General features: G+C 32.2%; 2 protein-coding genes across 2 annotated transcripts; one reads left to right on the forward strand and one right to left on the reverse strand.

Moving 5' to 3' along the window:
- The first annotated feature begins 56306 nt into the window (after positions 1-56306).
- LOC124354746 (sodium channel protein 60E-like) lies at positions 56307-804519 on the forward strand. The gene is made up of 34 exons (XM_046805417.1): positions 56307-56374; positions 211636-212174; positions 615474-615682; positions 664336-664556; positions 700978-701161; positions 716305-716385; positions 722591-722732; positions 722854-722988; positions 724222-724549; positions 725533-725699; positions 725885-726044; positions 729015-729229; positions 730481-730651; positions 732070-732263; positions 733238-733343; positions 734769-734894; positions 739783-739994; positions 741907-742032; positions 744332-744681; positions 755990-756242; positions 760143-760458; positions 762407-762523; positions 765900-766058; positions 767878-767982; positions 771402-771593; positions 774029-774183; positions 776694-776827; positions 777233-777426; positions 779072-779274; positions 780552-780824; positions 783010-783229; positions 784148-784287; positions 793089-793343; positions 803513-804519. The coding sequence occupies exons 2-34, from the start codon at positions 211800-211802 to the stop codon at positions 803814-803816; spliced, it is 6522 nt and encodes a 2173-aa protein (XP_046661373.1). The 5' UTR covers positions 56307-56374; positions 211636-211799; the 3' UTR covers positions 803817-804519.
- A 10723-nt stretch (positions 804520-815242) lies between these two features.
- On the reverse strand, positions 815243-911913 carry LOC124355811 (outer dense fiber protein 2-like). The gene is made up of 20 exons (XM_046806966.1): positions 911829-911913; positions 897839-897895; positions 887658-887708; positions 882097-882182; positions 881739-881897; positions 881005-881191; positions 879694-879932; positions 877865-878035; positions 872930-873039; positions 868967-869201; positions 868213-868323; positions 860658-860765; positions 858317-858439; positions 845465-845737; positions 844983-845129; positions 844378-844479; positions 836377-836529; positions 825491-825618; positions 818080-818329; positions 815243-815536 (listed from the first exon to the last, which is right to left on the reverse strand). Exons 1-20 carry the CDS (start codon positions 911860-911862, stop codon positions 815396-815398), a joined length of 2865 nt encoding a protein of 954 aa, XP_046662922.1. The 5' UTR covers positions 911863-911913; the 3' UTR covers positions 815243-815395.
- Between the last annotated feature and the right edge of the window lie 11843 nt (positions 911914-923756).

Here is a 923756-nt window from a genome sequence, read left to right on the forward strand (position 1 = left end):
TACCCTCCTTGTTCCTTTGTGGAATTCTAGTGCTTTTCTTTTCCCCCATGGAATTTTTACGCTGTTTCGTTTTTTTTTTATTTTTCATTAAAAATACGGTTTGATTCTATTCAGTGATTTGACGTTTTTCCCTTTTTTTTAAAATACTTTAATCAGATACGATTTTACTTTTTGTAATTTTTTCCAAACTGTGAGAGTTTTTTAACTCGCCCTTTTTTTATGTGTGGTACATCAGGTACCTAACTGCCGACATAATCCACTTTCTTTCGACTTTTTGCGTAAGCTTCTTTTGAGTTTCCCCTTTCCCTTTTCCCGGCAGTGTTTGAATTTTTTTTAATCTTTTTAATCTTTTCGTAATTTCCCATAAACTGAAGAACTGGTTCATTTATCAATCTCTTCTAAGGGGGTTTCCATCTTTTTCCGTTTCCCATTTAAAAGGTGTGTACCCCTTTTCACTGTTTCTTGGCGTTTTTTCCATTTTTCAGGGAACAGTTCGTCCCGTTATGGGGTTTTTTTAAAACAAAGTGGCTAGAAATTTTTTTTGGGTGGTTGGGGGAAAACCTCGCCTCCCTTACTCATGGGTGGAAGCCGCTGAATTTTTTTTTTTTTCAGTTTGTTTTAAACACTCGAATCATTTGATGTAAATTTTTTTCCCCCCTTTGGCTGAATTAATTCTTTTGGATCCCCATTGACTTACCTTTTGAACAAAGCTTCAGGGTTTCAGGTTTGATCTGGTAAGCATAAATATTTCCCAACTTGTGAAATGGCGAAACATTAATTGTACTTTTTTTTTGATCTTTAAAGGTAAAGGGACCTCATGTCGCATGCTAATTAAAAACCAAAAATTTACCACTTTTGAAAATTTTCCCCAAGGTGTTTTTGGGGTTTTCCAAAAACTTTCCCCTCCTTTTTTATAAAAAACATGACCCCTACAAAGTGTTAAAATCGCCCCCCTTTTTTTTGGGCCCGTAGAATTTACTTAATTCTTAATATGGTCTTCTTTTTTCCCCCCCTTCCACTCCTTTGGGGAAATAAAAGATTTTTTTTGTATTATTTTTTTCTCTCAATTCCCCTTTGGGGGTTAAAATTTAAATTTTTTTTATTTCTTTTTTTAAAAATAACTACCCCTTTGGGGGGTTTTTTTTAAATTTTCCCTGCATTTTCATTTTTTTTCTTTCCCTTTTTCTTTCTTTTGAGCTGTTTTAAAAACGCGTCAAATCTAAAAAAGGGTTTAAATTTTTTTACCCCTCCAAATTTTTTTATATACTACTTAGACAAAACCTTTTTTTTTTTTTTACGCCGGGTTTGTGGGGAAACTTTGTACCCAAAAACTAAAACAATTTTCCCAAAACCCACCCCTTTTTAAATACTTGAAGGATTTTTTAAAAAGTAGAAACCTTTTTTATTGCCCCTGTGACCCCTGAAAAAAGAAAAAGATTTTCCCTTTAAAGGGGGAAAATCTAAAAAAATTTTTACTGCCCAAACTAAAAACTAAAAAATCCTTTTTGGTTACACTGTTTTTCTGTTCGCGGGGAAATTTAACTGTCTTGTGCATTTGTTTTAGGGTTCTACACCGGGTTTTTTTCCTTCCAAAACTGCACCAATCGCTTTGTTGCTGGGGATCTTTTTTAAAAATGAAAGATTTTTTAAAAAAAAGGGTAGAAAAAAAAAAGGGGGTTTTTTTTTGGGTTTTTTTTTTTTTTTTTTTGTTTTTTTAAAAAAATTTTTTCCCCAAACTGGGGGTCCCAAATTTAAAATTTTTTTAAAATTCCCCTTTTTTTTTTTTTGTTTAAAGGTTTGGTATTCCCAAAATTTTGGGGAAAATTTTCCCCCTTTTTTTGTAAACCCCCAAAAAACCAATGAATTTTTCCCCGATTTTTTTCTCAATTTTTTTGGGGGAGGAAAACCCCCCTTTTTTGCCCAAACTTTTTCCCCGGGGGAAAGGGTTTTTCTCCTTGAATTTTGTGATTATTGTTTTCCAAGAAATTAATTTCGGGTTTTGCAAATTTTTTGGGGGTTTCCCTTTTTTTGCACACTTAATTTAAAACCCCCTTTTAAAACCCCCCCCTTTTGCACTCAATTTAAAACTTTTTGCTTTCTGTTCCCCCTTTTCGGGCCCCCAGAAAAAAATGTCACCATGTATGGGAGACAAGCTTTTCCCCCTTTGTCCTGAAAAATGGTATCAATCAACCTCTGGAAAAAATGCAGGGGGGTTTTTAAAACCCGGGCATTTTGGTAAATTCATAATGTCCTGTTGGGTACTGAAAGCGGGGTTTTTTTTTGGCTGTCAGGGTGCATTTTAATTTTTGGGGAAAAAACCCCAAATTTATATTTTGGGGAAATAAAGAATTTAAAAACCCCCCCCGCATGTCAAGGGGGTTTGTGAATATCTGGTAAAGGGTAAACTTTGGGGACTTGGGAAAGGGGTTTTTACTCTGGGGTTTGGGGGCCCCCTTCCCCCGGGGGTTACAAAAACCAAAAAGGGCCCGGTTTTTTTTTTGGGGGTAAAAAACCCCCCGGGGGGGTGACCCTGGTGGGAACCCTCGGTATTATGATTCCTTTTTCTAGTTGTTTTTCCCCTAAAAAAAAATTTGAAAAAACCTTTTTCTGTGCATGAAAAGGGGGTCCCGTTAAAAACCTTTTGTTAATGGGGGGGGGGTTCCGGTTAATTTTGGGGGGTTATTTTTTTGTACTTTTCCAAAAAATTTTTTAAAATTTCCCCCCAAACTAAAAAAATTTCCCAAAAAAAATGAAGTAAGTTTTTAATCTTTGCTTTTTCTTCGGGCTCAAATGCTCTACTTTTTTTACTTTTTTTTTTGAATTCGTTTGCTTTTTTTGGAAAAATGGGGGTTTTTCCCCTTTTTTGGGTTTTTTTCGAAAATTTTTTGGGGTTTTTTAAAAAAAAGGTTTTTTTTAATTTACAGATCAAGTGTTCTTTTACTTACTAAATCTTCTGGGCTTGTTTAACTACTTTCGGCCAACAAAAAACCCCCCTTTTTACTTTTTTAACTTCCCCCTACATAAAAATTTCCCTGAATTTTTAAAAGTGCTGGTTCCTTTTTAAATTTCAAAATTTTTTTTTCAATTTTTTTCTTTCGTTGTTTCACATTTTTTTCCCCAAATTTTTGGGGTTTTACTAACATTTTTTAACGGGCAAAGGGGGGTTGGGTTTGTTCTGCAGTATGCCCGGGGAAAATTTTCAGGCAATTTTTGGGTTTTTTTTTAAAGGGGGCCCCCCTTGGGGTTGATTTTTTCGAAAAAGGGGGTTTTCCCCGGGAAAGGGGTTTTTGTTCGCTTGGTGGCTATACCAAGTCCCCCACCAAAACAAAATTTTTTGTTTTTTTGTCTCGTTTTTTTTTGGTCGACGCGTCAAACCTTTAAAATTAAGACCTATCGTTTTTTTAAAACAATGAAGCCTTTTCCCCCCAAGCCCCCTCATAACCATAAATGCAATATAATCGGGCGGGGAAAAAATGCTACTATGAAAGACACATCTTTTTTGTGTCCCCAGCTTTTAGTCCCCCTTTTTTAAAAAAGACCGTAGGGGTGGCCCCCTTTGGGGGCCCCCGGGGTTTCCCTGTACACGGGAAAATCATCGGTGAGTTTTTTCCCCCTTTGGGGGACCGTTTTCCCCCATCACGAGTTTTGCCCCCCGTTAAAAAAAATTAAATTTTGGCCCCTTGGGCACTCCCCCAAAGGTTTTTTCCCCCTAGTTTATAGTTTTTTTTTTCCGGGTTTATGGGTTTTATGCAAATTTTTGGTTTTTTTTTTCGCCCTGTCCAAACCTTATCTTTTTTTTGGGTTTAGAAAAACCCTTTTCCCCCCGGGGGCCCCGGCCCCTTTTGGGTTTTCCCCCCCGTAGTTTAACGGGTAGAGCGTTTTTCCCCAACTTTTAACCCCCCTTTCCAAAAGGGGGGGCCTCTTTTTTACCCTGTTTTTTTGGGTTTTGGCCCCCGCAATTTTCAAAAGTATGACCTTGCTTTTTGCAGAAGCTGCAGTGGGGGGCGTGTGGGGTTTTTTTTTTTATTTTTTTTTCGGGGTTTTTTGTTTTTCCCTTTTTTCGGCAATAACCCCCCTTCCCCCTTTTTTTTGCCTGTCCCCTTTTTGCTTCACTTACAAATCTTTTGTACGGGGGCCCCCCCTTTCCCCAATTGTAGCTTTTTCTTGTTTTAAAATTTTTTCCAAAAAAAATTTCCCTTGGGTTTTTTTTCAAAGGGTTTTTTGGGCCTTTTTTTTTTAAATTAAAATTTTTTTCTTTTGCGGTTTGTCACTGCTTCTCTAAAATTTTTTTGGGGAAAAAAAATCCCTTTTTTTTTCTGCCCCCAAATTTTTTCCCTAAAGTCCTTTTACAAAGGCTTTTTCCCTTGTTTTTCCCCCAGCTTCCCTTCCCCTTTTAAAACCTATTTTCTTCTTCGTTTTTGGTTTGGTTTTTTTGTTTTTTCTGCCCTCCCTTTTTTTTTGTAAAAAAATTGTTTTTTGGGGGGAAATCTTTTTCCCTTTTTTTTGTTTTGATGCTAGCTAAAATGTTTTTTAAAAAATTTTTTTAAAAAGGTAGGCAAAATTCCAAAAACCTTTTTTTTTGGGCCCGACTTAATTTTTTTAAGTTTGTGGCGTTTTTTCATTTTTCCCCCCCGATTTTTTTTAAAATGTAGTGCACTACCAATTAACTTTAAAAATTTTAATAATTGTAATGTTTGTGTTTTTGTTTTTCCAATTTTTTTGTTTTTCCCCCCGGGTTGGGAAAAATGGGCGAAGAAAGGGAAGAGTAATCGGGCCCCTTTTTTCCAAAGTGGGAGTAATGCTAGACACTACTCAAATGAAGGCCTGCTTTCGCTCCCATTGTTTTATCCCTAGCGGGGGTGAATTCCTTTTTGTTAACACAGAATTTTTCCCCCCCATGGTTTTTTCAAAGGGGTCTTTTAAAAGGGCCCGACTTTGGTTTAAAAAATTTCAAACAAAAGCCTCTTTAAAAAATTTTTTGGTTTTTCCTTCAAACGTTTTTTTTTAAAAACTCATTGGGGTTTTTTTTTTTATAAAAAAACTTAATAATCCCAAAAATTTTTTAATTTAAAAGGGAAAAAAATACAAAATTTTTCGAAATTCGATTTAAAAAATACGACCCAAAAATTTTTTAAATAATACTATTTTTTTTTTCAAAAAACCCCCCAAAAAAATTTTTTTAAAAATAAATTTTCTGAAACCAAACAAATTGATAACCCATCTAAAACCCCAAAAATAACAATCAATCATCCCAATTTTTTTTTAGTGAAAAATAATCCTTTTAAAATCATTTTAAAAAAAATTAGTAAAAATTTTTAAACCTTTAAACAATTAAAAATATCGATTTAACAGTTTTAAATAAATAATGTGACGTTAGTTTTTTAAAAACCCCCCGGAAAAAACGTTTCCCCCCTTTTTAAAATTCCCCAAAAAATTTTTTAAAAAATCAATATTTTTTAATAAAAAAACAATTATTTTTTAAAAAAAAAAAATTAATTTTTTTAAAAAATATACACTTGTTTTTTAAAAAAATGCTTCCCACATTACAAAAATTTAAAAGTTTTTTTTTTTTTTTCTGGGAAAAAAAGGGGGGTTCCTAAAATATTATTTTTTAAAAAATTTTCTTTTTTTTTAATTTTTTTAAAAGGGGGAAAAAGGGGCCCCCCAAAATGACGGGCCCCCCCTTGAAGGCACATTGTTTTTCCCAGGGGTTTTTGGGGGTTTTTTTTTAAATTTTCTTATTATTTAATTGGGGGACAAAATTAATAAGAAAAATTTTTCCCTTTTAATTTTAAAAATTTCAAAAATTACACCACAGCAAAACCTTTTTTTTCTCTTTATTTTAAAAACTTATTTTATTTTTATAATTTTTTAACCCCCGAATATTTTTTAAGAATTATTTTTTAAAAATTTTAGCCCAAAGTTTCTTTTTTTATTTATTTTGTTTCTGAATGTAAAAAAAGGGGCCCCCCCAAAAAAAACGCCGCCCCCTTTTGGGGTTTCCCTGGGGGGTAAAAGGGGGGGGGGAAAACCCCCGATGTTTGGGTTTTTGACCCGCGTCCCCCCCGATGTTTGGGGGTTGGGGTTTTTTTCCCCTTTCCCCCCCCCGGGTGGGGGCCCTGATTTTGATGGGGGGGGGTGGGGGTCCCCCTTTTTTGGGGGCCTTTTCGGGCCTTTTGGGGTTCCCCTTTTTGTGTAGATTCCCCCTTTTTTCCAAATTTCCCTCAAAACCCCTTTTTTCACTTTTTATACCAAAAAAATTTTTTTAAAAACCCCAAATTGGAAAAAACTTTTTTTCCCAACTGTTAAAAATATTTCTTACACTGGATTACACTGTTTGAAAATTTTTTATGTTCACGGGGGCACTTTTTTGGGCGGGAAAAAAAAAAAAATGTAAGTTTTAAAAATTTTCCCCAAATTTTTTCACATCCCCAAAACCCCAAATGGGGCCCCCAAAAAACTGTTTAAAGCGACCCTTTTTGGGGGGGAATTGGGGAACCGCTGCCCCCCAAAACCCGGGGGGTTTTCCGGGGGAAAAAAAAAAAAAGTTTGGCAAAAAAACGTTTTTAATTTTTAAAAAAATGTTTTTTAATGATTTAAAATTTTTTTAAAAAAACCCCCCAATTTTCATTGGGGTTAAAAAAAGGGGGGGGGCCTTCTGAATGAAAAAAAATTAAAATTTTTTTATTGGGGAAAAAAAATTTAAAAAATTTTTTTTAAAGGGCAAAAGGAATTTTTATGTTAAAAAAATTTTTAGGCCTGAACTAGAGGCTTTTTCCCAAAACGCAGGGGCTACTCTGCATTGTCAGCAACTTAAAAAGGGGCCCCCCCCAAAAATGCGTACACCCCTTTTTTAAATTTTTAAAATTTTTTCCTTTTTTTTTTAAAAAATTTTTTTTTAAAAAAAAAGAAATTTTTATAAAAACCCAAAAAAACATAAAATTTTTTTAATTTTTGGGGTTTAAAAAGGGTTCGGGTCGTTAAAAAAAAACAATTTTTTTTTAAAAAACCCAAAAAAATATAGAAAAAACTTTTTAAAACCCCAAACCCTTGCGTAGAAAATACCTTCACAAAAAGAATCGCCATAATAAAAAAAATTAAAAAAACATGGTAAAAGTGCTTTAAAGGTTAAAATTGCCCCTTTTGGGGGTAACATAAAGAGGGCCCGCCCCTAAGATAAAAAAAATAAAAAACGAAAACCCCCCTTTCCCGAAAACAATGATTTTTAATTAAAACTCCTTCTGCCCAAAAAATTTCCCCAAAAACCCTTTTTTTTTTCTCCCCTTTAAAAAAATAAATATTTTTACCCAAGCAGGGGGGGGGGGATTTTTTCCCCGGGGTTGGTTTTTTTTTTCTTCCATTGAGGCAACCACTCCCCGGGTTTCCCCCGGGACCCAAATTTGCGGGGAATTTTTACCATCATCTAGCTTTTTTGGGGTATTTTCGGGGCCCCTTAGGGGGGTTTTTTTTTTTAAATCCTTAATTTTTGGCCTATCAAAAAAAAAATGTAAATTTGGGAAAAAAATTTTCCCCAGAAGTCCTTTCCCCCCTTTTCCCCCATGTCTGCAGACCTATGATTTAAAGTTTAACGCTTTTTTAAAAGGAAAAAATTTTTTAAAAAGATTGGTGGTTTTGCCCCCAAAATTTTCCCCCACCGAAAAAAAATGTTAGAAATTTTTCCCTTTCCCCCTGGTTAAAGCAATAAAATTAAAAACTCTTTTTTTAAAAAGAAGAAACGCATAGACGCTACTGCAAACTCTCGATTTTCAACACCTACAATTTTTTTTTCCCGACTCGTGCCAAAGTATAAACTACCCCAAAAAATTTTCAAAAAGACTATAGCCCCAATAGGTAAAAAATTTCCCTTAACGGCGTGCTGGGGCTTTTTGGGGTTTGGGAGTGAGAGGGAAAACTCCCGGGGTTGGCTACCTGCCCAATAGGAGCGGGGAAAGCGTCTGGGGCGGTTGCCAAAAGTAACAGGCACTGTTGCCACATGCCCCCCGCGGCGCCCCGCTTCTCTGCGCAGTCCTCAAGTGCTACTAGAGTGACTACTTGGGAGTTTACTGTAAATTTTTTGTCTGTGTTCGGTGTTTTTGTTTTTGTTCGTTGAGAATTTCGGGTGTGAGTGGGGTGTTTTTTTATATACTTTTAACGTTGTACATTAACTTTCACCGTAATGACTGATAAAAAAAGGGTTTCAACTGTACAATAATTTGTTGCTTTAAAAATATAAAATTTTGTGCCCAGTTATAAAACGTGAACAAAAATTTTAAAGTTCGGGGCCAATAATATCAGTTTTCATCTTTTCCCGGGGAAAAGCATCCTCAGTGCTACACTCAAGTGGGGTTTTCCCCCTAAATAATCTTAGTCGTCAAGTTTCTAAAAAATAGACATTGATAACGCTGCCTGAGGGATCCCGTACGCCGTGGTTGAAGTTGGCGCATGGGGCACTTTTGCCATACAGGTGTGCCACCGGCAGGGGCAGGAGTGTCCCCCATCTCCCCCGGTCCCCGCTGCCACCGCGCCGCGCCGCTGCACGGGGTGAATATTTGTATTATGAATTATTTGTAGGCCTTCCGTTTGCTTATGCAATTAAGCCACTGCGTATATTGCGTTTGTAGCGGCGGGGGAAAAATTGAAGGAACTCTTACAAAGTAAAGTTTAAAGTTATTTATTAAATCATTTTATGAGGCCAGTTATTTATTATATGACGCTATCAATTGAGCAAACAAACAAAGGCAAAAACCCCGCTTATTGGTTGGACAGTTTAAGTACAGGGGGAGGCTTAGTTGCAAAAAATGGTGACGTCACTTGGCGGTGCCTTTCTAAACGGTGTGGTGCCCTCAAGTTAAGGGCCCATGGTGATAAGACCCCGAGTCATCGGCCTTGACGGCGTCCACAATGGGGGGCCATCCCGCCGCGAAGCGAATGTTTTCGCTTTTTTCAACGCCACCTCGCATCTCCTCGCCATTGCTTCGCCAACGGGGTCTGGGGACCTTCCATGTCCCCCCTGGTTTTGAACCCAATGTCCAGGAAAGATACGCGTTAAAGCTTCTACGGAAACTGACGGGATTGTTCCTTAACACCAAAGGGGAAAAATTTTAAATAACGTTCAGAAGTTGACTGGAGTTTCAGTATCATTGGTTTGGGCAAGATCCAATCGGTTTTTAAATTGGCTTGAGTTTGACCAGGGAACAACTTACAGAAGCCCTGGGGCATTCAACTGATGGAGCGTCCAGTGGCGTGACATCTCTTCTGCAGCTGACGTTTTCAAACGGTTTTTCCCGTCAAACAGGGAGTCCATCACACCTCACGTGCCATTAAAACCCCCGTGAGAACTTAGCGGGGGTGGAGACTTTAATGGTTGCATGTCAAAATGATTTAAGGTTTTTCCCCTTTTTTATTAGTCAAAAAGGAAATTGGTGACTCTGATACATCCATCGAAGCCTGCCCTTTTAGCTCCATTACCTCAAGATGCACTCCTGCGGTTGAAGTTGTGGCTGAGAGTTAGTGACCGCTTTGGGGACATCCTGCTTAAGTAGTAATTTATTGGAAATGGGGCGTAATAAACGTAAGCTAACTGCGATAGGTATGGGAGGGATTAAAAGGGGAATTGCAATGAGGGAGTCCCTTTTTTTAATCCCTTCAGTATTTTTTTACGATTGGGATTTGCAGGTAGCCCCAAACTCCTTTGTTGGGGCACTTGGGGCCTGCAAAAATACGAAGGTGGTACTTGCTCCCATTAGCAATTGTGCTTTAAGTGCAAATTTTTTAATTTTAAAGGGTTTCCCCTTTGGGACCCCTTGGTAATTATTGTTTTTGTCGGGCAGGAGTTCCAAATATGGATTCCCTGCCAGGTTTTAATCATGGGCTTGCACTTGGTTCTGTAAAAAAGAAAATTTAGTGTTTTTGATTTTTCCCTGGGTTTGTGTTCGAAAACCGTAAATGTAAGAAACAGTTGGTGATTTCAGTGTGGATACTAATTGTTTAAAAACATGCCGGGTCTCAGGCACAATATTATTGTTATAAAAGCAAGGTTACCACTAATTCACACTTTTCCCCAACAAAAAACAAATCCTTAATTTGCATACTAAAACAGAAGCAAGAAAAGAAATTATGTCGAAAATAAAAAGGTCAAAACCAAAGTACCAACACAGAAAAACTACAATTTGACCAAAATGTCTTATAGAAAATTGTACAGATATTTTAAAAAGAAAAAATTTCAAGACGCAAATTTAGTGGTAGTTGGCGAAGCCTGTAAGAGCCCTGGCAGGGTTTGGTTACAACCATTGTTACCTCAGCATAATGGTTCAATGTCACCCCTGGAGCTCCTTTGGAGTATTTTTTTGGAGTCTCTTGTCTTGATGCGTGGGGGGAGTTGGGAGCGCGGGAAAACTGTGATCGTAATGGGGGGAAAACCAATAACACTAGCTCTGCCCTACTGCTCACGTGTAAATGAAAAACTTTTTTTATATAATTAACAACTTCAAGTTTTTAAAATTGTTTTGACTGAGATACCGTTACTGTTTGGTGCCACTAAAATAATTTTAAGTCAAATAAAAGTTTTTAATGGCACAAATTTTTTTCTTGCAACTCAATCCAGGTACCTTTTTTTGATTTTCAACCTTTCTCCTAGAAAAAAAATCATTAGTAAGGAGCGGTCAGCACCTGAATTTATTGGTAAGAGATTGTTGTGTACGCATTTGTATGCTCTGTTGTCTCATTACAAAGTTTTCTGAGCTGACGAGCACCCTAAACCACCCTCTTTTTTATAGAATCAGACCCCTTTTCTAAAAATTGTAGAAGAAGTCTAAAACCCTTTTTTGATCAAAATGTACAATCTGTTGCCTCAAAAATTGGGCCCATTGAAGCCATTCTCCACAGTAAAGATGTAGATTTTAGTTGTTTAACAGAGCATTGGCTAAAAAACCCCACAAGCGGGTAGTTTGAATATACAGGGGTACTGGGGTTTCTTTTATATTTAGTGTAGACCTAACCTCGCTTTTGAGGTGGTGTTTGTACACCCTTTTCAGTAACAGAAATTTCCCCCATCTCGTTTTCAGACCCCCAGGTTATCTCTCACCTTTAACTACGAGAAGCACTTTGAGTCCTCTGTTGTTGTTGTCCATGTTTGAATTTTTACCCTTAAATGCCCTTTTCGATTTCCAAATGGCGACTGTGAGTTTTCTTTTGGGGGGAAAGGAGGGGGGGTCTCAGAATAAATTAGAGAACAACGGAATATTAACATATGCGGGGATTTTAATATTCTTTTTTTTGGGGAAAAAGTTCGGAAAAAAATTTTTTAACTATTGATTTTTTTCAATGTTTTTTACTGAAAAATTCCCTTTTTCGGGGAAAAGGGGGGCCCCTTTCCCTTCCCTTTCTGGTGGCTCGTGCATTGATAAAGCCCCGACTAAATTAGGTCGATCAGGGCTCAGCCAAAATACCCCAAAAAGCCTTTTCAGCCCCCCGAAGCCCCTTGTTTTCCTTTTTCCCCGACACCCTATTCGACTGGTAGAGCCGAATTTGGGAAAAGCGGGGAAGGGGGTTTTCCCTCAATAAAGTTTATAGATTTTTAGCTTTTTTCAAAAGGGGTTTTTTTGGGGAAAAAATGCCCCTTTCCCGATGATGGGAGGATTTTGGGCCCAAAATTTTTTTCTTTTAGGATGTTCTTGTACAAAATTTTTTTAAATTTTTTATTTCCTTTGTCACCCCCCAAAGGGCCCAACGTAGAGAAATCCCAAAAAGGGGGTCATGGGGGGGTCGTCAAGGAGGGGGGGTTAAAAGGGGGTTATTTGCTCCACGCCCATTTACCATCGGGTTTTCCCCTCGCAATTGTTAAAAAAAAGAAAATCTGAGTACGAAATTTTTACCAATCAGAAAACATGGAACAATTTTTGGGGGTCCCAGGAAGCAGCCGTTGAAGAAAGCTCGATAGGGTAAATTTCAAGGAGATTAACTAACGCACTCTCATTTTGTGGGGGCTAAAGTGGATATTTTTGGGGTTTTTTCCCGGGGGGAGAAAAAAATATTAGCAGAAAACCAAAACTAAGACCCCTTTTTTTGGGAAAAAACCCGCCGGGGAAAGAGAAATTTAGGTGTCAGCTTTAATAATACCTGGTGTCATCCGTATTGCACTAAATGGCCCCCCCGATGAGGGTTTAAAGGGCATTTTTGTATATATTAAATAAAAAAAGGGGGCCCAAGAATTGACCTTGCGGGACACCAACCCTTGACTGGTAAAAGGGGCAGACCCACCCCACCCCCTTTGTTGGTGATCTTTAAAAAACTGGGGGCGCCCAAAAAAAAGGAACGAAACCACTCTAGAGGTCCTCTAACAGTACATTTCCATCTTTCCAGGGGCGTTGGTGGTTGACGGTGTCAAAGGCACAAGAAAAATTGCAAAAAATGCCCGCAGTCTCATCCAGATCAACAGAAGAGAAGGGGGTATTGGGGGAAAACTTTATCGCGTGAGTGGTTGATTTATCTTTAAGAAACCCGAATTGTGAAGGAGATAGTAAGGAATTTTCTTTAAGAAAATTTAATCAGTCTTTTGGAAATTAATCGTTCAAATATTTTGCCAACGGGGGAAGTTTGAGTGGGGCGATTTTGGGTTAACTGAGTTCTATCTCCCTTTTAAAGACGGGAATGACCTTGGGGGATTTTAACGCAAAAGGGAAAAAGAGCCCTTTGGTCATAGAATTATTGAACAGGACTTTAAGGGACACGAGAGTGAATCTGAAACCCCGGGAAAATGATGGAGACATATCAATAATCAAAAAGGGAGCGGGCCCTTGAACTCCCTTTTTTTAAACAACTAAAAATTTCCATTAGGTATATTACCTTTTAAGGACTGAAAATATTCTTTATGAGAATAAAAAATTTTAAGTAACAAGTTAAATTTAGATTACGAAATTTAGAAGATTTCCCTTTCCAAAGCCATCAAAAACTTTTTTTACCCAAAAAGTTCTTTTTTTTGGCACCACGAAGTTCAATTATTGCCTTCGAACGTAAGGGAAACAAAAATTTAACCAACATTTTCTCAAAATACCTGAAGGGGTTGGCTTTTTTTAAAGAAAATATAGAAAATTGCTATTTAAGTTTAACACTAAAGGGAAAAAATTTTTTTTCTATGTTTGTTATTTTTGATATTGTTACGTTTATTTTTGTGTTTATTATTTGGGTTTTTTTAAAACTTTTTATTGTTATTTTTTGTTATTACTTGTTATTTTACGTTTTGTTATTACTTGATATTATATTGTTTGTTTTTAGTTTTTTTTGGGACACAGTACTATATGTTTTATAGATATGCTTTTTACCATTCATTTTTGTATGTGAGTTGTGAGAGTGGGGGTATTTTAAACGTTTAAAAAACGAGTTGTCATTTAATTTTAATTGTTTGTACAAAGCATGTAAAAATAAAAATAAATCAAATCAAATCAAATCAAATCAAATCAAATCATTTTTATTTTGCCAAACATTACAAAAATGATACAATAGTATTTTTTCTATAATTTGGACCAAACACTCCACTTTTAAACCCAGTCAAACATACAGAAATTCAGTCCCCCCCCACATTCACTCTTCCAATTTTTTCCCATTTTCCAAACGCGTTGTCATGTTCCAATTTGCGGTCACCCATCGAATCCAAAAACCGCAGCAAAAAAATTTTTGACGCTAAAAAGCGTTTTAAAGGGGAGTTTTTAAAATGCCTTGGGCGTTGGGGCTTTTTTGATCGAATTTGGAAATTGTTGAAAAACGAACTCCTCCCTGCGAAGGCAAGTGTCTAAACCCCCCGTCCTGTGACTTCCAGTTTCGGTAGGTATCTCTCCCTTTTTGCCCCATCGAATGTATGTCTCGGCCCCGTGTATGGCACATTTTGACATACAAAAAAAGATTGTCTCTAGATTAAGACACGGGAGAGTCAAAATTGCAGTTTTTTAAAAGCTTCCTTTCATGTTTCTCTGAACCTTAGCTGTGCATTACAATCGCTTTCTTCTGCAATTTTTAATGCCCTGAAAAAAAAATTTTGCGCTGGCTCCCCCAGCACCAAACCGTAGGTGGGTTGGGGTAGATCAAGCCATATAAGCCGTATCAGACCCGACTGGGGGCGTTTTGGCTAAAGACCTCAATAATAGATCCCGAGGCCAGTTTTTTAGCAAAAATGATCAATGTGAAATTCCAAGTCAACCCCGATCCAGGAATATTCCGAGGAATTTGAACAGTCGATTCCTCCCGGAAAAAAATATCCAATAAAAAGGGTGGGCCCCTCATTGAGTTTCCTGATCGCAAGCGAAAAGTCAAGAAATTTGATTTTGAAGAATTTGATTTAGGGTTTAGGCTGTAAAGTGTTGGAACAATTGTTGGGTCAAGAAAAATTTGCTTTCCAGAATAGTTTTTGATTTTTGGTGAAACAAAGTTGGTCATCAGCTACTGCACAATTTTCCATGCAGTATTACTCCATGTCATTGACTAGAGAGGAAAAGAATCGGGCTGAGTATTGATCCCCCGGGGACACCATAGCTCAGCGAATCGGTCAGAGAATTTGTTTGAATTTGGACGATTTGTGTTCTGTGGCCTAAAAAAAGGCTAATCCATTTGGAGCGGGCCCCCTCTGATCCATGAGATTCAAGTTTGCAAGCAATTTCGAGTGGGCAACCAGCAAATGCCTTAGATAAAATGAGAAAAACACTTAATGTGGGGGTCTCTCCCCCCCCCCACCCCCCCCCCCCCCCACCCCCCCCCCCCCCCACCCCCCCCCCCCCCCACCCCCCCCCCCCCCCACCCCCCCCCCCCCCCACCCCCCCCACATCAACACTAGATAAGTCTGTCAGTATGGACTTGTAGCTTTCTCGGCAGATGTAACTGTGAATTATGGAAACCAGTGGCGTTAACAAGTAAGTGCACATTGAAAATTTCAGCAGGTTTTTTAGCGTTGAGTCTGAAGGTTCCTTCCAAGACATTAACTGATATACAATTGTTGGGGTGATTGCTGCGAGAGCTGCGCCAGTGAAGTATTTATCGTAAGGTGTACACGCTGGAGCAATACCGACTCCATGCAACAACCAGCGTATTGGTTTAAGGAACATTATAAAATTTATTTATTAATATGTCCCACCTCTTCTGCTCGACTCTAACTGGTACTGTTCCGATCATATCTAATCGAACAGAGTGGTTATTTTATTAATAACATGTTTAGCAAAATGACATTTGTCACTTAACTCTTCAGATGTTTCTATGAGGTCTAACCAAATATTTGTAACGTGATAACAATCAACCTGAATTGCAAAATATAATGCAATTAATTTATTTATTGTTTCACGTTTCCAACTGCTTATATAAATGATGATGCCAACTAGAAATCTATCCTTGACAATATAATATAAGGTTCTTATCAACTAATTAATATTTAATCATCCACGATATCATTTTAAACTATATACAAAATACTACCAACAATAAAGTAATTATATAAGGTGTATGGAAAAATTATCAACATATGACGATTTATCAGCATAATTATCAACAATATTCATCAACAAATTTAAACATATAACACTTAGTGCCCTTAAAAGTTTAAGTAGGAACCAATACCAAAGACGGCAAAACGCTTTTACCCTTTCGAAAAACTACTAAAACATTATATATATATATATATATATATATATATATATATATATATATATATATACACACACACACATAAGTTTGAAAAGTCTTCTTCGATCGAAAAGTGTCTTTTTCCATTTACTATTGTACTTCCAGTCTATGTTATTCCTGGCGTCGTAGTAGTGACTTCATTGTTGTCCTAATCAAGGAAATAGAAATTCATTCATAGATCTAAAGTCTTCTTCTGTCAAAAAACGACTACTTCTGGCCATTGTGTGTGTGTGTGTGTGTGTGTGTGTGTGTGTGTGTGTGTGTGTGTGTTGTGTGTGTTTCCGTGTGTCTGTTAGATGTATGCAAGTTTAGTGTTAAATAAATATATGTTCTTTCTATTTAATTTTATACGATTACGTATACATTCATTTTACACACAGTCGTATACAGATCTGTCAATCGGCCAACAAAATGAAACAACAATTTGTTATTGTGTTTATATAAAGTGTATCACCCTTCATATCCTACGCTAAGTATATTCCATTATATCTTTAGATATTGTATTCGTGTACTGAGTAAATTTATGAACAATAATTCTTTTATCAAATAGAAAACACATAAAATAATTGAAAATCGAATCTGGATTAAAACAAATGTAACAAACTTGTAAAATTGCTTCGTTTTCGGTCTGTATGTCTGTTTGTTTTGTTACGTAAAAAAATTAAAACTCAAAAGTTCCTTTAGCTACAGGATTGTAACTTTGCATGACTATTTGCGTTTTATAAGAAACACTTTGCAAAATAGTAATAATCTATGTTTACTGTTTTCAAAATGGTGGCTGTTTAAAGCTTTTGATACTAAATTTCATGAAAACCATAGTATGAACAACAAAATTATAAGGCATTTAAAACTGCTTGTTAAGCTATAAAACGTTCGACACCTCGATTGCTACGATCGGTTGATAAATAATTGAGATATGGCATTTTTATTAACAATTTCATTTTACAATTAATTGATATTTTCAATAGTAGATTGTTTATAATTTGCCAATTACAATAAATTGTTTTGATGATGACTCTATAGCTTTTTAGTTTAAGTTTGATGATGACTTTATTTAAATCAAACTTAGACTAAAAAGCTATAGAGTTTTAAAGATTCTGAGTCGGATTTGGTATTAAAAAGTCTGGATTTGATCACTACTAATAATTGGTACAAATATTTACGGAAACAACAATATTCAATGTTTACAAGATCCAGACTAACTAACATATTATTATTTTAATTCTAAGAGCAATTTGTAATAAATAATTATCCTTTAACAATTGCACCATTTTAATTGGAATTTGTTTGAAATTACCAACCAACCAATGGAAATTGTTTGTAATTAAATTAAACATTAAATAACGTCTGTTTTGCCGCTTATAGAAATGAATATTAAAAGTAGTTTCATACGTATTTTGGTTTTACTACCACTTTTAAATTTGCTTATGTTTGAACTCAGTTGCAGCCAAATAGAAAACATTTGAACTACCAAATTATGTCTCTTGGGTGTAATGTTCTTGTAGCAATTAAAATCGAGCTCTAATCCTAGCTAAACAAGTATAGTGTATTTAAAAATAAAGAATAGAGTTTTCTTTCACAAATCTTTTAAAAGAGAAAACCGATATCAGCCGGGGCTACACTCATTGTGGCATGCAACTTTGGCTAAAACATTCCGAAATGTGGTTCGCTTTCCACGCAGGACTGGTAAACAAAGACAGAACTGAGAAAGTACTTTGTGGAGTGGAAAGTTTAGGAGAGAAGGAGTAAAATGTGAGGAGATTGTCAGTAAGTGCTCGGGTACTGTTTGGCACTCTGATGTCAAAACGATTTGTCAGCTTTACTCTTGCACTTGAGCTGATACAGTTTCAACTCGTAATAAGATAATTTTTCTGTCTCCAACAGAAACCTTTATCCACTTTGAAAGGGCAAATGTCAAATTACTGATGCACCAGCGAAGTTTTGAACATCAAGTAAAGTCAGTTCAATTCCATGTAACTTAATTAGTGTTAGGAACTAAGTAAAGAAGGGAAGGAAGTCGGAAGAGTTGTTGAGCTCCAAAAGCCGTAATTCTTTATTCGCGAGAAAAATACGAAATATCATCTTAATAATCTACATAGTGACAGGAACGACAGTATAGAGCATTGCATACATTTTACGTTTAGCTCACTGCCTGTTAACAGCACATTTTGCCCATATGCGGTACTAATTATAACAAGGGTCAGTAATAATTACATTCAGGGGTCCATAATGTATATTAGAAACTTAGTTGGGTACTTCATGTCCAGTAGATACAACTAAACCTTATAAAACTACTATAGTATAAGTAAGGTTTTCTGCAGGTGCTATCTGTCGGTCACTGCAAGACTGTACAGCACATTAGGCCTATCTGTGCAGTTGGTGCCTCTACAGTTCTGCTAGACTATCTTGCGGTTTCGCAGTGAGCATTCACAAAATAATTATTTTGAATAAGAATCAGCGTTCAATACTTTAATATTTAATCAATTTCTTGTACTTTCAGTTAGACTACTTCGTATAAAATCACTCTTGTGTATATAAAACAAAGTAGGAGTACGCCATATCACGTGTCAAGTAACAGGCTACGTGCAACATTTCAAATCTATGGATCATTTCATTCTTGTGATGTCCTGCGGTCAGATAGGCAGACATACATCATACAGAAAAGACATTTTTAATCTCCTCGGCAGACAAATAGCATATTGTGTCAGCTTACTAAGTAATGCAATTAAATGAAGCTTGGCCATATTCAATGGTTGGGCATGTACCACTATAGAACTCATTCTTGTCTATGTAGAAATGAAGTTTCATAGCAGTGTTTAGATAATAAATATTCTGGTGAGGTAGGAAGGGCACTGCAATGCAAGAGTACGCTGAAATCAGATCTTTTCACCAGTGTTTAACATTGAGGTTCACTCTATCATTTTCTTCTTCTTACTATATGAATAATCTGCATGTGCCACATGTTAAAATATATTATTTATAAATTTATTTATCCTGCTATTTTCTCATTGCCACCATTTTTACCCATAAGACCAATGTAAAAATATTTGCTAACCCTCCCCCAACTCCCATGAATTGACATGTATCATCATCGAACTCAATACTTATAGTATATAACTAATTGCCATGAAAACTTTCAAGTCTTTAGGTCAGTTTGTTTCTTGGCGACAGAAGCAAAGATAAAACAATTTTAATAATAATAATATTTACTCCACGAATAATAACACAATACAACCCAAAAATAATCGAAATTTCCGCTGTTACATAATTGTAAGTATAGATGTAACAGCGCGGTAAAATATTAAATCAAATTACTAAGTCCAGTGCTTTAAGTCAGTTCAGGTGCTCCGCGAAGTCTGTGTCGTCCTTTGCTTATTTTAACTTATCGTGTACTAAAATATCAACTTAAATAAACAAACAATGCTTGCAATCTTTAATTTTATCAGAATATTTTAAATTAGAAAATTGTTTAAAAAGTAAACATTTTAATTGTAAAATAACCGACTTTTCTCATGGCACAGTATACTTAAGCTGAATTATACATGAAATTAAATACATTAATAATTAATTATATTTGCAGTTTTTATGTCAGTCAAAGTTTTTATTTATGAGCTGAATGTGAATACACGGTCAAATGCATTTTTAACCCTTATAAAAAGTTATCAACTTAGACTATCAACTGCTTTGTAAATTAAAACATTAAACTTTTTAAACCTTAATATTATGAACGACACCTGTGGACTACCGATCCTACTTTCCAAATCTGACCTGGCCTTGCATTAGTGTTCTACCTGTACTCATTCTAGTGATGCTTCCTCTACATAGTAAATATCAGTTTATAAGAACCTAAAGTTGAGCTTTCACAATGAAGTGGATTACTATTTATGATTATTTTTAAAACAAATCCAAAACGGCATTATATTATTATCTGAGTAATAGGGCATTTTACTAATGAATCATATATATATATATATATATATATATATATATATATATATATATATATATATATGATAAGTTTTTTTTTCCACATCTTGATTTTGTCTTTTTGGTATATAACTGTATACGCGAGTATACTTACACGTTAACTGCAATGAATAGTTTTATTGTCATTGTAAAGAAATAACACAACCATTTAATTCATGTCTGATACGTGTAAATTAAATTAATTTAAATGGTTGATTATAAGGAACCAGTGTATTTTATTACCTTCAATAGTGGCCCATGGCCTAACAACCAGAAATTAAACAAAACTTATCTGTCTAAACAGACATACTTAGCTTATATAAAACGAGTACGAGTATATGAAAGTAATACAATGGCTACCAGGAGATAAGTTATATTAAAAATGAAATTCATAATAGAAATAATTAGGAAAATTATCCATATGTTTATTAAAGTAGGTAACAAATCTGCAGGTCTTTGTTTAAAGTATGTTTTTGAAAATTAGTTACACTCGTGTATGACTGAACGATGGCAAACGTTCGGAAAATCCTTTTTCCATCACAAACCTGAAGTATTAACATTTCAAAAACATTTGAAAATTAATAATGATCTCATGTAAGAAACAACTATTTATCAATTACCAATATATGTTTAGTCAGAACATATGAATGAAAGTTGAACTGTGTAGTAATTATTTATACTACATTAACCAAAAATTGAAGTTCACTTTCGACTTACAATTTTGATATAATTTGGAAGACAAAGCACTTTGCTGCCGAATACTTTTATTGAACGGTATCGAATTTTTGACAAATTTGTTAAATCTATTGTGAGTAATTTTCCAAATTCAAGATAGGCTATTAAATAAAATAACCAATTATTTAAATATTCATATCCTTAACATTGCCTGTTTATATTACATATTTGTGTACTTCAGTGATGTTTAGTGCTAGAGATTTGAACGATAGCGCTGCAGTAAACTTCGTATCCCTTTTCAAAATTAAACTGTAATTAAAAAATCTTATAAACCTATAAAAAAAGATGAAAATGACAACGTTAAAAACCTTATATAACATATACATTCTCATTCAGTTATTATGTAATTTGATAAACACAAGTTTGCTTTGACCTCACTTGTTAATCCTAATATAATCTAAGTTCCAAGCCACAAATATTTATAAAAGCCAAAGTAAATAAATTATTATAGAAAATTAATTTTACATAGATAAAATTTAGAATTTAAAACATATATAATGCTATTAAGATTGAGTAAAATATTTAAATTCCTTAGGCCATCAATTTTTCATAATAGGTAGAACTAGTATTGTAAATACAATGCGTATTGTTCTAATGGTCAGTTTAAGAAACGGGCAGCTTCAACGGCCTTGGATAGAGTGTAGTTGAGTATTAACTATTGAAGTAAGAAATGTGCAATATTCTTGTACAATAATCAATCTGCCACCAACTCCAAAACTCAATATGAAAGTAACTCTAGATCTAGAAACATCCGTTCAAGTACAGTAGTGTGAGTAAGATCCCTTGTCAACCCATAGTCAAAACAACTCCGCGAGTCGAACACTGGGTTCCAGCCGGGACCGTGGACCCAGTGTCCGCCCCTTAAAAAGTTGCTAAGAAATGACCCCGACAGTTTTACAACGCGAACGTACAGTCCATTTACCAACCATACAGATACGTCAGTAAAAGGGCCGTTATTGAGAGCGGGCAAAAAGGGTCCTGAGGGTGCCTTGGTTGTAGGCTGACACGGTGTATCGCGTATTTAGGCTGGAGCTACGAAGCATGATATAAAAACAACTAAATGTCACGCTTGCTTCACTGAAGACCATGCGAGCTTGAAAGCGATATTTGACATAACAGACACAAATTCCTTAGGGTTCAATTTCCTTTAGGTACCAATGTGAATTTAAATGTTATATTTATCTTGGTGGAAGGTGGGAGTAGTACTACCCGGGTGCTACCAACCCTAGGAACGGCCCTGGTAAACAACAACGGATCCGAGGAGAACGAACCGAGTTAAACAAAAGAAAAATTGTTGCAACAAAAGCCAAGAACAATTTGGTAAGATGCATCGCAATGTAGCTCAAATCTTTACAACACGGCGAAGGGAGGAGAGGAGAGGTGAGGAAGGGAAACCAATTTGTGTGAGAGTGCAATAAAATGGCGAGTGGGGAATGAAAAGTTGTACATAATAGCGGGGCACAGTGTTGATTAAAATAGCCGCTAGTGTTCATCTTGTCTGCCAGGGGCAGGGAAGGTACCACAACACCACTACACCACTGTAATCTAACCGTAGTTTACTTGTAACTTAAAGTAGAAACTTTAAGTTAAAAGCGATTGTAACGCCAAGTCGACATCGGAGACTGAAAATGCTTCGTTGGTAACAGTTTTAAAAATGTTTCTAGTATGACTTCATTGTACTGATAGTTAATGGCAAATAAAAAACTACCTAATTATACATAAATTAAAAGTAAATAAAGATCCATCAAAATATAACTTACAAATCCTAACTAACTGTGATTTATATTAACATGAGATTATACTAAAATAACTATACAAACAAAATAATAACGTTGTATAATACCTCATGTTTAGGTTAACAATGACAAACTATAAAACATACACTCTAAATGTAGCCTAAAATGTGAAACACATATTAACTTAACTGTTATAGTATAACATAGATATTATTTTAGTTCTGAACGTGACAGTTGTCATACCTATCAACATATACTGAAAGATGCAATCAAATTTAGGATAAAACTAAGATAAACTTTTCTGACCGACTTCCAACCTTATTCTGGGTCAGTAAAGCTCTGTGCGGGCAAGGCAAGTGGGTGCTGGACATTCTCCTGGTATATCCCGCACGTGTTCAGGTTTTCAATGTACATATTATTTTATAAATAGTACGGGTACATAGAACGTTTTATATATACATTGTTTCACAAATTCTGCTCTGATACAACTGTAATAAAATTATAGTAGGAAATGCAAGAAAGATTGAAACACAACTATAACATAATTACATATTCCAAATTGTGCCATGTTGTACTTTTACAACATGGCACAATTTGGAATATGTTATAGCTTTTCTTGAATAATTTCTCAGAGATTATTTATATCATTTGTAACTTTTTTTTAAAACATGCATTACTTAAAATATTAAAAACACGCGATACGACAACAATTTTATTAGAATTGAAAGTAAAGTGGCTGCACATTTGGTAATTTTTAATGAAACTTACACTTATTCTAAAAATAAAGTTGACTTCATATTAGTCCTGACGATGTTGCTGTTATCATTGGTACTGTATTTGTTGTTTGATTAATTTAATTATGTTCCTTTTTAATGATCTGATCAATACTTTTATATAAGTTGTTACAACTATGTTGCTAATTTTTGTTTTATTGGCGTAAGTGCGCTGGAAATAAAGTAACAACTTATTGTGAGGTTGTAGTTTGAGTGAGTGTTGAACAGTAATTGACTTTCGGTGTCAAGAATCATTCGACATTCAAGGAGCACGTGTTCAATGATACTCGTAAGTTTAGTTTTTAATGAAAATCCTCCCTAATGAAGGATTGTTTGTAAAATTTCAAAAAAGAGGACGAGAATTTCGTTTTAAGTTTGAACTTGCTAGCTCTCCCTAGGTTAAATAAATTTATCACAATAAGTTTTTGATAAACAAGCTGTTCAGTTTTAAAATCAAGTTCAAACTTTTAAACTTCCAGATCAAAATGATCTCTATATTTGTGTCAAACTTTGTCCAAATCGTGTTACTACTTTCTCTTTTTGCAGTAATCAGGATGTCATAATAAAATAAAATTTTCCCTTATCATGTATTTGAAATGTTTTCATTATACGTGAAACACACCACCGTGGAAATTATAAAAAAAAAAATGGTTAATTAGATTGAAACCAGATTTTTACGCCCTTGACTGGATCTGGTGAAGCAGTTTAATCCTGTTATAAAACTGTTTGAAGATTGAATTGTAAGTATATTTTAGAATTGAGTTTCCTTTTCATCTGGGTTATTGTATAGGTGCCCAATTATTGTATAGAATTTAGAAATATAGTGATGTATATTGTATGAAGGGATAGAATTTGGCATCATGAGCTGTTTCAGCATACTACCAATAAAAAAGACAGAAATCTCTATATATAACTGCAGGGTTCTCTGGTTTGTGATTGGCTTCACCTATCCCTTCATACTTTCATTCCAAAAATACTTAATTGTTTACGTTCCGTCTCAGCTTCATAACAATTTCCGATAAAATATTTTCTAAAGCCCTATAATGGAATGAAAAAGTTAAAAATTTTTCGTTGAGATGTATGGAAGTGATCCAACAGAATACTTGTGTGTTTCCGCCACAACACACAGTACAGGAACGCTAACTGGGAAGGCGTGTCGACAGTCTATGCATGCAGCCCGGCTCGGTCTATTGATTAGCGGGAAAGGCCAAGTGGCACGGGGCTGGTCGGTTATATTGGCGTACGAGTTGTAGTACAGTATACTGTATACTACACGCCAGGTGCTCAGGTCGCGGAAATAACCTGACATCTGAGATTGGGGTATCATCACATGAATATTAGAGGGCCAATTCAGGTTGTCGTGTAGAAACCATCGACATACAATAACTAGTGGGCTGAACTATCATACGGCGTCAGACTACAAGAGAAGATCAAAATCGATCACCAAGTCCAGTTATATGAGTATCCTACTAGCTATCAAATTGAGAGTCAATAAAATGTTCGATTTCAAGAAGTTTACTACGCTATCCAGATGAGATACTGTTGCAACAGATGATAGTATAATCACTAATGACTGTTCTCAAGAAACGTTAGGTGCAGACAGAAACAATTGACTTGGAGATTAATATGGTTGTCTTTACAATAAATTATATTTTTCAAGTGTTTTTGTTTAGAGTTAAACATTTTACAGTTGAATAGAATATAGTACCAGATTCTCACGTGGTTTATTGTTTTATTTTTTGAGAGGAAACGATGATACACTTTCAGCACTTCGAATATACCGCTTGTGAGTAGAATTCTCACGTCGCATTTCTCTGTGCCATCTTTTCCCATTCCTCAGTCTTAAAGTTCGTTCCCATAATTCTTATTGAAAAAATATAAACGGTCAGAAATAGAAACTGAGCAAATCAGGAAGAAATGAATGAAGGGATGTGTATTCACAATAATCCAACTTGTTTTGAAATACTCGACCTCAGCGAAATTTAGTCGAAATACATAACGAGTTATATTTTAACACTTTATGTATTTCGTACGTAAAGAAGTCGTGGGTGTGGTCATGCTCCAACTCATAGATCTTAAGGAGGCAAGACCATTTAGAGGAACTGCGACAATATAGTATACCTCTCGGTATCCCTGCTCTATTCACAAGTATCCGAATGTCTGCGTCACAACATCTTGTACCTAGACATTGTCGTTTCTGCAGGTTTTCAAGATGCGTTCAAGGTTTCACCGTCTATACAATATAAATTGTTTTTGGATGAAAGGGAATCAATAAAATTGACACCCATACACGAGGACCATTAAACATTACAACAGAGTAATAAACACCAGAGTAATATAACTTTCAGAACTAAACACCAATTTACTATCCGGTAAAAAATCCAATCGGAAGGTTAAGTGAGCGTTTTATTAATTCTAACTTGTTTAAAAATCGGCGTATTTCATTTTACAAATAAAAACCAAGCATTCATTCAAAATACTCCTGTTTCTTGAATTTTGCTTTTGCCAGGAATAAGCCCATTATCCAATCTTACGATACACAAGAAATTTTTATAAAATAATACATTTTTATTTAAACTATTATTTTTAACACTTTATAAAACATAATTGAGGATAAAATTACTGTTATTGTTATTATTATTTAAACAATTTCTACTAAATATGATTGTAAATACATATATCCAGCTGATATTCTTCCTTTATAAGAGATGGAGTATTTCTAAATAATGAGTATGTAAAATAATAAAAGAAATTTAAACAAGTTTCTTGATAAGCAATGGTTACATGAGTTCATCATAGGATTAGATGCTACACTACTGGATATGAACGAGGAACATGCTTACTCATCCGTGACACTGGAATCATTGTCCATCTTCTAGTGTGTATGCAGTTCTAGATATCTAGGCTACACGTCTGCTGGTTACAGAAGGGTTAAGCTCCTGTAAGTAGTTAGTCTTTTACTCTTTAAATTATATACAATACTTTGGGATTTCATTTTTTATTAGGTTAGTATACGCCGATTTTCAAGTTGCTGCACTATCTTTTACATATCGCATTAGACTATTATGAAATTGAATTTATTAGATAATTAATCAATTCCTTGCGAAGTATAGGTACATGGAATATTTCTACAGACATTACATAAAGTAGATACTAATATACAACATAAGAAGGCATAGAAGACCTATGGGCATTATTAAAATGTAAAGACCGCACAAAATTGCAATCCTTTTGCGTTTTGAAAACTATTTTTATAAGTAAATACAATGAGTTTTCCAACCTTTTTCGCAATAAACAATACAGATTTTTAAACTATGAATCTAAAATAAAACCCCGCAATTGCAATTTTATCATATGTTAATCTAAGGACATTCAAAACAGCCTAAGTTAACATGTACGGTAAGTCTTACAGGACTAAAACATGGGTCACTTCACTTAAGTGATAACAAATTGCACCTTAAATGTTAATTTGCCACTAAGGATATGTGTATCTGTGGAGTTACAGAATTACATAAGTTCTGTTTTCTAGGTAATAATAATTATAATGTTGAATTTGTATATTTTAAACTTTAAATTTCAATACTTTAAATAATAAAGTTTCATAATTTAAGTAGTAAATTTTAATATTTTAAATAATTTTCTTGTAGAATAAGAACAGTTTTTATTAAAGGAGAATCAAAGAAAATAGGAACATCATAAATATCTTTGAATATTGCAAGGGGCATAATGAAGTTATAGACATCCCGACATCTAGAAATAAGTAATAAAAAGTAAAGAGTTGCGGTTATTTTGAACAACATTTACGCTAAAAGTATTGACGGTCGTACGTTTCATTACTTTGCTGTCTGTACTGTAAATAGCAGATTTATTTTCCCTGGAGCGGTTCACTGTGGTATCGATGGAACTTTGTCATATGCCATCTTTCAGACATAAAGTGCTTTGGGAAAGATGTGTAAAGATGTGAAAGTTTGAATATAATGAACGTCAATTAAAATTTCTTTAAATTGCTATCGTTACCATTTTATCTTCAAACTGTCGTGCGTTAAATTTTACAAAATCTGTAACTGTGACGGAATAAACAAATAAAGTGCTCATAAATACGGTACAGAGTATGACATCTTATCATTAAACATTGTACTGGAAATGAAGACAGAATTGGAAACACGTAAGAGATACAAATGATAATGTTATCATCGATGACAACTACAAATGTCTGCGCCAGTGCAACCCGAGACCTTTCCTGACACTTCTTTCCTTCACAGATACACGGCAACACTTCTTTACATTTCAAGTTTTCAGCTTTCATATAACTTTTGTAGCAGTCTGCCAACTTTAGTTGCATTATAGTTACGAAATTGTATGCAAGTTTAAGACCTATACGTGATTTCGTCAAAGTATAAATTAAATACAGTTTAAACGTAATTGCTTGGACACTGAAACATAAAACAATTGCTCTTTAAAACTTGCAGTTTAATATGAAGAAATTTGATCGTAAAGATTAATGCAGATGTCCATAAAGTAACACTTCTACTTACGTAACTTTTGAATGTTTCTCACTAACAACATTTACTCATGTTAGAATTTGCAAGGAACATTTTGTTTTATTTTACCGATGGAGCTGATGGAGATTTGGTCTTCTTTCCAAGATTGGCAGCTAATTGACAATTAAGAAATAGAAGCCATAAGGAATACAATATGAGAACTAATGTTGAAATTTAGGCCAATTTTATAGAAGTGGTATTATTTTTAACCCTTTAAATTTGTACAATTAACTAGAGGCCAGTTAACTGTACATTTGTGGATTTAGTACAACATATGCTCTACTAATATTGCTTTCACATCTTTGTAACGCTTTTATAAAAAAACACGTACAGTATTACTGATGTTAAATTATTGAAGCATTTAACTTTTTATTCATCTAAATGTACATAGAATATGTTAATACATTTTAAAAGCCAATCCATGAGAGTGGATCTATTAGACATAAATTATGTAACTGGAACTAAATCACTTAATAATGCATCACACGAGCATAACCGGACGCAGTTTCGGATACTCTTGGTCACTGACAACTGTCCGTCATATTTACCTACTCACGCTCACTCGACTAATTCACCCCCGTTACATTTACAAATGCAGATTCGGATACTGTTGGTCACTGATAACTGTCCGTCATATTTACCTACTCACGCTCACTCGACTAATTCATCCCCGTTACATTTACAAATGCAGATTCGGATACTCTTGGTCACTGACAACTGTCCGTCATATTTACCTACTCACGCTCACTCGACTCATTAACCCCCGTTACATTTACAAATGCAGTTTCGGATACTCTTGGTCACTGACAACTGTCCGTCATATTTACCTACTCACGCTCACTCGACTAATTCACCCCCGTTACATTTACAAATGCAGATTCGGATACTGTTGGTTACTGATAACTGTCCGTCATATTTACCTACTCATGCTCACTCGACTAATTCACCCCCGTTAAATTTACAAATGCAAATTCGGATACTCTAGGTCACTGATAACTGTCCGTCATATTTACCTACTCACGCTCACTCGACTAATTCACCCCCGTTACATTTACAAATGCAGATTCGGATACTCTTGGTCACTGATCAACTGTCCGTCATATTTACCTACTCACGCTCACTCGACTAATTCACCCCCGTTACATTTACAAATGCAGATTCGGATACTCTTGGTCACTGATAACTGTCCGTCATATTTACCTACTCACGCTCACTCGACTAATTCACCCCCGTTACATTTACAAATGCAGATTCGGATACTCTTGGTCACTGATAACTGTCCGTCATATTTACCTACTCACGCTCACTCGACTCATTCACCCCCGTTACATTTACAAATGCAGATTCGGATACTCTTGGTCACTGACAACTGTCCGTCATATTTACCTACTCACGCTCACTCGACTAATTCATCCCCGTTACATTTACAAATGCAGATTCGGATACTGTTGGTCACTGATAACTGTCCGTCGTATTTACCTACTCACGCTCACTCGACTAATTCACCCCCGTTACATTTACAAATGCAGATTCGGATACTGTTGGTTACTGATAACTGTCCGTCATATTTACCTACTCACGCTCACTCGACTAATTCACCCCCGTTACATTTACAAATGCAGATTCGGATACTGTTGGTTACTGATAACTGTCCGTCATATTTACCTACTCACGCTCACTCGACTAATTCACCCCCGTTACATTTACAAATGCAGATTCGGATACTGTTGGTCACTGATAACTGTCCGTCATATTTACCTACTCACGCTCACTCGACTAATTCACCCCCGTTACATTTACAAATGCAAATTCGGATACTCTTGGTCACTGATAACTGTCCGTCATATTTACCTACTCACGCTCACTCGACTAATCCATCCCCGTTACATTTACAAATGCAGATTCGGATACTGTTGGTCACTGATAACTGTCCGTCATTTAACTTCTCACGCTCACTCGACTAATACATTTACAAATGCAGATTCGGATACTCTTGGTCACTGACAACTTTCCGTCATATTTACCTACTCACGCTCACTCGACTAATTCACCCCCGTTACATTTACAAATGCAGATTCGGATACTCTTGGTCACTGACAACTGTCCGTCATATTTACTTACGCACACCCACTAGACTCATTTACCGCCGTTAAATAATGGACACAGATTATGGTATCCTATTTTTACTAACAGACTGACAACAGTCATGTTTGCAAAAAGTTTTGTTTCAGGTAAATGTTTGCAGCTATACATCTATAAAAAGGCAAACAGATTGATTTGTTTAAGAAATCACATCCAAAAGTAAAAGAAAATTAATATAATTAATGAATTGTTTAACAGTTAAGACACTATCTAGTGTTTATTTGTGATAAATAACTTAAATGCAGTAAATTGTGCTTTTCTGTTTATCTCATTTCGAAATATAGCAGGGATGTCAAGTAGGATAAATTAAACACGTGTATGAGCTAATGCAGATTTCTCTTCGTTATTAATAAACTATCCATAATTGCACGAGGTCACAGAAGCGTAGTGGTTTGTTGCTGTAAATGCCATTCGCTTTCTTGGTGGACAATAAAATAGTAGATTACGCAACTTTTGTGTACTGATAACCATAACGGAAGGTTACGTAACAGTGTGTAGATAGTTGTGTGAATTACGTAATCTACAACTGCACTATGTACAGAATGTTCAAAACCAAAAATATCGACTATTCAACTAACTTCAGCCATGTTTAATCTATAATAATAAAATTAATACATTTCTTTAAACTGTTATTAATGGCTTTGTACAGAAAAGGTTTTGGCAAGAAATTAATAATGATTATATGGCGTAATTGTAGAAAAGACTGATTATACAACTATAACACGAACAGCTATTCGTAGTACTAGTATAGGTAACCTAGATTGACAGGTCGTAGCGTAACACCAGCGAATTGTGTTGTCTGGTCCTTGTTACTTACATCAGGACATTCACTTAATCTAGAGCGTTATGGATATCGTAACGTGACAGTTACATAACGTAACGTTGTATATTTCTCTATCGATTGTAATCGACTACTGATCGAACCCATTACACCGAATCTAGACCGATTACCGCGACGATCCGAGTTACAATAACCGGACGGGTATCAACTCGCCCTTATAAATGTGAGTAGGAAATGTGAAAGGGTGTTTGAAAGTGGTTTGTCGTACCCAGTGGGCTTGTGGGGGGGGGGAGGGATAAATGGTGCGGGCTGGGCAGAATAGAGAGAGATGATGTTTGTACAGCCGACGTTACTGCACCGTGCACACTACTGTGCCGCCACATGCAGACCCTGTTGTTTAAGTACAGAGCAGGCTGTGTCAGTATTCTTGTTTTACCTTGGCTCAGCAGTGCAAGACACTGGAATTGTTGTCGAAAATATTATAAATGCAGGTTACATTAAATTTTATTCAACCTCAGTTGGAGTGAAATTGTTTAGATATGCTTGGCTGAGGTTGTCAGAAAATCAGTTGATTAGTTAACATTATAAAGTTCGTATTTATAATCTAAAACCGTGTACCGTTATGCTCATTGTAGTTCAAACATGGTTAGGGTAACACTAATTCACAAAACCTTCAACCGAGCGTTTTTCTGTGAATCCAGCCGCAAATCCAGGAATCAGATTAGAAGTTTGGAATTTATTCTCTTTGCCTCACATATTTAGGACACTTCAAAATAAAAATAGTTTATGACTCTGATGAAGGAGACTAAAGCGAGTTCAGTGAGTTGAGGTTTGTATCACAGGCGTCTTCTGTTTTGCAACAACAAAAATACCATCAAACAGGCAATGCCAGCCATTATGTCTGCCTCTAATTGGATATGGAGACAATGAACTTGTTTTTCCAAATGTAATTTCAAAACGCTGTAGCATCCGTGATTAAAAATGATACATGACTTAACAGTGGTAAATGAATAGAATTTTAAAGTTCGAATTGAATCTGCACATTCCCTTAAACTGTCTTGTGCCTCCTATTAAATAGAAATTTTTGTGGTCGCCTGATGACGAAACGTATGGTTTCGAAAGGCCTCGTAAAAAACTATATTGAAAAAGTATGATCTTAATAACATTTACTACTATTTAACAGCTTTTTCAAATGCTCCTAGAGTTTTCAACTAATTGAATTGTTGTTAGTTTTACAAATTTCGTACACATTCGGTTGGTCCGAAATCAATACAACTATTTTTTCAAGTAACGTATGAAAGTGAAATTACATGTACACACAAACAAGAGACGATGACTTTCATGTTCAGGACAGAACAACGTGTTACCCTAAAAGTCCAGGCCTACGTGATAATGGCCGTGAGAAGTTACTGTGTAAACAACATGCACAGAACATTGCCCATGTAAATAGCCTGCTACTCAGCTGCTCCGAGGTGATGGTGTGTGAGTGTATATGACATTTACACTCACTGTAATATCTGCACCAGTTACTATGTAAACAACATGCACAGAACATTGCCCATGTAAATAGCCTGCTACTCGGCTGCTCCGAGGTGATGGTGTGTGAGTGTATATGACATTTACACTCACTGTAATATCTGCACCAGTTACTATGTAAACAACATGCACAGAACATTGCCCATGTAAATAGTCCGTTACTCAGCTGCTCCGAGGTGATGGTGTGTGAGTGTATGTGCCATTTACACTCACTGTAATATCTGCACGAGTTACTATGTAAACAACATGCAAAGAACATTGCCATGTAAATGTTCCACTACTCAGCCGCTCCGAGGTGATGGTGTGTGAGTGTATGTCACATTTACACTCACTGTAATATCTGCACGAGTTAATATGTAAACAACATGTACAGAACATTGCCCATGTAAATAGTCCGCTACTCAGCTGCTCCGAGGTGATGGTGTGTGAGTGTATGTGACATTTACACTGACTGTAATATCTGCAGGAGTTACTATGTAAACAACATGCACAGAACATTGCCCATGTAAATATTCCGCTACTCAGCTGCTCCGAGGTGATGGTGTGTGAGTTTATGTGACATTTACACTCACTGTAATACCTGCATGATCTAAAATGGACCAAGAAATAGGGCCATCTTTCAGTCAGTATAAATTATCTCAAGAATGTTTGGGATGTAATTTTAATAGAATATGCTCATGGTGTGCCTATTTTTCAAAATGAAATTGTGTACGAAACCGCTGGTAACTGCTAGTAAAGTATATTACTCTATGAAAGTAAGTACTACCTTCATATTGTGAACTAAATTAGTTTAAAACGAGTTAGACAAATAAATCAGGGATGCTCAACTCCAGGTACAGCGTGATAGCAACACGTTATTAATCCTTTAACAGTACAGTAATTTCTTAATTAATGTTTTATGAAGATTTCCTAAACACCTAAATTGATAAATTTAATAGATATTCTCACCGTAAAAATGATAAAGTTACTGGTAACAGTGATTGTTTTATATAATTTAAAAACGCACTAATCTTTTATGTTAACCAAAATAATTATTGTGGAATCTTGTTTATCAAGAAGTACTCTCGTCAGCTTGACACAATTTTAGTCGTAATTAGTCAAGTAATAACTGACGCTCATTAAGCAGCTTCAGTTCTGCATCGCCGTGCTCTTCGTGCTCTGAAACGTAACCTTAGTTGTTATTTTGAGATGTTAAAATTAGCGGGATATAGAGAGTAAAACATATTTTATAAGGAACAAAGCAGCAAGTCCTATTGGCACCTGGTCAGGTTGTTTATGTATAATATTTAAGGTCTGCATAAATCAAGACAAAATTAATGTATTAACGTGGTAAACACATGAATACATAATGTAACTTTTTAATTCTAGACATTATTTCAGATAATTAGGGATTAGAATGATTTCAAAGAGGCATACATTTTAGGACATTATTTTGTATGTACAGAGGTTAAACCTAGCTCCACCTCTAACTTGTTTTTGTTGTATGTAAAAATCGAAGCAAGCTTTCTTAGTATTTCAATGGGTTTTCACAAATTGTGAAAAGTAAAGTGCTCATTTACAATGACTTTTATTTCTTGATTATTAAATAATATTTGTTCTTTGATAATTTTAAACGAATATATCTTTTTTGTTGAAGTTATATTCTTACTCGAACTTGGTATTCTGGCATCTGGTTTGCTAAAGTTGTTCACTTTATATATTTTGTTTTCTCAATCTAGACAGCCAAAATGACATGGATTAGTGGCCCAAAATCTTAAAGATCTTAATCCTGACCTGCTTGTTGTTACCGAACATGGTTTTAACAACAGTAGTGAAGAATGTTTCAAAAATTTAAAATTACCAATTGGCTAATGTGTTCTGCCCCACCTCTGCCATAGCAGGGGGGTAAAGGTCTTTTTACGAAATCATTGTTCGTTGTTCGTTTATCCCTTTAACTCTTGACGTAGCAACAGACACAATTCTTGAATTTGCAGGGGTAAACATTCATACAAACAATACTTCAATGCACGACATTGGAGTATACAGGTCCCCAAACGGAAATGAGGAACAATTTTTTTCTAAATTTAAAACATACTGATTGATCTTACATAAAAAAAACCATCGTTTCATAGTTGTAGGGGATTTTAAAATGACGTCTTAGATGTTGATGCCTCCATGACAAAACGATTCGCTGACTTGTTGGGGTCGTTTGGTCTTGTCTGGTCAATAGACACACATACACGAGTGACCGCCTCTTCAGCGACAGCAATTGATGTCATTAAAATCTGACTGAGTGCCAGGTATCTGTGATCAACAACGATCTCAAGACCACTGTGACCAACAGGTCGTCATCGATGATCAAAAGCCAACACGGGATCCAATCAGCAAAAATCAATCCGAGACAAGAGACTCACAAACATCGCACTTGTATACTCAACTCTATATATACTCAAAGAGAGTTGGGTGTTTCTAAATTTCTTAGATCCCGTCAAATCATGATTCAAAACATTTGAAGATAATTTCAATTTCTACTTGAATGTAAGCTGGCCTTAAATTCAAACAAAAGGCTACAATAGAGAAATGCAAATGGATTACCAACGGTATCTTGGTTTCGAGAGAAAAATTGACATTTATCTCCGACATTAATCAGCATTAGACAAATAAGGAATTCAAACACTGTTTAAAATTATTATTGAATTTACAGAAAGGTTATAAGAGATGCTAAATCTCATGATATCACCAAATCACTACTCGCGTCAAAAAGCGTATCAAAAACTGCGCGAGCCATACTCAACAATAAAAAAATCTATTAAATGACAATCATATTGAACTATTGATTGATAGCGAACAAATCAGCGATGCCACCAGAGTTGCTGATGAGTTCAACACATTTTTTGCCTCGGTTGGCACTGATCAAGGACTAGTCCTAATCAGCGTCAGCCAAGTCTTCTTACCAATACGGAGCCTAGCTGCCTCCATGGTCCACCCTCCAATCACAGAGGAGGAGATTTCCAGAGTGATAAATGATTTTCCAACAAAGAGATCGAATGGCGTAAATCATTTATGAAGTAGTATTCAAAACATTTGTTGGGGCTGCTTGAACACTTTAATAAATGTCACATTTCGTTCTGGAAAATTTCCCTCCTCTCTCAAAATGGCCAAAGTTACCCAAAATGTTAAGAAGGGTGGTCCCAAATCCGTTCAAAATTACCGCCCGATCTCAATTCTACTGATTTTCAGAAAAGTATTTGAAAAACTTTTCTTCATTCGGATTGTAATATATTGGAAAAACACAACCTACTATCATCAAGCCAGTTTGGAATCCGAAATGGAAAGTCAACAATAATGCAGTCTGCGTCTAGTCGACATGATAGTACAATGAACTGAAAGTCAAAGAGATACGTTTAATATTCTTATTGACTTATCAAAGGTATTAGACTGTGTTGATCATAGAACCATAAGTTACACACTGGAATATGACGTTCTGGAATACGAGTGCCACTGGATCAAGTCATATCTTAGTGATAGAAAATAATATGTCCAAATTTCAGACGTGCAGTCGAGGGGGAGAAGTTTGGGACTTAAGGGTTCATCCACTACTCTTTGTATTGCACGTCAATAATGCTGGCTCATCGCTGCATCACGGCCAAACTGTCCATTATGCAGATGACACAACTCTCTGTATTTGTCTTTTGTCAGCGCAAAATCAAACACAGAACTTGAAATTGTGATATTTACGGACCTCCACAATATAACTCAGCACTTCAATGAACTCTGTTTTAAAAGAAATCCAACAAAATCTACTTTTATGAACTTTTGCCTACGACAGACAGATTCAGTTTTTAGTCCAACAGTCACCCCAAACCTTGGAATACAGATTGATCGAGGGTTGATATGATTGTCACGTAGACACCGTTTGTGCAAAATTGCATTTTTTATACTGAGAAAATTATCCAAATACTGCCCAATTTAGGTGCTGATGACGTAATATGAACTAATCTACTGACGCCTCTTCTATGGTGTAGCTTTGTGAGGAGGTTGTGCAAACATAAATATTTCTAGAACTTTTATTACTAAAAAAAGCCATAAGAATAATTGAAAAAATGCAACTTAGAAAATGTGTAGACCAGCATTCAGCAATCTGAAATTGTTGACATTGCTCTGCCTCTATATTTTGGAGACGTCTATTGTTTTAAAGACAAAGTACAATCCTATAAGAGGTAGTGAGATACACTCTTATGAAGCTAGAGGCAGGGCGAACTGGGAGACACAGAACAGTAGCTCCTCAGGCAGGAGTTCAATTTGTCAAACAAATACCTAATTCAATTCAAAATGCTGCGATGCCCAAAGCATTTAAAACTAGTCTAAAAACCACGTTGATATCAAATAAGTTATAGAGTATTGACGAGTTTATGACTCACGTTTCGGAGATCATATGATTGGCTAACTGATATTGGGGCAAGAGTGGGGAAAAATCGTCAAGAATAAGAATTAGGGTGAATGTTAAGTTTGTTAAAGATGTTTCGACACGGTGAGAACTGGAAAACATATAGATACAAATGATACTGGCCTTGTAAATCTAAAGAACTAAAATTAATAAGTAACATACCATTTGTGTTACAAAAGCTGGTGTAATAATATTGTCAGAAAACCACTAAAAGCAAGAAGAGAATCAGGTCGTAGTGTACATGTAGTGTAGAATTAGAGTATATTACGGCTTCCAAGGTTGTAGTGATTGACTGAAAATTTAGGTATTTGACCATGAAAGACATTCTTATCTATTCCTACTTTATAATAGCGTAGGAACTGCTGACATTTTATCGTATTAGCACTCAGCAGGCAACAAACTTGAATTAATTTCCTGCCAAGAATGAGAGCTCATCTCTTATTTCATTAGCTAAAAGTTTGTTTTCAATTCATCATTCTCGCCTCGATATGTAAAGAATTTTCTTTTTATTTGTCTTGACCTGAATCTTTAATTTTCCAACACCGCATAACGAGTTTTTTCACGTTTTCTTTAGTAGCTAGCAACCATGATGGGAGACTTTAGAACCGTGCATTAAAGGTAGAACGCTCTTAGAGATTGGCAGCTCTCAAGGTTCGGGACCTCTCAAAGACAGAAATCTATGTACCAGATACCGGGAACTTAGAATACTTTAAAGTTAATGTAATTTACATTATATAGGCATTCAAGAACCGTCTTAAGAGATGCTGCGGAAATCTACTTGAACCTTGTGGCCAGTGAGCCAAAAGCCAGCTTAGCTCTCCTAATTTAAGGTTTATTTTTAGTCGCTTAAATAATTCTGTAAGGTCAAATTTAGGCTCAGGCACCCACTGGAGTTTTATTTTCTGTGATAAGAAAGCATCAAAAGCCTTCCATTTTGACTCAATATCCGAGTTCAATGCAAAGTCTTTTAAGCTGCTTGCAGAAAAACTAAACTTTTTTAAAGATAATGTCTTGTTTCCAGCAAGTAGATTCCTTTGAGCGTGGTTTAATTATCTTGGTAACTGCTAAGCTAAGTTTGCAATTTTACTGTAATGAGGATTCAATAATTGGGATTGTGAGCAGTGGTGGAGTCTGCGCCAGTACGCTCTCCTGAGTAAACCACAAACTGTGCTTGCTTGTGGAAAGGATGGTAACTCACAGAAATGTGTGTGTGTGAACTGAAAAAAAGATACTATAAAATTAAAAAATTTGACAACGAGTAGACTATAGTCAAATCTGGTAGTAATCGCAGTCAAAAACGAGTACGTTTTGTTGCCCCAAGTTTTATTGTCGCAACAGATTTGAAGTTCTGGTTATTACTCATAATAATCCAGTGATCCAAACTCACGGAGAAAATTTTCGGAGGAGACAGTTGAGGGTTTCTCGTATAGTAATCAAAAGAAAAAGTCACATGCAATTGGTAAAAGTAGAAATAGTGGCAAAAAATTAAAGCTGGGCTCCTAGGGCAATTTTTCAGGTGTTCTGGTTTATAGAAGTAAAATTGATTGTTCCAAATGAGATGAATCTTCAGCACCTACTCATGACGTTGTTTATTATGTTGACTTTTTTAGCTCTAGTAAGATATTATTTATAGGCGATTCTATAATTCGACACTCTGGTTCAAGTATCGTAAAAAGCTTCCATTCTAAAGTGTTGTGCGTATAAATACGAATAAGCAGGTTTTGATAAACTATGCAAAGTACAATCTAACTGCAATACAAATTAATGTAGGTACGAACAACATGGGGAGGGGTTAAAGGGAAAGTCCTGGTTATAATTAGGGGCATGCGAGCGGGACGCTCTCCACGACTCTCCAGTCTGCTGTTTACAGCTAAAACAATTTTCAAAATTTAAAATATATGTAAACAGCATTAATACTCAGTCTGAAATTAGCTAAAAAGCGCTAATGTATTTTAAGACACAACTTGATCTGACGTGCAATACTTTTGGAGACCAACTGTTGGGTCGCGCGGTGACATCTTGCCCGTGATCTCAACAGGAAGTGCGTAGCTCAACTGACCTCTTAGTTACATAGAGTTTGTTAGTTAGTTACACTCTTTAGTTAGTCAGTGATACCGGTGGCTCTCCATGAAAGCTCGGATACGATTGTTATCGAGGAAGTTGTCCCATTCGCACAGTTGGGGGGGGGGGGAGGGATTGTCTTAGAACCGACGGCTCTCCCTATTCAAAAGGAGGGCCACGGCCATGTGCAAACCTGGGTTTTGCACATTTAAATATGCTCTCTATAAATACAGAATTTGAAAAGATGTTTGCACTAATTAATGACTTTTAATTCGATGTTTTTGGTGTATCTGAAGCTTGGATTAATTCTAACATCCCCTCTGGTCACTACGAGGTATCTAGTTACACTCTTACCAAAGCTGACCAAATCACTAAAGGTGGAGGAGGTATTGCTCTCTATAGAGCAAAAGAGGGTTTGGTTTTCGAGATAAATAATTTTGGTGTTGTGGATCGAGGCATATAGTGTATCTGTATGGTCCTTAAAGCTAGGGGAACCAAACTCGGTATTGCCATCGTGTACAGACCGGCGTATGTTAGTTACGCCTGATTCGGTCCTTGTTTCGAGCACAGTTTGTCGACACGTCAGTGGAAGTGGACTCTGTCATATGTTTAGGCGATATAAATATTGAATTTTGGTCAAATTCCTGTAATAAAGTAAATTATTTTCGAAAACTTTAAATGTATACCTGTACAATTCAGAACAATATGTCCCCGAATCAACACGTGTAACTGCAAGATCAGAAACTGTAATTGACCACATCATGATTAATAAACCGTACAGCTGGAAGACTGTGGTGTGAAAGATGCATCAAGTATTTTGGATAGTAGGAAAATGAGAATAACTGACCAAAAACTAGTTTATTGTGAGCTGAATTTCAAAAGGGAACAGCCTACTGCAAAATATGTTACTTATAGAGTTCTTTCAAAGTTTAATAGTACCGAAGCACTTGACATGTTGACAGAAATTGAGTAGGAGAAAGTTTATGAGATGTCTGGGGTGGATAATAAGAATGGATGGAATGGGGTGGGTAATAAGAATGAGTTTATCATTTCAAGTACAAACAATATTTATGATGTTTTAGCACCTCTAATAACAAGAGTGAATATAAGTAAACCCCCATGGAGTAATAAAGATATTCTTGTTTTGATTAAATTGAAAAATAAGCTAAGAAGAACAATATTAAATACAGGACAGGAGTGTGATTGGACGGGATATAAGAAAGTAACAATAAAGTTAAATGGAGCAATCTGTCGAGCGAAAATGGTTTCCTTGCCGAGAAAGTGACAGATTCTAAGATAGTACAGCGTTTTAGAAATGTCTGAAGCAGAGTAAATTGGTTGGTGAAAGAAGAAATAACACCCTTCTTAAAAGATTTAACTGAACGATTCGAATAATTATTTTATTAAAATGGGTTCATTCTTTGATGCAGATAAAGAACTGATTAATTTATACAATAAAGAAAGAGGTAGTTATGAAAATTATTTTGTCTTTAGAAAAGTATTTTTAGATATAAGTAAAGTCAACAATAAACGAGATAACGTCCAGAGCAGTTGGTGTGAACAAATTAAGTATTTGAATGATAAAGGCTATTAGCTCTTTTGCCATTGGTGTCATAACCTCTCCGATGAACTAGTCCTTACTAACTGGCCAACTAATTTCCTAATGCATGGAAAGAAAGTTTAGTTTACCCTCTTCCAAAAATTACAAATTCCTAGAATTTTTTGAATTAAGGCCTATTTCAGTACTACCAGCAATATATAAAATACTTGAAAAATTAATAATACAACAGATAGTTGGATATATACAACAAGACAGACTGTTCCCGTATATTTACAGCGTGGATTCAGAAATAATCATAGTACATGCACTGTATTGGTAAATATGTCCGCGCACTTGTTTAGGGAGAGTTGTTTAATTTTATCAGTGCTGCATAAAATATTCGTCTTACAGCTTTTGGAAATAGCATTACCAAATAAGAAATGCACCGAATCCAAAAAAACTGCCGTGAGATTTATCTGCAACCTTCATAGATGTTAGCACGTGTCAATCTTTCGAGATGCTGCTGATCTTTACCGCCAGTTGTTAGCAAAATCAAGCAATCTTGTCCACCGGGTATCGGGTCAACGGAAGCCGCTGTATCTGCTCGAAAGTCTTGTGATACGAGGCCAGTACGTAGTTCTCGACTATATAAGCGTGCTTTCATCTCCCAAAAGTTAGGTTGGAAGTTAGGAAAAGTTTTCCTATTTTGGTCAAAACTTTTCAATTACCTCCACAGTAACCTTCAGCTTTTGACGCCCCCCAGCTTTAAAATAAATTAAAAGATAATTTACTTTGAATTTGTAAATTAATGTCTTCGAATTCTGATGTAAATGTTAACTTAATTTTATTTTTGTTAGTTTCATTTTAAGAATGTTGACACGAGATATTCTGTAAAGCAGGCAATGGACTGAGAGAAGCTCTCGTGAATATCCACGAACTGGATATACAATAAGTGGATATGTAGTTTCTCTTTGTGGTGCATTTTTATTTATTTATTTATAAACCCACTTATGAACTGGAACGTTGGCTTCATATTTACCCTGTGTGAAGTCATCTGAAAAAGAAAGTTGTACATGGACAATCTTTGAAGTTTGTTTATTAAATCCATTTATATTAAATTCAATACGTATCTATCATAATACAGTATACAATAAAAAATAAAATTTAGTATATTTATCTATACATTTATGGGCAACATATGAAATATCCAATTTGAAGTTAATTTGATAAACAAAAATATAAATGTTAAGATAGCTTGTATGGTGTCTGTATGAATACGGTAGTAGGCAGACACCAAGGAAGCAAGTGTTTGTGGTTCCGGTCCAGCAGGAGCGACTGTTATAATTAACCCGCTCAATATGGAGAGGTCCTTGAGACCGGAAGTGGAAGTTAAATCCGAGACAGACTCGTCTAACCTCCACACGTTTCCTTGGAGATTTTAGTTTCTGTTTACTTTCTTTTTAAATCTCGATTTACAAAACGTGTCAGTAAATATCAGTAATATGAGTGAGTTATGAATGTTTTTGTAATAACCGTGTTTATATAATCTCAAGAAAATGCAGGAATAGTAGTTGTAATGTAATAACGAGTTTCATAATTGAAGAGATGCCAATTTGTTTTCGGTTTTCGTCAGGAAAGAAGGAAAACTATCATAAAATTGTGTTTATCAGGTATGTGGGATAAAATTAATTGCGTATTGTAAAATATTTCCATTCTAAATGGACATCAGATCTAATGAGAATACATCTTGAATAAAAAACAAATTTAGTTTAATTTAACTCGTCGATGAATTGGCTGTGTGTGTCCTTCGAGGATTAGTAACTTTTGAAAAGCCACTTACCACCTTAGAAACTTTAATTATTATTTGTTTAGGGAGTGAAGAAACTAACACAATTTGAAGCGCAAAGTCTCTTTAAAGCAAGAATTTTGTTCTTTACCTACGACATTAATGATAACGATATAATCAGCTGAGTTTACTGCAGTCCTCAAGGGTTTTTCGTGAAGATTTGCGTTATCCCGTAGTGAGCGTAAAGGAATCTGGCGATGGACATGAACTTAAACGTTTTACAGATTAGATTACATCTTTGAAGCTCCAGCAGATCTTGATTTATGTTTCTCTCTAAATGACCGCATTTGTTACCTATTTTTAGACATTAACACAAAGCGCCTCTCCGTCAGGCAACTCTCCTTGGCCATTGATCAACAATAATCCTTCCATTATAACCAATTAGGTGTTTAATTCTATCACAGTAAAATCTGAGACAGCTTTGTGTCGTATTGTGACTCTCAATTCAAATGTGATGATCTCAGCAGTAAGCGTGGACATGTAGACTTAAAAGTTCCCATTTAAGAGTGACTAGGAATATGAGGTATGTGTTTCGGAAATAGATGCAGAGCATAGATAACTCACCATAGATAACTCATAAAAAAGTATTTTAATTGTATAAAATCGAATTTTAGAAGTTTTTACGGATCTTGTAAGCCCAAGTGGGCTATAATAGTGCCAACCCGCAGCACGTTTTCATGCGTAGACCGTGATCAAACAAAAGGATTGATTTGAGGAAAATGAAATTGAAACAAGACCTATAGTATCGTCTGATATTGAGTGGAGTGAATCAAGTCTGAGTACGTACTCATGACCGCGTGCTCACACGCGATTGAGTAAGTAAGTGTCTTTACTGGGCTCTTTGCTCAGTTGGCGTGAACACAGCTGAACTATTTACTGAGCTACTCATCTAGTCAATCGGCGCATCTCTGACTCCGGAAATATACAGCGACAAATTTGTATGCAATTTGCTCACACGCTTCTAAAATCTGCTGTTGTAATCCATCAATTAAGTTGGATCTCTTTTACGTACAGAGGCATGGGTTGAGGACAGATAAAAACCTGATAATGAAGATCATGCTAAATTTATTTCATAACTCAAGAGCATTTAAAAATATAGACAATTGAAGTGGGAATTTCTTTAGATACAATTAAAATCCTGAAAACTCATGAACATGAACATAACAGTGAAAGCAAACTCAGACACTAAAAACAAACAATAAACGTTTTACATTAAAAATTTAGGAAGACAAATTTTATAAATGTTAAGAACGTGGTTCAATTGCAGCAATTTTACACTTCAAAGGTGAGACCCATATAATATTAATTTTAAGACTACCTAAAACAGTTATTAAATACCGGCATCTTTTTCTTAACATATTGTTAAGACGTGGTTTCAGATAACAAGGGAGTAAAATGATTTCAAATGGACATACATTTTAGGATCATCTGTTTTATTTACAGAGATTAACCCTAGTAACTTTTAACTTTTATTGTTGTATCTGAAAATTTGAAGCAAGGTTACATCGCATTTCAACAGGTCTTCACAGAACTGTGAAAATTTCTTATTTATCTACAGTGACTTTTATTTCTTGATTATTAAATAATATTTGCTCTTTGATAATTTAAAACGATTTTATCTTCTTTGTTGAAGTTATATTCTTTCTCAACGATTTCTGTTACTATTCTTGGTTAGTATTATGAATTTTTTCAAGTACTGTTTTGGAGAGTTCTATTAAATGTTTAGTTTTGTATTTCTGTCTGTGTGATAACTATTTACCATGTAGAGACTTCCAACATGGTACATAATTTACTGTTGGTGTAAGGAAAGAAGTATGTTGAGGTCTTGATTTTTAATCAGTCAAAAGGACAAATGACTCCAAAGTTGCAAGTTACTCTGTAAAGAAATCGCTTATCGTATCGCTTACTTTAGTCTGATACACCGTTAAAAGACTCAACAACGGCGTTTCGGTTTATTAATTTTAAAAGTAATTATTTTTTTACCAAATATATTAAGTGTCATTATATTGTTGGATTGTAAGTATTTGTCTACAATGTGTGAGTCTTATAATCATCTTTCCATTAATCTTGCTGTTCTTTAGAAAGCTTCTCTGTTCGAATATGCATAAAATCAGCAGTTTTCAAGCCAGACGTCCATAAATAAAATACAAATTTGTATTGTTCGAAGATCGGTACATGCAAAGAACATGCACACCACTGGTCTTTATAGTAGAGAAAACCCCCATCTTGATCTCTAAAGTTGTTAAATATTAAATGAGAGAGCCTGTAAAATGTAATCAACTGTTCTGTGCAAGCATTGTTTATTGACAGCACAACCATATGTTTAGTGAATTTAACCATTATTTCCATTCTTTTTACATTTATAGCGTATAATTGATCTAAGGAGTAACCATTAGTTTTCATGCCGACTTTAGATTTCAGCGATTAGGTAAGTGCTCATCTACCTTATAAAATATCCTAAAACATAAGGTGGTCAGAATTTGATTCCGAAGACTCCCTTTTTAGCAGTCGGCAAGAAATATGCTAAATGAAAATTCCCTGGACTGTGATTTTGAATTAATGAACCAATTCCAGCTCTAAATGTTCTGAAATATTAGAGATATTCTTCAGTTTATAAAGAAACAAACACATTAGTTGTGTAATTTTAATACAGTTTTAACTGTGAGTTTTTCGAAAATATAAGGTATTAGATATAAAGGATAAAGCTACTACTTAGCTTTTACTATCAATTTAAAGGATGTTATATAATCATAGTTGTCTTTTGACCATAGTAAGCTTCTTCGGTAATAATAAGGTAAATATATTTCCTTCCTCCAGACAGCGAGGCAAACTAGAAATATATTATATCGGTAGTAGATCGTAATAGCTGGAAATAATCGATATTTTTTATCAAAGTAGGGTTTTGATACCTATGTAGCATATATTTCCCTTAATTAGGCAACAAGGCTACTTCAGCTATGATTTCATAAAAATAATTAATTTGAACCAGAAATGCTGCTATACGCGCAAAACTTGTAAAAAGAGATAATCCCTCTGATCGCCTAACCATGAACAGTGAAATAGTATGTACCTGCTCATATGTCTACTTACGATTGAAAAACATACCATAGGAGACCATCATATCACATCATAAGTGTTTACACTAAGTAGGCTATGGACTTTGATTGTTAAACATAAGTGCGAAGCTGCGAGTAACGGTGGTGTAAATATCGCGGTGTGAATGTCAGGTCAAGAGGAGGGCTCTCTAGTTGATGAGGGTTGTGTAGTTACAAACCTTGGTCCAGGAGAAAGTGTCAATGTACAAGTAGTGATGAGTCTAGCCAGACAGTGCCGCGCCGCGCCGGACAAGCCACGGTGGTGTAAATATCGCGGTATGAATGTCAGGTCAAGAGGCGGGTTCTCTCGTTGATGAGGGTTGTGTAGTTACAAACCTTGGTCCAGGAGAAAGTGTCAATGTACAAGCAGTGATGAGTCCAGCCAGACACAGTGCCGCGCCGCGCCGGACAAGCCACGGTGGTGTAAATATCGCGGTATGAATGTCAGGTCAAGAGGCGGGCTCTCTCGCTGGCGAGGGTTGGGTAATTGCACTGCCTCCACTAGCACCCTCTTTGCGGTTTGTTTTAAATTTTAATTACCTGTCATATTTCTATGGGACTCCAGACCTACTATGAGAGAAAGCAAAATGAATTTGTAATGTGAACGCTTGCTGTCAAATTGAAGTGCCCGGTTTTACGAAATACGATGAATAATTTAATTAATTTAGTTATATGCTGATGGCCACCTCGTTTTATTTAATTTTTGGGTATATTTTACGTTTTCCACTTGGATAAAATCATTCATACAATATTACTAGTTATTAACCAAGATAATATTAGAAGTAGGATTAGAACATTGTGTATTATGCTCTCAACAGACCACAGGCACCGGGAAAATGTTAGACCGGTAGTAGATGGCAATGGCTGAAAGTAGACATTATTGAATAAAGTAGGATCCTAAGACCGAGTATGCATATATTTTTTGACAGTGGAAACAATGCTAATTCTATTGTATTGAGTGAAATGTAATTGATTCGAAAATTAAATTAATCTTCTCACAGAAGTAAAAGCCAGTGAAAATTGAACCTCTTAAGAAAAAAACTTAAATAATATGTATCTTAAACATTCTACTTCTGATTCTAAATTATCGTGGGACTCAATCGTGTTACATCGTAAGTTCTTTCAATAAGACTTCATAGTATTCCTCCACTCTTGTCTAAAATGTCAAGTGCTACTGAAACGTTTGTGCTATTCATTCCAATTCCGTTGGATAATGGGCAGAAATGTCCAATATAGATATAGAATACATATTCGAGTAGGATACAATTACTATTATCGAACAGAGTTCACATTCGGGATTTTAGTCAATGCTAAAAACTAAGAGCCTTATAACCATTTAATTGTTTACTTTATTTATTTGTAAACATATTCATTAATCGTATCACCTACAAGATTCATTAGCAATAATGGTTTATAGTTTCAGAAAACATTATTCATATTATGGTGTCAATTGTAATTTATACCTTCCATATTATAATATAATTGTAATTTGAAAATCTAGTAATGTAAATATATAATTACATTAAAATTGTTTTTCGTAGTTTATTCACCCTAGTTTATGACTTCAAAAACCAATTCAGATAAATGTGTAATATGACAATGTAATATTTGAATATTTAATATGGGTTTTCTCGCACGTGTGATATGTTTTAATACATTTCTGAAGTCGAAGTTAATTAATTCAAAGACAATAATACCAAATAATCAATATAAAAATTTTCATAAAATAGTAAGACTTTTAACGAAACTCCTATTTGAACATTTCAGTTTTAGCTTTCTCAATACTACAATTGGATTACTTCTAAAATCAATGTTATAAACAACTAGTACAGCAGCAAAGAAATTTATGCAGAATATTTAATATTCGAGATTTAAAAATTGTTATATGCGTAATGTTTTAGTGAGATACAAATTTAATTTTCGTTACATTACTGACATTAATCTCGTGTCATCGAGACCTATAGACTGATTTTCCATTTTACATGTGGTAGTAAAATATCGAGTTTTGACTTCAATAGCTTTCGTGCTTCAAGAATCCTGTTGAATTTCAGGGATCCTTAATTTTTCCCAACGAACGATTATGCCAGTTCGAGTCGGATCCATATAATCTGAAGATGTCTATAGTACTGTAATTGTGTGAAACCGTTTTGGTTATGGAGCTTCTACACCTTCGGTATAAATTGACCCGAAGAGGTAGAACTTGTCTGTATCATTTATGCACGGGATTCATGCAACTTTCGTAAAGAACCATTTAGAATTACGAACCTAATTTGATACATTGATTGACTGATAGAGATTTTTACACAAATACAGTTCAATTCGTAGATTTGAAACCCTACTGATTCGTAATTACTATTTGTTTACAAACAACATATGAGTAGGCCACACCCCGTGTCGCGTAACAGGCTTCGTTGAGGTTTATTACAAAATTTCATTAGCTCATTTCTTTATTGACAGATAATCATACAGTAAACAAATTAAATCCTCCCGAATTTACAAAAAGAGCTACCCAAAAACGCCCAGCCAAATTCCAGGGCACATTCAACATCAGATAAGTCTATGTTTAAACAACGTGTCATACAAAAGCTGTCATACAAATCTGCAGATGAAATATTTCTCGATATATCTTGCCACATAATATATTCACAATTGTATTTATTAAATCGGGTTTCATCAGTGTTTAAATAATACACATTATACATCAAGTCACCATAAAATGATTTTGGATGTGTTGATATAATTAGGCTTTGTGTATGTTATGTCACATGTTAAGATATATTAAGAGTGGGCTGTCCTTACTTACAAATTTATTTATTTTCCTAGTTTTGTTACCGTCATGGTTACCCATAAAAGCAATGTAAAAATATTTGCAAATGCTCAGCATAATCCCATGGAATGATATACACCATCATCAAACTCTATGTTCCTCTTATAGAAATGATGGTTTATGCACAATTTCAAGTCTATCTGCAAGTTCGTGTTCGAGATATCGCGTGGACAGACACACAGGTAGAGAGACAGATAGAAATGGAAATTGTTCAGCTCCAAGAGTAGGGTTTACTAAAACTCAGGTAATAACATTAAATATTAACATAATTCATTAATTTTAACTTGACAATGTTAATTAATATTTCAAAGGATAAAAACAAAATTAAAGTTTATATTAAGAACTATTATCAGTGGCAGTGACTATATTGGTAAAATACAAAAAAACAATTAAACAATAATTATACAGTATGGTAAAAAAGTCCCGGAACGGTTTAATATATTTTTTACCAATATAGATAAAGTAATGAGATTTGGTATATCAATAATAGCCATAAATTTTCTAGTTTTTTAAGGTATTAAAACTTTTTTATCCCTTATGGGGGACGGCCCACGAGGAGTCAGACAAAATTCTTAAATAGCAGCATAGGTCGAGTTTTATATCAAATTAAAGGTCTTAGTTAGTAGAACACATTGCCGCAAACCGGACCTCAAAAGGTTCACTCTAACTGAAATGGCGGCGTTTTAAAGTTATTCGTCATTTATCTGTTATGCGATGAATTAGTTCTTCTGTGTTGGCAACATTCATTGCAACAATGGGATTTCCGGGATAGTGTATTGGTCTTGAAAACTCATTTGTGTTTACATCCTTTCTATTCAGTGAAAGTTGTTTTTGACATTCCTGTTGAAAGTCCAACTGCAGGGTCATTAACTGTGTATCTTATCATTCTGAGGGTAGAATGCGTTTAGACCGGAAACTTAATTTTCCTCATGAGCTGTTACAAAGTCGATCTTAAGTTAAGATTTGTAAAGTGTAGATTGGGTTTAATTTAATTGTTAACAGTGACTAGTTGTGAATCTTGTGATAGGGATGTCTCTTACTGAGACTGAGAGAATAAACCTGCTTATGATGAGGGGGTATGGTGACCGTGTACGATCATATGACGAAGTTGTGCATTTATTTAATGACACATTTCCGGACCGGACACCAATATCAAAGTCTACCATCTGTAGAACAGTCCAACGATTTCTAGATACTGGCAATGTTAAAGACCGTCCAAGAAGTGGTAGACCTTTATCTGCTACTGACGAAAATACATCCATAGAAGTATTACAAAGTTTGATCGAAGAGCCACACACATCAACAAGAACTGCAGCAACTAATCACGGAATAAGCCATGTTTCAGTGTTAAACGTTTTTAAACAAAACCACTATTATCCGTATAAGGTCAGATTGGTCCAGGAGCTTTCGGAAGACGATTTTGACAGAAGAATGGAATTTTGTGAGACAATGATGAATAGATATGTACAAGATCGAAATTTCTTAGCAAAAGTTGTATTTTCAGAAGAAGCTACCTTTACACTTCATGGCGATGTAAGTAGGCATAACTGTCGTTATTGGAGCGACGACAATCCTCACTGGATGAGGGAAAGCCATACCCAGAAACCTGAAAAAGTTAACGTGTGGGCTGGGATTGTTGGCAATCATATTGTTGGACCTTTCATAATCAATGGAAATTTGAATGGGGTGACATATGAATTGATGTTGAGAGAAACCATTATACTGGCTTTACGTGCTGTGTTGGGTCGAAGTTATAACACAGTATGGTTTCAACAGGATGGTGCACCACCTCATTATGCTTTATAAGTACGAGCGCTGCTTGACGGAGAGTTTCGCAATCGTTGGATAGGACGTAGGGGAGCAATAGAGTGGCCACCTAGATCAATCACCTGATCTAAATCCTCTTGATGTCTTTTTATGGGGTTATTTAAAACAAAGGGTTTTTTTAACTAAGCCTGCCAACACAGAAGAACTAATTCATCGCATAACAGATAAATGACGAATAACTTTAAAACGCCGCCATTTCAGTTAGAGTGAACCTTTTGAGGTCCGGTTTGCGGCAATGTGTTCTACTAACTAAGACCTTTAATTTGATATAAAACTCGACCTATGCTGCTATTTAAGAATTTTGTCTGATTCCTCGTGGGCCGTCCCCCATAAGGGATAAAAAAGTTTTAATACCTTAAAAAACTAGAAATTTATGGCTATTATTGATATACCAAGTCTCATTACTTTATCTATATTGGTAAAAAATATATTAAACCGTTCCGAGACTTTTTTTACCATACTGTATAACAATCACAAGGTTGGAGCCAGTAATGCAAATTGTTATTATTTATTTGTGTAAATGTAGTGATACACGTATAAAGATATTTATAATACATATGTTATATCCAAAAATAATGCAGTATACATTCTTTGCAGAATTAGAAATAACATGTTTATTTATTTATTTTGTACAATAGCTACAGGAACATTATCCCAAAACAGCTATATTGAAAATACAAGTTAATAATAATTATTTACAATATAATATACTAAAAGTACGTATATGAAGAAACTAAATTACAAAACCGATTTTTATAACCGATAATGTTTTTACAATTGTGTGATGTTGGCGTTGTACACATCTTAATTTTGTATGCATTTCTAAAGTAAACGTATTACTTACAAACGCGCGCGCGCGCGCGCGCGCACACACACACACACACACACACACACACACACACCACACACACACACACACACACACACACACACACACACACACACACACACACACACACACACACACATATATATATATATATACAAAACCATACCTCATAACTTAAACATTTAAAATAATACGTATGCAATAAAGTTCAAATTTTTATATTAAATATAATAATCGTTAAAAACAAAGTGACCTAGAACTCCATATACTAATATATTATGTGTAATGAAAACGAAGTAGACAAATGAAAACGGACAGTTAAGGATTTATACCAAAAATATTGTTTATTGGGTCATACAATCTTCGTGATAGAAATAGAAAACGCCGTTTTATAAGGGATCGTAAGTTGTATTCTGCGAAGTTTATTTTTCCAACAGTAACTACTACAATGAGAGGAACTGTTGACCAGTAAACCAGTAATTTTAAAATGGATCGTATATCACATACGACACTGTAAAACCTTTTTATCCTCAATAAAACTCAGTGGATTACGAGATCCAATTACAACTAAAACTGTCCTTGGGGACACAAGCTTCCTCCATCACCTCCTCCTCCTCCACTTCCAGCTCCTCCACCAGCTCCAGGATAATTGGACAGGGAAGTGTGTAGTACAGCGATCTGTGCTTGTCTGCTCGTCTTCTTTTCGCGGGAAAATCTTTTGAAGCCCCTTCAGCTCCAGTTATTTGATCAAGTCGCGAATGTTTAGTTTGTACAACGTTGTGACATATGGATTTCTTGATTGGAATTTCATAGCGATGTTTTACATAGGATCGTGAGTAATCCTAATAATGTTATAAATGGGAAAGGGACTTTGTTTGTTTCTTTTGATTTCACGCATAAACTATTTAACCGATTGTTTACAAACAAGTCTACATAGACATTCATAGGGTCCCTGGTATGAATATGGGCCTATTCTTAATTCAAACATTTGTTTACATGTATAGCGTGAAGGCATAGAATAAGCGTGATAGTAATAATAATAATTATTAATTCAACCTTTTCTACGACCGCTTTTGAGCACAGAAAATATCGAGGTAAGAAAATTAAAAGTTTTAGTAAAAATAAACTTTTAACTATACAATTCGGAAAATATTAAGTATGCAGTGATTGGGCAGTACTGTAATGCAAATATAAAAGACAATGTTACTACCTAACGTATACTATAACTTTAAAGACTGCTATCACGTTAACTCATATTTGGATACATTGCAATAAACTGACTCATCTGTAAGATGGCTACGAGCAATGAGTGATCACTTTTAACAGCAGTTTACTGCAAGAACAAAAGACTCGAGGGGTTTATGCCTGGTTTATACCTTCCACTGAACCTTGTAATAAATAAGAAAACAGACAAAGAAAAGTTGTCTCTGTTACTTGGAACTCGGGTGTGAGCATAACCCGAAGGATTTGTATTGATGGGGTCTACTTCTATTACAAGCGAATCATATCTAATGGTTCTATCAACATTTAACATTTAAGAGGATGAATGGTATCGAACGTCCATTTGACGATTTTCAGTCATGCTTCCTGAGGTGTGGGGTTTGTGCTTTTGGCTATTAATCAGTGTAAAGAAAAATCCCATTAAATTGTATGTGTCTCAATTTTGAATTGTTTTCATGTTAGCTCGAGTTTATTTTCCATTACTGGGGAGGACTTCTTCTAACCGTGAGAGTGTTTTTGAGAAACATGCCACAGGATGGCCGTTTTGGATAAGCGTCGCAAAAATTGATTTCTCAGTAGCAAACGGTTTTACTTTAAATGGAATTTAATCAGCAATAGGCACTTTTACAGATGAAGCTATGTCTATTTTCAGACTATCGAAGGTATTGTCAGAAATTGCAGGATGTGAAAAGCTCTTGTTTTCAACCAAAGGATGAACATTCTCAGAGAATCTAGGGATGAAGTTAGAGTAGTGGGCAAACATCCCCAGAGCACGATGTAATGCGGCCACATTTCCCGGTATACTGAGTTGCATTAAAGGTTTCAAACGTTCAAAATCTGGTAAATCGTGTGATCATGTATCACGTATCCCAGCAGTTAATACAATAAACTATTACACTAGAAAAGGTCCATTTAGATTCGTTTAGTGAGAGATTTATAGCACTCAATATGTTTTTAAAATTTGTCAAACATGAATTAAATTTGAAAATGACTTTACCAAAGAAGAACACTTCTTGGTTATCCCATAAAATTATTAGCGTAAAAAAATGAAACAGTACGTCATAATTATTTAGTTTTAATGATAAAATCCATTACTCGTTGAAAAACCACATGTATTTTGTCACTCCATATGCTACCCACCGAAATTGGTTAAATCCAATTTAAACTTAAAAGACCATTATACGGGTTTTTCATCTAAACTTCGAATTTGATGGTAGGCACTATGAAGATCGATGATACTGAATACACTAAATTTCGATGCCTCATTAACTATTTAATCTATTCTAGGAAGCAGATAATCATCGAATGAAGAAAATCTGTTAATTGACCATGAGTAATCGACAACCATTCGCTTATTACGATTTTATTCTTTTGTAATCAACACTTGACCTGTTCGGAGGAGTTGCTAGGCTGTATTATTTCATCAGACAGTAGTTTCTGCAGCTCGCTTTCAATACATTTCATATCATCAGAACCATAAGATATTGATTTGGTAAGCTCATGAAACCACGTAAGCCTAAGAAGTAAAGTTCTCTATATTTAATTTTAGTAAGCTAACAAATAATGTTGAAAAAACGTAACGACCTGACAATTGTACCAAACTATAAAATCAACAAAGTAAATAGTTTATAAATTGAACACACTTTCAATATAGTTTAATGTAGCTTTCCACTATCCAGTCTATCAATTAAGGCGTGTGAGATAGAGAGTACAGAATTGTGAGAGTAAGTACTGTTCTAAAGACTTGTGCATAGCGCATATTAAAACAAATGGGATTACCAATTTATTACGAAACATACCATCAGATCCTGGCCACGTCAGAAGGAATATACCATCTGATCTCAGCCCCAGTCGATCATTCCTCTAATCTCAGCCCCTGTGGAACATACCATCTAATCTCAGCCCCTGTCGAACATACCATCAGAAGGAATATACCATCTGATATCAGCCCCAGTCGAACATACCTCTAATTTCAGCCCCTGTGGAACATACCATCTAATCTCAGCCCCTGTCGAACATACCATCAGAAGGAATATACCATCTGATCTCAGCCCCAGTCGAACATACCTCTAATTTCAGCCCCTGTGGAACATACCATCTAATCTCAGCCCCTGTCGAATATACCATCTTGGCCACTGAGAAAAACTCGTATCTAGTGCATTATGGAAGATTTATCTTTTCTGCAGGAAATAAGTTATCTGATGAATTACAGTTTGGCAAAATTCCCCTTGTTAAGATTATATCAAATTGAAATATAATTAACATCTCATCATGAGTTATGAATTACAAAATTTAGTTTAGTCGACCATCGCCCATACCTTTTAAAACATAACTTTGAATCAAGATTAACTTTGGTAAATAGATACCAGGTACTAAACAATTTCTAATCTAGATCTCATTAGAGGTATCTATAGGATATTTTGTGTGTTTCTACTTTGTCAAACGTTTATATTTGTCATCAATGAACCCCTGAAAAAAAAAAAAAACTGTCTTACTAACTATACTGGAATTGCGTTAAGAGAAATATAGTTTACTCAGGCATTCCGAAATTGTAAAACTTGGGCAGTGTAAAATAACAGGAACTACTAAATGAATAAAGTATTATACCTTTGGTTAATGTTTAGTAAAGCATAGCAATACATGTAGGCAAATCAGTCAGAAATTTCCCCTTTACATTTAAGAAACACGCAAACATGAATTTAACGCTATATACGCAGTTTAAGTGATTTGAAATCCAAATAAAAGATCCACGACTAATATTTTTCCTATTTATCACGTCAAAAAAACAAGGTTTATAGGAAGCTGAATTTTACAATCTTTTTAATTTAACTTAAAAAGCATTTTGATATTAAATGCAATTTATCTAATTATTCAAATTCGTGTGACTAAAAGTGTAACTTTATTAATATGTTCATTATAACTCAATGTGATAACAATTAACCAGAATATCAAGACTGTAGTACATATTTTTATCTAATAAAAATATTTATTTTAGATCTGCTGTTCAATAATTAAGTGTGAGAAAGTCTTGAGTGCGTATGAGAATATATATATATATATATATATATATATATATATATATATATATATATATATATATATATATACACTAGGAGATAAAAGTATTCATTGAGTTATGAAAACACAGAGTACAACAATCACAGGTACATTATTTATGGTGTACTACGTAAATTCATCAGATTGAAAAAGCAAATTACAGTTCAACAAATATTCTTTGGCCCCGTAATTGCTCAGGGTGGTGCAATTAATACTGTACATGATGTCAGTTTTATTTTGTGGCCCGAATAAACTCAAATTAAATTTGCCTTACCATGTTTTGATACAATCAAGTTTGAATAAAAGTTTGATAACTATAGTTATAATAGCAAATAGTTAACCTAAAAGGTACTATTAAAAGAATTCCTTTGTACAAAAAAAAACATTTTATTTAAGAGGAACCGATTATAATCTTGTCTATAAATCTTGAGTGATTGAATTTATATAACCTGGTAGTGAATTATTATGTATAAAATTGACTTCATTATAAGTTAAGATTGAAAAAATATGACATAAAACAGTATAAAAATGTAAATTAACATTAAAACTTTAAATAATTTTCAGATAAAGCAGTGAAATTATGATAATTAGTGAACTGAACGTCACTACTCAGTGCGATGTTGGCACACAGTGGATGTCGCGACGCTACATTCTACCCAATTCACAAATACGAGTTTAGCGTTCTGTGTTATTGTTGATTTTTTCGTTCACACCACACCAAAATCTAAACAATTTTCACTAAACTACGCTGGATTAAAGGTATTTTTCTCAACTCTGGATTAACTTTAGTTTAGTCACATAAATAAAAATTGGAGACATGCGATGTCTTTAATTGTTTTATTGCACCATATATTGACAATCAATAATGCCAATTTAATGTTTAGGAATTGTTTGTAAATTTGTATGAGTGTTATAAGGGATTCTGAACGATTTATGAATAATTTTGGATAATAATTTAATAAATAATTATCATACTCGGGATAAAATATAAATCTAATAATCTATTTTATATATAATTGATATTGTGCAAATACATCCAGGCTTAGACACCCTTGATTAGAAGGTGGCAACTTCTAAAAGGACCAGTTCACAGAATTTAGAACAATGACAATTCAATGATAATACTAGGGCCGACCGTAGAATCGTGCTTTGAACATTTGCTCCATTAAATCTCATGTTTCCTCTTTCATTTCTATTGTTTTGCTGTTATGCAAGAATGCCTACTTGAGATTTATTGAGTGGACATAGGATTGATTGAATGTGGAATAACGTAAGCACAACTAAATATACGCGTATGTTTTCATAGATATATTCCAATAAATGATCAATAGAAGGTAGGAAACATAAAGTCTTGTCTTTAGGAAATATGTTTTTCTTTATTATTAGTACATTTATATTTTTGAAAGATGTAATGAGTATTTCACACGTAAATTGTATTTTTAAATTCTGAAGTCATCACTGTTACATGAGAATAATGAATACCGTTGAATCACTGGAGAATCACTCGTGTTGATTTTTTTAATGGGTGTGAAAAAGGTTGCCGAGGTTAGCCTATCTGTCGGAATCCAAATTAGGCAAGTATGATAAAGTTTTAATTACTTTGTGTGCTCATGAGTGTGTGTCCTGGCGGTAGGGGGTGGGGGTGGTTGCAGGGGTGGCGAGGGGGCTTGCGTCACTGTTCGCAGTCCGGCAAGCTTCAGTGTGAGTCCGCGTTGGTACCGAGTGCGGCCGCGCCCCTCGCCTGGATTCTATATATCTTTACAACATTTCATCAGGTAATTTCTGTAAAATCCATCCACAGCACTTTTTCCCTCTGCAAATTTTTGCAAGTTTGACGGTCAATTATGTTGTATAACTTGCATTGAGAGGTTTCCAAAACTCGATTTATATTTGTTAATAAAACTCGCGGAAGATACCACAAAAGTGTATCAAACGTTCAAAATAATAAAATTAAAATGTTTTCCTTAATAAATTATAATTTTTTGTACCTGAAATGGACAGTAGAATCAAGAAATCATGTATTGATTTAAAAAAATTGTGTTTACGTACTTTGTGTAACATACACTTAATTTTAATATAAACCATAAATATTATACAACTCTTACAGGTTTATATAGATGACTTATCAAGAAGATTATCGGAGGATCAAATCAACAAGTTGTTCTCCGATATGCAAGATCTAGCCGTGAAGTTAAATGTAGAGCGATAGCCGTCGTAAACATGTCGTTTGATAGACGAAAAAGGTTTTTAACTTTGATAAATCTTCAACAATAGCATTACTCCTCTTGAAAAATTGTACTGAAAGTATAATAGCTTTATATAAATCAAAAAAATTTATATAAAAATAATGCACTGTAAAAACGGCCACATTAAAAAGAAAGATTTGTAATCTGTATAAAGTATTAGTTTTAGTAGAACAGATCCGTTGATGATTGCCGAACTTAAGAAAATTTAAATATATGCAACTTCGAGTCCACGAAACTCTGTTGGACTCTTGTAATAATCATATGACTTTCTTAAAATACTGCACTAGAGGGATTTATGAATATTAAAGATGCAAGGCAAAGGCAGCACTGCTCTGACGTCATATCGACCCGACTGTCAGGAGAATGACGTGGTGGTTTCGTGAGCCAAGAGGTGACGTAGTTTTAACCGGTTTGTACAAAAAAGTATCAGTAACATATCTGTTTTAATTACTTATTCAATGGGAGTCCTGTTAGTTTATATACACTAGTATGCAACTGATCATTAATTATCTGATATATTAAAAAGAACGCAAGGATTTGTTTCTCTTTAAGAGTGGCAAAATCTCCTGCGGCAGGTTCTTTTTAGCATTTTAAACCAAATTTAAAATAAAATGGAGGACTTAATTGTTAATACATTAATTTTATGAATGACGGTTAAAACTTCAATTATTATTAAAAACATTTGTCGTGCAATTAACTTAACAGTCTGGTTTTATTCAAGAATAAATACATAATTCAAAAACCATCTTAATTTATTTGGAATTTTTATACAGTTTAAATCAACAGTTTAATATTAACACACCGCGCTGTTTTGAAACTTCTCCTTTATTTAATTCAAGACTACAGTTTAAAATAAACCTACAAAAATATAATATATACAACATTACTTACAAAAAAAAAAAAAAAAAAAAAAAAAAAAAAAAAAAAAAAAACAGCTTTGATATGTATCAAAAAGCATTACGGCTTTCTACAGCAATGAAATTTAGAAATAACTAATTTATATCTCCTTAGTCATTTCAAATATTTATTGAATCTTAAAACTAAGATTCTATAAGATTGATTCTAAACAGCATCAGGTGGGCTTCTTCTAGTCGTGTTTATCATTAAAAAAAATTGATTAGAAGGTCAAAGTTTTGAAGTTGAAGATTTATGACTCCGAAGTGGGCGGGAAAGGTAAGCAAAGTTTATGACCCGAGGCCCCATTGATCCTGATAATTAGGCGCCGTGTCCCCGCCATCTCGCGGGATCGATTTCGATTGTCAGGCGTTTGGCACTCAATGGCCATGGCTCACTCAGAGGTCGATGTTCTCATTTGAGCATTTTATTCAAAGCCTTACTTTTGAAACAGATTATTGGTGACGAGTTTTCGACAACTATTACCGCTCTTTCAAAACTATGAAGTGTACAGTAAGTTATGTTTCAAATATTTCCAAAATGTGCAGAGCCAAACATTTTTTGATGCAATGTATATTTCAAAGGTATGGTATGTGGCATACATGGTAATCTGTACTGATAGTTTACAAGTTATTATTGCTGGTCAAGTTCAAACAGAGGTTACAAGTTCTACGTGGATACAAGCCATTTAGATATTGGTTATTTGATAATTTGTTTACTCTGGTGCAATAGTTAAATCATATAAAAAAAATGTTAGTTCCTATACAGTGAGTAGACGAGGTTGGAAGAAGGTAATTCACAAACTGTTTGAACGTTCACGCACTGAACCCGTATCCAGCTGATACTTCTTGGAGTCTCGGTGAAATCCAGGATTTTTAATAACCCAATACAATCATAAAAAATGTCTAAATTGGCCCAGAAGCTAAAATCAACTATACGAGTAGTCCTTAATATGTCACTCATTTAGAACGTTTTCTACCAAGAATAGAAACAAACCGGTTATAAGATCAGTCAGGGAATGAACATTAATTCTGCACATTAGCTTGAAGAGTATGATACCACTTGGTGTAGGAAATAAATCCACATCCAGTTCTCACAGTTTCGACCTCTCCAGGTTATCGAAATACTCTAAAGTTCAAACTCTATTACATGTTCCTAATTTTTAATTTTTTTGTAGATTAACCGCTAATAAATATAGTTTTCCGATGAAGACTATTATTGTCTTTTGATGAACTTACTAAGATGTGTGTAATAATCTAGACTCATGCTGCCATGTCCATTCAAATCAAGGACAGATATTGCACGCAATATTTAAGCCACAAAAGGCTCCCGAGCTGCCTACACCTGTGACTTCATGCATTCTGTACGCAGAAGCATTGTATAATAGCATTAAACTGTTCTGATTACCAAAGTACAAATAGGAATAATCAAACTTAATTCCTCCTCATTAAACATGATCTAGAACTGGGGATATTGAAAGAGACTTTGCCCCATATTGTATTTTTAATTGAAACGAAGAATGAATCTTTTAATTCTTAAGTTAAGTTCTTCCATATCGAGAATGGCTTTTCATCGTAACAATGTTCTGTCAAAATCTTGCTACAGTTATATGAGTCACGCAAACCTTAGCTTACTCAGTGTAAAAATGTAAAACATCGTGGTTGAGTGCAGGAAGGTCTGAGGGAATACGGTATTCTGCTGCAAGTGCGCGCAAGCGCGAACCCGCCACAATGGATGCAGCTTTTGTCAAACCTCGACTTTGGCCCAGAATAGAATCCGAGTGGTGACATGAAATCTCTCACGTTTACAGTCAACGTTTATGGTATCTCTCATGTCTCGGCGAGGATTTGCAATTCTTCTAATAAAATCTTTTCTGATTAGATTTTTCGATATGCCGACATGGTATAATACCAACTTCTCTGTTGTATAGATTTGTAACTGTAGCATACTCTCTAGTAGGATGTTAAATCGATGAAGCAACGCTTAAGACTCTGCGCCTTCTTAACTTTTTCAAGATAGCGAAATGATTAGTTTAAGTTTCCTAAAATATATTACACTAAAAGTAAAATAATAATTGATTTATTAACTGCAACAAACACTTCACTACAAATACTTATTGACGTACTTGAAATATTTTATCTGGTATCCTAGGTATTCAGAATTTGTTTCCATTTTCTGTAAGTCATAAAAGGTTTAGTTACGTAATTGAATGCCACATTCTAAGATAAAAATAATGTAGGAAAGATACTATATATTGAAACATATTGCTATCAATACAATATATAAAGAAATTTAATACCGTATACATATTTCTTCTGGCATTATAAAAACAGATAGTTTTCATGTGTAGCTCCCATCTGAAATATAAAATTAAAAATACTTAATAGTTTTAAAGGTTGATCTAAACTGTTCTTATGAAACTGTTAACAGCAGGTATAGTATTTTAATATATATCATGTATATGATAATTTTAGAAAGAACTTGTTAGCATATAAGTGGTTTGTAAAAATAAAATTTTAAACAATTTAACTTTAGTCTATGTAGAGGTTTTATATACACACACACACACACACATATATATACATGTGTGTATATATATACATTTACAAAAAAGATAATTTTTCAAATTGTAACTAACTTTTATAGCGAAATTTTATTGAATGTATAGTTGTTTTTATTGACTCAACAATGATATAGTAGATATTATCGTGTCAGTTTTGGTTCTAATAATTTAGAAACCGTGGTTGAGGGTCTGTTTAGGACTGCAATACTTTTCCAAGAACTGGTTAGTTACAATATTTTCAGTAACCTCAAATTTATTAACGCTGGAGATTTTCAATCAAGATTTACATTTAAAGGTTTTTGATGGGAAGGGGAGGTGAAGGAATCCTGGAATCTAGAAAGTTGCTTATTTGTTGAAGTATTATTTATAATTATCATATAGAGTACTTGAATTCTTACTCAATTTTCAAATCAAAATAGGAACCACTTATAAACTGTTGGTTACAATTTATATTATTACAATACAATTGTACGGTAATATTTTGTTACAATCTGTGTTAGATCGTTCTTAATGGGCCACTTTCTACCCTTATGACTGTTAATACTCACGATAGCCTTTATAGAAAGGTTTTTATTAAAACAACATTAAATAATCCTGTATTTTAAGTGCTGCAAACACTGGAAGTACGAACACGCCATTTCCTCCCGAATTAGACTCAGAGTTTTATTTGGTTTCTGTTGTACGTTTGACAAAAACATTCGATAAGGTTAATATATTTTGTACGTGAGTTGCGGCTGCTAGAGTTATTTATGTTCTTAGAAAAGACGTGCATAATTCATTGCAGAATAAAGATTGGCCTTTCCGGCTTGTCAGAACTTCTAGAAAGGGGATGGGAGGTCTGTAAATTATTAAACACTTTTAACTTTAATTAAAAAAAGCTACCCTCTTTGAGTGTGATTTTGCTAAAAATGTTTGGAAAACGGAACATTAGTTAAGTAGAATAGAAGTTTAGAATTTTTGCGTATGTATTTGGATACAAAATTGCAATAGTAGAAACACGTGCCCATGTAGCTATGTATTAGACAGAGTGTAGTGGCTATGGCTGTAACTTATCTATTTAAAACAGATACTTGGTTGACTGACCTACGCACGTAAAACCCGCTTTCCTAAAAGTTTTAGAGAAGTCCCTCCGCTAGATTTCGATATCAATTTTTCAGAATTAGATCTTGATAGAGTATACTAAAGGTTTATCCACCTACGGTCATACAATGGGGGCTAATGTATAGTTCCAGAAAAGAACTACATCAATCGATTTCCTTAATACAATTTACCAATTTTAGTAAAACCTATTTATACTAAATTGTCTAAATGTATTAGGAAAAATATGAAATATTCAATGACTCAGCAACACTATAATTTTTATTGTGCAACATTATAGATTAAACTAAACAATTTAAGCATTTTATAATCCAACATACTGCACAAAATAACTTCTTTACATATGTTGGTAATACTGGAACATTGAAGCCGTGAATTATTATGAAGTATCTAAGAATTTGGTAATTTGTGACTTCAATTTGTTATTTTTGTCATAAAAATACTTACAAATAAAACCTGTAATAGTTAAAATTTAACTACATTATAACTCTTACTTAAAAAGTAAAAGATTTCCTATGGTATGACCAATAGATATCTGAGACCCTAAACTATTATTCTACAACTTTAGGCAATACCCTTTCTCTGGATTTGAAGGTCCATTTGGTAGAACTTACTTTTACAAGAGTACAGAATACAATTTAAAACGGAAGTCATGGGATGTCTTTAATTGGTTGAAAAAGTCTAAAAGCATCTGTCCAAGGACAAGTGAAGGTCATTATTGGAGATCTGCAGTTTCGCATTCCATCCTATCTTGCTATACTGAACATGAAAGATCATGGACCTCAAAGATGTTATCAGGCAAGTTTACATAGACTTCGGGATTTTCGGGTAACAAGATATCCCTATTTATCAACGAGTTCAGTTAACACATCCTTGGATAACAACTCAGAACTTGTTTAGCGTGTTAGTAATCCACGTGTGGTTGGTCGATATTCATGTCTAATAATCCTAAAAAGTCTCATTATACCAGGCACGAAAACACAAATAAGAATGTTAATATTTATAAGAATATGTTTGTTATTTTGTAATTTATCTATAAAAACGTCTCTATACATATTTAGAGGAACCTCTTTCTCGTTGTCTGGCAGATATAAATTTCCAACAAGGATGCCCTAAAATATATCCTAGACCAGTTACAGACATTAGTAGAAATCTATATATACTCCTACATCTGCAATTTGCTGTGTAACAGAGTTCTAAGATACTTGGGATTCAAGATTGTTACCTACGGCAACCCTTAATTGATCTACAATTACACTGCTTGTTCAATTGTAAAAGGAAATATGAATCCCTAATGTCTATTTTTCTTCATGAGCTGATAACAGGAGTTTGTCAATCTTTCTTGTCTTCAAGGAAGGTATCATAAATACCGGGAACTGCGAAATTAAAAGAATAACTTAACCAAAAATCTACCCCTTCAAAAAGGGGCCAAATTCCACAATTCTGTATAGTAGCTAGTTTGTAGTGTATAAAAAATACATTATACGAACCACGCTTGAAATCTACAAATATTGCGTTTGCCACTTCTGCTGCAGTCCGCACAAATGTTGAATTAAAAACAATATTGTCAATATGAACTTTATTAGAGTTATTATTAAAATTTCCTAGTAACTTTGTTCAAACAATTCTCTAATCATTATTAATAATATCCCATTTTACATTTACATTTTATTTATTTTTTCCTTTGATTTTATTAATAAGCATTGTAAATGCAAGGAATATTTTCCTAGGTAAAATGCTTTTATATATCACGAAATTGTTGTTATAGTTTTATTGATTTAAATGTATCTGTCATGTTAGCTCACTTTCTCTAGTTTTTAGGAAATGGTGGCAAATTAAACACGAGAATAACTGTTGAAATTAAACATGAGAAAAGTGTCTCATATTTTAGGTATATACAATATTTGCCTAACCAAGGTCTTTAAACACATAGGGATATACTGCTTTATTTATTCTTAAATTTAAGGTCTTTTTATTCACCATTTTGTGCCCAGAAATAAAAAAATGCGGCGTCAGTGTGTATCTAACTATGGCAAATTCACCCGCATTCATACAAAAGTTGGATGTTAAAACTTTAGTACGTAAACTAATTGAATACAATATTTTGGAAATTAGTATAATCTACATTTTTGAAGTAAAATCTCAATCAAAATCAGTGACATGTTCAAGAACTTTAAGTTACAGATGTATACATTCCTCTATACTCATTGCAGTTATTATTCAAATTGCCAATGCTTCGTAGATTGCTAATATTCTACTCTTTAGTGCTAATTTGAAATGTCTGAAAGTTTTCTTGCCCCTCACTTAAAAGGCAAATGGATTTTTAAATATGTAATATTTAATTTTATTTTGTTGGTTTTAATTCAGTGGGATAAATAAGTTTTGGATGTTAAGAATTGACTTTTTTTAAACAATTTTGGGGCTTTGAACTAATTTTAATAATAGACTATATTGCACCCCTACCCCCAATTAGTAGCTTTTCGTTGATGGCTGTTTTGCTGACTTTGGTTTTACGAGTTCCTAGCCCTACATAATAAAAGGCAAAGCCGTAAATTCTGAAGTGTATTAATCCTCCGGGAACAAGAAATTGGAAACTGTGAAATGGAGGGGAGAGATTTATACTTTTGCCATCCTCCTACCTAATACAAATTTCAACTAATAAATTTTTCTTAAAATAAATGATAGTTGTGTAAATAGTACATTTAAAAATCATAAAAATCCATTAAGAATAAGGTAGGAGTACACTATACTATGTATCGTGTAAGAAGCTTTGCTGAGGATGCATGAAAAACGTGCACACTTGTTAAAATGTCGCATGGTTATATTTTTATTTCTTTACAAATCAATTTATTCTGCGATATTGTCGTTGCCACCAAGGTTACCATGAGACTGGTGTAAAAGGTTTTGCTAACGCTCAACCAAATCCCATGGAGTGAAATACACCATCATGGACTGAATGTCACCTTACACCGTACAAAATTTATAGGCCAGTTTGCTTTTGTGATATCGTGCAGACGGAAAGGCAGATATAAATAAATTAAATAATTTTCCAGACCTTTTAGTTATAGACTTCACTAGCATTCCAATTGGTATGTTAAGATGATGAACTATATAATTTCAATTCAAATAAATATGAAAGTGAGGTTCTACACATATATAGATTGTATATATGATTTTTTTAAATAATTTATCAGAAAATGAAACGTAATGGGTTCGTAATCCAGCCCTCTTATACGATGAATAGCATAAAGCCGTTTTGTGGTCGAAGGGAATCATTGTCACTTTAGTTGGCACTCGGCCAACCAGCCAGGCACAAATACAGAGATATTCGATGAGAGCCGGGAAATGGGTAGAGTTTATTATAGAGATAAACCCAATACTGAAGTATATTTCCCGTATTTATTCTCATATCAGCTATAGTACAGTGTTGCGGTACAACAGCTCTCGTATTTTAGATAAATATTGTCACCCGAATATGGTGAATTTATAATGAGCATTTAGCTTATAAAAGGAAATTGTTTAGAGATGGCGTAGTTTTATGCAGATAGCGATATTTATGAGAAAGTCGTGTTGGCTTTTCATGCGCTATAAATTATCAATAATGAATAAAAGTGAATGTTATTGTGAATGTTTCTACGCTTCTAAATAAAACTTGGTTGTACCAATGCTCGTAGCGGTCGAATGAGGTGATTTCTCATAATATTTGTTTTCATCATAATCTAGAGGTAAGGGAGTGGCATTCTAACTGAGGGGTCACGGATTCAATCCCTAGTGAGGTTAATACGAATTTGTAAAAGGGTTGAACATTTTTATTCATTTATTTATTTTTCCAACGGAATTACACCAGTAGTACACATAATAAGTTAAAAAGAGTATAAACGATTAATAACACTAATTATATTTACATATATAATTAAATAAAAACAGTGTTAAAAATAAATAAACAATAAAACAGCGAATAAGTCATAAATATAAGTAAGTTAACAAATAATCAACAAAAAGGTAAAAAAACAAAGACAATAACAAATAGTTAAATATAAAAACGAGCATCAGTAATAAATGTGTGCTGTATGATAAGAACTAAATAACAAATAAGTGATAAAAATATGACAAATAACCATAAGCAAAAATAACAATATATAACTAGCAACATGCAAGAAAAGATAAATCACATTTTCTAATATACATGTTTAAAAACGTTAGTTAATATGTCGTTGTCGTAGTAATAAGTTTTCTTTTTAAGTGTACTTACGTAACTATGTAGAGTAAATTATATACTTCAACAGGAATGCACCTTCTCTAATTCTAGTTAATTATTTAATATCCATTGACTTATGTCCACAAAGCGGTGTCGGTTTGTAATCAGTTTAATTACTAACACTGTACAGTCTCGCTTATTCGGCCGTCGAGTACCCTATCGGAATTTTCTGTTATCATACACCGGTGTGTTTTTCTATGGAAACTTTAAGATCTTAACAGAGTTTTTCTTTTTTATTAAGGGATTTTACTTTTTTGAGTCAAAATGATGTTTACATTTTGATACTTAGATTCATAGTCTTGTTTTTACCCTTATTTCTAAAATTTATTAAATCGGCTGTACATTTAGCCTTTTCGTCGTCAAAACCTTTCCATATCGCTTAAGTGATACTCCACTGCATAATGAATAGTTTATCAATGTCTCCAAATATTTTGTATTTAATACTTATTGTTATTGAGTGTTTTTGATTGATTAGATATACTTAATTATGTCTCCCATTTACAAGCTACGTTTTTATCAGATCAATGGTTTTGACTTACTAAAACTTTTTAAAGTGATATACAGCTTCATTCAGTTGTTTTCGATCACTCCTCACTTACAGTATTAGTTTTCAAAGTAATCACTAATATTTTAAACATTCTAACTCCAGTTGTTGAAATTAGCGTGTTGTTTATTTGCATTAATTGTTTTACCAGCCGTTTTTACTTTTCTCTGCCACTAACATTTATTAATATATGTAGATCTAAGCCGATAACACTTCTCCTAAGCCGGAATACGTACCGTATGGAAGTGGTTTTGCTGAGCCAATATTAACACGCACGCATGTTAGTAAGTGGTTAAGAAAGGTATTGCTTTGCAAAGGTCAGAGTCGCTATAAATGAAAATATCCATCAGTAGCTGTAGATTGCGTTGATGAGATGTAAGGCTAGTAGGGTGCGGTGCCGAGATAGGCTGTGCATATAAGAGTAGATTGGTGCTATTTACCAGACTGCAAGGCAGTAGGGGACACTACGAAAGGTCAGAGGTCTCGAGTAGGTCACTGGTACACGTTTATTGGAGCCAAACATTTCTATTGTTTACGTTATCTTTTGACCATCCCGAGTATTCCTTAGAACGGCAACAGTGTTTACGATACTGTAGAAGCTTATTTTGACTTGTTATAGTGCTATAATCTAACAATATGTTAACCGTTACAAGGATGAGTACGCTAAATAACGTTTCGCGCAAGGTCTTATCAAGACCAGGCTTCCTTGAAGTTTTGCATTTACAATATTGAAACTCTTTAGCTAATTACTTTTTCGAGATATCCTGCGGATAGGCAGAGAGACAATCAAATAATAAAGGAAATCTTCTTTATGGATAGGCAGAAGAAAACAATACTCAAGAGTGGTAGACTCAGCCAAATCCCATGCACAGTTATGAAACTTAGTCTTGTCCATGTAGAAATGAAGCTATTCCATATATATTTGGGGTTTTCTATTGTCCAACTAAATACCATATAGAGGCGTGTACCATACCAAATGCCACATTACCCACGAGGTTACAAGTACAATTTTAAGCCTATAGCTAATTTATTTTTCGAAATAACTTGCGAAATCAATTATGACAGTAAAAATACAGAAACAGTCTATTCTCAACATATCACCCTGGGTTACACGGGTTGCTATCGCCCAGTCAAATCCCATAGATGAACATGGACTATCATCATGTAGAAATGATGATTTACATAGTCATCGTGCAAAATGTCTATATGGCAAATGTTTTTCGAGATATTTTCGAACAATTAGGCTACACTAACTTTCCACCAAATCCATCGTCATAGAACTCAATCCTTACGTAGAATTTAATTTTTATGCAAAATTCAAACAGATATGTCTATGGGAAGATAGAATACAAATTATGTTATCCATCATAGTTTTCCTTCGTTACAATCGTCTTGATTTAAAGTGTAAAGTTGAGAAGATAGACAGACGTTGGTGGAGGGATATTGGGGTGTGACACTGACCTTGGAAGTAGCGAGACAAGGTATGAATACATTCACATCACCAACATTGCTAAATTGTTTGGGAATCCAACAGGTACGGCGAGAAGTGTAGCGGCGGAGGGGATCTTTCCTGCAAACATCATGTAATTCCATCATCCTACTCTGTACTGGCACCACAGGTGAAATCGTGCTCACAACCTTGTGAGTCAACTACAGTATAATACGTCGCGTTTTAATGATTCCTCGTCTATTTTAGGAATTCTAGCACAGAAAGAACTTAAAATTAACTCAGAAATTCCTACTTAACTAAACACCGAACAATGCAATGTTCAGGATTCTTGTAGGACGAAAATGTTTAACTATCCAAGATTTTGAATTTTAAATATTTAAGTTAGCCACGTTTTACTGTATTTTTTTTAACAGCAAATGAGTATCGTAGTTCATTTTACAACATTCTTTTAAAGATACATTATTTAACATTAACTTGTGTCGTTCTTGTAGGCCTATTAAGAGCCAAATTTTGCTCACTGTGATCTTATACATCCCTTAATCTACTCGTCACTTCGTATAGTGCTAAGCATTAATCAAATCTGTTAATCCAGAGAGGGATTGCTTTATCTTAGTAAGTACAGTTAAATGCTCCAACTTTATTCTCATGAACATCTATTGATTTTTCATATTTTGATGGAATACGTAATGTAATAGTGGACACCGCACATGTTTTATAAATTTCGATTAAATATTCAGGAAAGAAACTAATATTTTATTCGGGAACGAATCTAAACTTGTAAAGAGTTTTAAAATTTAGAATACTTATATTTATAAAATATCACCATAATACAACAGTTTAATTAAGTAACTGATGCAAAAATTATTAATAATTAATGAACGGAATATTGTTTACTTATAGTGGAAGGCTCTTATAATCTTGAATTTATACATTTTATACTGTGGTTCTTAAACATACATGGATTATATAAACTAGCTTAAAAGTTATAAGTTTTTAAAGAACCTTTTCTATTTAAAACAGATAAGTTACCATTGAATTTAGTTGTATATATCAGTAAAAAATGTAACCTGTTTCTTACTTCCGTGAAATTTATTCAAAACAAAATCAAGAACCTTTAAAGTGATTCCAAGAAGCATGAAGATGCGCCCTTACCCGTACGGCTGAGGGCCTAAAGTCAATAACAAGGGTCTCAAGCCCAACAGCCCTACACTCGACCCTTCCTCCCTCCCATCACCCCTTCAACAGTGATAATGGGTCTCCTGAACACGTGATTAAACGTGCAAACAGCTGATTGGGTGTCCAAGTGGTCACTTGAACGGAGTTTAAATTGGAAGCTGGTAGTGTTGGAAAAACGGTGAAATTTAGTTGATCACAGAAGATTAGATTAGTTGAATGATGGAAGATTTGAACTTTAATACGTTTATGTATTTAATTAGGAGAGAATTAATTGGCTTTACGTTAATTTAATCTTTTGTAAGTAGTAAGGTTGAATTTAAAAAGTAAATGTTGTAATTTATTACTGTAATCAAACATAAAGGAGTAGTTTACTTTTGTTTTAGTAAACTATTGATAAAAATAGATGTGTGTAGTTAAAAGAAATATTGTGCATTGACAGAAATAAAAGCTGAGTGTATAATTTTGACACGAACAAGGTAAAACTATGCAATACCATGGTCATCAATTCTTCTACAGTTCCCTTGAATATTTAGGTTCAAAATATTGAAAAATTAAATTATTAAAAGATCGAATCTTTGACAACATATTCTGTACCTTGAGAGTTATGATAGTTTAGCCCACAATTGAAGATAACATGTCTTTGAATAAATATAACATTTTAATAATATTTGGTGGCGGAACCTTTTGAGATCGTTATGAAGACCAGGGCTTGAAGACCACCAGTTTTATATGATAACTGTTTGCTTATATGTACCCGTAAGTCACTACTAAAGACTTTGAGAAGATGATTTTCTAAAGATCACTTTAGAAATGCCCGCCTGCGTGTGTAGCACAAAAAATTACTGTAATTAGTCTTTTTAAGAAAAGTTATTTTATTTTAAATTTAACGTGGAGACATTAAAAAAATTTGAAGATGAATTGATATAAATTCTTATTAATAACTCTCAATCAGTAAATAACATGTAGATTAAATTATAAAATGTAAAAGTAATAATCTTGTAAGTTAATAATCTTGAAAGTTGCCTTAATAGTTAAAAGAACATATTTGACATCAGTAATGTTTTATTTAAAAAATGTAACAGGCATAGACAAATCCTTTTTGTATTCTTATTTTAAAACAATATTTAGTAGATATTTAATGTATCAAAATAATATTGATGTTTTAACGTTTTATTGGTACGTTAGTAAATGAAGATTAATTTTAGCCTACATAAATCGTGGTGGTAAAAGTATCGTTTATGGTTAAAATCGTAGTTACTATCTCGAAACTATTGTACATGTTAAGATGTTGAGTTATTCTCAAAGTATTCGATATAATCAGAATATAGGTGTAGATTATATTTATTTATAAAGGATGACAGTATCGGACTGAGTCGAACTATCGGATCCACATACGCGATATTTCATTACTATCTGTGAGCCAGAACAGCTTGGGGAAACAAAGTGAGCTATTGAGATTATCTTTACAATACACTGTGCGCTGTTTTGTGCGCGGCAGCACAGCGACTGTCGACAGCTCAGTCTAACTGGAACAGTTCCAGCCGATACCAAAACACAATTCGACCGCAGAAGAGTGAAAAATTATTTATTTTCATTGCCATATCTTTCTAAAAATTGTACATCTAGGGCAGTGTTTGTACAGTTATTTATAAGATAAGTGTTGATTGTCGTATATAATGCTGATGTGGTATATTGTAAACGAGTAATATAATAATAATAACAATAACAATAATAATAATAATAATAATAATAATAATAATAATAATAATAATAATAATAATGTAACCTTTGCGACAACACTAGAATCGTACTGTAGCAAACAAAGTAATATAAGCCAATGATTTTATAGCTATATTTTAAGTATGTTTGTATCGAAATAAAGTGAGTATCTGTGTACAACTGTTTAAAAGAATTAAAAAAAAAAACAAATAAAAAAGTTTATTCAAACGGACTAAAACGGGCAAAATGGTTAATCCATATAAATCAGTTATAGTATTATTCGGATTGTACTAAAAACTAGCAGTAGTGAATTTAATAGAGAATACTTGTACAGTTAAAAACAAAAACGGGGACCTAAAAAATGGACAAATAATTTATATAAAGGTAATTATAAACCATGGGCTCAATAATAAGTGTTTTATTATCTATAAACACCACTATATCACATAATACAATCTGAATGGGATTATCAATATCTTTATATGCAAGAGATATTATTTTATTTTATCAGTATTGTTAAGACGCGTTTTAAAAGGTTGAACTATCTTCTTAATACTTTTTCCATTTTTAATTGTGGGCTATGTTCTAATTGCCCTTTCAGTGACAAAATTGATACTTAATGTACAGACAAAAAGTGAACCTATAAATATGCTTTAAATGTATGCATGTGAATAAAACAGGTTTAAAGTAATTAACAGTAGCGATTAGTTATTTAGTTTTTTAAAATTGTTTTTGACGTGTCCATTTTTAATTCTTTATCATACTTCAAGAATAAGATTGCAATAGCCAAGACAATATATTTCAGTTGCGAACAAGTGAATAATTATTCCGTACTTACTTGTTTTTCATACTAATTTAACACAACGCACTGGAATATGTAGGCGAATGGCGGGATTATACACGTATGTATACAAAAGTTCTCAAATAATAAAATTACTCTTAATTGTCGTAACACGCAACGACGGAAACTATACACTCGTAAGAAAATCAACTTATAGTTTTATTTATACGTTTTATAATCCACTTATTTAACATTCTGTTGCATGGTGAGAAAGGTAGAAACATATTATGAACTACGTTGTTAATACTGTAACATTATTTTACAGTAACTGCTTTAGTAAATATCGATAGTAAAAGCACAGTATGGTTTTAAATTAGCTTTACCAGTGGTCGCAGAATGTTTTAACACACAAATAATATTAAGCAATAGCCCATAATATTCTAGTTTTTTAATCAAATTCTTATGAGACACTCGATTAAAAGCTTTGCTAAGGTCACAGAAAGTTAAAACAGCACAATCTTTCTTTTCATAACAGTCCAGAACCATATCAACTAAAGAAATAACAGCTTGAGCTGTTGATAACCCTCTCCGGAATCCAAATTGTTCTCTACAAGAGCTCATAATGGCGCAATGAATAAGAAATATTGAACACTTACATACGCTATGAACTGCACTTCATTGTTACTATTAACATTGCCTAATAGTAACTGCTAAAGCTAAAATGGTTAGTAACACCGCAGTAAGGTTGTAAATTAGCTTTATCAGTGGTCACAGAATGTTTTAACATACAAATAATATCAAGCAAAAGCTCATAAAGGCGCAATGAATATGAGTTATAGAACACTTACAAACACTATGAACTGCACTTCATTGCAACTATTAAAATTACCTAATAGTCACTGCTAAAGCTAAAATGGTTAGTGACACCGCAGTATGATTGTAGATTAGCTTTATCAGTGGTCACAGAAAGTGCACCACTTACAACTAATATCAAGCAAGAGCTCATAATGGCGCAATGAATATAAAATATAGAATACTAACAGACACTCTGAACTGTGCAGGTACTTCATTGTTACTGCTAAAGCTATTTAGAATGTTACTATTAACATTGCCTAATAGTAACTGCTAAAGCTAAAATGGTTAGTAAAACGCTGTTAGTAATGAATATAAAATATAGAATACTAACAGACGCTATGAACTGTACTTCATTGTTACTGCTAAAGCTATTTAGAATGCTACTAATGTATTAACATTGCCTTATAATAACTGCTAAAGCTAAAGTAGTTAGTAACACAACAGAATGGTTGTAAATTAGCTTTATCAGTGGTCGCAGAATGTTTAGACATACAATCAATACCAAGCAAAAGCTCATAATGGCGCAATGAATATGAAATATAGAACACTTACAAACGCAGCACTAACGGCTTTATGGCAGTTTTATTAACGCTCCATAAACCCCATTGCCATTATCTGCCGACAAATAAACGGTGCCTCAGACCAAAACTGCGTTTCCTGTGCGTCCAGGAGGAAGGTTAGATAAATATTGGAAAGGAAAGTATTATAGATGGACCACGAATATAGTCGTGAATATTTATATTATTTTTGATTGTGGGTTGTATGTGTGTGCAACAGTAAACAAAACAGTTACTCATGCATTTAAACCGCTGGTTTACCGACAAATAAAATACTTAAGACATATGTAAACTAAAGACAATGAACTTTCTAATATGCTTCCTCAATGGTGAATGGTGGTATTGGTATTGGTATACATTTTAAGTTTTTAAGGAATCTGGTAAAAATCCTTTACATTTTATCTGCATGGTCGGGTAGGGTAAAGCTTAGCAAATAATTATACCAAATAAAATGTAAATTTATGTAATATCCTCTCACCGATGTTTCCATGAAGTAAAATACGAATAAAAGTGTATAAACGTTGTAAAATGTAATCTAGCGATTCTTTAACTCATTTTTAGCTGGTTTAGTTTTTATCAGGAATTAAACGATAATGAATGAAAAGAATTATTGTTTATAGAGCTTTTAGTGTTTCAATAGGATTTTTATAAGTATTATTCAGTGAGCTGAGGTCGCAAAGTTCGGTAAAGGACAATTTTAAAGACCAGTGAGCCAAGGTCTGAAATCGACGTGCACAACTGGCTGTGAGAACTCATTTTGAGATTTTACAAAATTAAATAGTTTACATATTTTTTTTTTAGCTGCTATTGCATATTGCAATCCCATTTGAAGGAGGCATAAATCCAAAGAAATTTTATAGCAAGAAGACATGAATGTTCATGTAAAATGTAGAGGAATTTGGTAGAGTGGTTTTTGGAATGTTAGTGGTTTCTTCTGAAACCTTCGAAGCCAGTAGAACAATACCTGAGGAATGATGAGTGGATTTTGTATATATATTATATTATATATATATATATATATATATATATATATATATATATATATATATATATATATATATATACAACTCACTTAAATAACACATGTCTTGATTTTATTTATAAATTTAGGTGGTTTACTGGTTACTGGTGGTTTACTGGTTAATTCAATGGTTTACTGTAAGAAACCATTGAAAACGATAAAAACAACACCGACACCATCCGAGCCTTGAAATTGATTTTGATCGAAAGATAAATTGTCTTTGAGATCTTGAGATCTTGTGCCGTCCAGTTTAGTGGGTCTGCCGTAAATTAAGACAGAAATGTTCGTGTGATCCTATAAATGTCTCTTATGCTATGCAAATAATTTGTAAAACTGGCCATGTATATCAATTTTACTTTCATAGACAATAATTCACGCTTCCAAATAATTCGCGGCTTCCAAAATAATCTTGTGTGGACTGTAGTGTGTCCTTGGTGTTTCTTATACAATGTTGGTATGCAAAGAAACAGTAAAATATGGCATTAGCGTGACGGATGGCTATTTCCTTCCCTATACCATAAACAGATCCACCCTCTCGCGGCTTATAAACAACTGTTGTCTATATGTTGGACTCAACACAGTAAAAATGCTTCAGAAATCTTGGTGAGATCCCTTAAAATATTCTGATGTTATGAAAAAATCTGAGATCATGGTTGTAGATTTTCCGTTTTGGGAGCACTGATTTTCATAAAATATGGATGAAAAAAATACTATTAAATATTTTGTACGGAATTTAATTGTTTTTATTCATTTGAAGTAATTTTAATGCATAATATAGAATATCTAAATTGAAGTTATTTTAATGCATAATATAGAATATCTAAACTTATAAAGTTTAACTGTAAAAAGTAACTAAAATTACAAACTACAAAATTTTAATTTTAAGAGTTTGTCTTTTGAGAAGAATGATAAAATGACTTATTGGACTCTGGATAGTAATAATATAGTTACTATAAAAAATGTTGACATTTTACTATCACCAATGAAGTAACCTTGACTGTATTGTAATATAACAAACAATAAGGAAGAAATATTTAAGCTGCGACCACTAGTCTTAAGTACTGCGGTGTAATCATACCGGACATTAACATAAAATATACGTATGCATTAGGGTTAATATTTATCGTTAGTTATGTTACAATAAGTTAAACGAATTTCCATGTAATTCGGGGTTAACCTTTGGTATTGCTCGTAAAATTATTTACTGGCAGAGAGCGTTTAATGAAGCCTTTCCGATAGGTTTCTTTTGGCGAAATCAGATTTCTACCAGTCTGTACTTACGATAACTATCAAATTAGTTGACCTAGAGCGTTGAAATTTGGAGTGAACGTCTTCACCCTCATGTCGGTATTGAAGATAGTGAAAATCAGGCCATTGGGTGTCTCAATTTCACTTATTTAACATTGAAATAGTGTTTTTCACGTTAGATCTATACCATAATCCGAGTCCTGATGAACTGGGTATACATTGAAAGCAATAAATGTAAACAGTTAAGTTTCATGTTTGAAGCTTGCATCAAACTCAGACTCTGGGATAAAATTATACGCAAGGAAAAATCGGGGTATCTGTCATCTATATAGTGAATGATAAATGAAAAAATGGTGTACATGCAATCGTTACTAATGTGTTTCACGCTTATGAACGAAGGTAAGACGTGAGCAGTAAACTTGCTAAATGCAAGAGAGAGCAAAAGTGCAGAGGAAGAGCGCATACTTTCTGATCTTCATTCAGCTATCCTAGTGATAAAGGGTGCTATTGCTATTGACTTCTTTCTGATGTCATTGAAACATTCCAACCTATGGTATGCCGATGGCGGAAAACATGAGAACTCATCAGACAACGCCCTAGTCTATCAGACCTAGTGTGTCTGATACAATTTTGAATTTTCCCTCCAAAACTGAAAAGTTTTGAAACTTCCTATTGGATACTTGTTCAATGGATCAATTTCCTCCTTTGTAGAAGAATGATGCTTGAAGTAGCCTTCGGCCAAACGTCACTATATGTATTGTACAGGAAATGATATATGATTTGCAAGGTTTGATTAGTCGTTCAGAGAGCCAACAAAGACGGAGATAAGCGAGGGACATTGACATAGCTCAGATAAGTGGAATCATTGCAGCAGAACTTATTTTAAGGTGAGGAAAGCGGTTCCTAGGGGCTGAATGCCCAAGCCGGCGGATATTGTAGTAGGAGACACCCCTTCCTTCTGCTAGCGTGGAGAGCATCGCGATATATGAATAATATATTATACTTGCATCGACAAAGATGCTCGCGTAATAATAAAAAACGTTCTCAACAGCTCCATTTAGATAAAATATTGGATTACACCCTTGAAATGTGTTTGAGTTACTTCAGTATTCATGTAAATTTATAAAGGTCTCTTGCCAAAGTCTTGTTGACTTAAAAATCTGAAATATGTCTTTAATGAAAAGGCTCACTCTACTAAAGTTGAACAGAGAAATATTTTATAAAACATTTAGAACAATAAAGAACTAATTTTATCCTAAAACCAATTTTATCATGCTTGTGTTTGTCCTTTCAAAACATGAAGCAATAAAAAGATATCCTGTATGTAACGTTCACTCCATAACATGCATAAGTACGTATGCACGCGAGTACCTCATATTATTGAACAATATTATGAAAAAATGGCCATAGATGGCACTGCGGGAAGCACTCTATGGATGGTTTGGGAATGGCAGCATTGGGAATGTGAATAATGAATAAGCGTATTCCCACAGGAAACAACTTTACTTCCAGTAAATGTTTTAACGTGAATAATACTAGTGTACATTTACAGTTCAGAGTTGGAACTAAGTAGGTACGCCTTTACCTGGAACAGTTTTTTTTACTATTAAATGTATTTTATTTATAAAATAGACATGGGAGATAGTTCAAAGGTATTTAAAAAAACATTTTCGAGAATTTTTAAATCTTTAAAAATCTAAACAGTTTAGGCACTTTAAAGATCTAGTCTGTGATTCTGTACTAAGTCATTAATAAATCTGTCTTTTTTTCTCACTATCAGTTTATGTCTGGACGTTTATGATATATAGGAGCATTTGGGTTATAGAACAATATTCTTTCTCTCACGAGCCTTAGCTTATTGAACATAAACGAGGGACTCAGACAGCTCTGCTAACAATGTTTTACAAATACAGTCTTTATTCTCTGCCTAATAAAGTAAAAACATGCAACCTCGGAAGCTAAGATCGTAAATGAGTTTTGACATCTCTAAATAGTATATTTTGGATGTTTTTCATCACTGCTGATGTTGTAACAACCAACAGCCACAATATAACCTGATTATCCGGACGTTGTTTTTATATTTCACTGAGAGAAATGCTATGGTATAACGCTACTCATGATTCAATCGGAATTCCGCTTTTTGTAGACCAGTTTATTGTATCCGCAGTGAACCGCATCGGAAACCTCGGTGTGATACCATAAAATTGCCCCGAAGTTGTGCAAGGCAGCTGTAAAATGTGGCTTTGGCGTGACGACCAACCATTTACTCCTGGGGATCATGAAAAAATCCACGCTCTTGCGGCTTAGGCGACACGGTTTGATTTGAGGACGACAGGTTTCCGTAACATCCTAGACGTTAAGTACTGTTAATATTTTATGTATGTTACAAACCTAAAGTTCTTGACACACTGAATGAAATTACCTTAATAATATAATTTTACAAATAAGACTCGTCACAAACGAGATTCAGATAAAATTTAATAATTTCCAGTAATTTTCAAAACTTGGCAAATCTGCCAAACACAACGATGCTTTGATATTACTGCCATTACTCTACATTTTAAGAAATTGGTGTACTAATATACATTTTTTTTCAAAAGAGTATCGATTTTTAGAAGTGTTCACTTTGGTTTGTATTTTAAACTTTGGGAGCTCGTTTTTCAACAGTCCGAATAATTTTATCTCATCTGTCAAAAGTAGGTCAAACAATAATGTACAATTGGTTAGGACAGTATTGTTAAATGCAGGGTTAAATGCAAAAAATTGGGGCACGAAACAATGTTTTTTAAGTTTGATGTACAATAACTTTGTTAAATTGGTAATAAATACATAAAAATCAACAAACATTAATTGTAGAGAATTTAATTCTGAGAAAATTGATATAATCAAAGTCTAAAATAAAACAGAAATAAGTACCAAAAAAATCGATTTTATTCAGTATAATACATTACTAGTTTTAAGCAAAATTAATCAGGTTGGGCCAACCGTACGCACCTTTTTATAATAGATGTTTCGAAAATGAGGCCATCATTATCAATACATTTTGCAGCACGTTTGTGTATTGCTTTTGTTGCGTTTCTTAATTTTTCAGGACTTCCCTGTATCTGCACAGCCGAATCCATAATACGGGCAATTAATTCATCACGAGAATTCACTTTTGTCTTGTATACAATGTCTTTTCATCCATCCCCAGATGCAATAATCCAATGGAGATAGATCTGGTGATCTTGGTAGCCAAGGGTGAGGCCCTCCACGACCAATCCAGTGTCCAGGAAATTGATGATTTAAGTAAGCAGAAACGGCACGTGAAAAGTGGGGAGGTGCTCCGTCATGCTGGAAGTACAAATTTTGTCTGAGATGTAAAGGAACATTCTCTAACAGCTGCGGCAACTCTTCTTGAAGGAAATGGAAATAGAACTCAGCATTTAGGCGTTCCAGGTAATATGAAAGGTCCAATCAGCCGATTGTGCAAAAGGCCACACCAGACATTGACGCTAAATCGGTGTTGAAAGTTCTGTTTCCACTACCTCATGTGGATTTTCTTCTGCCCATGAGTGTTCATTGTGCAAGTTATTGACACCATCCCGAGTGAATTGTGCCTCATCCGTAAACAAAATACGCTTGTAGAGTTGATTATTAATATTCAAAAAGTTGCAAAAACTCCAAGCGAAGCGGACCATCCCCTAGCTGTAGATGTTGAACCTTTTGTTTATGAAACGGATAAAATTTGTTTCGATTAAGTGACCTCCACACCCGTTGACTGCGAAACTCCTATCCGCCTAAGAAATACGTCGTGTACTTACACACCTGGACTGCGATGAAACAGCATTAATAAACAATATCGTCATCAAGTTGGACAGCTCGTTCATAATTGGTTCTAGTACTTGGTAGTGATCCTGTTTCCCGAAGAGTACGAAAAGTTCCTGAAATTGTTTTGGTATCTGGAATCCTGCCTATTTGGGTAACGTAGTACATGGTAATGCTACAGCAGCTCTAGCATTACCATTACAGTAACCCAAAATAAAAACCATATCAGCGTATTCCTCTGATGTAAATAAGTAAGGCATTTTTTCGCTGAAATAAACAATCGAATTATAACTCACAGAAAAATTGCATTTAATAACACGATTCACAGAACCCGATCTCCTGCTGTAGCTTGCAAAACACCACTAATACACAGTTCTAACGTAACAGTGCAGAATACCATTGTTGATCAGCTGTTATTCGTGCGTTACCAACTTAGAAATTAATAAAACAAAAATCTGCATTTCGATTATTAGTAAACAATAATGGGAAAATGTTTGCTTCATTTATTTTCGAACATTTGATGTAAATTAAAAAAAAAAAATACAACGTAATGAAACATGATATTTTTTATTTACAAACAAATTTATTTAACAGTTTAATCTTGTTTTCTCAATTTATCTCATCATTAAGGAACAAACATTTTGTTTTTGTTTTATTTTAACTAAATACCGTACGGTATTTCTTTACAGCTAGTAATGTATTATACTGAATAAAATCGATTTTTTGGTACTTATTTCTGTTTTTATTTTAGACTTTGATTATATCAATTTTCTCAGAATTAAATTCTCTACAATTAATGTTTTTGTTGATTTTTTTGTATTTATTACCAATTTAACAAAGTTATTGTACATCAAACTTAAAAAAACATTGTTTCGTGCCCCAATTTTTTTGCATTTAACCCTGAATCCCTCAAAAACTACTACAGGTACAGTTCTGAAACCTATTTTATTAGCTTTATCAGGTAAAAAATACATAAGAATCCACGATAATTTCTTACTTAATTAACCTTTCCAAAAGTTCAGTATGGCTTTATTTTACTCTTTACCCAGGAATTCAGGCGAAATCTTTCGCTAGCTGTAACTCGCTAACGAAGCGTTTTCGGACCTATGTTTTATATAACATTTTTTTCATTATTTTTACTAGTACAAATGTGCTGTAGAAGTGGGGGGAGAACTTCATGAATCACCCTGTATAATTGAATATGAGAGTTGTGAAAGCGGGCTAAGAGGTGACATCAAAGAAAGAAAAGTTGTGAATTACTTTGTTAAATAACCATAATGATGCGTTGCTTAAAATCGTGGCGCTTGAAACCTTTGACTCCACTCTAATTATTCGAAAGGATGAAAAGTTTGTAGAGACCATTTAACTTCCAAGTTTGTCTTACTAATACTGTAGTGTGCCATGAAATATGTAATGATTATATTAATTGTCATACCCAGTAATTTGATTTAAAACTGATATTCATAATGTTCAAGATTGATACAAACTGATATTTGTGTCAATACCAATATTTTAAAAGCTTTGTTCAATTTCCATACATATATCTCAGTATGTGGGAAATTTTTTAATAATCTGAGGCTGGTAGATTTTTCAAAGTGACTTTACTCCAACGATCAGACACTCCAAGTAACATGGTTTAGACATTGGTAGTATGGGAAACCTTGATGACAACAAGAAAATAGCAGAATAAATAAATTAAAACAAATTCAATACAACCATAAGAGATTTAAATATGTGGTAAAACACATGTAGCTTAACTATACTGAAACATACAACATCATTTTATAGTAACTTTTATATGATATGAAACCCAATTTAATGAAATAATTGGAAGTTATTACGTAGCAAGACATGCTACAAATATTTCATATGTAAGCTTTAAATTTTGTATGAAACTTCGTTTCTACAAGAATAAGTTCTATGATGAGCCAGATTCTTGTCAATATCTTTTTGAATGATGGTCTCTCTCTCTTTCTCTGTCTATATACCTTTTGGCAGGACATCCGCGAAGACTGTTACGGCACGAGGTGTAGCACACCCCTACCTTGTAGTATATGAAATATCTTATACTTTAAGTAAAGAAAATATAACTAAGAACTTCTATGTACGTATAGAAAACAAAGACAACTCTCTAAAGTAGAAGTCACAGATCACAAATAGTTGCAAATATTTGTGTTGACATAAAACTAATATATTTTTAGGGAAGCGTGATTAACATTAATGGTGAAGCGTAAAAATATCAGGGTATTTAATACACATTGTATATACAATGATAATTTTTGCTAGCTGTCACAATCACGCAGCACGTGTTTTCAAATAGTAAAACATACAATGTAAAAATTGTCTCGTTTCATCTGCGGATTGATTAACACTGATTAGTATATTTTAAAATGTATATATACCCATTACATTTTAGGTAACATCAGTTAGTAGACTGGCTGTATTTGGTATATGATTGTCATCTAATATTCAATATATAACATATAAAGTAATACCCAAAACATAGATAAAGTATTATTGATTAAAGTAGAATAAAGTAGTAGTACAAAATAAATAACATTGTTTTATTAGTGAGGAAATACTCGTATCATAAAATTTAAATTAGTCCCAAAATAGCACCGTACCTTAAGTTAATTTATTTCAATAGAAAGAGCGATACACAATTGGGCCTGACTGGCTTGCTTGCCTGAAGTAATGCGGTTTGCGTGTAATATAGGGTACAGCCTGTAATTTTGGAGGAAATCAGCTCGTAAATAAGCACTATTGGATCTGTTGGAGATTCACCCCCTCCCCACCCACCACCTGCCGCTCGACATCAAACACGATCAAGGAAAGCGATCCCTCATATTGAGTAAATATTCCAAATAGACTCCATTTCTCCCTGAAGATTTTTGCTGTAGAAAATACCTATATATAATTACTAAACATAATAACTTCAAGATTTTAAAGCTGAAAACTACCCCCAATAAACCTAGCATATACTAAAATGCTCTTTGCCATGCGCATTTACCTTTAATACTTTTATGTACTACAAGTACTAAATAATCTTAAAAATGGTGTGTTTAATGCTTTAGATTAAATTATTGTGTTATTTTGTACACATTTTCACTCAATTAGACCAGTTTTGTACTCATATGATTTTTTTGGGAGCAGATAACGCAACGCCGCCGGATCCTCTGGTATATATTTACCGCCATATTTCATAAAATGTTTCGTGTTTTGAAAGTCAGTGATATCTTAGTATGGTGTGTAGCAGTACAACAGTTTGCAATAGTAACTGACGATATCTTGACAGAATAGCTTTCATTATAGCGTATTTATCGGACTAACGTTATTTCAGATCGCTGTTCCCGTTTAAACATTATTATTCATAATAAACCTTAATTTCTAATAATATATTATAGCTTGGAGCTATTTAAAAATTATAGTAGCAAAAGTTTATGTAAATCGACACACCTATATATCATATATAACTTATTCTCGACACACCAGCTCTCGACGTTAACTCCTAGTAGATAGAGCATGAACTCCCTAGCAAATTATAAATTAAGCCTTTTCTTTTGACGTAAGAACAGATTTTCTATGGGTCCGGCGGAGAACAGCTTGAAGCTAGGATATATTTCAGTAGGTTTTTGTATGTCTGGTGCGCATTTAATTGTAAGTATAACTTAAGAAAGAAAGGTGACGCAATTTTTTGAGCCCCAGCAAGATTCGCTTCTGAGAGTAAGACCTAAACTGGGTGCGTCAAAATCCGTTGTTGTTCCATACATTTATGCGTAGTAATGGATTCCGAGAATATCACTAAAACAGTTAGGAAGCTAGCCTAATTAAAATCGATATAACATTTCGATGCTAATATTGATTTATATTCCAGGTTAAATAAAATTTTACTAAACTACTAATACTGACTTGTATTATTTTTTGTCTGCTTTGCACCCTATTTCCCTATATAAGGTAATCATAACTGTCTAACTATTGTCAATCCTCTGGATGCTAATCGACTCCTCGATGTATACAACCGTCAACTTGTACCTGAGTACTTTGTATCGACTACAGTCTTCGGTCTCTTAGAGGTTTATACGAAGGATCTAAATAAAACAACTATCAGGACTCGTGGAATATTAACCAGAACAAAACAATCCTAATATTTCTTTCTTTTTTTTTATTGATTACGATTCATAACATAATGAATTAAAAATTTGAATGGTAATAAATTAAGAGCATGTAGATGGCGAAATGTGTCACACAATGTGTATCTATTCAAAGAGCCGCTTATAGCCTAATATAATCACAGGGTAGCAATGAGGGATGATATGTGGATCTCAGGGATTTACATAAGTGTGAACTACCGCCCTCTTGAGACTCCTCTCGCCTCTTTCCTGTAAGCATTAAAATTCATCATATAGTTCAATATCAGAAGGAAATATTTCTTCCAATTATTCTTAGTCATGAATTAAACTATACCAAACTAAATTAGAATACAGGCTTAATACATCACTGCTTATAAAACATATTGACAAGCGTTAAAAATTTGCAATGTATTACTTTAATAAAAAAGTTTAATTTAAATTTTGTGCAAAACTGCAATAAAATTCATGATAAAGACGTATAAATTTTTATTATAAGTTTAATATTTTAATTTTAAAATTCTCAAATTGTTAATGAGCTGTACCAAATTGCTTTTTTGTCGTTTTAAAACTATCTAGTAATAGTTTTACAAATTCATCACATTGCATATTTTGTAAAATGCCGTTAGAATTTCCCCCACAAATCCATGTTTAAAATGCATCAAAGATGGATTTTACTATTGGTAATTCAAACCATAGTACTAATTACCGTGAGTTATGATTGTTTCAACTCAATTATATAAGAAAAAAGTAACCAAATCTCATATTTACTACATACATAGTTAAATAAATTCATTTTAATATCATATAAATGTTTATTTGTCGGAACACAATGACACGTACAGTCAATATAATATTCATAGAAATCTCTAGAAATATGGAGATGGCCAATTAAGTTTATCGCACAAAGAAGATTGTTTGTGCTCTCATTTTTGAGAATTCAAAATCGGGAACATACAAACTCATCAAGAGGCTCAATAACTGTGAGACGAGGGAGGGCTTGAGATTAAAACTTCATAATATGGATATCTGAAAACATAAAACAGTTTAGAATCAATAATATGTTACTATTAATAGGCTGTTGTCATATTCTTCACTTACTGGTTCTTCACCAACATTATCGAATAGTCTTGGAATATTCATTATATTTTAAGGCACAAGATAAATAAATGAGTTCTAATGGATAAAACTGTTGATCCTGCATGTAAATTTTCTAATTGTATAATGATAAGCACCAATAAAAACATTTGAAGAAATTAAAAATACAAGAGGTCATAAGATATTAAAAAGTTGTTGCTAGGGTATAGGATGTAGTAATACCTTATTTGTTAAAAAAAATGTAAATGTAATTAATTGAAGTATCTTCTCAAAATTTGGAATTTGTATTGGAAAATAAATTGATTAAAGAAAGGCATTGTTAAATATAAGTAACTTACTTTTGTACTTGTAATTTTGGAATATTTACAAGCGATGTAAGACTCTCTTTATTTAATACAAGAACAATAATTAAAAAAATGAGAAATTCAAATGAGGTTAACATCTGCAGAAGCAAGGAAACATTAGTGTTCTTCGACTGATGAGATACGCTTGTAAACTTTCTCTGAGGTTAAGTGAGGGCCAGATTCAGGATCGCGGGCAGGCAGTTTGTCTTTTAAATGGAAATGCAGACGTTCAAGGGTGGGAGGGACCCTCAGTGGGTTTGTTCCTAGGCAAATTTTACATTACTGTTCTTGTCATAGTTAAAAAATACAAGTTAGTGTTGAGAGAAAAAATTTAAATGTAGACAAAAATTAAACATAGCATTTTGATTGAAATGAAAACAAATTAGTAGAGTACCAGTACAAAAATTATTAAAATTGCATCATGACTTTAAATGACTTTAAAAATGTTGTCTGTTATTATTCTGAGCAGGAAATATCTCGCAAAAGTGTTATTCTACCTGAATATTTATTTTGTACAACATTAATATAATAACTAGTGACTCCTGCGGTCTTTCTGTTTTAGCTTAAGAGAATCATCTAACAGTAATCACTTTTATCTAGACATCGATCTCTAACCATCCTAGAGTTCAATCCTACTTCCGCACAAATACCATCTGACTACACAAGCCCGTTTGATAGACATATCATCCGAAACTCTTAAATGAACGGCTAGATGTCAATAAACACTGAGAAACTGATAGTTATTAATAGAAATATCTATCCTGTCTCTCTCGCGCCCATTTGTGTAAATGGGACGTCCCCGAATATTCTAAAGGTTAAAGATACTCATTTCCGCACCACATCTCGCATGAGACTGGAGGAAAAAGCTTGTAAAAAAAAAATCAGCCGGCCACTCAACCTATCTAACAACCTATGTACGGTGAAATGTCCACAAACACAATTCACTGATGATCACCTGAAGAATTTATTAACCTATTGTGCTTTATCACTATAACCCTAGAAACTGTTGAGCTGTCGCGGATGTCCAACAGCTGTCTTACTTAGGCAACACTAGTAATGTATAATTAATTCTACTGCTAAGATACATGAAAGAAATTGAGTAGAGTTCAAAGGAGCCAAAGTACGTTTATTAGCGTGATTGTGAAAGTCTGGACAAGTGTGTTCAAACGCTCCTATCATTTAGATCAGTGATGTTTTCTAAGTTGCATGATACTCTAATATGTCTGCCGTTTAAGTATTCTGTTCAGTACATTAGTTTACTCAGAGAAATTGTGATGTTTATGGATTTCCAAAGACTTTTCATGAAGGCTTACGTAAGAAGCTTCTTAAGGCTAAAGTTAAAAGTTTCAAATAATCTTTCAATGTACGACTGGTGCTTGTACCTTACAATAGCTTCTTAGAGACCAGTCACTTGGACGATTTGGTTAAGGATATGTATATCGCCAAACATTACCACCAACATAAACGTATACGTAGTTAGTTAAGGCAGCAATGGGAAAATAATCTTAGAATATCCTTTATAAACTACGAAACCAATTCCATTTTCAGTTCCTCAAACCACACTCGTGGAAAGTTGGACGCATTACCTAATCTCAAAGCTTCGTTGTAAATCTTTTAAAGTTTGGTTTGTTAGGTACTATTTGTAGTCTATTAGTCACAAGATTTATGCTTACCCTTGATATTATTGTTGATACATTTAAAAATCTTATACTACTTAAGATTTAGTGATTGTTTTAGTAGTCTTCTGTGAGTTTCACTTAATTTCCTTTTATTTTTTATTCATAAAGAAAATGTACACAACAAAACAATATAAATATGAATATTTGCAAAATAAGTAATACGTAATGTCTTCAACATGAGTAAACTACAAAAAAAATCACAGTATATTTACGGAATAGATAAGAAACCATGAGTCACAGTGATGAATTTTGTTTGGGACATACATATAGGTAACATAAGTGTATTAAAAATTATAACAGTACACGCAACAATGTGTTTTCTCGGACTAAGCGTAAGGTTCTATTATACATTCAACATGTAATTATAATTTGAAAGTTAAATTTATTCCGGTAGTCGTCACTTTGAAGTAGCTGAGAGCGCTTAGTGGGTCAACGGTATGCTAATTGGCGGGGTTGCTCGTTTAGGTGTAAGTCATCGGATCCTTAGCACACATTGGTTAATACACCTTGCAAACCTGCTTTGATGATGTCAAACAGGTTTGGAATATAAACTATGTAATTTAGATAAATGCAGTGGAATTTTTAATCGTAATTGCTTGTAATATAGTTGTAATTAAGCAGAGGATAATAGATACAGCATAAGCTGTAGAAAAATGGGTGAAATGAGAAAATTTGAACATTGTAATGAATTATTCATGTCCCCTATTAATTACATACGTCTATATTTTTATCCATCCATGGAAAGGTGATATTGAATCATTTAGAATCAGGCTTTCTTCAGGGTTTTTTGAGGTTATAAAGGGGTTTTGCCTATAACTCACAAAACAATTGGCTTGCGTAGCATTAACTTACAGACATGATTTGGTAGGTACTTGAAGTATAAATATAATTTTAACGCTAGCCGACGAGGAAAGACATATGATTCGTGTATCAACTATATCAGAAAGCAATATAAATTGTATACAGAGTCGAATATCAAGCAAGGCTTTATCGAGTTTAAAATAAATGCGTAAATATTTACAAAAGTTTAATTTAAACTTTGCAGAACTAACAATTAATAGTGCACTGGAGCTATGAATAAAAACGAAAAGTAAATATCGCTGCCTGGGCTTTAGTTTCTTTCTTCCATTATTGATCGTCGTGTCGTGAGAGAGGTATATGTGTGCTAGCGTGATCAATCCAGTTGATACAGTGCACTACATGGGAGGCTTGATGTCATCTCAGAACTGACAAATCCTTGGTACATGTTAGTTATAAAATAGTTTAATTAAGGAAGCAACAGTTCTACTTTTGCAGGTAAGTTGAAATCACTATTTTGCGGCTTAGTGATCACTGTTGCCCGTATTATGAGTCTACTGTAAAACTGGCATGCGTTACCATATATTTTTTCTGACTTCGCATATTTAATGACTTTGCAGTTTACTCTAAAATATGACATTTTGTGACAGTTAATAGTTTTACTTTTGTAAATGACGAAGACAAGCAAGCCTGAAGTTTTAAGTAGTCAATGCTGTCAGTATGTTGAGTCCATTGCAGCCACATATAAAATCAGACCGTGAACCTATACTTGTTCTCAAATATTGTGCAGAGTATCCATAGCTGTCAAAATTTCATGTATATTCAGCTTTTAAGCCAGCCTCTTTATGCTTGTGGTCCATTAACGAATTCATCACGTTCTTAATGTTCGGAGACTCTCGTAACTGTATTGTTTGATCACACAATCAAATTTAATAAGCCCAGTGTACGTCCAAAATTTGTTTTAAATTCTTTTAACGTTTAATTGAAAACAAATGTAATAGCATCAGGTGTTTGTTGTCTACTGTTAAATACACCACTGTTTATGCAATATTTGTGTAATTTCAAACGTGAATTCTCTTCGATATCTTATAAAGTTTTATGGGAATTTTGAACGATTGTAATATTTGCGTATGTATATATATATTTTTACAACGGTCTGACTAAGCCTTGCAATAGTATTCTAAGCACAAATCGGGGATTATAAACCCATTATAAAATGTATCAGTTTCGTAGTGAGAAAGCTCCAATTTTAGGAATCTGAAGATTTGATTTCCACTGATGCAGTGAGCGTTGCACGGATCTTGATCTGATCGTGTATCGATCGATATTGAAATAGCGCTGGCGTGACCACCTACTGTGCTAGTTGGCCACTCCGTTCTCGTCTTGGGGAAAAAGATTTACCTATCCAGAACCCGGTAAATTATAAAAATACGATAATAATTATTGTTACCACAAAGGAAAATTAATTCTGTAAAAAAGACAGTTTTAATTATTTGCAAAAATTTTTAATAATGTCTACCTTAACAACATAACCGTTTGAATAAAAAAGATCTCTAGCGAACGAATATAGATTTAAAATAACGAAATTTTAATATTTTAAGTAATCAGTATAGAATATAATTCTTGTTAAATACAAATCCAACCGAAAGTATGCAACATAAGTATGTTGGTATGGCACAAAGGATGATAAAACTGTTATTTATTTGTATAAAAACATTTACTAACTGATACCAATGGTTCGTTTTTGATAACATTAAAAAATTGTCGTATTTATCTTGTAAACTTAAGATCAGTCTAGTTATGTAATATTTAACAAAGAATAAGAACAGAAATGTACAGCTCTAGCTGGGCTTTGTAGATATTATCCCGACCGTTCTCACTTATCTACGTTCATCTGTAGTCTGAGAAATGTCCTGATAACATTCTTTAGGTATCTCAGGTTCTCAGAGGTATTTCTTGTCCCGGAATTGATTAAGAAAACTGACTAGCTACCGTAAAAAGGCGGTAGTCGAAAATCTCATCACTCTAAGCTATTCTCGAATATCTGTACTCAAAATTAAGTAAGGGTACGTCATTACATCTTTTACATAGCGCAGTACACCATTATATTATGATGTTATAAGTGCTGGCATGAAACTTAAAAATCAATTCATTATATAAAAATCAGAACTAAATAGAAATATCTGTTTAGTTATTTTCAAGGATATTTGTAAGTTCGGATCCTCTATCCGTTGCTCAGGAGTGTCTTAATGGAAGGAGTTCCGACTCTCTCCGTTAAGATTGAATTTGTCCCGACCTGATGGGAACCTGTTTTACTTAGGACCTTTATAGGATAACTTGGGCCATTACTTGGCTTCAATGTCAGGACTAAGGGAGGAGGACAATGGAGAGGCTTCTTGTGTACAACACATAACCATTAAGGCTCAACAGTTGCGTAAGCATCTAGCAGCAGGAATTGTATTGTACCAAATCAAATTTTTTCTTATATATTTACGTTATTAAAATAACAGTATGCCTTACTTAGAACTTTTATTCATGTTTATAGTAGTTCAGAAATTAGAGATCGCTCGTTAGTCCTGGAGCCGATAGTTGAACTCAACACTATCCAGCTTTTGAATTGATCTAAGGATATACTTTCAGAAAGATATTGATCCCACTATAACTTTGGTAGGAATTGGAATGGGAGAGTATCAAATGGTTAAAAAATATCAAAATTTAATATTTTACACAGGTAATCTTTTAGCTTGTGGCACTCAAAAGCAACCGTCAGATAAAAAAAATTAAAATAAAGCCAGAGTCAGCCAACGAGATAAAAACTGCCTAAGTACCTAAAATAGAGACTTGGTACGCCGCTCAGTACGATGTTGACCGTGCAACAAAAAGCACAGTGCGTGATTTGGTACGCGGAGTCAAAGTCAATTGTTAGTGTACAACGGCTCTTTCGGAGAACATATCCGGGTCAAACAGCACCTGATAACAAAGCTATCGTTCGATGGTTTAACCAGTTTAGGGAAACAGGGACCGTCGGCAAAAAATCTAGACCAGGCCGACCAAGAACATCAGAAGAGAATGTTGAGCGTATCCGCCAATCTTGTGTTAGGAGCCCAAAAAAATCCATTGCTCGACGAAGCCTTCAACTAAACATTCCAAAAACAACAATACAAAATGTACTGCACAAACGGCTAAGACTTCATGCGTATAAAATTCAGATAAAACAGCAAATAAAACCTACCGACCGCCCTAAACGAACTGAATTTGCAAGTTTTATGTTTTAAATTTTCTACAGAGAGTGTTGTTTAGTGATGAAGCTACGTTTCACATAAATGGATGTGTAAATCGTCACAATTGCCGTGTATGGGGATCGCAATAGCCAAACGAAATCCACGAGTATGTGCGTGATTCTCCCAAACTCAATGTGTGGTGCGCGTTATTTCATGACAAAGTTATTGGACCTTTCTTTTTTGTAGAAAAAACCATTACAGGCCTAGTTTACCTGGACATGCTTGAACTGTTTGTGTTCCCCCAATTAGACGATATCGAACAACAGACTGGACAGCGAATCATTTTTATGCAAGATGGGGCTCCACCTCACTACCATCGCGAGGTACGCGCTGCACTAAACGCACGCTTCCCAAACGGTTGGATTGGTAGAGAAGCCCCCATTTCATGGCCTCCTAGAAGTCCTGATCTTACCCCTTTGGATTTCTTTTTCTGAGGGTACATAAAAAATATAGTTTACGCAGAAAAGATTCGGGATTTGGACCATCTTCGGGAGCGAATTTCTTCCGCAATCTTAACTGTTACGCCAGATATGATTGGACGCACGTGGCAGGAAGTTGACTACAGACTTGATATCTGCAGGGCAACGAACGGTGCTCACATTGAAACATACTAAGGTATGAAAAAAAAAGAATTATTTCTTTCCGCACATTTAAGACTACAACCTTTAAATTACCTTTAATAGTTTTTTTATGACAGTTATTTAAAATCTAGGCATTATTTTTCGATGACCCTGCATATTTAAAAATTAACTGTCTAATTTGAAATGTATGATATCTTAGATTACATATACTCATATAACGATTAAAGAATTAATTGATTATTGGAATTTATGATAAGTAAATAAAAGTTCTTCTCAATTTCACACAGTCATGTCAGAATCTAGTCCATGACATCGCCTCGCAGTGATTCAAAACAGACGTGAGGAGATATTCCTTCATATTTAAATTGCACGGGAGCATAAAATACAGATTGGGCGTTTTAAAAATATATAAACTTTATTCGTGGATTTTCACTTACGAAAAATCTCACTTTATTTTTATCAAACAAAAATTGAGTTTATAATAATATATTAAATAGTCATAATACATTTTTCTGAGTTACACAGTTTAAATGTGTAGATTCGTATATACTCGTTAAAGCTTTGCAGAATCCTGCAGGTGTAACCGTTAGTAATTAACTCATAATTAACAAACTGTGTAACGAGTACAAAACTGTTCCCAGAACTGATTCAGCTATTGAAGTAATCTATTTCAATAGGAACTGTAAGTTTATCAATTGGACCGGAATAGCTCACTTGCCTGATTAATATCGTTTGCGTGTAATATAGAATGCAGCCTGTAATTTCGAGAGGAAATCAGTTCGTAAATAAGCACTATTGGACCTGTTGGAGAATTAACCCCTCCCCACTCCTCATCCCACCACCTTCCTTCCGACATCAAATGAGTGAGTAAAGTGATGCTTGATAACTAGTAAAAGTTTAATTTTAACTCCAAATTGGTTTACATAAAAAAATATATTTATCTTATATCAAAGTATTTTGTAGTTGCTATGCATAATGTTTGTAAATACTGAAATTATTCAAACCAAAACTAACAATTAAATACATTCTTTGGAGCACTATCAATAGCTAATGATTAATAATAAGTAACTAAGCTATAAGGCTTTGTTTTCTGATAGGGCAGACCAATAGAATTTTTCAGTTTAGGATCGTATTAATAAAATTTAAATTTTAAATTTCAGTTTAATAGATGGTACATTTTATTTGGTTACAAAAGTTAAAAAACGAGAGTAAAAATTACAAATCAAGAACTCTTTTTAATGAGATTTAATAACACTTGATTATATTAAGCGTGATCCACTAATAGCTGTTTTATTGTAATGTTCAAGTCAATGCAATATTAGTCATTATATATGATTTTATTCTAATAATGTTAAAAAGCTATTTGGTACCAAATTTAATTAGTACCACACATAAAAATATGTATCTAAACATAAATAATAAACGTTATAAAATCTATTATAGCCACCAAAGAATTCATAAAAATTCAAGGCCTGCGAGAGAGGAAACGTTCTCTTTTAAAACAATAACAAGTATAATCTGTTATGTTATCTATACTCAGAATTTACATGTGGTGGATTCATAAATTTCATTTCATGATTTTAATTCACTAACTTTTATTCAACGCCAATAATTTAATTGTTGAGATCAAAAGATAAATGAATGCATTTTTACATAAACAAAAGGAATTTCTATTTTGCCTTTCTTACGACAACCTCTTATTCTAAATGTTTGTTTTCTGATATATTCAGAGCTGATGTGTGGACAATGTAGGCTTTAGTCTGAAAACACTAAGTAAATAAAGTCCTTTAATTTAGCTTTCGATTCCCTAAGTAAATTTAGTCTAAGTACAGGGTATGAAAGGACATTCGTATTGATTCCCAAATTAACACATTGGCTTCCAAGCGGCTCACTGTCCACATTGAGAGAGTATTTGAGGAGAGCTACATTGTCAGCTTTTGAAAGCTCTGAGGGGGAATGTGTTATATATCAACACTACTATGGTTAAAGTATACAATGTTATATGTCAACAATACTCTGGTAATAGTATACAACGTTAACACTTCGGCTCAAAAGCGGCACAGGATCCAGTCTTTAGGTGAGCATTATTGCCAGCCTGTGAAAGCTCTGGGACGGAATGTGTTATGTAACAAGACTATTCTGATTAAAGTATACAATGTTAACACTTCGGCTCACAAGCGACACAGGATCCAGTCTTTAGGTGAGCATTATTGCCAGCCTGTGAAAGCTCTGGGACGGAATGTGTTATGTAACAACACTATTCTGGTTAAAGTATACAATGTTAACACTTCGGTTCACAAGCGACACAGGATCCAGTCTTTAGGTGAGCATTATTGCCAGCCTGTGAAAGCTCTGGGACGGAATGTGTTATGTAACAAGACTATTCTGGTTAAAGTATACAATGTTAACACTTCGGGTCACAAGCGACACAGGATCCAGTCTTTAGGTGAGCAATATTGCCAGCCTGTGAAAGCTCTGGGACGGAATGTGTTATGTAACAACACTACTCTGGTAATCGTATACAATGTTAACACTTCGGGTCACAAGCGACACAGGATCCAGTCTTTAGGTGAGCATTATTTCCAGCCTGTGAAAGCTCTGGGACGGAATGTGTTATGTAACAACACTACTCTGGTAATCGTATACAATGTTAACACTTCGGGTCACAAGCGACACAGGATCCAGTCTTTAGGTGAGCAATATTGCCAGCCTGTGAAAGCTCTGGGACGGAATGTGTTATGTAACAACACTACTCTGGTAATCGTATACAATGTTAACACTTCGGGTCACAAGCGACACAGGATCCAGTCTTTAGGTGAGCATTATTGCCAGCCTGTGAAAGCTCTGGGACGGAATGTGTTATGTAACAACACTATTCTGGTTAAAGTATACAATGTTAACACTTCGGTTCACAAGCGACACAGGATCCAGTCTTTAGGTGAGCAATATTGCCAGCCTGTGAAAGCTCTGGGACGGAATGTGTTATGTAACAACACTACTCTGGTAATCGTATACAATGTTAACACTTCGGGTCACAAGCGACACAGGATCCAGTCTTTAGGTGAGCATTATTTCCAGCCTGTGAAAGCTCTGGGACGGAATGTGTTATGTAACAACACTATTCTGGTTAAAGTATACAATGTTAACACTTCGGCTCACAAGCGACACAGGATCCAGTCTTTAGGTGAGCATTATTGCCAGCCTGTGAAAGCTCTGGGACGGAATGTGTTATGTAACAACACTATTCTGGTTAAAGTATACAATGTTAACACTTCGGTACACAAGCGACACAGGATCCAGTCTTTAGGTGAGCATTATTGCCAGCCTGTGAAAGCTCTGGGACGGAATGTGTTATGTAACAACACTATTCTGGTTAAAGTATACAATGTTAACACTTCGGCTCACAAGCGACACAGGAGCCAGTCTTTAGGTGAGCATTATTGCCAGCCTGTGAAAGCTCTGGGACGGAATGTGTTATGTAACAACACTATTCTGGTTAAAGTATACAATGTTAACACTTCGGCTCACAAGCGACACAGGATCCAGTCTTTAGGTGAGCATTATTGCCAGCCTGTGAAAGCTCTGGGACGGAATGTGTTATGTAACAACACTATTCTGGTTAAAGTATACAATGTTAACACTTCGGCTCACAAGCGACACAGGATCCAGTCTTTAGGTGAGCATTATTGCCAGCCTGTGAAAGCTCTGGGACGGAATGTGTTATGTAACAACACTATTCTGGTTATAGTACTTAATGACAAAGCAATTTTATCTCCATTTCAAGATCCCTAGTTCGGAATAACAGTTTGGTATATGTATACGCTCTAGATGTTTCTTTAAGGAATTAATTGATATCCACATTCAGGGGTCTGGCTCTTGAGCAGTCATTGGGACTTTTGTTTCAGAAGCTGCTCTGAAGGGAACTACCACGTCTTCCATGGTTCAGTTCCGTTTAGTGCAGTTTCAGCCGTTTGTTTGTAAAAAATCATAAATAAACAATTTCTTAAATAAAGAACAATTGTTTTCATATATAAATTTCAAATCAGCCGGTTAGCCAACAAAGTAAACCAAAATTATACGAGTATACCTACACAGAATAATGATTACTATAACAAGTGATAAAACAGGTATCAAATAGGCAAGCAGGATTCCCTCCTGTAAATCTCTTTGCGTGTGCTATTTTTTTTATTTCCGTTATAATTTGTTTATCATAAAGTATTGTACAAGGAATTTCATTATAAAAAAAACCACAGTTAAAAATCAAACAAAAACTCAATAATAAATAATAAGTAAAATAACTATTTGCCATTTTTACCCCACTAAAACACTAACAAGCTATTAAAAATTAATTTGAAATTAAATGGACCTTTGCTTAAAATATTGAATTTTTAAAGTATACGACAAGCTTGAAACCTAAAAATGGACTAAGTTTTAGATGATGAATCAATTGAGTCTACCAGAAACTCTGAAGGTTTAGTTGAGGGTTCGTTATTTTAAACATACTGAAAGAACATAAAATATGCTTATTCTCAAAAAATTTAGAAATTAATTCAAATTTGATCTTAATATTCACAAAGCCATTAAAAAAATTAAAGTGAAGAAATTGCTACACCAAAGTGATGTATATGGTTCTAAAATATTTAATTTGGTTTCATACCTTCATACAGAACAAGTTGGTTTAAAAGATGGATTGTGAACGTGGGATGCTTTGAATTATGTTGTGAAGAGTTCCAGAGATGATAGCATTATCAATATTTCTAAGACCAAAACTCCAAGCTAAATACCTAAGAAAAGCCTGCTGTTGATCCTTCCTAAGGAAGATATTGCCTTGCATTATTTCTACTACGAGGGAAGTAATATTAACAAGTTTTAATTTTTTTAGCGTTTTGAACAAAATTGTGCTTCCTTTATGGCGCCATACGCCACAGAATAAAATATAACTTGTTTCCCAAAAAAGTAACTTTAAAATTCTACAGAAATTAAAGAAAATCTAACAGGCACAAATCTACAGGCAGTCCTTGGACAACCCTACTAACTTGAAATCGTATTGAAGGGTCCGCGTGTGTAGATGACCAAATATCGGGGATCCCACCCTCTCTCACATGTTCTACACAACAAGTTCGCTATGTTCAGTACGAGTCAGATGGTCAGGGGAAAATAGGGTTTAGAGTTAGACAAACGGTAGTTAACATACCTAATCCTAAATAAATGTTTCTACAGTTTAGCTTGATTATTTATTTTCCATTTTTAAATAATATACCGAGCAAAACTTCGTAATATTCGTCTAACGATATAATTCCATAAATTTGTAATTACGTTTTATTTTTAAGGTTTCAGCAAGGCGTTTTTAAACCATTCCGTTTTTGTCTGTCTGCCCAAGTTCAATAACTGGTGATCTAAAGATTCTAAAGAATTGAAACTTGATACGTAGATTCCTCTTGATCTAAGGAATAACTCTATTGCTTTTGGAGCCAAAGGCTTAACAGGAAGACAGTTAATTTTTCTGTGCAATCAAGTTTCATAGAAAGGTCCTGGAGACTTGACATATAGGTTGCTTTTGGTCGAAAGAAGAAATATACTAATTTTGAGATCAAAAGGTCAAAGGGAATTCTCTGTTTTTATGCTCGATGGTGACCCCTAATAGAAAGGTCCTAGAGACTCAAAACGTGGTACATATGTTCCTCTTCGCCCAAGGTGATTTTGGGGTCAAAAGACCATATGGAAATTTGTTTATCATAAACTAGGTACCCCTAAAAAAAAAGAAGTTCCGTTGAAAAAGAATTGAAACTTGATACGTAGATTCCTATTGATCTAAGGAAGAACTGTATTGAATTTTTAGCCAAAAGCTTAAAAGAAAGACCGTTAATTTGTATGTATGTATGTCTCCTCGTTTGTGCGATAAAGTGTTATTTTTAAGGTCATAGAGATTTCAAATATGTGCTTCATTTTGGTTGAAGGACGAATTATATTAATTTTGGGATCAAAAGGTCAAAGGGAATTCTCTGTTTGTATGCTTCCTCTCCAAAAAGAAGAAGTTCCATTGAGAAGGTTCCTATTGTTCAACGGAAGAACTCTATTAATTTTGGAGTTAAAAGGGAAGTCCGTTTCGTCTGTCCGTCTGCGATGGCTCTCTTGTTACCCGACATGTCCTTGTATACTGTGTACTGTAACGGTTTATCGTTTCATATTTTCATGTTTTATTAAAGTTTTAAAGGTATATCGTAGTCAATGATATAAATATTAAGTACAAAACATAAAAGTATGGACAATGTTTATTTAATGTAATTAATTTCAAACGATCCTAGTATTATATTCAGTGTGATCATAAAAGTAAAATTATGATAAAATAAAAGAATTGAAGCATATTCGAGACAATTATCAATCGAGGGATGTCACACAGAGGCTTTACATTCAGAGAGTTGGCTTGCAGCCTAATATAATCACAGGGTAGCAATGAGAGGTGATATATGGATCTCAGGGTAAAACATTTACATAAGTGTGAACTACCGCCCTTTCGAGACCCCTCTTCTCTCTTTCCTGCTGAACCCATTAAAATTCATCATGCAATACACTACCAGAAGGCCACAGAGCTCTTTCAATTTCCATATTGCTACGAAAAATACAATTTGAAATATTAGCATGATATTGCAAACAAGACTTTGCTCAATAAGAAATTTGAATATGGTTTTGTAAGAGGTTATAGTGTAAAAAGTGTACCTTTCAGAAAATTAGTTTTGACATTAATATCTCCTTAAATTGGAGGAAGTCCTGATTCGAATGTTATAACTGTGCACTTCAATGCCATAAATAGACCAAGAAAAATTAATTTAATGTTAAAAACTAAATTTTCCGATGGAAATAACGATTTTTGAAGAGCCCTAGTAAAAAGTAACTTTCCTTAAAAAACTTCAGCACGTAAGAACTTTAATATTTCTTTAAAGTAAAAAACTATATTAAAACACTTTAAAAAGATTGATACATTTTTTATAAATTACTATAGCAGTTATCCGCGGTATCGCATACACCCCTTCTGAAAAACAGGAACATCAATGACACCTTTTCTTTTTAAATGACATTCTAAACACTTCAGATGTAAGTCACAGGAAGATAATCCAATCTCCTGAAGCATTTGAGATATTTGTTTAAAGCGCATTGTTTTGGGACCTGAATTTGGGAAGTGAAAAGGTTTTTATAATTACTTGTCAAACTACTAGTCAAAGTGTTTAGCTTTTTAGCTAACGCACTTATAATTTTGATTGAATGACATGATAAGGTACAACATAATTTTGAAACGGAAGTAAGCATATTTTAGGTACACAATATTTAATTTTCAATGGTTAAAAGATTTAGATGTTAAGCAAAAGTGGAAATGGTTTTATTTTTAGATTTGCACGTGTATGAGTACTTTTTGTTGGAATTAATTATTTTTCCGATGGTTTGGTTGATTTTACTTTGTTCTTCCTATAAAATAAGCCTTCATTGGCTATAAAGCGTATACTTTCGGCTATTGTAATTTATTTCATATCTAAGGATTTTTCTGGTTCCATAGTTGATTTACATTGATGCTCCGATCAAGAAAATATATCCGTACACAGGTTTGAGAAGCCTACTTCCATAATAAAGTGTCCACTTTCGGGCATTTAATTTACTTCCAGTCTAGGATTTTTCTGATGCCACAGTTGAATTTGCTTTGTTCAAGGAAACAAACACGCTGATCTGAAAAGCCAATTTCTAAAAAAACGAATGTTAGTTTTATAGTTTTTAAATCTTCATGCAACAATTTTATAGTGAACTTGTCTTTGATATCTGCATGAAACTGCTGATCAAGCAATGGATACCTAATATTTTCAAAAACGTACAGTTAAAATTCTATTTTGATGAAATATTCTAATTGTATTATATTGCAGAACCTCTGTCCTTAACAGTGATTTAGGAAAAGGTTGAAATAAGAAATACTGTTACTGCTCGTTTCAAGTTTTAAGGACTATAATGTAAAAACATTTGATTACACATGATTGGTTATCAACCAATAAATTGTGCATGGTAATATGTGTGTGGTGCAATGTAAGGGTCCCTGAGGTTGAAGGGAAAAATCCTTACAGCACCTTTAGATCCTTGTACCACATGTCATATCTATATCTTTCATGGTTTTTTCTGGGCATTGATGAATCAGTCAGTCATGAGATCCTCTTACTTATATGGTTCTTAAGTTAGCATACATAATATTTAAAAATAATCCTGCCAAGAACATATATAATGGTATAGTTTTAATTATGGTCAAAGCTTAATAACAGCCATAGCAGAGCCAAACTATACCATGTTTCAGATCGTTTAAGTTTGGTAGAACGTGAAATAAAATTTTATATCCAAAAGAAAGTTTGAACGGATGCTAGAATTATACGGGTACTGTAAAGACAGTGTAATAATTTGTTAGGATAAATGTAAAGGAAGACAACTTGTGCGTGGCAAATATGACTCGAGCTCTATTATATACGAGATCTTATTTACTGTTATGTTCAATTAAAGTTACAATGCTATATACTTTCAGAGAATAGCATGTCATCAAAGAGAATCAAAGATAGTGGCGTTATAATCGGGAAGAAGGCTTAGGAAGATATTTGAAGCAGAGATCTTCGTATCTAAAGACTTGCGAGAGGAAGTGACTGTCACCAGTATCTGTATAAATAAGCTAGTTATAAAATGCCTCTTTTTTAATTCTTAGGGATAATTTTAAAATTATCAGCTAACTTCTTAATAGCAAGGAAATTCTATGGTTCTTAATCTAAAGAGATACCCTTGTAACCTTCAATGAGATTAGGTTTGGGGCCAGATCCAGAGTTGTGGACTGGCACTGTGTATGTATGCGGTTGTTTAGTTGTACTTGACACTCATTGCGTGGTATATTATACTGTACTGGATTATTAAATAGACAATACACTGTATAAGATTATTTACAATACATAAAGTAACGTAAAAGTCTTTATTAAAGTAAAACGTTCTTCTGATGCAGTAAAAATGTTAAATCCTATGGGTAACTATCATAATGAAATATTAAATTGAAGGTATTTTAAAGGTTAATTTGTACAACGTTGGCATTATAACTCTTTAATGGCATCTTATTTTATGGCGGCAGAGGTGATGTACGTCTCTGCCAAACAGGTTTACTGCACAGTAGAGATTTATTTACCAGAGGTTTATTATAATATTTTAAAAATAAGTTTTTTCTTACTCCCAATTATTATGCGAAAGATTATTTATACAAGTATAAGTTACATGATTAAAAATATTAAATAAGACGTAAAACGCCTGTCTACAGATTTTCTAAACTCTGTTCTTATCAATGTTGTAGCTGGATTGAGCTTATTACCTTCTACCAAATAAATATACACCCCTTTTAAAAATAGTAATAGTTCACTTAGAATTTTGAAGAGGCAGAACTCCTTAAGATGCTTTTGAACTGTCAGATATAACTTATTGTTTGTATTTAGTGACTCACAGTCTGTCAATGATGATTTGTAATCCTATTAGTAAAAAAAAAAACATTTTTGCCTATTTCTTCACAATAAGTTTTGGAAAGTTTAGAACTTAGGACACTTTTTACTTCAGTTATTTTAGAATCAATATGATTATCACTTCGCTTACAATGCTGTATTTTTTGGAACATGATTTATATAAAGGACCAGTCAGTAAGTAATAAATTTCTCTATCTTGGCAGCCTTAGCGCTGCATTGCGAATATTCTGGCATCGTTAACTGGATAGCAGTTTTGAGTAGCTATCGACTTCACTACTATCCTTAACAGCGGCTTTGAGTTAAAAACTCTCCATCTGTATGGATATTTCCTGTATGGTGGACCATATATATTATGTTGATTCTACTTCAACCCTATGTGATGATTTGGTTTAGCAACAAACTGATTTAATTGGTCGATGACTTAATCCTTGCACTTTGAACCTCGGGTTGACAACATCTGCTAATTTCTGAGACAGGAATGCGCTTTATCATTCAGGCCTTTTATGATATTGAGACTTTGTTCTCAGAAGAAGAAGTTTGCTTTAAACGTAATGAATTTTGTAGTGGGTTAACTTTCTCACTTCGAAATAGGATGATGGATGATAATGGTTGACGGATGATGGAAATTCACCAGAAGTTGTAACTTATTTTGCCTCGCAGAAAATATATCTGTCATATGAAAAAATTAAAATTGGTAAGATAAAAGCTTTGGTAATAATTTTAATTGATTGAAAACATGGGTGGCTCTCACGTAGCAAGCACGTAAGCCTGGCGATTCATTGCACGAACATGATTCCTAGGTAGAGAGTCCTAAAGCTGGTATCTTACACGAGTTTAAGAATGTGGGTCTCAGTATGGTTGGTTTGATCCAGAAATTGAGCTTCCAACAGTCTCCTTCTCTTAGATGCCAATGCTACACAGTCAGAGGACAGACTCAGTTTTAGTTTCCTGGCTGCAAAGACAACAATATAATGGTTCATTGTTATAGAGACCTATATTTATCAAACGGCCCCTGATGTGGTCATGTCCAGTAAGGACATCAATTACCTCCCTCAGGTTACGTTTGCCCAAAATATACAAGGAGCCTGCAATGCCTGCAAGGAGGTGCTCCCGAGAAGTTTCTTGTACAGTTTAAGACCAGATTGACACTGCCACCTACGCTGAGTTCATCATTACCACATTTTTACTGTTTTCACAGCCTGGATAACCACTAGTAATGAACATAATTTTCTAAAATCTTCCTTATTAATTTTGAATGAATTGTTTAACTGTCAGTTTTTTTATATAAAAACTTGTTCGGCCAAGTTCTCGAATACATATAAACCATTATTAAGGACAAGTCCAACAGTTGTAGTTGGCTTTGGCTATAAGTTACATCGTAGTTTAGTTAGAGGATAATTGTAGGAGTCGGGTATGGTTAGGGAAAATAGAGCATGTTTGTCTAACTTTACTCAGGTCCACCTACTGAACTACTAAGTTATACAAGGATCTCACTGAAGCAAGAGCTCGTCTAAAACTTTGGTTGACCCAGTAAAGTGTTTACTTCTTTGATGTAATGGGACATAACGTTACAACAACTCCCACGCTTTCCTTCTTCTCATTGCTATTGCCATTTGCTTATTTTAAGGCACTACTTATATGCTAATGTACATTTTTATTAATTATTCGAAGTGGTTGAATTTATGATATGATTTATTCAATGATTGCGGGAGTAAAACTTATACTTCTTTAACTTGTTGAAAGTTTTATTTAACTACAACTGAAATAAAAAAATATATATGAGAAGTTACTATTACTATTTTACACCAATACAATTAAATCTTTAGCTTCAATTTATTTTTACCACTAATTACGACTTTTTTTGAGTAATAAACCATCTAGAGATCGGAAACTTCGAGAATTCCAGTGAGCTTCTAACTGATATAAATGGCTGTTGCTTCGTATAAGCTGTTAGACTATGAGTCTGTGCTAAAGGTAAACTCTTCAAATTCTGCTACAATTGTCTCACATTTGTTAAAATATAAACTTTATTTATTTAGTATAAAAATATTATCAGGAAAGAATCTCAAAGGAGAATAAAAAGCGGTCTCATTGAGAGCCTAGAATCTACTCGTGTGCTACTAAATTGATCCATAGTTATTTATTTATTTAAATTTCTTAGTAGAGGTAAAAGGTTTTTATGGCCTTGACTATTTATTTACTCCTTTCACCAATACTTAAATTTTACTTTCAACTACGATAAAAGACGTTACCTTTCGATTGAATCATTTACGTAAACTATATTTATATTACCGTATTATTTAATAATGACAAGTTTACTTAATTTACTCTAAAAATTTGTTTTATTAATTGAAATAGAGATCAATTTCAGTTTAATTAAGAATAAAGTGAGATTTGAACATTTCTCAAACTCATCTAAAGAAGGGATTCCGATCGGTTTTTAGTTTGATCCCGAGGTAGTTGAATGCCAAGAATTCCAAGTCAGACCTATAATCGAATTTGGTATACCAAGAATTCTGAACTACACAGTTTATCAATTTTATATAGGCCTGGCCTTAATAGCTGGTCAATGTTGCAATATCTTTAGCTACCTTTCCAGTAACATTAATGCAAATGGAGGGGATGGTATAAGTAAGAAAAGAGTGATATGATAGGCAAAGCTTCCTATAGCAGTAACCCACGTTAACTCACCCCATTTCTCACATGTGGATAAATGGATATACTATCAGATCCAGCACTATTTGGAGCTTTGGTAGTCATCCCAACTGGACCACTAGTGGACAATAACTTGTAATACACCCAATGAATTTGTATTGCTGTGTACCAAAACACAGTCTTGAGGCAGACACAAATATCTAAGAGAATGACAAATCCCGCGCCTTGTCAGGCACAACGGGAAGGATGCTACTAACCTCAGTATGGTACTTTGACACAGCCAGCCCTTACTGACTGTAACAACTTTGCTACTTTTTGCACCTTGTAAACAACTCAACAAAGAATTTCACTTATCACCTAAGTGTGAATTACAAACAGGTCTTTGCATTTTAACATATGAGTATTATATCAAATTTGCTAAGGCTAGGAATCAGAAGATTCTATCTACTACCTTGCTTAGTTCCAAGGAAGTTATTGTCAACTTCAGCTGTTTACGGCTGATTCAGTTGGTTTATAAAGTCCACTCACTGAGACTCGGGTGCAAGATTGACTTTCTTGACATTCCGTAGAACCATTCAGAAGCGCACCTTTCCTGAATACATTGCGAGCAAGTAAACATAAATTAGAACCGAAGTTGAGTGACAATCACTTTATCTGCAGCTGACTCGGTCCTGGTTACCACCAATTGCAAACTCTTTGTCCAATAAGTAGTTTACTCAAGATACAATTGATATATCCAAAAACTCAAAATTGTTAAGGTAATTGTTTTTACAACGTTATGAGTACAGAAAAATAAAAAAGTATCAGAAAGTAATAATTTTAATATTTGTAATTATAAAAATATTTCATTACAAAATAAGTACCTGATAGTTTCAACAGCACCAACTCCCGATAAATTTATCTGTTCCCCTCAAATTGCACAGTGTTTATAGCCTGTTCTATCTGGTTTTCCGGTTGGCTCGACATCAAAGCGCAGTCCAAGTCCTACTTCCCAGAGGTAATTGTGACAGTCTCTGTTATGTTTTGACAGATTAAATTTTCCCATATTCCCCTCAATATTACGAGCCTTCTCTAGCTGAGAAATGTTAAACCTGTATAAAGGTTGGGACACACATAACCGCACCGTGCCCGACACGTCAGTCGGCCGATCGTCGGTGCGGGCTCGGCTCGGTTACCGTGAGGTCACACAGGTCCGTATGCAGTACGAACGCAACAATCTCACTGTTTGTACTAGAACATGTTTCTTTTGAATTCGAAGTGACAGATACTTAAAAAATATTCGGAAGATTAAGTATTGCTTGAGAAAATTGTTAATACCATTGTTGCTATTTTTATTAATCGCTGTGGTGAATGAAACATTGTAATGCTACAGTAAAGCTTTGTACAATCAGCTAGTATGCAAAATTTGTAAATATCATTATCTTGGTTATATTTTTTATCCCTAGAACTCTTGTTCATTGTATTTCATTGCAATGAATTTCGGCCAAATACACTGTAAACAGTATATTTAGTGTTTTTTGTATTAAACCCAAGAGCTATAGTGTGATGCCAGAGAGTTTGCCATGTTGCAAGCCCTTTTATAATAATTTGTAAAACATAGTAAATATTTGTAAAATATATACTGGAGAACTTACAAAAAAAAAAAACAGATTTTACAAAATGTTTTTCTTTTATAGCTCCGAGGACAAATAATTTATTGCCAGAATTAGTCAAAAATATTAGAAACATAAATATATTTTCTAAAAAAATTAGAGTATGGTTGATTGGTCAAAATGATATTGAATATATGTTTAAGATAATAAATTAGTGTATGGTTAGTATTGTCTGCTAAGTTATAATAATATTTAAAGTTAGAGCATTATAAAATAATTATTTATAATATAATATTTGTGACATGTGTAAAGCAAAAAATGCTTTTTAATTAAGAAAAATGTTTATACATTTTTCATAATTCTAATTTAGTTGTTTAAAATCACTTAATGTACAACATGGTTTTCAAATTTGTTGTAATAAGAAAATACGCACAAATAAGATAATATGACTAGTTAACTCTAAGGTAAGAAAATGTAATACTTTTATTAATAAATAAGATTTTGTACGCGAACACAGGATGTACAGTTAGTAGGCTATACTAAATAATTCACTAAAATATAACGTGTAGACTACTTAAATAGTTTTAAAAAGAAGAACGCAACAATAAACAACATATGATGCCGCTCGTAGACCGCACCGTGCCCGTCAAAATTCAAACTAAACATATCGGTGACGGTGCGGGCACGGTGCGGCCACGATGGTCTGGTGTCGGTGCGGACATGTGTGGACTTGCAGGTTGAAAACTGCGCTGCAATTCTTTCACCGTATGACGGCCAGCATACGGCCGACCGACGTGTCGGGCGCGGTGCGGTTATGTGTGTCCCAACCTTAATTGTATCTAACATTTATAGCCTATCCGATCTAGTTTTATAGTTGACTCAAAATCAAAGTGAAGCCCAAGTTCTACTTCTCGGGGTTGATTGTGGCACTCTCTGTTATATTTGACAGGTTGTCGTATCCCAAACTCCGCCCAATATTGCAAGCAATCTGTAAGGAAGCTTAATCTTCTATCAGTTTATATACCATTTATAGACGATCCGATCTGGTTTTCTGGTTGGCTCAACATTAAAGCGCAACCCAATTCCTACTTCCCGAGCCTTCTGTAAGTGAGGAAGCTTTAGCCTCTCTTGTTGTATCTAACATTTACAGCCTGTCCGATCTGGTTTTCTGGTTGGCTCAACATCAAAGCGCAACCCGTCATACTTCCCGGAGCTGATTGTGGCACTCTCTGTTACGTTTTGACAGAATAAATTTTCCCACTCTCCTCCCAATATTAAGAGCCTTCTGTAAGTGAGGAAGCTTTAACCTCTCTTGTATTATCTAACATTTAAAGCCTGTCCAAACTGTTTCTCTGGTTGGCTCAACATCAAAGCGCAACCCAAGTCCTACTTCCCGGGGCTGATTGAGGCACTCTCTGTTATGTTTTGACAGATTACCTTTTTCTACACACGTCCAATATTACGAGCCTTCTGTAAGTGAGGAAACTTTAGCCTCTCTCGTTGTATCTACAATTCATAGTGGCCTTTCTTTTGCAAACATTTGTTTGAATTTGTACAACCAAAGCTAGTTTATTCTTTTGATGTAAATATTCTTTTTGAAATAGTAATTTCAATTTACAAATTAGAAATCCATTGTTTTATGAAATTGTCAAAATAAGTAATGATATTACTTTACGTGTTTATGTATAATTAGTTACTTTTGATGAGTGAAACGTAACTTAATCTAATATTACTAAATCACCTGGGGATACTTGCTTGTTTTTGAATTTGTATAAAAGAGGCGGATTAGTGATTTAAGTCAATAGTCAATTATTTAGTGCATGGAAGAGTTTATTTAAAACTAGTGGCGATCATATTAAGTGAATGTTCATAGCAGTGGTCTATTTTATTGTTATTAAATAGTACTACAGACTGGATAACCATGTTTTAATTTTTGCTCATTTGTAAAAGGGAACATATGAATGTCTGTTTATTTGCATTGTGGTGGGAAAATAAATCCTACTGCATTATCACAATAATAAAATCTTTTTGCTAAAAGAAAGTAAAGCCATATATCGTCAAATTATTATCTCGGGGGTCACTATGCTTATGGAAATTAAAGTTTCAGTAATATTGCGGGGAGCGGGGAGTAGGAAAATGAGTGTGGGGGGAGAAATGTACTCACACTCCAGGCTTGCAGACATGTATTGCCGCATTTTTAGATTTATATTAATATTAATATTAATATTTCTAGCATAAAATTCTATAATCACTACTAAAGAACTATATTATGTTAACTACAGCATGCATTATGACAAATAGATTTATTCATTCGGTTGATACAAATGTTTGAAATTCTTCAAAATAGTTTCCTCCTGTGTCGTTACACCTGCATATATGATTCTGCCACGCTTGGAAAGCACCCTGGATGTTCTCCACCGACTCCCAGTAATTTTCCTTTCAACTCTTTCTTCAGTCGGAGAAGAAAAAAAATCACAGGGGGCCAATTGAAGTCTGTAAGGAGGCTAGAACACCACCGGGGGTTATTATGGATTAGGTAATGGGTAATGGCAAAGCGTGTGGTTCGGGGCATTGTCGAGGTGGAGCTTGCAGACGTTTTTAATTTTAGAACCGACACGCGCGACCCGACGTTTGAGTCTCTTGAGTACCTCTAGGTAACATGGTACGTTGAAAGTATGTCAATGCAGTAGAAACTCAAAATGGAAGGTTCCTCGGACGTCCAAGAAGTCTGCATTGTTTTGATGTTAGATTTGCTCATGCGCTTTTTTTGGGTTTGGGAGAAGATTGTATGTGTCACCTTCCGAATTTGAGATCTCAAAATGCATTCCTCCTCATAGGCCTCTTGAAGAATTTGATAAGTTTCCATTGCATTCTCACCCAGACCCACATAAATCTTAATCGCGTACCGCTAATCCATCGAGCGCTCTATTGCGCCTTGACACAATCGAAAAACAGACTGTTCAGACACGTTCTACCACTCCTACAGCATGGAGGGAGCTGAGACGGCGTGTATGGAAGGGCAGAATCCCCATTACATTATCCGACCGGTCCAAGCGCGCTGCGATAAACAGTCGCGTCACAGTAAAATAATGTACATTACTTTCATAATGCACCCTGTAGGTTTAGTCTTAATCATTTATAAAAACTCGAAAATCCGGTAGAAACATTGAAAAATTGTTATTACATTTTTATTACCCTACCTTAAGCTTTTACAATTCGAAGGAATTACTATAATTATTTACAAACTTATGACAGATAAAAGTTTTAAATTTTGCGTTAAATTCATGAACCTTCAAATTAAAATAGTCTGTTTCTAAAGATGGATAATCTATTAAATGACTCAGTACGGGAGCTAAGTCTAGATTTCTATTTTTCAAGAAAATATGTAAGTGTATAGAATAGTACTTGTAACCTCAGTGGTATACCCGACCTAGTCTGGGAGATTGAGAATGATTCGGTCTCCAATGGAACAGTTAAGTTGGTACTATGTGGAGGAAGCTATTAATAGAACATTGAACTAAACTTCTAGTTGATGGATTCGGTTTGTAGAACTATTCGTCGAATTCATGTTATTTATACTTAGTTTAAAACTTTTACAATTCAATGGCTATAGTTTACGTAAAGCCGCTTTTACGATTTTTTATTTTTAAAACCTCCAAATATGTTACAATATATTTGCTTCCACACTTGGTTATTTACTTAAAAATAAAATTTACTGTGGTTAGAATTATATTACAATGGAGTAAAACAAACATTTGAGATATAAGAAAAGGCTTAGAAGTTTGTAAGAAGAAAACTATCCTTCTTGAGGTATGTTTTACTCTTCGCCTTAGTGCAGCGGAGCGTTTCGATCCAAATTTGTGCCTATTGACCATGAAAGGTCAGTCTTGGAATTAACGTCTTTTAGAGATTTCAGGTGTCATTCCTTTGTACCAGAATGTTTACGAAAAGAATATATAACATATGTTACTTATTAATAATAGTATAACACTATTTATAACATATTTACAGTTATTTATAAATATCCCTATACGTTTTAATTTTTTTAACATTTAAAATGTTGTACATGTAGAAACACTTAAAAAACAAGGTGGTTATGTAAATAAATCGTATAATTTGTGTGGTTGGCGAATCTTTTTATTGAATATTGAGTCAACTTGTATTTCCTTGTAATTATTATGGATTGTTTCTCAAGCCTCAGGAGTGTTCACTTATGGCTGTCATAAATTTCAGTGTAACTTACATCGGGTTCAGCAAAAACCGACGTGTCACATTTGGGAAGCCCCGTGGATGTCCAGAAGCGGCACATCACTAACCGCAAATGTTGAGATTTTAGTGTAATAGGGTGGATCGAAAGATCTATTCTATTACGGAGGATAACTGATGGAGTGGGTGGGACACCCTTAGCATTAAAGGCTGTTGCTAGCGTAAACATTAAGAAGTACCTTCCACTGCCTACTTTGACTAGAAGCGGCTGGAACATAGTTAGCGTCCTCTTCTTCTAAGACGGAATGACTGAGATATCCCCTCCTTATGGGATCTTAGGGATCTTAATAGGAGGCGGCCTTTACCACCAACCTTACACTCATGAAAATCCTGTAATTCTGGAAGCATACGCACTGTTTATAGAGGAGAGTTTTTACGATGTTTTCGTGTCAAAGCACATTATGGATAATTTGTTTGCTTTAAGGGATCAGTTTGGATTATTATTATTGCCAACTAGTCCGATGCTAAAAGCAAATTTATTTAAAATCAAGAAAAGAAACAAAGCCTTCTCATTGCTTCTTTGGAGGATACAAAAATATTTAATATAAGGTTCAAACTTGGTCGCATGTGCAATATAAAATGAAAATGGTTGAAATAATTGCTATATGGTAAATTGTATGGTGAAATGGGGTTAGTGAGAGAATCATATGCTGGCAAGTTATTTTTTTATGGTACATCCATAAATATTTTATATATTATATTTCTACATTGTAAAATAACTCTTGAAATCATTTAGTATCATTAAGAGGGCTGGCCCAGTATCGCAATCACGTTTGCATGGTTTTGGAAAACAATTTTGTATTCAGTCAAATATTGCCCAATTTGTTTGAAACTTTCAGGTTAAGTCAAAATAGACTTTTTATACACACTTAAGAAAAAACAAAATTGTAAATATAAAATTTATTTTTTTTTTTTATTTTTGTTTTTTTTGCAAAAAAAATCTTTAGTCTAATGGTTTTAACATGATAAATAATCTACCTTATGAGATAATTTCACAAAATAAAATGTATCTTGTTTCTAGGCAATAGTTTCTTGGCCTGAACTAAAAATATATAAAAAAATGTACAAATAAAAAAAAATTACTGAATTTTAAATTAGTTTTACCAAAAAAATTAACTTTTTAGAAGGTAAATAGGCTTGGAATATAAGAAATACTTTACTCACCATTTTAATTTTAGTTCAAGCCATTTACACAGCTAAAATGAAGATCTGGTGAAAATTTGGTGAAGATTGCTCCAATACTTTTGGAGTTATGATATAAATAATAGGAAAAAAACAATGTTTCGGGAAATCGCAAACAAACATATTTTATTGATAAATTTACTAAAATGGTACTCTAAAATCCTCCAGCAGCATAAGAAACACCTTCCTTTTCCTTGTCTTGACTTTCCTTTTCTATTCTAAGCCTTCTCCTTGCTCTCCTTTCTTCCAGACTTGCCAACATAGTTCTTTTATTTGCGTCGCGCACTCGTCGAACGTCAAAAGTCTCCATGCAGCTGTTGAAGCGTTTTCCGGGTTTGATTTTCAAGTGGTCTAGCACTTTTGACTTTGCATTATTCCCTTCATTAAATATCAGGGAAGCTTCATGAGCAGCTATTTCCACAATATCCCTTCCTGCAAATCCTTTTTTAGGACACAGTGACCACAAAATACTTTCGTTGGAGTTCTGTGTTTTTCCCATAAGACATCTTTGGAGGAGGTTTGGCATTGTTAGGTCTACAAATATTGGTTTTATCTCCAGCATGATGGCTTTGGGGATAGTGTTTTTATGTTTAAAAGTCCCAAGACTGTTTGAAGCAACTGCTTGTTGGTATAAAAGACTGGAAAATAGAATCAAAACAAAGTCTTGTCTGACATACGTTTACACTTTTACCTGTAACTCAGCCAAAAAAAATCGTATGCCCATGATATTTACATCAAATTAATTGTAAATAAGCAAGAAAAAATTAAAAAATATAAAAAAAATTGCAAAAAAATTTTTTTTACTGGGCCAGCCCCCTTAAACTATTCTTATAGCTATGTATTCGAAATTTGCTTTCAAACATTTAGAATGGTGAAATTTTTATTTCAATTTTCAAATTTTATCACAATCAATAACAATAACGCGCATTCTTGAATAAAACGGTCTTCTCGTATGTGTGTCATACAGACGGCGCGGGGTGATGGCACAACACTAGTACCAGTTTCCTGCTGTAATATTCATTCCAATAAACTATAATATATAGCTCTATATATTTGGTCATAATCGGGGTTGGTCATGGAGAGAGAGGAACTAGAGCACATAATAAACATATATTACGAACAATATTTAACTAAAAGTTATGGCTGTGCGTTTATATATTTATATAAACTATATGGGATTATACAGTATATGTTAATACTGTCTGCAGAGTATGGACAGACGTAAATCGAAAATCTAACGGATTTAATACGCTTACACAGTTTCAGAATCAGACTGTCGATGTCACTTTGATGTCCAGCGACCCAGCAAACTAGCCGAGACGCACAGATCCACAACTCGAGACTGATTGGTCCGCGAATTTTACTGCCCCTTGAACTTGGACTTCCCAGTTGATGCTTTCTTGAATCTTGCCGCTATAGTATTAATTAATTTCGTGTATGCTACTTTTAGAATCAGACAATCTTATTTGAATGTAAAAGTATTGGAGTATAGAAATATACAAGTATTGGAGTTAGATTATAATAGTTAAAAGATTTCACTGCTTCCTTACTACTTGATCCAGTATGGTAAAATCTGTTTATCGCTGACCGTAAGTAAAAAAGTACATGTTTGTAATTAACATATCATTTGTGAAAAATAAGATGAAATAAGTGAAGTAATTATTGATTCCTAACATAAAAACATTATTGTATTACTAACATCTTTATGCGTATACATTTTTATTTGAACATGAAACAAACTATTATTCTAATTATCACCTATATTTTCCGGGTCTCAATTCATAAAAAAATTCTTACCTCATAAAAATAACCTATCTCATCGTGAACTGAACATTGTATTGTAAAACATATATATCTTCGGATATAGCTGAGAGGATCTGCATCGTGATTCAATTAGTATATATCGCTTATTCGTAAAACCGATACTTTCCATAGAGATTTATACAAATCTCTGAATATTTTTATAATGGCGACATTTTAGGCACTTATGTCTAATTCAAAAATAAAATGTTCGATTAATACCGATATTGTAACCATGAGTACTTCTTTAGTTGGGTGTATATAGACATGTATCACCATTATTCGCAAGAAAGTGAGCGTGTAGGTTAGAAAACAACAAACTGTAAATTGAGGTTGGTTTTAACAAACTTACGCAAAATAATAAATTATTAAAATACGTGATTATGATGTTAGCCAAAGAGGAAGAAATTTCTTATAATATGAATTGACAGGAAAGAGAACACTAAGTTAGGGAGATAGAAATAAAATATACTGTTTGAAAGAATAGGTGGTGATCAATCCAGCTGTTTTATTTACAAACATAAATCGTAAGACACCACTTCTGTCATACTGCCAAGTATATTTCTTCCCAGCGTCAACAATTCTCCAGGCGGAAACGTAAAAGTTGCATGTTTGTTTATTGTATTAGTATTTCTTTCGCGTCCTTGTTTTAACGCGGAACGCTGCACCACTCCACTGTTTCCGCTCGCTAATTTTCTCAATAAAGTGTGAAATATTGTGAGTGCCCGTAATTTATTACCTCAGTGTGCCTACAGTTTCTCGTCTGTTACAGTTAAAAACAAACTAAATATAATGTTACCGAGTACATATTTAATACCAGTACGAATAAGAGGTTAGTGTAACTTATGAGTAACATGTCTATTCTTTAAAATAACATAATAAATGTTTTCTTGGGTTTTAAAAATTCCATGGTGTTTATTTATGTACCGTCAATTCATTTAAGATTATACTTAACACATGCTTTTATTTAGGCAACCAATTCATCAGCTTTCAATTGTCGATTTTTCTAGAGTCATTTATTCAAAGTTGAAGAGTTACATTCCAAATACTGTAGGTACATATCTTACCAACTTTCATTATCCAGAATCCGAGAACCGATTCCTTAAAAAATCGATTATTGGTCGCGCTAGTTTTGGTGGAGGTCGATTGACAGGGCGCAGAAGAATAAATATACTCGTATGACATAATAAACTTTTAGGTCGTAAATTTCTTAATATAAAAACTTAAAAACAAATGTCAGAAACGTCAATAAATATTAAATCAGAGTTAAATACCCATACGAGACAGACCCTTAAATTGAAGACCAGTATCTTGTTATCTGACAATGATATAACTATTATTAATGTACCAGTTGGTCGGTTTTAAGTGTAAGCTAGGAAAAATATAGTCAGCGGACAATATAGCTTTGTATATTTTTAAAACTTTTAATATATTTCCATATTGACTTCCACCAAAACTTGCGAGGATAACGATCGATTTCCTTTTTGTGGACAATTTCTCTATTAATATTAATAAAAACCAGACTGAGAGTTTACAAAATAAAAAATTGTCTCCCACTTACTACTATAACAGTATTAAATATAGGTCTTGAGAATCGTGTCAGCAGTTTTCAATCTTCCAATAAATATGCAAGGTGATAATAGTTAGCAGAATACATAAGTAGATATAACTGTTATAAAACTTATAGTTAATTAAAGTTTCACAAAATAATTGGTTTGATAAAAATATGCTATTTTGGTTTAATTTTCAAACGAACTGTCTGAGTGTAAAAGCAAACAATAATAAATAAAAAAAACTATTTTCAATTGTTCTCTTACTAAACTTTATTGGAGTATACATGTATAATAAAAATAAAAATTTGTTTTTATGTTATGTATCGTTAAACCACATTAAATTACTTTTTTATTAGATACTTATTCCTTCTAATAATTATTTGTCTTTATATGCAATTCGTACAATTGGGTATGAAAGTTTTAAAACGGTAAACATTTTGAAACTGGAGTCAATTTGTACAGAACTATACAGAAACTTTATACCATACACAAACACACAGACGACACACTAACCAAAAAGAAAAACCAGATGATGCAGACAAAACCCAATTAGGAAGGGCTATATGTTATATAAAATTCCTTGTACGATATATTTTGTCTTTATATATTATCTAATGAAATTGAGATATTCTAAGACACCTTTTCAAAATGAGCACAAAATTGTACTTTAAATAGATGAGAAATGATTGTACGAATGATATAGAAGGCCGTGTGTGGTTGAACTGCGGTGAACAGTTTAGCGTGCAATATGGAGGTAGTGGATACGTCATGTATATGGGAGGGGGTGTCTAGCCCGGTCCCTGAACGGCGATACCTCCTAGTAAGTGCAAATGTGTCTGCCCCAGCACACTCATCACTCAACGTAAAGTTGCCACTGGCAGACATTAACTGTAGATAGGTGGAGTCTAAATAGCGGATATTGGTCGCCATCTGTGCCCGATATGACAATGGTTAACAAGAGGAGGAGGGGATGTCTGTAGCTAGATCCCCGGTCTGTAATACCTCTTAGTAAGTGTAAATGTGTCTGCCCCAGCACGCTACTCAAGATAAAGTCGCCGCTGGCAGACATTAACTGTAGATAGGTGGAGTCTAAATAGCGGATATTGGTCGCCATCTGTGCCCGATATGACAATGGTTAACAAGAGGAGGAGGGGATGTCTGTAGCTAGATCCCCGGTCTGTAATACCTCTTAGTAAGTGTAAATGTGTCTGCCCCAGCACACTCATCACTCAACATAAAGTTGCCACTGGCAGACATTAACTGTAGATAGGTGGAGTCTAAATAGCGGATATTGGTCGCCATCTGTGCCCGATATGACAATGGTTAATAAGAGGAGGAGGGGATGTCTGTAGCTAGATCCCCGGACTGTAATACCTCCTAGTAAGTGTAAATGTGTCTGCCCCAGCACACTCATCACTCAACATAAAGTTGCCACTGGCAGACATTAACTGTAGATAGGTTGAGTCTAAATAGCGGATATTGGTCACCATCTGTGCCCGATATGACAATGGTTAACAAGAGGAGGAGGGGATGTCTGTAGCTAGATCCCCGGTCTGTAATACCTCTTAGTAAGTGTAAATGTGTCTGCCCCAGCACGCTACTCAAGATAAAGTCGCCGCTGGCAGACATTAACTGTAGATAGGTGGAGTCTAAATAGCGGATATTGGTCGCCATCTGTGCCCGATATGACAATGGTTAACAAGAGGAGGAGGGGATGTGTGTAGCTAGATCCCCGGTCTGTAATACCTCTTAGTAAGTGTAAATGTGTCTGCCCCAGCACGCTACTCAAGATAAAGTCGCCGCTGGTAAATATTTCTGTAGATCAATGCAGTCTAAAACTGTCTTCACGTTCATTGTTTCCAGTTCATATGTAGCAAATATTTATTAACTTTTGCTAAATCTTGCCACTGTTGTGGTTAGTGTTTGGGAGATCTTTTGAAATTACGAGGTTTTTCCGTGTTGTCAAGTCTGGCTGGATGCCTCTTTTTGAGATTGATTTGGATACAACCGAGGAGTTTACATACTGAAAAGTAATATACGAGCCAAAGTTATAGGGTTATTTTACAATATTATTAAAATACGACATAATATGTTTATTTTAGCACTCTAGGATAATAAATTATTCTTTTTCGCTAAAATATCCTGAAATCTAATAGTTGGTTTTAGTATTTTAATGTGGTAGATTGCCTCCTTGTTGAAGTTAATTTTCTTAAACCTGTAATCATCTTCAACAATTATTTGTGGTCTTTATAGATTTGAAATGCTTTGTTTTGGGTTATGCTTAACTTGTCTTATATTTTGGTACACAACCATTCCATCACATTTTAAAATTCGAGTCATAGTGCGTTAAAACAGAAGCGAATATTGTTATTTCTAGAGATAAGGTTTAAATATTGTAATGAACATTTTGTAAACCCCATCAGCAAATTATCTCTGAAAGGCCAAGAATAACATATTTTATAAAACCAAGACAGTACAAGATACAAACACAATTCCACATTGACAAACTACTGTTTGCTACTACTGTCCCAACGATGTTGACCTAAAACAGAAATACATTCGTTTGAAAACCACAATAGTAGCGTCTAGTGAGGAATGTCGAGAAATGAATCAAGTAAGATTGATCGTTCAACCATCTGTTCCCATAGTGATTTCTGAATTTCTGGTTTTCATAGTTATTGCCTATAACTTGATTATTTCATCTCTGCCCGGTTAATTATATCCCAAGAAATATTATAATAATATTACAATCAAATTTGCATAAAAATGTGATTCTGTCAAAGTCTTAAAGTTAAAATTTCTGTTGTATTGGATTAGTAGTCATGGGTGACGATAATATAAAGGAATTTAGAATATTAGTCGATGGAAACTTTTTGGATATAGTACTGATTATAATATTTTCTTAAGCTAATTATACCATGAAACTATAAATTTCCTTGACAGATTGTAAAAACTGTCAAGGATCTTTCTCGAGAAACTAAAATATTTGTTCTACAAATACTACTTAAAATCTGGTCTGAAACTGAACAATAGTAAAAATAACTAATTGTAGCCTTTTTGTTACAATAATAGAAGGTAGGAGTACGCTACGTAACGTGTTTCTTAATAGGCTTCAACGAGCTTGTATGCGAAAGTTCAAGTACATAGCCATTTAATTCTTGAGATGCTCTGCTGACAGACGACATACATGCAGTACATTCCTGCAGAAATATATCTTGTATATCCCTAACAAATAAAATAGATATTGTGCCAGCATAAAAGAGTGATTGATTTACATCATAGGGCTCATTTTTGTATATGTTGAAATTAAGTTTCATATAACATTTTGAAGACCTAGGATGATATAAAATAAAAAAATATTCAAAATAACTTAACGATTGAAATCTCAAATTGAAGTAAATAAGTTTTGTTTTCCGTGTAGCGTGGGAGGAAACGTTGAACTTGAAGTGGGAGGAACAGCTGCGCGGTGGCAATCCGCTATACATGCCTGGCGCCAGCCGCGAGTACGATGTTCACAGCGCAACAGAATGTACAGTGTGCTCTGTGGTCTGCAGAATTGAAATACATTGAAAGCGTGCAGTTTCGGTTTGGAGTTGCAGAGGTCCAAATTCTACAGATGATAAAACAATCCGTTACTGGTTTATCCGGTTTTGTCGCAGAGAAAGTCTGTTGAAAGAAAATTCAAATCGCATTTTTGGAGGCATGGATTCTCAATGTTTTATGAATAACACCTTTGACTGTCGATTTAGGTACGTTTAACTCAAAAATTCGTCGGACAATCGATTTCTTCGGGCTTTCGGTGAAAGATTGTCGGATTTGTTAGATTTTGTTATAACTTGTTTTTGGCCAGCCAGTTAACTTGTTGGAACCAGTGGTTTAACCATCGATGAATATTTGCTAGTGTAGAAATGATGCTTTAGTCAAAATTTCTAGTCTATAATTTATTTCGATCTCGAAATATCATGCAGTTAGTCAGCGAACAAACAGGCAGACAAAAATAACAATTTTATAGACCCACAAGACTTCGTAACGCTCATCCAATTATTTATAATGATATTAATATAATCTTTATCGTATCAAAACATTAATAATCATTGATATTTAACATTTTGGTTCCACTATCTTTGAACGCAACTTCTTAGTTGTTGATTAAACTTTGATTGATTGAACAGCATATGTTTAAAACAAATATAGGTTCTGGATATTCTACGTAGGTTTATTAAGGTTGCGGATGTATAACCAAGAGGCCATTGATTTATTTTTAGATGCATACAGATTTTGTTAATAATTAACTCAATTATTGTATATAGTTCTTAAACTGGAAATTTTGTAGTCTCTCTATTCATATATTAAAGTCTTCTAAAATATTAAAGAGATATGACAAAGGAGGATTATACTTCTTATTATTTATTTTAGATCATTATCCAGTGTCAAAAGTTGGAAATGGTCCCAAAGATGAGATGGAGACAACAGTCTATGAATCAGCAAACATTCATGACATGAACTTGTTCTATTTGACATTCAATACATCATTTTCATCTCTGTTTGCCCTGAGTTGGGAGTCAAATGTTCCAAAACGCGAGAATGTCTGCAGTAAAATTTTACTAACACTACTTTGTGTTCTGACACATTTTATGACAATTAATGTTTATGACGTATTAACACAATACAAATGATTTGCACATTCATTTTGTATTAACTATTTATACTTAAGTTATGTATAGTTGTATAATGTCTTATACGAGTACTTAATATATCACCCAAGTACTTAATATATAATTCACCCAGTTCCTTGTCAATAATACATAATTGAATAAAGGAGTTATACAATTTTGAATATTGTATCTTCCAAGTGAGATAAATGCAGTCAGAAGGTGTATTTTAAGCACAACCTTAAATACCAAAAATAATAAAAACACTATCAAGTTGATATAAACATAAGCATTCTGACCATCGGTGATGTGACTCTTTTTTTACAAAAATAAAAATACTTTTGTGCTAATTTATATTATAATTTGTTTACTAAAGACGAATCTTGGAGAAAAAGCATAATTTGATGTGATATGTAGAAAATCGTTTATCAGGCGTTTAAAAATACTGCTTTTACCTAATGTGAATGTAACATATTTATGGTTAATTGTATTTATGCAGTGTTTATCCATAAAGCACTGCCATACAGATGGTGCAATCTTTACCTCAAACATAAGGCGGTTCACGTTGTACAGTCCTTTATGTGTACTTAGTAAAAACTACGTCCACATCCACATCACGAGTGTAGGAGCGAAGTTGCACATTTCTTCTGAATAGTTTCTTATTAATTTGGAGATCCTGAAATGTATTGTTAGAAATTATACTGAGCACTGCTCCTGTGTCTGCTGTGACTACTTACCATGAATTTATAATTTTTTAGAGATTGCAATAAATAAATATCACAGAGTTCTTTGTTCTCAGTAACTTCTGCTAGCCCCTCTGTTTGTTTTACTTTCGACTTTGATTTTTGTAGACATACACGAGATAAGTGACCTATTTTATGGTATAAATTGCTTTGAACTTGCACTGATGTGCTCTATGAGAGTTATTTCCACAACTATAACACTTGTTCTTGAGATCTCCGAAGGTCAGTAGTTGTCGTCTTTTGGGCTTAAAAATTAGCAGCAACTTGAATCTGTTTGTTGTTCTTAGTCGTATTAAATACTAAGTGAAATGTAATGTTACGCTCTATTACAGTATGAAGATAGTGAAGCTCTCCTCAGGAGAATAGAATAGTAGTGTTTTCGTTTTTGTGATAACGTGGAGTGTGGTGTTGGAGTGAAGCACACGTAGAAGCACTTGTAGGTACTACTACTGCATTCTTCTTCTTTTTTGATTCTAAGAAGTCATGTACGGGTTCATAAACCTCTTCCAGTTGTCAACGAATCTGAAATTCACCCTCAAAATCATAATTATCAACAGTAGAATCAACTATTAACTGTATTGTGTTTAATTCTATCCATATAGTTCCTAGTTGAGTTGTGTACCTTTTCAAACATTCCTTTGTATTCTAGGTGTAAGATATCTTTGATTTTTGTAAGTCGTAACTCGAGGGCTTTTCTGGACTTAAAAGTCTGGTTTGAATTGTTTAGTTTTACCATCGTCACCACTTTTACATACGTAATATAAAAATAGAACACTAAAAATGTGAATGTAACATATTTATGGTTAACCGAATTCTGAGTAAATTACAAAATCAAAACAAAGTAACATGTGATTATTATAGCAATAAACATTTGAAAAGATGTTGATGCCAAAGCTATATTTCTATGTGTCACATTAAATAATTATGTTTTTACTCCAGAATAATTTTTAACCCAAGTTCGTCTTTAGTAAAAATATGTGAATGCAAATTAGCACAACATTATTATTATTATTGTAGATGACAAAGATATAATAAAAATGTTAACATCAGCAATGATTACAATGCTTATGTTTATTTCGATTTGGTAGGTTTTAAATGTTTATGGTTATTTTTATATTAAATTAAATATAATTTTATGATTAAAATACATATCCTTCTGATTGCATTAATTTTCATTTAGATGAAATACAGAATGGTTGAGTGCTATGACATTTTGAGTGAACAACCTTGCGATGTGGAGAAAAATAAAAGTAATACAAAGGGTAAATCATTACTGTTGTTGAAATAACATATGCTAAACATGTTTGCTATTTCGAAGGGAAGGAAAACAAACAAGGTATGTTATAAATGTGCGCGCGTGTCTATCTGTCCGTCTGTTTCTGTGTCGTTAACTCTCTTTTTCCAACGATAAAACTGATCTCGTTGGAACTTTCAACATTGTTCTTTGTCAAATGCTTTTATCTATTCGTAAAAAACAACGTAGTAATATAAACATTTGTAGTTAGTTGTTATTTGTTTCTTCCACAGCGAATTTGCTTATTTAATTTATGAACAAAGTTTATTACGGAATATGAGAAATAAACTTTTAACAACGTTATAAACTCTCTTTTAAACTTGCTGAGAGTGTTATAAAACGGAAATAACACAATTTTCTGAATTTTCTGAGTATAACGCAAATGATTATCTAATAAAATCATAAAAAATACAAATGGTTGATAACATAAAGAGAATAAAGAAAAATCTCTTCCGAAGATCAGCGGTCTGCGTCAAAGGAGAGTAGAGCATATAGAAAACTAATTCTCTACGTACTGATAGCGAGAAGTTGTATATTAAACTACTTATTGAACACAAATACTATAAACTGATGGTGGGTGCAAGAAATTGAACAATGGACTTGAAATTTTGGATTTTGAGCTACAGACAGATAGAAAAGGTTTGGAAAATGTTTTGATCGGAACTTCTTTTTAGTAATATTTTATACACAAATTTTAAGCTACCCAAACATATCGATAGCCTGGGTAACAGAGTAAGGGCTGAGAGGAAGAATGGTTTCTATGTCAAAGTACATCTCTTTGTGTACTTTATACAGAGTAAATACCTCGTTTAGATTAGGTTGCTACTTTTAGTACAGTAAATATTATAGTGGAGAGCACTTGAACTTCCATCAAATAAAATTAATATGTTTAAGGCTGAGCTGGTGTAAAGGGGTTCTCGCAGATGACGCCGATAAACGAGTGCTCTGTGCAATTAGTGTCTACCTATTGAAAGGCTGCCAGATGACGAAAAAATAATGGGTGATCATCGCTTGGGTGATTCCGTACTGTATTTTGACCAAAGCGCTGTCAAATCAAAGCATAACATGTTTTTACAAATGTCACAATTTAGTCAGGAAACCGCAATGTGAATAAGAGTAGTATGAAGTGCAATGTGTACAGAGACTGAAGGTTCACACACTGACACAGAGTGTGGTGTTTATTTACCTGTTTGCCATATCTGGGGAATTAATTCGTAATGGAAAGTTATGAAATATGTAAAATAATTGAGCAAACCAACAACACATGTTTATTTTTTGAAGATGAAATCTTTGAAAAGATAAATTAATATGAACAAACAAAATATAGACAATCCTGACACAAATTGGATGAAATTTAGGACACAGTGTGTAGATATGAATGGCTTATAAAAATAGGATATGGATATGAAGAGTCAGATTAAAATTTCTTCTAGCACGCACATTTTTAAAATTATATTGACTATTTTACTATTCAAACATAAATTTTAAAAATTTAAATGCACTTGTTTTGTACACCTTTATTAGAAATATCATCTATGCATCCGGCATATAGACTATTTAACCAAATCCTCGTGAACGTTCGACAGAAAAGTAAAGAGCCTCTGTTTCCTTGAAAAATTATTTGAAGGCTTATGTTTAATATTGAAATTTTATTAGTTAAATACTGAATAAAATACTTCAGCAATTGCATACTCTGTAAACAATCTGCATATTATAATTAGAAAGTTACATAATTTTGTTTATTTTACGAAAGAGTAACAAAGTCGTTTCAATAATGTACAATTCATGAATCTGTTGAAAACTACTTCCTAGAGGTTTGCTGACCTTAGCATGAAATATGTTTGGCAGTAAAAACGGTCCAAGTCCCCTATAACGTTTTATGACTGGGAATAAAATCCGGACGGAATGGTCAGTTCCGTGGTAATCTAATTTATCATAATCTGCACCGAACTTAAGGGTGTTCTAATATCCTTTTTACTTCACATAATTCATTATACGTCTATGATTATTTTTATTTCTACTGTGAACGTCCAAAACATCTGAACTCTATTACAAATAATTAATGTTTCTTATTCACACTTAAAATGACTTATATTTCATTTTAGATGCATTATCACTTTATGTGGATATTTCAATTATCGATTTATTAGTTCAAATTTATTTGGTGCCATATCCTTAATGCTCCTAGAATTAAAAGAGTTCTAGAAATATTGGTCTCTTAGTTCTTTAACACTAATAGTCCAGAGTTCTTCTATGTTATGTAGTGTCACAGTATGTAGCCTTGATTAGTTTTAGCAATATCATATACTTTATACACCGACTTTCAAAATATTTCGTAAAACATATTTTTTTAGCTTTTACAGTATTCTGACGTCAGTATTTAGTTTTGATTTAGTCACTTCCAATAGTTGTGTCATTATCATAATTTATACTGTGCAAAATATGATGCAGCTTTAACTTTTCTGCTTGTTGGCTTGGTGTTTGGAGAGCTATCACTCGTGGTTTAGAAAACAATGTATTTGTCTGTCAATCTATCTACGTGCTTGAAAAAAGTTTACCTATATATTTTAAATTTAGCATGAAAATTCATTTGTATACATTGATTTTGATGATTGTGCGTGTCACCCTATGGTATTTGGCTGAGGATTGGCTAATATTTTTACATTGATCTTATGGGTAAGAATGATTGCAAGAAGAGAATGGCAGAACAAATAAATATTTAAAAAAGCTCAGTGTGTTCATAGTAGATTAAACATGAGACATAATTAACACGAGTAGTTTACTCATAAATTAAAAAGAAAATCATAGCAGTGGAAGGAAAACTTTTATATTAAGTCTCTCCGATACACTATAGCTTTGCGAGAGTCCTCCATCAAAATATTGTATTATATTTTTATTAAAATTACCTCCTGTTGAAAAAACTTTCATAATAAAAGATTATGAATGAAAGGGAAACGAACATTTTTAAGTGACATTCGAACAGTCATATTTATATCATGTATGAAATTTAAGCGATATTATTAAAGTTCGTCATAATTTCTTTCTGAAATTTTACGTATCAGAGAGACCCTTTTTAGGGAAAACTCCAATTATTAATCATAACATACCCAAACAAGCCCCTATCGGCAATGGGCCCTACCAATCCATAGACAATGGGCATACCCTTACTGAGTGTTACGAAACACCCGTTCTTTCTAAATAATTACAAAACGCAGATATTACGTTATATGGATCTTAAACATTTGTAAGGCTTGCTATGTTGAATAAGTTTATTTGCACAAAGTACTTTCTTTTATTTAAATCATCATTTGAATCTAAAATACATTTTAACAATATAAACATTACTCTGGAAAGTCTAGAATTTGTATCTTGCAGTGTGGTTTTAATGTAAAGTAAAAGTTACTATGTATTTTAGTTTAGACAGAATATAGTAGAAGCTGTGCATCACCGCGCCGAGGGGAACCACTTTCGCTGAGTAGAGAGACACGTGGGGTTTAATGTACGGAGCTGGGCGTAACTTATATCTCTCCCACATTCACTATGTTTCTCTGATCACTGTTTACTCCCATCTCAGGACTGAAACTGCAGCGGTCATCATACCTCCGTTTCGATAGATAATGTTTTGTAATATTCTAACAATATGCGTATAATTGGATAATTTCGCACGTATCCAATTGATGTTGTAATAACCTAGTGTCACCATTTATTATACAATAAAAAAGCCAAGTTTGTTCCTTGGTTACTGTAAAATGAAATTGGTTTTTAATATTTAAAAATGAATAATAATGAATGTTAAGTTGAAATTATTTTGTATCTCTTCCCCCTATATATCGCTTTTTTTTACAATCAAACAATTAAACATCTATTAATTCAACGAATACAGAAAACCTGATACCAATGTTAAAATTGTGCTTGTTTGTCTATAGCCTACGTTGATGGCAAATTTGTAATGTTTTCAAATTTTTGCTTCAGATAGTTTATTTAAATACTAATATTAGATAATTTATCCAGAATCAACAATTCCATGGGAACAGAGATGTAGACAATGAAACCAATTTCAACAACCACCACGCTTGGAGTCTTGTTGTTGTGGGAATGCAGGATGTAAATCCTCGAAAGCTTACATGGTGATATAAATTGACATTCGATTTCAATCATATATTGCCAGTGCCATATACGGATGAAGTGAATTAAGTAATTATTTTGGGTATCTTACTATTAGACAGATCTTCTATTACACTCCAAAAAATTTCTAAAGTGCAGGGTCTTTACAAGATCTAATTTTAATTGCCATATATAGTTGTTAACATTTGATTTATTAAAGCCCCCTTCAAAAGGAATATCTAGTATAAATCACACCAGTAAATAATTAGTCTTATCTAGTTTGAGATATAAATCCTATAGTTTAAATGTGTACATAGTAAGTTTTTTGCTAACAGAGAAATAAAAACAAACATGTATGTTGATGATAATATAATTTTAATTTCCTAGAAATTTATTTTAGAAAATGAATGATTAAAATTAAAATAGAATAGTACTATGCCTTAGACATTATTAACTATAAAAATATAAAGTTATAAAATAAAGTATAAAATCAATTTATACATAGGAATATATATCTCATCAAGATTTTGTCTTGCGAATCATGTATTATGTTTCCTTATCATTATTTTGATAGAGTGAGAGATATCAAAGATTAAGTTACGTTAAGAGAGTATATCTTTGAAGAAATATGAAAATGTGCGTTTCATTGAAGTCAAAGCCATTAAAGAAATTTAAATCGGTTATCATACAAGAGAGAATTTATTTAATCTGTTTGTCGCAAGGAATGCCAACATTGCGGAACATCTCTTTGTCGCTCGTAGTTGTTTAGATAACCAGGAGTTCCTTGGTAATAATTTAAAATTTATGATTTTTTATATTTTTTATTAAAAAAGAATTCCAGGAAAGAGTTTAATACGTGCGCATTTATAATTTAAAATGAAAAAAAGACATTAGCAAAATTTAATTTTAATACGTAATTACGTTATTCAGACAAAACATGCAGAAAGTAATTAAATGTTTAAGTTTAAAAGTACACCATGTACTACTTTTGCCAATAACAAATTACACTAAAGTGCACCCGGCTAGGAAGTACACTCGTCAGCTGTCTATTTTGTTAAAGTTGGCACTCCTGGAATACGTTTAGCAGACTGAATATTTCTGGTAAATCCACCAGCTGACAGAAGATGTCAACAATAGCCCGTCAACTAACAAGTTATGTTTACACCGCACATCAGCTTTTTACATAATTATTTGTATTTTCCATGTTGGAAACTATTTTCTATCATGAACGAACTACTAATTAGCATTTTTTTCTATAGCACAGGTCTATTGCTATCACCTACGTAGCAACACCCTCGCTCGGATCGTCAAATTTACCTTATCCTTTTTATAAAAAAACATTTTGAGACTATTTCCAGGCTTGAAATTTATGATTGTAAGTGAACTTCTAAACATGCCATTTATAATTTATCTTAGGTCCTTTTATCATCACTTGAAAACATTAGATCAAGAAAAGGGAGCTTTAGCATTACTAATAAATAAATTGCTGGTTATGGAAAGTTTCTAATTCAGCTAACATTTTAGTATTATTTCTTAGAATAATATCGGAATACTTTTCTGAAGTTTGATTAACTAGCTACACGGAACATGGGAATTTATATTTAAACTGTACAGTATTATTCATACTTATGTTACTGTAATTTCTTCAATTTATTACTGTTTGACAATAACACGTTAAAAATAATAAACCAACTTCAAACTTGCTTATAAATTAAGTATAAATGATCGCAAATGGACATACATCCTATGCAGAGGATAAAAAGATAGATACGTTAATTTCTTTAACTAAATTGCATATAAGAAATTAAAAAATAAATTGATGTAGATAGATGATTTAATAAAAGATATAGTAATTATGTAGTAAAAGAACAACAATGTGACAGATTTTTAAATAACAGTTGACAGTTAAAACTAAGAAAATCTGGTAGGCGATCGAGAGACGGAGGTAAGATCAGGCTCATCTATATTCAGACAATATTAAGGGTTCAGCTTCTTCAAGTCATATTTGTTTTAAACATTTTTGTTAACGTTTTGTTTGAATACTGAAATAGCAGAGGACTAAAATGGATTTAAGGTGTCGAAGTTTCTACATATATTTTTGTAAAGTACATGAAAAATATTAAAAAGTATTTGTTCTTCAAAAGGATTTGACCAATATTAATACAGGAATGTCAAAGTTTCCTGCTTGCCTAGAGTTGTAAAAATATAATATATCGGGAAAAAGTTTATTGGTGTTTGTATAAGTTAACTAAGGCGTGCTTGATATAGAACGGGCGTAAGACAGAAGGGAAATTTCACTAAAAATAGTATCAGTAGAGTACTTTTATTATTTTAAACATGGGCATAATTTAAACTGTAATTATACCTGTTACAAGTTTGGCGCATTACAAAACCAATCCCATTCCACAATTACAAAAAACGTGAGAACCAATACGGCTTACTAGTTTAATTCAGAACATTTAAATGTTCCCTATATGTTGAATTGTTTGATGAACATATTTAGACGTCAGAACTTGTGAGAGTCGAATTATATACACATTTTAACGTGGTGAAAATTTATTAAAATATATAATATACTGATTTATTTTAGTCCGATATAAGAAACTTGTTAAGTTGTTACGTTTAGCCACATATAGGAATTGTTCAATTAAAATAAAAATCTGTGTTAAAACCCAATTTAAAAGTATAGGTAACTGTTTAGTTGTTAAAAGACGTATTACACCAATACTATGATATAGATGCATTTTATTTATGATTACTTTTTAAAACAATAGAGAAGGATAGCATACAGATAACTTTATTGCCAATGTTCGATAACAACCTACGTAAGCTGATTCGTAATCTGCTTTGCTTCTACTTCCTACCTTTGATACTGCTCACTGATGTTTACAAACGGAATATTTCCGAACCTCTCTTTCCCACTAAATCAGAATCAATGTTGTGCTATCCACCAGGAATTCTAGTGTGTCAGCATATACAATACAATTAACCTAGATTTCAACTTGATTAAAAATTGAAACAAAAACATAAACCCTTGGGCTAACAAACCAAACACCATGAAACGATGACGCTTGTTGAATATCCTTAAAATAGAATATTTACATTTCTGATTAATGATGAAATTAGTACAGATCTTTCTGAAACACAATCCCAAATAAAATAAGTACGCTCTTGATGAGATCAAATGAATTCGAAACTGATTGTAAGTTATCGTAGCGCTGGAGGAATTTGAATATAAATGTATTTCTGTAACAGAATAGCTTACTTAAAACTAGTAATGAATAAGATGTGCGTTGTCGTTACAAAGGCACCCACGTTTGCCGTATCAGAATACAAGGTTCTGGCTAAAGTAAATAATATCTTTGTAGAAATTTGAAAGATTAATGCAAATGTTGACTTGTAAGTAATATAAATCGCAATAAATAATATAATAGATTTTTAATACTAATTTTAATAAGACGAGAATTCTTGATAATGTGTTGAATAAATAAGTTATGATAAAAATTCATTGGTAAATATGAATATTGGATTGGAAAGATAAGCTAATAAGTATAAATATACAATCTAGAGCAAAGAATCCATATGAATAGTTATATCGAATGATTTGCAATATTTTAAGTGGCTCGCGAGTGCTTCATTGTCGCAAAGAATTGGCTGTGAACAAGATGCATATGAGAACTATTTTAGGTACAGATAAACATAAATGCATGACGTGGAGGTCTGTACCACCTGTACCACGGTTTAAATCTGTCAGGAGGACAAATAAAATGTTATGTAGTTGGATCATCCTTACAACTATTTGTATAGAAAATCAAAATGTCACTGATCTTCAAAACAAGTTGATGATAACTTTTGAAAATTTGTATGAACGCTCAGCTTTGTTGGATGGGGGTTTGTAGTTTTATTGGGACAGTAATTTAACAGATATAATATACAGGGTGTTTGAAAAGTATGGGTACGGCTTAATATTTGAAAAACCATAGGAGATAACATCTATAAACTTTGCACAGTGTCATATGACTATGTAAATTATTTTTTCTTGCTATTACCATGACATGCCAACCATGGGGGGACGGCCCACAGAGGAAAACATGGAAATCTTAAATTGAAGCATGGGTCGAGTGATACCTCATTTGAAAGAGCTCACTTAGTAGAGTTGAATGCCGCAAACTAATATCTGCATCTGAATTTGCAGCATCTGAGAAATGGCGGGTTGTTTTAGGTACACATTGTGAAGTACATTATGCGCTGCCATTTCTGACTGGATCGTCGTATTCTGATGTGGTAGCGGCGTTTCACTCTACTATCCAATGTGTTTTCACTGACTTTTATTAATTAGCAAATTATGTCATAAATTTACAACACAATAAATAAAACACAATAAATACCGATGTTTTTTAGTTTTTCACTCGACCCATGCTTCAATTTAAGATTTCCATGTTTTCCTCTGTGGGCCGTCCCCCCATGGTTGGCATGTCATGGTAATAGAAGGAAAAATATCTGCATATGAATGTGCAAAGTTTATAGATGTTATCTCCTTTTTATTGAAAAATATTAAGCCGTACCCATACTTTTCAAACACCCTGTGTACATCCGTGAATGCATATGTTGTTATGAAAGCCTGTAGCAATGTTGATGAACGCTCAGCCTTCTGTCAGAGATGTGTTAGTCTCTTTTGTGGGGCTATGAATGAAAAACTAATATCTGCATCTGAATTTGCAGCATCTGAGAGGTGTTTGTCTTTTTATTGAAACAATGAGTGAACGGAAATAATATCTACATCTGGGTGTACATCCGTGATTGATATGTTGATGATAGCCTGTGGCAATGTTGATGAACGCTCAGCCTTGTGTCGAAGAGATGTTAGCCGCTTTAGTGGTGTAAAATACAACAGGACTGTTGTGTTTCCCGCGAAATGATGTTTCCAAACAAAACTGCTCAGATCTTTGTTTGTGTTTATCTCATCTCCTTTGTGACGCAGTTATAACTCGTTGATAAACCACTCACTGGCAGCCTTTCTAAATCCAATTCTCAGTGGCATTTGGTTTGTTAATTATCATTGTTTTGACCCTTTAAAAATCAAATTAGGATTTGCGGTAATCAAAGTTTCACCACTGCACATGATTACATCACTGCAGGTCGAATATGTACATATGAAATTGATTAACACCCTAGAAACATGTTCCGCTAGTGAAACATTAATCAGTTGGCTGGGCCAGCGGATACGCTATTGCTTATAATAATAACAATAATTAATATTTATTGTTAACTAGCTGTTCCAGCGACTACAAACGCAATTTTCAAAATATAAGTCTTTAAATTACTTAGTAAAATCACTTCTGATTTAATATGTATATTGTTTCTAATTTGAACTATATTTTATGCATGGAATTAAACTAACTGTGCAGTAATTTAAAGTGATACAATTTATTTTAAACACCTGGGATGGAAATATTAATTAAAACGAATACATTGATTACAGTTAAAAATCCTCAATAGTATTATAATCCCATCAGAAAATGTATACCTTTAGGCATATGAACCTTGTTCGTGGTTAAGTTGAATTAGTCATAAATCATAGTCCGTCATAAATCTTTATGTCTTACGTCTATGTCCTAGCAACGTGTCACTTGTATTGCCACGGAGAATGGAACGAGTTAGCTCTGAGAATAGAATAAGATGACGGTGCTTTCCTACTGCTGCTATGCGCTCGGGTCGGTAACGGCGCGGCGGTGTGGTGCGGCGCGGCGTGTGGTTAACCTCTGTATGAGCAGGGCCGTAATTACGTTCAGAGACTCTGAGAACCTGTACATTTTGGTCTCTTTCATGACACTTTCAATTTGAATGTATTAAGATGAGAGTTAATTATAAAATTGTAACAATCTCCTCCTGTAATAAAATATTACATTGCTCCAACATGTCCCCCGCACTCGAGGAGCTTGGGGCATTCACGTTACAGTCCTGTGTTTGCACGCCTTATTATATCTGATTAGAGAATATATATAAAACATTAAGGTTGATTAAAAGAGTGAGTTTTTCGTATACAAGAAAAATAAAATGTTGTAGTTCATTTTTTTAGATGGTTTATGCAAGCTGCCGTTTGACGTGGTTTACTTTTCTAGAAGCTAATGACTTATAGCAGAGTTTATTCTTACAATTAAAATGTACTACCAAGGAAATCATACAAATTTGAAAACTAGACAGCCACAAGCATTACACAATGTTTTGAATTTTTATTATTTCACAAAAGGAAATATAATCAGCTACACCTTGCTTAAAATTATACTATACTTTAAACATACTAGATATTGAATATTTAACATATTCTTATAAATTTAAGTGGAACATTTTACTATGTATCAAAAATATAAATATAATCTCGCAAAAACCTATACTTATTTGTCAAGAAGAGTGGTTTGTTCTCCTTATCAATTGGTTCTCACTGACAGACTGCAGTCCCTTCAAAGAACATTCCTTACATATTTGAATCGGAGAGAGTATGACAGACATTCGAACATGAAGTAGCTGATATCAGGTTCCTCTACAAGGTTCTAAACTCTGTTGTAGTCTGCTATCCTCTCTTGGAGAAAATTACTATCCATCTTCCTTATGCTACAAGGTCGCAGCGCCTGTTCGATCTGGCCCACTTAGGCCGTAACTATCTACATTTTATCTCTTTCCTGATAATTCTTCGGCTTGGCTATGAGGTGTGTGGTGGAGTTGAAGTTTCTGCGATCGACTTGGAACTCTGAAACGAGCAGTATTGGCTTTGAGGTTGGAGTAATTTTTGAGATGCAGAGTAGATTGAGCTTTTGAGTCCTGTTGTGGTATTTGTACGTAGTTCATACTATCGTGTTAATTTTTTTTCTCATATTTAATTATTACAGTTACAATTGATATATGTATATTTATTATTGTTGTGGTTCTCTTTGTTATCTTGCCTTTGTTATAGTTTTATCTTTGTTATGCCAATTGTAAGTATTATGTTTGTTGGCTGAGGTCAGCTGTTACATGATTATTGAAATTTTCACTCATTTATATATTTTATTAACAGTTATTTGTCACTATTGTTTAGCCATCTTTAGTTATTGTAAAATTACAAAATGGTTATACTGTGGGAATTTAAATAAATTCATAAATACATTAATACATTTCTTACGCCAAAGCAATGGTTGCAAAGAGACTAAAATATAAAATTAAAATATACTAGTTTGAATAAATATACGATTTATTTAATAATGAATACAAAGACCTAAATACACAAATTAAACACCGGTAAATCACAATATTGAAAAGGCTTCAAAATAAAAGATTTAAATCTGCAACTTTTACAGTCATGTTTATTTCCCGAAAACACATAGAACATATTATACATATTTATTTTATACTTTTTTTTAAATGTTAAGAAAACTGTGTACAAAAATTATATAAAAGTACAATACCAACAACTGGAATGGACTGTTTCTTTGCGATAACGTGACTCAAGTGTCAACTAGACAAGTGTTGATGACTGAGTGTATAAACCCTCGTCTCAACTTTTACAGTTCGTGACTCAACTCCAAACAGAGCACTCGTTATCTCTTCTGCTGTTCTTTGAGGGGGAAATAGTAACTTAGGTGGGACAGTAATAGAGAAACAAATGTTATGTCATCAGATAAAAAAAATCCCTTGTAAAAGTTTAAACGTTTCAGATTTGGCTCGAAGAAAATTCCTAATGGCTTTAAGAATAAACCTTTAGTTTTCCTTATTCTGAGTTGTATTACCTGAACCTTTGCTGCGTTCATATTCATGTTGTAAATATTTGTAGCTGAATGGACAAAGTTGTAGGAGTAAAATTGTGCTTTAGAAAATTACTGATCTTCCAGAGGCAGAGGAATTCAGAACCCTGGAATTTATTAGACACCAGGTAATATGAGCAATTGCGGCCTTTTTGATGTCTGGACGAGAACTTCTAAAGAACAACTGTACCTACAGGCTGGAATCCTGCAGTGGTCAAAGCCTTTAGGAGACAGACAAGAGTTTTTTTTTAGAAGATAGGAGGATCCAGAGACAAGAAACGTCTTCTTTATTACTTAAGTCGAGGGAACTTACAGATGAAATGCTTTCAGAAACCAAAAATTTTTTACTACCAGGAACTTTCGGGTAGTCATTAACTTAGGACGGGGGCTCCTACAAGACACATGGTCACAGAAGCTGGTGGTTTCTAGTGGGATATATATATATATATATATATATATATATATATATATATTTACATATTTCACTCGAAAACCATGGACTCCTGAAATTCAATTGGTAACAGTTAAAGGTGAGACTGAAGGGCTCCAGAAAGTTAAATATTCAAGCAAGCCTCTTAATTAAACGAAAAATAAATGTCAGTTACAATCTAAAAGAGAAATGTACTTTCTTACCTTAATTTCGTAATCTATAATCAAAAAGATGTTGAAATGTTTTTGATTCAATCAATTTATCTTATGACTGGAGAATATCGTCAATCAGTCTAGATGTAACTTAGTTTGACTTTAGGAGTTGATTTTATAAGACCAACAAAATAAACTTCTCGCTCACGATCGATTTGTTGGAAATCTTAACATTGAAAAGTAACAGTAATAGCAAAGTTTAGTAGGTTTGGACCTAAAAACCTACTCCTTGTGAGAGTTTTGACTTGAGTTATTCGAAGAGATTCGAGTTTAATAGGCTCATATTGTACGCGTCCAATGGTCTCAAAGAAGACGGGACTGGTAGAATAGGTCACACTATTAGTTATTATTGTAACTTTCTTAGCGAATATTAACTTGAATGGCAAATAAAGTTGAAGATATTTGTTATTAATCGAACGAATGAACAATTTTACATCAGAAGATGACAAATATCATGTAAACGTTTTAGTTTTCATGAAACACTGCAATGCATATTATAAATATTAATAATTGAAACAAAAACTTTACTACAGGCTTAAGGATTAATTTTCTGGTTGTCCAAGTTTTTCCCGAATATCTATAAAAATATGAATAGCTTAAAACGTTGTGCGAGAGATATTATACAAGTTAGCTTACGTGATTCAGTATATAATGTTAATCTCCATCAGTAGTCATATGGTTTATTGAACTTTGGAAAACATTTATACCACATCGAAGCACTGAAGTTATTACCCCTCTTTATAGCTAGAATGGTTATGGTTCTGTAAGTGTAAAATGCACAAGAGGAAAGTGACTGTACATTTCTGCGAAACTTTTGCACACGGTTTAATGCTAGTCCGTAAACCCAGCATGACATATGAAGAAACAGTTTGCAAATCTATTTATACATAAAACAAAGTGAGGTTAGTTACGCCATTTATAACTCAATAATAGCTGTACTGTTTGTAATGATTTCCGACTAATTGGATTCGTTTCTACCCCGAATAGTAGAATAAAATATTGAACTATCATAAAAGTTCACGAAAATAATCAGGTAACTAGAAAACGAAAAAGAATTGAATTTGTACAAATTGAAAGAGCTCGTTAAATATAGTCAACTGCTCTGTGTAAATATTGTTTTATGACAGCAAAACCATTTGTTTAATAAATTTAACCGGAATTTTATATTGGTTTACATTTATAGTCTTAAGAGCATATAGTAAGTTTGATAGTAACAACACTTTTTGTTTCAAACTTTTATGCAACTTTTATGATGAGCACAGAGTAAGAAAATATGCAGATAAGAAAATTAAAAGTGTTTGTAAAAACACACACTTGACTCTTTTAGCAAATATTAAGTATGTAGTACTTGGTAAGTACTGTAATGGAGAAAACAAAAACAAAGTTAATATCTATCACTTAATATAATTTTCAATAATGTTATAAAACCTATATTTGTTGTACTTTGCCAGAAGTAGACTTTTCAGACCAGATATGTATATATATATATATATATATATATATTATGTACCATTGATCGATCAGGGAAACAAGATAAAATAAACTACATCACAAACAATATTAAAATTAGAATTAATTACAATAGCCATAAATATACACTTTTTGACATTTTTTCTTGATCGTGTCAAGGTTCAACTTCAAATTGGCGTTGCAAGTATACTTCAATCCAACCAGAAGTGCTCATACACGTGCAAAGCATACGAAATTGTGCGAAGCTGTGTATAAACTAACTGCTAATTCTAATAATATAAAATATTGTGCTTACAATACGTTTATAATATCATACTGAACTGTTTTATACAACAGAAAACTTAAATGTAACTGGGTTTAGACTCACCTATTTTACGAATTTAAATTTGAGTGCTTTAGGATGGTAACACGATTTTAGCACCACAATGTATCTTTCTTAATGTGATATATAATATTATAGGAATCCACAATAATATCTCAAATAAATAATCGTATAGTTTGTTTTCACTTACTATCCTCTCATAAAAAAGTCAATTATATATACAATGATATAATAAATATAGAAATAATATATAAAATATATGTATATTAGTTACTACAATATATAATATTGTAGGAATTCACAATATTTTTGCATTTAAAAATCCACGCGATATTGAAAAGATAAATAAACCCACCCTACATGTTTGTGTAACGGCAGGTAGGACGCTTGTAAACATATTGAGCACGTTTACGTCGAGTTTCCTTTATAAAATATAGTTCTAGTTTCCCAAGGAAAACAAAAGAACCTGGTTTCCTTTGTGTAGCCATGCTGCAAGGGAGATAAGTTTTAGAGCTTTACAAACAACTTTACCAGACAAGAGGACGATTTAGTGTAAGAAAATATTGTCGTGGCAAATAAATTAAATGTTGTTAAAATACACTGCAAGTAAATTAAAGTTAAGTATAATAATGCACAAAAAATAAGCAACGCTAAAATTTGTTCTGTAAAATTTAAATTACATTGGTCAAACTTTAAGAGAAAGTTAAATCAAATCAAATTGAATTAATTAACATCGTAGAAAATATATTCTTTTTGGGTACAAGTCAAATCACAAAATTAATACTTTACATTAATACCACAGCAGATCGTACAGGTAGACTGCTCTCTTCAAAATGTATGCTTGGTACTTGATGATAAAATGTTTTAAATAAAATGGCACCAAGATAAATCAGACAGTTTCCAGTAGCAGCAAAAAATATAAATTGCAGGAATCATACACATTTTCTTTCTGATGTACGAATAAATTACCATACACTTTTAACCTAAAATAGTTGGATACACTATTTAAGAGAAATTTAAATCAATAATAATATTTTACAGGAAACACATTGTAATATATAGTTTTATAGAAACATTAATATAGCTGGCTCGATAACCCTTGTAGAGATTCTATAGAGCAATGAAGAAGGAACTTCTGCAGTTACTTAGTAAATAATTTTAGTTCTTATTACGATTTATTCTTCACTATACTCCTTTACCGAAGGAAAAACTGATAAAAGAGGGATGTTATTAAAGAGACATAATATAAAACTGTAATCCAAGTCAACTCTTAAAAGGAATGGAGGGCAGAGAAGGACACGATTCCTCTGTGTACGTCAGGAGTCTATGGAATTTCACGTAATTGTAGCTCAGTCACCATTAGACGAATCGTCAGGATATGGATAAATCAAACCAATTAGATGAAGCCAAAGTGTAACACTGTTTTAAAACCTAATATGCTATAGAATTCGAAATATCATTCAAGTAATTTCATTAAATCTCTACTAAAAATTGCTGGACTCAATAAGCATTCGAATTTTAGAGTTCATTTCAATATTTTTAAAACCGAATCAATACATTTTATTTTTATTAGCTAACTTTTACATAAATAACAACAGTTCTGTTTATAATCATCAGTAGCAAGAGTGAATAAAAATTACAATAATTAAACAGCAATACATTTATTACTGTTGAATTATTAGAATTTTACCCTGCCCTAGGGGCAAGAGGTTAAATTAATTTGCAAAATGGCTTATACAGGTTTCCCTTAAAAGGATTTATTACAAATTATTGAAAAATGCCACTGGCATAGTTATAACCCCCTTAAATAAGTTATATTTAACGAAATTCCATAGGTTTAATTATCGTAATTCTTACTCAAATTAGTAAAATTTATTTAAACTTATAACACAACTGAGTTATCTTGATAAGACACTGCTGAGCATAGTTGCTAGAACATTAATGTAGGAAACTAACTACAATTAGTAAGTTTTTAATATTACTGAATCAGTTTAGTTATATTTATCTTTCAAAAACTGTTTATATATTTTACATACTACTCATTCTAACTATTTTAAATATGGCTTCGAGATTTTATTACCAACATATTAAGTAAAATGTCACCGTTAAAACAGTTGATAACAAAACTAATTTAGAGATAACCTGTTACTCCACATTATAAAAGAAAGTTAATGCCTGAGTACGCAAGATTTTATAACAAACACATCAAAAAGAGCATCGACGTTGAATCAGTTGATTTGTATTCAGAGATAGTCTGTTACTACGCAGTAGTAAAGAAAGTTAATGCCTGAGCACGCAAGATTTTATAGCAGCTGTATACAATTCCACCATGACTATTTTACACTTCGTGACTTGAATCCAAATCTGAAGATGTTGCTTTGAGGATTGAAGGAAAATGCAGAATGTATAAACGGATTTCGACACATAAATATTCTTGACTGTGCTGAAGAAACAATTTTCTCTAATGAAAAATGTATAAAATATACTTTAGTGTTTGCATGCCTCTCACACATGTATATTTTTGTGAACACTGTCTGAACTAGAGTCTCGTTTGTCGAGTGTTCCGCTCAATAAATTCGGCTGTTATTCAACTGAACTATGAGTGTTACGTTTAAATATATTAAAAACGTTAAAAACAAAATTTCAATATGATTTAAATACACAATGACATGTTTCGGACATGTTTTGCATGTCTTCGTTTAATTCTTATCAAAGTAAATACTACACGGTCACACCACTTTATTTATGTATTAAAATTCTCATTAGTATAAGAAAATAACATCATACAAGCTTTTAGTGCTTAGATCTAATTAAAGTATAAATACGTCTAATATGGATATGCTTGCAAAACCACACAATAATGTGTTTAATTTCCCTGTCAGAAGCAACACGGAAATGTTGCATGTGTAGTCTTTGAAGAGGCCGTCTTCAATAAAGGAACGATTTAACTTGACAATAGGCGAGTGCTTAAGGAACCTTCGAAAGCTTGTTGATCGACAGTTAGTTCACTGCTTTTAATAAACGTTTAGCAGGGAATTTGTGTGCCCTAACATATTTGAGTGTTGTTTTTAGCTGTTTAATGTACATGAAATTCATTATTGACAATATTTTGCAAAATAGAGCCGCTGTAAATGTTTCAAACACTAAACAAAGTATTTATAATGCTTGTAAGTCTGTTACACAATTATGAGTGTCTGGGTCAGAGCCTTAAATGGTCAAAATTATTTTGGTATTCAACGCGTTGTCTCTTATTTTATATATGAGGGAGAAATTTAAAATTTGACTATAACAATGGGGATTGTTAATTAGGTTACAATGTCAGGTTTCGGCGCTTCACTACAAAATGCCATTCTAGCTCTTGGTGAATGTCGATTTCAGCTCTATTTTACCTTTCACTTGATGAAATATTTGAAATCTGACGCTATCACTCCTGAAATCTGGAATCAACGTTATTATGAACAGATAAAAAAAACTTTGGTGATGAAGAACTCTTTGCATCGTTTCAACATCAGAGATGCGTAGATTACGAAATAAAGTGCAATTAGTGAAATATAAAGACGGAACTGTACAGTAGTAGGCCTTATATATATATATATATATATATATATATATATATATATATATATATATATATATACACACACCTTTCATACGGGTATTAGTGTTAATGAAAACTATTTTTAATAATAGTGTATATCATTGAGAATTATTTAAGTATTGTAAACTATCAAAGTAATGAATAATGAACTGTAATTAAATATTTAAAAAAAATGTATTATATTAATATCATATATACACTAAACACGTTTTGTATTGAACTAGTGTTTAATAAAGGCAGTGTATATGAGAGAAGGAGTTAGCATTTCACAATGTAAAGGTCGAATTCGGTGCCAACCTTGTGGGACATTTCAGTAATATCTGTATGAGATACAGCACCTGCCACGATATATTGATGCGTACCTAGTACTTATTCGATAGTTTTCAACATTCCGAAATAATGTTTCCGAAACTTTAGTCAAATCGTTTTTGTATTAGAACAATAACCGATTCCCATATAGAAACTTCGAAAAAGGGCGAAGGTGATGATGATAACGAAGATGTACAGTTTGAAATAGGTATACGACCTATAGTAACTCATAATAAGTAAATTTACTGACATCCCGTTCATAACTACGAATAAATTAATACGGTGTAGATTTAATTCAAAAGAAATCTCATGAAAAATTTAAAACTTGTTTCCTAAATAGAGTTAAAGTGAGTTGCATTTATGTTCTAGGTTAACAGCTGTTCTAGGTCTTCTTTTCTACATTGAAGGTATCTTATCAGATCCATTCTGTAAATATAAGATGTTTTTACACATTTCTGTAAAATATTTGGAAAATATGCCTTGATAAATATTTAAAGAGTATATTTTTAATGGAGCTAAGATGCAATATACCACATTTTAGGCTTCATTATTCCAGAACGTTTTAGACAAAGGTAAAATCCACGTGAAAAGAAGTTTATAAAGGCTAGGTGGAGTTATAGCTACTTGATTCCTGCCGTCGCTTTATAGATCAGGTTGCCAGTGTGTTTAGAGGATTAAAAAGGGTTAGGTGGATCTAAAACTGTACCGACCGTCTATGTAGGGCGGGCGTGCTAGAGATTACGATGCTCTAGGCAAGGTGTATACTCAGAGGTATGACACCGGTCACATTGTTCAGGTAACCCAGAACATTTTAAAAGTTCAGAGTTTAAGACAAAAATGAATATTCTGGTAAGTAAACTAAAATTTCTTTTTTATGACGATAACGGATCTGTTTCAATGAAGGTTATGTTTTGTATAAATGTTTCCTTAGCGGCATATGTGGATTCTCACCATCCTACGCTACATTTATATCTCCAATGACGTACATCGGACTTGTGTGGAAGATAAAACGTAACGATTTGCGGTCTTTGAAGCTATAAATAAGTTTAATACATTTTAATACTAAAAAAATTAGTAGTAAAACTTTAGCACTTCTCGTTAGTTGCTCCCGAATGTGCATTTGAAAGTATGTGCAAACAATGTTTTAAGGGTTTATTTTTTAATAGTTTTTGGAGGGTATTTTATTTCTACATTTTCCTAAATAGTTTTCAAAAGCGCATATACAGAGCTATTCAACCTTACACTAACATTTGTAACAATTCTTGTAAGTAGACCACTCATTCCGGATACTGGCTATTTTAGAGTAATTCCAGTTCCCCCCAAGCAGTCCTTATTCCTTTACCCGTTACACAAATATGTTTATACCTTTGCCAGAGGTTAAGAAAGCTACGATGATAAAACAATAATAATACAGGTGAAAGTTTTGTGTCCTTTGTGTAATATACTCGCTACTATTCCACTGATAAAAAAGTTACGTGCAAAAAATTGAAATTTTGAAATAATAATAATGGTGAGATATTAAAGTATAGAGCCCTGTGTGAGACCGTCAGTCAGGTATAAAGCAAGCGAATGTTTTGTTAATAAGGGAAACACTTTGCGTGTTGGTGTAGCTTTCAATGGCTGCATCTCAACCCTTCAGAGGTTTTTTCTTTCACTCGCTCCAGAAGAGAGGGCTTTGGTAGACAAAAGACTCCTTTCGGCTCTTATTGTATGTAGTGATGAATTGTTTTCGTGACAGACATCTTTATGAAATTCATCATAGATAAAATCACTTGCGTGAAGTGTTCGTATTTAGTAATAGACTGTAAATAGCACTTGAAGCATAAATATACAAATGCTCACACTTTGAGCATAGGAAGAAGATCTAGTATAAAAGTAGGACTGCATTTATTGAGATGTAAATTGATCTATGATGTAAAGAGTCAAATGTAACTTTCTCAATGCAGGTAAATTTTTTAAATTTAAAGTTGTCTTTTAGATACAGTAATCTGACTAACAACCATAATAAATTGAGATGTATTAATTTGATTGCACCTGTGTTATTAAGTTAATAATACTGACTTAAAATGTATGTACTATACATTACTCTTGATATAATAAGTTATGCACGTTACACGATGGATCCTATTAATATTATAAGCCTGAAAGTTTGTGAAGAATGCTGTTTGGACGTTTGAATATTTATACGTTTGACTGTTTAGATCTAGTCATAAAAGTCTAATGAACAGATTTAGACAAACTTTGACATGTATGTTCCTTAATTATAATACTAACACATGAAAATATTTTTATTTCGAAATAATACTTAAAATAAAATAATTATTCCACAATTTTGTAATTGCAGGAACTAAATGCCATATGTCGTTATATATTGCTAGTAATTATGAAATAAGTATTATCTAACTTCTATTATACATTATAGAAGTGGCGAATTCTAAAATTTAGTTTATTTTGGACACTGTAAATTCTTTTGCAGAGTGTTACGGCATATTTATAGTAACTGGAGGAACAAAAACGGAGGGACCGATCACTAATATGACTTATCGAACCATTCGCTCCGTGACTACAATTTGAGGAAACAAACTAGAGCATTGAGTCCGTGATCTTGTAAATTGAATCACAAAGTAATACAACAGATAATAAATGTTTTTAACAGAAAATCGTAGAGAGAACACTATGTTCATCCCTTACTGGTGATGCATACTACACTTATTAGGTATACAAATATTTAATTCCTAGAATGAAGCAAAGAAATATGATGATATAACAATCGGGGATCGGGAAACAAGAGCATACTATGTTGTTTCATGTTTATAGTTATTTATGCGTTTGAAAAACGAATACTGAGGGTATAAACTAAGGTAACCAGCCGGGTGGCCCACAAAGCAGAAATATGTTTCCTTTTAGGGAATTTTACCGTAAAGAGTAAATAGGGACAGTCTGAAATGCTTATTTTTGTGTGAGTGTTTGTGTATGTACGTGTGTCCGCACGTTATCTTGAGAACCGCTGAACGTACACTGAAGATATGCCAATGCTGGCCTATGGAGGGGTAGGTCACATTCGAAAGTTATTTTTCGCTTTATCACTTATATCGAAGTAGATTACAAGCGCCAAAAGTAGATGCTTTTTGACCGAAATAGGTTTCTTAAGCATTATATATATATATATATATATATATATATATTATATATATATATATATATATATATATATATATATATAAGTATTATATTATATGCTACATAACGTGGCTTCTGGCCAAAAAGGCAAACTCAACTAGGACGAAGGAACTATGATGCATTTGAACCAAAAGTACACGTGAAAAACCTAAAATAATAACCAGTCGCTATTTTTTATTTATCTGTGTTTCTTTTAACCATGAACAGTGGAATAATATCTACTTGATACACGCCTATTTCCGTTCTATAGTATTCATAGGACTCCATTATGTTACATTATAATTCCTTTAACTAAAAACATTACGAAATTCAACTTTATTATTCCTCCATACTGGTCTAAAATATTTCCAGTGTTACCGTAATCGTCGAAGACATTCTATCAAATACCATAGAATTTTACACAGGAACTAGATTTATTTCATTAGTAATTACAAAAACTGTTTCACTCTTGGAGGTCAAAGTCTTAAAATAATGCTTTTAAAACTTCTAACTTGAAAAGTGCATCAGTAGATTGGACCATATTTATCATAGAAATAGGCTACTAGTGTATATTTTAAAAGGATATGCCCATGATGTTCCAATTTTAAGGGCGGAATCGCGTGCAAAGTTGCTGGTACTTGATGGTGTTTAATGGATTAAAAAAAGTTTATTTTCTTTGCAGGATAGTTCCAATTAAGACCTTAATTTGATCTGAGCTCTACCAAAAGTACGATATGGCTCGCCTTAGTGAATAAGTTAATTGGAAAGGAAACCTTGGCTTATCAGTCAATTCAAACCACCCCAACTAAGCTATATAACTTGTCCGTTGTAGTGCCTCTACATATTATAGTGCCTCTACATAACTTCGTACGTATAATATATTCTTCTGATACATAAATAACCCTAAAACCTAAAATATAAGTTTGATACTTTTTAAAATATTACCAATATGATTATTCTAAAACACTATTTATGTTATTTAATGCAATTAAAAAAATAAAATAATTATATTATTGGAAATGGTTTTCAGTAATTGAAAAAAAGTTCATAACAATAAAGCAAATTGTACATCCATTTAGGAGTCCATACTATTGAAAATCAAAAATGTAAAAAAGAACAGTTATAATATTGTAATAATAATAAAAGTACGCAAATATCTAAAAGATTAAATGTATAAAAAATAAGACGGTTTTAATTTTGATATCATGAAAAAAATTTTGAAAATAAAAACTCGTACGATTAATTACAACTTGAATACAAAAAGCATACTGAGATTATGGGAAATACATTAAATATTTACAATTGAAACAATAAATTAGCTCCCGGTCTGAAAAAGCTTTCAGCCTCTATGAGCTTTAGCAGAACTGAATAGCTTAGCCTCTTAGAATATCTGGCAAACAGAAACCATACATAAGCTCCTGGTTTCAAAAAGCTTCCAGACTCCAGGAACTTTAGGATAACTTGGTAGTGTAGCCACTAAGAATGTCTGTCAAACAGGACCATAAATACAGTCACAGCCTCAAAAAGCTTCCAGCCTCTAGGAGCTTCCAGCCTCTAAGAGTTTAGGAGAGTTGGATTGCCTAACTTCTGAAAATATCTGGCAAATTGGAGGTATTCAACATTGTCAATGTTCGGCGTTTCAATGTAATTTCTATGTCAAAAATATTATTACAGTGTATAACTCCTGTTAAAAAGAATAAAATTATTTTTTGTACATTTATAAAAGCTTATTTAACTGTTAATAAAAAAATAAAATGTGAAATTCTGTCGGGAAACTTCCAACCCATAGAAAATCGTGACTTTGAAAATGTATAAGCTCTGAAGCTATGTGAGTCGTGGGCTCTGAGAGCCTTTAGTCTGTGGGATTTTCCAGTTTTCTGGATTCCCGACCTCTTGAAAAAGTTGTCAGCTTTTGGAACTGTCCAGACAATGGGTGTTCCAAGAAAATTTGATGTTTCTGTCTGCCTTTATACATGTGTTAAAAAAAAAAAAAACTTTAATATAATTTTTAGCAATAAATTTAATATAATCTATTTATCAAGTCCTCTAGTGTTGCAATGTCAAAAAGTTGAATACCTGTACTAAACAGAGAGAGGAAACTAGTTTACTAGTCTTAAGTGCTTGTTTTTGCTCTTTTTACATAATTCTCTCATGATCATCAAGTAAAATGTTGGTAGAACAAACCGTTGTTTGTAGCTAAAAGTAAAATTACCTATATTTTAATACAAATAGAATGTAATTAAGTGTTATCAAATGGAAAAAATATCAACTAAAAATATATATGAAATAAAACGTACAATTTTTCAACAGATCATAAGATGAGCTTTATTTTCCCTAACAAGGAAATTCTTAACTAATTGAATCTAAATAAAAATAAAATAAAAAACAGTGCAACATATTGAATATCTGTCGAACAAATCGCACAGTATTTCTATGGTTGAAGGTAGGAAGAGAGTAAACATATAAAGCACCTTTACGGAGGCTGTGCTTTATCAAAAATACATCCACCTTCCCAAGGAAAACAACAGGTTCTTGTTTCTTTGTGTAGTCAAGGTGCACGTTTTAGGCTCTTGCAAACAATTGATCAGAAAGAAAGAACGTAATATACGTACTGCTAGATTCAGAACACGCTTATAGATGTTTCCCCATTGTTCTAAAGAATAGTGAAATACATAATTTTATTGAACATTGTATATATATATATATATATATATATATATATATATATATATATATATATATATATATATGGAGCATTTATAATATATTTCAATTTACATTACGTCTTACTTTTCCTTACGTTAGAGATTCTTGTAATATGTTTATATTTTTATTTAATTACACAATAGCTTACAACCTTACCAATCTGAAATGAAACAAAAAAACTTGTAACAATAATCTAAAGTTTCCTTAATTCCTAAAGCAACCTAGTGTTATAAACTAATATTATTAATTTATTCTTATTTATATATAAATATGTTAGATTTACTATTCTACATGTGCGTGTTGAATTAAATGATGTAATACTTTTGATTACTATTAATTTAAATATCAGATTCATACGAAGAAATTCAGAAGAAATTGAGAAGTAAGTATATTTAGTGAAAATAGTGCTTAGTTTGTTATTTATTTATTTCAAAGTACTGAATTATGAAAACTAAGGAGGTAGAAAATTTTTTTAAGATTATTAACTAAAAATTTTAATTGATATGCAACATGAATACTTAATACTTAAAATCGGTTATTAATTGAATAATATAAAAGGATGACAGGACTCCAGACTCTTCTATTGTTAGTTATATGAATACAAACCATATAGCTGGAGCAGAATGTAACGAGAAGAAGTTTCAAAGCCCAAAACGTAAAATTGAGAATGCATGGAATACAGAAATATGGCGCTGAATACGCCAAACTCTGGCGGGTAAACGGAAAAGTTGTTTGTTAAATCGATCATCTGAAACCTAACATAACCAACGCAGGATACAAAATAACCAAGCTATCGTTACGTAAACAGAAAAATATCAACTTTCATGATATGAAAGTCGCAACTTTGTGTATTTGGTTTAAAATAGAACTGATACTACACAACAATTGTGCCGGTTGGGTTCCAATATTTGTGTAACACACAATACAAAATGTATGTAATCCACCTAACGTTTTTGTTTATTATGATCGTGATTGTGAATTTAATTAGTCCTAGTCTTTCAAATAGTTGATTCTTCTACCAATGACCATGGACGTATAAAATTCAAGGCTACACGATTCAGTTACGTTGATAATTTAGACACACCATTAGCATTTACAAATTATATATTTACAAGTCAAAAGTTTCACTTTTTAATGCCAATGAAGAAAAAAGTAAGTTAGTTTCACTTCCCAATTTCAATAAAATGTTTACATCCTATAACTTTACAGTTTACTATTTACGAGCATTGATAAACTTAATATATACTTTATTCCTTGTGCTTATCTTGTATCACATGGGAAACATGAACACCAGTGGCATAATTTACCTGATAAGAACAAATAGTAGACTCGCATTCTGTTGTTTATAAAATAAAACTTTAGTTTCTAGTTTTAACTTCAAACCAATTATGGCCCAATTAATTAATTTTCATGAAAATAAAACTCAACAATAAGACTTCAACCTATTTACGTCCATTTAATTATATTACCCTGAATAATTTGAACACCATTTATGTTTGTTATATTACATTATCACGTTTATAATATTACATATGTGTGATAATATGTATTGTAATGTATATTAATGTATGTAATATTTATTTTAATAATCTAAATCTTACTCGTAATTAAAATAAAATAACGTTTTTCTTTTACTATGAAAACAGGAATGATGGAGAACATTAAGTGATTATTAATGAGCGGCATTAAATAGAGAATATTCTTTACAAACAAACGTAATTTTTATCCCCAGGTTTGGTATGTATACATTAATTTTAATAATTAAATATGAAACTTTAGTTGATCATAAAAGTAAACCAACAATTTACGAGCAAATTCAAAGATATGTAGTTACTGGGAAAACAGCGAGAGTTAAGCTTTAACGCCAGTTTGTGTGCTACCTATTATTGCCTATTTTACGCAAATCTTAGTTTCGTAAATTCTAATTGGGGGATAATAGTTTAAAATATAATAAAACTATATTATAATAATAGTACGGACTTATCGATACTATGCCCAGCGGAACAAAATTTATAATAATAAAACTGCTTTCATTAACTCTGTCTGAGTTTTTTTTGTTTTGATATTATACGTCATTTGTTTTATATCACACGAAACCTGTTCAGCAATCCACATAATTTCGCCCGAGTACTTCCAACATATGAAGTGGCTTTGCAAATTTACTAAGTACTCATACGCCACTTTTGACTCTGAGAGAGCGCAAATATTGGGTCAACAAAAACATGGGTGAAATATCTGTTTAGAGACTTGTGGTTTTATTAAGCTCGTTAATATGTGGATCAATTTCTTCCTTATTGAAGAGGAAGTCAACATTTCGTTGTCAAATGATGACCAACTGCTCTGTAATGGAAACTTGAGTTGTCACTGAACGCAATATGTCAACCGCGTGAAACGTCATAATTGTGTACCCACACACTGGTTTACACAATTGTGCACAACTAGAGGAAAGGCTAAGGATGTTTGACAATGACCCTGTTAATGGAAAGAATTGTGACATTTACAATCTTGGGGATAAGCCTATACTGAGTGGTTGTCATGCTGTGGATTTGAGTCAAGTACTATTAATTCCATTCATAAGCACTGAGTATTTCGTACGAATGTAATATTGTGACCAGTAACACCGTATTCTCAAACAAGCGGGCTTGGCCTTAGGAGGTGGGTTTGGGTTTGACAGCTCAGTTGCAATGGTTAGATGGTGGAATGGTTTTTAGGTTGAGACAGTGATTTTTTTTAATTCAACACCCGTTTATAAACTTCTTCAATAATATAAAAAGGAAAACAGTTTGATCATTCACGATATAATACTGGAATTTATTTAAAATAGGAAACAGACAATTTTGTAATTAGGACCAAATAAAAACGGCTGAAGGTAAGAACGTGAATTTTGTACACAATGCACATGAGATAGCTGTAGGAAGTAACACGTTTTCACCTTCTCATTAAGTATACTTAATTTTTATAAATAAAAAAATTTCACTTCCTCCAGTCACCTTTCACGTAAATACTATAAAAAACCTCATCATTATCATAAACTATTTTTGGCCTGATTATAAAGGTATTACAAAATTCTCCTATAAAATTCTATCACTCCTCGTGGAACAATAATCTTTTCCCATTGTTTTCTGTCCTTAGAAATAGTATCTCGTAGATCTCATGATATTTATTTTTTAACTTCAAAAGAAATATCCTGACAGAAAACCGAGTATACCACTTCGAGAATAATATAAAGGTTTGATACCAACAGAACGGAAACAATGTAAAAATGTATTAAAATTTAACGAGTATTATGAGGCAAATAAAGACAAGAATTATTGAAATACATTTTAGAGTTGGTACGAATATGTGCAACTATGCACAAAAAAGTTTCATATATTATTAAAATATATTATAAGCAACCAAAGTAACAAACAACGGAAAAAATATTACAGGCATGTTAAAGTAAGTATAAACGTTTATGTTTCATACGGTGTACAATATAAGACACGCCCTGTAACATAAAGCAGCAACATGCTGTGTCACTGTACGACATGTTAAACCAGAATGTGTAGGAAGTGTTCTGCGTCTTTGAAGAGACCGCATCCAACAAAGGAACGATTTAACTCGACAACAGGCTGGGACAACGCCTAGGGTACTTTCAACAGCTTGTTGATCGACACTCAGTTCAATGCAGGAAATAACGGTTTTTAATGAATTAATATACTCCATCAGAATATTTCAATTTAAAGTAGAATTATTGAGAGAGTTGGTGAAAAGGTCCATAAATTTCATTTTAACAATGTTTAAGCAATGGTAATAATGATGTTACATCACTGCGCAGACACATGTATAATCTTCCATTGTACAATAAATGAAATCAATAAAATTTGAGAATATTTGCCTTCGAGGGAAATGTGAAAGGTTTTACATGATTATAAAAAACGAAGGTATTTTAATATTTAAATGGGTTACCTTGTTTATTATTAAACATACATATTTATTAAATAAAATATAAACATTTTTATTACAGTAAATATAGTTTTTCCAGTAGCCTAAACTTTTTTTATTAAACTCTCTCTCATTACTGCGACATTAACTTTAAAAAAGTAATTTACATTAGTTTTCATCAGCAGTCTTATATTTTAAAAAGTATTTCATAAATATCACACAAACTTCTGGTTATTTGTTAGGTAATTTTTAGTTTTAGTTATTATTTCAATTACTTACTAACATTTATGAAAGGTGTTTTAAAATTTTATTGTAGATAAAATTTTAATTCAAATCCAACTAAAGCTCTATATAAATCTAAAGCTTTATGTTTCTTAAACAATTAATAACTACATCACTGATACAAACATGTATTAATGTATATTATTGTGCCAAAGCTAACGATAAACAAGTTGTGTTTCACAATATTAAAACGAAGAAGAAATCAAATTTACACGTATAATTTATAAATGAAAACTTTTACTTTTAATTGTTATTTTTTAAATATAAATTATAAGATATAATAATAATAAAAGTTGCCTAATTGATTTAAAATCAATTATTGGCTATGAAAACTCATGACACGAAAACATTTAGGAGAAAACCAACCTGAGAGTTTGAGATTAAAACATTAAGTAACTCAAATCTTAGGTGATAATAATTCTTAATGAAGATTAACAGTAATTATTCTTTATCGTAATCTTGGAAAAAATCTGTAATATTCTTTAAACAGCATAATTAGTATGAAATATTTAATATTTAATATTTTATTTTTATTTTATGAAGGTAGTGTATTTAGAAGAGGAATGTAACATTTCGTAAAGCTAAAGGTCAAATTCAGTGCCAAATTCCACGTGTACAGTATATTTGAGTAGAATTTGAAGTCATTCTTGATATGGAAGTATTATAAAAATGAATCAAATTAAAATTATGTTTAAGTATGTAATTAGAAAATAAGAATTATCTAACAGTTACATTGTAATTTAAACTCATTTAATTACATGGCAATGCCGTAAAATTGCAGAATTCTACGTACATTGGTGCCTAAAGAACCAACCAAACTAAGACAATTATTATCATTTATTATATTCCTATACAATAACATATATAGGGTGTTTATCTTTTTATTCATCTATATTTTGATATGTTGAGAATAAGATATCATGAGAAACGTTTACAAATAGTAAGCAATTACATAATTACATAAAATAATAGAATACAATCTCAAGAATGGTATCAAATAAAGAAAATTGTTTTTGTATAAAGTGACACTTATACCTTTTGATATTGCAAATAACACCCAAAATGATGCTCTTAGCCGTAGACAAGACTTTCAAATGGTAATTTAATGACATTCCTACGGTATTATGTTATAAATATTGCGTAGTTTGTAAAGCACACATTTGTATAATACAAACGTTTCTACCGAGCAATAACAAAACCAAGCAGAGCTGCAAGGGCCATTACAGGGGTTAATAACGTGGGGAAGTTTGAAGAAAGGTTCCATAGACCTACTTCAGACAAACGAAGGTATAGTTCCTTGAAGTCAAATGTGGGTTCTGAAGACAGCTGTAGATTCCTCCCCTCTTACACTACAGTTATGTCTGCAGTCACGCACAACTCGATTTTATTTAGTGCTTGACGATATAACGGTTATGGAACACTTTAGGTAATGATAGGTGGTTTAGTTTGTATGGTTGTGAAACACTTTTACTAAATATACATTTGTGGTTGATTGCTTGTAAGGATAATTGCTATTTAATTTGATATTTTTACTAAACTTGTTTTAATAATATAATATTGTGACTTCTTGGTACTAGAAATTGTATTTTAAACATAAACAATTTATGAATTTTAGCTGTATAAAAGTTCAATTTGTACAAGCTTTTAGTACTAGCTCAAATACGCTTTCAATCGTTTGACATTTACCCCTTATCATCAACTTTCGTTCCACTTGGTGTAAGTTGAAAAATAAAATATCAAATTTGTCACAATTATATTGAAACACCAAAAATATGATTAGGTTTTATTATAATTTAACAAATAAAAATATATTAGAAATTGGATGTGCGTGTGTGTTTTAAGCAATTAATAGATACGAGATAAGAGCGTGTTAAAAAAATTCGCATTCTTTGAAAAGAACCTAGCTTTTAGGCTGGCGTGAAAATTGTAGCGAATAGTCTAAAACCATACCGCGTGAGGCTATTGCTAAAAGGTTTCGTACCGAGATATTTTTGCGCTACTAAAGAGAACCGTATATTCTATTTACTTCGTCCTTTACATAAATATATCATGTATAATATTATGTGTATATATATATATATATATTTATATTTTATAATAATCGTATCACGGAAGTTTAAAATATTAACTATAAGTAATATAAATATACCATAATATATTTTTATCATAGAATTCCATTTCACATTCAATGAAATAAGTTTATAAATAGCGGAAATTAGTTCTAGTTCTTAAAGTATAGTACTTTCACTAAACTTCTGCAAATCCTCTGAAAAAAGCGAACTATTCTTAATTAGGATTAAACTGAAGATGGCTGAGCCAGTAATGCGTGAACAATTAATTATAAAAGAGTAGACGTGGCAGAGTTCTTGTGATTGGCTGAAGTTCAACCAATCAATAACAAATATGAGTTTTCCCTTATGCTACCAGCTAATTGATAATCTAATATTATCCGATTTATTGAAGTTATTAAATTGTATACACCAATATATTATTTATAAATTCCTTATTTTTGGACTTTTAAATAATAATTTTCTTTTTCAAACGCTAAAGTTTTTTTCCTGTTATACAACTTTTTTCTGTTAGATCTATACGTTTATTTAAGGTTTATTTGCCTAATGTTTTTATGAATATGCTATTTTGTAATTCAAAGATGTAAAAAGTCACATTTTTTCTTACACAGATGTTTTCTTCTATGTTAGTACTGGTTTCAACACAATGTAGGTGTAAGTTCTTTTTGAAACATGGATATTTAATTAATTATTCTTTAAGTTTAAGGAAGATAACCTAATATATTACATTCATTATGTTGTCTCTGAAGTGAATGTGACAAAATCCACACCTAAACTTTAAAAATTGTTTTCAGCGGCTAACATCGCTGTAGTGATAGTCTGTAAACTATTGTACCATGGGAGAATTATATATACATTTTGATCACCGAGCGGTGTCCGTGAAAGCATTACGTAAGCATTGCTCATCTCATCTTAAAATACAATAGGTAGTCTATAGGTAGTCTAAAATTGATTAATATATGAATATAAAGGAAAGGTTTTAATTTAGTTAATTACAATTTAATGCATTGTGAATTATGTACGTGTAAATGAGAATTAGCTAAGACATTTTCTCACACAATTAAATTTCTGTTAAATTTTATAATGCAAAGATGTGCCTAAAGTAAACACTTTCCTAATGTCTAAAAAAACCTTTTTTGGATCTGTGAAACAAAATTTAAATGTAATAAAGATATAATATAGAGAGGTAGATAGAGGTTATAATAAAAGTCGTTAATCGAACAACCTTAACGCATCAAGAGTTAGTTACCTCCTAAAAATGTGTTAAAATGTATTATTATAGAAATATAGAACAATCAAATTATATAAACATTAATACATAAATAACTGTTTTTACGTATTTTACTTTGCTTACGATCGTGCACATCACATTAAGTAATGCTGATAACGTAGGCATAATTGATTTTTGTACTATTTTACACTCTTGTTTGGAAGCCTGAAGATGATAAATATAAAAAAATAAATTAATAACTCAATTAAAAATAGTTAATTGGTTATTTCGTGTTTACTGATAACAAAACGCATTGGAACGCTCCATTGTATTGGTATTGAACTCCAAAGAGTTTTCAATTAAAGAGCAACGGCGCAGATAGGCAATAGAGATACAGTATTGCATCTATATCACTGCCTGGCTGCTAGCGACAGGCGCTTGCTATAAAAACATTACTCTTTTTACATTATTTAAAATCATCTTCAACCACGAAAATATAATATATCAAGATATTTATGCTCAAATTAATTTTAACAGCCTATTAAGAAGTAATAATAACCCCAAAATTACATAAAAATAAAAAAAACTAAAGTAAAACACATGTTCATTAGTTTTGTTTATTTTACTTACTGTAATAAATTGAATCCTAATCAAATTTTGTATTTTGGTTATTTTTAATAAAAACTGTTATGTCCCTCACTCAATTTACGGAAAACTTAGAGGACAATTTAACTGTGTGTACGCGTTCCCCAATACTACATATGATTTAGAGAAAACATACACATCCACCACTAAGCTGATAAAAATACAAAAAATTGTAATGTTGGAATAATAATATTGAGAGATGAAAGTACAGAGCCCTGTGTGAGACCGTCAGTCAGGTATAAAGCAAGCGAATGTTTTGTTAATAAGGGAAACACTTTGCGTGTTGGTGTAGCTTTTCAAAGGCTGCATCTCAACCCTTCAGAGGTTTTCTTTCACCCGCGCCAGAAGAGAGGACTGGTAGACAAAAGACTCGCTTCGGCTGTTAGGGCAGGATGTAAAGAACGTTTAGTCCTAGGTTAAGTGAAGTTCTAGAATCGTTACAGATTTCAGTTACTAAACAACGTAAAATATATTTATTGCATTTATTTTCACCAAGTATATAATGTAGATTTTCAGAGTCAGTGTTGCATTACAAATGTCATATTTGCAACGATTCTAAGCACGTGCGTGAACGAAAAATTGATTCTTGTCTCGGGTAATAAATAATTTGACCCCGCCAATTTGCAATTCACCAACTAATTTAAGCTTTATGAGCCCGAGGTCGAGGTGGACACCCCTCAAGGTGCAGAGACAGCCAGCTTTGACAGATGTTTTAGTTTAGAAAATATAATTTAATTCAATCTAATCCCCCCGGTTTTTAAAACTATCGTGATCCTATTCAGACAGCAACTAAGGTGCACCACATTTATAAATGGTAATAGCATCTTCTGTAAAAAAGCACCATAGTATAATTCCCCTAAAATTAACCAAATTAAGTCCTAAGAACTATTGGAAGGATCTCACCCATACAGCCACGGAGCCACCGGAACAACTGCGCTCGTCTTTTGAGCGACTCCCCCGACCTTTGATAACCGGCGTCAGTAGCGCCCTCTATCATGCAAGACAACTATGTCTATCTGACCACCTGATAACTAACTATTGTGCCTTCGGCACATATTCTAAACTAAAGTACGAACAGTTCTGTAAGGAACGTTTTTCGTACATGAAAATAACATAGTTATTTAACAAACTCTTTAAATATAAAAAATGTTTGACTTTAAATCAGACGAATTTATTCATATACAACAAGGCATAATTAATATACCTATCGCATACTTAAATTGATTAGATTCTTTTACCTCATACTAATGTTTTGGCATAAAAAGCAAAATGAAGAAATATTTCTAGAACAATGTGACTTAATAGTTCTAGGCTTAGAGAAATTGCCTCGTCAAAGAGGGGAATAGAAAATTTAGTTTTATCAGCTCATAAAACAGGTATATAAAAATTAAGTGCTTTCACCTCTTTTTGAGACGTAAAACTCTAAACATTGGATTTTACTGTACTTATTTACGTTGAGAATGCTTGAAATGCTGATAACTCTGCTTGTAGTTTCAATTGTAAGAATGTTAAGATATACGTTTTGAATACGTGTTAAGAATGTTTTGAATACGTATTTTTGAAGGTTGACTACATTTTAAAGAAGAACTACTACATAAAGAACTCAAATTTGTACCAGTACACTTTGAGTGTGTGTGTTTATATATATATATATATTATAATATATAAATATGGTATACAATGTTGAGTATATATTACATAGTATTATATGTTGTTCATTGCATAGTAAGCATTAATTTACACTAGTACTTAAATAGGTAATTGGAATTAATCAGTAAGACGAGGATTATTTTGGACTAAGTTCTGCCAAGACTACGGAGAAACTTGCCCTAGTAAATTAGTTCATTAAAGTGGAAAACTTGGCTTGTTAGAAGTGGCAGGCTTATCAGAACAAACCGCCCCGAGTGATAACCTTAGTTACTTGTTCATCGTGGGGTATTTCCACATTATGTGTAGCGCAGAACTTTGTTAATTGAGTACAAAATACATGTGATCTTGGTAAAGTCAATTTAGATACAAAGACGATTGTTGTTTACTTTAGTTCTATTCATTAGTTTACTTTATGTAGATTATTTCTAACACGTATTTAAATATAATTTGGTACTTGTCTACAATTTTTCAATTTTATCAAAGTAAGAAAAATAGTTATGTACGAGTAGTATTTACACACGTTTTAGATATTTTAAACATATTTTTAAGAGATTGAAATTGTTGCCTAACCTAAATTATTTATCTTTTACTATGAAGTATACCTGGCGTATACTTATTGAACACGTACCCCGTGTACAAAAATATGTGATAAATGTACATCTGCAGTAGCATGAATTCAAATTAGAGCACGAATATAACTTCGATAACTCACAAGCTATGAACCAATTTAAGTTAATATAGATTTTCAATATATTAAAACTTCTATATATGTATAGAGAATGGATATGCAATTCTAAATAATTGAATGCTTAAACAATTCATTAAATAACTGAGAAGTAAGTGTTGCATGTGTAATTTTATTTAGCTGCACCAAGAATTGTAAAGTGGTCAACGATCATTCGTATAAAAAGGTACTAAAAATTAAAAAAAGATTGTTCTTAACGGCAGTTTCACGCGACCTATTGATTAACAAGAGTTGGTTAACCTATTTTAAATGACATCAAAAACATTCCTAAAGTATGTAAACTTCCTAACTTAGCATTTAAAGCTTGAAGTTATACACTTTGCACTTGTATGTCCACGTTGAAATAAGCCGGAAGTTCAGGCTCAAACAAGTTGTTCACAAAAGGGTATCACAAACGTCTCTGGGTGATTTTAATAATCATTTTAAACAAAAAAGTCATGCGACGGTACGCTCTTGAATTAAATGTAGTTTTAGGCCGGATTTTATCTATAGACATTTATTTTAAACAGTGAACTGACTTATTGAATTGACTAAATTTTGTTTTGAAAAAGTTTAACTTGGCTTAATTCGACCTAGAACGTGAGTAAAGAACGGCTTCGACTACTTGAATTTATGGTTAGATTATACATGAATAAACCGTTCTACTCACCTGCCTTGTTATATCAAAATTTTCAAGAGCCGCACTACTTGTACAAATATCTAACGCCGTTCTTATCATCCGGGCGTGGCTCAATAGAATAACGCTCCTACCCACTGACCTGGAGATCGCCGGATCGGATCCACTTCTAACCGTCAACTTTTTATTCGAACTCTAGTCAACAATATACTTTTTATTAAAATCTTTACACTGCCTGTGATAAAAAAAATCTATTTTATTTATTTTATGTGCATAGTTTATTTATTGTCTGCTCGTCTATTTTATATATTATCCGCTGTTTTATTTATTTTTCTGTCGTTTATTTATTGTCTGCTCCGTTTATTTATTATTTTTTTTCCTGTGAAATGTTAATTAGCCTATTTATTTACTGGTCTTTTGTCTTTGACACATTTGCTAGTTTTTGGTCGAGTAACTGTACATGGTCCCACAGAACATTATGTCTTTTGTTTTAGAAACAGTAAAAAAAATGGCAAAGACTTGATATTATATAATCAGAATAAATACCGGGAGAGTTACGTGGTTAAATGTGGAGACATCGTCTGGCGCTGTTTGGGAAGGAACTGTAATAGCGAATGTTAGGACTGATAATAAAAAAAAACTATCATTTACAACCGCTAATGAGACTCATAGTGGACCACACCCAATAACCATGAGGGTCCTGACACCATCTCCACCTCCACAGAGACGTCTTCCCCTCGTCACGACTCCAAGACCTGCGGGATCTTCACCTTTTACGACCACATCTTCCAGCACACCCGAGTCCGCATCCTCGACTGATATTCCGCCTGCTCCCGCACCCGCTTCGCCATCTCCATTCCAGCAATACTCCAGCCACTTCATCACACAAATCAGAAGACTCATCGGGAGAAATCTCAACATTAAAAAATGAAATAACTCGTTTAAATAACGAAATGCGGGTCTTCTAGACCACGCCATCGAGTCGGATATGCGCTTGCTAAAATTTACTGACCAAATCTTTGTATCAGACGCATCAATCTCCGATAATAAGGAAAATAGGCCAGCGACTCAAGACTGCAGTATTACAGTGTGATCTTCCCCGTGAACGAAAGCTCGTCTGAACCTATTGCAAACACGTACATACACAGACGTGTCTGCGCAGTGTGACCTAACAGACCAGCGGGCAGCGTGGATGGAATTGGAAGAATCGGTGCGTAGTTTAAGAGGAATATTGGAAGTTTTGGAAGCAGAAAAACCATTGTTTAAAGCTCCAACTAAAGTCCTGCAAGTGTGCTGAACAGTCTCGCCAACCATTGACTGTGATTCGCAGCAATTCAGATACATCTCCTCCAGTAAACAACTTAAAATAAAATCTGAATTATTGCAAACGAAAAATACAAAAAACACCGACTACAGCTTGACATCAAACAGCAGACAAAAAATAAAAAGTATAAAGCTCAAAAAGCACCGGCTGCCGCTCGCAAAACATACTCTCATCCTGCAATCTATTTTAATAAGGGGCGATAGTCACACTCGGCACATCGCAGGTCTTACAAGAGGACTGGTCGACTCCTCTACTTCGATCACCGGTGTTTGCAAACCCGGCGCCCGCCTACTAGACATTGTCAGCCTGCCCTCAGCTCACACCTCCACCTGCGAGCACTGTCGGCCTGGACCAGCCCGCGTCTCCACCTGGACCTAGGCTTCATTGCGAGGTGCTGATTGCCGGAACAAAACGACCTGGCTACCGGCGCCCAGCACACGATCTACCAGCATCTGGAGCAGTACATCACCAACAGACCGGCCGACACTCAACTAGTAGTCGCCACTATGCCACATCGCCACGACCTGCAAGATCCTGACAATCCCATCCATGGACGAAGACCATGCTCGTGAATGCTTTCATTGAAGAACTGGCTGCCAGACACGACATCCAAGTGCTTCGTCTTGACACCATTAGCCCCGAAGTATTTCACGAGACATGGTCTACACCTGTCGATGCGTGGCAAAAGACTGCTGGCCGAGATGTTGGGTGAGGTGCTTGACCACGGCCAAAACTCGCCCCGTTTGCACAGATAGCAGACTGTCAGCTATCGCTCCTACGCCTCAACCGTGCACCAGCAGAACGGTTCCTCCGGTAGCACCACCACCGGTACCGACGTCCCCCTCCATTACCCTCATCTCCAACGCCTTCTCTGACACTTTTGGGGGCCAGCGTCTTCACCGTCGTCTCCATCAACGTCCGCTCCTCTCACTCTGCCGCATATCACCTTTGCTGAAGTTGTCGCTGGGACATCTAAGCCCAATTCAATTGCAAAAACAACCAGCACTCAGTCTTTTTTTAGTAGAAGCTCCACCTCTGATCCCCATACAAATTTTGACTGACAAAAATAAAATAAAAAATTCCAATTTAAAGAAACACATTTCTAAAACAGTGTCATTTGTGCATCAAAATGCACAAATGGCTACGAATAAGGTGGATGAGCTTACTCTCATGTGCGAGGAGCTCAAATCCAGACTTGTTAGTTGTGACCGAACACGGTTTTAAGAACAACAATATCGAACACTTTAAAATTCCAAATTACCAATTGGCAAATTTTTACTGCCGCAACTCCTTCAAAGGAGGAGGTGTAGCAATATTTCTGAAAAATGAGCTCTCCTTTACCCCTCTCACTCTTTTCAAACCTACAGACAAACACTGTGAACATACAGGGGGTAAAACTCAAAACCAAAACACTCTCATACTGATGTGATTGGTCTATATAGGTCTCCCAACGGAAACGAGGAATTGTTTTTTTTCAAAATTCGATCAAATCTTGACTGACGTTGCAAATAAAACTCGCGGTTTCATAGTCATGGGAGACTTCAACATTGAACGGTCTTTAGATGTCGATAGTCCCATGACAAGGAGATTGGCTGACTTGCTGGGGTCGTTTGGCCTGAACTGGTCGGTTAACTCTCCAACAAGAGTGACGGCCAACTCAGCGACCGCGATTGACAACGTCATCACAGATTTGACAGACGTTGAGGTCTTGGGTGGTCGACACAGCCATTTCAGACCACTATGGCCAACCAGGCCATCATCAATGGTCATGAGGCACCAAGGGGGTCCCATCCTCAGAGAAAACATTCAGAGATACAAGGCCCACAAACATAGCATTGCTCAACTTTCAGCTGGCAAAAGAAAGTTGGAACTTTCTGAATTCTAGGGATCCTCTTGAGTTGCAATTTCAAAAATTTGAACAAACATTCAATTTTCATCTAGACGTGAGCTGTCCTCTAAGGAAAACCAAACAAAGACCTAAGAAACGAAAGTGCACATGGATTACCAAAGGTATCCTGGTTTCTAGATAAAAATTTTTATTTTTCTCGGAAATAAACAAGCACACAGTTAACGAAGAGTTCAAAAGAATTTTTTCAAAAGTACAAACAAATTTATAGAAAAGTCATCAAAGCTGCGAAAGCCTATGATGTAAACAAAGCGTTGCTCACGTCGAAAAACGTATCAAAAACTGCATGGGCCTTCATCAACAATAAAAATGTATTAATTGATAAACCGATTGAACTACAGATCAAAGATAAACTCATCAATGATCCTTTAAGGGTAGCTGAGGAGTTCAATAAATTCTTTTCCTCGGTTGGAGCTGAACTAGGACATCGTCCTCCATATAGCCAGCCGGTTCACATGTCAGTGCCGAGTCCAATAGCTTCATTGGCTCTGGTCCCGGTATCAGAGGAGGAAATTGCTAGAGTGATACGAGGCTTCCCATCAAAACGGTCTAATGACTCAAATTATGTGTCAACGTGGCTCCTAAAGCAATGCTCTAAGCATTTATTGGGCCCGCTCGAACACCTTATCAACCTCTCTTTTCACTCGGGAGCGTTTCCTTCCTCTCTCAAAACCGCTAAAGTCACTCCAATTTTTAAGAAGGGTGACCCTCTTTCAACTCAAAATTACCGCCCCATATCGATATTGCCGGTCTTCAGCAAAATCTTTGAGAAGCTCTTTCTTTCCCGTTGTGTGAATTTTTTCTGGACAAACATCATCTGCTGTCTGTAAACCAGTTCGGATTCCGAAGTGGTAGATCGACGGTAGACGCAGTCGTGCGTCTAGTCGATGCGATAGTAGAGGGAATTGAAGGTCGAGGAGATACTTTGAGTATTTTCCTTGACTTATCAAAAGCGTTTGACTGTGTCGACCATCAAATCCTCATTCGCAAAACTGGAGTATTACGGGATGCGAGGAGTGTCGCTCAAGTGGCTCAAATCGTATCTCAGTGATCGAAACACAATTTGTATGCATTTCAGGCGTCAAATCGGGAGAGGAGGGTCTGAGCTATGGTGTTCCTCAGGGCTCCATACTTAGCCCTTTACTCTTCTTGATCTACGTAAATGATGTTGGTTCATCGGTACAACAAGGGCGACTCGTCCAGTACGCAGATGACACGACTCTCTGTCTCAACTCAAAATCACAAGAAGAACTTGAAAAAATTACGTTCATTGAGCTCAACAGTGCAGTTCAACATTTCAATGAGCTCAATCTCAAAACAAATCCTTTGAAATCAAAATTCATTCAATTTAGTTTTTGCGACAAACAGATTCCAGATTGTAGTCCTACAGTCATGTTAGACGAATCTGAAATCACTGAAGTGTACTCAATGAAATTCCTTGGAATACACCTAGATCGAGGTTTGACTTGGGATTGTCATGTAGACTATGTTTTGTTCAAAGTTATCCTCAGGCAATTTATGTCTTGAGGAAACTGTCCGAATACTGCCCAACGCAGGTACTGATGACGGCATATTATGGACTGATCTACCCACACCTTTCTTACGGATTGGCATTGTGGGGAGGTTGCACAATCGCAAAATTTTCCAGAATTTTCATCCTTCAAAAAAAAAGCAGTTCGAACAATTGCAAAACTGCAATGGAGAGAGTCGTGAGGCCAGCTTTCAAAAAATCTAAAATTGTTGACATTACCTTTGCCTCTAAGTCTTGGAAAACGTGTCTTTTTTTTTCAAATCCAAATGCGAACACACAAGAGGTAGTGATTTACACTCTTATGCAACTAGAGGCAGGGATGACTACCGAACTGGAAGACACAGAACGGTAGCTCACGAGCGTTTGCCTTCTCAGGCAGGAGTTCGAATTGTCAACAACTTGCCGAACTCGATTAAATGTGTCCCCATGCTGAAAGGCATTCAAAGCTCGTCTAAAAAACAACATTGATTACACATGCGTTCTACAGTATAGACGAGTTTATGGCACACAATTGGGAGACCTCTCAATTGGCTGACTGACCGGGGAAGTGGTGGATCAATTCGAATGAGTGAGAGAGAGTGAACGCAAAAATTGTATGTATGGAAGGGACTTCGATGGTAGAACGAGTGGAAAATTTAGCTCGATATACGTGACGATTGCTATATAACATTGTTTTTATGTTCTACGCAATAAATAATTTATTATTATTATGCAAACTTAGATCGAGAAATGTCTCGTTTAACCACTTGTTTATATGAAATTTCTTGACGAAATGATGAATACAAAAGTTTGTGGCTCGCTTTTGTGAACACTCTGTCTACATAATTTAGTATTTTTGAAATAGTCATTCATATCATATATAGTGGTTATTCCTTAAATTAAGTGGTAAAAACTATCAGTACAATGTTTACCAATTATGACCATTGAATATCTTTTTTGTAACAGAATACTGCTGAATGATCTGATTAAAACCTCAGAATAGATTTTTATTAGTACATTCAATCACAACATTTTCAGAAATAAATAGTTTATTTCCTCTAAAGGTTTAGGAGTGTTCAGTAAATATCAATGTTTTGAGCACTCATGTGTACTATCGATTGAAATTGTATAAAGCACTGAAGCAGATAGAAAATTAATGCAAATGGGTTTTTTTTATTTCGAGAGAAATAACACTACCATCATATTTTATTGTTGTTTGTTTGAACACGGGTCAATCATTAAAGAAACTAAAACTGCAGTAGTGTACATGTTGTCATTTAAAATTTGTGAATGTCTCAAATTTTAAGAAGAAAATGTTGCATAGGTTTTAGAGCACTAAAAAATACAAATCAAGATTAACTTATGTTTTGCTCAAATAAACACGCAGCTTTACAATGAAATGTCTTGTCCATGAATGAGCTAACTACATGCAACTCATTATCGTAGATATTTAACTAACGAGATGTGTAATTACCTCTATTTCTGTACAAGGAGTAAAGTTGTTAACGAGGTGAAGCCTTGTTGTAGTAATTCTCTACTTACGTGTAGAGGTTTGGTTAGTGTAACTAGTACTACATTTTATCTTACTAAATTAAAAATTAATTTAAATTTTTTTAAATAAATAATGCTTACGGTTACTTACCTTATTTATCAAACAAGTATAAGCCTAATTGTTATTTCTGACTAGCCTCATATGCCGTTAGGTTATAAACACTGTATATCATTCTCTTTCTATTACATAAGTGTCTTACTACCATGAGTGATATTGATTACCTAACGAAAGTGTCCTGTGTTCTCAACTTAAGGATTCATTACTGCACGAAATTTGGCCTAAATATATCATTTGTGTGTTCAATGGTATTTAATGATTAATGTTAGTATAAAAACTACGATATACAATTTGAATGACCAGTAGTAGTGGCATCAGTAGGTCTAGTCATCACGAAGTACAGAAACTAAACAAACCAAAGCGTCAGAACTGCTTTAATTCGTAATCAGCTGAAACTCCGGGTCCATCATTGTGTCCAGAGCTGCTGCATAAAGGCTGGGAAACTATGGAATAATGGAAATGAAATTCAATGCATGTTTTATATCTGATTCGTGCTTGAAATAAATTTTACTTTTTGTCAAGAGAGCGATTTTAAACAGCTGTAGCCACGTTTACAACAAACACATAGTGAATTATGTTCTCGTCAATGTATAAACCCGAAGCTGGAAATGCAATAGCAACAGAATCCTCTGGTTTAACTCGTGCGGCATTGTTGATCATTAATATTATTGAATAGTGTAGTTTCTTTGTTTATCATCATATACAAGTGTTTTGTTGTTACATCATGTGATTTAGCTATTATTATGTAGTGTATCATCGTATATTATGTATAAAGCTGTGTCTTAACGCCGTGTGACTTAGCTATTATGATGTTTAATATAACTTCTTATAACACCTAGAGAATTTACTTAACAACGTGTGATTGACCTATTAAGACGTTGTTTAAAATTGTATGATTCAGCTAGTGCTCATAGTGGTTTGGCGTCGTATGATAATATGTAAATAATCGATGTATGGTATTACTTTTTGAATTGTGTATTTAAGACAGTGTTACTTTTTAAACATATGATTCGTTGAAACTAATTTATTGTGCGATAAAATTTCTTACGCGTTTTAGTTCTATTAAATAGCACTTTATAGCAAGTGGAATAGTTTAACGTTATGTATTATATAGCCAATATGATTTTGTTATTGAACATAACATACTACATATTTGGAAGTTGCTGTTGTCTAAGTATATGCTAGTGAATTGTTGTTTAACGTCATATATTATACCTGATGGGTGTTTGAATATAAAACTGTGTAAGGACCAACCGTTGCAGAAAAAAGGTTAAAATAATCATTACTACTTACTAAACCTTTACTTGCTATTTATTAATGTGTGTAATGGAAAAACGCATTCCCTTCTTAAATAATTCTATTTTATTGGCTAAATCATGTAATGAATGGAGTCTGTGTCCATTAATAAGTTCACAAAAAAATGGGAATTGAATATCGTGGGAAAACATGAGAAGATTAAGCAATGTTGGTATACGTTTTTATACAACATTGATATTTTTATGTAGGCACAAGAATGACAAGTTAAAGGCATGTTTTGTGAACCAGGTGCATAACCTAACATTTCAGACAGACAATTATAACATTACGGAATCTCTCAAAACTAAATGGTGAAAAGTTTGTCTTATGTCTGCTTAGTTCCGAATATACTTCATAAGGAAATTCTTTGTGAACTTGTAAGTAATATTAATAAACTGACAGTATTATCCTCTTAAACCTCTTAATATAACATACTTTTTAATTATAACTAAATGTATTTAGTATGAGAAAAAATTCCTTAATCAATAATTAAAATATCGTAAAGACTCACTATGAACCAAATCAATACACGAAACAAACACATATAAATAATAAAGCTGACATTATTTAATTCAGCTCTTCCTGAGATACTAAAACATGTAATTAATGTAATATTGGCTTCCAGACATTATAGATCATTGAGTCCATTATGCATTATTGACTCCTTATTTGTCCAGAATAAAACTTTAAAAGATTTACTGCATAAATTATGTTTTATTTATGCTTAAAAACGATTGAAAATATAAGAGTCTACCAGGTACTGAAATAAAACTAAATAAAGGTCTCAAATAGATATAGAAATATTTTATATGGTATTGTATTATATGAGAAAATTTGAGATAGAAATAGATTTAAGGAATACGGTTATAAGAATTTTAATATAATATCAAAAGGTTTACAGATATTTTGATACATTTATAGTTTTGGCACATAGTCCCAAATTGTTGTCATATCTAGTCAGCTTTCAGACAACTCCACAAACAAAAAATACCCTAAACTCAGTTTAAAGTTAAGTAAAGTAGTCTTATTTTACCAGGGCTAAGAAACCCTCTCTAACACTTAAACTTGGGATCAACGGCTAAAAGGTGACTTTCAAACCACCACCAATGGCCGGGCAGGCGAGCTGCTTGCAAGGACTCCCACATGAAGAGACTGGGAAGTTTCTCCTAAAATCGATCTGGCTGGTTAAAAGTAAAAATGTCAATAGATATTTGTAGATGTTTGCAATAAAATTAAAAGCACTGTATGGATATTCATGGCGCAGAGCGGAGTGAGAACGTATTAAAATCCCGATATAGGATCTGGGTAGCTTATAGATTATTGTAAACTAGTCTGAACCTCACATTAGCCGGGCATAGTGCACCTGGTGTCTCTGCAGTTATCATACTCGTATGTTTAATCTTACCCACTTTGCCTTTTAATTTCATCATGTTTGTTTTCGTTGATGCATGCATACGTTCATATCAGTATAAATAAATACAATTCTGTAAACAAAATAATAATTCAAATAAACCAAAAACTAATACGGGTATTACAGCAAAGTATTATCAATAACCTATTAACTAATATCGGACATTACTTTATAATTCTTTAACATTTTAAATGGAATCGAATCGTGAATCTATTTTAAACCTGAGCAAGATCTATGCATTAGTATGTATAAACACAGTAAAGACTTGTTTATTTAATGCAGATAAATTTCGCTTTTTGTAAAAAATAATATTCTTGTAAAACGTTGAACCCAAATTAAGTATAACCAAAGAATACTATTTAAACGAAATTCTTATACTTGTTGAAATCCTGTATACTCAAGCAAACTTTATATTAACTAGTTTTCTAATAATTGAGTATTGACTTCATATGAGAATAATATTATGTACGGCAATACACTCTTACATGCTGGTACAGTTTACTTATATAATACAATTTTAATTTTAAGTTGGAAATGTGTGATCTTTATTGGAAAGTAGTTGGACACACAAGGGTTGTAGGAGAGATTACGAAATCAGTATGGAGAAGAGAAGGATTTTTGACAGAAGTGACCTAATCCCTGCCAGGGAAGGATCAACTCCCCTCGCGGTGAGCTGCCCTTTAGCTGCGTCAACCCCCCCCCCCTACCCCCTTTCATGTCCTTATTATACGTGGACAAGCACCTGATTGACTAAAAATACTTTTGCTTTTGTTATAACACCACGTTTTATTCCATAGAGGCAATTTGAACATTTAATGTATTTTTTTGTAATGGGTGTTTGTAAATAATAACATGTTTTCTATAATACAGTGTTCAGACATACGATAAACTTTTATGCTCAATATAAGACTAATGTGCCCTGAATAAATTTTCCCCAAGAATGTCCCCAACTTAAAAATTGGTTATATCTTTTAAAGGATCAACTTTAGTATTATAAATGATAATACTAAAATGTTTAATGGTGCAGAATTAAATTTTTATGATTCCTGAAACCTACTGTACATTATCGGAAGTGAACTTATAGTTCAGACCGGAAGTGAGTGTATAACGAGTGAACCAACTGAGTTTGTCGTAAGAATATTATTGATTTGTCGCATTAAACAAGTTGCAGATCAATGTCAGTAGAAGTTTCCTTACAATGTTGACGGGCTAAATAGTTTTGCCACACGATATGTCTTAGAAATTGAAGAGCCGTCACAACTACATGTTACAACATATCTAATTTCATTTCTAACCAGAAAGGAATATAATAAATATACAACTTTATATAAATAAGGTAGGAGTACACCGTGTGGTAAACAGAGTAACTCTGTAGCGGAAAAATGAAATCACAAAGTAAAAGACTTGAAACAAACGGGAACGAGCTGCTATTTATATATTTATATGCATTTTCCCACAGACAGTAAGCTTACTTGTCGCAGGGAATCAACTGGAAAGAGTGAGTTAATTTCAAATACAGTTATTCATGTGGGAGGAAAGGTTAAATTTAACTATATAAAATTACATAAACATTTTAAGGTGTTTTTATTTAATACTGAAGAACACTATACATTATTTTTGAAAGTTACATTTCATGCGTTCTTAATACTTAGTGATACTTTTTAAAGCAGCAGATTTATTACAATGTTAATAAAGCATTTAATCTTTAAGAGGCACAACCCGAAACTCAATACACAATGTTAATTACGATAATATCTCTGTAAAGTAAGACAGTTTTTTAAACCCTCTCTGGCGATTGTACCATGGATTTAATGTAAGTCTTTTTCATTTATAAACGTTAAATTTTCGTAGTAAATATGGTCGTTGCTCTTGATTGAGTAATACAAATGATCGGTTTTAAGTTTACTACATAAATACAGTTATGTAAGCATGTGCATTATACAAAAATACAGGGAAAGACTCAGCTACATTAATGTAATGGTGACTCCAGTTAAAACGTGTAGTCGAGTTCTGTAAACCTACACCCATCTCTTGATTAACATGAACTTTGCAGTGGGTTACGGCTTACAGACTTAACCTAATTTTGGTTCCTGATATTATTTACTGAATAAATATTGCTATAAAAAAAACTCGTTGCACCTTTTAGTCTGTCGTAAATTAAGGCTAAATAGTCCAACTGACTTCCACAATGATCACGATAAGTGCATTTCGTGAATACCCAGACAAATAATAAGTTTGAACATTTATTAGATGTATCCTTCTCGTTAGTCTCTCAGCTTGAAATCTCACTTATGGCCATCCGTAAGAGTAAATGTCGAACATGTAAGATAAGGAAACAAGGCTTACTTAAAAAGCAGGCCGACGTATTTTTAAGTTGACAAATAAAATAAAATAGTTATATATTATTATATAGTAAAGTAGTTTAATATTTTTATCTGAAGCTTTAAACCATATTTATTCAGACTAAGATAATTTTATTATTAATTGCTAAAGTTAACTTACATTAAAACATAAAACCAATATTTAATACTTTTATTTTTTTGTGAGGCCTTTCGATAGCGAGGCTATCTTCTTTACTTTTTTGATGTGTCTGAAGAAGATATATTTATATATACTAAGTCACCACGAAAAGAATGCTTTCTTTTAAATTATGACAACATTAAGCAAGACAAATATTTTAAACTATTGTTTTTTATAACTATGCCACATTATGTTTTTAATTACAAAAGGAAGTTTTACTTTAAGTTTAATACTGCAAAGTTTTAGAGAGACAAGAATTAGGAATAGAAGTTGGAATGGAAACATTTGCAACATGAGAACTTTGCAGACGGTTAAGGATGCCACTAACTAAATGACATGATTTGGTTCGAACTGGGAACTAAGTTAAAGTGAAGTGGGCTTATTGCATGCTGAGTCACTGTCATTTAAGCTGATGTGCCGCAATATAGGCTGATGTCTTTCTGACAGTTAAAATGCTTTGGAAGTTTTGTATCTAAAACGAGTCCTGTCATTTAGTGACGATTATAAGAAAATTAATAAATACAAAACAAACTTTGTACCTTAAATTGTTAAATAAATTTAAACAAAAGTAACCGAAGAAATAAATGGTGTGGTTAAGAAACCTGAGATGATGTGTAACGTATTAGGTAATACTTTACCTAATAGATAAATAAAATTATTATAACCTTTATTTGTTGCTTTTAATTAAAATTTTATTACGAATGTACATTTAAAGTCAACACGAAAGAATATCAACAAAGTTTCTTTAATTCATAGTGCAAATTATGCTTCCTTATTTTTTTCTCATAGTCCACTATTAAGTACAATTAGGAGTATCTCATACAATATACATAGTGAGTGATAAACTCAAGGAGGCTAGCATATACTTTAGTTGAAATTATGCCTTATTATTATACTTATTTATACTTAAAATTATGTAGTTTAAATTTTGAAATTCCGTCAATATTTACGAATATGGTTGACACCTTTGAAATTGATTTTGAAACCTTCTATTATTTAACGGATTTGTGTTTTAAATACCTAAACATTTTATTTTCGATATACCCAATCTTTTATCCGCTAGTAGCGCAAAAAGTTTTAGAAACTACTTTTCAATGGTTATTAAAGAGGCATGTTTTACAATTTGTAACATAATAAAATTTAATTAATAGTGAATGTTTGTTTATTAGACTGTTAAAAAGCTATTGAAATTCCACAAATACTTTATTTTATGCACCACAAAATATCCTAAGATATCTACCCCGTCATCTGTGGTCACAAATCTTGGTTAGCATTGTCGTTTCTTATGTCAATAAATGTAAAATATATTAAGTTGTGTTTTATTCATCGCACAAAATATTCATACTAATTTCAGTTAAAGGACCCGTGACCGTTTCTAAGCTGGTGCGTCTGACAATGAACATAACATTACAATTAATTGTAAAGTGTGGGTGGTATGTAAGTATAGGATGCTTCCTATATTATTGAATTATTTGTAGGAATATTTTTATTTTTAATTAAGAGATGCTAGAAGCTTCCTTTTGTATGTAGGTATTGAGCACAGGTTACATGTCTGGGTTGGATAGGTACCATTCAACACAGACATTGTGTTGCTCAATTTTGATTGGCCAATGTTAGCTTGATTAGATGGTGGGAGGGACTTCTAGATCCTTCCGGTGGCTTCAACCACGTTTTGAGGCGATTCTTTGCTGTGTGCTCAGAGAGTGTAGACGTATTAAGGTTTAGCCTACTCTTGCCGTTTTGATTTTTCGGGAAGAAGGTTGAGTTTGTTGAGTTGTAAGATTTAAATTTCTTTTCAAAATTTAAAGTAGTGATTCAATTAAGTAATATATAATAGCCATTTCGGTTACTTGGTGAAGTCTTCTGGAGAAGTGCGAGGTACTGTGAAATTTAGGATTTAACATTGAAATAGAAAATTTACTTGATGATATTTTCCTGTTCAATTTGGTTTAATCAGGAATAATCTACTGAAAAAGAAAATTTATTTAATCTTCTGAGATTCTATATATATTTAACTAGTTGCTAAATTTAACATTCAAAGCCAAGCGAACAATTCTGGATAATTCAATGATTTGTAAATTGGAAACTTACAGAAAATAAGTAGTTTGAAATTGATAAATTTTTGACTTTAACTGGTTGGACATTGTCTTGGTTCATATATTATATTTTAATATTACCTTAATTTGTTTAATTTTTATTTTGAGAAGAAGTATTGTTTTATTATTTATATCATTTTATATTTGAAGAAGATTATTTTATTTTGAAGTTTAATGAAGATTTTAATTTTGAGTTTCTGTGGAAAACATTAGCACTGAGAACTAGAAGGATACAATTGTTGAATGACTGACTGATTGTTAATTTTAAGACTGGACTTGTAAAGTTTTGATGAGTTATAAATAAGATTTAATTGAGAATAAATTAAAAGTAAAGAAAGATAGCTTGGCGTTGCTGTATTATTGAATTTAAATTTTAATAAAAAAAATCACTGTTAATTTATACTGAGGTTAATTATTGAATTCCATTGATCTCTCTTATACTAAAACAAAAATAGTTGTAATTAGTTTATAGTAGATAAGCTTACTATAGACACGTTACAGTAAGAGAGACTCAGTGGGTTGTCAGTAAAAAGTTGGGGAAGACGAGCCAAGCCATCACAAAGGAGTGGTAACAAACCAGAGTCGGAGTGGCTTTAATTCATAATCAGCAGAAACTCCGGGTCCGTCACTGCATCCTGCGGCTACTACATAACAGTTGTGAAACCTCTCACGCCCTGCATTCATTTCACAGTCTCGGTTGAAATTACTTGCCTGAATTAAATTTTAAAGTAGGTAATCTATCATTACTTCTAGCAAGATTACAAAAGATCATGTTCTGAAATATATGATAGTAATTATAATTAAGTTAAATACATTCGAATCTCGATAAGACATTACAAAATACAATGTTCATGTATGTACTAAATTACTGTTATATATGGTTTTATAAACTTATATGTAAAACAGTAAGTTATTTTTCACAAAACATTAAACATTCCAATCATGTTTTAGAAATCAATTTGTTATTGTTTACATTCATGCATGTTTGCGATATCCAAAATGACATCTAACTCTAAGATACTTATTACAACATAATTAAACAAAATTGTTGAAGTTTGTAATAATGACGAACAAGTAATAGTAACAGTACCTGTGTACTTGTAAATAAAGGAAGGGGCAATGCATGAAAAGGTCCGTTTAGCATTAATATTTACCTGCTGAATGCAAGGACAATGCCGCAACACTGTAGTGTGTATTATAATTATCGAAGGGAATGTGTAATTGCTGAAATAGAAGATTTAGCAACACCGTAGCAACAAGAATAGAAGAGCCCATTGATTGATTAGGTTGCTTGATGTAATGCATCGCGATGGTGTGTTATTCATCCATTTAATTTAAAGTAAATAGAAAAACGTTATTAACGAAATACACTTGCATTTAAATCCTTGGTTATTAATATTACGCTAAACTTGTCACCTTTGATTCAGATCTCTGTTTTAAGCCGATCCTTATAGTATAAGTACTATCGGTTCCTGATATCAAATTGCCCGTCAAATTTATTACTTACTTAAAAGTTACACATATAATGTTTCAAAACTCTATCGTTACTAATTGAAATTTTAGATATTTTAATATTACGATTATTATGATTATTTGACTACATAATTCAATGGGAAATTCTAGTTAAAGAACTTTTCTCTATGGCATTTTAAGCTCTAATTTGATACTAGAAACTTTATTTTGAAATTCTGTCCTAAGGAACCATACTTAAACACTCTTAAAATACTTCTCAGAGAGTACATTGATAAGATACACAACATTTAGAAAGAATCTTAAAACATGAAAGAGTTAGTTACGGTTGCTAGTAATCCAACAGGATTAAAACTTTTCTTTGTAAGTTTGCTTTTCAAGCAGGGAAATTCTCATGGAAATGAACTTACTTTGATTTATGTAAACATTTATATTGAAAAACCATTACAAAAATTACTCTTAAATGTAAACTTTCAGCTATTTTGTAGCTTTCCTAATGATTCTATGATTTTTTAGGTATAAAGTGAGTTTTTAAATAATCGTTTTTACATTAGATATGAGTCAAATTCCTTCCAACACACACACACACACACACACACACACACACACACACACACACACACACACACACACACACACACACACACACACACACACACACACACACACACACACACACACACACACAAGGTTTTGAATCAATAAATTTTTTATGTTTACTGTAAAGTGCGTCTAAAAATGTCTCACAGTCCAAAAAATATTAATGAGTATTTATCTTATGAAGTACCAAATCTTTAAGCCATAGCGGTTTACTAGATTTTCTCTTCAAATCTGAAAAACCTTAGGTATACGTAAAATCATTTAAAATCTTGTGATGTTATAAACCACGTGATAGAGGAAATGTTATAACGAACTGCAGGTATAAAGTGGAGCCGCGTTCGTACCCAAAGTTCTTTACCAACATTTAAGAAAATGGGTTGGTTTAAATGCGCGTTATACAGGGTGATTCAAAACTAAACGGCAATCTCTCGGGAGCTTATTCTATAGCTAAAAACAAGTAAAAAAGTTCATATAACCATATGCCCGGAAACGCTTCGTTAGCGAGTTACGCCTAGCGAAAGATTTTCGCCCGGATTTCAGAACCCTTGGTGAAGTCCAAGCCGTATAAAAATGGTTAAGGTAGTTACAATGATACAAATACGATTCTTTTTTTATGTTTTTATATCTGAAAAAATTTATTAAAATTCGTCCCAGAGCTGTAAATGCAATACTTTCAGAGATATCTTACGTAAAAAACACAAGAATTGGTGCAAAGAAATAACACATTTTTGTGTTTAAACGTAAGATTACTTCCATGAATGTTAAATAAAGGTCATTATTTTCTTAAACAGATTTGTAGAACATTGTAATTCTGAAAAGATTCATGTGAATTACTTAGGAAAAAAATTAATAATAGGTATTGAAATTTAGCTTTATTAAAAATAAAACAGACGCACAAAAATGCATATTCTTATCTGCATAAAATAATTAACTAATGTTTAGGTTGTGAGTAACAGCTTATCATTTATTCTAGACTGAACATTAACATAAAAATGTATTTAACTTTATAAAAACTGTAATAATCACCTATAAATAGTTTGCTCAAGAGTGTCCCTCCGTTGTTAGCAATGCACGTTTTCGCACTACGAATCCACTCTTTTCTAGCGCGTTTCATAACGTTTGGAGCATTCTTGATAGTTTCTGCCGCCTCTGTAATGCGATTACGTAACTCCTCTTTGGTGTTAATCCGTTTTGAATAAACAATTGACTTCATCCAACCCCATAAGAAAAAGTCGCTGCTGCGTGAGGTCAGGAGAACGTGGTGGCCATTTTACTGGTCCATTTCGACCAATCCATTGTCTACCGTATGTATCATTTAAATAGTTTTTCACATCATTAGAAAAATGTGGAGGTGCTCCGTCGTGCAATAAACCATGCATTTATTCTGTTTTGAACAGGAATATCTTCCAAGAGGGTAGGCAGGTTTGTTCCTAAAAAATTTAAGTACGCTACTCCATTAAGTCGATTAGGGAGGAAAAAATGGACCAATCAAATTATCACCCAGAACACCAAGCCATACGTTGACTGAAAATGTATGTTGAAAATGCCTCGTCGCAGTTTCATGTGGGTTGTCGTACGCCCAAGTAATGGGTATTACGAAAAATTTACAATTCCATTTCTAGTAAAACAGGATTCATCAGTAACGAGAAATACGCCGAAGAAAATACTGATGTCGTAAACAATTTCTTCTTAACCAGCGGCAGAACATCTTCCGTTTATTAAGATCTTGCGGTAATAAGTCTTGAACACGTGTTATATGGAATGGGTACAACTGTGCTTCATGAAGTGTCCCGCCATAACGCTTGACTGGCAAATATTTAAACTGACGTGATAATCGTCTGGTGCTTGTGGTTGGTGATAATTCTACAGCATTTATTATTGCTTGTTCATTATATTATAGTTCCTTGCGCTACGTTTGACGACCAGTATCTATTCGCTTCGGTTTAAAGCTACCAGTTCTTCTCTAAGTCGTCTCTCCACAGCTTCAAATGTTTTGCGATCAGGTGTTCTTCGATGTGGAAAAGTATCACGATATTCCTGAACTGCAGCTAAACCATTCTTGTTAACTTTGCCGTAAATCAGTATCATGTCCGTATACTCTTCAAACGAATACATACCATTTACATTATCTGCCATTATTTACTAAGATAATTACATACACTTTTATAAAAATATTTAATAAAATATTTTAAAAATAAATATTTAATAAAATATTTTAAAAATACACTTGTATAAAATATTTCCAAATAATCACAGGATCTCACAAAATACAATCTTCACACGCCACAATACAAAAACCTCCATAAAGGTTTATTCAAATATTACTTTCATGAACTTAATTGTTGATCAGCTGATATATTGCCAACCTTTGCAAAGAAAATATAGACGATAAAAAGTGTTGAATAAATGATCAGCTGTTACTCACCAACCTAAACATTAGTTAATATTTTATGCAGATAAGAAATATGCATTTTTGTGCGTCTGTTTTATTTTTAAATAAAGCTAAATTTCAATACCTATTATTAATTTGCTTCCTAAGTAATTCACATGAATCTTTTCAGAATTAAATGTTCTACAAATCTGTTTAAGAAAAAAATGACCTTTATTTAACATTTAATGGAAGTAATCTTACGTTAAACACAAAAATGTGTTATTTCTTTGCACCAATTCTTGTGTTTTTACGTAAGATATCTCTGAAAGTATTGCATTTACAGCTCTGGGACGAATTTTAATAAATTTGTCAGATATAAAAACATAAAAAAAACAATCGTATTTGTATCTTTGTAACTACCTTAACCATTTTTATACGGCCTGACTTCACCAAGGGTTCTGAAATCCGGGCGAAATCTTCGCTAGGCGTAACTCGCTAACGAAGCGTTTCCGGGCATATGGTTATATGAACTTTTTTACTTGTTTTTAGCTATAGAATAAGCTCTCGAGAGATTGCCGTTTAGTTTTGAATCACCCTGTATATTGAGCTTATGCTTTACCGTTAAAAAGCAATACAAAACTCTACCTAGTACAGAGGAGTGCCTATAAATGTACCAGCTTTCAAATTACAACTCTCAGTGATACTTCTGTTTTATATTGGTAATAATGTACATCGAGAAAGCAGTGGAGTAAGCGGTTTAGTTATGTTTATAATAAAAGGTTAATTCATTAAATAAATAAATTATACCAATGAAAATAATTGGATTCTTCGTACACCAGGATACCTAGTAATACTTATTAACCATAATCGACCTTTATTACGAAATATCTGAGTATAAGCTTTTTACACCCAGGCTTCAAGTGCTGCTTGGCCAGTTTTAGTACCTAAGTGCCACAGATAACGTTGGATGGAGTAACTGGTTAACATATTCGGTTTCACATCATTACTGGCTAACTGATCGTAGAGGGCCAAAGTCCTGGAGGTCAAGCTCCCAAAATAATGTAGCATTGTAAAGGCTTATGGGGACTGAAGATGTTTATTATAATTACTTTCGTAGTGAGCGTGCTTAATGATGAGAAGTTCGAGATACGGAAAGACACTTATAGATGATAAGTAGAATAAAATATTTAGAAGAAAACTATTGTAATTGACCTCTTTAATACAAAATAAAATTGTGGTAGAAGTGTAGATGAAGATGATTCACAATGATATTTTTCAATCCGTAATCGATGATAGATAGTAAAAATTGACAGGCTTGGAACAAAGCCTAAACAAACAAATTCGTTCTGAGATAGCCTACAAATCTTAATAAAGATCTCCTGGAATCGTTAGGCGTTGTTTATTGATCTGAAGGTGATAAAGAAATTCTTGTTTTGTAACTTTTCTTGATTAGCAGAAGTTTGCCTATTTTCAATAATTTGTTGTACAATATAAAGACATATAAGTTATTGTTTATTGTCTTTGTGTAAAAATGTATTGCTAAATGAAAAAAATGTATACTTCAAAATATTAAATTTAATTTCAACGAATGGGTTTTGTTCATATATGACAACGGGCCGGTGTTAAAGAAAATGAATGTATCTCTTTCTTGCATCATGGATTGCAATTTTGTCGCAATAAATACTTTTGCTTAATGCTTTGCTCAGAAATCTTATTGGAACCAATGTTACGAGTGCGATCCAACTGGTAGGCCTAGCACTACTACTTTGTAATCCTTCTTACAAATCTCAGATACGTTTACGTTTGGATTGTCTTTTATTCAGCGTCTTCAATCTTCAGAGCTTGTAAATAGTGTTAAACTTTTCTCAAGATAACACAGTTTAAACTTGTTTGTTCAATACAGCAAAATAGTTTGAGCTGTTTTGGATGTCTAAAACACAAGTAATAACACTCACAAGCTTTTCAAGTAATATTACTAATTATAGTTAAGTAAAAACCTACTTTAATCTGAGGTATAAATTATTCTAAAGACTGTCTATTCTGCAAAAGTGTTTTTTTAAATTCAATTTATCTCAACCATCCAAACTGAACAATAATTTTTTTATGACTAGAAACTGTTAAACTTTTTATTTAGAAACCGTTATTAACATATTAACGGTTTGTTTTATATATACATATTTAGTTCTCAATAAATAGGATAAAACACAATACATTTAGTAAAAAAACTTTAAAAAGTAAACTATCGCCTTGAATGTAGCTCTCTACACAATTATCCAACTATCTAAGGTTAAATTCGCAGGGAGGTTGAGAAAAATTTCCAAATAGGCTATGACCGTTTTATATTTTAGAGCAATAAATTAAAAATTTCAGAGACGTTCCCTAAAGAAGCTTATTAGTAAAGCATTCCTATTAAAGGCACATAGCTAAACACCAAGCAGGTAGGGATGTATAGACGTTACGCCAAACAGTATTCTGACGTGAAGCACTTCAAACGGCTTTTGTGAAATAGTTCTAACAGAAGTTTCATACTTCAAATAGCTGAGGATAATTCCTTAATGTTAGAAGCTATTAATAGCCATTCCGTAATCTCTATTGTCTTCTAAAAAATATGGGGTAGATTTACTAAAGTTAATTGAGTTAGACACGTCTACCTTGTTTGTAAATTGTAATGGAATTAGGTGGATGCTAGTTTTGTTTGTGAATAAAACTGCAATAAATATTGGTGTCCTATAATAGTAACTTTCACAATTAAAACTCTTTTATCTGAATTGCGATATGAAAAATTCGGATCGAAAGTGACCCCTTTTTCTTTTAGCCGCTACATATTAGTGTACTTTATTATTTTGATCATTGAGTCTCTAACCACCCCTTACATTTTGGGTGCGGATGAAAGTTGTCAGTCAAATGTCAAGGGAGAGATCTCAGCTATCAGAAAGTACAAGAAAAGACGCCAGTAACTTTTTTGCTAGTACATAACAGTTGAAACTTCCAAAAATCTGCGTTAAGAAAAGAAAAAAGAAAAAAGAGTTAATATAATTTAAGTTAATAAACTAAATTTAAGTAATTTTCCTGTAGAAACTCACTCAGATATTATGGAATTATTTTATAAGTAAACTTAATCAAAATAAAGTATTAGTACTAGTTCGCTTTTGGGGGAGTACACTTAAAGTACTTGCTTTAATTTATATAAAGCTCAATATTCCGTTAATATTATAGCAAAAACATCCGCAATTACTCGTAAATATAAACTCTGACCTGTTTTAGATCTAAAAGCTTTACTAACAATGCTATGGAATTACTTGACGTCGTAAACTTCTTAATTTCCCTTCCTCGTAATTTCTGACTGTAAATAATAAATAAACCATTCAATTATAAATAAGTGTTAATTAAAAAGATTTGAATTAAACGAGAGTACATTCTTTTACTGGGAATCGAGGAACGGGAGCAAAGTAGATCACATTTTAATTTCTTCGTCTAAAAATCGCTCTGCTTTTATAAACCAAACATACACATTGTGAAAATATAGAACTGTACACTTATAGTAATGTTTAAGGAATGTATTAAAAAATTTAACTGGGAATAATTAATATGTTAAGGATGATTGTAAAGTTATCTTTTGGGATTAAAAACATTAGGATGGTATAAATCTGAGAATGTAGATTAACTTCTTCGTTTGAAGTTTGTTTTGACAATGGAAGGGGGTGTGAAGGAAACAAGGGTTTTTCTGGACATTTACCATAGTTCAGTGGTACAATACAATCAGTAACACTACGTTTCGAAATCTGCAGTCTGACGTCTTTTTCAAGTAATTTTCCGAACTAATACATGACTAAAAATTAGATTAAAGATGACAAAACATACCAGAGCGTTGTGATACGCAAAGTAGTTCTATTTGGTTGGCCGGTGACTTGAAAGTCTCTAACTAAATTTTAATAAGTACCTAGTATTTAGTTTTTATTAAGAGCGTGTTTTAGAGTTAGAGTATATGGAATAGACACACAACATGGCTGTTGTTTTTGACTTATGTAAGTCACAACGCTCTGGTATATTTTGTTTACTTTAATCCAGATTTTAGTCAAACATTAGTTTAGGAATTCACCCGAAGAAGAAATTGGATTGCAGATATCAAAAAGTAGTGTTACTAATTAGATTATTTTATCATACAAAATTGTTTAAAAATGTAATTAGCCAAATTTTAGTGTTATTGAGGTTACCTTTAGAGGGAGGAGGAACAAATAAGTAAAGGCCCCGCAGGTTTTAATCGTTAGTTAAAAAAACTAAAAACTATGTAAAGTGATGGTATGATATTTTTTTGATAATTAGGAATTCATAGCAAATTCTAACCACAAAAGCCAGGTTTCTAACTAGAAAATGTGGTGATGCGAATCGGCCTAGCTGTGAATTATACACACTGCCGGTTTGTCTCTGACGTACGGCAAGTTCTCTTGTCACTTATGATTGATCGCATACCGTAAGCTGATTATGCATTGCCAAACTATAAGAAAAGTTCATTGATTCATAAAAAATAAGAATTAGCTCATTATGCATGCAATTCATTCGTAAAATGATTTGCTTATTCTATATAAAAAAGTATAATAACAGTTGTATCTTCTTGAAAGTTTTCAAGACTCAAATTATATAGTAAAGATTGTTTTAATTATATCTCAAAAATATACAAGTCTATTAACTTCTTCGAATTTTGTTTTAAGTATAAAGAGTACATACATGATTGATTGATGATGTTAAATAACAAGTTACAATTCTTTAAACACTATAGTTTTGAGATAATTGAGGTCTCTTTAGATTGTGCCTAGGTTTAACAACAATCAGTTTGCATAAATAAATATATAATACAATTATGTATATTTTGCAAATTTAATGTATTCCTGGTTTTGTTAATATATTTTAATATATATTGTGTTTAATGGTAAAATAATAATATCAAAATATAGCATAAAATAAGTTACTGACTGGCGTACTGAAACTGAAGATCAAGAAAGGGATCACTGCCTTCAGAGCAACATGTAGATCAAGAAATAAACCTTATCTACAAAAAAAGGTATAATATTTTCCCACTAGTTAAGTCTTTATACACGGTTAAGGGTATGGAATGTTTATTCTTTTACTTGATTATAGTTTTCTACAATGCTAAAGGGCCAAAACTGTTAATATACTGTAGAATAGAGTCTGATTTTCATTTCCAAAATTGTCATTTAGATGCGCCGATATATTTATGTTGCTAGATTTAGTATCTATCGAGACTTTAACGACATAATTTTATCAGTTGCGTTTGTAGATGAATGATGAAGATTTTAAAACTCCATCTCTTATAAATACTTCAAATTGAAATTTCTAATCCAAAATATAGAGCTGAAATAGAATCAGAATGTGACGTTTTAGTTGCACATGTTCCAGCTCAGATGCACGGCTATTGTACGTTCTTGATGAAGTGTTGACTATAGAAGTGAAGGCATAACAATTATGCGTACTAAGTACCACTGACAATACAACAAGTATATGAAGTACTAAACGTAATCAGTACTCAACAACAGCTTTTAACAACAGTTGTAGTGCTCGATATTAACAGTTTTTAAGCTCAATCAGTAAACTCTTGTTCTCTTATCTCTAATCTCTTATCTCTCAATCTCTTAAACTCTTTTTTCTGCAACGGCTTTGAGAAATAGTGGGGCAGTTGAATCCCCATATAATGATATAGAATCCAAACATATAATAATATAGATAATTGTAAAGATCTTTGTAAACATCTTGTAAAAATCTTTTACACTTGATTGACAACAAAACTTAATAATATTTTTTAATTTTAGTATGTAGAAAACTTACTGCAATACTACTACATACTAAAATAACATATTTTTAACACAATATTTTTTGTGTAGTGTAAATAGCTTTAAAATACCAGATTTTGCGTATTTAACCATACTGAGTGTTATTCTGAAGATCGCAGTAAACTTAGAATATTATGACATGCAACATCACCATTTTCTTGAAGATTACAACTTTAGCTCAAAGTTCAGATTAATACAAAGTCAAGATTTTCAAACGCATATATATATATATATATATATATATATATATATATATATATATATATATATATATATATATATGATACATTGTAATTAGCTCTGTTCGTGTAAAAATCCTTTTTACAATTTCTTTTAGCTCATTATTAAAATTTTAAATAAGTTAAACTTTAAAATATGAAATAGTTTTGACGAAGTTTGAATTAAATACGGCGCATTTGATTATTCAAAAACGACAATGTTAATTGCATTTCGATACAAACTAATCGGCTAATGTTGCAAAAAATAGTGAATGATTGGCAGAAGTACAACCTTTAGCCAATCATCGAATTGATTCTTGGATATACTCGTTAACAATGGGTTTGGATTGTGCCAGATCCTTTTCGAGAGTTACAAGACATATTTTATATTTTAACTCTTCATTGAGACTGATGAATGAATGCGTTAGGACACAGAAATTTTAAAACGAGTTACTTAATAGTAAATAATTGAAGTCTTTCAATCAACGATGAGTTTTTATATCACGTTTTTTTTACTAAGAGTAAACTTTGAATAAATAAATTGCATATGGATACGTTTGATAAAACACAATTAGTTCTATACACTGTTTTCGTGCGACATTTCTTGTATTTCGAAATAAAAAATTTCATCATCAGGCAATAAATTATATAAAAAATGATTAAAACTATATAATATTCAAAATATAAAATGTTATTGAGAATGTGTCCTTATTAGTATTAGTTCATTTAGTTAAAAGCTTTTTCCAATCGCTCCAAGAATCTTCAACTAATATTAAGTACCACTAAGACTAAGTGTGCCACATTAAATAGCACTTTGCAGACATCAACAACCAAAAGAAGTTTGCATGGTTCAAACTGCAAACCAAGTTAAAAGTAAATTAGGTTAATTGCACACAATGCACTTGCGATATTAATTTAATAGGGCTCCAGCATTAGGAATACTTAAGCCGTACACTGTTAAAACAAAACGTAATTTCACATAAAATTTGCAGCAAAAAAGTTGATGAATACCAAGGTATCCCAACCACCATACAAAATATGAAAACTTTATAAGAATTAAACGTATACCCCTCCACAAGTGTTTATTACTCGACATGGTATAACCAATCACCCATTAATAACTCATAACTTAGAGAAGTATAAGTATAGCTACCGGTAAGATAGAATAGATTCATATTTTATAGAGGTAAACTTAAAACTCGAAAGTGACTCCTCTCTTCAATTAATATAGTAATTTTTTGGTTAGGTCTTAGGATATCGCTGTTATGTAAATAGTCATATCTATATATGATAAAACCTCTCCAATTTATGAGTATCATATCGCTATTACAGATGTTATAATACTAAATGTTTACTGTATAGTGAATACATATAAGTTTCTTTTTTATGCTTCACTTAAATCCTTCTAAGCTCCTTTTAGAACCATTAGTGAAATAGATTTTTAGATGGAAAAATACATATTATACATATTTTATTTTTTATTTATAGCTTGGTCACTCTCCTGGAAACAGAAAGAGTCGAACATTTTTGTTGACTCCACGAGGAGGTACTACAGGAAGTTAAAGTAGGAAGATAAAGATAGTTTTGTTTCTAATTTCGCTAAATGCAAACGGTGAAATATACAGATGGGAAATTTTTATAGTATGAACATGATTTATAGCTTCAAGGAGTAACTTTTCATTCATGGTAAGGAAATCCCATATTCTGAATTAAATATAATTTAAGAAAACTACAAGTTTTGTCATTATACAATTATTTTGTTTTAAATCAAATGTAAAAGCCTTTCAATCTTTCCAGTCACTTCTTGTGTATATACTTTAAAACATTGCATTTCTTATATTCAACAGTTTGGCCTGATTAGAAAATCCCTAATCTCGTTGTAGTGTGATCAACAAATTTGTTATATTTTTCTCGTCTTTAGATTGGGTATCGTAATCAGCTGTGACCAAAATTTTCCTAAAAATAATTCAATTTATAACCCGATTGTACCTCCAACACACGAGCAACACGTGTGTCTGGCACAGATTAACTATCAACTATTGGAATTTCACTGACCATTCTGGATAACGGTAAGTTACACCTCACGGAATGTTATTGGTGTAAGAAGTGTTAACTGAAATTATTTTCTAAACCTTGGAGAAATCTTACAACTAAGTTATGATGTAATTCTCATTCATGAAGTATTTTGCATTCCGTTATAGTGAGTGATATCATAGTAAACTTAAGGTTATTTTAGTGTACAACATATGTTCGTAAAGAATTTACTTCCGCTTTATGCCCAAATTCAAACAAGTCATATCTAAAAATGTTGGGATGCTAACACAAGTCTCATTTTCTATTTGTTTTTTAATTCTCTATATATAATAAAGGTTATATCTATATACAATAAAGGTTCACCAATTTATGAGTGCCATCTCGCTATTACTTATTACTCGCTATTATTAGGTGTTATAATACTCCGTTTTTACTGTATACATTGCTTTGCCAAATATGTCTGTTTGTGAAACAGCACAAAACAACGGACCCGTTTATCACAGTCACGAGACAGGAAATAGACTGTTACAGAGTTAACTGGTACAAGTTCCGACAGAGATGCCATACTTGAGACAGTCAAGGATGTTTCCTTAACGTCAGATGTGGGTTCTCATGACCACAGCTGCAGGTAATTGCCTTTCACCAAAGGAGTGGCGAGAACGGTTACCCTTAGCTTCCACGTCTACAATACCAAACTCTTATGGAAACTAATTTTTCTACAATATGTATATTCTTTAGAGTATTATCTTATTTCAGTGAATATCTGTGTACAAAATAACAATGATCGCGTACAGCATTTTCGTAACTTGTGTTCATAAAATTTAAATGCATAAAATCATAGATGTATCCACGCGATACATTTCTATGTACGGATTTATTAATGCAAAAAACACTGAGGTTTTTAAAATATTGTTGACATTTATACCTAATAAGTTTAATTCTTTCGTTATAAGTTTAAATGATCTTATAAATTGTAACATGAATAAAAATAGCAACAGTTGTCATGATTTGAATTCTAATCATACAAAAACTATGCCTAATAGAATCCATATAAATAATGTTTTTGAATGAATTTGCCTAAATTTGATGGCCTGAGAAAATCAACGAAAAATATTAAAAGTTTGAATAGATCGTTTCGCGTGTAGTCAATGATATTGATGAAATTACAGATTATATGAAAGGGTTAAGTACCTTATATCTGTTATTTACTAATTTCTTCTTAAAGCATAACATAGAATATAATATAAAGTCCTATTAATTTATATATCAGATTAAACAAATACCGCACAATTTACAATGATAAGGGATATGTTAAATGTAGTTTCCAGAGTGTATAAAATGTAGTTTCTTCAGTATACAAATTATGAGTACCTGCTTATATATAAATGTCTTAAGTTTGTTAGAGTCTGATGAAATTAAGTAATTTATTCATGTTTCACTGTGACCAACGCTCTTGCTGTTGCCGTCACAACTATCTGTGGATGTCACGTGTATTTAAAAGTGATAAAAGGGCATTGTACATCGTCAGTCCAATGTTGACGAAGGAGTGGCAAGGCTGGGCACCGGTAAAGTCAGAGCATGAGCGGTGGCAATTAGTAATGAACTACAACCTTAAATCATATTACTCGGGTCCTTTTTACATAATACGAGTTATGCCTAATAACGGGACTGATATTGCAAAAAATGTATTTTCATTTTAAACATAATTACTTATTATCACCTTCAATATACACCCCTTCTCTATCCCTGCAATGCTCCATCGAATTTTCCATTGTTGGAAACAATGCTGAAAGTCATCTTCTGTCAACTCTTTCAGGAGTCTTGCCGCTTTTTCTTGAACAGCTTCTACGGATTCAAATCTCGTACCTTTCAATGCAGATTTCACCTTAGGGAAAAGATAAAAGTCGCATGGTGCTAGGTCTGGCGAGTAAGGTGGATGTTCTAACACTGGGATGCTGTACTTGGTCAGGAACCGCTTGACAGATAACGCGGAATGAGCTGGCGCATTGTCTTGGTGCAAAATCCATGATTTGTCCTACAGATTCAGCAACTGCACGAATGCTTAATCGTCGGTCAGACCGAATCAAATTAGCAACTTTTTCGACATTGTCTTTAGTTTTTGATGTTGAAGGACGACCTGGCCGCGAATCATCTTCCACGTCTTGTCGACCATCTCGAAAACGCTTAAACCATTCAAAAACACGAGTCCGCGATAAACATTCACTGGCATACACTTTTCCAAGTTTAACGTGAAATTTAATAACAATTCGTTGCTCTATTATTACGCTAACCATTTTTCCGGCAAAACAAAATAACAACACTTACATAAATGAAGGTTATGACACAACGATGTTGTTACAGAAACGAGACTAACTGCATTCTGAAGAGGAAGTCTCAAACTACACAGCTGTTGGTCATTGTTGGTTGGCGTATGCGCACTCGTTCTACTGCAGCGTCAGTCCCGTTATTTAATAGCCATACCTCGTAGTTGTAAAATTTCACACATATATGCAATATGTCAAGTCCTGCGTTCTTTCGTGTCATTGGACTCATTTACTGTATTCGTTACGTTTCCCATTTTTTAAAATACTGATATAATTGACCGTTTGTTTTATTTGTATCCAAACCATTTCTTAATAAATAGTATATACTTACATAAGAAACACTGGCTTGTTAAAATAATATGGGTGTTAATAGAATAATTAATGTTATATAGAATTTAACTCGATGTTCTGCAATTTATTTTCTACGAGTATTTTAAATTATTTCCCATCACTGATAAATAATTTATTTTCTTTGAATGTTTCGTGAGTCAACCAAACTGTATTTATTTTATCGCTTTAAGTTACAATTGCTTTTTACTCTTTTCTGTATTTCATTGGTAGTGTCAGTTATTTAGTGCAAAAAATGAATTTTGATATAAAAAAACTTATCAACATAAACTGTATTTACGAGCAATACATGCATTAGTTCAAAATTATTACGTTATTAAATAATTCAAAATGGTTTAAAAGTTTTCGTTGAAAGTGTTCAGAACTAAGAAATTCAGTTATGTAACTATCTATTGATTATTCGCTATGTTCATCTATTGCTTAGAAATAAGCTATCAAAGATTTAGTATTACATTTATAATGATATACAAAACCAGCTTAACCGTCATAGATTAGTTTTGAAATTAATTTATCATATTTGAAAGTAAACAAGGTAAACGTATATCACACACTAACAGATTTTTGGGGTTACAAAGGGCACAACAGTGTGCGTAAACGAATATAGTTAGTTTAAAACTAGTTTAAAAAAATATTTTAAAGTAAGTTATAATCCAAAATCTTTTAAATGTGCATTTAATGTAGAACCAAGATTGAAAACGCGGAACAAGGTATAATCCAACTGGAGGTGCACAGTGTGGTGAAGCGCTCACAAAGACTCTGGTAATTTCTACTCAACTGCTCCTTTGTTGGAAAAGAATGGAGGTGGATTGACAAATGTAATAAAGCGTACTCAGGGTTGTAATAAAGCAGCTGCAAAGTGCTGACGATTTTTCAGATTAAGTGGTGCTTTTCAGCTCCAAATGTTCATCTTTTCATTGTCTGGTCAAAAATGATAAGGGACCTTGATTAGCCCCCTTTACCAGCTCAATACCCTGTTATGACAGCATATATACCATGATATACATTTTTAATTTATAAGTGACTATTATATATCGTGTTTGTAATACAAACTTTTGATCATTATTATTTTAACATTAAGCGCATTGATAATTCAATATTGCCTTCAAAGGTTTGGTTATTAAAATCATATTTACTCCAAAAAGTATCTAACTTCTACGGTGCAATGAATTAAAACAAACTCATATATTTAATCTAGATTCCATTTTGTCATGTTTTTTAAATTTTTGAGGACGCTACGTCTTCAAAGAGAAAAACAATAGTATCATGCCAAAAATTATATTTGCGCAATCAAGATTTAGCAGGCACTATAATACATTTGTGTAATAGTAACAATAAGGTAAAACGAACTCCAGGTCGTGTAGGAGGCTTCATGTTAGATCCACAATGGACAAAATCATGGTCTGGAGAATAACTCCTAATACACCTGTGTTTACCTCTTTTCGTTATAGACGTAGTAGAGGTTCAGTTTCTCACCAAATTCAACCTACTAAGGCAACTAGTTCGAAAGTCATCGTACATAAAATTGGACACATACGAAGATAAAATCTTACTTTACCATAATCTGATTAGAGCTATTTCGCTAATTAATCATCCGCAGGAGCATAGTAATGGCTAATTATAAATATATGAGTACGTTTACAACATTTACAATTATTTTTACGTTTACAAATTATTCATAAATTTGTTGTAATATTTACTTATACATCTAAAGGTTTACACAAGTAGATACACATAAGTTCGTTTGTGTCCGTAAAACCATGCAAATAAATGAAAATTGAATTATAAACAGCACAAGTTATTTAGTTTTAAGAACTATATAAAATATACGTAAATTATATCAGATATATGTAAATATGTACATGATAATACAATGTGCTGACTATCCAGTTTTGAGGTATAATACAAATTATAATAATCTAGATCTTCAGAAATTTGGTTAAAATTTGATAAATAATTACATTTAAAAGAAAAATAAGAAAATGTGTTAATAGAAACGTTAATACATGAGAGCCCAACTCCTGTCTTATCCCAAAAATTAACTTCATGTTTTGATTAGTTACTGAAAACCGTTATACGACTAACCCTCGCAGTATACTCTGTTTGTTTACTAAATAAGTTCATTCTTTGATTTTCTCGTTGCCAACATAGTTACCTATTACAAAAATGTGACCAGAGCCACTTCCTTAACAGACTGAAATCGGGGCTCCACAAATTGACCGAAGTTTAAAATGTTGGCTAGCAATGTAGACGTAGTTTTACACCAGATTTCTGCACTCAGAGTAATGTAGTTCGACTGTTATCCTACGTACGGACAAACGGAAATCGTATTTAATTATCAACATTTGTGAGAGAGTTTTCACTAAACGCTCAGCCATTTAAAAAGTTTGCCACACAAATCTCTCAAAAATGTTCAACCTTTAGTGTAATATTGAAGCTATAGTAAAGTATACTAAATATGTAGTTATACTAACGTGGGATCAATCATAATTGATCTGCGACACTTTACCTAACATAAGTTTACAGATATTGAGGACGTACATGTTTAAGATGTACAGCTTTTTCAACGATCTCTATTAGTTCAACCTACATTTCAAAACAAACGAGCTAACGTATATTATTTTTTATATGAAATTTATAAAAATATAGGACAACACTCGATATTTCAGTTTATAACCAATAAGTAAAATAACAGTAATTTATACCAATAAATACAATACCAGAACCAATGGAAAAGTTAAATTTTTAAATTGAGGAATACAAAGAACAAGGATAAATCCAACTTTTTTCATTCTTAATATTGTTTGAGCGGAACAAGATCGTAACATTTATTAATACATTTTTTTAATATCTTCAGATAATAAATCACTGTAAGTGAGAAATAACTGATCGTTTTCATGAAACAAAAAGCGTATGAAACGTTTGTAAGTACTGTTAAATAATTTACTTAGAAGTGTCTGATGGCCAATACATTCCCGTGTTTATTGTATAATTTAATTGCATATTTAGTACACATGTAACTCAAAAACCGTAATATTTAGTTTGAAAATTAGCTTTGCCCTAAATTGGTTAGAAAGTATAGGCTACGTAAGGTTACTGATTTCCAGACTTCTTTTAAGAATAATATATTACTGGAGTTTCAGAATTTGGCATCCTATCATTAGATCTCTGATGTCATCCTCAATAATTAAAACACTTTGTCGTCGATTAAAATACGAAATTTAAGTAAGTTATTTAAAATTTAAGAACGAAAATAAAATATATAAAATGAACTAGTAAACTAGCAAAAAAATAAACGCGCACAGATATAAACGTTCCGACGAATAATATATCTGTTCAGTTAAATTGGAACTCAGCGAAAAGACACGATGCTTCTAGTAAGAATTCACATTCAGAATTGATGAAACATACTAAATAATCTACGCAATAAACGTGTATCAAGTACGACAAACACAGTAGCATATCTGTTAATTAATCTAATAGGAGATAATCTATTCAGCAATTCATTCTCTATTCATACTCTGTTAATGAGTTTAGTCTCTGTCCTTCTATTTAGGCTTCATACATATCTAAACAGCACTAATAGAGCCGAGAGACAATATACATTGCATAAGCACACGACGGCTTCCTTGAAATTCACAGAGATATTTTCCTCAAGAAATAAATTGATCGATAGCCGCGCTAGATATTGTGGAGGTCGAAATGGCCGGGCATCAAACGGGTTAAAAATAGCTCGAAATACTAAAACTAATTGCCAGGCACGTTATAAAGTATAAATCAGCGTCAGCTAACCATATTATACAGACTAAAGGGCAGTCAGATGGTTGTTGGGGTCAAAAGATTCAGTTTTAGCTTTGGCTTTAAATAAGTTCTGGCGAGTAGTTTTATTTGATAGGCCTATAAGAAAAGCAGATTTTTTTAATGTTAGTTTAGTTATAAGTAACCATTTTATTTATAAGCATACCCAAATCTATATTTCAATTTGAATCTCAAAAGTAGTTCTTTGAACAATTTTATCAGTAGCAAAAAAAAAGATATCTGCATGGTTTTTAAAAAGGTTTCCTTACTGCTCTTTAAAATAAATTGGGGATTTAAAAAAGTACTTGTAAAATGTGATTCCTAAATTAAAATATAAATTTTTAAACATGAGTAAAAAAATAAAAATTTAAACAATCTTACATAGTTCCTGAGAAAAAGATCCTAAATTTTGAGAATTTAGCATAGGCGAGATACGGTAATCCGATTCCCCAGAGGCGATAATCAACCTCTTTACTCATTGTCTGACGGCGATATAGTTTCTTTTACTGTCGGTTTTAAGTGTATCAAGATAGCACAAATATAATCCGGGAAAAAAATTTTCGTTTTATATTTTAAATCTTTTCGATACCCTTCAATTTTACCTCTTACAAAACTATAATGGCTGACGATCGATTTCTTTAGTAGAGAAATACCCCTTATTGATCTCCAGAAAAAATAGGTTGTGTGCACATACACTGTAAAATGGCTATCGCCTCCTACACCATTGGAAACTAATATAATCACCAGCTGAGTATATTAGTGAATTTGTAGAATGCAAATTCTATAAATTTGGATTATTTGTCAGCAAAGATACGTAGTATAATTTAAAATAAAACTAAATATACTATCAACTTTAGAAAGAGAAGTTTAGTAAACTACATATTTGTAGACATTTTATCTGAGGTAAATATATTGGCACGCACGGCGTAATTGGCAAGCCTGAGGCTCTAACTGAGAGGTCACGAGTTTGATGCTTCAGGAGCCAATATAAATTTGTTTTGGACTATTTTCAATACACAGCTTTTACAACAATAATTAAATGTCACTAACGTAAAAAAAACAAAACACCGGGGAAATGTACATTTTGTATATAGATGCTATGCTGAATTATGAAAGTACATTTACAGTAGAACATGTGAACGTTGAGTTTTACAATGTTGATGGTATAATGATTCTTAAAATGCCTGGTACGTTTATAAATTTTTTATATCATTTACGGTATACCACATTGAAAACTTACGATTTAAATATAATGATTTCACACATTTTTCTTATAGTTTAGTTTTGCCCTCTATGGTGTCGTAAACTCCAATTAATTGTTAAGTACATATAAAATACCATAGTTTTAGACATTAATCTAAAGTTATAATATGTTGTAAATTGTCGAAAAGCATTGTTCATAAATAGATACGTTACGAACTCATTGAGGACACATTGAACACACACACACACACACACACACACACACACACACACACACACACACACACACACACACACACACACACACACACACACACACACACACACACGCGCGCGCGCGCGCGCGCGCGCGCACGAACACACACTATTCACACATTTTCAAAACGGGTGATTTTACAAATCTGAGAGTCATGGTTAGATTAAATATATCAAGATGTTAAGAACAAAATTTCTATTATCGGGTAGATCAAATAAGGAGATTTCTGTGAAATTTATATAAATATTATCTTGGAAACAAGAAAATAATCTAATAAAGAACAACAAATTTTTATGTTTTTATTATACTCATGGAAAATATGTTTACTTATTGTAAAACTCAAATCCCATGGTAATAGTACAGTATATCAAAATACAACCGATGAATGTACCAACTGCTATTACTTGATTTCTGTTATATTTAGGACCTCTCAATTTAGTAGACGATCCAAACCTCAATTTAGCGATCGATATTAATTTAGAGACTGACCTCAATTTATTAATTGACCTACATTTAGTAAAGTTAATTTCAAACTATTTACTATTTGCTATTATAAAATTTAAATGTTATTTTTAACCTTGAAAGTTTAATTTGCGATATTTAATCAAAACTATTTAAATATAATAGATTGTAATATTAAAGGTGCTGCAAGGTTTTAATATTTAAGACTGAAAGAAAGTGATGGCCGCCGTGCATAGCTGGAACGATTGTACTGCCAGTCATACTCCTGACACGCTAAACTGCTATTCCACCTGCTGGTCAATACCAGCACCGCACGTCAAGATTGACTGCATTGCAACGTTTGTTTTAGACTGAGTCTATTTCAGCTTCGACTCAGACGATTCAACAAAGAAGTATTCTTCTATTTTTATCCCCAGCAATTATCAAAAATAGTTCTAATATAACAAACTTATACGTTAAGGAAGCAATCTGTTTAAGATAAAAAAATTGACATTAATTTCTACAAGAAGAATTGTATAAATGCAAAATTAGAAACTTGAGCAATTTTCTAACCAAACTAAAAAAAAAACAGGTGAAAATAAAAATGTGACATGTTCAATTATGCACATAAATTGTACCTTCGTGGGTACAATGATTATGTACTTGATGTAAAATGATTATGTACTTAGGGTAATGATATATTATTATGAAATATCATTTAATGTGATTTATAGATAAGAAACATGTAATTGCCTCTAGTAAATTTTTAAACATTCTAATACGAAAGAAAAGGAGGCTTGTTATTTTAATGATTATGTACTTAGGGTAATGATATATTATTATGAAATATCATTTAATGTGATTTATAGATAAGAAACATGTAATTGCCCCTAGTAATTTTTAAACATTCTAATACGAAAGAAAAGTATTCAAACATTCGTCTATTTAACAAGGTCTTGATTCTATGATAAGCAGAAATAGTACTTTAAGTTACTGCAAATTCACGAGGAATGAACAAAAACACTTTTTATATGTTCCTGTCTTCAGAAAATGCATACAAAAATACGACAAAAAAGTTAATCAAAAACAAAAAATTACCAAGCCGAAGCGATTGCACCATAAGGTACATAAATAGATTCCACTTAAAGTACAGTATTATACTGCACCGTCTTACAATGCTTCTAAAATAAACCAAATGTGTTGACAAAAGCAATATACTCTGAAGTTATAACATGATACAATTTTTCACGAGTTTAATTGTAAGTAGGGGCACATTCATTTATTCTATCATTTATCATATGACGTGATTTTAAAACTATAAAAAATGTAATGAAATGTAAAGAATACGTCTTTATTTCTGAAACGAGGTTAGTACTGTACAGAGCCTTCTTTTCTAATTTTCCTATAAGAATATTCATTTTATGGAAGATACAAGAAGTCATTATATTTACTTACAGTACTTATAACTAACTCATTATTATTTTTGTAATGTAATCTTATACAGACTAAATAATAACATTCACATTAACAATTAAAACTTATACATACTCACATTCATTAAGCCATTGAAATATATTTGCTCCAAAGCCAAAACGAGCAATTTACTAATTCATGGGAAAAACTGCGCTTGAGGATGAAAAGTTTACGAGTACGTCTCAATTTTAAAATCTTCAGTTGTCTTAGAGGGGAGCCACGTGATCTTGGCACCTTATACTAAAAATGAATTATTTAAGCAGTAATTTTTATTCTGTTGTACAATACAGAATCATGATGTTGATGGCAAAAAAGTAATTGAAGTATCTAAATACTATGTATAAAACAACATTATTTTGATGTTTACATGTGGAAGACACAATATGTGAAGTAAATAAGCATAAGTTAAATAATTTCCCTTCTGCACAAATTAGTAGCTTCTCTGAATATTAGTAAATTAAATCATATGAGTATATACAAAGTACAGGTTAGTTTATGAAAATAAAGAGTAAACATGAAACATGTGATATTTGACTTTTTATCTGTAACATTTACATACAGTAGTTTAGTATTTAAATGTAAGCGTACACTAAAGTAAGCGTAATCTACTCGTATTTAAACAAGTATCTAATATTGGAACTCCTCTCCATCAAAGAGTAGCCTACGTCGTTCAAGACAGTCTCTTGAGGTTGCTAAGAGCTCACTGAACTCGAAGTCGTCAATTAAAGCGGCCACCTGTTAGTTCATGGAGTTGTGCCTGCCATACAAGCACTTAAGAGTAATGAGAAGGTTATATGAGCTCTCCTTCAGTTCCCTGGATGGATTTGAGTAGCAGTTTGAATAAAAAATGTAAAATGTTTATATTTTGTATTAGTATCAGTTTAGTAATAAGTTTATATATTCATTTTCAGTACTTTTAGTTTTAGAATCACTAAAATAAAAACTAAATGAATTGACATTTTGTAATGTTCCTACTTGGCATAAACCTATTAGGGACGCTCACTTCCTATTGTAAAATATATTAAAATAAACATGATATTAGGGTAAGTTAGGCCGACTCAAATTACTTAACATTTACTCACATGAAAACCACGAAACCTGTGCACTATAAACAATAACATTTTATCTACATTTGGGACAAAAAATATCCTACAATGTGTAGGTGTGTCTTGCTTATGAAGCGGTATAGTCTCTTAACAGTGTTAAGAGTAGAAAATTACTTAGATTTTCCCAGTCAAAAATATAATGTTAAATATTTGCAAAAGCTTATGACAATTAAAATAAAAGTAGCTCTCTATACAAAAACCAATAGCTTGCAAAGAATTAATGAATGAGTGTGGAAATAAAGAACAGTATTAAGTAGCACATCGATGTGGGGCCGGAATGTGTATTGGTTATACTAAATTTAGTTGTTATTTATTATTTTTTATTTGTATTTTATAAATATAAATATCAGTAAGGTTAGAATGGATAGAAACAATGTCTTCAAGAAATGTTTTTTATGCCTGTTAACGATATACCATAACATGCAAAATTATGAATAGGTATTTTCACACATATCCAAATTTACTAAAAGAGCTACTTCCTGTAGAACTTAGAATTAATAAAATTATTCATGTAATTCCTGTCCAATGGAAGGCAAAGGCAAAGTAGAAAAATAGAACCTTCCCATTCCTTATAGGACTCTCAAAATCAAATATTATCGTCATAATTCCATACTTAAACTTCCCCTCACTGTACTTGCCCAAATTCAGTGCTATATTTTCATTTATCTAATATCATCATGAATTTGGATTTTAAAGAAGTTCATAGCCACGAAAGCCTTCTCAAATCATTAACAATAATTTTTCAATCAAAAAGTACGTACCGTAGATTGTGTACCGCAGGGGTAAGTTGAAACCTCACTAGTAATGTACTACCATGGCAATCAGCTGTGCGGTTATCAGTAATCACTATCAGAGGTCAGGCCTCAAGGGTCACACACACCCCTGAGGGATCCATCACGTCCGTGTACTATAGGCTGTAGTGGTAACATGTAACAACATTATCTTCTAAATTACATCTCCTATATCAGTAATCACTATCAGAGGTCAGACCTCAAGGGTCACACACACCCCTGAGGGATCCATCACGTCCGTGTACTATAGGCTGCAGTGGTAACATGTAACAACGTTATCTTCCACATTACATCTCCTATATCAGTAATCACTATCAGAGGTCAGACCTCAAGGGTCACACACACCCCTGAGGGATCCATCACGTCCGTGTACTATAGGCTGTAGTGGTAACATGTAACAACATTATCTTCTAAATTACATCTCCTATATCAGTAATCACTATCAGAGGTCAGACCTCAAGGGTCACACACACCCCTGAGGGATCCATCACGTCCGTGTACTATAGGCTGCAGTGGTAACATGTAACAACGTTATCTTCCACATTACATCTCCTATATCAGTAATTACTAGGAGAATATCATTCACCAATGGAACTATCAGAAAATAATAAATTCGGGGTACAAACAGATAATTTTCGATAATAAGGAAACATTCAAGTGACTTACATTAATTATTGGATTGACAATATACAATATCTTTGTCCAAAATAAAGATTTTAAACGTTGAAATGATATTTGGGACATAACAAATAGATTTCAACAAGGAAATTTACTATCTCGGGTTAGGGCTTTATGTTTTTTTACTAACAAGCTAAGAAGATTTTATTTGACTTAAATTTATATAACGAATTTTTATCGTAATACTACCGAATAGAACACAGGTGAACCTTAATACAGGTGAAAAAAGTGTTTAAAGTATTTTATAACTAATGACAAATATAGCTAAGAATCACCTAAAATAGATTCAAAGAAATGAAAATAAATTTGGCTTTTAACAATAGAGAAAGTTCAAGTTGGGTACACCTTATGTTGTAATGAGATAGGAGACAATAAATACCTGTAATTTTGTTAAGAGACAAACATGTATACAAAATCTTGTAATTTACTCATATGGCATATTTACGCATATATTTTCCTAGGTATTTGCAAACCATTTATTCTTTAAACGGGTTTTAAACTTTGATAAAAGAGGTATTCATAATAATGATAGTAAGAAGTAATAATAATAGTAGCATTCATTTTGAACACAATTTTAATAATTTTTATGATTATTGGTATTTATAAAAATATCAATCAAGTTTATAAATCGTTATTCATTTAAATGTTTAACATTTAAAAAATTTATATTTATGTTTTTATATTATTAATTGATTGAAGGAATAATTCGAATAGATGGGCTATACAAAGTGTGATAGAACATGTTAAGTGTTTGTACTATACATATTTTTTATTTTTTAGTGTTATTAAAGTTAAGACTCTTTCCTATGTATCATCCCGTGTACTAAAAAGTAGGACAGTATTAACCAAAGAATCTTTAAATTATGTGCTGCGAGTTTTTGTGTAAATTACCACGAATGCTTGGATTTCAAATAATTCAATTAGCAATCGTAGCTATTAAATTATTTGATTCGCAATTTATAAATGCATACCATTTTCTGTGAGCTGCTGTTAGTACTTGAAAGTGGGAGACATGGCTATGTTCAAGTGTAGAAGATTTAGCAGAGCGGCTTGGAGACTAAACCATGTTTGCAGATGTGACCATCTCTTGAGCCATATTGCTCTGACAACAGCGGCCGTTTACTTTACATTCATATGTGATGTCCCTTCATACATTACTCAGTTTATTGTGTTCTTTTAAGTGGATATATGACTCAATTAAACATTTGCCAATGACAAAAACATTACGTTTAGTGGCTCATATACAAATGTGGCAGCTTTAATACACAATTTCTTGCTGAATATGCCAATATTCAAAGAAATATTAATTTAAGCCAAAAATTAATGAGGATTTACATTAATGGTGTAAAGATTTGTTACTAACCAAGATCGAATGGTTCTTAACAAGTCTCAATAATATTGATAGCAAATTAAATTGTATAATATAATTACGAATTATAGTTAAAGGTGCAATAAAGTCCTGTTTGAAATAAAAAACACGGGTATTATTCATGCAATTTTTACACTCCAATGCTGGTATAATCTAATTTCCTACACCTTTAAGTCTCAAAGATAACTTTGATGTCTTTTAGAGAGCTGCGTCACGTTTTCGGAAATAAATACATCTAATGTATTATTTAAATTCTTTTTATTTAGGGCTGATGTAGTTTTTTCTTTTCCACGAGACAATTTAAACAAATTTAAGCCAATTCTTCGCGAACGAATGAAGTGCACTAAATAAATTCATTAAGAGCATTATGCAATCCTCATGTCTGCTTATGACAGCGTCGATATATTTTAAAAGGCTCATTGTTTTGGAAGGGATTATGACAGTGTAAAGTGACAAGAAAACAAAATCTAATACATAATCTTAAATAAACCATCTGAAATTAAGTAGTAAACACAGTAATTTCTCTTAAATGTATCTTACAGTAATCTATGAAAAAAATTTTACTGTGCGTATTAAATTTTTGTAAATTTTCTGTAGAAAGTAGCAGAGAGTTTCAGAACATCTGCTACTTTCATAAAAGTATTTATATACGATAAAAAATAAAATAAAACAGAGAAACAAAATAGATGTAGTTATTTAAAATTTCAGGAATTTAAGAGGAATATACCATTATTAAAATAATTTATTTCTTCTTAAGAACTTCTTCAACAATCTTCAAACTTCCCATTAAAATACATTTGTGAAAAATACTACAGAAGCGTCGCTACTTTCCATTTGAGGTGATATAAACAAACAAGACAAGCTCTGTGATAAATTAACGGAGGATTTACATCTGTGAGAGGTTTCACAACTGTTATGTAGTAGCCGCAGGACGCAGTGACGGACCCGGAGTTTCTGCTGATTATAAATTAAAGCCGCTCAAGCTCCGGTTTGTTTTTTCAAGTATTTTCTGATGGCTCGGCTCGTCTTCTTCCATTTGACTAACAGTCACTTAATTCCTAACTTCATAACGCCTACACTATGAATTTGTAACACATTCTGCGAAAAAGGACACATCATAGAGATGTTTGCAGAATATTAGGGCAGACAATTATCTGGAACGCGGGTTAACGTTACAGTCTACAGGAAATTCCTGTACACTAAATATGGAATGGGGGTCACACATTGAGGAGCATTGCGTATGTAGAAATGTTTTCATAACAATTTTAAATTCTATAACTTAATTCCTTCTAGAGGTATCCTGAAATGGGACAGACAGACTAATACATATGAGAGAAATGTTCCTAGTAACCTAAGTAATAGGCTTCACTAACGCTCAGAAAATACCTATTGAGAGACAAGAACTATGACCAAACTCAACCTTACTTAAGTAGAATTGATTTATGCAAAGTTTCAAGTCTCTTACTAAATATTTTTTACATACTCTGAGGATAATAGGGTTCGCTAATGTTAAAAATATATATAATGAGTGCTAGTATGCCCAGAACAATGAGCTCAAAACGTTTCCATGTCTCACTATTACACCCATTTAATTAATAAAACTGATTTAATGTACGTTAATAAATGTTGTAGAATGTGGAATAATAATTTGAGACTGCGATATCAATTATTAACATTAAATCCAGCTTCGTAACCATATGAACTACTAGAAGTTGTGCAACGTTTATGTGAAAGAGTTTATTTAACAAATTAATTATAATGTATAACAGCCGGAGAGTTTGGTCAAATCGCTTTCATCCTTTCTACAGGTCGAAGGAAATTTTACACTTTATGCGTGTTGTACATATTATGAAGCACCAATGACTTAATAAAGTTGAAATCTGAAAATGATAGTTAAAATATTTTGGACAAGTAACTAGAAAGTTTTCGACATTTGCCATTGTTATATGTAAAGTATAACATTAAGTTTTGAGGATTAAAATCTATCCTCATTGTGAGGCGAGGATATGAAATAGGAAATGCAAAAGAAGAGAAATAAATGGGGTCAAAGAACAAGACAGTACCCTTCATTTTTAAAACAAGCCACATAAATATTAACAAACAAGAATTCAAAAACTAATTTTAATACAATTAGCGAGAAAGTTATTACAAAATTCAGTATTTCAAATTTGCATTGGATAAAGTCACACATAAAGCTAATTGGATAAGATGATTCTCTCTTTATAACATTGTTTATAAAATGTCAGATGGACTGAGTTGTGTTAATTTACAGTTTATTTACTGCTTGACTTCTGGTAGAGAAGTTTAAATTCAAAATTTAAACTTCCAGCACAACTTTAGACATCTGGAAAGCGAATTAATGTAAACTGTAAGTCGTTTAACTTGCGAATAAGAACTTTAGAAGTTTCAATAACCTTGCTACTTTGAGTAATTGAGTAACTTAATTGTACCCTAAATTGCACAAGATCTGTGACTGTAACAGTTCCAAATGCTAGAACAGATTTATATTTGGTTCATAATTTTAAATTTAGAACATAAACCTAGATCAATGGCTGAAATGAATATGGTGTAGTTTAATACAAAAGTTTGCTAACACCTGGTTAAGTTAGGTGACAGAGTGTCAGTACTGAGAGCCAAATCGAAGAAGAAAGGCGAAAGTTAGTATACTTTCTTTTAATGCAAGGAGCAAAAAATAAAATATGTAGGATTTTAAAAGGATATAAGGAGATATATAAAAACATTCATAAAACGTGGAAGAACACTTTGAGATTGACAAAGGGCATCATTACACTCTGCATACATAGAGTATACGAAAGTTCATTTAGTTATGGCTCTGTGCACATTGGAAAATCAAAATATCTAATATCTGGACGAGTTACCGAACAAAGAATATATAAATCGGCCGTATATCAATAAAAAGGTAACAGGAATATTTCAATTATGACCAGTGTGAAAATATATAGATTAAATTCCACTATAATTAGTAGCAATGTTGATTTATCTCTACAACAAATTAGGTAAGAAATATTGGAAACACGATTGTTGAGACAATGACTCCAAAGCTGCATAAAAATATTGAAACTTATTAAAAATATTTTAAAACTTTATCGAGAGTCACTCAATATTAAACTGGAATAATAAGAAATATTAATTTTAAAAAATTAATAAATGTGTGGTTAGTACTAAGAGGTAGTGTACATTCTTGACGTTTTTTTGACACAAAGTCTTTGGACAGAAAAGGGACTGCACGAGCGTTTGAGAAGTCAGTAGGGAGAGAAGGATTTGCGGCAGAGAGTGCCTTAATCCCTGCTCCGGAGGGATCAACTCCCTCTCGAGGTGAACTACCCTTATGCGTGCCTCCACCACTTCCGCCCTCTCTCATGTCCTTCCCATCTTTGGGAATGTAAATGAGAGGGTGGTCATAACTTAACTTAAACGAGTCAGAACAGACCTCTATGGCTTTATTAATTATATATATATATATATATATATATATATATATATATATATAAATATGTATTCTCTTCATGTAGAAATAAAAAACCAAATATTGGTAAACTCTTTTTATAAATTTTCGTATGTCAGCATACTTCTTCAGATAACAGTGTATAAATATTTACAAAATTAAATAATGAAACTAACTAAATACAAACAAGAAAATGAACTGAAATAGAATAATAAACAGGCGAAAAATACCTCACAGCTGATGTTTCATCACAAATACCAAAGAGTAAAAAATTTAAGAAATTAACGAATGTTCAAACCGAAAGGAAATTTTGACCTTAAAACAAGTTGATGAGCAGTTTCGCTCCTTCTCAAATTAAACCTATTTACATTTTCGTTGGCATGCAATGGAACATTATTGATGCCTTTTAATTTGTAACATTTTTCAATTTTGTCCTGATTATGTTCTCTGGAATGTACAGCGAGGGGCTTATTATCTCCATGAACAATACTGTAACGGTGACCTGTCATTCTGATACGAAGAGGGTTAGAGGTTTGGCCAATATATTGTTTATTACAAAAATTACAATTTAGCTGATATATTATATTATTTGAATTACAATCAATTGTTCCTTTAATTGGATACGTTTTATTCGTTATGTTACTACTGAAATTTTGACTAGAGGACATAATTTTGCACGTACCGCAACGTGGTTTTTGACAGGGTTTACAACCGTTAAAAATTTTCTCTCGATTTTTGTGTTTAAGATTGGTTTGGACTAGCATATTTTTAAGATTTAACGGCCTTCTAAAGATGACCCTAGGTGGTTTTGAAAATATATCTTTAGTTTCCGATGATGACTGTAGAATATGGAATGCAGTTTTAATTATAGGGTTTATTTTGTTAAGTCCGGGGTAGAATTTGGTAGTAAATTTAGGTTCATCTAGGGGAAAAGATTTGTTGTAATTGAAATTTTTTGACCTATTAATTTGATTTTTTACAAGTTTGTCGGGATAATTTAAATTTTTGAATGTGTTTGTTAATTTGTTAATATAATTTGTGAAATCAGACTCTTTGCTACATAAATTCTTTGCTCGAATGGCTAAACTTTTTGGAATACTTTTTTTTACATGTGTAGGATGGCAACTAGTATAATTTAAGTAATTCATAGTGTTGGTATCTTTAACGTGAATTTTGTTTTTAAGAAAGCCTTCTTCTAAAAACACATCAACATCTAGGAAGGTAATGATTGTGTGGGAATATTTCCAAGTGAAATTTAATGTTGAAAATTTGTTTAGGGAATATAGAAAATCTTTAAGGAGATCTTCACCATGTTGCCATATCAAGAAAATATCATCTATGTAACGATACCAGATCAGAGGTAGTTTATTTTGGGTATTTAAGAAATTTTGTTCAAAGAAGCCCATAAAAAGATTTGCATAAGAGGGTGCCATTCGTGTTCCCATGGCTGTACCTTTTATTTGTAAATATAAATTTGTAAATATACATATATATATATATAAAACCCAGTAACATGTGGATTTGTTCAATACAAGTTTTTTGTGTTGCCAAGGTAAATAAATACTCGCAAATAGATCGTCTCCTGAGGATAAACGTAGATACTGAAAGGGAGTATAGTAAGATAATATAAGTCGAGTCGAGAGCTATGTCCTCATGTTGTGACTCCAAACAATATACTGCTCTTTCGTGTAAATCATATACATTGTGTGTGAATAATTTATTTAACACTTTTGTTTATCGATAATCATTAAATGCACGGGAACAGATTTTATAATCTCAATAAGAAATATGGAAAAGGCTTAATCTTTTAAATCAAAATTTAATCTGACTCTCTTCAATCCGTTATTTTTGGAGAAAGATTTGTGCAAAATATGAATATTGAAATGTAAGTATCACCTACCACTAGCTTTTGCTGTTTTCAGGATAAATTTATTTTTCTGAAATTCTTCCGGAAAAATGCAACTTTAGAGGCGGTGTATTAACCAGGCCTTTAAATCTTTACAAGATTTATTATAGTGTATATATTGTTACATAAGGTTTTAATTTACTTCTGGGTAGATATTTGAAAAGTGGATTAAACTATTTCTACATATAAAGCAATATCGTTAAGAGGTAGTAACAGCGGAGTTACTACGGCTTTAATATTGGTCAAACTTTTCCATTCTTGAATACCTTTACTCTTGAATGACTCACTTTTTTTACTAACACTTTTCATGGGATTATCATAATGTATTAGAAAAACTTGTGTTTGTTGTTCATAGAAAACTTGTTTAGAAAAACATGAATATGGTCTAGTACTTTCAGTTTTCAGATATTAAATCAAGTTATATACATTTTTCATATTTGGTATAAATTCATAAAATCTGTCATGTAGTTTGTACAAAAGGGTGACAATCAGCTATTAAATTCCGATCCAGTCAAAAAATATCTGTTTTTAGCTTAGCCTGAAATACAGAACCAGAACTTATGCTATCACTCTAGTCTTTAATAATATTACATAAGTCACGGAAGTTGCCCTAAAAAAGGACACCATGTGTAGGTTTTCATCGTCTGCCAAATTCTAGTGAATTATAACAACCCCCAAGTGTACAATTATTTCAGATCACGTTACAGGATTTTCACGTAAAGCCACAATGAAATTCGAGTGAAAATGTATAGGCGAGTTATACTTTCGAAGATATCATTAATATTTTTTACCATTCGTTAGTATTTCTATTTGAGTTGAAATTTAGCAAAATAACTAAGGATATGGGTGACTAGGAGAGGGGATTTAGAAATAAAACTAATTAAATGCCTTTGATAAATTAGTTACATCCATTAATTCAAACCCATACTTTGTAGGATGGCAATTTCGCCAAAATATGTAAGTTTACAGTTGCTATATCCCCATACGGAATATTATTTCGGTAATTATAAATAAATGAACTAAAATGGCTAACTGGCTAGCCATCCCAATATTTACGTTTCTTCTTTTTGAAGGTAGACATAGCAGATGGAAAGTAATCATATAGAATAACAGAGAGTGTTGATTGACCGAGGTCTCGCTTTCGTTTATCTTTCAGCATTTTATAACTTTGTACATTTGCATTCGAAATTATCTATATTTTGTAACAATATTCCTTAGAGTCATTATAGAGTGAGGATTTAATGTTTATATATTGATTACATGTTATTGACAAATATAATGGAATAATTGCTTGTTTTATTCTTTGTTATCTAAATGCAAATCAATTGTAAATATTTTGTAGTTCTGTAATTTTTACATAGAGAACTGTTAAAATTTACTCTAAACATGGTTAGAAGCTTATGACAGTTTTATTACTATATATTCGAAAAATAGGGCTATTGATATCTACAGCGTTCTGACTACATCTTCTTCTCCAAAGGTCAAGAAGAAAAGTTCTAGAGCATCATCCCAGTAATACTGCTCTTCCTAATAAGGTTCTCTCTCTCTCTCCTCTCTCTCTCTCTCTCTCTCTCTCTCTCTCTCTATATATATATATATATATATATATATATATATATATAATGGTTGAAATTTATAACAATTTAAGGTAATATCCTGCTAAATAACTCTTCTAATTCAACCTATTTACGTTTAATTTCAATTATTTGCTTACTAATAAAATAGGTACGTAATTGGAAAAAATAAGGAGGAAGCCACATAAATCCACGGAATTGTGTAAACCTATAACTCTAAGATTAAATTAAGTTACTTTGTAAAGAAGAACTGTTTCAATTTCCGATTTGTGGACGTAGCCACGATGAGGTGCTTATAGGTACACACGTAATAATTAATGAACTCTCTGTACTATAATTTAAAGCGTGCTCATTCACTCTATAAATGTATGCAGGTAGATAATTTGGAAGGGTCAGTGTAGTATCAGTAACCTTGAACTATATTAAAATTAAACTGTAATTGTTTATTGTTATAAAAACTATTATCATTTTATAGATCATAATTACAGTAAGAACTTTTATCGATATCATGACGTTTCCTAATAAAACCAAAATCTATTAGAATTTAATGATTGGACCCTTACACATTAGCCTTGGCAATTACGGCTGTCACAATTAAATACATTGTTTACTTTAAATTATTCTTAGAGCTTAAATTAAACACTTAAAATCTGACATTATTGCACGGATTTCCTGGCTATGTGCAAAACCTGTCTTTGTATGAGTTTAGTCTGACTATTGGAAAACTCCGTTAATTGTCAAAAGCCCGCTTTATGTTGTATAAGCGAAGCGCACAATCACATACTGTATATAGATTTTAGGATTCTGGAGATGTTTAATTTTGGGGCCATGATAGATGCGACGCTAGACAATTAGACCTATAACTCAATTAGTAACCAATCGAATAATTGTGACACTTTCAACTAGATTTGCACAATCCTTATAAACTTTTATTAACGAGATAACATAGTTTTTGGTTTAATTAGGATACTATTAAAACCTGGTTAAAATAAATTTTAACGAGCTATATTATAAATTTTGATTAAAGTACGTATGCGCATAATCCTCATAACTAACAAGGACAAGCCGGCTCCTACTAAACAGCCCAAGTTGCAAGAACTATGTGTATCTGCGACTGATGTGGTCTGATCACGCTCCGCTACCGTGTGCTTATGTGTGACTGTAAAGTAAGATTTTACGGAGAATCTCAATATTTCTTAACAACATGTAATCCTATGGTAATGGCGCATCCGAATTACCACAGTTTGGCAAATATCCACCTCTACTAATAATTATGCATCAAAGTGTTCAATCAGTAGCTATAGATAAAGACATTCCGTTACACAGAAAATGTTAGCATAAACTTGATCTGCCATTTTCTGGACAGTTATAAACATTGTTACCTGCAGGCCCTAAATCTATTCAGGTATAGATTTATACAATCTATTCAGGTATAGTATCTATTCAGAGAAATGATCTTTTTGAGGGTTATTCACACGATAGTCGTTTTATATGTTTAGTCATCGACAGGAATAGTACCCTCATTAGGCTAAAATTTCCCTTACTTTATAAATCACTAAATGGTGAAACGTTATCTGCCAAATGCAGAGATGCACTGTTATTCTCATGATTATAAGTACGAGAATGATACTTTCTTTGTTGCTATATATTCTAACGTAATGTAACCATAACGATAAAAAGTTGTTGATTCCCTGAATTACGAATCTCTTTTGATTTCGAATGCATAAACGCATAAACGGTTGTTTAACTTTCTTGAAGGTTGTTTTATTGGTAATGTCTTTAAAAGTATTGATTGGAAAATTCTTTTTGAAATAGTTCATAATTGTATACCTTATCATGAAGGGCAGGCATAAAAGTATTATCTACAATTATGAAGTACAGCAGCTATTCATGCTCACCAGCTTTTAGATCTTTTCCTCTGGTTAATTGACAAGAAATTAGGTGATCTTTTTTTACTATTTGCTGATCTATTTTATTACGAGAAAAATATGACCCATTTTTTCTAGTTTAAATCTCACCAAAAAATTTTGGCCTCACTATGGAGATCTTTAGATGTTAGTTACGACACTGACCATGAATAAGAGAATAAGTAACAGATACATCTAGCTTGTAAAAAAGTATATTCTCACAAAATTTTGGCTCCTTATTTTCCATGATTTCCATCCTGAGATACTTCATCGCCATCCTCATTCAACTGGGATTTCAGTCAGAAAAAATGGCTTTGCGGGTGATTTGTGGTCTCAGGGGCAGGGAAACTTTCCGAGAAGTTTTCCCTCGCGAACAGCTCCTTACTCTTCGATCCTTGTTTATATATTCCTTGGGTATTTACACCTTTACGACATGCCTTATTTTCCAATACATAGTCAGTTTTATTCCACGTAGTTAAAAACTTATCCTAAGTTGATAATTTATTACGATATTCTTATTTAATATACTATGGTATTTTTATGATATTCAGTAAGCTCAACGTAAGTATTACGTAAAACTTGTTTTGCATTTTGATCATTATAATAGTTTAAGAAATTATTTTCTTAAACTATTCTTTGTTTTAAATAGTTGAAGAAATTATTTTATATGGGTTATTTTATTATTAAGAAAACTCATTAAGACGTATAGTTTTATTTAAATTCAACATGCTGATGAATAGATCTATTAAGGTACTATATTTGGATGGGTTCGACCAAATTAAAAAAAAGGCGTCAAATAGTTCTTAATTACTTAGAAAAGAACTTGCTATTCTTGAGACATACTGGTGAACTTGCGTATTACTTGAGATATTTTGAGCAATATGTTCAATAGCCGCTTTTTAAGTAGACAACGATATTATAAAAATACATTAATTTGTCCAACAAGCACTAATTACTTTAATTTTTAACGCTAGCTTTGAAACTATTCTGAGAAATTAGGAAAAATACTGGAACCTACATGTGTTAAAGAACTAAAAGTGAGCTCATTAACACAACTCTTATAGTTATATCATTGTTAGACTATTAGTATTAATAATATCCCTCCCAAATCAAAGTACATATAAGAGGGGTATACATTATGTATGTTTTAAAACGACTAGAAAACGTATTCTTTTAATTAGTCAATAATTTTCAGAAAGAATAAACGAACACAAAGCAAAACGTTTAATTCTTTTAATGAAACTTGAATTTCTTAACAATATATACAAGCTGAGTTTCCAGTAGGAGTTAACATTTTCCCAACAGACAAGGAATGACCTACAATTAAAAAACATATAAGAAATAATTAGTTAGTGTTAGAGTATATAAAAAATAAATAAATTTAAACGAACAATGAAAAGAACTAAATTTGAAATGCCGCATTTTACAATTTGTTACAATATTCGGCCATGCAAGCGACACTGCATAAAAACATTGTTGGTTAATTTAGTATGCTAATGGAGAGCTGTTTCGTTCAAATTTATCACATCCGTAAATTGAGTAATTTGCATACGAGCACACTCCTTAACTAAACTCAAGTTACATCACACTGTAATTTAAACATCATAGATGTCAGCATAGTTGTAACTTAAGCACATAAACCAAAATTATCCAGAGTTTATAAATATATTAAAATATAGATCATAAAAGTCCTTGATATTCTTAAAATTATTATTAATTCACATTGTATCATATCTTACCAGGGTAATTTCATAGCTATAACATTAAAAATATTGCTAAAATTTAAATACCTACGATTATACTTATGCTTATTAATCTCAGGATTATTCAAATCATGCGTTAGAAATCTATGACCTTAACAAGGTACTTATCCAGATTTTATTCATATTTCCATTGAAAATTTTTATGCATGAAGCAGTTTTATGGTCAAAACATCATCGACAGTCAGGTTGCAGTATAAATATATAGTTATTTTAAAGTTATCAATAGTGTTAAAATAACGGATAAAACAGACATTAAAGTATAAAATATATTGTAATTAAATCATATAAGTATGTCCGACTTTGTACTTTACATGGTGTTGTCATGAAACACTAGAGAAAAATGATTTATTTTCAGTGTTATGTATGATGTGGAATATATGAAGCAACCGTTACTGAAATTTCGGACTAGATCCATGACTGTATCTTTTAGCACTGAATCCAACTATTAAAATGTAGTAGTAGGTGACAACGTTATCTTTCAGGACTGGATTGCTCCATCCGACGACTCTTTTTCGATTACTACATACCAAATCGTTCGGTTCAGAAGCCTCTGCTCGGAAATATTTCGGCACATTACGGACTTGAGGACACTGTTGACCCGCCCACGTGGCCGCGCCGCAGTCTGGCCGCGAGGTCACCGGCGTGTTACACGCTAGTATCGACCCCAGGTCGCGTGATGACTGTGCCCACCAACTTACAGCGCTATTCATGGAAATGTGCTCCAATACCATTTCTAAATCTCACGCTTGGTCAGGTGTTATGTTTTAGCAAAGTGGTGAAATTTGAAAAACCGATTCTTCGTAGAGAACTAGTGTATTACTGTCAAATAGAGATCGATTGACATTGTGTGAAATAATTTTTATGAAGAAAACAGCAAAGCCTTACCGAAAAAATGCGAGTTTAATCAATGTGTAACCATGATATTCCAAAAGCATTATTTTAAATTATAATGGATTGTTTGAAAGTTTTTACATACTGAGAATTGATCAAACGTAAGTACAGTATATATGACAGATTGTTGTTTGAAATACATGGGTTTATTATGGTCATTTCGCAGAATTACACTACCGCCCTATTAAACTCAGGAAGGGTAAACTACAAAGTAAGCGGAAGAGAAAAACTCCATTTCCTTATATCCTGATAAATAGTTCCATGAGCCAACAATATACTACTTCTTTCAAGTTTACTTTGCAAGTGTACGTTTTCTCAACTCATTAAAACGTGTGGTAATTCAACAAAGTCTTGTTTGCTGCATTGTAATCATTAATTGTATGTAATTAAGAAGAATGTAATAAATTATTTCAATATATGCAAAAAATTAAATACAACTATAATTTGGTATCTCGAAAGTATATAATATAATGCTTTTGATTGTGAACTGTGATATATGAAAAATATAGTCAAGTTAAATAAAACATTAAACTATGCAATAAGATTTAATGTATTTTTTGTACTGGAAAATGCAATGTTATAAGGAAACGAAACATAAATATCAACATATGAAACTGTGGAAACATTTCTCTATTTAATGGACATAGTATAATATATCATAGTGCAGCATATCGTCTTAGACCACATGATTTTATTATGGCCATTTGGTAAACTTACAATCCTACTCCATTTAAGTTTAGAACTATAAACTACAAGGCACATAGAAGCGAAAACATTCATTTCCCTACATCCTGATAAATAGTTACTTGAGCAAGGCAATACACTTGCCAGTGTTTATTTTCAAACAACTTTGAACGTCCTAGAAACATTATTTTTTGTAACAGACATAATATAATATTAATTACTGAATATAGATGGAAACATTGAAATAACAAGGGGCATTACTGACATTATAATACACAATCAATCATCTTGACATGAATTAAATGTGAAGCTTTCTTCCACAATCGCTAGAATGTGTTCTTGCGACTATAAATTAAATTAGGGTAACTTTATTATATTTAATATAGAACTTTTAAGACATTAAAATGTACGTTTTAAGTTAAATATAAAAATTACACTATAAGGGATACATAATAAGTTATCACATATTATAATAACTGAACGGAATGAAAGCCAAAAACGAACTTCAGATTCTCCTAAAGTGTAAAATGTTTTCTAATCATTTAGGAATAGGCACTCATAAAAGGTTGCAAACTTTGAAGAGGGCGCTACTATAAAAACTGTAAGAGAGCTATATTATACATTGCTAGGAAATAAATTTAGAAAATATTAAATTCTAAAGTATATTAACTAGCTACCCTATTATTGTGGACGGCTTATAAGGGCTGTCCTATAAAATATATGTTAATCATAATTTTATTTATGTAGGTTACTGGTTATATTTTCAATCAGTCATTTAATACATCATAATTTTGGTTAAGATGGAAACACAGGCCAGGTGTTATTATTTTTAATATGTGGGAGTAAAAACAATTAGGAAACAGGAGTTATTTCAATAGTGAGAATTTTAAACACGTTTGAAAACTGAAAGAAGCAGCATTTTTCTGGCATTTGCCATCGTTCAGTGATACAAAAACAATCAACAATATTGTTTCGAAATATGCAATGTGATCTTTTATTCAGGTGAATAACTAACCTAGCGCACAACAGTCTGGGTTAAAATGTACAATCATCCATCGCCTTCGTGAAATTCCTAAATTATCTGAATCTTAACGTTTTAGTGTGATACTCGATATAACTTATACTACAGTAATGCTTTATGTGAGACTATATTTTAGATCTCAAAACATCGATGGGAAATGTCCGAAAAATCATGATACCTTCACAAAAAAGTATTTGATATAATTTTAATTGTATGTGTAAATGAGTTTCAGATATGGTAATTGAAGCTTAATCTTAGATTTCCTTAACTTACTTTTCGGTTGCGATTACATTTAAGTGTTTATAAGATATGAAACAATTATTGGCTTAGCGTTAGCGAAGATTTTCACTAGTTAGGTTGTAAAAATTTCATTTCTGCCTGTCTATCCACAAGATGTCTCAAAAAGGAACTATACACTTGATTCTGCATGAAGCTTTATTTGTATATGAGGAAAACTGAGTTACGTTATGTTGCATGTAACTCCATGCATGTGGCTGAGCGTTAGTGAATATTGTAGCATTGGTCTTAACGGTAATTGTGTTGGCAACGAGAAAATAGCTTAATAAATATATTTATTAACAAACTTAGTATCCTCTTGAGAGATTTAAAAATGTTATATATTATCACATTTAGATTATTCATCCAGTTAAAATAAAAGTAATAGAAATAATATGGAAATTCCATATTACAAATCGGCAACCAAATTTAGGACAATCTTTCGTTGTTGTACCCGTTGTACCCTCACCCAATTATTTGTTATTTAAGCACAGCTATGAGACTAAATTAATTGTAGAAATACACACTAAGAAAAATTTTATTCGTAGAATTTAACTTATGTATGAAACTATACAACTATGAGCTGATAATGCTTGGCCAACTGTGAACTTTGTCTGAAGGTCATTGAAACCTATCAATTAGTAAGGTGATACTATTTATTTTTTGTCTGCTTGGAGCAAGTAAAACGTTTGATTTCTTTACGATGTCTGTCTGTCTACTTGTCCATTCGTCCAAAGGACATCTCGAGAATAAAATGAGGTATAGACTTGAAATGTTGCATGCAACCGTAGCGAAGCCTGTTGTTACGCGATACATGGTGAGTCGTACTCATACCTTGTTATTACTATTGTCTTTCTTTTGAGTTAGATGGATGCAGTTACAGTTCCTTGAGTATAAATACTAAATTCTAAACGAGTTTTGGGTTTTATCTCTTATAACATGCAAATATTAAAAAAGATTCGCAACTTATTTTTATCGATTCCAATACCAATTTCCCCACACGGATTGGTAGTATATATTAAAAAGGGAACAAACTAAAATAAGAGAAATGATATAATAAAATACAAACCTTGAAATTAGTTTCAGTACTTGCATTAAAAGGTTTTGGCTCCGAAACAATTCTGCCATTGTAGCCTGTACTGTTAACAATATCGATTTTGAAGTAGTAACTCCAATAGTTCTTAATTATGCACGATTCTATAAAATATTCATAAAAAAATGTTTAATTATCAACATTCTCATTCATCGTTTTATGCACGTACCCGTCTGCAAGTATAGGCAGGAATGGATTATTTCATAACGTAATTTAAACGGTTTAGTGACAGGTCCCGATGGAAATATGAATCAATTGTATTGTTTTTCTAACAGAACTTCGGGTGAAAATACAACAAAACTTGGTCTAGACGTTACAAGAAAGTTTGCAAGAGTTAGTTGTCTGTTGATATAATATAAGGGAGCTTGTAGTGCAGACAAAGGCGGCCCTTGACCTGCTGCCATTGTGGAGTCAGTGCCGTGGGCTCAAGCTCACAATTAGCGCATTGTCCACGGGGTAATGGAGTAGTGCGTAGTCCTCCTACACACACACGTAGTCCTCCTTATCTTATCCGACACCATGTAACATGTCCTGCGCCATGTTATCTAACCTGCTACAATAGCCTACTCACAAATTAACGTCGTATTGAGATATACTTTTTAATTCATACATGATCCTTAATAAGTGAATACTATTGGCAGTACGGTACTACATTTTTAAAGATCCGCATACAATTTAATAAGAAAAAACAATGAAAAATGAGGTTGTTTCTTACACTTAAAAATTCTCTATTAGAAGAAACTAAAGATCTATGGAATGTTTGGCTTCTGTACTGGCTGTCTCCTAAAATATGAAAAATTGTTTAAGATAATATTTTTAAACCTTGTGTCTGAAATATCAGTAATGTCTTATTCTGCATTTAAATAATTAAACATAATGATCTCTAAGAAAGTTCTTTTATTCAACTCCTATCTCACATTAGGCTCATATTTTCACCACCGGTCCACATTAAGCGAGCACTACGTATTCCCAATATAGACCACCGTACCAGTCACATTTGTCGCGCACTACCATGAAAAAACATTTAAACAGTAATTTATTAGCCGAAATAAATGTATCGAAAATTGGTGATTGCTGTATGACAAAAGTGTCAATAAAGCCGCAGGTTCACTTTTTCGTTGTTATTTTATTCAATATCAAAATTAGTGCTTTTTATATATCATTAGATCACATAATGTGCACTGCCCTGAATCAGTATGAGTCTTTTGAAGGTTTAGTATGGTGTGACTGAGACATTGTTCTCTCTGATCCCGGGGGGTTCGTATGATGTGTTTAATATTAATTGTAATTTTTATTAGTGTTTTATATTAGTAGAGATTAATTATAAACCTAGTGATTAAAAATGATCAATAAAACACGTTTAATTGAATTTCAAACTAAAGTGAGATTTGGGGGCATTACATTATCGTATTAAACAATTGAGTTTAAAATTTAAAAATCACTAAGAACTTCACGGAAATTTCAATTCGCAAGGATAGAAATTTTCACATGTCCTCAATGTTTGTAAAATGATATCATTCTTCGATTTTAGGTTACATAAATTATGAATATACTTGTGATCCCATGTGTTTGTATTAAAAAATCAGCCATTACCTGAAAGCAGTCATAAGAATCATGTAAATGATCATATCGTTTTTCCATAAGCACATACACTATTAGTAATTAACGTAAATGGACAATAAAACGAAAGTCGCATTGTAAAAATATATAAACTATGACATTACTATGACAGCAATAGCAAATTAATACAACCTCCAGTTTAATTCAACCTTACGATAATAAATCCTTTATGAACTATAATACTTTGTTTGATTATAAATTACCAAATTGTTGACTAATTATAATGTTTTGTTGCAGGTGTCGGCGGCCCAGTGTGACAGCAACGCGCACTTAAACCAATCACTAACTAACCATCCCTTGTAAATAACGTTGTGTATAGTGTAAATACTGTGTATAAATAACCCAAAATAAACCAAGTGCGGGGTGATGGGGGGCGACACGGAAGAGACTAGGGCGACATAATGTTCCCGGTGAGGTTGCCGGGGGCGCTGCCGCCGCAGGTGCAGGCCCACCAGAGGCAGCTGGCGGCCCAGCGGCAGGCGGCGGCGGCGGCAGCGGCGGGGGCGGCAGCGGGCTCGGGGGCGGCGGTGGCGGGCCCCTCGGGTGGACCGGCCGGCAGTAAACCCCAAGTAAAGGTACAAGTCCGACCTTTCACTCGCGAATCGCTAGACAAGCATGAGAGCAAGACCGTGCAACTGGTGAGGGACTACGGGTTCCAGCCGAGACGTAAACTCAGTGTAGAGGACGGCTCTGTGCTCCCCTGCAAGTTTGAGCCGTTTCCCGCCCGTCTCTACGGCAGGCCGCTTGAGGAAATCGACAACTTCATCTATGACGAGGTAACTGTTCATCAAACCTTTACTGTATCATTGTCAGTATGTAAATTATCATAACTATATCTGTACTATAAATTAGTATATAACTGCTTTCAAATTAGACTTTACACAACGCTATGCAGTATAATAAATGAAGTAAAATAACAACGTGGAATTGCGATAATCAGTTCATAAAAAACTCATAATACACTAGTGTATTATACATAATGGTACGAACATTTTATTTATGGTAAATACCAGCTGTTATTACTGCCAATAAAAAAATACCTTAGTGAAATAAAAAAAAATCAACACTTGAAAGAACAGCTGATTATTGATTCAGGTGGCAGTACTACTACATTGTCTAAACATTTGCGGAAAATTTGTTTTATTTTAAATATATATTTGTTGAAGCACTTCATGCTAAAAAGATACCGCAAAGTCACAATAAATGATTTAGTTTCAAAACTTAAAAAAGAGTTTATTGTTAATGTTAACATTTTACAGAGTACCCATTTAAAAAATTATTACAGTATATAATTATTTCGTTACAAGATTAAAAAAATAATATATTTTTCTTTGAAAAAAAAAAGTAATAAACATTTGATGTAAATAAATATTTGTGTTTGCTAACTGTCCTTCCAGATATGTAAAACGTGTACTTATAAAACTGTTAAACCATTTTGTTTCAAGCAGCGTAAACATGACAGCTGTACAAGTATTAATTATGTATATCTTAGACCAAAAATTAATGAAAACATTTTTCTACATTATTATGATATAAACTCAAAAGCGATGACAAACACAAACTTCCAAATAAGACCGTAAGAGTAAACGTCATTAATTTAACGCATTGAAATATAAATTCCAAGAGAACTCACAACGTCTTAACTGTTGGATTGAATGTGAATATTGATTCAAGGTATCTCATTAGTTTTGTCCTGTAACGTTTCTTGACATCTTGTGTCACATCAAAGCGTATCACATATCTGTATGAGGTAAAACCCCTATAATATAAAATGGAACCTAAAATTAACATTTTCTGTTCGTTGTTTATTTTAGATTATTTTACCAAATGCAAATTATATTTTTTACACTAAATTTATTTAAATAATTTTATACTTCAATAATTTTAATATATTTATCAGTTCACACGTATGTTTGCACTATAACTATATATATATATATATATATATATATATATAAATATTTAATTACAATTTCATTTCAATATATATAAATATTTAATTACAATTTCATTTCAATAAGCATTGAATCACAAAAAGTACTTGCTCCGCCGGGACTCTAACCCAGATTTTTTTAATTGTCGGGTGAGTGTGCTACCACAACACCACAGTGAGTAGAGCAACTAATAAACATTACATTAATTCATTTTAAATTGAAACAGAAATATAATAAACAAAATAAAAAGATATATTTTAGGGTTTAGAGCAAGTGTATGCTGAATTTGACCATATACGTGACGTAAAAAACGTATAAATACAAGCAAACAAAGTAATTTTACATTCATTCATTATTTCTTAAAAGAGATTGACGAATTTTAGCCTTTTTACATACACAACTCGTGAAATAGACTAGGGCTATTTGGTAATACTAAAAAAACGAGGAAGTTAATACGTCTGCAAGTTTTATACCCACAAATATTGTTTAGGGAGGCTCTAGAACACACTTGGGGACAATATCTGAAGCAGTTTTGGTGTGGAGTCAAATATAACCGTATGAGCTGGCAGCATGCCAAAAGAGAGCATAGAACTCCACTCAACCTAATATAGTACAAGAGCAACCACTTACATCTTTTACATACTTCATTTACTGTAAATGAATCCCTTTTCTTTTACCTAAAGAACGCGCAAGGAATCCTATTTGGTCATTGTCTGAAAAGGATTGGTTCAACCTAGTTCTATTTATACAAGACTGAATAAACTTCTATTCATAGAGAGAGGTTGGGAAATTTGGTTTTTAGTTTATTTATCTTATTTAATTATTAAATTTATCAATTTATCTTTCAAGGAAAACACAACTTTGATATTTCTGTACTATCTGCGCCTCCAATTTAAAGTTCTTAAGGGAAAACTTATATTTTCACTATTCAAACTATGTACCTTACTATGATATTAACTAATCAAATTAAAATAAATTAAAGAATATGTTTTTTAAATTACTTATGTGTGACGAATATATAAGGTTTTGAGATATTCATACTCTTATCATAATTATTTATAGGCATTAAGGTACTAAATAGACATCATACAGAAAATATCCAAATGAGTATGATACACATCGATGTTTTAATAATTTTAAATAGTGTTTTTAAAAACTTTTGTATTTTGTAGCTCTCTCGGTTTGAAAATTGGTCTAGGACATGATATACAAGTACAACACATACGATGTTGTCTAAAGCTATTAGTTAATTATATAATTAATAACGCCATATTGTAATTCGGAGGGATTGATTTAATCTTTAGATAAAATTAAATGTTTTAAATTAATCGTGAAGAGAATCAATCCAAGACACTCACTAAATACTACGAATATAACTTTATTTTCGAAGCAAAATAGCTCACCGTGACACAAGGAAGACTGTACCAGTTTGTTGCAGCGTTGTTATTGGAAACATGCCTCGTTGTTGTTGAATAATACATCATGCTCCCATACATGTTTTATAGACGAGGTAGTACTATCCCACTGGTCCAGAGATGCGGAAGTACGACTAACAGAGGTGATTGCAACCCGTCTGAAACTGAATCGAGCAGTGAGTTAAAACAAAGGTCACGTGTTGTGCCGTGATTCTAAGAAGAACTAAAAAAGCAAGATCTAGTTTTTTTCTGGAAATGGAAAAAAATAAATACTTTTACCAAGTTATGGATGTGATCATAAACCAATACACGTCAGTATATCATTTAGAAAACGCCCAGATGTAAGTTTTAACTTTACTCTATCATGTATATGAGCTATTCACAATTTTAAGATGGTAGCTCAACGAAGCTTTTTTATTAACGCCTTAATAGTTGTACGATTTGTTTTACATTTTGATTCTTATAAGGGAGAAGTTATTCTTGAGCCTATATTAGCATAAGCCAAACTGCAGGAGGATAAATGTGTATTACTCGTAAATTCTGGTACACGTGTTGGGTGAGTTTTGAAAACTTTAAATAAATATGCGTGTTTATATAATAAACTAAATCAAACAGTTCACACTGTTTCGGATCTTTTAACTAAGCTCTCCACAGTGAGACCGAAATAATTTCAGATTTTAATTATGTTAGTAATGTTTCGACTCGGTTGTGAGAAAACTTCATGAAATCAGAGTACAGTCATGACAGCAGAATTGTAAGTCAACAAGACAACATTTTAAATACATTTTCTTCAGACGTTTGTATTGCCTTTGAGAATGACAGCAATTGAATTTTAATTTTACTGAGTAAGTTTGAATTTTATATTTTATCTATAAAAAAAAACTATCTAGGCGAAAACATAAGAAGATTTCATCTTACCTTGTAATGCGAGGTCTTTCTGAAATTCTGATAAAGTAGATTAAGGGATCAACTTTTTTATAGTTTTTGACCTAGTAAATTGAATTCAATAGGTTCCTTAACTGTAAGGTAATTAGGTTTTGATAAAACCCGTCTCAAATGCAAAAAATGGAATGCTAAACACATTTTTTTCATCTTCGAGCAATAATAACTTTGTAATTTCACGAAGAAACAGATCAAAAATTGTAATAAAACTTGTACAAAATATTATTATGAACAAAACGTCCTAAATAAAGTACACAGAAAGGGAATAGATGTTTGATTAAATTAATGTTTATTCATAACAGTACAACAAGCCTTTTACATTTGACAATAACTTTATTAATTACCTATTAAAATATTAAATCTCTACCAGTCAAGTTATATTTTTAAATGAAACAATATTTGATAGAGTAGATTGATTTTAGAAGTGCATTCAGGTACTGTCAATATACTGTACTGCTTGATTTAGTATGACTTAACAATACAGGATGAATTTTGCGGGTATTTTTATTTTTTTAGTTGAAAATATAATAAGAAGCTGTACAACAAATTATATGATTGTGATTGTACAATCGAAATGATTTAGAGAGCTAACAAATGAGTTACAGTCCATGTAAGTATGGTTTCGTCCATAGTAATTATTAAATTATTATAAATAAGGCGATATGGTATTTATTTATGATGTACGTGAAGGTAGTACTATGGCCGCTGTTGAAGAATACAGCCATCGTTACCCATACTACAAAATTCAAAATGCTAGAACAATTAGTGATAAATTACTTAAGTAACGGGAAATAGGATCACTTCCTAGCGCAAAGTTTCAGTATGACCGCTCTTGTCAACATGACGTTATTGTAGAGGAAAAAATTGTTACTGCTGTTGAACATAGTCCAGATATAAGTACAAGACATACTTCTAAACGGTTCAGGGTTATGCAAAGTAAAGCGTGGAGATCACTCAATAATAACGAGCTCTATACCTACCATAAACAAAAAAATCCAGAATTTACATTTACATTTGGTTAAACACTCATCATCGACTCTTTAAGTATTTTTTTTTACCGGTGAGTCACAGTTTACTCGTGATAGTATCAACAATATACGAAACTATTCGTGGGCAGAAGTCAACCCTTATGCAACTGTTGAGCGTAACTTCAAACAGCATTTTAGCATTAACGTATGGTGTGGTATTTTATTCATGATGAGCTGATTGGAACGTTTATTTTTCAAGAGCGCTTAACAGGCCAGACATACTTTCTGTTTCTTAAAGAAAAATTACCGATATTACTTGAAGATGTTCCTCTTGCATCGTGATGTCAGCTGTACTTCCAACATCATGGCGATTCGCCACATTTTTCAAATACTGTTTTCACTTACTTTCATCAAAAGTTTCCAAATAAATGGATGGGTCGTGGAGGTTCTATACACTGGCCACCAAGGCAACCAAAGTCATACCGTTGGAATTTTGCATATAGGGATAGATGAAGGAGAAAGTTTACGAGGTCAAAGTTAATTCTTGTGAGGCGCTACTTAGGCGTATTAATAAAGCTTTTAACCAGTTAAAGAGAGTCCTGTTTAAATACGGAAAACAACAACAGTCATCCGAGCAGAAAAATGCATTGAAATCGGCGTAGGCACTTGTAAACATTTACTGTAATTGTAGTTGAATAGGTTTAGATTTATGTTGTTTGGATAATTTTACTTCGTACTGTTATTATTAAAAAATAATTTAACCAAACATCTATTCACTTTATATATACTTTATTTACATATTTTTGTTCAGAATAACATTTTATAAAAGTGTTCTATAATGTTTATCTATTTTGTGGTGAAATAACTAAGTTATTATTCCCAAAAGATGAGAAAATGTGTTTACACTTTTAGTTTTTGAATTTGAAACACTTTATTTTGTAACTTATATTTTGTTTTCTCAAAAACTACTTAACTTACAGTTATGGGATATTATTATATTATTCAATTTATTGGGTCAAAATTCACAAGAAACGATGGAAGTTGCCCTTAATCTATCTTATCGGAATTTCAAGAAGACCTCGTTTTACTTGGTGAGATGAAATCCGTGAAGTCTTTCACCAGCTGTAACTCGCTAACGAGGAATTTCCGGACCCATGTTTATATAACATTTTTCATCATTTTTACATATAGAATGATCTCTCACAGTTTCTGCATAGCTTTGTGAATCACTCTGTGTAATCAATCAAAATCAAGGCCGATGGTGGTAGTGAAATCTCTTCTCTCAACTCTGGAATTAATATTGTGGCTGAGCGAAGGCATCAGAAAATAAGACGGGTCAGAAAAGTTCTTGTCTGCGTATTAGGATGTATTGTATGTCCGGGGGTCATATCTGCAAATTTTCTAGAGAACGGTTTACGTGCAGCGTAGAGATTTAGAATAAAAGTTGCTCTATTAATGTATCGTAAAATACAGCCGGAAACTGGAATGTTTCACTCTAACCCTTTTACCGGAAGTAGATCAAATGTAAGGGAATAGACGCTTTTTTCGACAGAATTAGTATTTTGAGATATAAGTAAGTATATATTTTCTTGAATGAGGAAACAAAGCAAACTTACCTATGGTACAGGAAATACGAGTGTCATTCACTCGAACCAGTAGTTTTCTAACACGCTTATAACTAGATATAATCTGTACACAGGGGCGGATCGCATACCTTTGTGTAGTGTATTGAAGGCAAAATAAGCGTTCTTTCCGTTTATGACAGTAGTGGAGATATTTATGTCCTCTGAGCCCGTTCTTCCAGGTTAATAAAATGTCTGTAAAACAGAAAAAAGAAGACCTTTTAGGACGACACCGAATCATCCTTCTTCGACACCTCACGTTGCCCAAAATCATGGACCTAAGACATTAAATGGTTGTTTAAAGTTAAACATAGTTGTGAGCCCAAACAGCAAGTGCATATAGGTCACATGCACAATAATGATCAGCATCTCGGTGGTGAGAACAGAAACTGCCTCTTGCTCAGAGTCACAAATCCGGGGCCAGAAGTTAGTGGAGGTGAGATAATAGCAGCGATAAATGAATGGATGAGCGTTGTATTCCTCACTTTAACAGTTCAACCTGGCGTCGAGCCATTATACTTGCAGTCTTCCTTCCTGTTTGGTTTAACACCAGGATATAGGTAGATTTATTTTACTCGGATATATTCCTCTCACTAGTGTAGGCAAATGGCGAAAGAAACGTTTTCATTGTGCATCATCACACATCAGTGGTAAGCTAACAACTTTTATTATTATAGTTGCTTTAGCTTGAAGTAGGTATATTACATTCAGAAGGTAATATGAGTTATGTTATCAGTATAATCGCATTCCACATTAGCTTACTCGTATAGGCTAGTAAACTACTTGTGAAATTACAAAAAAACCTTGCGTCATACAAATTAAATTAAATTTGTAGATATTTATCTTTTATTCTTTCTACTAAGCAGACAAGTTGTTGTGTACATGGCAACACCACATACAACACTAACAAGAACTGGAGGACAGTCCACTACGCGTCTAATCGAGGCTCTCTGTTCTCGTTTATTTCCCCTCTTTTCGCAAGTAATAAAATGTTTGTCGTATACTCGTAAGTCTGCATAGTAAAACTCTTGAGGTCCGGAACAACATTTTTGTTACTACCAAATAAACTATTAATGTCAAAAACAAAACAAATCACTTTTTTTAATCAAGTCGCCGTAATTTTAGCTTCATAAACCTTATATTTGAGAGAAAATGATCTGTAAGTGAGTAATATGTGGCTAAATCGTACTACTATTATTTATAAAACTACTTACCCTTCAATTTCAAATGACGGAAATTGGTTAAAAATAAATCATGGAAATAAGTAGTTTAATTTGTTACACCGCAAGTGCGAACATTGTTAACATTTCAAATACTGCCATTAGATTTTTACGCGATACTTTTGGCCATAAATAATATTGTTATCTTGGGAGTATTCATAAACAAACCAATGTTTAATATTCGTCAAATGAAGAAAGTTACTCATTCATCAATGTTTTATCATAATACTTTGGCTCTTATTGTAAAGATACTTGAACAATGAGAGATTAAACTTTCCAGATGGCGATTTGGAAAGGGCAGAAGTCTTACGAGGTCCTTCAAGGGCATTAAGTTCATTGACAATAATATAGCACTACGCCACACCACTTGTCACGTAACAGGGCTGTATGAGGTTGCAAGTAAAGTTTCAAGTTTATAGATAAGTTCATTAAGCATCATATGTTACTATGTCACATGTTAAAATGTCATATGATTGTACTCAGTTTACTTACAGATTTATTTATTCTAAGATTTTCTCGTTGCCATCATGGTTACCATTAGAATAATGTAAAAATATGGCTTAATGTTTAGCTACATTCTATGGAGTGGCATGAACCCATAAAACTTGGGATTGATTATGTAGAAATAAGATAAATAACAGACCGGCATAAATAATGCTTCATGCCAAAAATGCTATGAGCCAGTTCGTTCTTGACATATCGTGGGGAAAGACATATAGACAGACAATATACAGAAGTAGAGTTTTTAGCCTCTCGAATGACAGGTTTTGCTGAAGCTCAGCCAATAAGCATGTGACAACAAATATTCCAAACTTTTTGTTTAACTTAATTTGAATATGGTTTAACAAAGATATATAGAATTTAAAATTTCACTGTTGTGTATATGACAAGTAGATATGAAATGTTTTAATTTTCCAATGGCTATGTCGTCATCATTAGATTCAGTCATCGATTTAGCAAAGAGAATCAATAATCTCGAGAATTTATATTGCACATGAAACAGGAGAAGATTTTATTAGTCTCATATAAACTCATTGAAGCAGTGAGGCAGAAGAACATTCCCTGTGGGATACTACCCCTTCCGTATCTTAACTTCAATGTGCTGATCTTCAGCTCTCTCGATCTCGTTTGTAAAAAACATCGTCATGTTTAAACATCCTTGTGTATATATGTGTCATAATGTTTAACGTAACACTGAAAAGTATCATAAATATTTCCATATTTTCTTTTATAATATTTGCGTTGTGCTGGTGAAAGAATTTCATGTAGTAATTTTGTATTAGAGTTGAATTTATTTTATTTTATACCCCGACAAGAGTTTAATTGTTCATAGTTTCATTATTTAAACTCAAATAATATATTGTTAAGGGTCTAATTCCCAGGAAGGCTTACCTTTGGCTGGTTTATATCTGCTAGTTGATTCTACATTAGGTACAAGAAAGTCCTCACACCAAGGAACCCCTGATAATTCAGGAACGGCACATCAATAACAGAAATTTATTATTGAGATATTTGAGTAAAGGGATTGATCGATAGGTATAGTGTACTAAAGAGGATGATTGTTGGAATGAGTAGTGTTGGACCATACTCCCAGCCTGCTTAGACTGGAAGAGGCTTTAAATAAGCTACCCTCCAAGGTCTCATTTCTCATTTATGTGTCTCATTTCTTCCAAGGTCACATAACTGATACACTGCTCTTCTCAAGTAACATTAGATCTCAACAGGAGGTGACCCGTACACGTAACCTTATACAGCTTGTTATTCCGAAAGTAGAGCAAATGACCTTTTTTAAAAGCTAAGTGCAACGAGTGTTTCTCAGTTTGTTATAGTGAACGCAATGTTGAATGAAGAATGATTTTTTGGTTGGTTCGTTTCCAATGATCTAGTTATTGAGATAACCGATCACTGAGACTGAATCAATCTATCAATACAACATTACGATCTTTGATCCTGCGACGCACACGATCGGATGGTGCAGACTCTGGCCATCTTGTGAGTTTGGTGTTTTTGGTCTATATGGTCCTTGTATATTTGGAGGATAGCGAATAAGACTTTTGATAATGGTTCGGCTTAAGTACAAAACACATGGTAACCAAAATAGTTAATATGTCCATCTGCTCCATATGTGGAACTTGGTGGTTTGAGGACTGAAGTTTGTTTACCACATCTGGCAATATCATTCTTATCTTAGTTGACTCTAATTCCATTGTATTTTCATAAATAGGTTACATAATATACGGGGTTGTTTCAGATAACTCAATTTATTTTCCACTCTAGAAGTATTCTAATAATATCGCTTGTTATACATTTACAGCTTGTTTTACATTTATACAATTTCGAGTCACTTGAGGTCGATGACGTGAGGGTCAACTTAAGAGGTCTATAACATGTTCATGTGACATACGAGTAATAAGGTTGTTATAATTTTATTTTTATGGTGTAGCCTAATGTTATATATTTTTCATTTTTAACAGCACTATTACTTAAAAGAGATGAAGTACAACATGAAACGGTATCTTAATGAGCATCTTTTCATAATGACATTAAATTTGTGCTAATATCTTAAGCTTGCTGGCTTAAAAAAAATACAGTTCTTTTTAGTTTTCATTGTAGTATCGATTTCAGTGAACGTGAAAGTAATAAAATGACGTGTCACGTAACGCAACTGTCGTTTCGAATTTTGAACCTTAAGGGACCTTCGTATTATAGGAATACCACAAAAGATAGCGTTTATATGTACATAATAAAGTGTTATTTTTTATGAAATAAAAAATAAAGTATACAACATTTTGGTGGAGTAGGTATACGTGTATGTGACAAATTCATAAGTTTTTAGGGAAATATAGTCCAAACCTAGTTGCAAACCCAGTTTTTACTGACTTACCAACGCATAGAATCGGTGAACGATTTTACGCTACGATAATTTTACAAACTTAACGAATTCCCATCAATGGATGTGATATAGTTTGTTCGTATTCTTAAATGATGTTGAAGGGGATGAAGATTAGGACTTAGAGTATATGGCTAACAGCCAACAACCCGCCGCTCGAACAGCGGAAATACGTCCTGGAGACCAAAACGCTGCAACGCGGAGATTTGTTGTCCTATAGTGATAGAGGACTTCCTGGTTTGCATTTATAATGAGCAAAGAGCCCAACTCATTCTTATTCATGTGGGCTTAGAGCCACTTACAGACGACTTAAGGTATTCTTTGCCATTCTGAAAATACGTGACTGTTTTGATCAAACTTAAAACGTTTTGCCGTTAAAGTAATCTTATTATAGGTTTTTATTTAGTGTTGGTTTTACTTAATCAACGAAAAATCATCGAAACAAATCATTCCTTTATATTTCAATTTATATTATAATTATTTTATGGAAGAAAAATAGTGCATTTACAAGTAATCAATGTGAGTATAATTATTATGCATAAAAAATGAAATAAATAATTTATTTAACATTTACAGATGTAGTTTCTTCATAGGAAAATCTAATTAAAATGGAGATTCCAATAACAGATATAATTAAATGCTCAAGAAAGTTGCTTACCGTTTTTTCATTTATTTAATAACTTGTTTTTCTTTACGAATAATGTTTGACTTGATTAAGGTACTAAATAAATAAATTTTAAATTGGTCTTTTGCATTTAAATTGTAAGAAGACAAAAGTGTAATTAGATTTATTATATATAAATAGACAGTATTATAATCAGATATTCATTGATATCAATACGGTACTAAAAATCACATTATATCTGAATTTCATAAATATATTCATACCCATAAATACAGAATCAGTTATTTATTTATATATAAGAAATAGGTTATAAAAAGATTAAATTTCATAGATAATGTTACTATTTATGTAATATTGTTTAGAAACGCCTGTGTATTAATGTATTCAAACGGCAAATAGGAGAAGTGAAAACACTTCAAGACTAAGAGGGTTCAGCAAGCTTTGTTAGTTTTACTTTTCAAACTTTCGGCGAACGAACAAAAGCTAGTTTTGTTTAGCTTTGAACTGTGTTCTCGTTCGGTCTTTTACTCTACACTTGGTTAAGTCTCTGTTTACTTTGTCGTGTCTATAAACAGGATTACTTTGATCGGAGAGCCTTGTAGATCGTTTCTTACATCCGAGACAACCTAATCTACACGGTAAATAAAAAGTGGATTACTGAAGTTTCCAGCAAGAGTTTCGTTGTAATATTGTTAAGGTCCTGAAATAGTGATATTGGAAATGACAATTCAATAAACATATCGACTATTATTATCAGTTTTAACTGTTGATTCTTAGTACGGAGGAATTGTCTAACAATCACCGTGGTTATTACAAGCTACAAGAATTAAAATAGGTGGTTTTGGACAGGTGTGTGTTTAAAGTTTAACAGGCCACGGACAGATACAACATTTTAATATACCAGCAAAGTAGTTCACTTGTAAGGAGTATAAAGGTAGTAGAGCTTAAAAACTCAATACAGTAAGAATGCTGTATAGCATTTTAGGCACAAATATTTGGCAATATTCCATAAAGTTAATAAAATTAACTTAGTATCCTGTACGTATGTGTACAGAATATAACATCCCACTAATATTATAAATGCAAAAAATTTTGATGTTTGGATATTTGGATGTTTGGAGGTTTGTCCTCGAATCACGCTGAAACTGCTATACAGATTGTGCTGAAGGCATCGAAGAACTTCAACAAATTATCATGGAATGTGGGAGTGAAATACTAATCTTATAAAAACTGTTTCACTTTACAACTTCAGGATTTCAAACTTCTGTTCTTTAAACTTAAATCTAAATTGGATCAGGAGGTTGGAATAGCTTTGAGTGACTATCGATTATCTCTAGACGGTTTATTATGTCATAGAAAAAGAATACATAGATATATTGTCCAGTTTTTCAACAGAAAATTAACTGCTAGTTTTAAAATATCTTTGAAAACATAAACTTGTCTTTGAAAACGACAACTTCCGAGTGCAATTTCTATAACTAGTTCTCTTTTATACCATTCTACCATATATGTATCATATGCTAGCTTCATTTTGCAATGGAAGTGCATTTGCATTTGGCCTCGGATAGTTTCAATCCTTGGGTTCTGGAAGAGGTGGAGTGTTCTTATCGACATGTTAAATATAACGCCAACCAAGGTAATAAACTTTACTTTAGGTTTGCGATTTAATATTAAATCGATTGCCTCATTTTATTTCAACGCTGCAATCCAAAAGCCTAATGTATTAAATAACATAAAATCTACATGTTGGTAGATGTTGGTATTTATACCACATTTATTTTCAAATGAACTATGAAGCCATACCCAAATACAGTGATACCTTTTGAACGAGAAGAAAATATTTCATTTACTGTAGGAAAAGTATCATAAAAGACTTTATAAAATTTATAGCTGAATGCTAATTATTAAATAGTAATGTTTATATTTAAAATAATATGAGAGACTCAATTCTTTAACATGAAAAGTTTCATAACTTTTTTATTCATTTTATACGTATTTTAGTAATAAGGTTTACATTTCATATATTACAGTAATCACTAACTTCTAAATATTAAGGGAACAAATATTTATAAATTTTCATTACTATCCTTTATATTAGTTTCTACATTGTTGTCAGTATCATTTTCACTACAATCTTGTATTTCCGAAATAATTACTCCATTTTCATTATATTATAAGAATTAAACTATGGATTTATAATAACTGAAATAAGAAATAAACAATTCAGGAATAAAACCTTGCTAAATACCTTCTAAGATATAATCTATTGCTGTTCCATATCCCCTTGTGCTTATATTTTTATCGTTTATCGAAATTGTTAAATTTAATTAATTTAAAACAGTCATTTTGATGGTTTTCACGTTCTTCAGCAATATTTGTATTAACATCAGTTTTTACGTAATGTATTTTTTATTTTTTATGTGAATATAAGGTAAGGCACCATGTAATTGAGTACAGGTTATAATTATAACCAAAAGAAAGACTAATTTTCTTCCATAATTAAATTACTCTACTGTTTTGTTAGCTAAAAAAGATCTAATAAATTTATTTTTATTTTTTTTATAACCTCGTCAGAACGAAACCGGTATTGAACTGGAATACGAATTAATATTAACTGTGCTGAAATTCAATTTAGAATCCGATGAGCTTTAAATACTGCTATTAAATGATGCAGTAAGTTAATCAATTTTACGTTGGATTCATTAATAAACGAAATACTAGTTCGTAGATTGACTCTAACCTGTATTTTAACATATACTTTTATCTTTTTGCAACTATTGTTTGGCGTTGGAAGTTTTTATTAGAACACCGATACTAATAGCACGAATTTTGTAAATCTTTTCAACTTTTAAATTGGAGCTTATGTAACCTAATCTGAAAAATTCCATAACCAAAGTCTTGCAGAAGCAGGGGTAGATCCAGACGATGCAATATTTCGGACATTTACGTCAATAATTTACGTCAATATGAGCAAACTGATCGAACAGTTAGAAAACAAATAACTGTAAAAACACTACTAGATTAGAGAAGCGTTTCGTTATTTTCTTTACCGTGTATAATGTCATATGTTATTGTGGTTTATATTTCTCTTTATACCTCGTAACAGATCTTTCATTAAGCCAACTTTTTTAGCTAAGATCAGATGTTTATATAACGGTTTGTTTACGTTTTGGTAAAGCTGTTATTCTACTTTGAAAGCACGTGGAAACATAAACATGCATGACGCGAATTTTTTTTCTCCGTGTAAAACATACATCCATAGCCCGCCAAAAAAGTAGTTATTTCAAAAGACATTATTATTAAAACCAAATTTTATAACAGCAATAGTAAACTTAATAAGATTATTAGAAGTAAGTAAAGAGTTGAATTTATAAAAAAATACTGTATCCTGAATATCGTCAAATCTCTTAACAACAACAGAGTTCTTTAAAGCAAAATCAATGCAATAACATTTGTTCTCTTGTTGGTTTACTGGTGAGGACTGGCGATCAAGACCATGTTTGTTAGATCTTGACGTTAGGCTTACTCTCGTTCGTATTGAATACACACATATACCATATTCTCCGTAGAAGTCAGTCTGGTGTGAGAAATTTACTATCGAACTCTATCAGCATAGATAAAGACTGACTATTCTTTTCACTTCTAATAACTGGCTAACAGTTCGAAGAACTAAGGAGAATCCTAAATTTCATTCAAGTACGTCATTTAACCCATGAATCTTAATTAAACTGGTTTAAAACAAGTATCAGAGCGTCTCTACAAACAAATAGCTTTGGAAAAACTTAGAAAGTTACATGCTCCACATTCTAATTATTGTATTTGAATGCCACCCCTTATAAGATGATTCATACTTTATTTTGCAACTTATTTTACTTTCTTAGAAAATGATCCGTCAAACTTTTCATAAGAGATTAAGACCCTTTCATTGTTCAACAATAGGAATTACCGCTTTAACTCCAGGGAAGGCCATTAAAAGTTTTGAATGAGCTGGAGCAAGATCACGGCGCTATTTGTCACACCGTTCTCTGAGGACAGATTCTTTCTTGCACAGGTGACGATGTCGGAAACAACAAAACTAATCAGGGCTATCCCATCAATCAATATATAGCACGTAATTAAGTTAAAGTACTGTTGTTGAGACATCTCAAAATAGTTGCATTGAGTTTCTAGAGACCCATTTCTCAATTTATTGTGTTTTGATATAGTTTATGATTGATGAAGCAGATATTTTTTAATTGTCTCCTTAAAACCAAGATTCAAAAAGAAGCATTTTAAAAGAATAATGGGGTCGAAAAGTACAAAAATTTGATTACTAAAATAATTTAAACTTGTTATAACATACCGGTATATGGATAGTGTATGAAATAACCATCCCTATTTCATTAATATAAAAAGTTCACGTGTAAAATTTGCTGCTTTAGAATTTGTATCAACTTTAGGCGTTTTTCCACTATCCAGATTCTTTCAGTAAAGTTATTTACCATCTACAATCGATAAATTTCGTCCTTACTTGTGTTATAATCAGAATTCCCATAATCCTTTGCAAACTGTGTCAGTTTATTTTACTACTATATTTTAAGATTATCGTATAATGCAAACACATATTTGCGTGATAAAAATCGTATTACTCGTGGTTTAAACGTGTATTTTAAACACACGCACATGCAAAATGTACATGCTTATATGCTTGATAATGATATTAACTTTTCCATTGTCGATACGCATCATACAATATTAATGCTAATTCACTAAATATCTATATTAAAATTTTTGAGACGGTAGCCACAGTATTGAAATATTGAACTTACATTATTTTTAAGAAATATATATTTTTCTACATAATTTGCAACGTTCCATGTGTTTTTTAATGTTAACCAATAATTTTGGTAAAATAGTAGGCATAAATGCTTTAGACCAGTTGTTATGGGTATTAATTACATGTAAAGGTTTGTGTTCCACAACAATATTAATCTATTTCTAATCAGAAGAAAGCAATTTCTTTTAATTAGCCTTATATATATTTAAAAATTGTTAATTGTTTTATAAAACTTATATAACTGATTAACAAAGTTTGAAATGAGATAGAATACAATTAAGAAAATGCTTTTGAATGTATAATAAACATTGTAGACAAATATGTCTACAAAGTTGGTTTTGTCCAGAAAATGCCAGGAGGCACACTTTGGAGCAATATCAGAAGCAGTTTCGTTATGGAGTCAAATATAACCGAATGATCTGGCAGTCTGCCACCAAAGAGCGTAGGACTCTATTCTGCCTAATGCAGTGCAAGAGTTACCATTTATTTAAGATTTCCTAAATTCTTGTTGCTTGTTATGTTGCGTCAACCGCGTTGTAGTAAGCCTCGTTGGGGTAGGGTGATTAATAAATTTCAATGTACAACATAGACGGTGCATTGCTACAATATGTAAATAATCAATCATTTTCATTGTTTAGTCCATACGATTTACATACTCCTGTATCAACATGTATAAAAGAAGAGATTATTAAAGAAATAATACTGTTTTTATATTTAAAAGGCTGAAATGATGAATAATAAGATAAAAATTAAATGAAATATTTTAGAACACCACTCTATATAATAAAATAAAATTTATTTGAAAAACGGATATCTATTTCAAATAGCCACATAAAGGCAAAAGTACTACCAAACCTTAGAAACAAACGAATACTTGTATATCTTCAAATTAAAATTACAATTATTAGGAAGTTCAAAACTAAGTGGAAAAGAGAGATTAAGAATTCATCAAATTAATTGTGAGAAATGTGACTTGAAATATATTTTTCAAACAAAATGAAATGAAACATTATTTTTAATAATCAAAAGTACGTTTAAAACATAAAAAGAAAGAAAGATTATACTTAGCAAAGCATGCACTTCAATATTGGGTATTTTAAATTATTGTGGGAAATCTTAATAAAAATAGTTTATTACAAGCAATATCTTATGAGAACTATCTGAATACTTATGATACAATCCTTATGAAGATCAAAAATAATGTACTGAATCATAAATCTGGATATTCTAAATATTTACTGCTATTTGGCCAAAATAAATAGATACAAATTGTGCATAACAATTCTATTTTGGGATGGAAAATTCCAATTTGTACTGAAAAAATACATGGACTGTTTTCTGTAATTACAAATTTGTTTGTTTCTCTATGTTAATATAATTCACATATTTAGATAGATTTTAAGATGTTATTTAGAAAAACAAAAGGCCTTATGAATAAAAGATAACAAACTTTACTGGGATCGTTTGATTTAAAAATTAATAAAAAAATCATATACATGTAATTAATAAAATTGGACTAATAAAAATTAAAACAAATTACGAGTTACTTTTTAAAGTTCAAATGCATTAACTAAACAGCTAAGAATTACGTATTGTATAATCGAAACTTCAGATCATTAAAAAAAAGTAAATAAATATACATTGCATACTACATTCGGTGACTTATTAAACCAGAGTTTATTGGTTGTTGTTTTTTGTTGTGCATAGATTTATATACAAGAATGGGTATTCCATTTAATGCTGTAGGATAGATAATGAGAATTATCTAACTTAATAAATAATATTACATATTTGAACTAAGATAATATATTCTTTTATTATTTATTAGCAAAGAAAAGATTCTAAGTGTACAAAATTATTTAAAGAATTTTGTAAATACTTTTTGTTTATTAAGTGAACTATTCGGGTAGGTATTTTAATTATAAAATTATCGAATTGTTCAATAGTAAAACACTTGTGCCTGTGGCGGCTATTATTAGTATGTTATAGGATCTCTGGGGTTGGCGGAGGTGGTGAAGTGGTGCGGTGCGGCTGGCTTCAGACTCTTATCTCGTCCTCTCTATTACACAATGTGCTAACTGGGTTTAACATTGAAACTCTGCACGTCAACATCATCTTGAAGTAACATGATACGCTAAGTTATTCCACAGATGAGTCATATATGACGTAAAATTCAATGTGAAACTAAAAAAACTAATAGAGTTGCACATAGTAATAACAATTTTACGGATAAGAGCAATATTATTAAAAATTGTATAATGAAAAATAATGAATATTAAATGTTTATTAGTGTATTATAAATAAGAGTACGTTGCACTACATGTTGTGTAACAAGCTTCGATAGAGTTTCGCAGAATGTCAAATCTACATAGCTTATTTCCTTCTCTAGACGTACTGCAGAATGGATACACAGGCATACAATCATACAGAAAAGAAATGTTTACATCCTTTTGAGACAAAAGAGAAATTGTGTTAGTCTACTGAGTGATAGGCATCGATGACGCTCAGCCACATTCATAGTTGGACATACACAAGCATAGACCTTATTCTTCTTGTATTTGTAGAAATAAAGTTGCATACAAAATTCAAAGTGTACAGATGAAATCTTTCTCGCAATATTTTGCCACTTGAAAAGTTCCGGTGCTTACCACGAGGGTACTACAACGTAAGAGATTTGCGGTGAAGTCAAATATTGTTTACCAACCTCTAATATTGACTCTAGTCTATTATATTTTCTTCTTACTTTATGAATCTAATATAAAGATTCATAAAGTTACTGGTTAAAATGTAATATGAGTGTACACAGTTCATTACAAATTTATTTATTCAGCTGATATCTCGTTTGTATCATGGTTATCCATAAGAATAATGTTAAAATATTTGGTAACGCTCAGCCAAATCTAATGGAGTGACATGCACCACCTTCGAACTGATTGTTTCTCATATATAAATGAAGCTTTATACTAAATTTTAAATCTATTTGTTAGTTCGTTTCTAAGATATCGTGCGGACAGAAAGACAGAAATAAAACTTTCCCAGGCCCATGAGTGATAGGCTTATATACTCGTAAACTCAGCCGATTATACAGGTGGAAACATTTTATGTGAATTATCTCTAAAATGCTTTAGTTATATTCAGAGCTAAAACAATACCCACAACTATATAAATATCTGCTATAGTTGGATAGGAAACTATTTATTTCCTGATTTTGAGGCTTAATGTTCAAAATAACCCTCTTAAAATTACTTAACTGCTTGGTACTAACTAATGTAGTCTATTTGTATTTAATTTATAGTTGGATTCACTATTTGTTCAGAGTACGCTGAAATCAAATCTTGTCCCCAAATTGTAACATTGATACTAGTACTCTATTATTTTTATTTTATATTCTAAAAACAAAATATTATACGTTTAATATCATATTGCACTTAAGTTTGAAAATTATAGTTTCTCGTTGCCAAAATCGTTATCAGTAAAACCAATATGTGCTAGCACTCAACCAAATCCAGTGTGGCTTTTATAGAAATGAAGCTTCATGCTAAATTTCAAGTCTATAAATCAGTTCGTTTTTGATTTTGATAAATATTGTCTGTGGAAAGACAGACAGAAACGAAAATTTTCCAGCCAATTTCAGTGTTAGGTTTCTTAAACGGTTAGCCGATTAAAACACATAAATGACGGTTTTCTACAAAATTTATCGAATTATATGTTCTTAATTCATAGCCGTAACTGTTATTAAAACTCTTTAAATCATAAGAACGAGTCTTTATCTTCCAACGTGTAGTAGTTCCTGCCAGACAGACTCTTGAGAACAGCTTTAATGGCTAATCTTATATTAAAATTCTAATAATTATATTATATTAAGCCATTCCTAGATTTTAACTTGACATTCTTATATTGGTTTACATGTAGCCTACACCGTAACTTTGTACCTTGTAATGATTAATGCGCACTTAAAGGTGGCAATTTAATGATTTAAATTGTTAATTTTAACAGTGATTTAATAAAATTGGTTTTACTGAGCATTCAAGTTACGAAACATCGTTTCAAAACTTGAAGCAACCAAGAATAAAAAAAATATCTTATTAATAAACTTATAATTGTTTGATTTTATTCAAAATTGCTGTTAGAAAATGTTTTACCACAAAAACAGCGTCTAACAAGTTATTTTTAAATATTAATCAAAACCTAAATTGCTTTATTTTGCCGTCGTGCAAAGGGCCAGACGTTTTCTGGGTCTTTTTAATTTGTTTGCAATATTGTACATGCTTTAAATATTAACGAAATAAAATTCTTTTATAAAGAATATCTTTTATTTGCTTTGCTCGTACTGAAGCATTAATGAATGTATTATACGTGAAGTCTTAAAATATTCCGACAATGAGGCGCCTGCATTAGTACAAAATTACTACTCATACTACCACCATGCATTAGTACTACTCATACTACCACCATGCATTATTACTACTCATACTACCACCATGCATTAGTACAAAATTGCTACTCATACTACCACCATGCATTAGTACAAAATTTACTACTCATACTACCACCATGCATTAGTACTACTCATACTACCACCATGCATTAGTACTACTCATACTACCACCATGCATTATTACTACTCATACTACCACCATGCATTAGTACAAAATTGCTACTCATACTACCACCATGCGTTAGTACAAAATTACTACTCATACTACCACCATGCATTAGTACAAAATTACTACTCATACTACCACCATGCATTAGTACAAAATTACTACTCATACTACCACCATGCACTAGTACAAAATTACTACTCATAATACCACCATGCATTAGTACAAAATTACTACTCATACTACCACCATGCATTAGTCTAAATAGCTCAAAATGTTGTAGTTGCCAGTTTGAATGAATATTATGCAGCGTAACGCTTCCATGTAATATAATTGTACCGCAACTGTGTCCCAGGATGTATTAACACTCAGCTGTAAAGGATGAGTAGATGGTAGAGAGGTACCCAGATCACATTAACCGTGCCCTGGCGAAGTGCCACAGCCCAAAACTTCTGCTCGAGTAGGTACTGACAATTACGTTTACATACAGCGGATGTGCTGGAATGCTCTCAATTAGGGCAATAAAATAAGCAAACATTGGCTTGATATACAAGACTAGTTGAGAAACATCTGGAGTTTTATATATATATATATATATATATATATATTAATATAGTATATTTTTATTTAGTTATTGAACTGTATTAAGGAGTAATTGAGTAATATCTAATATTTTCAGAATTTCTCAATTAAACGAGGTTACGATAAGAAGGAACACTATTTACATACATAAATCTTAATCTTAATCAATTGCCTCAATTTATATGTTTGATAGTTTGTGTCTGTGTTCCGATAAAAATTTAAGCATCTATTAATTTATTGGCCACCTGTTAATTTTAGGTATCTCTGTGTGCAGATTGATTAAAAATAATCAAATAAAAATATGAAAAATATAGATATATACTCGGTAGAGTACTTGCTATCTACTTCGATTGTCGCTGAAAACCGAAGAGTGTTCATTAAATAAAAATAATCGAAGTGGTAGTCTAACGTTCTACCAGTGTCCGATCTGTTATGTGTAATTTGTATGCTATACGTAAAACGCTTTTAATAATATAAATATATATATATATATATATATATATATATATATATATATATATATAAAATATTCAAAATAACATGGGTTACATATAATTTTCATATATGTCCAAGTGATTTGTGGAAAAAAATTATACGGTCAACAAAATACAGACAACGGGGGAATACTCATAGAATGTCTGCATTCTATTATGATGAATGTGAAGTACTTCAAATATTACACGATCACATTATATGAATAATTATTATTGTAACGTTCGTTCCGGGTGTGTATCATATCGACTGAAAATCAGGCGATGTTACTAAAGAACCAGTAACATCGTCTAATTATTATTCGAATGCACTAAGAGGGTTATGCTTGTCGTTGGCCACTTAAGAATTACTGTGTTAAACCTAACCTTCTTTTTCACCATGGTAAACCTAACGAAAATTTTAATTATATTTTTCAGTAAATAAAGCATTAATTATGAAATTGCTGTAAAACGGTGTTAGGTGAGCATCATAGTCTTTATGTGAGTTGAATGATTAGTTCATTAAATATATGATGTTCCATTATTTGTTATATAAGCGAATCCCAAGATACTTGCTATACTTTATTACAAAATTATATTGCTGACTTTTTCGTAAAACAAGAGCTGGTCCACTTGTGTTACTGGAATGTTAATTGGAGAGGCGTTTTGAAGTAGGGCAATAATAAGCATAGCACAGACAGTTCTTAAGCTACGACTGCCTTCTCCTCACCTCTAACTTGATATTCAAATCGTAATAAAAAATGTATGCTGACTACATTTGGATAGTTTAATATCCCATTGTATTTCTTTTCCCAATAGTAGACATTTTCCATTGGATTGAAAAGATTTCAGAAGTGGTATGTTAGAACAGCAATATTAAATCTCAGTCCTATCCACTGGCATTCTTATTAAATAATAGAAGTACATTTATTTATCAATTTATTGAAAGATCCTGAGATATTTGATTGATAATTATTGAGCTTGGAGAATTGATACAAAATAAATCGAAAATATTCTAATGTTATTCATTTTTATCACAGAACAGTAATGTTCATAGTAAATGTATTCCCATCCTAAAATGTCATTTTTTCTTGATAGAACTCCAAATTTATCCAAGAGTAGATATAAATTTATAACATAACTATGCATACATAAATACAGTTAATATAAAAATGAAAAATAATATTATGGAAAGTAAGTAAATAAAGTATCTATTACACATAACAGTTAGAGGTTGAATTAAATCAAGTTGAATCATAATCAGAGATTTAAATGTGACAAACGAAGTGGATCAGCTGATGGTTAAACAATTCGAGCGAGTATTAATTGTTCGATATCTTTGTTCCCGGAAAATATCTCTAGAATTCACCTTGGTTCAATAACCCATCACGATCTGTCTATTTTTGTGAATGAATACGTTTGTATATAAAGCTAATATATATATATATATATATATATACATTAGATTTTGGTTAATTAAAGTTGGTGAACCGCAAAGTTATTTTTCAATATTATTTGTAAAATGGACTGGTATTCTATTAAATAATTTTCATGTAATAAAAATAATTAAATCAATTTTTAATCCAATATTTAAGTTATTATTTGAAGCAGGGAATTCGTTGTATAATGAGACAAACTAATATATTAATTAATATACGCATCCATGATTTCAAATTTAACTGAATTTTCTTTCAAATTATATTATTGCTAAAACAATCTACTCACGTATGGTATTTTTCAACTTCAACAATGGAGACCTACCCTTTAAAAAGAATCTCCATGACTTGATGAGAACTCTTAGTTTATAGTTTATTGAGATGTACTAAAAGCTTTCCTTTCAATGCAGTTCAATCGACAAGGGTTCTCACAAAAGCTCGGTGATCACGTGATCCGCTACATCAACTGGAGACATATGACCTGTATTGTCTCCCTTGTATTCGGGAAACATTCCAATCAGGTCCTGAATCATGGGTCCACTCTTAAAATGATTGATTGTGTCCTGTGATTCACTGCCATTGTATTATTCTGCTTTGCATTAATATTTTTATTACAACACATGTCTGGCTTTTAGGCCCATCTTCTGTGGCCTGTCCATTTCAAAAATTAGTATTTTGTTTATTGTGTAGACTGAATCTTACATGCTTTTCTGTCATCATGCAGTATAATTTAAACTGTATCTCACTGTATTGATAAATAAGATACCTGTACGCCTTAGCTACCTTAAATCGGACGTATCATAAACATAAATTAACAATATAAATAAATATTCTTAATTTACTTTATGTGAGCAGCTACTCGGAAAGAACTTCTCTTGGATAAGCGTATAAACCACTTCTACTTTTATTATGTTGTTAAGGCATATTTACTCAACTGCTGAAGTCTTTTCTCTTTTCTTTGTCTAACGTATCTTTTGTTTAGGCCTATAGTGGTTTTCAACAGAACATGAAGCAATACAGTTTTTATACTTAGACCATCAATTTCAACTCAAAAACCTCGTCCTTCCTATTTGCTATCCATTTGCTAAGCTTATTTTTCCCTGAGTCCTATTATCTTCATTAAGAGCTAAATAGAATAAAGAGACATCCATTTTGCAGCAAGTTTTCAACATTTACTTTCCTTAATGGTTTAGTAAATGTTACTATGTTTACGCCAATAAATAAAATGAAATTTAAAACCCACAATTGTCTTTAAAACTGATCTTGAGCAAACTAAATATCAAATTTGTCTCAGGATAAGGAGATTGTAGACATTTAAAACAAAACAGTAGTTGCAGTGGGGTTCCAGTAATTTCACCAGGTTTAGAATTAATACTGTTTCTGTATCAACATAACGTCATTAATAGATTTAATGTTTCACAATTCCATACAATAATTCTACCACTTTCTAATCGTGAAGCGAATTATTCAGACTTTTTAAGGTAGACATTTGAATACTTAGACGGAACCCCGCATTTTGAAGCCTATATCTCTATTTGTTAATTTATTTTGTACTGTAGCCTATAAATGTGTTGTGCTGTGTCAAAAGGCGTGATCATTTTATAGGATATAGATCACATTTTTATTTAATAAAAAAAAATTATGGTTGCCTGTAAAGTCGGTTTTTACGGGCGAAGATTTTACGTGACAACGTCTTTTTCTCGGTAGAATATTTATTGATATGAATATTATTAAATTGCACAATAGGAACAAGGAATTGAATGAAAATAAGAATTGCACAAATTTTAACTATAGAAATATATTTTGTTTACTAAAACATTGTACATAATTTGAAATTAATTAAAATTTGTTATTGTAAATGGTAAAGTTGAATAAAACATTTACTAAAATTGGAATTTGAAATTCTTGCTAAACACAGTTAAATTCTAACTTCGCGCGTGGTGATTGGTCGGTTTAGTTCGTTTGTTTGGTCGCACTGTTATGACAGGTTAGAGGTTATAATTTGTTATTTTAAATGTTTGACTAGCAATACGCGCTGTTTCTTCTCAATCGACTGAATTACGATTGATTGCAGAGTGATTTAAACTAATAATTTACTTAACACTATCAACATTTGTCAATAGTATGACATAACCTATAAACTCAGTTTCTCAACTGTTGTGTCAATCTAACAATTAATCGATCAATCATAGTTTACGATAATGAAATATCAGTGTACAATTATTTACCTTTATTGTTGTAGTTGTTGTAAATGACGAATCTAAGCACTCCACATTTTCACGAATAAACATAGTTATCTGCTTTATCCCGTGCGGCGGACCCACAGTTATCTGCTTTATCCCGTGCGGATCCCGTGCGGCGGACCCACTGGACGGGCATCGTAACGTTACCGGGCGTTACACTTTTTCATGAGTGACTCCGAGCCGCAACCTAATTTAAGACGTTGTCACCTTTCTAAAACGTCACCTAAGTTACGTTTTAGAAATTTATTGTTCGGGTAATATCGTAAAGATATTGGGAGATTTAAATAGATTGAGCATATCCGAAAAAATCAGACATTTCATCCATTAGAACTTAAGTATTAATTATTATAATATTAATATTTTTGTCAATTATTTTCACAAATGTTAACAGTATACTTGCGTGTTTGTGCCTATATAATAATTCTTAAGTTATTTAATAAAATAACAATTTTAGATTTATCCCAAGTACAATCTGATCATCAGCGGACACCCTTAGCAATAATGTAAGTATGGAGAGTGCATATCAGTATTAGTCTCTAGAAAACGTTTTAAACATTTTCCCAAAAAGTCCCTCTTTCATGAAATGGCTGTAATTTAAAAGAAAAAGTACAAAGAATCAAAATTATTGCATTACATTTTTGTTTGATTTGCGAAAATATGATCCTATCACCTCATGCTATATTTTCATATCAATTTTAAAATAAAATGAGTTTGAAGCAATTGAATTTTGAATGTGTTATATTCCATTCTTAAAAGTGGAAAACATTTCAAAAAAGTCAAAAATTTTACGTGAGTATTTTAAAGTAAATTTCCAGTCATTTATTTACAAAAATAAACCGACTGGCTACATTTAGTTCTTACAAGAAATGTCCCCATATATTCATATGTTGATTGAAAGCAGAATTTAATACTAAAAATTATATTATTTTGTTCATGTAATTTCTCAATACATTCTTCAATAGAATGCATAATTTTGAGTAGTTATTGCTCGAATTAAATTTCGAGTATGTCATCATTTTCAAGTTTTTTCTTCTTATATTTTTACATATTCATTTCGTTTACTTAAGATAATTGATATTTCTCATGATATGAATTACTTACATTTCCCGTGTCCAAATCAATAGATAACATTGATTCATAAGTAGTATTGTCGTATCTTGACGTAACTTTAATATTTGTCTTGTATCATTTCCCAGCTGATGTATCAAGTTTAATATATTACCAATAACAATCTAACATAATGTGATTGCTTATGACTACTCCGAGAATTACTGTTAGAGTTATATTTCGGTTTATGTTTAGACAAAAATGATGTATTGAACAACTCAGCTCTGTTTAGGAAATGGTATTATACGTTTATCCATTCTCACTATCCAACATCTAAATTCAAGTTTTGTAATCGGTTCAGTTATAAAAAAAGTTTCTGGTTTTTAAGGCAAGAAGATTCCATAAGGCTACACTCTGAAAACGCCTTTATAATATGTGGAATACGATAGTAATATAATGTGCAAATTGTGACTTTGGCATAGATAGACACATATCCGACTGTATTTATGATTTGATTTCATATTTTTATGACTACATATATAACATTCTACGACTATAGGTCATTATCATACCAGAAACTAGTAAAGTCTGGTGAAGGACTGTATACCGTCTCATACTCTTGTGTCGCATTATGGCTTATTCAACGTCACCTCTTACTCACCGAATCTTGTCATGGTTGTGACGCTCAAAAATAAACTTTATCACCAGAGATTCTTTAAATCTAATTTTCCGAATAACCTTATCGAATGGATCGGATAAAGTAACTTAGAGAAAGAGAGATTTTGGGATACTAATTTGACATAAAATGTATTAATAGTTTTGAAAAATGTTTAGTTAACGAAAGTTGTATATAGTACTCATAAAAGGACTTTTAGTAAATAGAGGTTTACTGACTTCGGTAGTTTGTGAGAAATTGAAAATTGAATCTTAAATTTAGATAAAATAATTTCAGGTTTCACTTCATTTTATTTACTGGCATTGCTTTTAGTTATAAACGGAAATAATATTTTAAAAGAGAGAATTATATTTATAAATTAAACAGCTGTTCTAGTTTCCCAACCCAACAAAACTTGGGATTGAATTATGGCTTGCCGAATTATATAATTACATGATAAGAACAAATAACATCATTAATTTATTTTATTTTTCAATAAATTTATTTAGTTTATTAAATTTTTACACCAATATTGTTAAACTCGAATAATTAAACCTAGAATACTGTAATAAATTAAAATATCTCTTTATTTATTTGTAAAAGAGTTCTTACAACTTATTTTATGGGTCATTAATTTATTCTCAAATATTCACTACATACAACTGTCAGCATAAGCGTTAATAAGTTAGTGGTCTCATTTCTAAATAAGTTCCAGAGCAGCACAATGGGACATCTGGGACGTGATCAACTACTGTCCTACTACTCGTTCATGTTAATTTGTTATTACTTTGTTGTCACCAAATAGAAGGAATAAAGAATCAGTATACAAAGTGTTCGTCATGGTGTTTATTTAAAAATATGAATATCACTAGTAGCATTGCCACAGCAGCACAATGAGAAGTCTGGGACGCGATTGGTCATTGTCAAGTCCCTTGTTTGTGTTAATTTGTAGTTACTTTAGTGTTGTCATCACATAGAAGGGACAGCAATAGCGTATAACGAGGTCGTGTTGTAGTTTGTCTCAAAATATGAATACAGCTAGTAGCAATACCACAAGAGCACAATGGAACATATGTGCAGCGATTAGTCACTGTCCTCTTCCTAGTTCGTGTTAATTTGTCACTACTTTGTTATTACATAGAAGAGACAGCATCGGTGTATAGTAAGGTCACGGTGCTGTTTGTCTGACAATATGAGTACATCTAGTAACAACACCAGTACAATAGGACGTCTGGAACTCGATCAAACAACGTCCTGTTCCTCGTTCGTGTTAATTTCATTATGTATGATAAATTCTTGCTATTGTTTATTTCTAAACATAAATACCGTTAGTAGCATTACCAGAGCTGCACTATGTGATATTTGGGATGCAATCAGTCACGCTCTTGTTCCTTCTCTTTGTTAATTTTATCTAAATTTTAGTCTAAATGTTGATTAATATAGAATAAATTTGCGTTTTTATAACAACATACTCTGTATGTGAGTACAATTTTGTGACGTGCGACATAACCTGATCAAGAATTTAGATTACCGTGCGTCATTTTATTCGGAACACTTTAAGCATACATTTTGATATGTATGTCTTAAGGATTTCTACTACTGGAAAAGAAGGTAGATTTCAATCCAGGAAAAGTAGAACTTTTGAAACATATTACGATTGCACATGTCCGAACTCTTTTACCCTTTATAAGTTTTTATTATACCCTATGGAAGCTAGTTCCGTATCCTTATTGCAAACAGTTTGAATTTTCGGCAAGAACTATAGAGCAGATCTCGTTCAAAAAATTATCATTAAATATTATCATTTTTAAATACCGAAAACGTCATCGACTCTTTTGTAATAGTTGGCAATTGGATGATATACGTTTTTTTTGGGCACTTATGGATAAGTTGCATTAATGTGTGTGCTCGTTGATCCCACAGCCAAATGTGGTCCGTGTGTTTTAAGATATTTCAAATATTAAAACAAAATTTAATTTATCAAAGAGGGTTAGTATATTTTCTGCCATGTTACCTGCAGTCATGAAATGCTCAGTAAAACAACCTACACAGATTATAATGCCGGAATCCCTTAAGTGATAAGTTAACATTAACTTTTGTTGTAAATCCGTGCCGTGGGCTGTCAAAGTATGCAATAAAAGCTGCTACTGAAAGTTTCCTATGTATGCTCGTATTTCTGTGGCAGTTTGCCAAGTGTTCCACTTCCAGTGCAACTTCGCTGTCAGCTAAGGGGCAAACCGTTCTACTAAACACATTTCCAACTTTTGCACAGTAGTTTTATTCATATCAACTTTAATCCTTGTGGAACTGTTAGCAAATCTGGTGACATACGATATAATCACTCACATTTTTTATTTTTAGAAATTAAACAGTGTTTAACGGCAGCCTAAGTTACGTTTTAGAAATTTATTGTTCGGTTAACATCGTAAAGATATGGGGAGATTTAAATAGATTGAGCATATCCGAAAAACCAGGCATTTCATCCCTTAGAACTTAAGTATTAATTATTAATATAATATTAATATTTTTGTCAATTATTTTCATAAATTTTAACAGTATACTTGCGTGTTTGTGCCTATATAATAATTCTTAAGTTATTTAATAGAACAATTTTAGATTTATCCCAAGTATCTGATCAACAGCGGACACCCTTAGCAATAATGTAAGTATGGAGAGTGCATATTAGTATTAGTCTCTAGAAAACGTTTTACATATTTTCCCAAAAAGTCCCTCTTTCATGACATGGCTGTAATTTAAAAGAAAAAGTAGAGAGAATCAAAATTATTGCATTAAATTTTTGTTTGATTTGCGAAAATATGATCCTATCACCTCATGCTATATTTTCATATCAATTTTAAAATAAAATGATTTTGAAGCAATTGAATTTTGAATGTGTTATATTCCATTCTTAAAAGTGGGTTTCTATAATATTTTGAGACGATAGCATATTTCTTTGTAACAACGGAAGCGAAAGAAATGTCCGCACTTAATTAAGAATGCTGCGGATTCAATGTCATAGAACAACAATGCTTAATGACTCCTTCATAGTTACCGCAGCAAAGCTTGGAATTCCTTTCCAGAGCATTAAAGTATAAAGCCGGGCACGGTGCAATGTAGCTTTGAAAAAAAACTCTTTTTAGACCAGATGACCGTGGATTGCACGTGGGTATAAGCGGGAAGAATGAATAATTGAGTATATAGGTTTAAACATATATTTTTGTTTGTTAAATAATAAATGTTACTATGCAAAGTAATACAATTTTAGTTTTTTTTCTTTTTTAAAGATGGGAATTGTGGGGATATTTTAATAAAAGTTGCTATTTTCCAACTTAAAATACTAAATATGTTTTGACCTCATACATAAATTATCCTTTATAAAACATTAAATATCTTTATAACTCAAATTATTCTTATAAAATTCGAAATCAATTTTTAAATTTGTAAAATATAATAATAAACTTTATTATAGTTGTATATATAATAAGCTTAACTGAAAAAAAAAACAATTTCTGAGATAAAGCTGCATTGTATGAGATATCGAACGGATTTTATATATTGCAACAAGTCTTGAGGAGCCAGAATAGAATATTTTCTCGTACAATTTTGAAAATTCTCTCCAATCTTGCCAGAGACGCTGAGCCGTGATAGGAATGTATAACAGAATTCCATTAATAATGTTATTTTATTTTACCATAAATTGAAATTCCATAACTTTGAACATTAATATCTCTCCTGGAGGTAAATTCTAATATCTGTGGTTGATCCGCTTCAGAACACAATCGATTGAGTGCACTCGCCAGTGAAGCTCGATAACTTGAATTTCTGCCATTTGTTACGCAAGAACTGGATTTATTCCAACCTTTAGTAGAAAATAGTTTTAGATAAGCTTTTTCTGATATTCTCTTGGAGTTATATTTGTTTCACAATACTTTTAAACCTCAATTAAGTAACGTTTCTGTATCATTGGGATTAGGGAAGTACTACTATTACCTATGTCTTCTAATACATTTCACCTACTATAAACAGCCGTTAAAGACAATTACTGAAATCAACAACCCAAATATTCATTAGGTAAGTTATGGTAATTTGAAAAGTCAACTCAGTTTAATATATTTCTATTCGAAGTTCACCCTGATAATGTATATTTTGATTGGATAACATATAGAACGTCAATAAACGCTATAATTGTAACGGAAAATTAGATATTTTATCCCCAGTATCAAAACCATGTTCTACACAGTGCTAAACGTCATAGCCATTCAATGGAATTTGAAAAGTCATAAACGTTAATTGTGATAAATTTTAGACGCGTTCAAGTGGTGGAACCATAGATTAGAACTACTTTCTACCTAATCATTCTGAACGCACCATGGGTTTTAACCAATTTTTTATATATTCTTTATTGTAAAATGTTAACAAAACATAGTTGGTGATGGATAAACCAGGGTGTATGCTAATTAATTAAATGCTGTGACTCTCTGTATACTACCACACAATTTGTCACTAGTCATTCGCCGCTCATCAACAGTTAGTGGTAAGACATATAGTTTTTTAAAGAATGGCTTTAAATTTGAAAAATTGAGTTTATAAATATATTTTAAACTCTTTCCGAGAACCTCCGTAAGTATTCAGCGTTTTTGCTCTTTAGTTTACCTAAGTACACCGCATTTGAAATAGGGAATCAGTGTCTCAAAATGTTTAAATTTGGAATATAAGGGCATAACTGTTTCTATTGTCTCTATTCAATGAAACCGCTAATGAAAAAATATCCAGTAAGTTTAGGAATAATGTTTTTGAATTATTTGGGAATATTAAATTTTTTGGAAGTTTCTAAATAAAAATACGATTTGTTCAGTAAATATCCCTAAAAGGTATTGACATATTTAATTATATTATCTCCCATCCTAGAAAACGAATTATCTAATGATATTGAGACTAACTATATATATATATATATTTTTTTTTTTCACATTTCCAAATGCCAATGTCATTTAGTAACAGACATTGTATTTCTTCCGAATCGAAGAAATAATAATAAAACACTTACAAAAAAGGTTTAGATCTAAAAAAGAAGATGATTTAAACAGAATTCAGATATTATTATCAAATAATATTATATAGAGTTAATTAAACGATTAACTATGTCATGAATTATATCTGAGTATTATAAATTAAAAAAAATCTTTATTCATTATCCTTTTGAATTGTAAAAATCCAATAGAGGTAGTAGTTCTTTTCATTCACCAAGTATGCGAAAGAAAGAACCAACAGAGTTATGCTCTAGAAAGACATAAAACGTTGTGAGCTGATTTATTGCCACAGAAGTCTGATGTGAAGAGACGTTGTGAGTAGGTCTACATGTTTCGGTGGAGTGGCTGCGGAGTTTTAGTGGAAGCTCTGCTCACCCTCGGCTCTCTATACTGTTTACATTAAATATTACTTTATAATTTTGGCCTTATTCTTCTTGGATTTCGGTCGGTTTAGTGTTTTGCCGATAGTACCCAATAAAAAATATTTTTTTAATGATAATATTCATTCACTGCCGAAAATGAAACAAAAAACGTTATGTCGAATTTTAAAATAATCGTGAAAAAGAATTCTAATATGGCCAGAGCCATAACAATTTTTAATTATTTAGTTTATTCATATATACGTTTTCTAGTGGGAATTTAACATAAATTGTACATATATTAACTAATTATTGCCTTTGTTACGAGCGGTGAAGAAACTAGTTTATTTTGTTTCCCATAGAAACAGGAGCATTTAATATAATACAGCTTATTTCCTAACTTTTGTCAATTTTAAATATTAAAATTTCTTTAGCTTTACTTTTTGTTAAAATCTGTGCTGAAATTGCAAGAAACAAGTAATGTTACTAAATGCGATGTATTTAATAATAATGGTTAATTATAAAACAGTGGGAAACAAACATCTACGACAATACAATGCAGGAATAAGGGTCCATCTATCATTCTATGAGAAAGGCAGCTCTTTAGATATGATTTGGCTCATATTTGTATATCACATAGTATTGAATGTGCATTAAATCCTGTTTTGTAAAAAATATTTCTTCAATTTTTCAACAAACTTTTATAACAATCAAACATTATCAATGATTCCTGTTACACTGATATTTAATGATAAAGAAGCCTCTTTCCAGACGTAAAATCAGCATAGAGCAGGAGCCGTGTTCTGTTTGGAGCAAGACAATCTATAACTATATTATTTGCCCACTTTGTTGGAGTTTGATGTCATTATTACTAGATGAGGCAACAGCTGAATGGGGTCTAAGTAATGAATTTACTTTTTATTTCCTATAGAAAGAACTTCACTCCCCTCCGCATAAAACACACACGAGGAATGTTTGTGGACTTTTTACAAGAAATGGTGTTATGATTTAATTTTCCTTCAACACATTGGCTCCGTACCGGTAGTACCATCATTTCTCCAACGTGGTATTTCAAAAATTTAAACGTTTAATAAGAATTAAAATTTAGCACTATCTGTATTTTTGTTTGTAGTCTAAAAATATGGATCCTTGTTTTTAGAAGTAACCTTTGTAACTAAGTTCCCGCAGATTAATTATTTATATATCACATGATTATGAATATATCACAGGTTTAGTTTCAATAAGATGAATTTAAAAATAATTTTTTATATTAACTACATAGGCCCTTTTATATGTTATACTAATATTATAAAATATTAATTTTAATAGATGTTGTACTCCCGCTTACCCCTTGTTCAGTTAAATACCTGTCTCACGACCTGTACATTTTGATGGTTGATTGTTTAATTGCTGTATCATATATGTGTAAGAGTAGTGGCCTCATTGAATTATTTACACGATTTATGTTGCTCCATCAGCAACGTACAATACACCATACGCAGTAGCGACCATATGCTGTCTCAATACCGGGTAAGGGTTTTTAATGTAAAAATACTGGTATTACTAACGATCTTATTTATTTTAACTTTTATATCTAACTTATTTCCTTTTATAATAATTGTTACTGAACGGTTGTTATTGACTACTTCGTTAGTATCACAGTTTGTTACGATGAGACAAAAAGAGGAACTGTTTACTCAATTTTAATCGTAAGAAATGTTGTGATCACTTTTCAATCAACACATTATTAGATCCTCGGACACCTCAGACACAGCTCCAGAGGGAGTTTGTACCATCTACATATAAAATCTCTGCATAAACAATCTACCACCGAATTATATTACAAAACCAAGAACAAAACTAACTTAAACTATTTATAAGGGATTTTCTGCAATTTAAGTAAGGAAACTGTAATGAAATTTTGTAAACTAGGGAAAGGAAAATAAAAACAACTCTCTTGTTTCACCAAGAATCAGCTGTGGTACAATGCTTGGAACTGTACCTGGGTACTCCAGTCCTTGCATACAACCCGACTGCCCAGACATTGTGGTTCTGGATGTAATCTTTAAGCCGTTGGTCCCTAGGTCGTGCTAGAGAGGGCTTATTAACCCTAACTTCCCCTAGTAAAATAAGGCATTCTTTGACTTTAACTTTTTGGCATCCAAACTGATTTAAATAAGTTTTGATTTAGATTTAAGTACGTTTTCATGGAAATATATTGATTTCGTATAATAGTTGTTACGAGTAAATGTAGGTAACTAAATATTGATTCAATATTTTTTCAACGTAATTGTCAACCCGGAAGTTGTATATTTTAATAAGATGGTATTGTTTAATAAGATAGTCCCAAACATATATTTGAAGATAAGAACATACGAGATGTGGAGCTGTTTGCTTAGTAATAAAATGAACAAAGTTGTAATTATATTAAAATTTATAGTTTTGATTTTTAATTAAAGAAATATAACCAACGTGGCATTAAATTGCAGCCTGGAATAAAACTTAATGTTTCATTAAATATTTATTTACGTATTTAGAGCGGTTGCATTTTATAGAACTTTATTTTGTGTGGAATGCAACCACCTCACATGATTTAATGTATAACTTCCCCTAAATGTATTAAAAAAGTGACATGTTAGTACTTATTAATAATAAATACCATTTTAGGTGACTTTACACCGTTTTCTGTAAGATTTGTAATGAGCTAGATCACTAGATTTTTTAGTTTACGTTTCACAAGATTTGAAAGGAATAATAAGGCATTGAAAGGATGATGATTTGAATGGCGTCTGTTTCGTTTAAGACGTACGTCTTTTGTAAAGTTTTGATTTTCAAACATGAACGTGGCTGTAACAAATACGATGAGTATGCGCAAACAATTTGAAGTAAATAGGATTTTCTCTTATAAAACTAAAGAGGGCTCGCCGCCAAGTTCTGTAAGTGTATTAGGATTCAGCATGAATCCCATGTAAATGTAGAACGCTGAGACTTTGTGAATATAGAGATGATTTCAAATTGTGTTGTAAATAAAACATTTTCCCTGTGTGGTTTAATTCGAAAATATTTAAAACTTAAATTAACATACGTAAAATATGTGGAAGTAGAATGTGTGTTCGTTTTGGAAATACAAACGATTACAGAAATATATCTGTATATATCTGAAAGTAAATATACATGACTATGAGAGTATTTTGAAAGCCGGTTTATTTGTTTCATAGTCCATAAACTCACAGAAAGTTTGTTTAAAAAATTCGTATTTTGGAAGTCTGCTAACTAAAGAAAACTTCGTGATACAGCTTTAAACGTTAATATGTTATAATCTTATGTCATTGCAATGATAATCACAGAAACAACACACATTTAATAAAACCAACATATGCTGTATCTGGAATATATGATACACATATAAAATATAATAAATAGATAGAGAAATTTGTGAGAGATGACTTGAATTCAGTACATTACTCAAAGTGCCGAATCTTAGCTACCAATTAACGGGTTCTGTAGTCTTGGACAATAGTACATTTTTCATTGGTAAATAATATAAATAAAAGTCTGTCTGCAAGAAACGTTAATAATTTGACTCGATGTGTGCCATGTATCATGTATCACAGTGGTGTTGATGTAAAGTAGCAGTGTCAGCTGTGATGTATCACAGGTCATACGTTGTAAGTGACGTCACTATACACAGTGCTAACATGTGTACTGGGCGGACTCAAGTACGTCTCCTAATGCTCACAATCCACAATCTTTACTCTAGTGTTACTGCTGTTCAGAATTGTAAAACAGATGTATGTAAGCGAGCTCCATCTATTTTTTGCAAAATAAATTGATACATGCCAGATTATTATGAGTATTAAGTTGATATGACTGTCGATGAAAGCGGTATTAGCTAAGAAATATCATGATATAACGAGGGAAAAGGTTTTGTTGATTTATTTATTCAGCGTATTGAATTATATTAAAATAGAGGTGAAGGAGCTCCTCAAACATGATAAAATTCATAGTTAGACATTTAATCTGGTTAAACTGAAAAAGTAACAAGCATTGTAACAAATTATATATGACATATTAAATTTCAAAGTACTCTACGTACAACAATGCTATCCCCATTATAATGCAGAGGAATGGTACATGGTTAGGCCTATAACCATCCACAATTCTTATCTTACAATTTACTTCGATAATATTAATTAGTATCATAAGAGAACTGTTCGGAAAGAAACACAACTTTTTGAATAATAATTAATAACAGGCATAAAGTTTTTCTATTTGTAAAAAAATAAATCATTTATCATACTGTAGACGATATTTATCTAACTATCCTGTAGTAATGTACCTACTGTAATTTAATATACCACTGGTTTCCTTCTGGTTAATCACTGGTTAACCTTCCATAGACAAGTTCGTTTCACAGATATTTTTTACGTAGTTCTTTCCCCCGTTACAATGCGATCAATACTTTTTTACCATTATTTGTGTTGCAGTCATCGAGGAAATTAAGTACTACAGTCAGTTTTTGTTATTTGTGTTCTTCCGTTAGGATTGTTAGTACTGTTAGTACCCACCAGGGACAAAATGTGTGATAACACAGCTTTTAAACTCCCATTCTGCACCGAACTCCGTTAAATGTAAGGAAAACTATGCCAAATTCCCTAAGTATGAAACATCAGTGTTTTCTTATTTTGCCATTATTTTCACCAAAGTTGATCAGTCATAAAACTAGGTCTAAACCGAAGTCCTCATATGGTGAAGACCATTTCAAGTTTTTTTTTTAATTAAATACATAATTTTCTTATTTGCCTTTCACTAATTACTCGTTATACAAACACAACAGACTAGTGTATTTTTGTTAACACAAACCTGGTCACACAACGTATCTAACAAATAGCGAGATTTTTAAGTGCAGGGCACATTTGAAGACATCAGTGAGTAAAGTAGGACAGACATACATGAGGTTGGTAAGAATTCAACCTGACATCTTTCTTCGATAAAAAATAAGAGCTCTTTGAGCAATCATCGATGTACCGGTAACATTTGCCACGGATGCGTCTTTACCTTCAGGGAACAGAGTTACGTTTACCTCTTCCCTCCATTTCTGCCGGTTAAAACATTTGCTGAAATTCAGTCAGTAACACATTGGCGGAAAATACCGTTTCATATTTGTACGATCCTCTTACTATTTTTTGGCAAAAACATATTCAGAGATCATACAAACAGTCTTACCTGCTTGGAAATAAATAAATTATAACAAGATAATAAATTCATGGCTTACAAAATAAATACTCTGAGTATTACCAAATATCTTTTATAAAATATTTTAGTTTATACTAATTATAGAATAATAATTAATACCAAAAGAGTGTATTATAGTTATTTTTAAGTGTTTCAAACATTTAGAAACTTGGCAGAAAAATAAGTTACGAGTTATTAGTAACTACGAGGATGTAATTATACGAGGTGTCATTATACATTTCAGTTCAGTGATTTCGTGTTATCTTCAAACGGAATAATAACAATAGCTTTTGCTGATAGTTTCTAAAAAGTTATCTTAATTTGTACAAGAAGAGACATTTTTTAATGGCTGAGTTGTTTATGTATGATTGTAAAAGATTTTATATTCTACCATTTTGATACTTTATACTATATCATAATTTATATAAAAAAAACATTGGAGTTTTAAGAAAATTTTGAGTGAATAAAATAATTTTCGAAATGTGTATAGTACCTTATTAAAACCGTGAGAGAAGTTGAAACTATGCAAGGATAAAGTTTGAATAGTACTTAATAAAGCAAAATTGGCCTGAATTTTAACAATAGTAGACTAGTAAAAAGTATTTAGAGGTAATAATTTTAATAAAAAAAAAAAAAAACACACACACACACACACACACACTAGAAATGGCAATACTTCAGATTTGAATGTGAATTATTGTATGAAACCGTAATACATTAATAAAATAACAAGTATTTATAAGTATTCAATGACGCTCGTTGTAATAAGGAGTTTACTATGAAACCAATCTACAATACTCGTTAACTTCAGTTTGTTTAAACCTTTTACATACGCATTTAATCAAATTAATCTAAAAATAATAATTTTATCGGATATTTATTATATTTCTATAATACCATAATATATCAGGATTGTACATATGTTTACCATTACCATTTACTGTTACATGAAATGAGTAAAACCTCAATAATGTCTTTCAAGATCAATATGTTTATAAAATAATATATTTTATTTTATCCAATTTTATGTTTTGGTTTGTATTGTATTAGTTGTAACAAAATTTTAAAAGACTATATTAGGCGATGAAATATTAAAAAATAATATGAGATCGAAATGTTTTAAGATGACTAAATCACTTTTCAGATTATTACAACCCAGGAACACACGCCAGTATGGGATTTGTATATTTTGTTCATGCCGTTGTTACGCACCTACATAACAATAAGCGGTTTACTACAGAAGCACATGTTGATTAGCTGAGAAGAGGCCAAACTGTCGAGTGCCCGAGGCCGACTGGAGACGGTCTGGCCCGAGGCCAGGTTACTATCTCTCTCTCTCTCTCTCGTCCACTCGTCGGTACATCTCTTCTCGTTTTACAACTGAACGTTTACTGCCTTATTGTACTCTACGGTTCTCAGTTTAGTACACTTGGCAGGAAGTTTTACATGTTTATCCTAAATTAGACATCAAGTGAAGATTCCTAAACGAAATCTGCTGGAGTATTAATTTATGAATGCATTTTACATGTCAACAAGTCTCATATGTAAATTTAAATATCCATTTTGGCTTTTAAATAGCTTTTAATTTTAGCGTGGTCGTGAAACCTCAGTTTTTTATGTTATTTTATTATTATTTCTTATTTATTGCACGCATATAATGTCTGCTACAACAGTTTAACACAAGTTGCTCTGAAAAACAATGTAACTGAAAAAAGGCTATTAATAAGAATATTTTTATTTATTTATTTCATTACAATAAAAATGCATTGAAGATAAGAAAAACAATTTCATACCCTTAACTGTTTTTTATGGTGCAAGAAAAATCCTTTAAAAAATAAATCCTCAATTCTCTCCTTTCCTTCAAATACATTTAAAAATTAATGGTAATACAGTATCTGCGTTCGAATTTTTCATTTGCTTAGGCCTTTAGCCTCAAAAGTTTAGCCTGGATATTTTTTAAATGTACGAGGCTTTTTTGTTAGACGTTCGTTGACTGATTTATAAACGATAAGTAGTGCAGTATATATTATAAATTTAATTCCACTTTTCAAAAAGTTAAACGATGAGTAATAAAGTGTATAAAAGGACTACAGGCACCACTAGCAGTAGTATTTCCCATGATTAGTTTTTTTATAAAAGTAATTTTTAAACTTCGTTTAACTACTTCTAAATCTTTTTCATTTAATTTAATTGTAAGGACAGAAAATAGTTATAAAATTTAATGAATAACATATACAAAATTGGGCCTCTATAGCCCAAAATTGAAAAATAAGAAAATACCAATTATAATACTTATAACAATAACATAAAATTATAATTATTATAATTATATTATTAATTTTATGTTAATATGTTAAAAATTTAAACTTGCTTGTGATAGACTTGTAGAATGTTTGCTGGTTTTCAGGTTATACAAGAATTTTATGAGACAGCATGGACGATAAAATAATCAAAATGTACTATAAAATCACTTGATCTCTCCTCCTGCCTTTAAGTTGAACGAAATATTATGTATACAAGATATTAACAACTCTGTACGGCAGAACACAATAAATCCTGTGCTGATTTTAGTAATTTGTTATAGTAATTTATTACTATAATAGTCTTATTAATAGTTCATACTTTATAATGATCAATAAAACCCCAAGAAATCAGACGTTTTGAGATTCTGATGGAAAAGGTAACATGTACCATGATCACGGTATAAAATCGATCTTTTGAGTCCACATAGTACATTATTGAAAAACTGAACGGCAAAAGGAGAACGTAAACGTTTTATTGAAAGAGTAATATGAGATGGAAGTTTTCTACAACCAATAACACAGAACAAGTTATCAATCTTTGATTGCAAGATCGGACAGACCACTCTACCGGAGAAACTTGGAAAGTATGTGATCTATTACACTGGCTACAACACTCATCGTCTTTATTAATATTGTTGAAGTTATTGTAACGAATAAAAAGAAAATATTCCAGTATTTACAAAAAATCCATGATTGTCTTTATATCCTAGTATGATTTTAAATGTGTTATTTTTTATACTTAATCGAGTAAATCTTAGTATATTTTAACTTGGCATGTTCTGCAGCAAAAATATACTAATTTGAAGGTAAGATACATCTGTATTATCATTTTGAATGTACCTAATTTAGCCTAATTTAGTGGTGTTACTAATCATATTGTACTTGTAAAGATTTATACTTATTATTAAAGTCAAATATACAATTAAAAGGTTATAATTTAAAAAATATTTGCTCTGAATATTAATCTACAAGTAATTCCAATTATTAAAGGAACGGGCTAGTTATGATTGGGGGATAGTTGGATCACATTTACATTGTTATTGGGGATAGTAATCATACATTCATCAAGGTAAGTTTGACAATTATTAATTACATCAAAGTGGGTTTGACGGTTGCCATTTGATTACGTTACTCAGGAGTCGGATTTTAATATGTCGATTACGTTACCCAAATGAATCAAACAAAGTATACTATTTACAAAAGTCTAGACGATCCAAAACCATACATGTAGTTGAAAACAGAATAGAACCATGAGGAATAGTGCTCCAGATATTTCCGATGTTTTATCACACAGAGATTTATTGTTTATACGGAAAACATTGTCAAAGTTCCGCCATTGATGGTCGTGTCGAGCATAATATCTCGCTTCATCTGCAATCTCCATCAACCATTTGATTGTAGTTGCAGCAGTACTGCAATAACTAGAAATTATCTAAAGAGTTTCTGCTACGAATTTGACCTAAATAACTGTTATTCATATAGAGTAATGAGAATACTTGGAAAAACAATTATTGAATCAAGTGCAAGAGTATAACGAAGTCTAATGTAACTTGTAAGACACAAGGGACAGATAAGACTCATTAAAGAACATGAACAAGAAATTAAATCCTGGTTTGCTGCCAGACGACACCGGAAGTGCGTGTCTCATTAGTGGGCTGCGTGCTTATCTACATTATCAAGGGCAGAGAACGGCCTACTTTTCGTATTTACCAATAACGTAAGGTTTATCAAAGTTTGTTTAAATATCTAATTTGACATTAATTAAAACAACGTGAAAATGTTCTCAGTAGAAACTTCCTTCTTCGTACGAATAGTTTGGCACTCACTGGTCCCTTTTTCCCCTCTTTGGTTGCAGGCCGCGTTCAGTGTTTTCATCACCAGAATGTCCATACTTATAAAATATATTATGTAATTAGTTCCTTCATTTTTGTAATGGATTTGTGAGGCAAATATTGATTTTTTATAGAAGATTTTATTTTACTGGTAATGAGATCAAATTGGCTTTAAAACGTTTTAGTACAACTTTATAAATTTTTCAAATACGGATTTAGGTATATGGGTATTAATTAATAAAATGTAATATTATAAAATATATTATAAATAGATAAAAACATAAAAGTAAACAGCACCCAAACTAAAGTATTATATATACATTCATATTAAAAATCATATTTTAATTACTTACTTGATTTTTATATTTATCTGATTTGATCATTAATTCACTGAACTCTTCACAAAAACTTTCATAGAACGAATTACATGTATTTGCCAGGATTTTAATTTAAGACTCACATAAAGTTTTAATCTTTCAATCAAATCTGAACTGATATCCAGCTAATATATAAAAATATTCTAGTAAATGCCTTATACTTTCCTTGTTTTTTTAATCTAAAATCCTTATTCGTACAAGTATATTTACAATAAACGTATATACCAGGTGCTCCAAATGTCCCCATACAAATAAAATTATAAAAAATGTATCTAATCCTTTTTTTCCTACAGACCGTTGCCGTCAGTGTACTTAAAAAGTAAAGGCATGTTATAGAAATGTGCTTAACTACTTATTTTCTGCAAATAAACAAATGTGAAAACTGCATAAATATTAAGGTTTTGGTGATAACATGATCATATCAGATGCAGTGAAGAATAACAATTCTTGGCCTCTATAAGAGAAATGACGAGGCGTAAAATATTACCCATTAAACTGTAATTTACTTTTTACATTATATACAAATGGTCAAAGAAATTATTATAATTATCACATTAGCTCTCAAATCATATTTTGTAGTTTATGTTTGATTTGACTATCATATAGTTTCGTAACGAAGATCAGTAAATATGATATTCCCTTAAATAAATAACTTCAATACAGGTTACATTAAACCATCGAGCGCAAATGTATTAAACTATGGCCAAGGGAATTTAGCAAGAGATCCATATAATAAACATTAGGAACAGCTTACGTGAACATCACCTGTCCGTGGTTGGATATAGAATCGTCATCTGCGTCACGCCATCTCACCGCTCGCTGCTAGCTTATAACCTCTCTCTCACGCTATTTGATATGGTCATGTGATGGCACTCTCTTGTATAACGCTATAGTCAATAACTTTCGATATTACCACCAAGGTAGTTTGAGTATTCAAACAAGATCCATATTATATTAACATTAAGAACAGTTTACGTGAACATCACCTGTCCGTGGTTGGATATAGAATCGTCATCTGCGTCACGCCATCTCACCGCTCGCTGCTAGCTTATAACCTCTCTCTCACGCTATTTGATATGGTCATGTGATGGCACTCTCTTGTATAACGCTATAGTCAATAACTTTCGATATTACCACCAAGGTAGGTTTGAGTATTCAAACAAGATCCATATTATAAACATTAAGAACAGTTTACGTGAACATCACCTGTCCGTGGTTGGATATAGAATCGTCATCTGCGTCACGCCATCTCACCGCTCGCTGCTAGCTTATAACCTCTCTCTCACGCTATTTGATATGGTCATGTGATGGCACTCTCTTGTATAACGCTATAGTCAATAACTTTCGATATTACCACCAAGGTAGGTTTGAGTATTCAAACAAGATCCATATTATAAACATTAAGAACAGTTTACGTGAACATCACCTGTCCGTGGTTGGATATAGAATCGTCATCTGCGTCACGCCATCTCGCCGCCGTACTGCAGGCTTATTGCCTCTTCTCTCACGCTATTTGATATGGTCATGTGATGGCACTCTCTTGTATAACGCTATAGTCAATAACTTTCGATATTACCACCAAGGTAGGTTTGAGTATTCAAACAAGATCCATATTATAAACATTAAGAACAGTTTACGTGAACATCACCTGTCCGTGGTTGGATATAGAATCGTCATCTGCGTCACGCCATCTCGCCGCCGTACTGCAGGCTTATTGCCTCTTCTCTCACGCTATTTGATATGGTCATGTGATGGCACTCTCTTGTATAACGCTATAGTCAATAACCATCGATATTACCACCAAGGTGAGTTTGAGTATTCAACGTCAAATACAGCGTTTATAATAGTTTTCAAACTAAGAATAATTCAATGTTGTTTGAAGGTGATGTTGGTGGAGTTGAGGTGTAATTATTTGATTATATATCATTGTTATAACTGATATAAGGTGACTGATATTGTTATGATCTAAGGTCTATTTTGATGAAAAACCTTAATAATTATTATTCATACTATCCTCAGTTTTGCAAACTTTTAAGCATAACCAATACTTGATTAACAAAAAAGTAGTAAAATGATATTTTTATTTGTAGCTTTTTAAAAATAGTAATAAAAAGTAAAATTTTTTAATACGATTGGCTGATTGTTAGCGAATGATATTACTCTAGGGCTGGGGAAACTTAATTTGTTTCTGTCTATTCACACGATATCTCGAGAACGAAGTAACTTATAGACTTCAAGAGACTTACAGAGTTCAATTATCGTACAAGTCATTGCATGGGGTTTGAATGAGCTTAAGGAACATTCTTACTTCCGGTCTTATGCATAACCATGATGGTAACGAGAAAATCGCAGAATAACGTTTTAACATGTGACATAGTAAGACACATAGTCTAATAAGATGAGCTATACGCATACGATTGTGACATCAGGGAAGCCTGATAGTCGATACGTGGTGTGTTATCTTTACACTCAGAATGAGTAATAGAAAGAATTAACGGTCTTAAAAAAATGAAATAGAAGTCTGAAATATGTTGCTTATAACAATTCATAATTGTCAATTTAGTGATCTATAACAACGTATGAGTGTTTAACGTTATTATTTTCTCTAGAAAAGAAATGAATTATCATCCACTTTTATTATTCGAACTTGTAACAGTGCTTCGTAAGTATTGACAGATCACTTACTAATCATCTTAGGTTAGCGTAGTAAATCAAGGATTCATATTTGATCTTTTAAACAAGACGTTATATGTAAACCTCCGTACTCTATGAAAACATACACATATACACACTCTCATACGCAGACGCATAAGCACACACGGGATGTGGTTTGGGACAAAGCGCCATTTCAGGACAGATTAAATGGTCTCCTTGCTTTCATGTTACCACAGAACCCTTCATCATCCCTTCCTGTATCGTCCTCCCTACCACTTTCACTCAGGAACATTAAATCTCAATGTGGAAAAACCTGCTGTTTTCTGTTTATAACTATTTCTTGAGGGAACATAACTACTGTAATTTTTATTTAATTTAAAATATATGTGGTAAATCTGTACTAGTTTTTTACGGTTGTAAATTAGGCTAATTTTTTCACTGAATAAAATATACACTAATATACTATTTATTATTTTTTCAACACCTGTTTTATATAAAATGTATTAGCAACTTCATTTCTAAACGTAAAAATGTTTAGTGAATTTCAAAACTATTGGACACTTCACTTCAATACGGCACCCATTAATGTACTTACTTGGATCCCTGCCATTGGTAATCGATTTTCAATAAAACAACTTCAGTGTTTTGTGTCAAATGTGGTTAGTGCAACACGTTTACGTTCTAGTTTTTTAAATCATAACAAATGTTATCATTGCTTATGTTTTTTTTTTATTACATAATACAAGACAGTGTTTAAAAACATATTAAAGGAATTTTGGCTATGAGCTACTTAAGATCTTTATTAATAAAGTGCATGATTAGTTATTTATCTACAACACAATTATTTTAAGCATAAACGTTGCAATTGAAAGGGTTTTTTCTATAAAAGAGAGTTGTAGTGAAAATGCGTTCATCCGAAATCTCGAAAATGCCATAACCTGTGTAGTAAACGTCACGAGAAATTAATTTGAATAGTTTTGTAAGAAATAATAAAATACAAGTATTAGGAAATAAAATGCTTAAAATTTATTGTGGAACTACTGTATAACTTTATTCATGTATAAAATACAGTATTAATAGCAAATTTAAATTCATTTGATATGACAAGTAAATAGCTCTTATTGTTACTTTAGTCAAGCAAAAGTATAATATATCTGTACATATTGCTAAATATGATTCACTTCTTAATATAATTAGTCTACTTTTGCTTCTTTGTATAATATAAAGTACTTTTTATATCCTGCATAATTTGATGTTTAGTCCATTTTGATTTAAGATTTGATTTATGTAATTCTTATGTTTTTTGCAGGTATGTAAATCAACAGTGAATGGTTCAATAGTAAGTAAGACATAATTATAACTCACTACTTTATTTTAACTTTATCAGCTTCCGTATACATTTAGATAATAGTTATTTCCAACTTATGAAGTGGAACTCTAAGTGTGAATGGAACTTAGAGTGTTGTTTATACGTAATATACAAACCACATAAATTGTGTATCTAGGTTAAACTATTTGCCTTTAATTAACTTTGTTAAGGTGTTAATCGTTCACTTTTTTATGTCATTTTACTTTGTGCACTAAATCAACACAGCTGTACATGAAAAAAAAAACAAATGTACAAGCTCGCAATAGTAATAGATAAAGAAATTAATCACTGTAATCCCATATTGTTATCCAAACTAATAGTAAAAACTTTAAAAGTAATTAGAAACACTATTGCCTCAACAAAATAGAGTATGCATGAAAAAGTTGGCAGGGTTGTGGCAAAGAAAATCGCTGATTAGTTACTTTATCGCAAACGTCTTCAATATGAATAAATGAATAAATGAATTTTATTTCCCATAAGTACAAGACAGTAATACAGTATTGGAAAAAAGCGAGAAATTAATCCGGCCACTTTATCCAGTAGCGTGACCAGTTGAAACTATATACAATACATTAACATAGTAAATCATAGTCTAGCATTTAGAATATTTATAAAAGAAAATCGCCAACTGTAACATCTGTGAGTTCAACTACAATAATTTTGAAAGAAGAAAATAATATTAGTGGATGTATAAGTAATATGATGTAAGTTAAGCAAACAGATGGAATCAATTGTAATGAATATGAAAATAGTTATCCTATATATTAGTTAAGTAGGTAAGAAATATGCCTAATAAATGGGTTAAAGTTATATCTTATATTAGAAAACTACCAGCAAGAAAATAACAATTATTTATACTACTCAATTATACTAAGACATAATTAAGATATTCCACATCTTGTTGTGAAGAAAGCCAAGTGACTGTTTCTTTGCAAAAGTGTTTGAAATTATTAATAATTTTGATTTGAAGTGGCAACTGATTGAAATATTTAGGACCTAGATATTGAAAGGAGTGACGAAAAATAACTTTGTTGACTTTGGGTAATTTAAAACAGTTATTTACAAGACTTCTTGTATTGTGAAAATGGTTTGTCGTTGTGTTTTCTCTATTCCCACTTCTGATATAAAACAATCTCAGAACTTTAAAGACGAAAAGATGCTGAAAGGGTAAAATTTTTAATTGTTGAAATAATGGAAAAGAAGTTGTTCTTTTGGTTTTTTTAAGAATTATACGTAAAAAGTAATTTTGAGTGGTTCTTAACTTATCTATTAATGTTTTGTATGTTCCTCCCCAGCATGGTAAAGCGTATTGCAGTCTTGAGTTGATGAGGGCAAAATATAGTGATCTCAAGAGTGTCAAGTTACAAAAATTTCTCAAAAAATAAAATTTTCTAATTTGTGATCTTAGTTTTGCGTGTAAATCTAATATATGAGGTTCAAAAGTCAATTTTTCATCGAGCAAAATTCCCAAATATTTAATAGTTTTTACTTTTTCTAAGGGCTGGCAGGTACATAATTGGAAATTACAGGATGTGGAGTGAAATATCAAGGGGGAGGGTAGATCAAAACCAAAAAAATCAAAAGTTATAAACTTGGTCTTATTTACATTAACCTGCATTTTATTTGCAGAACACCATTTTCTGAGTACTAAAAGATCATTGTTGATTAAAATGTCTAGTGAATTAAGGTTTTTGTGAGTATAAAAAAGTGCAATATCGTCTGCAAAAGCGATAATATTTCCATTAAAATTGAGGTTCAACAAATCATCAATAAAAATAAGAAAAAGGGTGGCTGAGGTCATAGAACCTTGAGGGACACCCGTTTGGACAATTTTTGAATCACTAAAAGTGTTGTTAATTTTTACTTGTTGTCTCCTTTCTTTGATAAAACTATTAAACCAGTCTAGAGCAACACCTCTAATTCCTGCTAGCTCTAATTTTGTTAGAAGAATTTCATGATTCACCATATCAAATGCTTTTTTAAAATCAATAAAGAGGCCAACTGTTTTAAGTTGCGAGTTTAAACCGGTGAAAATATAATCTGTTACTTTAATTAATGCACTTTCCGTAGATCTCCCTTTAATAAAACCAAATTGTTTACTGCTTAAAAAGTTCGTTCTCATTAAAAAGTTATTTAATCTTATCATCATTATTTTTTCAACTAATTTAGAAAAAACAGAAAGCAGGCTTATCGGTCTTAGGTTGTCTAATTTATATGAATTGGGCTTTTTCAAAAGGGGCACAACTAAACTTAATTTAAGATTGTCTGGAAAAATACCATTACTGAAACTAATATTGATTATATACTCTAATATCGGGGCAATTTCATCAATAACATGTTTTAATAAATTTACGCTAAAATTATCATAACCTGTAGATCTTTTATTTTTCAAATTAAGAGCAACTGTTTTGATCTCATCTACTGAGGTAGGAGCTATGAAGAAGGAATTTAGGTAAACATGGGTGGGACGGAGAATTTCGGCAGTGAGTGTACTTGACTGACCAGACTGTATCGAGATAAGATGGTTGTTGATTTCTTGTGCGATAGCGCGTGGTTCTGTTATCACAGTCCCATTATCCAATTCAATACGCTCAATACAATTATTAGCTTTGCTGCAACCAGTTAAATTATTAATAATCTTCCATTGTTGTGAAACATCCCCTTTACAGTTTTCTAACTTTTTCGAATAAAACTCGTTTTTTGTAAAATCGATTTCGGATTTTAAGTTGTCAGAAAAATCGTTGAAATAGTTCATAAATGTTGAGTCATAAGGTCTCCTTCTTGAAATTTTATATAACTTTTTTCTTTTATCTATTTTTTTCAAAATCTTTGAAGTTATCCAAGGGCTCAATAACTTAGCTTTTCTTATTTTACTGTCAGTTAAATCTGTCTTACTACTACTATCTACAATATCGTTTAATATTTCTTGAAATTTATTAAAACACAAGTTAACATCTTCCTCAGAAAGAACCTCACACCAATTGACATTTCTTAACTTATCCTTAACTACACTAAAATCGACTACAAACTTACGACATAAACTATCTGTTGACTTTTTATTATTTGATGAGTCATTAAACTTTAGTCCCAAGACACAGTGATCAGTAATACCTACATCGAACACACCACTAGAAAAGAGATTTATATATCTATGTCGAACAAAAATATGATCAATAAGTGTTTTGGAATTAACTGTTATTCTTGTAGGTGTATTCACCAAGGATGTAAATCCATTATTATTTAATATACTATTGTAACCATTTGTTATAGTGCTAGTTTCCAGAATATTAATATTTATATCTCCGACGTATATTACGTTATTTGTAACTCCTGAAAGAAGCTGTGCTAGTTCAGTTAGAAAAACGATTTCAGTTGTATTATGCAATCTATATAAACATATCAGCTTAAAATAAGATTTATTTATTTTAATATTTAACAAAAGAGAATCAGCTGATAACATATTGAAAGGAGGGCTTATCTGAGTACATTCTATTGAATTATCTATAAAACATAAAACACCACCTGCTCTATAATTATCATTGCAATTTGTAAAAAGTTTATAGCCTGGTATATTATATAAACTAGCCTCATCACTATCAATCCAAATTTCGCTAAGAACAATAAACTGAATCCTACATTTTATTCTATCTATTTCTGCAATTAAAGTGTTAAAATTTTTCCTCATACTCCTTATATTTGCATATAGAAAATTGTAATTATTCCTGTCATTTTCCAGGTAAAAGAAATCTTGTAACTCGGAGTACGAGTTTTTTGTAAACATGTTATGGCTCATTTAGGCTATGTGTCTTCTTAATAAGCAAATGTAATAAATAGATTTAAATAGATAAAATAAATATAATAAATATAAGAATAAATAGACTATAAACTAAATAACAGACAAATAAACTATAACAAATAACAAATTTGGAATAGATCAACAAGATAAATATACTATAGTGAATAACAATCATATAGACTTCAATAAATAAATAAATAACAGTTAAACAGAATAACATAATACAAATACGGTTTAAGAAACAGCCCAAACAAGCTAAAATATATAAATACAAAAACACAATTGATATAATAACAGTAGGCAGCAATGCAACTTTAAACATATCTTTTTTGTAACCAATAGCTAGGAGTGTATACAAAGGCATAATAACAATCACTTACTTGTTACTTCAGCTTGTTGAGTTCCTCATCGTTTTCAATCCTAATGAACCGTTCCCCTTCACACTTCCGCACAAAGAACTTGCCATCTTTACACCAAGCGAACTTGTAACCACTTTCTTTGCACTTATTCTTCAATTTTGACAGAAACATTTTGTTTTCCGGTGTCAAGTGTTCACTGACGTAGATTTTCTGGGCGGGGAAGGCGGCATTGATCTGCTCGGCTGTCATCGTCTTCTTATCCTTGAACTTGTTGAGCAAAGTGTCTCTACTAATGTCTCTCTATGTCTCTACTAATTGCTTATTTGTAGACCTTAGGCCAATCATGAGATAGCCCCGTCCCTCCAATTGCTGTTACGTGCTTACGTAAATCACTGTCTCAGGCAGTTTAAGTTCAACATATCCTGCATGAACGTGGCCTCCACATGTCACAACACACTATAGTAATTGTGTACAAAATGCTTTTACGTCATATACGCTGAAAAGTAAAACATATAATTAAATGCCTTGAAGAGATGAATTTTTTAGAAAAAACCAGGTACATGGTAAACGAAATTATATAAAGCATGATAACATACCCCTTTTGTAATTTACATGCGTCTTTCGCTAATGTCTCAAACTAGTTTTACCATAGCCAGTATTAAGTTAGAAAATCGTATACACATATTGAAAACGCTAAAAAATATTATGATAAATTTATCGTCACTTATTAGAGAAGTCATCAGAGACATGAAAAACTCTATAACATGTTTTAAATAAACAAGTGTTTGATTAATTGAGGAGCTAAATGTAAATAAATCTGATTGTTCTTTTTAACATCACCTATTAACATTGTAACTGAGGATTTAAATCACAGTAATTACTGAGTATGTTTTATGTGATTAATTTAGTAGCGTACAGTAGAATTTCAAATAACAGAGAGGTGGTACAAAAGACAAACAATCACTTTTGGAATCACGAGTATCAATCAATTAACAAGCAAACGCGACTACTACCTCCGTGTACATTTTCACTCTGTTTATATAGCGTTAATTGATATTGACATTCTATCTACCTATTATAGCTATCCCAATAAAAACTACTGCCCTGAATTGTACGGCAAAATATGATCTGTGACAAAAGATTGAAAATGTGAGGAATCGGCGATTTTTAAACTAGTTTGTTTAATCTAAACTCACATAGAAACAGCGAAAGTAGAGTCTGATGTAAGCGTTTGTGGTGATTTTTATGATTGTGATAATGGTCAAGAAATAGATCGCAAGTTACTCATATACCAATGATATATATACACATACACACTGGTGAAGTAGATCCGGTTGGCACATAACCAAAGGCGTCTGAATTTGAACTTGAACCAAAGGACAGCTCAAAATTAAATTCTGTACCAGTTTATGAACGTTTAATGAGTAATATCCACTATCCACTTAATACAATAAATACTGTGCTTTTTAAATTTACAAACAAGTATAGAGTAAAATACAATAAATCCTATTGTCTATAATCCTTGTGAGCAATGGGCATTACTAATTAATAATACAATCAAATAATGAGGATATGACATTATGATGGGATTTACCGAACTGATGATAACAATTGACATAGAAGCAGACAGCATTTAGATATGAAACATTTTAAACTGGTCACAATAAAATTTATAATAAATAACAGCATTTTTAAAACATTAAATAAGACAGTTATCGAGTTAACAGTAAAACAAAACAAAAATACCATAACAATCAACAAATATAAAATTTATAAAATATAAAATAAGATAAAATATTTGTAGCATAAAACAGGTGATTGGCCATTTTAAAATTCACAGCCTAGATTAGTGCAAGAAACTTACTCATTGATTGAATAGAAGGGATTTTTTTTAACCAATAGAAGATCAAACGCTAATACTTTGATCTGTTTTTTTAAAATTCTTCTAGATAATCAGGTCAGGCACTGAGGATAAATCTGCGCAGTTTGACAGTCCAGTAAGTAACAGATTTGTCTAACATGTACCGTAAAGACTGTCTAGAACTGTCGTGTAGCAGCTTAGTTTCGCAATACGTGCGCATGTTACTCGCTATCAGAACTCTAGTTATAATCCAGAACCAGGATATTAGAAGAACTTTTTAACAAAGGGTGAAACAATTTACCTGGAGCTATTGAGAATTGAATTTTTTGCAAACCTCTCATTGTTAAAAAAGACAACTTAATGTGAAAGGTGCACACAACAAAATATGAACGGCAAAGTTGCGGATTTTGAATGCGGGCCGAAGTGAAGAAAAGAGTTCATAATTTGTGAATTTATGCTTACTTAAGAGTGGCCGACATCGTTGCTGAAAACGGGCCAAAAACCGCCTTGCCCGAAAGCATTTATAGGAGCTATTTAAAAAATTTAAATTGTGAACCAAATCAATTATGAAGAGTTTTCTGTGTAAAACTGATTTCATTTTTTTTGTATGTAATTATTTTGTTTGTCACTTTAATTGATCAGAGTACTAAACATGTGTGTAAGCATAAAACGTTAAATTTTGTACTTACAATATTTATATAAATTTTACCCACAAAGGAAAACCCCTTTTTAACCGTACCAGTTTAATATTTTATTTTTCAGAAAAAAAAAATATTTTCAGAGCGTGATATACTGCCGCCTAAACGTTTATGTTACGAAAGAAGTAACACTTGAATACACTGGAAAATAATGATTTCGGACGCCGTCGTTCATTCATTAATAAGCGTTAGAGCATTTTCAAACTTTGTATCGTAATAGTGAATTTCGGAGGTAAAGTTTATAAAAACCACGCTGTACATTTAAACACGAGAGATCCACCCACTAAAGTAACGATTTATTATGATATCACAATATCTTTTGATTTGAGCAACGTTTTCCAAACACATTAGACTGATCTTTCTTCGCCAAATGCGGTTACTGTCCCACAGTAAACAGAAAACGGAAGGGGTAAGTTGTGAGAGAACTGTAAACTGTGGGGAGGGGAAACAGGAATCTGGACATGCGGCATTCACCACAAAATGTTCAGTTCTGCCTCAAGACGAACGACTAAAGACCAGTCCGCAACAGTATTCAATCAGTCCACCCGGCTAACGATCAAGGAAAAGAAATACACAGTCAGTTCTACTTTCAGCCCAGGACTAGAAAGTCCAGATCTTGAGGCGAAACTGAACGTGTGTGTAGAGTTTGAGGTCTGCAGTACAAGTCCAATAAAGATTTCAGTTCCTTGCACAAAAGAGGAAAAAATTCAAAATTATATGTAACTAATAATAATTAATACCCTAAAACGCTGAAGACTTATGGCGTGACTCTAACCACTTGAAGGTCGGTTTTGCTTGATATACGCTATTAGTATAAACATTTCGTATAATAAACTCAGTTAAAAGTGTGAGTTACTTCAAACTTTCCAATCCTCTAAATATTTAAGATTAGATAGAATTAAACTCCCATACCAAGTATTCAGAAACGAGTCAGTTGGATACAGAGGCACTCCCAAGATATTGGAGAATAGTAACTGGTTATTTGCATTAATAGACTTTCGCTAGGATTAATGGTACAGGTACTGAGAAATATCGAGCTATTGGGAAATTATACAGTGAGGTTAGTTTGAGTAAAGGATGTCATGAAATTGGATATTCTATCTCAATTCTTATTTTTACAAACTTCTTCGATGACTGTAAACATTTTGAAAAGGCCAGTACTATGATGGATCGAACTAGACATCGGAAATCAGATCCCAACATTCTATTTAACCAAGGATTTCCTGTGGGTCATAATCCGTATGTAGATGTCGATAGCGACTAGTTACCTTTTGTTATTTGCGCTAGGAGTATATGTTACTTGCTATTAGTTAGTAACAACACTACGCGACGTTCATACTTAAAATCTTATCAGATCTAAAACTAATTCATTTATGCCATTTACGCCAGAATTTCTAAACCAAAATCGATATTCATTGTCCTGTAAATATCTGTTAATATATTAATAAATATTTAAGAGATCTTTATAATAAATTATCAACAGCCTGTTGTAGAAACATGTATTCGATAATGAGTTTGGTCATAGTCATGTGTTTTAAGGTTGTAATGTCACATGATAAAAAACACTAAAAGTTCTCGCCTGTTCTGAGTAAATTTTAAATATCGATTCACAGATAACGTGGGTAAACCTTATTAGACTTTGTAACTCTTTGAGGCTTACCAGAATCCAATTTACATCTTTTCAAAGTTAAGCTAAATCCGGTTAGGTCAAAGATGTTTGTGACATAATGTTTTTAATAGCTTCTTTACTCTAGTAAAGTTGTCAAACTCAAATTGAGAATGAAGGTGATACCTAATTATCTATATATCCTATCAAAATTATGAAGTCAGTTCCATTCGTATGAAATAAAATGAAAATCTCCTTATTTAAACAGGCAGTATTACGGTAATTTGGCCTTTCTTACATTTATCCTGTATAAAAAGTAAAATAAAATATACATTCTTAATTGATTATATATTAGACTTATATGTTAAATAATATATATGTATATATTTATTATTATTAGTTATAAGAGAACTAAAACCATTTTTGTATGTATAAATACTATAGTTAAGTAAAAAAATTATAAACCAAAGTAATAATACTCGTACTTTCTCATGATTCTAGAGGAAAGAATTAGAAATATATAGATTCCATGTTTTTCGGTGGTTCTGGGCAAATATCGTCTATTTTGGGTTATATAATTTAATAGAAATTTAAAGTTTTTTTAAAAATAGTTTTGTATTAAACTTCTAAGGAACACGTATATGGCGGGAATTACGAGTTGAGACAAAGTTGTATAGGAGCACAAATTTGTTTTTAACGTCCCACATAATGTTTCGTTTATTTGTTACAGGCGCTAAATTTATAAATGAATATTAATGTTTTGAAAATATAGGTTGGTGCTATGTATGTGTAAAAATAAAACTAGGAAATTGCTTCCACCATAATAAACCGATCATAATTGTACCACTGCTCTACTCCAGTTACTTTAAAGGTTGGTTCGTGGATCAACATTCCGTGCATGTTCCCCACTGTAGTATAAAACATTTACAACGGCAAGGACTGCTCGCACTGTTTACAGCGGTGTTGTGACATTCGGCAATTGTACGTGACAGCTCTTGTGACTTACCACAGCTGTTTGCGTTTAAAAAAATGTTCTGCAGTCTTGGTAATTTATTGCTTTCGTGTCTTCTTGGCTGAATTACATTCATGATTTAAATGAATATCACTTCGTTATTATAAATTATTTTCACGTAATATTATTAAAGTTCTTTATTACCATGCACTAAACACTTCTTGCATATTAACATGTTGCAGTGTGAAAAATATAGATAGGTTGTTATGCCAAATTATTCATAATTTTAGCTTTATAAGCGAAATCGAAGCCACCGTCTTATGTGAATGAAAACAATCGTTACATGACTGTCCATCTGGTGATCTGTTAGAGCCAGAATATGTGAATTCATTATGTATTTCAGTTAATGACGAAGTTATACATCATTATTTCCTCTTAAAATATTAGTCAAAAATATAGTTTTTTATATCTATGTAAGAAGGTATGAATCTATGAAAGTTGAAATTATAATGAAAAGTTCACCAAAGAAGAAACTACAGTGGATCGGGTCTAGATACTTGATATTAAGCGTACTTCTACATCGTTTATGGCTCTGTCACCACTTCTCTCATACCAAGGACTACATAGATATTCTTCCGCCTAATATGCCCCAAAAAAAGCCTTCAATATGCACTTCAGATCTATACTTTTCAATAAAATTATGTAGTAGGTAAATATGTGTATTTGAGAGGTAGTTCGTGTAGTACAATAACTACTGCATACATTAGATATGTGACTTGACATACGTCTTTCACAAGTATTCATTTTTACTGACAAAGCTGTTGTGAAAATAAGAGTCTGTTGACAGTTTGAACTTTTAAACCTAGTGAAACAACACAAGAGGTATATACAGAGAAAGAGACTTCTTTGTCTAATATTTTATGACTGGTGTTTTATCAGCTCCCTCCCTTGGTGCAGCTTGGAGAATTATAGGAGTTTACAGAGATGAGAATGTTTCTATAAATGGTCTTAAACCCCAGGAAGACACCCAATTGTCCAGCCTTACAAAAACATTATTTCTAAGTTCACCTTCCGAGTCAAATTACGATATAGAGAGATGAAATGTTATAAGAAGATAGGATTTTCCGTTTTAACTGACCTATATGGTGTATTTACCATAAGAAAGAACGAGGAAGAAAGTCCAGAAACATCCTACCTTACAATTTGAGATATGCCACGATATTCATATATGTTTCCAATAGTTTCCGTACCAGGTGAAGTGAGACGAAAATGTTTTGAAAGTACTGTACTTATGTACATATTAATCTCGGGTATGGTTGAAATCATCGCCAACTAAATTTTTTTACAGGAATAGTCCGGGTACTCCCCTATTCTTAAAGTTAAGAATAGGGTAGCACTAGTTCATTTTACATGATTTAATGGTTTATCGCGTATACGTACGTATATGAGTTCATCGTAAAAATCTTAAAAAGTGATCATGATTGATCAATGATGCAATAATCAATATTTTTATGTTTGAGCAAAATGTAAGATTTACATCAGAAACAACGTTGATATTAAGTGCGAGTAGAAGAATAAAAATTCCGCATGAAGAGAAAAGGAATTAATAGACTAGAAGTAAACGAAGCTCTAAATATTAAAACAATAGTTTTGAAATTAATAGATTGTTAAACGTTATACACTTTAAACCGAAAGAATAAATTCGTAAAGAAACGTATTTTAATTTTTTAATCAGTTTTTTTAATATTAGGCGTGAAGAAAAAGTATTTAAGATATTATAGACATTTTACTAGAATTAATTAATTTGCAAATGTAAATCCAAAGTACATCAAAATAAATCCCCAACAAAAATCAAACAGAAACAACAAATATTTAATATTTATTATAAACGTATAGTGAATAGCGTCGCAGTGTCATAAAGCGACAGTAGTGTTGACTGTTCTGTGTTTACAGCTTATACCATGATCATATTATGCTAAACTGATCGGTTAGTCTGCAATGCCGTTTCGTAGTAGGATAGGCAAGAGAGCCAAGTCCCTACTTGATAAATATCTGTGATTGAGAGGTAGAAACGTCCAAGTGATCGGTGTTTATGAGGTTAACAAATCTTGCTCGTTTTTAAAAGATTTTAACTTGCCTGATCAATAATGTTTTCGCTATTATATATTTAGTACTTGTTATATTTCTTACAATTAAATTTACCTGCAATTACATTATTATATTGTGCGTATTACATTTTGTAAATCAACCTTGGATCCTTTGCATATGCAATGTAAATGCTCTGGCTGTCTAAAATTTATTCACACAGTGATTGATTCGATTACAATAACAGAAAAACAGAAATGTATATATATATATATATATATATATATATATAATATATATATATATATATATACATATATATGCATTTGTCAAAAGAAAATATCCTTCAAAATTTATAAATAATCAAATTAAACACTCTAATGTTCATAAAATCCAAAAGAATGATGATGTAAAATTTATAACAAAATATTTTCCTGGTTTATATAAAACAAACAATATACTAAGAACGGCACACAAAATTCTTGAATCTTCACCAATCACTAAAAACTTATTTTCAAAACCACCCAGGCTAGAGTTTCGTAGAAATACTAACCTGAAAAATCTTCTGGTACGGCCCAAATTGCCACCTACTGACATTCAAAATTCAGAAAAGAAGAAAAGTTTTAAGTGTCAACCCTGTAAAGACAAACAATGTAACACTTGCAAAATTATAAAATCGTCTAATTCTTTTACCAGTAGTAAAACAAAGAAAACTTACCCTATTAGAGGAGAAATTAATTGCAAAAGTAAAAATGTAATTTATCAATTAACATGTAAAAATTGTGCAATGGATTATGTTGGATTGACAACAAATCCATTGCACATAAGAATGAATAATCATCGTTGTTCGTCTAAAAAACAGGATGAAAAATTGGTTTCACAACACGCATTAGGCCACCAACAAAATTTTGAACAATGTTATTCACTGAAAGGTATTATTTGCAAAGTACCCGAAGATAGAAACAAAATTTACTTAGAAAATTTAGAACAGGCACAATCAGTTAATATTAAAATCAAAAGTACCCTTTGGTCTGAATAAAAGATGAAATGATACATTGATTTTATTATGTATTATTTTTTCTATATTCTTTTTCTAAATTCTTTCTCTGTTCATGATATTTCTCTTTGTTGTTAATCACATGTTAAAAAAATCATGTTTATTTATTTATTTATGTACATTTTTATTTATTTACTTTTGTAAATTTTGTTTTGCTGTGTTGTTATTTTTATTATACCTTTTTGAAAACGGCAAAGCCGATATATTAAAAGAACTTTATATCAAGAAGTCTAATAATTGTTGTAATAGAGCAATTCTGCGTTTATACACCCGAAGTGAATTAGAATATATATATATATATATATATATATATATATATATATATATAATTTCAATAAACATTGAATCACAAAAAGTACTTGCTCCGCCGGGATTATATAAATACATATATTTATAATTTCTTGCTTATGCAAAAAACCTTTTCAAGAATAGGAGATAAGTTATTAAATAAATTTATTCTTGCCTTATAGACTTACTGTAACTATTGAACGTTGTAAGTTGTGGATTGCACTCAAGATTACGTATGTTTATGTGTTTGAACTTATGGATTGAAAATGGATATTTAATTAATGCTATGACATATGATGGATTTACAAATGAATACGAGTACTATAGTTTTATACAAAGTATATGCATGTTTTTGGAGGTAAGGTAATGGAGGACTGATTTGTTTTATTATATAAGGTAGTAATAAAATGTTTTTGGTATTATATAATAACAAAACTCTATATTTTAATTGAAACTGATAAAAAGAAACTGTGAAACTGTATAATATGTGTGAATGTAAATTGACCAGGGTTCTATTTACAAGAGATATTTCCTGCTAGATAATTCTTGGAATCCACATACTCTACATATAAAGATTCTTTATAATAACTATACTTCCTCTAAGAAAAAACGTAAAAAAGAAATGCAGCAATCAATAATAATACTCAAAGGTTTTTATTGCAACATATCAGTTATCATTGTATAATATGTGTGAATGTAAATTGGCCAGGGTTGTATTTACAAGAGGGATTTCCTGCTAGATAATTCTTGGAATCCACATACTCTACATATAAAGATTCTTTATAATAACCATACTTCCTCTAAGAAAAAACGTAAAAAAGAAATGCAGCAAACAATAATAATACTCAAAGGTTTTATTGCAACATATCAGTTATCATTGTATAATATATGTGAATGTAAATTGACCAGGGTTGTATTTACAAGAGAGATTTCCTGCTAGATAATTCTTGGAATCCACATACTCTACATATAAAGATTCTTTATAATAACTATACTTCCTCTAAGAAAAAACGTAAAAAAGAAATGCAGCAAACAATAATAATACTCAAAGGTTTTATTGCAACATATCAGTTATCATTGTATAATATGTTTGAATGTAAATTGGTCAGGGTTGTATTTACAAGAGGGATTTCCTGCTAGATAATTCTTGGAATCCACATACTCTATATATAAAGATTCTTTATAATAACTATACTTCCTCTAAGAAAAAACGTAAAAAAGAAATGCAGCAAACAATAATAATACTCAAAGGTTTTATTGCAACATATCAGTTATCATTGTATAATATGTGTGAATGTAAATTGGCCAGGGTTGTATTTACAAGAGGGATTTCCTGCTAGATAATTCTTGGAATCCACATACTCTACATATAAAGATTCTTTATAATAACTATACTTCCTCTAAGAAAAAACGTAAAAAAGAAATGCAGCAAACAATAATAATACTCAAAGGTTTTATTGCAACATATCAGTTATCATTGTATAATATATGTGAATGTAAATTGACCACGGTTGTATTTACAAGAGAGATTTCCTGCTAGATAATTCTTGGAATCCACATACTCTACATATAAAGATTCTTTATAATAGCTATACTTCCTCTAAGAAAAAACGTAAAAAAGAAATGCAGCAAACAATAATAATACTCAAAGGTTTTATTGCAACATATCAGTTATCAATGTATAATATGTGTGAATGTAAATTGGCCATGTTTGCATTTACAAGAGAGATTTCCTGCTAGATAATTCTTGGAATCCACATACTCTACATATAAAGATTCTTTATAATAGCTATACTTCCTCTAAGAAAAAACGTAAAAAAGAAATGCAGCAAACAATAATAATACTCAAAGGTTTTATTGCAACATATCAGTTATCAATGTATAATATGTGTGAATGTAAATTGGCCATGGTTGCATTTACAAGAGAGATTTCCTGCTAGATAATTCTTGGAATCCACATACTCTACATATAAAGATTCTTTATAATAGCTATACTTCCTCTAAGAAAAAACGTAAAAAAGAAATGCAGCAAACAATAATAATACTCAAAGGTTTTATTGCAACATATCAGTTATCATTGTATAATATGTGTGAATGTAAATTGGCCAGGGTTGTATTTACAAGAGGGATTTCCTGCTAGATAATTCTTGGAATCCACATTCTCTACATATTATTCGCTTATGCGCCCAAAGACTTATATAAAAAAGAAAACTACCTGGAATCTTGAATCAGTTGCGCTTATTTATAATAACTGAAGTGTTGCTGGCAAGCAAACCGGGTAAACACATTACGATCTGAGCAAACAACTGGCCGCCTCTTCTCGGTCATCCGGAACTGAAGTTGGGGGAGGGGATATATCTATCAACATTTCCTCTTCTGAAGAAGTTCACTTCTAGCTTTACAGAAATAATAAAGAGAGCTGATCATTTACTTGTGTAAATAATAAACGTAAAAACTATCATTTCTGCTTGGCTAAATGAGTGTGTACAGCAACTAAGCTATATCTTTACAAGAATGCTTGTGATTACTGGAAAGTTCCCAAATAAGTCACACGCTTCTATATAAATCCCTTCGTCAAGTCAGTTATAAATTCAAAACCAAATTCTTTGTCAAGTTTCGACTTTTTAATATTTCTTTTTTTATTCCAAAGGCTAATTCTTTATAATCTAACATAATAGTTATAGGTCCAAACATGCATTACTGGTACATTAAATCTATATGCTGAATAAAATCCATGTGATGTTTATTCCAGATCAGGGATAAAGAAAGAAGTATAAGTAGTATATTTCATGTAAAGATGTAATTTTAAGATTATTTACCCTTATATCTACTAAAAGGATAGTCGAGATTATTATACTCTTTTACCTATAATGCTTTCTTTCTCCTCTTGGCTGTATACTTCTTAGTAGAAAACTTTGCATCTAATTAGACTTTTCTTATTGTTGAGTCTAATTGCTTCTTGAGGTTATCGGTAATGTCTATGATGTCGTATATATTATACAGAGTATACGTAATTAATGTCACATATTCATTCTAGTTCATGTGTTTTACGCTAAATGTTTTCCGGTACTGGGCTCAAAACAACATTCATAAATCAGATAAATTTAAGTTGCTTACTGCAAAAATTAATATTTCATAAACATTTTCAACTATACACAAATCAAGCAATTACGGCAGTAGCGTAAATATTTTGCACATATACATTTTTAAACATTGAAAAATTATATATTGAAAGCTATTTATTTTTGGTAGAGTTAGTTTAAAAATGTCTAGACTTGATGAAAAGCAAATAAGGAAACTAATAAACATTAAAGTTTTGAAGTGCAATCTCTGAACAAAGAGGTAAGAGCAATTGATATTGGATAATGAAATGGTTTCATAATGGAAAGAAAAAACAGAAATAATTTCGATTATTAGTACACCAGATGCCTTAAGTTGTATATTAGCTTAATCATTTCCTGACTTGGCAAAAAAACTTTATATATATATAATTTTATCACACCAGCACAGGTACTATCAAATAAGAAATATAATAACTCTTTCAGGCTAATATACCAATAAGTTTTACGAAAACCGTTTAGCTGTTTTAGAAAACCATGTAGCCAGTTGTAGTAAATTATTAACTTATTAAAACAAATTTAATATTGCACATTTTGTTAAACCCAAACGTAAATAGTTAGTTTCACATTTCTTAAACTAGCAGGTAGTAAAGATGAAGAGTATGCTTTAAGCCAATCTTAATCTGTGGGTATCATTAGTTAAGGGGGCTGAAAAATGTGCGTTCATCCCAACAGAAATAAAACCATTCATCACGGGAAACACAGAATCCTTTCAATTTATCATTCTTGCTACATAATCTGCATCTGATGGTTTTATCATTGATAACAATAGGATCGAGAAATTTAAAAATAGTAATATTGCAACAATTCTAATTGATGACAGTTGCATGATTCAGAAGAGCACTGGTTTTCGATTATATGAATTGCAAAACATTTTTGGTTTTCTATGTCATTAAATACTAATGACTTTTATGTTTGTATTGAAACGTAGGACTGAGTGAGTTCCAGAGCATGAGCATACAACCGCTCAAATTCTACCATTGAGAAGGTGAATTTAGAAATCTAGCCTCCTACGTTTTGTGGTATGTGGACAAATAACTTTAATTTTAATTAGAGCAATGACATGTGAATACATAAATACATGTATTCTCTCTGCCTAGAACAAAATTTTTTACATTACTTCGCTAGAACCAGTCATTATTACTGGGCCCGTTTTTACAATGAGAATGTGTTTTATCTTTCTGTGATCTTAACCTAGCAGATTATACTATACAGAGAAATAAAATAGTCCTTTTAATTCAGACGGAAAAAGTATGTAGATATTGTGGCAGCTGAAATATTATTTATTCACCTAGGATTTACATCACTCAGTATCTCTAGAACAGATCGCGATAAAACCAATTATAATACATTTTTAAGATATTTTATGAGCATTGCAAAACGCTTTTGTTTTTTCTCTAGGTTTAAAAATAACGACTCGTAGTTGATAATTTTATTGAAGTCTGAGAGACAAACTTATTAAAACGAAATTGAATAATAATCTGGCTAGTTAGTGGCTGGTTAGATATTTACAAGAATAATTTTGGTGCCAAGATTAAATTTGTTTTTAGCAGTTATCGTTTACTCAGGTCGCGTTATACAGCGTATACACAGAGTGTTCCAGAAATCTACCAACATCGTCATATGTTATTCCTGGATCAAAGACAAACTAAACTAACATATTAAAGATGTCAAAATCTAAATAATTACCTGAACAGCCTCCATTTACTACTATTAACTTTACCACTACTTTAATTTGAGAACAATAACTGGTAGTAAGTAGAAATTGTATAGCCTCAAGGCCTTATAACAGAAAAATAACAATTATTTTCAAGCTTTAGTTTAAAAATATATAGGCAATAATAAGTTCAATAATAATGCATGTCACTCCATGCCATTTGGCTGAGCGTCATTGAGGACAATTATTCTTAATGTTACCACAGATTTTCTTTTGTCCGCTTGAGGATGTAAATATCTCATTTCTATATGATTGTCTGTGTGTATATATTCTCGCAAGAGACTTCTAGAATGAAGTATGCTATAAATTGTACATGTCACCTCAATTAAAACTATTTGGCGGCACGTAGTGAGGCGCAATCTTACCGCATGAGTTGATCAATGAATACACAAGAAAACTTGTAACTAAGGAAGTTGTACAAGTTTATCTAGAATCTAAATCTCGTAGAATCAGTGCTGAGATACGTGGATAATATACGGGAATTAAGTACGCTGAAATCATGAAAATCAGGTGACTGTTTGAAATGCATGAGAACATTGAACAGGGTTATTGCAAACGTCAGGGAACACAGAGAATCTAATTCGAGTACATCAAAGCACTGTCCGTCCTCCGCATTCAATTATTGAACTGTCCTCCTTACTCTTAGGTCATTCATAGTTAGTGGCAATACTCATTTTTAAAACAGTATGTAGTCAAATTTCTTTAATTTATTATTATGCTTTGTTTACACTACTACAAATAATAAATTTTCGTTAAATATTATTTATATAACTTGTGTTGTCAAAAATGCATTTATATTTATGTTATGCATTCATTCAACAAGTACTTGCAAATTATTTTAATATGTTTTTAATACGACAAATGGTGCTGAGATAATTTGGAAGTGAGATCTTAATAGTCCTAGCTTTTTCTTTAATACAGCTTAGTTTCAATTCATAGTTGATAAAATAATGCAAGAAAAAAATATTAAACAAATAAACTTACTTAAAAATCTCGTTTGCTTACACTGTGGAAATGTGTTTCCCGTTTTCATCTGACATTAAAATCAGTCGAGCAAATGTTGCCAATGACTGGATTCTTAAAGATTAAACCAACCACGAAGCTCCGAACTCAGTAAAACAGGATGCAATCAGAGATGGTGCTAGTACCAATAGCTATTATTAGCTGATATGACTGATTGTGGCATCTTTTGGAGACGTACAGTTCCGGATCTGATAAAACGGAATTGCATGAAGTGCAAATATAAAGATTATCCATCAACCATTGTCAAGGTCAGTTATGTCTAGGACCTAGTGAAACGGAATTGGATGAAGAGCAAATATGGAGATTTATTCATCAACGATTCCCAAGGCAAGTTATGTCTAGGACCTGGTGAAACGGAATTGGATGAAGAGCAAATATGAAGATTTATCCATTAACCATTCCCAAGGCCAGTTATGACTAGGACCTGGTAAAACGGAATTGGATGAAGTGCAGATACGAAGATTATTCATCAACTATCGGCGAGATCAGTTATAATTTTCACTAATCAGGTAAAGGTGTTCAATGCTACCAACCTTGCAAAAATTATAAAAATTCACAAAAGAAGGCACGCACACCACACAAAAAACACAAATAGACACAATTTGCAGCCATAGAATACCTTTAAGTGAGTCCAGATTGAGCATAGGGGATATATTATTAGACAGTTAGTGAAACATATTCAGATCTTTACCACATTCATCTTATAAATCAAAGAATTAAAAATAAGATGGGCATTTTTAAAACCTTAATAAAATCCTAATATACCTGAGATAATGATTTAACAAACACAGTAATTGCTATATGTTATACTGGCTGTTATTGCCAGCCAAAAGAATTATTTAGAAAGGCATTCAGGTATTGTAACAAAATTTGAAATGCATATTAAAATGTAGCTAAAGAATAAATTATAAATAAGAAAACAAATATTGGTCAGCATCTTATTAATTATCAAAACGTATGTAAATCATTATTTGTTAGAATGCTTCATCTCATTTGTAATAAAACGGCAAAAGCATTAGTAAATCTCATTAGCCAACTAAGAACAAACAGGTAAGAACACAATAAATATCTGCCAGTGAAGGATACTAATTATAAACATTTATAAAATTTCATATACGACTTTATTGGTTATTTAAAAAGTTAGTTATAAAAAAGGGTATTTAACGTTGTCTAGGTTCAAAAATACCACTTTTTGTTATGTTTTGTGAAAGAAAGGATGGAGTTACATAGGGGGAAGCAAAGAGATAATACTATTTGACGCATAGTTCTGTGAATTACTTTAAAGTGTTCTATATAATGCACCATCGAAGTAATATATTAGGATCATTATTATTTGTACCGGTAGTTAAAAATATAATAATATTTTGCACTGTTTCATTGTATTGAATTAAAAAGAAATGATAGAGATTTATGTAATATCTTCATTACCATTGATTTACTGTACAGCGTGTATATTATTATCACAATGTAAAATTGGAATAATGATATAGTTAATTTCAATGTAAAGTGATTAATTTAGATCTGTAATCGCTTGCAAAAGATTATGAATATAATATAAGAATTTCCTAAAGCTGAATCACAATTACAGCAGATGTAACCACATGATATCCCGTGAGATTGACAAAACCAGAGCAGTGATATAATTCTAGAACAACACTCATAGAACAGTTACATATATATTGGCCTTTACGTGTCTGTGGAAATCAACATGGTTATATGTTAAACTGATCTGTTAGTCTGCAATGCCAATGGGGGGGGGGGTGGTTGGAGGGGGTGGCAAGAAGAGCTTGTTACTGACTGATAGTAATCTGTGATTAATCGTTAACTAAGCGTCAGATCGATAGTTAGTATAAAGACAAATTATTTGGCTGTACATGGAAATTTTATAACTATAATTTACGTGTCTGTCGATTATTTATAAGTACAAAGCAAATTATATGACCTAAGAACTAAGTTTGATATTTTGTACGTTTGATAAACCGAACAATTTATTTTTAGGAGCTTTACATTATACAGTAAAAGACATTATCTTAACACTTGTGTGACAATGTGTGTGATCATCGTCAACTGTCTGCAGCTGTAATGGTTTTGTGTCTTCATTAAAGTAATATTTTATACCATGGTTTCAACATAGAAATAAGATTTAAAAAGGAATAATTCTTTTTTTTGTACCCTTGGTATGCTTTTTCGGAGGTATAATTATTTTTAAAGTTGATATGTTAATATATACGATCTTACTTCTCAATCCCTGCTCAAAATAGCGTTCGGATCAGTCAGGGAATTATATCAATGTTTATATAACTAATCAGTACCATATCAGGCTAAGTGCACTCGCTTGTTTCCTCAAATTTTAGTCGCGGAATGCATGGTTCGTTGACTCATGTTAGTGCTCGGTCCCTCTGATTTTGTTCCTTCAGCTACTAACTGTAAATATACTGTGCCACATTGTCAAGGAAAACTAATTAGCCTACATTTAAACATTTAAATTATTGTGCATTAAGCTAAGGTCCAGAATGTAATGTTAAGTAAACGTTACAGGAAGGTTTCTGGCTATTAAAGATGCTTGGTAGTAAGTCTGGTATTACTAACGGAGACTTTCAGATTTATAATATTTTCTTAGTCACCACGTCAACGCTCAAAGTCTTGATGAAAGGAAATAAGCAAGATCAGATATCAACCGAGCTCATTAATAACTGAAGTGTTGCTGGCAAGCAAACCGGGTAAACACATTACGATCTGAGCAAACAACCTCTCCGCCTCTTCTCGATCGTCCGGAATGAAGTGGGAGGAGTTCAAAGGAAGTTGCTAATCAAGATTTCCTATTCTGAGGAAACTCGTTTCTGTTTTTACAAAAATAATAACAAAAGCTTATAATTTCTTAGTCTAGACGTAAAATAACTTGTTATTTCTGATTTGTAAAACAAAACAGTTAAACTACACAAAGACTTCGCACTATGAAAAAGTAGCTTCTCCTTTAAATAATTCATTATCTTTATTTAAATCTTCCACCAATATTCGAAGATGTAAAAAAACTGCATTTATGAGTTATAGTTGCATTTAGTACTGTTATTTTAATTATATTATAATAATACTATAATATTACAACTACAAGAAAATTGTAGATTGCAGTAATTGGAATATAATATCACAAACACGAGGCCGATTTAATTTGAGGTATTATTGTATTTATTCCAACTGCAGGTATGCAGGTTTATTTGTATTTATTTTTAATATATGTAGTTACAGTTTTTATTACTTGAATTAAATTTGTATCAATTAAGTTAATCTAATTTCTAAATCTAAAATCTAATTTATTATTCTTGTTTAGTAAATTTAGAGGTCAAAAGAGTACTTCGAGATGGATTGCTGTATATACAGATTCCATTCTCTGGAAACGTAAGTTATGTGTCGAAAAGTAGGAGAAACTTTCCATTGCCGAAAAGCTGAACTCAGATGTGACCTGGACTCTTTAAAAATGCATGAAGTCTTTGCAGACGTCAGAGAACACAGAAGAGCTAATTCCAATACGTCATGCTGTGACACGATCCTCAATATTCCACTATGCACCTGTCTCCTTATTGCAATAAAATCGTGCTTAAAACTATTAAATCCATGTAACAAGTGCATCTATTGCATGTTATGCATATTAGCTGAATAATATGTTTTATAAATAAATATATAACAATCCATATCATCAAATATATTAACAACATAGATAAATAAATATAATAACATGCCTAATTGCAAGTCTAAATCTCATTTAATTCTTAAAATGTTCTATGAAGACAGATATAAACAGCTAGCCAAACATCATGTTATTGCTGGGCAGACAAAAAGAAATGGTATAGGCTTCATTGACGTTTATCCAAATCTCGTGGAGGGCATACACGGTAATAGAACTAACTCTTGTCTACGTAGATATGCAGTTTCGTGTAAATTTAAAACCTTCAAAACGTTCTTGAGATATTTTACGGATCGTAAGGCTACACATGTCACTACGTCACATACTACAATGTCTTACATTACCACTTAGTTTATTCGTACTTATTATTCTGTGTATTATCTTTTTTCCATCATGCATATACATAAGAGTAATGTAACATATTCACTATTGCTGAACCAATTCCAATGGAGTGACCTGTGCTATCATATAAGGCAATGCTGCTTATATAGAAAATAAATTTCAAGGTAATTATTTCATAACTATACATTAGTTTTTTCGAAATATCGTGCTGAATGGCTTCGTTAATGCTCAGCCAATTTTATAATTAGATTATTATAAATGGTGGTAATGTGTTATAGTAATGGTACTTAGTAATAGTAAATAATTCTTATATGGGCTTTAATTACATTCATTAGGTAAAATTTGTAATATGGAAATTAAAGGAGGTTTGAGATCGGCTTACAACAGATCAAGAAAACATAGAAGATAACCCAGTGCTTAGTCTAAGAATGGCAGATTACATCCTGGTATATCCCTAGGGATAACCGTCGTAGAAGACACCGAAAGTGCGTGTCAGGTTAGCGAGTATGGAGCTGCGTGCTTATCTACATCATGAAGTGAACGGCAGTGACCTAATTCTCGATTTCCCTGCCAACTTACTGCTCCAGTTTTAACTTTACTGCAAGTACATTAAAAGTGTTTTTGAGCAAAAATCTCTATAGTCACTCCATTATAAGCTCACACATTTTATTGGCGTATACCATTGGAGTGTGAATTATCTAATATAGATGCTCTCTTGCATAAAGGGAAACTTTTTATAATTAGACTGTTTGTATGGTCCTATTATAATCATAAAAGTAAACGAGAACATCTTAATTTAAAATTCTAGACACTGATACCAAATTATATTGATACTGTAGACAAGGCCGGTTTTAGTATGCTAAGAAAAAGACAATCCACCCATGCTTTAAAAGATTACAGTACTATGAAAATGTATGAACAATACGTTTATTTATTTCATATTCCCGTTTAAAATACAATCCTTATTGCCACATGTAAACAGTGTAAAGGGGTTCGTATGACACTTGAATGATGGACTCAATAATTTGTCATTGGACCCACACGACTTGAATACCATTAGTTTATATTGTGTCATGAATGTAGTCTATTTGCGAATACCGGATTATACATGGTTTATACTCCTCACGCACTGGATACCATTAGTTTATATTGAGTCATGATTGTAGTCTACTTGCCAATACCGGATTATACATGGTTTATACTCCGCACGCATTGGATACCATTAGTTTATATTGCGTCATGAATGTAGTCTACTTGCCAATACCGGATTATACATGGTTTATACTCCTCACGCATTGGATCCCATTAGTTTATATTGCGTTATGAATGTAGTCTACTCGCCTATACCGGATTATACATGGTTTATACTCCTCACGCATTGGACACCATTAGTTTATATTGCGTCATGAATGTAGTCTACTTGCCAATACCGGATTATACATGGTTTATACTCCGCACGCATTGGATACCATTAGTTTATATTGCGTCATGAATGTAGTCTACTTGCCAATACCGGATTATACATGGTTTATACTCCGCACGCATTGGATACCATTAGTTTATATTGCGTCATGAATGTAGTCTACTTGCCAATACCGGATTATACATGGTTTATACTCCTCACGCATTGGATCCCATTAGTTTATATTGCGTCATGAATGTAGTCTACTCGCCTATACCGGATTATACATGGTTTATACTCCTCACGCATTGGACACCATTAGTTTATATTGCGTCATGAATGTAGTCTACTTGCCAATACCGGAATATACATGGTTTATAATCCTCACGCCTTGGATATCTTTAGTTTATATTGCATCAACTTTTCTTAATTTTTGAAGTGATGTTCTACTTGTCTGTGATATCCGATACTAAGAATTCTCTTTATATTTAGTAAAACTGTTAAACTCAGATCGAAAATAACTATTTAAATTACTTCTAATTATTCAAATTCTTTATAAAACAACATATAAACAACAGCAGTAATTATTGAAACCATTAGAGAAAAGGCTGCATCTGAAGATACTGGTTTTGGAAGATATGACGTCAAGTAATGTCTGAACCGTCACCTTTTATGGTATGTCTTGTTCAGTCTCTCAGTACATCTAAAACCTGAATATCATTAATTAAAATAATATTAAACTTAAATAATGGTATTATTAAATGCTATTCTATTAGGTATAATGGTTACATTTTGCAAAACATTAATGTATCTAATAATAACTAATGTATCGATTAGAAAATATAGTTTTGTTGCAATAAGATCTATATTATATGTGTGTATATATTTACTATATTGTATATATTTTGAAATGTATGATTAAACCTATGTTAACCAGACAACTGAGATAATATTGTCAAAAATGTAGTAATTGACAGTAGTATTTACTCGTTCTTAAGTGCAAGAAGATACATTATTGTTCATAGTACATTAGGTGCACTTAGAGCTTAGTTTAGGGATCAATATTCCGTGCATGTCCTCCACTATAATATAAAACATTTACAACGTGAAGGCTCATTCTGTTTGACTTTGTGACTTGCCACAGCTGTTTGCGGTAAATATCTACATTGTTACGTTTGTTGCTAACGTGATTTTTTTAAATGAATTTAATCTCAAGATTTGAAAAAATATATTTGTCTTATTATGCTATTTGCATAATTTTTCTTTCAAATACAGTACGTAACGATGTCAACAGTTGTCAACAAACATAGTTTTCTTTTGTTAAAATATATAGTTTATTCTTCTAAAGTATAAAATATCCCTATTTTCTGTTTTATTTTTTCAATAACATATATACAATTTTTTTATGTAACTGCTTCCCAGTTTAAATGTTGATCAAGAACCACACCTAAATATGTAAAACTTGATTCCTTTGCAATGCATTCGCAACTGCATTTTTCGTTTATGCAATCTAAACTATGATACTTTAAAACTGTACTTAACTCAAAAGCCTTAAAATCATAATTTACATACTTCGTCTTTTTCACATTTATGTACATTTAATTTTTGGAACACCAATTTCTCAGTGTATTAAGATCATCTGTTATTCGGTTTGTCAAAATGTCAATACTTTTGCTTCTGTAAAATAGCGCCACGTCATCCGCAAACGCACTAGGTTTTCCAAAGAAATTTAATTTAAGCATGTCGTTTATAAATACAAGAAAAAGGGATGCATAAATGGCAGATCCCTGAGGAACTCCGCGCTCAATCCTTAAAGGTCCACTAAGGCAGTTTCGTGTGCGGACTCGCTGCTGACGGCCCGTGAGGAAAGTACGGAACCAGCTGAAGTGCGGAAAGTACTTAAATCACATGTTTTGCCTTTTTATGTCAATTAGTACAATTTTTAAAGTTTGGTTTTCAACTAAAACATTGCAATCATTTACTTCGTTTTAGATTATATTAAAAAATTTCAAATTTTGTAGAATAATAACGTTTTGTAAAAAATAAAGTTTTATAATTCTGGAGCAGCTCTCAATATAAGTTAATGGCTGCGACGTCATAAAGAACACAAACAGGCTTATATAGGCTAACATGATCTGTAGGCTGTTGGTCTGCAATGCCGTTAGGTAGGGGAGTGCCAAGTGACTGCAAGTACAGACTAGGCCTACTAGTAAATAAAACTCTAATCAATGTTAGTCAAGACTCTTTATATGTTAATATTCATTTTCAATATTTTTGTCTGTTTATGATTGGCTGACATAGATATAGCTTACGTGTTTGACAGTTAATTATAAGTTTTTAAAGTTGAACAATATGATATTATATTGACAAATTTATTATTTGATATTATATTCTTTTTCAATACCTTCCTATAACGACTTGGATTGTAGTTATTAATATTCCAGAGTATTAATATTTAAATTATCAATGAGACATCCAAGACGATATAAAACATTTTTTGATTAGTAAGCTCCTAGTGAATATTCAGTACAATTTATTACTAAATTGTTTAGCTATTAAATATTATCTGGTTGGTCTAAAATAAAAATTACAGTTATAAATAAAAACAATGGATTTATTTTAAACTGGCATATTAATAAGTTCAACGATTCAGAAATGTTATCACTCAATTTTCCACAAAGAATTGACAAACCTTTTAGTAAATTTAAAAGTTCCTTTGGCAAGAAATAAAAATATTAATCAAATATATCAAACTGAAAATCAGAGCTCTCTTCTAAAATAAAATAATAAAGTTTTAAAATAAAAATCAAATACCACTTGGAAATAACTAAAATAAAAATGTTCACTTCTAAGTACACTCACAATTCAAAAAATAAAAATTTAAACTTCTTATTACACTAGTTGAACCTTAACTTTTAAGTCTCTGCAATTCAGATTACAACTCTCTCAAACAGTTATTAATGTTCAATTAATTTCCAATTAATAATTCACAACAAAACAGTTCCAGTTAAATGTTAATAAATTACTACCTTTCCAAATCTCAATTAAGTTATTAACGAAGTTCTATTTTAATTAACTTTTCTTGCAAGCATGAACCAAATGTAACTTGTATGATTCTATTATGCTCTATTGTTCCTCGAGAATAAGTTATTCAGATTGCTGTGTAGTTTCTATGAATTTAATTTTTTCCTATAAAAAAGACAACAAAATTACTTTAATATCAGATCAAGAAGTCTATTTCAATAAAGCGTACAATAAATTTGGTGCTTACAATGTAATCTAAAATTAAATCCCAATATTTCGATCCCAAAATCTTTATTTAATATAAGTTTTAATTAAAAAAAATAAATCGATGTAGCTTTAAAAACGCTGCACTTCTTAATTTGAATTATAAGAAATCTAACACGGATGAATATAAATTTATTTTTTACAGAATATTCTTTTTTTTGTTTTCGCTATAAACTAGTTTGTAAAATGCAAATTGGCTCTCGCCTCCTGGACAATGTGGTTGGTAGTTACAGCGGAACATCTTTTTTCTATGTTTCATATATTGCTGTCTAGTGTTCAACAGTGCAGTTTGTAACCTAAATATGTCCTTTTTTCTTAGTTTACTAAACATGGTTCTAAAAATTGAAAACATTAGAATTATGGGGTTAGTGACATTCTTATCTCACACATGATATACCTGTATTTGGCATTTTTAGTTATACTTTACTCTTTGCGTATGTATAGAGATTGTAAATAAAAAGTACAGGGAGGTATATATTTTTAAGTATATGGTGGAGTAATTATTTCATTTATTTTAATTATTACTTTGATTTTTTTATAATAATATTAACACTTTTCTACAATATTTCTATAAATACTAACAATGATGTTTTAGAACTTTTCAGAATTCTAGTTATACTACCATACTTCTACAGCTTACTTTTTAGAGTCGTAGTTTCAACATGTAGACTGAACAACATGTACCTAAAATAAAAAATTAAATTTCCGGAAAATCACGTTCGATTTTCCTATGCAATACAGGGTAGGGCATTAATATAGCCTCACTTTAAAGTAGGCCTAGTCCATAGTCTGGAATGACCTCCTGCTTTTCTTTTTTTACGTCCTTACTCTCTTGATATAAATAACCTACACCCCAAACTTTATATAAATTAAAAGATTCGTGGTTTATTTTTAAGGCTAAAAATCCTTTATTTTAGAAATTTATGGATTAAAAGAAACTAATAAATTATTATGTGCTTAGAAATTGCCATTACAGATATTTAATATACATATTTTACAAAGTATATGGAAGTAACTAGTGTTTTTTCGTTCAAAAGAAATCAATTTTCAAATTGTGGTAAAAATAATTTTTGAAACTTAAAAAAAAGATGACACGGCTTATAGATAATGGGGTAAATATACTGTTAATACGCCGATAAGGCGAAATCAGCGTTTAGCTAAATTCTTCCTGTATGTTTTGACACTTGTGTGCTGAACCCAAATATATAACAGCGCTGAACTATAAGAACAGTTCATAAAAAGTATGGACCATAAAGACCTCATGGATGTAGTAGGTTTTTTATTACAAAGTATTTAAGGGAAACTCTCAGCGCCTATCTCGCCCATGTAAAATTACCTATTTTTAGAAATAAATGTTTATGAAGCAGCATTTTCTAAGAATAACTTCATTAAAAATAAATTACAGAGAAGACTTACTGAAGAGAATCTTTAAGTCTTAATGACAATAGTCTGCACAAACTTTAGTCTAAACTTCGGATGGATAATCTAAGTGGCCTTTTCAGCTTTTCGCACACGTTGACGCTTTTGTCCAACAGTACAATTTGCACCAGATCTCCCATATACCTTTTGCACCACTTTTACCTTTCATAAAACCCCCTCAATTATAACAATTATTACAGCATTATAATCTCAATTTTTCAGTGTGTCTAGCTCAACAAAAAAATGACTTGAAAATCACTTCAAAGCAATATGTAAATAAACACTAATGTTCGAGAACAAATTATTGTTTATTTGAACATCTGGATATGGCATAATAAGATAAACATCTTGACTTCAGTTTAGCCAACTTACTTACTTGGTTGAGCAAGAATTTTGTCTAGAGCTGCAGTACTGAGCAGTACTATAAAATGTTTCCATGAACATACAAATTCCACCCCGTGTATTCAAAGTCAGAACATAAATTTTTTTACCTAAATATGAGTATGGAATTTCATTTATTTGTTATCAGTATCCACATAAATAATTAAAAAAACGATAAACAACAAAACATATGAAAACTACTATTTCACTAACAGGTCCTCTTCATTTCCACATATGATTATATTTCACTTATAATCAGTGTTATAATAAAGTGAAGTATTTAAACAAATTGTTTCATGAAGATAAACTGTAAAATATTGTTTCAACAATAAAAAGGAAACAGAATTTTCATCAAGTTATACAAAAAATATGTAACTTAAAATGTAGAATTTTCTCATGTTCTACAAATTATTTGATTACATTCGGCAATGATATAGCATCTATAAATCATTCCAAAACAGACAAGAACAACAATATAACATCAGTTGAGATAATTAATACTGAAGATATATTGGCAAGTACAGCGCCACGCCAAGTCGGGTAAACACGTTGCTGTCTGAGCTAACAATTGACCGTCTCTTCTCAGTCTGTCTCAACTAAGTGAGAAGAGATCAAGGTTTTATCGTCTACAGATAATAATTGTTTTAATTTAAAGAATTAATACAATCGCTCGGGTTTGGGAGTCCGATGGCCTAGCGGTCTAAGACGTTAGACTCGAGTCTGAGTTAGAGATAGCGCAGGTTCGAATCCTGTCTGTTACCGTTGCACTTTTTATCAGTACCATCGACTTTGTACTGTATCGAATCTCTCCATTATTCTGTTCGATAAGATCCTCGCACAGACCAGTGGCCCATGAAGACGGACAGAATAAGTTATAAAAGGAGATCGCATTCTAAAAAAGTTAAAGCTTAAAAAAAGCTTATACTTCGTTTGTAGGAATCTTAAATGTAAAACAAATTGTTCAACATCACAAAGTTTCGTTATCCATTTCCAGGATAAATAATTAAATCACATGATTGATCATCACGGAACCCATCCCGAAGTTCATTTCAGTTTTAACACTGTAAATTTGAGGAAGCTGAGATTTTGCCTTGAAGTTCCTGGTTCACTGCTATGAAACCCTAACTACTGAAAACAAAGCCTACAGATTTAATTAGTTCCAATTAATATTTGGGTGTTGCTTAATAAACAGTTTAAAGGTGGTAAACCAATTCACCTGCATGTTTCACAATGATAATAATAATTCAATAGTTATTAAGGCTAAATTAGGTTCCAAAATTAACGGATTAACATTAAATGAGCGGGAGTTAAAGTTTACCCTGCTATGCTAAGATGTTACTACGGGGAGGTCATGATCATTTGTTTCCATTGTGGAAATTTGCCAATAAGCTTTACAGGCTTTTAGCTGTCCCCACTTAACCTCTTGTTCATAACAATGAATGGTGCACTATATCAAAAACAAGATAATTTAAATTTTGTTTCACAGTCCGTAAACTAGCAGAGAGTAAAAATGAACAGGAGTCAGCTTTAAGCCACACTGTATCGATATCATTAGTTACGAGCGCTGAAAAACATGCGTTCCGCTTAACAGACATAAAACTATTCATCATGATATGTATACAAAAGTAATAGCAGATATATATATATATATATATATATGCTATTACTTTTATATATATATATATATATATATATATATATATATATATATATATATATATATCAATTCTAGCCATTATGTCGTTGCCGCTCATTTGATATGTTTTGCAAAACGGAAAGCATTCATATAGTAAATTAAAAATCTGATATTATAAAAAACCTTAAATATTTATTTAATTTATATTTTTTTATTATTTATGTTGAGGTTAGACTGAACCCAAAATATTTTGTTGTAGGCTAGTATGACACAGATATGGCCAAGACTCTTTTAAATACATAAAAAGTCATTGAACGATGTTATTACATATGTCAAAAACACAGAGAAACAACCATGCACTAGCTCCAATATACTCTTTACTAGTATAAGGGATTCGTAGTTTGATAATATCGATCGCTTTCGTGGTAAACATATTTTAATTTGAGTATATAACAATATTATATCGCTAAACACGAGAACCACATTTATAATTTAATATTATATTGTCAATAGAAAAAAATCATATTTCTATTAAGGAAGGTTTTATAACATTTAAAATGTAGGAATAAAGCAAGTAATTAACTTAGTATTCATCTTATTTTAGTATTATCTTAGTATTAATCTTTATTGTATTTCAAGTGCGGTGTGTAATTCCCTGACTTTCGATGTCAGGGAATTGTGTCAGCTGCGGATATCTCAGGCTATACATTACCATTTACATCACTGCAGAATAACAGTATATACAGCAGTGGTAACATGCATATTGAGGAAGCTTGAGCGTGGTTCTCACTTCTATACAACTCTCTGGAACAGAATTAAACTTTACAAGGAAACCGTTCTTTATTCAAATAAATGAACTTAATTTATTCTTCATTTAGTTTAACTGACAATTTCTCGCGGGTGTAACCACAGTTTATACATGTATGTATTATTGCGTTAAATTAGTCTGTGTTACTCAATAATAAAGACGTAGAATTACATAGAAGGAGATATATCCCCTTGGATTAATGTTCTCAGAGATTACTACAACTACGTGGTATAACAAACATTTGCAACCAAGGTAATTGGACAGCTATTTTTAAAACATGAATTACAGAAAATCAGGTCATGGTTAAATAGTTAAAACAAAAGGCCTATGCCTAATTCCATATCTTAATCGATCAAGGGTGGCTTTCTTTACAATGTTAGTTTTATACAGTAATTTGTTGAGAGAACATCTATTAGTTAATACAAGGACAGAAATATTCACTATTTAATTTCAAAATAATTACTGTAGCATAATATTTTTCTGAATAAACTTTAGTTAAAAAGGGACTTGTTAAACAGGGGCACTAATTTATTGGGTAAGTCGGGAATTATTGGGGTAAGGGCTATTTCCTTTCTCTTCCTGATATAAATGAACTATCAGCTCCCTACAACCCTAACGTGACACGCACATTCATTACTGATAAACCATGATATAACAATATGATCATGAGGTGAATACCGATTTGGCCTATATTTCTTACCTATAATAATAACAGTTTCATTAAAAATATTAATTTACGCCATGAATATCAATCGCTCTTATCAGTTAGAGTAGTTTTTAAAGACGATTAGCCAGCACAATCGAAGGGTTCACGAATGCCGTAGCCAAAGCACACAATAAACACCGGTTTCGTGCTAATGACGACAAAGAAAAAAAAAACCAAGACGGAGTTTTAGCAAAAAGTTTGATTCTCAGGGTAACAAAAGCTTTGAATATTTGAGACACAATTGCCAGTGGTTGGATTCTGTTTTGTGCTGAAGTATGCATTTAGACTGTATTGTATTTCGACTATATTTTTATGTATTGATATCGACTTGAGTATTAAAGTTTCGCTAAAAACTGATTTATCATTTGAATTTATTAGTTATACTTTTACTTAAAGGTTTTAACCTCACCTTTGTTAGTGCATCTTAATTTCTTTAAAACAATAATAAATAAATACAAAATAATATAAATACACACACACACACACTATCAAGCTTACTTTAAATGTAAGTATACATACTACTTGCACAGAAACACACACATCACACTCATCGTACTCGTCATATATTAAACAATCTTATTTAGATTATTTTTATATTTCAAATATTTTTATAAACATTCAATGATAAGTGAGACCCCATCAAAGAACCGTTATAAATTACGAGTCATTTAAATGTGGAACGAATGTTACATTATTAAATACCAATAAATGTATGTATTTTAAAGATATCTCTGTATAAATGATCGTCTATTATTTTAAATGAGGTGGTAATGTTCAATTATAAAATAGCAATAACGCCTGTTGAAAGTAAATGTTAAATATTGATCAACATACCATATGGGCAAACCTTATAAGACTTTGTAACGCTTTGAGGCAGACCGGAATCAAATTTACATCTTCTCAAAGTGGAGCATGGTTGGATAAAACACTTTGTGACACACGGTATCAAACTCCTCTTTAAGTTTAGTATAGTTTAGGAACCAGTACATAACTGTGAATTAAAATTGCAATGCTTTATAAGTCGTTACTTACTCTCAATCAGTCAATAAGAGATCAATTACATAAGACAACTGTTTATTCATATTTTGTGTTTCTGAGACTTACAAACTAAAAATATTATTTGTGAAATATTAATTTAAAACAGACGTTTATACGAGTGTGTTATTTATACTCATGCCGTATCGAAAACGATCCTCAAATTTAAAATGCTCCTATGGGACTTGATTTGATAGTCAGTTTTGAGCTAATCCTTACATTGGACCATATAATTTATTGGCAGACTCTCAATTAAATAACACGAACAGAAAATCTGTAATAATTTTTCTGACTTCAAAAGTATAAAGAATTGAAATGGATTAAAACTTGACAAGGCTGAATACAGTCGATTATTCCATATGATGGTATATAAATCTGAACTGTAAGCTTTGCAACTTGTAGACTTCTCCGAATAGTTCAGGTAATGTTGCTACTGTAAAGATACGAATTTCCATATAATCTAAATATCACCTCCATATAAACATAACCAAATAAAAATTTCTGAAATTCGAATATTTCAAAACGGTTATTCGGGTTATTAATAGTTTTCAATTGAGAATAAGTTTTCACGTTATTTTATTATGTGAGTGCAACGCGGTCTGAAACTAACCTGTGGGAAAAGTGTGTGATTAAAGTTCCCTGGACCAAACAGTTGCTAGCAATCAGGTCAAACATTTACTGGTTCTGAACACTAGGTACTTCACCGAACTTTAATTACCCTACGAGATTATAATTTTACGAATCAACATCCGGCACATGTCCTCCACTATAATTCACTATAAAATAAAACAATTACAACGCAATGACTGCTCGCACTGTTTGCATCTGTGTTATAACATTTGGCAATAGAAAATGTTTCTTCAGTGTTAATAATTTATTGTTTTCGTGTTCGTCAAATTAAATTACGCTAATGATTTAAAGTAAAATTGCTCACCTCCTTATATATAATTATAAAGTACCATGTTTATTTGTGATTTTTAAATAGATAATAAAATTATTACCCAAAAGAACAAAAATCTATCACTTTTGTCGAACAGTTTGTGAACGTTGTAAGAACTTTATTTATATATATATATATATATAAATAAATATATAAATATATATATAATTATTTATATATATATATATATATAAATAAAGTTCTTACAACGTTCACAAACTGTTCGACAAAAGTATATAATATATATATAATACATATATATATATAACTGTTCGACAAAAGTATATAATATATATATATATATATATATATATATATATATATATATATAATACATGAGAATTAAAGTGTTTTTATAAAAAATAACAATAAGAAATTATATACGGTTTAGAGCACTAATCGAAAAATCCAAAAGTTGTTTTATAGAATGTAAGCTTTAGGTAATTTTTATTCATGTATTCTAAGCTAAATAATACATATGGTCAACAATGATGCAAATTTAATTTGAGAAATTATTGTACTTATCGTATTCATTCCATACTCCAGGTATACCGATATACCTTTTAAATAAATGAATTAAATTTGTATTGCCTAAATTCCTAAAACTGATTTATCGTTCTTGTGTAATAAATTTAGAGGCCAAAATCAAGGACCAATACTTAGAGAAGGATTTCTGTATTTATAGATCTTAACTTAATCTTTTCTGAAAACTTCAGAGTTGCACTAAAAAGTAGGAGGATCTTTTTATGTTGCTAAAAAGCTGAAACTCAGACGTGACCTGGACTTTTAAAAAATTCATAAAGTCATTGCATACGTCAGAGAACAAAGAATTCCTAATTCCAATACGTCATACTGTGACACGGTCCTCAATATTCCACTATGCACCTGTCTCAATACACTCTCCACCTGTAGGTTATTTATAGTCTCATTATATTTATTGTTATAGTTGAAAACAAATTTGTACTATTACATACAAATCGAATAGGAACAATATCTTTCCCACCCTCACCCTCCCCCTCCCGCTCCCCCTCAATCCTCTACACCCTCCCCCTCACCAAATCCCCCTACCCAACCCCTCACACTCTCCTTCTCCCCCTCCCCCTGGTAAAATAGCATTAGTGCATTGTACCATTTAGATTTTATTATTGCTATTATGTTTTATCATAATACTAATGTAAACTATTCACCATCACTCAGACAAATATTATGGTGTTTCATGTTTTGTCATCGAAGTCGATGTTGATTATATAGAAATGAATCTTAATATAACTATTTCAACTCTATATGTTAGATTGATTTCGATATATCGTGCAGAATAAGATGAGTGATAGATTTCGCTAATGCTCAGTCAATTAGTCAATAAGACCTATAGAAGGTAAAATTTGTAATATGGTAATTAAAGGAGGTTTGAGATTGTCTTACAACAGATCAGTAAGATATAGAAGATAACCCAGTGCTTAGTCTAAGAATGGCAGATTACATCCTGGTATATCCCTAGGGATAACCGTCGTAGAAGACACCGAAAGTGCGTGTCAGGTTAGCGAGTATGGAGCTGCGTGCTTATCTACATCATGAAGTGAACGGCAGTGACCTAATTCTCGATTTCCCTGCCAACTTACTGCTCCAGTTTTAACTTTACGACAGGTACAATAAAAGTGTTTTTGAGCAAACATTTCTAAGGCCAATCCATTGTATGTACACACATTTCCTTGTCTTTTAGCATTGAATTATGAATTAGTTAATAATTTAATACAAATGCTATTTTTTATAAAGGAACTTTCTTTAGTTCAACTTCTTGTATGGTTTTGTTAGGTTCTATAGTCATGAATGTAAAAAAGGTCACCTAAATTTAACATTCTACGTGTTACTCTTAAATCGTATTGCCACTCTAATTTGAGTTTTGCTTTGAAGTTCTTGCTCGCTGCTACGAAATCCATACGTCTGAAAACAAAGTAAATAAGTTTTTAAAGGTAGTAAAGCAAATCATCTACATGTTTCACAATGACGTAATAATTCTCTAATAACAGAAAATATCTACCGGGTAACTTAGGAACCAAAAATTAACGGTTTGACTTAGAATAAGCGACGGTTAACGGTTGCTCTGAGCTGTTATTACGGGGAAGTCATGATCGTTTATTTCCACTGTGAAAGTTTGCCAATCAGTAGTACACCCTTTTAGCTGTCTCCACTTAACCACTTGTTAACTGGTGCACTTTCTCAAAAACATCATTGTATTTTTGTTTGTTCGAAGTGTGATTTTGACTAAGGAAGGATTGTGAAGTAAACATGCTTTTTCCAGATATTTACCACCGTTTAGTGATTTATTGTGTCACTAAACGATGGCAAATGTCCGGAAAAATCATGTTTCCTTCATTGCAGTTTTGTTTTACAGTTCGTAAACTACCTTGCAGTAAAAATGAAGAAGAGTTAACTTTAAGCCACTCTAATGATCTGTCGATATCATTAGTTATGAGGTTGGAAATGTGCCTTCATCTCAACAAAAATAAATCCATTCATCACTGGAACCACAAAACGCTGTCACTTTACCAACCTTGCTTACGTAGCCTGATACTGATGGGTTTATCATTAATGATATTGATACACTATTAAGGGGTTGCTGTTCATTTTATACGTTTTGCAAAATAGTTACATAGCACAATTTAAATCTCATAAAATTTTTTATTTATTTATTCTATTTATATTTTCATAACATTTAAGCTGCATTTAGAGACTGAGCCCAGGAGATTTTGTTGTGGGTCATATTGGTAGGGTAGTAACATACATGTATGGCTGTGATTCCTTGAAACGCATAAAGTCATTGAATAGGGTTATTACAGGTGTCAAAAACACAAAGAAAGAACCATATCTTAGACCCAATATAGTCTTCACTAGTATATTTGTAGTTTGATAATATCTATAGGTTTTGTGGTAAGCATATTATAAATTGACTATACAATTGTATAAAAATCTTATATCCCCACACACTCAATTCTATTTATAACTGAATTATATCGTGAAAAAGGATATAAGTAAGGGCATTATCATAAGTGTACCTTAAAATGTAGCAACAAAGCAAGTGTAACTGAGAATAGATCTTTAATTCATTCTACTTAATGTGTCGTCTATAATAGATGTAATTATTTGATTATTGGTGTTAGAGAACTGTGTCAACTATGATATATCTCAGGCCATACGCTAGCATTTACATCACTACACATTCTGTTAACATGTAAGCTATACTGAGCAAGCTTGAGCGTGCTTCTCACCTCTTTTATACGTAATTTTACAATTCAGAAGTACGCTTTAAGCTTCGTTTGTTCTTCAAATAAATGATATTTAATTTTTAATTTATTCTTCTTTTAGATTATCTGACAACGTTACTCGGCTGTAACCACAGTTTATATTTCATTATTTTGTTAGATTAGGTTGTGATAATTATAGGTAAAATAATAAAGACGTAGAACTATATAGCAGGGAGTATATACCCAGGATATGTGTTCTGAGGGATTATTACAATTATGCAGTATAACAAACATTTGCAACCAATATTATAATTGAAACTCAACCTTTAGGACAGCTATTTTTATAACATGAACTACAGATAACCTGGTCCTGGTCATGGTTAAATTGTTAAAATAAAAAAAAAATTAATGTACAACGCCCAATTCCATATCTTCATCTCTTGATGGTGGTTCTCTTTACAATGCCAGTTTAATTGAACTCATTTGTAAATATGGAATTTGACGAAGAACATCCATGGTTTGAAAAGGGCAGTTAAAAATTAATTAATTCAAAAATTTATTAAATTAATTAATGAATCATAATATTGTTTTAAATAAACTTTAATTTAAACAGGAAGTCCTCGAACAGGAGCAGTAAGTTGTTAAGGAAGTCAGGACCCAGGAAATTTACTGTCCCTTCTTGATGTAAATGAGCAGGCAGCTACCTACACCCTAACGTAGCACTCATTACTATGCAGTGATAAAACATGATATAACTATATGTTCAAGGGCTGAGGACTGTTTTCTTATATTTCGTAACTTTATAAATGACAGTTTCGTTAAAAGTTTCCTTTCCATTCATGAAAATACATTTATTACAGTCAATAAAAACAGTTATTGTAATTTTTCAGAATTGGGTAACAACAAATTGCAACAATTTATCTTTTAGTTACCACATAAAGTTTGATCAATCTTAGCTGTTAAATAAATCTAAAACTCATGGCAATTGCGGGCTCTGGGCGGAGCGCGTGGTGCAAAATACTTGTACAAACAGATCTGTATCAAACGTATAACATATATATATATATATATATATATATATATATATATATATATATATATATATATATATATATATATATATATACAGGGTTAATAAAAAGTCTGGAGACCCCCGACTAATATTGTAACGGCTCACACGAGAAAAACTAAACTCGCCACACATTTATGTTATATTATGAGGTACTTTTTGGGCATAATTACTGCTTCATTTACAAACCCAAAATGGGGGATTTTGGGGGCAGCTCAAAAATTTTAAATGTAAAGCCCCATCAAGTGACCTGTCATTTTCAAGCCCCTGATAAAAGAAAACAAACAACGCAAACTAGAGGTCTCTATCTTAACCCAGTAAAAATGACTGCCAATTGAAAATTGTATAAGCCAGAATAAACTACATACAACATAGGAATAACTAACTTTTGGGGCAGCTAAAAACTGTCACTTTTAAGCACCATTCAGTTGATATCTCAATTGTTAGGTATTAAAAGGCAAAACAATCTCAAAACGAAGTATGGGTTTAAATATCAAACCTAGCAAATAACAAAAGTTTAAATAAATATTGGGAATTCCTAACTGCAAGAGGACTACATTTCACTAGTTATGAACTTTGTCCTGAATTATCTGTTGTTTACACTAGTCTTATCATTGTTTCATGTTCTCAATACCATCAGTACTGACTTGAGCCACATTATTCCTTAATTTTATCATGGAGCTAAGCGAACAGGAACGTATTACATTGTTAATGATGCGTGGATATGGTGATAGAATTCGATCATATGAACAAGTGAGACATTTATTTAATGAAACATTTCCTGATAGAAACCCTATATCAAAATCTGCTGTTGAAAAAACAATTAAACGTTTTGAAGAAACAGGCTTAGTGAAGAATGGGCCTAAGTCTGGAAGACCGAGATCAGCAAGAACTGAAGACCATTGTCTGGAGGTGTTGATGTCTGTTGTTGAAAACCCGCATGTGTTAACAACTGCTTTGTCAAGAGAAGTGGGGATTTCTCAGGGATCCGTTTGTAAGATTTTACATGAAAATTGTACATGAAAGCCATACAAAATTCATCTTGTACACGAGCTGAACGAAGACGACTTTGATCGAAGGGTACAATATTGTGATGAAATGATGAGCAAAATAGATAACCATTAAACTTCAATAATATTGTATTCAGTGACGAAGCAACCTTCATGCTAAACGGAGAAGTAAATAGACACAATTCTTATCTCTGGAGTGATGTTAATCCTTACTGGGTGCAAGAACAACACACTCAACATCCCGAAAAAATTAACGTTTGGGTAGGTATAATGGGAGGACAATTTATTGGACCATTCTTCATTGAAGGGAACCTTACTGGTGATGTGTACTTAGGTATGTTCCAACAACAAATAATTCCAGCAATCCAGGCATCCAGAGATGATTTTGAACAAGTTTGGTTTCAACAAGTCCGCCACTACTTGGATGTTTTCCTAACTCGATGGATAGGTAGACGTGGGTTTATTGAGTAGGCCGCCAGATCACCAGACTTGTCACCACTCGACTACTTCATGTGGGGTTATGTCAAAGACAGAGTGTACAAAACAAAGCCACGAGATATTGATGATCTGAGAAATCGAGTTGTACAGGAAATACATGGGATTCCTCAACAAACATTGCAGCGAGTTGTATCACATGTTTACACCACACTAGCGCATTGTCAAGCCGCTGAGGGGAAGCAATTTGAACACTTCTTGTGAAGCGTTAAGCTGGTAAGTAATGACAGAGTATCTGCTTAAAAAATACATAACGATGTTACAAAATTCTTATTAAATATCTCTTCTTTTCTTTATAGGGAACAATAAAAAATACGGGTTTCATTAGAATTCTGTACCTTTTATGAATACCTAACAAATGAGAGATCAACTGAGTGGTGCTTAAAAGTAACAGTTTTTAGCTACCCCAAAAGTTAGTTATTCCTATGTTGTAAGTAGTTTATTCTGGCTTATACAATATTCAATTGGCAGTCATTTTTTACTGGGTTAAGATAGAGACCTCTAGTTTGTGTTGTTTGTTTTCTTTTATCAGGGGCTTGAAAATGACAGGTCACTTGATGGGGCTTTACATTTAAAATTTTTGAGCTGCCCCCAAAATTCCCCATTTTGGGTTTGTTAATGAAGCAGTAAGTATGACCAAAAACGTACCTCATAATATAACATAAATGTGTGGCGAGTGTAGTTTTTCTCATGTGAGCCGTTACAATATTAGTCGGGGGTCTCCAGACTTTTTATTAACCCTGTATATATATATATATATATATATATATATATATATATATATAATACGGGTGATAGAATAGGTGAATACGCTATTATAAATGCAAAAATCATACATAATCATCAGGAAATTACACGATAAATACGGAATCTAACATTACTCAACTATAAAGGAAAATAAACCAAATGCACCCAAATCACTGTATATATATTAAACAACCAAAATCAGTTATCTTATGCTTTACAGACACAATGATAAATACCATCCGTACATTTCAACAAATAAAATATATCACATATTGTTGTTTATTTGTTCTGTGTAGAAATAAGGTCGTTTGCTCTTATCAATTAGAGTAGTCTGTACAGACCTTTAGACCATCCAATCGAAGGTTTAATGAATACTGATGCTAAAGCACATAATAAACACCGATATCATGCTGACGACGACAAAAAACAACGAAATCGTAACGGAGTTATTGAAAAAAGTTAATTCTCTGGGTAATAAAAGCTCCGAATATTTGGGTCACGTTTCCTAATGGTTGGATTCAGTTTGGTGCTGAAATATGCGTTATTGTTATTGACTTGAGTATTAGGGTTTCAGCTATAAACTAATTTATATTGTGAATTTGTAAGTTTTAATTTTAGTTAAAATTCTAAACCTCTACTTTTAAGTGCATCACATTTTCTGCTTTACATATAGTAATACTACTAGTATAGAAAAATACATTCATGGAATGTAGTAATACATTCATGGTACTCGTCATGTATGTTGTCATGTATTGCCTTTAGATTATTTCAACTAGTTTTCTACACATTCAATGATACATGAGAGGGTTTCAAAGAACCGTTATAAATTACGAGTCTTACTTAAAATGTAGAACGAATGTTACATTATAAAATAGCAATAACGCCTGTTGCAAGTAAATGTGAAATATTGATCAAAATACCATATGGGTAAACCTTATAAGACTTGGTAACGCTTTGAGACAGACCGGAATCAAATTTACATCTTCTCAAAGTGGAGCGTGATTAGATCAAACTCGCTGTGATATACGGTATCAAGCACCTTTTTAATTTTAGCAATGTGTTGGAACCCAAAATGAACTCTCAATTAAACTAGTAAATCTCAATAAGTCAATAAAGTGTTAATTACTGCATTGTTTAAAATACATCTTTTTATTCATATATTCCACTGACGCCATACACTGTAGTGAATTTCATGTATATATGAGTTAGGCATTAACAATATTATATGGAAAATATTAATTATTAAAACAGACCTATAAACACCTGTGTTTCTTATACTCATGCAGTGTCTAAATTTAACGAACCTTTAAATTAAAAAAAGGTGCTATCAAGCTTTAGTTTGGTTTGAGATATTTTGGGAAATTATAAGCTGTTCCTTACATTGGGCCATATAATTTTGTGACGGATATTAAATTTAAAATCACGAACTGGAAATCATTAATAATCTTTCTTACTTCACAATGGATTGTGGTTTGGGAAGGCTATATAAAGTCGATGTTTCCATTCAATGATATATAAATCTGAACTCTAAGTTTTTATAACATGTAGGCTTCTCTTAGGATTTAGGAAATGCTTAGGCTTTTTATTTGTATGGATTATAGATATTAAATTCAAGATATCAGCACCAAGAACATATAACGTACAAGAACATATAACCAAGAACGCAATCTTAATACTTCAAATATCCCATATCGGTTAATAAAAAGGGTTTTTTTTGTTCTCTTCGGACAAGAAACTTATAAATTGCAGTTAGCCCGTAAGAACCTTTGCGCCGCTTCCGGAGTGACAGGATATTCAGAATCGGTAAGGTTAGGGAGTAGGGGCCGCCTCCTATCGAGATCCATGAGAAATAATTAGGGCACTACTTCTCAAAGACATGTTTCCCCGGAAGAATGGGAGGCTTGCTATGAACCAGCCTCTCCATTCAAAGTAGGCAGGGGGTGGCACACCCTTATTGAGGTTAGCAAGAAACTCTGAGGTTAGGGAACAAACCCTACCAACTCCAACAGTCATCTTCCACAGTAGAATAGACCTATAGAATTGCCCATGAACCCTAGAATCTCGACTTTTGGTTGCCCACCCATAAGGTTGCCCAAATTGAAGTGACACATCGGGTTTTGCTGTGCTCAGTAGTGGGTTCAACTGGAAGGTATAAACCAGCCAGAAGTGATCCCTGCTGGGTATATAAATAGTGTTATTAATGGTTCTCCATTGAGAATCAATTTTGTTACATGAATTTTACTAGTTGGCTGCAACTCTCTGAAACATACGTGTGGGAAAAGTGTAGTGCAGCTGTGTTGTTACAGTAGACAGTCGAACGTGACAGTCCATGTGGCAGCTGTTTGCTCTTTGAAACAGTTCCTGTAGTGTTAATAATTTATTATTTTTGTGTCATCTCCAAATCAACTTCGATAATAATCTAAATGGACTTTTCTCACTTCCTCATTTAGATGTATAGGACAATATCTGTATTTGCTATATTTAAAATTGGAGATGACTTTTAAATGCAAGAGGGATAGAAATATATCACAGGTTTGTAAATGTTGTAAAATCTTATAAATTTTAGCATTCTATTCATTCATGATAATTACAATGTTTAAAAAATGGCACTGACATATTATGCTTCGTTTAGAAAACTAAAAGAAAAGAATAATTCTTAAGTATGAGTTTAAGAACTTCTGACAAGTTATTTATTTATATTCGACCGAAATATTATGGAAAAAAGTTAATATATATGAAATCACTCAAGCTCATTAATAACTGAAGTGTTGCTGGCAAGCAAACCGGGTAAACACATTACGATCTGAGCAAACAACCTGTCCGCCTCTTCTTAGTCATCCGGAACTGGAGGGAGGGGATATATCTATCATAATTTCCCCTACAGAATTGTTCATTTCTTAGTTTAAAAAATAAGAAGACACATAATCATTTGTTTGTTGTAAATATAAAAACAGATGTAACTCTTGTTATTGTTTGGTTATGATTCAAGAGCAAATGCCTCTTTCAGGAATGCTGAAAAAAAGGAACCCAATTAAATCACGCGCTCTTCCGTATTTAATTTATACTGTAAGTTAAAATTGGTAAATCTAATCAATCTGAATATGATTTTTCATGCCTAATTTTTAATAAATGGTATACAACCGTAAACAAAATTAGTTTTCTGGGCCAGAAATGTAAAACGTTGGAAAATGAAATGTTTTTTTCCAAATTATTGGTTGGAGTGTTAACCAACAGAATATTGTTGATTATAACCACTTATTGTAATTAACATTAATTACAACCACTTATTGGTTGTAATTAACAACCACAAAATAACAATAAATAAATCATTTCTTACTTGAAAATTTTAATTTATACATCAACATAAGTTTAGATCTACTTGAATAATTCATACTAACCCTCCGGGCTCCGATGTTACTATGGAAGGAGGCGACAATAACAGCTTATTCCTGCGTGTATAAAAACTGTTTGTTTTTAGCTGTCTTTCATTAAATGACTCCTTCAGAATGTAATTGATAGCGTTTTGTCTTAAGAGTGTCATCCCTAAAGCTAAAATATCTATAATGCGAGTTTGTTACTGTTCATTTACCTGCATGTAGTAAATGCACTCTATAAGGCTTTAGTTGTGTCATTCCTTCATTAATTACCGGAGCAGAAAAATGTGCGTCCATCTCAACAGATATAAAACCATTCATCACAAAACCACGAAACCCTTTCACTTTATCATTCTTGCTACGTAGCCTGTTAGTGACAGCTTTGTAACTAATAGTCATGAGATCTGAACATTTTAAAGTACCGACTAATTTTCTATGCTTTAAACTTTTTTGAGCTTATCATTTGACCGCAGTAATTATAGTAAATATCACCTCTAATAGAACAAAAAGTTTTGGTTGATTAAAGTTGAGAACTTACTTATTATATTTGTTACAGAGGTTCTAGAATTCTGATGGAAATTATGTAAGAAATTGAGTTATTTGTTTTAAATTTTAAGCGAAGTTAGTTATATTTGTACTTAGGATTAATTTAATGTTTTGTGAGGTAAAAGGCCAGGATAGAGAGAAACATGTACACCGATGCGTCACTTTTATTTCGAAACTGTGCCCGGCAGACATACTGCGCTGTAAAATTTTCTTTGTAAAAACAAATATTACGGATATCATAATGCCCAAATTATGTCACTGTTTCTGGTAATTTATAATTATAATTGATATATCTAAAAGTACACAGTGCTATAAAAATCTCTTATTGAAGAGCACGATTAATTTTTTCATGTAGAGAAAAAAGAAAGTGAACCATCATATACTTCTTTCATTCACTGTATATACATACTACATTTAGTTATAATTTTGCTGTCAAAAAGCAGGTTTTCATTTGTGAAATTCTGACGCAGCTTCAAGCTTTAATTCCAATATTTGATAATGAATATTTTTCAATGATTGAGTTTTGTTTATTAAATGTATAAATCCTTAATAAAGCTGAATGTTTGAGTGATTGATTCACTGAGTTGATTAAATTTCATATTATCGCTCCTTTGGCAATATATGATTGAATTCATATACTCGTAAATCAGTATGTGCAGTCTTATAAAAGGCTCTAAAGTTAGGAGTTTGTAATTAGTAATTTCTAATATACAATAATATTTATAACAATGGAAATTATACAGGTTTACAATTTATAAGTTAACTGTGAATCAAGGATAATCCGTTCTGGGTTATATTTGTAGGATGTTGGAAATTAGTTAATAAACAATCAAATGGGACCTGATTCCTTAAAAATGTAGAGACCAAAATCTAGATAAAGTACTCCGAGTATATTCTTTGGAATTTAAGTTTTGTATAAAAAAGTAGAATGAACTTTCCATGTTGCTGAAAAGCTGAAACTCAGATGTGACCTGGACCTTTAAAATATGTATGAAGTCATTGCAGACGTCAGAGAACACAGAATACCTAATTCCAATACGTCATACTGTCATACGATCCTCAATATTCCACTGGTAAGCAACGTTTCTGATAACACAGTGTGTAGCACTATCATGGCAAACACATTTTAATGAATTAGCAGTAACGTAACAACATGTTTAAACGTAAAATATATAAATCCTATTCATATTAAAACTATAATTTTTCATTAAAAAACAAAATATAATTATAAAATTTGTGGATTTTTGTACATTTTCTTTATTATGTATTTTTAAATCTGCAGACTTTAGAATGGACCTTTGAAACCAGTGGCTTGGCTAAATGAATAACCAGTTATATTCAATGTGTCATGTATCAGGGTTATGCTGATATTACTGTTGATGTAAAGTAGCAGTGTCAGCTGTGATATATCACAGGCCATACGTTACGAGTGACATACATTACACACACAATGTTAACATCTGTACTAGGCGGGCTTGGGTGCGGCTCACTGCTGTATCCTATACTCTGTCAGAAATACAATTTAAGTAACTGTTCTTTATTTTAAAATGTATTCAGTATAATGAGTTCCATTGTTTCTTTACATATGTGTTTACGGTGTTACGTTGTTCACGCTGTGATTTCCAATGTCGAATACATATATTTAAAAAAAGTTGTAGATATGTTCCTATACCAGAATTATTGGTATTTAAAATATTGAAACTGGCAATGTTTCCGATAATACCGAATGTGGTGAAGTTCGCAAACTTGCGTGCACGGTAAAATAATATATAACAGTACACGAGTGAGAAGATGGGAACTACTCCCAATAACCATTATTGTTCTATGACATCTCACCAACAGGATTTTTGAATTGTTTGATGCATGTTAAGACCTTATAATCCTGGTGGAATGAGGTGCATCTTCCATACACTCATTACTGTCATCAGTTAAGCCTATGCATACCTCACTATGAAGGTAAAAGTGGCTAACTGCATATTATTTAGAAAAACCGAATCTGGAGCGGTAAAATAATAAGAAATTAGAGCATGATTCGAAATTTTACTTTCCAAAACATTTGCAGCTCTTACCGATAAGTTTTAATTATTTTCAGACTCGGTTGTTTCAGACAACGTTTTTGTATTGCGTTGCCTCAGAATCTACTAAATGTTAAACCTGGTTTCATGAGACGTAAATAATATTTTAGGAAAGGCCGATCCGCTTTTAAGCTCATCTGTCTATCCTCATGAGCGATTGATTGGTTTATAAAAGTGAATGAGGGGAGAGTACAAGCAGTACAAGGTCGGTGGTACCTATAAAAAGTGTTAGTCACAGATAGGATTTCAAAACTGCACTATCTTCAATCCAGATACCAGGTCGTCTTAACAGCTCGCCACCAGCAATTACAGCTTTCATACGACTATTGTCTAACAACAAAATCACGGTTGGGGTAAAAAATAAAAACAAAACTACGGTTACTTGGAGATATATAACAAAATTAAGGGTACTTTGTGGATACTTGAAAGCTGCTTGAAATTCAGTTATTATATGGAACTAGTAATAATAAAATAAAATAAAAATATGCAATACCATATTAATTTGTGTTCCGGGTTATACAGGCCACCCAGCCTCGATCTACTGTGGTCGAACATTTTGTCATAGAGCGTTGCAATACAGTAAACTATATAAATATCATAATAAATATCATATGGCAAACATCACAAAATTGTTTTTATTGCATTTTAAATACAGTGTGCCCGAAAATGAGGGTCACAACATTGAATCTCGAAAACGTCAAATGGCACGATTGGTCATGTAGTATATAGTTTTGAAGGACTTTAAATACTCAGCAATATGATACATGAATTTAAAAATATCTTAGGTTACAAATAGCAAGATTATTTTGGATTTGTTGAGATTTTGTTACTTTCGTTCTGAAATCTTTTGTTAAAAAAGGATCTTTAAATAATAAACTACATAACCTATCTTGCCATTTAAATGTTCTATATTCGATCTTGTGACCCTAATTTCGAGCACATGCTGTATTCAAAATGTTATTGTCAAATAAAGATTAATGTTACTTTGAAAAATCCTATTTTTAAGTGGATATTTAGTAGCTGGTTAAAAATTTGCTTCTTCGAACCAGACTCTTCTTGGGCTTGGTTATGGGTTCTATTATATCTGTCTCTTATGACATCTAATATAACACGCCTTTGTAAAATTAAATGCACAGCAGTTAAAAGTATAAATATTTTTGTAAAATCAGACACTATTGCGAAGAAAATTAAAAACAATGTTTAATTCAATATTTATATAGGTGCTTCGGTATGATTGAAAACTTCAAGGTGTACTGTAATTAAAATAAAGCCTATTATAAGTGTAGTACAATTAGTAATATAAGTATATTTTTCGTAAGTACTAATTATATCGTGAAAAATATGCTGGTCAATATATTCTGAATCATTATATATCAAATCAATACACTGAATTGAAGCTAGTTTGGCTGTTTTCGATATATGATAGCATACCTACATATCATTTGTAGCAAAAAGCTCAGCAAAATCATTTAGTTTGTATAAATGGACAGAGCAATTTTCACCACAAGGGCCCAGAACAGTATACAAGTTTCTTTCGTTAACTTGCCATTTAATACTAATAAATTATATTTTTTTAAATTTATTGAAACCTATAAAAAAATTTAGTAATTAGTAACCATTATAAATGGGTGAGAATACTAATATACCGTCATTATAAACTTTAAAGTAAACGATAAATAAAAATAAAATGATAAATCAGTAAATAGCTCTAGTTAAAAGCTCAGTACACATTTCGATACCAATGGCATACGTTTTGGCACAAAACAAAATCCATCGGCGAGAAATTGTGTCCCAGATATCCCGAGCTTTTATTAGTCAGAGATTTATTGTTCTTTCAAAACACTGTCGCCATTTTATGGTTATTTCTCGTCATCAACATAGAATTGTTTGTTTATTGTGTGTTTCAGCTAAATTTTAGTGCAGATATGTTTACACTTTAACAGATTGAATTATTGCTGGTTATTAATATATTATTTTTGAAATTGTAATTTTGGAAACGAATTTATACATGGGCCAATTGTAAGAAAACCTTTGAAAAATTTCACCACTATTACGCCTTCATTTTTTGTTATATATATGCCTGTATGTACATATATGGATCTCACAAAACTAAATAAGATATTTTTAGCGCTATAGTTGAGTTTGCCTTGTTGTGACGGTGATGAAAATATAGATACATCTTAGGACTGAGAACAGGAATTAAATTGATATAGTGTCTGTTAAAGTTTGATTGTAAAACCTTAATATTATAATAAAAATTAGATTAAATTAAATAAACTATTTGCCTGCCTTCTTAATACAGTATAATGTTTACGCAGATCAGTTGATTACATTTCATGGAACAGTTTCATTTAGACGTGAAAACAAAACAAACAAAAACGCTTTCGCTTTTTTAATGTTATTGGGATAGGAATATCTCGTTTTAAAGATATTTAATACATACCCTTATACTTATAAGCCTTTTGGACATTATTATTGATTATTAAGGAACAAAATCGAACTTTATGCACTTTTTTGTACATTAAAATAAAAAGAGCTAACATAATTAATAATTATATATTTGAAATGAGAGATATACTATAGTTCTACGTCCAAAATAATAGTATCTATGTTTTTTCCAGTCTTATTGCTCTTACCCACAGCCGGCTTGTTATGTAGTTGTACATTAGTACAACTACATACAGATTGCTCTACAGGCTGATGTAAGATACAAGATGAATTAGTGCTTGGTCCAAGATAGGTTCCATCCTGGTATATACTTTTATATAACCATCTTGAGGACTGTGAAAGTGAGTGTTACGTTTCAATGTATGTAGAGCTGCGTGCTTATCTACGTCTTGAAGGGAAAATTAATGACCCGTTTAGCGGTTACCAGACAGTTACTGTTACGGTTGTAAATTGACATGAAACAATTACAATTATTTTTGAGAAAATATTTAAAAAATTAATTAGTGAATGCACGTTTTGGTGTATTAAGATAAAAACCTATAATCACACATTTTGTATGTTGCAATTTATATTTTATTTTACTAACTAAAAATATAAATGATCTAACATTAAAAGTTGGTAGGTAATTACATTGCTTGTTTTAGTTATTTTTGGCCTTTTTTATTTTGGGCATTACTTTCAAATTAGAGTGACTCCACCCAGGAGTAGAACATTTCAAAAAGAAATACAAATTTTACCTTCTCTAATGTGTTTTAAAGACAATTTTTGTAAACGCATAATACAAGCTATGATTGTGACAGTTGTAGCAAGAAAAACATAAAACCCAATATATTTAAGAATGTGGGACGAATAAAAAAATATTTGAGCAAAGAGACAGCATAAATTAATACAATTTGGTTTAGAGTTGAATTAAGGTAATGAGTCGTTATAAAATAATTAATCCCTAATTAATATAGATTTATTTAAACAAATACACCACTGTTATTTTTATTTAATGTTAATCTTTTTATAAAATGTCACTGTATCAAATACCTCAAGCTTTGGTAATCTATTGATATGTTTGAATTTGTTCCTGACAAAACTTTTTTATTTGGTTGGTCCTGCCCTTCCCATATAAGGTTTTTATTTAGCTCAGTGAATAAGTTTTGAGACGTAAAACTAGAACGTAACTACTCTTTAATGCACGTTGAAAACTGTATTCTTATGCAAAGTGGTAAATGGTTTCGGTGAGCACTAAAACACTTTTCCTCTTCCCTTCCTGTATATTTACGTGCCAAATAGTTCTTACAAAGAAGCTGAGAAAAAAAGTATTTTTAGTTTTGTGTTTAAGATCCTTCCATAATCAAATTTACATGTATAAAATAGAACACACACACACACACACACACACACACACACACACACACACACATATATTATTTAATAAACCTCATAATAGTGAAGTACTTTGAAATATTTTTCGAAAATTGTATGCTTTGCCTTCTCAGGATTAGCCAAAAATTTATTGGACTTAGAGGAAACAAATATTTTCAAGCTAAAACGTAAATGTACTATATTTACGTGTTAATATTAAAATTCCTAACACGATTTAAACTTCATAAATGACCCGACAGTACGTTAATGAAATAGTTTCGTTGTCCGTCCGTCTGTGCAAAAACGCTAAATAGAAATGTCCAAGAGACTTGAAAATTGGTATATCATGTTCCTCTTCGTCCAAGGAAGATCGTATTTTATTTTGGAGTCAAAATCGCCTGTGTGATATGTCACTCAACTTAGGGAGTAAGGACAGAAACTAGTTTCCACTCAGTGATTAATAAGTGCTTAAACAATTATTGAAGGCAGTCGTTCATATGTCCACATATTATTTTTAGGATTAAACGAAAGCAATATTTCATTTAAATGTACGTACATACATTAAGCACAAATTTGTTACGAACCGATATTGAATTTTCTGTACTAATGGACTTTAATGGACAAAGAGTTACTTTTATGTTGAAAATATTTATTTTCAGTTTATCAAAAATTTAAAATGCTGTAAAATATTGGTCTTATTTAAAAATGAACTTTTTTAAACATAAAGATTTAATGTGCCGACATTGATTTTTTACATCTTACATCTTAGGGCTAATGAAATTACAACTTCGCGGACCTATTTACATCCTCACTCTGGGAAAGTGAAACTGACGGTCTTGAAGAGTGCTGGTTGGCACTAACTCATGACTAAAACTAAACTAAACTAAAACTAACTCATGACCTTGGTTGGCAACAGAGGTTATAGACATACAACAAAACAGAATACTGAAAAAGATTATAAATTGTTCTATGTCATCTGTAAGATGCTGTTGCTGTATTCAGGGTAACAATAGATAAGTGACAGAGACAGGTATTGAAACAGTTTCATTTTCGCAGATTGTGGTAAAACTTGTCAGAATCTATTTATAATATAGGCTCCAAGGCATTTCCAAAGCCTGACGGATGTTTTTTTTTTTTAAACTCAGGAAAGATACTAATGTCACTGCTTTAGCGGCATTAGAGAGACGAGCATTTTAGGTCTGAGTTACGTTAGAATAAGAACTCTTCACAATTCGTTATATACAGTTTTATAGGGAAAAATTGATGGCCGATGTTTAATTTAAACATAGTTTGCACATAAACTTGGCTTTAATCATATTGATAAAATGGTGGATAATATCAAATGGATAAGAAGCTTTTACGTCTAAAAAGAAAGCATGATTCTGTGAAATCATTTTTAACCGTGTTTATATAAATTAGGATTCCTTTAGACGACCATGCAGACATCTCCCTTGTCGGAGTTACAGAACTAAAAGAAGACGGTATTGTAATATTATTGCCATTTTTGGTCATCTTTATCGTCCATTTTCTTCCATTTTTTCTGTTAAAATAAAGTCAAGTATCCAGATCTGTCAGACAGTTGGACTGCTCAGACGGATAACTTGGATTTTGCAGCCATCCAACAGGAGTAATCTACATTCATTTTTACCTCCGATTTACTAACTAACATAAACAAATATTTTGAAAATGAATTTCGAGTGGTAAACCATAATCTGTGTTCTTCACTAAAAACAAATTATTTAGCAAATGTCGCTTAGTATCACCTTTGAGTAAAAAACTGAGTGAATGTTTGTTAAACTGAAACCATATTACCTTATACACTGATATAGTAAAAAGTGTATATAATCAACAAAAATATAGTCTAATAGTTCAATAAAATCTTTTCTTTAAATTCGTCAAGTAAATACAGTGTTGATGTATTTTTAAAAACTGTGATTTCCTAAACTAAATGGCCTTTAAAACATAACACGTTACATAGCTATATAAATTGGGAAGTCATTTTATTAAATTTACTGTATAAAATATTATATTCTCACGCACTTAAAATCCCATTTATAATTTCTTAATTATTTTACCATAGAAACAAAATGAGGATAAAGTTAGTGACATTTTCATAAATTTACAACATTAAAATGTAGCAATAAAGGAAGTGACTCACTGAGAATACGTATTTAACTGTTTGTATTCAAAGTGCCGTGTATCATGGTTGTAATTATATGATTATAGGTGTTAGGGAACTGTGTCAGCTGTGATATATCTCAGGACATTCGTTAGCATTTACATCACTACACACTGTGTTAACATGTATACTGAGCAAGCTTTGGGCGTGGTTCTCACTTACATATCGTGTTCTCGATCAGAAGTACGCTTTGTAAGGAACTGCTCTTCATTCATTCAAATATGAGTAAATTATTCATAATTTTGAGTTAATATTATTTTAATTTATCTTTATTTATGCGAGTGTAACCATAGTTTATGTGTTATTCTGTGTTACTCAATAATAAAAGCGTAGAACTACGTAGCAAGAAATATATTCCCAATATATATGTTCTGAGGGATTATTACAATTGTGTATAATAACTAATATTTGCAACCAAGATAATTGCACAGATATAAATTGCAGATAATCTGTTCATGCAAAAGTTTTAAAAATTAAATGGCTCTCTTTACAATGTCAAAATAATTAAAGTCTTTGTACAGATGACAGTTGCCAGAGAACCTCCATTGATTAAGAGTACGAAAAAATATTTATTATTTCATTTGAAAGTAATTACTGAAGCATAACATAGTTTTAAATAAACTTAAGTTAAATGGGAGTCTTTAAACAGGAGCACTACGTTACTGGGGAAGTCCGGAATCACGCCATTTCATTTCCCTTTTTGATGTAAATAAGCACACATCTCCATAACCCTAACGTGACACGCACATTCATTACTGTATAGGAATACACCATAATATAACAAGTGTTCATGGACTGAGCACTAATTCTCTTATTTCTTTCCTGTGTGTACGATAGTTTCATGAACATTTTTATTTCCAACCATGAATATAAATTAGTCTGATCAATTAGAGTTGATTGAATCGAAAAAATCGAAAGTTTAACGAGTGTTGCTGCTGAAGCCTCTAATAAACACCGATATCGCGGTGTTGACGACAAAGGATAACAAAACCACGACGGAGTTTTGCAAAAAGTTTAATTCTCTGGGTAATAAAAGCTCGGAATATTTGGACCACAATTCTAGTGCTTGGATTATGTTTTGTACGTTATTGATATCGAATTGAATATTGGAGTTTCCGTTATAAATTGGTTCACAATTACAACTTGTAAGCTTTAATTTTACTTTTAAACCTCAACTTTTAAGTGCTTCTTAATTACTGCTTTAAAAATAGTATAAGCACACACAATATCAAGCACATTATTTTAACACATTTAATTATACGTGAATGTGTTTCATAGAGATCTGTTTTAAATTATCCTTGCTTATTTGAAATTTGGTTATGGCATGTTGAATTATAAAATACCAATAACGGCTCTTGCAGGTAAATGTTAAATATTGATTAACATAAAATATGGGTAAACCTTATAAGACTTGTGGTAACGATTTGAGGCAGACCGGAATCAAATTTCCATCTTCTCAAAGTGGAGCGTGATTAGATCAAACTCGCTGTGATATACGGTATCAAGCACCTTTTTAATTTTAGCAATGTGTTGGAACCCAAAATGAACTCTCAATTATACTAGTAAATCTTAATAAGACAATGAAATGTTAATTACTGCATTGTTTAAAACACATTTTTTTATTCATAAATTCCACTGACGTTATACACAGTAGTCAGTGTGTATAATATGAATTATATATGAATTACGCATTAACAATATTATATGTAACATAGTAATTTTTAAAACAGATCTATAAAACAGACCTGTGTTCCTTATACCTATGCCTTCTCTAAAATTTAACGAACCTTAAAATTAAAAAATGCTGCTATGAAGTTTTAGTTTGGTTTCAGATATTTTAGTCACTTTAAGCTGTTCCTTACAATTGGACCATATAATGTTGTGACGGACTTTCAATTTAAAATCACGAACTGGAATTCCTTAATAAGCTTTTTTACTTCACAATTGATTATGATTTTGGAAGGCTGTATAAAGTCGTTGTTTCAATATGGTGTCATATAAATAACCTTATAACATGAACTGTAAGATTTTATAACATGAAGGCTTCTCTATGGGTTTAGGTAATGCTTATATTTTAAATGTATGAATATAATGTGTATAAAAGTAAGGACATCAGCACCATATAACCAAGAATACAATATTAGTAATTTCAATATATCAAAACTGTTATTAAATAGGGTTATTAATGGTTCTCCATTGAGAATAAATTTTGTTACGTGAACTTTACTATTTGGCTGCAACACGCTTTGAAACATACGTGTGGGATAAGTGTGTAATTAAGCTTCCCTGGACCAAAACATTGCTAACAATGACTGAACACTAGGTCCTTCACCGAACTTTAATTACCATACAAGATTATAATTTTACGAATCAAAATCCTGCACATGTCCTCCACTGTAGTTCACTGTAATATAAATCATTAACAACGCAATGACTGCTCGCACTGTTTACATCTGTGTTGTAACATTTGGCAATTGAACGTGGCAGCCCTTGTGACAGCTGTTTAAGCTTTGGAAAAGTTGCTGCAGTGTTAATAGTTTCATATTTTCGAGTCTTGTCCAACTCAACTACGTTCATGATTTAAATAAAATGAATATTGCTTACTTTTTTATTTAGATCTACATGAGAACCGCTTTCACTGTTTTATGAAAATTAAAGATGAAATTAAGTAGCGAGAAAGACAGAAAACTATCTCTTTTGTCGACAGTTTTATAAATGGTGTAAGAGCTTAGACATAATTGTTACATTATAATTTAAAATGTTTTTGTAAAAAATAGCGCTGTCATAATTATAATACGAGCGTACATGCTTTAGATCACTGAACGAAAAGAACTATTTAGAATTATTTAGAAATGTTTAGACTTAATATTATGTGAAGAAAAACAAACACAAACACAGAACCCATGTTTTTAACAGTTTTACATTCAAAATGAGTAATAGAAATGTACTAGAGACTTTAAGCTTGGTATATGATGTTCCTCTTAGTCTAAGAAAGATCTTTATTGATTTTGGACTCAAAAGATAATTAAAATTCTAACCTGTTCATCCGTGCGATAGCTCATTTTGTGTACAACGGTCCATCGGTACTCCAATATATGTTTTTATTCTTAAACGTACAGTACTATGTATGTAATAATTCAAATTAAATGGGTATTGTTACATGCTCTTGTCTAACAAAGTGATTTTAGGAGTGAGGACAGACAATAGTTTCAACTCAGTGATCAATAAGTGTTTCAACAATTATTTAAGGTGTTATATGTCCCAAATATTATTTTTATGATAATACGAAAGTACCATTTCGTTGGTCTTGCAATAAACTACAAATTAAGTAAATATGCGTTACGAACTGATATTGTATTGTCTGTACAAATGAAACATCTTGTGCAGATGGTCAAACTGATTAGCAATATTTTGTATGGTGGGTTAGGTGAGCCAGGTTTAGTTTATAACCTTTAAAGTTTAGTATTATCTTTATATTTTAATATACCATGAAAATAGTAAACATATTTTAAAATTAAATACTTAATTGTAAGGGTTTGTTTGCTTTAATATTATAGGGGAAGTTGTTATACGTCTTTGGGCCAAAGAAATTACAACCTCGTGGAGCTATTTCCGCCCTCACTCTGGGAAAGTGAAAATGGCTTTCTTCACGAGTGCTGCTCTGAGTAACTACTCCAGCAGACAAGTTTTTCCATTCATGTATGTTAGCTTTCCCTGTGGCAAACATTGTGCACAATTGTGCAGTTGTGATATTGTGACACATTATCTTTTCTGTCCAGGGAGGTTATACACAAACAACAAAGTAGAATCTTGTTTACCATGTTATCCACGGCATGTTGTTTCCGTATGAAGAGTCACGATAATAAAACACTGAATGAACGAGATATCGAACGAGTTCTTTTTTTAAGCTTGAGGTAAAACTTGTCGGAATATATTTATATAATCTTCTAGCCTGACGGATGGTTTTATACTCAGGAGGATACTAATGTCACTGCTTTAACAGCATTTTTATGCCCGAATATAGTGGACCTGTGTTATGTTTGAATAAGCTCTGTTCCTAATTTGTCTATAATTGAAAAATATGGATGGTTAGTATTTAATTTCAGCAGATTTAAACATGTTTTCTGTAGCCTGTTGTATATATGTTATATTTAAATAAATTTAACAGAATACGTGCTGAGGCTACAGTAAGGATCCATTTTTTCATTTACAAATATACTGCATACATAGCCATAGCTCCAAACACACATTCACATGTAAAATGGCTGTATCTGGGAATAAGAGCGCCATTTCAGGACAGATTAAATGGTTTCCCTGCTTTCAGGGTGCCACAGAAACCTTCATTATCCCTCTATCGCTCAGTGTATAATTTTTCTCTTAAAAACTCCAACTCCAATGAAAAAGTTACATATAAGACTTGCAAATTATTCATAAAACATTTTTGTTCAAAACACGAATAATTGGAAAAATATCATTTACAACCTGAATGGTCACGAGTCATTTGATTAAATCCGGCTAAAAAATAAACACATGTGATGAAATATTTAAAATGAAATTATTATTTTAGAATGTTTTAAGTTTTAATATATGCATATAAATAATGTTACAAGAGTTAGAATAAAACGTAATATACGAAACAAGCCGAAACAAATATAGATTAGAAAGCGAAAATATATATCTTTCTTAATTCAGGAAAGAAATGTATTCTTGGAAGGAATAAAAGGGATAAAAAAGAAGACACATTACACTACAAAAAGACTAGAAATGTCAGTCGAATTATTGATTTAACTAAGGTCAAGGTTGATGGTTGAGATATAAATGTTGGAAGAAATTACTGATCGTTATAGCTTTTTATAAATAAAACACGTCAAATTGAATGATCTGAACTAAATATTTCCTAATTACAATAGCTATTTTGACTTAATAATAATAATAAAGTAATAATTCAACAAAACAAACGGTGCAGTTCTCAAACTGGAAAATTACTTTGTAAATAGCGCTGCGCGAGGTATCGTATATAGAATATATAGTACTTATAATCAGATAAGGAATTCCATAGTTTTGAGAATTTACAATACAGAACTAATAATATCACTGAAATACTACTGATCATTCAGTTTCGCATTGTGTAAAGAAAAGCAAAATACTACGAGGATAGAAATTCGCCATCTTATTCAGATGTCAAAAATACGTAACACTTATATTCTTAAAAACTAAAAGGTTGCGATAAACAATACCAGTCAAAGGTTTAAGTGGTTTGTAAGCCAACAGCATGAAGTCCAGACTGGAAAGAATGAACCTAAGTGATGTCACTACATAGGATCAAATAACACATACAACAACAAGTGACACACACTAGTGTAGGTGGAACACTGTTCCACAACTTTACTTGGTATTCATGGTACTAAGCGCTTGTTTACGGAATGTATTACCTGAAGAGTAAGGTAGATTTTAATCTATGATTCGTAATTTTATACTAGTTGTAACATATAGCAATTGAATGAATGTCTAAAATCCTACTAGTCTTTCAAATTATCCGCCGTCAATAATGGATGAGAAGTATAAAATAGTTCTTATTACTGTAAGGTATGTTAGTGATGCAATTTCATTACTGCGGAAATACTGTTAGTGACATTTGTATTAGTACAGGAGTGTTGGTAGTGATATAAATACATTGTATGCGAATGCTGTTAGTCGTGCAACTATACACTACACAAAAGTACGCGAAGTGGTAGAATCTCATCAATTACTTCGAGTATTGGTAGTGATGCAGATGAGTTACTTATGAATAACTGTCAGTAGTATAGCTTTGTTAGTAAATGAGTATTTATATTGATGGAATTTACTTCAATTATTGGTATTTATTGAGATGAATTACTATATGATAAGATTTGGTGGTGAAAACACGCCATTATGATATTACTTGAAGTGATGGAACTTTAGTCGTTTGGGATTATTGGTAGTGGTTTAAATACTTTCAATCATGTTAAGAGAGTACTGTTAGAGAATTAGAGTAGCTAACGTCATTAGTAAAAAGTTTTGACAGTAAAGAAAATGTATTACTACGAGAATGATGTAACTGTATGAATACAGTTGCCCTGGTAATGACACAACCTTGTAACTGCAAGAGTACTTATAACGATGAAACCTTATTACTTTGAGAGTACTAGTAGTAATGAAAATGCAAATATGGCAGTGAGGTGCAAAAAGAAAGCATTTATGGACATAATTTTAAGTTGATGTTTTCTTGTTTGTGTCTTGAATCAATTTCTGAAATGTTAGTCACCCATTAAGAAAAATCCTGTAGTCACGTGATTTACTGACACTGTAAAAACGAATATTACACCATTCTTGCTTCAATATTTAAGAAAACCTGACAAAAAAATTGTTTCATATTCAAACTTTCACCATTTACAGTTCAATAATTACCGCACAGTAAAGTACAAACAAATTCTTGACTGTGATTTTACAATTATTATATACAAATAATATGAACGATTAAGTATGAAACTGAAATAGGATACCTTAATAAACAACTATATAAGTATAATTATTATGAAAACAACACACTAAGTATAAAATGTGTGTTTTTACTATGTATTTTTGATCCCATAAACTATTAGCTTAGTAAATGACCAACAAATTATTATTATTAGAACTATGTTCACTTTTCTTATGTAACAATCTGACACATTCAAATTTTATGATAATATCTACGTACAAAATTGTTGTGCATATGCATAACAAAATCTGTAATATAATAGAAATAGTTTACAGCAATAAATCTGTGAATTTTTCTATAATTATAGGTAATAGACCTTTTGATAGGTGATTTTTTTTAAATGGTGATAAATTTGTCTGCTATAAAATTGTATTACATTTAAGATTTTATGATATATAATTTTCTGTTCCGAATAAATCGTCTATATTTCGTAACTTTCATGTTGATGCTTTTGAAGACGCGAAAAAATATTTATTTGAAAATTAATAACACACAACTTTATTTGAATTGGTATATATTCTAAACGTAGTTTTAATACAAACGCAATAGTTTTTTTATTTATTATTATTCAAGTATTCCATATTTATAAATAAGTAAGTAATAAATTATAAATAAAAATAATTCATCTTTATTTGAATAAAGATTGAATAACCATCCATATTTGCTCCAAAAGCAAAAAGATCTTAACCCTTGGTATTTCAATAAGAATCTTTAAGAAGAAAGCACTTAACACAGTCGGTAAATAATATTCAGAAAATCCTACAGTCCAACCATAATTCAAATAATAATTTAACGAAATATTGTAAAAGTGAAAGCTATCATTAGTGTATGTGAATAGTGACAAATTAACAGTCTATATACTACTAAACAGTTTTATATCATTTAACAAGTATCGATTGGTCCGGAACAGTGACGGTTAGCAGCAGACCGGCAAGTAAAGTACTTGCTGCTAGTGACGTGTCTCAGCAGCATGACTTTAAACCAGACTTATCGCTCACTCTGCAATGCGGGAGCCAGAATTGTGCGGCTACCAGATGGTTATCTGCGGTATGAGGTACAAGCTATTGTAAGCGGTTGATGGTTATAGGGTTATCAAATTTTACCGTCGTACATTTATTACTATAATGTGTTCGCTTTCCTAATGTCTTATCGTTATTTATTTAACGTTACTTATTTTTAACACAGTTTACTATTTTTTCAAATTGAAACAGAATGTCATACTTTCAAGGGTGTTGGCATGATATGATTGTATGATGTATTCTTGAAAACTTCAATTCATAATCATCAAAATCATATTAGCCAATTTTTTACGCAAACAAAGAGTGTATTTCTTACACTTTCATAATGATAAATTTGATTTGGATTTATTATTTGGTGAAATCCAAATGTTAAGATTTTTTATTAATACCAATTAGTAAATTGTAGAATTCATTATATTGGAAAATGTTATACTTACTCTTAAAAAGCGAAAAAAACAACAGTTTTGTGACCCCATTTGATTTACTAATTTCCGACAGATATCAGTATTAAAACATGAACTTATAAATATTATAACTTAAGTATTTTAGACATATTTGAATGGTATTTTTCAAATGCCAAGATTTTATATAAATGTTTGTCGAAATGTACATCTGTAAAATCATTAAAATACAATACAACCATTCATTTACATCGATTGCTTAATATTATATTCAAATCAGAGTAAATCGAACAATTCAAAGGGAGGTTTTTGTAAAACCTAGTTTTAGGTACCGGGTTAAAAACAATATTAATTCGGTATTTAAAACTATTATTAGGGATGAAGATACCTTTTGTCATAGTATTAATGAAATTGCGATAAAAATAAATAATAATTATAGTATCCATCCTTGTGTGTGTGTGTGTGTGTGTGTGTGTGTGTGTGTGCGCGCGCGCGCGCTCGTATCTCTTAAATACCGTGTGTACGTGGTACAGTACGTATACTCTTCATTTGTACAATAAAATGGAATACTATTATAAAACGTCTTAAATGTTTGTTAAATCCTCTTTCTGGGTTCTTTAGTAAAGTTAATTTGCAATTTCCTACTATATCTTGGAATCATAACATTGTTGGAAGATTATTACGAGTAACATAGTTTATGAAACATTTTTTACGAGTTTAATTTTTGTAATTTTTTTATTTAGGCTCTGGTTTCCAAAACTTTAGGAATTTTCTAAGAAGTTGACATATTTGTATAGAGTTTAACAAAATCCAACTATTAGTTTGTAAAAGAAAACTGTCCAGTGAAATGTTCGGTGTTTATATTCAAATAAAGAAAGTCTTTTTAAAGATAACATTCAGAACTCCATTACATACTACTAACTAGCAGTTACTTGTATATTTTAGTTTAGTTTAATAGTTAGTCTTAATTTAAATAAGAATATATTTTAGAGACAGTCTGCATGGAGCTGATTCGTATACTTTTTAGTGCTACATGAATATATATACATATATAAGCCTATATAAATAAATATATATATATATATATATATATATATATATACAATAAATTGTATAAACGGCAATAGCCTCTGTGGTGTAATGGTAGCACATTCACCCGGTAAGTGAGAGATCCGGGTTCGACTCCCGGGGGAGCAAGTACTTTTTGTGATTCAATATATATATATATATATATATATATATATATATATATATATATATACATATATATTGCTAATAGTTTTTCTGTATTACTGATCGATAACAAACGTAGGGGGAATCCAATAACCTTTACAACATATTTCATCATCAAAACAAACTTTGAACATTGAATAGTAGTTTCCATTCCTTAGTATAAAAAAATACTGAATATAGTACATGGAATATTATCAATCTCGTCAGAGCCTGCGAGTTGGAAAAGGCATCAATGTTAAAGATATGCCGTTGTTAAGAAATCCTATTTAGTACATTTTTGGTTTCAACAAAAACGGATTTCATTAGGGTCTAAAAGAACAATTTAGTTTGAGTGTATAGTGCAATGGGTCTCAAAGGGAAATCTTTGGTATTGATCAATAATGCACATACGATAAAAAAATTAAATAATCCAAAATTTCATAAACCTTTTATATGTATCATATATTATACAGGGAACTTCTCTTCATTGCTGATTTATATCCTCCAGCCAAAATACGTATGAAATCTTACAAAATGAGAAATGAAAACAGGTAAGAATCTGAAATCAGTTGAGCTCATTAATAACTGAAGTGTTGCTGGAAAGCAAACCGAGTAAACACATTACGATCTGAGCAAACAACCTCTCCGCCTCTTCTCGATTGTCCGGAACTGAGGAGGGGAAATATCTATCAACATTTTCTCTTCCGGAGAAGTTTACTAACTTTACAGAAATAAGAAGAGAGCTTATTGCACGATATAGTTTTTTTTAAAACATCTAAAACCACAATAGGTACGCCTTCGTAAACCTATGGTTTCATTAAAACTGTTCATGAACTCATAGTTTACATTTGCATGTTTTAATCCTAGCAAGATCTTTTGGCTTACAGGCATACGGTTAAGCTAGACTTCTATTGCAGTTCGTAAGACTGATAAATTGAAACTTACATCACTGAATTAACTGGTACCGTAAAAGAGAAATTAATGTGAAGTATATAAGTTACTTTTTTAACATTCAATCTAAGTTCTCGCCTTCTGAAAGGGCGCGGCTTATGTAAACTGCCAGTTTATGGGCGTTTCTAGGCTCAGAAAACTGTTAGACTCTAACAGCCCCTGCCCATCGACAGTCACCAACCTCAAGAAGTATTCAAACTAGAGTTGTCGGCCTCTGTGAGCCATCAGACTCTAGCATCGCTCACCCTCTGGGATTTCGGCCTTCGAAAGCTCTCTGCCTTTGAGAGGTCTCGGACTGCAGCAGCTCTTAGCCTCAGGCAGCTGCTGCTCTCTGTTGGTTTCCGATCTATGCAGACATAATGATGTCTGCACAATATAGCAAATTAATACTAATTGTAGTTAAAATCAAACCGATGACATAGAGTACACTGTGTACATGTTTAGATCCTAGGATTCCGTCCTCTTCCAAACACGCGTGGTGTAATACGCGCTTGCTTATCATTTATAACATTCATGCTATAACTCAAGGTAAAATAAATCATTCTGCAAGGCGTCAAGAGAACATGTGTATAGAATGGGTTAGGCCTGGGGGCTACGCCTCATTGGCTCCAAAGCCTGTTATGACCTTTTCTTCGTTATTATTTCTCTAATAGAACATTTACATGAATTTATGATAACATACAATTGTAAACTTAGTGGTTTACAAAATAGTTTTTAACGATTGAGTTATATCTCCTAGTCTCAAAGATACACTGAAACTTATCCTGTGTTAAGATTTATCACATAATATGTCCATTTAAAATTTGGTTAAAGTCATTCAACCGTAAAGTTTCTGTAGTAGTAGCTGAGAAAAAGGTTCTGCGGTTGTACTCCACCTCCATCGGTCCGAACAAACGATTTTTATACTGCCATTAACTATTCGTATTGCAGCCATAATTATAATGACACTTAGATAGAGAATTTTTATATTTAAAGATTGCAATACGAAAATTAGAAAACTAACTAAAATCATAAATTTACCAAATAAAAAATGCATTATAATAGCGATGCTAAACGATCATAGGATCAGAAATCAATTATGGATCAAAATCGTAGAAACTTGTTTAAAACAGTAAATAAAGGTCAGTAACATGCAAGATAATTTGTAACAATAAATCCCTGGTTAATTAATAATAATAAATCTCCAAAATTAATTACAAAGACAAGCAATGATATAATAATAACTATAGACAATTTCCATGCAAACATATATATTGGAGATGGAGAGAAACAGTAAGAAACAAATTAATAAACTTGTAAATCATTTGAAAATGAATTAATAAGTAAAATATATGAATAAATAATCTTACCAATATGTAAACAGTTCATAACAAATATATAAATATAACAAACCTTGAACTTTTAATACAATAAGAAGTATTAGCAATTAACAGAAAAAACGATAAACTAATTAATAACAACGTATATTTCACCTATTTAATCTTTAAAAAGTTCGTAGCTAAGTGTATTTAGAGCAAAATAAATTATCTACTACAATAGAAGATTGAAGTTATAGTGACTCGCGCACTAATGCATGTGTGTGTCATTAACATGACAGGTAATTCAATAAATAACTAGCTCATTCTGGAAGATGTGGAATTATTTAAAAAGTTCAAATGTGGAGAGAATCGGTTTCCAAGTTGCTGGATTCTGTGGACTATTCTGATCATAGTTCCTTATTACGTGTCTCCTGATAAATAATTCCCTCGACTCTTGCCATTGGTGCAGCTAATAAGCCGAGACATACATTAACGTCAACCAATGCAGTGACCGATGGTAAGTAACCGTGTTGTCAAAATCGGTGGTTGCAGTAAGCTAGGATCAGATAGATACAAATATATCTGTAGAAATGATGTAAACTTCTTGATTCAAATATTTCTTGACGTCTATTTTTAATATACATCCTGATGTGGCACGTAGAAATGTTTGGGATTTGAATACATGAATAGAGAATTATTGGTTGCATTTCACAACTGGTCTACCTTTTCACATTCAACTTCTAAGATTCATGGTTTAATATATCTATGTATGTGAGTTAGTTTTAGAAATTTGCATTGAGTGTAATTCTGTCACAGTATGTGTTGTTGTTGTTGGTATAATCTTGATTATTCAGGGAGACATATTTTAGTCGGAGAATTTGTACTATTTTGTGCCATGTTTAAGATCAACAATTGAACTTCAAATTTATGTGACCTTAGAACATTCCTTTGTCATATTTTATTGGTTATAATTAGAGAAGGTCCAATAGGGATCTTTCCATGAGGCTACAAGCTTTTCTGTGATAGGTTATTGTACACATTGTCCTATCTTGATGATTTCACGGAAAATCCGAATGATTAAATTCCATTTTAAAAGTATGATTAGACAAATATAATGAGGGATAGCATTTATTATATTTTATTTATATTAAAGTATATAAACATTTATAGCATTGTGCGTTAAAAATAAAATGCCATATTGTATTTGTGTTGTTGGTTAAATTAGTTTAAAAAATTCCATTTCAATTTCAAGCAGTGATAGAATAATGTAATGTAGAAGTAAAATTTAGAAATCAAATGTTTATTGTTAAATAATTATACATGTAAATTCCTAACTGCATTATCCATATATTTAGCAAAATTCGTCCAAACTTTTCAAGTTTTAAATTAGGCTTTCACATTATTTCAATGCTTATAAAATGAAATATAACCGTTACTTATAACCACCAGTGACAAAGCCGTCACCCACAGCTGGTTATGAAGGGAAGATGATAAAGTGAAAGGGTTTTGTGGTTCTTTGATCAATGGTTTTATTTCTACTGAGATGAACGCACTTTTCCAAGGCTCAGTAGCTAATGACTCGGACAGATAATGATTCTACACGTATTGGCAGAGAGAGATGACTTGTCTACGAGCACACTATGTCCTGTCAACTTAAAGAGTTATCAATACTTTTGATATTTTGCTTCAAAACCAATGTGAAATTTCTGGTTCACTAGCAATTTGAACAAAATTGAGTTTAAATTTGGGAGCAGAACTGGCCTCTTAAAATACCAGTTAGTTTATAAATTGTTAAGATATATTTAGTATAGTAACTTGAAATTTTTAAATATTACGTGACTGGGATCAGAGGATCCACAACGTTCGGTTAAACCTGATCAAGAGTTATAATCTTTAATTATCACTAATGGATTCTAGAGGTAAATTGATATTAGCTGCAAACTATAGAACTATCACCACTAATAAAAACAAACTTTAAATTTAGACTGTACCAACCAATGAAAATTGACTTTTTTGTTTATTCAAGAACACGGGACGCACACCTACCAAATGTTCAGTACCAGCGGGTATGTTTAAGCCGCCTCGATATTTAAAAATGATTGGGCGCAGGAAATATTTTCCGTTTTCGTTGAAACATCCTGAGGAGCTTACTAAGGACCAAATACAGACGATAAAACGAGCGTGAACACGGCGAGTACATGTACTCAGCCAATGAGGAGAAGAGGTAACTTCAAGTACTGAATGAAAGCTGAAGAATGTTTTAAGTACGTGATATTACTATACGACTTTATTATTATTATTTATTACTATACCTTATTTTATTTTGTACTGATCACTAAAACAAACTGATTGAACATGAATTTAGGCATCCATTTATCTTTTTATTCCTTATGTTTCAACCCATGATGTAATAGTAAATTCTTAACCACGAATTTCCAAAATATTAAGTTCAGCTGAAAGATATGGTATTAATTCTTCTTAATTAAATCAATATTTGCGTGTTGCGAGGAAGTGAAAGTTGTGTCTTATCCAGACGCCATCTTTCAGTGAACATCACGTGATTGTCTGCACACGGTGAGTTAATTTCTGTGTTAATAACGTGAAACCTTATTCTGAGCTCAAGGAGCTTATAATAGAGATTGATGGGCACGCAGCTTTTCACTATATCCTATCTCGTCTATCCCCTACCAGGAGGGAGAATTACTACACGTATCCAGCACCACTTACCATTAATGTATTATAATTATCTACTTGCTTGTTTTATTTTATAAAAAGCATTTATCAGGATTTGGATTTTAAACGCTTAGGATGTAACCAGTAAATATGTCATTTTGAAAATAGTATGAGTATTTAATATAAAAGTGATGTCTTTGGAATATTGTGGCATAATTATTAAAACAGCCATTCAAATATAACATTGAAGCTCTGCACATGGAAATAAGTAATAAATCCTTTTGTTTTTAAGCACACGCATGTTTTTATTGCCTAAAGAATGATACGAGTGAGTGGACTATTTCAAACATAAGCAATGATCAAGGCTTGTACTACATCAAATGTATTGATAAGCCAAGAAAATATGTGATCATGGCCTTTAAACATCTGTAAATTCCAGTAAACTCGTCAATTTTCAACTAAATACATGACAAATTGTAAAACTTTATACATTAGGTTCTTAAAAATAAAACTAAATAGAGATTTTGATTGGAACAGTTGTAACAAAAAACATGTGTCACTATAACAATGACTAAAATTCTCTTTTTACAACTTTGTTTATAGTATTATAGGGGTTTTAAAGATATACCTATCCATAAAGAAACTACATAACTTTATGTGCATATGTTGTCAACGATTTTTTCCACTTAGAGTATAATTTTTTAGGAAAATGTCTAGATTTATGGTATATGTACGCTCCAATCTTTAAACACAATATTTAAGTAAGTTGTTTGTTAAACATAAACCCGTTGAGTCATATTCTATTTAAACATTTTCTTACGTCATGAGGGTTCATATTACATTTTGTATAATGTTTCTAGTAATGTTATTGCATGTAATATCTGTTATTAATTCTTAATTCCTAGTAGATTGAGAACAAATTAATCCCAATATCTAAATACACCCCTTATTTATCAAAGGTTCCTATCAACTTATCTGAAATATAACGCAGCTTGTTATATAACCTCACATGTAAGAAGTAGCACTAATCCCTAAGTCATACCTAATATTTAGGTAATTTTCCTAATGTTTGCTTTGATCTGTTAAGCAGTGTAATACAAATATCTGATATAGAAGAAATATCGGGTTAGTACCGTAAGGTAAGTCAACAGTTATGGTAGACATTTATTGGTACTTCGAAGAATTTAGTTCTGGTATCTTATTATTGTATATAAAGACGAATTAAAAGTATTTTGGTAAAACTTACGTTGCTCAGATCGATAGTATAAAAAGTCCCAGAAATAAAATTAATTTTCAAACAAATTTTATTTACTAGTGTAATAATTAATTAGTTTCCATTAACACTAGTAAAGTTCTCCAACCCGTGGGACCACTTCTGTTTAATAGTTAATGTAATAAAACACTGTAAAACTGGGGTTTGACTGAAGAAATAATTCCTATTAGTATTATAGAGCAATTGGACTGCATCTCTTACATTCTTTACAGTTAAACAAACCCAGTAACTGCGAGGTAGAATCTCGCGTGCACTCTGGGCTTGAATCGTTGATCAACATTGGTTGTAACGGCAACAGATTGTTTCACACAGTATAATTTACAGAAATCATGTTAAGCGCAGCAAGTTCACTAATATGAGCAATAGTAGTGTGCAGGCCGGTAGCGGCAGACACAGGTAACTTAGTCCTAGTGTATAGCTTGTAACATATGTGTAGGCCTGCACCATCTAGCGGACCAACGAATAACTAAGGCTGTCTAAGGTAGATGGTGAGTATGTGATATTAAAGGTTAAAAACTGTAATTAACTATTATATTGTCCCTGCTAACTCTAAAAAAAACATTGTAACAAATATAAGAAGAATATGCTTTAAGAAGACACAATTTAAATTAATGAAATAAACTAATAATATAACAGATAACTAACATGAATTCAGATAAAGTTATCATGAAACTTTGTTATGCAAAAGAAGGACTTTTGCGATCATGTTCTTCTTTTCTAAATTATTGGTAACTAATAAACAACAACTTTTACATTTTGTATTATGCACATTTAACAATTTACTGTATAGTTAATGAACTATCCGAATACATAAAACCATTTTACAAGGAAAATATATATAAACAGTACAAACGGTTACCGACTGCGTTGCGGAGATATAACTGTGTCAGCTACAGGAATACCGGTTTTTGCTGACTCGGTCAGGCGAGGACTGAGATCACAGATTACACCGTTCTCTCCCCTCATTCTGTAATGTACCCTTCAACTTGTTATCTCTGCATGAATCATTACAAGTTGTATTTTACATACATCGTTATCATAACATATATAAACGTTCATAACATTATTAAGTTTCAAATTATGTGGTGTGGAAAACATTCTAATAATATATCGAATTAGTTGTTGGTATTTATGATCCAATCAAAGTTCCTATGAGACATGAATGTATATAAAGGTTGAATTATATTTAAATGATATTATAAAGGTTCAGCAGTTTATATTCCAATTTTTAAAATAAATGAAATGGAATCCTTTGATCAAAGAGAAACCTCATTACTTGCCCTTAGATTATAAAAAATTTCTGTGCCCATTAACTAACTCATATAAACATTCATGTCCCATTAACTCCTGTATCCGTGGTTATATTTAAACTTTGCAGATTAGTGATTTAGACCTTTGAGGACAGCGATGTAAACCATTATTTAACAAAGTTCAATGATTAATACAATGCATAATCTCTACTGTCATAACACTACGACAGGTGGCTTTTAGAATAAAAATAAAAATGATGGACTGATTATTTATTGTAATAAGTTTTATTTGCGATTATAAACATACAGGATTATATACATACAGTGCTGGCCAAATGATTAGACTAAGGTTGTTTTAAAATAAATTCTTTACTGATTACATATTTGAACACATTATTGTACAATGAAATAATAATCTAATATTTAGTATGCATTCCCTTGTTTTGGATTAGCATTTTAAGCCTGTTTGGCATACTTTTTACAAGGTTTACACAAACACTTTTTATTTCTTCATCGTGATGCCACACTCGGATGAGCTCCTCGATCAGTTGCTGCTTCGTTGTTATTTTTGTTTTCTGGAGTCGTCGCATGACAATAGCCCATAAGTTTTCAATTGGGTTCATATCATGGCTATTTCCAGGCCAGAGTAAAACAATGATCTCTTCTTTACTCAAGAATTCCTTGATGCTTTTAACCTGGTGGCATGGAGCCCCATCATGCATGAAGATGAATTCTCCGCTCGGGTACCAGTCTTGAAGCTGTGGTAGCAGCCTATTTTTTTATCACAATCAGGTACTGATCCTGTCTCATGGTTTTTTCTACAATTTACAGCCTTCCAGGACCATGTGCCGACATAACACTCCATACCATAATGCTTGGAGGGTGTTTCACAGTTTGCTTTATGCAATCTGGGTGGAATGCCTCATCGGGTCTTCTGCGTATGAATTGCGAGCTTCCGTCCGATATTTGGAATATCGACTCGTCAGAAAAGCAAACCTGCAAAAAAACAACTTATTTAGGTATATCCTAGCTTAATTTACGGTGCGATTTTCATAACACTACGAAAGGTGGCTTTTTTAATACAAATAAAAAAATGATGGACTAATTATTTATTATAGTAAGTTTTATTTGGGATTATAATTATGTATATATATATATATATATATATATATATATATATATATATATATACAAAATTTGCAGACATTCATGAGATATAATATATTAATTTAACTTAATAGGTAGCTTCTATATCTGTGTTTATACTCCACTCTTTCCTTTTAGAAGAACATCTTTACAATTAAGTATGAGACATGTATAAAATATAAAGCAATACAGATTCCCCTAACTAATGTACTATTGTACAAAGCATTATGTTTTGTTTTCTCGAGTCATTTGGAATCAATACCGTACGTTGTCTTTGTCTGCCCATAGAAATCGGTGTGATTGGTATGTTCAGGAATTGAATGCCAGTAACAATTGTCTGTAAAACACAATATAAACTAAACTGATACTGGGTTCCAATTTGGTTCCAACTGTGTTTTGAAATGTAGTTAATCAGTTTCTGTGTGGAAGCGGAACTACAGCGGTCACTCCTGTGGAAGGTATGTATGTCCTATGGACATATAAGAGTAAGACCCGGAGTGGTTCAAAATTTAAGCATAATAAATGTACACTACTGTAATCCTAAGTGGATGTATTTTTAGACATGTTGCAATCAAAATGTGCATTAATATTGTCATAATTGGGTCTTTTTAAAGTATACTTTGATTTTATTTCATGGCTTAATCAAACAAAAGGGAGTATGTTACGGAAGACGTTTTTGAAATAAAATAAACTGCTTGGATTCTTTGTAAACGTAAGCCTACAAACTGATGTACGTTTCAACTAGTTCTGGCTAAGATTGTTGTTAATATATTGTAGGACTTGAGAATAAAGGTGTTTTTGACTTTAGAAGAGAAGTATTTGTTGCAGGGATCAAGACTAGAGAACGAGAAGCTAACAGCTATTAATTAGAGTCGCACCTAGATGATCGGTGAAGTGTATTCAATACAGAACCTATAGCGTGGTTGAGGTGGCGTTGAAAGCACACTCTCAGCTTATTGTGTTTGGAGAAGGGAGAATAACTTAACAGTTTTGATTAGACGAGTGGTGGAGGGAGGCGCTGGGAAGGGGTAGGTGGGGAGGACCTGTTGACCGGGGTGCGTGCTTCTGCATGGCAATCGCCCCGTGTCCCGGGCCAACCGTGTAGCTGAAAAGTGACTAGCTTTTTGTGTGTCACATGAAGCTACCTTCACTAATTGGCAAGGGTGTTTGTGACACACACGCTTCATACGTTTGTTACGGTTACAATGAGTACAATGACTTTAATCAATTCATTAAATACGGAAAATAAGGTTTTAACTTGTACTTGATGTACACTGTCATCTCCTAGGTTTTGCAAATGATCTCTATGTGTTCCAATACTGACGGTTTGCCAGCAGGTATGGCAGAGTATAGCGTTTTAAAACTTGTTAATTTCTTATCCTAAATATGAAAGTCTGGAAGAAGGAATGTGACATTGAAAATCGAAGGCGCTTCACCTTTATGCGCAGCTAGACCTTGGGCCGAAAGGTAACAGGATGAAAAGCTTTCCTGTGTTGCTTCACTGTATGGGAAAGATTCCGTTGCCTGAGTGCATTTACTGCTCAGGAGCAGACGACGATATGTATCACACCTCTTGACATGTAACAGGTGAGCTGAACGTGAATACTGGACTCAGGAGCGAATTATGATTTTGCTTTGACACTTGTTATCCAAGAAGCCATCCTGTTCCCATCATGTACTTTCCGACTAAAGAAGAATGACCCAGATAATGAGGCTAAAGTTGGCTAATATACCAGCAGATACGATAGTTACCAAGCTATGGGTTATGGACGTGATCCAAAGTTTCCTGTTAAATGGTTATCAGTAGAATATGAGGGGTGTTTTAGTATATAAAGTATATAACAGTTTATCGCTTTTTACACGTAAATTAATTAGACTTTTCCATTGAAAAGACAATAAATTTTAGGAATTTAAAATAAAATATAATTTGATTTTATATTTACGCTAAACATTAACTTTTGAGTAAAAGATCTTAAAATGAACTTATTATATAAAAAGCAGCTTACAGAAAATTTTAATGGATTATGAATGTACTTTCTGACGTTTCTTCAACACACTGACTTCATTAGGTATTCATGCGTTAGCGTTTTGTTGAAGATTAAAATATTAAAAAACACCCAGTACACGACACAATTATTCTTAAATAAATATTGAAAACACTTAAAAAATACGATTTGCTACCATTTGCGGTGACCACATGTTCGCGCGTTCTGGACGAAAGGTTTGCGACTCAAAAAAAAAAAACTTTACATAAAACGCGTAGAAACGTCGCAAAATCAAATCACGTCAGAAGGTAAATTCTTTATCTATTAATACTATGAACGTTCCAGCTGTACGAATGAACTTTAATTAATATTTTAATTTCTGTTCTTATGAGCTTTGAATGAATAAAGTAGTAAATTACTGATATTTATCTTTATTTCTTCTAGGAATATACTATAAGTTGACAGAGTTCTCTATCAATAATAAAAAAATAGGAAACAAGGATTTTTAAGAAACAACTATCATTAAGTATCTGTTCTAGTGTGTTCTGAAAAGGGTAAAAGAAATATTGGGTTAGACACATTCTGTCCTTTCTAATGAGTTCATTATGTGGAGCTGTAAAGCGTATCAGTTTAGGAAGTAACTGTTATGAAACCTCGCCTAGGTACGGTTTCAGCTGGAAGTCACGGCTACCCGCATTCTACCGCATGCCTGTGCGGTTCACATTACCCAGTAATGGAATAGTTAAACTGTCACATTTTCCGCAAGCCGTTCCATCTATCAGCTGCGGCGCAATCTCTTCTCCATTATAACTTCATAGAGTTCCTCTGTACCGCATTACGTTTGGTCTAATTTCTCAGCCTAACGGTTTCAAAGGATTGTCTGTGGTCACGATAATAATACTAAGGGTTGTGGCCAGTATCTGTACCATGGATGAGCGTTTCTGGTAGCGTGTGATGCAGCTCACCTCCTCTCTCTGGTAATTATGTGACGAGAATGATAAGTATGTGTTGACTCTTCCACTCATATACAGGCATAATGTGTACATAATCTACTTATAAGTCACGTTTAGTTTTAAACACAATTTAGTGTGTTAATTTCATATTTTTATTTGTTTAGTAGAAAGTAACTAATACAAAGTAAATCTGTTAGAAGGTTTTTAGAACCCGCATGGTGATATTATTATCTCTACGCCATAGAATAAAATTAAAGATAACAGAAATTCGCAACACAATTCAATTCATTATAAGATCAAATATAACCCAGGATCAAGTTATTTTAATGTAAATATAACAGTTGTAATAAAAGTGTCTTTAACTACAAAATTTATGTACTATAAGTCACAACAGGTTAAAGTTTAAACTCAAACTGTTTTTCATTAATTAACTAGGTTCAACGACGTAGATTCTACACCACTGTCAGGATCATGTTCGGTCTGGAATAATCGTATTTCTCATACCACTCTTCAAAAACTTTCTTTCGTTGCTGTTATTTTTTAATAAGTATATGCAAAAATTATACATGAATTTAGTTTATATGAAATTTAGAATTGAACCTAGTTAAATTAATTAAAAATTAACTAGGTTCAATTCTAAATTTCATATAAACTAAATTCATGTATAATTTTTGCATATACTTATTAAAAAATAACAGCAACGAAAGAAAGTTTTTGAAGAGTGGTATGAGAAATACGAATATTCCAGACCGAACATGATCCTGACAGTGGTGTAGAATCTACGCTGAAAGATTCATTACGTCGTTAGAAGGCAAGGAAGAGTTAGCAACTCAATTTAGCGAGTTGCTAGTGTGACATCAAGTTATAGGAGGAGATCGAAACTTTTCTTTGGCTTGATTTTAAAGACCAGCACCACACTTAATAACTTGGAGGGTTTTATGTAAATTTAATATTAATCTCTATTACAACCACATTATTACCTGTAAATATTTTCGACTAACATAATCTCCAGATAATAAACAAAATATAATTTACTTCTAATATTACGGACTGGAAACATCTATTGGTTCATAGTAAACCTTTAGCCAGTTCCTGATTTTAAAATAAACTTATTACGAGTATATTTGACACGGTACTTCTTGAATCACTGAATCTTTTATATCTTATTCCAATTTTAAATAAACTACGTTCTTGTAGACTTTGACAATAGTTTTATTATATTATAACCCATTCTTAATATGTTACACTTAAAGGGAATGATCATGCGATATGCTACCGGTGTGTTATTGTAGAATCGATATTGATGTTTGCATGCTAATATTTGCTAAAAGCTAACATTTGGATGTTTACATATCAATGTGTTTATGGCGGTGTGCGTTCTCTTCTTATTATTGTACATTTAAAAATTGCGTAATAGAGATTGCTGTAAAGTTTAATTATAATTTGGACTTAGTTTAGTGTACACCTTTTGAATATTTACCCTTACTAAAAATTACTGTTTAATTAAAAAAAAAAAAAAAAAAAAAAAAAAAAAAAAAAAAAAAAAAAAAAACAAGAAGAAGCTCATTATGTGGTTTCTGGTGTGTATCTACTGGGTTATACAAATATGTACTTGTACTGAGAGTTTTGAGGCTAAGGCAATATTGTGAGGATTATATTACTAGGAGCTAAGTGAATTACGTTATTAACATTTAATGACATCAGAATACACAACATTTTCATCATGTCTTAATAAAAAAATAACTTTGTTAGTTATGAAGGAAGAGGAAAAGCAAAAAAAAAATGTTTAATCTTTCACTTTTGTGTTATATGTTTAAAAGTAAAGTTGTTTGGCTAATGCAGCTCCGCTGACGAAAAAGTGAAACAGCCTGTTAGGGCAGCTAACGTCTTAAACTCAATTACCAACTTGGACTTTTTCCTTCACAAAAGTCCTTGGAACGGAAATCTCATTATGTTGTGTGCATTCTTATCTATTTCATGTTTAGCACTTGTAATACATACATTGTATGTAATACATGCTTGTACGTAGTTTGTAAAACTTAGTAAGGTTTTACACAAAACTTTATGAAAATAATGGTGTTACTTATATACTCTATGTACGTCAAAGTTCAGTTTTTACATTATTTTAAGTTAATAGTATGCATTCATAATGATAACAGAGTATGAAATAACATGCGCAATTATTAAATCTCATTCAAAATATAATTAAATTTAATAAACATATTTGTTTATACAATATAAAAGTTTTACAATGTAAAAACTACATATTTGTAAAATTTATTGAAATTAACGATCTCAAACAAAGATAAAGCATTTAAAGCAAAGAAGAAAATTATGTTATGAAGATGCTTTTACATTGAAAAATTTAGGAGGATAGCATATTTAGATTTTAGTACATTTAATACATGTAATCCTTTATGCCTCAATTACGATAATCTATTAACAATCCCTTTGTCACCATGTTCCGAATCAATTAGTCTTCATCAAAGTCACAAAACAATTTAAACTTTCATCAATCTTCACTTAAACTCTTCTGATAGCGGAAAGTCGACAAACTCACTTTAACGTTGAAAAATAACGTCGTATAAATAAACCATTACTTTAGTTTGTGATTCTGGATAAAATTTAAAACCATGCATTACTACTACTATAGTACTACTATACTATACTACTATACTACTATACGAACTACGTTACTAGATAATTATATCACTAATCGAAGAACTTGTTTTTAAATTAAATATCTCGTTTTAGCGTAACTATTGAAGGTATTGAAATATTTGATAAATAATAAATATCATAATTTACAATACACTGCGGCACAACTTGATAAAGGAGTACAAGGAGTAAATGTAATATATACGTTCAAGTAATTGCTGAATGATTATCCATTTGGTTTTTGAACCTTTTTATAGTAACAATTTTTCGGTTTAAGGTGACATTAGTCACTGTTGGTCAAGGCAGATTCAATCTGAACTATTGTGGGTGTAGTATTGGCATTGGATGTTAAAGAATTGTTACAAAGTAATATTTCAGTTACTATAAGATGAATCTATTATGCTTTTTTAATATTAATACTAATGTTAATCCTTACATAGTAAGTATGTTTTTACAAACTTGGCTACAACATAACAAGGGAATGGGTATGGAGAGAGTTCAAAACCAAAGTATAGTGTGGTTATACTTTAAGATGTAATTAACAGAATCGTTATATAATATAAAATAAGCATGTTAAAAATTGATGCCCTTATATTTCATTCGTTCTAGTGATATATTATTACTATTTATTTTATAGGAACAAAAACAATATCTATAATTTTAATTCATTAGAAGGATTTAGTTATACTGCTAATTTAATAAATATTGGATTGCTTTTATTGATTGAATTTAAATGAACAAATTGCTATGGTTCTAACTTTGTTTTAGATAAATATAAGAATTTTATATCATTACTAGCAGCTGCATGTGCATCGCACGCAATTTCCTGAAGAACATTTAGGATATCAGAAGTATATCATTTTTTAAAGACATACCGAACACTCCTGTGATATGTGATGGTTGCTGGAAGATACTCAAGTCTCCAGTTAATTTTAGAATAATTGGACTTTCAGTTTAGTGAGCTCTAATTTGAAGTCCTGAAGACAAATGCAGTGTTTATAAGAACCAATGAAGTAATCGTACTTTTATGTAATATTTCATAATATTTTACAAAACAACGAAATATGTTAGGCCAGTGTATAAGAATAATAAAGACAAAGTATTTTTATTGCAAACACTTATAATGTAATATGATGAAGTTGGATATTTTAAAACGGAAATATGCGTGTATCAAGTAGATATTATTCTAGTGTTTAAGGTAAAAGGACCAGAAAATAATAACATTGTGACTGACTCTTTTTTAGGTTTTGAGATAGAAACATTGGTAAATTGTATACGATAGAACTTTATTGGTAGACTTCTTTAAAATTTCACGAAGAGTTGTTTTTTCCACAAAGCCATTTTTTCTTAAAACTCTATTATGATTGACATTGAAAACTCAGTTGTTATTCTCATTTCTAAAATGTATCACCACAAAATCGAAGAGTTGATTAACATGTGGTGATATCCATAACTATCAACAACTTGGTAAGTTGAACGGGGGCAAGTGTAGGAGTTTCCCAGCGTCACTGTTTACTGCCTATGTTTGAAACTCCGCACTCCCCAAGGAGAATACTTGCATTATATTCGTAGTTTACAATTTTGAGGCTGATATATTAATTAAATTTTATTAAGATCATGTAACAATTAGAAGATGTTATTGTTCCTTTGAAGTTTATTTTAGCGATGGTAGAATTATCAAGGTAGGAGAACTTTTGTGACATTTGGCAACGTTCAGCGAAACTAAACATCAATAACAGTATCCTTCGAGATCTGCAATCCGATGTCATCCTCAGGTGGATAGTTAACACAGTACACGACCACTATCTAGGTTTAAATAAACAAATCATACTCGTACAATTCAGGAATCACAATACACATGTGTCAACTCCATGGACACTATCTCTAAAATATACAAATGTACACATTACATGACAATATATATCATGGCCTAATTGGCCTAATTTTGACTGTCGGTTTACTGAATGCTCAGTCAGCAAATTTTAATATATGAAGCCTTGATTATTTTAATTTAAGAAATGAGGCTCCAGATGTATTAGGGTTCATAAATTTCATTTCAAACAGATGAACTTCAGACCAACAATGAAGCGCAACTTGTTACTTCTCTGTTAGTCCCTTTCACAGTTTTCTTCGGTCTTTTCTTTTAATTTTAACATTCAATGCATTCTTGTCTCTTCTATATATTGCCTGTACAAATTAATTTTTGTAATCCTCTGTGACGCTTTTTAGCTTTTATTTTACAAGAATTGGTTAGTTTTAAACGTTGTTCTAATGTAACAAATATATTTTTATTTTGATTTATGAAAACTCTAATAATATTTTATTTATTCTTTCCAAATTTACTGTACCTGAGTTTAAGAATAAAGAGCAATGTTTGTTTGAGGAAATATTTTAATCAGTAGACATTAAAGTAATATACCAATTAAAATTGACCTGGTAGGAGATTGTACCATTTTCATATATTTGCCTTACATATAATTTTGAAATACACAATATTTATTGCACTATTGATTTTAATTGCACTATTGCCTTGTTTTCAAATGGCATGGAAGTACTTACTACTTTTAAGAAATGCACCTAAAAGTACTTATATAATAAACAATACAATAGGTGAAGTTTAACCCCAACCATTAAAAAAAGTATTAATATAGAGCAAAATTATTACTTATCTAAGTTTTAGAAATACAAAAAGCATAATTTTCAGAGGATACGTTTTGAGTATTATGATAACATACATCTAGCTTTGATTGAAATTTAATTAAACTACAACAAAGGGACGTTAATTGCATGTTTCAAACGAGGTGACGGGGTGACGTCGGGACAAATTTTAATATAACACGTTGTTACAATATACCAAGCGAGAATTAACTTCCTGGTGAAATATTATAACTGTTACTTGAAAGATTAACAAATTATGGGGAGTAAATAAAAACGCATGTGTAAACTATAACATTGGAATGTCGTTTAGGAGATGCTATTTAACATATCATGCATATATTTAGTTATGTTACAGCTGTTAAATACTTTTAAAATCTAAAACACCACTGTCTACAAATTCATAACATTATCGATAAGTCTTAACATATTTTTATCATGGATTTGGCCCACTAATAAATTTAAATAATCTAATTAAAACATTTATACAGAATACAAATAAGAAACTTGGTTGGATAATGGTGTCCTTACAAAGTGTTTAAGAATAAGTACAGATTTTCGTGTGGTGTTAGACAATACTACAAGCGTCACTTCTAAGTTAGGAATCACGGGTCGCATAATAACTATGCCAGAGATAAAAGAATACTTTCAGCATTCTTGAGATATATACAATAGCATTCTGTTTTAAGTAAATGAGTTTCATATATACAGCTTACAAATTCCATTTCTAAGGGTGCTGTTAAAAATAAAATTTGTCCTAATTGACAAATTTTAATGAATGATAGAATCCTAAACTAAAAAGTTACATTAAATTGTCAATATGAAAAAATAAAGCATTTTATCTGGTATCACAAAGGGTATTCAAAGTGTCCGACTTTGTTGAATATACTCTTACAATAAATCTTTCCTACAAATCGTGGAATCCCTGACTGTCAGAAATATAGCAGAGCTGTCTCGAATGTCTTCTGCAGCTGCAACGATCTAACCAATTCCTATATGTTTGGGGCAGGGGTTTCGTTGACTGTTTTTATATCATCCAGTAAAAGAAGTCTAGTGGTTAAAATTCGGATTCACTGGCTAACCGTATCTAATCCAGCGATCTTCATAATCCTGGTCCAAGTAGATGACTACTCGAGCGACGGACTTCACCTTGCTGAAACCACTTTCATACTCAAACTGTGTCAGAGAAATGAGATAGTGAAGGAGATTAGACAGGAGATCTTGAGAAAATATTAAGTAATACGGACTATTTAGGTGAGCAGGAAGAATCTGAAGCCTTGTGAGTCAATCACGGACTATGCGATGTATGAAGAATCATTCCTAAACAATATTGATCTACAGATCTTAGGGATATCCCTCATTTTAGTTTGTCATTTCTGGAGTCCCATCACGTTTCTTATCATGGTTATTTGCGCTACATTTTTCTGGTAACTGATCGATGTCCTCTTACATGCACGCATCGTTGAAATAGAAAGTTTTACTTCACATTGAGTATTAATCACAGACACTTGGGAAAGTAATTACAATTTATGTATTTATAATTTTCTCGGCAATATCATTAGCGCCAATACACTAGGCAGATTTCTATGAAAATATATCTTGAATCGTAGTGAAAAATATCAGTGATTTTATTTAGTCAGTGGTATTTATTTAGTCCGTGATTGACTCACAAGGCTTCAGATTCTTCCTGCTCACCTAAATAGTCCGTATTACTTAATACTTTCTCAAGATCTCCTGTCTAATCTCCTTCACGATCTCATTTCTCTGACACAGTTTGAGTATGGTCCGTGATTTTATTTATTGGTGTGGTCTCATTGTGTGACTCATTTTAAACAAAAATTTAATTGTAATAGACAGCATACTGTTACCTTCCACTCTCAAAAGTCTAAAAACGTCGAAGCACAGTTCTTGTCGACTGCTTTAAAGGGAGTATTTGGATTCAAATTATGATATTCTTATGTTTTAGGACATTTTATAAGGTGATCAGTACTTACCAATTGTTTAAATTTAAAATTTAAAAATTATGGTTTTTCTTTAGACATTTTATTCACTATGTAATGTAACCTGAGACGCCCCAGAGAATTTCTGGACGACCTTCTCTAGGCACCTTCTCTCATCTAGACTTGCCGTCCATCCTTAAACTCCGCAGACCACATATATCTACCTCATTGTTCTCCCCCCGCACTAAAGTGTATGCTAAAATATACTAATGCTTCTGCCCTCTAGTAGTTATTGGGGCATTTGTTTCAGAAGCTGCTCTAAGGGGAACATCCCCGTCTTCCACGGTTAAGTTCAGTTCAACCACTATAAATATATAATTGAAATTAATAAACAGTGTTTACACAGAAAAGTTGATTACATTCAACAGGCTCATCAAATTAATATTACACAACTTTAGAGACCAAGATGGCATTTTTTACCAACTTTAAAGACCAGTGGGGCGTAGCCCGGAGGGATTTTCGAAATAAGAATAGGCCTATATTCATTCGTAACCGTAAGGATGTACAAGTAAAATTTCAGTACAATCGGTTGAGTAGTTCACGATTGAAATCAAAACAAACAAACAAAGGCACCTTCGCAGTTACAATATTATTAGGATCTCTTTGAGAAGACCTCTTGTCATCTACATAAATGCCAAGTATGAACGATTAATGAAGTTGTAATCGAACCGCCTTATTATAGATATGTATTACAGCAAATAATTCCCTGAGTTGCTTATACTCATTATGTACTCATTGAAAACACACCTGACATGACAATACGTTTAAAAACAATAAGATATTGATTTTTGGTACACAATGAGTGAAGACCATAAAATGTTCTATATTAGTTTTGATAATTTGAAAATCTCTCATATCGTCCATGGGTCATTTTTTATTTAATTGGCGCTGGTAACAATCAAATTAATAATCAAATAATATTATGATCTGCAAGGACAATCAGATAACTCTTTTATTTAGGATACTTGAAGTACAATACATTGAAAAACTAAACATTATAATATTTTCAAACAGACTAATAAGTGTTAACAAGCAAAAAATGTAAAGTTTTATTTTGTATATATATCTAAATAGTAATACTTAATCTTGCGATTTCATGTTACGAGCAAAGTAAGGCTCTGAAAAAATTTCATTCAATAAAGGAAGTTTTTCATAAGAGTTTCTATTCAAACTACACCCTTCCCACAAGGGCGAATTCGAAGAAACCAGTTGGCTTGTACAAGGTTTTAAGAAATCTTAAACTTCTAAGAAATATATAAAATGTTTAAAGTAATGGGTGTACATTTGTTGACCGTGTGTATACCACGGGATACAACGATATTTTGCATATGATGTGTTTATGGTGCGTAGGCCTACACATTATCAGGGAACCATAACATTACTGTGGCTTCATCAGATCTCAGCGTATCATTCGAATGAAAGGTGATTCCCACTGTGTATCGGTTCATCATGCTTTGGGTTTTCAATATGTAAAGGTACATAGGTATTCGGAATTTGAAAATTAAAGATACGGCGTACTTGTGCTATTGCATATAGATACATTCCAAAGTTGTATTATAACGACTCTAAACCGATTATGAATACATAAACATGTTTGCCTGCATTAGAAATGCATTAGAGACTCGAAATTTGAAACTCTACCAGTGTTTGCACTCACAACCCAGTTCCATTAGCTGAAGTTAGTTGCCTTTGACCCGATAGACTGTTGTGCCGTGCTTTGTTCTGCCTAAAGTTAGCGTGGCCGTAATAGCCCTGCACTGGAACATTGATGTTCAATCGTATTTTACCATAGTCGTTGGGGTAGAACGGAATAACACGTTGTTAGAAGGGAATAAATTATGATAATTTATAGGACAAACAAGAGTAATTAAAAATGAAATATTGATTTTTTAAAGTGAAATTAATTTGCATTATTTTTGCTAAGTAAAGTATGGTTTTTGAAGTAAAATCTGTGTTTTCTAATACATTCCAGGAATTTGTTATTTATAAATATTGACAATTTTAAAGAGTTTTCTAAACAGAATTTAAACGTAATAAAGTTTAATCGAATGTTATATTTATCTCTAAAAAACCGCGTGGCTAACGTCATGCTCTCAGCGGGTGACTTCCTAGTGATAGAATATTCGATGACGTCACGAGAAGTGTTGTCAGCTCTGAAAGTTTAATCATGTTCTCAGCAATCCGTCCCCCAATTCAATTACAAGTGATAAAGGTAATTGGTTCAGGATTAGTTCATTCACGTTGCTAACCTGTTGCAATTACACGAAAAATAAATCTTTTGTTCATTTAACTAATCTTTCGTTCATTAAACGGTGTAGATTTATATTTTTATATTTGTGATTACACTTTTTTCAAGATGAACAATACACATGAAATTTATGCCATAAATATTTTGTTTCAATATAATTGTTGCTTTGTCAAAGATTTAACCGTTAAAAATTTTTGGAATATATTAGGGGTTAATATAATTCATTAAAATTTCAAAGGACGGTTCTCTAAATCTACGACGTTATAAATAATACATCACATCTAACAACATGTTAATTTTAATCAGTTATTGTTTATCAGCTTCGTAAGAATAGCACTTTTAAAATCTTGCTGCAATTTGATAAACATTACAGAGTAGATAGCACACTATGTGCTATTAAATATTACTACCCTATAAAAAGTTCGAATAATATTTTATTTTACAGTACTTTTTATTATTGAATTTAAGTGTAAATTGAAAGAATTTATACGAAAAGGACTTAAAATGTAATCTTAGAAAAATATTTATTTTAATTAAAAATGTAACAAAATTTTACCACCAAAGCTACAATGGCTGAATGAACATTTGTTTACATATCGTTGGTAATGATTGCTAGATACTTCGTTAATAGATTATAAGTCGTTATTTTATTTGTCATGATAAAAATAAAAACAAGTATGATGAATGATTTATGATTATTATTTCATTCATAATGTAGATAAAATTTAACAAATATTTTGAAGAAAACGAAGCAGAAAAAATAATTTTTGGTTCAGTTAGGTCCAGACTGTAACATTCTACATTAAATCATGTTTGTCTCTTCACTCTAGCTACTATAAAATTCCTTAAACTAGGAGTACGTCAGACTAATCGTTGCGTATCTCTCTTCCCTAAAGATAGCGTTGGGGACATCCTCTTGATAGATAGAGATAATCGAATTTGATTTTCATATGTAAAAATTGAGGTTAATAGCACGTTTAAAGTCCATAGCTCTATTAAATATAGAGACATCAACTTGAGTGATGGACTTCACTAATGTTCATTGAAATCCGGTTATGCACCATCATAAAAAATATTGCCATTCATAAATTTATTTTCATCTAAACTTTTTCCCCCATTCCTTCTGGAGATATCCTGCGGAAAATGTAGGAGAAACGTTGAAGTAAAACAGGCAGAAGTATAGTTTGACAGGCAACTGAAGAGTTGCCATAATACAGCAAATTTCTCTTCCGTATCTCAGTTCGCTAAGAACACAGAAAAGAAATATTCCAGTCGCCTGAGCGATATGCTTTGCTATAACGCCTGGAAAAAATATATGAACTAGAACAGTAGTAATTCGTTTTATGAAGCGCTGACTGGTTACGAGATGTTATCAACTGTCATGCCGGGGCTGAATATTGAGTTAGTGGGGTATGAGATACTTTCATTCCACAATTATTCGAGTAACTCAATTTGAAGTTAGCTGTCCAGGTTATTTTGAAATGTATAACCATTTCATAATACGGAACTGTACACATTTAAAATATAAACTATTTTTTCGTATTTACATTTACTATTGTGCTATTAGTTAATATGTCACTAGCTGAGCTTTAACGAACCTTATGATTGGAGACACTCTGTCTGCCTGTGCGCACGATATCTCGAGAACTAACCAATAATGGTGTATAAAGAAACGTGCTTCATAAAATAATCCTTTTAATATACCATGATATAATTGCTTAATTCTATCTCACCAGAAAGTCAAGCGCTGGGAGCAAGATGTCGGTTCTTAGATATTACACTGACTTTCACTTAAGATTCATCACGTTTCAGTTCTGCTAATAGTAAAAAATATTAAATTGAGTCTGATGCATACTTATGAATAAATTTGTCTGCCTGTGCGCACGATATCTCGAGAACTAACCAATAATGGTGTATAAAGAAACGTGCTTCATAAAATAATCCTTTTAATATACCATGATATAATTGCTTAATTCTATCTCATCAGAAAGTCAAGCGGTGGGAGCAAGATGTCGGTTCTTAGATATTACACTGACTTTCACTTAAGATTCATCACGTTTCAGTTCTGCTAATAGTAAAAAATATTAAATTGAGTCTGATGCATACTTATGAATAAATTTGTCTGCCTGTGCGCACGATATCTCGAGAACTAACCAATAATGGTGTATAAAGAAACGTGCTTCATAAAATAATCCTTTTTAATATACCATGATATAATTCCAAAAATTGTAAAGTTAACACTAGTAAGTACCACAATGATTAGTTTTTTATATAAAATTTCATGAATGAAATGAATACAATGTTTTATTTTTCAACGAATGTATTTCAAAAATCAAGTGTATTAATTTAAATGTATAGTATTTACTTACACAATTAACAAGATTTATTTTCGGAACAATTGCATCGGTTCAGCAACGTGAATGGGCTAAACCTGAACCAATTACTTTTATCACTTGTAATTGAATTGAGGGACGGATTACTGAGGACATGATTAAAACTTCAGAGCTGACAACACCTTCTCGTGACGTCATCGAATATTCTATCTCACCAGAAAGTCAAGCGCTGGGAGCAAGATGTCGGTTCTTAGATATTACACTGACTTTCACTTAAGATTCATCACGTTTCAGTTCTGCTAATAGTAAAAAATATTAAATTGAGTCTGATGCATACTTATGAATAAATTTGTGGATCAAACAAAATTCAACGTTCGTATAAATGATGCTTTAATTACTAAGTTATCCAAAAGTAACAAATACTCTAAAAAATTTAATTAGATTTTCAAACATTTTATTTTTATTATTTTTTTACGGATTGTCAGGATAAAAAAATCACGATTCCCTTCTAGGTGTTCAATCAAACCTACGGTTAGATACGATTAGGAATCAATGTTCCAGAGCAGGGCTATTACAGCCATGCTAACTTTAGACAGCTTATATATATATATATATATATATATATATATATATATATATATATATGTGTGTGTATGTGTGTGTGTGTGTGTGTGTGTGTGTGTGTGTGCGCGTACATATTATATACATATAAATTTATATATTTTAATTTTCGAAATGTACTGCATTACTCATAAAATAATTCAGTTTAGTTCAAAACCCTAATTTTTTAATTTTATCGTCAAGCAGCAACTACAAATGTGAGGTTATTTGTTACTATTTCTTGTGGTTTCTGTCTATACCTGGCACTTTAAGTAACCGAACACAAAATGAACTTGTAGTTATTTAGAAGCATACGTAATAGAGTACTCCTAAAATGGTACAGGTGCATGTTCCAGTACTGCTACTGCTAAATCCATTAACGACTATTTTTCCGCGGTACCCTACGGGGGGGTAGCTGGGGGGAGCACACCTCAATAGAGACGATGAAGAATAAAATACAATATTGTGACTTTATAATTCACATTGGTATATATTTGCCTGTTTTTATGTTATTCTAAATTTGCCATATACAAATTTCAAGTAAATCATTTTTGAGAAATGCTAAAAAATATGTATTATTCACTATTACTGATTAAAAAAACACTATTATTATTTTATTGTTATACCTGGAGGATTAACAGGTAGTATACAGTCAAGTAAATAAAAGGCACAAGAACCATTTAAACTTTAAATTTTACTTTAATAATTCCCTAATTGCTTCATGAAAATTACGGTTTAGCTAGTCAGATAATATCTACCCAAATTCGTCAAGTTCATATTATTTGTTTATAGATACAAACAGGCCAGTCTGCTTCCTAGTGCAGTGCATCGCGCACGTAAATTTTCGATAACGCTTATTATACAGTTATCGAGTTATCGATTAGTTCTAACACAGAATATTCAGAAAAATATAAACATTATTCGTCAGTTAGTGGTGCAATCATAATCAATGGCGACCGTCTGAACTGTCAAACAACGAGGCCAGTTAACGGTTTATCGATACAATAACAGTGGACTCTGTGGGCGCCAATCCACCGTCGCCATTTATCGAAAACATTTATAAATTGAGATATTAGTACATTTTGCTGTTGATCGGAATTTATGAATGGTAAATAAAATATTGTTTAAGTCTTCCATTTAAATGTGTAGTGTTGAAAACCTGTAACCGTTTTATAGATTTTATTAAAAATAAAAAGTCGTATATATATATATATATATATATATATATATATATATATATATATATATATGAAATATTTGAAAAGTAATTCGTTATAAACTTTAAAAGCTGGAATATTTCTAAACTAAAATAACAAAATCCTTAACTGTATAATTTAAAAAATCATCTACAAACAAGTTCAAAATGTTATATTGATTAATTTTTGAACTGTTGACCTCAGCCATGTTTACAGCAGGGTTTCTTTCTTCAAGGCCGTAAAAAGCTCTTCTGACCAATTATGTTAATACTCTGATTTTAAAACCATTAAGATTGTTGATTAATTTAAAGTGTTCTGGCAAAGAATTGGGCACACAATAAAGTATTGAAATTTGTAAAATTGTCAATCCTATTATAGGCTATAACATATATTTTTCAATTATTATATGAATTAAACCATTTATAATTTTGGAAAACTAAAATTATTATATGATGATAGTGAAAACTAAATTAGTTGTAGATCTGCAACTGAGAGTAGTACGCTTGTTTAGAACAGCTCTGCACAGCAGTCTAGCAGCTCAGTGCCCCAAACTATTCTAAAAGCCACCTTCAAGAGCAGGAAATTGCGTTGAAACTTATTGGAGGTTGCAAACCCTCAGGATATTCCACAGCATCTCCAGTAAAATTGCAAGTTGGTTCACTTGAATCAAACATTTTCTCAAGCTGTCGAAAACACATAGAATAAAACTCCAATCTTGAATATTCAATAGAAAAGGTGTGTTATATAATGTTTATTACATTTAAAATCCAGTAACTTTTTCTTATAAATACTTTTTTGTATTTAGAACGGATTTACAAAACTACAATCATACAAGAAATAAATAATTGTTATTTCAGTTAAGGTAAAGTCTACCTAATTCTTCAAACTGAGCCGGATACCTGGTTAATTCTGAATTGGGAAACACAAAAAGTTTAAACAAATATCTTAATTCTGTAGTATATGCTCTAAGAAACCCGTCGTTGGTTGCGGTTAGGGACACGCTTAAGCTGGGTTATATTGGCTTAGTGGAACCAAGGTTGAGATAACCTAAGCAGGCCATGTCACTCTAGAAGTTTTACTAAACTGCATAAAAAGGAGCATAAATATGTTTAGAGTACAATTCTTGTGCTGTATCTTTGACTCAAAAAATGTCTTTTACTATTATAATTAAAAACCCGACTGCTCAGATTTTGAAGTAATATCCCCAATATTATTTTTATTTAAAGTTTAATTACTCCAAAACTAAAAATAAACCTAACATATTAAGAATATACTATATGTTTATTATCCAAAATTTACAATGATGCAAACAAATAATTTATTCTAGAAAATTGCAATTTTCAGTAATGTATTTTCCTTAAATTGCTTCTTTCCGAAACATATTGTTTCCGGTAAAGAAATTGTCAAAGAAAAGTCATGAATAGAGGTCAATGTAAATTTTGAAAGAAAGATCTATTGAAAAGTATTGGTAGTATCGACCCACATTTGTATTATTATACAGAGGACACAAAATGTTAATACAATCACTAAACACTTATTAACGTCATCGTCATATATTATATTAAATTTGAGATGATGATAATGAGATTTTCATAATCTTAAAAATTCCCTTTATTATAAGACTATAAAAATGTATCATATCTCCCATAAAAATTAACTACAGTAGTAATATTATAAAGGCATACTTTAGATATTATATTTTAAATATTTGTTAGAATCCCACGGTATATAAAGTGTTTATTAAGTAACATTCAAATAAGAAATTGAATTCATAAGTTTGCTAATAGTAAGTGATTAAAAACAAGAAATGTTATGAGACCATTTATCTTATATATTTTAATTAAGCTTTTTTAACGGCCAGTTAATGAGCTGGTGACAAACTCTATGGCTTTAATTAAAATGATAAACTGCTCAGAACTAATTCTGTTCACCAACACTGGGAAAACGTCTTTTTATATTGCTGTTATAATGAAATAACTTTGGGTGAAATGGATATTAGACTTTCACACACACGTATTTATAATTTTTAAGAGTGAGTGACATAAAAATATTTCTGTTTAACAGTACATTTTTGGTTAATGTAGTAAATAAGAAGAAACAAACTAAACCATACGTTTTATTTTCCGTTTAGTTTATTTTTATTATTTTATTTGTATAAGTTCAAATAATGATATTTGATCATTTTCCTTGCAATGAAAGCTTATAACTTTTAATATATAATATTAGAAGATATTATCAATGTGATATATCTTGTAATATTATAGATATATTGTAGGTATAATGTCACACAGACAAAATAAAGACAAAACGGATATTTTAAGAAATAAAAACACCACGTATGCACGTACACACACGCAATATATACTTAAATATACATATATATATATATATATATATATATATATATATTTATATCCTGCATACCATAAATTAATTTAATATCAGTCGATGTCTATGGACATCAATTTTTTCCCTAAGGTAGTGTCCTGCTCTTTTCTTTTGACTGGAGCAGTGGATACTCTAGTATATTACGGGCCAAACGAAAACCTTCTATGCTGACCTGGTCTTTTACTTAGTAAATATTTTTTAGCTATGGACATTCAGTGTTAAACATGGATAACCATTAGCAATAAGCAATTATTTGTTTGGACTGAAATATTTTAAAACTTTGCAAGAACACTTTCCTAATTCAATTGAACCCAAGGGTCAATTGTAAAATGTAATAAATTAGAAAATTCATATTACTGCTCATTATCCATTTATCAGGTCTGGGAACTTGAGTCATTTAAAATAACGAATACCCAAGGGTATTTCTGGAAGGACCAATCATAATCATTGCATCCAATCTTGTCACAATACATCAAACTTAACCTCCAAATTTAGTAATGTTCCAAAACTATTCCACTAGAAATTTGTAGATCTGTAATATGGAGTCACACGAGGATCCAGCTTTCACGACCACCAGTAAATATGGTACTCGTAAATCAATCCTTTTATTTTTAGAGACCAAAGAGCCACCCCCAAATATTGAAAACTAATTAAAAATAATAATAATCATCATGAACCTGCCATTCTAACAGCAAACATGACAAGTAGTCTCTGTCAGGGTTCCAGAAGTATACCGATATCCTATCATAGGACAATGAAGTTTTAACAAAAATCTAAGATATTTGTGATGCTCGATGGAAAATATTGTGTGATGTGACCGAAATAAATATCGTCCACGTTATATAAGCATTTATGATGTCAGATAAGTGATGTTGTCTAAGATATTATTCGTCGCAGTCAACCTTTTTTGCCGCTACAGATCTGTAAGAATAGAAGGTTCGAGAGGTTTCAAAAGGAGAGTGGCGATATCTTTGAACGATTAGCATAAATGTAGGATCTTTTGAGATCAGTGAGAATTAATGGTGTTTTCACTATAATCCTTATCCATACTCCCATCATACAAGGGACCAGAAGTGAGTGACATCCGACAGAGAAGCTAACTAAATATAAAAACTAAAGGAGTTCCATCCGCTCCATCAATCATACACAGTTTTAAAACTAGTCATATCGATTTTGAGATTCAATATCTCAGGTTCGTATAAATATCTCATCTGTATCTGTTGTACAAGATCTCAAAGCCAACTTCAGTGTTACTTTAAACTAGTCATATCGATTTTGAGATTCAATATCTCAGGTTCGTACTAAATATCCTGATCTGTTGTACAATATCTCAAAGCCAACTTCAGTGTTACTTTAAGCACACAACATATTATATTTCATCAGTATTGAAACATTAAAGCGTCCGAATTCATTAAATTCATTGAGAACGATAGATAACTCAGATAACAAGTTATAATATTTCATAACACGATAAAAAAATCGTCATGAATGTTCCTTATTATTTACGTTTCTGAGTCAAACACCAATTTCCGGTGTAAATGTGATGATTCACGTTAGACTGAATTGGAATATCTTAGCCACAGTGTGACATGTCTGTAACTATTAATTTTGCATATAGTAATCATAACTTCATGTACGTACTAATATTAACGTACTGTAAAGTAAATTATAAAAGTCATTCAGTTCTTACCTTTTCGTTTTTGATTATTAAAGCCAACAGTGATATTACACGTTTTGAACCTTTCTGGTGAAGCATTTATTTTACTGATTAATGACTTGGCTTCAAACTAATTAGTGTGGTGCTGTTTTAGGCTGGTTAACTGTAATCATCCTTACTTCGTGGTAGCAACACTTCATGGCGCCATTTAAATCTATCACTCAGTTAAATGAAATTAATTTTAGTAGAAATGTTATTTAGAAGATTTAAAGTCAGAAAGAAAGTGTTCTGGATCAGGGCTATAGGTCTATGTTTCCTCAATTTTACATAAGCTCCAAAAGTCAGTCAGCGATATTATCCCCAGGCAAAGTGTCACTAAATAAAATCAGAGTGTTATAATAAATCATTATTTTCAGTTAAGAAGGCTTTTATTTATTTACGTGTTAAAGTACAACCCTGTGTACTTAGGTATAAAGATATTAAGTATTATATTTTAAATAGTTATACCTAGTTATAATGTTCCGATTAACATGATGGCGGATTTGGAGACCTCAAGTATTTAAAAGTACACTTTATTGAACCGTTAAATTTAACTAATAATTTCCTTAAATATTTTGCTTTATGTTTAAAAACATCATTTGTTCAGATATATTTCTTAAACTGTCTTGAATTAAAATTAAATTAAACTATTGTTAAAACCATGCTTAAATTTGTCCTACAGAAGAATTCCTCATATTTGCCTCGAATACTCGGAATGATACTATTAAACTGTCAGTAATTTATAGTATTGACATATATGTTAGGATTTGAGCGTTCAAAGTTAAATAGATCTCGAGAAATTATGAATTCAGAAATTTAGAAACGATGTATCACCAAGTTATTTACCAATATATCCAACTGAAATAATTGTCTACTGTTTTTAATACATTGCATTAATTGTACAGAAAATAAAACAATACCATTAAGACTGAAAGACCTGTGTTAAAACAAATAAAATTAACGTTTAGTAGCAAATCACATAGTGTGCGATTTATTAAAATATCCTTTTACTCATCCACTTATATACCGCTATTCCTGATAAACATTAAAAAATTCAGTGATGTTAAAAATTATATTTAAGAATATTATAACATAATTAATTATTATTAACGCATGTAGCATACAAGACTTTGTGCTATGATAATGTCATTGAAATAAATAAAATAGTAGATTTCAGTTTTGTTATTAGGAAACGTTTACGAGGTATTTGCAAAAATAACATTATGAATGTAAAATATAATCAAGTAAAGGTTAATTTTATTATTTGTAAACAATGCATGGATAATTTAATTTTGAATATAGTAATATAAATTGGAATTTTAGACACATGTGTTATCAAAATACACCTATTGAAATGATGCTGAAACGTATAGCCTTTGTTAGTTCAGTTTCTGGTCCAGCCATTCTGTAGGAGCTGTAAAATCTTGTCCAGCAATGGATTTTTAGTGAACACTGATTGAATCATAAATAGTTTACGATAGAACGATAGTGATAGATTTGTTTACGATGACACGAAGAGTCGCTTTTTGTTACAAAGCCATTGTTTCATAAACTGTATTTATTATGACTGATATTGAAAACTCATTCGTTACTCACGTTTTTAAATGTATCACCGTAAACCCAAAGAATTTATTAACGGTGATACATTGTGTTCATAGTGATTCTTGCAACTAACAACAAGGCAAGTTGGAAGGGGGTAATGTAAGTGTTGGAGTTCCCCAACGTCATTGTTTACAGCCAATGTTTGAAACTCCGCACTCTCTGAGGAGAATACACACAGTATAGCAAGCTAATATATTCTCTAAAAACTCTTAAATCCGTCTCAACATTATTTTATTTTGAAATAATCAGTCATTTATTGTTTCGTTTTTAGAATTACGTCGTTTATTTACTACTGTCTAATTTACTTTATGGATAAGTGGAAAATATAAGTTAGTAGTGTTCTTTATTGTGCATAATATGCACAATAAAGAACACTGCTAACTTGATATAAGAACACTGTTTTTATATAAGGTTTGTTTTTGATAAACTGAAATTGATGCAGGTTAATAATTATAAATGTTTGTTATGGTTTTCATGAGATTTACGAATAAATTAAATATTTGAACTATATTAGCTTGTAATGATCAAGGTAGAAGTACGCCAGACCACATATCGTGTAATATGCTTCACTTAAGTTCCATCCAAAAGTTCAAGTCATTTCATTCTATATATGTCCTACACACAATCAGATTACACACAATCCAACAAACAAGAAATGGTGAGTACTCTCAGGCAGACAGAAAAAATGTTTTGCGCCCTACTGAATGATTACGCTCAACCAAATCCCATGAATGGGCAAATACCTTTCTTGTCCATATACCAGAGAGAACTCATTCTTTCTATATAGAAATGAAGCTTCATGCAAAGTTTTAAACGTGAAATCTTTCCCAAATATCTGGTGGATAGTTGGGCTATGCAAACAGTTAGTCACGTCTCATAGAAGAACATGCCTATCATCAAATACGATGTCACCTATATAGAAATGAAGCTACTGACATGAGAAACATGGTTACCCATGATAAACGTGAATACGTTTGCTAATACCAGTTAGATCTCACGGACTGAATTGCATGATTTTATAAATAATATGAATAATTTTGTAGCATTTTAAACTTTATTTATTAACCTATTGTTAAGAAAATCTAAACACAAATACTTAATTTATGTTATTCTCTTTGTAATAGATTAATATAAAATTAATATGAAGTAATACTTTAATCCGAAGAATTATTAATTTAAATAATAAGCAGCAAATGAGATAAAATAGAGTACTATTTATTAGTAAGAAAATGCTGATACAAAAGCTATTTTATAAATAGTAAAAGAGTATTCATTGATATTTTATTAATAATGTTCATCTGACAAGTTTAGCGTATTGCAATAAAATCTAGTTTCATAGAAGTTTAATTGACACTTAACTTCTGGAAAGGAACGTTTATTATAGCATATTTCAAACGACGCGATGCATTGACGTCAGAACAAATTTTAATTAGCACATTTTTGCAATATACAAGAAGAGAATGGGATTCCCAAAGGGAAATTACAGCTACAGTCTTGAAATATAAGACCGCGAGTACGTCTGTAGTCGAAAAGCAGATGCTCGAAATTTCATGAATAGTTCATTAAATATAGAATTTTTGTTATTGCTTTTAAACTTAACAGATCAATATTTACAAGCCTTCAAACAATAGAAATAAACCTAACGTATGGAAACTGGAAATAATGTAAATGTAATATATCTTTTAAGGGATCTGAAAAAAAAACAAAAATAACGACACTAAACTTTTATGTAAAAATGGCCCCTATTAAAAACACATGATTACAGGCCAATAGCATGTTAACCGGATCACTAGTTTCTAAGTTATGAATTTTCAAATTTGCATTTTGGTTGTAAAGCACCAAAAAACGATATCATACAATTAAATTTATAGTTTGTAAATTATACAATCATTATTTGTTTTATATATATATATATATATATATATATATATATATATATATATATATATATAGTAACAGAAATAAAATAAACAAAATTGTAATGTCATTCCCGTTATTGCAGCTCTAATAATTGGTTTATATATATATTAATATAATATATACATATATATGCATAGATTTTGTGGATCAAACAACATTCAACGTTCGTATAAATGATATCCAAAAGTAACGAATACTCTAAAAATTTCATAAGATTTTCAAACATTTTATTTTTATTTAATACGGATTGTCAGGATAAAAAAAAATCACGATTCCCTTCTAGGTGTTCAATCAAAACTACGGTAAAATACGATTAGGAATCAATGTTCCAGTGCAGGGCTATTACGGCCACGCTAACTTTAGGCAGAACAAAGCACGGCACAACAGTCTATCGGGTCAAAGGCAACTAACTTCAGCTAATGGAACTGGGTTGTGAGTGCAAACACTGGTAGAGTTTCAAATTTCGAGTCCCTAATGCATTTCTAATGCAGTCAAATGTGTTATGGTATCGTATTTGGTTTTTATTCAAATTTAGAAAATGTTAATAAATAACATATGTACAAAATGTAAAAACCGAAGACATAACAAAACTATAAATAGCTGGAAGCTTTTTCAATTCAGATGGCATATATATATATATATATATATATATATATATATATATATATATATATATACTTTTGGATAACTTAGTAATTAAAGTATCATTTATACGAACGTTGAATGTTGTTTGATCCACAAATCTATGCATAAGACTTATGCATAAAGTATGCATTAGACACAATTTAATATTTTTTACTATTATCAGAACTGAAACATGATAAATCTTAAGTGAAAGTCAGTGTAAATATCTAAGAACCAACATCTTGCTTCCAGCGCTTGACTTTCTGGTGAGATAGAATATTCGATGACGTCACGAGAAGGTGTTGTCAGATCTGAAGTTTTAATCATGTCCTCAGTAATCCGCCCTCCAATTCAATTACAAGTGATAAAAGTAATTGGTTCAGGATTAGCCCATTCACGTTGCTGAACCGATGCAATTGTTCCGAAAATAAATCTTGTTAATTGTGTAAGTAAATACTATACATTTAGATTAATTAACTTGATTTTTTAAATACATTCGTTGAAAAATAAAACATTGTATTCATTTCATTCATGAAATTTTATATAAAAAACTAATCATTTTGGTACTTACTAGTGTTAGCTTTACAATTTTTGGAATTATATCATGGTATATTAAAAGGATTATTTTATGAAGCACGTTTCTTTATACACCATTAAGGTCATATTTAACTGTTCATATCTCCAACCGTCTTTTCTTAATGTACTTAATACAGTTTATAGAAGTATTACTACAACCCTATTTAGTTTATACTTTAACATTTTGGAAAAACCTTCATCTTCAAACCAATATGCACCTTCAAAACGATGTGCCCTTTGAAGAAAACGACAGATTCTTTTGAGATACTGCAAAAACCTCTTCAATGGTCCAGTCAGAGTCCTCCGTCGAGTGTTTGCAATCTCGCTTCCACTGAAAATTGTTTCACCGCAAGTGCTTTTCCTATGACCCAAATGGACCCATCCTTTTGATATCGGAAATATTTTCACCGGTATAATTTTACTAGTTTTTTAATACTTTTGAATGATGCAAAGTAGGGATTAATAAGTATATTTACCACAAAATGTTTTCAATAACATTTTCGAAGCTCCCCGTCGGCCGCGTTACTAATCTTCCCTCTGATAAAAGTATTCGGGTATGTTTTTTGGAGAATTATATGCACTTTGGAGAAAACTATTACCAACTTCAAACCAATATCCGCCTTCAAAATGTGTGCACTTGGGAGAAACCGATATGAACTTTTGAAATATACCTATCTAAACCTTTTCAATATCCCACACGGAGGCACCCATCAGGTTTCGTCTGTTATCTCGCCTCTTATGAAAGCTGTTTCAACGAAAAAACTTTTCCAATGGCTCAATCGAAGCCATTCTTCGGGCATCAAAAATTTTTTCTCCGGAAATAATGTTTTCATGTTTTTAACTTCATACAAATTAGGGGTCAAAGAATCCTTCACCACGAATTGTTTCAGTAACCCATTCTAGAGCTCCATCGAAGTAAAGGTCTAGTAAAAAGGCTAATAAAGAAGCATTTCGCTATCCTCTGGCTACGGCAACCTATATGTACTTCCAAATAGATAAACATATTCGAGAAGCCGATATGCAGTTTCCAACCAGGTTAAATATTCGAGAATTTTTGCTCAGGCCTGTACTTTGGAAAACCAATATGAACTTTGTAGAACCAATATGCACTTTGGAGAATCAATATGAGCATTGGAGATCCAATATGCACTTAGGAGAATCAATATGCGCATTGGAGATCCAGTATGCACTTTGGAGAAACAAATATGGACTTTAGGCAGTTATTGACATAATTACCTACACAATAATCTTAAGCTTGACAGGTAAACTATAGTTTAAATAAATCCTGACGCTCATTAAAAATTCCTGTATAATGTTAATTGGTAATGAATAAACTGCTTAGATTTATGAAATAATCAATATTCATAAAAATGTTTTTCCGCCTAAGCATTGTTTTTTAACTATTAAAAATCCCTTAAAAATATGTCTTAACAAAAAATACAATTACCAACTTAAAATATGGAAATTTATTTAGCGAAACGCTGACGAGATGTTACTAACTGTCACGGGGAGGGTAGAATATTGAGTTAGCGGGGTCGCAGATACTTTCGTTCCACAATTAGTTGAGAAATCCAATTAGAAGTTAGCTGTCCACGATGTTTTTTTATATTTATAACACCACACTCAAATCTAGTCTAAACAAATTTTACACTATCAGATATCCATAAGTAGTTTTCAGTGATATTTTAGGCACTTTATATTACTAATCTGTCTGTATCTCCGCAATATATCTCGAAAATAAACTGTCTAATAGGACAGTCTATGACTTGAAACTATCCATAAAGCTACATTTATAAGTTATACATAAGCAGCACCGAGGTTGATGTTGATACATGCCACCCCGTAGGATTAGACTGAGAGTTATTTAATGGTTTTACATTGGTCTTATGAGTGATTATGGTGACTACGATAGAAACGCATAAAAAATACATTTGTAAACAAAATGAGTTCAATCATTTAAAGTTTAACATGTTACTTGTTATTCCTCCCGATGTCCATATTACAATCAGGATTGCTTCATAACATTTAACGATGCAACATCGAATTTGATGGCGGTGCTTTTCTCTACATGGAGTTTGGCTGAGCGTTAGTGAACAATTTTACACTGCTCTCGGAATAAGTAACTTTGTGAACAAACAGAGTGAAATTATATGATATTTGGCATGTGAAATAATACAATATGCAGCTCCAGACTGCATGCAAACTTAACGAAGTCTCTTACTTTACACGTGGTGTGGCATACACGTAACTTGTAATTACAAATCCTCATAGTTTACGGTACAGTTAATACCATATATTTGTTCATTTGGATTAAGAATAGTCACTTGAATGGTAATGAATCATTAAATAATGTTATTCCCATAGATTTATTCACTGACCGTCACAGCCATTGTTATTCCTCCGTGCAGTCTCCATAGTATATGAGTCTAAGTCCCTTTAGGAGCACAGTATCATTGCAGAGTCAGTTTTTATTCAAACGACAACAATGTAATGTTGCTAAAACATTGTGTTACATGCATCTTTTATTATCTGTTGAAGCCGACAACGTAATGACCATTATGTTTGTCACACAATCCATTAGAGTCACACATTTTTTTAGATATATTTTTTTAACATGTTTGTCGCAAATTCCTATGAAAACTATTTTCTTTTCGGAAAGTAAATTATAACGTGAAAAAAATGTGACAAATCGAATGTGAATCAAATTTTTTACGAGTATTGACACTTGGTCAATTTAAAACTGCACTTAATTTACATAAAGTAAAACGTTATGTATAACTATCATGTGTATAACATATTGCTAATGAATACAATTCTTTCTAAATGAAAATATCGAATAATGTTGACTCCACCTAGGATATAAAAATTTAATATAGTTTTAAGATATTGAAAATAATCTCACCGCTCCTTGAAGTTAACCGAGTAACTCCAGCCAATGTATAAAACATTTAATCTTCATCTACAATGAACATTAAATTTAAGGTTGATATTGAATATAATAAAAATTTTAAATACTCCTCATTTTTAAAGCTATTACTTTGCTCTTCTAGGTTGTTGCTTTAAAATAAAAACATGGGTGATTTGTCTGTAAATTTTTTTGTTGAAACTTGTCATCTGTTTTGGGTATTAACCAAAAGATAATGTACAATTAATAATAAGTAGGGATTTTAAAGTATTCTTTAGGAACGATGTAGTTAAGTGCCCAAAATAATTTAATGTTGTACAAACCATAAAGTAAAATTGAAAATGTATTAATAATAGGTTACATAAGGATTGAATAACTTACATTTAATACTTTTGATTTCAGTATTTTTGTATTCATTGTTCCTTAGAGCCTCATTTTGAAAAAATCTTAAGTTTTATTTAGTATTATATGGATATTCTAAGACGATTCATAGGCTTATATAACACAAAATTTAAAATTCTGTATTATTGTGTACGGAATACACAAATTTAAAGCTATACACAATATTATAAAGTTGATAATGTTGTGCCAGATATTGCAATACACATAATTAACTTATTAATATACATAAGTCATTGAAATAAATTCAAAAATGGACAAAATAGAAAAGGTTCACATATATGAAAGTTATTAAGCTCTCACTGTACGGAAAGGTGAGGAGTTTTGTGATATGTTTTGTTATTTATTTCAATGATGTCTTAAAATGGTACTTCTCCATTTTATATTTAAGATTCATATAATTAACTTATAAACAACTGAACCTAAACAAGAACTTCTACAAACAAAACATGTGGATGACTGAAAAATAATACTAACATAATAAACTATGGCAGGACATAATATAACAAGAATATAAGTAAATGTTTTATTACAGTAACAACACTAACAGGAAAACAGTAACAATAAATAAACTATAGCAATATAAATAACATAATAAAATATATAAAATAAAATAGTAACTATAACAGTGAACCAGTAACTATAGCAATAATAACATGATAAACTGTGGCATAAAATAGCAAAGAATATAAATATTACATACAGATAGCAAATTAGCGGCAAAGATAACAAAAACTGATGGTGGTTTAATACGTGAGAAATAGAGTGGAAGCATTAAAGTTGGTAGCACTGCACGTTTCGCTTTCCACTTCAATGTTCTCTCACTATTGTGGAACAGGTCAGGAGTTCAGTCGAAGGCAGGTTGTTGCCGGCTTTCTGTAGGCGTGCCACCGTGCTGTTTGCTGCATAGTTTGTCCCGTATTGTTACCTGATGAAGAGCATTGTGAATTCAGTGTTTTGTGTGGGATTCACATAATTACTTAATACAATATTAAACACAAGATTCGATGAAGCAAAAAACTAATATTTAAGGACTTTTTGAGAATGATCGATAAATCTAGGAGTTCAGTTTCCAGAAAATTAGAAAAAATATAAGTTAGTGGTGCAATAATAATCAATGGCGACCGTCTGAACCGTCAAACAATGAAGGCAGTTAGCGGTTTATCGGTACAATAACACTGGACTCTGTGGGTGCCAATCTACCGTCGCCATTTATCGAAAACATGTATAAATTGATTTCCGAGCACATGATACTAATGATAATTCAAATTTTATTCTTGCGGATAGCTTTATAATGTAAAATTTGTTTGAAATTGGATGTGTAAAATGTTTGATTAATTTATTTGAGCTTTAGAAATGTTACATTCATGTACTCTTAATTTATTTTATAGTTTACCTTTTTACATTGTTAATGTAAGTAACGCACATGTACGTTGAGATTCACTGATTTACGTATAAAATATAATAATTTATTGTACTACATAATACGATATTTACTCAATATTTTACATGTCAGAAAATTATTCAGACAGATATACAATAAGTTCCAAGCGCGTTCGATGCCTCATACCACCTATTTGACATCGTATTTTAACTATAGAACAATAATTGTGTGTATGAAATATTTAATGCTATTTTAAAAACAAGAAAGTTTTCTTTCCTCAAACATAAAGTTCTCAAAGGCAAGCAATTCTGCACCAACAGATTTCTTTTTCAAGTAGGATTCCTCTTTTACAGAAATGTTTGTGACATTTCTAATTCATACTGTATTTCAGTAGTTCTTAATAGGTAGTGGTAAAACCTCCATATAATCTACGATGCAACATATAACACTTCATTCTCCAGGCTATAAGAAAAAGGAATGTTTTCAATATACTGTGTATATATTTCCATGAAAATATTTATCACACATTGCAATTTAACATTAGGAATTTCGGATTGAATGTTCTTTTTACGTATGAATATGCAGGCGAGTTTTAAAAGGTCCTCTTTTTTGCATAAATAACTCACAGTTTACAAAAATGTTTCATACATTTTTTTAAAGTTAGATAAAATTACCTTTTAACCAATGATATATCCATATTCATATTCCGGATGCATATTTTGATGTTTTTCTGTTTAATTTTAGCCCTTTATGTTGTAACAAATGACGGACTAATACTTTGAATCAACCCTACTGTAAATTTGATTTATCGACTCAAGGATACCATCAAAGGATAGTTTCAGGAACACCATCTCATGAGTAAGCTACTCACTGGAGACAGTATTGTCCCGCATTCTCTAATACTGGGACAATCGCTACTTCCGACGGAGTCATTAATGTAACACAAGTTTATTTGTAGGAAAACTCAATGGCAGAAAAATAAATAAACTCTTTGAATTTTTTTACTAATTTCGTTTCGTAAATTAACTAAGATGACCCGTAAAGTGGTATTTTTTTTATTAATATTCAACTAACAAGATTCAAACATTTCAGCTTTTGCTATCACAATGTTAAAAGTGCTTCTACTACGGATCACTCCAAAAGTTGAACCTATAACCTTAATTTTCCCCCACACTTTCAACGCTAGAAACATTTTTTAATTAAAACATTCACATTTTTAAAATTGTGCATTTTGAAATATTTAATTATTTAGTGAACTTTACTTATAAAATATATCCCACTAATAGTGTCAATATCACGATGATAGTTAATCGAATAGAAAATAAAATTTTGCGAAGCCTTGTGCTTGTGACACATAGTCATTAATGTAACGATTATCAGTTGCAATTATTACTTCATATTTGGTGTAAAAGTTCCTGTCATGAGATTCAATCAGGTCGGTCTGAGAAGTAATTATCTGTGTATATATGTATGTCCAAGTAGGTTTATCCGCACATATTTTGAGAATCATTTCACGTACATTACAGAAATTTTGTATCAATAGACAGAAAGTAATTTTGTGTAAATTTTTTTCTTCAAACATTGAATGCTTATTATAATGTAGTTGCATGTAATGGTTTTCTGTTAAATAAATAAATAAATAAGTAGATTACAAAAGTCCGGAGTAAACACCTTTTGACTAAAATAGGCTCTTCAGACCTAATATGTATGTATCCATCAAGCAGCAAAAATAGTAGTATTTGTTAATTCCTGTAATCTTAATCATCCCAATTTCGATATTAAAAAGCTGAGTAACATTACCAAGTAAATATTGGCTCAATAACCAATACCAGGGAGCAACCCCGACTTTGTCTCATTAATCATGAGATTGGCTCCACCATTTTGTAGGAATCGATCTAATTCCATTTGTAGTTGCTACTTGTGGAGTCTTGGACCATTTGTCAACGTCTGTGTTTTATCGTGTTTCTTTTAGTAAACCAAACAATACGTTATTTAATCTGCTTCGATAAAGTAGGACTTGCTACAAACCTATTGGTTGACCTATACACATACTACTTGCAAATGAGCAGCAGACTTTAAATTGGATACGATGCTAAAAGATCTTTAAATCCACACAACAGGAGAAATTTGAGATTTATAACTGTTAATTCGTTTTTGGGACTGAAAGAGGCTACAATTTTCTTAAGATAGGCTTAAAGACCTACATGAACATTGATTGTAAAAAGTATTGAACGGAATAACAAAACTAATCTGATGCAAACAAGTTTTCAAAAATTCCTCAAGCTTTCTTTTGAGATTTAAATTGAGTTTAAAATTACAACATATTGTTTTACTTTGTGAAAAGTGTTCACACTTTCAAAAACTAGTCAAAAACCTTAAGGTATGCAATAAATACAAGCAAATTTTTGATTTTCTTAAAATTGATTATCTATCTGAAGAACCAATACATGCCGTATTTTATTTATGAAACTTTAATATAAAAACATGGTTTTTACGACAAAAAGTGAAATATGTGAACATTATAAAAATATTGGAAATATTATAATTCGAATCGTCAAGACAAAATTTACATACTATCCGAGAAGCAAGTAAAAACAGCCCGCGGGAGTGTCTTGCAGAACACGCACTGGCGACTTAACAATCTTATTGCCAACCTTACTGGACAGATTGAGTTAAACAGTCTAATAATGCAACGTTTTTTAAGACAAAATTGCCACAAATTTATTCAGGCACAATTACGCTAATGTTTGAGGTGTCCTTTTTAGCTCTTGAAAATGGCCAGAATATTTTAATATTAAAAACTTGAACTATAAATAAAACTATTTTAATGTGGAGCGAGACGGTAAGGGAGGGGAAAAATAGATGGAACTTTCCATTTAGCGAGTTATACTTGTCCTGTGTGTGCGTGTGTTTATTTTTCAAAAATTTATAATAATATTAATATTTATTTTAAGTTGACGGTATTGAGAAGACTGTTTGAAAAGCTAAATCAAACAAGATCAATTACAACTACAACGTAAGGGCAGAACGTAGTGTTGAAACAACAAGATTAGTTTACTTGTTATAGATTAATAAGATATTGGTGTTTTACATTAATTTTTATATTGGTAAAAAATTGATGGCCTAGAATTATTTGTCTTTAATTACTCAAAACTTCCAATGAGGTAATAATACAATCTTTTATTTAAGATAAATTGCTGTTTTTAATTACTGTTTTTAAATGAATAAATGTATTTTTGTTTTAGGTAAAGGAAAATACGTACACATCGCCAGTGGCGGTTTTGCATTCATCTTGTGTGAGTGATTTTCTCATTTCTTACTGTTTTAAGTGTTATCAAATGAAAAACTGCCTTTATTAAAGAGGTATATCCAGCCCTCTCAAAAAACACCTATATCTTTGTAAATTCTGTAAATTCTTTTAAATATGTGAGCACATGATCATAAATGATTGTAACCTTTATTCTCCAAGTCTGTAGCATAAAATTAAAATTTTATAAAACGTAAATCTTTGATATAGGCGAGTTGTAGCTTTCATCTGATTTGATGAAGCTCCCTCGCAACACGCTTGTAAACACTCCAATAGCACCTTAGGATTTGTGGTTACTGTAAGTAATTGCAGTCTAAGTAAGTACCTGGAATCTAAGTGTAACTGACGGAAGTTCTCACTGTAAGAACTGAACCTAATGTATCGCATGGAGCAACATTATATTGGCCATCCTCGGATAGCCATTTTGATAGCTATTGAGCCACAATTATCTTCTAAGGCAATAAGACAGATCAGAGAAAAATGGAGTCCGATGTACAGCCTATAAGGGCCTGCTTACACCAGCCTCGTGACCCATTCCTGGCGGAGCCCGCTGGATCGGCTGATGACCCAGAAGCGTTCTGGCTCCTCGCGATGAAGTGATTGATACACCATCCTGGGACCAACATGCCCCTGCCCCTCCAAGAGAGTGAGACCAGCAATATGGTAGTATTCTAGTATCTTCTCCACGTGGGAGGTGTCTGAGGTATGAAAAAAGACCCAAAGGTAGGAGTGGACCTCCCGCCTGCTCGGTTACTGGCGATGAGAGCTTGCCTCCGCCGGGCCCTCCTGTCCCTGTGAACAATGTCTATTAACATTTTTTTTACCCTCGTGCTGGCCTTCAGTTATATGCTAACTGCATGGAGTGAGAATCGAACTACTCTCATTCTACAGGAGGGTAAATATCCGAGCTAAGTCTCAAACTACTGGCTGATCACGATCAGTTCCCTCTTGACTTGCGTCTGCCATGGATGAGTCGATGAAAGGCTGAAATTATGACCTTAAAATCTAGACAGAAAGGGTTCGTTGTGGAGGCCGACTGCTTCGCCAATGTATGGTTTCTTGACCAGCTGACAAGAATCATGAAAACCGAGTCTGATGGTATGATGGTTATTCTAGAGGTTTTTTTTGACACAATGCTACATGCAACGATAGGGCATGCGCTCCGGCGTAAGGGATTCCGGTTTCCTTTGTCGGATTGGTTGAGTCGAGCTATTAATCCCTTTACAGCCGAATATCTCAATATAAGGGGCAAGTGAAATCAAACCTCAACGAGGTTTTAAGGTTATTTATCTATTACCTTCCTTGATTTCAACTCGGATTCGTCAGTACAAAGAGCTGGTAGATCTAATTGATGCCAAAATTATGAGGAATGGGGTGTCAGATGTCTGCAATAAACCTTGGTTCCTTATGGAACCCTGTGGGAATATCAATCCTGATCTAGTCGTTAAAAACCGGTAAAGTGTCCTTGTGGTCGATTTCACCGTCCTCCACGAGGATGGGACCAACCTGCAGAGCGGAAGAGACGAGAAGATAAAAAAGTATCTAGAACTGATATCCCAACTGTGTATCTGTCTACAGGGCCTGCTGTTAGGAAGTGGATCAATGCTTTTACTCAAAGGTCTGGTTTTTTGTAGAATTATTGATATTGATTCCGTCTTTACAATGAATTCTGATTACAAATTTGCTAATCTTTCTTTAATAAACTAATAATTTTTCCAAATGACAGTGCTTACATGTTTAAAAAATTGTAAAAATGTGATGTGAGGATATATTTACTTCTTGATTGAGTTCAACTTTCTACTCTGCAGTTTTTAAGGTTCTGTATGTGGACTTTGATTTTATAAATAAAGACAAAAAACTAGAAATGGAATAGTAAAATATTAAGGTTCATTGTTTCTTGGTTTAAAAAAAGTATTATTACTCTGCAAGAGTTAAAGATATCAATAAGTATTTCATTCATTACACTGATTATGTATGACATAGATCTGAGATTTTATATTTCGCTAAATACTTTCACTGAAATAGCTAGAATCTAAATAAACATCCCACATAATAAAAATAACAATATAAATTAGTAACCATTACTGGTGCTTGATTTTGTGAAAATATTGTTACGTATTGTTCTGATTTTTTGCAAAAAAACTATTAACTTGGACAAATTACCATTCCTGTTAATACAACCTCCATTAATACGGGACATATTATTTTATTTTAATACCTGATTTTAACAAAATTAGAGTGTTGGCTACATCTATAAAATTTGCTAATATCAGTTGAATCAGTTATTTTCTTTCTTTTTCATTAAAATTTCATAGATATTAAACTTTTTTAAGGGATGAATACTTGTGTTTTTGACTTAACTGTGTTTTTATTACGTTATTGACGTTTAATACTACAATACTTTGTCCATGTGTTTCTAATAGTTATATACATTATAGTTAAATTCTGCCTATTATATTTATGTTTCCTTGTCCTGTATAGAAGAGAGGGATTTTAAGTCTTGCTTCATAAATAACAGACTGTAAGATACAGAACGTATCCAAGTTCTGATTGAAACACTGAGAACCAACAAGTTTGCAGTAAACTGTAGCCCTTTTATGTAGGTTTCTAAGGAAAGACTTGCTGCCGACATTCTGTCAGTTTATGAGCAGGATCAGACTGTCGATGGGGTTGCAACTTTGGCTTAGCCCCAGCGATCCTCTTACAGGGTTGTAACAGATCTGGTCCCTGAGTAAGCGAATGTCAAGTGGGGAATACGTTACACGTATATAAAAATTTGCTGTGCACACATTTTGTAAATTTTAGTTTACTAGATAGTTAATTAAAGGGGTATGTGTATGAATATTTTATTATTTTCAGAATTTGTAAGATAAGTAGATATGGTTTTGATTAAAAAACGTTAGAGTTTTTTTAAGAAAGATATTTAATACTGAAATATACAGGGTGATTCAAAACTAAACGGCAATCTCTCGGAAGCTTATTCTATAGCTAAAGACAAGTAAAAAAGTTCATATAACCATATGCCCGGAAACGCTTCGTTAGCGAGTTACGCCTAGCGAAAGATTTCGCCCGGATTTCAGAACCCTTGGTGAAGTCAGGCCGTATAAAAATGGTAAAGGTAGTTACAAAGATACAAATACGATTGTTTTTTATGTTTTTATATCTGAAAAATTTATTAAAATTCGTCCCAGAGCTGTAAATGCAATACTTTCAGAGATATCTTACGTAAAACACAAGAATTGGTGCAAAGAAATAACACATTTTTGTGTTTAACGTAAGATTACTTCCATAAATGTTAAATAAAGGTATGTTTTTCTTAAACAGATTTGTAAAACACTTAATTCTGAAAAGATTAATGTGAATTACTTAGGAAAAAAAAATTAATAATAGGTATTGAAATTTAGCTTTATTTAAAAATAAAACAGACGCACAAAAATGCATATTCTTATCTGCATAAAATATTAACTAATGTTTAGGTTGTGAGTAACAGCTGATCATTTATTCAACACTTTTTATCGTAAAATTTCTTTGCAAAGGTTGGCAATATCAGCTGATCAACAATTAAGTTCATGAAGTAATATTTGAATAACCTTTATGGAGGTTTTTGTATTGTGGCGTGTGAAGATTGTATTTTGTGAGATCCTGTGATTATTTGGAAATATTTTATACAAGTGTATAAAATATTTTATTAAATATTTATTTTTAAAATATTTTATTAAATATTTTTATAAAAGTGTATGTAATATCTTAGTAAATAATGGCAGATAATGTAAATGGTATGTATTCGTTTGAAGAGTATACGGACATGATACTGATTTACGGCAAAGTTAACAAGAATGGTTTAGCTGCAGTTCAGGAATATCGTGATACTTTTCCACATCGAAGAACACCTGATCTCAAAACATTTGAAGCTGTGGAGAGACGACTTAGAGAAACTGGTAGCTTTAAACCGAAGCGAATAGATACTGGTCGTCAACGTAGCGCAAGGAACTATAATAATGAACAAGCAATAATAAATGCTGTAGAATTATCACCAACCACAAGCACCAGACGATTATCACGTCAGTTAAATATTTGCCAGTCAAGCGTATGGCGGACACTTCATGAAGCACAGTTGTACCCATTCCATATAACACGTGTTCAAGACTTATTACAGCAAGATCTTAATAAACGGAAGATGTTCTGCCGCTGGTTAAGAAGAAATTGTTTACGACATCAGTATTTTCTTCGGCGTATTCTCGTTACTGATGAATCCTGTTTTACTAGAAATGGAATTGTAAATTTTCGTAATACCCATACTTGGGCGTACGACAACCCACATGAAACTGCGACGAGGCATTTTCAACATACATTTTCAGTCAATGTATGGCTTGGTGTTCTGGGTGATAATTTGATTGGTCCATTTTTCCTCCCTAATCGACTTAATGGAGTAGCGTACTTAAATTTTTTAAGAACAAACCTGCCTACCCTCTTGGAAGATATTCCTGTTCAAAACAGAATAAATGCATGGTTTATGCACGACGGAGCACCTCCACATTTTTCTAATGATGTGAAAAACTATTTAAATGATACATACGGTAGACAATGGATTGGTCGAAATGGACCAGTAAAATGGCCACCACGTTCTCCTGACCTCACGCCAGCAGACTTTTCCTTATGGGGTTGGATGAAGTCAACTGTTTATTCAAAACGGATTAACACCATAGAGGAGTTACGTAATCGCATTAAAGAGGCGGCAGAAACAATCAAGAATGCTCCAAACGTTATGAAACGCGCTAGAAAAGAGTGGATTCGTCGTGCAAAAACGTGCATTGCTACCAACGGAGGACACTTTGAGCAACTATTATAGGTGATTATTACAGTTTTATAAAGGTAAATACATTTTATGTTAATTTTCAGTCTAGAATAAATGATCAGCTGTTACTCACAACCTAAACATTAGTTAATATTTTATGCAGATAAGAATATGCATTTTTGTGCGTCTGTTTTATTTTTAAATAAAGCTAAATTTCAATACCTATTATTAATTATTTTCCTAAGTAATTCACATTAATCTTTTCAGAATTAAGTGTTCTACAAATCTGTTTAAGAAAAAATTACCTTTATTTAACATTTATGGAAGTAATCTTACGTTAAACACAAAAATGTGTTATTTCTTTGCACCAATTCTTGTGTTTTACGTAAGATATCTCTGAAAGTATTGCATTTACAGCTCTGGGACGAATTTTAATAAATTTGTCAGATATAAAAACGTAAAAAACAATCGTATTTGTATCTTTGTAACTACCTTTACCATTTTTATACGGCCTGACTTCACCAAGGGTTCTGAAATCCGGGCGAAATCTTTCGCTAGGCGTAACTCGCTAACGAAGCGTTTCCGGGCATATGGTTATATGAACTTTTTTACTTGTTTTTAGCTATAGAATAAGCAAGATTGCCGTTTAGTTTTGAATCACCCTGTATAATATATAATCATTGGGTTTTGCCCAAATGGAAATAACTAATTCAGCAGATATCCAATAAATCAGAAAGTAATCCGATTTAAACATACTACTAAAAGAACTCTGCAAACAGCAAGGTCTTGGATTCTTATGAAATAACTTAATGATTAAACATGTTCTTAATAAACATAATCGACTTAAAAACCCCAAAAGCAGACGTGTATACAGGTATTGTATACAACTCAAAACATAAACTAAAAAATGTAGGAAATAAAAGGTTTAAAAGTGTCAAAATAAGTCATGTTAAATGGCATGCTTATCGGAATCTCGTTTTGATTATTGAAGAATATAAGGTAAACGGTAAATTAATACTTAATAAGAAAGTTTTAAAAATGAAAAAAGTATTAAAGGGGAGTCCGAAATGTCCTATCTTGCGTAATGTTAAGTTAACGCCACTTTTCTCAGGGAAGAAATAAGTTAGAGCTATAATTTTTTTATTTTGAAGATCACTGTTTTACCTAACCACACTCATGAGATTTTATATATATATATATATAAAACATTTATATATAAAACATATATATAAAACATATATATATATATATATATATATATATATATATATATATATATAAATGTTATTAATTTTAAAATAAACCACTAAATTTTCGTCAATTTAAAAAAAAATACTTTTTCTTAATGATATATGTATATAATGCAAAACCATTATGAGGGTTAAAAGACGTTAGTAAGAAGAAAGTGCAGTGCAAATTTAGTGCTTGTAGGCCTTATAGTTACTGAGAAAAGTGGCATCAAAGATAAAAAACATACATTTCGGAAACTCGCATTTAAAGTTTAATACTATGGTTCTTTACTCCACTGTGGCAATTAAGTAGTTCATTAGGATTATGAGATTTGCCTTTGAGACATTTCTCTAGTAGGTCAGTATCAGATAGGTCTCTAAAAATTTGTTTAGTGGCAGTCATGACAATTTCATTGGCATGGAACCTTGCATTCTGGTCATAGTTTTCGTTTCTTTGTTGACATTGGTTATATTATTATATTGCTTATCCTAATCAGTCACTCAAAGCTCGTATCATGATTTTTTAATTTTATTTTTTGTACTTCAGAACAATTTAGGAATATGAGAGTTACACAAAATTACACAGAACTTCATGGAGTATAACAAACAATGTAAAACAAAGAAACGAATATTTTTTAATTTTTCGATTTGGACTCCCCTTAAAGTATTTCATATCATTAGGATAAAGAAATTAGTCTGAATATCAGATTCCGCCAGTTATCAGTTATCAGACAAAATTGTTTAGGAACAAAGTTATGTTCTTGTAGAAACGGATTTCTCAAAGACAAAACGATTCAATATATAGATTATGCTCAGAAAATACGATGATTATAAAGTAACCTAAATGCTACCTTATAATTATAAAGCTATTCATTATAAAGGATCATACAATTGTTAAAATTTATACGTTTTAAAATTAAATTGGTTTATTTTATCACGAATGGAGGATATTTAATTTGGATATAAATATGCGATGAATGTTTGATTAATAAACACAAAGCTTTAGGCATCCACATATTAAAACACACAAAGTACATTACAGTTTCAATCTAAATGTAAACACAGTCGTGTTTTACCATATGTCATTTTGTTTACGTGTCGTATTGCGATTCACACTTTTTGCCTCTTTGTTTATTTGTTATGTGTTAACCCCACTAACTTGTTTCCAGTGTAAATCTGTCTTAGAATTAAATGGCGTATATATTTCAGTAATAGTTGTGGTGTGGAAGATTTTAAAATTTTAAGATTTAAAACATGATATTACGAAATGAAAAGCAATATTTACTTGTGTGCAATATTTCTTTACAGTTTTAGAGTGTAGAAATCGTTTTTTGTGCTAATATCTTAAAACTATTTTTTGTTAGCAGTCAATGATTTAAGCTATATAAAATATAAAAACGCAAACACCAAAGAAAACACAATAATGTTCTTCTGATATATTATATTTCCACACATGTTCTATAGTAGTATAATAACAATAAAACAAAATGCCTAGTGTATTTATTAGGATACATTTTGCTATACTCTAATTTACGATACAAATTCGTAGCAGTTAACATGTTGTATCGCATATAATATTCAAAGTTTAATTAATATGATGTGGCCATTCTTCTTTGAATTTCGATAAAAGGCTAACACAATATATATATATATATATATATATATATATATATATATATATATATATATATATATAATTTAGTAACATCATTGATATATAACCAGATATTTAGTTTGACAATTCTATCCGCATAGCTTTTCACATTATGTACAATACATACAGGGATTCCAATTTAGTTTATTCGTAGACATTTAGGAAACAAACAATGTAAAATTATAAAAATATATTTTGAATTTTACAAAAATAATCAGAACACAGAACATATAGTTTTTCATTATTATTACAGAAAGTTCAGAAGAAGCGGCTATGCCGATATGGAGTTTATGCATTTCTTTAAGTACATTTTTAAGTACGTGATATACGTTTGCAAGAATGTTTCTTTAATGAAATTGAATATATAAAAGTAATAGGAAAAAATAGCATTAATGTATAAAGACATTATTCGTTAGATATGCTTTTATAATAAATTATATATTGATGTATGAAAACTAAAAAGAAATTTATAATTTATTTTGAAGTTTTAAGTTGAATATTCTATGCAATAATGCATAGTCATAACTTTTTCTTTTAGCTAATTTCCACACACACACACACACACACACACACACACACACACACACAACACACACACACACACACACACACACACACACACACACACACACACACTTAGGAAATAAAATATGTATAAATTACGTGTACATTTATTACGTTTATAAATAAGGAGGCACACATACCATTATGTCAAGGAGGATGCGTAAGGATATTTTTCACAGCTGTAATAAAGGTTCTTAGCGAAAACCATTAATAATTACTATTATTTTAACTTTTAATACGTGTTTTAGATTGAAGTCATTTCAACTAGATTCTACAAGTGTGCTGTAAAGTATAGTAGAGCCCAATAGCAGTAAATCAGCTGTTCCTTGGATAAACACCTCCCCACCCACACCCACCCACTTTCAACCCCTCCCCATCCGTCCCATCAACGAGCTAGGCCCGGGTCTGTCCGGGACGATGGTGTCTTCTAACATCGTATAAATCGAATACCACCTGAACACCCTTAGCGGACGCTTCCCGTCCTGCAGCATATTTAAGAGGTTGTAAAACAAAACGTATACAACAAAATTAATACAATATTTTTGTAATATTTTTTAGATTTTTATTATATATTTTATGGTAATTCAACAAATAAGATTCTTTAATTAGAAAGTACATATACAATATTATTTATTTATTATTTGAATTTTTTACATATTAGTGTATAGAAGTATATTTTGTTAGTGTAACATAAAGTCTGTTTGGAAGTCCGTACAGAACTGTACCAGTGCCTATGTGCTAAAGTAAGCAATGAATTGGAACATGTATACAACGTGGTTACACTCGTTATTTACGAAAAGTGAGGGTAGCACCAAATATTTAGTAGTGTATTGGATACTCAATGCGTACTTTCCATTTAATTTCGTGCAACTACAACGTCACACTGTCTCGGATATGGGAGTGTATAGAACCTAACATATGTCAACCACTACTTTAATGCGAATTGCAATGTTTCAGTAGAAATTCCTCAGGCAAGTACACACCTCATTCACACTCCATGCCGTAATGATCTACTGAGCTAAATATTTTTAATTGGCTAGGGTATCAGCAATATCGCCTGTAAGAATTCGCTACATTGTTTGGATGTAATTAGAAAACTAGGACCACATGTGCGATCTCTTATTCTAATACTCCGCAGAGGAAGATATTAACATTATGCAATATTTTGGGTTTTTTTAGACAGATCTTGGGTATCCAGTGTGGGGTTTTCATTAATATTTTTTCTTTTAAACTAGAACAGAAACCATATAACGACTATTATATGATGAATTTGGACTCAGATTGTATTGAAGTGATAGATTTCAAGGTACACAGCACTTGAAGTCTCTCATACGACAAACCTCTAGGAGAGGCAATGTTCACTAAACTATTACCCTTAATAGTTCGCTGCGAAATCGGAATTGAATGTATTTGCTGTATTCTACTATCGCTTGTATTGACTTCTCTTGTAGTCTAAAATTTGTATTCAAAATATATGTGGTGATGTTCCACTGTACTGCTAAATTTTAGTGCTACCGTTCGTTTATTTTTGAAGTGGGTGCAGTATGTAATAAGTTTGATCTCTACTGTAATTAAGGGTATTAATTTTATAAAATAAAATTTTGATACGTGTCACCTGTTAGGAATACATTGGTTTTATCTCATGGCAATTAATAACACTTTAAATTCAATTTCACGTAGCAAAAATAATTCAGAGATAAACATGTAAAATACACTGTCTATTTTGGCTCAAGCACTACGTGGATTTTTATTAAATAAATTTAAGTAGTTTAATGTGTACATAAATATTCTTTTCAAGCTTTTCCCAAATTTAAGGTATTAATTGTTAGAGGATTTTGAATTTATGGCACCAATAAGCCATACTGAGCGCCTACATTGCAAGCGGTTTTCTGTTGCAATGTGGTCAGCAGTGCTGTAGTCTGTAGAACAGTGTATAACTGCCGATATTCATGCCAAGTTATTAATCACCTCAAACTACGTTAGGACTTTGCTTATGTGAGAGTATAATGTATCCGACTGACACCGCATTTAAAACATTTTAAATATCCGTATTTTTTATAACTTAGTAAAAAATTATAAGTTATGAACTTTAAATTGATATTTAACATTTATGTTTAAATTGTATGAAGACTTTTATTTTTAAATTAGAGTTAATGAGGGGTTCCAGACCGTTTTTTGTCTTAGTAACAAAAGTGCAATAATATTCAGTGTTCTTAGAGCGCATTCTATGAAAAGGTTGGGTAAAAACATCTTTGAACGTCCGTAAAGACAAGAAGCATCCAACTAGCCAATACTTGGGTCCAATCTTATTCAATCTGTAAACAGCGGGCTTGTCCTTCTGCAGTGGTCAGGTAACCATCGTAGTGTCCTGTTCCACTTCTAAATATCATAAATTAGCACACTTCACTTTAAAATCCTTGCTTCTAATAAGTCTGTATATGTCTGTACTGTTCTTACTGTCCTTACATATGAAAAGCGCTCGGTGTCTTTATGGCTATCTGGAAATTTCATGGTTGCAATGTAAGAATTAGTGATATCGTTACTGGCGAATTGGCGTCAAGGCTATAGAGGTCAGGACTTCCCGGAAAGGCAACAATTCACATTCTCAGAGTTTTCTCAAGATATTGTTTTTACAGCCATACAAATTACAGATTTGTTTCTCGACTATTTGAATGAAACATACGTACTCAGTCATCAAATTGTTTTTATATAAATTTATTGTTATATTTATTAATGAACCGTCTTGTAATAAAACTAAAGACCAAAGTACAAATAATATAATCAAACTATTGAATATTAATTAAACTTTTAGACTACCAACAATCAAAACCTCGACACATCGTACATCTAGGATTATTAACTAGGATTAAAAATAAAATGTTATTGCTGCTCTAAATCTCAGTAATCACAGTACTAGGTCTGGCTGTTGGCTGGCACTATGAATAATTGTTCAGTGAGACGGTTTCATTTTATTTTATATCCATCTTTCATATACTTATAATTTTTTTAATAGGAGTAGATATTACGTCTTACTTTTTGTAGACATATAATAAAATCACAATAATGAATTAGAATAATATAACCAACTTATGATATAGCATAAAATTCAATTATTTGACAGTTCGAAACGAATTGGAGTTAGTAAATTGTCACAATATTTGTTAATCGTACTCGTACATACAATTGTATAAACCGATTAGTAACGCACCACTTTGTGAAGAGCATGTAAACAGCATGCATAATGATAAAACATTCATTAAAACAAACTCGACTTATAATTTTGTTTTAATGCATTGGTCTGCTTTACATAACGGAATCTTCTATCCGAAAAATATTGATGCCGATTTGAATTCATAAAATTTCGATGTCAGAGGAGTCTCAGAAAATTACTTTGCAGAACAATATCTGAAGGGAAAATTAAAAGCTTTGTCCAGTATAATTAGCGGCTTGTAGAACTCACAAAGAGCGTTAATCCGGCGATTCTGAGACAAAACCGAGCAGCGTCTGTGACATCACACCGCTGCTATCTCACTGTGGACTTGAACTTTGAAATGTGTGATTACAACAGGGCAGGTTTTAATTGAATTCAGAGGACTGTAACATACGTAACTACTATCTCAACTATTACTATTGTACTATTTAGTAACCGCATTAGTGACAATAGTTACGCAATTATTAACTCCTTAACATATTAGATACTGAAATATATTTGAAAAATTACAATATTTCTTTAAGCTACTAATCTAGGGATGAAACAGTACCTAGGTATTAGAACCGTTCTCTTAAGCTTTTATACAATTGAAAATAAAAATGTTATGCCTGCTTTTATACAGGGTGTCAATTAAGTCTGGAACCTCTTTTTTTAATTTTTAAACCACAATATAAAAAAATACCAAAGTTCACACATGCTTACTGGTGATAGTAACGCATACATCTGCCCAATTACCGACCGGATAATCCCTTTGGGGGACGGTCCACAAGGAGTCAGACAAAAGTCTTAAAGCACCTAGCAGCATAGGTCAAGTTTGGTATCAAATTAAAGGACTTACTTAGCAGAGTACAATGCCGCAAACCGAACTTCAAAAGGTGGATTCATTCAGTAGTTATAGCTATTTGAATTTTAAAACAATTGAACAATGTAAATTATTAAGTATTACAAGTTAACACCAATTTTTAAGTACCTGTGATCAAAGTAAGTGTTCAAAATGTTCCCCTCCCATCGTCTGGCAATGTCCTAGGCGGTTGTAAAAGCCATCCACTGCCTTTTGAAGGTAGTCACGAGGAATATTTTGAGCTTCTTGGACTATGAGATTTCTTAGGTGCGCCAAATATCGAGGCTTAGTACGATAAACTTTGTCTTTGAGGTATCCCCAAAGAAAAAAAATCCAGCGGAGATAAATCAGGGGAACGAGCAGGCCACTCTACTGCACCATGTCTTCCAATCCATCTGTGAAGGAATATTGTATCCAAGTATTCTCTAACAAGGAGAGCAAAGTGTGGTGGCGCGCCATCTTGTTGGAAATAAAATCTTTGAAATTGTCGACCAAGAGCAGCTTCTAGTGCAGGAATTATCTCATTTTGGAGCATTGCTAGATACGAGTCACCATTTAAATTACCATTGATAAATAATGGGCCCATAATTTGGTTTCCTGTAATACCTTCCCAAACGTTAAGTTTCTGTGGATGCTGTGTATGACTCTATCTGCCACTTTCACATTCTAACATTAGTTGTGTTATTGGTAATAATTATTGATTCCTGGCTTCAATTACTACATTGTCAGATGATGGGAGGGGAACATTTTGAACACTTACTTTGATCACAGGTACTTAAAAATTGGTGTTTACTTGTAATACTTAATAATTTACATTGTTCAATGGTTTAAAAATTCAAATAGCTATAACTACTGAATGAATCCACCTTTTGAAGTCCGGTTTGCGGCATTGTACTCTGCTAAGTAAGACCTTTAATTTGATACCAAACTTGACCTATGGTGCTAGGTGCTTTAAGAATTTTGTCTGACTCCTTGTGGACCGTCCCCCAAAGGGATTATCCGGTCGGTAATTGGGCAGATGTGTGCGTTACTATCACCAGTAAGCACGTGTGAACTTTGGTATTTCTTTCTATTGTGGTTCAAAAATTAAAAAAGAGGTTCCAGACTTAATTGACACCCTGTATATGAAATAAAATCAGTTGGTGGATGTCGTAAAAGGTACGCGTGTCATTAGCATAAATCTAGAAAACTACTCTATACGAGAAAACTGACAACTCGCATGTCTCAGAGATCGTCAGAAATAAATTACCAACGTAAGACTAATAATTAGATAGTTCGGAACTCTAATCAAACTGGTAAAACCTTAATTGTCCTAGTGAGATGGTCACTGCTGAATAACCTTCTCTGAGGACCAGTTAGTATGAAAGATACACATATCATTTGCACTTGCTTTAGTCTTCATCCGTTTCATACAGGTTGCCCCTTTCAAAGAAATTATAAATCAGGAACGTTTTGCTTCTTGATTGCAAATTTAGATTTCGGACGTAGTTCGTGAGATACTTGGCGTTTGGAAACATCATGCCATAAAACGACAGACTTCTAAAAGCTTTTTGTATGTAAATGTGCAACATTTTCAAAAAAGGTTGAATTTTCAATCATTCTCAATATTATACACAATTTTAGTAGATAGCCTGAAATAACCTCTATAAATGGTACGCATTAAAAATAATGCTTAGCCTCAAAACAGAATTGCTGATATTATAATCCTAAAACTAGATCCATTGTATCCGTATATAAATTTAGGGCTAAGTTCACGCGTTAAGAAGTGGTTTGGATAACAGATTATTCGTTGTTTATTTAGGATAATGAATAGATAACAATTCTTTTGTATTCCAAAAAGTTCCATATAATAAATTAAGTTTTTTACTTACTTTGTGTCAGCCAATAATTCAGTAAGTCAATCAAACTATCTACGGTTTGTATTACGAGTACATAATTATTGGAATTATAAATGTTGCTGAACATAAGATTTGTGAGTTATAATTTGTTTTATGTTATAAAAACGTTGAAATAAAATAAAATAAAAATATTAGACACGAAAGACGCTAATTTAATAGAACATTCAGATTAGTTTCAGTTAGTTATCATACACGGTTTAAGTGGCCAAATCAACACTTTTGAAATAATATCATGTTATAAAACAAGCAGTGGATACCTTCTTTACGTCACAAGGACGGGTTCGATTCACAGTGCGGTCGTAACCACTTAGTCTCCTAATTGAGTCGTAAACTGAGGAAACAAGTGATTGGAGTTTTACGTGTCGTCGTAAAGTGTTGCGTCTCATAGACAAAAAACCATGGCCGGTCTTCCTTTAAGCTCTATGCGTGTTTGTCGGGACGTTTTCACAAGCACGCAATTGGTATTGATTTCCAGCTAATTTCCGTTTGAGATGACGGGAGAACAAAAGTTAATCCATTTATTGAGTGTACCACTTTCAGTTACCCTGGATTCATTTTTAACTCATCTATAGACTTTAGGAGACACGTACGATATATTTTATACGAAATATATAAGACGAAAAAGTACCAACAATTCGTATATGGCCTCTATAAATCAAACCTTGTACAGCTCATTTTATTCTTCAAATGTCCTTTGGACAGACAAGCAATCACACAGAACAGAAGGTGTTGCAGCCCCAGGCTGTAGATGGAATCGTTCTCGAAATATCCTGAAGATATTCCAGCCATGGCCTAAACTGATTATGAAATGGGTCAGCTACATGCCCATCATCAAACACGATGTGGACTATATAGAAATGACGTTAAATGCAAAATTTCAAGCCCAATAGCCCAATATGTAGAGCGAACCAGTCACCAGTCCAGCTGACAGTCACACAAGCAGCTTGGCAAACAGAAAAGGAATATCGCCGGAATCCTTAGTAAGGAAAATATACAAAATTTAAAGTTTATATTTTATTTCATTCATGAGGTATAACCTTAAGTTATAGGCTCTACCAACACCCAGCCAAATCCCACAGATGGACATGAACCATCATCAAACTATAACTGGTATATGTATAAATAAATGGAATAATTGAGTATTGAAGGGGGTATATAAAGAAGTATAGAATGTGACGAAAGTATTTATTAACTAATCCATAAAAATATTATATAATATGTAATTTAGCTCAGTAAATGTTTACTAATATGTTTATTCTATGATTTTCTCGTTGCCATCATTAATAATCAGAAGAGCAGTGAAAATTGTTCGCCACCAGTTAAATCCCATGGAGTGACATGGACCATGATCGAGCTCAATGTTATTTGATATATGTATGTATATATTCCTACACGTTGTAAATATAACCTATATATTGTATGAAGGACTTTACTTGAACGCAAATGTTATAGAATTTACAGGTTGAAATTTGAAACCATAAACATGAAAATGGAGTATAACGGTACGGGAGTTGTAGATGTAGGACGCTGAATAGCTGAATAATTGTAATCATTACATTTCAAACCGTTACTACTGTCCCACAGTTCCAATAAACTTTACACTGAATATGGATTATGAACTCATAAGTTCGAGAGTTATCCCAATTACTTGAGCGCTGTGAGGCGTATTGTTTTATTGGTTTTGTAATCCCAGAGAAACTTGGAGAATGTCGTGAAGTTACACATTTGATTAAAATGGGTCTCGGTATGCGAGTGTTTTAATTAAAGTGTGTAAACACGTGGAGAAGAGTGCGGTCAAAGAGGCGCATATGTAAAACAGATATTCAGTTACTAAAACTGCACATGGAGTTTCAGATACTATTTCCTTCTCAGTTAAATAATTAGTACACATTTCGATTTATAGCAATTATCCACGTACAATAATATATTTATATGATTCACTAACAATTCTGAGTGGATTATATTGTTATTGTAAGTATAGAGAAACGAAAAACAAATTCATTAGTATTTGAAGTTTTATTGACGTACCTAAAAAACGTAATTATATGACACTGAATATTGATTAAGAAAGAAAATGATTAGTATTAAATATTAATGATGAATTATAGACCTTATAATAGAATCTTTAAGAAGCCATATTTTTTGATTCTATACTTTAGTAATTATTATAGTAGCAAGCAATGAAAATAATAGATGAATCCTGTAATTGTTTTAATCTTCGAAACATTAGGTTTTAGAGTATTAGAAACATGCTTCAAATTCAACACCTTTAATGGTTTTAAACGTGTTGGTACACGTTTTTACAAGTAATATTAATTAACCTTTTTATTCTGCTAAGATAAGATGAAGAACACGTATCACACTCACACCAGTCCCACTAGTCTTTACTCATTTAACTTAGTTCTAAAGTACCTTTGCGTTGCTCTAAATGACTGGATATTTTGGATGGATGAGATTGGGGATAGGAGCCGCTTCCTATGATCCCATGACAAGGTACCATCTTAGTCATGTCACCTTCAGAGAAGGAAGGCTAGCTGTGTTCAAGTCTAAGCGACGAGAGAAGACCAGTTAAGACAATATTCACTAATATTTATGTTTTTAAAACTCTAATATTAAGGAGGCTCCGCTCATCCTAACAGTCGTAGTTCACATTAATTTAGATATATCGACCAATCCTTTTATTCCAGTATCTCGAGATTTTCGATTAATGATGTCACTCCTCATAGACATCTACTGGATTTCCTAGATAGTGACACATGGGCTTTGCTGTTGCCTGTATATCCCTACTGTCAGTCTACCTGGTCGCAGGATATCATCAGAACGCCTTGAGGTATAATCTTGAAATGTTTTTGAAAAGTAGATCTCTGCATAAGGGATGTTGATCATGGCATATGACTTTATACTTTATCTCATTTATCCTTAGCAAAACGTGTTACTGGTATACTCCTCTCTTTGTCTGTAGATTTGTAACGGCTGGTCTTTTTGGACCCATTGAGTAAAACAAGTGGTTATAGCATAATGATAAGAAACATTCTAATTCTGTTTTGAAATATATTCCTGTGCCATCAATAAATGATAATAACCACAGTATTTCACAGTCTACTTATTATCATGATAACACACCACATCAATCCACAGTACACGATGTACATAGATGGAAGAGATACTTATAAAAGTAAATGTAAATGGGTAAAGCGAGCATCGTGTCTAAACTAAGAGCAGTGTCCTACTTTCTTAGATTCATGCATTTGTGCTCCAAGTTTTAATCCTGTAAAACCAGTCACAATTTACTCTAAACAAGCGTGATGAAAAATATCAGTTGTGCCGTTTCAATTAAGATTAATACTCTAATTAGTAAAATGCTAAGTTCAACTAATTAAATAACAAAAATTAATTAACTAAAAGAAGAATACTTCGATTATGAACCAATAAATCTTGAATCGTCGCCGCTGAGTTACGACGTGGCAATTACCGCCAATTACGACTCTGCCCGAGGCGAACTTCGGGCTGAATGTCACCGTAATTGTTTTATTGGACAGCTAAAGTTGGCGTTAATTTCATCACGGGTGTCTTTATCGGTAATTGAAACTTGTAGCTATGATTGGACTTGAAATATATTCTGTCGTTTACGTATATGATTTATCTACTAGGATAGGAGCTGATTTAAGTTTAAAAAGTTTTATTACGTAGAACTGCACAGAGGAGTCACTGAGTAATCAGCAATACATCAGAAGTAGGAAGTAAATGTCCCACTACCAGAAGGAAACACAACATTTTGGATTACATTTTTATCTTGGTATCATCCCAAGAATTCTTCCCCTATACAAAATGCTTTAATTAGTATATAATTTCATAGCATTGCTTCATTGTTGCATATAAAGGCAATACATTTTGCGATATTTAATACTTAGGGCTTAAGTCATAAGGTTCAATAGAAAACGTTTTTTACAAGTGAAATGACAAAATTTCATTACGTAGATTCCAGCTAGAATAAATAACTCACAACATGTTTTAATCCAGTTTTAATTTAAATAATTTTAACTATGTATGAAATTATTTATTCATAAATATTCGTATGGTCGGATTAAAAACCCTTACACGTATTTGCTCTTTCTGAAAGTTTAAAGTGTATTAAAAAATATGAAAGGCCCAAATGGCCACAAAATTAGACTGGAAGCTTAAACCTGCCCATTCACACTGCTATCAGCCGGCTATTATCAAGGATTTTATTTTTTACATCGCCATTAAGCATTCAAACTTACCTATACACTTTTAAACCATGAATTTTATATATCAGAGTACTTATAATTCAATATATTTATCAACTCATAAATATCAGTGTACGTAACATTCAATATATTAACCAACTCATAAATATCAGTGTACGTAACGTTCAATATATTTATCAACTCAAAGGTATACGTTCTCTATATTCTCTATATTTCTATCGGAATCAAATGTCCGTTTTCCTCCTGGTGCAATAATGTATGGTTGTACCTAATATCGTGTAAAATATAATAGAGGATGGGCAATTCAAGTATCGCCCATCGGTAAAAAATCACTGTTGATTGTGTCTTAGTAATCAGTTACAAGTAAGTCAGCCATTTTTATCACCTGAAAAGCACAATATTTTACAAGTATTTAAATTTTTCATCTCTGCAGTGTTAACACAGGTATACTATGAGGTCTGCAGAGGTTTTCTGTCCTGAGAAAATATAGTTAAGCGGCATTCATAGTGCTGGAATAACTGGATCGAAAGAAATAATCCAAGAATTAGCAGAAAAAGATTGTACTCTCGTGGATTACCTTACGGAGCAATTGCTAATTGTTTGGCCTTCAAATATTTCATAGGTGTCAGAAATACAAAATGGTTCACAATTATGCGTGCATCAAAATCATAATTCTAAAAATGTAAATATTTGGCGGATCTTTGTTGCTGCTTCCTCTCCCTATCTAATGACCTTTTAGTAATAATTGTAAAATATCTAAATTAATTAACTTAAGTTTGATCCAAAGGGAATTGTATTGAAAATCAGTATCTTAATCTAATTAGACAAATAACATTTTTTATGTATTATTAGATACAGTTATTTTTATATTGCTAATCTAGCCAAATTCGGCTATAGTTTGTTAGGTTAAGAACATGGAATTTCATCGATAATATAAAGCACCATAGCAGTTATGTTAAAATAGAGCACTTCTATTCCAACACATTGGTTATCATTCGTTGCTTAAAACAAAATAAAATCATTGGTCCTCATAAAGCCATATACATTTATTTTAAGTATAAATTGTATTAGTTTTTACGGTATTACTGAATTTTGCCTTTGGAGGCATTGGATGCTATATGTATACGTTATTATTTAACAACCTTGTTGTGCCATCTTAATCTGTAAATCTATTTAGATAGTTTAGTAAAGAAACTAATTTATAGTAAGTGGAACAATTTTGATCATAAAATTTATTCATACACAGCAGCGTAATTGGGGATTTAATTTTATGATTTAAACACTAAATATATCATCCTGTGGGTGAAACACTAATGAAATTACAAAATGCAATGAAAAAAGGACTATGATACTGTGAGCTTTGTTTATTAAACCAGAGTCTGATCTCAGAATGTGTTATTTGATTTGAACCCGGCTTGATTAAATCAAACTTTTCTGAAACACATTTCATTTATAATTTAGCAATATTACAAACTGTTAAATTATTACTTATGCTATATATGTCTACTGACCAAATTACATGTAGATATTTCAATTAAATTCCATTTAGTTTTTATTAAGACTTTAGTTTACTATTAAAACTAAGCAAACCTTTGTACAAAAGAACTGATTGTAATAATACAATATTATGTTTATGGCTAATAAACGTTTTTAACTAAAAATATATTTAATTAAAAATATAACAACACGGTTGTAAAATAAAAATAGTAAGTAGTTAAATGTAATTCATTTTACTTGTCATTTTATAAACGAAATATTATTCGTTAGGAATTCACGATTTTCATAAATATTGCTTTGTAATTTCAGAGGAAATAAAATTGCGCAAGTATACTCTAATGAGGAAAATAACAAATGCATTGATGCCGTAGAAATATTAAGAGAGGAGGGAAATAATCTACTATTGTTTACTCAAACGAATTCAGGATGTAGCAAGAGAGAAAGAATTGGCTAAATGTAAAATAAGTGCTCGGCTAATGGACGACGAATGAGGTTTTGAATGATAGGACATGAATAACACAATACAGGGGCATTTACTAAGAATATAATATTAACCCCAATTCTTTTTTCCACTTCTGCTTCAAAAAATACACAGTTACGTCACGGATGGATTTATAATATTATTAAGCTATGTAATTAAATAACTTGGTAGTGGTTAAAACTATAATGATGGCAAGTTATATGAGCAGTTTGATACTAAAAATGACTTATTTTTGAAAGCGTTTAGCACTGTGTATTGTAGCCAGAGAGTATTACCATATAAAACGTTCCCTCCCACAGCTTACAGTAGCGCAGTAATGGCACTGCTCACAATATTGTATTGTGCCGCTTGGGAGTAAAACTTTTAATGCAATTATCTGCTTTAAAAAATCATAATTTATGTATTAGTACGTAAGTTGGATAATACAATACTGTAATAATTTGCTTAGTTTAACCCTTATAAACCACTACTACTACATTTGTGTGAATAGAATTCATTGCATTGTCATTTCTTAATCTTTCACTGTCCAAATTATTTTTCTCCTAAGTCTTTGTAATTGGAGTTGGTATTACAGTACATTATAGTAATTATGAACGACCGTTTAGTAAATACAGCATAATTAATTTAGAGAATTAGTAGTCTTTAAAAATCAATTGGACACATTATATGACGTTTGTAGAGTTTTTATTGCTGTAACTAAGTTTATGTTAAAAAAGTAGATGTTAAAAATCAGAAATAATAGCCAGAGCTTAGCTTCTACTCATATGTAAGTGAGGTACAAAAACTATTACATTTCATAACCTTCGAAAGGGTTAAAACTCTAGTTAACTCTAGTACGAGTACTCTAGTTAAACTCCTACAATTCGGCATATAGTACACTTAATCTAAGTGAGAAGGCATGCTGAGGAACTCTCCTCAGCCAGCGGAACAAACTAATTTGTGGTACTCAAAGGGTGCACTGGCACTGGCACTGGGCATATCCTCTAGAGTAAGTAGGGCAACAGTAATTCGTTTACCTTTATGATTATATTTGTCCTTCACTGTAGTGTAGGAAGGGGTAAGGCTGCGGCCCTCCAACCGAGAGGTCACGGGTTCGATTCTTGGAGAGGTCAGTAAATATTTTTAAATGGGCTTGGACCGTTTTCCCGTAAAAAGTTTAATATGCTCAATTGAAATGCCCTTAGCGTAGAAAGAACCCTCTTAAAACGGATTTATCAGTAATATAACTTCATATAAAAATCTTTGTGAGAAAAAGCTGTTAATCCATCGGGTTATAAAAAATCATACATATAAAGGACACGTTTTTGCAGCATTTTTAGATACGAGTTATTGTATTAAAGTATTTTTCTCATAAACATTTTTCGCGAATTCCTCACACACTGTCTTGGTGACGTGCTGTGGATCAATATAGGCCCTCTTTTATTAAAATAAAACCTCACTAAATTTTGATACTTACACTGAAATGACCATCAATCCATCAAGATATTTGGAAACACACACAGTCTTGTACATTAATAGCGCATTTTTGGGCTCAGCCAATAACAATAGCCGACTTGACGACTATCCTAAATGGTTCACTGCACCCCTCCTCACCTCAACAACCGCAAGGGCAGTAGCTGGTATATCACTGCGGTTAGCAGGCCGGCCGTTGCCGGGTAGGTGCAGGTGCAAAATATCCAATTTAGGTTAAGGTGGCTGGCGGGACGGGTGGCGGGCGAGCCCTGGTCGATACCGCTAAATTATTTACATCACGTACATTCAACACAGGCGCTTATGGAGCCACGGAGCTGAGCTGCCTCGCTTTCATTTAAGATTTTACAGCGTTTCCTTGAGCCCTAAAAGCAAGCAATACTTGCAGCTTTATGGGTTTGAATTTATTGTCCTGTCGCTGATAGCGGGAATGTTTTACAACTTGGAGTTTGGTTGGACGCGATGCTCGTAAATTAGATGTTAATCCTAAGAGGGTAGTTTCAAAGCAGTAAACAGTCATTTAAAGTACATTAAATTATTGATTGTGCTTAGAATTTCTTATTACCAATGTAATTAAAACATTCCTACTTGAAATTGGGTTTAAAGTATGGAGTATATCCGAGTATTACAGATTAACCAACACTTTTCACTTAATCTCTTTCGAACTTTAAAGACGTATTTAGACTCACTATGCAGTACTTCGTACTTCTGGTTACTCTTGGTACCGTATTAAATTCACACCTCAAGCTAGTGATATACACAAAATAACTTTGTAGTGTTACAGTCGAGGACTAGTATTCTGAAAACTCATTATGTAGTACTGAGTACCTCTGGATACTCTTGGTATATCAAACAATGATGAGTGATATATAGAACATAATTTTTAGTGCTACAATCGAAATTTTCGTGCCATAGAAAAAAAGTTCAACCCATTTAATTCTTTATGGTTTGCAAAAGTATCATATAGAAAACTGTCTAGTAATTAAAAGTTGTCAATGGTTATACTCTATGGACTCCAGTGCTTTTTTGAGACAAGAATTAGAAACCATACGTATTTGTAGCCTTACTGTACTATTACCTATTCGTGCGGCGAATTGACAAGCTAGGTAAGAAGTAGGGTTAGTACAGTACAAAGTCACAGATAGAGTCTACGTGATTGTTTTGGTAGAAAAATACAAGAGAGTTGGAGAATAGTTGAAAATGGCTGTGCTACACGGTTGTACTAATAAATCTAAAGTTCACTGTCATTATGTTATTTAGTCCAACTTAACAACTGTGTGTAGCCGAGATCGGTAAATGGGAGAGAAGGAGCGGAATACTAACCAGCGGTTTATAACTTGTTACCACTGAACCCAGTTTTCGCGGTTTTCTTTCGTCTAGTTTGATTTTTTCAAGTTCTTTTACTATTACCATACATTTCTTACATTATTTATTGCATTCTCTATTAGTCAGCCGTCCTCTAAAACGCGTTTTATTTTAAGACCTCTCTTCATCCTTTAAAGTAAAACAAAATAAGGCTATAGGGATAAATGACTACTGATATATCCTTTAAAAATAATTTCATCACAAATTTTTCATAAAAATTGGTACCTAGCTGGAGGGTGGTTTTTTCTGTATAAGCCGATGGTGCATTAGTCGTATAAGAGTAATTGGTCAAAACTAGCATCGGCATGTACAAACAAACTATCTCTCAAAGGAATTGTTATTTTAGTTCAAATTATCCACTACAAGTGAACTCGTGATAAATGATAAAATAATTGTCAGTGAAACAAACTAGAGGAATAGAACGCGTCCCTTGACAGTGTGTTTTGACAAATTTTTTGTTATATTATTCCAAAGTGAATTAAATGTGGTTAAACACTGTTGCAAAACAATACTTATAAAGCGAAATTTATAAAACTGCTATAAAATATAATTACTGACAGACCATAGTAAACGTGTACGTAACTAATGAATACAATTTTATTTTAAAGCTAAATTTAACTCTTAATTAAAAACTTAATTAAAAAAGCTTTGTTGGAAAGTAGTCAACTCTAGTTTACTAGAAGGTGTTTTTCCTGACTGTTTTAAATTTTGCTAAAGTAATCCCTCTTTTTAAAGGAGGTTTGAAGGGGAATTGCTGTCAATATAGGCCTATATCATTGCTAAGTGTTGTGTCAAAGGTCATCGAAAAATGTGTAAGGAAAACAACTTTCTAAATATTTGTTCAAAAAATAAAATTATATCTGAAAACCAATTTGGCTCAGAGGTGATCTGACCGTCAATGACGTATTTCTCAGACTGACCCACAACTGCATGATAATCTTAACATAAACAAGCGCTCTCTAATGGTTTTTATTGATTTAGCTAAGGCTTTTGATTCTTTAGACAGGGACATTTTAATCAAAAAACTAGAGTTTGTTGGTATTAAAGGTAAGAGCCTAAGTTGGTTTAAAAGCTATCTTTCTAACAGACAGCAGGTGGTATCTATAAAACGGGGGCAGAAAGTGATCTAAAGAATATTGATTTCGGAGTTATTCAAGGAAGTACCTTAGGACCTCTTTTGTTTTTAATTTATATAAATAATTTAAGCAAAGTTGAACTAGATAACTGTAGTATTTACTTATATGCTGATGATACTGCGCTAGTTTTTGAAGGGAATAATTGGGATGAAACTTACCTAAATGCAGAGAGAGGACTCCGTGTTGTTAAACAGTGGTTTGACCAAAACCGTCCTGACGGTTTAATGTATCAAAAACTAAACACATGGCTGTTTCACTTCGGGCTATCAGTGACCCAGTGGATATGGTTTTAACATTACATACATGTGTGTTCAGGGCACTGGGAGTTCCATGTAGATGCAAGCCCTTAGAAGAGGTGAGGGAATATAAATATTTAGGGGTTATTTTTGACAATAGGCTAAGTTGGAGGAGGACATGTTCAATATATTAATAGCAGATTGCGCAAGTGTATTTTTATGTTTTCTAACTTATCTCGTATTCTAAATTTTTCCCAAATTAAAACTGTGTTTATTATGCTTACGTTCAATCCAATTATACAATACGGAATAATTTCTTGGGGAGGGGCCTTTCTTTCAAAAATTCAACCAATTCAAATAACTCAAAATCTATAATTAAAGCCGCGTTAAAGAAACCAATCCGATATCCTTCAGATTTGTTGTACTCTGAGTTTAAAGTGCTTGATGTCAGACAACTTTATGTAAAACAACTAATTTTATACGCTTTTAAAAACAAATTTCAGTTTTAGAATCAGCAAACCATAAGTATTCTACACGTTTTCAAAGTAGTATAGGTATATACACACCAAAAATCTACAAAACAATCAACACAACAAACTCATATTATATAGCTCACGTACTCTTCCAAAATATTCCTGATGAGCTAAGAAATATTGAAAATATTAGTTTTCAATGTATAAAAAACAAAGTATGCAAATGGTTAGTAGAAACAGGAAGGGATAATACTAGTGCCATAACTACGTCTGTATACAATTTTTAACAATAGCTGAGTCGTTTTCCTTTTCTTTAAAAGACCTTGAATGTTTAAGTTTGATTGATTTAACTAACAAAACACCGTAAAAAAAGAAAAATTGTTGGTTTGTGTGGATATGCGTGAGTGTGCTAGCATGTGTGGGGTTTTTATACAAAGGATAAATAAAAAAAAGGAATTTAGTTAGTATTGCACCGAGTGGTGTGTGTGTGTGTGTGTGTGTGTGTGTGTGTGTGTGTGTGTGTGTGTGTGTGTGTGTGTGTTGTGTGTTGTGTGCGTGTGTGTGTACGTGCGTGTGTATTTGAATGAGTGTTTTGCAAGGGGGAGGGGTATTAGGAGAATAAATGAGTGTGTGAGTCAATCCAATATTGCTTAGAGTATGTACAATTAGTCTATATTGATCAATTTCAATATTTCTTTCCTTGATTGTATTAAAAATACTATATTCGGTTGAGACACACTCTAATCTATAGTAATGAATTATTTAATTTTAATTTATTTTGTATTCAATTTCAGTAACTTTTGTTTATTTGTATTTTATATATATATATTGTTTATTGATTTCAACTTCAGCCCTCACACACAGGCTTAGCCCATGTGAGGGCTCTCTCTTCACATAACTTTAGAAAATATTTGTGTTATATTTTAAGTTCATTTATTTTACATATTCACAAAATGTAATTAGTGATGTTTTGAGAGAAATAAAGCTATTCTATTCTATTCTATAACTTCGAGGAGGAGGATATCTGGTATAAACTGACTGCTGTAAATGACCTTATTGTAATCTAATCACACAGGTAAGCCTGGTCTAGAATATAAGACTTTATAATTTTATTAAACTTTATAAAATTTATAACTTTTGCTATAAATCTCAGGTAAACATTTCTCAGTGCGAAATGTTTTAAACAGTTTCATACTTGTCATCCCACAGGTAACCATTTAAAAAATGATGTATTACTGAAGTATTACGTTAAATATTATAAAAAAGGTATATCCTAGCAATGGTGGATAAAATTATGTCTAAAACGGAACCATACAATTAAAGGCATCTCTGAAACATATACACGGAACAGGAGATCTCCAAATTCTTTCCGTCACACTCCGTCAGTAAAAAGAAAACAAAAATAGATGCCAACAGTAGTTCCAAGTTTTAAAGTTTCAGTCTTATGGCCTGATATATCTTGCAATACAATATAGACTGTATTAAAGATTTTGACGAACAGACTCGTTTTTTACACACGTTTGTGGTTTCCTTACAATCAAGTTAATAATTCTTCATTGCTAAAACGTCCATTGCGATAAAGTAAAACGGACGAAAAGGCTTGATTTTAAGGCTCTTCATTTTTAAACTCGCTACTCCATAATGCATGTTTGTTGTGGCGGCTTGCAGGAAGTGTACCGCACGATAGGACACTGCTGACGTTGGCTGCTGTGACGGACACTGATGGTGCTCGTTTAATCGTCAACCCTCCCCCCCCACCAACCATACCCTGCCATCACAACAAACGTCGCCCATCCAGCCAACTCATTTCACTCGTTTACCAGCCCGATAACCGCAGCAAATGGACCAAGATAACTGGCAACATGATTGTTTATTACATTTTAAACGTGTTTTACACCCGTCCCACAGTATTATTGTTACGCCTTTTTGGCCTTAAAATGTTACAGGTGTACCTTTATGAAATATTTAAGAGATTAGATAACTATTTTTTTATTTGTAGAACCCCATTTTAACAGTTTAATAATTGTTATTCCAGACGATGTTTGTCAGTTACGCGTATTGTAGAGATGAATGATTCGTAATTCATTTTTAATTACGAATCATAATTAGAAACTATAATTAAACAAAACAGGAGTACGCCACACCTCGAGTCGTTTGACAGGCTTCATTGAGGTTGCACACAAAATTGTATATGTATAGCTCATTTCATTAGGAAATATGTGTTACTCTGCTATATGTCAAGACACCATAATTTATTATGATAGTACAAGTTTATTTATTCTGTGATTTTCTCTTAGGTAAACCTCCTCAACTTTTATTGTGTATCCTACCCACAAATAATATATCTAGGCATTTAGTTTAGTTTCAAAAAGCTAATTTTGAATATAAGGTAAAATTTTATTTTATTTTATGTTATGTATCGTTTGATGCTATTACCCCTACCCGTTAATCTGCACGCAAATTACGTAATATGATTGGCTTAGTAAAGTTGTTATTTACAACTTTTCTATCTGCACAATGACATATAGACCAGCAGTGTATATATTTATAAGATATTGTAACTACGCTTTTTAGGTTCGTTTTTGCACTTTCCGATATAACAAAATTATTATATTAGTTTTATTTTTTCCGAACTCATTGTCTTTATGTAATATTTTTGGGGTATCATAGTTTTAAAATTTTAGAAATTATAACTATTAATTTTAATATCAATATATACCACTCGGTACTTTGAGATTATAAAATGAAAATTTAATTTGAGTTATAATACGTTTTAAATACCTAACTTAATTTTTTTTATTTGAACTTCAACACCAATATAATTAGTAGTCTATTGGCGTATGTAGTTGGTAGTTTGGTTTTTTAAATGGAAATAAAAAATAAAAAAATACTTTTATTTATGAAGCTGCTACAACAAGTACATACTTAGAAGGAACTAGTAAGACACTGTCATTCCGCTATCCGACGCTTAGTTCGTAAAAGCTTGCATTAAAATATTGTGTTTCTTGAATATTTCTTAAGTTGGTTTAAAAAAAGAGGTTCTAGAGCTAAAACAGAACATTCCAAGACGCGTTTCCTCTCTCAACAGTAAGATACATGCTGAGTTAAGAGCTTTCCACTGTGATTTGTTGTCTTGCACACTATAACACGTTTCTTCATTTAAACCGTTGTGTGGAGAGAAGGCGATATTGCTGCTTATTTTTACTCGTGAATCTGAACTTCTCTCAGAGAAGTTATTATTATTATTATAAGGAGGCATTTATTATTATTTGCCTATTTTTACTCGCAACTTAAGTTTCGGTCTGAATATTTCCTGGCATCTTGTTAAAAAGTCTTTAAAACTGAAAACTTTTAAAATGGTGACTCAGTGCATTTTATAATTTAAGTTACCTGACATAATTTGCCACTTTCTTAAGGTTAACTTGAATAGTAAAATATATTTAATTAAGAACTAATGTGTGTGTGTGTGTGTGTGTGTGTGTGTGTGTGTGTGTGTGTGTTACATATACGTAGGATCTTTATATAGAATCTTTAACGCATATTATTAATATGCATTAAAGATTCCTAAATCACCTATAATAATTGTTTAGATTGATTAATAATTTATGATTCAAAAATTAATAATTTATTTATAAAAATAAATCTTTATACGTTGCCAATTATACACAAATATAATGGTAATACTTCTTATAAAACATCCTTGAAATTAAAGAATTCTTTGTACAACAAGGAATCGTTACAGCTCCAACTTTCTGTTATCACAGAACATGACATTTGACACACGTATTACTCGTGAATGTTTTCCAACTTCTTGTTATCCTTTAAAGATTAAATTCGGCAATCGCTTATTTTATGCTTTAAAAGGATAAAATAAGATTTGTCACGATGAACAAATAAGCATATGGATAGAAATGGGGTTGAAACCCCTAGAATACTGTATTATTGTTTTTCCAACTTCCCGACGTCCTAGAAAGATATAATTTGACCAACACACGTGCTTTAGGCAATATTAGACCAGAATTAGATTGGAATGGTAGGAAGTAGTCGCTGTTCAGGTGAAGTAAATCGTTCAGACCAATGTTTATATATAGGTTCTTGCTCGGATAACAAGGTAACAGTACCACAGCACCAGAAATACTTAGACCGGAATTAGTTGCCAATGTCAGGAAGTAGACGCTTTTTTACACAAGAGGACGTTTCAGAACTATGCAAGTATATACTTTCTTGATTAGGGCAACAATGCAAAGGCTACTAAGGACCAGAAATACTCTGACAAGAAGTAGATTGAAATTAGCTGGAAGTAGAAGCCTTTTTAGTGACGTAGACCTTTCGGATTAAAGCTTTTTATTTTCTTGATCTATGCAACAACGCAAACATTACTGGGGCATCGAGAATAATTTAGAACGGAACAACATTACAAGAGGCTAGAAGAGACATTTTTTATTATAGTAGGCTTTTTTCTCGAATATTCATATTCATTGTTATGTCGTGGCAACAAATCAAAATCTATTATAGCGTGTAATTATATCTAGAAGTTCTTCTTTACGTGCAAACAAACTCTTTAAACTTCGACTTCAGGGACCCAAAAAATTGCTTTTCAAATTTAATGTCGAAGAATTCTAAAATGGATCAGGATATTGGAATTGTTCCAGTGATCATCAATTATTTATAATACGTTCTCATACTTTTGAAAAAGTCTGAGTTCAAAACGCATTCTGGTTTGCATTATTGTATTATTTCCCGAGTCACAAATGGCCTGATAGTTTTCCAAATAAAGCCATATACTTTCCGAAAAAAAAAACTTTCTCATGGTTGTGATTTATATTATCATAACATTTATTAAAATAAACAAATGTTAACTTCTATTGAATTCAAAGAAAACTCACATGCTATCACTGTACCATATTTCAACGAAACGTGAACAAGTGATAGAGCATGTCCTATGAATAAATCTATAATACATAGAACCACCAATGCAATGCCATGTGGATATGAAATTTAGTCCCTCCCTTTGCGCTGGTCGATCCATGAAAGATGCATGAGCATCGTTACAGCTTATCTTGGCCCATTCACACGGGACTTGCATTACAGCGATAATCTGTCTTTGATACACACCCCCTCTTCCTTCAGCCAGTTATTTATTCATTCATCTTAGCCTTGAAAAAGCTGTTTTTTCTATCATCCAATATTTTTCGTGGTTCTGTATTTGTTCGCTTGATAGCGTATTTTTTGGGCCATGCGAACTTTAAAATGTAAAATTCTTCCAATAATTGTTGACAAAATACATACTGATATGTTAAATTCGTTAATTAAGTTGTAGCTAAGGTCATTTGCTGAAATAATTAATAGTTGGCCGTTATGAAAATGATAACAGTTCTTTCAAGCAAAGTGGGCCAATAGTTACTACACTTGCACTGCAAATTTATGATATGCCATAATTATCAATAAAAATACTGTTAATATTCTAATATTTAGACAGATATATGATTATATGAATATTGGTAAAACCAATCTTCATAACATAATGATCTTATAATATAATAAATATTTAAGAAGAATTCAAATGAAAAAAAAAAAACAAATACATATTTACAAATTACATACAAAACGAAGGTTAAGTTACATAAACCGTCTTGCATCACAGACTATTCATATACTTGTAAAATGGTTTTCAATGAGCGGTTCTAAAATTTTAATGGTATATTTATAAACTGTCGTGAAGAACTTTCTCTCAAATATTTGACAAATATTTTCACATTGACTACAATAAAAGAACTAAAAAATAATATACCATTATTGGTGTAGATTATAAAAACATATGCTGTGGATTATTTTATGTCTTGATAGTTTACGCTTCGACCCGAATGTAACAACAATATTTTCTCTAATATTGCGTTTATATGTATTTACTTGAATTGTTAGATGATTATTTACAAAATCTTGTTAAAACATGCAATACGGTGATCTTTAAATAGTTGGCTATTAACATTTCAGCAGATGAATTCTTAATAAGCTCTCAAGAACTTTTACAATTTAAATTTTGTTATTTTAATACTAATACCTAGTTACATAGTTAGGAATATCACACATTGCTTTTAAATTCATAGTAAACAAACACTTGATGGTTTTTTTATGAATATGTTTAAAGAGTACAATTTTAATATAATAATTCTAAGTTAAACTTTTATCTACTAAGGTAATACAATTATTTGAAAAGTCTATACCAAAATTATTTAGTGATTCCATGTGTTGTTTCTTAAAATTCAACCACCTGTATAAAACTCACATAACGTAGCCATGTCATTTCTACTAATACTGCATAGTTGTAACCATGAATGCAGTGGTAGTACAGGGTTTCCCTAGAGAACCGGTGTGGAGACCGTTGCTTTATTACGTTGTTTCATTGTGTTAGCATAAACTGTTACGGTGGCCTGTGTTACTGTGAGCAGAGCAACTATTGTGTTTGTTACGTAACACTATGTTGAACTTAAAGTCGACATTGGAGAGGCACATACTAGAAACAGAATTATTAAATTATTCTCTAACAGTATTTGACAACATCCTATTTATATGATGAATTAGAGTGAACATTCTCTTGCCAAACAAATGTTTATACCTCATTGACAATCTATTATTTAAAAAATATATATTCGTTTCTTTACACACCTGAAGCACAATGCGTCAAAAACATAGGTTACTCTTAAATTAAATCACTAGTGTAGGTAGAATTTTTACAAAAGCGAATTTTGATGATTAATTGGGGGTTGCTTATAATGGGATTGGTCTTTACGTAATTTATCGCGCCAGAAATAGTCATATAGATACCTTAAATGTAATTCTTAAAAACTGATAGAGTTTTATAAAGATTTAATGTTAACTTTGGTAATGAAAGTATGAAATTTTGATAGGAAATCCATTTCTTTAGCCTCTCAATACAAGAGATTGGATTTTCAATACCTGTGAGTTTTAAGCCGATAACATTAAACATGATGATTCTGTAACTTAGTTTTAACTTATCACTCGAAATATTAGGTTGACAGTTTTAAATCAGTAAACCACAAAAAACTCACTTACTAGGTTTTATTGTGTCCTTAAGGTCTTATAGCCATACGTTAGGATACAACAAAGATAAAAGTTTACCTAAGAAGTAAAAATGCCAAAACATTGTTGGTGTGTGAAAAGAGTTTAAATAGCGCAGAAAACAAAAGAACAAAAGTTGTTTAAATATTTACAACGAAAACTACACTTCCTCGATACTATCCTCGCGGTAAACCTAGTTTATTTAGGCACGAACGAGATGTCATAAAGTTGAGTCCTGACATTATTTCTTAGATTTCAGTCGCAAAGCCCTGACAGATTGAGTATCTGCTGACGGGTCGCGGTGAGCTGTTTGCAGTAAAACTGCGTTATCCTCAGTGTTTAGGGCTTATCTGCATCTTGACAGTGGCTTGTAGTGTAAGTCAGCTGGTTGTTATGACGGATCAGCCGATATACCTCCATGTATGTTATCTAACCATATGACGTCAATATAACCAGTTTTATTTCTTATATTTACCTTTCAGTGTGCAAATTACAGTCTATTTACAAAAATTAAACGTTTTTCTAACTTATGTAACTCAAGATACGAGTACGCCACAGTATTAATCGGGTATTAGGCATCGCTGAGATGTGCCTTTTCTTGAATTACTAAATCTCACAATAAACATTTATTGGTGTCGATGAATACTTTGATAGCATTTTGAACAGTTGCCATCACTATACATTATATAAAAAGAATACTAAGTTTCAAAGATTGAAATCTACCCTCTTCATCAAGGGTCAAACATCTTAAGCCTTATGGTTAAGGATGGAAAAATAAAAAAAGGCCTTTCCTTTATAGAATTGAAGTCTTTATGTTTTGTAACACAAAATGATGGAATGTGTCCGAAATCTTACTATTTTGACATATTTCACACAGTATGCTTTAAATTAATGTTTAATGTTTTTTCTAGTTCAGTGATAAAAGAACTTTGGACTATTTTCGCCTTCAATAACTCGAGAGTTGTACTGTCAGTGTGTCAAGACAAAAGACTCACAAATAGGATTAGTGAATTGAAGGAGTAAGTCTCTCTTAAAAAAAATGTAAATAGTTTTGTTTGTCCAATTACGTATTTCATTCTGACACGACTTTGATATTTTTACTCAAATGTATCCATGCAATTTTACAATGACACAAACCTACTAATGAGGTAGATGTGAAACTAAATATTATGGCAATTTTTAAGTACTTTTTAGAACTAATTAATATTCAAACAATAAAGTTAACTTTGAATACATGCGACTCTAGAAGCGTATTAGTAAATAGTTTTAAATTATGTAGCTCCATTCTAAAACCACCAACTGAAAAACTAAGTTAATTACTGTAGTTAATTGCTGTACGTCGGTGATAAGCACAATGCGTCTAATTAATTCCTCCTATAGGTATTCGTCAGCTTTAATACAATCCACAACCGAAGTAACCGTAGTTTATTATAGACTATACATTCGTGGCCAGTGGTTGTGGATTGATCGGTACATGTTGTAAATGCAGTGTTGAATAGACTGTGTAGTGCTGAGTAATGCAGTATGCCACAACGCTTTTGTGGCAGAGTTGTTGTACTGCAAACCGCTACAGGCAGATATCTGGTTTATTGATGATGATTAGTTTATCTTTTATGAAAGGAAACTAAGAGTCCTTTAGTATGTGATTTAGTTGAACAAAAAAGGGGAGAACAGTGAATAAACAAATATTTTATAACTTTTAGAACACTTTTGTTTACAAGCTATTTAAGACTATCATGCATTAGTAAAAACTTATAATAATCCTCAAATTATGAAACATTTTGATCATGGCTGTAATACATTGATCATGTTTGTAAACAAAGTTTTGATAAATAGAAGTAATGGTTTTATTTCACAATACTAATGAAATAGTTAATTTCACTGACTGAACTATTGTTACCTTAGTTACGACGAGTTCATTTCAACGACTGTTCCCAGCACTGTCACCTTCCAGTTGGATTGGCGCGCCCTGCAATATTCTGCTGTAGATGGGTAGACATATTTTTACTTCCTCAGAGAAGTTAGTGATTTAGGTCAAAGTGATGAATCATGTTTATTTATTTACGCAACCATTGGTTATGTTAGGCTATGTTGTGTTGTTTTAGGTCAGGGTAGGTTGTGTTAGATAACCTCACAAGCCCGTTAGCACAAGCCGGGAGCAACAAACATGTCACAGGTGAGAGATATCAGCTGATTGTTGCCCCAGGTTTGTGCAAGCCTACCTTTAAAGTAGTCATTTACGGTTATTCGTTGAAAAAAGTACCGTTGGTATCGTTTTAAATGTTTAAAAATAGTTTGCATTTAAAAACATGTTTATTACTGATGTAAATAAGCTGATACCTTTCAAGTGACACATCTTTTATGCTTTGATATATGCTGGCTTGTGCAAGCATTACAAAATAGTTGGTAAATTGTAAACTTCTTATAAGTATACCGGTCTTTTTGTTATATACTTTATATATTATATATTTCAAGAGTGTCATTTTTGTAATACTAAAGCAGATAACACCAACTGTTTTATAAAGCTTTTATGTATTTGTATCTATGTCCAAAATTTGGTATTTGTACCTTAACTATTTCTAGAGATATAATTTTTATATAAAAATTAAAAAATGGTGGCTAGTGGCAAAAATAAAAATTTCTAGAACTCAGTTTATAGACATTTTTTATTTGAAATGGTGAGTAATATCAGCCACAGAAGTTTGTGACACTTTGTGAACACCCTGTACATATATGTATATGTAAGGCAAAACTCACTCATCACTAATTCTTAAACTTTCCGATATTTAAAAAAATTCTGCACACAGGTGCCCTAGAAAGACTAAATTTTAAACTCACACGTCTCAACATACAAATAAAATAATTTTCAAGAAGTTAAACCATCCATAACGTTTGAAATGGAGTTGCAGCTCCTAGAAGAATTGTATTTTCTTTTTAAACATCGAGATGGCCTACAAAAGTTGAGATATAAAGTACAGGTGTCTTATGCACTCAATGGGCAAGTAAAATACATGGAGGTAAACAACCCCATTTTAATGGACGTGAAAGTTTCTAGAACAACTACATTTTCCCATCTTCTCGTGGCCCTAAGATGATGAAATATGACATACCCGTTCCTCATCACTTACATAGAAAAACAAAAGCACGATCATGAACATCAATAAACCATAAGTATTGAAATATTGTTGCAACCCCTAGAAAATCTATATTTTTAAACTTATGGTGGCAGAAATGATGAAATTTTTAATACACGTGTTTTTCGCTCTCAATAGACAAAGAAATGATTTTGTATGCAGATAAACTATCCAATAAGCTTTAAAGTAGAGTTGCGCAACCAGAATAAAAACTATATGTTGTTTTTAAATTGCCTCTTCCCTAGAAATGTGAAGTGTTATATTCATAATGTACTTTAAGCCCTCAGCAGAAAACGGCAATCTGAATTAGTCTGAAACACCCTGTTTATTGCCATGGAAATCATAAATGAGTCGTCATACCATCAACGTTTTATAAATTATCCTCTAACATTTTTAAAGTATCTTTAAGTTGCCGGACTAAGTTGCAATGTACTTAGTTCTATATGAATTGCAATTCATAACTTTATCTATGCACATATCTACGTAATGTACCTCGTATATTAGTGAAGAAGTATTCGATTTAGTCTTAGCTATGTTTTTCCAACTTAGTTGTATAAAGTTTTATTAATTTGCGAAATTATTTCTTGATATTTACAAAAATTTATACTTTTACTTCAGCTACCGTGAAATTGATATTATATCACATGAATGGTTGGTCATTTCGCTAGGTACTGTTTCAATAAACTAACTGGCGCAGCACAGTAACCACTACCACAAGCTGACTACCTGTTGGTGTTTAATTGCTTGCTGGAGCAATTACTCATCAGTTAACCTAAGTGGAATACATAATTAACCATTAGCAGACAATGGTTTAATCTGGCCTGATAAGGACGGTCAAATCAATTACAGTATGTTATAGTACAAAATGCGGCTTGGAAGTGGGTCAATGTCGCCATTAGCAAGAGATATTCAAGACGAGATTGATCGATCGATTCACAGTGCATAATGTAGATGAATGCCGCGTGATGTAGGTAGGGTAGTGTAGTGTGGGTGAGATTGATGTAATCTACATTAACGCGAGCTGGTGGTTACGGTAAGCAGTAAGCTACATTACCACTCCTCCACGGTGCTTACTGCCTAATCCACGTTTTCTCTCTACTCCCCATGCTTTGTCCTGTATTTTAAATTTTAACTGGTATACACAAGAAAACTTCAAATATTGTAATAATTTACAACTTGGTTTATATATTGTTTTATTTGTTATTTATTTCCTTAGTAAATCTGCTTTTAGTTCATATTATTGCAGTAATTGCATTTGTGAAAACAACATAAAATATTTTTATTTAATTGATTACAATCATTGTTCTAGCAATGAAAACGTCACATTGTGCAGCTCCTTGTTAACAAAACTATAACAATAGCAAATAGGCAGGCTGTACAATATTAAACAGTTGTATTTTGTATTTTGCTAACGAAGAATTAGTACCTAACACTAAAAAGAATTAACTAGCAAAAACATTTTAAGCCTATTTAGATCTCTTAGAAATAATGAAAATTAAATAAACTACATTAAGTTTAAAATATTTAAAATAAAATCTAAACATTTAGGCAATGTTCATGGATTAGGTAAGTTTTGAATACAAAATTAGGCTACTGCAATCGCCGATTTACTAAATATTTTCTAATCAATAACATTTTAATATGTCTATCGGTTTCTGAGCTATTTATTATGAAAATCCCATAAGATATTAGCACAAGTTCAAAATTTGGTAAACAAATGATATTTCAAGTACCTCAACTAAGTTCGTTGGCCAACTTTGTACGCTAATTATTTTCGCAATCACAGGCATTTAAACTTAAAAAAAATCACAATTACGTTATTTTTGAACCTAGAGATGAAAATAAACTGTGATTGAATGCTTATAGCATTGCCAAAGCACATAACTGTAAAAACCTTTTGCATCTCGAACGGTTCTCAATTTAATGAATACATGTAATTTAATAATATTTCATTTCTCTCACAATCCGCCTACTCCTTTCAATTCAGCCGGAAGGACAATTAATACTTCATAAATTTTACCCTTACAAAATAATGTAGAGCACAAAACCTCATACTTTCGCGACGTTTATTCTAATCCATCGGATAAAACCCAGCATATTAGATCCAACGGTGTCCATACAATGGTTAGTGTTGTGTTTATACTAATAGCAGTTGTTTATTTTCCTTTAACTAATTAAAACCTATAAATCATACCTGTATTATTAATATTCCTGGCAGTTATGACAACATTCTACAATATTTTACAGGGGAAATTAAAATTTGTAAACTTCTTAGGACCTGTTTATAATATCCTTTCATTTGATGAGTTATTAAATGAAGGTTAATATTAATATTTAAATTAATCAATCACATTTGCCATTTAAATAAAAGGGGTAAAATAAAAATAAGAGCTTAAAACGTCACAACTAATAATTAATACCCTTAAAATAATAAGTAGTAAGATATAATAAAACTAAATGTGCGGTTTTAATTATTTCTTAACAACAAACGTTACTATAAAAGCAATATGTTTGGCCTACTTAAAAAAATAATCTAAATGGTTTTATCTTTATTTATCAGCAAAATTTACTTTAAAAAGCATGGTATTCAGCCCTACTAAAAAAGGAAACAAAACTGCGTTTTTTTATTAGTTCGGTGTGCATACTTAATAGTGCTTTCATTTTAAATTTCTTGGTTTGCGCAATGGGTATGGGGTAAATGAAAAATCCATAGTAAAATTGAACACATTCACTGCGGTTCTATACTGAGAGGTCGCTACTGAGAATCTGCGCCTTGAGATGTATGCCTTAGTCAACGTATGAACTACCGTACAACTTCGTGTAGCTATAATACATGTAGTTAGAATATAGTGCATGTAACCCAAAAACTTAAATTTTTTCAGTAATAGCACTGTTAAAGGGGCCTTTAATCATATTTTCATCACGTTTAACTAAAGTAAAGGAATGATGAATAATTAAACAAATCAAACGGAAATTTGAGACGAGGTACTAAAGTTGCTGGAACAAACAGAAAAAATATAGTTATCTTTGGGGACCCTTGACAGTGTGAGAATATGGTAAAACTGTGACGAGTGGATGACACAATTATTAACACAGTAGTGACCACGCTACAATACAAATTGCATTCGAGTCAAATTTTACAGTGTGCACACAACTGCACCAACACACTATTGGCGTAACAAATATAAAAGCATGTAACTGTGGCCGGACTGTCTGATTGCGCCGAGACCCATTTAACACCAGTCCCCTCGTATTGTCGATGTACAGCGTGCAAATTGTACTCACAGCAATCATGCGATAAAATCATTCTCCTAAATGTCAATCACGTTTAAGTGCTTACAACTATTGTCTTTGCTTACACTCCAAAAAGTTTTCCTGTGATTGATTCATACTGAGTCGTATACACCAAATTTCTGAGTACCGCAGAGAAAATATTATAACATCTATCTATAGGTATTAAAGTGGACAAATATGTATTTATATTTGCTGTCGATGATAATTGTCAATTTTTTTAAATATTTCATATGATTCGCGTAATTAAGCAAAATATATGTAACTACCTAAAAATGCTGAAACGATTTAAAATAAGGAGTTTTTTTAATAAACGACGTGCAGCATAATGATGATGCATTAGTTTTGCATCATAGTTTTAAATTACAACGTACAAGTATATCTTCCTACAAAGAAGCATAAATCTACTACTGTATGAAACATTTCTTTCCAGTTTCCCAAATGTATAGTAAAAAATTATTTTTGTAACTAAAAAATTTAAATTTTTAATATACTCGATTTTATTATTAATAAAGTAAATAATTAACGACTATAAAATGGTTGATTCCCGGGACGATACAAAAAGGCAAGATATGCATCAAGCAAAGTTTAATACAAATTTTGTACGTAATATATCTTGTAAATAATACCATTCTAGAAAGTAAACTGGTATTGTAGTAACAAATATGTAAAAAAAAATGGGATCAAAACATATTTATTTGTATAAACCGCGATGGATATCCGTAACAATGATCCTTATAGGCTATAAAAGTTAACGTTTGGATTCTGCTAAAATTCTCAAAATACAAGATATGGCTCTGAGGGCTTAATAACCGCAATATTTTTAGTTTTTAGCATCCCTACATATATATTTTATATATACCTGCAGTTTTTATTTAAAATCAAATAGTTTACAAAAACGCTAGACTTTGTATTATTTTTATATTTAACAAGTATTTTTAAACTGTAAGAAATAATTAATGCTTCATAATTATTTATATTTAATTGTTTGTAGTCCTGAAAAGTTTATATACATGATATATATTTAAAAGTTTATATATATAAGGTGTTAAAAAATGACGTCAGACGCTTCTGTGGCTGATACTACAAACCAAAAAATGTTCTGTAAACATAGGTCGAGAAATGTTTCGTTTAACCGCTAGGCCCTTTCAAACAGGTTTTACTTAAAAATTCTAGATACATTTTTTTGAAACAAGGACAACCTTAATTTTTATCATATAAAATCATAATTACCAATTGATTTTTTCACTATTGCTATTATCAGTAATATTTATAATATTGCATATCACTCACGCTAGCTATGCAATGCATCAGTAGGATTGTATAAACAGGTACGATTATTATTATTATATTTAAAATGTTTTTTTACTAACACTATATATGATGGTTTACAGCAGTATATACAAAGTTATACTTTCACAGCCAGTCCAAGCTCTGTTTAGTTTACTAAACGATGAACTGGCAGAGTTCGGTACATGAGAAATGGACAAGACAGCACGAGGCACCTGACAGTTCTGCTGTGTCACCTTGTTAGCATAAAGTAATTTTAAACCATGATTTATGTCATCGTGAATCAAATTATGTTAAAACTGATGCAAGTTTATTTATTCTAAACACAAATATTTATGTAGAAATTTAGTACTCTATACATTTGTATTTGTTTGGTAGGCCATTTGTAATAGACTTCTAAATATCATTGCTTAAAGCCTTACAGTTAATTAAATATTATTTACTTTTCAATGTAAATAGTATTTGTATTATGTGCCCCACATTATTAGATATTTGTTTGTTTTAAATATAAATGCAGGATTTATATAGCAATACTTAGTAATATTATCACCACTTTACACAAATTAACTTTTAAATATATATATATATATATATATATATATATATATATATATATCATGTATCTCAATGCTACAAACAACTAAATATAAATAATTATGAAGCATTAATTGTTTCTTTCAGTTTAACAATACTTGTTAAATATAAAAATAATACAAAGTCTAACGTTTTTGTAAACTATTTGATTTAAAATAAAAACTCCTGACACCGTACCTCTCATGTTTATCACAATATCACAATGAAATAAAAAAAAAACTATAAAGACAAACTTTTGTGGTTTAATGGATATATATATATATATATATATATATATATATATATATGATATACTGTATATATCAAATGTGTATCTTATACTGGTTCCTTACGATTTCAAATTAGGATACCTCCAGTTTGGCGAACTGGCACAAAATAAAATCGTGCAACACTTCCTTTTTTTATTGCTGTTATCTTAAAGTAAGGAAAATAAAAACTTAAAGTATATTATATTATATGTATGCAGTTTGATAATGTATACATATAATCAGTGTATCTGAATTCACATTTTTATCTTTATATTCGTCTAACATTCTACCCACCTGTTCCTTATAGAGACATTTAAGTAATTAAGCTCCGAAATCACGCTCTAAAACTATAAACACCCAATTTGTTGGATTCGTGACTAGCCACATTACTATTTCGTCATTTTTTGTCATTCAAGTCCATGCCTAACTGTAATATGGAAAGCAATCACATACCTCCATAAAGCCCCCACAATTGAAATTTTGTATATTTAACCTCCACGCCAGGGTAGATGTATGCCAAATTTCACGTTATATTATTTCTCTAAAAAATGTAAACAAATTGTAGGTTAGTTTAAGCTTTGTATCAAACCTACTAATCTAGCAAGCAACTTTGCCATATGTGTTGATGTGCTACTGAAAAATATCATGCACCATTTAAATATGTTTATATACAACGTTTACTAATTTTTTTTTATTAGTTGTCAATAAGTAGAAAATTTTCAATAGCAAGTGTAGAAATCCTCAACAAATTCAACCGTGTAGGTAAACTTGTTCGACGGTTATCAGACGGGCGTACAGATGTACAGAAATTGGATTTCGTTCGCCAACAAATGGTGGGAGAGCGTTTGGTCAACTTTTTGGTCCAAGCTCTCACTTACTAATTCAGGCACTTCCCAATAAATCAAGTTGAACTTTGTTGAACTACACCTTATGACTTCACCAAGCTTACCCTATAGATGTCCATAGGGTTTGAATTGGTATTGCAAATCCTAAAATAAGTATATTGCTGTCTTTCAACTTTTCCTTTCATTAGAAAATTAAATTTACCACACATATGTCTTATGCTTTCAAGAGACAACGTAATCATGTTCACGATCAACTTTGACTCACAGGAATTGAAATGGAATTGCAGTCCGTAGAAGATCCATATGTTTATTTTTCAACTACCCAATGTTATTTAAGTAACAAATTACCACACATGTGCCTCATGACTTATTTTGAAGAACATAATATTTGTCATTAAGATCAAACATCCATAGAGATTAATGAAGTTTTGCAGTCCCTAAAAGACCTAGACTTTTGTTTTTCTGTTTCTCTATGTCCTAAAAAACTTTACAAAGAAATTATTAATGTATTGACGAACTAATTCGTAAATAAATAGGGAGAACTTTTATAAAGAAACTTAGTGCAATCCTATTACATTTTAAAATGTGACATAGTAATATATATATATACATAGTAATATATATATATATATACATATACATATATATATATACATATATATATATATATATATATATACACACATATATATATCCAAACGATTGCACTATCGAGTTGAAATGTTGTATGCTACCTTACTGAAGCCTGTTACATGACATTTGGTGTAGCGTGCCCATACTTTGTAGCTAGGTAAAGGTTAACTAGAGTATTAAAAATTTTGTTTAATATTATTTGAATATTAATTTTTTAATTTAGTAGTAAATATAATCGTAAATTCATTTTAAAGTCGACAACCAATTTCGTGTAATAAAATTAGTCTACAAAATTTATTTTAATGGAGGGCAATATTTTGATGTAATAAAATGTATTTTAGTGAGAATATTAAGTTTGGTAATAATATTTTTACTTCTAGGCAGGTTACTACAATTTAATTACCTTGCAATTTGTGATTATTTTCACAAAAATGTCAAATTAAAACGAATATTACGATATTGTAATTCATTTTATTGTTATAATGGAATTATCTTTTCTTTATAAATCCACTTTAAATCTAGTTCCTTAAATAGGAATGTAACCAAAGGCCGTTTTCAAAGCACTTCATAAATTTGTTACACTGCAGAGAATCTCACATTTATTCCAATCTCTAGAGGTTCATAAAGTTCTCTATATATCCTTTTGTAAGTACTGTTTATTCGAGACGAGTAACATTTCCCAAAAAGTACTATTTCCTTTATGTAGACATTTTATAATGCAGAGAATACAAATACAAAGTTGATACGCATACATTAGAACAAGGTTATACTCACATACGTTAGTGTAACTTTTTAATTGACGACGTTCAAAAATTAAGAAATGTTTCTTAGGTTTTAAATACAAAAATCTAATAAAACGCTATATTTTTAAGTAATTTAATAAGATTATTGATCTATTTACCTAAAAAATAATATTTTCATTTTTTGTCAGAAACTACAAAACATGTCAAAATGATACAACTTTTGTAATAGGAAAAAAAACTACCGTTAGAGTTTAATAGAGTAATTATAGATTGCACAACCAGTGGCCTCCACAAAAACCTAAAAAATATCCCTAAGCAATTCTAAAACAGTTGATATCATTAGGGAAATTTCCAAGTGCGCACTCCATCCCTTCATACTCACTTCGTCCAACAGCATCTAACTTACACACGAGTGCTTTAACAGAGGCAACAGCCGAAAACATTACAAAGGTACCTACATGTTTGCAAAAACTTCCCAAAAATTAATGATGATCATTGTGAGTTTCCATCTCTTCACCCGATATCCATCACTACACTAGTTTCGAAAGAATTTGACAATCAGCAGGAGCAATACTGTTAATTCTTACTTATATGTGAGAGGCCTCACGTCAAACAAGTAACCAATAGCTATTCAAAAGATCTCCGATCTCCGTAACTAATTACTTTTCTCTGGAAAAGGCTACTTTTCATAATTTTGCATTGTTCCTAGAGATTTTGATGTAAAGGATTACCTCACATCTGCCTAATATAAAGTTTTGATAATTAAGTTGTGGGAAACCTTTTTCCTCTCGTAAGACAACTCTAGACCATTTAAGTAACAGTTTCATATAGTCATATCTCAATGGAAAAAGGTTTTCGACCTGGAGCCCTCCCTCAATAACTATAGCAGAGTGAGAAAATCCGGGGCGTTCTACATCAGTGGTAGACTAAGCAATTATTCTATACACCATCAATATAAATTATGGATGTTCATATACATAAATGTTTGTAGCATTAAATACTTACTCGGAAAATATTTCTTTTAACACTAAACAAGCAAATTATACATCGTGTGTATAATTTTCTATCAATTATATTGTAGATAAAACCTTAAAAATACATGGTTTGAGCAATTGTTATGATGAGAAAGGGCATCAGGAATAATGTCTCCAGCCAGCCGCTACCAGACCACCAAGCCAACCACAACACAGGCAACGACATTAATCTCTCGCTACTTGCTTGATGTTTCCGATATCCGGGTACCACCTGGCTTGTCCCAATCTAGCCATTACAGTCACGCATTTGAGAGCCAATTTGTACTTGATAAAAACACTCTAGTTTTTCGTGAAATCGATAAAGGAATTTGACTATTAATCGTTATTCACGCTCGTTGTGGTAGGTATCGAGATGTGAGACTAGCTAAAGTGTTAAAGCTATAAATAATGTTTTAACAGCAATAAACAATAAACAAAATCAATATTTTCGTCTTTTTTTTACTACTGATAAATAGTTTGCACCCACCATGACACCCCACCAATAAAAACTGAGAGAAAAATGATCGATTTAATTCAAGAAAAACTAAGTTATGCTTTTTAAAGTACAAATTTGTCTCTCTGGTGAACTATTGTAGTAACCGAGTAACTATGCCTTTCTTTGGAACATTTCGTTGAAGGATTTTTATTATAATGTAATTTTCTCTAATTAATAGCTGACAGTCCGATGTACTCGTACTTCAAGCAGTACATATTCTGATTGTGTACTGTTATATAATGATGTGCTGTTATTCTGATTATAGTCGGGTATAATTTTCCTTTACAGATCTATACAACTTTACGTTTTGAAAACAATATCGAAATTCAACTGATGTATTGATTTGACAAACTAAAAAATAGTGAAAAGAAGTTAAAAGTTACAAAAAGTTTAAGAAATGAAAACAGATTGAGGCGCCTGATTAGTAAGCTTAGATTGTATGGTTTGAACGCAACAACGTTACCATTAATGTATTTGATGACAACAATCAGAATAATTTTCCCTCGGTGATTCATCGGACAAGTAAGTTTCTATACGATGTCTTACAGTACTGACATACTAATGACAGTTAGTTAGTACTTCGAGCTAGTAACTACTTAGAGCTAACTAACCCCATTCGAAGATAGAGGATTTGTGTCAGTTACCATGATTTATCTGAGGAATCCTTGGGGACACACCTCAATATGAACAAGCGGTGAATCAATATAGGGTTTATAGTGGATAGGGTAATGGGATTCTTTGTTTGAAGTTTATTTTTCACGAATAACTACTTTTTACAGTCTTTGTACAAACTTGTGAAATGTACATTAACAATATTTAAATCCTAACCTGTCTTCGATAATGTTTATAAACAAATGACGACCAGAATTGCAAAGGGATCTAAGTGCCATCTTTTAGCGCAATGGGTTTTTCACTGCAAAGCGATCTATGTCCACATGCCAATGCCCTGCAATGTGATCTGTGTTCATAAAAAACTCCTAGTAGTTGTTATAGGATGCAACAGAATGCGCTGGTAGTATGTCGGGGCGGGCTTGCAATGCATAGGGATCTAAGTGCCGTCACGTTGTCGTCCGCCCCACCACTATTCCCGCCACTCCTGTTGATACAGGCGTGCTCTACCCGTGCCTTTGCCTGTGTTTTTCATATTGCTTATTTTAAGTTATAAAGTTTACTTACAATCATGGCTGACGACACCAACAATTTGAATAACAGTGCTTTTGGTGAAGATGTCAGTGAAAAGAAGCTGGCGTTTAGAGAAAAACAGAAGAAAGCAAGACTAAGCGGGAAGTCTTATATGACACTAAACAAACACACTAGGAAGGAGATAGCAGCGAAACCATTGCCTGCTGTAGAGGTAAGTGTGATAGCTTTACCGGTAGTAATGGAATTAGAAAAAGTATTCCCTTTGCCTAAATTGACACATTGCAATATGTATTATTTACGCCAACTCACCTGCTACAATTTCAATGTCCATAGCACCAACGCTAATGATGCTATAGTTTGTATGTTGCACGAGGGGCAGTCAGGTTGAGGAGGGAATCAGGTAGCGTCTTGCATAAACTCTGGTTTACTCCCAAATCACAAGAAACATTTGGTTGTTTGGAGTGACAACTGTGCCGGCCAACTAAAAAATCGAATGCTTATTTTTCTATACCTATACATGGTAGTTAAGGGTATTTTTGACTCTGTTCAACACAAATTTCTGCTCTCCGGCCACAGTTTTTCTGTTGCTGATAGAGACTTCGCTATTATCGAAAAAAGTGTCGGTCAGCTAGAATGCAAGTGATGGAAGATCTACAGAAAGTTATCGAGGAAGCTAGACCCTCAAATCCTTAAAAAGTTTTGAAAATGGCTGACCACTTTTTTGACTTTGACAAAGCAGCTTCTAGTTGCATTGATACAAAAAAAATTGGCATCAGTCAGATTTCCGTGATCAAAGTGGATCAAATTGAACCTGTTTTTGTATAAAAAAAATTTAACGATCTATGTCCATGGGAAATAAAGGCAAGACAATAACAGATATTGAAAATGTATTGCACAATGATTCCATACTTGGATGAAAACAGCAGGAACTTCTATCGTGAGCTGTGTTAGTAAAATTAACTCTTTTTAAGGCACTTACATCCTTTTGCACTGTTAGGTAGTTTGGACTTAGGACCTTCTGCCGAAAGGAATTTATAAACTTTTTATTCAAGTAAATAGCTTTATAAAACTTGACAATAATTTTAAACATAATGTAAACAATGTATCTCAATAATTACAAAATATAAATACAATTTTTTTTTGAAAATGTAAAGTTTTTTTCATTTCCTGAAAAGTTTTGTTTTTGGCACTTAGATCCCTTTGTAATTCTGGTCGTCAAATAGTCAGAGTATGGAATGAAAATTAAAGGATTTTACGCAAGATTATCTTTGAACGCATTCATTTATCGAGCTAATTATAAAAAACTATGAAAAAAAGGAAATCATTAACATAGAGAGACTACAAAAAGTTACTTTATACTTCATTTCATTGTGTTCCTAGAACTGTGCCAACAAATAGAACAGATTGAATGTACGGACGTGACAGTCTGATTGTACTGAAACCATTTTAACACTTGACACAGGTTATTGTCGTTGAGGGTACCTCGTGTTAATTGTTGAACGGCAATCAAGTCCTTAAATTGATTGTAAAAACCTTTTTTCTGCAATGGTTTTATAGCTTTTTAAATCGATTACGATAGTGAGATGTAATCAAATATTAAGTATATAAACTTATTTGTCATTGTATTTGTTTTCAAGTACTGATGTACGGCATCTATTTTGGAAATATAAGTCTAATATAGAATCAACATAGAATTTCATCCTCAGGATCAAAAGCTTTATGTAATGGCCTTTAAAACTATCTTGATTGTAATACCGTATTGTTCAATCGCATTTTAATAAAACAATTTTTTGGGGAATTTCATGTTATCTTGGAAAGAAACGGGTAAGTTTCTCTATGTCCCAAACAAGTGGATGGCATTAATATTTGTTTTAAAGATGATATTTATGATTCCATTTCATTGTACTGGCTTGTTCAAAAAATCAAATCAAGGTACACCTAATTGATCCTGAATATTATGGTATGTCAAGAAAGAGAATAAGTAGAATTGTCATTGGTCATTGACCATGAAATCGACAGAACTTTTTTTTCTAGACTACTTGCATTACGAACTCTAAATTGTATAGTATATTACTATAGAAATTTGTCTTAGCGTGGTAGCTGCACTATTTAAAAATATATTTTAAGGACAAAACAAGAAATAACTAAATACTATTCAGCAATCATTTTATTCTAAAATAATTCGTTAACAACAGCTGCATTAAATTGCAGAAAAATCAATCTTGAACACTATATACAAAATCAGTTTCCCATTTTCGAGGTAATTGACAAAAAATACTTGAATTATTCATTGCAAATTTTGCTATAAAAGCTAGATATACAATGTGAGTGTCAAATGATTCAAGATAACACTGAAGTTGCGCTCAATGATCAGCTAAGTTACATGTTTTAAAAAATATTTATAAACTATAAAAATAAACCTGAAAATTAAAAACCGACAGTATTTGATGTTAAAATGATCACGATTTCTTCAACGGTTTTCTTCACGGTTTCAATGTGTAAAACATAGACAAACATACATTTGAAGTGATTTTACGTGCTTTCTATTAATAGTTAACACAACGTATATATGGGTGAAAATAAAGCATATATATATATATACACGAGTATATATATATATATATATATATATATATATATACGAGTATATATATATATATATATATATACTAAATTACAATTTGTTCATTCTCAAATATATTTCTGTTGTATTATTTTACTATTTGTATAATTTCTGTTGCAGGTGAGAGAGATATTCATTTTTCTTTTGAAAAAGAGAATTTGTAATGGTAAGTAACATAGACAACATGGTATTGGTAATGATTGATTACTATAAAATAATATAGTTTACGAAAGCTGTAATATAAAATAATAATGTCGTTAAACATTAAACTGTTAGCAACCTGTTGTTTAATCTCTCATAGTCACTCACCTTTCCGTCAGTTAACACTGCTTCCTCTAGCTTCTTCATGCTCATTTGATTTTATATTGTACCTGTGTTAAATCATTTCCAGTGGACGGAAATTAATTTTATTACATACTTTATAAATAACCAATGTATAAATAACAAATGTATGTATTTTATAAGTATATTTTATTTTTTCCGGGCAGATAAAACACCGAAATTATATATTGTTCTCAGTTTACATAAAGTGAATTTCATTGGCCATCTCTAATATCATCCAGCCAATATAAATAAAAAGAGCTGTTTTCTATCTGTGGAGAGACTGGACATTTACGGGAATAGTTTCTACAGCATTCACTGCTCACTGAGTCTATAGGATGTGCTCTCTTGAAATTCACCCATTTTCAGCGACCTCTCAATACCCGGTGTTGCCAACATTGCGGCAATAGCCGAGCTGACTTTCCTGTATCTCCGTCATGCCGAATGCCGTACCATTACTTCGCTCTTGAAATAACTATGGAATGCGATGGATAGCCATCACTTGCGATCGTTGTAAGTTGGTATTCCCCATACAGAATTTTGCTCCAAGCCAACCTACATCATCATGCCTTTATTACGGTAGCCGTACAATGTTTTGAAAGGAATAGTTGGTTATATATTAACTATTATCCGTTTGTAATAATTAAAACGGACTTATAATTCTTTAGTATGTACAAAAACTTTAGTTTTTATTCGTTTTGGCCAGATATTATAACGTTTGAAGGTCGGTACTCAACATAATTTTGAACAGAGTACAATGGCTGACATACAACTAAATAAAATAGCAACGATAATGAATCTAACCATACTGGAATGGAAATAATTTTAGAATTTCCTAAGAAAAGTATATTTGTTAGAATAATTCAATAAACAAATACACCATGATAGACAATTATATTGTTTGTGTCAAAAATTTACTTGGATTATTACATAATACTGACCTACTAGTACTTGTTTTCAAATCATAAAATAAGTTTTCAATATATTTGATGGGTTTACAAGTTCAAGACGGAATTACTTATATATCATCATAAAAATTACACATAATGAATTGAAAATAAAATAGTAATAAGCTTATCAATAAACGCCGTTACAAACAACGCTACATGAATCAACCTTCAAAACTAACAGTATATAGTTTTCAATTTGATTTTTACACATAGCAAACATATTTTAATTGCGCCTTCCTGCTGCGTGAACAGGAAGGGATTTCGAAAGTGATTCCCTACATGGACACACACCCACTTTCTAGTGTTTTCATTAAACACCTAATAGCATTGTTATCTTTTGATCAAATATTAATGCTAATTAACCAATTTATCTAATCGAGTAAAGAATATTATATTCGCCTTTATTGCTTGACAATAGCTTTAGTGAAATATCGCAAACACGTTTCTCAGTCTATGATTTCAATAAACTTATGACCTAGTGTTTGTGAATATTTCTGATCTATTTTATTAATTGCTCACAAATATTATATTTAAAGGTCTAAAAGAACATGGTTCCGAATATGTTAAAAATTGTATTTTATTTGCTATATAATATTTATTTGCTATATTGTATTATGTTATTATTTTCTTAAATATAAATGTCATTTAAAATTTTAATAAACGTATTTATTTGGTTCTGGCTAATTATGCACATTACTGGAGATAACAATTTTATTGTTCCCAGATTTAAATCAAGATATTAAAAAGAAGAATACAATTTAAAATGTATTTTACTTAATTTACATTTTATATATATATATATATATATATATATATATATATATATATATATATATCATGTAAATTTTACATTTCTCGCTTGGATTCCTTATCAAATTGTCTGAAGTAACCATGGTTCTTTTTAATTTTTCTCTAAAGGAGAAGAAGAAGCATAAATCTAAATTTCGATGCATAATCGGTTGTTTAATGAGGTATAAAGACAGTTTTCAAAGCAGTTCAAGAACTTGTTTGCATCGCAGGAAAACTTTTCTATGTTTAGGACACATAAATTCTATATAGGATCCTTTGTCCTGCAATATCATAATACTTACATAAAATATTTATCATTGATAAATAAAAATTCTGTAATTTTTTTTAAGTAGTACACAAATTAGTGTGGTATTTAGGCAATACCATTTCAGACAAATTCAATTTTACTAAATCAATGAAATTTTTCTTATGGCATAAGCACACATTACTTGACCATGTGATACACATTTTGTACTTAATGGATGAAATACTTTAATCTGAAATCGTCCTCGTCTTAGTTGAAAAAGACAATTAAAAAAAAAAATCACCTATTAATGCATTAGATATTGTGAGTTTTGATTATGAAACACCTATTAAAAATATCATGTTCAATAGTCAATTTCAGTCAAACCCCTTACTTAAAAATGTACTAATTTTTAGAAGTATTATGAATAAAATCAGACAAATAATTTCTTGATATGAAATTAATACATTCTTGAAGCTCTTTTCTTATTGGAAATTATATATTAATTTAAACAAACTCTCCAATAATATAAGTTTTATTTTGTGAAGCCTTTCGTACTCAATGAGAACATCTTCGGACCCACACAACTGAATACAAGTAATTACTCACAAAATAAAACTTATATTATTAAAGAGTTTGTTTAAATTAATATTAAATTAATATTTAAATTAATTAATGTCCTAATCTCATGTAGTAAGTAAAGCTTTACTATAAATAATAGACTACATATTAAATTAAAAGAAGACAACTTCTGAAGACTAGGTCATTCCATAATATGTATACCACATATTCTAAAAATGTCACCAAACGTGACTGTGCGTTAACCACACACATCGGCAGAATGTTTGTGAAGTCTAATTGAAAAATACAATTATTTCAAGACTCTAGTATGTTGTAGTGTGTAATGTACATTTATTGACATGGAACGTAACGTATAAATGATTGCAGTATTAAATTAATTACATTTAATCTGTAATTAAATTGGATTATCCTTCCTTAGAGTACACAATTTTCCTTAACTCCCAAGCTTGACTAAAATCACTAGAGAAGACATAATACAATCATCAAATAAGTTGTAAAACCTTGTAAAACCAAAGTGTTGCATTTGTATTTGTATGTGTAGATTTAGTATTGAACCTAATACTCAGAGTTAGCTTTATGCAAGAAGAGTAAAACGCATTATACGTTTTCAACATGAAAAGGTAAACTGTATGGCACAAATAGCAATGTCCCGTGAAATAATGGATGTGTTGCATTACTCAGAAACAATCAGGTAGTTGGTGGTGGTTTAGTGACAATTATGGAACAAGCAAAGCCTTGTTTCAATTACCTCTGTAACACATAACATGCACGGCACGTAATCGGGCTGTCTTGTCCTCCGTCTTGTTCTCTCGTTCAACGCATTTCTTGGATGTAAATTAGCTATCTTTTAGAGCTGAACAGCGTTAAAAGCATTCCATTAAATGGAGAGGTAAAATAATCTAACATCAAGAATAAGATCTTTGTCTGCGATTTATGGCTATTCAAACCGCAAGATCTACTGGGATTATAGTGGTTCTATAATCTATTCCAGTTGGCATGCGTGTTTGGTAATATAACATTGAATGTTTTAAACTCGTTCATTAAATTCTACAAACTACCGTACAGTGTTTAAATTCTCTTCAACTTCGTACATAGAATGTTGTTTAGGAAGGATAAATCCATTGTAGACGTTAATCATCAAAGGTTAGTAAAACGCGTATCAAGTTATCCGTTCTGAAAAGTGATATTACACGTAGAAATTTAGCTATAACTTTTTAGATCTAAATTGCCTAAAATCATTAGTGAAATAACGTAATTAATTTTATACATAGTTACAAAAGTCGTCTTTATTCAGTTTTGGAAACTGAATGCTATGTAGTATATTTAAAATTAAGTTCTATAATTGAGTTTTATTGAATTGTATTTGGGAGCTCCGATGGCCGAGCGGTCTAAGTTGTTAGACATTGGATCTGAATTAGAGAGAGCGCAGGTTCAAATCCTGTCTGTGACCGTTGTACTTTTTATCAGTACAACAACCCTGTTCTGTACAGTATTGACTCCCCCCCCTTATTCTGTTTGAAAAGATCCTCGCCCAGGCCACTGGCCCATCCTTCTCCTTATAACAAAAAAATAAAAAATAAGCGATGAATGTAAGTATATGCTATATTTATCCTTATATGTTGACAAGATATTTATTAAAGAAGTAAGAATATTTTTTATTAACAGATGCATCTCTATCTCAAAACCTACAACATTGTTTAACTTATGTACAAACTGCGATTTAATTACATTTTGTATAATTAATCAAATCCCTTTTATTTCGGGTTTAAATTGACACTAATCCAGTTGTATTTCAACGTATAAGAGTAAATCGTTTCAGTTAAAACCTAGACCATCATAAAGACAAGTTACTCATCGAGTGCAGATCGTTGTTTAAAAAATATCTTATAAGATTTATTAAACACATCCATTACAAAGGAACAGCAGCTGACAATGACTTATAACAGATGGTGACTGTACTTGCATCTGTCTTTGTCATGCCATAAAACAATTCTAATCTTTGAACACTTTAACACTCCTACTTTTGGTTTTTTAAAAATGTACGACTCATTATCTCACTTTTATACTACTTTTAGCGATTTGTTTGTTGTACGCTATTCAGAAAATAAATCTCAAAAATGTGTATAGATATATCGAGAATGTATAGAGATATATGTCTTAATCTTATAATCATTTCTTCTTAATTGGGACAACTTTCATAAATATGTATAATCAAAACAAGGGCGTAAGGGTATTTAAAGTATAACGTTTTAATATGGCGTAGAAGTTAATATATTGCAGTAAGTTCGTGTGAAGGAGTGACTAAAGGACAACATTGCGCATAATATCTCCAACCAGCCGCTACCAGACCGCCACAACAGCCACAACAGGTGTAATGACATTAATCTCCTTCTACCTGGTCTCTGTTATAGGCGACATTCGCAACGCTACCGAGAATCTCTGACTGTATAATCTATACGAAAATAGCTTAATTCTAAAGTACGTTCCACATAACATCTAAAGTTTCCAACAGGTATAAAGTAATAAAAACAATTTATAGTGAAATAATAGTTATACGATATCAAAGCAGGTAAGTATATAGTAAAATATATTTTTTATTTTAACACAAAAAATATTTATTATTCTAGTTTAATTTGAGAGGAATCTTATGGTATAAGTAGTAATAAATATTTATTAATTGTATTAAGAAATAAAACCATATTTATAGGCCAACCTTTAGCGAAGCTTATCACTCGATGTGCTGAAACAATCAATTTTCGTCTCTCTGTCTGACTGTATATCTGTATGTCTTTCTGTATGTTTGTTCAAACAATATATCGAAAACCATTAAACTTATGGACATAAAATTTTTCATGAACCCGAGTCGAGGAAGGTGCATGCTATTCCTAGGGATTTGGCTGAGCGTTGGCGAAAATGTTTACATCAGTCTTAAGGATAACCATGATGGTAACGATAAAATAGCAGAATAAATAAATTTGTAAACAGACTGAGTTCAATCATAAGAAATTATGTGACTTATGCTAGAGAAAAAAATAATACAGTGGACAGTCAGTGTTAAAAGTCAGTAAAGATTCTACTTCAGTGCAATTTTGCGTCCTAGTTTCTTTCCTACATCACCGGAACTTTTATTATTTGAACAATGCTGTAGCACTCAATTATATTAATAGATTTTAATAGAATAAGTGAGAAAATATCCTAAAAAAATTTATATTTAGGCGTTAAATTTCGCATGAAACCTCGTTTCCATATACTCAAGAATGTGTTGCAATATGGTGAATATACAGCAATGGAATTTAGCTCAGCGTGATTCAAGCCTGTTACTCAGTATACTGAAAACATTTCTTTTTTATCTGCCAGAAGATGTAAAAATCTCGTTCTGTATGATTTTCTGTATGTCTAACTTTCCGCACGGCCTGTTGAGAAAGAAATGAACTATATAAATTTGAAGTTTTACAAGCAACCTCTATAAAGCCTTGTTATGGGACACGTGGTGTAACGTTCTCCTACCTTGTAAAGATGTACAAGGCATTTATAGATAACTGTAATCTATGGAATTGTGTGCACCGTATACTGTATTTAGCTTTTTAAACAAAGTTATGGAAATATGAAATTGTGATTGCCAAATATCAGAGTATCTTTGGGGAGAATTAGAGGTTTCCCACAAGGTGGTGCTGTGTAAATATAGAATGGTGGATTCGGATGATATTTTAGACGCAGGAAAGAGTGGCTCTAAAGAGTAAACATTACCCAAATGTAGGTTCATTCCAAAGGGAGAAGACAATAGACAAATTTTCCAGAATAACTTTTCAGAATCTTTTCTAGAACATTTTTCAGATTATTAGTCCAGAAATAATTTTGACAATTGCAAGGATATACTTGAGTATGAGGGGTTAACTTTAGAAGCTAGCTATCCCAACAGCCCGAGGCTTGAATAGGTTAACCTGATGCACATCTTGGTATTCTTAAAAGACAGGAGTGGATCACGTGGGTAAGGATCATAGGTAAGTTTACCAAAGAACGCATAAACCAATGGTTTTCAGGAGTTAGCTGGTTTAAACTAGCATGTTTCTTTAAGATGATTTTCTTATTGACATCATATCTGGCTTTACACGGTAAGGTGACAGGCATTAGATATAATAAAAAGACGTTGATAAATTAGTACTAGGTCACTTAGTAGTAATCCAGAGTTAACAAGATCCATTCTTGTTCTTGATTTATGCCCAATATTTGAAATACACTATAGTAAATCAATTCTTTGTAATCCATAGTTTAGTATGGATAACCTATGAACTCAAGAATTCAACAAGAGAAAGACTCACTCCAGATGCCAGGGCTGTTTTTGATAACATGTTTTTTTTTTTATTTTAGAGGTATCATGCAATTCAAAGGCTATTATTATACACATAACGTACCTATGACAGGAAGGCTTAATTCAATACGAATAAGTTTAGCTTCATTTTACCTTCCCCTTAGTACAGAGCCTGAAATATGACACCGTCACAGACTTGAGTTCTGGAATCTGAAGTCCACGTTTGATAATATCTAAAAGATTATCGACGAAGATGTTTAAAAATAAAGTCTATGCGTCAAACATCAGAAAAAAGGTATGTTTGGCTTCCCCAGCAGCTATCCAGTGTCTCTCTGCAAACGGACGTGGACACAAGGAGTCAAAAGTCTTTGACAGGGTAATATTTCAGGCACTGCACTAAGGGCAAGGTAGAATGGATCTAAACTCTATTATAATTTTGCTATCTTTTGATCGGCCTGGCAGGAGTGAAAAGCGTCATGGCACTATAACAAAACATCTGGATTGTTAGTGTGATGTTAGCACTGTTGGTGATGTGGACATCGTCCATTGCTAGTTTATTGGCTTTCTATCACTCCCAATCCCATCTTTATTCCACCAATCATATTTATAAAGTTTGGATTTACATTTATATCCGGTGGTTGTACGAAGTCCTACAATTGGAGACGAGCTATCAGGTCATGCTTTGCTTCCTACCTAATAATTTAACATCTAATATGATCAGCTACAGACCGCTTTTTGAAGTTAGTTTGCGTCTGGTAATTCCCACAGCTCTTAGAGGTAGCGAATAAGAAAAAAGGCGTTATATAATTGTTACTCACATTCTTTTATTTCCCTTTTTTGTTTTTAACTGCATTAAATTGCACTTTACACTATATTATAATGTTCTCTGTGTATAGCCAACGTGGTTAGAATTTCATGAAGGTTTAATATCCTCTAATGAAATAGCAGATCTATTGTACTCTAAGCATTGTAAATTCAAGTCTTGTCCCATAATTGAATGACGTGCTGACATCTTGGGTATCCTCATTTAAGCTACGTTGGCATTTTCTTGCGAATTCCTGGAGCATTTCGTTGTGGACTCAATATCACAAGATACATGATACAAATAGAGAAGGTCATTAAAAAGTAATTACTATTATAACAGAATTTCCTTATTAAATTGTACTTCATTTTATACTTGCACAACAAATCCACATTTAAAATGTAAATTTATGTACAATTAAATGTCGCTCAAAAATAGTTTTTACGTCTAGTGATGTTATTACATGTACACAACATAGAGCCCTTGAATACTTTCTAATGTTTGTAATTGATACAATATACGTGGTGCATTAAAGTGCGGCAAGGAACATTTAAATTGTTAACCCAGCTAAGGATATAGAGGAAGTTGAATCATGCTTGTACAGTTGAAAAAGCTCAATGAAAAAGAAAAGGATGTGGGATGGACGACATGTCTTCCTCCTCAGGAAATGGATATTTTTAACGGAACAAAACTTTACTATTTAATGTAACTAAACATAATTAAATATTACCAAAGCAAATTTAGTAGCCTTGGTTGCCAAGTTTGGTGTAAACGTGGGCTTATGTGCATACACGACGGCTCACTACGTGACCCAACATATTAAGTAAATTAATCCAAAATGCGTTGCAGTGTGTAACCAGTAGGCTCCAAAACGTTTCGCCTTATCCTTATGATGACCAGGACGGTTTAACGAGGCACTAATTTTCAAACATTATTTATTATTATGTAATTAAAATTTACAAATACTTAAATGTTATACATTACATTAGTACACAAATATGTTTGCCATAAGTTAATTTTCACGTCATATACAATACAATTGAAACCTTAGGAAGTTAAATGATGCCTGAATTAGGAAATGTCAGCACTCTAATTGCATGTAAATACCAAAATATAATATTTCGTACAGGGGGATACATTAAGATATCTGTACCCACGAATTGCTTTGTTTATTTTTCTTTGAATTTTCATCAGTATCAACCTCCAGTTGTAATCCTCCACGAACTCTTCACTGCATGGTTTTAAATTAGATGATAATTAACTTTATGCAGAAATTGCAGTATTACTATATACAACTATTTATATTTTGTATATGTTCTTGGGATGTACTGTATACACTGCTGAACTCAACATGTTTATTTACAATTTGTACAAGAAACTTCAATAATGTTGATAATAAGAGGGTCTTAAAAATGTCATAATTACTGAAGCTAACTTGGGTTTAAGTGGAATGAACACAGGAAATTAAAAGAACTTAGGAAGCAGGATCCCCATGCTGTTAATATTTTTGCTCCTAAGGTGTTTGTTTTCCGTCCCCAAATCCGATACAATTTCCGTCCGTTAGTAGTGATTTATAATGTTGCCCTTTATTTCGTAAAGACAGCACAGGAAACTATATGTCTACAGAAGTGTTTGCAATATTGACTGAAGTATTCAATATCTTTTCAATAAAACAGTCGTGCAGTTATGCGAACATATAGATGTTTCTCAGATAGAATAATTCTATGACATCAGGTATATAATTTAAGTTACTTCTTCTTATATAAAGAATCGAATCAGTGTACATTTAAATGCTTATATATCATAAAGTGTTGAAGAGGTAACCAAACAAGGTATTCCAATTATAATAAGCAATCGATATCTTAAACGAAGTCTTATATAATTATAAAAAATAGGCTTTATTTAGGACGTGAGATTTTAACATATAAGATATTTTAGGGAAAAAAGTTTTGAACAATACTGTGTAATTGGGATGGGCTATTCCTTCCACAAAACCATTTAACACGTATTATTTGTTTTACTCGAACACTTATATTTGACTAAATCTGTTAAGGATGAACATAAGAGCACTGAATCGTATTATGCCCTTATCTGAGATTTTCTAGTTTACATTTTGTATTCAATGATAATGGAAAGTAAACACGTAGGTTATAAATCATTACTGAACATTAGTTGGCGAAATTAAATTAATTATTAGCCACTATTTAATATCTTTTACAGTTGTATTGCGTAAAGGTATCCACATGTCAATTTCAATTACACTGTGAACAGTTAGAGAAACTGTTTACCACAGAGATACGGTAACTCAGTTAAGAGGTGTGGCCTCCCACACCGTGCTTAGTCAAACAAACGAAATACAATCACGTAAAGCGAACAATACAAGAGCGTTTTCATACCTAATTTTGCTGTGTTCCCACAACTGCACTAACAAATGCCCACGACTGCAACAACAAATACAATAGCCTGAAGCTGCGGCTTTGGTAGTGATTGCGCAGGGATTCACTTAACACTTGTTACCTGCTATCATTGCACATTGTTTTAAATGTTCAACGGCAATTAAGTAATATATTTATATAGTTTTCTTCATTTTAGGTCATTTATCTTAAACCTTGCTTTTGAACATTTGTACATTTTGAACAAAACTGAGAACCTTATGTTTATAAAACAATTTACTTTGTGCTGAAAGAAACTTTTATGTGACTGAACTGACTTAAGTATGTAATAGAACAATTTATATAATTTAATATCTTATGTATAAAATCATAAGATAAGTGCCAATCTAGAACCTTGCATTGTACTTGTGCATAATATAACAATATCAACTAAAATTAATGCTCGAACTATTATGCTAAGAATGTACGAGCTCAGTTACACGGTTAATTGTCTATAAATTACGAAGACAGTAGTAAAACCTTCTTTATATATATTTTTAAAGCCTTTGTGATTCTTCATCCACCTTTTCCTTATTGCCTTCAACAAACATTCTTTTCTTATTTCATAACAAACGTTCTCTATATTTCATAACTGCAAGAATTTCTTGAATAAAACAAACCATTATCATTGTAATACGTAAAGCAAATATTTTTACCGAAACTAAAAAAAAACTACTCAGAACTTGTAATAAGCTCTTTTTTTAATATATACTATGTTTAATTTATCACAGATTCCCTAATATTGTTCACTGTACTAAAGAAGAATCGTAAATCTGACTCTCTTAACAGCCCCGCTTGGTTTAAATAATATTAGCTAACGGCAGTTTCCAAAGCAGTTCATAAACTTCTTAATATCGTGGAGAAACTTTCACATTTATCCCCATCTGTAAACACATAAAATACACTTGGAAGCTTTTGTGAACATTGTTATGTGAAAACGGCATCACTTTTCATGTTTTGTTAATATTTTGAACACAAATGTAAAATTCTGTATGCAGTTGATTAATCTTTATCGTTTAAAAATTATATATATTCTTCATCCCTATCATAGGTGAAATTTTAATTAGTAATTTAATTTGCCTAGGTGTACTCAGGTGTAAGTTAAGGGAGCAAGATAATGTTTTGCTGAATTTAAAAATATTTTCCTGAATATTCTTTTTGCACAAGAAACTAAAAGTAATTCTCAATGTTATATTTAAAGGTAAATAACAATTCCTGGCCCAAGAACTAAGTCTTTATGTGCTGGAAATGTTGAGCTTTTCTTGCTTTAACTACAGTGTTAAAATCTTAACTATATTTTTTTTCTTTGCGTAACTCCCATTTTATGAAAAAATAATTCAAAATTAAGTAGGTTTTTTATCGATTGTATGAATGAATTTTAATATTTAACATTGGGATTTATTGTAATGGCTCAAAACAGAAAATACGCAAATAATTTGGTATTTTAATTTCCATCGCTAATGGAAACCGACCACACCACGCGTCGCACTACATACATCGCTGAGGCTACAAGTAAAATGTAATTTTTATATCTCATTTCATTAAGCTGCATATTATATCACAATTATGTTAATATGCCATATGATTGTTATCAGTTTACTTACAAATATATGTATTCTGCAATTTTCTCATTATCAACGTTATCCATAATACCAATGTAAAAATTTTTCCTAACGCTCAGCTAAATCTCATGGATTGGCAAAGCTATTATCTAACTCATGGTTTCACGCATAGAAATGTAGCATTATACAAAATGTAAACGCTAAGGTAGCTTGTTTTCAATATATTGTGCCGATAGACAGACAGACAAATCAATTTTATTCCATCCCTTGAGTGATACTTGAGTGGCTTTGCTAACGCTCATCAAATAATTCATACACGCGTGGCTATTTTTAATTAATAACATTTTTATTACTATCTTTGGAATTCTTTGGAGGATCCAATTAATAATAGTAAATTATAATACCTAATTAACCTGGTATAAAATTATGATTTGGTTGAGACTAAATAAATCCATTGCTAATTCCTTAAAGTCTAAAACCAATTCTATACAGTTGATAAAGTTTACATGGAAGAATATACAATACTCGTATAACTCATGAAGGCCATATTCTTGATTCTAAAGTTTGAAATAAAATAAGCAATTCCGAATATCTAGAATTAAGCTATGATTAGGTTTTTAAATTTAAAAACCTATTCCACAATAGATATAATTAAACTGGTAACTTAGAGCTATTTCCTTCACTTTTAGGTGCTTTTTGAATTTGAATCGCCCAAAACTTATCACCCTTGTCTTTAATACTGAGTTACTCCAAGTTTGTGACTTTCTTAATCCTTTCCTATTTCAGCTTTGGTTCTTGAAAGGCCCAGTTTTATGATTACCAAAAACACTAACATTTAATGTTTATATTGTGATATACTAACATTTAAATAGTAAATGGGTTAATACAAGTAGAGGAAGGAAATCATAAGTCATGTTTTGGTGCACACTATACTAATCATTTCATATTTACCCAATAACCACACGTGGGATGAACTACATAATCTCACAAATATCAATAATTTATTTTTCATCTTATACCAACGAGAAAGATTCTTATAGTCGCTAGGTTCTCACAGATTTTTCAAATAGAGTATCCTAAACAGCAAAAATTAGAAATGCAACCATATTAATAATTAGAGACCCAATTATTAGTTACCATAAGATGACCAAATTCCATGCCAAATGATTGTACACAATTAAAATACTGTTCTTTTTCAACATTCATTTTTTTTAAAGAATTATCGTTAGAAGGATACCGTACATATAGTCCAATCCACAAATCACCTCGTTTACCACAATTAATCTTAGTCATCTAGGTTAAAATCCTCAGTCAAAATACTTGCGCAAACTACGTCCTAGCTCAATAGAAAGTCGATATCGACATCTAAAGTTTCCCAGTGTTTTTAATGAAACAAAAAATAAAGTTTATTAATGTTACTAATTTACTGAAAAATTCGTACGAGATTGGTACTTTACTAGTTTAACGGACACCTTTAGGTGGATTTTTAAAGTAAAAATATAAAGAGACATCTTTAAATCACTTATAAAAATACTTCACATAAAAGTCTGACATGTTCACATTAAACAAATTTACAAACAGAAATAATATACTGTAATCGTAAAAACAAGATAAGTAGTTCAATAGAAATTTGTATTTAATGTGATATACTTACGACTGTCTTTGCCATTAAAAGTTAATCATTATAGCCACCATAAAAAATTTTAACTTAGAGGTGCTAATTCTATGTCATCTATTTCAAAACTGATTGTTATATGATGAATTTTGATAAATAATTCAGGAACAGTTAGGTTGTTGGCGATGGTATAGCACCAATTATGAAGCAAATGCATTGTTCAATTAATAGTCATTAATCCTAGTCAAACTACATAGGACTTTTTCCTCCCACACACTTCTCCCTTATAGTTGTGTGGTGCTCGGATTGGAAAGTCTTTATGTACGAATCATATTTATGAACATACATCTTTATTGTAGATCTAAATTTACGTAAGGAACTAAAATTACACAAATTATATTTACTTAGTATTACTCCACAAATATTTTGGAAAAGATTTTACTTGAGCATTTCTTTTAATTCTAAGCTTTACTTAATACTCAATATAAGCCAATAATGGTACGTAAATGTATAATAACAACTTGCATCCCCCACTTCTGTAGTGCTCTGGATTGAAGGATTTCGTACTTTAATACTGAAGTTTTATTCAAATACTGCTTAGCAAAGAATTCCGACTTCTCTCTGAGGAGGAGAGTATCAGAAGGTTTAATTAATAAACTATTTAGTTAATTTTTTATGATGCATTGCGCTTTCTGTATAGTACATTATAAAATTTTCACCATCCGTTTGAATAAGTAACTGACATTTTATATGTATAGGTACACAAAACTCTTAATCAAGAATCTCCTTTACACGAATTATGTTATTTATCTACAGTAGTAGGTTGCTCCATATTAAATAATACCTCCTAAACATTATTAATTTTGCTTATTATCCTAATCCAAATAATATGATAAATGCAAATGTGCCTTTATTTGTTTGTTTTGCTTTTACACATTAACTTTCAACCCATTGTACAGAAATTTTACATGGAAATGTTTAGGATTCCTGGAATAAATATAGGCTTATTATTATTTCAAAAACCTTTCCGCGCTACGCCCCACTGGTCTCTAAAGTAGCTAAACATCACACCTTGGTCTCTAAGTTGTTTATTGTTGAACTGGAAGAGCCTGTTTATTGTAAAAATGTGTAAACATTGTATTATGACAGCACGACCATATGTTTAACTAATTTACCAACTATTTTTAATTTGTTTATATTTTTATAGAGTGAAACCATAACAAAAGTAACAACAATTCTTATTTCAACAACGAGGCAGCAAGTCAAACCAACTAATACGTTTTTCATTTTATCTAATAAACTAAATTGGAAATGGGTACACGTAAATTATTTATTGAATTTGAGTTCCTTAGACATTTTGGACGGCATATTTACAGCAGCTGAAGAAAACAGAAGCGAAGGGACTGGGTATTAGAAAGTATACGAAGCCGCGGTTATGTGCTAATATTAATAATATAATTTTGGAAAGCGTGTCATCAAGCAGCATAAGACATCGGACTTTGGGTCTGAGATAGATAGCCCCAATCATACATGTGACTGTTTAAGGTTTCATCTGCACTTTCAACTTTGAGCTTTACTATCCTAGTCCTTTTTCTGTTTGAGAAGACCCTCGCACAGACTAGTGACTCATAGGGATGGGGAGAATAAGAATAGAAAGATGATCGGATTCTCCTCAAAAGAAAAGTTATCTTATCGATTGGTAATCCCTTTTCCCTTGATCAAATGTTGATCAGCAGTTCTTTAATAACATTTAAATACCTGTTTATATTTATAAAATTGATTGCCACACACTAACATCAATGTATGACTTAAGTAAATGTCATAGGAATGTGAGTCAGGAATATACAGGACACCACTACACGTAATAACTCCAACCAGCCGCTACCAGACCACCAAGCCAACCACAACACGTGCAATGACATTAATCCCCTGCTACTTGCTCTGTGTAACTGATGTCTTTGCTATACGTATCATTCCATAGTCTGGATGTTACCGTTTCTGAGGGTTTCTGAATTTTATAGAGAAAATTATCTGATGCATGTATGAGATTTTCGTCGAAAAGGTATGCAATATTAATTGGCTAAGCGTTAGAGAAACATGTCACTCAAGGTACAAGAAATGATTCATTTTTTTCATTTGTTCATACGATATCTCGAGATGAAACTGACCTATTTACTAAAGTATATAGGTGAGTATATTATCTGCATTGGTTTATTTGTATGCAGATAATATACTGTTTGATGATGGTGAATGGTTCTCTATGGAATTTGCCTGATTCTTAGCAAAGTCTATTGCCATGATAGGTAACTGGAGAAGTAATTAAGCTATATGCCTGACAAAAAAGCAATAGTATAATTAGCTTATGTATTACTAAGGATTCTGGCAAAATGCCATTTCAGTATGTCTGTGTGTATATCTCCCTTTGCATCTGTTTGCAGCTGGATATCTCAAGAATAGATTGAGTGATGAACTTTACATTTTCATGTAATTTTATTTCTGTATAGACAAAGTTGCCTTTGATGATGGCCATATGTATTGTTATATTCCTATACATCGCATTCTTTTAAATAAACGAAGATAGTTTCTGCATCTTATGATCTGTTAATCTTTTATGTCGGAATTACAACTTCTATTTTACTAGTTTACAGTGTGTTTTATTAACAATTGCACTTAGTAACTTTAAAATACTTTTGGTTTTACAGGTCTGCAATAAAATTATCTGCACACAATTTTACTCTGTGGAAAGTTATTATTCATTTTTGGTCACTTTTTTTCTTTTTTGGTTTTTGGTCATTTTTTGGTTATAACTATATTTCGAGCTATATAGTTCATTATTATTTAAACCCTACCTCTTTTTCCTAGCTTATATAGTTGAAAGTACAGCCGTTAAGACATTAATATATAGGTATTGGTAAATAATCCTCACATCTACAATCTATCTTGTCTAGCTTCATCAGATAGGTCCATCTGGCAACTTTGTACTTGGGATCTAACCAGACACCTTCCAAGAGTTTTATCAACACTAAACGATTTTTAATTAAATACCAGATGTTGTATTGTACTCTAGGTATTACAGATTCAGCTCTTGTCTCATCACTCAATAACGTGTAGGCATCTCGGCTATTCTCAATTATGTTGGCATTTTATCCAGAATTCTTGGAACACTTTATTGTAAACCTTAAAATTAAACAAAAGTATCCTGCATGGAGTTTTCTTATATTACGTTATATTTAAAATGTAGTGATACGTATATACATTAATTCCCTCATGGACTTGCTTTAATAAAAAACACAACATTGTGATGGATATTATTCTCTTACTTTCGGTTATTAACGTTTTTAATTACAAGACATAACTTTGTTTGAATAAAAAAAAATAATTTTAACATTTCTTCCGGCGTTAACGAAAGAAGGGTAGATTTAACGTGTAGCTGTAATCTCGAATTACCAAATGGAAAGACGCTGTATTAATAATTAAAGTTAATTTTAATTAACACTGATGATATGGTTTAGCGTATGATTGTACTTGTAACACTTATAAAAATGATTAAACTTCCTCATCTAAAAGCCGTACTTAAATATAAAAATCGAAGATAGAAACATTTATTAACATGTGCAATAAAAATCTGTACTCGATTTAGCTGCAATTAACTATAAATTACGTACATTTTCAAAATTTATAGCCAATGGCCACTATCTTGAAATCGTGAGATATTAAAAAATGTGCAAGAGGGAAATGTTTTTTCTGAATTTCTTTATATACTTTATATGTTTCCTTATATTTTTTAATATCTCATACGATTTCAAGATAGTGGCCATAGGCTATAAATTTTGAAAATTTTACGTAATTTATAGTTAATTGCAGCTAAATCGAGTACAGATTTTATATATTTTTTATTATATCCTGGGAAAAATTAGCTTTTACTATCTTAAAGTTTTTTTTTTTTGAGATTAGCTGAAAACCCATCAAAAAGGTGTGCAAACACTGTTAGCAGTTTAGTACCCATTAAAAATTATAGCAAAGATTGTATTTCCGCTATGTTATAATTTAAATTCTAAATTCTTATCATTATCTTGAGATTTTACAAGACATTAAGAACATGTCTCAGAGTTCTAGAAAACTTTTACCGTTTTACTCTTTTGTGCCCAATAACTAGAGATATAACAATATCTTTTCCAAATTTTCAAAGACCGCAACCTTGTAACCGAAATTTTAAAACGTTTGTTTTAATTATTTAATACTTCTGAAAACTTATACTTTTGTACCTTTGTTTAAAGTTTGTTAATGACAACGAAAGGTTTAAAGAAAAGGTTTGTTACAAAATTTATAAAACAATGTCTTTGAGGATTGAGGATTGAAATCTATAGTCTTCGTTAAATGCGAATATAATTAGTACGTGTAAAAAGAAAGAAAACAGAATAGAAAGAAAAGGGATTAAACATACCCCAAAACTGCTTGGAGTCCAAACCGGAGAAATTAACTCAGGCGTTTTAACTGTACAGAATGCAAGACACGTGCGTCATTCACGAGCACAAGAAGTAATGAGTTCTATCACACGTCACACCAGCATAGGCGAGAGTAAGATACTGACAAGTAACTCATGCCGGCCGGCACTTCCTGCGGCCTCGTGGCGTGTAATCGTAAACAATGGGACAGGAAGGACATTACTGGACGGAGGAAGGGGTATAGGCAGCCGCCTCTGGCCCTATATTTTGGTAATAGACCTTACTCTCATGGCGTGTCTACGAATTTTGTTGGTTGAGGATTTTTTTACTTTTAAAACCTTTTCTAGTATCATAAAATAACAATATACAAAAATGGTATCATTTTCGGTCTATAATATACAATAGTTGAGATAAAAACTAATAGATGTTTTGAGTGAGTTGTTACATGTCCAAGATGAAAATGTATTATACTAAACATATTTAGGTGGTGCCCATCCTAATTTCACAGTATTATTCAAAATGTGTTCACTAAAATCTCTTATATTTTAAACTTTCCCATCCTAAATAAGGCCTATCTATTTTATAATATTTAAAAAAGACTTTGTTAAAGATATAAATATTTATTATAATTGGAATACTTTGTTCGGTTACATTCTAAAATTACTTTAGGAAAGGTAACCATTTCAGTTTTAATTGAATCAGTTATCTTTAAATACGAAAAATAACTTAAATTAATATACTTAATGTTATAAAAGAATTTTATCTGGGAAAGTTTTATATGTTTGCATATATCTGCAAGACGTTTTATTGAACAATACATGGAATACTTCAGGTAATATTGCAAACAATTCAGTAGACATATAGTTTCCTGTGCTGTCTTTACCAAATAAAGGGCAACATTATAAATCACTACCAACGGACGGAAATTACATCGGATTTGGGGACGGAAAACAAACACTTTAGGAGCAAAAATATTAACAGCATGGGGATCCAGCTTCCTAAGTACTTTTAATTTCCTGTGTTCATTCCACTTAAATCCAAGTTAGCTTCATAAATTATGACATTTTTGAAGTCCCCCTCAATTTTGCCTTCATGGAAAAGTCATGGAAATGCAATATCTACGGAAGACGGATTTTCATTTTGACGTTTCTGTACAATATCAATATGTTTATACTTTGTTAGAAGCTTATTATTCACCTAATTGAAATTTCATACATGAATAATAAATGAACTTGCATTAAAAATAGTTGGATCTAAATGGGTATATTTATTAAGTATTAATGTAAACACATATGTTATACATAAACCTATAGGAGCATGTCTTACTGAAAGTTTGTATATATATATATATATATATATATATATATATATATATATATTCTTTTTATATAATTAGTGATAGTTCCTATAACAAACATCCGGAAGAAAATATTAATAATAGGAATAATCCACATATTTTCTTTAAATAAATAGACATTGAAAAAGAAAAAGAAAATTGACTTACTAGAGCACAAGAACATAAAGGTGCATATCGTAAGAGAACCGCAGCGAATTTGTAATGCAATTCTAAAGGGAAGTTGTTGTTATATATAATATGGTTGCAAAAAAATATAATTTAACCCATATAACCCCAACCGCAGTCGCTGAACAATTTGTAGAAGATCCTTTCTGACTGAATAGAGGTCCGAAGAATAATAAAAAACTATTTATTCTGTTGAAATATGGTCAGTAAGAGAGTCGCTTAGGAATAAATGGAATGAATTGACTTAATTCAGAAAATCATAATGACATAATAGCTTGATTTTGATATGTTTTTAGAAAGTAGAGAATGTTTTTTTTTTGAATACCATTGTAAAGTTGGAACAATAAACAAGACCTGACAATGTAAAAAAAAACAATGAAAATAAACCTACACAGAAATTTAGGTTTTAGCTTGAAATCCCGTGTCCTAAGCAAAAACTTTAACTCATTTAGTCTACACATTATGAACTGTGTTATAGAAAAGAAACAAAAAAATCATAAACTAGGCTTGGTTTGCATCGCAGAATAATTATTTCCAAAAATAATATTATTGACGTACTCAATTATTGAAAACTTTTAGCTTGATTACAAAGTATTAAAATTAAGTAATAGAAATGAATTTCCCATCTCTTAATTTATAACTAAGTAGGTAGCAAAAAAATTATATTTAGTGGTTGATTACTAAGAATACTTAACTTTTAAATTACAAAGATATGTGGTATACAATTTTTCACAGTCGTTTCATACACTTTTATTAATTCCAAACTACATTGTGCTTTAATGCATGCAGTTTTGACCGATGTAATGGAGACTCCTTACTCGCAAAAATTTACCTCAACGATTGAAAAATGCAGAACACATTGTACTCTTTCCCTCATCCAACATCTGCTGGTAGATCCCCTGGCACATTGACTTCACCAGAACGAATATACTATCGTTGATTGTACATAAAATTTATAAATATAGTTAGAGAATAATGATATCTTCAGAGGCTATTGATAGTAGAGACATTCCAAAAGACTAATGAAGATTAGTAAGGATCATGTACGTGGATTTTAGTTTCCGTGAGAACAATGAGGCTGAAAAAATGTATCGTCCACGTTCGAAGATGACTGTGTTCATGTTCATTTGTTAATAGGAGTTAAAGTGAGTTCCTTGCGGGCCTTACTTTTGTAATTAGTAAAAACCCTTGTGTATTCTTAGTTAGCAGTTTCTTTAATTTAACCCCAAATTTAATATTTATAGAATTATGCATAAAGTATTCTTTTCGAACCAAGTAACATATCTAAAAAATTCAATATTTATTTCAATTACAAACAATACTAATTCATCTACTTCTAAGTGTCAGTTGATTTGATCGTAAAACAAGTTGGTCGATCAAGTAACTTCATTAAAGTTAAGATTGTTTATATGAAAATTCTCGTCAATATTATTCGTAATTTAAATAGTGTGAGATTTTGTACTATAAAAGTTAGTTTGTCATTATTTTGTTACATGGAGCTAAAGATTGTATGAATACTATATAACCAACCTCGGTAAAATGAGTTTCTACGTTCACATTTGTACTGTCCATTGAAATAAAATATAAATATAAATTAAATATAAATATAGTAGAATATTACATTGACTTTGCTATTAAACCATAAAATTATAATACAAATTAGCCATTTTACCTCATGTTTCGTGTAGTGTGTATTAGACAGATAGAGGTACTAAACATGACATGGAAAAACTGGGTTATGATGTCATAGCATGTGAATATTTCAAACGTGTAAAAGTCAAAGGTTGGTTGGTAGCGGTTTGAATATTTTATACTCTCATATGGGGCTTTATATACCCATCAGGCTTTCTAAATTCTTTTTACAGTTACTAATCTACCGTCACGAGGGCTTTAGAAGTGTATTAATTATTATTGAAGATAAAACCACAACAAATCCTCATTATAACACGTCAATATGGTGAAACTGTTCATATTTAAACTGTTGCTAAGTGAAAGATTTCATGTTCAGCTTATTAATTGATATTTCTCAATGCTTACTCTACTACGATTGTGAATTTTAAATTAATAATATAATGAAATCGTTCACTTTAGAAGTAGTAAAAAACACAACATAAAATGAAACAATACACATGGTTTGTATTGTACAATATTAGCTTACTTTTTATCACACTATAAAATATTTAGGTTCGTAAATGTGTTTTATTCCATTTGAACTTGATTATATTTAAAAATGAGACATGTGTCGGTTTTATCGTTAACAGCTGTTTTGTAATCATGCACAAAATAGTCTCACGATTTGTTAAAATTCCTTTGTTACATCTGGGAGGAAGAGACTGAATTTGCGCTGGTTACGGATGAACTGATCTTCTATATAAGGATGATTGATAGCTGTGAGATGAAATCCAATAACTGAATTTAACCTCTATGTTACTCTGGGGACGGTTGTGAAGGATGATCTATTGCTTACATCCGAAGTGATTGTGACTTTACTCCCAGTGTTCAGATAATACAGAATAAACTTTACTTCGACTGTATAAATTACAAACTTAACTTCAGACTTTCAGTAGTCGAGTTGTTTATATTATTTACATCAACTAACCAAAGATAGATCAACCTTTCGTAGTTCAAACTTGGCCCTTTCAGTACGTTTTGTCTTGTTCTTCGGCCTAAAAGGTTTGATTATTTCTTATACGATTCCTTGTATAGTGGGGCTTAAAATATGAATGTATGTTGACCTTTTTCAGAATATATTATACATATATTCCAGCGTTTTCTTTAATGGGACCAAAGAGGTGTCAGTTTTTGTTACCCTTTGTTACAAGTCTGTTACCTTTCATGTAGTTGTGCAAAAGATTTTAACAAACTAAAACTATGGCCAAGAAGTCGAATATGTTTGGTTTTAAAACAACAGAAGATGGCGCTAGCTGGTCTAATAGATTAAATTCATATTTATTACTTGCATCATAACTGTTTCTAAGAACGACTAAGGCACAGTTTAAAACAAAATAAATCTAATAAATAAAATAACCTAATTTTAAATTATGTCATATTAAATTATTTTGATGCTGCCCTATAGTGCTAATCTCAAATTAATTAAGCTAACTTACAAAACAAATGTTAAGTTTAACATATATGCAATATTTTACCATTACACTAGTTACCTGCAATGTATTTACATTCTGTCCTACCGTATTCTTCCGCTTCTCAGTCAACTTGAGTGTAAAACAAAGTCTGTTGATTGAGAAAGTTACAGGGATATCCGTTAAATTGGAAATTATAAAAAAAGGAGCGATCTACAATATTTTTGTGGTCTACTCGGTTTTAAATTTCATGTCAAAGATGTTTTTTATATTTCATTATTTGCGTTTTATTATCTTCTGAGCATTGAAAAACAAATATTCAGGTAATTGTTTGACTTTTGAAAATGAAACAATATATTTAAGAAATATAACCATAACAATGAATAAGCATATGCTATATTAAGATAATTCTATAACTGTTGTACTAGTTCAAAATATTTTGATATTAAGTGATGGTCTAGGTTAACGCTATAGTTTTTATTGACCGATAAACTGTTATACTTCAATGCATATTGTACTAACAATTTTAATTAAATATGCATTAGCTTACTCCTTTTATTCAAATATTTCAAAAATATTATTTTTTTTATTAACATTCATTTGTAATTTATTTTATTTATTTATGATTGATCGTGATCTTGGAGGGGGTATGATCAAGATCAATTTTCACATAGTGGATAAACCACTGTATGTTGTGATCATCCGGAATAAGTGACATTTTAGGAACTCAAAAATGCCGCAATAATAGGGAAAGGGAAAGGTTTTTCTTTTCCGCTTTTTAGAGGCTGGTGGAAGGCCTTCTCTCTCGTCCAAGGTGACTTTGTTGGGACAGTGAACGGTGTACACCCTCATGCAGACTGTTCGGGATCTTTATAGAAAGGGGCTTCAATTCCCCACCCTTACGCTTCTTGAATATTTTATTACTCTGGAAGCCGTGCAGATAGCACTTAGGTTTATTCTATACAGGTTTACCAAGCATCTTACCCTAGTTAAAGAAAAGTTACACTTGATAATTTACTAAAAGTAGCTATACTTTTCAAGTAAAATATTATTAATTGTATTTATTGCTGTAAACAGGCTGCCTTTAATTTTTGTAGCCAATACCATGAAAGTTTTTACGTTATTCAAGATAAGCTTTAAAAATTATTAAATAAATACTTTTTATTCTTACAATAACATTTCTAACGCCTTATCAACTCTTTCTTAAAGTAATAATGTCTACTTCTCACTTAATTACTCGTAATTCGATATAATTATTTGCAAAACGTCAATAATACTCGCTTTTTATTTAAATACACAGAAAATACGAAGTACTAAGGCACTATTTGAATGGAACTCCGAAGTGAAATCGCTTTTATATGAAGATTTATTCCACAAATAAAGGACAGATATTTTATGCACAAGAAACTTAAGAAGCAACAACTTTATCTAAAGTTTCCAAAGAAGAACGCTGTTTGCCAAACCCTGTTTTGTTTCCCAACCTCAGTTTTGTTTTCCTTTCTCTCGCTATGAAATCAGATCATAAATAAAATTTATTCCATTTTTTAATAATTGTTTTGCATAATAAATGTATCTACTAAGGTTGTGTTAGTTTTAGAAACAGTGACCAAAATTATAGTACCTTGTTCTCAGTTGGAATTATATTTTAGAACAAGTAAGGGGTATACTTTTTAAAATAAGGAAACAATATCCAGTCAAGTAAGCATGTAGCATTATCCGTCTTTGAAAGAGTATTAAAAAAAAGTATCTTTGTTAAAAAAGTATGAAGTCTTTAAAAAACTAATTAATTAAGCTATTTATTTGGAATGGAAGCTAAATATTTAAGCTGTTTCTATAAACGAAAGAAGTAGGTTAGACGCTGGGTAAACGCAGTTTATAAAAAAATGAATATTCAACTGTAACAAATCTATATTGTTTTCCTCACTAATCCTGACTGAATAAATTATCTGATATTTTAAAAGTAGTTTTTGCAGATTGCTAACCATGACCACTCAATTCGTGGAAAACCTAAGTATCGGTTTTGTTTGAGTGTCTTTCTAATACACGCGTTCTGGATTCACAAATCTTTTAGCCATGATTTAAAAATAAAATTTAGAAAAAATAGCGTCATATTGAATGTGAAAGCTAACTTAAAATATTAATATTGACTAATATACTCAATAATAATATTGAAATGAAGTTAATGATTATAATTCAAAGCTAGCTAGGTAATAGTTTTATTTGGTCAGTGTAAGCAAACTAGTAGAGGCATTAATTATGCTTTTCCCTAATAAGACATACAGTCTATTAAATATATCCATTATAGGTAATTACACAATTATATATATTAGATCAAAACACCTACAATAAAACTAAAATCTACGCATGTTTCTCATTGATATGCATTAAACTGTTGCCTCAAAGAGAAATATGCTATCCAGATATAAACAGTATTCATACGAGCACTAAAACCGACGTTATAAAATACCACGAATAAACCGTACGAAATAAAATTGGAGGCGCAGGCACCAATCATAGTGACAGCTCCAATATGTCACCTGCTGGTTTGGCGGGAAACTTGACTTATTAGACATGAGGCCAAACATACTGCACCGACAATGTTGTGTATGCCATTTATTGTCGGCATTGGCAGCGTTATTCACGAGTTACTGAGTGGATGGTTTTTTTTTTCGGTTACAGAACGAGAAGTGTTCCAAAATAATATAAAACATAGGTAATATATTAGAAGGATCAACACTGTATCATAATAAAATAAATATAAAGTTCATTACAAGAGGGAATATGTTTATTGTATTTTCTAAATTGATTCTAAGCTTAACTTCTGGTTACATAAATATTTAATATTGCCTGAACATCATCCTATCTTTCGAGGGTCTGAAATAAATTCATTCCTGTCTGTCAATCTGTTTGGGGGTCTGGTAGGGATTGGTAGGAAATATTAAGTGTAGGTGTTACCTTAACATTAATACAAATTATAGTGAATTCTAGTGTGTTTACCCTTAGAGTTGCTGGAAAATGTGATTTCTGTTCGTTCTCTCTCCGCACGATATCTCGAAAACGAACTGGCCTATGGTTTTAAATTTTTGATAAAGCTTTACTTGCAGATGAGAAACACTGAGTTAGATGATGTTTCATGTTCATGAAATTTGGCTGTGCGTAACATTTATACTATGTACAAATTTTACATTTTTTTACATTTTTCATTTAATGATAAATGATGTCAATGTAAAATGTAAAAAATTTGTTCTTAAAATTTCTTAATATTCAGGAAATTGAATTCCTTATTGATAATTTATGTGATTTTATAATATATATATATATATATATATATATATATATATATATATATATAATAAAATATTTATAGATATGTAGAGTTAATATAAAACTGCGGAGACATTTATTAGTATACTAATCAAACTATGTTGTATTTAATTGTCAAATGAATATAGTTAAATGCAATTAATTCATTACAATTATGGTAAGTAAATAACAGGTGACGACATATCCACTAAAAGTACAATACATAGTATTGTATAAACACGTTTGAACCACTGTTTTGTATCAAACATAGCAGGCTGATCATTTGGCAGAATTAATTAACTTAAACTATACTACGGATGAGGGACAATAAATTCGTCTAGTGGATAACAAATATAACAATCTATTTGAATAATGAATCACGATCTGAGCGCGTCCATGTTCTGTTAAGTGGATGCTCATGTTTGTGCCAGAGCCGTTGTTGTTTACCAATTGCACCATTATTGCTCACAACTCTGTGATTCACGCGGGAGTTATTAATAATATCATCAAGGAGACTCGCCGTTTATATTTGTTTTTGTTACATGCCAAAATAAGAGAACCATATGAACAGCAATATCCCTAGGCCATAAACTTGAACTTCATTGTTATTACAAGAGGAAATATTGCATACAACTGGTTTTGCTAACAGTGTCTTGGTTTAAGTTCAATTGGAGGCGCTATGACTATCGCCTAAATTTCCCTTCACATTGCGGCAAAGAATTTTAACATATTTGGTAGTTATTCAACGTACCAAGTATCGTATTAGAGATATTTAATCCCTAACCTACTGATAGAAGGGAAATTATGTGATGCCTATGAAGTTTTCAGCCTCTGAAAGATCGTGCACTCTAGAGGGTTATAGTCTTTAGATTATAAAAAACTACGAGAGTTTGCTATAAAGCCACCTATCCCAGGGCTTAAAGAATCAATTAAAAGGGGTATAATCCCTGGGCTCCGCCATGATTACAAAGCTTTATGCCAAATTTAGTTAAAATCCCTGCAGCTAGACACGTATAGAATTGTCGTATAAGAAACGGCTTTGAATTTCAAACTTAACCATATGATTGGCCTCCATAACAACTCAAATTTATCATTTACTTACGAAGCGTCTACGATTATTGACATAAAATATTTGTAAGAGTTACGGGTTTAATCTTGATGATCTACACATGAACAGATGTTTCGTGGATACAGATTTGTGTAGATAAAAACAGTGAATTAGATGGATTAAAATTCATCTGAAATATTAACGATATTCCACTTCACTGAGAGTATTGAGCCTGTGTGACTTAAGCACTTTTAACTAGGTGTAGGGAGTTGAGACAGGACAGAAACGCAAACAGTACATTTAAATTTGCTGAACAGTGACATTTGTTATAATTTGTAGAAGCTTACAGCCCTTCGCGCGACAGCTTTAAGTCTGTTGGTATCTCGGCAAAAATCGTTCTTTGTCTCATTCTCTTTCATATTTATACGAAAGAAGTCCTAGGTTTTGTTCATTTCATTGCATTACGTGTTATCATGCTTTTGTTAAAGTGGAAATTGAAAATGAAATGCAGGCCATTACAAGGTGTTTAAACCACTATTACTTTTTTAAGCTATTTCCTCTCATTGTTCAACATTTTTACAAAAACAGTTATAATGCATGCATTAAACAATAATCATAATTTAAAGTATTAAAAAAGTGTTGAGATGAAGTGAGGATATTATTTAATAGTGTAATATTGCTATCTTCTTTTAAAAACGATGATGCAATCAAAATTAATATGAGTTAAGCCATTAATTTTTGCAACAACACAAGATTGTAAGATTTAGGAAATGACTTAAAAGTCATAAGAAGAACCCGTTAAACAAAGTATCGTTTCACGTTGTCCTCTTTTTCTGAAATCTCAATCGTCCATTAAAATATAAATTATTTTAGTTGTAAACTGTACTATTTCAAAAGAAAACAAACATTTATGACACTTTACCAACTTTTTATAAAATTTAAAGTCGCTTATCAATTCTTAAGTCAAGCATGCTAATTCTAATGAACGGTAAAACCGAACGGTATTAACGGTAATGAACGGTATTAATATAACGGTAATGAACGGTATTAATATAACGGTAAAACCGTATGTTTATTTTTATTTCGCTCTTATCTTTGAAATAGATTACAATATTGAATATCAAATTAATTTAAAAGTTTGACTCTATATCTTGAACCTCAGAGGGCCCTAACAATTTATTAACACCAATAAATATAGTATTTTAAGTGTATATGACTGTTATTTTTAATACAAGTTATGTTAAGTTATAGAAGGTTTATACCACTGCATGTGAATAACAATATCCAGTAAACTTATTTATTTATTCTTTACTAAGAGTATTGCATTACATAAATTTTTATTAGATTATTCGTACAACAATCATTGTGTGAAAATAATGAGCCTTCATTCAGATTCAAATTCTATTTATATTACAATATCTGCAAAACAGTTTTAAAAACGTACCCACTAATATATTATTAAATAATCGAGACTTGAATAATCGAGACTTAAATAATCGAGACTTATAAATAAAAATACGTAACAAAAATATTTCAGTTCAATTACGACCAATTTAAATTACTGTAGTAAAATTCTTGCACATTTAATAAAAAGAAAAAAACAAATTATGTTTAATTTTTAATAACTAAATTTTTAATCACATTTCAGATTCCTTTAATGCACGAATATCTAAGAAACTGGGTTTATAAATCAATATTAATTAAGTGCGGAATATTACTTGGGCTATAATTTAAAATATGTCCCCATTATACAGTAACTAAAGATAAAATTATTAATATTATACATACTTTTATATAAAACCTTTTGATTATTAAAGTTGGTAATATGATATAAGTTTTAACTTGCATTTCTGTCTTGACGAAATGTTAAAACAAAGAACAAGATTGGAGAACGATGAATCAAGTCATTCTCTAAATTGTCTTAATGTATGCTAAGGAGAGGTTTTGAATAAACTTGACACTTGTTGCAGGTGAGTGAACGACTTTGAACCTGACGTGCAGCTAGACTCGAGAACAGTGGTAAATAACGTAGAGAACGAAATCTTTATCGATTTTGAAGTTAAATTGCATGTTACAAGTTTGGTTGCATATATTATTGCAATGTATTAAATGCACAATTACATTGTATTTCGTACACTTCAGTCAAAAATGTCTGACGTGTCATTGAGCCTGATAAAACTGAGAAAGGGATTGCATTTCTCCATTGAATTTGGCTCAGTGGTAGCAAAGCCAAATAATAAATTTAGTGGGATATCTTAAGAACAAATGTGACTAACGACTCAAAATTCGATGTTATATTCAAAACAAGTTGATTTTTGTTTTTAAAATTTATTATCTTTCACGTTCAATCAAATTTTGGGAATAAAGGGAAGGGATAGGGAAGACATGTATACAATTAATCATTGTATAAATTTAAGTTTTGGTACCCTAATGCCATTAAAAATATATTATCTTTGTTGAGTACTTTTTATATCTTTACATATTTCAATACAGAGTTCTGAGAAGCATACAAAAAATTGGTTAAATACTGGTCTATTAAAGAAAGTAACAGAACGACGTCCTGAGAAGTAATCAACTGACGACTCAGATTAGCAGTCTTATAAGAGATAAGTCTATACTTGCACACTTACCATTATACTTACACTAAAATACCTTAATGGGCACTAGGCATAAGGAAAAAGGCTTAACACATTTTAAATGTGGTAATTTAAAACCAATTCCGAGATTGTTTTATACTTTTAAAGTTCAGAGCAGCACGTTAATTTTTTTATATAGAGGTAACATTTATGTTTCAGTTTGAAGCATCGTGAATCCTAGTACATATATATTTTTGAACAATTTTTCCTTTTTTAATATTTCCTAATAGTCTAGGAAATGAGAGCCAAGTTGCATTATGTAAGCGCACAATATAGGTTTTCTTGCAATCAGTAAAGAAATTTTAAACGAGAGGAATCGAAAGGATTATTTTTTTACTATGATGCTTCTCTCGGATTATACTTTACTTAGTTTTACACACTTAAACACTGACCGTCAAGAATGTAAATAACAATATATCACTTTCATACAACTCGAAAGGGTTATTTTTTACTATGATGCTTCTCTCGGATTATACTTTACTTAGTTTTACACACTTAAACACTGACCGTCAAGAATGTAAATAACAATATATCACTTTCATACAACTCGAAAGGGTTATTTTTTACTATGATGCTTCTCTCGGATTATACTTTACTTAGTTTTACACACTTAAACACTGACCGTCAAGAATGTAAATAACAATATATCACTTTCATACAACTCGAAAGGGTTATTTTTTACTATGATGCTTCTCTCGGATTATACTTTACTTAGTTTTACACACTTAAACACTGACCGTCAAGAATGTAAATAACAATATATCACTTTCATACAACTCGAAAGGGTTATTTTTTACTATGATGCTTCTCTCGGATTATACTTTACTTAGTTTTACACACTTAAACACTGACCGTCAAGAATGTAAATAACAATATATCACTTTCATACAACTCGAAAGGGTTATTTTTTACTATGATGCTTCTCTCGGATTATACTTTACTTAGTTTTACACACTTAAACACTGACCGTCAAGAATGTAAATAACAATATATCACTTTCATACAACTCGAAAGGGTTATTTTTTTACTATGATGCTTCTCTCGGATTATACTTTACTTAGTTTTTACACACTTAAACACTGACCGTCAAGAATGTAAATAACAATATATCACTTTCATACAACTCGAAAGGGTTATTTTTTACTATGATGCTTCTCTCGGATTATACTTTACTTAGTTTTACACACTTAAACACTGACCGTCAAGAATGTAAATAACAATATATCACTTTCATACAACTCGAAAGGGTTATTTTTTACTATGATGCTTCTCTCGGATTATACTTTACTTAGTTTTACACACTTAAACACTGACCGTCAAGAATGTAAATAACAATATATCACTTTCATACAACTCGAAAGGGTTATTTTTTACTATGATGCTTCTCTCGGATTATACTTTACTTAGTTTTACACACTTAAACACTGACCGTCAAGAATGTAAATAACAATATATCACTTTCATACAACTCGAAAGGGTTATTTTTTACTATGATGCTTCTCTCGGATTATACTTTACTTAGTTTTACACACTTAAACACTGACCGTCAAGAATGTAAATAACAATATATCACTTTCATACAACTCGAAAGGGTTATTTTTTACTATGATGCTTCTCTCGGATTATACTTTACTTAGTTTTACACACTTAAACACTGACCGTCAAGAATGTAAATAACAATATATCACTTTCATACAACTCGAAAGGGTTATTTTTTACTATGATGCTTCTCTCGGATTATACTTTACTTAGTTTTACACACTTAAACACTGACCGTCAAGAATGTAAATAACAATATATCACTTTCATACAACTCGAAAGGGTTATTTTTTACTATGATGCTTCTCTCGGATTATACTTTACTTAGTTTTACACACTTAAACACTGACCGTCAAGAATGTAAATAACAATATATCACTTTCATACAACTCGAAAGGGTTATTTTTTACTATGATGCTTCTCTCGGATTATACTTTACTTAGTTTTACACACTTAAACACTGACCGTCAAGAATGTAAATAACAATATATCACTTTCATACAACTCGAAAGTGTTCAGCAAAATAGTCAGTGTCACTATAATTGGTTACTTTATGCTGATTTAACTTTTATTGAAAAATCTAAGGATTAGCCTCTAAGTGTATCAAGCTAAAAAATGCGATATATATGGGAGAAATATGTTTTATTTGTAACCCAATTGATACAGTTTTATTTCACTTTCCACCAAAACCAGCGTGGCTGACGATTGATTTCTTTCACAGGGTAAAGTCCAGCATCGATTTCAAGAAAAAACGGGTTTTGTGTTTGTATTATGCAAATCAGTTTTTGTCTCCTATAGGTTTTAAATGTAGTCTAGCGTTTTCAGAAATGTATAATTTTAATGCAGCAGTACGAATGAACACATTCCTTACGACGATATTTATTTCTGATATTAATGATAGTCATCTAACAGATCCAACCGTATCTTATAGGATTTTTTTAAACAACTGGACTTTTTTAATATAGACGAATTTGAATTTCACGCATTAATATATATTTGGATATTGGTTTTTTACGAGTATTACTATATGGTACAGGAATACCACCACTGGAACTGTTGTACTGTTTTAGTGGAACGTACAGACTATCATGTTACTCCAGTTACCAGAGTTGTAGATATTGTAACTGCCTAAGTACCAAATTGATACTCACGGCCCAAGCTGTGACTGCCACATACAAATTTGTGATTGGCAACTTGAGGCCGCTATAAAAAAAATAGATATTGTAGGGTTTTTTGTTTTAATAAAAATAGATACACAGACATTATCCAACTCGTGTTCTTCATTAACACGGGTGTGTTGAGGCATGTTGTCAGTTTTTCAACAGTTCAATGACCAGGTTTTCTTGAGGAGCATTAACAATGATATCATAATGTATAATCATCATTACTGCCGGACCTTTGCATAATATTGTAATGTGTGGTTTGAAATGAGTGAGTCACCTAACCTTGGGTTAAAAATACTGAATTTCAGTCACGTGTTAAAGGTTATAGCACAGTTAAATATTTTATAGTGCAATAATGTGCGAATCGGCTCATCTGAATTTGATATAGTTCAAGAATGCAATCAATATGAAGAAATCGTTTCATTGTGTAAATAAAAAACATAATAAGTATAGTAATAATATAGACAAAATCGATCCTGCGCAATTAATAATGGCAGTCCCTTTATTTATTTTAACGAAATGGTCGGAAATTAATATTAATGTACGTCAAGTAAATACAAAGAAAAACATTATTCACTAACATATATATGATTTATAGCTATTTTAATTTGTTAATGCATTACATGTTGTGAATCACATGAAAATCATAATATGTAAATATTAGAAGTCACTAGATTTCTCGGCTATTATACCGTATCCTTACGGGCCGGCCACAAAATAGATTACTTAAAAAAAAAATAGCAATCTCCATTTTACCTTCTTATAATTGTTTGGACTTGTTATGGAAGATTGATAGACCGTTGCAATATGTTTATTTATTTTTATATTTTTCCTCCTGTGTCTGTATTTCTGCCAATTGTTTTACAATCTGTTACAATTATAAACTTACTTTGTAAGCAAAACCAGCAGTTTTTATCAATCGATTTTTATTTGGGTTATTTGTGAAAATATTTTTAATCACATTTCTTGAAGAAATTTTCGTTAATACAAGACGAAATTCAATCATAAGCTTAGAGTACTTTTTTTTGGAAATGGATAAATGGATGAAGATAGTGATGTAAATTGTAACAGTATGTATGTGAATCATCACTTAAAGCAATAGCAATTGTTTAACTATTATTTTGTTTGTTATTTAAGGGAATTTCTCTTTCTAATAAAACACTTAAAAATTACGTGTTCCTTAATGATGAGTCACATAAGGAAAATGCAACCGTCAAAAAATTAAAATACTTATATATTCAGCTGATTTCATGACGACCTTATCTGAACTTGGCCCAAATTTTAAGTGGAAATATCAATAGTCCGCGGAATTACAATTATTTCATTACTCAGGCTATTGAGTGCTATTAAAGGGCAGTGAGTTTTTATGTTTTAAATAACCTAATTAAAACTGATTTAACAACTTTAATGGAAATAGACATTGGTATTTACTTATTATGTCCTAATCAAATATTAGCTACTAGACAGTAGATAGCGTTATTGTAAATAAACCCTGTTTATAAACTACTATCACTATGGAAATCAAGCGCTATTATCAATAGTATTCCACTATTTAATTATTATTATTACTAATTAATTATTTAATCTAGATTTTGAAATGATTATTAGCCATAGAAGAAAAAATCTAATTAGAAATTCTGTCACAAGCTATATTAAAGCATCCTAAATCATCCAGGATCAGATGACTCGGAAGCACGAAGTTGAGGGAACAAACAGCTGTTGATAATTAGCAGACTGCATAGACATCTGCACGACAGGTTAACTTTTATCTGCTTAGGTTGAGCCATCATTAACACAATGGTGTACATATTACTTTCTTTGTATTGTGTGTTACTGTATTGGATTTATAATGCTGTTACTGACAATTAACAAGTAGATTAGTATCCATTTGAATAAATTTACGCCTTTCACAATTAAATAATTAAATACTCAAATACCGTAGATGTTTCGATATTGCAGTCCACTTTGTCTTAAGGTCTGGTGAAAGATATTACTATTTCAGCACGAGTAGAACTCATTCATCCGATCTTGATATAATCTTGTACTGTTTTAGGGAACAATAAATTTATTTAGAATTTTGTTTTGCATTAAATTTTTAATTCGGTTATGTTCAAATTATTTGACATTCAGATAAATAAAAAGGTTAAAAATAGTAAAACGTTATTGTAGTGGGCAAGATCAATTAGTTTTGAGCTACTTACTTATCTCACATTAATGTTGGTCACATGATACCTAATTATTATCCATGGTCATGGCTGTGGGAAGTATCTATATTATTATATAATAATTATAAGTACTACATTAACAATGTACTTTCATTCAGCTCGATAATGTTTTTTAGCACTTATTTAGATGTGATTGTATTATCAAACGGAAATTGTCAATAACAATTTAACACGTTATAAAAAGGTAAACTCAGATGTATTTGGTAAATAAAACACCAACAAGAAACAGATAATTTAACAAATAACGACAAAAAAGGTAGTAGTTCGGTTTGGGCAAGAGCAAACTAATACACATTTTTTATAGCTGAACAGTACGAGGAACGTCAGTAATCTAGTCTTAAATATTAACCGTTATGTTGATTACATTGTGGCTGTGTTTGTATTAAATGCTCGCTGGGCTGTGACGTAGGAGAGCTGTTCCACACTGATGCAATATAATCTATATAATCTAACAAAGGAGGAACAGTGCATTTCTCACTGATGAAATGTTTCTTCATTTTGAAGTCTGTACTGAATGACGTAGGAGAGGTGTTCCACACTCATGCAATATAATATATATATAATCTGACAAAGTAGCAACAATGTACTTTTACTGATGAAATGTTTCTTCATTGCGACGTCTGTGCTGAGAATGTCACAGTCTTTACTGTTATCTTGTCAGAGGCTCGGGTGAAATTGCGTCAGCTTCTTGTTGCGTCTGCAAGCGTTGCAAAGGAATTTAACAGTGTGAGTTTAGTGATTACAATATAACAGCTTAGAACTTTCAAGACTCCTAAGTGTAGTTGGACATTATTTGAAGTGGCGTACAATTTATAGCCGGCCTATCATATACGGCAGGAAATTCAGTTACTGTCAGCACTGTTTTGCTTTCATTTGTTATGAAGTAGTCGAGATTTATAACCCTCTGGTAAGCATCGCCTCTCCTGTACTGGTAATGAAGCGGGTAAAATAATTTGCTTTTGGATCCTGCCAATTTAAAGCTCAATACTGTTTCAGCCCTTACGTTTGATTTTTAGTTTATTTCACAGATAGAATATAGATAGCCTGACACAGATAGAAATGGGATCATGGTTTAGTTAGCATCAAAGTGCGCGTTATTGGATGAATACAAAACTATATACTGGGTGAGTCAGAAATATGGTAAAATATTTTTAGTCGTGATTGTAGAGCAAAAAATAAGGAAAAATGGTATATCAAGGTAGGTCCGGAAACGCTCCATTAGTGAGTAATGCCTGGCGAAAGATTTTGCTTTGTTTTCAGTTCACCTGGTGAAATTAAGTGATTCTGAAATGTTTAGTTCTTACTTTTTAACTCAAATAAGGTGGATTTATAAGGAAAATCACCTACAAAATGAAACAAAATCACTCTAGAGGTTTTAGTATGAACAGTTTTTGAGAAAAAGTATGAAATTCGCCAAAAATCTAATAACAAAAATACCGCCTTGAATGTTTGATGTCGAATAACATTGTTAAATGACCAATAAACAAATAGTTTTTCCTACTACAGATTGGAGAGAATTTAATTTTGAAAACAACCATAATAAGCAAAGTTAACTAAATGTGTAAAAAAGTTATAAAATTGACTCCTCACGTTTACACTACACAGCAAACTTTTGCTGTTTTATAATAAGTGTTTCCGGACCTACCTTTATATAACATTTTTTTTTCTTTTTTTTAGCTCTACAATCACGTCTTAAAATATTTTACCATATTTCTGACTCACCATATATATCTCAGTAATGCTCGATAATTTGATGTCTCCTTTTCTTTCCTTTAAAACTTCTTGTACGGGTTATGATTAGGCGTTTCTACTGTTCTAATATTGCGCCAGTTACTATGCATCGAATACTGATGCACATAACGCCCGGGTCTGCAAAGAAGTGGCCGGCATTATGGACGTGTGCACACTAAATGTTAATGTGTTCAGTTGTAAGCAGGGAGATGGGCTCTGTTTCTAAGGTAAGTGATTGATGTTATCGTCTTTTCATCCTGTATTATGACTACGCGTCTCATAATACAGATTTTATGATAACTTTGGTTCTCATATCGCGGCAATCACCACTATACAAGCAGACATTTATATACATGGGGAACACTCAACAGTTTCATATATTAGGCGAGGTCCGTTTAACGTGTGAAATCTAATTAAAATAGTGCATTGCGGTTTATTATCGTGTCTTTCATAGTTATACGTATTAAATTTACCAAAAATCTTCTTTAAGTTGCTGTATTTATTATTTACATAAAATAAACCTTAAATATCTCCAACTACAATATAATGTAGTTTGTCATAACATTTCCGGGATTAAAGCAAATCAAAATCATCATAATATCCAAGCCCAGAGGCTTGGATATTATGCAGAATAACGAAAATTAACTAAATACTTTATATGCAAAATAATTTTACCCTCATAAAATGAGGTGGTTAGAATCTTTTCTTCCTAATGTTACTGGTCTGTGCCACATTATTTTAATTTGCTAGCTATTTAATATTTTCTCTTTCAAGCTATGAAAGAATATGTTTAGGGAAGAATTCCTAATATTAATACATTTTTACTGTATGTACTGTTTTACTGTAGCTTCTCTACAGGTTAATTTTTTTGTTCTCTTAGAACAAGAAGATTAAAAAATTGCACTTAGTCCTATAAGGACGTTTGTCCTGCTTCCGGAGTGACAGGATATTCTAGATAGATAAGGTTGGGGGTAGGATCCGCCTCCTATTGAGATGCATGAGCAAAACTTTAGAGCAATAATCTAGACGTATCCCTTTGGAAGAAAGGGAAGCCTCTGAACCAGCCTCTCCACTCAAAGCATGATTTTTTACTTTAAGCTCATTTAATTCTGTGTAGGTAAAGACATTTTTATTTAATATTGAAATTATAATTTAACTATTTACCGAAATTGTGTCAATTGACTGTATATAATATGAGGTTGGGTGGTAGAGAGGGCTTGATAGTCCGCCTCTTTAATAAAGGCATTTTTCATTTTATTTTATTTTTTTTTCGTTTGAAAAGCAGGCAGGAGGTGGCACACCCTTATGTATTAGGGAACCTAGAACCTTTGACTCTTAGGGAACGAACCCCACCAACTCCAACAGTCATCTCCCGCAGCAGACTAGACCTATTGAATTTCAAACATACAAATTAGCTACGTATACATTTCAGGTCAGACAAAAAGATTTGGGTACCGGCAATGCTAATAATGATAACTATTTTATCACACATCATAGTTAACTCAAAATATCCATACTACTTCCATGAACAATGCATAATAGGATTTTATGAGTTCCCAGTAAAGGATGAGACGGACCGAGACTAGCCGGTGTATCCGCTGAAAGAGAATACCAAGGAAACGCAGGTTGTACTCAGCATTGCTCTGTGCCCTGGAGAAATCTCTGGGAACTGTTGTATAATGTAATGTCGACCCGCACTTGCACCGATTACACCACTTGCGTATTTTCTGCGGTCAGGCTGCTTGGAGGGACTACATAATTATTCCTTAAGTGCATTAAAAATCCTAGTGCAACCTTTTACACATTTTGGACAATACGTTGAGGTTTTTAGATTGATATTCAATTGATAGAAATAAGCCATAAATGAAATGAAATGAAACATGTCTTTAAATAGTGGGCATAATAAATAGAACATTAGGAGGTCCATTCTTTGTTTGAATGAGTGAGTGGTAAATTTGATATTAAACAGTGCCTCTTGTAAACGCCCATGGTAAGTCTTACCGAGAATTTCTACATAACTTCACCAAACATGACCAATAGAGCTTAAAACCACCCCGAACTGGAGTGGATTTTGGCTATGAAGACACACACACACACACACACACACACACACACACACACACACACACACACACACACACACACACACACACACACACACACACACACGCACGCACGCACACACACACACACGCACGCACGCGCACGCACGCACGCACGCACGAACACACACTATACACACATTTTCAAAACGGGTGATTTTACAAATCTGAGAGTCATGGTTAGATAAAATATATCAAGATGTTAAGAACCAAATTTCTATTATCGGGTAGATCAAATAAGGAGATTTCTGTGAAATTTATATAAATATTATCTTGGAAACAAGAAAATAATCTAATAAAGAACAACAAATTTTTGTGTTTTTATTATACTCATGGAAAAATGTTTACTTATTGTAAAACTCAAATCCCATGGTAATAGTACAGTATATCAAAATACAACCGATTTATATATATATAATCGCATTATAACTGTAAGTATGTTAATTAAATCACTCAGAAATTCCCAAACCAGATCATGTACGAGTTAACATTTATTTATGGGTCTTTTTACCATTTCACTTTGATGCGGGAATATTGAGAAACTAAGTCGATATTTTTATAGTACAAGTTTTCTATTCATATGTATTTATTTGAATATTGTAGTTGCATTGGTTTCATGGAGTGGAAAGACAATCACTCCGAGTGGATAGAAAGACATGTAGACATGTATTTGACACCAAAGTAGTTAGTTAGCTTCGCTAAGGCTGAAACATTATTTCAAGCGTAAAAATACATCTACTCTGTGCAGGGTAAAGCTGATTTACACGGTCTTGAAAGAAAAGTTGTCTGCGCAAAACGGATGGCGCTGTATATCACTCTGAAGTTGCGGAAATTGTATCGAATCGCTGTCGTGGGACAAAGAAACACATAGGCAGTAAAGGATTTCGCAACGTTGCCACATTGAGCACCTGACTTTTTTCTCTTTGTTTCTAATTCTGTCAGTCAATACAATTACCTAGGTTTTACGTTGCCACTAAATTGTGGATTGAAAATATAAATTAGGTGCGCACCAAACTTGTAGGTTAAATATTGCAATGTATTTCAAAGAATATAATATACTTATAATTGAGATAATTTGCTAAAACAAAATTTTTGAACAAATTTAAGTTTTAAAACGGTGGTTAAAGATATACTTTGAATGGAATGAAATAAGTGAAATTTATAATTCTTAACTGCATCAAAATATAATGAAATAATAAGTAACGAAAATTGTAGAAAAAATAACATAATATTTAGGGCTATCGAAAGGCATCACAAAAATAAAAGTATTAAATATTGGTTTTATGTTTTAATGTAATTAAGTTAACAGTAACCAATATAAGCTCCATCTACAACATAACAAAATATATAAAATAAATTTTAGGTTATGTTATTGTAACTGAGAAGTGTTACATTTTGCTTAGAACAACTGGGGCTGTAACTGGAAATAAGCAGCTTGGAACATGTGTTCCTAGATTATATAGACAGGCATACCATGTTTCAGCATAAGGAATTAGTCAGATAAAATGAGATGATGTTGATATTTACCTCATAAGAACAATATTAAACCTTAAACATGTTGAACCCTTATTATTAATTAGCTCCTAAATATTTTAAGCGAATATGTTAGGCTGGATATAAGTGTGTTCTTCCTTTAGAATACATATAAATTTTGATATCGTTTGGAAATCGCGATCATGGCCATGAAAAGAGCCAAGTAAGCCTAATAATTAAGAACGTATCATCCAATAATCTTATTAAGAAATATGTGGGAAATAGTTGCTTTTCTATAGAGAAGCCATATAACCATATGGTTCTAATGGTGTTAGTGAGTCAAGATATATTTTAAATCTTAATTCTAACAAGTTACATTATGGTATTTACTACTTGTAAACAGTGAGAACTTATTTAATTAAATAAATTATGTTAGACCGACTGTAAATTGAGTGACATATATTGGCCTGAATTAAAAAAAAACTCAATTGAATTGCATGACGCTTTGCACGGTATGGCCCTGAGTGGCGTGCATCTATAAATTAGAGGAATCTGATATTCCGGCCTGAAAGCACTTAGTACTGCACTGTCATGATTGTACCAGCAGCTGATCTACTTTACATGCAGTGTGTCCCACTCTATACAAGGATAGATTATGGTGTGAAGTATATATCATGTTATCTAGAGTATATTGTACTATACCTTACTAATGTGAGTTATCACGTTTTGTATTTGAAATGTGAATACTTAGCAAAACTTTACAAGTACTATTGTTCTTCAATAGTGATTTACACTGTTTAATCCAAATAAATTTATAATATAGTATCTTAATAATGTTACCTATGTAGACATTATAGGTTACATTTTATAATAATTATAAAAAATGTAAATTTCAAAATATAATTGTTCATATAGTTAATACTTAGAAAAATGGCCTTTATCCTCATTGTTTTTTATTTTAGTAATGATTAGTATAAAAAAAATACTAAATATTTTTCCTTAATTGATGAATCAATTTTTAATTTAGCATGTTAACGAACTGGAAATCGAGCACTGAAACTATAGGTACCGTTGTTAGTAAAGTTACTAATCTAGCAATAACATTATTACCTTAAACTTCAAACTCATTATCTTAGACATCTCCGATATTTTACATAGGGAGCTATTAGGAAACTTTAGCATCATTTAAGTAACCAAAAATAAATCAAATATAACGGATATACAATCAAGCAAAGAGTATTAGCGAGATAAGATTATTATTGTGACAAAAATTAAGTAATATTAACACACTTTTGCATTGCAGAGGAATTCCTTTCTGATCTTTAAAGTATAGAGTTGCATTATATAATTTAAATTATATTTACGTAACCATTATCTGAACGAGATGCAGACATCTGTTAGATTTAATCATCTTAAAATTGAATTGCATATTCCTATGCGTTAAGTTTTTTGTTTCTTAAGAAAAGGATAGATTATCCCATCCAAATCATCCATTATAAATAACAACTTAACTCCATAAAAACAATTTTAAGGACTTTACACGGTAACAATATTGATTCAAATAGTACAATAGGAATCCAGTTTAGGCGCGTTGTGTGAGTAGCGAGAAGGAAAAGATTACATTTATTGAAAAATATTGAATTAAAATTTGTTGCCCTCAATGTTAGTACATGATTTTCCTCATTCATATATCTCCGTTCTTATTTCTAGTCTCCTTTGAGAAGGCTCTTATTCCAGTTGTGAACAGTTTAGTATTCTGGGTGGGAATTTAATCTCATGGAATGCGATTGAATAGAGTAATGCTAGGAGAATATGCCTTAATACTTTAGTATACCACCTCAGTTATAGTTAATGTGGAATATGCCACGTTCTCTGTATTTATGGAACAGAGGGACGGTATGGAATGCAGGGATTACAATTCCTCTAATTCTCAGTCATGGTACGTGAAATTTTATTTTGTCAACGTTTAAAGTACCGATGCCCTAGAATCTCTGTTTGACATAACATGAAATATCAATAAGGAATAACTCAAGGTGCATTGCCTTCATTAAATGACTGCCCCACTAATAATTGGCACAAAATAACTTATCTAATAAATGGAAAGGAAAGTATCAAGTGATGTCACCAAATTTTAGTCCACCAAACTCGAAACCGAACCGAAGTTTTAGTCTCTAAACATCTTATATGTATTCGTAATTGCAGGAACGGTACAATATCAGTAACTAAAAATATTAAACATGCAATTATGAAAATAAAAATTAACTGACTTTAAAAACCTGTACTAAAATCAACAACAAAGAAAAATATATTTTTAACTAGACCAAAAAATACTCTGAGCCCATTCACACAATTTTTTAAGGGGCAGCATATTTGAAATAAACTAACAAATTGTGATGTGATTTGAAAAAAAGGATGTATTGTGAATATAGAGCGTGGTATGTAAAACACGATTAAAAGAATATAGATTTCTTAAAACATAGCTTCATGAATTGAATGCTGGCAATAATTCCCTTTGTAAATTTGGTGAACATAATGGCAAATGTAGTGTACCGATTAATATTCAAATATCGAATTCTATATTACCATGATGAAAGTTCTAAATCTCAATAACTCCATTTGATGATGTGAAATATTACACATTATATTATTTAGAAGACTGCAATACAGAGTACACTTGAGTGTACCGATTAATATTCAAATATCGAATTCTATATTACCATGATGAAAGTTCTAAATCTCAATAACTCCATTTGATGATGTGAAATATTACACATTATATTATTTAGAAGACTGCAATACAGAGTACACTTGAGTGTACCGATTAATATTCAAATATCGAATTCTATATTACCATGATGAAAGTTCTAAAATCTCAATAACTCCATTTGATGATGTGAAATATTACACATTATATTATTTAGAAGACTGCAATACAGAGTACACTTGAGTGTACCGATTAATATTCAAATATCGAATTCTATATTACCATGATGAAAGTTCTAAATCTCAATAACTCCATTTGATGATGTGAAATATTACACATTATATTATTTAGAAGACTGCAATACAGAGTACACTTGAGTGTACCGATTAATATTCAAATATCGAATTCTATATTACCATGATGTTAAAGCTAAATCCTAACTCCATTTGATGATGTGATGATGTGAAATATTACACATTATATTATTTAGAAGACTGCAATACAGAGTACACTTGAGTGTACCGATTAATATTCAAATATCGAATTCTATATTACCATGATGAAAGTTCTAAATCTCAATAACTCCATTTGATGATGTGTGAAATATTACACATTATATTATTTAGAAGACTGCAATACAGAGTACACTTGAGTGATATAGTTTTGGAATTAATTTTCTAATAAATGTGTCCCTAAAATTTGGTGCCGCCTTTATTTATGTGATTTTAGTAACCTTTATTTCTCAAAGTAAAATGTTTTAAATTTTTGGTTTCCTGATAATGATATCGATTTATTCTTATTACAGAATTTTGTTTTACTAAATATAACTAATCCATTGAATAACTAGGCACATAATACATTTTCTATTTTTGGAAAAACACGTGAAGGGTTTGAAATTATTTTGGAAACCAATATTTTATAATTAAACTAAGATGAAACATAACAAAACTACCAAACTTGTTGTGATGTATTTAGAACCCAATTGCGCGGAGAGCGCTACAGTTTATAGACACCGTGTACGGTTCCAATTATTCTCATGTGACGTCTAATGCTGGCTGAATATGAAGCAGCTATTGAAGGGTAACGAACGCTACTCTGTGTATAAACAGTTACTCTGTGACTAGTTGAGCAGATAACACAATTAACTTGACTGTCGAGTGCACTGATAGCATTAACTATCTCACCGTCTAGACTTAACTACCTTACCCAAATTATCTGATTCTGTCTTATACACACAACTATAATAGCAGTGTATATAATTTTGGCTGCCATAAAAGAAAACCATAAATATGAATTGGTCTATTACTTACAAAGTAGTGTAAATAAAAAAGTAATAAAATTATGGTTGTCTCGTGTAAAAAGCAATAGTAAGTATGTTATGTGTTGTATGTGTGTGTAATAAAAACTGATTTGTCAAAACTATGTATTTATAAAAATTTGGGCCTGTCCCGGTGGAAGAGTTAGACCTCTGGTCACTGGGCTAAATAAAGAGAGTATCAAATTATCAAAATCGCTCTCTCTCTCTCTCTCTCCCTCCCTCTCTCCTCTCTCTCTCTCTCTCTCTCTCTCTCTCTCTCTCTCTCTCTCTCTCTCTCTCTCTCTCTCTCTCTCTCCCTCCCTCCCTCTCTCTCCCTCTCCCTCTCTCTCCTCTCTCTCTCTCTCTCCCTCTCTCCCTCCTCTCTCTCTCTCCTTCCCTCCTCCCTCTCTCTCTCTCTCTCTCCTTCTCCCTCCCTACCTACCGCTCTCCAACCTAGTGGTAACTTCTCTTCTGATTGGTCAGTTTAAAAATGTGAAAATTAATTTAATGTATTAAATTTAACATCATGCATGGTGCACATATCTATAGTTATTACCAAGAAACTATTTTGTACAACTTTCAAATAAGTCAGAATTGCATGTTTATCCAAACTCTACCGTTGCATTACTGTCCAATCCTGCTATTTTGTAAGAACGCACAGTTTTAGAAAATGCTGAATTGTCCAATTGATAAGAATTTAAGGTTTGGCCAATAATGAATTCTAGTAACCTTTGGGTGAGAAAACGGTTGTGTTAAACTGTCCAATAGGACAATATTGGCCATTTGGCCAAAGCCTATGTTTGCCTTGAGTTATTGGGCAAATTTTTTCACTATCTAAACCTCCTTCCTCCCTCCCCCTCTCTCTCTCCCCTTCCTCTCTCCCTAGTCATATTTCAATTAAAACCTTTCTGGTTGGTTATACATAGTAATGTTTTGTGACGATGGTTAAATAACTAAAAGACTGACTGAAGCAATCAGTTTACCAACCAATTAGTTAGACCAATTAAATTATAGAGTCACATTAGATTCGCCCAGACAGGCTCTGTCTCGTCAATTTCTCATTTATAATTTTATGCAAATGGAAATTGGAATAAATCAGCCTTAAAAATGAAGTTATTTTATGTCATTTGAACTTCAGCAGCAGTTATTGTTTTGCCACTTTATTGTAATATATAGAGCCTTGTAATATATGTGGTGCCTTTGAATACATAGAGCTCATTGGAATATATTACAAAATTGAGAAAATGGACTTGCTAGAAAAAACGTAGTGGTTGGTGGTGAGAGAGCCATTTGAAATTATATATATTTAAACAAATGTTTCGTAGATGTAATTATAAGAGCGGCTGTAGCAGTGTGACTGTAGAAAACTTAACTGGAAATAAGAAAGAAAAATTATATTTGAGAGAGTTGACAAGAACAAAACCTACATTACATGAAAATAAGTTTATGGGATAAATTTGTTTGTCCTAAAATGAAATAGAATATTCCTTTAATTTATGTTATAAAAACTATATTTCCAGAACTGGTATTGATTATCTTCTGTACATTAGGTAAAAACCCTGAAATGTAAGGATAGGTACTAAAACTAATAAATCTGCAAATACCCAAAAGCCTTGAATGTTCAATTATTAAGGATATTGTTTTGCACGTATTAATATTTATTCTATGCTTTTCAGTTCAATTTACAATCTCTTGAATGTCCAAGTTAACGTTTTAAATTGTTAACGGTTAGTTTCACTTGCGCTGTGATGTCTGAGGCCAGAGTTTAGTAGTGACTAGTACACTCAACAAATGTAGGCTGTTGCTGGACACCGATATTTCGTTCACAGATCACGTAACCTACGTCTCGCAGAAAGCTCTGGGGAAGTTTGGGGAGTTGTATCGGTCCAGAACCTTTCTCACTCTAAACATCTAAACTGTATCCTGTTAATTCACTTATTTTGTCACTGTTGTACTATTTCTTGTCAGCCTTTGGGGGATGCATTCAGAGATATTGGGGATGCTATGTGGATAGTAAAAATGCCTGACTTTCCGTTTCTAAAACATAATTAACGTTCCATGGTACTTCAGTAAATATATTACCAGTGGAGACAGCAAACAACAAAAACTTTGTGATTCTCATTTGTACTTTATTTTTTATCAAAGCTCCTAATCATAAGCCCATTAAAGACAATTAATACCGATGTTTATTTGCTTAGTGGACAAATTGTAAAAAGCAGTAATTAGAAAGGTTATTAAGCAAAGCCAAGCCTAGTTTTAAATTATAAAAAAAATTCATATGACATTTGTTTTATCTATTGCTTTTATGGTCATAGTATTCGTTTTGGATTGATTTCAACCCTAAAACTCCAGATTTTATAACAACTTTGTATGAAGAGACGAGCTTGGTTATGGCATCCCTGTAGTTGACGGGATATTACCATGAAAGAGAATAAGTTCGTGAATTTTAGAATTTATCTTATACACAATGGTTACATTGCGAAATTCTCCAATTTAATTAATATTAGAGTAAGAAGCCGGCTTTTTATTGTATAATGCAATATACAGTATGCAATGTATTTTATTTGTATTACACATTTAAGTAAAAAAAAAACTAAAATGCCTTTATTTAGCTAGTATATTTCAACTTTACAATTGATTTTCAAACCAGCTGTTGTCCAATTACAAAACACACACACACACACACACACACACACACACACACAAACAAACTTAACCTGTAAAATAAAGAAAACTATCATTACTATGGCAAAAAAAAATTAGAAACAAGTTAAAAATTTACGTTTGAAGTTCTCAAACATTTTGACTAGCAAAGGGAGGTCTTTGAACAAGTTGGAGCGAAAACAACTTCCTCCCAACCTCAAGCCCCATTTTGGGGAAATTGAGCTTAGGGTACTGTCGGGTGATATGTTCAAAGGCCTCCTCCCGGTGTGAGAACCTCTCGCTTACGTACCGAGGCATTATGAGAGTAAGAGCTATGTGAAGCCAGTCTCATGAAAGGATGAAATATGGTGGAAGTATTCAAATTCAAAGTAATTTAAGTGGAATTTTTCTTTGTTATATTTTTACCGACAAGGGCAAAGTCATCAAAGACTTTATATTTTTGTTTGATATGAAATTTCCTATCCCACCCGCATTGTTCACCTGCTAAATATCATCTTAGTTTGTCTGAAATTCTAATAAATTATTTATAAAAAATATCACAAAACCATATTTGGGATCAGCCATATTCACAACCCAGTACTCTTGTATGCTAGGGGCATAAAATAATGGTGTCGAAACTGACCAATAATGCTGTCACTATAATCAATTCATTTATGACCTGGACAACAATATTGAGGAATCGGCGTAAATACAGTGTGTCCACAGTCATGTCACACTTTCAATAGTTTATAAATACTACACTATTAATCAATCGTCTATAAAACAGATATAAATTAAAATCATTCATAAATTTAGTTTTAATTGTCATCGTCTAGTAATGTGTGTTTAAAGTATTTTGTAAAATCAGCGTAATTCACATAAAATAACCGTTTGATGTGCTCTTTCCCGAAACTAATATTTTCGTCCTGGTAGCACCATTAACAGATTGATCTATTTTGATATAATAGAAGATAGTGTTCTAATATATAATATGGTATATTTCATAGTGATTTTACAACAACAACGATGTAACTCCCCACTATGGAAAAATTGTTCGTGATTTTTTAAACAAGAAATTGCCTGAAAGTTGGATAGGTCAAGGTGGATGGAAAGCTTGCCTATCACGCTCACTTGACGTTATCCCTTTAGATTTACATTTATGGGGCTTTGTCCAAAGTTAGTTTTGAAGTGAACGTATTCGAAATATTGGCACTTAAAGCAAAACATGAGAGCGGCGATTGAGTCAGTTAGCTCAGAACTCCTGAGCAAAGCATTGAAATCAACGTTCGCTTGGACTTCTGCAGGGCTACTCATGGTGCTCATGTTGAGCACAAATAACGAACATGAAAACGTAAACTACTCTTTACACCTCTGTACTATGTTAATCTTACTCTTGTGCTGTACATACATTTGTAAATAAAATTATTTAAAAGCGTGACATGAATTTGTGGACACACTATATTTAGCACCTTGGTCGTCTTTTGTTAGTAAGTTGTTTGGTTTATTACATGTGAAGAGTTCAAGTTACTTGTTAATGTACGCTCTGTTTTAGAAATACGCGTTTGGGCCTATACATTCAAAAGGTTTATCCTTTTGTCGCCATCAGAGATGTTTTGGAAATAATGAAGATTGAAAGAATATATGAGTGAAATTTTATAAATGCAAGGATTTAGTGGCTTCTGGTTGACAATATGTTTTATTCTAGTACATAAGGAAAAGTGTACAAGTCAATGTTTCTTAGTTCCATTAGTATGGCGTCACCAAACTTAAGCTACGGGAAGCCATGATTGAATTTCGCATGCAATTCCGTGTTGAAAAATAGGGACACATTGTGCACATTTATGCCCATTGTAATTTACTTAAGTATTATTATATTTATTGTTATTTAGTTTATTTTGCCTCCTTTTCTCATTCAAGAAAACATGTATAGCTACACAGGTCTGAGAAAGCTACTTCGGTCATAAAGCGTTTACTTTAGGACATTGTAATCAGGTGCCACGATTACGTTTGCTTTGTTGTCCTGATCAAGAATGTATACATAAGCAAGTCTGATAAGCCTACTTCTGTCGAAATACAACTAGTATGGGTTTTATAACAGGCTTTAAATTTACATTAAATTTAGATAGTAACTTTGTCTTTGACACATGTACTGACCAGACTACATAATAAATATATGCTAAAACGTTCAGTTAGTGTAAGAATTTTCCTAAAACTTATAGTTTTTTTTTATCTGAATAAACATTGTGTATAACAGCGATTCCCTAAAAATATTACCTTATAAGTTTTGTTATTATCAAGCTTAATCTTTGCTATTAATGTAATAAATTATAATAATAGGTAATTTAATTACTATAAATGTAGTTGTGCTGTCCTAAAACGATGTTTATATCGAACATTTCATTACAATTAACAGGCTCTTTCAGCTAGTAACATTTTTTGCTGTAATACAATATTAGAGACCAATGTGGCTTGACCCAGAGGGCGTTTCGAAATATGGATAAGTATATGTGGTAGCTAGGGAGACCAAGAATGTGCATGTAAAATATCAGAACAATCGGTCCAGTAGTTTTTGCGTGGTTAATTACCACATGAACATAGAGAGATACCATTAGATTTTTGTATAATAGTGTAGAGATACATCTATTAATTCCTTAATGATGTGAATATGCTAAGGCCAATTAAATAAAATAATAAAAGGCACATGATCTTAACCTATCTGAGAGGTTGTATTTAGCTATTTAGGATTATTATTATTTTTATTATTACTTATAAAATATTTCTACGAGAGGGTCTATAACTGGAAAGTCATAAAATATAAAAATGGTTAACATAAATACAATATTATTATAAGTTCTTATTATTTTGATGTTATTAACCATCCAATACATTAAATTAAATAATTAAAATAGAGATAAGGCGTAACAAATCTTAAAATTTTTGTTAAAACTACAATACTCATCTTGTCTTTTGATTAATACTCATGAAATTTTATAAAAACAAATATCACTTAAATAATTACACCTCACTTGGCTCTTTATTGCTCGAGATGTTTGCGCTGAATACGACATTTCTGAGTTATCATTCACATGTAATCCGCTTTAAACATTCACATCCAAAATAATCCTCTTTTCTACCGATGTTAAATATACTTTGGCGTCTCTTTGTACTCAACCCAATGAATATAAATTCTAAGCGTTATTCAGATATTAGAACATTGACCGTATTTAATTGTATAAATCTGTTGAAGTTCAAAGTTATAACGTCGAAATAATAATTGAAATAACGGTGTCTCGCTGTAACATTAAAAACAAACTTATTTCGAAACTTGTTAAATTTATATAAAATATTTTAAATTCATTAGAAAATTAAATAAAGTGTGTGCTAGTTACAGACGTAATAATGGTTTTACTTTAATCTGCTTTTAATCAATATCTGTTATGCTTAACAATTACTCTTCTATAACGCATCATCATACACTGCTATCTGAAATAAAATTAATGGGCATGCCAAATTACTTCTATTTGATAACATAAATAACAGCAATGGTAATTAATTTTATTGATTGAGTTCTGTTTTTATCGGGATCAAAATCTATAGTTTTAGTTTTGTGTCTCATTTGGCATGCACATTAATGTTATGTCAGAAATACATAAATACTTAAGACACTGTTTACTATAATAATCTAATAGTCGAATACAATAATTTTAATTAATATTACTTCAGTAAGTTATAAATAAACTATAGATATTTTTAAATAGATACACCGTGTATCTTATAATAAAATATGTACTGTTTAGAAATTAAAATATTTTATTCAAAGTGTGAGATTCCCATATATTTTGATTAAAATACTGCCTTAACTATTTAATTTGAGTAACAATAAGGTAAAAGTATCTTAGGATCTGCTAATGAAATAATTTAACTCTCGGCTCCCAATATATGTCTTTGTCAAGAGAACAGACATAGAATGCAATGGGTATTTTATTTGTTACTTTTGAATTATCATTGTATTTTAAGGCCTGCAAGATATCTACATTATATATGAATACGATACAGTAGTTTTAATTATTCAAGCTATCTTCAATCTAGCTTAGCAGGATGTTCGTTGCTGTGCACATATTGAAAATAATGCAAGGACTTCTACCATTTTACATTAAACATTTGTTGATCAAATCACTTGTGCTTTCCAACTTGAACTACAGCAATTTTTTAATCAATGACATGACTGTAGCCCTTATCACTAAACTGGAAAGGGCACAAAATTACGACATTCGCTTTTTGTTTCATTTACGTCGAAGAGATCATGTTATGCCATATTTTATTCAGTCATCATTTGTAAAACTAGCCGATTCAAGATCAACTCGTATTTTGTCATCGTTGCGTTAATACAGATTCACCAAAATATTTATCTGAAAACTTTCAGTTTTTGGCATAGAGTGGCATAGGAAAACTTGGCCCGGTTCACAAACTCTCAGGATTCAAATACACAAAACCACAACCTATAAACGATCCTTCGCCGTCACTGCCTGTAGATTATGAAACTCCTTGCCGGATTCTGTTAAACAAATTGAGAGCCAGGAGCGGTTTGTGGCGAAGTTGAGATAAAGATACCTAGACTGGATGATCGTGGCGGGCGGCGGGGACACTCTCTGAATCATGGCTTTATGAACGGAATATTTTATTAGTAAAGTTTAATTAGAAAAGGCTCTTTTTTACTATTAAGATTTTTTTTTTAAAGAGATTAAATGCAAGAAAGGACCATGGGGTTCTAATTTCGCCTCATTAAAGAAGCGTTTCTATTATTTTATACTCTAATCCACTGTCCACTAATTCAAAAATATTTTAGTTATTTTAAATTTAAGGATACTGTTAGCGATGAAACTGAGCCTAGCAAAGATACTTTAAACGACTCGTTGGCCAGCCTGTTGAGTGAAAAATTCTGAGCGAAAAATACTTTCATTCCAAGTTTGTTTAAGATGAATTGTTTAAAGCCTCCCTTACCTTAGCAAAGGTTTAAATGAGAAAACTTTCAGTTACTTTATCTTCAATCTTCCCCAGAGTAAAAGAAGCACGGCTATGCTCGATAGAAGCTTAACAGTGATCTCTTGTTAACATTCTACTTTCTTACTTCCATCAGTTTAAAGCAATAATACTGTTAGTTCTATCAGTTTAAAATTTATTGTCATTTATATACTCTGAGTTGACAAAACAATTATTTTTGATGTATCAGTCATAAGCTTACTTTACAAGTACTGCTTAAAACACATTTAGTACTTAATATTGGGTAGTAAAGAACTGATATCCTCCAAATATGTATTTCCTTGTAAATTATTCCACAGACCGTGCCAGCGGAGTATCAAAAATAACTCCGAATTTTATGCCACATTCATATCTGAGATAAAAATATAATCATTTTAGTGCTAGAATTTAAAATTCATTATGCACATATTTTGCTAATGACGAGCACATATTTTCCTTTTGTTTCCATGTCAAGTAAAGAACCTCGGTTTATCTTTAAACAAATAAACAATTACATTTATTTTAGTTATATGTTATAAAATTTCTCGGAAAAAGGTTTTGAAGACATGTAGTAATACATTTACTCATTATGTGTATGAAAAACACAACTCTAAAGAAATCTTTAACACTGACTTCGCATTACTGTAGCTTATTGTATTACGATACTGAGTGTGAAATTGATTTTGGGTCTACCGTATACTTTTAAATCTTCTATTTATGAATGAATCAATAGGTTTATATGCTCAAAACCATTAAAATCTTCACTTTTAAATTGATATAGATGTATTGTATTTGCAGTCAAAAATACAAATAATTATGAATAACTGTGAACACGTTTAATGGAATGCTCTACACAAGTTTAGTTTATATATATATATATATATTATATCAACTCAGCTCGAAAGTTTTTATATTATCAGCCCGACCCAATTCGGATTCAGAGAAAAAGGAGTACAGTAGACGCTGTAACTAACCTCATGGAACATGTTTTCGATGGACTGGAGAGGCGTGAACACGTGCTGAGCGTATTTCTCAACCTCTCCAGAGCATTTTACTGTGTGCATCATAGATTACAATAAGACCAATAGATAGGACATCGGGTGCTCGCAGGTGAAGCCACTGCGGAGCGGCTAATACTCAACAATATGGCGGCGCGGGCGTGAGTCACCCTACTGAGGAGCGTCGCCTTGCACCCCCGCTCTTCACTTCGCCCTTGTCGAGCTTACTGTAGTGACCTGATACACTCCGCTTACTGACCATTTTGTACTTCTTATAAAGGCAATAGCTAAGAAATATTTTAAGTTGAGACTACACCATTTTTCAAAGAAATTCAATGAATAAAACAACCAAACTTAAAAAAACACAGCAAAACCAAACTTAGAAATTATCTCTTGAAAACAGTAACGTTCATGGGGCAATAATTGGTTCATTGAATTTTAAACTGTTCAAGTTTTTCAATTGTATTGTAGTTTTTGTCTTTTGTTTTGTTTGTCATCATGGTTGGAAATGGTCACCTAAAACAAATCTATTTCTATATTTTCTTTCTTTTTAACGCAATTTTAATTGAAAAAGATCAATAAACTAACATTTATAATATATGACTTAAAACTTCTTCCTCTTCTCAACTGAGTATTACAGATTAGTTACAATTAACAGAGTTGTAAAGTTGAAACTATATTTTATTGTACATTTAAGTAATTTTCCATACTTTATTATAATTAATCTATAAATCTCACTTATTGCCTTACTAATTGTATAATAAAATAATGTTTACAGACTAACAAAATATTTTATTAAACCTTTATACACTTTGTTATAATATGTAAACATAAACTTTAGATATTGTGTTTTGGGATATTTTTAGCTGAAGGGTTATAAGGTTTAAAGTCATGTTTCCCTCATCTAATAATTTACCCGCATATACAAACTTTGCTCATATTATAGTATATATGCAAACAATAAATAGCAAATAAACTTTTAGTTGTACTTGTCTAGAGTATTGACTCAGATTGAATTCCTTCATTAATTATATAACTTATGTGATTTTATTTGAAGTAATTACTGTATACAAGTACAAATAAAGCGTGTTCTACTCACTTTTTATAATATGCTATAATGTACGATACGAGGAAACAGATGCCCCGGCATGGACCGCACGGAGCGTTGAGCTCCAAACGGTCGCGGCACTCGTAAATTAACGTCTCACAAACAATAACTTTCTGGCCAAACCATAAGAGCTAATTAAAAAAGAAAATATGTTCTGAAAACTTCAACTATTCAACAACATTTTCCACCGTTTTTAAACTTGCCTGACCAAAAAACGGCAAAAGTAGCAGCCGACTAACTTTTTTATGTCAAGTTTTAAAATGTAAACATAATTCTCGACTTTATTTAATTATTTAAATTGCAAAACTAAATTTTTTGAACATTTGAATGATACCACAGGCATCCATAGCTTATTGAATTCACTCATACCAAGTTTCAAAGTATTTTCTTTATTCTAAGTAGGTTAGATCACGAGTTGATTGAAACGGGAGAACTGAATTTTTACACTAATCGGAGCGTAGTTTTGAGTTTCTATCCCACGAGAACATGGCGGACCTGGCTTCACCTGCCCCAATGTTGGCAAGATAGGCATAGCCCATCTATTTGGTCTTATTGTAATCTATGGTGTGCATCATGAAACACTTTTGCACAAGTTAGAAAGGAGTGGTGTATGGGGTCTGCCTCTAAAATGGCTTGGATCATATCTTAGTGACCGAGAGCATGTGTGCAGGTCTCGGGTGCCTTATCCTCAAAAGCAAAGATCACCCATAGAGTCCCACAGGGATCTATCCTTGGGCCAGTTCTTTTTCTTCTTTACGTAAACGATCTGAACCCATCGATTCAGAATGGAAAGGTGGTTCAGTATGCTGACGACACGACTCTCTATGCTAAAGCCAAAACACTTAAAAATTTGGAAATAATTACTTTTTTGAGTTGAATTCCTGCATTCCATTTTTTTCTGAAATCAACCTGAAAACGAATGAATCAAAATCAAATTTCATGAAATTTTCGCTAAGCAAACGAGAATCTGAAACAAGACCTTCAGTGTTTGTGGATGATCTCCCGCTCGATGAAACGGAATCTACAAAATCCATAGGAATGTTCCTAGATCGAGGACTAACCTGGGGCGTTCACGTGGATCATGTCTGTGCCAAGGTTGCGTCATCTTTGCCCTTCGCAATTTGGCAAAGCACTGCCTAATTACGGTATTGAAAATGGCCTATTATGGCCTAATTTATTCCTAATTTGGATGTGGAATCAGACTTTGGGGCAGTTGTGCACAGCACAAGCTGGAGAGAGGCTTCAGGCTCCAAAAGGCCGTAAGGGTAATTCTGAATGTAAACACTAGAGAGTCGTGTAGAAATGCGTTCAGCGATTTCTGGCTCTGCCCTGTCTCTACATTCTCAAGGTGATCCTCTACTCCATGTCGAGGTGTGCTTTGGTTCGGGGAGGAGGTTCACCAACACGGGACGAGAGGCAGGGACAAATTTCTCGTCCAACAGCACAGGAGAAATGCGTTCAGAAACATACCACCCCAAGTTGGTGTCAGATTGATCAATAGTCTCTCTGAACATATCAAACAACAAAATGGACATCAATTCAAATTCAGTTGAAAACCCTTCTGATTTCGAAAGCATTTTACTCGGTTCGCGAGTTAATGATGGATCGCTGGGAAAAAATTCTCAAACACCATCAAAGTAAATAAATTTTCCGGACCTGTAAACTGTGTGAAAGAGGCGTAAGTGAGTGAGTGATATAATGTATGTCTGAATGGTCTATTGTCAGAACGAATGATTGGGTTAGGCAGGTCGATTGTGATACAATGTGTGCATTGTCTGTTTGCAATAAAATAATTATATATAATTGATGTGCCTACTCGACCTGAAACTGTGGCCACCGATGTGGACTAGTTTTTGTTATAACAAAGCAACTGTAATGACGAGAATACGTGACAGGACTACCCGATTGACGTGCCTACTCGACCTGAAACTGTAACCACCGATGTGGACTAGTGTTTGTTATAACAAAACAACTGTAATGACGAGAATACGTGACAGGACTACCCGATTGACGTGCCTACTCGACCTGAAACTGTGGCCACCGATGTGGACTAGTGTTTGTTATAACAAAGCAACTGTAATGACGAGAACACGTGACAGGACTACCCGATTGACGTGCCTACTCGACCTGAAACTGTGGCCATCGATGTGGACTAGTGTTTGTTATAACAAAGCAACTGTAATGACGAGAACACGTGAAAGGAGTACCCGATTGACGTGCGTACTCGACCTGAAACTGTGGCCACCGATGTGGACTAGTGTTTGTTATAACAAAGCAACTGTAATGACGAGAATACGTGACAGGACTACCCGATTGACGTGCCTACTCGACCTGAAACTGTGGCCACCGATGTGGACTAGTGTTTGTTATAACAAAGCAACTGTATTGACGAGAACACGTGACAGGAGTACCCGATTGATGTGCCTACTCGACTTGAAACTGTGGCCAACGATGCGGACTAGTGTTTGTTAGCTGTTCGTTTAATTGAACTAGAAACTATGTCTGGTTTTCAAAGAACTATTCTCTTTCCTGACATTTTATAATAAGTAAATTATCCATGATTCTCACTGAATGTATTTAACATAACTGAAACACCAATATTTTGACTCCATTACTACTATATCAGCCATTGAAAAATATAGGATTATAAAGTTTATATTCGGAGAAGTTACTCCCAATCTAACCCCTGTTTAAGCAAACATTCGTATTACTTACTCGTAAACAAACACAGTAACAATACAAAATACTCATAAATACAAATATAAATGCAAATTGTTTTCTCTTCATCTTTCTTCCACTATTTCCCTCTAATACATGAGAGAATTGCAAATTTGCAATAACCACACTCTTTAAAAAACGTGCATTTCCCACATTTATCAATAAAAGAAGTAAGCAGTTAAAAAATATCAAATGTCTACTTGGTTTTCGGTACCTTCGTGAAACACTCTGTGCTGTATTATGAATACTAGTTTAAAAAGGTTCAATATAAAATTGAAATGGCAACGTTTTTAAGGACTTATTAGAAATATATAGGTAGCAGTCATAACATATTTTCGAGAAATATTTCTCTTACCTTAAACTATTGTAAGACGCTTAAGCCGTAACGGCTAGTTTAAGTTTCAGATTTAATCCAAGTTAGAATATTTTATAAGCTGATAATAAAAAATGTTTTAAAATTATGGAATGTGTAAAGATTTTTAGGCTATACTTATATTTGTACGAGAAATAAAGTTGTATTTTAGAGTATTATGAGTAAATGTATTTTTCTGGGTAAATAAAGCTTTTCTGTCAAATAAAATAACAAAGGTCGAGTTATATGATCAATCGATCATGTATAAATTTCCATGAGCCGTCTTTATATTTCCACAATCAACCATACAGTTTAAGATTTTAACACATTTATTTTATTAAAGTATAATAATTACTGATGCTTGCAGATTGTTTAATAATTACTGCTCCATGTAGTTACTTACTTGTGGCTTATATATTTGTACTCGATAATTAAGTAGGTTGGGTATAAATCTGCTAATTAATACTTTTCTTCTGGACCAGAATTTTTTAAAGAATAAACTTTTTACGACATCAAAAACAAAACCTGATTTTAAATTTGCAATTTAGATGCCGTGAGTTCACACTGGACGGGTGTGAAATGTTAAGGGGAAGAAGATTGCCTTGGTGGCTAATTAAAACTCAATTGCAGCTTGGATTGACATTTCAAATTCCGCGAGTTCCAGCCTCAGAGACGGGCTGCTACTGACTGCCGTCTAAACTTGCTCTTCTCTATATCCCGCTTTGTCATTCTAATAGATTGTTTCCTCTTGGAACTAGAAAATTGGTTTCAATTTGCATCACATTAAAAATATTATTTAATGGAATTCATAAAACAAGGATATTTCCCCTTCGAAAAATATCTGTCTCTGACAGTTATTTAGGTGAAAAGTACTGAAAACTTTTAGTGAAAACTATTGTTTATATGTATAATAAATAATAATGTATGAAACTATTTAAAGTCAAAACAATCACAAAATATTTTCTCTTATTTTATTAGACAATACCTAACGAATATATTCCAACAGAGCTTACATAACGTATTTCTGTAACAACACCGATTGATGTAACGACATTCTGTTTATCGGATATCTCGTTTTTTCTGATACTTCTATTACATTGAAAATATAAATTGCCTGAGCAGTAGTGAAGCCAGTTCTTCAGCACAGTCTAACACATCGTGTCTCGTTTAACACACAGCGTAGTCATAAGGTGCGTCTACCACAATAAATGTGTTAAAATATGATACATTTCTATCTGCACAATACGTAGTTAACATCTTCTTAGCGCCACTACACATGCATCGCTTTCGGGACAGTCAGGGTAGTCGTCAGGCGCGCAATCAACATGTTTAAATTTGTATTGACGATGGTTAATTTGAAGGATAATAGGATATAGGACATTTCCAATCGTTATATGTTACAGAAATAAAACACTACGTTTCGAGGATTGTAATTTATACTCTTCTTCAACTGTATCTATAACCTCTATACAAAATTTTATCATCGGGGTTACATGCACAACACACAGTGGAGTCCCGCTAAAACGAACTAATTCGCACCGAACCCATTTCGGATATGCGATTGTTCGGATTAGCCGGGATGACAGTAAACACGGTAAAGGCATGAAATTGGGTCTATTTTGTTGTAAAGTTATCAACATTGTTTATTAAAACACTTTTTCTGACTGTTGTTACTGTATTTATACGACTAGTGGGTTGGACTGCGAATACATAGCACATTAAGTAACCACATTGAGTAATTAGTAAGTTACAGTGTACAGTACTTTTATACCGCACATTTTACATGACCACGCGCTACAGACCAGACTGTACTCCCCCTCCCTCAGCGCGCCAAAAAAAACACAAACTGACTCATAGAACAGCTGCACATTGCGTTGTACTCTGCAGCGATCGCAGTACAAACATCGATTCCACTTTTGTGACTATTTGCGTAATAAATGTGTAAGAGCTGAATAATGAATTAAATCTAACATCGTTTATGTTTTACATAAACAATACGTGACTGGAACATAAACAGTTTGAGCCCAAATTGGTGACAATGGATTCAAGTGATGTAAAGTTACAAAACAAAGAGCATCTAACAACTCATGCCACACACACCAAGGAAGGCGGAAGACTGGGGAACAAATCAAGCAGCATTTCCTACTTTGTTCCTACATTTCCTTCAAGAAACTGGACATGTTTAAATTGAAACATCACATGAATTTAAAAAATATAATAAGAAGTAATAATAAAATTTGGCTTTTTACGTTTCAATCAAAATTTTCCTGATTCTATTAGGTTAGGATTTTATATTGAAGTATGTACACATTTCCATATATATATGCAATACATATACATACACCTTAATATATATATATATATATATATATATATATATATATATATATTTATATTTATATTTATATACACACACAGAAATCATTCCATATTCATTAAAACCAGAAGTGGGACGTTATTAACAACAGACAATAAAATGTCTCAGTTTAAATTTCTTCAAATAAGCTTCACAAACTACTAATTATATAAAAACATTAGTAAAGAAAATATTTCGTTTCGTCAAAAGTCTATAAGATAATCTTCTAAAGGTTACTGTATTTACATCGTTTAAAATGAGAAAACTTCCGCCCACTTTATCTTTGAACTTCCCCAAGGTAACGTCATCAGTTAAAAGTGATCCCCGGACGATGCCTTGCTCCAAAACTCACTTTTTACGTGTAAAATGTAAGAATTCCATTGAATACATTGTAATCATAAGAGTGTTTTAATAATACTATACTTTAAGAGAATGAACATTCAGATGGGACCACTTCCAAAATGTCTCATTTGTTATAGAAATTTTTTTAAGTTGCATATTCTATTACAGTGACACTATGGTACGTGTCTTGTGGGAAATTATTTCCCGATCACGAAAACTTTTGTTTACAGATAAATACTTAGGTATTAAAAGCTGCAGCGATAATCATGTTTACTTTAATTTAGTAGTTTTCACTTTTGCTGTGTGAATTACAAAATACAGTTTGGTATGTTTGCTTTAAGAGTTTACATAAAACATCTGTAGATATAACGGGAGTGCTACTTTACCTATGGAATGTACAATCATAAACGCGCTAAAACTTATGTACTCTTATGAGGGGTAAAATTTTTTTTATTTTATATTACAAAACTTTAAAACAAGCAATGCAACTATTATTTTAGTAATAATTTGAATGTGATGTTACAAAGTTTGTAAACAGTATGATTAACTATTATGGTTATTAGTAGTTAAATAAACTTTTCTGTTTTAAAATACAAACAACTATTACAAAATAGTCAAAAAACTAAAGAGTTAAAAGAGTTTGAGGCGGAAAAGTAACCTGACAAGTAAAATATTGGAAATGCCGTAAACTTCTGCATTTTGCCTAGTCTTATTATCTAATTCTACTATGATATCAAGAGTAACTATTTTTGGGGTTGATTTTAATAAGGACCTACACTCATTATTCAGTTGATTTTATCGAATGGTTCGATGTTTTTATCCGAAGGAATAATTAGATATTACAATTAATTTAACTTAGCGTATGATTTCAACTTATTAGTTAAGGTAATTTTAATGTAAACAATAAACAGCAAGAAGTAACTTATATCTGGAGTCTTTGAAAATGGCGATAAATATGAGGAATATATGTGAGATATTTCTCACAAGTGACGAGATTTGTTTAAGTGGCTTCAACATGTGGGTTTAGTCCCTGGTAACATTGGGAGAATTCTTTCCTCCATTTCACAAAAGCGGTTACTCATTGATATCAAGCTGGGCAAGTTATTACAAGGTTTCATTGATATCTACTTCTAGGCCATAGTTGGTTTTGTAGTTTTCTTGTTACGGTAATTTTTATTATAACTCTAATTGTGTACTATTTTTACATATCTAAATAGGATAATATATCGAATTGCACGATACAAACAACCGAATAACGAGTGTAGACCGCTTAGTAAAGTCTCTTCAATATTTAATGCCCAATATCTTATTAATATTTACCTAGTTTAATTTTCTAATGCTTATATATATTTACAACTAAAATGTATTAAAACAACGCCTCCATTTCATTATTTCTCTTTATTGCTTATGAACTATGTTTGGAAGTAAAGAATCTTTCGTGGCAATCGGACCACACGAAAATGTTATATGTTGTCGCAGATCCTATGCAAGTATATATTATTAACAATTGTAGAGGAAATTCATTTTTATAATTGTTATTTACATTACAAATTCTTGTCTATAAAATTGTTAAATGTACAAGATACATGTATAAACGCATGACATGAGATATATTTTAAATTGTATACATACAAGATTTTTTTGGATTTCCAATAGCTATAACTACTTTTAACTCTTTTTAAATGTAAAACTGTATATTAGGTGAAAGGCCAAGGAACCACTTAGAGTAACATTAGCGACTTACTGTATTCATGATTTGTCATTTATGTTTGATAAAAAATACATTTAAGATATAATTATATAAATCATAATAGATCAAGATGTTGTACACTATTCTAATATGTATTGAAATTGAATAAAGGCACATACAACTGTAAATGCCAATTTTTCGAATGGGCGAGAAGTAATTTCCAAATAATGCTTTGTTTCTTAAATTCAAATAATGAACTGAAAATCTAGATTAATTGAAAACATAACATTATTTACAGTTCATCACTAATGTTCATGAACCTTCCTCCGTAAGTGAAGTGTAATAAAAAAAGAAAACTTTCTTTAAAAAAAATTTTAATGTCTTTCACAATGATACAACATTTATTAATATCTTATCTCATATGTCTTACGATATATATATAGTAAAATTAAATACAATTAGTGGAATCATTAGTACTCAATCTTTTACTCAGACGGATACAACTGATTGCATTTCATTCATGTCATTAATCCATAATGAAGAGTTTGGCGTTGTATTTTATTCTTCCCTTCCTTCCTCCCCTCCTCTGTCTAGCTCCCCCTCTTAATCCCTCCTCACTACGCTCAACAATTAATATCGTGTTAGAGAGATGGAACCGACTATATTAGCTTAAACCATCCCACTGTAGCTAACATATGGCGGGCTGTCAATTCAAAACAGATTCCATATACAACCTATTGAACTACAAAATTTCACTCTTTCAAGACTGTCTCAGTGCAAGGTAGGAGTACGCCATACCGCGTGACGCGTAATATACATATATATCGTTACTACCAACAAGGAAATTTAATTTCAATTTCCTTTTGAAAAAAGGACACTATTTTTACGTATTCTTTTTCTATAACATTCTTAACACTCCTGAGATAATTGATAGTCACTCAAAGCTATTCCAATCTCCTGATCCATTTTAGATTTAAGTTTCCAGAACAGTGTTTTGGAACCCTCAAGTCGTAGAATGAAAAAGTTTTTTAAAGGATTGGTATTTTCCTCCAATATTCCATGATAATTTATTGAATTGCCTGGAACATTTCAGTAACAATTGAACTATTTTAGGCCAGTGTTAAGTAATCCTTAAGCCGAAGACAATAGCAGTTATGAAATAGTACATGGCGGGTTTCTCTGCATTTAACTAATAAACTTAGAATTTTTGTTTCCTGGGCATCTCGTAGGCTACTGGACTTATATAATTATATTATTATTTGGCGCGCAGTAATTTTATAAATGGTATTGATGAGTAGTTTTTACGAAAGATGCATATATGTTCACTTACTATAAAGGTAAAATTTAAATACTCTACTCTATCTTACTAATTCCCATAGTAACTTTGAAAGAGCAAAAATGTTTTAAACAAAATTCGTAATGGAACTTACTGTATTAAAGACACTTTTTTATTCTACAAAATTCTAATAACTTCGTATTAAATTTTAATTACCTTAAATTAGTAATTGATTTTGGTCAAATTCTGTATTAATTAAATGAATATATACCTAATACTAACATTTCAAAGATGGAAACCAGGACTCCATTGGGGGACTAAAGTTATTGCTGCCGTGCTCTGTCTTACTTTGAGATTTAAATTTCCTCATCTCTGTGAACCAGGAAAATAAATTGAGAGATTACTTTAAATATAAGTTTCATAGTCACACAAAAGTATACAGATTAAAAGTGACTATTACACTATTAAATTGTCAATTTATGAGGTATATTTCAATAATTGAGATGTTGAATTTCAAACCTTGTCTTATACACAAGTAAATTACGAAACAAATTTAATTAATTTTATAAGGAGATTGGCATTCATATTTATTTCTCCAAAGATAATAACAATCATTGGATCGCTGCAGTAAGAGCTATAAAGTGTCGTTGAGCGTGTATGACCACTGCTGGTTCTATTGAGTTATATTTCCGACGCCAATTTTGAGTTTCCCTTGTTGCCACAATCAAGAAAACACGCCAAAAGTGTATATTTATGTTCATTGTAATTTAATGTGTTCTTTGTATATATGTACTTGAATTTGGCTAGTTTCCCGATCAATAATGTACATAGATGATCATAGAAGCCTACTTTTGTCAAAAAAATTTTCATCTAGTTCTTCGATTGCTTCTAATGGAGTCTTCGGTGTCAAATTTTGATCATCTTATGTTTAAGGCATTTTGTAAAATAGATGAGTATTTACCTATTCACAGAAATCTGAAACGGCATTAAAAATATTTATTACTCCTTAGAGAATGTACTTACTATAAATGCAAATATTTTTAAATTTAAAATAATAAACGCTGTTTACACAGAACAGTTGATTACATTTAGGCATGCTCTTTTAATAAAAATCTCAAAAGTTTGAGACCAAGTGAGAGTTTTCGCTACTTTAAATATCAGTGAGATTTTAGAAATAATAATAGGCCTATATTCATCATAGGGACCGTAACAATGTCTATTTAAATTTCAGTACAATCAGTTGAAAGCAAATTTATGCTTGAAAGTAAAACAAACAAATAAGGTCACTTTCTCATTTACAATATTATTAGGATTAGTTTTGAGTATAACTAAATTTTTGAGTTTTTATTTTTGAAAATATAAAAAGTTATAATTAGCGATACAATATAATCACACATTTAAGCACTCCCAGCAATAAAGAGGACCCGCGCAGAGTCTGGTAACAGCAAATTAATCCCTCCCCAGTGTTGAGACAGGGTTACTTGCAAGAATTAACTGTTCTGTGTACAATGATTCTCAAATTCTAATGTTTCTCATATACTCTGCTTTCCACACAATCATTACTCTGTTATTTTTTTATATTTATGTCGGTAGGCATGGCTGCTATTAAGAATGTTATTGTATAAAAATTAATTAAAAAAGTTCTAAGATCTCAACGTTCATAATGTTTCAATTCAAAAGAGTAAAAATATTTGTTGTTGTTAAAGATACCATGTATTTATGAAACACTGGTAAGGAAAAGTGAAAAGGGAATTTGAGATTCAATACGCCGTATACATATAAATGTGTATAACACTTTCATCACTTGAATCACTTTACAATCTGCTAAGAAACATAGTTTAATCATAAAATTCACCTTCGCAAAGACAGTTTTGCATTAAGGAACGAATTAAGGAAAAAGTCTCCTTTCGTGACTTTGAAACACGTGACAGGTCAGAACTGGTCTTGAGATTTATACTGCTTTGCGACTCGACAAGAGACAGTCACTATGTGTCGACTCGCGATGAACAACGGTCTGGAGCTCGTAAATATCGCCTGGATTTGTGTCAGAATCTCTTTTTAACAAAACCTCTGACGTCATAATAGCTGTAGGAAATGTTCCGACACTACGTTTTTAAACTAAGATATGGTTCCTTTGTGTAAAATAAAGAGGTTTCTATAAATATAGGGCTTATATATGTTTCATTTTACGTCTACCTATAGATTTGCATATAACAGCATTAATAAGCAATATAAAGTTTTAAGCTGTAGTGTTGCATTTTCAATAATTTTATTGCTGTTTCTTTTTTATTATCTTGTTCAAAATGGTATTATATTTTTCAAACCTACCAAAGTATAAAAACATATTTATTTCTTACTCAGATGTTAAAAAAGGTATTTACTATAGACGTACAACTAACTTAAAAAGTAATTAGGGTGAAGATGTGTCATACCATGAAAAGTAAATGAGATTAGCCTATACCTAATTCTATAATAATAGTAACAAAAAATCATAAACATAACATTTTCTCACAATGTGTAATGTAAGGGTACCTTCTGCAGTCTAAAGGCAAGTACTGACATAAACCTTTTTGTATTTTAAATTGGAGAAAATTTTGGTATTCAAAATATTAAAAACGATAGAAAAACTCATTTCTGAGGCTTCAAAAAACTCAATACCCGTATTGGGTGTTAAATTAAGTGCCTGTACATATACAATGTTTTAAGATTTAGGGGGTCCAAGCAAATAAACTGGTCCGAGAGAAATTACGGTTGTCTAATTTTAAAAATGTAAGGCAGAACACATGTGACTTAAAAGTTTACATTTTAGTGTATAGACTTATTAAAAGAATATGTAAACTATAGAGATTAAACAAATGCAAAGTGCAAACGCAACTAGATCTAGGCAGATGGTATTGCCAAGGTAGCGATGTTCTTGAGCAAAGACACACTAATGAAGCCACATGCAGAGCTTTGATGAGGCAACTCGACCTAGAACTGCGGGCAACGATGTGGATTAGTATTTTATACGTTAGTCGAACGAGGTGAAAGGTTCACGTTTAGTATTTCAAAGGTATCAGCTTAAAAGAATTTACACTGTGGAAAGTATTAAAAATAATTTTTACTTTTTATAAGATTCGTAGTAATATCGATTCAATGTTATGCTATGGATTTTAACTGTATGTCGTGTAACAAGTAGGTTTTTTAATATTATTACTAGGAAAAACATTAAATTTTACACAATTGTTTACTTTGGAGGGTCCTTCAATCATTTTATCTCTATATATTATTGAGTAGCAGTTATCCGTGGCTTAGTACGTGTATGAACACTTCTGGTTCGAGTTACTTATACTTCCAAAGCCAATGTTGTGTTTGCTTTGCGTACACCATTAAGAACATACGCAAAAAAGTTTATATTCATGGCCTTTATAATTTACTCAGGTCTTTGCATTTTATGTACCATAGTTGGTTTCGTCTTGTTTCCCCAATCTAGAATATATATATATATATATATATACAAAGGCCTGATAAGCCTGCTTCTGTTAAACTAAGATTGGTTTTTTAACCGTCTCCTAAATTTATAGTAAAAGTTAGGTAGTAGTATCTTGGTCTGTGATATCTGCATTATAATACTGACCATGCAATGCAAACTTATTATTTCCTCAAATCTATAGGTAAAAATATGTTTATTTGAACTTTTAATTTTACTATCTCTAATTATTATAACTCTGTGCTCTATAGATGTAGCAGAAAAGTTTTAAATAAGAAGTCCTGTTACTATCAAGTTGACTGTATGCTTCTACACAGTAAAGTGAAAATATTGGGTAAATTATTGAAAAGATATAGTTGTGCTGTCATAAAGCAATGATTACGTAGAAGATTTGATAACATTTAATAGGCTCTTACAAGTAATAATATTTGTTTCCTGTATTGCAACTTTTAAGTCCAAAATATAATTTTTCCCGCAATTTCAGAGACCAGGAGCGTAGCCCTACGGTTTTCTAAATAATAATAGGCCTATATGTTAACCAGGGGCCCTAGTAATGTCCATGTACAATTACAGTACAATCGGTACAGTGGTTTTTACTTGATTGAGCAACACACATATATTATTTTTATATAATAGTATAGATATGCCTTGACACGCTTATATACACATCTCCTCCTTCACTGATAACTAATACTCCTGGTTCTCTCGCACAAAGAGATGAACGTTTCAGTATAAACATTTGAATCTATCAAGAAAACGTACAGTGTGAATATGATTCTATCATTCTTTTACCACTTGCTTTGTCTGTAATTAAGAACACCACACTCCCCCAATGTAAGTTGTGGCTATTTTTAAGAGTACAACTACTAATTAAGCACTGCAGGTGAACCCATTTCAACCCCCAATGTGACATTCATAAAACACTAAGTCAGCATATTGTAATAGATACAGTAGGTCCAGCTAATCTCATGGGCTTATATTGATTCAATGCAAATTCCACATGAAATATTATTAATATCTAATGGTAAATAAGATTAATTTTTCCTATGACTACATTACAATTATGGTATATTTTCATTACCCATTAAAGAACTAAAGAATAGGCTACATAATTTCAAGTATTACACAGACCTATTAGGTACTTGAAACTAGAATAAAAATACTTTATAAACAGAATCATACATAACAACTAAGATGTACCACGATATGTCAGTTCAACAAAATTTCCATGAGATGAGTTTTGGTAAATTTAAATTACATACCAGAAAGACTGCTGGTGATTTATACAATAGTGACCACGAATATTTTATACTTGGATAAGAGATAAGTGATCCTCCTTACATCGATCATGAATTTTCTTAAGTGTCTGTTCCTCATGTAAGTGTGGAAATATGAAGTTGTTCTAATATAAGCAGTAGTGACTATTGATCTGTGCAAAATAGATTCTAGGAGTTCCCAATGGCGTTTTTTTTTTTCATGTTTACGAGTTTTTGACCATTTGTAACTTACGTGGCCATTTGAATGCGTGAAAAAAATCATACTAAAACTATGACGAAAATATTTTGGGGCCTAACGTATTACGGCAAGACATTTGAATGTAACAGTGATAATCGCTCTTCATGGATAATTTTCGAGAGTTCGCATTTTTGTTGAAGATACAAGCTTCAAGCCTTGGTTTAGATGAAAAATGAAACCTAACGGCGATGGTTAACTTAATGTATGTTATTATTACGTAAGGAGGTCAATGTTCAAGACAGTATGTAAGTTTTAAATCATTATGTACAATATTATGAATAGTAAAGGTGAATCATTAAAAGGTAAAATCTAGTAGTAATCTCAAATTATTTAACCATATAAAAAGTTTGATAAAACTAATCTAAAATCTGATATGTTGATGAGGTTATTGTTTTGCATTTTCGTAATTTAAAGTATTAAACATTAGTCTTAAAATATAGATTATGTGCTCAAGAAGTATAATAAATATTATTCTAATAATCGAAATAAAATTATTTAAAAACCAAGTATTTTAACAATATTCACGTTATAAACTTAAGGTTATCGAGGTGTTCACATTTCATTAATAAATAAACCTTTTGAAACATTATGGCATTGCACATACGTTATCCCAAACACCTGTTTAGAAGTAACTTTAAATGTTGTTTGCAAGATAACCCGCCGTGTGTTGTACGTAGTACAATATGCAATTCTCATATCTCATTTCAGCGGGGATGGACAGCGCTGTGAAAGAGGGTCGGCGTTGTAATGAAAATGTAACCACGCAGAGCTCACCAGGCTGGTAATTAACCTCCATTTAGTCTGGAGCAAAGTGGGGAGTAACAATTAGACTGCAGGCAAATCTCTTGACTAGAAAATAACCGAGCCTGTCTGACCTTTGTTTTACGGAAAACTATATTTAAACTGTCTGTGTACTTTTACCTTCTGAAGGGCTTGGATTGAGTTCCTAGTATAATATATTGACGACATTTTCAATAATGCAATTAAAAGGGTAACTGCAACTCAATAGAAAATCAGCTTAGCAAAAATGTATAAGTGTTTAACCTTTAATAATTATAACTAGACTAGTTCATTTTTTTGATCAACATAAAAACACGTTTACATTTCTTTAAAATAATGAATAATGAGTCTAACGATGAATATAGCATTAAACATCAATAAAATAGATCATATTTTGGTTGTTTCGTTATATTGATAGTTGATTGATTAAGCTTCCTCCAATTGCAACACCTCACCCCCTCCCGACTCATATGTGTATGCAAATATATATTACTGGCAGTTTCAGTTTAACTATGTCGACTAAAGATGGTTCTTTATTGCTAGGAAGAAGTATTTGACATTACGTTAGTTGTGTTTACAATGTAGTAAAGCTTTGTGAACCAGAAAACTTGGTTGATACTACTTGGTTGATACACCGACCAAGGAAGAACGAAGAACTTATAGTGTTGTTATAAACATGAAGAATATTAAATCTCTTTCTCTGAGTTTTTGAGACTTTAAAATAAAAATATCGTGTAGAAATAAAGTTTTTAACAAAATGCGTAATTTACTATGTATTTCGAAAACCAGTAAACACAGGATATTGTGGTTGCGTGGAATGGGTAGGAGGTCTCTTACTATTAAATTACTCGTTGCGTTGCATCCGGAATCCAATTTCAACTGTTCTTGATCTGAATTCTTACGTAAGATGTATTTGAATCGAGTGGTACTTACTTTGAGTGAATTCTGATAGAAAATAATAAAAAAATTAGGTTCTATGAATCTTTTTTTAAGGAAAACTTGATTTCAAATATTTTAAAGTTTAAATATATATATATATATATATATATATATATATATATATATATATATATTTAAGGAATTTTTTGTACTTTAACTGCATTATTATGTAGCATAGTAAGCTAGGAAATCTTATGTACATTCCATTACTTAAAGCTGTACCTCGTTATAGCAGAAGACTACACAACCTTCCCTTATGTACCCAGTTGGGCAGTAAGGATGCTAATCACCTATAGAGACATTTGTCCTTTGAGTAGTACACCAATTTCAAATTCAGCTTTCAGTAATCTGTAACTGTAAATTTCATTGACATTTTTCTGTGGGTACAAATACATCCCTAAATTATTTGGTAAAATTTAAATATTTGAATATACTTTTTCGTTCGTTTTCAAAGTTATTAATTGATTTCTGAGACACCATGAGATTAAATTAAACAATACATTATGCGCAACGTAAGTCTTGTAGTTATTAATTACCACAAAACTTAAATGCGATTATATGTAAGTCCGTGTTTTAATGCAGGATGAATTTCCATCATGATGTAAACAACCGTCACATTATTTTGTTTTCCGCGGCCAAAACATATTTCCCAGTTGCCCATATGTAACCGTGGAGAACGATAAATGTTTCAGAATAACAGCTGACCATTACAGGATTGATGGGCAGTGTGGACCCTCTACGCAGCTGTTCATCTATTCGGTTTGCGTTATATTGAACCGACTCGGTAGTTTATTTCCCGTTCAGCGATGTAAAAACCACATTTGAAATATCATGTATACTTACTCAAAAACCAGTCTATGTAGATAATGTTGTAAACATATTTGAATGACCTCAAACGTTATTAAGTTGAATTATAAGGCACAATTAGTTACAACAAACTAAACTCATAAATCATTCAAAGTCATCCTAGATAAAGTGAAAGTTTTCTGTTTAAGTAATTCCAACCTTCCCAACTTCAATTTGAGGGCATGCAGATATTCCCAGACTTCAACCACGCAAATGTACGATGCGTGAACATAACTAAGTAGTATATTTGGAATTATATGTCTATAATATTTGAATTAATGGTACCTTAATTTTCCCTACAAATCTAATCAACTATATAAACTCGTCTGTAGCCTCAGTTAGTTATTCTTTTCTCGTCTCCAAGTTGCTTTAGAATATTTAATTTCAAAAGGATTTTTATTCCTTATTGAGTTAGTGACACGTGTTATTTATTCATCATGAAATAAAGTATGTAATATCCGACACAGGATCATAATTCTCCACATTTATTGGTATAAACCTATAATACTATTAAGTTGCCACTGAACTACGCTTTTCGCAGCATATGCAATCAAATCCAATAACAATGTCTCCACGTATTGCACTAATATTTAGTGCAGACGTCTCAGAGCAATCAATATTCATTTACTATGTCCCGACGTAGTGCACTATTATTTAGTGTCGACATCGCAGAACAATAACAATATCTAGACGTAGTGTACGATGATTAGTGCCGATGTCTCAGAACAATACAATGCAATCAATATATAATAAAAATATCTAGACGAAGTGCACTATTATTTAGCGCATATCCGAATCGTGACCAGAGTTCTTTAAGATGTCCATATGGTATTCAGTAGGTGAAATAATATGATCTACAGAGTTGCAGAGGGAATGCGTGATTAAATACATACTTACATCACCATTAGAGATGATGCATTGAAATTTACCAGTTCATCTTAATTGGAAGAGTACTGAGAATATTTGGAGTGGGTGAGATTTTGTAAGACTTATCACTAGCTGTTCGTGCCTTTCACCAAGAGGATATATTTCTGGTCAGCTATAAATTCATTTTAATATTAAGTTTCATGTCAATTTTTCAACACGAACACGTATTGTTTATACTGCAATATTATACCAAGCACTGAGCTTAATCTTTTAAGATTATTGCGTTCAATCTCCAATGAAAAAATATTGTTAAACAATTTTAGTCCCAGTTAAAATATCAGACGATTACTTTTGAAGATAGGTGTTCTAATTGAAAGATCAAGACTTCTGTAATGCTCAACAAAATACATATTTAGAAATTAAGTTTTATGAAAATTTCCAGGACTGTAGATATTTTTTCTCAAAATAACCATCTAAAAGAATTTTTTCACTAATGCTCAGCCAAATTCCATGGATGGACATACTCCATTATGAAACTCGATATTCAACTCGGAGGTCGACTAAAAATTGCAGCCCTTATAGCTGAATTCCTTTTCAATACATTTTTATAACATTAGCTAATAGGTTTTGCTAACAGTAAGCTGAATGCCTAGGGATGTATACGTACCACCGCCCGGCTCTATATTATCTGTGTAAACATAAACTTCCATACAAAAGTGTATAGATCAATTCGTACATTGATTATCCTTTGGCAGACAGGCAGAGCAGTACAATTTTGTCAGCCTTTTTTCTAACGCTTAGCCAATAGGCTGCTTACTTTTGTAGATGAACTTGAAAATGAGAGAACTGTATATAGCGCGATCCACAAGTACTCCGGAGGAGAAGTTAGGTTATGGAAAGCAAACCTGCTAATAAAATGGGAACTGACTTCTTCTGTTCTGAAGGAGTTAGTTCTTGGCTTCAAGGCTGTAATTAACCACGTATGACAACAATTTCTTTTGCAGAAAATTCCGTTATATAAATGTATCTATGCAGTGATGTAATAGCTATATCAACAGTAAATATACTTGTGTCTCAGGATCTCCAACAATATATATTTGAATATGAAAAGTCCAAACACTAGAGTCATTAAATTTCTCTAAAATCATTTTTCTTTATTCTCGAATGGAGCAAACTCTATAATGCAAACCTTAAACATTGTGCTTACAAGTAGACAACATGCAACGATATAGAGGGTAAAGAACCACTAGAAGGTTTTATCTCAATGTGGTAAATATGTAAGCAAGTGGTATCGATCCACCAAAGCAAAGAACGTTGCAAGTTTCTTTTAGTAGCATAACCAACCACAAAAACAAATGTTAATGCATGGACTTGTTCAGTCTGAAACAACCGTATTCAGAAGATCCTGATGAAAAAGAGTGTTACAGATGCGAATATAAATGAGTCTATAAAGCTCAAAACTAGATATTTTATATAAGGAATATTAATAAACTATTACTTGCATCAAACACAACAGTATATAACCTGTTTTATACTAGTATTTCTTGTTTCTGACAATAATATAGTAACTGTTAATAATAAATTATTTTAGGTACGAAAGGTTATAAACAACTCTTTAATAAGGAGTTTGCAATTATAAAAGGACATATATTTCCGATAACTTAACAAAATCAATCAATAAAGCAATTAAAATATTCCGGAACTGCACTAACAATATTTTTAAGACGTCTAAGAAGGACTTAGGTCATAAGCAAGCTCCGCAGTTGTTTGGATGTCAGATTCCAGGGCTTAATAGCTCTTTAATTAATTGTCAGGCTGAGCTTCTTGCTCTGTTGACATTTTCGTTCACCTGCAGCATTTTTTAAATAGAAATCTAAATTGCTTTTCCTACTGATTCATCACCGTCTATTACGTGTAATGTGCAGTATAAGAGATGTTTTTGAATATTATTGCTGGTTGATTTGAAAGTTAGGAAGTGAGACATTTAAACTTAAAGTGACTTTTACATACTTTACTTCCGTAAGGAATACTTCTATGTCCACTACTCAATGTTTTACTCTTCCGTAGCTTGAAAAGGATTTTTTAAATTCAAGTCCACTTAAAACATTGTTATTTGCGAATTTTCTAATATATGTATATTTATTTTATGGAATATTGACATAATTTGTAATATTATTTCTATGTAGTATGTGTTTACATATTACATAGAATACACATACATATTTTATAGCAGCTCTAGCTCACTTTTGGGTGTAACAGAAAATCCATGTAAAATCCTGTCCAAAGTACCATAAAAATAAACAATAAATCTGCGTATGGATAAATAAACAATAAACGATAAAATGAATGGAAAATCTGCTTGAAATCAACGAAAAGTCTGCTTGGAATCGATGAAAATATGTCAGGAGAAAATATAAAAACTGTTTTAATCCGATTGAAATCTGTCAAAAATAAATGCAAATTGTCGTAAAACTATTGAAAAATCTGGTAAGAATCAATGTAGACTCGTGTAATATAGTAAAAAATCTCACAAAAATCACTGAAATCTGTCTGATAACCTCTTAAAACAACTGAATAATCTGTTGAAATCAATTAAAGGTCTGCATGAAGCCAACGAAAAATCTATCATAATTTTGAAAAATATACTTGGAATTGATTTCAAATGTATTAAAATGTTGTAAATTTGGATTAAAATCAATATCAAATCTATTGGGAAGATGGTCAAATTTGCGCGGATTCAATTTAAAATCTATTACAATGTTGTCGAATCTACATGGAATCGATGTAAAATCTGCTTGGAACCAATGTCAAACCTATTACAATGTTGTCGAATCTGCATGGAATCGATGTCAAATCTGCTTGGAATCAATGTCAAATCTATTGAGAAGGTTGTGAAATCTGCTTTTAACCAAAGAAAATCTATTGGAAATATTACAAAATCTATTTGAATTAATTTTAAAATTGTTTACAACCAAAGTCAAATCTATTACAAAGTTGTCAAATCTACTTGGTATCAATGAAAAGTGTATTGGAAATTTTGTCTAAGTGCCTGGAATGAATAGTCCTAATGGCTGCAGGGTAACTTTCGTTTTTGTCATTTATTATTTACCAACAGTGTCTTTGATTATTTTAATTATGTTTTATTTACGTAGTTGTTTGACTTATAATTTTTACTTAGTGGTGGATTGTCGTAATCCAAAGTACAAACACTTTGGTGATCTCGCTCTTTAAATTAGTTAAACTCGAAGAATATTTATTGATATGAATATTTAAATTTAGATATTTGGACTTTGTATATTTTTATACGCTGTAGAGAGAGACAGAAGAAAAATATATGTATACGGTGGTCTAAAATGTCTACTTCAGTCAAGCAGCGTCTACGTATGGCCATTAGTGCCATAGCAGCGTTTGGATTGTTCCCATAATCAATAAAATATATACATCAATACGTATTAAATGCCTTCTTTGGTCAAAAAGCGTCTTACAGCACGATATTAGCGTTTCCTTCTTATCATGATCAAGAGATTGTATATACTATCGTTGGTCTGAAAATTCTGTCTTGCTCAAAAAGTGACTATTTTCGGACTTTGTAATCTACTTCCGGTCTGACATATTTCCGGTGCTGTTAGTCTGTTAAGTGCACAGAATACATGTGTGTGAACTCTCACGTTTCTAGAAAAGCGGGAAGTTTAAAAAACAATATGTCTTCTAGGTTTTTCAACCCCATTTAACCCCTATGGCTGGTTTATCTTCATGAGAAATCCTTTATTTGTCTGTCGAGTCCATAAAACGTGTTAATTTAAAATGTAATAGTTCTACGACATTGAGAATTTAATCAGAAATAGTAGTGTTTCAAATATTTTTTAAATCCTTGTGTGTGGTTGATTTTCAGGAAAATGAGTTTGATGTTCTTTGAAATCCCTGAGGCACGTGAGTGTCAAAATTTCATTTTTCCAGGTCTTAGGAATGGTAGAAAATGGCTGGTTCATATTCATGACATTTTTTTTATGTAACTTTTTAGTCCGTAAAACACGTTTATTTCAAATTTAATTGTTCTACGACATCGAGAAGTTGTAAAACAAAAATAATGTTTTTCAAGGTGATTCAAACGGTTTCAAATCCTTTTGAGTAGTTGATTTGTTGAAAATGCGTTTTCAAAAAAGTAATGAGACACGTCAGTGTTACATTTTATCTTGCTCGGATATAGAAAAGTTAAAATCAAAAACACAGTAAAAAATAAAAAAATAGTTCTTCTAAGCTTTACTTTCTTTTGGATGGTCGATCTACATGAAAAATCTTTCTATTGAGGACAAGTGTGTAAAATTGTATTATCACATCGAGTATTTGGTAACAAATATAGCTCTTATACGGGTAAAATTTCTTTTATTTCCATTTATTTTAAGCAGTATGCAAGAGTGTGGTTTTCGTCTGAAATACTTGTAAACCTACTTAAGCTTGTTGTTATAAAACAGCAATCGAATCAGTTTAAATTAGTCTTTACATCATAAATGGATATAAAGAAAATATTAGTCAAGCCATACCGGAAACTAGCAGTTCTGTATGAGCGTCCACTGAATATTAAAAAGTATTAGCTAGTGCTTGTAGTTCTTTTTTTGAAAGTCGGTTAGAATTTAAATTGTCCTATATTACATAATATATTTGATTTATATATTTGATAAAACACACACACACACACACACACACACACACACACACACACACACACACACACACACACACACACACACACACACACACACACACACACACACATATATATATATATATATATTATATATTACATATATATATATTATATATATATATATATATATATATATATATATATATATATATATATATTACATACACGTATTTAATACTTCTTTACATTTAAAGACTAGATTACATTATAGTATATTGAATACACTCTAAGGGAAAATACTTCCATAATATGTATAGAATTTTCTTTTCATTAACAAAGATTCCATAAAATATCGAATTAACATGTATTAGAGTTATATTATAAAAGTAAATAATAAATTACCATAACATTTTTTCGACTTATTCAACAATATTAAATTTTCGGCTATGAGTCCAGATTATACCTGAACGATTAGCTAACAAAGATTTATCCACGTCATTAGACAGATTTTCAAGTCGAGTTGTTTCACTAAAGCTCTGACATGCGGCTCCATCATTAGTGCGGTGCTCTGAACAGTCGCATATCATACTTGATCATCGGATAATGCGTCTTATCAAGCGTCAAATTGTCGGTATCAAACACTGTATTAAAGATTTATCTTTCGCCAAATTTACCATGACACGACAAATAATATCTATTGTTATTATAAGACAGTAAAATGTATAAACCTCAGAACTAATACAAAACTATATATTTTTTGGACTCAGATGAATTGCTTCCATTTGAAATAATATGTATATCACAATATTTACACCATAGTATATTTTATATTAGTTTTAATAGCATTAACATTTTAAATAACATATAACTAACACTTTAAATATAACAAATTGGAATTAAAAATAAAACGTATTTCATGTATTTGAAAGATAAATGGCTAAGCTAACAATATCACTCTAGAATATTAATTTAGTTAACACTCAGGAGATATTACACTGTTGTATACAGTTTGCCCCAGTTTTCGGAATTCTTTAATATTATTATGATTAACAATATTAGTAACTTAGGAACTTGCTTGTTCTTTTCTTATATATTTCTTATTTATGTGTTTAAATATAATCGTGCGGCAATTTACTAACGGCGACCTCCAGTAAATGCAAATTTACATCAAATTGTACAGTACCTGTTTTACTGATGCAGTTTTGTATGCACATTGTTTAAAGTAGTATATTCTAAGGGAAATTTCATCAAAATAATCATAGGATTTTTCGATAAGATTGTATATTGAATATTGAAAAATAAAAAATAAATGAGAAAGAATTGCTTTCACACAACTTCTCACGTTCAAGAAGAAGGTGTGACTTCTCACATGCTTAAAGTTATCTATTATAGATAATTTTACACAAGGATACGGTTCAGAATATATGTACTCGTATACAAACACACACAGAATAATACTGTAAAGGATCTTGACTTAAATTGGCAAGGACTTGTATAAACACATTTTTTTGGATATCAAATCAAACTTAATGAGGCTGCAGTGACTCGAGGGGCTTAAAAATTTAATTTCTGTCTTTATGTCTGTCCGCAAATGTCTGTCAGAACAAACTGTCATGCAATTTTTTATACACCTTTATTGCCATAGACAACATCAAGACAGTATGTCACTTCATGGCATTTGACTGAGACTTAGCGAATATTTTTACATCGATATAGTTAATCATGGTGAGAGTAGTCACACAGATGAACGCACAGACAGACAGACAACGTCGTGATTACAACGAGGCCTTGTCGAACCGGCTTTACTGGAGGCTATGTTGGTTGTAGTCCCATAAGAACAATGGTACACCTGGTACTAATTTATATGCACATTTTCAGTCTTAGAATTATATAGGAGATTTCTCATGTCACAGATATAATTAATACGCAATTCAACACGTTTTTCTGTTTCTAGATATGTTTATGTTACTCAAGAAATAATCTCAAACATTTTGTTTTATCGTTTCAATGTTAAAAAAGTATATACCCAACTATAAAATTAAAGTTTTTTAATGTGTGGTGATTATATATTTACGTTTAGACAACTTCCATAAGGCTGCGATAAAATATAAGGGCATTAAAGTGCATTAAGTTCAAAATTCTTCTTGTGAGGGAGAATTCAATATCGTTTAATTACATCAGTTTGTTTTTAAACTGAATAAGTTGCGATGTTCTACATTCACACAACTCGTTGTTCCTATAACTCAAGTGATTCTAAATCCACCATAGAATACTTAATAATCGGAGGTATACGTCATAGACACAAGTCAGAATCAGCTGCTATCACGACATTGTACCCTCCGTTATGTTGTGGCCTGTCAGACGTACTTATTCACACTGAATGATGCGCACTTCGCGAGAGAGAGGGTGACAGTGAAAATGGCAGTACCACAAGTGTAGAAGATATTTATTACATGTCATATTCTCCCGGGTGGTGGAATGAAGCATCTGTAACGTTTGTTTTATTAACAGCCATATTTTTTTGAATATAAATTCGTCATTTTAAACTGCAGCATAGCCGAACGCTGAAAATCTTTTGTAGCATTTTCATCCGATACATGTCAGATGGAAATAATATTATTCATATTATATGTAATATATTATTTTTTAAGTATTATTACTTCACGCCGTATCAATAAGTTTACACTACAGACTCAAAAATGGTTATACGAATAACTTGAAAAATTAACACTTATGGTAAACAAATCAAAAGACATTAACAAAAGAAGTACATAAGAAATAGCAATTTCCGTTTCAATGTCCTGTATTTTAAAATTAATAAAAAATAATTTCACGTAAACCATTGATAATAAGATAGTAATAATCTTATTGTATTTTACTTTATAAAATTAATTTAGTGTGAAAAATTAGTTAGGGCTATTTTTGTTATTGGTTGTTAGTAAAAAATAAATAGCTTTTAATAATCTCAAAACTATTTTTTTTATTCTACACTTGAATGTAAGAGTACCCTTTCTACCCTTAAGAAAACGTAAACACGCAATCGTATTATATTTAGTAGGCCTACATATAATGACTGTTTTATTCAATATTAGGACTGGAAGGGAATAGATAAGGTTTCCACTTCATAAAATATTTATACTGAGTAACCAATTTATCAATAACTTTTAAAGGTGTTGGTATGGAGACTTCTGGATTCAAATTCCATATTTTTGTATCTTATTGCTTAACCTGTGTACATTGGTTTACGTACACCCAAAATATTCCATTGTAAATAAAGTGTATTCAAAATATTGTTTTCTACCAGTCACAATTTATAGTGAGTATATAAGAAATGATTAGCCGATATTTACAGTAAAACAATAGATCATAATATAGTGATTACTTCAATCAGGAACAAGTAATTTCTAAGTGTATAATCAAACAATAAATCACATTAGTACGATATAGTACTAATGTTTGGCTCATACTGTATAGAGGCCCGTCTGCACAGTCTAATGTTTGCTTTGTTTTCAATGGTCCTGCGTTTAATTAATGAAACTGATCTTCTTCATACAACATTCAAATTGATAGTGTGGAAAGGAAATAGTTGTATCGAAAAAGATTATTGGTTTCCAACAAAGAATATTTATATTCAATGTTACATATTGTGAGTGAGAGACAGTTAATAAATTTCCAATGAATATTGATGTGGTTTTATTTAATTGTAGTATGGCTAATTTTATAACAAATTGCTGGTGCATTATCTAGCAACTGCAACTTGCATATAATTTGTTTCGTAAGTACTTATTTTAAATAATTAAATCTTAGACAAAACCTGGTTGTTGGAAAATGTTTGTCGAACTCTAAGCTGGAAGGCCTGAAGAAGAGAATAGATTCCAATTATCTAAATGTTGTGTTACACCTTTTGTAACATATAATGATGGAAAATGTCCAAAATCGTGTTATATAATAAGATTAGTTGGTCCTTTAAAGATGACTTTAGGTGGTTTTAGAACAAATATCTTTAGGTTCCAATGATTATTGTAAAATATGAAAAGCACTATTTATTCTAGTATAAATTTGGTTACGTCCATTGGTATAATGTAGTAAACTGGCAATTACTTAAGTTTAAAAATCATTTACCATTCACAAACTTACCCTAAAGCTAAAACTTAGTTTGAAGGTTATTTTTGACGATGGAAGGATTGTGAAGGAAACAGAATTTGCTATCGTTCAGTGAAACAAGAAATCAGTACCACTACGTTTCGAGATCTGCAATCTGATCTCTTCTTCAGGTAAACAACTAACCTAATACATAACTACAAACTAGTAAAAATAAACAAATCATACCAAAGCGTTGTAGTTCACACGCGGCTGAGGTTGTAGGTGGTTGGTAGACGAATGCAGACGTATTGTGACCTGTATTCTGTAGTTCAGTTTTAATGATTAGTGCTGTGTATAGTTTTTTTTATCAAGTGCATGTTTTTAGAGTTAGTGAAGTTGACAAACAACATGGTGTTTGCGATTCCTGACTTAGACGTGCCACAACGCTTTGGTATGATTTGTTTATTTTAACTAGTTTGTAATTATGTATTTAGGTTAGTTGTTTACCTGAAGAAGAGATCAGATTGCAGATCTCGAAACATAGTGTTACTGATTTCGTGTTTCACTGAACGATGGAAAATGTCCGGAAAAGTCCTGTTTCCTTCGCTAAAACTTAATTATTGTTTTGGTTGCTCAAATTGAATAAACTATATACAGAGATCACACTTTCACGAGAATGAAACTTAAATTATACATTCATAAAACCTAGATAGTGAGACATTAAACTGTGAGCTGTACGAAATAGAAAGGCGTATGAGGTCGACAAACAAAAGGGCTAAGAGCATTTGTCCTTTATAAACATAGCGAGTTCCGGAGCAAGAATATTCAGACAAAGGAACGAGCGGGTGGCGGCATGACTATGTTAATGGATATCTGATTATGCAATATACTCAGATTTATGGCCTCCGTGTTAACGCTGGGTTAATAAAAGTATATGCGTACTGTAATGATTATTTATTTTCTAAGATGTCATTTCATAATGTTATTACACACAGTCTAAAATCCGAGAATAATTTTATCTCCCAATAAAGTATAATACTTTCTTAATTTTAATATTTGTATAAAAACAATAAAGTGTGAATTAAAAGAAAAGCTAAAAATATAAATACATAACTAACTGTAAGGCTGCAAGTTTGTTTTTATTCTTTCATAACATACTTCTTACAACTTTCATAATGAATTCTATATGTGTCTTAAAGTAGAACGTTTTGTATTAAAATATATTAATATTATTATATATCTGAAATAAACAATACATAGAATGAAATTGAATTCAATAAACTACGAAATTTAATACCATTCTGTACATATTGATTTCTGGGCATATTGTTTTTTATGTCATAAAAGCAATGATAAATCCGAAATCCATTTAAAGATATAAATTAAACTCACATATGAGCATTATACTTTTATAACATTCTGATATTTCTTTTTTGTATCGTAGTTAATTTGAACAGCCCACTTTCGACCAAATTAGAAATTCTAGTACAATAGCATGCTGTATCCAGGAAAGACTTGTTTTGTTAAAACAAAAGTGTTTGCGCTAAGGACGGACGAGCGAGTCCTCAGTTCCTTTAAACAATCACATGAGCCGGAAAGCTTTCACATATAACTGGAAAATCACTCTGCCATGCTTTGTATTTTGATTCAGTGAAAGAAACCATTTAAGTTCAATTTTCATTTATAGAATATTCAAGCGGTCAAGGTCACAGGTAAATAGAAATATTGATGGTCTACTGTGTAACTTACCGTGTTTAGCATCGTACCACATTAAACTTAAACCATATGAAGACATGCCATATATATTTCACATCCGTAACTCTAAGGGAAGATATTTCTAAATATTTTTAATGTTTGGAGGATCTATGTGACTGGATGCTTTAAGAGGTTAAATCTTCAAGGTCTCTTATAAACTAGTTTAATATTGCAACAGAAATGTACTTTAATCTCGTATGATGAGACTATAAGTATTTTCATCTTTAGACTACATCACTAACAGATTTTATTTTGACGACATCGGATACCGATATTAATATTGTTGCATAAGATATACATAGTTGATGCCAGTTGTGCTGTCGGGCTATTTTTCTATAAAAAAAATTTAAGGTTGCCTGTAAAGTCGGTTTTACGGGCGAAGATTTTACGTGACAACGTCTTTTTCTCGGTAGAATATTTATTGATATGAATATTATTAAATTGCACAATAGGAACAAGGAATTGAATGAAAATAAGAATTGCACAAATTTTAAAACTATAGAAATATATTTTGTTTACTAAAACATTGTACATAATTTGAAATTAATTAAAATTTTTTATTGTAAATGGTAAAGTTGAATAAAACATTTACTAAAATTGGAATTTGAAATTCTTGCTAAACACAGTTAAATTCTAACTCCGCGCGTGGTGATTGGTCGGTTTAGTTCGTTTTGTTTGGTCGCACTGTTATGACAGATTAGAGGTTATAATTTGTTATTTTAAATGTTTGACTAGCAATACGCGCTGTTTCTTCTCAATCGACTGAATTGCGATTGATTGCAGAGTGATTTAAACTAATAATTTACTTAACACTATCAACATTTGTCAATAGTATGACATAACCTATAAACTCAGTTTCTCAACTTTTGTGTCAATCTAACAATTAATCAATCAATCATAGTTTACGATAATGAAATATCAGTGTACAATTATTTACCTTTATTGTTGTAGTTGTTGTAAATGACGAATCTAAGCACTCCACATTTTCACGAATAAACATAGTTATCTGCTTTATCCCGTGCGGCGGACCCACAGTTATCTGCTTTATCCCGTGCGGATCCCGTGCGGCGGACCCACTGGACGGGCATCGTAACGTTACCGGGCGTTTCACTTTTTCATGAGTGACTCAGAGCCGCAACCTAATTTAAGACGTTGTCACGTCAAAAGTAAATTCGTTATGGCTACAATATCATGGTAACTTTGTTGAAATTTGATAATTTTGTATAATAGTCTAACTTTTTTAACATCTGTTGGCCACATTTTCACAAGTGTGTAAGGATATGTTTTGATAAACATATATTACTATTATTATTATCTATTTGCAAGTACTTTTACTCGTTTCTATTATTTAGAAATATTTAAATTATTGTTATTAATATTACACGTATTGACGTACATATTACTTGGTATATTATTTAGTTATTTCACCCCATGAACATAACTTGATATTTGATATTATTATGGTGTTTTTGAAGCACGCATTAAAAGCATACACGAAAGTATAACTGAAATGGAAATTCATTAAATAGTTCCAAGCGACCAGCAAGGGAATGTTGAAGTCAAATTAATTAACAACAAAAGCTTTGTTTCTCGCTTTGACAGTTTATCCCTCCCCCCTCATCCCTCTGACAACAAAAAGTTTCCCAGGCATTCCAACTGTTCAACATTGTCCAAACATCTCCCTGCTTTCATCAACTACTTGATTTATTTACCAGACAGTTCTTGTCATAGCCTACAGCATTTGCAATTAGATGTTCAAGTTATTTGTGATGTGAATGAAATCCCTTATATGTTATAAAAATTAGTACTTATGTTATAAAAAGGATCGTTAAAAATAGTGTAAAGTGATATAACTGTAATAATTTGGGCTTCGTCAGTATTTACTTTTCAAGAAACATGATGCCATTATTAGTAAATCAAAGTCAAAGTCACCTTTTTACTTTTTGGATCGTAACACGAGAAATACTTAGGGGTAATTTCTTAATTAAAAATGCCTAGTTTTATATTTTTGTCATTTGGCATTCTGAAATATTCGGGACAGGAGGACCTGCCACACTAGAGATTTTGAATGGCATTTATTCTTTTGTGATTCATGAATAGAATAAGGTGGATCGAAAATAACCATTGCAGTAAATATTTATGAAGCGTTATTTCTTTAAAAAATTAACTGAACAAATTGAAACAAATGAGAAAATAAATAGGGCGAAGATTTTCGTTTCATGTAACACAATGTTTTAAAGTCAGATAGTTTCACTGTTACTCTCTTAGTAAGAATTTTGTTAAACAATATCTCCTGACAGCCTAAGTAACTAAAGAAGAACATTTAGATCAAGAAATGTTAAAATATGGGGCCAGGGCACTATGTGAGCAGGACATAGACTAATAGTTAAAATTTTGATATGAGTGGGACCAACAATGCAGTAGATGAGATAAAGCAACAAAGATAACTATATAATTCAAAATAAAGATGCCTGTCGTCTCTAAATGTTTTAAAATTAATCTTAGGAAGTATTAAAAGTATTAAATCCTTGTTTCAAAAAGAATTGGTAAAAAGCTTCCGGTTGAAGACTGAATTCAAATTGACTGTGAATTGTAACATCATGGGGTAGGAAATAACTAAATATGTAATGTTTCCAACAAGTTTAGTAAAATTCGGATGGAAATGTGCCCAATCATACACGGGCGTGTTAGATATTTTGTATTGTATGCAATATCTAAAATGGTATTTATTATAGAGATATGATATTATAGATCAATCCGAGCCAATCTCCTCTTTTAGTTGTTACAGCGTTTGATGCTAACGCCAAGTCATTCAATAAACTTAAATTGCACGAATAAACCTAAAACATTGACTAAATCATAGACATTAAATTACCACACAATTTTAAATGGGTATAATATTGTGCTTTAATTGCGTTTTTACACATTTTAAATTAACTACCCATTTATTAGTAGAACCTTAACATTTATAATTACAATACTTCGTGTTACAATACCTCGATAGAGGCTGGACAGTAGCAAACAATATTCCTGCCGTAGCCTACAGTACATTTTATCTCATCGTATTGATTGTATATAAATTAACTACCCATTTATTAGTAGAACCTTAACATTTATAATTACAATACTTCGTGTTACAATACCTCGATAGAGGCTGGACAGTAGCAAACAATATTCCTGCCGTAGCCTACAGTACATTTTATCTCATCGTATTGATTGTATATAAATTAACTACCCATTTATTAGTAGAACCTTAACATTTATAATTACAATACTTCGTGTTACAATACCTCGATAGAGGCTGGACAGTAGCAAACAATATTCCTGCCGTAGCCTACAGTACATTTTATCTCATCGTATTGATTGTATATAAATTAACTACCCATTTATTAGTAGAACATTAACATTTATAATTACAATACTTCGTGTTACAATACCTCGATAGAGGCTGGACAGTAGCAAACAATATTCCTGCCGTAGCCTACAGTACATTTTATCTCATCGTATTGATTGTATATAAATTAACTACCCATTTATTAGTAGAACCTTAACATTTATAATTACAATACTTCGTGTTACAATACCTCGATAGAGGCTGGACAGTAGCAAACAATATTCCTGCCGTAGCCTACAGTACATTTTATCTCATGGTATTGATTGTATATAAATTAACTACCCATTTATTAGTAGAACCTTAACATTTATAATTACAATACTTCGTGTTACAATACCTCGATAGAGGCTGGACAGTAGCAAACAATATTCCTGCCGTAGCCTACAGTACATTTTATCTCATCGTATTGATTGTATATAAATTAACTACCCATTTATTAGTAGAACCATTAACATTTATAATTACAATACTTCGTGTTACAATGCCTCGATAGAGGCTGGACAGTAGCAAACAATATTCCTGCCGTAGCCTACAGTACATTTTATCTCATCGTATTGATTGTATATAAATTAACTACCCATTTATTAGTAGTTACAATACTTCGTGTTACAATGCCTCGATAGAGGCTGGACAGTAGCAAACAATATTCCTGCCGTAGCCTACAGTACATTTTATCTCGCTACCCATTTATTAGTAGAACCTTAACATTTATAATTACAATACTTCGTGTTACAATGCCTCGATAGAGGCTGGACAGTAGCAAACAATATTCCTGCCGTAGCCTACAGTACATTTTATCTCATCGTATTGATTGTATATAAATTAACTACCCATTTATTAGTAGAACCTTAACATTTATAATTACAATACTTCGTGTTACAATACCTCGATAGACAGTAGCATTTATTTACATTTATCTCATCGTATTGATTGTATATAAATTAACTACCCATTTATTAGTAGAACTACAAATACTTCGTGTTACAATACCTCGATAGAGGCTGGACAGTAGCAAACAATATTCCTGCCGTAGCCTACAGTACATTTTATCTCATCGTATTGATTGTATATAAATTAACAATGTACCCAAATCAAAATCAAATCTTTTTTATTGCGAAGACAATATTTACATTGTATGGCAAACGTCATGGGTTTTTTTTTTAATTTCTAACATTCATACAACAATACACACTCACACATACAATTTTACAGTTACGCCTCTTTCATCCATCGCCAATGCTACCCACTTAGTACAGCGGAGTCAGTCTTCTAATTGGACTATATAGATCCTTTAGGAATACTTCTGACTTCAATTCCTAATCCACGTATAGTCATGAATTCATCCCCAAATCCCTTTGTTTCTCACTAATAAAAAGAATAAATATCGTTGCTATATTTCCTGGATTACTGTATATAATTAACCGTAAGCCGGGATAGTTATTCTTTTATTTTTAATAAAAGAAAAACTACTTAATCATAAGAGTAAGGTGCGTGGGAATATGACTGTACATTTTGATTGGTTACTTATATTTCTCTCAAGCAAAATTCAATAATTTAGGACAGCTTGCTGGGTTTACCTTGTGGCTGAGACGAGTTATTTTAGTATCTCCAGGATGAACCTCACTTTTACCGGAGTAATAGATTGAATTAATCAGCTCAGTCACATACAAGTAACATAGAGAGCGTTCAGTATTATCGTGTTGTCGTAGCTATTAGAAACACAGATTTATAATATATGGTAATATAGTGCTCAACATAAATAACGCTTAGGCGTCAGACATACTGTAAAACTTTTAATTAAAATAGCTATTTGAATACTTTATTACACAAGCAATAGGGCTGCTTCATATAATATACATCTAAGATTTCATGAAATCTGTCAATATATTTAAGAGAAACTGTATTATAGGCGATATTCCAAACTGCAGTACAGTAGTTGGGTAGAAACCTGGTTCCGTTTGACCAAACTGTTCAATTTCAGTAATTAAAAAAAGTTCCCTTTTATAATATTTACGTGTTTTTGCCATAAATATAAGAATAGAAGTACCAATAAAATGGTGGGAACTTGCCCATATTTAACAAGGCCGAAGCCCGGTTGGCCGCTGTTTTATTTTGTTTACCGGCGATCTGCCGCAGGGGCGTACGCGACATTGGCGACGCTGGCGTTGTCTGCATACTGATAGGGCCCAGTCAGTTGCCAACACTGATACGCCCTTTTGTACGCGCTCTCAGACTCAACAGTTTCTATGTTTAAATACCTTTATTCCACTGTATTGTACAAATAATCTTTTCAAAATATAAAATACAAAATCAGACATGTTAGAAATATATTGAAATTGTATCCGAGGTAAAATACACATGCATTTTATTTTTATGGTTAAAAATCACGCATTTATAATTAGTTTGTATATTACGACTTTTATAATTACAATTTATTATTAATGTTGTTTATATGTAATCTTTGTTATTATATTTTTTACTTCAGCAATGCAAATAATACAGGATTATAATAGTAGTCGTTAGTGACTATTTACCAAAGGTTGTAAGAAACATTTCTTTACACTTTTAATATCTCTTAACCGTTTTTTGCACTATGGTCATAAAGATTAGTTTTTGCTACAATCTGATTTTATAGTTAATACTCTATGAGTTTTAACTCGACTTTTTGTAGAACTTTTTTTCACGTGCTCGGAAACAGTCCTTGATGACCTTTCTGAGTTTACAAGACTCTAACCTTACACTAATGATCGTTCATTAATTCCAAATCCAAGATTGCTGGAATCAAGTATTTGATGAATTACCTCTTCAGTTCTCTTCAATTTGTTTCAAAGATTATTTTACTATGGCTGACATTATATTCTAGTGACCTCATCTCTCAGATACTATTCCGATATTTATGCATAGCAATAATTCAACTAAATTTAAATTATGTAAAACTTATAAATAAATGTTTAAATGCGTAGATAAAACTCATAACATAAAAGAACATGTGTGGTATACATCTATGCATAGATGTGAATCTAAAGTTTGACACTATCAGAGAATAGTTCAAAGTTAATCGTCTTAAAACTTTGTAACGTTGGTGTAAAAAAATCCACATCTTTTGAAATTTTACCACCGTCTATCTGGATCTTGGTCTCTTTACATTTCTGGTTAAAAAGGTCTTCTGCTGCTACCGGATTAATAGCTCCTGTGACCTGATTAGTACCTTCTAGTGAGGGCACTTTCAAGTTGATCCTCTCAAGAAGCTGAGAGAATTCAATGATTCCAGTTAGATTGTTGCCAGCAGTCATAGGGGTGCTACACGCAAATAACAACGTATACTAGGGTTTATTTTTCCACTTTTACTATAGATTAATTTATAATACTCAGCCCTATAGTGAACACTTGTTATTTGTTACTCCTACGTCTGTCATACAAAAATGACCGTCTGAACTTCGAGAACTCACATATTAAGTTCTCACCTCAAATATAAAAAAGCGTGCCTTCACATTTCCAGAATTTTAAGACATTATATTTTGTAATGTCAATTTATAAAGACGTTTTTAGCTCCAATATGCATCATACATTACTTTTTAAACAATTACCAAGCATCTAGATTAGTATTATAATTTTTCAGAAATGTTTGTTAATACCGTATGGTATTTTGTAGGTTTACGTGCTAAAAAGTATGAAATGAAACACTAAGTTTTCATAACTCAAATATGTTCAATTGGAACGAATCTAAAACACAAAGATAGGCATACTACAGTATAATAACGGTAAGTTTCTCATGATTTAACACTTAACGAAGCAAAATGTCGCTAAACAATTTCTGGCCGATTTATATATACGATTGGTTGTGCTTTTGTTTTCCAGAACAAGGCAATTTATATTACTTTTGAACCAAATCTTACAATTAATTTTTTTTTTACATTGGTATGACCTAGAAAGTCATTGGAAACCCCCTTTATTCTAATTTCAAGGTTGAATTACATCCCATTTATCAATCTGAACAGTACTAATGGTTGACGAAAGCTAGACTTCCATTATTGAATTACCTCAATCAATTGATATTACCAAATTGAGTCAAGTGATTGAGTATTGTAAAACAGAACAATTCTATTTAACAATATCATAATCGTATGCATCCCATTATCGTATTATTTATTAGTTTGTTTAATCCACTAATTCCAGTCGTACATAATTAATTGTTAGTAATTGACACTGAGGGATTACTCCCTTGTTCCCATTTGTTATTACGGACTGATCATATTAAAAAATGGGAATCAATAGTTATCATCGATGGTAATATCAGTAACATTTAAATATACAACTCTCATACGTAGTATAGAGTATAAAACATGTTACGACGTAGTTCAACTACAGCATTAATACTAGCAAACTAATGTTAGTAATTTATTATCTTCAGGTTTTAAATATTTCAAATCAAAATGATTGCCAATTTGCTTACCTTCTATAATTCTTGCAATAAAAGCACTTATTAACCATGATTTTTTCCAAACTTGTGTATTAGTTACATATATCCTCATCAAGTTCATTCACATTCTTTTTAAGATTAATGTCGTAGGGGGTTAATTTTTAATTGTTTTAAGGAGAATCTATCCACGTAAGTTGCAATTTATTTCATTTCTTGGCTTTAAGGAAAAGCAATCACAATTTTTTATTTTTTTATATAATATCGCTAAGAAAGCATTTGCCGCAGTTTGTTCTGAGATTTGTGAAGAATCGATATTTTAATCGAAAAGGTAAAATATTTCAATGAATAACTGAAGATAGCACTAAATTATCAAATTAATACGGAATTAATATTTAAATAATCCAAACTATGAGATTTGAATACAAACCATCATATATAGTATCAGATACATTGGTTCTAGAAATACGTTAATTATAATTCAAATATCTCAAAACATAAAAAATTTTTATTTTTAACGTCATTGTGTCGTAAACACGAGTACTTATTATTTTAAACATAAGAATACATATAGTTATATTCCCTTACCATAAAGTGTATTTACCATGTATGAAAGTATGTACAACTTGTCTCGAGGTTGTTGTGGTGCTGGATAGTGCCTGACAACTTGGTCAACTATTCGCAAAGGACCTATCCTCCAGTCTTGGAGTTATAGTTGGTTCTACTTGGATATTTGTGTTTGGTAAAATACTTTTAGTTTATTCAAAACTTATAATACACTACTTTAGAACACAATGTCAACATTTTTGGATTATTTGGATACAAACGAGCATCATATTTAGTGTTCAAATTTTTGTAGAGACAAAAATGCACACTAATAAAAATATTGTAGAGACAAAACTGTTACACTAATAAAACTATCTTAATACCGTTCTAATTTTTTAAAACAATTCTAACATTTAGGTTTAAAAATTCTAATTTACTAATGTGTGGTGATAATAAAGAGTAAACAATCAAATTTCAGTTCGTATTTTGTTGGAGCACGTTTTAAAAATAGTTGTTTTATAACTTCCTAACAAAATAATATAAATTAGTATAGTAAATACTAAACTAGTTTTACAGTTATAAAAAACAACTGTACGATAACATATGGAAACGTAGTACTCGTATTTAAAAAATGTTGATATAATATCAAGTAATGTATTTTACATATACATTTTAATTTTCTATAAAACATGTTTATTCACTGACGAGTACACATTCGAATAGAATCGCAGATTTCTTTAATTCTTCTTATTAAATAATTAATTATTATTAGTTAATATTCTATTTTATGAAGTTTAAAATATCAAGCGAGATTCATGACCTGAGGACTCAGTGACTATTATTTTTATAGCATATATTTTATTTTATGAGTGTAAAGCACCATAGGACATAACACAAGAAGTCACTGAAAACCAAGACCAGCGTGTCGTGACCGTTTTGCCCAACCGTGATTATGTAGGGATCGTAAATAAAAGGTGTCAAAGTTAAGGATAAGAATGACGGGGTGGCACGCACGCAAAGCTGTGTTTTTAAATACCCCTCCTAATTCTATTACCTTGAACTACCCAGTGCCTTGAACATAAAATCCGTGCATAAGCAATATAATAATAAAATTATTAATACCATTTTAAAAATAAAAAATAAACTGACTTTAATATTTGTACTAATATCAAGATACTATTTTAATTTGACAAAATTAAAGTTTTTCAAAGTTTAATATTAATAAACTAGCGATCAGGGCGTGCCCGGATTAGCGGGAAGATGACTGTGATACTTAATTTTTTTTTTCACGATACTTCATTTATTGTTTTTTTCAATATACTACCACCTTACTCATTGGTTTACAAGAAATCCTATTACAGTTGACAGCTAGGTCGTGACGGTTTAAATTTAATTCACAAAGTAATATGCAAGACGTGCTTACGTGAAACATTTATAACGCTAACTTATTTGCCTTTGTTAACCATTACGTCATCACTTTTCTTAATTGAGCTTTGTATTTTTAAATACCTCAAAGCTAAGAATAATTATCTTAATTATTTCAATTAACTTTATAATTATAAGTATACTAGCAGTTATCTCTGGCTTCACATGCAATTTCATAGGCTTTGCACGTGTATGAGCGCTTCTAGTTCAATTAAATATTTCCCACGACAACGTTTATATAGAACAGTTGATTAAATGTAACAGCCTTTTTGATTAATGTTCCGTAACTATTTAGAGACCAAGATGGGATTTTTGTTGCTTTAGAGACCAGTGGGGTGTAACCCGGATGGACTTTCGGAGTAAGAAAATGACTGTATTTATACCAGGAATCTTAAGAATGTCAATGTAAAATTTCAGTACCATCGGTTGAATATTTTAGGCGTTAAATAAAAAAAATAAAGAAAGGCATTTATAATGTTATTATATGAAACTGAAGACGTTATACAATTAAGTTGTTCTTTGAAAAAATCAGTTTCATGTAGATGTCAGGTTTATTAATATCATACTTATTAATGAACCACGTTTAATATAAAGTACTGGTATTGACTTCAAAGTATAACACACTCTATTTTGTTTCAGGTAAGAGAGAGTCTATGATATAAGAGCCTCGTGTTTAGGATGAAGTAACGACAAGTTATTGTAAGTATCACACGTTTAGTAAATTTACGTGGAAACCAATATTTTAGTTTAAATTCCCTAGTATGAGTTTAACTAACTCTAGTGAGTTTGTAGTTGAAATAGAATAATTCTTGTTCTGTTGGGACTTGAACCATGAATTATCATTTGAGGGTTAAGAATCCTTCATTATACTTCTGGTTCATCAATTGTGTCATCTACGTACATTCCGATAATTTGCCAAAATAATATGATCATTTAAGTCTGTTCAACAAGAGCTGGATGTTATAAACGAGGATTCAAATTCATATAGATTCAGCGCGATGTACTTTTACATAATCGTTCCTGTAGTTATTCGTTATCATTAATAAACTTATAATAAGAAAGAAGTACGTGGTAAAGTTTCGCGTAACAGGCTACGCTGAGGTTTCATGCAATGTGAAGTCTATAGCTCATTTATTCTCAAAATATCCTGCAAACATAGAAATAATCTTACAGAAAAAATGTTACATCCCTCCGGCAGGTAAAATATAAATTATTTGAGCCTTCTGAGGCTTTAATGACTTTTGGATATGTACCATCTTATAAATCATTCTTGTCTATGTCTAAATGATGTTTAGTGCAAAATGTAAGGTTAAACATAAAATTTTTTCACGTTGGAGTTAGACTACAAGTGTTAATATGTCGGACGTTAAAATCTCATATGGCTGTACTCAGTCTGTTTACAAATATATTTATTCTGCGATTCATATCATGATACCCATAGGACTAATTTAAAAACGTTTGTTAAAGCCAAATCCTATAGAGTGACATACACAATCAATGAACTCTATGTTGCACATATAGAAATAAAGTTTCGTGCAAAATGTCAAGCCTGTAGGCCAGTTCGTTCTCGACATAGAATACGCAGACATATAGACAAACAAATATGTAATAAGATATTTTGATAATTGTATACAATATCAAATTATATGTAATGCGTCTGACTTACCATAGATTATCTGGACGAGGACTCATGTTTGATAAATAACATGGTATTGACATTTCTGTGTTCTTCAAATGTTGAGGTTGATGACGCTTGACAGCTGTTGTCAAAATTTTGACTATTTCATTGCAATCCTCTCTACTTCAATGCCAGTGAAAACCGGTGGCTATTGCTTAAAATAAATATACAGTATCAGTAAAGTTACATTTGGAAAAATAACAAGCAGTTTTTGGCTAATGAAAGGTTACTGTTTGTTTTCATGAGAAATATAAATGGAGTAAAAATATTTTAATTAATTAGACACTTTATGATCTTAGAGCTGTCTTGTTACATGGATAAGACAGAACAGAATTTTTGAATAAACGCAAAACTTCCATACTATTGTTTTTATAATTATTTAATGATAAGAATTTAATGATTGATTATATATGAACTGTTGACGTCATATTTCAACGTAGGAATTTATTTTATTGCTAGTCCATTAACAAAGTCAAACTTAAAATATGTAAATAGGAATTAACATTTACCACAGGAGTGTAGGATGGGTTTGTGGCTTACCTAACATGATCTCACGTGGTCATTCTCCACAATATATAATAATTTTAAAATGATCGGGTATATCGTTGTCACCATCTGCAGAAAAAAATCATGCAATTATGTTAGGAATTCAACACTTTATTGCCAGCTTGTTTCATATCCTAGATAACTAAGGCCTACGTTTGTTGTTCTAATTTGTTTGATAATTATTAAAATTTGCTACAAATAACAATATTGTCTATGTTTACACACTTGATTTTACTTTTCCAAATTATTCACTACAAATCTAAGTACAAATGTGATAAAAATCATCTATGCACTAAATTTAATAATATATTAAGTTGAATATTTGAATAACCAAATGTGCTTGAAATTCAAAAGTTCTATTTTTGTTAGTTTCGGTGGAGGGTCGTGAACACAAAGCGCCCCGCGGAAACAATGTAAAGCTAACAAACAAGCAATTAAAGCGACACCTGCTTTGATGTTTCACCTGGGGGTACCTCTCAAATTCCCACTTTGTTTCCATACAAGGGTTAAATATTTTATATTTCAGACCATAATCTGAATACGAATAAATGGTCACTAAAAAATTTATTCACTATTGTATAACTACTTATAGTAATATATATTTTAAAAATCAGAGTTACAGCATTATACGCGTATTTATAGTATCTGTTTATTACAGAAAAAGAAACCTACAATAAGATTGTATGAAATAGATACTCTAATTGTGAAATACTGGAAACTTTTTATGGATTAGCCTGAATAAACCCAAAATATCATCAATCATTGATTATTTCTTCTTCTCATTAAGTGTTCGATTTGAAATACTGACGGAAAGTAATAGGTACGTCATATGTATATCCTTTATATACCGCATAATTCACACTCCGGAAAATAAATTATGGTCTTTAGAAGATAGTCCAGTTTCCTGATCCATTTCAGAACAATTTACTTTAAAGTTAATGAACAAGTTTTAGGGGCCTGAAATTGAAGGGTGGCACGATTTGCATTATAGTCTCAATCAAGAAAATAAATACATAAATAGGTTTGGAAAGTGTTCCTTGGTGAAAAAGCGTCTATTTCCGGCTGTTGTAATTTACTTTTGGTCTGAGATATTTCCGATGCCGATAGCTGAGTGCATACATACACATTCCATCTCTATGGTTAGTTTATAATCACCAGAAACATTTTGTCTGTTTGGAGCATGAAGCACGTGCATACCAAATTTCATCTTTCTAGAACATCGAGAATTTTAATAACAAATTATAGTTCTTCTAGGTATTGCAGCACCATTTCAATCCCTATGGACGTTTGATCTTTATGAAAATTCTTTATTTTTTCTATTTAAATTATAATTACCCTCTTTGCCGATATTTCAACTTTAAGACATTCAGGAACTTAAAGGGTTAGTGATGGGTAAATTAATGAGAGAGGATTTCACCTTTGATATATAGAGACTAGAACTCTCGTTTATTTGTAATGAATCGAGTGCTCCTAGTTTTTCATATAATTGTTTCAAGTATAATGATTATGTTTCAAACGCTCTGTACACGGATAAAGTAGAAAGATATTTTCTCTCAAATCAGCATTACCGACGAAGATATCCGGACGGAAAGGAGGGCGGTAAAACAAATGTAAAACATCGGGCCGGAATACCAAAAGCAGCCGCACATTGCAGTCCGGCCACGTCGGTAACTGGAAAATATCTACTGGCTTTCTCGCCGTGATCGTGAGTTAGCCTTACAACCACCAAGTAACGTTACAATGTTAACAAAGTAATAAACTTTGAATTCGTGGACCAGCAATTTTTATTATGGAAGATTGTCGTCACTACAGTAAAATTAAACAAAATCTGTACTAAATATTGTTTTTTACTTTTATTACAAATGTAACATTGAATATTTATATTCACAAATATCATAAATAATATATCATGTAATTGGCCAATGAAGGTTAGTTCTCTCTTTCAATTCCTTATTTTTGACCTTACGCATCTCTCTCACACCGTCCAAAACCCCATTCAAAATGTTATGTGAGAAGCTGGAGTAATTAATAATATTATTTACAGCATTAGTCTACTCTTATATTTCATTCAATAATCATTAACGGGCTTATCCATTTAAACTTCAATATAAAATTAAACATATTCTAATCAATTAACATATGTGATGGAATTCACTTAAACCGAATTTTAAAAATGTATACAAAAGCAATATGTTACACAATTAATGACTAGTGTGTCGCTGGCATTCAAGCTGTAAGTGGCGTTCTTATGTCGAGTGGTTTACATTTCGCGAAGTTGGTCAAGTATCGAAATAATCGATCATTGAGGTTAAAACTTCCTCAGAAATGTAATCCTGAGGTTTGCAACAATAATTTCGCATCGTGCACGATTAATTGACACGGAATACTAAGGCCTCTACACAATTAGTATCGTGCACGATACCTAACACGGGTTATTGTTATCTTTGAGGAAATAGTATCGAGAGCTGGCAACTTAATACGGTATATTGTTGTCTTTCAGCAAGTATTCTCGTGCACGATTACTTAACACGGAATATTGTTGTCTTTGAGGAAGTAATTTCGTGCACAATTACTTGACATGGAGCATTTTTTATGTTGAGCAAGGAGTATCGTGCAGGACAACTTGAACGGATACGGTCGCTTTGGGTTTTTGCTGGTCTTTTCGACTGCATAGGGAACTTATGACAAGTAGCTTCCTAGGAAAGTTTTAGACCCTGGTGGAGTACAATACCTATTACGTTTGTCCGGAATCAGATAAGGCGATCTGATTAGTTACACAAATTATGATTAGTTAATGGTAACTAATCATAATTTATTTCTTTTCCTATTTATATCCTAATTACTACACATGTTCGTCGCAATTAAATTATTTCTACATGTTTCTTTTTTTATACCAGAGCTATTTTTAAGATCATGTGGTAAATTTTCATTTACTTTCTCTAGTAAATGAGAACAGTACTTCAAATGCTGGACTATTTTAGAAAACTTTATGCGTGGTTATAAAAGGACTTACCTGATTTTTATTGAATTTTATACTAAGGTACTTTTAACCCTTTAAGTGGCAGTAGTCTGGCACTTTGAAAAATGAACCAATTTCTTTATAGGATGATTCTAATGTTGCCAAATATGACTTGACAAATAATTTCAAAACAATTTTATTTGTTTTTGTGTTTTTTTTTTTTTTGGTGGGAAATTAATATCCCAGTGAAACATAAGCAACCTGCATTTATCCATGTGCGGTGTATGATTTACTGGGATATATATTTCCCACTTTTTGGATATTAGGGGAATTGAATGAAATAATTTAGTCATATGCATACTATTTTAATAATAACAGCAAATATTAATTATAATATTATTACAAACATTATTACTAAAGATAAAAAAAACACTTTGAAACACAATAACGTATTGTGGGGCTCGTTTTGTAGCCTTCTTCATCTAGTTTTGGTGGAATGGAGTGAAACAATCCTTGCAGAGAGCAACGTTACAAGTCGGGCAGACCATATTGCTCCTCTTCTCCTTGGCCTTTGTAGAACAATGTGCGCACCTCCTATACTTCTCAATTTTTTGGGATAGATGTGCACCTACATTTGAGTGCCGAACAGCATTTTTAACAGTCGCTCGTCCTTTTGTACTGTTCCTTTTTCTCCCCCATCCTCTTCCTGGAGAAAATTCTTTCCGAAGTCTTGAAGAAAAACTTCCAATGAGGCCATTTACAAGAGCAGATCTATAGTTTAGGTGTGTGACTGGGAGAATTATGGGTAGATTGGGAGAATATGATGGATCGTCGTCAGTCTCATCTCCTGGCCCAGAGCTATCGCTTTCATCACTTATCTTATGATTTATTTGACCTCTTTTTCTGACAAACCGAAGGCCACTTGATGATGGAACTGCAGTCATCATTGTATCTAATCCAAATGAAAGTAGACCTTTTACTTCATCACAGTTTTTAGGTGATAAACTTACATTGGATGATCTTGTTGAGGGCGTGTTCATTACCTTCACTCCAGGAATACAGTCTTCTGCGTCAGACTCGCATCCAACCTCTGAGTCGCATGCTCGTTCTTCCGAAATGTCTACGTGAAGAAGACAGAATATCCTTCTCATCTATTGAGTCCATGTTATCTGAAAACAATGATTAACTGATTAGAAGAGTTGAGTAACAGTTTTGTACAGAGTAGGCCCTAGTAATGCATTTATCATTAAATTTTTTCTGCTATAGTCTACAAGTGGGAGACAATATTTGACAAAAAGAGATTCTAATTAGTGTTAAAATTGTCAGGAAGTGAATACATTTTATGCAATTATAAGCTGTAACAAAAATGATAGGCATAAAATGATATAGGCCTCAACCTCGTAAAACATTCCTGTCTAAGTATGCAGGCTTACAGTGACAGCTAAATATTAACTTTGCCAAATGTGCTTGGACTAAAGTGGTAATGCCCTTTTGAAAACTATAATTTACTGAATAGATTGATGTATAATACTGTGTTATCTAACCCTTCCAAGTGTGTAAGAAAATATTACAAACTCTAGCCAAAAACATAACCTGCAAATTTAGCCTAGTGTCTTGCAACACAATAGTTTTCATTCCAATTATAATACATGAGAAAATGTATACATTATATCATTAAAATAATCCTAATTGATCATAGATATGTTTACTAACCTTCAAAATCTGCAATGTTACATCAGTCATCTATTATCTTGATATAAAAAACAAAGATCCAAGAAGAATCTGTAAGTTAGTTGTCCCAGAGTGCCAGTGGGATAATAATTTCCCACTTTTGAATAAACAGCTGACTGGCTTTACTATTTTTTTGTCAGCTGAAAGAAACCTACTTCTCCATAGAGATATGTTTATTCATTGAAGGACTCCAAAGTGGGAAATTATTATCCCAGTGATTTTTTGAGCTGTAACAAATAATCCAAAGCAAAACATGGTGGGAAATAATTCACCCACTATCACTTAAAGGGTTGTCACATAATTAAAATTAAAATATTTTTATTTCCAACGCTTTAGTGTTACAATTTCAATCGATGCTGTTTTAATTGATACAGAAATTTTCGAAAGCATTGTCCATTTATATTGATAAAAATGATTTATTTTTATTTTTTATATTTTGTTCCAATCAATGATGTTTTTACAAGGCCTCAAAGTTGCATACTTTATATTTCTATTAAGAGTTTATGTTAAAGATTCTTTGATCACTTTCATTGAAAGGTTTAAATATATTAACTATTGAATTAACGGAGTAATGTTTTGTTGTAAATTTTTTTTTAAATTCTAAATAATATATACTATTTTAACAATAAAACGACTTTCAAGATATCGAGAAAGTGCCTTTGTTGTTTAACTAAACGCAGTTTTGAGTTAAAAATGAGAAAATATATTTGTGTAGGAGAATGTTTGTTTTTATGTTTTTCTTCCAAATTAAAGTTTCAAACGGTAAAACATAATGCGGATATGGGGAAAATAAATTAACAGGTTTTTGAATTTTGTAAATTGAGGTTTTAAGTCTACGGCTTGGGTGAAGTACTATTTCTGTGTGAGTAAATTACCTGTTATCATCCATTACTGTGCGGAATATTGCCCTGAATATTTATATGGATAACGCCTTTGTCAAAACTGTCTTTTTGAAGAATAAAACTAAGAAACTAGTGATTTAACTCAAACTTTGACAAAATTTCTTTAATTTTAAATAGTGAATAAAAAACTAATGCCTGGCTAAGATTAATAAGCTAAAACCGATAATTATCAAAAGTATCAAATAAAAGTATTACCACATACAACATTCTTATAACATACACTATAGAAAAATAGGCTAAATTATTAAATCTGTAATCAAAACTACCAGGGGTTTTTCAAGAAAATTCTCGTTTAGATATATATCTTAGCACCTAAATAATAAATGTTTGCCCAATACGTTCACTCCGTTCCCAAAATAAGAATTTACTTTGAAAACCAAAATAAGGTCTATTGGCCATCACATTACCTTTTACCAAACTGGGTGTAAGAATTTGTGAGTAACGTGAATGTGTATCAATTTATATTTTAATGTATTGAGTTTATTTTTTTACTAAATGAGACCACATATTCCTTAGTTTGTGTAATAATAACCAATTATTCCAATATCTACTTCATGCTTAGAGAGTCTCAGTAAAATACAAATTTGAACATAAGTATAGCCTTTGATTTCAAGTATGGAAGTTATATACTGAACATATAGCGACATTTCCAATTAAATACGAGTATGCTTCTGTGAGAAACGTTAGTAGAACTACCAACCTGTAACGTAGCGCTGGAACTATTGTCGGGAACATGTAGCAACATTTCTAGGTAAATACGAGTATGCTTCTGTGAGAAACGTTAGTAGAACTACCAACCTGTAACGTAGCGCTGGAACTATTGTCGGGAACATATAGCAACATTTCTAGGTAAATACGAGTATGCTTCTGTGAGAAACGTTAGTAGAACTACCAACCTGTAACGTAGCGCTGGAACTATTGTCGGGAACATATAGCAACATTTCTAGGTAAATACGAGTATGCTTCTGTGAGAAACGTTAGTAGAACTACCAACCTGTAACGTAGCGCTGGAACTATAGTCGGGAACATATAGCAACATTTCTAGGTAAATACAAGTATGCTTCTGTGAGAAACGTTAGTAGAACTACCAACCTGTAACGTAGCGCTGGAACTATTGTCGGGAACATATAGCAACATTTCTAGGTAAATACGAGTATGCTTCTGTGAGAAACGTTAGTAGAACTACCAACCTGTAACGTAGCGCTGGAACTATTGTCGGGAACATATAGCAAAATTTCTAGGTAAATACGAGTATGCTCCTGTGAGAAACGTTAGTAGAACTACCAACCTGTAACGTAGCGCTGGAACTATTGTCGGGAACCCTCCATGCAATAACGGAGGGTAACAAGTGTGACTCCAACAATGTGCAAGTCTACCCTTATCTGTATTCATACTCGGAGGTCTGCGCGACTTTGTTGTTCCTGTAAAGGGGATAAAGTCATAATGTCTTATTATGTTGCATGAAATGAGTTTACTTTGCGGTTTTAATCTTGTTCTGAATTCATATTTTTCAAAAACTAAACTTGAAGAATACGACTACTTAAAAAACGTTCTTTAATCTTGGTAAATTAACCATTTTGAGCCTTTTAAATTTTGTTCTTTGACCTCATAACACTATCCTACACCGATATAAATTTTTTATATTAACCTAAAATATGAAACAACAATATTGTAATTTTTTTCCATCGAAAATGTAACCATATCGGAAACATTTGAGAGTTTTACACTTAACACTAATTCCTTGAAAATATAGGCCTGAACATGAATTAAAAATAACTTAAAACGTGTAGATTTCATCGCTATAATCTAAATAGATCGGCCAATCAATGCTCCTTTAGCTCATATGTTTCTCCGCCTTCAATAAGGAACCTACAGGGGCTTATTGGAGTCGTGTCGCTGTCCATATGTTACTACCTCCGACTGTGCGATAACAATTGATAGAACGGTCCTAGAGACTTGAAACTTGGTACATATTTTTCTCTTGGTTTACGGAAGAACTCAATTTATCATGGGATCGAAGAGTCTAATTAAAATCCGACCTACGTCTGTCCGTCTGACAGCTTATTTCTTCTGTTCCAATGTTCTATCGGGTTCTTTGGTAATCCTATATTATTAGTATATTACTGCGTATTTATTAACATGGTTTATAGTATAATATACGCATTGTAACAAGGAAATAAAAAATGTTAATAGTTTTATTTCTTGATTTTTATGTAAATTTAAATAATTGTTTATATTCCTAGATTATTATTATTCGAAAGTAGCTCATCACTAACTACTATTGACATTTTAAAGATATCTTAAAATTGTACCTATTCGCTTTATACATTCTTGGGAGGTTCCTTTCTTATATTTCATATTTTAACATGATTTAGCAGTATTTATTTTGCTGTTATTACTGTAATATATTTTACACATTTAAGCTACAAAGATTTTTTATAGATTTTTGACCATTGTTTCAGTTAAAAAAATATTTTTTTATTACATGTATGATCCTCCTCATTACACAAAAACAAATATCACACTATAACACTAGTTTTAAGCTGCAGAAAACTGTCCCAGATATAAAAAAATTAAATCACAAATAGTTACAAATCTCAAAAATTAATTACAAATGTATACATTAATTAAAGAAACACGAATTAACTACAGAATTAACTTTTAAGTGATTCCTACGTTATTGTTACAATTCATTTAAAGTAATAAATTAAAATGTGGTTAAAATAAATTTCATGCTGATGAAAAAGTCAAAATTTTTTCAGCAGTATCCTTAATTATTGATTACAATTACATTACTCTTTGTACTGGTTTTCATAACTCAAATATGTTCAATTGGAACGAATCTAAAACACAAAGATAGGCATACTACAGTATAATAACGGTAAGTTTCTCATGATTTAACACTTAACGAAGCAAAATATCGCTAAACAATTTCTGGCCGATTTATATATACGATTGGTTGTGCTTTTGTTTTCCAGAACAAGGCAATTTATATTACTTTTGAACCAAATCTTACAATTAATTTTTTTTTACATTGGTATGACCTAGAAAGTCATTGGAAACCCCCTTATTCTAATTTCAAGGTTGAATTACATCCCATTTATCAATCTGAACAGTACTAATGGTTGACGAAAGCTAGACTTCCATTATTGAATTACCTCAATCAATTGATATTACCAAATTGAGTCAAGTGATTGAGTATTGTAAAACAGAACAATTCTATTTAACAATATCATAATCGTATGCATCCCATTATCGTATTATTTATTAGTTTGTTTAATCCACTAATTCCAGTCGTACATAATTAATTGTTAGTAATTGACACTGAGGGATTACTCCCTTGTTCCCATTTGTTATTACGGACTGATCATATTAAAAAATGGGAATCAATAGTTATCATCGATGGTAATATCAGTAACATTTAAATATACAACTCTCATACGTAGTATAGAGTATAAAACATGTTACGACGTAGTTCAACTACAGCATTAATACTAGCAAACTAATCTTAGTAATTTATTATCTTTAGGTTTTAAATATTTCAAATCAAAATGATTGATCTATAATTCTTGCAATAAAAGCACTTATTAACCATGATTTTTTCCAAACTTGTGTAGTTGTTACATATATACTCATCAAGTTCATTCACATTCTTTTTAAGATTAATGTCGTAGGGGGTTAATTTTTAATTGTTTTAAGGAGAATCTATCCACGTAAGTTGCAATTTATTTCATTTCTTGGCTTTAAGGAAAAGCAATCACAATTTTTATATATATATATATATATATATATATATATATATATATAATATCGCTAAGAAAGCACTTGCCGCAGTTTGTTCTGAGATTTGTGAAGAATCGATCTTTTAATCGAAAAGGTAAAATATTTCAATGAATAACTGAAGATAGCACTAAATTATCAAATTAATACGGAGTTAATATTTAAATAATCCAAACTATGAGATTTGAAAAAACCATCATATATAGTATCAGATACATTGGTTCTAGAAATACGTTAATTATAATTCAAATATCTCAAAACATAAAAAATTTTTATTTTTAACGTCATTGTGTCGTAAACACGAGTACTTATTATTTTAAACATAAGAATACATATAGTTATATTCCCTTACCATAAAGTGTATTTACCATGTATGAAAGTATGTACAACTTGTCTCGAGGTTGTTGTGGTGCTGGATAGTGCCTGACAACTTGGTCAACTATTCGCAAAGGACCTATCCTCCAGTCTTGGAGTTATACTTGGTTCTACTTGGATATTTGTGTTTGGTAAAATACTTGTAGTTTATTCAAAACTTATAATACACTACTTTAGAACACAATGTCAACATTTTTGGATTATTTGGATACAAACGAGCATCATATTTCGTGTTCAAATTTTTGTAGAGACAAAAATGAACACTAATAAAAATATTGTAGAGACAAACATGTTACACTAATAAAACTATCTTAATACCGTTCTATTTTTTTAAAACAATTCTAACATTTAGGTTTAAAAATTCTAATTTACTAATGTGTGGTGATAATAAAGAGTAAACAATCAAATTTCAATTCGTATTTTGTTGGAGCACGTTTTAAAAATAGTTGTTTTACAACTTCCTAACAAAATAATATAAATTAGAATAGTAAATACTGAACTAGTTTAACAGTTATAAAAAACAACTGTACGATAACATATGGAAACGTAGTACTTGTATTTAAAAAATGTTGATATAATATCAAGTAATGTATTTTACATATACATTTTAATTTTCTATAAAACATGTTTATTCACTGACGAGTACACATTCGAATAGAATCGCAGATTTCTTTAATTCTTCTTATTAAATAATTAATTATTATTAGTTAATATTCTATTTTATGAAGTTTAAAATATCAAGCGAGATTCATGACCTGAGGACTCAGTGACTATTATTTTTATAGCATATATTTTATTTTATGAGTGTAAAGCACCATAGGACATAACACAAGAAGTCACTGAAAACCAAGACCAGCGTGTCGTGACCGTTTTGCCCAACCGTGATTATGTAGGGATCGTAAATAAAAGGTGTCAAAGTTAAGGATAAGAATGACGGGGTGGCACGCACGCAAAGCTGTGTTTTTAAATACCCCTCCTAATTCTATTACCTTGAACTACCCAGTGCCTTGAACATAAAATTCGTGCATAACAATATAATAATAAAATTATTAATACCATTTTAAAAATAAAAAATAAACTGACTTTAATATTTGTACTAATATCAAGATACTATTTTAATTTCACAAAATTAAAGTTTTTCAAAGTTTAATATAAATAAACTAGCGATCAGGGCGTGCCCGGATTAGCGGGGAAGATGACTGTGATACTTAATTTTTTTTTTTCACGATACTTCATTTATTGTTTTTTTCAATATACTACCACCTTACTCATTGGTTTACAAGAAATCCTATTACAGTTGACAGCTAGGCCGTGACGGTTTAAATTTAAATCACAAAGTAATATGCAAGACGTGCTTACGTGAAACATTTATAACGCTAACTTATTTGCCTTTGTTAACCATTACGTCATCACTTTTCTTAATTGAGCTTTGTATTTTTAAATACCTCAAAGCTAAGAATAATTATCTTAATTATTTCAATTAACTTTATAATTATAAGTATACTAGCAGTTATCTCTGGCTTCACATGCAATTTCATAGGCTTTGCACGTGTATGAGCGCTTCTAGTTCAAGTAAATATTTCCCACGACAACGTTTATATAGAACAGTTGATTAAATGTAACAGCCTTTTTGATTAATGTTCCGTAACTATTTAGAGACCAAGATGGGATTTTTGTTGCTTTAGAGACCAGTGGGGTGTAACCCGGATGGACTTTCGGAGTAAGAAAATGACTGTATTTATACCAGGAATCTTAAGAATGTCAATGTAAAATTTCAGTACCATCGGTTGAATATTTTAGGCGTTAAATAAAAAAAATAAAGAAAGGCATTTATAATGTTATTATATGAAACTGAAGACGTTATACAATTAAGTTGTTCTTTGAAAAAATCAGTTTCATGTAGATGTCAGGTTTATTAATATCATACTTATTAATGAACCACGTTTAATATAAAGTACTGATATTGACTTCAAAGTATAACACACTCTATTTTGTTTCAGGTAAGAGAGAGTCTATGATATAAGAGCCTCGTGTTTAGGATGAAGTAACGACAAGATATTGTAAGTATCACACGTTTAGTAAATTTACGTGGAAACCAATATTTTAGTTTAAATTCCCTAGTACGAGTTTAACTAACTCTAGTGAGTTTGTAGTTGAAATAGAATAATTCTTGTTCTGTTGGGACTTGAACCATGAATTATCATTTGAGGGTTAAGAATCCTTCATTATACTTCTGGTTCATCAATTGTGTCATCTACGTACATTCCGATAATTTGCCAAAATAATATAATCATTTAAGTCTGTTCAACAAGAGCTGGATGTTATAAACGAGGATTCAAATTCATATAGATTCAGCGCGATGTACTTTTACATAATCGTTCCTGTAGTTATTCGTTATCATTAATAAACTTATAATAAGAAAGAAGTACGTGGTAAAGTTTCGCGTAACAGGCTACGCTGAGTTTTCATGCAATGTGAAGTCTATAGCTCATTTATTCTCAAAATATCCTGCAAACATAGAAATAATCTTACAGAAAACATGTTACATCCCTCCGGCAGGTAAAATATAAATTATTTGAGCCTTCTGAGGCTTTAATGACTTTTGGATATGTACCATCTTATAAATCATTCTTGTCTATGTCTAAATGATGTTTAGTGCAAAATGTAAAGTTAAACATAAACATTTTTTCACGTTGGAGTTAGACTACAAGTGTTAAATGTCGGACGTTAAAATCTCATATGGCTGTACTCATTCTGTTTACAAATATATTTATTCTGCGATTCATATCATGATACCCATAGGACTAATTTAAAAACGTTTGTTAAAGCCAAATCCTATAGAGTGACATACACAATCAATGAACTCTATGTTGCACATATAGAAATAAAGTTTCGTGCAAAATGTCAAGCCTGTAGGACAGTTCGTTCTCGACATAGAATACGCAGACATATAGACAAACAAATATGTAATAAGATATTTTGATAATTTATTGTATACAAATATCAAATTATATGTAATGCGTCTGACTTACCATAGATTATCTGGACGAGGACTCATGTTTGATAAATAACATGGTATTGACATTTCTGTGTTCTTCAAATGTTGAGGTTGATGACGCTTGACAGCTGTTGTCAAAATTTTGACTATTTCATTGCAATCCTCTCTACTTCAATGCCAGTGAAAACCGGTGGCTATTGCTTAAAATAAATATACAGTATCAGTAAAGTTACATTTGGAAAAATAACAAGCAGTTTTTGGCTAATGAAAGGTTACTGTTTGTTTTCATGAGAAATATAAATGGAGTAAAAATATTTTAATTAATTAGACACTTTATGATCTTAGAGCTGTCTTGTTACATGGATAAGACAGAACAGAATTTTTGAATAAACACAAAACTTCCATACTATTGTTTTTATAATTATTTAATGATAAGAATTTAATGATTGATTATATATGAACTGTTGACGTCATATTTCAACGTAGGAATTTATTTTATTGCTAGTCCATTAACAAAGTCAAACTTAAAATATGTAAATAGGAATTAACATTTACCACAGGAGTGTAGGATGGGTTTGTGGCTTACCTAACATGATCTCACGTGGTCATTCTCCACAATATACAATAATTTTAAAATGATCGGGTATATCGTTGTCACCATCTGCAGAAAAAAATCATGCAATTATGTTAGGAATTCAACACTTTATTGCCAGCTTGTTTCTTATCCTAGATAACTAAGGCCTACGTTTGTTGTTCTAATTTGTTTGATAATTATTAAAATTTGCTACAAATAACAATATTGTCTATGTTTGCACACTTGATTTTACTTTTCCAAATTATTCACTACAAATCTAAGTACAAATGTGATAAAAATCATCTATGCACTAAATTTAATAATATATTAAGTTGAATATTTTGAATAACCAAATTTGCTTGAAATTCAAAAGTTCTATTTTTGTTAGTTTCGGTGGAGGGTCGTGAACACAAAGCGCCCCGCGGAAACAATGTAAAGCTAACAAACAAGCAATTAAAGCGACACCTGCTTTGATGTTTCACCTGGGGGTACCTCTCAAATTCCCACTTTGTTTCCATACAAGGGTTAAATATTTTATATTTCAGACCATAATCTGAATACGAATAAATGGTCACTAAAGATTTATTCACTATTGTATAACTACTTATAGTAATATATATTTTAAAAATCAGAGTTACAGCATTATACGCGTATTTATAGTATCTGTTTATTACAGAAAAAGAAACCTACAATAAGATTGTATGAAATAGATACTCTAATTGTGAAATACTGGAAACTTTTTATGGATTAGCCTGAATAAACCCAAAATATCATCAATCATTGATTATTTCTTCTTCTCATTAAGTGTTCGATTTGAAATACTGACGGAAAGTAATAGGTACGTCATATGTATATCCTTTATATACCGCATAATTCACACTCCGGAAAATAAATTATGGTCTTTAGAAGATAGTCCAGTTTCCTGATCCATTTCAGAACAATTTACTTTAAAGTTAATGAACAAGTTTTAGGGGCCTGAAATTGAAGGGTGGCACGATTTGCATTATAGTCTCAATCAAGAAAATAAATACATAAATAGGTTTGGAAAGTGTTCCTTGGTGAAAAAGCGTTGTATTTCCGGCTGTTGTAATTTACTTTTGGTCTGAGATATTTTCGATGCCGATAGCTGAGTGCATACATACACATTCCATCTCTATGGTTAGTTTATAATCACCAGAAACATTTTGTCTGTTTGGAGCATGAAGCACGTGCATACCAAATTTCATCTTTCTAGAACATCGAGAATTTTAATAACAAATTATAGTTCTTCTAGGTATTGCAGCACCATTTCAATCCCTATGGACGTTTGATCTTTATGAAAATTCTTTATTTTTTCTATTTAAATTATAATTACCCTCTTTGCCGATATTTCAAATTTAAGACATTCAGGAACTTAAAGGGTTAGTGATTGGTAAATTAATGAAAGAGGATTTCACCTTTGATATATAGAGACTAGAACTCTCGTTTATTTGTATATACTTGTATATATATAATCGAGTGCTCCTAGTTTTTCATATAATTGTTTCAAGTATAATGATTATGTTTCAAACGCTCTGTACACGGATAAAGTAGAAAGATATTTTCTCTCAAATCAGCATTACCGACGAAGATATCCGGACGGAAAGGAGGGCGGTAAAACAAATGTAAAACATCGGGCCGGAATACCAAAAGCAGCCGCACATTGCAGTCCGGCCACGTCGGTAACTGGAAAATATCTACTGGCTTTCTCGCCGTGATCGTGAGTTAGCCTTGCAACCACCAAGTAACGTTACAATGTTAACAAAGTAATAAACTTTGAATTCGTGGACCAGCAATTTTTATTATGGAAGATTGTCGTCACTACAGTAAAATTAAACAAAATCTGTACTAAATATTGTTTTTTACTTTTATTACAAATGTAACATTGAATATTTATATTCACAAATATCATAAATAATATATCATGTAATTGGCCAATGAAGGTTAGTTCTCTCTTTCAATTCCTTATTTTTGACCTTACGCATCTCTCTCACACCGTCCAAAACCCCATTCAAAATGTTATGTGAGAAGCTGGAGTAATTAATAATATTATTTACAGCATTAGTCTACTCTTATATTTCATTCAATAATCATTAACGGGCTTATCCATTTAAACTTCAATATAAAATTAAACATATTCTAATCAATTAACATATGTGATGGAATTCACTTAAACCGAATTTTAAAAATGTATACAAAAGCAATATGTTACACAATTAATGACTAGTGTGTCGCTGGCATTCAAGCTGTAAGTGGCGTTCTTATGTCGAGTGGTTTACATTTCGCGAAGTTGGTCAAGTATCGAAATAATCGATCATTGAGGATAAAACTTCCTCAGAAATGTAATCCTGAGGTTTGCAACAATAATTTCGCATCGTGCACGATTAATTGACACGGAATACTAAGGCCTCTACACAATTAGTATCGTGCACGATACCTAACACGGGTTATTGTTATCTTTGAGGAAATAGTATCGAGAGCTGGCAACTTAATACGGTATATTGTTGTCTTTGAGCAAGTAGTCTCGTGCACGATTACTTAACACGGAATATTGTTGTCTTTGAGGAAGTAATTTCGTGCACAATTACTTGACATGGAGCATTTTTTATGTTGAGCAAGGAGTATCGTGCAGGACAACTTGAACGGATACGGTCGCTTTGGGTTTTTGCTGGTCTTTTCGACTGCATAGGGAACTTATGACAAGTAGCTTCCTAGGAAAGTTTTAGACCCTGGTGGAGTACAATACCTATTACGTTTGTCCGGAATCAGATAAGGCGATCTGATTAGTTACACAAATTATGATTAGTTAATGGTAACTAATCATAATTTATTTCTTTTCCTATTTATATCCTAATTACTACACATGTTCGTCGCAATTAAATTATTTCTACATGTTTCTTTTTTTATACCAGAGCTATTTTTAAGATCATGTGGTAAATTTTCATTTACTTTCTCTAGTAAATGAGAACAGTACTTCAAATGCTGGACTATTTTAGAAAACTTTATGCGTGGTTATAAAAGGACTTACCTGATTTTTATTGAATTTTATACTAAGGTACTTTTAACCCTTTAAGTGGCAGTAGTCTGGCACTTTGAAAAATGAACCAATTTCTTTATAGGATGATTCTAATGTTGCCAAATATGACTTGACAAATAATTTCAAAACAATTTTATTTGTTTTTGTGTTTTTTTTTAGGTGGGAAATTAATATCCCAGTGAAACATAAGCAACCTGCATTTATCCATGTGCGGTGTATGATTTACTGGGATATATATTTCCCAATTTTTGGATATTAGGGGAATTGAATGAAATAATTTAGTCATATGCATACTATTTTAATAATAACAGCAAATATTAATTATAATATTATTACAAACATTATTACTAAAGATAAAAAAAACACTTTGAAACACAATAACGTATTGTGGGGCTCGTTTCGTAGCCTTCTTCATCTAGTTTTGGTGGAATGGAGTGAAACAATCCTTGCAGAGAGCAACGTTACAAGTCGGGCAGACCATATTGCTCCTCTTCTCCTTGGCCTTTGTAGAACAATGTGCGCACCTCCTATAATTCTCAATTTTTTGGGATAGATGTGCACCTACATTTGAGTGCCGAACAGCATTTTTAACAGTCGCTCGTCCTTTTGTACTGTTCCTTTTTCTCCCCCATCCTCTTCCTGGAGAAAATTCTTTCCGAAGTCTTGAAGAAAAACTTCCAATGAGGCCATTTACAAGAGCAGATCTATAGTTTAGGTGTGTGACTGGGAGAATTATGGGTAGATTGGGAGAATATGACGGATCGTCGTCAGTCTCATCTCCTGGCCCAGAGCTATCGCTTTCATCACTTATCTTATGATTTATTTGACCTCTTTTTCTGACAAACCGAAGGCCACTTGATGATGGAACTGCAGTCATCATTGTATCTAATCCAAATGAAAGTAGACCTTTTACTTCATCACAGTTTTTAGGTGATAAACTTACATTGGATGATCTTGTTGAGGGCGTGTTCATTACCTTCACTCCAGGAATACAGTCTTCTGCGTCAGACTCGCATCCAACCTCTGAGTCGCATGCTCGTTCTTCCGAAATGTCTACGTGAAGAAGACAGAATATCCTTCTCATCTATTGAGTCCATGTTATCTGAAAACAATGATTAACTGATTAGAAGAGTTGAGTAACAGTTTTGTACAGAGTAGGCCCTAGTAATGCATTTATCATTAAATTTTTTCTGCTATAGTCTACAAGTGGGAGACAATATTTGACAAAAAGAGATTCTAATTAGTGTTAAAATTGTCAGGCAGTGAATACATTTTATGCAATTATAAGCTGTAACAAAAATGATAGGCATAAAATGATATAGGCCTCAACCTCGTAAAACATTCCTGTCTAAGTATGCAGGCTTACAGTGACAGCTAAATATTAACTTTGCCAAATGTGCTTGGACTAAAGTGGTAATGCCCTTTTGAAAACTATAATTTACTGAATAGATTGATGTATAATACTGTGTTATCTAACCCTTCCAAGTGTGTAAGAAAATATTACAAACTCTAGCCAAAAACATAACCTGCAAATTTAGCCTAGTGTCTTGCAACAGAATAGTTTTCATTCCAATTATAATACATGAGAAAATGTATACATTATATCATTAAAATAATCCTAATTGATCATAGATATGTTTACTAACCTTCAAAATCTGCAATGTTACATCAGTCATCTATTATCTTGATATAAAAAACAAAGATCCAAGAAGAATCTGTAAGTTAGTTGTCCCAGAGTGCCAGTGGGATAATAATTTCCCACTTTTGAATAAACAGCTGACTGGCTTTACTATTTTTTTGTCAACTGAAAGAAACCTACTTCTCCATAGAGATATGTTTATTCATTGAAGGACTCCAAAGTGGGAAATTACTATCCCAGTGATTTTTTGAGCTGTAACAAATAATCCAAAGCGAAACATGGTGGGAAATAATTCACCCACTATCACTTAAAGGGTTCTCACATAATTAAAATTAAAATATTTTTATTTCCAACGCTTTAGTGTTACAATTTCAATCGATGCTGTTTTAATTGATACAGAAATTTTCGAAAGCATTGTCCATTTATATTGATAAAAATGATTTATTTTTATTTTTTATATTTTCGTTCCAATCAATGATGTTTTTCATAAGGCCTCAAAGTTGCATACTTTATATTTCTATTAAGAGTTTATGTTAAAGATTCTTTGATCACTTTCATTGAAAGGTTTAAATATATTAACTATTGAATTAACGGAGTAATGTTTTGTTGTAAATTTTTTTTTAATTCTAAATAATATATACTATTTTAACAATAAAACGACTTTCAAGATATCGAGAAAGTGCCTTTATTGTTTAACTAAACGCAGTTTTGAGTTAAAAATGAGAAAATATATTTGTGTAGGAGAATGTTTGTTTTTATGTTTTTCTTCCAAATTAAAGTTTCAAACGGTAAAACATAACGCGGATATGGGGAAAATAAATTAACAGGTTTTTGAATTTTGTAAATTGAGGTTTTAAGTCTACGGCTTGGGTGAAGTACTATTTCTGTGTGAGTAAATTACCTTTTATCATCCATTACTGTGCGGAATATTGCCCTGAATATTTATATGGATAACGCCTTTGTCAAAACTGTCTTTTTGAAGAATAAAACTAAGAAACTGGTGATTTAACTCAAACTTTGACAAAATTTCTTTAATTTTAAATAGTGAATAAAAAACTAATGCCTGGCTAAGATTAATAAGCTAAAACCGATAATTATCAAAAGTATCAAATAAAAGTATTACCACATACAACATTCTTATAACATACACTATAGAAAAATAGGCTAAATTATTAAATCTGTAATCAAAACTACCAGGGGTTTTTCAAGAAAATTCTCGTTTAGATATATATCTTAGCACCTAAATAATAAATGTTTGCCCAATACGTTCACTCCGTTCCCAAAATAAGAATTTACTATGAAAACCAAAATAAGGTCTATTGGCCATCACATTACCTTTTACCAAACTGGGTGTAAGAATTTGTGAGTAACGTGAATGTGTATCAATTTATATTTTAATGTATTGAGTTTATTTTTTTACTAAATGAGACTACATATTCCTTAGTTTGTGTAATAATAACCAATTATTCCAATATCTACTTCATGCTTAGAGAGTCTCAGTAAAATACAAATTTGAACATAAGTATAGCCTTTGATTTCAAGTATGGAAGTTATATACTGAACATATAGCAACATTTCCAATTAAATACGAGTATGCTTCTGTGAGAAACGTTAGTAGAACTACCAACCTGTAACGTAGCGCTGGAACTATTGTCGGGAACATATAGCAACATTTCTAGGTAAATACGAGTATGCTTCTGTGAGAAACGTTAGTAGAACTACCAACCTGTAACGTAGCGCTGGAACTATTGTCGGGAACATATAGCAACATTTCTAGGTAAATACGAGTATGCTTCTGTGAGAAACGTTAGTAGAACTACCAACCTGTAACGTAGCGCTGGAACTATAGTCGGGAACATATAGCAACATTTCTAGGTAAATACAAGTATGCTTCTGTGAGAAACGTTAGTAGAACTACCAACCTGTAACGTAGCGCTGGAACTATTGTCGGGAACATATAGCAACATTTCTAGGTAAATACGAGTATGCTTCTGTGAGAAACGTTAGTAGAACTACCAACCTGTAACGTAGCGCTGGAACTATTGTCGGGAACATATAGCAAAATTTCTAGGTAAATACGAGTATGCTCCTGTGAGAAACGTTAGTAGAACTACCAACCTGTAACGTAGCGCTGGAACTATTGTCGGGAACCCTCCATGCAATAACGGAGGGTAACAAGTGTGACTCCAACAATGTGCAAGTCTACCCTTATCTGTATTCATACTCGGAGGTCTGCGCGACTTTGTTGTTCCTGTAAAGGGGATAAAGTCATAATGTCTTATTATGTTGCATGAAATGAGTTTACTTTGCGGTTTTAATCTTGTTCTGAATTCATATTTTTCAAAAACTAAACTTGAAGAATACGACTACTTAAAAAACGTTCTTTAATCTTGGTAAATTAACCATTTTGAGCCTTTTAAATTTTGTTCTTTGACCTCATAACACTATCCTACACCGATATAAATTTTTTATATTAACCTAAAATATGAAACAACAATATTGTAATTTTTTTCCATCGAAAATGTAACCATATCGGAAACATTTGAGAGTTTTACACTTAACACTAATTCCTTGAAAATATAGGCCTGAACATGAATTAAAAATAACTTAAAACGTGTAGATTTCATCGCTATAATCTAAATAGATCGGCCAATCAATGCTCCTTTAGCTCATATGTTTCTCCGCCTTCAATAAGGAACCTACAGGGGCTTATTGGAGTCGTGTCGCTGTCCATATGTTACTACCTCCGACTGTGCGATAACAATTGATAGAACGGTCCTAGAGACTTGAAACTTGGTACATATTTTTCTCTTGGTTTACGGAAGAACTCAATTTATCATGGGATCGAAGAGTCTAATTAAAATCCGACCTACGTCTGTCCGTCTGACAGCTTATTTCTTCTGTTCCAATGTTCTATCGGGTTCTTTGGTAATCCTATATTATTAGTATATTACTGCGTATTTATTAACATGGTTTATAGTATAATATACGCATTTTAACAAGGAAATAAAAAATGTTAATAGTTTTATTTCTTGATTTTTATGTAAATTTAAATAATTGTTTATATTCCTAGATTATTATTATTCGAAAGTAGCTCATCACTAACTACTATTGACATTTTAAAGATATCTTAAAATTGTACCTATTCGCTTTATACATTCTTGGGAGGTTCCTTTCTTATATTTCATATTTTAACATGATTTAGCAGTATTTATTTTGCTGTTATTACTGTAATATATTTTACACATTTAAGCTACAAAGATTTTTTATAGATTTTTGACCATTGTTTCAGTTAAAAAAATATTTTTTTATTACATGTATGATCCTCCTCATTACACAAAAACAAATATCACACTATAACACTAGTTTTAAGCTGCAGAAAACTGTCCCAGATATAAAAAAATTAAATCACAAATAGTTACAAATCTCAAAAATTAATTACAAATGTATACATTAATTAAAGAAACACGAATTAACTACAGAATTAACTTTTAAGTGATTCCTACGTTATTGTTACAATTCATTTAAAGTAATAAATTAAAATGTGGTTAAAATAAATTTCATGCTGATGAAAAAGTCAAAATTTTTTCAGCAGTATCCTTAATTATTGATTACAATTACATTACTCTTTGGTGAAACCCATCCCACAACTCATAGCAACGAGCTTTGAGTTATTAAAGCTACCACTTAAATTATAAAATCAAAAGTGTTGTAGTTTGACCCGAGAGTCTAAGAGCCTTCCGCCAGGATTGTGGCTAAGGAGACAGATCGACTGGGACTGAATATTAATGAGGTTCGGCCCCCAGTGACAAATTGTTGTAGCGTTAACGTCGCAGTTCCATCGACTGACACTCTATTTGTTACACTTCCCACGACAGACTGTAAGTATGTTAATACTGTTTGATCAACACTGGAACTTAATTAACAAACTTCTAGTATAACTATTTATTGCGATTTTAATAAATAGATTAAAATTCTCCAGTACTCATTCATCCAGTACAAATTTATTTACAATTCTTTGTTAAATATTAAACATTGTTTAAATAATAATGGACACCATCAGTTTCAAAGTATACATATACTTTGTATGGTAAAATTTTATAAAAAATCTTGATTATCTTTGTAACAAATACCTCTGAATTGGGTTAACTAAATTAACAATAGTACCGTTATACAATTATCGTTTTTGTCCCTCTAATTTATTGAAATGTTTACTGATCTCTAGTAGTCTGCTTTTCCGCACGTGCAAGAATGCCTCAATTCAATGGATATCTCCCTGCAGTAAAACCATATATGTAGCCTATTAGTACGGTGTTATTAACCTAAAAAAAGGCCTAACCTTGACATCCAAAGTAAAAAGTTTTATTCCAACTCCAAATTGTTCTATATAACCCTCTTATTGTTTGGTAAAAAGTTACCGACCATTTTGAGCGTCGGGTTTGGGGGGGAGGGGGAGAAAAAAGTAGGAAATTTAGTAGTTTTTTTAGTTTTTTTGGAAATTGGTTGAAAACTAAGCTGTTTTAGCGCAAAGAGTGTTATATACAAAAATATTCTACATAAAATTTTAAACAAAAAATGTCCTATGCATATTCCCTGTAAAAATTTACGGTTTCATGAGTTGCAGACGGTGTAAAAAATAAAATATGATATAATTTTTTAAGGTTTTTTTTTCCAAATAAAGCTATATAGAAATAAGTAAATGATTTAATTAAAGAGTAATAATATACTACAGTATTATAGTCAAAAAGAGGCTAAGAGGCACCATAGAAGGTTTGAAAAAGTAAAAATAAATTGTTAGGAGAAACGTGGTAGTACAAGCAGGCGTGGCCGCCATCATAGTGACCTTGGACCGCGGGCTGCAACCAATAGCGGTTCTGTCTTCTGCACCGATAAAGCATTTGAAATAGGAGCCATATCCATCAAAGCTATTGAAAACAAAACATTTAAAGAAATACACATGAAAAGAAAGTTTGCTGTCAAGTCTCTAGCCTCTATAACGAAGTCGGTGAAAAGTAACAACGTCCATGGTATGTGTAAATCCTAACACTCTCTTACATCGGATGGTGTGTACAGTAAGGAGTGATGAGAGATTAGAGGAAATTTTTCAGTTTGAACTCTGTGCATATCCTCCATCACTGTTTGACGAATTTGGCTTGATGAGGAAGGGGAAAAAAAATCATCAATGGTGACGGTTTTGGTTTCAGATTCAAAAGAATCATCAAACATCGATGACCCAGTGAAAGTGTCCCTATATAATTGACGGAGGCCACCTCCTACATCGTGTTGTCTGGCAACAGCCTGCTACATATTTAAACAGATTGTTGCGAGCAATATAGTGATTTACATATGTACTCATTATGGAAACCAGCGACTGTTGTTTTTGATGGTTACGAACGAAGTAACACAAAGGATCAAGAACACCTACGAAGATCACGTTTCAACATTGTGGTCAAAGTAGAAGACTCAATCCATGTCCAACATAAATCAAAATGAATTTTTTAGCTAGTGCCTAAAAACAAGATGGGTCTAATAACCCTCCCTATTCATCGCACTTCCAACAATGTGGTTATTGCACAGTTCTTCAAGCATCGGGTGATGCTGACCTATTAGTAGGTTCCTTAACAGCTATTGATGAAGCGAAGAAAGATGTTCAAACGTGTGTTATTGGTGATGACACGGACTTATTAGTACTGTTGACTGTCCACGCACCTTCAGGGAATAAACTGAAAATGGTCGTGTACCTAATAAAGGAAATCACCAGGAAAAAGTGTACATTCAGCCAAGAGAAAGCTGCAGGAACTCCTTTCAAAGCCTTGGAATTTTAACTGCAGTCTCATTATACATCCTAGAGACAGTTGATTTCTCTCTAAAATCACCTCTTCCAAGAAACAGAAATTTTCACAACTACAACACAAGGCACAATAGCAACTTTAATCTTCCCATCCACAGAACTTCTATTTTCTCAAAGAAACCCTCATACGCTGGAGCAAAACTGTACAATATGACTTTTCCACAGTCAATAAAAGAAGGCACACCCTCCACGTTGAAGAAGAGGCTCCGGCAATGGCTTGCAGACATCCCACTATACAGCATGGAGGAGTTCATCGCTCGCGTAAGACCTGACGTCAGCAGTGCTACTTGACACTACACTACAAAAAATAAATTAAATAAATTATAATTATAAAAATTTTGACACCATTTCTGGTGCTTGAAGCTCATGAATAAAGTTATCTGTATCTGTATCTGTATCTGTATCTGTACATTATTTCTGACATTCAGCAAGGCATTGGGAATATGAAAGATGTACTTCTGGTTTACATACGCCTTCACAGGATGTGACACTGTGTCTGCTGTCTATATAGAAGGGAAAAATTGCACCTTATAGGAAAGTTCAAGCCAACAACGTTCTTCGTGAAAAAACTTCTGGTCTTCAACAACCCCAAAGCCGACCCCAGTGCAGTGGCTGATGCAGGAAATTACTTCCTACTTGCAATGTTTGGAAGCCAAGAACACTGAGATCTAGATTGTCTCCGCTACCAGTCCTACTTGAAAGCGATTGCAAATCAGCCTATACATGCATTACTGAAGTTGGATGCACTACCCCCCACTACAGAGCGTCCAGACAGCATTCATTTAGGACCTACCACCAGGTACAACTGTGGCTGAATGAAGATAAGGATCCACTCGAGTGGGGTTTGGAAGAAGATTGGCGACCACCTGACAAACCAATTACAACAGCACGTCCTGCAGCCCCCCAGGAATTACTGTCCCTTATAATGTGTACTTGCAGAGATGAATGCGTTCGTAATTGTGAATGCAGAAAAAGTGGTTCTAAACTGCACTAGCATATGCAGCAATTGCTCAGGCCAAGCATGTGATAACATGGACAATAATAACATCTTAGACGACGAGCTAGAGGAGGAGGATAATGTGCTGGAGATGAGTGAAGTTAATAAAGACATTGAACATTCCAAATTTGAAAGATATTTATGCTTAAGAAGTGAATTTATGTTGCAATGTTCGTAGAAAGTTCAGGGTGGGTTTTTTCTCCGTACCACAGGTTTATATGGCCTAGCCTGTGGAAAGCCTCTTTTCCCTTAAAAAAGAGTGCCCCTTTATAAAGGTGGTGAGGTTGTCGTTCCTTCAAGGGCTTATCACTAACATACCACCGGCCACTGAAATAGCAACATTCTTTTACGAAGCTTATTTTTTAAAAAAATTACAAAATTGCGGAAAAGTTAACATTTTACAACCGTCTGTAACTCTTGAACCGTACAATTTAGAGTGATTATGAAAAGGATCATTCTTATTTAAAATTTAACGTAGAACATTTTTGTATATAACAATGTTTAGGATAAAACCGCTTAGTAGTTTTTGAAATATTTACGAAAAACTAAAAAAAACTAGTGATTTTTTCTAATTCCTTCCCCCCCCCTCACCATCAAACCCGACGCTCAAAATGGTGTAACTTTTTACCATAGAATAAGGGGACTATGTAGAGCAATTTGGTGTTGGAGGAAAAACTTTTACTTTGGATGTTGAGGTTTAGGTCTAATTACACACCGTACTATATATGAATACTCTTGGGTTTATATGTAACGTTTCTAAAAATATATCTTTTAAGTCAACCAAGGGACTTCGCTTTTACTCAGCGATTCATAAATATAAGCATATTAATAACTCAAGGCAAGAGTTTTGATACTTTATATAAATAATTTATATTTATATATTGGGCTAACTGGCCATATGTATGATAATATTTATATCTTTACACCAATAAGAATTGTAACAGATTATTAAACAATACACAACATTAGCTGAAACTATACAAGTACAGTACTCATAATACAATAAGATTTCCTCGTTTTAGTTTTAAATTACCAATATTAACTGTATACTAATCAAAGCACTGTCAAATTAAAAATATTTTAATTGATAATATATTACTAAGCTCTTTTTATTGTTCCAATCTAATTTTGTATTTTAATTGTTATTTGACAGCGAACGGTCTTGACAAATAATATTTGTTCAGTGCTGCGAACACTCATTACTAGAAACGATTAACTTGTTACTTGTGAGATTCCTTGCTCTGCGAGTTTGGAAAGAGAACGTTATATAAGGACACCAGCCACAAGTTTCAGGCAGATTTTCGTAGTATTTCGTAAAACTAGTAAATTAAAATTAGCTCTGAACCACCTGGCTCCTGAATTCCTTTAATTTCGATTAAACTAAATGTGAAACACTGCTATCATGAGTTTGATTGACTAAACTCTGTATTGTGACAGGCAAAGTTAGAGCTCCTTTCTTGCATTTAATCTGTGTCAAAAATAAAAATACAAAACTATTAGTAACTAAAACACAATTGATTGTAAAAAAGCATTTAATAATAAGTAAATAAAAATAAATTAATATAGTTAAAATAAAACTAAACAAAATAAACTTAAAAGTATCATAACTGCTTTGATAAAAGTACCTATAGAAGTAATATGTATATGTGATTATTAAACCTAAAAGTAACAGTTTCTTCTTAATTAAAAAAAAGATAAAATATAACACTTGATTACTTGCCTAAAAGTACAACTCATTCTCTTTCTAATACGCATAAAAAATAACATAATACAAAAACACTTTACATACCAAATTAAAAAAATAATTAAAAAGGTCAATAGAAAGAAATAACAAACTTCAATTAGAGAAGAAGAGAAGCCAAAATCATACACTCAGACATTCCCTCCTGCCACTAACCAAGCTTAGTCACTCTGGGGCCCCACGACCGCGGCCAGCCGAAGAAAACCGATCCCGGCTCTCCAAACATTTTATAGAAGTGGAAAGGAGTTATGCCATGCAGTTACGACAAATGACTTGTTGAATACCGCTGTTCTGTAGTGATGAACTCGCAGCATAGAAGACCAGTGTGGGTGTTCCTTGATCCTTCACCAGCAATAATACATTCAAAATCGTTCAGGAAATATATAGTGAATCCAATATTTTTAAATAGAACAAATCAAATCAAAATTCGGAAATATCTCATGTCATCAAACTTTAACATTGTTAAAGTTGCACATAATAAGGTGATATTCAATGCACCTTAAATTGAACAAGAAACGTAAACAATAATTATTAATCTTCTACAATCTCGAAGAGCTCAAGGACACAGTCATGTCATTAACCACAGTACGGAAGTAGAGGAAATGAGGGGGGGAGTGTCTTAAGAAGAACGAGCTTTATATGAGTGGGCAAAATATTTTGCATTTTCTCAAGCATATGGATGCAAATACCTTTTTACAAATACTTATGTCATATTCCGTCCAGTCCAGTAATAATCAATCCCAAGCTTCTCAAACTACCCAATATGGTGAGACGGTACTGATTCTCCATGTACATTCATGAAGTCGATAGCGTTCAAAAGCCTTCAATACAATATATTTAACTTATTATGAGGTTTGTTTTGTCTGTATTAAATAAAATTTCCGTCCTGTTCAATCCAATATAATACCTCTTGAATGGCCAATTTAATGTTTTCAATTGTTCGATTAGTGTCACTTACGTTGCAGTCAGTGTATAATTATATGTACATCGTCAGCATAAGCGTGAAAGTTTTAGTAAGTCAGTGATGTGTGTATATCATTAATGTACAGTGCAAACAGTAAAGGACCATGGTACCCCACACGTGACAGATTTGTTGTCATCAACCACTACACACTACTGCCTCCAACTTAGGTCAGATACCATCCACGAAATAACGTTAGCAGAAAACCCCAAGAATTCAATAAATAGTGTGTGATTGACAGAGTCAAAAGCCTTAGAGAAGTCTAACAAGACTAGAACATTGTATTGTCGCTGATCCATGGCAACCTGGATGTCATCTGTTATTCGCAGTAATGCAGTTTCAGTAGTGAAATACAGTCTAAATAAAGACTGATGAGGGTTGAGAATATCCTGTTATTCAAGAAACTGAGATAGTTGGCAATGCACTATTCGTTCAAGACCCTTAGACAATGCAGGCAGAATGCTAATTGGTCTGTAGTCTTGTGGTAAAGCAGGTGATGGGATCTTGTTTAGAGGACGAATTAAAGCAAACTTCCATTGTCTGAGAAAATATTAGTTCTTAAGGATTCATTGAAATTTAATGAAACTGACGGAAGAATAGATAAAAGGACCTTTTTGACCAGTCGGATAGGTTTATTGTCAGAACCAGTTGCATTAGTGCTGATGCGGCTAAGAGCCTGCATGACATCCAACTGCATGACTGATCTGAAATGAAACTGGAGGTGTGCATGCGAACTGACGGCAACGAAGAAAAGTAATGTAATGTTGCATATAATGAAGATGTTATACAATAGTCATTTAAATCACTCGAAGGAACTTAGACCGGGACTGAAAGAGGGCTGTTTACCAAAACCCTTTTTTCACATTATGCCAAAGAACAGTAGACAACTGCTTTCTATCGGCAAATAACGTGTTGATATATCTCAATTTGGAATTTTGAAGACTCTTCTTTACTCTGTTGCGGAGCCGGCAATATTGGTTCATGGCCACCGTATCACCGGTCATTCGAGCTTTCCGGTAGACTGGGTCCCGTTGCGTCATTAAATTTAAAATATCATGAGTGATCCAATGCACTTGGTGCCGTTTATTTAGTCGCTTTGTTACTATAGAAGCATGCTTGTCAATCACGTCCGGCTGGATTTCTACTGAATACCATGGCATCTGAAGAACATCTTGTATAAAGGACTCACGCTTATACGCTTAAAATCCCTATATTTCAAAATCCTCTCAACAGGCTTGAGTACTCTGTAAAAGATCCCACAGATGATAAGGTCGTGTTTTTGAAACAGCAGGAATCGGAAGTTGGCCTTTGTGAACAACGTCCTTTAGCTCATATCTATAATGAGGTGTAAGAGTGTGTGAGATTCAGCAATAGATGTGTAGTCAAGGGTAAAATGGTCATATTGCAGTAGTTGAACATAGTCCTCAGTTGATTGAATTCAGTGTTCGGTGTTTTCATTAGTAGGTCAGTATGCATTCACCCATGATTAATACACGACTGTAACAAGAGGATATATATTCACTTTTCATCTCAGTATCGACTATAAAAAATCAAGACAGCTATTTTAGTATTACTTCCGAACAATTTAAACCTTATTTCCTACTAATATCAACTAGCAAAATTTACGGAGCACAAAATTCACGTAAACAGGCTACTCTATCATCCCTTCCCTCTGATCTCACTGAGATCCCCACTAGCTACAGCCCTTTAGAAGCGCTCGAGCTCCAGCTTATGACAACTCCCGGAATATGGCAGGTCTCAGCCTCTAGTAGCTTCCTGTCTTAAGGTAATCCGGAACCCTGAGACCTCTCAGTCTCTAGGAGCTCCTGGCTTCTATAAGATAATCCTAGTTGGCTTCTGGGAGCTTCAGCCCATGTGAGCTTTTTGTCAGTCTGAGCTATAAGCCTTTTGGGTCCTCCTGACCTCTAAGATTTGTATGGATTCTAGCAGCTCTCTGCCTTTGGGATATCCCGACATTTGAATTCAGCCTGTAGTAGATCCTGGGTTCTCTTTACCTCTGGGGGTTTCTCGACTTCCGGTAACTTACTCTAGGAGTGCACGATCTCTGATTGCTCTCAACCTCTGGCGATACCTGCTCTGGGAGTTTCTGTCCGTTACTCCCAAGTCTAGTCCTGAACTATGGCAGATTTCGACTGTAGCAGCTACCGGCTTTTGAAAGTTTACGGCCATAGCTGCTATCGACGCATTGCAGTTCACGGCCTCATGTAGCTATCGAATTCTGAGAGTACTTGGGATCTGAGAGTATATGCAAACGATTTGGGCACATTCAGCTTTGTATGTAGTTTTATTATAATCACATAACTATTATTTATGTGTCAGAAGGTTTGATTTAAGCATGTAACGCTAAGAAAAATATTACATGTGGAAAAAACTACCGTTTGATATTTTTAACCTTTTTAGTACCCTCGAACTTTTAGCTCCACCAAAACTAGCACGACTAACGATCAAATTCTTTCTTATTAGAAATGCTACTATCGATTTTAAGAAAAAACAGGCTGTATGCTTAAACAATGCAAATTGGCTCTCGGTGCCTAGTCTATTACAATTTCCTGTCTGGTTTCTAAGTTATGAAACAATGAGCTGGATCTAATCCTCGATAACAGGTGATAAAGACTTCGTTATTGTTGTCGTTAGACCGAGTAAAACAGCACTCGGATTTGTATCTGTCTTCGCACCGCGCCTAGGCCGGTTGTGGAACATACACTGTACATATATCTTCTATAATACAGTTTGATACAATGTTAATAGTACAGTCGGAAATAGAATTTAGTCCTCTTTACTGAGCCAAAGTAATGACTGATGTAGATAACACCCTCAAACCGCACCTGCTTAGTTAATATATGTAAATAACCCCCATTACCTAAGTCTTATTCTTCTCTGGAATTTAATTTATTGTATTGTTACTATATTTGCAAGCTAGGGTGTATTCTTTAAAAACTGTGTAACTAAAATAAAGTCATTGAACACTAATTTAATTCTTAAATATCACTATTTATAGTAATAATACAAATATTTATGGAATTACTTTTTGTAGCAAGTATTCTCACTCTTCAGAAATGTAAAAAACAATAAAATTCTAAGTATTACTTTAAAAAATATTTAAAATTGCAAAAGTTAATAAACAATAGTGCAAGACACTTTATTTTTCCGTAGTTTCACAGCAAGGACATATTGTGTCTATGTAAGTCTAAGTTTATAATGTGCAGAGAAGTACTTCATTTATGTCCTATTATTTTTACGGTTATGAAATTTCATTAACTTTTAATTTATAAGTAATTAATAATAACTATGTGAGGATTAATTTTCTGGAATAATTGACCAATTGTGTTGACTGAGGACCACTAGTTGATTGGTCCCGTCAAAGCAATGGATTGACATCAAACAGAACATGAATACTACATCATTACTAAATATACTAATTTTGTGAAACGTCTTACCCATTCAACCATAAAATAATCTGTGATGTCGTAAATGGTGGCATTAATTAGAGTACATTATTTACATTTATAGTAAAAAAAACCATCCTAGAGAGTATTAACAGCAACATTACTTTCTGTGGTAAATCTGTATAGTGAATATAAAGGGATAATATATTCTGTTCCTGTATATTTACTTTAAAATGTGTAGTAGTAACCGTATTTGTGATTTGCCGGAGCTGAAAGGGTTATCTGGTATAGCTCAAGTTTCCTTATGGATAGTAATTACTGTATCTTAGTAAAGGTGTTGTACAAAGGAAGTGGAGTCTAAGTGAAGGAGGTAGAACTCGTGTGGCGGAGGTCGAGGCAGAACATCTAATCAATAACCCTTACACTGGGTTTGACAACCGCATTAGGCTAATGAGCTAACTTTCTAAGAAAAACACTTCATAATATTCTCTTACTAGTAAGCCTTGAATCGTGAGCTTAAAAATAAGTGCAAGTCTAGAAATTACTTTTCAAGTATTAACATTTTTAATGATTCATTTGGATTGCAAGTAACGTCGAATTATATTGACTTTAGTGGTTTTAAAATGGTCTAACCCACTTTAAAACAACATATATTATGTTCTTCAGTAATATCAGCATAACTTCAAATATAGTATATAGAGCAAAGACTTTGGTTAACGAACGGATCTTTAACTTATAATATGAGTCGCACGCTAAAACTATAATCATTATCAGGGACTTGAATTAAAAGAAAATTATAGAGGAAACTAACACGTTGAATTTTTATCACTTGGCAAACAAACTGGTTTTAGTACCACTGTACTTACTTGTACAGTAAATATTTACATCTTTAATTGGCTATGTTTGGGTACAGTGGTTTGAAATATAATGTTTTGTTTTTTTCTGCAAATTTGAATTAGTCCAGATTTATTGTGGGGAAGGGGTTGTTTTCATAAAAAACGTATTTTGGACAGTCGATCATTTTAATTATTTTGATTTGCTCCCTTCCTAAGCCTTTCTACAGAGGTAAAGCCATTTTGAAACGCAAAGTAGCAATGACGTTACTAAATTCTTAAATATTTTCTTCGTAAATTATATTTATTACTAAAAAATATAATAGATTTTATCCTACCGTCAATCCAATCCAAGTTCATGTGGTATTAATGGTTATAGTGACATGTTTCAAAGGTTAACCTTCATTGCCAGACCTCAGACCTCAGTAGCCTTGATGGTGGATGGCTTTGTCACAGAATTAAAATTACACAACACAACACGGTATACACAATATATACACAAACACGATCGCGCGCGATGTTTCCTGCAGGCTGCGACTGGCGGACGAACATTGGAGTGATAACGCCACTCTCTCCCCGTGTGGTGTTATCACTCCGATCAGCTGTTCTGACTGGGGCTTTGTTCTTTCCACTGTTGATAACGGTGTTGAATATGATATTGGATTTGTATTGTAGCTTTTCATTCAACAGGTTAATACCCTCGCCACAAACTGAATAAATTTCGTATTCTTCCAAAGTTGATAGTAGACCTGTCCTTGTTACAGCAATGTATACAGCCATTTTCTATTTCATCCATATTGTAGTTTTCGTCCAATAGGTGTTGGGAAAAATTTATTTATTTATTATGTTGGGCCTTTGTTTATTTAATTTGACGTTGAGACGGTGTTCCTTGTATCTTTGTGTAAATGAACGACCGGTATGTAATTTTTGGAGCACTTTTGCATTCTATTTTATACACTCCAGTCTTTTCCAATACGTCACAAACCTGCTTATTAGTTTCAATATGTTGTTTGATTGTTGTTTTAAAGGCCATATTTATGTCATATTTCTTTATTCCTTTATCGATAGTATTTTGTACAGAGTGATTGCTTTCAATACTTGCATATCTTTTTATCATTGGACGTTTCCTTCAATTTTTTATTTTAGTTATGTTTCTTTACACATTTTTCAACCATTTTGTGAGGAAAATCATTGAGTTTTGAGATATATTTTATTGTATTAAGTTCCTTGGTATAGTTTTCTAGGCTTAAAGGTACATTTAATAATCTGTGTGTCATTGTGTTGTAGACATCACTTTTTTTTAGATATTTATTTATTTATTTAACTTCCAACGGTCAAAAGACCAATTTACAACGTGTTACAGTTTTACAAAGTTTCTCAAGATGACTAATACTTATACACACAAAGGGCCAAGCCAAACATGCAACGGAATTTAAAATTAAAAAAAAAAAAAAAAAAAAAAAAAAAAAAACTTAAGGTATGAGAAGGGACAAGCCAAACATGCAACTGGACTTTGATACTAATTGCACCAAGCCAAATATGCAGGGAACAATACAGCTAACACTATGCAACAATAACAATAAATAAAGCTATATGATTTACAATAACTATAACTATACTAGTAAAGGTAAATAAAATCTACAAAATTGTAATAAATATTAACAGTATTAGAGTAACAAAATAGAATCTATAGAATTCGTAATAAATTTTAACAACGATAACAAATAAATAACAATAATTTATAATAAATATTGAGGATCATGATAAGTAAATAGAATTAGGAATAAAACTAATGAACATGCACCATATATTATACTAATAACTACAGTTTTGATTGCCGAATACAGATTCAATGCAGTGCCTTCCAGTCCAACAACTTCTTTTTGAAGGCCTCCTCACCTGTACAAAACAGATCGTCCGGCATGCTGTTGGCCAGCAGCTGGAGGCGAGGAAAAGTACTGTGGAACAAGTACTGGGTCGAATACTGACGTCTAGCGAAAAGATGGGTGTGGCGCAGGTGTCGAGAAGTGCAGAAGTCCAGCTTGACAAGTAGATCTGGGGCATCAATGTTCGAGTTAATCAGTTTCCTCAGGAACAGTAGGTCATTGATTATTCGTCTTGTGTGATGTGGCATCAAGTTCAACTGAAGTTGCAGATCATGAATTGGGGCAGTGTGGTAGTCGAAGCCTAGCAGCAGCACACCAACAAAACGGACGAAACGGGTTTGTTCGTTCTCAAGTCCATCAATCTGTCCAATCAAGTAAGGGCTCCAAACAGGTGAAGAATATTCCAGTGAGGGTCTCACCAGATGGATGTAAAGGATCCGTAGAGCATGAATAGAGAACATGTTGCGGCTGTTCCGTATGACGAAGTATAGGGCAGAATTAGCTCTCTTACAAATATAGTTAATATGTTCTTGAGGGTTTAAATTAGGAGAAAGCATGACTCCAAGGTCCTTTATCATCAGAGAACGCGATAGGGGTTGATCTTCAAGTGTGTAAGGGAATATGATAGGTGTGCTAGACCTGGAGAAAGATATCATAGAGCATTTGGAAATATTTAATGACATGTCATTATCATAACACACCACTTCATCAACAGATCAATACTGTTCTGTAAAGCTTGGCAATCGTTGAGGGTTTTTATTGTTCTGAAGAACTTAGCATCATCGGCGAAGAGTAAAACTTTTGATCCTTGGGTGTACTGGACTAAGTCATTGATAAATATTGAGAAGAGAACAGGGTCCAACAGCGATCCCTGAGGCACACCTGATATAGCAGAGAAAGGCTTCGACAAACAGCCAGCAACCCGAACCCGAAGATAACGATCCCGAAGATAGCTCTTCAACCACATCAAGAGGCTTCCACTGAGTCCAATAGCTTCAAGCTTGGCCACCAGGTGTTCATATAAGGATATTGCATGGAATGAGGTTGAACGGATTGTTTGACTTTATGTTGTTGGTTTCCTGCATATGCTGTAATCAAATCTGTTGGTATGCTTCTTTAATGTTACGTCAAAAAAATCAGCTTGTTGTTTTCTTCAATTTCAACGGTGAATTTTAATTTGGTGTAATATTTTTCAAATATTTGTGCAACATGTTCAACTGCCGATCTGTACCATTAAATACCAAGGTTGTCGACTGCGAAATGATGAAATAAATATTCCTTCGAAACATGACACCATAACCATTAAAACCACATGAATTTGGATCGAATTGACGGTAGGATATAACTATTATATTTTTACTCGTTGTAATCGATCCTGGACTAACCACGATGAATTATGATTATATGATTTAACAAACTGTCAAAACATGTGATCCTTTAAAGCACTTCGAAAAGCTTTTAAAAACTAGGCTGTGTTACAGGATATTCAGTACTGTAGTTATCAGGATATAATGGTGAAAACCAAGATACGCATTTGGTTGCCAGCAATACTCCTTATTTGTTTCTGCCACAATATTTTTTAATACGATGACCAGTATAGTAGTATTCTTGCAAAAATGTATTTAAGTTTTCGGTTGAAAATTATCAGTAGGATTTGCCAAACCTTTAAATTATGTTAGCCTAAAACTGCAATATCCTAGAAGTACGTATAATTTTTTCTAAAGACCAACCTTTGCCTGGCCCTTTTCAATAAACTATTTAATTGCTTCTACAAGTAAACAAACTAGCGGAAACTATCTGTACAATATCAGATTGACATTTAAAAAAGCTAAGACCGGATATTGTGCTATTACTCACTCTGGCTTTCTAGAACTTATTTCCCTGCACAGTCTCACCAAAATATTATAAAAACATTATATCAAAGTAAAGCAAGTATTGGTATATCTTAACTTTTAATATTCAACATTTAGCAAATGGGGTTTCATTTAATTGGCTCCTTCTTATGTAACAAAATATATATTAAATTTAAACATTTTAAACCAAACTACTTTTCCTAAGTCATTGTTTTGATTAACAACACAATGACAGTACGAGATCCCTCCAACCACCTGAGTAAGTTAATTAGGCAAATATAATTAAATAATAAATCATTGTAATGTTTCGTGAATTGGAAAGTAAACCTTTAACATGTTTTATAAAGGTATGTTATAATTTAGCTTGATAATTAGTGTTTAAATACTCCATTTTTTAAATAGTTATTTCAAGCTGTAAAATAAACGAACGAAGTCTAACAAAACAGCAAGTTTCACCAATAAAATATGTATTGATGTATTGTCACACTCTTTAATCCTGCATGTAGCCACAGCCTATCCACTGCTCAATGTAAAAGTTAGGTGGTGAAAAATAAACTAGTACTCGCCACTTTGCTTGAAGCTTTGTGTTACCAAATTATTTGAGTATCACTTGCAATTTACATTGTTTCATTATTTTAATGCATTAATCAAGAAATATTTAATAATTATCCTGTACTAACTTCTTAAATCTTCTGTTGCTGTCGATATATTATTTGTCTTACACCAAAATAAGAACTCAGAATATTAAATATAAATAATAATGTTTTCAGTCTCATCTGTAATGGAGTTTTAAAGTCACATAGATGCAGTTTCCTTTAAATAAGTCAAGATGATAACAGCAAATATGGTACTTCAAGTGCTATTTTTAAATAAGAAAGAGCCAATAAGACATAGAGTATTGCACAACAGTTTATACGAATCGATATAATATCTGTTTACTCATGAAGAGTGTTCATGTCACTCAACAAAAATATACCTCCATTATGCTACAAACTATCTAAGCAAACTTTTATTGTCCACATTGAAACTGTCATATTCGTTAAACATTTTTACCAGTGATTTTGTTTTATTTTAACACTTTGAAATTCGAAAATTGTTTAAGAATCATTTGTTTATTACGAGTATATAGGGAATTAAATATAAAACTATATAAGAGTATTTTATGGGTTGTACCATGTGCCCAGTTACTCTAACAGTATAGTACAAACACAAGTCCAACCCTTCTTTCGTCTGTAACTCTCAATGAATTTTACAAAAAATTTACATTTCTTACATAAACTGTGTTATTGCTAAGATTTCTTAAAGTTTCAATTTTCATGCGAGAAAAGAAATCATTGTTTCAAATTGAAAGCTTTCAATAAGTATCAACTTTAAAAAAACAGACATAAAATTATCTAAACAAATTAAAATCTTTCTCTTAAGACACAATATATGTAGAATGTTTTAAAGCTCGAAAGGAACTGGCTTATATGAGCAATAAAAATAAATCAACACTCCATTCTTTATATCATTAACTTTAATAATACTGGAACGTTTTTAATATTATGTAGGTATTCAGGATTTTTGGATCAAATGGAAATAACATTTAAACTAGTTGTAATTATTATGAAAAATACATCTCCAAGATAATTTTTAGTTTAAAAAAGAGCCCTTTCGTAATCTGCGGGTTCATCATAACAAAATATTTTGTTCGGAAAGACCTCGTGTAACTTATCTAAAATTATATTCGCAATGTGTTGTTATAATAGTTACAATTAGTTTATTTAGGTATGTGTTCCTAGATAATGTCTTGGGATTCTATTAGTTTATGTTGCATTTAACACAAAGAAATTTAAAGATTTGCCTTGTTATATTCAGTAAAATTATTCTTATTAAGTAAAGTTTTATATTATTAGTAAAATCGTTTGACCTCTTTAACATTAACTTGAACATTACACGTTAAATCTGTAACATATTTGAGTACATGTATTACTGTTTAAAATTAAACAATGTATTAAAAAGAGGCACTCTGTAAATATATTTGTGTGGTAATGACTTTTGTAGCCTTGAAGCAATCTATAAAATTAACATATAATATAATAACAGACTCACACAGATAAATATTTTCAAACTATGACATAAACGTAAAGGTATTGTGTAATCCCCAAAGTGAGGAGGTGGAACTGGTTACAAATCCCAGGCCGTCCACATCAACCGCTGTGAACATTGACCCTGCGGGATTCCCATTCTCGTTTTTTGTACATCTTTTCAGCCAGGCTGTATTTATATTTCTCACATTTATCGTTTGTGTGTTGAAAACCCTTATACAGGGGTTAAGTCCTATTCATAAATATGTTCTTTACTTTTATTGAAACATAAAAGTATATCACTTTTAACAATTAATTATTGAGTAATAGAGATAGTCTAATAGGCTATTTTAATAATGTAGAAAAAGGAGTGAGGTTCGATGGTACAATCGTTGCCTTTAATATAAAAGCAAAATTTAAGTTGTAGTGGCTAATAATGCTTATTTTATCATCTCATCAAATCGTAAATATATACCTAGAGACAATAGTTTAAACAAAGCAAATAGTAAAACAATTTTTGTTTAACAATCAGTTATTTTTAATGGTGCCGATGCCGCTTTCATTACCTCCCCCTGCCTACTCAAGGAAAATGCTGATAGGAATTTTCACATCCATGTTTCACTTGGTTTAGTGACGTGCCTGTCATCTTTCATACAATGCGTTACCTTTCACGGGAATTTTCACTTTAGGTGTTCATATTTGTTCAATAGAGTTTTTTTGGACATGTTAAAAGATGTGAATAGTTTAAGTCAGCATCAGATTCTTAAAATGCCACTATACATTAGAAGAACTCACTACTCCTCAAGTTTTAGCAACGACAACAACTTCCTAATCTGTCAAGAAATCTCTCATAGAAGATGTTGCTGGTCCATCAGCTTTCCCCGCTCAAGTGGTTCCAATACATATGAAAAAATATGTATTCTATTTACCCAGCCAAAAAGTGAAGGATGGCCCGTTTTCAATGTGCTATCTGCTCTAAGTATATTTGTTTACAGGAGGTGTTTGTTTAATATGAGAAAAACATTAACTATATCTCAAAATTTGTATAAACCCAATAAAACATTGCAGTTTACTATGTTCGCGTGGAAACTAAAAATAACTCGTTTTAATTTTTTCCCTGTAGTAGCCTGAGAAACTACTCGTTACTATTAACGTGTCACATTACCATTCCAGTGTTAAAAGAAACTGTAACATGTAGGAAACCAACAATTAAATAAAACTGTCAAAAATTAAGTGGATTGGGTTAAATGCCGTTATAAACCGTACATAAAACGTTTGCGCCCTTGAAAGAACGGATCGCCGTTCCTGATCCGGAAAGAACTACGTGATCTGCCTACTATGAGTAAGTTAGTTTATGATAAAGAGTAGGCAGTTCACGTTAACGCGTCCGAATCAGGAACTGCGAGTACGTCCCATTCCAAGCCCGGCTGACCAGTTCCAAGTTCGTTTTATAGCGATAAGATGGTTGAAGGGTGGTTTCACTGATAACACTGTAAAACTGATTCTTAGTAGTCTTAAAAAATAATAATACTAGAATAGTTAATTAAAACTATTTAGAGTTTCAAGTTTAAACCATATTTAAAAAGTCTTAACTTTTGTGGTTATATATTGGATTATATTATACAGTTATAGAATATTTTACGTTGATGAACACACTTAGATCCTTAAATCACTAAACGTGTTACATTTTCATTTTAAAGTTCCAGACCACAAAATACTACTAACTATTTATGTGTATCTCGGATTAATTTCACATTACTTCAGTAAAAGTCCATATTACACTTCACGTTCACAGTCATGTATTTACATATTCGTTTTAAAGTTCCAGACCACAAAATACTACTAACAACGTATGTGCATCTTGGATTAATTTCACATTACTGCAGTAAAAGTCCATATTACACTTCACATTTACAGTCATGTATTTAAATTTTCATTTTAAAGGTCCAGACCACAAAATACTACTAACTACGTATGTGCATCTCGGATTAATTTCACATTACTTCAGTAAAAGTCCATATTACACTTCACGTTCACAGTCATGTATTTTATGTGATAAATCATCCACAAGAAGTGTCGTGCAGTAATGAGCTGAATAAACCGTTGTAGGGTCAATTTGAAATGGAGATAAGTTGCCGGCCGGCATAGGGCAAAACAGCACTTGATTAATAGCTTTTAACAGTTCTTGGCGTTGGAAAGTTCTGCTGATGAATATGAAGGGAGCTCGTATCTCAAATATACTGCGCCTGTTTAACAAAAACCAAAAACAACAGTAGTGTCCGTTTCTAGTTTGTCAAGAAGTTAGGAACTAAATCGTTAGTTGCTAGTATTAGTTTCCGAACCATAAACATGTGGATAACCTAAACACAATAAACATAATACCTGTATTACTTCCAATTAAGCTTTATAAAAAAATAATAGTTATCCGTAGCTTTGCACGCAATTTCCTGTTGAATAACAGGGTACGTAATACGCAATTTATTGGACTTGAAACATAAAAATGAACGTTTTGGAACTCTGAAGTTGGAAATTGAAATAATGTTTAAACATATCAATGAAATACATATATGTGAGTTAGTAAAGTTTAGATTATGTAGAGTTATATAGTAAAGTGCGTGTTAGTGTTAAAGCCATACATAAAAGTGTAAGGGGTGGTCGTATTACACGATAATAAACTTGTTGTACTAGAACATGATAATAGCCGCCAAAGGTCACGTTTATTTCTCAAATCACAAGCCTGCATTATGGCTACTATACTGTATTGCCAAGATACCGTGAACAGTGAATATTACCTAATCCCCACGTGTTAAATCGTAAAATTCGTGTTCCCTATCAAAGCATTGCCGCACCGCTCTCTTGCGACGTTGAGATCGTGTTTAACGCATCGGCCTAATGCGTTGATTTTAGTAAGCAATCGTGGATTTCGATTGTTTTCGATGTATTTTTGGTATAGGCTACAGATTATGATGAAACTAACGTTATAACTTTATTTATTGTATTCCGCATGTTGTGTCAAATTTCCGGCAAAAAACCTGAATTTGGAAATAAATAAGAACGTTCTAACTTTTTGTAAAACAATGAAAATTTATTTAAAAAAAATAATTTTCATAATTCTAAACATTTGTACAACACTCGGCTGATTACACAGTAGTATTACTAGTGCTGTAATAGAACCTTATCGTAACTGTTACGTAAAGTTCTCAATTAAACACTCTCAGGGTGTTAGTAAGAAGTTATAATCCGGTCAGGTATACCTTTGGAAAATATTTGTAACTCTGTGATAACATTAATAGTGAATATATAAATATCTAGTAACATAAATGGATGAGTTACTACAACTTTATAGTTAGAGATCTCTTAGGGACACAATGAACCGCTATTTAACCGCGAGCCTCCCTCAGTTGTCGAGTTCGGACAGTGTTCGACCGCATTATACACATGTACACATTTGTTGGTCTTATGAGAGTTAGTCTAACATAAATGTTTACAGTAAATTTAGAAAATTACGTTTATATAATATACAGGGTGATTCATAAAAGGTGTGCAATATTTCAGGACTTGATACAGGTCATCAAAACAAGGAAAAAACCCCATTGCACATGGGTCCGGAAACGTACCGTTTACTGTCTGCCTGTTTGTGTTTGTTGGGAAAAAAAGTACTACTCAAAAACCACTTAAGATACAGAATTCAAACTTATCAGTTATGTTAACCTAGTGTTGGTCCTTTTCATTGAAAAAAAAACAAATATCTCATTGCATTTCAAAATGGCGTCCGTTCAAAATTTTCAAATTGTATTAGCTTTGAAACGGCTACTTCGACAACAAATTCACCAGGATAACTTTTTTTAGCATATTTTATTAACAATTCAATACTTTTTGTTTCAAAAAGATTGAATAACAAATAACTGAGTAACAGCACCAAACGTAAAAACAGGTTAAATCCATGCATTGCAAGTACATACAACAATGTAGTGGATTTTTACGAATAAACTTTTTAAGGTTCTTTATTAAAATAGTGAACAATATTATAACCTGAAATGTAATATTTATTTTTTTAATTTGTTTTAAGATAAATTTTAAAAAAGTTCTTAACCAATTGTGAATCCTGGTTTTTAAATCTTAAAAAATGTTAATAGGGCTACGTTATGGTTGGGTATAGGGTTTTCTTACATGCAATTGTGTGAAACAGCGTAATTAATTCAATGTGTTTGAAAAATTTTATTGAACATGATATTTTTTATTAAGAAATCAATGATTACATTACTGTAAAACTTTCATAATCGTTGCTCAAAGTGGCGTCCTTGTAACTCGTTGCAGATTCTGAAGCGTCGTAAGCACGATTCTCTCACCCCTTCAAATGGATTATTGTCTTGAATAACTGCAGCAGCCTCAACAACTCTAGCTACTAGATCCATTTCATTCTGTATGGGAGTGGTATACACTAATTGCTTCATGGGTCCCCACAAGTAAAAATCAATGGGTGTGAGGTCAGGTGACCGCGGAGGCCAAGGGACGGGACCTCCACGTCCAATCCAACGATCTCCATACACTTCATTCAAATGTTGTCTAGCAATCAGGGAAAAGTGGGCCGGTGCTCCATCGTGTTGGAACCACTTTCTTTGTCTAGTTTCAATAGGAACATGTTCCAACAGCTCAGGTAAGATTCCCTCAAAAACACTTCATAAGTTCAGTCTGTTTGGTATAATGTGTGGCCCAATCAAATATCCGTCTACTATTCCAGCCCAGATATTGACAGAAAATTTGTGCTGAAACTTACGTTGCACAATTTCATGAGGGTTCTCTTCAGCCCATAAATGGCTGTTTCGGCTATTAAATATGCTATCTCGAGTAAATGACGCTTCGTCAGTAAAGAGAACATACCTTAAAAAATCGGGTTCATCAACTAATTTGTGAAGGAACCAACGAGAGCAGTCTACTCTGAGAGGAAAATCTGCAGGTTCTAAGGCTTGTACTTTCTGATGTCTGTAAGGGCACAAACGTTCTTCATTTAACACTTTCCACACAGAACTTTTGCATACATCCAAATTATGAGCAATAGCGCGAACGCTGGTGGAGGGGTTTTCTTCTACGAATAATAAAACCTCTTCTTCAAAATCAACAGTCCGTACGGATTTCCGTTCTACAACATTATTTTTCAAATGACCAGTTTCACTAAGACGAATATGAACGGCACTGAAGACGCTATGAACTGGGTGCAGCCTATCTGGAAAGCGCTCTCTGTAAAATCTGCTACCTAATCTGGCATTGCCTCCAGCAAGTCCGTACACAAAGTGAATATTAGCATACTCTTCAAAAGTAAAACGGTTCATATCGTACAAGAAACAAAGTAATAAAAGAAATTTAAATTAACAGGAAAAACTAACAGGAATTACAAAGAAGAACAGATTATTCAAACAGTGACAATCACGTTCAAAACATAGACTTGCTCAACAATGTCTTGATAGTTTGTTTATTAGTTTTTCTTCATTTAAAACACCTGATTTGGTTGCTGATTGTTGGTCAGCTGTTTTCATGTAATATGATGCTAGTGTTTTTTTTTTTAAGAGCATTGTGAATAGTTTGTTTCTTTTTTATTTGTGTGGGTAACACATTTTTAACACATTGATTACTGTAAATGGAACAAAAATGATAGTAATATTTTTTTTAGGTTATAATAATTGTTCAGTATTTTAATAAAGAACCTTAAAAAGTTTATTCGTAAAAATCCACTACATTGTTGTATGTACTTGCAATGCATGGATTTAACCTGTTTTTACGTTTGGTGCTGCTACTCAGTTATTTATTATTCAATCTTTTTGAAACAAAAAGTATTGAATTGGTATTAAAATATGCTAAAAAAAGTTATCCTGGTGAATTTGTTGTCGAAGTAGCCGTTTCAAAGCTAATACAATTTGAAAATTCTGAACGGCCGCCATTTTGAAATGCAATGAGATATTTGTTTTATTTTTTTTTTCAATGAAAAGGACCAACACTATTTTAACATAACTGTTAAGTTTGAATTCTGTAACTTAAGTGGTTTTTAAGTAGTACTTTTTTCCCCAAAAAACACAAATAGACAGACAGACAGTAAACGGTACGTTTCCGGACCCATGTGCAATGGAGTTTTTTCCTTGTTTTGATGACCTGTATCAAGTCCTGAAATATTGCACTCCTTTTATGAATCACCCTGTATATACCAGCCTTCATTGTTCCCTTAAGAAGAAGTGAGAAACAAACTGGAGAATGTTGAGGGTTGAAATACGGTGTACAAATTAATGCATTAATCAGTGTGCTTGCTTCGATTCCGTACAGACCCAGTAAAACATTTATTTTCTAAATATAAACATATTTCATAATTTTATCATTTAGGTAGCATGTAACAAATTCCTTAAATCATAGGCAAAAAAGATATTTCATCAGTGATTATATTAGAAAACCTATTGGGTTACGGAATATTAAAATATTGTAACTTACGGTAAATTGAGAATAAATGCACAAAACTTTGGATTACTCAATCAACATTTACTATTCGCTATGGTCAATTCGCCCATGCTGTTTTAGAACTTGCAAGTCTTACCTAGCTTAAGGCATAATTTTTTTCAGACATTAGTTGTTTGCGTCGCTTTTTATTATTCCAGCAATATTTAAAGAACATATTCAGTTAGTGTATTCTTTGATATCTTTATTTAGATATGTAAAGTGAATATTTTTATTTCAAAGTGAATGTGGTTAAAATACAGCAAACAAAGTTAAAACGCCTTAGTTCATTATGCAAAGTGAAGAGTCTCGCCAGAGAGCATAAACAATCTCCTGGACAGACGAGGATGTAACATTTTAAAACGTTCTTCTTGCCATACATCGCGTTGCGTGGGCTGTTTAGTTGTGAAGGATATAAACAAACCGCTAGGGCAAGTGAAATTTTAGTGTCAAAAGTACGTTTCTTTAGGATTTTTACCATAAAACTTTTTTAAGTGCTCACACGTTATTAATATCCAAAATCGGAGATTAATTTTAGTTTCTGTGGCGGTTTAATATACAATATTGTAGACTATATATCATGTTAATTGAAACTAAAGTTTATTTGTTTTACAGTGAAATTAAATGGGGTTTTAAGATGTTACAATTTTAATGTTTACGTTATATTGAATTTTTAGACGTCTGGGTTGATAAATGTGAACTGTAAGCAATCAATGTTTGATTTTCTTTTAGCATTTTCTTCTAGTATTTATTATTATGCTATTTAGACTTCATAGTGATAAAGTGAAGTTTTTTCTCTTATATTGCTGGTAACATCATGTTGATGTGCACTCGTCTTGCCAGTCCTAGCATACTTTATTTTAGAATATCTAGAGTATTTTACTAGATATATTTGCATAGTCCACTTTTATAATCATAATGATCGTAATGGCTTGTGTGTTCACAATCTATGTTTACTGTAAATGTTTCTTTACACTTATTCCTCACTGCTTTACACCCATTAGCTGAATGCTTTTTTACATTGCTTGAAATTATTTAAACCAAACCTATCTAAATCGTAACACCTAATTTTCCTATTTAAGGCAAAATATATGCATTTAATATGGGCGTTAAACTAAAGGGTTTTCTAAGCTTTCTCATAACAAACACCGTAATAAGATGAATTGCAAATCTGAAAAAAATATCATAGGTCCGTTGTATAGTTAGTATACTGTATTTTGGGATCAATAAGGGATTATATTTTACACATGAATTATCGCAGCAGCAAAACACATATTAAATTTGCTTGGACATGGTGTGGTTCTCGAAATATTGTGAAGTCCCCTAAGGCAATGAGAGAAATGAGACACGAATTCCTGGCTGTCCAGATCAACCGCCTGCAGTGAACTTTAGTCCCTGCGGGATTTATACTCTTACACTGTTTTAACCGGGTTCCTTATAATATTTATGTCTACTATTGTAGTATATAATAATTCAGTAAAACGACCAGCAAAACCATACCAGTTTCTTAAAAAGGATTTCTCTACTTAAAAATCTTAATTTGAAATTCAAAATTTATAAAGCTCCTTTCAAAATACTATTAGAATCTTCTGCTATTTAAGCTATTTGCCCTACTAATGAATTTTATTGTATCCATTCATATTTGCGGTGAATTAGAGGAGTTTTTAAAACTGACTATGCCGTTGTATATGGATTAGTTTACCCATAACTTCAATCTTTACATCAAAAATGTACATCGTCAGGCAAATACAATTATGTGTATAGTCTAATGTTTACTCATTATTGTGCTTTATTTATAGTTAAAAAGTTCCGTGAGTTTATAACTTGTGATATTACAACCATTTATTTAATATTTTTACATTTCGCGTAAAAGGCTTCGCTGAGGTTAGAATGAGAAATTTCCCATTGAGGGAAATCAGCAACTTCTAACTCGTTGCTAGGACTGAAGTTTCTAAAAGATTTCAAATATATAGCTCAATTTACTTTTGAGATATCGCCCTGAGTAAGAGTCATCGATAACACTTAATTAAATTCAATGGAGGGACATAAAACATCATGGAACCCGAGCTTACCTTTATAATAATGGTTCATGCTATATTTTAAGCATATAACTCAATTTGTATCGAGGTATTCAGCAGACATTTAGACTTTTTTCGCTTAATCTTAGCATTTAATGTTTTGGCATAACAGGAATTAAAGTGATATAGTAAGATATTTACTGTTACTGGACCAAATTCTCATATTACTAATTACATGAACGTTTTACTGGTATAAATTGTGGAGTGGATGATACCAGCATAAACCAGAAGAAAAAGTATGTTACTGACTATTTATATTAACCTCCCACATTATTTCTAAGTAGGGAGTGTATATAACTTGTGTAGTTAGTTCAGGTATATCATAATTCTGAGTTACCATCCAAGTAGATCGGGACGACATGCCAAGTTTTGCCGACATAAAAGTTTGACTTGAAATCTCCTTTACATTGTCGGGATGCTCTATGTTTAGTAGAATGGAGGCTTCCCGTTGTAATCTCAATTGCGGGAATAGAATTTATTGGCCCAGACTAAAAACTTAAGTTGAAAAATTACCAACTTAAGATGAATCCTAGGATGAAATCCAGCTTTAATTGACGATGGATTTCGACTGCAAATTATTAAAATTAAGAACGGAATCCACGTGGTTCTGACTCATATAAAACGTATAACCCCATGTCGTAGGGATATCGTTTAAAGTGACTTCCTTATTAAAATTTTACTACTATCCAGTAAAAAGGTATTAGTATAAAAACATGAACTATAATCTTATTAGACAAGTATGCTAGGATTACAAGAAAGTTAGTTAAGGCTCAATTCTTATGATCATTTTTATGATGATTTTCAGTCATTCTAGTTTGATTTTTTAGCTAGTTTTAAGGTCAAAAACACCGATCTTATCATTCTCAAAATTTTTGATATAGAATGTCTTGTTGTAGATAAAAACAAAGGTTGTAAATATTCAGGAATTCTTATGATAATTTTTGTAAATAACTCTATGAAATTTATAATTTTTCTAAAAATTATTGATTAAAATCATATGTTAATGATCTTCCATGATTAAATGCAATTTGTATAAACATTATGTACAATTAATGGTTTTTTAATCTTAAACTAAATAGATTAAAAATATACCAGATATTTACTTAAAAAATATATTAACTAGATAATTTCTTAACCATCAGCAAGATAACTGCGCCTTTAACATATTCAGCAACACGAACTGCAAACCAACGTATCAGTTTGTTCATAGATGAAGTACCATAATGAAATGCTGCTCGTAGAAAGCTGCTCGATTTTAATTTGTGATTAAGAGGAATTAAAAATTTATTTCACCTATAATTTCTAAATAGTATTGTAGAAGAGTAAAATATTAGTATTAAAACTTACTATTTGCCAACAACGGGAATATGCTTATGAATAAAAAATTGTCATAATTGAAAAACACACGTTTTCATGCAAAGATATTCACTTTTATATTAAAGACAGAGAGTTAGTGCCTTGGTAAGTAAAACTTATTATTTTATTTTATTCATTGTTTCTAGAAACCATAATGAATTACTCATAACTCGTTATAAACAATGTGCACTAAATTTAAAACAAATGTTTGAAAGTAATTTCAATGATAACAATGACTAAACGTGTTATAAAACCCATATTTAATGTTTGGTGCTTGCTTGATAGTTATTTTTATGTCATATCATGCATATTCATTTTGTTGGTTTCTTGTAAGGATGATTAAAATTTAACATGATATTTTTTATTTAAATACTCTTATTTAAAATTATCTTTCGCCTTTATATCATATTGCCATTCATCTATTATTCTTGGTCTTTATCGGTTTTTCAACAATATACACATAACATTATAAGTAAAGTAAATAAACTTATACTGTTTTATAAATTGCATCAGCACATTAATATTTCGAACATTTTCCATTTTATATGTTACGAAACAACTAATGATACATTTTTTATTATATAACAACGACAAATATCCAAAATCTTATTATATTTCCAAACTATGTAACTGTATACACTAACTCCGTAAGTCTGCAAATGGTTTATTGTTTTCGAGCTAAATGGCAGTTCAAAATAATGTTTAAATTCTAATTTAATATTTTTAATTCTTACGAAAAAGGATATAAAGGCCTCAATTTAAACGTTCCCTTGTATTCAGTTGTTTTTGAGATACCAATGGTGGCAGAGATTAAATAGCCATCCTGCATACCATTACTATAACTGATGTTTAATATATCATTTCTGATATTTGCATATAATGGAATCATTGAAATAAGCTACAGGTAAGTTTTGGGTTAGATTTACAAAACACTTATCATCGTATAAAGTATGTATTAGTTATTTAAATTCCTACTAGGAATGGTACATATCTATCGTCCAAAAATTAAAAAAGAAAAAGAAAAGAAACATTAAATAATAGTAATAGTATTAAATATTATAAAAATTATATTAAATTTCGTTAACTGTCAACTATTGTTAATTTTAAGCTTAAATCTTATATTTTTAGTTTAATTTAAGTATTTTCTTGCATTGTTAAGTTTTAAGTCCACATCTTGTTAATATATAAAATTTAATTAAAACATGTACCTTCACAAAAGGTGGTTCAAGAGTACTTTAACTTCTCCATGTATAAAGGGTATACACGGTACTGTCCCAGTATTCACAGTGATGTGGATTCTCTCTAACAGCACTGTAGTCTTTAGACAGTCCTCTTAAGAATTATATGGCCTTTTTACCAACATATAAAAACGTTTTATGAGTTATTTTTTTCTTCACTTTACACATTTTAAAGCATATAAATAAGATGAAAATTGCAGTTGAAGCATAAACAGCTTTTATTAAGCAAACCATAATTTTCATTCGTAATTTTCAAAATCAAATATATTTGTACTAACAACAGCTCGTTTGGAAAACCAAACTTATCCAAGTTTAAAATCTGTTTGTTTAGTGAATTCAACAAACTTATGGAAATAGTATGCCATTTCATGTATTAACTTTTTAAATCAAAGTAATTTGTCCACAAATTACAGTTGCAATGAAAATATTTTCTGCTGTAGTTAAATAATAATGAAATACGATAAACAGTTGTTATTGTACATGATTTTTAGTAATTATATATCTTAAAATAACAATTTTTTAATTTAAATTAGATGAGTTCAATATATCACTGTCATGGGATTGAAAAACAGTTTTTGTCATTTAAGTACTTTTTGGTATTGATCTATTAATCTAATTGTAAAAAATATAACTTTTAAATTTATTGCAAGTTAAGACTTAAAGACTGAAGATTTATTCTGTATTCCAAATATGCTTTGAAGATTGAACATGTCCAAACAATTTTAATTCTCAATCACAGTTTTACGTGATAAAATCTTAAGGTTTTGTTAAATTCACGAAAAATATTGTGCATCTGAGAACCAACTGTTTGGAGGCAAAATTAAAAGATAAAGACAAAGACTGAATGATTTATTGATTTAATGAAAAGTTTAAATACGGTTTCTTTCAAGATAGTCTACGATGTTTTATAAGATTTATATAAAATTCGTCTTTTATAAAAACAGTGGATATCAATGGTGCAAAACTAAGATCTTTGATGTAAGAAACAGAAGTGGCATTAGTAAGACACAAACTCGTCTTGTATAATAAATCACAAATTGGAGAGACAAAAATATGAAGTAGCTAGCTATCACACCAGCAGATCTCATTAACTTAATGCGGTTGTCAGACTCAGGTAAGTCCTTATTGATTACCCTCAGATCACATAACTTAATATACTAGGGGTACAAAAACGTTGATTGAGACCTTATATTAAATCTGGCCCAATGTCTCACGTTTTTATTCTTACAGAATATCATTTAAAGGTTTATTACGTGGATATTAGTTTTAGTTCTAATATCTATGATGTGTAGTGAAATCTAAATTACGTAAAAACCCATTAAAAGTTCCTAATATTTTATAACAATAAAATACAAATTAATAACACTATAATATGTAAAATTAAAATAAATAATGTTAACCAGATAATCTATCGAAAGTTATCTATTTATCGCCTATCTACAAAACACATTTTACCACTCATCTGTGCGTATAAACTAACAATATCAATTACATTTCATTTATAAGTGTCCAATTTATTTGTTTTTCAGAATAAAAAAATCATTAATTCTCTTCTTATAATAGAGATTTTTTAAAATCTATATTTCACAAAAATGCAGCGACCAAGTTATAATAAAAAATGATTAAATATTTCCTTTTTCAAGAAATGTCGGAATTTGATATTTTTATTTTGCTTAGAACATTTCACTCTTCTAATTTAGGAGAATGCAGTTAAAAAGACATTAAATAGGCTACCTACTTATTTTTTGTCAACGTTTCTCAGACATAATTTTATAAAAACTCTGTAATTGTAGTTTAGTTTGTTACATTTCTAAACCATTAAAATTTAAATCGAATAATTTCCTATTATAATAGAAGTATTTTGTATTAATATAGGATCAATACAAAATGGAAAACAATAACATTAAATATTTCCAAATAAACTGGAAAAATATGTTGTGAAAGCTATGCTCAAGAAGCTCACGTTTGTATGTTTAAACCGCTAATGTTGTGTAACAAACAACGTCATTCGCATTTTTATTACGTTTTAAACCACTAATGGGGCCACATTTAAAATAGACAACGCGTATGCCATTTGAACGTACAAATGCGTGTAATCTATAAGAAAAAAGATTCATTGATATCATAATTGAAAGAATATTCAAGAAGGGCCATTTATTACAGAGTATTCGCCTATGGAAATTCACTGATTGTAAGCCAGATGGCGGGTAATTTACCTACGTCACTGAATACTGATCAGCTGTTTGCAATCTGCTTTGGTTCTCCATCGCTTGGCGTATCTTCAGTGAGTCAAGCCCGATGCAAATAATTTGTGACTTGTTTGCCATATTTTGTCCGGCTAGAGCAGAACTACTACTGTGCTTTTTTCAATTAGTACATGCATACATCAGCGCGGTTTTTATATAATTACTCGTACAAGTACACGCATACATCAGTGTGATTTTTTTAATAATTGCAAGTGAATACATACATCAACGAGGTTTTTATATCATTTAATACAGCAGGGTCATTCTATCTGACATAAATTACGACTTTCATAACGAATATGTACACTTGTTTGAGTATATACATATAAAGAAGTCTTGAATCCACAATTTTTACTTTTGTTTTAGTACTCCATGTAAACTGTCTCATAAGTAACTTATTGTAATATTATATAAAACTCGAATGGTGTCTGTGTGTTCGTGTTTTTGTAATCACGTAAAAACTAATCAGCCTATTTTACTGAAATTGTACTTAATCTTTCTTAGGGTCTCTGATTAACATATAGTCGCATTCTTATTTGGAAGATATCACCGGTCGCTAAAGCTGCAAAAAGTCCCATCTTCGTTTTTGAAATTGCGTTACAAATATTTTTATTTGAAAAAGCCTGTTAAATGTAATAAAATTTTACGTGTATCCATTGTTTTATGATGATGAAAACCCGTATATTTCATTAATTTAAACGCTACTTCAATTTGTTTTAATTGATAGACTTGAAAGCATTTATAGCTTATTAGTATACCATATGACCATAACTTATGTCAACATTTTCTGCAAACTTTGTGCGGTCACAAAGTAAAGAACATGCAGATTATAAAATTAAAACTTATAATACAAATTTATTTTTAATCTTACGTTTTAGCAAATATTAAGAGTACAGTGCTTGGTCAGTAATGTAATGTACATATCAAGCAAAGTTACTATCTAAATATGTACTATAAATTTAAAGAATGTTATAAAACCCGTTTTAGTAGTCTTTTGACAGAAGCATGCTTCTCAAAGCTCTCATAAATATATTTCTTGGTCGGGGAAATAAGGCAAAATCAGCTATTACACACAAAAAACTAAGCCTGGAGTAAATTACAATGGCCATAATTATAAACTTTTGGGCAAATTTTCTTGATCGTTTCAAAAAAAGCAAACTTAGCATTGGCACTGGAAATATAATTCACTTGAACCAGAAGTTCTTATACATGTGCATAGCCTACGAAATCGCGTGAAAAGGTGCGGGTAACTGCTAGGGTCTCATTAAAAGGATATAGAGAATATTTCAAATTCTTATACCATTTAATATGAACAGGAATCAAGATGTGTACATTGATAAAAACATCTTAAAGTTCTCAAAAGTTACAGTGAAGTATTAGTTGTTATTTTTAAACTACTCACTTATTATTGGGTTTAATTTTAATTATTAAATCAATTTGATTATGTTAATATACAGCCAATTCATATCATCTATGTTAAGGAGGTTATCGCTAACTATCAACAATTATATGCCTCCCAAAAAATATCTGAAGAAAAATATATATTTATATGAAACAAATAGGTTCGATTTTGTTTCTTACTCAAGTCACACAATTACAGCGATTTTCATGAAAATGTATAATTTAAATCAAAGTAATATACGAAATTTCCTGTAGGGTCACTCAAAGACTGCAAAAAATAGTATCATATCCAACTTCTTTAATGGGAAATCAAAAACCATCATTGTAGTGATATACAATTGTCTTAGTTAAAAAAAAAACATTTTTATTTGGTTGTTTTATAAAGTCACTGTTGAATTGTTTTGTTTTTATATCAATATAAATATAATATTTCCGATTTGACTACATCTATTTATAATAAAATTTATATTTTTAACTCATGAATGTAATATAAATAAATACACATACATAGGATATACGTGTGTTATGAGCGGTACAGCTTAAAGTAACAATGTCTACCTAATTATGCATAGTAATAGTTATTTATGCGGACAGGTCATAGCTATGTTCAACCTCACAAACAGATAACCAATAATCCAGCGATACCGGGTGTCGGATCATGTATTCACTTTGTCCGTTCTGTGTGACTACGATGTTGGATGTTGGATACGCTTTATGGTTCTGAACAGTAGTGTACGGCATGCATACATGGTTGTATTCGTGTATGTTATAAATTCTTCAATTTACTGCGATTGTATGAATAAAAGGGCTATGTCTGCCATAACACCACTTGGTGAGTTACATTATCCTAATTTGTTTTTCATTTAAAAAATTCTGATACGAACTCCAAACGTAAGGATAAAAGCATTCATACGTTTTTACAGCCCAGGAAAATTCAACATCTAAATTTCGTCACATCGAAAGTATATGCCAATTGGATATTTGAATAGAGGCACTAAATGTTTTGACTCTAGAACCTTCAATATGAGAATATTTCTTTTACAGTTTGAAAGTGAAATGCCTCTAATTCTTGTTAAGTGATCTTGGCAAGTATTATTTCAATGTTTTTTTTTTTACTAAAATCGAATATTTTAATATTTCAGATCTATTTCAGTGTGCAGTTTTTGTAATTATAAAAGAGCACTATTTTTATAGCAAAATAAATCATCTATATTTATTTTGCATTATTTTATTATTCAAAAGAGTAGCGAGCCTGCAATAATTTAATTAAGATCGCCTAAAGAAATTTTCTCGTTTTAACTGGCATTGAGCACTGTATACAGAAAAATCTACCAGTTTGTTCTATACGACATTTAGTGTGTAATTTCTTGTCCTTCACTTACTAATGGAATATTCGTCCAATACGAAATATAACCACCATGTAAATGTGCAATAAAACTGTAATACTGGAAACTATTCATCTCATAAAAAACAAAACAATGATGTGATGCTTCAGTGGTAAAACAAACAGCTTTGCAAGCACTCTAAATTGTTCTGCTTACTTATTCATATCAATGTTTACTGGATACTAAACAAAACAGTAGATCATGGGGTTTAACGTCTAAAATAGCTGACAAATAGTTCATAATTTATAACATTGTTTAATAAATGTGGATGATTTGTGCTTTAATGTGTTTGTTATTAGTATTATCGGAAATAGGTACTAATATATTGTATTGGTTTAGGAGATCTGATTTTCACATTATAGGCTGTATGAATTATATTTCCCATTAAATATTCATTTGAAGTTCATATATTTCAAGTTGACTATGTATTGAATAATTATTTTTTTCTCTGAAGAATATGATTCGTTTTAATCCCTATATATTTATTATATTAATATATATTTCTTTATATTTATATATATATATGTGTGTTGTGTGTGTGTGTGTGTGTGTGTGTGTGTGTGTGTGTGTGTGTGTGTGTGTGTGTGTGTGTGTGTGTGTGTGTGTGTGTGTGTGTGAGACAAAGCTCTTGAAAATTGGAAAGATCAAACAGATTTATTAAAACTATATTTATTTTTTAAACTTTACGAAGTCCTATGAAGTCAAAATTTGACATCCAATAATTTATGCTCTCACCAGATAAATAAAATATTATTCATGAAAATTCCCATGGGGGTTGAGATGGAGTTGAAAACCTTTGATGAACTATATTTTTGTTTTCCATCGTTCTAGTGTCCTACAAAGATCAAATTTCACACATGTCCATAAGGCTTACTCATCATATAAAACTAAAAACATCATACAAATCGAACACCTACAGGTATTTAAATTTCGTTGCAGTCCCTAAATTGACTACATATTTTAACTCCACGATGTTCTGCAATGATAAAAATTGACACACGCGTTTTATACTCTCAAAATAAAAATAAAAGATTGTTCGTGAAGATCAACCACCCATAAAGTTTTGGTATGAATTCTTATTTTTGAGCAAAAATAATATGTTAGTCATTCACATTAAAAGAAAATACATAGCACTATCAAACATTTTCAAAATACTTGTTATTCTTGGTTATATCAATACAAATATTTTTAAATACATTTCAGAATTCTTAGTACATGTTTTATATATTAAAAAATACTATAGATTTTGCCACTTACAAAAACCCATGAGATAATGCTGTAAGAGTTGTAGAAATATATGATTTCTTATTGGTTGACTATGGAACATTTTTTACCTAGATCAGCAGAAGGTTTACAACTTTCAACTGCACTTTTAAGAGCACCTGAAAATATCGTCAAAGTTGAATACTTAAGAGAAAATCCTCATTAGAATCACTTTCTATTTCAGGAGCGAAAGTAAACCCTTTACTATGAACGTCTGATTTCCTCGGTTTGCGGGTTTGAAGACGAATTCGTTATAATTTTTACCTGAGCCTCAATAACTATTGAACTCTCGACTCTAATCTGAGATTTCCTTCTAGGGTTCAAAATCTTAAGCCCTCGGACGAGGTTACATAAGTAAATACTTTAAAAAGTGGTTACTTGTATTTTTATCTTTCGGGTAAGCAATGTCTTTCTACTTTACGTGATAAAATTTTATTTAATGAAGAAAATGTATTTCAATTCTTCATATTTAAATAATGATAATTTATTAATACACCTAGAATCCTACTCACTAAATTTTTAATATGCTTACTTACCGGAAATTTTTTCAATTTAAATTGTGTATTGGGAACTGAGTTCAATGTAATGAAAATCGGTTTGACCCTTTTCACCACATCTTTTATTGTGTTGTCTAACATTGGCTGTAATGTGGTAGATTAGCTGTATTATTTATTATATTGAACAATTTATTCTACCTTTTAATTTATTTTGTTACTTGCTTACTCCAATTTTGTTACTAATCTTGTAGCTTTATGAGTATATTTATAATTATCTTAAAATTATTTGTAACCTTTTTTCTTATAAAATAAGTTTTAAACGGCACTGTTCGTTGCAGTAAATAAATAAATTAGCACAGCATATTTTTTTTATTTACGCTGCTCATAAAACGTTACGTTTATGACTGGATTGCAGTTGTTAACCATAGACACCGCCAACAACATCTTTAGTCCTTGTGAAGGCAGAAAATGTGAAGGTGGCAGGATGACAAATAGCGTGTCACGTGAGCCCGGCTCTGAAGTCATTGTTGACTTCCATCTCACCTTTCTGATTCACGCTCTGCCAATTTCGTGATTTTAGTTTAAAAAATATTTCCCATCTGTTACTTAATGATACTGTATTTGTAGGTACTAATTGTAAAATACAATTGCTAAATTAAATCTTCGCATTTATTGCAATAGATTACCATTCAAATATTAACTTATTCAGTAAAGCAACTGCTACTCTTCATTATTTAATGACACTTACAAATTTTAGAATTCATTTTATTAAAACTAAGACATACGTTAACTTTTAAGCAATTTAAAAATCAAACCGAAGGTAATCCATAGCATGAGCTCAACTGTACAGTAGGTACCTCTCTAGTTAAATAATAATAACTAAAGCTTTCGAATTGTCAAGAACGCATTGTATGCCAAGGGCTTTTAAAAGAGTAGCATCACAAGGTTAGTGATAAAAAATTGTACGGTTCAGAAACGTCAATAATATAGATGGATTAGGGTTTTAAAGCTGTTAGTTAGTTAAAACAATGATCCAAAGTATTATATCAAAAGAAGAGGAATAAAAAGGCCTACAGGAAGCAGATCAGTTAAATTTCTTCACAGATTCCTTTTTTTGGAAAGAAAATTACACTCTGAGGAATAGGAGTATTCCAGTAAAATTCTATTTGCTTATATAAATTTAAACATTACTAAGCCAAGAAATATGGGTGTTTACTATTTTAATAGAAGGGTACAATTGATACTTTAACTTGACTTATGTAGTATATTTATATTGCAGGACACTATTGATCAAACATTTTCCGAAAAACAAGACAAAATCATTTATTTAGCTCTGAGGTAACGCAATTTATAAACCAAATAAGATCAAATATTTATAGAGGCTATTTAATTGAAGGATGAGCTTTTCCTTATTGGAGTTTATTGTTTGCAATGGCATTATTGGACTTCCTTTATTGCAAATCCACGTTTGCTTTAAAATTATACATTAAAATAAGATTTATTAACTTGAATTTTCCATGTATTATTTACACAATGTGTAGGCCTCACTAACACAATGAACCCTTGTATTAAAATAATTGGCTACTCGTCACTCGATATTTTTAAAATGACAATCTATATCGAAAATATATATATGTTTCATTTTACCGGAGACTAGATTTTTTTTAATAGAATATATACACTATTGCAGTAAATTTAAAGTTATTTTCGAGCGAATCTATAATTTGTTCGTTTAGAAAGCCTATTATAACCGTAATACGCATAATATTTAACTACGTAGTCCTAATTCTCTGTTTTAATCCCTTAATTGTGACGTATGTAATATTTTCAAGAATTTAATGCGCTATTGTGACTTATTTAATTCTATACTAGATTTTTACAAATATTCTAAGCTACTCACTTTTTTTTATATATTAGCTACAATTTCGTAGCAATCTGCTGAGGCGATCAATTTAAAATCACAGTCAATCCCATCACTTCACAATTAATTGTTTCCCAATGAAATATACCAGAAACATTATATTTTACTGAGCTACTTCAAAACATCATTTCCTTATAACTATCATAATTTAAGAATATTTATTTTTTTATTTATTGAACAAACTAAAAGTGGCATAATTGATTTCTGTGAAACTTTTCACTATAGTACTTTTGTCTATGTATCTTGTACTCAACATATTCTTTCAAGACACCTAGTTTTATGAGAAGCTAATAAATACCAATTGAAATAAAAGATATTTATTGGCACGTTAATCAAACAATACTTATAAAAATAAAAAAGTATCGAACGAAAATTAAAACATTTCAAACTACACCGTATTTACTAAATGTATTACAATCGGAAGATTCTCAACAAGAGCGCAGTAAACTTCTGTAACAAAACTTTGCAAAAGTCAGTTTTCTTATAAAGGACGCCAAACTTTGGTCAGTTGTCCCCTCTCTTGGACTGAACACACAACTTTAGAAGTGAAGTAGCTGAACTTCGTAGCAATAATGCTTTCTGTACAGAAATAATTTGCAACTCTTCAATAACGTGCGTATACCTAATAAACAGATTAAACAATTATTTAAAAATATTCACTTCTCTCCTGATATCTTATACCATAAAATATTCTATAATACAAACCGTGTAATAAAGATATATTGGTAAGATTGTGTCTAAACTTTTAGAATTACCATTTCTCTAATTAATGGTCGTTATATTGGTACTATTTATATCCATGTATTGTTTCAACTCAAAAATATAATTCCTAATTTAAATTATTTTTCGTATTCAAGCTCTTAAATGCTTCCTATTAAAAACGACAAAATAATATGTTTTGTCAATTTGCGCTACATATTAAACTTAAATAATTAGTTTTATTTTTGTCATTCTTAAAATTCTAATAAATCATGACATAAAAGATTTTCAGACAAAACTTTTTTATAACAATAAGTGAATAAAACTTTAAAAATACAAATTAAATCTATTGCGGAATCGACTCACGTGATCTTTTAAAACATAACTTCTCTAATATTTCAAATCCATAACAAATACGAGAAATGTACACATCGATCAAAGCACGTATATATTGATGATAAAACAGACAATAATGTATTCAATTAAGGTTTGTTCTGAAAAATATGTATTTATCAGTGAATAAAGTCCACAACTGTTTATTCAACGTATCAATGCTGCTTTATACATGATCCTTCCTGAGCGCGGAGCCATATGTAATGCCAACCCATCTGGTCAATCGCTGATAACCCGCTTGCGTGCGTGTGTGTGTATGTGTGTTTCAAATCGATATGATCCCAATCTGCATCAACATCCAACCATGCGTGTAGGGCAGCGGTTTGCCCTGCATTTGCAATTGTTTTGTCCGTAGTGTCCTCTTGTTTAATCCATATTCATTATTGACGCTTATATCCTAAAATAACACACAATTATTCATCTACTGAAATTACTCTAAAAACCCGTTTGTATAACATTATATTTAGAACAATTGTGTGATGTGAATATGCAATAGTGTATTTGCAATATCTCTAAATATTGGAACCGAGAAGTGGTTATCAATCCGTATGTTTCTGACACACTAATAATTTTGATAGATGAAATATGAGTTCAGTTTTGAAGTTGAAGAATATGAAAAGTTAATCCTGGATTTACATATCTTATGCTGCCCTTATACTGGCTATCCTAATTTTTATTCTTCCTTCTTACGTATTTTAATTTTGATATTTTTTCTTAATTAATATTAAAAGATAGTGTTAGAAAGAATTTTACGTATATATAAAACCCGAGCAACAGTATTTCCGGCCTTAGTTACTCATATAGTGCTGTCTAACTCATATAACTCATTTAATCCAGATTTAATTTATAGCTGAATTGATTTCTAATGCTATCCACAAGCAACTTGAGCTCTTGTATATGAGCTCTTTGTTATCCACAGGGAAACGACATTGAGGATATCGCATGACACTATATCCATGTTTTTTCACTACAGGAATCTCATTTAATCTTGATAATTGTGCAAAGCGATCTATTCCAAGCTTAAATTACTGGCCATAACATTTACGGAGCAGCTACACATGTTAAACAATACACAGATAAATATTTTTAACTCATTAACACATGTATAAGCGTCACATTATCGTCTGATCTGATGGTGTTTACCTCAGTTTGAGCATCCTGTAATATACTTTGACGATTTTAACAGTTATCACAACTGTTGGAATTACACTACGGATGAAGAGTACAACATAAATCTTGCTGATTGGGCGTTAAATAACAACCTGTCTTTAGTGTTCGATGTAGGGACCACTTTACATAATGAACATCCCGTTATTTGTTTTTCGGTTCATGTGATTTAGACAAAATTCTGTCATGAGGCAGGTTCTTAGTGCGTTTCCTTCTTCCTATCATAATCCAATATCGGTCGGTATACAGTGCCGTCAACCTTTCAATCTAGGTTACAGGTTATTTATTTTATTTTTTATTTACAAAGGTAAAAATTTTTAAACATGATAATAAAAAGTGTAAATTCAATATTGACTAGTATACAAAATAATTTATTAGCATAATGAATTATACATGCAATCACAACCATAGCAGATTAAATGCTGAATAAACTCAATAATATTCATATAATAATAATTTGTATAACAACCATAATTGAAATAAACTATAACACGAAAAACAAGTTATGGAGACCATAGAGGACTAACATTAGAGTGAAAATAAACTATGTAATAATAAAGGTATTACACTAACAGGTAACTTTAAACAGAAAAAAACTATATCTAGGACTATGTACAGGTTCTTATTGAATCAGTTAAAAATTATGATAGACTCGGAGTTTGTTATAGAGTGTTTAAAACATGTAACAAAAGGACGTATTACCGCGGGAAGGGAGCGTGAAGATCTGAATGTTGAGTTTAACATCACAACAGCAGATGTGATCGTTTGGTGGTGCCAGCAAAGAAAAATGGATCTCATTATCAGAAAGTATAAACTTTTCTCGCAGTAGTCGTACAGTTTGCTTCCTACTACGTAAAATCACAATCGGTAAACACACTAACCACACTCTTTGTATACAACCGGAACAATTGACATAACCAAGCGAATTGTTAGAATTTCTAGATCAGAGCGGCTGAAGTTCTTAAGGTTTAAGGAAATTAAAAGATTGCATCAAACGCCTTTACTTATGAAGAGCTCGATGCCGGTATTAGTATTTTACAAATAGGCAAAGCTGCTGGGCAGACGATTGTCTCTGAATTGTTAACACTCGAGCTCTAATTTAAGAGGATGGCTTCTAAAACGTTTTAATATCATTATAACTACTGGTTCTCTGCCTAAAATATTTATAACATCTAAAATAGTAGCAATATATAATGCAAAGAAACCAGCTGAACACGTTTATATTTACCGCGCTTTAGCTCTAATAAGTGTTACAAAAGCTTTTGGAAACAATGATCTACAATAAAATTATTTTTCTTTCTGAATCTTTATTACTTGTAAGAAAAAGGTAACTTTAAACCTGGGAGAAACTGCTCTAACCAAGCACTTCCATAGCATCTCTCAATGAGAACGGTTAGGATAGGAAAATGAAATTATTTGCAACCAGCTTTTAACATGGTGTGTATGGAGGGATTACTTTTTAAACTTAGGATACTATAGGCCAACCATGTCCCTTCCTTATTCGACTTTTATAAATGGAATGTTCAGCAATAGACTCATAAACGTTCTCTTAGGCTGAAAGGAAATTACCTTCAGATATAATATGGTGGACTTCTTAATGTCAGTTCTTGCACTGATACTATAGCAAGAAAGTTTATTCATGCCGTCAACGTTGCTCTAGTTACTCAACAACACAGTACGTTCAAGTCAAAAGAAATTACAAGTTCTTCCGACCTTGATATCCTCAAAAATATAAAAATGGATAAGTAAAAAACTTAATTTACCTAAATTACTAAGTTATATAGCTCCTCCTGAAATAAAACACCAAGAAGCATTATTAAAGTGATACTGGAACATTATACCTGCACGATTTATTCACTATGCAACATCTCCAAATATTGCAGGGGAGACTTAGATTTCTTCAGATAACTTCTGAAAGCAGTATAAGTTTTAGCTGTACAACATTTCTAGTCCAGTGCTACCTAGCCATCCGAATGTAATATTTTTAGGGACAAAACAAAACCTTAGTGTCGAATCCTAGTATCTACCTCGTAAAGATTGGTCTTCACTGAACCATTTCCGTGCTAGGGTGGGTCGATATAACTTCAGGAAGTTAAAGTAAATGCTGAAGACGTATTATTTAAGTTCTAAAATTACAATGTAAACATAAGTGTTATGAATAAAAGAATCAGTTACTAGGTTTAAATATTAATTTATTGAAAATACCAAACTTCATGTTAGAATGAGTACGCTATTATAATTATTTAATGTTTATGTAACTACCGCTATAAATTGTAAGTTTAATTGTAAATGGTCTTAAGATAAAATCAGTTTGCTAAATATAAAATTTACTGGATTTTAGTTCAGTTTGTTCTTTTAGATTTTACTGATTAAAAATAACTAATGCTGAAAGTTAAATGATTAGTTGTATGCTGCCACATATTTGGTGTTACCAAACACACTGACCGAATTAGTGATCATGTAATGTGGTTGTTGGTAACACAAGAAACACAACAAAATGGCCTTTGTGCTTTAATTAATTCCTAGTGTGTTGCCCGTCCCCGACTCGTGCCTTATTGGACAAACACCAACAACACAACAGTGCAGAGCGGATGTGTGATGTGTGTTGTGCTCTTGTCACTGCTAATTGTTCACCCCTTAGTCAATGTCCGACCATAATGCCCGCTATGATCATCACTTAGCACTTGTCGTGCCTGTTAATGCGCGTCACTCATTAGTATATTCCTCTAGGATTGAGCTATATCATAGAGTTATATCAATACACAAGGCCGGCAATATGATATTCGTACTAATCTTAGGCTTTACTGCATTTTTAATTTCTTCTTCAACCCTTAGTATGTACAAACAAGTATTAATTCGGATTTACAATCTGCTTCCTTCACAGATGAAAAGTGAGCCTTTGTCCTTACTTTAAATATCATAAGTTTGAATTCACTAATTTTAAATGCTTCTTCGACTAAAGCGTTTCTTTTATTGTAAGAAATGAGATCCAATTTATATTGTTGATACACACAACCTACTTCTCGAAGTTCGGTAAAGAAATTCATGTAAGAAAGAAATAGACCTTCAGCCGTTCTAGTTTTTGAGACGATCGAAATGGTAAGATATCAAAAGTATTATAAATATCAAGCCAACGTTTTTGTGTTAAAACAATGAAAACTAAATTAGCACCAGCCAAACATATGTGGACTAACCGTTTGTCTGATAATGGCGATTTCAGTTTATTTTTTTCTTTGACTGACAGCGAGAAAAGCAGTATTTAAGTATCTAATGTGTGTTTGTAATAAGTTTTAAAAATAAAATATATGGTAATTATATACTTATTATTCTTTTGATCTCCTCAAGTTGTCCCCCACCAAAACTAACACGGCTAACAGTTAATTTCTTAGGAAATATTCCTGTATTGATTAGACTAAAACTTAGATCAGATCCATGCTTATTTAAAGTATATTAACTCTTGACCGGTTCGTATATATAGTATAGCATTCTGTTCAAGTTATTTTTTAGTTTACATAACTATTCTGACACAATATAAGTAAAAAATAATTTAATTGATTTTTTGGAAGTTTACATAATACGTTTACGAATATTTTATAATTACTCAAAATAATACACTATTTTTTAGAATGGGTGCAGTGAAAGTGCATACTAAAATGGTATGTTATCAGAGATAAGAAGCATTTACTACATTCTTCTTATTCTAAAAAACTTAAGTGAAAATTATATAATATGTATGTTTATGTAGTATTATTAATTTTATGATATCTTTAGCACCGAAAATACTGGTAAAGTGATTTTAAATAGTCCCTTTAAAACTCGTAGAAAGTAATTACAGTTTTCGGATGTTAACAGTGAAAAAGCCAATTGTAATTTCCTGAAGAGATGACCAGTTAATCACGGCAAACTAAGCATGATTTTGCCAAACGAGATGTGTAATGTAATATTTACCGGATATAATGGCCAACAACGCAGTAACATAGGAATTATTCAAACAGTTGTGGTTGTACGGTTGTTTGGTACATTTATAGTTGTTCTTCGTTTGAAAGTTATGTTTGCTTCAGTAATCGTTAGAACGTAATGTAAATTTATATGCCAAGTTACAAGGGTAAAGTAAAATGATTATTCATTGTATATTTGAGACTACTGATTTTAAAACAATTTTTCAGTTTATTGCTATTTTAGTTTCATTAAAATTAAACAACTATCAATCGTGAAATTTAAGTAACGTGTGTGGATAATTTGGAAAAAAGTAAAGCAGTTTATTCTCAACCAATTTCTCATTATGCTTTTACAAAACAATTATATAGGTTTATACATTTTATATGTTTAATTAAAAAAACAAATTCCAATATTTTATTAAAGCAATAATCTATGCAAAATTTATAGTTATATATTTTTGTTTATAAATAATTTTGTTATAATTCGGAAGTAAATAATCAATTGTTGTTTCTAAAATAATAAAAGTTTTTAAGTACTTCAGCAACAGCATAGCAAACAAAAAATTATTTCCTTTTGTAAAACTACATTCCTTTATTGGTAAATGTTGCTTTGTTAGATTCACATTTACCAAGTTTTAACAATAACTAATAATCACCATTACTCACATTTCTCTACAATAGGTTAAGTCTAAAACACTCAATTACAACATTGCTTATTCTAATAACGTTAAATTATTATTACATTACAGCATTACTTTTCAAATTATTAACTCAAGCTATGGTTGTATACTATTGTATAACAATTATTAGACTGCTTGTTACATTTTTACTAAATCAAGCGGATTTAGATGGACGTTACTGAATATATAGTTTTAAATTTTGAAGCACCCGATCCAAATATGTATGTAAATACAACAAAATCTCCTTCAACATATATGTAGACAATTACGGTAAAAGTACTTAATATATAAATTTTTATTTATGCCTCTATAATTTAGAACCAACAAGCAATGGAGTAATTTAAGTCCCAGTTTTATGCTTAACTTGATAACATTGTGCTGCAATACCCAATCGGTTGGCTATAATTAGCAGACAATGACTCCCACACACAAATGATTGCCCAGAATTTACTCTTGAATGCGCCAATCAGTCGCCCCTTTATCAGGTTCTATTCAAGATAGCCTCTCCGCCATTTATTGGCTTCTATTGTGTACTAATTGATGTTTATTTTTTAATACAGGCAAGTCGTTTCATAGTTTTTTAATATGTATCCATAATAGACACAAACTTAACTTAAGATACTTTGAACAAATCTTGGCTACCTTTTTAGATTATAACTTCTATTAACTATTAACAGTTTTTAATGACAGTTTTATATTAAGATATTTAAGAAAACATTTTAGCTCATTATCATATTTAACACTATATTTACGTTCTAAATAGTTATTTGTGTTAATTGCATTTATATTGTAATTGTTTTAGTAGATGTTTCTTCAAACAGATTAAATTCCAAGAGTTCTTAATTTGATATCATGCAATAGCTGTACATTTCAGTAGTACGAGTATATTAAAAATAAACTCATTATGTTTTCCCGATTTCTTTTAAAATAAATTTAATAATAATAACATCTTGATATAATAGTTTGTTTTTATATCAGAAATAATAGTCAGAACTTCAGTAAAGCCAATAGTTTTCTGTCTATTCAGATGATTCTCAACGCTAATTGAATTAGAATATTCTAATATAATATATTGATATGTTTCTGATTATTGTAATGATATCTATAGCACCTTGTGCACCTGTAGCAACAGTCCGCGAGAGAAGCTGAGGGGCGAAGCCGAACTATCTGAAACAACCCTCAATTCAGTAGCTTGCTCATTGAAAACTATGCACTGATCTTCAAAATAGAAAAATGCAAATTTAAGCTTTAATTAAAAATTTTTCATGAATTTCAAACTTAAAAGTTCCAATAAAATAAAAATCCGTGTGACTTTGCTTTAGGCGAGAACTTATCTGGCCCTGTCTACACTCTAAAAGATACTTATCATATTAAATAATTTAGAATATCGTCATTACACTTAATATGAGTTCATGATCAGTATGCTTAGCTTCAGGCTTGAAGGCTTCAGCTATAATATTTTCTGATGTTTTGATATCCGAAAATGCTTTTTTTGTTTTTAGTATTAGAAAATGTTGTTAACTATTACCAGCGTTAGCTGCAAATTCTTAGATTTGATGTTTATTATTACAATTTTAAAATGTTCTACAGAGTTATTTGTTTTAAAAGGATTGAATAATTATTCAATTATGAAGGTAAAGTTGTTAGGGTGTCAAACACACAGTATGTGTATTTTTGAAATAAATAATCTGCTCTAATACTGACTATAATCTGCTTGGATGTGCATTATATTGATAACGCAATGTCCCTATTGTTGTTACACATTATGATAACAAATACCCGTAAACCTGTTATCCTATCACGCTTACAGATTTGGAATTAATACTCGTGTATGTAATTAACAGTTGAAACACTATTGCATCTGCTTAGCACCGTGTCTACTTTACATAAGAAGGAGATTTTATAATTTGCTTCATATATATATATATATGTTTATTTTAGTAATTGCCTTCAGAAACAATTAGAAAAGTTCGTATATTGAGTATGTTCCTCTTGTTATTTCCTAGCATGTTTTGTATTTTGAGATGAAAAATATATTTAAATATAATTCAAATTTACTGATGGTGTTACCTTAACACTTACAAGGATCCCCTGGCATTGTGTGTTTACTCAACTTAAATTAATCTTAACTTTGAAATTATTCAGTTACATAAGGTATACAGGTAACTTTCATAGTAGAAATAGTAAACACTGCAAACAAGCATATTGTTATCTAAAAGTACAATAATATAATTTATATGCTGACTTTTTTCTTCTTATGGGGTTTTTCGAAAACTAATATTTTGGTTGCCGATAATTCAGCTGAAAACAGGAAAAGTCTGGTATAATTACGCAATCAAATTATTCTATTATTGTTAGCAATTAAAATTATTAAGTTACATATTATTAACAACAATACATATCATATTAATTTTCTTCATGAAAACTCTTATTACAATTTTCAAACATCTCTTGAAATATCAAGCTGACTTACATACAGATACCATTATTCGATCTTTCTGAACAAGAGTTATTCGCTTACGAAGAGAAAAATATAACTTTGATGATAACTCCTGGAGCAATTAGAAATCTTTTAAAATTAATTCTAGTTAGTAATAACAACTCTTTTCCAATTCAATTTTAATTGTGTAAGTGTGTGTGTGTGTGTGTGTGTGTGTGTGTGTGTGTGTGTGTGTGTGTGTGTGTGTGTGTGTGTGTGTGTGTGTGTGTGTGTGTGTGTGTGTGTGTGTGTGTGTGTGTGTGTGTGTGTGTGTGTGTGTGTGTGTGTGTGTGTGTGTGTGTGTGTGTGTGTGTGTGTGTGTGTGTGTGTGTGTGTGTGTGTGTGTGTAGTTGGTTTCAGCCAGTTCTCAAATTAAATTCAAAGTAAGATCCAGAGATAATCATGTTTGATTTTTTGAACCTCTTAAGAACGAATACTGAAACAATATGTACAATCAAGCTGTCAACTTCAGATTCAAAATTATGATTGGACTTTATTATATTACGTTTTAATTAATTGCTTTAATTAAGATTCATGATATGTGGTTTCTGGAGAAAACACTTCATTTCTAATCATCCTACATTAAGATCCTAATTTCTCAAGCCAACAAAATTCTTCAAGATAAGAGTTTGCTGAGGCTATCGTAGTCGTATAAACATTTATTACCTGAGATAAGGTTGCTGAAGAAACTGTTTCATTGAATATATTGCTCTATTCTGACAAAACCAGCTTAATAGAGAAGCGTATGTATATCAAATCTGAGGTTCGATGAGATTAACGAAATTAAGTTGGTAGTGTTTCAGCTAGTAAAATAGTTTTAAAACTTAAAATATAACCGTTTTAATTCATTTAATGCCCGCATAACACAGTTTTAGGGAATTAGTCGAAACTTGCGCTTGAAGAGGCCAGCAAGGATTGGTAAGGAGAGGGAGGGAAGTGATTTGTTGACAAAGTAGGAGACAACAGCTTGATTTATAGTCTCTATCAATTAGTGACGTCATAGAACATGCGGTTGGGGGAGGTGAAGACAAGGGGAGGTTGATGAACAAAGAGGAACAAATGATGGTTAACTAACCTATATTAAATTGTAGGCGTCACTTAGCTCCCCTTCTAATCCTTGTTGTACAAGGACGTTTACTTATTTCTATTGTTTTGGATGAGGAAACCTATTTTTATATCAAGATAATTTTAAAAATTGTTGTTCCTTTAAGTTTACATGGTTGACAAAATTGGATTATTTTATGCGTATGAACTTGTTGTACATCAAGTTTCATTTTTATACCTCAAAATTTTAAATGACTGATTAATTTAGTATAGATTTCCTTTTATGTTATAGGTACTTCATAGGTATAACCTTTTAAAATGTCATAATAAACACTCCGGAAAATAAGTAATGGTCACTAGAAAATATTCCTATATCCTGATCCATTTCTGAATAACTAAGACTAAAGATAACTAAGACCAGATTTTTGAGCACTGAAGATGGACACACGTTTATCTTATACATTCTATAATAATTTAATGGATGGCTCCAATCAGGTGCACACAAAAACCAATATTCCAGTTAAGCAGAAGTGGAGGAATACTGCCCGCAGTAATTTTAGTGAAAACACACATGATGTAATATTATAGAACAAAATTATAATTTTGAATCTGAAGGAATTCTCGCTAAAGTAAATATTAGTTCAGTGTTCATTTTAATAGGTACAAAGTCTTATTAAAATTTCCACTAGCTCTTATATGAGGTTTAATTTTTGAAGGGACATTTTTGACTCGAAATAGTTATATAAAACACACAGTAGGGTCTGCCTTGTTGCCTCGATCAAATAAACATATACGACTAAAACAGCCTATTATAATCAAAAAGTGTTTTCTTCCAGCTGTTCACTAGTAATCTTCTCCTTGCAGTTTTCTCGGTTCCCTAGTTGCGTACATTTATTAGTTTAAACAGTCTACTTCGGTCAAAATGTTATTAATTCTGGCCATTGTAATCTACTTCCTGTGCCGGTAAGCTCTTAAAGCATAATACTCTTCTAAGCCAAATTTTTACCTTTCTAGGACGGCAGAAGTTTAAACCCAAATAAGTTCTTTTAGTGGTTGCAGCTCTATTTTAGCCCCTATGGATCTCCATGAATATGATTTTTTATATAAATGATTGAGGATCATGAATGAAAATTGTCATAATCCTATGCCATCGGGAAGTTGAATACCCACATTGTAGTTCTAGGTGTTGCGAGTCCAATTAAACATCTTATGAGTGGTTGATGTCATGAAAATACATATAACAGGCTTCGCTATAAATTTACTAATCTATTGCACTTTTCATTCTCAAGACATCCTGTGTATAGATGTATAGAAACTAAATTATAAGAATCTCTTATTCTAAGAAAGACATTTTCACATCTCTCTGACAGACAAAAACGTTCTGTCAGCCTACTGAGTGATTGACCTCAATGAGACTGCGTAAAATTCCATTGTCAAGCAAACGCCATTATAGATCTTGTTCTTGTCTATGTAGAAATAAATTTTGAAACACAATTTATAGTCTAAAATAATAAATCTTGCTTGAGATATATTGCCGATTGGTACATTCACATATCTTTTTATAAGAGGGTTTCATGGCAATTTTTCAAAAAATTCCGGTAGACTCGGGAGAGAACTATTAGGCAAGTGTGCTCTGAAATCCGACTTTTAACACTGCATTACAATTCTATTGTTTTATTCTTTTACTTTATGAATAATAATGTCATTTTTATCTCATTTTTTCCAAGTTTCTATAAACATTTTTTTATTCTGATTTTTTTCATTGCCGTCATGGTTACTCATATACCCTATGTAAAAAAATTACTAACGTTCAATGAAACTCCAAGGGGATGACATGCACCTTCATCGAACACAGCGTTATCTAAATGGAAATGGAAAAATATTTAATTTCAAGTCTATTAATCAGTTCGTCTGCGAGGTATTCTGCGGATAGACAGATACATGCAATTTTTCCAGGCAATTAACAATTGCATTGCATGCGTCAATAGAGTAAATTTATGAAATACATCATTTCATAATAACGTACAAATATGGTTCTGTATCAGAACCGGGAGGTTTTGTGTTGGTGAATGTTTTCAAGAAATTTCACTCCAGTGGTTCATCGTGAACTCATTAACAGATTAAAGGCATTTTACACCTGGAGGTCCATCAGATGTGCTTTGAAGATTTAAACATTGATATAGAAGATACGTATTTAGGAAAAACTAGAACAAGAGTGTGTTGGTAAAAGATGTTAAGATTCCGAAATCTGTAACCGTTATCTCAAATTCAAAAATCGCTCAGTTCTCATTTCTCATTTCTAACCCAAGATTTTGTGAAACGAACCGTTTTACTGCCGCTTCACCATCCTCACATTCTCAATAACATGCCTATTAATACACACGAGGTATCAATAAGTTGAAAAGTTACAGAGTTTTCATTTTCATATCAAATCAATTGAAGAGTTTAGTATACTCCGTTAAAGTGACGAGGCCTTTGTTGTAACTCTCGCATTGTTTAAACGACCAGCACAGAACCTTTATGCAATGTACTGGGACAAACAGGAACACTGTACATATGACGCGTGATCGCAAACTATCTGCTATTTAGTTATGGTTTCAACAAAGTGCTTCACCGTAGAAGATCGTTATTCCATTTGTTTTAGTAGTAAATTTATTTTCTATCTTTAGTTATCTGCAGGTACTCTTTACTTACATTCATTGCATATTGAATTTAAATATTATTTTTTGTTTTTGTTATGTCTTATGTCAGTTTCAGTGCTTTTAAGACCCAAAATACATAGACATTACTGATAATAAATGTAATATTTATGTAGTAAAATAATGATAATAGATAATAGATAATAAATAACACATATTAGGAGCTTATGCAATATAACGAGGCTTTTGAAGGTGATAACTGTTGTATTCAAAACGAACATGGTATGAGAATAGTGATTAGATATGGAATGACTTTGTTACCAGTCCATAGGTTAAAATTGTTTAGATGATATTTCATTAGTTTTAGATTGCCTTATTCACAAAAACATTGGGTATTATTAACTGTATTAACTGTTTAAAATAATCTTTTATAATAGTACTATTATAACGTAATAATAACGTAATAAATTGTAACGTTTTAAAATAGAGTGTAGTTTTATGTTTTACTATGAGACTTATAACATTAAGTAAGAGTCGTAAGCCAATGTAAACTAAGTTAAGAGTACTAGAATATTTACTAGAATTATTACTTTTGTCCTATAAGTTTGTCATTATATATTAATGATTCAAGTGGTATCATACGTTTTGAGAACTATTCAATGGCTGAGAACGATAATAATTTATAATTGATCAAACTTGGTAGGACAATAGTAGAAAAGTTCTGCGTTACAGACAGTCCCCGTTGTTCGATGTTTCCAAGTGAGTCAAAATTTCACCTCAAATGTTACCAATATAAGATGGTTAATATGAATTTTTAAATGTCCTGACGTTTATGTAATTTTATAGACAGGGTTACGCCCTTATATAAACAATACCTTATATAAACAATAAAAAACGTTAAGCTTCTAAAAAGGTCTACGCTGTTACAAAGACTTTGATGTTTTTACTATTTTAATATTTTGTAAGTCATATATAATATTCATTGTTTTCCCCAAACAGTCTTTATTACGAAAACACTAATTTTTATCATATTGGAATACATCTCAGATAGGTAAGATAACAAGAAATATTCATTCCTATTACTCTTTTTAAATTTAAGTTGATTGGTCAAGTTCAGAACTTTTAAGTGGCCGTTATTTTTAAATCTTATACAATGAGAAAAGTTGAATACCACATAGAATGTGTTTACGTTATTCACGGTTTCTAATAATTTCGATTTATACATAGCATTGACTCAGGTTTTGATAAAGAATTAAGAAATGTAATAATGTTGTGGCTTTTGTATTAATGAGGATGGCTTATTACTTATTTCAAAACGTTATTACAATTATAATAAAGCTTTCAAATGAAAAGTATCAAACCACTAACTCTTAATAAAAAATAATTCTCTCAAGTGCAATTTACTAACTTAGTAAACGAATAAGCTAGATATGTGTCGCTATTGTGCAATTTTCACATGGCATTTCGTCAACCTGTTAAGTTTATTAAAATTTAATCCAGCTTGTTTAGGTCATATGAAGATCTATATTAATTTGCAAATCCATGCACTGTATAGGATTTGCTATAAATTTCGCGAATTAAAACATTAAAGTAAATACGATTTGAAATGTTATATTAATTTATAATTTGTCAAATAAGAAATCAACATGTTATTACTCCACATTGTGGGGTTATCTTTATGTTAGAATTACACAGGTCTGCGACATAAAAATTTTTTCAATTTCAATAAGTGATTTTTATAGTATTTTCAACGCTGATTTTGGGAAAAATAGTGGAAAAATTTCATCACGTACAGTTATTTAACAAACTGCTTGTCTAGTTTTACCTATTTGTATATTTTTATACTTTTTTAGTATTTAAGTGAGTTTGAATTTGGGATTTTAGAATCCCCATAAACTGTTATTTAGCAGAAAAGTACTTTTTTAAAATTATAAAAAAAAAAATACTATGAGGTATTTTTAGTTACATAACTATGTTTTATACTACATAAGTTATACGTAAAATAAAGAGTAATTAGGAGAAACCAGCAGTATTTTCATGTCGGTGCTTGTCCATTGCCTCCCCCCTCCCCATTCATTTACTACTGACTCACTGAGCGAGCATCTTTCGTGTCAGTGCCTGTCTGTCGCACTGCCCCTTCCCCTCCGTCACCAAGCAGTGAACTCCTGCTATTGTTCTTCAGTTCACAGTACCTCTTCACTCTAGGCTGTTCACGTCTTGTTGTTACTAGTGCTTTAGAGTAGTGACTGTTTTCTTGTATTGTGATTTTGATTTATGAGCAATGACTACTAGAGGATGTAAAAAAACTTACCAGATTGCTTCTGCTACATTTGTGGTAACTACACCATTAAAAGGCAACAAAGAAACATTTTCTGATTTTGTTGAAAAGGTATACTTTGCCTATTTTTGGTATAAAATTAGGCGATCAAGATAAGTCTTGGGCCCCACACAAAGTTTGCTCAGTGTGTGTTAAAGAACTGAGGCAATGGTTTCAAGGTAAAAAACAGTCCTTACGTTTTGGAATAACCAATGGTTTTGGAGGGAGCCCAAAAATCATAGTGATGAATGCTATTTTTTGTTCTTGTAACGTGCAAGGTTTCAATTTGAAAAACAAAAAAGGAAATTTCTTACCCTTACATACAATCTGCCATTCACCCTGTTCCTCATGGACCTGAGTACCAATAACCTCCTCCTCCAGATTCTTTGGATGATATTCTAGATGACCATGAGCCATTGCATCAGAAAGGTGATAGTGAAGCAGACAGTGATGACTACGATCCCGGCACATCTGATCCCATTCCATTCTCACAATCTGAACTTAATGATTTAGTTAGAGACGTAGGTCTTCCTAAGAACTCGGCAGAAATTTTAGGATCTAGATTAAAAGATAAAAATATGCTGGCTCCGGGTAAATCTTTTTTCTTCGTATAGATCCAGGGAGAAGAAGTTTGTACCTTTCTTCTCTCAAGAAGGTGATCTGGTGTTTTGCAGTGATGTTCCTGGCCTCATGGCATGTTTCAAAATAGAATATGCTCCTGATGAGTGGAGATTTTTTATTGATTCTTCAAAAAAAAGCCTTAAAGCAGTAATTTCTACACAGTGGCAATAAGTATGCGTCTGTGCCAGTTTGACACACGGTACACTTAAAAGAATGTTATAAAAACCTTGAACTGGTTTTAAATAAACTCTGCTATCCGGACCATAAATGGACACTATGTGGTGATTTAAAAGTGATTTCAATGGTACTTGGTCAACAAAGTGGCTATAAAAAGTTCCCTTGCTTTTCTCTGTGAATGGGACAGTACAGACAGAAAACAAACACTACTTAAAAAAATTTTGGCCACTAAGAAAAACCTTACAGGTAGGGGGTTAAAAATGTTGAGAGGAAAAGCCTTGTGGATCCCAAAAAGGTGTTACTCCCCACCACTTTCACATTAAGTTGGGGCTGATGAAACAATTCGTTAAATCACTGCCAAAAGAAGAGAAGTGTTTTAAATTATCTTTGTGAGCAGTTTCCTGGTTTATCCGAGGCAAAGCTAAAGGAAGCAAATCTTTGTCGGACCCTAGAAAACCCATGAGAGATCCCAATTTTGGGTGACAAAATGGAAACACAAGAGAAAGGCAGCATGGTCATCTTTTAAATTAGTTGTTACTGGTTTCTTAGGAAACAAAAAAGATCCAAACTACAAGACAATCGTCGCAGGCATGATTGACAACTTTAAGAAGCTGGGCTGCATACATGAGCATTAAGGTTCATTTTCTCCACTCACGTCTGAATAATACTTTATTTAGTAAATTAACCTAAAGTAATTTCTATAAAATTGTGGGGTAGTGGTATTGAATGTAATGCACCTGTTCAAATAATGCATGACTTCAGGAGGATGGAACATAGTCTATAATACTTCCCTGAGAATCTTGGTGATGTAAGTGAAGAGCAGGGCGAAAGATTCCACCAAGACATCAAGGAAATGGAAAGAAGATACCAAGGAAGATGGAACGTTAACATGATAGCGGACTACTGCTGGATGTTGAAAAGGGGACAATCTCAACAAGTCCACAGCCGGCAAACCACTAAAAGAAGCTTCGACGGAAAGCAAAAGCGTTACTATAAAAACTTATGAGCTTAAAAATTAAATTAAAGTGTATTGGAATGTATAGCAACATGATTTATGTATAAAATAAAATAATCTAACTTTAAAAAAATGTGAAAAATTGGTTTAATTTTGTTTTTTTTCCCAAAAGTAATTTCTTTTTGTGAGAAAACCTGACGTGATAGGAAAAATGGATTTGCAATTTTGAAATCAGCGCAGAGAAATACATAAAAAATTAGCTACCAAACTTAAAAACAACTTGCAAAAATATTTTTTTTGTAGACCTGTGTAATTAATGGTGAACTAAAACCCTTTTTTTTAATTCATTTTATTTCATCAAACCATCTACAGATTATACCAAAACACGTGTATGAAATAAAATTAATTTTCAAAAAAGGGTTTTAGTTCACCATTAATTATTCTAAGAAATCAATAATATTCCAAAAATAAATTTGCCCATTTTATTGAAATTAAACTAATTTTAAACCTTCATTACATGGATTTTCACTGTCATAAACCTTTAGAAGATTCGTCTCCTCAATAGAATTTTTCAAAGTCTAAAGAAAAAAAAAAATAATTTGAAATTATAATTATTTTGAAAAACTTTTCCGTCCTCTTTATAAAACAAAAACTAAATGAGATAGTGAACTATGATTATAACTCTGAATGATTTTTTTTTAGCCAAGGCTAAATTTCTTCACTCCTGTTGAAGTCTGAAAGTCTAAAAGCTATATATATATATATTAACAGTTGTCATATGTATATTCTTTTACTGCAGGGTGGGTTACAACTATTTAATATATGTTCATTTGAGTTGATTGATCTTTTACTTCTTTATCAGTAGTTTCTAGCGCACCATGAATAATATGTTAGATCAAACACTAAAACTTTTACGGGAAGAATTAGTGATTCCTAATATTGATTGTTATACATTAGTACATTGAATGTTACAAATATCTAAACTAAATATTGTACATGATGTTAGTTAATAAGTTGACTGGAGAGTCTTACTGCACTTATAGAACATGTTGATGTTCACTGAATCACGTAAACAATGGGCAAAGTGAAATAGAGAGAACAATGAGATCTGGGGAAGCGAACAATGGACCTTGGCTGAGGAGGAATAATAGAGCAGCTCATATTAATGTATCAGCCAACTTGTCCATCCTCCTGAAGTCATGCATTATTTGAACAGGTGCATTATTATATGGCATTCAATACCACTACCCCACGATTTATACAAATTACTGTTCAACTACAGATTAATTTACTAAAGAAAGGAAATAAACAACTATGAATTAGGTTTCTTACTTTGTACAACTATAAACACCTATAACACCGTCTAACTGTTTTCATTAGTTTATCAAACGAATGATGTGCTTGTGTTTGAAGCGAACATTCTCTAAAGACAACTTAAACGAGTGAATACTTTTCCTAATTACTAACGACACATACTATTGTTCAACAAAACTAGATGTGTGTAATTGGCAACTCCACATGTACATAATGTTTATTATCATAGTTTATAAATAAATGTAAATTTTAAAGCAATTATAATAGATTCATTATTTTTCAATGTGTACTTTAGTTAACTGTACTAAAGAAACCAATAGGGTAACGTAAGGGTGAAATAGTTATGTAAGAGGTATTTTCCTAGCCATACCCTATAGTAGGATCTGTGTGAAACAATACCGCACTAACATTTTACATTTCAGGTTCAATTTCAATAGTAAAGCAGTGCAATAATTTTGTTACTAAAGAACAAAATTGAGATCGTTGATTTGATCTTATACATAGTTCGTTAAGCTCTTGTGCATTGCATAAAGCTGCATAAAGATTTGATGATCAATAAACAGAAATATTAAAAACAAAACTCTTGTTCATTACAATTCACAGATTAAAACGTCTATATCGTCTTAGACAGGTTTAATTGTAACTTGATAAACCTACTCAACACTGCTTGATGTAATATAATGAATTTATCAATTATATTACATAAATACATACGCGTATGCACAGTTAAACTCTTTTGTTTTTTGAGTACTTTGTTGAATTTAGAATTGGTTTGTTTGGCACAGCCTTATTTCTACTATAACGTTTACTAGCTCATAACCAATCACTAGTGCTACATTGCATACCATTTAACTGCTGCCCAGCTATTGCGTTTGTCCTCAAAACTGTTGTCAGTTATTAAAGCTGTGTAATTTGCGTAAGTAAGCCCCTTAACGGTTACCACATGCGGTTATTTACTAACAGAGCATTGTGTTAGGTGATCTATTGGTCAAAATCCATTCTATATTTGGTGATTACCGTATGTTTACACATAGAGCATACTTAAACATTTTCTTCTCTGGAATATGCGTCTCATATTTTTGTAATTCATGTCAGAACTAATTTTTAAAATCATAAGATCATTAAGGATATGTATAAATGTACTAAACTGTACATAAATGTGAATACTTTTCTAAGTCGCTTATCTAATTTTTTTATAAACGCTGTTAAAAAATTCAAATTTTACGTATGATGATATAAAATATCTGAATGAAATGTCATTATGCGTGGTATTGGTTATATTTTATTTTATACTTTAAAATGTTTCAATTAAACAAAGCTTGTACAGCTTTTTAAGTGGAGTTACAAATATTTAATGAGAAAACTATAAATTTGCAATGAAAAATGGTGATTAAATATATCACTTATTTTTTAAGAATCGCAATAAAAGTTGATGAAATTAATATTTACTCGTAGCATAATTTATTTACAACGTCTAGCAGTTACCCATGTCTTCGCTTGCAATTTCGTAGGCTTTGCACGCGTATGAGAGGTTGGAGTTAATTCAATACCCGAAGCCGATGTTAAGTTTACTTTGTGACCACAATCAAGAAAATATTTTAAAACGTGTATATTTATGGCCATGGCAATTTACTATTTTCTTAGTATTGTTTTATTCCATCGTTAATTTTGCCGTAATTCTCGATGAAGAAATTCATATACATACACATATCTGAGAAGCCTACTTCTGTCAAATGACAACTAAGATGGGTCTTATAACAGTCTTTAAATTTATAGTAAAATTAGGTAATATTTAATAGGTAATTTTTATTAAATCTACAATTAAAGTTATACATGCTTACTTATTCCCTTAAATTTTCTTTTCTGGATGTGTTCTTAGTCTGTGTTCTGTGTCTTGCTCTATGCTTTCATAGAATAAATGAAAACAAATTTAAAATAGTGGTTAAATTAGTTTAACATATGGTTCTTTTTTTATAAAACAGTCTTTACACACAATAAGTTATTACATTTAACAGGCGTTTTCAATCAATATTTTGCAAATTTAGATAAAATGATTGGATTTTTCGGTACTTTAGAGACAAGTGGGGCGAAGTATTATCGTAATACGAGTAGGACTATACTCATACCTGGGAGCATAAAAATATACAAGTAAAATTTCTGTATAATCTAATCGGTTGAATATTTCATTCGTGGAAAGAAGACAAAAACAATGGCATTTTCGCATTTATAAGTAATGTTATTAGGATTATTATTGATCATAAGGACGAAATTGTTGGAATAATTGACTCATTTGTTTTGAATGAGTACCACTAGTTGCTTAGTCCCGTCAAAGCCATGGGTTGACATCAGTCAGAACCTGTATAATACAAAAGGGAAAAAAAAAACAATAAAACAAAGCCACTTTGCATTTATAATATGCTGTTACCCGCTGCTTTGGGCGCGTAGCCTTCTTAGTGGAAGGATCTATGATGTAATATTGCATCCATTATATTTAACGAAAATTCTAAAAATGTTTATTCACATTTTTAAATTAATTTCTGTAAAATTTATTTATGGTACCAAAGTTCAATTATCAAGGAAATAAATGTATGGTTTTTTAAAACCTACTTCGCAAAATCTACTTCCTTATAATATACTTCCTGTTTCAGACCTTTAAAGTGCCATAGTTAGTTTGTCTTTTCAGAACGATAAGGAAACTATATACTCAGGTACGGGTTTAACGTTACTGCCATAAAAATTTCTATTCTGACTGTAATCACTGATACGGGAAATTAATGTAAAAATTAATTATTATTGTAAATGTCTTCCATTATATTGCAACAAGCAACTGTTGTAATTCAATGTTTTATAATGACATCTAAGTTTCTACCGGCGTCTTATAGATAACTGTTTCCCAAGTATCTACACAAGAAATAGTCTCGTGATCTGTGAGCTTTTTGATAACGAATTGATCATTCGATACGCCTTTCCGTACAACCTATTTTTAAGATTCTTTTTGTCGTATAATTTCCCGTAAATCACAATTTTTTGGTACTCTATTTTGTTGATATAGACATCACTGTGAAATTTAGCTTGAATCATTATAATAAAATTTGTGATGGTTTGATATTCCTCAAATAATTATCTTTATTTGTATTTTTAACAAGACTTTAATTAAAAATTAAACTTTTCACTGTAACAAGTGTTGAAAGCGAGATTGTTTCCCATGACATTTAAAATCATTCTCAATATCTTCACAATTAGCAGTCAACGATCAGAGTTACCTTCCTTAGCCTCATTTGTATGAACTGTATCGTTTATGAATGCATTGGTTCTTCTTTCAGTACTTCAGAATTAAGGATGTAGGAGATTCAAGAAATGACTGTGAAGTTGGTTTTAGAATATGAAAGGGGTTTTAAGTATCTCACACTGCATAAGTATTTGTCTCTCATGTACGTGTGGATGATCCGATGTAATTTTATCAATAAACAAGTTCTATATGTTATTATTAATTACTTGGAGATATCTCATTAAACCTCATTATTGAAGTATTATGATAGTTTTCCTTTTATGCGATCAATAAAAATACTATTTAGTATTTGTGATCTAAAGAACGAGATCTAACGTTCCTAGGTTGAAATATTCTGTAGGACATAAAATTTGAAATTTGGTAGCTAAATGAATAAAATACTGAACTAGTAGAAGTGTAGACTTGAACATAAGAACAAGCACTGCACATTGGGTGCCCAATGGTGTGTTAAATAGAATCCTTACAATGCGACTTTTGGTTGCAACATCTTTTGGTGAGTAAAATATGTTATCAATCAGTAGTTTTATTAATGCAGGCTCTCAGTATGTTTAAATTGGTATTAAAACTATACAAATGACTAACGAATACTGCTTAATAGAAGCAAAAACTGTTTGAAAGAAAGGTAATAGCTGAATGTTTGCTCTTTACTCATCCAATAATCAATAAAGTACTAATCACAGAATTATCAGAAAACTGAAAACGAATTGTCTTGCTGGAAATCTATACATGACGCGAACTTTTCTAAAAACAAACTCCAAAGTATTTAATACAAAGCATTGACTTCAAAACCTGTTTTACAATACATAGCGTAAAAATGATATGTATCAACAATCTTTTACACTTTAAGATTCACTATGATTTTTATAGAAAACAATATAATACTTATTTCACAAATCGAATGCTCGATATCTTCCTTGTAGTTCCTCACTGACATTCCCACGGAGTTCATTTAAGTCAAGTAGTGACCTAAAAAGGTAAGAAGATATATTCACTTGTATCTTGTTTGCATTCCAAAGATTCCATTGAAGACTCAGCAGCACTTTGTACCGTATGACGATAACACATGGGGGTGGTGACTTCTGAGGTCGTAGTAATAAATACTAGAAATACAAAGTGTACTTATAAGTTCAGTTTAATTACGAAAACTTAAAAGCACCACTTTTATATGGTAAAGGAAAAGTTATGTACTGCCACGTTGCTGCCAATTAGAATATAATAACTAAAAGGTATATCTTCTAGGTGGGCCTAAAATATCCAATGTTCTATTGAATTATGCGTACGACGTTTTACTTTACAAAACAATAATATTTCACTTCCCTTCACAATAGGTAGACTCACAACCCTGTAGTCTAAGAACGGTTATTTCTAGAAGAGGAGTAGAGTTGAGAAGTGGTAGCCATCTATTCAAACAACACGTGAGATACATCAGCTACGTAAACTCGCCTAAAACAAATTCGCGACGGTATTAGCCATTTAATGATACAAATGACTATTTATAACAACGTGCTCGTCGCCATAAGGACGACGCCACAACCTTTATCTATCTCAATCAAGCAAATAAAAGATCTTCAAAGGTAAGTTACTTTACTATTCACATCTTTACTTTACGTTACATTCATTTTATACGTTTGGCATCAAAGGGCTAATTTAATAATACGAAAAGATAAATTTTACTTACGGACAAAGCGCGCGAGGTCTGATCGGTTACGTAGTTGGGCTGCTACAAAGGGTTAGAAGAAAAAATTCATACGCGTGCCAATTAGGTAGTTACTCCGCCCAATAATTTAGTTCCGAAACATTGTATGTAAAATAATATTATATTATACTGGCTGATTAGGTTGCGAAATTTACATTGTATGAAATTTAATTAACTAATTTACGGTACAACTTAAAACTTTGCACTAATTTGAACTCCCACCTTAAGCACAGTTTAGTGCTTCTTGAAGTAACGGTAGGTGTTGATTGTATTATGCGTATTTCAATACTAACATAAATCTGTTTATGGTATGGGGATAATTAGGGAAGATTATGTACGCAAACATTTATCAGAAATTCAGCCATGAGAGTGATTTCAACTCCTAAAAATCCTCCCCCGCCGCAATTCATAATTATATCTAATTAACACTTATTCTTAAATAACACACTTTATTACTTTCAATTGTGTATAAATATTACATGTCAAGGAACAATGTAAAAGAAATTCGGTATTGTTTTATTGTTATATTTGAGTCAAAATGAATTTCGAATTAGCATTATTTTTAAATTTAATATTAATCGTATTAAAAATCGTAGGCCAATGGTATTTTTTATTTTAGAACGGACATGTTTCCAACTCAAGGATACAGAAGAGGATAGTTCTTATTCAAGGGTGAAGAAAGAACAATAGTACAATGGAAAGTTAGTGCAGATTACTACCGACGACTGAGAATCTTCATCGACCAACTCTGAATAGATAGTTTTCTATTGTTCCTTATTTTTCATTCGGGTGTAGAAGTTTTATCAGAACTTGTCAATAACAATGTACATTTTAACAATTTAAAACTATTATTGAATTATGAATTACACATTTATATATAATATAATATATATATATATATATATATATATATATATATATATATATATATATATATATATAATATATATATATATATATATATATATATATATATATATATATATATATATAATGTGTAATGAAATTTCATAATTCAATAATAGTTTTAAATTGTTAAAATGTACATTGTTATTGACAAGTTATATAAGTATAATATATATATATATATATATATATATATATATATATATATATATATATATACTAGTTGTTATCTGCGGCTTCGCATGCAATTTTCAAAATCGAAGTCCTTATAAACTTAGTAGTATAATACTACTTTATGTAATTAAACATACATCAGGTACGTGTTACTGCAGTGTGCAGTGTTCACGATTAAGATAATCATAGTTTAATCAGACTCTATATTATGTGTTACACATGTAGGAGCATTTCTGGTTCTAATTAATTATCCGATATTTCCGACGCCATAGCTAGGTTCACCTTTTTGCCACGATCAGGAATATACAAATACATAGGTCTCGTAAATTCACTTCGTCTAAACACTTTATTTTCCCATTGTCGAGTTTTATATATACATATGGATATATGTTACTAGTTATAATATTTACGGGGAATATTATAACTTTATATTATAGCCCTACAACTTGTTCGACTACTCGTGTGTTTAACAATCTGACTCGTAATAACGGAAGCATTGCAAAACAAAACTTCCATTCATCTGTAACTCATATAAATTATTAATTTAGTAAATATAGTTAAAGATGGACTTTTTACGGTTTGTTATTAATAATTATTACAACAACTGTCAATAACTACATATGTTCATTATGTTAAAAGAGCTGCAGTTTTTCAGATTAAACTATACGTTGTGATAGAAATATTCGACATCTACCTCTTTCAATAAGTTTCATTACATTCAACTATCTTGTGATCCATATTTCGAATGTCGAATGAATTAAGGAATTATAATAGTATTAGAAGTATAATTCATTATGGTGAAATAACATTTTCCCAAAACATGGGTTGTTCTATTAAATCAACTAAGAAAGTAATTACAAAACTGAGAACTGTATTGTTTTCCTGTCCTGCTGCCCTGGGTTATTATAATCTTAATTTAGGACATGTGAGACCTTTTTTACTCATTAGAACCTCGTACTTTACCCTGAAGATGTGCCAGAAGGATTTTGTTGTAAACAAACAACATACAATCATAACCATAAGACAATCTGCTCTCTTCGCCCTTTTTAGTTGAATACAAATCACAACATTTTGTTTCTCTTGCATCACTTGGGACATTATCAGTTGTATACAGTCCTATACAGGAGAATATAATTGGTCTATCAAACGAGACCAGGAGATTACAGGAATGTCATAAAAATTTCAAGTAAAGCCAGATTCCAGTGATTTACTATTATTATAACATCCTATGAAAAAATCTCAAAGTAAGATAATAAATTAAATGCCTGTCAAAATCCAAAACGTCAGTGTAAATTCAAAGGAATATAATAGCTATTCATTCCACAAATCGAACGTGGGTCAGATATAACAATTCTACCGGCGAGACCATAGAATCGGCGATCTACAATCTTCTCTACACTGTCCATGACAAAGAATTTGTCGTATGTTTACTCCAGTTCAAAACATCCATCCAAACATCCAATTGCCACCCCAGGGATGGTTTCATTCAATTCGTTATTTAAAGAAATTACTATCAAAATGTTGACTTTGTAATTTCAGGCAAATAAATGGAGGTAACACTTTCCAATTACTTGCCAATTAATTATTAAATTATTTGTAAAATTCGACAACTAGGGTTCTTAAAGGTCTAAGATTTCATATTTGTATTCTCGTAAACAAAAAATGATAATATTTATGTTTTCACAACAAAGTTTTTTAAACTCTTAACCTTTTAATTTTTTAAAAACAAACTTCCAGGCTCCAATGTCAATCCTGACAATAGATCAGTGAACTCGACGAAATTTAGTAGTCTAAAGAAAATAAAAACTCAATTATATATTCTGATGGCCAGGTTGCTATTTATATGAGTTTAAAAGTTAAACAGAAGTTTACAAAAATACGAATAAACAAAGAAAAATGTAGATACATACAATCAGAATCCTTTTATGTCTAAATAACCTAAACTGCGGCTTGTCATCGAATCTCTCGTGGCTTTGTACTCTGCTTTGATGTATTTCACTCAAAACCAAATACAATACCACGAGAATCCATTCTATTGGGAACTCTGTTAGTAGAAAATCAATACAGCAATACGGTTAAATTGCTCATAGTACATTATCAATTAATTATATATATAATTAATTCAGTGAAGGATTGTGTGTAATATTTTTAGTTAAAGAACTCATTGTTATTTTTAATATTCTCGTATAATACACTTACTTTCTATAGAAGAAATCTATCAATTTACAAAAACTTATTGTAATCACCATATTTATAAGAGACGTAATTAAATTTTTGAGGGTACTTCCAAGATACGTTGCAAATATTTATTATATATTTATATTAAAATTTAATTATTGCCTACATTAATAAGTTAAGACATTATAGATTTAATTCTGTTTACTATGGATTATGACTGTATAAAAACAATTTGTTCACTATTTTGAATGTTATTGTGTTTTCATAACATCTAAATAAAATATGGACCTATATCATTCAGAACTACTCAGTTTTAAGAGTATGTCGTAAACTACATATAATTAATTGCAGAAAAAAACAGCAAGTGTGCTTCTGTGCTTGTACACATTTTTACTCATACAGCATGGAATATTTTTTAAGAATAACTTTTATTCTTTCATGCCACATTCAAACAGTTTAAACATATTTTACCAGAAAACGGTACTTGTAGAGTACGATTTTGTCAATGGTTTATTTAAAAACATAGAAACCGAACAAATAAAAATTTCTTTCTGTAATACATTACAAATTAATTTTAATATAACTTACAAGTTGGGTTTGCAAGTTGAGATCAAATTGTAAATATATTAATTATTGGTTGATGGTCGAAATTAAGAAAAGTTGTGGGTACTCGTACATAAAGTGAACCGTCGTAAACATCAGATTAGCCGAGGTGGGGTGGAAAATAATGTTTCTTATATTATCTTCTATTGATCCAAAATAACCGAATAAGGTGATACTCTTGCGCATGAATAATAAAAGGAGTTCTTTTCCATGTAATCGAGTACATTACTCAAAATCGATCATCAAGTAATTCATTACCGTAGTTTTATGGGTACAAAAACATAATTTTAATACCAAAACTGGAATTTCTGCACGTAAGGGCGAGAGTAACATGTATTGGAAGGGAGTTCACATCTCACGGCATTCCGCCAGACACCAATTAGCCTTTAAAAATATCCAGTTGAAAAGAGACTCTCTTCAATTCGCTCTCGCACATGTTAATAACGTTTCCTTTATATGGTATACGAGTATTTCAGCATTGGTTTACTCCTACCAATTTTTAAAGTCTGATATTTTCTGTAACCACTTAAATATTGCATCTAGGACTAAACGCAAATATAAAAGGAGGAATTTTGCCGTCTGACCTAACAGCTGAATCAAATAACTGAGTTTAAGTTTAGCGAAGGAACGTAGTAATCTCGTCAGCGCAGACCATGGTCTACTCCGAACTTCCATCTATTTTCAACTCTTATTTCAGTTTTATCCCTCCAGTCACGTAGTGTGAATACTAGTTTTGTTTCTTAAGTAGTCAGTTTTATTTTTGTATTCACTCAAAAACACATTCATCTCATCAGACCCTGTCTGATCGAACCAGATATATATTACCTGGCCACAAAACATGTTCCCATATTTGACATCATCCAGGTTTGACGTCGTAATGACATTGTATATATATATATATATATATATATATATATATATATATATATATATATATACATAATATATATATATATATTATATATATTATGTTTGTGCGTGTGCACGCGTGTGTGCGTGTGTGTACATATATTTGTGCACTGTTTATTATTCCGTTACAATACTATTTTCTTGTTTCTATTTTCTTCAGTTTAATAACTCTATATTTTAAAATATTTATACAATGCTATATATAAATAAGTACGTGCAAAAATTCATAAAGAGTTTACCAATACCAATTTTTGTAAAAAGAGAATTTATGTTTATATATTCTATTCTTTGTTAAATATATTTTATTCCGACATGAAATGTTTCTTCACGCGGTAAACGTCTAGTATGAGTCAATTATATTTGTTATTGAACCTCTTAACAATGAACGTTGAGTAGTATACAACTTAAAAATGTCTATTTTCGATTTAAAACTACCACAAAGACTTCATCATATTACATCACAAGTGATTTCGTTAAGATTACTAAGGACTTTTACTCCTCCACTCTGACCTAAAATAGTTCGTCTTACTGAAATTTTTGGAGCAAATTATTAAAATATTATGGAATTTTGCAAATAAACTTTTTTATTGCATTGATACTCATAAACATCGTATAATTATCTGACTTCAGCGCTTCAAAACCTAGTTCTTTAAATAGTCCAATTATTGTGATCAGAAAATTGAAACATCTTCCAGTGACCTTCACTTAATTTCAGGACTGTTATTATGCTTTTTAAAAAAGATATGCCTATGACTTTCTGTTATTCAACAAGAAATCATGTAAATTCTAAACTTGCTGCTAGTTATATATAAATGAAGGGCAGACAAATCCATTTCATGAATTAAAACATACGCTATAACTGAAGATTCTATTAAATATTAATTCATAGTACAAGATAGCAATAATATTACTTAGTGGTATCTTTACACTGTGGTATAAAACATACAGAAACACGTTCGTACAGGATGTAATCGTATTCAACGGAATTAGAAAACGTGCTTATCTCATTCAGTGAATTTCCTCACAGCTTTCAGGAAACTGGAAAGAGATGGAAATGAAAAAAACTGTATCATTCCATATTTAAGTGTAAATACACAGCCTGCGGCGGTAGAGGAAGTTGTTAGCGCTCGCAAATGAGGCGCTATCTGCACAATAGCGGAGAAGTGGGGCCGGGGCGGCCTCCATTTTTGATTGTGCGTGCCTCACTTCGTTCTGCGACAAATATCTCTCGAGATATAACTGTTGTAAGAAACGGTTCAAGGAATCTGATAAGGGACGCAATACATCTGTTTCACATAAAACAGCATGAATCTATATATTCCCTAATTATGTTGTCTTTACATGAACACTTTTTTGAAAGATGTAAAATATTATAATACCCAGTAAATTCCTCCAAGAATACGATTAATTTGTATTTATAAATACGCATGCTTATATTCCGGTATGTATATATTTAGTTTATTAATAATGTTAATAGTTTATTTATAATGTTTAAAGAAAGCCGTTTTCAGTATATTTATTTCAAATTTTCATGTTAGGTTTTCACAGAATTTTTGTTCTAATGCAATAATATATATTTAAACATTATAAATAAACTATTACTAAATATCATACAATACTATGATGGGATTTAGCCAATATATAATACAAAAATGTGAAAAAGCCAAAGAAAATTTCTTTTAGTTTTAGTATTGAATCTATAACAGCAAACTGAACTTCTGTTGGCATTATTTCGCTCATTGTCTGATATCTCGTGGTATAGTCTAGAAGGAGTTTGTAATGGTTATAATCTCCAATTAAAAAGTAAAAATAAAAACAGCCAATCAGCTTATTTATGTTTGTTGTAAATGTTATTGATTAATAAAAACTCCCGGTAAAGCCACTATGGAAATCACAGCTACGCATTGTCCCAACTAAGTGATTCTATTAGGATTTCCCTCAAGACTAACGTTTCAGATTTATATGTAATCATTCTGAGAACTATGCTGATGTAAGGTAAAATTCATATATTCTTGTACTGTTCACTTACATTCAACAACAAAATTATATTTAAAATAAAGACTTAGAATTTATTTTTATAATTATATTATTCTGTGAGTACATCTAAACACGATCCAAATAGTGAGTACGTTTGTTATATTCTACTATTTGTTTGGTGTGATCTATATTTTCGAGTTTCGAGAAAAAGTGGAGGACAAGGTGGTAGTGAGTAATATTACTTTTAACAACGTTTCACTGGATAAGTTATCTTCATAGATATTTTTAAAAAAGCATGACTATTTAAAATTAGTGTTCTTCTCTCAGTGAAAGGTTATTTAAATGTCTCCATAAAATACTAAATTTCTAAAGGTATAGACGGTATATCTTGTGTCGCATAACGGAAGACTATTTAAGACTCCGCCATGACAGAAACGAATGAAGCATGGGATAGAAGTGACAGAGAAAAACTACGATGCAAATTACAAAATATTCAATGAAATAATTAAGAGATTACATGCTTGGACGTACAAGTAAGCATTAAATGTGCGCTATAACAAACATAAAATAGTTTTCGGAATTTTTCGTAGAGGTTAGCACCTTTATTGCTGATCGAAGCCGAATGATTCGGACTACTCGCTACATTATTTGTCGCACTATAGCGTCTGCCGCAGTCAATGTGTTAAGCTACTGTACAGTATTAATACTGTATTGTACCACGTAAGTACAGTATTAATACTGTAATATACCACGTAAGTCTTATTACATACAATATTATACATACTTATGGGATGACAATAGATAACATTTACATTCGTCTGTCAATAACCTACGATAGAAGCTTTGGCCTACGATTAGAACGTAATTCTAACTATAATACTACTCTTAACGAGAAATCTACACATGTTTGTTTTTAAAGAACCCACCAAATTTACTAATAATGCAAATTTTAATTGAAATATAATGTCTTAATTTGGATATTGTGGTGATTTAAAGTCTATGTATGAAAAGTAGTAAGTACTCATGTATAGCAAACTATATTTTTTTATCTCCCAACAAATACCAAGGTTAAAGAAGACATTGATGCTTAGAGGAAGATGTTGCCTTGTTTACCAGTTCATCGACCAAGTCCCTAGAGAGAAAGTCTATAACAAGCGCTTCCTAACTCTGTCACTTGTGAATAACTTATCAATCTCTACCTCCATGCAGCTTGTAGTTGAAATATGACTCTGGTTTCACATCATATTTTGTTTTTGCAATATTTTGCCTGACAAAATTCCAGTATAGTTAAGATTCTTTTATCTCAGTGCAACTACGAAAGCTATGACGAAATTATGGAGTAGGGCTATTTGCCATTTGTGGTTAGATTTATTTATCAAATTTTATGACCGATTAGACTGGATATTCCTGAACAGCGTAACCCACCTCTTCCTGGGTTGAATTATTTCACAAAATAATAATCTGAATTGGTAGTAGATAAACGAGACAAAAATATAACTCAAATATTTTCTTAACCGATTGTACTATCAAAGTGTTCTTGAAGGCAAGCTTTTGTTTTTATCATGAAGCCTGCCTGCATTACTGGAAAAATCAGTATTTAAAGCTGTTTAAGAGAATGTTTTATTCAGATGGGTGTGTGTTTTTTTTAACTGTTTGGATGAAAAAAGTAACATTTCTATTTAATGTGCTGTATCTTTAATAACATCTTGGTTTGTTAGAGTATATAGTTAAGACACTTATTTTTAATGTTTAAATGTTCTTTGTAGATGTTTTACTCACATTCCAAGGTTAATAGACCCGACAGTATGTTTTTAGTTTAAATTTAACACTAATTTCTTTATTTATTTTGGAACAGTGGGTTTTACATAGATATGAAACCATCTTATTGAGTATGCTACGGTTTAAACGTGTGAACAATAATAATAAACCATTAGGACGATTTGCAGATTTTGTTATTTCTTTACATAAAATAATTTTAAGAAAATCTTTAAAAAAATATAACTTCTTAAGACTCTAAATGACTGAATATATGTGCCTAGCTGGACCAAAATCGATTTATTTGTTAGATCTTGAATATTGTGCAACGCATACGTATGCACTCATGTGTATGCGAAGATATTGTTTGATACTTACTTTCTAATTTTGGTGGTTCAGAAATGGATATTTTTATCGAAGAAATTGGAGAAATGCCAACAGTTCCTTTCATTCATGAAACTATAGTTTCTTTTTCAGTAATCTATAATATATGCGTATTCCGTAACTCAAAATTTATACTTTCATAGCAGACCTTTTGGATCCGTTTCACTTATCGTGGTTTTTATTTCTTTCCTTTTATTTTAATTTAAGATGCTGTATAATAACAGCTGTGATTGTAACTGTAAAATATACAAATGATAATTACATGTATCGAATTTGAAGCCTTGACATTTTCGTTTAACACACTGGCGATCAGTGCAAATCGGCTTACTCAGTCATAGAGACCTATTGAGCTCACGGAGACTCCAATATTTAGGTCAGCTGTTTCTACTGTATATCATGCCTCTTTTATAAAGCCTTTTTCTCTTCTTGGTTATATTCCTGCACATTTTACTCTTAAATCAGTTTTCTCCTTTAATATAAGAATATATTAGAACATGTTTTTAGTGCTGTGATATTACAATAAGGGTATCGGATTTTTAACTCATGACGAACTAAAGGAATTTTAGATCTTTATTTGTTGATTATATGAATTAAGGAGTATTTTTACATATTTTAACTTCTCAACAAGTACTCCTTAATTGAGATAAATATTTTGAAATATAAGTTATTGTAATGTTGACATGTCCTCCATCATTCAAAATACTCAAATTATATTTCATATAATTCGCTAAATGCGTCATCACTGCGTTTGCTGAAATTCCATACTATAGTAGTGTAAAATAATTCTTATATGGAATTATGTAGAATTAAATATTGAAATTAGTAACTATCCTTAGTAGGTGGGAACCTAAAGTGTACCATTTCATAAATAATATAACAGATCATGTTTTTTTTTTAAAAAAAAAAAGAAACTATTTTCTCAAAAACATAAATTAAACATATCACTTCATGATAAAAAGAAATATTTAAAACACGTTTTGAAAAGTTGAAAATATATAGTTACCAAATGGGGTAATAATTCTAGAAATACTGATTTGCCTTATCATTTTTTTACTCTTCTTAACATTAAATAGGTATAATTTGTATGATATCAGGCTTATTTCTAATCTGGAAAACTTTACAAATACAGTAATAATACAATAATAATTATAAGTTTCCAAAATGATGTCGTTTCTATTTCTCTGTTATTAAACTAGATTTGTATACATTATAACATATATAGCATGTTTAGTTAAAATTGTCTGAATATTAATATAAAGCTAAGATTTTACCACAGATAGTGAAACACAGAGATTTATAAAAAGGTCACAATTTGTAAAAGCTAATTAATATTCAACCTAACTAATTAAACCTAAGATTACTTACAAGAAACGCTTATTAAGGTTACAAATAAAGCAAACTATAATCTGGCTTATACAAACTTTTGGATCTCATTGATTTACTTTACATATCTATTGTTACTCCCAGTAGAGCATGAGTCATATCTTCCTAACTCATCTGGCCTCTTCTTCTTATAGTCCAGTTCCATGTAGGGCATGTCTGCGTCTTGAATTTCCATGTCTTCTGGAAACTTCAACTTACTACTTTAGTGCTGCCCATTTTACTAATTCTACCCATTTTACTTTAATTTTAAATTTTATTTGTTCTCTCATTATCAATAAAAATCAATAGATAACGATGGCCAGGAACACTTGACGTTCCATTTCACTTTATGCCAGAAACGTAATATGTTACTACTCAAATAATGGTTTCCGATCTCATCCAGCTCCAAAACATGCTCCACCAAAGCAGAATTTGGTGGAGGATGAGTTGTTCTTTACTGTCATCAAGATTGCCTGAGGATATTTCATACTTTGAGAACGTACCTTTACGATACTCCTTTAACAGGTTACTAGCTTGTGAATGTGGTGCAATGACATGTGATTGGGTGAATTAATACAAATTTTACCTGCAGATGTCACAAATGCTTGATACAATCTTATACAAATTTTTGGATCTCATTGATTTACTTTACATATCTATTGTTACTCCCAGTAGAGCATGAGTCATATCTTCCTAACTCATCTGGCCTCTTCTTCTTATAGTCCAGTTCCATGTAGGGCATGTCTGCGTCTTGAATTTCCATGTCTTCTGGAAACTTCAACTTACTACTTTAGTGCTGCCCATTTTACTAATTCTACCCATTTTACTTTAATTTTAAATTTTATTTGTTCTCTCATTATCAATAAAAATCAATAGATAACGATGGCCAGGAACACTTGACGTTCCATTTCACTTTATGCCAGAAACGTAATATGTTACTACTCAAATAATGGTTTCCGATCTCATCCAGCTCCAAAACCTGCTCCACCAAAGCAGAATTTGGTGGAGGATGAGTTGTTCTTTACTGTCATCAAGATTGCCTGAGGATATTTCATACTTTGAGAACGTACCTTTACGATACTCCTTTAACAGGTTACTAGCTTGTGAATGTGGTGCAATGACATGTGATTGGGTGAATTAATACAAATTTTACCTGCAGATGTCACAAATGCTTGATACAATCTTATACAAATTTTTGGATCTCATTGATTTACTTTACATATCTATTGTTACTCCCAGTAGAGCATGAGTCATATCTTCCTAACTCATCTGGCCTCTTCTTCTTATAGTCCAGTTCCATGTAGGGCATGTCTGCGTCTTGAATTTCCATGTCTTCTGGAAACTTCAACTTACTACTTTAGTGCTGCCCATTTTACTAATTCTACCCATTTTACTTTAATTTTAAATTTTATTTGTTCTCTCATTATCAATAAAAATCAATAGATAACGATGGCCAGGAACACTTGACGTTCCATTTCACTTTTTGCCAGAAACGTAATATGTTACTACTCAAATAATGGTTTCCGATCTCATCCAGCTCCAAAACCTGCTCCACCAAAGCAGAATTTGGTGGAGGATGAGTTGTTCTTTACTGTCATCAAGATTGCCTGAGGATATTTCATACTTTGAGAACGTACCTTTACGATACTCCTTTAACAGGTTACTAGCTTGTGAATGTGGTGCAATGACATGTGATTGGGTGAATTAATACAAATTTTACCTGCAGATGTCACAAATGCTTGATACAATCTTATACAAATTTTTGGATCTCATTGATTTACTTTACATATCTATTGTTACTCCAGTAGAGCATGAGTCATATCTTCCTAACTCATCTGGCCTCTTCTTATAGTCCAGTTCCATGTAGGGCACAATTTCCATGTCTTCTGGAAACTTCAACTTACTACTTTAGTGCTGCCCATTTTACTAATTCTACCCATTTTACTTTAATTTTAAATTTTATTTGTTCTCTCATTATCAATAAAAATCAATAGATAACGATGGCCAGGAACACTTGACGTTCCATTTCACTTTATGCCAGAAACGTAATATGTTACTACTCAAATAATGGTTTCCGATCCAGCTCCAAAACCTGCTCCACCAAAGCAGATGAGTTGTTCTTTACTGTCATCAAGATTGCCTGAGGATATTTCATACTTTGAGAACGTACCTTTACGATACTCCTTTAACAGGTTACTAGCTTGTGAATGTGGTGCAATGACATGTGATTGGGTGAATTAATACAAATTTTACCTGCAGATGTCACAAATGCTTGATACAATCTTATACAAATTTTTGGATGTCATTGATTTACTTTACATATCTATTGTTACTCCCAGTAGAGCATGAGTCATCTTATAGTCCAGTTCCATGTAGGTCACAAATGCTTCATACAATCTTACGTACTTTTGACTCTCCTACTACAGAATTATTCTATATTAGCGGTCTTAATGCAGCTTTAATTTTAGGAAGACATAGGGGTTTCCAAACTACCAACACTGGCCTCGCAGACGTTTGTGAACAACACCCCAAAAGTACCTGGGTTTCTTATTATGCTTTTGTATAAAACCATACAATGCATACTTTTGTAAGTATGATGTGGTACGGGTGCGATGTTGTGTTTTTTGGACTGCTCATCTCTAACTGAACCCTCAAATGAACAAGATATCGCACTGGTTTGCAAAGACAAAGACATTTGATGAAGCCTCTCTTAGGAAGGTTAAGAGTCATGTTTCATTAAACTCCCTATTGAAAGTTTCACATTAATGATGCTATCAAATTATGGATCCAGATAGATGTCACACGCAAAGAGGTGTGCATTTTTCCAAATGATATCACTGATCTATGAAACTCTTGAGAATTAATACAGTCAACGTGACGTATCCAGGTAGATAGGAGGGTGGACCATGGATATAGCATTTTTCCAAACCCTATCACTAATCTAAGAGACTGACACTCAAAAGAAGTATAACCTAATGATGAGAATCTATATCTATGTAAATTCAATATTATAGGAAAACAGTCCTTTTAATATGTTTGGGGAAATAGATGATATTCTATGTGCTTCAGGTTTATATTGAAAATAAAAAAGATTCTTGCAACTGAAAAATATTGTCAGTGATAGCTTTAGACACAAACTACGAGTTTTATCCGAGGTGTGAACACTGTGTGGTAGGCAACAAATGAGGCCCTCTCGGTCTGCCAAGGGTCCTCACAGTAGTCTCTATTAGTGTCTAGAGGTAGGCTCAACAGTCTTGGCAACATCCACACAAACTGGACTCTTCAAAATGGATATGGCTGTATGCATGAATTTTACCTTTATTTTCACTGTCAGGTCCAAAGTCTAACCAAATTGTTGGCTGGAAGCTTTAGTTTTTAATAAATTTAAAGGACATATATTATAATTAATGTCAATCGCATTTTACAAATATGAAACAATTTCTAAAATTTCACTAGTGAACTGCAAGGTCTTGGCAGTTCTCAGACTTAGTTAAGAGGTCTCGTGGATTTTTTATGCAAAATATCACCAGATGCTTTCAGTTCATTGGTGGGATCTCTATCTCTGTATCATCCTGTATTTTGTATTAGTTTCATGAGATATAACTTTAGCAGAGCTTATCTGGTAAATTCTTTTATCATTCATTATGTATCCATTCTTGATGTAATCATTAATCTGATACGCGTTCCTGTTAATGCGATTAATAATTAAGGGTTTTTAATGATACAATCTTTTAAGTTAGTGCGTGATATAAAAAAGACTTTCAAAATATTTTAAAGGGGTACGATTATATTAACATGCCAATATTGAGGGTTATTCTCCCGTAAGTGTTATACGAACTATACGAATCAAACAAATAAAGTAATAAATCATCCTTAATTTGGCATTTTAAGTTGACCTTATATAAAATGTACTTTTCTTCCGACTAAGACGGAAGGGATATTTTAACTTGATAATTTTTACTTCGTTAACTCGGAAACAAAATAAATCAATGAGCAGTTATAACATTTCTACACATTTATCTTATGTAAGTTGACGAATAACTTGTATGCACTATATTGTAGAAGAAATTATTTTCTTTGTATGCTTCTTGAGATTCTGTGTTTAGTACTAGCATTGGTAGTTGTTTATTATGATTATAACTTAAATGATTATGAAAATTTCACGTACTTGCGTATATACCTACGCTATCAGCACTAAACATTCAGCTTGTTCTGAGATTTCATCCTAAATTGATTCCTAAATGATTAAAGCTATATTATATTATTGAATATTAGTTACAGCTTTTGCTTACAAATTCATTAAACTGCATATATCTATGCTATATCGGCTGAGTGGTAGTGAATCCGATACGCAAATATTTTCCAACCCCTCCAAATATTAATTTGTTTGTCTCTCCGCACGATATTTCAAATCAAATTGACCTAAAGACTTGACATTTTGCTCGAAGCTTCATTCCTGTGTAGTAAACACAGAGATCTATGATGGCCCACATCACTCAATGGGATTTGGCTTAACGCTTGGAATTGGCAACGAGAAAACAGTACAATAAATAAATTTGAAAACAACTGAACAAAATTACTTACATACCATTTAGCTTACAATATTATATTTTTTCACAGAGTGAAATGCAAAATATTAGAGTGAATAGTTCATGGTAAAAGTTGGTGAGTATAATTGTTTTTATTGCACTCTTGCGTTGTAGTACTCGGCCTAGCTCTAGAACTTACAGCACACTGCTATGAAACTTAAGTTAACTTACTAAAATATGAATGCATCATGAGGCAAGATATCGAGAAATATTTCCGTTGAGGAGTTTAAAATTTACACGAAACTTCATTTTTACACAGTTATTGAGTTCTATGATTTTGAATGTTCGACCATCGCATTTGGTTGAACGCCATTGAAGCCTATCTCTAAGTAAAATGGTCCAATTCCTTTCTATCTGTAATGTAAACAATATTTATCTGTATCATTACCTCGGCCTGTCCCACAAGACATCTCGAGAATGAAGTTAGGTTCAATTTGAAATTTTGCATGCAACTCCAGCGATACGTTTTACGCAACACGCGGTGTGGCATATTCCTACATTGTAAGTTAATTAACTTATTTTAAGCTCAGTCATAAACTTAAAATAAGGATAGCCTCTGATTTACTTCTTACCTTTCTCCAAGAAGTTATGTTAAATATATGCAAAACTAATAAAAAAATATAATGTTACGCCATACCTAACAGTTTTTATAAAGAAATACAAAAAACGGCGTGTTACTTTTAGCTATGAAACCTACAACTTTCTTAATAGCTTAAAAAGTATATTAAAAATATTGCTTTGTTTATGCATTGTTTTACTTACTTAGCTTGTAAAGTTTATTATATGTTATTTTTCAAACTTCGCTCTATGTATCATGTGTTAGTTTATGCTTTATACTTGAGAATTCTTGTAGATACAAGTTTCTTATCTGATAATATTATTATTTTGTATGGATATATACGTTGAAATAGAGTTCAAATTTAAGATAAATGTACAACCAAAACTTTGTTTTATTTCACACAAGGGTTGTTTATAACATCAATACCAAAAACCCGGAATTAAAATAAAAGAACATGTATATGCATTACTTTTAATAACTACGACGGGACTAGAGATTAAAGTCAATAATTGAGACTCTACAGTGTTATCACGTTAAAATTTAAGACATAAAATCAAAACCAGAAACATTGACTGACACTAACAAAGCAATAGAGAGCCTTGTAATAGCAGAGAGTGCAGCAAGCAAGAGAGCAGCCAGGTTCAGCTGAAACGGTTGCTGCCTGTAAAGTTGTCTCAGATAACACCCACTAAATGTATCGTCTCTATTTAGCTACCCTAACTGCTCGGGTTCTTCAGCCGCCAGATAGCTGGAATGACCTTTTCCTCTCTTGTTCCTCGCTTTTAACGGGTAAATGTACCTAATATTCAGAACATCTCACTGTTATTTATATTTACACAATTTAATATCCATTCCCAGCTATGTTATAATAAAATACTCGTAGTTGTAACATTTAAAAATCGGAAAACAAATGTATTTGAAAACTTCGAAAATGTTTACCAGTACAGATGTATCTTCTTTTTATCAATTAATTCTCTTGTTATAACTTTTTCATACTACTAGAAATATATGATCAATACATGACTGTGGTTCATCGCTGATCAAGAAGAAGCTCCTCCAAAAGTCTCAGCATTACTGTTTACTATTTACTCACTTAATCTCTGTATATAAAAGTCAAAGCCCATACTCACTTATTCACTCATCACTATTTTTTTTAACTTCCTGATATTTCACATGTATTAATGATACAATAGTTTTTCACATATATCACTATTGATATCTGTGAAAAAAATACAAAAGTTGTATTGTGAAGAGTCTATACTCTTCACAATACAACTGGCCACCAGTTAAACAAAATTGCAATTCAGTGATTGATAGATGTCAAATCAGGAGTGTAACACATATTTTTTCTTTTAGTTTCTTACGGTTGAATTAATATGCGTATGTATTATTTTGCCAGTAGCATCTACAGCTCTTTTGCCACGATCCAACATGAACAATAGACGAAACTCATCCCAATCTATGAATACTAGTGTACAGACAAATGTGGTGCAGCTCCAGCCAATGTATCTCGACAACAAGGCTCCATTGTCACCTCGCAGCATCTCATTGTCTCCTATCCTCTCATGTGTACCCGAGCTATTCGAGGCCATAATCCTCCCTCTCACCTCTCAGGTGAGATTCCATCATCTCGGCCATAATGTGTATAACATCTCCATTATTTCAATTAGTTTGTTCAATTACCAGTTACTTGTAGATTTCGAAATAGCTATTATAGAACAATAACATAAATCAGACTGTAGACTGAAAGAATCTCGTTATATAGTGTACTCTATCTTGTCATATTAATAAAACAGTTAGTTTAAATAACAGTATATAGCCCATAAATGGAATGGTTATTAACCATCCATAATTTAATTAACGACTAGATGACACGTTACTGAAACGAGAACGATTAGGTCTAAGAGAATCCTCTATCTGATTCTTTACTGTACAAATCTGTGAGCCACCATAGTAACGCCCCCATCCACGAACCCATACTTATGTTGTTGCAACAGCTGGAACAAAAAGCTTTTGCTGATCTTAACAACTGTGTCCAACACTTTCATAGCCTCAACCTCACAACAAATTCCGTAAAATCTCATGTTATGAATTTCGCCCTGCGACCAATGGACTTTGGATGTTGGACTCTACATCATGCTGGGAGATTCCACATTAGAAGAAGTTTACTCTTTCAAATTCCTTATAATATACATTGATCGAGGTTTGACATGGAATGCTCACATTTATTCGGTTTGTTCAAAATTAGCATCTGGCGTTTATGTTTTAAGATATTTAGCTAAATACTGTCCAAGTCAGGTGCTATTGGCGGCGTATTACGGCCTGATGTACCCACATCTTTCCTACGGAGTGGGTTATATTGTATGTTATAAAAGGTTTGACTTTGACTTTGAACAGGGAAGCGTGCTTCCATGGTCGCGTAGTATAGGTTAGACTACTAGCGGCTCACTGCTACTGAATAAGGCAAGTAAAGAAAACGTGGATTGCGTGCACAAACTTATAGTTATAGTTATTAAATGTATTAACATTTTTTACCAGTTAAAGAAATAATAACACTGACGAACAATTAATTTAGTAAAACGTGATATCTTTTATAAATAATTATTACTACATCAGATAACAAAACCCCCTCATCTATAGCGCACTGGTTGGCCAACACATCCCTAGTTAACTTAAGAGCTATTTGAATTAAGAGCTGCCATAATTTATAACATGGTTACCAAATCACACTCGGAATCATGAGGCATAGGGCAGGCTCCTAATGGAAATATACATGGATTTAATTAATTAATAGCCTAAACCCAAACAATAATATACATTTTCAAATACAATAATAAACAAAAAACTATAAAAATGGGCACAATGAAACATGTGCATGGTACTACCCACATTCTATTGCGAGTGTTGAGTTCTGCTCCAGTATACCTCCTTTCTGCGCAGCGCAGCGTCTGAAATCCGACCCTGTCATAGACTTTCCAATGGCGCAGTGTAACGGGTACAACGGTTATTGCATATAACCAGATCAAGCATCGTCGAGCGTGGCTGCTGCTTGGATGGGTAACCACTGAGCGATCCTGTCCTTGCAAGCAGCCCGCCTGCCCGGCCATTGGTGGTGGTTTGGAAGTCACCTTTAAGCCGTTGGTCTTTAAGGTTAAGTGTTAGAGAGGGCATCTTAGCCCGAACTTTTCCTGGTAAAATAAGACATCTTTACTTTACTTTTACTTGATTCCTGGAATTACTTGTTCATCTGAAGAGGTCCAAAATAAGTCTGTGGCGAAGAAACTGAAATCGAGCTCTTTAGATGTCAGAATCATTAAGATAAGACCTACACTGAAAAATATAAAGTTATAGTGTAATGTAGGTGAATATTTATTCTCATTGTCTGATCATAACTGAGACAGTGATTGGCTGTTTTGCAAAGCTTATTAAAATTATAACAACTTTAAGTGAAGTCATTGTCAACTAGCATATATTGCATGAACCTCGTTTAATTTATATTTTATACTTCAGTCACGATTATAGCGTGAGACTATTGAGTTTTGTTTTTAGTACAAATAAGATAACGATTATACCTTTGAAACATACAGTATTTTAGTAAGATTCGATGACTATTTAACACTGTTTCGTTTATAGGAAACTCAGTAAAAAATTTATAGGAAACCCATATTTGTGAAACTTTACAGCCTAATTTCTCACGTTTAGCTTTAAAATCACACAACACCCGACTTGGCCTTAGAAGTGTTACAGTGCAGCTGAGACTGTGGAATCGTCTAAAGTTTAGAATTTCAACTTCGCAAAAGATAAGAGCAAATCGAGGTAAGGTGTGACTTTATTCTTGCATTAGACGTTGGATACGTCACTTCCTTTTATCTAATCTGATTACTCCTGTAAAACATTACGTTGATAAAATATGCGATTAGCTTCCGGCACAAAGGTCATCTTCACTTACTTCGTAGTATACTATATGGACACTTTCTGTTTACGAGCCTCGACTCTTGAATATTTTTCAGTTGTAGATCATAACTTGTATGGACATTTTCTTGGATATTTTAAAAGTATACGTGTGTATAATGGTGAACCATATATTTAATTCCATCACAGTGAGTTTTTATGTACGTCTTCATGTAGTACGTCAAAAATGGAGCTTGTAAAAGGACCTTAAACATTGCTATCAACGGTTTACTTCACGATTAAATTGGATGTGGATGTACAATAGAAAGTTTTCGGCATGTTTTTGCACGTGTACTTTGTACTGCTATACACACCAATAAGTGTATGATTAAAACACAGTGTATTTTAATAGTCTACAAGAAAACCTCAGCAATTCAAATATTTCAGTATATTTTCAGTTATAAGGAAGCAGTTTTTATTATTTTCTGCCAGTTACATCACTATTCAATGTTGTCACACAACCAAATGTACTACAAATTCAAAAATCCTTCAAGTCTATGTTAGGTGAACTATTTTAAATTTTGAACGAAACAATATGCAGTTATGCATTGATTATAGAGAGACTTTCAGTGTTGAAAAAGTTTTAAAAATTTGGTTGCGTATCCGTAAAAAACTATTTTAAGTCTACTCTAAATGTGAAGAGTTCTTATATACCCATATAGTTTTATGTGTACTATAATATATATTATAGTTATGTATTATGCGCACAATTCTAAACTAGATATTTAAATAGCAGATGTTAATACGTATTGTCACAAGTTTGATTTTCATTCAACTACGTATAACTTACGTATAAATAATCCACTAAAAGTAAGAGAAATGCCTACAAAGCCCAAAAGCATGTAGAACGTTACCAATTCTGGAACTTTGCATGAAGGTTTTAAAATAACTATTGATTTCACTCGTTCTTTGATTTGTTTGGACACTGTATACATAAAACAACATGTTATCTATTGGTATAGCTAATTTTTTATCCTGCTCTATGATTACTGTGTAGAATTGGTTTATGATAATGTTACCGAGCACCAAGGATTATCGAAAGCCGCTTACTAAGGCCCAAGAGACTAGATCCCATATCTCCATGTTGGTTATTTAACAGGCTGGGACACTGAATAGCACAGTGATCATAGCGATTGCTCTGCACTCAACCGTTCAACCACAAATCCAATTATTTTATTGATCCCTTTTTAACTTCAATAGATACGTCCTCTAATAGTAAAATTTTAATTTACTATTCTTTTTATAGAACTATATTTGCACTGCACGGTTTGCAAAATAGTATAGTGGATTATTTTAGATAGAGTGACTGTATCCATAGAAGAAGATGATATCTTCTACCTGTTTCTATGAGACCTACGTAGTTTTCGGATTATTTTGTGGCACAACATATGGAATTATCTTAGCTGTCATCGTAATCGCCAGTAAAAACTATTAAGATATCAAAAGTGCTTAACTAATCACTAGAAAATTGCTAATATACACCTCAGAGTTACTCTCTAGACAATGTTTCTAACTCCGATTCATGACTTTTCCTCAAGGATCTTTAAATTGTATGTGGGTCCTAGAAATAAGAATACAATAATATTCTTCTACGGTACATGGTACCTTATAATTGAAACAATTGGTTTCGAACGTCGATTTTAACCTTCTATTTCCATTTAACGGCTCTAGTAAGTCTAAGAGCTTAAACGTAATTAAGTTTCAGAAAATATCTAAACATATTTTAAAGCTTTAAAACTTAGGATATGAATAACGTTAGTCAATTTACTACTCTCATAAGGTAAAATAAAATAAATAGAAGCTATTAAAATGTCGGAACCCACTCGACCAAACGCCATGAAACTGCACAGCCATTCATATTATTCGTGAATTCTCACACAAAACGGGTTTGCTCTTTTGACATCAGGATTCCATCACTCTACTCTAAAACTCAGGGTCGTAATTAAAATATATATTTATGTATATAGTATAATTCATACTATATACCAAATCCAAAATATAGAATGATCAGTCATAACATTCTTTAAAGCCTGAAGAAAACCGCTTTAATATTGATTCGCGTTTATTTGAAATTCAAATTACATACTATTTAATATGATTACATCTTTAGATATATTGTCTTGCATATACAGTAAATAGCTTCAAATTATTTAGTAACAAAATTTTCTACCCGTTACTTAAATTGACTATATTTCTCACGTAATTATCATCCCGCATCTTCATTTTTTTTCTTAAAACATCCAGAGTGCATTTACAAAATGTTAACAATTATTAAGAAACTTTTGAGATATATATATATATATATATATATATATATATATTATATATATATATATATAAACTATGGTATTATTGCGTTAATGTATTTTTTTCAACGCAAAGTACAATATTCTGGTTACCTACAACTCTGCATACTACCATATTCTCTCCACTTCCGCTTTTAGATCTACTGTATCATATAGTGGATTCCAAGAGTCCGGTGACTTGATTCGCACATTCTATGAGAATGTTGAAAAGTTTGGATTTCCAAAACGCAAATGTTCTTTTTTACCCTCATGAAAATACCAACACCATTGCCATGGTCAACCATCCCATAATTAAGTATTTGGAACTATCCGGGTTAAGAAAGTGAAGAGTCTTTAGAAACATACCGACGACTAGATTTGGAAGATTTTGTTTTGATCTTTTACGGATAGGTTTATACTTGTCTAATTCCATAGGTTGATTACCAGCTGCTCCTCCTTCAACATTGCAGCAGTAGCCAGTATGTATTCACTCTTTCGCTCCATGATCACGACTGACTCTATACACCTTAAACCAACCCTTAAGTGCTGACGTATTAGACACTGACACACACATTAACATTCCTCCTCTTCTCCCTCTTGATAAGATGATAGAGGATACTGTATATTCACTATCATCTTCTACATCATCCTCATATTTGACACAGGGATATGATAAATTTTATTTAAATGTCTAAGTGATGTTTCATTAAGGCTATCAATCATAACACATACACAAGTGTCTAGTACATCAATCCGCGTTGGTGTACGCATATCCACTATAACGCATGTAGCCATCCCTCGTTCGTTTCATTATTGGTGATTTTGGATTAGTCTACGAATTTCATCCACAAAATCAAGAACTATATTTATCTGTCGTGAACCTTCTATTGTGGTGTATAATTTAAAACTGAAAGATTTCGCAATTATAACCGTATTATATTCACGTCTTATCGTCTTCTTTACCGTCCCCTTGAGCAGTGCGTAAGCCAAGTACGATTCATGAAGCAGTAGATATTAGGCAGTGGTATTAGCCTTAAACGCTTACTTGGCCTAGAATTCCAGCCGCACATCGTCAGGTTCAGACTTACCGAATCGTTTTGGCGTGAACAATCAACACATTCAGAGTGTTCTATTTAAAAACTTGTCCAAACTGACAGCAGACTAGCCAAGACTACATATACCGCCATAATAGGAGTATAATAGGAGTATTGAAATCTTACAAACATTTTGTAAAATATAGCAGTGTCTTCGTGAATATTTCATAAGAGAAATGTTGTGTGTTTAAATACAGACCGATCTTCAATAACTTACAACTGTCAAAACACGACATGTTTTTTTTAATTTCTCAGTAAACCCTTTCTGTCTGGAAAGCTACAATCACGTATCGTGACTTCTGTAATATTGAAGATGTTTTACCGTCCATAATATTGACGTTCAGTTATGTGGCAGTACTAGGTATTCGTATAACTTCCACGATCTAAACGGTATAGGTATTGTAATATCTTTTTCAAAAAAGTCGGATACAGAGATGTGAGGCACACACAAGCACAGAATGGTGATCTTCAACATGGTCGTCGTCCGCAGCAGTATCAAATCTTTTTTATATTCAAAACTATTCGCTTGTGATCATCTGCGAATCCCAACAAAAGTCGTATGTATAAAGAAAACGAGAATATTTGCCATTCTTTTTCCCCACCGGGGCCAAACTAGCATGCATTTTTCAGATCATTGTCGTCTTTAGTACGAGCTGATAACATATTTTTTCGAACTGGCTACAGCGACATTCATTGTGCGATCAATTTCCACACCACAAATCTTTTAACGAACATCATCAAAGAGAAAAGTGATCGCGTTGTTAAAAAAAAGGCACTTTAGCTCCTGTTGTACCGTCTACTTTCTTACCGCTTACTGTACCCATAACGTTTAGTGTGCTTTAAAAAGGAGCTTTTATTAGATCCTGACAACTGGTTGGTATCAGTATTTTATTGTTGTTACTAAACGTGGTAGAAGCGTACGTTTTATGCGTATGATATTCCAATCCAGTAATGATTTCATTGTATTCAGCAGAACTCTCTATGCCGAGAATTTTCACAGTTGGCGCCGGTGTTAACTTTAAAGCTGAGAGAGCCCCTTCGCTAACTCTTTGTCTGTCTGCCTAGGATGATCCAAGTCACTGTATGTATCGTAGGCTATATCACAAATAACAGGCCTTGTATAATAAATCCACCCTCTTTTCACCCCTATGGATTCTTCTTTTCAAAAATGTGCCTGGTCCTCAAAAAAGAATACCCTGGAATCAAAAAGTTGAAGGTAGATCGCCTTGTTATAACACTAGAGATATAACACTAGAGACACTAGAGATAACACCTCCTGCTCGTATGACTCTTCGCTTTCGTCTGGGCAGACTGCAGTTTTTGGCCTGCAGTCATAGATAATATAATCAGTCTCTTATCTTGTTATTTTTGTTTTAGAAGTCACGAATACACCGCCACAACAATGTATTTGTGTATTTGTGGGTCAACAATGTTTTAACGTATCCACTGATATTTAGCGATTGATTTTCTCCAAATGTCATAATAACCTTCGGAAGTCAAGTTGAATCCCTCGCTTTGAACTGTCGTCCAAACTTGTCCACACTCATCATGCAAGTGATAAATAGTCCAGTACTTTACTGTTTATAAATATCGTATCGCAGTCGATATGCATGTTTTCGTCTACCTCTAAGTCAGCATGGAAACGGGCGGGAGGTATGTGAAGGAAACAGGATTTTTCCGGACATTTGCCATCGTTAAGTGAAACAAGAAAACAGTAACACTACGTTTCGAGATCTGCAATCTGATCTCTTCTTCAGGTAAAGAACTAACCTAATACATAATTACAAACTAGGTTAAAATAAACAAATAGGTCGTAAATGGTTAGTAGACGAGTGAAGACATATTGTGACCTGTATTCCGTAGTTTAGTTTAATGATTGGTGTTTTGTATAGTTTTTTTTATTAAGTGCATGTCTTTAGTGTTAGTGAAGTTGACATACAACATGTAGGTTGTGATTCCTGACTCAGGCGTGCCACAACGCTTTAGTAAGATTTGTTTATTTTAACCTAGTTTGTAATTATGTATTAGGTTAGTTCTTTACCTGAAGAAGAGATCAGATTGCAGATCTCGAAACGTAGTGTTACTGTTTTCTTGTTTCACTTAACGATGGCAAATGTCCGGAAAAATCCTGTTTCCTTCACAATCCTTCCATCGTCAAAAAATAACCTTCAAACGGGAGGTATGTTGTTCCAAGTGCAGAGACGCTTTGTGCGATTTCTGGGATGCCGTTCTGGGATGGGATACTTTGACGTCTCAGTGGACGAGCTGTCGGCTGCGTATGGTCTTCGGAGTCTGGAGTGCAGACGAAGAGTTGCTGACATCTCCTTCCTGTACAGGCTCCATAAACTGCCAGATCAATTGCTTCAGCCTACTTGAGATGATCCGGTTTCGCATCCCCACAGGAACAAGGGAGCAGCATTTGTTCGAGCTGAGTCATGCCGCCAGGAACTACCTCCGACATAGCCCCATCCCACGATTGATGCGACTCGGCAACGACATTTGCTCGTCTGTGGATTTTTTCTCCACATCCCTTCGAGCCATCAAATGCATTGCTGCGGACTCCAGCCCAGACCTGCATTAGTCATCTCTTCTAGTCATAATCATAGCCTTATTGCAATTTCTTTTTTGTTATTAATCACATTCTCTATCGTGTTGTTATTCTATAGTGTTGTTATTTATTCGTTTGTTATTCATTTCTCTGTTATTTTTGCTTTGTTATGGTTATTATTAAGTCCGTTGTTCTTGTTCTTTCTGTTATCTTTGTTAACTGATTCGTAGTACTTTCTAGTCGCCGTATTATTAGCATTTGTGGCTGAGTTGTCGGATATCTTCGTTGTGTAAGTATTTAAGTATTCAATGTCAGATTTAGTTGTAAGGCATTGCATTGACAGTTAAGCATCTTGTAGCATAGCTATTGTTATATCCAATTGTTTGTTTTACTCGTTAAGTTTTTTGCTGTTTTTTTTTCTTCTTAACATGTGCCATCAACTTGTTGTAAAGTGTACATTGGTGTATTGCCGTTGGAATGTAAATAAATAAATACATAAATAAATAAATGAAATAGTTGGGCAACTAGACGTCTTATAGCTTTCCCATTTGTATTTTGTTTATTTTACAACCTACCGTCAACATGACACTACCTGCTAGTCGCAGTCACTCCCCTATCAAGTGCTCTCCCATTAGGTGGTTCCCATTGGTCGTGGAAAGGGGTTAGGAGGGGCAAAGGGCGTGGGTAGTGGCGAGGAGGGGGTAGAAGGCGTGGCCTAGCCACCATTTCTGCTCTTCCGTTGGTCCAGCATAACTCCATAAGAGCTCATGTTGGGACCCAAGTGGCAGCTGTTCTACTCTTTTTAATAACGTACATATTTAATTCCAAAATCGTATGCACCAATTTAAAACTATAAAACAGAATTTACATTCATAAAATAGAATACAATTAGTCTGAATGAGTATAGTCATACAATTTTTAGCACACTGAATATACATATTATACATTTTAGTTCCATTAAAAACGCAGGAGGACATTTGTAAAAATTTAATTCAGGCATATTGGGATTGCCTTTTTTAAATATAAATTTGTCATAGTAAATGTTTTGTTTTCAATCATTATAGTTTATCTCATTCATAATGAAAATAAGAAAATATTTCGTTCCGCTTAGTTAAATACTGACTGGTAATATCAGAAAGTCTTTTCAGATAAATTCTTTATTTAAACCTTAATATGACATTCCCTTTGAGTCGGGAATCCTTTTGAGTATTTATTACTAACCAATAACGGTCGATGTAACAGAGTGTATCCTTCCTTATGTTGTAACGTTTTCTATTTTTATTGCTCCCTTTATTGAAACCTCTTCGGAACAACGAATTTATGTTACATACATTGAAAAAATCAATACATCATTTAGCTAGTTAATCTTAAACAACGACACAAAGCGTATTTTTGTTTCCCAATAATCAATACTCTTAAAAATTTGTAAACGAACAAAAAATAAAATGAAATCTTTCAATCGTCACATCATTACTGAAGAACATTGAAAATACGTGCTGTTCCGAAGAATTAACTGATGTTCAGAAATTAAACTTCTCTTAGGTTTAATATTTCCTAAACACATTCAGTTTTGTGTTAAGGAAAATTGTATACAATTATCAATCTACCTTACGTAGTATAGGTAGGAATGTAAATGTTTCACATGAACCCTTCAGTAGAGGAAATTGCTGCTTCAATTCAAAGGTCAGCATGAATATATTTTATGTGTTAAGAATGGAGAAATTGGATTTGTACGTAACTTGATAACTTGATCTAGAAGAAATTTAAGAGCCTTCCCATGCTGTGTATATCTATGCTCTATTATTTTTAACTGAAAAACATTGAAAGAGATTGGCCACATAGATGGGCTTAGAACATAATTCATTATTTTGTATAAATATATAAATTATTTTATGTTTTTCAATTAGAACGTACATATACTCTCTTTATTTATAAGACGTTTGTCTGAGCTTGATTCATTTGGTGCATTTTGTAAACTAAACTAACGATGATGAATCAACAGAAAAGTACTAAGATTTCCGATCACGTACAGGTCACAACTTGATGTCCCTTCGTTACTCCATCCCTTACTTTGCATTTTATAGCGGGATGTTTCATTCCTTTTCTTAACAACTGTCTCTCTTAAATAATTTATAAACAACGAATCATAAAACTTTTTCTCAGAACGTTGAATTTCTTTCAACCCACTATCATATCATGGAAGAATATATTAGTTCTGAGAAATTAAGTGATAAAATAACTAATACACGGCACAATCTTTTATTTTCCAGACTGTAAACTTTGAAAAAATGACTTAAAATAGATTTGAAACGTCCCTCAATTCAAATTGTCTTATTTAAATAGTTACCTCTTTATTTTAAAAATTAATTTTTATTATAACGTAATTGGCTTAGTTTTAACAGAACGTCCGATTCTGGTAACGAAACAAAAATTCTATTTCCCATAATAATAAACACATTTCAATTGGATTATGGTATTTATAATCTTGATTAGGAATTTAAATTTTATAAAAAAATTATTAGATTAAATAACATGCAACTTTAACTATAAAATTGTTTTTGCGCATGGTTATCATAACATCTCAATAGCAAACTTTTTCAAGCAGCATTCAAATTTCACTAAAAAGGCCTGTGGGAATCAAACTTAGGCAATTTAACTTTTATATTTTTTAAATTAAATAAAAAAGTTTCAATTTCTTTCCATAATATTCATTTTTGCTACATCAGTATAGATAACTTGAATTATACAAATCATCACAAGATCAAAGTTACATTTTGTAAACAGTGTTGAACCTAACACCCATATGAACTAGATGGGTCTTGTTCTTACCGTTGCGAAAGAATATATTTGTTACGTTTTTTTCATAATATTAGTGATTATTAATATGAACATATCATACGTATAGTTTAGTGTCTAAGGGAGAAAGTGTATAATTTTTTCATAATCATTTTCAAACAGGTCTTAAAAACAAGCAATACTTGTCTGTTATACAAAACGTTTACTTGTTTGAAACTTTACGCATACAATATATTTTAATCAACGATCTCACATTAACAATAGCAAACTATAAATTTACATTAAAGTGTGCTACGGTGGAAATTTGAGATTTATTTATAAAAAATCATAAACTTGCAGATTTTTCAGGCTGCTCAAATGTAAGGTGGAATATTTTCTAATAGCACATTGAATGGCAGTCAAAAGACGGAGCGAATTGGGCAGAAAACAATCGACTTAAAGCAACAATGCAGATGTGTATTGTGGCAAGCCATTGCACAAAGAAGGGTAAATAACAATAGAACCCGTGCGGGAACTGGGGATGAATGTAAACACAGGCCCGTTCATCTCTACTTCCACAAGCATAGCGTGATATACGGATATGAATATTTCTTTTCTTTGATTAGTTTTCTATGTGTTCTCCTTTTAGGAAACTAGCGCGCCGCTTTGCACAATCCTCTTTCGAGAGAGATTCCTTTTTGTTACTTGATTTTCTTCACTTCACTCAACTTCATTCAAGGTCTACACCGTCCATTAATACTGATGTTTACTGAGAATGTCAAGGCTTGATCTAAACTCATACCAATACTGGTTGACCACTATTGCACTATTTTATGTCATATAGTAGTATTTCAGTGGAAAAAGATATTGCACCGTTTGGAATTGGAATTTTAGTTTCACTAAATATAATTTTTGTTTTTTGCATTAAAAAATACTTGTTAGAGCCTTATACATAGATGGAGTTACAGGATTCCACATACCTCAGCTCTATTTCTCCCTCCACTTGCGTAGCAAATTTAACGTCTTTGTACTGCTACTGTAAATATGTGTTAAGATAAAAACTACTAAATAATATTAGCGTAAGCAAGTTAAGTAGTATATTCTATAGTTTTCCACTTTTTCTGAATATTTCAAACAATGGAAGAATAAAACCATGGATACCGTTTGTTTATTGTTCGAAAAGTTTATATAAGACGGGTTTTTTTAGAGTCACATTTTAAAAACATAATGGATTTGACCAAGGTGGCGTTCAAAGGATTCATCCCACTTCAGTGCTCTCCTCGCTCCTCCGGTGGATGAGGGAATTTGTCACCTTTATTCTCTTTTTCTCATAAAATCAACTAAAATTCTAATAAAATATAGTTTAAATTTGACTTGGTCAAACCTAAAAAGCTTTCAAAATGTAATTCTAAAGAAACCATGTTATCTTATATTACATCTTAGACATTTTCGATTTTTTTAACGGTGTCCGTACTTTTAATTTTTTCAAATATTCATAATACGTGAAAACTATAAAATATCCTTCTTTAGTTGGCGTTTTTTAAACTGAAACATCTGCGACAAGAGAATACAACGGTCAAGTCCACTAAGGCGCGCTAAAAGAGCGAGGCAATAGAACCAAAGTGCCCGAAATGTTTAACTCCAGCTGTGTACAAATTATATTTTTAATCGAGACAAGAAAAACTATTTGCGATACGTACAACATCCGGATAATGCAACGTTTTTTAACAAGATCTTCCAATATAACTTTGAATACACGAAAAACTTTGGGAAGACCATTAATAAACTAAAAAAACACACATATATATCTCCACACTCACCGTTATATTCAAATGTTCAAAAGGTTATTTGGTTTTTATGTTATAACTTGAAATTAATACTGCACAATAATATTACCTATTATTGTGAATGCATTTATTATTAAATTGATGAAAGTTTAAAAGACAAATAGCTAGATATGCACTTCCATGGATAACTTCATTGTGAATGACAACACTCGGAGTCAGCTGTCACAGCTGTAAAGCGGCTCTGGGAGCTGTTAAAAATTATAAAAGTTCTCGTTAGTAATTGTCTTCATCGTGAGCCTAAAGATGGTCTGCATAGAAACTGGATTTAAAAGACTGCACTATAATGAAGCTCTTTACCAATGGTTCTTCTTTCACACAATGCCACGCAAAACAGACTCTTTTCAAATTTACGTATATTCTCTACTGTTAAAAGTCTTATTGGGTGTCGTTACCTATTCTTCTATTGTTAATTTCTAGTCTATTGTCCTTTTGTTTCAGAATTTCAGATTGTATATGGAGAACCTTTTTGAATACCGTATAATTTTCAAATACTCCCAACTCCTCAAAGTATTTACTAAATTATATCAAACATAAACTGTTCTAATGAAGTTACTGGAAGATTAAATAATTGTAATACGATTAAGTTATTGGAATTGTTTGGTACCATACAGCTGTACTAATCTTTTGTGTCTAACCTTCTTAGGACTCTGTAATATTACTTTGAGTAATCAATTTCGTCTTCAATTTCCAATTTATATTTTTCTTCCAATTAATCTTGTATAGTTTTATTGCCTGTTTATAACATTTCTTTCTCTTGTATAACAACTTTTACAGTCATAGAACTCGTTTTACTTGAAAACTTTCGAAAGGATTCTCACCATATGTTCGTGGTATTCTTTTATCTTTTTATTCTTGGAGCAGTTTCACTAGTCAGATCCCCACGTTCCATTTATATGTTAACTGTTCTGCTAACAATAACAAAGCTAACAAAAACTTACTCACTATACACATAATATTTGTTATCTTATAATAATATGAACCATGACTAATATTTTTATCGGTTGCCACTCATTGGCAAAAATGTATTTTTAAAGCTCGTAAGTTTATTATTTTCACTGTTCCAGGCAAAGCTCTTATAAGACCTGTTCAATGTTCATTATACTAGTTTTTTCTACTTTCAGTAATTAAATGAACTGTGGATTAGCTCACTCATGTAACTATTATATCATCACACAGTATTAAAACAGATAAGTATGTACACATTGTAACTATCACCTTCTGAGATGTGTCTCCTTCTGCAATAACTCCTAGTTTCTAATCTTTAAACAAATTTACTTTCTGTTTCAGACGTTCTGCGTGGTGTCTAAACGGTTCCGAAAGAACTACATCCACCGGTTCACGGCCACCAGTTCCTTCTTCCTGTTCTCACCCTGGAACACGATCCGCCGCACCTGCATCTTCCTGTCCACCAATCAGTACTTCGACTATGTCGTCATGGCCACCATCCTGCTCAACTGCGTCTTCCTTGCCAAGACCGACCCAGTCGAAGAGGCCGAGTAAGTAGGCTATTCAATACTGCCATTTATGAAAGTATTGACTGTATATCTTTCACGCAACTTGTTTGTTACACAAGTGACAAATTGTTTAATACATTCTATTTAATTGTGTCTCGCCTATAATTTTGAATTTCCACAGTTTCAAAGCCTTGTAAAATACTAACAATTTCAAGTAATAAAGTTGTAAATTGTGATTAAGTTGAAATGGATAATATTTATTTGTACTCAAAATGTTCAATGCTCTTGAAATTTTTGTCAAATTTAAACAAATTTAGTTTTTAAATATCTGTTTGTGAAGTCTTTATTAATTCAACAATAATACTTTTGACAGTAAAACCAACAAGCGTTCGATTTGAGGGAATAGCTTTCGCAAGCACAACTGATCGTCGTATTCTATACATACACAAATAAATTATTTTATGCAAGAACGTTGATGTTAAGTGTGCGTGGAGATTGTTATAACAGGTGTATGGACCACTTCCATCTAACAATAGGCAAGCCAATTATTACACATCGGCTTCAGGATGGTCAACCATTGGCCGATGTTGGGGTGTTATATGAGTTGAGCATTCCTAAACAAACAGTGACCAAAAGGTACACAGTTTACCAACTCCGTGTAAACAGTCAGTAGAGAGATTGATGCAACACAAGTTTGTAGCCCTGTTTGTTGTTGGACCAGCCACAAAATGAACAGACAGACGCCGCACCACCCTAAAGGTGAATGGTCGCTCTCCCACCTTCACTTCCCACACCCCCACCGATCGGATTTCAATCATACCCTATATAAAAAGCAACAACTCTCGAGACAGTGCTAATGCTTTATTGTCTTTATTATAACGTCAATATTTTCACGAAGTTCTTCGAAAAATGGGAGTGTCTTTTTAATTTCTGATAAGTTTGAACACTCTTAAGGGGATTTTCTAATAAATAACTCGACCTAACAAAGCTTTCATGTCACTCGTATATCCTTCAGATAAATTATAGACACCTTGTTATGCGTTTTTATGTTTGTATTAAGTTTCCATTTGTCATGATCAAGCTGTGGCAAATGTGTTCTAATTCAAAACATTAGTCCGCTTTTCGAATCCAATTTAGTTATGAATGCATGTTGTACATCTGCATAGAATAACATATTTACTGCAGAGGTCAGCTGCAAAGTCACGCGAAATGGCGCACGATGTTTCAGCACTGCATGACCTACATCAGGTCATTTCAGAGACAACTCCTAATCGTTGAGTGACAGTTACATGAATATAGAAATAAGAAATAATTTTATCACAAAGAGGTGCTTATGTTTAACAATATCACAAAATTATTACTAGGAGCAATGCAGTAATGTGTTCAATTTATTAAAACGGACTAAACAAATTAAACATAAAAAATTGCTAAGATGTTTCCAGTTGCAGCAATCGCTTATAACAAAATTTTTATGTTATTTTTTATGTTTATTACAAAGTATGGAAACAACGTGATACGCTTTACATGAATTATATTACAGAAAACAAACATCACCTTCAACAAAAACAACTTTTTTTGTACTTGCATCTTTTCAACATATTTTCGTTATTGTGAGAAAACATTTCATAAATCTGAGAGATCATATTTTATTTATTTTATTTTATTTTATTTATTTATTTTATTTATTGTATCAACGGTTACACCATTTCCATTCAATAACAAATTATAGACTCAAGAATACTTGACTACTACTTATTAATTATATTATATCAATGAGAATTTACCAAGATAGTCTAAATAAGTGACAGATACATTGATAAGAATATCAAAAACGACTAAAATCCATAACAATAACGAGTAAATTAAATAGTAACAAAAAGCAACTAACAATTGGACATAAATTACGATCAGTTTTAGGAGAACTTTCCCACATTTGAATTTCTGTATGTGGAACTTTAAAGGCGCCACCAAGCACTTTATTCTGCTCCGAACTAATCCAATTAGTAAAGAAGTTCCACACAGGACCAAACAATTTCACTTAATTTTGTGACCCTATAAAGGCGCCACCTATCACTTCTCACCATATACACTGCTCAACCAATTTACTTATGTTGTTACACTAACAGAAAAAAGCATCAAATTTAACAATGTATAAATAAATAAGTTAGAAACAATAACAATAACAATAATAATAATAATAACAATAATAATGATATTTTAACAATAATAAATAGATAAAAATTCAATAAATTGATGTGTGTGATAAATTTAACAGTGATAAAAATAAATAAGTTAACAACAATATAAATAATTTAAACAATAACATAACATATGACAATATTTAATAATAACTATATAAGCAACAACAATATATATATTGTATGATGATTAAGTTGTCCAAGACCCTACAGAGTAAATTTTGAATTAAAATCCGTAACCTTTGTACGTTACAAACACGGTTTCTCACAAAATATTGTTTACACAAATAAGAATACGTACAGGAATGGTTGCTTCCCTCCAAACAGACCTTGAAATTAAATTATGAGATATAAATACAAAATCCCAACATATGTGTTATTTTTCAAGCAATATCGTAATTAATTTGCCTTTCCTGATACCTAATCTGCTAAGTTATTTAAAATCTTAATATTAAACGAAAATAAACTATATTATGAGTATCTGGAATCGATTTCTTACAATTATTTAATAAATAATATTTATATAAAATATTAGCTCGATAAATTTTAATTTTTCAGATTCACATACTTATCAGATCTTAACAATAACTATAACAAAATTGTCCTTATTAAGATGCTGCATAATATAAATTTGTAACATTTGAGTAGAGGAAAGATAATCCCGACAATTAAGACTTTACAACAAATATTTATCAATATTTGAACCCTGTAGACCTGTTCTGCAGCATTACCACTATACAAACTTGGATCGAATATCTCTCAAGATACTCATGATAGTAAATTTAGTTATATTTTGTAAACTCAGATATTGGTAGGCCACTGAAATCTATTTCAATCGTAGTAGAACAATAATAATGACAGATTATGTATTGTTTGCAGCAATAATATTATATGGAGAGTGAGAAGGTCGAAGAATACGCCTGTAACCCTATAATGAACAAGATAAATTAAATCGTAATATCCACGAAAACCCCTGCTTTCAAAAAGTATTCTATTACCTTTTTTTATATTTTCCACTATTTTATTTTCATCTTGGGTTATTTTCTAGCATGACTAAATCTTTCACTTAATTTATCGTTTTATCACGTATCCAGAACTATTTTCTACTACGTGGTTTTCTGTTTTCCCCAATATCACAGCTAATCTACGTTTAGAAGTCAAAGGAATGTGTATTTCCGGTCCTTTTTACTTAGTGACTTAAACAATGTATAGTAAATTTGTTCCCACCTCTCAAGTGTTTTTCTGTTTTCATATGAAGTATTGTAGCGTGCCTGATTTAAGCGATCTAGAAGAAAAATGTTTTCCAAAGCTTTTCCTTCAATACCTCTATTACTTTCAAAGATTTGGTCTTCTTCACTTCTAGGAGCATCACACCTACTATCATTGTGTATTCTCCTGTCCACCAATACCGTAATTTAAATAAATTCATTATTTATACATAACTTCCGGACACATTTCTTCTGGAATAAGTAGATAAAAGCAGTAAAAACTATGATCGGTACTATTAATATATTTGAGACAACACCAATGAACATTGAACGTCCCACGTTGAACCATTGCAGTGATGAAAGTACCCATTGCAACACCATCAAACAGAGTGAGTTGTGAAATGTCTGTATACAAATTGTCATTTGCCTTGGGATGTTCCATTTCCGCCAACTCGTGCTATGAACCAGCACAACTGACATAGTTACATTCAATTACGTTTCATGTGTTTAATGCACGCCGTACGTTAACACACACAGTAGTAGATTTTACATAATGCAGTACCTTAACTTATGTACAACATTTTACATTTAAATTAGTCACCATTGTTTAAATTTTATGTTTTTAATTTTTAACCTTCTTTTTTATATATTATGAAGGATTTGGTATGAAAAGGACTGTATTTATACCTAAAACAGTAGTTATTTGTCATTACATTAAACTCGTATGTTTAACTATTTGAAAAATGAAACTTCTTATATGGACTAATTATATGGACTTCATTTTCATAATTTTGTAGTAACTATCACGCAATAAGAATTTATTTTAAATTTTTATTCATATAAAGTATATGAATACTTTTAATAAATAAGAAAGACGTTATGTTAGTCTGAAATTCAACTCAACTTGTATGTTTTATTATGTTAAATATTTAAATAATCCTGCACACATTTCCAAAATTTTATTTCTAGTCCTGTGTTCTTATTTTTTATCATAAAGTTTTAATGGTATTAATATTATCTAAACTTTTGTTCTGTTTAGACAGAAGGATTGTTATAAGTTGTTTGGTAATTGAACTAGAATAGGGAATGAGAGATCAGGAGGCTGAAGTATGTCCAATTCTTGTCTTTGAAATAGGTTTTGATATTTGCGATGAACAGATGCCGACTTTTCCAACTGATATAAGCGGAAGAGGTGTATCACTTATGCTCAGACAAACCGAAATTGTTTTGTTATTATGAGAAAAATTGTTTTTGAAGTTCATCATTAATAATACAAATTTATACATACATATTATATATATATATGTATATATAGGATGTAAATAAGCCCTGATACGCCTGGATATATTCCAAACGGTTTGAGATATCGATTTAAAATCATAAATATATATAATACATGAGTAAATACTTACAAAAATCTCCTATTTCAATCATTAAAACAATTTGATTAATAATAGTAAAAGTTTGATCATTCAGAGTAAAAATATTTGTATTTGAAGAGAGTTGTATCTTTACAATTATGGTGGTGTCACACCTGACTAGATTGGAGCTCTCTTCCAAAACCGTAATGACATAACCCTTTCATGAGTGGTCCGCGCGTAGTACTTGAGGGTCCTTCACACAATCACCCTTCCTTCCAATGTGACGACAGACATTGATTCAAAACTTCACAGCTCAGAATTGTATATGCAGGACTTTGTTGTTGTAATCTGTAAAATAAAAAATTAGGAGTATACAGATTTTTATTATTTTAAATATCATTTACATTCACTTTATTTTTTCAAAATGAATTAATGATCTTGTTTCTAAGTGTAAAACTTTTTGGATACAATTCTCAGCTAAATGTAGAATATAATTAGGACGAATTTAATAATTGGGATGGAAATAAAATGTATGTGGAGATTTATCGATGGAGAAAATTATGTAGTACTTCAATGCACTGGTAAGAGATACTGACAAAACTCATCGGTTGATACATCGTTTCCTCTCGCTCTTGGAATCGCTTTCGAATTTCTTAAGAGAATGTCTATTACGTAATATGAATGATACTTCGAATCTTTTTATAAAGGTGACCAAGATATAAATGCGTGAACTCACTCGGCTGAATTAAAGGCGTTTCGTAATTTCAGTTTAATTAGTATAGCCAACCAGCACGACCAAAGCTATATGATCTTATTCTCCTCAAAGACATGTGTAGCTTGTTCTCCACCCTAATCATAGGACTGCCATATTAAAATTGTATTGGAGGTTAAAACCTCACCCACCTGTATTGAACATTTCTGCGAGCCTTTGTTTCAATAGCTGTTCGTATAGTTTACTTGCTAGGTTCTGAGTACAGAGCTGTCTGTATTAAGAAACAGCTTATTAAAGTTATTAGAGGTTCCTTGTTTTGTTGATAAAGGCTTTGGACCTTCCATCGAGTATTTAAGTTGCCGGCTAAGCAGAGCTGTAAATCTTCTCTATTGTTTAGAGTTCGCACCCTGTAGCAACATTCCAATCTAAGCAAATTCAGCAACCCAGAATCCTACTTGGAAAGGGGTTCAAACCCATGGCATAACCATCTATTTTCCTCCAGCTTCCATATTTTCCGATGCAGCTTCCGAAGTACCATCAGATTCTCTGCACCCCTATTGTTAAAGTTTTTATTTCGAGTTGATTGGTTTCCCCTTTAAAAGCTGCTCCTGCTGCTCATGCTTTTTACGTTTAAAATATGCTACAAACTGTTAACTACCCTAATCAAATTCACTTATTTAACTTCTTGGCTTGTAAATTTAAAAATACCAACAGATTTTAATTATATATTTGGTGTATGGAGACATACACCAATAGCTCCTGTTGCTAAGGTCGAACCTCCTCCGACACTCCTAAATCCGCCTAGTACTGTCGTTGGAGTATGAATATATAGCCATGAGTGATTGGTTATGAAACGCTACTTTCAGCGTAGCAGAGGTAACCTATCGAAGTAAATTTCACTCCAGCAGCTGTCACAAACTTAGGCCTGAAGTTCAAATTCGAGAGCTGTTTCCCAACACCACAACCCAGAGTGGAAACGGAGGATCCAAAATCTATAGTAAAGTAGCTGAACTCATACTGAGAGCATATCTCATAGCCAAGCATTAGGATACCTGAAGTTTGATTCACCTCCGTGTTTTAAATGAGGGTACTTATCTTATTTTCCATTACCTACTTTATAGACCTAACTCAGTAGAACTTAACACGAAAGTAATTAAAAGAGATAAATTAGAGAGAAAGAAATTATGATTAATTATGATAATTTTTATTGTATTAAAATTTAATTGATGGATTATAAAATTTATGGGTCATTTTTCAATTTATTTCGAAGGATCTGAATTTAAGCAGTTGTGCAACAATGTATATATCCACAGCAGTTTTTAAATTTATTATTTCCCCAGGATTTTGCCCTCATATCCCGACTATATCTAAACAAATTGATTTTTTTCTGGATGGATGTATGTAGGTAAATTTATTTTGTTAGTCCCATGCCTCAAAATAATATAAATAATTAAATCAGTTTATAGTTAATAAAAATTTTGCCAATCCAAACTGCAATAAAAAACGTTCGCTGTAGGCATTACGTTTCAAAACATTTACAGCCGTTATTGTGAAATAACGATTTTCATACGAACCCAAGAATGAAACACAGGATCATATTTTTTAGGCATAATAATCATTTGAAATATTCATTGTAAACTACTTGTAAAATCACAACTAATATTTTTTTTATTTAGAAAATATATATAATATATATATATATATATATATTAAACTTAAAATATATATTTGTTCAAAATTCGTAACGAGATCATTTATAAATTATTACAAACTTGCAAACATCAATGTGAACTTTATCCGATAATGGCCAAGTGACATTAGGAGCAAACTGATTTGTTACCCACAAATCAAGTTTAATGGTCGGGTAACCAATATCTTCATCAAATGGACGAATTAATGTCATCACTAGTGCGATTTACCGTTTCAAACGCCAATTCATTCATTAAATAATATGATAGTTTGTTAGTTGTTAGTTATTCACGAATGTTTTGGTATTTAGATTATTCAACAAGTCATTTTGTAACTATCTAAGGCTGCTAAAATAGATACGGTTTATAAATTTATCTAATCTATAAAATTATTATTTAATACTGGAAATACTGGAAATATCGTTATTCTGGTTTTAAACAACACAAAGAATATAATTGTTGGACCAATGAGATCATGTTCGTCTACAGATACACAATCTCTCATATTAGCATGAATGAGCCGTCATATATAGATTTATGTTATAAGAAATCTTAAAATTTACAATATGAAATTTATAATCTATGCAGACTTAGTGTAAAATTCGTCCGATATACAAAACATATGTGACCTTTCATTTATAATAATGCGTTATTGTAATAATGTTTTTTTTATCTCGTTAATGACAGGCATAGCAACACAGCAGTCCTACTAATGTCAACATGTAAATATAACGTATGCTCATAAATAAGGTGTATTAGAATGTCAACGGATGATTTAGAAACGATACATAAATGTAAAATTATAAAACTATATCAATTCTTTTTCACTATAGGAAGCCTAGGCAACTTTTAGCTTAAGTATTTACGTAATATTTTAGTAGAAATAACAATTAAACAAATTAATACGTAATAGAGACCTTACCATCACTTCTATGAATGCACATGCGACCAGTGTGTACTAAAATGTATTTTCATAACATATAATATAATGGTAATGTAAATATATGTGGTATATGAACACTATCCTATAGTATAAAACACCATTAATGAAGCCATATGATAATATTCATATGACGCTTGTTAATTTACTTACTGTATCATAACATTGATTGAATTTTCAAACATATATACACATCGTCAAAATCAAATTCAAGTGTCTAATAAAGTTTTTCTTGTGAACTCTCTTTATTTGGTGAACTACATCGCAATTGCGAAAAGTAGCATCTTCGCTTATACTCAAGAAATAATGTTTCAATGTTCATGAAGGTAGGTAATAAGCTAGTGGGTAAATTTAAAACTGTATTTTTCAAAACAAATTGTTAACTCTCTTAACAAACAATAAAATTGTGAAACAAATGACGGTAGTTAGTTCTACGAAACAGACAGGGCCAATTCAATAAAAAGCCGTGATAGCTGCAATAACATTGGAGATTGTCCACACTTCCTCCAATTCGCACTCACCCCTGTATCTGCTTCGATCACTGCTTTTACAATCCACATTACAACACATTTCCTGTGTCCGGATGATATCTCATCTCTTCCCAAATGTATTAACTTAAAATATCCCATAATTTCAATGTACTCCGTCATGATATTACTTCTACTATTATTTTATTTACATTTTTATTCTGTTGGCAACGTAAATGTAAACTAAAAAAAGGGTATGTACATTTATATAAGACATGAACAACGCGATGGGTGACGGTTATCACAATACTGTTGCCCACGGCAGCTCTGGTCGTGATTTCCTCAAGCAATTGTCGCAAACCCACAAAAATCAGCGTTGTAGGCTAACTTTCGCCAAATGATCTTACCGTACGGATAAGACGATACGAGTAACCTCAACCTTATGCATCAATGACTCTAAATGGTTTGTTACTCTGGTAAGATTGTTTTAGGTTTCTATTAATTTGAAGGTGGTGCAAATTATTTTTGGGTTGGGTTAATTCATCATTCTTGAAGAGTTACATCCTTTTAAAGTAATCTTTAAAACAGGAACAAAAACGCAACACAGTATTATTTTATGACATTAGAGTTTTACTTTATTTTAAGTAGTTAATAACCACAGGATATACTGTAATATTTTTATAAAGCATAGTTTAAGAAAATGTCATGTTATTTAATAAATTATTGTGTAAGGAACTCATTCGGTCATCATTTATATATAAACTATACAAATTACATACCGTTATCCTTATGCTCGTTTTGCGTGGACATGGGTTCAAAGTGTCCCAAAACAGTGCTTTAAATTCGTATAATATTCGTCATTGAATGACTAAAGCTTTTGTCTTTTTGCTGTCTTAGAACAGCATTTTTCAGAAAATATATCTAAAAGGGCAGTGACTAAAAAACTTTTCTTAAATAAAAAGGTTTCCTTAAAAAATTTAAAATAAATTCACCCGAATGTAAACCGATTGTAGCGTCTTAAATTAAGAGTTTTCCAGGATGGTTCAAACGTTAGCAATTTGAAAAACATTTTATTCCAGCATCTCATAAATGTTCAATACTGCAATACTGGAACAGCTCGGAGTGAAACGCAAAGGATGTTGTTAGTTCGATGGAAGTACCCGTTTAAGACAATCATGCAACAAATCTCTACTCTCATTGAAAATTCACATTCATATAGTCGTAAAATATTTTACTTTGATTTTTGTAGATATCGCGGTATTTTAAGAGTAAACCTAAATTTAATTCAGGACTAAAATCATTTTTAATTGTAAGCACCATTTTTTATTTAGCTTAAAATTAGATCCAATATGTAATGTTTATTGGTTATATTTACCAGTTACTTACAACTTTGTGTTCTCTTTATTTTAATCCGGTACGGAAAAAATTATACAATTATTCGAAAATTATTAGGTCAAAATGTTGGTTAGTTTCATACTTGTGTCCCAAAGCGTTGCGCATCCAAAAGGAGGTTGCATTTCCTCCCTTACATACACCATAGTTGCACTGAAAGTTGAAATAAATATATTTCTCTAAAAACTTTAAATTGACAGGTTATTACTAAAAAAACTATTGATAAAACAATTGTGCTTTTTAAATGATACGTGAACTATGTTATTGATGTGTGCCAGATAAAGTTATCAAGACAAAGTAAAACTTATTTATGTTCATACTGAACGGGATCTTTAATTAAAGTTGGATTTGCATTGCAAATAGGCAGTGGAAGGAATATTAATATGTATACATGGCATGATCGCTAACTGTAATTGTATCCGTCACGCGACCTCCATTCGATGTGGTAACACTGGCAAAGTCACATGGATTTGACGGCTGTCTCAGACTAACACGTTTATAAACATGCATTTGTTTTATTATTGAGTATGCATTAGTGTGTAATTATTAATGTTCAGGCGCGCAATTTATTAAAATTGAAGTTGTCCTTAAACTTGTATAGCTATTATGTTTGTAATTTTTTAACATTTATATTTAAGTATTTCAGCATTTTTATAACATTGCCATTTACAAGCGAAATTATTCCGATTATGGATTTATATTGGATATACTTAATGCATTTCCAGATAATATACCTAAATAACTTAGAGTAACATTGTTATTTTAATAACTTTAATTCAAGAGAAAACAATCAAATTAAGTACTTGACAAGAGAAAATACACTGAAATATCAGATAGAAGCAAATACGAACTCAATGTATTACCTACCCTGAGGTTCTAGATTGATAATTCCGATAAAAGGGGACGCCCTGTTCAACCTCATGTATTATCTTAGCCCAATGGGAATACCTCCACATTTATCCTGCTCTGGAAGTCGGAAAAAATACAACCGTTACGTCACTATTACTGTTTGATTTATAAGTGGAATAAAATTCCTTTTCATCTCATAGGTTGTTTTAGTTATGAATGTTCTGTATCTGGAATATTTCAAAATTTCTATATTTAGAATTGTCTATGACGTAGGCTAGAACTGTTAAAACCTATATTAAATTTAATTGTAGTTGACAATAATGTTAGTGAACATGAATATTAGTTAACATTAAATAATTTTTAGTTATCACACTAAAAATATAAAATATTACTTTTAACAACAATATTTTACATTACTCAGTACACTTATTTCATTTTAGTTTCTCTTCTTACCAGAAGACTATCAGGAGCAGACTAGGAGTCCAGAGCTAGTTTTATTATTATATCTTTACAACCTAGTATTTTTATAAAATCGATAGATGACATCCCTTTATAAAGAAAATTATCGCCCGCCGTGTTAGTTTTGGCGAGTGTCAAAATAGTAGTGTATGTAAAAGGTTAATGCTTATATAAGTTTAAAACAATATTTTTAGCTTGAAAACCAATCTTCAGAAAATTGCAGAGTAGTTATATCACAGGCAACCAACAAGGTAAAGAAACTGAAAGTCACCAATGTCTACTGATGTTTGGTGGTTGCTTCTACTTTTTTAGTTTAAAAGTTTCATTGTTATGCTTCATTTGTTCTTTATTTTTACAAAGTGCTATGAGCATGATTGTGTTTATACTGTCGTTATAAGATCCTTTATAAAATTTACCACAATAGCAGTTCATTGGAATCCATGTTTTATCACAGTTTCAACAAAGCTCATAATACATAAGAACATAACAACCAAGATACGTTATAAGTAAATATTCGCCTTTTATGTAGGACGAGTTTATGAGCCTAACTGCATTGCTGCTAGTATAACCTTTAAGCCCAAGGTTATCAAAAGGTTTGTTACGGTCTGTACAATTTTATGGCTACCGTTCTGAATAATTACTTGACATTTTGTGAACATTAACATTTAACAGTTATTGGCCGTCAGTGTTTGTGGTGAGAGTTAATTAACTTGCATGAATTACCTGGTCTATAACGTTGGCTTGTTGGTTAGCAAAATTAAAGGAGGACGCACTTTTAACTTAAACACTACAGTTCAAGCATACCATAAAACACAATAACACAAAACACAATTAACACAAACACAATTCTTAAAACGAGTTAACAAGTTTTTCAAAATTTTGATTGTGTAATTCTATTACTATTACAAAACCAAATTTTAACATTAATCTTTAGTTTTTGTATTTTATTTATAAAAATAAAATACAAACTCTGAACTCAATTTCTTTATTGACCACTCTTCAAAAGGAAAATTTTATAAATTTTAGTTCACAATAATAACCAATATGTTGAAGCCCTCTCTATGTACGATATTCTAGGTTCAACAATGGAAGTTCCATTATTTTATTTAGATATTAGGCTTGAAAGGTTTATTTTAATTGTGATACAAAGTTTACGTGATATGTAAATTTGTATTAGCAGTGACGTTTGTAGCAAGCATTAAGGGTGGTAAATGGTATTTTGTGTAACCCATGCTGCAGTACTCCAGTGTGCCCAACATTGAAATTATTTCGTAAATCCACCAGTAATGTAGACACTTATCAACTAGTAAAGTAAAGTCCATTAGTATTTTAGAACTTTCGGTTTTCTAACAATGCGCGTTCATTAACAAGACAAAATACTTCTTTTAGTCTCTCAGAAGACCGGATATCCCAAATAGATATGATAACCTGAACTTGCTGCGAAATATCAAAACAATCGGTCAGTATTAACTCAGGTTATCAATTGTTAAAGTTATTTTTGAAGACTACACCATTGAGCTATTAGGAAATTGGAGTAACATTCTAGTAGATCCAGAGTATACGTACGCTACACCACGTTTCAGGATTCGCTGAGGTTGCATTCCAAATTTCAAATTCCAATAAAACATTCTTATATGTGTAGAAACGAAATTTCATGCAAACTTTACAGTATGTGGATGAAGTCTTACTCTGAAGATCTTGTCGCATGATGCATTCAATGTTTCGTTTATTATTTATGTTTCGCAGCAGTTTTAAAATAATGAAAGTTCAGGTAAACCAAGCACTGAAATAAAATATTGTCACCGAATTTAAACATTGAATCTTCACTCTAATATTTTTTTTTCTTACTCTATGTCACGTATTTAAATCGCATATGAATTAGGAATCAGTTTGTTTACATATTTATATATTGTCCTATTTTCTTGTTGCTCTCAAGGTTACCCAATGTAACCAATGTAAAAGTATTCGCTAACGCCCAGCTAAAACGAATAGCGTGACATACACCGTCATATAATTCAATGTTTCTCATATTTTAATGAAGCTTCAAGCGTAATTTCAAGTCTATAAGTCCTTTTTCGAGATATCGTAGTCAGGCAGATAGACAGACAAACAGACAGATAGAAATTAAATTTTCCCCGCCTCTCGAGTTATATGGTTCGCCAAAGCTCAACCATCAACTTTAACAATAATCAATCAATAATTATATTTTTTACTCATGCTATGTATAATATTTGTATAGCACTTCACGTGATGTAATAAAATTTCGAACCATTTTCAACGTCATTTATAAAAGTTTTAAATTGGTGTAAACCCACAACCAAATAGTTTCATCTGAAAATCAAAAATTTGGTCAGTTACAGTGAATTTTTAATGATGTGCCAAAACTGATAAAATGCATTGCAACATTACATAAATAATTTCACTCCTTTATTACAAGCAGAATTTAAGCACAACATAAGGGAACTGAAAGGTACTAGATGTACTGGACATCATTTATTGTGACAATGTAGCAATTAGTACAAACCGTGTACACTGTATTCGATGCTAATGAACAGCCACTAGTATTATATCATGGTTGAGCCCTGTGAAACTCATATAAACAGTCACTTACCCATGCTACTCTGCTTCCGTTCAACATCATAATGACCTTGTTACATGTAACTGTGTCATGAGCTTAGCTGGGTTCATAGACTGGCATCATATCTTAACACAATTACAGGAAACCTAATATCTATTTATTCTCTGAGCAGCATACTTCCCTCGAATTTGCATATGTGCAGAGTATGATCACAGGGTACTTTTTATATGCTGAAAATGCATAACAATACGTTTCGAGGATTTAAATCCACCCTCCTCATCAGGTGTAAGACATTTTATGAATAAAAGTACTAAAAACGTACAACCTCCCAATTGTAGGTTTAAGTACTTCAAACACATTAAATCTCTTACGTACGATAAAGAAAGCAGTTTTAAATTCTTAAAACGCAGTGTTACACATTTTATAACATATAACAAAGCCAAATATCCGAAATCAAGCCTTCTATCGTAATAAAAAACTTCAAACTAAGGATACATGTGTCGTACTTACGTGGTTAATGAGTATTTTTGGATCTTAGCAATGGCTATGTATAGGAAAGTTCACTTAACGTAGAAACAATTTGGGGACACATTCAAAGTTGTCAAGTAAATCCGAAAAGTTTTTATGTCTGTTTACAACCGCGTAGTTTAGTCCACACATCATCTTGAGGAAGTTTTTATGTGCAGTGAATAGTAACACTACGTTTCGAGATCATGCAATCTGATCTCTTCTTCAGGTAAAGAACTTAACCTAATACATAATTACAAACTTAAGTTAAAATAAACAAATCTTACTAAAGCGTTGTGGCACGCCTAAGTCAGGAATCACAAACCTACATGTTGTTGTCAACTTCACTAACACTAAAGACATGCACTTAATACAAAACTATACAAAACACTAATCATTCAAAGTAAACTACGGAAAAACAGGTCACAATGCGTCTTCCACTCGTCTACTGACCACCTACGACTGACCAGAGGGACTAGCCAATGGCAATCGTGACGGCTGGCTAAAACAAGATGGCGGAAATACAAGGGAAGGGGAACAGGAATGGGCCCTTTCGTTATTATTGGTTCATGCGAGATGAACTTCTTAAAACCATATTGTGACTCCGCATTGGTTTATTACAAAATATCCGATCCGTTTGATACTTTTGGTTTTCTCTTTAGTTCATTTTTTAGAATTGGCAACCAAAGCGGCCTAATCTAGACTGATGGTTGACTGATTGGTTGGTCTGCCAATTTAATGTATGTTGCCTCAATTAATTTCCTTTTGAAGAAATGTGGTTCCCGGTGTATTATGTGGGCTTCATCCCAATTCATATGATGGTCTTCGGACCAACAATGGTGTGCAATTTTTGACTTTTCTGTGAAACCCTTTCTCGTGTTTTCTTTGTGGTTCTTTTATCCTTACGTTTAGTGGTCTTTTTGTCTCGCCTATGTATTCCCTATTGCAGCTACATTTTATACTGTAAACACAGTTTTTTGGAATCCTGTGTGCCATTTTTTGGTTTTGTTTTTACGAGACTTTGTCTAAGAGTGTTGTGTGTTTTTAAACGCGGTTCTAATGTTGTACTTTCTACCTACTCTTCTAATTTTCTCCGATAATCCCGGCACATAAGGGATTGACATAAACGCAAATTTATCACAACATCTGTTTTTTCTGGACTCAGGAATGATTCTTCTGGTTCGTTTGCACTTATTAATTACTAATTGAGGGTATCCATTGCTTCTGAGATCCGATTCAATTTTCTTAAATTCTTCTTTTTAGTCCATCTTTATCTGAGCACAAGCTCTTTGCTCTATCAAACAACGAGTAGGCTACTCCTTCTTTGACAGATTTTTGATGGTTGGATTGATAATTTAAATATTTTCTGTGTGTGTTATCTTTCGAAAAACAGTTGTCTTAAGGACATCCCTATCTCTTAATACACACACATCCAAAAAGGGAAGCTTGTTTTGGACTTCCACTTCCATTGTGAGGCGGATGGAAGGAGAAATACTATTAATGTGATTCAAAAAATTTATTTAATTCAATGTCTCCATGAGAAAAAATAACAAAGGTATCATCCACATACCTCCACACCAATCTTCGGTTTGAACTGAGCTGAAGCCAAAGCTTTTCGCTCGAAATCCTCCATAAAGATATTGGCGAAAATAGGAGACAGTGGAGAACCCATTGCCATCCCCTCATCTTGAACGGTAAATTTTACCCTCTAACTCAAAATAATTGCATTGAGTGCATAGTTCTAACCAGTTCCATAATTACTGGCACGGGAAGTTTAGTTCTATCCTTTTAATGTTTGGTCTTCTTTGAGACGTGATTTAATAATTCCGAGAGTTTTCTGGAACTGGTACATTTGTAAATAGACTTTCGACATCAAAACTTACCAGTTTGTCAGTTTCAGTCAACTTTAGGGATTTTGACTTCTCTACGAAATCCCCTGGAATTTTTGATGAAAGAGTCAGTTTTTTCCTACCAATGGCGTTTAAGATGTCCAAGAGGACTTTAGACAATTCCCTGCAAGGTGATTCACGAGAACTAATGATGGGCCGAAGAGGGATGGTAGGTTTGTGGATTTTGGGAAGGCCATACATATGGGGGATTTTTGAGTGGTGAGGAGTTAATTTAGATCTAAATTTATCTGAAAAAAATTCTTTATGTTTTCTTTAAGGTGTTTGCTACTTTGCGTTCAAATGAATCAGTCGGGGTCTTTATTTAAAACTGTATATTTGCCAGTATTTAAAGTTTCCGCAATCTTTTCTTTATACGCTACCGAGTCAAGTACCACAGTAGCGTTGCCTTTGTCGGCAGGTAAGATTTTGACCATGTCGTCTTTCCCAAGGATCGACCTGGCCTTTTTTCTCCTCTATTGTCAAATTGGTTTTGTGGGAGGAATTTTTCTGAGTAAAAAGACTGGCCTCACAACGAAAACCGGTCACCCTGTTCCTCAGGTAAACTGTGAAACAGGCCCCGACTCGATTCCAGTTACGAAATCCAGTGCCTTTACCGATTTTTGTGCCACAGAAAAGTTTAAAACCCTTGGATAAGACTGATATTTCCGCTTCATTCAGGATTTTTGAAGAGAGGTTGATTACATTTTTATTATTTGCATCCGTATTCACGTTGCCATCCTTAGGCAAATCACATTTTTTAGGCCTAATTTTTCCAGTTTGGAGATTTTCTTTTTCTTATCTGTTTCAGAAACTTTTTATACATCTATTTTGGATGCTTTCGAGAATGTTGTTGAATTCTGTACCGATTCAGTGTTTTTTAATTCAGTTTTTTTTACACTCAATACTATTTTGGAGGAGGTATCTTTCACGATGATGATATGCAATTCTTTCTTTAAGTAAAGATTTAGAAGCAGAAGACAAAATTTTACTGGCTTTCCTACTATGAAAAAGGAGTTTTTAGAGTTAACCCTATAGGCATAAGGTCTTCAACCTTACATTTATGCAAGAAAGTTAAATGATTAATGTGTTTAGTTAATTTAAGATGCAAGCTCTCAAGGTCTTTGATTTGTTTACTGGTTCCGGGTCCGTACCGAGAATCAATTCTTTGTTTAAAGGTTATTTTTGACGATGGAAGGATTGTGAAAGGAAACAGGATTTTTCCGGACATTTGCCATCGTTCAGTGAAACAAGAAAACAGTAACACTACGTTTCGAGATCTGCAATCTGATCTCTTCTTCAGGTAAAGAACTAACCTAATACATAATTACAAACTAAGTTAAAATAAACAAATCTTACTAAAGCGTTGTGGCACGCCTAAGTCAGGAATCACAACCCTACATGTGTTGTTGTCAAACTTCACTAACACTAAAGACATGCACTTAATACAAAAACTATACAAAACACTAATCATCATTCAAAGTAAACTACGGAAACAGGTCACAATGCGTCTTCACTCGTCTACTGACCACCTACGGACTGACCAGAGGGACTAGCCAATGGCAATCGTGACGGCTGGCTAAAACAAGATGGCGGAAATACAAGGGAAGGGGAACAGGAAATGGGCCCTTTCGTTATTATTGGTTCATGCGAGATTGAACTTCTTAAAACCATATTGTGACTCCGCATTGGTTTATTACAAATATCCGATCCGTTTGATACTTTTGGTTTTCTCTTTAGTTCATTTTTAGAATTGGCAACCAAAGCGGCCTAATCTAGATGATGGTTGACTGATTGGTTGGTCTGCCAATTTAATGTATGTTGCCTCAATTAATTTCCTTTTGAAGAAATGTGGTTCCCGGTGTATTATGTGGGCTTCATCCCAATTCATATGATGGTCTTCGGACCAACAATGGTGTGCAATTTTTGACTTTTCTGTGAAACCCTTTCTCGTGTTTTCTTTGTGTTCTTTTATCCTTACGTTTTAGTGGTCTTTTTGTCTCGCCTATGTATTCCCTATTGCAGCTACATTTTATACTGTAAACACAGTTTTTGGAATCCTGTGTGCCATTTTTTGGTTTTGTTTTTTACGAGACTTTGTCTAAGAGTGTGTTGTGTGTTTTAAACGCGGTTCTAATGTTGTACTTTCTACCTACTCTTCTAATTTTCTCCGATAATCCCGGCACATAAGGGATTGACATAAACGCAAATTTATCACAAAATCTGTTTTTTCTGACTCAGGAATGATTCTTCTGGTTCGTTTGCACTTATTAATTACTAATTGAGGGTATCCATTGCTTCTGAGATCCGATTCAATTTTCTTAAATTCTTCTTTTAGTCCATCTTTATCTGAGCACAAGCTCTTTGCTCTATCAAAACAACGAGTAGGCTACTCCTTCTTTGACAGATTTTTGATGGTTGGATTGATAATTTAAATATTTTCCTGTGTGTGTTATCTTTCGAAAAACAGTTGTCTTAAGGACATCCCTATCTCTTAATACCACACACATCCAAAAAGGGAAGCTTGTTTTGGACTTCCACTTCCATTGTGAGGCGGATGGAAGGAGAAATACTATTAATGTGATTCAAAAAATTATTTAATTCAATGTCTCCATGAGAAAAAATAACAAAGGTATCATCCACATACCTCCACCAAATCTTCGGTTTGAACTGAGCTGAAGCCAAAGCTTTTCGCTCGAAATCCTCCATAAAGATATTGGCGAAAAATAGGAGACAGTGGAGAAACCCATTGCCATGCCCCTCATCTTGACGGTAAAATTTTACCCTCTAACTCAAAATAATTGCATTGAGTGCATAGTTCTAACAGTTCCATAATTACTGGCACGGGAAGTTTAGTTCTATCCTTTTAATGTTTGGTCTTCTTTGAGACGTGATTTAATAATTCCGAGAGTTTCTGGAACTGGTACATTTGTAAATAGACTTTCGACATCAAAAACTTACCAGTTTGTCAGTTTCAGTCAACTTTAGGGATTTTGACTTCTCTACGAAATCCCTGGAATTTTTTGATGAAAGAGTCAGTTTTTCCTACCAATGGCGTTAAGATGTCCAAGAGGACTTTAGACAATTCCCTGCAAGGTGATTCACGAGAACTAATGATGGGCCGAAGAGGGATGGTAGGTTTGTGGATTTTGGTGAAGGCCATACATATGGGGGATTTTTGAGTGGTGAGGAGTTAATTTAGATTAAATTTTATCTGAAAAAAATTCTTATGTTTTCTTAAGGTGTTTGCTACTTTGCGTTCAAATGAATCAGTCGGGTCTTTATTTAAAACTGTATATTTGCCAGTATTTAAAGTTTCCGCAATCTTTTCTTTATACGCTACCGAGTCAAGTACCACAGTAGCGTTGCTGCCTTTGTCGGCAGGTAAGATTTTGACCATGTCGTCTTTCCCAAGGATCGACCTGGCCTTTTTTCTCCTCTATTGTCAAATTGGGTTTTGTGGGAGGAATTTTTCTGAGTAAAACTGGAGGCACAACGAAACCGGTCACCCTGTTCCTCAGGTAACTGTGAAACAGCCGACTCGATTCCAGTTACGAAATCCCAGTGCCTTTACCGATTTTTGTGCCACAGAAAAGTTTAATAAAACCCTTGGATAAGACTGATATTTCCGCTTCATTCAGGATTTTTGAAGAGAGGTTGATTACATTTTTATTATTTGCATCCGTATTTCACACGTTGCCATCCTTAGGCAAATCACATTTTTTTAGGCCTAATTTTTTCCAGTTTGGAGATTTTCTTTTTCTTATCTGTTTCAGAAACTTTTATACATCTATTTTGGATGCTTTCGAGAATGTTGTTGAATTCTGTACAAGATTTTTAATTCAGTTTTTTACACTCAATACTATTTTGAGGAGTTTCTTTCACACGAATCTATATGCAATTCTTTCTTGCCACTTTAAGTAAAAATTTAAAGAAGACAAAATTTTACTGGCTTTCCTACTATGAAAAGGTTGAAGTTTTTAGAGTTAACCCTATAGGCATAAGGTCTTCAACCTTACATTTATGCAAGTAAGAAAGTTAAATGATTTTGTTTAGTTTAATTAAGATGCAAGATGCATCTCAAGGTCTTTGATTTGTTGATTACTGGTTCCGGGTCCGTACGAGAATCAATTCTTTGTTTAAAGGTTATTTTGACGATGGAAGGATTGTGAAGGAAACAGGATTTTTCACGGACATTTGCCATCGTTCAGTGAAAACAAGAAACAGTAACACTACGTTTCGAGATCTGCAATCTGATCTCTCTTAGAGTTAAAGAACTAACCTAATATGCATAATTACAATGACTAAGTTAGTTAATAAACAAATCATACTAAGCGTTGTGGCACGCCTACGAGAATCAATTCTTTGTTTAAAGGTTAATCATGTTGTTGAAGGAACCTACATTTTCGTTCAGTCAACAGTAACACTACGTTTCGAGATCTGCAATTGAACTATTCAGGTAAAGAACAACCTATAATAATTACAAAACTGTTAAAATCAAATCTTACTAAAGCGTAAGCCTAACTACGGAAAACAGGTCACAATGCGTCTTCCACTAATCGTCTACTACGACCACTCGTCTGACCACCTACGACTGACCAGAGGGACTAGCCAATGGCAATCGTGACGGCTGGCTAAAACAAGATGGCGGAAATACAAGGGAAGGGGAACAGGAATGGGCCCTTTCGTTATTATTGGTTCATGCGAGATGAACTTCTTAAAACCATATTGTGACTCCGCATTGGTTTATTACAAAATATCCGATCCGTTTGATACTTTTGGTTTTCTCTTTTAGTTCATTTTTTAGAATTGGCAACCAAAGCGGCCTAATCTCGACTGATGGTTTTGACTGATTGGGTTGGTCTGCCAATTTAATGTATGTTGCCTCAATTAATTTCCTTTTGAAGAAAATGTGGTTCCCGGTGTATTATGTGGGCTTCATCCCAATTCATATGATGGTCTTCGGACCAACAATGGTGTGCAATTTTTGACTTTTCTGTGAAACCCTTTCTCGTGTTTTCTTTGTGTTCTTTTATCCTTACGTTTAGTGGTCTTTTTGTCTCGCCTATGTATTCCCTATTGCAGCTAATTCTTCTTGACACATAAATTATCAATCCAACCATCAAAAATCTGTCAAAGAAGGAGTAGCCTACTCGTTGTTTGATAGAGCAAAGAGCTTGTGCTCAGATAAAGATGGACTAAAAGAAGAATTTAAGAAAATTGAATCGGATCTCAGAAGCAATGGATACCCTCAATTAGTAATTAATAAGTGCAAACGAACCAGAAGAATCATTCCTGAGTCAGAAAAAAAAACAGATTTGTGATAAATTTGCGTTTATGTCAATCCCTTATGTTGCCGGGATTATCGGAGGAAAATTAGAAGAGTAGGTAGAAAGTACAACATTAGAAACCGCGTTTAAAACACACAACACTCTTAGACAAAGTCTCGTAAAAAACAAAACCAAAAAAATGGCACACAGGATTCCAAAAACTGTGTTTACAGTATAAAATGTAGCTGCAATAGGGAATACATAGGCGAGACAAAAAAGACCCACTAAACGTAAGGATAAAAGAACACAAAGAAAACACGAGAAAGGGTTTCACAGAAAAGTCAAAAATTGCACACCATTGTTGGTCCGAAGACCATCATATGAATTGGGATGAAGCCCACATAATACACCGGGAACCACATTTCTTCAAAAGGAAATTAATTGAGGCAACATACATTAAATTGGCAGACCAACCAATCAGTCAACCATCAGTCGAGATTAGGCCGCTTTGGTTGCCAATTCTAAAAAATGAACTAAAGAGAAACACAAAAGTATCAAACGGATCGGATATTTGTAATAAAACCAATGCGGAGTCACAATATGGTTTTAAGAAGTTCATCTCGCATGAACCAATAATAACGAAAGGGCCCAATTCCTGTTCCCCTTCCCTTGTATTTCCGCCATCTTGTTTTAGCCAGCCGTCACGATTGCCATTGGCTAGTCCCTCTGGTCAGTCGTAGGTGGTCAGTAGACGAGTGAAGACGCATTGTGACCTGTTTCCGTAGTTTACTTTGAATGATTAGTGTTTTGTATAGTTTTGTATTAAGTGCATGTCTTTAGTGTTAGTGAAGTTTGACAACAACATGTAGGTTGTGATTCCTGACTTAGGCGTGCCACAACGCTTTAGTAAGATTTGTTTATTTTAACTTAGTTTGTAATTATGTATTAGGTTAGTTCTTTACCTGAAGAAGAGATCAGATTGCAGATCTCGAAACGTAGTGTTACTGTTTTCTTGTTTCACTGAACGATGGCAAATGTCCGGAAAAATCCTGTTTCCTTCACAATCCTTCCATCGTCAAAAATAACCTTTAAACAAAGAAATGCAGTGAATAGATTTCACACCAATCTTATTTTGGCTTGTTGAACAGAAGGATTAGTGCCAGGAGTTGGAACTTTTTAGCCCATCACTTAGACCGGAAGTAGATTATAATGACCGGTAATAGACGCTTTTTGACCAAATTAGACGTTGTAGAACTATTTATATTTTTATCTTGTTTATCGGGTCAAACAAGTCAAACACAACTATTGCACCATAAATTTAATTCACTCGATAACTAACTAATTATCAATTAATATTTTATTAAACTATTGAAATTCGTGCTAATATCAATATACTTTTTATGAATTCCATTACTTCAATTTCTGGCAATTTAACCAGGGGGTTAATGACAGTTGTTTAATGTATTTGGTTTCAATTGTGTTTTTAATGTTAGAATTAATTGTATAATATATTACTTTAAAATATACGTTAAAGCACAACTTTTGTGTAAAATAGTTCCGACCTTAATCTATGTAATATTTATGTGCTGACTATGTACAATACTTATAATGAAATAGATCAATTTTAATTGTGTTACTTGTTTGAATACCGAATATCTAAACTTTTATGTTTTAGAAGTTTTATCATATTAAATATTCCCATGTTTCTGTTTATTTTATACTAAGACATTGACTGCAGCTGCAGGACTTAACTGACGTTCAAAGTTTGTATTAAGAGTTGAAATTAAAATATCACCTAAATCGCTAAGTTAGATGGTACATTGCTTAAGAAAACGGTCGGTTTGCCGTTGCTATATGTAGCTGACGGTTAAGTTAATATTTAGTAGCTTAATGGGCTAATGCATTATAGTAATATTGCTGGAGGAAACCGGATGTAGGCTGGCTCCTTCCGTATTTAACCGACTTGCCAGCCTTCTTTCGATCAGCTTTATACCAAAATGGAATAGGCATTAGGAAACTAAATCTTCAAAGTAGTAAACAATTAATATCATTCGCTTACAATTATATCTGAAAAAGAAAATAAATGTTGTATTTTACACCGAATTCTGCAGAAACACATGTGATATGTGTCCTTAATGATACGGTATACTTTGCTTCTCATTTATACCTATGCGACTTGAGTTTAGTTCACTATTTCTTGTAAAGTCAAGTAAATAATAGGAAACTCTCACAATTATTAGTTGTGATGTGTGTCTGTTTCTTTTGATGTAAAGTAAGCATAATAAACTCTCACAATGATTTGTAATTATATGTGACTATTGCTTGTGATGTGAAGGATCTCATAAGAAACTCTCTCCATGATATGTTGTGATGTGTGACTCCGTCATGTGAAGTAAGGTTAATAATAAGTAAGTCTCACAATGGCTTGAATTATTAAATTAAATAAATTATACGAAATTATTATTTGTAGCCTGAGTTATTTATTATGAAAGAAAAAATGTTGTAACTTTGACCTTAAGTCAGAGATAGAACAGGATCAAACCTTCTGACCTGTGCACCTTATCTCCACAGTCCCTATCTTATTGTTCCGAATCATTCTGTTATTCTGTTACATCTGATACATGGTTTTGATCATAAGGAAGGATATAACATGGCTCAAAAAGAGATAGTTAACAGTAGTAAGTTACATTTTTCGGAATTGCCTTTATTATTAATTGATTGCAGTTCCACGACCATATCACGACTTCACTCCCCGTTGTTACGAGCGTAAACACGAGCGAAGCGGATAACGCAGTGTCAACTCGTGTTAATCTGGTTGTTGCCACAAATCAATGCTCGTAAACAATTACGTCATCAACGGTTAGATTCAATTTCCTCGTGATGTCAATTTCATTACTGATATACATAAAATCTATGTTACACCCACCGAGAAGTATTAATCTATAGTGGTATATTAAATCGTATTATTGTTGTAGTTTATTTATCATGCATCGCTATCTTCTAACAATAAAATTGTCAAACCTATAACTTTGCAAACAAAATTTAACTGCGAACGATCTATGATTTTTAAGAATACTTTAACAACTGGAATATTTTTGTTCATAAAATACATAATAATTGTAGAAGAACTGCTTTTAGTGAATTTACTATGTTACTTGGTGATCAAAATATTTTACTAAATTATGCCGAGTATGCGCATCCAAGTTCTTTGAAATTTAAGTTTGATATATATGTAAGTAGACTCATCCAATATTTATCAGTACATTGTATTTATATTAAGTTTTAATAAATATTTTATAGCTCATAACTGAATAAAAACAGATTTATCTGAAAATACTAAATATACGAGTACTGTTACAAACGGTTTCACTAGAATTGTAGTATGAAATCAAACACAATTCGAATTTAGCTGGTACAATAACAAGGAAATCGGCTTTACGTTTTTGTTGTCACGAATCATATAAGTAACTGAAAAGGACTTAGTTGAAATTGATTCTAAACATCGATGGATTTTATTATCACTCGAGTTAACTCGGTTAATCCGCTTCAGAACTTTCACAAAATCGAAACTTACTTAGGGAGATTTTGACACTGTTACAGGTATTTTTACATTTATTTATTGTATAGATTAAGTACGGTCATTGTGTTTGTTGTATTGTAGAGACTATCTTGCCTTTAAACAATTTAACTAGAACTAAACATATTTTAAGCTCTTATTATTTTGAGACTGTTTTGTCACTCACCTTTAATATATTTTTGAGATACTCAGTGACGTTTCTTGTATGGCCAGAGGTAATGTTATATGCAAACCTTAATTTTTGAGAGATTACCTTAATTATTACTCACTTATCGTATGAAATGAGTCATGAAAGTCTTGCTATGAATCAATTAGATATTATAAACTTAAAAGGCTATAAATGAAGCGGTATATTAACCGGACATTTAAAAATACATGAAATCCATAAATATACTCAACGTATATCAAATTTCATATTTACTTAGGTCTAGAGTTCAGTTTCTGGATTTGAAACCATGAAAATCATGGAATTAAGTTGTTTTGTTAATGGAATACTGTTTGTAAATATAAACAAGACATACGTACGTCCTATACTTGGTCAGCATGGCATTTGTAATAACAGATTTCCTAGTTATTCTCGTTCATATTTGTCTTATCGAATGCAAATTCTTTGCTTGTCTCAACAAAGTTGTTCGAAAAACACTCCTGAACAAAAAAAACCACTTATATTTATAAACTTATTTTGAAGATAAAATATTCTTTTATGTTGTTATTCCTTACCTTGGTTTTTGTTAAATGGAGTGAAAAATAATATAAGTCATAGATATATGCTTTAATCCCGATTCTAATTCAATAAAAAGGAAATCCCAATCGTCTGGAAAAATTTTTATTACTAATAAAACTGTTGCTACACCCAAAAAATTTAAGAATAAAATTTTCTATTTTGATCTAATATCCTGTGTTACCTCCCTTGCTCTGATAATAGCCATCAGCCGATCAGGATTCCTGATATCAGGTGTTGGATGTCTTCTTGTGCTATGTTTTTCCGTTCTTATTCAACAACTACTTCCAACTCTGTAATGTTTCTAGAGGTTGTCCCCGAGCTCTAATGCGATTCTTGAGGTTGTCACATATGTGTTTAATCAGATTTATATCCGGTCTCCTAGATGGCCAGTCCGATGCGTCAATAACCTCTTCATGGAGGTAGTATGTCACTGCAGCTGCAGCGTGCGCACGGGTATTAAGATTAAATCTGGATCTATGAAGAGTGTAAACGGTACCATATACTCTTCCAAGATGGTCTGGACATACCTATGAGCTTTATGAGCCTTGGCATGGTCAATAACTCTACACGGGCTTCAAAATTAACACCTGCCCAAAAAATAAGAGATCCGCCACCATTTGGCAGTCTAGAATAAATTCAGGTTTGTGAATACCTTCTGGAGTACTTAGGTTTATTCTTGATTCGTCTGTGAAGAGAACTCGTCACCAGTCATCTAATGTCCATGTGACGTGCTCTTGCCTAAACCTTAGCCGAAGTATCTTTGGTGAGTAGTGGGCCTGTCGGGGGTTGCCTGCTCCTTAAATTAGACTCTCAGAGACACGCACATAGTGCTCTTTTTAACATACTTAGTACCTCAGTACTCGTTGCTAACCTCCTTCTCAAACCGGTGTTCTTGACCTATGGGATGATTAATAAGCTTTGCTTACGCTCAGCGAAGAAATATACACAAAAACAGCAATATTATAAGTAAATATTTGTGTGATCGTTTTTAAGGTAAGGTTTCTTTTGAAATTTATAAATGAAGTATAATTGTATAATTCCAAACAAACAGATCATTCAGATTAGGCTATCCTACATACTCATTTTAGTAGTTTAGTACACATAAATAGCATGTGTTCAGAATACACGAACAAAGAGTAAATAAAAATCGCACATCTGTGTCACGAATTTCAATATGTTTTGCTTACTGTTTGAACTATTTCATCTCTAACTAAACCTGTTTTTTTTTAAGTCATGTTAATATATGTTGTTTAAAAAGTATAAGACTATTTCGTACTACAATCACCTCTAAAATTGGGTTAAAATTCAAACCACCTCATGGTTTTTTTTTATTTTAAATTTACAATTTTGTAACTACTCAGCTCTAATGAAAATCTGTACTAATCATAAAAAATATTAATACGATAATTACTCAGAATAATCCATTTCACCACGTTTTAATTGATTGATTACAAATAGTGAGAGTAAACGGATTAGAATGTATGGCTATACATTTGATGCAATCTGGCTTTAGAAATGTGTGGTGTGACACAGTTTGTGTAAATTGTTATTTAATCCCTGACGCTGAGAAATGGAAAACGAGTGATAGATTACGACGAGGTATACCTATTTGTAACATCATAAATATCTCCACGAATACAAAATGATATTTCTATTATAGCAGTTGCTTAGGAACATGTATTGGCCTCAATTAATTTACAAAAGCATAATTTGTGACAAGCAATAGTTTCTACATAAATGTCTCGATACAGGAGCGCATTATATGCCATCGATATTGCTGAAATTTATTACTTTGTAATTACCATTAAATTTCCAGAGTGTAATTGGAAACTTCATTAAGCCGCAGAGTCACTTGTTATTTTTTATGAGCCATAAATCAAAATTGGTTCTCTGAAGATTAATTCATCCATCGTTAGCAGTTTTCAATGTACAAGCTACTTTATATTATGGCGTATATATTTTTGTATTTTTTCTCTTATCAATAATTATAAGTATATTAATACAAAAACTAATCTCTATTAACTGTAGTTTTTAAATTAACGTAAGAAGGATTAAAATGAATGAAACTTTATCGTTATCAGGTTTCCTTTTTGCCTCCAGATGAAAAGGAAATTTTGCTTACAGTGTTAAATAATAAATTTCAATATTTTTTCAACACAAATAGTTAAATAGATTCTATATTAACTCTTAGATAGTATTTCTTATAAAGGCTTTTATTGACTAGAAAGTTTAGTGATTAAGCTTCAAACTTATTTAATTTCTTCTACATACCACGTGATATATATGTTCATCCATTTGCGTAACTAGGACTTGGCCTTGGAGGGGAGGGGTTAATCTGAAGAGCACACCACACTATGTGGTATGGAATAATTCTAATTTAATATAAATTTGAATACATTATATAGGTCTAATTCAAAGCAAATAATTTTACTTTTGTATCCAAACAAATTAAATTGCTATTATATAAATTGTTTTAAACATTTTTAGAGCTCTTGTAAGGGATTCTACCATCCTCCCCCGCCCATAGTTACGGCACTGCGTTCATCCGTATTATATATAATAAATTATAATAAAAATTGTACCGTGTGTGTTTCAAATTAGATTTTTATTCGGTTTTATTGATTTTTCATACGTAAAAAACTACAGTCAATGTGAAGCTATTTTGAATGCGAGATAGTTAATTGTGAAATAATAACTCGTACTATATTTTCCTGGCCCACTATCGGCTCTAGTATGAATGTTTTGAAAATATCAGACAATTATTTGAAGTAGAGGTTTTTGATAGTGGCTTATGTTAGTCAGTTCTCAATATATGTTTCAATATATAGTTTTGTAAACGTGTGTTTTATTTATTAAATGTTTTACTTTTACATTACATTTATTAGCTGAGCGTTTAGCCAAGCTTCTTTCTCGAGTTTCTGATGTACGAAGTCCGATTTCTATCTATCTGCATGCACGACAACTTCGAACACGACGACCTAGAAGATCAAAATTTGTGGAGACCTGCACTTAGTCCACCCATCACTACATCACTATCGAACGTGTTACACATTGGTCCATTGGGTCTCAACTTCTGTCTGTGAAAAAGTTACTATTATTATATATCTATATTACAAGCAACTATGTTACCAACGAGGAAAACACAGAATAAACAAATTTGTAAGCAGAGCATACTCGTATGGTGGAGATTAATCATATCATACCTGTATATCTAGTAACTTATCAACATGCGTGATGAAATTACTTTGTTGGATTTTTTATTTCATAAAAAACTTGAACATTTAGCTCAGCCTGCAATGTCATATTGAGCAAATTAAACTATAAAGGGTTTATTACAGAACTGTTTCACTATACACTCACTTTATTGTCTACCTGTTGAGCAGAAATATTGAACACCATTATATTAATTATGCTACGACCTTATGTCTTGCAATTTCGACACAGTTTATATCTCGGAACTGGAAAACAGTACTATAATATATCATACTAATTGACACAATGAACACTCGTGTGTGTGTGTGTATATATATATATATATATATATATATATCTGTGTGTGTGTGTGTGTGTGTGTGTGTGTGTGTGTGTGGTGTGTGTGTGTGTGTGTGTGTGTGTGTGTGTGTGTGTGTGTGTGTGTGTGTGTGTGTGTGTGTGTGTGTGTGTGTGTGTGTGTGTGTGTGTGTGTGTGTGTGTGTGTGTGTGTGTACCTTATATTAATCTGAAAATCAATAGCTGTTTGCATGTGGATGTGAATGTGCAGTTTTTGCTAATTTGTTTGGTTTTTCTGACGCAAATTTAGTTATGTGTGTCTACTTTTATACAAAATGTGTATAAGGAAACATTATATTAGATGATTTTGAAATCTAGATTTGCCATTAAAATGCACGTACTTATATATTTAAGGTGAGCCACTAAGAAGCTTAATTGCCTGAGGGATTAGTGAAGTATATCCCACCATGATGACGAAAGAAGTTTTCTTTTCCATATGGGTATTCATTCATCTTTATCCACGATAACTGAGAATGAGTTTATTTTTAATGAAATTAGGGTAAATCTTCACTTCTTCATACTTGTGTGAATTTAACACGAGAAACATTTGTCCACTGGGAATTGCATGTTGTTTACTGTGGAGCCTGCGACGCTCACTCGAGTCTGGGGTGCTAAACACGTGGTATAATACATCTTATCTTTAATTTTTGTTTTGAAATTTATGTTTTATTTATAATTATTAATAACTAAATATTTTATATACTAGTACAGGGTTTTCTCCTCTTTACTGACAATCGTTAATCTCTTTATTGATCTCATACGGGTTTTTTTTCTTTTTACCTTACTCTATCTTAGCTTTAAAATAAAAGTTTTTTGCTCAATCGGTTAACACAAATAATATAGATTTGAAGAAATTACAGAAGGATAGACCTTCTTGACTCGGGTAAGGATGAGGAGGAGGTAATTTGTCGGAAGATTGTGGCCAGTGATTGCCGACTCCCAGGTGGTCAAAACCGGCGTTCTGCCATTGTCCGGGACACGGGCTCTATTGGCTCCTCGGCACAAAACATCCCTATTGTTGTCTCTCCCACTTGCGTTCCTTGACCATCCACGATCTTTAACTCGATTACTGGTCATCTCGAACAATCCTAACATGGTTCCTATTGAACTTTCTTAATTGCTATATTTTTATTAACTATAATAGCACTATGTAAAATTGTTATTTGTAATTGCTATTCGGTTAAGTGAAGATCTTAAGGACTCTTCTTTAACTCTTCTTTGCATCCCCTGAATAATTAATACTAGTTACTCAGTTTGCTATTTTGTTAATTCATTTTTTATGTTTTTCGACATGTGCAATTTAAAAATTGTTTGAATAGATTGCATATAAGTATGTATATATCTCGTCAACCATTCAGTTTTATAACAAACATTCAAAAGTTAGTACATTGCATTATATTGCGCGTAACAGTTCAAAACGACTTTCTAATGTAAAAGCTATTCCACTTTGAACATATTATACAGTTGAGCGAGGATAAAACTATTTACGGGTGCCATGGAGGATTTAACATTATTATTATTTATTTATGTTTCATTAAAGTTAGTTTTTATACGATTATAATATGGAAAATTTCATATAGTTCTGCACAGGGCAAAAAAAAGCCTTAAAAGGACAAACTTACATAATAAACTTACAGCGTATCTATTAGGCCCGCCAATGGCAACCGTTCCTCAAATAATGAGATGTTACGAAATGGTCTTGAAATAAACGAAATATTGGAATACTATTTAAAGAATTCTCTAACTTTACGACTGGTCGAATCTCTCAAACTAGACCCGTTACCTTTCTCTCAGACTTTCAAAAAAGAGCGCCATTAAAAATTACACGACAGCAAGGTAAATATAAAAGAAAAGTAAAATCTTAAGTTCAGAAATAATCAACTTCTGCTTAACTTCACTATTCTATACTGTACAGAATATGGCAGCTCATACTGTCTGGAAGAGCAGACATACTAATACACTTTTTTATTTGAATGTTCAGAGATACATTCACTGGGATTTATAATTGTCATGGGGCAGAATCCCCAATATGGCACCCTATTTGATTTCTTATAAAACCAAACATTGATGACTGCTACTACCACCAAATGCGACTAGTATTTTTTGGAAAAAACTGTTATTTCGATTTTTCAAACCTGTCCTGGATTTTAAGTGATTCATAGTGTATCTTTACTTTGATGGGAAAATATGTTCAAATAACAAAGGTATTAACCTTTGGAAGAACTCATTAACGTCACACGTATATTGGTTCAATACATAAGTCTCAGAAACTAATAACTTCAGTGCCATCGATATTTTGTTGATATGATAGTGAAAAGTTTCATATATTACTGGAGCGGCGAGAAAGTTGCCCTAAAACTGTCATTGGGATAATTACAAAATGTTTATACCATTGCAGAGCAACTTCTGAACTAGAGGCCTGCAAATTCGACATATTTCAGAAACTTCAACTGGATATTGAGATTTCATTAATGATCCTGAGTTCACTGGTGGTCACTGAGATCTTCACCATGAATCTCAGGTTATTGGTGATCATTTAGATCTCCCAATGGGCCTGAAGTCATTGCTATTCATAGCCACTATTTTCTTCCCAGTGATCCAGAGATGGCCACTATGAATCCTAACTCCCTGCTTGTATCTCTCAATATATCAATTTTCAGGCTCGGAAGTCTTCATTAAAAATATACTCTAAAAACAAAAAAGGAAACAAGATTTTTATTTATTTATATCTTTTAATTTGTATTGACGGGTTCAAAAGCAAAAACTAATATTTACATAACAATGTTAATTCTACTGATGTTAGACACCAACAGGAGAATAATATCACCAAAAAACCGATCCAGTTGTTAATTCGAATCTCTCACTTTCCGGGTGAGTGTGCACTACACGACAGAGCCCTTATTTTTTACGATTCAATTATTTTGTATTTAGCCATATCTGTCACAGATGCTTTTAAATAGCCAAACTAACATATGATTGGAAGAAAGAGTACCTGTCAAACGACTTTTATTTACATTTATTAAATTAATTGTATAATTATTGCTATTTTTTCAACACTAATTACTAATTAATCGGAAGAACATATAAACTTTTAATTTAATATGTTACTTTTATTAGTTTTCTGAGTTGATTTTTAAAAGGTTTACACATATAAAGTTGTCGGAAAGTTTAACATGTTTAGCATTTCCTAATACATAATTGTACGTACCTCAATTTATGTTGATTCTGTATTACTCCTCTATTTCTTAAATTACCCATAAGACGAAAGAAAAGTTAGTAAAATGTTTACTGAATATATATTAAACATAATAAAATCTTTATCATTTAGATTGTGGTACTGGATGTTTTAACGACCATGGTTATCTATGTGGCCATTACAGCCAGTTGATCGTACATTACATAATTATATGTTTCATCTATGTTATGTTGGAAACAATGCAAATAGCTGTCGTGTTGGATTGGTACCACTGCAAATCCTCGACAATTGCAGTTACGCCATTATCTGGTTACGTGACGTCCTCGCGTTTGACCAGTGACCGCAGCTCAGCCATTTCAACACGGACACTGACAGTTCATTTCCTTTCATCTTTCATTCTCTTCTACGTGATGGTTGGCACTGTTATCTAAACGCCAATGTTTGGCTAGTAGTAAGGGTGGTTAACGTTCCGAGTTTATTGATGACGGTTACCAAACGTGATCCCCTCGTTTAAGCTGATCAAACATTTTGAACCTAATCATATAGTATTCCATTAACTTCCAACGGTAAACACAATCTACAATAAATGCAAAAGAAACATAATAATGTTATGTTCAATTATATCGTACACACGTGATTTACGTTTACTACTAAAACAGTACAAAACACAATCTTAGGCAAAAGCGTAAATATAGTAATAAATACCACTATGCGAAGACCTAGTGTCTTCAAATAGACTGTTTAAGTGTTATTCCGTTAAACCAAGACTTAATAGTTAAAACTTTTATTAAGATAAAATATATTTGTTCAAAGATTTGTTGTGGGTAGAAATTGTGAACTTTAAACTATGTAATAGGAAGCGTTGATGTAATTTTGCAAGTATCTAAGTTGAATCAATTACATTTAAATTTTAAACTAAAATTCTAAATAAAAGTTTAAATTTTTTCGTTAAGCACTATTAAAATAGCCGGAGTTTTTGCATGTAGGGTTTAAAGACTAGGGTTTAAACTTTAATATAACATTCATTTTTTGGAAGAATATATTTACCATTCTGGGAAATTTTTTTAAAGTTAAAATTTGACTATAATTGGTTAATATTATAAACAAAAATGTTAGACCACGAGCATCATCCAAAAATTTTAAATGGTATAAGTAGTTTTCTGAGGAGAGAAATCTTTGTCATTAAAATCTTATGGCAATAGTGGTGCTCCTCTCAAAAACACAAAAGGGTTATAGAGTTCAAAAAACCTGACGATTCACTGTTAATAGTATGTATTTACCTTCATCATAGAAAAGATGGCTAGAAAGTTTGGAGATCCATTAAACCATGTATCAGCAAATGCACGAAGGGATAGTTACCAGAGGTAATAAATCAGTCAACACTTCAGGCTAATCCTGAGTGCTTCAGTACTTACATTGAGCCTTAAGACTCTCAGTCTCCCATGTCACTGATGTGTAAATTAATGTCCCTTTCAGATGACCAATGAACTCCGAATATAACAAAAAAGGACATCGATACTCTATGACCATATTCCATCTCATACTGACGAAAAACGTTGAAATAAACGTGTTGTTAGGCGCTGTGTATAGAACGGCTGGACCAATGAGTGAAATTTGCGTAAAAGGAAGGTTGTTGAGGAAATAAATTCTGAAGAGTAGAAATAGATGAAATACAATCCATTAAACAGTAACTCAAAACTTTCTGTTGCACTTCACCGAAGGCGCAGGAAAATAATTAATCTCTCTCTCTCTCTCTCTCTCTCTCTCTCTCTCTCTCTCTCTCTCTCTCTCTCTCTCTCTCTCTCTCTCTCTCTCTCTCTCTCTCTCTCTCTCTCTCTCTCTCTCTCTCTCTCTCTCTCTCTCTCTCTCTCTCTCTCTCTCTCTCTCTCTCTCTCTCTCTCTCTCTCTCTCTCTCTCTCTCTCTCTCTCTCTCTCTCTCTCTCTCTCTCTCTCTCCCTCTCTCTCTCCCTCCTCTCTCTCTTCAAATTCCACAGACAACCCTATCCCTTGACTGGGCTGGTTTTAAAATTTTGCCTTCTAAGGGCTTCATTCCGAAGCCTAAGGCGGAAATTGATGTTTCCTAGCAATTCTCAGGCAAGCCGCAGTAGCTTTAAAAAGACCGCAACTCCGCAATTTGATTTTTCTGGGTTCTCAATGTGCTTGTTAGAAACTTCTTAAGTGCGTTTTTAGCCGAATACTTGACTAATCCAAAACAAAATCATAAGTGGGACAAATATCGAGAAGAGCTCTTTCATTTGAACAAGTTTCATCCAAATCAGTTCAGTACTTTCTGAAAAAAAAAACGGACGACATGCATAACAAAAATAATATAGTAATAGGCCGAATAGTATAACCCCCTCCTTCTTGAAGTTGGTTACAATGATTTATCCTTAATACAATAAGCTTACAAACTTGAATCAAGGAAGTTGGAGAAAGTTTTGTAACTGAATGAACTTCATTTAAAATGTTTTGAATACTTAATTTGTGTATTAGTAATTTTAAATGTGCTTTAATGTGGTTCTATTTCATACTAAAAATCACCTAATCGATTGTAACGTTTAGTGTATTGACAGTATTTTCAAATTCTTAAATGAAAATTCTGTTTCAAATTAAAATAAGATATTTATATATTATTACCCTGTACTTTAATAAAAGTTCTCTGAATAAAAGCGGTACCCAACAAGGAATTGAATTCTTAATTTGTAACTTATTGCAAGTTATATATTATTAATTGTAATATAATTAAAATATATATCAATTGAAGAAGTGTAACGGAGCAATAACATTATTGTTATTCAGAAAAAGTCATTATAAAATAAATGAAACGAGTTGAACAAATTATTTGTTTACTGATAGTATATGGATAAGTTGATAAGAATACATTTCGCACTGTGTATACACTATTAACACAAGTGTTGAATTAGCCACCCATCATGGTTATATCTAGATCACGGTCTGGATGCTGGTTGGGGTACACACACAAAAGACACTCACGCACGTGCACGATGAGATATTGATTATACGTTAATCACGCAAAACTCACCATTAACTAGCTATATAATGCCGAAACAACTTGGTACAAAACTGTATCTTCTTAATACCTTGTTATAACATTTCCTAAAACTATATATATATATATATATATATATATATATATGGTTTTTCGAGATATTGAATACATGTATATAACATGAGAATAAATTAATAATATTTGTCACAAAATCTACCTATTTTTTCCGACTGACTTCATCGAAACGTGGAATAAAGTACACTTTGTACTATCTAATATATTACACAGAATATATTGAAATCAAGTCAGTAATAATTAATATAATGCTGTTCAATTAATCAAAAGAGAGAAGCTAGTACACCCAAGTTCACCAAATGTAGGTAAATAAAAGAATACTTCTGAAATAATATTCCACTTATATGGAGAAGCTTATATGCGTTTTCTTGTTACGTATTAATTTTGAAAACATACTGAACCATTTTATTTGTCCAATAGAAAATTCTTATTTCTTTTTCTTTATGGAATCGATAATTGACTCGGTACGTTAGTTTATCTTGCGTTTTAACTTAAAAATTCCACAAATTTTACAGACCATGAATTGAATAAACTGAAAATTCACGTAAAGGGAGTGATAGTAGTAATGGAAATGGTTTCCTCTCGCGCTATTCTTATTAAACTCCTTAAGAACATCAAGCATAAAGAACTAATTCTGAATTCATCTGCCTAACTGTGGAAAATGTATCTTTCAAAAGATGTATTCCAAGAATAGTTTGCTTCTTCTAATTATGACAAAATTTCTCTTTGTAACCGCCACCCGAATCATAACTTGAGGGAAAAATAGTAATATGTCTAGAACGGCTTTACTAGCCACTAGTATGGACTCCCTGATTTGAATGGTTAATTGTAAAAATGACATCCAAGATAATTAAATAAGCTATTTATTTCCGAAAAATACATATAATGCCATTTAGTTTTCATTAAGTTTTGAAAATGATATCGTCCAGGTGAGACGACCTTGACGAACGATGCACACATTACGTCGTTCATAAAAGTTTTCAAAAACTCTGACCAGCGAGCCATAGGGGCCATAGAACATCTCCTCGCAATGAGATTAGGCGGCCGGGAAACTGTTCTTGCAGGATTTTGCGTGAACGACGAGTGGTATGGGCCGTGGCACCATCCTGTTGAAACTAAAAGGCTTCCATATCATTTTCCTCACCATACTCTTCCTTTTTAGGGAATAAAGAACTCTCCAGCATCTCACAATAGCGCACAGAGTTCACAGAAACAGTTGCACCTTCAGATTCAAATAAGTAAGAGCCAATGCCTATGGAGGATACAGTGCAGAAAACTGTCAATTTTTGTGAATGAAGAGGTCTTTATTGAAGAGTGTGTTTGTTTTCAGCTGTCCAGTACCGAAAGTTAAGCTTATTTACTAAGCCGGAGAGGTGGAAACGGGCTTCATCGCTACACCACAGAATAGTGCCGACTTGCAAAGAGGCTAACATTGCATTGCAAGCAACTGTACGTTTCACCCAGTCTTTTGGGCCCAATTCTTGAACAACCATCATCTTTTAGGGGTGTAAGTGAAGACCACAGTGCAAAATTCGCCTTACCGTTCTTGTCGATATTCCAAGAGCAGCAGCGTGTTTGTGAGCAGAACACGATGGGGATTGTTCAATATACGCTCTCACTGCCACAATGTTTTCCGATGTCCTCACACTTTTGGGTTACCCGCCTGGTTTTCTAGGAAGTGTAGATCCTGTCGCCCGTACATTTGTAATCCATTTCCTTATGGTTTAAGCATCAGGAATACTGTCATGACGAGTCAAACCAAACCGCCTACGAAATGCCCTCTGCGTTGTCATCGTTGTTTTCAAAAAAACGTTTCTACGACAAAACCACGATGCTCGCCAGTCCACTGTATGCTGACAACTAAAATGGCGTCAACACCACTACTCTCACTCCGCTAACTGACCTGCACGCTCTTCAGTGACTGATTGAAACTAGGAAGTCCATCCTGCCCCACCTTCTGTATATTGTTTGTTATTTTTGTCATTTCTGTGCACTAACAGAGATATTTCTTTAGTACACTCACAAAAAATTCATGGCAGTATATCATGGGCGAATTACTGAAAAACCATTCTAAAATGGTATCAGTAAGATGGTAACAGTATGGTAAGACTATTAGAAAATGACCCATCCGCAATCCACTTCGAAATTATTATAGTAGCTAATTTTAACCATATATATGATTGTCTTAACCCATTTCTGACTGAAAAACAGTCAATGCTCAGTGAAACGGTTTCTTATTTAGCACAAATGAGTCTATATTAACCAAATTACGGATTAATTAAGTCTATATTATTCTACATTATTCAATTTCGGGCCAGGTAGTCTCCTCTCACGCACGCACCCCCACACTCACGAGCACAGAGGATTGGAGCCAGCCCGGTAACTGCCTTTTTCCGGCACGGTTCATTCAGTGACATCTTAAAGTCATGGCTAAGCATTGCTCTGTGACAATTTGTTTATTACGCGTTGTCAGGTACAATTTTCTGGTTATGGTGTTTACAGATTGTTTGTGATTGATTGAGTACATAACAATCACTTTAGGATAAAAAGAAATATCAGTGTGATTGGGGAAGTGCACTAGGTAATTAATAAGGCAGAATGACGCCGGTCCTAATCCATTGCACTTCTGTGTCAGTGTGTGTGTGTTTTGGTGTGTTGGTGTGTTGATGTATAACTACCTAGGTCCCAGCCGCAGTCACTATTTGCTAACACTCTAACATGAACATGTTTTATGGTTTACTTACATAAATAAACAATTACCGTATTAAAACCAAAAGTTGTGTAAAATAAAGATTTAGTGCATTTTCAATATATCTGCAAAACATTGCTACCGTAGGACCTCTTATATTTACCACATTATGGACGATTATATTATTATTCATTATTCACGTAATTATTGACTAAACCTCCTAAAAAAATATTTTCGAGCCTAAGAATATTTAAAATTATTATTTTCTTGGTATTTAAAAGATTAAATGTAACTGCCTAATCTGTGAAATAAATTAATAAAATCCCTTTAATTGTATATCCTGTTTCTTTAATAATAAACTATACTTAAAAACTATTACTTAGGATATAAGCTTTATGTTTATCACTACACCTAGAAACAGTTACGTCACTTAACAGTTCCATGGTAACAGTGCCAAACAGTGACACGTCATTGTGCTCATGAGCACAACTTACTCTATGACATTGTTGTTAAACTTACTCCGACACTCCGGACAAACGGCCTGAGCTACCACAATAAAAGTGATATAGCCAAACTTATCCCCTTGGCCATTTCAGCCCCTAACCCATGTCCTCTTTCTTTATATTACCTCAATTCAATCATCCCCTTGTACTTCTATATCTCACATTACAGCACATTTCCGCTGACAGGCCGTTTATCTCGCATGTCCAGCTTGACTTTCGCCACTCACTTTTGAGCTTACATTCTTTATCGTGCTTCTTTATTTCTGTATTTGTCTTCAAAATTATCATAATTTAATTCAGTTATGATTGTACCTTTAGAGATTTAAAGCAGCAACAAACAACTCCATTCGTTTGACAAGTCTTTAAATGTGATTTTATTGTACAATTATAGTTTCACAATTTAGTAAAAGTATAAATATTTGCATCAAACATTTACAAGAAACGGATTTTGGATATAGTATTTTTACCTACTGGCCCTTTACCTGAGGCTGTAATGAACCAAGTTATACTCGGTAAGTAATCAACACAGAAACTATTATACAATTATTAATTATTCATTAACATGCTCAAGCATTCATATATAATAATGCGACCATTCTCATGAAATATCATTGTTTGTTGAAATATCTAATTAACCAAGTTCAAGCTTTTTATGGTAATGATATTTGCCAAATGCTTAGAAATTACGTATCTCTTCAATAATTCTCTGCATGTCTTTGCCACATAACTGTATTAATTTCTAAGTGTTATGGCCTTTTATACCTATTTGCGACCATTTGTCTTGGTCATTTAACAATATAGAAAATTTAGTTTTATTATTTCAAATGGTAGACAAATACAGTAATGAAACGTTTTTATCAACAACTAAGCTTCTTCACGTAAAGCAAAGATAAAGATTTCAGACGCTTTTGGACACTAGCTATATGCTTGTAATTATTAAACTTTAATATCTTGTAGGGATCTGAGGTGATGGATTCTAAAGTTTTAAAAAATAAACATAATACGTCATGGAGACAGAACTAACTTTTTACAGATAATAACCAAAACTAATATTGTATTTTCATTATTTTAGCTTTTATAATGACATCTGCAAATTAAATATTCTTTTATTCTGGTTTTACTGAAAGGGAAAGATTTATTTATATGTATTGTCTCAAATTTAACTTAAAACCGTTAAAAATAAATCTGACATTTTTATATGGCTTTACGTTTAGATTTATATTAAATAGAATTGCTCGAATCATAACAAAAGAAAATTATTGTGATATGTATTACGCAATATCAGCAGTTGCTGAATTGTTTATTTTCCAATAGTCGAGAACCTTATTGTATCTTCATTGTTATAAGCCAAAAATATTCTCCTTTTGATTCACTATTTTGTCTTTCATGAACGATCGACAAACTCTCAACAACTCCGTAAGCACATGGCTACAGTGGCTTGCAATATTGCTGGCACATACCTCACTACCACACCCTGGCTCATACTAACTTTCCATACTCCCCTTCCTCGCCAATAAAACGTTTTATTATGAATGTTAAAATTATTTTCATTCTGTTTTTTAACTGCTGTTAGAAATAATAAAACTTGTGAGAATGTTGTACACTCTCCCATTCAAATATCTCGGATCTTAAAGTTTTAAGACATTAGTGTTATATGCCATTAGGGTCTTTCATCTTTTAAAGAACATTTTAATTTTTCGTGGTTATATATCATAATAAATGCTTGGGCGAAAATAAAGTCTGTGGCAATTCGTTCTACTTTCTACCTCACTTATATGAGTTGATTATGGTTTTAAAAATAATTATGGTTTATTTCTCTTTGAAATTGATTACAATTTCAAAATTTTAGTTGTGTGTGGGGTCAGTTGGCTGTTTTATATTAGGGAAAATTTTTTACTAATCATTGATAGAAACACTGTTTTTAATAGCCAATTCTAGATATAACATAAACTGTGTGCGTCCTCATATATTCAAACTGTGTTCAGTAATAGTGTTGTATCTGGATTTCATTGGATGTTGTTTTTATTTTCTTAAAGAAAATAATTTTTTTTATATTTATTATAAAAGTCTTACATAGGTTTATAATTTTCACCTTAACTTAACTAATTAAACTAAATCTGTAAAGAAAGTTTATTATTCTATATCTACTTGGTGAAATAAAAATTCCTTATTATTTAATATACTGTATACTCGACCACTCGTTAAAACTCACAAAACTTCAGCAGTTTAACCTGATAAATTACATAATTTTCATTAAGTACCCGTGATAAATGATATGTTAAGTAAAATTAAACCGTTAGCGTAATTGTGTTTAATTATGCATCATTTAATTGCACATTGTTTATTTGTTTTACTCGTTTCAATTATGCCTTCCATCATATATAAACGTTTAATTCAGCATTATTATAATTAGTTAAAAGCTAGAATAAATGTGGATCTGCAATATAACTTTGTAAATATAGTTTTATTAACTCATTATCATTCCCTATAACATTTCATTGTTATTGGAAATCCTTACACCTGTATTGCAATGTTTTGGCCAAAGTTATCAGGTCGAGGATGAATAATCAATATGAAGATTTTCAAGAGCAGATGTTGGCTTTCACATTTTTATCATCAGGAGAGTACAAAAGGGGGCTATTTAGAGTTGTGATCCAGGTTTCCCCGCAGCAAGGTCCGATGAAAGGAACGACTTAACCCACATGATTGGGACGATAGGATGATTGGCTCTCTCCAACGGACAACATAGCTACAACCTTGTCTGCCCTTTTGTCGGGAATATCAGACCTGCATTTACCCCGGCATTGTTGTCATCGTATGTACTGTATTGTTGAATGCATTCCTACAATGCCCATGTTTGCATTGTTATTCACGAAAAACAATATATGTTAAATATTTATTTATACTTTATCTGTCAAAACTAATCTATTTAAACCATTCATTTTGTTGTATTTCAAACCCAACGTTTTACTAAAGATATTATTGAAATTTTTACTATGGATACAAGTTCAAGTATATCGATTACTTTTAGAATAAATCAGTAAAATGAGCACTATCAATGTCTGGTCATTCACTTTGCATTCTAAATCAAACTTAAGATCGTTCAGAAAATAAATCAAAGAATTTTCTCATACATATTCCAATGAATGATGTGAATTCAAATAGTAAACGTTCACATTTAAATGTATAAAATGGGCGCATAAAAAACACATTTTTATGGATTGAACTGTTCTATTTTAGTTTAAAACCGTAGTTAATGAAACTAACATCATTGATTTTTAAAAATATTCTATTGGACGTAACATTAATTTTTCTAAGCGTAAGAAAGAATAAATCCCCAACGACTAAATTAGCCGTATCTCTTTTATTTCTCATCCAATTTAAACTAATAAGATACAGTTTGATTTATTAATACATTTATTATACAACGTCATTCAATCAAAATTGTGTTGGTAAGATCTGTTTTCAAAAGATTTAATTTTTAAACCTTGTACAAAACACCGGTTTTATACGGAAAGTGCTAGTGAACACTTAATTTGTTATGATATCCCTTTGATTAGCCCTACCAAGTTTGCATCTATTAAAACTACGCTAATTTTTTTAGTGATACGATTTTTATTATTTTTTTTAATATATGAATCGACACTAAACGATGCAAGATGGGACATTGCTATGTTTAATTTCCTGAGTTGAAGTGTTATTGTGAGGACTATAACAACGCCACATGTTATTTAGTGGAATTCGCTACAAAGCTTTTAGAACGTTCTAGAGGTTCTGCGCGTACACTTTAACTCTAACAACACATGATTTCTAGTGAAGTGATCCACACAATAGATGTCAGATCGCTGTCAGGGAACAGTAAAGCTGACGTTATCCGGTGGCTGCTGTCAAACCCGCTCCTTCCTGAGATTAGCTACAATTGGTTCTATTTCTTGTTGTCAATCCAAGCATCTCCACTGCTCGATATGTAACAACGATTATAGTGCTCTACTACGACCTGTTAGCTTACAGTCACATCAGAATGTTTTATATACTCGGCAAGTACACTTTAACTCTGTCAGCACGTGGTTTCTAGTGAAGTGATCCACACAATAGATGTCAGATCGCTGTCAGGGAACAGTAAAGCTGACGTTATCCGGTGGCTGCTGTCAAACCCGCTCCTTCCTGAGATTAGCTACAATTGGTTCTATTTCTTGTTGTCAATCCAAGCATCTCCACTGCTCGATAATGTAACAACGATTATAGTGCTCTACTCTACTACGACCTGTTAGCTTACAGTTAAATCAGAATGTTTTATATACTCGGCAAGTACACTTTAACTCTGTCAGCACGTGGTTTCTAGTGAAGTGAGCCACACAATAGATGTCAGATCGCTGTCAGAGAACTGTAACGCTGACGTTATCCGGTGGCTGCTGTCAAACCCGCTCCTTCCTGAGATTAGCTACAATTGGTTCTATTTCTTGTTGTCAATCCAAGCGTCTCCACTGCTCGATATGTAACAACGATTATAGTGCTCTACTACGACCTGTTAGCTTAGTCACATCAGAATGTTTTATATACTCGGCAAGTACACTTTAACTCTGTCAGCACGTGGTTTCTAGTGAAGTGAGCCACACAATAGATGTCAGATCGCTGTCAGAGAACTGTAACGCTGACGTTATCCGGTGGCTGCTGTCAAACCCGCTCCTTCCTGAGATTAGCTACAATTGGTTCTATTTCTTGTTGTCAATCCAAGCATCTACACTGCTCGATAATGTAACAACGATTATAGTGCTCTACTACGACTGTTAGCTCGCAGTCACATCGGAATGTTAAACTTAAACTTAGTACTTAACTTTTCATTTAATTGTAAATAGATTTAGGCAATTCATTTTGTATTTTATTACCAAACGAACTCTTTTAATACTATTATGAGTGTAAGAAATAAATTAAAATATAGGTATACCAACAAATTACTATGGAAGTTATGAAGCACAAGCAAACTAATGAGTATGTGTAATGAAATAATTGAAATAATTTGATTTGAAGTTGGTTTAAAATGATTTAAAACGAAAACTATTTCCTTTTTAAAATTGATAAATTGTTATAGAAATAAACCTGAATTCAACTTGAAATTAACATTATTCTACTGTACTTAACTGATTTATTAATGTTATTACTTTTTCAGTCAAATAATATTTCGTGTAATTCTATATTTTTATAAGTATTTGAAAAAAGTCATACGAGGTGGTTTAGTGTTTTAGTGTTATTATACTATGCCACAATTTGTTATTTGAGTCCATTATTGACTAAAATTTAGCCCTTTTGAATATTATCGTGAGTCAAATATGTATTTATTTTGACTTTTGAAATACATGTTTGATTCAAAGATAAATTTATAATGCTACATTATGCCAGATTTCTGGTTGGATTAAACATTTGGGACCTGGGTGGGGAAAGGGTGGGAACAGACGGACGGGTTGTAAAGTGGTTTTATAAGGGTTCTTGCATATTCCTGGGAACCTCAAAAATTGGTATAAAATGTTGACAGAATCAAACAAGTTGTATTTCTCTTAATTCATTTGTCAAGATATTTGATACTGAAAAATTCCGTTTTGAAAGTCAATTTCTGAACATTTTTGAAAAGTTCGTGAACAAAAGTATATTTATCCTATATGATAACATAACCCAGACAACATTCTTAATTACGTAAATATAAATAAATAAAGTTCGCAAATTAGCATAAACTGCCAACATATTGGAGTTTCAATTGAATTGGGTGGCTTACGAACTCATTCATGGCATATTAACTACAATCGTATCAGGTTCCCCAGGATTATTGTACTTAATGTGTTCCTTTGTGTTACTCCTATGCTATTGTACGCTCTGAAAGGCTCTCTTAAACCTTTCTAGTTATTAAACACAATTTAAGGGCGAAATGTATTGTTAATATCTTGAAAAACATTGAAACAGTTTTATTTTTTATTTGTTATGACCATGATAACTATAAACTTTCAAAATTTGATTTGGTACGATAATCAAATCTTAGTGTACATCTCAAAATGTGTACAAATCAAAGTTTTTTTTAATTTTATTATGGTAGTAACCGAGATAAAATCCCAAGGGCAGTTGATTCTGGCTGATTTATACTTAACAGGAAAACCTTTACAGTGTACAGCAAAAACAATTTGTGATTAAATTAAGCAACCCAGTGGATGTCCATAAACAGTACATTTATTACATAAGAAGTACATAAGAAGTTATCCCGTTTATTATTATTAGTATTGGTAAAAAGGGCTAGTCGATAGGCCTGCGTTACTGCGTAGAGTGACAGTTAGAGTGGGTGCTGTCTTAAGGTGGTACAATTGATTTTGGATTTGGAAATATTATTTTATGTTAAATCCATAGCTCTTCAAGATTATTTCACTGAATACAAAAGTGGACAAAAGTATATTAAGTCTAAAATATTTCAAGCCTATACTTAAAGAAGTTATCCCGTTTATTTTGGGAAACTTTAGTTTTTTATGAGTTAAATGCAATGACTTTGTAAAATGATTAGTAAAAGCATATAATTTGTAATTGAACTATGAAGATAATTTATCTAACTAAATTAATATCACATTAATTAATAAAAGATAGAAACAATCTATTTCAAACCAAAATTAAAGTAAAACGTAGAAAATAAAATTGTTATATAGTAGTTTAATATAGGTGACAGCTAAATATAATAATTTTTATGCTGCCTAGAAGACGTTTACTTGTTTTATAGAATAATGCATAGAAAAATCAAAGTAAGGTTTATTCATCATCATGTATTTGCTTCACAATAAATGTCAAGCCATGTTGCTTTGAAAGTGGAATAAGTTGCTTGTCTGGTTCTCCGCGAGTCTAGTTATATCATTTATTTGCTGTTTTGAAAAACCTTCAAGAGGTGCTTGTCCATCCCACGCTCAACTTTGTTTTACGGTGTTGATCATTTGGCACTCATAGTGGTCACTGAAACCATCTTATCATGCTACACACACGTTTTCAAAAGTTGGGGGTGTGGGATGGGGTATATTGATGTGGAAACCCAGGAAATTGTCTTGCACTCACTAGCATATTGTATCCTCGTCTAGAAGAGCTTCCGACTCAATACTTCATGGTTCTCAGAGATCAAGGATAGTCCTGTAATACACACAGCACAAAGAGACATCTCATGCAACATTTTTCTAAGCACCTCCACCATCCTGCTTAGCCAATCATAACATTCCCAGACCATAAAACAATTTAGCCCTATAATCATGGCCTTTAATAGTTTGGTGACATTATTATTGCTTTTCTGTAAATACTTTTCTTTGAGTATTCAATATAGGTACTGTTATGATTAATAATATATTATATCTACTTTGCATTAATACGTGTTATCCGTTAGTTTGAAGCACCTCTTGTCGCAATTTACCTACGTCATTTGCTTATACTATACTTATACTTGATTATATACTACCTAGGTCATTTTGACCTACGTAGGAACTTATATGTGTTCAGAATATAAGAGCCCTTTTTAGTTGCACTACACGTTTAGAGTTCTTCGTATATAATAAGTTTTTTTCTTATAGAGACATAAAAAGTTTACTTTAAACAAATTTGCTAAACCTATAAAAAGAATATAAACCAAAAATAGAGGAACAGAAAACGAAAATTTGTAGTTTTCAACATATTCTACCATTAGTTTTACTAAAACCTAAGTACTACCTGTTATTCTTTATTATTCGGTTCTATTCCTTCTGACAGTCTATTCATACTATCAAGTATTTAACTGAAGGAAAGTGGAGTGAATAAAGATAAACGTTACTCATAGCCAAAGGAACAGCTGGGAGTATGACAGATTGGCTAAGTTAGGTGGGGTAATAGATCAACTGAGTCAATAGCAGATGACGTCATAGTTTCACTCCATCACGTGACTGAGTTCTGCGTCGTTTGTTATAAGATTCGCGCGATAAATAGCCATTCATCTCAAAGCGAAATATTCTCGATGCCTTCTTGAATAAAATATTAGTATCGGTAATGTTTTTGTTTACGTAAAAGTTGTCGAGTAATTTGTTCTAAAATATGAATGAATGTACAACTATTATTAATTTATTACTATTGTGGTTATTGATCTGATCAATATCAATATTGCTATATTAACATGATTACAAGAATTTACTCTATTTTTGTGTATTCATGTCTATATGTATTAATTATAATAATTAATACGATATAAACATTTTTAAATATTTTGTTTGAAATTTTTACTTTAAACTTGTCTACAGCCGATCAACTATGACTTTAGGAGTTAATTTTGAAGAATGGGTGTGAAATATATAAATATTGTATGAACAATACGTCAGTTTCTCTTCGTAAGCTCTTCATCCTTGATTATATACTACTGGCATTATAGGAGTATAATATTTACGATTTTACAATTGGTAGGATTATATAATTGACGATCCATATCACTGGTGACCAGATTGTAAAGATCAGTATATAAAACTTGATATGATTATAATGTATGTTTAACATTAACTCTAACCACCCATATGTTAAATCAATAATACTAAATACAAAATTACACTTTAAGGATTTCAGGATTCGGATTCATATTACAAATTGCATTCAATTTTATTCGAAAGTGTGAAGCACTATGATATCAAATCTATCATTTTACCTCTAAGTGTCTCATCTTCAAGAAACCAATAAACATGCTGCATAATAGTATTGTGTATGATACCAAAGGCGTGCTGTAATAGTACTAAGGCGCAAGTACTGTCATTTAAGTATTAGGTGATTTTCAGCTCACATCAATCCCAAAATCAATGGATCCAAATTATATTTATGTATTATAATTTTGTAGAGCACAGTTTGCCTTATACAGTCTATGTTTCCCTGTAACATGGGAACAGGTCGATACCACTATTTAGATGTAATTCCAAATATATCTGAAAGGTAAGCTGACTCTGGCATTCCGTACTGCTGCAGGAGATCTTGAGTACGAGACATCATTTTAAATTGATATTTGGTATCATCAGCCATATTACTTTATAACTGATGATAGTCTTTACATACACGATGAAAAGTGCTTACCATATCTGAGGTCAGAATTCATACAATAGTTTTTATCTAAAAAACTGTATCCAATCTACTTATCGTTTTTCGTCTGAATATGACTAAAATCACCTCGCAAAACTTTCAAAACTGCCAACAGATAACAATAAAAAGTTCAAGTTGAACAAGCACTTGGTTGATTTCTCAATATTGCCATACAATGGTAGCTTTAGCGTCATTTATTACATATAAAACAGAAGTCTCACTGCAAAACGTTAACCACAATCTAAGAAATTGTAACCCTATGCATATAGCGGAGCCCTGGCGAATATATACTAGTCCTAGTACTAAAAACACAGTGAGGCGTAAAGGTCTGAGTTGTCTAATAGTCAGGGTGTAGTATTTATTTTTCATTACTTCAGTTATAATAATTAGATATGTAAATATAAATTGCTGAAATTTGTTTGGTTTTTTGTAATATCACAGATAACTTGTAAAACGAAAAGTAACATTACAATTCTTTTATATTTTAGTACGAATATGTCAAATGTGGATAAAATAGTCAAGTTTATCAGTTTGCAGTTTTATATAGATGTAAGATATTTATCTTAATCTCTATGCTCTCTGCAATATAAACGCTTAGTCAACGCATGTATTTTATTCCGGTGCATGTGATCCTACAGTTAACTACCCTGATCTCAATTGTATAAACAGTCTAGCGTCTCATCGTACAAAAAGGCGCAATATTGCTCTGAATGTCCTTATAACATTTGTATAATTCCCGTGTGTTTTACTTCTCTACCTTGTTCCAGGTATATCTTCCTGGCCATCTACACGGCGGAGATGATCATCAAGTCGATAGCGAAGGGGTTCATCCTGAACAAGTACACGTACCTGCGCAACCCCTGGAACTGGCTGGACTTCGTGGTCATCACTTCCGGATACGCGACCATCGGCATGGACGTTGGCAATCTCGCAGGCCTTCGGACTTTCCGGGTGCTCAGGGCGCTCAAGACTGTCTCTATCATGCCAGGTAAACACATGCATAGAGACATTCTCCTTGGTAGTCGAGCTGTTAGTGTCTTAACTTATTACACTAGGGTCCCGGGTTCAAATCTCGGTCCAAGTCACGCGATTTCTCTCGTTAGGCAATAATCATCTGAGCCTATCTTTAAATAATGTGGTAAAATCAACTACAAAAAAATGGCAACAATCTATGTGTTTATATCACGAAGTGACTAAGTATCGGGATAGTCAGTCACTGAAGGATCTGGTCGGAACTACAGTTTTGACCCTGATAACATTCACGATTACTTCAGGTTACTTAAAGAACAGAGAAATTATGACTGTCATACCTAAAATCACTAAGCTCAAAGACAGCCATGTTCTATTCTCTTGGAGGAACAAAACACTTTCTCTTTCAAATTAAAAGTCAAATTTACAGGAGCTATATGTAGGGCTAGATGGTAGTCAGCCTAATAGGTATTTTAATTTTAATTTTGGATTGAATTAATAAGACTCAGTTTGTTGTGTATCAGTCTTCTTCCCACTATCTTCTCTGTTTCCTCTCATACTTTTAATTCTTTATCCGGGGTTTTTTTGTACATTAATAATAATGTAAAATATAATATTGAGGAGATCAGGTGGCTGAGCACATATTATTAATAGGAGTCTACTTGTTCTTCCTAAAATATACTTTGCGAATATAAGTAATCCGTGCTTGTAGAATCGTGCTAACTATATCCGGTTTTGAGCGCATCAAAACCAAAATTACATCTGATTCGAATAAATAATATTTTACAATGTTATAGTTGAGTTTGCTTCGTTGCCCCGAACACGAAGTAAAAATAATAGGTCCGAAAAGCATTTTTCGGTCAATAGGCCCTTTTTACGTTCGTTCCAACATACTTCCGGTGTAAGAAGTGGGGAGAAAATCTCAATTTGCGGCTACGCCTTACTATAGTAGGTTAACTACCCATACGAGTATGCAGACTACAACATTTTCGGCTAGCACCATTTAATAAAATGAATTGTATAACAAGTGTCATTAATAAGGTTGTGCCAGGCTAGTGCTTCAAATATTAGTTAATCATACAATGTATATTACTTCAACTATACATCCATAAACAGCAGTAAGCAAATTACACAACTGGTGCCCATGTCGCAGTGCCGATATAGGGCAAACCGCGTACAACATTGTACTCCCTTATGATTAGTAGTTGACATCTGCAGACCCTACTGGGATCTCACGGGAAGATAGTATACTATTTAAACATTGCAGGTTTACAAAAGTTTGCTTTAGGTTTTATTAGGTATACAATTAAGACACTATTATTCTAATGAATAAAATTCTTATTTAAAAATGTTTCCATTGTTAAACCATGATATTTTCATCGATTGCTGCTGCTGTGTATCATTATCAAAATAACTGCTTAATTTAAATCTCTGTTATATTTAAAACCTCTTTTGGAATCAACTTTTAAAATTAAAACTACAAAACTGTAAAAGGAAGTTGTTCGAAAAGGACTTCTGGCAAGGGATAAAGATCAAAGGTAGGCTAAGAGGACTTATGTGGGAGGGACTCATTCTTTATCCGCTGTAACGTTTCATGGCATTAAATAGACCCTTCCTCTCCTCTCCATTTTACACAATCTGTAAAAGCTTGCAGTAGACCACCTCGCTTATCTTATTAAACATTTGCTATCAATTATGAAAGTGGCTTTGTTGTAATTACACTGCTAACATCTCTTACAAGAGTAAGTTGAATGTTGACTAGTTTTACGCTTCCATTAAGACATGTCGTCCTTGCAAGAAAATGTACGAGTAGTACGTCCTTGACGAAAAGCAACAACAATCAGATTACACAAGGTTTAATAATATGACGAAAATAATATATATTTTTCGTAAATAAAAAAGAAAAATTTTTAGATTTTTTTTAAGATTAGCTATTTGGGCTGTTCTTACTAACAGTAATATAGTACCTTCTTAAATTTGTAATGTTCTAGAGAATTAGAACCAGAGATCTGTAATGTGTACAACTCTTGAAATACGTATATTCTTTATTGTAAAAAATGTGTATATTCCCATACTGAACAGATTAAATTGAATAATATTCAGGAATTAGGAATTAAAAGTCAAATACAAAGTTTGTAGTTCATTCCTCTAAAATTCTCTTGTTGATACTGAAAACTCTAAAACCCTCTCAAAGCTTTTAGAGTTGTACTTTTCTGAAATATCATACCATAGAATATCGAAGATTATAACCTAAGCTCTTGCTCTTAATGTTTAATAACTTTTTGAATGGCATTAGTTTAGGAAACAGTGCATTATTTTCAAAGAAAAATGTTTTCTTGTAAAATTTTCTTTTAGTTGTTTAGGCCTAAACTATATTTAAGGGACCGAATCACAATTTAGTCTAATTCAATTTGTCGTTCCAAATTCGTCACAGAAAATGATACAAACAACTTTCAGAAGATATAACTTTCCACATTATTTAAATAAGATACAGTGATAGTGTAGTATAAAAAAGGAATGGAATTAAAATGATGCGAGGCGATAAACTGGCAACGTTTCGTGGATATTACTAATTGTGATTCGTGGTTTAATTATTACAAACGAGCTCTTGTACAGATGAAATATGGGGGAGGAGTCAGTGACTGCCAGATTGTGTTGTTTGATCAACTGCTGCGGGCAGCCTCAATTATTCGCCCAAACATATAAACACTTCAGCAGTTTCATGATGCCTATTAGTTTTAAACTTTTCTCTATAAACTATCCTCAATCAATAACTATGTAAACATTACATTGTAATAAGTTTGTATTATAATAAAGAACTTTTTACATTTTTAAATTAATTAAAATATATAAGAAGTAAATTTATTTTATCAATTTAAAATATAACTGTGTTGAATATTTTGAAACTAGGAACAAGTTTACGCTTGACAAATAACATGACCTAGTTGACACGCTCAGGGAGCCACGTCTCGCGTATCGTTTAGTAATGCTGTACAACAAAAGAACGAGTTTAAGATGTTGCTCACATGTTTTACATGCCAACCAAGAATGTTACAACTGCAGCTCCTCCTGTGATGTGGCCACGCGATTTCCCATGAGAGTTTCGTTGCATATGGAATATTCATCCAATTTATGTTTAGGTGACACACAGAACTAACTAAATTTCGTAATATTATTCAACTAACTACAATGCAATGCTGTAAAGCACGGTAGTGATGACAGCATCTTTCCCCTTCTGTCTGCTATAGTCTTTCTGGCTTAGTCGGAAGAAGTAGGTATGTTTTATGACAACTGAACTGTTAATAATCTATGTACTTCCCATGGGATTTACGTGTACTCACTATCTCAAAAATATAAAAAGTTTAAAAATTGTTTAATATTCGGAAACAATTTTTAATTTATTCCAGCTACTTCAGTAACAGATTTGTGAATAAAAAAATATCAAATTCCTCTATTTTGAAACGAAATGGTATACCAATCTGGCCAATCACGTTAGCCACGATATTTCTGAGATCAATTTTTACCTTATTTCACAGTTTCTTTCGCCAGTTCTTGGTCCTCAGAATATCCTATAGTACGTAATGTAACCAATATCTTGAAAACCAAAATATTTGAGAATAAAAACTTCGGGAAATTTTATAAGCAATCTAGAACAGTTATATTTTTCTCTAGGCTCATAAATAATGGACTTGAACATTTTTTATTAAGTTTTAAAGCAATTTTGCGAGTTAACTTATAATGGAGTAAAGAAGGTTAGAGACCGAAGTTGATTTAGATTCAACAGAGTATAAGAACTTCACTATTAAAAAGTGTCAGACTATAGTAAATACAGTATAAGTACTATATATTTCGATAATTTATTTTTACTTCATAGAACAAGCATTTTATAACTCTGTACATTTTCCAATAGTATAGAAATATAAAAATTACGAACAAAAGCAACTGTAGTTTTATAGAAACTATGTAATTAACGGTGGTATTACTAGTACATAAAAAAATTAAACAAGTTCAAATACCTTCTAAGATATGCGGTGATTGAGGAATATATATTTTGCGTTACGCATCAGCAGAAATTGGATGAATATTCCACAAACAGACAACGAAACTCTCGAGGGAAATCATGTGGCCACCAAACAGGTGGAACTACAACTGTAACATTCTTGGTTGGCATGTATGCAACATCTTACCTAGTTCTAGAATAGTATTAATACACGATGCGTGTAACATGGATCTATAGGCGTGAATGTGTTATACTGTGATGCAGTGTACGATAATAATACCAAATTTACTACATTAATTCAAACTCAAAACCTCAACAAATCAAAAACTGTTAACAAATTACTCAAATTAAAATTAAAAGTTCCAAAATGATTTTGTGTATACATAAAATTTTCATCAAGGAAATAAATCCTAAGTGGGTTAGAAAAATCTATTAAAGCAAATATATAGGTAATTAATTCAGACCGCCTGCAATTAATCATAAAAACAGTCACAGTCACAGACCCTTCTACCTATTTCATTTGTAAGATATCTCGTTTAAAATAACTAAACCATGAATCATAAAATATCTGTATAGCTGTTTTAATATAACGCAACCTTCCGCGATTTGAATGCAATTCCTCTGTTCGTGACATCTGTTGTTTTAGCTTAATAAATTAAATTAAAAAATCAATTATTTTTTATCCTCTTTTAATAAAGTCAGTTATCAACATAAAGGAATTTAATGTGAACCCTCATGCCAAGAAGAACCCTCAGAAGAAATAGTTGCCCCAGGTTTTAGTATTAGATTATGTTTTAGTATTACTCTAATAATAAAATTGAATTCAATTTAATAGATTCTGCCTCCAATCTATTTACACTATTTTCTGAACATACCTGTACTACATTCGTGAATGATTTTTTTATGAAGAATTCAGAAGTTCCAAATAGGAAATAAACGAAAATCATATATTTGATCTCTTAAAGTAGACATACATTTTCAGGAATATTCTCGCAATGTTGTTTCTTTTTTCTGAAACTGTTAGATGCCTGTATATTACATTTAAAAGGTAATAGAGTGGATTTAAATAACCCTTATAAGAAACTCCCAGTGATAACTCATTAGCTCACTCTGTTAGAAGCACGGAATAAATAAAATATAGTCTAGTTGTTTACACGAATTAAATTCTATACAGTATACGATTCTCGCCATAATTTACTAAAGCAATTCAGTAGCCTATTCATTTAACGACATAACAAAGATAGGGGCGTTAATAAATGATTAAAACTCTGCTCTCATTGCTATTCAATTGTTACCCTCCCCCGCAGCTCGCCTGAGCCAATTTTTTTTCTTTCATTGTGTCGCTCTGGCTTCAGTTTTCTGGTATCTAAACCACAAACATCACTGGAGAATTTACTACAAAAATAGTCTGGTAATAATGTAATAGGTTGTTTCAAGACGAAGGCTAGCATTTTTAATGATTGATGATTTTGGTGAAGTAAAGGTTATACGACTTAAAGTAAAAACTACGTCTAAACTGATTTCCTCCAATAAATAGGCTCTAAGCGATTGTAAGAGGTACAAATTGAGGCTAAGTGATAAAATTAAATAAAAAATATGATTTTGTTATAGGTTTACTAGTGAACATATAACCATAAACCTATTTAAGGTTGCTGATATAATTACGCACAGAACCTCCAATTTTAATATAGGATTTTAAAATTGAAATCAGGACCAATCAAGAATGATTATTTTATTATAATTACAATATCTTCGTCAAAAGAGCGCTATTAAGACATTGTGAGTATTGGAGAAACACTTCTAGAGTTATTGATGAGGACTCTAAAACGTGAAGTTAAAGATATACTAACAATTTATTGCTTTCTCGGTTTCCATCTTACGTGTTTTACTGTAAAAACTGGTACACGTCACTTGTATGTGGTAATAACTGTTAATGAAACATGTTGGAGGCACGAGATGAGACATGAAAAAACTGGTAATTTTATATCAATACAAATATATTGAGTTGTGTTACTTCATGTACAGAACTTGACACTAGGGTATGTTTTATTAAATTGTATATTTCTCAATCCATATCATGACGTAGTTGACACAGCATACACGGTCAGAAGGCCACTTCACACGTATGACGTACTAATAAAAGAACAAGATTAAGATGTTGTTTACATGTTTTCCATCATAGCCAATGTTACATTCCACCTGTGATGCGGTCATGTGATTTCCCTAGAGAGATCTGTTGTCTGTGGAATATTTTTCCAATCTCTGCTGACGCATCTCGCAACAATCAACAATAAAAACTATCACTTATTGTTATAATAATTTTAAAATATATAATTCTCTGTGTTATGGAATTCATTTGTAATGGATTTAAACATTTATTCCTATCCACTTTTTTGTTCTTTATTACGGGTTAATAGTATGCAAATGGCATTAATTGATTTATGAAAATAAATTACATGAACATAATGGCAGTTACGTATTCAATAAAATTGTTGAAAATGATTCCTTTTTAATCGTTGATATATCTCTTATAAATCACACACACACACACACACACACACACACACACACACACACACACACACACACACACACACACACACACACACACACACACACACACACACACACACACATATCATAATTTCACCAACTTTTGTTGCAAAATAGATATAATATTGTTACCTGGATTCCATTTTAAGGTTACAATAAGTGATCGTCAACATGTGCAAGTTGGTCCAAGATGTAACTATTCAATCCGATGATATGTTGTTTCTAGTAAATAAGGATTTACCCCACAAATCATTTTAATTTAATTTTAATCTTTTCCTTTGTTAAAAGCCCTTTGCATATACAAGAGTTTTTACTTTGAGTTTAATGAAAGTGTCTAGTTTAAACATTGTATGATATTTAATTTTAAAATGGTTTTTAAATACACTATATGGTTATCACGATATTCGTGATGAAATATTCATTCAACTACTGCTGGTAAGTTACGTAGAACGCAAAATGTTCTTCTAATTTCAAATTTCTTACGTTAGGCCTAATTGTAGGAAGGCATACGTCTCGTCATTATGATATATACTTGTAAGGGATTTTAAATGTTTTCTTTCTTATTTTTTGTAAATTATAACGTATCATGAGAGGCATATAAACCATATTCCTTAGTTGTGTTTTTTTACAAATATAACGTAACGAACAAATATAAACAATTATGCAGTTTTAAGTGTGTAACTGTATAATAACTCTATCTAAGTTTTCCATGCGCCTTATTTTTTATTTTTTGCAATAGCAGAAAATGTTAAAAGAAATAAAATGTCTCGCTTATAATAAATGTTTATCCAAATCAAACTTTATACAACAGAAATGTAACGAAACTCAACATACACAACATTGGCTGTCATTAGTACATAATAATAATATAATGAATAAAAAAGTTGTATGAACTAAATAACTGAATTCAAATAATTATAAACTCCATAAGGCTCAGCCATCTTACTAAAAAAACAAACTCTGTCTCTTAAGAAGGAAAATACTTTTTAATTATACAATCAGTAATAGTTAAGATAATCGTCCTAATAATAACATAAATAAATCACGTATTCTAACGTTTAAATACCATTAAATTACTGATTAATAACGACAATTTAAAACACAGGCCCTACATGGAATATAGATGTACTACGTAATTTTAGCTGAGAATCCAATACCAGTAAGTTATGCTGAAATATAACAAAAATGCATAGGCGAATACACAGCACTATATGAAGTCTCTCATCTTCACAAGTGTACAAAATTATTGTGCCAAAAAAATGAATAGGAAGCTCTCTTTTCAAAGCGTTGAGAAATACATTTTTAAATAGTAACCCATATCACATAATATCTTCTTGAGTGGGTAATAGGATTTCTATCTAAATCTTTACACCATATAAGTTACAAAAAACAGTACGTTTCGAAGATTGAAATCTGTCTTTTTATCCAGCTATTAAAAGCACTCAGAGAAAAAGCTTAAACATAAACATAAAACTAAAGACAAAACATGTCGCAGTTACTCAATACAGTTTAAATTTGAGAACAACGGAATACGAAAAAATTATATATCGTATTAGTAAGTTCAGACTGCTGAGAATGACCCGAAATAGTTAATTAGTTAGATACTCCTTATAATCAAACCTTTTTGGAGGTTTTCAATCCAATAACATTTTCTTGCGTTTTATGAGTCTAAGCGGTTTTTTGTCATGTAGGATAATAAAACTGCTCCTTAAGGCAGCTAGGAAGTTGCATATATGATCAATAATTGTCGATCTGATATTCGCAGCACGCTACACTAAATGTGGTCCTAGAAACTCTAGATTCCTAGAAGGTAAACCCCAGTGATTGTAGAACCCAAATAGTACGATACACTAAGAATTCCTACAGACAAGATAAGAGTTCCAGGTACATACATTGATTTGCAAGTATACTTTTCCTGTTCTTGATATAACCCCCTGAATAGGAGTTTATTTAGAGCAATGCTGGCTTTCAATAGTGAGTATAAAACCCTGGTGATTATGCTGCAATAAGGATTGCTGAATGGCTCTGCATGTTTCTTTCAGAGCTTAAACTAAGTATAAGTATTTTACAGGAAATATTCATCTAGGTTTCCATCAAATTTTGTATCTAATGTATTCTTTTTACTGAATGTACCGATCTCATATTTACAATCCACTTAAACTTTACACATTATACACAACACGTATACTTTAAACTACGCAAAGAGTGCATGTATAAATTTTGGTATGTAATCAAATATAATCAAACTTCCCTTAGAGAAATGTTTCATGAGCTATGGAAGATTACACTTTATGGTAATTTGTAAATAGTAATTTGTAAACAATAACTTAATTGTTTAAAACAAAATATTCCAAATAACTCTTAGATTACATTTAGGTCAAACAATGTTACGTGATTAGGACAAAACTGAATTGAAGTTAATTTTGTGTAAATTTTGAAAGGAACAAAATATAACAAAATTGCTGAGTTTGATAAAAAACACGAAGCCTTATTGTGAAAATTTCAAATCCTGAATATGTATGCCTAATTTCAGCAACAATGCTTTTACAATTTTTAATCCCTGTAGTTTTTTGGAGTCAGCAGTACATATTTGGACTTCCTAACAGTCACGTTTATAAAACCTCGATTATCTTTTGTTTATAAGGGTCTGTTATAATTTCTTTTAACATTTAAGTTAAAACGAATTAAAGTAAAAAGATTGAATTCTAATGGACCTTCGGTACAAACTTGGAATTCCGGAGACGATTCAATATTGGGATGGGGTAGAGATTGGTTATATGGAGGTTATAGCTTTTCCCTTTTAACCTAATTGTACACCGGTTATTGGTTTCCTATAGCAATCACAAACTTGGTATGCGCTCCGTAAATGGCGTAATAGAAGATAAGATAGATTTGCTCCTTAAGGTAAATATGATTAAAAGGGAACCTGATGTAATGAACAAACCAAAAACTTTAATGTTCCATATAAATAAATTAAACATTATTTATTTACCATGTTTAGGAACCATCATTAAATAGTGACACTATCTCTTTTTTCTTGTATTAATAAATAATTCACGATAGGAAAATCAGGTGTATGTCTTCACAGTTGAGTATTCCAATTAATTACATTCTGAACACGTCATCATGTTATTCAGACATACTGTGAAAAGGCTCTCACTATATTAAGTCATGTTAAAATAAATGTTATAATGTCTTATTAATATTATAAATGAGAAAGTTTGTGAAGAATATTCAGGATGTTAGGATATTCGTATGTTCGGATATATAATGTTTGATACTCAACCAAACACAATCTAGTGGAGAAACTTAGAAAAAAATGGGTATTTATATTGCTTAGACATAAGCATAACACAGACACACAGATTTACTCCAAAATACTACTTATTATAATATAGCTATTCCAGAGTTTGGTAACTGAATGGACAAAATACCATTTTTCGTAGTGAAATCAGAATTTACATTATTATTATCAAACTTTTGCTATAGATAAAAGCAGTGATGAATTCAAACCATTTAATTTACTATGGATATGCTCCACTATATACTAAATTAGTTTTCTTTGTCATTGTTGGATTACATATTAACAGTAGCTGAAGGAATAAAATAGAGTGAACGTACACTAATATGATTAAACGGACCATTTGCTTTGTGACTACAAGTTTAGGAAATAAACGCAGTGCACAGTGAGTCCATTGCAAATGGAATCATAAATCCATAAACCAGAAACATTGCAACTGTTTATGTCATAAAGTCATAGAGGATCAGTATCATCATGGTATAGATGTGTTTGATACTGATGAGGTCTATAAAAATGTGTATAACTCCTAGACTGAACCAAGGAAATAGGATGATATAGCGAGCTGAGATTGGAAAGCAAGGGCTATTCAGTGTCATGTATCAGTTTAACAGATATTCATCTATTTGTAGAACTAATTCTGAGAATACAAGCAAAGATATTGAGTTGGGTGGCTCGCACAATAGGCATACATTTTATATAACTCAAATGTGTCAACGGAAATTAATTCATTGGAACTATAAGTGCTCTTACACGCGCAAAACTTGCAATAAGATCAAATTTTCCTTAACCTCTCATCCTCTTAAAATAAACACTAGAATAATATCTACTCAATTCATGTCTATTTCTGCTTTAAAGTTCATCAAAACACTTATATTAAGTTACAAATGATTTCACTAAAAATACTAAAGACTTCAAAAGTATTATTCCCTCATACTTCATTAAAATGACCTTTCAAATGTTATTGAAATCATTAGAGCTTATGTATATCGAATATCGTGGAATCCTGCCAAGAAATTCAATCTGTTTGATTGTTATTTATATAATCTGTTTCAACCTCCGATGTCAGATCCTAAAATTGCTTCTTTTTAAACTTAAAGTTCAATTATTTATTTTAATTACACAAATATATTAACTTAATGATTCAAACCAGTATCTATTTTTGTGTATTAATATATAGTGACGAATCTACGCTGCAACCGTAACATAATGTATTATATAAATAAGTTACTCTATGGCACAACTTCTTGACTGCAGTTAATGGTCAGGTGTTGAGAGCAGCACGTAATGGAGCAGTGTTAAAAACGTCGTCTCCAGGCATCGCTTCCACTGCAACCATTCCACCGTGCATTTGCTACCAACCCTACCCAGCTGCGTATAGTATAGGTCGTAGGAGTGGGTTTCAGATACACAAGAAAGATTAATATGATGAGGATGTTTATTTTGGTATTAGTATCTAACCGTTCATTTCACTTTTAATTAAGGCCATTATGTGCACATGTATATATTTTTAAACAACCACTCATTGAAAAAAGGTTTCGAAAATTTGTTGTTAATTTGTGTTTCTCTGTAGCTCAGTTTCTTTTTTTAATCGCGGTTTAAACATAGAGTACCATGCCAAATTAGGATATATTTGGATTTACCAGCCCTTCGATTTACTCTAGTCACAAATTACTCATCAAAATTTTACCGTAGGATCGGCTCATAAAATCGCAGAGTCAAGTTTTGCTTGAATTCCTTTGATAAGGATCCCAGCAGAATGTTTAATGGAAATGATTTTTTATAAAGTCATTTTGAACAGAACAATTGCTAAAAATTGCTAACCAAATCCTAATGTAATATCAGATGGGGATTAAATATAGCCCCGTTTAAAACAACGTATTAATATTTTTTTGAATTAATTAAATAATATTGCTCAAACTATACTCTTTCTAATTATAATGCTTTTAAATATCTAATTCAATTAGGAACAAATATACAAAGCGTTAATATGAATAATTCTGTTCACGGCTTTTATACGGCTTTTTTGTGTTTGTATACTGCATGGTATATTAATTTATGAGTCAGTAAAGTGATCAATTGAAAAATTCGTATGTTGAAATGAAATTTGTCTAAAAATAATGTCTTGTTAAAACTTAAAAAAAAAACATTGGAATCTATTGAAATATTGAATAATTGTTTAATTTTACCACCAAAACTTTTTATAGTTTGTGTGTACATCTTAACATTATACGAAAGTTTAGATTTTTGTATGAAACATTGAACATTTGTAAAACGCTTACTCTGAAAACGCGTTCTGTACTCTTTCTAAGAAATGTACTGTCAAATTCTTTAAAATAATAAAACTAGTCCAAAATATTTAAGTATCGATTGGTACTTACATTTTTTAAAGAGTAATCATCTTGTATCGTTCAGATAATAAATATTAATTATTTTATATTTTGAACAATCTTAATTATGTTAATGTAACGAAAACATAAGAAACAGGAGAATTTTTTAGCATTTTAACAATATAAACCTACAACATTAGGCAATATAAAATTAGTTTTTGAAATTTTTTAACATGGTGAAGAGTCTAGATTTGATTTACTTTTGAGTTATAACTCGAGCTGCGTTCTTTGGGCACTACGATACATGGCTACTTGTACTTCATCTTATACTTGTGCAATCTCACTATCAAAGGAAGATGGATACTGCAGGAACATTATAGCAAGCAAGTAGCGTATACAGTAGTGCACGGGCCCGAAGACATGGCTGCAAAATACACGGCTCTCTGTCAGATGCATGACATTTTACCAGTCTAAATTTGAAATAATACATACACAGCATAAATAGCCCTTAGAAATTTCTATTTTACAAAAAGGCCATTTATTGATGTTTACACATGATGTCGGTAAAAAACTTACTAATGTTGATGCTTAATATCTGTGAACGATTTTCTGAGTTGCTGGTGTATGATATGGATAGGCAGATTACAAACCTTGGGTGGTTGTATGCCATTAACTGTCTAATAATGTTTAACAGATGGCAATTCTAACCTCATTCTTGTATATAATGATTATATTATGATTTATACATATTTTTATATCAAATTGTGCAACATTTGTTTAAATAATATATTTAGCCTAATAGGCTTGATTAATTTAAACATTTAACGTCATAAATGTTTAGCCATCACATAATATTACATATAATAAATACTATTAAAAAGTAAAAGGTTTAAATTTATGTCATTTGTAGTTACATTGTACAAGTATTTATTTATAGAACGTAACTTTCAAAATACAGCTGAAATATGTATTTGTCTAGCGAACTGCTGAAGCTGCTGGCAGCAAGTTGATCATAAAATACTTTCTGACTGGTCACTGTCTTCATATTTTGTCTGCATAAGATCAAGTCTGTAATAACTAAACCATGAATCACAATTGGTAAATTCCATTTAACTTTGTTCATTTATCACGCTTTCTACGACGTAAATTCAATTTCTCTGTTGACATCCGGTTATTTTATCTTAAATATAAGATGATAGAAAATGTCTTTTTCTCAAAAGTATGATGTAATTTACTTTATTAACTTTTTTATTGTAAATTACAATTTTAAACGAAATATTTAAATATCAAAGGTTAATCGTAATCGCCATACATTTTATCCCTCCAAATAGTATTATATTTTCTAAGCTATGCTCTATTTTCTACATTTTATTTTTTAAGATCGAGATATATATAGCCTACTTTTCTTATACTACTATATATAATTGTTATTGGGAATTTTCAATCTCTTCTGACGCATCATCAGAAATGGAATAAATATTCAATAAACAGACATCAAAATTTTCTAGGGAAATCTCGTGACCACACCACAGGTGGAACTACAGCATTCTGTAACATTCCTGGATGGGATTAGAGCAACACCTTAACCCTATTCTTGTTTAGTATTACTACCCGATGCGTATGATGTGCCTCGCTCAGTGTGAAGTGTCGACTTAGGTTACTTATTTTAACCTAGTTTGTAATTAATTATGTGTTAGGTTTATTTTCCTGAAGAAGAGATCAGATTGCAGATCTATAGACGTAGTGTTACTGACTTTTTGTTTCACTGAACGATGGCAAATGTCCGGAAAAACCAGTTTCCTTCACAATCCTTCCATCGTCAAAAATAAACTTCAAACAAAGAAGGTTACTCTATCCAAAAATAACATAATCGTAGAAAAATAGTATCTCAGCATTAATTATAATTTTGCTACTTAAAATATTTTACGACATTAAATTTTAATTCATTACATCAATTATATTTTCTTAATAGTTTTTATATTTTACAAAGCTAGGTTGAAAAGCTGTAGGTTATCTCAAAATATATTAACAATAAAAATTAAAGTATAAACTGCTGTTTTAAACAAGTTATTTAATATTCTTTAAAACTCAATATACTACAAAAAAGAAAAATAATTCAGGATACAGCAGTTAGTCAAAACAACACAATCTAGCTATACTGTCTCAGGCTGTGATGCGCAAATATTCATGCATCAGAGATCATTGTTAAATTAATTACATAACAAATCACATAAGTGGTTAACGTTACGTTTTTATGAATATTCGTGTTTTACTTTCATTTAAATAAAAACTCAAATACAATCTTAAGTTCCGAAAGTATACAGTCTTGTTACTTTGTTGAGTCTTTCTTCAAAAGTTCTTCTTATTTAAACATAATTTAGTAATTAGAGTAGGAGCTTCAAAAATTCCCAATCTTAGATCTCTTTTAATATTACTTTCTCGGGATTACCTCACGATATATATAATTTCTAAATCTTAAAACAAATCTTATCAGTGATATCGTTTTTAATAATTAGTTAATTATAACCATTAATCTATATTTCAATCTTTAATAACATTATTAAATAAGTTAAACACATAAAGGAGTTGTTTGTTTAATATCTAAAGCTTTTAATTATCAACACGTTATACAATCGTAAAGTTTACGGTTCTTCCCTAATCGTATTAGGATGCAGTAAGATTTATTAACACTAACGCGACAGCAAAGATGGTGTGACTTAACAAAGGTTTAGAACTCTGCTCTCGTCTCTATTCAATTATTTGCCTCCCCCCATCTCGCCTGAGCCAATTCTTTTTCATTCGTTACATCACCGTTGCTTGAGGCTCCTTGTACATCATCAACAAACCGTAGAACCGTCTTTAGAGTTTCAAAAATCGTAAACCTATTATTTCAGCCATGAGCTCACAAACTACAGTTGGACTCATAATACATTTCGTTACTCAAAACTTTTCCTACAACAAATTTTAAGCTAAGTGAATTTTGTCAACTTTAAACGATGGTAACTTGATGTTGCAATGTTAAAAAATATGTATATAACTTTAAAGATTATTTAGAATGTAACAGTGAGATTTATCTAAATTACGTTTATTTTATGTTATTATAAATGTTGTTAAAATAAATTTTAGTATGTTTTAGAAACTCTTATATTATGAATAATGTTTAAATAATATAAGTGGTTACAATCAAAATTAAGCTTTTGACATTATTGTTTTTAAATTCTTCAGTTTTTTTTTTTTTTTTTGTGTATACCTAGAGTAAAAAGAGCTATAGAACTTTAGGAATAGCGAGAGTGTTCAAAATTAGATATTACGCAAACTATTAATATAAAAATATTCAATTACTTTTAAAATTTGGATAGTTCAAAACAGTACACGATTTTGTAATATTGTAGACTGCATCGCATACAATTTCGTAATTAATACAAATCAATTTGGTTTTAAACCGGACCATATTTGTGGAAAGAGTTTTCTATACAAACAAGTATTCTAAATTATTGAAAATCGGATAAAAATGTTATCTGGGCAAACAAAGGAGTACAGTTAAAATAATCCAAGAGCTGATATCACATGAATATTATATATGTGAAACATTCCATAGATATCAGTAATTAATATTCGTGGTTTAATTATTACAAAATAGTTCTCTTGTAGATGAAAAAAGGAAGAGTCAGTGACTACCAGAACATGTTGTTCCGATCGACTTGCTTCGGCTGTTCGTTTTTATTCACCGAACACATTTTTATTGTCTAATTTATTAACAATTAACAAATAAAGTATTAACATTTACAGATTTTGTAGGATCATAAACGATTACAGAAATACTTTTGTTAATCAGTGGATCAGCGTAAAATACAGGATCCGTTTTTATGACGAGATCATTTTCTCTCTTTCTGCTATACTAATACTAGGCAACCAATCTCGCAACCTACTCTATTACACTGGCTCACACTTAACTAGCATGATAATGGTTTAATTCAATTTCAGTAGCAGCGCACTCAATACAACAATATGTTAAGTTTAGCTCTAGTTCATCTTCCAGCATCTGAAATCTGGTGTTGTCTCAGACTTGACTCCTGTAATCTAGAGTCATTTGCGCCCAAAGAGATCCAAAAATAGTCGGCGGCGAAGAACGAAGAAGCTCAAAACAAACTATTTGCATCGTTTAGACATCAGAGACACCTAGACTACAAAATGTAGTCACCAATATAGATAAAGAAGTATTCTCATTGTCTTATCAGGTGCACAATTGATTAAGATTTCAGATGCTGCACATAAAAGGAAGGTAAACTAAAGCTAAACTTAACATTCGCGTCGAATCAACCCTTCCTACCATAGCTGCGTATGTGTAATATGTTGAGTTTAGCATGACGCATCAACAGACATTATTTGAACATTCCACAAACAAACAAACAACACTCTGTAGGGAAATCACGTGGCCACTGCGTAGGTGAAACTACAGCTGTAACATTCACGGTTGCGCTGTAGGTAACGTCTTAACCTCATTCTTGTATACTGTTACTACAACATGTCCGTAACATGGTCTTTGATCATGTATCTCTAGATTATAATTATAATAATTCATGAAAAGATAAACCAACTACTTATACTTTAGTTTGTGAAAGTACTTGATTTAATATATCATGTACTCTTATATGTTTGTGAATGCATAACTACTAATTATATATTTTATTACAACAATAATAAATTTCGCTTTACTAGAATTATTAGTGGACAAAATTTGTTTTGTAAGCTGTTTAACATCTAATAATGTTCATACTTGTGGGAAATTTAACCTAATTCTTCTACTATATTACTGCACGATGAGGTTATGAATATTTTTGGCTTAAAACTGTAAGAAGTTTCTTTTGTTACAAAAATATCAACTTTTGTTTTTAAAACATTTGAGTAGTTGAAAAATTATTATTTGAGTTAATCATATTAATAATTAAAACTAATAAGGGATGTTGAAATCAAGATGTTAAAAATGTATCAGAGATAGATATACTTTCAAACCATTTTAGGCTTCATAGGCCTCAAAAACCTGTTCAATATACATTATTATTACATCAAATAACAGGTTCAAGGTAGGCTGTCTGCAGCAGTTGATCGAAACAACAATCTCTGGCGAGTCACTGCCACTCTCACCAACCTCACCTGTAGAAGACCTCGTTTGTATTAATTAAACGCCGAATCACAATTGGTAAAATCCATTTAACTTTGTTCATTTATCGTCATATCCATGACTTGAATTCAACTCCTCTTTTTATGTCAACTAGTGATATAAATGATATCCTGATATGTATTTCTAATTATTTGCAAGAATATGTATTTAATTTTCTTGCATTACGCCCATATGAGTCCTAAAACTTTTGAATAATAATTCTACAAGGTTATTCTTGTTAGACAAAAGTTTGAATTTTTACGATTAATAGCTTAGGCAAATAGAGAAGATTATAAAGTTTATATTATTCAAAGGCAAAACTTATTTAATTTAGATAGAAACCAAGCAAGATTGTTTCCGCATTTATGACAATTTTTCTTGCACTTAACTTTCTCTTGCTCTCTAGTTCTTTATATCAAGTATCTACACATGTGCTCTATAACTTCTCTCTACAAAGGTATACCACGTTATTGGTCAGATCAAGACGAACACATTTCACCGTATGAACATAGATCTCCGATGCTTAGTCTCCAATGTGTCTGTCTGTATGTAGTTTATATAAAAAATTAATATCTAAAATCTAATAAATTAAATTATATAAAATTTGGCTCGTGTTTACAAGGCCAATTACTGCAAAAGAATTATGATATTATCTTTGATATTTTCTAAATATCTGCCATTATAACATTAAACATCTTAGAAACCAGCAATGTGTCTTAAGAATTACAAGAACAGTATATTTTAAAGAATTCTATCACAAACGTAATGACACAAATTTATTTAAGTTGAGTAATAAATGACTGATTTAGAGTTAATTTACTGTGAGAAGACATGGCCCATATTGAGGTTCTCAGCGAATAGCAACATTACGAAAGAGAATAAACAACAGCTCCAGAATATTTTATGCCTGTTATAAGGCTTATTTTAACTGGGTTAACTGTTTCTATTAAGAGTAATAACCAACTAGCCTAATCTTACAGTAATTTTCAGAAAGCAATGTTTTTAAAATTGATAACAGCATAGAGTTTTATGGGGACTACATCTGATTTTCGTATGGCTTAATTTCAGTAAGGAAAATATCCTAAAACAAATTATACTAAAATAAATAAATTGACTAAATATTTGATATTTTTGTTATACTTACTTAAGTCTGAATGTGTGTATTTAAATCCTTTTGGATCATTAAACACAAAAGTAGCAAAACTTATAAAATATTCTGGAGCTGCCGTTACTTCAGTTTTTGTATTGTTGGCTATTATTCGCTGAGAACATCAATGTGGGCCATGCCTTGTCCCAGTAAAAATCGAAGAGACATTTTTGCCTTTCCTGACAGACAAGGGAGAAATTTGCAAAATTGGAAGACTGAAAGAGCACAGATGAAGTCTTTCTCGGGATATTTAGGAAACATATGGCACTATGGCACGTAATAAAAATGTCATGAGTATACTCAATATACAAAATTGGAAGACTGAAAGAGCACAGATGAAGTCTTTCTCGGGATATTTAGGAAACATATGGCACTATGGCACGTAATAAAAATGTCATGAGTATACTCAATATACAAAATTGGAAGACTGAAAGAGCACAGATGAAGTCTTTCTCGGGATATTTAGGAAACATATGGCACTATGGCACGTAATAAAAATGTCATGAGTATACTCAATATACAAAATTGGAAGACTGAAAGAGCACAGATGATGTCTTTCTCGGGATATTTAGGAAACATATGGCACTATGGCACGTAATAAAAATGTCATGAGTATACTCAATATACAAAATTGGAAGACTGAAAGAGCACAGATGAAGTCTTTCTCGGGATATTTAGGAAACATATGGCACTATGGCACGTAATAAAAATGTCATGAGTATACTCAATATACAAAATTGGAAGACTGAAAGAGCACAGATGAAGTCTTTCTCGGGATATTTAGGAAACATATGGCACTATGGCACGTAATAAAAATGTCATGAGTATACTCAATATACAAAATCATGTATTCTGCAATTTTATCGTAGTTATCAGATTACCTGTAAGATCAGTGTAAAAATGTTCGATTAATCTCAGCCAAATCTCATGGAGGGACATTCATTATTATTTTACTCGATTTTCTTTCCATAGAAGTGAAGCTTTATGCAAACTTTCAAGTTATAGGTAAGTTTTTCCTCGAGATATTGGACACGAACAGACAAACAAGAATTAAATATTTTGTTTTAATACAATTGCTAATTATTGCTTCAGCTTCACTGTCAATACTGTCTACTACTGTTCACAATATTAAAATTTACTGGTGCCGATGTTAGGACTAACCGCATCTACACTGTCCTACTCCCTCATGACTACTACTGAACAAGCTGCAGACCTACCGGACATCTCATGGGACATACGATATACTCTACAGATAATGTAGTCAAACAAAAGTAGATCTAAATCGTTTATTAATAACCCATTCTAGGCTTTGTGTATTGTGCATGTTGTTGAAAAGTATCATTTATGCATATAATACGTCTTTGTAATTATGCTGTTATCATTACTGGTGCTGTTATCATTTAATTAGAAATCACTCTTAGTTTAATATATATGTACCACATTTTATACTTAATATTTCAGCTGAAAATGTTAATTGTACACTATTGCGTAAATTATAAATAAAAGAGAAATTACTTATGATTTCTAACTATTTATTGAAAAACATTTCAACCGTAGTAGATAACCAAAATCAGCTTAAATAAACACGTATTTTAGTTAAATAATCAAAGTTGTGCAGAGCAATTGATCTAAATAACACAATTTGGCAGTCACTGACTCTTCGCCACACTTCATCTGTATTACAGCTCGTTTGCAATAATTAAACCACGAACTACATTTATTAATATCCTTTAACTATATTAATTTAACACTTTTTCATTATTTGAATTCTATTCCTATAATAATGCTTGCTAAATATGATTTACGAATTAAGTATAAACTATTGATTCTTCTGGAATTCTTCTCATAGTTTCATCTTTACACTTTAGGATATAAAGCACTTGATAAATTAAACTAAATCTGCATTACATAATAATGTACAGTAGTCCCGTTTTAGACAACGAAATTAAATCTTTTAAGTAAAATAGTAATTTTAGATAGCTTTTCCCCAGATAAATTCTCTCTTTTATAAACATAGTATCCGTAAAACATTTAAGATTCATTGTAAGAGCTAAACTAAAATCCAGTCTGCTATATGTTAAAGTACTATTTTCTATGAACAATTGTTTTCTAGAGACCTACTCACAATCTTTAAAACTATTTCCAATGCAATTGAAGTTTTAAACATTTAACAGAGAGCTTTACAACCAACCCTCGCATGAAAAAGTAGTTGTCACTCTTTCAATAGTGAACCTCATTAGAGCATGAGATGAACAAACAAAATTGTTTGTTTTACACAGAAATCTTGCTATTCATATTACTTGTAATTCTGCAAAGTTTTCAGTTGTTGCCAAACTTTGCCAAGTCTCAGTTTTGGATCCATTAACGCCACGACAAAGATGGCGAACCTCAACAAAAGATTAAAACTCTGCTCTCGTCTCTATTCAATTACTATCCTCCCCCACTGCTCGCGTGGGCCAATTCTTTTCCATTTGTTACAACAATCTGGCTTCAGGCGTTATGTATCCCATCCACAAAACAGAGAACACGTATGGAAATTCGTAAAACGTGTAAGCCATTTATACAAATTAGTGATAGTACTATCTTAAAAATTAAATTATTCTATAACTCAAACTACTTTATATGACTTTCTTGCTTACAACGAGTATTTAATTTTTTTTAATAGCAAACGTCTTTAACCTAATATGTATATATATATACAAGGTGTTTGAAAAGTCTGGGTACGGCTTAATATTTTACAAACCATAGCAGATAACATCTATAAACTTTGCACAGTGTCATATGGCTATGTAAACTATTTTTCCTTCCTATTACCATGACATGCCAACCATGAGGGGACGGCCCACAAAGGAAAACATGAAAATCTTAAAATGAAGCATGGGTCGAATGATTTCATTTGAAAGAGGTCACTTAGTAGAGTTGAATGCCGCAAACCGCATCTCAAAAGGTTTATCCAATCAGAAATGGCGGGTTGTTGTAGGTACACATTGTGAAGTACATTATGCGCTGCCATTTCTGACTGGATCGTCGTATTCTGATGCGGTAGGCGGCGTTTCACTTTACTAACCCATGTGTTTTCACTGACTTTTTTATTTAGCAAATTATGTCATAAATTTATAACACAATAAATAAAACACAATATATACTGATGTTTTTTAGCCTCTGGCAAATAACGACATACCTATATATTCGGCCATTTTTTGGGGTTTTAAGAGAAATCAGTTACGTTATAGAACAAACGCTTGTACACGGGACGTTTTCCATTATCTTTCTCATTGAGACCTACTATTTCTCTAGACTCTTGTGAGATCAGTTCTCCTTACATAATTACAGTGGTATTTTTGGTATTATGAATTATGGAACCCAAACTATGTGATATTTTATGACAGTATAGTTTTGCTTATTACTTTGTTAACTTTTTCTTCTTTGGATCAATCTTGTCAGTCTTTTACTATTTTAAAAATAATCCGAATGTTCAAAACATTCGTATATGGATTTTAAATGCTCAATTTGGCACTTCCAGGCTTAATACTATGCTGTCATGCAATACTCTAAGACATCGGTGTACATTAAACAATCACCAGTAATCAATTGATTAACTATAATCGACACCTATACCAGCTTTCACTAATTTATTCCGTGTTTGTATTGAAACAGTTTTCCTCCGTCAAGTGGGATTCCGTTTATTCAATAAACACGTACATTTTTAAAAAGAACTGTTACTACAATGCATTGGTTTTAATGATTTCCATTAATTAACATTCCCATCGATTGTTGATTTGGTTAATCTCAAGAGATAAAATATATTCGTTTATGAATTTTGTTGTTTATACAATTATAAACTTAGTTTATGTATTTTGCTATAATCGATTAGAAAACGTTATGATAATTCTATTGGAAACTTAATTTGTGAATCTAAACAAACAGTATAGGTAATACAACAAGAAATAATATTTATCTTACATTGTGTATGTAATTCTGCAATCAATTTTTTTAATTGCGCTCTGTACAATGCTAGGACTCATAAAGGTATGCAGGTCTATATGTACATTCAGCAATCTCCAAGATTTTTAAATAGTGCATTAAACTGTATTTAATGTATTGTAATTTACTGAAGTCACCGGCTTAGATGTCTTGTATGTTTTATATAACATCAAGAACATGCTCTAGTCTGATAAAGTGCATTTTAAGTTCATTGCGGGTATATGGTGAGTTCTGCGTGATGCATAAGCAGGTATTAGTTGAGTATTCCACAAACAGACAACAAAACTCTCTAGGGAAATCACGTGGCCACGGCGCAGGTGGAACTACGCTGTAACATTCTTGGCTGAGATGTAAAACATGAAAGTAACCTAACCTTATTCTTGTTGCATTACTACACGAATCGCGTGACGTGGCTTTCCGAGCGTGTGTGATGGGTTATTAAAATGTTAAATATATAAGTAAAACAAACTACTCATTTTACTACCAGTTCATTAAATAACGAGATTGTACACATTGTTGTTCGTTATATTACCAAGTAATATAAAATTATAATTTTACGTAACAATTTTACGTAATTGAATATAATCAAACGTAACAATACATTTCATTCAAATATGATTTAGTAGTTTACAAGCTTACTTCTCAAAACTAAGGGTCATCATACAATTGTTTAACAATAAACGCTACTAGTATAAAAGTTCATAACTATTTTGTATGTGTAAATAATGTGTTTTTATAATCTACTTATACCACTTTGCAGTTGCATAGTCAGACAGCTTTGTAAATTGTGTATTTGTGTTGACAAATACACTCATTCAGTCTGCTAGGATCAGATTTTATCGAAACAATAGTGCTCATATATAAAAACTGAACGTTTGACATTTTACTCATGAAGCGTATAATATCAAATACTTCAAAAGATAAATTGCACAATACTTGTCAGTGAAATAAAACTTATATACGCATTTTATTAAATACATGAATTAACTTTCACAGAAAACAGGTTTGTTTACAGAAAGATTATAGATTAAATGCAATTGACTCACATAATCATATACATTAAACAATTATTTATTTATAAATTAAGTTATATAAAGTATAAGTAAACCATTTTAACTTCTGCGTTGTGAAAATAAATTAAACCTTGTTAAAACGAGGTAACCATGCAAAAAGAAATTGCTTGAATGCGCATGGTTTTGATCAATAATTCAGCCATTGATCAAAACAACACTCTCCCAGTGACTGTCTGTTCCATCATATTTCATCCCTATCAGAGATCATTTTGTAACAACTAAACAACGCAGCACGATTACTAGAACCCATGTAATTACAGCCCATTCATTTATTGCTCTTTCCAATATTTTAAAATCATTCCACTAATTATATAACTGAATGTAGTTATGAAACAATAATTATTCCAATGAAACAATTTGCATTGGTTTTAATACTTTTATTGTTCATTAAAGAAGGAATGACTGTTAAACAACTAATTGGTCTAATATATAAAATTTAATCCAAGTATAACTCAATCTACCCGAATAGATTTGATTAGGTCAGTGCTAATTAGAGGCCTATTTGTAAACAGCTCTAAGATAGTGGCGGATACATGATTTTTATATGACGGTGAATTAATTATCGATTACGTTTTACACCTAACGCAGGTATGGTGGGAAGGGTTGATTCAATGCAAATGTTGATTTTAGCTCAACTTCACCTTCCTCTTACGTGAAGCATCTGAGACCTGATGCTGTCGCAAACTTGACTCTTGAAACCTGGAGTAATGTTCGTCTGCACGGATCCAAAAATAGTCTGTGATGAAGAACTTTGTAGTTCAAAACGAACTTTTTGCATTGTTTCGACATCAGAGACACCTAGACTACAACATTTAGTGCCGTCTACGTGAAAAATATTCTCATTCTCATTATCTCATTAGGTGTACAACTGAGTGCACTACGATGTTGACTGACATTATCTTAAAACTCGGCGGAGCAGCCGAGCGTAGCTTCTTAGCACCCACCGATGGAAGAAACTCAACATTCGAATCGTTATCTTTGTTCTTTTATATTTCCCAGCTTTGTAATGAATTGAGTTTTGTACTCTTTTACATCCGGGAGGAGTGGTAATTGTTTATTATTGCTACTTTTTTGTTGTGTTCTATGCTATTGAAATATGGGAATATCCCCTCATGTGTCCAGGGTCTTTTTGGGGCAAACAAAGAGCAATCCAGGTTTAAAAAGGACAGCCAATCCATTCGCTTGGAATTTTAACCATGTCTCCTCCTTACCTCTAAAAAACTAATCTTTTTTACATTGACCCAGGACCTCCAAACTGCTGCAAAAAATCCTCCGCACACCAGTAAATGGCCTTGCTCTGTCCGAGAGGGAAGCGTCTCATGCGGGAGTTCTTAATTTAATAATCTGGCTCTTAAAGACAAAAACAAAACAAATTAAAAACTTAATGAGCGTTCTTAAATAGTTCTTCGTAAAAAGAAGAATTTGCGGTGTTGCTAAATTTCTGTCTACCTGAGAGTGCACTTTGTTTTCTCTTTAATAAGCATACAATATACAATAGATTAATCTGTAGTTTTTGTTATTAAGTTTAAATATTAAGACACTTAGTGATATCTGAGATGTACTTCTTGTACGTAGGAATTCAGAACATGAACGATTGACTGAAATTATATAATGATTGATTGATCAGTTGATCATATAAATAATAAAAGCGATAGTTAATAACCAGCATTAAAGAGCGTTAATATTACATCGGTAAATTTGTAAACGATCACACAATTATAGGAAATCACTTTGGAAGTTTTTCATATAAATCTATATGGAGAAGCCAGCCTAGGCAAATTGTGGAGTTGTGGTTTTCTTTCAATTACTACGATTTACCTCAGAATTACTTTGAAATATCACTATTCGTGTTTGTTTTCGGAATGACGCCCTTATTGGAGCCAATATATAAAAACCTACCTGAAGTAACGTGACAGGATTGAATGTGGATATTTGGATTTTACAAACAACTATAAGTTACCTCATAATTGCTGTGCGATCTTTCCTAGTTTACATCAGGGTCCAAAACTCAATAGTCTCCTTTGACTCAAGTCCTTATCAGTCCTTTGAATCAAGACAAGGAGTAACAAGAGGGAATGTGATGCTGAGATATAGCTTTCTTCGAATTACCTTAACCGAAGGAAGCTTTCTCTTAGATGCTAACGGACATTTCGTTGTTCATATTAATGGTCCTTGTAACGTTCCTGTTAGTGACAATGAGGCAGGATTGAGTAAGAGATTGTTTTTTATCTGCACATGTTACGTCCAGAGTTGTTGTGCGAAGATTCCTAGTCATTATTAGTGTTCCAGATAATGGTGGACTCCTTTGACACATGACTCAACAACAACAAAGAATGAGTTGCCGAGATGTATATTTTCCGATGACCATAACCTAGCTGGGAAATGCTAGAGAACCTGTCTTTGTACAGAGTAATGGTTTGAGCCTTGTCCCTGTTAGAGCCTGCGTCGAGTCCGTCTGGATGTATGATAGAAAGTTGAGTGGCGAGATTAAATTTGTTTAAATCACCATTTGATACCTCAGTTAGTAGAGTTACTGTAGGAAGCTTTCCAGGTTACATGAGGCGTCCCTCAAGGAATCATGAGCAACGAGCCGGAATAAGTTGCTAAGATTTATAATTTTTTAATAACCATAACATAACTCAAATATGTTAAATAATACACTTTTGTTTATACATAATAATCGTTTGAGTGACATTTCAATTGGAAGCAATGTAGAAATTGTCTTAGAACAGTAAGGTAGGAGGGATTCAAGAAAGGGACGGTTTTAAAATAAACATATCTTACCCCACAGACACTTCTACTTGTATTTGTTTTCCTTCAAGAGGCCTTTGAAACATGACAAAGAGTAACATGGAATAAGTTGCCAAGCCGTACGATTATAGTACTAATATCGTTTACTTCAACTATGCTAAGAAATATTCAGTTCAACTATCCGGAATAATTCAAGGTTCTAAGCCTTGATTAAATGAATACCCCATTGATAATCGGAACAATATTTCCTCCTGCAATATAAGATATTTACTACTTGGAGTCAACAAATGTTATGATGTAGTCCCTGAACAACCTCATCTGTATTCCTAATAACAGGAAAGAATACACAACACTAGTCATTAAATATTAAAGTATTACAGTAATGTTAAAGTAAATATTAAGTAATAAAAACTTTTTATTAAAATAAACCGACTTCCTAATTGTCGGAAACCTTTAATTTTACAAAATGAAATTTACTCAAACTAATGTGGTATTAGCTAATACCACATAAGTTTTGAAGGCAGTGCCAAATTTTAAATTTATTATAAATCAATTGTGTGATACAAAAAGTTGCACTTAGAAAATAGAACACGGTTATGTAAAACAAGTTTAAAATAGTAAAGTTTCTTAGAACATGGTTATATGAATTACATGATTTCATTGATTTACTACGCTTTAAAGGTTGATTAAATACCTGTACTTATAACGCATGCTTTCATAGAGGGTACAACATCTCATATGCATTAACAGACAGTATAAATAATATGAATAGTACATGCATTGAACTTAACGGCCAATGCAGTACTCCTATCACTATTCAACTACCGAATGTATAAATTACTATGACGTGAGCTTCTGAATCTGAATATTTCCTTTCATTGCTTATAAAACATTACATACTAAATTTACAAGAACTTAAATAATGAGGAGTTTTAATATATAACTTTAGAAGTAATACATGTGTCCCTTAAAATGTGGCACTACTTTAAAAATGTTTGTGGTATTGGTTTGGAGTAACTTTCATTTGGCGAATGAAAATTATTTGTTTCATTTTAGTTCCTTGATTTTACACACAAGTATTAAATTCGGTTCATTTTTATTTTTAAAACTAAAAAAGATAAGAAGTATGTAATGTAACTATGTAATGACTTTAAATATTTTTAGTGCCATTTGCGTAAAATAACAGGTGAAATCAATTAAAGTATGACTGTTTTACTATTGGCCAGTAAGGAAGTTGAACTCCTTGGTTTAGGTGTGTTGGTGGTGTATGGTGGTGTACGGTGGTGTAGGGCGGTGTTGGTGGTGTAGGGGGGTGTTGGTGGTGTATGGTGGTGTTGGTGGGGTATGGCGGTGTTGGTGGTGTATGGTGGTGTTGGTGGTGTTAGTGGTTGTATGGCGTTGTTGGTGGTGTATGGTTATGTTGGTGGTGTTAGTGGTGTATGGCGTTGTTGGTGGTGTATGGTGGTGATGATGGTGTTAGTGGTGTATGGCGTTGTTGGTGGTGTATGGTGGTTGGTAGTCGTCTCCATTAAACCGTAGATCCTTAGGTTAATAAACAGAGTGGGCTTCTTAGCCCTAACTTGTCCTGTTGAAATAAGACCTTTCTTAACATTTTTATATGAGTGGAATCCTATGGAAAAGAGACAATAATATGAGAGAATATGAAGGGAAATATCGACAGTACTTAATTTATGGATACATATGGAATGGAAGGACGGACTACATATGGCTCCGAGTGTCTACAGCTACCTCACAGAACCGTGTTGAGTATCCCGAGCTGCTGAGACGTGTCCCAAACTCATTAAGAACTCTCTAGCCTGCGCAACCCAAGTTAAGCACTTATATGCCTCCGAGTGTCTACAGCTACCTCACAGAACCGTGTTGAGTATCCCGAGCTGCTGAGACGTGTCCCAAACTCATTAAGAACTCTCTAGCCTGCGCAGCCCAAGTTAAGCACTTATATGCCTCCGAGTGTCTACAGCTACCTCACAGAACCGTGTTGAGTATCCGAGCTGCTGAGACGTGTCCCAAACTCATTAAGAACTCTCTAGCCTGCGCAGCCCAAGTTAAGCACTTATATGCCTCCGAGTGTCTACAGCTACCTCAGAGAACCGTGTTGAGTATCCCGAGCTGCTGAGACGTGTCCCAAACTCATTAAGAACTCTCTAGCCTGCGCAGCCCAAGTTAAGCACTTATATGCCTCCGAGTGTCTACAGCTACCTCACAGAACTGTGTTGAGTATCCCGAGCTGCTGAGACGTGTCCCAAACTCATTAAGAACTCTCTAGCCTGCGCAACCCAAGTTAAGCACTTATATGCCTCCGAGTGTCTACAGCTACCTCACAGAACCGTGTTGAGTATCCCGAGCTGCTGAGACGTGTCCCAAACTCATTAAGAACTCTCTAGCCTGCGCAGCCCAAGTTAAGCACTTATATGCCTCCGAGTGTCTACAGCTACCTCAGAGAACCGTGTTGAGTATCCCGAGCTGCTGAGACGTGTCCCAAACTCATTAAGAACTCCCTAGCCTGCGCAGCCCAAGTTAAGCACTTATATGCCTCCGAGTGTCTACAGCTACCTCAGAGAACCGTGTTGAGTATCCCGAGCTGCTGAGACGTGTCCCAAACTCATTAAGAACTCTCTAGCCTGCGCAGCCCAAGTTAAGCTGAGACTTACTTATATGCCTCCGAGTGTCTACAGCTACCTCAGAGAACCGTGTTGAGTATCCCGAGCTGCTGAGACGTGTCCCAAACTCATTAAGAACTCTCTAGCCTGCGCAGCCCAAGTTAAGCACTTATATGCCTCCGAGTGTCTACAGCTACCTCACAGAACCGTGTTGAGTATCCCGAGCTGCTGAGACGTGTCCCAAACTCATTAAGAACTCTCTAGCCTGCGCAGCCCAAGTTAAGCACTTCAAACAATACTATCAGGAATAACTTGAATGCGAGTAATGGAAAATATCTTAGGAGGTAATTAAACATATCTTAATCTAATAACTCTTAGGAGAGTTCTAATAATATTACTCATAACCTTTACTGTAAATAATATTAATTGAGTAAGGGCGCAAAAAGTTCCCTGTTTTACGATCTGCATCAAAGCTTTTAGTTTAATAAAAAAAGAATGTGGCTTTTTAATTTGAATGAAACTCCAAATCTCTTCTTTATCTTTGATTACTGTAAAGCGTTTAATATAGTGCAATCAGTTTAATTATTGCTTTGCTTTCCTAAGAGGATATTAGATTACTTCCCTAAATACAAAACCTATATAACGCTTTTATTATTGTATGATGTATTTTAGGCATATTATGACACTTCCTCCAGCCATCTTTATATACATAATGTAAAAATATTACTTTATAAAGACTGGAAAAGTGAAAGTGTCTACAATAAATACCTATGGTTCCTCGTGGAATTACGAAAAGAGTTTCCTGTATTTACTGTTGTCAGAAAAGATGCCTGTAATAAATCAAATATTTTTATCTTCAAAACATTTGCTTAATATAAATAGCCTAATATAATAATTTAAAAAAATAATTTAAATATTAACACATATAGCCAAATTATCCCAAAACATTCAACATCAATTCGAGTCATAAAAATGATGACTCATGCAGACTTTATTATTAAAACACTATTATGAAAACCGATTTAATGAACAAACATGTCGATGTATCATATAGCAAAATATGTCGAGAAAGAGTTTATCTGTAGACTTTAAAATATGTACGAACTTTATTTCTTGACAGTCAAGTTCGTGAAGGTGCATGACTAGCCATGGAATTTGACTAAGTGGTACAGAAGTTATCAACTCAGTAGGCTGGCAGATTGTTCTTCAGACCACTTAGGGAATACAAAAATGTATATTTTGTCTAATTGTTTGTCCGCAGTACATGTCGAGAATAAAATTAAATGGACTTGGAACTTTGCATGCAACTTCTGCGAAGTCTGTTTGTGATATGTGGTTAGAGGTACTGCTACCGTGTAAATACAGGGTGTTTGAAAAGTATGGGTACGACTTAATATTTTAAAAACCATAGGAGATAACATCTATAAACTTTGCACAGTGTCATATGGCTATGTAAACTATTTTTTCTTGGTATTACCATGACATACCAACCATGGGGGGACGGCCCACAGAGGAAAACATGGAAATCTTAAATTGAAGCATGGGTCGAGTGATACCTCATTTGAAAGAGCTCACTTAGTAGAGTTGAATTCCGCAAACCACATCTCAAAAGGTTTATCCAATCAGAAATGGCGGGTTGTTTTAGGTACACATTGTGAAGTACATTATGCGCTGCCATTTCTGACTGGATCGTCGTATTCTGATGCGGTTGGCGGCGTTTCACTCTACTAACCAATGTGTTTTCACTGACTTTTTTTAATTAGCAAATTATGTCATAAATTTATAACACAATAAATAAAACTAAAAAACATTGGTATTTATTGTGTGTTTTTTAGTTTTATTTATTGTGTTATAAATTTATGACATAATTTGCTAATTAAAAAAAGTCAGTGAAAACACATTGGTTAGTAGAGTGAAAAAATAGTTTACATAGCCATATGACACTGTGCAAAGTTTATAGATGTTATCTCCTATGGTTTTTAAAATATTAAGCCGTACCCATACTTTTCAAACACCCTGTATATATTCAAAGTTTCTAAATTACATATGGCTTCAATGGTTTTTTAAATTTTTAAAAACTATAAAAACAAGTTGTTAGAATGGGAGTAAGACTTTGGATACTTTCAGTTGATTTAAATATTATACTTAGATTTCCTTTTGGGTTATAAACAAATTGTAGAGAGTTTTGATACACCTTATATATTAAAATGTAGTAATGATTTCTATACTGTACGTGTGATTGTACTTGCATATCAAGGCAAAAAGCAGTAATATATAATGGTATACATAATACTATATTTTATAATAAGAAATATTTTACTTGTTTCCTTATATTTCAGTTAAATTCCATTATTGAGGTGAGAATTGGCTGAATGAAGTGAAGCCTAACACTGGACGTGAAGCGAAAAATATGAATATTGTAAACACTACAGAGGCAGTATTTTCTGTCAAACTTCTGTTATATTTGGCAAGCACTTTATTCTCGTAACAACTTCTCTTATATAAATGTAATTTCGTTATTCAGCCCAATTAGAACACTGGGACAGAGCTCCGAGGTCAAGATAAGTTTTGCTAAATACTAATATTGGTAACATTCCATTTAAAAAATCATAACGAAATTTTACATAATAATTTTAAGTTCAAGATTTGGTTTTTAATTTGGTATAACCAGATGTGGCTAAGCTCCAGAATGCAAGCAGTGAATCAGGCGACTGGACTTGCTTAGTACCTTGTCTAAACGGATACTCTCCAAGAATGGTTTAAGTCTTATTTTATCTGAGTAACATTTTAAACAACTCCGTTTTATTGTGTTACAATAATCGAAAAGTTAACTCTAGCAAACTCATTTATATATCTAACCTTTGCTAGACCGCAGAACCGTTAACTTCCCTAATCAGGTTTATGTGAAGATTAAAAAATGTGACCTTCTTGTCAAAACGTATTATCTGACAAGCGGGCATTTTTTAATCTTTACATAAAGCTGACAAGATAGAGTTACCAGTTCTGTTTAAAATTTCATTCAGATCAGCAAAGAAGATAAATAGAGGAATATAGCAAAACATAAGTTGGAAGTAATTTCCCAGAAGTGCCCACATAATACGTCTAAACGTATTCAGTAGATCTTTTCTAACAATTTGAAGAATATTCCAGGTTCGTTATTAGTAACAATATCATAATAAAAATATTGCAATCATTTTTTGCGAACACATGAACTTCGATTTTAGCTTTAGTCCCTTAACAACCAGTTTTTTCTTTTCTTTTTTTTAGATTACGAGAAGGCCTACCAAGTTACTATGTTTCCACAGCATTAATTGTCATTTTGTGTTTTATTGAAAGCAAATTAAATCTGCATTTTTGTTAGTATTTCAAGTTAGTTTTAACGACATAGATAGAACATAGATTTAAAAAGTAAGTATTTACAATTAAAAACACAAGTGCCTTATTTTAGAACGACAAAAAACGACTAACTAGAAATTGAATGTGCTGGAGAATAAATTGGCAGAGCACTTCTCTGGACACCTTTTTATAGCCTAATTCTGCAGTTACGAGCTAAACCGTGAACGCCCGTAAAGCACCAATAAACCCACCAGAATGAAGCACGACACGGTTCCGTGACGTCACCGGTCCAGCTGTTGAGCCAGACCGTTATCAAGTTTGAGCTAAACTTTAGGCCCTAAACTTCCCTTTATGAGCGATAAACATTACAGTTAACCGTCCAAACAAATCTCTTCCCTTCCTCTTATCCCCCTCTCCGCGCGCCTACAGCGTGCCTCACTGGCCGCGCTGAAACTGAACTTTGAAAGGAACGAAGCTTCAAAAGCCCCTTTCAGGAGATGAGTTTACTTTAATGCAGAGGTTATCCTTCGAGACTCCCCGGTATTTTACCTAATGAGTTTGCTTACACTATAACAGCTCAACATGAGTAATGTCATGTTGTTTCTTAAACAAATATTTTGTTTCGACATTAATCATTCAATAATGTTAACGAGTGTCTTTTCCGCGTACGTGTTTTGTGTGTGTGTGTTCGTGTGTGTGTAAAACAGACTTTATTCAATAATTCTTTTATTGAAAGTGATCTCAGTATGACCACTAACAGATGCCTTATATTGAAATATTGATCAAAACTACTCTATTGTCAAAAACTTATCCGGTTTGTATTTTTGTATCTTAAACACAAATTACCTCGTGAGTCAATAAATTTCGTGTTTTCGTTCCATCTTCTAAGCTTTCTTATTTAGACATGAAATCCCAAATTCGTTACAATAACAATATTTTTTCATGGAGCATGCTTGTCATGGTGCATCTTGTCTAGGAATCTGGCCGCAGTTTATCATTCGAGTGGTCACATGTTCGATACTTTTGGTTAAAGTAAAGATTTTAAATGTTGTTTAATTGATTAAAGATGTCATCCACATCAAAAGAAATCCCACCAAAAGTGAGTGGTACTTTACAATCTAAAGTTATGACACAACAATAAAATTATAAAGATGAAATAAAAATACCCAACGACCCAAGTAAGAGTTAAATGTTCATATAATAGTAGCACAACTCATCAACATAGATATAACAATCGAATCTACCGTACATGAGCAAGGAGCACTACCCGGTGGTCTGGACCGGCCTTGTTAACGGGAAGACGGCGGTAGACCGCAGCTTTGACCGCAACCGCACGGCCACATCCCAACCTCCTCTAGGCCAAACCATGCGCCCTACCCATCGCTGTTCATGGATATTTTCTCCCACAATTTTGTTATTGTCCCCATCTGGACTACAATTAAATTTATATTAGATTGATGCAACAGAAATTTACATATTTAAATAACTTTATACCAGTTTCGTTAACTCGCCTAACCAATCAGTAGTTTTTTAAACACATCCCACTGGTGTCCAAGACTTGAGAAACGGGATCACTGCTGAGTGCAGACGCTTAACCAGAGAAACTTTTAGAAAGGTTAGGCAAGAATTTGAAAATAAGTTTTTTTCTAGAACAACAATGGCTGCCAATTTGAATATTTGATTTGAAGTTTACAAAGGATTCACAACAGTATTCATTGTGTAATTTAGTTGTTATTAGCAGTATTAGTTTGTAGACTAATAACTGTTGTGTAAGAAAAAATTACATTATTGGCTGCTGATACCAAACAGCTTGACCGATTTCAATTTTTTCCCCCAAAACATAGCATTTTTATGAGCTTCAATTTGAGGTGTCACAAGTTATTAGTTGTCATTTCCAAATTTTATCTTTGGGAAGAGGGATCATGGGGGTGAGCATCCCCATTTGGAAAATATTTTTTTGGTTCCCTCAGTTAATACTATACACTCCCGTTTACAGAATGTTGATAGTTGGGCTATAAGTATTTTAATACGAGTTTGAAGTTTTTAAATTAACACCCTGTATATATTACTTATTATATGTTACTTCGCTTTTAAATAATCTTAAAACACATACTTGTACTTACCTACATAAGACAATCAATCCGTTACAATTAAAATGTACAGTTCGGTGGCTGTATACTATTGTGGAGAATCGGCTGACTAACTTTACAAGGGTGGAGGAAGAAATGCAAAGTGTAACCAGTATATTTTTGAGTAGAGCCTATAGAGCATTCAAAGACGAACATCGTAAATAAATTTTGAAATATGAACGATCATATATTGTTGATGAAGTGCCGTTGAACTAAGTGACAAAGTAAATATTATATATCTTGTGACATATGTTCCTAGTTACTAAATGTTCTAAGTTTCAATATGGTAGCCATAAAAACCTGACAATTTGCACATGATTCCTGCCACACATTAAATGTAGTCCTTATCACTTCTCTGTTTCATGTCTATTCCAACTGCAAGTGATACTCATATCCGATTGTTGTATAAAGCTTTTAAACCAAACGTAATAACAAACTATTATATAGTCCATGATAAATTTAAATATTTTGATTTAAATATAAATTATTTTGTAAATTATACAAAACGAGAAGTATATAATCTTTGTGTTTCATATAATGAACATGAAACACTGCAGTAATAACCACCACTCGCTATGAAGTATGATAAATGTGGAGCAGTTGGGTTACACTTTGATTAGAAAACATAATTAAATTATATGCAAATAGCTTATAAATGACAACATAATCTACTTTGAATATTAATTGATATTGACTGTAATCAGTCAATGAGCCGGCATTTGTGCACCATCTTCATCAACTACCAATAATTGAATCCTCTTCCAATACAGTCCTCCCTCTCCTCCTCTGTTGACGTCTATTTGCTAACAAGCTCCAAATATTAGAGTGTGCTAACTGTAGTATTCTTTAATGTAGTTAAAGTATAGATAGATTACATCTTAAGGATAAAAGCTTCCAGCATTAAAGTAAAATTAAAAAATGTAGATGTTACATAATTTGTACGATAAATTGTAATGCCTACCATAGAGAGTTACTATATTTATAGCAAAACACTATTCTTTTAGAAGCAATAGATGCCTCGATATGGTACGAAAAATTCCAAATAGCAACTAAAACGTAATACTCCATAAAAATAATATGCTTAATATCTACGATATTTGGTTTTGTTTTCCAGTACCGATTTTAGAAGAAAGTTTATTTTAATGTATTGACCGTTTAAACACTACGTAGACACTGCTAAATAGTTTGTTTTAGAAAGACGTTTTTTTATTTTCCTTGCATTTTCTATTATATTCGTAAAAACGTGTAAGATTTATTTTATACCTAATGTTATATGTCGTATCAACGCTTTGCTCATCTCGTTCAGAGGTTGGCCGAGGTTTTATACCTAATGTGTGCGCACAATAGATACATTTTGGACTGCACTACCCGTTATTGTATTTAAGCGTTCAAAAACGATCATTAACGCTTTGCTTCACGGTTTCAGAGAATTGGCCGAGATATGACTCTGACGATCTTCTGCCTGATGTTGTGTGCCCTGATGATCCACACATTTTTATTTCACGATCTATACTGTTTTTCAAGGGTGAAGACGATCATCAACGCTTTGCTTCACTCGTTCAGACAGTTGGCCGAGGTTATGACGCTGACGATCTTCTGCCTGATGTTGTGTGCCCTGATGATCTGTAAATTTTTATTTCACGATCGATATTGTTTTTCAGGGTTGAAGACGATCATCAACGCTTTGCTTCACTCGTTCAGACAGTTGGCCGAGGTTATGACGCTGACGATCTTCTGCCTGATGTTGTGTGCCCTGATGATCTGTACAATTTTTATTTCACGATCGATATTGTTTTTCAGGGTTGAAGACGATCATCAACGCTTTGCTTCACTCGTTCAGACAGTTGGCCGAGGTTATGACGCTGACGATCTTCTGCCTGTTGTTGTGTGCCCTGATGATCTGTAAATTTTTATTTCACGATCGATATTGTTTTTCAGGGTTGAAGACGATCATCAACGCTTTGCTTCACTCGTTCAGACAGTTGGCCGAGGTTATGACGCTGACGATCTTCTGATGATCTGTAAATTTTTATTTCACGATCGATATTGTTTTTCAGGGTTGAAGACGATCATCAACGCTTTGCTTCACTCGTTCAGACAGTTGGCCGAGGTTATGACGCTAACGATCTTTTGCCTGATGGTGTTCGCGCTGTTCGCACTGCAGGTCTACATGGGAGAATTGCGGAATAAATGCGTTCTGTCGCCGAATATTAAGAACATCACCCATGAAGAATGGAAAGAGTAAGTGCCCTTAACGTCTTTAAATTTAAAAAATTAAATTAGTGCTTGTTTACTGAAATGTATAATCTTGTAACACAGTCTGGTTGTTATTATAAACATAAAAACAGTGTACTAATACTGCTCTTTATTATATTATCTGTATTTGTATTTATCATTTATCCTTCTTAATACTTGTTGTATATGTGTTAAAACTATAGCTTATGCCACTTAGCTAAGTACTTTAGTTATTATGTTACTGGACACTTTGAGTTTATTAACTATTTTGTTTTTGTGCATTTTGATTACATTTTTTCAAAATAGCTGCCACATAACTTGATATGTGGCAGTTTAATATCTAGAACATTATTACTTGTACCTTGATTTTATAAAAAGAAGAAATAAATCATTATTTTTATGTTTTACTGTAATTTTCGAGACAATCTGGTTATAAACGGGACAGCTGCAAAGTGGCCATCAGGAGACGAAACCTAATAGTCTTGACTGTCATTTTCTTAATCATTTACATAGGCTATTGGCTCTACTACAGATAGTAATTCAAATGTATTACTTCGGAACATTACTGTGTGAATTATTTGGTAATTATTAGTAACTATTTTTAATTATTAGTAACTTAGTAATAATGCCGTTTTCTATATTTAAACTGTGTTCATGTAATATTAGATCTTTATATTATTAATACCAGCGTATGAATGTTTTAGAAATAATAAACAATATTTGGTATCGTCTTGAATATTAACATCATTCACTTTCCACGAGATACTTAGAACTACAAATGCATAATGATCTAACGTGGCAATCCAGTATCAACCAGTGTTTTAATCTGTCTTTTTCATCCTACTTAACATTTTAGTCTGAGAAATACAGTCAGAACCGTAGTCATGTCAACGCTTACTGTACTGTTTTCTCGTTGGGGCTGAGCTTTCATTTGATGTTAAAAAGGGTTTTCATCATATGAGGAAGATGAACACACGTATTTTGAAAGATCTAAGCCGAATAAATACATATATTATTTGTGGAATGTGATATTTTTTATTTCCATTTTTAGTTTATTCATACGGCTAAATAAACCTGGTCAGCCATTTGAGATTTTAACATGTGATATTAGCAAATGTCGATTGTTCATTCAGTAAACATAAAAATCAATAAAGTCAATGTTAAAAGTCGGTGACACAATCTTGCGATGTAATGGCCGCCCTACCTCACCGAGGTTGTAAGCTTATAGGAGTTCCATATAACAAAAGAGCAATGAAACCTAAATCAATGAATAAAACTTTGAATGTCTCATGTGGCAAGATATATCGATAAAAATCATCTGTAGACTTTAAATATTGTATAAAACTGAATTTTTTACTTAAACAAGAACGAATTCTATAATGGTTCATATCCAACCATGGAATTGGATTGAGCGAAATTAAAGCCTACCACAAATTGTGTGATAGGCTAACACAAGTTCTTTTGTTGCCTGCCGAGGGGCGTAAACATTTATTTCTGTATGACGCCTGTCAGTCTATCTAAGCGCAGGACATCTTAAGAATGAAATGAGCTATATGCTTAAGTTTTGCATGCAACCTTGGTAAAGCCTATTACGCGACACGTGATATGGTGTACTACTGCCTTGTGGGTAGTACAGTGTTCCATTGTCGATATAGGATTGAAACTACTATTGAAAATTATCTTGCGTGCACTTTATTGTTATGTTTATCATTACAGACCTCTATATTTTTTTACAAATATTTAAATACCACAAAAACCTGTTAAAAACAGATACACGTACCACTAGGTATAAAACTAATTGAAGTAGTAGTACCGTTCAATCAATGCGAGAGACTCAGTACTGGAGTTCCAACTATTAATGGGGAACCTCATTCAGTAGTTGAAAGCTAAAGTCTACTGCAAGCGCGAATCAATACAGCTCGATCCACATGCAGATCCACATGCAGATCCATGCCGGGCGGGACCCATTTGTATGGATGGTGGAAAGTTGATTAGCCCCGTCACCCTCATCGCAAAATCCATTTCCCCTTTGGAAATGCACCACCTTTGCCTCGCCTGCAGACTATTTTACGATTTCCATACTTTCAGGTAAATTTCCCATTTGGAATTCTGTCAACGTATTTCCTTTCCCAATGTTTCCCCACTTATAAATGTCTTGAATTCCGTGCCTCGTGATCTAAATTTAATTTTCATCCGTGGAACTTTCTCTTGTTTTCACCAGATTACACAAGCAGGATTTAACAAACGGGGTATGAATCTCAACTAACATAAATATTTTATAGCTTACATTACTTCATGATTTTAAATTTGTAAATCGTGACATTATATACATCTTTACTTCATTAACATTACCGTTGTTTATAACTATTACAGTACCATAATTTTTTCTTTATTTGAGTTTATGGTTTTCAATTTAAAATGTTTTAATATTGAGAATTTTCCGGTTAATTTATGTTACATTTTTATTTCGAAGTGTATTTAAAGCGAATGCATTAAAGTTATAAATTTGTTTAATAGACCTATTGGGACTTAAGTTAAGCACACAAGAAGACTATTCTGCTTCAAGAACAGAAAACTTTAACAATAAAGCCGCTATTAAGCCATAACCTTGGCAAGAGTATCATCCCCTGGGATATAACTTATCTACCGCAGAGTTCGGTTTATCATGATAGTTCTATATTGTATATTGTGATATATATATATATATATATATATATATATATATATATATATAATAATTTAGTAAAGTGCTTGTAAGTATTATATATACAGTATATATAATACTTACAAGCACTTTACTAAATTATTATTGCTGAGTGAGAAAATACTGAATATCAATAGCAGGATTTGAAAGATGGAGATCCCATTTTACAGAGATAAACTTCATGAATGTAGAAAAATAAAGAAATTCTCTTCAATGCAAATAATCCTTAAAGAGCGCTACAACAATCAGAAACCTGTTAAATAAATGAAAATAAAAAACCGCAATCGCTTGTTAGTTTAACCGTAACTTTAATACTATAAACTAAAATGTAAGCACATAACTGTTATACCACAAACTGAAATGTAAATGAATTGCTAATTATTATTCTAAACTTCCCAAAAGCACCTGATCCACTGTTAAGTGAATTGTTAACTATTACTGCAGACTGGCTATAAGCCCCTGGCCAACTGTTATTTTACAGGCTGAGCTATACGTGAATTATTATCTACTATTCTAGACTGGTCAACAGCACCTACCGAACTGTTATTTTACAGACTGAGCTATACGTGAATTGTTATCTACTATTCTAGACTGGTCAACAGCACCTACCTAACTGTTATTTTACAGACTGAGCTATACGTGAATTGTTATCTACTATTCTAGACTGGTCAACAGCACCTACCCAACTGTTATTTTACAGACTGAGCTATACGTGAATTGTTATCTACTATTCTAGACTGGTCAACAGCACCTACCCAACTGTTATTTTACAGACAGCTATACGTGAATTGTTATCTACTATTCTAGACTGGTCAACAGCACCTACCCAACTGTTATTTTACAGACTGAGCTATACGTGAATTATTATCTACTATTCTAGACTGGTCAACAGCACCTACCCAACTGTTATTTTACAGACTGAGCTATACGTGAATTGTTATCTACTATTCTAGACTGGTAAACAGCACCTACCCAACTGTTATTTTACAGACAGCTATACGTGAATTGTTATCTACTATTCTAGACTGGTCAACAGCACCTACCCAACTGTTATTTTACAGACTGAGCTATACGTGAATTGTTATCTACTATTCTAGACTGGTCAACAGCACCTACCCAACTGTTATTTTACAGACTGAGCTATACGTGGATTGTTATCTACTATTCTAGACTGGTCAACAGCACCTACCCAACTGTTATTTTACAGACTGAGCTATACGTGAATTGTTATCTACTATTCTAGACTGGTCAACAGCACCTACCCAACTGTTATTTTACAGACTGAGCTATACGTGAAGTGTTATCTACTATTCTAGACTGGTCAACAGCACCTACCCAACTGTTATTTTACAGGCTGAGCTATACGTGAATTGTTATCTACTATTCTAGACTGGTAATAAGCACCTACCCAACTGTTATTTTACAGACAGCTATACGTGAATTGTTATCTACTATTCTAGACTGGTAATAAGCACCTGCCCAACTGTTATTTTACAGACTCAGCTACACGTGAATTATTATCTACTATTCTAGACTGGTCAACAGCACCTACCCAACTGTTATTTTTTTTGTTTCCCAAATGAATATTATAATACAGAAACTACAATTGTAACTTTGAACTTCACTTCGTTCTTTCTGTGACTTCTTATCACATCTCACAATATCCTATTATTTTAACTATTTTCAGGATTTAACAGTTAAGTGTGAGCGAGGACAAGATGTCATTTAATAATTTGGAATAACTTTAAATTTATTTTAATATTGCTATATACAGAAATTACATATATATATATATATATATATATATATATATATATATATATATATATATATATATATATATATTAGCTTATACAAACAACTTAGAACAATACATATTTATTGCAATACACTTTCTCTTGAAACTTTATTGAGCCCATTTTATTAATATGGTATTATTCCAACTTTGATAAACCCCATTGTAAAATCCTTAGCTTGTACTATTGATATATATTCCCTTAGATCCATCATCCAGGTCATCCCTAGGTCAAATTGGTACAATCAAAACGAAATTTCTGTATGTTCTGCTAACATAACTGTTTCTACAACTTGTCGAATTGACGTATATTTACATCATATTAGTAAATATATTTCAAAACTCACTTATTTATACACAAGTTACCTATTCCGAGTGCAGTTGTCTGAGTCGTTCGGGCAAGAAGAACGAGACTTGACTTGGTGGTCACATATAGCAATTTATGACCTTTGGTGAAACTATACATCTATAATATATAAAATTAAATACAACGTCGAACAAAATACATATTTAAAACACTCGTTTGATGATAAGTAGATAGAATACTATTCAAACCAAGATAATATAGATAACATAATTAAATACGGTACACAATGTACTGTTTTGTAAATATAAAACTTAAGTGCCTATAAGGCAAATAAGTGTAAATATCTTCCGATAAGAAAGTGGATCACAGCGGAAGAGGCTTAATTACGGAAGCGTAAAAAGGCAGGCTTTACTAACAACACAATTAAATTGTGAATTGAATTTACATCTGGCTGAACTACTATGAAACCCAGAATGGACTTATAGAACTAAAACACAAAATTCATACAATTTTACTGGCATATACATTTCCAGGCTGTAACGATGCGTCAAGTATTGACACATTGTCAAAACAAACTCGGCTCGTCTAACGGATGGCTTAATAAGGAACGGTGTTTATTTAAGACAAACGCTTCCTCGTCTCAACACTTCTGGCGTAGTCCAGGACAGAACAAACTCGACTCATCTGTCGCATGGCGTAATAAGGAACGGTGTTTATTTAAGACAAACGATTCCTCGACTCAATACTTCTGGCGTAGTCCAGGACAGAACAAACTCGACTCATCTGTCGGATGGCGTAATAAGAAACGGTGTTTATTTAAGACAAACGATTCCTCGACTCAATACTTCTGGCGTAGTCCAGGACAGAACAAACTCGACTCATATGTCGGATGGGTTAATAATGATCAGTGTTTATTTAAGACAAACGATTCCTCGACTCAACACTTCTGGCTTAATCCAGGATAAAATAAACTCGGTTCGTCTAACGGATGGCTTAGTAAGGAACGGTGTTTAAGACAAACGATTCCTCGACTCAACTCTTCAGTGGAGTCCAGGACAAAACAAACTCGGTTCGTCTAACGGATGGCTTAATAAGGAACCGTGTTTATTTAAGACAAACGCTTCCTCGTCTCAACACTTCTGGCGTAGTCCAGGACAGAACAAACTCGACTCATCTGTCGCATGGCGTAATAAGGAACGGTGTTTATTTAAGACAAACGATTCCTCGACTCAATACTTCTGGCGTAGTCCAGGACAGAACATACTCGACTCATCTGTCGGATGGCGTAATAAGGAACGGTGTTTATTTAAGACAAACGATTCCTCGACTCAATACTTCTGGCGTAGTCCAGGACAGAACAAACTCGACTCATATGTCGGATGGGTTAATAATGATCAGTGTTTATTTAAGACAAACGATTCCTCGACTCAACACTTCTGGCTTAATCCAGGATAAAATAAACTCGGTTCGTCTAACGGATGGCTTAGTAAGGAACGGTGTTTAAGACAAACGATTCCTCGACTCAACTCTTCAGGTGGAGTCCAGGACAAAACAAACTCGGTTCGTCTAACGGATGGCTTAATAAGGAACCGTGTTTATTTAAGACAAACGCTTCCTCGTCTCAACACTTCTGGCGTAGTCCAGGACAAAACAAACTCGACTCATCTGTCGCATGGCGTAATAAGGAACGTGTTTATTTAAGACAAACGATTCCTCGACTCAATACTTCTGGCGTAGTCCAGGACAGAACAAACTCGACTCATCTGTCGGATGGCGTAATAAGGAACTGTGTTTATTTAAGACAAACGATTCCTCGACTCAATACTTCTGGCGTAGTCCAGGACAGAACAAACTCGACTCATATGTCGGATGGGTTAATAATGATCAGTGTTTATTTAAGACAAACGATTCCTCGACTCAACACTTCTGGCTTAATCCAGGACAAAATAAACTCGGTTCGTCTAACGGATGGCTTAGTAAGGAACGGTGTTTAAAACAAACGATTCCTCGACTCAACTCTTCAGGTGGAGTCCAGGACAAAAACAAACTCGGTTTCGTCTAACGGATGGCTTAATAAGGAACCGTGTTTATTTAAGACAAACGCTTCCTCGTCTCAACACTTCTGGCGTAGTCCAGGACAAAACAAACTCGACTCATCTGTCGCATGGCGTAATAAGGAACGGTGTTTATTTAAGACAAACGATTCCTCGACTCAATACTTCTGGCGTAGTCCAGGACAGAACAAACTCGACTCATCTGTCGGATGGCGTAATAAGGAACTGTGTTTATTTAAGACAAACGATTCCTCGACTCAATACTTCTGGCGTAGTCCAGGACAGAACAAACTCGACTCATATGTCGGATGGGTTAATAATGATCAGTGTTTATTTAAGACAAACGATTCCTCGACTCAACACTTCTGGCTTAATCCAGGACAAAATAAACTCGGTTCGTCTAACGGATGGCTTAGTAAGGAACGGTGTTTAAAACAAACGATTCCTCGACTCAACTCTTCAGGTGGAGTCCAGGACAAAACAAACTCGGTTCGTCTAACGGATGGCTTAATAAGGAACGGTGTTTATTTAAGACAAACGATTCCTCGACTCAACACTTCTAGCGGAGTCCAGGACAAAACAAACTACTCAACTAATTAAACTCTTGCCCTCTCGCTTCAACTGTTTAATCAGTCGTGGAACTCACCTGACTTTATTGCTCTCTGGTGGCTAACCAGCTTATGAGATCTGTTACAATGGAAGATTCTAAGATCTGTGCTATTATGTGCCTATACCTCATTTGTGTCAGTTCACGCGGTGTAGCTAAATGAAAGCAAAGTGTAAAAGGCATTCGTGGCGTTAATGGTCCATCCAGCTTTATTTCCTGTTTGTTCTTTTCCTGTTTTCACTCATAAACTTAAAATAATATTACAGCATAAATTCATTCAGATGTTTAACCTAAATTGTCAATACATAACTTATTACGGTATGACCTTGATATAATTTTATAATTACATATATATAAACACTGTTCTTTGCAACGTTACACATATTGTTTACTTTATACATATATAACACAGTTATTGAGAGCAATAACTTTTACAAACATCCCAAACAAGGTTAAACTTGGTACAATAATTAGTCTTATAAATTATCGGCCACATTCATTGGCTAGTTTGGTACACCATTTCGATCCGATACGGCAGGTGCTCCTATTTTGTATTGATAGTTTATATATGGACCTAAAGAAAAGTAAAAAAGTGTTCTGAAATGTGTATAACAGTGTTCTTAACATTGTAATTAACTATTTTTTTTATCTTCTCGAACGGTTTCCGTTATATTGATTACGTATAAATCTCGTAAGATAGCCTATAACTGATTAATATTTCTGTTGGCACAAAATTTAGTAACATCTTCCGAATATTAACAGAGCCGGAAGGATTATTACAGAAGGGACAAATCCCTTCATTCCGTTTCCGGCCTTCCTCATTGCTGATACGGGGCTGTACTAAGGAAGACAGTCGACACAGTGCTGCAATGCTCGCTGCACTGATAAGAAATGTAGCGGTCATAGGAAAGATTTAAACCAGCGCCATCTGAATCTTAAATCCAAAGTACGACTTCTTAGACAGTGAGTCCGCCAGCTATTCCCAAGAGATTTCTTGTCATATTATAAATAAATAAATATATATTTAAGTATATGTATGTGTGTGTGTGTGTGTGTGTGTGTGTGTGTGTGTGTGTGTGTGTGTGTGTGTGTGTGTGTGTGTGTGTGTGTGTGTGTGTGTGTTTTAGATAATTTATAGTGGTCAGTTGATAGAATACGGACTCATCGAACACGAAAGTGCAATACTTTATTGTACAGTAACAGTTAGGACATATATAAGTTTCAGTCTTTTATATTACGTTCCGATTTTAATAACACTTATTTGTAAATCTTATTTGAAACATTTCATTTAAACTATTAGCTTTTGATTATCTTTTTAGGCCTAGGATTAAGACGTCGGACTTTGCATTCGAGTTAGATATAGCGCAGTTCAAATCCTGTCTGCGACCATTTCACGTTTTATCAGTACCATCAACCTTGAACTGTATCGATTCTCCTCATTATGAATGCACAGGCAGCGATGCGACGAGATGCGACGCGAGATATCGAATTCAGTGAACATATGAAATAAACGCGTAGCTCTCTGTGTATTTGGACCTTTATTCTGTTTGATAAGATTTTTGCACAGTCCCATTGTCCAAGGGTACGGGCAGTCTACGGCTTAAAAGAAGATCCCCTCTCTAGAGCAGTACATCAACAAAAATTTATGTTCAATCATGTAAACACTAGATTTTTAAGTTCGGAAGATATGTTACTTATAACTTCACCACTAAAAACAAATGTGCTCATGCTTGATTATTCTAATTAGAATAAAAGATTGAAAACAAGCAATTTTAGGATTTTATTGAAAATCTATAAAAAAGACAGTTATTTCTTCACGTGCAGCGTAATACGTACATGTATGTAAAAGTGGAAGTCTCGTAATTTAGTTTTTACAAAATTTGCCCTAAGGGTTTAAAGGAATTGTCTCAAGATCCCATAAATACGGTAGTTGAAACCAGATATAGTGTGAATGTTAAGTTGAGCTCCAGTTCACCTTCCCCTTAGTGCAGCGTCTGGAATCTGACGCTGTCATAAACTCTACTCCTGAAGTTTGGAGTCGTGTTCGTCTGAAGAGAAATAAAACGTTGATGAAAATACGCTCAATATTAACACTTTATATCGTTTTAACATCGGAGGAAGTTTTTTGCCCAAAGAGGAAGGTGAACTGGAGCTAAACTCAACTTTAACATTGAATTAACCCTTTCCACCAATAGCAACGTTATGTAGAGATGTAGCGATTGTAAAAAACATAAGAATGTATATTTGCCGATGTAGAGTGCTCTGACCTCTGTCTTTTAGAAGAGCAGAAGTACTATATACATCTTTTTAGGTTCAAATTGTTTTAAAATAATACAAATTTAATAATTGTTTCCTCGTTTTCTGATCTTAAAGTGCATCGAATTACATATTAGACCTGAATCTTTTGTTTCTAAAATCAATCCAAAAATATTAGCTTTCGACCCCATAATTCATGAGTTTATAAAGGATACTAATTATTAAAATGTGAACAACAAATAAGATTAAAGTAATATTACCCTTGAACGGGAAATATTTATGGTTTGAAAGGTGTAAATTAAAATTGGGTTGAATTAATGGATTAAAAGTTCTAATGAGTTTTTACTTGATGAAAGTCACATGACCGAAATGTAACATGAAAGGCTAAGTTCGGAAATGTTGGTGAACTCCTGATGCATGAGACAGCGCGAAACTTGGAGCCAAAGCCGAGCCGAGCCATTCACTGAGTTATAAACGATGTCGATAGGGGGCCCAAGCCTAGCTCGCCATATATCATGAGCTGTATTGTGGAGGCGCTATTACTCTCAGGCTGACCCGATACCAGGAGCTTATTGGTGCTGCTAGTACTGTTAGACACTTTGTAACTTCTCCTTGCCTGTTGCTTGCATCGCTGGCCAGCATGTCATGTTACTAAACACCTTCCACTTGTTGTCGAAGTCCTGTTTTTATCTTTTAAATCACTAATAATGAAAAATTATTTTTCCTTTAAAAAACTGACTTACTTGCAAAGAATTAATTACGTGCTTTAAAATTCAAATTCTAAATCTATTTACATAGCTATCTATAATACGAGTTTAATAATATAAGTGAAATTTTGTTCTTACCTGAATACCTTAAAGACGAGTTCAACGATGTATGAATATATGACGATACGATTTGGTCTTCTATAATTAACTCTAGAATGGAATGAACTATATGCGAGTCATTTATTTTTACATAACTATTATAAAGGCTTTTGAATAAACAAATGCCACAATATAAATATCTCTGCAAAAATATATATTCCTATTTATTTGTAATTGTATAATACAAATAATTAATTGAATTGTATAATTTATGTGTACAGTTTTAACATTTATTCACCTACAATAAAATATATAAAATGTGTTTAAAATTCATCAAGTAACAAAAGCGTTACATTGAAAATCGAAACTTTCAACGTACATAGTTTTATATATTGCTCACCAACGTGATCAAAATTGTTGAATAACATAATATTTTTATAATCATAACTATGCATGATTTGAGTTTTCCATCGATCTGGGATTCATACTTATTGTCTATACAGTAGTATGTATAGTATATAGTTATTACCTGAAGAAGAGATCAGATTGCAGATCTCGAAACGTAGTGTTACTGATCTATTATTTCACTGAACGATGGCAAATGTCCGGAAAAATCATGTTTCCTTCACAATCCTTCCATCGTCAAAAAATAACCTTTAAACAAAGAATAGTATATGGCATCTCTGTAAAAGCTGTAGCTTAAACTCTCCTCCACCCCAACTTACAAAAAAAATATTGTTTTTACTTCTATAGCTACGGCTTAGATTACTATTAAAAGCTTGATCCCATGCTGCTTTTAAAATTAAATACCAAACATTTATTTTGGATTTACATTCTGTATCTGTGCCAAGATAAAATCTGTATAAAACGAATTTTGTAGATGATATGTGTAAACGCTAAAGAGTAGTTTATTACATATATAACAAGAATCATATTATTGAAGAAGCAGACTAGACAAACCACCCTTTTCCATAACAAAGATCGTCTGTAACAATACAAGGAATGAGATATCTTTCAAGCAATAATATTGGACTCGGATCCTAAACGTAGATCGAGGACTTGCCTTTGTAGTTATATATCAAAGATCAGCAAAAAAACAATGAAAGAAATACAATTGTGGTATGAAACTATATTACTATAAACATCTTTATGATAACTAATACGAAAAACTTTCCTATTTTCCCATACTTGGAGGGGTGACTGGAAGGTTATAATGTCAACCCTCAACCTTCCATATAACACTAAAAGATATGATGAAAAATATTAAAATCTGTCCAAAATGGCGGTGTATTAACCCTATAGTTATATTTTTATTCTTTGCTACGGCCTATTTCAGTACAACTTCCAAAGCAACAAACTGATTATAAATTAACATTTCCTTATGAAAACACTGTTCCAAATGCACATATAAGCAAACCATTCATTACATAAAAAAAAGAAGTTGTTATTTCATGTACAACCTTTAGCAAATACAATCTGTGGGTTTTCCATTATTTATTACATATACGCTGCGCATGGCACAATATCTCGCTGAACATTCTGAATCGGATTCAGAATCATTCAAACTCTGCTATACTTCCATTTTCAATTTGAAGCGATCAATCACGTATACCCAATTCGGGGTGCTGTTAGGTTGCTGTCGATGCTTACATGCTGTATGGTCCACAACGAACCTGAAAGGGTGATTTTTGTTCCGGGAGGAAGTCTTGTAGCTCAGTAGGTACAACATAAATTCTACGGCAACCCTTAGATTATGGTTGAATGGTATAGTTCTTACTTAATATGTCTCCTATTTCTTTTGCATACATAGATATAAACATGTATCTAGTTTTATACAAAATACAAAAATTGTTATCTAAAATCGACTACACTGTTGGATTATTTCAATAAGGAAAATATGTTAATACTCACATATATTACATTGTTCTAGAATGTATAAAGATACTGTAATATGGTCTGATAGTTTTACACATATTAGTGTTAATCATTTCTGTTAGTTTAAAGTGAAGTCCGGAATGCACATGGAAGAAGCAGAGACAGGAGAAACGGTCAGACGGTAATTAAGTGAGAAGGTTCAACGTGCCCTACTTAGAACAACCCTTGTGTTAACCTACTCTTAGGCTTTCATTAGCCCTGTCAGACTGTATTACCATGTAAGACACGTTCTGGATCTGGTTCTTGCTAACAGGACGTGATGGATTGTGTAGTTAAAGCTTGATACTTCAATTCATTGTGGACTTTAAACTTTTTCAATTAGCGATCGAGTTTCCATATGAAGTTGTACGGCAATAACCTACTTCAAGAGACGTCCATGACGATGGCTTGACCATTTCGGAATTTAATTAAAGAATTATGATAAGGTATTCATGTAATACTGCATGAGTTTCATTAAACACGGCAAATTAAACTTTGTACAAATTGCTCCATGACGGAAGTTCTTTAAATCAGTATTTACTATGACAGTGTTTATGCTGAATTATATTATAGAAATAAATCTAAGTGAAAGCCTACACTTTTTTTATATTAAAAGGCAGCAATAAATAAATATATATATATATATATATATATATATATATATCATATATATTTTATGTAGGCTACGCCACTTTCAAATATGAATTAATTCACACAAAAATCCAAGCAGGTATGATTTAATAAATAAACTAATCAATTCCATTTCATAATTAGACTTGTTTATTTTTTATTACATAAACTTTGTGGCTTTAAAAATAAAAAAATTATTTAAATTATTTGACTTTGGAGTGTAATTTATTTCTGGCTTATTTCACCGGCTCAATCTACATATATTAAAATCACACGCTTAAATTATTAACGATTTATGTAGACAAGATGTAGCATTCTGTTTGTTCTTCAGCTCTTTTGGTAAAATCTATGATGTAAGTTAAGCCGTCAACGAGGTAAAAATCTGGAAATGTACAGAGTGATACGATTGCTCAGCTTGGTTTAGGATACGTGTTTATGAGTCAAGAAACTTCAAATTTTGGAACTCTGTTATGTCATGAAATTTCTTGGGCGTCACCTGCCCAGTCAAACCGTGAGGGTGAAAACTCAGTACGGATGGGTCAAAAATGAATTCTAAATTGTTGTATAAAATATGTTGATAAAATTCCAAAATAGCCATGCTGGATATTCATCACTTTTTTGTCCAAATATAGCAAGTCCTAGCATTGCTACATAAATTAGTACGAAATTAGTATTATATCATAGTATTGTATTTATGAAATTCCGTCCAGGTGAGATTTAAAGATCTCTGACGGTATACACTAAATGTTAGTATATATTTAGTGTATAATATGGGTCTAACCAGTAACCGCAGATTTAAACTTTATTCGTGTTACAACCACCAGTGCCCCAAGTATTAATCTTTTGCCTTTCTCCATTCTCTGCTGCTTTGGAATAACGCACCAAGTAAAATAAAAATTAAAACTTCGTTTCACACCAACAAAATTGTATGAATAATTTGTTTGTACCTACTTTATTTGCGAATGTTTACACTGATTAATTTCTCCTCGTATATTTTATAATAGCCTCGTGTGTTCTGATAATAATAAAAAAATTGTAGTTGCTGAATTAAATTAATAGTTTTGACATAAAACCAGTAAAATATTAGTTCGTTAACTTTACATTTTTCTAAAAAATAACATAATAATAGCAATTTTTAATAGCTTAGTGAGATAATTCTATGCGTTTTACAATTCAAAAAGGTTGAATTAATAAAATGTTATTTATTTCTGATGTACAATCATTTATTTTTACGATGGAAGAAAAGTAGACCAAAACTTGTTTCAAATATCGAAGTAAGACATGCGCATGTAAGTGAGTTAAGAGGTGCAGTTTCGTGTTGGAGGAAACTCGGATAACTGGTTTAAAACCCTTTACCACCGGCCACTCACTTTAGCGTGTTAAAAGTACCTAAGTATTTACTGAAGACCTACAAGCTTTTATTTCAAAGATTGATATTATCTAATTTCTCACGATTACAAGTCCATTTGTTTATAATCTTGAATTTTGAAAAACTTTCATCAAAACCAAAATTCATTTGTTTATACTTTACAAACATGTTGAGTAAGAAGATTTTAGATTCTAGAGGTTTCTATTAGAATAATGGTTATTTTGCATTCTTTAGTGACTTTTGGGTGCCGAAAAAATGTAATTCATTGTGATTATTGACCATTGTGCCACATTATTTGCGCAAAAGATTCTTGCGCTAAAACTTGTTTCAAATTTAAGACAGAAATATTTATCAGTAGAATATAAATATTTCTTGATATTTGATATTTCTCGCTCTTGATGATAATTATTCAGTCACTACATCGACTTGCTTTAGTCACAACATTACACACATAACAGTACATTACAATTTCATATGTGTGGTTTGTTATTCAAATACATGTTACAGATTGCTAAATGTGTAACTTTAGACTAACAGGTAGTAATATTATGTTCTCAATTTCACTGCAGAGCTTCAGTAAATGATGTACCCAGCGAGTTATAGTAATCTGATTGTCCATACTGCACGTCGGATATAAAAGGGTTAATACCGATCCCATGATTAACGCTCAGAAACCTGTATAATTTTGGATGATTGAATTGTTCCAGATGGGTAACTGACGAGGAGAATTGGATGAAGGATGAGGAGCTGGGAGAGCCAGTCATCTGCGGCAATGTTACGGGAGCAAGGTAACAAATTATTCCATATCCTGTTTGTGTGGTGAATGTGAGCTTATGTGGTATTCATTTCAAAATACAAAAGCCTTGACATAAGTTCGAATTTACATTTTAGGAACTCATTAAAGAGAACATGAAATTTTTATTGCATACTGATTACTTTATGTAGTTTACTGAATTGTGCTTATTGTTCTAATTACTTACAAAATTAACAAAAAGTATTTTAAATCAGTCTTCATGAACACAAATATTATTTTTTTTTTTAAACAAATTATGATATACAAAAATTCGAAATCTATACTCCAAATATTTCTTACTCTTCCAGTCTCTGTCGCTTCGGTGGGGAGCAAGCTGAAGTTAATTAATAATTATTTAAGAAGGACATTGAAATAGATTATACAAATTTAAGTATCGTATCAATGAAACGTCAAAGAGCATTAAACTCTCATTTGGTGTAATCAATGTATTAACAGCCAAAAATCTATAAAAGTTCAATAAATTGTATTAAGTTAAAAAATAATATTCTTTCTTTTTAATAACGAGATAATAATAAAGTTTACTTGCAGATTTTAGTGTGCTTTTATGTAAAAATTTGAGTTTTTGTTTCGTTTATAAAAACAGCTTGTGGATTGTGTTATTGGTAATTCTGATTCAGTTCATTGGTACAAAACACCGTGAATTATAATGAATTACTTCTGGATTATTTACAAGTTGTTATAGAAGGATTATAAAAGTAAATGTTTTGTAACAATTAACTGAGTTCATTGGTAGGAAAGAGCGGCAATTTTAGGATTTGCCTTCTCTGGAAAAGTATGTAGTTGCGGTTCTGAACATGAGTAAATTGTGGAACATCATTCTGTTTATTTTAAGATGCAAAATTGTATATCGAAATCTTTTAATTTCACCTTATAAAAATAACATCCTATGTTTGAACAGCTCAAAGGATATGGCGTGTTCTAGACCTTCTACACATTTTAAAGTATCTAATGACTATTTTACTTTTAATCAACAAATATTTTCATCAATATTGAATCAGTATATGAAACACGAGAATTGTTTAAATACATCGTAGGCGGCTCTCACACTAATGAGAGTTTTTGTAATTTAATCAAAGAGCTACAAACTTGTAATCAATAGATACTGCTCGAGCAACAAACTTGGCGGACACGAACAGTTCGCCGCCTAACTAGCTGTGACAGCAAACTTTGCATTATACACTGTGGAACTCGCGCACTCCACTGACAACTTTAATCTTTACTTTGAGTAACAAACTTAACTTTTATACGCTAAACACACGGAAGTTTGTAGGGCTATTATTAGTCTTCCTTGTTAAAGTACTTCAACCTTTTATGGCTGTCTGATTTAAACAAATAGGGTTTAATTTTTTAGGTGGATTATCAGAAGGTGTAGACCGGAACCGTTTATAACATTACTTAAGCTAACCTCGGGTGGATATTTGGAGCGTTCAAAAATGTCATGCCCAAATCGGATTCGAACCCGGGCCCCTGGGGCGACAAGCTGACACGCTAACCCCTCAGCTACAGTATTAGGAACTGCAATAAATCTTTAATTAAGAGGAATTAAACGCCTCTGTGCAGGCTTTGGTAGTGTTAATTACTGCAATATACTGTCAGAGAGCGAGAGCCTGATGAAGTGAATGGGTCAATTTATACACTGAGTTCCCGAGCCTTGAGGCACTTAATCTGAGGGTCTCTCGACTTCTAAGTTAATCAATTGTGTTGCCTCTCATAAACACTTCGTTTCTAATACACTTGGATAACAGGTAATACCATTCATTAGGTTCTTTTGACTTCTCGGTGTCCTCTGTGCTTAGAACAGACATTCAGCATTTATTTTACTAGCATTTCAAATGGAGCATCAATTAGTCATAAAATAAACGGCACTATAGTGTGTTGCAAATATATTTTTGTAATTTTCAAGTTAAATCGTTCAAAACTGCGAATAAATCCTATAAAATCTGACGAGAATAAACTAAAATGAGGTTTTCATGAATAAGGTACCCAGCCATACTAAATTTGTTTCTTAACCTTTAATTTACACTGTTTGAAGGAAACTTTCACCTGAAATTATATATATAAACAAAGGTATAGAGTGTATAACAATGGTATAAAGCACGTCAAACTGATATGAGCATCATGGGACAAAAATAAAGTCAAATTATCAGTTTACACTAAAAATGTAAAACTTCTAAGATCTGTTCAAAAGTAACAGTTTTATGTCAAGGATTTATGTACACGTCTGTGCTAGATGGCGATAAACCACACAATAAGAGAATCTCGTGATAGAAGAGCTCGGAACGTGTCTGAAGTGACCTGGAAATGGAAGACTTCGAGAGAGATATACTTCAGAGTATGACAGGAAACAAAGGAATGATTCTCCTTGATGAAGGTCTTCATCGTTCCTCGCTAATGCTTCTTTCATACTTCAACAATACAATTTTATATCCATCCCGAAAATAAAAATCCTCTTCGCTTCTGCAATTGTCTTTTTTTAATTAACATATCGTGATGGTAAATACACAAACGCATTAACATTAAACACGCTGCATCCATTATTGCTTGAAATACATTCGAAAATTCATCTAAATTTATAATGTATCTCTAACTGAACTATAGACTATTTGCTTTATTACATACGTTCACCGATGTCTCCCTGCCAGAAGTAGAGAGAAGTACTAATTACTAATCATTAGTATGCTAACTAGCTGATGCTGATTAGCATCACAATAGGACGAAGAATATATCAGTAAATAATGTTTTTGTGATCTAAACTATCTAGTTAGAGATTAATAAGTATGCATTAATGTGTTCATAAATCGTTTTAAAATAAATTGTGCTTACAAAGAGGAGAGTCCGTTTCAGGCAGACACTTTTTATCAAGTAATCGATCGTTTTATGCAAACTATTTCAAACTATTCACTATTTTAAGAGGGTTTTCAACGAAAGTAGCATTTTATCAGTTAAATCAAACATTTTTAATAGAAAACTGTCCAAGCCCATTTCTCAAATTTGTATTGACCTCTCCAGGAATCGAACCCTTGCACTCTCGGTTAGAGAACCACAGCTTTACCCAACGCAATTGTGAAGGTCAATATTAGTTGATTATAATTGTAAATGTACCTAAACTAACTATGACACGATACCACACATTTCCAGTTCATAAAAAACTATTTATTTTCAAACTATTATTATTTAATTTTAAACCTTTTTGAAAAGTGGATTTTAGCATAAAAATAAACATATTTTTCCACTAATCGCATAGTATATCTTTGACACGTACATGGAATTGTACGACTAGTTTTAAGTCCCTTGGAGTCCTTTAAATAATTTATTTTTATTACTGCGTTAGTAGGTTGTGCAGTAGCAGAAATATCTCTTAAAAGTTTGTTTCTAATAGAAAGAGGTGAAATATTCTTTTTTAATATACTTTTACCGTACCGTAGAAACTAATGACAATGTGTTGTAGTAATTAGTAGCAGGACAATGTGAGCTTGTCACTGGCTTGTCAGTGCAATTAAGTTTACAAAGATATTCATACAGTTTCCGAAGATTTCACGAACTATATGATATCACATTCTTTAGCTACTTGTCTTATTTATTTATGTTATTGCAACCATTGGAGTTACGAATTTACATCTATATATTTCAGTGCACCATAATATAAGAACTAAAATTTGTGTGATGTAAACGTTCCACATTATTGTGTGTAAGGTGTATTCGTGTCACCCTTCAGCAGCAGCTTTTATATAACTGGCGTGAAAAGATGTTTAAAACGAGGAGTGACATTGTCTGTGAGGGCAATGTGTGAGACAATGCGTCTGGCATAGTGTAGTAGGCTTTTCTGGTGTTTCTGATTGTGCATTGTCTCGTCTCCTCACATCGCATTGCTGCTGCCTCTTTTCTGTGGTAAGACTTGCTCCCATTCCTCAGTTCAAAACACATCCTCAGATCACGTGACACTATTTCTTACAAGAAACTTGAAACAATTAAAAACTAATTAAACTTGAGGAAGCTCATAACTGAAACTATGTTTGCTAGGAGAAATAGAATCCGATTAAATTGTTGGTGATCAGAAGATTAAATAATCATCAGAGTACATAAAAGATTTCAAAATACACACCTCAAAACAATTAAAGGATCACTTTTTTTAACATAATATACTCGGTTAACGGTTCGAAATTTTATAATTATTTTTTTTTATTTCAAAGTCGGTGTTGAAAGTAAAATACATCGTATATGTTTTTTGTATGATATTTTATTTTAGGCTAGAACAGTAAACAAAGTTTAAAACCGCAAAATTAAAACGAAAACAATTCTCTTATTAAAGTACAAATGTAATAAGACATGAACCCGTCTTTTAAATCTCACTTTCAATACCTTGTATTGCCACCTCTAGCTGATATAACCGCACGAACACGCTGTGGCATGGTTCTGATGAGTCGTCTGAGGCTATCCTGAGGTAACCGCTCCCACTCTTCTCGTAACGCCATTTCCAGCTCATCCAAAGTCCTGGGTTGGTTTGGGCGGCCCCGGATACTTCGTCCTAGTTGGTCCCAGACGTGCTCAATCGGGTTTAGGTCCGGACTGCAGGCTGGCCACTCCAGCAGTGGTATGTTGTGTTCGCCCAGGTACTCACGGACCAATCTTGCTGCATGTGGTCGAGCACCGTCTTGCATAAATAAAAAATTTTGACCTGCTTGCTCTGCTCTCGGACGAATATGAACGTCTAACACCTCGTCCACATAACGCTGGGCTGTCAAAGTACCGTTTCGGATTATGACAAGGTCTGTACGACCGTCAATTGTTATGCCACCCCACACTAATACTGAGCCCCCGCTAAACGGAACTCTGGGAGCTAGGCAACAGTTAATAAACCGTTCATTTCCTCTTCTCCACACTCGAGCGCGGCCGTCATTACCAAAAATTGTAAATTTTGATTCGTCTGAGAACATTACCTTACGCCACTGTCTCAGCTGCCAACGCCTATGGTCTCTTGCAAACTGCAATCTGGCTCTCTTATGACGCGCAGTCAATCTCGGCACTCGGACAGGTCTCCAAGACCTCAATCCAGCTTCCCGGAGTCGATTTCTAACAGTCTGATCTGACACACACGATTTCCAGTCGCCTGGCTTAGATCGTTTTGAAGTTCTCTAGCAGTTAAAAATCGATTACGAAGTGCATTAACTCGTAAAAATTGATCTTCTATGTGCGCGGTGGATCTCGAGCGGCCTTGTCCTGGGCGTCGTCGAAGAGTTCCTAGCTCCTGATGTCGGTTCCATAATCTTGAAATTACTAACTGACTCACACCTAAGCGCCTACCCACGTCTCGTTGGGAAACTCCAACTTCTATCAAAGTATCAGCTCTACTGACATCACTCTCAGACAAAATCCGTCTAACACCCGCCATAACAATAAAAACACACAGGGCTAACTATAGAAGCCTAATCCAGACTGAACGAGATCAACTAGTGACAAAACTGAGCCTGAACCTTTCCTTATCTCATTCTTGTTTTGACATGATATCGAAATAATCGCTCTTATCTTTTACTGAATTAGTCAGAAATATTCAAGAATTATTTATCTTTGCTACCGAGAGGTTCCTTTATCAGTGTGCAAAGTTCAAACATTCTTCTGTTATTATTACTTGTTTTACAAGACGCAATAAAAGTGATCCTTTAATTGTTTTGAGGTGTGTATTTCTGGATTTTTACATATTTTCCAGCATCAATCCATTTTAATTATATTACCATTAAACATGTTTCTTACTCTTAGTATGATATGGAAAACATTACGAAGATACGAAAAGAGCTTATCCAGGATGAAGAGATAAGCCTTGAAAATCTTCGGATAATGTAACAACTATCACCGGTTCTTGACAAGCCCAGCTGGCAGGCTCTCCAAAATCCTCTATGTTTTTTTACAAGTGAACTTGATAAGATCTCCCATACGCCCAACCTTTATTCCTGTAATATTTGTTATCGCTCCAACTAACATCAATTCCACCTTTCTTATCATTCCAATTTTTCCGTATGTACCTGTGAGGATAACAACCATACGATAATTGAGTTTATCACATAACACGTGTTCAAAAACTCTAAATGTGTTAAAGGGCGTTATAGTTTTTCACTCACAATCTGTGGAGTCTACCTCACACACCTCAGAATATGGCACTGATCGTGTCCTCCGTTTGTCCCCAGGCACTGTCCTCGTAACTACACGTGCTACAGAGTGGGTGAGAACCCCAACCATGGCTATACCAACTTTGATAACTTCCTCTGGTCCATGCTCACTACCTTCCAGCTCATCACCCTAGATTATTGGGAAAACGTGTATAATATGGTGAGTACTTGTCTTACTGTACAATGCTAAATATTTATTATACTTTTACGTCACGATGCACAGATAAAATAATTGTTGTACCTTCTCTACGAATTTAATCAACCCGGTATTTTTGTTTCAGGTCCTGGCGTCGTGTGGACCACTTAGTGTTGTATTTTTTACCGTTGTTGTATTCTTTGGATCCTTTTATTTAATAAATTTAATGTTGGCTGTGGTAGCTTTAAGTTATGAAGAGGAAGCAGAAATCACAAATGAGGTAATTATATTATTTTTAAGTCTTTTTAACACATAATTGGTGCATCAAATAATACAGCTAAGATTTTTCTTTTGTTTCAAATATTTTTTTGCTAAACAAACCGTTTTTAAACCAATCGTATAGGGAAAATACTCATAACAAAAATTTAGTAGTTAATTTTCTGAAAACGATAGAAACTTAATGTATTATAGTAGTAATATTGATGTTACGGATTTACATATTACGTCAAGTGAATATGGTAATCACCAACATAGCTGAAATATTTCAAGATTTGCATTGTGTTAGCGATGTTTTGGCATGGTTGGAATATAAAATGTCAGATGACAACGGCCGCATATTACATAGTAATATGTACTGAAATCATATTTTAGCATTTTGTTAAAAATATATAATCTTAGAAATCTTTTAAAGTAACTGTAAGTTATTGAAATTGTATATTTTCTATCGTGAAATTAGTTATTCAAATACTTGATCTTTGTTAGAAAATTAAAATATTACACTATTTTGTAATAGCTTATTTATAAAGTACAATAATCTACTCTGGTTTCCCCCTGTCTGATTCACTGATTTTTGGTAAATTGGACATTTTACTTTTCATGCTTGGTTGACAACGCTTTATATTAAAATAAATAAATTGTCATTATATTCTGTAGAATATGAATAAGGCAAATTTATTGCATTATACTAATAGCGCATAATTTAGATAGTTAAAATGACGTATGAAAGGACCGACATTTTAGTACACAACGTTGCTGCCTATAATAATGTTTAATATTATACTGTAATAGCCAGAGAGAGGTTCTGCCTTCACACATTCAAGGGGGGTAATTAGTTTCATTACCTCAAATTGTTTACTCCAATTTACTGTTTCTATACCATTCAAACCACGACATTTAATTTTAAATACTTTCGTATATTTCAATAGGCTACAACAACTAAGATATTTTTTGTATGTTTATAACTTTTGTTAAGGTACTCGAACATCTCTTGGTTTCTGACATTTGCAATTAAACATTCTAATGGATGGGTTTCCGCCTATCACACACTATTTTCAGCTGATTATTATTAGGTTTCTTATAATCAAAGTGTTGACTAAACAGGTTTGGTTAATCATTCTTTATACCAAAATTAAAATTTGGGGTTTCGAAACTTTACTACCGAGAATGACTGAAATTACACGCTCAATCTAAATAGAAGTGAAATTTACTTTATTAAAGGAAACTTAATTTCCAGGAAAGGAGGAAAGACTTGACGGATCACAGAGACGACTCGACGTTTAGTTTCGACCCGTCGAACATCCCTGTGAAAACGTTAGAGAAATGCAATAGGAAGAAGATAGACTCAAGAAAGGGAGTTCTGCTGTCCTCCTACTCTAGGAAGAAGACAAGGAGACGGAAGAGGCGAGGAGGGGTGTCGGGGGCTGGAGTGGAGACGTCGACCGCAGGCAGTCGTAGTGTCACACCGAGCCCCCGACACAGCTTCGCCGAGCCCGTCGCTTCCCCTCCACCTCCACCACCCCTGCCACCTCCAGTAGTGCCAAACCCTGATACCCTGCACCCAGGTCTGTTCATTCAGATGTCTTCAACTCAAATTGTTATCATATACTACATAGACATGTTTGAAATATATACGTAGTACTCGACCAATAGTTTGATTGTATTAGTTACACATGACACTCATCCAATGGCACAGAAAAGTGAACGCTAGGATTTCCCTTTAGGATAGATTGCTAGGATAGAGTGACAGGTTCATGTAGTAAATATTTGAACGGTAGCAAAGTTGGCGCAGTCTAAGTGTCAGACCTCGGAACTAAGTAAAATAATCCCTCAGACCTCAGCACACCTCGTTCGTATGAATGAATTATTTCCTGTGTTAACTAATACTATCAAAGCTAATAGATATATTTCAAGTGATCAAGTCAGCACCTACTTGTAAACTAATATACTATTGCAGTTTAATTTATAAACATGTGAAGCTGTATAGTTTTCTAACAGAATAGTAACATTTTTAATTTTAAATTATTGTAGAAACTACAATTAGACATATAAAGATACTACTCAATGGGACATCTCGTAGGACGTAGTCGATTGTCCCCTGGGCTAAATTGGTAAGCGCGATGCTCACTGGTTATGAACCACTGATTCTGAAATTAGGAAACAATAATGGTATGAGTAATCTACGTACGACAGTAATTTGCAAAGAAAAAATATTTTATCACCACTTAATCGTACGGGTATTATTTCTGGTGGCAATTAAAATATTATTTGCCTCTCATATACAACTCTGGATATATCGACAAGTTAAGCAAACTACGTGAGGCAGTTCCGACTACATCTGTCACGTAGAGAAAGCATTGCGTTGGTTATCTTCTTATATGTCTAATTACTATCAAATACTAATAGCGTAGCAACTACCACAAAGGTCATTTTCAATAATCAAGAAAACCCTTTTTTAAATTGTAAAACTAATTATTAGCCTAAATAAAGAAAACGTTGAGGTTAGACAACCTACTAGAGGAGAAAGCTTACCATCGATGTTCCGCAGGTCGAATCAACCGAGGGCAGCTGAGCAGCCGACAAGGCAGCAGCAACAACAGTGACGGGAACAACAGGGAGTCCTCCCTGGACGACTCGGGGGTGGTGGACGACCACGAGGAGGCTGATGGCACATCAGAGGATGTCACTAACTTACTGTTGCACTCTCTTGGTCAGGTATAATAATATTAGTTGCCACACATCTCAAAAAATAATAGTAATAAAACTTATTTTATAGTTTTTTATCATTAGCCAGGTCTTTGTGTCCTTACCTAAACTCCAAAGGAAAGAAGGTATTAATTTACACGATCAAGGAACAACTGCCTTACAAAAGTCTAACCTAAGCCATTTGATTTTGACAGCAAAAGGTGGATCCAGTGACAGTACCACCCTTACCCACCCACAGAGAGAAGGAGGTCAAGGTCATCAAGTGCAATGGAGTCAGTCCTCTACACACAGTACAAAAGCCGCCAGTGTACACGTTGCCTTCAGCAGACTATATGTCTCAAGTTGTAGTATTAGGTGAGTAACACAGAATTTAGACAAACTGAAATTATCACTGTTATTTGTTCAGTTTTTATATGTTGTAAGAGTACTGTAGAACAGACAGAGACTGTATAATGAAGCTATGCAGTAGTGGAAATGACGGTAAAGTAATCGACCTATTTGAAGACTAAATATTAAAGACATACGAATAGATTAAATATGAGCATTAGTGTACTCGTTCATAGAAGTAATTTTGTACAATGTTGTCTGTTAGTGCAAAGACTACATGCGTTGATACACATTTGTTATTGTTGACTACTATCTACTATTTTTGTTGAATTTATATATAGACTTATCAACAATTAAAGGTTAGATCAAATATGGAACACGAGTTGAAAAAATTATAAATACGAGCGAAAGAACAGGTAATGTAAGGTAATAATGGTAATGGAAGGACGTCCCCATAGAGTAATAATATAATTGTTTTACTCTGTGGGAGTTCCCCTCTTGTGGCATAGAAAGTTGTTAGTTAGCTTTTTTAAAACACCAAGCTGAAAGAGAGCGCACTTAAACCCATGCTGCCAACATTAACAACTGTTCTTACAGTAAACTGTATACATAATATTTTGATAGGTTATTTGTTTCTACTAATTGTAACAATTTTAGCAATGATATCCACAACCCATACAATACAGCTTGAGAAACTAAAAGGAGGCGTTTTTAGACTGCATAATACGGTATCAATGGACAGTTGACAGTGGCGAAACTTATTGTCTCTACCGACCATGCTTATTGCCTGTTTAACATTACATAACTTGAACCCAAATTATCCTTTGCGATATTTTATTTGTATGATAAATAACAGATAAAATTTACACAATAATTGTTTGTATGAGTAAAACTATAGACTGTAACGATTTTTGTGTTCGTTCTTTTACTTTAGGACTATTTCTTAGAAAATCGTGATACCAAACTAAAACATTCAAAACTTTTTTGAAAATAGTCACCAAGTATTCTCATGTACACACTATAGGCCTGTAATTGAAACAATGAATTGAAGTTGTCCTATGATGTCAAATGTGGACGAGATACAGTAGTAAAGTTTAAAAGTAACAAATATAAATCCCTGGTAACAAAAAAAAAATTAAAGTATAACGATTTGATAGAAATGTAACAACAATATTCTACCCCATAGCTCAAGAGTTGAATAAATTTAACAAAATCCTATCACCTCGAATTGTCTTAATGCCTCCTCAGTGATGTAGGCGTTCAAGGTTTACGCTGTGACTTTACCCATCTCCTACCTTCCAGACTTCTTCAGAATAAAATAATTCAAATTGTTTATGTTAGGTTAGGATATGTTCACGTGACTTTCTCCACCATCCTGAAATTATTACTTTGACCAACTAGATTTAGCTATTCTTCACAATGACTAATCAAAAGGATTATTTTCCTAGTACTATTATAACTCGTTAAAGTCATTAATTTATAACTTTGAAAACCGAATTTCATCATTATGCATAATAACCAGACTATTCATAACTGACTTAACAGATATATATATATATATATATATATATAGTATGGCTTCAGTTACCGATACCTAAAATCAAATTCTACTATTCATAAGCAAACAAAAACTCGAGTCATAAAATAAACTATGAAACATCATTTCCATTTTCATAAATCCAAATCTAGTTCTTTAATCTATCCTGACGCTGCTTCATCTGCCGAATGAAGATGGGGTAGTCCCTCTGAAAAAGCACGCAAAGGACTGTCTTCAACTATATGACGCAATGTCTGGGCTTTAGCTCCACAATCGCAGGATTCAATAGGAGTCTGACCCAACCTAAATTTCTAAGAACCACGCCTACCCACGTCTGTGCGAAATCTATTCAAAAAAGATCTACTCTCCGAGGAAGTTGCACACCACCTACTATTTCTGTTGGCTTGGGAATCAGGAAATTGTGTCTGCCATCAAACTCATCCCAACACATTATCCTGGCGTTTTTTGGCTGAAATTCATATCTTTTTGGATGGCTGGCAGTTTAAAAGGGTGAATATCTGGAGTTGGACCCACCTGTCGTGTGGTAGGTCGTGAAGGATAGGCAATCCGGAGTTTGACATAATCTTGTCATACTAAAGCCTCATTGCGCCATATAGCAGGAGGTGCGATGATACTAAGTACCGGGAGCCAAGAAAGAGGAATGGGTGTCAGAGTGCCTCTTACTGACCTCATAACCCTGTTAAGTTGTACGTCAACTCTTCAAGTATGTTAACTGTTTAGTCAGTCAGGAGCACAGTATTCAGCTGCGGAGTAGACCAGAGATAGAGAGAGGTAGGTATGCAGAACTTGTGCGCTGGCTCCCAAAGAAGACCTAGCTAGATGCTGTATTATGTTCTAACATTACCCACAGTCTTTACTAGGTAGCTCTTAAACTTTAGCGAGTGCTCAAGTGTGACTCCCAGGTACTTAGGATATTCGATAGTAACTGATTACTCACAATTACTGTAACATATGCAGGCGAAAAATACATCAAAATTTAAATTATATGGCCTATTTCATTTGGGTCAACCAATAAGGTACAGTATAAGTAATACTTATATCTTTATAAAACCTGATCGTTGTTTTGATATCAAAACTGATCTCACATGAAAAACGAAAAAAAGTATTGTTAAAAAAATATGGAAGTGTTAGGCAAATTTTTCAACGCACCCTTGGATTTTTCTCATTAATTCATAGGCATGCCCCACTCCTGAGTCCCTAGATTTACACCACAAATATACCAGCAAAATATGATTTTAGTTTTTACTATCCATCCTTTACTACTATTAATGATTTAGTATTAATACGCAAACACTGCAAACCTGTTACTGTAACTTCAATCCTGCGCCTATTATTTGTTCATAATTTTGCGTATGTTGACTGTGATGTTCAGCTCCTCCTTCACTAAATGTAACATGTTCATCGACTGCTAGATAACATGGTATGACGCTGTGTTGTAGATGATCTAGTAGATCGAAACTGTGATAAGTGCATAGAATGCTGTGTGGACTACGAGGGGTGGTTGAGGATCCAGAACTGCCTGTACAAAGTGGTCAGAGACCCGTTGTTTGAGCTGCTCATCACACTCTGCATCATACTCAATACAATGTTCCTCGCCACGGAACATCACGGCATGAGTGAGAATATCCGCAGTGCACTAGACATAGGAAATAAAGTAAGTCATCGGGGATTTCTACATATGCTGTTGTTGAAACTCTGATTCAGTTAAATTGTATCCATTCTATTTATCAAGTAATTTAAAGTACTTCTCAAACATTAGGCACACAATAAAATTGACGAAACTCGGATTTATATTTTGTTTGCTCATCTTCTCGGTCTGAATTAGTTGAAACATAAAAACTTTGCCCAAAAGAGTTAAGGACCGCAAGCTAAGCCTGTTCCTTTTGTCTTCTTTAGAACAACTAAATCAAATGTTTTCTGGTCCGTAATAATTGTATTCAAAACTTTTTTATACCGAAATAACGCATTCGAATTTTAATGACTGTAGCATTAAGGTGTTTCAAAATAACGCTTAGGTCATCAAGATTCTAGGATGTTTATCTGTTAAAAAATTGTCTGGTGAATGAAACTTTATAATGGATTGGAATGGAATAGCTATGTGGTTTTAGAGAGGTTATAGAACCAGATATAGTGATATAAAATCACTCTTGATTTTAACTTAACGGGGTTATTTCATTAAATCTTTGCCCTCAACTGTTTAGTTATCAGTGGAAAATAATTATACACAAGTCGTATAACCTCTTTGTTAGACATTTGCCTGATGTCACAATTCACATTTTAAGGTACATGATTTATTTTAAGTAGTTAAAAATTAAGTGGTTCGTTAATATGTAGACCATATTTACAGTCTATGTTAGGCAAAATTCCATGTAGTAAATCTCAACTATTGACCACAACACACACAACAACATTTTTGACCAATTAAAATATAGAGTTCTGATAGTAACCAGTAATGGAAGAGGACACCATCATTTTATCAGGATCATAGCTGATAGAGTTTGTAAATCAACTACTTTACTAACATTAACCATTGTAACTTTCTGACACTGATTATTGCTTTTTTCCGATTTAATCAAAATTTATCTTGATATCATTTGTCCTAAGATGTGTCAATTCTATTAAGATTAATTTTTAAATCCAATATTTCAATAATAAAATTAAACTATTACTTTCCAGCATCAATAAATACTACAGTGATTATCTGTTTCCTAGTGTTAATATCAACATTTTGTTCATCATGCAATTAAAAAAAATAATTATTGTTAGTAAACAAACTTAATAGCCACATACTGGCTGTCCGTCAAATATCAAAATAAAAATATGCAATATACGTAATGTTTCCATTATTACTTAGCATTAACTATGGTATTTATAAACACTGTGTTTTAACATGGGTATGTTTCAGGTTTTCACCTCAATATTTACTCTTGAATGCACTCTGAAACTGATGGCTCTGAGCAAAGAGTTTTTTGCTTGTGGTTGGAATATATTCGATCTTATTATTGTTTCTGCTAGTCTTCTCGATCTTTCCTTTGAGTTAGTTGATGGTCTGTCAGTGCTACGAGGCCTCAGACTGGTAAGTGAAGTTTTACTTAACAGAACTTTGTCAGCTATAATTTAACCTATAAATGAGGGCTCCCAAGGATAGTAAGACGTTTGTTCATTCATGTTTTCCGCTTAATCCAATTTAGCACAGGATTTGTCGTCAGCTAATTAGCAATGAACTAATTTTTTTACTACCGTCTAATTTTTCAGTTCACATTACATCAAAACATTGCTTAAACAATTAAAAAAAATATATATATATATATATATATATACGTAATTCTTGAAATATTTCTGCTTGCTGTAGAGAGCTAGCTATCTTTAGTCAACAGATGATAAAGATAGGTGGTAGACTGAAAAACTTGATGTGAAGAGAGCTTTACCATGGGGAGAACAAAATATTTCAAGAATTTAATTGTTAAGCAATATTTTGATTCATTGTGAACCAGAAAACTTACATGATAGTTATGACACTGACCACACAAACCTAAGTCTATTTTTCTTACTGATTATTGTAACATGAAGCGGATTTTGTTGGATATTGTTCAGTTGATCCCATAGTGTCACTGTAGAAATCCTTGTTCTGTATGATAAAATTTCAAACGACAACGCTATCTATTTTACGTGTAAGAGTTTGGCTTGCTGGTAATTCTTGACGTCCAAAACACTATATACCTAGCAGCACTCATGAACAGGTTAATTCAGGTATGGTGGATTTTATAAAAATATATAACAAAGGAAAGTGCTTTCATTAAATATTAAACATTTTATGATTTCTATGTATTTCATAATAAATGATTCAAGACATTCTCTAACAATATTTTAATAACATCAAAAACTTAATTTTAAGTGCAAAACATGATACATACCTAAACTGAAACCAGAAACAACTCATCAAGTTTACTGCAATAGTTTGGGTTTTTTATCAACATTTCGCAACACTGTGGATTATTAATGTTGAAAATAACAAATAGTAGGTACTCACTTGGACAAAAACTGAACTAAGGATTAATGAATTAATTAATAAATATATTGCATGAATTTAGCTTTATTCCTAAAATACAATGTATATCTTTTTTAATACAAATAAAACAGAGCACAACTCCATAAACTTTATAAAACATAAAATAACTCTTGTAATAAAGTAAACAAATTTATTGAAATTTGAGTTAGAAAAGCTTTCACACTGAATAATTCGTAACTAAGCATATTTGATGTTCTGAAAATATCATCAAAACAAATATGAAATAATAAGCTGTCTCTTTTTCTATTATTGCTATTATAAATTAAACAATTTAATTTTGGTTTTTAGTGCCTTCTTCAATTCATTTAAGACACCATTGTTTAAACTTGAATCTTCATCACCCGTATTTGTATTGATTTGGTACTTTAAATAATTACTTTTTAAATTCATCTGTAATAATCAATTTGTTGATTTGAATGTTGCAGTTAAGAGTTTTGAAGTTAGCACAGTCCTGGACGACGATGAAGGTGTTATTAAGTATCATTATTTCTACAATTGGAGCCCTTGGAAATTTGACATTTGTGTTAGTTATTGTAATCTATATATTTGCTGTGATTGGAATGCAACTTTTTTCAAAAGACTATACAGCTGAAAAATTTGCTCCAGACCCCGTGCCAAGGTGTGTATATGTTTTTATTGATTTTAAACCTCCTTAACAATTTCAATTCCATATTGCATTCCTAATTTTTCTAGTGCTCTTTTTTATATACTATTATTTCAAGCTTGTAAATTCATAAATTAATATAACAGTCATCATGTACTACGAAGTACAACATTATATGTTCTCAAGCTTCAAATATAAGATGTTACATTATTTGATGTCAATATTTGGATGTCAAATTTAATGTTGAACAGATTTACTTTTAAAATTATGTTGTACCTCCTTTAGAAAACTTTGTGGTTTTATTTATAAATCAATACTTTAAAGCAGTAAAAAAATTAAAGAAATTTCAAGGCCTTATAATCTAGAGCTAACCCAAAATCTTATTTGTAATATCAGAACAGACTTATAGTGAATATTGTATTGTATATTATATTATTATTGTAGTATGGGACATATCATTGCAACCCTAAGTTGTGGCAAATAAACTATTGTTTAATACACTTATGTATGAGATATATTATTTAAACTCTACATGAGAATGGAAGATTACTTTCTAGCAATATCACTAGTACTAACATTCTTAATTGAGATCTTTTTACATTACTAGTATATAATGAAGCCAAACGGCCAGGTTTGCAATTACACGTCTGGTATAGATGATATTAGCTCAAAGATAACATTAATTACAATACATACACGTATATAAACTGTAATTCATAGCCTTCTATCTAGTTCAACTTCAAAATTTTGTGGGATAATTCATTTATAACCCCCTCTGGGTATGTCTCTCCATTAAATTGTCCTGAGGAGTAAATTATAATAAGAAAGAAAATATATGTAATGTAAATATTTATAATACCTACACTTTTTCAGCTATGCTGTAATAATCTGTTGCTGTTTATTTTTTTAGAGACCGGGATGTTTCTTCTTCATTATTGTGTTACACAATTCATAGTTAATTGTGCTAATAATAACATAATATTTTTCAGATGGAACTTTTCAGACTTTTTTCATTCATTTATGATGATTTTTCGAATTTTGTGTGGTGAATGGATTGAGCCCCTTTGGGACTGCATGAGAGCAGAAAAAATTGAAGTAAGCTTCATATTCATTTACTCTTATTTTTAAGTAGACCAATGTTTAAGTAGAATTATAGTACTATTGTAATTAATGTATGCAGTAATTATAAATAAAATTTTAATGACCACTTTAAATACTGTATTATAACATTTGAATAAGTGTTTACTGTAAATAAGGAAGATGTGTAACTTTGTCCAAAAAATGTGGAATAATGATTGTTTAAAATACCTGTCCATAAATTTATTCTTATCACAAATGTATTATTCAGGTTTATATCATTTATAAAATCAATAGACGTAATTATTTAAAATATAATCTATTATAAATATCATGATGACTAGTATCCAGTCAGATGACACAAGTGATGGAGAAAAATAACTGCTATCAATGTTTTTATGTAATTTATTTTGCTCCTCAGCTCACAAACTTGAAAAATATGAAATTAAAAAATTTTAAACTGTATTGCCTCTCCTCACCTAAATGAGATGAGCAACATGTAAATAATTCAGATTGTTTTCTTTGAAAACTTTGTTCTGTACCATTATTTTAAGTTATTAAGTTTGTATTTTTAATCACATACGGTTTTGACAATGTCACAATGTATGATAGAAATTAAAAAATAGAGAAACAATAATAGGCCAATGATACGTGTTTTCAAGTGATATATTTTTATATAGTATGATTTAAAACAAAATACAGCAGTAAAAGTATTTTAATGAGATTACTGACATTTTTGTAACCTACCATGACCCCTCCACACAACTGAAAGCTCACGGGTTTGATTCCAGAAAATATTAAAAAAAATAATGAGTCAAGATGATCTTTAATGTAAATATATACTGTAGCTTGAATCTGAAACTTCACAAAGACTTTAGCATAACAGTTAAAAAAAAAATTGTGACTGACATTATTTGAGCTGATGCTAGTTATTGTATTTGTACATTCTCTGCTTGCTCAAATCCATTGTATCATTCATTGCCCATAATCAGTTTACGATGCGGTACAATAAACCCCCACTCTCTCTGTACAGTAGCTTTTACTGTTTAATTTAAGTTAAAAACAATTTTCCTATTTAGAATGTAGCAATATATATATATATATATATATATATATATATATATATATATATATATATATATATATGAGAGACAGTAAATGTTACAATTTATTGTGGTCTTCAATTTTTCAACTTTCACATGCTAGCTATTTTTAATTTTTCCTATCTCAGTTTTCCTATTTATGTTTCTCTGTTTTGGACCTTTTCATTTTTATTTAATCCTTTGTCACTATTTTATTGTCACATTCAATACATGAAAGAAATATATCTCAGTTAAATACATGCAACCATCTGATACAAGTAATCATTTAAAAATAAGTATTATTGTGTTGTATTTGTAACTTTTGATAAAAAAAAACTCCTTATGTTTATTCTGATTATAGGGCCCTGGTACTTGCTTTGCTATTTTTCTACCCGCTTTGGTGATGGGCAATTTCATGGTTCTCAACCTCTTCTTGGCCTTGCTGCTCAACAGTTTCAATTCCGAGGAACTGAAATCTAAAAAAGAGGTCAGTGTTGATTTTTACTCTTTCAGAGGTTATATGGTATGATTATACTATTTTTATAGTCTACATTCTTTTTAAACCTTATCTTGTATCTCAGGCCTGTCTTTCTCAGATATATTAAGTAGTTTCACCTTTGATATCATATTCAATAGAAAGCTGTTTAATTTGCTAGTGGTTCGACCCTTTTATAAGTACTAGTATTTTCATTTAATTTCCCCTATGAAAGTAATGCATGAAATTTTTATTCATTTTCATATATTAACAACACAATACATAATTTAATAACATTATATAAACCTAAACATGTACAAATTTTACATTATTGTACTTCTGATGAAGTATATTGATCAAAACACAGAACACCGATAAAACAAAACTTTTATCACAATTATTATGATAATATAGTTTTATTTGGTTTACTCTCGGTCAGAACAAATATAAATGTAAGGTTTAAAATAATATCATTAAGTAAGGATATTTGAGGGTGAATCAAGCTTATGCCCTCATAGGCTGGTCCAGTCTATATTTTGCTTAGTCAACTATATGTAGCAGCTTATAGAATACATTCCTTTGATGCACTTATACCAGAAATTAACTACAATTTTAGAATTTGTCTCTCTCTTAAAACATGTAACCACTAAAACTGAATAATTAAAAAATATTTATAAACAATTAATTTTGGATTGTCTGTAAAATACAATTCCTACATTTTTTTCTCTAACCATGTTACTAATTGTAATATATTTCTTATGATATATTTTTATTTTAAATTGTTTATGCTCAAAACTGTAACACTTTTCTTAAGCTAAATTGTTTCCTTGAATTTCAGCAAAAAAGCTAACTGGTAATAAATATAATTCTATTTATGTTTATTTGGTTAGTTCAAGTTACAATCAATTTCAAAAGTAGTGTGATTTAACCCAAATATAGAGTTTTTAAATGTTGATCCTTTTCATCTTTATTACAAATTACTTGTATAAATTAATATAAAATATTGCTGTATTTGTGTTACTAAGGAGTTATTAATTCCAAGTTCATTGCTTATAAAGTATAAATTAATCATGCTTCTCTTTTATACATAACTACTGAGTCATGAACCAAAATAGAAATGTTAATTGTTGGAAATGTGTTGTTTTGATGTATGAAATCAGTTTTTAAGCATAGTTGAATTTCTTATACAAACAATAAGATCTAAACAAATTGTTTTTCATTGTAGATTATCTTTACTTATTGGATATACTTCTTATAAATTTAAAATCAAACAATCCAATAATCTTTTACAAATTGTTTTAATTTTGATATTGAAAATGAATAAATATCTAATAGTGAAATAAATCAATGTTCAATAACCAGCAAGGATTGAATTTTTATAGGAATTGAAATCAGTATTTTTATCTTAACAGATTACCATAAGCCAATGTAAAAAATATATGCTTATATGTTACAAATTCAATAGATATTTGTTTAAATACTTGTTAAAGATTTGAGATTTTCAATTAGTAATTTTGGTTGGGTCTTCAAACACCAGTTGGTCTATTACTGCTTGCTCAAATAAATGTCTTGATTTACTTATACATGTCAAGATTTTCTTACGGTATTTTACACTATTAATGCTCTTTAAACTGTTTTCATTGTACATACCAAAAACTATTTACATAAAACTTACATCAGAAATGCATAGCCAACATTACATGCATTCATTCATGCATTCTTAAATGACTCTCTGCATGACCCAACTGATTCAGTTTGCATTTTGAAACTTGAACGCTTGTCATTTCTACAAATGAGTAGTGTTGTGTTATGGCTTTTCCAAATTATTATTTATTTCCTTGTGTATTTGGCTTAGCCCGAGTATTTGGAGGAGGATGCTGAAGTGGCTGAGATGAAAGCATTGTGGTCTCATCATATGCAGGTGGCTGCTCGCTTCTGTGGCCAGTGTGGTCTACCCTTTTCCCCCACTTCTCCCCCTCCTGTAGTCACTCACTTGGGTTCTAGACCAAGGCACTTTGATCCCCCGTTGCACCCTATTCACAGCTCCCCCCCACGAGCATCTATAAAAAGCAAGAGTTTGCCGACTTTTCAGATTTCCCCTTTACCGAAAAGGAACCTTGTAACACTTTCGGCTCCTGCGAGAGTAATATTTTCTGACAATAAACCCTCCAGAACATCTGTTCATCTGGTAAAAACCCCTGTTGTCTCAAAAACAAACATGAAATGTAGTGTGACCAAAGAAGACAGATCTTCAGAATTGCCTGGAAAAACTCTCCTGACCCATCCTGACCCTAAGACCCCCGAGCCACTTGCCCCCTGGGAAGAGGTACTAAGGCTATAACTTCTACATGTCATAATGTTTTATTAAAGTGTTGGTCACTGCTGTCGTGGAAGTACGTACTTATCGTCAAAGCACAACTCATTCAACAATTGAATTAGTTTCGTTTTAATTCCGATCGTGAGAGCAATAATAAGTACAACCGACTTCAGAGTATATGCATTAAAAACTTTGTAGAACAGCAACTCATTTGTGAATTAACTTATCTGAAACATTTTTTATAAAAACCTTATTATTTGTAAGAATGAAATTCAAATTTCTTCTTTACCTTGGAGTACGCTTGATACCTTTAACCATGAATAAATGAGGTTAAATATAACAATTTGGTTAGTAAAGAAAATGTTATGATCAAGTCAATGTAAAGCTAGACAAAAAAATATGGCTTTTAATTTTTCAAGATTCCTTGATTTAACACAAAATCTTTGATAATCTGGACTCAGATTAGCATTATTCCAAAAATCTGGACTCCACAGTATTTGAGATGAATACCTTAGTGGAAATTGAATCAGTTTACAAATTTCCATTTAAATTAAAGTTCAATTAAATGTTTATATTAATATTTATACGGCCACATATGCAGCAATTGTAAAAATAAAGTAGTTTATATATTTACTTCAAAGTTTCCTGTTTGTTTTCTTGACAAATGATTTTCTAAGCTAATTTTGCAATCCTACAATAAAAAATAGTATTTAAAATCTTATTCAGTTCAATACAATAAGATACATAATTAATGCTGAATTCAAGACTGGAAATTGGACAGTCAAAAAAACTTTCAGAGATGATTTAAAACACATTTTAAACATTTAAAGGTAATCAAAAATGTAATGAGGTATTTATAAATGTGGCTTAATGATTTCAAAAAACATTATAAACATTTAAAGGTGATCAATAATATAATAAATCCTCTATATTTGTGGCTTTTATACAAATTTCAATCAGTAAATGTGTTTGTAACAACCAAACAAATAGATTGATTTTTACTAAATTTGGCATGCATGTGCATACATGGTAAATTCCTAGACTTATTAAATTTAAACTTTTAACTAAACTTATTAAACCCAAAAGTTGATTTCAATGAAAACAATGGAATTTTTATAACTCTAACAATTTTTACTAATTGTTTTCAGTCATAAACCTTAGTTACATGTTTCTAATTGCAATAACTCATCTCATTAAGAAGTTTTAATTAGAAGTTAAAGCAACATTTTAATTTTGGGGAAATTGTTACTGAGAAAGTAAATATGGTTTGATTTGCTGAAATTCAGTATAATAGTATAAATTTGTGAATATATCCACTAGATACAAAAATAATGTTTTTGTCTGAAAAATAAATATATAAAGGCTCAAGTGATTATGATAAAATTATCACTATTTACAGATTATTAAAGTTTTAGAAATGTCATAAATAGTATCTGTACAAAAATTACTTTTTAAATAAAAAGTTTTAAAAATATTTGAAATTAAGTAGCCTAAAAGGACATACCACTTTACAGAGAAAAACGTTGCAAATTTTGGCATTATTTATCAGTATTAAAATATAGTTTTGTTTAAAAAATATTATTCCAAAACTTGTTTTAATAAACACTGAGAGGGTTTTTTTATTATGAAATTAAAATCACACACTTCTCTTTCTCTAGTAGTTTATACATATCAGAATGAGTTGGGCTCTGCTTCTGTGTATCGAGGCACTTTACACTCAGTTAACACAGTAAAGCACAGCATGACAATGGTAACTCTATGGTGGCACCCAGCACTTTACAACAGCAGAGCAAACTGTGTTGTGTCGGTTCCCAGCTTGTGTAGTTTGTGTACAAGGTAAGTGTGTGTTGTGCCACTCGTTCAGAAGCAAGGAGAATATTGACATTTTTTTCTCAGACAATTCTAACTTTCATCTTACAGGTATGTTGTCACAATTATTTGTTTACTTTAAGTGGATATTTTTCTACTGTTGGTGAAGCACATGCAATTTTTTATTCATACACCACATTTCACTAAGATAATAAAAATTTTCCAGTTTCATTTAATTCTTTCAAATGTTGAAATTATAAGTTGTTTATTGCTCTTCTTATTTAAGTTGAATAACAGTGGGTAGATTTTTTTTATAGAATTTAATTGTTTCCTTTTAATTCTTATTTTTATTTGTCATTTTATGTGAACAAGGTATACTTGTCATATATTGTTATAAGTTAGTAATACAGACTGGCTTTTACCAACTCCTTCCTTATTTGCTTTAAGTATATACTGTACAAAATTTAAATGTTACTATTATTAGGATTTGATTCTAGTTTATTCTCTGTAATGAATTTATTTCATGAATTTTACTTGTTAATAATTTATAATAGGTGTGAACAGTATTTGTTTAATAAATGTAAAGAAAAAGTATTAAAACCTTACATCAGTATTTTAGGGGCAGCTCTTAGAGGTACTGATAATAGTCGCTTTCCATCTGATCTACCACTAAGGCCTTTCTGTGTGAATGTGAAATAGCCATTGTTCAACCAATGTAATAATAAAATTGTAATATATATAAAATGGTCCAATGAGTTATTTTTTTACTAACAGGAAGTAGGTGAAGAGTCCAAGATCGCTAGGAGTTTTGAAAGGATCAAATCAATAATAGCAAAAAACAAACGGAAAAGGAAAGAACTGGCTGAGAAGAACGAGAATGAAAAGAACTTCAGGCTAGAAGAGCTAGTGAAAGAAGTTGTAGCACAGAAAAAGGACTGTGGCGTCCAAGAAACTGCCATCTGTAACTCACCAAGAGATAGCGCAAGGTGAGAAAGAATTAGAATACACTCTCACAACATTTAAAATTAAACATTTCTCAATATTTAGTAGAGTTATTGTATAAGTTTTGAATGTCAAAAAAATCTTTTATTAATGCACTGACAAGCTCATTTATAGAAAATTGCAGAGTAGTTTCACTGTCTAGTATATATTCAAATTAGACAAGATTATAACTTAACTAGAAATAGTGGCACAGTGTTTGTTTAAATTATATTCTCAGCTAAACAGAATTTAGATGTATTTAAATTTTATAACTGGTGTTAAGAACAACAGCCATTGTTGAGAAGAGAAACCATGGACTTTATTGACTTCAGTTACGTAAATTATGATTTGCCAGCAGGAGTGGCCATCACATTCATATGTTTGGATTTGAAATTTTCATTTCAATAATTAGTGTATAATCTTAATTGAATTGCCTTCTCCTTTGGAGAAAAGTTCATTGGTATGATGGAGATAGAACACACCAAAAAACCCCTAAAAATTAAAAAATATATCTATATCAGCAATCCAAAATCTAATTTATTTTAATTTTAGTGTATTTCATTTGGTGTGGGTGTACTCTTCAATCAGATTCACGCCCCCCCTCCCAATTGTGTCACTGGTTCAATTTTTATGTGGATCACAACACTAATAATCAATAAATACTCCTTTTTTAGTTCTTTGGTTAGTCAAAACCCTTATAAGTGCATTTTTATATAAAAGAAGTAGGAGCCTGCCTCCCTGCACAGTTTTGTACATACTCTTAAAGATTTTGGTCTGAAACAAAAATAATAAACAATTTCCTTAAACTTATCTCTAAAGCTTGATTGGAAGTTTCATGAAGCCTTTGGATAAGAAGTCCCCAAGAAGTTGTCTCAAATCAAATCATATGCAACAGACGGAAATATTAAACACCTAAAAATACATAATGTATCATCACTCTCTCCTGAGATCTTGACAGACTTCTAATTATTCTATTATAATAATAGAATATTATGAATATTATATTAATGATAATATTATTATTATATTATATTAATTTGCAATAACATTCTACTTATATTTATAAATCATATTTTCCAAACTAACATTGTCTAAGTCTTAGTGAATTGCAGTCCATTTTAAAGAATCAAATTAAAATGTAACATTCAGCATTTGTTAAAATTAAGTAGTAAAAATTAAATAATACAAACTTTTTGAGTATATGTATATTTTTAGAATGGCATGGGTTTGTTCGTGTAAGTGGATAGACACATTTATGTTCAGAGAAAGGCTCATGATTCCTTCTATTCTTGGAGTCTTTATTCACAATACATCAAGAGTTGTGATGGTGTTGTAATACATAACAATGTTTACATGAGTTTTAGTTGCCTTCCTGGTCTAGATACTTTTGCAGTAAGTAGAAAATTCTCTGTGATAGCCAGTTTTCAAGCTTTCTCTTGAGCATCTTCCCTCTGAGGTTTCTTATTTCAGCTGATAAAAGTTCTGACAAATTTTGGGTCAATGTGGGATAGCTTCTTTGCATATAACAAAAGGTGGTGTTCAGGAAGAGTACACTGGGATCTACGCTGGGTGCCATTGCTGTGCAGATCATGGTGGTGGAGCAATTCTTTACTATCAGCATATAGGACCACTTGCATGATGTACAATGATACATGCGTAGTGAATACAGTCAGTATTCTCCATTTTTAAGGTTTCCTTGCAGCTATCTTAGCCAATATTTTCAAGTGTTCATATTGCTTTTTTATATAATCAGGATTCTTAGGAAGTTACCTGCTGAGGTGCTTCCCTACATGGCAATTCTGTACCTCAGGTGAGACTCAAAGAGTGAGTGATATGTCAGTATTCTGTAATAATGTCTTCTGAACAAGACATGAACTGTAAACTTTAACTAACACAATATCACTTATCACTCATCAGGTACACAGATGACCGAGCATACTGCCAGACTATACAGCAAGTAATGGAGGGGAAGTCCCGGGTCGACCTACAGTGTTACCAACAAAATACACCCAGCAGTCATAGCACACCTCAGCGCAACTCAGGGTAATGATAAATATTTATACTAGAATTATTACCAACAATACTGATCAAACCAGGTGTTTACACTCAATAAATTACAACTAATCCTGTACACAACACACTCAGCAGTAATAGCACACCTCAGCGCAACTCAGGTTAATTATAAATAATTATTCTAGAATTAGTACCAACAATACTGATCAAACCAGGTGTTTACACTCAATAAATTACAACTAATCCTGTACACAACACACTCAGCAGTAATAGCACACCTCAGCGCAACTCAGGTTAATTATAAATAATTATTCTAGAATTAGTACCAACAATACTGATCAAACCAGGTGTTTACACTCAATAAATTACAACTAATCCTGTACACAACACACTCAGCAGTAATAGCACACCTCAGCGCAACTCAGGTATTGATAAATAATTTATTCTAGAATTAGTACCAACAATACTGATCAAACCAGGTGTTTACACTCAATAAATTACAACTAATCCTGTACACAACACACTCAGCAGTCATAGCACACCTCAGCGCAACTCAGGGTAATGATAAATATTTATACTAGAATTAGTACCAACAATACTGATCAAACCAGGTGTTTACACTCAATAAATTACAACTAATCCTGTACACAACACACTCAGCAGTCATAGCACACCTCAGCCCAACTCAGGGTAATGATAAATATTTATACTAGAATTAGTACCAACAATACTGATCAAACCAGGTGTTTACACTCAATAAATTACAATTAATCCTGTACACAACACACCCAGCAGTCATAGCACACCTCAGCGCAACTCAGGGTAATGATAAATATTTATACTAGAATTAGTACCAACAATACTGATCAAACCAGGTGTTTACACTCAATAAATTACAATTAATCCTGTACACAACACACCCAGCAGTCATAGCACACCTCAGCGCAACTCAGGGTAATGATAAATATTTATACTAGAATTAGTACCAACAATACTGATCAAACCAGGTGTTTACACTCAATAAATTACAATTAATCCTGTACACAACACACTCAGCAGTAATAGCACACCTCAGCACAACTCAGGGTAATTATAAATAATTATTCTAGAATTAGTACCAACAATACTGATCAAACCAGGTGTTTACACTCAATAAATTACAACTAATCCTGTACACAACACACTCAGCAGTAATAGCACACCTCAGCACAACTCAGGGTAATTATAAATAATTATTCTAGAATTAGTACCAACAATACTGATCAAACCAGGTGTTTACACTCAATAAATTACAACTAATCCTGTACACAACACACTCAGCAGTCATAGCACACCTCAGCGCAACTCAAGTTAATGATAAATATTTACACTAGAATTAGTACCAACAATACTGATCAAACCAGGTGTTTACACTCAATAAATTACAATTAATCCTGTACACAACACACTCAGCAAGATTGATAAGTTTTTTTATTCTTGTTGATCTTTAAAAATTAATAATTTTCATTAAAATAATGTACAGTTGCAAGTAAAGTTGATTTTCAATTTATTATTTTTTAAATTGTTCAATAATTGGATGTTTTAAACCATTAAAATATCACTTTATATCAATGTAATTTTAATGATAGTTATGGAAATATAATAATTGAATTTGGTAGAGAATGGAGATTTTTCAATGTTCATAAATCAATTAATAATATCACCATTGCAAAAAAAGCCAACAGTCATCACTCAAATATGATTATTAATTTTTTTCTATGGCTGATGAACTGAGTCCCGGTAACCATGCAGAAGTATTGTTGGGAATTAGAAGATGGGTGAGAAGAAATTCCATCCTCTCTCTGAGATGCTGTTACTATATTATGTTACAATTATTCAGCACACTGCATTAAATCAGTATTTTATCGAGACCAATGAGACATAAAATAGATTCAGCAAAACCTGACAATGTTATTTACTTGTATGTCTCAGTCACAAATCACATATTAATCATAGTGATGGGACACCATTCATCCCTTCCCGGTAGCCTTTCCCCTTCAAAGCTTCAGCAAGTCTCCATGTTTCACTTAGTACACTACTGCTGTTGACGGTTGAAGACCTCCTATTCAAGTATATAACCAATAAATCTAGTTTATTTCAGTTGGTTTAAACTGCACTGATAATCATAATTTTAGAACTAGGAAGGGTTGTTTACAGATTCTCAGAAAAAAGGAACTTACATGTTAAATTATCACATTCACAAATGATAACTTTGCTAAAATGCTAAGATTTTATTATTCTCTGATCACCATTAACTGTAATGAATGTTTTGGATCTAAACTTTCATCAGGTATTACGAAGTGGCTTCCCCACCCACCCCAAGACTACATGTCGAGGTCTGCAAGACACCTTCTCCGCTGTGTGAAGTGATACCTCTTCACGGAGATGAGGTGAAGGTGCAGATAGAGGAAGACTCAGAGGAGGAGCGGAAGGAGATAGACATCAAAGAGGACGAGTTGTACACGAGCATAATGGCAGAGGCTATGAGTTTCGCTCCCACTCTGTCAGCCCCAGACTTGGACCTGCCCTCTGTAGATGACTCGCCCAAGTTTGTAGAACGAAGACGTTCCCTCTCCTCCCCTGTCAACACTCTCCATAGGCGGTCCTACCAGCTGGCAACTAGAAGGGAGAGTTCAGAAGGTGAGCTGATTAAGTAAGACGAACATATTAATGTTGTAAAGTCTTGCAGAATCATTACAAGAGGCGGAAAATAGGATAGTCCCTTGAAAGCATGAAGCATTAGAGGGCATTGGCTCCATTCAATTTCAATGTTGTATATTAACATACTCTGACACAGTTGAAATTAAGCTGTCTCTATTCAACCATATTTCAATGAGACATCTTATGACAAAAGCAATATTTTTATTGTATTTTTAGAAAGATTAACACATCATTTTAAACTTTAACAATTTACAGTTATTTATCTAAATCTTTGTTTTACTATAAGTTTATAAATTATTGCAAGTTACAGACTTTGCCGTACATTGTCACTTTGTGCCGCTTTTCAACACCACTAACCTTGCAGGCTGAAATCCTGCTACCCTCAAGTACTACTTGTGTGGCTGTTTATCAGTTTTATTGCTGCAAACTGTGGCTTACTATTTACAAAAGCTTGCATCTATGCTTGCCCAGCAAACAGCAAAATGTTGATACAAACAGTCATACATTGCAATTTTATTATATATGATAATTAAAACATAAAAAAGAGAGCAAGCGCTCAAAATAGTCTTAGTTGAACCTTAGTTTGTAAATGGAACAGACATTGTAAATAAATATAATCATACTTATAGTGGTATCCTAGTTTGTTTTTTTCTTAGTGATTTTTATTCTGTATTATAGTAGTTTAATAAAATAGAAGTCAATTAAAGAAACATAAATACTAGTAAAAAGTGAAGAAATACTATGCAAATAATACCAAAAACATATCAGTTCACATGTCTTGTTTGTTACATGTATTTCAATTTTTTGTATACTACATGCATTTACTGAGATTTCTCAAATGCTTTCACTCTTTTTCATAAAATTTCAAACTTTCTACAGATGACACTTCTGCTTCTAATCGCATGCAATTTTCAAGCGAACATCAAACTCTTTTGGGGCTGCTTCAGACAAAACTGTTTAAGGAAGAATGATACGTAAATGTTTAATTGTAATGCATTGTGCTATACATGTAGTGAATGGGTGTTTTAAAAACTGACTATTGTGCATAAACCTTCAAAATATTTTCATTACTCAAGAATAATTTGAAAGATCAAACTATCAATCAAAGCCCATAGTCTACTAACAAAACCTTTTTTTAATAAGAATTAGTTTAGACTATAACACTTGATGAAAAAACACAGGATTCTATATTTTGTTACAGTTGTAATGAAACTAATAATATGTACTCAATGGCTAACTAGTTTTTAAATAATAAAAAAATGATTCAATCACACATAATTCAATTAGTTTTTAAGTTAAATCTCAATTAAAAACAACATGTTCATGCCACTAAACTTCAACTAAACAAGTAACTTATTAAACACTTCATTCATAATTAAAAATAAGAAACACAAGTAGATCTAACTCACTCGAGCTTGTGGCCTTAATTTAATAACTAAGCTATTGTAACCAGTAACTTAAGTAAGCATGTTTAACATTACATAATTATATTAGATTTAAATGCATCTATGTTAACATGGACTTGACCCATTTTAACTAATCAGCTGGTTAAATATGTCACATTAAATAAGTAGAGAAAAGTCAGTCTGCTGGACAACTTCAGGGTTGCAAATCAACTGAAGAAAATGTTTAAAAAGGTAATTACAAATCTGTATTCAATAGAATGATTGGCATGTACTCGCCTGGTTTGTATAAAGTTTGTGGATCTATTTTTCTAGTTGCTTATGCATTTATCTTATGCTACCATATTTTCTTGCTACTCTAGTTCATATTTAAGCTGCATTTGTTGTAGATTTATAGATTTTTACCTCATATTGCAGTCATAAAAATTAAACATATGTTTCTGTAATATAATGTCTCATAAGCTGTTTTATTCAATAGCAACAGAATTATAAATTTTAAATTACCTGGTACCTAGTTAAAAAACGATTATGGTTACTTGACTCTTCATCCCAACTAAGTATAAACATTTGTATATTAAGAAGTTGAAATAAATTCATATGTTTGTTTGGTCTATTTTCAACTGTTACTTTTGTAAATAGACCAATGTATTATTTATTATTCATTTGGAACAGTTTTAGTATTTTGTATGCTATGCATGAAACAAACATTATGTAAACAGAAGTATTCATTATTATTATTATTATTATATCAACTCATATCTTATGAACTATGTAATAAAGCATTTGGAATGAAAACTCTTTTTGCATAATTATTTAGATTTATACTAAAAAATATGTATGTATATTAATATTAATTGAATTATATTTGACTTACAACAAGTATTTATGCTGTAACGGAACAGCACACCTGTTGCTTTTTCATTTATTAAACATAATTATGTTGCAATCTATAGATAGACAGTATTTTGAATTTAAATACGTCAATTATTTGATAGAAGAGTGTGCCATTATGTTAAACTTTCTGTAGAAGGAAAGTCAGTTTAAAACTACAAAAAGTAGCTTTTAACACTTTTTTGTGTAATAATACTGATAGTGCTCCACACAATTTATTAGCATAAGCACCTGTGATGCCATGACGAATACATCACAAATGATAATGGCATGGCATTAGTACTGAAGCCTATGTAACTAACCAGAAGTCTAAAAATTATTACATTTCAGAAAGCCTTATGTATAAAAAATAGTGGATTCGGTTGTTAAGGGGGATTTTTGTATTATGAAAGTCTGCAAAATTTACTAGAGAGGCAAGGAGGTACTCCACATAGAAATTAGGAAAAATATGAATAATATACTTTTTATCTGTAGTCTTCATGTACATTTGACATTTAAAACGAAAAAACTTTTATTAACAGTATTTGTTTACAACATTGCAATCTTAAACACTCTTTTAAACCCTCGGCATAGAAGTTAGCTCCCTGAGAATTTAACCAATAATGACGATCTTTGAGTTCACCGTCATCTTCAAACCATTGCTCATCAATCCATTTTTTCAACTACAAGTTAGGTGAAAACTTGGGGTTGTATATAAGGAGGTCAACGAACATCATGAATCTTCTTCTTGGTTAAGACAGCGATGTGAGAGTCTTCATAAAGAATTTACATTGTCATGAAGAAGGAATACATTGGACAACAGTTTTCCAAATTGGTGATTTTTTATTGTTTACTGTTTGGTACCTATACGTTATACAACACATGGAATATGCAATTACAGTATTAATCTATGTTCCAAAAACCATTAGCCACAATATTATTGAACTCAGTCTTGCCTATTAAGAAAAGAAGTTCAGAAGGCTTTTTACTAATGATCTACAAAAAGCCATGGACGAGTATACACTTTATTCAAACTCAATCTTGCGTATGTAGAAATCAAGTTACATAAAAAACTCTATAGCACATTTTTCTCTCAAGATATTCTATGGAATACAAACAAACTCATTTTCTAATGAGAATGCTGCTTGATCATTGTCTTTATTGCGTAGGTGCAAATATACTTAACGGAGAAGCACAACTGGACATTATAATGAGGCTTAAAGGTATTGGACAGTACAGTGTTTTAAAGCATCACTCACTGATTATTGATATATAAGAGGGGGTACCCAAAAAAAACCGGAATTATTTTATAAAAATTATATATTATCAAATTTTTTACAATACGACCTTATCTCCTTCAAAATAATCTCCATTACAACTAATGCACTTGTCCCAACGGTATTTCCATTGATCAAAACATTTTTTGTAGTCTTCTTTAGAAATGGCTGCAAGCTCGAGCTTCGTGTTTTTCTTAACCTCTTCAACGCTGTCAAATCGTTGACCTTTCAAGCCTCTTTTCATGTGTGGAAATAAAAAAAAAGTCGCATGGAGCGAGGTCAGGCGAGTAAGGTGCGTGGGGCAGCGGAACCATGCCGTTTTTGGCTAAAAACTGCCTAACTGAGATGGCTGTGTGTGCCGGTGCATTGTCGTGGTGGAAGAACCAGTCTCCAGTCTGCCACAAATCGGGTCTTTTCTGGCGAACACTGTTGCGCAATCTTCTTAAAATCTCCAAATAAAATGTTTGGTTGACAGTCTGACCTGAAGGAACAAACTCAGAATGAACAATGCCTTTAGCATCAAAAAAGCAAATCAACATGGTTTTGATGTTTGATTTGACTTGCCGACATTTTTTTGGACGAGGTGAAGATGGCGACTTCCATTGGCTTGACTGTTGCTTCGTTTCTGGGTCATAACCATAGCACCATGACTCATCACCAGTAATTACCTTTTCCAGAAAATCGGGATCATTTTCGAGATGTTCTTTCAGAAGGCAGCACAAATTTGGCAGCAACCCTTTTCAGTCCTAAATATCCTGTTAAAATTCGCTGAACCGAGCTCCAAGTTAACCCACTACTCTCTGATAGTTCCTCAATTGTCTGTCGACGGTCGGTGAGCACAAGTTCACGAATTTTCTCAACATTTTCGTCCGTTCGAGAGGTTGATGGACGTCCAGAACGAGGTTTGTCTTCAATCGACATGTCGCCATTTTTAAATCGAGCGAACCACTCTTAGACCTGAGTTTTCCCCATAGCATCATCTTTGTAAGCTGTATTCAACATTAAAATAGTTTCTGCAGCATTTTTACCAAGTAAAAAACAAAATTTCACAGCTGCACGTTGTTCACTTAAACTTGCCATGACAAAAAACGAAACAAGAACAAAACAGGGTTAGCGAAAACAGTCACTACGAACGAACTGAATGCACTAGGACAACGGAACTGGGGTCACTGAGCTCGCAATGGGTTGCGCGACACACGCCTAGCGGCAGGAATGTGTACTACGCGCTGCCGGCTGCCAGCAATACAATTCCGGTTACTTTTGGGTACCCCCTCATATACAGTTAATTTCAACTGTGAACCCGTACAAGATCAGTAATGTGTCATGCGCCTTTCGAATATGCGTGGTTATGAAGCCTTAAATTAGTGTAGCCAGTTGAAGTGTGTCGGTTGTGTGTGCAATATTGATGTTGCCTCACTTTGTTTGCGCCATTAATACGAAATCAGTGATGCCTTTCGTGGTTGCAGTCTGTATGAGTTCGGTGATGTGTCGTGATGGTGTATTATTTCTATGAGTTTAATGATGTTGTTATGTTGTTGGTGGTCAGTTGGTGTAGGTTCATAAATATTAAATGAGAATATGTTGTCGATCAGCCTAGCTTTACTGTGGTAGTCAATTGAATGAGGTTTCATAAATGTCTATATGTTGTTTGTCACAATTGATTAAATTTAGATAGTTTCACTTTATTCAGTTACATTTATAAAATTTCACTGTTACAAAAATTTGTTGTTATTAATTTGACATTTTCTCTTGGTAGATGGTGTTGAATAAAACAGAATCTCAAAATATGAATAAGTGTTCAAATATTCTTCTAATATACTCACCATTTGTGATAGATATTTTCTTCATATTGTTACTCGCTTAAAAAAATGTTATTTTCATAAACTGAATTTTTTTAAACTTGGTTGTGCAAATCCATCAAATTTTTCTCTATAAATTAATTTCCACAATAACTGCACACAGGGAAATATTTCCATTATACAGTCCATCTAAATCTTCTTCAGTTCACTTTAATATCACTGTAAAGAAATAACTTTGATACGATTTTGACTATCTATCACTAATTATAATCGGATATGTTTCTACGTAGAAAGCCAGTGAAGAAAGAACAATGCTGGGAGGAGCAGCGGATGACAGAAGTAGAACTATCCACTTTTAATCTCGGGCACAAATTACTACGTTTAAATTTTAATGTCTTGTTAACCTGTTGAGTAGTAGCTGAAAGTAGTTCCAAATGAGTACTGACGATTACAGCTATTGATTACAGTTTTTCCACCAAATGTCCTGCCACTTTCTTTTGCCAAGTCCATCAATAGGTTACTTTCGGATCTTGTAATTCATTAATCATTGATGTACGGTACTGACTAAAATACAACTTTGAGTGAGCGTGAAAGAAAAACTGCTTATGAGTGCACTAAATGTGTTTCAAAACATTACGATAATTTTTTGAAGTTTTAAAAAACATATTACGTTATACTATTCAAAATTGAATGTACTATTCAACAAATTACATATTATACCCTACCCCTATCAGATGGGGATCGCCTTTGATAATGGGAATAGCAGTCTTATGTGGAGTAACCTTGGATAGAGGACGTTGATATTGATTGCTGCAGAAAACGTTGAGTATACACATGGAGTTTCTTTTAAGACTTCCACAAGGTCCATGAACCATGTTGGACTTAATAATTTTGTGAATGATAGAATTAAGTTCAGGGTGAGGAATCCCCTCTGTATGACATTGTCATTGTTAGCAGGTATGATTCTGCCTTGCAGCCATAAAAGTATGTGGACACGAGAAAGATTCTATCACTACAAGGTGCAAATGCAACACTTTTTCAGAAGTGCCTCTAAAACTAGGTCATGTTGGGAATTGTTGATGTTATTCTCCACAGCAGAACATAAGAGGATATTGAAGAATGTCATAAGCATGATGAGATTCTCTAATTTGCATCAACTTAGTGTCTCTGCTGTGTAAAATAATGTCTCTATTTTCAAATTGTTGGCCAAAAAAACTAAAATAACTTATTGCTAGCGGTTTATAATGCCCTCTATATTACAACCTTAAAGTCTTGATCTTCTGGAGCATTTTGATTTTGCAGCATGTTTTAAGTTGACTGACTAATGAAGGCTTTACCATATGAAAGAGATTGACTGGAATTCAGTTAATTTCTCATATTTTTAACAACAAAATGTATAAAAATGAAGGTTCTTTTTCCAGCCAAGTTTCCTGTTCTGTTGTAAACCTGCCCTTGAATTTATTTTGAAAGTGGGCATAAAGCTTTTCTCATTCACCATTTAAGCTGCAAAAAAGTCTTCTTAGTCATCCATTGTACTCCTGTTTTTTTTTATTTTATTTTTATTTTATTTTTTTTTATTTTTTTTTTATTTAATGCTGCAATTATTCCTTCCATTTCTTTTCATCACACAACTGGAATTCAATAACTCCCTAGTAGAAACAATTTTCTCATTACTCTTATCTGTAGTGCTGCCGCATTTGAAAACCTGATAAGGACTTTTAGCATTGTATCTTCGAACAGCTACTAGATTAACTTTGGGTTTTTATCTGCATAGCTGTTTTTAGAAGCTCGACATAATCAGGATTTGTCTTGTGTATTTTGACTGCTTCTCTGTTAACTTCTGTATGGCTTTCACTGTATTTTTTAACTGCCTGCCAATCCACAATGGAGTTTTTCTGTGATTATCTCTCTATTAATGGTAGAAATTGTTTCAACACAGTTTTGACAGCCTTCCTCTGAAAGTCAGGATTTCTATCAGCATATCTCTTAGCTGCCTCCATACTAACTTTAGGGTTTATTTTTGTACATCTTTACAGCTTCTTTATTTTTTGTTTTTTGATTGTATTGTTTACCTCAAGTGGATTTCTACTTTTTTATCATTTGCTGGAGAAACAGTTGAACTGATGTTTGAGGAAGAGCAAGCTAAAAAAGGATTGAAGAATCGTAATTTGTATGACATGGCTTTGCAAGATTGCTTGAGTCAACTGAAATACAGGCTTGGAGGTCAGTAACAGTTGAAGGAGGACAAGGAACGCTTCGAGGAATGAGGGACTCAAAGTGTGCACTCATCATTGGACTAGTATATTTTAGGCAAAGTATGGGCCTTTCCTCTAAGTAGTTAAAGGGAGGTGGTATCGTACTTTTAATCAGTGCGTTAACACAGAGATCACGATTGAGGGGAGAGGAGTTTGAGTGTGGTTGGCACTGAAAATCCACACAAGGGAAACTTTACTATAAAAAACCAACTTTATACATGTAACTAGATATGCATACACAGACTTAATTTTGTTTTATAAACAAATTATAATAATTTGCTCCATGTTATTATGTAGTTCACTGTGTATTCTAAACGAGGAAATTTATTTCACTGAGCATTGTTCCTTATACATATTTTAGAATTAATTGTTTTTTTTAACTGATCTGATAATTGTAATATCAAAAGAATAATCCAAAGTATCAATTCATAATCAGAAGGAACAATGCTTTGTTTTGCTCAGAAACTCAAATCAAAACCCTTAATATCTTTTGTTTGTTCAGATTGAGTTAGAATGAGGATTGCTTTTTATTGTAATAAATTGTACTGTGAAAACTATGCTTCTTCTTCTTACTTTGCTGCTTTTTACAGTTCAAACCCGTTAATGCTTTTACCTGTACATGTTAAGTTTGATAGCCGATAACAAATATTTTAAATTTTTGAGCATTTTCTCTTGGTGCCAACTAGTTATTGTACTTAATATTTTAAACTTTTAATGCTACAGTGACTTTTCAAATAAACCTAATAGCAACTACTATATTTTTCATTTCTCGCTAAAAAACATAATAATATAAAAATTAGAGGTTTTAACCTGTATAAGTCCATATGATTAGTGCCAACCCTCAATTATTACAATAGTATGTTAACTAACTGCTTGATCTGCTCCAAATTCTGGGTGTATATGGGTTATGTGTGCTAGTAAAATATCACTTTATAGGTTTTTTAATATAAACTTATAAAGTTCTTGCTGTCAAGTAAAAATTAAAAGTCAAAACATTGAAAAATTAAAGAGAACGTCAAATATTGCAGCTAAAATTAAATAATCAAAGGGTACCTCAAATATCATAGTTAAAATGGTGAGAACCATAACAATGTCCCAACCTATACTTCCTAGGATTATCTGGCAATACTGTATGGAAACAGTGAAATAACTCTGCAATATCTAGTACTTACATGAATAAATATTTACCATATTTTGGCACGATTCATTATATTATCTTAAAGCGCTTTATAAAGTAATGGTATGCTTCTGTGTTTTCGGCTTCAATAATAATTATTTATTAATGCTATTCATTAGTTTTCAATGGTTTAATTCCAATAAAATAGGTTTCCAGACTTCTGCTTAGTTGCTTGAGCTATATTATACTGTACTTATAACGTAGATCATACAGTTTACTCATAATATTGCTAACTCGCTTGCAACTCTCTGCTGAATTTGCTGACAGAACATGCTTGCAGAAAGCGGATTTGTAACCTTAGAAATCATTACTCCCTGTCATACTTCCATGATTTCACCAAAACACATATTTCAGCTCATGTTTTGTACATAGTAACATATATGAACTTTGCTACTCTTTAATTTTGTAGAAGTAAGATATTCAAAGTTGTGTTTGACAAATCTTAACTTCACCTTTTCCATTAAAAAACTGTATTTACTGTAGTTTTTGTAATATCAGATTTTTTATCTCTTTTATCTCTGTAAATATTGAAATTTTCTTTTTTTACAACATTAATTACTAATTATTTGAAGCTTGAATTAAAAATAGGTTAAGTACTGTTACTCTTTTTTAACTGTGTATGTTCTTGGGTTCAGAATATTAAATTTATAGTTTCTTTATCTCAAAAGCACACCTTAAAATGTCAATTTACACAAATAGAGAAGGTATACAAGTATTTGGTAGAGTACTAATGATCATTTACATTTTGTTGTGGATCAAATCCTAATTCTGGTCTTTTATTGCGCTAATATAAGTGTCATTTAATGTATGAGTAGATCAACAAAATTCAATCACTACAATTTCAATATTGTGGTAGTCCCATGTTGTAATGCCACTTGATTTAGTTCAAATAAAAAATATATAATACAATATGAGTCACTGGTTCTATACTGTGCATGCCATTTCATATATATAGTTCACTTTAAAGTCTCAATACATCCTTTCAAGTTGTGGTGGTACTAGTCGAAGTCTAAATTTAAAATTTGTTATTTGTCTATTGTTAGCTCACAGCTTCTAGGTTTATGTGACATGTATAAAAATAAAAACTGTTTTTCAATGAAATTTAATTCAGTAAAACTATACAAATTTTAAAAAGTCTATGTTTTGTTTGTATCAAAAGCCAGTACTAATAAATAATCTGTCTTATTAATTTCTAAAATATTTTATCTTAATATTAAACTGCTCCTGCAACAATAATTTTTACAGTATTTGATATTAAATAACTACATAAGATACCAATTGTCGTTTATTTTTCTATCTCATCATTGTCATTCTGTCAGCTTCATTATTCCCTTCACTTAAAAAGTTATTCAAAATAGTTTGCTTTAATTTTCAATACTCAAAGAGTATGATAGCTTAATAAGTAGATAGGAAATATAAGACTATGTTTATTATATTTACCCTCCATGGGCAAATAAATGTTCACTTGCTTGAGTACTCAGTTTGTATTAACATACTCACTGCTCACTCAATTAAGTAGAATAGAATAGAGAATAGAGTACATCTGCTATGTTTTAAAGCAAATACTACATTTTAATTACATAAATACTTTACTTTGTGTAAATGATCACGCTCTACAAAAATGGTTTGAAAAATCACTGCAAAAATGAGAACTATTAAATTGTTCAAAGAAATTTCCCATTGGATATTATACTTTGTTCAGTGTAGTCCAATTTTGTTATCCCTCTTAAATAATGGAAGTAGACAATGTTCATAAAACACAATTGCTTTAGCTAATTCATCTTTAATTTAACCTCTTTCCAGCCAACCATTTTTCCATAATAGGGATAAGGAGATAATCCAAAAGGATCAAGTCTGAAGAATTGAAGACACATGGATCAAGATGGAAATAGGGTTCCAATTTAGTTTCAATTTATTTCTTCCATTCTATAGCACTACAGGTTTAATAGAATATAACGTATGTATAACATTATTGTTTCTTTTTCAAAAAAATTTGAAAATATTTACTCGTCTATTTCCATAAACAGTCTAGATAATCGTTTACGCTGAAGAAACAATATTTACTTTTTTATACTCTGTGGCAATTTACTGTCTGGACTGCTCAAGTAAGTAATATTGACTTCAGGTACACATATAATGAAAGTCTTAGGATTCTGCTACAAAAGCTATAATCTGATCTTGGACAACATTACACAATTTTTAGAACTTTGTTGAGTCTTTTTAAATCAATTTAGCCTACTTGCATGATCCTACTTGGTGAATGCTAAAAACAGATTATTGATGCAATAGGGCTCAAATAAATTGGCTCAAAGAGATGCTTCTGACAAATAAATAAAATTGTCACCTACTCATCTCTTTCAATTGCATGGACTTTTCAAAATTATCTCTCTATTTGTAGAGAGGACAGTAAAGTACACTCTATCTATTAACTATGCATTTGGCCTTAGTAGTTGCATGAATATTCTATTATAAACTCTATCTAATGCATTTTTTGTTTTGTTTTCAGATGAGTGCCTGAAGAAGAGAGACTCTTGTTGTCAAGATTCCGAAAGTCAAAAAGGAAGTCAGAAAGAAGCCACTCCTCCAAACAAAAAAAAACCTTGGCTAACCCTTGTTTCTTATGTTGATGAACTTACAGTTGGTGGCAGAAGAGACTCTCAGGGGAATTTCGTGGATGGAATTGGAAGTTTTCCAGGCTTTGGACACAATAAGACTGTTAAAGTGCCCCAGGATTGTTTTCCCCAACACTGTTATCAAAGGTAAATGTTACATTTGTATTGCAGAAAAGGTTAAGACAAATAATTAATACTGTCATTGTAGCTCTAATACTGAGTTATCTTGAGTACTCTAAAACCCAATATGTTCTATCATGTCTGCCATAGTGACATGTTCAACTACTGCACAATACATGTCTAGCTATAATACATCAGTATAGAAATTAATTCCTGATACATCTGGATATAAATTAATTCATATATCGATATAAAATCTCCATCATACCTATTAAAAACTCTGTATAGTTTTGTTTAGTCGTAAATTTGTTACACTCCCTTTTAAAGGGGGTTTTGGGGGGCAACTTTAAGTTTGCAAATTGCAACTAATATCTTGTGATATACTATTTGAAAGGTCTACGCAACAGGAACACAATCCCATTCAGAAAACACCTCCCCATCTCCTCTCCTAAAATACAAATAGATTTGGCAGTTCAATTTTAACTAACACCATCACTTCTGCTACCAACAAATTTCGTTATTTTTAGTAGCTTAGGAGCGTATGGTAGTTGACGATGCCAGTAGCTGCACACAAAACTACTCATAGTCAGAGCACATGTAAGTGCCTTTCTGGCCTCTTTGGTGCCTGCGTAATTTTGTTTTTGTAAACATTGTACTGTCTACAAAGTGCTGCTATCTTTTTTTAATAAATATATAAATTCCCTGGCCATCATCATCAGAAAAGTCACAATGTTTATAACCCAAATCCAGGAGTACACAAATAAAAAAAACAACAATATTTCCTCATCTTTATTACAATTATATCCTACAATGCCGACAAGAGCACTAATAAAAATATAAAACAAATTTAATATCAACATAACACACGCATTGATAGTTTGATTGTTCCTTACATAGCCCATAAAATGCAGTAGCACTGCACAGTGAATGTAGATGTAGAACAGCTAATGTAGACATTGCCAGAAGAAACGAAAATATTCAAGTGAATATTTAAAATATTATTTATCATTTACTGGAAAAGAAGAAAATCTAAATCCTTTATGTGTTATATGTTGAGAAGTTTTAAGTAATGGTAGCATGAAACATTCCTTACTTTTGCGTCACCTTGATACTAAATACTGCCAGTACAAAAAAAGTTAAGATCATTTTTATTCATGGAATAATTGCTAAAGTTTCATCTTACTTAGTGTCATGCAACAAAGACAACAAAAATGCTATAGAAGCCTCTTATAGAATTAGTTATCACACTGAAAGGTACGGTAAAAACCACACCATTGCTGAGGATTTGATAGCTCCTTGTATAAAAGATACTGTGCAGTGTATGTTTGGTCAAGGTATGTTAGTAAAATAAATAATATCCCGTTATCAAACAATACAGTTTCACTACAAATTCAAGATATGTCAGACCATAATTGAAGAAATGGTAATTCAACAAGTACAATAATGCCCACTTTCTCAATTCAAGTTGATGAAAGCACAAACATTGATTCTCTAGCAATTCTACTTATTACTGCAAGGTATATTAATACTATTAAGGAATGTTAAGAACATTTTTTGCTTTCTTATACAATGACTGAACAAACTACAGGATGAGACATATTCAATGTAATTTACGGTTACTTTTATGAAAAAGGTAGATTTAGCCAAATTGTGTGGCATACGTACAGACGGAGAAAATCCATGACTGGGTGGTATATCGACCTTCATGGGAGTACACAAAAATTGCTTCCTATGTAGCATGGCGCCATTGCTGCATCCACAGGTAGAGCCTAGCATCCAGAAGGTTGCCAAACTCATTACAATGAGTATTTAATGAACCTGTAAAAGTTGTAAAAGCTAACTCAACAAACTCCAGATTATTTAATTTTTTTTGTGCCGATATGGATAGTATTTACTCCACACTGTTTTTACACACAGAAGACAGGTGGCTATCTTGTGGAAAATTTCTCACACAATTATTTCAGCTGTGACATTCATTAACAGTATTTTTTTAAGAACAAATCTGTCTTCACAATCTTCAAACAGTAACTGCCTAAAAAGCTTACTTACTCATGGCAGAAATTTTTCACAAATAAATTAATTCAACTTGGGACTACAGAACAGCTCAATTACAGTATTTAAAGTAGCAAATAAAATTGAGTCCATGTTGAAAAAATGTACTTCTGGAAAATCTGTATTGAAGACAATCAGGCTGAGAATTTTAAAACACTGTACAGCTTCTTAATAGAAAATTATACGATCCTATCTGCTGAGGTTAAACATAAAATAGTGTCATACTTAACAAACCTTAAGGAATACTTTCATTCAGGAAGTATTTCCCTAAATGAAAGGAGGGGAAAAACTGGATTGAAGATCCTTTCAGTGAAAAAAACTTTCAGACTGCTGTAATGTTCATTCCAGAAAAGGAAAATCTCAGTGAACTTTCAACAGATTCTACATTGAAGTAAAATTTCAAGTTAATATCCCTTAGACATTTATAGACAAGTATTATTGATTAATATGGACCTCTGACTAAAAAATGTGCTTCAAGTTTTAGTAGCATTTACAAATACTGGACTAGAAGAAATTTGTTGAACTTGAAATGGTAAGTGTGGCAAAACAGGCTCAAGGGTCACATTAACAGAAAACAAATAAGTTCATCAGTTTTAAAGACTTAATAGAGACAGAAATATTTTTTCTTTAATTTATTATTGCTATTTATTTATTGCGAATTTGCTTTAACACTGTAACTTCAAACATATTACTACTGATTGGTTTCAATAAAATTCAAGTTAAACTGCTTAAAATTATTTTATTCAGTAAAATGATTTCATCTTCATTGGCACAAGTAAAAAAAAGTAAAATTCAAGTTATTGAATTAATTATGTTTTGCATTTTATTAAAACAATCTATATTTAAAGCAGAAAAAAACCATTTAAAAATAAATATTATCCTACTCGTGTGTGTGTTTTGTTGGCTGAAAGTCATATAATAAATGAATTGGTAAAAAAATGGGGGTACAAATTTTGTAACAAATGTACAAAGGAAAACAGGAGGGATAATGGTTGGGAACTGCTGTTCTAGATTGACTTTTTGTACTATAGATGGTCATTGTATTTAAGTAGTCATTAATTCAGATTGTTTGAAGTTAGGTAACCTGTGTACAGTTTGATCTAAATTTTACTTAATATATATATTCTACACTACACTTCACACTTAACCCACAGGAAGTCACACGTCTGTCTTTTCAACCGACACACAACATTTTTGTTTATTATACAATGTGTTGTGAATAACTGGTTTCTCCATTATGACTTCTTGTAGCTAATGTACAGTGTGCAGGGGTATAGAATTTTGCGAATCAGTTGAAGTTGGAGCGACCATGGGAGTGAATAAAGTAATTTAATGTAAATATCATTCAATAGTTAATATGCAATGTAATTATTTTTATTTTTTAATAATAGTTCTTTGCAATATTAGCCATTTAAGTAATATTTTTAATGTTGATTATTCTCAGAGTAAATGAATTATGTTTAAAATAAATTGTCTTTAATTACTTTATTATTAAATAAGTAAATGTAAACGTAATCATGTTATAAACACCATATAAACAAAAAAAGACACTTTTTTCTAAACATACTCTACTACTAAACTTTTGTCAAAATTACAGATTGCAAAAAATCAAGTTACGCAAACGTTTGTGACCAATGACAAGTTAAATCATTATTATTTCATTAAATTAGTTAATTCTGATGTATTTTTTTAACTGAATAGATACAAATATTAAGGTTCAACTGAACTCCACCCTTGACATTTATATGAAATTTGTTACTACAGAATTATATGGGCTGATTATTTACTATTCTTTATTACATAACTATATGAGTGATGATTCTTATAATTTTGCTACATTAATAATCCACCATACTTATTTTTTTGGCTCCACAGGTCCCCCTGCTGTGATGACTGTATGAACTCATGTCTGGGTGTATGGTGGCTCGGAGTCCGAACCTCTGTACTGGAGGTGGTCGACACTCCCGTGTTCGAATGGGTCATTCTGGTCCTCATCTTCGCCTCCAGTATCACCCTTTGCTTCGAGGACATTTACCTCGATAAGAACGTCTTCCTCAAGAACATTCTCTACTGGACAAACTTCGGCTTCTGTCTACTATTCACCGTAGAAATGATGCTCAAATGGGTGGCGCTCGGGTTTTACAGATATTTCACTAGCTTTTGGACAACTTTAGATTTTGTAATAGTTTTTGTAAGTACTAAGGGAGATTTAAATTTAATTTATTAGAGTCGACACTCGATAACTCAAATTCCAAAAACATAATAACTTAACTTTGAACTGAATTACACATAGTTACATTAACGTAAGTTAGCCAAGCAAATGAAAGTAAAAGAAAGTAGTTTAAAAAATGTTAGCAGAGGTTGATTAGAGCTTAGATCCCACATGGGCAAATTGCAACAAGCTTCTTTTTCTCCAGAGGGTTTAAGCCATTGAATTTTGAGTCATTGAGAAACAATTTCCTGGGAGAACACTGTACTACATAATCATATTTAGTTCAATACACTGAATGTGCATAGGATTTAAAATAATATTTTAACATCAAATATATAATATTAAGTGCACAAGGAAAAAGACACATATAAAAATAAATTTGGAATGTTAATGTGTATAGTTTATTCAGTTCAAAAATCTGTAAAACTTCAAATCAACTTTTATTAAATTAACATATTATTAATGTCAATATTTAAAAATCAAATTTCTTAACCGCACTTTGAAGCTTAAAAATATTATCAAATATACTAATTTAGTCCCGACTCTTTTTAGTTTTATAACTATATGTACACTTAAGCAAAATTTTTAATTGGTTTCAGAAATGTATCAATATTTATAACTTCTAAAAATTTTGTCCACTAACACTGTTAAATTTGTATGACAGATTTAAAATTTACACATAACACATTTGTATTACTATGGAAAAAATCCACATATCAAATGTATACGTTTTGGATGACAGAGAATTTTAATGTGTAAACAAAAGGGTCAGTACTGCAGAATTTTTCCAACTGCATATTTATAACTTTTGAATAAATAATATATGATTCAATAGAATTTCATATTGTTGAAAAGAAACAAACATGTAGAAATTCAGGAAAATTCAGAGCAAATCATTTTTCAAAGGGACATCAAGAATGGGAATACTTAAAACAATTTTCCTGTTGAACAACTTCTTTGATGTCTAATATTGAGTTTTGGAGGGAAATGTTTAAAAAACCACATATAATTTAATTTAAGTACAGCTCTATATATATATATATATATATATATATATATATATATATATATATATATGTATATATACTTAATGGTGCGATCAGTAACTTTAATTCATTTCAGTGTTTATTTACTGACTGACCTTTGTTCTTGGAGATATCGATATTTAGTTTGTTAACTACATTTGTGACTACAGTTACTAACAATGCTATGAAATAAATAATTCAGAAACTCAAGTTTAATAGTAATAAATATCTTAGAAACATAGTTAAATACATTTGAGTCTAATAGTATAGTATAGTACAGTTGTACTTTATTATGCATCAATAAGGTACAATGTAGTCTGATCTGAATCCATACAACAGATATTTAGCTACAAAATTAAAACATTAACATCGCAATGTGACATAGAACAACTAGTATAACACATTCCTTGAGTAAGGAAGCATTGTCAATAACACCAACCATAATTATTGCAGAAATGTTTTATATAGTTTGATTTTCAATTCAACGTTGCCAGCAGTTAATATTCACTGTTGGGGATGAACTTAATTTTGAAACACTTCACATTATGACTTTTCAAAAAATATCAATACTTTATTTGAGTCATATCAAATATGACCCAATAAAGGGAGGGAATACTCATTATTTGCAAGCACTAGTGGTTACCAGAAACTCAGCATATGACATCATTTCTCAGGGAACCTGCAAAAAGAGTGCAGAGTTTCGGTGAACAGTATTCACTAAACAAAACCATGCTAAATAAGTCCATGGCCACAAACACAAATTGTTGGCAGTTTATGTGATTTTTATGACTTATTCATGATCTTTCCAAGTATCGTTCATTATTCTTAATTCACTGTTACATGGTGCGATCACTAACTTTCAGTCATTTGTGTTATTTACTGACAGACCTTTGTTCTTGCAGGTATCAATATTTAGTTTGTTAATAGAAGAAAATGAGAACCTCAAAGTTCTAAGGTCGCTAAGAACGCTTAGAGCACTGAGACCTCTTCGAGCAATCTCCAGATGGCAAGGAATGAGGGTTAGTACTGATTAACTCTTGAATGAGTTATTTAACAGCTCATATAAATTAATTGTGCAGTGTCTTTTAGTGATAAAGAAAATTAATACAATATTTAGAACATGTTTAATTTATGAACAAACACTCCAATAAATGAGAAATTTTTACAAAGCGGATAAAAGTAACACAATTAATTGTTATATTAGATAAAAGTGAATATTATTCAAGAGTGGAAAATATGCTTCAAGATGGTCCTTATATAGAAATCAACAAAAATCCTCTAAATCAACACATTGCATCGGTAACAGCTTCACTAAAACACTGCAAGACAATAATATCGAAAGAAATTTCAAAATCACTCACAGTATCAAATCCAATTATACCAAGATTGTACTGTCTTCCTAAAATACATAAACCAGGTAACTTAATGAGGCCCATAGTTTCTGGTATAAATTTGCCATCTTATTTTATATCAAAATGGTTAGTGCAAGAGTTTCAACAATTTGAATTCCCCCCAACTTTTTCCATTAAAGATAGATATGATTTCTTAAATTCTATAAAAGATATTAAGATCGAACAAGACGAATATCTTGTATCATTTGATGTGGTATCTCTTTATCCTAATGTACCTATTAAAGATAGCATACAAATCATCGAGGACTGGCTGATTTCCATATATTTAGAAAAAACTATTTTTAAAGAATACATTAATTTAGTCAACCTTAGCATGTCACAAAATGTGTTTCAATTTCGAGACAAATATTACACACAGTGTTATGGTACTGCCATGGGAAATCCCCTTTCATGTTTTATCGCCAACATATTTCTCAGTAAATTTGAAACTCATGCAAAAGAAACAATGGATTATTTTCCAAGAATCTGGAAGCCATATGTAGGTGATATATTTGCTGTTTTTGACAAGAAACAATATCTTCAAAATTGTATTATTTCTCTCAACTTATTTTACCCTTCCATAAAATTTACTTGTGAAATAGAACGTAACAATCAACTCCCATTTCTGGATTTATTAATTATAAAAAATACAAATGGCCATTTTGAATTTGATATACAGTATACAGAAAATCAACACAAAACGACAGATTTATCCCATTTGATTCATTTCATCCCCCTTCACAAAAAAGAGCAGCTTTTCACAGTTTAATCCACAGGCTCTTACATACCCCTCTATCAATTGAAAATTATAAAAAAGAAGTAAGGAAAATTAAAGAAATTGCATTATTTAATGGTTAACAAATTGAAATGATTGACAACATGATAAAAAAGAAAAAGAAATTATTGAAAGAAATTCTAGAACAACTCTCTATCAGACTAAACGCAAAGAACCTGAAAAAATGGATATCTGTTTCTTACAACAATTTAACTACATAAATTGCTAAAAGTTTTAAAAAACATGCCAGTATTAATGTATCCTCAAATTCCAAAATAAAACTAAAAAATATATTAGGAAATCCAAAGAATAAAATAGACGATGATGAAAAATCTGGACTCGATCAAATTAATTGTGACAACTGTAATTTAAAACACAATGGCCAAACAAAAAGGAAAATAAAAAAGAGAGTCAAGGAACATAAAGCATGTCTGAAGTATCAACAAGAGGAAAGATCAGCCATGGCAAAACATGGACTTCATACTGGACACTGCTTTTCAAATGCAAAATTATTAACAGAAATCAAAAACAAAAAAATTCCTCGATGCTTACAAAACTATTTTTATGCAGAAGAACCAAAATTATTTAGAAAATAATAAGCCTGGACCTCTACAAAATTCACCGTTACTGCCTTTAATCTAATGAAATATTAATTTTTACATATACAGTTGACATACTTCCTAGACTTTAAAATTGTATCTCTTTGTATTTTTAAAGACATGTGTTTTTATTTAAGTCTAAATTGTTTGTATTATTACTTTACTTTTATTTCAGTTATGTGGGTCTGACGATGTGTTCATTGAACACAAAAGGCCTCTTAAAAAAACAAAAATAAAAAGTTCTCATTTATTGGAGTGTTTGTTCATAAAGTAAGCATTTGGTTTCCAATAAGAAGAAGCTGGTAAAATGTATTTAGAACATGTTTCCAATTTTAAATCACATCAGTAATTACAAAAAAAATAAAATGCAAAATTTGTTCAGTAAAGTTTTAACTTAATTCAAAATGAGTGTAATTCTATTTAGATTGTGTAAATAATGCAATTTATTTTAAAGGTAGAAAGTATTGAGAGATTTTGTAAGTTATAATTTTAAATGTAATGTTCATTCATTAAAAATAATACTTAACCATTTTATTTTAAAATTAAAGAACACAATCAGCGCTATTGTAATGTTAAAATAAAAACTGCAATATAGTAGATAAAAGCATTAATTCATATTGAGGGTTTTTCCAGTTATTCACATCTCTAACAGTATTTTTTCTTCATTCCACTGATTTGATAAAAACTGAATTATTCTGAAAGGTTTTGGTTCTTTTCTAAGCCAGCTGGTGTTCAGGGGTACCCTCGTCTTAACATGCAGTGCTTTAAGTATAACAATAGTTGTTTTTAGTGGAACGTTATTCAAAGGTATTCGTATGTTGGACACATTTGAATTATTGATGTAGATATAATATTTATTCATGCTATAGTATGAACATGTGATTGTAAGCCTGGGTATTTAGCTTTATTATAATACTCCAAAGAGATATCAATTAATCATTTTAATACTAGAGTTATCACAAGAAACTAATCTTCTAAACCCGTACAAAATTTAAGCAATGTATTTCAGGCCTAAGTACATTAAACATTAGTTTATTTGTCACAGTGTGCATAATATGTCTCGTACTATAGTTATCACAACATAGTACATAAGCCTCATATGAAAAAATTATATGCTAAAAAGGACATACAGTTTTAAATGAAACTTTTTAGAATCAAACCATATAACTATTATCTGTCACATCTTCCCCAACATATTATACCTTTAATAAATCATATTTACAAAATAAGATATCTAATGCCCTCTCTAAGACAATTGTGAGTTATGTTATTGTGAGTTTGGGCCCTCCCCAAATAAGAATTCTGAATTTACTAATACTGTTTTAACTTAATGACTTATAGTTCTTTAAACATAATTAATGGACTTTTTACAATCCTACTATCTAAAAAAAAATAGCAGCACTGTATGAAGTAAAGTAATTTTTTATTCCAAATAATTAAATACTTTATGTTCTCTACATTTTCAATGTTTTTTTTTAATAACTGCATCTGAACCTGTGCATATCTTGTCCGTTGGTGTGTGCTTCTCTAGTTTAATTTTAAATAAAAATGTTTCAAATGAATTAATTATTTATAATGCTATTTCTGATTTATCATTCCATTTTGTTTAATTTTTCAATGTATTTTGCAGATAGTCGTGAACGCACTGATGTATGCAATTCCCTCTATCTTCAACGTGCTCCTTGTTTGTTTGGTTTTTTGGCTCATATTTTCTATTATGGGTGTTCAATTTTTTGGAGGGAAGTTCTTTAAATGCGTAGACGACGATGGGGATCTACTTCCTGTTTCTGTAAGTCTTACTTGCATTTAATCTAATATGTAATACATTTAATCACCAATAATCCAAAAGCATTGAATTTTCAAAATGTGTTTTAAAAAGTAGAAACTAAATTAAATTTAACCATTTTGGAAGTAATGACATTCTGTAAGATTAGTATTTTATGTGTTCATAACAATAAGGGCATATGGACTATACATTAACCAAAATATTAAAAGATGTCATCTATTCTCAGATGAATATTAATAAACTACTTTTAACTGTTATTGATGGAGTGTTAGCAAAGCCTATCAATCATGGGGGTGGAAACATTTCTTTCTGTTTGTCTTTCCTATCTGTCTGCACAATATCTCGAAATCTAACTCACGCTATGAAACTTAACTCAATGATAAAAAATGTGAATGTATAATATGGCAATATATCTCGTTAAAGAACATGTACAGGCTTTAAATTTTGCATGAAACGTGTCCAAACTTCCAAAATGTCCAACTATGGAATGTGACTGTGCCATTGAAACACTTAGTAGGCTGACACAAATCTTATTTGTCTGCTGGAAGGATGTAAAAATATCTTACCTGTATGATGCATGTCTGTCTATCTGGCAGCAGGACATCTTGAGAATTAAATGAGCTATAGGCTTGAAATTTTGCATGCAACCTTAGCAAAGTCTGTTCCGTGACCCATGTGGTGTGAGACGTTCTCCTACCTTTTTGTAAAAATAACTATTTTGAATATGTGAAGCAGACAGAGCAATTATTAGTCTATCATTATTGTAACAGAATGCAACTTATAAAGACATTACTATTTCACACCAGTTGTATTGTTAACTGTTAAGTGAAAAAAAAACTCCTCAGTCATTGAAGGTTAGAATCAATTGATAGTTTTTAGTTACATAGGAAATTGTGCACAGACATTATTGATTAGCAACAGATAGATATCTCCTACCAAATCCTTGCAATATTTAGTCTTTTGTTATGCTCTTTCCTAATTTATTAAATGCAAAAACATCCAGCTTTGTTTGCTATGGTTAATATTCTTATACAAATTTCATATTTCAACTAAACTATAACAATTTATTAAAAAACTTGTTTATAGAAATATTAAATATATTACACTAAGGCATGTCACTACTGTCGAAGCAAATTAGGAAATGACATTCTGGAGTGTAAATTTATTGAGTAGCAAATACATATGCTCATGAAAGGGTTAAGAGTACATGTAAGGTTTTGTAAGGTTTTCTAATGTAGTTATAGTTTACATTTGTTGGGTTTAATATTAAAACAGCTCAATATTTTATTACACTGATATAATATGATAGAGGCATTGTATTGAAGACAATTTGTAATTTTACAAAGAGTAAAGGTTTTCTCATGAACTTTTTGACTTATTAATTATTAAGTTTGTGAATATTATACATTTACCTTTTTAATGCTTAAAATAAATCATTTACAGAGATTCACAATAAATTTAACATACTGTATTAAATTTCTAAGTAAGATTTTACACAACAGACAAAGCCTATCATATGAAGATATGTGTACCTGTAAAATAATATATAATAAAATGAACATTTAGTTACAAAGACTCAGTCTAAGTAAATATTCTCACCAAGTTTTCTAGTCACACAGAGTCAAAATATTGTTAACTGTTCTGATATTTCAAAATCTTGCTGTGGAAATCTATCTTCCATTAGCAAATGATAGACACAAATTGGTATTGTATGAACAGAATATCTTATTTATAAGTCTATTACATGCATGAGTAAATAAATTATGAATTACTTCTATACTACGTTCTTAGTGCAATCACAAAATATTATAATGAATTGCAGGTTGTGAGAAATATCCATGACTGCAAATACAATAATTTTACATGGATCAACTCCAAAATTACCTTTGACAATGTTGGAAACGCTTATTTAGCCCTTTTTCAAGTGGTAAGTTACTGGTACTTTTTTAAACAATTTTTAGTTTAGCTTCACATGATTATTTGTTAACACCTGATTATAACAATTTTTAATTTATTGTAATATTATTTTAAATTTGTAATAAGAAGAAAATTTAATTATAATTATTCATTAATTGCCAAAACCAAGTGTAATATAAATAGATAGATATTCTTTACCCTAATAATACATACTAGGTTAACCTGTGAGCATTACTGTAAGTTTTGTTCTATCGTTAGTAGTAAAACTATTTAGTTTCACTTTTAAAATAATTTTTATAGCTTCTTTTAACCAAAACTTTGTTATACTTGAATATGGTACTTGGTCCAAGTAGTTCTACAACCATAGTGACTTGGAAAAAGACTGATATTTGGTTAGTTGGTCAGACGTCTTCTGATTTTAGCCAGACAAAACTCCCGTCATAAAAAGAGGTACTATAAATCTTTTTTTGTTATAAAAATTAACAAAACAAACAGTACGAGAATCAGCAAATTCCACTGCTAAAAATGTCTTAGAGATCTGGAGTAAAGCAAGAATACCAACTAGATTTAAAAAAACATGTTGTGGGGAAGCTTGAAAACATATTTAAAAATGGCAAAACCTAAAGAAAAACAAGGATGCTCTAAAATGATTCACGTAGAAGAGGATAGACAATTTTAGCTAACTCAGTGAAAAAAATGCCGACCAGGAAAATAGGAATTACTGACAGAAAATTAGCTAAAAAAAAGTTTGAAATTGAAAATATAAAGGCATGTTAGGAAAACTTAAAAGAAAAAGAGAAGCAGGACATAAAACGGATCACAGAAAAAGAATCTATACCTCAAAATTAAGATTCTAGTGATAGTGTTTGTAAAAGTGAGTCATCAGAATACATTTCCAAGTCGGAACTGGCTACTCAAAAACTTTCAACAAAATAGAGGGTAGATTATTCAATTTAGTAAAGATCAACTAAAAGAATTCCATCCTAGGGATTATTACAAGGAACCCTTGTAACTGACTATCATTTTCCTAGGAGGAATGCTTGAAAAATAATTGTCATTCAAAGCAGCTGCTGGTGTACACAGAGCTAGGTAGATGGCCAAGGCCATTTACGCATTGAAAATTTACTTTTTTCACAGTCAATTTCAACTGACTAAAAGAGAGCTGACTGGTACCTATTTAAGATATTTGTATTTTTCTGTAACTATTTACATTAAGAACTGGTTCTAAGCACATTCACCTGATTACACTCTATTGTATGATCTGCAACTCTTAAAAGATTTGGTAGCTTTCAAAGATGTTAATAACACTGTAGCAGAGAAAACTTTAAACAAAATAAAAGATCATCTGTGGTATCTTTTTGAAACACTTGTGGCTCTATCATTGTGGCTCTATCTATTGTTGATGATCAAGTAACAAAAAAAACTAAAAAGAAAATCGTGACAGCTCTACAAAATAATGGTTCTGATCATCCACCAGTGAAAGCATTCAGTTAATTTAAGTCATTCAAATAAGAAACCTTGAAAATTTCATCTCCAACAACACAAAAAACTTCTTTAGAACACATGGTCTAGAGATGGAGTTCATGGACACTAATGTAGACAACTGGAATCAGGAAGAAAGTTACATGAAGAACATGAAAGTTGTGAAGTCCATTAGAGTTCTGAATAAAAAAGAATATAACAAACTCATAACTAAGAATGAAAAGCACAACATTCTTGGTTCAAGTGGTTAAAGAGTTCAAGAAAAAGTTTCCCATTCACAAAAAAGAAACATGTTACTCAAAATATTTTAGTTCCCACATTTCCGATTTGATTTTTTTAAGTCAAATGATTTAAAATGATTAAAACCCTAAAACCATTAACTAGTAAAACAACTATAAAAAAATAAACAAGTTAAAAATGTTTTGATTTATGTAGAAATTATGTTATTAAATAAAGATGCATTCTTTGCAAAAACGTGTGTTGTTTTTACTATTACCAATTTTTTAAGATTAAAAACCGTTGTCACTAGCATAATTTAATGTAATTTAGCACATTTTTTGAGTTTTAAAGTTTGCTTTAAAGTCTAAAGAGGCCCATAGAGATGAGATTATTTAAAATAGATCAAATTTTGCTTCTACAAAAATTCAGGTTTTTTATTTTTTTTTATCTGAAAATGTAATCCTATAAGTTTTGGTAGCGACGCCTAAAACTGTGATAAAAATGATCAAAAAATTACTGGAGGCATATTTTAGGAAGCAGAACAAAATAAAAGGGTGCCAGTACAAATATATAAAAAATTTGCTTGTTCACTTAAGCAGCACCATACTGAAAATCTTGAGCACAAAGTTTGCATTGTATTGCCAGAAACTTGGCCATTCTGCTTCAGAAAAGATCTGTATGATATTCAAAGTTTTTGGTGACCAGTCTGTTGGGATGTCTCGTCATTGGACCATGCACTGCGGCTATGTTACAGCTCATTCATCAAATCGTATTCAGAACATTTTAGTGTAATACAATATTTAATTACTTTAACAGTCTCCCTACATTCCTGATATAGTTGCATGTTATTACTGGTTGTTCCCAAAATTAAAAACTCCTTTGATATGTAAAATATTTGAGGGCCAAGAGGGACTCAGATAAAATGTGACAAGTAATCTGTTAGCCAAAAATGAGTTCAATGATAATTTTCAAAATTGCGAGGAGTTTTGGTTTATTGCGGTGGATTGAACTCAGTGCGTGAGTCATTCAGTGGCATATACATCTGTTCAATCCACCACAATAAACCAATACTCCTATGCTATAAGAACCTATTGTGAATCTATCAATATGCTATAAGATGACAGTTTATTTGGCCTTTACATATTTTTAGAATTACTAGTATTATTTAAGTTTCTGTCTCTCTTCAATGTTATAAAACTATCTTCATTTTATGGATTTTCTAATTAAGTAACCAATCAACAATCAAACGTTATAGTTTTGGAACTTTGTAGCACTTTTTACATGCAATATTGCATCCAGTACAAAATTACACATGATAAACATACAAAAGATTTCAAACCTAAGATGATTTTCTACAGCTAAAACCCTGTTTCTATTACTTGGAATTACACCTGCTTGAACTGATATCTATATCCTTTTCTCAATGTATTTTGATGTGATGCTTCCCCCAAACTTTTATAGTATAATGTTCTTTCTCAGACATGAAATTTGATATGTTATTGTAATCTAGCTTGATATCCTGTACACAATATGTTTCATTGATATATACATGCTGCCTTTTTTTAACATTTTACATTGATATAATCTCCTCTACAACTTATGATATAAGGTAATTTGTTTAACAAATAATTTCTTATTCTAACAGTGTTTTGAAGTCTGATGTTTTATGTAAAATTGTTTTACACATAAAAATGTAAATTTGTTAACATTATGTTCATGTTTGCACAGGCCACATTCGAGGGATGGATGGAAGTAATGGCTGATGCTGTGGATGCTAGAGGAGTTGATGAACAGCCTGAATACGAGGCCAATCTTTATGCCTATATTTATTTTGTCATATTTATAGTTTGTGGCTCCTTTTTCACGCTTAATTTGTTCATAGGAGTAATTATAGACAATTTTAATATGCTCAAGAAAAAGGTAAATGACGTGTTATTAAACTATAATTATACTAAGGCCAGTAAAGTATAAACTGAACTTTCTTTTACATGACAGATTTATTGAATGAAGAACACAGTCGAGAGGGATTAGAGAGGAAGGGGAGAGTGGGATGGAGATGAACACATTGTCTCCTTCACATACTTTGTTCATGAATAAAGGTTCATTATTTTCAATGCTGCAAGTAAACTGATGATAAAAATTTCATCAGAAACACTATTAAACATAAAATTGAATTTATTATTGTTGGACTTGAATCAGAGACTTTTGAAAATATGTGTTCTACAAAAATATTCTGTATTACTCAATCTATATTTATTTATCAAAAACCATGTAATCCAGCATATACAAATTCTGCACGAACCCATACTCGCTGTTGAGATGTCATTATCATGAATTGTCAAATATGAATTCCTTCATTGTACTATAATGTTCCACTATTATTAAATATGAAACTAAAGGTGGATACTGTTGTCTAACATTGTAACTGGTGATGAATTGTAACTTATACTTTTTATTATTCCAAATTTATCCTCATAATTTTTAGGTCATTTGCGTACTGTAAACACAGCAATTTCTTATCCAAAAGTGTGGAGGAAAAGTGGTCTTGTAAAAGATACATAGTATTTAGAGCTTTTGTTAGTTAAACACTTCAATAATTTGATCTACAACTGTTGGTATAGTCTATACCTTTGAAATATGATTGTAGTTTTGAGCAAAAACTTAATATATTTGTTTCCTTATTCCATTCCAAATATGTCAGCAGTACTACTAAATTCAGTTAGTTTACCAATCATATACATGGAAATTCCAGTTTATAACTTAAATATATATAATATTATATATATAATAATAATATATATATATATAATATATATATAATATATATTATAATATTAAAAATAACTTATAACTATACACTCAATTTCTGGTGCTGAAATATTCCATACATGGAAAATACACAATGTTTCTGCAATATACAAAATTTGTGTACTGTATTTTAAAGACTTCATTTCTTAATCAATAATCATTGATGCTACATGTAATCTTAAAGATTATCAATAAAGAATCTCTGATTTCTGATTTCATGACTTCATAATTTTTACTTTACTTATACTAACAAAAACATATAACAAATTTATTAAACTTATAGTTACCAATCAATGCATTACTAATACAACAAACAATCATATTTCCAATAAAAGAAATTTTGATTTACTCCTCACATGGTCTGCTGAGGTGTCTAGCAGATTAATATCATTTCAGTCAATGGAAATATATTATTATACATTCACTTATTTTATAGACAATTTTTTTCTTGTAATTTTACTGAACAGTTTATTAATACAAAATAATACTTATACTCATGCTTTCCTCAAATTGTGAAAAAAAAACATTAAATAGTAGCCTATATGTTACAGCAATGTGTTTATTAGAAATGATTTTTGGTAATGAAGATTTTACTTACTTAATTCTAAAAATGTACATATTTAAAATAGACAAATTCAAATCTAACTTTGTAATTATATTACTTGCATTTATATTCCTAATGCAACTATTATGCAAATTCCTCCTGAAAATATACTATATAAGATGTATATAGCCTACTAAAGGCCAGAGTAAATACACATCTTTTTAAACACTATGGTCCTGACCTTTCTTGTCAACAGAAATCTAAATCTGTATTTTTGCCATTTTGTAAATATAATAATAAAGGTTGAAAATAACATAAATGTATACCATAAGTATTAAAAAATAAATAAACAATAGTTATCTTGAAATTAATTATTTCACTTGCATATATAAAGTATTCATAGTAACAAAAATTTAATATGAACTCTTACTTTAAGTTTATTCAATAGCCTATTATTTATTCTTAACAATTTCTTTTACATTTATTAAATTTGTATAAGTGACAATTTCTTTTGTTATTCACATATAAAAAAGTACAATACTAAGTCAAACCCATAGTAAAAACACTTTTTATAGACAAAAATTCTCTGTCTAATCAGTAGACATCTAATTCAGTATATTTTTGCAACTTAGAAAAAATAAATAAGAATCCTGTTAAATGTAAATTGTGATATTACATTTTTATTGATCCATGGAATTCAAAAGTATGTCTAATGCATTGTTGAAAGTTGATAAGATTGTTAATATTCTTGATAACAAGGAATCAATTCCACCTTTTTCAAAGTAGTACAACTAAAAAAATCTTTATATTAATAGAATGATATCAAGTGGATAAAAACAGCATTCACAAATCACACACTGGACCAGAACCAAAACCAAAAGTACTGGTGGCTTGATGTGGAGAACAATAAACATGTACTACACATCTAGACTATCTACTTATTTAGTGCTGATACATCAACTCAATTGTAAGGTTATTTATAGTGTGCAATTATCAATTTCAGTATGAAGGTGGTGTGCTGGAAATGTTCCTAACCGAAAGCCAAAAGCATTACTACACAGCGATGAAGAAGCTGGGGAGAAAGAAGCCACAAAAAGTTATAAAAAGGCCCATTAATCAGTTCCTAGCTATGTTTTATGATTTATCAAATTCCAGAAGGTAATTAAAATGTTACCTAAGATATTAGTAAAATTACTTTTATTATAAAACCATATCACATTGGATATTACATAATGGATCCAAGTATAGTTCACAACCCAAATACAGAGCTCTCGAAGAAAGTTATCGCTAACAATGTGAATTTAGTACACTTAAGTAAAATTTAGTCAGTAGATAACAAAACCATTGTTACTTAACTTGACCTTTTTAAAGTAATTAAAAATGTAAACCTCTGTTTAGATGTAAGTACCAAAATCTTAAATTGTGAATAATTTTATCAAGTACTAGTTTAAAACAAAGGAAACTGCAAAGCAACTTTACCGGACAGGCTGGAGATTATCAGTCCACAGAGCAGCCTCGTGTGAAAAACCATCATATGTTGGATTAAAATTATTCAACAAACTGCTACTACATCTGGAAGAATATTTACAAGACCACAACCCAGAAACCATGAAGAAAACCCTACGGTGATAGCTACAAGACCAAACTTTCTATACACTGAATGAGTTCCTCTCTCGTGGAACGAGAACCTTGACTACACCATATCACTTTGTTTTATTACTTTACAAAAAAAACTAACTCCTCAAACTGTATGATACTGTAAGATATCTTAATGACATTGTTAATAAAGGATATTGTCAATTGTCAAAACACATCATACTGGGCTATTCAAATCAAGAGTTTAATTCAAATAAACTATGCACTCTTTTTAATGAAGTTTAAGCTTGGTTAATTAAATTGAAATAAATCAACTGAGGTCAACTCATAGTAAGATTTGCCAGTGAGTTGTATTTACTCACTTCTGAAAATGATGTTTACTCAACAAAATTATAATTTGGACTGAGATAGTAATTGCCTGTTGTTTTATAACAAGTGTAATGGTACAGTTTTAAGTGTATAAACTAGGATATATAGAAAAAAAGCATTCTTGACTCGTAATACTGTAATTTTTAATAGCCTATTTTAAACAGTGGGCTTTAATTTAAACATTATCATTCACATTACACACAGTTCAACGGTCTTTCCTTTCTTTTTTTTATACAAGTAATTTTATAAATATATCAAATTAAGTATTAAAACTTAATTATTTTGAAATATATGCTATGATAAAAACAGCCCATGATAGGTAAAAACTAAGAGTTCTGACAGGCCTTTGCTTAGAATGACTTCCTGAGGAAGCTTGGTTATCATCGCTCCTAAACCAAAGACCCAAATAAGTCAGAATATCAATTCTGGTATATCAGCAGCTCGGCTGTTTATTCTAGAAGAATCAAAGTTTGGGATTTTATCCTTATAATAACGTACCTACATCATGGTTTGAGATATGATCCTAAGAACATATTCTGCCAAGATAAACTGGGAATTGATTTTGATGTCACCAGCACATCATACAAGTTTATACTTCTCAACTGGAGGAAAAGATCCAGAGCTTTAGTTTTTCATGATATGAAATAAGAATTGTCCATTCTCAACTTAACTATACAGTATAGCTGATTGCCTTGCTTGAAGATAGTGATCAAGACTGAGCTAGTATATTTCCAACAAGGCAGAAATAAGGGGTAATAATAGATACTAGATCATATTAATTAACAGATACAATGGAGTACTGAAGTACCCGACAGAATGTAGCTAAGGAGTTATTGCACAGACAGACGAACTACTTTCTACCTTTTTACGGTCTAGAGGGAAATCCTATCTAACTCATGTCTATTTCCGGTATAAGGGAAAAATCCTTATTAAGTTCGTGCAACTTTTCAAAATGGTTTTGCATTATAGAAGTACTGTTTTTTCAGACTGTAGACTGGTAAGAATGGATCGTTGAGGCATTTTATTGTTAATTTCACAGTTTTCCCTTGAGCCACTGTTAAATGCTATAAGCCCACCAATAACCAGGAATGTCAAGGAATCCCACCAGTTTCGAGTACCTTAGGTGAAAACATTCACAGCTTTTTTATTACAGCTGATTTTATAACAGTGTTTAAATTTACAATGCATTAGATTTTTTAATTAGTTACTGGCATAATCTGGAATAATGTAAGGTATTAGCTTTGTCTTTGCTATCTGCATTATAGTGATACCAAAATACTGAATACTTAATATTTTATAAAATTTTAATGTGATTCTGCCACTTTTTCGAACTTCACTAGAAAGTATCAAATGATTGTTGGCTTCAATCTAACAGCTGTTTAGAGTCAGATAAATTTGGGTTGTGAAACAAATATTATAATTTTGTTCTGGATTCAAAAATATTTCAGATATCTTTTCTAATCTCTCTTCATATAAACCTCCCTAGAATTTCGACAAATATTTTACAAAAGAAATTACCCGAGTTGGTCCAACTGTTCTCAAGATTAGCACTTAGCAACACATTTTATGATTCATTTTTATTTATAAGATATTATTTATAATACACTGCTTACTGGTAAGGTAATATTTACGTATTACAGGCATAATTGGTGTTTGTTTTCTTCCCTACTTATAAACTATCTCATTGGTTTACTTTTTTTCAGGTTTGAAATTGTAATATTTGTATTAATTTTCCTAAACATGTTAACAATGGGCATAGAGCACTACAATCAGCACCATGCTATATTTTTTGTGTTGGAAGTGAGCAATGCCTTCTTCACTACTGTCTTCGGTCTCGGTGAGTACATAAAACACCTTTATGGTTTTTAATTTTAAATATACATTATTCAGTAAGCTAATGTTCAAAATGGTCTGCAATCAACTCATCCGCCAATTATGAAGTACATGATGTTAATAGATTTCTTTTATGAAAGAAACTGCTATCAGTGGATATTCATTTTGAGTTGTGTTCTATGTATGGAGAAGACATTATGAGAATGTCTCACAGTTAATACGCGGTGCTGATTGTTTCATGAAGGACAAACTACAAAAACTTTGAATTCACGCTATTAAACTCACTAACAAATCATTTTCATTAAGATTGACCTCTTCTGAATCTATAAATTTTTTGGTATACCATGTATGAAAAGTGTGTAAAAACTGAATACAAAAAAATTTGATTCAATGTCAATTTCTGTTACAGAGGCGATGGTGAAAATAATAGGATTAAGGTATCACTATTTCACAGTGCCATGGAACATGTTTGACTTCCTACTAGTATTAGCATCAATTCTGGGCATACTTATGGAGGACATTATGATAGATTTTCCTGTGTCTCCCACGCTATTGAGGGTTGTTAGAGTCTTCCGAATCGGCCGCATTTTGAGGCTCATAAAGGTGAGAACAGGCTATATTTGATTCTATGTTATCATATTTATGTTTGTGTATTTTTTGTGTTGTTTACTAACAGATTAATTATCATTATTTGAATTTTCTCACATAATTGGGATCTGTTATTCCAAGTCTCATCCAACTACCTTTCCTTCTTTACTTTTCCAGAATCCTGAATCAGTCCTCTTCTCTTCTCTCCTTGGATTCTTTCACATTCTTCAATTAACTGTTTCTTGATCTCCTTCCTTCTTGTCTCTCTTATACCTTGTTTTACAACCTTAGTTCTATTCCCTTCAAACATTCAAATAATCTTGACTGGTTGTACTCAAACTTCTCTAACACTGATTCTTCCAAGACTTTCCTTCAAGTTAGTTTGTCTATCAACTCAATGCTTCTCTGAAACCTCTCTTAACATGATCTTGCCAATCTGCCCAATTATGTAAGTATCTGTTCCATACTGCAGTATAACATATAAGTTAGTCAAACAGTACAAAACAACTAGATTAAGATTATTTGTCACTAAATCGAGTTGATAAAAATCATCTGAAATGGAGAATTAAAACTAATTTAAGAGAATGACGGAAGTTTGAGGAAATGCTGATTACCATATTAGCTTGTATGTTGGAAGACCATGTGAGAGCGGCCTGAACAGGAACCTGGAGAGAGTGCTGCAACGTCCAATAATTCTTAAAGATGTGGTGGTAGACCTGGTTGTATTCACAATGCATCATGAGAGTCTACCTTACAACCACACAAGCATGTCTAGATATCTTGATCACAGTAGTAGATAACTCCCACATGAAACTGATAATTTAGAGTGACAAAAAGAGCCTATCTTAATTTATACATCTCTTTTTATACAAAAATTAAAAGTAATGTTGGATGGGGGTCTAGATTTATTGGAAGAATTGGATTTGTGCAATCTTTAAACAGCAAGATTTCAATTATACCTGCAGACCAACATTCTCATGAAATCTGCACTAAACTATGGATAGTTGAAAAGTACGAGTATGTACTGAATGATGTGCTATTAAAAAGTCTTTACTTTTCATCTTTAAAAATGTTTTAAATTCAACTACTTAGAGTGAAATAGAAATAGATCATTCATTATTGAACTTCAAAATTAAAATATTTTCAAACATAAATATATCAGCAATATTAAGCTATGATTTTGAATTAATGCCAAATCTTCAGTGAGAAATGTGAGTGCATGCAGTTGCTTAGTTATCTGCCAAAAAACAGCAATGTTGCTATTTGTCAAAATGTTTGGGAAAACATAGCAAAATTTTGTATAAAGAGGTAAACAATATATCTTTATAAAAAACATTCATCTATTTTGAGCCTAAACACAATTAATGAAAGTTATTTTCAAAATTAATTTACATCTAATTAGCATATGTAACCCAGATCATGACAAATATAAAGAGTTTGAAACTAGATTATGTTATGTTTACAAACTAAGACTGATTAGTCCTATGAAATAAATATAGTTCAGTGTTCAGATAAATGAATTATTTTAATGTAACATCGCTGAGTATTCTATGATGATGTTTTATTGTGTTGTGGTAATATATCTGTCTAAAACTCTGAACAAATAGAAACTTTCAGACACAAATGTCAAACACATAATTTATATGTTGGTATGTTTCAGGCTGCTAAAGGAATTCGTAAGTTATTGTTTGCGCTGGTGGTATCGCTGCCAGCTTTGTTCAACATCGGAGCGTTGTTAGCGCTCATCACTTTTATCTATGCCATCATTGGGATGTCTGTGTTTGGCCATGTGAAACAACAGAGAGCTCTCGATGACATGGTCAACTTCACTACGTTTGGTCGTAGCATGCAGCTTCTCTTTAGGTAGGCTGTAGATTTAGTGAAGTACAATAGATTTCCTTGAAAAATATTTAAAATGAATTCCAGAAACCATTAGTAAATGCTTTACTACTAAAAAACATGTATTTTTAACATGTTGACTGTGCAAATGCCCTTGAGCGCTCACTGTCTAATTAGAATATTTATCATTACTCAGTATAGACCAGCAGTGAAGGTGTTAAGACAGAAACAAAGGCAACATTACATTATGTCTATTGCATCTGAAGTCATGTGAAAACTGTGTTGGGGCATATATAAAAGTTCAAATCAGACATATTTGTTTAAACTTGTTTTTAAAATATGCACCCCTTTCAAACAATCCTCCAAGATGCAAAGAAGCTTATAAATTGCACTTAGTCCTATAAGAACCTTAACGCTGCTTCCGGAGTGACAGGATATTCAGGATGGGTAAGGTTAGGGGGTAGGGGCTGCCTCCTACCCAGATCCATGAGGAAGAATAAAAACTTGTACTATATTGGCAATCCCACGAAAAAAAAAAGATTCTGTGTTATCATTCTCTCATTCTTCTTCCTTGTTGATGTTATGTGACAAAGCTTTCATCTTCAAACTACATTTTCAGAAAAGTAATACACCGTTGTTTAAAAATGCCTTGTCATGCCTAACTAATAGTGCAGATAGACAAAAACAATATTCTAAAATATCTAATTTTTACTCATCTGAAAGAGAACATTCTCAAAACCCTTTTTAAATTTCTAATTGTCATTCTTTTTCATTATGAAAAATTAGTTCTACTACACTTGGTCATTCAAATTTCATTACATGATCAAGTAGTGTACTCACCATTAAAAATGTATTTTGGGACCCATTGGAATAAGATCAGCTACAAAAATAAAAATCAGCTGCTAAAAATGAAAATGAATTGTTTCGTCACTTAAATGTTATCTATAAGTTTTGTCGCATATGTAAAGATTAATCTGTATACGAAAAGGTTCATTTTCAAAAGATAACTATTTTTACATAAATCTTACTGTATTTTAAAAATTAAAAATCAAATGATTTGGATTCTGTAACCTTCAATTGATAAGTAATTGATTTATATTAATACAATTGAGTGTGTAAATAAGTAAAAATATACAGAAAAACATGTTCAAACATAACATATAAAAGAAAAATCATACCAGAACATTTTAAATGAGGAACTTAAACTTTAAAAAAATAAAATTATAGCATCTAGATCAAGCTTATAAAACTATTCTACATAAATAAAAAATTACTTGTTTAAGAATGAACACTATGTCTAGGCTAATGACATCAGCAGGATGGAATGATGTACTCGAGTCACTGATGATTCAGCCACCTGACTGTGACCCGACATTCAATGACCAGCCCAATGGCAACTGTGGCCATCCACTGCTTGCAATCACTTACTTCACCAGCTTTATCATCATCAGCTACATGATTGTCATCAACATGTACATCGCCATCATCCTAGAGAACTTCAACCAGGCTCACCAGGAGGAGGAGATAGGCATAGTTGAAGACGATCTAGAGATGTTCTACATCCGCTGGTCCAAGTACGAACTGTCTTATACAACACATTCTATTACTAATACACAAATCGTAACATTTAAGTAAAAACTTACTAAACATACAATGGAGAGCAAAACAATAAAATACTGCATGTTGAACAATTCTTTAAATTATATAATAGAGACACCTCCAGAATTTCAATACCACATTTACATTTTTATACATCAGGCTCTTACACTCACAATCAGCAATTTAATAATCATTAACACTCCAAATACCCATTTTGCAAGCACTAAGTGGAAAGTCCTGTTTCCTTTAAAAGGTTTTTAAAATATTCATAAAATGTACATGCTTTATTCAAATATACAGCTTATTGTATATTTTTGTCAAGATAAATAAAACATAACCCTCACAAATATTCACTGCACACAATAAAACTTACAAGATTACTAATTTTCAATGATGCATAATTATTACAAAACAATAAAATTATAAAAATGGTATACATTTTATAAAAATATTGTAAAGCAAATAAAAAACGCAATGCTTTTTAGATATGCTAATATAAAACATTGCAGACATACAAGCCTAACATGTGTTACATAAGCTTGTGTATGTATAAGCAATATAAGAATTTTATTATCCATTTAGCATACTTTATATAAAGTAATAGGAACACATAGATACCATATTTCTTGAACTTATAACTCTGATGGTTTATTACATGGTTTAATTGGAAATAAGAAACCGGCACACTTTGAGTTGGGCCACTGCCATGCTATGTTCATTTCAACTCACTCATTCAGTTTTGGTGACCAATGACTAAATTTAAACTATTTCCTGGCTATTTGAATTATATAGGTTTCTAAATATTAAGCTTTAATTATACTGTTTAATATCAATTAACACTTTGAATTATATACTTGAGAATGGCTCACAAATATATAACGTGGGACAGTAAATTTTATCAATACTGTCCAGTTGTTATTTATGAGGTTCAACTGTTTCATATTTTTTATTAATCAATGAGAGATTACGTTTGATTGTTATCAGCTACTCACCTTACTGTGAGGTATATAGAAAAAAAGTACCAGTTGTACTACTACTTTTACGCAACTTGTTGCACAAATATTGCTTGCCTTATGTTTTTAAAATTGTGCCATTTTACCGTTGTTCGTTAATGTATTTATTTGATTTTGGTAGATATAGAATATTTTTCAATATAAAATGGTCTTTCTTTAATACAGAACACATTTATAGGAAAAATAAAGTACAGAAATATATGATTTTATTAATGGAAGTTTATGCATGGATATTGATAATGGATCCATCCCTCAAGTCATTGTGTATTACTATTTAATGTACTTTTAATCTCCTCCTAGCCATTTCATGACCTATTATTCTGTTTTCACACACTTTATTAATTTTCAGTGCTTTACGAATGCTGATTTAAATGCTAACCTACAAATTTAATTTTGAAACATGTCTCAAAGTCCAAGTTTTTAAGTATATGACATGGTTATTTTCAAGTTTTAAATATAAATATAAAAATAGTCAAATATCATGTATTAAACATAATTTTGTTTAAGAAAAACATGCACTGTAAGGTAAAGAAAACCCAAAATACTTACAATTTTTTGTTTAAAAAGATGGTCTATTGACACACAGACTAAAAAACTGTTTTTATTTTTTTTAATTGATGAATTATAATTGTTTTTATGTAGTGATAAAAATGCAAAACATAAAAATTGTTTTAAATTTTATTCTTAATAAAACAAACTTTGCACCAAAGCTTATTGAATCAGCCAGTGTGGCTTGCGTCAGCTGACTCATTTCTCAAACATCTCATATCTTCCAAATTAGTACTTTCAGTATTACCAGTGTATAGAGGAATTTTTTATGCATTATACTTTATAGATAACCCAAATATTGAATAAACCATTCTTATTCAATATTTATTCAATACCACAGTAGGACGCTAGCACTTTGATGGTTAACATATTGACTGTGGTAGACCCCTTACAGCAGACAATTAGATTGGGAATACTTAAGATCACTCAGTATAGAGCCGCAGTGAAAGTTTTAAATTTCATATAGGTGTCAGATCTCTTAACAATACAAGTTTAGGAACAGTATTGAAACTTAATAATGTAATTTACTTCATAAATTTAATGTACACATCAATAAAAAATTTCTCTAGCAAGAACACTTCAACACTTGTGATTCCAGGTTTGATCCGCATGCAACCCAGTTTATCAGATTTGGTCAATTGTCGGACTTTATCGCCAGTCTGGACCCACCTCTGGGAATTCCTAAGCCGAACATAGTAGCTCTGGTGAGTTTCAACCTGCCCATTGCGCGCGGCAACAAGATCCACTGCCTCGACATCCTGCATGCGCTCGTCAAACATGTATTGGGCCACGTAGAGGAGACAGAGGAGTTCAAAAAGGTATAATTCAGTTTTGTTCTGTTGTGTTGTAAATTTATTTATTTCTTTTTTATTCATTTCACTTCTTTAATTTTTCTCCTCATTTCAATCTATTTCTCACTTATGAATAATAAGTTAAACACAATTATTTTTACTCTTTTATGTGCTTTCTTGTCTTTTCCCAAATTTTTATAATCATTTTGGTTTCCTTTAAAATTCTCACTTCACTTTTTTTCAAATTCAGTATTAAGTTCAAACTACATGGGTTAAGTTTCATGAAATATATACCAAATGTTACATTTCATAGGTTATATTGGGCATTCCAGGAATCAGCAAATGATTTCACATTGATTTCAACTTTTTAGATTACTTCCACAGAAAAGTTTTATATAAATATCTCTATAAGTAAACTTTAAGACAGTTCAGAAAAGGTTTAAAGTTGGACTCAAAGTAAAAAAAATTTTATTGAATGGAAGAAAGATTTTAAAATTAAATTCAGAGAAAGGTGGAAAGATTTCATAGAAGTTGAAAATGTAAGTTAAAATTGAAAAGCAACTCATGAACCTAACTTGCATTCAGTAGAAAATAAAATTATCTCCAGTTGTTTGACAATACTCTCTAAATAATCAGTTTGTAAAATATTAATGTCCAGCTATCATTGTACTTTAAAGATGTTAATTCATCAAACAATATGTTTGGCAACATGGAGTATTAGTTTGTGGCAAAGGTGTTTTCTTACCATCTATCATCGACTGATTTCAATGTCATAAATGTTGATTAGAGTAGACTGGTTTTATAAAAGTGGTTTTAGTTTTCGCAATTTATTTTTAAAGTTCCAATTTATAGTTTTCATACGAAAATTTAAGGATATTTACTACACAGCAAACAATATACTCAATACATTGGTAAATACACAAACAAAACAATTGTTTATTGCAGCTGCAAGACCAGATGGACATCAAGTTTAAAAAGCAGTTTCCTACCAGGAAAGAGCTTGAGATTGTATCGTCAACGAGGATGTGGAAACGTCAAGACAAGGCTGCGAGAACGATACAAAGATGCTTCAGGGAGTACAAAAAGTGAGTACTGTGTGCACAAGCCATGAGCAACAAACAACTAATACCTCTCCCCCCACAACTGACACCAAAAACAACAACTGTGACATAATTGGTGCTCCCGGCTTGTGCAAGATGTTTTTAAATGGTCATGCTCGCTTATGCGCTGATGGATTTCATTGAAAAAAGTAACATTGGAATTGTTATAAAAAAAGTACCTTGTAAATGTTTTATAACTAAACTGGTTTTCTTTTTTTATTTCACTTTAAAAACTTTAAACAGATGTTGTTTTATTAATATTTAAAAAAATAACACAATTTATTTTCTTTTTTTTCCTCTTATCTATTAAAACCTATGTGCCAAATTTGGTTTCTTTAGTTTAACTAGTTTTAGAGACAATAATTTTTTTATAAACAATACAAAACGGCGGCTAGTGGCTAAATGATAAGTTTCTCAACCTATGTTTACATGATATTTTTTGTTTGAAATTATGAGTACTATTACCCACAGAAGTTTGTGACACTCTTTTGTGAACATCCTGTGAAGATGATAATTAATCTGTACAAAAGATAGTACAAAACGATGTATACGCTTGTACAAGCTATGAAACCTAGCTTTTAGAGAATTTAATTCCAAATAGAATAATGTAAAATAGGCTAACGATAAACAAACACAAAGTTAAAAAATTTAATCCTTAATTAAATCAACACATGAAAAATAAGACAGAACTTACAATATATCTTTATTAAATTAATGTTCTTCATAAAAACAAAACATTTCAATTGCTGATCTTTCTTTTATTCCAATTTCCATACCTTATAAATAGTATTAAAAATAATTTCCTTGGTAATTTATACACAATCTAGTGTGTTTAACGAAACCATGTGTAGCTTTTCTAAAATCATCTCGGTCATTCTTAAGTAGTAGTTCAGAAGCGCTTAAAATTCAGTTCAATAATTCTTTTTTAGAATTAACTGGTTCTGTATATACAAGTTGCTTTAAATGACCCCAAAGGTAGTAAGCCAAGGGATTTAAATCAGGGGACCTAGGAGGCCAATTAATTGATCCACCTCGACCTATCCATCTGCCTATAAAACTTATCTGCAAGTGCTCTGTAACATTTTGTAAATTATGTGCCGGTGGAATATCATTTGATATCTTCTTTCAATTGGTACATCTTCAAGTATAATTGACAGTTGATTCTCTTAACAAATTTTTGCAAACAAGACCAGTAAGGTGGTTTTCAAAAACAAATGGACCAATTAACTGGTCCCTAATTATACCACACTATACATTTATAAAAAATCGAATTTGAAAGTTTGACTCTACAACTGCTTTTGGATTTTCAGTTGACCACCAGTGACTATTTTTCAAATTTAGAATTTCATATCTTTTAAACATCGATTCATCTGTGAAAAGACAACTTACATTATTTCAAATTTCTAATAGACAAAGACTGTCAGTTGGATGAAGATTTTGAATGCTTTGTAATTTATATGGATAAAATTTGTTTCCTTTAAATGTTTTCCAAACTATACTACAAGATATGTTTAATCTATTTGAGTGCTAAGTTGAGGAAAGCGTTGTATCATGTCAATTATATTATCTTGTTCGCGTACAAGCTGTATTACAGGATGTTCTCTTGAACAATTAACGGTTAGAAAAGATCCATTTGTTTGTAAGTTATTAAAAACCAATGCAAATGTTATGTGAGTTCTTCTATTCAGAAATCGTCTTTTGTATTCATGTTTAGCTGCATGACTATTTCCATTGGCAAAATGATAGACGAAAACAATATCTGCATAATCTTGATTTGAAAATGTAAATGACATGTTGTTGTTAAAAAACATGAATAAAGTACAAATAATACACACACACTGCGCAAACCAAAGATGATAGACGAGTTACTGCAACAACTAAATTGTTGGACAGCTGTACAATAATAACTTGTATTCAGCTATTGTTGCTGCAGTGTTGCCAATTCTTGATTTTCAATAAACTAAAAGCATATCAATTGGCACTGTATTTTTAAAATCTTGTTTATCAACCTACAATGTTTTATACTGTAAATATTTTGTGATTATTTACTTGATGAAAAAAAAACATCTTTAAATGTTTTGTGTTTACAAAGAACTTTTTTTAATAAACATACATTGCATTTTCCGTCTTGTTTTTCATATGTGTTGATTTAATTAAACATTAATATTTGAAACTTTATGTTTGCTTATTATTGGCTTATTTCACATCATTCTCTTCAGAATTACATTATTTATAAGTTTTGGTTATAAAGTTTGCGTGTTTAATACCCATTTAATGAAGTTAATGTTCTTCGAATCTAAACAAAGCATGTTTTTCGAGACAGAATTTTGCTTATTTTGTCTGATATCTCAGAAATGGGTGGTTTTACAGATCTGGGATATACGAGGTGTGATCAAAAAGTTCCAGGACTGAATTTTTATACATTTATTCATACAACATACAGGTTATTTGAATTTGTCTCCTTCAAAGTACTCCCTTTGGGAAGCTACACACTTTTCCCACCGGTGTTTCCACTGATCAAAGGCCCCAGAAAACTCTATTGTAAAGAAAATTCTTTTGTAAAGGTGTTTAGCAGCTCCGTCGTTTTTTCTTTAATTTCATCAACTGTTTGAAATCTTCATCCTTTCAGGGGTCTCTTGAGCTTCGGGAAGAGAAAAAAGTCTGCTGGAGCCAGATCAGGTGAGTAGGGGGGCTGAGGAATGACAGTCATTGCGTTTTTTACAAAAAAGTCACGGATAACTAATGCAGAGTAAACAGGAGCATTGTCATGGTGAAGGACCCAATCACCACTTTGCCACAGCTCAGGTCTCTTTCTTCTCACAGCATTACGCAATTTTCGGAGGGTTTCAAGATAAACAAAACGATTAATTGTTTGACGTTGTGGAAGGAATTCATAGTAGACGACACCTTTACAGTCAAAGAAAACCGTAAGCATGACCTTCACATTTGATTTGACTTGACGTGCTTTCTTGGGTCTTGGAGAGCCTTTTGATGTCCATTGTGATGATTGGGCTTTTGTTTCCACATCGTAACCAAAAACCCATGTCTCGTCTCCTGTAATGACATGATCCAAGAAGCTTTTGTCGTCATTTGCCTTTTGAAGAAGTTCCTCAGAAACATGAATTCGGTGTTGTTTTTGGTCTTTAGTCAACAGTTTTGGCACAAACTTTGCTGCAACACGACGCATTTGAAGTTTTTCAGTTAAAATTTCCTGACAAGACCCAAATGAAATGTTACACTCTTCTACCATTTCACGGATTGTTAGTCGACGGTCTGATCATACGAGAGCGTTCACTTTAGCAACATTGTCATCATTGATTGACGTTGAAAGGCGTCCGGAACGAGCATCGTTGTCTGTGGAAGTTCGGCCATCTTTAAACCTCTTGAACCACTGATGGCAGCATGATCGGCTTAGATATTCTTCACCAAAAGCCTCTTGTAACATCAAAAAGGTTTCAGAAAACGTTTTGTTCAGTTTCACACAAAACTTCACACAAACACGTTGCTCTTCTTTCACATTCATTTTCATTAAACAAAAAAATAGCCAAACTCTATAAAACTAATCTCAAACAAACTGTGCTAATGTTACTTTCAGTGATGTTATGATTGATCTGCAAACACAGCTGTGTTACTATTGAGTCAGGGAATACAATGCTGCCAACCGCATCGCTGTGAGACATTGCATTCCCATAGTATATAAAAAGTCCTGGAACTTTTTGATCACACGTCATATATATTTTTTAATTTCTTAGTTTATTTTACATTAAATCCAATAAATTTAACAACTTACGCGATTTACATGATAAAAACATCAGTTTTGCTTTATTTCCGTCTATTCCTAAAAAATCAGGCGAAATCTTTTGCTATCCATAGCTTGCTAACAAAGCGTTTCCAGACATATGTTTATATGAACTTTTTTCATTATTTTGATGAGAGTAATCCACCTAATAAGTTTGTCAGGTTACTCGTGGGACACTCTATGTACAGAGTGTTTAGTAAGTGTTCCAATAGTTTGGAAATGACTGTATGTGTTTTTTTTTAATATTCCTTTTGAACCAGTTATGAAACTTGAGAATTGTATTAACCTTTGCTATACCTTGTATTTTAATACAGTCTTAGTTTTGTGTGTGCCATAGTTGATTGGTCAAAAGAATTTACTTTTGGCCATAGTAATTTACTTCCAGTCTAAGATATTTCTGGTGCTTCAATTGAGTTTGCTTTTTTGCCCAAATCAAGAAGACGGATCCAAAAACCCTACTTCTGTCAAAAGACAACTAAGACGAGTTTTATAAAATGATTTAAATTTATAGTAAAAGTTAGATAGTAACTTTGTCTTTGATATCTGCATTATAGTACTGACCAATATACCGCAAAATACTAAATATTTGCTAAAACGTTCAGTTAGAAGTATATTTGCCAAAACTTTCAATTTTCTCATCTGGATATTTTCTTATTCTTAGCTCAACTGCAGTTGTAGAACAGGTTGTAAAGGTATCAAGCTTACTCTATGCTTTCAAGACTATAAATGTAAAATTAATTTAAAACCGTTATGAAATTAATTAAACATATTGGTTGTGCTGCCACTAAAGTGAGTTTACATAGAGTTCATTTAATTGAACAGGCTCTTTCAATTATTGTTTGCTGTAATGCATTCTCATAGAATTTTTCACAACTTTATAGGCCAGTGGGGTGTAGCCTAAGTTGGTTTTCAAAATAGGAATAAGCCTATATATTAATCAAGGCTTATTCCTATTTTGAATATAGTTAAGAATGCCCATGTAAGATTTCAGTACAGTTGGCCAAGTAGTTTTTATGTAGTTGAGTAAAACATACAGGCAGATAGGATTAGATTCATATATATATATATATATATATATATATATATATATATATATATATACTAGATGTTCTAACTGAATGATTCATCAACGCCCAGCAAAAAAAGTATCAAAAATAGAGGTATGAAATTTGGTACATATTATTATTACCTTGTGCCCTAGAAATGAACTAAATAAGATTTTCTCTCTGACCTCAGGGCCCAGCCCCTCTTTCCCCTGAAACTTAAAAAAAGTATTACTATTTTGGAGTAAAGTGAAACTGGTTTGAAGAAAATCTAGCAATGCTTATGCTACGGTCAAAATTTCTAATGAAACATCTTGAAACGATGGCTATCATCATGCCCAGTGTCACAAACTTTTTACAGCTATAAAAGTACCACCCGATTTTCAATGGCAAAATGAAATAACACAGAAAAGTGCACAGAAATCTGATGATATATCAGAACTTGCTCAAGAGAGGTCCGAATTATCTATTTCTAGCACTTCCCAAATGCAGATTGCTAGTACAACAGTAGGCGAGTAAGTATTAATGTATTATTAAACAAATAGTCCATTAAAAAGTCACATTTGGGTTTGGGGTCGCCACTCTTGTCTCTCGGCCGCCACCTTGAAAAAAGGAATGCAAACTATTGGTTTTACAAAAACACTTTTTAAACATTTTTTGGTACTAATAAAATTTTGTATAACTTTACTTCTGTAACTTTTTGTTGTAAAATGAAAATTAACGAAGTTATTAACAAAAGAGGGTGAACCTTTTGGGACAAATTTATAGTTTTATATCAACAAATGATAGAATTGTACACCCATATATATATGTACATTTTTTTATTACATTCAGTAAGCATTCAATAAGTAAAAATATTTCTCACTGCCTGATTACCAATCTTCCTCTATATAATTGTCAGATTATCATTTAGGATAACTGGTACATCAAGTTGAACCGTCTGTATAAAAGTCTGACGCGTTCTATTTCAAGGTTGCATTTTTTTACATCTTCAAAAATCTGTCATGACTTTTGGTTGTGTCCAAATCGTCAGACATCTGAATAGGACAGTGTTTTTAGTTCACTTTATAACTCCCTCTGAATATCTGACACATTCGAATAACTTTTTTTCTTTTTTCCTATATCTTTTTATGACAACTTTCCGCTCACTACTCATCAGATCAATATCTCTCGGTTATCAGAAAGACATAGCCCGTATACACTATGGATGTTTGACATGCTTGAATATTTCCATGTGACTGTTTTTTCTTATATTTTTGAAAAGTTGTACACGCTCACCTCCCCACTAAGATGGCAAACTTAACATACACTTTTTTGTTTTAGGACCTAATCTTCACAATCCAATACGACCCTATGACGCATTAGTAACTGCAAATTTAACATCCCAGGCTCCCCCACTAATAGTGGTATATCAAGGAATCGACAATTGTCAATAACTGCCCTCGTGTCACTTGATCCTGATACAAATATTTGATTACAAAGTAATAAATAAAACCAACAGAAATTCTCAAAACCGATTTCAAAGGTAACAATGTCTTATTTTATGCATTCATCTATACAAGTAAAAATGAAATGCTGTTCATTGGTAAGCACATCACCAATTCACAATCACTTTGGTCCAATTTCTTATTTTTTGTTTTAAAATGTTTGTAATAATCCAAATTAAGTTGTTATGGAATGATAAATTGAGAATAATTGGAGATATTTTATTGAAGGAAGCAATCTCTAGTGTTTCGAAAATAGTAGTGAGTATGAATGACAATAATATTATGTACCTTTTACTATAGATCACTCCACAAATAAATTTATCCAACTGCTCCAAGAGTCTTCTATATTTAAGTTTGTCTAAGTTGTAAGTCTTCTTTTAATGAAGGGTATTGTTGGAACTTCTTCACATCTGCACTGTATCAGGTTTGCCGATATTAATACTATCAAAGAATGAAAACCGAGGACACAAACTAATACAGTAAGGCAGGTGGTCTACAAAACAGGCAGATGTTTCTTTTAGGAATTTAACTTAATTGTACATATTTAAGATATTGTTTAAATGTTGTGATCGTGTTATGTAAAATCTACGAGTACTAAATATAAATATCATGAAAATGTTCATAAATGGTCAAATAATGCAGTTTCAAAATTATCAAAGGACTCCTACATATTATATCATAAGTTCTCTTACTAGGGAAGCTAACAAACTCCTGCATTAAGATAGGCCAAGTACTACTGAATTCTTTTGAACTGTTCAATAAAACATAATGGAATGTTGCACAGAAATTCTAATGGAAATATATTCCAATAGCCATCAGTTATTTCAAGAACGCAATGCCATTTAGAAAATATCTGCCTATGAAGTCCCTGTTATTCTGCAAGAAATTGCATGAGAAGCTGCATGTAACAGCTAGTTTATTATTGAATTTTAGTACCATTTACTGAGGACTTGTTTAAATAAATATAGGAAATTTTGTAGAAAAGTAATATTTACTTAGTACCTTGTATAGTAGCACTCAAATTTATTCATAGCCATCACTGTTTGTTTATTTGTAAGTGCAAATAGGTTTATCACAATTATGGTTATAATTTTTTGTTATTTGAAAATAGACTTTATACCTATTAGTTACCTCTCACAAAATCATTGTGCCTTCATATAATATTAATTCCATTATGTAAAGTCTTTTACATTTTGTTTTTTCAAAACTGAAGTACTATCTATAAAGAATGTCTTTATTATTTTAAAGCTTTGGTAATATCATTTATATAAAACAAAAACAGAGAAGTTCCCATCACTTTGTGGTACCAAGATTTTCTACTCCAATTGCTATTGTTTATGTAAAGAATGTGCGGGTTTTAATGAAGAAAAGCATGCATCTCCATTATAATAACCCCTGGAATTTAAAAATAAATGTAGAATGTTCGACACATTCAATGTTTGATTCAATAGTTGATACACCCTATAAACTACATTTAATCACTTTGAATCTTTCCTTTTAATAGACAATAGACAATAGACAATTTATTGGCCATTAATAATTTTCAATAAAATTACAATAGGCTTCGTCAAATATTAAGGCTTAAATTACTAGCCTAATCTAAAGTTAAAAATCCTTATGAACGATCTCACAGCTAAAATATTCATTAATATTATAGAAAGGTCTATTTTTTAGCCAAGAATACAATTTATTATTAAAAACTTGACATGGTAAAGTTTGAACAGCATAAGGTAACAAATTGAACATTTTAATGCCTAAGGTTGTATGGTAATTCATGGTTTTTACCTAATCTAGCTCTATCTACATTTAACTTATCTTTATTTCTTGTATTATAGTGATGAACATCATTTCTTTTCAAAACCATGTGTGACTTTTTTCTTACATCTACTAATACCTCATAAATATACAGATTTATAACAGTTAAAACACCAATATTTACAAACAAAGGTTTACAATGATCTAACACAGGTGCATCCGCTAAAATTCTCACAGCCTTCTTTTGGATTACTAGCACCTGATCAATGCCTGTACCATTACCCCAAATTATTAAACCATATCTAATAATACTTTCAAAAAATGCAAAGTAGGCCATTTTTATATACCTTTGTGATACTATTTTTTTTAAAATTACACAATAAGTAAATAACCCTAGACAATCTCTTGCATACATAATCAATGTGTTGTTTCCAAGATAGCCTGTTGTCCACTATTATCCCCAATAACTTAACAAAAACTTCAGATTCAAATATAGGCCTATTAATATTCTTAAGAGTTATTAACATTTGTTTTGTTTTTTCTGCGTTTAAATAGAGACCATTTACATTAAACCAGTTAACAGTTTCATCCATTGTAGTCTCTACCAAGTTGTTTAAGTAAAGCAAATTTGTGTGACTATTTAACAAAGCTATTAATGTGTAGCTTCATACACACTCCTCATATCCTACCAACTGTTTCTAGACGGAAGAAGGACCTGGACCAACAGGACGTGGAGGATGAGAACACTCACAACTCGAGTCCTGGCGGTTGGCAAGGACGACTCTCTGCATTTCTTCATGTGCACCGTGGGTCACGTGCATCATCACGCAAGTCATCTCGTGCTAGTGATGCCAGTGACATCTCAGAACTTGGCACCATGTGGTTGAACCTGCCACTGTTACTGCTTACCGGAACACAAGCTAATGGCGAAGAAGAAGGAGATGACATCCCAGCAAGGTCAGTCACTACTCTTTTCTCTCCCACTACAGTTATCCCCCCGCATAACCGATCCCAGTTTTCAATTCACAAATAATTTTTGGTACGATTGTTTTGCACTTTTCGCCCAACAGGTTTAATCAAACATAGTTTGAAATTAGGATAGGAAATTTTGAAGCGAGGGCTTGTATTAGCGAGCAGGTAAAATAGTGCAAACTGTTTAGATTAGTTTTTAACTCCTATTTATCATGAATATTATAAGAACGTGAATGCCATTTTTATAACTATATGAATGAATAACTGTAGTGTATTAGGGACCAGATTATATTTCAGCATGTGACATGAATTTATAATCTAATAATAAATTATAACATGCTAAATAAACTACAGTACCTATATTTTCAAAATAAAATAACTGAGATCAATTTAATACTTTTATCTGAATTCATTACAGCATTAAAATGTTAAAATGATTGGCTTTACTTAAAGCAAGATTTATTACTTGTCAATTGTGATATGCTAAAAAAAGTTATTTTTCTTTTTTAAATGTTTTACATTCATTTTAGTATTTAGGATAAAGATTAAAAAGTATGTTAACAGCCTATATTCTTTTTTGCGCTTTTGGACATCTAATTGAAATTTATTAATATTTAATCTACCAGCCTACGTTAAAATAACATCTCTGAAATGTAATTTTTAATAAAACTTGGGAGAGCCAATGGCTAAAGTCTCATACATCGGACATTTGAATCTGTGTTAAAGATAGCAGTTTCAAATTCTTTCTGTGACTGTTTTACTTTTTATTAGTACCATCAACTTTATACTGTATGGACTCTCTCCTTTATTCTGTTTGATAAGATCCTTACATAGGCCAGTGGCCCGAGGACAGACACAATAAGATGTAAAAAGAGATCAGCACTTCCTTAAAAAAAGATTTAACTAGTTTTAATATGTTTTTCCATTGCTAACTTGATCCTTAATTTTTGGAACCAAGAATTATTTTATTTTTATTTTACCATTATTTATAAGTACCAAAATTAATTCCTCTAAGTAAAACTATAGTTTATTATTTAGGTAATGGTCAAAGACATTATCAATATTGTTGGTAAAGTAAGAAGTTGACCACCATCTTGCAAAGAACCTATTTTAAAGTAAAATGAGACAAATATTACAAATCTAGATATCGATATTGAGAAATTGTATACAAATGTACAGTCATTAACTCAGATTGTCACAGATTTTTTTCTAAATAAGTTCTTGTAGTTTTGACATTGGTTTTAAAAACTCCACGATTTAAAGGATCTAATCTTTAAACATTTTTAAAGTACATTTTTGTATATAAATATTCAATTATATTTCAGTCGCTTTCTGGTATTTATGTTACAAAATATTTAAAAGTTGTGTTTTGAACACAACATTTGCATAATGTATATTGCAAGAAATGTACAAACATTATATTATTTTCATGTGTAAATATGAGGAAACTAGTTTGTGAATATATGTTATAGCTTTGATATAGAAAACAAATTTTAAAGCTGTATAATAATAACTTGGCAAGTGAAATCCTTAAAAAGAAATTACTGCTTTGTTCTTGTGGATTGTTTCACTTTAATTAAAACAAAAAAGGGTTTTGTATTTAAATCCTTCTGTTGAAATTGTGTCAATAGAACTTGAAATTTAACAATATTATGAAAGTTAAAATGGGCAACTTTTAATAATTTTATTTTAATTTGTCAAGTAGTTTATCTTGGGAAAGGGACAGGAAAAGAAATTATTTTTAAATTATATTTATAATATACAGAAATTTAGAGTATGAACTAATTAAAAAGTTCTAATAAAACAGTGTTGTGGAAGAACTAGGTACCTTCATTATTTAGGCCATTTATATTCAATGGATATTGAAAATAGAAGTTACAGGATAATAAAAGTTTAGTCCATTGTATATAAATGATGTTCATAGCATCAAAGTAATTTTATTTTAAAGTAAAATGCCAGACAATTTGTTTTTGTCAAAATTTTCTCACTTACTACAAGCATAAAGTTTCTTTAAGTATCCATTCTACATATGAGGGTGAGTCGAACATAAGGAAAACCACATATAAGTTGATTTCACTTTTCTCTCTCTGATTCTACAATGTTTAAAGAATGGGTTATCCATAAAAATCCCACGGAAAATTACCCAGGGAAAATTACCAAGGGAAAATAATCTCATGCACAAGACAATGTGTACCTATCCAAAGAAATTCACGTGTAATGACAGGTGATTTCTATTTTATTGTGTTTTCAATATGCAGTTATTTGTGGTCCTAAAGGTCAAGCACTGAGAAATCTTAAACAATGTTTGAGGTCCTGTAAGACTAAACTCTTAGCTCAGATTTCCCAGAGCATCTGCCTTATGTTCTGAGCAACTCTGTTATAGCTGAAAAAAATCCTGTAACATTATTGATTCTATCCAAGGCATAAATTATCTAATAATATTTCCAAAAAAGTTCTGATATAAAGATACAAAAGTCAGATGAAGACATGTGTAGCCTGTTTATACATTAAAAAAATTTTCTTTATTACATAAAACACTTTCAAATATAAATCATGATATTATTCATAGAAGTTATGTAGACATTCCATAAAAAAACAAGCACTAACATGTCATGCAATCGTTGATTTAATCTGTATCCTGGCTAATTGTGGGTGTACTTATGAACAAAATTACATTATTTTGCTTTATCTCTCTGTATTTCTTTCCTACTGTACTTTTGCATGGCTACACATTTCACTTGTACACCAACTCCAAAGATGTTATATGACTCGCTCTCATGTAATCCTTAGATACGAGATGCTTTTATCGAAATACAGACCATAGTCCATACCAGTAAACCCAATTATATTTAAATCTAAATATACAACATAACAACCATATTTTTATTTTTACCATTTCATATTATGGGTTAAATATAAAACCATTAAAACATCGTAAATCATTTACTTTAAAGCATCAATATTTGTAAATTTCAGTTTAAATAGTTCATTGATGTCATATGATGTTTCATTAAGGAATAAAATGGTAACGAATACATAGTTACTTTTTAAAATTATGTATGATTGGAAAACCTTAAATTTATCACTCAAAAATCTATGTAAAATTTGTGATTACGTCCCCCAACAAAAGTGTTCTATTATTCCCTACAGCCTTTCAGACTCCTCGTCGTGAAGGTAAGATTTGCCAAGTTATTTTTAGCTAGAGAAAGATTGCGATTGCATCTTACATCTTGCTAGTGGCATGCTGCTTCTCTGCTGTACCGTACTCTCTCCACCGAGTCATCGTACAAGCAGCTTCATCTTTCTACTTTCCAATGCTTCCTCCATCTATCTTAGACGTAGAGGGGTCATGCGTATTTACTTCCAACTGTACTTCATCTTCGACTGATGATACTGTAGAACTCAGTCAAATAGAAATAGTTGGCTGTTACTTAAAAATGTAGACTAAGTTATTTGTAGTCTAGGTCAAAAAACAGATTCAAAAACAGATCTCTTAATCAACAATAATTTATATTAACATTTTAATGTATTAAATGAAACTTATAGTGTTATAATATCTTTTTTTGAGTTTTTTTGCGTATTCAATTGTTTAATTTATCATTTTACAAAAACTATATATACTTGTGGTAGGAAGAACAATTTTTCATCTTTTTGTGTATCACAAGATAGACCTTCAGAAAAAAAATACAATTTTCCTACATCAAATCGGGCAGTTATGTTAAAAGTTACAGCTCAATTTTAATGGAACATAGTTTCCTCATTGATAATATGTTGCAAATAGTCACCAAAACTATAAAAGTTTACAAACTTATTAAAATGCAATTGTCACAAAATTCATGACATAATTTTTAAAATAATACATCTAAAGTAAATAAACAAACTTCTAATATTTAAAAACATATAAATAATTAATAAAGTAGTTATAAAAATCTTTATGTAGTTCTGAGATATGAAAATGTCATGCTATAATAAGCATTTATGAAAACCATTATTTATAAAAGAAAAACACAAAATATAGTAAACTAATTGAAATATGTAACTTTATCTATTGTTGTTCACAACTTTTTATATAATGAACACTCATTTATGTTACACGTTTTAATACTTCGTTACTTTCTATTTCTACATCTTCATGACTATCATTAAAAACAGTGTCATTCTGTTCTAAGCCAATTTGACAAAACTGTGAAATAAACAACCTAACAAATTTTAAATCCAAATTCATTTGAATACAGGTAATGTTAATTTTAATAGCACATTTTACACCACTAAAAACAGTACCTACAAATTTACATTTTCAGAGTACTATTAAAATATCTATGCAATTTATATAATGATTAATTAAAGGAAATGTTCTTTTTATTTCTTCCTTGAATTTACTGTTCTACGATTATAAAATTGCACTATAAAAAATAACAGTCTGACACTGTGGAAATATAGTGAAAGTTTAATTTACAACTGTTTACTTTTATATTTTTTATATAAGTGTTTATTTCTGTGTATACATGTAGTGATCTAATATGTGTCTCTGTTACTAACAACACTTAAGGCGTTATTGAACACAACATAAAATAAAAAATATAAGAACTACTACTGCATTTCTCATTTATATATAGAGAGATGTAAAACTTTATTGTTGCTATAATAATGATATTAATTATTTGTTTTCTAATCATAAAACTTTTAATATTTATAAATAATTTATTTATCATGACACTATCCGAGAGATATATATATATATATATATATATATATATATATATATATATATATATATATATATATATACTGTATATATATATATACTGTATATATATATATATATATATATATATATATATATATATAAAACATATTAAATAACAACAGTTATTAATGCATTTTTGTTTCACAGCAAAATCCATTACGCATTGTAGAACTGATCACTATAAGCTATTTACTTTTATGCATATAGTATACTAAACTAACACATAATTAATTGTTAATTTAATTCAAGTTACAATTAATGTATTGCAAATTGAAATGTCACCTGTAGTTTCAAATACTGTTTGTCATACAATTGAATCAACATTTAAGGCTATTTATAAAAATAGTTCTAAAAAATAATTACTTGTAAGGTTTTAACACCTTAAACTATTTTACAATGAGATTATTTCTATGATGCTAATTTAACACCATTTGCATATATTCTAGTTTACTGAACATGTAAGAAATTTACTAGGATCTAGGAGGTACTTCATACTTATTGTACATACACCTTTATTTTCCATGTTTTACCTATTTCACACTGTTAAACAAAATTAGAGATATTTCGATCTTAATATATTTATTTCTATACATTTGTATTTTACACTTGGAACCTCAGAAAAATTGGGTGCAAATGTGATTTTGGTTTAAAATTTACAGAAATTTTTAAGGAAAAAGTTTAAGATCATACATGAGTTTGATTTATCAGAAAAATATAACAGCCTCATTAAAAATCAAAAATATTTTGGATTTAGAACGTTTTAGTTAAAGCATTGATTTATTTTTTCTCAGTTCAATTCAACACTGCCTTTATTTTTTTATTCCCATGTAGAGACTCAATTTTTGTATAGAAATTGTATTTAGTACAGCAATTTAAGGCTTTGTCTTACACAGAGTGGACTTGTCTAAACTTGTATATGTAGAGTATTGAATTTTCATAATTTTTATTTACCTAGCTGGTTTTGCTTACACTTGTGAATGAATGAAGTTAATAACTTTTATGCTTTTCCATTATTTATAGTTTTGTAAATATAACTTTAAAAGCTTCAACTTTTAAACACTTGTACATTTAAGCTTAGAATGGAGAATACAATGTAACATAAATTTAAGTAAAACATTTGATTACTACCAAATCAAATACTTATACATTATCTATCCTAGTGAGTATATAAATATGATATGTGAGCTATCCGGGAAATAGCTTTGCTTTTCATCTAGTACCTGAAGTGAAGAAGCTCACTAAATAGAGCTTGATGATCCAGCTTGGTTTGTATCTGGCAATGGAATGACAAGGTTATTGTACCATTTTTTCCAGCAGTACTAATGTCATTGACATACATCCTGTCGACTGATGTACGCATTGTTTTTTGCTTCTAAAATATGTTGATGTTGTATAAATACTTGAATAGCCTGCAGTTTGTGGACCAAATATTTATATATTGAAACTTCATGAGGGATACTGCCTTTGCAATTTAAACTATTCATAACCAGACACATCCATAACCCAAGAAATAATTTTTTAACTGTTTTATACATGAGATAGACAAAATAGATTTAGAAAAAAATATCAGGCATATATGAATCAGTTATTATACACTTTTAAACTAGGAATATGCCTAAGGGCTTAACTGTATGTAATTTCCTCATCTCTTAACCTCTTTAGTGCTGGGTTTATAACGAAAAGTGCTAGTTTTTATGTGGTAAATGCTACGTATTTGACAAACACATCAACGAAGTTTATTGATATTACTGGAGCTGAAAATTGTTATTATATAATTCCAAAAGTCTTAGAGTAACGTTTTTGTTTATTTGATCATGGGTAACAGACCGATTCTATTTTTTTGAAGTGAAATAAAAACAATGTTATTGTTATTATATTAAATTAATTATGTATATTTGATTACAGGTTTTAACCAAGTAAAGTGTATTACATGTGTAATTTATTAGTTTCTCAGTGTTCTAAAATGGTGAATTGCATTATTTATCATTATATTTCGTATTTGTGCCAAATTATATTTGTTTATTGTGACAATATCCAATGAAACTTTTACTGGTGATGAAGACTATTACATAATGCTGTCTAATGTTACTGAATTATTTCTTTACTTTGTAAATATTAGTATTAAAAGATTTTCATATTCATGATAACTATTGTATTATTGTTAATCACAAATGATCGGAATTATATTTGCATAGACAACAATTTGTATATTTCATCCATACTTCTTTATTTTTTTAATAACAAAGAAAAAATATATAAAATTTGTTCTGTTTTGCTTCTATTTATAATGATACGAGGACCATTCAGTAATTAAAGAGATAAACAAGTCTAGAGAGGAAACAATTTATTTTTCCAAAACAACACTTGTACTACTTTTTTTCATAATCCCTTTGAACATTTATGCACTTGTTCTAATGGACCACAAGCTTTTTTACACCAGCTGCTAAGAAATCTTTATCTTGGTGTTTGAGCCAATTTCCCACAAACTTTTTGACGTCCTTGTTATCCTGGAACCTCTTTCCACGCAATTCCTCCTTCAGCGGACCAAACAAGTGGAAATCACTTGGTGCTAAATCGGGACTGTAAGGGGGATGAGGCAGTACTTCCCAGCCCACCCATTTTGTTAATGGTTTCTCGGGTTAGTTGAGCAGTATGAGAACGTGCATTGTCTTCTTGGAGAATCACGACTCTCTTCTGATATCCAAGACATTTCTCATGGCTGGCTTCACTTTGTTCAAAAGCATATCCGAGTATTATTGGCTGATAATTGTAAGCTGCTCTTCAAGATTATCACAAAAAACTGGACCTTCAGCATCCCAAAACACCGTCAACATGACCTTTCCTGCTGATGCTCGGGTTTTGAACTTTTTCCTGACAGGTGGGCTGGTGCGCTTTCCTCCGTACTTTATCTTTTTGATTCTGGCTCATAATAGTGAACCCAAGTTTCATCACATGTTAACATTTTATTGAGGAAGTGCTCACCTTCTCTCTCATAATGTTCCTGTAGTTCTATGCACAATCTTAACCTTGTTTCCTTGTGTAGCCATGTCAACTTCTTTGGGACCCATCTAGCACGTTTTGCGGAACTTCAACTTGTTTTTAATAATGTTATGAACTGTACCCATACTCACATGAACTTTTTCTACTATCATTTCAACAGTGACTCAGCGGTAAGCACAAATTATGTCATCAATTCGACTTTCCAGTGAGGGAGTTGAAACTTCAACTGATCGGCCAGGAGGGTGTTTGTCAGTCACTGCGTCTCATCCATTTTTGAACTGTTCTACTTACTTGTAAAAATTTGCACGATTCAAACAGTTTTCACCATACACTTTAGTCATTCTAGAGTATATATTCACTGGTTTTTAACCTTCAGCAAGTAAAAGACAAATAACAGAATGTTGTTCAACTAAAGTGGAATTTTCAAGTGGACTTGCCATTATAATCAAATGTATTTTTGAGGTTATAAAGACAACAATATTAATCAATCGGCTGATCAGGGCTTATCCCAGTGATGCCTACTTAAAGCTATAAAAGTACCAAAATTACCCTACCAACAGTTTTCTTCCCAGACCTGTTTGTCTCTTTAATTATTGAATGATCTTCGTAGTTTGAGAAAAAAGCATCAACATTTGTCATATAATTTATTATCTGTACAAACACAGATAAAAGAGTTTTAAATAATTTTATGTAAACGCATTTTATATACTTATGGACTCATTTGTAAAAATATTTTTACATGCATTCTGTGATCATTCTTTTTAAATATACAAAAATAAATAAGGTATTACCTCAAATTAGAAAATATTAAAGATTTGCCAAAACTATACATTTTTGCATTAATTGCTCAGCACCTTTCCTTATAACAATAGGTCAAGGGCCATAGCACTAAAAAGCTTAAGGAATTTAAAAAATATTAAATTAATAGAAAACATATAAAATGTAAATTTAATACAAAAAATCCTCCAAAAACTTATTTCTTTAACCGTGTTCAGCAAGTTAATCATGAATTCATCCAACATAATTCAAAAAGGCTTGTGATGAATTCTAAGATCAATGAGGGGCCTGCCCACACACATGTGCACTGGTGCACTCACACATACATGCACTTATGTACAAGAGTTTACTCTTAAAAATTAAACAAAATTGTTCTTTGAGTTACAAACGTACAGTTTGTTCAGTTTAGATGTAACATCAACAGTACTGCCTGAAGATTGTTTTCAACAATGAGCTTGAAATACTTCAATATTTTAATTTAATCGTGTTAACAATGTTTTAATACACTTTGAATAAGAAAACTTAGATGACAGTTGTGACACCAGTTGCGTAAGCCTAAGAGTTAAGAATTGTTCAAACTTCTGAAATTTAACCCTCCAAGGTATTAGTATTTATGCAGTTACTTCTGGAAAAGCCAAAATGTATGTTCAAAGTTTAATTCTGTACAGGAATCTGTAACATCTTCCCTTCCAGTAAAATTTTTAGAATTGATGCTAACTTTTACAAGAAAAATTTGGGTTAAAAACAAAGCAAGACTTCTTTTTAGGTACATTATTTTTAATAAAGATAAAAATTAAACGAATCTGATATTTATTTAGTTTGTTATGCCAAAGCATTATTGGAAAAATTTAACTTGGAAGTTTTCCCATTTAAATAAGTATGTATTTTTAGAAGATAAATTAGGACGATGTGCTAAATCAATTTCTGTCAGGTAACTTGACATCTGCACTTCAAAGCAAGCATTTACACAATCATATTTATAGGAATAAATATGCTTGTTTTGACTTCCTGAATTAGTTCCTGAGATCTTGCAAAGGTTCAAAATTATTATGTTTGTATAGCTATAGTTCTAATGCCATAAACGTTACAGCACTCCGTAGTTGGTACCTTCTGACTTTAATCTGTATTGTATACAAAGAGTGTGTCATTTATAAGTCATTCTAGTCACTTATAAATAATACCCGAGTCCTGTATGTTTTGTCCTCTTTTCTTCAGTAAAAGACTTTTGATATCTGAAAGTAAATTATTTTCTAAAAGTCATTTCGATCTGGAACATTCTAATAACTATCACTGTAGTAGACAAATAATACTGATTAGATTTTGTGTAAACAAGTTTACAGTAAGAATTGTAATGTTTGTGAAACTAAAAATGGTACGCTCTTAAGATTCAAGACTTTTTATTGCTTTTGTGTATAAAGATAATAAGTACTTTTTTGGAGTTATGTACTTATGTAATTCTTCTCCAAAAATATCTTATGTAAATAAATTCCATTTATGATTTCCAACCTGTATACAACTTTTAACAATAACTTGAAATATTCACTTTATTTCAATTCTTAAAGTTTGATTTCAGAACAAATACAACAAGGGAGTGACAATCATATTGCTACAATCTTTATTTTCTGTTCAGGAATGACGTATGTATAATGGTGAGCGAACCTTCACCTGAGGCACCCCCAACTCTTCCACAACATTGCACTCTTGATCTTCCAGACACAGGGGTGTCCATCACCGTGACAGAGCCGTCCCCGGAGAGCCCTGCCCCTGCCTTGCCTGTTCCCTCCCCTCCACCACCACCACCTCCACCCCCACCACTTCCCGCCCACCTACGGCGTGCTGCCTTCCGTCGCATGAGCGAAGCGACAATTGTCCACGCTGCCCTGGTCCACAGGGAGTCAGAGGAGTATGAACTCGATGGCGATGGAACCAGCTGATCCAGACCGTAGTTTGTCTGAGCACTTCAGTAGCTTTTGTCTTTGCCTTTGTCTCTATTGCCCTGTGAAATGATCTGCCTATCAATATTAGTATTTTCGTAAAGTTTTTCAAGTATGCTTACAAGATATGTTTTGAAAGTTAAAGATAAATGAAATTGGGAAGTAATTTTTTTATGGCAAAGCATTTTTTGTATGTACAGAATGTAAATAGAAGAACAGACTTAAAACTGCTTCTCAGTGAATTCCTTAGGAATTAAATCAAAATTTGATGTTACCATAAGTGTGCATTATTACTAGAGGATGCAAAACTTTATCTACCAATGTAAACCAAATATTATCAACTACTTTCAGAAATCCTTGAATCCTTCCTCTGTATTACTCTTCTTTTAGAAATTGTATTGTGAACTTATCATCATTATTTAGTAATGTAACAGAGTTGAGATTTAAACATTTTTAAATATGCTTCCAGTTTTTATTTAGAATATAATAATATTTTAACAATTTATATAATTGTTTCACATTATTTGTTTTGTTATCTACTGAAATCTGCTGATAAAACACATTTTATTACATCTTTGGAAGTATGGTCAACTGGATACCAAAAAGTAAAGATCTTTTATAATTTATTTTTTAAAGTTAATTTTTACAAATTTTTATCAAACATAACTTTATTTTTAAAACTTATTATTCTAATAAAAGTTAAATTTACTTAAAAACATCCTAAATTTTTAAAAACATTACTGTGTTTTATTTTATTTGATTTCTCCAAAAAACTAAATACTTAAAGAATCAATTGAATATAATTTTTTTTATAAAATCTTAAATCAAAAATAGAAAAACTATCATTTTTATTATTTTCAGCAAAATATCATTCACTTCAGAAATGTCTATTTCATAGCTGATGATTATTACATTTTATTTAATATTATACACTTCCTTATACATGTACTCATTAGCCTTATTGGTAAGGTTTGTAAATAGTTTAATGGATTTTTAATGAGTTTTACAAGTGTTGCTGTATGTTCAATAGAAACGTTAGAACTGTGTTGTATTGGCTAGTTGGAGATGAGATCTCATATTTACTAATAAGGGATTTGCTAGGTTGTTACATTTTCTCTTCTTTTGGAAGGAGACAAATATTAAATATTGTCGTTTGTATTAGGAATCAACAAATATTGTGTTCACTCACTGTATTGTACATAGACAATATCATACGATTACGAAATCAAGTATTCCAGTTGATCACATTTATATTTGGTTAGAAAAATATTACAATTGCAATAATGATAGACAAATATAGGCCTAATTATTGAAACATGTGTGTGAAATTGTAAATATGATCTTATTTGTACATAGCTGATTTTATATGAAAGCGGTTGTTTAGTTTGTTTTATATTATTCTTTGAAACTGTAATTAAAGGGTATTAAGAGTTAATTTTTGTGATATAATTAATTATAAATGTGTATAATAATGTAGATAATTTGTACAAATGCTTAATTTTATTAATATTGTTACATAGATCATTAGAGTTCAACACTAATAATGTTATTGCTGAAAATGTTTAGTTGAAAAGGTTGGTTGTGATATTGTAAATACAGTATAACATTTATAACACAGTTAAATAACATTTGGTTCATATAAATAATTTTATTGGGTGCTTTTCAAAGCATTTTTTGCTTTATCACAACAGTTTACAGAGATGGTACTTTATTTATCTCAAGTACGTTGTTTATAAAAACCTCCACATACTATAAAACATCCATTAATGAACATTTCAAATTTACAGAATATGAGTAGCATTTGTATATATTTTACTAGTTTACTGAATTAGAGTTTAGAAATATAATTTTTTCAATCAAAATATGATTTGTTTTAATGCATTAAAACATATCATGAGGCACAACTAAGTAAAAACATGTCTAGTGTAGTTTTACTTGACAGGCTTCTCTTTCAAATCATGATTTCCTAATCATTTTTATGGTAATATTAATTTTTTCTATCATCATGGTATTACAACAAAAGGCATTATAACACTTAAAAAGAGAGTGTATTAACATTCTATCTTCTATTTACATCTAACTAATCAAAAATTTATTATGCCAAAAAATATTTTTCCGATAAAAAAATTCCTGAGCTTCACTTTTATGTATATTTTGCTCTAACAAGAATTTATTAAGAATAAGTAACCTAAAATTTTAAGCTCACAAGAAAAAGCTTTCTGCCTGAAAGTACTAATGTAGAGAGTTAATGATAAGCATCAATAATCTTGTCTAAACTTCTCATATTTAAATCACACTAAATATGTATTCTAGAAAAATAATTGACAACAATAACTTTGTCTTAATTAGATAAACATAATAAAAAAATGGTCATTTCATGTGTATTACACATTAAATATTTATTAATGCATAACTAATGGGAACTGTTTTTATAAAAACAATTCTGATATTTAAAAAAAGAACATCAGAGTTCCCTAGTTTACAAGACTATTTTAAATATTTTCCTCAATCTTCAATTTTAGTTTTTAAGTCAAAATATAAAGTCAACTAAGAGGTTCATCTGAACATTCAGCCGTCCACTATTAAACATAATAATTCAATTTCCACTGGTTTTGTTCATCATATCTAAAAAAGTCTCAGTGCCTCCTAGTAACCTTGATTGGATTTTTTCAACATGGATCACACAATATACCTACTTTAATTAGTTAGAATCATCAATTTTCCTGTGTATTTCTTTATATGTGAAAAGCATTTGTGATGGCAATGATGAATAAAGTCTAAATGTTCTTTACAAATGGATCTTACATTTTAAGGTTTTGAGTCTACCGGTTTGATCAATATATTCTCATTTGCTTACATATGGGTTTAAAGAGCAATAACCTAGGGTGGCAAATTTTGGGGAGTTGTAAATTGGGGGATAAACTTCAGAAATATATATAAGTTAACAGATAAAGTTCTGAGTGATAAAATGTATAACAACAAAACTTTGCAGTGTTCATTTACATATTGAATATGCTAATGTTGTTGTCAAAAGGACAGTTGGTTGTAGCTGGCCTGAGTATGAGGCAAATAAACTTAAAAGAAGAAGATGCTAGGTGATGGAATGGTTTGAATAGGCAGGATTTTCAAGAAGTCATTTAAATATAAAGCTTGTAAAAAATTAATTTTATTAAGTAATTAGGTCTTTGTAACAAAGCTTTAAAATAAAGGCAACTTATTACAACAATCCATTTTCAAATTAAAAACTGCTAAGTGAAAATTACAAAATTGCAACTATTTGGGTAAGTTCCAAGTATTTGCAAGTTTGAATTTAATATTTTGGTTTGTCTCTGGTCTAGGAATAACATCTGGAAAGGTTGGTGGAGAGTTCAGAAACACCTGCATATTTATCATTCCCATTTCATTTGCCACTAATTAGCGTACAATCCAAACATTTCCAGTATCAACCAATTTCAGCATTTTATGATACAGGTGCTCGTAAAGCATTAATAAATATGGAAAGCCTGGGAGATGCAAAACAGTGGTCATCAGTTGGGTGGGGGGAGGAGTGGCACTATCGTGATAGCAGATTTTAAAATCCGTCTTTGGTTCCCGGGTCAATTGGGAACAACCAAGGGAATATACCAGGTTACCTGAATTTTCAAAATCAAATCAAGTCGTTCAGGTTTCAGTGGGAACAAGATTCAAGGTTATGCTTTATTAATCAGCTAGTGACAACAGAACAATACCTCAATTGTTCAGAACCGCATTGAAGTGGAAGTTTCTTCGGTTCTTTAGTACTAAGCTATTACTTAGAGTAGTTTTCAAATCAAGGTAATTTTATAAAAACATTTGGCATTGATGACGTTTACTTTTGATCTGAACACTATTACAGTAACCTTTTTTTATGGGTCATCTGCCCAAACACATTTATAAATTAAAAAATACACACACACAAACATACACACTCGTTTCAAACAATTAATCTTATTTAAGACTATATTATTCTGTCAAAAAAGTGTAAAAGCTTTGGTGTGTAAAATATATAATACTACAAGTTTTTATCTTCTGACTGTCCAAATTCTGGTTGATGTTGGTGAATGTTTCACACCAGCATCTCAAAAGAGTATTGAAATGTCTGTACAGGAGAATTATAAATTTTGCAAGGCAGCAAAATGGAACCCATCTAACATGTTGAATGAAAAAATAAATAGCGAGATCAACTCCCTGACATTAGAGACATCAGCAACACATCAGATCCAGGACAAGGTCCACTAACAGTGAACTACTCATCAGTAGTGTCTAACTGATCATCACGAGTCTCTGGTAAAATTAATAGGCATGTTTCAAGTACCAGTGCACTCACTTTTAACTATAAATATTCATATAATGTAATTTTATTTATTTGTTCTTACTAGTGTTTTAATTTTAAGTTCTATGAAGAATGGTTAAGATGTTGGAAGACTTGATGATAACGCTGCGCTGGTGAAACATATTGTCAACCAGAATTTTAAATAGTCAGAAGGTAAATATTTCAACAGCATTATTGTGACATCCTATATAGGCAAAACGAATACTTTTACAATAAAAAAAACTACATACATATCCAAAGATTCATATATTCAGGTACAGTATTCATCCTACTGTATTCAGTATCCACTGTTAAATGTAAAATACACTGGAGCTATATTGTATCATCTTCTTTTGGAATAAATAGATTAATAAAAAAACTTAAATTTAAATAGCTGAAATTTTAATTCCCCGGAAATTAAAATCATGTGTAATAAAACACACAGGTATTTGTTTTATCTGCTTGAGTTAGTAAAGTAATGAGATTATGAAATACTTGTTTTATTGCGTTTAATTTACAAAAATAAAGAAAACTGGAACCAGTTGTGGACATTGCAACTTAGCCTCAATATATCTACCCGTAGTGCAATGAAAAGCATCCAAATAGTAAATTGGTGAATTTAAAAATGTAGTCTCATATAAGTAGTTGAGATATTAAAATCTGTTGTCGACTTTATCAGTCAATTACCAAACCAACAGCATAATAAATCTTTAAATTAATTAGTCAATTTTGTATTGGATAACCAATCTTGTTCCTCCAGTGACCACAATCATTTCGTAACAACGATCATAGCCTGTAGAATTTGTGATACAGAGTGCAACTGACACTCTACTCAATAAATTATTTCCTTTAATGGCTTGCTTGTTTTATTCCAAAACCTTGTGTGTTTATTACAATTTTTTATTGGATAAACCAATCTTGTTCCTCCAGTGACCACAATCATTTCGTAACAACGATCATAGCCTGTAGAATTTGTGATACAGAGTGCAACTGACACTCTACTCAATAAATTATTTCCTTTAATGGCTTGCTTGTTTTATTCCAAAACCTTGTGTTTATTACAATTTTTTATTGGATAACCAATCTTGTTCCTCCAGTGACCACAATCATTTCGTAACAACGATCATAGCCTGTAGAATTTGTGATACAGAGTGCAACTGACACTCTACTCAATAAATTATTTCCTTTAATGGCTTGCTTGTTTTATTCCAAAACCTTGTGTTTATTACAATTTTTTATTGGATAACCAATCTTGTTCCTCCAGTGACCACAATCATTTCGTAACAACGATCATAGCCTGTAGAATTTGTGATACAGAGTGCAACTGACACTCTACTCAATAAATTATTTCCTTTAATGGCTTGCTTGTTTTATTCCAAAACCTTGTGTTTATTACAATTTTTTATTGGATAACCAATCTTGTTCCTCCAGTGACCACAATCATTTCGTAACAACGATCATAGCCTGTAGAATTTGTGATACAGAGTGCAACTGACACTCTACTCAATAAATTATTTCCTTTAATGGCTTGCTTGTTTTATTCCAAAACCTTGTGTTTATTACAATTTTTTATTGGATAAACAATCTTGATCCTCCAGTTCCCACAATCATTTCATAACAAAAATCATAACCTATAGAATTAGAGTGCTACTGACACCCTACTGAATAAATTATTTCCTTTGATGGCTTGCTTGTTTTATTCCAACACCCTATGTTTGTCACAACTTTCTATAGAATAACCAATCTCGATCCTCCAGCTCTCACAATCATTTCATTATAATGTTCATGACCTGTAGAATTTGTGGTACAGAGTGCAACCAGTATTTTTCAATTTGCCTTGTAGAAATATGTAATCTGCAAGAAAATTTTTGTTATTTCAACTAATTGTTTCAACAGGATCATTACTAGGTATTGTAACATAAAGCATTACAGGACTGAGGAAAGTTTCCATCGGTATGTTTTACAAAACAACTTAAACACATTTCATGAATGGTTTTTACTTTCTTCTTCAGATGTAAAATTCTAAAATCATAGTTTCTGGAGTAAAACAAACATTCAAGTTGTTAGTAAAAATTCATACCTGGAACTCTACACTAAGGAAAGTAAACACAAAGAAAACACCACTACATAACACAGAGCACAATATACTCAGTTTACATTTTTGTTTAAAATATACTTGTTTACAACAGCCACCAGATGACTATTGTTAGCTAATTTTAATGATTCAAAACACATTGGAAATATATTAAAAAATGTACCTTAAAATTTTGATGTTGGTATCTGCAAAATAAATCAAATGGAAGATGCTGAAATTGTTTATAAAACTTATTTTTATAATGGAACACATTTCTTATGGCCATACAGACACAATTAAGTTGTATTAAAGAATCAGAATCATTTATTGTTTTTAAACACACAATGTGCGATTAACAAAGTCAAGCCTTATAATAATATTAACAAATCCGACTTACATGAGTAATGCTCTAAAAAGAAAATTTAACAACAGTAGAGCTAAATAGTAACAATATAATCAACAAATTATTCAACAACAGTTATTTACTAACAACGAGGACTCAATAAATAAATAAATAAACAAAAAGATTCAGACACCTTTCGTATTCCCTAAAAACTACTCTAGACACTAATGTCAATATCATAGGCCAAATATTCGTCGATTGAATAAAAAACAATTTCCTTTAGAAACTTTTTTAGTTTTATTTCAAACTGCTTCAAGGTCAAACACCATAATTCTTTTGGCAATTTATTAAATAATTTTATTTTCATGACTAGTCTTTTCCAACCTTACTGGTATTGTTCCGAGAAGGTAGTTTTGCCTAGTAGGATAATTATGTGTTTCTCGTCGTGTAGGAAGATTATTTAAAGATTGCTTGATATCCATCACGCAACAGTAAAATAAATATAAAGATTAGGGAGAGTCATTATTTGATACTCTTTAAACAATGGCACACAGGATTCCCTAGCAGATACATTTTTAATTACCCTCAGAGCCTTTTTCTGCCATTTAAAAACAGTTTGTGCCCCACAAGAGTTGCCCCATAGAGTTATCCCATACCTCATATGGAAATGGAAAAAAGCATAATATGCAGTTATCAGCGTATTAAGAGTGACTCAGGTTCTTAGTTTTCGAAGAAAAAAGATAACTCTAGATAGTTTTTTACATAACTGTTCCATATGACAGTCCCAGCTTAACCTACTATCTATATGGATACCCAACAGCTTAACAGGCTTGTATTCTTTATAAATAGAATGGTTCAGTGAAAATACAATAGTTTCAGTTTTTTGGTCATTTACAATCAAAGAGTTAGAGTGGAACCATTCTATTGCTATATCTAAGGCATGTTTTTCTTGAATAATAAGCTTATCTAAATCTTTATTATAATTAACAAGCGTTGTATCATCCGCATATAGAATTGAAGGGCAAGGAACATTGAAAGGAAAATCATTTACAGAGATAATAAAAAGTAGAGGCCCAAGGACTGATCCCTGTGGAACTCCCATCTCTACTTTTCTAAAAACAGATTTATCCTCTCCCTGGACAACCATTTGTTTCCTGTCACTTAAGTATGATATCAATAGACTGAGCTCTTTGTCCCTTATACCATAGCAAAAAAGCTTTTGTTTTAGAATCTCAGGATTAATGCAGTCAAAAGCTTTTGACAGATCAATCAGTAACGCAGATGACAACAGTTTATTTTCAAAATTTGCCAGAACTTTTCTGACCACATTTTCTACTGCATTGATTGTATTTTTACCTGACATAAAACCAAACTGTTCCTCACAGAACAAGTTATTGCTAATAAAAAAAGAATTAATCTGACCATTTATGCATGATTCAAAAATTTTACTAATAATTGGGACAAGAGAAATGGGTCGATAACTTGACGGGCTCAATCTTTCACCTTTTTCGTAAACTGGTATCACCTTGGTATCACCATTAAAGCCCATCTACTGCTATGCACTGGCACTGGTATCAGGGTTCAACAAAAGCCTCAAAAGAATATCAGAAGAATTCCCTTGAGATATTATTTACACATATAAAAAGTGCACTACCACAACATAAAAACCATAAATATTCAGAAACATAATGATTTATAAAGTCTGTCTGAAGAAATATCCCCTGCTTAATATCTCTAGAGAATTCTTATGTGGCTTTTGTTTGATGTTGTATAAAGATAGACTTTTTTATTAGAAATCAATTCTTTTTGTACAACAAGAAACGTGTTTCATCATAAAAATAATTTTTATATGTCATAATTACTACATTTTAGTAATGAAAAGAAAAAAAACAATAATTAATAAAATCATCTCTAACAGAGATGCTATTGGCCATGTTATTTTTTTCTATTGCAGATATAAACGTCACAACTTTAGTACTTAGAAAATGTTTTCAACGCTATGCAAACATTTATACAAATGAGTTGATATATACTCACCTAGTTACTAAGTTCAATGTAAACACCTTGATGTAACACAGAATACGTGCTCCACTACACAAGATGAACAGAGTGAACTAGCCATCATTGTGTGGTAGCATGATTCAGCAGACTGTTTGTGAACAGACAGAAGACTGGAAGCCATAAGCGAGAGAGGACTTTTGATTTATTATTCAGTCTAAATTTCTTCACTATTAATATTATCTCCTGTTATCAAGGTCATCATGGAAGTGTTCTCTTCTGATTGGATGAGATTCTTTTATTTTTATGTTCCCAAGTCAAGTAATTTTAGGTAGACATCAATAAATTTATTGCCTATCTAATAAAATCAAGACCATAGCACAACTACCTCATACATTTCACCATTCCCGAGTAAAGACATTACAATTAAAAAGCGTATATACGTCCAAGAAGAGGCTGAAGGAGAGGTTATAATTTTTTAAATGTATATCTTGGACTATATGGTCTAATAAGTGGAACTGTTAGGTTACATTAACCTTTCCCATTCTATGTTGGATGTCTTCCCACATCACAGAATTCCTGCCCCTATCCTCTGTTCGAGCTGTTTAGGTACATTTAGCTATTTCACTATCCATAATGGATACTAATGTACAGTAGTTGCCAATAATTCTGGTAGATCACAGGGGCATTAATCTTGTTTAGATTTCTATAATAATTACATAACTGTTGGAATGTTATTTGCAATTCAATTTAAAGATTTTAGCTTGCAAAAGTTTGTTATGTCAGCAAATGTGGCATCATTTAAGCCTCATTTTATGATGCAACATAAACATTTTTATAGAACATTTTTCTATCTAGTGACAGATCAGTATGGACTGTGAGGCAACAAACCTCTTACTTTTTGGAAGGCATAAAAGAAAATCAGATTTAATTCTGGACTTTATTTTAAGATTATTATATGAGCTAAAAAATGTGTTAAATATTTTGTATTTTGCTCTTAAGAATTAGATACAGTTTAAAATAGATATCCAGTTACAATTATAAATGTAGCAACCCAAATTCAATCTAAATAATTGTATATACCGTTCCTCTTATTTCTTACCTAGTTTTATTCAAAGTGTTCTAGAATTGAATATAAAAATAAATCCATGGGAAAGAGTTAAAGCTATTTCAATTAAGCACTCAATAATACCCACCATTGTAACTTATAAAGATGGTAGTGATTGTAAGGGGTGAAATTTAATGTAAATTAATTTTTGTTCACAGAGTTATAAGATGATGATGAAACAGTCGGAAATAAGTTACTATGCCCTAAAATCTTGTCATATGTAGCACTCCGTAGACTAGCTGGTGTTGTGTGGCCACGTCATGATGCAGTCAGAACATACATAGTAATGAGCTATACAGTTAGAATATGTTCTTAAATGACAATAAGTTTCCAAATTAATTTACAGTATTTTATTATTTCAATTATTTAAATCTTAATGAAAACTAATTTGAATTCAATTTAAGACTGAACGAACGTGTGAATTTAATTTTTTCTCCTGATTAAATTCATGCCTGAAATTAAATAAATTCTGGAATATGAAGAACAATGATATTAATTTACTTTCAAGTAATGGGAATATGATTTAACAATTTTCAAATTCACTGATCAGTGACTAATAAATGCGTCAAATTGAATAAATTTTGAAATTTAAAGAGCTCCCTTGTAAATTGACTTTTGATTAATTTAAATTTGATACAACACTTCTTTTTAAATCACCAGATCTTATCTGATGTCATTATATGCTTCAATGCAAGTGCCTCAAAATATAGTTATGGTTGGAAGGGTTCATTCAATGTGAATATTGAGTTCAACCCCATTTTTCAGATTTCAGACGCTACAGTAAGCGGAAGGTGAAATAGAGCTGAACTCAACAAGCACAAGTATATCATTTTCAGATCTTTAAAAACTCGAATCAACAAAATTTAAAACATAAAACATAGTAAAAACACATACACAAACACAAATCAATAAATAAAACCTTCATAAATAGAACATTAAACACGTACTTAGGAAGTATACCTCGTATACACACAAGACATTGAGCCCAAAGGTGAAGGGAGGGTGGAAATACAGATGAGTCATCAGGTCCCCTTGCTTTGCAGATCGTTTTGTACCTTGAAGTGTCCATGTTATTGTTTGTGTCGGTAAATCGTTACATAAAAAGTAACTCACCCATATATATCAATGGAAGTTTTAGGCAGACATGAATTGCTCACTAAACTGAAAGCGAAGAAAATAGATCCACCTTATATATTGAAAGATCTTTTAACGAGCTTTGATATGGAAATAATACTGGAAATTGTAAGTTTTCTTAAATCTATAAATAAGGTAATATAAAAAAAAAAAAAACTGGTCATACATACAAGAATGTTTATCGAGGTTCCATGCTCAAAGTAAGCAGAACCTGCTGAAATTCAGCAAACAAGAAGAAAGAAAGAAAGGATTAAAGATCACAATTTAATTTTTATTTCCTATTAAACTCACCTTCACCAATGACATCCTTCTTTTAACATATTCATTGAAAGGGAAATATCTCAATTTCAATCAGTTCAAAATAATGAAATGACACTCTATAATATAGAAAATTATTGGTTGCATGATCTTAATCATTTACAAAGAAAAACAAAATGCAATCATATAAAAAATATTTTACTTTTAATATAGGTACATCGCATGGTTGGTCTCAATTTTTCACTGTTTCCACACTATAATTAAATTCAGTACAAAGTGCACAATATACTATTAAACAAATAAAAAATTCGAATAATGTAAGTTACAGGATGGCTCACTTAATTAGGTCGATTAAAGCTGTTGGGTGGGAAGCACTCAGGTAATTTACATGTTGTTGAAGTTGAACTATGCGATTTTGTGAGTCTCTGAAGTTTTCTGAGAGTAAACAGACCTCCATTTGAAGTTTAGACCGTATCTACAAAAGGTATCAATAATTATTCAAAACAAATCAGAAAATTTTTATTGCCATAAAAATCACAGATCATTGACAAAGTATTGTTACAGATTTTATTTATGCCCTCAGCTGAATATAGAGGCAATTAGAGCTGTATACATACAGAGCATAGGCAATGGCAATAACTCATTAAAAACAATTTTATACAATATTTTTGTATGAAATAAATTAAATATGAATAGAAATAAAAATCTGGCACTCTCAATCCCACTCATTATAAATCTTAAAATCAATTACTTATTACATAATTATACAGAAGTTGAATTATAATTGTATTCAATTTCTGTAAATTTTCTGTTTTTACTAATTCTTTTCTAGAGTTTATATGATATAATAACAATGTATGTAGCACATAATATTTTAATTTAAAACAGCTTTATTCATAGTATACACACATTTTGAACAATTAAATAGAGCCAAAGTTACAATATTTTGGTCCCTTATTTTTTACCTTTATTTTTGTGAAGAATAAAGATATAAGAGAGTTTATAAAAAGCAACATTATAAAAAGTTTCATTAGTTAACGATCGATAAATATGAATTAATTTAGCATGCCTTTCAATCTACAAACAGTGCATAAAATATTCAAAAACAAGCAGTTGTCTATCAGTGATGTATAAATACTACCCTAATATAACTATTAAAACACCAATAAATATATAATAATGAAATTCAATAAATAAAATATAAAGTCAAGATATTAAAAAATGTTGTTAATATAAAAATATAAAATATGCAATAAATAATAAAGTACTGTTGTTGGAAGGATTACCAGTGTACCCCCTCCAGTGACATGTTCAACATAGACAGCCCTGGCTCCACTTGATGGCCTACAAGACAGTGCCGGGCCAGGGCTGATCCTCTGCGGAAATCTTCTAGATGTCTGAGGGTGGTCTGGTTGACAGAATCCCACGTGCCGAAAGAACCCACCACAAAGGCATCCACAGATGTTCTGAAGCCAACAACCGAGAGCAACCGCACAACAGCATCATACTTGCGTAGCTTCCTCTCTCTGAATTCTGACAATCTTATTGGTTCTATCATCATTAACCAAGGTCCACACCAAGCCACCTCCTCCAGAACATGCACATCTCATAGCAGTTCCTTGGTTAGCACTCTCCTGTCAAGTCGCATCTTCAACAAATGTTTCTTCCTATGACCTGAATCGACACCACCAAGATGTCCAGGATGGCGTCATGTCGTCTTGTGATTGATGTCATCATTGGGAGGTAGTGACACAGCAACACTAATATGTCTAACTAACCCTTTGACTGCCACACCTGTATTAATAAGGGCAACCCCTCTTTTGCCTCCAGCCGTGTTTATTTGAACTACTACAACTCCACAGTAGTTGTGTTTGATTGCGATTGATAGTGCCAATCTATAGACCAGATCTGACGAATCAGGTGAATCTGATGGCAGTTCGGTAAATGAAGATCATCGTAGGCGAGAAACTGTAGAGTAGCTCAGTGCACTACAGTCCCGTGATTAAAACTTACTTAAAAAAACTAATAATAGGAGTGAATTTTCTTGTAAGTAGAGTATAAATAACAATGTTATATAGCTAGGAAATTATAAATTATCATTAGAATATGTTCAATTACAAGGTTAAGTAAAAATCTTAATTTTGTTAATAGGCTACAACCATTTGACCCCCTTCAAACCACCTTTTCACCTCTTTACACCCCCTTTTCACCATCACATTTTACTTCCCCATGCATAAATAGGTTACACTTTGAATCACATATTACTAATATGTTCCCATGTCTTCAATGTGAGAAAATACTTCCAAAATACATCAGTAATCATTTCATATATCTAATCAGTGCAACATTCATAGTGGTCTGAGCTTGAAAGATCTCGATGGATATTTTTCTTATTTCATCAGAAGTGCAGGTGGCGCCAAAAGTATCCATATTTATTTTGTGTTGTATTTTTCCAAGCCAAATCATCCAACAGATCACATGTACACATCAAGTCCTCTTCAGGTTGAATGAGATTAGAAATGGTGCAGTGTGTGGACAATGAACATCTTATTGCTGCCTAAATCTCAATTTATCTTTCTGTCTTCAGTCAAGTTTGATTTATTTCTTTACTTCTATATCACAAACATGTAAAAGTTATTACAAACTAAAATAAAATAGATGAAAATCACATAGTTGAAATTGTATATGAAGGCAGAATATTGTAGCTATTACTTTGTAATTGTATTCATTTATTCATTGTAAAAAATGCATTGTGAAATATGTTTCAATAGTAAATAACTTGAAGTTGATACAGTAATAGTAAAGAATTAACCTAACTCCCATTCTTGTTTCATAGAGTCAAAGTCAAAGTTGAAATCATTTGGTCATAAAATCAAGGATCATTGACAGTTATTTTTTTATAGCTCTCATTGACAGCCAAGTCTTAAGTCAAATAAAATGTGAGTAAAAGTATGAATAAATGAAATATACAGTAGATGAAATTATAAACAAAATTACAATATCAGTTTATCAGCTTACCTCATCCCGCTCGCGGTTGGCGAATGCAGTTGCGGCACGACATGTAGCCACCTCTCTCTCCATCTCACCTATCTGGGCCTGCAGACACTTACGAATCATTTCACTGCGCTCCTTCACTCTGGCTACCTGCCGTGCTGATTCTTCTCTAAGGGTTTCCAGCTGCTGGGTCATCTGCAGCAACTCATGAGATTTTTCTTCCAGTTTTTGAGCCTGGTTGACCTGCAGTCCCTCCAGCTGACCCACCATTCCCCTACAATTATTTCATATTAACTATTATAATGTAAGACTCAGACAAATAAATTGTAACAAAGAAGAAAAAGTAGTAGTTGATTTCCAAATTAAAATTTTCTCAAGAGTCTATGAATAGGGAGCCTATGGAGTACCACAAGCATGCATACTACAAACATATGTGCAGCCACTAATCATATTTGGAGGTTCTGCCATGTTCTATCACTGGTTAAAATATATGCCTCATTTATTGTTTGGTTATTAAATTTAATTTGTAATATTTTTAATATTTTGTTCATGTTTTTGTTGTTTTATTGACTACTTACTGAAGAAAAGTGATGTTCTTAAATTAATAAGACAATTTGAACATCATCAGTTTTATTACAATAATTGTTTTAAACAAAGTGGATATTTTTAATATACTAAATTTTAAATAAACTTCTTAAGTTGGCATGCTTTGGTGAACATTTTCGATGAAATAATTGTATATAACTATAAAATATTGTATATATCTAAAAAGAAAATAGTTTCTCAGTCTTTGGCTTGAGCTGCTTGTCTGATTTCTACTGCTAAGAGAATAAGTTTATCTTACAAGGGTGTTTTTTTCATCCTCCGATCTCACACCAGACTGCCAGACATGTAGCAGGTTCATGGTATGAGCAGTAGTCAATCGCGCATATTCCGTCACATAAACATAACCAACTCTATTAATTCTCCTGCAAAATGTGAACTAAGGAGTTTTATTCGTTTTTGCAAGCAGCAGAGATCCATTGGAGAAAGCACCGTGTTTACGGAGAAAACATTATAAGTGAATATGTTGTACGTGAATGATGTAGAAAGCCAAAGATGTTAACTGACACCCACAAAAATCACCAAATAGTTTAGCTTCGGCCAACTTATATTCGGCCATAATTAAACTTTAGACATGATTAACACACAACACCATCACTCATGTTTTCTCTCGATAAACATGGCACATTCTAGGAATTTCCACTGCACTATTTCTTTCTGCATAATTAGATCTGCAGTGATAAGTCGTTTCCATCTCAGATGAACAGGTATTACCTCCCCATTGGTTGGGGTTGCCAATGATCACAGGTACCTAGCAATCCCAGACAAGTTTGGAACTGAACACACAAGAGTCCAACACCTTCAGTGCTGCCTGGTTATATGTGAAATTGCTAATAATCTTACTCCTACACCGCAGACAAAGATTCTAATGAGCACACTCCATAATGGCTGTGACTTCTGCCTGAAAGACTGTAGGACAAACGTGTGACAGTGCATTAAGATTACAATTTTGTCAATGGGTGTTAGAAAATCTAAATAATGTAAGTTGTTTCTTATTCACGGACGAATCATTGTTTACAAGATACAGAATTCCAAATCTGAAAAATAGTCACCAGTGGTCAACTGAGAGCTGCCATTTATTCAGTGTTTTTATTGTTGGCTATTCACTGAGAACCCCAATGTGGGCTATGTCCTGTCACAGTAAATCTAAATCAGCTATTTATAATTCGATTTAAATAATTTTTGTGTCATTACATTTGTGATATAATCCTCTAGCTGTTCTTGTAATTATTAAGAAAAATTGCAGGTTCTGAAGATATTCAAGTTGTGCGCTGGCAGTCAGAGCGTTCGGGTGTAGTCTTGTCTCGCTCACGTTACCATAACCTCAACTATAACTCTGACTCATATATTATAATGCGCCGCTCTTCCATTTTAATGTATTAGTTTATCAGTCGTTTACATTTTATTTTTCAAAGTGGTTGCTATCATCGTGCACGTGATAAATAATTTGTTTTTGGAAATGATATCTAAACATGAGTGTTTGTGTTAAGTGTTCTAAACCTGTTGCTAGATCGGATAAAAACAAAGTGCAGTGTAAGTCTTGCCGAGGATATTTCCACTGGAGTTGTGTGAAATTAACGGAGGCTGAAATTGAAGTATTTGCTGCTACTAACACCGCCTGGAACTGTGACGCTTGTACAAAAAAGAAAAGAGTGAGTAGGAAGTTTTTCTGATTCTTCTTCAGTAAGTGCGAGTCCCCAGTAAAATGTCTGTATCTATAGAAGATATTAAGTCCTTACTTGAAGAGATGAAAAAGGAAATATTACAGGGTCAAACTAATCTGGAGTCGGAGCTTGGGAAGTCTCTGGGGCAGTGCTCAGAGGGGATTGCTGAAATTAACAGATTAATCGAAAGTCAGCAGAAGCGTCTTGAGGAACAACAAGAAGGCGATATCGAGTCTTCAGGAGGAAAACAACCGGCTGCGTGTTCAAGTTAAGGAACTGTCAAAAACCGTCAGGTTGATCTTGAGCAGTACTCAAGACGTAATACGTTGGAGATTTTTGGGGTGCCTGAAGGTCCAAATGAAACCTCGGAAGCTTTGAAAAGGAAGGTTGTGGAGATTGGAACACAGCGTTGGTTGCGACTCTTTCTGAGGCCGGAATTGATGCTTGTCATCGCATCAACGGAGGCAGCAACCGACCGACGTCCGGAATAATCGTCAAGTTCCTTCGTAGGGATGACGCAGACGCCCTGATCGAGAGAAGGAAGGTGAAGAGGGACTTTCTCCACCAGACACCTGTCTGGCTATCAGCAGGACTCTCCAGTGTACGTCAACCTGTCCTTGGCACCAGCAAGAAGGGTACTATTTGCGAAGGCCTGTAAAGTTAAAAAATGACTTTAATTATAAATATGTTTGGGTGGATAGGGCTGGGTCGGGTGAAAGTCAGAAAATCGGATGATAAGGCTAGTAGGGTGATTGTGATTAACAATGAGGATGAGCTGGCTGGACTGGTTGTTGGTAGGGAGGCAAAGGGTCTTAGATTTGTTTGTGGTTAATCTGAATTTTACTCTGTCAAAATATATTGTTTCACTTTGTTAATGTTACTTGTTTGTAGTTTAATTTATATATATATATATATATATATGTTTGTAAATTTAAAGTTAATGTACGTAAGTCTGTACGGTTTGATCTACTATACAACAGTACTTTGAGTTTATTTAATTTTTTCGTCATTGATTATTATTCTAATTTAATAGTAATGAAGGCATATTTGGTTTTATTTGATTACAAATGGAAAATCAGCATAGTTGTAAATATTTACTATCAAAATGTGCGTGGCATGAGAACGAAAACTTTTGAGTTTTATGAATCTATACTAGGTGAGGGATTTTGACTTAATAGCATTAACTGAAACATGGCTCGAACCCGGTATAAGCAGTTCTGAAATCTTTGATGCAAGATATGAAGTTTTTCGTAAGGATAGGGATCAGATGGCGACAGGTAAAGAGCGGGGGAGGAGGAGTATTGTTGGCAGTGCACCGGCGCGTCTCAGCTGTGTTGATGAACTCATCCACTGATAGCGGACGACCTTGACTTGCTCTTGGTTCGGCTGACACTGCCGCCGCCCGCCGCCGCAAGGCACGGTTCTTGTGAGCTTACTGTATATTCCTCCCGGTTCGCTCAGCTCATCTTTACACTAACTATTGTAATTCATATGATAATTTGAATATTAAATATGATGGTTTCATAATTCTGGGTGATTTTAATATTCCTAGAATAAACGGTACAAATTTTGACTTCTCTGTTGCTAGATCCTCAGGCCGGAGTAATTAATACACTCCCTGTGTGAATATAATTTGAACTCCTTTCATAACATACGTAATTGTGATAATTTTTACATTAGATTTAGTTTTAAGTAACTTAAAGGATGTTAAAGTTGAAAAAAGTGAGTCTCCCCTGTTGGCACCAGATACTTATCACCCTCCACTATCTATATCTTTTATGAGTGATTGTAGCCAATTTAAATTTACAAATGTTTGTCTGCCAAAGAAATATTATGTTTTTAAAGATGCGAAATTTTTTGACTTGTATTGTAGACTGAGAGACATTAATTGGTTTGAAATGTATAGTCTTACTTGTGTGGATGACTGTTTAGATTTTTTCTATAAGTTTTCTTCTCTTGTGTCGATAGTACTGTACCCCAGAAAAGCTTTGTAGTAAAAAAGTAAATATCCAGTTTGGTTTATGTCTGAAATTAAACATTGACTTAAAAATGAAAAATAAATTATCCAAAAAAGAGAAAGTACTCAAAGTATCATGACGAATTATTTAAGCAATTAAGGAAACGTATTAAAGAAAATATTAGACTTGCCCATAGAAATTATATACGTAACGTTGAAAATAGCATTAAAACTAATGTTAAAAATTTTTGGAATTATTTTAAGACAATAAATAGCAGAAGTGGCTTTGATATTGGTACACTTAAGAGTATGACTTGTGAGGGTAATACTATCAGTAATAAGGAAATTCCAAATGCATTTGCAGGTTATTTTTTCTTCTGTGTATGATAGTTTCTCCTTCCCAATAACAGTTAAGTTGTGAGTCTTCATCTGTGGATAACTTTCAAATATCACCTTTTACTCCATCAGAAGTACGTATTGCAATAAAAGAAATGAAATCAAAAAGTCATCGGGACCTGACGGTATACCAGCGTATGTTGTAAAGGGTTGTGGTGAAGTATTAGCTGAACCTTTATGTTTTTTTGTTTAATTTATCGCTTTCGTCCTGTGTATTTCCGCACAGATGGAAGGAAGCAAAGGTGACTCCTATTTTTAGATCTGGCGATAAAGAGAAAATAGAAAATTATAGGCCTATCTCTTTATTAAATTCATTTGCTAAGGTCTATGAACTACTTTTATTTAAACAAATTTTCAATGCGATTAGGAGTAAAAATTCGCCCTGAGCAACATGGTTTTTCTTCCTAAACGGTCTTCCGCGACTAATCTAATGGAATTTTCTTTTAATAATTTCTTCTGAACTCGATGTTGGGGGTAGGCTGGATGTAATACATACAGATTTTTCTAAGGCATTTGACAAAGTTAACCATGATATTCTGTTAAATAAATTATTAAATTTGGGGTTCTCAATGAGGGCTTGCAGTTTTTGATGGCTTCATATCTAAAAAATCGACCTCAGTATGTCTCAATTTTCTGGTACTAGATCTTCAATATTTCACAGTTCCTCGGGTGTGCCCCAGGGCTCAAATTTGGGGCCTCTTCTTTTCTTAATTTTTATTAATGATCTACCAGACTGCTTCTCTGACTGCAAGTGTTTGTTGTTTGCTGATGATTTAAAAATATTCAAGCCAATAAACAGTACATTAGATACACAACTGTTACAAATCTCAATTGATCAACTTAGTTCCTGGTGTTTATTTAATAAATTATATCTCAATGTCCAGAAATGTTTTGCTATGTCATACTCTCGGAGAAATGTTTCTATCAATAATTTATATCATATTGGAAGTACTCCGTTAAAGTCAGTCAATGCAATATAAACGACTTGGGCATAATCTTTGATTCCACTCTTACTTTTAATGATCACGTATATAGCTTGATAGCTGAATCTTATAAGCTGTTAGGGTTTGTTAAAAGAAATACTAGGTCTTTTCCAAGATACAGAAGCCATAATAAGGTTGTACCAAACTTTAATCAGAAGCAAATTGGAATACTGTGCGGTAGTGTGGGATTCAATAACCAAGTCCTGATTGTGATAAAATAGAAATTCTCCAGAAACAAATTTCTAAGATATTTATATTTCAAAAGATTTTCTCGTTCATGTCCCCTTTGATTTTCCTACTTCCGATTTGAGAAACATTTTTGCTGCCCCTAAACTGTCTCTGAGAAGAAAACTTTCATTAGCATCCTTAACACACAAGTTTTAAATGGTTCTATCGATAGCAGGTTTTTATTAGAGAACATTCATTTATATGTACCTGGACGAAGTGTAAGAAACATTTAATTTGTTTTCCTTACCAAGGTGTAAAAACACTGTCACATTTTAACTTTCCTTTATACAAAATATTGAGATTATTAAAATTGTTATGCTTCCGATCTAGATGTTTTTAATGATAAGTTAAGTGTATTTTTAATGAAATGTAGCAACCTTTTTGATTTAGATTTAGTTATATTGATATTCCTGTTTAGTTTAACTAATTGAGTTTAGAGTTATTCATAGAATTAGTTTAAGTTTAGATAAAAATATGCTTTTGGTTATTTTTTTAACGTGACTGTCAGAATATTATTTTCATTATAACTTGTACATTACTATTTATGTCTATGTTTCTGTAGCTGTCATGTAAAAATTGTTTGAATAAATAAATAAAGTTTAAAAGTTTTAATGGCCGCCATCTTGAAAATGCTAAAGATAATTCTATAATATATTTTTTAGTAACTAGCCTTGTTATCATAAGAATTTGAGCCAAATTTGGTATAGTTTAATTTATTAGTTTTTAAGATATTAATTTTTATATAAAAAACACATACAGGCAAACAGATGGGAAACTAAACATCGGAGGTCCATGTTCACATGGTGAAATATTTTTGTCTTGACCTGAGCAATAACATGTTATACCTTTATCCAGAGAATGACAGGACACTCTGTATAATATACATACATATATACGAGAACAACAGAAAACTTAAATAAACTAACATATTCAAACTAGTATTGAAGAAATAGAACACTAAGATAACCAATAACATGCATTGCCATATTGTTATGTGAAGTCTGCACAAGTATGTATAACGTTTACCATTGAAGGTAGATGATTTAAAAAGATACAAAATTACAGATTAGAATCTTTAGTATTACAATGTAAGAAACACCAAATATTTTTAGGAATGGAATCTGTTGTCTTATATGATTTCAATATACAACCTTTTTGTTGATAACTTTGATGTATTCATCACCAATGAGTTATATCTAAATTGTTCTACCTGATAAATTTTATTTGGTTGTCTAGAAAGAGTTCTACTTTAGCAACCAAGACAGTTTTGTCTGTAAAAAGTAACAAAAAACCCCTTCTGATGATTTACTATAAGAAGGCTATCAGCACCTCAAACGTACTTTTATAATATAGCAGCCTCAATATATGCTTATATTCATAGTTAAAATTGTTAACATAAAAACATCGGTTTAATGAATATGTATATACTTTCATCTCTAAAGTTTATTAAACACTACTTGCAATCTTAATATACGATAATTTTTATTTGTGACTAGATTACCTGAATTTAAAGTAATTATTCATTGATAGTAGTGACTAATTTATAACTGTACTATCTGATATTTAACAAATTATCATAAAACTTGCTCTAAACCAATACATACTTCAAGTGTGCATTTTCATTCTCCATGGCATTCAGTTTCTTATCAGCATTTTCTAAACTGTTCATCAAGTTAATATTTAGGTCACCATCTGTTTTGGCAGAATCCACTTTCTTTCTAAGTGTATCAACCTGAAATTATAGAAAATTGTACAAAAAATATTTAGTCATGTTCTTAAACTTTTTGGTTTGTCACTGATTTATCTTCACAATTGATCCAGTTTGTCCTTAACAAATTAAAATAATTATTTTGGACATTCTTTGATTTACCTAAGTGGATCATGACATTGTGATTTTACTCTCGTTACTTAATAGATACATTTTTCGTTACGTACATACAATGTTCACAATTATTCGGGCTAATTTAAATTAAAGCAATATATTTGAAAGTATACCACTTTTATGCTTAGCATCTCACTACACACCAATCAGAAAATTAATACTACAAGCCATCCATTTCACTGTTTACTAGCAGCTAATATTTAATTACATAAGATTATTTCATACATTTATTATGCATACAGATAAAATTGAAAATATGAACTGAGATACTTTTTTTTAATTAAAACTATGGCAAGGAAATACTCTGGCTAATAAATTTTGTTTTATAAAAACCTTATTTTTTTAAAAAAAAGCACTTGTTTTTACGATCAGGAATCTTAAAATTAAAATTAAGTGAATGCGACAAATATTAGCCTACATAGGTCAAACCAGTTGACATTTATATTAAGATTTTCAGAACATATTAAGCTCTACAAACATCAAATTAACATGGAATAAAATTTTACTGAACATTTAATAAAAAGTAATGTCAAATTTCTTTATTTATACAGAGAGACAAATAAGTCTTAGGGCAACTTTATAACTTCTAAACAGCAAGAGATACAGAAACATTTTGAAAGCCCAGAGGGAAACATTTTGAACACCTACTTTGAAATTAGTTCACTAAAATGTATTCCCACATACTGTTAACTTGTAACAGGTACTGTGTTAGTTATTTCCTATTTACAATTCATTAACAATTTTAAAAATTTTAAACAGTGATTTCTCCCAAATGGATCAACCTTTTGAAGTACGGTTTGCAGCATTGTTTTCAATTCAACTAGAACTGTAAAATGATGTACAACTCAACATAGGCTTGTACGAGGCCCGTATTAAATATTTTCTTCTTACCCCCAACATACTTCAAAGGTGACATCCGATCACCATGTACTCAAAAAAGTAGCTTACTATTACCAGTAACAGTATGCCAAATTTGGATTAGATAATTGGATAATTGTCACCCTGTATATGGTATACATTTTTACAGTAAATAGCATAAAAATTCAGATTAACCTTATTTATCCTTAACCCTTTTTCTTCCAGGCCGTAAGCCAAATGTTGGTGAATTAACCACCAGGACCATATTGGTGCAGATTATTATGTATTAGGCCAACCGTGCTAGTCCAGTCAATGACCATTTTCCCGTGTATTTATGTATACAGCACCGATTTTTATAAAAATGTGGATTTAGATTCCACTTATCCTCAATTTCAAAGTCTATCCTGTGCCGGGGATTGCTTTTTCCCTGGGGTAGGATGCTACCTACCCCTTCTCGGGGGTGAGCAATTTTTCATTGAAAATAAGTGAAGGAATCAATAAATTCACTAATTCTAAGCAACTTTTGTTCTATGAAGTTTTTTCTTAAAGTCAATACTTTTCGAGTTATTCGTGAGTAAAATTGTCAGTTTTCAGGCAAAAAAACCACTTTTTCAGACAGTTTTTTGCGAATAACTGGAAAAATATGTATATTATCAAACAATCTGTAGAGAGCAAAAATTATAGATTATAAAATAACAACAAAATCGTGTATTTATGATACATGCAGACCCAATGGAAATATTGGTTGTTGAAAGATTATTGCTATTTTCAAACACCAAAATGGAAAGTTTGTACGTACAATAACCAAAAATCAATGCATTTTTTCGGGAAAAACTCACAGAAACTCACGAGTCCTTTAAAAATCCTTTATTTTTATTTTTTATAAAATTCCTATCATTAAAACTAAGCAAGTTATGAAGACAATAATTGTTGATTTCTATTTTTTTGTTGGACAAAAATAGTGAAAATCTCACCCTTTCTTCCTTCCCATTTGGAAAAAAATGTTGCCACTTTACAATTCACTTTATTTATGTTCTTATAATACATTCTGAGTGTTTGCCCAGTTTAAAGTACTTATTTTGGAAAAAAATTGAGCTTGAAAATAGAAAATCATTTATGTAATTTATTTAAACATCTTTTTTTTCAAAACAACTCAAAAACTATTAATGATACACAAAATGTTGTAGTACAATTTTGAAAGTTTTTCTTTTCTGAAAATGTTTATGTTTATTTTTTTGTAGGGTAAAAATTGAGTAAGATATGGCCATTTAAAGTTTGCATGCATTCGTGCAAAGTACTTTTTTGAGCCCTTTTAGCATGAACCTTTTTAAAAATAAGATATGAAAAAAAAATTATTTAGATGAGCTCTTAAAAAAATACAAAATGCTTTTTTGAAGGATTTGATTGCTTAAAAACTAAGGGGGTTATGAGAAAAAAACTAAAATCACATTTTTGTAGAAATTATAACATATATATTAGTATATTTATGAATACACATAGTGGCTATATTTTTGGCTTAGTTAAACTGTCACTTATATACAGAGTGTCCTATGAGTAAACCGAAAAACTTATCATGTGGTTTCCTCTCATCAAAATACTGAAAAAATTTATATAAGCATATATCCGGAAAGATTTCTCCCGATTTTCTGGCAAAGAATGGAAATAAAGCAAAACTGATGTTTTTATGGTGCAAAGATAATGTTAAACTTATCAGATTTTATATAAAATGAACTTAAAAATTGAATCTAATACATACCAGACCTGTAAGGCCCTGTTTATTTTAACCTAGTTCGTAATAATTATGTGTTAGTTATTTACCTGAAGGAGAGATCAGATTGCAGATCTCGAAACGTATTGTTACTGATTTTTTGTTTCACTGAACGATGGCAAATGTCCAGAAAAATCCTGTTTCCTTCACACCCATATCTGAGATATCAGACAAAATATGCAAAATTTGTTTTTGAAAAACCTGCTTTGTTTAGATGTGAAGTATATTAATTTCATTAAATGAGTAATAAACACGCAAACTTGTCACCCAAAAGTTGTAGATAATTTAATTCTAAAGAGAATGATATAAAATAGGCCAATAACATGTTTATTATTATTTGGTCAAATAAAATTAGATCAAAGAATAAATTTGTATCACATTTTGTGTGAAAAATTAAATAATGTTTGGGAAATGTTAAGGCCTATGGTGAGTATACTATGAGTAAAACAAGGGTTTATGAGCGGTATAAAAATTTCAAAGATGGCCGTGCAGATATTGAAGATGACAAACACTCCAGACGCCTCAGCAACTGGAAGAAATGGTTATGAACGACCACCGTATTCTGATCAGAGAAGTAATATCAGAACCAATTAGAAGTCACTGATGATGTTGGCGTATCAATTGGCTCATGCCATGACATTTTTTCGAATAGCTTGGGTATTAAACGTGTGGCAGCAAAAGTTGTTTATTTTTAAACAAAAATAGCCGCTAATTGAAGTTTCTCAGGAGTCACTAAATGAAGTCAACAACAATGCAGAATTACAGAAATGTGTTATAACAGGTGACGAAACATGGGTTTATGGATATGACATTGAAACTAAGGCTCAATCATCCCAGTGGAGGCATTCTGGATTGCCAAGACTGAAAAAGACTCAACAAGTGCAATCGAACGTGAAGATTATGCTGTGTACTTTGATTTTAATGGGATAGTGCATCTTGAATTCTTGCCACAAAGTCAAATGGTTAATATGGAGTAGTTCAATGCCATTTGCATGAAGCAATCCAAAAAAAGCTTGGATATGTAGTAAAACAAATTATGGCTTTTGCCTCATGACAATGCACATGTTCATACTTCATTGCTTGTTTGTGAAATTTTAACCCAAAAACAGTACTGTGATGATGTGCTAGCCTCCATATTCTCTAGATATGGCTCCGTGTGACTCAATTTTTTTAATGCCACCGTTTTACAAGCATCGTTGAAAGAACTAAAGGCTATCCCAAAGATTGAGTTTGAGAAGTGTTTCTAGGATTGGAAGATGCACTGGACAATTAAATAAACACCCTCAGACTGATCTACTACACTAGATGTTCATAGGCATCACACAAGAAATAAATACCTGTTAGACCTGCCCTCAGTTAGACAATAGACAATTTTCTTTATTTCACATATTCATAGAGAACAGTACAATGCGTCAATACATGAGATAGTTAAAGAATGTTAATAGTTGAGAGTTACAGGATTTAAAAATTCTTGAATAGAGTAGAAAAGTCGCTCCTGGAGCCAGGCTGTGAGATGTTTCTTGAGGTGGCATTCTGGTTTTTCTCTGAGGTGGACTGGTAGTTGATTGTAGAGCAAGGCTCCCTTATAGGAAGGCTTGCTTGTAAAGAGTGTTAGATGGTGAGGCGGCAGAGCAAAATCTGAAGCATGGCGTGTATTTTGGTTGTGTATGTCTCTTTGTCGGGTTTGATTTGGTGAGAACAGCATGCATGATTGCCTCTTGCATGTAGAGCGCTGGGACCATCAGGATCTTGAGTTCCTTGAAGGGATCACGACAGCTTTTGAGGTAGTTTAGGCCTGCTAGACATCTTATTGCCCTTTTTTGAAGTTTTAGGATTCTTTGCAGGTTGGTAGCAGATGTTCCGCCCCAGGTCACAATTCCGTACCTGAGATGAGATTCAAATATTGCGTAATAGGCTATCTTTGCAGTTTCCAGATTGCTTGTGTGTTTTACCCTTCTTATTACATAAGTGCTTGAAGAGAGTTTTTTACAAAGTAATTCTATGTGTGCTTTCCATGTGAGCTTTGAATCCATTGTAATGCCCAGGTATTTGACTGTATCCTGAGCTACAGTTCCAGGGATTGGTAGAGGTAATTCTTTGTTTTTTTGTGGTGAAAATTAGCTGTATTGTTTTTTTCTCATTAAGGGCAAGGTCATTTCTTAGGCAATATTGTTTTGTGTAACTAAAAGCAGTGTCAGTAGTTCTTTTCAGGGTTTGAATGGATTTATTTGCTATGGTGAAGACTGTGTCATCTGCATACATTGTTGATTCATAGTATTCCTTTAGGTAGTCTGGAAGATCGTTTGTTAGGAGGAGAAACAGTACCGGCCCCAGTACTGACCCTTGTGGTACTCCTCTGGCAATGCTTGTCATGTCCGAATAGAATTTTTTTTCGCTTGTTTTGTTCTTCATGCTCAATTTCAACTATTTGCTTTCTGTCACTTAGGTAACTATGGAACCATTCTCCCGTCTTCCCATTTATCCCTAGGGACTTCATTTTGTTAAGGAGTTGGTCATGGTTAAGGCAGTCAAATGCCTTACTGAAGTCAAGAAACAGGCTAGTGACTGCATGTCCGTTGTCGAGTTGGTCAATGATGTACTCCATTAACTGTATTAGAGCAGTAGTTGTTGACCGTCCCTTTAGGAATCCATGTTGCTGGTTGGTCACTAGATTGTTTTGTTCTAGGTAGGATAATAGCTTATCTAAGACAATTTTCTCGTAGATTTTTGAAAAGGTTGATATCAGGGAGATCGGTCTGTAGTTCATTAAGTCATTCGTTGATCCACTTTTATGTTTCGGGTAGACCTTAGCTATTTTTAGCATAGTGGGGAATATTCCTTGTTGAAGCGATTTATTTATTAGAGCAGTCAAGGGTTTAGTGAGTTCATGTTTGCAGGTTTTGATGAGTTTAGCCGAGATCTCGTCTATACCCGAGGATGTTTTGGGTTTTAGGGAGTTTATGGCTTTTATAACGTCAGTCTCTGTTGCTGGTCGTAGATTTAGGTTGCTATTTGTCATGTTGGGTGGATTGTAGATATTAAGTAGCCCATTGTTTAGATTGTTTGGTTTTAGCGTCCTTTCTGCGACTGTGGCAAAGAAGGAGTTGAAGGTGTTTGCTACTTTTTTGGGATCTTGCAGTACTTCCCCGTCTGTGACAATTTGCCATTTACTGAGATTTAGCCTGTTGTTTTTTCTTTCGTTGTTTATTATTTGCCACAGTGCTTTTGATTTATTGTCGGCCTGAGAGATGTGGTCTGATGTTTGTTGTTTTTTTAGCGTCTTGAGCTTCACGTCATATTCCTTTTTTCTCCGTGCTGATTTAGCTTTGTCTTCAGGTTTTCCAGTACAAAGTTCCTTGTTTAAGGCTTCTATATACGAATTTTTTAAGGTGGTGCATTCATCGTCCCAGCAAGTTGTTTTCTTTCGGCAAGTGATTGCTACACTTTTGACTGGGCAGCTGCTTTTTAGGACGGTTTGTATGATGAGGTGGAAATTTGTATATGCTTGATTTGCATCTTCCGTATTGTATATGCTATTCCACTTGTGTGTTTTGAGCGTATCCTTTATGAGAGTCATGGTTTTCTTGTTAAAAATGCGTTTTCTCTCAGTTACAGTTCTGCTATATTTTCCTGCTGTCAGATGTAGTGTGGCTAGTTGGGATGTATGGTCCGAAAGGCCAGAGAGAACGACTGAAGCTTGAATGGCTTGGGGTCGATATTCGTGCATATCCAGTCAATAGAGGTCTCTGTGTCTTTAGTGAGTCTGGTGGGGGGCAGGCTAAGTCTTTTGAGGTCAAATGATGTTAACCCTTAAAGCGCCAAACAGTTTCAGCTAAACTCGTGATTAGCGCTCATTTATTATAAAAAATTAAAATTAGATTTTCTCAACGCTAATTTTAATTCCTTTTTTTAGGTAACAAAATAAAACAGAAACTGCAAAAACATATCTTTTATCATATTTATTGTCCAAAATACACATGATTTACTATGTAGCATTCCAGCTCCTTTATAAATTTTACCCAATGCTTACTGTTTCCTTTTATTATTATATGTATCAATGATGACATTGCGTGCTTATATGTACTAGAATAGAACTAGAAAATAAGTATATTACATATTTAATACAAAGTTATTATAAAAAATTAAATTTACATGCCAAAAATTTGAAAACCAAATATTTTCCAAATTCTTAGTCCTCTAACGGGTGTTATTTTTATAATTACAAAATGGTTTTCAGATGTTTATAGAAGTAAATAAAAGATTGTAACACTTATTGGAGTAAAAACAAGCCTAAATATAAATAATAAAAATAAATGTAGAATTTCGGAACAAGAGCTAAAATACATAATTATAAATATAAGGAATAAAAATATTTCTACAAGGAAAAAAGACTTTTTATCGCCATTCAAGAAACTGTTTATTTCAAAAGTTTATAAATATATAACTTTCATAAAAAGATGATCATATAACATAAAACTACACAGAAGTTTACCGATCAACTATTCGCACTGCTTCAACAGGATATGAAGAAGAACACAAGAGCTGCCCGGCGAGGCAGTGACGTACGCATAAATGCGCTTGCGGCGTTGAGCAATACTACCAAACTGCCAGCTGTTCAACAAAAAACCGGTTCAGTATCGATCGATAAACACAAAGATTGTCACGTGATGTGGCACAGCCCCACTACACTACTGTAACATACACCCCTCACAGTCTAGCAGACAAACTCTGAACTAACAGTGCAAAATAGTAAAAACAAGTATATTGCGCGTCTACGCGCTTACGGCGTTCAGAGCAAAGTCGATCCTCGCGCGCATATGCGCTTACGGCGCTTTAAGGGTTAAAAATTCGTTAAGCTTCATGTTGTTACTGTCGTTTGCTTGGTTCCCCAGATTGTCAACATTTATATCCCCAACAATGACCATTGGTTTGGTTGTTTGCATGGCGCTTTCCAGCTGGTCCGTTAGAATGTCAATTGATTGTTCAATGTTTGATGTCGGGGGCCTATAAGTGCCAAGTACTTGGATTACTTCTTTGTTAATTTTTATCTCGAACAAAGCTGTTTCACACACTAGCTCTGACTCTTCATTACTAGTTCTTATTAGTTTGATGGTCTTTTCTAATTCGTTCTTTACATATCCTGCGACCCCTCCTTTCTTATGTAACTTCCTGCAGAAGCCTCCTATCAGAGTATAGCCATCAATCCGTGTATTTTCTAAGCTGTCTTGTGTGAGCCCATGTTCTGTTAGTATTAAAAGGTCAGGTCTGTGATTGGCGAGGAAATGTGACAGTCTGTTTGTTTTACCAGCGAGCCAATTTATGTTTTGGTGGGCAATTTTTATTATATTTTGCTGAGATGGCTTGCTTTTTTTATTAGGTTTGAGTTCATAAAAATTCTGAACCTTTTCCTCTTCCGCTGAGTCATCTCTAAAAAATGTTGAGTTTCTGGAGAAATTTGTCTAGGGAGTGGTGATTTCATGGGTTGGTCAGATTGTGAGACCAGTTCCAGATTGTCATTGAGTTGTCCAGTCAAGGTTGGGGGGACTTCCCCAGCAGTGTTTTGGTTTAGTTTTTTAGGCAGGGTTTGGCTGGCTCCCTCAGTAGTGTTTTGGTTCAGTTTTTTAGACAGGGTTTGGCTGGCTCCCTCAGTACAGTTAAAGTTAATCATGCTCAAGCTATGTCCAGTGGTAAAAATATTACCCCTTTTACTATACTTGTCAAGATGTTTGGTGAGGAACTCCTCGTATGTTTCCCCCTCACTAAGTGTGCAGTACATGGAGGAGACATTTTTTTCATGCCCTGAGTTTTCGTTACAAGTGAGTGAGTGAGATTTTCGTTCACAGGAGTTGGGGATGGTTCTGGGAGGTGGCTATTCTGTTTAGAAGGTTGGATGAGTGACTGCTGTTTTCCAGTATGGGGTGGCACAGTTTGCTTGCTTTTTACAACTTGTAAGGACACGCTGAAATGATTTTTTCCCTTGTGTTGTCTTCTTATTTTGCTTCTGTCCAGGTTGAAGCCATTCGATTGAGTAGGGGAATTTAATAATTGTGTTGACTTTGATTGGGGACTTTGATTATTAGCACATATTGTAGAGCTTCCTTGGAAGTCCTTTGAGCATTGTTCTAGCTTTTTTTTCAAAATGTCAAGTTCGGATTCCATGTGATCTTGTCTCATTTTTAACTCGATAAGCTCATGTGTGGGGGGTAAGTACTGTTTCACTGGCACTAGGGTTTTTTTCAGCAAGCTGTTTTGTCTGAGTAATTGCATCACAAGTAGAAACTTTACAGACTGACTCCTTTTGTGTTTCTAGTGTAGATTCAAGTACCAAAATAATATTTTCCAATTTAGCAATTTTTTCATGTTGATCATTAATGAGGTGAGTTTGTTCACTGTCACTATCCTCATACAGTTTTTTGAACTCTAATGTCATATTGTTTTCTCTGTTCAGTTGAGCTTGCAGGTCTCCTACTTGTTGTTGGAGTTCTTCCATTCTGTTCCTAAACCTCTCTGCCTTTGCCTCCAGTTCTTCTATAACATCCTCTCCACTTGATAACAACCCTTCAATTCTTAGGACCTTTTTTTGTACAAAACTGAGTTCTTCTTTTAGTTTGGCATTTTCCTGTACCAATACATTACCAGCTTCAGTTGCAAGGTTTAAGGATGTTTCTAGGTCCATATCGTCAATGTTCTCAATGTTCTGAATTTTGTCCTCAATTGTGTCCTTGTTATTGTTTAGCGGTGGATTAAGTTGAGATTGTAATTGAGATGGGCTGTCAATTTTCAGAGCATACTGATTAGTCAGGCTGTTTTTATTGGGGCTTTTAAATGCATTAATACAGTTACTGCAGGACCAGTTGTCAACTTCTGCTTTAGTCAATTTTTTTAGGGTTTTATCAGAGATATTGGCACATGCAGCATGATGCCACATTCTACAAGGTCCTGTGCAGCATATGGCAGAATATTTGACTCCAATGCTGCATACTCCACAGGGGTTTTTGGATAGGTGTTTGTTTTTAGACATTTTTTTTCACAATAAGCAGTTTTATTTAAATACTGGTAGGCTATATACGGTTGTCAAATTATAAAGATGTATAAAAGTATTCAGTTGATTATCAACTGAGTGTACAGTATAGCCAGCTGTGCTGTGCTAGATGGTGTAGTGACTGATCAGCACTTGACTAGGTCAGTGATGAGGTGCACAGTCTGCAGGTTTGAGGTCTTCAATCCTCATATATGAGACACATGCCAGGTCTCCTTCACAGCTGCGGGATGGATATGAGTTGGCGGCCGGTGTAGTGACGTGTAATCTATCTTTCTTGTGTGTTGGCGATATGAGTGACGTCACTTGATAATTGAGTTCTGTCCAATTTAGAAGTAATAAATAACTCAGTGAGTGTTAATTTTGCTTGGACGTGTTTCCAAAGATTATTATTAAGGAATTTATTCCTCAAAAGTTAGCATGATTATCATAAAAGTTTATCATAAATCAGTTCTAATGTGCAATTCTTTGTCATGATTCTTGGATTTCTTTTCTTGTCTTCCAGGTATGTAAGAAGTTATTATGTATGATTATAATAGACTTACAGTTGATATGTTGTAGTTCTTGTAAAGTTAAGTAAGTATTTTGTTGAGTTTACCACTTAAACTTCACTATAATATGGAGCACTTTCACACTAGATGATGGGTGTCCGCCATGTTTTTATTGATTCACAAAAAGTAACCAAGTTAGTAGATTACATCAAATTAAAAATAACCATGATTACCTGACCTGTAATATTATCTCATTAGTGTTTTAAACCTATTTTAACTTCGTAATAGGATTTTAATTAATAAAAAGGTGTTATTTATTATCTTCATTGTAAAATCTTCATGGTTCATTGTAAAATCTTATCACTTTTTCAATCACAACATAAATATTGTTAACACTTGATAAAAGAAGTTACTTTTTAATAAAAATTCATTGTAAAACAGTAGTTACTTACTTCGTTGTTGGCATTCTCCAGCTTTTTAGTTATATCTGCAATGGTTTCCAAGGCAATATTATGCATCTGCTCTGTCTCCTTGAGCTTCTGTTGAGTGATCCTCAATAAATCTTTGATTGGGCTCAGTTCTTCTAATTGTTCTTGCATTTCAAGCTTAAACACAAAAATGATAATAGTGAAACATTGACATTAACTATCCAAGAAATTGTAAGAGACAGAAGAGGAAGGTCAACTCACATTTAATTTTAGATTATATGATGGTATAATGGTATATGATAGTTATGCGGATGAGAAATTTATCTGGCAAGCAAATCACTTACACATACCACTGAGCTGGTTCAAAGTCTTAAGCCCAGTTATCTCCCCGGCTCATGTATAATCAGGGGTATGTTCAGCCAATAGCACTGCAATTGATGATATTATGGTACAGCTGTGAATTAAATTATCACATTGAATAAGTATAGATTTACCTTGACATACATTAAACATTAAAGTATTAACCTCAAAAATACATGAATCAAGCCTGTCTCTATACTCAGAACATGTTCACATATATGGCATTCCAGATATAGATCATTTTAAAAATAAACTATTTAACCAAGCTCTAATAGATGCTGAGATAGCCTTTAAAGCCTCCATACTGTCTCCCACACAGTGCCAGCTAGACGACTGCACACTTACACATGAAGTCCAAACCACTACTGCTAGCGAGCTGACTGATAACCACTCAAATAACTCCATCAGCCTATCTCCTTCAACAACTATCATGGAAGACATTGAAACAAAACTCCAAAACAGCCAAAATGTTGACCTAGAAACATCACTCACCTTGGCTGCAGAGGTAGGAAATGCTCTTCTCTCGGAAAATAGCAAGCTGAAACGTGACATACTCAACATGTCCCTAAAAAATGGAGAGTTATTAAAACAAATTATGGAGACAAGCAACTCTGGAAAAATAAATTATCAATACAGAATAGAAGAACTTGAAAGTGAAAGAGAAACTATACTGGATAAAAATATTAAATACTTTGAAATTATCAACAATCTTGAGAAACAACTTGTCAAGGAAAAGAAATTGCGAGAAGAACTTGTATCCATCTTTGAGGAACAAGATAAAGAAAAAGAATCCACTATTCACAACCATGAATCAGAAATAACAAGGCTACAAAAAATAATACAGCATATGGAAAATGAAAGTATAAATAGGAAATATGAAGAAATTCCTATTAAGTGGAAAAACGCGGAATCACAAACCCTTGCTACAGTAATAGAGACAGAAAGGCAGAGTCATTCCTCGTACATCCTCTCTCAATTGGCTGAGTTGAAAAATCGTCAAAGTCAACTTGAGCTTGAGATGCAGAAATTTAAAGAACACCAGCTTAGCCAATTTGAGTTGAAACAGACAATGTCGCTGGAACGGGGTAGACCTCTCACAGCCACTACACCACTCCTTTCCAGTCCAATACACTCACCAAGGACCAAAAGAAGGGAGGACAAGAAGAAAAATATTTTTAGTGTATCACTACAAGTAGTGAAAAACCAAGCCCTTAAGTCTATGGGACAACCTAATATAAATAAGAACACACTGGGAACCAGCCAAACCCAGACTAAAAAACTGATACCTCAAATGACAGTGGGAACCAGCCAAACCCAAACTAAAAAACTGACACCCCCTGTCACCAACACAGGGGAGGCAAAAATGACAAATACTGACCATAACTTAACTTTGAGTACGGTGGGAATCAGCCAAACCCAGATGAAAAAACTGTCTCTTACAACCTCTCAGACACTGCTAGAGGCAGATAGAAACATGGTTGAAAGTAAAAATTTTTTAGGACTGAGTCACTGGAAAAAGGAACGGAAGAAAAAAGTCTACAAAACAAAAATCTACCTCAACTCACAACAAACCACAAAGGTAATACCAAGAACCCTATGAAAATAACACACTAAAACATTGATAGGATATCAAACAAAATTGAACGAATAGTTCATTTCCTATCTGATAATAAACCAGACCTCATAATTTTAACAGAACATGGACTAACAGAGGCAAACCTACAACTTACTAAACTTGTCAACTACTCACTTGTGGGCGGCTTCTGCAGGAAAAACCACTTAAAAGGCGGAGTAACTGCATATGCCAAAGAAGAACTAACGGACCAAGTCAAGCTCATTAGTACCAGTAATGAAACATCTGAATTAACATGTGAGACCGCACTCTATGAACTCAAAAATGGCAAAGAAAGCCTTCTGGTACTAGGAGTCTATAGACCACCAGGCTCAAATATCAATGATGTCATTGATGTATTAACAGAAGTGTTAGACAAAAATTTGGGAAAGGATAACAAGTTGCTTATTATGGGGGATATTAATGTTGACAGTAAGACTGACATAAATGAAACAACTAAATTAAACAACCTCCTGGGAAGTTACAACATCGAACGACTGACCCTACCTCCAACAAGAATTACACCTACTTCACAAAGATCTATAGACTGGGTCTTCACAAATTTTGGAAAAAAGACCTAGATGTAAAAGTTACACTGTCTGGCCTCTCAGACCATACAGCACAAACAGTCACTGTTAACCTTACCAAACAACCTAGTATAATGCAAAAAGAAAAAGTACGTGTTTTCAGTAACCGTAACTTAAATAACCTCAAATCTCTCCTAAAAGAACAGAACTGGCAATCAGTACTACAGACGCATAACACTAACGATGCCTATGCAATTTTTAATGAAATAATTCAAACTGCCTTAAACTCATCCTGCCCGCCTATTCTTAAGAGAGCAAAAAGAAAACAAAAGAACCTTATATGGGACGAAGAAACAGACAGCTTAAAAAAAGAATATATTAAAGCCCTTGAGAAAGAAAGGTGCACAGGACTGCAATCTGACAAATGGAAAACGGCCTTAAAAAAGAAAGAATACGACTTAAAGTTGAAAATTCTGAAAAAACAGCAAGTAAACAAGCATATTCAGGAGTCAGGAAATAAATCAAAAGCCCTATGGGATATTATAAATGGTAAAAGAAAAGCCAAGACAAAATCAAATGCCAAACTAACACTCAATATAGAAGGAAAAATTACTGAAGACCCAATGAAAATCGCCAATCACTTTAATTACTTCTTCGCCAATATTGCTGAGAAAACCTTACAACAGAATAAACAAGTACCTATCACACAACCACAGCAACATCATACAGAAAACAGACAGCTTTTTCTCATCCCAACTACAGAAAATGAAGTCCGAAGAATAATTGAAAATATGAAACAAAAAACATCATGTGGACTAGATGAGATTTCCTCAATGCTTGTTAAAATGTGCAAAGAAGAAATTTCCCTCCCCTTAACACACATCATAAATTGTTCAATAAATGAAGGTGTTTTCCCAGAAAAACTAAAAATTGCAAAAGTTTATCCAAAGTACAAAACTGGTGCAACTACAGATGCAAGCAGCTATCGTCCCATATCAGTAACATCAACTTTTTCCAAAATAATAGAAAAGACTATCCTGCAGAGACTTATGAATTATTTGAACCTCAACAACCTCTTAACAGACAACCAGCATGGATTTTTAAAGAAAAAATCTACTGTAACTGCCATAATCCAATTAGTTGAATATATTATTGACCAAATTGAAAGTTGTAATACAGTTACCAGTTTGTTCCTCGATTTCAGTAAAGCGTTTGACTGCATTGACCACGATCTACTGCTTAATAAACTACAACACCTTGGAATAAATGGGATACCAGGAAACTGGTTCAGGAGCTACCTCAGTGGGAGAAAACAACTAGTGGAACTGAAACACAATTTAAATGGAACAACTAGCAAATTTCAGTCTGAAACACTCCCCATGAACCGAGGAGTGCCACAAGGATCGGTCCTTGGGCCAGTTCTTTTCCTCTTGCTTACGAACGATTTACCTAAGTGCATGGACAGGTTCTGCCAAACAGTAATGTATGCAGATGATACTGTACTTACACTAGCTAACACACATAAAGACCACCTTAAAGAAGAAACACACATGGCTTTCAACTTAGTTAAACAGTACTGCAATTCAAACAACCTTGTTCTAAATGAAAATAAAACAGTACAAATGACATACAGCAGAAGAGGAAGGGAAATTGATGGCCTACCCACTGTAAAAGTGGATAAAAACACAAAATACCTTGGTATTACCCTTGACATGAACCTTAAATGGGATGCCCACATTGACATTTTATGTAAAAAACTCGCATCAGGCATTTATGTCATAAAAAGAATTTAAAAAATATCTGGAACACCTGCAGCAAAAACTGCTTATTTTTCACTCTTCGAGGCCCACGTAAGATATGGCATTGCAGCATGGGGTGGAACAAGTAATCAAAACATGGATAGAGTATTTCTGCAGCAGAAAAAGGCAATGAGGAGTCTAGCAGGCATAGGATACAGAGACAGTTGTCGACATGTCTTTCAAGAACAAAAAATACTCACAATACCAGCACTGTATATTGGTGAGGTGATTCTACTGGTGGTATCATCAAACAAGCCAAAACTTGGAGACTATCACCAGTATAACACCAGAAATGCCTCAAACTTCTCACTCCCGTCACACCACCTCAGTCTATCAGAGAAGAAGCCAACTTACAAAGGAGCAGTCTGCTTCAACAAGCTACCTGATCACCTTAAGCAAGTTACTGGAAGAGGCTTCAAAAAACAACTCCAAAAATGGCTTGAAGACCACCCGTTTTATTCAGAAAAGGAATTGCTGGAATGGAGAAATTAACTGGACAGTGTCTTAAGCACATACTCTTCTTTATAGTCTAGTCTTTAAAAATATAACTTTAGTAATATGCTTTTACTTTTTGACGCCAACACCATTCTCTATGATTGTGTGAATAAAGAACTTTTTGATTTTTTTGATTAAAATACAAGAAAGTGTTAGTATTCTGTTTACAATAAAGAAAGGCATACAATTTTCATTGATATTCTTGTTATATATTGTACATAATGCTTTCTTTTGATGAAGGAAAAACTCCTTCACGCCACTAGAATTACCCCAGAGAAGAGTACTATACTGGAGGTGAGAATTAAAAAGAGTGAAATAGATGTTAATAACTAAACTATAGTACAGAATTTATGTTTTTAGCAAAAGAATTACTCTAGAAAGACAAGCACTGAGAGAGACTGTATGTATTTCCCATGTAAGCTTAGTTTCAAGGTTGATTCAAGCAATAATTTAATAGGTTTCTATAACAGAATTAGTGCTTAAACTAAAAACAATGTGTTCAGACTTATCTTTATTAACACACATGTTATTGGCGGAAAACAAAAGGTAAGGTCTTTCTTTCATACGAGGGCTGTTCGGAAATTTGATTACGTTTTGCGCTGTGGCCGCCAGGGGCGGGACTAGCGCGGCCATATTGGTGTCAGGACGTCCCACCGCTCAGTGGCTATCCAGCCGTGCTAGTAGGAAGTTCGTGTTTTAACGCGTCTAGTCACAGTGCCTGTTTGAAATGTCTGCCGCAATTGAAAATCCCGCCAACTGTAAGGTGCACGCAGTATTAGGTTTTTGACTGCCGAAAACTGTAAGCCTATAGAAATCTATCAGCAGTTGTGTAAAGTTTATGGGAACAACATTATCACTGAAGGTGGAGTGCGACAATGGGTCATTAAGTTTAAATTGGCCGAACAAATGTTCATGACGAAGAGCGAAGTGGAAGACCCAGCATAGTGACTGACGAACTTGTTGAGAAAGTTGACGCAAAGGTCCGAGAAAATCGACGGTTAACCATAACGGAACTGTCGCTTAGTTTCCCTCAAATTTCACGAACTTTGTTATACGAAATCGTAACTGATAAGCTTGGCTTCCACAAGTTTTGTGCAAGATGGGTACCGAAAATCCTGACCGACGTCCACAAAAACCAGCGCATGGCTGCAGCGTTAACAATTTTGGATGCTTACGACAAAGAGGGTGAATCACAACTCGATCGCATCGTAACTGGCGATGAAACATGGGTGAAACATGTTAACTGCGAGACCAAATTGCAGTCAATGGAGTGGGGACACACAAGTTTACCTCACAAACCAAGAAAATGTTTGCAAACGATGTCGGCAAGAAAGGTTATGGCGACGGTTTTTTGGGACAATAAAGGTGTAATTCTTGTTGATTTCCTGGAACGAGGCACTACAATCAACTCAGAAAGGTATTGCCAAACGTTAAACAACACAGGCGGCAGAATTTTATGAGGAAGGCATTGTCAAGCTCATCCATCGATATGATAAGTGTCTAAATTTGAATGGCGACTGTGTTGAAAAGTAGTATTTAACCCTTTGAACCCCAGACCAAAATATTGATGGTGGAAAAAACGTACCAAAATCATTTGACCTAAGAACTACCGAGAATCCCCGGAGCAAAAACAGCTGTTTTGCATACTGTTTGTAAAAAATTAATACTTTTGCTATTTTTTATGCTATTGTCTTGTATTACACACCAAAATGTCCAGAATGAAATTGTATACACAGAAAAAGATTAGTCTGAAGTATAAAAAAAATGTTTAACAGCATTAAAATAATTTTAAAATATATGTATATAGATTTTTAGGCAAAAAAATTGATTTTAAGATTTTTTAAATTAAAAAATAAGAAATATTTTTACTATGGGCACCCCACATTTTATTTTTCTAAATTTAGTTTTGTGTATGTACAAAAAAAATTATATTGATATCTCTAAAAATAAACTTTTTTTGAATTTTTATATAAAAGTATGTGACTTGTAAAAACCTCTAGGCGTACAACACAAAAATCACTGATATTACCTAAATAAATAAATTAGTAAATAAATAAATAAAAAAAATTAGTATTTTAATAAAATACATATAAATATGTATTAATACTCATAAAATAAGTATTTTACGATTTCAAATAAATATGTATTAAACGCATATACCATGGCGACGATATTACGTCGCCCGGGGATTCTCGCAACTTCATTGGCGACGATACATCGTCGCCGCGGGGATCTTCGCATATCTTCTCGGCGACGATATTTCGTCGCCTGGGGTTCAAAGGGTTAAGTGTGGCTTTCATATGTATATAATAAAAATTGTTTCCTATACTTTGTTAATTTTTAATTCCAAAACGTAATCTACTTTCCGAATAGCCCTCGTATAATTGGTCACAATATTTAGTAGTTTACTAGGACACATCAACATAGTATTATTTGCATATAGAACACATTTACTGGGCACAAAACAAGGTTATTGATTGTCCAACAAGAAGAAGGAGTCCAGGATAAAATTCTGAGGCACTACAGCTGCCAATCACTTCAGTTCAGATTTTTGCCCACCAAGTACTCAAACAAATGTCAAACATGTGTATTCAAAAACATTAATGATGATGTAACCAATCTTCCCCTAATACATTCAAGTATAGTGTTAGGACTCATGTAACACATAATTCATTATGTTCTTTAGTATAAAAATACAACTAGCTTGCCTAACACATTGGTTAGAAACTGTTAAAACAACTTTTTGGAATTAGAAATTTTAACTATTTTTCACTAGTACGTATAAGGAACACACTACTAGTGCTTTTAATATGTAGCATTTTTTAGTAACCTACTAACTACTCTAAGTTTAACTCACCATTATAACACCAGAAGGATAAGTATGTTTTCTTTGTTACGTGTTGGAACTACTTACAAAGACGCCATCATATGTAGGAATTAATTTTTAACATTTATATTCTTTTGAAGAAGGTTTGAAAAAAAACATAACCAGTTATTTGAGGTATAGTATTTTAATTTTGTTTTATGGAATATTAAAATTTGTTCTGAAAATTCTTGACACATTCATACTGTACTCTTCCTAAATTTCATGAAAAAAGTTTTGGTTGATTATATGTTTTTAACAATCAATGAGACATACATTTTCTCAACAACTTAGACACTAGAAAGGTCAAAATTGGTTATGGTTACAAAAATCTAAGTCTTGTAATAATTTACAGTTTGTTTAACTCACCTTTACTTTTTGGATTTCAACAGCAATTTGGTCAGCACATTCTCTTTCTTTGAATTCATTTTCCTTCTTCAATTCTTCTGCAATTTGCAGTGTTTTCATGTACTGAAAGTAGCCATTAATTCAAATTAAAGGTCTGAATATAAAATTACAAAGCACAATTAAAAGTAAAAAATGGGTTTCATCTGTTAATTAATTAAAACAGTACTGTACCAATGTTACTTCTAAAAGTATAGGCAATGAGAATAAGAAAGTGTTCAATGTATGAGAATGAGTTCTTTAAGATGTCTAAAACAATTTTATTTTTTTATTATAAACCACTCTCATTATACTATATTACTAAGTTATGTAATCCAGTTTCTCATTACAAGATTTATATTTTCATATATTTGTACAAGTTTTTATCAATTCAAGACATATTTTGGAATTTGGTCAGATTTTGAACAACTTTCTTAATAAAATTGATTGTACAACCATACAGTACATGATTTTAATGTTATTATCCACTTTTCAATTGAACTAAGTTATAAAATTTACAAGTAACAAAACGATATTCAAATACTAATTTACTAGTTTAACATGCTTACACAGTCAACAATCATCAGTACCTTGTTCCTATAATCATCTAGTTGTGTAGCCTGTTCTTCTATAAGTAACCTCATCTCTTCCATCTCTTCTTGACCTGTCTTGTACATCTGCTTAGCTACATTAGCTTGCTGCTCCAAGTCATTCATTTTATCTTTCAATTCTTGCATCTACAAAAAAACAAAAATCCTATTACATACATCTTTATTTACAGGTTGTCTTCTCAACAGTTCTTTTAGAATTTTCAGCAAATCTACTGTATTTTCACTTCAAAGAATAGTTAACCATCTTAAAGAAAAAAAAAAAAAAAACAATACTTCATCAAAAATATCTCTGTTTGTTTGTTTGTACTCTAACTATCTAGCAAGTTTGAAAGATCACATTATGAAACTACTAAATAAGCATATATTTAACTGATAACTCCAAATTGTGTTCAAAATTTGAATTTGAATGTTGATTTTAGTTCCAGTTTCAATAATTGAGAGCAAATATTTGAATATTTTACCTGATTTTTCTCTGCCATTAAGGCTGTATTCTCATCCAATGTCTTCTGGTGTATTGCTTCCAGTTCATGATGTAGTATTGTTATGGCGTCCAGCTCCTTTTTGATTTTCTCCAGATCAACTCGGACAGATGCGACCTCAGTTACTTTGTTTTTAAAGTCACTATGGAGCCTTTGGTATTGCTCTCTCAGGTCTTTCATCTTGGGATCCTTGTCTGTAGCAAACAGAATGTCCTTTTCCTTGTCCGCATCCGTTTGGGTTGATTTTTGTGGCAACTTGAAACAGAAAACATCATAATGAATTTTAAAGCATTTAAAAAATTAAAAAATTCTAACTAAGGAATTATTAGTTTTATTAAATTATTGATAATGATGTGGTATTACCAACCCTATACAATATGTATTGTTCAATGCCATTTCTATCACTTTAAAATTAATTTAGGAAATAAAAGTGAGCCAATCCGATTTATTTAATTCTTTTTCTTAAACTTTAAATTTATTTTAGTTTTTTAAAACCATTATTAATTTAAATATTAACCCTTAAAGCGCCAAACAGTTTCAGCCTAACTCTGGATTAGCGCTCATTTATTATAAAAAAATTAAAATTAGATTTTCTCAACGCTAATTTTAATTTCTTTTTTCAGGTAACAAAATAAAACAAAAAATGCAAAAAAATATCTTTTATCATATTTATTGCCCAAAATACACATGATTTACTATTTAGCATTCCAGCTCCTTTATAAATTTTACCCAATGCTTAAAGAACTCTGTTACTCAGTGGTGTAGTGGGGCCGGAGCGGTCCGGAGCGGCGCTCCGGCACAGCTTTAAGAAGCGGAGCGTCGCTCCGGCATAGCATCTAGAGCCGGAGCTGTGAACTGGAGCGCCATCCGCCTGTAAAAAGTGGTAGGTGGGTGACAAGTCGCTGGATAATAAAAAGGCCAGAACAAACCCGCATCACTTATATGTCCGTTGAGTGGTATCAAGGTAATTGTAGGCGCTGTGCAATAGACAACTCTTGTAACTCGCAACTAGCGCCTTCATAAAAATCAGGATGCTCTCTCACTCTCTCTCTCCCCCTCCCATGACAGGTGTGCCACACCACCCCGCCCGTCCATCTCCTACTAACTGCAGGAAGTGTATACTTACAATACTTACACCGACAGGTCGAGACTTGTTATTCGCGTTCCCGGTGTCTAGGTTGTGAGTGCGTGTATTAAGCTGTTATCGGCGAAAGTCTGTCGTAGTGGTTGAGTTCAAACAGCGTACCGTATATACTGTTACTTTTGTTTGAGTTGAGTCCTCTATAATACATTTGTGAAAGCCTATTACTAATTTTTTAATTATTAGTGTGTGAATTTTGTGAAGTGATGGAACCAAAACCTAAACAAAAATATATAACGTCATTTTTATTGCCCCTAATATGACTGACTCAAATCCAGTTCCTGGAACATCAAATCCAAAAGCTAAAATTAAAATAAGTAACCTCGCTGAGCCTGAACCTAATGAAAAGGAAGTTCCAGCAGATGACCCCCCCCCCCCCCCCCACAGAACGCAGTGGCCTGAACTATGGACAGAAGATATGTGGGAGAGGGAATGTAAATTAGGCTGTAAAATTTGTTTTGAAGTCGGTAATTTGGGAGCCTACAAAAAAGAACATGCTTCGCTTTCTTATGAGGGGCGTTCGTACAAAGTTTGTTTTTATGGCTCAAATAGAACAAATTAACTCAAATCTTTGAGGAAAAAGATTATTGAACATAAAACAGTTGAAAGCTCACCAAATCGCTCAAACAATTATTGACAAATCAAACAAACATTCGATGCCACAAGTAATTGATCAAATGAATCCAGCTCAGCACGATTCAACTAAGGCTGTGTTTAGACTTCAACTAGGCATATTTTATTGCTCAAAACGACCGTCCGTACAGCGACCATTTCGGATTGCTTGAGCAACAAAAACTAAATGGGGTAGATATCGGCGTAGGCCTTCATTCAAGGTATAGCGCGGTCGAAATAATAGATCATATTTCAAAAGAAATGAAAATGCGCATTTTGAATCAAGTAAAGGAAATTTCTGGAAAACTGTCAATAATCATTGATGAATCCACAAGCATTAGTTCTAAATCCGTCCTCATTGTATATTTAAAATGTGAATTTAGCAAGGATAAACCACCAAGTACTTTATTTTTGGACTTAGTCGAGCTTTCCGATCAAAAAGCTGAGACAGTTTTTTAACAGTGTTCACCATTGCCTTGAAGGATATGGTTTTAATGGCGAGTACTTAAAACAAAACTTGGTTTCCTTTACAAGCGACGGAGCGAACACCATGTTGGGAAAGCACTCAGGTGTAGCAAGGAGATTTTTATCTGTTTACCCTAATATTATCATATGGCACTGTATGAACCACAGACTGGAACTGGCTATTGGGGATGCCATAAGTGAAGTAGCCGGGGTTAACCATTTCCAGTCATTCATGGATAAACTTTATTCATTGTACAGCACATCTCCAAAGAATAAGCGAGAGTTAAAATAATGTGCACAGGAGCTCGATATTCAAATGAATAAAATCGGCAGAATTTTAAGCACAAGGTGGGTAGCAAGCAGTTTTCGTACTGTTTCCGCCATGTGGTTTGGTTATCAAGCCTTAGTCAGGCACTTCTCTAAAGCAATGGATGATCCTTCCACTGAGATAACATCCACTGATAGATGCAAATATAATGATTTATTAAAGAAGCTGACTTCCCATAAGTTTTTGTTAAACTTAGCATTTATGTATGACATTCTTGCTGAATTGGCTTTGTTGTCTGAAAGTCTGGAAAACAGAAGCACGTCCCTTGTATTTACAGACAAACTGATTCATATATCAATCAGATATCTGGAATATTTGAAAGAAAAACCTGGGACAAGAGTTCTGGAGGCACAAGTCGCCATGAGGGAAGGCTGTTTTGCTTCTGTAAAGTTAAATGAAAACCCTAAAATCGTATCATTTAATGGTAAGCAGTTGATTTCTAGGTTAATCAGCAACTTAAAGAAGAGAATGTTTACCGCTAGCTTAGGCGAAGAAATTGTCAAGAATGAGGAGTTTGTAGAGCAACTAAAAGTTTTGGAACCCGAATACTGGCCTACTGATATTCAACCTGGGTTTGGCGAAACTCAAGTGGAGCAGCTATGGAAACGCTTCAAGTTGAACATCGACAGAGCTGTGACTACTTACAGAGATTACTTGGACAACAGGCGGATACCTGATGGACTGCAAGAGCTTATAAACTGCACTAAAATAATACCCTGTAGTTCCACTGACTGTAAAAGAGAGTTCAGCAGTATGAATAACATACTCACACCATTAAGGAATTCATTGACAGTAAGTCATGTCTCAGCCCTACTGTTTTTAAAACTCCAAGGTCCCCCGCTCCGCAGATGGAAGCCTGGCCCCTATGTCATGACATGGCTAAGAATACATTGTTCAGCAGCCGACACTCAAACAAGAATAGCAGAACCTCCTAAGAAAGGAAATGGGAATGGAAAAGGAGAGGAATTTTGAGACATACTTTAGAGGTTATCGCACAATATTCATGTTCGTGTTACCATTGAAAATATGTTAAAATATTACTTTTACAATATTTAATAGTTTTTACAATGCATTTTTACGGTATTCTTTTTCAGGCTACAATAATGTATTAGCACAGTAATTTTTCTAAGTATGTCTAAAACCATAGCTTATCTGTTTGTCATTACAAATTGTGTTAGCCTAGTTTACGAAATAAAATGTCTTTTATTAATAATCAATAAGGTTTTTATTGCTATACCCAGCAACTCGCCGCTCCCATGGTGTAGGTATAATATATTTATATTACAGTTTTCACCATGAAATAACTACTGTTATAAAGTGTATTTAATAATGAACCAGAATATATAACATTTATTATAATCGCTCTAGTTTAAGTGGGTAAAACGACAGTTTAAGTGGAAGTCTGCAAATGTAACGCCGCCGTCGGAATGCCAGCCAAGCTGACAACACGTGCCCGACCTATGCGAGGGAGGCGGGGGAATCTGCGTGGTAGCACACCTATTATACTTACACCATGGTTGCTCCGGCACAGCTAAATTCGGCACTACACCACTGCTGTTACTGTTTCCTTTTTTTAATTATGTATATAAATGATGACATTGCGTGCTTATATGTACTAGAATAGAACTAGAAAATAAGTATATTACATATTTAATACAAAGTTATTATAAAAAATTAAATTTACATGCAATAAATATGAAAACCAAATATTTTCCAAATTCTTAGTCCTCTAAAGGGTGTTATTTTTCTAATTACAAAGTAGTTTTCATATGTTTATAGAAGTAAATAAAAGATTGTAACACTTATTGGAGTAAAAATAAGCTTAAATATAAATAAAAATAAATGTAAAATTTCGGAACAAGAGCCAAAATACATAATTATAAATATAAGGAGTAAAAATATTTCTACGAGGAAAAAAGACTTTTATACAGTAAATGTAGGATTAACAAATAAAAAAAGTATACATTTGGTATGTAATACTGGGTAATATGCATATCGTAAAAGTTGGGCAGGGTGTGAAAGGCCTCAAAGCACTCTTCCAGATGAAGCCCAAGATGTGAAACACAGGTCTTGCACACATAAATTGTCTCTTTCTGTAAACCTTTCTTTAACCCTAGAGCTGATATGAAACGAATTTTCGTTGCTAAAGGCCCGTCTGATTTGGCAACGACGAATATTCGTCACCAAAGTAGACATGTACAGTTATTGAAATTTTAAGCAATTTAGGTTATATAAATGATTTTTATTTGATATATTCTGGAAGAGCATTAACTATAGTACCGATTTACTGTTCTTACTTCGATTATTGTCTTCTTTGTTTACCGTAAAACATTGTTTTTTTTTGGACAGCTGACGTGAACGTAGTACGGGTCAAACACATTGTTGTGAAACTGTAAACAAGTGCCGGGTATTGTGTTTGAGGTTACGAATCCAATAGTATTTATTTGGTGTTGTTATTATTGTTTTTTTAGCTTTCTTAAGTTATAGTTTTAGTTGTTCAGTATGGGTGAAAACTTTAGAGACCGATCAAATGATCTTAGAGAGCTCGCAGGGCGGGATCTAGTGACGCTGAGTGAAAAATTAATCTTTGTATATATTGTACATATGTAAGATTAAGGTAAGATTAAAATTTATTATTTTGTTTTATTTTTGTTTTTACTCTCACACTTATATAAGTATAAATGCAGTCAAGAGATTATGTTTACCCACGAACAATATTTCTTATTTAGAAATGTACGCATTTTTGAAAATAAGTAAATATGGGTGCTTTTTCATACAAAGCCCTGTAACACACACGTTTTAAGGTAAAAGTTACAATAATTATATATTTTTGTAATCAGGACAAAATTTTGCATAAGTTATACATTTACGGTTTTCATGTAAAGCTTATTGCTAAGAAGTTAAACAACGGAATATTTACAAAAAAAATTTCCAAAAAACATTTTTCTTACATTTTGTAAAAAAATAAATATATGTTTCCATGGAAACAATAAGATATTGTTATTATAAGGCTCTCCATATAGTTGTGAATACGTTGACATAATAATAGTTTATATTTGGACTAACAGTTATGAAATGTGATACATTATAAGAAACGTCTGCGAGGCTGTTAAAATAGAGCCGCCAGTACAGAGTGACACCATTGCCAGTTCTAGGGTTAAACACACAACACATCTGGATCTTCCACCATTAGGTTTCCTTGCCATGAAATGTTTTCCATGAAGTCTTTGTTCAGGTGGCCCTTGCGCGGATTGTCCCCTCTTGCTTGGTGTAGGTCGCGTTGAAACTTTTTCAGCAACTAGTGCAGCTACTAAACTTTTGCAAAACTTCATATGGCTCATTGGCTTTTTTTGATGTTGAAGTTGAACGGTTTTATACAAGATGTAACAGTTTATTATGCCGACCTCTAGAAGCCAGAAGAACATTTTTCTATACAATTTACGTGTTCTTCGCATAAATTGATAACTTGAGATAAAATGGTCACTTCTGTCTAATCAGAAATCAGAAATCAGAAATCAGAAATTCTTTATTGATAATCTTTAAGATTACAAGTAGCGTCAATTAACAAAAAGTTTACATAGTTATAAAATATAAAAGTTCATGTTTGTCTCTGTCAAGTTGTCAGTCTCCATAAGTAAAATTCCTCCACTGTGTAGATGGTTCTTTGCAAGAGCCAGTTCTTTATTGCAGTCTTCATGTTAATGTGATTGTTTCCTATTTTCTTAATTTCTTCTGGCAGAGCATTAAAAAGTTTTTTTTCCCAGCATAGGTTGGTTTTTTCTCAAATACAGCTGTTCTGTGAAGAGGTAGTGGAAAGTCTTGACCATGTCTTGTGTTATGTTCATGAAGATTACTATTTCGAGGAAAGTCTTTTAATAAGCAGTACAATATCGTTTCCAGAATATATACAGAAGTCACTGTCAGTATATTCAATTCTTTAAAAGTAGCTCTGCAGCTTTCTCTAGGTCCTAGCTTCCCCATTAACCGGATTGCTTTCTTCTGAATTTTGAGGACTTTTAGTAGGTTAAATTGAGTTGTGCCCCCCCATGCTGCTATCCCATACCTGAGATAGCACTAATGCCCCCATGTGTTTGGTGTACTTTATAACCACATCTGGTTTTAGAGTTGGTGGTTTATTCGGCCATTTACTAGGAACCTCGGTCATAAACGTCTTACTTCCTTTACTGAAAGTACTGAGAAGAGTGACTACTCTTTTGTCCTTCCAGCTGACCACTAGCATGTTATGTTTTCTTTTGGACATAATCTGACCTTTTTTCAAAGTTTTAGTACCAGATTTTAGGTTTGCTGGCATGCCTGTTCTAGTTGGCATGACAGTACCGGTTATGTATGTATTTATGGATAATAGTTCTTGGGCTATCTCTGGACCAGTATAGTACCGGTCAGTAAAAATATGTAAAACAGTATTAGGGGGAGCTTTCTGGATTCTTATAAACTACTGATTCAGCTAAAGTTTTGACAATTTGGATTGTTTTTAGCAAGGTGGAATTCGGTATTATATGCCCTTTACCGTAGTATGGAATAAAATTATATATATAGGTAGCCATTTTCACAGTCTGACAACACAAATACTTTCAAGCCAAATTTAGTGGGTTTCATTGGGTTATAACACCTAAAACTAACTTTCCCTTTAAAACAAATTGTGCTTTCATCAATAGCTACATCACTGGAGGTTGTATAAAATAGTTTACACATTTTTTTCATATGACTAACAATTGGTTCTATTTTGTACCCCTTTGGTTTAGGTCTAGGGTCAGTGTCGTTGCAAAAATGTATATTCCAAAAAATGTTCAGAAATTCATTTTTTTTAAATATATATATCTAAATAAAAAGGGATACAATCTGCCCAATTTTTCGAAAAATAGTCTTCAATATTTGGTAAGGGCATTGTTCCCATATTGATTACTGTTCCCAGAAAAGCCCTCAAATCAGGTAATGAAATGTCTATCCACTTGTTTATTCTAGCATGTGGGGAGTTTACATGAGACTTGCGCCGGTTGGCGTACTAGTTAGTTTCAAAACAAATGGTTTCCATTATATTTTCATTAAAAAAATAAGTTGAAATATTCTATAGGTATTTTCTTCATCAAAAATTTGTGGTAATACTGGCCATAATACTGGCCGTCTGGATTTGCCATTCAAGAAACTGTTTATTTCAAAAGTTTATAAATATATAACTTTCATAAAAAGATGTTCATATAACACATAAAACTACACAGTAGTTTACCGATCAACTATTTGCACTGCTTCAACAGGATATGAAGAAGAACACAAGAGCTGCCCGGCGAGGCAGTGACGTACGCATAAATGCGCTTGCGACGTTGAGCAGTACTACCAAACTGCCAGCTGTTCAACAAATACCGATCCAGTATCAATCGATAAACACAAAGGTTGTCACGTGATGTGGCACAGCCCCGCTACACTACTGTAACATACACCCCGCACAGTCTAGCGGACAAACTCTGAACTAACAGTGCAAAATAGTAAAAACAAGTATATTGCGCGTCTACGCGCTTACGGCGTTTAGAGCAAAGTCGATCCTCGCGCGCATATGCGCTTACGGCACTTTAAGGGTTAAGTAATACATTTAATCTAAATCCCTTGACTAAAGACAAGAAATCTCAAAAATTTACAAAATTGTAAATAGAGGTGTTTGATTATATAGGATACGTCAGGTTTACACTGTATATACCCGCTAATTACATTTTATGCGCCCACAAAATAGATTACCAGTACCTATTTCATTAACACATAGAACAACATACATGCTTAACACAGCTAACCTCTGCTGTCCACAAGTCAGTATACGTCTTGTGTCACAGAAAAGATGTTAATCGAAAGATCTTAATGCACTATGAGGACACCACTGGTGGCTCTCTTTTATTAACTGTTATTAATTATTCATTTGTAAAGAGCAATTAGATTGGCCCACAGCTTTATCACCAAATACTAAAGCTGATCTAATTAGCCTGTAAATATTTTGCACTGAATATGTATTTGGTTCTAGGGACACCAAGGTTTAAAACCTTCAGTAATCATTTACCACTCCCCACACACGACTACTATAACATACAGGGTGATTCATGAAGTTCTCCCCCCACTTCTACAGCACATTGTACTAGTAAAAATAATGAAAAAATGTTATATAAACATAGGTCCGAAAACGCTTCGTTAGCGAGTTACAGCTAGCGAAAGATTTCGCCTGAATTCCTGGGTAAAGAGTAAAATAAAGCCATAACTGAACTTTTTGGAAAGGTTAATTAATAAGAAATATCGTGGATTCTTATGTATTTTTACCTGATAAAGCTAATAAAATAGGTTTCAGAACTGTACCTGTAGTAGTTTTTGAGGGATTCAGGGTTAAATGCAAAAAATTGGGGCACGAAACAATGTTTTTTTTTAAGTTTGATGTACAATAACTTTGTTAAATTGGTAATAAATACATAAAATCAACAGACATTAATTGTAGAGAATATAATTCTGAGAAAATTGATATAATCAAAGTCTAAAAATAAAACAGAAATAAGTACCCAAAAAATCGATTTTTATTCAGTATAATACATTACTAGTTTTAAGCAAAATTAATCAGGTTGGGCCAACCGTACGCACCTTTTTATAATAGATGTTCGAAAATGAGGCCATCATTATCAATAAATTTTTGCAGCACGTTTGTGTATTGCTTTTGTTGCGTTTCTTAATTTTTCAGGACTTCCCTGTATCTGCACAGCCGAATCCATAATACGGGCAATTAATTATCATCACGAGAAATTCACTTTGTCTTGTATACAATGTCTTTCATCCATCCCCAGATGGAATAATCCAATGGAGATAGATCTGGTGATCTTGGTGGCCAAGGGTGAGGCCCTCCACGACCAATCCAGTTGTCCAGGAAATTGATGATTTAAGTAAGCAGAAACGGCACGTGAAAAGTGGGGAGGTGCTCCGTCATGCTGGAAGTACAAATTTTGTCTGAGATGTAAAGGAACATTCTCTAACAGCTGCGGCAACTCTTCTTGAAGGAAATGCAAATAGAACTCAGCATTTAGGCGTCCAGGTAATATGAAAAGGTCCCAATCAGCCGATTGTGTAAAAGGCCACACCAGACATTGATGCTAAATCAGTGTTTGAAAGTTCTGTTCCACTACCTCATGTGGATTTTCTTCTGCCCATGAGTGTTCATTGTGCAAGTTATTGACACCATCCCGATTGAATTGTGCCTCATCCGTAAACAAAATACGCTTGTAGAGTTGATTATTAATATTAAAAAAGTTGCAAAACTCCAAGCGAAGCGGACCATCCCCTAGCTGTAGTTGTTGAACCTTTTGTTTTATGAAACGGATAAAATTTGTTTCGATTAAGTGACCTCCACACACCGTTGACTGCGAAACTCCTATCCGCCTAGAAATACGTCGTGTACTTACACCTGGACTGCGATGAACCAGCATTAACCCTAGAACTGTTAATCGACATAAATTATGTCGGTTAATGCCGCTTTTGTGGTGTTAACCGTCAAAATTTTGTCGATCAAACATTCCCTCGTATAATTACTTTTTATAATATACTCCGGTAACGTATCAATATAATTCATGCACCATTTGATTCGGGGAAGAAAAATGCTAAAGGAACAGATGATTTTATTTCCTCTTTGTATTATGGTTATGACGTAGCAAGCTTGTTATTTTGAACGTAAAAGAAAACGCGACGCCGTTTGTTGTGACCGCCATATTGCCGCTGCCGTTCTGTATCACTTTCGTGCCGAGCTGTGGATATTTGTAAGTTTTAATAGTTTTACGCGTGTTTTAGTGTCGTATTTAATGTGTAGTGTGTTGTTTGATGTCGTAGTAGTGTAAACATATATATTTTAGAATAAATCAATTTCTATTTACTGAAATATGTTTGAGAAATTACCGGCTTTGTGTAGGCTATGGCAAAATGACTTGGCTAAAATTCATTTCACATAGTTTGTTATTGTTTTCACTTACTAAACGTTATTTATAGCACTCTTTTAGCTCTGAAGTAACTATTTTATTTTTTGGTAAATAGATAGTTTTCACAATAAAATATATATTTCCTGTAATTTCTTTGGTTATATATAATAACTGTTTTGGGTTATTTATATTTTTTCAATATCTTTAGTTATATTTTATAGTTTTCTAACTACATAATATTTCCTATTTACTTATAAAACCATAAATTTATAAATTTTGATATAGTACAAGCTTTAGAAACTATTTTATATTTTGCTGAATGAAAATTTTTCGCAAAATTTTTGAATAATGGCAAAATTTAACTTTTTTTTACTTTTCAAAAAAATAATTTATGGTAATTATTTCATTACTACTGTATATTCTATGTTATTCTAAATAATAAAATATGCAAAATAACATGTATTCATAGATAAATGTATTAGCAAAACTTGTTTTAAAACCAAAGTCTTACGTGTACACCCGATTTTCAGAATTTATACGCATCGCTGCTTTTTTGTTCTATAGCTTTAATGATGCTTTCATAAATGTGTATAATGTTTATGTTTTTCTGAAACTAGATAAAATTTGACACAGAATGGCTATCTCACTTATAAATATTTCTCACTATAACTTCATTTGCTAGGTATGGTCCCCCCCAAATTTAAGAAATATTTTTCGTAAATTTTATATTTGATTAAATAAAGTGTTTATTAGAAAATTTTTATGCTTAATTTTACAATATAGTGCAATTCTACGTTTAATTCTGAAACACAAAATCTAAATATACTCTTATTTATATTGCTTTTATTTATATTTTTAATAATTTTTTTTAAAAAAAACCTTGCGCGAAGCTCCAAAACAGCCCGACACTACAGGATGAAATGACCGCCAGTTCTAGGTTAATAACAATATCATCATCAAGTTGGACAGCTCGTTCATAATTGGTTCTAGTACTTGGTAGTGATCCTGTTTCCCGAAGAGTACGAAAAGTTCCTGAAATTGTTTTGGTATCTGGAATCCTCCTATTAGGGTAACGTAGTTCATATTCTTCTACAGCAGCTCTAGCATTACCATTACAGTAACCCAAAATAAAAACCATATCAGCGTATTCCTCTGATGTAAATAAGTAAGGCAATTTTTCGCTGAATAAACAATCGAATTATAACTCACAGAAAAATTGCATTTAATAACACGATTCACAGAACCCGATCTCCTGCTGTAGCTTGCAAAACACCACTAATACACAGTTCTAACGGTAACAGTACAGAATACCATTGTTGATCAGCTGTTATTCGTGCGTTACCAACTTAGAAATTAATAAAACAAAAAACTGCATTTCGATGATTAGTAAACAATAATGGGAAAATGTTTTGCTTCATTTATTTTCGAACATTTGATGTAAATTTTTAATTAAAAAAAAAATACAAAGTAATAAAACATGATATTTTTTATTTACAAAACAAACTTATTTAACAGTTAATCTTGTTTTCTCAATTTATCTCATCATTAAGGAACAAACATTTTGTTTTTGTTTTATTTTAACTAAATACCGTACGGTATTTCTTTACAGCTAGTAATGTATTATACTGGAATAAAATCGACTTTTTGGTACTTATTTCTGTTTTATTTTAGACTTTGATTATATCAATTTTCTCAGAATTAAATTCTCTACAATTAATGTTTGTTGATTTTATGTATTTATTACCAATTTTAACAAAGTTATTGTACATCAAACTTAAAAAAAACATTGTTTCGTGCCCCCAATTTTTTGCATTTAACCCTGGAATCCCTCAAAAACTACTACAGGTACAGTTCTGAAACCTATTTTATTAGCTTTATCAGGTAAAAATACATAAGAATCCACGATATTTCTTACTTAATTAACCTTTCCAAAAGTTCAGTTATGGCTTTATTTTACTCTTTAACCCAGGAATTCAGGCGAAATCTTTCGCTAGCTGTAACTCGCTAACGAAGCGTTTTCGGACCTATGTTTTATATAACATTTTTTCATTATTTTTACTAGTACAATGTGCTGTAGAAGTGGGGGGGAGAACTTCATGAATTACCCTGTATATACTGTTCTTAAACCCTGAATACAAAATGCTTACAGGAGTATAATAACAATAATAATAATAAATGAGGATAATTTATATTTTTGGCAATTTAAAAATAAAGTTTGTAATATTCTCCAAACAAAAAGATAATTTTAAATGTTCATTGTGGTATCAGATACCCATAATTTTGAAATACATTACACAGATACAGTAACAAAATAACAAATCAAAATACTACAAATTACTCACCATACGCTTACAGACTGGCTTCCTAGGGGAACCTGAACCTCCAAAGTTGAACCTCTCCATCATACATACTCCTTCAGGGTACATGTTATTTGTGTCACCACAACATGCATTAGTTTCTTCCTCCTAAAAAAATAAGAGCAGGTACATTTCAAATCACAATATTTACCAAAGTTCTTTTGAAAATAGCCCTCAATACTGGAATCTTTTTTTTGTTATATAATAAAACAACTTTTTACATTGCCAAAAACAAGAAGAAAGAGGAAAAGAGATAATAAAAAGTAAGGAAAGGATTGATACAAGCACACTGTTATCCACGACATTAAGTTTCTTTTAATTTACGCAACACTGATACTTGGGATGTGAGGACAGATCCCACAAAACTCCCACAGCTCTGTTACAAAATTTCATACAACAACAAATATCCGTGATCATTCACTCATTCACAATGTTAATGGCTCCGACATTGTACTTCTATGACAGAAGCAATCTCAATGACTGGTTATCTCTACTACTTAAGACACTTTTGCAGCATGCAAACCACTCTACACAGAAGATCTACAAGTACTTTGAATATACATGACACACAAGTCTTCGATATTTTATTGTATGGAATCCTTCAACAGTATCTATTCCAGAACTGCACCTGTACTAATGCCCAACAAACATCAGATAAAGCTAAAGATCCATTTTGCTTATACCATAATGTTTGATATGACCACAATGTGTTCGGTGGTAACTCTGTATCGCACGGACAGCAAGCTCTTAACGTGGCAACCTTCAGCACTGGATATTCAAAGTAGTTTTTTTTGCCATGTTTATTTTTGTTGGGAAGCCTGCTTTTTTGGCTTTGGGATTTTTTACCACTATGAAATAAAATGTTCAATGTGATGTTTGTTTCACTTTTTTAAAATTTTGTTTTCTAGTTAGTATATATTCCTGAATTTTCTCCTTGAATTTAAATGCAGCCTTGATTATACAATTGAAGCAGTGACAGATGGACGCTGTCTAAGATCAAAAGAATCTGCCTATAAACTGACCTGGGCCACTACTTCTCTCGTAGTAGTACATTATACTCAAATTATTTGTTTCAGTTTGCCTCCACAGCTTCTGTTTATTTTAGTATATTTTCAGTCTAGTACAGCAGTTTAGCTTACAAATAGTACAAAATGTTTAAGAAAATTAACTGACTTTGTCTTTGGATAGAACATGAGTGGCAACCACGACCTGGTTTCATGCAAAGTACTCATTCAAAGGCTACTAAAATTGACCAATGCCCTTCCACTTCCTGAAACAATTCCTTGCACTCGTTTTTCTGAATTGTCAACAGATCTCTCACTGTATTTTGTCACTATATACAAGGTTATTCAGAAAAATGTTGTAAAAATACGGTTAATATATTTTTGTAGGCAAAGACAATGACAAAAAGTGTATAAAACAATTTGTCACTAAGAGTTTTAATGTACAAAAAAACAATTTTATTGATCACTACAAAATGTTCAAATGAGTGTAATTAGTTACTCTGTAAATACCCTCAGGTGCTAGTGATGAATTGCACTGGTGTGTGCACAGGAGGTGCCACAGGTGCACAGACACCTGCTAATAAGTTAATTTTTGGTATATAACTTTAGTGCAAAAATTTACTACTACTGAAGTACAAGAATTATGTTATTCGGCTCGCCAGTGCCGGGTTTTACGTATTATTTATATTGTTATGTTTTTAATGCGTTGTTTCCCTCTGTCATATCCTACTCAATCTCCTCACTACCACTTGAATGGTGTATAGCCCACTGCAAAATAGTGCTGTGGTTTTTAAGAGTTTTATTTTTTAACAATTGTCAAAAAGCATAAAAAATTCATAATTTTGAGTAAAATGTTCATACATTTTCCAGGGGTGGGCCAGAATCCCTCTTTCTGTTGGAAGAAAACTTCTTCCCCCCCCCCCATATATCAGGCACCAAATCATGAACCCTGCACATGGCTATGATGAATGGTACAAAACCAAACAGTTGGTACTTCTAGTTATATGATTATTTTAAATCAAATGGAAAGGGCATGTTTATAAGTTTATTTTGATAAGGTCATATATGTTTATTTTGGTAAGGTTGTATTTTGTCTTAATTAATCAGCTGACTAATGCTAATTCTCTCATTTAATAATGTAATAGAATCCTGCTCATTTGAATTGCACAGCTCATACACTCGAAACATATTAATATTGCTTTATATATTGCATAAGAAATTGTGTTATGCAGTTTTAATGATTTTGTAACTCTGTTTGCAAAAATAATAAACTTATTTTATTGTGCACCACTCTTATTGAATAACCCTCTCTATTTACCTACCATGTAACTCAAGTGCCCAACTTCTGAAGTTGAGGGTATTTTCTGCATGCCCTCTCCATCAAATCCAATCTTCTTAGCTTCTTCATCTGCCTTACTCAAATTTTCATCCTAGCAAAAGACATTTTTAATTATTTGTTTATTGTACCTAGCACTCTTTGTTTTCAACTTGTCTGTTCCTGTTTGTATTTAATTGGAAAAGTAAAAGTCATAATTAGAATTAGGAAATATGATTACAACAACAATAATATACTGTATTATATTATGAACTCTTATAACTATTTAGTTGGGATGATAGCAACTAAGATATAAATAATACAAGATAGAGTTCCTGAAAGGACTCTGTCATATACTTATGTATGAAGACGAAACCACCCTTCTGTTTTAAGGGAATTCTGCTGATCAACTGGCAGTAAGCTAATATATATATATATATATATATATATATATATATATATATATATATATATATATATATATATATACCAAGTTCCAAGTCTTCCAGAAGTTGAAGTGAAACCACAGGCCAAATTTCTAGGAATGAATATTGACAAAAATATGTCATGGACATATCATGTTGACGTCCTGTGTAAGAAATTGAAAACAAGCCTTTACATCTTAAAACGAATAAAACCAATCAGCAACACTGCAACAACAAAATCAACATACTTTGCCGTAATTGAAACACACATATAATATGGCATAGCTATCTGGGGAGGAACATTTCAAGGGAACTTACAAAGAATTCTGTATCTTCAGAAGCAAGCAGTGAGGATCCTAAATTGCCTGGAACCAAGGGACATCTGCAGAGGATCTTTACAGACCCCAGAATTATGATTGTGATATCCCTCTATATCCAGGAAGTTATATTACATGTTGATGGGAGAAACTTACCTCGAGCAACCGACCTCCATGACTACCCCACCAAACATGCTGCAGACTACCATCTACCGGCACACCATCTCACGCTGTACCAAAAGAAACTGTCATATGCAGGCCAGAAGCTGTTCAACCTACTACCAGCAGAAATGAAAATTCTCAAAGGAAAGAAACTAAAGAAATCGCTGAATGAATGGCTGACTTCAACACCTTTCTATACATTTGAATGATACCTGCACTGGGAAGATTAAAAAAAAAAAGAACTTAGCATTTTAACTTTATAAACAAATATATGTGCTCTTGTGCAAACATTATTTTTGTAAATATTACAGATTAAATTATTGTAAATTGACACTATAATTTTCTTAAAGATATTGTAATAAATAGTTTTCTGATTTCTGGTTATAGTGCATTTTATTAGTTTTCTACTCCTGTACAAGGTCGATGATCATCTCAGGTGATTTGTCATCTCCAGGATGTAGGGGACCAGAAATATGTCTACTCCTTAACCTAAAGTTTCTAACATTTGAGAATAATCCGTTTTGAAAATGCTCATGGTAGTCCTGAAGTTGGGAATCTATATCATGACTAGCATGATAGGGTAATAACAAACCTTCAATTATTAATTTGGTGTTATTGCTTTTTATAAAACACCTGACCAAAGACTTTTTAATTTATGGAGTTGCACTTCTCTAATCCAAGAGCTGACTCTATTCTTGAAGATTGTAAAACATCAATACACTTAACAAGAAAATTGTATACATATTTTAATACTAGTTTTATTAATATTCACATGTTATTAAAAGAAATATTTAACTTTATTTCTAGTTGTACATTTGAGGATTTAGAATAAATGGAAAACACTTATAGAAGAAACTCTTCAGTTTTTCCTGACTAAATATCCTCGCATTTTAACTTTTCCAAAACGATATAAATTTCATTATCATTGTATGCTTTATTAAAACGTTAGCTGCCGGCGGCATATTTTCAAATTTTTGGCGTAATGCCAAATTTAACCGTCAGTTATTTTTACTTTAGTTGTGTTTATTATACACTATGACAATAAGATATACTTTAAAACTTTTAAAATAAATCGTTTAAAATTCTGGACCGATTGGGTTGGCATCAATATTTTTTAACGAATATTGATTGAAAAAACAAACTTGCCGACCCGATTGGTCGCCCGTGTATACTGGCATATATTTCGTTTGAGAGGTTGGTAGCACGTCAGCTGTTCTTATGCAACGACTCTCGAGTATCCCGCCAGCTGTTTCGCGCCTTTTAGCCAAACTTGAGTTTGTTTTCTTATTTCTATTGTCAGTTTGGCGCTTTTTCGCAGTCTACTTCGAGCTGTTGTTCTTTCTGCTGAAGTTTGATTAGTTAATCATGAGTGACAATCTAGACAGTGATGACATATTAAGAGCAATCGAAGCCCCTTCTAGTGAATTTGACCCAAATATGGATGGTGTAAGTGATGATGGTTGGGGCAGTAATGTAAATAGTGAGATGGACGATACGGACGAAGACCCCGACTTCCTCCATAGTGATGACTCAGTGCCAGGCAGTGAATCCGATGACAATGAAGTTGGTATTATAGAGAGTATGGATTGTTCGGATGAAATGATTGATTCTGTTATTGAAGATGTGATTGTATCGAGTGAAAGTGAAAATGTAAATATTGAAAATGTCGAAAGAGAAGTTGTAAATATTGAAGGTATAGATAGACAAGATTTCACTGTTAATTTAGGAGAAAATTTTAAAAGTTTGAAAACAGGTTGCAAATGAAAAAAGATGAACTTGAAAAATGGCAGCTGTTTGAAGGTAAACAGAAACACATTGTTTTTGACGAAATATCAAACTTTGCTTTTGGCCTGCCTCAAAATGCGAAACCAGAAGAATATTTTTATGAATACTTATCTGATGATCTAATACAAATGATGGTAGACAAAACTAATCGGAATGCTGCTCAGGTGTTAAGTACACTGAGATTGAATCGTAGTAGCAGACTCCGCAAGTGGCGGCCAACTAATCCAAATGAAATGAAAAAATTTCTTGGCCTTTTATTATCGATCGTCTAAACGACTCTTTTAAGATGAAGGAAAACTCCCGGTGAAGATGTAGTGATTGACAAAAGCATGATCCCGTTCAGAGGAAGACTTCTTTTTCGCCAGTACCTACCCAATAAAACCCACAAGTATGGGATTAAGCTATTCAAAATATGTGACACTACTGGCTACACATACAAGATGAAAGTTTACATGGGCGCCGGGACAGGAACTGAAGATAACCTGAGCGGCATCAGTGGTCATGGATCTCATGAGAGATTATCCAGATAAAGGGCATACCCTGTATGTCGATAATTTTTACACCTCTGTCGATCTTGCCCACATGCTTTTAGCAAGGAACACTCACCTCGTCGGAAGTGTAATCAGCAACAGGTCCTGGTTCCTTCACAAAAAAAAACCATTCCTGGTAATTCCGATGACCAGTTGAATCTGAAGAAGGGTCAAATGAGCTGTCTTGAACACCCAAGTGGTATTGTTTACACCAAATGGTTTGATAAAAGAGAAGTGAAAATGATGTAGACCAAACATCCTGCTGATTATGTTGACACTGGGAAAAAAAACCAGACAGGGCGAACCCAGTCTCAAACCTCTTGTGGTCGTCGAATACAACAAGGTGAAGATGGGAATTGATGTTTCTGACCAGATGTCATCGTATAGCACAGCCATCAGAAAATCTATGCGATGGTATCATAAAGTCGCAGAAGAGTTCCTGCTGGGTATAGCGGTCGTCAATGCCTGGCTCGTCTACAAGGATGCTGCGGGGGTCAACTCTCAAAGTAAAAACAAACATCTCTACTCCATTACGACCTTAAGGGAGAAAATTGTGTATGCACTTCAAGGGTTGCAAAATGGACAACTCGAGCCAGTCAAACAAGTTGGACATCACCACTTATCCGAAACGGCAATATTTGTAGGCGAGGGGAAGAACAAGAGGAGAGCCCGGAAAAACTGCAAAGTTTGTTATGCCAGAGCTTCACGAACTGGAGACCGAAAAGCAACCAAGAATCTCAAGAAGATTACTACATTTTGTGAAAAATGTCCTGCAAAACCATTTCTTTGTAAAGAGTGTTTTAAGAACTTACATAAATAGGAAGGATCTTTGTGAAAGTAGTTTTTAACGTATAACATGTAACATTAAAAAAATATTCTGACACATTTACAGTTTTATATTTATTATGTTCCGCAAAAAATATTACAACTGGGTTCAAATTTTATTCATATTTCAGCAAAATAACAGTGTACAAACTAAAAAATTTAATGTGCCGACCCGATCGGTCGGCAAAATATCGTCTATTATCCAACAGTATTTATGTAGAATACAAATTTTTTATTTACAAAAGTAATATTCTATAACATTTATACTATTTTTTTCTTATAGTATGACTCTTAAAATAGTCGCTAACGACCACTGATAAACGTCACAGATCGATTTACTAAAGTCCTGTAAAATCCCGCCGCCGACCCAATCGGGTCGGCGTGGCAGCTAACGTGTTAAAACAGCACAGACATGTAAATGAGCATGTGACATATTAAATATAGCCTCTCTGAAAATGTGAGCATCAGATCGGTGATGTTGTAGTTGTTACAAGATTACTCTCATCATTGTCTTCTACAGTCAGGCAGCACAGCGTTTCTATCAAAGAAATAACAGTCCTGGGTCTGACTTGTGGTGGAGTGGGGGAGGGGAAGATTGGAATGATCTGTTATTCTGAGTTGCTGGGGGAGGAAGCAATGTGGTGAGCAGTATTTTTGTGTCACAGAACCCCTCAAGAACTGGACCGTCCAGTAGAGTGACAGTGAATGATGTTGCATATCTGCGTACTTTTTATTTCAATTTTGTTTGGTGAGAGCTAAATGTGTTCTTCATCACAATGTCCAACAAACATATATGTTTTATTTCCTTAATAAAAAGTTAAGTTAACAAGAACAATGTAATTTGACATTGGAAAATATATTATGGAAAGTCTTGTGTAGAGGAAAATGTTTCTCAATAGCCAGTAGATTCAATCTCAACTGATGCCAATACTGAAGCGAGGGTTACAAGTGAGGAGCCTGCTTTTAGTCCTCAAACGCCACATATTTCACGAGGGCCTTTTCAGCCAAAAAACTGTTTCAAAGTAAATTAAATAAATTCAAAACTTACGCAATCCAAAGAGATGTGGTATTCTGAGTTTTAGTGACTTGAGTACAGTTCTATTATAGACTCTGGATTTTGCTTTCCCTGTCGCTTATTCTATAACATTAAAAGTGGCCATGGGGAATAATCGTCTACAAATAAATGAGTGTCAAACTGGAAAAAATGCCTTAGAAAAGTTTAGAAAGTAAGAAAAAAGTAAGATGCATTTCAAATCGACACAATTTTTGTCAGAATACAAGCAAATTGGTGAAAGTGTTGCAGATCAGTTTTAGATCAGTATACATTAGTTATATTATCAATCAGATGTTGCTGGCATAAACAGGTGATAATACAGTACATACTTCACTATTAAAAGAATTTTGCAAGAAATAGGAATAAATATTAACAAAATGAGAGGGTAAACATATGATGGAGCAAGTTATATGAGAGGAAAAATCAAGATTACAAGACAAATTCAAAGCTAACGATTCGAGGCATTTATACACAAATTACCATGCTCAGCTTTTGGACTTAGCTGTGATGCGTTACTGTGAAGATTAACTGCCTCTCAGTTGTAAATAGCTTGAACAATTTCATCAATGCTTCTGCAAAAACATTTTCAATTTGTGAAAAAATATGCAAAAATAAGATATACAGATGAGGAGGCTTATCAGTTTATCAAAAAGTAGATGCACAGTGCGACATGGCACACTCCATGTCATAATTGGACAGATGCCAGAAGTCATTCAAATTTCTAAGTTGTAGGTGAATAAAAAGTTTTTTTTTAAGTAATTTAAAATGTTTCTTTCTTAATCCTTCATCTATTAACCACAAAATCTGTTTAGATGAAAATCGATACATCTATATATAATGTATTTTGTTTCTTTATGTACAGCCTTAATACTCTCATTTTAAAATAATGTTTTAGCTAGTGGAGTAAGTTTAGTTTTTATGTTCAGTTATGATAGATTAGTTAGTATTTTAATAAAATATGTAAGGTTGCATCTGGACATATTTTCGAATGGAGGAGCAAGAAAAATCTTGCCCCTCAAAGTATCAAAATGTTAATATGCTTTGCGTACCCCCCCCCCCTCCAATATTGGTCACGGTACCCCTCCGGTAAACTCATTATGCTTTGATTTAAACTTTTCACCAGTTTTCATAGTTTATTCCACTTTAGACTTTATGTGAGAATAGATCCATATCAGAATTGTGCAACAGAAAAGTTGCACAGTAATAGCCAGTACTGTGTAATAACAAGTAGATAGTACTGCTGCACTAAAATTTTTGCTTTTTTTAATTGCAACTAATTTTTAAGTAAATTACTTCAATAAATTACATTTAAATTAAATAATTTCTTTGTTATTATAGTTTGAGTTTACTTATTACATTAAATGGAGCACTAATGGTGAAATGTAATAAAAATTACAGTTTGTATCGTGAGCAACAAGGATGTTTCAGAATGGCAACAGAGTTTTGCATAGAATGGCAAATCTTTTCACAGAATACTACACAAAGTTGGATAATTTAGGTAGATTTTGTATACAAAATCAGTTTATTTCAATTATACTCATGGTAGCACTTAGACAACGTTCTAAATAACTTCATCGAACATGACCCCCAGAACCCAAAACCACCTTCCGTTCAAAAGTTTATTTATATAATACATATGCTAAATAAAAAGGTGTGTTGAAATGATAACTATACCAACAAGTCCCAACAAGTAGAACCTACATAAAATAATTGATGGTATAAAAATATCCTGTCTAAGTTTTTGGTCAGCTTGGTACGCAATTTCGTTTCAAAATGGCAGCTGATCAAATTTTAAAATTTCACAACACCATTCATGAACCTAAAGTTTTTTGGGAATGCCCTTAAAATTTGCAAAACATTTCATAATTAACAGTATTTGAGATATTGAATATGCATAGATTGTATGAGAATAAATAAATTATAATATTTCAGGTGTCACAAAACTACCTATTTATTCCAACTAACCCGGAAGGACTGTTTTATTTGTTTAGTGTTGTGTTTAGAAAGTTCTGATTAGGATATGCCATCAAATTAGGAGGGGAACTGTTGGGCTATTTTCATTCAAAAAGTTGCTAATCAACACCATTTTCAATATTGTCATATCTAGACAACCAAACAAGCAAAACATGACACATTTCCACAAATAAAAATTATTTTTGTTCATAACAGTCAATTCTAAAACTACAAACATTAATACATTTATAAATTATATTAATTAAGTATTTACTCTACATAATTTTTCATTTGATAACTAAAATAAAACTTATCACACACATCCACTTGGATCATCTCTGTTCCACCAATACTACGAACTTGAAGTATGAGTGTTTGTCAAAAAAAGTTATATTCATGTAGAAACAATGATATGTTAATCTCTTAACTTTAGATAGTCATGGAGTGGATGATTTAAAAATATTTGATACACAATTAACTGAACTGTTAGTCCTGTACTTACCATACATACCCTTTTCTTTACTGATGTAGAATACCCCAGAGCCAGTTTTTCTTTCTGCATACATTCTAGCTCGGAATATATATTCTTGACATCACCACCCATCTTTTCCAATTCTTGTTCCTAGCACAAGCAATCGCCACTGCAGCGATAATTTTGTAATTTGAGTCTGTATATCCACTTTCAATATCAAGCTCACCAACAAAAAATACTCAGGTCGTATTTTACTTTACAAAATACAAATATGAACTAACAGTACAATGGATTATGATTATCATTTTTATATTGAACTTAAATCTGTTTTTATATTTTCTTCGTCTGAACTTTGAATTTTGAATTCTCCAATGTTATAGAGAAGCTATTACAGTTTCCCTAACTTTCATGATCCTAAACTATCATTTTATCCAATGCCAGAGATTTGCATGGAAAAATATTTTAAAAATTTAACCCTGTTCAGTGTTGGGAAACATTTTTTTCTAAAAACTTTAATTGTACTGTAACTTGAAATATTTGTTTTTTTCTTGGAAGCACAATATAAATTGGTTATCTGTTCAAATTTACAGTTAAATTATTAATGAAAAAAAGAATGTTGGAAAAGAAATTCTAAGATAAATTTACACAAAAGCAATTCAGTTATAATTTTGCATTTTAATAAGTAAATAAAATAAAAGCAGATCATGTTGTGTAATGTCGTTTACTACTGTAAGTGTACATTAATGATTTTTAGATGTTATTAACGATAATTCCTCTGTTTACATCGACATACCAGGTCCTTGTTACCCCCCATGGGGCACGCATCAGGCGATGTTCCTCTCAACTTCATGTAGAGCTCACGTTTGCACATCGGTGGGTCTCCGGGCTTCTGTGACATTATCAATCGCTTTTGTAATTCACAGTTCTCAGATTGGATTCTGTACTTCTCGCACTCCATAGTCATCATTTTCTGTTTCATGCAGTCAAGCATATCTTGCTTGTCCAGAAGTTCTTGTTGGAGTTGGTGTCTGTAGTTGAAATAATTACATCAAATAAATTAAAAATAAAATTCATCATGATTAGATATACAATTTGCAATAATAACATTCATATTAGTCTTTTCAACAGAATGAGACCTCAGTTAAGATTCGATTAAGTTGGCACTATATGTTATTATTTGTTAAAAACAGATGATATATATTCGTATGATTTGATTTAATGGCAAATTCAGTTCAATATTGAAGATCAAATTTATATTGGTTACTTACATTGTAGTACATCACTGCATCACTGATTCATTTAATTTTAAAATTAGTTATATACTACAGTGTATTTAAAGTTTATGTTTATTTGACCAAAACTTGTTCAATGGCCACAGTTGACTAGTATGTTCACTAAAAAGTGAACTATTTCAAATTCTTTTTAATATTTAAACAGTAAACAAAACATCAAATATAAATATTAAATATGGTACAATAACAAATAAATTTAATCTCATAACATATCATCCAAACCAACCTCATTAATTTAGGATGGACACTCGTGTCAGTTTTATCTCAGACTGGAGACCAAAGCCAGACTGGAATATTCCCAAATTCTAGCATAAAAGATAGAGTGCTATTAGACCAACAAGCCTCTACTTCTGAGCAGTAGGGCATTAGACTAGGTGTCACATACATAGAGAATCCACTGAACTAGAAGTGATTGCTTTTCACTTAAAAGTAACAGTGTCTGTGTAAAAGGTATAAATGTGCTATTTTTTCATATCCCTGGGTCTATATTCATATTACATACATTATATTAACACTTTTACCGTATCACCGGTCTGTGTGACCGGAGGGGAATTTCATGTTTCTGAAATTGGCACTTCTGGTGTTCGGTTGCCCCCTCCACGCTCAGTAGCTGTCAATTGGTTTCTCCTGAGCCGTTTTTCATTGGTTTTAGTTTGTCTAGGGCGTTTGACCTTGAATCAGTCCTGTTATTTTGTGAGCGCTACGGTCTACTGTACCGGATGATACGGTTACTGTAACTATTCTACCGGTCTGTCATACCGGGTGATACGGTTAAAGTGTAAATAGTTATTATGTGTTTATATATTATTGTTTTTATGTTTTATTATAACTTGTTATAGTCATGAGTGACTCGGAAATTTTAAGAGTGAACGATGTAAGATTTAACGAGCGACTTTTACAACTCCTACATAAGGTTGAAGGGGATGATAGTGACGATGAGCCTGTTGACGATTCGGATGAAGATCCAAACTATGTAGTGTTTGATAACGAACTAAACCAAAGTGAAAGTGATGATAGTTTTGCTGTTGATGAACCCCAACTGGAAGATGAAGATGACATCCACTATAGTGTCGAAAATTATTTGGTTCAGGAATCTGAAGATGACTTTTTTGGGGGAAAGATGGTAGCGTATGGTGCAGAAAGGAGCCACCCAAGCAGCGCAGAACACCTCAACATAACATTTTGAGGGGACCATTACCCGGGCCTACTGCAAGAGCAAGAGCCTTAGGTAACAATCCACTAATTACAAGACTTGAATTCATAAAACGTCTGACCTTAAAACTTACAAAGCCTCACATGACAAGACGCCTAGAAATTCAAAATTTGCCAAGGGATATTAGACGCGTCATCACGGAGTACGTTGGAGAAACAGAAGCTGCAAATCCTAATGAATGTGTTCCTAATGACAAACAGGAAAAAACGGAAGACATGTTCCAAGTGCCCAGCTGCTAGGGAAAGAAAAACCAATTACAAATGTATCAAATGCGGACAACCCATCTGTTTGGAGTGCAGCAGAAAGTTGTGCATTTCATGTGTCCAGAATATCTAAAATCTGTGGATACTTTTGTTGTATGTACTTATGCCTTTTTTTAGTTTTAATTGCTTTGGTAAAAACGTATGTGTATTTCTGATACTTGTAAATACAGATTTATACTATACCAGTATTCTAGAATATAATTGTCCATCCTAAATTCGCCAAATTATTAAATTTTGTAATTTTTTGCAATTATAAAAATTTAAAAAAATATTAATTGTAGTTTTTTTACCAACAGGGAATAATTGTAAATATATTTTGTGTTTAAATCTGAACTAAAAAACAAGAATAGCCCAAAAACAGCAAAAAACCTCCCTCAGGTCTGTGAGACCGGATGATACTGTAAGTGATTGTAATTTCATGATACGGTAAAAGTGTTAAACTTATTAAAAGAATTCATAAACATTAATTAATTGTATATTTTTTCTTACAAATACTTTTGCTAAAATATAATGGGCCATATGTAAGTTACATAACCCCCATAGGTGGAGGTGGAGGATGTTTATTAGCATTACATGCCATTATGTCACTATTAAACTTAACAACTAATTTTTGGAATATTGTTCACTAAATTTGCTAAATGTTCCTCCCAAAATTTAGTGTTATATGCCCCCTTTCTCAAAAGAGCAAAGGGAAAGAAGTCAGAGTTCTCTTAAGAAGACAAAACTTTGTGAAACATTGTGGGTGAATCATGTCTCTATCATGAATTAAACTATTCAAGCTGGTAAAATATATGACTAAGTGGTCCATCATTTTAGGAGTGACTGATGTGACAAGCACATAGACGCTGGATCATCTGTCAGTGCATGCGCATTACAGTTAATGTAACAGTACGCCGAGAGATAGAGTAGTGATTGTCTCACTATAGTATGGTTACATTTAGATTTTATTTAAAATATCTAAAAGGAGACAGGGAAAACTATTTCAATAATTTATTTTAAATTGCAAAAACTTACATAGCAAGAAGAAACAAAAAAACAGTTAAAAATGATGTTTTACAAGTTTTCGAATGTTAATTTTATATCAGTAAATAACAGTTTATTTTGAAGATTGAAATTGTCATAATTATATTACAATTTTAGAGTAATATAAAAGTTAGGGGAGTTGTTGGTAGCAATGTTACGTAAGTATTGAGGGTTTTTTTTGTTCTCTCAAGACAAGTAGGTGAAGAATTAAATTTTTTTGTGATTCTGGAGTGGCAGAATATTCTGGATGGATAAGGTTGGGGAGTAGGTGCAGCCTCATCAAGATCCAGGAGATAAGGCCATGGGCAGCCATGTCTCCTTAGAGGAAAGGAAAGCCAGCTAGCCTTGTATCAGCCTCTCCAGTCAAAGCAAGCAGGAGGTGGCACTATCTTATGTCAAGTAACAACCCTTAAAACTTGGCGGAGCTCCACCAACTCCAACAGTCATCTCCCGCAATAGACTAGACCTATCGATCTACCCTTGTATCCCCAATATCTCAATATTTGTGGTTAGTTTGTTGTTAGATGTGCAGCTCCTGGACATTCATAATGTAGCTCATATTTAAGTGACACTTTGGATTTAACTGTACCCAGTGTAAGTTCAACTGGAAGGTATAAATCAGCCAGAAGAGGGTCTAAACTAGCCCTCCTGGGTATTGAGAGGGCTAGTTTTACCGTTATAAGTCCGTTATAAGTGGGAGGGGGTCTGAAAAGGCCAGTTTTAGCATTAAGTAATTAAGGAACATGACTTAAGAAACATGATTTAAAAATTCTGCATATCTACAAATAATGTGGTATATAACGGCCCAATTAATGAGCATGATCCAAATATCACTCATTTCTTTACTTAGTCTTGCTATGAACCTCATTTTTATAGCAGTAATGAGGTTCTTTAGGCGATAAGAGATATTATATGAAAATTTTATAATGTTGTCAAGTCCAGGATAAGATAAATTCAATCATTACCTCATTTTAGCCATTTCTGCATTTTCAGCAGCTAGTTCTTGCTGAGTTTCAAGACATTTGTTTAACTTCTGGATAACACCTGCACCTTCACCAACACTACCAACTCCTCCCTAATAAACAAATATTAAATATACACTTAGTTTATTTAAGTTTTTTGGATGTAAAATATCCACAAAATCCTTGTTTCCAATTCTATCTAGAAAAATTATCATTAGTATAAGTTTCTTTTATTGAGATATTCACTTAAAAGTCTGCACCATTACCACTAGATGACGTTTTTCTTCTAAAACAGACTTTTGTATTTTGCACTAAACAATTGAGTTGGAATAAAATTAAGATTTTATGGTGTATTAACCTTGTATTTGATTTGGTATTAATATTTTATGTACTAATTAATAATATAGTAGTAATAGTTAAGTTAAACTAGTCTGGAGTCCTGTCTGGAAAATCATGTGATGATGAGACTAAAAGACTGAAGTACATGAACCCTCCCACACCAAATACACTCCAGAGCTACACTATTTGTCACCCAAAACAGAGTGACATAGCTGCTGAAACAAATTTTTCAGGAGGGTAAAACCAGGAGGGTAAAACTTTCATGAGCAATCAGTGCTGTCATGGATACATTTAATCACAAATTAATATTGTTACATCATACGGTTAACTTTTTCTGATAGTTTAAAGTCAAGATCTGGGAAAATATTATCACATTTTTAAATTTTGGCAGTAAGGCCACTTCATATTTGGGCTGACGAATTGCCTGTATAGTGTTGTCACAATGTTTCATATGAAGTTTTCTTAATTTAAACATTGATCAGTTTGAACAAATACATATTACATGTATATACTAGATAGACCACATACAACTATGCTGCTGTTGGCCTCCTAAAACACTTTCAACATAGTTTTATTTTCTGTAAAACAGAAACAATGTGTGATAAAATGAGAACACTTAGTGGATCATTGTGTTGTAAACTTGCATAAGAAATTTTCCAAACATAACTAACCTTTTGAAAGTAAACAGTTTCTTCAATCCCATTAAATAACATGATTTTTAAGCACAAATAAAGCAGACAGTACAGGACAACATCAATATTAAAATATTATGCCCCATAAGTGGGCTTTGAAATCTTAATATCAATGAAAAATAGGAGTAAAGCTGAAGTGGTGAGGTATGAACATGACTAATAAAGTAGATTATAGAGGGTTACAGAAAAAATAAAAATTCAAACTTTTGGATAACAAATATTTTTAGTGCTAGTGAATATTATTAGACTGATGATTCTGGTGGAGGGTCAATTGAATAATCAACTGAATAATCTTTTACCTGCTGGACAGCATGGCTTTTTACCAGAAAAATCAACATTGACTGCTCTTACAGAACTTGTAGAAAAGATTATTGACTGCATTGAAGCTGGAAACACGGTTAATAGCACATTTTTGGATCTGAGCAAAGCATTTGATTGCCTTGACCACAGTTTAATTTTAACAAAACTTGACAGGCTAGGAATCAAAGACACTGCACTTCAATGGTTTCATAGCTATCTAAGTGAACGAAGACAAATAGTAGAACTGAAACAGACTATTAATGGAAGAACAGTAAATATAAAATCTGCTTCACGAGAAGTAAAAAGAGGAGTTCCCCAAGGGTCTGTGTTGGGACCAGTCTTGTTCGTTCTGTTCACTTGCGACCTCTCCACATTCATGGAACCTTACAGTCAGACAATCATGTATGCTGATGACACTGTGCTGCTATCCAACAACAAATCAGCTGAGGCTTTAGAAATGGCCTCATACATATCTGTCAGCATGGCTCATGAGTACTGTATAGCAAACGACTTGGTCTTTAACGAAGAGAAGACAACACAGATGATTTTGGGTAAGCACAAGAACAAAGTCTCTGGAACACCCAAGATCGCAACTGTTAAACAAACGAAGCACCTTGGAATGATTTTTGACGACAAACTTTCATGGGACAGCCACATTGATTCTCTTTGCTTAAAACTCAACACCGCTTTGTATGTACTGAGAAGAACCACGGCAGTGAGTACAGAATTGACTACAAAGACAGTCTATCACTCGCTCTTTGAGTCTCATGTTAGATATGGAGTGATTCTATGGGGCAGCTCGTCCTCAAAGAACCTTCAGCGGATCCTACTCATTCAAAAGCGAGCAGTAAGAATCATGGCCTCCCTCAAACATCAAGATAGTTGTAGAGAGGTATTTAAAACACTAAGAATATTGACAGTTGTGGCTATTTATATAATTGAAGTCATTGTACATGCCTCCAAACAAAAACTTACTAGAAATGGTGATCTTCATGGCCTGCAAACAAGACATGCTCAAGACTTCAGCCTGGCAATACACAGGACATCTCTATTTTCCAAAAAACCATCATATGTAGGAGCGAAACTCTATAATCTACTCCCACCTAAGCTGAAAGAAGACAATCCTGAAATTCTAAAACGAAGCCTGAAGACCTGGTTGCTGAGAGAATCAATCTACAGCCTGGAAGAATTTGTGACATGCTGTAGAACATCCCAAGGAGAGACATGACGTTATGTATTACTTAGATTTAATTTTTTTATTTGTTTTATCGATTGTTGAACCTTATTCTGTACTTGATGTTCACGAATAAAGCCTACTGATTGATTGATTGAAGAAACAACAATAAACAAGCAAGTATTTTTTTTTATATAAAAAAACTCTCAAGGGACTATTTGGTATGCTCAGAAAGTTCAGGATCAATATTGTATGCTTCTTACACATTATATTGGAGTCAAAGATTAAATTGGTTAATAAAGGTATACAAAGTTGGAACATGCCGTGTTAATTCAGTAACATGTTGTATTACCACTGTGGTTATATACTCGTTCGTATTTGAAAATTGGGCATCCTCATAATATTGGCCTTTTTTTATTATTGATTGATTGAAGAAACAACAATAAACAAGCAAGTATTTTTTTTATATAAAAAAACTCAAGGGACTATTTGGTATGCTCAGAAAGTTCAGGATCAATATTGTATGCTTCTTACACATTATATTGGAGTCAAAGATTAAATTGGTTAATAAAGGTATACAAAGTTGGAACATGCCGTGTTAATTCAGTAACATGTTGTATTATCACTGTGGTTATATACTCGTTCGTATTTGAAAATTGGGCATCCTCATAATATTGGCCTTTTTTATTATTGTTTCATGCTAGATGAACTTCTTAAAACTATACCGTGACTCCGCATTGGTTTATTACAAATATCTAATCTGTTTGATACTTTTGATTTTCTTTTTAGTTCATTTTTCAGAATTGGCAACCAAAGCGGCCTAATCTTGACTGATTGGTTGGTCTGCTAATTTAATGTATGTAGCCTCGATTAATTTTCTTTTAAAGAAATGAGGTTCCCGATGTATTATGTTGGCTTCATCCCAATTCATCTTTGGTTTCCTGATGGTCTTTTTCCTGAAATCCTGTTTCCTTCACAATCCTTCCATCGTCTAAAACAAACTTCACACAAAGAACCAGTGTTTAAATCATAAAAATTTATACACCAAGCTACTATAAAATGATATTGTATGTGTTAGGATAGGTTAGACTGCATGTGTTAATATGTCACATATTTGAATCTCTAAATCTCTTATGGATGTATTGAGTTTGTTTACTAATAGATTTATTCCGGTATTACCATTGCCATTAGACCTATGAAACAATATTTTGTAACCTCAACCAAATCTTATGGAGTGACATGCACCATCATAGAACTCAGTGTTCCTCATATAGGAATGAAGTTTCATGCAATTTCAAATCTATAGGTCAGTTCATATTTTAGATTCCAAAAATACCTGACGTAGAAATTGAAAACCACGTTAAATTTCTAGGAGTCATCCTGGATGGAAGTCTAAACTGGACAGAGCATGTAGATGGCATGTGTAAAAAAATCAGCACAGGTATATATGCTGTGCGGCGCATAAAATGGACTGGAAATTTAGAAACAGCTAAAACAGCTTACTATTCACTAGTAGAAACGCACATGAGGTATGGGCTTGCTGTATGGGGTGGGTCCTCTGCTGGGAACCTCAACAGGGTGCTCATCCTACAGAAAAAAGCCATCAGAATCCTTGCTGACCTTGTACCTCAACAAAGCTGCAGGCAAGCCTTCCAAGCCCTTGGCATAAAGACTATCACTGCTCTGTACATTCAAGAAGTTATTCTACATGCTCATAGTCTGAGTCTTCAAACAGGGAAAGACTTCCACTCGTACAATACTCGTCATGCAACTAACTATGTTCTGCCCCCACATCGCACAGCAATCTTTGAGGAAAAGCCATCCTACATCGGCCGGAAATTGTGGAATGCTCTACCAGATACAATGAAAGGATTGAAGAGGAATGCCCTACAAAGAAGACTGCATAACCTCCTAGTAAATCAACCTTTTTATACACTGGATGAGTTCCTGAACGCCTGCAATGGAGAATGGAGACTACAAAAACCTTGACTTTGTTTCATTATAAGCTAACTTTTTGTAATATGTGACTCTATTACTATTCTTTAAGAATATGTCAATAAAGAAACTTGTCTATTGTCTATTGTCTATAGATATTGTGCAAGCAGACAGGTAAATAGACACACAGACAGGCAGAGAGACAGAAATGGTATTTTTCTAGAAGGCATTATTAAAGCTCAGCCAATAAACTTAGCTGACTGCACTGTGTAACTACAATGAATTTACCAAGGTGCAAATATTCATGACAAAGGGCCAAGGAAGTGCTGACATCTAGTAGAGAATGCCTAGACTACTTCCACACCTGGTTGTCATATAAATTCTTCTTGTGCAATATTACAGCAGACAACAGATTAAACCAAGGACAATATAACAATGTGTAATATTATGTCAAAAACTGTGAAAAGGTTAAGAAAATTATCATTTTATACTACTTACTGATGACTTAGAAAAAGGCTCCAAGTCGGCTCTCTTCAACGGCTCACAAACTATAATCCTTGGGACATTGTCACCCATATCTGTCCCACACATGATTAGCTTCGGCAACTTGTCCTCCAAATCAGTGTCCAGTACAGACAGTTCAGGCTGCTTCTCGGGAGCAGGAGTCTCCTGTCAACATTTATCCATCTATCACTAGCTGAGCCAAGTAAAGTTTCAACCTAAGTAACAATACTTGCACAACCATTTTTATTAATTTAGATTGTAGTGCAGTTACAGTATGTAAAGGCGACACAAAAGATGGTAAACTAATACAAGTAAAGATTTATTAGCTTGGAGATAAATTATTTCTTCTCCTGCTATGGTCCATCAAACAAACTTACAAAATGTCTACATATGAGATTTGGATAAAAAAATAACTGACGTAGGAAAAAACAGTGACCATTCTTACTTCTTTAAAACTTAACTTGCCTCCGAGAAAAATTAAGAACATAATTTAAGCAAGTGTACATTTTTTGTCATATTGGACATAACATAGATAGGTATTAGAGTTCTTTCACTATAACATTCATCTCCACTATATCAAGATCAACATTACACCCTAAAATAACCCTAAAACCTCCACAATCCATATGAATTTTTAATTGGTCAAAGTTATCTACAGAAAATATTCTTATGATCTAGGAGCCTTTATCTTTAAAAGTCTCAACTATCTCAAATACTGTTCCTAATTCACAGTTCGATTTTCAGGCTCCCAAATCGTGAACACAGTCACATGCATAAAAAAGAATTTCCTTCAATACAGATTTTAACCTTTAATTTTAATTGTTCTTCACTCTAGGTGACCAGTTCATAAGTGAGTGATAAACCACAATTTATCAAAGTGAATACTAAAATCCCTTTAAACCTTCATGGGACTCATTAAAAAGTGATAATTTCTGTATCTGGATGTACTTAAATTTACAGTTAAAATACACTGTTGTAGATTATGAAAAAAATAATGGACTTTTTTAATGACTAGGCTTAAAACGCAGAGTAAAACTAGGTATAAAACATTGCTTCTTGTGACACTATTACATGTTTACTTTATAATTCAATAATAAACTGTTTACAAACCTATCTGGACCCTGGTAAACAGTGAAAGGAAAAAGAAAGCCTCCCAATATCTCATATGTAGACCATATCATAATTTTCAATTCAAAAATTGAGGATGCAACAGAAATTGCTAATAGTTTTAATGCATTTTTTTACCTCTATAGCAGATGAAACACAAACAAATGAATCTTCAAGAAAAACCTGCAGTTAGAAAAGTATTTCCTCTGAATGTCAGGATACCATTAAATGTGCTACAACCTTCTTCTGAAAGAGAATTGAGAACAATAATAAGAAAAATTCAATCCAAACCCTCTGCCTGTCTAGATGAGTACTCTTCTATGATGGTTAAAAACTGCATGGAGAAATTACTTTCACTCTTACTTCACATCGTTGACCTCAGTTTAAGTGAAGGTTGCTTCCCAAGTAAGTTGAAGACTGCAAAGGTCATGCCCTTACACAAAACATGACAAATGAGTGATATGGGAATCTACAGACTGATATCGCTGACATCAACCTTTGCGATAATGATAGAGAAGGTTATTCTTGTAAGAATCTTTGAACATCTGAGAGCAAACAACATTGATTTAACAAGTCAAAATGGGTTCCTTCGAAACAGATCAACTTCAACTGCTTTAGTGGATCTTGTTGAATTGATTTTAAACAAACTGGAAGAAAGCAATAATGTCATAAGCATCCATATAGACATGAGTAAGGCATTTGATTGTCTTACTCACAAGCTTATTTTTGATGAACTTGGACATCTTGGTTTCTAGGGAACAGTATGTCATTGGTTCAGAACTTATCTGGAGGATAGTGAACAGCTGGTAGAATTGAAGGAATCTGGGAACGGAGCAAGATTTACAGTAAAATCTACCAAACATCCCATCACTAGAGGAGTACCCCAGGAGTCTGACCTGGGCCCAGAAAGGTTCATACGTTTCACTTTCAACCTTCCTTATTTTGCAGACCAATACTGTTGAATCATGATGTATGCTGACTCTGTCCTTATGAGTTAATCAGGGGTTGTGGAGTATCTTGAAATGCAGATAAACATAGCTTTCAACATGGCTCTTGACTTTTGCAGCTCCAATGATTTTGTTCTAAATTAAAGCAAAACCATACAAATAAACTATGGAAGCAAGAGAGATGACATTCATGCTCTTCCTAATTTACTTGTGCTAAGTCAAATAAGCATCTAGGAGTCATACTACACAACCATATTTCCTGCGCTAATCGTATAGACCAATTATGCAGCAAGCTGAGCAGCTCACTTTTCATCTTGAGACGGATGTTGGCTACAGCCTTGCCTCAGGCAGCCAAAACTAGCTATAATGCACTTTTCGAGGGACACTTAAGATATGGCATCGTGCTTTGGGGGCCTAATTGCACGATCACCTTGAGCGAGTGCTAATAATGCAGAAGGAGGCCATGAGGTTGCTGCATAGTCTAGGAAAAAGGGAAAGCTGTAGAGCCACCTTAAAGGGTAAAATATTTATCTATTGGAAACCATCGGTCTAGCTAATTCAAAAGGCCTTGTACAGAATGGACAATTCCATTCTTATGGTACTAGGCATTCAAATGACTTCAACCTGGTTTCTCACAGCACTGAAAGATTTAAAAGGAAACCTACATATGCTGGTGCTAAATTCTACAATAGACTGCCTGCTGAAATCAAGAAAACCGAATCAAGAGGTTTCAGAGCACATCTTCAAGCTTCATAGACCATTTTACAACATAGCAGAATATCTGGACTGGCCTAACAACTTCCCATGAATATATCTGTATCAAACTACTCCATTTTTTTTGTACTACACCATTCTCAATTTTGATAATTGTAAAATAAAGTTTCTCTCACTCATAACAATTTCGTTTTACTATTTTTAAGCTAAAGTTTAATATACATTTTGAAACTATTGGTGCATCAAGTCATATTTTTAATGTACATTGTTTCTACAATTTTTTGTAGCATATTTCTACTGAATAATTAAATTCTACAAAAGAAAATGTAGGTTAAATATAAATGCAGTGCTTATTTTTCTCCTCACCGGTTTTTGCTGGCTTTGAGAATGGAGGTCCCGACATAGTCATGTCAAGTTGTGAAGTTGGCACATCTGCCATCCCCATCAGCCTCTCCAGGCTCCTAGTCATGTCTTCGTACTCGCCAAGTTTCTCAAGAAAAGCTGCATGGTACTTTTTCAGATTTGCAATATCATCATCAGTGGGATTTTCTTTCTAATTTATGAAAAATAAAAATGTATGTGTTATTGAAACAAGCTACATCCTTCTAGGAATAGTGATTTAAAATTATATAGTATAAAATGTATACATCTAGCTTCTAAGCAAGATATTAAAGCAGAATTGTAGAGCAGGAATTCAAATGTGGAACAATGGGTAAAATACAGTCAAAAGATGTCACATCCAGGCACATTAAGTCAAAGAAGTGAATATTTTAAAAAAATCTAAGTAATTCAGACAGAAAATTCTTGATACAGTTTAAATTCAAAATCTGCAATTCTGGTTGCCATCTTGTTTTATCTATTCTTAATTTCTTTTGAATTTTTCCTGAATATCCTCTAAGACAACCTAAGAAATACAACAAAACTATGTTAAGCCCAGATTTACTATAATCCTAATTTCTATGTTTATATACATGACTATCTTACAAAACAAGCATTTAACAATAACACATATAAGTTCTAAATAATAAGGTACTGGATATTAGTTTTAATTATACAGGATATAATACTTTTAAAATTAATAAATTCAAAAAGATTCTTACCTCTTTGTACTCTTTAACTTTCCCTTGCAAATCACCGATCAGCACTGCTACTGCTGCCCGTTTCTGTTTGAACTCTTCCAATTTTTCCCGCACAAATGACTCAGTTTCCAGCAAACTGCCTTTACTATCAAAGAGTTTTTTGGTTTCCTTTTTCTTATCCTATGAAAGAAAAGTGTAATTATAATATATGGTCCTTAGAAAGGGGCAAAAGTGATTTAATTTTTGTAATTATAAACCGGGCCAACTAACTTTGTCTCAACATAAAAATACATTCACTCAAATTAATCCATCTCATTAATAAGTTACGTAATATTAAGCAAGAAATTCAGTCGAAAATTCTAAAATTCATATTTATTGCCTTCTCTTTTGCAGCATCCTCTGTCTTTCCCTCATCTTCTTTCTGTCCCTCCTCTTCTTGCTGTTCATCACCTCCTTCATCACCAGCTAGAACAAAGACGACGATTATTACATTATCCAGAGTTATAGGTAAAAAGTATGTGAATGCTTAACTTGACGAAGGAGATTAATAACTTAAGCACTAGTAATAATAAAGTAACTATTTATAAATTAAACATACAATATTGTTTTTAATTAAAGGCACTCATTTAAATCATCTCAAATTTCAACTTCAAAGTACACAAACAAACTAAAAATTAATGCTTATTACGGTAATTAAGTAATTTTACCATAGGAGACAGTTTTTTTATTCATTTTTAACTTAGATCTAGTTTGTACAGTAGGACTATTAAGTATGCATGTATTTTAAGTTGCATGTAGTTTATAACTAATATTGAGTTCTTAACACTTTGAAACACTATTTTTAACACAGGTTTTTCATGGTTTAGTGTTATTATGGTTTAAATAGTTTTTAACTCTTAAATCTATTATTAAGGTCACGATTTAATATATGCAAAACATAAAATAACACAAAGTGGATGTTTTTTTATTAAAAAAAAAAATAAAAACAGATGTCTTGTACACTTAAACAATAATAACACTGATCTCATCAATTTTCACCCAATCCAACCACCTGTAAGTTAGGGTGGGCCCTCCAGAAGCTTTACACATGGACCAGTGACTCTCACATGTACACCAGACACCACAAATCCCTAATGTCAGGTAAAGGAATCAAACCCCTGACTCAAAGATCAACACCAGCCATCCTGACAATGTCTTGGATGCGCAGATAGCTCACTTACGATTTTGCTACCTACCCCGAAAGATGCTTCCCCTTGTGCTTCTATCAAGGATTTCTGGTGTGTATCATTGTATGAACAAATGTTTCTGTTGAAGCATCCCAATGAGTTTTAACTATTTATAGCAGATAATAAGGAATTCAGATAAGGTAAAATTTTTCCTTGACCCTTTACAATATTTGTTTAAATATTGGTTCTAAAAAATACATTGAAAGTTTCATATTACTACAGAAAATAATTGCTTCTCTTTTGCATTAATTGAGACCAGAAGTAATCTAAATAAACAAACATACAAATAACAAAAATAAAAGTAAATATCAGAACTTTAAGCATCACATCTAGGCAATGCGATCCCGCATATTATTCTCAATAAATGGTTTTCCACTGAAAGGGTAATATTTGACATCATTAATCAATGGAAAATCTACCTAAATTAAATTGAAATTCACAAGTAAAAAGGCTGAATAGACCTACTTAAAGGGGCGCACTAGATTTTTTGGTTAGTAAAGTTTATTTTTATTTTAAATTAATATAACTCTTAAAATAATATTCTAAAAACAAAAACATAAACAAATTTTATTTTACAACTATGAGATGTTATAGGCATTTACGCTCGGAAATTATGCAATTTTGTAATCAGCCTCAAATAAAAACTGTTGAAGATAAAAATGTAACATTAGTTTTATACTTATGAGCTATAGCTTCAGGGAAACAAGAAGAGCATACAGCTGTAGTTGCAATCAGCTATATTACTATAACCTACTAGTGTAGACCATTCTGATGTAGGGTAGGCACCAGTAGGAAAATTACACAAGCGTAATGTATCTCAGGAAAAACTTGTAAGCGTCATGGAGGTAAAGTTAACTAATAATTGAATTTTCCTTTGTTTACACACCACAATTATTCAAAGATAAATTATATATATATATATATATATATATAATATATATATATATATATATATATAAATATGAGTACATGAAAAAGAACCAGGTATAAAGTTTCAACAAACTTACCAGTTATAATTATATATATATATTCTGAGAGCTGCCATACACAGTATGTAAAGAATCTGTCCCCAGAGGTCTTACTTTAAGAGCTGCAGTACGGATTAAAATTTCTACAATTATATAACATTATTGTCAAATTCATTAATTAACTGAGGATACCCTAAGAAATTGACTAATAGTGAAATGGCTAAACCCAAAAACCAAAACCAAGTTTAAAATATTGTGAAAAGAGATGCCATATTTATAACTCAGTATCATCCTGGATTACACAGAATAAATGGAATCATGACAACCGGCAACATTTTTAGAACAATCTCCATAAACAAAGAATATTTTTAATATACCTCCTAGCATTATTTTGTAAAATGCCACCTAATTTGAAGAATTTATAAAATCTTCAAAATCTATTCAAAGTAATAGCAACAATTTAGATTTCAAAGACAAACACCATCAATGTAATAAATGTCAATGTCGCCATGGAATATGCAATATGATGCAGTTGAAAAACTGTTACAAAAGCTGCATTACTAAAAATAAAACAATTGCAGAAGAAATCACTTGTAACAGCAAAAATGTACTATATAAATATAAAATTATAACTGTAAAAATTTCCTTAAAGATTACATTGGAGAAATATTAACATCACTAATCAACATCACTAAAGCTAAGTATGAACAATCATCGTTTGATGTTCGACATCAAAAATTTACTTAGATCCGTATCTGCCCATGCTGTGCAACACAATCAAACCTTTAAAAATTGTTTCTCTCTAAATAGGTATCAGGAAATTTAAAAATTATCAAAATAAAGATTACAAAAAATATTATTAAGAAGATATGAACAAATCAAATATTATTAAGAAGATATGAACAAATCAAAATATTGGCTCTCCAAATAAAACCACCAGGTACATTAAATCTAAAGCATAGTTAATTTAAATTTTTCAAACTTCTATATCTTTTTCTGTGTTTAGGGAAAGTTACATGATTTATTTATTTGTTTAGATACCGTGTGTTACTGTTGTTTGTAATATATTTCCAATCATATTTCTTTCTTTATATTTTTTATTATATATACTTTTGATAATGTCACTGAAAATGACAAAATACTAAGCACTAAAAAGTGAAGAAAAGTGTCTTGTTTTCTTTTTTACCTATATATATATATATATAAATATATATATATATATATATATATATATTATACAGGGTGTCAATTAAGTCTGGAACCTCTTTTTTAATTTTTAAACCACAATATAAAAAAAATACCAAAGTTCACACGTGTTTACTGGTGATAGTAACGCATACATCTGCCCAATTACCGACCAGATAATCCCTATGGGGGACGGTCCACAAGGAGTCAGACAAAATTCTTAAATAGCAGCATAGGTCAAGTTTGGTATCAAATTAAAGGTCTTACTTAGCAGAGTACAATGCCGTAAACCGGACTTCAAAAGGTGGATTCATTCAGTAGTTATAGCTATTTGAATTTTAAAACAATTGAACAATGTAAATTATTAAGTATTACAAGTAAACACCAATTTTTAAGTACCTGTAATCAAAGTAAGTGTTCAAAATGTTCCCCTCCCCCATCGTCTGGCAATGTCCTAGGCAGTTTTAAAAGCCATCCACTGCATTTTGAAGATAGTCACGAGTAATATCTTGAAGCTTCTTGGACTATGAGATTTCTTAGGTGCGCCAAAATCTCGAGGCTTAGTACGATAAACTTTATCTTTGAGGTATCCCCAAAGAAAAAAAATCCAGCGGAGATAAATCATCAGGGGAACGAGCAGGCCACTCTAACTGCACCACGTCTTCCAATCCATCTGTGAAGGAATATTGTATCCAAGTATTCTTTAACAAGGAGAGCAAAGTGTGGTGGGACGCCATCTTGCTGGAAATAAATTCTTTGAAATTGACGACCAAGAGCAGCTTTTAGTGCAGGAATTATCTCATTTTGGAGCATTGCTAGATACAAGTCACCATTTAAAGTACCATTAATAAATAATGGGCCCATAATTTGATTTCCTGTAATACCTGCCCAAACGTTAAGTTTCTGTGGATGCTGTGTATGACTCAATCTGTCACTTTCACATTCTAACAGTAGTTGTGTTATTGGTAATAATTATTAATTCCTGGCTTCGATTACTACATTGTCAGATGATGGGAGGGGAACATTTTGAACACTTACTTTGATCCCAGGTACTTTAAAATTGGTGTTTACTTGTAATACCTAATATTTTATATTGTTCAATTGTTTTAAAATTCAAATAACTATACCTACTGAATGAATCCACCTTTTGAAGTCCGGTTTGCGGCGTTGTACTCTGCTAAGTGAGACCTTTAATTTGATACCAAACTTGACCTATGCTGCTATTTAAGAATTTTGTCTGACTCCTTGTGGACCGTCCCCCAAAGGGATTATCCGGTCGGTAATTGGGCAGATGTATGCGTTACTATCACCAGTAAGCACGTGTGAACTTTGGTATTTTTTTATATTGTGGTTTAAAAATTAAAAAAGAGGTTCCAGACTTAATTGACACCCTGTATATATACTGTAGTAAATGTTATGCACTGTGTTAAAATTTATGTTTTCTTTATTCTTGTTTACTTGATTACCATATATGACTGGTTTAAATAGAAGAAAAGAAAAGAATATTTTTCACTTCAATATTTAGGGGGATACCCACATCTTCCAGAAGTTTTAAATACAAATTAACACATTAGAACAAAAAAATTATAAGTAAAAAAAGAATCAAGAAAACATAAATGTTAACACAGTGCATATCATTTACTAAAGTCCAGCAATTGTTTCTAATTTAATTTTCATGGTCATAAAACTGTATTTAAAAGTCAGTATTGTAGCAAATAATAACAACTAGTACAATATTTATAAATTAAATAACATGAACGATTTACAAATAATATACAAATATACAATATTAAATAACAATACCTATACAAATAAACAGAGCCAATACTATTTTACAATCACAAGTCAAATACAGTAATTAAATTCAACAACAATAACAGGTTACTACACTATCTAAAACATTAAACAGAATTATTCTCTTCCACATTTCATTAAAGACATAATATGCTACAGATAGTCCTGTAAAACCTCATATGCTCTGTGGCAGGTTTTATCTACAAGTATCAGCAACGGAAAATACTCCTGAAGTCTGTCGGACCTCTATGTCTTTTAATGATTTTAATTATATTTATTTTATTTCTTATTTTAAATATGCATTTAAATTTATGAACAGATTGAAAAGACATTTGATGGAGGATATATATACTTATATGATTCTTGTTTTTTGTGGAGGTTTCATACTGTGTTTAGCCATACTTAAGGTACCTTTGACTTTTGTAATATTGAGAAGAATAATCTTACAATTGTACATGTAATTTAGTGTTTAGTACTATGTAATTAACTGACTTTCTTTATATATAAGACTGAATCTCATAAAAATAGAACATGTTATATTGCATACAAGGTCTTTCGTCTATAGTTTAATTTCCAACACTTCTGACATAAAATAATTTGAAAGACAATTATAATATAATTATGGTTGGAAATAATTTTAGTTAAAAAATTAAGAGCAGATAGTGTTCTGTCTACCACTTAAATAATCCGATTTAAAAATCTAATACATAATACAGATACATAATCTAATGCATACCATATTAAAAAACTAATAAAAGTTAAAATACCTGCTGGAGGTTCCTCTCCTGTGGGTTCAGCTTCTCCCTCATCTTCTGCAGCTGAAAATGGTATAAAAAACTAATATATTAAAGATTATTTACATTTTCATACATAAAATACTATGGTCTGCATAAACTAAGTGACTGTCATAAATTTGTATTTAATTAAAACAAAAATCATTTGTGAGATGATGGAACGCCTTTTCTTCTGGTAAAACAGTTGAAGCTGTGTTGTTAACCCAAGGAGAGAAAGTCCCTCAGAAGATATTTTTGCATTGAGGAGTAGATATAAGCAATATATCTTAGGCAGTTATATATAGAAAATAATTTTATTTTTATAAAATCATTTTAAATAAATGAATTGTTATTTTAAGACTAAATGATCACCCAAGAAACAACATGGCTTCAGATCAGGAATGTCAACTATTACTGCTTTGACACTGTTTTGGCTACTTTCCTTCAACTTTTTTTGGAATCACCACTTGTACGGTCTATGCAAAAAAACTTGGGTCAGCTCTATTTGCCCCAAAGAAGATTAAGTCTATTGGCACAGCAACTGCAACAATAACTGCATATCCCAATCTTGTAAAATCAAAAATTTGCTATAGAATAAAGTTATGGAGAAGCTCTTCAAAGAACAGCCCACATTGTGTTATTATCCTACAAAAGCATGCTATGAGAATTATGGACTATTTTCAACCTCATGACAGCTGTAGAGAATCATTCAATACCTTAAGAGTTTGCACAGTTACATACCTATACATTAATTAGTAATTAGGTAATACTTGGTAATACTCAATGTCTTAAAAACTGTGGTTTGTCAAGAAGAGTTGATAATCATGAACATCACATAAGGTGTGCTAATGACTTCGATCTGCTGACACATAGGACTACCTTTTCACCCAGAAATCCCCCTACCCTGGTGCAAGATTAGTTTGCTCCCTCACGATATCAAGAGATCTTTAGTAGTCCAAATACCAAAATTCACTTACCTAGCTCGATACACTTAAAACTGATTGTCAGACACGTTAAAATTCTTAGGGATTATAGTGCAGTCCAACTTAAATGGCAGACCTAGATATAATTTGTAATACCAAAACTAACCAGAGGCAGTACCGCATTTCCCTATAGGCCCACTAGGCCCAGGCCTAGGGTGCAAAATTTTAGGGGGCGCATAAATTTTAAAGTACACAAAAGAAAAAAGTTGCGGCGGCTGGTGGTGTTGGCGCTCGGCGGGGCGGGTGGCCAAGGTCAACTAGGTCCGGGGTGCGACGTTGACTCATTCATTGGTTCATTGCTTTTATTTATTCAAAACACTCCTATATATATACTATTGTAATTATCTTTCATCAAAATTACGTAATTAAGAAATTTACTGGATTTCTACGTCAGTGTAATAAGAGTCCTCTGGGGGGGGGGGGGGGGCGCTCTTTGGTCTGTAGGCCTAGGGGCGCCGAATTTGTAAATGCGGCCCTGACCAGAGGGATTTTCATGATTAGGAGACTATGTACAACCATATCTATGCACATACTATTGTTAATTTATTGACAATGTATATAGTCATCTGTATTACAGTGCAACTTTTTGGGGTAATAGTGCTCACTTTCAAGCCATATTAACTTTGCAGAAAAGGGCATTTCGAGCTCTGTATAAGGTACTAGATAGAGTCAGTTGCAGACCTGTTGTTCATGGCTCTTCCATGTATTTCTATTTTTAAATTTTTGATCTATGACAGGAGAAACATATATAATTTTTAATTAAATTGTGGTATACAAAATTGAGGCTGGTCAATAGGCATATATGCCCTTTTTCCAAGTTTTATAAGATCCACCACGTTGTTATGAATATTCCCAACAAGTTTTGCTAGGATATCTTTACTCTGTGGGCTGAAAGCGACCTTTTTGTAAATATTTGCTGGTCAGGTGACTGGTTGTTGGGCTACAGTGCAGCTTGTGAGGTTATGTTATATTCTTAACTGTGGAACCTAATGTTTAAGTATTTAACTATTATTTTACAGTAGTTCAAATGGATCCAGCTTTAAAGAAGAAGAGAAGGATTGTTTTCTGTGATGAAAGTTTTAAATTTAAAGATAGAAAATCAAAGAAAGTGCGGGGTGAACAACACATAATAAACTCTTCTGGTAATGTTGATCAAAGCAGTTTTTTCTCGTCGTAAAGACAAATGCTTAAGTGAAATACTTGAAACTGTTTGAAGAGAAGTTTAGGTATGGATTTCACAGACTTAAAATCGGTGTTTGTGATTTTGTGCACATTTTGTGCACAAATGAATGAAACACCATCTCGGAATCCAAATGACCCCTGCAAGCCAGCTTTTCAAATCTACAAAAGTTGCTAGCCATCAACCATTAAAAAAAGACTTCATTTCAATTGTAAAAAAGGAGAAAGCAGACCATCTCTTTGTTGAGTTTGAGTACAGTCAAAACGTGATCGGGTCAGCACATCCAAGGTTCAAAGTGATTGTTACATAACAAGCTAATTCTTCCCCATTTGGAAATGATAATGGACAGTAATATGATTAGGGACTAGGAATCAGCTCTTGCCCAATTTTTCCTAAAAGAAACTTTTTCTAAAAACAAAGTACATGAATGTAAGTTCATGAAGTATCTTATCATGAAATACACCATCTCAGGCAGTCTACATGCTCCAAGAAATATATACCTATGTACTCTCCATTCAAGTATCTTTCTACCATAACACAGTCTCATTAAGAAGTATAAATCTTCAACCAGAACCTTTAGTCCCTATTTAACAAGCAAAGGAGAAAGATGTGAGGATTATGTTCTTGCCTTAAGAAGACAATGACTCGATTGAGTTTATCCTAAATGAAAAAGATTAATACTGTTTAGACGTACACAAGTCTTGTAGATTATTTCAAGTGAAGTTTTCCTTGTAAATAAATTGTTATATCTGTATAAATTTTATTTTTCACTCATATTTCATTTTTGTTTTTTTAAGGGCTCATAGCATTCAATTTTGTATTACTATTTTGAAAATAAAATAAAGTTAATTGTTAAAAATTCTGTTATATCAACAATTACACTTACATTTTTTAGAAAAGAATACTCACATCAATAATACAATAATTTTCCAACAAATTGTTTGTACAGTAAATGTTTTACCTTGATTTTCTTGAAATAACAAAATGCCTCATGGGCCCTTCTTCCAGAAACTACCTCAATTATGATACCAGAAATAAATTTAAGTTGATAACGATTATCTGACTTGCAGCACTGCCCAGGACAGCTTTAGATATACAGCCATACGAGGTGTGTTAGAAAAGTAATGAGATTGGTAACACTGCGGGAGATCTGGCAACGTTGTGTCTACCGGCTGACGCTAAACCTGTTTATTTATCCCTTCCACTTCCTCAGTCCGAGTTACAACTCCGTACAGTTAACACATTAGTTTTGACAGCGCCATTAGTAAAGTTGTGTTTTAATTGTGCGTCACAGAAATGGAGCATCGAAATTTAGAGCAACGTTGTGCAATAAAGTTTTGTGCTAAACTTGGTGAATCCGCGAGTGTGACTTTTGAAAAGTTGAAACAGGTCTATGGGAAACAGTGCTTATCGAGAGCACAAGTTTTCCGCTGGCACAAATCATTTTTGGAAGGCCGAGAACACGTTGAAGATGAACCTCGCTCAGGGAGACCTTTGACTTCAAGAACGGACGAAAACATGGATCGTGTGAGGGCGCTTGTGAGATCAGACCGTCGTTTAACAATAAAGATGATCAGTGAACAGCTAAATTTAAACACTTTCACCGTGCATCAAATTGTGACAGATGATTTGAACATGCGAAAGGTTTGTGCCAAATTGGTGCCGAAAAATCTCACAACTGAACAGAAGGACAATCGAAAAAATGTGTGCGTTGATCTTCTTGAGAGGATTGCTAATGACCAAGAATTCTTCAATTGTGTGATCACTGGTGATGAATCCTGGATATTTGAGTACGATCCTGAAACAAAGCGGCAAAGTAAAGAATGGCACACTTCGTCATCTCCTCGGCCGAAGAAATGTCGAATGAGCAAATCAAAGATCAAGACCATGCTAATTTGTTTTTTTGACAGGAAAGGTATCGTACACAAAGAATTTGTTCCACCAGGACAAACTGTCAACCAAGTGTTTTATAAAAGTGTCCTTGAAAATTTGAGGAAAAGAGTGATCCGTGTGAGACCGGAAATTGCAGACAAGTGGATGCTTCATCATGACAATGCTCCATGTCACACGGCCATTTCCATCTGTGAATTTTTGAACTCAAAACGCATTACTGTTGTTCCTCAACCCCCCTATTCACCTGATTTAAGTCCTTGTGACTTTTTTCCTCTTCACGAAATTGAAACATGTCCTAAAAGGACGTCATTTTGGAACTCTGGAGAACATTCAAAAGACTGTGACCGACCAGTTAAAAGCCATACCAATTGAAGACTTCCAGCGCTGCTACCAAGAGTGGGAACGACGACTCCGCCGATGTATAGCTGCCCAAGGAAACTACTTTGAAGGGGATAACATTGTTGTTTGAAAATAATAAAAACTTTGGTTAGTATGAAATCAGTCTCATTATTTTTCTAACACACCTCGTAGGTATGTCCAGCGGAGGTGCCGTCGCTGCCATGGCACCACTACCAGATTGAGATTCGATCTGCGTAAAATATTATTGGTACGTAGAAACAAGGAAACTGCAAGATTCCACATCTGCACTATTTAAAAGCCAATTCATATATCTAATTAAGTATCATTTCGTAAGGCATTTGCTGCATATAAAAAATGTGCCATCTGCAGCCATTACGTTGTGAAACAGCTACACACAAAGTATTGTAGTTGCCACTGTTGCCACAGGGCCTCACTCAGTAATAGTAACTTGCAACGCTGGTGCCATGTTGGTGGGCAGGACTGCTGGTGATTGTAACTACAAGTATATGCCTCATGTCATAGACTCAGTCAGACATGGACGTTCAGTGCACACACATCAGTACCTTTTGATATTTTGGATCGCTTATTAAAAAATAACATTTTTATGATATATAAACAGCTAATTAAAAACCAAAGGCTATCAAGGATTTGGACACTCAACCAAAAAGAGGTGAATTATTTTTATTAGAAAAATGTAAAAATATGCAAAATAGGGACACTAGTTACAAATTTGTTCAAATCTCTGAAAGTTTGTTTTATAATTTATATGTGAGTGTAATTGTACTTATTCATTTTGTAAACTGTCAAATTAATGTACTAATGAAATAATAGTAGAACTTTCCAATGTCCATAACTAAAGCCAATCATCTAAATTGGTTTCAGTACATTAGTTTCACAATTAATAGGTACAAATAATATGGTCAAATAATCTATATTGAGAATTTTGAAACATAAATGTTTGGCCTGTCACCCATGACATTACCTTCAAATAGACTCTGAAATAGTATGTACTCTTTTCAGACCCATCTGCTGTTATTAGTGCCAGTTCCAGTTTTGAAGTTACTCAAAGTGATAATGATAGAAAGAAGGTTGATGCTGAAGGACCACTGGAGAGAACAGCAGAGCTTGATGATCCTTCCCATGACTTACCAAAGAACAGGCAAGTTCGGCTAGGATTTCTCGTGACTCATACCAACCACAAATTTCAAAACTAACCTTTAAAAGAAGTTAGCAAGGGAAAAATTATAGAATTAGGTCTTTTCAACCTAAATGGTTCAAAAATTACAAATGACTGGAGTACAGCTTGGAAAAGAATGCTGCCTATTGTTCTTACTGTCGTTGCTTTCTTCTAAATGAAAGTTCGTTTCCTGGATTTGTTGAAAATTCATTTACAAAAGCTAGATTTAGTTTTTTGCATACAGCTAATGAAATGTTTAGATCCCACAAAAAAAGTAAGTGCCATGTATCGAATATGATTGGCTGAAAAATTTTTCACTGGCACACCAGTCTATGTATTGTTGGATAATTTAAAAAATGTGAATTAAAAGAGAGAGAAAATGTTATGGCTTGTCAATCTTGTCTGTTTGTTAGCTTAAAGTGGGAAATCTCTTATAGTCCGATAAAATAAGGATGCAACCTCGGAATGAAAGATAATAAGCTAAAAATTTGCATATGTCTTTATTTTTATGGTAAAAAACCTACCTCAAAAGTCTCATATAATTACGTGTACACGTCTTAAGATATTTAAGGTCAAAGGTCATGAAAATCAGAATACCATATTTATAGATATTAATTATTATAAACTTTGTTTCAACTACAGATGATCAAATATCTTCTCTAATAATCGCTGCAGCAGCTTCTACTATTCGTAATCGTTCTTCTTCGGGTGAGCTTTTTTACTCTCGTACCAAGCTTTGGATAAAATATTTGACTGTGTGTTACGAAAAGATATAATAGTGAATGACCCAACCTTAGTTGTAATTATTATATCAGTCAAATACTTCTCCCTCAATATAGAAATGATAGTCTTATCATCCGGTACGTACTCGGTAGGAATATCTTTCAACTCTTTTAATGTAAATTATGAATCATTATTATTTTCTATATAAAAAAATCTCTTTCATGGCCTGTGTGATGTTATCATCTTTGAGATGCTTTTTATCAGTAGGTATTCAGTTTAAAAAATGAGAGTGGCAAGTAGCATGATATTTAGCCTCAGCAGCTACCAAGTCATGTTCAAAAAGTATACGATTTTTTACTAATTTTCCTAACAAGTCGCCTCTTTCTTCAGCTTTCGTCAAAACATTATTTTTAAAATCAAGAGTACTTACTTTACTGATGGTGCGTTTATACTTTTCTTTTTTTTCTGCGACTTCATCAGCTACTTGACCACAAAACAAGCAAGATGTTTTAAAATCAAATACCTCTTCTCGTTTTTTACGAGGTGGACTTTCTGCAGTTGGAGTTTCATCGTCTTCTGCACGTCGCTTCGATGCAGCAATTAAATTTTTACTTATATACACTTTTCTACAATCAACATGCACCATCACAGAAGTAAAAGTATTTAAATAATTTATATGACCGTCATTTCTGTCAATACTTGCAGTTTTTAATGTTTGTAAGCCATGCACAACACTCACAGAAGCACTTTCTGATATTAATTTATTACAAATAAAACAACAATCAGCCATTGCAATTAAAAGATACACTCAAAATTGTACACCTCTTAATGGTAATATGTCGTTTTCAACTAACGGATAAAATAAATTTTTATTGGTATAGAAATACTAACACAGAGAAATATCCTACCATTCCCATCATCAAGTAAAATATCTCGCCACCACTACTGTACTTATACATAGAAATTCCAAACTCATTCGTTACGGTGTCTAGAAAGTAAAAAAAAAAAAAACTGGTGATATATAACAATGGAGCATCTGCTACAGCTTCGCAGAAACAGCAAACATTGTACAAAAGATTTGTATTTCGAGATATAATATTCATAGTAATATAGCAATATGGACGAAAATTATTTCTTTTAATATTGTATGTTTGGTAAAAATAAAATAAGTATTATTTAGAGAATATATAATTTATAATTAATATCTATAAATATGGTATATTAAATCATAAATAATAATAAAAATACAATAATAATGATAATAATAATAACAATAATAATAGTATTAAGTAATAATAATAATATTTAGTGGATAATTAACAATATAACTCATTTATTTATTGTATTCTACTGGCTGACCTCGCATTATCGTATATAAAGGTAAGCGGTCCCCTACTCTTTGCGCTGTATCTCAAAAAGGGTTGAACGTACATAAAATTACTTCAGAAAAAAGTTGAAGAGAATTTTTTGTTCTACAATTTCTCTAACCACCTTCAAAGTCATTTAGCGTAAGGGAAACGAGATATTTGCAAAAAACTGATTTTCGTGACCTTTGACCTTAAATATCTTAAGGCGCGTACACGTGATTATATGAGACTTTTGAGGTAAGTTTTATACCATCAAAATAAAGACGTTGCAAATTTTTAGCTTATTATCTTTCATTCCGAGGTTGCATCCTTATTTTGCCTTATTTTACTGAGTTATTAGAGAATATGACGAGTTTAAGGATAGTATAGAGAAAGGTCTTTTCCTATAAGTTGTTGCTATCATGTAAGAATATGACTTTTTTCAAAACTACCAATTTGGAAAAGGCCCCTAAGAACTGTTCTTATCTTAGCAAGCTAATTAAAAATAACATATTATCGTCATTTCAAGCTAAGATATTGAAAAACTGTTAAGTGATGAAATCAACAGACAGGCCTTTGCAATTATAGCCGATGAAACGTCTGATGTGAGCCATCACAAGCAATTAGCAGTTGTGTTTCCCTACATTCCAAAAGGAAGAGCCTATCCTATTAAAAGTTCGGTATTCTTATAAAAATTGATACTGAAAACATATTTAAGTCAATAAACTATATATGCTGCTTGACGTAGATGTGCTTGCTGAATAAAGATGTAGTTACCGGAGTACAGACTAGATGTAAAGCTGTCAATCCTTCCATTATGTATATTCACTGTTATAACATTGTTTAAACCTAGCTTCAGTTAGTGCTGAGCAAAGATATTTTACTTCTTTGGAATAGTACAGATGATTTTTAACTTCAATGAATGATATCCAAGAATGCATACAGTCTTTGAGGATATCACCAAACAAACTTAAACTAAAGACTCTGAAATCCCTTTCAGACACTAGATGGTTCAGAGGCGGTGTCTGTAATCTATGTTCACTTACACGAAAAAAGACATTGAATAGTGTATGGAGTCTAGTACATATAGCCACTGGTAAAGGTATTTTGCTAGAAGTGAAATCATTAAATTTTATTTCATCTTTGCAAATTATGCATCCTGTACTTCAGCTTGTTGTGATAGTGAGTAAAGCTCTCCAAAGCCCTAAAAGACCGCCAAGCAGTTGATGATGTTTTTTAGAAATGAGAAATACTGAAGAACAGTTTGAGGACATAACAAAACATAGGAAATGTGTAGTACACTAGATATCAAAATTCAAATCAACTCGATTTGATCAAGAAAAAAAAGTTATCTCTGTTAAAACAAAATTTATGGGCTTAAATATTAATAAATTTTACAAGTGTGAAAATGAAAACTTTGAAATTCTCGCAAAACAATTCAATGTCAATTTGGCAGCACTAGCAGTAGAATTTAAGCTTTTGAAATCAAAGAAACATGGGAAAACTGATACAAGTCTTCTGCCTAAAAATAATCTAGAATGGATTGACTGGTTATCCATGAGGTTCAACCTTTGAAATTTTAGTGCTGATTTTGTAAATTTTATACAATATGTGTAATGAGCTGCACAGATGACAGTCTTCTCAAAACGCAGTGTCTTGACATCCAAGCTCAGATCTAAAATGCTTCAAGATTGTTTAGAAAACTTGATGGCTCCATTTGTGAAACAAGAACTGGCTATTAACGTAATAACATGTGATATGACTGACATCTTCAAGAACAGTGTTGCATTCAACCGTTGGATGATTCAAAGTGATGTGAAACATCAATGTGTAATACTGAACTTTAAGAGACATGTATTTTAGTTTTAACTTTGACTTTTTAAACTACAAAATAATAAACCTTAACCTCTTTTATCTTGATTTGTACACATTGATGTAATAGTCTATTAGAAGATATGTCAAATGCTAAAATCAATCCCCACAATAGACATTGGATTGGGTGCTGCCTAGTAATAAACAAAAGAAACATTAATGATAAACTACAGTAAGTATTGAACATGTTATACTGAATAAACCCTGGTGATAACCAAAGATACCAAATATTGAAATGTAATGAATAAAAATGAGATCAGTACAATGAGATGTATCAGTCGATTGCAATTGAAATGCTAGCAATAATAATAGTAGAGCCCATCTCTTCAGCCATACTCCACTGTTTTGACAGTTTTACATATTGTAATGCATTCTATCACTTTCTTTTGAAGTTTATTTTCTTAGTTTTTATATGCTGTTCTCAGATCTGCCTTCTGGGCTAAAACAATTCACGCATTTGTAAATCAAATCCAGCTTTACAATGACTGGTTTATTATGTTTTACATTTTTAATCCACCTGAAATGGAAAAAGTAAAAACTTAAATCTCACGAAACTTTTTAACTGAAAATCTTGAAATGCTGACTAAGTATTTTTAACACTTATCCAATGTAGATACACTTTGATAATGTTTAATTTTTACCTGGAGCTGCTGCTTCTTCCTCGCCTTCAGCTGCTTCATCTGCTGGGGCTGCATCATCTGAATAAAACACATTTTACCATCACACATTTACTAACATTCACATAATACTTGTAAAATGTATAATAGGTAGTAAATAAACTTAGTACTCAATTGTTTTATTTGTAGTAAATAAATTGTTAATTCTCGAACAAGACCAAACAGTAATTACCAAATAATGTTAGAAATTAAATCCCTTATAATTTTGCTAATTTATTTATTCTTCTTAAGTAAAAATATACATATCAGTTTTCAAGAACAAAATGGGCATTCACATTAATTTAGATATTTTTGAAAATACCTGTGTATTTGTCTTGTATATAATTTTAGAATACTTATGAAATTGGGTTGTGCCTACAAACAATTTCAGTGACTATTCGAAAATATTGTATCTCAAATAAACTCATACAGTCAGTGCAATTTAATCAGAAACTAGTAACAACATAATTATGGAAATGAGAATTGTAAAGTGTGAAAGACTGTAAAGGCAAAACTGTTTCATCATGATTTATGATATCTAGTACATACCTTCAGTATGATCATAATTATGCAGGTTTAATGTGGTTTGTTAGAGACAGCAGGAATTATTTTAGGTAGACTTTGTACATAAAATTGGTCTATTGCAGTACTCATGGTAGCATTTAAATAATATTTGTACTTAACTTCACCAAACATTACTACCAGTGACTAAAACCATGTCCAGTGCCAAAGTATATATATGCGCTATATAATGCGGATGGCGAAAATAATAAATATCCCACAAAAGACTCAAACAAGTTAAAATTTGATATACAAAGTGTTAAATATCTTGGCCAAGTTTATTGCCCAGCTTGGTATGCAATTTCATTCTAATATGGCAGCTGTTCGAACATTTAAAAAATTAACAACTCCATTATTTATGGGCCTAGAAACATATTTACTAGTTACAATTGTAGTCAGAACCCTGTATTTCTCAAATAGATAATATTAATATTTCAGTTGCTACAAAATCTTTCTACTTCATTTCACTGATTTGGAAGTAATATTTCAGTTATAGCAAATTCTAGTGTAGAAAGAACCTGAAAAAAAACAGCCATAACTCAACTACCTCCTTTACAGTATAAAATTAGCCATTAATTAAAAACCAAAAGTAATCAAAGCAGTTTTAACCATAAAAGCTATCCTGAAATCTAGCCTATTATTCGGAACAACATTATAAACCAACATGCTCAGTGTTAGGCCCTTGTTAATTCATCTCCTTTAAAAATGACATTTCTAGTAACATCAATGATAAAGTAGTTGAATACAATGAGTTCAGATTATACAAGGCTCTTCTCTACAAATGGCACAATATGTAAATCTAATTTGTGTCAATAAACTGATATTTTAATAATGACTTCAAATCTGACATAGTTATAAAACTGGATAAAACCATACAGAATATGAACCAGAACTTCCCAATATTACAGTAACTGCTTGGTTTAAACTACTGATGTTAATACCTCTTAGGCAGATCAAGTATTACAACCTAGTGAAAAATATACATCCAATATATCTATATCGTAAGAATAATATGGTGGATGAAGCAGCAATACAAGATTTTATAGATGAGCTACTTTGAAAGCAACCTGCGCGAAGCTTTCTTGCACATAGGGGGAGGGAGGAGCAGAAACTCGACCACACCTACCGCCACCCCCTCTTTCACTGCTCGTTCTATTTCCTTTACAAGATACAAGTGGGAACAGAGTGTTTTGCTTCTCTGCGTTGGCTTTTTGGAGCATCACACTATGTTTTGTTATTCTCGTTGTTATGGAATAACAATTATTATTATTAAATATTATTATTTATGTTAAGAATAGTCAATTGTATCTATTTAATATGTTAGTATAAAATTAAAAAGTATTTTAACAAATGTTTATTTTTAACAGCCGTTGTTATTATTACTGGGTTTGGACAGCTGTTATGTAACACATACCCTACAATTAGTGGTAAAATCACGACAGGAGTGGTTGGTAAGGAATATGAAGTGGGAAGTACACTTCTCCTCCCTCTCTACATCTCTCTCTCACTCTCACTCCTCTCCGCACTGTTCACTTAACAGGTTACTTTCAAAGCGGCTCATCTATAGCAAGAACAGAAACTGCTCAGTCTACAAATCCTTGTGGAATGAATCCTTATCAGATATGGGTTAATCTCATAGAGAGGAGCACTTAAACATAGTGTTGTTTTATGTAACGTAATTTAAATGTATTATTACTTCCCGTATTTCTTTGGTTTTTTTGACATTTGAAGAAGAGGACAGATACCAGTTCTTGAGTTGGTACAGTATTAAGGTTTATTTATGTTTGTTATCCAAGAGAGTGTTATACCGATGAGAAACAGAGAACCAACAAAGCCAACATCAAGCAAACGATGATGACCATACTCAGATTATCAGAGATTAGTCTGACACTAACTCGATAAAATATTAATTTCTTTATCTCCTGTCAAACATATATGAACATTAGATCAGCGTGTGATATTGCCATGCAGAAGACCAACGTAGATTTAAGAAAGATGTTCTGTAAATATTATAGATTTGTTTGAGTCAAATAAATTAGAAGATTATAAGTAACTAGGTATAACAGGAAAGGTCAGTAATTAACATGAAAATCAAGACATGTTTCAAATTATTCTATAAACTTAAAATATGTTGTATACAAATATTTTTTTACTATTTGTTAAATGAACATTGGTTAGATAAAAATAATAAAAATATTTTGGAAAATATCTCTGATTATTATACATTAACATAAGGAATTATGGTGGATTCTAAACATAAATAAACGAAAGCTTAAACTTTGTAAACAGAGAACATCTTAAATATAATAACAAATTATTATTATTTTGAAGGTTCTCAATTTCCTTATTCTCTAATAAATAGCAACAAGAAAATGTTGAATACAAAATTTAAAAACCTATTTACTTTATTAACACTTAAAACGTTGAGAACGTTTGTCCTGGATACAGTTAACATGCATTTACATTAAACTAATAAATAAAACAATTTTTCTAGTAGCCACCAGCTGACAGTTAGCTGTACAGGCACACTGCCATTGTATCATTCACAATGGCCCAGCCTGCTTTACATGTCTTGTTACTTAAACTTTCTATAACATTAGAATTGTAATTTATTTAAGCTTTATTAATGGCCGCTCGATAAGACTATTTAAGTCAGAATCAGAATCAGAATATCTTTATTGTCATTTGTCAATATTACAATTGCTATAGACAACGTCAATATAACTAATATTAATAAATAAAAATGTTATAAGGCTACTAGTTTATTTGAATGTCATTAACTGATATAAATATATTGAACTAATTCGTACAGTGTATTTGTCAATTTAAAAAAATGTAACTGTAGTATTAGTAAATACATGACAAAATAAATAGTTGAAACAATAAATTAAATTACAACTAATCAACAACTCCATTCTAGGCCTAAGGAAGGTAACAATTCGTAGCAAAAAAATTCTTCAAGGGAATAAAATGCCTTACTTATAAGCCAGTTCGACAGTTTAGCTGCAAATGGTTGAAGTTCTAAGCTTCTAAACGTTTGAGGTAATTTGTTAAAAACATTTAATTTGTAAATATTTATGGCTAACTAATGTTTTCCTAAGTCTAGAGGAAGGTGCAACAATATCCCGAGCTCCCCTAGTGTCATAATCATGAATTGTCATCAAAGCAGATAAAGTCTTCAAAATTCTCCTTTACATATATTACATTTTGAAATATGAAAATGCCAGGAACAGTCATTATATTGTAGTCAATAAAGCATTGTTTACAATCATCTTGATAACCCAACTTGGCTAAAATTCTTACTGCTTTCTTTGCCACGCAAAAACTTGACTGGCACCCCTACTGTTACCCATAGCATTGAGGCATAAAGTAAGTGTGAGTGAAAGTCACTGAAATAAGAAGAGAGCAACATATTTCTACCAACACAGTTTTGTAATTTACGTAACAGAAAACAAGCCTTAGATAGTTTAGAAATTACTGAGTTAGTTTGAGCTTCCCATGATAGTTTTTTGATCTAATGTTACTCCAAGTAATTTCACTGGCTTAATACAGCTCTCTGCTATGTGCAACTTTTTTTAGTGTGAAACAAATTGTTTCAGTTTTATCCCCATTGACTTTAAGATGGTTGACATCAAACCACGAGTTTGCAATTTCCATCACTCGGTCACTTTGTGCTTCCACTTCTTGGAAAACTTTGCCAGTAACTAAAAAAGAAGTGTCATCTGCATATAGAATAGTCCTTACATGGAATATTGGTTGGCAGATCATTTATATACATAATAAACAAGAGTGGGCCCAAAACTGACCCCTGTGGAACCCCAGCAAGGACCTCCTGAAATGAGGATTCTGAACCGGCCACTGAGACTTTGTGTAATCTGCCACAAAGATAAGTTTTAAGGAAGTGCAACGGTTTATCATCAATACCATAGTATTTTCAGTTTACTCAGTAGAGTTTCATGTGATATACTATCAAAGGCCTTACTGAGATCCACAAGAAGTCATATTAAACATATTCACAGTTCTCAAAGCTATTTATGATATTAGTTACAACTTCATTTAGAGCTTTAGTTGTAGATCGACCAGGACGAAAGCCAAAATTGGCTATTACTTAAAATGTTATATAGATCAAAGAATTCTAACAGTTGGTTCTTAACGCAATGACTCCATTATTTTTGAAAACAACAGATACAATACATATTGTTCTATAGTTGTCAATACATGATTATTACCTTTCTTAAAAAGAGGTAACACTCCTAGACTTTTTTAAGCAATCTGGAAATTTAGAACAGTGAAATGAAAGATTGATCAAAAATGTTAATGGCTTAACAATAGCATCAGCAATAAGTTTTGATAACTTTGTTACTAAAACCAAACACATCTTCACTGTTAGAGGGTTTTAATGATCTTATTACCTTAAGTACATCAAGCTCGCTGACATATTTCAAGTAAAAGTTTTCTGGAGGCTGTTCAACATTACTTAGAAAGGAAAAATGACTAATATTATTCTTATTAATTGCCTTAGCACTATCAACTACATTTTTCCCAATGCCAATATAATAGTTATTAAATTCTTCAGCTGTAATAGGTGGTATTGGATTTTCCCGTTTATAGTAAATTACCAGCCTTCAGACTTTATTATTTTCCATGCGGCTGAACATTTATTCTTTGAATTTTTTAATATGTTCTCATTATGCAAGATTTTTGCTTCTTTAATTTTACTCCTGTAAAACTTCTTTTTGGCAGTGTAACACATCTTAAGTAATATATTGTTTTTGTAATGAGGAATTTTTAGCAAATCCTGTAACATAATTACCGTGCTTCACATTTTTCTTAAGCCACTGTCAAACCAAGAAGTATTATTCTTACTTTGATTTTCTCTGTTTAACATTTTTAGTTTTTTCTTGGACAACTGTTATTGTATACTATTGATAATTTACTTAAAAAATAATCATATGCAATATCTACAATCTTCAATGTTATACAACAAGTTCCAATTTAATAAAGAACTTATTTCTGTGAACTCTTGCAATGTTTCATCACTTAGCTTCCTATAAGAGATTTTAACAGTTTGGGGAACAGTAAGTGGAGCAGTGAATTCAAAATAAACAATAGAATGGTCTGAGATTCTCTCCTTCCATAAGCGGTTTTTTATACAAATTATTATCTAAGTCTGTAGCTATATTGTCAATACAACTGTTATTTCTTGTTGGGAGTTTATTTACGCAGTAAAGATTGAATGATTTTAGAAGGTTTACAAACATTACAGTGTCTTGCTCTCCACTCTTTAGAATGTCAATATTAAAATCCCCCCCTAATACAATTTTACATTTAGGCTTTTTTCTTTGAATAAAGCATAAGAGATTATCAAGATTAGCCAAAAATATTTGGGCACATAGAGCTAGGAGTCCTATATACCGATATAAAAATTACATTCCAAAAATATTTACATGTATACAAACAGCTTCAAGTAAACCAATTTGGGTTAAATGGGCGATATCAATCACCTCAAAAGCAATATTGTCATTAACAAGAATAGAAGCACCTCCATAAGCATTTTTCTCTGCAAAAGGCAGCAGCTAAATTAAAACCTACAGGAACATACAAGGAGACTTCCATTTTTGTGCAGCCAGTGCTCATTAATAAGGACAATGTCGCAATTGGCTTCATCTAAAATAACAGCTAACTCATTTAACTTGTTCCTTATTGACTGGATATTTAAATGCATGATGCATACAGTTTTGGTGTTATTTGATTTCAAATTAACCAGTTTGTGACTTAAACTAGACTTAAAATTATATACAGAATTTACATCAATCACTCTTGTTGCACACTAGGTCATCAGGTGTTGGACTGCCATTGGTAAGTTTCCCGCTGTAGACCCAGGTACTGCTGACTGCTGAGGGCTTCCTGGTGTGTTGTCTACTGTTGCAGGCTGCTCGCTGTTGCTCGGTTTCTCAGATGGGGGGTGACGGTGAATCAGCTTTCTCTTTCGCCGCCCTCACATATCTTGCTCACCAACCACAGCTTTCCCGTACGATTTAGGTGCATACCATGCCTTGTGTGGAGGTCCCTAGTGGCTTTGCTGGCTTCCACAAGAGTGACATTACTGAAACCATCGCAAATGTTCTTTAGGGCTACATTAGTTTTCTTAGTTTCCTTGTTTACGCAAGACCAGTCCAACAAATCATACCGGTTAGGAAGGTCAACCAGAATGATTCTTTTTGTATTATATCTTTTTAAGGTGCTAGTAATGGCGTCAATGGCTAGGTGCGCTTCATTATGAGATACATCGTTTAGTGCCACAGGAAATCACCAAAATTATCCTTGTCCTTCAACTCCTCCCCATCAATGTTTTTATGATCCAAAACCTGACTAGCTCTGCCGCCAGGTCTTACAAAAACCAATTGCATCGTATGGATGTTTGTGTTTATTGATTATACCATGCTAGGTCTTTTACCATGGCTATCAGTGCAAAGCAACATTCTTGGCAGAGTGACTTCCCCAGCTCTTGCTTTGTCATCAGTGTTTGTGATTGCTAGTTTCTAGATCGTCATCTATGTGAGAAGAGCTGCAAAGGGATTTTGGGTCGTAAAAGAAACTCTTCGTTATGTTATCCAATGTTGGAGGTTTCTCCTGTGCCACTGAACGACCTCTTTTGTAACCAACCTTATTAAACCTTGGTCTGATCCTTGAGTATGGGCCTGAACCTTGTTGGAAAGAGGAAGGGAAGCATTTGAGACATTTTTTGACACATAATTTCTCGTCGGCTTTTTAGTTTAGTTTGTTAGATCAAAACATTGTCTTTCTGCAGCACCTCAATGACTTCCTCTAGGCTCTTAATTGAGGACAACATTTTGGACACTTCCTCCTGGTATATTTTACATGGTTTGCATTGATTTTGAGAGTTCTGAATGTCCCTTCTGTATTCCTCCTTTTCTTGATCACATAGTATGATTAGCTCGGCTTTTTTTGAGTTTGCTCAGTCTTCAACCTAGCCTTTAAGCGAGTATTTTCCTCGTATAGTTGTTTTTCCATTAGATTGTATTTTTTTATTTAATTCTTCTATTTCCTCTTCTTTTTGCATAATCTTATCCTCAAGCTCCAGTTCACGAGATGATTTACTGTTTTAAAATGTAGTAAATTTTAATAGGAGTATTTGTCATCCAGAAATGGTGTTTGCGAATCATCTCAGGACGTAGGAGATTCGAAACTTGTAAACCTCTTTTCGGTGAATTAAAAATACTTACTCTGGCTGGGTCTGGTTACAAGTCTGGCATACATAAGAATTTTTACCATCCATGGAAAGTGAAACTTCAAACATGTCATAGATAACAATTAATAAAGATCTAAGATTTTTCAAGTTATAACTGAAGTAATTAATTCTCTTTTTAGTTTTTTTATTAAGCTTACAACTAAACTCCTTAATATAAATGTTATTATCTAAATGAGATATAAATACCCTAAAGAACCTGTTGAAGGAAGTGTGAGCATAATTAAAGTACAAAACACTAAAACCTAAAACATAAGACCAGTTGATCCTCGAGAGTTTATTTCTTAGTTCTCGACCTGAAGATAGACTCACTTCTTCACCAGTTGATCCCCTACAGATGTTGGGTGAACATTTGTAGAATTACTGTTCACATAAATCCTGAAGCATAGCATGTCGTGTTCCAAGTATAGTAAATTTCCCACAAGAGAAATAGTTTTTAATTGGAATATTTGAGAAAACATTATCCAGATTTGCATCAGAGCAAGAGAGTTCAGAGTTGTATGTATTTCAAGATTTCAAGATCTTTATTCGTAAATGCAAAATACATTTTTACATTACATGTCAAAATACTAAAACTATATCTAACTCAACAAATCTCTTACACAGTAAAAACATTTATCAAGAAAGTGTGTCTTTAGTTTTTTTTTAAATAAACGTAGATTTTGCTCATTTTTAATATTCAATGGCAATGCATTGAAAGCTTTTGCACCCAGGTGGTATGGACCCCTCTCAAATGCGCTAGTACTATGTGCAGCCACAGATATCAGCCCTCTTGATCTGGTCTGATACTGATGGTAGTATCCATTGCTTACAAAAAGCTTTGGATTGCCCTTAACAAAAGAGCATAGCTCGTACCCCACCAGACCCGCCAGAGTAAGTATTTTTAATTCACCGAAAAGAGGTTTACAAGTTTCGAATCTCCTACGTCCTGAGATGATTCGCAAACACCATTTCTGGATGACAAATACTCTATTAAAATTTACTACACTGGATGGACCCCAGAACATTAACCCGTACCTCAAAATCGATTGAACGTGAGAAAAATATACTGTTCGTAGAACATCTTGGCTACAGACCTTGGCGAGACGGCTGAGAGCAAATCCCATGGTTTGAAGCCTTTTGCAGACATGTTCCACGTGGCCGCCCCATGTGAGCCTATTATCGATATATAAACCCAGAAATTTAACTGAGATTTCTTGCTTGGCTTCCTCGCTTCCTAGTTTGATAAGACCCTGGATATTAAACTGGTTTGTGTTCCCTAGATGAAACTGGATGATATTAGTTTTGCTGATGTTTAATTTAAGTTTATTTAAATTGAACCACTGATTTAAACTTTGCAACTGGATGTTTGAATTCGACATAGCCAAATGTGGGGATTTATTGGAAACAAGAAAAGAACAATCATCAGCAAACATCGTAACTTTGAGGTCTGTTGAAATTTTTGGAAGATCGTTTACATAAATGAGAAATAATACAGGACCAAGAATAGAGCCTTGAGGAACACCACAAGTAATGGCTCTATATCATGAGAAAACTTTATTTTGGCCATCATGGATTTGGACAGTTTGATTCCTATCAGACAAATACGACTTCATGAATTGAAAAGAGTGACCTCTAACTCCATATTTTTCTAGTTTTCCAAGGAGAATATTATGATCAACGGAATCAAACGCTTTGCTTAAATCACAGAAAACACCAAGGGAATGAAGTCTATTGTCCAAAGAAAGCGATAGTTCGTTTATAAAATTGAAGATGGCTGATGTAGTGGATTTCCCTTGGCAGAAGCCATGATGCTGAGTAGAGAGAATGTTGTTGATTTCTAGGAAAGCCACAAGTTTGAAGTGGAAGTATTGAAATGTCTCAAGAAATTTGAGAATTCTCTTACATACCTTGTATCTGTGGTTGTAAAAAAAGTGTGTGATAATGTCACCACCACACACAAGTTTATAATTTTCCCACTTATCAATGAAAAATATCAAAAAGCTTTCAAGTTTCTCTATAAGCAAATATTCATCACTTGCAGGGGTATGGTACAAACTTACAACAATAATCTTGAGTTCTTCAATCAATAAAGCACATGCCTCAAATGGTTGTAAACACATAAAATCTAAACATAAACACTACAAAATATTAGTCTATTAGAGGCATAAATAAGCATACCACCATAATTGTTAACTTGCCTCTTATATATTAAAACTAAATTAGTTTGTTGAGTTGTTAATTTCAGAACTGTTCAACCAACGCCTGAATAAACACACAATATCATAGTTATTATTTTAAAAATCACAGAGTCAAGGACGTTTAGCTTGCTGAGCAATCCACCATAGATGATTAAAAATAAGAAAGAAAAAAATCAATTTGTATAAATAGACTCAGACTTATTGTTCCCAAACTATGGCTTAGTTTTTAATGTAGTCTTTTCCTTTTCAAAACACAATAAAAACCTTTTTCATAACTTCTAAAGATTTAAACCATATATTTTTTCCACAATTTCTTATTTTGTGTTTTTAGCATAGAGTGATTTGAAATATTCTGAAATACTGTATATAGTGCTTTAGATTACATTTAAATGTATTGTAATTTTACCACCTCTTTATTTCATTCGGACACTGTTGTAATGAATGTTTTTACCCATATAACTAGTTACATTTATAAGAATATACTTGGTTCAGAGTACTAGAGCAGTTGTATTTTTCAAAGCGAACTTCATTGTGTTGAATCTTTATATACTCTATTGTTCCCTTTACATAATTATATATTTTCCTGTAAGGATTTTAACTTATGTAAAGGAGTGTTTTACAGTAAGCTGAATTTTTCAAATCCGTGATTCTCAAAGGTGATTCTTATGAGTTTTTTTGTTCATAACATATAGCAACTGAACCTAGAAACCTACCTTCTTAGTTTGAACAAAAACTCCCATAATTGAACCACAAAGAATTTGGAAAAATAGTTTTTAATGCCCAAATTAATAGCTCAAAATGGCACTTTCTGGAGGTGTTTTAAAGATTTTCAAATGTAAAAGTAGGTCAAGCTATACATTATTTTAAAGATTTCTTCTATTTATTGGTCATTTTGAAAAATAAATGTTTTAATTTATTTCGCTTCTTTTATACAGGATGGTCCAAAATTTCAAAGTTGTAACAGCTTTTTTTTACTGCTACTTTATTATTTTGTATCATGACAATGCACCTGCTTAAACATAATTGCTTGGTCCTCATCAACTGTTGAATGTTTGGCCAAAAACAGTACTGTAGCGATGCCCCACCCTCCATATTCCCCAAACATGGCTCCATATGAATTTTTTTATTTACAAAAAAAGAGAACCTTAAACGGCCATCGTTTTACAAGTTTAGATGACATTAAATTGCATTGATGAAAGAGCTAAAAGCTATCCCAAGGATCGAGTTTGAGAAGTGTTTCGAGGGCTGGAAGAAGACTCTCAACCACAAGTGTATAATACCTAACAGGGACTACTTTGAACAAGATAAAATTAATGTAGACAAATAAATAAATATTGTTTTCAAGAAATTCAAACTCCTGTTAATTTTTGAACATACCTGGTTCATCCAGATACTACTTTTAAATGCCTAAAATTCCTCACTGAATAATTAGACATATTTTTACTTATATTTTATTCATAAGCTCTAATCTTATTAAATTTCATTAGAATAATTTCAAGATTACATATTAGAGAGTTATGTATAGATGCTTTCATGGAGGTTACTAATTTTACCCAGCCTCTATATTCTTGAGGTGATTATGTACTTCTCAAAGTGTATTTTGGTGAAGAGGAAATGGAGGTTCACAATTACGAGACAGAGTTAGGAGCAACTATTAACTACAACACAGAATAACAGCTTTTGCTCTACTCACAAAACTACTTAAATGTCCGACTAATCAACTGACTTCCTGAAATGCTTAAAAACATTGAAAATTTTACTAAATTTAAAGCTTGTTTAAAACTCCTTTTAGTATCAGGTGTGTTTTATTCTGTTCATGACTTCCTGACGCGCCACTGGGATAATTAAGTCCCACATAAAATCTTGATCAGATAATAATGGAATGAATGAGTGAATGGTCTTATCATGTATGATTGAATGTAACAGGAATTGTTTATTTTTATGTAAAACAGACTTTGATATCTATATTATTATAATGATGCTTGCAATCTACATTTGTCTTACTGCAATAAAGAATTATTATATTATTATTATTTTAACTATTTTTATTACTGTCAGTAATTATGTAAGTTATATACTGGTTACAAATAAACCAATAATTAAAACTTTAAAAATCAATGTAGCCCTCACAGTGCTTTTCTTATCCCTATTTTATCAGTTTAATATAATTAAGTTTAGCATAAATATGTCATTAGTACTGCAATTGACTTCATTAAACTCTATAGTATTATATTTATTTAAGTTTTTCATCCCTTTATATTCCAGATCAAATGGTCAATGTACCCTATAGACTTCAATCAGTCCGAAATTACGAAATCTGAGGGCTGATGAATCAAGTTTGCAATATATTACTATTTTAGGTTAACTAGTTTTTACAGTGTTATTCATTTAAATTTTCATTTATCTCCAGTTACCTTTGCACTAACCACAACTGTATTGTTTATATCTACATAATAATACTTGGGCTTTTTCACAATAAGCTGATATTATGAACCAGTATTTATAAAATAATTAATTCACAAAAAGTCCTCAAGGCATAGATTTTTTAAGTTTTCCCCAAACATTTTTTCGTTCAGCTTGATGATGTCATGATGCAGCAGGATGAGAATGAGTCTGACAGTGAATGTCTCTTCAGTGATTATTCCTGAGTTTCTTATCTATACTTAGGAATATCCCATTATACAAAAGCTTGGTGACCAAGAGATTTTTGAGTATGGCATAGTGAGTTGTTACGGGTTTGGATAGGATAATAACTTCCAAATAATCACAATTAACCTCAGATTACTAAATTTTTAAGCTTACTTATTAAAAAATTCACAATCTAATGTCAGTCTCCTCCATATGCTTAATAACATCCTCGAAGGAGGCAACGAACTTCTGTGACACATGTAGCAAACAGGACTGCTACCAAGGTGGAGATACTATGTGATAACGATAGTTCACCTAAGTAATGTTAAGAGTATTTTACTATCTGGGTAGGTATAGCCAATCACACCAGATTGTTCAGCAATAGTCTAGACAATCGAACCCCTTCTCACTGAGGTTAGTAACCAGAACCAGTTAATAGAATTTGCTAGTGCGCATGTCACCCCTATGGAATGGTAGTTCCTATAACTAAGTATAGCTAATCACATCAGGTTGTGCAGGTTGTTAAGCGATAGTCAGGAGCAAAGACAATCGAACCCCTTCTCACTGAGGTTAGTAACCAGGACCAGTTAATAGAATTTGCTAGTGCGCATGTCACCCCTATGGAATGGTAGTTCCTATAACTAAGTATAGCTAATCACATCAGGTTGTGCAGGTTGTTAAGCGATAGTCAGGAGCAAAGACAATCGAACCCTTTCTCACTGAGGTTAGTAACCAGGACCAGTTAATAGAATTTGCTAGTGCGCATGTCACCCCTATGGAATGGTAGTTCCTATAACTAAGTATAGCTAATCACATCAGGTTGTGCAGGTTGTTAAGCGATAGTCAGGAGCAAAGACAATCGAATCCCTTCTCACTGAGGTTAGTAACTAAGACCAGTTAATAGAATTTGCTAGTGCGCATGTCACCCTTATGGAATGGTAGTTCCTATAACTAAGTATAGCTAATCACATCAGGTTGTTAAGCGATAGTTATTTAACTATTGTATGACTAAATAAAGCTACATTACTAATAAATCGTATTTTTAAATAGCTCTGTTCATAATTAATTGTTTATTTATTTTCAAAACTTTAAACTTTTCTTGATCAGATCACTAATAGAGTTCTTAAGTTGAAAATTAGATTTTTACAGATTCGATAATAAAGAGCAATAGTTGTTATAATTTCAGCTTCCGAAAAAAAAATTGTTTACATTACTTCATAAGTTCTTTATGATAAAATATTACCATTAACATATAACAGACAGAAAGGGCATAGTTGATACATTCTAACTGAGAGTATACATACATATTTTCTATGTTTCATATAAAATAACGCACTTGCCCCCAAAAGAGATTCTTGTGCTCGCCGCATTTCAAGTTCTTTGTTGTTATATCAATTGTCTCAGCAACTGGTAGAGTTGGTCTTTGTAGAAGTAGCTTAACAATTAAAGTTCAGTTCAAGATTTGAAATAGAATCTTGAGAAGTTCAAAGAAAATCCTGAAAGCAGTAGGAGTAGAACCGCTAATAAACCAGAGCATCGCAATCAATATTTTTATCCATCTAATTTTGTTATAATCCACCTTAGAAATAGATACTAAGAATACTTAGGAAATTTATTATTTCCTCTATGTATTAATGATGAAATGTATTTAAATACTTCTTTCAACAAATTAGCCTTGTCTAACTTCTTAGATAAGATAAAGTTATAAGATCATATTGACTTAACCTGCTAACACGTTTGATCACACAGTAGAAAGCCAAAATAACTGTAATGCTAATTTAAAATTTTTAATTTAAATTCTTAATATATATCACTGTTTTAAGGCCATAGTTCGTAGTTTGTTTATAAATTTCATATATCAAAATATACTGTTACATATAATGACATATATCTACCTGTGATATCAAAACACAGGTACATAGTGAGAACACCCAAGCATGTATATGTTTAAAATCAATTGAAAGTATGATACTAAAGTTAATTCTAGTACATGTGACTAAAACATTTTTTAACTTGGTGCTAATATTTTACCATTCTTAATTTTATTTATGACAAATGTGAATACATGTTTACAGCTATAAAACCATGGAAGTATTACTGGTATGCGTACTATGTTATATGTTATAAGACCACAGAGTAAATTCATTATTCTAGTTAGACATTTTATTAGAATACTGAAATTCATTAACATTTTTTAGGCAATATTAGAGCAAAACTAAAAAAATATTAAATTACATTCAGAAACAGACCATAACTTTAGCACTCTAGAATAATATTCAAACAATTGGATGCTTGCAGAAGGTAAATTAACTTAATTTTGGTGAAGTGACAACAGAATACATACAAAATAAATGTATTCTGCACTGCACGCACACTTCACCAGACTAAGAGTTAAGCATCTGTAATGTTCCAAAATAAAGCATGGACAACCGAGTCCTAAAAATCAAAACTGATTGAGGTCAAACCCTAATCTTATTAAAAAATTTTCCAATTCACCAAAATAACTAATGAACTAAAGACAAAGGTTAAATCAGGCTATGTCAATTAATGCATTGCATCCTAGGACCATTTCTATTGTTACTGTACAGCACAAAGAATTTCAGAGGGTTCCCACTTAACGTCTATTGCTAAAAAAAGGTAAAATTGGAGCGACTCAAGTTTCCATACATCCATAATTTCTTATAAACTTGACAATTGCTCAATAATTTATCAAAATATGACAAGCAACACGTTTTTTAATAACACAATATTTTGAGTTGCAACTTTATGTCTCAATATGCAATTTAAGTATCATTATTAAATCCCTTAAATATAAATTAGTTTAATTGAATTGTTAGTAATTTTTAAAATAGCGACTGTAATTTAAATATCAAATATTTTATACTTTTATGTTATTTGAATTTAAATTAATCATTAAGTAAATAATAAATTTCTTTATTATTATTATCAAATCAAATCAAATCATGTATTGCCAAACAACTTTTCAGTACAGGAATCTGTCATGTTTTTTCTTAAAGATAGTCACAGTTATTGTATTAAAACTATCCTTTTACCCTAAACACTATTTAATACTAATACTAAAGTTTTGACATATGAATCATTTTCTGTAATATGGGAAAAAACAATGTACATAATGTCCAACAAAGAGGTTTAAAAGTTTGATTTTAAATTACTTACCCATTTATGCACTGAACATTTTTAAACTCTACACAATTAATAAAGTAGGTTTTAAAAATATTCTGTGAAAATTAAAGCTCCCTTACAATTGTAGAAACAAAATGGTGACATATTGAAAATTTTACCATTTTGCTTCCTATAAAAATTCATTTCTTGAATTACCTGATTTGATTACTGCATTGCAGTTTTAAAGAACAGCTGTTCAATAACACTCACTGTTGAAAACAGTTGTTTGATTGATTAATAATGCTTGTGCTATAAAAACATAACCTAACCTCCTCCATTACAGTTTTACTGATATTGAAGTTCGAGATATGACTTTTAATGTTGAACAAAAAGTGAAGTGTTGTGTGTGAGCTATTGCTCTTGGCAACATTACAAAAGCAATTAGACAATTTCAGGTTGCCTACACAGGAGTTGAACCACCTAGCAATCCAACAATAACTAAGTGGAAAAACCTTTTGTTAGAAACTGCAAGTGTCATAGAAAAGTACTCTAGAGGATCAAATGAGGAAAGAGAAGTACTAGTACGCGCATCAATGCTCCAATCTCCAGGTAAACTGAAATCCCTAAGGAAGGTTGAACTTGAAACTGGTGTTTCAAAGTCTTCAGTACAGAGAATAATTAAGAAAAACAAAATTAAATTTTACGAAAGTCACCTAGTCCATAATCTTCTTGAAGATGGTCTGGACAGGAGAGTGTTATTTTATTCTCGTATCATTGAGTTTCATTAGCTAGATCCTAACTGGCATACTCAAATTGTTTTTCAGACAAGTCCACTTTTTACCACAATGGTGCTGTAAATAGGCATAATTATAATTATTACAACACCGTAATCCACACATTCTTGAACAGACTCTACTCAAATAAAAAGGAATTACTGTTTGGGCAGCTGTCAGTTGTAATTGGGTGCTATCTTACGCCATTTCAGACAGTACAATGTGTAGGGATAGGTAAGAACAGGTTTTAAATGAACAAGTCTTGCTTCATTTTACGGTTCCAGAAATGGATCAAGCAATCTTCCAACAATATGGCGCTCCTCCTCATTTCACAAATCCTGTCAAGCGATTACTAAATTACAAACTTCATGGCGGTTGGATTGGTATGGAAGTAATTTTTTAGATTGGTCACTCCAATCTCCAGATCGGAGTATGTGATTTCTTACTATGGGGTTACTTAAAGGAAAAAGTTTATAATCGTAGCTTCAATAATAATGAGGATTTAAAACAATCAATTGAAGAGGAAGTTCTCCAGATACCACAGAATTTCTTATTCTTATTTTTTAAGCACTGTTATCAGTAATGCTGTAGATGGAGCTTATATTGGTCACTGTTAAATTACATTAAAAACATAAAACCAATATTTAATACATTTTATTGTTTTGTGAGGCCTTTCGATATCCAAGATATCTTCTTCAGACACATCACAAAATAAATACAAAAGTAAATTTGATTATTAATAATAGTTAACATATGTGATTTAATATTAATTTGTCCTGTGTGGTGTAGTCTGTAAATATAATTAAATTATTACTGGTATTATACTATATAAATTTTGAATGTTATTTTTGTAATCTTCGTTTAAGTAATATTCAATTTTGAATTGGTCCATCTTCTTGATTTAGTAGATCATCTGTATTTGTTTGATTTATGTAATATGACTCCCATGCATTTAAGTATTTTGGAGTGTTAACATGTTTTAATAGTTTTAAGTTTTTCTGTGATATAGTGTGTCCAGTATTGATGCAGTGGTGTGCGACGGCAGATTTTTCTTTTCTGTTGAATTTAATGTGGGAGCAATGTTCTTTATATTGTGTATGAATTTTTCTTCTTGTTTGTCCAATGTATTTTTTGTTGCAGTCATCACATTTAATTTGGTATATACCTGATTTATTAATAATTTCTTCTTCATCTTTTGGATTTTCAATTTATTCTTCAATTGACTTGATGTTTTATATGTGACGTTTTTATTTGTATGTTTTTTGAATGATTTTTGTACATCTTTAGATATATTTGTCCATGTAGTGCTTATCCAATTTGTGTTTGTATCTTTAATAGGTAAAAGTGTTGTTTTTGACTTTTGACATATCCTAACGTACCTATGAACACTACGATTCTCTTAATACAAGATTGGCTTCAGTCTATACATTTATCAAGCAAAGAAGTTGAAGAGTTCATGCTTCTAATTAATCTATGTATGAATCAAAATTGTTTTCAATTCAAAAACTTATTTTATTTTCAAACTAATGGAACAGCAATGGGAAATCCTTTGTCATGCTTCATTGCAAATATTTTCATGAGTCACTTTGAAATTTTAGTGAAAGAATCTCTACCATACTTTCCAAGAATTAGGATTCGATATGTTGATGATATATTTGCAGTGTTCAACAAAAATGAAAACCTTAATAACTTTATAAATCACCTAAATTCATTTTACTCCAGCATAAAATTTACTCATGAAATTGAATCCAACAACTCACTTCCATTTTAGATATTTTAGTAATAAAAAACACAATTTAAAAGCAATTAGAATTCGATATATATCGTAAACCAACACACACACTGATCGTTATATAACAAATGACTCAAATCATCCACCAACACAAAAACGAGCAGTCTTCCATTCATTGATATATAGATTATTAAACACTCCTCTATCAAAAGAAAAATTCAAAAAAGAACTTCAGTATATAAAAGATGTTGCCGTTTTTAATGGATATAAAACAGATTTAGTCGAACATATATTTAAAAAAGCAAAAAAGAAACATGACAAAAAGTCAAAAAACAACACTTTTACCTATTAAAGATACAAACACAAATTGGATAAGCACTACATGGACAAATATATCTAAAGATGTACAAAAATCATTCAAAAAACATACAAATAAAAACGTCACATATAAAACAACAAGTCAATTGAAGAATAAATTGAAAAATCCAAAAGATGAAGAAGAAATTATTAATAAATCAGGTATATACCAAATTAAATGTGATGACTGTAACAAAAAAATACATTAGACAAACAAGAAGAAAAATTCATACACGTTATAAAGAACATTGCTCCCACATTAAATTCAACAGAAAAGAAAAATCTGCCGTCGCACACCACTGCATCAATACTGGACACACTATATCACAGAAAAACTTAAAACTATTAAAACATGTTAACACTCCAAAATACTTAAATGCATGGGAGTCATATTACATAAATCAAACAAATACAGATGATCTACTAAACCAAGAAGATGGACCAATTCAAAATTGAATATATTACTTAAACGAAGATTACAAAAATAACATTCAAAATTTATATAGTATAATACCAGTAATAATTTAATTATATTTACACACTACGCCACACAGGACAAATTAATATTAAATCACATATGTTAACTATTATTAATAATCAAATTTACTTTTGTATTTATTTTGTGATGTGTCTGAAGAAGATATCTTGGATATCGAAAGGCCTCACAAAACAATAAAATGTATTAAATATTGGTTTTATGTTTTTAATGTAATAAACTGTTATCAGTGTTGCTGTGGACTGATTACAGTTAGAATAATTGTGAACTGTAATTGTAGGTTTTAAAATAGGCTTTGTTCTAATTTTCTGATTGAAATGCTTTATTTCTCTAGAATATGACAATAAATAATTTTACAAAACCCAAAATACTGTTTTTTTTTTTTACTTAATGAATTGTGTAAAGTTTGAAAATTTTCGGTGCATAAGTGAGCAAGTAATATAAAATAAAACGTTTAAACCTCTTCGTGGGATACCCTGTATATGGCATTAAAATTGGTAAAAGCAAAATAATAACAAAAAAGAACAATTAATTAACCAATAACAAACAACAATTAACAAATATCAACAAATAACAATTAAAACCTTAATGTAAAAAAGTCTCCCTCCTATAGATTATAAACAGTTTTCCGTTTTTATATTTATGTATCTTTTAAAGGAATGAAGAGTGAGTTCTTTTATTTCTGTAGGCAAAAAGTTTAAAAAAAGTCTATTCCTGCTACCATAAAAACTTGAGTAAGACTTGCTGTATGAACAAAAATTGTAAATGAATTTGAAACGATTTCTGGTTTAAGATCTGTGTACTTTGAATAATCACTAATTCTCTATCCATTCCTCTTCATAAAGTCAAACAATGTAAGATATAAATAAAAAACACTGTTGGAATTCTATACTTTAAAAATAGTGAACAGTGTTCATCTTGCCTGGCTCCAGACATGATTTGTAAAGGTCTTTTCTGCAGCACAAATATGCGTGAGACTGATGAATGGTGCCCCCGTACAGTAGTGCGAAAAATAGTAAGAAAAATAATTATGAACATGGGCATAATATAAACTGTTTAAAACATCTTTATTCTCTCACTTGATCGCCGAAGGATAAAAATTCCTTTGGAAACTCTGTTTGCAACTGACTCTACATGGTTATCCCAATTCAGATTCAACTGTATTGTAACATCTAAAAAATTTTACTGTGTCAAACTCATGACCATGTTTAAAAACACGTTCGCTCCCAAGTGGCACATATTTGTGCTGGGCCAAGTGTACACACTGCCCTCGCATAATGCTAAGAGTTTCATAGTGTACCACCATTGAAAATATTACACTATCCACAGCCCAAAGTTGAAAATTGCTAAAATTAGGTTTTTTTGCGCAAACAATGAGTTATAATATATATGAAATTCTAATATATTAGTTTATTTCACTTTTAGAGCTTGTTTTTTGATGGCACATATATGTGCCGCTTTGGCTACAGCAATATAAAGTCTTGGTTTTATTGCTGTAGCCCAGCTGGCCGCATAATAATGTTTTCTCTAAAATTGATGTTTGTTTGAATAAAACAAACATTATACAGTCGTTAGGTTTTATTTATAGAAAACCCGCTACACAAAATATTTGACTTCACTATACGTTATTACAAATTGTCAAAGTATTCAAAACTGCTAAAAAAAAATTACTTTCTTACGCGCACTTTACGACACATTACTTAGAAAGTTCGTTCATCTGCTGCTCATTTTTCATGCCACGCCTTGAAGCAGTCTGGCATACAAAGTCCAAAGCTCTTGTTCTCATCATCTTTGCAGTCACCACACACGAAAAACGTAGTTTTCCGTTTCTTCTCTGTTAGGCGACAATTGATGCACCTAACCCTCTTCTCTAGCTTCTTTGGAAAGTGCTGCTGAACCGAGCTGTGCCTTGAGGGGCCAGGGCGAGGAGTGGGCAGAACCTGGATGAAGCTCTCAATTACTGTGTCCCTGTACTGGTGGTAGGTCATCTTCGAGTTTGGGCACAACTTTGAATGGATAAACTTACCATTCCAAAGGCAGGCATCCAACAGATGGAAAAAAACTTTAACATACCATCTTAGACTTTTCCGGGGGTTGAGTAGTAACTGATCATCTGATCACTCCTATCTATACCACTCATTGATCTATTATATGCAACAACCATACTTGGTTTGTTGACTGGATTCCCCCTCTTATTTGTCACTACCTCAAACTCGGGCCCGTTAGTTGTTGAAATTGTCAACACATTTCGTTTATCCCTCCACTTCATGATGGTTAAGTTGCCTTTTTGTCTGCTGATATACTCTCCCTTCTTCAACTTTTGCTGAATTACAGCTTGAGGATTACCTTCTCGGTTTTGCTGTAAGGTGCCACACATGTTGGTCTGTTTTTCCATGAGACCTTCAGCAAGAGCAACACTGTTGTAAAAATTATCTAAGAATAGGGAATGTCCTTTTTCCAGATATTTTTCCATTAGTCGCATCACTACCTCATACGTATGACCTTTGCTGTCATGTACGATTGTTCCCTTGCCTGTATAAATCAGAATGTTCAAAATAAACCCATCATGGGTGCACAGTTCATAGAGCTTAATGCCGTATTTATGCCTTTTATTTTTGATGTACTGTCTAAAAGACAGTCTCCCTCTCCACAGTATCATGGCTTCATCAAGAGACAGATTTTTGCCAGGGCTGAACACTTTGGCAATATTAGCTAACACATGACTCAGTACGTTGTCAATTTTATGAAGCTTATTTCCAGTGGCATCACTATCAGCATCATAAAAACAAAGGCACTGCAAAATTACTTGGAAACGGTTCCTGCTCATTGTTTTTTTTTTTAAATCGGGTGGTCATACAATGGGGAAGTGGACCAGAAGTGGCGAATACTTGGGAAATTTAAATTTCCCATCAGCATACAGAGCCCTAGAAACTTTTTCAGTTCTTCTGCAACTACAGGAAACCAGTTATTCAAGTTGGAATGACGTAATAAAGGGTTTCCCCTAACTGAATCAGCACGTTTGTTAATCCAACAACAAATTTTCTCAATAAGTTCGTTGTCAAATAAAATACTAAAAATTTCTAGTGGGTCAGTAGCCTCAGTATGTACTTGTTCTTGGCCAACAAAATCGTGAATCGTGGGTAAATTAGATGTATTTTTCCACTGTCCCTGTGTTTCTTCATATTTACTATGGATACTGTCCACAACGAACTGGACGTTGGGATCATTAGCAACATCATTGTTTTCATCATTTGGATGAACAAACTCAACATCAAGATTGTGTGGGTTTAGTCCTACAGTAAAATAAATATCCCCTTCTGGGTTAGGCAACTGAACATTTGGTTCATCAGGATCGTTTACGTCATTAGGCCTATGATTGTAATCTGAATCAGTATCTTCATTCGAGTAATCTGAAGGGTTGTACTCACTTTGTCCATCGGAACTAAACAAAGAACTAAGATCAGAATCCCCTCCCAACTCTCTGTCTAAGTCACTGCTGTCATCCAAAATCACATGCTCCATACGTGGTCGTTTACGTCGTTCCATAACTGCTTTTATGTTTCACAGCACCACATATAAGTAAATCACTTCAAAACAATACTTTGCGACACTTGTAGGTTGGATTTAACTCTTAAAAAACACTTCGCCTACAACATCTGAAATATAAACAAAGCAACAGGTGTACCAAACAGGAGTGCCAACATAACATTGTATTTACCTTCACTAAATTGAAGTACCCAGAAACCGAGCGGCACACATGTGAGCCACACATCTCTATAGACCGTATACGAAGTTTCAGAACTTTACCATAACCCGTATCTAAATAAATTAATGAAGAGTGAGGAGGAGTCAGTGGCACACATTTGTGCCACTGGGCTATGGTGAAATACCACGCGGCACAAATATGTGCCACCCGGTCTATATTTACGGAAATATATTTGCATTGCGGGAGAGTGAACGTGTTAAAAGAAAATTCTTTGTTTTGAGTTTTTTAACAAAAACAAATCAGTATATAGTTTGTGACAGTTATAAATAGGGCAGATTAACCTCTCCTTTACATTCACACAATTTCCCACATACATTGTTTTTACACCCACTACTATACTCATACTTTGCCATCAGACCCGTTTTTTATCAATTATCAATACCCCAGTGACCATACAAGTAATATCCAATACAGTAAAAGCCCTGTAACCTCAATATACATTTTAAGTGAGATTTACATTTTTTTTAAATCATTTCATTGCTTATAATACCATTAATTAGCTTAATACAAACCTGTTGCTCCATTCTGTAATTGTCTCTTTCCCTAGTCCTAAATAATGGAAAAATCCCTGCCCTAAACCAAATTACAAAGTTAGACTTTGATTTGTAATACAAGATCAACTCAGGACACAAAGGCAAGCCAGGTCAGCACACCAAGACCCCTAAAGGCATTCCTACAAGATTCTCTAAAATGCAATTTTGAAATAACACTGATTTCTTTTGAAATCTAAACCTCTCTGAAACTTGTTTGAAGCACAACTGCTTCCTTACTACAGTTACTTAGATAAAGTGAGGGTATATATCACAAATAATAATAATGCAGGCTCAAGAATTTAACCTTGTGTAATCAATAATTTTTTCTGAACTTGAAAGGGTTTTTCAATCGAATCCGATCACACTGTACTCTGTTAAGAAAGACGAGCCATTTATGTTGCAGACCTCGATACTCTTATAACCAATGCAGAAGTGTCTCAGATACATATGATCATGGGCTTTGAAGAGGTTGAGAATTATGATAAGCACATGTTATCATTTCTCCAGTCCATCAACAACTAATTCAATGATATTGGCAATTACATAAATTATTGATTTTTACTTCTAGAACCCATGTTCCATATTCAGAACTCCAAATCTTTTTAAATACTCCATTAGCCCTTGCCGGATTAAGAAAATAGTTTACTTATTAAAAAATGTACTAGCTTGATGAGTGGTTTGGACAATTGCTTGGAACAATACTTAAAAAGCCACAAAGATGAGCAATCGATGTGGTTATTCAATCTGAATAATCCAGGCCACCTCCTTCTCACCCACTGGCATCATAACCATGGAAGAAGTGGGGAAGGGATGTACCACATCTTTGGTAGAGTTTTACTTCGAGGGGATTAAAGAAGAGCTAAGGTTAAAATAAAATTTAGAGCTATTCTGCAACTTATGAAGGGTTTCTGTCAGTGTACCACCCATGTAGATTTTAATTTGTTTCGATTGTACTACTGGATTTAACTTAAGGGCAGTCCGACCTCCATAAGAACATAATGTTTAACTTGGGAACCTATATCTCTGTAATGGTTTTATAGATAGAGTCCTGATTTTTATTTTACTTATTAAATAGCTTATAATCTAGGTCTTATCATGAGGTTTTTAAATTTGAAAAAAAAATTAAAAAGTTATAATTTTTTTTATAATTTATTGTTTTTAACTAACTTTTTTATAAGTAAAAATGTTTACTGTGCCTCATTGACAAGAGATATTTATAAATTCCCATGAGGGGAAACTAGGCAATAGTAAGTAGAATACTGTATAAAAATTTGACTGGGTAGGCCTAGTAGTTTTTGAGTTATAGGGCCCCAAAGTTAAAAAATAACAAGTTTCGGCAAATCAAGAAAAAGCAAGAAGGTAGCATATTTTGGACTCATACCTTGGTTTAATGATGGCCTGCACTGTAGGAAGGGTTGTCTGGATCCTCTGCTTCTTGATACAGATCCTCCAGCTTCCTTTTGGCTAAAGTCCTTGATTGCCTGATTTTTTTTTTCAATGTCGGTAGCCGCTTTATCTGCTTTGCGAATCCGCTGGGTGTCGAGACGTTTTAAAGCTAACCGCATATTCAGTCCTGGTTCTAGCCCAATGTGCTCTAAAACTTTCACTTTGGAGCTGTACCCATCATTGAATGATAGGACTGCCTCATAGACACCTAGCCTAAGAGCACACTAGTGTAACAAAGGTGCGTTTAGGGAGCCGAGCCCAAATGACATTATTCATAGACTCATTAGGATTTTGAGATTTTCCTTTGAGACATTTTCTGAGTAGTTTCTAGGCTGCACAAAGATTTAAAAATAGGTTTGATTGCTTTCATTAGAACAGGTGAGAGGTGAAAATGCTGGCTGTGGTCATATTTAGTTTTTTCTTTGGCGGCTTTGTTATACTTTACACCATGTGTCTTCGGTGTCTGGGCATAAAATATGTAAAGGCGTATCGTTAGTAGACTGAACATGACAGTACAACGCCCAAAACTGCTCGCCTCATGGCTTCCACGCTGTGTGTATTCCTACGGATGGCTAGTCCATAGTATATTTGGATTTTGTTGGATCGCCTTCCCTGTTAGCCTACCTTTCCCAGAAAGAGATTTTCCGTCAGAAAGCTTCAAGCCTTTATTTTTCATGATAAAGTCCCTTATTCTTGTCCCCATCCTCTTCTGGACGTGTCCTACACATTCCAACTTCTGAATGGACACATCTGGGCCATATGGTGCTTCTGCCACAACTGCTGCATAGCCATTGGAGTCACCATCTCCAAGGTACTCCACATAGCGAACACCGTATTTAGTCTCGGATCTTTTGAACATTGCAGTCGCACCTTCAGCTTCCATACCTCCACTGCTACCTACATAATTTGCCTTGCATATTTCTAAGTGTTGGTTGCTTGTTTCTCTGAGGGCAGTTACAGTATTTTGACATTGAATAAATATCTATTACTTTACCCCGTATCTGCTGAAGTAATTGTGACAACGCCATTTAGCGAGGT

Source organism: Homalodisca vitripennis, chromosome 2 (assembly GCF_021130785.1).
Source record: "Homalodisca vitripennis isolate AUS2020 chromosome 2, UT_GWSS_2.1, whole genome shotgun sequence".
In the NCBI taxonomy this organism is placed as follows: domain Eukaryota; kingdom Metazoa; phylum Arthropoda; class Insecta; order Hemiptera; family Cicadellidae; genus Homalodisca; species Homalodisca vitripennis.

Coding starts and splice junctions, on each gene's coding strand:
- LOC124354746 (XM_046805417.1), top strand. CDS start 211,800: ATGTTCCCGGTGAGGTTGCCGGGGGCGCTGCCGCCGCAGGTGCAGGCC. Junction 744,682..755,989: donor TAGAAGGGAGAGTTCAGAAG/GTGAGCTGATTA, acceptor TTTTGTTTTCAG/ATGAGTGCCTGAAGAAGAGA. Junction 774,184..776,693: donor GATTTATCAAATTCCAGAAG/GTAATTAAAATG, acceptor ACTTTTTTTCAG/GTTTGAAATTGTAATATTTG.
- LOC124355811 (XM_046806966.1), bottom strand. CDS start 911,862: ATGCGGCGAGCACAAGAATCTCTTTTGGGGGCAA. Junction 887,709..897,838: donor GGAAGAAGCAGCAGCTCCAG/GTAAAAATTAAA, acceptor TACCATTTTCAG/CTGCAGAAGATGAGGGAGAA. Junction 879,933..881,004: donor CTCAAAGCCAGCAAAAACCG/GTGAGGAGAAAA, acceptor ATGATTCAACAG/TATTGGTCTGCAAAATAAGG.